This window comes from Nomascus leucogenys, chromosome 13, assembly GCF_006542625.1.
Source record: "Nomascus leucogenys isolate Asia chromosome 13, Asia_NLE_v1, whole genome shotgun sequence".
NCBI classification, from domain to species: Eukaryota; Metazoa; Chordata; class Mammalia; order Primates; family Hylobatidae; genus Nomascus; species Nomascus leucogenys.
In genome coordinates, this window is record NC_044393.1 from 79,665,952 (window position 1) to 80,819,384 (window position 1,153,433).

Sequence of the window (1,153,433 nt, forward strand, 5' to 3'; positions counted from 1 at the left end):
CCCAGCCTGGAGTGCAGTGGCATGATCTCGGCTCACTGCAAGCTCCGCCTCCTGGGTTCACGCCATTCTCCTGCCTCAGCCTCCCCAGTAGCTGGGACTACAGGCGCCCGCCACTATGCCTGGCTAATTTTTTTTTGTATTTTTAGTAGAGACGGGGTTTCACCGTGTTAGCCAGGATGATCTCGATCTCCTGACCTCATGATCTGCCTGCTTTGGCCTCCCAAAGTGCTGGGATTACAGGCGTGAGCCACTGCGCCTGGCTGTGCTGGGAGATTATAGGTGTGAGCCACTGTGCCCGGCCTAAAATTCCATTGATATTTAGATTGTGAGAAATATAGAAATTTATTTGGGGAGAGTTTATATCTTCATAATATTAAATTAAGTATTTCTATCTAGACATATAGTAGGTCTCACCATTCATTTGAACCTTCATTTTTGTTCTCCCTATCAGATGTTACAGTTTTCATCATTGGGTACAGCACTTCAATTTAAAGGTTTTTTTCTAGGTGTTTTATATTTTTATTTTTATTTATTTATTTGAGACAGAGTTTTGCTCTTGTTGCCCAGGCAAGAGTGCAGTGGCGTGATCTTGGCTCACTGCAACCTCCACCTCCTGGGTTCAAGCAATTCTAGTGCCTTGGCCTCCTGAGTAGCTGGGATTACAGGCACCTACCACCACACCTGGCTAGTATTTTGTATTTTTAGTAGAGACAGGGTTTCACAATGTTGGCCAGGCTGGTCTCGAAATCCCGACCTCAGGTGATCCACCTGCCTCGGCCTCACAAAGTGCTGGGATTACAGGTGTGAGCCACCACGCCCAGCCTGTATTTTTATTAAATTGGCTATTGGATCTTCCTTGACTGGTTGTTTTTTAAACTAATTATTATGGATATAGGCATAGTAATGCAACTGATTTTTAAATGTTTTGAGACCTTACTGATGCCAGAATTTTAATCTTTTTAGTTTTTTTTTGTTGTTGGTTTTTCATGCAGATAATCACAACACCTAAAATAATCACCGTTAATCCTTTTATTTTTTCTTAATGCATTGGGAGGAATATCCACAACTATGTTAAATAATATAGGAACTTTTGTCTTGGTTTTTACTTTATTCTTGTTTTACCTACAAGTGTAGGATTGTCTGATTTTTTTTTTTACATAGATATTTTTCACATTATGCCTTATTTACTAAGTTCTCTTTCTTTTTAATTTGGAATAAGTACTAAATTCATCAGATGTCTTTTTGGTATTTATATTAGTTTCCTAGGGCTGCCTAAAAAATCACCACAAACGTGGTGGCTTAAAACAACAGAATTTACTCTCTCACAGTTCTGATGGCCAGAAGTCCAAAATGAAGGTCTTGCAGAGTTGACATCTTCCGGAGACTCTGAGGGGGGAGTCCCTTCCACGGCCCCCTTCTGGCCTCTGATGGCTGTCAGCAGTCCTTGGTACTCTTTGACTTACAGCTCTGCCTCCATCTTCACATCTTCTCCTCTGTGTCTTCTCTTCTCAGGACACTTGTCATTGGATTTAGAGCCCACCTGGATAATTCACAATGATCTCATCTTGAGAGTCTTAGTTATATCTACAAAGACCCTTTTTCTAAATAAGGTCACGTACACAGATTCCTGGTGGACATATTTTTGTGTGTGTGTGTATGGGCCACAAGGCACACTACTATAGCATGTATTAAGAAAGGTATCTTTTTTACTAGACGGGCAGTTTAACCAACTAAGACGCAGTGCCGCCCAAGAAAGATATCTTTTGGCTGGACGTGGGGGCTCAGAACTGTAATCCCAGTACTTTGGGAGGCTGAGGTGGGAGGATCACTTGAAGCCAGGAGTTCGAGACCAGCCTGGCCAACATAGTGAAACCCCGTCTTTACCAAAAATACAAAAAAATTAGCCGGTTGTGGTGGCACACGCCTGTATTCTCAGCTGCTTGGAGACTGAGGCAGGAGAATCACTTGAACCTGGGAGGCAGAGGTTTCAGTGAGCCGACATGGCACCACTGCACTCCAGCCTGGGTGACAGAGTGAGACACTGTATCAAACACAACAAAACAAAACAAAACAAACAAACAAAAACCCGAAAGGTATCTTTTAACTTGTTCTATAGGTAAGTCTCTCCTCTCCCCTTCTCTCCTCTCATTTCTCTTTCTTCCAGAAAAAAAAAATCCCTTTCTCTAACCCCATTCTTTCCAATAGTGTTTTTCAGATCTCAGCTTAAAGGTTACTATGTGAAAAGCTCTTTTTGATACAGTAGACTTGGCTAAATACTCCTTCTATGTATAGTATGTGCTTTTTGTAGCCCCTGAACTTCTATTATCATATTACATCATATATTCTTGTAAATGTGTTTCATTGTTGGACATTTTTGTGACCCTGTAACTTGGAATCATGGATACGTTGCTCCCTATTTTATTCCCAGAGATTGATGCATCAACCATTGTATAAAAAGATTAATACATATTTTGGCATAAAAACTTAATATGATGCAATAAACTAATAGATTGTCTTCTGTTGAACTGCTCTATTCTTGTAACAAATTGCATTTAGTCATACTGTGTTATTCTTTTACTATAATGTTTGAATTTGCATATTAGACATTTTATTAGATTTTTTGCATCTATATTCAAAAGCAAGTTTGGTCTTTTGTTATTCATTACTTTGGTTTAGGGAGCAGAGATAAGCTAGATAAATAAGTTATCTGTCTTCTAGAATGTTAAGTAGCATGGGAGGTATGTGATACTTGAGTGCCTAAAAGAGCTTCATCATATAGCCATCTAGGCCCACTAACCTTTCAAGTCTGGCTAAACGTCTCCCAACTTTTCATCATTACTGGTTTTTTACTTCTGTCTTTTGAGTTTTTCTACTTCTTTCTTGAAGAAAGATAGCTCGTTCATTGTATTTCGATTTTCAAAAATTTGATAGGAGTTGTATGTTGAAATCTCTTATAATTTAAAAATCTATTTCATAGTTCCAATGATGTCTTCTTTATTACTAATGGTCTTTGTTGTTTCATCTTTTTCAAGTTTAATTTTCTGCAGATTTTTTTCATTAATTTTTTAAAACTAGGTTATTAATTAAAAAAACTTATTGAGGTGTATGTGACATACCATAACATTTATCCATTTCAAGTTAACAATACAATAATTTTCAGTAATGCCACCCTGTGGTTCAGCCATCACCATAAATCAGTTTTAGAATGTTTTCATGTGCCCCTAGAAAGATCCCTCATGTCCGTTAAAAGTTAATTCCCATTCCTGCCCCCAGCTCTAGGCAACCAATGATCTACTTGCTCTCTCTATAAGTTTGCCTTTTCTGGACATTTCATATAAGTGAAGTTATAAAATATGTGATCCGTTGCATCTGGATTATTTCGCTGAGCATAATATTTTTGTGAGTCATCTATGACAAGCATGTGTCAAGAGTTTGTTCCTTTTCATTCCCGTGTAGAATTTCATTATATGAATATACTGCATTTTGTCTATCCATTCACCAGTTGAACCAATCAGTTAGGTTGTTTCTAGTTTTTTCTATTATAAACAGTGCTGTGAACATTTGTGTGCACGTGTTTGTTTGGACACGTTTTTATTTATCTTGGGTAGGACCTAGGAGTAGAATTGCTGGTTATGTATTAGTTTTATGACTTACTTTTAAAGAAACTGTCAAACTATTTTCTAAAGAAAAGAAAAAGACTTTTCCACATTCCAAAGAAAAAACTTTATCTCCATACTTTTATTCAAGAATGGATTAATTATTTCCAGGTCTATTTTTTTTTTTTTTTTTTTTTTTTGAGATGGAGTCTCACTCTGTTGCCCGGGCCGGAGTGCAGTGGTGCGATCTCCGCTCACTGCAAGCCCCACCCCCCGGGTTCATACCTTTCTCCTGCCTCAGCTTCCCTAGTAGCTGGGGCTACAGGCGCCCACCACCACGCCCGGCTAATTTTTTTGTTTTGTATTTTTAGTAGAGACGGGGTTTCACCGTGTTAACCAGGATGGTCTCGATCTCCTGACCTCGTGATCCACCCGCCTCGGCCTCCCAAAGTGCTGGGATTACAGGCGTGAGCCACCGTGCCCGGCCTTCCAGGTCTATTTTTATTTTTTTGAGGACCCTCCATACTGTTTCCATACTAATTTACATCCTCACCAACAGTGTGCAATGCTTGCCTTTTTTTCCACATCCTTGCCAATTCTTATTATGTTCTGTCTTTGATAATAGCCATTCTAACAAGTGCCAAGTGATATTTCATTGTGGTTTTTGTTTACATTTTCCTGATGATTAGTAATGTTGAATTTTTTTCTTTTAATGTATATACCTATTAGCCCTTTGTGTGCCTTATTTTGAGAAATATCTCTTCAGGTCCTTTGCCCATTTTCTAACTGGGTTGTTTTCTGGCTGTTGAGTTATGGGAATTTTCTTATATATTTTGGATGTTCATCCCTTATCAGATGGTTTACTAACATTTTTTCTTTTTCCATACATTGTCTCTTTACACTGCTAATTGTTTCCTTTGCTGTGCAGAAGGTTTTGAAGTTGACGTACTGTTGTGTATCTATTTTTGCTTTTGTTGCCTGTGCTTTTGGGGTCATATTTTAAAATTCATTTCCCAGACCAATGTCAAGAAGCTCTTCCTTGATGTTTTATTCTAGTAGTTTTATAGTTTCAGGTCGTATATTTAAGTCTTAATCCATTTTGGGTTTTTTATATATAATATGAAATTAGGGTCTAATTATTTTTTTCTACATATGGAGATCCAGTTTTCCCAACGCTATTTATTGCAAATACTGTTTTTTCCCCATTGTATGTTATTGGCATCTTTGTTGAAAGTCAATTGAATGTAAATGCATGGACTTCTGCATTCTCTATTCTGTTTCACTGGTCAATGTGTGTGTATTTATGCCAGTACTGTGCTTTATACACACACACACACACAAACACATATATATATATATACTTTAAGTTCTGGGTTACATGTGCAGAATGTGCAGTTTTGTTACATAGGTATACACATGCCCTGGTGGTTTGCTTCACCCATCAACCCGTCACCTACACTAGGTATTTCTCCTAATGTTATCCCTCCCCTAGTCTCCCACCCCGACAGGCCCCTGTGTGTGATGTTCCCCTCCCTGTGTCCATGTGTTCCCATTGTTCAACTCCCACTTATGAGTGAGAACATGTGGTGTTTGGTTTTCTGATCTTGTGATAGTTTGCTGAGAATGATGGTTCCCAGCTTCATCCATGTTCCTGCAAAGGACATGAACTCATCCTTTTTTATGGCTGCATAGTATTCCATGGTGTATATGTGCCACATTTTCTTAATCCAGTCTATCATTGATGGACATTTGGGTTGGTTCTAAGTCTTTGCTATTGTGAATAGTGCTGCAGTAAACATATGTGTGCATGTGTCTTTATCGTAGAATGATTTATAATCCTTTGGATATATGCCCAGTAATGGGATTGCTGGGTCAAATGGTATTTCTAGTTCTAGATCCTTGAGGACTCACCATACTGTTTTCCACAATGGTTGAACTAGTTTACAGTCCCACCAACAGTGTAAAAGTGTTCCTATTTTTCCACAACCTCTCCAGCATCTGTTGTTTCCTGACTTTTTAATGATCGCCATTCTAACTGGCGTGAGATGGTATCTCATTGTGGTTTTGGTTTGCATTTCTCTAATGGCCAGTGATGATGAGCATTTTTTCATATGTCTGTTGGCTGCATAAATGTCTTCTTTTCATAAGTGTCGGTTCATATCCTTTGCCCACTTTTTGATGGGGTTGTTTTTTCCTGTTAAATTTGGTTAAGTTCTTTGTAGATTCTGGATATTAGCCCTTTGTCAGATGTATAGATTGCAAATATTTTCTCCCATTCTGTAGGCTGCCTGTTTACTCTGATGACAGTTTCTTTTGCTGTGCAGAAGCTCTTTAGTTTAATTAGATCCCATTTGTGTATTTTGGCTTTTGTTGCCATTGCTTTTGGTGTTTCAGTAATGAAATCTTTGCCCATGCCTATTTCCTGAATGGTATTGCCTAGGTTTTCTTCTAGGGTTTTTATGGTGTTAAGTCTTACATTTAAGTCTTAAATCCATCTTGAGTTAATTTTTGTATACGGTGTAAGGAAGGGATCCAGCTTCAGCTTTCTACATATGGCTAGCCAGTTTTCCCAGCACCATTTATTAAATAGGGAATCCTTTCCCTATTGCTTGTTTTTGTCAAAGATCAGATGGTTGTAGATGTGTGGTGTTATTTCTGAGACCTCTGTTCTGTTCCATTGGTCTATATATCTGTTTTGGTACCAGTACCATGCTGTTTTGGTTACTGTAGCCTTACAGTATAGTTTGAAGTCAGGTAGCATGATGCATCCAGCTTTGTTCTTTTTGCTTAGGATTGTCTTGGCTATGCGGGCTCTTTTTTGGTTCCATATGAACTTTAAAGTAGTGTTTTCCAATGCTGTGAAGAAAGTCAATGGTATCTTGATGGGGATAGCATTGAATCTATAAATTACCTTGGGCGATGTGGCCATTTTCACAATATTTATTCTTCCTAGCCCATGAGCATGGAATGTTCCTCCATTTGTTTGTGTCCTCTTTTATTTCATTGAGCAGTGGTTTGTAGTTCTTGAAGAGTTCCTTCACATCCCTTTTAAGTTGGATTCTAAGATATTTTATTCTCTTTGTAGTAATTGTGAATGGGAGTTCACTCATGATTTGGCTCTCTGTTTGTCTGTTATTGGTATATAGGAATGTCTGTGATTTTTGCACATTGATTTTGTATCCTGAGACTTTGCTGAAGTTGCTTATCAGCTTAAGGAGATTTTGGGCTGAGACGATAGGGTTTTCTAAGTATACAATCATGTCGTCTGCAAACAGAGACAATTTGACTTCCTATTTTCCTAATTGAATACCCTTTATTTCTTTCTCTTGCCTGATTGTCCTGGCCAGAACTTCCAACACCATGTTGAATAGGAGTGGTGAGAGAGGCATCCTTGTCTTGTGCCGGTTTTCAAAGGGAGTGCTTCCAGTTTTTGCCCAGTCAGTATGATTTGGCTGTGGGTTTGTCATAAATAGTCTTACTATTTTGAGATATGGTCCGTCAATACCTGGTTTGAGAGTTTTTAGCAAGAAGGGCTGCTGAATTTTGGTGAAGGCCTTTTCTGCATCTATTGAGATAATCGTGTTTTTTGTCGTTGGTTCTGTTTATGTGATGGATTACGTTTATTGATTTGGCTATGCTGAACCAGCCTTGCATCCCAGGGATGAAGCCAAGTTGATCGTGGTGGATAAGTGTTTTGATGTGCTGCTGGATTCAGTTTGCCAGTATTTTATTGAGGATTTTCGTGTTGATATTCATAAGGGATATTGGCCTAAAGTTATTTTTTTTTGTTGTGTCTCTGCCATGCTTTGGTATCAGGATGATCTTGGCCTCATGAAATGAGTTAGGGAGATTCCCTCTTTTTCTATTGATTGGAATAGTTTCAGAAGGCATGGAGGCCTCTCCTCTCTGTACCTCTGGTAGAATTCAGCTGTGAATCTGTCTGGTCCTGGAGTTTTTTTGGTTGGTAGGTTAGTAATTATTGCCTCAATTTCAGAACCTGTTATTGGTCTGTTCAGAGATTCAGCTTCTTCCTGGTTTAATCTTGGGAGGGTGTATGTGTCCTGTTATTTATCCGTTTCTTCTAGATTTTCTAGTTTATTTGCGTAGAGGTGATTATAGTATTCTCTGATGGTAATTTGTATTTCTGTGGGGTTGGTGGTGATATCCCCTTTATGATTTTTTATTGTGTCTATTTGATTCCTCTCTCTCTTCTTCTTTATTAGTCTTGTTAGCACTCTGTCTATGTTGTTGATCTTTTCAAATAACCAGCTCCTGGATTCATTGATTTGTTTGAAGGGTTTTTTATATCTCTATCTCCTTCAGTTCTGCTCTGATCTTAGTTATTTCTTACCTTCTGCTAGCTTTTGAATTTGTTTGGTGTTACTTCTCTAGTTCTTTTAATTTTGATGTTAAGGTTTCGATTTTAGATCTTTCCTGCTTTCTCTTGTGGGCATTTTGTGCTATAAATTTCCCTCTACAAACTGCTTTAAATGTGTTCCAGAGATTCTGGTATGTTGTTTCTTTGTTCTCATTGGTTTCAAATGACATCTTTATTTCTACCTTCATTTCATTGTTTACCCAGTAGTCATTCAGGAGCAGGTTGTTCAGTTTCCATGTAATTGTGCAGTTTTTAGTGCTTTTCTTAATCCTGCTTTCTAATTTGATTGCAGTGTGGTCTGAGAGTTTGTTGTGATTTCTGTTCTTTTGCATTTGCTGAGGAGTGTTTTACTTCCAATTATGTGGTCAATTTTAGATTAAGTGTGATGTTGTACTGAGAAGAATGTATATTCTGCTGATTTGGGGTGTACAGCTCTGTAGATGCCTATTAGATCTGCTTAGTCCAGAGCTGAGTTCAAGTCCTGGATAGCCTTGTTAACCTTCTCTCTTGTTGATCTGTCTAATACTGACAGTGGGGTGTTAAAGTCTCCCATTGTTATTGTGTGGGAGTCTAAGTCTCTTTGTAGGTCTCTAAGGGCTTGCTTTATAAATCTGGGTGCTCCTGTATTAGGTGCATATATATTTAGAATAGTTAGCTCTTCTTGTTTAATTGATCCCTTTACCATTATGTAGTGGCCTTGTCTCTTTTGATCTTTGTTGGTTTAAAGTCTGTTTTATCAGTGACTAGGATTGCAACCCTTGCTTTTTCTTGCTTTGCATTTGCTTGGTAGATCTTCCTCCATCCCTTTATTTTGAGTCTATGTGTGTCTTTGCACATGAGATGGGTCTCCTGAATACAGCACACTGATGGGTCTTGACTCTTTATCCAATTTGCCAGTCTGTGTCTTTTAATTGGGGGCATTTAGCCCATTTACAGTTAAGGTTAATATTGTTATATTTGAATTTGATCCTGTCATTTGATGTTAGCTGGTTATTTTCCCTGTTAATTGATGCAGTTTCTTCATAGTGTCAATGGTCTTTACAATTTCACATGTTTTTGTAGTGGCTAGTACTGGTTGTTCCTTTCCATGTTTAATGCTTCCTTCAGGAGCTCTTTTAAGGCAGGCCTGGTGGTGACAAAATCTCTCTGCATTTGCTTATCTGTAAAGGATTTTATTTCTCCTTTGCTTATGAAGCTTAGTTTGGCTGGATATGAGATTCTGGGTTGAAAATTCTTTTCTTTAAGAATGTTGAATATCGGCCCGCACTCTCTTCTGGCTTATAGGGTTTCTGCAGAGAGATCCGCTGTTAGTCTGATGGCCTTCCCTTTGTGTGTAACCCGACCTTTCTCTCTGGCTGCCCTTAGCATTTTTTCCTTCATGTCAACCTTGATGAATCTGACAGTTATGAGTCTTGTTGTTGCTCTTCTCGAGGAATATCTTTGTGGTGTTCTTTGTATTTCCTGAATTTGAATGTTGGCCTGTCTTGCTAGGTTGGGGAAGTTCTCCTGGATAATATCCTGAAGAGTGTTTTCCAGCTTGGTTCCATTCTCCCTGTCATGTTCCGGCACACCAATCAAATGTAGAGTTGGTCTTTTCACATAGTCCTATATTTCTTAGAGGCTTTGTTCATTTCTTTTCACTTTTTTCTCTAATCTTGTCTTCTTGCTTTATTTCATTAATTTGATCTTCAGTCACTTATATCCTTTCTTCCACTTGATCGAATCTGCTATTGAAGCTTGTGCATGCGTCTTGAAGTTCTTGTGCTGTGGTTTTCAGCTTTGTCAGATCATTTAAGGTTTTCTCTTTTACTGTTTGTTCTGGTTAGCCATTCGTCTAACCTTTTTTCATGGTTTTCAGCTTCCTTGTGATGGGTTAGAACATCCTCCTTTAGCTCAGAGAAGTTTATTATTACCGACCTTCTGAAGCCTAGTTCTGTCAACTCATCAAACTCATTCTCTATCCAGTTTTGTTCCCTTGCTGGCGAGGAGCAACAATCCTTTGGAGGAGAAGAGGCACTCTGGTTTTTGGAATTTTCAGCTTTTCTGCTCTGGTTTCTCCATATCTTTGTGGTTTTATCTACCTTTGGTCTTTGATGTTGGTGACCTACAGATGGGGTTTTGGTGTGGATGTCCTTTTTGTTGATGTTGATCCTATTCCTTTCTGTTTGTTAGTTTTCCTTCTAACAGGCCCCTCAGCTGCATGTCTGTTGGAGTTTGCTGGAGGTTCATTCCAGACCCTGTTTGCCTGGGTATCACCAGCAGAGGCTGCAAAACTGCAAATATTGCTGCCTGATCCATCCTCTGGAAGCCTCGTCCCAGAGGGGCATCCGCCTGTTTGAGATGTCTGTCAGCCCCTACTGGGAGGTGTCTCCCAGTCAGGCTTCATGGGGGTCAGGGACCCACTTGAAGAGGCAGTCTGTCCGTTCTCAAAGCTCGAACGCTGTGCTGAGAACCACTGCTCTCTTCAGGGCTGTCAGACAGGGACGTTTAAGTCTGCAGAAGTTTCTGCTGCCTTTTGTTCAGCTATGCTTTGCCCCCAGAGATGGAATCTAGCGAGGCAGGAGTCCTTGCTGAGCTCCAGTTGGCTCCGCCCAGTTTGAGCTTCCCAGCCGTTTTTTTTACACTGTGAGCTACTCAAGCCTCAGCAATGGCGGACGCCCCTCCTCCCATCAAGCTGCAGCATTGCAGGTTGATCTCAGACTGCTGCACTAGCAGTGAGCAAGGCTCCGTGAGTGTGAGACCCGCCAAGCCAGGCACGGGAGGGCATCTCCTTGTCTGCCAGTTGCTAAGACCATGGGAAAAGCACAGTATTTGGTCAGGAGTGTACTGTTTCTCCAGGTACAGTCTGTCACAGCTTCCCTTGGCTAGGAAAGGGAAATCCCCTGACCCCTTGCGCTTCCTAGATGAGGCGATACCCTGTCCTGCTTCAACTTGCCCTCTGTGGGCTGCACCCACTGTCCAACCAGTCCCAGTGAGATGAACCAGGTGCCTCGGTTGGAAATGCAGAAATCACCCGTCTTCTGCATCGATCTCGCTGGGAGCTGCAGACCAGAGCTGTTCCTATTTGGCCATCTTGTACTCTAGAATCTCAAAGAACATCTTTATTTCTGCCTTCATTTTGTTATTTACCCAGTAGTCATTCAGGAGCAGGTTGTTCAGTTTCTGTAGTTGTGTGGTTTTGAGGGAGTTTCTTAATCCTGAGTTCTAATCTGATTGCACTGTGGTCTGAGAGACTGTTATGATCTCCATTCTTTTGTATTTGCTGAGGAGTGTTTTACTTCCAATTATGTGGTTAATTTTAGAATAAGTGTGATGAGGTGCTGAGAAGAATGTATATTCTGTTGATTTGGAATGCAGGGTTCTATAGAGGTCTATTAGATCTGCTTGGTCCAGAGCTGAGTTCAAGTCCTGAATATGCTTGTTAATTTTCTGTCTCATTGATCTGTCTGTTATTGACAGTGGGGGTGTTAAAGTCTCCCACATTATGGTATGGGAGTCTAAGTCTCTTTGTAGGTCTCTAAGGACTTGCTTTATGAATCTGGGTGCTCCTGTATTGGGTGCATATATATTTAGGATAGTCAGCTCTTCTTGCTGCATTGTTCCCTTTACCATTTTGTAATGTCCTTCTTTGTCTCTTTTGACCTTTGTTGGTTTAAAGTCTGTTTTATTAGAGATTAGGATTGCAACTCCTGCTTTTTTTTTTTTTTTTTTTTTTTTTTTTTTTTTTTTTTTTTTGCTTTCCATTTGCTTGGTAAATATTCCTCCATCCCTTTATTTTGAGCCTATGTGTGTCTTTGCATGTGAGATGGATCTCCTGAATATAGCACACTGATGGGTCTTGACTCTTTATCCAATTTGCCAGTCTGTCTTTTAATTGAGGCACTTAACTGGTTTACATTTAAGGTTAATATTGTTATGTGTGAATTTGATCCTGTCATTAGGATGCTAGCTGGTTGTTCTGCTTGTTAGTTAATGCAGTTTCTTCATAGTGTCGATGTTCTTTACAATTTGGTATGTTTTTGCAGTGGCTGTTGTTGTTCCTTTCCATGTTTGTACCAGTTGTTCCTTTCCATGTTTGGTGCTTCTTTCAGGAGCTCTTGTAAGGCAGGTCTGGTGATGACAAAATCCCTCAGCATTTGCTTCTCTGTAAAGGATTTTATTTCTCCTTTGCTTATGAGGCTTAGTTATGAAATTCTGGGTTGAAAATTCTTTAAGAACCTTGAATATTGGCTCCCACTCTTTTCTGGCTTGTAGGGTTTCTGCAGAGAGATCCGCTGTTAGTCTGATGGTCTTCCCTTGGTGAGTAACCCGATCTTTCTCTCTGGCTGCCCTTAACATTTTTTCCTTCATTTCAACCTTGGTGAATCTGACAATTATATGTCTTGCGGAGTGCTCTTTTCGAGGAGTATCTTTGTGGTGTTCTCTGTATTTCCTGAATTTGAATGTTGGCCTGTCTTTCTAGGTTGGGGAAGTTTTCCTGGATAATATCCTGAAGAGTGTTTTCCAGCTTGGTTCCATTCTCCCTGTCATGTTCCAGTACACCAATCAAACGTAGAGTTGGTCTTTTCACATAGTCCCATATTTCTTGGAGGCTTTGTTCAAAGTTCCTTTTTATTCTTTCTTCTCTAATCTTGTCTTCTCTGTTTCATTAATTTGATCTTCAATCACTGATATCCTTTCTTCTGCTTGATGGATTTGGCTATTGATACTTGTATATTCTTCACGAAGTTCTCATGGTGTGTTTTTCAGCTCCATCAGGTCATTTATGTTCTTCTCTACATTGGTTATTTTAGTTAGCAATTCGACTAACCCTTTTTCAAGGTTCTTAGCTTCCTTGCATTGGGTTAGAAGATGCTCCTTTAGCTCGGAGTTGTTGGTTATTACCCACCTTCTGAAGCCTACTTCTGTCAGTTTGTCAGACTCATTCTCCGTCCAGTTTTGTTCCATTGCTGGCAAGGAGTTGTGATCCTTTGGAGGAGGAGAGGCCTTCTGGTTTTTGGAATTTTCAGTCTTTTCACCCTGGTTTTTTCCCATCTTTGTGGATTTATCTACCTTTGGTCTTTGATGTTGGTAACCTTCAGATGGGGTCTTTGAGTGGACATGCTATCCTTTCTGTTTGTTTCTTTTCCTTCTAGCAGTCAGGCCCCTCTGCTGCCAGTCTGCTGGAGTTTGCTGGAGGTGCACTCTCAACCCTGTTTGCCTGGGTATCACCAGCAGAGGCTGCAGAGAAGCAAAGATTGCTGCCTGTTCTTTTCTCTGGAAGCTTCAAACCAGCGGGGCACCTGCCAGATGCCGGCCAGAGCTCTCCTGTATGAGGTGTCTGTCGGCCCCAACTAGGAGGTGTCTCCCAGTCAGTATACATGGGAGTCAGGAACCCACTTGAGGAGGTAGGCTGACCCTTAGCAGAGCTCGCTGTGCTGGAAGGTCCGCTGCTCTCTTCAGAGCCATCAGGCAGGGACATTTAAGTCTGCTATAAGCCCCTGGGGCTGCTGCCTTTTTTACAGAGATACCCAGTCCAGAGAGGAGCAATCTGGCAGTCTGGCCACAGCAGCCTTGTACACTGTGGCTGTAAAACTGCCTACTCAAGCCTCAGCAATGGCAGACGCCCCTCCCCCCCCACCAAGCTCCACCATCCCAGCTGGATCTCAGATTGCTGCTGTGCTGGGAGTGAGAATTTCAAGCCAGTGGGTCTTAGTTTCCTGGGCTCCGTGGGGGTGGGACCCACTGAGCCAGACCACTTGGCTTCCTGGCTTCAGCCCCCCTTTCCAGGCGAATGAATGGTTCTGTCTCACTGGCCTTCGAGGTGCCACTGGGGTATGGAAAAAAAAAAAAAGCTCCTGTAGCTAGTTAGATGTCTGCCCAATTGGCAGCCCAGTTTTGTGCTTGAAACCCAAGGCCCTGGTGGGGTAGTCACCAGAGGTAATCTCATGGATTGTGGGTTGCGAAGACTGTGGGACAACTGCAGTTTCTGTGCCGGAGTTCCTCAGGCTCAGACCCTCATGGCTTTCCTTGGGTAGGGGGGAAATTCCCTGACCCCTTGTGCTTTTCAGGTGAGGTGATGCCCCACCCTGCTTTGGCTCGCCCTCCATGGGCTGCACCAACTGTCCAACCAGTCCCATTGAGATGAACTGGGTACTTCAGTTGGAAATGCAGAAGTCACCCAGCCTTCTGTGTCGATCTTGCTAGGAGCTACAGACTGATGCTGTTCCTATTCGGCCATCTTGAATCTCTCCTCCACTATGCTGTTTTAATCACTGTAGCTTCGTAGTGGATTTCGAGATCAGATAGTGTGATGCATCCATTTTGTTCTTTTTGCTCAGGATTGCTTTGGCTATTAGGGGTCTTTTGTGGTTCCATACAAATTTTGAGATTTTTTTTCAATGTTTCTGTGAAAAATGTCATTGGAATTTTGCTAGAAATCACATTGAATCTGTAGACTGCTTTTTAAATTTTTAATTTAAAAATATTTTTAATTTTTGCTTTTATTTTTAATTGACACAATAATTGTATGTACTTATGGGGTACAGTGTGATATTTTGATACATGTATAAAATGTATAATTATCAAATCAGGGTAATGAGCATATACATGGCCTGAAACATTTATCATTTCTTTGTATTGATGTGTCCAGATTTGGTTCATTCTGGTGGGTTCTTGGTCTCGCTGACTTCAAGAATGAAGCCGCAGACCCTTGCAGTGTTACAGTTCTTAAAGATGGTGTGTCCAGAGTTTGTTCCTTCCGACGTTCAGATGTGTCTGGAGTTTCTTCCTTCTGGTGGGTTTGTGGTCTTGACTTCAGGAGTGAAGTCGCAGACCTTCGCAGTAAGCGTTACAGCTCTTGAAGGTGGCACGTCCAGAGTTGTTTCTTCCTTCTGGTGGGCTCATGGTCTCGCTGACTTCAGGAGTGAAGCCGTAGACCTTCACAGTGAGTGTTAACAGCTCTTGAAGGTGGCGCATCCAGAATTGTTGGTGCCTCTCAATGGCTTCGTGATCTCGCTGGCTTCAGGAGTGAAGCTGCAGACCTTTGCGGTGAGTGTTACAGCTCATAAAGGTAGTGTGGACCCAAAGAGTGAGCAGCAGCAAGATTTATTGCAAAGAGCAAAAGAACAAAGCTTCCACAGTGTGGAAGGGGGACCCCAGCAAGTTGCTGCTGCTGGCTTGGGTGGCCTGCTTTTATTCCCTTATTTGGCCCCACCCACATCCTGCTGATTGGTCCATTTTACAGAGAGCTGATTGGTCCGTTTTTACAGAGTGCTCATTGGTGTGTTTACAAACCTTTAGCTAGACACAGAGTGCTGATTGGTGCGTTTTTACAGAGTGCCGATTGATGCGTTTACAAACCTTTAGCTAGACACAGAGCACTGATTGGTGCATTTACAATCCTTTAGCTAGATAGAAAAGTTCTCCAAGTCCCCACCCGACCCAGAAGGCTAGCCAGCTTGAGCTCTCAATCCCTGCTCTAAACAGGACACCCCAACTGCTGTTGGGTATTTGGCCGATGGCTGCTCTAGCTACTTCCTGCTGGATAGAGGTGAAGAAGGGGCCCTGCAGTTGTAGTGTCCTCCAGAGGGGAACTCTTTAGGCCAGTGGAAGGGCCAGCAGGTCGGTCCAGGGGTCCTCAGTAGAAGTTGTTAGTTGAACTCATTTGGGGTTCCATTTGTAAGACCATCTGTAGCTTGATGGCCTCAATTCTAGAGGAAACAAATTTGACAAGGAGGTTAAAAATACAGGTCCCGAAGGTGAGTAATAGCAAGATGCCTGCCATGGGACCTAGAAAGGGGAGAAGCCATGTTGCCTAACTCCGGAGGTTGGTATAAGAGTTTGAAAGGCATTGTCTGATTTCAGAAGCCTTTTCCTGTAAATGCTGGGTGGCATCTCATACTATCCCTGACTGGTTAGTGTAAAAACAACACTCTTCTCCTAAGACGGTACAGAGTTTTTCTTTTTCAGCAGTGAGGAGGTCTAGGCCTCGGCGGTTTTGGAGCGTCACTGCTGCCAAAGAGTCTATTTGGGATTGTAAAGTAAGGATAGATTTTGTTATTTTTTGAATAAAACCTTGTTCAGTCCGTATTAACTTAGAATTGGTATAGGTGGCTGTTTCCTGATTCTGTAAGTACTTTAAGGTTTGGCTGAGTGCAAACAGCTGGCAAGTTTGAGCAGACCAGTTATTAGGCAATTTTAATACCTATTGTGTCTTTTTCCCTTAATCGCTCAGGAGAAATCATCTATCGTCCTGTCCTGAAGGGAGTTCCTCCTAGGTCTGGTCGGACCTTTGTATGGTAATTAGTTAAGATTTAGATCCCCTGTTAGGAAATGTGCTGGGTTAAGGATTTTTGATAGGAAGGCTATGGGTTAATGGCCTCAGTGCTTTCAGGCTATGCCCTTATTTACACTGAAAACAAGGTGGTATTGGAGTGTTATAGGGTTGCAGAGAAGACCTTCAATAATCAATTATAGGTTTTAAAGTTACCCTGGCTTTTAAAGGAATAGGGTACACTGTTTTTTCTTTACTACTTCCATTTCTCTTTCTTTCTCTTTGATTTCTTCTTTGTCTCTTTCTGATTCCCTCTTTGTCTATCTCTTCCTTTCTATGACTTTCCATCTCTCTCTTTCTGACTCCCTCTTTGTCTCTCTGTCTCTTCCTCTCTCTCTCTCTGAGTTTGTCTCTTTCTCTCTCTCCTTTCTGCTGTCTTTCCCTGCCTCTTCCAGCTGCTTATGCTGCTGTTCTCCCCTCTCCTTCCCTGTTTGATGGCTTCGGCAGAAGACCGCCACCTCGTTGGATTTTTGCACTGCATGCAATAATTCCATGATTTGCTTGTGGTATTTAATGGGGGTTCCCCTAGAGGTTAGGAACTCCCTTTCTTTCCGTATTGCAGCATGAGCATGTAGGATTAGATAAGCATACTTGCTATCTGTATACACATTTTATTCTTTTTCCCTTTCCCAGTTCTAAGGCTCAGGTAAGTGCCACTAGTTCTGCTAACTGGGCGCTGGTCCCTGTGGGAAGAGGCTTACTTTCAAGTACGGTTACATCACTAACTGTGGCATAACCTGCCCTTTGTATCCCATCCTCCACAAATGAACTTCCATCAGTATATAGGTTAAGGTCAGGATTAGCTAAGGGGACTTCTAAGAGATCATCTCGGGCGGCATAAGTCTGGACTATAATTTGTTGTCAGTCGTGCTTGATTGGTTCCCCATCCTCTGGGAGAAAAGTGGCAGGGTTGAGGGCCACACATGTACGTATTTGAAGCACTGGTCTCTCAAGGAGTAGTGCCTGGTATCTAAGTAGGTGGTTGTCTGATAGCCATAAACTTCCTTTGGCACCTAGTATGCCATTTACATCATGAGTAGTCCAGATAGTGAGATCCTTTCCTTGTATTATTTTGATAGCCTCTGACACTAAGACGACCACCGCCGCAACTACCTATAAACATTGAGGCCAGCCTTTTGCTACTACATCAATTTCCTTACTTAGGTATGCCACTGGTTGTGGGGTTGTCCCACGAGTCTGAGTAAGGACTCCAAGAGCTATCCCTGCTCTCTCTGTGAAGTATAGTTTTGTCCTGTGGGAAGGCTTGAAGCTGGAGCTTGTACTAGGGCCTGCTTCAAGGTTTTGAAGGCTGTTTCTGCCCCCGGTTCCCATTCTACTAGACGAGTATTTGCCCTCTGGGTCTTCTTGATTAGAGTATAGAGGGGCCTGGCTATCTCGCTTTATCCGGGAATCCATGGTCGGCAAAAGCCGGTGATTCCAAGGAACACTCACAACTGTTTTAATGTCTTAGGGCGAGGATAAGCCAGTATAGGCTGTATTCATTCCTTGCCAAGGGCCCTGGTCCCTCTGGCTAAGATTAGGCCTAGATATTTGACCTGCTGTCTGCAAATCTGGGCCTCGTACCCTTGATTAGCTAGAAAGTTTGAGAGATCTAGAGTAGCCTGCTGGCATGAGGCTTCTAAACTGGCTGCCAAAAGTGAATCATCCACATACTGAAGGACCAGAGTGCCTGGACTTGAGAAGTGGCCTAGATCTTGGGCCAGTCCCTGACCAAACAGATGAGGACTATCCCTAAGCCCTTGGGGCAAGACCATCCATGTAAATTGGGACATGTGGTCTGTGGGATCCTCAAAGGTAAAGAGAAACTGGGAGTCACATTGCAGGGGATACAGAAGAAGGCATCCTTGAAGTCCAGAACAGTGAACCATTCTGCTTCCTCTCGTATTTGAGAGAGCAGGGTATAGGGATTGGGTACAACGAATATAGAGGAATTACTGCCTCACTGATCAGTCTGAGATTTTGCACTAGTCTCCACTGACTTCAGTTTTTGTACTCCTAGGATTGGGGTGTTGCAGGGACTGCTGCATTTCCTTACTAAGCCTTGAGCTTTTAAATGTTTAACAACATCCTGTAATCCTTTATGAGCTTCAGGCCTTAAGGGATATTGCCTTTGATAAGGAAAAGTGGTGGGGTCTTTTAGCCTGATTGGGACTGGGCAGGCCTTTTTTGCCCTTCCGAATTGTCCTTCCAATGCCCAGACTTCAGGGTTGATTCCCTCCTCAAGTAGGGGACAACAAACGGGTAACTTGTTGCCCATATTCATGTAGATAATAGCTCCAGCTTTGGCTACTATATCCCTCCCTAATAAGGGTGTGAGACTTTCAGGCATAACAAGAAAGGCATGTGAAAAGAGGAAAGTCTCCCAATTACAACTGAGGAGGTGGGAGAAATACCTGGTTACAGGCTGTCCCAGGATTCCTTGGATGGTAAGGGACCTTGAGGACAGTCGTCCAGGACAGGAGATTAACACTGAGAAGGCTGTGCCAGTGTCCAGGAGGAAGTCAATTTCCTGGCCTTCAATGGTTAAATGTACCTGGGGCTCAGTGAGGCTGATAACATGAGCTGGCGCTTGCCCTGGGCACCCTCAGTCCTGTTGTTGAATCATCTGGTTGGGGGTTTCTGACCCAGAGAACCTTTGTCCTCTGGGGCAGTGCACCTTCCAGTGATTGCCTCAGCATAGTGGACATGGATGAGGGGGCGGCTTCTCGTTGGACAATCTTTTAAAGTGTCCTTGTAAACCACACCGATAACAAGCCCTGCCGGGTGATTGGCCTGCTCCATTTTTTGTCCTCTCTGAACCACCAAGCTTTGTTTGTCTGAAGGCCATGACTAAGGCTGTGGCCTTTCACTGATCTCACTTTTCCTTTTTGGCCTGTTCCTTTTGGTCCCTATTATAGAACACCGAGGTTGCCAGGTTTAATAATGCCTCCAAATTTTGTTCAGGGCCCAGGGCTCGCTTTTGGAGCTTTCTCCTGATATCTGTGGCTGATTGGGTAATAAACTTATCTTTTAGAATCAGTTGACCCTCTAGTGAGTCTGGTGACAGGGGAGTATATTTTCTTAAGGCCTCCTGTAGCCACTCAAGGGAGGCAGAAGGATTTTCTTCCTTTCCGTGAGTTATGGTGGACATCATTGAATAATTCATGGGCTTTTTCCTATTTCTCCTTAGTCCTTCTAGAACACAGGTCAACAGATGTTTACGACTCCAGTCTCTATGATCTGAGTCAAGGTCCCAGTGGGGATCCATACTGGGGACAGCTTGCTGACTGGTAGATAATTTTTCCCTTTCTTTGGAAGTCATTCTTTTACTTGACTAAGATACCAGTTATCTCCAAACACTCAGGCTGCAGCTAAAGCCACATTCTTTTCATTAAAGGCCAGAGTTTCATCTAACAATAGCATGACGTCTCTCCAAGTGAGATTGAAGGTTTGCCGTAGACCCTGTAGGACATCTTTGTACCTATCAGGATCATCTGAAAACTTCCCCAGGTCTGCCTTGATCTGCTTTAAATCATAGAGGGAGAAAGGGACATGTACCTGGGTTGGGCCAAATTCCCCTCCCCCTACAGCTTGAAGGGGACATAACTGATAGCATGGAGGTTTTTGTGGTCCTTTGGAGATTTCTTTGCTTGTTTCCTTCTGGGCAGGGGAGATTAGGGGAGGATTATCATTAATAGGAAGGGGAGCTATAGGGAGGCTAGGATATGGGGGTAAGCTGAAAGGTCCTCCTGTGGGATATAAATTGCAAGCTTTACATAGTTGTGTATTCTCCTTCAATGAAAAGAAAGCTTGGGCATAAGATATTTCACTCCATTTACCTTCCCTCTTACAGAAAAGGGCAAGCTGCAGGATAGTATTGTAATTTGTACTTCTCTCAGGTGGCCATTTTTCCCCATCAGAGAATATTGGGGCCAGGCCGTACTGTAGAAAAATATGAGCTGCCTCTTTTTCAGGGTTTGCAGGTCAAATTGGTCCCAATGGCTTAGGATGCATTTCAAGGGTGAGCCTGTTGATGCCTGAGTGTTTCCCATCTGAAAGACAAAACTGTCTGCGGTTTTGGTTTGTTTTGTTTCTCCCCCTGCCCAAGAACCTGCAATGGTCCCTGGACCCTACTGAATCAGAATAGTTGCACTCACTGACACAGCAGCAGAAAGAACCCCTACCCAAGAACCTGCAATGGTTCTTGGACCCTGCTGATCGGAATAGTTGCACTCACTGACGCAGCAGCAGAAACACTAGTTTTCCTCCCAGACCACAGGAGGACCAAGGAAGGTCGGATTTAGTGGCCCTTACCGACACATTCTCGAAAACCTGCACCTTTGCTTGTCCTCCTAGACCACAAAGAGGACCAAGAAAAATCGGATTTAGTGGCCCTTACCGACGCATTCTTGAAAACCTGTTAAAGAGTCCTAAGCATTCTCCTGTTAGTATTGGGACCTTACCTGTGCCTATAAAGAGGTTATGCCCCAAAAATGGACGTGGAAGGCCATACCCTGAGGGAGGGGAGGGGTGGGGTCTCCAGAGTTGGAGGAGTGATGCCTTTTGTCTTCTTTTATATTAATAGGAAGGATACAATTTCTGAGGCTCCCCATATCCTAGCTTCAGGAATAGCTTCTGTTACGCCTGCTTGTTTGAGGAGGGATTCTAAAATTCCAGATAGTCCCCCTAATGACGGGGCTTTGGGCAAAAATTATGTCTTTCTGATTGGTGAGCCCAGGTGCCTAAAGAAGGTAACAGAGTCCTGAAGTTTATACTAGAAATCATTCTTACAGGAGAAACTAGAAAAGCACCAGAGGCAGGGAGTGGTTTTTAGAAGTGGGGCTAGCCTCAGAGAAGAGAGGCAAGAGGAAGTTTGTCTGGCAGGCATTAGGACCCAGGGGTCAAGGGTCAGGGTAGATAGGTTAGATGGGTGAGTCTCGCTTGGGCCACATGCCTTTGAGAGTCCCGCTCATGGCCGCAGGGTCAACCAACTTGTTGTCGGGACCCCAGAGCTAAATGGCTTTCCTCTCTGTCGACCCTCGGCTCAGCCCAGAAGTACAGGAAAAGCAGAAGCTGGTTCCAGGCAAACCAACGTCCCAACTCCAAAGAGTCGGGGGTTGTTAGAGAGCCCTTTCCCAGAAAGCCTGACACCCATGTCTTTAGTCCAGCGGCCGCGCTAGTCTCTTTTAACTGGCCGACAGGTGCCTAGTATTTAGCCCCCAAATTCTAAGAAAAAATAGGACAGAATAGCAAGTGAAAGGGGTCTGATGGTACTCACCACTTGATGATAGTCAGTGGTTCCTTTGTGGTCGCCAAAATGTGTCTGGAATTGGTTCCTCCTGGTGGGTCCTTGGCCTCGCTGACCTCAAGAATGAAGCCACGGACCCTTGTGGTGAGTGTTACAGTTCTTAAAGATGGTGTGTCTGGAGTTTGTTCCTTCCAATGTTCAGATGTGTCCAGAGTTTCTTCCTTCTGGTGGGTTCATGATCTTGCTTGACTTCAGGTGTGAAGCCACAGACCTTCGCAGTGAGTGTTATAGCTCTTGAAGGTGGCGCGTCCGGAGTTGTTGGTTCTTCCCGATGGGTTCTTGGTCTCGCTTCAGGAGTGAAGCTGCAGACCTTCGCGGTGAGTGTTATAGCTCATAAAGGTAGTGCAGACCCAAAGAGTGAGCAGCAGCAAGATTTATTGCAAAGAGCAAAAGAACAAAGCTTCCACAGTGTGGAAGGGGACCCGAGCAGGTTGCTGCTGCTGGCTTGGGTGGCCTGCTTTTATTCCCTTATTTGGCCCCACCCACATACTGCTGATTGGTCCATTTTACAGAGAGCTGATTGGTCCATTTTACAGAGTGCTGATTGGTCCTTTTTTACAGAGTGCTGATTGGTGCATTTACAAACCTTTAGCTAGACACAGAGCGCTGATTGGTGTGTTTTTACAGAATGCTGATTGGTGCGTTTACAAACCTTTAGCTAGACACAGAGCGCTGATTGGTGCATTTACAATCCTTTAGCTAGACAGAAAAGTCCCCACCTGACCCAGAAGCCCAGCCGGCTTCACCTCTCATTGGGAACATTCAAAATCTGCTCTTCTAGCTATTGAAATATATACAATAAATTGTTGTTAAGTATAGTTACCCTATAGTGCTATAGAACACTAGATCTTATTCCCCCTATCTAGCTGCGTTCTTGTATCTGTTAACCAAACTCTTCCTAGCCCCGCCTCCCTCCTACTCCCTCCACTTATAGTAGCCACTCTCCTACTCTATCCTACTCTACTTCAATGAGATCAACTTTTTTAGCTTTCAAATATGAGTGAGAACATGTGGTATTTATCTTTCAGTGCCTGGAGTATTTTACTTAACATAATGCCTTCCAAACCCATCCATGTTGTTGTGAATGACAGAATTTTGTTCTTTTTTATGGCTAGATAGTATTCCATTGTGAGTATGTACCACATTTTTAAAAATCCACTCATCTATTGATGGACACTTAGGCTGATTCCATATCCTGGCTATTGTGAATAGTGCTGCAATAAATGTAGGAGTGCAGATGTTTCTTTGACATGCTGATTTCCTTTCCTTTGGATATATAACCAGTAGTAGAATTATTGGATGATATGGTAGTTCTATTTTTAGTTTTTCGAGAAACTTCCATGCTGTCTTCTGTAATGGCTATACTAATTCACATTCCCACTCCAGTGTATTAAGAGTATCCTTTTCTGGCCAAGCATGGTGGCTGACGCCTGTAATCCCAGCACTTTGGGAGGCCAAGGCAGGTGGATCACGAGGTCAGGAGCTTGAGACCAGCCTGACCAACATGGTGAAACCCTGTTTGTACTAAAAATACAAAAATTAGCTGGGCATGATGGTGCATGCCTGTAATCCCAGCTACTCAGGAGGCTGAGGCAGGAGAATTGCTTGAACTCAGGAGGCAGAGGTTGCAGTGAGCTGAGATTGCTCCATGGCACTCCAGCTTGTGTGACGGAGCAAGACTGTCTCAAAAAAAAAAAAAAAAAAAGAGTATCCTTCTCTTTGCATTCTCACCAACATATGTTAATTTAATTTTTGTCTTTTTGATAATAGCCATTCTAACTGAAATATCTCCTTGTGGTTTTGATTTGCATTTTTTCTGATGATTAGTGTTGAGCAATTTTTCATATAATTCTTGGCCATTCACATGTTTTCTTTTGAGCTCATTTGCCCATTTTAAAATAAGATTATTATTATTATTAATTGCTGTTGAGTTGTTTGAGTCCTTTGTATATTTTGGTTACTAATCCCTTGTGGAACGAATAGTTTGCACATATTTTCTACCATTCTGCAGTTTGTCTCTTCACTCTACTAATTTTTTTTTTTTTTTTTGCTGTGTGGCAGCTTGTCATTTGATATAATTATTAGTCTATTTTTATTTTTGTTGCTGGTGACTTTGACATCCTCTCCATAAAATCTTTGCCCTGACCAGTGTCCTGAAGTGTACCCTGTATGTTTTCTTCTTGCAGTTTCATAGTTTGTAGACTTACATTAAGTATTTTATCCATTTTGAGTTTTTTTTTAATGTGGTGAGAGGTAGGATCTACTTTTACTTTTCTGCATGTATATACTCAGTTTTCCCAGCACCATTTATTGAAGACACTGTCCCTTTCTTAGTGAATGGTCTTGACACCTTTGTTGAAAATCAGTTTCCTGTAAATATGTGGATTTATTTCTGGGTTCTTAATTCTGTTCATCTGGTCTATGTATCTGTTTTTATGGTAGTGTCATGCTATTTTGGTTATGATAGTTTCATAGTATATTTTGAAGCCCAGTAATGTGATAACTCCAGCTTTGTTCTTTTTGCTCAGGATTGCCTTAGCTATTCAGGGTCTTTTATGGTTCCATACAAATTCAAAAAAAAATTTTAAGCTGCGAATAATGTCATTGGTATTTTGATAAAGATTGCATTGAATCTATAGATTGCTTTGAGTAGTGTGGACATTTTCACAATATTAATTCTCCCAATATATAAACTTGGATATCTTTCCATTTTTTTGTGTGTCTTCTTCAACTTCTTTCATCAATGTTTATAGTTTTCACTGTATAGAGCTTTCATCCTCTTGGTTAAATTTATTCCAAATTATTTTTTGCGTATGTATTATATTCGGGTTGTTTCCTTGATTTCTTTTTCAGATGGTTCGTTGTTCACATATATAAATGCTACTGATTTTTGTGTGTTGATTTTGTATTCTGCATCTTTACTGAATCCGTTTACTAGTTCTAACAGTTTTTGGTGATGTTTTTAGAGTTTTCTATATATAGGATTATGTTTTCTGCAAACAGACAATTTAACTTCTTCCTTTCTGATTTAATACCTTTTGTTTTTTTCTCTTGCCTAATTGCTCTGGCTAGGATTTCCTGTAATTTTCTTTTCTTATAGTGTCCTTGACTGACTACTTTCAGGCTTGCAGAATGAGTTTGGAAGTACTCCTTTCTTTTAAATTTTTAAGAAAGTTTGAAAGGGATTGGCATTAATTCTCCTTTAAATATTTGGTAGAATTCACCAGGTAAGCTGTCAGGTCCTGGGCTTTTCTTGGATGACAGACTTTTTATAATCATTTTAATCTCCTTTCTCATTATTAGTCTGTTCGTATTTTCTATTTTGCTGTGATTTAGTCTTGGTAGATTGTGTATTTCCAGGACTTTATCCATTCCGTTAAGGTTATCTAATTTGTTGGTGTATAATTGTTCATAGTAGTCCATTACAATTATTTGTATTTCTCTGCTATCAGCTGTAACTTCTCTTTCATTTCTGATTTTAGTTATTTGAGTCTTCTCTTTTTTTCTTAGTCTAGCTAAAGGTATTTCAATTTTGCTTATCTTTTAAAAACTCAACCTTACTTTCATTGATGTTTTCTATTGTTTTTTCTAGTCTCTATTGCATTTATTTCTGCTTTTAAAAAATTTATTTCTGCCGTTAACTTTGGGCTTAGGTTTTTCTTCTTTTTCTAGTGTCTTGAGGTGCAATATTTGGTTGTTTATTTGGTATCTTTCTTCTTTTTTCATATAGGTATTTATTGGTATAAACTCCCTTTAGCATTTGCTGATGTCATAAGTGCTGGTGTGTTGTCTTTCTATGTTTATTTGTCTGAAGATGTTTTTCTTAAAAAAATTTTTTCCCTAAACAACAAAAATAATTTTTAAAAATAGAGGCAAGGTCCCATTATGTTGCTCAGACTAGTCTTGAACCCATGGCCTCAAGTAATCCTCCTGCCTTGGCCTCTTGAGAGCTGGAATTACAGGCATGAGCCACTTCACCTGGCCTGTCTAAAGATTTTTTAAATTTCCTTTTAAAATTTCTCTTTGACCCATGGATTGTTTAGGAATCATTTGTTTAATTTTTGCACATTTGTAAATTTTTGAAAGCCTTTCTGTTGTTTTCTAGTTTCATATTGTTGTGGTCTGAGATACAATATGATTTCAATCTAAAATTTTTAAAGACTTGTTTTGTGGCCTATGATCTGTCCTTGAGAATGTTCCATTGCACTTGAAAATAATGTATATTCTGCTGCCATTGGATGGAATGTTCTGTACATGTGAAGTTTATTTGGTCTAAGGTATACTTTAAGTCCAGTGTTTCCTTACTGATTTTCTGTCTGTCCATTGTTGAAAATGGGGTGTTGAAGTTCCCTACTATTATTATATCACACTCTATTTCCCTCTTCAGATATATTAGCATTTGCCTTATTTATTTAGGTGCTCCAATGTTGGGTGCATATATATTTACAATCATTATATCTTCTTGATTAATTGGCCCCTTAATCATTATATAATGACCTTCTTTGTTTCCCTTTATAGTTTCAACTTAAAGTCTATTTTATCTGATACGAGGTTAGTTACCTATGTTCTCTTTTGGTTTCCATTTTCATGGATTATCTTTCTCAATATTTTCACTTTGAATCAATGTATGTCCTTAAAAGTGAAGTGAGGCCAGGCATGCTGGCTCATGCTGGCAATCCCAGCACTTTGGTAGGCTGAGGTGAGCAGATAACTTGAGGTTAGGAGTTCAGACCAGCCTGGGCAACATAGTGAAACCCTGTCTCTAATAACAAAAAAAAAAACAAAAAAAAAATTAGCTGGGCATGGCAGTGTGCACCTGTAATCCCAGCGACTCAGGAAGATGAGACAGGAGAATTGCTTGAACCAGGGAGGCGGAGGGTGCAGTGAGCCAAGATCGCACCACTGCACTCCAGCCTGGGTGACAGAGTGAGACTCCATGTCAAAAAAAAAAAAAAAAAAGAAATGAAATGAGTCTGGTAGGCCCCATATATTTATTTGTTCAGGGCTCATTTTTTTTTTATCCATTAAGCCACTCTATGTCTTTTGTTGGGAAAATTTGATCCATTTACATTCAAGGTAATTATTGATAGGTAATCAATAATTATTGATTTACTAACTGATTATTGATCATAATAATTATTTTGGACATTTTGTTCATTGTTTTCTGCTTGTTTTGTAGTTCTTTTTTCCCCTTCTTCCTCTCTTGCTGTCTTTCTTTGTGATTAGATGATTTTCAATAGTGGTGTGCTTTGAAGACTTTTATCTCTTGTGTAGCTACTATATGTTTTTGCTTTGTAACTAGCATGAGGCTTACATAAAACCAGCTCAGGCACCAGGCCACCCTGCTCAAAAACTCCAGCCTCATGCCTGCCTGTAGGTTAATGATAGATGGCTTGCCCAGAATCTCTGGACAGGCTTACTGGTGAAGATAGTTTGTCAGCACTGGAATATGTGCCTACTTACTCAAATGCACAGAAACCAGTGCATGGCCACAAGGATCACAAACCATCAGGGAAACATAACACTACCAAAGGAACAAATTAAAGCACCAGTAACCAAGTTTAAAGAAATGGAGATCTAATGAACTGTCTGACAAAGAATTCAAAATAATCAAAGAAGCTTAGTGAGCTACAAGAGAACACGTATAGACAACTAAATAAAATCAGAGAAACAATACACAAACAAAATTAGAAGTTAAACGATGGGATAAAAACCATAAAAAAGAACCAAACAGAAAATCTGGAGCTAAACTGGCTCCAGTTTTAGCCAGCTCCACTGGCTAAACTAAAAAATTCTGTAAAGAGCTCAATCACGCAGAAGAAAGAATCACTGAGCTCAAAGAGAGATCATTTGACATTACCTGGTGAGAACAAAAACAACAAAAACAATAATGATGAAACAGGGTGAAAAATGTATATGGGAATTACGAGACTTCTTCAAGTGAACCAATGTTGACATTATGGGAATTTAAGGAGGAGCAGAGAAAGAGAAGGGTTTAGAAAGTGTATTTAAATAAATAATGATGAAAAAAACCTTTCCAAGTCTGGAAAGGGAAATGACCATCCATATCCTGAATCCCAAAGAACCCTAAATAGATTAAATATAAAATTATCTTCACTGAGACACATTGTAATCAAACTCTCAAAAGTTAAAGACAAAAAGTTTGAAAACAGAGAATAGAACCTTGTTTCATACAAGGGGACTCCCATAAGACCATCAGCAGATTTCTCAAAAGAAACTTTGCAGGCCAGGAGAGAGTAGGATGATTTATTCAAAGTACCAAAAGAAAAAAAATCCTGCCATGTAGAGCAAGGCTGTTCTTTCAGAAATGATAGAGAGTTTAGAACATTCCTAGATTAAAAAAAAAAAAAAAGAACTGAGGGAGTTCATCATCACTAGATCTGCTTTAAATAAAAATGCTGGCCTGTAATCCCACCACTTTGGGAGACTGAGACAGGAGGAGATCGCTTGAGGCCAGGAGTTCAAGACCAGCCTGGGCAACATAGCAAGACCCCATTTCCATTTTTTAATGCTAAAGGTAGTTCTTTAAACAGAAAAGTACATGAACTAGTAACATGGAAACATATGAAATTATGAAACTCATTAGTAAAAGTAAGTATATAGTCAAATCCAGAGTATTCTAATATGATAATGGCAGTGTATAAATCATTTATATCTCTAGTATGAAGACTAAAAGGGAAAACTCTAAAGTAATAGTTATAAAAGTTTGTTAAGGGATACACAATCTAAAAAGATGTAAATGGTGACTTCAAAAACATAAAATGTGTGTGGGGTGCTAAAGTGTGTAGTTTTTTACATAACTGAAGTTAAGTGAGCAGCTTAAAATAGGCTCTTTAACTATGTTTTATATAAACCTCACTGCTTTCTTAAAATCTATTTTTATTTATAATTTTAATTGACTTAAAAAAGTTAATAGACTATTTCTTAGAGCAATTTTAGGTTTACAAAAAATTTGATTGGATAATACAGAGAGTTTTTACATAACCCTTCTTTCCCGGCACACAGTTTTTCTATTATTAACATCTTTCACTGGTAAGGTACATTTTTTACAATTGATGAAGTTGTACTGATACATTATAATTCATTAAAGTCCACAGTTTACATTAGGGTTCACTCTTTGTGTTGTACAGTTCTATGTCTTTCAACATAGTGTCATGTATCTATCACTACGTTATCATATAGAATAGTTTCACCACTCTAAAAATCCCCTGTACTCCACCTATTCATCTTTTCTTCCCTTGCCCCTAGCAAAGACTGATTTTTTTACTGTCTCTTATAGTTTGCCTTTTCCAGAATGTTCTATGATTGGAATCATATAGAATGTGCTTTTTTAAGACTGCTTCTTTTACTTACTGATATGCATTTAAAGTTCTTTCATGTCTTTTTGTGGTTTAATAGCTCATTTTCTTTTATCACTGAATAATAGCCCATTGTGTGGATATACAACAGTTTGTTTATCCATCCACTTATTTAAGGGAATCTTGGTTACTTCCAGTTTCTGGAAAGTATGAATAAAGCTGCTATAAACGTTCATTTACAGGTTTTTGTGTGCACATAAGTTTTCAACTCAATTGGGTAAATACCTAGGAGCACAGATGCTGTATTGTAATGTAAAACTATATTTACCTTTGTATGAAATTGCCAAACTGTCTTCCAAAGTGGCTGTAACAGTTTGCATTCCCGTCAGCAATGACTGGGAGTTCCTGTTGCTCCACATCTTGCTCCACATCTTCATCAGCATTTGATATTTTCAGAATTTTGGATTTTAGTCATTTTAATAGTGTAGCAGTATCTCATTGTTATCCTAATTTGCAATTACCTAATGACAGTTTATTTTATTTTCATATGCTTATTTGTTGCCATATATTCTTTGGTGAGACATCTGTTCTGATCTTTTGCCTGTTTTAAAATTAGGTTGTCTGTTTACGTATTACTGAGTTTTGTTTTGTTTTGTTTTGAGATAGAGTCTCGCTCTGTCACCCAGGCTGGAGTGCAGTGTTGCAATCTCAGCTCACTGCAAGCTCCGCCCCCCAGGTTCACACCATTCTCCTGCCTCAGCCTCCGGCATAGCTGGGACTACAGGTGCCCACCACCACACCTGGCTAATTTTTTTGTATTTTTAGTAGAGACGGGGTTTCACTGTGTTAGCCAGGATGGTCTTGATCTCCTGACCTTGTGATCTGCCTGCCTCAGCCTCCTAAAGTGCCAGGATTACAGGCGTGAGCCACCATGCCCGGCCACATATTACTGAGTTTTAAGAATTATTTGTCTATTTTGGATATGTGTTCTATCAAATGTATGTTTCACAAAAATTTTCTTCCAGCGTGTGGCTTGCCTTTACATTCTCTTAACAGTGTATGTCACAGAGCAAAAAGTTTTAATTTTAATGAAGTTCAAGCTGTCAGCTTTTTATTTCATGAATTGCAGTTTTGGTGTTTATCTAAAAACTCATTGCCAAACCCAGGGTCATCTACATTTTCCACTATGTTAAATATTTCAGGCAGTTTTATAGCTTTCCATTTTACATAGAGCTATGATCCATTTTGAGTTAATTTTTATGAAAGATGTAAGGTCTGTGTCTAGATTCTTTTTTCTTTTTTCTTTTTTTTCCTGCATGCGGATGCCCAGTTGCTTCAGCACCATTTGGTAAAAACACCATTCTTTCTCCATTGAATTGCTTTAACTCATTTGTCAGACATCAGTTGACTATATTTGTCTGGGTCTATCTCTGAGCTCTCCATCTGTTCTACTGATCTATTTGCTTATTCTTTGCTTTTGTTTTGTTTTTTTGAGACAGGGTCTCTGTCGCCCAGTGGTGCGATGCCAGCTCACTGCAGCCTTGACCTCCCCAGACTGAGGTGATTTTCCCACCTCAGCCTCCTGAGTAGCTGGGACCACAGGCATGTGCCACCAAACCTGGCTAATTTTTGTATTTTTTGTAGAGATGAGGGATGGGATCTCACCATGTTGCCAGACTGGTCTTGAACTCCTGGGCTCAAGTGATCCACCCACCTTGGCCTCCCAAAGTGCAGGGATTATTGGCATGAGCCATCACATCTGTCCTATTTGTCTTTTCCTTCACTAATACCACATTATCTTGATTACTGTAAGGTTTATAGTGAATCGACGTCAGGTTGTGTCAGTCCTTTGATTTTGTTCTTCTTTAGTATTTTCTGAGAATTCTGGATCTTTTGCCTTTCATATAAACTTTAGAATCAGTTTATCAATATACACAAAATAACTGGGCTGGGATTTTGATCAAGATTGCATTGAGTCTATAGATTAAGTTGAGAAGAACTGACATCTTAAAAATATTGTCTTATCTATAAACATAGACTATCTCTCCATTTATTTAGATCTTCTTTAATTTCTTTTGCCATAGTTTTGTAGTTTGTCTCACAGAGATCTTGTAAAAATTTTGTTAAATTTATACCTATATGTTTCATTACTTTTTGGTGCTAATGTAAATGATATTGTTTTTAATTTTTGACTCCAATAGTTTATATTGACATATGATGATATGTCATATACATAGAATTGAGAGATTTCTGTGTACTGCCTCTGTTTGTTACATAATTAAATCCTCACAAAAATTCCATAAAGTAGGTCCTATTAGTATCCACATGATATGGGTTTGGCTGTGTCCCCACCCAAATCTCATCTTGAATTATAGCTCCCACAATTCCCACATGTCGTGGGAGGAACCTGGTGGAAGTTGATTGAATTATGGGGACGGGTCATTCCTGCGCTGTTCTTGTCATAGTGAATGAGTCTCACGAGATCTGATGGTTTTGAAAAAATGGGAGTTTCCCTGCACAAGCTCTGTCTTTGCCTGCTGCCATCCATGTAAGATGTGACTTGTTCCCCCTTGTCTTCTGCCATTATTGTGAGGCTTCCCCAGCCACATGGAACTGTAAGTCCAATTAAACCTCTTTCTTTTGCAAATTGTGCAGTTTTTTCAGCAGCTTGAAAATGGACTAATATGCCATACTTTGGAGATAAGAAAAATTGAGACAAAGTTTAAATGACTTGCTCCATTTCCACAGTGACTAGGTGGCAGAGCTAGTATTCAAATCCACATAGCCTATATTTACCTTTGCTGATATAATGTACTTTTTCTTTTTTTATTTAGAAAAAGCATTTAAGAGTTTGATTTATTGTTATTTGGTGTATAACATTCCATATCTATCACACCTGCTATGAGGATTATACCCTTTATTGGTATAAAAATTTCCTTTATTTAATTTAATGTATATTGACTCACTTTTCTGTATATATCAAAATATTTAATTTTGTCTTATTTGTATTTGCCAATATATCTTTGAACATTGTTTAATTTACAACCTTATAAAGAGCACAGAGTTGGAGTTTATTTCTTATTATACTGACTGTGTCTTCTGTTATTATGCTTAATGCTTTTTTCCCCTTTCCCTCATTTCCTTTGTTATTTCTTTTTATGCATGGACTACATTGTTATTTACTTTTACCTCCTTCAGATATTTGAAGGTTTTAGATAGTTTTAAAAATTCTATCTGTGGTACCCTTTAAACTTTTTTTGTTACAAAAGTAATATATAATCACTGACAACAATTCCAACACTTCAGAAATATATAAACCAAAAAAGTGAAAACCCATCGTTCATTTTTCACCTTCTCCCAGTAAAATACATTTTTTTCCTCAGTAGAGTAACCTATTTAACAGTTTGGTTCAACTATATGGATAGGCTTTATTTTAACAGCTACATGGTCTTCCGTAGTAAGACTCTATTTACCCCTTTCTCTAATTGTTGAAGCTTCAAGTTGTCTTAATCTATTTATATATCTTTTTAATGATGGAGTATTTTCCTTATAGATCTGTGAATATTTTTCTATCTAGTACATTTCTAAAGTGGCATTGCTGGTCCAAGTATATGTGTATTTTTATTTATAAAAGATACTTTCAAATGGCTATGAATTGTGCCAACTTGTTTTCCCAATGGTAGTGTATGAGAGAGTGCTCATTTCACCACACTCCCACAAATGCTAAATGGTATTAGTAGTTGGTCAAGCTGATGTGGAGGAAAAGAATTCCAACATCATTTAAATGCAAATGATGGCAGATTTATCTGTTCTCTTTAAACATTTTTTTCCTACTACTTTACCTTTTAATTATTTTTCTTACATTATTGTATTGGCTAGACCAATCTAGACCAGTGCTGAGAATCTCCTGTCAAGACCTGGGCCTTAAACCTGGCCATGAAGAATTAGAGACCCCTGTTAATTCAGGATGTCACATGACAGGAAAACATCTCACTCAGCAGCTTATACCACACCTCCCTGTTACATCTTTTATTCTTAGCATATATAATAACAGATTCTTATCAGGAGTAGGCACTGAATTTTATCAAGAGATTTTTAGGGGCATCTATTAAAAGGATCATATAGTTTTCTTCTTTACTTTTAGGAGGTTGTGATTAATACAACTACCTTGTTTATTATATTAATAGATTTTCTAATGCTGAGACATTGTTGCCTTTCAGATTAAGATTTTATTGGTGGTAATCCCTCCCCCTACCTCCATCATCCCTTTTCTCCTCCTCCTCTTTTTCTTGTTGTTGTTGTTGTTCTTCCTCCTCCTCCTACCCTTCTTCCCCTTCCCCTCCTCTTCCTCTTCCTCCTCCTTGTCCTCCTTCTACTCCTCTTCCTTCTTTCTTTCTTGGCTGGGCACAGTGGTTCATGGCTGTAATCCCAGCACTTTGGAAACCAAGGTGGGAGGATTGTTTGAGGCTGGGGGTTCAAGACCAGCCTGGGCAACATAGGGAGACCACATCTCTACAAAAAAAATTTTTTTAAGTAGCCAGGCATGGTGGTGTGCACCTGTGGTCCTGACTACATGGGAGGCTGTGGTGGTAGGATTGCTTGAGCCTGGGAGGTCAAGTCTGCAGTGAGCTGTGATTATACTACTGTATTCCAGCCTGAGCAACAGAGCAAGACCCCCATTTCTAATAAGAAATAAGTTATTTACGTGGCAAATTTAGAATTCCAGTCCAAAATTTACTTTTTGTAAAACTTTTTATTTTGAAATAAAGATTCACAGGAAGTTGCAAAAATAGTGTACAGAGATCTGATGTACCCCTCAACCAGTTTTGCTCAATAGTTAGATCTTATCTAACTACAGTATAATAGCAAAGCCAGGAAATTGACATTGTTACAATGTGTGTGTATAGTTTTATGCCATTTATCACAAGAGTAGCTTCCTTTAACCACCACTGCAGTCAAGGTACAGCACTATCCCCCTCATCACAAAGACCTCCCCATGCTACTTTTCTGTGTCACATCCACTCCACTCCCTACCGTCTTTTAGCCTTGACAACCACTAATTTGTTCTCCAACCCTATGATTTTTATCATTTTCGGAATTTTACATAAGTAGAATCATACAGTATGTGACCTTTTGAGGTTGGCTTTAAAAAAAAACCTCAATATAATGCCCTGAAACCCCATTTAAATTGTTGTGTATAGTATTAGTTCATTTACTTTTTATTGCTGAGAAGTATTCCAAGGTATGATGTACTAAAGTTTGTTTAACTATTCACCTATTGAAGGACATTTTTGTTTTTTTTCTAGGTTTTCACTAGTACAAATAAAGTTTTTATGAACAATCATGGAAATCATGCGCAGGTTTTTGTGTGAATTTAAGTTTTCATTTCTTTGGGATAAATGCCTGGGAATGTGATTGCTGGGTCATATGGTAAATGTACATAGAGTTGGCCCTCTATATCTGTGGGCTCTATATCAATGAATTCAGCCAACCATGGATCAAAAACATTTTGGGAAAAAACATAAAAATAACAATACAACAATAGGAAATAATATAAATTTTAGAAAATACAGTATGACAACTATTGAAATAGCATTTACATTGTATTAGGTATTATAAATAATCTAGAGATGATTTAAAGTATGAGAGGATATATGTAGGTTATATGCAAATACTCCACCATTTTATTTTTTATTCTAACCAGGCCCAACTCTGATTCTAAGATCAGATAAGATGCACCATTTTATATAAGGGACTTGAGCATCCATGGATTTTGATATCTGTAGGGGGACCTGAAACCAATCCGTTGAGGATAATAAAGGTCAACTGTATAGTTTTTGAAGAAACTGCTGAATTGTTTTCTAGAGTTGCTCTACCATTTTGCATTCCCAACAGCAATATATGAGAAATCCAGTCTCTCTGCATCTTTGTCACCATTTGATGTTATTACTATTTCTTTTTATTTTGCTGTATTAATAGGTACATGGTGATATCTCATAATGGTATTTATTTTTAATTCTCCAATGAATAGTGATATTGAACATCTCTTAATATGCTTTTTGCATCCATGTGCTCTCTTCAGTAAAATATCTCTTCATGTCATTTGTCCATTTTCTAATTGGGTGCCTTCTTTACTGTTGAATTTTGAGAATGCTTTATTTTAAGCATGAGTCTTTCATCGGATATGTGGTTTGCAAAATAACTTCTTTTAGTTTTCAGTTTGTCTTTTTATTATCTGAACAGTGTCTTTCACAGAGCAAAAGTTATTATTTTTGATGGCATCCAGTTTATCAATTTTTTCTTTATGGATCATGCTTTTGGTGCCATGTCTAAGAATTCTTCCCCAAGTCTTAAGTACTGCAGATTTTTTCCCATTCTTTTTTCTTAAAGGTATATAGTTTAATATTTAATTTATTATCAGTTTTGAATTAACTTTTATATAAGCTGTGAGGTTTTGGTTGAGGTTATCTTTTTGCCTATGGAGATCCAGTTGCTCCCACATCATTTGATTAAAAGACTATCCTTTCATCACTAAATTGCTTTTGTATCCTCAAAAGTTAGTTGTTAGTGGGTTCTATATTCTCTTTCATTGATCTATGTGTCTATCTCTCTGCCAGTAACACACATCTGGATTACTTTGTCTGTATAATGTCTTAAATGGAGTAGAGTACTTTCCTTCAATTTATTCTTGTTTTTCACAGTTATTTTAGCCATTCTACTTCTTTGACTTTCCATATAGATTTTGGAATAACTTACAAAAAATATTTCTGGGATATTTATAGGAATTGCATTAAACCTGTATATCAATCTGAGAAGAGTTGACATCTTTACTATATTGAGTCTTTCATTCTGTGAACATGGTGTGTCTCTCAATTTAGATTTACTTTGATTTCTTTTATTAGTGTTTTATAGTTTTTAGCATACAATTTAATGCTGTGTTTTATAAAAGCAACGCTGTATTTTGTTAGTTCACATGTACCTCCCTTTTTTGTGGAATTGTAAATGGTATTGTATTTCTAATTTTGGTTTCCATGTGGTCATTGCTAGTATGTAGAAATACAATTAATTTCTTTTGCAGACAAGTAATCTTTATGAATATTGATGTTTAAGTCCTCAAATACATACTAGCAAACCATATATGGCAGCATATTAAAAGGTTGATACACCATTACCAAGTGAGATTTATTCCTGGAATTCAAAGATGGTTAAATATATGAAAATCAACGTATATAATATATTTGTGTGTGTTGAATCAACTTTGCATCCCAGGAATAAAGCCTACTTGATTGTGGCAGATTAGCTTTTCAATGCGCTGCTGGATTTGATTTGCTAGTATTTTGTGGAGGATTTTTGCATCTGTGTTCATCAGGGATATTGGCCTGGAATTTCTTTTTTGTTGTTGTTGCGTCTCTGCCAGGTTTTGGTATCAGAATGATGCTAACTTCATAGAACAAGTTAGGGAGGAGTCTTTCCTCCTCAATTTTAGGTAATAGTTTCAGTGGGATTGGTACCAGCTCTTCTTTATACATCTGGTAGAATTTAGCTGTGAATCCATTAGGTCCAGGGCTTTTTCTGGTTGGTAGACTTTTTATTACTGATTCAATTTTAGAACTTATTATTGGTCTGTTCAGAGTTTCAGTTTCTTCCTAGTTCATTCCTGGGAGGTTGTATGTTTCTAGGAATTTATCCATTTCTTCTAGGTTTTTGAGTTTGTGTGCATAGAGGTGTTTGTAGAAATCTCTGAGGGTTTTGTATTTCTGTGTGGTCAGTGTTAATGTTTTTTTGTTGTTTCTGATTGTGTTTCTTTGGATCTTCTCTCTTTTTTTTATTAGTCTAGCTAGTGGCCTATCAATCTTATTTATTCTTTCAAAAAACAAACTTTTGATTTTGTTCATCTTTTGGATTTTTTTTGCATCTCAGTTTCATTCAGTTTAGCTCTGATTTTGGTTATTTGTTTCCTTCTGCTAGCTTTGGGGGTGATTTGCTCTGGTTTTTCTAGTTCCTTTAGCTGTGATGTTAGGTTGTTAATTTGAGACCTTTCTAACTTTTTGATATGGGCAGTTAGCACTGTAAACTTTCCTCTATATCCCAAAGATTCTGATATGTTGTATGTTTATTTTCTTTTTTATTTATTTATTTATTTATTAATTATTATACTTTAGGCTTTAGGGTACATGTGCATAATGTGCAGGTTTGTTACATATGTATCCATGTGCCATGTTGTTTTGCTGCACCCATTAACTCGTCATTTAACATTAGGTATATCTCCTAATGCTGTCCCTCCCCACTCCCCCCATCCCACAACAGTCCCCAGAGTGTGATGTTCCCCTTCCTGTGTCCATGAGTTCTCGTTGTTCAATTCCCACCTATGAGTGAGAACATGCAGTGTTTGGTTTTTTGTCCATGCGATAGTTTGCTGAGAATGATGGTTTCCAGTTTCATCCATGTCCCTACAAAGGACATGAACTCATCATTTTTTATGGCTGCATAGTATTCCATGGTGTATATGTGCCACATTTTCTTAATCCAGTCTATTGTTGTTGGACATTTGGGTTGGTTCCAACTCTTTGCTATTGTGAATAGTGCCGCAATAAACATACGTGTGCATATGTCTTTATAGCAGCATGATTTGTAGTCCTTTGGGTATATACCCAGTAATGGGATGGCTGGGTCAAATGGTATTTCTAGTTCTAGATCCCTGAGGAATCGCCACACTGACTTCCACAATGGTTGAACTAGTTTACAGTCCCACCAACAGTGTAAAAGTGTTCCTATTTCTCCACATCCTCTCCAGCACCTATTGTTTCCTGACTTTTTAATGATGGCCATTCTAACTGGTGTGAGATGGTATCTCATTGTGGTTTTGATTTGCATTTCTCTGATGGCCAGTGATGATGAGCATTTTTTCATGTGTTTTTTGGCTGCATACCATCAAGCTACCAATGACTTTCTTCACAGAATTGGAAAAAACTACTTTAAAGTTCATATGGAACCAAAAAAGAGCCCGCATCACCAAGTCAATCCTAAGCCAAAAGAACAAAGCTGGAGGCATCACGCTACCTGACTTCAAACTATACTACAAGGCTACAGTAACCAAAACAGCATGGTACTGGTACCACAACAGAGACATAGATCAATGGAACAGAACAGAGCCCTCAGAAATAATGCCACATATCTACAAGCATCTGATCTTTGACAAACCTGACAAAAACAAGCAATGGGAAAAGGATTCCCTATTTAATAAATGGTGCTGGGAAAACTGGCTAGCCATATGTAGAAAGCTGAAACTGGATCCCTTCCTTACACCTTATACAAAAATTAATTCAAGATGGATTAAAGACTTAAATGTTAGACCTAAAACCATTAAAACCCTACAAGAAAACCTAGGCAATACCATTCAGGACATAGGCGTGGGCAAGGACTTCATGTCTAAAACACCAAAAGCAATGGCAACAAAAGCCAAAATTGACAAATGGGATCTAATTAAACTAAAGAGCTTCTGCACAGCAAAAGAAACTACCATCAGAGTAAACAGGCAGCCTACAGAATGGAAGTAAATTTTTGCAACCTACTCATCTGACAAAGGGCTAATATCCAGAATCTACAATGAACTCAAACAAATATATGTTTATTTTCATTAGTTTCAAAGAATTTCTTGATTTCTGCCTTCATTTCATTATTTACCCAAAAGTCATTCAGGAGCAGATTGTTTAATTTCCATGAAATTATATAGTTCTGAGAGATCATCTTAGTATTCATTTCTATTTTTTTTTTTTTTTTCCTGAGACACAGTCTCACTCTGTTGCCCAGGCTGGAGTGCAGTGGCATGATCTTGGCTTATTGTAACCTCTGTCTCCTGGGTTCAAGCAATTGTCCTGCCTCAGCCTCCTGAGTAGCCGGGATTACTGGCGTGTACCACCATGCCTGGCTAATTTTTGTATTTTTAGTAGAGACGGGGTTTCACCATGTTGGCCAGGCTGATCTTGAATTCCTGGCCTCAAGTGATCTGCCTGCCTTGGCCCCACAATGTGCTGGGATTACAGGCATGAGCCACTGCGCCTGGCCATGATTTCTGTTTTTATTGTGCTGTGGTCTAAGAGTCTGGTTGGTATGATTTTTTTCTTTTTTGAATTTGTTGAGAGTTGTTTTATGGCTGAGTGTGTGGTCAGTTTTAGAGCATGTGACATGTGCAGATAAGAAGAATGTATATTTGTTGTTGGGTAGAGTGTTCTGTAGATATCTGTTAGGTCCATTTGGTCAAGTGTTGAGTTTAGGTCCCAAATACCTTTGTTAGTTTTCTGCCTCGATGGTCTGTTACTGTCAGTGGGATGTTGAAGTTTCCCACTGTTATTGTGTGGTTATCTGAGTCTCATTGTAGGTCTCTAAGAACTTGTTTTATGAGTCTGGATGGTACATTATTGGGTACATATATATTTAGGATAGTTAAGTCTTCTTGTTGAATTGAATCCTTTATCATATGTAATGCCCTTCTTTGTCTCTTTTGATCATGGTTTGAAGTCTGTATTGTCTGAGATAGGAATAGAAACCCGTACTCTTTTTTGTTTTCTGCTTGCTTGGTAAATTTTTCTCCATTTTTTAACTTTTGAGTCTATGGGTGTCATTGCATGTGAAATGGGCCTCTTGACGATGGCATACAGTTGGGGCTTGCTTCTTTATCCAACTTGCCACTGTGTGCCTTTTAAGTGGGGTGTTTAGCCTGTTTATGTTCAAGGTTAATATTGATATGTGTGGGTTTGGTCCTGTCATGTTGTTGTTAGCTGGTTGTTATGCAGACTTGATTGTGTATTTGCTTTATAGTGTCAATGGTTTATGTACTTAAGTATGTTTTTGTAGTGTCTAGTAATGGCCTTTTGTTTCCATATATAGCAGTCCCTAAAGGACCTGTCAGACAGGTCTGATGATAATGAATTCCCTTGGCATTTGCTTGTCTGAAAAGGATTTTATTTCTCCTTCACTTATGAAGCTTAGTTTGGCTGGATATGAAATTCTTGGTTGGAATTTTTCTTTAAGAATGCTAATTGGCTGGGCACGGTGGCTCACGCCTGTAATCCCAGCACTTTGGGAGGCCGAGGCAGGTGGGTCACAAGGTCAGGAGATCGAGACCATCCTGGCTAACACGGTGAAACCCCGTCTCTACTAAAAATACAAAAAATTAGCCAGGCGAGGTGGCAGGCGCCTGTAGTCCCAGCTACTCGGGAGGCTGAGGCAGGAGAATGGTGCGAACCCCTCGGGGCAGAGCCTGCAGTGGAGCCGAAATCATGCCACTGCACTCCAGCCTGGGCGACAGCGAGACTCTGTCTCAAAAAAAAAAAAAAAAGAATGCTAATTATAGGCTGGGCGCGGTGGCTCACACCTGTAATCCCAGCACTTTGGGAGGCCAAGATGGGTGGATCATGAGGTCAGGAGATCGAGACCATCCTGGCCAACATGGTGAAACTCCGTCTCTACTAAAAATACAAAAATTAGCCGGGCGTGGTGGCATGTGCCTATAATCCCAGCTACTCAGGAGGCTGAGGCGGGAGAATCACTTGAACCAGGGAGTCAGAGGTTGCAGTGAGTCGAGATGGTGCCACTGCACTGCACTCCAGCCTGGCGACAGAGCAAGACTCCGTCTCAAAAAAAGAGAAAAAAAGCTTATTATAGGCCCCCAATTTCTTCTGGCTTGTAGAGTTTCTGCTGAAAGGTCTGCTGTTAGCCTGATGGGGTTCCCTTGGTAGGTGACCTGCCCCTTCTCTGTAATTCTCCTGTGGTTAGGTGGGATCTGCTGGAGAAGAAGCTATAGCAGCAGCTGCCAGGAAATACCCTGGTTGGGCATCCAAGGTTGTGCCACAAGCAGGTGTGGCCAGGCAGGGACTCCGGGAGAGGCCAGCAGACAAGGAGGTGCTCAGACCAGACTGTCCCCATCCCATGGGCAAGAATGCTCTTCTCTGTCCAGTTCTGACAGTCAACAAAAGCCAAAGCCACCTAGAAGAGCATGGCAAGCCTTGGAGGATGGGTGTTTCTGGTTGTGCTCCATTGCAACCATTCCTGTGCCAAACCCTCTGGGCTCCGCACAGGCTGGAGTCCTGTCCCTGCCTCCTCTCCAAGCAGCTCTCCCTGTCAGCTCAAATGTCTGTGGAGGTCATGGAGTCTTCTGCAGCTAGGATTCTGGAGGTCTGTGGTGAGAGTGGGCCAATCCTCACCTATTTAACCCGCCCTTTCCCCAGGAGCTCCTGGGTGCCAGCAATGAGTCCTGGTGCTTGGAAACCCCATGCAGGGCTCCCAGCCTCCTTTGCCTTCGGCCTGGGGTCTGTGCTCTCCCTCTGTCCACTCTCAATGCCTTGTCTCTGAAGATCTGCTCAGAGTGTGTCAGTTTTCTTGATGGTCTGGTCTCTCAGTGGGAAATGCTCTTCCTGGCTGTGTCTAGTCAGCCATCTTGGCTCTTTTCTATAATTGCTTTTTGTATATAACTCTTGTAACTGCATCCTTGTTGAACTTACTTATTAATTCTAGGAGGGTTTTTTTTAATAGATTACTTGGAATTTTCTGTATAGATCATTATATTATTTGCAAGTAGGGATAGTTTAATTTCTTTCTGTCCAATACGTATTGTTTTTATTTCTTTTTCTGGCTTATTGCAGTGACTATGACTTCCAGTACGATGCTGAATAATGGTGGTGAAAGTGGACATTTTTCACTTGCTCTTGACCTTAGGGAGAATTCATTCAGTTTTGCGCTATTAAGTATGATGTTATTTGTAGGGTCTTTGTATATGAACTTTATCAAGTCAAGGAACTTTCCTTGTATTTCTAGCTTCCTGAGAGTTTTTAGCATGGATGAGTGTTAAAGTTTGTCAGATACTTTTTGGCATTGATTGATATGATTATTTAACTTTTCTTCTTTAATCCGTGTAATGGGAACAACACAGTAAAAGTTGCCGGCCTATGCCATATCCAGATGACTGAAGCCAGTGGCTGGAGATAGGAACTTGGAGGCATCTCTCTCATCTAGCAGACTGGGCTCCCTATTTTTCCCACTACTTCCTTTAAAAGGACCATTTGGGAATTTGTCTGTGAACTTAAAGTGACCCATATACTCCATTTCATTGTATTTACTGCTAGTTGCCATTCTCTCTCTCTCTGTCTTTGTCTCTCTCTGTGACCAACTCTTCATTTCTGCCTTGTCTTGTGTGTTTGTGTGATGCAGGAATGTAGGAGTGCCCTCCCTGGGAATGTAGGATTGCCCTCCTTACTCATTGCACCCTCCCTGCCCAGAATCTTTAAGTAATAAATATTTGAAGATATTTCCTATTGTGGTAGTGCACTAAATTTGCATCTTACTCTGAAGAACCAGGGCCTCCCCTGGGCCAGGTTCTCCCTGGGATGCTAGAGAAAACAGGGTTGGGTTCCCAGTGCCAGAGCAGTAGTCAAGCAGGCATAAACAGAACACAGGTCAGATATGAGCCACAAGGACCCCTGCTAATATAAACAGGTTTCCCATGTGAGGGACACCCTGGTCATAGGTCAAACAGCTAGATATTGGGATATCTGCCAGGTAAAAGAAGTATTCTGTGAAAGACACACAGTAAATACCCATGTCAGGCTCCTCTCCATTTCTTAGTAGTGCAGGGTCTCTAGCTGCTCTGGTACTGGAATCCCAGTTTAGCTGGAGTCTCTCAGAACAGTCTGTTAATATGGTTGATTGCATTGGTTGATTTTCAGCTATTGAACCATCATTGTATACTTGGAAAAAATCCTACCTGGTCATGGTGCATACTTATTTTTACATATTACTAAACTGTATTTGCTAATATTTTGTTTAAAATTTTGCATCTATATTCATTACAGATCTTCCTCCCTCCCTCCCTCCCTCTCTTCTTCCTTTCCTCTTTGTATTTTCTTGGTCAAGTTTTGATCATAGTAAAACTGATCTCATAATTTGAGTTGGTCCTGTAGATTTAGTGTTAATGATTCTTTAAACATTTAGTAGAACTCTGTGTCTTCATATTTGTTGATTCTTTCCACTGTCCTCTCCATTTTGGTATTGAGCCTATCCATTGAGTTTTCAAATTTTGGTTATTGTTTTTTTTTTTTCTCTTTCTTTTTTCTTTTTGTTTGTTTTGTTTTTGAGGCAGAGTCTTGCTCTCTTGCCCAGGCTGGAGTGCAGTGGCAATCTCAGCTCACTGCAACCTCTACCTCTCGGGTTCAAGCTATTCTCCTGCTTCAGCATCCCAAGTAGCTGGTGTTAACAGACATGCGCCACCATGCCTGGCTAAGTTTTGCATTTTTAATAGAGACAGGGTTTCCCTATATTGGCCAGGCTGGTCTCAAACTCCTGACCTCAGGTGATCTGTCCACCTCCGCCTCCCAAGGTGCTGGGATTACAGGCGTAAGCCACTGTGCCTAGCCTGGTTATTGTGTTTTTCTGTTCTAAATTGCCGTTTGGTTTTTCTTTATATATTTTATTTATTTATTTTGCTGATACTATTTTTCATTTCCTCTAGGTGTGTTCATAATTGCTCATTGAAGCAGTTTTATGATGGGCAAGTTGATCTTTGTGTTTGGTGTGAAGTAGGAATATAATTTTATTTTTTATACAAATTTTATATACAAGTACCCAAATTTCCCACCACCTTTTATTGAAGAGTCCATCTTTTCCCTCTATTTTACAGTGCCAACTTAGCCGTTAATCAAGTATCCTTACATTAATTGTTCCCCACTTCCACCTCTAGACTATATTCTGTTCCACTGATCAATTTGCTTATTCTTGTGGCAATACCATATTCCTTATTACCATACTTTATAATACATCTTTGTGTGGTAGAACAAATTCTCTACCTTTGTTGTTCTTCAAGTGTTTTCGTGATACTTGGTTCCTTGTATTTTCATTTAAAATTTAAAACCAATTTGTCAAGTTACTTTTAAAAGTTTTGAGATTGCATAGACTCTAGACAATTTAGAAAGAATTGATGTCATCGAATTGAATCTTCAGAGTACAACATTTATTTTTCATTTCTTCTTTTTAAACTTTTTATTTTGAAATAATTATAGATTCACAAAAAGTTCCAAAAATAATGGTACAGGAGACTCTGTACCCACTTCACCTAGCCTCCGCCAGTGGTAATATCTTGTATAACTATAGTACATTATCAAAACTGGGACATCAACATTGGTAAAATCCACAGAATTTGTTCAGATTTCACCAGGTTATATACACTCACTGTATGTATTTTTTTTGTAAATGTATCATATGTAGATTTTCTAATGAGCATCACAATTGAGAGAGAGAACTGTTCCATTACCAAAAAGATCCCTACTGCCACTCTTTAGTCACACTCATTCTTGATTTTTTTTTTAATAAAAAACTTAATTTCTCCACTTGACAATGTATCCTGGAGATTCACCCATGTTAGTGTATATGCCTAATTCTGCTTAAATGCTGAACAGTTCTTCATAAAATATATTTAAGCATCTTCCTATTGATGGGATTTTAAATTATTTCCACGCTTTTACTATTTTAGACCCTGCTGCAGTGAACATCGTAATATATGCATCCTTGTGCACATGTATAAATGCTTCTGTACGATAGAAACAAAAGAGTGCAACTATTGAGTTGTAGGTCAAGCCCATCTTCTATTTCAGTACACGAGGCTCTCTCTTCAATGGCTATAAAATTTATAATCCCACCAGCATTTAGGGAAGGATCAGCACATGAGAATGAATAAAAGATGTCCAGAATACAGAAAGAGAGTGAAATTTTAAATAGGACTGTCAAGACGAGTCTTACTGAGAAGATGGAATTGGAGCGAAGACTAAGAGAAGGTGAAATATGTGGCTGTCTGAGGGAAAGCATTCCAGGAGGAAGGAACAGCGAGTACAAAGGCTCTGAGGTGGCAATGTGCTGGCTGTTTGGGAGGAGGCCACAGTGGCTGAAGTAGAGTAAATGGTGATACTTATGGTGGGAGATGAGTTCAGAAGGTAATGGGGGAAGGTGTAGATCATGAAGGGCCTTACAGGCCAGGGCAAGAACTTTGGTCTTCACGCAGCGTGAAAGGAAGATCATCGCAGGGTTTGAGGCATGATGTTATCTGACATTTTTAAAAAATAAAATCGGCCGGGCGCGGTGGCTTATGCTTGTAATCCCAGCACTTTGGGAGGCCGAGGCGGGCGGATCATGAGGTCAGGAGATCGAGACCACGGTGAAACCCCGTCTCTACTAAAAATACAAAAAATTAGCCGGGCGTGGTGGCGGGCGCCTGTAGTCCCAGCTACTCGGAGAGGCTGAGGCAGGAGAATGGCGTGAACCTGGGAGGCGGAGCTTGCAGTGAGCTGAGATTGCGCCACTGCACTCCAGCCTGGGCGACAGAGCGAGACTCCATCTCAAAAATAATAATAATAAAAAAAAAATAAAATCAATTTGTTGAGAGAGAATTTATATTTAATAAAGGCACCTGTTGTAACTGCGTGGTTTGATTAGTTTTGACCAAGGCATATTCCTATGCACTGTCACCCTTCCATCATCCCCAAAGTCCCCCCTGCCTCTTTGCAGTCACTTTGTGGTTAATTCCTATCTCATCCCCATCTGAGGCCACCATTTTTTTTCTTATTTTTTTCACCATAGATTCATTTTGTCTACTCTAGAGCATCATAAAAATGAAATTATACAGTGTGCGTTCTTTTCTGTCAGGCTTCTTTTGCTCAACATAATATCTGTGAGGTCATCAACGCTGCTGCTTCATCAGCAGTTCATTCATTTTAATGATGATGAGTATATTCCCTGGTTCATGAATATACCACAATGTGTTTATCCATTTATCCACCTGTTGATGGACCTTTGGGTTGTTTCAGTTCTGAGCTATGAGGAATAAAGCCACTATAAGCAGTCATATACAAATCATTGTGTAGACATATGTTTTTCCATTCTTTTGGGTAAATAAATACCTAGGAGAGGAATTGCAAGTCCATGGGTAAGGGTATGTTTAACTTTATAATAAACCGCCAAACTCTCTTCCAGAGTGGTTGAATCATTGTACATTCCCACCAACAGTGTGTGAGAATTCGCATTGCTCAACATTTTTGCCAGCCATTGTTATTGTCAATCTTTTAAACTTTTAACAATGCTGCTGAGTATGTCATGATATTTCATTGTAATTTTAATGTGTATTTTACACGGTGACTGACAGTATTAAGCATCTTTTACTGTGCGTATTGGCTATTTGTGTATCTTCTTTTTTGAAGTGTCTCAAGCCTTGCCCATTTAAAAAATTGAGTTGTTTCTTTTTTTAATTTTTGACTTAAAACTCTTTATGTATTCTAGATATAAGGCCTTTTCCAGATATTTTTATAATAAATATTTTCTTCTAATCTAGGGCTTATCTTTTTATTTTCTTATTGGTGTCTTTGGAGAACAAAAGTTTTTCTTAGTTTAGCTACAGGCTTGTCAATTTTGCTTATCTTTTCAAAAAACCAGCTCTTAGTTTTATTGATCTTTTCTACGTTTTTCTCGTTTCTATTTCATTTATTTCTGTTCTAATCTTTATTATTTCCTTTCTCCTACTAACTTTGGGCTTCATTTGTCCTTCCTTCTTTTGCTCCTTGAGGTGTAGCATTAGATTGTTTTTTGAGGGATGTTTCTTCATTTTAGATGTAGCTGTGTATTGCCATAAACTTCTCTGGTAGAACTGCTTTTACTGCATCCCGTGAGTTTTGGTATGTTGCATTTCCATCTTCATTTGTCTCAAGAGATACATTTTTTGATGCAGAATCTTGCTCTGTCATCCAGGCTGGGGTGCAATGGCATGACCATGGCTCACTGCCTTGATGTCCTGGGTTCAAGTGATCTTCCTGCCTCAGCCTCCTGAGTAGCTGGGACTACAGAATTTCTGCTTGATTTTTAAAAAATAATTTCAATCTCACTGTTCAATTTCTCACTTGGTAGTTTATTATTTTTCTGATTTCATTGAATTATTTCTCTGTATTTTCTTGAAATTTGCTGAGCTTCCTTAAAACTATTATTTTGATTTCTTTGTCAGGCGGTTTGTATATCTACATTTCTTTGGGATTGGTTACTAGGAAGTCATTGTCTTCTTTTGGTGGTATTATGTCTCCATTGTTTTTCATGTTTCTTGTTGTCTTTGTACATATCTGTGCATTTGATGGAGCAGTCACCTCTTCCAGACTTTACAGGCTAGTTTTGCTGTGGAAAGACCTTCTCCTGTAGGGGAGTATGAGAGTGCTTGCTTGGCGGTGTTCAGGGATTCTGATACCAGTGAGAGTGCAGCTGTGTAGTCTCTGTGTGGCACTGTAAGCCGAGGTCAGTGTTAACAAAGATTGCAGAGATCCTCAGTGGCCGATATTGTGGATGTCTATAGTGGCAGCAAGGATGGTTAGGATCTTCAGTGGCAATGGCTGCTAAGTCCTCCTGATCTCTTTTTTCCTCTCAGGAGATGTTGGGGCTGCGGGGATCCCTCTTGGCACTGGGTCTGGCTTGTAGGCCCATTCATGGTGGTGGTGGCACTGGTGTCTGATGCATGGCACCTGTGGAGCAACCACAGTGCTGAGGTCCGAGGCACAGGCATGTGTAGAGGGACTACAGTTCTGGGATCCAGGGTGGTAATGCCACTGGTGCCCAGGGTGAAGGCACCCCTATTGCTGAGTTGGTGAAGATATGCAAGTTGCAGATGTTTGTGGATTAGCTGGGGAGCTGAGAATGGGAACACAGGTGTGTGCAGAGTTAGAGTGGCTCTGGGGTCCAGGTGGGGCCTAGCTCTCTGTGGTAGCTGAGCTGGTGACCAGAACACAAGCATAGACAGTGAAGGTTTGGCCTTTAGGCCTGGCATGTGAACTAGCTTACTTTGGTGATGGCTCCAGTGTCAGGCCCAGTACAGCCACAGAGTCCAGGTGCTATAGTTTGAATATTTGATCCTCCAAACCTCATGTTGAAATTTGATCCCTAATGTTGGAAGTGGAGCCTATTGGGAGGTGTTTGGGTCATGAATGGCTTGGTGCTATCCTTGTGGTAGTGAATGAGTTCTCTGTTAGTTTCCCCAAGAGCTTGTTGTCCAAAAGAGCCTGGCACCTTCTCTCTCTCCCTTGTTTCTGCTGTCACTGTATGATGTCTGCATGCTAGTTCCCTTTCACCTTCCATCATGAGTGGAAGCAGCATGAGACCCTCATAGGAAGCTGAGCAGACCAGCACCATGCTTCTTGTACAGCCTGCAGAACTATAAGCCAAATAAACCCCTTTTCCTTGTAAATTACCAGCCTCAGGTATTCCTTTAGAGCAACACAAATGGACTAAGATGCCGTCATCGGAGTGCGGGCACTCGCAGTGCAGTGTAGCTCCAGGATCAAAGAACACGTGGGCTTGGGAGAGGTAGTGGCACCTTTCTTGAATTGGCTCAACAGTCTTATCAGATTCATGGATGGGGACAGGGTGTTCAGGCATCTCTCTTTCTCTGGGGTTCTTTGGTGAGAAGGGCTGTTGGTTAGCTCAGTAGCAAGAGATGCCAGTGTCCTTTGTGGAGCAGGCCCCTGGGAATGCTGGTGGTTCCTATCATGTAACTGATACTGATAGTCTTTGACTTTCTTCTTTTTCGCTCCTAGTCATCTCTTGGCATCTTAGCTATGCCAGTCTCACCAGCGATACTTTTTATGTGGATATTCCCTGGATTTTTGTGCTCTACTGTATTGCTGCAGATTCTTTAATGAACCATTGAGCTCCCTCTGGACTATTTTGTTTTGTGCATAGCTGTTTATATTTGTTTGTTTGTGTGTGTGGTAGATAAAGGCTGATATTTCCTATTCTTTATCTTGGTGATGTTGCCTCCTGTATATTCTGGAGGAAAAAAGGTTTTACTTCTGATGCTCAATTTAATAAGTTTTTTTTTTTTTTTTTGAGATGGAGTTTCGCTCTTGTTGCCCTGACTGGAGTGCAGTGGTGCGATCTCGGCTCACTGCAACTGCTGTCTCCCGAGTTCAAGCGATTCTCCTGCCTCAGCCTCCCAAGTAGCTGGGATTACAGGCATGCGCCACTGTGCCTGGCTAATTTTATATTTTTAGTAGAGACAAGGTTTCTCCATGTTGGTCAGGCTGGTCTCAAACTCCTGATCTCAGGTGATCCACCCACCTCAGCCTCCCAAAGTGCTGGGATTATAGGCGTGAGCCACCGCGCCCAGCCAATTTAATAAGTTTTTAAGGTTAAAGATACTGACTGGTGTCCTCTCTAAAAACTATTCACCTAACTTGAAGTTGCAAAGATTTTTCTCTTATGTTTTCTGCTATTTTTGAAAGAATGGTTTTACTTATAAGTTTAGGTCTATAACCTACTTAAGATTGATGTTTGTATGTGATATAAGGTTTGGATTGAGACTTATTTTTAAAGTATAAGTATTCAATTGATCCAGCACTATTTATTGAAAAGATCATCCTTTTAACAATAAACCACAGAAGGCTCTTAGTTGAAACAATTGCTCATATATGTGAGGCTGTCTTCTGAAACCTCTGTTATAGTCACCTCTTCTTATGCCAGAATCACCTTGGCTTGGTCCCTCTCACAGCCTGATCATTTGCTTCTCACTCTTGCTTTGTTCCTGAATCTCTCCAGCTTTTGTGCGGCTGGACTGTTTCCAGCTTCTGTTCTTGAAACTCTTTTCTTGTCTTTGACAGCAGGATTCAGCTTTTCAGTGACACATTTACAGAATCCATGATTACTTGGGGTCATCTTAATGTTTAGTCGGAAAACCATCTAGTAAGAGAGCTGTTAGCCTGAGCTTGTGCAAACTGTGCCTCTTCCATGCCTCCACCAGACTCAGGAATGCTGGGAGACAAAACTTGAGTTGGGGAATATGAAATAAAACGCAATATCCTATGAAGTTTTTCCCTGGGGAACTAGCGGAAGAGTGTATTGCCATGGTTACTTTTTTTTTTTTGAGATGGAGTCTCGCTCTGTCCCCCCACAGATTGCAGTGGCACAATCTTGGCTCACTACAACCTCCGCCTTGTGGGTTCAAGCGATTCTCCTGCCTCAGCCTCCCAAGTAGTTGGGATTACAGGTGCACACCACCACACCCAGCTAATTTTTGTATTTTTAGTGGAGATGGGGTTTCACCATGTTGGCCAGGATGGTCTTGATCTTTTGATCTAATGATCCGCTTGCCTTGGCCTCCCAAAGTGCTGGGATTACAGGTGTGAGCCACCGCGCCTGGCCATTTACTTTGTTTTTGTTTTTTGTTTTTTTTGGTTTTTTTTTTTTTAAAGGAGCATAGTTTAATATTTCAAAGACATCCCAAATGAGTTATTGGTGGGGTCACAGAGGCTTCCTTTTTTTGCCACCACAGTGAAAAATCAAGAATTTTGGAAGTTAAAGCTGATTGATTGTTTCTTTGGATACATAAAGAAAGATGTTAAAGCATATTATAAAGTGCAAAAAAGGAGATATTCAGCAGAGCGAAAACAAACTCTTAGAAGAGACCGAAGCAGCAGGCTGATTGTCTTGATGAGAGGGTGGAGAAATGAACGTGCTTCCTAGTTTTGTGGTTCTCCTGCAGTTTCTGGACACAGATCTCTGCTCCCACACAAGATGTGATTCTAGGAAGTTAAATCTCACACAGTTCCTTATGCTGTATCCCTCTTTTGTCCCATGACACCCTATCTCAAGCAGAGAGTTTGGAAATCCTAATCAGGGGAAGGGAGGCTAGCTAAGGGCTTTACATCCACCACCTGTTATGAGAGTATTATTTAATCCATTTTGGAGATGTGAAAACCAAGTCTCAGCAGTTAAATGATTTGCCCAGATTCAAACATTGAGGACATGGCAGGATTAGCATTTGAGCCTAGGCACATCTACTGTCAGAGCCCATTGTCTTTCTTTGGTGCCCTCATAGGCTGCCTGTGAAGTCCAGACCCAAGACTGTGGTTTCCTGTGACAGTACACTAGGAGGGATGGGGACTGGGAGTGGGAGGATCCTGAGGCTTCAAGGAGAAAACTGCAGAGAGGCCATGAGAGGCAACAGGTGGCCAGCACTCTCCTATCCCCACCATATGTGGTGACACCTGGGGACAAGGCCATTTGCATACTCCAATCCTACAGACACCCATTTGGTTTCTCTCTTCCTCTTGTTCTTCAGCACAATCTTAGGAGGAAAAGAAATGTTGTCTGCTTTCCCATTTAATTCCCTTTTTTCTACTCTTTATTACTTTTCTTATTATAGAAGAAATGGTTTTCCATTAACACAAAGTTCAGACATCATCAAAACTATAATAAACATCCTCTGTGATCCCACCTGCTAAAGATAACCATCATTAAGTTCAATGCATAGTCTTCCTTTTTCATATTTATACATATGCTAACATATATTAGAATTATTCATTTACTTTTACAAGAAGAAGGTCAGGCTGGGGGCATGGAGGGCTCCCACCTGCCTAAGCAGAGGTCTTGCACCTGCATACACAGAGCCATGATCATGCCTGTAATCCCAGTACTTTGGGAGGCCACGGCAGGGAATCTCTTGAGCCTGGGAGTTCTAGACCAGCCTGCACAACAGGGTGAAACCCCATGTCTACAAAAAATTTGAACTTAGCTGAGTGTAGTGGTATGTGCCTGTGGTCCTAGCTACTTGGGAAGCTGAGGCAGGGGGATACCTTGGGCATAGGAGGTCAAGGCTGCAGTGAGCCATGATCATGCTACTGCGCTCCAGCTTGGGTGACAGAGCAAGACCCTGTCAAAAAAAAAAAAAAAAAAAGAAAAGGTCACAAATAGTGTTGCAATTTTTCTACCACTTTTAAAATCCTTTGAAACATTTCTTGTGTTGGTATATGTAGATCTTATCTGACTGTATTCTTGTAAATAGATCTATAACATAACATCGGGTGCACCACAGACTATTTATTTATCGGGTGGAAATCTTATTCCTCCCCGTCATGTTGCATGAGGGAATTTACACTCCAAGGGTGTAACAGTATTAGTGATTCCAGACTTCATTCTCTCCCCTAGGTGGGAATGATTTATCTTACTGTTGAAACTAGGAGAAGAAACTACGCATAAGAGGCCCTGCCCTCTTTGAGCTTTGAGGGCCAGTGGCTGGCCCTCAAAGATGCCAGGAGTACAGTGACTGGGAGACCTCTGCTTCTGCAGGTGGGAGACTGAATCCTGGGTGGGTGTATTAGTCTGTTCTTATGGTGCTATAAAGAACTGCCTGAGACTGGGTAACTTATGAAAGAAAGAGGTTTAATTGACTCACAGTTCCACATGGTTGGGGAGGCCTCAGGAAACTTACAATCATGCAGAAGGGGAAGCAAACACATCCTTCTTCACATGATGGCAGGACGGAGAAGTGCCAAGCAAAGGGGGAAAAGCCCCTTATAAAACCATCAGATCTCATGAGATCTCATTCACTATCACAGGACAGCAAGGGAGTAACTGCTCCCATGATTCAATTACCTCCCGCTGGGTCCCTCCCATGACACATGGGGATTACAGGAACTACAATTCAAGATGAGATATGGGTGGGGACACAGCCAAATATCAGTGGGCCATCTTGGAGAGTGGAGGAAATAAATAGAAAGCTCGCCTGTGGCCTCATATTTTGCTTACATTCTCCAGTGAATTTAGTGTGGATTTTGAATTTCATCTGTCCTAAGTTTATGGCTTAAAAAAAAAAAATCCCCTCTCTTTCTCAAAAGAGAAAGAGAACAGTATTATTTTTCAGCCTCTTCAAATCCTAGCATTCTCATTCCCCACTGATGGACAGACATTTGTGTTTTGTTACAACGAATATCGCCTTTGTCACAACAAATACTGCCTTTGTCCAACATTTACATTTTATGTCTATGCCAACAGGGTTGACAATAGGAATGATGTCTTTGAAAGAAGCTCTTTTTCTGGAGAAATCTCTGAATCTGGGCCTAGGGTCAGTACTCAGGGAGAACCCAATCAACAGCAACTACAGTAGAATGGACTGAAGAGTCTCTTGAGGCATGGTGAGAAAGCTGTATTGCAGGAGGTTTTGTTCATTTGCCTATTAATTCAGTAAGCACTAACGGGTCACTTCCAATGTTCCAGGCACAAAGTCAGCTTTTATGGAACCTGCAATGCACAAAGAAACAAGCAATAAACAAGGAAATGTCAGAAAGTAATAACTGCTATACACTCTTAAAAGAGTGATGAGTTTCAGTAAAAGCAATTTCTGAGTACATCTTGAAGCTGTCATAAGAGAATGCTTTCTGGTATAAAAGTTGAAATGTATCCATAGGCTTTGTTTCAAAAATTTCTAGTTCTTGAGCCTCTGTTACAATATTTTGGTAAGTGATTTGTTTTCCATGGTACTTTCCATTTCATGGGGATTTCAGAAAAACTGTGTTGCCCTCAACCCTCTCCCCGCAGACCTCTGCACATACATCTTTTCAAGGCAGGCACTTTATAATAATACAGATAACTAAATATGGATGTGTATATGTGTTTATTTTCACCATAAATTTACTTAAAGTGCTGTTTTCCAAAATATTTTGTCTTCCAAAAGAAAGACTAATTTTCTGTCAGTGTCTCTAGGGCATTCTTCAGTTGGGTGGCACTAGAGTTTTGGTATATTTTTAAAATATTTTCTTATTGTTGTATTTCCTATGTGTGGTGAGATACTATTTGAAAACCCAGAGAGGCCTTGGAGACACAGTAAAGGAGGCCAGTTTGGGGTAATGGCTCGACACCAGCTGGGACCATGGAAAACCTATTCTAAGCCTGGGTCCTTTTGGTATAAGCATGTGGGCACTTGAGGCCTTCTAATATGAAGCCCAATAGCCTTCTGTTCTGGGAAATTGTTCCCTGTTTTATTTGTTTGTTTGGTGGTACTTAATAACTTCCTTCCTTCCATTTTCTCTGCACTGTCTTTTTCAAATACTTTTGTCAGATTGGACCTTCCTAACTCGCTTCAATGACCCTTGCTTGTTTTCCTCTCATAATATTCCAGCCCAGATTTCCTTTTCTTTTTTTTTGCATAAAACTCATATCCTCCATAATGTTTAGAATTTCTTTTTCTTTCTTTTCTTCTCTTTTTTTTTTTTTTGAGATGGAGTCTCGCTGTGTTGCCCAGGCAGGAGTGCAATGGCACAATCTTGGCTCACTGCAATCTCCACCTCCTGGGTTCAAGTGATTCTCCTGCCTCAGCCTTCCGAGTAGCTAGGATTACAGGTGCACCCCACCACACCTGGCTAATTTTTGTATTTTTTGGAGAGATGGGGTTTCACCATGATGGCCAGGGTGATCTTGAATTCCTGACTTCAGGTGATCTGCCTGCCTCGGCCTCTCAAAGTGCTGAGATCACAGGTGTGAGCCACCACACTTGGCCTGTTTAGAATTTCTTGACTGCATTTTTCAGGTCTTATACTAATTTTTTTTTCCATGTGGACAATCCCGTTTTTGTTGAACTCTCTTTGTTGTTCTCTGATGTTTTTTTTTTATGGGATCCTGTTTTTGTTTTGTGGATTAAATATTCCCTAAATCTCGCTGAAGATGCTGCATGTTCTTTTCCAGTTCTAAACTGTTCACTTAATTATTTGTTTCCTCTGGAGACATTTTTTCTGTTAATTCTGGTCTTTTTCTTCCATGTTGTGTATTTGCTTCCAAGCTGGTGATCCTTGCCTGGTTTTCCGTTTTGTCCTGAAAATTTCCTTTCCAGCAGTCTTTTTCTAAAAGTAAAACCTCTTAACATCTATCTGCATTGATACCTGAGAACATCTGTATGAGTTCTTCACCCTTAAAGTACACTGTTCTTTCACTACTGATGATGACGTATTGAATAACTCTGGAATCCTCTCACCAAAGGAGGGCCTTCTTTAGCTCTTGTAAATAACCTTAGACGATCCATCTGCACATCTGAGCGCAGCCTGTGTTCTGCTGCAGTTCTCCGTATGGGGGAGGAGTGGTTTATCTCACACTAATGATCAGTATTTAAAGGCTCTCTTTGGGTCTGTCTGGTGGAGGGACCTGCCCTGCAGCAGCATCCATCCAGACCCTGCCATCCTGCTCATTTTGTTTCTGGTTGTTCTGTTAGTTTCTGAAAAGCACACATGGCCTATTTGCATCCTGGACAATAGTTCCTTCCTTCTGCTCCAAATAGGTCGATTCGTTAGGAGTTCAGGTAAGATGACCTTTATGGGCTGAAGATAGACATGTGTGAGTCCAAAGTTCCAATGAGGGACAGTTCTACCCAGGGTGACAGGAGCTATAACATAGTGACGTTGCAGCCCTGTCTTAATGGTGACATGAGTTGTTCTGTAGCCCATCCTACATCTCTGTATTCTAATCTCCCTGAAGATCAGCGATTATCTTTTTAGTAGAGCTTGGTTTAGGGGGAAGAAAGATTAAAGAAAACAGAGGGTGAATAAGAGCCCTTTGTGAGAGACACCAGCACAATCATACTGTTACCGGTGGAGGGTGTCCAGACTCTTGGCGTCTTGAACAAAGAATTGGACAAAACGCACAAACAAAGCAAGGAAGGAGTGAAGAGATTTATTGAAAATGAAAGTACACTCCACAGTGTGGGAGCGGGCCCGAGCATAGGGGCTCAAGGGCCCTGGTACGGAAGTTTGGGGAGTTTAAATACCCTCTGGAGGATTCTGTTGGTTACATGAGGTATGTCATATGTAAATAGAGGATGAAGTAAAGTTACAAAGTTATTTATTTGGTGTACGCCCTATGGAGGGGATATTTCCTGTCATAGCTGAAGTGTGAATCGGCCTTACATTCCCTGCCTCTAGACCCTATTTTCCTGCCTCAGTGCTAGCAGTTTACACTTGGCTAATTGGTGTTTCTTTATCATGGGTAATTGTAAATTACAATTCCCCTTACCTGGATTATTAGATTCAGACAAATGTGTTTGTAGCTTAAAGGCTTAGGAAGCACAAGCCTTCAATTTCTCTGTAACAGAATGCATTATTTACAATAAAAATGTAGACGAGCTCATAATCCTGGTTTCAGCTTTAAAACAGAAAAAGGTCTAAAATCATTAAGAATCCTAATTTGGCAAATGAAAGTGGATGAATGCCATGGTTTTAGATTTGGGAGGATGAGAGTTTAGGTGAGAAACTCTCCAGGCTTTCATGATGCAAATCTCCCTGTTGGAGTAAAAAGATAAAATTCTAAGTCGTGGTATTAACACTTGTATAACCAGTTACAACGTAGGTGTATGCATCTGTTTTGTAATGATTGTGTTGTTCAGACTTATTCCTAAAGGGAATAAGGGCTTTAAAACAGTTACAAGAATCTGATATATTGGACATGTAAAAAATTTAAGCTACTATCCATGTTTTAAACGTCTGGGAAACTCTCATTTTTTAATATCCATTTATTTTTTATTTACTGCTAAGTGAATACATATGTAGAGAAATTTGAAATGTTTACAGCATAATGCATTGGACTGTGCAGGATACTAACATGGATATTAGATAAAGTGCTAATAATGAAGTGTGTTCCTCAGATAGAAACATCTCGCCCTCCCCTGGTAACTGCATATTCTGCTTTCAAAGTTCTCTCTGATTACAAAAATCTTTCAAATTCTTTTGATCTAAGAAAAAGAGGCAACTCCACAGAGGAGGAACAAGGCCAGAGCCAGGGTGATCAATTTTGCCTCATTTTTATATAATCCTTTTTGTGGTTATATTTCTCTCCCACCTTAAATCCACTATTCTTCTCCCCATCCCCTCAGATGGCCATTTCTTCAGTATGGTTGGAACACTCCCTAGAATAGCAGAATGGAGAGTGTTCAAAACAACTTTTACTATTTGTGCTAGACCTTCACCAAACAGTAATATGAAATTTACTCTTAATAAATTTGTTGCCTCTTTATATTATCTCTCTTTATAAAAGTTAAAACAACAAAAGCACAAAACCAAAAACCCAAACTATTCTAGGTAGAAAAAAAAGAAATGAAAAATTAAGTTCTATTTTGAACTCTGAAAGATCCTGTGTTCTCAAAGTGAGATAAAATTTGGCTGAAAGAGGAAATATGGACTTCCACATTAATAATAATAATGATGAAAATTATGATTAATATGTTTGGATGCTTGCTCTGTGCAAGCTGTATTTTGGATCTTATCTCAGTCTAGCCAGGTGGGGACCATTATGGTTCACATTTTGCAGATTGGGAAACGAACTTACAGAGGAGGTTTGTGGTTGCTTATACTTACCCAGACATAGACCCACTGATCAGGTATACAGAAAGTAATTTATTATTATTATTATTATACTTTAAGTGCTGGGGTACATGTGCAGAGCGTGCAGGTTTGTTACATAGGTATACACGTGCCATGGTAGTTTGCTGCACCCATCAACCCATCATCTACATTAGATATTTCTCCTAATGCTATCCCTCCCCTAGTGCCCCACCCCCAACAGGCCATGGTGTGTTATGTTCCCCTCCCTGTGTCCATGGGTTCTCATTGTTCAACTCCCACTTATGAGTGAGAACATGTGGTGTTTGGTTTTCTGTTCTTGTGTTAGTTTGCTGATGATGTTGGTTTCCAGCTTCATCCATATCCCTGCAAAGGACATGAACTCATCCTTTTTTATGGCTGCATAGTATTCCATGGTGTATATGTGCTACATTTTCTTTATCCAGTCTATCATTGATGGGCATTTGGGTTGGTTCCAAGTCTTTGCTATTGTGAATAGTGCTGCAATAAACATACATGTGCATGTATATTTATAGTAGAATAATTTATAATCCTTTGGGTATACACTTAGTGTATACCCAATCCTAGTAGTAGGATTGCTGGGTCAAATGGTATTTCTGGTTCTAGATCCTTGAGGAATCGCCACAGTGTCTTCCACAATGGTTGAATGAATTTACACTCCTACCAACAGTGTAAAAGCATTTCTATTTCTCCACATCCTCTCCAGCATCTGTGGTTTCCTGACTTTTTAATGATCGCCATTCTTACTGGTGTGAGATGGTATCTCATTGTGGTTTTGATTTGCATTTCTCTAATGACCAGTGATGATGAGCTTTTTTTCATATGTTTGTTGGCTACATAAATGTCTTCTTTTGGTAAGTGTCTGTTCATATCCTTTGCCCACTTTTTGATGGGGTTGTTTGTTTTTTCCTTGTAAACTTGTTTAAGTTCTTTGTAGATTCTGGATATTAGCCCTTTGTCAGATGGATAGATTGCAAAAATTTTCTCCCATTTTATAGGTTGCCTGTTCACTCTGATGATAGTTTCTTTTGCTGTGCAGAAGCTCTTTAGTTTAATTATATCCCATTTGTCTATTTTGGCTTTTGTTGCCATTGTTTTTGGTGTTTTAGTCATGAAGTCTTTGCCCATGAATGGTATTGTCCTTAATGGTATTGCCTAGGTTTTCTTCTAGGGTTTTTTATGGTTTTAGGTCTTATGTTTAAGTCTTAAATCCATCTTGAGTTAATTTTTGTACAAGGTGTAATGAAGGGGTCCAGTCTCAGTTTTCTGCATATGTCTAGCCAGTTTTCCCAACATCATTTATTAAATAGGGAATCCTTTCCCCATTGCTTGTTTTTGTCAGGTTTGTCAAAGATCAGATGGTTGTAGATGTGTGGTGTTATTTCTGAGGCCTCTGTTCTGTTCCATTGGTCTATATATCTGTTTTGGTACTAGTACCATGCTGTTTTGGTTACTGTAGCCTTGTAGTGTAGTTTGAAGTCAGGTAGCGTGATGCCTCCAGTGTTGTTCTTTTTGCTTAGGAGTGTCTTGGCTATGCGGACTCCTTTTTGGTTCCATATGAAATTGAAAGTAGTTTTTTCCAATGCTGTGAAGAAAGTCAGTGGTATCTTGATGGGGATAGCATTGAATCTATAAATTACTGTGGGCAGTATGGCCATTTTCATGATATTGATTCTTCCTATCCATGAGCGTGGAATGTTTATCCATTTATTTGTGTCTTCTCTTATTTCCTTGAGCAGTGGTTTGTAGTTCTCCTTGAAGAGGTCCTTCCCATCCCTTGTAAGTTGGATTCCTAGGTATTTTATTCTCTTTGTAGCAATTGTGAATGGGAGTTCACTCGTGATTTGGCTCTCTGTTTGTCTATTATTGAGGTATAGGAATGCTCGTGATTTTTGCACATTGATTTTATATCCTCAGACTTTGCTGAAGTTGCATATCAGCTTAAGGAGATTTTGGGCTGAGACTATGGGGTTTTCTAAATATATGGTCATGTCATCTGCAAAGAGAGACAATTACTCTTAATAAATTTGAGAGTAATTGAATACCCTTTTTTTCCTATTTGAATACCCTTTATTGATTTCTCTTGCCTGAATGTCCTGGCCAGAACTTCCAATACTGTGTTGAATAGGAGTGGTGAGAGAGGGCATCCTTGTCTTGTGCCAGTTTTCAAAGGGAATGCTTCCTGTTTTTGCCCATTCAGTATGATATTGGCTGTGGGTTTGTCATAAATCACTCTTATTATTTTGAGGTACATTCCATCAGTACCTAGTTTATTGAGAGTTTTTAGCATGAAGGGTGTTGAATTTTTTTGAAGGCCTTTTTTGCATCTATTGAGATAATTGTGGTTTTTGTCGTTGGTTCTGTTTATGTGATGGATTATGTTTATTGATTTGGGTATGTTGAAGCACCTTGCATCCCAGGGATGAAGCCAACTTGATTGTGGTGGATAAGCTTTTTGATGTGCTGCTAGATTCAGTTTGCCAATATTTTATTGAGGATATTCACATCAATGTTTATCAGGGATGTTGGCCTGAAATTTTTTTTTTTGTTGCGTCTCTGCCAGGTTTTGCTATCAGGATAATGCTGGCCTCACAAAATGAGTTAGGGAGGAATCCCTCTTTTTCTATTGTTTGGAATAGTGTCAGAAGGAATGGAAGCAGCTCCTCTTTGTACCTGTGGTAGAATTCGGCTGTGAATCCATCTGGTCCTGGACTTTTTTTGGTTTGTAGGCTATTAATTACTGCCTCAGTTTCAGAACTTGTTATTGATCTGTTCAGGGATTCAACTTCTTCCTGGTTTAGACTTGGGAGGATGTATGTGTCCAGGAATTTATCCATTTCTTCTAGATTTTCTAGTTTATTTGTGTAGAGGTGTTTATAGTATTCTGTTATGGTAGTTTGTATTTCTGTGGGATCAGTGGTGATATCCCCTTTATCATTTTTTATTACGTCTATTTGGTTCTTCACTCTTTTCTTGTTTATTAGTATGGCTAGCAGTCTATTTTGTTGATCTTTTCAGAAAACCAGCTCATGTATTCATTGATTTTTTGAACTGTTTTTTGTATCTCTATCTCCTTCAGTTCTGCTCTGATCTTAGTTAATTCTTGTCTTCTGCTAGCTTTTGAATGTTTGCTCTTGCTTCTCTAGTTCTTTTAATTTTGATATTAGTGTGTTGATTTTAGATCTTTCCTGCTTTGTCTTGTGGGCATTTAGTGCAATAAATTTCCCTCTAAACACTGCTTTAAATGTGTCCCAGAGATTCTGGTACGTTGTGTCTTCATTCTCATTGGTTTCAAAGAACTTATTTATTTCTGCCTTAATTTCGTTGTTTACCCAGTAGTCATTCAGGAGTAGGTTGTTCAGTTTCCATGTAGTTGTGCGGTTTTGAGTGAATTTCTTAATCCTGCATTCTAATTTGATTGCACTGTGGTCTGAGAGACAGTTTGCTGTTATTTCTCTTCTTTTGCATTTGCTGAGGAGTGTTTTACTTCCAATTATGTGATTACTTTTAGAATAAGTGCGATGTGGTGCTGAGAAGAATGTATATTCTGTTGATTTGGGGTGTAGAGTTCTGTAGATGTCTGTTAGGTCTGCTTGGTCCAGAGCTGAGTTCAAGTCCTGAATATCCTTGTTAATTTTCTATCTTGTTGATCTGTCTAATATTGGCAGTGGGGTGTTAAAGTCTCCCACATTATTGTGTGGGAGTCTAAGTCTCTTTGTAGGTCTCTGAGAACTTGCTTTATGAATCTGGGTGCTCCTGTATTGGGTGCATATATATTTAGGATGGTTAGCTCTTCTTGCTGCATTGTTCCCTTTACCATTATGTAATGCCCTTCTTTGTCTCTTTTGATCTATGTTCGTTTAAAGTCTGTTTTAACAGAGACCAGGATTGCACCCCCTGCTTTTTTGCCTTCCATTTGCTTAGTAAATATTCCTCCATCCCTTTATTTTGAGCTTATGTTTGTCTTTGCACATAAGATGGGTCTCCTGAATACAGTACACCGATGGGTGTTGACTCTACCCAATTTACCAGTCTGTGTCTTCTAATTGGGGCAATTAGCCTTTTTACACTTAAGGTTAATATTGTTATGTGTGAATTTGATTCTGTCATTGTGATGCTAGCTGGTTATTTTGCCCGTTAGTTGATGCAGTTTCTTCATAGTCTCGACAATCTTTACCATTTGGTATGCTTTTGCAGTTGCTGGTACAGGTTGTTCCTTTCCAGGTTTAGTGCTTCCTTCAGGAGCCCTTGTAAGGCAGGTCTAGTGCTGACAAAATCTCTCAGCATTTGCTTGTCTGTAAAGGATTTTACTTCTCCTTCACTTATGAAGGTTAGTTTGGCTGAATATGAAATTCTGGGTTGAAAATGTTTTCTTTGGCCGGGCACGGTAGCTCATGCCTGTAATCCCAGCACTTTGGGAGGCTGAGGCAGGCGGATCACCTGAGGTCAGGAGTTCGAGAGCAGTCAGGCCAACGTGGTGAAACCCCGTCTCTATAAAAATACAAAAAAATTAGCTCGGCGTGATGGTGTGTGCCTGTAATCCCAGCTACTTAGGAGGCTGAGGAGTCTCAAAAAAAAAAAAAAGAAAAGAAAAGAAAAGAAAATTGTTTTCTTTAAGAATGTTGAATATTGGTTCCCACTCTCTTCTGGCTTGTAGGGTTTCTGCAGAGAGATCAGCTGTTAGTCTGATGGGCTTCCCTTTGTGGGTAACCTGACCTTTCTCTCTGGCTGCCCTTAACATTTTTCCTTCATTTCAACCTTGGTGAATCTGATGATTATGTGTCTTGGGGTTGCTCTTCTTGAGGAGAATCTTTGGTCTCTGTATTTCCTGAATTTGAATGTTGGCCTCTCTTGCTAGGCTGGGGAAGTTCTCCCGGATAATATCCTGAAGAGTGTTTTCCAACTTGATTCCATTCTCCCTGTCACTTTCAGGTACACCAATCAAATGTAGATTTGGTCTTTTCACATAGTACCATGTTTCTTCAAGACTTTGTTCCTTTTTCATTCCTTTTTCTCTAATCTCGTCTTCTCGCTTTATTTCATTAAGTTGATCTTTAATCTCTGATATCCTTTCTTCCGCTTGATCAGTTCGGCTATTGATACTTGTGTATGCTTCACAAAGTTCTTGTGCTGTGTTTTTCAGCTCCATCAGGTCATTTATGTTCTTCTCTAAACTGGTTATGCTAGTTAGAAATTCCTCTAAGCTTTTTTCAAGATTGTTAGCTTCCTTGAATTGGGTTAGAACATGCTCCTTTAGCTCAGAGGAGTTTGTTATTAGCCACCCTCTGAAGCCTACTTCTGTCAATTCATCAAACTCATTCTCCATCCACTTTTGTTCCCTTGCTGGCGAGGAGTTGTGATCCTTCCTTTGAAGAGGAAGAGGCATTCTGGTTTTTGGAATTTTCAGCCTTTTTGCTCTGGTTTTTCCCCATCTTCATGGATTTATCTACCTTTGGTCTTTGATGTTGGTGACCTTCAGATGGGGTTTCTAAGTGGACATCCTTTTTGTAGATGTTGATGCTATTCCTTTCTGTTTGTTAGTTTTCCTTCTAACAGTCAGGATCCTCTGCTGCAGGTCTGCTGGAATTTGCTGGAGGTCCACTCCAGACCCTGTTTGCCTGGGTATCACCAGCAGAAGCTGCAGAACAGCAAAGATTGCTGCCTGTTCCTTCCTCTGGAAGCTTCATCCCAGAGGGGCACTCGCCAGATGCCAGCTGGAGCTCTCCTGTATGATGTGTCTGTCGGCCCCTACTGGGAGGTGTCTCCCAGTCAGGAGACATGGGGGTCAGAGACCCAATCGAGGAGGCAATCTGACCCTTAGCAGAGCTCGAACTCTGTGCTGGGAAATCTGCTGCTCTCTTCAGAGCCCTCAGGCAGGGACATTTAAGTCTCCTGAAGCTGCGCCCACAGCTGCCTCTTCCCCTAGGTGCTCTGTTCCAGGGAGATGGGGGTTTTATCTATAAGCCCCTGACTGGGGCTGCTGCCTTTTTTTCAGAGATGCCCTGCCCAGAGAGGAGAAATCTAGAGAGGTAGTCTGGCCACAGTGGCCTTGCTGAGCTGCAGTGTGCTCCATCCACCCTGTTCAAACTTTCCATGGCTTTGTTTACACTTTGAGGGTAAAACTGCCTACTCAAGCCTCAGCAATGGTGGATGCCCCTCCCCCTACCAAACTGTGGCATCCCAGGTCGACCTCAGACTGCTGTGCTGGCAGCAAGAATTTCAAGCCAGTGGATCTTAGCTTGCTGGGCCCTGTGGGGGTGGGACCCACTGAGCCAGATCACTTGGCTCCCTGTGAATGGTTCTGTCTCGATGGTGTTCCAGGTGCCACTCGGGTATGAAAAACAAAACAAAACAAAAACCTCCTGCAGTTAGCTTGGCATCTGCCCAAATGGTCGCCATTTTGTGCTTGAAACCCAGGGCCCTGGTGATTTAGGCACCAGAGGGAATCCTCTGGGGGTTGCAAAGACCATGGGAAAAGCACAGTATCTTGTCCAGAGTGCACCGTTCCTCACAGCACAGTTTCTCAGGGCGTCTCTTGGCTAGGGGAGGGAGGTCCCTGACCCCTCGAGCTTCCTGGGTGAGGCAATGCCCCACCCTGCTTCAGCCTGCCCTCCGTGGGCTGCACCCACTGTCTAACCAGTCCCAATAAGATAAGCCAGATGCCCCAGTTGGAAATTCAGAAATCACCCACCTTCTGTGTCGATGTCGCTGGGAGCTGCAAACTGGAGCTGTTCCTATTTGGCCATCTTGCCAGCAATCAGAAAGTAATTTCTTATTTAAACTTCTATTTGCTCTCTGAACCTGGCAATTCATTATAATATATGGGCTAAATGCGAGAAGGAAAATGTTAAATAGAAACTTCATTATCAGGTGGCTCCATAGCTCACACAGACACTAAATTTTTTTAATATAATGGCATAAATAAAACGTCACTAAAGGGTTAAACGAGTTTTTGGATTCAGGCTCAATTTTATTTAGGAAATAATGGCCTTTGTAACCTGGGGCAAAAACATCTGGCATTCTGCTAAGAACTTGTCATGGTTTCAAGTATTAGGGGAAAACTATGGTTAGGCTAATGTAGGGCTTTGGCTTGTGGCCACAGTTCATGTGCCTTCTGAACAGAGAAAATGGTGGAGGGGGGCTGAATTGTTCTTCCCCTCTTTCCTTGAGTGTAAGTAGGGTGTCAGGTAAAGGGATGGTATTAAAGAAAAAGTACATATTATTAAAATGTGTGAGAATCTGGACCTTAGACAGCAGGACCTGGGAGAGACCTTGCCAAGCAGCAAGGAGCACTTACAGAAACCAGAGAAGCAAGACCAACTCTGGCAAAACAGAAGGTGGGCCTGAGAACAGCAGGAGGAGGAGGATGCTGGCTCAAGGGGAAATGTCTAGGGATTGGCTAAGCTCTACCCCTAGACAGGCTGGGGGCGAGGCAGTGTCTTTGAAGAGACCACCTCTTCCTGAGGTGGACAGTTGGAAGGCCTGGGCCACAGTGATACTAATGGCCCCAGGTAGAGGTGTCTCCCCTACCTCAGTGCAGGTACTAAATGCACATGCAACATGGAAACTTCCAGTATCATCAGCCCCAGAAAAAGAGTTTATTTCAGTAGTAAAGTCCACAGGAATCATAGAGACAAGGGCTGTCCCCAGCAAATCCTAGACAGCCAAACAATATGTTCCAGGTCCCAGGGAGAAGCCTGCATGCCTAGTGGGCCTCTGTATTTTCACAGATAATAAAGTCCTATTCCTAGCTTTTGTCAGTTTCCATGGTGTCAATACTCCCACTGTGGCAGATTTCAGACTATCCACTTGAAGCCACTAAACATGGAGTGGGGAAGAGAGGCACAGAATCCACTCTCAAGGCCAGTGTAAGCCAGTGGCAGCAAGCCACTGGTCTGCCCTGCAGGTAGAGGTCTTCTTGTTGGTCCCTATCTATAAAGTAGAGACAGTTGTAGAAAGGTGACTTTGTGTTCCTCTCCTATACTGATTATACATGTGCTACAGAACCCAAAATCGGAGCTTTAGAAATTTGGATGATTACACAAAACTTTTTATAAATGTTTCTAAATTATTTGGTTGTTTTATGCTAATAAAACCCTCTGGGCAGGGATTCAAATGTGTCTGAAAATTACTTGTAAAGCTGTTAGGAGGATAACAAAATGTCATTTAAATATAATTTTCCTACTAAAACGTGTTAATTAAAATATGCTAATATCTTTTATGAGTTGTTCTTTTGGGATATAAACAATATTTTAAAGCTGTTTAGCAACATAAATTGTTCCAATGCCATTTCTGGATCAAAAGTTCTAAAAGTCTCTGATAATTATGGTTATTAATTTGGTCACAGTTGCTGATATCACTAGGGTTAATACAACATTGAAACAGTACATATTTATTTAAAGACCTTTTAAAAATTGGAGTTCAACATTAAAGCTGCCCATCATAAAAGAGAAATGATGCATGTACCTGTTCCCAAAAAAGTAGAGTTAAATGAGAGTCAAAGCCTCTAAGTCCTATTTGTCAGTAATGCTTGTTACTCTCTAGTACTCCACCCCTCCCAGTTAGTCTCATTCTTCTCTGCTTGGGTCCATACCCTGGGAGTTAGACCCGTGTGGGTTATATCACCCGGGCTCCCTTGCCATTAGCTCCTGGTTGAGTTTGGCAGGTGGAAGGCAGGAGATTGGAGGTCAGGAGAGATAAGTCACAGTATACCTAACATCCTAGCTTCGTGCTTTGGAGTTCTATCTTGGCAGTAACTGGATCCCTCCATGAAGACAACTCCCACTGGGCCACCTTCTTTGCCCATGACACTATTTTCTTCCCTTGTCGCTTCCATCCAAGGGATGCTGGTGACTCTGCACTGTCGCCGCTCTCTGGGTCCCTGTGCCTACTTTGTTTGCTTCCTTCATCTTGCCCACACCTCTAAAATCTTCCCTTCACTAAGGTCTCTTTATTTGAATCATCTGGAGTGAATTCTTTCTACTGGGTCCTTCCCTGATACCTTCATATTATATATTTCATTTGTATTCTTTATTAACCATAATTAAATTCTAAGACAGTAGTTGCTCCATGTGTTTGTATTTTCTACCATCCCCTGTTGGGGAGATACATTTAAAGCTTTATATGGCATGGGTACCAGCCAGTCATATGAGATGCTGGCTTGTGAGTTGTTCTAGTGCATTGTGGGTGACTGTTTGCCCTTTTTGATTCAATAAAGCCTAATTCCAAGATACTGGGATTGGAAGAAAAGAAATAAATAACTGATGTGGTCTAAAAATAAAATGCATTAGCTGCTTCTGCAGCCAAGACATTGGCCTTCAGTCCTTTATTTTTTCTATTTCCTCTGTTTGAAATGTTTTTTAGTTGAAAATGACTTTCCAACTTTTTTCTTTTTAAGTATGGCAGATTTACAATAGCAGGCCTCAGATTCAGAACAAAAAATCACAGAGCAGTGATACCAAACTTGAGTGTGCATCAGGGTCACCTGGAGAACTTGTTAGGACAGGGACTGCTGGGCCCCATCCTCAGTTTCTGATGTAGTTGGTCTGAAGAAGGACATGAGAATTTCCATCTCTAACCAGTTTGCAGGTAATGCTGAGGCTGCTGGACCAGGGACCACATTTCAGAACCACTGCAGTGCATAATCTAGATCCTGTGCCGTATGGCTGCATGGTGGCCCTTCAGACCATTCTTCTCCATTTTACATTTTATAATGGTGCTTTATGCTGCTTTTGAGAAAAGAAGAGATTATAAATCAGCTTGGAAACATTTGTTTGCCCTAAATATGAAACACATTTCTCAAGACTTATGATCTCTCATGTCTTATTTTGTATTCAACTGTAAAGAATCCTGGGAAGACAGTTGTGAAAATGTCTTGGATCCTTTCCTCAAATTTCTAGTGGATTTTATTCAATTTCCTAAAGTAATGACTGTATATGTTTTCTAAATACATAGCTTCAAATTCTTATACAAGAGTGAATTAATTTCCAGTTACAAAGACATATTTGAATGATTTAATTTCTTATTGGATGTGACCTATTTCTATTGTCAGAGAAAATGGATCAGGCAATAAATCAAATATATATTTTAATGTTTATATTTCCTTACCACTCTCAAAATGCAGGAGGAACCAAGGAAAGGCAAAGAAAACAGTGGCTAAGCTCTGTGGCAACATGGACAGATGTAAGTCAAAGCAAGACATCCATAAATCTGGAGGGTTCTTTTTGTAGGGAAAAGAATCTACCATTCTGATATAATTGGGTTTAACTCTACATTGTAGTTATTCTAAAATGTACAAGCAAATCTTAAGAAAGCAGGCTGAGGCAAAGAAATAACTCATAAATTTTAGCCAAAATAATATGTTTTCAATTCTAAGTCAGTTCACAGCCAAAGGAATTAGGAAGGGAAACAAGTTCTTAACTTGATGCAGATCACCGCCATCTTGGAAAATGGATTGAGTAGCTAGATCTGGACCCATGACCCAACCTAGCTGGATCAGGACATGCTTCTTGGTGGTGTTCTAGGCATAATACCTGAGACTAGATTTATTTCAGTTACTTAGAAAATGTTGCTTTAAATTGTCATCTCCTCCTAAACAACTCAGGAGGAAATGAAGTCCGAGAGTTGAAGTCTCATGTTATTAATATAAGCACAACAGTGGTACACATGACAGCCAGGTATGGGAAGCAGCCTTGCTTTCAGTGGATCTTGGATTACTCCAGAGCAGATAACTAGGATACTTTTAACTGGAAACAGTGTTCTTCCAAATGTTACCACCCATAACTGGAGATAATGAGATTTTATCCCTAGCTAGCAAGAGCCCTCATCACTTCAGTGCAGCCACTGTGCTCACACTCTTGTCAGGACATATCTACCCCATTTTCCTCCTTGATATAATTATTAGTTCCCTTTCTGTACATATAAAAACATCTCCTTGCATGTTTAAAATAAAACTCACTCTGATAGTGTTAACTTTCCATGCAGAACAGAACATTTATAAATGTGTGTCTGCAGAAACAAACAAAAACTTCTCGCTGTAAATAGAACAAAAAGAGGAAAAATGTTGTGGAAATTTTCTGCTGCCCGCTATTCTGTTTATATTCAGGCAAGGCAATTTTATGAAACGCGTAGAGTCAGATTCAGGGTTGAGTTTGAATTGACGTGATCTAAATGCTGGCATGGTATCCAAAAGCCAAATCTATATCATCTAGTTTTGATATCTGGAAATGTTTGCATGATGTTTTTGACACTTAAAGGACATTAGTATTACATTGCTGATGTCAATATTCTGAAAAAATAGGATTACGTAGGCCTTTGGAATCTTCTCACTAAAGGAGGTATTTTCCAGCTCTTTTAAGTAAATTCTAAATAGTGTATCTGTACATCTGAGGACAGTCTGCCTTCTGTTACAGTGCCAGGCCAAGTCTTCTAAAATCCTTAAATTCTGTGGTTAAGGAGAAATTCTCTCCATGACACATTTCAGTTGGCAATATCAAGATAAAAAGATGCCATTTGGTGTACACGGGCCTGTCTGGTAGAAGGACTTACCAGCTGCAAGGTTTATTTGAACTACAGGATGCCTTTTTTTTTTTTTTAAGTCATGTACTTGTTTTTGTTTTTGTTTGAGATGGAATTTTGCTCTGTTGCCCAGGCTGGAGTGCAGTGGGTGCGATCTCGGCTCACTGCAACCTCCGCCTCCCAGGTTCAACTGATTCTTCTGCCTCAGCCTCCCAAGTAGCTGGGATTACAGGTGCTCACCATCACGCCTGGCTAATATTTATATTTTTAGTAGAGATGGGGTTTCACCATGTTGGCCAGGCTGGTCTCGAACTTCTGACCTCAGGTGATCCACCTGCCTCGTCCTCCCAAAGTGTTAGGATTACAGGTGTGAGCCACCATGCCTGGCCATGTACTTCAAGTAGATTGGTACTTGAACTTCAAGTGGATTGGTAGATTCTGGTACCTTCTAGAAAGCATGCTTATTTTATCTGAGTACTGGATAAGGAACTTATTAAAATGGTACACTACAAGTGCCACATAAGTATTAGAAATTATTATTTATTTCCAGAAACTACTTTGTGTCACTTTAATATGTAGCTGTGGCTTGAAGAGATCGCTCTTAAGGAGTTATTTAACAATTACCACATGATGTACTCTTAACATAGTTTTAAAAGTGACCCATCTAAGGACTGAGATTAGAGACAGAAATGTGGGGTCTTTTTCATATTTGATGTCTTCAACATCTTACACAATGACAAATACTTTGCTGGGATTGGATATATATTTGCTGATCAAAGAGGTGAAAAAATGAGCCAATAAGAACTTTCTGTTTAAGAAGACTGCTTTCTCTTCTAAATAAAATACATCTTTAGTTAATCTTGAAAATACCTATTACTTTAAACCATAATGTGTAGGGAAAGTAGCTGAGTGCTGAGCAAATTAAAGTGGAGGACTGTTGAGTGAGGTTGTTCTCTGTGATGGCCTCCCACAGAGCCAGTGGGGCATTGAGTCATGTAAGTAACTGACACACAGAACAAACTCTATGACAGTTTTTTTGAAATCACAAAATAGAGGTGTGTTGTCTAGCTTCAGGGACTTCCTGATTACTACTTAACACTAAGTGGCTAAGGAGGTGAGGATGAAAAAGGAAATAAGTGGGCCTATTGCATCAGCAAGAATCAGTGTGTCAGGGTAGAGGAGACCTGTAGATTGAAGTGGCAACCCTGTCTGTCTGTCTGTCTCTGTCTCTCTGTCTCTCTCTCTCTACCCCACCCCCTACCCACCCTGTGTCATTCTCTCTCATATCAATATGTGTGTAATGGATATCCCAGAAAAGAGATAGAAAAATAAAAGGGTAAATAAATATTTGAAGAAATATTTCCCAAATTTGGGAAGCTAAACAAACTCCAGGTAGGATAAACATAAGATATTAACAACTAAACATGTCATAGTCAAGCCAAGACAATGAGAAAATCATGAAAACAGCAAGTGAAAAATAACTGTACAAATGTACCAGGGAAGCAATAGTGTGATTAGCAGCTGACTCCTCATCATGAACAATAGAAATTAGCAGGCAGTGAATGACATATTCAAAGTGCTGACAGAAAAATCTGGCAAGCAAGGGTTCCAAAAACTATCCTTCAACAATGAAAATAAAATAAAGTGATAAACAGATAAACAGAGCCTGAGAGAACTGATATCAGACCTGCTTTCCAAGAACAGACAGGAATGCAAATCCACAGGAAGGATTAAAGAACATCAAAAATGGTAAATTTGTGGATAAATATGTACATTTTTCTTTTCTTCTCTTATTTAAAAGACAGATTGTTTAAAGCAATAATTATAACACTTTGTTGGTTTTATAACGTACATAGATGTAATAGCACATATATATGCCATATCTGTATATGTCAAATTATATCAATATATAAAACATAAGTATATTCAATATAAATCTATAAATAGCATCTAAAAATATAAGTAGGCAGAAGAAAATAGAGCTATAGTGCAGTAAAGTTTCTGTGTTTTACCAGAATTATGAGCATTAGCATAAAGTAGATTGTGATAAATTAAGATGCCTATTGTAATCCCTAGAGAACCCACTAAAAAGACAATTCAAAAAATGCAATTAAATATTTTCTTTATTTGTTTTGATGGTTTATTTGGGGTGTAAGTGGTCATGACTGCTAAGTCGTCAATGTGGAGTGGCATGTTTGCCTCATTTAATGTCCTTTGTCTTCAATTTCCCATTGCCTGATATTAAAGTCTCTGCATTCTCTTTATTTAATTTGCCATGTATGAATCATCCTGTCCTCTTATTTTTCAACTTTATGAGTAACTTTGTTTTAGGTGTGTTCTTTGTAAATGATTTTACTTTCTGATCCAATGTGAGTATTGTTTTCTTATAATGGCAAAATTATCTCACATATTTTGGTTATTGACATAATACACTAAATCATTTTTTACCTTATAATTGGATTTATATTGAATTCCCACTTTGAAAAATGAGGAAATAAGTATAATTCTACACCTCACCTCCCTATCCTTCCTTCACACCTAGGTTTGGCTACCCAATATTATTGTCATATCTTTAAATAATAGACTAATATTTCTCATATTGATTTATCAGCTTTGAACTATGTCAACTCTTTATTATAGAAGATGAGGAAATTGGCATATTTACACTAACTACCTCCTACCTTTGCTAAGGTAATTAATAAGTATATCTAATAGAGATATATAAAATTCCATACCTGAAAGCCAAGCATACATCTTGTTTTTAAGTGCCCATGATTAGTTTCCAAAATTGATTAGGTACTAAGCTACAAATAAAATATCAATCCAAAGTAAAAAAAAAAATTGCAGTATCACAGCTTCTGATCACAATACAATAAAGCTGGAAATGAGAGTATCAGATCTAGAAAATCCATAGTCCTAAATACTAATGTAGATGAACAACAAGGAATAAAAATAAGTTCATGGCAGCACTATTCATAACAGTCAAAAGGTGGAAAAAAAAACCCATATGTCCATTAACGAATGGATAAACAAAATGTAGTATAATCATACAATGAAATATTATTCAGCCATAAGGAGGAATGAAGTATTTATACACACTGCAACATGGATTACACTAAATGAAAAAAGCCAGATATATAAGGCTACTTATCATATGATTTCCTTTATATGAAAGGTCCTGAATTAACTATTTATGACTTTTCCATAAATCTATAATCCATAAATCCATAGAGATGGAAAGTAGATTAGTGGTTGCCAGTGCGTGGGAGAGAGGGATAAATGGGAAGTTACTATTAATGGGTACAGAGTTCCTTTTGGGGATGATGAAAATATTTTGAAACTAGATTGTGGTGATAATTGCACAATTTGGTGAACATACTAAAAATCAGCAAATTATACATTTTAAATACATAAAGTGTGTGAATTACCAAGTCAGTATAAAAAGTGATATACTTCTTCCATATTCTCTTGGTCCACTCTTGATACAGTTACCCAGAGGTAAATACCGGAAGGCAAGAAGCATTTGGGGACTGTTTTGGAGGCTGGCTACCACATATATCTTAAAAAAATGTATGTTCTGTTGGCCAGGCGCCATGGCTCACGCCTGTAATCCCAGCACTTTGGGAGGCTGAGGTGGGTGGATCACAAGGTCAGGAGTTCGAGACCAGCCTGGCCAACATGGTGAAACCCCACCTCTACTAAAAATACAAAAATTAGCTGGGCATGGTGGCAGGAGCCTGTAGTCCCAGCTACTTGGGAGGCTGAGGCAGGAGAATCTCTTGAACCCGGGAGGCAGAGCTTGCAGTGAGCAGAGATCTGCCATGCACTCCAGCCTGGATGACAGGGGACTCTGTCTCCAAAAAAAAAAAAAAAAGTATGTCCTATTGTACCCTACACTTCTCCCATGTCAAATAGCTTCAACTGGATGCAGCTACTAACATCTGTATACTTAGCTCCATTCATTGGACAGTCCAAGTCCACATTTCATAGCTAATTTTCTTTTTTTTTCTTTCAAGTCTCATGTTTTACATGACTTCTTTTTTCTTTTGTTGCTACCTAGCATAATATATATATATATATATATATGTATGTATATACTTTAAGTTCTGGGATATATGTGCAGAACGTGCAGGTTTGTTACATAGGTATACATGTGCCATGGTGGTTTGCTGCACCCATCAACCCATCATCTCCGTTAGGTATTTCTCCTAATGCTATCTCCTCCCCTAGCTCCCCACTCCACAACAGGCCCCAGTGTGTGATGTTCCCCTCCCTGTGTCTATGTGTTCTCATTGTTCAACTCCCACTTACGAGTGAGAACATGCGGTGTTTGATTTTCTGTGCCTGTGTTAGTTTGCTGCAAATGATGGTTTCCAGCTTCATCTGTGTCCCTGCAAAGGACATGAACTCATCCTTTTTTATGGCTGCATAGTATTCTATGGTGTATATATGTCACATTTTCTTAATCTAGTCTATCATTGATGGGCATTTGGGTTGGATCCAAGTCTTTGCTATTGGGAACAGTGCTGCAATAAACATACGTGTGCATGTGTCTTTATAGTAGAATGATTTATAATCCTTTGGGTATATACCCAGTAATGGATTGCTGGGTCAAATGGTATTTCTGGTTCTAGATCCTTGAGGAATCGCCACACTGTCTTCCACAATGGTTGAACTAACACCAACAGTGTAAAAGCATTTCTATTTCTCCACATCCTCTCCAGCATCTGTTGTTTCCTGACTTTTTTATGATCGTCATTCTAACTGGTGTGAGATGGTATCTCATTGTGGTTTTGATTTGCATTTCTCTAATGACCAGTGATGATGAGCTTTTTTTCATATGTTTGTTGGCCGTATAAATGTCTTCTTTTGAGAAGTTTCTGTTCATATCCTTTGCCCACTTTTTGATGAGGTTGTTTGTTTTTTTCTTGTACGTTTGTTTAAGTTCTTTGTAGCTTCTGGATATTAGCCCTTTGTCAGATGGATAGATTGCAAAAATTTTCTCCCATTCTGTAGGTTGCCTGTTCACGCCGATGATAGTTTCTTTTGCTTCACAGCTAATTTTCTATCCTATATGATGTCCTATTTAATCAAGGTCAATGTGATTGGAAAATTATTTTCTAACACATCATTTCTTACTGAGCTTTCCACTCACAAGTAGAAATTTCCATTTCTAAATGTCTCAAATACATTAAACATAGATGTATTATCTCCAATCGTAACAAATCCTGTAAGGTAGAGGTGCATATTATCGGTGAAGAAAATGAGGCTTGGAAAAGTTATATAATTTCCCTAAGGTTTCCTGGCTCATAAGTGGCAGAGCAAGGATTCTAAGCCGTATAATAACAACCACCACAATAGTTCACATATACTGAATATTCACTGTGTGACACATTATTCTACATGATTTCCACATATTATCTCATTTAATAATCACAACAGCCTGATGAAGTAGGTACCATTAATGTTTTACAAATGAGAAACTGAATCTTAGAAAGGTTAACTAACATACCCAAGGTCACAAAGGTAGTGAATGGCAGAGCAGAGACCAGAACCCAGGTCTGCTTGAGTCTTGTTTATGCACTTAGCATTGTATCACACTGCCTCCAGAGTGGAGTAGAGCTGAGTGGAACTGAGGAAGTTGTCGGATTTTTATATATGTATGAATTTATTAATTTATGTACATATCATATACATATATATTTGAGATGGAGTCTTACTCTGTCACCTAGGCTGCAGTGCAGTGGTGTGATCTCGGCTTACTGCAACCTCCACCACCTAGGTTCAAGCAGTTCTCCCATCTCAGCCTCCCAAGTAGCTGGTGCATGCCACCACGTCTGGCTAGGTTTTGTATTTTTAGTAGAGATGGGGTTTTGCCATGTTGATTAGGCTGGTCTCGAACTCCTGGCCTCAAGTGATCTGCCCACGTCCGCCTCCCAGAGGGCTGGAGTTACAGGCGTGAGCCACAGCGCCTGGCCATATCCTTTATATCTTGCTCCAGAAAGGATTTGAGGTGTCCAGAGGGTCTAAATTCTCTTTCCACGAGGATATAATCAACTTATTCTCGCAGAAATAACTGACTCCCGTGTTCCATACAGGTATTTCGCAGAAAGACTGAATTTTTCCAGATTCTATCCTTATATCCCTCTCTATATGCCTTTGAAGTTTCCGTTTAGTTGTTTCTCCTTTTTAATTCTCATTGTAATGGGAGATATTGAACAAAATCTTTGAGATCCAACTCCACCAAAATTCTATTTTGGATAAATGAAAACCTATTTTGGATATTGGATAAATGGAAACCTTATATCAAGAAAGGTTTTCATTTCCCAAAGAGGGCGCTGTGGTTCAAGTTAGTGCATTTGCTAGCATTGAGTTCCTATTTGGGCTTTCTTCCTTTTGCATCCTCTGAATGAAGAATTGCAGTATAATTTAGGATTTGGAAAGTGTTTGAAGGCCTGTTCATTAATCTTGTGTAGGAACTGGACAACTCCCTCATCAAACACAAATCAAACACAAAAGCCTGATTTTTTTTGGAAGAAAAGGAAGCAGCTGTGAGGTTTCTGCCTAATTAGAACAAGAGTAGCAGGCTCTCAAGAAGTGTCCACACAAAAGAATTAGAGACAGAAATAGATTTAATGAAAACTAATCTTCAGGACCACACACTTGCACAGGCCCTTTCCAAGTTCCCAGGAAGAGTTCAGCAGTGTGTTCAGATGGCCATGTGTTTCTGTAAAATTTGCATAAGTACAATATTTTATTTTATTTTTATTTATTTATTTATTTTTGAGATGGAGTTTCACTCTTGTTGCCCAGGCTGGAGTGCAATGGTGCGATCTTGGCTCACTGCAACCTCTGCCTCCTGGGTTCAAGCAATTCTCCTGCCTCAGCCTCCTGAGTAGCTAGGATTACAGGCATGCACCACCATGCCTGGCTGATTTTGTATTTTTAGTAGAGATGGGGTTTCTCCATGTTGGTCAAGCTGGTCTCGAACCCCTGACCTCAGGTGATCTGGCTGCTGCGGTCGCCCAAAGTGCTGGGATTACAGGCGTGAGCCACGGCACCCGGCCCAAAAGTACAATGTTTATTTTAACCACAGTTAGTTAGGGTTGCTCTTCCTTCTTCAACTTTTCCTTTGTCACATGCTTCCTCAGGTCCACTGCTACTGGATGGCCTTGGGCATTACTTAGATCTGACTAAGGTGAAATCAGGCTGGGGATACATTTATTTTAGGGCTTACAGAATATGTTTATGTGATTTGCTGTCATTTCCATAGAGTTATGTTACTGCTAGGTGTCCTGGTGCAGAGAGGGGCTTCCAAGAGTACTGCTGTTACCCAGGGAGCCGATTCATTTAGCATCGTGACATAAAAGTGTGGGCTGTCGATCTTGTTGCAATAAGGGTGTGTGTCTAGGACCAGAATTATGTGGTGGTGGTAGAAGAACAAGGTTTGGAATGTATGGAAATAGATGCTAATCCACAGAGAATTCTTGCAGCTGTTAGACATGTAAAATTACAAACTCAGGATTTGGTTCTCATAATAAAAGTACTCTTTTATGAGGAATATGTTCAATGAGGCAGTATATCCAGCTACAGATATACCAGACGTTTTTTATGGGAATCACATGAAAGACTATTTCCAGGGCATGAAACTGTAGCACAAAAACACAACAGTTTCTGCAGATGAAGTTGCACCTTTTACACATACCAATAACCATAAAAAAATTACATCAACCGTGCTAGAAGAGTAAATTATCTTTCGCTTATCTCTATGAAAATGATATTACAAAATCATTGTCATATAAACGGATGATCAAATTGTATGCAGCCAAAAATGTAGGGGAAAATGTAACAGAGGATGATCAGGCAATAAATGAATAAAAACACTGGATTTGTGATGTTTGTGGTATTGTCAGATTCTAAAAATTTTGTAATTTCCTTTGGTTACATTATCATTTTAAATTTACATTTCCCTGTTAATGTTGAGTGCCTTTTCATATGTTTACTGACCATTCCTATATCTTCTTGGGCTCCATAATAATTTGAGATAATTCGGGTAATAATAAATCTCTGTCTCTGTCTCTCTTCTTTTATTAAGTGTTCTAAATAATTCACCCATTTTTATTTGGATGGTTTGACTTATTATTGAGTTGTAGTAGTTCTTTATAAACTCTGGATGTAAGTTCTTTGTAAAGTTTGGAGAGATCTATTTATCTACATATACACTCTATCTATCTATCTATCTGTCTATCTATCTATCTATCTATCATCTATCTATCATCTATCTGTCTATCTTATCTATCTACCTATCTATCTATGAATGAATCATCCATCTATCTGAAGAGAATATTTTCTCCCAGTCTATGGTCTGTGTTCAGTGTCTTTTTTTTTTTCCTAAAAAGACCAAGCTTTTATTTTGGAATACTTTTGGAGTTACAAAAGAGTTGCAAAAATAACAGAGACAGTTCCTGTAAACCCTCCACCTGGCTTCCTCTAAAATTAATATTTTATTTTTTCCACAGATTTGGTGATTATCTGCTCATCTTATTACTGATTTCTAATTTGATTCTGTTGTGGTCACAGAACACATTCTGTACAATTTCAATCTTTTGAAATTTATTATGACATGCTTTATAATCCAGCACATAATTTACCTTGTTTTCATGCATACATGAACAGAAATGTATTTTTTTGCAGTTGTTAGATGTAGTATTTAATAAACATAAATTAGATCACTTTGGTTAATAGTATTGCTCAGATCTTTTATATCTTAATGGATTTTTGTCTACTTGTTATATCAAATAGAGCGTTGAAATCACTAACGATAACTGTGGAATTGTCTAATTCTTCTTTTCAATTCTGTTGGTTTTTGCTGCATATTTTTGAAGTTCTGTTTCTAGATGCATACACATTTAGAATTGTTATATCTTCTTGATCAAATGACTATTTTTTCATTATGAAATGTCCCTCTTTAGCACTGGTAATACTCCTCGTTTTGTTTTGTTTTGTTTTGTTTTGTTGGGACAGAGTTTTGCTCTTGACACCCAGGCTGGAGTGCGGTGGCATGATAGTGGCTCACTTCAACCTCCACCTCTTGGGTTCAAGTGATTCTCCTGCCTCAGCCTCCTCAGTAGCTGGGGTTACAGGTGCGTGCCACCACACCCGGCTAATTTTTGTATTTTTTAGTAGAGACAGGGTTTCACCATGTTGGCCAGGCTGGTCTCAAACTCCTGACATTAGGTGATCTGCCCGCCTTGGCCTCCCAGAGTGCTGGGATTACAGGTGTGAACCACTGTGCCTGACCTTGCTCCTGGTTTTGAGTCTACTTTGTCTATTTTGTCTGATATTACTATAATCACTCTAGCATTTTTTTTTTTTTTGAGATGGAGTCTTGCTGTGTTGCCCAGACTAGAATGCAGTGGCGCGATCTCGGCTCACTGCCAGCTCCGCCTCCTGGGTTCATGCCATTCTCCTGCCTCAGCCTCCCGAGTAACTGGGAATACCAGCACCCACCACCACACCTGGCTAATTTTTTTTGTATTTTTAGTAGAGATGGGGTTTCACTGTGTTAGCCAGGATGGTCTCGATCTCCTGACCTCGTGATCCGCCCACCTCGGCCTCCCAAAGTGCTGGGATTACAGGTGTAAGCTACCGTGCCCGGCCCACTCTAGCTTTTTTATGATTAGTATTTACATATTTTTGCACCTCTTTATTTTCAGTATATCTGTGTCTTTCTATTCAAAGTTCATCTTTTTAGGCAGAATATAGTCGGGTCTTATTTTCTATCCAGTCTGACAATCTTCGCTTTTAGTCAGAAAGCTTCTTATTGACATGGTTGCGTTTCAGCCTATCATCTTACTGTCTTCTTTTGTCTATCCCAGCTGCTCTTTTTCCCTTTGTTCTTTCTTGCTTTATTTAAGATTAATCAGTTTTTTTAGTATTCCACTGTATCCCTCTTTCTCATTTTTAGCTACGCCCCTTATAAGTGGTTACTCTAGGGTTATGGTACAGATATCCAACTCATCATAGTCTCCTGTGAGTTAATATAGTGTCTCTTAACCTATAATTCAAGAACATTATAATGTTGTATTTCTTTTTTTCTTTTTCTTTTTTTTTTTTGAGATGGAGTCTTGCTCTGTCACCCAGGCTGGAGTGCAGTGGTGTGATCTCGGCTTACTGCAACCTCTGCCTCCCGGGTTCAAACAATTCCCCCGTCTCAGCCTCCTGAGTAGCTAGGACTACAGGTGCGCATGCCACCATGCCTGGCTAATTTTTGTATTTTTAGTAGAGACGGGGTTTCACCATATTGGTCAGGCTGGTCTTGAACTCCTGACGTCAGGTGATCCACCCACCTCGGCCTCCCAAAGTGCTAGGATTACGGGTGTGAGCCACTGCGCCCAGCTATAATGTTACATTTCTTTCTTTCTTTCTTTTTTTTTTTTTGAGACAGAGTCTTGCTCTGTCTCCCAGGCTGGAGTGCAGTGGCCCAGTCTTGGCTCACTATAACCTCTGCCTCCCGGGTTCAAGTGATTCTCCTGCCTCAGCCTCCTGAGTAGCTGGGACTACTGGTGTCTACCACCACACCCCGCTAATTTTTGTATTTTTAGTAGAGACAGGGTTTCATCATATTGGCCAGGCTGGTCTGGAACTCCTGACCTTGTGATCTGCCTCGGCCTCCCAAAGTGCTGGGATTACAGGTGTGAGCCACCATGCCCGGCCCATAATGTTATATTTCTAATAACCTCCATCCTGTTTTTATTTTTTTGCTATTGCTAAGTACAACATATCTATATATAAACTTTCCATATTTTGTAAACCACACAATGTATTCTTATTTTTATTTTAGTCAGTTTTCCTTTAAAGAAGTGAAGAAAACAAGTAAATTTTAAACAACATATTTACTATTTTTGGTACTCAGTTTCTTCCTATAGATCTGTTACTAATTGGTATTGCATTTCCTTTATCCTGAAGTACTTCCTTTTACATTTCTTGTAGTGCAGGTCTACTGGCAAGAAATTCTATCAGATTTTACTTATTCGTAGATATTTTTATTTTGATTTTCTTCTTGAAGGGATATGTTTTCTAAAATTCTAATTGACTTTTTTTTTCTTCAGCATTTTAAAGATTTTCCATTGCTTTTTGGCTTCCATTGTTTATTCTTTTTTTTTGAGACAGAGTCTCGCTCTCTCCCCCAGGCTGGAGTGCAGTGGCACAATCTCGGCTCACTGCAAGCTCCGCCTCCCGGGTTCATGCCATTCTCCTGCCTCAGCCTTCCGAGTAGCTGGGAGTATAGGCGCCCGCCACCACACCCAGCTAATTTTTTGTATTTTGTAGTAGAGATGGGGTTTCACCATGTTAGCCAGGATGGTCTCGATCTCCTGACCTCATGATCTGCCTGCCTCGGCCTCCCAAAGTGCTAGGATTACAAGTGTGAGCCACCGTGCCCGGCTTTTTTTTTTTTCCAGCTCTGTCACCCAGGCTGGAGAGCAGTGGCACAATCTTGGCTCACTGCAACCTCCACTTCCAAGGTTCAAGCCATTCTCATGCCTCAGCCTTCTGAGTAGATGGGATTACAGGCACATGCCACCGTGGCCAGCTAATTTTTTTATTTTTAGTAGAGACGGGGTTTTGCCATGTTGGCCAGACTGGTCTTGAACTCCTGACCTCAGGTGATTCACCCACCTCAGCTTCCTAAAGTGTTGGGATTACAGACATGAGCCACTGTGCCCAGCCTGCTTCCATTGTTTCTAGTAAGATGTCAGCCATAGTTCTTATTGTTGTGTGTACTGTGATGTATCCCTCTCTGCCTTCCCCCTTCCCCTAGCCGCTTTTGAGATTTTCTCTTTATTTTTAGTTCTCTGCGGTTTGACAATTACGTATGTGCCTCAGCATAGTTTTCTTTTTGTTCGTCTTGCTTAGGGTTTCCTTAGCTTAGTGGTGCTTTGGGTTTATTCACCTTCAAATTGGGAAGATGTTGGTCATTATTTTTTAAAGTATTTTTTCTTCTCCATTCTCTCTCTCCTATTCTTCAGGGACTTCAATTATATATATTAGATCACTTCAAATTGTCCTACAGACCAGTGATTCTTTATACATTTTTATTTCAATCTTTCTCTCTTTTTTTCTTTCAGTAGAAACATACAACTTTTTTGATGATACACAAATGAAGCTTTTGGTGGATAAATTGAAGTCAAAACAAATAACACAAGAATATGTCATTTATAATAGACAGGTTCACTGTCGATTCACAGAGGAACCAGTAAAAAATATTTCAATCCAAGCAGCATGATTAAAATCACGAATGTATTTTCAGCACAAGAGGACTATTTATTTGATAGTCATAAGATGGTTCAGCTTGAAGCAGGTGATTGTCACGGATAACATCACTCTGGGTGAGACATTATTCAAAACTAGCAGCTGAAAGGATCCCTTTATTATATGACTAAGTGGAAAAGCAGTAACTTTCAATTTTCAATGCCTCCAGCTGCAAAACCAAGAAATTTCTTGAAGTCTTTTGAGAGCACATAACCAATTAGAATTTGTTCACTAGTTTTATAACTTTCACTTTCACCGAGAGGTCATGGTGATTTGCTAAGGCTCTAATTGTCTTAACACACACTCCAAATGTAATGCATATGTTTAAAAAGGGAACCTTTATTGAATTCTCTATAGTTGAACACTTCTGCTCTGAGATTGTCATAGATGATCTCAAATATAGTAAGGGCGTCAACAAAAATTTCTGATTCCACACAAGAATTGTAGAGAGAATTAAATATGTGGACACTTGGGTACTGAGAATGTTTTTCTTTTTTTAGCATATCTGATTTTCAGCAAAATTCAAAATTATTTTCAAAATCTCAACCTTGATTCTTAGCCACCAAAGCCATAAAGGGTACACCCCTGCCACTTAAGCACATAGACTACGCCCATGGCTGTTACATCTTGTACTTGGCATGCTTGGTGTGACATCATCCTGGATCACATTCTCCAGAAACACCTTCAAAACCCCCCGGATCTCCTCGTAGATGAGGCCAGAAATGCTCTTGACATCACCACACCAAGCAAGATGCCAGATAGAAGGCTTGCAGGTAGATGCCTTGCAGGCTGTCATATGTAGGACCTTGTGGTGACACTTAGTTCCTTCCTTACCCAGTCCTTTTCCACCTTGCCTCAGCCAGACATGACAAAACAGATGCTGTTTCTTTTTGTGGTTCAGTTTGCAAAAATTTTATGACCTGTGTTCAAATTTCACTGATCTTTTTTTCTGTGGTGCCCAATATGATGTTAAGGGTGCACAATGAATTTTTCATTTCATATATTGTATTTCCCACGTCTCACCTATTCCTTCTTTCTTTCCTTGTAAATTCTTAACTATATTTATAGTAGTTGTTTTAAAGTCATAAGTCTGCTAATTCGTCTGTCTAGGTCATCTTGTGGGTCTCCTATTGATGATTTCTTTCTCTTATGTAACATTTTTTTTGCACGTTCCCATGTCTCAATATTTTACTGTAAGGCAAAAATTGTGTATAAATGATAGTGGATACTGCTGTATAATATTTTGTGTTTTGTTTTCACAGAACTTTCAAATCCTTCCTTCCATTCAGGTTTATGGGATAATGGGTTGTTTGTCCAGTGCCAACTAAGATGTGAAGACTGGAATTGGGCTACAGTATTAACCCCAACTTCCTGCATTGTTGCCACTAAGTGGTTCATCCCTTTGATACTGTCAGAATTTAACTGGAAGGAGATTAGTTGCCACATGAGTTGGTTTAGATGACTTTTAGATTCAACTACAATTAGGCTTTAGAATCAGAACACTCAAGACTGCACAAACTTTCTCTAGTTTCTAGCCTCATGTCCACTGATACTTCAGGATACCCCTTTGTCACTTTTGCAGCAAATTCTTAGAGTGGAGAGGGAATTGTTGGACTAAATAATTTATGTTTGCATTAGAGCTCTTCCAAATTCCAATTCATCTTGCCAGCCCACACTATTAGTAAGTATTCAATGGATTTTTTTTTTATTCTTTGAAAAATTTCTCCATCTATAGCTAGGCCACTCCTCTACTCACCTATGCCCAGAGTAGACATTGGCCTCTATATATAAAAATGTCCACAACTCTTTACTCATATGTAAAGGGCTTGCTGTACTCTGCTGTTTAGTTTATTATGCCTATTTGTATCTACTTCTTGATGGCTTTGGGGATAAGTGTGAGCTTTTTTTTGTTTTCTCTGTTTTTTTTTTTCTTGTTACTCTGGGAGGAGTAGTTTCCATATTTTATTATATTTTTATTAGGTGGGATGTTCTATAAATGTCTACTAGGTCTAGATGGTTTGTATTGCTGTTGAAGTCATCTTCTCCTTTTGTAAAAAATTTTTTGCCTAGTTGTCCTATCCATTATTGAAAGTGGGGCACTGAGGTTTCCATACATTATTGTTGAATGATCTGTTTCACCCTTCAATCTGATTTTCTTCTTTTAACTCATGTTATATGCCATCTACTGCCTCCATTGTTTCTGATTAGTCAGGTATTAATCTTATTGGGGTTCTTTGGTAAGTATTTTTTTCTTGTCACTTTCAGATGGTTCTCTTTATCTTCAGATCTGAGTATTTGTGGTTTTTTTCAATAAATACATAAATTAATTATCTTTTATTTTAAATTCTGCTGTGGGGGGAAGTAAATGATTAATTTACTCTTACCTCTTATTTTCCCCTACAGCATAATTGACAAATAAAAATTATATGTGTTTGTAGTATATGATTTGATGTTTCTACATATAAAAACTTATTGTGAAATGATTACCTCCAGTTTTGGATGGAGGATGGATACCTCCAGTTTTGTCCTTGCTCAAGATTGCTTTGACTGTTCAGGGTGTTTTGTGGTTTCATGCGAATATTAGGATTTTTTTTCTGTTTCTATAAAAAATACTGTAAAACTTTGAAAGCATTGAATCTGTAGATTGTTTTGGATAGTATAGACATTTTAACATTATCATTTCTTCCAATTCATGAATATCTTTTCATTTATTTGTCTCTTCACAAATTTCATTCATCAATGTTTTACTCAATGGTTTACATCAATGTTTATAGTGTTTAATGTACAGATCTTTCACATCCTTGGTTAAATTCATTCCTAAGTATTTTATTTTGATCTATTGTAAATGGGATTGTTTTCTGAATTTCTTTTTTGGATAGTTTGTTTCTCTGCAGAAATGATACTTATTTTTGTATATTTAATTTGTATTCTACAGCTTTGCTAAATTCATTTATTCTGTTTTTTGGTGGAGTTTTTAGGGTTTTCTACATATAACATCATGTTATCTGCAAAGAGACAATTTTAATTCTTCCTTTTCAATTTGGATGCCTTTTCTTTTTCTTGCCTGATTGCTCTGGCTAGGACTTCCAGTACTGTGTTAAACAGAAGTGGCAAGAATGAGCATCCTTGTCTTATTTTTTATTTTAGAGGAGAAGTTTTCACCAGTGAGTATGATATTAGCAATGGGCTTGTCTTATGTGGCCTTTATTGTGTTGAGGTATATTCCTTCTATACCTAATTTGTTGAGAATTTTTATTATTAAAGGATATTGAATTTTGTCAATGGCTTTTTTCCTGCATCTATTGAGATGATCATATGATCTTTGCCTTTCATTCTGTTAATGTGGTGTATCACGTTTATTGATTTGCCTATGTTGAACCATCCTTGCATTCCAGGGATAAAACCCACTTGATCATGGTGTATAATCTTTTTAATGTGCTGTTGGATTCAATTTGCTATTATTTTGTTGAGGAGTTTTGCATTTATGTTCATCAGGGATATTGGCCTGCAGTTTTCTTTTCTGTTAGTATCCTTGTATGGCTTTGGTATCAGGGTAATACTGGCCTTGTTTCCATTTTTAAGAAGAGTTTTAAAAGGACTGGTTAATTTTTCTTTAAATGTTTGGTAGAATTCAGTCATGAAGCCATCAGGTCCTGGGCTTTTTTTTTTTTTTTTTTTGATGTGAGACATTTCATTAGTTATTCAGTATCTTTATTTATTATTTGTCTTTTCAGATTTTCTCTTCATGATTCATGGTTGATAGGTTATGTATTCATAGTAGTTTATTTTTTTTTAGGTTGTCCAATTTGTTGACATTTAATTGTTTATAGTCATCTCTTATGATCCTCTGTTTTTCTGTGGTATCAATTGCAATGTCTTCTCTTTTATTTATAACTTTGAATTTTTCTTTTTTTTGGTTAATTTAGCTAAAGTTTATCAATTTTTTATGTTGTTTTTTAAACTATTTCTTTGATATTTTTTATCATTTTTTCTAGTGTCTATTTCATTTATTTCTCCTTTGATTTTTATTATTTCTTTCATTCTGCTAACTGTGGGCTTAGTTTGCTCTTCTTTTTCTAGTTCTTTGCACTGTAAAGTTAGGTTGTTTATTTGACATGTTTTTTATTCATGTAGGTGCTATCACTATAAACTCTTACTAAAATTGCTTTTGTTACATCCCCTACATTTTAGTATGTTGTATTTTCATTTTAATTTGTTTCAAGATTTAAAAAATTTCCTTTTTGATTTATTATTTGACTCATTAAGAGTGTGTTGTTTAATTTCCACATAATTTGTAGAATTTCGTTTTTCTCGTATTATTGGTTTCTAGCTTCACATCATTGTGGTTGGAAAAGATGCTTGATATGATTTCAGTCTTCCTAAATTTGTGAAGACTTGTTTTGTGGCCCACAATATGATCTATCCTGGAGTATGTTCCTTGTGAGCTTGAAAAGAATGTGTACTCTGCTGCCGTTGAATAGATATTCTGTATATGTCTATCATGCCCATTTGGTTTATACTTGTTATTCAAGTATACTGTTTCATTATTGGTTTTTTGTCTGGACGATCTATCCATTGTTGAATGTGGGACATTGAAGTACCCTACTATTAATATATTGCTATCTATTTCTCCCTGTAATTCTGTTTATATTTGTTTTATATATTTAGGTGTTCCAATGTTGGGTGCAAATATAATTATTATATCCTTTTGATGAATGTTTCTGTTTATCATTATGTAGTGACTTTCTTTGTCTCGCATGACAATTTTTGACTTAAAATCTGTCTTGTCTGATATAGGTATAACCACCACTGCTGCTCTTATTTGGTTACCACTTTGCATGGAATATGTTTTTCCATTTCTTTACTTTCAATCTGTATGTGTCCTTAAAGCTAAAGTGAGTCTCTTGTAGGCAGCATATTGTTGGGTCTCTTTTGCTTTTGTGTTTAAATCTAGGAAGCCATTATATTTTTGATTGGAGTCCGTTTATATTTAAAGTAATCATTGATAGATAAGGACTTACTATTGCTGTTTGATTAATTATTTGCTGTTTTGTAGTTCCTTCATTCCTTTCTTTCTCTCTTACTATCTTCCTTTATCATTTGATAATTTTTTGTAGTGGCATGAGATATGATTTAATTACTTTGTCTTTGTCTTTTGTGTATCTACTACAGGTATTTTCTCTGTGGTTCCTTTGAGGCTTATATAAGATATTTTATAGTTGTATCAGTGTATTTTAATCTGATAATGACTTAAGTTCAACCAAATTCAAGAACTCTACACTTTAAAATTTCCTTCCCCCCATTTTATGTTACTGATGTCACAGTTTACATCTTTTATATATTGTGTATTCATTATGTATTCATTAATATATTATTGAAACTATAGTTACTTGTAATACTTTTGTTTCTAAATGTATATACTAGAGTTAAAAGTGACTTAAATACCACCATTACAGTATTAGAGTATTCTGAATTTGACTATATTCTTACTTTTACAGTGAGTTTTATACTTTCATATGTTCTCATGTTGTTATTTTAGCATCCTTTCATCTCAACTTGAAGAGCTACATTTAGTATTTCTTATACTGCAGGTCTAGGTTGATGAACGACCACAGCTTTTGTTTGTCTGGCAAAATCTTAATCTCTCCTTCATTTGTAAAGGACAGCTTTGCTGGGTATAGTCTTTTTGGTTGAAGGGGCTTTTCCCCCCTTTAGCACTTTGAATATATTATCCCACTCTCTCTCGGCCTGCAAGGCTTCTGTTGAGAAGCCTGCTGTTAATCTTATGGTGGCTCCTTTGTATGTGATGAGTTGGTTTTCTGTTGCTTTCCAAGTTTTGTTTTTCACTTGACAATTTGACTATAATTTGTCTTGGCGAGGATTTCTTTATATTTAACCTATTTGAGGTTCTTTGAGTTTCATGGATCTTGATGTTCATATACCTCTCCAGATTTGGGAGTTTTCTGTCATTATTTAAGTTTTTTTATCTTAAGTTATTATGTATACATACTAGTTGTACACATTTATGGGGTACATGTGATATTTTGATACAAGCATACAATGTAGAATGATTAAGTCAGAATAATTGGGGTATCCATCACCTCAGGCATTTATCATTTCTTTGTTTAAGGAACATTCCAGTTCTACTCTTTTAGTTATTTTGAAACATACAATAAATTGTTGTTAACTATTGTCACTCTACTGTGCTACCAAACACTATATCTTATTCCATTTAACTGTATTTTTGTATCCATAAAATGATTTATAAACCATTCCCTGCTTATCCCTCTCTTTCCCACTACCCTTCCCAGTCTCCATTGGATACCCCAATTATTCTGATTGTAGCACTCCATTTCTTTAGGGTCATTACTGGTGCTTAGTTTTGTCCCTTTGGTGGTGTCGTGTTTCCCTGATTATTTGTGATTCTTGTGGCCTGAGTTAGTGTTTACACATTTGAAGAAGTAGGCATCTCTTTGAGTCTTTACAGACTGGCTTCAGCAGGTAAAGCACTTTAACATTCAGCCCACTGAGAGATTCTGGGCAGGTCATATAGTGGGGTCTGTGATTGGGCTTGCTGCTGGAGCCCTTAGCAGAGCTTTCATGATGCCTGGGCCAGTGGGTGGGTGAGCCTGGTACCTCAGTCCACTGAGGCACACCTAAGTATTAGATCTGCATGGGCAGGCCTGGTGCCTGAGTTTGCAGGAGGAGGTCTGGAGCCAGGGTCTGTGTGTACAGACCTGGATCCTGGGTCTGCAAGGGCAGGCCTGTTGCCTGTGTAGAGGCTGGCGTGAGACCTGGTTCCACTGGGGCCCAACCTGGCATTGAGGTAGGCCTTGAGCCTGAGACTGTGGGTGTCAGCAGGTAGACAGTGCATCTGAAGCCTGGGTCCAGTGAGGCTGATCTGGAGTGTGGGGTCATGGGGGTTGGTCTGGCACTAGGGAAAGTGCTCACCTGGAGTGCAGGGTCATGGGCTCCAGCCTATCATGAGGGTAGGCCTGGAGCTGGGGCCATAGGGACTGGTCTGCCACCAGGGCTCACTGGGATGGTCCTGGTGCTAGGGTCTGCACCAAATATGGGTGCTCATTTCCCTGTTTTTCCTCCACATCGAGGGTATCTCTTTCTAGACTGCACTGCCTGTGCTCGGGGAAGGGTGTCATGGGTAATGTAAAACTGTCCTGCCCTGTTCAATGTATCCTTTCTTAGATCTGTGCTCCACCCAGGTACTCTAATCCCTCATCTGAATTCCTGGCTGTTGTGAAGTTATTTTTATGCATGGATGGTTACTACAAATTGATGTTTCTGTGAGGGAACAAGTACTGGAAACCCCTATCCCTCCATCTTGTTGCTGTCAATCTAGGTCTCCAACATTTGTGTTTATTTTACTTAAAGTTTACTGAGCGTCTCGGATGTATTGATTAATGTTTTTCACCAAACTTGGGAAGTTTTCAGCCATTATTTCTCCTCATTTCTCTCCTCTCCTTCTCGTGCATATGTTGATGTGATTAATGATGTCTCACATTTCCACAAGGCTCTGTTTATTTTTCTTCATTCTTTTTTCTCTCTGTTCTTCAGTCTACATAATCTCTATAAATAAACTACAAAATTGTTGACTCTTTTGCCTGCTGAGAGCTAATGTATCCTCACACTCCAAAGAGAGAGCAAGCAAGCCCTCTTTAGTGTCTCTTCTTATAAGAGCATTAATTCTATCATGAAAGTTCCACCCTCATGACCTCATCTAAACCTAATTACTTCTGAAATGTTCCATCTGTAAATACCATCGCATTGGGGATTAGGGCTTCAACATATGAATCTTGGGGGGGACACAGACATTCAATCCATAATAGCAAGTTTCAGTGGATTTCAGAAGCCCGTAAGGCAGAAAAGCAAAAGCACCTTGTTTTTTGTCCACTTGACCTGTGTCTTATGTTGGACTGAAATGTAGGTCTCCTAATTTTGGTGTAGTTTTGTATATTCTCCCTGTATATCCTTAACTTTCTGGTTTATAAAGGTAGTTGCTGTGTTATTTGTGTCATATATATTCATAACTGATATGTGGTCTTTGTGAATTGTGGCTCTTGGCATTATCAAATATTTTGTTGTCTCACTTTTTGTCCAAATTCAACATTTTCTTTTTCTTTCTTTCTTTTTTTTTTTGAGAGGGAGTCTCACTGTGTCACCCAGGCTGGAGTGTAGTGGCACGATCTCGGCTCACTGCAGGCTCCACCTCCCAGGTTCACACCATTCTCCTGCCTCAGCCTCCCGAGTAGCTGGGACTACAGGCACCCACCACTGCACGCGGCTAATTTTTTTTGTATTTTTAGTAGAGACGGGGTTTCACCATGTTAGCCAGGATGGTCTCGATCTCCTGACCTCGTGATCCACCCGCCTGGCTTCCCAAAGTGCTGGGATTACAGGCGTGAGCCACTGCACCCGGCCCCAAATTCAACATTTTCTGATATCATTAGCACAGTCTCTGTTTTCTTACTATTTTGTTTGTGCCCTATACTTTTACATCTCTTGACTTTTACCAGCCATTCTGAATTACTTTGATTTAGGTATATCTCCTAAATGCAGCATAGAGTTGGGTTTTGCTTCGTGGGTCAACCTGCAGGTCTTTTCCTTTTAATACATGAGTTTCTATTTACATGTATTGAAATGAGTGACATGTTTGGTTCAATAGCTATTTTAATATTTACTGTGTTTTGTTTTACTTAATATGTCTCTTTCTCTATGTAGTCTGTTTTTGTTGCTCTTTAAACCTTTTGTTTTGATGTTTGGAAACATTTGAACATGTGTTCTTGCAGTTACCTTCACATGTCATCCTCCCTGTGTGCATGTCTGTGTCCAAGTTTCCCCAAAGGACATTAGTCATATTGGATTAGGGACCACGGTAGCCCAGTATGGTCTCATCTTAACTAACTATATCTGCGTGACCTTATTTCCAAGTAAGGTCACATCCTGAGGTGCTAGGGGTTGGGACTTCAGCATATGAATGTTGGGGGGACACCATTCAACACCTAACTACCTCCATCTTTGTATCCATTGTGGTTGCCTCAAACCGTCTTTTGATTCTTTAAGCTTCTAAGGCTGTGGGTCTCTACCCGAGATTTAGTAAACTCCCTTGAGGAGAACTGTGGGCTGCCTGCCCTCAGGCTAAAAGCCACTAACATGGAAAGTTTACACAGTGCTATTCTTATCTTCTGCCAAGTGCCAATCCTCTCTCCCTTTCTGCTTCCTTTTGGTTGTTCTCCAGGGCCATCAAGTAGTTTGTTTTTATATTTGGAGTGGAATTACAGTCATTATTTGCAAGAGAATTGGCCCACAGAAGCTCTTCCACTATTACTGCAAGACTCTTAATTTTATTTCTTCCTGGGGTTTTGTTTGTTTGCTGTTTTTTTTTCTTTTGTCTGTTCCTGTTCTGGGTTTTTAAATATATGATTCTAGGTGTTTCTTTCAGATCTGCAAATGGTAAAAAATGTTACATTCAGGTTGGTAGCACGCACCAGTTTCTTTCTGCTTCATTTTGTGAAAGGGAGTTTTTATCAGTTGAGGTGTTTGATTTTTATTTTACATTCCCTTTATACAGAGACTTCATTTGGATGTTATCTGCCCTTTCCCATTCATCTGGAAATGTGCCATCTTTTTCCTGGACCAGCAATATCAGGCAAGGGTAAAAATTTTAGTTGGCTGACTATATTTCACAGTTCAAGGGCACCCTCTGCTGTTGACTGAAGAGAATTGCAGTTTCATTAATGTTCAGTTTTGGTGGGGTAGTTTGTTTTTTTTTTTTAATTTTGTTCTAGTGGCACTTTTAATTTTCAAAAATATATTTATCTTCACTCAGATGTGAATCATGTTTTTTGTTTCTTGATCTCTGCGGTTTTTTCAAGTACGCATATTCATTTTGTGAAAATTCAATGAGCTCTACGCTTCATATGTGCATATTATATTTCAATAAAAAGCTAAAAATAAACAAGTCAATAATTAACGCCTAATGAATAAAACACAGAATTATATTTGACAAAATTATCTTCTACTCTCCAACTTTGTTATGCCCTACCTGTTATTTTTGTCCATTTGTTACTCTAAAAATTATATTTTGTACACATGCCCAAAAGGTATGTTTTGTAAGTACACTTAAAGGTATCTTAAAATTACTTGTTTTTGAATCATTTGATACTTATCACCAGTCTTTTCAAAGTGTTTTTATCATCCATCAATTCTTTATCTTGATTCTTCTTACAGGTAGCTGAAATACAACATCATAATTTTTACTGGAAAATAGCCACATTGAAGGAACACCATAATTTCACCATGAAAACTAGCACAACCTTACACAGATGACAGACATTTCCCCTCAAAACTTGTTAAACTGTATCTGGGCTGACCAAATTAACCAGAGTTAATTCTATTCATGGGGGAGCAGGAAGTAACTTGATAAAATGCTCTGAGTTTATATATCATTGTCCAATAAATAGTATAATTTTAAAGAAAAAAACTTGTTAGGCAATGTTCTCTTATTTTCTGACATCACATATTGTGACAGAATGTAAGGCCAACCTGGTTTTTACAAATTCCGTGGTCTCATTTTGTTGTTGTTGTTAGTGTATAAAAATAGCATTGACTTAAAATTTTTTAATTTATTTTATTTAATTAATTTATTTATTTTGAGACAGAATCTCACTCTGTCGCCCAGGCTGGAGTACAGTGGCACAATCTCGGCTGACTGCAATCTCCGCTTCCTGGATTCAAGCGATTCTCCTTCCTCAGCCTCCCGAGTAGCTGGGACTATAGGTGTGTGCTACCACACCTGGCTAATTTTTGTATTTTTAGTAGAGAGGGGATTTCACCATTTTGGTCAGGCTGGTCTCAAACTCCTGAACACAGGTGATCCGCCTGCCTCAGCCTCCCAAAGTGCTGGGATTACAGGCGTGAGCCACTGCACTCAGCCAAGTTTTTTTTTTTTTTTTTTTTTTTTTTTTGAGAAGGAGTCTCGCTCTTTCACCCAGGCTGGAGTGCAGTGGCGCGATCTCAGCTCACTGCAAGCTCCGCCTCCTGGGTTTACGCCATTCTCCTGCCTCAGCCTCCTGAGTAGCTGGGACTACAGGTGCCCGCCACCACGCCCAGCTCATTTTTTGTATTTTTAGTAGAGACGGGGTTTCGCTGTGTTATCCAGGATGGTCTCGATCTCCTGACCTCGTGATCCATGTGCCTCAGCCTCCCAAAGTGCTGGGATTACAGGCGTGAGCCACCGCGCCCGGCTCCTGGTTGTTTTTTTACTCTTGACATACTTCTCACACACTGCATTCTGTTGCATAAAAGGAATTACATGGTTTTGAATTACAGATAAAGATGGACATTGTCTGTGTGGTAAATACGTGGTAGTTTATATGCTTCATATGAAAAACGATCATACATAAAACTATCTCTTTCGGAAGGAACATAATCTGGACCATTCAGATACACTGAAATTCAGCTGTTTTCTACATCATCTGTGTGGGTGTAGCTAAAATATGAGCTTTTAAGCTTAAAAACAACTTCTGCATGTTATTTGGCAATACTTTTTATTTAATTTCTCAACCACCCCAAAACTTAAAGGGCAAATTTAAAATATGCATTTAATGCCTTAGTATTTTAGAGTGTAGCCTTCAACAAAGTCCTTTGAGCCTCACTGTAAAAAATATTATTGACTTTTTAATATAAATCTTGTGTCCCATGTCCTTGCTAATTCGTTATTTCTAATAGTCCATCTGTTGATTCTTTTTAATTTTCTGCTTATACAATTGTAGCATTTTTGAATTATGAGCAAATATTTCCTAAATTCCATCTGCCGTTTCTATTGGGCCCCTGTTCCCTTGCTTTGCTGTGAAATAGCAAGTGCCTTCAAGGAAAAAGGCAGTAAACATGAGGTTGGCCTCACTGGTTTCAGCTATCACAGTTCCTCAAATCCTGTCTTAGTTACATGCTCTCCAAATATTCAACACCGTTTTTTAATGTATATGGTATATCTTTTACAGTTGTTTTCTGTAGGAGATTTATAATCTTGGTATAAACTATTCCATCATGGCTGGACCAAAATGCAGCCTGACTTTTTCCTTTGTTTGTAAACTTTATTTTCTATTTACATGCTGATAGAATTTATTCTTTGCTCTTAAAATTTAATATTAACCAAGAAATACGTAGGGCCTTCCATTATTTGCCTCATGGGAATCCTTTCCATATGCAGTTTCAGGTCTTTATTCAGTTTTTATTTAATATTCATCAAATATTATTCCATTTATTTTGTTCATAACTTAGTAAAAATAGCGACAATTAAAGAGCAATCCTTTGTAGCTTCTTCAGTAAGACCAACATCTGCCTGCATTTGCCATCCTTGGTTGAAGGATCTCTCCTCTGGATGAGACCCATCTCTTCCCTTGTGAATTAACGTATTAATCTCCTCTGTCTTCAGTTCACTCCTGCCTACTCAACAGCATCAGCAAATAAACACACCCTAGTATCTCCCATCTTAAGAGAAGAAAAATCTGCCCTTCCCACAGGACTCTGCCCAGGCTCCATCTCGCTTTTTGTTCCCTATCAGAGTGAAACTTACGGAAATTCTTTCTTTTCTTTTCTTTTCTTTTCTTTTTTTCTTTTTCTTCATTCTCTTCTATTCTCTCTTCAACTTCCTTGATCTGGCTTTCCCCTCCCTAACTCCATTAAAGCATTTCTTGTCAAAGCTACCGATAGCCTCCATGTTAAAATACTGTCAGTACTCACGTCTCACTCGACCTCTCAAAAGCACTCAGAATGTTTTTCCTTGGGCTCTAGTGACCACACGTTTGTCTTTTTATCTATTTCCACATCTTTTTTTCTATTTAAATTCCCTGTCTAGACTGGGTGTTGTGGCTCATGCCTGTAATCCTAGCACTTTGGGAGGCCGAGGTGGGTGGATCACCTGAGGTCAGGAGTTCGAGACCAGCCTGGCCAACATGGCAAAACCCCATCTCTACTAAAAATACAAAAATTAGCTGGGCATGGTGGCGCATGCCTGTAGTCCCAGCTACTTGGCAGGCTGAGGCAGGAGAATCGTGTAAACCTGGGAGGCGGCGGTTGCAGTGAGCCAAGATCACGCCATTGCACTCCAGCCTGGGTGACAGAGCGAAACTCCATCTCAAGAAAAATAAATAAATAAATAAATAAATAAATAAATTCCCTCTCTGGATTATCTAATCTAGTCCCTTAAATATCACTTATATGCTAGTGACTCCCAAATGTAGACATTTTTAGCTCTGGGCATTCCCTTGAGAAACGGGGTTGTCTCTAGTAGTTCATCTAACATATGCACGTGGATGTCAAATGGATATGAAAACTAAGACAGCAAAAATTAACTCCCTTCCCTCTCTGCAAGCCTGTTCTCATTTGCCCCCATTTCAGTAAACAGCCCCATCAAATAGTTGCTCAACTGAAAGACATAAGGGTCACTTGTGATCCCTCGATTGCCTTCTGCCAGATGCACCTGCAAAACACATTTCCCAAATTTTACTTATTTTTTGCCTGCTACCACTGAAGTTCAAGACACCATCATCTCTCACCAGTACCCGCTTTCTAAGTGGGCTCCATGGTTCCATGCTTGGCCTCCCCAACACATCCTCCATGTGGCAGTAAGAATTACCCCACTTTAAAATGTGATCTGTATCACATCATCCTCCGAACTGAACCCACCAATGGCTGCCTAGGAGTAAACTCCAAATTCTTCACCACAGTCTGCACTGTGTACTTGCTGTGGTCCCTGCCAACCTCTCATCACATTTTTTATTGTTCTCTTCTTTTCTTACTACTTTCTTCACTGGCATTCTTTTTGTTCCTCAAAATTCATTCCCACTGCAGGGTCTTAGTATTCAGCAGTTTCTTCTGTAGGAAATACTCTTTCTTCAACTCTTTCCGTGATTAACCCTTTTTTTCATTAACCAGGTCTCATCTTAAATGTTGCCTGCCTTCCCTGAACCCACCTCTTCCTGACATTCTCCTTATCATCAGGAAAGGCAGGGTAATGCTGTGGTAACAGATTGCAGTGGCTTAAAACAACAAAGGTTTACTTCTTGCTAACTGTACATTGCAGGTTGCAGGTTGGCTGAGGACCCCAATCCATGCTGTCCTCACTATGGGCTGAGGGAGCAGCTGCTATCTGGAACAATGCCAGTCACCATGTCAGGGGAAAAGAAGGCTCTGGAGGGCGCTGCAAAGGCAACTGAATGCTTGGGCTGGAAATGACATGCATCAGTTCTTTCTTTTTTTTCTTTCTTTTTCTTTTTTTGCTCTGTCACCCAGGCTGGAGTGCAGTGGTGTGATCTCGGCTCACTGCAACCTCCTCCTGGGCTCAAGTGATTCTCCTGCCTCAGCCTCCTGTGTAACTGGGATTATTGGCTCCTGCCACCACACCTAGCTAATTTTTGTATTTTTAGTAGAGAGTGGGTTTCACCTTGTTGGCCAGACTGATCTCCACCTCTTAGCCTCAAATGATCCACCTGCCTTGACCTCCCAAAGTGCTGGGATTATAGGCATGAACCACTGTGCCCAGCTAACACGCATCACCTCTGATCACAAGTTATTGGCCAGACTAGTTACATGGCCCTACCCAGCCACAGAGAGCCACAAGAAATAATCATATAGATGCCAGAAGATAACTCTAATGGCTATCACACATTTTACACTTAAAAAAAATTTTTTTTTTGAGAAAAGGTCTCGCTCTGTTGTCCAGACTGGAGTGCAGTGGCGTGATCTCAGCTCACTGCAGCTTGGACCTCCTGGGTTCAAGCAGTTCTTGTGTTTCAGCCTCCCAAGAAGCTGGGACTACAGGCGCATGCCACCACACCCAGCTAATTTTTGTATTTTCTGTAGAGACAGGGTTTTGCCATGGAGGCCAGGCTGGTCTTGAACTCCTGGGCTCAAGTAATCCGCCCACCTTGGCTTCCCAAAGTGTTGGGATTACAGGCGTGAACCACTGCTCCGGGCCCTCCATCACACTTCTTATATCATTCTGTTTATACAATGTTTTTCTATATTGAGAGATAATAAATTCTATGTAACCATCATCTAGGTTAATAAAATAATTCCAAGGTCTTAGAAGCCTCTCTTTAATGTGCCCTTCCCTCTGTCAAGGAGCTCACCACCATCCTAACTTTGGGGTTAATAAGAGCAATGCTTTTAGTTCCAGTTTTACCACCAAAGCATGTATTTTTGTTTAGTTTGAGCTATTTTGGACTTATATAAGAGGCAGTATTTTCATTTGTTTCTTTCAATGAATGCAGTGCTTATAAGGTTTATGTATATTGATGAATGTAGCTATTTTTTAATGTATCCATTTTGCCTGGCATGCACCTGTAATCCCAGCTACTCAGGAGGCTGAGGCGGGAGGATTGCTTGAGCCCAGGAGTTCAAGACCAGCATGGGCAATATAGTGAGACCCACTCAATCAAGTAATCAGTCAATTATTTTTGATAAATAATACAGGTATCAATTTTAATGTTAAGGTATATTTGTGTTGTTTTCAGTTTTAGGCTTTTGGAAACAACGCTTCTGTAAATATCCTAGTACCTGTCTCATGGGAGTGAAGTTGCTGAATCGTAGGATGCATGCATGTTCATCTCTGCTAGATGATGTGAAATTGTTTTCAAAAGTGATTTAAAATGCGCTGCCAACACTATGAGTTCCAGCTGCTCCATATCTTTACCAATGCTTGGTATTGTTGTACTTTTTTTTTTTTTTTTTTGAGACGGAGTCTTGCTCTGTCGCCCAGGCTGGAGTGCAGTGGCGCGATCTCGGCTCACTGCAAGCTCCACCTCCTGGGTTCACGCCATTCTCCTGCCTCAGCCTCCCCAGTAGCTGGGACTACAGGCACCTGCCAACTCGCCCAGCTAATTTTTTTTATTTTGTATTTTTAGTAGAGACAGGCTTTCACCGGGTTAGCCAGGATGGTCTCGATCTCCTGACCTCGTGATCCGCCTGCCTTGGCCTCCCAAAATGCTGGGATTACAGGTGTGAGCCACTGCACCCGGCCTGTTGTACTTTTCAATTTTTGCCAATCTGATGGGTGTATGATGGTCTCATTTTGTTTTTGCTTTGATCACTAATGAAGTTGACCACCTTTACATATGTTTTTTGTTTATTTCTTTAGTTAGGGTATTCAGTTTATACTTACTGCCCCAGCATAATTATTAAAATAGTCCCCTTTCATTCTCTAACATGTCTCGGTTTGGACAATACATTGTACGGCACCCTAACCTTAGTGGGGTCCCTCCACTAACGTGGAAATTTCCTTCTTGCTCATTAGTGTTTGGGATGATGTGGTCTGGCATCTCTGAGGAAAGAAAAAAAAATGGGTTAGATATAGAGGATTGAGTAAAAACCAGATGAGAGGGAAAGCAAACTCATTAACTGGGATTACTCAGTCTGACTCAGGATAACCATTTCCAAAATAATGTGTGATGGAGCCTTCAAATGCGTACAAAGCAGATGAGTTTGAGCAACATAATCCAGCAGTAAAAGTGAAAGAATTTGTTTACCGATTTCTCAGAAATGACTCAAGGCACGATCATCATTTGAAAGCTGGTCACAGTGTCTACTGCAGCCACTCACTCCCCTTTCAGTCTGTAACAAATCTCTTAAAAGCTGACATGTGAAACCAGTAGTATGTTTCTTACCTTGAGATCATCTTGTGAAATTTCTTACTCTATTTTTTAAAATGTGTTTGTTAGATTTTATTTTCTAAGTAATATTGATTAAAAATATTTATACACCTACTTTTTTTTTTCTTGTTAAAGACATTTAATTGAGCACATCTCCTTCCCCCGACACCTCACAAAAAGAATAGTAAAGGGGGAAAAGGCATGAACCCCTAACAGTAAAGAGCATGAAGAAGGGGATCTATCAGTGGATGAGTGGTTTTATACACCTACTTCTAAGTCCACAGTTTAGCACTCTTATTTGTATGGCTTTAAAAGTTATAGCACCGGGTCTTTACATTAAGGATTGAGGGAAAAGATTCCATTCAAAACAAAGCCTGATAATTATAGACATGTTTTTCTCTGTACTTTATTTTAAATACATTAATTTTTAAACGATGCTCATCTTTTTTTTCATCTGGTGGTAAAATACTAGTGCAACTTTTCATCAAAATAAAGTTTACCACAGATGTAAGTGAATTTTCCCAATTGAAAATTGCCCTTCAGCTGCCACTAAATAAAATTTCTCAACCTAACTTAAGTGAAAAGAACTGGTGGTTGTCATTATAAGTAAAAACATAGAGTATCATAGCATTGTCTACATTACTCCTCACAATACAAACTTTGAAAGAACCAGAGATGCTTTATAGGAGTTTAGTCGGTTTTGAAAAGGCACGTACGTGTGTGTGTGTGTGTGTGTGCATGTTTTAATATTCTAAAAATTTTCCCACCACCACTCTTTCTGTTGTAGAGACGGCATTGGTGACTACAGGGCTAGACAAGAACGTTTGTTCAGACTAAAGAAAGCCAGAAGCCAAAATTCAGCTGCACAGTAATAATGTGCTTTTCATCATGCAGCCTTGTGTTTCCTATATATTTGATTTTCTACCATGCATTAGAATACATAAACTTGTATTCTAATGATTTAAGTTTGCTTTCACAATATGGAAAAAATTTGAGGAAGAACATGATCTGGGAAAGAGAAAACGGAGAACTTTTACCACAATAAACATAGATACATTCGTACCCCACTATATGATAAGAATATAATCCATTTAAGTTACAGAAAAGATCCCTTCAGTTATGGGAAAGATCCCTCTGCTGTGGCAGTAAGTTGGGGGAGGGGAATCGACTTGTTCCAACAGAAACAGAAACAACAGGAAATAGCTTAACTTTGGTCCACTTGTCTGTTAGCTTAAGGACAGTCATACTGCCTATAATCAGTTCAGAAACCCAACAAGTATCTTTAAAAATATATTCATGTGTAATTTCATTCTAAAACTGGCATAGCTGTTCTTTCCTCATTCTCTGCCTTTTCAGCTTCAGAATGCGCTGTCGGCACGGTCTCTAATCCTCAGCATCTTCGCGATCTTCCCTGGCAGCCTCAGCATCTGCTTGGCTAGGCTCTCTCTCCTCTTGGGTCATGATTTCTGGGGTCATGTGGACAAAGCCTGCTTCTGGAAGTTCACGTTGTACTTCCGCTGGTATCTGATTTACCCATTCCACATGCAGCTCCGCTCCATGTACTTCAGTAACTTCTTCAGGCTGAATTCAACCCACTGCTAGATAACTCACTTGGACCTGCTCTGGAAGCTCGCTCCTGTGTGTCGGGCACCTGGCTGTCCTGGCGTGGTTCTGGGTGGATGTGTTCCACGATCACTTGTGCTGAATCCACCTGGACCTGAAACAGTGGGAGCACATGCACCTTCCCAGCTTGTTCTATAATATCATTGATGTCACAGGTTCAGCTTGTACACGTGTTTCTACTGAAAGAACTTCTTCCATTACTAGATGCTTTGATACGTTGTATCACTGAGATGCCTCCTTAATTCATTTCCTTGCATAAACCACAAGTCAAGTAAAGTATAATGGTTGGGTTTATCTCTAGTATGTATTACCAAGTGATCTTTGAACTGCTCCCAGCTGTTAAGCACACTGTTGCAGACCTGGCATTTGTGAGCTTCTTTCTTCCTTTTTTTGTCCCTACTCATTTGGCATGCAGTGAGGTGACATTTGAGGGGGCTATTTCTAGCAAATTGTTCATGACAATTTGGATATTCAAAAGGTTTTTCACCTGTATGTTTTCGAAGATGTTCTTTAAAATGTCCAAAATGGTCACACTGTTTCTCACAGTACTGACACACATGAATTTTTCCTCAGTTCTTTGCTTCTTACTGCCTCCACGTTCTTCAAGGTGGTAACAATTCAGGTGCTGTTTCCATGTGCTCTCCTGAAGATACCTTTTGTTGCATATTTCACAGTTGAAACTCAGTGAAGTGTGATTTCATGTGTTCCTGTTTGCTTGTGGGGTCAGATGCACAGCTGTCTTCTTCTTTAATCTGCCCTTTTCTGTCACCTTGGTGGTACTGAAACAGGAAAAGCTCCCTTATCCCCCTCACAGGGTGTGTTGGGGGCGTGGCTAGCTTCTTTGGTGCTGCTGCTCAAACCTAGTGGGGCAGGTTGTGGTCGTGAGCTCCAACCCCACGGCAGTGTCTTGGGGGAAATGTTTCCAGCTCCTGAAGCTCCAGTGGGCGTGTGTTACAGGTGCTCTTTTAATTTTGCTGTCTGTAGGCAGCTTGTGTCAATCAGCTCACTTAGACCCTCTGCCTTATCACAAGGACAAAGGGCTTTCTGTATCCCAGGGTTCTTGCCCTAGTGTACTGGAAAAATCGGATCACATGCGGGCTTGGGGAATGAGTGCAGGGTTTTATTGAATGGTGGAAGTAGCTCTTAGCAGATGGATGGGGAACCGAAAGAGGGATAGAATGGGAAGGGAGTTTTCCCTTGGAGTCGGGCTGTTCAGTGGCCAGACTGTCCTCCTACCGCCCCTGCCAAATTCCCCTGGGCATCCGCATTGTTCTGCTGGTTGATGGCCTGCTGGCGTTTGCAGGTGCCTGTTCCTGTGCTCTTCCACTCCCCTGCTCCTCTCGATGCCTAGCTGCCTGCGTGCCCTTCTGCTGCTGTGTGCCTCTCAACATCCCACTGCTTGTGTCTATGCCTGCTAGGGTCTGGGGGTTTTTATAGGCCCAGGATGGGGGTGTGGCGGGCCAGGGTGGTCTTGGAAAATGCAACATTTGGGTGCAAAAAACAGGAGTGCCTGTCCTCACTTAGGCCCGTGAGCACAGGCCCGAGGGGGGAGCCCTTACCAGGGACCCCGCCTTTCTCTACCCAGCATTTCCCTGCCCGACTCTGGTATGAGTACTTGCTGGTGATATCTGGCAACAGTGCTGGAGCAGAATCATCAGAGGAACCTGTGCTCTGTATGTACTTTATGGACTGCTGGGCAGAAGCCCTTCCTCTAATGTTTCCTCCATGCCTTCATCTTCTGCTTCAGTCGTGTCTTCGGCAATCTCTACCTCAGTTTCAACAGGGTCTGACTCTGCAGATGGCAGTGACTCAGCGATAGCGTGAAGTTTCTGCACTCTTACCTTTTTTGGCCTCACTTTTTCCTGTGGTATTTTCCTTTAATGAAGTTGAGTTTTGTTTTGTTTTGAGATGGAGTCTTGCTTTGCTGCCCAGACTGGAATGCAGTGGTGCGATCTTGGCTCACTGCAACCTCCGCCTCCTGCATTCAAGCAATTCTCCTGCCTCAGCCTCCTGAGTAGCTGGGACTACAGGTGCCCCACGCCCAGCTAAATTTTGTATTTTTTAGTAGAGACAGGGTTTTGCCATGTTGGCCAGGCCGGTCTTGAACTCCTGACCTCAGGTGATACGCCTGCCTCGGCCTCCCAAAGTGCTGGGATTACAGGCGTGAGCCACTGCACCTGGCCTGAAGTTGAGTTTTCTTTGTTCCTAACTTCAAGGGCTTTGATGGCTTCTAGCATTTGTAGACATTCTGCTGCTTTCCATACATCCCTGGCTGCTTCTCCTTGTATCATTAATTTTGCTGTACATGTGAACTCAATTAAATGGCAAAAGGCCATTTTACTAATACCTTCTATCTCCACCAAAGGTTCTTGGGTAAACTCCGGAAGGAATCTGTAGAAGGCGGCTGGGCCCGGTGGCTTACCCCTGTAATCCCTTTGGGAAGGATTACAGTAATCTCTGTAAGCACTTTGGGTGGCGGAGGTGGGCGGATCACCTGAGATCAGGAGTTCAGGACCAGCCTTGCCAACTTGGCAAAACCCTGTCTCCACTAAAAATACAAAAATTAGCCGGGTGTGGTGATGGGTGCCTGTAGTCCCAGCTACTTGGGAGGCGGAGGCAGGAGAATCGCTTGAACCCGGGAGGTGGAGGTTGCAGTGACCCAGGATCTGGTCACTGTACTCCAGCCTGGGTGACAAAATGTGACTCCATCTCAAAAAAAAAAAAAAAAAAAAAGAATTTGTGGAACTTACTCCAAGCAGCCAAAACAGCCTCATGAGCCTTCAAATGGTGTCCAAATCAGGGTGATGTCAGTAAAGCAGTCCTGCCCTCACTGTTCATTCAGTTGGTCGAGGATCATGTTATGGCATTCACGGAACTCCTGTAGGCATTCTCCATCGTCTCTTCAGCCTCCATGGCTGTTGGATTGCTCTGCCCTCCTTCCTCTTTGTCCCTCAGAGCCTCTGGTTTTGTGCTTTCTCCTCCCAGGAGATAATGTGCCCCACAGCTTTCCCTATCCCTAACCCATGGCCCTCCCTCCATTTCCCCGGCAAGAGCCGGGTGCTCCCTCTGCTTGGCCCCGCTGGTGTACATGCGCTCAGTTGGACACACGGGCGGTCACAGCCTCTTACTCTATTTTGAAGACTCAGCTGTAATTGTGCTATTAAACTTCTTCCATATTATACCCAAAAGCAATGCTTCATTTCCCCTCAAAAGAAGAAATCAAGTAAGTAAAAACATGTTATAATTTATATAGAAGGGTACTTTGCGTTTGTTAAAATGCTTTATAATGGTTCTAATCTTTTTCCTTAAAGAAACCCTGAGAAAACCTTTCTTTCTCAGCTGTACAGATGGAACAGGTGAGGGGAGGGACGCAGAGGTGTTGCCCAGAGCTCCTGAGTCCGTGGCTGAGCCCAAATCTCCCAAGGCAAATATGACAAATGTTATTTTTTCCTATTTATAAAGCTCCCTTACAGCTGGAGGGATTTTCATCTAAATCTACTAAAAATTGAAGTACCTAAAAACAACAGTCCCACATGTGGAAACAGACCAGAGGTGGGAAGTTTTAGCTCTTGTTTCTAAGGTTATAACTGACGACCAGACTGGGGTTAATTATGCACCCAAATGATAGCGTTTCCTGCAAAGGACATTCTAATTCACTGCTTACCAGATCAGGTAATGCTGGTGGCTAAGCTCCTCCACCAGGCTTTTAGGGTCTCCTAAAGACCCTAAAAAAAAAGGAGGTGTCTTCATTCTCACTGGCTCCAGCCAACCCTTTAGATTGCTAATAATTCAAATGTGGAGCATTCAGTAGCAAGAGGATTGTGCGCTCATTTATTCGTAGCACTCCTTCCTCAAACTACGTTGGGAGACACATCAATCAGTCTGTTAGGAAGACCTGATGGCTGTGCTGTTCAATATGGCAGCCACCAGCCACATGTGGCCATTTAAATTCTAATTAAAATTAAGTAAAACGTGAAAGCCAGTTGCTCAGTTGCACTAGCAATGTTTTGAGTGCTCAGTAGTGACATATGCCTGGAGGCTACTGCATTGGGTAGTGCAGATATAAGATATTTCCATCACTCCAGAAGGTTCTGTTGGACAATACTGCTTCTTGGTGTGTTATGGTGAGTAAGACTTCCCAAATGGTTTTTTTTTTTTTTTTTTTTTCTTTTTTGAGACAGAGTCTCGCTCTGTCGCCCAGGTTGGAGTGCAGTGGCGCAATCTCGGCTCACTGCAAGCTCCGCCTCCCAGGTTCACGCCATTCTCCTGCCTCAGCCTCTCCGAGTAGCTGGGACTATAGGCGCCCGCCACCATGCCTGGCTAATTTTTTGTATTTTTAGTAGAGATGGGGTTTTACCGTGGTCTTGATCTCCTGACCTCGTGATCCGCCTGCCTCGGCCTCCCAGAGTGCTGGGATTACAAGCGTGACCCAAATGGTTTTGGTATCTTCTGCCATGCGGGCTGCTGGGCTGCCTCATATCCCTTTTTTGTTTGTTTGTTGGTTTGTTTTTTAAGAGACAGGGTCTGGCTCTGTCACCCGTGCTGGAGTGCAGTGGTGCGATCATAGCTCGCTGCAGTCTGAAATTCCGGAGCTCAAGTGATCTTCCCACCTCATCCTCCCAAGTAGCTGGGACTACAGGTGGGTGCCACCATGCCTAATTAAAAAAAATTTTTTTTGTAGAGATGGGGTCTCATTTTATTGCCAAGGCTGGTCTTGAACTCCTGGGCTCCAGTGATTTTCCCGCCTCAGCTTCCCAAAGTGCTGGGATTACAGGCATGCACCACGGCACCCGGCCCCGCCTCATATCTCTCACTGTTTCAAAGCCCAGCCCCTCGTTGGCACCATCCCAGGCAATGAGTCTTCCCCAGGGCCACCCTGCCCTGTTTTTCTCTAAATTCCCTCACTTTCATAGGAAGCCTCTTCAAAATTAGAAATTCGCAGGTGTGTGTAGTTCTGTTAGCTGTGTAAAGCTCTTGATCCCTCGGGTCCCACAGCTGTCTTCTGTCAGCGAGGCTCACACGTCTGTCCCTGGACGTCTGTCCCTGGTCACAGGTGTGAGTGGGGCACATTCCTCATCCTCTCTGCCCCCACACACCCTGCCCTCCAGGAGCTCCGTGCACATGGGCGTTCCCCAGGCTTGCCCGCTGCTCTCTTCTGTTTGTCACATCTCTGTTTCTCCTCCTGGCCAAACCCTCTACATCTACAGCCGACTGTTTGCTGGATTAGAAGCTGTTTATGTACTTAGCAGGAAGAAAACTTGCTCTTTCTGAAGGAAGAAATGAGGCAGCAAATGTGCAGGGGAGAACAAGATTAGGCAGGATCAAAAGGCAAAGGCAGGATGCTCACAACAAAGCTGAAAATTATAACCCTGATTGTTCATTCTCGTGGAATTCACTGGCTGCCAGCACACTATGGGTGTAACCGTAGGGCCTGTGGATGATCTCTTTGCCTTCTGCCCGGCTCTCATCTGGTAACATCCTCTCGCAGTGCTCGAGGTCATCGTTAAAACATGAGAGAGAACAGCACCCCGATGAATTAATTTGCTTGGATGCAAGTATTTGACCAGTTCTTCCATCCACAAATCTGGAAATAAGTAAATGTATTTTACATTTGAAAAGTATGAGAAATATGATCTGAAATATTTCTCATACTTTTAAAATATGTTAAAATAAATAAAACAAGCAAGAGCACAGAGTTAGGTTTATGAAACATCAGTCCTTAGTCACTGTGTTGGGGTTCTCTGGAGAAACAGAATCAGACATGCATAATACATAATTATATGTATATATATATTTATACACACATATATGCATACCTCTGTATATAGATACACCTATATGTATGTATACATGCATGTATGCAGATAGGTATGTGTATAAATATATACATATGTGTGTGTATATATATAAATATATATATATACATATAGAGAGAGATTTAAGGAACTGGCTCTTGATTGTGGGGTTGGTAGGCTGGGGCTGGCTAGCGGGCTAGAAATTCTGGGAGGAGTTGATATTGTAGTCGAGTCTGAAGGCAGAATTCCTTCTTGGGACCTCAGTCATTTTTCTTTTTTTTTTTTTCCTTTTTTATTTATTTATTAATTTTTTTATTATTATACTTTAGGTTTTAGGGTACATGTGCACAATGTGCAGGTTTGTTACATATGTATCCATGTGCCGTGTTGGTTTGCTGCACCCATTAACTCGTCATTTAGCATTAGGTATATCTCCTAATGCTGTCCCTCCCCCCTCCCCCCAACCCACAACAGTCCCCAGAGGGTGATGTTCCCCTTCCTGTGTCCATGAGTTCTCATTGTTCAATTCCCACCTATGAGTGAGAACATGCGGTGTTTGGTTTTTTGTCCTTGCGATAGTTTACTGAGAATAATGTTTTCCAGTTTCATCCATGTCCCTACAAAGGACATGAACTCATCATTTTTTATGGCTGCATAGTATTCCATGGTGTATATATGCCACATTTTCTTAATCCAGTCTATTGTTGTTGGACATTTGGGTTGGTTCCAAGTCTTTGCTATTGTGAATAGTGCCACAACAAACATACGTGTGCATGTGTCTTTATAGCAGCATGATTTATAGTCCTTTGGGTGTATACCCAGTAATGGGATGGCTGGGTCAAATGGTATTTCTAGTTCTAGATCCCTGAGGAATCGCCACACTGACTTCCACAGTGGTTGAACTAGTTTACAGTCCCACCAACAGTGTAAAAGTGTTCCTATTTCTCCACATCCTCTCCAGCACCTGTTGTTTCCTGACTTTTTAATGATGGCCACCCTAACTGGTGTGAGATGGTATCTCATTGTGGTTTTGATTTGCATTTCTCTGATGGCCAGTGATGATGAGCATTTTTTCATGTGTTTTTTGGCTGCATAAATGTCTTCTTTTGAGAAGTGTCTGTTCATGTCCTTCGCCCACTTTTTGATGGGGTTGTTTGTTTTTTTCTTGTAAATTTGAGTTCATTGTAGATTCTGCATATTAGCCCTTTGTCAGATGAGTAGGTTGCAAAAATTTTGTCCCATTCTGTAGGTTACCTGTTCACTCTGATGGTAGTTTCTTTTGCTGTGCAGAAGCTCTTTAGTTTAATTAGATCCCATTTGTCAATTTTGGCTTTTGTTGCCATTGCTTTTGGTGTTTTAGACATGAAGTCCTTGCCCACGCCTATGTCCTGAATGGTATTGCCTAGGCTTTCTTCTAGGGTTTTTATGGTTTTAGGTCTAACATGTAAGTCTTTAATCCATCTTGAATTAATTTTTGTATAAGGTGTAAGGAAGGGATCCAGTTTCAGCTTTCTACATATGGCTAGCCAGTTTTCCCAGCACCATTTATTAAATAGGGAATCCTTTCCCCATTGCTTGTTTTTGTCAGGTTTGTCAAAGATCAGATAGTTGTAGGTATGCGGCATTATTTCTGAGGGCTCTGTTCTGTTCCATTGATCTATGTCTCTGTTGAGGTACCAGTACCATGCTGTTTTGGTTACTGTAGCCTTGTAGTATAGTTTGAAGTCAGGTAGCATGATGCTGACAGCTTTGTTCTTTTGGCTTAGGATTGACTTGGCGATGTGGGCTCTTTTTTGGTTCCATATGAACTTTAAAGTAGTTTTTTCCAATTCTGTGAAGAAAGTCATTGGTAGCTTGATGGGGATGGCATTGAATCTATAAATTACGTTGGGCAGTATGGCCATTTTCACGATATTGATTCTTCCAACCCATGAGCATGGAATGTTCTTCCATTTGTTTGTATCCTCTTTTATTTCATTGAGCAGTGGTTTGTAGTTCTCCTTGAAGAGGTCCTTCACATCCCTTGTAAGTTGGATTCCTAGGTATTTTATTCTCTTTGAAGCGATTGTGAATGGGAGTTCACTCATGATTTGGCTCTCTGTTTGTCTGTGATTGGTGTACAAGAATGCTTGTGATTTTTGTACATTGATTTTGTATCCTGAGACTTTGCTGAAGTTGCTAATCAGCTTAAGGAGATTTTGGGCTGAGACAATGGGGTTTTCTAGATATACAATCATGTCATCTGCAAACAGGGACAATTTGACTTCCTCTTTTCCTAATTGAATACCCTTTATTTCCTTCTCCTGCCTGATTGCCCTGGCCAGAACTTCCAGCACTATGTTGAATAGGAGTGGTGAGAGAAGTCATCCCTGTCTTGTGCCAGTTTTCAAAGGGAATGCTTCCAGTTTTTGCCTATTCAGTATGATATTGGCTGTGGGTTTGTCATAGATAGCTCTTATTATTTTGAGATACGTCCCATCAATACCTAATTTATTGAGAGTTTTTAGCATGAAGGGTTGTTGAATTTTGTCAAAGGTCTTTTCTGCCATCTATTGAGATAATCATGTGGTTTTTGTCTTTGGTTCTGTTTATATGCTGGATTACACTTACTGATTTGTGTATGTTGAACCAGCCTTGCATCCCAGGGATGAAGCCCACTTGATCATGGTGTATAAGCTTTTTGATGTGCTGCTGGATTTGGTTTGCCAGTATTTTATTGAGGATTTTTGCATCAATGTTCATCAAGGATATTGGTCTGAAATTCTCTTTTTTGCTTAAGACCTTCAACCGGCTGGATGAGACCCACCCACATTATGAAGGGAAATATGTTTTACTCAAAGTCTACTGATTTAAATATTTCAATATTAATCACACCTAAAATATATCTTCATAGCAACATCTAGACTGGTGTTTAACCAAACAACTGAGCACCAGATCCTAGCTAAGTTGACACATCAAATTAACCCTCACTGTCACCAAACATCTAATTAACAGGATAGATGAGTGTATTTGTTTGCTCAGGCTGCCATAACACAGTACCACAGGCTGGGTGGCTTCAACCACAGAGATTCAGAGATCAAGGTGTGGCCAGGGTTCGTGTCTTCTGAGCCTCTCTCCTTGGCTTATAGATGGCCGTCTTCTCTGTGTGTTTTTAGTTGGTCTTCCCTGTGTGTGTGTCTGTGTCCTAATCTCTTTTTATAAGGACACTGATCATGTTGGATAAGGGCCCACCCTCATCTCCAAGTACAGTCACATTCTGAGATACTGAGGTTTAAAATGTCAACGTTTGAAGTGTTGGTGAGGGTGGGGACACAATTTAGCTCGTGACAGTGGGAAAAAAGACAATTCCAAGGTGGTAGTGGGTATGCATTGTGCTGAGAAGGGCCGAGTTCAGTGCAGTCACTTGGAAGTTATCTTGATCTGAAAGGAGATGATCAGTTTGCATTGATAAATGGATAACTTTCCCTGTGTGCCTTAAAATTGCCTTCACATTTAAAGAATGAGTATATATGCCCAACTATTAGGCTGAAAAAAAGTCGTACTATTAGCTAGACAAACAATTTGCTACCTTGAAATGCAGAGATAGGTATGACTCCACATGGTGTCACTGTAGATATTAGCATCCTCCTTCCCCAAAAATAATAAAGCAAAGCTGCTGGATGGGGCTGTTGGCTACTCTCTTTGGTGTAGAGGTTCACTACCTGTTGTTTTTAAATTTATATTTTCTTTTTTTTTTTTTTTTGCCACAGGGTTTTGCTTTGTCACCCAGGCTGGAGTGCAGTGGTGCGATCAGGGCTCACTGCAGCCTCCAACTCCTGGGCTGATGGGATCCTCCCACCTCAGCTCTGAGTAGCTAGGACTACAGGTACATGCCACCACATCCAGCCATCTTATTTTTCAGGGGTGAGGGAAGCACTTTTTGGAGGTGGGTGGGAACATTATTTCTGGCTTTTAAAATTTTTTTCTTTGTGGAGACAGGTCTCACTACGTTGCCTAACCTGGTCTCAAACTCCTGGCCTCATGCAGTCCTCTTGCCTTGGCCTCCAAAAGTGCTGGGATTATAGGCATGAGCCACCACGCCAGGCCTTGCTACCTGTTTTTTAATTTTCATTTTAGATTCAGGGGTGCACGGGCAGGTTTGTTATGCGGGTATCTTGTGTGATGCTGAGGTTTTGTCTTCTATAGATCCTGTCAACCAGACAGTGAACATAGTACCTGACAGGAAGGTTTTTCAGCCCTTGCCCCCTCCCTCCCTCCCTCCTTTTGGAGTCCCCAGTGTCTATTGTTCCCATCTTTATGTCCATGTGTACCCAGGGTTTAGCTCCCATTTATAAGTGAGAACGTGCTATATTGTGTTTTCTGTTTCTGTATTAATTCGCTTAGCTACCTGTTTTTAATACTTAGACTGGTGTAGTCCTCTTCTAGATGAGTTGCAAGATTATTGATTTGTTTTCTAATTAGAAAAAGTAATACTCTGGCTCATTGCCGAAATTTGAAAAATGTATAAGAGTATGAAGAAATAAAATATCAGAGCAATTTCACTATATATTTGAAAAATCACTTGATCCATTAGTATCTTTCTTTCTAATCTCTTTTTCTAGGCATACATACACTTTTTCAATAAAATTCGGATTATACAAAATATAGTGTAACATTCTGCTTTCACATATGATAAACATTTCCCTGTTGATTATTTTTGAAAAGACGTAAATGGTTATATGATGCATATCCATGAAGGTATCCATTCATTTCACACATTTTTTTTTAGCACCTTCAATGTACTCTGCCTTGTGCTGAGTCCTGGGAATGCACTGATAAAACAGACGGGGATCCTGCTTTCATGGAGTTTCCCCACTTTCTGGATGTATGTATTTGTTTAACCATGTCATTATTCTGCTCAGAGAGACTGACTTAGCTGAGAGGAAGGCATTTTTGTCCTTTCCCCCTTCCTGCTGCATGCCTGGAATGGGAAATGATGGCGTGCACTTCTGCAGCCATCTTGGAACACAAAGTAACTGAGGATGGAAGCCAAATATTGAATATAGGACATGTAGTAATTGTTCCCTGTACAAACCATGGAGAAAGTTCATGGGCCCAAGATTATCCACAGCAGGACTTCTTCTGTGAAACAAAAACTTCTAACTTGTTTAAATCACTGTTGATATGGATTTTTCTGTTAAATGCAGCAAACTCATTTCCTAATTGATACAATGCTATTTGTACAGAAGCTTCAAATTTCTTTTTTTTTTTTTTTTTTTTTGAGACCACGTCTCTCTCTGTTGCCCAAGTTGGAGTGCAGTGGCACGATCTTGGCTCATTGCAACCTCCACCTCCTGGGTTCAGGCAATTCTCCTGCCTCAGCCTCCCAAGTAGCTGGGATTACAGGCACCCACCACCACACCCTAATTTTTGTTTTGTTTTTGCTAATTTTTGTATTTTTAGTAGAGACACAGTTTCACCATGTTGGCCAGGCTGGTCTCGAACTCCTGACCTCAAGTGATCCACCCACCTTGGCCTCCCAAAGTGGCAAGAGCCATTGCGCCTGGCCAGAAGCTCCAGATTTCTGTGTCATCAAATATATAACATTTTATCAACCCTGAGACACATCTTTTCTTACAATGCAGTCTCTCTGGAATCAGTATCATTTAATATGTCATAGTTAAATAACTTTTTTTATTGAGGTAAAATTTATATAACATAAAATTCATCATTTTAGCCATTTAAAAGCATACAATTCATGACTTTTGGTACGTTCACAATATTGTGTAACCACCATCACTACCTAATTCCAGAACAGGAAATTCTGTACCAGTTAAGTAGTCACTCCCCATCCCCTGTCCTCCCAGCCCCTGACAACCATTAATCTGCTTTTTGGCTGTCTCGATTTGCCTATTCTGGACATTTCATATAAATTAATGAATACAACATGTGGTCTTTTGTTACTGGCTTCTTTCACTTGGAATAAGGATTTCAAAGCCCACCCATGTTGTAGCATGAATCAGTCAGTCCTTCATTCCTTTAATGGCTGAATAATATTCTGTTGTACGTTATTCAGCCCTAACGATGGTTGTATAATGCATTCAAATGTTACACAACATTTCATTGATTCATTCAATTGATGCACATTCAGATTGCTTCCACATTTTGGCTGTAAAGAATAATGCTGCCATGAATATTCATGTATAGACAGTCCCTGACTTATGATGGCTTATGATTTTTCAGCTTTACAGTGGTGCAAAAATGATATGCATTCAGTAGAAACCATACGTCGAGTACCCATATGACCATTCTGCTTTTCAGTTTCAGAACAATAGTCAATAAATTACATGAGATATTCAATACTTTATTATAAAATAGGCTTTGTCTTAGACCAGGGGTGTCTAATCTTTTGGCTTCCCTGGGCCACATTGGAAGAAGAATTGTCTTGGGCCACATATAAAATACACTAACACTAATGATGGCTGATGAGCTAAAAATAAATCACAAAAAAGTCTCAATGTTCTAACAAAGTTTACAAGTTTGTGCTGAGCTGCATTCAAAGCTGTTCCTGGGCTGCATGCAGCCCGCAGTCCATGGGTTAGACAAGCTTGTTTTAGACGATTTTGCCTAACAGTAGGCTAATATAAGTGTTCTGAGCATGTTTAAGTTATGTTAGGTTAAGCTATGATGTTTGGTAGGTGTATTAAATGCATTTTCAACTTATGAGATTTTCAACTTACAATGGGTTTATCATCAGGTTGTAACCTCGTCATAAGTTGAGGAGCATGTGTACAGAGTTTTTTTGACTATGCGTATTTCTCTTAAGTTACACTAAGGAGTGAAATTTCTGGGTCATATGGTTGCTTTATGTCTAACTTTTTGAGGAACCGTCAAAGTATTTTCCAGAGTGGCTGTACTATTGTACATTTCCAACACTAATGTACCAGCGTTCCAGTATTTCCACATCCTCAACACTTGTTATGTTTTCATTCTTCCCAACCTAGTAGGCGTGAACCACATTTTCTTTATCCATTCCCCAGCAGTTGATGGACATTTGGGTTGTTCCCCCTTTTTTACTATTATAAACAACACTACAAATAATACCGCGAACAACTGTGTACAACACAGGTGTGTGTTCAAACAAACACTTTGTTTGAACATATGCTCTTCAATCTCTTGGGTATATGACTAAGAATGGAATGGCTGGGTCATATGGTAATTCTATGTTTATTTTTTGAGGAACCACAAAACTAGTTTTAACAGTGGCTGCATCATTTTACATCTTTACCAGCAGTGGGATTCCTGCAGACTCTCATCAACAGGCAATGAAAAGTGATAAGCAAATTTTCTTTGGTTCTCATTTCATTTTGCCTCTTTTATTTTGAAATTTAAATAATAGAAATAGACAAAGAGGAGAGTAAGCATTTTTATATTTACCACCCAGAAATGAACAACATTAATGCTTTGTTTTGGCTTCAGATATTTTAAAGTAAATAGAACATAACAGATTAAAAAACCTAAGCCCCCCTTTCCCCTTTACCACACCTATTACGTGGCCCTTCTCCAGAGATAATCATTATCACAACTTGGTGTCTGTCCTTCTAGACTGTATCTTACTAGTTACAAATATTACAAATACATTACATGTCTCAACGTGTTCTTTAAACTTCAGGTATGTGCTATCATACTGTTTTCATCCTGCAACTTGCCTTTTTTCTAAAAAGAGCTTTATTGAGGTATATAACTGGCACACAATAAACTGCACATATTTAATGCATACAGTTAGATGAGTTTGGACATATGCCTACATCCATGGAGCCATCACCACAGTCAAGTTAACAGACATAACTGTAAGCTCCAAAAGTTACCTTGTGTCCCTTTATTTTGGGATATGTGCATGTATGGTGAAAACATGTAACACAAACTCTGTCATCTTTAATAAATTTTAAGTGTATAATTAATACAGCACTGTTGACTGTGTATTAATACGATGCTATATAGATCTCTTCAACTAATTCATCTTGCATCACTGAAACTTTCCTCTCCCCTGAAACATGCCTTTAACTGTTTTTTTGAAGTCTGTCCAGTGATGTGCTAGTAAATGTTTAACAACCAGCTTTTGTGGGGAGGGAATGATATGTAGCTTTTGCTGATTTCCATGTTGTAAATACTCCTGACATAGCTTATACCAAGTTACAGAAGTAACATCAGCCAGCTCACAAAACTGAAATGTTAGCATTTCGTTCTCATGAGCTAGCTTCAGCATGCTACTAAATCCGTCCCTGTTGATGTGGAGCTCTGAGTTTTGCTTTTTAGTTTTTATATCTTAAGACCGTATCACAGTGTTTTTGTCCATCACCCTATTGATGGACGTCTAGACTATGTCTAGGGCTTCACTGTTACAAAATGGTGCTACAGTAAACATTCTTCTGCACAGCCCTTGTGCACATGTGCAAGAATTTCTGGAGCAGAAGGTATGTTTACTAGATGTGGAAACACTGTTCTCTGAAGTAGTTGCCCAGTCCACCCACTTCACAAGCAGTGTGTGAAAGATCCTATTTCCCCACAACCTTGGCAATACTTGGTCTCATCAGACTTGCTTTTTGCCCATCTAAAGGTTATAATTCCATTGATTTTATACGTAGTTGTCCCTCACTGTGAGATCCAGTAACTATTCATATTACCTATACGTTTATAATTTCTTTTTTTCCCCCATTTAACTCCAGTATTCATCTGTCTCTAGTTGATTGTAATGAATACAAGAGGCTGTTGTGGAGTGTCAGTGCCAGACCCCAAATAAGGACAACATGGCTACTTAGCTTCTCCCTGAATTTGAAAGAAATGTATAGCTTTAATTTGGGAATTTAGAAACAGAAGCTAAGGTGTCTGTAAGCCTGTATTGGTTACTGTAGCCTTTACCTGCAAGCATCAAAGAACCACAGCAACAGTGACTTAAACAATTGTGATGGGCATTTATTTCAAGCAATAAGAAGTCTGAAGCTAGTAAAGGAGGCAGTGGTGCCATCCTGGACCCAGGCTCCTGCCATCCTTCTCTGCCACCCTTAGCTGTAGGCTGTAATTCTCATGCTCCTCATCTCATGGTTGCAAGATGGCTGCCGCAGCTCTAGGCTTCACATCAGCACTCAAGGTGGAAGGAGCAGTGCTTGAGTAGAAACACAAGAGCTTTCACATAAATACCTAGAAGCCTTTCGTCAGCATCACTAACCAGACCTGTGTCACAGGCCACTCGATGTGTTAGGCAAGCATTTAATGGGATATATTTTCTGTCATCCTCTGAACAAAATTGTTTTCTGTTAGGATAGGAAAAAGGAAGAAGGGAATTATCTGCAACAAGAGTTATTTGGAATGTGGATTTTATAGTATTTTTTCATAGTAGCATCAAATTGAGTGAATACTGGGAAATTATTCAGAGATATATACCATCCAGAACAAGAACCACCACCACAGAACACACAGTCGCCACATTCCATTGCTTTATAGGCTGCTGTTTTGTTATTTTCCACTATCTATTAGGTATCTAAATTTCACTTCTCTTTGTTCCTTTTTGCCAATTCAAGAAGAATTTAAAATGTTAGAATGGACAAATACTAATGAGGCACATGTTATCTAATGATGAGTTTTCAGGCATTCCTTCTGCTACGAACATGAAGAAAACGGAATCATTATAGGCTCTAGGGTGCGGTAGAGAAGCACATGGGACTAAAACAACTTGCATTTGTCATTTACTGTTTTGTTTGTAGGACAAGTCTCTTTTAATGTCTCATATTGACATAACTCATGAATGCTTTTTTCCAGAGTTGATCACACTTAACAGTATGTGCAGGCAGGACCGAAAAAAGGTGTGGTGCCTTCCAGCCCATAAATCAAAGGTGAGTCATGAGAATGCTGTCCATTAAACAGGAAGGAGGAGATTTGGATATGGAAGTAGGACATGCATTAGATTCCACAGCAATTAGGCTTTTCCATAAAAGCAGCATCTGCTTTTGGAACTTGAAAGTTCGAGACTCCGTCTCAAAAAAAAAAAAAAAAAAAAAAAAAGTAGAATAAAAGAGGAGCATTTAAAGGAGGTCTTGAAGAAGGCACACCAAGGTACTCGACTAATTGTAATTAGCTAATGAATACCTCCTGTAATAAAGCCTGAACTGTGGAAGGGAATCATTGATCGACTTCCCAGGAACACCCTCTCACTGTACTGTACCTGCAGTGTATCAGCATTCGGACACAGTGGGTGTGCAGATGTGTGTCTGTGTCATTTGGTTATATTCATTTATTGCAGTTTCCATTTTATACATTATTCTAGTATAGGTCAGAGAAGCAAAGAGTCATCTACTCTCAGGGGCTTAACATTTTACATACCCAGTGGAAGGATTTTCCTTCTAACTTTGCTAGATTCTAAGCCTGAAATGAGAGGGAAAAAAAAAAACTTGAACTATCTATTTAAGTTCCATATCCAAGTCTGATCTATTCCATAGGAGTTTTTAAAAAGAAGACAATGCAACTGTATATCCTGAAGGAGCATGGCAGCAAATCAAGGAACAAAACTTAAAGCTGACTGTCCCTTTTTTTCCCCACTGCTCTCTACCTTGTAGAGTGACAGAGAAACTTTGATGGGATGTTCAACTTCAGTAATTTTGACTCCGTTTATTTTTATTAGGAAATAGTATTTTCCTTACAATATATAACTGAAGTGTTTTCTCCGTTGTGATTTTCCTTATGTCTGAGGACACAGAGATCCTTGGAAGTCAGGCAGAGATGAGTTCAAATCCTGACTCTGCCACTTAGTAGTTGTGCAACGCTGACTGCATTACTCAGCCTCGGCAAATCTCCATATCTTAACCTGAAAAATGGGGATAATAATATATGTGTTTTGCAGAGTTTGTTGTGAAGATTGAGTGAGATTAGGTAAAGTGCTTAGCACCATGCCTGGAATTACTGAGTGCTTAAATGCAGACTGCGGATTAGTAGGATTTGATCTGTGACTTAACTTCATGTACTTCTTTAGGAAAGCATGTATTTTGTCACATGAGGCAAGTACTTGATTATTAACAAGAATGGTCTTCCTCAACATCGTGGAAGCAGTGCACACCTCAACACTGTGCATTGCCTCCACGTTTGTGTACGTGTACTTAAGAAAGGGAGCTAGACACTCTCACCTTCATTGAGTTGCTGTGAGGGTAAAATGAGAGTTTGCATTTCATACCTGACACATGGGGGGCTTAGCAGATGTTAGCACCCTTCTACTGTGTCCCCCACTTTCTGAGTCAGTCTGTACTTCCATAAGTGTATCTCTTCTCTTAGAAGGGCCATCGAGAGGTGGGGGCAGAGAAATGATTCTGGGGCCAGGGGTCTTCCTCCAGGGCCCTTGTAGTCAGACTCTTACCTTGTCTTGGACGATCACTCAGATATTTGGATTAACACAGTTAAGAAATACAGTGGCTCTCTCCATTTCACAGATTAGCAGGACCAGAAAATCAATATGAAGAAAGCATTTACTGAGTGTCATCACCAAGATGGCAAAATAGAAGGCAACCTGCTCATATCCCCCAACTACAATATGGGTACAACAATTTTTGTACCCATCTACAGTCAAAAGTCTGTCAGTGGGAGCCTCAGGATTCAGGTGGGAGTTTGTGAAACCCTGAAAGGGCCCAAGACCTAGGAGGGTTGTTTTGAAAGTACAGCCCAACACCCAGGTCAGTTGATCTGGTGAGCTTGCTTCCAGGTTCATGCCTGGAAATGGCCAAGAAAGTTTCTGCATGGATAGGATCATTCCCCAGGTACAGCAGGAGGGGCCAGAGCTGAGACAGGGACCCCTTGGGGTCTGCCGTTGGCTACAGCCCTGTTTGGCCTTGAGCTTGCAACCAAAACTATCTGCCAAGGAGTCTAGAAGGAATTGCACATATTAGAGCCTTGGCAGAAAGACTCGTCTGTCCACTGACGTCAGTCTCAGCAGTGAACCTGGAAGTGGCCCTGTGGCTCTGCTCCAGCCTTTCTCAGCTGATGTCTCAGTTCGGACCCAGAAGGAGACTTGCCCATATCCCACAACCCAAAAGTCTGAGTGTCCCCAACACACTTGCCAACCTCTGTCTCATAGAAGATCCCAAGTGGACTCAGTCTCAGCTGCACCCTGCCCTCTGCAGCAACTAGGGAACTATCCTATTTGTGCTGAGACCTGCTGGGAGATGTGTACTTGTCTGGCCCAACAAGACAGGCTCTTTCTTTAGCTTCCATCCCACAGCAGATCTCAAGGACACCCAGACTCAACTCCAGCCCCTCCTGCTGTAGACAAGAAACTATCTTATTTGTGCAGAAACTTGCTAGGTGATATAAACCCCTCTGAGCTGAGACTGGGCTCTCCAGTCTCTCACAGCAGATTCCATGGGGCCCAGTCTCAGCTCTAGCCCCTACTGCTGCAGTCTAGGAACTACCCCACTCATACAGGGACCAGCTGGGTGATGCATGTTCATCTGAGACAATGAGATAGGCTCACCAGCTCCTTCTCACAGCAGATCCTGAAGTGTCCAGTCTCAACTCCGTCTCCCCTTGCTGCAGTTGAGAACTGCAGAGATCTGCTAGGAGACACACTTGTCTGGGCCACAAGGACAGTTTTCTGGACTCAGGTCCCTCAGTCCAGTATCTGACTGGGGTCTTCCCTAGGTCCATCTGGGCTGGAAAGCCATGTCAACCTCAGAGTCCTCATGAAACTCATGGCAAGCCTGGGCTTGGAGTGTCCTCTAGTGCTGAGATGGCTGCAGTGGTCACAGGCTCAGGGAACACAACAGTTAGTCAGCTGAGAATCTGGAAGGCCCTCTGAAGGACAGGCACAAACAAACCCAGAATGCAAAGACTAAAATAAATACCTAATTCCTAATGCAGACATTGTGCTTCTACAAGCATCAAAAACATTCAGGGAAATACGACCTCACAAATGAGTTAAAACAAGGTGCCAGAGACCAACCCTACAGTGATAAAGATGTGTGATCTCTCAGACAAATAATTCAAAATAGCTGCTTTAAGGAGACTCAATGAAATTTCATAAAACAGAAAATCAATTCAGAAATGTATCAGAAAAATTTAATAGAGACACTGAAAAATTTTAAAAAATCAAACAAAAAATCCTGGAGCTGAAAAATACAATGAATGAAATGAAAAATGCAATATAGAGCATCAATAGCAGAATTAATCAGTGACAAATTATTTGAATATACAGTCAGAGGAGAAAAAAGAAAAAGGAATAAAAAGAATGAACAAAGCTTACAGTATCTATGAGACAACATCAAAAAAGAAAATATTCGTTATTGGAGTTAAAGAGGGAACTGAGAAAGACAAAGGGGTAGAAAGCTTATTCAAAGAAATAACAGAAAGCTTTCCAACCCTGGAGAAAGATACAAATGCCCAAGCTAGGAAGATCAAAGATCACCAATCAGATTCAACCCAAATAAGAATATCCCAAGACATATTACATCAAACTTGCAAAAATGAAAGACAGAGAGGATTCTAAAAGCAGCAAGAGAAAAGAGGCAAATAACATATAAGGGAGATCCAATACTCCTGGCATCAGACTTCTCAGCAGAAACTTTTCAGGCCAGGAGGGAGACGATAATATTCAGAGTGTTGTAGGAAAAAAATGGCCAACCAAGAATACTGTATCAAGAAAAGTTCTTCAGAAATGGAGATAGAAAGACTGTCCCAGACAGACTTTATATTTATAGCAACCAGAACTGTCCCACAAAAAATGCTAACGGAAATTCTTCAAACTGAAAGAAAAGGACTCTAATGTAATTATTATAGTAATATTGTAACTGTGATAATTAAACCACATATCTTTGGTCAGAAGACTAAAAGTCAAAATTATTAAAATAATGAAAATAATTTGTTAAGAGACAGGCAATAAAAAAGGGTAATTGGTGACATCAAAAATTGTAAATGTGGAGGAAGAAGGGAGTTAATCTGTTCGGGTTTTTTGTTTGTTTCTTTGCTTTTTTATGATCAAAATTAAGTTGGTATCAGTTTTAAATACCTGTTATAACTGTAGGATGTATTTTGTAAGCTTAATGTTAACTACAAAGCTAAAACTTATAACAGATAGACTAAAAATAAAAAGTAACAAATTAAAACATACTGCTAGAGAAAAATCACTTAACCACAAAGAAAGACAAAGGAAGAGAGGAGTTACATACAACTAGTAAACAAGTAACAAAATGGCAGCAGTGAGGCCTTATCTATCAATAGTAACATTGAATGTAAATGGACTAAATTCTCCAACTAAAAAAACAAAGAGTAGCTGCATGAATTAAAAAACAAGACCCAATAATATGCTGTCCACAAGAAACTCACTTCACCAGTAAAGATACACACAGACTGAAAGCGAAGGGAGAGAAAGATGATATCCCATGCAATGGAAACCAAAAAAGAAAAGGAGTAACTATATGAGCTAAAATAGACTTTAAATTAAAAACTGTAAAAAGAGATAAATAAGGTTAATATATTATCATTAAGAGGTCAATTAAGCTGGAGGATATAACAATAGTAAATATATATGCACCCAATACCAGAGCACCCAAATATACAAAGCAAACATTAATAGATCTGCAGGGAGAGATAGACTGCAATGCAGCAGTAAGAGGGGATTTTAACATCCTACTTTTGACAATGGAAAGATCACCCAGGCAGAAAATCAACAAAGAAACATCAGAGTGAAACTGTACACCAAATGGATCTAACAGACATTTACAGAATATTTCACCCAACTGCTACAGAACACACATTCTTCATCAACACATGGAACACTCTCCAGGATAGACTATATTTGGGCCATGGAACATTCTCCAGAACAGACTATATGTTGGATCATGAAACAAGTCTCAGCAAATACAAAAAAAGTGGAAATTATATCAAGTATCTTTTCTGACCACAATAGAGTAAAACTATAAGTCAATAAAATGAGGAATGTTAAAAACTGTACAAATACATGGAAATTAAACAACATGCTTCCAGACAACCAATTGGTCAGTGAAGAAATTAAGAAGGAAATTTAGAAATTTCTTTAAAAAAATAAAAATGGAAACAAAACATACAAGAATCTATAGGATACAGAAAAAGTGTACTAACATGGAATTTTATAGCAGTAAACATCCACATTTTAAAAAATAGAGACTCCAAATAAACAACCTAACTATGCACATCAAGCAACTAGAAAAGCAAGAACAAACTAAACCCAAAATTAGTAAAAGGAAAGAAATAATAAAGATCAGAGCAGAAATAAATGAAATGAGACTAAAAAAATTACAAAAGATCAACAGAACAAAAAGTTGGTTTCTTGAAAAGATAAACAAAATTGATAAACCTTTAGCTAGACTAAGATAAAAATAAAGAAGACCCAAACAAATAAAATCAGAGACAAAAAAGGAAACATTACAACTAATACCACAGAAATACAAAGAATCATTAGACTATCATGAACAACTATACACAAGCAAACTGAAATATCTAGAAGAGACGGATTAACTCCTGAACACATACTCTACCATGACTGAACCATGAAGAAACAGAAAACCTAAACAGACCAATAACAAGTCATGAGATCAAAGCTACAATAAAAAGTCTCCCCTCAAAACTTGGGGCCTACCAGATTCACTTCTGAATTCTAGAAAACACTTAAGGAAGACCTAATACCAATTCTACTCAAATTATTTCAAATAAGTGAAGAGGAGAGAAACTCATTCTACCAGGCCAGTGTTATCCTGATACCAAAACCAGACAAACACACTACCAAAAACAAAAAGTAAAAGAAAAACCAACTGTGGGTCAGTATCCCTGATGAACATGGATGTACAAATCCACAAAATACTAGCGAACAGAATTCAAAAACATTAAAAAGATCTTTCGCCATGATCAAGTGGATTCATCCCAGGGATGCAAAGATGGTTCAACATATGCAAATCAATAAACATGATACATCACATCAAGAGAATGAAGGACAAAAACCATGTGATTATTTCAATGGATGTTGAAAAACATTCAGTTAAATTCAATGTCCCTTCAAGAAAAAAATCCTCAACAAACTGGGTATAGAAAGAACATACCTCAGTACAGGCACAGTGGCTCAGGCCTGTAATCCCAGCACTTTGGGAGGGTGAGGCAGGTGGATCACTTGAAGTCAGAAGTTTGAGACCACCCCGGCCAATGTGGTGAAACCCTGTGATATGGCTGGCTGTGTAACCCATCCAAATCTCAACTTGAATTTTATCTCCCAGAATTCCCACGTGTTGTGAGAGGGACCCAGTGAGAGGTAACTGAGTCATGGGGGAGTGGGCAGTCTTTCCTGTGCTATTCTCATGATAGTGAATAAGTCTCATGAGATCTGATGGGTTTATCAGGGGTTTCCGCTTTTGCTTCTTTCTTATTTTTCTTTTGCCACCACCATGTAAGAAGTGCCTTTCGCCTCCCGCCATGATTCTGAGGCCTCCCCAGCCATGTGGAACTGTAAGTCCAGTTAAACCTCTGTTTGTTCCCAGTTTTGGGTATGTCTTTATCAGCAGTGTGAAAACGAACTAATACAGTAAATTGGTATCAGTAGAGTGGGGGTTGCTGAAAAGATACCCAAAATGTGGAAGTGACTTTGGAACTGGGTAACAGGCAGAGGTTAGAACAGTTTGGAGAACTCAGAAAAAGACAGGAAAATGTGGAAAAGTTTGGAGCCTCCTAGAAGCTTTGACAAAAATGCTGATAGTGATATGAACAGTAAGGTCGAGGCTGAGGTGGTCTCAGATGGAGATGAGGAACTTGTTGGGGACTGAAACAAAGGTGACTCTTGTTACGTTTTAGCAAAGAGACTGGTGGCATTTCGCCCCTGTCCTAGAGATTTGTGGAAATTTTGAACTTGAGAGAGATGATTTAGGGTATCTGGTGGAAGAAATTTCTAAGCAGCAAAGCATTCAAAAAGGTGACTTGGGTGCTGTTAAAAAGCATTCCATCTTAAAAGGGAAACAGAACATAAAAGTTCAGAAAATTTGCAGCCTGATGAAGCAGTAGAAAAGAAAAAACAATTTTTTGAGGAGAAATTCAAGCTGGCTGCAGAAATTTGCATAAATAGCAAGGAGCCTAATATTAATCCCCAGGACCGTGGGGAAAATGTCTCTCCAGGCCATGTCAGAGACCTTCATAGCAGCCCCTCCCATCACAGGCCTGGAGACCCAGGAGGAAAAAGTGGTTTTGTGGGCCAGGCCCAGGGGGGTACCCATGCTGGTGCCCTGTGACCTAGCTGCTCCAGCCGTGGCTGAAAGGGGCCAACATAGAGCACGGGCTGTGGCTTCAGAGGGTTGAAGCCCCAAGCTTTGGCAGCTTCTGTGTGGTGTTGAGCCTGCAGGTACACAGAAGAATTGAGGTTCGGGAACCTCAGCCTAGATTTCAGAAGATGAATGGAAATGGCTGGATGCCAAGGCAAAAGTTTGCTACAGGGGTGGGGCCCTCATGGAGAACCTCTGCTAGGACAGTGCAGAAGGGAAATGTGGGGTCGGAGCCCCCACGTAGAATCCCTACTAGGGCACTGCCTAATGGAGCTATGAGAAGAGGTCCACTGTACTCCAGACCTCAGAATGGTAGATCCACCAACAGCTTGCACCGTGCACCTGGAAAAGCCACTGACACTCAATGTCAGCCCATGAAAGCAGCCAGGAGGGAGGCTGTACCCTGCAAATCCACAGGGGTGGAGCTGCCCAAGACCATGGAAACCCACCTCTTGCATCAGCATGACCTGGATGTGAGACCTGGAGTTAAAGGAGATCATTTTGAAGCTTTAAAATTTGACTGCCCCACTGCATTTTGGACTTGCATGGGCCCTGTAATCCTTTGTTTTGGCCAATTTGCCCCAATTGGAATGGCTGTATTTACCCAATACATGTACCCACATTGTATCTAGGAAGTAACTAGCTTGTTTTTGATTTTACAGGCTCACAGGCAGGAGTGACTAGCCTTGTTTTAGAGGTAACTTTGGACTGTGGACTTTTGCATTAATGCTGAAATGAGTTAAAACTTTGGGGGACTGTCAGGAAGGCATGATTGGTTTTGAAATGTGAGGACATGAGATTTGAAGGAGCCAGAGGCAGAATGATGTGATTTGGCTGTGTCCCCACCCAAATCTCAACTTGAATTATATCTCCCAGAATTCTCATGTGTCATGGGAGGGACCCAGTGGAAGGTAACTGAATCATGGGGGCTGGTCTTTCCCATGCTATTCTTGTGATAGTGAATAAGTCTCATGAGATCTGATGGGTTTATCAGGGGTTTCTGTTTTTTGCTTCTTCCTCAGTTTTCTCTTGCTGCTGCCGTGTAAGAAGTGCCTTTCGCCTCCTGCCATGATTCTGAGGCCTCCCCAGCCATGTGGAACTGTAAGTGCAATTAAATCTCTTTTTGTTCCCAGTTTTGGGTATGTCTTTATCAGCAGCATGAAAACGAACTAATACAGTAAAAGAGAACCCTAATACAACTCCTCTCTACTAAAACAAAACAAAAAAAGAGCAAGGAGTGGTGGTGCACATCTGTAGTCCCAGATACTTGGGAGGCTGAGGCAGGAGAATTGCTTGAACCTGGGAGGTAGAGGTTGCAGTGAGCCGAGATCACACCACTGCACTCCAGCCTGGGCAGCAGAGCAAGACTCCATCTCAAAAAAAAAAAAAAAAAAAGAAAGAAAGAACATACCTCAGTGTGATAAGGGCCACATATGAGAATCCCACAGCTAATATTAAATGGGAAAAAATGGAAAGCCTTTGCACTAAGAACTGGAATAAGACAAGGATGCCCACTTTCACCACTTTTATTCAACATAGTACTAACCAAAGCAATTAGTCAAGAGAAAGAAATAAAGGGCATGTTAGATAGGAAAGGAAGAAGTTGAATTATCCTTGTTTGCAAACAACATGATCTTATATTTAGAAAAACCTAAAGAGTCCACCAAAAAAACCTATTAGAAGTAACAAATTCAGCAAAGTTGCAGGATATAAAATCAACATACAAAAATCAGTAAAATTTCTATATGCCAGCAGCCAACAATTTGCAAAAGAAACCAATAAAGTAATCGTACAACATCTACAAATAAAATGCCTAGGAATAAATTTAGGAGGTGGAAGACTTCTACAAGGAAAACTGCAAAACATCAAAGAAATTGAAGAGGATAAAAAGAAAGGGAAAGACATCCCATGCTCACTTTTCGGAAGAATTAATATTGTTAAAATGACAAAACTACCCAAAGCAATATACAGATTTGATGCAATTCCTATAAAAATACCAATGACAATTCTTCACAGAAATAGAAAAAAAAATCCTAAAATTTATATGAAACCACAAAAGACCCCAAATATCCAAAGCAATCCTGAGCAAAAAGAACAAAGCTGGAGGTCATTACCTGACTTCAAAGTATACTACAGGCCAGACACATTGGCTCACTGCTGTAGTCGCAGCACTTTGGGAGGCCTAGGCAAGTGATTGCTTCAAGCCAGGAGTTTGAGACCAGTCTGGCAAACATGGCAAAACCCTGTCTCTACTAAAAATACAAAAATTAGCTGGGCATGATGGTAGGCACCTGTAATCCCAGCTATTCTGGAGGCTGAGGCAGGAGAATCACTTGAACCCGGGAGGCAGAGGTTACAGTGATTCGAGATTGCATCACTGCACTCCAGCCTGGGCATCAGAAAGTGACCTTGTCTCAAAAAACAAACAAACAGACAAACAAACAAATTATGCTACAGAGCTATTGTGGCCAAAAAAGCATGGTACTGGTATAAAAACAGACACATAGACCAAAGGAACAGAATGAAGAACTCAGAAATAAGTCTGAGTTACTTAGAGCCAACTCATTTTTGACAAAGGCACCAAGAACACATATTGGGGGGAAAAACAGTCTCCTTAATAAATGATGCTGGGAAAACTGTGTATCTGTATGCAGAAAAATAAAACTAGATCCCCTTCTTTCATCATATACAAGTATCAACCCAAAATGAATTCAAGACTTCAATGTAAGACCTAAAACTATGAATCTGCTAGAAGAAAACACTGAAGAAATGCTACAGGACATTGGTTTGGGCAAATATTTTTTGGGGTAGGACCTCAAAAGCATAGGAAGTCAAAGCAAAAATAGAAAAATTGAAAAATGGGATTACATCAAGCTAAGAAGCTTCTAGACAGCAAAGGAAGCAACAAAATGTAGAGACAGCCTTCAGAATGGAGGAACATATCTGCAAACTATCCATCTAACAATGAATTAATAAATAGAATATGTAAGAAACAAACAATTCAATAGCAAAATAACAAATAATCTGATTTTTTTTAATGGGCAAAAGACCTGGGTAAACATTTCTCAAAAGAAGACATACAAATGGCCACAGGTAGATTAGAAATGCTCAACATCACTAATCATCAGGGAAATGCAAATCAAAACCACAATGAGATATCAACTCACTTCAGTTAGAATATCTATTATCAAAAAGAGAAAAAAATAACAAATGCTGGCAAGGATGCAGAGAAAGAGGAACCCTGTTATAGTGTTGGTGGGAATGTAAAGTACAATAGCCACTATGAAAACAGTATGGAGGCTTCTCAAAAAACTAAAAACTACCGTATGATCCAGCAGTCTCACTGCTGGATGTATATCCAAAAGAAGTCGATATATCGAAGAGGTATCTGCACTCCAGTGTTTACTGTAGAACTTTTCACAATAGCTAAGATTATGGAATCAACCTGTGTCCATCAATAGATGAATGGATAAAGAAAATATGGTATATATTCACAGTGAAATATTTTTTTACTACAAACATAATGAAATCGTGTCATTTGTAGCAATATGGATGGAACTACACATTATTGGGCACCAATGTCACATATTTTCATTTATGTGTGTGAGTTTAAAAAGTAGATCTCATGAAAGTGGAGAGTAGAATGGTGTTCATCAGAGGAGAGGCAGGGAGTGGGGGCAGGGGGAATGAAGGGAAGTTGGTTAATGGGTACAAAAATAAAATTAGAAGGAAGACGTTCTGGTATTCAACAGTACAGTAAGAAAATTATAGTTAACAATAATTTATTGTATGTTTCAAAATAGCTAGAAGAACTGTAATGTTCCCAACACAAAAAGATGAGTATTTAAGATGACAGATATCCCAATTAACCTGATTTGATCATTACACATTGTATACCTATATCAAAATATCACACATACCCCCAAAATATGTACAACTATGATACATCAATTAAAAATACAAAAAAATGAGGGGGCAGGCATGGTGGCTTATGCCTGTAATCCCAGCACTTTGGGAGGCCAAGGCAGGAGGATTGCTTGAGCCCAGGTTGAGACCAGCCTGGGCAACATAGTAAGACTCTATCTCTACAAAAGTTTTAAAAAATAATTTTTCAGGCATGGTGGTGCACACCTGTCGTCCTAACTACTTGGGAGACTGAGGTGGGAGGATCATCTGAGGCTGGGAGGTCAAGGCTGCAGTAAGCTGTGATTGCACTGCTGCACTCCAATCTGGGTGCCAGAGCAAGACTCTGTCTCTAAAAAAAAATCACACAAAAAAAGAGAAGGCATAACTTACTGCCAAAGTGAGAAAGGCAATGGGATAAATTCAGATTGAGACCTGTGGTTCCTAGTTCAGGCAACACTTGAAGACAGAAGGGCCTGTCATAACATGGAGTTGGGAGTTGGTTTTTTTCCTCTGGCTAACCTAAGCATTGGCTTAGCGGTTATCACAGTAGGGGAAGACAGAGAATACTTTTCTGAAAGACTCCCTTTATTTTCCTCCTACAGAGAGGGTTTCCTTCAGGTTCACATTTGTTATGTCGTTGGCTCTGACCATGGTGCTGAATCCTCTGAACTTAAAAATTGAACTCCTACAAAGGTAATAGATTCAAACTCTTAGTTGGGAGATGCGCTAGAAGTGATATGGGGAAGTGCAGCACCCCTCCTCTCTTCTGTACTTCTACCAACTTTGTCTGCTCCCTTGAGCTCCTTTTGAGGTATAAAATATAGGGGAAATTTCTGGCTAAATTTATAGATTCAGATGCTCCCAGTTCCTGAACGCCATCTACATATGAGTAGTTCTTTGAATTGTCAGAAAACAACCTGGCCCCAAAGTAAACTCAAGGCAGGCCAAGCACAATATTTTTGCCATTTACGGTGAATGATAAGAGGTATGTCACAGTTCCTAAGACAACCACAAGGGCTTCTGATCAGTGTGGGTGTTGCTGACTTCACTGGAGTCAGCAGCAGTCGGCTGCTTCGTCGCTGACATTCAGCAAATGTGTTTATATAAAGCTCTGTCATAGGCCAATCCTCCATAATCCCACAGAATCTGCAGGGAATAGTACTTTCCATGCTAATTTGATTCAACACAGAGAGTACCTATATTATGCTAGGCATATGCTAGGAATATGGACCTTGAATCAAGAAGTTTATAGTCTATTTGGTGAGAAAAACACGCATGTGAGTGATGCAAAGCAGAATGTACTATGTGTGTTACCAGAGATCCCATGTGTTAACCGACAGTGACAGGACAGTGCTGATCTGGCACCTGACCAGAGGCAGCCCTCAGAGTACTGAGCTCTGAGCTCGACCTTCCCCTCACCTTCCATTTCAAGCTAGGGGCGGACATATCTGAGTTGGTGGAGTCTGGTCAGCTACAAACCTGTTTTTAGAGATGAATTCTGTGCTATGAGACTCTGGTCACGAATCATGGAACTTCTGCTGAGAGCTTGTGTGGATTGTTTATTCTTCCAAGGACTGCTAACCAGTGAGAAGATAGTTAAGACAGGCTGGGGCAGACAGTGTTTAATCTGCTTCACAAACTGCAGCTCCATCCCACCAGCATCTGCAAACACAAGGCAGAGAGATTAGTGTGTGGACGTGGCACAAAGGGATGCACAGGGATTGGTTTAGGAGGGAGAAGCCACAGGATGAGCCTTTCCTCTAGGGGACCTGGGAGAGTGTCGAGCAACAGGAGCAGAGGGTCTTGCCTCTCATTCAACATCAGGAGTCCTGCATCCCTCCTGGGATCCCTTTCTCAGAACTTAAGGACTTAAGAGAGAAGGTGTGGTATGTTGAGCCAGACATTAACTTTGTCTAGGAGAACAGCATGGGTTTTTAGCAGCATGGAAGGGTGGCACTTGTGATCAGTTTAGCTGCTTAAGCCAGTGTCCTGAGCTGAGAAAGGCCTGAGGAGCAGAGTTCTGGGCACAGTACAGGAAAACCCCCTCTCAGTGCCTAGAGAGTACCTGGAGCAGGGTAGGTGCTCAGTAAATTTTTACTGAACTGAATTCTTGCTGAGCTACTAAAGGAGAGGCGAACAGCTGCTTCTAAGGGCTGATACTATGCTCCAGAAAGCAGAGGAATGTGTCACGTGTCCGGTCTTTTGGACTCACAGCAGACCTCACATTCTATAGCACTGAGGGGCTCCTGCTGCTGGGACAGAGACATGAGCTCAGGAGCAGCTCTCCCAGGGACCCAGAACGCAGCCCATCTTCACCAGCCATAGCACCTTCAGATAAAAAAGGCCAACACATATGTCCACAAGTCCTCTTTTTCTCTGTCACTTTCACTTCCCAGACATTTCAATGAGGTACTGCTATTGACCTTCGCTTCTATATAGGGAAAACGGGGCTAGTGGGTTTTTTTTTCCATGCCCATCAGGACCCTTTCCAAGGCCATTTCAAAGTAATTCGCAGGTAGGGTACCCCCAAGAATCTCTTATCTGTTGACTCTTTTCCTTTGGAACTCAGTTCATAATTTACATTTGTGCCAGCCTCTTTCCCATCCAAGTTTCTAATTTTTTGTTTTTTGACATAGAAAGCTGGTAAGTGAGCTGGATTAGAACAGGAGTCCATGTACCATCCACACTTTATGCCTTTGTCCTTGTTCTCCTGCCTGCCCTTGACCTTCCTCTCTGGCCTGTTCAGTCACAGGAAGGAAGGGAGAGGCAGTTGTCTGCAAGAGTAAAAATGCCTCTTACAAAGGCATACCCGACGGCTGTCCTTTTTTCCAAGACTGGTTCTGACAGCTAAGAAGGCTGACACCCAGCTGGCATCCTCTGGTACCTTCGTCCTGTCACCTCCTGCCACACCAAGCCTCTGGCACAGTATTTGTTACCAACTTCTGTCAGGCCTGCACCATCTTCTGCCCAACCCACAGTGGGTGGCATCCAGCATGTTCAGGGTTGATACAGATTGGTTCAGGGCCATAATTTTGTGGACTTTTTTTTTCATGAATGCAGAATTCATAGGTGATAGAAGCACCACTATCTTTCTATCCTCCTCCTCTTTGACTTCCTCTTGTGACTTTTGGTGAGCAAGGTCCTCATCCACCTACAGACCCCTTTCATCTCCAGGAGGAAGGGCTGTGTACCTACTGCCCCTCGTCTCCGCTCTGGCTGTAGAAAGTGCTAATCCTGAGACAGCAAGTCTGCACAGTTTGGCCCAAAGCTTCCTGGCCGCACCCACATACCAGGGCAGTGCCAGCTTGCTCCCTTCTAAGGCAGCATCTATTGTTTCCGTACAGTGGGCAGGGTTGGCCATTCGGCGCAAGGCCACCTGAGTGGAAAAAGCCTCTTCAAAACAGGGTGGCTTCAGAACAGTTGACTACACTTTGTTCTTTGGCCCCTAAAGAGGAGAGAGAGAGTAAATGAGAGGTGTGGAGCTTCGCTAGAAGCAGACTATGGGAATTTAAAATCGACGCCCAAAATCCTTCCATCAGCTTATTAACAAAACACAATTTCTATGGGGTTCCAAGCTCCATTCTTGGAAAAAAATCAAAGCACACTGCAATGGGTGGCCATTATACCCAGAAGGAATGGAGGAGAGAAAACACTAGAGCTTCTTCCAGTCCTCACTGACCGAGGAAAGCTGTTCTTCCTTCTGATGCCTCTGTTTTAACAGCTGTAGAATGGAGGTAAATATTAAAACTACAAAAAACTAGCTGGGCACGGTGGTGCACACCTGTAGTCCCACCAACTTGGGAGGCTGTGGTGGGAGGATCACCTGAGCCTGGGAAGTCGAGGCTGGAGTGAGCTGTGATCACACCACTGCACTCCAGCCTGGACGATGGGAGTGAGGTGAGACCCTGTCAAAAAAAAAAAAAAAAAAAAAAAAAAAAAAAAGAAAAAGAAAAAAGGTATATTAGATGAGAAAGACCTTTATTATGGCACAAACTCAGGAAATTTAAAAGACACAAAGGATAAACAGAATCTCCTCAAAACTTCCAGAGCAAAAGGGCCAGAAATCAGCATTGTATCAGACCTCTTCACAGCACTGGGGGCTAGAAAACCAAAATCTGAGCCAGTCAGGAATTCCATAACCAGTGAAATGATCAATAAAATATGGGCAAAATGAAAAACCTAAAAAAAAATGACCTTTGTCAGGAAACTACTGAAGGATGTGTACACACACACACACACACACACACACACACACACACACAGTGACTGTTTTGTGGGGTCTGAAAATGCTGAGGGGAATGTTACAGTTCTATAAGGTTTAGGAATTGCTAAGTATATCATGAATTAAATTTAAAATGATGAAATTATTCATTTCAGAGTTCATAAGTTTTAAAAGGAAATCTAAAACTATGTAGTTATGATATCAACAGTATCCATATAATTATCAACACCAATTCTTGAGTTAACCGAAAGCTGTGTTATAACCAAATTGTGAAGGTGAATGGAGTAATATGTGTACAGGTGGCAGTGGAGTTAAAGCTAAATTCTCATTTCCCATAGTAGAAAAATTCAAAAAATTCAAAAAATAAAGTCAAAATGAAGACATAGAGGTATGAGCATTTTAAAATGGAAGTAACAGTCTGTAGAATCACTTATCAGAAGAAACAGATAAATGATTCGAAAGCAGCTGCCTGCGAGAGAACAGAGTAGGACAGAGAACAGCTGTTTGTTTGCTCTGGAACTCAGTGCCCTCTTACTTGTTTATCTATGGATATATATTACACTGACAGAAATGAAAGTTTAAATTTAAAGAACGAGACAACTCAAATGCCAGTACGAACCTATGAGTGGATAAACAAAATGTTGTCTATCCAAATAATGGAATATTATTCAGTCATAAAAAGGAATGAAGTACTGATACACACTACAACATGGATGAACCTTGAAAACATCACGCTAAGTGAAAGAAGCCAGTCAGAAAAGGCTGCATACCTTTTATCATGTGTCATCCCTATTGTATGTATGTATCATGTATCATACCTATTGTGTGATTCCATTTACATGAAATGTCCAGACTATGTAAGTCTATAGAAAGGAGATTTTGCCAGGAGCTGGGAGGAGGAATGAATGAGGTATGTCTACTTAATGGGTACAGGTTTCTTCTTGGGGTGATTAAAATGTTGTGGAGTTAGAGAGTGGTGATGGTCACACAACACTGTGAACGTACTAAGGCCACTGAATTGTATGCTTTAAAATGCTTAAAATGGTAAAAACGGTAAATTTTATGTTAGGTGAATTTTTACCTCAATAATGAAGGAACACTGTATAGTGGATTTTGTATGGCTAGTACACAGATTCTGTTGTAGTTTCAGTTAAGTAAGAGTTGTTTACAAAGTCTCTGCACTATACATTCTGCTTTAGTTAACACGAAAGAGTGAATAAATGTATGCCTTTGATGATTTATTATTTCCATAGTATCTGAGGAGCCGTCATCATTCTGAATAGCCAAGATTTTAGGCACAACAGACAGAAATGAATTATAAACTAACCTCAAAATAGAAGATCTTATCATTTATAATACAGAAATTATTCATGCTGCAGTTCTTTAGTAAACAGCTTGCTTTCTTGTCATCTGACACTTTCAAAAATGGAGAAGAAGAGAAAACTTGAATTCAGAGTTCTGGGTAGTAATGTCTTGTGAATGAGCTTACACTATGTTTCGCTTCACTTTTTTCCAATTAGATTTCAATTCTCTCTCCTTTGGCACCCCCTCATTCTGCAACATATTTTACTGCCTATTTTTTTATTAGTCAACTATTGAAACAGGTGAATTGGCAACAAAGAAGAGCTTAGTCACTCAGAGTTAACTAAGCAGCAAACCCAGGCCACCAAGACTTGGACTCTTGTGAATCAGCTTCAATTTTTTTTTTTTTTAAATATTTGTTTGGGTTTTTTTGTTAGGTCACCAAGAAGAGTTTTAAAACCCTGTCTCACTAAAGGGCTTTTTAAGATCTATACAAAGCTAATTTTTTCTCATAAGTATGTGTTATTTTCTCATAATGATTTTTCTCATTTCTATATCACATTAAAAAAATTCAGGCTGGGCGCAATGGCTCATGCCTGTAATCCCAGCACTTTGGAAGGCTGAGGTGGGCAGATCATGAGGTGAAGAGATTGAGACCATCCTGGCCAACATGGTGAAACCCCATCTCTACTAAAAATACAAAAATTAGCTGGGCATGGTGGTGTACGTCTGTAGTCCCAGCTACTTGGGAGGCTGAGGCAGGAGAATTGCTTGAACCTGGGAGGCAGAGGTTGCAGTGAGCTGAGATTGCGCCACTGCACTCCAGCCTGGCGACAGAGCGAGACTCCGTCTCAGAAAAAGAAAAAAAAAAAATTCAACCAGGAGGGTAGATGTAATAAGTAGGAGGGACTTTTTCTCTAGGCAGTACCACTTATTCTTTTCCTGAGGATGTTAGTTTTATATGGATTGTCTTTAAGCATCACTTGGAAACGCTACAAATAATGCAGCTAAATGTTTAAGCAATTAGGAAATAGGAATTTTTAAATACAGAGTTTTGCACTGCAAAGTGTTTACAAGTATTAAAAGATTGTATTACACAACTTTGTTGTAAAATTCTAGTAATATAAATTGATACTAAAGAAAACAAACCCAGAAAGATCAAGTGACTTGGATCACACAGCACAGGAATTAAGAAGGAAGTTAGTATTCTTTGTTGAATATTTTCCATTTGAATAGTTACAGGAAAATTAAGTATTTGCATATTATATACAAATTAATGTGTATTGACGTCATAGTGGAAAATAACCATTTGTAAATCTGGAGCAATATTTGATATACTTACTAGTAAGTTAAAATTAAAAGTTTCAGTTTATTAAAATATTGTTCCTTTGTTATCTATAGAGGGAGCTCCCAAGTTATTTATATAATATATATATTTTTTAATTAGCCATGTGTGGTGGTACATGCTGTGAACCCAGCTACTTGGGAAGCTGAGGTAGTAGGATCCCTTGAGCCAGAAGTTCAAGGCTACAGTGAGCTATGATCACCACTGCACTCCAGCCTGGTGACAGACTGAGACGCTGTCTCAAAAAACCCAAAACCATCATTTTATAAGATAGGAACAATAGAGGAAACTAGGAGAGAAATATAAAGGAACTCTCTATACTATCTTTGCCTTTTTTCTGTAAATCTAAAATTATTCCCCCAAAAAAAGTTTATCTAAAAAGTTAGAAAAGTTAGATACTAAAGGCAGAATGTTTGAGGCTAGATAAGGATACTATGAGCTGTATTAGCTACCTATTGCTGCATAAGTAACCCCAAAAGCCAGTGGCATAAAACAATAAATTTATTATGTCATAGTTTCTGCAGGTCAGGATCCTGGGCATGGCTTAACTGGGTCCTCTGGCTCAGGGTCACTCACTCATAGGCTGCCATCAAGGTTTTGGCTGGCGCAGTGGTCACCTGCAAGCTCGTTGAGAGAGGAGCCACCAAGGCCACTCATGTGACTCTCAGCAGGCCTCAGGTCCTGGCGAGGTATTGGCTGAAGACATCAGTTCCTTGTAGAATGTGGGCCTCTCCATTGGGCAGTTCCCAACATGGTAGCTGGCTTTCCAGAGTACGTGTACGAGAGAGAGAAGAGAGAGATAAGGGGGGGTGGGAGAGAGAGACAGAGAGAGAGCATGTTGTGAGGGTGCAAGCCTGAGGAAGAAGACAACAGAATCACAGTCTATTTGCAACCTAGTCTCAGAAGTGACATCTGTCACTTTTGACATACTCCATTAGAAGCAAATTACTAGGTCCAGTCCACACTCCAGGGGAGGGAATGGCACAGGGCATGAATGCCAGTAGGTGGGGATCAAGGGGACCACAGACAAGGCTGCCCAGCAAGTGAACACACCCATTTACGCCATCTCCCACACTGAAATGAGCAGTGCTGATTTTAAGAGCACAGGCTCTGGAATCACAGAAATCTGGGTTTGTGCTCCTGCTTGGAAATGTCAGTTAGACGATCTTGGATTATTTAATTCTTTTGTTTCTTCATGGCAAAATGAGAATGATGATAATAACACTGACCTCAAAGGGCTGTTTTGAAAGTCAGACTAAATGAGCTAATTCATGCAAAATACTTACCAAGTATCTAACACAAAATAAGAGCTCAATGATGATGATAAGCTGCTATTATCATCATCATCACCACCGCCACCGCCACCTGATTTGTAATTCAAACTCTCATGTTGACTAGCCGTGGCATTGCAGGCAAGTTACTTGACTTTTCTGTGCATCTGTTTCGTCGTGCATGAGCTGGGGAAATACTACCCACCCTTCAGAGCTATTGGGAAGGGAGGGTGGTGATCACGTGCTTGGCCCTTGGTCGCTGTAAATTACTTTTAATGGGGGTTCCGTCTGCTTAGCATAAATTTACTGCCCTTTTTGGTTAAGGCACATCTGTTTTTCTGTCTTTGCTCTTCTATGAAATGAGGACAACAATCCTTAATTATTGTGCTCTTCATGGCTCTCTAGCCTATTAAACAATTCCTATTTATGCATTTAGAAGGAAAAAAAATACATGGGTAATCCATAATGGAAGATACATCAAAATCACATTTATGGTCTCAGAAATGTTCTTTGAAGCAGGGTTATTTTCTTCCATTTTATTTTGGTCATCACTGGAAGTAGTTTTTATTCCTCATGCACATGGCAGATGAAAATGGAGAGAAACTATGAAAAGTGGAGGCTGCAGCCTAGAAGGAAGATTTGCCACAGACACCTACACAAAGGATAGCTCACGTGGAATGTAAGAATGGAGTGTACACAGTATGTCTTGTTCTTGTCTACCGTCCCTCCTGGGAGCAAGGATTTTCCAGCCTCGCAGAGAAGCCTAGTAGGTAATCAGTCATGAGAATATAACGTGCGAAGTGCCATCAGGCTCTGAAGGGGTACAGAGAAGCAAGCCTTTGCCAGGGATCTAAGCCTTGATGCAGAAGGCAGAGGAAGGCTTCCTAGACAAGTTTACACCTGAGCCAGGGGCTGTGGGTTGGAGGTCCCTAGCTTACAGTCCCTAGGGGCTGGAGGTCCCTAGCTGATGAGGAGAAGGAGAGGGGAGATGTGGGCAGAGGAAATAGCACAGACACAGGCTGAGAAATGCCAAGATACCTGAGTGTTCTCAGCAGCAAGCAGCTGGGTGAGCACAGAACGCAGGCCCCAGGAAGCACAGCCAGAAGATGGTGACACAGGTAGGCGTGGGGTCACGAAGGGTCTGGTACCTGGTTGACACACTTATAAGAGTTCAGCTAAAAGTGAGGGACAAGGAGCAAGGTCATGTGGTTAAACAATTGTTATTTTTTAAAGAGATGGGATCTTGGTCTGTCGTCCAGGCTGGAGTGCAGTGATGCAATCATGGCTCACTGCAGCCTCAACCTCTTGGGCTCAAGCAGCCTCCTGCCCCAGCCTCCTGAGTAGCTGGGATTACAGGCACCAGCCACCACGCCCAGCTCACATATGTATTTTACAAAGATTAACTGGTGGCTACAACAAAGCTAGACTAATGGCGAGGGGTGGGCCCAGAAAGCTGTCTAGGAGGAGCAGAGAAAGGGATGGATCCTAAAGAGAATTGAGAGAGAACAGCAACAAGTTGTGCTGAGTATGGATGTGGGTAAGGGAGAGGGAAGAGGTCACAGACCTCAGGTGTTCGCAGCTTTCACCATGGGGCAGAGCAGGGAGAGCTGGCTTTGGGGAGAAGGCAATGTGGATGGCTTTGGTATATGCCTAGTGTTCCATTATTGGAACGCTAAGCATGTGGGAGTTGTCTCCTACTGCTCAAGGTCATCGCCAAGGTGTGATGGCAAAAATTCAAAAAATTGCAACCTCAAGCATAAATGGATTAAATGGAGACAAGTTTAGAAGAGCAGGCTGAACTATTATACTTAGGAGCTACTAAAAATATAAAAAGCAAGATGTCTCAAAAAATATCCCAGGCTAGAGCTCTGGTTTGAGGGAAATCAACACACAGGGATGTATTCGGAACCAGGGGAGTAAATAAGATTACTCAGGGAAAACAGCAAATAGGTAAGAAAGCAAAAGACAGGAGTTTTGGGAAAATAATAACCATAGGATAGAAAAAGATGTGGTGGAATGATCCTGATTCTCGTTGGATTTGTGTGATAGAAAGTTTTGGCTACAAATTGCATGTGTTAGCCCCAGGGAGAAAAGGCCTTTTCCAGACAAGTGACAGGCAGGAGGGAAAAGGAGGGAGGTGGTGTGAGAGGGTGGGAAAGCTTAAGCAGGGTAGACAGAATATTACCTCTTGATTGTGAGGCCAGTGGCTTTTTCCAGGCCAGAAAGAAAACAAGGACAAGGCCAGGCCAGAAAGAAAACAAGGACAAGGCCCGAATTCCACCAGGTGCCCCTGCAGTTCTCCAGGACGCCACATGGGGACAGCAGGTGGCCGGTCTGTGCAGTACCTGTGTTGGGAGCTGCACGCAGGGGCCCCTGGAGGAGGAGCGGCTGAGACGGCTCAGTCTTGAGCCTTTTATTATTTTTATTTTTTATTATTATACTTTAAATTCTAGCATACATGTGCTTATACCCAAAGGATTATAAATCATGCTGCTGTAAAGAGCCTTTTATTTTTGCCTCTTAGTGGGCCTAAAAACTCAGTATTGTTTTCGGTCTAATGACTTCACTTCTAATGAGGTTGTGTTAGTCTGTTTTGTGCTGCTGTAAAGACATACCTGAGACTGGGTAATTTATATAGGAAAGAGGTTTATTTGGCTCACAGTTCTGCAGCCGTACAAGCATGGCACTGGTACCTGCTCGGCTCCTGGTGAGGCCTCAGGATGTTTTATACATGGTGGAAGCCAGAGAGGGAGCAGATGAGTCACATGGCGAGAGAGGGAGCAAGAAAGAAAGAGCAAGAGAGAGGAAGGAGGTGCCAGCTTTTTTAAACAACCAGCTCTCTCTAACTGAGCAGGAACTCGTTAAGTGAGGACAGCACCAAGCCATTCACAAGGGATCCGCCCCATGACTGGACCACCCCCACCAGGCCCCACCCCCAATACTGAGGATCACACTTCAACATGAGATTGGAGGGGACAAACATCCAAACCATATCAAAGGTATACTCTAGGATCCTAGTTCAAGTAGCACCTGCTTTCGTTGCTTTGCCTTCTAAACTGAACTGACACATATTAGCACGGTTCTCTCTCAGCCATAGAAACCCAGTTTCTCTGGACCATTTTTCCTTATGTAAGAAAATGACCTGTTTAACCATGGAGGGAACTCCTCTGCCAGCTAAGAGAGGAGAGTTCAGAGATAGCTGGTGCAGCTTCTCGTCGACAACAGAATTGACTCCCTCGCTGCTCCTTTCCCATCATCTAAGCCAGTCATCGATTTTCCCCAGGAGTGTTTCTAGATGTCCATCACCAAAACAAAACCCCCACCAAGTCTGGAATTTCTATAAAATATAACCATTCACGATATGCTAATAGTGAACCATTTGTTAGTATTATACCACATGCAATTCAGGTCAATGAAATTCAACTTAGAAGCTGGAAGAAGAAAAATCACCTCTGCATTATTGCTTTGCATTTGTTTTCTTAGTTCTTGTCCATGGCCCCAAGGGTCACCAATACATTTCCTCTCAGCAGTCAGCGTCATGGTGCTCTTCCCCAGTCATTATAACCGATTTCAGATGGTGCTAGAAAATTATATTGACTCTGAACACCAAAAGAAATCAGTCATCCTCTAAGGGGTCACAGGAGGACGTGAGGGTTGGGAGGGCCGAAACCTTACTAAATCTGGCATACATTGGGCTCTTTAACCCAGGCACGATGGAATGAGTCTGTACTATCTATTAAGTGCTATAGGTTTATTCCACAAAGAAGTATAAAATTCCAACAATGTGATATCCTGTATAATTACATTCATCCCTTGGTATCCTTGAGGGATTGGTTCCAGAAAGCCCCTTGGCTACCAAAATCCACAGATGCTCAAGTCTCTGATAGAAAATGGTGTAGTATTTGCATACAACCTACACACATCCTCCCGTATACTTTAAATCGTCTCTAGATTACTTAGAATACTTAATGCAATGCAAATGCTATGCAAATAATTGTTATGCTGTATTGTTAGAGAATAATGACAAGAAGAAAGTCTGTTCATGTTCAATACAGACACAACTTATTTTTGGAAAACTTCCGATCACAGTTGGTTGGATCCGCCAATGCAGAGACCTGACTGCCATTCGAGATATATGCCACCACTGTTGGCAGGGGTGAGGAAGGGGTCAGTACATGTGAGGCAGGTTCTCACAGCCATCCCGCTGTTGCTTTCAAATACTTCAGAGCTGTCCCATTCATTTCTTTTGCTGTTGGCAGTGCAGCGCAGCTGGTCTCCCCCAAGAACACTGATTTCAAATGGTGCTAGACAATCACTATTTAAATCTAAACCACCATATGAAACCAGCTTCCTGAAGAAGCTTTATGATCTATTTTTTTCTTCATAATGCTCTCTTACAATAAACCCAAGACAACCTAGAAAGGAAAAGTTGAAACCTAGTTGTGAGTGAGTTACTTAGTGGTCTAAACAGAGCTTTGGCAAATTTCATATACTCATAAACTGATGTCACCGAATTTGTTATTGATGGGGGAGCATGCCTGGGACTCCCCTTATTCTTAAGTTGCCCAGAGAAAGGTTCAGCTTCATCATTTAGAGGCAAGGGCACATGTCAGCCCTGTCACTCTTGGGTGGGAAGACAAGGAAAATCCTTTGCTTGGGTAAAGGCAGGAGAAGTCAGAGGTAACCTGTGATCAAGTACCCAGGCAGGCGGAGGACGACTAGCAGTGGTGCTGGAGAACCGTCCGTCAGACATGCAAATAGGACAAAGCAAGCAAGTGCTCCGTAGAAGGCGGAGAAAAACGCTTTCCTAAACCTATTATTTTCACTTGGAGATAACTTTGTTTCATCCAAAGGATTACTGAGATTTTGGGGTCTAGGGAAGAAAATAGACTAGCTCAGAGGCCAAGTCACATAATGGCACTAATGAGATGCTAATGTCACTTCCGGAATGAATTCCTTAGACTGCACCTACGAGTTAGGGGTTTTTGTGAGCTTTACTTAAGACTCTTCTTCCCTTTACTCCAAAGGTAAGGCTTTGTACTCTGAGTTCTCCTTGGCAAATTATTTTTTGCAACAGTTCTTTTTCCCCGCCACGGTATAGTTCTTGATGCCATCTTATTAGGTGGCCTGTTGGCATCTCTTTTTGTGTTCCAGGCATCCAAAAAGATATTTCATGTACCCAGGCCACCTAATTAAAGGGGTGTGCACTGTTGTAAAAAATTTTATACATTAAATTGGAATGACAATACAATGAATTCCTAAATCCATACTATCTAAATTCAGTAACTATTCCTTTTTGCCATGTTTTGCTTTAATTATGTTATCTATATGTAATATAGATATATATTTTTTGCTGTATTGTTTGAAAGTAAATTGACAAGCATCCATACATACACTGCTCCTAACTACTTTGAGGTCATTCTATAAAATGAAGACACTCTTCTACATCACCACAAAATCTTACCATACCTAAGAAAATAAACAATTCCTTAGTACCCACAAATATCCAGCCTACATCCAACTTCTCCCACTTTCTCCAAACAAAAGGTTTTTTATAGGTTTTTCAAACCCAGATCGCATCAAGGTTGATTCTCTAAGACTCTTTGGTCTCTTTTAGCCTCAAAACACTACCCAGCTTTTTTTTTTATCATGACATACCACCTTGTAAAAACCAGGCTCCAATCCTGGCTGTACCATTCACTCAGTCTGTTCCCTTGGCTTATATTGAAGAACTGAACTTTAGTTTCTCCTTCTGACTTTCCTCATATATCATCCTCATTTTACAATCTCACTATGTGTATTAGAAGAACATCCAATTACCACGTGCCTGTGGTTGATGATTCCGAGTGGGTTCAGTGCTAATCAGTCAGGAGGTGCACTGCAGGCTGTTTCCCTTGGGTCTGATTAACATAACATTCTTGTTCCTCATGGGCTTGGCCAGTTACCTCTTCATAAGGAGATACCAGCACAAACTCATCCTTTATCATGGAGAAGCATCCACAGCACATACCTATTGCTGCTAGGCTGGTTTTTAAAAAAGTCTCTGTGAATAAGGGAATAGAACACCAGGGCTATGGAGATGTGTGGCAATCATTTCATCAAAGTTGTAAACAGCTTGTTGACTGCAATGAAAGGCACATACTTTGTGAAGTGACAGGCAGTGACACATTGCAAGTGGATAGTAAATTTAAGCACCAAAACTGGGAAAAGTGCCAGGACAGAAGAATCACTGCAACTCTCAAATAATGGTTTTACTAATTCTGTGATTCCTTTAGGGACCCCCTGCATCCTTCTGTATATGCTAGTGTAATTCACAGTATCAGTGACTGAAGTACAAAAGAAGCAGCCAGATTATTCTCATCAGTTACAAAATTCCAAAGTCTGCTTATTTTTCATAAGTAACTAGTCACAGTGTTTGCCTACTGCCTAGAAGTTTTTTCAAATGATTGACACTTCAGTTATGGGGAAAATTATTCCTGAAGAATCAATTTCTTTCTTTTACTTATGTCTGATAAGATCATATGTATCTCATACACCAAATATGTCACACACACTACATATTCAACCATGGCCTTAGCAGGGCCAAACAAATATGCTAAGTTTTTTTACACTGTCTTTATGTATGCTTCTCAAAAATTCAGCAGAAGGCTGAGCGTGGTAGCTCATACCTGTAATCCCAGCATTTTGGGAGGCTGAGGCAGGCAGATCACTTGAGGTCAGAAGTTTGAGACCAACCTGGCCAACATGGTGAAACCCCAGATCTACTAAAAAAATACAAAAAAAAAAAAAACAAAAAAACTAGCCAGGCATGGTGGCACATGCCTGTAGTGAGACTGAGGCCGAGGCAGGAGAGTTGCTTGAACCCAGTAGGCGGAGGTTGCAGTGAGCTGAGATGGTGCCATTGCACTCCAGCCTGGGTGACAGAGCAAGCCTCTGTTTCAAAAAAATTAGCCAGGTATGGTGGCGCATGCCTGCAATCCCAGCTACTCAGGAGGCTGAGGCAGGAGAATTACTTGAACCTGGACCTGGGAGGCAGAGGTTGCAGTGAGCCAAGATCATGCCACTGCACTCCAACCTGGGTGATACAGCCAGACTCCATCTCAGAAAAAAAAAAAAAAAAAAAAAAAAAGCTGGGCATGGTGGCTCTCGCCTGTAATCCCAGCACTTTGGGAGGACGAGGCAGGTGGATCATGAGGTCAGGAGTTCAAGACCAGCCTGGCCAAGAAGGTGAAACCCTCTGTCTACTAATAATACAAAAATTAGCTGGGCGTGGTGGCAGGCACCTGTAATCCCAGCTACTCGGGAGGCTGAGGCAGGAGAATCGCCTGAACCCGGGTAGCAGAGGTTGCAGTGTGCCAAGATTGCGTCACTGGATTCCAGCCTGGGTGAAGGAGTGAGACTGTCTCCAAAAAAAAAAAAATTTCAGAAGAGTAAAGGTATGATATATTATTTTGCATCTGTGGGCTCTTTATATTAGCCCAGTAAGGTCATTTGGCTTATCTTCCCACATTGCTTTTATGTCCTTGGGGAGAAAGTGGGGTACTGAGTTGGCAAGTAGTGACCACACCAGGTACTCCTGTGTGGCAAGAGCTGAGTAGTGGCAGTTGATTGTTTTCTGTGACATGAAAAGCCAGCAAACTGGCTTAAGGTCACTTCCCCTGGGGTTTGAGGATTTCACAAGGAGAGCTCTATCTGAGCATGACATTTCTTTAAGAATGTAGCTTTGAAATGTTCGAGACATCGGGACACAACAAACAGTCCCAACCTGAGTATTGAGGCTGGACTACAGATGCAACTGTTACAAAACAGAACACACTGTGATTGACATCTTGAGTGGGGTCCCTGTTTTCACATAAAGCAAGAGGCTAGTTTCCTGAAAATAAGTCTCCATGAAGAGACTGGCTACCCAGTTAACAGCAAAAAACCCCCATGGCTCACTAGTAAGGAGATGGAAGAAAACCAGTTGATAAATTAAAAAGGGCTCATTCATTCTCTTTCCAGGGCATACATAGGAGAATAGAGTGAGAGCAAGTGGGATCTGCTTATTTTGTTGAGTCTTTCAGTGACTTTCAGCTGCAAGGGCAACTCTACTGAGAAGGAAAGATTTCACTCAGTAAACATTACCATGTTTCCAACCCTCCCTAGCCTCTCATTTCCAACAATCAACTTGATTGTTCTGTATTTTTAGGCCAGGATACACTAGGGCTGAATTTCTGTAACTCAGGATGTTCTATTTTAATCATCGGCAATTTTAAGGCATGGCAACATCTGAAAGAAAAAAAATGTAATGACTCTTTCTTACACACAGAACATGCACTTAAAATTGTCAAAACTCTCCATCTCCAGCATTAAAACAATCATCTTTCAAGAACAAAATCCTTTCTCAGTGTCTCTCAGCCCACAAGCCATGAGAATGTGTCTCCATTTCAAAACCCAGTCTGTACCGTCATGCTTCCGCTGTTTCTCAGCAAGCTGCCTTTCTTTGTAACTTTTTTCATCCAAGTCTGATAGTGAAGCTGGAGCCTGAGATGTAAATTAATAAACCACACCAGGAACTCCTTGCATGGCAAAAGCTGAACAGTACAAATCCATTGTTTTCCTGGATGTGAAATGCCAGTCTGTTCTTGCATGAGCAAACTGGATTAAAGTCACTTCCCTTGGGGCCTGTGGATTTCACAAAGAGAACTGCATCTGAGCAGGACACTTCTTTAAGATGTAGCTTCAAAATGTTTGGGACATTGGACACAATAGTCCTAAGTCGAGTATTCAGGCCGGACTATGGGTGCAACTGGTACTGCCCTGACGAGGGGCCACACAGCTGTACGTCCTTCTTTGTTGCCCCATGTGCCTTGAATGGATGTTTTCTTAGAGGAAGCGGATGAACAAGTTAACATAGGATCTGGATGGACTGCTTACTAGCTGTGTGATCCTGGGCAAATCATTTAATTTTTCTGAGCTTCAGTATCCTGATCTGGAGAATGGAGATGCGAATTTCTATACTGCGGTGGTTGTCAGGGTCATATGTAATGCAGTCTATAAAAACACTGGGTCACTTTTAAAGCACTATGTGAATGTTTGGTGTTTTATCAGCTGGATCAGAACACTGGAGTGCTTTTGAGGGAGAAGGCCAAAATGAACTGAAAAGTGATGGGAAGTGTACTCTGTGAAATAGTCATCATAGCTTCCATTTTTGGAACACTTACTGCATGGTAGACACGTGCTATGTGCTTCACATGGACTTTCTTGGCATTCACAACCACTAATATGGTTGTGGTGGCATCTTCGTCTTTCAGAAGAGGGGCTAGAGGCTTAGAAAGGGTGCATGACTTCCTCTTGGTCACAGAGCTGGAGTGGCAGGCCGGGACTCAAACTCCAATGTACCTGATTCCCAGCCCAGGCATTCAGCCAGCACTCTTTACTGCTCGGTCCTTTATACCATTCAGCACATCTTCACATGGACCTCTGAACAGTCACTGGCCCCAAGTCTCGGGGTTTCATCAGTAAGTACATAAGTAAACCATGAAAGCCAGCTTTGGTCCTGAGGAGTAGAAGTAGCACCAAATAGCTCACCAAAAGAAAGGGAGAAAAACTGGAAATTAGCACAACTTGGCTTGCACTGAATGGTCAGAAGACCCAGACCCTCCACCACACTTCTGACATGCACTGTGACCTTAAGCCAGTCCCGTCTTCTCTAAAGCCTCGTTTTCCTACTAACCTTAAAGAAGTTCAAGTCAGGCTGGGCGTGGTGGCTCGCGCCTGTAATCCCAGCACTTTGGGAGGCCGAGGCGGGTGGATCACGAGGTCAGATCAAGACCATCCTGGCTATCATGGTGAAACCCCGTCTCTACTAAAAATACAAAAAATTAGCCGGGCGTGGTGGCAGGCACCTATAGTCCCAGCTACTTGGGAGGCTGAGGCAGGAGAATGGCGTGAACCTAGGAGGCAGAGCTTGCAATGAGCCGAGATCGCGCCACTGCACTCCAGCCTGGGCTACGGAGCAAGACTCCATCTCAAAAAAAAAAAAAAAAAGTTGTTCAAGTCAAAGAGCACAGTGATGAGTCCCACAGATCATGCTTGAGATTATGACAGTGTTAAAATACTGACTCCAAAGTACAGCCCAGCAGTTTATCTTCTCGAGTTTCCTGTGTCTATGATGCTGTATGGTGAGATGGCCAAATGCAGACTCCAGAGCCAGAATGCCAAGCTCTGCCAGCAGCTCCTCACACAACCCTGCGCAAATCACTTTAACTCTCTGTGCCTCAGTTTCCTCATCTGTAAAATGAGGGTAATAGGCTGGGCGCGGTGGCTCATGCCTGTAATCCCAGCACTTTGGGAGGCTGAGATGGGCAGATCACAAGGTCAAGAGACTGAGACCATCCTGGCCAACATGGTGAAATCCCATCTCTATAAAAATACAAAAATTAGCTGGGTGTGGTGGCATGTGCCTGTAGTCCCAGCTACTTGGGAGGCTGAGGCAGGAGAATCACTTGAACCTGGGAGGCAGAGGTTGCAGCAGTGAGCCAAAATCGTGCCACTGCACTCCAGCCTGGCGACAGAGTGAGACTCCGTCTCAAAAAAAAAAAAAAAAAAAAAAAAAAGATGGTAATAACTGGACCTAGCACATAAGGTTGTTGTGAGGATTAAATCAGGTAAATATGATGAAGCCATCTGAACCAGTGTTAGCACAATGTAAATATTCAGTAAATGGTAGCTATCATAATAAAAGTAATACATTAGTTTTCAATGAGCACATTATAAACAGACGTGGCTAAGAGATCTACCACAGCTGGTAAATGGAGAGGGTGCAGAGATCCTGCTGTCACATGCTTTGCCATATTGACACATTCTAGAGTAACTGACTGCAAAGCTGAAATGGCATCCCCAACTGAATTTACTGAAATACATATATTTAATATTTTCGATGCCTTTTCCTCTTCCCATTCTAAGACCTGAATATGGGATCTGTACCCTTGTTTTTAAGCAGGAGTTCATGTTATAGATTCTTCCTGACAGTAAACTGGGAGTTGGGTGGTTGAGGGAAAGAGAGTAGAGATCAAATACTAATGACCATTTAAAAAAATTTATCAGGCTCGTCAGGCACGGTGGCTTACGCCTGTAATCCCAGTACTTTGAGAGGCTGAGGCAGAGAATCACTTGGCCTAAGTGTTTGAAACCAGGGCAACACAGGGAGACTCTGCCTCTACAAAATAAATTTTAAAAAATTAGCCAGGCGTGGTGGTGCACGTGTGGTCCCAGCTACTTGGGAGGCTGAGGTGGGAGGATCGCTTGAGCCTGGCAGGTTGAGGCCACAGTGAGTTGTGATCACACCACTGTACTCCAGCCTGGGCAACAGAGCAAAACCCTATCTCAAAAAAGAAAAAGAAAAATGTACTAAGGAATCATTCAGGGACAAAATAAAACTCCCTTGAGGTTGACTTAAAAGCAGAAGCCTCTACTTACGTAGGTGTAAAAGCAATCTGTTAACAGATATTTTCCAGGCACAGAAATCCTCGGAGGCATTTGTTCAGAAGACCTGCACCTGGAATTTAAATGACAGTATGAGCTCCTAGGAAATCTCCTAGAGTAACAGCAGAAGAAAAAGTCAGTTGTTTTCTCGTAAGCATGTTTCTCCACCAGTGTCACCAACAGATGCATTTTTAAAAACAAGAAATAGAAAGTACCTTCTCTTTCCTGCTTGACACACAGGTTGGGAAAGTTCCTGTACAGTGAGCAACACATGCCCCCTCATGCTGGTGCTCTGTGCAGGAGAAAATGCGAGGTGTGGCCGTTGCTAAGGAAACTGCTGACATGAGGCAGAGCAGCAAGGTTTGCTCAGCAAGGTATCTTAGGAAATAAAACACAGTCTAAGCCTATAGGTCCCATCACAGAAGAAAGACAGGCAAGGATCCCGCACAGGAGACAGTAGAAGGCTTCGATTTTCACAACCGATTCTGCAGCCTTGTGCTGTAGCAGTACAGGCTGCAGAAGGTTTGTGGAGGGGAGCGCCGGTCTGCAAGGACAGTCTGTGATGGCTTCAGAATCAGGTGGAGGGCAATTGAGAAGAATGGAAACCACCTCACATTCTGTCCTACCTGGTCTAACTTTACCGACGAAATGCATCTTTCAGCTGCATCACAAGAGAGGAAGCCAAGGTCATAGGGTCTTCATTTCTGAAAACTGATTGTTCAAGTAAATCCTTCGGTCGTCCCCCTGATGTGACCTGCTAGGGAAGCTGGGAGCGCCTTCACAGTGGCTCCAAGGGGGTGTCCTTATAGGGGATTACATCTCAAGACACTCACATTTTACCCAGCAAGAGGCTGCATGACTCAGCAGTCTGATGAAGAAAGCTCTGTCAAGTTACCACCAATTGCAATTTCTAAGTTAATGATTACAGCTCCACCAAGGAACCTGAACACAGCTGAGGTCGCAGAGCATTCCCCGTGCTTACTGGCCAGTAGGGATGATGTGGCCCAGATGTGTGGGTCGGAGCTGAATGGTGAAGACAATGATTTGTGATTCGCAGGTGGACTCTTTAAGCCAAGTGCTACTGAATGTGCTCTTCAGTGACTGGGAAGCTCTCAAGATGATATCAGAACAGGAACGGAGTATGTTGGGAAGATTCTTGAGAGTTGAGATTAAAATCCAAGAGGAGCTTGGCCAGTAAAATAAATGGTCAGAAAAAGCCATTCGATACTGTCCTACAACAGAAAAATACATCTAAAAAATCAAGCTGAGAAGTACAGATGGGAAGGAAGAGGCACTGGGGTAAAACAACAATCAAACCAACGTGAAGCTACCGAACACACAGAATTCTGGAATATTTAAACACTATCATAATAGCATGTTTCCAAAATTGTCTGATTATGAAAATGAGGATAGAAGCCAATGTCAGACAGGAGCTTTTTCGTTTTTCATTTTTTTTTTTTTGTGAGATAGTCTCACTCTGTCACCGGCTGGAGTGCAGTGGCATGATCTTAGCTCATTGTAACCTCCGCCTCCTGGGTTCAAGTGATTTCTCATGCCTCAGCCTCCCAAGTAGCTGGAGTTTTAGGCATGTGCCACTACACCCAGCTAATTTTTGTATTTTTAGTAGAGATGGGGTTTTGCCATGTTGGCCATGCTGGTCTTGACCTCCTGACCTCAGGTGATCGGCCCACCTCGGCCTCCCAAAGTGTTGGGATTATAGGTGTGAGCCACCACGCCCAGCCCTCTTTCACTTTTCAACAGTAACTGAAGTCTATGTCAGATTGTGAGGAACACCGGTCTGCTGCTTTCTGGAAGCTTTCAGTATTTGAAAAAGTGGCTAGGGAAGCTGCTGGGAAGTCCTTCAATTAACCTTAAAAAGCATGTAATAAAACCTAATTATAGAGCATGCTTCTTTCATCCTCTCTGTCACTCCTCTAGAGAATGTGGTGACTTTCTAAGCCGCTGTCGCTGCAACCTCCTAGGATTTAGATGTATGAACATTATTTACAGATGGGAAAAACAGAGCACTGGAAGTTTGGGTCAAGAAAACCATACAGGTTAGTGATGGGGTTTCTCAGTTGTGAAGACCTGAGCTTGACAAATGCATTTTCAGCTTCCCAGGATACCCCTGGCTCCCCGGTGAGCACTGGAAGTCTGTCCCTTCTATAACAGCCATTGGCAGTTCCAATCTAGGGGCAGAAGCCAGCCTGCCACTGCAGAGGAGAGCAGCAAGTTCCAGCCCAGCCGGCGAGCACGCTGCACTAATGGGATTCCCGAGGCTCTGGCGGGAAGTCAAGGGTCAAGTGAGGTCTTCTTAGGTGCTCAGCAGTCACACTCGGGGGCCTGAAAGGTCTTAGAAGCTTATCTCTGTCAATCTCTGCTTAGAATCAAATCGATAAGTCAATACCTTTTTCTTCTCTTTGCTTCACCTCCTGAGCCCCAGCATATTTGAGTGAAGGTACTTATATGTACGTAGCCTTTTAAAAGCCAAGTACTATCAAGTGAGCTCCCATTTCAAGGCACGTTTGAACTGGGAATAGAAAGACAGGCAGCTTAAGCTTTGGGATCATACAGACCCAGATTCAAATTTCACTTGCTACACAGCGTTGGCAAGCTATTCAATCCTTTTGGGGCTTTAGTTTTTTTTTTTTTTTTAAATTTATAAAGTAGAAATGATAATGTTAACTCTCAGAGTTGTTGTGAAAACACAGCTAACTCAAATAAAACACATGATACATAGATTTTCAACACGTTAACTCCCACCACCCCACCACATTCCCCTGTGAGGGGATGGCACATCTAACATTTTTGGGTAAAATTTCCAGAAGATCTATACAATTGAATTGTTAAAACTGGCGTGAAAGACTAAAATAAGATTAGGCATCAGTAAATCAAGGCTGCGGGTGGGTCTGGGGGCTTCTCTGGAGGGAAAGGCCAGAGCAAGGGATGTCCCAACAAGAAGTTAGGAGTCTGGGGAAAGACAGATACGATCTGAAACTGGGACCAGGAAATTCCAACCATTTCTGCCTACTGATTACTCATCATTGATTCACCGAGTTTACAGTTTACCAGGAGGATACGGGAGCAAACTGGAGAGGTAAATCCCACTGAAGTTTAAAACATAAAAATAGACAATGACAGAGGGTGTCAAAGGAAACCACAGGGCACGGCGGGGGCAAACACAGGAGGCGCCGGTCCCCGTGAGTCAGACACAGGAGGGACATGTCACTTCTTCCACGAGGGACTAACCAGCAGCAATGCTGCAGAGACACAGGTCACTTCTCAACATTCCTGGTCAAGACAGACCTCTTAAAATCATGGGTAAATATCCACCGACTGCCTCCTAGGAGCCCACACTGTGCTGCACACTGCTGGGGAATACTGAGGAGGGCATGTGAAATGTCTGTATGTGACCCAGGAGCTAACTGTGGAATGGAGTCCAACTCTCAGGGACAGAGAAAGTGCTCCGGTGTGTCCTGCTGGTGGAGAGCACAATCGTCATTGGGGACCGGATGAGCTCAGGGCAGGCTGATGGATTATTCAGGAGAGGCTTCATAGGGGCCAGGGGCCTGAGCTGGGCTCTCCAGGGGGGCAGCCTGGGGAGGGGAGAAAGGGAGAACTCTAGGAAGGGGGTGGTAAAATCATGCTAGAGGTGGCAGGGGTGAAGACAGTGGGGGATTGGGCAGAGCCATGGTAGACATCCCACCGCCAGGTTCAGAGATGACAGGGCAGCAGGCGTGCGGCGGGGGGAGCCCACATGTAGATCCCCTGCCCCCGCACAGGGTCAAAGTTAGCTGGGATCAGGGATGACAGGGTGAGAAGAAACATGAATTTTATGAAGAGTAGAAGAAACAGATGTTTGTTAAGACCTAACACGTGGGAGGCACTGCTGTGGACAGCAGTGAGTGAAACGTGGGGCCAGTCTTCATGGAGTTTACAAGCCGGCGGGGGATACAGCCCCATGGACAGATAACTGTCATTACACGGGCTAAACACTAGCATAGGGGGAATTCTAGGAGATACAGGGACCCACAGGTATGGCACCAGACTATGGGGTCAGAATAAGATTTCCCCACAGAGGTATGAGCAAAAAGAACCAGGATATGGTCTGTTCCTTTCAAGCTTCCCACAGGGGCCAGGAGCCCCTTTTGCAGGATGTCTTAATAAATGGGACATAAAGGTACCCATTTGTCTAGAGTGCAGTGTTGGCTGCAGTGAACATATGAAGTGATACCCTTAAAATGCCCTTTGGCTCAAAACGAGTCCCCTTCCCTGACCCCAGCTTTAGAAGTCAAAAGGAAGATGATCATGTCATGGGACCCCAAATTACACTCACACTGCAGGTGAAACACTGGGGTGACTTTCACACGCACAGCTAAGAAGGAAGCCAGTTTCCATATGACTGCAAGTGCACAGAAAATCTAGCATGCCGAACAGGAGGAGCAGTGGAGAGGAGTGCTCGCTTAGGAGGGACCCAGGAGTGTGCAAAGCCTCTGTCCTGAATCTGCTCCCTCTATGTAAGGAGGCCATGAATAAGGTACCCATTCCAAGAACAACAGCAAGGGGAGGGTTAGGAGACATTCTCATCCAATGTGAATATAAAAATCTTAAGAAGAAAACAGTACCTACTGCTTTCTGTTCCATTGTCCCAGCTTACTGTGTGATTTTCTGTTAGGAGAACTGTACCCACAGCTTTAATTTGATGCATTCGCTGGATCATGCTTTTTTAAACAAATATAAAGCAGAGAAGAAAAAAAATCCAAGGTAGATTTCAGTTAAACTATCACCACCACGACTCTGTATTTCACTCCCGTGTAGGAAATGTGCATTTGTTTCTACGGCGCATGTGTAGACAGCCTTAGCTCCCTGGAAGAGAGATCTGAGGGAAGGCCATTATGGACGCACAGTGGTCTTAACACAGTGAAACTCCTCTCTCTTCAGTAGCTTTTTTTTTTTTTTTTTTTTTTTGAGACAGAGTCTCGCTCTGTCGCCCAGGCTGGAGGCAGTGGTGCGATCTAGGCTCACTGCAACCTCCGCCTCCCAGGTTCAAGTGATTCTCCTGCTTCAGCCTCCCAAGTAGCTGGACTACGAGTATGCCCCACCACACCCAGCTAGTTTTTGTATTTTTAGTAGAGATGGGATTTCACTATGTTGACCAGGCTGGTCTTAAACTGCTGATCTCAGGTGATCCACTTGCCTGGGCCTCCCAGAGTGTTAGGATTACAGGCGTGAGCCACCATGCCCAGCCAGTAGCTCTTTTTAAAATAAACTGGGCTGGGCATGGTGGCTCCCACCTGTAATCCCAGCACTTTGGGAGGCCAAGGCTGGAGGATCACTTGAGGCCAAGAGTTCGAGACCAGCCTGGGCAACACAGCAAGACTGCGTGTCTCTACAAAAAATTTTAAAACTAGCTGGGTGTGGTGGTGTTTGTAGTCCCAGCTACTTGGGAGGCTGAGGCAGGAGGATCGTTTGAGCCCAGGAGGTTGAGGCTGCAGTGAGCCTTGATGGTGCCACTGCACTCCAGTGACAGAGCGAGACCCTGTCATACACACAAAAAAAATTAAAATAAATTGCCTACTTTAAAAATAAAGACAAGGCGGGGCACAGTGGCTCATGCCTGTAATCCTAGCACTTTGGGAAGACGAGACAGGTGGATCACTTGAGGTCAGGAGTTCAAGAGCAGCCTGGCCAACATGGCGGAACCCCGTCTCTACTAAAAATACAAAAATTAGCTGAGCTGAGAGATCACAGCACTGCACTCGAGCCTGGATGACAGAGTGAGACTCTATCTCAAAAAAGTAAAATAAAAATAAAAATAAGACAATACAGGTGGTGGGGGCGGGGTCTGGGAGGTGGCTGTCATTTATCTCCAAAATCATGCTAGAAGCTAAATATATAATCATTTTTCCTCCACATTGTTTCCGTGGGCTTGGAAAAGGGAAAAAATGGCACTTAGTGTTACTAGGACCAAAAGACAGCTCCTCCTACTAAAAGATCATCCTGGAGTTGCTTAACTGAATATTTATGACATATTAACATTCTTTGGGGGAAAACACGTTTTGAAATAATCAATTAAAAAAAGCAAAGTGATCAATGACAGCTGTTTAAACACCACCTGGAAAAGTAGGATTTACTCCACAGCAGGGCTCCCTGGGTGCAGAGATCTCGGTGCAAATCCCATTTCGCTGACTTGCTTTCTCTCCTTAGACAAATGTGTGTGGCGGGGCTGAGTACCTGGCTCAGGTCCTTTTCTGGGGACGCCACACATGGCTGGTTTCTGGCCCTCGGGGACAGTGGCTCAGGTCCAGAGGAGAACCCTTACTGGCTGTAGTGTGGTGGGCACAGCAGGGGTGGGCCAGTTCACCTCCTGGCTTTGAAGAAATGGGTTCTCTCCTATGGGATCTGTGATCCCCAAAGTCCTCAATCAAGCAGGAAGGGGGTGAGTCGATGGCTCTTCCCAAGGCCTTCTTCTCCCATGGACAGCTGCTCTGTCCGAGTTCTCTCGCCGTTTCTCCCCCTTTATTCCATCCCAAGAGGCACTTGTGAGCTTCAAGGGCATCTTCTAAATATTACATTCACTCAGTGCCCCGAAGAGTACAGCATGTTCTTAGAACATTGCTCAATTCTTTCTCCTGCGGTAAGGATTCAGTTTGTTTTATTAAGAACTAGTGTGGCATAAGTTAATTCTCATCAAAAAAAAAAAAGAAGTATATCAAGTCTCTTCTTTTGGCATATAGTAGATAGAATTGTTATTATCCTTGTTTCTGTCCCAGAGCTAATACATTCACGACACGCTGGCAAAGGATATTTTGAAAAAGCTGTCTATGGCAAATAATTGATTTGTTTCATTTTGTAAAAACGAAGTTCTCCTTTCTGACCCAAGTCGTTTTCTAAACGATCTCAAAGGGCAAGCTGCCTCTTCCAGCGGGAGGCTGAGGCCACGCTGGAATCTCCTTCCGAGGTCTGGACAAGAGCTGTGTGGTGCAGAGGAGGGAGGGCTGGGCCCAGAACCCAGAGGTCTGCCTCGGGCTGGCCTCTGTCTCCAGTCCTGTGACCTCTGGCTGACCAAAGCCTCCCTGGTTCCGTCCCTTCATGTCTGAAATAAGCAAGCTATATTTAATAGTTTTCCTTTTGCTCTAAAATAAGATGATTCTGAAATACGACATTAAGCGTGAGGCTGGTTTCTGCTTTGGACCTCACCTAAGGGGTTTTAGTCATAAGCCCATGTGTGGAAACTGGCCCTGCCAAGAAAGAAACATTCTGAATCATTCAAAACCATTAAGAATGTTGGCTCTGACTTCAGAAAGGCAAGATAAACAGACCCGTGCCCAGCGGGAACTCACTTACTGGATGTCTCTGTGTTTTTAACTCATCGGTGCCTGAGTACTTCCCAAGGTCCTTCGAATGGCTTCAATGTTTAACGCTGTCGCATTTGTACTATTAACTCCACTTTCATAAAGGTGGGGGCAGGGGGGTATTTAATTTGGTGCTAAGTGCTCATTAATTTTTTAGTGTTGTCACCAGAACTGGCTTTTTTGCAACCTCTATCCAAAAGCAGGTTAATTCTCCTGCCCCACACAGGTTATAAAGTAAAGAATAAAACTTCCCCGCCCAGCTTTTAAAGTCCTTTTCCCCTAAACAATACTCCACAGTCAGTGAATCTAGAGATTCTTTGGACTGGAGTGGGTTCCAAATCAATTGACCTCTGAGCTCCAAATGCATTTTGATTCTGCTTCTATTGATCTGAAATAATAAAGGCTGTGGAATTGGGATATGGTTCTGGTTTCTAGTAGAGTTTACCTGAAAAACTAGGATACCTCTGACCATCCATATTTCTAGGAAACCCTTTGACCATCCATATGTGGCTACTTTTTTATACATACAGTACTCTTGCAAAATAAACAGAAAAATAAAAGAGTAAATCCCAACTTCCAGGTCACAGTTTACAGCGTATCTGGCAACTACGTGGTAGAGTTTAGTGGACCTGCCGGAGTCCTTGCGTATGCCCCAGACATAGGCATACAGACACAGAGCTCAAGAAAAGCTGCCCAAGAAAATGACAGTCTTTTTTTTCTTTTTCTTTTTCTTTAAGGGACCTTTCACTGGTGTAGAACTAACTGAGCACATAATGGATAAGGAAAAACACTGAAACTTTTTTTTTAAAGTTAAAAAATTCCAGCTGGGCATGGGGTGGCTCATGCCTGTAATCCCAGCACTTTGGGAGGCTGAGGTGGGTGGATCACCTGAGGCCAGGGGTTCAACACCAGCTTGGCCAACATGGCAAAACCCCGTCTCTACTAAAAATACAGAAATTCGCCAGGCATGGTGGTGGGCACCTGTAATCCCAGCTACTTGGGAGGCTGAGGCAGGAGAATTGTTTGAACCTGGGAGGTGGAGGTTGCAGTGAGTCGAGATCATGCCACTGCACTCCAGCCTGGGCGACAGAGCAAGACTCTGTCTCCAGAAAAAAAAAAAAAAGTTAAAAATTCTATGTTCAGAAAGCAAGAGACATGATGCTATTTTCTCCGATTCTGAAAGCTCCCAGTGGTGACAGCATCGTTAGCCACGTGTAACATGTGCATCCAGGCAACTGACTAACTGTCACCAGACTTCTCCATGGCCTTACTCGAACTGAGTAAGCTGGTAGTATTTCCTAAGAGTTGTCACTCAGTTGTGAAAACAGAGAGAGCTTTTTGTTTTTTGGAAAATCCTGATCAGCTGAAATGCCCGGGTGGTCAGCCTTGCCCATCTTTTGGCTACTTAGATAAAAGCTTCTTTTCCCAGGCAAGGAGAGAGATGATGGTTAACTTGCTTTTTAGACTGAGGTCATCACTATTCACTGGTGTAATGAATAAGCGAGACTTTTTTTTTTTTTGAAAACCTCCTTTCAAAAGCAACCACATTTTTCTCTTCTCTGGAAATGAACAAAACGCGTCACAATTTTTTAAACATCCATCAGTGCCCATGAAAACATTTTTAAAAATAATCTGAACCTCACTTGTTCATTGCCTACAATATCAATCAATGTCTTAGATATCGCTCCGTGTTATATTACTTCTCAGCGCTCTTAATTCATAAGGTCAAACAGAATCTTAAAACATGATTTAAAAATTTCCTTCTTTTCCATGTCTCAAGGTATCTGTAAATGGATAATTTTGGTGTGCTGAAATCAAATGACTGACCAAGGCGCATAACTGTGATCACAGGTAAAATGTTTTTCTGCTTTGCCAAAAATCTGAGTTTCCTTTGCTCTCTGTCAAACTGAAAGAGCCCTCCCAGACCCAGGGGCCAGGTGGAGAGGCCACTCACACCCGCCCGGTGCCGGTCTGCCTTGGATGGCCTCACCGGGGCACGGTTCCCGGGGTGGTGACTCAGCTCTGGAGGACCACCTGCTGCGTGAGGGTTGCTGCGTAGCAGGTCACTGCCAGTCACGAGGGCAGAGAGACCTAAAGGATCAGAGAACAGCTCCGAGCAGGTCAAGGGCAGTGCCAGAAGGAAAGCCTTTGTTTACAGAAGGAAAGATCCTGCACCTTGAGGTGAGGCATTAAAGAGTAGAGGGGCTTTGCAACTGCATCCTAAGCCTCTTGGTTCACCACTAAGCCGCAAAGCCACAGGGAGGGAACCACTGGGAATACCATCACAGAAAATGAAGGTAGGGCCACAGGGCGCCTTCCACTCTCAAAGGGAAAAGACGGCCCTGGATCATCTTTCTAAAACACCACTTTGATGAAGTCACCACGGTTTTCCAAAGTAATAAATGGCAGCCACTACCTACAAGATAACAGAGTGCATTTGAAACCTTTCCACCGCCTAAGTCCAATCCACCTTCAGGGCATTCGCTCTACTTCCTTAGATAAAGCCTCTGCTGGAGTTAAGATGTTCTGTCTCCGCTGCCCCCACTCTGCAGGCTTTCTCCTCCTGCTGACTGGTGCAGAGAATGGGGGAGCCGTCAGGAGCCACAGACACTGAGCTATTCCACATGGAATTCTTTTTATTGTTTGATCTATTTCACATGTACAAAGCTTTGACCTTCCAGTTCTAAGAATTCCTACTTAGAACTGGTAGGTTCTAAGAACCTCCCTGGACCGATTCTGGCACATGTCTCTTCTGAACTCACAGAGCTTGTGCCTTAACAATTTAGAGTCAACTGACTTTGCTGTCCTTTCTAATGTGTTAAGTTTCAGTCCGTGACAAACACTGACAAGACGTGTACCTCATCAGGCACTGTAAAGGGAAGGGACATGACCCCTGCGGCAGAGGTCCACAGTCACACAGACGACAGAAATGTGCCCGATGTCTTCCAGTGTATGTCACAAACACATATTTGACAAGGGAGAGCAGAGACTCTGCAGGTGGTGAGTTTTGCCTGCAGCGCCACAGAAGTCTTCATGGGGGAGCTCCAGGCTGGATTTTAAAGGAAAAGCCGAATTTTAAAGGAAGAACAGGTTAAACACCAAAGGAAAATGGGGAGGAGTGAATGTTTCAAGGAACACGTATACTAAACAACAGAGTACATTCTCTCCAGCTCTGCAGCTCAGGGTTCCAGGGTCGGGGGTCCCACAAGGTGGGGAGGAGAAGTGGGCCTTATCATGAAGGGTTTTGCAGGACAGGCCGAGTGTGTATGACGTTTGAGGTGGAATGACAAGGCTACGTCCTGTGGAAGGGGCCGACTGTAGGACTGCTCGGAATTGGGAGTTTGACAGGAGAGAGGCACTTTCACAGACATTATCTGGTTTCATCACCACCCCTTCTTGAGCCATATATTTGGCGATTAATTGCGCACTTGTGACATGTTCCTTTCTGCTGTCTGTTCCTTAACGCCTCCTGCTTTTTTGTCTTGTCCCCAGCTGGTCTATCCGTTCCTGGTGGCCACAGAACAATACCTTCTTTAATGGCTCCCACAGTGACCAGCATGTGCCTTAAACTCAGAGCAGGTCAATCAAACTCCTTTTAACTGAAAGTTTAGGATGTGCTTTTGCCACACTCTCAAGTAAGTAATTAAATTCATCAGCAAATACCAAGTCCTAAAATAATGAATTGTACTTAGGAAACACATAAAGAGTGGTAGAAAACTAGGTGGGCTGGGGTCATCCTGTGGAGGCCCTGGACGGCCCGGCTAAAGCATTTGGAACTCTTCTGTAGAAGTGTTTTGATAAAGAGATGATGTGATTGAAGCTATGCTTAATAAAAGATGAACTTGGCAGTAGGATGGGCTGGAGGGAGTCAGTCGCTGTGGTGGTAGAAAGAAGAGGTGAAGAAGTGTTGCCAATCCAGGTGAGAGCGTTTGCTACCATCTGCACCAGCACGCGGCGCCATTCCTCTAGGGCCCCTTGAGCTTAAGGTAGTTCTTTTCTGACATCCGTCGCACTTAGGAAGATCACATGGTGATGCTGGCTTTTATTCTCCCTCCCTTTCTTCCTTCTAATAATTAGCAAGCAACAGTTATCTGCCAGACAGTGTGCTATTACACAAGGGAGAGAGAGATGAAAGGCAGTCTCTACTCTGATGCCTTGTGGGAGAGGAAGAAAAGTACCTGGTTAAAACGCAGCATGTTGAATTCTCTGATATGCCCTCCCTCCCTCTCTCTCCCCCTTCTGGCCAGTCTGTCTTCCATTTCTTTCTTTTTCTTCCAAAAAAAGGATCTGAGGCATAATGAAGGAAGTCAGCTAGGAATGGGGAAGAGGGAAGCTAATCTAAATGCAAGGAATCCCTGGAGGAGGTGGCACCTGAGATGACTCTGGGGTGAGCAGGTGTCAGCCAGACGAAACCGGGAGGAAGGGAGAAGAGCCGTGTGCAGACACAGGCTGGGGCAGAGGAGTGGGCTCAGCAGCCTCCTGAGACATGAGCTGGAACCCGGAAAATGAGGAGCCATGAAAGAGCTTTAATGAGAGAAAGACAATGACATCTACGCTTTAGAAGGATCGGTCTGGAGACGGCAGAAGGGCTTATCAGAAGGCAGTGACTCTGTAGTCAAAGAGATGGCAAAGTACAGATTTGAGAGATGCCACAACAGATGCATTAAGCTCTGGAGCTGGAATGATAAGCACACTGAGAGAGTGAGGGAATGAGGTCCTTGCTGAAGACCTTTAAAATGAGTTTATTTCACCCAGAAGCTCCAACAAGGGACACACACACTGCCTCGTGCTGGCCACGAGGTGGCAGCCCCGCACAGCCATTCTAGCAGAAAATGCATCCCATCCTCACCAGCGCTCACAACCACGTGGGCAGAGCCACTAAAAAAATTCCACCACGGGGACAGGAGTTCTCTGAGCTTGCCCCATAAGCACGCTTTTCTCCCACAGAAGCCTCCACAGAAGCAATGAAAAAGTCAGTTGATTTGGGGAGAGAAGCATTAAAAGCTCGTGCTCTTCAGAGTGCTCTGGGCTGTTTCAGGGTGGCGGCTGAGCCCTCTGACAACTGCGAAGAGATCGAGACAATACAGGCTGGGGACGAAGGGGTTCGATGAAGGGCGTTACCCCCAACGAGAACCAACCGGAGAACCAACTCTCGGAGAGCTCAGGCCCCATGACTCAAGTCTGACCCGACGCTGGCGAATGCTGCCGAGGACCCTGAAAACCTGCGGGGACCCCGTCCCCAGGCCAGTGACAGCCACCCCTCAGGGCCCCTGGTCTCTGTCGGGCAATGTGGGTCATCTGAGGGAGGCTGGGCCGCAGATTCCACGTGTAGCTGGAAGGGGTCGCTGCGTCTGGCCAGGCAAGGGCTGCTGTCTAAACTTACAAGGGAATGATGTGGGCACCCCAGGAGGAAGGGATGCCCTGACCCCGCTCCATAGTCGAGGGCATGGAGAACCCATCCGACTGTGGCCTTGTGGCCCATCCCAACTCTCTGATGAGCTCATTGTGATTTTCAGCCACTTGCTATTTGCCACTCAGAGGCAAAGCGGCTGCAAGAGGTAGGGGAAAGCAAGAGACTCCCTCACCTGGAACAGAGCATCCACCACGATCCCAGGAAAGACAAATCCCCTTGCAGGCACTTCAATCCACATAGCAGTCCTGGGACGAGGGTCCTGTTACCATCCGCATTTCACAGATGAGGAAACTGTGGCACAAAGCATGAAGTAACTCGAACGTGCCCAGAGTCACACTGCTAGCAAGGAGCAGAGCTGGAGTTTAGGCCCAGGCGGCCTGACCTCAGAGCTTGTGCGCTACCTGCTGCCTGGTACAGTCCACGGAGAGGGGGCCAGTGCCCAGCCCAGAACCACATGCCCTGGGGCTGGAGACAGGTCAGGGCAGCCGAAAGGTGGAGCGCCCTCTGGAAGGTGGAGCGCCCTCTCCAGCACTTCTTCCTCACCCCCTGCGGCTTTCTTCTGTGCTCCAACTGCCACCACTTGCTTGGGCAGCCAAGCATGACAAACTGGCCAGCCACCAAGCAGGACTTTTCAGAGGAGGAGTAAAAACTCTTGTATGAATGTACACTCTTCACTCTTCTTGTCACACACAAATGCCCTTCCTTCCACCTTCAAAGGTGATTCTGAGACTGCCCGTTTTTATCTTTGCTTCAGTTGTGCTTGATTTACAGCCTCCTGTTTTTTTTTTTTTTTGTCTCTGTCACCCAGGCTAGAGTGCAGTGGCGCGATCTCAGCTCACTGCAACCTCTGCCTCCCGGGTTCAAGTAATTCTCCTGCCTCAGCCTCAGCCTCCCAAGTAGCTGGGATTACAGGCACCCACCACCACACCTGGCTAACTTTTTTTGTATTTTCAGTAGAGACAGTGTTTCACCATGTTGGCCAGGCTGGTCTCAAACTCTTGACCTCAAGTGATCTGCCCGCCTAGGCCTCCCAAAGTGCTGGGACTACAGGCATGAGCCACGTGCCCGGCCTCCCTGATGTTTGTAACTAACATTGCTAGTGGTTTAAGTTGGGCATCGACAAGTATTAGAACCTAATTGCAGAAGTCACGTTGTTTGAACACCGGAACTTCAAGGCATGCTTGAACCACCTGATCAAAGGAGAAGGGACTGAGGACCAGCAGGAGTGGGGCTAAAGGCATCCTTCTGCTCCAGTTTCCTGTGAACCCGCTCCTCTGAGGAAAGGAGTAGTCCCCACGGAAGACACAGGATCCTTCTGGGGGTCCTCTTTGGCCACGTCACACTTCCAGACTGCGTGGCGGGACAGTGACCACCAAGCCCACAGACGTGGGTTTGAAAGCTACACCTTCAAATCAGCAACTCCCTATCCTCATGAATATTTTAGCGTGTAATATAGAAGATGTTTACACACTGAATTAGTTTACACACTGAATTAAAGCACCTGCCACTGAATCTTCCTGCTGGAATTATGGGGGGTGGGAGGAGATGGAAAAAAAAATCAAGGTTTCAAAGCAGTCCTGATGTGCTAAAAATATCTCTCACTTCTCCTTTCATCTGTCTGGTCATTGTCCCAGACGCAAGCTCAGCACAGCCTCGCCCATACAACATGTCGAATCGCTGTCTACCTCCACTTCTTAATCGGACAAAGAGAGAATATTCTTTTTTTTTTTTTTTTCCTTCCTCAGACATTAGTCCAAGATTACAGACTAGGATATAGCAACCTATTATTCAAGAACAGCTTTTAAAGGTAGCTGCTTCAGACTGGCACTTCGGGAAAACTTTGAAAGTAGACGCCTTTTTTTTTTAATGCTTATTTTAACTATAGATTGGTGATAACGATTCAACCCCAGAGACCCAGCTAACTGTTGGCACAGAAATCCCTAACGCTACTCTCAAGCAAGTAGATCCTGTAAGGGGAAACTTCTGCAAAATATACCTTGTGAACAAGCTGCTTGCACCTCCTCTTGCAGCTGCAAAGATATTCTACTCTATTGCTTAACTCGTGACCTTGAAAAAACTCCACCTTTCCTGCCAGCAGCTCCGCTGCATCCACCTGTCCCTACAGGTAGTAAAAGATTAGACGGAACAGAACCACGTTTACACAACACACTTCCGAGCCTCTCTTCCTTCTAGCCCCTGCCCCACCCCCACTCCAAGGTCGAAGTTCATTTCTTCTTGCAGGCTTCACTTTTCAGGATTAACCAACACTGTGCTTTTCATCCTGCTCAACACCAGTCCTTTGGCCTCACAGTGCTCGCCTGTGTGGAACACGCTGCAGCCACCAGGTCATCTGCTTTAGACCCAGCTCCATGTCAAGTGCTGCTATGGTCCCTCGGGCATATTGTCATGCTCCTGGGCACCTGAAAACTGACAGCTGGTTTCAAATTTCTTACAATTTGCTTTTCTGGTCTGTCCTTATTTATTCCCCTCACAGTGACATTCACAGAAGAGGAAGCAGCAGGCAGTCTCTTGGGGACGGGTCCCTCCTGAATACCTGGGGGGATGCCCTGGGTTAGGGAACCTCACAGGGGCTCATCAAGAGATTCCAGGAGACAGAGTTCGAGACCAGCCTGGCCAACATGGTAAAACCCTGTCTCTACTAAAAATGTAAAAATCAGCCAGGCGTGGTGGCATGCACCTATAATCTCAGCTACTTGGGAAACTGGCAGGAGAATTGCTTGAACCCGCGAGGCAGAGGTTGCAGTGAGCCGAGATCGTGCTACTGCACTCCAGCCTGGGCAACAGAGCAAGACTCTGTCTCAAAAAAAAAAAAAAAAAAAAAAAAAAAAAAAGACATTCCAGAAGACTTCTGAAATGGAAGCGGCCACCACGCAGCTGCACCTGCCACCTCCTTCCCCACTCCAGGGCCTTTGAAATGTGCCGCTTTCTCTGTGTCGAGAGCTCTCACCCCTACCCCCTGCACCCACACATTCCTGCTCATCCCTTAGTTGAGACCTTGGAAATCACCTCCTCAGGGAACCACTGGGAAGGAGGTCCTTTTCATCTGAGTGCCTTCCCCTCAGGGCATGATTTTTCTTGGGCCATTTTTTTTGGTATGTGTTTACTTAGGTTCCATGATGACAGAGACCATGCCTGTGTTTTCATCACTACTGTCTTCACCTCACTGCCAACCAGTGCCTGGCACACAGTAGGTGTTCAAGAAAGGTTTGCTGAATAAATGGATGAACAATGACGTCAGTCTACTTTGACCTCTTGAGTTCCTCTGATCTCTGAATGTCCTGGAGCAAGGACCTTTAACAGCATCTCCATCTCTTCCTGGCCTTGCCGCCCCACCCAGTAAAACCATAATACTTGCTGGTATAGCCTCTTCCTGCAAATAAAAGTATAAAAGGAGTTCAGAACGGACACTCCAAACAAAGGGATTTATGACCTTGGTCTCCTGTTCTATTGTGGTGGTAAAATTCACTTTTCTATGAAATTAAAAATTCCTCCCTTCAACAACATTGCCAGAGGTCCCCAGAACAAAGCAAAACTGGGTATTCAAAACTTTTTAAGTTTAGGAAATGCTGCCTGGAATCTCTATTTCTCCCTCCTCTGGTTGCATTCTATTCCTCAGGTTATGTGCTTATGAAATTCGTATCTAGCTCTGTGCCCAAAGATGCTTCCAGCTCGCTTGCTTCCCCTGCTCCCCGCTCCCCACAGGCCTGCGGAGAGCACCGCCCCAGTCTGCTATTAAGATCTGCTCAACTGTTTAATTGCACAGCCCGTCCCAGCAGCAACCTCTCCACAGCCTCTCACTTGCCAACCAACTGGCCGCCCACTCACATTCTCTTGCTGGCTTGCTCACTGCCCAAACACACACCCCTCCCCCCAGTTCATCTCTTACCCACTAACACAACGAAGATCTGACTTATCCAATTTGCTGATGTACTTTACCTGAAGCCCCACCCACCCCCCTCCACTTCTCCAGAGTTCTACCCACAAGAAAAGGAAAGCAGTCGGCCTGGTCTAAATACAAAAGATTTACTGTCAACACCTTGAAACTTGGAAAGGGTCCATTACATGCCAGCATCAGGCTTTTGGTGGAAAAGCGCGGTGGTGGGGAGGGTAGGAAGATGCTAAGAAGAAAAGACGAAGGGGAAGAGGGAGATGAAAGTCCATCAATCCTCCCTCTGAGTCTAGTTGGCCAGGACAAGGACGACATAGGACTTTTGTGAAAGATTCTGGAAATATTTCAGAGAGTTGCCTCGAGAATATCCACATGGCGGTACATAGGGCGTAAGATCTGGGTTCGAAGACCTGAACCTGAGTCCTGGCTTTCCACCTGCTAACCACATCCTTGCCATCAGGGCAGGCTGATGTTTCCTGGTCAGTACAACAGGGATGCAGAAATCTATTTCCCAGAGTTGCCGGGAGGATTAAATGAGGTCATGTGTGTGAAAGCATCTTGTAAACTGTAAACACTAGACATGGTATACATTAGTTTTTGGTGTTACCCAGTAGGTCATTTCTCTCAAACATTTATTGTCTATCATGTGTCCGGGTGTTTATCCAAAAGTAAACACTACACAATCATGGCATCATGGTTTTGTTTTATTTTGAGACGGAGTCTCGCTCTGTTGCCCAGGTTGGAGTGCAGTGGCGCAATCTCCGCTCACTGCAACCTCCACCTCCCGGGTTCAAGCAATTCTCCTCCCCCAATCTCCCGAGTAGCTGAGACTACAGGAGTGTGCCACCACACCCAGCTAATTTTAGTATTTTTAGTAGATGGGGTTTCACCACGTTAGCCAGGATGGTCTCGATCTCCTGACCTTGTGATTCGCCTGCCTCGGCCTCCCAAAGTGCTGGGATTACAGGCGTGAGCCACGGTGCCCGGCCCCAATCATGGCTTTTAAGGGGTCAATGCAAGCCAGGGAAGATGGACAAAAAGAGGAATTACAGAACACAGTATGACACATGTACAACTGGGTAAGCAGAGGGGGCTGTGGAAGCACTGAAGGGGCACCTAGCCCAGCCCTTAGGAGTCAGCAGAGGCTGCCTGGAGGAGGTTTCATCTGAACAGTGCTCTGAAGGGACAGTAGCCATTGGCCAGGAAGAGGGAAGGAAGAGCTTCCAGGCAGATGGCAGGCTGACAGGCTTCATTTGGCTGCACCGGAGATCAACGAACAATGGTAAGGATGGGGGGAGTCCTGAGAGGTAAGACCAGATCATGAAGGGTGTCTTGCGCCCTGTCAAGACATTATGAGGTCAACCAAGCAACAGTAACATCACAAGACAACAGGTTTCTTTCTGGGTCCTGACAGTGTACGTAAGTTATGGGGCTTGAACTTACTGGACGGCATTAATGAGCTTCTGTTCATGTCTAATAATGAAAAAGGGGGTTCTATCATGGGCTATGCCACATTTGTTTTTTTTGGTAGTTCGGACAGTTGCTTTGTTAATTGCCTTTTTTGAACATACTCTCCTATACCCACAGCACATTTGCTGGAGTCATGGGGGTGGGGTGTGGTAATCTGCACTATTCATGAGCTGTAGCCAGGTGATCCAGCACAAAGATGCCCAGCTGTGGGGAATACATTCATTCTTCCCTAACACATTAAAACCACAAACAAGGAAAGCTGGCTGAATAAAACTGAGTGGCCCCAAGGATAAAAACACCTCCAACATGAGTCATTTATTTATGAAAAGTGATTAGGATACAAATTAAAAGCTTGGGCACAGGAGCCAGACTGCTGTGACTTGAATCCTGGCTCCTCCATTTCCAACTTCCCCCAGCCTCAGTTGTCTATCTGTAAAATGGGTCTCATAGTAGGATCTGCCACACAGGATTGCGTATTAAAAGAGATAATCAATATCGAGTATTTGGCACAGTGCCTGGCACATGGGGCTCCCAACACATGGTGTTGGTGGTGGTCCTATTTGTTGTTTTTCTCTTGTAGCAATGCTGAATCCAGTCTGCTCCCACTTACAGTTTACATGATGGAAGAATTAGAGACTTGAACACAGAAATGAATTATCCCTGTTAACCCTGACCCCAGAACACTGAGGCCACAGGAAATACAACCGCAGTGACCTGGACTTTTAGTCATGATCAGTACATATTAGGTCACAGCTAGTCTACGCTTTATCACATGGTGGTGACATTCCAGTTTCATATGAGAGGGCTCTCAGTTAAGTAAGTGCACTAAAAATGCAAACTGGAAAACACCCGTGATCTATCTAAAACATTGTTCAAGTGCCCTCACTTTTTTGTTTTGCTTTGTTTTTTTAAATCCCAGAGAGCAATACCATAGAATATTTCATTAGACCTTTTTATTCAAGATCCATCTTAAAAAGTTGAGGCTGTACCTCAGATATCTTTTATTTTCCTTGCTGACTTGTTACATGACCCCACTGCCTGTGAATATATCCAAAGATTTTTCTGTGTTTTAATCTGAACTTACTTTGAAGCTATTTACATGTTTGGCATGGTAACACGATGGAGATAATAAACGCCATGCAGGTCTGACTCAGCTTTGAAAGCAGCTTTCTGAGTGACACCTTCCTCAGGATTCCCTGAGCTAACTTTATGGGATCTGGTAAGTAACTTCATATTCACTCCGTAGCACTTATGATCTCCCAATCATTTCCTGCAGATCTAGCCTGGAAGCTAAATTTTAAAACTAGCTGTGAATTTAGAAGATGATTCATAAGCTCTGCGCATACCATGGTTATGACTGGTGGAAGGCAGAGATTCTTACATCAGTCTTCTTTACATTTTAACAGCAAGGAAAATAACAGGTTAGAGGAGTACTTTGTATCTACCCTCCCTTGCTTCCGGCAAATTAATGAAAGCCAAATAAATTGCAACACTTTGATATCTGTGTCTCTGTAACCTTAAAGACAGCCCTGGGCTGTGAGAGACGAACGTGGTAGGGCACCTCCGGGCCAGCTTCCCAGTGGAGCAATGGTATTGGAGAGGTGGACAACGTGGGGAGGCTGAGGGAACTAGATCTTCAAAGGCAGAGAACACCACGGTGCATCAGGCAAGCAACAAGCTCTTTTTGCAGCATAAAAGCAAGAGGGGAGAGTGGCAAGGGAAAAACTCAGGTTATTTTATTTTTTTCTGAAAACCACTTGCTGAAATAGAATGCCTCTTCTGAATACTGATGTCATTAGACTATCAATTTAGGTTATATTAAATTTTTTCAGGATAGCTATCCTTAAATTTCAAAGCATTTATTGGCCAGGCTTCTAAAGTGTGATAGCATCATTCACCAGGAAGCAGGGAATTTAGAATCGAGGTGACACCGGACCACAGAATGAGTCTTTGGGGTAGAGGCGGGAATATGCTCAGTAAGGCAGCTGGTCAGCCGTAAGGCTGCCCGGGCGTGAGGCTTCCTCTGCAGGGTCTCACGGGTGCCTTCTCATGCCTTTTACTGGAGCCATATCTAATGACTTTAAAAGGTTAACCCTGGATCTGTTCTGGTGAACTTCATCAATGTTTGTAACATCCTGGAAAGTATTTATTCCGAGAAGCTGGAAACAAAAAAAGATGTGCCCAGATTTCTGAAAATGGGGTGGATACTGACCTACATTCAGTGTTCTAGATTAAAATCACAGATTTTGGATAGAGAAAAAAATATTCTCTGTAATCTAATAAAACCAACTTTTTTTTTTTTTTTTTTTTTGAGGCAGAGTCTCGCTCCATGGCCCAGGCTAGAGTGCAGTGGCACGATCTCGGCTCACTGCAACCTCTGCCTGTTGGGTTCAAGCGATTCTCCTGCCTCCTGCCCCAGCCTCCCAAGTAGCAGGGATTACAGGCATGCACCATGACGCCCAGCTAGTTTTTTGTATTTTTAATAGAGAGGGGGGTCTTGCCATGTTGCCCAGGCTGGTCTTGAACTTCTGACCTCAGGTGATCGGGCCACCTTGGCCTCCCAAAGTGTTGGGATTACAGGCGTGAGCCACCACGCCTGGCCAAAACCAACATATTTTATGGATAGGAAATTGAGGTTTAGATGGGGGGAAAAAAACATTACACAGGTTAAACCACAGCTAATGTCAGGTGGTGACCAAAGCAAGTCTTTCATTGCAGGCTGTGGGTTTTTCCATGTGGCTGGTTGTATGCTGCACCAAGAGGCAGACACAGTAGGCCAGTTTCCTGTGCAGACCAAGTTGCAATCCCATCTCTAAGCCAGGATGCTATTAGGTCTCAACAACCCATGGGAATTTAGGGTGCCCATGATTTTAGGCTGGAAAGAGGCGACTAAGCTCCTTGATCTAAGGTCTATGCAACTGGCCACTCACTGTGGACCAGGGACATTCAATGCCAGACAGCGGTAGGGCTGGTCTGGGGCGACAAGCCAGATCCTGGGCAAAGCAGCGTTTCTGCTAAGGGTTCCCTGGCAGAGCACGACGATGGCCTCTTGGGAATGTGACCTGACGGTGGCAGAAGTCTTCTTTCAAAGCCCATTCCTGGGGCCTGCCATTTCCCCAGCACTGTGTCCCAGGAAGCCCCCTTGCTAGCCATATTCATAAAGTTAAACGACTAAAACATGTTTTGGAAAGTAGTTTCTCTTGGTATTTTAGTGCGGTGTTTACTCTCTTAGTGTACTAATAATATAAATTGCTAAAGGCTTCCTGGAAATCAAAACTACAAATTAGAGAAAAATAGGGTTAGAGAAAATGTATTTGATAGTCCACTTTGAAATTCAAATAATGATTTGAGAGGTTTAAGAATTATTACGTGAATAGATGGTAAAGTGACAGAATATTAATTATAGAATCTAGCCAGTGTATTTTTTCATAATAAAATATTGGAAGAAAGTATTATCGCATCTTCTGTGCATACCAATATCCAACAAGTTCATGGGCTCCTACCGCTGGATGTAACAGCAAAAACTCTTGAAACATAAAGGAAGCACCACAAATTAAATAGGGAAAGATACATGACTCAAAACATGATGGGGGATTTACTTTGTGAAACAAAGTCCATTTGGATCTTTGTTTCACACCTTTTTTTTTTTTTTTAAAGACACAGGGTCTTGCTCTGTTGCCTAGGCTGGAATGCAATAGCATGATCATAGCTAACTACAGCCTCAAACTTCTGGGCTGAGGCGATCCTCCCACCTCAGCCTCCCAAGCAGCTAGGACCACAGACACATGCTACCATGCCTGGCTAATTTTTTAATTTTTTGGTAGAGGTGGGGTCTCACTATGTTACCCAGGCTTGTCTTGAACTCCTAGCCTCAAGCGATTTTTCCACCTTAGCCCCCACAAAGCACTGAGATTACAGGTGTGAGCCACTGTGCCTGGCCACACCTTACTTCTAATTTGGTGAGTTTAATGTTAAAAATGAAACTTTTTTTTTTAATAGATGAATATTTTCTACCTTCTGGGTAGGAAAGAATTCCTAAGCCTGAGGTAACATAAGTTATACAGGAAAAAGAAAATAGATAACTTACTCCACTACATAAAATATAAAGGTTCTCATGAGAACACATGGACACAGGGAGCGGAACATCACACACCAGGGCCTGTTGGTGGGTGGGGGACTATGGGAGGGATAGCATTAGGAGAAATACCTAATGTAGATGACGGTTTGATGGGTGCAGCAAACCACCATGGCACATGTATACCTATGTAACAAACCTGCACGTTCTGCCTATGTATCCCAGAACTTAAAGCATAATAATAATAAAGGTTCTGTATTTCCAATAAAGTATAAGCAAAATTAAAAGTCAAAGAAGCTGGGAAAAATATTTGCCCCAAATATCACACACACACACACACACACACACACACACACACACACACACATCGTTATAAATATATCATAGAAACAGTCACACCCGAATAGAAAAGTTGATAATGGACATGAACAGAACATTTACAAAAGAAAACAACAGGCTGATACGCACATGAAGAACGTTCAACGTTACTGGTAGAGATGAAAACATGCCACATGCCTGACCTGGAGTGAACATTCATTAAATAGCTCCTGAGTAGATGAACCAAAGAGAATGTAACCTTTTTGTCTAAAGATATAAAAGAGAGAACGCTCAATGCTGATGAAGATATGGAGAGAAGGACATTTCATACTTTGCTAAAATGTGCAGAACTTGGTTCAAGCTTTCTAGAAAACAATTTAGCAAGGTATATCAAGAATCTCACAGTTAACCTCCTTTTACTCAAGAAATTCACTGTAAGGAATCTCTCCTAAGGAAATCATTAAAAATATGCCCAAGATTCATGTATTTAAAAGGTTAATTACTGTAATAAAAAATACTTCTTAAAAACTGGAAGCAAATTAGACACTCCCAAATTAGAGAATTAGCACCATTAGAAATATTTTAAAGGCATTTTAAAGCATAGGGAGAACATGCCTGTTTTAAAAGTGGGATAGAAAGTGTCTATACAGGCCAGGCGCAGTGGCTCAAGCCTGTAATCCCAGCACTTTGGGAGGCCGAGGCGGGCGGATCACGAGGTCAGGAGATAAGGACCATCCTGGCTAACATGGTAAAACCCCATTCTCTACTAAAAATAGAAAAAATTAGCCGGGCGTGGTGGCAGGTGCCTATAGTCCCAGCTACTTGGGAGGCTGAGGCAGGAGAATGGCATGAACCCGGGAGGCGGAGCTTGCAGTGAGCCGAGATTGCGCCACTGCACTCCAGCCTGGACGATGGAGCAAGGCTCTGTCTCAAAAAAAAAAAAAGAAAAGAAAAGAAAGTGTCTATACAGGCTGGGCGTGGTGGCTCACACCTGTAATCCCAGCACCTTGGGAGGCCGAGGTGGGTGGATCACCTGAGGTCAGCAGTTCGAGACCAGCCTGACCAACAGGGTGAAACCCCGTCTGTACTAAAAATACAAAATTAACTGGGCGTGGTGGTGTGTGCCTGTAATCCAAGCTAATTGGGAGGCTGAGGCAGGAGAATTGCTTGAACCCCAGAGGCAGAGGTTGTGTTGAGCCGAGATTGCGCCACTGCACTCCAGCTTGGGCAACAAGAGCGAAACTCCATCTCAAAAAAATAAATAAATTTATTTAAAAAAAAAAAATAAATAAATAAAAGTACCTATACAGAATTATGCTGATTCTGCAAATTGTGTGTATGTAGGAAAATGCTGGAAGGAAATACACAAAACTCTAATAGAGCTTTGAGGATTAGAGGTAATATGTGGAATCTAAAATAGTCAAATACAGTCCATAGAAGCAGAGAGTAGTGGTTAGGGGGGATGGGGAGATGTGGGTCAAAGGGTATAAAGCTGGAATGATGTCAGATGAATAAATCTAGAGATCTGCAGTACAGCATGAGGACCACAGTGAAGATACTGAATATTTCTAAGTACATTTTAGGTGGGCTTAACACACATGCACAAAAAGGTAACTGTGAGATGGTACACTCATAGCCTGAGTGTAAGTTATTATTTTGCTATGTACATGTTATATCAAACCAGCATGTTGACACGTTAAATATATACAATAAAAAATAAAAGAGGTTTTATTACAAATGAGTCAGAATTGAATGAAAAACACCATATAAAAAATTGGAAGAGTGATCCCCTGCTTTGGAGACAGGTCTTCACTCAAGTCCTTATCCACATGGCTCACCTGCCCACTGGTTCTGTCTCTGCCATTGACTCTGTGTACTGACACGTCTGAATGCCACCTATCCCCCCTCACACCTGGGCCCCACCTGTCCCCCCTCACACCTGGACTTCCTCTTGGACTGCATTTTGTGGTGAATGATGCCACTTGATAACCCTGGCCACTCTGCCTGCGTCAGCCTCCCCCATTTCTCCCCCGAATCCATCACCACGTGTGTCCTGACCAAAGCTTTCCATTTGGCCTCCTTGCCTCGATGGCCTGTCCCCCACCCCCACCCCCTCAAGTCACTCTCTTCACCGCAGCCCGCCTGGCCTTTCTGAAGTGCACATCTGACTTTGTCAGGCTCCTGGGTGGAAATCTTCAGGCAAGCAAGGCGCGGCATTCACACCTCTGTTAACAAGCACTGCGGAGTCTGCATCTCCCATCACCCCTTCCCCACACACATGGGTCTGCGCCTCTGGACAGGCTGCCCCACCTGCCTCCCATCCAACTAACTCTGCCAAGCCTGTCCATTGGGGTCAGTTGTGACTTCGCCTCCATTGGAAGCTGCATGGGGTGGCGGTTGAGTGTCACAAGCCCTGCGCATGCTGTTTTTATGCTCCCATGGCACTCATTACATACTGTGACTCTGTTTCTGTATCTTTGTCTCCTCTACCAGACCGTGAGCACCTAGCCAAGTAGGCCCTTGGGGTTTGTAGAATTAATGAATGAATGTTTCCACCACCCCAGCAGACTTATCTGCTTTCATCCTGAAAGAGGTATCAAACCAAGATTTTGTAGCTTCCCCCAGTTAGCTGCTGAAGTATTATATCATCCTCACAAGTGAGACAGTCATCCTTATGTATTAATCACCCAGCAAATTCATGTATTATATACCGTCTGTCATGACACCATCGCTGGTTTTATTTGAACCTACTTACTCCTGCTAAGTCTATCACAGAAACGTTACTCATATCACTAAACACAACAATCATCTCAAGTACTGTGCACCAGGCAGTGTGGAAGGCCCAAGGAATATAAGGATAAACCAGACTGTTACTACTTAAAGGCCATTAACAAGAAATCCTCCAGCCTTGTGTGGAATAAATTCCTCAGTTGCCTTATCTTTTCTTGGAAGGGCGTGTAATTTCTGTTGCTTGTGTATCAGCTTTTCACAATTGTCCAAAATCTTTTTTCAAGTGTGACTCAAACAGGACACAATGATGAGTCTGACAAACACTACATCTTGTTTTCTTACCCTTCTATGTCATACTTCTTTTAATATACCCAAGAATCATGACTATTTTTTTCCCACAACAGCCTCACAGCATTGACTTTAAGTTTAGCTGATGAGTGATAAAGGCTGCCATTATTTAAAAAATGATATTTCTTTTGTACTCAACCATGCTCTTTTAAATCTATCCCTACTACATTTCTTCTGCTAACGTAGAATCATTTTTCTGCTTTGTTATAATTGTTATGAATTATACTTCTGGAGTTGAGATGATTTTGATTCCTACCTAATGTGGTAGCGTGCACATAAAAAAATGAAAAGAGATTTCATAGTTTTATATTGTGCAAAAGGCGCAGACAAATATATGTATGAAAACTCTGCCCAACTGCTTAATGTTGAGTCTTCAGCCCTCTACCTGAATTCACAACGTACTTTAAAAATACTCGTGGCTACATGTTGAGGGATTCTGGGCTATCAGTTTGGAGACTCTGGTATTAACGATGCTCTTTATTTATTATTAGTCCTGTATTTTCCCCACCCTTTGTCTTTGGCTTTGCACCCCCACCTAGCAACCACAATGACTTCTTTTTGACCTGGATGGCTCGTCTTTTTACATAACAGTGTTTCCTGGGAAGCTTAAGAACAGCAGAGTCACAGTGAGGGCCTAGTCCAGGGCAGCCTTCTTAATGTGGGGTACATGGATGTGCTTCTTTGGGTCTGTAAATGGGCAGGCACATGTTTGCATACAGGTGTGGGAAAAGGATTCATGGCTTCCATCATAATCTCAAAGGGATCTAGCACCCTGGAAAGGTTAACAACGCTAACTCCCAGGCATTCAGACACAGCACAGCACAGCACAGCACAGCACAGCACAGCACAGCACAGCACAGCACAGCACAATGAATAAACAGCCCCAGCTTGCCTGACTCAACCTTCTACTAAGCCACCTCCCAAGAGAGCAAGAAATTCTATAGTAATTATACACCAACCATCTTCTGGAAGGCAACTACGCTCACCACTATACCACCAACACGCCAAACATCTTTTGAATAATGAAGATCATAATTTGAGGGTGTGATTTTGGGGGAGGATCCGGCATATATGACATTATATAGAGGCCATAATCTAACACGTTAAATATCAAAGCTATCTTTTCTCAGTTTCTGCTTTTATCCATGTTTTACGTACTTTCTTTGTCCTCTTCTGATACTTTTAGCTTGTTTGGCAACACTGGTTGAAAACCAAAACATCATGAATCACAAGTTTCTCTACATATTAACATTTTGTCAGAAGCTCAAAGCACAAGTCTTTCATTAACTGTTGATCATTGTATTATTTTTGCCAGAATATACTGGTGCCTTGTATACTTGTGTTTTAATAGCATTACAGATATCATTTTAGTGTACATATGTCAAAACCAAAACTGCCTTTATGTCAATATGCTGCAAAAATCTATCAGAATATATCTTAATTCTTAACTTTCATTGTTGTCTGTGGGTTGTCTTTTATAATTCTTATCATACCCACAGTATTTTCTGTAGGTAAATATGAAATGTATTATAAACGTACCAGGGGAAAATGCTCTTTAAAAAGCCTTTCCCTAGACAAAGCACCATTTAGGTGTTAGAAGCAAGAACTAGTGAAGTCAGAAATTGCTGTCATACATACTCACCAGTGAACGGGCGTACAGAGGATCCCCAAGCGCAGGACTTGTCCTGGAAGCAGAGGATTGGATTCCATCAGGAAGAGAGGCAAGTAGAAACACCAAATGCCAGCGCTGCCTTTTCCCAGCTCATCTCATTTACAGGCACACAGATTGTGGAATCCTCCAGGACTAACAATAAAAACCACACTAGGTTGTTTTCCTAATTCCTATGAAATGAGTCAGTAGGTCAAACAACTTATCCACTCCGGAGAGAGAACAATTCCTTGAGCTACACTCCCTGTTTCCAGTAACCCTATTCCCTCTCTGTGCCCCTGGATAAAAGTGCTGCCAATAATGCATGGAGAGCCCACCGGGTTCTGAATGAGACACATCGTGGAGATTGCCAGAAAGTTAGTTGCCTTCATGGGATAGTTTCCCTTATGAATATTTAGGAGGAAAAAAAGTCCAGTTAAGAGTAACATGAGGATCAAGTTTCTTCATTTAAAGAGTCAGCATAACTTTTTCTCTATTGAGACCATTTATTTCTTTCATACAGGAGGACTGAATGATGCTGAAAATAAATATAGAAAAGCGATAACTGTACCTTTAAAAGCCCCCACAAACCACTTCCTTCTGTAAAACACCCTTTCCTCCTCCAAAGTTCTAGTATATTCACAAGATTCACTGATTATTCAATGAATCCATATTCTTAAAAACCCTTCACAGTTGTCTGTGCGTCCTGCAGTTCCATGCTCTGTATCATATAAAGCAGAAGGTGTTTAACAGCTTGCTAGCCGTCATTTAAATCCATGACTCAAGACGACCAACACTGGGTTACCAATAATCTTCAGAAACTACCACCTACTCACCGAGTGTAACATTTCTTGTAGTTAGCGACCTCTGCATAGGAAATCACCAGCTCCTGGCAATGAATCCATACTTCCAAGAACTCACGCATTCAGGCAAATACATGGACATACATCTCTAAATATAGATACAGAGAGGTCTGCCATGACAGTTCAGTAGGAGACTGGAAATACTTTTGTTTTCTGTATCGATAGTACTTTCTTTCCTTTTTAAAGAGAAGGTTTCGTTTTGATCTCGAGAAATTCTGATAAAACCACCAACTGAAAACCTGCCATTATAAAGGAGGGATTTCACAACGTTCATTCCAAAAAACTGTGGCTATTCATTTCTGGAAGTGATTCACTGCAGAAGAATCGCTGTTTGGGGGTGGAGGGAGCGTTGATTTTTAGAAGCCAGCCTGCCCTCTGAGAAGTGAGCAGGAACCTCCGAGATGGCAGCCACGTGCCTTCTGACCCCCAGCCCTGCTCCCTGAATCACCACCCCTCGAGATGACACGCAGTGACCAATTTCCTCTTAAAACTCCCTTCTGTACAAAAACCCTATGATCCATGCACCCTGTGTCTAATCCTCTGCGATGGGGCCAGTCTGCAGATCCGTCTGGGCAGGCTGCGGTAGCATTCTCCACCTGCCAACACTCAGTTGCTGGTGAGTAACCAGCATACGGACTCTCACTTCCTGTGAGTATTTCTGAAAGAGCTTATGATATTTCCTTTAAAAAAAAAAAATTGTGGGGAGGAAAGCCACTCAGGGAGGAGAAGCAACTTCAACAGGCAAAGCTAAAAGCATGCAATGTGATCACTGTTGACCAGACACGCCTAATTTTAATTTGGTTTCTCAACCCCTGTGTAATTAAGACAGCCCAAAGAGAACAGCATCAAGAGGGAAAAAAAAAAAAAAAGACATTTCACAAATGCTTAGACCTTCGGTGCGCGTGACCAGAAAAGTAATTTTAAGATTCAAGCAAACCAATCTGAGGCTGGTTGGAGCATTAACCCTTCAAGGAAAGAGAAAGAATTATTTTTGTTTGTCTCCAAATTTCAAATACGGAATTCATCTTCCCTACCAGGAACTGAGATGCCAAAAATCAGCCTCTAAATACCATCCTCTGGGCTTGTAAGATGAAAAAACTTTTTCAGATTTGTCCATCACGGGGGTAGAAAAATACCTATTTATGAGACCCAGCCACATGGTGTTGACACTCAGGCACCCTTTGAAAACTGGCCACTAAGGCTAAAATGTGACATTTTGTATTTCTCTAGGCTGTAGCCAAACCTGCTAATTTATGTCAGAGAGAAAAGCAGCGTTTCTTGACAACTGGGCAAAATGAGTAAGAAAACTTGCTTTCATCCCACCTTACATAGTATCAATGGTGACAAAGCTCACTTTCTGAGATTAGTAGACGTTTTACTGAAAGAAAGATTTTTCAGAGCCTGTCCTTCAGCTTCGGGCTGTGAATGTGCTTCCAACTCGGGGCCTCCATGTGTCTGCATGGTGGGGAGGGGGGCTCTTGAAGGGGGAAGGAGGAAAATACAAGCTTCTACTTAATGGGCACTGAAGAATAAAACAAATAACCCAAATTCACACCTGTATTTATCACACAATCCATGGAAGCCCTTAACTTGAAACACGGCAGCACTTTGCCACTTAGACCCCAACTCTTTTATTTCACATTTTTGGATACTCAAGATAAATATGAAAAAAATATATAAAAACATAATCTGTGATTTATATTCTGGAAGGGAATTTTCACTTTTTTTTTCTTTTGAGACGGGGTCTCGCTCTTGTCGCCCAGGCTGGAGTGCAGTGGTGCGACCCTGGCTCACGGAAGCCTCGACTTCCTGGGATGTGACAAGCTTTTATCATCTTTACCAAACCGATATTTTAACAAGAAGAGTATGGAAATCATTTGCCTGATATACATGATTGATTGATTGATTGATTTAGAGGCAGGGTCTCACTTCATCTCAGCCTCCAGAGTAGCTGAAACTACAGGTAAGTACCACCATGCCCAGATAATTTTTTTTTTGGTAGAGATGACGCCTTGCTATGTTGCCCAGGGTGGTCTCTAACTCCTGGCCTTTAGCGATTCTCCCGCCTTGGCCTCCTAAAGCACTGGGGTTACAGGCATGAACCACTGTGCCCAGCCTGCATGATGTAATCTCCAAATTGAGGGTGAGTAAAAAGTAGCACTTATAACTAGAGGTAAATTTTTCATTTAAAACAACTACACTACACAATAGTCATCTCCTCAGCCCTTGCCCATGAGACCTTATGAACCTCCTCAATAGAAAAAAAGGAATATTCTGTGATAGGATCAAAGGAACAGGAACCCTTTACATGGAGAGTAATTTTAAATAGCTACAATTTTTGAGCTCGTCCATTGATACCCAGGCTCAGCAAAAGAAAAAGCAGTGATTACAGGCCTGATCACTGCTCAATGATTAGCATATTCACTCTTCTCTGGTCCTTAGAAGGAAGCCCCCCTCTCCCGCTATGTCAGGTATACACACAAGTTCACAGCTCTCAGTGTTTCTGTGCAATTTGTTCCTGTTTCAGATGGCTTTCCAGAAAAGTTCCTCTTAAGTCCTGGGTGGCCAACGCAGAGGTTTTAAAAAGAGGAAAAGTAGAGCAAAACAAGAAGATCATGAAATAGAAGCTTCGGGAGGGGGGAGCAAAGAGAACATGAATCTAACAGATGTGGCAGTTGCAAAAAAGCTGCTATCCTTTAGAAACTCCTGTTAATTTGGGGACCTAAAGGGAGCTGTTTCTAAGGCTGGATATTGAGAATGTGATGAAACCATGGAGGCTGTCCAGGTCCTTGCTATGCTATGGACACCATTCAAGAGTTACAGAGTCCACCCTCTCCAAACAAAGTAAAACCCCGTGACAAATGTCCTTCTTGTTTAACATTTACTCAGTTCTCTTTTAAACAATGAAATGGAGCGCACTCTTTCGTGGCACTTTTATAGGCAGGAGAGAGAGTGGCCTCACAACGGAAGGGCACCAGCCACTGAGAAGTCCTAAGGCTGTGTTTGAGTTCTGGCTCATCTTTTTTGCTAATTTGCTCTTGTGCACATCACCCAACCTCTCTAAGCCAGTTTCAGCATCAGCGAGAACAGCACACTGACATGCAGGGCCAGCTCAGGTGCTACCATGAGCTACACATCCGTCCATTCATTTAATCTTCACAGCAGCCCTGGAGGTAAGTTCTATTTTTATCCTCATCCTACAGATAAGGAAACTGAGGCCCAGGGTGCTTAAGGATATGCCCAGGGTTACACAATCAGTAGGTGTTCGAGCCAGGATTCAGAGCCAGGGAGCCTGACCTTGACTCCACACTCCAGAGCCTGCCCTCAGCATGTCTGCCAGTAACACCCAGGTTGGCTGCACAGCAAGGAAAACAGCATATAAGAAACTACCTTAAAACCTACAAAGACCATAAAAACACAAGGTAGATTTTTAATCATGTCACATGCAAATATATTCTCCGTAAAAATGTAATGAAGATTCAGGACAACTAAGCAGTGGTAACTCTGCTGATCCTGTGAAAACAGTTTCATATAACTTGCAAGTTATTTAGTTGCACCATGTGTGGTACTGAGTTGTAGAGGTACAAGGGATTCAGAGATCCTGTTTTCCGTCAGGGTGGTTGGGTGAGGCTCCCAGACACAGGGCTGAAGTCTGAACCTTCATCCTTTCACTCCCAGCCCAATGATGTGCCACTGTGTCATAGCCACATGGTGGTTATGAATGCATCTGGAACTCTACATTTTAATCTGCCAGGCATCCATCCATTCGTTCACATAATTCACGTGTGTGTAATAGTAACCTTCAGAAATGAATGTCACAATATTTTTCTCATTACAACATCTTTAGGCTTTAAGATGAAAAGGGTGAAGAAGGAAATCTTTTCTAAATCTTTTATTCCTGCTATTCATTTTTTTATTCAAGGAAAAACAAAGCCTCTATTAAAGTTCTGCTTACAATGAAATGTAACTGAATGAAGTTCTATCCAATTCTTTCCTCTTCTCTGTAAACTTGTTCACATGCAACAGCCTCTCTGATGTTAACAGGCTGCTCCTCCCAAGTGCCTGCAGATCATAGCTATAGGAGTCACTGGAAGGAACTTGCCTCGGCAGCAGTTTGGAGGCTTCTTGGGCTTTAATGACGAAAAATGATTTGGTCATTTAAGACAGAGCCCCGCTCTGTTGCCCAGGCTCGAGTACAGTGGCGCGGTCATAGCTCACTGCAGCCTCAAACTCCTGGGCTCAAGTGATCCTCCAGCAGGCTTCTTGAGTAGTTGGGACTACAGGCGTGTGCCACATCTGGCTTTTTTTTTTTTTTTTTTAATAGAGAAAGGGTCTTGTTATGTTGCCCAGGCTCGTCTTGAACTTCTGGGCTCAAGCAATCCTTTCACCTCAGCCCCCCAAAGCAATGGTTCACAGGTTCACAGGTATGAACTACCATGCCTAGCCTAGCTATTTACTCTTAAAGGAAAAATAATTTTTTATTTTCAAGCCTTTCATGCTATTTACACTAAAGTTTGGCCTTATTATTTTTGCTTAGAATCTTTTAATGGTTTTAGGTCGTGTTGGGTCACATCAAAACACTTGAAAATGCCTCTTTCTAAAACAAAGACACGCGTTGACAAAAAAAAGTTAAAAGAAAAAAGGAGACCAGCCAGGTATTTAGTTCCATTTAAGAGAGCACAGGCGACCGTAAGCAAGATTCTGGAAAATTTATGTACGTTAAATTTATAAGCCAGCACTTTTTCCCCAAGGATTTATTTGGTGTGAAAAGTTACTTCCTGTACTGTAATCATAAAATCAAATGTTATTTACTCCTGTCATAACCATTCACATACTTCCTGCCATAAAAACTTAAACCTGGCTAGAATATTAAATAAAACATGCAAAAAACTACAAGTTCAGGAAGTGACTGTATGTATTATATACATTAAGTTCATATTCCAATCTAAGAGAAAGCTGAATCACCCCTACTTAGGAAAACCAGTATCATGTTTTATCATCTGGGGTGACTAATCCCACAATGGCCCATGCGATGAACTTTAAGGGTAAAAAGGGCTTTCTCTTTCGCACTAAGCTCAGTCCATAGTTTTGTGGGGGCTGTCAGGATGCCTCGCAGGTCTGCTGTGTGTAGTGGGCTGCAATACACTGCACGTGGCCCAGAGTTAAAATTGTAAAGATCCAAAGACTTACTTAGGGTAGATGTGCACACTTTAAATGCATGTGCAAGTTTTTCTTTGGTGCCTGCCTACTTCTAAAGAAAACAGGCTTCTAAATGCTTAGGCTTTGGCGTGTCGGGTGGGAAAATCAGAGCCAGTGTACACATTCAATGATAGAAGAAAGCGTGCGTGAACAGATTTGTTTACAAAACAGGGCCCAGCAAAGTCTGTCTCTCAGTGCCTCGGCAGGATCCATCCAACAAAACAAACACACAAACACACTGATCTAGGGAACTCGCTCTTCCTTCTGATGAAGGTGTAACAGTTTGTGATTATAACTGGGCAGTAAGTTACAACATAATCACCTGACCCAGGTTTGAATTGGAGATATGCCAACAAATCCAGTTTAGCACAAGTGCGCATGCGCACACGTGCAACACACACACACACACACACACACACACACACACGGTTATATGTAGTACAGTGGTTTCAGCTCTCCTTCTGTGGCATTAATCTCAAATCTGTATCTTTAATGGTAGCTACCTTTCCTACCTGTATCTTTAACATATTTCTATCTGGATAAGGCAGCCCCTTTAAATTCATCATGAAGCAAAAAAACCAACACCATTCTACTGATTTTACTTTACTTAACTGTATAGCCATCCTACCAGGGTTGAAAGTTTGGCCTCTGGACTCCCTTCTTCACTGAGCCGAGCTGAGCCATTCTGTCACCAAGTCTAGTCAATACTTATTTTCAATGTCTGCTGCCTCCATCCTCTCCCTCCCACTCCCATTTCCAGTCACCCAAGGTGCACCTTTCTCTCTGTCCTTGGAGAAGATAAGACAGCCTTTGTAATTGGTTTACTTGCCAAGGAGCAACTGGGTGGTGAAGAAACACAGCAGGCAGTAGGAAGGTTGGGTTCTAGGCTTGGCTATGCCAGAACCAAACCATGTGATGCCAAGAAAGTACATCATATCCTTGGGCCTTAGTGTTCTCACCTATTGCCATGAAAAAAATGGCTATCAAATGTTATTAGCTGGTGCAGAGCATACAGAGTCACCAGCTGTGGTCTTCTAAAATGTAGTAAAATTCATGTTGCTGTATTCCTCAAAAATTTTCTGTGACTTTGCAATGTCTAGAGGGTAAAACTTAAGCTCTCTAGCTTCTGGGCTTATATAAAGAATTAAACAAAATAAGTGTAAAAGTCTCATATAAAATGTAAGGTACCACACAAAAGCAATAAGAGCCCTAATGAGGACAGGACTATTTCTTAAACTCATGCACAGGGTATTACTCAGGGTTTTATACATATGGGTTCTAATCCTCATGACCATGATGCAAGGTTGGTTTTATTACTCTACATAAAAGATCAAGAATCTTAGGTTCTGTGAATAGCACACTCAAGGTTATAGAACTCAGTGAAGTGTCAGGGGTGGCTTCCAAATCTACATGTGGTTGATTATAAAGCCCACTAAACCATACTGAGTACTTTAAATACAACATAATATTTGGCAGGGGCTGGGGATTCATTACTCGAGTAATCATTATCTGAATCCCTGTAGTTACCAAGTTGCATAAGGAAGTAAAGGTCATCATCATATAAAAATATTGACAAATACAGTGATCACTTATTATTAGTCCTCATTAACATCAGCATCTATTCTTGCTACTTTCTTGGTTGAATAATGTCATAGAATAAAATGAAAATCCAGTGTAGCTCACTTGTAAGGTGGAATTGGAGATTTTCACACAGTTGATAAAAATGATACCAGCAAACTGCATGAGTCACATAGGGTCACTGACAAGGATGAATGACAGTTTCAACAGTTAACAATTGAGGAAAAGAAAGTCAACAGAGGTGATTATATAAGAGGTAGACTCTTCAAGAGAATGGTTTGTATATCAAAAGATTAAGAGAGGCCTTCGGGGAAATTCGAATGCTTGTACAAAAATCATCTTCTTTATATGATTCTGCTTTAGAAGTCAACATTCAATCTTTCTTCTAAGAAATAACATGCTGTTGCACATATCCCAAATTTCTATTATATAAAACGAACTAAACTTCAACTTTAGTTTTATTTTTTTCAGGACTTAGTCCCAATAAGATCTTTAAAAAAAAAAAAAAGTGACTGTTTTTAAATGTTTGATTCAGTTTTAAGTCAGTCCTCTGAAAATAGCAGTAGTGGTCCAGTATCAGTTATCTTCAGATAACAAGTAACTCCTGAAATGGTAGTAATAGGAAAAAAAGAAGAAAAGGATTAACTGATATGCAAGTAGCAGTCAACAAGAACTAATTCTTCAGCCCATGATGGAAAGTAATGTCCTAGTTTTTCCCTCAAAATCTCGGGCTCACCCAGACCAGAGCTCATCACCCCCATGCCCCATTCCCACCACTGTATCAATGTCAGTGTGGATATGACATTTGTATGGTATTAGGCCAGACCCTGGGCAAGTCTGACTGTTGAGGCAAAACGAGACTGCAGCCCTGTAAACCCTCAGTCTACATCCTAACTTTACATAATTCACCCCATCCATTCTGCCTTTATCCAGTCCTCTGAAGATCTCCACTTTTTTTTTCTTTTCAGAAGACAAGAGTCAGGGACCTGGAAGAATTCTGTCGTATAATAACCCACTTTTAAAAGGCACCCCTGTATCACGATCCTTCCTGACATATACCGGTGTATATATCAAATGGTTTTGGTTCCTGCAAATATTCTTCCATCAAATGTTCAGAGAAGGGCTATTTTGAGAAAGATTTAATGGGATTTGTAACATAAAACCTCAAATGAATACTGAGTTAACTAAGACAACTCTGGAACACAAAGTGTGGTTGTTATAACCTTGCTTTTTCTGGTGACTATAATTGAATCCAAGAATCTAATAAAATAGTCTCTCATGTCAGAAAGAAACCCAAGAAGGTATGTCCTCAGAAAATTTAGTCTGAAGTTGGTCAGTTCTAAGGCAGTCACTCTAAGTGATCAGAACTTTATTAGTGAGCTTTGGGCCTTGCAGGATTGATGTTTGATACAGAGATCTTGGCTTGCTCCTAAAGAGAGTTCTGTGACACTGTGAAATAGCTCCTTTTCTCTGAAAAGCACAAGGTGTTACTTTTCATTAAGAAAATCCTGGAGTTGTGATCCACGCATTATACTTGTGAGTCTTTCTCATGTGTGCAAAACATGCACACGTTCAGTAAGGCACGGTGCAAGATTAATATGTTCACATACACAAGAGCCTTTCTGGAATTCAGAAATCTGAAATTGGGGAATGGTGTGAGCCGAAGTGAGACGGGAAGGAAGAGGTGGCAGTTCAGCAGTTTTGAACTTCTGACTGTGATTCCGAATCCGTTTTTAAAAAAGGATTTCGTAGCACTGACCCCAAAGGCAGCACAAAGACGTTGGTGAGTATGCATTAATCGAGGCCATTGAGGATGTTATTTTCTCCTTTAAGACTCTGACCAGAAGCTGAATATGCCAGCAGCAAATGCAGGCAGTGCTGCTGTTCCCTTCACAGTCCTCGGAGGCAGTGAAGCCTGTGCTTGAGACGCGCAGGGCGGAATGCTTGTTTTGGAGAGCATTCGGCGGATAGCATTTGGTTTCCTCCATTTAACCAGGTCACCCAGGCATGGAATGCACAGCTCTGCCAGACAGAAAGCGCTTTGGATGCCTGAGAAACAACAGCTTGTCCGGGCTACTGATGCGAAGAGAGGCCACGGTTTCCTTTTTCTCTGCTCTGAATGGCAGCCTTGACGTCACAACAGCTAGGAACCACTGGAGGGACAAATAACAAGGCGCAAGCCAGAAGCGCCCTGCTCTGTCGCAGGGGCAGGGCCATTTTCATCCAGTTCTGATGCCTTCTGTGGCTGCTGCGAGTCGGCGGGAGCAGAGACAAATGACTGGAGCTTTAGGCATAAAGGCGGTCTCTCTAGGCTGATCAAACAGCCCTTTGCCCAGTGCTAATTGCCTTCACGGAACCTGGATAAACTATAGTTCCCGAATTAAACTTGTTTCTGACGAACTAGACTTCCCAGGGAATGGGTGTAGTGATTTTGCTGATGGTTCAGACATCGGCACTTTCCCTGAAGGGCTCAACTTCCTGTGTTTAAAAGCAGACCTTTTCTAACGGGGGCTGGCGCATAAGCATCCTGGGAAACACAAGAAGCTCATGAAAGCAGGCAGTCTTTGCAAGAGACCTGACTTATTTTCCAGGAGAAAAACATCCTTTTAGGGATTTTATAAGTTTAAGCAATTAAACATGTGCATTAGTACCCAACTGCAGGTGTTTGAACAAATGAGTGAAAAACGCTCAGAGCCTGCCAGGCTTAACTCACCATTATCTAAAATGAATTGTCTGTGTAAGTCATCACAGCAGTTTGAAAAGCATGATCTTTCATGTTTCAACCTCACATCAAAATTCTAAATTATATTTAGCTATGTGAGTGTCAGATCATTTGTTTCCATTATCAATGCGATGCTGGGCAATTTGCAGACAGGATCTGAAAGCATCATCCACGACTTGCATGGAACAGAAAAGAGCTTTCTGTTGCCGCAGATTTGCCCTAAGTTCAGTCCTCTGCCTTTGGAGCACTGACAGCTGTCACCAAACCCAAACTCCAGTCTGAACCCATAGTGCTCAAGGTACTTTGGGAAAGCTAATTCAGGAAACCCATAGGCTGGAGGGGTTGTCTTTGAGGTGTGTGCGTGTGTGTGTATGCACATTTGTTGGCAGTGTGTGGACCAAGCACAACATATAGAGAGGCAGTGTTCTCAGGACTTCTGTGCTCCTATTTGGAAAAATTCAGCAGAAGAAACAACAGCTCTGAGACACTCAGCCCCTTTTATCAGCTCTTTTTTTGCTTAATTAAATACGCAGTTCCCCCCAAAGCACTCTTTCCCTGAGGTCATACTGTCAGTCTTGTTTCATGAGAATAATCTGCTATGAATATTTACTCACTTTCAAAAACAAAAGAGAGTTAAAAATCTGATCCAAAATGTCACTTACGACACCTACAACAGAATCTACCCCTCTGCCTCCAGGCTGTCCTGACAACCCATGTCCTTAACAGGGATCTGCGGTCTTTTCTGGAATCTGGTCTTTGGACTCAAATGATCTTACCTGGGTAGCTAACAAAGTCTTGTGTCTTGTTCCTGCTGTTAAAAAATCCAAGTATGTTCAGGCATTAAACAATGGAGAAGATAAAGCAAAAATAATTTTTTAACTACATCTTTCTTTTTCAAGTGGTGGTTACGCTAAAGAGGTGAAATTTATTGTGGCCCTACCCCTGTTTTTATAGGAGCTTTTTGTAGTATAAGAACTATAATTAAGTTTCCTCTGAACTGTTTTATTAAACTTAAGTTTTCAAGAAGAGAATGATAAAATTTCTTAAACTATTATGTTTCCAAGGGGAAGACAATTTATTTTTATTGTTCTAGCATAAGGAAAGAGAGAATGAGAGGGAAAGTGTTTTTTAACCTGTATCCTGATTAGAATTTTTTAATGTTCAAATTCCTGATTATAAACTGCAGTAAACAATCAGTCATTCATTAACAAGCAACTATTGAAAAGGCGATATTTAAAAGAGAAAAAATAAAACATGTGATTAAAACTCTACACACGTCTTCACTTCAAGGCAAACGCAGTGGCCATCTGGGATTTAGAAGGTGCCAAATATCATTGGGATCTAGATTTAATTCATGTTATAAAGAAAGCACTGTATTTAATTTGTTCACAAAAGACCTAGAACCTCGTAGAAATGATGGTGTTGAAGTGAACTTTTAATATTAAAATAAGGTCTTTATTTTACAATTTTTTAAATATGTGATCACAAACATGAACAAACTTTCAATGCTCCAGTGTTCTACTCTGAGTGAGAAAAGTTGGAAAGATCATTTTCAGCTTTCATAAATTTTTGCTTTAATTTTCTCCTCTATTTGGAAATCTTTAAAAATTAGTCAGTTTAAAAGTCCTGGCTGCTTTTAGTCAGAACGGCCTAAGAAGAGACAAGACTTGTTCCCAGGGCATCCAAAGACAGATCCAGAGAATTTAAAGCCTGGACATATTACCTGGACTGAAGGCATTCGTTGCTTGCTTTACTGGTAAGGACTGGGAAGACCTGACTTTCACAGTCCTCTTTCCAAGTGGCAGGAAAACAGGACATGCACTATGCCAAGCAGCTTCCAGCACCCATGCAGCACCCTTCCAGCACCTATGCAGCAGTATCCATGCTCTGAAGTGAAGCCTGAACTCGCCACCTCGCCACTGAGGGCTCCCCAGCAGGGCAGGGATGGGACCTTTCTTGGTATCACATGCTCGCTCACCTCCTGAGTCCTGCACGAACAGCGAACTGGATCTCTGTTTTTAGTCTGAGGACACTCATGAGATTTTTCCAAAAATTTTCTTCAGGAGCAGACGCTATTGTGAATACCACATAAACAAGCTCTCCCTTTTCCAATTCCTCTTTTGAAAATGGTAGAGAATCAGCATATCAGCATATCTGGCTCTAACTTAACTTGTAAAAAATAATACATTTTTTAAAAAGTTTCAGTTTATCACACTCAACCACAGTTATCTTCCAATCCTACAACGTACACATGAAAAATTAGTTTTCAAAGACTGCCACTTGTGCTTGTTAGGAAAAACTTCTATCTGTCCATCCTTTCTATGAAAAAACTCTATAATGCTAACCTTCCAGAGTGATCTATACTAGATAGCTTCACAAAACTACAATCTTTATGCTTACAAAGCTACTTCTAACAGGTAGCAACAGAAGCACTCTTCATGAACCCTAGTTTGTCAATAGGTACACAGGATTAACACATGCCAGGCTTTAGTTAGACTCTCACTGTGTTTGTCCCTTTACGTCACGGCACATCATACCCTGCAGCTGCCTTTGTGTGCTTATTTGCTGCCAGATTCCTCTGCTGGCGTGTAAGTGCCATGAAGGCAGGATTCATGCCTATGCTCTTCTTGTGTAAAAACTGCTAATGCCGGGGCTAAGCATGGGGGCTCAAGCCTGTAATCCCAGCACTTTGGGAGGCTGAGGTGGGCGGATCACCTGAGGTCAGGAGTTCGAGACCAGCCTGGCCAACATGGTGAAACCCCATCTCTACTAAAAATACAAAAATTAGCTGGGCGTGGTGCGGGTGTCTGTAATCCCAGCTACTCGGGAGGCTGAGGCAGGAGAATGGCTTGAACCCGGGAGGTGGAGGTTGCAGTGAGCCAAGATTGGGCTACTGCACTCCAGCCTGGGCGACAGAGCGAGATTTGGTCTCGAAACAAAAACAAACAAACAAACAAACAAAAAAGCTGCTAATGCCAGAAAGAGGGAGAGGAAGGAGAAGGAAAGGAAGAAAAAAATAGGGTAGAAGGGAGAGGAAAGTGAGAGGAAGGTGACAGAAAGAACAGAGAAGAAAAGGGAAGGGAGGAGGGAAAGAAAAGAGGCAGAAACAGCCACTACACTGGTTTTAGTAAATAGGAGTGACTTTGCAGTTTCATTAGATTTTTCATTCATACAGTTAAAGGTTCCTTGTAGCCATGATCTCATCAAATCTCATAATAACCCTGAGTGACCTTTTAACATTAAGCTAAAATGTTTACTTATGGCAGAGATTAGGAATGACTAGTTTCTAGATCTTCCACGTTTTATCTGTACATCACTCATGACAGCAGGTAGTTCTGAGACAGACCTCTCAAGTGATCTGTGTGTTCATACAGGTCTATGTTTCTGTAAGTCAACGGTTTAAGAATTGTGAAAGGCCAGGCGCAGCAACTCCTGCCTGTAAGCCTAGCACTTTGGGAGGCCAAGGCGGACGGACCGCTTGAGGCCAGGAGTTCGAGACCAGCCTGACCAACATGGCGAAAGCTTGTCTCTACAAAAAATACAAAAATTAGCCAGGTGTGGTAACCCACGCCTGTGATCCCGGCTACTCAGAAGGCTGAGGCACGAGAATCACTTGAACTTGGGAGGTGGAGACTGCAGTGAGCCGAGATCGTGCCACTGTACTCCAGCCTGGGTGACAGAGTAAGACACTGTCTCAAAAAAAAAAAAAAAAAATTGTGATAAATGCCCAGCATTTCCTTCATTTTTATTCACTCAACATGTCTTATAACCACAAAGCCCAGATTTGAACCTTGTATATACTCATGGAAAGGAGAACCAGTTCTCAAGCAATTCTTCTCATTTTTACCACCCACATAAACATGTAGCTTCTGGTAAAACAATACTTCTCATTTTACAAGTTCATTAATCAATAATGAGCAGGCTTAGCGGGGGCACAGGACAACCTGAGCCTGACAGCGAGGAAGGCGGATTTTGTCACTGAGGGAGGGTTCTCATGAAACTCTGGATCTCCCAGCTAGTGAGGGGGCACTAACAAGGGCTGCCCAGAGACCACACGAGGTCTCTCCAATCATGCCACAAACCCCGCAATGTCAGGACAAGGGCACCGGTGTTGACAGAGACCTTGGAGTTCATCAGAGAGGTGACATCACCTGCCTAGGTCTCCACTTCCCTCCTCTTTCCCCAGCAAAACCAACCACACTTTATATTCCCCGTCATTATTAATCCTCCAAACAAGCAACCCGTCCACATAGGAACAAGGAACCTGAGGTGAAGCGAGCTGAACTGGCTTACCCAAGCTCACACAGTGCAGGGCTGTCAGCATTGGGAGGCAGCTCTGGGTCCTATAGGCCTCATGCACGGCCTGCCTTGCTGTCGAGAAAGTCCCAGGCACCAACACAGGCTGCAGGAAAACGGCACCAAAGTCACTTGCAGCAGCGCACAGAAAGTGTGAACAAAGAACCTGCTTTTTTTTTTTTTGGAGATGGAGTCTCACTCTGTTGCCCAGGCTGAAGTACAGTGGGGCACGATCTCAGCTCGCTGCAACCTCCATCTCCCAGGTTTAAGTGATTCTCCTGCCTCAGCCTCCTGAGTAGCTGGGATTACAGGCGCCCACCACCACACCCGGCTAATTTTTGTATTTTTAGTAGATGGGGTTTTGCCATGTTGGCCAGGCTGGTCTCGAACTCCTGACCTCAGGCGATCTGCCCGCCTTGGCCTCCCAACGTGCTGGGATTATAGGCATGAGGCACTGCGCCTGGCCTTTTTATTTCTAAGGGAAATAAAAGTCCCAGCAGAGCATTCTAGTTTTGAAGCACCTCACCTAGGAACACTAACAGACAGCACATTTAACCTGCTGAGTGCAGCCCTCATTTGGTCCGTTTTTCTTGCCACAACTGCCTACTGCCCTTCTGTCAAGGCAGAGACAGACATAATCCACTACCATCTGTGGCTGCCCTGGGAACGGTGAGAACTCACGGAAATAATGCGTCCCCTTGTGACTCTTCATATCGTGCACGTCCTGTGACAACCCTCCCCTCTGACAATTACACTCACACCCAGTTCCCACCTGAACACACTGAGTCCAGCCTTGGAGATGCAGCTTTTGTCTTGCTGAAACCTTCCAGTTACATTTTTCCATCAATTTTTCAAATAGTATTATTAGCCGAGGGACTAAAATCTGCCTGGTGTTCTTCTGATGACAAAGGTAACCCATCCCTCCCTGTGCTCTCCTCCATCCTCAAGTTGTTTCTAATTCAGATTTTCTTCCCCCTCCTCCTGAATACCTACATCTTCTTCCTGACTGACATGACTTTAGGAAACACAGCACATTCACAAACATCTGAAGCCAGCTGCAAGGCACCTGTCACTCAGCGAGAAAAGCAGAGAGGTGCCAATTCAGATGGCGGAACTAATTCGCCTGCGTCCTGACCTGTATCACCACAGGGTTGCAGAAATGGAAGCTTCTCCGTCACACCTCCTGATGGCAGTCAGCTGTGACCCGCTGAATCCAGGACATCATGCATTCCAGTTTCATTTGTGGGAACATTTCCAGGTCCAGCAGAGGTCTCAACCCCTTTGGGATGCTCAGTGGGAGACAGAATCTAGGGCCAATGATCCATGACCTAGTCCTAGTGCCCATGTCAGTTTGTCAAAGGCCCTCAGAGCAGATTGTGTTTTCCCTGGCGGGGGCTTGACTTCTTTGCTTTAAAAAGGATTCTTAAGTATTTATTGCAGTAAAATTAAGTACTTTCAAATTTCTGCCAGATCCCCTGGAGGTATATAGCTTATTAACACAAAACAAATGTGACACTTGAAAGGCAGGAGACTTGGTTTCTATTCTCTGGCCCACTACTGACTTATTGGGTGGCTTCAGGCAAATAACTGAAATCAAGAAGACACCATTTTCAGCAAGCACAGAGTGGGCACCTGGCAGGTGAGCAGTGCCCTGTGAGGTCTGGGGCTGGGTTCGGTGGTGAAACTAGGTCAGCACACACAGCCCTTTGCTGGGGGCCCACTGCCTGGGGTAGGATTTTTGTAGCTGGGTTCAAGGTGGACATGCTGAAATGTGACCCTAAAATGTCTGTACTCTTGAAGCTGAAGGAGTGGGAAGAAACCTGTCATTTAAAGAAGGACAGTATGGCCAGGTGTGGTGGCTCACACCTGTAATCTCAGCAATTTGGGAGGCCGAGGTGGGAGGATCACTTGAGTCCAGGAGTTTGAGACTAGCCTGGGTAACATAGGGAGACCACATCTCTACAAAACATGTAAAAATTAGCCAGGCATGGTGGAATGTGCCTGTAGTCCCAGCTACTCAGGAAGTTGAGGCAGGAGGATAACTTGAGCCCAGGAGGTCAAGGCTACAGTGAGCTATTGTCATGCCACTGCACCCCAGCCTGGGTGACAGAGTGAGACCTTGTCTCAAAAAAAAAAAAAAAAAAAAAAAAGGAAGGAAAGGAAGGAGAGAAGGAAGGAAGGAAGGGAGGGAGGGGAGAAGGAAGGAAGGAGAAGGCAGGTAGGAAATCAGTATGACAGCATAGCACTGGAGCTAAGAACACAGCTTCTAGAAGCAGACTCTATGAATTCAAATCCTGGGTCTACCATTTATAAGCTGTACTTTCCTCTGTAAAATATGAATCTACAGTACCTACTTCTCACGGATTGTTATAAAGATGAGATGTGTTAATACACATAAAGTAAGCACTCAGTGAATATGAGGTATTAACCAGAACCCAACAAGGTGCCATCATCAAATATAATAATTGAGTGCATAACTTTTTTCAGTTTACAAAGCAAATTTACATATAGCATTTCATTTGGATCTCACGAAACTCCATGAGAGCTGGCAAAATAATTCCCCGCATTTTCTTTGAAGCTCATACTCTCCTCGTTTACTCCCTTTACAAGTCACACTTGAACAAAGTGACCAGGCAGATTTGGGAAAAAGCAAACAAACAAAAAATACCAGATAGACCTTTAAGAAATTAAAAAAAAAAAAAAACTGTTAACACAAAAATCTCAGTTGATGGGCTAAATGGCCCATCATTCTAAGAACAGTTGGGAAGACAATGCTTTAGATGCCATCTACACGCTGTTAGTTCCATCTCAGACATCTCTCCTGAATAACAGCATCCACCTGCCTGCTCATCATTTCCAATGGATTTCTAATAGAGATCTCAGACTCAGCATGTCTAAAAAAAGAGCTCCTTGTTTCCCACCCCCCTTCAATAAACAAGATAGTGGATAAATTATGATATATTCACACACTAGAATATTCTGGCAATATGAAGGAACTGTAGCTATACCTGAAAACATGGATGAATTTTGCAAATATAACATGGAGGAAAATCTCAAGTTCCAAAAAGACCATGCATAGTCCGACACTATTTTTATATGTCTCAAAATACCTTTAGCAACACACACTTACTCATTACACTGTGATAAAAATATATATGTTTGTTTAAAAATCAGGATAATTATAAATACAAATTTCAAAATAGTGGGAAAGCAGGAAAATGCTAGGAAAAAGATGCTTAGAGAGATCTTCAAGTATTTGTAATGAGCCAATTCTTAAGTTGGATGGTGGTTCACTGGAGCACCTTTAAAATTGTGCTTTAGAGTTTACTTGTATGTTACATACCATCTTTTGTATATATCAAATAATTACAAATTAAAAAGACAGAAATGCTATCCACAAAAATGAACTGTACTGAAAGTAATTCGTATTTCAAAACAATAAGCTAAGCAATGAAGGAGAGTAACTCTTGCTAAAAATATGAGGAAGTTAATTTATGCTAATAAAGTTGGTTATGGAATATAATTACTTGAGCAAGGATGACTAAAATATGCCTATACTATGTGTCTCAAATGCCAAGGGGGAAATGACCAGGGTATTTACAGATCAGAACAAATTTATTTATGAAGAATCTTTTTTTTTTTTCTATTTTGCAGACTTTCTTTTTTAAAAGCAAAAAAATTGATGTGACTTGTTCAGGGTTAACTGTTTGGCAGGTGGATGATCTGTGGCCATCCACGATGAGATCACCTCCCTGCCCCGCTGGCCCCCAGCCTCTAGAGGTCAGGGCTTCTGAGGCCCAGAAGCTCAGAGCCACACCTGTTGAAGGCCAGTGATGTCAGAGTTACTCTTCCTTCCTCCAGCAGCATTGACAGCAGTTTATTGTACTCAATTTCTAGAACTTAGATGTTCTAGAAGGAAGCAAACATATTCTGAGACCACAGCCTATGACTATGCTCTCAGAATATGTTCTAGAATATGCTCTCAGAATATCTTCTAGAACACCTAAGTTGCAATTCTTAAAATCAACATAGTATAAGACTGTTTTAGGAGGAAGTGATCAAGCTCAAAGCAACCTAGGCATGATGTGCCTTGTTTGTTTATCTGTTTGAACAGGAATAAAACAAAAAGAGGCCTGTGTATTTCTCGTATTTTTATAGAAGAGCTGGAGCTATTTGAACAGCTAAGGAGGGGAAGATAGTTTGATTTAGATTTGGCATGGGTTTAGGGGAAGAAACGTCTTTGTAGCTGGTCCTAAATATTATGGTAACTTGGACTGAGTCAGTCTCCAAGGGAGAAGCTGCCACATGTTGTAACAGAAGCCACTGGGCTTGGCAAGAAAAGAAATGAAAAAAAGTACAATGAAAGCAACCCCACTTCTCCATCGTGGCGGGGATGAGCTAGGCAGGACGACTGCATGTCTTCCTTTCCTATGCCTGACCAAATCCAGCACTGCCCTTTCAAATCAGTCTTCATCACATTCCAAAGAATACAAAATGCGCAAGTTAATTTTAATTTCCAATGAATTCTTCAGGAGAAATTTTTCTTCCTCCTTCCTAAAAAAAGAATAAAAAATGCAGAATAGAGATCCAAAATGAGGGGTGGCAGCAAAAATTCTGACTTTCAGAAGGTTGAGAGGGCACCTTTTTCAAATGTATTTATTTTATAGTTCCAAGAAGGTAAGACTACCTTCTGTTTTGATTCATGCTCCACCATTCCCCACTTAAATTTTTAAAAATTACATCCTTGCCTATGTCTGTCTCACTATTTGGTCATTCCCAAACATAAACTGCCCTAGTTTGAAGCTTCTCAAAGCCAAGCAAAGGTGACAGACTAGTACAAAGAAGGCTGCTAGTGAGTTTTTACCGAGTGAATCTACATTGTTCCATGGCCTTGGTCTGGATATAGATTCTAAAGCTTCTTACACTGACAAAAACGGAGTTTCTAGCTCTCCAGGTAATTTTCGGTGAAAGAAAATTATAAAAGAAGGCATAAACCTTGGCTCACAAAATAAATATGTACTCAGACCCATGTACTTCATGAAACATACAAGCCCAGAGCTAGACCATGCCATCTGTTTTATGAGGGAAAAAAAAATAAATTCACATGATTTACTTTAGCTCTGCCAGAAATCATCAGCATCTACTTGCACAACTAAAGACAAGAAGACAAGGCAGATGGAGGCTAAACACCGAATACTGCCTAATTTTGATGTATATTTTTGGGTCAAACCTCTTATAATTTACTATTTCCAAGAGGAAAAACAAGCTTATATAATGGCACTGAAACATTGGCTTCCAGTTATGGGAAGCAAAGGAAATTAACCTCAAGGGGAAAAAAAATGCTACAAGTATAAATAATATGGTTTCTGTTTACGAAGCAGTTTTTCATGTACTGCCATTTCTTTCTTTTTTTTAAAGATATGTTTACGAAATAGGTGACAAACTAAGGTAGGTGTGTGTGAAGAGAGGCAATGAGAGAGAGGGGATCCTGAAACTCTTTTTAGTAAAGGAAAAAGATAATTTTAGGGATGTTTTTAAAAAATATATAACTTGATGAATTTTTTATAGCATGAGTATTATTTAGGTGCTGTCCTAGACCAGTGTGGCGTATAGGCTATAAAAGATTGGTCCTGAATGCTAATGGCAGGGATGAGTGTAAGATTATCAAGACTTCTTTGTGGGAAGGAGAGCTACTGACAGAGCCATGTATTACATGACTCCAGTCTGGGCTGATAGGCCTGTCTTAAAGCATAGCTAGAGGGCAGTTGCAGTGGCTCATGCCTGTAATCTCAGCACTTTGGGAGGCTGAGGCAGGCAGATCACTTGAGGTCAGGAGTTCGAGACCAGCAACATGGTGAAACCCCATCTCTAGTAAAAATACAAAGATTAGCCAGGTGTGGTAGCATGTGCCTGTGTAGTCCTAGCTACTCAGGAGGCTGAGGCAGAAGAATCGCTTGAACTGGGGAGGCAGAGGCTGCAGTGACCCAAGATTGTGCCACTTGCATTCCAGCGTGGGTGACAGAGTGAGACTCCATTGCAAAAAAAAAAAAAAAGCATAGATAGATAAAATGTCCTGGAATCACTAAAATGGATAAATTATGATGTCCATAAAGTGGATAAGTTATGATATATATTCACACACTAGATATACACATTATGATATATTCATATATATCGTGAAGGCTAAACCCACGAGTCCATAACACACTCACAGGTCTATGTTCTTTGGCCCTGGCCCTCTCGCCATTCGGAAGCGATCACAGAGAACACAATGAGTCTGTTATTTGCTCAATATACAGTCATGTGCAGCATAACATTTCAGTCAATGGCGTACCACATCCATGATGGTGGGCCCGTAAGATTACGTGGAGCTGAAAATTCCTATTGCCTAGGGACACTGTAGACACTGTAACACACTGCAGGGCTTTTCTTTTTCTATGTTTAGGTATGTTTAGATACATGAGCACTTACCATTGTGTTACAATGTATTCAGTACAGTCGTACTGTACACTGCACAGGTTTGTGGCCTAGGAGCAATAGAGCCATATCATATCGCCTACGGATGTAGTAGGCTATACCATCTAGGTTTATGTATATACACTCTGTGATGTTCACATAGTGACAAAACTGCCTATCCCCATTGTTAAATGATGCATGACTGTATATGCATTAAGCACCTACTATGTGTCAGGTAGTGTACTTGGCAGGTGCTGAAGTATGGTGGTGAATCAATGAAGAAAGTCCCTCATGGAGTTCGTAGTCTATGGGGAAGAATGGTGAGCTCCAGTATATACACCCAGTATAGACATAGCCAAGTGACCAAGAGCACTGGCTTGGAGTCATTCAGATGAGGTTTAATCCTTGGTTCTGCTACTTGCTTTGGAAATGTGACTTAACTCCCTAATCACTGCTTACTTTATATGTAAAATGGGATGGTAATGCCAGCCTTTCGGGGCGGTTGAGAAGATTCCATGAGACAATGCTTATAAAGCACTTACAACAGCATCTAGCACACAACAGACCTAATAAATGGGAGTTATGATGATTGTTCTCTCAAAGAACCAAGGGACACACACAAAGAGGTTTGCTATTTTCTCCCCCAGAACACACCCCAAAATGCTGAACCAGGAGCCAACTCATATCACCACCTTATCACACTCCTGTATGACCCTGGGCAAATCGGATGCCCACCAGTGTCACTAGGCTAGACAGCAAAGTCTAGTTGCTAAAAATATACTCCAGCAGGTGGTCTACAGTGTTGCTGTAATGGGAATGTTTTCTGTTTTTCAAGGAGCTGAGAAGCATTATTGGATGGCCTCTTGAAAAATAACTTATAAGCATTTTCTCTTTCAATACAAGCCCTACTAAGAGCACATTACCATAATAAATATTCTGGACAATGGCTCCAAGGGGAAAGATGAAAAGCTGTGCTCAGCGCATTAAGCTGAGAAACGGTGGAGTGGTCAATAGCACAACCTCTGCAGCCAGGCTGCCTGAGTCTTCAGACCAGCTCTGTCACTCACTAGCTGTGCAGCAATGACCACATCGCTCACTGGACTCATGGCTTAAAATCTGTAAAATGGGATAATATTATTCCCTATCTCATTAGGTAGTTGTAAGGATTAAAATCACTAACACCTGTAGGGCAACTAAAACAGCACCTGACATACAGAGAACATTCCATAAACGTTACCAATAATTACGCATGGCAAACTCAGTAACTTTATTATCTTGCTAATAAAAACATGAGGGCCAAATAGCAAGAAAGCAACTGAACTTCACCAGAGGTTTGAAACTTGAGTTTTCTCCCTGGCTCTCCCATCAACTTTCTGCATGACTGTGGGTACATCACATCCCTTCTATACTTCACTATTCTCATCTATACAAAAAGCAATATACACATACACCAAGAACACCTAGAGAAGCCTGATGCAGCTTTCTGCTAATATCAGTGGGAGCCGAACAATTTAAATCTCTTTATCTTCCTATCTGCATTAGTCAGGGTTCTCCAGAGAAATAGAACCAATAGGGAGAGAGGAAGAGGGAGAGGGCGGTTGAGAGGGAGATTGAGATTGAGAGAGAGAGATTGAGATTGAGATTGAGAGGGAGAGATTGAGATTGAGATTGAGAGAGAGAGTGGTGGGGGTGGGGTTTGATACTGATATTTACCTTAAAGAACTGGCTCATGCAATTACAGGGACTGACAAATCCACAGTCTTCAGGGTGTGCTGGTGACCAAGGGAAGAGTTGCTGTTGCAGTCTTTTTTTTTTTTTTTTTTTTTTTTTTTTTTGAGAAAGAGTCTCATTCTGTTGCCCAGGCTAGAGTACAGTTGCACGATTTCAGCTCACTGCAACCTCTGGCTCCTGGGTTCACATGATTCTCATGCCGCAGCCTCCCAAGTAGCTGGGACTACAGGCGCCTGCCACCATGCCCAGCTAATTTTTGTGTTTTTAATAGAGACGGGTTTTTGCCATATTGGCCAGGCTAGTCTTGAACTCCTGATCTCAAGTGATCCGCCCATCTCAGCCTCCCAAAGTGCTGAGATTACAGGCCTGAGCCACCACGCCAGGCCGGTATTACAGGCTTGAGTCTGAAGGGAGTCTGGAGACAGAGTTCCTTCTTCTTTAGGGTCTTCAATCTTTTTCTCTTAAGGCCTTCAACTGATGATATGTGAGGCCTACATACATTACAAAGGATAATCTGCTTCTCTCATTCTACTGATATAAATGTTAAACCTCATCTAAAAAAATACCTGCACAGCGACATCTAGACTGGTGCTTGACCAAGTATCTGGGTACTGCGGCCTCGCCAAGCTGATACATACAATTAGCCATTACACCATCCTTTCAGAAGAAGTGATGCCCACACCGAAGGAAAAAACCTCTAGACTCCGCAGTCTAGACCATGATCGAGGCAAGGAATTCAGATGAGGCTACTCTTTTCTTCACAGGTGAATTCCAAGCGTCTCACAGCTTCCAAGGCATTTCTTGTTCTGGTTCCTGCTCACCTGTCTAGCCTAATCTCCTTGCTCTTCCCTCCATTCCAGCCACACGTGGTTTTTTGGTTTAAAGACAGTGTTCCTACCTTGCTCTGCCTGAGTACGCACTACTTCCACGGCCTAGGATATGCCGTTTTCCCACTTTTTATCTGGGTCCTCATCATTTGAGTCTCATGTTGAGAAACACATCTGCCTCTAGAGAGCTTCCCTGACCTGACAAGGTTAGGTCAGTAAGTTCCTATAGCCAATCTGCGCACCTCCTGCCTTACACCTAAGCCACGCCATCAGGGCTCCCTCCCAGCCTGGCATCTCCGTGAAGGACAAACCTCTCTTGTTGGCCACAGCATTCATGCGGCCAAGCTGGTCCACGAAGACACAACAAATAGCTGCCGAATAAATAAACGAGGATGCAGATGGTTCTTAAGCCTTGATCCTCAATCCTCCCAATGTCCTTGAGATTCGGCTGCATGTCTCCAACCACTTGATGGACACCTAAAGGCGGGAATCTCACCAGCACCTACACTGAATATGCACAGAGTGGACAGAGCTTGTCTTTGCTCTCACGTACGCTGTCTTCCAAGCCTAGTACAGTAGAAAGAACACAGGCTTGGGGGTCAGGGAGGCCTGTACTGAAGTTCCTGCTCTAGATCTTGTTATAACTGCACAATTTTAAACCAATTGCTAACTTTCTCTGAGCCTTAGTTTTCTCGTCTCTGAATTAAGGATGAAAATACCAACACAAGATTAGGAGGAGATTAAATGAGATAATAGCTATGCAATGCCTGGCAGATGGCATAGAAATAATGAATGGCACCTGGGTTCAAAGCTCTGGGGGCATTTTTGCTTCCCATCGGCCAGCCCCTATTATCTAGGCAGTTTCTAAATCCCATCTCATAAATTCAGTTTCTCCATCTAGTGCCCTTCCCCTCACCCAGGCCCTCCCCACCTCCCTCCTGGACCACCACAGCAGCTCTAAAAGGCTTCCTAGCTCTGGCTATTTCACAGTCCAGAGGCACCCACATGCTGATCCCCGACAAGGCCTCTTCAGGATGGGGAATCTAGCCACTCAAATTCTTCCATTGCTCCCCAGTAACTTAAGTTTAAATCATTTAGTCACGTGCCATTCAAGGCCCTCTGGGTTCTGGCCTCCAAGGACCTTTGCTACCTGATCTTCTCCTTAGTCGTTTACACACACCATTGCCCGGCAACTACGAATCGATTCCTGCCCACTCTGCACCCCGGCATTTCCCATCCCTACCTATGCCTTTGCTCATGTTTCCTTCAACGAGGATACTCCACGACCTCAAGTCCAACATTACCTTTCTTTCAATGTCTGGCTCAAAGGCTTTTTATCCATGAAGCATTTCTTGATCATCCCAGCCACAGATAAACACACAACCTTTCTTTTCTATGAACTTGTGGTGTGTTTATCTCTCTACCTTTTATACATTTCTCTTTCTCTCTGCATTTATTCTTTGTTTTTCTTTTTTCTAAGACATCTTGTTATAGCATCTCTGCATTTATTCTAATTTTATCTGTGCACAGAACCTTAGCTTCAAGCTCCTTGAAGGGTAGCATAGTGTCCCAGCCTACACTGTCACACTCAGGAGAAGCACCCAGTAGATGGTGGCTCTGTATCTATCTACAGAGTGCCACTGAGGAGCACAGGCCTTCATGTCTGTAGCCCATCAGCTGAGCCTTGGCATCAGCTCCTAAAACAGTGCCTGGCATAGAGCAACACCCAGAAATCATTGTTAAATGAAATTATCTGCAAGGGAGTCACCTAGTGTCTACAGGATAGAAATTCTTTCCCTGTAGAATATAACATGAAAGGGGATGTGAAGAAGCCTTCTCTCTCCCCATACTTCCAGATGCAAGAAAGCTTCACGTTAACTGTCTCCCAGAAGCTGTATAGCTACTCTCGGCAATAAACATGACATCTAATGCTTTGGTGCATTTGGTGTGTCAAAAATATTCAATTTTAACATGTCAGAAAGAATCGTTTTTCAAAAACAGTCTTCTTTGGAGAAGAGAGTTATTCAAACAATATCCAAAACCTTTTTGGATCTCACATTTTGAAGAGGTCCAACTTCCGTTGGTTAAAAAAAAAGTCTATTATATAATGAAAGCCTTACAACTGACTGAGAATTATAGAATTTCAGAAATAAATCCCAGTCTGTTCATCCTTAAAATAAGAAGCTGTTTTTCAGGGCTTTCATGTCCAAAATTATATTATGTAAGCCACTTCATAAATCATGTACACAACAATTCTCATTTTTCCATTAAATCTCTCTTTTGAAATTTAATTAATTCACTCATCCATTTTTTCAGAGATGGGATCTTGTTCTGTCATTCAGGCTAGAGTGCAGTGGTGTGATCATAGCTTACTGTAGCCTTCAACTCCAGGGCTCAAGGGATCCTCCTGCCTCAGCCTCCTAAGTAGCTAGGACTATAGATGCATGCCACCATGTGTGGCTTATTATTTTATTTTATTTTATTTTTTTTTTGTAGAGATGGGGATCTATGTTGCCCAGGCTGGTCTCGAACTCCTGGCCTCAAGTGATCCTCCCACCTCAGCCTCCCAAAGTGCTGGGATCACAGGTATGAGCCACCGTGCCCTGTCTTTTTATTTTGACCCCCTCTGGGCTCTAACAACACACGTGCACCTCTGTTATAGGACATCAGTCTACAGTGCTACCTCTTTTTATAGTCATTTATCTCACTAACCTGTGTCTTTCTGAAATGCCAGACCCATGTTCACTTTTGAATCTACAGTACCTTCTACTGAAATGTAGTAGCTGGCTCCGTCCATGTTTATAACATGAAACAATGACTTGAATCAGTGGTTTGATCACCTACCATATTCATGAGACCTAACTACTGGCTCCCTCCTACCCTCAAAGGACAGAGATTTCCCACCGCTGTGGATAGTCAAAAGAAGATAGAAAGTTCTTAAGTGCTTCATTTAATGTGTTTATTTAGTCTTGAAATAAATACTGATGGGTAAAACCAAATTAATTTAAATCACATGCTAAAAAGGATAGCCAGTCAAGTACCTAGCTGAGTATCTAAAATTAGTACACACACACACACATACACACCAAAAACAAAAACATGGAAAAAGCCAAAAACCCCCGCCTGTTCAGCCCTGTGTACCCTTCACTGACTAGGAAGTGACCCAGCTTTCAGGTATCATCCAATCATACAAACCGGGCATCAGTGTCTTCAGAAGCCCACACATGTTCATCTCAAGACTCAACAACATAAACACGTCTATGTTTCCAAGAAAGCTCGTTGCAAGTTGGTGACAAATTTGGAAGAAAAAAAAAAAAAAGCTCTAAATGAAATTACAGACATGACTTTCACATTTGAGCTCTCCAAATATATTGTTACGGGTTTAAGAAATACCACACTTCTGTGTCACAAAGAGAGTTCTAAAAACCAGTATGTTCTGAGAAGTCCATACCTGCTACTCGGGAACTAAACAAGGCTTGTAACAACTGAATCTCTTTAGAAGACTGTTAACACCCTGCTTAAGTATATAAAAATTGAAAATAAACATAACTGAAGATTTGAGAATTTTTCAGTTATAATACAGTTCTTATGAAAGATGGAAAATATTTCATATTCTCTTATGTATTTATAAAAGCAGCAGATATTTCTTCTATTTACAGAGGTGGAAACTGAGGCAAGAAAATGCAGTCATTTTGTTGGAGGACCATTCTACATTTCCAAAGCAATTAAGACATGACCCCAAACTAACTAAATTCTCCTGTAACGTATTCTTACAAGAAAAAGGCTAAAAGCCTTATTGCTTAACAAAAGCTAAACAATGTGAATTATTTCAATAACTGGTCCAAAAAGCTGCAGCAGGCCACTGAGTAACTTGGACATCTGTTGCCATGCTTGTTCATGCTTTCCCCTGAGATGACATATATGTATCATCATTAACAGGTGTCCTTGATTTTGATAAGAATAATATTCCTGTACATCCCCACATCCCCTGTACATAGCCATGTGCTGCCATCTTCTGATTATGCCCAGTGGAGTGTAAACATTTTTTCATGAAAAAGCAAAATCAATAAAAGTAAAACTCCCCACTTTTCCTGCCAGTAGTGCCCTTGGTAACAAACAGGGCAGAGACACCAACACAGAGATTACAATACTCTCAGACATAATTCAAGCAGAACTTTAAATGGATCAGTGCATGTTATAAACTTTCTTTTTTTTGCAAGTGCCAAGCGTGCTTATGCTACTATTCATTCTGAGATAGACAGATCATCAATGACCTTCTGGGTCACTGACTAGGGAGAAAGCTGACTATAAAAAAGAGTGGGAGAAAAATAAAGGAGGGGTTGCTTCCTTCCACCCTAGACCCCCTACTGCCTTGAATGAAAGAAGACAGATGGCAGCCACCTTTCCCTTTAATTAGGAGGGGCAGCTTAGAAGGGACAGTCCTGCTCACTTGGCACTATCTTTAACAAGACTGTTTCGATGGCAATACTCTGCTCATTCGCCCTTCTTTCAAACTGTTCTTAATTTTTCATTTACAAACTGAATTTCCGTAAATTTAATGGTGAAACAATTACAGCTCTGACCACGCTATACATAAAGGAGACACTTAAAGATGTTTGCTGAATTAAAAATTCACAGATATTCCTATAAAGAGGCTGCAATGTTTCAAATGAAATACAGCTATCCGCAGTCCTATCAGCACCACTTTGAGATAAAATATGAATTCCCAGGACACAGAAGCTCTAACTTAAATTCACAACATTCCATACTAGACATAGAAGTAACACCCCTGGTTTCTGCTTTCCAGTTCCACACTCCAGTCGTGCTCCCACCTTTTACCTTCAAGGTATTGCTGTTCAAGTTGACAAAAAAAAAAAAAAATTCTACAGTAAAAATCAGTCCTAAATGTAGAAGGGAAGATCATTTAATAACAAATCACAAACCACTCTTCATCTCTATTTGCTCTGCATTTTCAGAAACCATAGAACTTTGTATTACAAGTTAATCAATCCACATCACATCTCTGGAGAGAGGATCAGCATAAAAAAAAACAAACAAAATGGAAAACAGGAGCCACGTGTCAGAATTAGGCTAGTGTCAGAGGATCTTCTATGGAGGTGACGAAGCCTCTTCATTATTTTCTAGAGGCAATTGAGCACATTTTCCATAAATCTACATGGCACAAGACTTTCTAACATGAAAGAAAAGTTTAGTTGCTGTTGACAGGGTTAGGTCTCTATACATTGTATCTCATTTTTATATTAAATTTGTTTTTATCAACATCATTAAATAATTGATATTCTCGCAGCTCTTTTCCATTTCCTGATGCGTTTTTAAATTGCAGCCTCTTGTCTGTGACACCTTCCCACCTAGTTTCTGCACAATTCCTGCACAAGGACCCTCTGCCTTAACACCGGTCCTGGGGAAACCCATTCTGCCTGCTTCCAAATGGAAATCAGGGCGAGGAACTGGGACTGTTTTGCTAGAGGTACTCCTGGTCACACCATGCAAAACGCCTTGTCTGTGTCATAGTCATTTACCTAATGGCAAAGTTCTTGGACCATTTAGAAACAAAACAAAACAAAACACTTTTTGTTTTCTCCTTGATAATAAATTTCAGTCTCTTCCTATCTCTAAACAGCAAGCCGGCACACTAGATATGGGAAGAGGGAAAAGATAAAAGAAGCAATCAGCTATTGAATAAACTATATCCTACTTCCCAATGAAGGGGAAAAAACTTGGCATTTGCCGGATATTGAGTGTCTAATAACATTAGCAAGAAAAAACACGCAGGAGAGACTGACTAACAAAGAAACAAACAGAACTTACTTTGTTTCCCAGCACAGTAAGCAGGTCGGCAATGAGATGACGGCAATTCCTTCCTCAAGGTCCCTGCTTTCACTTTAAAAGCTGTGTGAGTGCTTACATCCAGGTTTGCCGTGGAGCTCCAAATGTCTGCGCTTCTAAAGATGCCCCAAGTTCCCAGTTCATCTTAGACACTGAAGACACACTTGTGAGGATTGGGAAGCCCCGCGGTAGCCCCAGTTGACCTCTGGGTGCCACGTGGCACCTCCACTGTTGTGACTACACACACAAGCCCGGGACACCCACTTGTTAGCTCAGGAACCAGGCGGCCAGCAGATATCTGCTCAGATGAACGTCCAGAGACTCAATCCTCTGGCATTCTCAGGTTCAAGGTTGGAAAATGCATTAAGACGAGAGCCACACAGTCAGCAGAAATCTGCGCCATTAGCTTTCTTATACTTAAACGTCTGTCTAAATAAGAGTCAAAGGCACAAAATGAGAAGGAATATCTTACTAGGGATTGTGACTTGCACTTGCCATATTTTGAAAGTACTGGGTCCTATCTTGCTCTCTCAAACTGCATTTAAGAATCCCTACATCAGAAGTTATTTTTATTTCTTCTGTGAAAAACAGAAAATCAATAAAAGACTGGAAAAACATATGAAATATAATTCTGCTTAAAAACATAACTATTATTTAATCTCAACGGGCCAATTTATTTTCATCCGAAGAAGAAGAAAAAAAAAACCACATGTATAAATTTAAAGTTTGTTTTGAAAAATTACTTCATCCATGTACTGTCCAGCTCATAAAAACAAACCACCTTCCAGCGAAACGGGACACTTTGACCTTGTTTACTGCAGTGTTTTGAAACCGCTGTCTCATAACTCCTGACATCACCGGTGGTGCATTAGCACCTGGACTGCTGTTGGCTGCACACGCTGATACCCCAACTCTCTTGAATCACCCGTGGCTGAACAAATACTCACAGAACAGTAAGGATAGTGGCATTAGCATTAAACCCACAAAAGTCACGAGACCTTTTAGAAGTGTCACATCTCTCTGTTCACTTATACAAGAAAACAAAAGCATTGTATATCTGATAACTTTTTAAGTCCCAGCATCCAGACCTAGTACAGACAATTCTTTCTTCTGACCCCCTCCCTGCCCAAGAAACGGGATTCCTTTCTCACCAACCGCCATATTGGCAAGAATTTCTGCCACAGAGTTTTACTATTAATACTAGAAGTTCCAACCTACTTTCCACCAATAAAAAGTTCCCACAAATCTTCCTAGGGGAGCATTTATTTAAGTATATTTTAGAGTTTCAAAGAGCACTGCATTCTTAAGTTTCACAAAATCAAATTTATTTGTTTTCTTTTATGGAACATGCTTTTGGTGGTGTGCCTGCCTGTTGCATTTTTAAAGAAACAATTTTCTCCTATAAGCCTGACACATTCCCTTTCTGCATTCCCCAGTTCTTTTTCTAAATACACCAAAATCAAAGCAACGGATAGTTGCAACCACTGGAAGCAAGCCACAATTCAACTTGTGCAAATATCTCCCCAGATTCACTTCTTAAATAAAACTAAATCCTGGTCCTACAATGATACTGCAATTTTACAGAGAAATTAAAAACCCAAGTTCAATGTGTCTGAAATCAATTGATAACCTTTACTGAAACCACTTAAAAACATCACGTCCTTAAACTATAGTCACCAAAAAATATAGAACACAAAATATATATTTGAGCAATTATAGCCCTTGTTTGTCAAAGAGGAGTAAAAAGAAAAACATCCAGAGTTAATACAATTAACTCTAGCTAAAGAACTACTAAAAAGACCCTCTAAATGCCATGCTGTTACTATGACAACTTCAAAATTGCTTTGAGAAAATGTGCTGGATTGTCAGATTCGTGATAAAACAAGTGTCATCCTGCCTGCTAGGAATTACTTTCATTTATATCAGGCAGCAGAAAGGCTAAATGGCCACTTGCAATTCTGAAATATTAGATTGTTACCTTTTGATAGATGCTGTACTCTTCATTCAGATCATGAGAAGAGTTAAAAAATAAATGAATCTCTCTCAATCATCGGAACACTTTTGGTTTCATTCCTGCAACAATACCACTCCCACCGTCTATCTAGTTGGTACATTATTTTGTATAAGGAAAGCAGCAAAGTCTGATTCAATCTGAAAGGGAAGGGCCAAGAAAAACCCCTAACAGTATCTCGTTTCCAAATACAAATAAGTGAGCAGACACTCACTCTGATATTTAAGGGTTAATAATGACACAGAAAAAGAAAACGGCATTTTCTCCCTTAAAATTCCTGTTCCTAGGTATTCAGGCTGATTTACATTTTACGTAATCTGATGGCTCAATCAGGAAGTGAGAATTTTAAGTGCGTGAGTTATGGACGGGAGGAATCATGTGACCCATAGCAAAGAAAATTACGCAGCAGATGAACACGCTAAGAAAAATAAACTAAGCAGTTTAAAAATAGTGTTTTGGGGATATATCGACCCATGAATATACTATGGCTTTTGAGAACTAATAATTCATTTGGACGCCTTCAAAATAAATCCCCAGGACTGTTTTAAAAAAAATATTACAAGATCCAAGGAATGGACGGTGAGAAATTAAAGTTTAATTATCCAAGAAACTGTTTCCCTGAAGTTCATATCCATTCATGGTTTATGTTAAAGGCTATTTTTCATCATTATTTAAAGATCAGGCAATACGTAATATAATCAAACAAAACACAGATTGCAGTGATGTTTACTTAAGCTTTATTTACATATATAGTGCGTGGGTTCCTGGAGCACAAAGAAGAAAGTTGCTCAGATTTATCCAGACCTCACATAAGTTTATAGATTTCAAGTAGCCACTGTATTTTATTACAGCAAATACATTCTTCAAGAGAAAAATGTTAAGGCCATAGAAACTTTCACCTTAGCTATCTAAGCTTGTACTAGGTCATCATTAAATAGTATCTGTATCATTTCTTATGTGTTCCGTAAGTTATGCCACAAATACCAGACCAAGTACATTCAGTCTAGAAACAAAAATGTGGGAGATAAAGGTTAAAACATTCTAATAGGTGTAATGGGCTGATAGATGACTTTATATTACAAAGCTACTTAAGACAATTCTACTTTTCTAGAATACAACGCATTAATATAAACATTTGAAATTCAAAAGATTTGGCCTGTGGATGCTTTCTCAATGCAATTCTTGTTAATATGTTAATAAGTAATAATTTATTAATACCAATAAAAAAATTAACATGGTTGAGAGCAGGTATATCTCATAGCCTTTACTTTTATCAATTTAATGCTTAATACCAAAATACTACTCATATTTTTATTTCAGCCTATTAAAAAAATTTATACCACAGCTCTGGGCAAGTGGCAGGGTGGTGCCAGTGACAGGAATCAGTTCTGCATATTTCTTGATTCCTAGCTCATCTTCCTTTAATTCTTAAACACAAGAGGTAGCTGGCAGAAAGAAGAGACTGTTAAGAAAGACAGAAACCTTTCAGAAGGGAAGCTTAAGGTAGATTGTAAAGTTAGGGAAGCTGAGAAGTACACAATCTTCCAGATGGAGTATTACATGACATCTGTCATCATCTTAGTAAACCTGATATTATATTTGTTGACTGAATTAAGGAAAGATGAACTAGTTACCAAGAAATATACTCAGCAGATTGATTCATGGCAAACCTAGCTCAGCCACTTGCCTAGACTTTAGTTTATTTAGGATAAACCTCAGAGTATGTACTTCTCAACTCCTTCATTTTATAAATGAATCTTGGGTCCGGGCTCAGCTGTCAGTCAACTATCTGTATAATAAATACAGCAAAGTCTCTTAACTTCTCTAATTTCCTGAAACATCAAATTGTTACCTTTTGAGAGATGTTATACTCTTTATTCAGATCACAAAAAGAGTAATCAGTAAATGAATCTCTGAGTAATCAGGAACATTTTTATTTCATTCCTGAAACTATACTACTGATCAGAAAATTAGAGAAGTTAAGAGACTTTGCTATGTCACAGAGATAGGTGAGTGAACTGAAACCAGACCCAAGATTTTGGACTTTCCCAGGCTAGGACTCTTTTTCACTATGTGCTGCCTTACAACTGTCACCTGAGGTTCGAGTAACTCTCCAACTAGCCATGCCCTGGCTACTTATCCTGGTCATGGAAAAGTCAGACAGTCAGGATCCAGAGATCCTCGCTCTGTGCCACCTTATTCTTAACTCACAGGCCCACTGACCCTCACTGTTGCTGTGGGCTGCTCCTACCAGCCCGTGCTGAGCCTCCTACCTCATCTGCGAGGAAACAGGGCAAGTTCCAGGCTGAGGGGCATGGCTTCTGAGATGGTTCCAGTCCTTCTTCCTGGCTCGTTCCTTCCACTGGTACTCACAGCTTCCTCATTTTTCCTAATGGGAAAATCAAGGCACTAAAATAAGAAAAATCACTTGTTTTGGTTCATGTCACAGCTATACTGGGATTCTGAATAAACACAAGAACCAGATAATATTCTAGAAAAAGTAAAATTAACTCCTACTTCATAAGATTCACCAGAATTAATTCTGTAGAGATTAAAGAGTTAAATATAAAAGGAAAAAAAGGAAGAAAACTAAATTAGTAGAAAATTATTTCTGAATTTGGAATGGGAAAAGAAGATTTAGCTTTATAGAAGCAATGAAAAAATTAACAAAAGGCAAGGTAATCCAACTGCGACAAAATGTAAAACCCCTGTATGTCAAAAAACAGCAAGCAGAATTGAAAGGTAAGCAAAAAAAGGCCAGGTGTGTTGGCTCACACCTGTAATCCCACCACTCTGGGAGGCTGAGGCAGGAGGATTGCTCAAGTCTTGGGGACCAGCCTGGGCAACATAGCGAGATCCTGTTCCTACAAAAAAATTTAAAAACTAGCAAAGCATGGTGGCACATATGTGTGGTCCTCGCAAAGGTTAGGGTTAGAGGATCACTTGAGCCCAGGAGTTCCAGGCTGCAGTGAGCTATGGTTGCATCACTGCATTCCAGCCTGGGTGACAGACGGAGGCCTTGTCTCTAAATAAATAAAAAGGTAAGCAAAAAATAAAATAACTGTAACAGGATAATATTCTTTATAGTATTTGAATGTAAAAGGTAAAATGTAATAACAGATAATTCACACAAAAATATAAAAGTCCAATTAATATGAAAAAAATGCTCGATTTCATAAGGAAACACCGAAATTCATTTCACCAATCACAAACATGGACGACAAAAAAGGGAAAGCTCATGAAGTGAGATGAGGCAACCATTTGAGGAAATCAGCAATACATATATTTTTTCAGCCTTAAAACTGTTTTGACTTCTAAGATGTTTATAAATATCTCCTAAGGAAATAGTCATAGATACATAGGAAGATAACTATACAAGGACATACTTAGCAAAAGCATAAAATCGGGAACAACCTAAACATCCAAAGATGGAATGGAGCATGTGACTAAACAGATCACAGTAAAAATTCATACGCTTAAATCATGATTTTTGGAGAATGCTTCATGATACTGGAAATGACAAAATATAATGTTGGGTGCAAATGTTGAATATAAAATCATATGTAAACATGATACTAATGTTGCCAGGTAACAAAGAAAGTGAAGAAGAATGGAGGGACAAGCTGGTCTAGAGACCGGATTAGGATACATTTAAAAAGCTTAAAACGGGCAGACGGAGACATTAGATTTTCTATTACTTCTTTATAATCTTGAGATGGTTGGCATTTTCTGTAATACATTGTTTTTATAATTGGAAAAATTCTATTTATGCTAATTACCACCCTCTAAATATTTCTCAGCTTTATAAAATCATGAAAATATTTGCAAATACTTTTTAACAGGAAATTTTTTTTTTTTGAGATGGGGTCTTCATGGGGAGTGCAATGGTACAATCGTAGCTCACTGTAACCTCGAACTCCTGGGCTCAGACTATCCTCCCATCTCAATCTCCCAGCTACTCAGGTATGAACTACCACACCCAGCCAGAAATTCTTATATTTATTATTAAATGCAAAGAAGAAGGTGCAAAACAATGTGATCTTTACTACGTAAAAATTTACATGAAAGAGACCGGAAGCCTATGCATCAGAATGTTAATAGTTGTTGCTTTTAGGTAGTGCCATTGTGTGTAATACTTTTCTACACCTTACAAATTTTCTATGATTGTTATATATTGTTTTCATAATAAGAAACAGATAACAGTATCACAATTAGAGGACTAATACATCAAGAAGCTGCTATTATCAACAGTTAATTTCAAAATACAGAGTATCAATAGCTACAAAAATTTGCCCTATGACCAAGAGATTTTTTTTTTAATTTAGGAACCACTGGTATACCTTCAGAAAACAGTAGAAATTGGTGTGTGTGTAGGAGGTGGTAATGAATCATATTTTTTTTTAGCTGTCAAACTGTTTTCTCCAGGCAGCAGTTCTGTGACGGTCCAACTGAAGTATGAGAACCTTAGTAGGGACATTACCAGAAAAATGGCCCAAAGGTCAATGGGGGGAGGAACAGTAAATGATCAAAAGAGTAAGGCAAGAGTCCATGAAAACAGAAGCGTCAATAGAGAAGGATCAATAACTTATTTGATCCAAAGGAACTGAAAGCAGGAACTAAAACAGGTATTTGTAACACCCACGTCCCTAACAGCATTATTCACAACAGCCAAAACGTGAGAGCAACCTGTGTCCATCAACCCGTGTCCATCACATGAATATATAAAATGTGGTATATCTACACGGCGGAATATTATTCAGCCTTAAAAAGCAAAGAAATCACGTCAATGCTACAATGTTGTTGTAATCCTACAACATTAGATGAACCTTGAGGACACTGTGCTAAGTGAAATAAGCCAGTCACAAAAGGACAAATACTGTAGGGTTTCACTTATTTGAGGTACATAGAATAGTCAAATTCAAAGAAACGGAAAGTACGATGGTGGTTGCAGGGGAGTTGGGGGGAGGAGGGAATGGGGAGTTGTTGTTTAATGAGGACAGAGTTTCTGTTTTGCAAAATGAAAAGATTCCAGAGATGGATGATGGTGATGGGTGCACAACAGTGTGAAAGTATTTAATGCCAATGAGCTGTGTACTTAAACACGGTTAAGATGGTAATTTTTCTGTTATATATTTTACTACAATTAAAATATACACGTATATATTTTAAGTATCTGTATTTACATATAGATATAGTCTTATCTGTGTATATATATATTTCCTCTATAAATATATGAAAGAAAGAAAGAAACCATCAGAATTAGAAGTCCTGAATAAGTTTCCGATTTGGCATGCAAGAAAGGTTTAAGGAGTGTCAATGATGCAAGCATCAAATGACCTTATTTCTGAGACTAAATTCTTTAAATATAAATTATAGAAGTCAGCTCAGAAGTGAAAATCCAGATCAAAAGTGAAAATAAGAAGGGATACTGTGTGTAATTTGAACATAATATACCAAACTTCTTTGTGGTTTTTTTTGAGACCCTCTCATAATAGCCAGCTTGGAAAAATTCCCCACAACTAGGAAAGAACCTACAAATCCAAGCAACAATGATGACATTTTCTCATCAACTAACAGGAAAAAACATAAGCATAAGGGAAACTCTGAGTGTCCTTAAAATGTACTCGGTACCCATTTCGCGCTATTACCACAGATTTAAAGAATTCTAGAGCTGAACAGAGGCTCTCAGATAGAACTGTTCCAGGACTCAGATGTCTAGAGAGGCTTCCCCAAGGTCACTGAGAATGCCAGATTTAAAGACAAGCCCCTGGAGAAGAGTTCTATTTTGTTTGTGTTTTATTTAATTTAATGTATTTATTTATTTTGAGATGGAGTTTCGCTCTTATTGACCAGGCTGGAATGCAATGGTACAATCTCGGCTCACTGCAACCTCTGCCTCCTTGGTTCAAGCAATTCTCCTGCCTCAGCCTCCTGAGTAGCTGGGATTACAGGCACGTGCCACCATGCCCAGCTAATTTTTGTATTTTTAGTAGAGACAGGATTTCACCATGTTAGCCAGGCTGGTCTCGAACTCCTGACTTCAGGTGATCCACCCACCTTGGCCTTCCAAAGTGTTGGGATTACAGGCATGAGCCACCACGCCTGGCCGTGTTTTATTTTTTTAAAGAGATGGCTATTTAAAGGTAAGAAAGCAAGCGTAATTGGAATGCCCTTTCTACAAGTCATTTTATTCATTAATTTTGTTCAAAAAATACTTGAGTACATCTTGTATAACTCTGCCAGGCACTGGGCTAGGTGCTAGATGATGAACAATATTTCATCATCCTTCCTGTAGCAAACTGGCAATTACAATGTAAAGGAGGCATACAATGCTATCAGTACACATAAGAGGGGGCTCTAATCTGGTTTAGCTAGATTGGCTGAGGATGGCAACCCGGAGGTAGTGATATTTTTAATAATAATAGTAATCACTGTTATCACAGCAAGCTTTATTGACCACCATTATCGGTCAGATAAGGCTTTAAAACTTTCTATGCATGAATTAATTTAATCTTCCCTACAATCCTATAAAGTAGAATCTTACTAATGAGGAAATTGAGGCACAGAGAGGTCTCACAGCTCCTAAGTAGTGAAGTCAGACCAGATTGCATGCTTTTTCAAAATCTGCTTCTAGGGAAACCCAAATAAAGACAAGACAGGAATGAAACTTAAGGATCAGAACATTCAGGAAAGAACTGAGATGCTCTGAATAAGTAAAGAGGGAGAAATAGGGTAGGGTTACTACAGATGGGAGAGGCTGAGGAAGGATGGAAGGGATACAAAGCCCATGACCAAAAGCTCTGGGCAGGAGTGGTTGATTTACATTTGGGATTTTCATAAAGTTCTGTGGAGTGGGAAACAACTCTCTTCTCCAACTCCCCATGAACTTGTTAGTGCTGTGATGACCTGGTTATGCACAAGCTGGAACACATGCTCTGCAGAGGCCCCCATCAATCTGGGTACAGGACATTTAACAAATGGGTAAGAATTAAAGCAGGGAAGGAGAAAGATGAGGATGCTTTTAGAAGCATCACCCTGAAGGCAGTCAGAGAATGGATTAGGGAAAATTTAGCAGGGAGAGAGTTGCTAATCCATTAACACAGATAAAAGGTCACGGTGACCAAGAAGAAGGACATGACAGATAAAGTAGATGGGTTTGAAAATTGTTCATAGGTAGAATTTTGACCAGATTTGCCTTCTTACTGGATTCTGAAGGTAGGAGAAAGGATCAGTAAGTCACAGGTTTCAAGCTTGGGTATTTGGATCAATTTGGAACCTCTTGGATATGAGGTACCAACAAGATATCCAAGTGCAGATACCCAGTGGGCACTGGAATATTAGTAAGGAGCTTAGAGACTGATAGAAAGAACCTGAAAAGGGCAATGAGAAGGAAAAGCAAGAAGGGTAGGGTGAGTCTTCAAAGGCCAGGGAGGAGAACGAGTCAAACCCTGCTCACCACTGAGAGGCTGGGGAAGACAAGAATCCAAATGCATCTGACGAACGTGGCCCACAGGAAAGAGAGGAGGGCGACTATTGGCTTTGGCTAGAGCGGAATCCGCTTGGTCACCAGTGCAAAAGCCAGACTGGAGCAGCCTGAGGGGTGGGCAGGAGTGAGGACAGGGAGGGAATAACTCGAGACAATTCTTCCAAAAGCCTGGCCCTGGCAGGAGAAGTGAATGGAGAGGTAGCGAAAGGCAGGGTGATACTAAAGGCCTGTGTTGTTTAAAATGGGAAAGACTTAAGTAGGTTTCAGTGCTCGCAGGACAAAGTCAGTGGGGAATAAAAAGTACACGGTCAGAGAGAGAAAGTCTTTGAGAAGGTGAGAGGGAAGGGCATGGGGTTCAGGGCCTTGGACACGAGGAAGGACTCCCCTTCCACTGAAACAGGAGGCAAGGAAAGCCAGGCAGGTGCAGATGAGGAGTGCTGATTCACAGCGAGAACCTAAGTGAGTCCACCTTCTGGCCTCTCTTCCCTCTGTGACACCAGAGGGATGGCCAGTTACTGAGAGTAAGTAGTGAGATGCAGGAGGTGGAGAGTGGGCAGTGTGTGCAGAACTGCTGGGAGATGCAGGGGCACTGGGATGGCATGGATCAGCTGCTGGAGAGTGGAAAACTGCCTCCTCAAGTGTGTTTCTCCTGCCTGCCAAGTCATGGGCGCCACATCCCAGTCCTCTATGCGTGTGTGGCATCTATCAAACAACACTAAGAACACAAACAAAACCGTGACTACGCTGAGCAGGGCCTTGTGAGAAGTTGCATCTTCCACACAGTGAGATCCGGGAAGTCAGCTGTAGTAAGTGACATCAATTTTCTGTAGGCCTTCACCGCATATGTACAACAAAGACAATGGTCTACACAGAACATGACGGCCCCCCATGACAACGTGCAGCACAATCCCTCTTCATTCTACGGTCAAACCCAGTCTGTCTGTGCAGCCCAAATGAGGGATTTTGACGGAAATTACATCATTAGTAACAGACCTTCATGTTTGGTCTGAACCAGATTCTGTTTCTGGTGCTGTCAACCCTACTAAATGTGGGCAGGTGATCACAGTCCAGGCTCTTCCTGGCTGCCCGGGTGGTGGTGGGAAGCTGAGTGGGGAAGAGGCCTGTCCTGGCCACTTCTCCCAGGCTCGGCTCTCATTCCCGCTTTTGCCAGGAAACTGCTAGAGAAAGCAGAAACAGGGGCCAGGAGCTGAGCACAAAGATACAAGTCCAAACACAGGCTTGGGAAGGTGGTATTTCAAATGAGTGGAGAGGACGACGTAAACTTGAAATGCGTCTTTCCTTGCAAAGTCCTTTTGTAGATAGAGACAAATAATTCTGGTAATGAATATGAAGCATCCCTGGGTATTTTCAGAGCACGCATCTCCCAAGGAGCTCAAAAGAAAACACTTTAATTCTGTGTCCTTTTGAGAGAATGGGAATTAATAACAAAACGTGACTGATTCTGCCAACTGGGGAGTCTATTATGAAGAGTGAGACAGCTGAATCACAGGAGAGTGGAATGCACTTTTGCTTTATATGTTTTTCCTTTACTAATTCCTTTTTTGGTGTTCGTTTATTATAAAGTTAATATATTATTACCAGCCAGCAGTTACATAGTGCACACTGTGAACCAGGCACAGCTCTAAGCCTTTTGTATACTTTAACCCAAACCATGAGGCAGGTACTCTTATTCTCCCCATTTAGGGAGAGACACAAGAACATCAATTCCTTTGCCTGTGTTCAGTAGCAGAGCTGGTATTCCAATCCAGGCAGCCCAGCCTCAGAGTCCTGCACTAATCACTTCCCTACACCACCACACCATGAAAGCACCAAATTCAAAGTCCTAAAATGTAGGGTGTCAAAAGAGAGCATCACCATTTATTCTACCTTTCTAACAGAATCATTTGGGTGCCTTTACTACTCTATTCAGCCTTTGGTTTCCAAATCAAGGAGTCTTTTAAAAGAAATAAAGTTCTATATTCAAATAAATATGCTCCACCAAACCGTTTACAAAACCTTTCCAAGCAGAGATTCGACTCATAGACAAGGCTTGTTTAAAATCAGATCTACTTTTGCATACAATATACTTGTTATTAAAACAATTTTTTCCTTTACAAGCATCTTCACATTATGAAAAACGTCTTTCTTAAGAGTATTTATTTTTTGTCTGGCCCACATTTCATTATAATGAGTTCCAAATCACTCATTTTTGAATCCACACATATCCAACTTTTCAGATAAGAAAAGTGAAGTTAATTTTGTCCTTCTTGAAGTCGCCTGCAGGCTCAGGCTAGATCTCACTTTTTATGGTCTATTTCTGTGCAGATAAGAACATCACATTTAACATGGGAATGTTGGAACTTCTGGAGGCTTCAGCAGGGTTAGCTTCATAAAACAAGCTAAAAATGCCTCCCACCACATACAGCTTCCATCAGTGATCGTTGACATCAATGTTTCATGATATAGAAGTTAGAGTATGCCAGTCACTTGAGGGTTGACCAACGTGAACTGTTATTTCCTAGACTTGAGTACATGCCGCATGTGGTCTATACAAACATTCTTTAAGTTCCTTTGAAATAGACCCACACATATATGGAAAACTGATTCTCAAGAAAGGCACCAAAGCAATTCAATGGAAAAAGGAAAGTCTCTCTAACAATCCATGTTAGAACAACTGGGAAAAGGTATGCAAAAATATGAACCTTGACTTCTACTTAACCCCATATACAAAAATCAACTGGAGATAGATCATAAACTAAAGCATAAAAGCTAAAGCTATAAGTCTTCTAACAGAAAGCACAGAGAAATATCTGTACAATCCTGGGGAAGCAAAGATTACTCAGGAAACAAAAAATATAGATAATATAGAAACTTTTTTTTTAATTTTTAAAAATATATTTTTTTTTTGTAGAGAGTTGAGGTCTTGCTGTGTTACCCAGGCTGCTCTCAAACTCCTGGGCTCAAGCGATCCTCCCCTGCCTTGGCCTCACAAAGGAAAAACATTTTTGATCAATGAAATTATTTCAAAATTAAAACCTTCTGCTCATCAAAACACACTTTTAAAAAACAGCAGGTAGACCACAGACTGGCAGAATATTTGCATTATAAACTTCTGACAAGAATATTTTATTCAGAATATGTGTAACATTCCTACCAACCAAAATAATAAGAAAGACAACCCAATTTTAAAACAGGCAAAAGAAAAAAGACTCAAAATACTTGAACAGACACTTCAAAAGAGAATATACACAAATGGCCAATAAGTATATGTGATTCATCAAGAAAATGCAGATTGAAAACCACAATGAGATACTACTTCATATCCAAGAGAACGGCTATAAGTAGAAAAACCAGCAATATACAATGTTAAGATACTGGGTCACCTGGAACTTTCATAAATTGCTTGTTGGAGTGTAAAATGGTACAATTACTTTGGGAAATGACTTGGCAGTTTCTTACAGAGGTAAACATACACCTACTGTATGGTGTAGCAATTAAACCTAAAAAAGAGTGAGAGTGGGCCAGGTGTGGTGGCTCACGCCTGTAATCCCAGCACTTTGAGAGGCCGAGGCTGGTGGATCATTTGAGGTCAGGAGTTTGAGACTAGCCTGGCCAACATGGTGAAACCCCATCTCTACTAAAATTTTAAAAATTAGCCAGGTGTGGTGGTGCGTGCCTGTAAGTCCCAGCTACTCAGAAGGCTGAGGCAGGAGAATCGCTTAAGCCTGGGAGGCGGAGGTTGCAGTGAGCTGAGATTGCCCCACTGCAGCTCAGCCTGGGTGACACAGTGGGACTGTCTCAAAATAAAAAATAAAAAAAGAAAGAAAAGAAAAAAGAGCGAGAGTCAGAGAAAACTCATTCACAGCAGCTTAATATTTATAATAGCCAAAAATGGGGAAAAAATCAAAATGTCGGTCAACAAGAGAACACAGTTTAAAATTGGGTCTATTCATACAATGGAATACTACCCAGCAATAAAGGAAGAATGACAGCTATATAAAATTGTTGGGTAAAAAAAAAGCCAGACGCAGAAGAGTGTATACTGCATGATTCCATTTAGAGGAAGCTCAAGAACAAGGCTGCAATGATGGAAAGCAGAAAGTTTTTGCCAGTGAGGATGGGGAATGACTGAATGGGGCAAGAGGAAACCTGGTGACGGAAACGTTCTCTCTCTTAACTGGGGTCTGGGAACAGGAGCACACCGAATGTCTGTGCATTTCAATGCATGTAAATTTTACATCAATTAAAATGGAGAGATGGTAGGATTTCATTAATTGTCTTGACATCCCCATGTCCTCCTGAAGAATGCGATTTGATTTGCACACTTAGATCCCATCAAATGGTGCCTGTATCTGGATTACTTCAGTTCACAACTAGCCATGGCTGTATCTTCTCTGGGGGACCATCCATACAAGGTATTTCCTCCAGGGGAAAAGAAAGAATTTGCTGGTTCTCCTCTCATTCAACAGTAATAGCCAACCAATAGGCCAGGTCCCAGAACCAGTGTGGGAGTGTTCTACATTCTTGCAGTCACAGAGTGTCTTTTTTAGGCCCACCATTTTTCAGCAGACATCTGACAATCCGCACTCAGAAACATTCTTCATCTCTAGGAAGTTATGCGAAATAGGTGGGAGAAACAAGGTTTGGAAAGGGGGTGTTTGGCATAGGCTGACAGATGTTCCGGTCAATATCAGAAATAAAATCCCAAGTGTGTTCTGCTTGCCTGGGAGCTCACACCCTCAGAGCTAAGTACATTTCACTACTCTCCATCTCTGCTTCCAAGGGCATGGCCTCACAGGACCTGCCCTTTGATCTAGAACTGTACAGGAGGCCCTAAGCTGGTAAACAACTTACAGGGGTACAGAGGTCAGATAGGAGAAGGCCCTTATGACCTTTACTATCTTCAATTGTCTCTAAGCAGCTACATTAAAAATAGCTAACATCCATCAGTATTACTTTGCAAATTTTAGAGGTAGATTTTAGCCTCCTAGTATTGTGCTAGAAACGAGGCTGGGCCTGAGAAGAACCTAAAGCCTCCATCATGTTGCAGTAATTGGCCCTAACTGTAGAACACCTCTGGGAAAGATCTCCAGGGATTTTTCACAAAGAAGCTGCTTCCTAAGTAAAATGAGGGAAGTGTGAGATGGAAACATCAATTCAGGCTTTCTTCTGACATAAACAGATACCACTTGTGTCACAAAAGTTAAAGAACTAATTAGTCAACATCTTACTTTTCCCATCTTCACAGTGTCTGCTGACACTTTCAGGACTGACCTGACGAACATGACAAAGGGATAATTAATATGGGTTTGGAGCTTTTTTCCACAAAGGAGATGGGAAAGGAGAATGTGAATTGCTTCTTGTAAGAAAAAGAAGAGGGAGTATGGGGGTCTATAGCCCAAGAAATAAATGGTACAGAAGGGAAGAATAGGAAATTCTCTCAGAAGCTCTTATGCTAAAGGGCAGGGAAGAAATCAAGCAAGCATATCCACATTTAATTTGTATTAAGATCAGGAACAAGTACCACTACTTAAAGATTTTTTAAAATGACTACGTTGGATGTTTTACAAGATGCAACGTTCTTCTAGCAACAAAGCTAAAAGGTCCTCTTATGGGGCTCTGTGATTAATGGCTATGTCTTTACTGGCTAGAAGCGTATCTTTGTATAATAATGTCAGCCCACTGTTTCCTCCCAACCCAGTAATTGTGAGGGTTCGTTTTCCCAAACCCCAGTACCCACTGCAGTCATCGTGCTCCATCTAGTCTTTTCCCTGGCTAAATGCCGGGCTAAAGGTATTTCCGATTTACTTGTTCAGATATACTTCTGACAAATCAACAAATGAAAGTACTTCTCCTTTCATGATGGCGGTCAGGGCGCCTGGAAGACCCCACTACAGTTATAAAAGGGGTATGTACACCCACAACAACAACAACAACAAGTTTCAGGGGCCTGAGAGATTTCACCAAATGTCAGGAAGCCAGAAGGATGTGGGGAGAGCACCAAGCGATGAAGCTGAGCAGAGGCAGCTTACAGCCCAGAGAGTTCTGAGCAGGTACTGCCAAGGCAGTGAATAGTTGATTTTATTCAGTTGGACCCCAAAGAGGCTCCAGACTCAGAAAAAGTAAGAACTGTATGTGACAGAAGTGACAAGAAAGGTAGAAGAGTAATTGAATAGTCTGGAAATCAACAATTATTCTTTTCATGACTACTTCCTGTCTTTATAAGAAAAAACCTTATAGCTTCCCCACTTCAGAGCAAAAATAAGAAAAGGGACATAATTCTCTAAAAAAAATTAAACAAACATCTGGTGAGGACTAAATAGCTAGTGTGGTTAAGAGAACCCCATAGTCAAGCCTCCTCATTCTGACATCTAGCAGTTCGCCAGCAAGAGGGCTCAGGATGGCTCTGTGTACCCAGGCTGAAGCCTGCTAGAGGCAGATGCTGTCATGCAGAACTTCTAGGCAGCTGTAATGCCACTTCATTTTTAAAAAGAATAGACAATCAAAAATAAAGATATTTTAAAAGTCTGCAACATGAAAGAGAAAAACCAAGATAAACAACAAAAAAGAAACAGAATATTTAAGAAAAAGAAGATTTTTTTTCTAAAAAAACTAAAAAAAACCCCAATTTATTAGTATTCCTGGAAATATTTGAGAATCACATCAACATAACAACAACAACAACAACAAAAAACAAGAACTACAAGAAAAAGCTCTATGAAATTAAAAATGCAAGCCTCAAATAACAATAGGGAACACTATGTGTGCACATGCTTGAGTAACTTAACCTCACACTTGTATTTCTTTTTTCCTTTTTTTTCTTTTTTTTTCTGAGACACAGTCTCATTCTGTCGCCCAGGCTGGAGTGCAGTAGCGTGATCTCAGCTCACTGCAACCTCCGCCTCCCAGGTTCAAGCAATTTTCCTTTCTCAGTCTCCCAAGTAGCTAGGATTACAGGTGTGCACCATCACGTGCAGCTAACTTTTGTATTTTTAGTAGGAATGGGTTTTTGCCATGTTGGCCAGGCTGGTCTCAAACTCCTGACCTCAAGTGCTCCACCCACCTCAGACTCCCAAAGTGTTGGGATTACAGGCGTGAGCCACCGCACCCAGCCTTTGTATTTCTGATTTAATCTACCATATAGACAATACCTTACTTAGAATGTGTTATATTTTACAGTACTGTCAACAGTTTGTAATGGCATATGTGTACTATGTTCATGACAAAGGGACAGTGCCACCATGTCCACTGTTCAAGAAAACCTGAGTCTGTTTTTAACTCCTTTGCAAGTTTACAGAAGTTTACTTCTCTCAATACCTGCTCATCTTTTCTATAGAAGGGGAGTAATCAAAAGTCATAGTTTTTTTTGTTTTCGTTTTGTTTTTTTGAGACAGAGTCTCACTCTGTCACCCAGGCTGGAGTGCAGTGGTGCAATCTCAGCTCACTGAAACCTGTGTCTCCCAGGTTCATGCAATTCTCCTGCCTCAGCCTCCCAAGTAGCTGGGATTACAGGAGTGTGCCATCACACGCGGCTAATTTTTATATTTTTAGTAGAGACAAGGTTTTACTATGTTGGCCAGGCTGGTCTTGAACTCCTGACTTCAAGTGATCCGCCCACCATGGCCTCCCAAAATGCTGGCATTACAGGCGTGAGCCACTGTGCCTGGCCATGTTCTTTTTTTGTTTGTTTTGGTTTTTTTTTTGAGACAGAGTCTTGTTCTGTCACCCAGGCTGTAGTGCAATGGCACAATTTCAGCTCACTACAACTTCCACCTCCCGGATTCAAGTTATTCTCCTGCCTCAGCCCCCCGAGTAGCTGGGATTACAGGCACCTGCCACCATGCCCAGCTAATTTTTGTATTTTTAGTAGAAACGGGGTTTCACCATGTTGGCCAGGCTGGTCTTGAACTCCTGACCTCAGTGATCCACCTGCCTCGGCCTCCCAAAGTTCTGGGATTACAGGCATGAGCCACTGCACCTGGCCCAGTCATGTTTTTAGAGTGACATATGAAGACTCCTAGAAAATATTAATACAGAAGAACTAGCTTAACATGAAGATTTCGAAATACTAATACAAATTAATAAGGTATGCGTGAAATCCTCCCTGGGGAGCTTCATGAAGAAGGTAAGCATCCCTCCTATCTGGGTAATTTGCATACCCTCCCTCCTTAAACGTTGAGGCAGGGATTGGTTCATTGGTTCAAAACCCTACCCATTAGTCTCACAGCCCTCTTTATATGACAAAAAAATTCTGTCATGTCCCATTTACTACTCTAAAATCAAATTGTTGATAATATTAACTACTGTACATGCAGCTTTAAAACATGAATATCCTAAATGTAACATAAAAGATAATCTAAAAGAAGCAATTTATAATAAAAAATACTTCACATTTCATTATCTAAATAATTTTCAGGTGCAATTAACTATGTAATCAAATAGATGCTTGTAACTTACTTATAAAGAACAAGCTTGTATTTAAGAGAAGTCAAACTAGAAGCTTTCCATATTAAAAGTGCAGGAAAATGAAAGTAGTAGTATAGGTGGACCAGAGAATGAAAATGAATCTATTCTGTGTATATTAAAAGTATGCAAAAATTATTTTGCATTTTTATGAAAAAAGAGTTAAGTCTAGGTTCAGAAAAGTATAAACTGATCTTTCCCTATATGAATGTCCAACAGGACAACTGAAAGTCATGTGTACTATAGGGCAATTTTTTATATCTTTTCTACTGCAGGACATTAAGGTCTCTGGCTCTCACTCATGAAATATCCTTCATTAGGCTGGGCAAGGTGGCTCATGTCTGTAATCCCAGCACTTTGGGAGGCCGAGGCCGGTGGATCATCTGAGGTCAGGAGTTTGAGACCAGCCTGGCCAACATGGGGAAGCCCCGTCTCTACCAAAAATACCAAAATTATCTGGGCGTGGTGGTATGGGCCTGTAATCCCAGCTACTTGCGAGGCTGCAGCAGGAGAGCTGCTTGAACCCAGGATGCGGAGGTTGCAGTGAGCCGAGATCACACCACTGCATTCCAGTCTGGGCAACAGAGTGAGACTCTATCTCAAAAAAAAAAAAAAAAAAAAAAAAGAAAAAGAAAAATCCTTCATTGTACCACCAGAACACCCTCATAAATTTCCACTCTGTCACCTAGGGGGCGGTACTGCTTCCACGAGAACTCCTGACCAGATCATCTATGGGAGTTTCCTTTTAGTCTTCCTCATCCATCACACTGAGAATCAAATCCTGATGGACAAATCAGCAACACAGGAAGCACAGTAACTTAATATAAAAAAAGACTATGAAGAAATTAATTTAGTTTAGGCTTATGCCATTAACTATAGCCATATTCAACATAATTTCCTCTTTTTGAGTTCAGGATGATTGGTTACTCCATATAGAACATGGAGTGGAAAGCTGTATCTTTGTGACTTTTATTTAGATAGCACAAAATGAGCCTGATTTTTAAAATGTGAACATTCAAACCTGGCTAACTAATGATAAAAAAGGGAGTTTTTCATAGAACTCTACAACTCTCATTTCCTCAAAACAAGAATTAATGCATTCTTTCACATGCGGTCATTACAGGAAGGGGGGGTAGCCATTTACTGTAAATGCCTTTCTGATGCAATTCTACCACCTCTTTCAAAGACAGAATTCATCCAAGAAGCCTTAGTCACTTCTTCAAGAAAAATGCCACTGCACTGAATGTACACAGACTAAACCACATGCCTAAGGAAAAAAGATGAGCTGATTCCAACATTAGAACACAGATCGGGAGAAAAGTGGCAGAGAGAGAGAGCTCATAGCTTGTCAGAGCAGATCAAGTAGTATGTCTGAAAATCCACCCTTTAATATAACAGTCATTGTTTCATAAATCAAAGGCAAACGTAGATTTCCCCTCTGCCTAACTTTTAAAGTATACTTCCTAAAAATATAAGACCCCACTTCTAAGCCAGTAGCAACTGTGGTGATTTAATTTTTAAAGTTTCATGCACGGAAAGAAAAATGGAATCTTTTAAAATTTGAAAATGAAACTATGTTTTGAAGAGGGTAGATTTCACATGAAAAGGGTAAGACAGTGGATAATACGATAAAGCAGTTTGGATGGAAAAACTTCAGATAAATAGTTCTGAACTCTTCTCAAAGAGAGGATCAATTTTTCTAAAACCTCAAAACCACCCAATGGGGAAAAAAAGGAATAATTTCTCCAGTTTATCCTTACCTGGATGAGCATGAATTCTTCTAACAGCCAGATGCACACACTTGTTTTTATGGAGGAGTTACTGCTGAGCCAAAGCCCAGGAGTCACTCAAGACTCGAGGCTGCGTGCTGCTGGAGCCCAAAATCCCCTTGATGAATGAAACTGCACATCGTAATATACACATTCAGAGCGGGCTATTGGCTAAATGAAGGCAATGCGTGTGGAAGTCTGATTTGCCACCTTCAGGGCAGGCGTCTTATATCCTAATTCAGAAAGATGACAGGCTTTTTTTTTACTCCCTAGACAGTCAAAACTAGAAAGGGTTCGTTTTTCTGTAGCATTCTCCCCAACCCTACGGAAACCACAGAGAGAACAAACCACAGTGAGACTTGACTCCTTAACTAGGCAATGCCAATGAGAAAAGAATTATGTTGACACTGGCAATTTACAAATAAGTCTCACACCACTGCCAAAGCTTGTTCATGTTACATGACTGCCTGAGAGTCATACATAGGTGTGGGGATGGTGTGGCTCATTTTTTAAGCCAAGAATTCTAAGCCATAATTTTGGGGCTCCCTGAGGGTAGCAAAATTTACCAAGGAGTGGTAAAAACTCTTAAAAATATATTAATCTTTATGCTATACTAGTGATCAACCAAAACTTAAAAACTAAGAATTACCTAAGTTTGGACTCAGAATCTCTGGGGAGGAGCCCAGGAAAATGAATTTTAACTGGCATCCTAGGTCATTCTTATGTCCTCTAAAGTTTGAGGACTACTTTTCCTGTTACTGGAACTGAACAGCTGATTATAGCTGCTTCCATCTTCCTTTATCATTCAATTATTTTGTCCTTGATTCCTGCTGAAGTCAGGAGTGACAAGAACAGCAAAGCCTCCTCAGGACAACTTGTGGCTTCTAACTCCAGGGAAATAAAAGGAGAGCCAGGCTGGGTTCACTTGATCTCCCCTCCCTACCCACCTCTGCTTCACTCCACCAAGACAGAAAAGTTCAAGCTGCAGAAACCTGGAAAATGCAGTACTTGAGGGCAAATATGAATATTACACTAACAGATGCTACAGCTGGAAAACAAAAAAATATACTGCCAAAGAGAAGAGGAAGAAAAAGAGAAAGAATACTAATGCTCACTGGTTCCTTACTATTGTAGAAAAAACTGGGTTCTTGTCACATGACCAGGAAAAGTTATGTACACAGACCCTTTGAAGGGTGAGGGGTTACGGAATCTATTGGGCAAAAAGGAAAAAGACTCTCAGCAAAGCAAGAAGGGTTTTTATGAACAGGCCCCCATCTCACAGATTGAATCCCAAGTCACCACCCAGGAACAGGAGAGGCCAGGCTCCTAGCTGCAAAGGGTGAGAACTTCCCGAGGCTCCACCCCCTCCTCCCAGTGCACAGGCTGGTGGGAGACTCTCCAGGGACCTTCCTCCTTATCTTCCTCCTGCATCGATCATTACTATGTTCCAGACACTGCATCAACAACTTTATATGCAGTTTTCTTTGCCAAAGAAGTCTCATCAATACAACTTCTTCAAAAGTATCTGAACACACAAACTCAGGTGTCTACATCTCACAGCAGGGACACACGGTGCATCCTCCATGGAAGAAGCCGTGCTGGCTAAGTGTGTCCATCTCTACCCCAACTGCCCTATGAACAGTAAGGATTTCTTAAAAAGGAAACAGAGAAATACTGTTGGAAATGTATTTAAAAGAAATCATCTTTCCGTATTTCCTTTTTGTTTTTTTGAGACGGAGTCTCACTCTATTGCCCAGGCTGGAATGCGGTGGCACGATCTCGGCTCACTGCAACCTCCACCTCCCAGGTTCAAGCAATTCTCCTGCCTCAGCCTCCAAAATAGCTGGGATTACAGGCTCCCATCACCACACCTGGCTGATTTTATGTTTTTAGTAGAGATGGGGTTTCACCATGTTGGCCGGGCTGGTCTCGAACTCCTGACTTCAGGTGTTCCACCTGCCTCGACCTCCCAAAGTGTTTGGATTACAGGCAAGAGCCACCACACCCGGCCCTGTATTTCCTATCCTTATTCCTTCTTTATTCAACCTAAGATTGTGTGGCCTTTCAGAAATTTCAAAGAAGACTCCTGTCATCTTTTCTGCTTTCTAACCCGTTTATTTCAATCCAAAGTACTGGGGGAAACCCCATTATTATAATATGACTTGAAAATATTATTTGGACATCACCAACAACTATCAACATTGTTTTTTACTTTAATAAAAAGGGTTTTATCTTTGTCTCCAATATGCATAGAGTTCCTAAGGAAACTTTCTAGAGAAGGGGAGCTCAACTTAGAAAACAGCTTATTTAGGAACAAGTTTTCCAAATCCTCCCCTGCACCTTTGTTTCAGGAAGATTACGCATGGTGGCATCCTAACACAAAGGGGAAGGAAGCTGACTTCTGACTTACTACTATGAGCAGATCTGGTACATTTGGTATTCCAAGTGTTTTGCCTAATAGGTAAATGCAGATCTTTTGGGGTAGTGTTTCTCAAATTGTGTTAGCACTAAAACTCCTTCTATTCCCCTAAATGAAATCTTGGGTGAAGGCTCAATATCCTCACATGCTCGCTGCTGTGGTGGGTGGGCTGCAGGGCCCACAGGCCTTCCTTATTTGGGCCCACTTTCTCAACTCATCCCCAGGGTGGCTACAGAGGCAATGCTGCCAAACCCCAAAGGCTGTTTTCTGTTTTCTCAGACGTTGATGATTTTTTAAATTAATACTTTATCATTTTATGGATGCCTTTGTGTCTCAAAGTGGGGAATACACTGAAACATTTTCAAAGTCATGTCCAGTCATATTTGAAATGCTACTTGCAACACTGAGCTTAGGAATTCTGGGACATATTTGGCCAGTGCGGACCCTGACATGAAAATTATAATTTCCATCTGTACCCCTTGGGAAACAATACCCTTAATATATTTGCAAGTTCAAGGTCATTTTAGAAACACAAAATTTTGTGGAGATATAAAGTTTAAATGAATGAGAATATCATCTTGATGATTAAGATCCCTTACCAAATTTCACTTCCACTAGTCACCATTAGTTTGCTACTGGGGACAGTAAGCTTTGGACTATATATTAACACTCGAGAAAATATATATATATATATATATATATATATATATATATATATATATATATATATTTGTACGCTGTGTGTGTGCGTGTGTGTGTGTGTGTGTGTGTATACCTGAGCTCTAAAATGGGAAATGAATTTAAAGTGCTGCTAGGTAATCATTATCAAGAAACTTATATTAATAATATCAGGTCAGCACAGAGAACAAAGACTGAAATTCCTTCATGAAGAGGCAATATGTACTTCTAAACTTCTGCTAACAAAAGTTTAATAATCTTTTCTTTTTCTGAGTGTTATTTCTCAGTTGGGTTTTTGTTTGTTTTTTTCAGACAGAGTCGTGTGCTCTGTTGCTCAGGCTAGAGTGTTATAGCACGATCTCAGCTCACTGCAACCTCTGCCTCCCGGGTACAAGCAATTCTCCTGCTCAGCCTCCTGAGTAGCTGGGATTACAGGTGCCCGTCACCACGCCCAGTTAATTTTTGAATTTTGAGTAGAAAGGGGGTTTCAGCATGTTGGTCAGGCTGGTCTCGAACTCCTGACCTTAGGTGATCTGCCCACCTCGACCTCCCAAAGTGCTCTGGGATTACAGGCGTGAGCCACCGTGTCGAGCTGTTTCTCAGTTTTAAAAAAGATAATGTGTCTCATTTGGCAAAGCCATCACATTTCAAACGTATGTAAGAGAAAATGTCCAGAGTGAAGCAGCTATCCTGGGTCACCTGGGACTAACTTGAATCAGGGAAGGTCCCAATGTTCTGTAATCAACAGTCCCACAGAATAAACAGTGTTTAAAAGAAGGGAACTTTATATCCAAGCAAGTGTCAGAAGCATGTACATAGAAGGAATAAAAGTGAACTGTCTTCAAAATCCATGTTTAACCATATCCTTGCTTTCAGAATACTCTCAATTTCCTATGATTTCCGTTTTATTATTGACAAAATAATTATGGAAGCACTGTAGTAGGACTCACAGTATCTTAAAATAGTCAACCTCTTTCCAAAAACAGAAGCATGGTTAAGAGAAATAATAACATCCCAGCACTTTGGGAGGTTGAGGCGGGCGGACTACCTGAGGTCGGGAGTTCGAAACCAGTCTGGCCAACATGGTGAAACCTCGTCTCTACTAAAAATACAAAAATTAGCTGGGCGTGGTGGCGGGTGCCTGTGATCCCAGCTACTTGGGAGGCTGAGGCAAGAGAATTGCTCGAACCCAGGAGGCAGACGTTGCAGTGAGTGGAGATTGTACCACTGCACTCAACCCTGGGAGACAGAGCAAGACTTCGTCTCAAAAAGAAAAAGAGGGAGAGAGAAATAATGACATTAAAGTAGTCCTCAAATACTTGCTTATGCTCCCAAAATATATCTATATATTTGTGGTTTAGGACTGAGGCTACTTTTCCCTTAGGAATATTGCTGCTAATGATAGTACCCAGGTCATTTCACAAAACTTATTTCATATCATGTATCCTGTATGTAATATTATATATTCAAATGAAATATATATTTGTATTGCAATACTAATAGTTATATAAAGTATAAAATAATAACTAAGAATGATTTTATCTGTATGCAAATATAAGAAGGTTTAGTCAGGAGGAAGCCAACTGAGACTCTCAAGAGCTTTGGAAGTTGATGACACTGGTTATTATGCCTTACTTTACCTCTGAATATATCATGTGCTTTTCCCTTGATACGATTATATCACTATTCTCTCTCTCTTTTTTTTTTTTTTTTTAAAGAGATGGGGTCGCTGGGCACAGTGGCTCACACCTGTAATCCCAGCACTTTGGGAGGCCGAGGCGGGCGGATCATCTGAGGTCAGGAGTTCGAGAGCAACCTGACCAACAAGGAAAAACCCTGTGTCTACTAAAAATACAAAATTAGCCGGGCAGGGTGGTATATGGCTGTAATCCCAGCTACTTGGGAGGCTGAGGCAGGAGAATCGCTTGAACCCGGGAGGCGGAGGTTGCGGTGAGCCAAGATTGCACCATTGCACTCTAGGCTGGGCAACAAGAGTGAAACTCCATCTAAAAAAAAAAAAGAGATAGGTTCATGCTATGTTACCTGCGCTGGACTTGAACTCTTGGGCTCAGGTAGTCCTCCAGCCTCAGGCTCCCAAGTAGCTGGGTCTACAGGCATGTACTACAGCACCAGGCTATATCACTACTCTTAAGCTCATCCGCTATGACTAATACCACTGGGGGCTCTCCAAAATTACTAATACCACTGGGGGCTCTCAAAGTGGGAAGAAAGAAAAAAAGCTTAGAAAGAGAAACAGATTTACCTGAAATATGGAAAAAATGTGATAAAAAGTACGTATGGAATTAACAAGACAACCTCAAAAAAAGGCAGGAAGAGAAAAGAACATAATATTGAAAGTTTTCCCAACTTAGATGGAAAAGGTGCTGGACTGGATATATGACCTGAGCCAGTACAACCTGGCTGTTCTGTGAAGCAGAGGACAAGAGGCTGACCAAAGGCAGGCGATGTGTGTGACCAGCCATGTACATGAATGGGATGTGTGCAAAGCCAGCGTGTATGAACTGGGAAGGCCTTGTGTGGCAAACGTGGTAAGAATTTAGTGGTCAGTCTTTCAAAGAGATAGTTATTTGGTCTGGCTGGTGACTCAACTGATGAGAGCCCGAAGTCAAGAGTTCAGTGGTGGTGTGTGTTCAGCTTCACGGTTGCAGAGCATGAGCAGGAGGAGTTAGCTCCCAAACATGGTGCTGGCCAAGAAGGACCAAGCCAGAGCCCATGGACAGCTCAGTATAAAGCAAGACGGCCTCTAGGGCTCCGTTCTTACAATAAAATCATTTTCCTGCATGACACTCTTAATTCCTTACTTAACTGTGGAGAAGAGGGGTGTAGATGTCAAGATATCAGAATCTGAAAAATCCTTTACTATTAACATAGCTTAACTTTAAAACTGTTTACTGAAAATGATCATTGGACCCTATCTTAATGAGTTTTATGCATTTAATATTACAAATATGGTCTTTTAAATGACAACACAAACTATGTCCTTACTAAATAGGCTGGTGACATGTTAAAGTGTGAGTGTGAGAGTGTGTGTGTGTGTGTAAGACTGGTGAATTCCAGTTCCAGTAGCAGGCGAAGTTAGGGAAGGGAATGAACAGGAAGGGTTTTGTTATAATCAAGGGTACCTTTTTTGGTTCTTGACAACAGTCAAACTGGTCTAACGCAATGTTTTTCAAACTGTAGGGTAATCCATTAGTGGGTTGTAAAATAAATCCAGTGCACTGAAAGCAGCATTTTTATGAGGGTGAAACAGACTAGAATAAAACAGAAAATAAGAGTTCACACTCAGTGGGACAACTATTTTTTCATAAAATAGTTTCATGTATGTGTATGTGTTGCATGTACTTTTCCATGATGTAAAACATAATCCTCTCTGTGAGTCCCAGGAAAAAATGGTCTATTAGAAAAGAAGATTAAAGGCCGGGCGCAGTGGCTCATGCCCGTAATCCCAGCACTTTGGGAGGCCGAGGTGGGCGGATCACGAGATCAGGAGATTGAGGCCATCCTGGCTAACACGGTGAAACCCCGTCTCTACTAAAAATACAAAAAAATAGCTGGGCGTGGTGGCGGGCGCCTGTAGTCCCAGCTACTCGGGAGGCTAAGGCAGGAGAATGGCATGAACCTGGGAGGCGGAGCTTGCAGTGAGCCAAGATCACGCCACTGCACTCCAGCCTGGGCGACAGAGCAAGATTCCATCTCAAAAAAAAAAAAAAAAAAAAAAAAAAGATTAAAAATCATGTTTGAAATTAGGTGAGTGGATCTTGTGTGAATTTAATTTTAATCAGTGCTATGCTTCTATGTCCTTAACTTGGAAACCAACCCACAAATCAAGATGCATTTACATTAATAATCAACAATTCTAAAGATATCATGCAAGTCATTATTCACTCATTCACCCAGTGTGGTCTCTACTCTCCCCACATGAGGGGTTATGGGGAGAGGATAAAATTTGAGAAAATTTAAAAAAAAATCCATGAAATACAGTCATATAATAATAGTTAACACATATTGAGTGCTTATTATGTGCTGGTAGTATTTTAAGTATTTTATACATCATTAACTCATTTTATCCCCTTAATAATCCCATGGAGGTAGATACTAATATTATCCCTGTTTTCCAGATAAAGAATCTAAGAAATTAAGTCAGTTGCCTAAGAGGCAGAGCCAGTATCTGAACCCAGGAAGTCTGGGTCCAGAATCCTAATCCCAACTGTATCGTACCCTTAACAGTTAATGCCACAATCATCCATAATGGACAGTAAGACTCACACTGGAGAGAAAAGAAGGGAAAAAACACATAAAGGAAACATTACCACCTGTGCTTTGCTGTCTGTCCTCATTTCTCCTGCTGCTCAAGTATAGTCCATAGTCTATGCTACAGATAGCCTCTTTTCCACTTTGATACCCTAATGCATTCTGAACACAGTTCTTAGCAAATTCATTCAAACTCCATCTCTTTCTTCCTTCTCTAGAAAACATGTAAGAATACAATTGAGTGGGTTTCCACTTTTCTGTACTGAATCTAACTCTTATTTATTTCAAAGTTAAAAGGAACTCATTCTCGGGTGTTGGTTCTTAAACCTTTCGTATGAGCCAATCATTTCTAACACATCTTTCAGGTCTTATCTCCCCCAAACCAGTGAATCCTGTCACAAGGGCGATTGCTGCTAGTCTGGCTAGACAGAGCTCCTAGGGGTGCCTCTTTCTTGGCACCCACTTGTGCTTTTCTTCTCATTGGTTTTGAATAGAACCCAAATAAATCTCAGGCATAATGTACACTGTGGCAAGTGTACCAATGTGTTTCAGAAAAAATATGAAAAGATATGTGCCAAAAAATTTCTTATTCTTCTAATCTATTCACCCTTGTCTTCAGGTTATATAATAAGTCCTATAGATAGGGCCTAGACAGATAGTAAAATCAGTAAAAATCAACACTATTTTTGGTGGCATGGTTACCTTTCCTAGGAATTGGGTCCATGAGTAAGAACCTTACTTTTTAAATGTCATTTAAGTGCTGGGTAAACACAATAAGCACTGTCTCTCTCGTATGTGAGTTAAAATGGCCAGTGCAAATAAATCCTGCAACTGAAGGCCAAATAATATTTAGGTCTTCATCTGCCAACATATCTTGGCCACATAATTTGATATTTTTCATATGAAAATGCCTTGTGGCCAAACATAGCATCTTTCAAACATTTTTTAAAAATCTTTAAAAATTAATGTATCATGACGGACAGCACATTGTGATGTGGAGAATTAAATTATTAGAATAATTTGGTATTATTTAAAAACACAATGAAATATGCAGATAATCAGGACAAAATCTGGCCAGGTGCAGTGGCTCACGCCTATAATCCCAGCACTTTGGGAGGCCAGGGTGGGTGGATCACGTGAGATTAGGAGTTTGAGACCAGTCTGGCCAACATGGTAAAACCCCGTCTCTACTAAAAATGCAAAAATTAGCCGGGCGTGGTGGCGCATGCCTGTAATCCCAGCTACTCAGGAGGCTGAGGCAGGAGAATCACTTGAACCCGGGAGGCAGAGGTTGCAGTGAGCCGAGATCATGCCACTGCACTCCAGCCGAGGTGACAGCAAGACTCCACGTCAAAAAAAAAAAGACAAAATCTGAAAATCTGAGGAGTAAGTAGGCTGTGACAAGGCTTTACCATAATTTGCTTGTATATACATTCTCCAAATAACTTACTAAAATGAAGACAATGGAAGTTTAATATTCCTTTAGAAAATACAGTTAAAGCAGAGTGTTGTGAAAATAAAATTTCTCGTTGAATAATACTGTCTACATGCCAGTGTCAATGTCATTCAAGAAGCAGGAAATATGATTTTACTATTCATCACCGTAAAACTGTAAGTTATTTTTAGGTATATTTAGGTAATTTCTTTCAATAAACAGATTAAACCGTTCATTTCTACCAAGTATTATTTGTGTTTAAAACCAATACTTTTGACATGGGCTGGGACAGATTCTCTGTAGTTTAAAACAAAAATAAAAGGATGATTCAAGTATGTACCTATCTAGTCTATCAGCTTCTAAGAAATATACAGCTTTTGGATAAAAGAGTAGTAATGTCTGCACTTAATTAATATGACACATTTTGCAAGTGGTATTAACATGCTGGGACTTTTTTGGGTGATGATGTTCATTTTCCCTGCCCCATTTACCCTGTTTCATTAGCTGCACCTGGGACCAAGAGGATTCATTTTTAAGATCATCAGAAGAGAGTAGTGTCTGGTTGTGGGAATGAGAATTTTTTTTTTTTAATTGGGAAGCTGAATGGCTTATGGGGCAGGGGATGGGAATCAAGGGTAGAATTGCAGCCTGAGCTGGTGTCATGCACTAATGTCATATGCTCATGGTTAATATGAAAACTGTATCTACTCAGGAGAAAATAATGTGGAGAATAGCATTTTGTTTGTTAAAGCAATCTGGCAGAGGCCTCCCTAGAATATAGGAATTAGGGGAGTTGTTCTCTGAGTTGAATAAAGGTACGCTCAGCTGAGAAGGACAGGGAACTTCTCAGGGAGCAGCTACTGTTAGAGAGGGAAGTAGTTGCAGTTTTAAAAATTATCCCATAAAACCTTCATTGTCATTGAGGCAAAGAGTGGGCCTCTCTCTTCCTTTCCTATCTGTACACATGGCAGGCTGCCCTCAATCTAGCGGAGTGGAAAAATAGTGTGAACTGGGTATGAGTAGGTTTTGCTTTCCACTACATTTTCCTAAGACAAATACTTTCCAAGTTGGGTATTTAAAAACAAAAAAGATTGAGGTTTAACATTCACTTTTCAAAATTATGAAACGTGTTGAATAAGTACTACTCATTTGTCAGTAAAAGGTTTCCTCTTTAATAGCTCTGTGGCCTTGTGCAATTCTCATCAGCTTGGAGACTCAGCTGCCTCATCTGTAAATTGAAAATCTTAAGGTAGATGTCCTCTAACCTTCCTCCCTTCTCCAAATTTAAATGGTTAATTATTTTGTGACTTTATCTTCTCCTCCAAATATCCTTGATCTAAGTCTTACACAAATTTCACTTTAAAAGGAGGGTGAAGGGCACGTGCTGGCTCACACCTGTAAGCCCAGCACTTAGAGAGGCCAAGGCGGGCGGATGGTTTGAGTCCAGGAGTTTGAGACCAGTCTGCACAACATGGCAAAACCCTGTCTCTACAAAAAATACAAAGAAATCAGTCGGGCATGGTGATGCGTATCTGTAACCCCAGCTACTTCGGAGGCTGAGCTGGGAGGATCACCCGAGCCTAGGTGGTTGAGGCTGCAGTGAGCTGAGTCATGATGGTGCCACTGCCCTCCAGCCTGGGTGACAGAGTGAGCCTCTGTCTCCAAAAAAAAAAAAAAAAAGGAGCGGGGTGGGGGCTGGAAATAGTGAAGGAGGGAAGACAGGAGAACTTGCCAAGACAGATTCAAGTGTTAACTGCTTGCTCTGTCCTGGAGTTCATAGTTTTAGGAATCGGCTTATGAATTTCAATTTACAATGGAAATAAAATTAACTATGTATTAACTTTAATTTGGGGGCAGTATTTAGAACATACCTTAAATTATAAGGAGATTCCTCTCTTTTACAAATGCATACTAAGCTATTCCAAATCCAATGCCAGCAGCTATTCACTCTCAAAAACAAAGAATCTAAAGCAAAAAAACTAAACAATAAAATAACTTACAATGAAAAGAAAGCTTTTGATTACCCATGCTAATGTTCCCATTCATTAAGGTAGTAAACTGAAAATTGATTATGGGTATGTATTTATTTGCTCCCTCCACCAGAGATGCTGGATTTATTTTTTCCAATTATTATTATTTTTACAGAGCATTTTATTTTATTGTGGTAAGAACACTTATTATGAGATCTGCCCTCTCAACAAAATTTTAAATACACAATACAGTATTGTTAACTACAGGCACAGTGTTGTACAGCAAACTTCTAGAACTTATTCATCTTGTATAACTGAAAATATACACTCATTGAACAGCAACTCCTCATTTCCCTCTCTTCCAAGCCCCTGGCAACCATCATTCTATTTTGTTTCTATGAGTTTATTTTTGATGTCTCACAGAAGTGGAATCATGCAGTATTTGTCCTTGAGACTGGCTTATTTCACTTAGCAGAAAGCCTCCAGGCTCATTCACATTGTCACATGCGGCAGATGTCCTTTTTTTAATGCTGAATAGTGTTCCACTGTATGTATATACCACATTTTCTTTATCCATTCATCCATCAATGAATGTTTAGGTTGTTTCCATATCTTGGTTATCGTGAATAATGCTCAATGAATGTGAGAATGTTAACATCTCTTCAAGATCCTGATTTCAATTATTTTATTTTTTTACTATACTTTAAGTTCTAGGGTATATGTGCACAACGTGCAGGTTTGTTACATATGTATACGTGTGCCATGTTGGTGTGCTGCACCCATTAACTCGTCATTTACATTAGGTATATCTCCTAATGCTATCCCTCCCCCCTCCCCTCACCCACAACAGGCCCCGGTGTGCGATGTTCCCCTTCCTGTGTCCAAGTGTTCTCATTGCTCAGTTCCCACCTATGAGTGAGAACATGCGGTGTTTGGTTTTTTTGTCCTTGCGATAGTTTGCTGAGAATGATGGTTTCCAGCTTCATCCATGTCCCTACAAAGGACATGAACTCATCATTTTTTATGGCTGCATAGTATTCTATGCTGTATATGTGCCACATTTTCTTAATCCAGTCTATCGTTGTTGGACATATGGGTTGGTTCCAAGTCTTTGCTATTGTGAGTAGTGCCACAATAAACATACGTTTGCATGTGTTTGGATATATACTCGGAAGTGAGATTGCTGGGTCCCATGTGCAATAGCATCAAAAAGAATAAAATGCTTAGGAATAAACTTAACCAAAGAGATAAAATATTTCTACACTGAGAACTATATAAGATTAATAAAAGAAATTGAAGAACACACAAATAAAGGGGAAGAAAGCCCATGTTCATGGATTGAAAGACCTACTACTGGTAAAATATCCATACTATCCAAAGCAGTCTGCAGACACAATGCAATCCCTACTAAAATCCTAATGGTATTTTCTACAAAAATTAAAAAAAAAAATCCTAAAATTCATATGGAACAACAAAGGACTCCAAATAGTCAAACACAAACTTGAGAAAGAACAAATTTGGAGGCATCATACTTCCTGATTTCTAAATGTATTACAAATTTACAGTAACTTTAACAGTACAGCAATGGCATTAAAACAGATTTATAAACCAATGGAACAGAATATAGAGCCCAGAAATAAACCCACAGATAAACAGTTAACTGATCTTTGGCAAGGGTACCAAAAATACACATCAGGGAAGGATAATCTCTTCCACAAATGGTGCTCAGAAAAGTGAATATCCACATGCAACATAATCAAATTGGATTTTGTTATGGTTTGGATCTGTATCCCCAAATCTCATGTCAAACTGTAATCCTAAATGTTAGAGGTAGTGCCTGGTGGGAGGTGACTCAATATGGGGGCACATTTCCCTCTTGGTGCTGTTCTCATGATAGTGAGGGAGTTCTGGTGAGATCTGCTCATTTAAAAGTGTGTGGCACCTCACTCCCCAACTCTCGCTCCATATCTTGGCCATGTAAGATGTGCCTGTTTTCATTCTGACTTCTGCCATGATTGTAAGTTTCCTAAGGCCTTCCAAGAAGCAGAAGCCGCTATGCTTCCTGTACAGCCTGTAGAACCGTGAGCCAATTAAACCTCTTTTCTTTATAAATTACCCAGTCTCAGATATTTCTTTATAGCAATTCAAGAATGGACTAACACAGAAAACTAGTACCAAGAAAAGGGGCATTGCTATAATGATACCTGAAAATGTGGAAGCAGCTTTGAAACTGGGTAACAGGCAGAGCTGGAACAGTTTGGAGGGCTCAGAAGAAAACAGGAAGATGAGGGAAAAGTTTGGAACTTCCTAGAGACTTGAATTGTTGTGACCAAAATGCTGATAGTGATATGGACAATGAAGTCCAGGCTGAGGAGGTCTCAGGTGAATATGGGAAACTTACTGAGAATTAGAGTAAAGCTATGCTTTAGCAAACAGCCTGGCTGCAATGTGTCCTTGCTCTATGGATCTGTGGAACTTTGAACTTCAAAGTGATGATTTAGGGTATCTGATGGAAGAAATTTCTAAGCAGTGAAGTATTCAAGACATGGCCTGGCTGCTCACGTGTGTAAGCAAAGAAATGACCTGTAATTTGAACTTTTTTATAAAAGAAAAGCAGAGTTTCCAAAGTTTGGAAAATTTGCATCCTGGCCATGTGGCAGAAAAGAAAAGCCCATTTTCAGGAGAGCAATTCAAGCTAAAAGAAAGGTAAGTGCTGATAGCCAAGACAATGGGGAAAAGGCCTCGATAGTATTTCAGAGAACTTCATGGCAGCCCCTCTCATCACAGGCCCAGAGGCCTAGGAAGACTGAACAGTTTCGTGGGTCGGGCCCAGCTACCCTGCACAGCCATGAGAACTGCTCTCTGCATCCCAGCAGCTCCAGCTCTAGCCATGGCTCAAAGGGGCCCAGGTATAGCTCAGGCCACTGCTCCAGAGGATGTAAGCCATAAGCCTTGGCAGCTTCCATGTGGGGTTAAGCCTGTGGGTACACAGAGTGCAAGAGTGAACGAGGCTCAGGAGCCTCTGCCTAGATTTCAGAGGATATATAGAAAAGCCTGGATGTCCAGGCAGAAGTCTGCTGCAGGGACAGAGCCCTTATGGAGAGCCTCCATTAGGGCAGTGTGGAGGGAAAATGTAAGATTGGAGCCCCTACACAGTGTCCCCACTGGAGCACTGCCTAGTGGAGCGGTGAGAAGAGGGCCACTGTCCTCCAGACCCCAGAATGGCAGATCCACTGGCAGCTTGCACTCCGCACCTGGAAAAGCCATACACATTCAACACCAGCCCTCCAGAGCAGCCACAGGGGCTGAATCCTGCAAAGCCACGGGGCAGAGCTGCCCAAGGCCTTGTGAGCCTACCCCTTGCATCACTGTGTCCTGAATGTGAGACTTAGAGTCAAAGGAGATTATTCTGGAGCTTTAAGATTTAATGACTGCCCTGCTGGGTTTCAGACTTGCATGGGGCCTGTAGCTCCTTTCTTTTGGCCAATTTCTCCCTTTTGGAATGGAAGTATTTACTCAATGCCTGTACCTCCATTGTATCTTGAAAATAACTAACTTGTTTGTTATTTTCCAGGCTCATAAGCAGAAGGGACTTGCCTTGTCTCAGATGAGACTTTGGATTTTTGAGGTCATGCTGGAAAAAAGTCAAGACTTTGAGGAACTGTTGGGAAGGCATGATTGGGTTTTGCAAAGTGAGAAGGACATGAGATTTGGGAGGGGCCAGGGGTGGAATGATACGGTTTGGATCTGTGTCTCCATCCAAATCTCATGTTGAAATGTAATCCACAATGTTGGAGGCAGGATCTGGTGGGAGGTGATTGGATCACGGGGGTGGATTTCCCCTTGGTGCCGTTCTTGTAATAGTGACTGAGTTCTCATGAGGTCTGGTCATTTAACAGCCTGTGGCACTCCTCTGTCCCCACTGCTCTTTCTACTGCTCCGACCATGTAAGACATGCCTGCTTTCCCTTTGACTTCTGCCACAATTGTAAGTTTCCTGAGGCCTCCCCAGAAGCAGAAGCCACTATGCTTCCTGTATAGCCTCCAGAACTGTGAGCCACAACTACGTCACATGACGTTGTATTAGTCTGTTCTTGCACTGCTGTAAAGAAATACCTGAGACGGGGTAATTTATAACAAGCTTCTTCTTGTTATAATACAGGTCTTCTTGTAAGACCTTATCTTACACCATACAGAAAACCAACTCAAAATGGATTAATGATTTTTTTTTTTTTTTTTTTTTTTTTTTGGAGATACAGTCTCACTATCACCCAGTCTAGAGTGCACTGGCGTGATCTCGGCTCACTGAAACCTCCACCTCCCAGATTCAAGCAATTCTCATGCCTCAGCCTCCTGAGTAGCTGGGATCACAGGCAGCTGCTACTGTGTCCGGCTATTTTATTTTATTTAGTTTTTTTGTATTTTTAGTAAAGATAGAGTTTCACCATATTGGCTAGGCTGGTCTCGAACTCCTAAACTCAAGTGATCCACCCACCTTGGCCTGCCAAAGTGCTGGGATTACAGGCGTGAGCCACTGTGCCTGGCTGGATTAATGATTTAAACGTAAGACCTGAATCTATAAAACTCCTAGGAGAAAACATAGGGGAAAGTTTCCTGACACTGGTCTAGGCAATGATTTCATGAATATGACACTGAAGCACAGGCAATGAAAGCAAAAATACACAAAAATACACAAGTGGGATGACATCAAGCTGAAAAGCTCTGTACAGCAAAGGAAGAAAAATCAACAAAGTGAAAGGCAACCTACAGAATGGGAGAAAATATTAGCAAACCACATATCTGGTAAAGAGTTAATATCTAAAATATATAATGAACTCCTACAACTCGACAGCAAACAAGCCAAACAACAACAACAAAAGAATTTGATTTAAAAATGGGCAAAGACATTTTTAAATGAATAGACTTGTTTTTTTTTTTTTTTTTTTTTTTTTTGAGACAAGGTCTCGCCCAGGCTGGAGTGTAGTGGTGCAATCTCAGCTCATTGCAACCTCCGCTTCCCAGGTTCAAGTGATTCTCGTGCCCCAGCCTCCTGAGTAGTCGGAATCACAGTTGTGTGCCACCATGCCCAGCTAATTTTTGTATTTTTAGTAGAGATAGGGTTTTGCTATATTGCCCAGGCTAGTCTTGAACTCCTGGCCTCAAGTGATACACCCACCTCGGCCTCCCAAAGTGTTGGGATTACAGGCATGAGCCACCGCACCCGGCCTTGAATAGACTTTTTTGTTGTTGTTGTTTTTGAGATGAAGTTTCGCTCTTGTCACCCAGGCAGGAGTGCAATGGTGCAACCTCTGCTCACTGCAACCTCCGCCTCCTGGGTTCAAGTGATTCTCCTGCCTCAGCCTCCCAAGTAGCTGGGATTACAAGCATGCCCCACTACGCCCGGCTAATTTTTGTATTTCAGTAGAGACGTTGTTTCACCACGTTGGCCAGGCTGGTCTTGAACTCCTGACCTCAAGTGATCCACCCTGCCTTGGCCTCCCAAAGTGCTGGGATTACAGGCGTGAGCCATCATGCCCGGCAGAATAGACGTTCTTAAAAAAGCATACAAATGGCCATCGGGTATATGAAAAGGTGCTCAACGTCACTAATCTTAAGAGAAATGCAAATCAAAATCTTAACATATCGCCTCACACCTTTTAGGATGCCTATTAGAAAAACAAAAACAAAAGATAAATAGTGGTGGGATATGGAGAAATTGGAACCCTTTTACACTATTGGTGAGAATGTAAAATGCAGCTGTTACGGAAAACAGCATGGAGGTTCTTCCAGAAATAAAAAATTGCTACCATATGATCCAGCAACTCCACTTCTGTATATATTTTTTCCCAATCATTGGTGTAGGCATACCTGAAATACTGATGTGGGTGTATTATGTTGATTATACACATTTCAAATGGGAATGCTACTTTTTTTTTTGAGACACTCTGCCACCCAGGCTGGAGTGCAGTGGCGCAGTCTCAGCTCACTGCAACCTCTGCCTCCCAGGTTCATGCGATTCTCCTGCCTCAGTCTCCTGAGCTGGGATTACAGGCGCAGGCCACTATGCCTGGCTAATTTTTGTATTTTTAGTAAAGGGGTTCACCATGTTGGCCAGGCTGATCTTGAACTTCTGACCTCAGGTGATCCACCTGCCTCAGCCTCCCAAAGTGGTGGGATTACAGGTTTGAGCCACCACACCTGGCCCTACTTTGGTTTTTTTAAAATTACACTATTCTATCTCTGAGGACTAAACAATGCACTGTAAATTGCAAGTGTTTTCTTAAAAACTTTTAACATCAAAAATATTAATGTTTCAAACTTAGAAAAACCTGAGTTATTTTTAATACTACTATAACCTAGTTGTATTTTCCGTGTAATGCCATCCCTGCTAATCAACCATGTAAAACCAAAAGCTTCTTAAAGCTGTAAATATTGCTGACATATTATTTGCAGCCAATTAGCACAATATTCTAATGAGATTATCATCACTGATTCCCAACAGGGGTAGGTAATGGTGTTCATTCATACACTAATATAACTTTGTCTTTCTTATAGCATGCACGTTCTATAAAACTGGAATGATAGTACCTGTAGTACTCACCCTTATGTTTTTCAGCCAATGCTTGGCATATGGGAAATATTCGCAAAATGTTATTAACATGATTGTTTTCTTTGCCACGTAAGTTACACCACAAAAACATAAAACAGATCAACATTCCTTAACTATAAGAAACACAACTAAAATAATTTACTGAGTGTGCCGTCTTTTCTTTGTATGTGGCAACAATAGTAGCTACTCTGTATGTATTGGTACATTATTTCATAGCAACACAGGAACACTTTGACATTGTTAAGCACTGAAGTTCAAAACTAGCAACCATAACACACTTACTGTGTGTGTTTAACATCTTGTGTTTTTTCCTTTATTCATACGTTTAAAAGAAGTGCTTAGCTACCTGATGGTGACCTCTTACACTTTTCATGATAACCCGGGTGTCTTGAAAAAAGAAATAATAGTTTCTGTTTTTACTTCCATTTCCCTCTCAGAAAATGAATAAAGAAAAATGGCCAGAAAAAAATGGGAAAAATATAAAATATATATTTTTAAATACATGTTTTTCTTCTTGTTCGAACAAGTAGTAGGGTGTTTCAAAAGGCAAAAGGAAAGAGAATGAACTCAGTTCAATGGCAAATGCAAGATCAACGTTGGAGCAATTTCAGGACACTGGTGATGTCGAGCTACATAGCACGTTGCTACCTTGGGAAAGACAGACAGAGTATGTCTTTGTGGCTCTTATACAGGAGCTGCTTATTTAGTTTTTCCAAGACAGGATTTTTAATTAGCTCTCTATGATTATTCTCTTTTTTGTTTTTCCTCAATTTATACAGGGCTCTAGATCACCTACCACTAGTCTAACCCCTCGGTCATTTTCCTAGGACTGGCTTTCAGCTGCTTCGAAATGATGTGACTGCCAGGAAAGTACTACTGCATCACCTCGGGCCTTTCTAGACCCTTTTCTAGGAAGAGATGATACACTAATTGTTTCCTAACCTAAATGCTATAAATGCACAAGACTGTAGAATACTGGACTGGTTGGCCAGGTGTGGTGACTCACACCTGTAATCCCAGCACTTTGGAAGCTAAGGCAGGCAGATCACGGGGTCAGGAGTTCGAGACCAGCCTGGCCAAGATGGTGAAACCCCATCTCTACTAAAAATACAAAAAATTAGCTGGGTGTGGTGGTGGGCAGCTGTAATGCCAGCTACTCGGGAGGCTGAGGCAAGAGAATTGCTTGAACCCGGGAAGTGAAGGTTGCAGTGAGCCAAGATTGTGCCATTGCACTCCAGCCCAGGCAACAGTGCGAGACTCCATCTCAAAAAAAAAAAAAAAAAAAAAAGAATACTGGACTGGTTTAATTATCCTTCAAAGTAAAATTTGAGGAACAGATGTCCAAAGCAGGATTCATGTCCTCTAATGTAAGGCTAACAAGAAAACATCAGAAAATTTTTATTATTGTGTGGGTTCTATTTATCTAATGAAAAAAAACACATTATGGATCATTAAAAATAATCTTAGAAAATTAAAAAAGAAATCAAAATGAAATCCTAGAGAATGACTTTTTCAAATAATTTTGACAGATACACTGCGGCATCCACCAGCCTTCAAGTCTGCTTTATTATCTTCTCACAATCTTTTCAAACTCTAGATACTACAAAACAAAGTAATCCGAATTGTGCTATGTGCTTTAAAAATAACTGTAAATAATTAAAAATAATTGTAAAATATAGGAAAATGTTAATCTATAATACTAATATTCGGCTAAATTTTTGGTGAATCTGCTCTATTTAAGGATACAGAAAGGCTTCATTAATCATAATTGAAATCAGGACACAGTCAAAGAATCAAATGAGCAACTTCAGCTTGGCTTCAATAACAAAACATTTAGAAACTTCTACAACTACCAGCTACTCCAATGACATCTTTTCAAAGCAGGAAATTGGGATACAATATCTTGTTTATTGCTTGCTAGCTTTAGAAATAGCCCTCAAAGATAGGTCAATATTGGTTTAGTTTTGTTTAAAAGAACAATTTTGCATATTATAATCTTTAAAATTTGTCATATTTATGGTGAAATCTTAGATGTATGTACATAATTGCAATTCCTTTATAAACTTGCATCTGAAATCAGTGACAATTTTGCTAAGACAAGGATGATACAGAATCACTGTGATAATCTAACTAGAGTTTCAAAGTAAAGACGCAATAGATTTCAGATTTTGTCTTTTTCCAGCACTAGCTTTATAGCTAGCATCAACCATACCTCTCACATAAGAAACCAAGCTGCAAACCTACACCAGTTAAAAATTAAGTTCTTCTATCATTTGATACAGCCATCCCACTACTGGGTATATATCACCCCAAAATTAAATCATTATATAAAAAGATACCTGCACTCATATGTTTATCACAGCACTATCCACTAGAGCAAAGTTATGGAATCCACCTAAGTGTCCATCAACTGATGACTGGATGAAGAAAATGTGGTGATATATACAATGGAATACTACTCAGCCATAAAAATGAAATAATGTCTTCTACTGAAACATGGATGGAACTAGAGGTCATTATTTTAAGCGAAAAAATTCAGAAGTGAGAAGTCAAATACTACATGTTCTCAATGATAAGTGGTGCTAAATATGTGTGCACGTGGACATAGAGTGTGGAATAACAATCACTGGAGACTTGGAAGGGTGAGAGAGTGGGAGGTGGGTAAGGCATGAGAAATTACTTAATGGGTACAATGTACACTATTCAGGTGATGGTTACACTAAAAGCTCAGGCTTCACTACTACACAATATATCCATGTAACAAAACTGCACTTGTACCTTTCAAATTTATACAAATAAACAAATTCGGTTCTCATTTATCTTGGAAGAGTGAATTATCATTTCCAAAAGTTTTAAATGGATCCAAACCTTAACTGTCATTTTGCAGTCTCATTAAAAAATACATGAAGGTGAGGACTCAGGTTTTACCATGAAATCCTTTTCCCCTACTAGACTGCAGCTCCTTAAACTGGGTTATAATGTATGACTACATTTCAATTAATTAGATGTTGAGCTAAATGCTAAAAATGCTTGAAGAGATTAGGTAGATGACTTCAACACATTCCAATATACAAGCTCACTTGCACACTATGAAAGTTTAAGGTACTAAAAAATGACAAGGTGATAAACTTCAGCACAGAAAAACAATGCAACACTACGCTTGGGCCAGCAGATGTCTCTCTACAACCCATGGCACCAACCAAGAGATAACCAGGTATCTAACAGCACACAAGGATTGATCTTATTCAAAATGGTAAACAAAAGGATTCTTAGGTATTGATCAGGAGGAGAAGAATGCTCAAGTTCAGACAGAAAGTTGAGGAGGGAACAGTACGTGAGAAAATAGAAACAGAAGCTTATTACAAAAGGAAGGAGAGAGCTCGGCCCATAAAGAATAAAGTTAAGGCAGGTTTGAGGCATTTTTAGGGGTAGAAAAAAGCTGTAGAAGTTACTGAAGAATACGGGGAGAAGGGCAAGAAACCACGCGTCCCTACCATAGCACTGAAATACTGCAAGCTTGTCAAAGAACAACCGACTAGCAGGTTAAGAAATCCACTTTGCTGGTTATGATGAACAATAAAAAGAGAGAAAAAGGGAAAAGAAAAAGTGATAGAATTAAAAAACTCTATCCCAGCTTGCATATAGTAAAGGTCTTACTTCAGGAAACCACATACGCACATGTACAAATATGTGTGCTGGGCCCTAAGGTAACAGGTATTTCCTCCTGGGGGTTCTAATAAAAAGGTCTGAAAACCATGGAGATATTCAGTGCACCCCCAGTGCCCCACCTCTCCCTCAAGCTAATAATGCCAGCTGCAAGACCTCCAAAACAGAAACATAACTGTCAAAGGTAATATCCCAAAATCCCCGAAGGAAGACATGGTAAAACATACAACATCATATTTAAAATAAACTATGTAAATTATGAAGCAGAAGTCAGGGCCGAGGAAGATGCAACATGAATTCCATGGGAAAAAAGTCTAACTACCAGATGCAGCTCTCAGCCCCATCTCTGGCATCTTTTCCCACCCTGAATAAACAGATGCTGAGGGGCTGAAGGGGAGCTGGCAGGAGAGACAGCAAGGCTGGGGACGAGGCGGATGGCAGGACCTACAGCATCTATCTGGGCAGGAATTGGTGAAGATCCAGAGAGATGGGAGTGGAGTGAGGAAAAAGATAATCCATTCAACATCAAATCCCATCACCAAGCAGAGGACTGGACACGTAATATGCCCCTTATTAAGTTTGCTGAAGATGTCAGTAGGTCTCAGCAATGCCAACAGTTTTATTACAATTACAGGAAGTTAGTGCCTAAGCAGGCATGATAGTTTGGAGCTTCTTATTCCAAGGTTATCCCCTGCCATTATCAGAAAATGGGAGTGCTGCTGCTTTTAACTCTATCCTCACCATCTTTAGTAACTGTCAGCCATTTCAGTAGCCACCTGGAAGCTACGCTATACTCCCCTTGAACTACATCTTCAAGAATTTCAAAGAAGTTTGTTTCGTTTCAAACTGGAAACCAATATGACACTTAGAAGGTCAAAGACAAAAATGAATGGGTGCTCAAGGACTTAGGGTGCTCAAAGATTAAGACGTTTCAAAGAGGTTTTAAGTTACGTTTCTCAGAGCCAGGATAACAGACTATACAGAGGCCACGTCAGAACTTACCAATGATGTTCACACTTGCTTTAGGAGGAGAGTTTGCTTTTATTGGGTATTTTTGGTTTGTATAATTGGTTTATTTGGGGCTTACGTACATTTAAAAGAACTTAATAACAGCAAACTCCTACATACTATTTACTATGTGCCATGTACTATTCTAGGCATTTACAAATATTAACTTATTTAATAAATGTATATAGAAACTGCTAATCTCAGTTACCTGTTGAGTGGTTTATTCTGTTTCACTAAAAGTATCTCCATTTCTTCCATTTTCCTCCTGCAAAATAGGAGGAGAATATCGTTAGTGAGTAGGTACAAATGCACACAAAATGTTTTACATTATTATTTGCTATTTTCCAAACTCAGAGTGCCAAAAGGGCTTCATTGAACTTTAGCCAATTATTTCAGCTGCCTAATTTTTCTGAGTTCCTAAACAGAATCTTAAGAAGACATAATTACTACATACACAGATAATAAGAGATCTGAAAAACAAATAACTTGTGGCTTCAAAAGAAATTAAGGTGACACAATAAAAAGTTAGATGCACAGGGAAAGAAATTAGAGTAAGACTCTCCTGGACTTTGAATCCTTCTACATTTGATACGACTTTTCAAACCACACTCCCTCTGAAGTTCTTTTTCAGGTAGGCAGTACGTTTCCTTCACTAGGTGAAATAATTGCTGTTCCAAAGATACAAACAATTGGTGGATCTGGTTTTAAAGATTTACTTAAAATTTTTAAAAAATGATAATGGAAAGAATTTGTTAAAAAAAAGAGGTTATTCCCCAGAAAAGGTGATTGTTCATAGTCTCTGGCAGGTGACATTTACCTTTGGGAACTCATGAGTGTCTAGGTTCTGTCTCTGAAATCTCTGGCTCCAAAAGTCTCTCTAAGTTGCCAGAGATGATCACGTTGATTAATACCGATTCATGTTAACAAAGCTCACAAGAGACTGATAAAGCCAAAATGGCCAAGTATTCACTTATAGTGAAAAATGTAATTGTCAGATATCCAGGACACTTGCTCCATCCAGTTTGGAAGCCAGTAAATCCAAGGTATAGGCACCTCACAGGCAGGCAAAGATTAGGCCAAATTAACGGCAGATTGCTCAGTGAGCATATCGGAGCAGTCACCACCTAGCTGCCAAGGGCCTCCAAAACGATCTCTCTAGCCAAGCATTATCCTACCTTCTCCACCACCACCATCCTAGTCCAAGCTGCCATTGTTCTTTCTCCTGGACAAACACAAAACACTTCTTGCTGTTTTCCCAGCCTCCACGCTTCCTCCCTTCCAATTCATTATGCACAATGTGTCCAGAGTAAACCCTTTGTTTGTTTGTTTTGGAGACAGGATCTCAATCTGTCAGTCAGGCTGGAGTACAGTACTACAATCATAGCTCACTATAGCCTCAAACTCCAGGGCTCAAGCGATCTTCCCACCTCAGCCTCCCAAGTTGCTGAGATAATGTACAGGTGTGCACTACCATGCCCACTCATTTTTTATTTTTCGTAGAGACAAGGTCTTGCTATGTTGCCCAGGCTGGCCCGGAACTCCTGGCCTCAAGTGATCCTCCTGCCTCAGCCTCCCGAGATGCTAGGCTACAGGTATGAGCCACCATGCCTGGCACAAAAGAAACCTTTTAAAATAGAAAACTGACTGTGGCGCAGTCCTACCTATATCCCCGCTTTAATGCTCTGCATTGGTCTATGATAAACACAGGGGACGACTCTTGGCCCTGTTGGGGCCCTGCTCCCTCCATGCACCACTCTCCCTTGTCATCCTCTCACTTCAGCCACGCTGGTCTCCTTTCACTCCTATGAATAAACAAGATCCCTCAACACCTCAGAGATTTTGCACATCTTATTTTCTCTCCTTGAAAATTAATGCACATATTCTGCCCTCCCTCCCCCGACATACATGCCTACCCAGGAACCTGTACATCCTCACTCCAGTTACATGATCCCATGACTAGGACAAATTCCCCTACGCTAAGCTCCCAGGACACCTTGACCTTCTCCACCAGAGCACCTGAACAGTTTGTAACTACATGTAACTATGCATTATGCAATTATTTAATTTAGATCTCTCTCTCTCACTAGACTGTAAGAAGCTCCATGAGGGTGGACACTGAGCTCATTTTATTAGCGTGTTTCCCGGTAGTGACTACTCAACAGATATGTTCTTGAATGAATGGTGGCTTCGGGCTTTCAGAATCTGTTGCATCCATTGCCAAAAACAGGGATAATTCTGCCAGACAGACACGGGGCTCTGCTGAAGGGGATCCATCCCCCACATTGTGCACCCCCACCCCTGGGTCACAGTAATTAGATGGGCATTGTCTACATTCACTTTATTTTTGTTTCCTACACTTCCATGGCAAAAATAAATCTTCAGATATTAAAAAAGAAATAGCACAAAGTTCAAGACACATTTGGGTGGCAACCCAGCAGAGAAGACTCACGGCAGTGGGTTACCAAGAAACACTATAAACAAAAACGAAAACAAATTTCAGCCAAAGGAAGTCCCTGATGAAACAACCCTGGCGAGTGGATACACATACACACACAGACCAAAGCAGTGGCTCTCAGAGGAGGGTGCGTGAGATCCTGGGTTTGTTGCGGGATGCCACCACAACCAGGGGGTCAACAGCAAGGCAGTGTGAAGATCCTAGAAGGAGGCCCCACTCCCTGCCCCTCCTCTGATCACCAGGGCATGCTGTGCATGCTTGGCACACAGGAGACCCGGTGTGCACTGAGTGTGGTGCTCTCCCATTTGCCTAACAAACCAACAATTAATGGGCATTTCCTAACTCACTGCGTAGAGTGTTTTAAATGGCTCACAGCTGTGGTTAATTTTTACAAGCTGTTCTGACATTTGTCTTCTTATGTGATAGGGATGAGAACAAAACTGGTGGGAAGAAACCCCATAATACATTTGGCTCTAAATTCATATCTAGTTATGGGGTTAGAGAGGGTCAATTTCATTCGTCCTTTCAAAATAGTGTGCACTGCAAATAGTGTGCACCTCGTTCTACGTGGTGGGGATAGGCACTGAACAAGACAAAAGGCCTTTTCAAGGAGATAACATTCTGGAAGGAGACTGACCACACTAAAGTAAAAGATAAAACCCATCAGATGACAATACGTGGTATGAAGAAAAGTAAAGCAAGACAGGGTGACAGAGAATGTGTGTGTGTGTTGGGGGTGGGAGGTGGGAGTCAACATTTAAATAGGGTGTTCAAGGAAAGCCTCCCTGAGAAATTGCCATATGAGCAAAGATCTGAAGAATGTGGAGAACCATGCAGACATCTCTGGAAGGGCAGTTCCAGACAGAGGGACCAGCAAGTGCAAAGGGCCTGAGGCTGAAGCATGGCCTGTCTTGGGGCACATGAGGGAACAGTAATAGGAGGTGAGATCATAGAGGTGAGTGAGGGGTTTCATAGTCCAGCACTAAAGACTGTTGGCTTTGATTCTGAGAGCCATGGAATGCAACTGAGGTGATGCATGCAGCACCTTGCCCCGTGGAATGCTGGAGAGGGGCAGGGACATGATCTGGCTGTGTTGAGAATAAACTGAAAAGAAGGCAAGGAGGCAGCTAGGCCAGTGACCGGGCTACTGGGACAATGCAGATACGAGAGGACAAGGGCTTGGACTAGGTGCAGCAGCACAGGTGCTTCCACAGAGTTGTTGGGGTCTTCACAGAGCTTGAAGCAAAGGCCCTGGAGCTAACTCTCTCTTCCCTAAGGGCTGATCTTAGTGATCTTAATGCTCTTCTCACTAACCATGTTTTTTGTTTTAATTAGTACTTTTACAAAAGAAAATTTAGTGGGTTTTAAGCTGCTACAGAAGTAATAGATGATCAGGCTGAGTGTGTTGGCTCACGCCTGTAATCCCAGGACTTTGGGAGGCTGAGGCAGGTGGATCATCTGAGGTCAGGAGCTCGAGACCAGCCTGGCCAACACGGTGAAACCCCGTTTCAACTAAAAATGCAAAAATTAGCCGGATGTGGTGGTGTGCCTCTGTAATCCCAGCTGCTCAGGAGGCTGAGGTGGAAGAATTGCTTGAACCCCGGAGGCAGAGGCTGCAATGAGCTGAGATCGCACCACTGCAATGAGCTGAGATTGCGCCACTACACTCCAGCCTGGGCAACAGAGCGAGAACCCGTCAAAAAAAAAAAAAAAAAGAGAATAGATGATCATTATAGAGAGTGCAAAAGGTCAAGCAAACCAAATCTTTGCATCACATTATAAAAGAACTTAACATACAAGTGCTTCTTATACTGTCACCACCATATATTAGCATTTTAAATCTGTGAAAATAAAAGATTTCTTCCCTAGGTGAGGAGAAGAATCATTCTATACACATGACCACCATGGTAGTTAATGACTCTATGTAACAAAAGGTTTTCCATTGAAGATCTATTGATATACAGCAGGACAAACACCAAACAGAAGTACTGTATTCTTAAAACCAAGCTTACGTCAGTATGGTCTAACCCTGAAGTATTTCAGCTGTGCCAGTTTGAGATTAATGAAGAAATGTTTGGCCCATCACTCACAAAACCACACTCTTCTGCACAAAGACTTTTCTCTCAGAGACACCCATGATGATAACATAATGTAAAGTAAAATTTAGATATGGTAAAATTCTTAAAAAGTGAAATAAAGTACCCTTTTTAGTCTCTGCATTGTTGATTAACACGGGAGTTAAAAAAAAAAAAAAAAAAAAGGTAGGGGAAGCTCAGTGCGCAGAACTGTCGTCATGGAAACCATCCTACTCCAGGGCAGGGGAGCAGCTCTTCATGCTGTCATCAAGCCACCAAGAATCTCATCTGTTTGGGAGACAAAGCCACGTCCTCCCCTAATCAGAACATTGCTGTTTAGTCAAACATGATGACTTGGCCTGGTCTGTAGCTACAAACAAAATTAAACTGTGATTCTCAACATTTGACTCTTATGGCTGATAAGGCATATTTGTTTAGCTTCTCTCGAACAGAGCTACCAACAGATCAGTCACTCATGGTGACTCGGGGAGCATCAATTGTCCACTAGAGCAGAGCTTTTTAAACTCTGAGGTGCACATGAGCTGCCTGCAAGTCCTGTTAAAAAGCAGATTCTTATACAGATAACTCTTGTGACAATATCGCCTGTGCTATAATGTACGTCTTTCCGCTCTTCTGAGCTATTTTAGTTCATCCTAATTCATTTTTATTAACATTTTCCAGACATGTGTTTCTTTCTTAGTTTGCTTCTGAAGTATAATAGTGGTGAGGTCTTTTTTTAAAAAAAAAATACTGCTTCTCTACGATAAGGATCCCCAGCAAAGGATCACCTGAGCCTGGGAGATGGAGGCTGCAGTGAGCCGTGATTGTGCCACTGCACTCCAGCCTGAGCAACAGAGTGAGACTGTCTCAAAAACAAAACAAAACAAAACAAAAGGATCCCCAGCATATTTGTGAGCATGACCTACTTTTTTTGTTTCTCTGAAATCCTAAGATGACCAAAAGAAGAAGTGTAGTGAAAAAAGGCTGAGTGTAAGTCAGTAAGCAAAGGAGAGGCTGGTCTAACACCCATGATTGTTCTTATACCTTGGGAATCCTGTAAAACCACAGAGGGAGGGACCTGGCAGAAAGGAAGCCAACAGACAAGAGGCTATAGTGGCAACAACTGCTTGGAGATCTATAAGATAAATCAGGGAGATCACAATCAATTGTTTATAGACTCTGAAAGGACCAACAAGAATTACCATTGAGATATGCAAAGAAAAAAACTATTAGCCAACATCTATTAAGGAGGAAAAACAAAGGTATACACAGCTTGGGGCAAGATTTGAAGAAGCATAACCCCACCTACATACAAAGGCATGTGGCAGAGAGCAGGCCTACTCATTCTGTGTGGCTCCTGTGGCTTGAACCCAAAGGTAAAATAGAAAAGGAGAGGCTGGGCACAGTGGCTGACACCTGTAATCCCAGCACTTTGGGAAGCCGAGGGGGGCAGATGATGTGAGGTCAGGAGTTTGAGACCAGCCTGGCCAACATGCCGAAACCCTGTCTCAACTGAAAATACAAACATTAGCTGGGTGTGGTGGCAGGCGCCTGTCGTCCCAGCTATTTGGGAGGCTGAGGCAGGAGAATCACTTGAACTTGGGGGGCAGAGGTTGCAGTGAGCCGAGATCGTGCCACCGCACTCCAGCCTGGGTAACAGAGCAAGACTCCATCTCAAATAATAATAATAAAAGGAAACGGAGATGGACTTGGGCACAGTATAAGAAAATACCTTCTTTTGTTGTTGTTATTGTTTTTCTTTTTGAGATGGAGTCTTGCCCTGTCGCCTGGACTGGAGTGCAGTGTCGCAATCTCAGTTCACTGCAACCTCCACCTCCTGGGTTCAAGCGATTTTCCTGCCTCAGCCTCCCAAGTAGCTGGTATTATAGGGGCATGCCACCAAGCCTGGCTAATTTTTGTATTTTTAGTGGAGATGGGTTTCACCACGTTGACCAGGCGGGTTTCGAACTCCTGACCTGAGGTGATCCACCTGCCCTGGCCTCCCCAAGTGCTGGGATTACAGGCGTGAGCTACTGTGCCCCACGTCATCTGACAGGTTTTAAAGTGGCAGTAAGAAGTGGCCTGTGTTGTGTGATACAGACAAACTTTCTAACAAAATACACTTCTTGGACACAGAACTTTTCTTTTTGCAAAGTTAGGAGCTCCCATCATTCCTGAGATAGTCTCCACCTGCCACCCTGTTCCTCTCCAGTACTGTACACTGCAAACATGCCAAGCCGGATGCCACTCCCCAGACAGCTTCACGACTGCAAGCATCACGTGGGCTGTGCCTACAACGCTTTTCATTTCTGGGCCATCCCTGCAAACTTGAAAACCCAACCTCCTCTGTGAATCTTGTGCTCTCTCTCCTCCAAGCAGAGTGGCCAGCCTGCTTCTCACCCGCTCAGCGTACTTCTCCCCTGCACCATCTCCCTCTGCTGTAAATACCTAGACTATCGGGTCTCTGAGGGCAGGATCACGTGCTATTTCCCCGTGTATCCTCAGTGCTGACTATAGTGACCTGGACACAGCACGCACTGGATGATGGGAGGAAGGAAGAAGAGGGGAGGCGGGTAAAGAGAGAGATGACGATGCCTAAATTTTCATCTGCTATGCATACTATAGAAGGAACTCTGATACTGAGAGGAATGTTGATTTGAATGAACTTATTCTACACAGACATGAATTACTGTGGCCTTCATTAAGGTTATTTTATGTATGTTTACAATCCATTTATTGTTATTTAGCTGTTTAGAAACAGTCCCAATATTTTGCTTTTACTCATATATATGTCCGTATTTAGCAGTGTAAATAAAGTCTAAGTTTTTATATTAAAAACCATCTTTCAAAGTTACTGAGACGCCTGCAGAAAATGTGTCCACAGCATTTCACTGCAGTTTGGAATAACTCTGTATCATTAAAACAAGCACAGGGGCCTCTACTGGCAAAACTACCCAGCAACACTTTATAAGCCTTTATGTTAGAATGCTGAATACCAGAAAGTGAAGTCAGTCTCCAAACTTTCCCTAATTCAGACAAGCCTTTATCTTAATTACTAATTAGTACCAATAAGGGAAGATTGATTGATTGATTGATTTTAGACGGAGTTTCACGCTTGTTGCCCAGACTGGAGTGTAGTGGTGCAATCTCGGCTCACTGCAACCTCCAACTCCTGGGTTCAAGCGATTCTCCACCACACCCGGCTAATTTTGTGTTTTTAGTAGAGACGGGGTTTCTCCATGTTGCTCAGGCTGGTCTCGAACTCCCAACCTCAGGTGATCCACCCGCCTTGGCCTCCCAAAGTGCTGGGATTACAGGCGTGAGCCACCAAGATGGCTGGGAAGTTTTATTTTACCATTTGTTCATTTTCTCACACTCTAACACCCAAGGCAACAACCTACTTCAAGACATGACATGTTTGGGCTCTGTGGTCACTTCCATCAAGGGCCATTTGACTGGGGCTTCTCAGGGGCATGACATGTAGGTGAATACATCTGGGAACTACAGAGCCATTGCTAACAACGCTCATTACTATTCAGAATGATCACCATCAGGCACATCAGCACCTCTCCCTCCGACACCGGAACCAACACCCGAGCCACAGAGCTGGGTTCTGCTGCTGCACAGGGCACCGAGTCAGCACCGGCACATCCCGGCCGTCCTTGCTGTCTCCCCATTCTTCCCCAACGTGGGGCCTATCAGCACACTCCCAAACTCACCTCCCCAGCAGCCTGGTTCCTTTAGTCCCACTTTCTATCCTGGACTACTGCCCTGCGGGACAACAGAATGGTTTCTGGACTCTTTGGACACCAAGGCCAACCTGGGCTGCCGTAGGGGCAAGGCCTAAAGAAGGAGCCTGCAGCCTCCATACTGTGGGTGGCAGGGTCATGTGCATGTGAACTGCCAGCCCCGTTTTGTTGTGTTACTACAGAGAGAAACACAGTGGACCTTCTCTATCATGAGATCACCATAGTCTAGGAGGAGTGAAGGAAGGTCTTTATTTCATGAGACTTAAAAAAAAAAATAGCTTCAACATATAGTTTTAGAAACATTAGCAGACATCTTGTGGTCTAATATCAATTCATAAATCAGATCTTAAAACTGATTTTAGCAGATCTTTTCTATAAAATGCTGTATTTATAAAATGGAAAAAAGGCAGGATGGTACAGCAAATTGGCCATGCACAGATTGCATATTGACTTCATCTGACACTTTTTTGTTTGTTTGTTTGTTTGTTTTTGAGATGTAGTCTCGCTCTGTCACCCAGGCTGGAGTTGCAGTGGCGTGATCTCGGCTCACTGCAACCTCCGCCTCCCAGGTTCAAACGATTCTCCTGCCTAGCCTCCCAAGTAGCTAGGACTACAGGCACACGCCACCATGCTTGGCTAATTTTTTTTTTTTTTTTTTTTGGTATTTTTAGCAGAGAGGTTTTGCCATGTTGGCCAGGCTGGTCTCAAACTCCTGGGCTCAGGCAATCCTCCTGCCTCGGCCTCCCAAAGTGCTGGGATTACAGGCACGAGCCACCGTGCATGGCCCTAGCCCATTTTCTTTCTTTTTTTGGGGGGGGGTCGGGGGCGGAGTCTCATTCTGTTGCCCAGACTGGAGTGCAGGGGTGCAATCTTGGCTCACTGCAACCTCTGCCTCCCGGGTTCAAGCGATTCTCCCACCTCCGTCTCCCGAGTAGCTGGGATTACAGGTGTGTGCCACCATGCTCTGCTAATTTTTTGTGTATGTGTATTTTTAGGAGAGACAGGGTTTCGCCATATTGGCCAGGCTGGTCTCCAACTCCTGACCTCAAGTGATCTACCCACCTCGGCTTCCCAAAGTGCTGGGATTATAGGCGTGAGCCACCACACCCAGCCTCATCTGACAAGTTTTAAAGTGGCAGTAAGAAGTGGTCTGTGTTCCATGATACAGAATATGAATCTACTTCCAACTGAAAAACATTCACGTATCACCCAACCAGGATGGCTGCAGCAGGAACAAAAGCAAACACACTGAGAAATAAGATGTCTGCTGGCTACTCTTGATTTGACGCTGTTTGTACATAGGGTCTAATTTTCAAAATAAAATCTTCTTTGCTTGTTTTGCCAGTTCTTTCTTATATTTGAGCAAATTAGAGGGGAAATAAAATGGCAAAATTCAAACTAAATTCTTGGTGCCTCCAAGATTCCTCAGCCATGAGGGAGAAGGATGATGTTTCTTAGGAAGAATCATCCGGATTCTGAGTATAGGGCAAAGGCCGCCAAATCCTAGTCCCCCATTTTGAAGCCTGATTAACTTATTAGAAAGAATTCACACCTGTAATCCCAGCACTTTGGGAGGCCAAGGCAGGAGGATCACTTGAGCCTAGGAGTTTGATACCAGCCTGCAACATAGCAAGACCCCTGCCTCTACAAAAAATAAAAAATTAGCCAGGTGTGGTGACAAATGCCTTTAGTCCTAACTACCTGGGAGGGTGAGGGAGGAGGATGGCTTGAGCCCAGGAGGTGAAAGCTGCAGTGAACCAAGATCGTACCCCTGCACTCCAGCCTGGGCGACAGAGCGAGACCTTGTCTTAAAAAAAAAAAAAAAAAAAGATTTACCCAACACCCACTATCCCCACAATAAGCCTGGAGTTCATAACCTGGGAAGAAGATAGAGGAAAAAGAGAAACTCTTGAGAAACTCACTCAGTGCCCGCAGTTTCACGTTCACCTTTAGAGTGGCCCCTGGGGAAACAGTAACTGATGGTAATGAGACAGGGCTCAGAGTGCATGTTAAACTTTCTAAGCTCAGCTCTGCCCAGGGGAGCTTTCCGACCTGCAGAGCCTTCCTTCCACCCTATCCCACGCCACCTTCCATAGGAGAGGCCCCACACTCACCTGTTCTACAGAGAAAAGAAACACACACCTGCCTCAAGGAGAGGACTTAACTAGGAAAACAGGATTCCATGTTTACCAGGCTAACAAGAAAAATGCTGAACAAGCCAGGAACCAATAACTAAGTGTCAAACAGACCTGCAAGGCCCAATGTGGCTTGCTTCACAGGAAGAGGCACACAAGCACCTCTTAGAAGCCCTGCATTGAAACAATCCCACAAATCCCCCCCAGGATGCAAACGGGAGATGCCCTGCAGCTACTCCTGGCCTCCAGAACTGGGAGGGGCTCAAGCTCTGGCCCAGTGAGAAGGCAAGAGGCCTCTATTCGTGGCTACAAGAATCAATAGAAACTCATGGACTTCTAGAGAGCCTTTCCAAAGATCTCGAAATTCAGGAACCATGTAGGGAGCCCTACTGTTCACCACTGTATGTTGTATGTTGCCCTGTGGGCTTGACAGAAATTTACATAAGTGCAATACCAAGGGGCAAATAAGAAGCCAAACTGTGGAAAATAAACAGGGGAGCAGCGGCAGTTCTCGGAGTTGGGGAAAAGAGAGAAAACGTGTTTTTTAAAATGAAAATGTTTGTCTAGAATTGAGAATGCAAAGAAATGCCCAGAAAGCACTGGCGAGCTGCAGGAGAAGGGTGACAACACAGTCTGCAGCGAGAACAGAGAGTTCGCAGAGCCTGGGCGTGTGCCTGCTTCCATTCCCGCCCACCCACAGTTTCTGGGGCAAACAAATTCTTGGCTGAGCAGGTATGTGTGGGAGGCCTGATTTATTTTCCAACCATTAGAGCTTTGCCCAGAACTACTTAATCAGAATTTTTCAAGGTCATACATTCACATATGATGTTATAGCCTTACAAAACAAATAACTTTGGGATCTATGGGGCAGGAGGGTAGGGAGTGACAAGAAGGGGAAGAAGAAATTAACCACTCTCATGTGATCTAGCTTCCCAACCATTCTTGTATCTACTATATATTCTCAGAAAATTGACACACTGTACAAATGCACAGCTCAAAGAAATAATAGCTAATTATAATGCTTACTCTAAAGCAGGCACAATTCTAAATGTTCTGTATATATTGACTTATTTGACCCTCACAAGAATCCTTTGAGGGGGATACTAATATTATTGTCCTGCTTATTTTACAGATGCATGAAGAGGTTAAGTGACTCACCCAAGGACCAACAGCTGGGTGGTGCACCCAGATAGTTTGTGCATTCCCACTCTGCTATACTCCCTCTCTGTGCTCTGCCGTCCTGTCCCTCAAAAGAGCTTGTTTCAGTCATGGTGTATCTAATTAATTTTCCCAGTGTGGTAGAGTTTTATTTAAGCTACTTTCTTGAAAGGAATACTATCAGAGCCAGTCTCAACCTCAAAGTACAGATGAGACAGTACCAACCCTGCTGCTTAAAAAGCCATATAATTTTAGGAGGGCTGGAAAAGTCCCAAGGCTCAAACCACAATTCACTCTCACACAGAGCCTGATTAGAAGCAGTTCTAGGCAAAGCTTTGATCCTGTTAAAATGTACAAGCTTCTGGGAGGCGTTCACTTTATGCTGTTATCACTTTGTAGGAAAAGTTGCATTGTTATCTTTTTAAATACAGTTAATGATAAGAACTTCAGGTGGTTTCCAGGCATCTGATTCACCTGTCCAGTTCTGACTTGTTCCCTGCTGGGTACCTGGAACTCTCCAGGACCTGGCACATAAATAAGTGCTCAATATTGCCAGTGTGGGCGAACGAACGAATGAATGGAATGGCTGTCATTCCTGCAGATGCTAGGTTTAGGGCAAACCCATGACACATGTAGGTATCACAGGGGCAGCCAAGTTAGGCAAAATTATCACATTAAAAGTGTAAATGTGAACAAGTAAATCTCTGCCAGATAGTAATAGCTGAAAGAGACCTCAGGCATGTTTAAGTTGTATATGTAGAGAATGGTCTTTTTAAAGATTATATTTTAAAATGCATATGCAGTAGAGCTAATATACCTAATGAAGAAGGTAATAAATGGCTTAAGAAGGAAGTGATGTCTATGTAATTTCCCCCTAAAATTATACTCTCCCAATAGGTAATGTGCCCTAGGACATCACCTGTTCTCCCAACAGTCTCCTATCCAAGTCCTCTGTGTACTCAAAGTCCTCCCCAAATGCCTTCTTTTCCAGGAAATGTTCCCTGGCTTTCTGGCCAGAAGAGGTCACTCCCCAGTTTGTACTCAAAGGTACTTTGTTCTTTCTTCTTGTACACAATTCATTTTCTGAACTGTAGTTATTTTTCTCATCTGCACTACCAACTTGTCCCTAACTTCTTCCCTGTATTCCATGAGGGAACCACACATTCTTCCTAACATAAACCAAGCATCTAGTAAAATTCAGGCTGTTTTTTAAAAGACTCCAATGGAAGTGCTCCAAGGATACCACAAACATCTGTTTCTGATGTTCAAATATGTTTTGGATATTTTTTAAGCTTTAATTTAAGAAAACAACCTGAAATGGTTTATATGCAAACTTTTCACGCACTGCAGATCTCTGCCCATGAATGTGATGTGTGCCAATAAACCCGGCCACGCCGGGCAACCTCGCAGCCCTCACAGGAGGCTGCTCTGCCCGCTCTGTGCTTGCTCACATGTGAACTTCTCCTAAGTGTGACACTGGTGAGGGAAGCTGTAGCCCCAACTTGGCCCTGTGAGAAATACCTGCCTGCGTAGTCTGCTCTCCTAAAGTTGTTCAAGCAAGCACACGAATACAAAACCACACCCTAGCGTGGGCTTCGATTAAATGCCAGGCAAGGCTCAGGGCCATCTGTACGGCCTTGCTTTCATGGCACCATAAAGTCCTTTGTGATAATATCCCACTTGAGAGAGAGTAAATATTTATTCTAAGAATTAGATGTTTCCTGTATGACTAGATTTATGATAAGGAATGTGAGCAACTGTTTCCTAAGTTCAGTTACAGGGTTTCTTACAGCTTTGAAACAAATGCTCCCTACCTTCCACTAGCTGAACTAAAATGTATCCTGGGATCCTAAGGCAAGGTATTTAAATCAAACCAAAAACTCTGTTACAGTTTGCAAACAATTTTCTACAAAAACAGACTTTTAAAATATCCTGCATTTAAAGCAAAGTACACAATTTTATTAAAGAAAGAAGATGATGTGAATATAGCTATGATAAGTTAACAACACCTGACTTAAAATGTTTTCTGTCTTCGTAACAGCCTCATTGTTCTTACTGACATGGCAGTAAATAAACTTCATGAATGTAAACTTAAAAAAGTTTATCCTAGTAAGACAGCACTTTATCTGTTTTACATGGTAGAGTTTCATGTAAGATTTCAGTTAATGAAAGGATTCACTGCTTCCCAAAAGTTTGAAAACTTCTCTTAATGTTCCTTAAACACCAGTCTATAGAATGACTGCAAGACACCTGGAGAAGATGTTTTCATACATGTGCTCCTGGACCATTTTCCTCAGTAATTTCCTTGTAATAGATACAAAGGTAAGAATCTAAACTTAGGCAAAAAGAAAAAAAAAAAAGAAAGAAAAGAAACCACTAATCTAATACCATATTCATAGAGTTTATTTAACTCTGTCTTAAAATTTCACTGACAATCAATAGCCAGGGCATCAGTGTGGCTTCTAGAATCTCACTTTATTTAAAATTTGGACAAAGATGATTTTTCTTGCATTCGGCCCCTATTCTGCATGATTTCTCAAAGTCAACATCAGGTATTTTCAAGTATTTGCATGCTCCTTCAGCACATCCGAGAGTTTGAGAAAAATTATATATATATATATATATATTTGAGATGGAGTCTCGCTCTGTTGCCAGGCCGGAGTGCAGTGGTGTGATCTCAGCTCACTGCAACCTCTGCCTCCCGGGTTCAAGTGATTCTCCTGCCACAGCCTGCCAAGTAGCTGGGACTACAGGCATGCGCCGCCATGCCCGGCTAATTTTTGTATTTTTAGTAGAGATGGGGTTTCACCATGTTGACCGGGATGGTCTCAATCTCTTGACCTCATGATCTGCCTGCCTCGGCCTCCCAAAGTGCTGGGATTACAGGTGTGAGTCACCATGCCCAGCCGAGAACCATTAATATTTCTTAAATTTAATTTGAAGTTCTGGGATACACGTGCAGGACATGCAGGTTGGTTACATAGGTAAACGTGTGCCATGGTGGTTTGCTACACCTATCAACCCATCACCTAGATATTGAGCCCCGCATGCACTAGCTCTTTTTCCTGATGCTCTCTTCCCCACCCCCAGAGTGTGTTATTCCCCTCCCCTGTGTCCATGTGTTCTCACTGCAGAACCACTAATTTTTAACAGTAGTCACTGAATATCTCCTCCCACACTGAGCTACACTTTCCGGGGCCTCTGCAGTTCTGAACTCTTTACAGTTTAAAAACAGTTTCCTTGCTTGAAAGTATGGAAGTAAAACAGCAGTTGAGTAGAATCACGGATTTTTCAGACAGAAAGATACTCTGAAATGCAACTACTCTATGCTGATTTTTTCAGATAACGGAAATATATTTAAGAAACAAGAAATATACGCAAGATGAAACAGGTTGTTGGCAAAGTGAGAACTCAGTAGCCAGGTTTCCATGGTTTACTAAATCAAGAGATCTAAGTTCAAATTCAGATTCTCCCACTCACTAGCTGTACGCTCCTGATCCAATCTTATGAGCCCCAATTTCCTTATAAACAGGAAAAATATGTGAGAATGTATTATTCCTGTTTATACCTATAAGGATTGTTAAGTAAATTGAATTGAAGACACTTAACTGTCTTGTACAATAGTGCCTGACTCCAAGTAGTAAGCACACAATAAATGTTGGTTGTAGTTATAAACAGATTTTTGTTGTGGTTTTAGAAAAAAAGAGGAACATTCCCCAGGTATGAGGTAGACTAACCTGAGACCTTTGTGTTTTGAAGGCAGAGACTGAAGGAATTAGGTGCTGGAGCCCAGAGCTGTGAGTGTGAAGGTTGTGGGCCTGTGGGAACAAAGCTGGAAGTGACTCAATCCCTGGGGTTGGTTTCCCCAAAACTGGGAGGGGAAAGGATTAGGGTCCCATGAAGAGAAAAGCCCTGACCCACTCACACACCTGCAGGAGGCAGGATTCCAGATGAAAGTGTTGTCAGAGTGGAGACCTCAGTGAACACGCGCTTGGGGGCACTCTGCAGAAACCCCTTGCAAAGCACTAACAGAGGTTCCCTTCTGAGAGGACGCCAGGGGACCGGGCCAGGGACATGAACAGAGCAACCACAAATGGAGGGAGGTCAGGAGTCCCTCTTCCCCTCTGGCGGAGGGAGGGATCCCAACAACGAAAGTGGGTTTCCCACACACTCTGAAAAGCGGGAACCCTCATCAGATTTGATTTGATTCAGAAAAATGATTTAAATCAGGTTTAGCCTAAGGTCACGCAGCTAGTAACAGCAGAGCAAGGATTCAAAGCCAAGTCTGTCTGATTCCAAAGCCCTCACTCCTGTTGCCCATGCTGCCTCTGTGTGAGCTAACTTGTTCAAGCATGAGTTCCACCAACTATAGATCACCATCAGTGTCTTCGCAGCTGGAGTTCAGTATGTAGTTTTTCAATTAAAAATATTTTCTAATTAAAAATTTTTTGGTTTTTGGCAGGACTATTTGGATGGGCTCTAGACCAAGGGGTTGTATTTACAATGGCTTCCCTCTATTAAAGTTAGGAGAAAAGACTCTATGGTAAAGATTCTGTCTTTTTTAAAACGTAGTGGCAAAGAAAATTTATAGTAGTCCAGTGGTTTGGACTGAGCTCCTGCACTAGGCCCCAGAGACCAAACCACAATGGAGTCACTCAGGCTGAAGTCCCAAGCCACCAACTCAAAACTAAGTTGTTCCAAGAAATCAGGAGAGAGAGAGACAGAGATAAGAGCCAAATCCCCCCAAAGGCCAGTTTTAGCTGGCATGATAAGGAAGTCCCCTCTGCTTTAACCTTTGTAAGGAAAACAACTTTGAAATGACGAATCACTTTTTGTTCACTGTTTTCTTCAGCCCTTTTCTCCCTATAAAACCAACCTCCTCTTCTCGGCTCATCGCAACACCCACTGTATTTTATAGAATGAGGTGTTGCTGTACTTTAGAACAGCAAATAAAAGCCAAATAGATCTTTAAGCTAATTTTTGGCATTTTGTTTTTTGACAGCAGGTCAGTCTTCAGTACCTCCAGAGATATGTTTAAACCAGATACAAGAAACAAGAAATTCCTAAAGAATTCATTTCTTTTACTCCACCTGAGTAAAAGAAGGATGGTCATACCTCTAGGTGTCCTCGTTCAGATGAAGTATGGCAGTAACTCAGGCAACCAGCCAGTTACGCTGGTGAACAGTCCTGGCCCTCCACATACCTTGGTGTTTAGTGGACAATCTGATAGAAGCAGAAGTCCTGTTATATCCAGATAGGGGGGCTTTGATAAAGAATCTCTGAGGGACTAATCTATTTGATGTAAGCCAAAGAACTTTTTCATTTTCAAATTACAGCTATTAACAAATGTCAGATTTATACAAATGAACTTAATGCCACATCCCCCCAAAAATGGTTTTAAATTAAGATATATTTTCTAGTTGTGAGATGAATGACTTGAGCATGTGTGAAAAGATCCTAAAAGGATTTCTACTTGTACTGCTGGAGGTGAATGACAAAAGTGAAAGGCCACCACATCCCAGTGGGTGAGGGGATTTGTGTGGGCTTCTTGCCTAGGACAAAGACTTCAGCAGGGTTACCTATACTAAAGACTTGCTGGTAAGCGAACAGCATTCCCACTGTGTAGGAGCTTCTCGGAAATGCAGAGCCTCAGGGCTCCATCCCAGAGCCACTAAATCAGAATATTTTAACAAGATGCCCCCAGGGTTCTCCATGCACAGTAAAGTTTGAGAAGCACTGCACTTATACCTTACTTAAGTAAATGCAGATGCACTGTGCCTAAGTGTGATCAGTTTTCTGTTCTGTGATTTCAATCAACTATCAGAGGTTTCTCATAAACTAAATGTTCCTTAAATATTTCCAAGGAAGAGACAGGCTATTACTCTCCCTGGAAAAATGAGCTGATGTTCATCAATCTGTAAAACACTGACTCCACATAAGCTGTGTCACAGGCAATAATTTCCTTGATATACATTAGTACCATCAATGCTTTATTTTTATTTTTTTGTTTCTGATTGTCCCCAAATGACAGAAACTCTTAGAATTTTTTAAAAATCCTAAACTAAAAAAAAAAATTAAAAATTCTATTTCGCCTTTTACCACCGTTTCTCCTTTTATATCAAGTAATCAATGGTGGGTTAATGACTTCTTAAATATATTAATAAGGAGTTGTAGATGAATAAAATCTGTAAAACAGAAACATACTTTGATAACAAAATCATATCTTCCAATCACCTCAAGCTTCTTGCAATTTATCTGTGTCTAAATCAGATTTCTAAACCAGACCCTCCTTAGAACAAGAGACAAACTTTATTTTCTCTAGTCTCAGATTCCCAAGGTGGCTGTAAGTAAAGGGGAAGAATACTTAGGGTTTACTATTTAGATAAAACTTACAGATATTTTCAAAAAATAGAATACATTCTCCAACCACAAAAGTTTTTTTTTTTTTTTGAGGCAGAGTCTTGCTCAGTCACCCAGGCTGGAGTGCAGTGGCGCGATCTCCGCTCACTGCAAGCTCCACCTCCCGGGTTCACGCCATTCTCCTGCCTCAGCCTCTCTGAGTAGCTGGGACTACAGGCGCCCGCCACCACGCCCGGCTAATTTTTTTTGTATTTTTAGTAGAGACGGGGTTTCACCATGGTCTCGATCTCCTGACCTCGTGATCCGCCCACCTCGGCCTCCCAAAGTGCTGGGATTACAAGCGTGAGCCACCGCGCCTGGCCCCCAAACACAAAAGTTTAAAAAGTCTCAATTACAGGAAAATTCTGTACTTTCAAATTCCAAACAAATTTTAAGTTATGTTTAGGTGTGTATGAACTGGGGACACCAAAAGAGGACAACTGGATTATCTAAATAAATAAATATTACCACAAACAATAAAGGGAGCACTTGAGTGCACATTTACTTTAACAAGTAGCTTTATCGGCCACGCGCAGTGGCTCACACCTGTAATCCCAGCACTTTGGGATGCCGTGGTGGGCAGATCCCCTGAGGTCAGGAGTTTGAGACCAGCCTGGCCAACATAGTGTAACCCCATCTCTACTAAAAACACAAAAATTAGCCAGGTGTGGTGGTGTGCACCTGTAGTCCCAGCTACTCAGGAGGCTGAGGCAAAAGAATCACTTGAACCCAGGAGGCAGAGGTTGCAGTGAGCTGAGACCGCACCATTGCCCTCCAGCCTGGGCAACAGGGTGAGACTCTGTCTCAAAAAAAAAAAAAAAGTAGCTTTATCAAAGTGAAGACATGTGAACTATACTACATTGAAAACTGAAGTCTCCTACTCAATAAAAATATTTAATGAGTCACTCCTATATGGTAGTGTGGCATATTATCTTGGTGTCCCCAAGGAATCATGCCTACTGGTGATCACACCCATGGTCATGCCCTCCCACACCAACTCTGGACTGGACCAATGGGACATTAGAAAGCACGATGCAAGCAGAAGCTTCGTGAATGCTTGCATACTGGGTGGGGCATGTCCAATAAAAGTATCTCTCAGAATATCTAGTGATATTCAGCTGCCCTATTAAAAAGACTAAGCAAGCCATGTAGATAGAGAGGTCAAAACCTCTCCACTATCCCCAGTAAGGTGCTAGACATGTAAACTGTCTTGGATATTTTAGCCCCAGTCACTATCTTACTGTAACTACTCTAGATAATCAGAGACCAGCAGAAGAACCATCCACCTGAGCCCTAGCCAACTCACAGACTAATGAGCAAATAAAATGATAGTTGTATGACTGCAGTAAGTTTTGGGGTGGTGTGTTATATAGTAATAGACAATCCGAACAACTAGGAAATGGTATCTGGCTTAGAATGCAAGAGACTTCAAATAAATCTAGGTTTATTTAGATTTTTAAATTCTTTTGTAGATTTTTTTTTCTACTTTCTGTTTATGACCTACAAAAGATAACCTCATACTTAAGAGAACATTAAATGGTCTAAGTAGGGAGTCATTATAATCTACTTGAAATAATGCTGTTTTTTACATTAGTACAGCATTTTCTATCTATTATGGCTTATCAAATGCACACTAACTTCTAAGGCAGAGATTCTTAATTTGGGGGGAGCAGGGGAGAATTCCCTCTGAGAATCCAAAAAAAAAAAAAAAAAAGGTAATGGTCCCAGAAACACATAACTACATATATATTTTTAAATTTATTTTTATTTTTATTTTTTTTAAGAGATAGGGTCTGGCTATGTTGTGCAGGCTCATCTTGAACTCTTGGACTCAAGCAATCCTCCCACTTCAGCCTCCCAAGTAGCTGGGACTATAGATGTGCACCACCAGTCTTAGCTTTATATATGTAGTTTTAAGGAAGACCATCTATGAACGCCAGGTTAAGAATCTATGTTTTCTAGGGAAACAGGTCTTACCAGCCTAGTAACACTGATAAGTAAGCAGAATTCTCTGGAAAACGACCTACCTAAGCTTATACAGCTAGTAATTGATAGGACCAGCAATCTAGTCTGTCAGAGGATATACCACTAAACTCTTCTAACTTTAGTTTACAGTCAAAATGGGATTGCTGAACCTGGGAAAAAAATAAATGCTTCCCAATTTCCTATTTAAACAGTGTAAGAATTGGGGGAGGCATTTGAAGGTGGGAGAAGAAGGGCAAACTTGTTAGTTTACTAGTGTGAGTGGTAGATTTTTATGCCAACTAGAATCACTGAGATTAACCTTATGGACGGACTGTAGACTGGAGATTAAAGTCCACACTTGAATTTGGACGATACAATGCGCAGCAAGCACAAAACATTCCATATATTTTTTCAATGGTTTACTCATACTTGAATCTCTTATTCCCTATCTACTTCAAATTACTTAGAAAAATCTGTATATACATAAGATGAGAGAGCTTCTTTATATTATATTTAATTTTTTGTTGCTGTTGTTGAGACAGAGTCCCGCTCTGTTGCCCAGGCTGGAGTACAAAACATTGCACATATTTTTTTCAATGGTTTACTCATACTTGATGAGAGAGCTTCTATTATATTTAATATTTTGCTGTTGTTGCTGAGACAGAGTCTCGCTCTGTTGCCCAGGCTGGAGTGCAGTGGCGTGATCTTGGCTTACTGCAACCTCCGCCTCCTGGGTTCAAGGGATTCTCCTGCCTCAGCCTCCCGAGTAGCTGGGATTACAGGCGCATACCACCATGCCCAGCTAATTTTTGTATTTTTAGTAGAGACGGTGTTTCACCACGTTGGTTAGGATGGTCTTGAACTCCTAATCTCAAATGATCCACCCACCTCAGCCTCCCAAAGTACTGGAATTACACACATGAACTACCGCACCTGGCCTATATTTGAATACTTAACAATTAAGCTGAAAAGCTTCTTGATGACATATCTTTAGAGATGATTACCAAGTTACATCTTCCCCTTTTCCATATCCGTGGGAAATATACCCAACACAGTGCTACAGACTACCAAAGCTGGAGTCCTGGTGCACTTCCTCATTTCTGACCTGACAGCTACCACACTTGGACCAAAGACAGTAGGCCATCCGAGAACCCACACAGGCACTTGGCAAGTCTATAAAACGACTTGCAGACCAGTGGGGATATCCATCTCCAATCTCAGCCTTTGACTGGAAAATTCCAATGTACAACAAGTTTTTGAAAAGATAAAAAATATATATTTTTAATATTTCTCTGCCTCTCTTGCCTCCACCTCCACTCATTCAAGCTTTACCCACTTTTCTGCCTTCTGCACGACTGCCACCTTTTGCATTAAAACTTTCCATAAACCATACCTTGCCTAAGCGCGATCTCTGGGACAAAGAAGTGAACTCCCACAGCACTCCATCTTTGCTGCTCCAACAGTGCCATCATTTTCCACCTTACACGGTTTTTTTTGGCTTTGTTTTGAAGACAGGGTCTCGCTCTGTTGCCCAGGTCATAGTGCAGTGGCATGATCTCGGCTCACTGCAGCTTTTAACTCCCGAGCCCAAGCAATCCTCCCACCTCAACTTCCCGAGTAGCTGGGACCACCAGCATGTGCCACCATGACCGGCTATTTTTTAAAAAAATTTTTGTAGAGACGAGGTCTCACTATATTGCCCAGGCTGGTCTTGAACTCTTGGGCTCAAGCAATCCTCCCACCTCAGCCTTCCTAAGCGCTGGGATTACAGGTGTGAGCCACCACACCTCGCCTTTACCTTACATGGTTTTATTTCTTCTTTAAGCAACATGAGCATAGGATTTGTGTGGTTTCATCTTTCTTCTAGTGCCTAGCATCCTGCACATACACTATGTGTGTATGTGTGTCTGTGCATACATCCTGGAAAAGCATGTAGACACACACCCAAATTTACCAAGCACTACTATGCCCAGGCACTATGTCTTACCTACACTGTTGCAAAAATCATCCATCTTCACAAAGTCTCCATCAAGTAGTCATTATCATCATTCTCACTTTGCAGAATAGCAAACTGAAATTTAGAGAGGTTAGTACTTGGCCAAAATCACGGAGATAGTAAATAGCAGAGCTGAGATTGAAATCCAAGCCTGACCGATTAAGGGTCAAGGCACTTAATAATAAATTTAATACCCATTCGGTATGTCATTTAGTGAACAGCATTTCTGTGCAAGGTACTAGAATGAGAACTGTTAGGAATGAAGATAGCCCAAGGTCAACAACTATAATATAACTATCGACAAAGGAGAAAGAGCAAAGTCCAAGAAAAGAGTGCATAAATGCTAAGGATGCTCACAGGAGTATGAGATCACTCTTTGGGGGAATGGAGGCAGAGAGGGGTAGGAGTAAAGATAATTACGAAGAAGATGGCACTGAGTTGCAGCTTGGATCTGAACAAGCAGAAATGAGAGGATGAGAGGTAATAATATGTTAAAGATTAAACTGGGCTCACCTTAGTTTTCTTCCTAAAGCAGCAAAGTGGGCTAATAAATTACATTCAGTTATATTATCCTTGATAGCAAAGACAATTTCATATACTTGTTTTTTATGTAACATTCATTCTGGAAACATCCAGTAAATATTTACTGATTAAGGAGGAGAAAAGGGGGCAAGGTGGGTGAATAAGAAATATTAAATATTTCTTTGAATACTTAATTAGTTCAAACACCAGTTTGTTCCACATGCAGTCTGGTTTTACAATATATGTGAATTAAATCCTCTTCTAGTCACTAACAATCTTTCACTAAGTTGTATGTATTCTCTGCCCATAATACTGGAAGAATCTAGGTGAAAAAAAAATTGCCCAGTTTTTTTTCTCTGCCCAATTTTAAATCTTTATGTGTCCAGCGACGTCTGCATTCAAAGTGATTAGGACAAATCATTGTCTTATCAGTTTTATTCCCAAAACTAAGTACAAATCCATTTTAATCTATTTATCTGTACATCGAAAGATTTTTCTCTAGAAAATACATTTTTTTTTTTGAGACAAGTCTCGCTCTGTCACCCAGGCTGGAGTGCAGTGGCATGATCTCGGCTCACTGTAACCTCTCCCTCCTGGGTTCATGCAATTCTCCTGCCTCAGCCTTCCGAGTAGCTGGGATTACAAGCGTGCACCACCACGCCCAGCTAATTTCTGTATTTTTAATAGAGACGGGGCTTCACCATGTTGGTCGGGCTGGTCTTGAACTCCTGGCCTCAAGTGATCCACCCACCTTGGTCTCCCAAAGTGCTGGGATTACAGGTGTGAGCCACTGCATCCGGCCTACATTTGTATTTTAGAAAGGTAAAATTAACAAAAGGTGCCCATCTACGTAAAAGAGAAAAGTCAAAAGGAACCATCCACCTGCAAGGCAGCATGAATAAAAATGTAAAAGCAAACTTAACCGTTACAATAACATATCAGCTCTGAGTCTAAAGGAAAACGGGTGTTTGTTAAGAAATGTGCTAGAGAGAACCAGCCAGTTGTAATGTGCCTTAAGCAATGAAAACCTGTTTCCTCCTTTCCTTCTTGTCCTTTTGAAAAGACAGCATGTCACAGGGAGACGTTTTTCGAACAGCATCCATCCTGGTGACAAATGTTTGCCAAGGGTGGGGAGAGAGGAGGGAGGAAAGAAAGAAAAAGAGAAGGAAGACGCCATCTGCTGACAAAAGAGAAAAGAGGAGGAGGAGGAACTGGAAGGCGCCACTTCCGGATCCGTGTCTGAGAAATACAACGTATCACCATAAGGCAGACTTCTACTCGATATAAGGAAGAACTTTATAATAATTGGAGGAATTCAAAGGCAGAAGTGATCAGGGACCGAAGTTCAAGCAGGGGGTGGTGAGGTCTCCTCAGGCAGAATAATCTTTCGTAAGCTTCTCCCTCTTGAAGGAAGAACTGCCCCAGTTCAAATAGAAGAAAATACTGTGCTTATTATTTTTCTCTAATTCTTAAATGTTTCAAGTAGTCTCTATCTTGATAATTCATGATTCAAAGGACTGAAACATCAAATAAGCAAGCACACAAATTTGCCTGACACCACCTGCCCCCACCCCTAGTCCCTGGGCCTTATTTCTGGGCTCGCTGCTGGGCTCTCCACGGGCAGCCGGCTGCCATCGCTCTGCTGGAGGGCGGTACCATGAGCATGGATGGGGCCTGCATGGCAGGCAGAGCACTGGAAATTAATGCCAGCACCCCGCTGCTGCCTGACTCTCAGTCAGCGACTGGCCAGAGCTGATGTGTAAGTGACCCATGTGGGCTAACACTGAGGCCTGGTCCTTACACTGGTTCCCAGAGTGTCCAGCAAAGTTAGGCTCCAATTGTTTCCCTATCTCGCTTCCCTTAAAATGTTTCTTTCACCTTCCAAACAGACAACATGCATCTCTGTCTCAGGGGAACTCAATCCAAGAAAACACCTCACACCATGATGATATAAAGATGACATAATCTACAAAGCATGGAAGATTCTCATCTTGGTTTCTTAGATTTTCTAGCCACATATTTTAGACTCAGTTTTGTCACACAATTAGCAACACAAAATATACAGGTATTTATACAACAAAATATTAATATAAAACAAGTTATCAGTCCTATGTTTGTGAAGACTAGAGAGTCCACTAGACTCATAAAAGGAATGATGAAGAATACTATCATTTCTTTCAATTTTTTCAGTTCTGAGAGTGAGTGACTTTGAAGTCAAAAAGACAAAAATCACTTCAGTATAATGAAAAGAAATTCTAAAGCACTATTTTATTATGTGGAGAAGTTCACTTTCACAATTACTAAAGGCTTACTGTGTGTTTCAGATGCTGTGCTTGGTCCTACCTAAAATACAAAATCAAGACCACCCAGACCCTGCTCTAAGGAAGTCAGTCTCTATAAAGGGACAGAGACGTGTAAGTAAATAATTCCACTTGAATGTAATAAGTGCAATCATTCAACCTTGGACAAAGACACTAGAGGAAGGTCTGTCTGTAGGGGGAAAGGTCAAAAAAGGTTTTGTCATTTAGTATCATGTGAACAAGGTTCCCAAGGATGCCTCTAAGAGCTGACTGGGGACTCCAGGAGCGAGAGGCAACACACAGGGTAGAGACTCAGCCTGGGAGGAAGCAGAAGGGTGAAGCAGCTTTGTGCATTCATCTCTCCCTGGCTTCAGTTCAACAGATGGAAAACTAATAGGCATATGAAAATAAATAATTTTTTCTTCTAGATTATAAGATCCTCATGCTACATCAATAATTACTTACTTGACAAAAGTCAGAGATATTTTCTGTCTCAGAAAGAGCCTCTAAAATGCTGTGCCCTCATGAGTCACCCTGATAGCATAAATCAGAGAAAAATTATCTGACTCAAATTGTAGTTACTGTAAAAGTTCATTATTACTTATTAAAAGCCCTCAGGTCTACAGCCATGGGGGAAAAAAAAGCCTCCTATTTTTAGAAATAAGACTTATTTTCTCATCTTCTGCATGTTTGGTTTAATTTAAACTTATTCTTGAAGTTTCAATAGACATTGATGGCTATGGTCCAGTTGCTGAGGGAAATCTCTCTTTAACTCTATGGGAGGTGAGAGGCTCCAACGGGGACCAGACTTTGGAAACTGCACACCATCAAGGGTTTGCCATTAGAGGACTTCTCTTGTCTAACAGAAACAGGGCAATGCTACAACCTTGTGATTCTTTTCCTTCTTCTAGGCTACCAGGAAGAAAACTGAATATCCTTACAACGTGAGGTCAGATGTATGGCTTTCATTCTGAATGCAGTAACTTCAAATGTAGACACATGAACAGAAAGCTTTGTAACAGAAAAACAGCATTGTTGTTAGATGGCTACAGATAAAGTCTATGAAGTTAGATGACTTCATAAAATACAAGAAAAATACTCAAAATTAGCTCCAAAAAATGTATGAAAGGTGATATTCTGATAATCAAACAGAACTTCTCACAACAACAAAATGATCCAATTTCATATACCAATCAATAAGCAAGGGTCTACTAACTTCACCAAGAAAGAGAAAAAAACCTAAGTTAAAGCAAAATAATTTGGATCTTAAGGACGTCAATAACACGGGCCTTGCAGAAAGTTCCAAAAAACATGCTTGCAAACCTTTACCTCCATGAAAAACAAACAAGTGTTACCTCCTGCACCTAATGAGCACTGACGGGCTCAAGGTAGTTGCCATGCTATGAAATATGGCAATAGCTACAATGTCATCTGTTTAGTTGTTCATCAGTCCGTTGCTTAGGAGCCACTCAGAAGCAGCTGGGCGCAGTGGCTCGTGCTTGTAATCCCAACACTTTGGGAGGCCGAGGCAGGAGGACAGCTTGAGTCCAGGAGTTGGAGATCAGCCTGGACAACACAGAGAGACCCTGTCACTACAAATAAAAAAAATTAGGTGGTCGTGGTGGTGCACACCTGTGGGAGTTTGCTTTGCTTACAGCCAATTAAGTGTTCCACTCTGAGGACAAAAATGAATGAGCCTGGGAGTCTAAGATGGGAGGATCGCTTGAACCTGGGAGGTCGAGGTTACAGTGAGCCGTGATTGCACCACTGCACTTTCTACATTCTTTTGCAATAGGAGCTTATTTTAAGTCATTCTTAAACACACAAATAAGTTAATTCTGGGGGGACAGTCTTGATCTGGATTCTTGCTTTCCTCTGCAGCAGTCCTGTTATTAAGCACCATCTATACCCAGGGCACTCTTTCTTTTGCTCATTTTACCCATCCCAAACCTTGGCAGGAAATCCAACAGTAATGCTTTCACTCTTATCCCATCCTAATCTCAAGATATCAGTATTAAAGTCTTGAAAGTAAGGAACTAACTCAAGTAACTTCCACTTCAGATTGACTAATGGCACACTGAATGGCTCCAGCACACTCACTTACTGGCCTCTGGCAAGTGACTTAACCTTCCTTAGTTTCTTCAACCAGCAAATGAGAAGGCAGAACTAGATGACCTCAAAGGGCCTCTCAAGCATCAAAGTTTTGCTTCTATGAAATACGTATGAGCAAGCACATTCAAGTGCAGACAATATAGATTGGCAAATAAGAGCAAGTAGGACACCAAGAAAAGTCCCAGACTCTCAGATTCAAATCTAGCGTCTTCTCAGGAACTCAACCTACTCACACAACTATTTCCGAGAGCACTGTTAACTGCTTGTCAGAAAATTCATGTAGTAGTTCCACGGGTCATTACATTTTTTTTTTAAAAAAAGACTTGATTTCCATGTTCAAGTCAGTTTCAGACACTGGGTTAAATAAAGTTAAACAGATTTTTCAACATCCTGGACTTTTACAGTGCTAAGAGGGCATGTGAGTTTCTAGGAACAGTACTACAACACAGCATTTTCCCAAACTTAGTTGCCACAGAATCCTTTTTCATAGGGCAAATCCTGCAGATCTTGTGTTCCCAGGAACAAGTGGGAGTTTGCTGTGCTTGTGGCCAATTAAGTGTTCCACTCTGAGGACAAAAATGAATGGACTTGAAGGGTCACTCAGGGCCCCACCAGAAGGAGCCTTGGCTGCAGATCAAGACCCTCGACTCCACTGCAGGTTCTGCTGCCAGCTACTTGTTTGCACTGGGCCCCATTTAGCCACCTCCCCAGACCTGCTGGGCCCCACTGGCCTTCCAGGCATCCGCTGCCAGCTTCCTTCCCCAACACCCAGCCTCCCAGGCCCCAGCAGCACAGCACGGGGCCATCCTAGGTCTCTGTTCTCCTCTGACTAAACTTTGCAGAAACACTGGCTGCAGTGGCTGCTCCCACGTCACAATCCATTTATGGCCTTCATTCCACTATCATCCTAATTTCTAAATAGTCATGTAATAAATATTGGTAACATTTTGGAATTATTGCATAGAGAATTCTAAAAAAAAAAAAAATCTAATTGTCTTGAAATGTTCTCCAATGTAGATATAACTAAAGAAAATGAACCACAGTCTCTCTTCCAACTATTTTCTTTTCACAGAACTCTCCTAATTAGCAAATTACAATTAATACTAGAAATTAGAGGAACCACGTGGGATTCTTTGAAATAAAAAAAAAAGCTTTTCTGATAAGTATTACTGACTGAAATACAGTTAACATGTTTGTCACTTTCAAAAACCCACAAATGAATTTCTCTGAAAAACCCAACGTCTTTATAAAAAAAAAAAAAAAAAAATCCACAAAACTGGGGCTCTGCCAAAACGTGAATATTGCAAAACCATGTGTCACATGCCCTCCTTCAGTTTCATGTTAATCACTACGGCAAGGATTAAACTTTTGGAGACTGGAATTCAGAAAGGTCAGACGGGGATTCAAATGCTGGCCTAGCTGGCTGGGAAGTACTGAGGCAAGTTACTTAATTTTTCTTTAATCCCAGTCCCGTAAGCCATTAAAGGAAAACAGAAATACCCAGCTCACAGGACGGTTAAGTTTTAAGTAACATCAAGCTGAACTGTGACCTGAACCTCATGGTCCAAGATGGTGGCTTCCACATTCCAGACAGCAGAACGGGAAAGGGACGGAGAAGAAAAGGCAAAGCAGGAAGACACACTGTCTCTTAAGGAAGGTTCCTGGAAGGGCCCACGTGGTAACTCACCTCCCACTGACCAGAATTTAGTCACATGACCATATAGCTGCCACGGCCCTGGCTATAAAGTAGGTCTCAGGTTGCTACATAAAGGGGGAGTATGGACACTGGGGGCCAACCAGCAGGCTCTGCCACAAAACCCAGTAATGGCTCATCTCCTATCTCCAGTGGCTTCAGCTTCCAGGAGGAGTAACGTTCAGCCTGTAGGCACTGGTACAGCCCGCCAGTTATTTGAGCTGGCATCCGCCCTGAATGACTGGATTCCCATGCTGTCCTAGTTGTTAAATATTTTGCAAATTACCCTTGCCTTTGGGAAGCTCTGCCTTAAATTTCCACAACAAACAAGATTTCCTTAATAGCACATGCTGTTTGGGACATAAATTTTTCCCAAACTAATTAGTTTTCTTTCCTGAAAAGGTATAGAGCCTAGCAACTTGCTTTAATAGAAAAATTAATTTTGCTGAATTACAGGTTCAGTTTTCAAAAATGAACACTTCACCGTTAACTCTACAGGCACTCCATCTTGATGCTGCTGTCTCCTGGATGCACAAGTACGGAGGCGTGGTGGTGGAAGAAAGCCACTCTGTCTCTACTGTCTACGTCCCCACCCTGCTGTCCTTCCCACCTCTTCCTCACTGACAATACCTGTCAGCCAAGGATGGGGGAGGAGAAAGAGCAGTGTGGACTTTTAAGAGAACCCTCAATGCCCATGTGGCTTATCTGTGAGCAGGCTGTGCCGAATAAGCAACAATGCGTCACAATTCGACTTAAACTCAGTTAACGCTAAGATTCATTTTCTTTTTTTTTTGAGACGGAGTCTTGCTCTGTCGCCCTCAGGCTGGAGTGCAGTGGCGCAATCTCGGCTCACTGCAAGCTCTGCCTCCCAGGTTCACGCCATTCTCCTGCCTCAGACTGGTGCTAAAGCAGGGAGAGCCAGACCTAAAATAATTTCAGTCTCATCTTTCTGTTCTAATTATTTCCAAGAGTTTCAATCAGCATTTACTAAGTTGTGTTCCACAAGTGTTAGAAAGGGTTGTATTTAAAAAAAAAAAAATCAGTACTACAAATACTTTTTTCCTAAAACGTATTAAATTTATGTAAGAAAAACAGTTTTAAAGCTTTAATTGATGCAGAATAGCCAGAAGCGAAGAAATCCTGGGCCAGCGTCAGGAGAAGGTGTGCCCAGCGGCCTCGTGCAGGTTTATGCTCTGGCCACACGAACCCAGCCCTTCGCTCTCACTCAACTGTGCAATTCTTTCTGTCCTATGTGATCCTAGCTTCCTAAATGACCTATTGTGCGTCCTGCACGTTTTAAGAATGTGTTTTATTTTTCCTTCATTATTTGATTTTTTTCTACTACTAAAACAAGCATGTATTTACAAAGTATATGAAGCAACACGTATAAGGAGAAAGTCAATCTTTTTCACCAGTCTTCTTGTACTGTTTCCATTCCCAGAGCAAAGTATTCTGCTTCTTGTGAATCTTTCTAGATTATATATTTCCTAACCATAAAAGGTGGCATAAATACATCTTGTTTTGCACACAATACAGAATGCATTTCCAATATTCTAATTTTTTATCATTTTACAAAGCTTCAATGTAATCGTCAGCACTTGCTGTAACTAATGTTACTAAATGCTCTGGAGCCAAAATTGAACAGCAGCATTTACTGTTATATATAGGTGCTGTTTAACTATGTATGGACCTCACCAATTATCAGTAATAGTCCAACCCTGAAAAGCTATTGGCACCAATTTTCTTTCCCACAATTAACTTACTATGGAACACTAATTCTCAACAGACTGCTGGAAGACATGTCTTCCAAGAAAAGCATCAGAACTTCAAGTGGGAAGGGCATGAAGATGCAAGCTCTCCATCCAATCACAGAAATTTCGCAATGTCCTCCCTGGGAGTTATCGCTGCTCCCATCTCTCTCCTGTGGAAAGTCACTGCATTTAATGACAGATGTAACTGAACCAAGTGCAGAGTGCAGCACTGTATAACAGAGCCTTCTGCAACAATGGAGATGTCCCCATCCGTGCCATCCAACACCAGAGCTACCAGCCACATGGAACTAAGGAGTACTTCACATCTAGTACAACTGAGGAATGTTTTAATTTAATTTAAAATACGGATTCAAATGTAAATAGCCACATGTGCCTAGTGGTCACTGAATTGTGGGAAGGCAGAAAAAGATATCAATTCTGCTTATAAAACAGAGGAATAATAGGAACTGTGTATGAATATATAGGGTAAGCCTAGCAGATTAAGCCCAAGTACATCTCCTAAGAATCATCTTTCTTAACACATGCAAGGCTGAGTGGACCAGTTCCAAAAATAATCTGTTTAGTTAAAGTTGGAACAAGCATTAAGTTATGTTGCAATTACCTCTAAAATTTGAAATTAAAATAATTTTAATTTACCCAAACTCTATGTTTGATTATGCATTCTGTTTTACATTTTTCCTGGCATGACGTTGCATGTGGATCACACTAAATTAACAGTTTCTCTGTTAGGCGAAAAAAAACAAACTGCAGAACAGTATGTACAATGTTATGCCAACCATGTCAGTGTATATGTTTGTATAGGAATAGAATTCCTCTAGAACACTGCTGTCTAACAGGACACTTTGTAAGAATGGAAACATTCTATGTCTGCACTGTTCATCACGGCAGCCACCAGCCACATGTGGCCATGGCACACTTGAATATGGCTAGTGTGACTGAGGAACTCAATGGTTAACTATATTTAATTTTAATTAATTTAAATTCAAACAGCCACAAGTGGCTGATGACTACCTTATGAGATGGTGCGAGAAGACTAAACAAACCCCAAACTTAAAAAGGCTACTTCCCAGCGATTATGACTGGAGGGAGGAAAATAAACTTTTACCTACTTTAAATACCACTATATTGCTTGGATCTACTTATTTAGTTGTGTACAACTGGCACGTAGAGTGCATTAAACAAACAGATAAAAAGGGGAGGTATCTTAGCCAGTGTGAGCTGTTCTAACAAAATACCATCAACTGGGTGACACAGACAAAAGGAATTTATTTCTCACAGTTCTGGAGGCTGGAAGTTCAAGATCAAGGGGCCGGCAGATGTGGTTCCTGGTGAGGGCTTTCCTCCTGGCCTGCTGTGCCCTTACAAGGCAGGGAAAGACGGAGCACTTGGGTCTCCCTTCTTCTTATAAGGACACAAATCCCATATGGGGGCCGTGGCTACATGACCTCATGAAAACCTCATTGCCTCCCAAAAGCTCCACATCCAAATACCATCGCATTGGGAGTCAGCCCTTCAATATAGGGATTTTGGGGGAAGACAAAAACATTCAGTCCATTACAGAAGGAGAAAGGGAAAAATCAAAGATTCCTTCTCCTTTCTGTATTTCTCTCCACTCCATTCACTTAGCTTAATAAGTACTATAGAAACATTAGGCATCTGAAATCTGGTTGTGTTTTGTTTTGTTTCGTTTTGGTAAAGACAGGGTCTCGCTGTGTTGCCCAAGCTGCTCTCAAACTGTTGGCCTCAAGTGATCCTCCCCTCAGCTTCCCAAAGTGCTGAGATTACAGGTGTGAGGCACTGTGCCTGGCCTGGCTCTTGAATAGCTGAAACAACGGCATTTCCAACCAAGCAGATATGCAACCAAGTATCTGGACCTTAGGCTATTATAAATTCCAGTGTGAAACAATGTACTAGTGATTCAAAGTCCTCATATGTTTACACAATCTCCTGATGCCCCCAACAAATGAATGGAGGTGCCAAACCCATGCTAGGCAAGCTGGAAATGACACTTCCCTTGTTACCTTTAACCATACTTGTTCATTGTTCATTGCTGTGCTGCAAGGAGCTGAACTGCCTTAAAGTGGTCCCAGAAGCTCCCTCTGGGTTGCCTCAACCAACTAGCCTCTCCCAAGCTCTTTCCTTTGGAAGCCAAAGGCACTTTATTCCAGTAGAAGAGGTCATATTCAAGCTCAGCTTCCCACAAGCCCAGTGGCTTCCTCCGCTCTGAGTGTGGGGGTACCGGGGCTTCTCACAGATCCTGAGGTCTCCGGGTACAGGGATGCTGGCATTCCCAAGCAATGCCTGCAAACAGCCATCCCAAATCCATATATCCCGGTCCTAAGCAGCCTGTATGTTCACCCACAGTCAAAGCTGCTTTCTTGTCCCCCATAGAAAAAAGGTTAGGGTGGTTGCCAGGGGCTGAGGAGAGGGAAAAATAGGGACTGATTGCTTAATGGGAACAGGGTTTCTTTTGTGGGGGAATAAAGAGGCTTTGGAACTAGACAGAAGGGTAGCTGTACAACATTGTGAATGTACTAAAATGCCATTGAATTATTCACTTCAAAATGGCTGATTTTATGTTATGTGGATTTTGCCTTCAAAAACCCATTAAAAATAAGTAAGGCCAGGTGTGGTGGCTCACCTGAGGTCAGGAGTTCAAGACCAGCCCAGCCAACATGGTGAAACCCCATCTCTACTAAAAATACAAAAATTAGCTGGGTGTTGTGGTGCGTGCCTATAATCCCAGCTACTCAGGAGGCTGAGGCAGGAGAATCACTTGAACCCAGGAGGCAGAGATTGCAGTGAGCCATGATCGCGCCATTGCACTCCAGCCTGGGTGACAAGAGTGAAATGCCGTCTCAAATAATAAATAAATGAATGAATGAATGAATGAATGAATGACGGGGGAAACATTCCATCACTCACACAGAACTGCCCTGGTAGACCCCCTTCCTCCCTCTTCTCAACCAAGCTTTGTAAGGTTTCCTTTTCCCTAACAAGCCTTGTAGAATTTGTCCTGGACCCTAGGGACCATGAGGGAACCTGCCTAACCTCTCCAACTCTTTATGTTTCCAATTCTGCCACGGATCCAGCTGTTGCCCCGGAGTTTTTCTCTGTGAATATTTTTTCATCTTGTTCTGCTATTTCCTACCATATTCCCCACAAGGAACTTTCACTCAGCATCCTACTGGAATTCAACATTGTGGGTAAATGCTATGCTCCTTGTCTGCAGTGGTGAAAAAATTCCTCAAGAGACTTTGCCTGGAACCTTGATTGCTCTGCTTCAGTCAAACACAGTGGCTGGCCCTATCTGGACAATGGGTGCAATCATTATGATTATGGTTAATTAATATCACCAACCCATTGTTTGACTAAACTGACAAATGGCTGCAATAGTGGAATTAGCTGATTGTTCTCCTTTATTACACCCTCATACAGCAACCCCTGGTAGGAATATTAGTAGTAAGTAGGTGAAAGTAGGGGGATAAAGACAAATGGGTTTCTTCAGCCCTCCCCCTGCCACCTCTGCCACCTCTACTCCAGCCCCTGGTCATGCTCTAGAACCATGTTTCCAAAACAAATTTGACTACAAAATCCTTTTTTCATGGAACACCTGCCAACATCTCCTCCTATTCACCTTGCTCATCCCTCACTTTCCCCATCTCAGTAGATAGCACTTCCCTTTACCTAGTTGCTCAGTCTAAAAGTCTTGGAATTATCCTTGGTTCTTCTTTCTCTCATACCCTACAACTGAGCTATCAACAAATTATACCAGCTCTATCTTCAACATCCCCAATCTAACCCTTTCTTTCAACCCCCAATGCTACTAACCCTGTCTCAGCCACCACCTACCCACCTGGACCACCCCGCTCACTTGGACCACACCACACTTCCACTCTTGTCCCCAGCACACTCCCACTGCCCCCATAGCATCCAGTGACCCTTTATAATTAAAAGTCCTAACACACCTTTCCTCTGTCCAGGAAGGGCCTCTCATGCCACTGGGAGTCAAATCTAAACTGCCCACCACGGCCCATCAGGCTTGCATGGACTGACCCCTGGGTACCTTTCCAATTCCATTTCCAAATGCTCTTTCCTTTGTTGCCCACTCTGCTCCAGTGACACGACGGCTGACAGAGGTGCTCCTTTGACCTGCCCAGCACTCTCTCATCCCAGGGTGTGATTCCCCCTTCCTGGAATGCTCTTCCTCTGTCACCTGCTCGGAGAGGCCTGGAGACTTAGCGAAACATGACTCTCTATCCCTCTACTTGGCTTTGCATCTCTTCACAACATTTATCATAACCTGACATGGCACCCCATGTTTACTGGGTGCCCCCTACCCACTAGGGCAAAAGCTCAAACAGGCAGAAATGCCGTTCTGTGCCCCATTACATCCCCAGCACTTAGAGCCAGGCCTGGTTGGTAGGAGTGCTCAATACATACTTATTAAATCAATTAATAAGTAATTCTCATAGAACCATCTCTCAGAACCATCTACTGTGAATTCCTTGTCTCGAGTAAAACAACAGAAGCAAAAGGAGTCAAACTGGGAGACAGTACTATGATGGTCAGAACACATAAAATGGAAGCACTCCAAAAAGAACTGAATCCAGGTTCACATCACTAGTGCCAGACCCTGGATATAAGCATTTTAGGTTCCCCAGAAGGATGCAAAGGTGCTAGTTTCCAGATAAGTGTAATAGATTAAATCGGACTAAATCATCTTTAGTGATCTATAAAGTGGTTCCTACATACCTTCCACGACAGATAACCCTTTTTTCCTCCCTCAGCTGGAAGTCACTTAAAATTTCAAAGCTGTGAAATATTTTAAGACTTAAGTTTGAAGTTAGCTTTTAAGGTAGCAGTAGGCGAATACACTATTTTGCTAGAAATATGTTACCAATGAGAAACATAGTTATAACAAATGCATTACAAAATAAACGAGGCTAGTATAATTTTCAGGCAGACTAAGAATTCTGCATTACTAGTAATCATACCGTAACCAATGGAGAAAAAACCCAGCACTACACAAATGACTTTTAGCTAGTTACTTCTCCAACACCTCACTATAAACTTAAAGCTAATATTCAATATGTAAATAGTCTATTCTTAGGACTTGAATTCTACTGTTTATCATCAGCCCTTTGAAAAAGGTGATGTGGGAGAGCAGAAAACTGTACTTGTACTAGCAGGAGTTAAGAGCATGAGCTTTGCATTCTCACCAAACCTAGACAGTATTTCCCACTCTGTGACTTGCTGTTTAAGTGACCTTGAGCAAACGACTTCACTTCTCATAGCCTCAGTTTCCCCCTCTGTAAAATGAGGATAACCCTGGCAGTCTTGAGGAGATTTTTAAAGATTATCTGGTCAGGTACGGTGGCTCACACCTGTAATCCCAATACTTTGGGAAGCTGAGGCAGGCGGATCACCTGAGGTCAGAAGTTCAAGACTAGCCTGGCCAATATGGGGAAACCCCGTCACAACGAAAAATACAAAAATTAGCCAGGTGTGGTGGTGGGTGCCGGTAGTCCCAGCTACTCAGGAGGCTGAGGCAGGAGAATTGCTTGAACCCAAGAAGCAGAGGTTGCAGTGAGCTTAGATCATACCACTGCACTCCAGCCTGAGCAAGACTCCGTATCAAAAAAATAAAAAATACAGATTATATAAAATTATGTAAATAAAATGCTCAGCATAGACTGTAGCAGTCTTTACTATATTCTACTGGAATTCTACATTGAGATGTTTCTCTCTTAGGATCACCTGAAGGGCAATGCTGTGTCATTCTCATAATCTTTCCATCCCCAAATGCCCAGCTCGGGAACATAAATCAATGAATTATGCCTACTAAATGTTCAGATTTTGAACTGAAAGTCAACAGAAGAGATAAGAGAAGAGGAAAGAAAATGAGAGCAGTAACAAGATGAGTAGAGGCAGCCTTTGAAGGAGTAGGAGGGGAGCGGGCAGCAACCCTTCCACAGCGAAGAAGAGAATCAGTGATGCAGAGGCATTAAATAGAACAGATCTGAGGCTTGGCAGAGGGGGAGGCCAACAGGAGCTCCAGACAAGCCTGGGCAACTTAGCGAGACCCTGTCTCTACAAAAAAATTTCAAAAACAGGCAGGTGTGGTGTCATGCACCTGTAGTCCCAGCTACTCAGGAGGCTGAGGCAGGAAGATCATTTGAGCCCAGGAGGTCAAGGCTTCAGGGTACTATGATCTGCACCACTGCACTCTAGCCTGGGTGACAGAGCAAGACCTTATCTCAAAAAAAAAAAAAAAAAAAAGGGTGGGGGGGGGCGCCAAAACTGCCACTTCAGTGCACCTTGATAATTCTCATAGGCACTACTGAGCCTTGCAGAGGACCACACTTTCAGAATACTGTAATGGTGAAACCAGTCTATCAGGGAAATTCCTGCCCATTTCTAATCCGAAAGATGCCAATCAAACATTCCCCCATCCATGTGTGCAGAATAAACTCTAGGGTACTATTTCTGCAGAGTGTAGAACTGCTCAGCAGCTAAGAGACGTGGTTACTGTATACGGCCTGGCACAGCATTCAGCTAAGATGATAGTGAGAAGTCCTAGGGCCCATGCAAGTGCCCACATTCATGCAGCACAAAAGAGCCAGGTGCCGCTCGCTCTGCAACAGACTCCAATCCTCCAGCAGAAGGACAAGAACAGAAGCCCAAAATTGTTTTGCTGTAGTTAAAAGAGAAAACAGACATCTGTGCGTGCCTGTTGACAGAAGTCAGTTTGACAGAGATGAAATCAACAAAGACAACTAAAAGAAAGGGCAGTGAGAGAGACATAAAAACCAGGGGGTTGTCAGGTTTGGAGGCCAAGGACCAGGCAGGGACCCAGTGGCAGGTGGGATGGAGGGACCTACTGCAGGAGTGCAGTGGATGGCAAGGAAAGGAAGAAGATGACCTGCAGAAACCCTTCACTAAGTCTGCACGAAAAGGAGGAAGAAACAGGCTGCTGAGTGAGGATGAGGGCAGAGGGGGATATTTTAAGTTTTGAAGTGTGGTGGCAAGGAGGTGCGGTAGCTCCTGTGTGACAGCCTCGCTAGGCTCTATGAAGTGGAAAATTGGATCATCTGTGAAGAGGAAGCGGGGAAGAAAAGCAGGAACAAGTCTGAAGAGAGTGGGCTAGGCTTGTAACAGTCACTATGAAATCTAAGAGTGACAGCTAACCAGAGTAACATGTACAATTACTGCATAGTGCCAAAGTGATTGCCTGAAATTTACGTGTACCAGTACCAATCTGCCCAGGTGTATGATTTTCTCCCACAGTGCTTGGCAGCCCAGGTGTGAGCAAAAGGATCAAATGATCAGGAAATGGGGGGCTTTGTCTAGACAGTGATTTACAGTCCAGACCCTGGATTCTAAGTTGTATAAGAAAGAAAATAGGCCGGGTGCAGTAGCTCACGGCTGTAATCCCAGCACTTCGGGAGGCCGAGGCAGACAGATCACTTGAGCCCAGCGGTTCAGGAGCAGCCTGGGCAACACAGCAAAACCCTGTCTCTACAGGAAATACCAAGAAAAAAAAAATTAGCCGGGCATGGTGGCACACGTCTGTAATCCCAGCTACCCAGGAGGCTGAGGTGGGAGGATCACTTAGCTTGAAAGGTCAAGGCTATAGACTCTTGCCTGTGAGACAGAGTGAGACTCTGTCTCAAAAAAAAGAAGGGAAATAAAAGTGAGAAGAAACTGATGCATAAGGCACCAAGTAAAGGAAACAGCAGACTACAGGTCTTAATGTAGGTAGAGGTGGGGAATAAATTTTTGTGGCAAGGTGAATGGGTACGAAGAAGTGGGCGAATAGGGAATTTCTTTTATTTATTAATTTATTTTTAGAGACAGCCTCATCCTGTCACCCAGGCTGGAGTGTGGTGGCATCACCATAGCTCATTGTAGCCTGTAACTCCTTGGGCTCAAGTAATCCTCCTGCCTCAGCCTCTTAAGTAGTTAGAACTACAGGCATTTGCCACCAGGCCTGGCTATTTTTATTATTTATTTATTTATTTATTTTTGAGACAGAGTCTTGCTCTATCGCCCAGGAGGGAGTGCAGTGGCATGATCTCAGCTCACTGCAACCTCTGCCTCCTGGGTTCCAGCGATTCTCCTGCCTCAGCCTCCCGAGTAGCTGGGATTACAGGTGTGTGTCACCATGCCCGGCTAATTTTCTGTATTTTTAGTAGAGACAGTGTTTCACCATGCTGGCCAGGCTGGTCTCGAACTCCTGACCTCATGATCTGCCCACCTCGGCCTCCCAAAGTGCTGGGATTACAGGTGTGAACCACTGTACCTGGCCTCAAATTTCTGACCTTCCGATCTGAGCTGTAAGTAGACAAGGTCTAAAGACTGGAGGGTTTGGGAGCAGCTGAGGAGAAGATCATTGGTGATGAGGAGCCCTGATACGGTTTTGTTCTATGTCTCCACTCAAATCTCACCTTGAATTTTACTAATCCCCACGTGTCAAGCGTGGGACCAGGTGGAGGTAACTGAATCATGGGGACAGTTTCCCCCATGCTGTTCTCATGAGAGTGAGTTCCCACGAGATCTGATGGTTTTATAAGGGGCTTCCCCCTTCGCTCAGCACTCACTCTCTCTCCTGCCGCCCTGTGAAGAGGAGCCTTCCACCATAATTGTAAGGATCCTGAGGCCTCCCCAGCCATGCAGAACTGTGAGTCGATTAAACCCCTTGTGTTTATAAATTATCCAGTCTTGGGTATGTCTTTATTAGCAGCAGACTAATACAAACCCAAAACCCAAGCAGTCACAGAAACAGATGGGTTGTCTAATGAAAGCTGAAGCAGGGTGGCAAGCAATGAGCCAGTCATTAATGATGAGTGGGAGTAATGGGAAAGTCAGCAGGGCACAGTTACAAGGTGGACAAAAGGATGTGTCTTACCCATGGCTGATGCTCCAAAGAGGAGGGTTATCACACAAGGGGGGAGAAGCAATGATCCAGGGCAGCCATGCCAAGAATGGGCACCACCAATCCCACCTTCTGAACAGTTACATCTCTGTAATGTTAAAACTAACCTACCTAATCAGGTCATTCCTGCCAATTTTTAATCTGGAAGATGCACATCAATCTTTCCCCTGCATTTATACAAAATAAATACTATTTCTACAGGTTTTCCAAGTAAAATCTTCAATGAATGGAAAATCTATCTTAAAACTTTCAAAAAGTATCACACATTTACCCACAAGCTTACAGGGTATAAGTAATTTTTATTAATTTTTTAATGCCAAGTGTTTATTATATCTTATCTCATACCAACTGGAAACAAAGTTTTGCCTCAAAATTAGAAATCTATTTCCTTATCATTTGTACTGGAGATGCAGGGATCTGGTATATTTTTACTACCTCCTGGTCTTCCAATATTTTGTCACTCATTCAACTTACAGTCTCATATATGATGCATCATTTTATGTTACTAGAGGTATTTCATGGGGAAATTTAGCTCTTCTGCTCCTCTGAATCATCTTGTCTCCTTTGGGAAAATTCAGTTGATATCCATACCTCTGTTTTCCATTTTCCCAACTGAATGCTCCCCTGTTCTGCCATAGGCACTCTATGGATAGCTCTGTTAATGCACTTAATACACTCAAATGTCAACCATAGCAAACTTGGTAACCTTGGGCAAGCACTTAATCTCTCTGGGTCTTAACTTACTTATGTATAAAATGGAGAAAATAACAGTAAGAACTTCATCAGGCTATTTATCCACTCATGAGCTAAAGCCCGGAAAGTAGTTAGAACAGCACCTTCCATATAGTAAGTGCTACTGAAGTTTTTGCTATTAGTGTCATGATATGCATTTGCACGTCTCTCCTTTCAGATTTGTTTGCACCTTTAAAATGGGGACTAGGTCTTAATCTCTGTATCCGCAGTGCCTGGTATAGCGAATAAATGCATGCATCAATTGATCAGTTTTTTGTTTTTTTTTTTTTCTGAGACAGGGTCTCTCTCTGTCATCCAGGCTGAAGTGCAGTGGTGCCCACTGCAGCCTCAACATCCTGGACTCAATCAATCCTCCCATCTCAGCTGTCCTTGTAGCTGGGACTACAGGTGGGTACCACCAAGCCCAGCTAATTTTTGTATTTTTTTTGTAGATACAAGGTTTTACCAGGCTGGTCTTGAATTCCTAGGCTCAAGCAATCTGCCTCTCTGGGCCTCCCAAAGTGCTAGGATTATAGGTGTGAGCCACTGTGCCCAGCCCCATTAGTTTTTATCTCACAAAAAAGTAAAAATGTAGATTAATAAAAATAATAGGCCAAAGCATCACCTTATTTATAACCCATCTTGTTTGAAAAGTAATTTAAGGCAGTTCATAAAGTACAGCCTGACATTTCAAATATGTAACTTAAATGAAACAAGTTAAAATTAAGGGTGCAGCACCTTGGGGGTTGAGGCAGGAGGACTGCTCGAGCCCAAGAGTTCAAGACCAGCCACAGCAACATGGTGAGACCCCATCTCTAATGATTAAAAAAACAAAATAAAATTAAAGGTAGAACTGTATCATCAATACCACTAAAATGTCAGTGTCAAAATAAACTTCTTAAGAATTAAGTACACTTACATATATTTGGACTGTAAGAATAAGAAATTTTTCACTATTGCTACAGAAAAAGGAAAAAAAATGTCCAGAGACATAGCTCTAGACAAGCATTTGCTATGTGGATTTCTTTCACAGATCTAGGTATCTAGGGAGGAGAAAAACTCGATAACAACTGAGGTCCCCTACTTAATATGCTACAATTCTGCAGTAGGGAAGTCCCAAAGTTGTTGGTGACAGAAGGAAAACAACTGGGGCATCCAAAAAAATTCAAATCATTGTGGCTTAAGTTCCAAATGTTCATGATACCCACAGATGCTCAGCGTGGGGAGGTGGCTCCTCTCCATCTCCAGTAGAAAACAGCCACTTCCCACATCTCACCAGTGTTTAACATTTCTACAGGACACCTATCTAGGACCATAACACCACCCTATGTAAAACTACCAGTGCTAAGATTCTGTCATTCTGGTTCTTTTCAGAAAGTAATTATTTCTAAAACTGTTGAAAATGAGGGCTGGGCATGGTGGCTTACGCCTGTAATCCCAGCACTTTGGGAGGCCGAGGCGGGCAGATCACCTGAGATCAGGAGTTTGAGACCAGCCTGACTAACATGGAGAAACCCTGTCTCTACTAAAAGTACAAAATTAGCTGGGCATGGTGGCGCATGCCTGTAATCCCAGCTACTGGGGAGGCTTAGGAAGGAGAATCGCTTGAACCCAGGAAGCAGAGGTTGCAGTGAGCCGAGATCGTGCCACTGCACTCCAGCCTGGGCAACAAGAGCGAATCTCCAACTCAAAAAAAAAGAAAGTGAGTCTCACATAACTAGTAGAACTTTCCTCTTTCACTGGCACATGAAAAAAAAAAGCTGCCTTTTTCATTAAAATGGAATTTAATGAAAAGTCTGTGTTAAAGTCTGGGAGTGCTAGTGTTTCACAAAGGAAGAAAAATGTTTCTCATATCCTTCAGGTCACCCAAGTAGAAACCTATATAAAAAGGATGAGTGTCAAGAGTTAAGAGGAAAATCTTTAGCAAACTGAGGTTGTTTCTACTTGCTAAAAGGGTCTCTCATTTCTATTCATGAATGGCCTTTCTACGCTTTCTCCTGAGCCACAGAAGAAGACATTTTCAGCACAATCTAAGGTAGACTGAAACAAGCAAAGCATATGGATAAACTCCAGCATGAACACTGAAAAAAGAAACATGACTAATAAGCTCTCTTCTCCACATGCTGGAGATTCTACTGATGGTAACACACTCAGATACAAACACGTGAACCAATAATAACCAACCTCACTGCTAAAGCAATCACTTGAAGTGATAACCTCACTTCTGCTTTCCCAAATAGGTAAGTATGAAATATACACATATATATATGAACATTCCCTTCCAAGACAGAGCATTAAAAAGATAAAGCACCACACACACATCTCTCTCTCTCACACACACACACACACCCCTTAATAACAGCGTGTGTCCTTTAATTAAATGTTGGGCTTTTTAATTTACTTATTTGAAGTTGTTGTTTCTGTGATCTCAATCTGACAAGGATTGCATTTGAGGATTAAAATTGTCAAGCACATACCTTTTTAGTTCCTCATCTTTTAATTAGTACATAAGTGGTTGCCTAGGAAACCTCCAGAGTGAATGATGAAGCTCAAATGAATTCTCCTTTCTAAGCTTGCAGGTTTGACTACCTTTGCTCCCCAAAAACTAAGTCCTCCAGAATTATTACAGCCAGATATTTTTGCAACCTGGGTGACATGTAAAAAAAAAACACAAAAGGTGAATATTTATTCTGAATACAGGTTTCTTAGGGAAATAAAAGTTAAAAAGGCCAAGTCCCTACTCAGAGCAAATTCAGAAGAGAAATGCATGTCTTCAAATATACCCATACTATCTGTTACCAGGTAATTGTGGAGGGTTATTTTTATGTTTTATGGCAGTATGTTAACATGGTAGTGATTAAACATTATAATGAAAGACAATAGAGAACAGCCTGGGAAAGCAGACCACGGAGACAGCAAAGCAAAATAATGTCAGAGGGGGTGCAACCCCCCAACCACTGCGGAAATCACCCCTAGCTCCGCCACCAGCTCTGGTTCCCTGTCCTTTCTTACAACCTAGCTCTACCTCTGCCCAGAATGACATGACATCATCATTGAACAGTGGCAAGAAAACATAGATCTCTTTTGCTGTATGCCAAGTAAACAGGGCTGATCATCATACACAAATATGTACACGATTTAGCATAAATGCATCTCGGAAGGTTCTGTTTTAACCACAGCAGATGCACTGAAGTAGGCTCATCTGGCAGCCCTCGGAGGAAGGACCGAGTGTTACATAATTCCAGCAAATGAGAGCAGAAATACTGAGAACAGCCAGAACACCCAGGCCAGATGGTACTGTGGTTCTGAAGCAGTGCCTGAGGCTAGAGACGTGAGCACGCCTGGGGAAGACAGAGATGGGGCAAGTAGGCCCAGTGGCTGGAGGCAGAGTACACTCAGCAGAAGGCCTTTGATTACTTTCTCTCAGCCCTGATCTCAAAGTCTGGCTGCTTCCTCTAACATCCTTGCATCATGATCTTACCATCATTTACTTTAAATTTAAAAATTTTGAACCAACAACTCTTCTGGAGGAAAAGCAACAACAAATTTCTACCTCCATCCCCCCAGCTATGCTTCTGCCTCAGGGTAGAGGAGTTTGGGTAGGAGAGGAAAAGACAGATCAGAACTCAAGGCTCTCAGGCCGGGCACGGTGTGGCTCTTGCCTGTAATCCCAGCACTTTGGGAGGCCAAGGCAGGTGGATCACTTGAGGTCAGGACTTCGAGACCAGCCTGGCCAACATGGTAAAATACCGTCTCTACTAAAAATACAAAAATTAGCCGGGCATGGTGGGATGCGCCCGTAATCCCAGCTATTTGGGAGGCTGAGGCAGGAGAATTGCTTGAACCCGGGAGGCGGAGGTTGTAGTGAGCCGAGATTGCGCCACTGCACTCAACCAAGCCTAGGCGACAGAGCAAGACTCCATCTCAAAAAAAAAAAAAAAAAAAAAAAAAACTCAAAGCCCTCATCATTTCTCCCCAGGATAACTAAAATTTTCTGCTAACTACTATTCCCACTGCTCCAACCTCACACTGCAGCTAATCCACTTCCCACAAGGATGGTTGAGATTTTCCTCCACTTAAATAAATCCCCTCCCTGGCTTCCGTACTGCCCTCAGGATGAAAACCCAAGTTCCTCTCAGCTTAGTTTAGAAAGCTCTTCACCAGGTAGGCCCTTGAAAACTTGATTGCATTCCACTGTAATCTCAAAGTTGTCAAAGAAAAACTGTTCCGTACCCTGTCTGGAACAGAACCAAGTGGTCTGCTGTAAAATTCACAATATCCTACTAGGAAAAAATGAACACCATTCCAGAAAAATAAAAAAAAAAATAAAAATAAAAAAATTTTTAAAAAAAGCTGTTTTCTAATGCAATCTCCTAAATGAACCTTAAGGAAATTAAGACTTGCTCTGGGCAACTCATTATCATCTACCTGGCTGACTGTCAGCTATCAGAGTGTAGAGGTTTTTAACCAGACATTCGTTTCAATGATGATATTTAATCACTTTCTTCCCTTAATGTCCCTGTCGAGAGCGAATCATTGAATATGCCTACTCCAGGACTTTCTCCTTGCATTGCAAAGCTAAAATAAACTGTTGACACATGCTCAAGATTAAACTGTCTGAAAAGTTTTAATAAATGCTACCTAACCTAAAGCAGGTCCTTTTGCCCTGCAGTCCCCAGGACACTTTTTGGTCTCTGGCCTCCTTGGGACTTCAAATACTCAGCAACCGCCTCCAGGGAGCACCCGCCTCCAGGGAGCACCCACCAGGGCTGACACTTCCCCTCACTCTCTGCCCCAACCCCCCAGTGGCAACTCCCATCTTCTCTAGTTAACTTCTATTCATCTCCAAAATCCATGTCAATCATAGGTCAAATGTTAGTTCCTCCAGGAGAACTTGCCAAGAGGCTGGACCCAAGTCCTTTCAGGTGCGCTTCAGTATCAGCTGTTACTGTACTGCACTGCATTTATCTCACCAGAGTGGGAGCTCACTGAGGACAGCACAGGGCCTCTTTATTTCTGTATTCCCCACCCTGTCACAGAGCCTGGCTTAAAATGAGCATATCCTAAATGTTTGTTGAATGCATGAATGCCAACAGCCAAGTGCAGGAGTGAACCTTCCAGGCGAAGGTGTTCAATGTCCTTGTGTAATTCACCGTTAGGTGTTCTGTGTTTGCACCAAGCCAAAAATCAGATGGGATAACCTGATGTTAAGGCTGTTGTTTCCACATCTTAGTGTTAGGGAGGGAGACAAAGCTGGGAAAAATGTACTGAAAGGGGTCATCACTGTGCAGTCCAGTAACCAACCCTAAAATGCAGCCTCTCTCCGGACCGAGGTGGAACTGGAGTCTGCCAGGCAGCCCCGGCAGCACTCTCCTGAGGACCTGGCACAGAGCGGGTAGTCCTGGAGTGACTCAACCCACTGAAAAGCATGGACAAGCCCGCCCGTCTGAGAGGAAGCAATGTTTAAATATAAAATTTCCTAAAATGTTTAAACCAGAGGAAAAATACAGAAATCTTTTAGAGGAGAAGCAAAATGAAAAGACAGATAACACCTTTAAAGCAGCCTTATAGATCTGAATCTTCTTGGCACAAGAACATAAAAATTTAGTTGTTTTATGAAAATATCATGTTAGGTAAGTTCCAGGGATGTCAGGGCCTGAGAGTGAACCAGGAATATTCAGGAAAAATTCTTTTTTATTATTGTCTGTTGGCTTTTGGATGAGAGTGGGAGGACTTTTATTTTTTATTTTTATGTTTTTGAGACAAGAGTCTCGCTCTGTTGACCTCTAAGGCTCAAGCAATTCTCCTGCCTCGGCCTCCTAAGTAGCTGGGACTACAGGTGTGCATCGCCACACCCAGCCAATTCTTTTGTCATAGAGGCAGTGTTTCAATCTGTTGCCTAGGCTGGTCTCAAACTCCTGAGCTCAAGTGATCCTCCTGCCTCAGCCTCTCAATGTGCTGGGATTACAGATGGGAGTTACCTCGACCAGCCCTGGATGACTTTTAAATGCCTTAAGAGAAAGACAGTCTGTTCCCCTCCAATTTCCCCCTGGCCTTTCAGATCTCTGGGAATAATCTCAATAAGAACAAACTTTCCCTGAGGACTGGACCTAGTGCTGGAGGACAAAGGGAATGCCCAGGGACTTACTAGTTTTCTTCTCATTTAAGACAACTTCCATCTGGTACATCTGCAAGGGTGCTTCAGAGTGGAAGGACTGATGGCAGGTTCCTGTCTACCACTGAGGCTTTTCCCATGTTCTTAGAGGGACAGAGGAGGGTGACGAAACACACTGAAATGGGAACCCCCTGTCCCCACAGAAACCATGATATTCTCCTGCACAAACACTAGAAAGTCCCAAAACAACATAGGTGGTCCCCACAGATGTTCTTTAACTAACTTTCTTTTTTTTTTGAGACGGAGTTTTGCTCTTGTTACCCAGGCTGGAGTGCAGTGGCGCAATCTCAGCTCACTGCAACCTCCGCCTCCCGGGTTCAAGAGATTCTCCTGCCTCGGCCTCCCAAGTAGCTGGGATTACAGGCATGCGCCACCACACCTGGCTAATTTTTTTTGTATTTTTAGTAGAGACAGGGTTTCTCCATGTTGGTCAGGCTGGTCTAGATCTCCCAACCTCTCAGGTGATCCGCCCACCTTGGCCTCCCAAAGTGCTGGGATTATAGGCGTGAGCCACCACGCCTGGCCTAACTAACTTTCCTATAGTGTGCTAATTACAAGATGATCTAACTTATAAATTGATTTATTACAGTTCTTTATCTCAGTATATTTTTCCAAAAGGGGCTCAACATTTATCACCTTTTTGAAGGTCATTTCAAAGCCTTAGAACTGGCCTCAACAGTAACTGCAGGAAGCATACTTGCCAGATCTGAGCAGTAAAAATATACCCTGACTGCTGAGCCTAGAGCATGGGAGAGCCTACAGCTAACCAGGGAGGACATGGTGAGTTCAGTAAAAGGCAGGTAAGGAGGAGCCTTGTGTCCAAAGCTCTGTAGAATTTTCTTTACTTGCTGCATTAAAAAAAAAAAAAAAAAGACCCAGAATATATCCAAAGATCTTATATTTAATAGGCCTTTAACCTGAGAACAAATCAATTTTTAGATTTCATTTTATCATGCTCATTCTTATACATCCATACTTAGAAAAAAGAATGAGTAATATTAAAACAAAGTAGAGGCACACTCAACAGACCTCATACCACTGAGATATGAGATGAATGCAATCATATCCTACATTCTACACATATCTGAAAACTTTAAAAGAAACTTACAGAATGTGTGGGAATCCCCTGCATGAAATTAAGAATTGCTTGACTGACTAAAAGTAGAATTGAAGGGCCAAAGAAAGGATTTCCCCTGTGGTTGATTAAGAACATTATTCTTGTTTTGAGTCGTCATACCAAGTGACCATGAAGTGAGAAGACTTGTTAAAATGCATTTTTTGAACTTTTTCCCTTGGTGTTAGATCCCAAGACTGGCTTAAAGACAAAATACTGTAACATACTCAAACTTTTTTAAATAAGTTACAGTAACACCAAGAAGAGGGAACACGAAGTTCTACTGTTCTTCTTAAATAAGTTGACAGTAACACCATGAAGAGGAAACATGAAGTTCTAATGTTCTGAAAAGACACTTTAATCAGTCCACCTTAATGGAATGCCTGAAACTGAGGATGAAATAAAATGTCTGCAAATGTGAGTTTGAAAACTGGTCATATAAATCATCATAAAATGTATCACAAGGTTTTTTGAAACAGTAAGTTTCCTAAAACATGTGACATGATGATTCAATGAACAAACACAATATTTATATACATCTCTTCAAGAACATTCCCATTATATCTAAAACAGTAACATATTCTTCTTTCATCCATATTTTAGCAAATGGGTTTGAAGTGCAAATGTATCAGTTATCTGAGTGGAAAAGAAAATCAGACAAAAATGATCAAATTCATTAAGAATTTCACCCCCACAAACATGAAAACAACAAGCTATCTGAAATCTGAACTCCTGAGGTTCAACTACTCTACAAGCAGAAGTGTGTGGAAGGTCAAACTACTCATGATGTTAGGGGCCGGGCGTGGTGGTTCATGCCTGTAATCCCAGCACTTTGGGAGGCAAAGGAGGGTGGATCACAAGGTCAGGATTTCGAGACCAGTCTGGCCAGTATGCTGAAACCCCGTCTCTACTAAAAATACAAAAATTAGCCAGGCGTGGTGGCACGCGCCTGTAGTCCCGGCTACTCAGGAAGCTGAGGCAGGAGAATTGCTTGAACCCAGGAGGCAGAGGAGGCAGAGGTTGCAGTGAGCCAAAATCATGCCATTGCATTCCAGCCTGGGTGACAGAGCGAGACTCCATCTCAAAAAAACAAACAACTATTCATGATGTCAGAGAGCATTCAAAGTCATAAATGTTTAATTTATACACAAAAACATCAGATTAATCAGAATAAACATATTTTGGTATTTATTAGGTAAGCTGCAGTGTGGATAAAACATTCATATACCAAACTTTATTCCCTGGCAGTAGGAGAAAAAGGAGGCATTCTTATGCCAGAAGAAAGAAGTACAATCTGTGTAGGCGAATGAACAGAATGGAGTAGCTGGTGCAGTGGAAGGATGATGTATTTTACAGAGTATGAAGATTTTAAAAGTAAAACCAGGTGGGGTGTGGTAGCTAACACCTGTATTCCCAGCACTCTGGGAAGCTGAGGTGGGCAGATCATTTGAGGTCAGCAGTTTGAGACCAGCCTGGCCAACATGGTGCAACCCCATCTCTACTAAAATTACAAAAATTAGCCAGGCGTGGTGGCACACACTTGTAATCCCAGCTACTTGGGAGGCTGAGGCAGGAGAATGGCTTGAACACGGGAGGCGGAGGTTGCAGTGGGCTGAGATCATGCCACTGCACTCCAGCCTGGGTGACAGAGAGACCCCATCTCAAAAAAAAAAAAACCAACAACAACAACAAAACAAACAAAAAAACCCAATAAACCAAATGTACAAGGAGTGGAAGAAAGATTCAACATAGCTACTAACTACTTCCAATACTTCTTAAGTTTAGAATACATTTTTCTTCATTCTTAAGGCTCTAAACACAAACTCTATATTCAGAGTCAAAAAAATATTAGGTATGGCTTCAAATATAACTGGGTACCAACAGATAAGACAAGTAACAAAACTTTTAATTTGAGACTATGCAGTGCTTGGTGACTTGCTTCCACAGAGCAGAGTATTGGAAAGAAGGGGAAACAAATTTCCATGGTCAAGGTGAGCATCAGCAGTGGTAAGTCATGTTGATGGCATTCTCTTTTCACATGGATGTGATAAGGATATCCCTTCACCTCTGTGATTGTCCTCCCAAAAACCCACATCCCAGTCTAATAATCAGAAAAACATGAAAAAATCCAAACTAAGGCACATTCTGCAAAATACCTGCCCAGTATTCCTCAAAACTGACGAGGCCATCATAAAACATCTCATAAACGATCATAGACTGCAGGACTTTAAGGAGACATGGTGGCTAAATGTGCTGTGATATCCTGAGTGCAGAACAGAAAAAGGACATTCGGAAAAACGGGTGAGCTCTGAATAAAATGTGGATTTTAGTTAACAGTAAAGTACCAATGTTTGTTCCTTAATTGTGACAAATGTAACATAATAATGTAAGAGTCAGCAACAGGAATCACTGAGTGAGGGGCATATGGAAACTCTGTACTATCTTTGAACTTGTCTTCGAATGTATAATTATTCCAAAATAAAGAGTTTATTTAAATTTTTAAAAACTAGGCCGACAGCACTGAGGTGTGGTCCTTCAGGTGTGCACCGCAGCCTCGGCTGCAGCCACAGGGGCAAGCACAGGCTTGGGTCCTGGTCACCCTGCCTGCTGACCAACAGACACACTGGCCAATTTGGGAACCTGTCTCCGATGCCAGTAGACCACAGATGGCATGCATGCGACAAGAACAAACATCTCTGAAGTGCCTAACACCCCCATCTGAAGTGAAAAATAGGCAATTTTATGCAAGAAAAAAAAAAGACAAGGCCTAAACAGGTTGGCTGGGAGCCATCAGTGCTCTGTGAAAACACATGACAAACCAGCCTTCAGACTTCACTTGGCAAATACCACTGCCAGCATCCAGGCAGGTGTGAAACAGTTATACAGACTTCTCTTGCATACCCGGCAGGCTCTGTGTCCTGTTTCCTCACCACAGAAAAAGGTAAATCAGAGAAGTGGGGATATAGAATTCCTTTAAATATCCATGGGAGAAAGTAGCTCACACACAAAAAAGACTTCTTCAACCAAGCGGCAGTTAGTACCTATTTTTAGGAATCTGTCCAGCCAGGGAACACGTGGCACCATGAGAGTCCTGTTTTATGAGGGGGAGGCAGCAAGGCCTGTGCAGTGCTGTTCAATTTAGAAAAACATTTTATCCTTACAGAATAAACACGTGGCAGGATTGCGTTTGCTGCAGTGGATTTCTTTAATTACATTGAATTTTAATCCAAAGAGAAATCTGGGGGATTTATCTGCTCTAACCAAAAAGTTCCAGAATTTATGAACTAGATGAATATGTAGCACTCATTAGGCCAGAAAATTAAAATATAAATGCCTTTAAGGTTTTTCTGTTTTTTGTTTTTTTAAGAAAATTAACACAGTGTAGGCCAAGCATGGTGGCTCAAGCCTGTAATCCCAAACACTTTGGGAGGCTGAGGCAGGTGGATCACTTGAGGTCAGAAGTTCAAGACCAGCCTGGCCAACATGGTAAAACCCCATCTCTACTAAAAATACAAAAATTAGCCAGGTGTGGTATTGGGTGCCTGTAATCCCAGCTACTTGGTAGGCAGGAGAATGGCTTGGACCGGGGAGGCAGAAGTTGTGGTGAGCCAAGATCAGGCTGCTGCACTCCAGCCTGGGTGACAGAGCAAGACTCCGTCTTGAAGGAAGGAAGGAAGGAAGGAAGGAAGGGGGGGGGGGGGAGGGGGGAGGGAGGGAGGGAGGAGGAGGGAAGGAGGGAGGAAGGAAGGAAGGAAGGAAGAAGAGAGGGAGGGAAGAAGGAAGGAAGGAAGGAAGGAAGGAAGGAAGGAAGGAAGGAAGGAAAAGAAAGAAAACGAAGGAAAATAAATTAACACAGTGTCAGTCAAAATTATAATAGTTTTACAAGAAAGTTGACCAAATTATTTTCGTTTATCCGAGAGAAAAGTGATGCAGAAGTAGCCCAGAAAAATTCCGAAAAAACAATGATAACGATGCTCAACCACATACAAAAATTTATTATACAGCTCTGATAATTAAAACAGCATGGCAGTGGAACTAGAATAGACAGACGTGTCCATGGAAAATAAGAAAACATCTGAAAAGAAAACAAATACTCAAATTCATGTATTCAAACATTTATTGAGTGCCTGCTATGTATGGGCACTGTGGATGGTTACTTGACGGCAAAACCAAAAAGTCAATGTCAGACCAAAGGATGAAGTATTCAATAACTGGCTATCTGTGTGGGGAAAAAGATATTTTTCTCACATTTCACACTCAAATACATCTCAAATACTTAATTATATACAACTCCTAGCACTACTAGAATAAAACAGGTGAATATTTACATATAATTTCATGATGGGAAATATGCGAGTTCGAAACAATCATTGTGAAATATGTTAATTTAAATGTGAACAGGGCGTAAACTACTGACTAGCTAAGTAATGGATGGTTTAGTCATTAAATTGTTGATGAAGAAATATCTTTATTAACATTTAAAAAGTTATAAAAATGATATGTACAGTAAAAAGACCTAAATATAGATATTAAAGAAGACATACACAGGAAACATCTATCCCATAAGAATATCATTACTCTTCAAACTAATCTATATAGTTAATGCATGACCTCAATCAAAGGGAGTTTTTCGTGGAGCAGAACTCTAAAATGTATATGGAAAAGCAAAACGCAAAGAGTAGGGATGATTTTAAAGAAGAACAAGAACAGGACACTTAAACTACCCGACACTAAGACACAATAAAGAAATAAAGACATATTTTAAAAGCATGATGGTGGCTCATGCCTGTAATGACAGCATTCTGGGAGGCCAGTGTGGGCGGATCACTTGAGGTCAGGAGTTCGAGAGCAGCCTGGTCAACATGGTGAAACCCCATCTCTACTAAAAATACAAAAAATCAGCCCGACGTGGTACGCACTTCTGTAATCCCAGCTACTCAGGAGGCTGAGGCCTAAGAATCGCTTGAACCTGGGAGGTGGAGGTTGCAGTGAGATGAGATCGTGCCACCGCACTCCAGCCTATGCAACAGCATGAGACTCCGTCTCAGAAAAAAAAAAGAAAAGCATGAAAATGGGGCAAGAAAAAAGAAATATACCAGTGGAACTAAATAACCACCCCCTCACCCCTACAAAAAGTCACAGATCTACATAGACAGAAGTTGGTAGGACAGAATGGCACTGCGCATTGGTGGGGAAGGGATGCAAAGGCAATTAAATGGTGCTAAGACAACAGGTCATCCATGAGAAAAACAAAATTAGGCAACTATACCTCATGCTATACACAAAACAATTTTAGATGGACAGCAGGTGAAATTGTGAAAAGCAGAACTTTAAAACTTTTAATAGTAAACAGAGGATATTTTATATGACCTCAGCCTAAGGGAGAATTTCTAAAATAATATACCCAGAAACAATGCCCAAGGAAGGATTACATTAAAAGGAAACTCTTATTCAACAAATGGCATTATTTAAAAAGTTAACAATCAAGCCCCAAACCAGGAGAAGATATTTTTACTCATATAGACCATAAAGAATTGATATGCAGAATACATAGAGATTGCCTACAAATCACTAAAAGGAAATCAACAGAAAAATCACGATTAGAAAATGTCCTTCACAGAAGAAACCCAAAATAGCTAAACACACACATAAAATTCTCAATCTCCCTAGTTATCAACCAAATTCTAATAAAACTACAATGAGATACTACTCACTAGTTATCAACCAAACTCTAATAAAACTATAATGAGATACTATTTCACACCCCTCAAATTGGTAGAATTAGGACCTGACAATGCCAAGTGTTTATGAGGACATGGGGTGAGATACAACCACTCCAGAGAGCAATTTCATTCTAGTTATTAAATTTGAAATTGTGCATACCCTAAGACCTGGTAATTTTTTGGTTGTATACCCCAGATGAACTCTGGTGTGTGCACTAAGGAGAAATATAAATGAATTCATATAGCCACATTAATAGTGAAAAATTGCAAAAACTTAAAAGTCTCAATAGGAAAATATATTTTAAAATTGTGACATATTTTGAAAAACTGAATACCATAAAACAATTAAAATAAATGAACTAGAGCTACAGATACTAATATAAGTAAACTCCAAAAACATAATATACAGCAAAAAGGGCAGGCTCAGACAATGTACACAATACAGACTGTAGTGAATAGAGACGGTTGCTTAGGTCTCTCTTTAGGACTGAAGAGCTTATCCCCCAGTTTCTAGGGGTGTTGAAAGTTAACAGCCCTCAGTTGAAAGAGTCACCTCACCAAGGTCTCATCCCTTCTTCAGGGGTAGCCTTCTTCCCATAACTGGTCAATGTGAAGCTACCAGGGCCTGGCCCCTCCCCTCAACTTGGTACCATCCTCAAGGGCTACCCCACCTTCAGCATCCCCTCTGGGATCAGCAGAGGCCTATCGTGTGATTGCACACCACAGCCCAATTTCTCCCTCGGCCCAATTGTGCTTCCTCCTATTCCACAAGTGTGAACCCTAAAATCTCCTTAACAAACTTCCTATGTGTTAATCTTCTTTTCTTTTTGGATACGGAGTTTTGCTTTGTCGCCCAGCCTGGAGTGCAGTGGCTCGATCTTGGCTCACTGCATCCCCCACCTCCCAGGTTCAAGTGATTCTTCTGCCTCAGCCTCCTGAGTAGCTGGGATTACAGGCACATACCACCACACCTGGCTAATTTTTTGTATTTCAGTAGAGATGAGGTTTCACTATGTTGGCCATGCTGGTCTAAAACTCCTGACCTCAAGTGATCTGCCTGCCTCAGCCTCCCACAGTGCTGGAATTACCGGCATGAGGCACTGGTGGCCCCTGGCCTTAATCTTCTGAGTTCCATTTCCCTTGGAACCTGACTTGCAACAGATACAATGTATATCCTGTTTTAAAACATGTACCATAATACAATTTATGTTGTAAAACAGTATTATTTATGTTTCGGAATATGTGTGTATTTTGTAAAATTGTAAAAGCATGAACCAGAATGACTAACACCAAATTCAAGAGAGAAGTTACTTCTGGAAGGTAGAAAGGAGGACAGGCTTGTGGAAGCACATACATAATGTTTTAATAACTACATTACATTTTCATTCTTATACTGGATACTGTATACATATATACTGGTTAGAGTATTCCTTATGCTTTCTTTGGATATCCGAAATTCCATGACTTTTCAAAGTAACCTAAAAGGAACAGCTTGCCCCTGTATCAACCATTCTTCACTTTTTTCTGCTGCAATAAACAAATGGATGACATTCATGTGGCCAACAGAGAATAATGGGTGTTCCCACATTTTGAAACAAGAACAAATTTCCTGTTGGAAATAAAAAAAAAAATAGGGCTACAGAGCTCTTTTTGTTTTTTGTTTTTTTTTAATGTGGCAATCTTGAGAAGTATTTACAAGTTTGTAATTCTATACCGTGTACTAGCAATGATCACTTTAAACAGGCTGGTACACAGATAATATAAAATTATGCATAATTTCTATAGTAATTCCACTTCCCTTTCTTCTGCTCAAGAAATTACTGGATTTCAAGTGACCGAAATTATAGTGATAACTTTGACTTTGTCAAGTTTCACACATTGTGGTGCCATGATTTGAGCCAGGGCAGTCTGACTGAGTTTGAACAGTGTTTAATTGCCAGGAACAAATCACAGGGAAAACTTCTAAACAGAAGGATACAGAGTAAAAGGAAATGCCTAGGACTGTTCTTTCTAAATTCTCAACATTTCCCAATACAAAAAGTATTATGGTATAATTACAGTCCTATAAAACAATGTGCTCTATGTATGATACAAATACCAGCAAAATAAAGAGATTACCTGAAAATTGTAAATCGAAGGACACATCCACATAACTGAGATACAAATGGATTTTTCCCTAAATTTGTTAGATAATTCCACAATTGCCAATTTCGCTCTGTTTGTTGAGATCTGATCTTGGTTTCAAATTTTAAAATTTCACTGTATAATAAAATGAGTTCCATGTTCCTAGGGTTGGGCCACGGAAACAATGTTTTCCTCTGTTCCCACCCAATGTGAGCTATGTATGACAGCAACACATCACATAAAAGGATCTAGAAGCTCAAAATAAGAGGGAAAAAAAGTATGTGGGAGGGGAGCAGGATGAAAAGATTAAAGTATTTTCTAACTCACTAATTTGAAGCAAACAGGTTTTGTACATATCCAAGGCACTGAGCACAAACAATCCAATTTCAACTGATGTTAATTATTCAGGACTACTACTAAGAAACTAAATTTTAAGTTCTATATTTGTTTAATATAAAAAAATTATAATACAGTTACAAAGGAGGAGGGAAACAAAACAAATAAATCAACATGGTCAGACACTGACAATAAAAGATTGTTGACTGGGAATGAAATATGTAACACTCTCTGTCAACAAAGCTTTTCATACCTTAAAGGAATTTTATACGTAATCCTTTCCTGTTAACCCATTATGTGTTTCAAGTTCCTCTTTCTCCTGACACTGTCAAAAAATCTGTTTCTTTAACGTTTTCCCAGTAATCCATTTATTCCTAAATTTTCAGCGACATTTTAGAAAGAAATCCAAACCTCAGCTCAGGTTAACATCTATACAGGCACTCCCTCTTGTGGTACAAAGGGAAACTGCCTGTTTACTCCAGCGCTCAAGCCCAAGAAGTCCTTTGAGTTTCAGCGCACTGAAACAGGTTCTTTATTGTCTTCATTTTACAGACCAGGAAACAGCACAACTGAGGTCCAGCAACTTACTTCCTCGAGGCATAACAACCAGAGAACTAAGATTCAGCTCAGATGTCTGATATCCCTATCCGAAGGCCATGCACTTTGCACCATACCTCGTGATCTACAACATGTATTCACCGTGTTCTTTTTGTTATCAAATTTCCAAGAATACATGTAAAGCAGGTAGCGTAGCGACCACATATTACTGAAAGATGCATTTAATGCAGTAAGAAGAATCTAATTTTAAATTTCTACTGTTTTGATGTAGTTTCAAAGCAGCTGCTTAGCTTGTATTTTCAGTTTAATATATTCGTGATCATTAACAAAACAGCGAAGTGAATAATGGGCATAAATTTTCCTAAGAAGAATCATTTTCCATATTTATTTTTCAATATTATCAAAAAGTATGTAATTTTTTTTTTTTTTTTTTTTTTGGAGACAGAATCTTGCTCTGTTGCCCAGGCTGGAGTGCAATGGCACAATCTCGGCTCACTACAACCTCCGTCTCCCAGGTTCAGGCTATTCTCCTGCCTCAGCCTCACGAGTAGCTGATATTACAGGCGCACACCACCATACCCACCTAATTTTTGTGTTTTTAGTAGAGACAGGGTTTCACCACAGTGGCCAGGCTGGTCTGGAACTCCTGACCTCAGGTGATCCGCCCACCTCGGCCTCTCAAAGTGCTGGGATTACAGGCGTAAGCCACTGTGCCTGGCCGTAAACAGAATTTTATTTTGTGTGTTATGGACCCACTTGTAACCAAAAGCGCTTCTTTGAAGGACAAGATAAATAATTAGAATTTCCAAAATAATAAACTGTCATCCTTATTTACATGTTAATGTCAATGGATCTGAATAAAAGAATTTATGCGGCCGGGTGCGGTGGCTCATTCCTGTAATCCCAGCACTTTGGGAGGCCAAGGCGGGTGGATCACCTGAGGTCAGGAGTTCGACACCAGCCTGGTCTACATGTGAAACCCCATCTCTACTAAAAATACCAAAATTAGCTGAGTGTGGTGGCGCATGCCTGTAATCCCAGCTACTCAGGAGGCTAAGGCAGGAGAATCGCTTGAACCCAGGAGGCGGAGGTTGCAGTGAGCCTTGATCGTGCCACAGCATTCCAGCCTGGGTGACAAACTGAGACTCTGTCTCAAAAAAAAAAAAAGAATTTATGCTTTGTGTTAATGGCATGTCACAAAATTTCAAAACCTGCTGATTCCCAAACACCTATTTATCTTCATCATGAATTTATATGATGAAAAGTACCTCCCTTTACAGGTTTTAAAAGTTAAATGAGCTAATACAAGTCAAGGACTAGTTAGTCTTTTATAAAGTTCACCCTTTTCATCTTCCTTGTACCAGAGAAATATAAAGATGTACTCCCATAAATGGTAAAAATACAGAGGGAAGAAGGCAAGACAGCAAGTAGAAAAAATAATTATCAAAAGAACTACTAAATTCTTCAATGTGACAGGTTTTCACCTGCAAGAATTTTTCCACTCTGGAAATGCCCCGAAGTGTCCCATGGTGATTCCACCTGTACAAGTGTGACTACAGCCCATGATGCTGCCCAACCACAGCTGGCCAAGACCTCGCTAGCTGCCCCTTTCTGCCTGATGCGCCACGTGTGTCCCCCAAGAGCTGGGCCATGGAGCAAAGAGAATCAGCTCTAAAGCCCAATCAAATGTAGGCTGCATTCCCCTGATCAAACCTCCAAAGTGAATTCCTGGTTTCCTAAATCAGTAAGCAAAACAGATACAATCTCTGAGTATTCTGTCTTCCTCACCTCAGTGAATTCCCCGCCACTTGCTGAGAAGGCCAAGGCAGAAGCTGAACTAATCCTTGACTCCTTTTTCTCCTATATTCTCCTTATCCTGCCAGTCAAAAGGGCATGTAACTCCCAGTCACTGAATCTCTTGACTCTAACCTCTCTTCTTTAATCCCAATGCCACAGCTATAGATAAAGTCCTTACCAACATCTTGCAACCTGGATAACAGCCAAGTCCTATTCATCCCTCTGAACCTGGCTCTTCCATGCCCTCCTGCGAGGCCTTCGCCAGCCCCTCTCTGTGGATGCCCCTCCTCCCTTTTGAAGCAGATTGGATACCAGCCCCACCCCGCCACCATGCTTCTTTTATCCTTGCAGGTGGGTGTGTCTTTATCTTCAGGGTGCCTGAAACATATGAGTGTTCCGTAAATTTTTGTTGAATAAGGGATTTGCTTTTGAGGGAAGGAAAAAGTGAAAAAGTACAGTTTGGTTAACTAGCTGGTACTTTATTTGGAAAAATGGCTTAATGAATTTCAGTTTAAGAACTGGTTTTTTCCAAAATAAATTTTTTCTGTTTGCATAAACTTGGGCAGAATCATGGGCAGGATGTTCTAGGGTCATTGCATTTTCATTAAAATTAGGTAAATGTCTAACTGAAAAACGCCCACTTTTACCCAAGTAAGTAAAATTCAATCTTCTATTTTATATATGGGGGGAGGATTCAGGGGCAAAGGTGTGAGGTCACTAACCCCAGAGATAACTGATTCCTGGTCTGGTGCAGAAAATGGAAGTGCTCCAAGACGGCGTCTCTCTGCTTCACTTCCCCAACCACTGCAAGGATCTTATGCTCAGATTACCTGATGTCTCTACATATATGGGAGTTGGGGTCAGGTGGGTGGACACATAGGCCTAGAAGCAAAGGTATTAAGCCACCATCAATTTCCTTCCTAAAGAACTAAAAGGTGAAGGATAGGGCCAGGCACGGTGGCTCACGCCTATAATCCCAGCACTTTGGGAGGCCGAGGAGGGCAGCTCATTTGAGGTCAGGTGTTCGAGACGAGCCTGGCTGACATGGTGAAACCTCATCTCTACTAAAAATCCAGAAAAAAAAAAAGCCGGGCATGGTGGTGCATGCCTGTAGTCCCAGCTACTTGGGAGGCTGAGGCAGGAGAATCGCTTGAATGCGGGAGGCAGAGGTTGCAGTGGGCTGAGATCACACCACTGCACTCCATCCAGCCTGAGCAACAGAGTGAGACTCTGTCTCAAAAAATAAAATAGGCCAGGCATGGTGGCTCATGCCCATAATCCCAGCACTTTGGGAGGCCAAGGTGGGGAAATCACCTGAGGTCGGGAGTTGGAGACCAGCCCGACCAACATGGAGAAACCCTGTCTCTACTAAAAACACAAAGTTAGCCGGGCATGGTGGCGCATGCCTGTAATCCCAGCTACTCGAGAGGCTGAGGCAGGAGAATCGCTTGAACCCGGGAGGTGGAGGCTGCGGCGAGCTGAGATCGCGCCATTGCACTTTACCTGGGCGACAAGAGTGAAACTTGTCTCAAAAAAAAAAATTAAATTAAAAAGTGAAGGATACCCACCAGCATAAATTTGAACTACTTTACACAAATTGAATATTAATCCAAAAAACATATTTTCCAGTGGGGAGGGGGGTGTTAATAACTATTTAACATAAAGCCAATCATTTGACAAATGATATGCAAGGGAAATACAGCTATTCCTGGTCACTAAATTCTGGGAGAAACAAATAACTCTTTTTACAATTTAATTTAAATTATTTTACAATTTAACTAATTTACAAATAACTAATTTACAATTAGAATCCAAAAAGCATTTGGCATAGAACATGAATTCAGTGAACCTCAACAAAGTATTCCAAAGCAGCATGTTACAATGAAATCTTGTATTTCACTGTATTGAACTATTAAAACTATAGTTCAATTCCTTGAGTGGTAATTTTTTTTTCTTTTCTTTTTTTTTTTTTGGAGTCTCACTCTGTCACCCAGGCTAGAGTGCAGTGGTGTGATCTCGGCTCACTGCAAGCTCTGCCTCCCGGGTTCACGCCATTCTCCTGCCTCTACAGGCGCCCGCCACCGCACCCACCACCACGCCTGTCTAATTTTTTGTACTTTTAGTAGAGATGGGGTTTCACCGTGTTAGCCAAGATGGTCTCCATCTCCTGACCTCGTGATCTGCCCGCCTTGGCCTCCCAAAGTGCTGAGACTACAGGAGTGAGCCACCGTGCCCGACCTGAATGGTCATCTTAAAGAGAATTTGAAATTTTGAGTGGCCACCCACATTTAGTGGCTTTCTTGAGGTATAATTTGCATGTCATGAAAATTATCCATTTTAAGTACACAATTCTACACGTTTTCATACAATTTATACCCAACTATCACCAGGAACATTTCCATCACCCAAACTGTTCTGCTGTGCCTGTTTAAAACCAATCTCCATGCTGCCACCCCACACCCAGGCAAAGCACTGATCTGATCTAAGGTTTTGCCTGTTCTAAAAGTTTCATATCATGGTATCATACAATACAGAGCCCTTTCACTTGGCATAATGTTTCTGAGGGTCAACCATATCGTAGTATGTACCCGTGGCATGAATCAGAATTTTATTCCTTTTCATAGCTGCTATGGACATACCAAATTTTGTTTATCTATTCACGGGTTGATGGATTTGGATTGTTTCCAGTTTTTATCTACTGTGAATAATGGTACTATGAACATCTGTTTGCTTTTTGAATGGGCATAGTTGTAGTTTTTATAACTTTACTGAGTTACTCTTGATATACAATAAATTGCACATATTTAAATATACAATGAGTTTTGACATATGTATACACCCATGAAATCATTAGGCATAATCAAGTAATGAAAATATACATCACCCCCAAACGTTTCATTGTGCTCTTTCCTTTGGAATCCCTTTCTCCCTCCTCTCCCAAGCCATCCTCTGATCTGCAGGCACTGATCTACTGTCACTACAGATTAGCTTGCATTTTCTAGAATTTCACCTAAATGGAATCAGTATGCTATTTTGTAGGAAAAGGTGTCTGGCTTCTTTCACACAGCATATTATTATTTTGCAATGCATACATGTCGCTGTATGTATCAACAGTCCATTCCTTTTCATTACTGAGTATTATTCCATTCTATAGTTATACCACAATTTGCTTATCCGTTCATCTGCTGAGAGACACATAAATCAGTTCCAGTTTTCAATCACAGCTAAAGCTGCTATTTTAACCACATCAGACCAATCTGGTTCATCTCTTCTGTAACAAAGTTGTGAGTTGCTTTTCAGTTGCCATGGGCCCCCAGGTTGAACATCATGTAACCTGAGCATGCCCAGATGAACCAAGCATGCAACTATAGGGGCAACCTAAATGTTCCAACCAAGGAGAGGGGACTGAATTAAGAAGTGGAAGCCGGGTGTGGTGGCTCATGCCTGTAATCCCAGAACTTTGGGAGGCCGAGGTGGGCAGATCACCTGAGGTCTGGAGTTTGAGACCAGCCTGGCCAACATGTCAAAACTCCGTCTTTACTAAAAATACAAATACTGGGCATGGTGGCAGGCGCCTGTAATCCCAGCTACTTGGGAGGCTGAGGCAGGAGAATCGCTTGAACCCAGGAGGTGGAGGTTGCAGTGAGCTGAGATCCCGCCACTGCACTCCAGCCTGGGGGACAAGAGTGAGACTATCTCAACAAAAAAAAAAAAAAAAAAGGGGGGGGGGGGATATGGCATAACAGGATCCAGAATCCAATCAGATTGAGCTCTGGCATAGCCCCATGTCAGGAGCCAGTCAGAAAACACCCCCCAGCATCACTTCATCACAAGATCCAATTGGATCACATCCTATTACCCTATGCTTATAAAACTCTACCCAAATACCAGCTCCAGGAGGCAGATTTGGGTGCTTCTTCCTGGCTCCTTGCCAGTCCAGTCATGATAAAGCTTCTTTTTCCTCAAAAGCCAGTGCCATGGTATTGGCCTCCATGTGCCTTGGGCAGCAGGCCCATTGATTGCTTGCTGGGTGACACTATGAACATCATATACCAACTTTGCCTGGACACATGCTGTCATTTTTCCTGACAGCATACCTTGGAAATAGAATTGTTGAGTTACACGTTAAGTGTATGTTGAACTCTTTAAGAAACTGCCAAACTGTTTCCCATCATGGCCGTACTGTTTTATATTCCCACCAGCAATTTGAGAGGATTCTGGTTTCCGCATATCCTTGTCAACACTTGGATTGTCTATCTTTTTAATTTTAGCCATTCTGGTGGTTGTTATTATGGCTTTAATTTGCATTTCCCTAATCAGTGAGTGGCTGCTTAGTTTAGTGGTCAGCTAGTGGATTTGGGCAGAGATTGAGCCCAGCCACCTTGCACCAGGGTAAGGCTTCCACCGTCTGCAGATGGAACAGTCTGTGCATGGAAGGCAGCATTCAAAGTTGTACCCAGATCTCAAGTCTCTTCTGGCTTTCACTTTTTGCTGGGCTCTACTGAGTATCCCTTGGGCATGCAAAGTTTAGCTGTCTCTAACAGATGGTTGGAGAGCCATATTAGCCCTCTATAGGTCTCTCATTTCTAGGATCTCCTTGTTAAATTTCCGGATGGTGGCCTCAAACTAGCAAACTTCAAACTCAAAGTAGCGAAGCTGTGGGTTTTTCATTATTAACTGATTATGCCACTTTTAGCCAGCAAAGCTGTGATTTCTTAACCCCAACCTTTACCCACACTTCCAATTGAATCTATCATGTCTGATAAAACAGCAGTTCGACAACCGAGATAGTGGGCAAGGAGACAAAAGAAGCCCCGTGTGAGAAGGCCGCAACCCCTATTCTTCATACCCAAAGATTCAGTGTATCAATAACGCTTCTCAATCTATTATCTGCCTTTTGTTTCCAGTGCCCAGAAACGACCATTTTGGACAATCTCATCCAGTTTTATGCTTGTTTAATTCAGAAAGAGAATCACCTATCCTCTTCACATCACCATTAAGGGAAGTGATCTTGGCTACTCATTTTTAATTTCTCAATTTTCCACAGCATAAAGTATGACGATAATACAAAAATGAAGTATGACTATAATTCAACTCCAAGTATCAAATATAGAAATGCTCTCAAAGTTTGATAGAAAATTTATCATCAGAATGTGAATATTTTATATTAAGAGAGTGGCTCTTCCACATAGTAACAGCAAGCTAACATTAAAGTACCAAAATAGCCAGTTCAGTAACTTCGAGACTCCTAGAAGATAAACTGGTTGATTGCTTGGACCTCAGCTGTGGCTTGACCACAAAACTCAAACACGATTGATTCTGCGGTGTCATTAACAAAGTCTGACACAGGCAAAAAGCAAATTCTTGCAGTTCTATTAGTATGAGTATGTATTACAAATATTCTCAGCCCAGATTTTGTTACATTATACTTTCTCCAGTTATTTCACATGCTACCGCAAAATCCTCAAGTATAATTTAGTTTTAACATTACTTCATATTTATATAATACAGTGCTTTATTGTTGACTAAGCCCCTTCACCTACTAGTTCATCTGATCCTCATAAAAACCTCCTGTGGCAGGTAGAGCAAATATTACCCTCATTTTATACCCGCTGGAACTGAACACAGAGGGATTAAGTGTTCCACATAGCTAGGAAATCAGATCTAAAATCCAGTTATTCTGGCAATATTTCATTTTGTGTGACCTTGGGTATTGTCTCTGCCTCAATTTCTTCAAATGTTTCAATAACTTCCTCAAAAGTAAGGAAAAGAAATTACACCCCAAACATCAGCTTTTTCAACATTTTCAGTTGAGGAGAACTAGTCTTAACATTTGTTACCTTAACATTTTTAATTCCCGGAATGTGAATGCAGACACTGAGCAAGAAGCAGCCAAATTTCATAACAATTGCAAAAGCCACCTTTAACATACTCAGTGCCAACCTCTACATTCTCTCTCTTTCTCTGTCTCTCCCCCGATCCCTCCCACCCCTCTGCCTCTTCCACAACACAATTCTATGAAATCATCTTAGGAGGGAAGCACTACACCTCCCCCCCCTAAAATACACATGTGGTGGTCTTAAATGTCATAAATCTGGTAGGCCATTTCAGAAAAATAACTTGAAATCTCTCTAACACATACATTGGGAGAAACATGTAATTTCGCTCTTAAAAAACCAAAACCAAAACTTTCCTCGACTCTTCTGGACTTCACAAATTACTCAGAAGAGAGTCTGTCTGTACCCACTCTTCAATCCAGTTCCTCCAATTCTCCCTGGAATCTGCTCCACTCTGGCTTTTGTCTCTACCATTTCACTGAAACCACTTGCCAAGATCACTAACACCCTCCTCACTGCTAAATCTTCTGATCAATTTTCAGCTGGCATCTTACCTGACCCATCAGCAGCATCTGACAAGGTGGGTTACTACTGCTTCCCTTGGTGTCTAGAGTATCACGATTTACACCTTCCTGTCTGTTCCTCAATCTGCCCTGCTGACTCCATGGGACCAGGAGAGGCCCCAGACCACTCTTCTCACTCCCTTGGTGGCCTCAATCCTTCTTATGACTTTGAACAACAGTTCAATGCTAATGATTTCTAATTTGCCTTTTTAATCCTGACCTCCCACTAAAGTGCAGACTCTGCCTACATGACCTTTCTGCTTAGATGTCTAAAGAGGAATCTCAAATTTAACGTGTTTAAAACTGAGCTCCGAGTGCTGCCTCCAGTCGGTCCCTCCACAATCCACCCCCCCATCTCAGCAAAGGCACCTCCACTCTCAGTTGTTCAGGCTGCAAACTGTGGAGTCTTCCCTGACACTCCTTTCTGTCTCTCATCCCATATCTAGTTTCACAACAACATATAACTACAATTCCGTCATTTCTCCTCACATCCCTTGCTTATGGTCTCAGGCACCATCTCGCAGCTGGGTCACTGCAGTAGCCTCATTGGGTCTCTCTGCTTCTACCCTTCCAAACACCCCCACCCCCAGCCCAGAGTATTCAAATCACATTAGCTTCAACAGAAAGATCATGTTGCTTCTCTCCTCAAAATCCACCAATTCTTTTTCATCTCACTGGAAGCCAAAACCCATACAATAACCACTGCTCACACTGTTATGGGAAAGGGGTCCCGATCCAGACCCCAAGGGAGGATTCTTGTATCTCATGCAAGAAAGAATTTGAGGCAAGTCGATCAATTGAAAGTAAGTTCATTCAGAAAGTAAAAGAATAAAAGAATGGCTATTCTATAGTTGCCCATTTTTATGGTTATTTCTTGATTATATGCTAAACAAAGGGGTGGATTATTTATGCCTCCCCTTTTTAGACTATATGGGGTACCAACCTGACATTGTCATGGCATTTGTAAACTGTCATGGTGCTGGTGGGAGTGTAGCAATGAGGACGACCGGAGGTCACTCTCATCGCCATCTTAGTTTTGGTGGGTTTTGGCCAGCTTCTTTACTGCAAACTTTTTTATCAGCAAGGTCTTTAGGACTTGTATCTTGTGCTGACCTCCTATCTCATCCTGTGACTTAGAATGCCTAACTGTTTGGGAATGCAGCCCAGTAGGTCTCAGCCTTATTTTACCCAGCCCCTACTCAAGATGGGATTGCTCTGGTTTATATACCTCTGGCTCCATATCCTCTCATCTCCTTTTTTTTTTTTTTTTTTTTTTTTTTGAGACAGAGTCTTGCCCTGTCGCCACGCTAGAGTGCAGTGGCACAATCTCGGCTCACAGCAACCTCCACCTCCCAGGTTCAAGCGATTCCCCTGCCTCAGCCTCCTGAGTAGCTGGGACTACAGGCACCCACCACAACACCTGGCTAATTTTTTGTATTTTAGAGTAGATACGGGATTTCACCATGTTTGCCAGGATAGTCTCAATCTCCTGACCTCGTGATCCACCCGGCCTCGGCCTCCCAAAGTGCTGGGATTACAGCCCCTTCACTCACTCCACTCCATTCACTAGCATCCTTCTACTTTCAAACAAGCCAGGCATGCTTCTGCCTCAACGTCTTTGCATTTGCTATCCTCTCTGCCTACAACACTCTTCCACCAAACACCCACAGGCTCTTTCCATCAACTTCTTCACAACTTCTCACTGAGGCCTTCCCTAAACATTCTCTTTACCAGTCAACTCTTCAGCCCTTACTCTTGCCTGCCTTACATTTCTCCAAAGCACTCACTGCCTTCTAATATACTACATATTGTACTTTATTTGTTCTTAGTCTGTGTCTTCCTGCTAGAATGTTACCTCCATGAAGGCAGAGAGTTTAGTTCATTTTGTTCACTACTGTATCACCAATACCTACAATACTGTCTGACACATGGTAGGCAGTCAATAAATATTTGATTAATCAAAGAATCACATTTTTAAAACAAAACAAATGCATATGAATTGATCCATAGGAGGACCAGAAAGTTCAAGAACTACAGAATGCTAGGTACTGGATGACTAAGAATGTTGACTGTATGTGATAATATAGATCAGTTCTATCCAAAAGAAATACAATGCAAGCTACAAGTAATTTTAAATTTTCTAGCAGTCACATAAAAAAGTAAACAAAAACAAGTGATATTAATTTTAATAACATGTTTTAATTCAATATATCCAAAATAATATCATTTCAAAATGTGAATCATATAAAACCTAATATTTCAGTCTTTTTTTAATATTAATTTTTTGAAATATGGTATTTTCTGCAGAGCACATTTCCGTTAGTACTACTCATATGTCAAACATCCAATAGCTACATGTGGCATGTGGCCAGTTGCTACTATATTGGACCACACAGATTTGGACCAAAATTAAATAATCCCACTGCAGTGGGGAATATCTTGCAGATTTATTCACTGTTTTTAGTTTAAGATTCCCAGACAAGGCCCTGGTACAACTTCATGGTTTACTAGTTTTGTCAAAACAGTTTCAAAGGATATAGTACGAGGAATAATAGCTCTTGTTCTGAGAAACCATTTGTTTTCAAGGTAACTGACTCAACACTTAAAACACTTTAAACTTCATTCAGGTGTTTTGATTAGAAAGAATGAAAGCCATTCTTCCCTAGTCTGTTTGAGAAAGTTAAATCCAGAGAGATTCTGTGATCTTATCTATATTAGTATTGGAAAAATCATTACTTTCAAATAGAAAGAACTATTAAAATTCTATTTCCACTAATCCAGTATTTATTTCAAATTAACCAAAATGCATCCTGCATTAAAAGATAATTTTTACATACAGTTGCATTTTAAAAATGTATTAACAGTTGTTTTACCAATTTTTTTTAGATTTTATAATGTAAAAGTGAAATAAAGCACTAAGCAGAATGCTTTTAAATTTTTTTTTTTTTTGAGACAGAGCCTCTCTGTCGCCCAGGCTGGAGTGCAGTGCCACAGTCTCAGCTCACTGCAACTTCTGCCTCCCAGGTTCAAGCGATTCTCCTGCCTCAGCCTCCAGAGTAGCTGGGATTACAGGCACCCGCCACCATGCCTGGCTATTTTTTGCAATTTTAGTCCAGATGGGATTTCACCATGTTGGCTAGGCTGGTCTCAAACTCCTGACCTCAGGTGATCCACCCGCCTCAGCCTCCCAAAGTGCTGGGATTACAGGCGTGAGCCACTGCACCTGGCCTAAATTTTTAATATATGTATTTAAGTCCTATGTTTCTTGAATGCTAAAATGTATGGAGAAAGTGTTCATTAACTCTTTTCTATCATCGGGGATTAATTTCTTCCAGAATCCCATTATTTATAAATATTCACTCATTAAAATATCATAATAATTGCCATTATTATTCAACAACAAAATTTAAAGAACCCAATTAAAGTTTATAGTATTTTAAAACTTTAAATTTTTAAAAGCAGTAAAACAAACAGAAGAATCTACTTACTCAGCTGTTACAGGGTGTTATCAATCATCTCTGGCAAATTGGCAGGTCTGAGCTCAGATCAGCAAGGCAGAGAAACTCCAGATGGCAAATTATCCCAACTCTTCTAACTCGTAAAAGCATTAATAAAATGCCTGTGTAAGAAAGAAACCTGAAGTTACAACCAAGACAGAACTTTCTCAAGTGGACTGTCTTGATAGGGAATAAACCTCTGTTTCCTCTTTTCTTTCCTTGAGGGCTTAGAAAAAGTTAATTCATGGCCTTGGAGTAGCAGGTGGCCTGATACAGCAATACTTGGTATTACAACTGCCTTTCTGTTTTAAGAAATCTCTGGGGAGAAGCCTAAATCGGTGCAATAAAATATCCACCCAGTACTAGAACTTGCTCCCTTTTTTTTTCTTTTTGAGACGGAGTCTCGCACTGTCACCCAGGCTGGAGTGCAATAGGATAGTCTCAGCTCACTGCAACCTCTGCCTCCCAGGTTCAAGTGATTCTCCTGCCTCAGTCTCCCAAGTAGCTGGGATTACAGGCTCCCACCACCATGCCAGGCTAATTTTTGTATTTTTAGTAGAGACGGGGTTTCACAGTGTTGGCCAGGCTGGTCTTAAACTCCTGACCTCAGGTGACCCACTGGCCTCAGCCTCCCAAAGTGCTGGGATTACAGGTGTGAGCCACAGCACCTGGCCCTTATTTATTGTTTTTGAAACAGGGTCTGGCTCTGTCACCCAGGCTGGAGTGCAGTGACGAGATCTCGGCTCACTGCAGCCTTCGCCTCCCGGGCTCAAGTGATCCTTCCACCTTAGCCCCTTGAGTAGCTGGGACCACAGGTGCACGCCACCACACCTGGCTAATTTTTTTTTGTATTTTTGGTAGAGACAGGGTTTCACCATGTTGCCCAGGCTAGTCTCAAACTCCTGAGCTCAAGCGATCTGCCAGCCTCAGCCTCCCAAAGTGCTGGGATTACAGGCGTGAGCCACCACACCTGGCCATAATGAGTTTTCTTAACAGCTTCTGTCTCCTAATATTGATTCATTGGTATTTTTTTCTAGAAAAAAAATTTAATAAGGTCTCATTATTTTTAATTTTCACAAGGTTGCCACAATCTTTTTCGAAGTTTCATTTTATGTTAAATAATCTGAAATCACTGACACCTTCAGCTGATTCTTCTCAACTGACATTATTTTTAACAAGAAAATGCTGTCTTTATGGAAGTAAGAAGCCTGGTTAAATGCAAAGCAAATTCTGCTAAAGAGGGGATATTCTCACTTCTGTTTCTATACCAAAATTATACATATTTTAGACTAAGTATTTTCATAGATATCTTTTTGTCTAACTTGGCGGGGTTTTTTCCCCACTTTTGCCCCTCTGATCCATTCACCAGGACATACTTCATCATGGGTCATATTTTTTTCTCCAATGCAAATCTCACCCTGTCACTTCCCAACTAAAACAGTTTCCAACGTTTCCCATTGCTCTTAGACACGATATCCCATAAGCTTTAATATGGAGGCTTCCAAAGCCCTGCATGAACTGCTCCCTTCCCACCTCTCAGGCCACCTGGGCCTTCTCTCAAATCCCCAAAAGCACCAGGTTCTCTCTCACCTGCCCCAGGGCCTTTGCAAGGTCTGTTCCCTTTGCTGGGATGCTCTTCTTTTCAGCCATGGTCATCTTTCACATCTGAAAGACCTTCGTATGCCCCCCATCTAAGTTACACCATGCTACTCTCCCTCTCTTCCTCTCAAAAGTACTCTGTACTCTTCCTGCAAAGCGTTCATCCAAATCTGTATTTGTGTGTTTTTAGAAAGCCTATCTCCACCGGACTGTGACAACTTCATGAGGGTGTAGATCTCGTGACTGTTTGATTAATCCCTTAACCACTACTGTTCCCAGCACCTAAGCTCAGTCCTTGGCACCTTGTGAACCTACAATAAATATTTGTTAAATGAATGAATAAAAGACTAAGAAGCAGGGGCAGGTGGCAAGGACAATCTAGTTATTTTGGTCCATTGTTATCTATGATCCTAAATCCAACTACATCATCAGCTTTTCCCTCTATACAGGATGATTGCAATCACCGTAGAAGGTCTGTGGATTTAGGAAGGGAGTGAGGGAGGAGGGAGGAAGGAGGGAGGAAGGGAGAAAGGAGGGAGGAAGGGAGTGAGGGAGGAGGGAGGAAGGGAGTGAGGGAGGAGGGAGGAAGGAGGGAGGAAGGGAGAAAGGAGGGAGGAAGGGAGTGAGGGAGGAGGGAGGAAGGGAGTGAGGGAGGAGGGAGGAAGGGAGTGAGGGAGGAGGGGAAAGGGAGTGAGGGAGGAGGGAGGAAGGAGTGAGGGAGGAGGGAGGAAAGGAGTGAGGGAGGAGGGAGGAAAGGAGTGAGGGAGGAGGGAGGAGGAGGGAGGAAGGGAGGCGGGCGGGAGGGAGGCTTTCTCGCCTACTGGCCTTTCCTCTTGACCCCAGGGTCCCACGAATTAACTCCCCATTTCTCTAATCCAGTTTTATAAGAATACTCAAAAGAGCTGACTCCATCCATTGTCTCCAATTCTTTCTTCCCGTTCCCATCAGGCTTTGTCCCCACTACTCCCCCTAAAACTGCTATTGTTAAAGCCAGTAATGTCTTCAACTGTGAAATACCCAAAAGCCAGGTATAGGGAGAGGCGCTTTAAAGGAATTCTCATCCATTTACTTCTTTTTAAAATTTTTAAAAATTGAATTTTAAAAAGATGGAATGCTTCACAAATATGCATGTCATCCTTGTCCAGGGGCCACACTACTCCTCTCTGTATCATTTCAATTTTAGCATATGTGCTGCCAAAGTGAGCATTATGTATTTATTTTTAGATAGGGTCTCACTCTGTCATCCAGGCTGGAGTGCAGTGGGGCAATCTAACTCACTGCAGCCTCAAACTCCTGGGCTCAAGTGATCCTCCCACCTCAGCCTCTTGAGTTGCCCAGACCACAAGCACATGGCACCACATCCAGCTATTTTTTTTTTTTTTTTTTTGAGATGGCGTCTTTCTTGCATAGGCTGGTCATCCATTTAAACAGTTCATAGGCTGGGCATGGTGGCTCACACCTGTAATGCCAGCACTTTGAGAGGTCAAGGCAGGAGGACTGCTTGAGTCCAAGAGTTTGATACCAACCTGGGTAACATAGCAAGACTCCTTCTCTACAAAGAATTAAAAAATTAGCTGAGTATGGTGGTGCATGCCTATGGTCCTAGCTACTTGGGAGGCTGAGACGGGAGGATTGCTTGAGTCCAAGAGGTCAAGGTTGCAGTGAGCTGTGATCATGCCAATACCCTCCAGCTTGGGCAACAGAGCTAGACCCTGTCTCAAAAAAAATTTTTTTAATAAATAAACAGTTCATCACCACCACCTGATGAGGTAGGTACCATTGTTATCCCCAGAGAGAGGTTAACTGAATTCATTCAAGACCACTTGGGTAAAAAAGCAGCAGAAACCATTCTCACTCAATCTAATGTTCACTGTTCAGTCTTCCCCTTACTGGACCTGCCAGTGGCACAGATATAGCTGATCACTCTCCTCTTTCTTTAAGCACTTTCTTTGCTTGGTTGCCAGGACACCGCGACCTAAAGACTCTCCTCCTCCTTCACTGGCCATTCCTTAAACTTCTCATTATCCACCTTTTAATGCCAGAGGGACCCAGGACTCTCAATTCTCAAACTTTCCTGTCTATACTCTCTCCTCCTGGTCATCTCAATGGGTCTCAGCACCTTAAATAGGAGCCTGAACCTCTTCCCTGAACTCAAGGCTCATATTTTCAGCCACCTCCTTGACATCTCCGCTTGGATGTCTAACAGGCATTCCCCTCCTAACATCATGCCATGCCAAACTCCTGATGTTTCCCTAGTGCCCCACGCCTGAAGCTCCTACAGGCTTGCTCATCTCAGGAAATGGTAACTCCATCCTCTAAGTCATCTTGGCCTTTTCTCTTTCCCTCATATCCTCTACCCAGTTCGTGAGCAAACCTTGTTGGCTCCATCTTAAAACTACATCTGAATTCTAGCTACTTCTCCCTGCTCCCACCACTGCCATCTGAGCCTCCCTCATCTCCATCTGGATGACTACAATAGCCTGGGAGCTGATGCTTCCCTTGCCTTACTTGCCTGCTGGGAACAGAAAATGCATTAATATGACCACACTGAAGTCTTTCCGCTGAGATTGTCATAGTAAAGATGAATTGTTTGTTATATTTGTCTCTCAAATATTTCAGGAAAAAGTTGTTTCTTCCATGTTACATTAGTTCTGAATATTTAAATTGCTTTCTATTATGAAAACCTGTATTAACAAATGCAAGGTCCTTGAAAAAATATTCTATTGTTGCCCTTGACTCTGAAATGAATTAGAGTTCTGTGTGGGCAAAAATATTAGCCCAGCTCTTAAAGATCCATGGAAAATGTTGTTTGCTTTCTTCAAAGCTTAAAAGCTTCCTGTTAATCATCACAATAAGGTATCTCCACTGCAGGCATTTGTTACTTGAAGATGAACAGAACAGAATCAGCACCTATACAAAAACCACACTGACAATCTCTAATATTTTAGAGAAAATGAAATGTGATGGTCCTGTTAACAATCATGGTATTTTCTAAACCCCCTGCCTCCTTTTTTGTTGTTTTGTGTTTAGTCAGGGTCTCGCTCTGTCACCTGACTGGAGTGCAGTGGTACCCGCATAGCTCACTGCAGCCTTCAACTCCTGCCTCTGACTCCTGACCCTACTGCCTCAGCCTCCTGAGTAGCTAGGACTACAGGCACACACCATCACATCCATTTTTTTTTTTTTTTTTTTTTTTTAGAAAAGGGGTCTTGTTTTGTTGCCCAGGCTGGTCTTGAACTTCTGGCCTCAAACCATCCTCCAGCCTCAGCCTCCCAAAGTAATGGGACCACAGGTATGAGCCACTGCACCAGGCCTAAACTCCTTTCTTTACTACAGTCCCCAAAAAGCAGAGGCCCTGGATTCAGTGCCTCTAAAACTCCTTTCTGCTAGTTTGGCTCCAGTACTCAGCACATGCACTTCCCAAGTCGTCGTTTTCTTTGATCTCCTTAGACTCTCTGCCTCCTAGAGAATCTAATCCACATGAACTGCGCTCCTGGATCTTTTACATAACTGTGGTTTTTCACAAGGTTCTTTAAACAAAGGTCCACGTGATAGATTTCTGCTCAAGCTTAGTTCCAGGAAATGTTTGGTTTCTGCAGATGTTTACATGCTTCCGGCTGTCAGCACATGAAAACAATATAATTCTGTTTCTTTCTCTCACTTTAGCAACTAGAGAGCATAAAATCAAATATATCGTTCAAATCTGTTCAACACTGGTATATGGAAATACTTAATCCTTAAACTTTTTTTTAGGTGAGGTTGGTTTTATTTTTTATTATTTTGCCTTTTGGCCTAAATGTGATAAGTGGTTTCAGAAACATGAAAAGCTATAAAATGTAAAATATACAAGATAAGAACAAAATAGAAAAAAGGCTGGGTACACTGGCTCAGTGCCTGTAATCCCAGCACTTTGAGAGGCTGAGGCAGGAGGACTGCTTGAGCCCAGGAGTTCGAGACCAGCCTGGGCAACAGAGTGAGACCCTGTTTCTTAAAAAAAAAAAAAAATCAGCCAGGGGTGGTAATGTGTGCCTATAGTCCTAGCTAACTGGGAGGCTGAGGCCGGAGGTACTGTGAGCTGTGATTACATCACTACCCTCCCACAGTTACAGTTAGAGTGAGACTCCATCTCTAACTGTAGAGAAAAAAGCTCAGTGGTGGTTTTCCAATGAGAAGACATGAATACCCAGAAATCAGATTATCATCCCCCAAAAAAAATCTTTATAAGCAAAGTTAAAAAGAGACCTCCACACTTTTTTTTTTTTGAGACGGAGTTCCACTCTTGTTGCCTAGGCTGGAGTGCAATGGCACGATATCAGCTCACCACAACTTCTGCCTCCCAGGTTCAAGCAATTCTCCTGCCTCAGCCTCCCGAGTAGCTGGGATTACAGGCATGTGCCACCATGCCTGGTGAATTTTTTGTATTTTTAGTGGAGACAGGATCTCTCCATGTTGGTCAGGCTGGTCTCGAACCCCTGACCTCAGGTGATCCGCCCACCTGGGCCTCCCAAAGTGCTGGGATTACAAACATGAGCCACCACGCCCAGCCTCCACCCTCTTTATTTAAACCCTGTTCACTAGTTTGAGTAAAATAATCAGATATGTTTTTGGTTCAGTTTCCCTAGCAACACTTAAAAGTTTGAAATTTTTTACAATCAACTTCAGTGAGGCTTCTTTAAACATTATTTTGAAAATTAAAAACATTTTAGAAAAGCAAGCTAAACTGGTTGTATGACAGGTGTACATTCTAAGTCATTTTGAGAGGTGACACCGTGCTGGCAGCCCTCGCTCGCTCTCGGCGCCCACTCTGGCCATGCTTCAGCAGCCCTTCAGCCCACCACTGCACTGTGAGAGCCCCTCTCTGGGCTGGCCGAGGCCAGAGCTGGCTCCCTCTGCTTGCCAGGAGCTGTGGAGGGAGAGGCACAGGCGGGAACCGGGGCTGTGCGTGGTGCTCGCGGGCTAGCACGAGTTCCGGGTGGGCGTGGGCTCGGCGGGCCCGCACTTGGAGCGGCTGGCCGGCGCCGCCAGCCCCAGGCAGTGAGGGGCTTAGCACCCAGGCCAGCAGCTGCAGAGGGTGCGTCGGGTCCCCTAGCAGTGCTGGCCCACTGGCGCTGCACTCAAATTCTTGCCAGGCCTCAGCTGCCTCCCCACGGGGCAGGGCTCAGGACCTGCAGCCCGCCATGCCCGAGCCTCCCCACCGCTGTGGGCTCCTGCGCAGCCCAAGCCTCCCCACTGAGCACCACCCCCTGCTCCACGGCACCTGGTCCTATAGACCATCCAAGGGCTGAGAAGTGCGGGTGCACAGCGAGGGACTAGCAGGCAGCTCTGCCTGCATCCCCGGTGCAGGATCCACTAGGTGAAGCCAGCCGGGCTCCTGAGTCTAGTGGGGACTTGGAGAACCTTTGTGTCTAGCTAACAGATTGCAAATACACCAATCAGCACTCTGTATCTAGCTAATCTAGTGGGGACTTGGAGAACCCTCATGTCTAGCTAAAGGATTATAAATACACCAATCAGCACCCTGTGTCTAGCTCAAGGTTTGCAAATGCACCAATCAGTGCTCTGTGTCTAGCTCATCTAGTGGGGACTTGGAGAACCGTTATGTCTAGCTAAGGGATTGTAAATATACCAATCAGCACTCTGTGTCTAGCTCAAGGTTTATAAACACACCAATCAGCACTGTGTGTCTAGCTCAAGGTTTGTAAATGCACCAATCAGCACCCCGTGTCTAGCTCAAGGTTTGTAAATGCACCAATCAGTGCTCTGTGTCTAGCTAATCTAGTGGGGACTTGGAGAACTTTTGTGTCTAGCTCAGGGATTGTAAACGCACCAATCAGCACCCTGTCAAAACGGACAAATCAGCTTTCTGTAAAACAGATCCATCAGCTCTACGTAAAATGGACCAATCAGCAGGATGTGGGTGGGACCAGATGAAGGAATAAAAGCAGGCTGCCCGAGCCAGCAGTGGCAATCTGCTCGGGTCACCTTCCACACTGTGGAAGCTTTGTTCTTTCGCTCTTTGCACTAAATCTTGCTGCTGCTCACTCTTTGGGTCCGCACTGCCTTTATGAGCTGTAACACTCACCACGAAGCTGTAACACTGCAGCTTCACTCCTGAGGCCAGCGAGACCACAAACCCACCGGGAGGAATGAACTCCGGACGGGAGGAATGAACAACTCCAGATGCGCTGCCTTAAGAGCTGTAACACGCACCGCCAAGGTCTGCAGCTTCACTCCTGAAGCCAGCAAGACCATGAACCCACCAGAAGGAAGAAACTCTGAACACGTCCAAACATCAGAAGGAACAAACTCTGGACACACCATCTTTAAGAACTGTAACACTCACCACGAGGGTCCACAGCTTCATTCTTCAAGTCAGTGAGACCAAGAACCCACGAATTCCGGACACAATTTCATTTGGTGAGCAGTCCAGATTACATGTGTGTACACTGTAATGATCAGCTAAGGACTAACCTGCTTTTAGCTCCTTCACCCCTTTTCACCTCTGAGGTTCAGTAATAAATGGCTCCTAATAACTAACTAAAGTATCAATCAAAATCTTAAAGGTATTCACTCATTATACTGTATTTACACCCCCCTAAAATGCAAAAATTATAGTTGTATTAATACAAAAATCCAGACAAGAAAATAAGCAGACTAGCAAGACAAAACCAGAGCCTTCAAAAATTATACAAAGCATACAAATATGTAGGCCAAATGGTTAAAGTGAGCCATAAACTTGGCCCTACACTCTCTAGTGACAAAGCAAAAAGGGAAAAATGATCAGTTACAAACTGGACATGATCAGAGGGTAAATTTCAGGGAAAATAAATTTCTCCTGGTACTCAAATCTAAGAAATATTTCTCTAGTGGATCATTCTATACGTAATACACTGGGGTCTTCAGTAATGTCCCTGAAAGATATGCTGATTCTTATTGCATATAGCATATATAGTAAAAACATAATGCTCTCTGATAAGGTGGGTAAATTTTAAAAATAAAGCCTAGAAAGTCTGTTCAACAGAACTTTCTGTAATGAAGAAGATGCTCCATATCTATACTGTCAAATATAGTAGGCATTAGCCACATATGGCTAGTGAGCACTTGAATTATGGCTGGTATGACTAAGAAACTGAGTTTTAATATTTCATTTTAATAGCCATATTACAGCAGCAAATATCTACCCACTGGACAGTACAGGTCTAAAACATTAGTTATCAAACTTTTTTTTAGCAGCAGAACCATTTTGGGGTTGGCAGACATATATAGAATCTAACACATTAAAAAAATAGTATAGTATATATACTTGTAAGTTCAATCTAAAATATTTATAGTCAATGAAAATATGAGTATTCCAATAAATATTAGAAATCGAGGATTTTAAGTGAGAGTTATAAAGTTAGATCAACCCCAGGAAACACTTTTATTTCTGTATTTTGTTTGGATGCACTGCAGTGCCCACATGGGACTTCTAATTACACATTCTGAGCTACTCAGTTACCAAGGCCACACTCAGCCGCCATCTATCTACTCAGGAAGCATAGAAGAAAACACAGCATGCCAACAGGGTGGTTTCAGGTGTTTCTCTTCATGGAAGGAGCCCCCACAGGAGCCCACACGGCCATCCAGGAGCTATTCTCTCTGGCGTCCCGCTGACAGCTCAGGGGCAAGGAAATGAAAATCACAAGGGTGGGCCCAGGTACCATGCTGGTTTGGTGCCACTCTGGGAGGCCGAGGTGAGTGGATCGCTTGAGGTCAGGAGTTTGAGATCAGCTTAGTCAACATGGTACAACTGTGTCTCTACTAAAAATACAAAAATGAGCCAGGTGTGGTGGTGGGCATCTGTAATCCCAGCTATTCGGGAGACCGAGGGAAGAGAATCGCTTGAACCAGCAAGGTAGAGGTTGCAGTGAGCCAAGATTGCACCATCGCACTCCAGCCTGGGCAACAGAGTGAGACTCTGTCTCAAATAAAATAATATAAAATAAAATCACAAGGGTGGTGCACAGACATGCTGGCTTAGAAACTTTGTACCCCAACAGAAACCAAGTATCATATAACAGTGCTAGTCACGGCGTCCAGGGTTCCCACAAAGGACATACCCACTTCTGAAAAGTCAGTACTTCTGGGGAAGCTACAGCTTCTCATCAGGAATTTAGAGTTCACTTACAGTTCCTCCCAGTCCAGATATATTTACCAAACAGAGGTCACTTTCACCACAACAGTGTTGCCTGGTAACATGGTGAACATTTCCCTTTTACCAGGGGTTCAGGGGAACTGAGTAGAGAGTTAATCTAAGGTCAGATTTGTCCTTAAAAAAATGAAAAATGGTTAATTTTTTTTTTTTTTTTTTTTTTGAGATGGAGTCTTGCTCTGTCCGCCAGGCTGGAGTGCAGTGGCGCGATCTCGGCTGACTGCAAGCTCCACCTCCCGGGTTCACGCCATTCTCCTGCCTCAGCCTCCCGAGTAGCTGGGACTACAGGCACCCGCCACCACGCCCGGCTAGATTTTTTGTATTTGTAGTAGAGACGAGGTTTCACCGTGTTAGCCAGGATGGTCTCGATCTCCTGACCTCGTGTGATCCACCCGTCTTGGCCTCCCAAAGTGCTGGGATTACAGGTGTGAGCCACTGCGCCCTGTCGGTTTTGTTAATTCTTTAGCAACCTTCATGATTTAAAAAAAAAAAAAAAAATCCCACATATCAGGAATAACAAAGAACTTGCTTAACTTAAAAACAAACACAAAACCCTACAACAAAATCACACTTAATGGTTAAATAATGGGAGTATTTCCTTCAAAAGCTACGAAATGCAAGAAGGATGACTACAATCATCACTTTTACTTAATAACATAATAGAGGACTTAGTCAACGTTAATACAAAAGACAGAAAGGAAATATAAAAATTTAAATGAAGTAATAAAACTGTCTTCATCTCCAAGTAATCATTATCTATATAGAGAATTATGAAGGAAAACAATTAAAACTAATAAAAAATAAGTTCATCAATATTGTTAAGATATAAGATCAAGATACAAAATTAATTCCTATAAGCCAAAACATCACATTGTAATTTCAATCAGAAAAGCTACCTATCATTTAAAGCAGCAACTAAAGCTATAAGCTTTCTAATAATTAGTCTAAGAAAAAAATCTTCAAGAGCTTTATAGAGAACATTATAAAGCCAAGTAAGTTGAGAAATACACTATATTTGTGGATGGAAGACTTAATAACTATCCCTAAACTGAACTGAAATACAATATGATTACAATCAAAATCCCTACGGGGTCTTTCATGGACCATGGTAAGCTGATCCTAAAATTCCTAAGAAAAAAGGGCCAAGAACAGTCTTGACAAATTTGAAGAAAACAGGCAGCCACTCTCTAAAAGTTTGTTATATGAAACCATGATAAAACAGTAAAGTTAAATGAAAAGCAATAGAGCACCCAGAAAAAGACTCATGTATGTTCAGAAATTTGATATATGATGGCAGTAGCGCTGCAAATCAGTGGGGAAAGGACAGACTACTGAACAACAGTTATCCTGATACATAGGTTAACTATAAGAAAATAAAATCATTATCTCACATCATAGAGACACATTTTCAAGCTATAGACTTAAATGTAAAAATAAAACTTTGACAATTTTTAGGAAAAAAATGCTCTTCAGGTAATGATTTTTAAAATAACATACAAAAGTAGAAATTATAAAGTAAAAGACTGATAAATGTGTTACTATGTTGAAAGTTTTTAAAATTCTAAACAAAAGGTTCTTCAAACAAAATGAAAAACCAAATCACAGAATACAAGATATTAACAAAATACATAACAAAAAGGTATTAATTTTCAGGATACATTAAGTCCTAAAAGTCAGTAAATAAATACAAACAACTGTATTGAAAAAAATGAGGCAAAAAATTGTGAATAGCTAGCTAACAAGGAAATCAGGGTGAAAATAAACATAAGATGTTCAAGTTCAGTACGATGCAGTTTAACACTACGATGAAACAGCATTTCACATCAGACTGGCAAAGTATCATACACTAATGAAAGAAAGTTACACTGAGTCAACCACTCTGGAGAGCAATTTGGTAATATCTAATAAAGATAAGATGGGCATACCTACAGCCAAGTAATTCCACTCCTGAAAATGTACACTAGAGAAATTGGCACATGAACATAAGGAGGTACATATCAGAATACAGGTAATTGCAAAAAATTGGAAATAATTCAAATGTGAATCAGGAGAATATGTGTATGATATAGTCTCATAATGAAATACTGTATATATTACATATATTTATGAAAGAAATAAGGACAGCTATAAGTATCCAAGAGGAATAAAGAATCAATACAGTAAAAAGGCATCCTATGGAATGGGAGAAAATATCTGCAAACCATGTATCTGATAAGGGGCTAATATCCAAAATATATAAGGAACTGCTACAACAGTGGCAAAAAACCCCAAATAACCTACTGAAAAAATAGACCAGGCCGGGCATGGTGGCTCACGCCTGTAATCCCAACACTTTGGGAGGCCGAGGCGGGCGGATCACGAGGTCAGGAGATCAAGACCATCCTGGCTAACACGGTGAAACCCCGTCTCTACTAAAAATACAAAAAACTAGCCAGGCGAGGTGGCGGGCACCTGTAGTCCCAGCTACTGGGGAGGCTGAGGCAGGAGAATGGCGTGAACCCCAGGGGACAGAGTCTGCAGTGAGCCAAAATCACACCACTGCGCTCCAGCCTGGGCGACAGCGAGATTCCATCTCACACACACACACACACACACAAAAATAAACCAAAGACTCGAATAGGTATTTCTCCAAAAAAAAAAAAAAAAAGTCATACAAATGGCCAACACATACATGTCACCAAATGCCAACGAAAACCACAGTAAGATGTCACCTCATATATGTTAGGATGGGCATTATAAAAAACAAAAACAAAAAACCCAGAAAATAACAAGTCTTGGTGAGGATCTGAAGCAATTGGAACCCTTGCACATTGTTGGTGGGACTGTAAAATGGTGCAGCTTCTACGGAAAACAGTATGGAGATGCCTCAAAATACAAACAGAACTACAATATAAACCAGAAATCCCTCTTCTGGATATTTATCAAAAAAAACTGAAATCAGAATCTTGTAGAAATGCTTGCAACACCCCCCTGTTCACTGCAGCATTAATCACAATAACCCAAAGGTAGTAACAACCTAAACATCCATCTTAAATGAAAAAACAAAGCAAATATGGTGTATATATACAGTGGAATATTAGCCTTAAAACAGAAATCTCGTCGTAAGTTACAACATGGATGAACCTTGTTGCTAAGTGATGGACATTATGCTAAGTGAAGAGGGACAAATACCGCATGAAACCACATAGATGAAGTGTCTAAAGTAGTCAAACTTACAGAAACACAAAGTAGAATCTGTTGCCAGACTGGAGGGAGGGAAAAATGGGCAGTTGCTATTCAATGTGAACAGAGTCTCTGTCATGCAAAATAAAAAGTTCCAGAGATCTTCTGTATCACATTATGCTTATAGTTAATACTGTACCATACACAATAATTTGTTAAGAGGGTAACTCTCATGTGTTTTTTTTTCACAATTTTTTTTTAAAAATGTCAGGTGAAAAGACTAGCTGCAGAGGCCTACGATGAAACATGGTTTATATAAAGTTTCAAATCATAAAAAATAATGTCTTACATACATAATGATGTGGGCCACGTGCCGTGGCTCACACCTATAATCCCAGCACTTTGGAGGCTGAGGCAGGAGGATCACTTGAGATTAGGAGTTCCAAACCATCCACATGGCGAAACCCTGTCTCTACTAAAAATACAAAAATTAGCTAGGTGTGGTGGCGCATGCCTGTAATCCCAACTACTCGGGAGGCTGAGGCAGGAGAATCGCTTGCCCCTGGGAGGTGGAGACTGCAGTAAGCCGAGATCATGCCACTGCACTCCGGCCTGGGTGACAGAGTAAGACCCTGTCTCAAAAAAAAACAAAACAAACAAACAAACAAAAATATATATATATATATATAAAATGATGCAGATGTAAACAAAGGTAGTAAAAGTATAAAATATGTTTGGAAATGTTAAACATTAAACTCAGGATAGTAGTTTCTACTGTAGAGGGAAAGAGCAGAATAGAATCAAAAAGACCTAAATAAGGTCTCTATTTCGTCTGTATTATTTTTTAAATCTAAAGCAAATATTACAAAACTGATGGTATTTGATAGCTTAGTCTATTTTTCTGTATGTCTAGAATATTTTATTAAAGAAATAAATGTTTTAGAACTTAATACCAAGACTATTTTTTCCCTCCTAAGAAATGAGTATGTTTCACCTTCTCTAATAACAAGTTTCCATGTACCCCCACTGAAGGAGGGATGAGCCAGGGACAGATATTATAGCAAAATTGAGAGAGAGAGAGAGAGAGAGAGAGAGAGAGTGTGTGTGTGTGTGTGTGTGTGTGTTCACTCTTTTCAGAAGAGGTCTCATAGATTACAACACAGGGATGTGGCTTAAATAAAAATGTTAAAAATTATTAACATAATTGATGCTATTTGTCATTTTGCACTAGGCATCAATAAAAACATGAAGCAAATCTGAATTAAAATCAACACATGTGCAACTTTTTTCTCAGTTCTGATTTTGTTTATATATGCTATTTCATTTTATGTATTTGTGTGGTAAAGCTGCCTCAAACCTTCTGTGAGAAAAGGCAAGCTATTAATTAAAAAAAAGAAACATCCTTTAATAAATTCTACCAAATCCATACAAGGAAACACAAAACAGAAGACTCAGGTGGAATGAATGTAAACATTGAGATAGCAGCCTTGGGACCAGATGTCAACACAAATGGTTCCATTCCTAACTTTCATAAGAAAGGCTCAAACATAGTGTGGGCTATATCCAAGTTCTCATCCTTTTGGCCACAAAAACAAACCTAAAAACCCTAAGGAATATGACAGTAATAGGAGATGTCAGAACTGGCAGGTGAGAAGTATACTGTTGATTTAAAATGCCCCCCAGATGATTCTCATACATTTTCCCCCATCCCCCCACAAAAGCCCACAATCCCTGACCCAGCTGACATCACTAAATTAGATTTAAATTAGATTTATTCTTTAAATTTGTTAAATATTCAATAAATAGTTTATTGAGCACCTACTCTGTCAGTGTGAGGAAGTGAGTGTCTTTATACTTCTGCACAATTAGAGCTGGGAAAATTTTGCTAGGACTTGTGTGAAAGGACAACCTTAAAACTTAAAAGACGACTAAACAGATAGTGAGGGACTTACCTCCCCTGAGCTATGTGTTTACATTTCAGAAGGACGATGAAACCAGGACTGTGGAAATCTTCCAGGGGTTATAAACTCAAGTCTGTTGTCCTAGGTTATTGCTATAATAATCATAATTTGTCCCTGCCCCAGAAACTTTGCATCTACTTTCAGGATAACATGAATAAATATAGGTGTTCAAAATTTATCAGTCCCCAGGTACCATGCTGGTTTGTAGGCACATCTCATAACAGTGATCAAGGTGAAGTTCCTGCTCTCATATAAAGTTTACAGTCAATTGTGGTCCTGAGAAGCAAATAATCTATTACTACGTGGTGTGGTAAATGCATGGCAGGAGATGCTATCAGAGATCAGGGAAATCTAAACTGAGAGCTGATGGTGAAGATTTAGCCAGACACCTTTGTCTGAAAATAAGAGAAAATCCCAAGCCGACAAAACCTCACTATCTTCACATAACAAGAAATCCCAACGAAGGATGGCTCAGCAATGCAGCAAGGCCCCCGCCCCAGCTGTCTTTCTGCCCCGCTCCGTGTGGCGATGATGCTTGGGCTAGCTCCCTTCATGGCTGCAAGACAGCTGGAGCTCGGCCCACAGTGGGCAGAACTTCTCATCCAACTCTTTTTCACCAGGATGGCAAACCTTCTGGAAGCCTCCACCAGGCTTCTCTTTATGTCTCAAGGAACAGAACTGGGTCACATGTTCATGCTCAAACCTATCAACTGGCAAGAACAGAACCTTCCTGACAGCTGTGGGCTGTGACTGAGACCTGAGCCTAGCTTCCCCAGAGCATATGGGTATACAGAGAAGAGTGGATTCTTAAGCAAAGTGGAGGTTCTGCTAGAAAAGAAGAGGGCACTGGAAGGTCACAGGGAAAGCGACCCATGGGATGTGCTGTAGTCATTAAAGTAATATTTCCTTTGTTTAGAAGGAATTTGCACTATTTGGCATTAACAGGAAATGTAAAGAAATAAAAGACCACCTTGTACTTAAGCAACAGCACACCCATAGAATTTTAAGAGAAAAACTAAAAATAAACGAAATTAATATGGTGTAAATTAAATAACACAAAGCTGAAAGATCATAGAGTAATAGAGGTAGATCAGGTTTTTAATAACCAGAGGCAGTTCTGAAAGAAGAGAATTATAAAATGACAGACGTTGCTTTATGTTTAAAGGCACAAAGGTAAAAATTTAGGGGAGACAAGGTAAGTTTACTCAGCCGTAACAGAGACTGCAGAACACTGAGAAAATGCACATGCAAATATAAAGCTCTTGGGGCAGAACCCGAGTGTTTGTCTTGAGAGCCAAGGTTTAGCCCAGGTAAAGGCACCCGATATGTATGTCTAGAATGAATGAGTGAATGAATGAATGAATGGAGAGGCTTGGACTTGAAATACTATTTGACAGGAGACTACTAAAGGTTGCTTATCATAGGACGTGTGTGACCAAACCATTTCTGATGAAAACTCTTGCTTTCAATACATAGAATGAAGTGGAGGAGTACAAGATGTACAGCGTCATCAATTAGAAAGCTATGAAAGTCATCTGGACATAAAGTAATCAGGGCCTGGACAGGGGACTCAAGAACTAAAAATCAGAAGTGCAACGGAAAAAAGTGGTGGTTATACATCAGTATACATACTCTGCTTGTTTTATTTACTAAGAATGTCACAAGCATATAAGAAAGCGGTGTTGCACATTTTAGATTCATTTGTTACTGCATTATGAAAAACAGGATGGCATTTTTAATCTAGTTTATCTGATCCTGAATTTTAAGACGGGTTTACAGCATTTCAACTAGACTACTTCCCCTTGGTTTCTTTTCCAATTCCAATAGAAAACCTGCAGGACTCAATCTGAATCCACCAGAATCATGATCTCTGTGGCCTCCTACTGCTAGCTATCTAGAATGGCAGCTTTTGTGTATTTAATACTTAAAACGGTTCTGTAGCAAATTCTTCTATTAATGAAAATAGTATAGACTCCTTCTGCCCTCTAGTTTTTCTCCCATGTATGTAATGACGCCCCCAAAAGTAACATCTTAGACATGATTCACAACCAGACCAAATCTATGATTGAGGTAAACAAAATATATACAAAGCTAAGAGTCATTAGATCATTCATGTCTCCAACATCATTTCCTGTAACAATCAATGAGAAGCAATTCACAGATTCCTTCTCAGCTGGGTGCAGTGGCTCATGCCTATAATCCCAGCACTTTGGGAGGCTGAGGTGAGAGGATCGCTTGGGGCTAGGAGTTCAAGACCAGCTTGGGGAACACAGCAAGACCCTCCTCCCAACCCCCAACCCATCTCCATTATTTTTTTTAAAAGGTATTTTTAAAAAAAGAAAGAAAAAGGATTCTTTCTGTTTTAACTATTGTTTGCACATATCTTATATACCATTTGGTCTTCATTTCACCCCGGCACCTTTACTTACCTACTCTGCTTCTTCATGACTGGTCACGGTAAAAGCTAATTAGTGCTTCTGCCTGTCAGAAGACTCATTCTTGACAGTTCTTGCTGACAAGCAGTCTTAGTCACACACAAATAGGGCTTCACGTTCAGCCAGATTCTAAGTCTCACCGTCCCTCTGGGAGGCAGCAGAGAGTTCCAGCTAACTCGAGAAAAGACAACGCAGCCAGAGAGGAAGGCTGCCTGCAGGCTGACAATGCTGTTTCATAGCACCCTAACACTTCCGAGACAAGTAGATTACACCGGGGGAAGAGTTTAGGGATGAACACGGAAAAAGTACATAAAATCTAAGCAAACAAAGAATGCCCTCCTCCAAAAAAACAAAAAAAAAAGAACAGGGAAAACAAAAAGTTGTGCTGGAAAGAAAAGGTAACGATAGATTATATAACTCAGCTGGGAACAATGTTTTCAAAGTCCTAACAACGTAAATGCTGAATTATTCAAAATGTAATTATAATGAAAAGAAAAGGGCTATGCACGTGGGGTGGGGGTGCATAAGATAAATTCTCCTGGCCGGGGCAGTGCCTCACGCCTGTAATCCCAGCACTTTGGGAGGCCGAGGCGGGCGGATCACGAGGTCAGGGGATCAAGACCATCCTGGCTAACACGGTGAAACCCCGTCTCTGCTAAAAATACAAAAAAAAAAAAAATTAGCTGGCGCGGTGGCAGGCGCCTGTAGTCCCAGCTACTCGGGAGGCTGAGGTAGGAGAATGGCGTGAACCTGGAAGGCGGAGCTTGCAGTGAGCCGAGATGGCGCCACTGCACTCCAGCCTGGGGTACAGAGCAAGACTCCGTCTCAGAAAAGAAAAAAAAAAAAAAAAAAAAAAGATAAATTCTCCTTTATCATGAGAGGTCAAAGGTAATACCTAAGACTGAAAAATTAAGAAGAGGATAGAGCAATGCCTGTTTAGAGAGCTGGAGGTAAACAAGCAGAACAATCCGCTCTAAGAGTTGAGCTCAGAGAGCAAGGGACGGGGCAGGAGTGACAGCGGGGAGACTGCTGGTCTTTGTAACAAGCCTGTACGTAACAAGCTCTTGGAATAGGCAGGTTGTGTGCATGTACAACTTTAGAGTTAAACTAACACTAGTTTAAAAGTGGCCAAGTAGAGACTAGAACCCAGAGTTGCTTAGTTTACTGCTTGTGCCACTGTATAATACCCTTTATAAAAAATTACATATATTTTCCACTCTTGAAGAAAATATAGAGAAAACAATATTTTATCCAAACAATGTAATGTACTATTGTACTTGTCAAGGGTATTGTGTTTTCATTTCACGGACAAAGAAAAAAATCAAATATTCAGCAGCTGAATTGCAGACATACCAGTCTATAATAAGGGACAGGGAAAAACGCAACATTGTTGAGTAAGACCGTCTCTGTTAAGGGGCACTCTTTTATTACAGAAACAGATAAACACACACAATAAAATACAATGAAGTATCTCAGCACTTCGGGAGGCCAAGGTGGGTGAATCACTTGAGGTCAGGAGTTCGAGACTAGCCTGGCCAACATGGTGAAACCCTGTCTATACTAAAAATAAAAAAATCAGCCGGGCGCAGTAGCGGGCACCTGTGGTCCCAGCTACTTGGGAGGCTGAGGCATGAGAATCGCTTGAACCCAGGAGGCGAAGGGTGCAGTGAGCCGAGATCGCGCCATTGCACTCCAGCCTGGGTGACAGAGTGAGACTACATCTCAATACAATTAAAAAAAAAAAATTGCAATGAAGTAAGCACCACAACACTACCTTGCCCTGCCTTGGTTTCCTCATTTGTTTTTCCTTTTTGTGTTTTGGGGGTTTTTTTTGTTTTTTTTTTTTTTTGAGACAGAGTCTCGCTCTGTCGCCCAGGCTGGAGTGCAGTGGCGCCATCTCGGCTCACTGCAAGCTCCGCCTCCCGGGTTCACGCCATTCACCTGCCTCAGCCTTCCAAGTAGCTGGGACTACAGGCGCCCACCACCACACCTGGCTAATTTTTTTTTTTTTTTTTTTTTGTATTTTTAGTAGAGACGGGGTTTCACCATGTTAGCCAGGATAGTCTCGATTTCCTGACCTCGTGATTCCCCCGCCTCGGCCTCCCAAAGTGCTGGGATTACAGGCGTGAGCCACCGCGCCCGGCCGGTTTCCTCATTTGTAAAATACCTATAGAGTTTTGTGAATATATACTGAGGCAGTACATATATAGTGCTTGGTGCACTTCCAGGCAAGTAGTAATTACCTGCTAAGTCATAAGAAAAATAAGTCCAAATAGACAAACTCACGTCTGTTTGATTTTAAAGCCATGCTCATTCCTTTACATCACATTATAAAATAATCCTATTACCACCTTATTAGACAAAACACTGATTTTGATTTTACTCCTGGGTCCACCTGGCATTAAATAAGACACATTGTGATACATATGTATAAAACCTGAGAGTTAGAAAATATTTTCCAGCTCTCTATTTACAAATATTTGATTTATTTAGAAATAGTCGCTTAAAATACATCTTTTAAGAATTTGCACAATTAGAAGTGAAGTTCCTGACTTATCAGGACATAAAACTTGTACTGAACCATTTTCAATAACCAGCAAGTAAATGGTTTGTCACTAGATGGCACTGTATTGGATAATATTTTTAAAAACCTTTTTTAACACAATGAGATCCAAACTGATTTGTCAAATTAAAAGAATATTTTCTTAGTCACAGGATGAGATAGGGGGTCGGCACAGGATACAGGTCACAAAGACCCTGCTGATAACACAGGATGCCATAAAGAAGCTAGCCAAAACTCACCAAAACCAAGATGGCAATGAAAGAGACCTCTGGTCGTCCTCACTGCTCATTATACACTAATTATAATATATTAGCATGCTAAAAGGCGCTCCTGCCAGCGCCATGACAGTTTACAAATCCCAAGGCAATGTCCGGAAGTTACCCTATATGGTCTAAAAAGGGGAGGAACCCTCAGTTCCAGGAAATCTCCACCACTTTCCTGGAAAACTCATGAATAATCCACCCCTTGTTTAGCATATAATCCAGAAATAACTGCAAGTATACTCAGTCAAGCAGACCAGGCCGCTGCTCTGCCTATGGAGTAGCCATTCTTTATTCCTTTTCTTTTTTTCTTTTTTTGAAACTTCCTTTCACTTTAAAAAAGGAATATTTTCTTTCCAAAGGAGAGGGTAAGATTAAATTACTTCTGTTTTTTAAGTTATTTCATGGCTTTAAAAATAGTTAGGGTTTAATGGAAAAGAAAATAATGATATAATCAAGTTAAATGCCATTTTTAAATCAATCTGATACCTGAATAGTAAATAACTATTCTGATATCTTTTAAGCAGAAATAATTACAAATATCTCTCCTGTTTCCAGTATAACAAATAAGTACAAACATATACTTAGCTGCACAACTGTAGTTTGTACCGTTAGCATTTGGTTAAGGGGAACTACATTTCCCAGAATCCTTTTCTATACATGATTCTAGGCTACAGCTAGAGGAATTCAAGAGGTATTCACTTGAGATTGGGAAGGAGGAACTGCAGCAGCAGTCACTGCTCTCTCAAGTCATTATTCTCTTTGTGGTTAGAGGTGACAGACACAAATGCTGGCAGGGCCCAGCCTGTCCTCATACACCTCTGCTCTGCTGTCCAGGTCTCCCTCACAAATATTGAGCCTATTGGTCAACAAGGGCTCCGGGCCCACCACCAGATGAGTGGCAGGAGACACAGAAGTGACATTCAAGAAATAGTTCCTTATTAACCAAGGTATGTTTAGCAAGCTATAATAATGCAGTAAATGAGTGAGGCACCTCCTCACACAGTAGTTAATAACGTCCTATTAATTATACAGAATTATATAACCTTTTGAATGGGTCAAATATTACATAACTTTTTTTTTTTTTTAAAGAACAAACCACATCCCAGGCCAGTCAGTAATCTCTTTAAATATTTAGAGATAAGTAAGTTGAGAACACAATGTCTGAGCAAAACAGTCAGCTAAGGAAATCCAACCCTACCACTCCTTTATTATTTACCAAAGTATTACCTGGTTGTTTCATTCATTTTGCCTGAAAACTTTCTAATATTACAGACACCTATCCTTAACAGCCAGCCAAACTCCTAAGTCTGTGAGCCAACCACCAACATGGCTTAGTCTTTGCTTTATTTTCAGTGCTAACAAACTAGATCTAGTGCTAGAATCCATAATGGGTGCAAAAACAGACTCAATAATTGTGTACTAAAATAATTGATGATTAAGTCATCTTCATATCAGATGAGTCTGATTCAACTTCCCTAATGGCAGAGTTACCACAAAGTAATACAAACAGGCCAGGTGTCCCAGCACTTTGGGAGGCTGAGGTGGGCAGATCACTTGAGGTCAAGAGTTCAAGACCATCCTGGCCAATGTGGTGAAACCCCATATCCAAAAATTAGCCGGGCGTGGTGGCAGGTGTGTGTAATCCCAGCTACTTGTGGGGCTGAGGCAGGAGAATCGCTTGAACCCGGGAGGCGGAGGTTGCAACGAGCCGAGATCGCACCACTGCACTCCAGCCTGTGTGACAGAGCGAGACTCAGTCTCAAAAAAAAAACAAAAAACAAAAAACAAAAAAAACAAAGTAATACAAACAAAACATCAAAGCAAACAAAAAAATACAGTCCACTTTTGTGGATTAAAAAAATAAGGTTCTGTGTCTGCCATGTTGTTTCTTGTTTGCCTCTGGCAAGGTCATCCAGTGACATACAGTCTGAATGATTACTTCCAATATAGGTAACTCCCCAAGCCATACCTCTAACACTGGACATCAGCAAAGCCAGAACCCCCTGGGTCCATAAAGCACCTCTGTTCATCTGTGTGTGTTGTCAAGTGTTCAGAGAGGACTCACTATGCTCTGGGGAGTCTTCTAAACCCTTTACAACCATTATCTCATAGGCCTCCAGCCATCCTATGACACAGGTACTATTATACATATCCTGGTGTTGACATGCACTAGATATATAGCCTTGGAAGGTTTAGTAGAGATTGAGTAGCTTTTTCCAAGGCTATACCTCTGGTACATTGCAACACCAGGGTCTGCACCAGCTTGGGTCTGACTGCAGAACCCCAGTTCTCAACCATTAAATGATGGTCCATCGCCTCCACCCCCATTACATGAGAAAAGAATAAACTCTGCCTGATTTATCTTTGTATCCTCCAAAAGTATGTAATGTACTTGTATTTAGTATGTGTCAACAGTTATCTGTTGACTAAATATATTCTGAGTGAGAAAGTTAGCTGAGGTGCTGCCTTTTATCAAAGAATAATTCCTGCTCCAATTTAAACTAGAGAAGACAAGGCTTCAGAAAACCTAACAGCAGTGCAGACAATGAAGACAAAAACCAGGGATAAATTGTGATCAGGTAACCCCTACACCTCAGACTTATCCCAGTTTTTAGGATTCCAACTACATTACAGGACATGCACCTAATACTATCGTCATACCTTTAGTTCTGTTGACTATTCTGGGCTTCCTCCCAAAATGAATAAACTCCAAGTCTCTACCCCTCCTGGACCTACTTAACTAAGTGGGCCAAATCCAGCCATTTTCTAAGAGATGCCAATTAGAGAATAACATTCCTTAAGGACAGAATACTGTGTAAAATAGGGTATCTTTCTGCCAGTCCCCACTAGTAAGTTTCACACTTGGGTTTTGTCACCCTATCTTAATTGAATACATAGTTTTCTCCTATAAAGACATAATATTTTGCTTTCTCTTATCTGCTAATGAGAGAATCCTACTGGTACTCCACAGTGAATAACAGACTTGAGTTTGTTCAAAAACACCAAAAAATTTACTGCTTTGAAAAACAAAAAAATTACTGCTGTGTATCCTGGGAATTCAAATGCTATCCATCTGGACTACACTTTACACATAAAAATCTCACAGTATCCAATTATCATGGTAGGTTTAAAGCCGGGGTATCCAATCTTTTGGCTTCCCAGGACCATACTGGAAGAAAAATTGTCTTGGGCCATACATAAAATATACTAACACTAATGATAGCGATTAGCTAACAACAACAACAACAAAAAATCGTACAAAAAAATATCATAATGTTTTAAGACAGTTTACTGATTTGTGTTGGGCCGCATTCAAAGCTGTCCAGGGCCACATGTGGCCTGTGGGCCACGGGTTGGACAAGCTTGGTTTAAAGTATCAAAAGGCATCTCCCAAGCCTTCCATGATTTTATTTTATTTTCTCTCTGGCTAGCAATTCCTTGGAGTCAGTCCTTTTTGTTAGGCTGGTCTACCTCCACTCCTAGATCCAGGCTGAGCACTGTCTCAACCCCCAAGGTAAAAAGAGGAAGTCCTTTTCCATCTGGGTCCCAGATCTAGTCCTTTCAGGTCTAAAGTTTTCTCCTCAGCTGCTGGACTCACCACTTAACCACTCAGGCTTCCCCCTTCCAGAGGCTTCCCTCTCTTAGTCCATTTTCTGTTGCTTATAGCAGAATTCCTGAAACTGGGTAACTTACAAAGAAATGAAATTTATTTCTTACAGTTGTGGATACTGGGAAGTCCAAGGTTGAGAGACGGTATTTGGTGAGAGCCTTCTTGCTGGTGGTGAGTCTCTGCAGACTCCGAGGCAGTGCAGGGCATCACATGGCGAGGGGCCTGAGTGTCGATCTCTCTTTCTCTTCTTACAAAGCCACAAGCCCCACTCCCGTGACAACCCATTAACCCACTAACCCATTAATCCATTAATCCATGAGTGGATTAATCAATTCATGAGGGCAAAGCCCTCATGACCCAATCACCTCTTAAAGACTCTACCTCTCAATACTGCCACACTGGGGATTAAATGTGAACCTGAGTTTTGGAAGGGACAAACATTCCAACCACCGCACTCTCCCTGAGCATATTCTCAGCCTCACTCCTGTACTGTTTAGCATGGATTCTTATTCCTTGCTGAAAGTCAGTTTTCTTCTACAGCTCTGCCCAGCATCACCCACTCATCTGACTCAGCAAGAGTCACACAAATTGCATATTTTAAGAAGATCCTCTGCTGTATCTTGAGCATTCATCTTCCCTTTACATTTGAATAAAACAATAATGCATGGACTTCTGATTACAGTTTAAACTCCTTGACGCTAGGTAGGCAAATGCCCCCTTTTGTCCATGACTTTTAGGATCAGAAATTTTTCGCCACAGACATTAATTACACAGTTGCCTTTAAATTATGCAGTCTGAGCAAGACAATAGCTTTAAAATAAAGCAGAAGAGATTTCATAGTTTCTAATCACCTGTATACCAAAACACTTAAATGAACCACTGATGGGGCTTGTCAAATTTTTAATTCTAAGAAAAAAGAAAATGGAGGAAAAAAAATTATCCGCCCTTGAAGATTTGGTATTATTTGCCTGAGGGAAGATTTTAGGATGTTTTAGAGTCCCTCTGATTTATTATTCTTTGTTTTCATCATTACATTAGAATGTAATCTGATCCACTCTGATGGTCCCAGAGAACCATAATCCTTTCTTTCCAAAACATCCACTACAAGACTGGACCTGGCTTTTGGTACTCTTCCTTCTTTAAACTCATTCCAAAAAAAGGCTTCAGAGAATGACTTTCTAAAGTCAACACAAACTTCAGACTTTGGGTCTCTCTCAGAATTGGTCACAGAGTGCAGATGAAACTCAAAGTCAGTCATGCTCTCAAAGCAAAACACTGAACAAAGATGCAGAGATAAGCCCAGTCTTCAAACAACACGCAAGCCCATTGGCTTACTTCCGTGAAGGGCCCAAGTTACAGAAACGCCTGTTCTGTAAAGGCTTTGGTTACTTTCTCAGGATCATCTGCTCAAACAGTGATATGTCAGTCACTGCTAAGATCTTTAAAGAAAAACATCTTTCACTGGCACAGGATAGAGCATTCAAGAATTCAAAGAAACATTTGTGGATTAAAAAAAAAAAAAAAAACAAAAAACCTTCAGCATGGCAAATCTCAGCCTGTGGCTTTTGGCCTCAGATTACTTGCATAATACTTTGCTTTTGTGAGACTCTCAAAAATGAGTGGTTATTTTTCATTTTAAAAAGTTTCTTCCTTTCCTATTTGTGATCAGAATAGAAACTGTTTAAAAAAAGTATTTTCCTTCAGAAATCTATCCTACAAATCAACGTAGTTCTGTCAACGACCCCAGATAAATATTAAGTTGGACAAACACATCAAACAACGTTAAACAAATAACTATGTGAACTGAATTAATTAGTTACACAATTAATTCTCTACTTTTGGCAAATGCTTGATTCTGTTCTTAAAAAGTTAAATACAAAATAAGAACGGTTTAACGTCATGAGGAGCCTTGTATATCTGCTGAACACCAGGAAAACCTTAAAAAGTACAACTTCATTAAATTCAAAGCAAAGAGATTTGACTCCTTTAGAGTCATATAATTACAGAAAGGACTACAGGGAGAACTGAAGGGTCCTAAAAAAACCATGGCCTTGGGTATTGGGAAGATCAGGATTTGAATCCTAGCTCAGTTATTTGCCAGCTGTGTGGCCTTGCACAAGCTACATAAGCTCTCTGAAAATCAGTTTATTCAGCTGTAAAATGAGAAAAATAATAATGTCACCGCACAGAATTGTTATGGAGAGTCAATGAGTTAGATGAAGCACTTGGAACCAATGTGGCTCCTGACACATACTCAATAGGATGTCTGTGATTGATGTGAATTCCCTTCTTCTAATTCCCTTCCCTGTGTAAAACTGATGTGGCAGATCGTAGGACTTTGTAATGGTTGTAAATAGTTGGTTTCTTGAAAAAAAAAAACCAAAACAAACAACTATATTCAAATTATATTTTTGAAATGCTGAAGGAAATCCTGACATGTTACGACATGGATGAACTTTGAATACGTTGCGCTGAAACAGGCCGGTCATGGAAGGACAAATATTGTATGATTCCTCTTGTATGAGGTTCCCAGAGTAATCAGAAAGTAGGATGGTGGTTGTCAGCAGATGGAGAGGGAAATGAAGAGCTGTTTAATGGGTACAGAGGTTTTTGTTTTGTTTTGTTTTGTTTTTTGAGACGGAGTCTCACTTTGTCGTCCAGACTGGAGTGCAGTGGCGTGATCTTGGCTCACTGCAACCTCCGCCTCCCAGGTTCAAGTGATTCTCCTGCCTCAGCCTCCTGAGTAGCTGGGATTACAGGCACGCACCACTACACCCTGCTAATTTTTATATTTTTAGTAGAGACAGGGTTTCACCATGTTGGTCAGGCCGGTCTCAAACTCCTGACCTTGTGATCTGCCTGCCTCAGCCTCCCAAAGTGCTGGGACTACAGGCGTGAGCCACCGCGCCCGGCCAGAGTTTCAATCATGGGAAGTGAAAAAGTTCTGGAGATGCATGGTGGTAATGGTTGTACAACAATGTGAATGTACTTAATGCCAAAAAAACCACTCAAGAATGATTAAATGGTAAAGTTTATGTTATGTATATTTACCCCCCTTACAGACACACATACTGAAAAGTGATCGGTATTTTTAAAAATCTTGTAACAAATTCTTTTGAAAAAGTTTTGTTGTTGTTTTTGTTTGTTTGAGACAGTGTCTCACTCTGTTGCCCTGGATGGTCAAATCCAATGGCTTCCTATTCCTGCTCATCTCAACTTGACCTCTTGGTGGCTATCTCTCCTTTCGAAACTGTTCTTAAATGGCTCTTTTCCCAAGTGTGCCCTTTAAATGTTGAAGTGTCCCAGAGTCCTCTGCATGACCCTCTCTCGTTTTGCTCAGCAAGCTCTCCTTATATAATCTCACCCATTCACACACGTGTGAATACATTTCCGTCTGCTGATTCTCTCCATTTGGGTGCCTCATTCTAAAACGTCCAGAACCAAACTCAATGCTTTCTTTCTACTCTCCCATTCAATGGCTATAGGTTAAAAAAGGCTTCCTTCTCTATTCTTCCATCCCTCCCACAACTGTTTTCTGCAGCTCCGGTATGTCACGCAAATTCCACCTCCCAAAATCACATGCAACTTCGTCTTCTCCGCCACATCGCTGCTGTCAAGGCCTAATCCAGGCCCTTCACCGCACTCACCTGGACTTTGCAGCAGTCTCCTAACTCGTCTATTCTCTAAATTTAGTCTTCCCCTTCCAGTCCATCTTCCACACTGCTGCCAGGCATTTTTCTAAAATGTGAATCTTCACCATTCCTCTGATTTTAAAACTTCCAGTGGTTCCCCTACAGCCAATGGGGCGAAGGCCAGTCATTCAGCATTACACACATGGCCCTCTCCAATCTCATTTCCTGCTGCTTTCCCACTTCCCAATGCCCCTGAACCTTAAGCTCCATTACAACTTCTCAAGAAAATGACAATTCCCACCTCTACAGTATAGTACATGCTGCTTCTGAAACATGCTCCTTGTTCTTCTCCATTTGGTGAGCAACTACACGCTCAAAGACTCAACTCAAAACGCCAGTCTTCCCAGACCAACCCCCACAGTCCAAATTAATTGAAGTGCCCAGAGCAGTTTGTGCAGGAGGTTGCAACGCTTAGCACACAACACTGCATTTACCTGTTTCTTGCTTCCAAGTCATCCCTGAAACCTTCTTTGTGAAGCACCACAGGACCAGGAGACCTGCCTCACTCAGTTTGCAGTCACCCCTAGATGCTTCATGGCTTGTGTGGTCTAACCTCTCTAGTCACACGTCTCCCAATCCTCAATGCTCAGGGACTCCACTGCCACACTGATGGACCACCATGGTCCAAGCACATCTACTACAAGGCTTGGGGAAATCTTTCATTTGTTCACTCGACTCACATTTATTACACGTGGAGCTACACGGATGAGACTTGGCTCCTCCCTCAGAGAAGTGAAAACAAACACACAAACAGACATGAATAACACAGGTTGTAGAAATCTACACACAGAGTGATTCCCAGGACATTCTGGAGATGGAGCACACAGGAGGACAATGTGCCCGGCAAGTGTAGGGCCCTGGAAATGGAAGAGACACTCGGTGGAAGCTTCTAGGACCCACAAGGTCTGAAGTGAGACTCAGAGAATATAGAGGGAAAGAGGAAGGGATAGGACAAGTGGGAAACAGGAAATGGAAAATGTATCAATTAACCAGATTAACTTTTTGTCAACTGCTCAAGTACAAGGAGTAAAAACCATGACAGAATCTCCAAATATATCCAGATCTTTTTTTTTTTTTAATTGAGACAAGGTCTCTGTCACCTAGACTAGTGCAGTGGCAAAATCATAGCTCACTGCAGCCTCGACCTCCCGGGCCCAAGCAATCCTCCCACCTCAGCCTCCTGAGTAGCTGGGACCACAGAGGTGTGTGTCACCACACTTAGCTAATTTTTGTTATTTTTTGTAGAGACAGCCTTTTTCCATGTTGCCCAGGCTGGTCTCGAACTCCTGGGCTCAAGCAATCTGCCTGCTCTCAGCCTCCCAAACTGCTGGGATTACAGGTGTAAGCCACCGCACCTGGCCCTAGATCTTTAACTATAAAAGTAAACAACACAGTCAGTGATTTCGGGAGACATATACATTATCACTCCCTTTCTTTTCTTTCTCCCTCTCTCACACCCACAGACACACAGAAAAAGCTTAATGTCTATGTAATGAATACCTAATGGCAGTACTGACACAGTCAGAGCCTCTGCCCCCTCCAGTCACTTACGATCTGTGCCATGCACGGTGAAGGCACCCAGGTGTCCCTCCCTTCTGCTATTCCACCATCCCCTGGCCTTTTTGTCTCTTCTATGCTCACCTCCCACACACACAGCAAAATGAGGCTACATCATCAGAGGCTGCCCTATTTATTCAAAGATAATGTTACTGAGAACAATCATATCTTTTTGTGCTAAAACGAACTTATCAACAACAGTTCTTTTTCACAGCATAAAGACTACTCTTAATTTGGAACCATAGTTATTAATGCTATTATAATTCAGTTTAAGTCTTAAATGGACCCAACATTTCTTCTTAAAAGGAAAACGGCCCTATCAGAAATAATAATAATAATATAATCATCATCGCATCATGTTACAGAGAAAACTCACATTTAATTTCTGGGTTTGTCAGTGTTTTACTACACAATACTTTGGTCCACTTAACCTCAAATCCTTACACAAATCTGTGTTATGTCACATAAAGACATTTTAAAATTATTTTCATGTTTTGGCTCCATCTTATTGATAATTATTTCACTAATTTGAAAACAGATTAAATCTATGTACAGATACAGAACGTAAAATAATACTAAATAAGGCCAGGTGTGGTGGCTCATGCCTGTAATCCCAGATTTTTGGGAGGCTGAGGTGAGACGGTGACTTGAGGCCAGGGATTCAAGACCAGCCTGGGCAACACAGCAAGACCCCATCTCTACAAAAAATTAAAATTAAAATTAAAAAATCAAGAATCTTTTAATTTAGTATTTACATTTGCTGGTTGCAATTTTAATTATATTTCTTATATATCAATAGCATCCCTGCAAGTTCAGTTAACAAAGTATATGAATAATAGAATCATGTTTGAAGTTGGGAGGTAAGGAAAAATAGGTCTTTGTCTTGGATCATGATCTTAAATGCTTACCAACCAGGAAGAAGGGAAAGGGAGGGAAATGAATGGGGCTGGGGAGAGCACACATGAGGATAGTTAAAAGCAATATGTAAAGTAAAAAATTAATAAAGTAAGTTGATTTCACATGCAGTTAAAAGAGTCCCTGAAAATGAGTGAGGTAAAATCCTCCTCCATTGCCCTCAATCCAAGAGCTGAGTGGAAGTGCCATTCCAGGGAGGCTTGGGGGTACTATCAGGAGGCAGAAAAATGTAAGATCTCAAAATCTGAGTGGTGAATGTTATACCAGCCCCTCATCCTCCCACCTCAAGCACTTTGTAAAAAGTTAATCATCGAATTAAATGTTATAATCCAATTTCCAAAATTGCTCTACTCTACTTAAACTGCTGTCACCTATAATAACCTTGCAAGCAAATGCATTCATTTCAAACATCATTCTCTGTGAATTCTGCAACATCTGAAGCTCTTGATCACTCTGCTTTTTTCACTCCTGCAGGAACCCAACTGGCTCTTCTTTCTCTCTAATGCAACAGATCCAGCTCCCCTTCCTAATCATATCCCAAAACCATGGCTTTCCCCCAAAGTCACTGCTCTGATTTTCTCTACATACTCAGTCATTGAAAACTCAACCATCACAGGGAAGGGATTCTGCTGCCTCCCTTCCATGTGTCCTACCACTGCCCTCTCACTGCCCCCAACTAAATTCATCACTTGACTGCTAGATCGCAGCACTACAATCCACCTCCTGTTTCTCCCTTTCTTCCATTCATCTTTGACATTACTACCAGATTAATCTTTGTCTGGATCCCAGACATTTTTTCCTTTTCAAAATTACCCCATCACTCCTCTTTAGGACAGTGTGGTGGTTGTAAAATCTGTTCCCAGATTCTCTGACACACCTCTTTTTAAAAGGTGAAACCTAGCTCCCCTTCCCTTGAATGTGGGCGGAATTTACTGGCTTGTGTCTAAGGAACAGAACATGGTGAGAGTGATGGGGGATGATTTCCAAGACGTGGTCAAAAAGGGCATTGAAGCTTCTGTCTTGTTTTCTTGCATCGCTCGATCTAGGGAGTGCAGCTGCCATGTCATAAGGACACTCAACCCTGTGAAGAGTCCCACATAGGGGAGGAACTGAGGCCTCCCACCAACAACCAACACCAACTTGCCAGCCATTTGAGTACACCATCTTGAAAGAGGATCCTCCAGCCCCAGTAAAGCCTTAAGATGACTGAAGACTGGCTAACATCTATTTAAAAGTTATTATTTATTTAATAGAGATGGGGTCTCGCTATGTTGCCCAAGCTGGTCTCAAACTCCTAGTCTCAAGCAATCCTCCTGCCTCAGCCTCCCAAAGTGCTGGGACTAGAGGCATGAGCCTCCATGCCCAGCCCTAACATCTTGACTTCACCACAAGAGACCCCAAGCCTGAACACTGTTAATCTGATCCCAAATCTCTGACATACAAAAATTGTTAGAGATAATAAACGTTGATTGATGTTTTAAGCCAATAAATTTGGGGATAATTTGTTACATTGCAATAGATTAGTAGTTCAGAAGGCCTCTGCTGCCAGTGTGACAAATCCAAATGCTTTCTTTGGGCACTAGAGGTTGTCCAATAACTGCTCTTACTTTGAGTACAGAAACACCATCTGGGCCAGTTATTTCACTGACCTCACACGACATGGTGAAACCCTGCCTCTACTATAGCCTATGCCACTGTCACACAGAATGTCCTTTTTGGTCCTCTCCACTAAACTAAATTCAACACTTTCTTCTAGGCTCAATTCAAGGAAGTGGATTAAATACCTACACAGGAATTTTTTATTTTTTTAATGTACATAAATAAACATGTCTGATTTCCAAAACTATGTTTTAGTTATTTAAGATAGAAATTATGACTTCTGCTACCCTCACATTCCCCCATACTAACAGATACACAGATATAACTTACCATGGATCCACTTTTTTAAAATGAAATAGATCAACACATACTGACCTGTTCAGCTATATGTGATATATTAAGTGGAAACAAAGCAAGTTGCACGAAGAAAATTGAGTACTTAAGAATAAATTTTAAAAGAAATGTATAAAACACATCTGAGGAAAACTTTAAAGCATTCTTAAAAAGACACAAATGAAGACATCTCTTATATTCAGATAGAACAAGTTAACATAAACATGTCAGTTCATCATAAATTAATTTAGAAATTTAATGTAACCCTCATAAATAAACCAAGTTTTTTTAATGGAGAATACAATTGATACTGAGCCTCATATTGAAAAATAAATGTGCAGTAACAGCCAGGAAAACATTAACACACTAGAGGGAAGGATGAGTTCTTCCGGACATTAAATCATAGTCTAAAGCCTCCATGATGAAAAGTATCTTACTGACACATGAATAGACAGACAAACCAACAGAGTAATACGGAAAGTTCAAACACAGACCCAAGTGCAGATGAAGTTTTAGTACTGTATATGATTAAGGTGGCATCTAAAATCACCAAGGCAAAAACTATTTAATAAATGATGTTTGATATGGTTTGGCTGTGTCCCCACCCAAATCTCATCTTGAAATGTAGTTCCCATAATCCCCACGTGTCATGAGAAGGACCCAGTAGGAGGTAATTTAATCATGGGGGTGGTTACCCTCATACTGTTCTTGTGATAGTGAGTTCTCATGAGTTCTGATGGTTTTATAAGAGGCTGTTCTCCCTTTAGTTTGGCACATCTCCATGATGCTGTCATGGGAAAAAGGACATGTTTGCTTCCTCTTCTGCCATGACTGTAAGTTTCCTGAGGCCTCCCCAGCCATGCTGAACTGTGAGTCAAACATCTTTTCTTTATAAATTACCCGTCAAGGGGATGTCTTCATAGCAGCGTGAAAATGGATTAATACAATGTTAAAATAATTGGCTAGCCACTGGAAAACCTCATTTGGAAAACCTCATACCATAAACCAAAATGAACTCCAAACGAATCAGGGATCTAAATAAAGCAATGAAGCCATACTACCACTAGAAGGGGGAAAAAAGGTGAATTCTCTAACCTTGATGTAGGAAAAGGTTTGCTAACCACAATTCAAAACTGGGAAAACTGAAAGATTGATCGATTTGACTACATAATTTTTTTTTTAATTTCTGTATGGCCAAAAATACTCCATTGTAAACATAAGGCAATAGATAAAATGGGAGAAAATATTTGCATCATATCACAGATAAAGGAGTAATAACCATAATACATAAAGAACTCTTTAAAGACAGAAACAACAGAAAAATGGGTAAAGGACATGGGAAAATACATACACACACATATATATTCACATATACTCATATACACAGACACACACACATATATATCCCTTAGACATATTAAAAGATGTGCAATTCCACTCATAGTGGAAGAAATACAAATTTAAATTACATTGAGATGCTATTTTTCAACTATTGAATTGGCAAAAATTTAAAAAAAAAAGTCACTCTTGGCTAGGCTATGGAGAAACAGACACTCTCATACAGAGTTTCTTGGAGAACTGGCTGATTCTAGGGCTGAGGAAGAGAAGGTACGCAATGAGAAACATTCTACATGCACAAGAAAGAATATGTTCAAACAACAATGGAGATGTGTCAAAAGACACAGGAAGCAGCTTGAAGAAACTCCTACTGGCCAAATCTGGGATAATTTAAGCATCAAAATACATAATGATAATACATTAAGACTAATATAAGAATCCATGAATATGCACTGAAATAAATAAATGAGAGCGAAGAGAGCTCTTTTGGGGGGAAGAAAGTCAACTATAAATAAATGAAGAAATGATGGACTTTTAAAAATCACCATTAGGCAACCATCATAAGAATAAATGATTCACACAAGCATCAACAGATTTTAAAAGCCTAGGGTTAAACGTGTGAGGAGTAACAGGACATTAACAAAATCTAAAAATATCATTCCACAAGGCAATTATTATTGGAAATAAGGGAAAGAGTAACTTTCCTGAGAAAAACTGGAGAAACCGGAAAATCTGACAGAAACCTGACCTTAACCAAGGGATCCAAGTTAATATCACCAGTGGTGAGACAAATAGACATCACATGCCTCTGAATATGATGCACTGAGAAGAACACAGTGTCCCTCATGTAGCATTTCTACGGAAAGCACAAAACCTGAATACCAGCATGAGGAAACAACAAACAAACCACTGTTGAAAGACACTATGTAATATTGCCTAGTACTCTCCGAAAATGTCAAGGTCACAAAACACAGACTGAGAAGCTGTTCCAGGTTAACTAAATGTAACATATGATCTGGAAACTTCTTACTATAAACATATTTTGGGGATAACTGACAGAATCTGAATAAGGTCTACAGTTAGATAATATTATGGTATCAGTGTTAATATCTCAATTTTATTTATTTATTTATTTTTTGAGACTGAGTTTTGCTCTTGTTGCCCAGGCTGGAGTGCAATGGCACGATCTTGGCCCACTGCAACCTCCACCTCCCAGGCTGAAGCAATTCTCCTGCCTCAGCCTCCCTAGTAGCTAGGATTACAGGTGCGTGCCACCACGCCCAGCTAATTTTTGTATTTTTAGTAAAGACGGGATTTCACCATGTTGGCCAGGCTAGTCACGAACTCCTGACCTCAGGTGATCCACCCGCCTCGACCTCCCAAAGTGCTGGGATTACAGGCATGAGCCACCGTGCCCGGCCTATTTATTTATTTTTTGAGACAGATTCTTGCTCTGTCGCCCAGGCTGGAGTGCAGTGGCGCAATCTTGGTTCACTGCAACCTGTGCCTCCTGGGTTCAAATGATTCTCCTGTCTCAGCCTCTCGAGTAGCTGGGATTACAGGCGCACGCCAACATATCCAGCTAATTTTTGTATTTTAGTAGAGACGGGGTTTTGCCATGTTGCCCAGGCTGGTCTCGAGCTCCTAACCTCAGGTGATCCGCCTGCCTCGGCCTCCCAAAGTGCTGGGATTTCAGGCATGAGCCACTGCGTCTGGCCAATATCCCGATTTTGAAAAAAAAAAAATTCAACCAGAAGGGGAAAAAAATTAAATTGCATTTACATGCTATTGTCTAAAAAATATATTTACATACATATGTATCTTTAATAATATATGCAGATGTATAGACATGACTTTTCTAAGCACAAAGTAAAGGTGAAAAGCATAATTGGTAATGGTGATAAACTATTCCTAAGTAAAGCAGTTGGGGTGTGTTTTGGCAGAGGCAGATAGGACTGACAGTAAAACAAAATTTTTACAGCCGAATTTTATAATTACCAAATGAGGGTGATGATATTATGGGATGTTACTATCTTCTAGTGTTTTCAATACTTTTTAAGTGCAAAATAGTCATTTATGAAAAATGTTGCTTTTATTCAAGACAGAACTTGAGATCAACTGAATTCACTTAACAACATTCATAAATGACCTTAATTCCATACTAATATTCTCATCTTAACACCAGCTGTTTAAGTAAATACAGGAACATATGAAATTATTTCTATCTCTTTATGTAATACAATAAAGAGAGAATACGATCTGTACAGACTGCACACATTCTCCAAGAAACAAGTTTACAAGTGTTCACAGCACTGTTCACAATGCAAAAATCATGAAACCCAAACATCGGCCAACAGCAGAATGGAGAAATTGGCATATTCATACTATGAAACTATGGCACATTCATACAACGGAAAGCTAAACAGCAATGAAAATTAATCACCTAGAGCTACATGCATCAGCACTGTTAAAATATCAAAATCCTAATGCTGAGTGAAATGAGAGGTACAGAACAATACCTCCAGTATAATTCTGCTACATAAAGATAAAAAACAGGTGAAACCAAACATTGCTCAGAAATGTGTGGGTGTGTAACTATATATATATATATTTTTTTTTGAGACAGGGGGTCATTCTGTCACCCAGACTGGAGTGCAGTGGCACAATGATGGCTCACTGCAGCCTCAGCCTCCAGGGTTCAAGCAATCCTCCCACTTCGGCCTCCCAAGTAGCTAGGACTGCAGACATGCACCATTATGTCTAATTTTTTAATTTTGTAAAGATAGGGTCTCGTCATGTTGCCCAGGCTAGTCTTGAACTCCTGGGCTCAAACAATCCTCCTGCCTCAGCCTCCCAAAGTGCTGAGATTACAGGCATGAGCCACAGCACCCAGTCTGGGTCCATTTTTTTAGGCAGGATAGCCCCGAAAGGGAAAGAGTTCTCTGTCAAATCCACATGGCTTGATAGACAACTTGAAAATATCCAGTTCTTTCCCATCTTATTTCTATGCTCACCAACAAAAGTTCTGATCCAAGTTTTATCCTTTCAATAAGTCTACAGCTGGCTACAGCACATCTCCCACTGCCAACTAATGCACTGGAGAATTCAATCTCATGTAAGCTTGCTTGGCTTGGATAGCTTTACTCAGTCTCACAATCTCCATCCACCCTAAATGAATTGACAAAATCAAATTTCTTCACCTGCAAAGTCACACCTGGGAATCCTGATCAAACGGTGCGGAGTTCCTCTCTTCCTGAAGTCCTGCCTGACAGGAATGTAACCGCCACTGCTGAAATGTTAACTTTCCAGAAGCAACTATCAAGGGCAGACCATCTGTCTCCATTAACCCAAGATGCCTAATGGACACCAGGAGCAATTCAACACTCACTAATTAACAAACACTGGCCTTCAAGAGAAGAGGCTCTAAGTACCAATCAATAATTTCGTGTTAATCATTAACAAAATAGAAAATAAACTATGGCTGAGTTAACTCCGAAATTAATTTTAACCTTTCATGTAACATCTCAAAACACTGAAAAAAAGTAATTTTAAAGGGTAACTATCACAGAAGTTCATCATATAATTATATAAAAATTAACAACAAAATAATCAAACTGCTATCAAATAGACATAACTTACTAATAACAGATTTCTGGCATTTACTCAATAAGGCTTTATTTTAACCTTCACATAATCTTCAGTAAAATCTAAGAACCTGTCTTTTAAAAAATAATTAGGCATTAGAAACATTATGATTTTTTCATTGAAAAAATAGGCAGACCTTATTTCTAAATGTTCATTTTCTCTTAGCAGCTTTCTTAACACGCCATCTCTTATCCTCAAAAATAGTATGAATAGGCCAAGCATGTTGGCTCACTCCTATAATCCCAGCACTTTGGGAGGCCAAGGCAGGCAGATAACATTTGAGGTCAAGAGTTTGAGACCAGCCTGGCCAACATTGCAAAATCCTGTCTCTACTATTACAAAAATTAAAAAATTAGCTGGGCAAGGCCGGGCGCGGTGGCTCACGCTTCTAATCCCAGCACTTTGGGAGGCCGAGGCAGGCGGATCACGAGGTCAGGAGATCGAGACCACGGTGAAACCCTGTCTCTACTAAAAATACAAAAAATTAGCCGGGCGTGGTGGCGGGCGCCTGTAGTCCCAGCTACTTGGAGAGGCTGAGGCAGGAGAATGGCATGAACCCGGGAGGCGGAGCTAGCAGTGAGCCGAGATCGCACCACTGCACTCCAGCCTGGGTGACAGAGCAAGACTACGTCTCAAAAAAAAAAAAAAAAAAAAAAAAAAAAAAAAAAAAAATTAGCTGGGCGAGGTGGTGCACGCCTGTAATCCCTGCTACTCTGGAGGCTGAAGCATGAGAATCACTTGAATCTGGAAGGCGGAGGCTGCAGTGAGCCAAGATTGCGCCACTGCACTCCAGCCTGGGCAACAGAGCAAGACCCCATCTCAAAAATAATAATAATAATAATAGTATGAATACATCAACAAGGCAAACTCCAAATCCCAGTCATCATCTTCTGTACTTCTACTACACCTTCCTTTGTGCTCTCCCTTGTGAAATTCCCATACTTTCTGGATATCAGATTCTCATCAAGCACCCCCCTACTCTCCCCACTAGCAGCTCCTGAAAAAAATACCTTCTTACACCATGAGTATCTCGGTCCATTAAGTGGCACAAATAGCAAATTTCCCTTTGTCACGGACTGAAGGCTTGTGTCTCCCCAGAATTCATATGCTGAAACCCTACTCCCTGATGATAGGATTAGGAGGTAGGGTCTTTGGGAGGTAATCAGGGTTAGATGAGGTCATGAGGATAGAGACCTCATGAATGAGACTGGTATCCTCATAAGGGTCCAGAGAGCTTGCTTCTTCTCTCCACCACGTGAGGACCCAGCGAGAAGGCACCATCTATGAACCAGCAAGCTGACTCTCACCAAATACTGAATCTCCCAGCACCTTGATCTTGGATTTCCCAGCCTCCAGAGCTGTGAGAAATAAATGTCTGTTGTTTATAACCCAACCAGTCTACAACAGTTTTTTACAACAGCTCTAATGGACTAACACACCCTTCAAAACTGAAATAATAAAATATTTTCTCCATTGTCTATGCCTCACGTCTCATTCTCCAAATCTCTTTAGGCTGTAAAGAGAAGTATGCTCCTACACGTTACAGAGCTAATAGTGGTAACAACAAAAGCCTGTGTGTGCTTCTTTACCATTTATTTCTGAATAAGTAATATATTCACATAGTTCAAAATGCAAAATAGAACATAAAAGGTAAAAAGGAGTATTCAGAGAAAAGTCCACCTGTCCCCCAGCTACCTGATGCCTTATCTCAAAGGCATGGAATATTACAGTTCTTTTTCTATCCTTCCCGAGACATTATATCTATATATATATGCAAATGTTTATAAATTCTCTTTTTTTTTTTACATTCTTCTATGCCTTGTTCCTACTCAGGATTTTATTGTGTAGTAGATCAGAATACAATGAGCTTCCTCGGTTTCTATTTCATGGCTACATATGACTCTTCAAATACGTGTACACCAGCTTCTGTGGCTCTAGCCCCGTCACACCAATTTATTCAATACGCATGGTCCCAAGACAATAAACACTCCATGTTTAAATATTTTTTATGTATTAAGCCAGGTTATTGCATCAATGCTAGACTCAGTGGGTGTGACAACTGTTTTGCAGGTATATACAGAGAACAGTCCTCCTTAGCATATATTTAGAGGTGAAATATCATGATGTCTGCAACTTACATTCAAATGATGAGGCAAAATAATACAAATATGCATACTTACCACATATGGTTCAAAATATACACACACTTGGAACAAGCCAGCAAGTACAGCAAAATGTTAACTAGTGAATACAGACGGAGGGTATACAGGTGCTCACAGTACTATTTTTTAAGCGTGAAATTTTCAAAATATTATAAAAAGCTAGGGCAAAAAGGCTGTATTATTTCCAGGGGGTCTCCCTCATTTGCCACTGTGAAAGAAAAATAAAATCTCAGGACCCCAAACTCACTATGCCAAAGGGAAAGTTAAGCCTGGAAACTGAATCACGAAAAAACTGCCTTACTTTTGTTCCCAAACAGCTGTAATTTCACATGCTTACTTTATCTTACGTAAAATGTAGATTTACTGAGCACAAGACGAATGCATAATTGACTTTTTCCCCCACTCCTTTCTTTTCACATGTAAAAATGTAGATTCACAGGGCAGTACTAATCAGAGCCTCCCAAGAATGTAACCACTTGCCTCATTGCCTACCCACTCTCCTTTTTTTCTTTCCCTCCTGCTTTCTCTTTCCACTTTAAATATTGAAGTTCCCAAAATCCTCTTCAGAAAAAGCACAAGACACAGATCCTACTGTGACTTGTGTTTCTTTTTCGGGGGCGCATCCTCAACCTTGGCAAAATAAACCTCTAAACTGATTGAGATCTGCCTCTGTCACTGTTTGGTTTACACTTTAAAACATACAGTGGTTCTTTCCCAACTCCCAAAGCCTATATCCTAACCTAGCCCAACCACTTCCCTTGCATTCTCCCAAAAGAAAATTAAAATGAGTTCTTTTTAGCTATTCTTAACTATTGGTCCTTCAAACTGCTCAGATTCCATGGCTCCCTAGAGTCTTCCCCTACTGCGTTGTCCCTTCTCCCTTCTCACCTAGAGCACTCTATGCGCGTACTCATTTACCGCACCTCACCATTTCATGGCCTAAATACTGGGAACCCAGCTAGAGAGGAAGCACCTACAGCAAAAAGTCCTAGATGAACAATTCTTTTGTAATTCCCACAGCACCTAACTCATGCTATGCACATAATAGGTATTAAAAAAGTGTTCACTGAAAGAATGGTTTGTTGTTTTGTTTTGAGATAGGGTCTTACTCTGTCACCCAGACTAGAGTGCAGTGGCACAATCACAGCTCACTGCAGCCCCGGCCTCCCAAGCTCAAGTGATCCTCCTGCCTCAACCTCCTGAGTATCTGGGATCACAGGCACACGTCACCACACCTGGGTAAAGGCAAAGTCTCACTATGTCGCCCAGGCTAGTCTCAAACTCCTGGACTCAAGCAATCCTCCTGCCTCAGCCTCCCAAAGTGCTGGGATTACAGGCATGAGCCACCACGCCCGGCCTAGAATGGGCTTTTTTAAAACAACTAAAGAAGTGCGAGGGAACTACTGCTAGGCAATGGGGGAAAGGTCTCAAAACTCACTGGCAGAGTCTTCTTAAACCTCTAGTCTTTCAGCTTTTCTTCAATACTTTAAACTCATCTCATCTTTCCTATCCTTCCACATTGTTACAACTGTCTTCTCTCTGACACAAACAATGCCAGATTATCCTATTAAGAAGGGAAAAACCTGTTCCGCAACCATAAATAAAGCAACTCTAGAAGTTGGAGCAGCAAAATTCTCTTAAATTTTACTTACATGATGAGATTACTCTTGAAGACTGTAAGAAAGTACAAACCACTTGAAACGAGTACCTCTGAATAACGTGTCCATGGAAGATTCCTGCAGTTTGAAACTAGGGACGACCTGCCTTTTAAAGTGTGTTAACTTCGGTTAATCAAGACAATGCTAGAGACATCTGAATACAGAACCAATTAGCATGTTGACTCAGACAACCTGTGTCTAACAACAACACGTGTTGAAAAGTTGATTCACTAACAAGAAAAAGATAGGAATGCTACTAAAAAAGAGGGGTATCTACTTAAAGTGAAATTGCACAAACTTACAATAAGAATTGAAACCTATTTAATTTTTTTTCACCTGATTATGTCATGGACTTCAGAAGGACCTAAAAATACAACCCTCCGAAAATTAAGATCCAAACAGGTTAAACACACCTAGTCCAACATCTTGTAACTCAGAAGTTAGTCAAAGCTTGCTTGAGAACTCGAATATAGTGGTCTTCTCAAGCTATTCTGTCCACTTCACTTCTAAATTTCCTAACCTGATCTTTCTGCCCAAAAAGCACAGTGGACAGGGAGGTGGAAGACCTAACTGTGGTCCGCTATGCTGCGAACCAGGTGTGTAAGTTTAAGTAAATTGTCTCATTTATAAAATGAGAAGATTGAATTCAATGAGCTCTCAAGGCCCTTACAGCTAGAATATACTGTGCTCCTTGAGAGTGGCATAGGTCACAGTTGCTATTTAACACAAATTTGACTCTACCACATTTTTTACATACCAAACTCTGTTATAGTTTAAGAAATTTAAAAATACTACTTTAACCCAACAATCTTTGTTTACCAAAAATTTCCATACATAGAAAGGATCCTGAAATTCTACATAGTTATTTATTACCAAAATTTAGGCAAACTGTTCTTTAAACTTCAATCTGAAACCTATTTGAATGCCTAGTTAAATCTGAAAGTCTAAACACCAATCTGAAACCTGTTTGAATGCCTATTTAAATCTGAAAATTTAAACATCAATCTGAAACCTATTTGAATGCCCATTTAAATATCAAAAACAGCTTGGGAAGTGATACATTTCACATATCTTTTCCATTCAACCTGAAATATGCTATATAAACATATTAAAGTCTTCAGAAATAATTTGTACTGGCCGGGTGTGGTGGCTCACACCTGTCATCCCAGCAATTTGGGAGGCCAAGGTGGGTGGACCACCTGAGAGGTTAGAAGTTTGAGAGACCAGCCTGGCCAACTTGATGAAACCCCGTCTTTACTAAAAATATAAAATTAGCCGGGCATGGTGGTGCATGCCTGTAATATCAGCTACTTGGGAGGCTGAGGTAGGAGAATTGCTTGAACCCAGGAGGTGGAGATTGCAGTGAACCGAGATCATCCCACTGCATTCCAGCCTGGGCAACAAGAGTGAAACTCCAGGCCGAGCACGGTGGCTCATGCTTGTAATCCCAGCACTCTGGTAGGCCAAGGCGGGTGGATCACCTGAGGTCAGGAGTTCGAGACCAGCCTGGCCAACATGGTAAAACCTCGTCTCTACTAAAAATATAAACTAGCCGGGTGTGGTAGTGTATGCCTGTAATATCAGCTACTTGAGAGGCTGAGGCAGAAGAACTGCTTGAACCCAGGAGGCAGAGGTTGCAGTGAGCCGAGATCGTCCTACTGCATTCCAGCCTGGGCCAGAAGAGTGAAACTCTGTCTCAAAAAATAAATAAATAATTTGCACCAGCATGTGATTTTACAGACTATAATATCAGACTAAAATTTGCCTTTAGTTCTGGACTGCCATTAATCAGGCTAAAAAAAAAAAAGCCTATGGTAAGTGTAGGATGTTTCCTAGGCTATCCATATGAGGAACAGAAGAAGGTAAAAGGAAAAAGGAGAAGAAATGGAAAGGAACCAAAAAAAGACAAAAAAGGAAGGAAACTGAGTGAGTAAAGAACGCAGGAAAAAAAGACAATAAACAGAGAGGAAAAGAATGGCCCACAACTGGCTTGCTGATATGCCAGGGCCAGGGGGGGCCTGCATCCACAAAACGCTCAGATAGATTCCAGACGTATTCAGGTTTTTTGTTTGTTTTGTTTAATTTTGGACAGAAAGTTTACCCAGAGGGGACATGTTTCCTTGTGCCTGCTCCTAGACTCCCTGTTGAGGACTAGGAAGATTCCAATGCATGAAAAGGAACACAGAGTCCACAGTCCAGAATACTCTAGATTGGGGTCCCCAAGTCCCGGGCTACAGATTGGTACTGGTCTGTGACCTGTTAGGAACTGGGCCATGCAGCAGGAGGTGTGCAGTGGACTAGCGAACAAAGCTTCATCGTATTTACAGCCGCACCCCATCACCCGCATCACTGCGTGAGCTCCACCTCCTGTCAGATCAGCAGTGGCATTGGATTCTCATAGGAGCACTGACCCTACTGTGAACTGCGCATGCGAGGGATCTAGGCTGTGGGCTCCTTATGAGAGTCTAATGCCTGACGACCTGTCACTGTCTCCCCTCATTCCGAGATGGGACCATCTAGTTGCAGGAAAACAAGCTCTGGGCTCCCACTGATACTGACATTACATTGTATAATTACTTCGTTATATACGACAACGTAATAAATAATAGAAATAAAGAACGTAATAAATAATAGAAATAAAGTGCACAATAAATGGAATGCGCTTGAATCATCCTGAAACCATCCCCCACTCCACCCATCCGTGGAAAAATTATCTTCCACAAACCAGTCCCTGGTGCCAAAAAGACTGGAGACCGCTGCCCTAGATGACTGACCTGCAATGTCCAAGACCCAACATGTTCCTGAGGAGTAATCTTACCAGAGCTTACAGCTCTTACTCCAAAAGAGCATGGTGATCAAAAAACACGTTTTAGGAAGTAAGATGAGTATTTATGCAATTACAGTTCAGTGCTTTAAAACAACTGTTACCCTCCAAAAACAACAATAACTGTGGTCAGAATGCATCCATTGCCAATGGATTCTCGGGAGCCACTGTGGTTTCCCTCCACAATGCAGGACCGCTTTCTGGGGTAAGCGGCTGGACCACTCAGACACAGAATGAGCCGAGGATGTGCCGCCACTGTTTCCCACAGAAGAGCAAATGTTCTTCAGTTATTGCAAGGCATGATTTCTCATACAGATGATCACTTTTAAAACTTTAGAGCAATTCTGTTGTTTGGATATTTCTGTTGTTTAGAATCCCAAATGATTTTTTATTTTTTAAAAAAATATGTATCTCAAAAACATACTGCAGATATGAAATGACTAAACAGGGTACTGATTAAGCCTATGAAGTCCTTGTTCCAAACTGCTTGTTAGGCAGTAACAAAGATCTATGGCAAAGAACAAACTCCTATGTTTCTTTTTCAGAAGAATTAAATTAGTAGCAGAATCTCAATTTAGAACACTTTAAAAGGGCGAGCAAAGGGGGATGTTGTATCTTTTTCCATAAAAATAAGAGACGTAAGCAGAGTAACTTTTTGTAAGGTAACTAACAGGCATAAAACAAACTACAGATTTCAAAGATAAAATCCAAAATAAACAGCATTTTAAAAAAAACTTTCATTTGTTATTAAATACCTGAATTTTCACGCAATATGCACTAAAAATAGAAGAGTCACCACAAATTATTTTGGAAATGAGCCCATAAAAAGTAGGTATTATAAAATTCTAAAAAGCTAAAAAATAGGAATAGCTAAAGGAATATGAATGACACTAAGGACAAAGGATTAAATAAATGTTCTTAGCATAGCAATAACTAATCTCTGGAAACAAAAAAGATAAACACAGATTTTAAAAAATAAACAATATGTGCAATGAATGCATGATACATCAATACAAAAGCAGACAGCAAAACAACTGTCAGTGGCCTTGACAATGGACAGATAAGTAGCTTGGTGAACATAACAAAAAGATTCAGTACTAACAAAAATGTCCCTAGAAATAGGACACTAGCACTTGTGGTCACAGGCCATGCACAGTTTTGCAAGAGAAAGATCTGAAGTGGCATTTTTTATGAGTTGTATAAGACTTAACAGAGGCATGAAGCAGGTTCCCAGAAACTCTCCTAGTGGTTTAAATACCATCACCGAAAGAATGACTTTAGAAGGCCACTGCCTCCTTCATGGAGATGAAAAGCAGCAGAATATTTCACACCTGTGTCAGCAATTTTTCCGAAGTGTAATCCAGGTTCAATATTCGGGTCTTCTAACGTAGATAGCACATTAAAGACAAGGGTGCCCTCCTGACCCATCCCTAACTCCCGAAGAAGAGGGCCAGCCACAAGGCAGGCAGTCTAATTTAAGGAGTCCAAGATCGTTTTACCTGGAGACTCAAAGGCATCACCCCTACACTGAGACCAGTCTTGATTACTGGGTACCTTTCAAAATGCTGAAGTTTCCTGTGAGGGTCTACAACCATACCACCATATGAATAATCTCAATCACAGCATTTTAGGGCTGGAAAGACCTTTCTCCATCCAACCTCTCATTTCAGATGAGCAGAAACTCAACTCTCTCACAGGGTTCCATAGCTAGTTGGAACCAGAAATTCAGCAGAAATATTGTAAGCAAGCTTGTCCAAGATGCGGCCCAGGACAGCTTTGAATGTGGCTCAACACAAATTCACAAACTTTCTTAAAACACTATGAGATTTTTTTTTTTTTTTTTTTTTTTTTTTTTTTTTTTTTTTTTTTTTTTAGCTCATCAGCTATCCTTAGTATTTGTGTATTTTATGTGTGGCCCAAGACAGTTCTTCTTCTTCCAGTGTGGCCCAGGGAAGCCAAAAGATTGGACACTCCTGGAGGTGCAGCACAGTATCTAACACTACTCTACCTCAATACGTTTTCCACCAAACTACATAAGACCAGCCACAGCCCAGAAAAAGAACTTCCCACAGGAAAAGAAGGAAGAGGAAAACGTGGAGGAAATCTACGAGGGGGGGGTTGGCCAACCGCAAGTCAGCATGGGATGCTGGACACCTGGCCACGCGAGAAACAGAAACGTGAGAAGTTGGAAGAAAGGAGCATAAAGAGATGGGAGAAGGCAAAGGCAGACACTGCCACTTAAGCACCAGTCTTATTAAGTAAAAGAAAAAAGAACGATCATTGACGTCCTAACTCCCTAAAGCACAGGAGCCTTTTTAAAGGGCTTGAGGAAGCGGCAGACACAAACTCCAGGAAAGCCTGGGGAGGGGATCACACAGCAGCTCCCTGATTCACTGATTCAGAGGTGGTCCCAGCATCTTGTTAAGCAGACTGCCAACCCCAGCCTCACACTGTCAAGTCTGAAGGATTCAAAACAGTCTCACAGATTTAATTACGAAGATTATGTCACAGATACACATTTGAGTCAAGAAATGAGTACAGATCTGGGTAGCAAATCACACGTAGCTCTTTTCAAAGAGAAAGAGGTGATCAAAATCTAAAGCTGTGTCCATGAAACATAGTCTCAAATCAATTATGCACATGCCAAATCAACTCTTAAGATTTTAAGGCTCAATCCTCTTATAAAACTGGTGAGACAATATACAATTTCAAGATAAAACTAAAACCGGTAGTGTGAAAAGCAGAGAAGTCTCACGCTCTCAGCCCAGCTTCGTAGTCTGCACTATACAAATGATTTGTTTCCTAATCTATAAAGCACGCCTAGAAATAACCGTCATGTGTGCCTTCCAGAAACTTGATTTAAGCAAGGTAACGATCATAAAGCAATCTAAAAATGTAAGCATTGCATGAATTCTGGGCATAACTTTGGAAAGGCATTTGATATGAGTCAAATAATAGCACCTGGCGATATTGCGAAGTATTCACCAGAAACAAAAAGGAAAATTATTCATTTATTATTTTCTAACAAAGAACCCTGTGCTATTGACTCATCTTGATATAGTTAATATGTCTTTTAAAAGTTTTAGGACATTTAAAAACTCACAACATTCCATTTTTGTCTTCCCATTCCCTGCTCACCAATTTCTTCTATTTTATTTCTCTGCTTTCAGGTAAAGTTATATATATTTTCCTCAAAGTCTTAACTTTTCTTTTCTCTCCAATACATTCAGTCATATTAGAATATACTGTCAAACCTCACTTCGACTCAACTTGAGTCCATCTGATTCTCAGCACCTGGGAGTCTGGTTTAACATGGAATGCTTCCAGAGTGCCACCTGTCCTCTTAGAATGCCTTGGAATCTCCACCAATGCCTCCCCAAGACCTTCCCTCCCCCATAAACATACACCCTAAGTAAGAACGGTGTGCTTGCTATGCAAGGGCTGCTTGAAGACAAGTCTCCTAGTAACCCCACTCCCTTTCCTACCAGATTCCAGCCCCACAGTCCCCTCATTTAGAAACTACAGAGCCACCACTGTTCTCCAAGGTCATCAAAATCAGGAATGACTATGCCCTGACGTACTCATTCATGCCCCTGATGGACATTTCCTTCCCGCAACCATGATTCTTCCATGAGGCTGTTATCTTCCGGCAATGTCCAAATTAATGCTGTCATAGTCTATTATGGACCCAAATCCATGGAGTTTTGTCTAGAAAAAACTATGTCTCATGAAAATCATTTTATCTAGTGAGTCCACAACTATATCATGTGCTGCATTGTACTCTGTAGCTGCATATTAAGAGAAGATCACATGCCGTGTCATGCACCTGTAGTCCCTGCTACTCAGATGGCTGAGGTGGGGGGATTACTTGAGCCCAGGAGTTCAAGGGCAGTCTAGGCAATCTGGAGAGACTCCATTTCTAAAAATAAATAGGTCAGGCACAGTAGCTCATTCCTGTAATCCTAGCACTTTGGGAGGCTGGGGCGGGAGGATGGCTTGGACCCAGGAGTTCGAGACCAGCCTGTGCAACAAGGCAAGATCCCATCTCTAGAAAAACTTTTTTTTTATTTAGCTAGGCGTGATGGCACACATCTGCGTTCCCAGCTACTCAGGAGGTTGAAGAGGGAGGATCACTTGAGCCCAGGAGGTTGAGATTGCGATGAGCTACGATTGTGCCACTGCACTCCAGCCTGGGTGACAGAGTGAGACCATTTCTAAATAAATAAAAGGCACCTGGTTAGATTTAATACAACATTTAGGTTTAAGGAGTAGCAAATAGTTTTGTCATTTTAGTAACATCGGAAATACTTTAATATATTTTAACTGGGGATTTCTAATTTAGCTAAGTAGGAATACCCAATCTGAGTTTTAACAGACCCATTATTTTTGGAAAATATATGAAGTTCTCAAGAAATTCTCAAAATAAAATTAATTTAATCCATTTTAAACTTTTACAACTCAGTCTGCCATAGAGCAATTTTTAAATGACATAATCCTTTAGAAATCAAGCAGGGATCACTGCTAAACTTGAAAAGTGATGGGGGCGGGGGGAATAGGCAAAAAAAAAAAACCACAGAACTTTAGAAGATACTGTCTATCCCAATGGCTCTCAAAGTTTGGCCCTCTGACCAGCAACGTCAGCATGACCTGGAAACTTGTAAGAAATATACATTAGTGGGCCCACCCTAGACCTTCTGAGTCAGAAACTCTGGGGTGCAACCCAATAATGTGTGGTTCTGATACACACCAAAGTTTGAGAACCACAGGTTCAATCCAACCACTCCACTGATGAAAAAGAAGTGAAGCCAGTAACATCCTCAAACTCGAACAAGTTAGTAACCTTCAAATTGATTCTTAAACTATATACCTGAATCCAAGTAGTCCCAAAGGATCTTCTAGGCAAAAATACATCCTGATCTTTTGTAGCATTAATTCTAATATCATTACTATCTACTCAGATAGAGGCAAGTATTTTTGTCATGAGTAATTCACATTTAATACCTAAAAAAGAAGACTTGGCCGAGCGCAGTGGCTCATGCCTGTAAACCAACACTTTGGGAGGCCGAGGGAGTGGGTCACTGGAGCCTAGGAGTTCAAGTCAAGCCTGGGCAACATAGCAAAACACTGTCTCTACAAACGAAAGAAAAAAAACAAATTTGCCGGGCACAGTAGCATGTACCTGTATTCCCAGCTCCTGGGGAGGCTGAGGTGGGAAGATTGCTTGAGGCCAGGAGGTGAAGGCTGCAGTAAGCCACGATTATGCCACTGCACTCCAGACCCCGTCTAGAAAAAGATAAATAAAAAATTTTTAAAATAAAAAAGACTTCACATGATTGACCTTGCTAGAAAAATGACAACTCGAATCTCACAGGCTCTTTCTGTGTGGTTGGTTGGGTTAACTTTTGTTGCTATTAGCAGTGGTGGGTTTTGTCTTGTTATGCTCGTGTTTTGGTTTGGTTTCAAGGGCAACAGCAGGAATTGACCAACTCGTGGTTGATGCTTTGTTTTCCATTCGGGGGCTTTTATTTTTTTGCCCCACCCAAAAGGTTTACACCAAAGGTATTTGAAAAGTAAGGACTAAAGGACTAGGAATTGCTTAAAAGAGAAGTCTTCCCATTTTATCTTGGAATGTATTCTATGCCTTTTTTTTTTTTAAGACAACAGATTTGTATTTCCAATTGTGTTTGACTTACTCTATGATAAAATTACTTTTCATTTGTGGAACATGTAGTGGCAGAATGATAGGAAGACAACATTTATCCTAGGAACAAGCTGTTGTGGATGAAGACAGGCCTAAAATCCAAACACACATAGTAGCACAAAGTAGGTTAATTCTAATGCATAGTATAGATAGCAGAGTATGTGTTTATCGCCTCTTAAAGATACTAAACCAAATATTCGGCTACATCGTCAACCCCCAATATAGGATCTACTACATGAAATAAAATCTACAATTTTTGGTCTTAGGGCTCTTATTCTAAACAGATGTTTGATGTGTCTGATACTATATATATATGATATATATATAGTATTCATAGATATATATGAATTACATATATATATATTTCAAAGCCTAGTAGGGGTTATCTACACAATTAAACATGTTTCTATTTACATTTTAAATATCCCATTTGACAAGCTTGTAACTTGGGTGCTAGGATTACCATAGAAAAAAAGTCATAGAATACATGAGATTTGGAAGCTGAAGAAAGAAATGTTTCCATTCCTGTTTGTCATGGCTAAGTTGTTTTGTCAATGTCCTGCCACACTAGAGGTAATATTTTCAGTCCTTTTTTCAGACTCCATTAACATATACAATTACCAAATAAACTTGGATTTTACAACCCAAACTTTCTAACATAGTTCAGCGCATGATTTTATTTTATTTTATTTCCTCTGAAGAAGTTATCATGGGCCAGGTGCTGTGGCTCACGCCTGTAATCCCAGCACTTTGAGAGGCCGAGGTGGGCAGATCACCTGAGGCCAGGAGTTCGAGACCAGCCTGACCAACATGGTGAAACCCCATCTCTACTAAAAATACAAAAATTAGCCGGGCACGGTGGCACACACCTGTAATCCCAGCTACTAGGGAGGCTGAAGCAGGAAAATCTCTTGAACCTGGGAGGCGGAGGCTGCAATGAGCTGCGATCATGCCACTGCACTACAGCCTAGGCAACAGAGCGAGACTCCATCTCAAAAAAAAAAATAAATAAATAAAATAAAGAAGTTATCATGGATGACTGCACAATGCAATAGAAACAACTACTTCAATGTGATGTATACTCCCAACTCTCTCTGTATGACCTGAGCACCAAATCTTCCTGTGACTTTATTTTTTAATCTGTCATCAAATAAGTGTAACAATTCCTGCTACATATCTTACCAGAAAGAAATCAGGGTCACAGAGCTAACAATAGTACCCCTGGAGAGACTGCGTTCCTTGGAAGAACTATAAAGCCAGTGGTGTAGTTACTGGTTACTTCTCCTCTCAGCTCCATGTTACAGCCTCTGAAGCTAAACTGGAAGGCTTAAGTTAATTGAACATTCATTCATTCATTCATTCAACACATATTTATGAGCACTGACAGGTGTCGAGCAGCATATTAGGCCTCGGAGATCAATGGTCAGCAAGACAAGCACAGTTCCTTCCCCTCACAATGCATCTCAGAAAAGTACTGTTTCAACTCACAGGACTTTCATTTAGTGTATACGCCAAGGGCTCACATCCATTTGCAAATAATTACTCATAATCATAATTACTAAAATCACTCTACTCTGCTCCTGAAAAAGGAAGACCACATGCACTACATGAAAAGCCACAGAACACACGCATGCTCCATAATATGAAGGCCCCACACAGGCCAAAAATATCACCCACTAAGCACCTTATAATCTATGAACGGGAAGCATGGTGTTAAGCCCTAGAAGACGACTGCAGACTTTTAAAGGCAGAATACCTTAGCCTCAATGATGATCTGTCAATTACAGGATTTAAACACAGACATATCCTCTGTAACTGTGCCATCCAATACAGTAGCCACTAGCAGCTATTTACATTTATCAATTAGAAATTCAATTCTGGCCAGGTGCAGTGGCTCACGCCTGTAATCCCAGCACTGTGGGAGGCCGAGGCGGGCAGATTGCTTGAGCCCAGGAGTTCAGAACCAGCCTGGGCAACATGGCGAAATTCCACCTCCACTAAAAACACAAAAATAGCCAGGCATGGTGGCAGGCCCCTGTAATCCCAGCTACTCGGGGAGGCTGAAGTGGGAGGATCTCTTCAGCCTGGAAAGCAGAGGTTGCAGTGGGCCAAGATTGCACCACTGCACTCCAGCCTCGGTGACAGAACAACACCCTGTCTCAAAAAAAAAAAAAAAAAAGAAAAGAAAAAAGAAAGAAAAGAAATTCAGTTCATCAGTCACACTTAATGTGCTCAATAGCCACAAGTGCCTAGTGGCTACCACACTAGATAACACAAATTTGTAAGTCATTTCCATCCTCTCCAAAAGCTCTACGGAACAGTACTGCTCTACAAATACCTCTGTAATACTCAATCTGAAAATTACAGCAATGAAATGTGATGAAGCACCTGTGCTCTGTTACGGCCCATCAAAGCATGTCCACTGGTAATGTAGTACTAGTTCTTCCTTCCCAAGTAAGTCGAAAAGTGAAAACAACCTTGGGCATCTCTTCCAGCATATATTAGTAACCAAGAAAATTCACACCGTCCAATCGGCCAATGAAGGACGAAATTCACAAACAAGTGAAAAACTGATATTTTGCCCCTTCCTATTTCTTTGATAATGTGTTACTAGTATTGTGTATTTTCTGTGTTAAGTTTTGTCTTGGGATGCTTTCAGCTGTGTTTTTAGCCTGGTAGCTAGTAGCAGAGAAGGAGGTGAGGACAGTTCAGAATGAAGATGAGTGATTCAGGAAAACACCGACACAGATAATGCAACTTAAATGGAAGTAAATGTAATTGCGACCAATGCAATAAACTTAAGTGCTCACTGTGTGCCAGTGAGGTGCAGATAAACAAGTCACCATTCTCACCTTTGAAGAGCGCAATTTAGTAGTGGTGTCCAATATGTAACAAATACAATGAAACATGCTGTGATATAATGCAGTAAGACAGGCATATATATAATGCAGAGATGACGCAGGGAGGGTATTTTTTAAATGCTTTCTGAGGAGAAATCAGGGAACATTTCCTGAAGGGGGTATCCAAGAAGCAGAAGAGCAAACTAAGCAGAGCCGTGCACAGGAACCCCAAGTGGTTTGGCAATGCTGGTGAAAAATGTGTTTCGTTGTAAGGAGGATGGGGGTGGACAATGGGAGGAGGGAGACGGGGCTAGAGAGCTATTTCCACACCAGACCACAGATACTCACGTTCCAGTCAGGTTTGCCTGAGTAGGTCTATAAGCCTTCCTCACCAAAACTGCAAGTAATAGGAAAACCAATCCCTAAAATTTGCTAAATAATATACCCATGCCTGCCATAGAGGTAACAATATTTGACAGCAATCAACAGGAATATAAAGTTCTTTGTGACACGGTACCTCTTAATAATACATATTGGTTACAAATACGCTGTAGCTAGTGTTATTTGTTTTCAGGGAGAAACCTCTGTTTACTATCAGTTTTCTTTGGAATCTCTGTACAGAAAATACTAATGAAATGGACTACTCCCACATCTAAACGTCCCACCAACAGTTTATCTGACCAGGAGACAAATGAAACAAATTAAGGGAAGAAAAGAGATGTAACAGCAAAGTTTCTGTACTCTAGACCAGTTTTTTTTTTTCTCCAAAATGCTAATGGCAGAACTTCTGCTACTCTGTACTGCACCGCACCTCTGGGTACATCCAGCTGTGACCACACCACAACTGTATCGCATCCAGCAACCTAAAGCACTCTTGTGGTTGCTCATGTAAATACGTGGAAAATATTTGCCTCTTCCAGACTCTCCCCTTCATATTATACAAATGCTCAAGTCTCAAAAACAGAACAAGAAACTTCCAGAGAACCTATTCACTTCAAATTACGGAGATCACCTCTCTCCTTGATCCACAATAAACTTCTGGAAAAGGTCGCCTACAGGCCTTAAAAGAATCACCAAATGATTTTCCTCCCCTATACAAGCAAAGCTTTTCAGACAAAAATCTTAACAGTAGAAATGTACCCACATAAACAAGCTGGCCCTTAGGCAAACGTAACTACTACTACTCACACAAACATGGGGCCCTTAGGCAAAGATACATTTTCCAAGAGGCATACGTGACTGTTGAAAGTAGGGGTTTTGCACTCGACCTCTCTAGGTCCTAGTCACACTAGTCCTCCCTGATTAACTCCGAGCTTCCACTCCTCCAACTGTAAAATAGGGGTAACAGTACTTCTACGAGTAGATCCATGTTTGGGGAGCCGCAGTATCTGACACATAGAGACCCTACTGAGTGACAGATCAATACGTGTTAGCTATTTCAGCTATTTTTACTATTTTGTCCCTAAATAGGTATGATTTCACAAGTAGCTATTCCATGAAGCTGGTTACTTCTATAAATTCTCACTGCACCAAAATCACTTATGGGGAAGAGGGGGTTAAAAATACACTGTCCAGGCCCTATGTGGATGTGGGTCCAACTGGTCTGGGATTGGGCTGGGCGTTAGAATTCTTTTTAAAGCGCTCCAGTTGGTTATAACGCGCAGCCGGCCTTCAGGAGGACACAGAAGTGTCTACACGTCCACCGGGATGTACACACCACCTGTAAGGTCCGAGTTCTGAGCCGAGCAGCGCAGGCGGGCCTTCCCGCCTGGACTAGGCTCCCCGAAGCGCTGCGACGACGAACTGAAAACGCCAAGCCCCTCAGCCAGCGCCGGGCCACCCGCGCCGCAGGGCTCCATCGGGGGCCACACGCCCCTTCGCGCGCCCTCCGCCACCCCCGCGGGCGCAGGCCCCTCCGGCCCGCGTCACCGCGCCCTCGCCTCCCGCGCCCCGGCCCCCTCCCGCCCACGGCACGTGACTCGACACGCGCCAGCTGCACGCGGGCCCCATCAAAACAAAAACAGAGGAGGCCGGCCGGGCGGCGGCGGGCGCGCGCGGGGGCGGTGGAGAGCGGGCGCGCCCCCGCTGCCCGGCGCCGCGACCGCGCCTCCGCCGCCCCGGGCGCCGCCGGCCGCGCGCCCCAGCAGGCCGGGGGCGGGAGGGCAGAGGGCGCCACCCTGTTTACCGCCCCGGCCCCGCCCCGCCCCGCCCCGCCCGCGCCCGCTCCCGGAAACGGTCTCCCGGGAGAGGGCCGGTGAGTGCGCACCCACCCGCGGCGGGGAACGCCGGCCCTGCGTGGGAGGCGCCCGGCTCCGGCGGCCCGCCGCCCCCCGCTGCTGCGTGTCACCCCCGTCACGACTCTGCTACGCACTTCGCCCCCAGCTTTCAGCTCCGGCGCTTCCGCAGACCCCTCACGTGGCCGCCGCCTCCCTGCCACGGCACTCCCCGGCGACCGGGGCTGCGGCCCCTAGCGCTGCGAGGGATTCCGAGCCTGTGCCCACCCCACCTCGGACGTCACCCTCCTCGGACCACCCAACCCACACCTTCCGCCTAGGGCGGGGCGAGGGGAGGACGGCTACGAGCTGTCAGGAGCCTCCAGCTTTCCCCGTGACGAAGCTCACCCTCGCCCTGATGTCGCCACTCACCCAGCAGCGGGCTGCGAGCTGGAGCAGACGTTAACACCGAGGGAGGACTGGGGGAACGTCTTGATTTTTCTCCTTAATTTGCCACAGACACAGGAAAGAAAAAAACAGAACACGCAGGTCTACCCTTGTGCTGGCTTTAAAGCTTTTAAGCTCCCCACGTCATCCTACCCCATGCAACAGACTTACCGAATAGCAATGCCCACCCCACACACCTGCTAGGTAACTCGCCTTCTGGAAATCGGGGGCCCCACCCACCCCGCCTTCTGGAAACCTGCGCCTGGGGTGGGGTTGAAGAGACACTGTCTGGTATCCTAAAGTCAGAGGGCGTGAGGGGACCAGCACCCTTCGCCCCACCCAGGCGCGCTGCGCCCTCCGGTCCCCGTCTCTAGAGTGCACCAAGGCATCCTTCGTCCATGCCGGAGAAAAGAGGGACCGGGCCGGAGGCCCGAGTTCCAGGGAGTTGCTGATTCCAGTGGAGAACCGAGACACCGCGTCCTTTCTAATTAATAAGCACGCCACCCCCTACCTCCAACCGCCCCCCCCCCGCCCTTATTTCTTGTTGACAGCAAAGGTGGGGGACGTGGGAGAAAGGCGAGAGTTGTCTCTAGGTTCGGGATGTTGGGCTGCGTGGAGGGAAGAGGTGGGATCTCGAAATGGAAACAGTCCCCCCTTCCTCCCCCCTCCCCTCCTCCTCCTCCTCCTCCTCTTCTTCTGTTTACCTCAAGTTTGAATTTTATCTGCGCAACATTAGCTGGAATGCGGACATTGAAAAAAAAAAAAAAACACTCTCTCAGCCCGGCAGCAGCTCCGGAGGAGCCATGTGGCATCAAGCCACAGCAAAGGGGAAAAAGTGCTCTTAGCAACACAAACATGGCGAAATCGCTCCCACAAGCCGGGTTCCCGCGACAGCCCTACCTTCCCCCGCTCGCCTTCCGAACGTCCTGGCCAGGAACCGCAGACCCCTTCCGGGGGACGGCGAGGGGGCCCCGGGCTGAGCGAGGGTGGGCGCACTGGGCGTGCTAAGGGGAAATTGACTAGCCAGCCGATCAGCCCTGCCGGGAGCGGAGGAGATGCCCTCTTCACGCCCTGAGATCGCAAAGGAGAGCAAAATTCCCATCCCAAAGTCCTGCGGGACCGGCTTCCCCACCCGGCGAACTTACCCCAGGGCTGAACGCACGCTGCTTTAGCTCCTTGCCTCGTTCCTTCCTCCCGTGCGCGACGCGAGGGGAAAACGATGCGCACGTAGATTTGTAGAGCGTATTCTTGAGAATTTCCCTGGGATGGATCGGGAGGAGCGGTGGAGACTCCGGAGACAGGTGCTGCGCTGGCCGGGGTTGCCGGCTAAAAGTTGTCCTCCGCGAGGTGGGCGGTGGGGTCCCCGGCCAGGGCCAAGGACCCCGGCTCCCTGCCCCCCGGCGTCGCCCACTTGTCACGCCAGGCTGCTGCGTGCACTCGGCTGCAGGGGAGGTGGCGTAGTTTCTCTTCCTCCCACCTCTTCTCACTCACTTGTTTTTGTAGCCGTGGGCTCCCCTAATGCTTTCCTCTCCACAATGTTGTTTCATTATATCATGTCCATCATGTGACACCAGAGAGGCCTCTCTATGGAAACTTAAAGGGGCTCCCACGTGACTGCAGCAGCAACAACATCAGCAGGACTGGCGGCGGCGGCCGCAGCGGCGTCCGTACCTCCACCCACCGGGAGCCCCTCGAAGCATCCCGGAGGGGCTTCTGGCGCTGCAGGAGCCCAGATCGGGGAGCCACAGCATCCGGGAGCCGTGGTGTCTGTGCGTGCGTGGAGCCTGTGCTCATGACATAGGAAGCCGAACAGAAGGAGCGTCCTCAAATCCTTTCCTACAGTCACCAAACCCACGCTCTGTTAAAATGACATTTCGTGGCTCCTACTTTGTTTCCCCGGAGAGCAATGAGTTTTCTATCAGGCCTGATTCAGTTTGACAAAAGTCAAAAAGAAAAACTGGATTTGCCCCTCTGCGAGTTCAGTCAGATCGCTGGGAGAACAGAAATGGCAAAACAATAATAACAGAAATAGAACCAGGCATTTGATACATAATTACCATCACCACGGCTTTCAAGCTTTCTGGAATTACGTTCCTCCAGTAACTGTTGATGATGCTTGCAGGAGGCAAAATGCAATGCAGTTTTTCTCTTCCGCAGCTATATTAGGGCTTTGTTGCTGACAACAGTGAAAACTTGTTTGTGTCAGGAAGTGAGGTACGGAGATATGACCTGGAAGGTACAGACAAAACCAAAGTGGCAGTTTTTGCATTACTTTTCTGACCACATTCTTTCAAATGGTGACAAGAAGGCGGTCTGCTGTAAAATTCGTGGGGTGTTTGATGGGAAACAAAATAATCAGAGAAACATAATTATCCCTAGCCATACCATACTTGCTAGAAGCTAGAAAATATACATACATGTAATCTCTGTATACATAGAAAAAGCAAAAAGCATGTGCACTTTAATATTTTTGAACCACTAATTTTGTCATCATTTCTAGCATTAACAAACACTTGGAAAGACTTACTCAAGTCCAGGGATGTGTGGAAACTCACAATGTTGAGTGCTGTGGGTATTACTGACTCACAGTCCCTTAATGGGTTTGTACCATAAATCCCAAATTTCTGCCTTAAAGTTTTTACAGACATGGAGATTTTATCCTGTAAATCTAAGCCAGATAGCTATTTCTGGGTTTTTTAGTTCATGCTTTTCCCTTTTATAAGGGAAACTGTGTGGATTGGCGGAATCAAGAAAAACTTCGCAAGAAACTGAAGAGTGGGATGGAAGATCTTTTCGTTTGGCCTTGCCTTGACTCTTGTCTCTCTCCACCTCATCAGTTTACCTCATCAGCCATGATGAATGAGCTCCATTCCAACCCTTCTAATTCTATAATATCTCTCCCAAGTTTTACCTTCCTATCTCATGCCTAATTCTTTCATCCCTTTCCTCCTACATCTCTTGCCTCCCAACTCAGCCCCTTTTCTGCCTGGGGGCTCAGCTCAGGCCTCCCCAAAGACTGTACCCCCCACCCTCCCCTGCAGCTACCCCCACCCCCACGCCCTTCCCAGCTGGGCCTCTCTTCTCTGCAACTCTACCTCCTTACCTCTCTTTGACCTCTAATCACCTTCACAGTCTGGCCCTTGACTTCTGGGCCTCTTCTTACCTCTCTTTACCTGAAATGTTCGGGCCCTCACTGGGGTCTCCTCCACACCCTTCTCTCTGGTCCCATCCCTTCTGCTGCCAAGCCCCAGCGTTCCTCCGGCTCGGCCTGGTCAGCTTGAGCCTCATTTTGTTCGCGTGCCCCTGGGCTGGGAAAGGAGTGTGTGGTGCACAGTGGGGCCAAGGATCCCCCGGGGCCGTGGCCTCTGCCTCGCCCCCTCCACCCCTCCCGAGTCCCGGTTGCAGCGCTTCCTGGGCGGATGGCTTGGAATTGCTGCAGCAGCTGCGGTTCTGCTGTGTCATGCAAGAAGGAGGCGGCGGCGGCGGCGGCGGCGGCGGCGGCGGCGGCGGCGGCCGGAGCTGGAGGGGGAGGAGGGGAGGAAACTGATCCTCCGGTAGCGAAGGGTTGGAGGCGAACACCGAGCTCCTCCAGAGCCGCCCGGGAGCAGGGAGGGCTCCGCTAGCCCGGGGGGCCCTCCCCGCGGGGCAGATGGTAAGTGGGGCGGTGCAGGTGGTCGCCTTGGGAAGGGAGCGCGCAAGGGGGTAAGGTGGGGCGGCGGGAAGTATTAGAAGTCACCCCAGCCAAACTGAAGGAGCCCAGTGTCCAGCTGAGAGGGACCCAGGCCGTAATAAGGATGTCCAGGCAAATGCAGCAATAATTACTATTCGGGTGACGTCCCGAAGTTGACCCAAGCTACACAGAGGGTGGAGTGGTGCATCCTGAACCCAGGACAGAGCTGGAGGCAATGATTCAGGGTTTGAGAAGTATCAGCCCATGGGCCTGGCGCTTTAAGGTGTAGCTGAGTAGGAAAAGCCAACCCACATCGTATTCCCAGAGCCTTGCTGCGCTTTCTGGGTTGTCTTGTTTAAAACTAGCGAAAGGGATGGGAAACCTGCCCAACCTCACTTTAGCCACGAAAATAATGCTCTTGGCCAGTGGCCTTGGACAAACAGCCTCTGGTGCAATAAAGCAATCAATAGGAAGAAGAACTTCATTCCCCTCACCATCCTCCTTCCCCGAGTTCCTTTGACCAGAGTACCTCATTCGGCTTAAAGGAGAAAGAAAACTGTGTGACATTCCCTCCCAGCCTACCTGCAGCCAGCCTCCTCACCACACAAACTGCCCATCCTCTCCTCTCCTCATCTTCAGAGCCATGATTACGAGAGACATTGCAATACTACTCACGTTGGGTGAGAAGACTGCCTGAAACTCTGAACAATTTCACCTCCCTTGCCCTTTGCCACAGGGGATTCAGAAACCTACAACTGAGAGCAGGGAAATATACGGACAGGCTGGGCACGTAGGAACATTACTTCCTTCACTGGAGTGTAGTTCTCCAGACAACTTTTTAATTATGATTATTCCCTTCCATTGCACTCCTGGAAATTTCAAAGCACTTTCTAAAACATCATTTTTTTAATGTCAGTCATACATTTAGAGGTAAGGGGTTGATGGGATTAACTGAAAGGCTAATGACTGTCTCAAAAGCACATGCTGTTGCTAGGGAACCCAAGCTCCTGCTGCTCTCTAATCACCAGCGTGTTCCGTGGAAATCAAACTGCTCAGGGTGTTATTAAAATGAATGGCATCAGGTTAAAGGCGTTCTTGCTTATGTTGTAGCATCCTGGATTATTATCGATTGCCTCACACCCACATATCTTGTTTTCCTAATTTGATTTCTGTATTTGCGTCACTGCCAGGGACACTCAGACTAGACCAGTCAGTTCACTTCCTGTTTCTCAGAACTGGTTTATATTTGGTCTCGTAGCACTAGCTGGTAAAACATTATCAAACTGATCCTCTTGGAAAGAAATCTTTGCTTCCCGTTGCAAACAAATTATTCCAATTAAATTCTAAGTCCCGTGGAAAACGTCATCATTTGAGGAGTAGACTGCCAGTTGCTATTTGAGAAATCATCCTTGAAATGTAAAGCCTAGAAAAAAAAAACATCATCTTGATTTCTTTTACCCAGAATCTTCATTCCTCAGCACTAGAACTAAGACAAACTCGAGTAAAGAGTAGATTTAAGTATACTTCTAAAATGAAATGCATAAATAAATAAATAAATAAATACACGTTGAAGCTGGGGAAATCATTTAGACTAAATAAGGCATAGAATTGAATGGAATCCAGGCCGAGAAAGGACAAGTAAGCTTGGGTTAGCATTGTGGCATTCAGAGAACACAGTGTGACTACAAGGCTACACTACAAATAGGAAACCCCATCACTTTGTGTACTAATTATCTCTTTTACCAATTTCCCTATGTCCCTGGACAAGACAACCTTGTTTTGTTTTGTTTGTTTTCAGTTCCTTCCTCTTTATAACAAGGATATTGCAAAGGCAGTATCAGAAAGATAAGCCCTATGTAAATAGGTGGATTCTGATGTAGATAATTTGTTTAGATGGAAAATAAAGCCCTTTGAAAAAGAGATATAATGGCATCGATAGCCTGGATGACCTTGAGTGAGCCATTATAGGTCTTATGTCAGTTTCTTCGTGGAAACTTAAATGAAAGTGCTGGACTAAAGGATTTCTAAGGTTCCTCCCATTTACAAACTTCTGTGATGAGATTGAACTCACTACATAAAAATTTCAATTTTAGCTGGATTTTGCAATGTTAAATTTAAGCACTGAACCTTTAATATCTATCCATAGGAACCTTGAGGGAAATGATGGGAAATGATTTTCTATTGATGTATCCATTTTTAGTGTCTGTTGACAGAAAAATAAAATTTACCTTGCTCCCCAGGTACTTACTCTCTCCCTGCCTCAGTGATATTATGGAAGCAACAGGATAAGAGTTACAAAAGGATGTAAAAGTATAGAGAAAGTTGTTTCAGTGTACTTACTTATTTATTACGACAACGTGTCACTGTGTTACCTAAGCTGGCCTCCAACTCCTGGGCTCAAGCAAGCCTCCCACCTCTGCCTCCTGAGTAGCTGGGGCTACAGGTGCACTCAACCATGCCTAGCCTTTCAGTCATTTTAGATATGGGTAATCCTAAGTACTCTGATGATCAAAGTGGTGGAATGATGGAGGAAGGGGTATACAAAAAAATAATCAACTGAATCCTCATGGAACTAATAATCTATTTGCCTGTGTTTTAATTAGTGCTAGGCAAAAATAGACCTAGCTCAGCTCTTAGAATTTTTCAGATTCACAGTATTGAGAAGTAGCATGAAGAAATGTGAGATTTGTGCCAGAGAGAAAAGACCTGACTTTGAAACCCAACTCTGCCACTTTATTCATTATTGAGTGCTTGCTGTGTGTCAGGTACTGTGCTGGGTGCTGGGAATACAAAGATGAATAAGACACAGTTTCTGCTCTGAAGAACATTATAGTATCATGAGAACAAAGATGAATATACAGTTGATCACGCAGCAGTGAGATGATATCAACAGGGGAGCTCGTAAGAAGGGTGCCTAATCCTGACCATGCATAGGGTCTCTAACCACACAAGGTGAATCTTGAGATGCGTTCTGAAGGATAAGTAGAAGTAAGCCAGACAAGTGGGCAGGTTACAGGGAAAGATATTCCAAGCAAAGAAAGTACTATGTGTAAAGACCTTAGGGAAACAGCTGTGCCCAGAGAGTTGAGGGTGAAGAACAGAGCATGGCAAGTAGGTTCTAAATAAATACATTGTATAAATGCATGGCAGAAGTCCTGAAGGAGAAATCCAGAAAGATTAGCATGGTTGAGTATGTCATCCTAAAAAGTCTGAACTTATTCTAAGACCAGTGGAGAACCATTGATGAATTTTAAGGGGCATAGTGAACTGATCAAATGTTCATTTTAGAAAGATCTCTCAGCTGGGTGCAGTGGCACACTACTGTAATCCCAGCAGTTTGGGAGGTTGAGGTGGGCAGATTGCTTGAGTTCAAGAGTTCAAGACCAGCCTGGGCAACATGGTGAAACCCTGTCTCTACAAAAAAACAAAACAAAACAAAAATTATCCAGGCCTGGTGGCACACACCTGTAGTCCCAGCTCCTCAAGAGGATCACTTGAACCACAGAAGCGGAGGTTGCAATGAGCAGAGATCATGCCACTGTGCTCCGGCCTGGGGAAACTTACAATCACAGTGGAAGGCGAAGGGGAAGCAGGCACCTTCACAAGGTGGCAGGAGAGAGAGAGAGCTTGCGGGGGAAACTGACACTTTTAAAACCATCAGATCTCATGAGAACTCCCTCACTATCATGAGAACAGCATGGAGGGAACTGCCCCCATGATCCAGTCACCTCCCACCAGGTCCCTCCCTCAGCAGGTGGGGCTAACAGTTTGAGATGGGACACAGAGCCAAACCATATCACATTATAAGAAAGAAAGAATGATGCATGTCTAAACTAAGGTAGCAAGAATGGACATGGAGAGAGGAAGTATTGAAAGGGTTCAAGATCTATTAAGGACATAGAACCAATAGAATTTGATTATTGATGGTATCCTCCATCAAAGGTATCCTTCCATTTTCATAAGCCATAAATCTGCTCCCATTATATCCTGCAGATATATCCTGAAGTCCAAGATAGGGACCTCAGGAGGAAAAGCAGGCTGTGGAGTGAAGGTAATTAGTTTAGTTTTCAACATGTTGAGTTGAAGTGTCCATAGAATACCAAAGTGAAGCTGTCTACTACATAATTGAACAGGGAAGTCTAGAACTCAGGAGAGAGATCTATGCTGGAGTCATCAAAATAAGGAATAGTTCATGGAAGTAGATGAAATCCCCAAGAGAAGGCATAGAGAAAGGAAAGAAGAGGATCTACTTTGGAACCCTATGAAAACACCGATATTTAAAAAGTGAGGAAAGAAAAAATACAGGGGAAAAATAGCCCAAGAGGTAGGAGGACCAGGAACAAGTAGTTTCAGAGGAGCCAGGGGAGGAAATATCAGCAGTATTAAATGCCAGCGAGAAGTCAAGAAAAAGAAGATTGTGGCCAGCTGCAGTGGCTCACGCCTGTAATCCCAGCACTTTGGGAGGCCGAGGTGAGCGAATCACCTGAGGTTAGGAGTTCGAGACCAGCCTGGCCAACATGGCAAAACCCCATCTCTACTAAAATTAGCCAGGCGTAGTGGCACACACCTGTAGTCCCAGCTACTCAGGAGGCTGAGACACAAGAATCTCTTGAACCCAGGAGGCGGAGGTTGTGGTGAGCTGAAGTTGCACAACTGCACTCCAGCCTGGGGAACAGAGCAAGACTCCGTCTCAAGAAAAAAAAAAAGAAAAAGAAAAGAAAAAGAAGACTGAAAAGTTTTTGGATTTAGTAATAAGGAGGTCATTGGTGTGTTTGGCAAGAAGGAGTTTATTAGTAAAATGGGGATAGTAGCCAAACTGCAGTGAGTTGAAGATAGGATAAGAGTAGAGGATGCAGATGGATGAAGTTCTTTTATATAAGAAGGACTAAAGGGCAAGTAGGGAAGGAAAATAAAAGTGTTGGAAAGAGAGTGGTGCAATCCATGATCTGCAAGCTTAAGGCTGCACAAGGAAAGAAGGAAATACTACACTAATAGAATTCTTTATTCTCTCAGCCTTCAAATTAAATGGCATTACCATCCACCAATTGCTCAACACAAAAAGCATGTCGATATTCTTGATTCTTCTTTTTTCCTCTGTTTTCACAATCCTCAGAATTCAGGTCAACTTTACCTCCAAAACATTTCCAAAATGTCTCTTTCAGTTTCCACTGCTACCATGCTAATACAAACCATCATCATCCCTCTTCTGTGCTCTCGTAATAGCTTTCTAAATGGTTTTCCTGCTTCTGCTCTTGTTCTCATTCGCCACAGCACAGCTAGAGTTTCATAAATCATAAGTCTTAAGACATAAATCAGATCATGTGATTTCTCATCTTAGAATCCCTCCATGTCTGCTGATGGCACTTGTGATAAAGTCCAGACTCCTCCTCCATGCAGGGCCCATGGAGCCCTGTACGGCATCCCCGACCACCTCTTTGACCTCATCTCCCACCACTCTCCACCACTGCAGTGACACCAGCCTTATTTCTCTTCCTCAAACTTGTTGAATTTGCTCTTGTATTATAGGATTTACCCTATATACTTCCTTTTCCTGGCATACTCTTTTGGTCATTCTGATCTTTGCTTATATGTCACCTCCTCAAAGAAGCCCTCCCTGACCACTCCACCTGAAGTGTCCTCTCTCCACGTTTCCAACCATCCTATATATATATTTTTTCATAGTAGTGGAACTTTATTTCTATTTGTTTTTATCACGTATGGTTGAGAACTCCTCTAAAATGCAAACCTTGTGAAGATTACTGGCATATATCAGGCACTTAAAAAATATTCATTAGGGCCGGGCACAGTGGGTCACACCTATAACCCCAGCACTTTGGGATGCCGAGGCGGGCAGATCACGAGGTCAGGAGATCGAGACCATCCTGGCTAAGATGGTGAAACCCCGTCTCCACTAAAAAGACAAAAAATTAGTCCGGCATGGTGGCGGGTGCCTGTAGTCCCAGCTACTCGGGAGGCTGAGGCAGGAGAATGGCGTGAACCTGGGAGGCAGAGCTTGCAGTGAGCCGAGATCTCGCCATTGCACTCCAGCCTGAGCGACAGAGCGAGACTCCGTCTAAAATATGTATGTGTATATATATATATATATATTCATTGGATGTTTGTAGTAGGAAAAGGAGAAGAGCAGCCATTTATTAGAAATTAGAGACATCAAGAATCAGAGTCTTAGTGTAACTGGAATGGCTAGTGGTGATGATTACTAGGATTTTAAGGTTTTGGAAGTGGAAGAGTTACTAGCTGTGTGATCCTGGACATTTACATTCTCTGAGCCTCACTTTGTGGTTAACAATACTATATGCCTCACAAGGCTGTTAGGAAAATGAAACGAAATGGAATAGGTATAGGTATAGGTATAAGGCAGTCTTGTGAAATTATTTTCAGGAATTCAAGACTTCTGCAAATCCATTCATACATTCTACATATGGACTCCCTTGTAATGGAGTTAGTCCTTGATGATTACTTATTATTAGAATAAAAAAATGGACTAAATCATTACTTTGAAAAGATACCAGGATATCTGATAGAACATGGAAATTAAACTATTTAAGAAGAAATCAGAATACTCCCACAAATCTATAAAAAAAAAACAAACCTTTAAAACTCTGGAAAATTGGGCAAAGGGTATGACAAACAGATTGTAGTCAAAGAAATATAAATGGATCTTAAAATATGTAATAATAAAAGGCATGCGCATCACAACTGCAGTGACATCTATTTTTTACTGTCAAGTTGACAAAAATAAAAAAGTTTAATAACATAGTTGGCTGGCCAGGCTGGGAAGCAGGCACTTTCTTATACTGTCAGTGGGAGTGAAAGTGGGTATCACGTCTATGGAGGGCAATCTGGCAAAATTTATCAAAATTTTAAATGTACAAAGCCTTTACCCTGGTAATTCTACTTTTATATATTTATCCAATAGATATACTCACACAGGTATTGGAGGATGACTTTTCTAGGACCTACACTGAAGCACGATTTATAGTAGTGGTTAAAGACTGAAAACAGCCATCAATAGGGAGGTGGTTAAATAAATTATGTGAAAGAGGCTGGGCGTGGTGGCTCAGGCCTGTAATCCCAGCACTTTGGGAGGCTGAGGTGGGCGGATCACGAGGTCAGGAGATCGAGACCATCCTGGCCAACATGGTGAAACCTCGTCTCTACTAAAATACAAAAAATTAGCTGGGCATGATGGTGCACACCTGTAATCTCAGCTACTCGGGAGGCTGAGGCAGGAGATTTGCTTGAACCCGGGAGGCAGAGATTGCAGTGAGCCAAGATTGCGCCACTGCACTCCAGCCTGGGCAACAGACCGAGACTCCATCTCAGAAAAACAACAACAACAACAACAAACAAACAAAAAAAACAAAGAAAAAATAAAAAACAAGTGAAAGGCAGCTGTTAAAAGTGTGAGACAATTCTAGGCATACTTATGTGAAAAGATCTTCATGATACATTACTAAGTAAAAATAATTACGTTGAAGAACAACGTGTATTTTGCTAGCATTGCATTTCTTTTTAAAAGACAGTTTACATTTTTTGGTCTGAAAAACATTGTTTGTGGGGAGATAAAATAGAGCAGAGAATGAGCAGATGTGGAGAGAATAGTTGGAAGGTACATTAATGGTTCCTGTGAGAGATCATGGTTGCCCAGATTAAGGCAGTGAAACACACAGGGTGAGAAATGATGAGAGCCAAGAGTTATTTTAAAGAAACTGATGATTGACTGGAAATAGTGGGTTATGGAGAGGGAGACACTGTCCTAGTTGACTTTTCTCCCAAGATCAGGTACATGAATAGAGGTGTCAAGACCATGACTAAGATGGAGAATCCTAGGACAGAAACAGAATTGCAGAGTGATACAGTTTGGATATTTGTCGCATTTAAATCTCATGTTGAAGTGTAATCCCCAATGTTGGAGGTGGGGCCTGGTGGGAGGTATTGGATCATGGGGGCAGATCCCTCATGAAGGGCTTAGTGCCAGCCTATTGATGATGAATGAGTTCTCACTCAATTAGTTCATAAGAGACCTGGTTGTTTCAAAGAGTCTGGGACCTCTGCCTTTTCTCTCTTGCTCCTGCTCACACCATGTGACTTGCTGGCTGCCCTTCCCTTCTGCCATGATTGAAAGCTCCTGTAGTAGTCAATTCTCGCACTGCTATAAAGACATAACTGAGGGCTGGGCGCAGTGGCCCACACCTGTAATCCCAACACTTTGGGAGGCCGAGGTGGGTGAATCACCTGAGGTCAGGAGTTCGAGACCAGCCTGGCCAACATGGTGAAACCCCATCTCTACTAAAAATACAAAATTAGCTGGGCACAGTGGTGGGCACCTGTAATGCCAGCTACTCAGGAGGCTGAGGTGAGAGAATTGCTTGAACCTGGGAGGCGGAGTTGTGGTGAACCAAGATTGCATCATTGCACTCCAGCCTGAGCAACAAAAGCAAAACTCCGTCTCAAAAAAAAAAAAAAAGAAAGAAAGAAAGACATACCTGAGACTGGCTAATAAGAAAATAGGTTTAACTGGCTCATGGTTCTGTGGGCTGTACAGGAAGCATCGCTGGGGAGGTCTCCGGAAACTTACAATCATGGCGAAAGGTGAAGAGGAAGCAAACACATCTTCACATGGCCAGCACAGAAGAAAGAGACTGAAGGGGGAAGTGCTACACACTTTTAAACAAACACATATCTTGAGAACTCACTGACTATCATGAGAAGAGCAAGGGGGACATCTTTCCCCATGATCCAATCACCTCCCACCAGGTCCCTCTCCTACCATTGGGAATTACAATTCAACATGAGTTTTGGGTGGGGACACAGAGCCAAACCATAGCATTCCATCCTGGCCTCTCCCAAATGTCATGTCCTTCTCACATTTCAAAACACAATCATGCCTTCCCAACAGTCCCTCAAAGTCTTAACTCATTCCAGCATTAACTTAAAAGTCCAAGTCCAGTGTCTCATCTGAGACAATGCAAGTTTCTTCTGCCTATGAGTCTGTAAAATCAAAAACAAGTTAGTTACTTCCAAGATACAATGGGGGTACAAGCATTGGGTAAATACTGCCATTCCAAAATGGAGAAATTGGCCAAAACAAGGGGGCTATAGGCCCCATCCAAGTCCAAAACTCCAGAGGGCAGTCATTAAATCTTAAAGCTCTAAAATAATCTCCTTTGACTCCATGTCTCACATCCAGGCCACACTGATGCAAGTGGTGGACTCCCAAGGCCTTGGGCAGCTCCACTGCTGTGGCTCTGCAGCATACAGCCCCTGCAGCTGCTTTCATGGGCTGGTATTGAATGACTGTGGCTTTTCCAGGGCATAGTGCAAGCTATCAGTGGATCTACCATTCTGGGATCTGGAGGACAGTGGCCCTTTCCTTACAGTTTCATTAGTCAGTGACCTAGTGGGGACTTTGTGTGGGGGCTCCAACTCCACATTTCCCCTCCACACTACCCTAGTAGAGGTTCTCAATGAGGGCTCTATTTCTATAGTAGACTTCTGCCTGGACATCCAGACATTTCCATGCATCCTCTGAAATCTATGCAGAGACTCCCAAACCTCAATTCTTGCCTTCTGTGCACCCACAGGCCCAACACCACATGGAAGCCACCAAAACTTGGGGTTTACACCCTCTGAAGCCATGGCCTGAGCTGCACCTTGGCCCCTTTTAGCCATGGCTGGAGCTGGAGTGGCTGGGATGCTTTCCCCCTTGTCTTGGCTATTAACATTTGGCTCTTCTTTACTTATGCAAATTTCTGCAGCCTTAATTTCCTCCCCAGAAAATGGGGTTTTCTTTTCTGCTGCATGGTCAGGCTGCAAATTTTCCAAACTTTTATGCTCTGCTTTCTTTTTAAATATAAGTTCTAGTTTCAAGTCATTTCTTTGTCTATGCAAATGAGGATAGGCTTTTAGAAGCAGCCAGGCCACATGTTGGTGGGCGCCTGTAGTCCCAGCTACTCAGGAGGCTAAGGCAGGAGAATGGCGTGAACCTGGGAGGCAGAGCTTGCAGTGAGCTGAGATCATGCCACTGCACTCCAGCCTGGGGGACAGAGCAAGACTCCATCTCAAAAAAAAAAAAAAAAAAAAAAAAGGCAGCAGCCAGGCCATATCTTGAATGCTTTGCTGCTTAGAAATTTTTTCCGTCAGGCCAGTTGCAATGGCTCACGCCTGTAATCCCAGCAATTTGGGAGGCCGAGGCAGGCGGATCACGAGGTCAGGAGATCAAGACCATCCTGGCTCACATGGTGAAACCTCATCTCTACTAAAAATACCAAAAAAAAAAAAAAAACTAGGCAGGTGTGGCGGCGGGTGCCTGTAGTCCCAGCTACTCAGGAGGCTGAGGCAAGAGAATGGCGTGAACCCAGGAGGCAGAGCTTGCAGTGAGCTGAGATCACGCCACTGCACTCCAGCCTGGGAGACAGAGCAAGACTCCCTCTAAAAAAAAAAAAAAAGAAAGAAAAGAAAAAAAAATTTTTCTGCCAAATACCCTACATCATGTCTCTGAAGTTCAAAGTTTCATAGATCTTGAGCGCAGGGGCATAATGCCACCAATCTCTTTCCTAAAGCATAGCAAGAGTGACCTTTACTCCAGTTCCCAATAAGTTCCTCATCTCCATCTGAGACCACCTCAGCCAGGACTTCACTGTCCATATCACTATCAGCATTTTGGTCACAAGCATTCAACAGGTCTCTAGGAAGTTCCAAACTTTCCCTCATCTTCCTGTCTTCTTCTAAGCCCTCCAAAGTGTTCCAACCTCTGCCCATTACCCAGTTCCAAAGTTGTTTCCACATTTTTGTATATCTTTATAGCAGTACCCCAATTCTGGTATCAATTTTCTGTATTAGTCTGTTCTCACACTGTTATAAAGACATACGTGGGACTGGGTAATTTATAAAGAAAAGAGCTTTAATCGGCTCATGGTTCTGTGGAGCTGTACAGGAAGCATAGCTGGAGAGATCTCAGGAAACTTACAATAATGGAGGAAGGCAAAGGGGAAGCAAACGCATCTTCACATGGCTGGCACAGAAAAGATAGGGTGAAGGGGGAAGTGCTACACACTTTCAAACAACAGATCTCACGAGAACTCACTCACTATTACATGAACAGCAAGGGGGAAATCCGCCTCCATGATCCAGTCACCTCCTACCAGGTCCCTCCCCCAACATTGGGGATTACAATTCAACATGAGATTTGGGTGGGGATACAGAGCCAAACCATATCAGCTTCCTCAGACTCTCATCAGAAGCAGATGCAGCACCATGTTTGTACAGCCTGCAGAACCAAGAACCAACTAAATTCATTTTCTTTAAAAATTACACAGCCTCCATCCTGGCGAACATGGTGAAACCCCGTCTCTACTAAAAATACATAAAATTAGCTGGGTGTGGTGGCTGGCACCTGTAGTCCCAGCTACTCGGGAGGCTGAGGCAGAAGAATAGCATGAACCCCTGGGGGCGGAGCTTGCAGTGAGCCGAGATCGCGCCACTGCACTCCAGCCTGGGCCACAGACCGAGACTCCGTCTCAAAAAAAAAAAAAACAAAAAAAAATTACCCAGCCTCAGATATGTCTTTATAGCAATGCAAGAATGGACTATCACACAGGGGAAGATCAAAAGTTCTAAGTGCAGATGTCCCCTGCAGAGTTGTAGATATAGGTGTGAGGCTTATAAGAGCTGCTGGAACTGGGTTTATAAATTTGAAAGAAGATTGCCTAGGAGGGTAGATAGAAAGACTCAAAGAAAAGTGGGTCCAGGTCTAAACCTTGATCATTTAAGACTGAAAAGAGGCCGGGCGCAGTGGCTCAAGCCTGTAATCCTAGCACTTTGGGAGGCCGAGGTGGGCGGATCACGAGGTCAGGAGTTCGAGACCATCCTGGCCAACATAGTGAAACCCTGTCTCTACTAAAAATACAAAAAAATTAGCAGGGCATGGTGGCGGGCGCCTGTAGTCCCAGCTACTCGGGAGGCTGAGGCAGGAGAATGGCGTAAACCTGGGAGGCGGAGCTTGCAGTGAGCCGAGATGGTGCCACTGCACTCCAGCCTGGGGGACAGAGCCAGACTCTGTCTCAAAAAAAAAAAAAAAGACTGAAAAGAAAAGAAAGAGCTGGCACTGGAGACTGAGAATCAGAAACCAGGAGACTGTGGGGCCAAAGAAACCAAGAGAAGAATCTGTTAAGGAGGATCAACAATTTGTTAAACACTGCCAAAAGGTCAAGGAAGATTATTTTAATTTGTTTCTCATGTAAGTGTTAAGCTCCTTGAGAGTTAGTATTATTTTATTTATTTTTGTTTCCCTAGGGCTTGCCCTGTGACCCACACATAATAAATGATCAGTAAACTTTTGTTAGATTGAAGAAAGAGAGAAAGATGCATGGCAAGAAAGGCAGACATGCAAAAAGACAGTAGAATTTATGCTTGGGTCTCAAAAAATAAATAAGTAAAACAGATTCCCTTGAAGTTGACTGCAAACTCAGCTTGATCTTAGGAAATGTAAGGAGGTTCTTTCTGCTCCCTGTGTTTTACTCTTGAGCTAACACATTGATGGGGCTCCCACAGAACCGTGTTGTTGCCATGTAAGTGCCTTCAGAAAACATTTTGAGAAGTGATATTCACCTGTGTCTGGTCAATCTGAGTCATTTTTATCTTTATTTAGGTCCTAGGCGATGACGAAAAGGGCAATTTGCTTTTCCTCATCTATGACTGCACCACATCACCCTGAATGAGTTGATGGAAACTGGGGCATCCATATCTGTGCCACTACAGTTCTGTAATACACTGTAATCACTCACAATGCTGCCCAGCCCCAGTTTCCCATGAGAGAGAAAGGTGACTTCTGGCAGGAAGAGACATCTAACCTCTTAGAGAAACCACCAGCTTCTTAGTCTGTTGTTGTTTCTACATTAAAGTGTTGCTGCAGGCCGGGCGCGGTGGCTCATGCCTGTAATCCCAGCACTTTGGGAGGCCGAGGCGGGCGGATCATGAGGTCAGGAGATGGAGACCACCCTGGCTAACACATCCTGGCTAAACCTGGGGTTTAGTAAAGAAACCCCATCTCTACTAAAAACACAAAAAATTAGCCGGGTGCGGTGGCGGGCGCCTGTAGTCCCAGCTACTAGGGAGGCTGAGGCAGGAGAATGGCGTGAATCCGGAAGGCGGACCTTGCAGTGAGCTGAGATAGCGCCACTGCAGTCCAGCCTGGGCGACAGGGCAAGACTCCATCTCAAAAAAAAAAAAAAAAAAAAAAAAAAAAAAAAAAAAAGTGTTGCTGCTATCAGGGCCACTGTACAGAATATCAAAGAAGGACATGTTTGACTCTGTTCTAAGAATGTGGAGATCTTCTACATAATAAAGGAGAGTGTCCTTGAATTAGAAATTTTAGGAAATACAGTAATAGATGTAGTTTAAACGATATTTAAAATGTTATGCCATCCTGTATCATTTAGTTATACCAAAGATCAGCAAACTTTTTCTATTTCTATAAAGGGCCAGAAAGGAAATAATCTAGGCCTTCCTGGCCCTGCAGTCTCTGTCTCAGCTACTCAGTTCTGCCATTGTAATGCAAAGCAGCCACAGACAAAATTTAAATGAATGAGCCTGGCCATATTCCAATAAAACGAATTTGAATTTCAAATAATTTTTATGTGTCATAAAATATCATTCTTCTTTTCACGTTTTCCAATCATTTAAAAATATGATGGCCTGGGAAATAGCAAGACCTTGTCTCTACAAAGTACAAATAAAAATAGCTGGGTGTGGTGGCCTGTGCCGAGGTGGGTGGATCACAAGGTCAGAAGTTCAACACCAACCTGGCCAACATGGTGAAACCATGTCTCTACTAAAAATACAAAAATTAGCCAGGCATGGTGGCGGGCACCTGTAATCCCAGCTACTTGCGAGGCTGAGGCAGGAGAATTGCTTGAACCTGGAAGGCAGAGGTTGCAGTGAGCCGAGATTATGCCACTGCACTCCAGCCTGGGCAACAGAGCGAGACTCTGTCTCAAAAAAAAAAAATCTACTTCTTACATAGTACAGTACTGGGTATTATGGAGTTGAAGATAAAAGAGGATAGATAATTGATAAGTAGGTAGGTAGACTGACAGACAAAAGATCTAGTGACTGATAAGTTCCGTGAGAATTGTTCAGGTGTATCACAGTATCAATGTATAAATGCAGTCTTTTAAAGCAACAATAGGCAGTCAGACAAAACTAAGTTTAAATCTGAGCTCTTTTGCATCCCAGCTGCATGACCTTGGGGTGATTACATACACCATATAAGCTTCAGTTTCCTCTTTTTGAAATGAGGATAATAACACCTACCTCTCAAGGAGGTTGCGAGAATTAAATAAGATCGTGTATGTAAATCAGCAGGTGTAGTACCTGGGAAATGGTAGACAATGAGTAAATGGTAGCTGTTGTTGTAGTATTACAGCAATATGAAGGTAGGTAACTTATTCAAAGAAGCACACAACCAAAGGCAAAGCAGAGTAAACTTGCAAGTCAAGAAGTCACAGACACATATAGAAACCCGCAAACCTGGGGGCTGAACACCTGGCCGAGAACATTTGGCTGAAAATAAAAGCAGAAGTGACATTGTCACACGAGCATACAATAAGGCACCTGGCCAGTTGTCTTGCCTTTGTCTTCCCTAGCAACCAGCTGCTGGGTTGTCTAAGGAGCCCTACTTATAGGTCCAACCCCCAGCCTCCCCAGTACTTAAACGCTGGCTCACACTGGAGAAAGTCACCATTAGTATCGGCCCCGCCATTGTGCTTCCTTTCAGTCAGGTCAGCCATGGGGCCTCAGACATCTGTAGCTCCCTCCTATTGTGCCTCCCCACCCCTCTGCCCAATATGGGTTTCCACCTTGCCCTCAACACCTCAGTCTCTGGTCCTCCTGCCTTGTATCCCGGTCTCCCTTTGGATGTGGGTCCCTGTCTTGAACCCCAGCCTACTTTACCATGATCCTGATGTCTTCTTTAGCTTAGCTCTGACCAGTCATCTTTTGCAGAGGGCTGTATTCTGCTGCCTACACCCCTGCTGTGCTCTCCTCAAACCATGGGACATATGCGCCTTCCCTTTATAGATAACCCATTGCTGGGGTAAGGCTAAACTGCTTGGTATTAACAGCTTCCTGAACTTTATGTAATTAAGAGACACAAGGTTTTGCAGAGGCCAGCTGCCGAAATCCAGGCTGGTTTCTGTATTCATGGCCCGTGCTCTAGGGGGCAACCCCCCACCCCGGTCTTGGCTCATACCCTCTCTCCACTGGCTGTGTGCAGTCAACTACTCCTAGCATGCCTTGTGATCCTGTTATGGCAACATCAATAATGCTTTCCCAATACAAATGACAAAATTATTGGCACAGGGACACGATATAGGGGTAATGGAGAACTTCAGCTTATCTGATATCTACTGACAGTTTCATTCTGCTGAAAAGTGATCGTCAAATAAAGTTGGCATGACTTAAATTTAAACTAATTGCTTACTGAAGAGGTACTATTCTGTGCTTAATTCTAACCAGCTAAGAAAAATATGTTGGCAAAGCAGAAGTGACAAACAACTTAAAATAAGTGACCAGGGCAGCTTTGAATTTGTAATAGCCAAAGAAGGCAATTCTGCACCTGCTAACCTGACAGGAACGAGAGGAGCAAGTTAAGAGAAAATATGGACACAAGACTCCCTCTGGCCAGGAACTAGTAAATAAAGGGCAAGAGGAGTAATATGATTGGAAGTGTACATTTTTACAAAATCAGTGGTTTAAATGAAGAAAAGACAAGCATCTAAAAAAAGATCAGGCTAGGCACTGTGGCTCGCACCTGTAATCCCAACACTTTGAGAAGCCCAGGCAGGAAGATTCCTTGAGGTCAGTAGTTCGAGACCAGCCTAGGCAACAAAGTGAGACTCTGTCTCTGCAAAAAATAAAAAACAGCCGGGCGCGGTGGCTCATGCCTGTAATCCCAGTACTTTGGGAGGCCGAGGCAGGAGGATCACGAGGTCAGGAGATCGAGACCATCCTGGCTAACACAGTGAAACCCCGTCTCTACTAAAAATACAAAACAATTAGCCGAGCATGGTGGTGGCTGCCTATAGTCCCAGCTATTCAGGAGGCTGAGTCAGGAGAATGGCATGAACCCAGGAGGCAGAGCTTGCAGTGAGCTGAGATCGCGCCACTGCACTCCAGCCTGGGTGACAGGGCGAGACTCCATCTCAAAAAAAAAAAAGATATAAAAATAAATAAATAAATAATACATAAATAAAAATCCAGAAAAAAAAGATTAAAAAGATCAATGTGGTGGTTCTGGAAGTGTTCAGTGAAGCTTGTACGTTTAAAGGACATGTACAAAAGGCAGGAGAAGGGGTATATAATGAGGCTTCCTTCAAAAAGGAGGGCTCAGATCTGTAAGACCCGTGAGAATAATGCCAGAAGGGCTAATGAGCAGAGACAGCTGAGGTCTGGGAAAAGTATTGAAGACAATGAATTATGAACTTTTATTTTTGCTTATGTTTATAGTAAAGAATAATAATGAAGAAAGGATAGTACCATTGAATGGGGCAGACTGTCATATGTGAGTAGTTAAGTGAAAAATAGTCATTTAACTATAGCATGTCCTAGATTCTAAGGTACAGATACCCCCCATGTTTTTAGTATTTCTAAAATGAGAATGTAGGTACACTTAACATGGCAGTGTTTTTTGGGAGCCATTAAATGGTGGTGCATCCTACCACATGGTTTTTTGTTTGTTTGTTTGTTTGATGGAGTTTCACTCTTGTCACCTAGGCTGGAGTGCAGTGGTGCAATCTCGGCTCACTGCAACCTCTGCCTCCTGGGTTCAAGCAATTCTCCTGCCTCAGCCTCCCGAGTAGCTGGGGTTACAGGTGTATGCCACCATGCCTGGCTAAATTTTGTATTTTTAGTAGAGATGGGGTTTCACCCTGTTGGTCAGGCTGGTCTCGAACTCCTGACCTCAGGTGATCCTCCTGCCTCAGCCTCCCAAAGTGCTGGGATTACAGGCGTGAGCCATTGCACCCGGCCCATATGTTGATCTTGGAATAGAAGAAATATGGCCGGGTGCGGTGGCTCACGCCTGTAATCTCAGCACTTTGGGAGGCTGAGATGGGCGGTTCACCTAAGGTTGGTAGTTTGAGACCAGCCTGACCAACATGGAAAAACTCTGTCTCTACTAAAATTACAAAATTAGCCAGGAGTTGTGGTGCATGCCTGTAATCCCAGCTACTCGGGAGGCTGAAGCAGGAGAATTGCTTGAGCCTGGGAGGCAGAGGCTGCGGTAAGCCAAGATCATGCCATTGCTCTCTAGCCTGGGCAACAAGAGCAAAACTCTGTCTCAAAAAAAAAAAAAAAAAAAAGACAGAAAAGAATAGAAGAAAATGGAATTGTTTTTCACTTAGTTCTGCTGGCATCAATCGCACTCAGCAGCTGAAGGGTCTACTTGGGATCTTGGAAGTGGCAGTGTACCCAGTGACCACTAAAAGGTGGGAGAGTCAGAAAGGAGTTTGGAGGCCACACACAGAGGCATATTATCTCATGGAGCACACAGAGGAGAGTGGGCGAGTATGACTGAACAACAGGAGTGCAGCGAATATTAGAGACAGGACAAGAAGGAAAAACTGATCAAAACCTCTGAGAAGGGGTAGAGAGAGCCCATTGCCGGTCCACAGAAGCCAAGCCACTGAACATGTGGGTCACAGAGGAGGATGGAATGGAGACAGGGGATGTGTGTTAAGATCAGGCATGGCCAAGATGCAAGAAAGAATAAAGGAACTGCTGTGAAGATACTCAGAACAGTGTCTAACACGTGGCCAGATGGGAATGGCTTGCCCTGGGCAGAACATTTTGAACTGTGCCTGGAGCATAGTATGTGTCTACCACTGTGGCCTGCCTCTTCTGAATCAATTAAATGATTGACTTAAAGCCCTGGTGCTCCAGGGTCCAACTATGTGGCTTTGATTAACCGCATAGAAGGCTCCTCTGGGAAGGTATTTAGATCAGGATGTGGGTTTGGGATCACAGATCAGGAAAAGACATTGTGAACTGGTATAAGCAAGACGCTGACTATTTTTGTTTTTGTTTGCTTGCTTAAAAAAGGACAAGGAATGGTCCAAATAAGTAACCAGGGAACAAGGGAGCCAAAAGCCAGAAACATTACCAGAATAAATTCAGGGGAGAGTTGGAGCTGTGGTCTGTTTCTACTAGGTCTGTGGAACTCATGTTGAAGAAGGAATTTAGAGAACCTATAGATCAGTTGGCTGTGGAGGAAATTGTTCCAACCATATATGAGCAGGCCCCCAGACACTGTGATGTGCCCAAGTGGTCCATATGCAGCTAGAACATAAAGAGAAGAGACCAAAGTATCTCCTCTGATTCAAAAAAAAAAAGGAAAAACATGTGGCCAAGAAGAATGGAATACATTTCAGATGGATTAAAGAATTAAATGTGAAAAGTGACCCACATAATAGGGGCGATATGTGCCGAAAAGATGAAAGTAGTATAAGCATTTTTGACCTTGGAGTGGTAAAGGCCTTCATAAGCAAAAAAGCAATGGTTTATGGTTTATAAAAGAAAAACATTGTACTTGAGAGGCTGAAGCAGGAGAATCACTTGAGTCCAGGAGTTTGAATTCAGCCTGGGCAACATAGCAAGACTTTGTCTCTAAAAAAGAAGAAGAAAGAAAGAGAAACATTGATATATTTCATTGCTTAGAACTTTAGCTTATGTAGATAAGACAGTAGCACAAACAAAATGAAAAGATACATGAGAAATTCTAGAAGATTTTTTTGTAATACTGTTGATCTGTTGCCTAGGCTGGAATGCAGTGGCACATTCATAACTCACTGTAACCTTGAACTCCTGGGCTCAAGCAATCCTTCCAGGTAGCTAGGACAACAGGTGTGTGCCACCATGTCTGGATAATATCTTTTTTAGAGATAGGGCGTCCCTATGTTGCCCAGCCTGGTCTCAAACTCCTGGAATCACGTGATCCTTCCCTCTCAGCCTCCGGAGTAGCTAGGACCACAGATGTGTGCCACCGCACCTATTTTTTTCTTTTTTTTTTTTTTTTTTTTTTGGTAGAGACAAGATCTTGCTCTGTTGCCCAAGCTAGAGATTCTAGGACTTTATGTATATGACAAGCAATAGTGTCTTTAACATACAAACAACTCATACACTTACAAGAAAAAGACAAGATCTCAAAAGAAGAACGGGTAAAGAACAAAAGGCAAAAAAGGAAAAAAAAGGAATTCAACTGGTCAATGAAAATGAAAATGGTCCAGTTTCATTATTAATTAATGAAAATGCAAATCAAAGTAAAACCCAGATGCCTTTGTGCCTAGCAAATTGTAAGAACTTTAAAATGATATCTTACATGGATAAAGAGTCAGGGAAATAAGCACTCTCATACCACATTGGGAATATAAATTGGTATAAGCCTTCTGAGAGCAATTTGGTATTGTGTGTTAAAAACCTTAACATACACAAACCACTTATTTAACACAGCAATTTCATCTTTAAGACTTCAACCTAAGAAAATAACTAGAGGTACTAAGAAAATTTAATGTAGAAGAATATTTAGTGTAGCATTCTTTATAATATTGAATACTTAGAGATAACAAATGTCCAAAAAGAATTATTGCATAAATTTGGTGTATTCCCATGATGAAATCTATGTATCCAATAAAAAGCAGGTTATGGAAGATATCATGACATCAGAAAAAGTTGGTCATTTATTGTTTATTATTTAAAGACAGGGTCTCTCTCTGTCACCCAGGCTGGAGTGTAGTGGCCTGATCATAGCTCACTGCAGTCTTGACCTCCTGGGCTCAAGTGATCCTCCTGACTCAGCCTCTGCATTAGCTGGGACTAGAAGAATGTGCCACCATACCCTGTGAATTTTTTAAAACTTTTTTTTAAAGACAAGGTCTTGCTGTGTTGTTCAGATTGGTCTTGAAATCCCAGCCTCAAGGGATCATCCTGCCTTGGCCTCCCAAAGTGCTGAGATTACAGGTGTGAGCCACCATGCCCAGCCAGGTCATTTATTTTTAAATATATTTTCTCAGAAAAAAAGAAAGACTGAACACAGAAAAATATTAACAGTGGCAATATTGTGGTAGTGGATTTATAATTGATTTTATTTTATGGGTGTGATTTCTATAGCTAAGTTCACTTCGATAGACATGCGTGTTCTTATAGTCTGGATAAAGAAGAAATTTAAGATGGAAATGGGAGCCAAGGTGAATGATGAAAGGATACATTTAAATTAGACAAAATTTAAATTTAGATGAGATTCAAATTTAAATGAGCTTCAAATCTTCTGATCCATACAAACTGTATCTAGGGATACAAAAGGAACTTCCAGGTATGATTATAGACATGCTATGAGGAATCGCTGAGGATAGAACAAATACCATATGCCTAGCGTTGGGCAACTATGCCAATTTTTAAAAGGGAAAATGGTGGATTCCAGAACCTACAGCCTGATAAGCTTAGTTTGGTTAGGGAAAGAAAGTTGGTATCAACGAGAGCCAATCGGGTTCACTTAAGTACTTCCAAACCACTCTCATTTCCTTATCTTCCACGTGCTTTAAGTCACATAATCCTCATGCCAGACCTCTAAGGTAGATATTACTACCATTACCCCCATTTCACAGAAGTGGAGCCTGAGGTCATAAATGTCAAGTGATTTGCCCAAGATCCTCTAGCTGGTTTAGTTTTTTCTCTAGATAATGCTAATACGTAAGAAGATGACAGACATATTTGTCATACCTGTCATTGGACAGAGGTTTTCAAGGGATACTGGTGAACAATATAATGGACCATGGAACAGTATTATTCAGTATTATTAGTAGATGAAATGTTTTATTACATTTATTACTAATGTATTATTAGTAGATAAAATAATTACACACACAAATGTGGATTGGATGAGGTGGCTCATGCCTATAATCCAAGCACTTTGAGATAGGCTGAGGCAAGTGGATTGCTTGAGTCCAGGAATCCTAAGACCAGCCTGGACAACATAGTAAGACCTGTCACTACAAATAAATACAAAAATTAGCTGGGTATAGTGGCATGCAAGTAGCCTCCCAGCTACTTGGGAGGCTGAGGTGGGAGAATTGCTTGAGTCCAGGAAGTTGAAGCTGCAGTGAGCTATAATCATGCCATTGCACTCCAGCCTGGGCAACAGAGGGAGACCCTGTCCCAAAAAAAAAAAAAAAAAAGGTTGGGTGTGGTGGCTCACACCTGTAATCTCAGACTTTGGGAAGCCAAGGTGGGAGGATTGCTTGAGCTCAAGTGTTTGAGACCAGCCTGGGAAATATAGTGAGACCTCACCTCTACTTAAAAAAATAAATAAATAAATAAAATTTAGCTGAGCCTGGTGGTGTGCACCTGTATTGCCAGCTACTCGGGAGGCTGAGGAGGGAGTATCACTTGAGCCCAGGAGTTCAAGGCTGCAGTGAGCTATGATCATGCAACTGCATCCAGCCTGGGCGATAAAGCAAGACTGTGTCTCAAATTAAAAAGTGCAGATTAATAGGACATTGCTTACCTGGAGTTTTCTAAGCGGTAATAATAACACCACTTCCCAAGTACTTATGTGCGATGTTCTATGCAAAAACGCTTTTCATTCTTCATCCCAGTTAATCTTCCCCAGCAGTTGGAGAAACAGGTGTTGTTATCCCCACTTTACAGATGAGCAAACCAAGGCTCACGATGGTTTATGAACTTGCTTGTAATCACCAGATAGCTAGTGATTAGAAGAGCTCAGATTCGGTCACAGAAACTCTGTGCTTAACTATTATACTAATATGCTTAACTATTATACTAAAGTATCTTCTTTTGGATATTGGCTCCTGTTATGCTCAAATTTTTTTATTAAAAGAAAGATGTATTAATCTTGAGGAATGACTTAAAAGGCATACTTCTGTTAAGGAATCAAAGTTGAGAGAATCAAAGAAAAGGAAGGCAAGAAAACCAACATTTATTGAGAACTTACATCAGGTATTATACTGCCCTGGTTTCAGACTCAGGACCACTTCGCAGTGCAGGTAGGATTAGCCCTATTTTCACTGATAAGCAGGTTGAGACTCAGAGAGATCACATGACATGTTCGAGGTCACTGGGCTATGTAACAAAACCAGAATTTGAATCCAGATCTGTCTGACTCCTAAACCTTTCCACTTTTTACTACTAGCTCATGAAAAACCAATGTAACAATACATAATAGTGGGAAAAAGTGTAAAATCTTGCAATTGGCTTTTAAAAGTCAATTGTGTAAATGTTAGATTTGGAAGACCTAGTATATCAACATTTCAAGTGCAAAAGATCTCAAGATTTGAGTTGATCATAGAACACCATGAGTCAGCAGTGTGGCTGTCAGAACACTCATACAATCTCAGGTGGCATTCACAGAAGGACCGTGTCCTGGAAAAGGGAAAGAATGTGCCTACTGGTTTCTAACTGCTTATACCAGATGGAGAGAATTGCGATTAATTCTGAGTGCCACACTTTAAAAGGGACTTTGACAGACTAGGGTATGGTTATCCAGAGGAGAGCAGCCAGCTGGTAACAAAAGACACACATACATACATACATATATCCATACATCACGACCGGATTATTTCACAGAGGTGAAATGACTGGGAAAGCCCCAGAGGTGGCTGGAAACCATTCTCAGTTAGCTGGAGGGCTGTCGTATGGAAAAAAGTCTTCTTATACTTGTGTGGCTCCAGAGGACAGAGCTATGGTTGGAAGGAGGTAGATTTGGGCCAATAAATGAGAAACCAATGGCCGGGCACGGTGGCTTACGCCTGTAATCCCAGCACTTTGGGAGGCCAAGGCGGGTGGATCACAAGGTCAGGAGATCAAGACCAGCCTGGCCAACATGGTGAAACCCCGTCTCTACTAAAAATACAAAAATTAGCCGGGCGTGGTGGCAGGCGCCTGTAGTCCCAGCTACTCGTGAGGCTGAGGCAGGAGAATCGCTTGAACCCAGGAGGCGGAGGTTGCAGTGGGCTGAGATCGAGCCACTGTACTCCAGCCTGGGTGACAGAGTGAGATTCTGTCTCAAAAAAAAAAAAAAAAAGAAAAAAGAAAAAAAGAAAGAAAAACCGGAGCATGACTGTGCCTTGCATATATTTTTAGGCCCTGAAGTACCAAGCCCGATGCTTTAGACATCGCAGGCACTCAACAAATATATATTGAATGGAATCGATGTGTTGCTGTACAAAAGCCCAGCCAGCTGTCTTGTGGGGTAGCAGGCTCACTAGAGATTTTGAGCAGAAGCTAGATGGCCACTTGTACTCAGGACTCCCATTCCATAAAATAATTCCTACTCCTTGCCCAATTCCACCTTCTTTCCAGCCTTACCTGCTTCCCTCCTGGCCAACTTCAAAGATGAGTCTTCACTCAAGCCACTCCAAGCTGACTTCTTTTTTATTTTTAATTTTAATTTTAATTTCTTTTTCCTTTTTTTTTTTTTTTTTTTTTTTTTTTGGAGACGGAGTCTTCTCTGTCACCCAGGCTGGAGTGCAGTGGCTCGATCTCGGCCCACTGCAAGCTCCACCTCCTGGGTTCACGCCATTCTCCTGCCTCAGCCTCCCGAGTAGCTGGGATTACAGGCACCTGCTACCATGCCCGGTTAATTTTTTGTATTTTTAGTAGAGATGGGGTTTCACCATGGTAGCCAGGATGGTCTCAATCTCCTGACCTCGTGATCCGCCCGCCTCGGCCTCCCAAAGTGCTGGGACTACAGGCGTGAACCACCGCACCCAGCCTCTATTTTTAATTTTTTTTTATAGATGGGGTCTCACTATGTTGACCGGGCTGGTCTCAAACCCTGGGCTCAAGTGATCCTCCTGCCTCAGGCTTCCAAACTGCTGGGATTATAGGCATGAGCCACTGCACCTGGCCCAGGCTGACTTCTTTTTTTTTATTTGTTTGTTTGTTTGTTTTTTTGAGACGAAGTTTCGCTCCTGTTGCCCAGGCTGTAGCACAATGGTGTGATCTCGGCTCACTGCAACCTCCGCCTCCCAGGTTCAAGCGATTCTCCTGCCTCAGCCTCCTGAACAGCTGGGATTACAGGCGCCCGCCTCCAAGCCCAGCTAAATTTTGTATTTTTAGTAGAGACGGGGTTTCACCATCTTGGCCAGTCTGGTCTTGAACTCCTGACCTCAGTTGATCCACCTGCCTCAGCCTCCCAAAGTGCTGTGATTACAGGCGTGAGCCACCGCGCCCGGCCAGCTGACTTCTAATTCTCTAGAAACTGGGCTCATCAGGTCTTCTAATTACTAAGCCTTATCTTATACCTGGTCCGACCCCAGAGAGAGCTGTTGATCATTTTCTCTGGGAAGGTCTCATGTCTCTTTCCTTGCAGACCTCCCTCTGTCCCACTCTCATGCCCCATCTTTTCTCCTTTCCAGTCTATTGCCAGGGTCCTTCTCCACTGACAGCTGCCTCAGGTTTTTTTTCAGTGTTCTTTGCTTGGTCCTTTTCATTGTTTGTCTGCCCCCAAGATATCCTATTTATTACGAGGACTGAGCCTCTGATGGGCCTGGACTCCTGAACCTATGCATTCAGTCCAGACCTCTCTCCTGATCTGCAGACCTGTCATTCATTTGCACTGGATATCCCACAATTACTGTGAGCTTCATATCCTGCTCAGCATCCCCTCTGCACTTGCTCTCCTTCCCGCCTTTAGCTTAGTCAGTGTCATTGCACTTCAACCTCGGCCCATCTCTGCTGCTCCCAAACCTCTATCTAATTGATACCTGTGTCCTCGGTGCTACTTCTAAATCCCCCTTGGACTTGTTACTACCCTTCACCCCATTGCTGCTATGGTGACTCAGACCTTAATCCCTTCTTTAGACTATTACAGTAGTCTTCTAATTGGCTTTCCTGGCTCAGTCTTCATCCTGCCACTAAAGTTTTTAATTTTTTAAAATATGAATGAGCACATCTTTCCACTCTTTAAGAAATGCTGATAGTTACTGTCTTCAGTGTCAAGTCCAGATTCCTTAGCTGTAATCAAGGTTCCTCACAATATAGCCACAACATACCTTAGCATTGATTTCTAGCCCACATCGGACTTCTCTCTTTTCTTGGAACAGTTTTCCCTCTCCACACCTTTGTGTGTTTTCATCCTATTCCTCTTACAAAAAAAAGCCACTCTTCTCTCCTTGCCAACTCATCTCCTCCTTCAGTGGTTCTCGGAAAAGAATCCACTTCCTTTTTCTTGTTTTTTGTTTGTTTGTTTGTTTTGAGATAGTGTCTTGCTCTGTCGCCCAGGCTGGAGTGCAGCAGAGTGATCTCGGCTCATTGCGACCTGCGTCTCCCAGGTTCAAGCGATTCTTCCGCCTCAGCCTCCCAAGTAGCTGGGACTACAGGCACCCGCCACCACGCCTGGCTAATTTTTGTATTTTTAGTAGAGACAGGGTTTCACCATGCTGGCCAGGCTGGTCTCAAACTCCTGACCTCAGGTGATCTGCCCTCTTCCTCCCAAAGTGCTGGGATTACAGGCATGAGCCACTGCACCTGGTCTCTCTTCCACTTCCATGTCAGGAGTTTAGGGACACATCAGAGTGAGAAATACTGTATTTAAGGCAATGCACTGGATTGACAATTGCAGAGGGACAAGCCCAATGGGGCTGCCAATATTCAGACATTGGGAGGGGCCCAGCCAAAGGGACTGAGAGGGAACAATGAGGTAGGAGGGAACCTAGTGAGGTGTGATGGAAGATAAGGGTAGAAAGTGTTTTATTAGAAGGGGGTGAACATTGTGCCGAGAGGCTGCTGAGAGGAGGAGTAAGATGAAGACTGTGAATTTGGATTTGATGTCATGGAGGTCATTGCGCGCTTCATCAGTGTGTTTTCAGTGGAGTAATAGGGGCAAAAGGCTGACTGGATTGGCTTCAAGAGATAGGCAGAAATGAGGAAGTAGATGCTTGTTGAATGGGTAAAAGTCAGATGAATGAAGAAATAATGTCTTCGAGAGGATCCCATGATCGATCATGAACCAAAATAGATAAATGAGTTATTCTGAGTCTCTGAAAAACTCCTGAGTAGAAACAATGATGTAATTTCAGGGTGCAAAGCTTTGTGTAAATGACAAGGGAATTCAGGTGGGATTACTTAGGCAGTACGGTGAGTCTAGGGAGGGCTGTTTTTGAGTTCTGTTGTGCTTGCAATTTTATCTCCTCCTGGCCCCAGTTCATGAAGGCCTTCATGCAAGACTTCTCAGAGGGGGCCTCAGGGAAGAGCTGTCCCTGCAGGGACTTGGGTGTAGGATTTTGAGAGATTATTTTCAAACACCTCTTGCAGGTGTGTGCGGTTCCTGAGAATAAGCCTTCCAGGCTGACTCCCACCCTTTTTGGGGGGTGAGCAGCACCAAGTCTGTCTGGTCAGGAAGAGGTGAATATGAAAAACCTGATCCATCCAACATAGTGTATTTGAAAATGCTGTACTTCAAAATGTTTCTCTATAAAAATGTTATATTGAAATAATAATGGAGATGGACCAAGGGGTCGTCTAGATTTGATGAATAAGCAGGCTGTTTATACCAGCTCCCCACTGGAGTACAACAGTAATGAAATATGAAGAATACAAACCCGGGTAGACCAGACCCAAACTTTGATTTTGTGTTGTTCCCTGTGTCATTTTCCTCAAATGGTCAAAGCTTCAAAAGGCACTTTTGTACCGATTCCATATAGAATGTGTTTTTACTTACATGACTGAGGACAATACATTTCCCTTCACAGAAGCATTTTTGGGGATGTCCAGGGCCCAGACTGTGAAACAGAACCAGCCATAAAGTAACTGAACAACTCCCGTTGTACCACATGTCCTGCCGTTCTCCGTCGTCTGCTCTTATTTGTTGGTGTCTTTGCCCACGCTGTTCCCTGGAACACCCAAATGCCCTTCGTCCTGGCATGCTTAGCTCTGGGAGGACCTTCTACAGGAGGCCTTCCTCACCCACTCATACAAAGACAGAGCCCCAAACCATGTTTGCGTGTAGTTCAATCGCCACACCTACCATAGTGAACTTCAATGGTTTTCTCTTCTGGCTTTCCCATTGGACTGTGAGTTTCTTGAAGCCTGTGACTTTGTCTTAATTCTGGGGTTCCTAGGTTATTTTTTTGCATGCCACCACACCCAGCTACGGGGTCTCCCTGTGTTGCCCAGGCTGGTCTTGAACTCCTGGGCTTAAGTGATCCACCCACCTCGGCCTTCCAAAATGCAGGGGTTACAGGTGCGAGCCATCACACTTGACCCTTAATCCTATTTCTATCCTGTGCATCTAGAATAGCGCCTGTACAGTTTGAGCACATAATCGTGTTTGTTGAATAGTTGCATGAAGGCTGGAGAGTGTAAATGAATGAATATAGAAAAAGATCAGAAAAATGTTACCCCCCAAATTGAAGCTAATAAAAGAAAAAGAGTGTCAATGACTTTACATATATGCAGAATTTGTACATATAATGGTTTTTTCCACATCCAGTTGAGACAAGATTATTGCAACGTAATGCGTATGGAAAGGGGAGTGATCCATCCAGTGACTTGTACTGTGTGTGGCACAAGATTGTGGAATCATGCTGATGAACATCAGAGTTGGGTAGCAGGAATTGATTGGTTTAATTCTAGATTTGTGAGAGAGATGTGATCTGTGAACATGAACTTCTTTTGTTGTTTCACTTTTGTTTTTGTTTTTTGAGATGGAGTCTTGCTCTGTTGCCGAGGCTGGAGTGCAATGACGCAATCTCGGCTCACTGCAACCTCCGCCTCCTGGGTTAACGCATTCTCCTGCCTCAGCCTCCCAAGTAGCTGGGATTACGTGCATGTGCCACCGTACCCGGCTAATTTTTGTATTTTTAGTAGAGATGGGGTTTCACCATGTTGGCCAGGCTGGTCTTGAACTCCTGACCTCAGGTGATCCACCTACCTCGGCCTCCCAAAGTGCTGGGATTACAGGTGTGAGCCACCACGCCCAGCCAGAACACATGAACATTTGGGTCCTTGTCTTGTCTTGTCTTGTCTTGTCTTTCTTTCTTTCTTTCTTTCTTTTTTTTTGACAGAGTTTCGCCCTTGTTGCCCAGGCTGGAGTGCAATGGCACAATCTCGGCTCACGGCAACCTCCGCCTCCCAGGTTCAAGCGATTCTCCTGCCTCAATCTCATGAGTAGCTGGGATTACAGGCATGTGCCACCACGCCTAGCTAATTTTGTATTTTTAGTAGAGACAAGGTTTCTCCATATTGGTCAGGCTGGTCTCAAACTCCAAACCTCAGGTGATCCACCCACCTCCACCTCTGCCTCCCAAAGTGTTGGGATTACAGGCGTGAGCCACTGCACCCGGCCGGAACACATGAACATTTTGGTCCTTGTTATCTCTTTTAAGCAAAATATTTTTTCTTTTAAAATTGGAGCACAACGTACACCTTAATAAATATGTTTATTGGAAGCATCATTTCATTAGTCATGGTTTTTAAATTTTTCATAAAAAATTTTAAAAATAAACCAGCCGTAACACCTCTGAAGTGGAAGTTACACTGAACCAGTCATTTCATTTCCAGGTGCCTTGGTCTCTTTCATGCATAATTTGTAAAATGATAATAGCCCTTGCTAGTATTTACATTGTAAAAGTGTTGTTACTGTAAATTAGATAGTCTAAAATGGGTTATGATGTCTTCTTTGAAAGACAAGCATTACACACAAATGAGGTATTATTATTTAGTTTTGCCTTTTCAAGCTCGTCGTTAAGTGAGAATTAGATGAAAACTCTGCTTTAAGCAATATTCAGCGGGTAAGTGACTATTGACTTGAGTGAAATGAAAAAAAATTTCTTCAGCTGAAAACTCAGTTTGTACAGCCTAGCCTATCTGTGCACAGGCAGAAACAGTGTATTTATATGTGATGTTTACCAGTGTTCTTTATCTCCTCTCTGTGCTATAATCACAAACTGAAGACAGTTAAGCCTTTCAGTTCAGTCATTGTATGCGTTTTGGAAAATCTAAGTCATCTGGAATGATTACAACTTAGAAATAATGTTTCCACGAATCAAGTCATGCTGCTAGCTTTCTTACTGATTTAGGGCCTAAATTAACTGTGCCAGGACTTCACTTCCACTCCTGGTTCTTAGGATGGGGGACCTATTCCTGCAGTGTTTCAGGTTAGTTACCACTAAGGCCTATGTGTACCTCGTTAGCACCCCCGCCCAGGCCCAGGGCTTTCCCATCTTCTTCCTGGAATACAGGGATAGGATGGCAGGAGAAGGGGGGTCGTGGAAATAAGATCTGAGGAATTGTGGATATCAGAAATTTCACGTGAAGGTCTGAGGTCTGAAACAGTACCCTGGGAGGATTCAGGGTAACAGAGAGCCGGTGGTGATGGACCCATTCGTACAGCATCATTGTGGCCTCTGTGTGGTCTATTGGCTCTAACCCATTTCTGGCCCCTGCTCTTGGACTCCCCCCATCCCTCCCTTCTCGTTCAAACCCCTTCTGGTGTCCGTCCATTAGGCCTTGACTCACCTTCACTTCCCAGGGCCAACCTTCAGCATTGCTTGCAGTTATAGTCATCCGCTTTCCACCTGACCCATTTATTTTGGCTTCTGGATTTTGCTCCTAGAGAGGCCCCCTGCTTGGATAGCTGCCTGGCCAGCTGCAGAGCCAGCTGTTTGTTCCAGACTTCAAGGTGACTACACTCCTCTCCTCTCCCTCTGACTGGTCCTGATACATGGGCTGTGACATGTAGAGACAGGGTTTTGCCATTTTGGCCAGGCTGGTCTCAAACTCCTGACCTCAGGTGATCTGCCCACCTCGACCTCCCAAAGTGTTGGGATTACAGGCGTGAGCCACCGTGCCCTGCCTTTTTTTTTGTTTTTGTAGAGAGAGACTTGCCATGTTGCCCAGGCTGGTCTCAAACTCCTGGGCTGCAGCAACCCTGCTGCCCTGAACCCAGGAGGCGGAGCTTGCAGTGAGCTGAGATCGCCCCACTGCACTCCAGCCTGGGCGGCAGAGCGAGACTCCATCTCAAAAAAAAAAACAAAAAAAAAAACAAAAAAACTAGCCAGGTGTGGTGATGTGCACCTATAGTACCAACTAATCAGGGGGCTGAGATGGGAGGATCACTTGAGCCCAGGAGGTCGAGGCTGCACTGAGCCATGATAGCACCACTGCACTCCAGCCTAGGCAACAGAGTGAGACTTCATCTCAAAATCATAATAATAAATAAAATTTCCAATCAGAGAAAGCAATTAGAGATAGTGACAGTGTGACAATTGTGTCAGAACAGATTTATCCCTCTGTAGGTCGTCTCACCAGTGGACTGCTCAGAGTTCAGGTACACGTTCATGCTTCACAGTGGGCCATGGACCAGGAAGTCTGTGTGGACCTCAGAGGCCTAGGGACAGGGGCGGGTGCAGAAGAAGATTTAGGAGGAGGACACGAAAGGCTGATTTGGCTTGCTCTGCAGTTTTGGCCAAGACCAGTACTGGTTTTTGGGCTACTGTTCAACAGACAGGCCATGTCCTTCAAGAGCATTGGCATGAGGTCAGCTGAGCTGACACGCAGGTGGTAAGGGACCTCAGAGATCCTCTGAGGTGAGCCTAATGGTGGCCCACCTTCCTTGCCCTTGGAAAGAAAGTTTAGGGATTATGTCTTCCACTTTTAAGGCAAACTTTTTGAAACAGGTGTCTGCATCCATTGGTTCCATTTACTCTTCAACTCACTATGACCTGACTGCTGCCTTCCCGGACCCTGCTCCCTGCCAAACTGGTCAGATATCTCCATGGTACTCACCTGTGGGTGCTTCTTAGTTTTTTTCTTGCTTGTTCTCTTGATAGCATTTGCCTTTGTGGACCACAGCCTACTCCTTGAAACATGCTTTTCCCTTGTTCTCTGGATACCTCACAATTCTTTTTTCCCTACCTCGCTGGCTACACTTTCTCACTCTTTTTTTCAGGGATCCTTTCTCTGCTCATCTCATATAGCTTGGATATTTGTATCCTCCAAACCTCATGTTGAAATTTCATCCCCAGCATTGGAGGTGGGGCCTGGTAGGAGGTGTTTGGATCATGGGGGTGGATCCCTCATGAATGGCTTGGTGCCTTTCTTGCTGTAATGAGAGTGAGTTCTCACTCTATTAGTTCACATGAACACTGATGTTCAAAAGAGCAACACCTCGTCTTCTCACTCTTGCTCTCTCTCTGGCCATGTCATGTGACATGCCTGGTCCCCTTCACCTTCTGCCATGAGTAAAAGCTTCCTGTGACCTTGCCAGAAGCAGATATGACTGCCATGCTTGTTATACAGCCTGCAGAACTGTGAGCCAAATAAATCTCTTTTCTTTAGAAATTACCCAGCTTCAGGCATTCCTTTTAAGCAACACAGAATGAACTAACACACCATTCTTTTTTGTTTTGTTTTGTTTTCTGAGACAGAGTCTCGCTTTGTCACCCAGGCTGGAGGGCAGTGGCACAATCTCGGCTCACTGCAATCTCCACCTCCCAGTTTCAAGCGATTCTTCTGCCTCAGCCTCCTGAGTAGCTGGGACTACAGGTGCGTGCCACCACGCCTGGCTAATTTTTTTGTCTGTATTTTTAGTAGAGATGGGGTTTCACCATGTTAGCCAGGATGGTCTCCATCTCCTGACCTCGTGATCTGCCTGCCTTGGCCTCCCAAAGTGCTGGGATTACAGGTGTGAGCCACCGCACCTGGCCTACACCATCTTTTATTTAAGCTTTGGTGTTATTCTGGCTTCTCTCTTTTTCTCTGCTCCTACACACCCTCCCAGGGCATCTCATTCATCGCTGTGAAGTCTCTTGTTGTCTGTCATGTATGGATGACTCCTAAATGGATATCCTCAGATTTCTAGATCAAACTGCTTGCTGTTGCTCTGAATGTTCCCCAATCATCACAAAACAAACACGTCGAAGGCTGAACTCAGCACCTTCTCTCCAAAATCTCCTCAATTTCCTCTTCATATTTTTGCTGTCTTAGTGAATGATATCCACTATCCACCAAGTTGTCCAAGTCAAAAACCTGATCTCCCGTCTGGACTTTTCCCTCTTCAAAACTCCAACATGTAATCCGTCACGACTTTCAGCAGATTCTACCTCCTCGAGAATGTGGCTTATACATTTCTCCATAATTTGGTGCTGGTCACCTTTCCAGTCTCATCTCTGACCACCCTAAGACTCTCTAAACTACTTTTAGTACTCACATACTCAGCATGCATAATCATTCATGTTCTTTCCAAAATGTACATATGTTGTGCCCTCCACCTGAAACAGACTTCCACCTCTTTATTTGGTTAACTCCTTCACACCTTGTAAGTGTCTGTGTACAAGTTACTAACTTCCCATTTTCCCTAAATCTGGGTTAGGTTACCTCCTAGGGCTCTCAGTACTTATCTCTTCATAACACGCTTCTCTATCACAGCTGACTTTCCTGTTTCTACCGTACCCTGTCCTGTGAGATTCCTGTAAGTGCTTACGGGGACCTTATTTTTTCTATTCACCTTTGTATTCCTCACACCAACAAAGTATTTGGTAAAAAAAACAGATGCTCAAGAAATGAATGAATGTGAATGTCAAAGGTACCATTGTGAAAATATAAATTAAATTTCCGGCTGGGTGTGGTGGCTCACAATTGTAATCCCATCACTTTGGGAGGCCAGGGCAGCAGGGTTGCTGCAGCCCGGAAGTTTGAGACCAGCCTGGGCAACATGGCAAGTCTCTCTCTACAAAAACAAAAAAAAGGCAGGGCACGGTGGCTCACGCCTGTAATCCCAACACTTTGGGAGGTTGAGGTGGGCAGATCACCTGAGGTCAGGAGTTTGAGACCAGCCTGGCCAAAATGGCAAAACCCTGTCTCTACTAAAAATACAAAAAACACATTAGCCGGATGTGGTGGTGTGTGCCTGTAATTCCAGCTACTCGGGGGGCTGCAGCAAGAGAATCGTTTGAACCTGGGAGGCAGAGCTTGCAGTGAGCCAAGATCTCGCCACTGTACTTCAGCCTGGGTGACAGAGCGAGACTCCACCTCAAAAGAAAAAAATTAAAATGATAATAATAGATAATATTATATAATAGATATTATTAATTAATAGATATTATTATTATTTTAATTTTTTTCTTTTGAGGTGGAGTCTCGCTCTGTCACCCAGGCTGACTGGATTAAGAAAATGTGGCACATATACACCATGGAATACTATGCAGCCATAAAAAATGATGAGTTCATGTCCTTTGTAGGGACATGGATGAAACTGGAAAACATCATTCTCAGTAAACTATCGCAAGGACAAAAAACCAAACACCGCATGTTCTCACTCATAGGTGGGAATTGAACAATGAGAACTCATGGACACAGGAAGGCGAACATCACACTCCGGGGACTGTTGTGGGGTTGGGGAGAGGGGAGGGACAGCATTAGGAGATATACCTAATGCTAAATGACAAGTTAATGGGTACAGGAAATCAACATGGCACATGGATACTTATGTAACAAACCTGCACATTGTGCACATGTACCCTAAAACCTAAATTATAATAAAAAATATATATATTTAAAAAAATGATAATAATAATAAAAAAAAATTAGGCCGGGCGCGGTGGCTCATGCCTGTAATCTCAGCACTTTGGGAGGCCGAGACGGGCAGATCACAAGGTCAGGAGATCAAGATCATCCTGGTTAACACGGTGAAACCTTGTCTCTACTAAAAATACAAAAAATTAGCCAGGCGTGGCGGTGGGTGCCTGTAGTCCCAGCTACTCGGGAGGCTGACGCAGGATAATGGCGTGAACCCAGGAGGCGGAGCTTGCAGTGAGCTGAGATCGCCCCACTGCACTCCAGCCTGGGCAGCAGAGTGAGACTCTGTCTCAAAAAAAAAAAAAAAAAAAAATTAGCCAGGTGTGGTGATGTGCACCTATAGTACCAACTAATCAGGGGGCTGAGATGGGAGGATCACTTGAGCCCAGGAGGTCGAGGCTGCACTGAGCTGTGATAGCACCACTGCACTCCAGCCTAGGCAACAGAGTGAGACTCCATCTCAAAATAATAATAATAAATAAAATTTCCAATCAGAGAAAGCAATTAGTATTTTACTCAACAAAGATTTGTCTAGTCCCTCAAACATTAAAGGGTTTTATTTAAACATTAAAACTATTGCTGGGCATGGAGGTGCACACCTGTAGTCCCAGCTACTTGAGAAGCTTGAACCCAGGAGATTGAGGCCAGCCTGGGAAACATAGTGAGACCCCATCTCTTTTTAAAAAAAGATAAAAAAAATTTAGAAGAAATTATCAACATTAGAATTGTAAGCAGAGGGGGCTAGGTGCAGTGGCCCATTGCCTACTGTAATCCCAGCACTTTGGGAGGTCAAGGTGGGTGGATCACTTGAGGTCAGGGGTTCAAGAACAGCCTGGCCAACATGGTGAAACCCCGCATCTACCGAAAAAAATATATATTAGCTAGGTGTGGTGGTGCAAGCCCGTAATCTCAGCTACTCAGGAGGCTGAGGCACGAGGATCCCTTGAACCTAGGAGGCAGAGGTTGCAGTGAGCCGAGATCACGCCCCTGCACTCCAGCCTGGGCAACAGAGCAAGACTATGTCTCAAAAGAAAACAAAAAAAGAATTGCAAGCAGAGGGCAATTAATAGAGGTAGACATCACATCTGTCCCTTGTGGGCTTCTTTTCCAGAGTTCCATATCCAGACTCTCAAACCATGTTTTGGGATCATCCAAACATTCCATCCTCCTGACTCCGTAAACTATTGGATTCATAACCTGCTCCATGCTTGAAAACATGGGGATTGGAATTCGGTAAGTGTTGACGTTTTAGTTTTTTCTCTCTTTAGCTGTCAACAATGTACTGTACCTGTAGAGTAATGCTTTTCAAATTCTCTCTGGAGTCTTCATCAGAAGATGTGACTGGAGTCCTGACTAGTCTAGTTGTTTTCACACTGTTTGAATATGCTATGTGTACAAAGAAATGTTGTGACGTCTTCTGAGGAGCTCCATCCTTTCACATTTTCTTCTCTGTTTCATGAGTATTTAAATTCTTTGGCTGGGCACAGTGGCTCATGCCTGTAATCCCAGCACTTTGGGAGGCCGAGGCAGGCAAATCACAAGGTCAGGAGTTCGAGACCAGCCTGGCCAACATGGTGAAACCCCATCTCTACTAAAAATACAAAAAATTGCTGGGTATGGTGGCAGGCGCCTGTAATCCTGCTACTTGGGAGGTTGAGGCAGGAGAATTGCTTGAACCCAGGAGGCAGAAGTTGCAGCAAGCCAAGATCATGCCACTGCACACCAGCCCAGGCGACAGTGCGAGACTCCATCTCAAAAAAAAAAAAAAAAAATCTTCATCATTGCTCTATTGATATTTTCTAAAGTGACTTTACATAGAGAAAAGTGAAATTTTGGCTGGGCACAGTAGCTCATGCATGTAATCCCAGTGTTTCGGAAGGCCAAGGCAGAAGGATTGCTTGAGGTTGGAAATCCAAGATCAGCCTGGGCAATATAGCAAGACCCCATCTCTACAAAAATTAAAAAATTATCTAGGACTACAGGTAGCATGTGCTTATAGACCCAGCTACTTGGGAGGCTGAGGCAGGAGGATCACTTGAGCCCAGGAGTTCGAGGCTGCAGTGAGCCATGATCACAACACTGCACTCTAGCCTAGGCAACAGAGCAAGACCTTATCTCAAAAAAAAAAAAAAAAAAAGTGGATTTTGAGAATCAGAAAGACTTGCTGCCCACTCTGGGCCAGTTTAATAATGCAGGATGTGCATAGTTCAACCACACTCCAAAAACAACTCTGTTTTAGCCATACTGCCTATTGGCAACCCCACTCCATCCCCACTGTCAAATTTCTCTAGCCCCATAACTGCTTTTGTTTTTCATAACACGTCTTTGTTTGTTGTCTACCTGCCCCTCTAGAATGTAAGCATTGTGAAGGCAGGCAATTTTTTTGTTCAGCACTAGATGCTCAGCACTTGGAGTAGTAACTGGTACACAGAAGGCACTCAGTAAATATTTTTTGATTGAATGAATGATGTATTTTAAAAGTTTTTCTTTTGGCGGGGCTCGGTGGCTCACACCTATAATCCCAGCATTTTGGGAGGCTGAGGCGGGCAGATCATGAGGTCAGGAGATCTAAACCATCCTGTGAAACCCCGTCTCTACTAAAAAAAAACCAGAAAACTAGCCGGGCGTGGTGGCAGGCACCTGTAGTCCCAGCTACTCCGGAGGCCAAGGCAGGAGAATGGCATGAACCTGGGAGGCAGAACTTGCAGTGAGCCAAGATCATGCCACTGCACTCCAGCCTGGGCGACAGAGTGAGACTGTCTCAAAAAAAAAATAAATAAATAAATAAGTTTTTCTTTTTAATTTTTATACTTTTAAAAATAGAGATGAGGTTATGCTATGTTACCCAGGCTGGTCTTGAACTCCTGGCCTCAAGCAATCCTCCTGCCTCAACCTCCCAAAGTGCTGGGGTTACAAGTATGAGCCACCCCACCTGGACCTTGTGTTTTTTTTTTTTTTTTTTTTCTCTTTTTAAAGAGGCTGATGCGGGCCGGGTACGGTGGCTCACACCTGTAATCCCAGCACTTTGGGAGGGTGAGGTGGGCGGATCACCTGAGATCAGGAGTTCAAGACCAGCCTGACCAACATGGAGAAACCCTGTGTCTACTAAAAATACAAAATTAGCCAGGCGTGGTGGCACATGCCTGTAATCCCAGCTACACAGGAGGCTGAAGCAGGAGAATCGCTTGAACCCACTAGGCAGAGGTTGCAGTCAGCCAAGATCGCACCATTGCACTCCAGCATGGGCAACAAGATTGAAACTCCATCCCCCAACCAACAACAACAACAACAAAAGAGGCTGATGCACATTCAGATCTCTAGGATCTAATGAAAGTCTGGTTTTTCCCCGAACACTTTTATCGATGACTAAGACAATAACACTGATGGCCTGCTGAACAAATTTACAGATGACACACACTAGAAAGAATAACAAATAGGTTGGAGGATACAATCAGATTCTCTCCCCACCCCAATCCTGAGAAAATGTAATAATGAATCATATCAAACAACATACAGTTTAATGGGTACCAATATAAAGTACTCAAAGATCCTCAAATTGAATTGTACAAGTACTGAGTGGGGGCGAGATGGCTTACAGCTACACACGGCAGGAAGATTTACAGTCTCCTGTTGATTGTAAGAAGATGATGAGTCAACACAGTGGGATGTAGCTTTAAAAAAATCAATCTTTTGTTGTATTAATAGAAATGTAACGTTCAAGAGGGGAACTAGTTCTCTAGTACTCACTGATGATCAGACCACATTTATTGTGTTTTATGAATTCTGGGCTTCAGACATTTGGAGACATTGATCAACAAAGGATTATATGAGAAAAATAAAAAGGATAATAAGAAATCTGGTGCACAGAGTTATTCAGAAATAACAAAAAGATCCAAGGTTTTATGTAGGTGTGTAAGGGGGATGGTGATAACTAGCATATGTAGCTACCTTTCAAAGTTTGAGGTCTATCCGGCAGAGGAGAGATTTGATCTCTTCTGGGTAATCCCAAATGGCAGATTGAAGGCCAATGAGTGGAAGATGTAAGCATGTATATTTCAACCCATTAACATTGGTCAACTGTTAGATTTGCCTAGCAGACAAATGGACAACCACTGGAGGTAGTAAATTCCCTGACCCTGGTGCCTGGAAGCGGGGCAGTCATGCCCCATTCACTGGGTACATTTGTGATAGAATTTCAAACACTGGGGTGAGGAAGTGAGGAGAATAGATTTGTTTATAATAGCAAACACATAGTGTGTACTGTATGGCAAGCACCATAATACGTGATTAATGAGGTTGTCATTTCTAATACATCAATCCCACTAGCTCATTTTACAGATGAGAAAGTGAGGCTTAGAGGGATTAAGCAATTTGCCCAAGGTCTTACACCTTGGTACAAAGCAGATCTAGGATTTGAACCCAGGCAGTCAGATCCCAAACCTTAATTATTATTCTATGAGGACCCTAAGGTGGGCATGGTGGTACATGCTTGTAGTCCCAGATACTGGGGAGGTTGAGGCAGGAGAATCACTAGAATCCAGGAGTTCAAGACTGCAGTGAGCTATGATCATGCCACTGCACTCCAGCTTGGGCATCAGAGCGAGACCTTGTCTCTAAAATAAGTAAATGAAAATAAAAGTAAAGTATAAGGACTTTTACTTCTAGAAAGCCGTTCTTTCCCACCTTGAGATCCTATCACTCTAATGAAATAATCAAACCGAGGAGTTTATCTCAAAGGGTGGATAATTCTATAGTACATAGTTTCCCTCTATATGTAATATGCAGAAACTGTATTAGTCTGGCCATTTGCCACTTGGGTATACTATATGGAGCCCAGCATAGGACCTGGCACACAGTAGGTGCTTGCTAATTATTTATTAAGTGAAAAGAATGAACAAATGCAACAAATACAACATTGGCGGGATCTGAAATGACAGAATCTCAATATACTGTGCCTGAAGAAAAGCACATTTCTGGGTGGTCTACTGAGGACCCTCAGCAAAAGTGGTAATCCATCATTCCCGGCAAAGGCCTTGAGAATTCCTGTGCAATTGTTTGAACGATATTCATTTAAACAAATATTTATTGAGTACCAGTCCTGTGCCAGGTATGTCCAATGTGTGAAGGATGCAGAGGTGAATTGGAGGATGTGCTGTCAGTGGGGAAGAAGACAGGTGGGCAAATCCTTACAGTACCTTGTGACAAGTGTTATAGCAGTTGCGTGTATGTTTTTTAAGTATGATGGAAGCAAAGAACAGAAAGGAACTGATTCTGCTAGGTTGAAGGAGTCATCTGATATTTGATTATGTTTTATTTATTTACTTACTTTTATTATTATTAATTTTTTTTTAGATGGGTCCTCCCTCTGTTGCCCAGGCTGGAGTGCAATGGCGTGATCTCAGCAACCTTCACCTCCCGGGTTCAAGCCATTCTCCTCCCTCAGCCTCCCAAGTAGCTGGGATTACAGGCACCTGCCACCACACCCAGATATTTTTTTTTTTGTATTTTTAGTAGAGACAGGGTTTCACTATGTCAGGCTAGTCTTGAACTCCTGACCTCAGGTAATCCACCCGCCTCGACCTCCCAAAGGGCTGGGATTATAGGTGTGAGCCACTGCCCCCAGCCATTGATGATGTCTTAAAAATAGCTTCCACATGTATGTTACTTGAGTTTATTCAGTCTTCATAAAGACCATGTGAGATTGTGACCCCTTCTTGTACAGAAGATGAAATAGAGTCTTACAGAGCTTAGGTGAGCTCTTCAGGGTCATATAGCTAGTAATAATAATTGCCCACATTTATTGAGTGTTTAGAATATCTGCGACTCTGTTCTAAACCATCTTAAGACATCTAATCCTCTAAGGTTGTTATTGATATCACCACCATTTTACAAATAAGAAAACCAAGTCACAAGATTTAAGAGACTTGCCTACAGTCACACAGCTAGAAAGTGGAAAATCAGGATTTCCACCCACACAGTCTGACTTTAGCAGGCAGACACTGATCCACTGCACTAAATTGCCTTGTCTAGTTCCCCAAAGAGCTGGAACTGACACACTTGGACTCTGATTCCAAGTTCAGTTCTCTTTCAAGTGACCCTGCTCATTAGCAGATACTGCATCCAAATGAGAAGAAATGGTCACGTGGATACAAGGAGACTTGTGTAGTTCCTGCATCTGTGGTATGGTGCTATGGTGGGAGGGCTATGGTGAAGTTTTTAACATGCATGAACTTAACCACTGACAAGCATTATGGCACAAGCTTTAGATTTTCTATGTTTTAGGTATTCAGGGTTTTTTCAGGGCAGTCAGAATTTTTTCTTTTGTTTTGTTTTTGAGACAGAGTTTCGCTCTATTTCCCAGGCTGGAGTGCAGTGGCGTAATTATGGGTCACTGTAACCTGCAACTCTCGGGCTCAAGTGATCCTCCCCCCTCAGCTTCTCAAAGAGCTGGGATTACAGGCATGAACTACCATATCTGCAGAATTTGGCCTGTTCTCCAGGCCAGCATCCTGGGCTCTATGGATTATGACTTGTTACTCATAGGAACTAGCCACCAACACTTACCCTGCAGCCTTTTGGCTGGTTTAAATTTTTTTAAAAAGAAGAAGACAAGACATAAAACATTAAGAATGAAACAAGTTAAATTCAATACCTGTATATTAGCAAGAATGGAATACCGAAATGGAGAAATAAAGCACATAATTGTTTAAATTGCCCAGCTTTCTCTCCATAATAAAAATTATTGGATTGAAAAACTGTTCAGGGCTGGACACGGTGACTCATGCCTGTACTCCCAACACTTTGAGAGGTCAAGGTGGGAGGATCACTTGAGCCCAGGGGTTTGAGACCAGCCTGGGCAACATAGCGAGACCCTGTCTTTAAAAAAATTCAGAATTAGCCAGGAGTGGTGGTGCACAGCTGTAGTACCAGCTACTTGGGAGGCTGAAGTGGAAGAATCACTTGAACCCCAGGAGGTCGAGGCTGCAGTGAGCCACGATTGTGCAACTACACTCCAGCTTGGGTGACAGGGTGAGACCCAGGCTCCAAAGAAAAAAGAAGAAAGAGAAAAATAGTTCAATCTAATATTATTGTGCCTTAACAATTAAGTTGGTCTGGCTCTGTGGCAAATCTGAGAAAGAATTGGTTTTTAAAACGAATGAAGGAGATTCCTTCTTCTTTAATAATTACTACTTATGTTAATGTGGACATGACCTATATGATCAAAGATATTGTGTCTTTAAAATGGCCATCTCTCAGAATTTTTGGAGATTTGGTCATTTTAAAATCAGCCACAGGCTCAGATTTCTGTGGCAGGCGGTGGGGCAGAAAAGGTCAGTGTTGTTTGGTATTCTTCAACGCAGGTGGGGTTTTGGTATGGCTTGGTTTTTAGCGTTTTGTTTTGTCCTTTATGGAGATTTAGTAGATTCAACTGATTATCTTGGCCTTTGTGTTTGTGGATTTCTATTTTCTTGGCTTCAGTTCCTTGGAAACGTTTGTTTTGATGGTGGCAGGAGAGCTGGTTTAGTCATGTTTTATTTTTGTTGTTCCTATTTATTTCTAATATCCTTTACTTCAAGTCCACTTACAAAGTATCATGTAACCTGTCTTTATGTCTCCGCAAATGAAATGTTCCTAGTAGCAACTCTAGTGTAACCTTATAGGAATAGTTAATTTGATGCCCAGTTGATGCCCATCGAGATGGTTCTGTAGTATTAGAACAAGGGTATGTTTTGGAAATTATGTTTGAAATTTATAATTGGATTTAGCATTTAGCAAATGAAATTTCAAGTGTCTGAGATCAACAAGTAGCCATATTCATATAACCATATTTTCCTTTTCATTGCTGAGTCAACAAAAGTTGGAAAATTCTTTTCTCACATATTCCATTCTTCAACTAAACCTGAAGGTAAATTACTTTTAAAAACCACATTCCAAACAAACAGTTTTTCATAAAGCTATGAGTACATGAATAGAGTGGGCCCCACTGGCATTTGGGATGTACGTATAATTAGAACTCTCCGTTTTTCAAACATGTAATTTACTACAGTTGAGGTTTTTAATTCTTAACTTTGAGTCCATTGGGATGAAACAAGTGACCCTTGTTGGAAGTATGTCAAGAATCAACTTTCTCAGGTTGACCTTTAGTTTGCTGGTCATCAAATTAAAACACTGTATATTCCTAGGCTTGAAGATGTTGGAACCTTCCTAAGTTTGTTAAAAGATCAAGGCAGAAGGCTAGCGCTGCTTTGCTGCTGTGAAGAACGGACTTCCCTCTTCCTTCTCACTTAAGTTGGTTTCTGCATGAGAGAAAGCATGCTCCACCTCAGCCGGCCCCGTCTTTGCTCCAATAGTTGCCTTGTACCTCTTGTTTTTGCAACCAGATAGATGTCTATCATCCTTTGAACTGATTTGACATCCTTTCTAGTACAAGGCTCAGTACTAGGCACCAAGGACTGTTACAAACGCTCTCAATCACCATTGTTCATAACTTAAAAGTAGCAACAAAATCTGGAATAACTCAATGACTGTGTGACCTTGAGCAAGCAACTCAACCTCTCTCTAAAATAATGATTTCAAGCCTGGGCAACATGGCAAAACCCTGTCTCTACAAAAAATACACAAATTAGCTAGGTGTGGTGGTATGCACCTGTAGTCCCAGCTACTAAGGAGGCTGAAGTGAAAGGATCCCTTGAGCCCAGGAGGTCAAGACTGCAGTGAGCTATGATGGCACCACTGCACTCCAGCCTGGGTGACAGATCAAGACCCTGTCTCAAACAAACAAACAAACAAACAAAAAATAATAAAATAGCTATTTCACAAAGTCATTGTACTAAATACTTGGGATTGCATATGAAAATACTTAGCACAAAGCTTGGAACATAATTGCAAGTGTAGATTGAGTTTATGTGCAGTATATAATAATCCATGGAAACTCAAGTGGACAGATGGACCCAAATCAAAATTGTCTGCTTCTAGCCATTTGTTAAATCAAAGCTTCACTTTCAAATGAATAACTAAATCTATCCATGATTTCGCTTTAAAGTCTACATTCAGAGCAAAAAAGTGCTTCCATGATAATCTGTTCATAGATTTCATAACAGGAGCTGACAAGGGTTTATTTAGGAGAAAATGACACTTGAACAAGCAGAAGAAGGAAGATTAGATAAATAAAATGTCTATTTCAAAATAAATGAAGAAGGGACAATTATCTGATAATAGAACATTCAGATGTTGATATAATTATAAAATAGATTTGTTTTTGTAAGTGGTTTAAAAAATGTTTATTGACCTTAAAGGAATAACTTTTTCATAATTGAATCATAAATCATTCAGTATCTTGTATTAACTAGTAATAAACTACAAATACCCGTTAACTATATTTTTCTTTAATTGCATCTGCTGTCATGGCCTTACATTTATTTCAGTGACACAAAAAGAAGGATTTGATTTGATAACTGCCTGTCCTCTCTGCATATCAGAAAATCAGGAGGAGCAGCCTTCCCTCTGACTCACTTAGCTGTGACAACAGCACTCTGCCAAATTACCGGGACCTAACACTGTAGTAAAACCATAAGAAAATTTTGCTAAGAAAACTTTTCTCATCTGCAAACTACTTGACTGAAACCTGAGGTGCTGGATTTCAGCACAAAGGTGACTTTGGAGGGGAAAGTTTGTGCCAAACTGGATCTGTTGTTTTTGTGTTATGTAAAAAGGAGAAAAAAATGAACTGTTTACTTCTAAGCTATAAATTTAAGATTATCCTATTACACCAAATGACAGAATTTCCAAACCTCAAACCTTACTTTAGAGCTATATTTTCATAAACTATGATCTGTACCCAATCAAAACTAAATGTAATTGAATATTAAATAGTCAGCCTTGCCCAATTATATTTAAAGAGTACTGGACAAAGTTATTTTATTCACTGCATCAGAAGTGAGTTATAGTTGAATTGCAAAAATGGCAATACATGTGCAGTATAAAAATATAGAATACAGAGTAAAAAGAAGAAAATAAAAATCAGCAAGTCACCCATAATTCTATCACTCAGAGATATCATCATTAAAATTTTGTTTTAAATTTATACACACATACAAACACACACATGCACACACATACACACACCAGAATATTCACGACATATAAATGCATATTAATGGTTTATTATAGAAAAGTGAAACATAAAGAAAAGTAGACAGAAAGCATAAAGGACCCCATGTCTAGATGGACCTCATGTATAGGCCATCAATATCCCATTCTTCTCCCCATCTCATTTTATTTTGAAGCAAGTTCCAGGTATTATATTATTTCATCCATAAATTTTGATATGGCCAGGTGTGGTGGCTTATTCCTATAATCCCAGCACTTTCAGAGTCTGGGGCAGGAGCATCACTTGAGGCCATTAGTTTGAGCCCAGCCTGGTCTACATAGCAAGACTTTGCCTCTACAAAAATATTTAAAAATTAGCTGTGTGTGGTGGTGAGTGCCTGTAATCCCAACTACCAGGAGAATAAGGTGGGAGGATCATTTGAGCCCAGGAGTTCAAGACTGCAGTGAGCTACAATTGTGCCACTGCACTCCAGCCTGGGTGACAGACTGAGAGCCTGTCTAAAATATATATATTTCAATATGAATCTTTAAAAGATAAAGACTTGTAAAAAACATAACCATTATCATATCTACATTAACCAATACAATTTTTTAGTAGTATGAAATATTCAGTGTTGGAATTTTTAATTGTCTCACAAATCTTATAACTTACTTTTGTTGTTGTTGTTGTTTCTTTTTTTCTTTTTTTGGGGGGGTGTGGGGAGACGGAGTCTCACTCTGTCACCCAGGCTGGAGTGCAGTGGCGTGATCTTGGCTCACTGCAACCTCCACCTCCTGGGGTCAAGCGATTCTCCTGCCTCAGCCTCCCGAGTAGCTGAGATTACAGGCACACTCCACCATGCTCGGCTAATTTTTATATTTTTAGTACAGATGGGGTTTCACCATGTTGGCCAGGATGTTCTCGAACTCCTTACCTTGTGATCCACCCTGTTCGGCCTCCCAAAGTATAACTTACTTTTGTAGTTTGCTTGTTGAAGCAGGATCCAAATAAGGTTCATGCACTGAAGTCAGTTGATATGTCCCTTAAATCTCTTTTAATTTAAATCCCTTAAATCTCTTTTAATTTCATTTTTTTCCTCATAACTTATTTGTTGCAAAAACCAAGTTGTTTGTCCTGTAGAACTTCCCACAGTCTGGATGTTTCTGATTGCATTCCTGTGATATAGCTCAACATATTCCTCTGTACAGGCTCAATCAGATTCATATATATATATATATATATATTTTTTTTTTTTTTTTTGGCAAGACTGCTTCCTAGGGAGTGGAGTATTTTGCCATTAGGTGGTACATAAAAATCTCTTCTTTTGTGATGTTACCTAGATCCATTAGTTCATTAAGGATTGTAAAAATGGTAATATTTTAATCTATCATTCCTTGATTTTCTGGCATGTGCCAATGGTGGTTGCTTTGTCTTATTTTTAAGTAACTTTTGTTTTCTCTATTGTAATTATAATTTGAACTCATTCATTGAAACGTATTTAATGTGCTTCTGTACATATTATTTATTATTCTTATTAATGCTTAAATTATCCTCATTGGTCTGTGATAGCATCTTCAGATTGGTTCCTGACATCTTTTGACACAACCCTAGCAGTTTTTGATAGCTTTCCTGCTATTTGGTACAAGATGGCATAGGCTCACCTTGAATATTTCCACATAGTAAAAAATACTTATATTTAAGATGTGAATATATATACATATAATACAAAACCTTAGGACAGAAATTATTTATGATACCAAAAGACTAGAAATAACCCCAATGTCTATTAATAGAGGACTGGTTGAATAAACTGTGATACCTACACACAATGGAGTCTGTGTAGCAATAAAATGAAAGTAGGTTTTTTTTTTTTTTTTTGAGACAGAGTCTTACTCTGTTGCCCAGGCTGGAGTGCAGTGGCACTATCTCGGCTCACTGCAACCTCCGCCTCCTGGGTTCAAGTGATTCTCCTGCCTCAGCTTCCTGAGTAGCTAGGATTACAGGCGCACACCACCATGCCTAGCTAATTTTTGTATTTTTAGTAGAGACGGGGTTTCACCAGGCTGGCCAGGCTGGTCTTGAACTACTGACCTCAGGCAATCCGCCTGCCTTGGCCTCCCAAAGTACTGGGATTATAGGCATGAGCCACTGCGCCTGGCCAGAAGTAGGATCTTTAAATATGCTTATTATGGATTGATCTGTAGGATATATTACAAGTAAAAAAAATGGGGGGAGAAATGTGAGTCTATGATGCTACCATACAGGTCAGAAGGGATATATATGTAAATGTATATACATACACACATATATGCATGCATACACACACACGTAAATACATTTGCTTATATTAGAAAACAAAGAATAGGAGGATTCACATCACAAAATATTAATAGTAGTTACCCATAAAAAATGGAGGAAAGAAAGTGGAGGGGATAGGGATAGAAACTAGACTTCTTCGAATTCACCTTGTTCTGTAGATTTGACTTTGGCCAGGCTGGTCTCGAACTCCTGACCTCAGGTGATCCACCCACCTTGGCCTCCCAAAGTGCTGAGATTACAGGCATGAGCCACCGCGCCCGGCCTAATTGTGGTATATTCTAAACTTATTATGCCTGCTGTCCTTGAGAAGCAGGATTCTCAGCATGAGAGGAAGGGAATATAGATGTAACATGGAGGAGGTTAGGCAGAAATCCTGTGGTCCTGAATTTGAATTGAGAGTTGATATAAACTTAGGGTGTATATGTACATGTATAGACATATCTCCTAGGTCCTCTGTTCACTGAAAAACCTAGAAACAACGACTAAGCCAGAAGTAATGAGCACTCTTGTTATCTATATTATGATATGATATATGATATACATACACATGTATCATAAATATATATTCATATATACCTAAATTCCATATATGTGTAGCATCAATTATTTAGCTATTCTTCTATTTCTGGTCATTTAGATGTTCCCATTTCTTTACACTTATATATAATAAGTGTGGCAAAGCAATTATGCACTTATTATTTCCTTCATACACTTTTCTGTAAGTAGAATTACCCGACTAGAGGGTAGGAACATATTTAAACTCTTGATTAGTATTGTCAGATCACCTCCAGAAAGGTTATACCAGGTTACATGGTGAGTGGCAGTGGGGGGGAGAGTGACTGATTCACTGCATTAATAGTTACAGACATTTTAGACATTTACACTGACATAGTTCTGCCAATCTATGTCAGGTAGAAGTGTGCCTTTCTTGTTTTTCCCTTTTTGATGTCCTTATAGAGAAATTTAAAAAATCAATAATACCATAAGGAAAAACTACACTGCTGTAACATTTTCATATTTACATTAATAACTGTATATTTGGCTCCTTAAAGGTCCTACTTATTTGCCCTTTATATCTCAAGAAAATCCTGCAAAGTGCTTCTTTACTTATACAATTTTATGTGTATATGGAAGAGCTATTTCATCACCAAGCTATTCTTTTTTTTTTTTTTTTTTTGAGACGGAGTCTCGCTCTGTCGCCCAGGCTGTAGTGCAGTGGCCCAATCTCGGCTCACTGCAAGCTCCGCCTCCCGGGTTCACGCCATTCTCCTGCCTCAGCCTCTCCGAGTAGCTGGGACTACAGGCGCCCGCCACCACACCCGGCTAATTTTTTTTGTATTTTTTTTAGTAGAGACGGGGTTTCACCATGGTCTCGATCTCCTGACCTCGTGATCCGCCCGCCTCGGCCTCCCAAAGTGCTGGGATTACAAGCGTGAGCCACCGTGCCTGGCCCATCACCAAGCTATTCTCCATTTGAAACGAAGGAGGAAAATAGTTTATCCCTCCATGAAGTGGTATTGACAGGAAGCAATCCACAAAGATTAGAATGGGCTTGTCAAACTTAATATATTCCTTACAATTAATGCACTGAATTATAAATCCTTTAGTTGTAAACATACATATATCATGAATGTATTAAGATATGAATTTTTATATCTTTTTGGTAATTTTGGCATCTATCTTTGAAATTCCTGGGGCTTTTTATTGTAACCTTACCTTCGCAGAACACGTTATATGTGAAATTTTATTTTCCAAACATAGTTTAGGAAATTAACTAACTTTGTAAACATTATTTTACATGTACCTTCTATATACAACTGAACCATGATTATGAAAGAAAAAAAGTAGATTATAGGCAAAATCATAGACTGTTATAGCTAGAGCAATCTTAAAGATCGTCTGGCCTAAACCCTTCATTTTATACTTTGGAAAACGAAGACAAAGGGCAGTTATGTAACTTCATTAAAGTCATGCAGCTACTTCGTGAGAGTGTGACAAAAACCCAAACTGATTTGGTACAGTGTCTCCTTTCCACGTCGCTTCTCAGAGTTAGCAAAAATTGAAGGCAATACGCAAAACCAAAAATAATTGTCATGTTAGGGAAATGGGATTTGGCGTGTCTACCTTCAAAATTTGATTATGTCACTTTTTTGATAAAAATTCTATAGAGAATGGATCAACAATTACATTATAAAATTAGGTAAAAGAGCACCTTTGTTATTTGGGAAGCTAGAAATAAATTATGGGTTTTCTAATACTTAGCAGGGATTTGTAGTAATCAAAATGCAGACCATCAATGACTTGTTAGGGATGCAAAAGTCATTGCGGGTTTTGCCATTATTTTAATAGCAAAAAATGCAATTATTTTTGCATCAACCTAATACAATGGTTTATCATGATTTTTTGACTTTACAATGGTGTGAAAGTGACATGTATTCAACCGGCGCGGTGGCTCACACCTGTAATCCCAGCACTTTGGGAGGCCAAGGTGGGTGGATCACAAGGTCAGGAGATCGAGACCATCCTGGCTAACACGGTGAAACTCTGTCTCTACTAAAAAATACAAAAAATTAGCCGGGTGTGGTGGTGAGATCGCGCCACTGCACTCCAGCCTGGGCGACAGAGTGAGACTCTGTCTCAAAAAACAAAAAAAAAAGAAAGTGACATGCATTCAGCAGGAACCATATGTCAAATTTGGAATCGTCGTCTTTTCCTAAGCTAGCGATGTGCAGATACTACTCCCTCGTGAAGCTGGGCCAAATCACCTAACACAAAGCCCATTTTATAATGAAGTGTTGAATTTCTCATGTAATTTACTGAATACTGTATTGCAAGTGTTCTGAACATGTTTCAGGTAGGCTCAGGTAAGCCATGATGTGCAGTAGGTTAAATGTATTACATGCTTTTTTGACTTTTGTTATTTTTGACCTACGATGGGTTTATCAGGAAATAACCCCATTGTAAGTTGAGGAGCACCTGTACACAGCATCTGCGTGCTTCATGTATGTATTCATAGGCACTGTTGTAAGTACTTTGTTTGCATGATCTTGATGAGTTCTAACCATAATCTCAAACACAGAGAGAGTATGTGACTCGCCCCCAGGTAATCTTAAGAACGTCAGACTGAAGATTTGAACCTAGGCAGTCATGGACACAGTGGGTTATTTGAAGTTTCAAGCCTCAACTCTCATTGTCGCCGCTACTGAGGGTTGCTGTGATTGTCTGACTCCCCCCAGCTGTCTTCCTACAGGATCAAAGGTTCTACTTGAGAAACTTACATAGCCAGGCACGATGGCTTATGCCTGTAATCCCAGCACTTTGGGATGCTGAGGCGGGCAGATCACTTGAAGCCAGGAGTTCAAAACCAGATCGGGCAACATGGTGAAGCCCTGTCTCTACAAAAAATACAAAAAATAAAATAAAATAAAAATGTAGCTGGGTGTGGCAGTGTGTGCCTATAGTCCCAGCTACTTGGGATGCTGAGGTGGGAGGATCACCTGAACCCAGGAGGTCAAGGCTGCAGTAAGCCATGTTCACAATACTGCATTCCAGCCTGGCTGACAGAGAGAGACACTGTCTCAAAAATAAAAAAATTCCTTAGAGCAAAAATTTTTAGAGACAATCTACCTTCACCTGCCACTTGCTATGTGATTTTTCATTCCTCATCTGTAACACAGGTGTGATATCTACCTCATAGAATTGTTGGAGGACTAAATGAGAGAAATCGTATCCATTTTTTAGCGGAATAGCTGACACGCAGTTATCATCAGCTATGGTCATCATTATTAGTATTATTAATATCATCACCAACATTATCATTGTTGTTTCTTTCTCTCCTTTTGACCTCTTTTTTCATGCAAAAGCTCCTGAAAAGGATAATACATTACCCGAGAAGCTGGTGACTCATCAGTTGTTTTTTTCCTAGCAGAAGAGAGCAGAGAGGTATTAAGGCAGAAGGAAGGAAAGAGGTAGAGAGACCTCAAAGACAACTTAGAGCAGAGTTTTACCCTAAATTAGTTGGAATACATTTACAAAACAGTTCATTTGGAGTCTAGTCTTGTATTTGGCATCCCGCAATCTTTATTAGGTTTCCGGAGCCTATTAAAGAATGAGGAAGGGCACTGCTAGCGGTGGTGACAGACCTTCTGTCCCTGCCTGAGGAATCCCGTCCACTGTGGCCACCTGCCTATCCATGCTGCAGTGGGAAGTGGGCAACAACCCTCTGCAAGCTCTTCTGTTTACTGTGCCTGGAAACGGGCCTTTTGCCATGGAAAAATTTCTCATTGTACCCGTAAGTACAGAACACATATTGCACAACATGAAAGATCTTATTGAGACTTCTTGTTAGGCCAGGTGCTCAAGCCTGTAATCCCAGCACTTCGGGAGGCTGAGGCAGGCGGATCACCTGAGGTCAGGAGTTCAAAACTAGCCTGCCCAAGAAGGCAAAACCCTGTATCTACTAAAAATATTAAAAAATCAGCTGGGCATGGTGGCAAAGTCCCAGCTACTCTGGATGCTGAGGCAGGAGAATCACTTGAACCTGGGAGGCAGAGGTTGCAGTGAGCCGAGATCACGCCATTGCACTCCAGCCTGGGCTACAGAGTGACACTCCATCTCAAACAAACAAACAAACTTCTTATTAACCTGTGTACACACTGTGCTTCAAGAGTAGGACTGAGTGCCATTCCTGAGGTGTCATTCCACTTTTTACTCAGGGGCTAAAAGTCTAAAGGTGGCCCGCAACCACATCCTCACTTTTCTCTCTAGATCACACACTTTCCACTGATGCCTAAAGTCTTACTGTTTAATGCTACCAGCTTCTCCCTCAGGTCAAGTATTCTTATTTTCTGTATTTCATTTTTCACTTTTCACCTTTATGAAAAGGACTGAGCACATGGTAGAACAGAAAATGGTGCAAAAAGCTGTTCAGTGAAAGGTGCATCTCATTTCCATCCAGGCTGCCCAGTGCCATTGGCCAGAAGTGCCAACCATTTGTTCACTCATTCAGAAAGTGTGGTGGGGTGCATTGTCTGTGTTAGCCACTGTTTGGGGTGCTTGGAATCTAGCAGCAAACAAATGAATTAGATCCCTGCCTTCTAGTAGGGGTTGATGGGCTACAAGCAACATATATGAGCAAGTTATCATAGGGTAGGTTAGAAAGTGATGAATGCAGCCTGGGCAACATGGTGAAACCTTGTCTCTACAAAAAAATTTAAAAAAAAAATTAGCTGGCCGTGGTGGCACACCTGTAGTCCTAGCTACTAGGGAGGCTGAAGTGAGAGGATCACCTGAGCCCGGAGGTGGAGGTTGCAGTAAGCCGAGATCGTGCCACTGCACTTCAGCCTGGACAACAGAGAGACCCTGTCTCAAAAAGAAAAAAAGAAAAAGAAAATGACTAATGCTATGGACAGAAATAAGCAAGGGTGGGGGACAGGGTGATCAGGGTCACTTATGAAATATCTATCACACAAGCTAAGTGTCCATCAACAGATGAATGGATAAAGAAAATGTGGATACACACACACACACACACACACACATACACACAGTGGACTATTATTCAGCCATTTAAAAAATGAAATCATATCATTTGCAGCAACACGGATGGAACTGGAGGTCATTTTGTTAAGTGAAATAAGCCAGGCACAGCGAGACAAATATCAAATGTTCTCACTCATATCTGGGAGCTAAAAATGTGGATCTCATGGAGGTGGAGAGTAGGATGGTGGTTACCAGAGGCTGGGAAGGGAAGGGGGAGCGGGGGATGAAGTGATGTTGGCTAATGGGTACAAACATAGAGTTGGATAGTAGACATAAATTCTAGTATTCAGCAGTACTGTAGGGAAGTTAAAGTTGACTATAATTTATTATATATTTCAAAATAGCTATCAGGTTTCAAAATATCACATGTACCCCAACAATATGTACAACGATTATATATCAATTTTCTTAAAGTCATAAACATTATAATGGGAAAAAAATAGTATGTACCACTGGCCAGAAATTCTCCTGAGCACTTTACATATGTTAACTATCTGAATCCTCACAACAAGCCCAGGCACTCTTATCATCATCATTGTAAAAGGAAACTGAGGCGCAGAAGAGGGAGGAACATGGCTCAAAGTCACAAAGCGAATGAGTAATGAGACCTGGGCTTTCACACAGGCTGCCTGGCTCCAGAGCCCGAGCCTAGCTCCAGAACACTTCCGTCATCCCAGAAAAAAAATACTCCCATGCCTGGTAGAGTCACTCTCAATTCTCTCCTAACCACAGACCCCGGCAACCACTCATCTGCTTTCTGGCTGTATGGATTTGCCTAATGTAAATATTCATATAAATGGAATCATGGAATCATGCAATATGTGGCCTTTTGTGACTGGCTTCTTTCACTGAGCATAGTGTTTTCAAGGTTCATCCATATTGTATCAGTCCTTCATTCCTTGTTGTGGCCGAAAAAGATTCCATTGTATGAATATACCACGTGCTGTTTATCCATTCATCAGCTCTTGGGCATTTGGGTGGTTTCCATTTCTTGGCTATTATAAATAATGCTGCTGTGTACCTTTGTGTATAAGCTTTTGTGAAAACATACATTTTATAATTTTCTTGGGTACATACCTAGGAGAATTGTTCAGTTGTAAGGGAACTCTATGTTTAACTTATTTTTTAATTATTATTATTATTATTTTTTGAGACAGGGTCTCACTCTGTCACTCAGGCTAGAGTGCAGTGGTGCGATCTTGGCTTACTGCAACCTCTGCCTCCCAGGCTCAGCCTATTCTCCCACCTCAGCCTCCTGAGTAGCTGGGACTATAGGCATGTGCCACCACACCATGGTTTTTTTTTTTTTTTTTTTTTTTTTTTTGGCATTTTTTGTAGAGACAGGGTTTCACCACGTTGCCCAGTCTGGTCTCAAACTCCTAAGCTCAAGCAATCCACCTGCCTCAGCCTCCCAAAGTGCTGTTATTACAGGTGTGAGCCACCGCACCTGGCCCTATGTTTAATTTAACAAATCAACTTTTGATCACATGTGCTACCTAGCTAAGCCTCACTACTCAGAAGGGGAAAAGTGTAGGAGCAAGTGGTCGCTTTAGCGAATGTCCTATCCTGTCCTATCAATATGATGGTATCTCCTTCTTGGGGTTTCATAAGTCAGTACCCTTAAGGTCATTGACACTCCACATGTGTATTTTCTATGCAGAACTCCCACAGAGGCCACTTTTGGTCGCCTTCTCCATACAATAGATGGGGAGTGACCATAAAGAAGTACCCCTCAAAGTAACTGAAGGGCTCAAGCTTGAGCAGTGGAACCTCTCTAGGTACTTCTAAGAGCAGGATAGACAGGTTCAGTCTAGAGAAGTGAATGCTTTGAGAAGATTACACAGTCCTCTAACAATAACATCCATGATGATTTTGTAGAATTCTCTATGCCTAGCATAATGCTAAGTGCTTCACAGCCTTTTTCCTAGACTTGCACTCTCCAATATGGTAGCCACGGGTCACATGTGGCTATCAAGTGCTTGAAACAGGTTAGTCTGAATTAAGGTATGCTATACAGGTTGAGCATCCCTAATCTGAAAATTCAAAATATGAAATGCTCCAAAATCCAAAACTTTTTGAGGACTATGATGCTACAAGTGGCATTGTTGGTGGTGACAAAGCCTCCTGTTCTTTGCTGTTGCTGCTGTTTAGCAAGTGATACAGGTATTCCTTATTTATTTATTTTTTGAGGTCGAGTCTTGCTCTGTCACCCAGGCTGGAGTGCAGTGGCGCGATGTCGGCTCACTGCAAGCTCCACCTTCTGGGTTCATGCCATTCTCCTGCCTCAGCCTCCCGAGTAGCTGGGACTACAGGCTCCCGCCACCACGCCCAGCTAATTTTTTGTATTTTTAGTAGAGACGGGGTTTCACCGTGGTCTCGATCTCCAGACCTCGTGATCCGCCCGCCTGGCCTCCCAAAGTGCTGGGATTACAGGCGTGAGCCACGATACCTGGCCATGATACAGGTATTCTAAGGGATGCTGCTGTGCTGATTAGTAACCCTGAACACATTGTGTTTTTCCACTATTTGAATAGTATGTTATATATACATATATACACACATATATATACATATGTGTGTGTGTATATATATACACACACACATATATACACACACATATATACACATATATATACACATATATATATGTACACACACACACATATATATATATACACACATATATATATTACCTAGGCCGGAGTGCAGTGGCACAATCTAGGCTCACTGCAACCTCCGCCTCCTGGGTTCAAGCGATCCTCCTGGGTTCAAGCAATTCTCCTGCCTCAGCCTCTGGAGTAGCTGGAATTACAGGCATGCAACACCATGCCCGGCTAATTTTTGTATTTTTAGTAGAGACAGGGTTTCATCATGTTGGCCAGGCTGGTCTCGAACTCCTGGCCTCAAGTCATTCAGCCGCCTGGACCTCTCAAAATGCTGGAATTATAGGAATGAACCAACACGCTCAGCTGGTGTGTTACATTTTTTACTGTTAAGTACTTATGTCTGAATAAACGTGAGAAAATGATTGCTTATCAGTAGCACATAAATGAGCATCAGGAATGATGTTGCCAAACAAGCACAGATTGTCCCATGGGTGGTTGAGATAGTGACACCTTTGGTTTCTGATCATTCGATTGATACAAACTTTGTTTCATGCACAAAATTATTAACAGTATTATATAAAATTACCTTTAGGCCATGTGTATAATACGTATATGAAACATGAATGATTTTCACATTTAGACTTGGGTCTTATTCCCGAGATATCTCATTTATGTATATGCAGATATTCCAAAATCTGAAATCTGAAATACTTGTGGTCCCAAGCATTTCGAATAAGAGATGCTCAACCTGTATGTGTGAAATACATATTGGACTTCGAAAACTTAGTGCAGAAAACAGAATGTAAAATACTCATGAACATTTTTTGCATGTTAAAATGATATTTTGGACATGAGTTAAGTAAAATATAGCACTAAAATTAATTTTGCCTATTTCTTTTACTTTTCTTAATGGGCTACTAGAAAATGTTAAATCACACATGTGGCTCACATTGTGTGTTCCATTATATTTCTATTGGACAGCACTGGTTCTAGACTAGTCCTCACAGTTATCTGATCAGCTGGATGGTATTATCATCCTTGCATTATGGGTGAGGAAATTGAAGCTTAGAGCGCTTGAGTCAATTGCCTATGATCAAACAGCTGTGGCTTAAGCACAACTCTGTCTCCAATTCTGAATTCTTACCCATTGCTCTAGGCTGTCTCCCCATAGTCCAGAAATGTAACCCAAGTGATAGAAAAATGGTTAGGATCATTAGCTGTGACAAAAGGTTGTTTTCATATCTTCATTGTAGAGCACACGAAAAATGGTCCATGAAGTTCTGTAAAGTAGAATTTAGGGTGCAGTTGGAGGAAATTGCCTATGAGAAAGTTTCTTAAATACTAACTCCTGTTTGTAACAGTTTGGGGCTCACCCACTGAGGATCGAAGGTAGAAGGAACTATTTCAGAGCTTGCTTTCATTTCTACGATTCTATCACGATTCACTTTAGATTCACAGGTCAGCCTCTGCTGTAACATTCAGATTGAGATGGAGTAGACTGAGATGAATGAGTGCTTCAGTTTCATCCCTTTTCCCTGTAAAGTGGAGGGCTTTAATTTCATCCCATTTCATTCGAATTTGTGAAAACCTCAATAGGACATTCTTCACAGCAATCCTGCCCTCTTCTAAGTTTCAGTGGAGAGGAGAGACAAAACTGTCAAGGAGAGAAACCGTTCTCTGAAATATTAAGCCATTCTCTAAAATATTAAACCATTCTCTAAAATATATATATATAAAATAAAATATTTTTTTATTTTATTTATTAAAATATATATTTTAACTTGGTCAAATCTTCCTTTTCCTAAGGGCATCAGTGTTCTTCGCTCACAAATAATTCTCATGTGTATATCATTAATGCTAACTATTACTAGTTGTTAAATGCTATGACAATTTTATTTGCATTTTACATATATTATACTTGTATATAACATGTATCATGGGTATAATTTACTTTTTAAATTTCAAATACCGAAGAGGATGCACAGTTTAGAACAGTAGCTCCTTGGGCTATTTTTCCAAGTTGGGAAGGCAGGGGGAGGATTGGAATAATTGCAAATTAAGCTTTGCCACAGGGCCTTGTTCCCAAATGTTTAAACCCTCTTATATTATTAGGGGCTAAAAATGTTGCTAAGAGCTTTTAAACCGAAAAATACACTTATTTGTTTCTTTTTGTTTTTTTTTTTTTGTTTTTTTTCTTGAGACAGGGTCTCACTCTGTCACTGAGGCTGGAGTGCAGAGGCAAGATCTAAGCTCACTGCAACCTCTGCTCCTTGGGCTCAAGCGACCCTCCCAACTCAGCCTCCTGAGTAGCTGGGACTACAGGCGCACACCACCACGCCCAGCTAATTTTTGTATCTTTTTTGGTAGAGATGAGGTCTCACTATGTTAGCCACGCTGGTCTCAAAACCTTGATCTCAAGCAATCTGCCTGCCTCGGCCTCCCAAAGTACTAGGATTACAGGCGTGTGCCACCACACCTGGCCACTTATTTGTTTTTTATTTCTTCCCCCAGACTACAACTTTATAGCATACAAAGAAACATGGCAACTGGACTCCTGTAAGATTAATGCAAGCCAAAAATCAAGCCCTAAGAAGCTAAAACCTTTCTAGACATATATGTGCCATGTTTTTTTGTTGTTTGTTTTTATTTTATTTTTTATTCAGGATCAAATTTTTAGTGCCCCTTCATTAGGTTCACTTTGGCTTAAATAGCTACATGAAAAATATGTTCCAGCATTTGTTTTTTGTTTAGTCACTCTTCCGTAAAATTCCTTAGCGGTTTCAAATGTCATTCAGATGAGATGACAATGAATCATAGAAAGAAGACAGAGAGATAGAACGGTATTGGGAAAGGGATAGGGAGCTGGGAATAAGATGACCTGAATGAATTCTAGTTCTGTTCCAAGAACAAATTGGCAACAAGGCCTTGGAGAATTTAAGTTCCACAAACATTTCTTAGACACCTACTATGTTCAAGGAATTGAAATAAGTGCTGTAGGAGCAACAACGATGAACAAGACACGGATCCTCAAGGAGCTTATCAGCTGGTAGGAAGGAAAGTATATTCACAAAACGATAGCATAATGTGGCACAGAACGTGTGAGTAGTGGAATAGAACTTATGGGGGCACAGAAGAACAAAACATCATTCCAGCCAGGGAGAGTGGGGGTGGCTTCATGAAGATAGTGATATTTGGGATCCTGGAAGTGTGGGTAGGATTTCTGGGTGGGGCTTTGAGGGAAGGGTGTTTTCGTTGTTGTTGTTTTGTTTTGTTTTGTTTTTTTGAGACAGAGTTTCACTCTTGTTGCTCAGGCTGGAGTGTAATGGCGCGATCTCTGCTCACTGCAACCTCCGCCTCCCAGGTTCAAGCGATTTTCCTGCCTCAGCCTCCTGAGTAGCTGGGATTACAGGCGTGCAATACCATGCCTGGCTAATTTTTTTGTGTTTTTGATAGAAACAGAGTTTCACCATGTTGGCCAGGCTGGTCTCGAACTCCTGACCTTGTGATCTGCCCGCCTCGGCCTTCGAAAGTGCTGGGATTACAGGCGTGAGCCACCACGCCCGGCCCAAGGGAAGAGTGTTTTAAACAGAAGGTGCAGGGAAGTGGAGACGATGTAAGCAAAGATGTACAGTAATAAAGTACAGAGCTGGTTCAAGGAACTTGTTAGACAGGAAGGCACAGTTAATTCTGAATAAAACAATGGGAGATAAGTTTTGAGCACTAGATTAAGATCAAATTGTGGTAGGGCTTGAATTCCATTCTGAAGAATTTGGACCTTATGAGTGGTGAAGAGCAGGGAGACAGCAAAGATAACATGAAGACCCCTGAGTGATCAGCTTTGCTAGGAAGATTGTTCTAGCGGCACCAGGTGGTACAGGGGTGAGCAGAAAGGTAGAAGGCTGGGAGATGAGTTAGAAAACGGTTATGGGGCTAGGCACAGTGGCTCATGCCTGTAATCCCAGCACTTTGGGAGGCCGAGGCAGTCAGATCGCTTGAGCCCAGGAATTCGAGACTAGTCTGGGCAACATGGCAAAACCCCATCTCTACAAAAAATACAAACGTTAGCTGGGAGTGGCAGTGTGCACCTGTGGTTCCAGCTATGCAGGAGGCTGAGATGGGAGGATTGCTTGAACCTGGGAGGTCGAGCCTGCAATGAGCTGTGATCATGCCCATGCACTCCAGCCTGGGAGACCCTGTTTCAAAAAAAAGAAAATGATTATGGTAGGCTTTTGGCCGTGGGAATGGACAGAGAAGGCAACTGCAAGAGACATTATGGAGGGAGTATTGACAGAGCTTGGTGACAATTGGTTTTGGGATGTAAAAGATGACTATGGTTTTGAGCATGGGTGAGTCAGAGGATGGAGATGCTGAGACTGTAGGAGGTTTGCCGGGAAAGATGCTGAGTTTGATTTGGAGCACATTTAGCCCATTCCGAACACATCGGCTAACGTAATCATATAAAACACAGGCCAATTCCCAAATCCCCCCGCTCAAAACCCTTCAATGCCTTCTCATCCTACTCAGAGTAAAAGAAACATCCTTACAATGGCTGATAAAGCCTTCAATGGCCTGGCTGCCCACATTCCCTCTGAGCTCATCTCCTTCCTTGCCCGCTTCTCGCTGGGCACTGCCACCCTGCCCTTCTTGCTGTTCCCCAAACATTGCCCGACATGGGTCTGTCTTAGGGCCTTTCTTAGTGTTTTCTCTGCCTGAAACCCTCTTTCCTCAGGCAGTTCTTACACCTTAATCCCTTACTTCTTTTGGCTCTTATTCATATTTTTTTTTTTTTTTTTTTGAGACAGAGTTTCACTCTTGTTGCCCAGGCTGGAGTGCAGTGGCACGATCTCAGCTCACTGCAACCTCCGTCTCTTGGGTTCAAGTGACTCTCCTGCCTCAGCCTCCCCAGTAGCTGGGATTACAGGTGCCCACCACCATGCTGGGCTACTTTTTATATTTTTAGTAGAGACGGGATGGGATTTTACCATGTTGGCCAGGCTGATCTCAAACTCTTGACCTCAGGTGATCTGCCTGCCATGGCCTCCCAAAATGCTGGGATTACAGGTGTCAGCCACTGCGTCTGGCCTAAATATCATTTTTTTAGAAAGGCCTTTCCTGATCATCCTGTATAGAACAGCAACACTCCCCCCACCACATCCCCTCTCTCCAGTTTCCTCTTCTCCATTGTACTGATCAGCATCTGACATACTATTTGTTTACTTGCTTATATCACAACCTGGAAACTGAAGCTGTAAAAAAAAAAAATTAATGAAATGATCCACTGTTTTCAGGGTATGATGAGGTTTGCTACTCTCATACATCATTACACCATTCTTGGGACTGGGCATCGTTATAATCCCTTTGAAAAGCAATTTGGCAGTAAGTATAAAGAGTCATAAAATGTCCATCTCCAGGAACGTTTTATGTTTTGAAAATTCTGAAAGTCGATTCTAAGAAGACAATCTAAAATGTGGAAAAGAAGGCCAGGTATGGTGGCTTATGCCTGTAATCCCAGCACTTTGGGAGCCTAAGGCAGGAGGATTGCCTGAGCCTAGGAGTTCAAGACCAGCCTAGGGCAACATGGTGAGACTCTGTCTCTATAAAATATAAAAGATTATCCTGGCTAACACGGTGAAACCCTGTCTCTACTAAAAATACAAAAAATTAGCCGGGCGTGGTGGCGGGCGCCTATAGTCCCAGCTACTCGGGAGGCTGAGGCAGGAGAATGGCGTGAACCCAGGAAGCGGAGCTTGCAGTGAGCTGAGATAGTGCCACTGCACTCCGGCCTGGGTGAAAGAGCGAGACTCCGTCTCAAAAAAAAAAAAAAAAAAAAATTAACCAGGTATGATGGCACATATCTGTGGTCGCAGCTACTCAGGAGGCTGAGGTAAGAGGATCACCTGAGCCTGGGAGGTTGAGGCTACGGTGAGCTGTTATGGTGCCACTGCACTCCAGCCTGGGCAACAGAGCAAGACTCAGTCTCAAAAAAAAAATGTGGAAAAGAAAACATGCAGAAAAATGTATACTAATGTGATATTTATGATATCAAGAAATTGGAAAGATTCTAAACATCTAACAATATACAGAGATAGTTAAATTAAGTAAATTACTGTTCATTTACTTAATGATATATTATTCACTTGTTAAAAGGATAGTTATGAAAGGCTGGTTAGCAACAAGGAAAATGCTACGAGACAATGTTATACTTAAAATAACAGGATCCACGACTGTATACAGTATGATTTCACTTATGTTTAAATATACACCCAAAAAAGGACTGGGAGGAAATTAACCCAAATGCTGATATTAAATGCATTAGGCTAATGGAATTATTGGTGACTTATTTTTCCTAAATCTTTTCAGTTTTCTGTATTTAGGTTATATCCTTTCTGTAATGTGCTATTTAATTTTTTATAATAATCATTTTTTAAAATACTCAAAAGAAACTGCTGTTACAACTAACTTACCACTATCTAGATGGCATTGTTGGGTATCAGTGGTAAGTGTGAGTCCCCAGGCTGATGGCTTCTACTTTTAGTTCTGAGGATCCTGATATCAATGGCTGGCCCTACAGCTCATTAGCCTCCCACGCCTCCTTCCTCTTTGCCACTCTTCCTGTGTAATTTTAGGCTGTGTCTGCCTGATTATGAAGGACACAATTATGAAACAATAAAGGCTAAAAAGTAAAAAGCCGCACAACTTGCCCCCATGCACCTTGACAATCTTCATGTACATGGATTGAGGCTAAGCCACCATATTAATGTCCCCTTCTATTTTTCTCATCCTAGCTACTCTGTCCCCATTGGTAGACATTAAGGATTCTCACTTTGCTGTTCTCTGTAGCACTTATCACCACCAGACATATTATGTATTTACTTATTTATTATAATATCATGGCTGAGAAACTGAAGTGACTTAAAAAGGAAAAGAATTAATTCAATGTCTACCTACTAAGTGCCAGTTAAGACTTTATGTATATTTTCTTTATGTATATTATCTCATTTTACCCTTGCAAGCCAGCAAAATAAGTATTACATTTTAGTGATAAGAAAACTGAGGCTTAGAAAGGTTAAATAATTTGCCCAAGTTCACTTACGTAGGAAGTTACCAAATTGAAATGCAAATCGTTGTTTTCTTTTTTTTTTTTTTTTTTTGAGACAGCATCTCGCTCTTCCACCTAGGGTGGAGGGCAGTGGTGCAATCTTGGCTCACTGCAACCTCCACCTCCTGGGTTCAAGCAATTCTTGTGCCTTAACCTCCCCAGTAGCTGGGATTACAGGCACCCTCCACCACTCCTGGCTAACGTTTGTATTTTTAGTAAGACGGGGTTTCATCCTGTTGGCCAGGCTGGTCTCCAACTCATGACCTCAAGTGATCTGCCCACCTTGGCCTCCCAAAGTGCTGGGATTACAGGTGTGAGCCACCTCGCCCGGCCAGCCACCATGTCCAGCTGAAACCCTCATTTTCTCATCTAAAGTCCTATGTCCTTAGCCAATACACTAACAAACACACATCAAATATTAAGATAGCCTAAGTTAACTTATTATATAGGCATTGCCTAAGTGGAGTAAACAATTGAATAACAGAATAATTCAATCTGAAACTTGTAATCAATTGATGCCTCAAATATTGTTGTGTCTGAATTAACCAGCTCATTGCTTCAGATTTTTTCTGCAATGTCTACAGTGTCTCGATAACTATTTGAGACCACAAAATTAGCAGTTTGACTGTTAATTTTAACTACTTTGATTATCTGCCATATTCTAAGTATTTATTAACTAAAACTAATTTTATCTGCTTTGATTAATGGCCTTATTTGAAGGATCTGGAAGCTCTTTTTTGAGACAATAGAAAATTTTTTGATAAAGCAAAATTCTTAATTAAGTTAGATCCTTTCAACTGGTTATTTAGACTTAAGAGTTGAGATCATTAATAGCAGACATGTAAGATGTCAAAAGGAATGTATTATCTAGTTATGACTAATAGGATTTTAGAGAAAATTTTTCACAAAGAGAGATTTTTCCATTTAATAACCCATTTATTTTCAAGCAATAGTCTGTTGAATAAAGATTCTAAGCAAATTCACTGTAATGGGGATGAAGGAATTAAATAGAATTTCCCAAGAAATATTGTTCATAATGTTCACCATTATTACAGCTCAACAGTGTTCTTGTATATGCCTTCTTTGGCTAAAGTCTCACATAGAAAACCCTTTCACCTAGGCGTGGTGGTTCACACCTGTAATCCTAACTACTTGGGAGACTGAGGTGGGAGGATCGCTTGAGCCCAGGAGTTTGAGGCTGTAGTGAGCTATGATCATGCCACTGCACTGTTGGGTGACACAGCAGACCCTATCTTTATGAGAGAGAGAGAGAGAGAGAGCCCTTGTAGCTGCTGACATAGATGTGAGGAATCATAACATGATCACCCTCATCATAGCTAACAATTTTGAGAATTTACTGTGAGCCAGCCTTCTCTGCATACTGCACTAAGTTATCTCATTTTAATGCTCAGAATTTAATAAAGTAGGCACAAATGTTATACTCATTTTTAGATAAAGAAACTGAGGCATAGAAAGATTAAGTAACTTGTTCAAGGGACAGCATTTAACATAAAACACGGATATGTTATATTGGCTGTTTTGCCTTCTCTGTGAGGCTGAGAAAATAACATTTTTTGAAGGAATTTCAAGTTCAACTTTACAGCTTTAATTTAAAAGGAAAAATGAAAGGCCTTTTGAATTGCTGTGGCTGTTATACCAGTGGCTAATTCCATTGGAAAGCTGGTTCAGTGAGAGCTGAAATTTTAGAAGTCTGAAACGTCTGAGAGAGTGGGTTCCCCTTGGCTAGTTGTTGCTTCCCTCACAACCTTTTCCCACATCAGCCTGTGCTGTAAACCTCCCTTTCACTCTGTGATGATTTCATCTCTGAGGGTTTGTAACTTGTGGAGCTGTCCTTGGTCTGACAGATCAGAGAAGAAAAGTTTTTGCCTGGGGTCTCTGGCTTCTGACAAAGTTGCTGCACTTCTCAGCTGATTTATATTAATAGAAATCCACGAACCCACCATGTACAACAGATTGAGAGAATTCTTAGGAGAGGGCATGAAAACGCTGAAGTACTTCATCATAGTACATTTTAATTTTTCCCTGCATTGGAGCAGAGCTTTCCCATCTTAGATCAGGAAATGGGAAACCTAAAGTTCACTTACTCAATAAAATCAGGCTGAAGACCCATTTTGGGCAGTTCTAAATGCTGCAAAAGATCAAGATAACATTCCTCCCCTCAAAGATTTTACATGGCAGTGATAAGACACACATAAAAAAGTTAAACAACCCAACATCATAAAGAGATGAATCAGAAGCCAATAGTGTTCCAAGGATACCAAGTGTTTGAAATCCAAGGCAGGGTTACGGGGAGGAGGTCATTGGATGCTGAAATGGTGAGGGAGGTTTCTGGGGAGAGAGAGGAAACTTAACATAGGTCTTGAAGAGGAGAAAGCTAGCCACAGGACAGAGTGTATACTGTAACCCCACCTACCTAAAAACGAAGCAAAACAAAAACTGTACAGGTTTATTAAACGCAGTGAAACAGAGTCAGAAGGATAACTAGCAAACTGGGAGAAGGGCAATACAGTTGGCAGGCGGGAGAGGGGAAGGGCTAGAATTAATAGGGACTTTCAGTTTTTACTGTATGTATACTTCTTTTTTTTTTTGAGACGGAGTCTCGCTCTGTCGCCCAGGCTGGAGTGCAGTGGCGCAATCTCAGCTCACTGCAAGCTCCGCCTTCCAGGTTCACGCCATTCTCCTGCCTCAGCCTCTCCGAGTAGCTGGGACTACAGGCACCCACCACCACGCCCGGCTAATTTTTTGTATTTTTAGTAGAGACGGGGTTTCACCGTGGTCTCGATCTCCTGACCTCATGATCCGCCCGCCTCGGCCTCCCAAAGTGCTGGGATTACAAGCGTGAGCCACCACGCCTGGCCTACTGTATGTATACTTCTATATTATTGTTTAAATATTTTTCTTTTTTTTTTTTGAGGTCAAGTTTCGCTTTTGTAGCTAAGGCTGGAGTGCAATGGTGTGTTCTCAGCTCACTGCAACCTCCGCCTCCCGGGTTCAAGCGATTTCCTGCCTCAACCTCCCAAGTAGCTGGGATTACAGGCATCCACCACCACGGCCAGCTAACTTTGTATTTTTAGTGGAGACAGAGTTTCACCATGTTGGCCAGGCTGATCTCGAACTCCTGACCTCAGGTGATCCACCCACCTCGGCCTCCCAAAGTGCTGGGATTACAGGCATGAGCCACTGCGCCTGGCCTGTTTGAATATTTTTCTAATGAGGATATACTTATGCATTATTTGGTATAATTAAGAAATACAACATTGACAAAGAACAGATAGAACTTGGATTTGTAGAGCAAAAGAAAGAGGGTATTTTAGTTGAGAACAGCTTAAGTACATGCCTGAAGTTGGAAATGTCCAGGGTGTATTTTGGGAAACAATGAGGAGACCAGTGGGACCAGCACAGAAGGGACGTAGTAGCAGGTAGATTGGGGCCAAGTGGAGAAGAACTGTTAATGAAGACTTAGTGTGAGCCTTTCACCTTCCACCAAAGCAATGAAGAGCCTTTGAAGAGTTGATCTGGAGTTCATTAATCTGTCCACACAATAATTTATTTATTTTTATTTTATTTTATATATACTTTTTCAAGACAGAGTCTCACTCTGTCGCCCAGGCTGGAGGGCAGTGGCACGAACTCGGCTCACTGCAAGCTCTGACTCCCAGGTTCAGGCCAGTCTCCTATCTCAGCCTCCTGAGTAACTGGGATTACAGGCGCCCACCACAATGCCCGGCTAATTTTTGTATTTTTTTTTTTTTTTTTCTTTTTGAGACGGAGTCTCTCTCTGTCGCCCAGGCTCGAGTGCAGTGGCGTGATCTCAGCTCACTGCAAGCTCCGCCTCTTGGGTTCACGCCATTCTCCTGCCTCAGCCTCCTGAGTAGCTGGGACTACAGGCACCCACCACCACGCCCAGCTAATTTTTTGTATTTTTAGTAGAGACGGGGTTTCACCATGTTAGCCAGGATGGTCTTGATCTCCTGACCTCGTGATCCGCCCGCCTCGGCCTCCCAAAGTGCTAGGATTACAGGCATGAGCCACCGCGCCGGCCAAGAATTAATTTATCGATGAGCATACCTGAAGACCTAGCAAAGTTAGATAATAGAAATTGAAATCTACCTTTCTTGTACACCATGAAAAGCCACGGAACTGTCTCCTGTACTAACTGCAGCAAGAAAGGTTCTGATGTATACAAACCTGATGTTGGGCTTTTCAAGAAACACTGAAAAAAGAAATGCTGTCAGATGCAACTGGGGAACAACCACTTATACTTGATCCATAGTATTAATTCCACTGTAAATCTTTGTGTAATGCTTGATAGCTATGACGAATGACTTAAATGTAGTAGAGAGATTTTGATCCCCAGCATATGAGAAATGACTGAGTCAAATTTGTAAAAGTTGATTAAAAATTACTTGATTTAAAAAAATGAAAATCAGGTGGATTCTGTAATGATATTTGCATTAGTGAATATGTGCTTTCCTTGAATGAATTGACAAAAATCAACATTTTCTTTAAACTTGCATTTATAACACTATTCAAATACTTATGTATACATCATATTTTGTATATACAAACACACACACACACACATTCATACAACAGACACAATAAAGCAAAAATCTGTAGCTATCTGGGAGTGAGGAAGTACCTGACCTACAAGCCCATCTTGGAGGAAATATTAAATCTAATAAGGGAAAAATACTACAGATAGTTGAACCTTGAGTCAGTCATGCATTCTGACTCATGTGAAATGATTGGATTCTGGGTGAGATTAATTTTTTTATTGACCAACAAGTGGAAGAGGGACATATCAGAGTCCTAGAATGATAATGCAAGTTAGGTTTATAAAAACATAGTCTTGGCCGGGCGCGGTGGCTCACGCCCATAATCCCAGCACTTTGGGAGGCCAAGGCGGGTGGATCACCTGAGGTCAGGAGTTTGAGACCAGGCTGGCCAACGTAGTGAAACCCCATTTCTACTGAAAATACAAAAATTAGCTGGGCATGGTCATGCATACCTGCAGTTCCAGCTACTCAGGAGGCTGAGGCAGGAGAATTGCTTGAACCCAGGAGGTGGAGGTTGCAGTGAGCTGAGATCATGCCATTGCACTCCAACCTGGGTGACAGAGCAAGACTCCGTCTCAAACAAACAAACAAAAACACACACACACAGAAACATAGCTTTCGGCTGACTCGGTGCTGCTCCACGAGGAGCAGCTTGAAAAACAAAAACAAAAACAGTCTTCTCCTGTAGGAGCTGAATTAAAAAAACAAATCAAAACAAAACAACATAGTCTTCATTTACTACAGATTTTCTTGTAACAAGAAGTGCTATTGGAGGAAGAAACTGACAATTGAATTGAGTTTTCAGTTTTCACTTTGCTTCTCCAGACTTTAAAGACTTTCGATGCCCATTTATCCCTCACTCCACCATTTCCTTTTCATTCCACAATATGTGTCCTTTTTCAGAGACACAGATGGCACTCTTAATTGGAAAAACTGAATTTTCTTGCCTGGTCGTGGGAAAACAATAGCGGGGACAAGAAAGGTTTTAAAAGGCTTTGAAAGTTCCATGGAAAGCGAGATTCTTGATTTCATACGTTGCATTTTCCTCAGAACCCGTTTTCTCTTCTTAATCCTTGTTTATCCTACAAAATTACTTTGTGGTATCTCTTCCCAACATGAGGTGAGGGCAGCACAAGGCATTTGACCTCCACATGTTGGGAAAAGGCAGGAATGCAAGATGATCCTGTGCCTGACTTGATTAAACAAACACACACACATTTTACAATAACAAATTTTGGAATAAAAAATTATCCTTTAAGAAAAATCTCCTGATTGTTTTAATATAGTTCTCAGTATCAATCTTGATGAGAATTGATAATTCAAACCAGTAAATATTTACTGCTACCTGCCAAGTTGAATTAAAAAAATTCATTTGGTTCTGACAATATTGCACTCTTGAGTAGAGTTACAGAACAAGAGCAAATACAGACTCTAAGTTTCCAGTACAATTCAGACAGGGCAAGTCTGTTCTCTCCTCCCCACTTGTCTCCCTCCCTGATAACTGGTAGATAGATGATAGATAGATAGATAGATAGATAGATAGATAGATAGATAGATAGAGCGGGTATATGGATAGATAGATAGGCAGATGGATAGGCGGATGGATGGATGGATGGATGGATGGATGGATGGATGGATAGGGAGAGAGAGAGAGATAGGGTGGGTGGGTGGATGGATGGATAGGGAGAGAGAGAGATAGGGTGGGTGGGTGGATGGATGGATGGATGGATAGATAGATAGGGTGGATGGATGGGTGGATGGATAGATAGATTAGAATAGATAGATAGATAGACAGATGATAGAATGGATGGATAGAGAGAGAGATAGAATGGATGGATGGATAGATAGATGATGATAGATAGATAGATAGATAGATAGATGATAGATAATAGACAGATAGATAGAGTAGGTGGAAGAAACTTCTTCCTGATTTTGTTGTTCTCTCATATATGAAAAGAAGGAGCTTCTGTGACTGACAATAGCTTAAGCAAAGACAGGGAAAGAATATTTATGAGTGCAGAAGTTAGTCAGGTCATTCTAAGCAGAAAGATGACAGCCAATTTTGTAATCCCACAATATTTTTTAAAAGAGAGGAAGGATTAGGTATTGGTGAAGAATTGATGCCCTAAAATAATGCTAAGAAAAAATAGGAACATTTAGAGAGTTAGGAAAGATTTTGGACACCCAAATAACTACCCTCCATTTCTCTATTTATACATCAACATGTTTGAGATTAAACATACAAAAATACAAATAGGCTGGGCCCGGTGGCTCATGCCTGTAATCCCAGCACTTTGGGAGGCCAAGGCAGGCGGATCACAAGGTCAGGAGTTTGAGAGCAGCCTGGCCAATATGGTGAAACCCTGTCTCTACTAAAAATACAAAATTTAACTGGGTGTGGTGGCACACACCTGTAGTCCCAGCTACTCGGGAGGCTGAAGCAGGAGAATTGCTTGAACCCGGGAGGTGGAGGTTGCAGTGAGCCAAGATTGCACCATTGCACTCCAGCCTGGGCGACAGAGTGAGACTCCACTCAAAAAAAAAACAAAAAAAACAAATATTACTCTGATGATGCTATTACAGATCTCCAAAAGCAAACGAACAAATACCCCATTTACTCCCAGTTGACATTGATTATTTTATCCCTGGTTTGTGACCTAAAATGAATTGAGGAACTTACTATATTCAGTTCATTTCTGCCTTCCCTCTAAGTTCAGGGATAAACTTCGAAGTTTATTATTTTTATTAAAGTTTATTTAGTCAAAACATTGACTATTTGTAATTTGTAACATATCCTATATATTTTTAATTTATACGAAATAATAATTTCCTAAAATATGCAATTAATGGTATTCTTAACAGATTCACATATTTGTATATGTTGAAGTACTTATTTATGGAAATCTATCTTTTCTTTATGTATTTTTAAGTATTTCATGTGCTTTAATATTTTGATTTTGTGATACTAAAAATATTTTATTTCGTGGGTTTTTAAAAAGATTTATATTATTGCTTTCCTTTTTTTAACCAACAGCTAAATTTGGAAGTTCTGTCTTATGTCGCAAATGATCCTTGTTGGTACAAAAAGTGTATCTTTTGAGGAGCTATAAAGATTTCTTGTCTTTTAAGCCTTATTTACAAAGTTTTTGTCAATTGTTTTATACTGACGTTCTCATTAGCTTGCCAGCAATAAGCAAAAATAAAGCTAGGACTGTGTCAAAAATATTCACTGGCCCACATTCATCCTTCTTCAACAGGTTTACTCCATAGTGTTCCCCATTCAGCTACTGTGCCAGCCAATGGAAACAGCGAGTCGTTGTCTGAAATGAAGAATAATTGGAAACATGGTGCCTGTTTCTTTTCCTGCAAATAACAATTCATCCATTTAACATTCTTTTGGTGCTCTTGAATTCTGTAGTAGACAGCCTTGTATTCACTGTTCAGTTGAGGCCCATTCGAGAAACACTAACCTTCTAGCCTGCTGTTGACCCTCCAATGGGAAACAGTGACAGCCATCGATGGCTTCTACATAGAGCTAGTGACATGTGGCACTAGCAGCTTCATATAGGTAAATGGGCCTCAGGCTGGACAATGCTAGGCTGGGAGGGGTAGTAATAATGATAAAAGATTAAAATTCTGGCTATGATGATCTCTACTCTCCAAAGAAACAAAGCCCAGGAAGGTTAAGTAACTTGCACAAGGTCACGTTGCCAGCAAGCTGTAGAACAGACTGTTTCCAGCGTCTTTCTTGTGTATCCTACACAATCTTTTATGGCCACATATGTGATTGATTTTGTAAATGTTCCATACCGTATAAAAAGATTGGGCCGGGCGCAGTGGCTCATGCCTGTAATCCCAGCACTTTGGGAGGCCAAGGAGGGCGGATCACAAGGTCAGGAGTTCGAGACCAGCCAGGTCAATAGTGAAACCCCGTCTCTACTGAAAATACAAAAAAATTAGCCAGACGTGGTGGCGTGTGCCTGTAGTCCCAGGTACTCAGGAGGCTGAGGCAGAAGAATCGCTTGAACCCGGCAGGTGGAGGTTGCAGTGAGCCAAGATTGCGCCACTGCACTCCAGCCTGGGTGACAGAGAGAGACGCTATCTCAAAAAAAAAAAAAAAAAAAAAAAAAAGATTGCATATTCCCTTTTTGCAAGGTATATATATGTGGTTTTTATGCTGTTTACTAATCACATACGCTCTTATATATGTGTATATAATAAGCCTTTGATGATATCATTATAGTTGTCTATATTCTTGCTTGTTTTTGACTTCATGTTCTATCAAATTCTGAAAGGGATGTATTAAAATCTACCACTATGGTTATAATTTCATCAAATGCTCCTTGTCTTTTGATTTTTATTTTGCACTGTTTTTAAGTGCATAATAGCTGATAACTCGTATATCTTTGTCATGTTTCTATTCATATCACAGGAAATTGGGCTGGCTGCATAAAAAAGCATACCCACATCATAGTGGCTTAAATACATGAAGCTGTATTTGTCTCATATAAAAGATGTTTGGAGGTAGGAAGTCCAGGACTGGTATAGTAGCTCTATGGTAATCTGGAATGCAAGCTGCTTCTGTCTTCCTACTCTGTCACCTTTAGTGTGTGGTACCCGTATTTCAAGTTATGGTTGCAAGATGGCTCCTGCAGCTCTGACCATCACATACATATTCCAGACAGGAAGGAGGAAAAAGAGTAAAAATGAGTAATCCAGGTGAGTTAGATTTCAGCAGGCCCCATCCACTAACTTCTGCTTACAACTTACTGTTTTTTGGTTTTTGAGATGGAGTTTCGCTTTTGTCACCCAGGCTGAAGTGCAATGGCATTATCTCGGCTCATTGCAACCTCTGCCTTCTGGGTTCAAGCGATTCTCCTGCCTCAGCCTCTTGAGTAGCTGCGATTACAGGCACCTGCCACATGCCCGGCTTTTTTTTTTTTTTTTTTTTTGTATTTTTAGTAGAGACGGGGTTTCACTATGTTGTCCAGGCTGGTCTCGAACTCCTGACCTCAGGTGATCCACCTGCCTCAGCCTCCCAAAGTGCTGGGATTACAGGCATGAGCCACCTACAACTTATTGTCTACCCCTAACTATAAAAGGAGATGGAAAAATTAACTTAAAAAAAAATCTGGACACACTGCTGCTCCAAATTAAATTGAAGTTTTGTTAGCAAGGATGAAGAGGAATGGACATTGTGTAAGCATCTAGCAATCTTCGCCACAGTCTGTTCAATTGTTCCAACCTCTTGTTCCTGTTTAATGCCTCTGGCCTTGAATTTGCTCATATTGGCACTCCTGATTTTGTTTGTTTTGCTTTTTTCCTTTTTTGTTGTTATTTTTGGCAATCAGCTTTCTCAGGTTAAACACTCCTGCTTTTGGAGTTCCCTGACATATATCTGCCCAGTCATTTATTTGCAAACTTTCATAGTCACTTTCTTAGAGGTGAATTCCTTAGACATAGCTTAATTTTGTTTTAGCCCAATCCAAAAGTTTGTCTTTTGACACAGAGATTCAACTCATTCACATTTTTAGTGGTAACTGATATTTTTTATTCTTTCCATTTTATTTTTACTATGTATTATACTTCATTATTGTTTCCTTCCCCCCCTTTCCTTAGACTTACTGGCTGGATCATTTTAAAAAGGTATTTCCTTCTGTTGTTAAGTAGAAAGTTTTCTTCTGAAGCACTTGCTTCTCTTATATAAATAAATACCTTTCTTGACTGAATAAGCATATTCCTGTATCCCAGAGATTCATTGTGAATATGTTGAAGAAGAAATACAATTTATTTCTTTACTAGTGAAATAATAAATAAGGTCATGGGCACCACGTAATAATTAAGGAAGATTATTTTCCTCACTTCCTTCAACATCACACATAGACTGCAACAAATATCTCACTACTCCCTTAAGCAGAGCTGGAAATGAGCCCTGTCTTGATGGAGGTGCTGTGTGGCCAGCACTTCCTAGATTCCTTGCAGGGTCTACCTATTGAAGGAAGAAGGTCAGCTGTTACCCTAAAATTCTAAAGTCCACGTGGAGAAGAATTATGATCAGTATTCATCCATACACTTCTCTAACTCTACTGAATGCAAAATAAGTTATCAAGAGTGATAAGGCAAATAATTATGACTAATACTGTAATACACTTTGTGGCTTGCTATCTCCATTGCATTTGTTTTTTAAAAGAGACATTATTATTATTTTGTTGTTGTTTTGAGATAGGGTCTTGCTTTGTCACCAGGCTGGAGTGCAGTGGTGCAATCTCGGGTCACTGCAACCTCTGCCCCCTGGGTTCAAGCAATTCTCCTGCCTCAGCCTCCCGAGTAGCTGGGACTACAGATGCATGCCGCCACGCCCAGCTAATTTTTTGTATTTTTAGTAGAGACGGGGTTTCACTGTGTTAGCCAGGATGGTCTTGATCTCCTGTCCTTGTGATCTGCCTGCCTTGGCCTCCCAAAATGCTGGGATTACAGGCATGAGCCACCGCACCTGGCCAGTTCTATTATTTCTAACATTTATTTTTTTATTTTTTAGAGACAAGGTCTCGCTCTGTCATCCAGGCTGGAGTGCAGTGGCACAACCATAGCTCACAGCAGTTTGAACTCCTGGTCTCAAGTAATCCTCCTGCCTCAACCTCTTGAAGTGTTGGGATTACAGGCCTGAGCCACCATGCCCAGCCAAAAGAATTTTTATAACCTTTTTTCCATGGAAGGCTTGAGTTCTACAAAGTTTGTCATAGATCTGTGAAGAACTTACATATGAAATGTAGCTCTAGATTACTTGGTGAAATTATTAATCCTTTTCTGATACTCTTACATGTACATAAATACATTGCTTCTGAAAGAAACCTTTTTTCTTCTGTCTGGCTCCAAATTATACCTTCCCCTTCACGCTACAGCAGGACTCATTCCCAAGAGCAATCACAGATCCTAAAATGAAGCAAATGGTGCAAATGTTACCACTTACGTAGAAATGTTGCTGTTTTTACCATGAGGAACAATATAAAAGAAGAAATCAATGTTTTATGAAAGCTGTGTAAGGCCGGGCGCAGTGGCTCACACCTGTAATCCCAGCAATTTGGGAGACCGAGGCAGGCAGATCACCTGAGGTCAGGAGTTTGAGACCAGCCTGGCCAACATGGTGAAACCCTGTCTCTACTAAAAATACAAAAAATTAGCCAGGTGTGGTGGCAGGTGCCTGTAGTCCCAGCTACTCAGGAGACTGAGGCAGGAGAATCACTTGAACCTGAGAGGTGGAGGTTGCAGTGAGCCAAGATCGCACCACTGCACTCCAGCCTGAGCAACAGAGTGAGACTTGGTCTCAAAAAAAAAGAAAAAGAAAAAGAAAGCTGTATAACTTTTACTCAGTGTCATTCTAATTTATTTCTTTCTTAAAATTATTATTTTAGATCCCTTTTGGGAATGGTTTGGTTATAAACTGGTATACATTTTGATAAATCTTAGAATAATTCCATACAGAAAATTATTTGTACTCTACAAAAATGTTTATTAGTATATATAATACATAAATGACTTACTATGTACAAGAAACTCTCCATCTTGAAACATTTGTGTTATAATATCTGTCCCTCGTGCTCTCTCTCAATATCAAGAGTACAGCAACACCCTTACATGTCTGCCACTCACCATATGTTTTGGGGGTAAATGGACAAATAATTAATTCTGCAGTTGGATGTTTTCCCCTTCCCATCACCATTATTTTCCTGCAACTTTTCAGGCAAAGGGAGCAGAGCATGGTTCATAGGAAGATAATAATTAATGTTAAATCCACTGCTTCCTCCTCCTCTTAGGTATTTTCCCTCCAATATTGATTATGAAAGAGATTTAGCCTCACATCAGCCCTGGAAGAAGTGGGAAAGATTTGAGAGTAAGAAAGAAAAGCATCTGATGAAAATAAATTATAGAAAACTATATATGCATAAACATGTTATCAGGTTTAAACATTAAAATGTGTTGGTATTTAATATGACTTTAATGTTACTAGCTACTAACATCTATTAAAAATTAGGCTTCTGGCCAGGCGCAGTGACTCACACCTGTAATCTCAGCATTTTGGGAGGCCAAGGCAGGAGGATCATGTGAAGCCAGGAGTTCGAGACCAGCTTGGGCAACACAGGGAGCCTTCATCCCTACCGAAGAGAAAAAATTAACTGGACTTGGTGGCGCACACATTTAGTCCCAGCAACTCGAGGGGGTGAAGCAGGAGTTTGAGACCAGCCTGGCCAACATGGTGAAACCTCATCCCTATTTTTTTTTTTTTTTTTGTGAGATGGAGTCTCGTTCTGTCACCCAGGCTGGAGTCCAGTGGCATGATCTCAGCTCACTGCACCCTCCGCCTCCCAGGTGCAAGCAATTCTCCTGTCTAAGCCTCCTGAGTAGCTGGGACTATAGGCGCAAGCCACCATGCCCAGCTAATTTTTGTATTTTTAGTAGAGACGAGATTTCACCATATTGGTCAGGCTGGTCTCGGACTCCTAACCTCAAGTGATCCACCTGCCTTGGCCTCCCAAAGTGCTAGGATTACAGGTGTGAGCCACCACACCCGGCCCCCATCCCTATTAAAAATAAAAAAATTAACTGGGTGTGGTGGCGCGTGCCTGTAATTCCAGCTACCTGGGAAGCTGAAGCAGGAGAATTGCTGGAACCCAGGAGGGGGAGGCTGCAGTGAGCCGAGATCGCACCACTGCGCTCCAGCCTGGGTGACAGAGTGAAACTCCATCTCCAAAAAAAAAAACACATCATAAATATGTTCATCAATAGAATTAATAGAGTTCAAAACTGGTCTGGATTCAATGTGTTGACAAAATGCTTCAAACCTGGATACCAGTCCTGCAGTTGACACTGTATGATTGAATTTGGGAAAAACAGGTTCCCATAGCTTTCAGGAATAGGGTTTGAAAATATTGGAATTGAAAAGCTTCAGTAAGAGAAGACAATACTTACCACAGCCAAGCTGTCACTCTCTAGTTATTTTTACTTTCACATTATTTGGGCCCAAAGAACTAGATGAGGAATCAGGAGTTTACATAAACAAATCCCTAGAATATACAACTTAGCTTATCCCTTAGCATCTCTATTTTTCCTCCAGTTGAGTGAGAAGAAACCCTAAGACTAACTCTTATATCTTCCAGAAGCATTTTAAGGAATAACCATGTTTGAAAGATTTCTCTAATGAGTCATATAGAATTCTGTTACTATAGAGAGATTGTCTCCTTTGCTAAGAACAAATAGAGAATAAAGACTACAAATAAATGAGTCGTTTTAAGAGTCTGTTTTATAGTGTCACCTTTTTGTGAAATTCCCCATTGTACTGCCACATTTTAATTTTCTTTTTCTCTGGCCTGGGCTTAGAGCAATGATCTGCCACTCTCATGTATGAACTATGCACTAGAGTACAGAAATATACATAATCTTTGCCTAGGGTATAATTTTAGTGGGCTGACGCAGCAGCACAAGAAAGTCTCTGAAATGCCAGTGGGGTACACATGCATTGATCTTGACAAATTCTATGTGATCATTGTGACCATGGCATACCTTGTGACTTTTTTGGTTGGCTTGCTTAAATGTCAATCAAATTTTAAGGTAATTATGAGGTGAAATGTACTAGAGGACCTACCACACAGTATCAGGTGGATGTGGAGTGGTTTTGCTACTCATATAAAATGAAATCCTGCAAAATAACACCCTCAAAGGAGCTGAATGTAAAGGAGAAAGGGGAAGACAATATCTTATCATTAAAAATCAATCAGATATTTACTAAGTGCCTCTTCTGATGACTTCTTACATTTCAGTAGCTAGCAGATCTTGGTTCACGAAATACTTTCACAGACATTATCTTATTTGATCCTCCCAACAACCGGTAAGGTAAGAGAGGCAATCTGAAAATGAGGAAACGGCAATTCTGAGACTTAAGTGCTTTCTGAGGACCTATACTCAGCTTGACGGGGGTGGGGAGCATTGGAACTGCCCAGGTCTCCAAGTACTCTGTCCTGTAATCATTCCCTCTTGACCCCCCACCATTGTACTCCTTCATTCTGTGTCTGGTCCTGTGGAGGAGTCCAAAGAAGTGAAGGCATAAATCTTGCCCTCAGGGAGATTCTGCTCTAGATGAGAGAATGCAAGTTTTCGTAATAAAAGCAACAGAGAATTGTTAAGTGTTAAACCGTATGAAACAGGCTACAAATACAGTAACAGATTATTTTCACTGGAAAATAAGATGCTATAAATTGTACCCAATGCCCTGAAAAATGTATGTGCAGGTACCTGAGAATAGTGGTCAACTCAATGTTTCTGAAGTTTTCCAGGCAGGCAATCAATGTTTTCCTAGAGAAGTCTCATGGTTAATTCTTGACTAGGACAAAAGCCAACAAGCACAATCTTGCCCAGCTCTTTGGTGACACATGGTTGCTTCTAAGAGCCAATTCTTGAATCTTTGAATTCTTTTTAGCCTCTGTTGTTCCTCAGACTGAGAACGGGAAGCTTGTGGGAACCAGTCCTGGCCCTGGTACCTTGTTGGGTCCTCTAAACTATCAGTGGAGGCCACCGAGGAAATTGCCTGTTCACCTCCTCCTAGTTATCTAATTTGCAAAGGGAGTAAAGAAAAAGAGTTACATTTTTTTTTTTAAGCTGCCTTGAGGAGGGGAGAATGGACACATTTGTTCTCTACTCAGAGAGACCGTAGACTTCAAGGGTCTGCAGGGACTCTGTGATCACTTTTCTTTAGTTTTTTTAGAGACAGGGTCTCACTATGTGACTATTCACAGGCATGATCACAGGGCACTACAGTGTCCAACTCCTGGGCTCAAGCAATCCTCCCAACTCCGCCTCCCTAGTAGCTGGGACTATAGGTGTGCACCACTGTGCCTGGCTTTATTATCTAATGTCTTAATGCTCAAACCTAAAATTCTCCAAATCCATATTTGTTTCAGATGCAAAATTCTATTCCAAATATCTGCTCTTTGTTTTTTTCAGCAGAGCAAGCCTGTCCTTAGAGACAGCTGCAGGCCAGTCACTGTCTCTCCCTGTCTTAATCTTCCCTGCTGAGTGGCATGTTGCTTGCAAGGCCCCATGGGGACTTCCAAAGCCTTCCATAAATTACTGGCAGTAATGCTTTTTTTTTTTTTTTTTTGGGATAGAGTTTCATTCTTGGTGCCCAGGCTGGAGTGCAATGGCGTGGTCTCGGTTTACTGCAACCTCCGCCTCCCGGATTCAAGCAATTCACCTGCTTCAGCCTCCCAAGTAGCTGGGATTACAGGTGCCCGCCACTACATCCAGCTAATCTTTTTGTAATTTTAGTAGAGACAGTGTTTCACCATGTTGGCCAGGCTAGTCTCGAAATCCTGACCTCAGGTGATCTGCCCGCCTTGGCCTCCAAAGTGCTGGGATCACAGGCATGAGCCACCACGCCGGGCCTGCAATACTTTTTTAAAGATGAACACGCCCAGCCAGGTTCACCAGTATTATGGATGTTTCTGTGTAGTCTTCTCCAAAATGCTAATTTGCTGAAGTGTCCATGGGAATAGGCCAACACGGATGGATCTACTGTATAACCCGCCTGCCATCAGGAAAGAGTCAACACGGCAGACACATGCTGGCAGAAACCCTGCTGGAGTTGCCCCTGAGCATTGATGCATACCACCCGAGAGGAGGAGAGGGTGGTGGGAGAAATCAGAGCTCAGAATGCACCGTAATGCCCTGTAAATGTAAGACTGCACCTTGCAGGAACTGTCAATGCCACTACCAACATCACTCACTTACGTCAAGCACTTGAGAGCAGATGTGAACACAATTCTCTGACTCCTAAGCTTAAGCACGTGACTGGTACCACTGGACAACCTATGTTCTCAAAGATGCATCTTTTAAATTACTTTCCCTAGGGGCCGGGCACGGTGGCTCACATCTGTAATCCCAGCACTTTAGGAGGCCAAGGTGGGCAGATCACCTGAGGTCAGGAGTTCGAGACCAGCCTGGCCAACATGGTGAAACCTCCGTCTCTACTAAAAATACAAAAAAAAAAAAAAAAAAAAAATTAGCCGGACATGGTGGCACATGCCTGTCATCCCAGCTACTCCGGAGGCTGAGGCTGGAGAATCGCTTGAACCTGGGAAGCAGTGAGCCGAGATCGCACCACTGCACTCCAGCCTGGGCGACAGAGCAAGACTCCATCTCAAAAAAAAAAAAAAAATTACTCTCCCAGGAGTAGAAATGGATTTGTGCTGAGTCACCCAAGCTTTCATTTCATCCAGGGGTTGTGAACATAGATTCTGGAACCAGCTCTGTCACATACTAGCTGTATGACCTTGGGAAAATTACCTAAAAATTCTCCATGCCTTCAATTCCCACGTGTGAAATGGTGATAATTATACCAGCTACCCCATAAAGTTGTTTTGAGGCTTAGAGATGTAAAGAGCTTAGAACATGGCCTAGCACATATTTTGTACCATGTAAGTGGTATTTTCATTTGTTCTTCTAATATTAATTTAAAACCTCTGTGGGCCAGGCGCGGTGGTGCAGGCCTGTAATCCCAGCACTTTGGGAGGCTGAGGTGGGCAGATCACGAGGTCAAGAGATTGAGACCATCCTGGCCAACATGGTGAAACCCTGTCTTTACTAAAAAAAAAACAAAAATTAGCTGGGCATGGTGGCACACGCCTGTAATCCCAGCTATCGGGAGGCTGAGACAGGAGAATCTCTTGAACCCGGAAGGTGGAGACTGCAGTGAGCCGAAATCATGTCATTGCACTCCAGCCTGGGTGACAGAGTAAGACTCCGTCTCAAAAACAAACAAACAAACAAACAGCCTCTGTTCTGACCAGGTATGGGTGGTTCACGCCAGTAATCCCAGCACTTTGGGAGGCCGAAGTGGGAAGATTGCTTGAGGCCAGGAGTTCAAGACCAGCCTGGGCAACATAGCAAGATACTGTCTCTATAAAAAAATAATTTAAAAATGAGCTGGGCATGGTAGCACACACCTGTAGTCCCAGCTACTCAGGAGGCCGACGTGGGAGGATTGCCTGAGACAGGAGATCACGGCTGCAGTGAGCCATGATCGTGCCACTGCCCTCTGGGCTGGGAGATAGATCCTGTGTCAAAAAAAAAATTAAAACAAAACCTCTGCTCTGGACACTGCTAAGTATTGAGAGGTAAAAACAAATAACATGCAGTAGGTTCCCTCAGTGGGCTTACGGTCTGTTTTATTACTTTACTGTTACTGTTTTATTTCCTTTGCCTAGCACACCAGTTACAAAGTACTCAATAAATGTTTCTGAATGTATGATTGTCTTGTGGAAACAGGCAAGCATACCAATAACTTCAATGAAATGACAGGATATAACTGTGCCTGGCCCATAGTAAGTGTCTGGTACCATATAAGCATTAGCTATCTTAGTTATGAGTTTAGTGGAATAAATGCTGAGATTGAGTGTGCGGGCTGAAGGTTGAGGGTGAGGAGGTAGAAGTGCACTCAGGGAAGTCTTCCAAGAGGCAGTATCATTGAGCTTAGTTTTGATCAGCGTGTAGGCGTCAGCCAGTAAGAGAAGAGGGCTAAGTGTGTTCCAGGCAGAAGGAACATTGTGTGCAGAGTTAGAGAGGCGTGAAATAGCACAATACATTCAGGGAACTCCGAGTAGGCAAGAAGGACTGGAGCGCCATCCTTATTGTGACATCCAGCATGCATTTGTTAAATGAGTATTTGAGATTAGAAGCTGTGGGATGAAACAAAACAAATGAGACATTGCTTGTGTTATTCTGGCCTTCAGCATTGAACTAAATAAGCAGTCATGGACGAAGTAGCCAGAGGATTTGTTCAGTGTCATACTTGCTCTGGTACAAATGCTATATAGTTTCCTACCGCACAGTCAGCCTCTTGTCCTCTGCTAGAGGAAGTAAATTCACTTCATTTGTCCTTTTTTTTTTTTTCAAAACAACTGAGATAAATTACAGTAAAGTTGAGACTGTAGTGTAGGTGAAGATGTTTTTGCATAGTAACATATTGCTCTAGACCAGAGGTCAGCAAACTATGGCCTGAGGGCCAAACCTGATCCACCGCCTGTTTTTGTAATTAAGTTTTATTGGAATACAGCCATGCTCATTTGTATACAGGTCGTCTATGGCTGCTTTCGTGCTATAACAGCAGAGTTAGGTAGTTGTGACAGAGACTATACAGCCTGCAAAGCTTAAAATATTTACTGGCTGGCCCTTTACAGAAAGTGTTTGCCAATCCTAGGCCAGGTGCAGTGGCTTATGCCTGTAACCTCAGCACTTTGGGAAGCTGAGATGGAAGGATCACTTGAGTCCAGGATTTCGAGACCAGAGTCCAGGAGTTCGAGGCCACCCTGGCCGACATGGCGAAACCCCGTCTCTACTAAAAGTACACACAAAAAAAGTAGCCAGGCATGGTGGTGCATGCCTGTAGTCCCAGCTACTTGGGAGGCTGAGGCAGGAAAATTGCTTGAACCCAGGAAGTGGAGGTTGCAGTGAGCCAAGATTGCGCCACTGCACCCCAGCCTGGGTGACAGAGTGAGACTCTGTCTCAAAAAAAAGAAAAAGAAAGTGAGTGTTTGCCAATCCTCACTCTAGATTCTTCTCTTCTAATCTGATAAATAACAACCACCTAAATACTTAAAACAAGGTATTGAGTTGGTTTAGAGTCAATGTGGTAAACAATAGGTTATTGAATTTTAAAAATTCACCAATAAGGAGAGAGAAGATTGCACATACATTATCCATAAAGTGTGCAATAAACATTAATAAATAAATAAACATAGTTTCTACGATTGGCTTTTGAATTTGGCTCTGAGCTTCCTAGCCATCGGGGGAAAAAAAAGAAGATAATTGGTCATCTGTATTAGTTACCTGTTACTTCATAACAAACCATCTTAAAATTGCATGGCATATAACAGCTACCATTTGCTATTTCTCAAGTCTGTGAACTGGCTGAGAGGTTCTGCTGATCTGGGCTGGGCCCAGCTGACCATAGTGGGCTTGCTCACACATTTGGGATCAGCTGGTATGCTCGCTTGGAGCTGGCTGGTCTAAAATGGCTTCAGCTGGAGTGGCTCGTCTCGACTCCACGGGATGTCTCATCCTCCAGCAGGCTAGCCTGGACTTGTTCTCACAGCAGTGGCAGGTTTCAGGAGAGAGCCGAAGCACACACTAGAGGCTTAGGCTTGGAACTGGAACACCATTATTTCAATTACATTCTAGTGGCCAAAGCCAGCCAAAAGGCAGGCCCAGATTCAAGGAATGTGGAAACAGACTCCAGCTCTTGATGGGAGGAGCTGCAAAGTCACATTGCAAGGGGCAGGGAAACAGGAGGGACAGAATTGAGGCCATGTTTGAAATCACAAACAATCAATCATCATCTAAAACAGCGTGTATTCCAACCACAAAATTTTAAAAGTCATCTCTGTGGTCTAAAGTGGAAAGAACGAGTCATCATACATTAGTCTATTCAGCCCCACCCACAGATATGAATCATCAGTGTCTTCAACTAAGAGGACCACTATCTTCTAGCTAATGACAAATACAGAGGAGGGGTGGAAAGAAGTGTCTTGGAAATGTGTACATATCACATGAGACCCAGACCCATATTCAAATACCACTTGATGAATTTCACCAGGGAATCAGACTCAGTTTTAATGGGCTAAAGGGATACAGAAAATCATTGTCACAGATGTAAGCAATAACTCAACTAAACATCAGCTTTTGAGGCTCAACCCTAAACAGACCTACAATATTCTGGCTGATTCCCGTTTGCCTCCACGTTCATCACTGGGTGGTGTTAAAATTGGTCACTGTATTCAAAGATCATATCACTATCTATGGATATGGATGTGATTGAAATGACAGATATGGGAGAATTTTTTTAACTCATTAGCCACGTTTTTTTAAAATTTATTGCTAGAAAATCTTCACTATTACCAAACTTGCCTCAATAAATGATGTTATGTATAAATAGCGACAGTGATGTCAGAAGACCTCCTTAGCATTTCTTTTCCTGGTATGATATGGCTGTCTGTAAGAAGAGAGTAAACATAGATAGCTCTTGCTTCTTACAGTATTTCAGAATCCCCCTAGAAGTTTTTTATATTAAAAAACAAACAAAAAAAAGCAAAACTCCCAAACCACCCAGACAAACCCACCCAGCCTAGGTATGAGAATGTTCTTTCAGGCCTAGAGCCAGTCAGGGTCCGTAGCTTTGTTTGCAAGACGCCAATGCCTTTATACTCGGACTTCGTGGAACTGCCACCACACTTCTGTAGTAACAGCAGTAGTGAGTGGGGAGGTACATGACAGAATTTAGAGAACTATTAGACGCCTGTTGACTCAGACATCAGGACCAGCTGTGAATGGAAAGATCTTTCAACTTAGCTATAATGAAAAGGAACGGAGCTGTTGATGTTATTGAGGAGGTGGAAACAAAACCTTCAGGATGCTTGAAGATAACTGGTTTATAGGAGGGCTGGGGGCAATAGGGCTGTCTTAAGAAGAACAAATGATGCTTCCAAAATTTGAGTGCAGAAAATCAGAAGTTTACCTTGGGTGGGTCACAAGGTTAAATGTAATGAAGGTTAAGTGTGACAAGGTTAAATGACATAACATATATAAAATACCTGGTGGGTTACTTAGAAGAGTAGACCTCAAAAATGTTGGTTCCCTCCGTCCCTCTGGATCCCCCAACCACCTTAAGGATTTCTTAAAAAACGAAAAACCTGCCAGCCAGCTGCCACTGGAAAGATGTCAAGTAGGATAAGCTACTGATAGGTGGTAACAACAAAATCCACATGCAGGTGGATGGAGCGGGGGGATGTCACTTCTCCTGCCCCTCCCCTAATTACAAGTTGAAGGCAGCATAAAGACATTCCTTCCTTCCTGCAGAGGAAGTATGTGTTTCCTCTCAGACCTACCTTGGCATTCCTTGATGTCTTAGAGAAGCAGATGACCCCGGCTGAGCAAGACAGTCAGCAGAACAGCAGCCCTCGATGCTGCAATTGGAAATTTCCATTCTTTGCTTGCAGCTCTGAAAAAAAAAAAAAAAAAAAAATCTAAAGAGCCCAGTAGCTGGGAAATTTCCATGATGGAAAATTTTAACATATTCTTTAGCTCTAAACTATGCAGGTTTATAGAGACTATTTTTTTTTCTTTTGGTAATTTTCTTCTTTAACAATAATTTATGATCATTGTAACACTACAGCTGTGGGAATAAGGAGACCACAATGAGTTGGAGGGGAATGGGTATGGTTTAGGCTAGTGGGAGGCTGTGCTATCTACTTGTGTGACCACCCAAATAATAGAAATGCAGATTGCTATAAGACCCACTGGTTGAGAATTCATCCAAAATAGAGATAGCTTGCCCTGGAGCACTGCAGAGAAATCTGTGTAGTGACTGGTAGTGGAAAATGGATGGATAACAACTTCAGACCAGGACATGGTGAGTTCTGTTGCTGGAAAAAGCAGCTCAGGCAGGTCCCTTAGACCACTGCTATTTAAACCTAAAAATGCATACAAATCACCTGGGAACCTTGTTGAGCTACAGATTCTGATTCAACAGCCCTGGAGCAAGGACCGAGACTCTGTGCTCCCAGGTGATGCTGATGCTGCCCTTCTGAGGACCACGCTGTGACTAGCTAGGCCATAGATAGCAGGTCTTCATCAGTATAAGGTCAGCTCGCCTTGGGTAGCAAAACACTGCCTAAGGGCAGCTGGAGGTGAGCCCCCGTGGGGTTGTTTTCTCAGGTTACAAAGCTAAGGTCTAAAAGTAGAACTGGATGTTTTCTGGAGAGATGCTCTACGCAAGTCTGGATAAAGTAGATCTCTTGAGATGTAGGAATGCAAGCAGTTGCCAGAAGGCTGCTTACTCCAGCAGATTCAAGTTGGGGGCTTCTAGAAATCAATGCCTTTCCAGAGAAACTCTTGCATCAAGCTGGCGAAGATTCCTAAGCTGGTCCTGATTTCTGAGTGATTCTCCAGTGTTGTGGTGTGTGAGTGAAACACCAATGAACCAGCTCCAAATATTGAGGGAAGACTGTTGGTCAGGATGATGTGAAGGAGAGAAGGAGTCCAGAGAATAAATTACTTCCACCCTAGTTAGAATAGCTGCCTCATTTTTATTGAGATAAAATAAAAAGGAAATTGAAGAATTTTCCATTTACTTAACAGTTATCTTGCCTTCATGTTACCAATTTTACAAGGAGAGAGAAAGATAAAAATTTGTGGCATCTTCATTTCAGGGTGTTACCTCCAATTGGTCTGTAATGTATCTGCTGTATATATTTTCTTTTCTTTTTTTTCTTTTCTTTTTTTTTTTTTTTCTTTTTTGAGACAGAGTCTCGCTGTATCTCCCAGGCTGGAGTGCAGTGGTGCAATCTTGGCTCACTGCAACCTCCGCCTCCCACCTTCAAGCAATTCTCATGCCTCAGCCTCCCAAGTAGCTGGGACTACAGGCAGCTGCCACCATGCCCGAGTAATTTTTTTTTTTTTTTTGTATTGTAGTAGAGATGGGTTTTCACCATGTTGCCCAGGGTGGTCTTGAGCTCCTAAGCTCAGGCAATCTGCCCGCCTCGGCCTCTCAAAGTGCTAGGATTATAGGTATGAGCCACCGCGCCCGGCCTGCTGTGTGTGTATGTGTGTGTGTATATATATACTTGTATATATATATAAAATATATACAATATATATTATATATAATATATACAAAATATATACAATATATATTATATATAATATATACAATATATAAATATATATTATATATAATATATACAATATATAAATATATATTATATGTAATATATAAATATATAAAAATATATATTTGTATATAATATATACTATATATTTGTATATAATATATACAATATATAAATATATATTTATATATAATATATACATTATATAAATATATTTGTATATAATATATACATTATATAAATATATTTGTATATAATATATACATTATATAAATATATATATAATATATACATTATATAAATATATATATAATATATACATTATATAAATATATATTTATATATAATATATACATATATAAATATTTACATATACAAAAATATATATATATATATATATTTGAGATGGAGTCTCACCCTGTCACCCAGGCTGGAGTACAGTGGCACAATCTTAGCTCACTGCAACCTCCACCTCCAGGGTTCAAACAATTCTCCTGCCTCAGCCTCCTGAGTAGCTGGGACTACAGGCGCCCACCACCATGCCCTGCTAATTTTTGTATTTTTAGTAGAGATGGGGTTTCACCGGGTTGGCCAGGCTGGTCTCGAACTCCTGACCTCGTGATCCACCTGCCTTGGCCTCCCAAAGTGCTGAGATTACAGGCATGAGCCACTGTGCCCGGCCTGTTGTGTATATTTTTAAAGCAACATTTGTCCTATGTTTTTTGTCTTCCATTCACTTGAGTTTTGGATGGGTTTTTACTACTACCCAAAGTACACACAGGAGCATATGAAGAAAAGGAGAGGGATATTATGAAAATGTGATGTTGAAATCAGTGTAACAAGCATGGAATTAATTTGAGTATATAATAAAATGTATTAAAATATATATTGGAAGTAAATAAGTATTCTAATATGCTAACTTCCATGTAACAGTTACAAAATTTAAATGGCTTACAGAATTGTTTAGGGATTTGGACCTCTAGAGATTGGTTAATGTTTTCCCTTGCAAAAATCTTCACTGTGGAGTCAAGGTATGATTCAGCAATGAAACAGTCTTCCTGATTACTTATGTAAGGAGATCAGTTTGTTTGTTTTTTTTTTCTTACTATATATCTTGATGAGGAATTATTTATCTAGGAACCATCTTACAACCTATAGCCCACCAAATGGAATTTACTAAATCCATCTAAAGTCACATTTTTAAAAATTACTATTATTATTATAATTTTTTGAGACGGAGTCTCACTCTGTGGCCCAGGCTGGAGTGCAATGGTGCTATCTCAGCTGACTGCAACCTCTGCCTCTCAGGTTCAAGTGATTCTTCTGCCTCAGCCTCCTGGAATAACTGGGACTACAGGTGCGCACCACCACGCCTGGCTAAGTTTTGTTTGTTTGTTTGTTTTAGTAGAGATGAGGTTTCACCATATTGGCCAGGCTGGTCTCGAATTCCTGACGTCGTGATCTGCCCGCCTCAGCCTCTCAGCCTCCCAAAGTGCTGGGATTACAGGTGTGAGCCACTGCACCCAGCTAAAAATTATTATTTTTGAGACATGCTGGAATTCAGTGGCACCACTATGGCTCACAGCAGCCTCAACTCCCCAACCCCCACCACCCGCCCACAATGCCCAGCTAATTTTAAAAATTTTTAAATTTTTTGTAGAGATGTGGTTTCCTTATGTTGTTCAGGCTAGTAACAAACTCCTGGGCTCAAGCAACTCTCCCACCTCAGCCTCCCAAAATGCTGGGATTACAAGCATGAGCCACAGGACCTGGCCCTTTTTCAAAATTATTGAGGTGAAATTCACATAACATAAAATTACCTAGGTTATTTATTTTTCTTGCTTTTTTTTTTTTTTTTTTTTTTCCAGAAACAGGGTCTCATTTTGTTGCCGAGGCTGGTCTTGAACTCCTGGGCTCAAACAATCCTCTCCCCACCATCCCCCTCGGCCTCTCAAAGTGCTGGGATTATAGGCATGAGCCACTGTGCCCAGACAATTACCTATTTTAAAGTGAACAGTTCAGAGGCATTTAGTATATTTACAACATTGTACAACCACTACTTGTATCTAGTTCCAAAACATTTGAATCATACCCGGAGGAAACCCCATGTCCATTAAGTAATTGCTTCCAATTTCCCCCTGCAGCCCCTGGCAACCACCAATCTACTTTCTGACTTTGTGGATTTACCTATTCAGGATATTTCCTATGAATGGACTCAAATGGCCCTTTGTAAAGTCACATCTTCTTTATAAGCATCATAATTATAAAAATCTAATGTTAACGAGTGCATGTAACAGGTGAGGTATTTAATCCTTACAAGCTTATAAATGGGCACCATTACTAGATAGACAAGAAAACTAGAATTTAGCTTAAATCAATACATTAAATCCGTATGCTTGAGATCCATACATACGGCCAGAGAATAACCTTTAGCCAGACCCAGTTACTCTAGTGCTTTTCCAAATGCCACAGCAACATCTCAATTCTCATTTCCCTTATCACAAACAGATGGATAGATACTCCTTCTCGAGTTTAACAACTTCACAGAGCTTGATTCAAATACTGAATGTGTTGTTAGTTGCTTACAGCTGCTATTTCTCTAGCAGTGCAGTAAGTCCAGGCAAACTCTTTTGAAGAGCTCATTAAAACTGCTAAAATAAAGTCTTAGAAGCAGGTGCATTCATTAGCTGAAATGCAGACGATTATGTTAATATCGCATTCAGGTGACAAATTTAAAGGCATCAAATCATGAAGGATAAAAGGATTTTCAAAGCTAAAGTTAACTTCTCCCTTTGTAGGGCTCTTTGTTCTGGTAAGCATGTGACTGACTACAGCTGTCAACATGGGCACCTCCAAAGTTATCTCGCAAAAACAAAGGTGTTTTGCAGTATCATACTTCTTTTACAATTTCCTGGGTCTCTATTGAGGAAAAGAAAGGTAAGGAATTACCTACAAACCTGGTGCTATTTTTCAAATAGGAGATCTGGCACCCCATTTACAATTTATCATCAGATTGGTCTCAGGGGAAGAGGAGATGCGTAAAAGAAGGTGATTAAAATATGTGGACAGTGGGCTGGGCACGGTGGCTCATGGCTATAATCCCAGCACTTTAGGAGACCGAGGCTGGTGGATCACTTGAGGTCAGGACTTTGAGACCAGCCTGGCCAACATGGTGAAACCCCATCTCTACTAAAAGTACACAAAATAGCCAGGCGTGGTGGCATGTGCCTGTAATCCCAGCTACTCAGGAGGCTGAGGCAGGAGAATCGCTTGAACCTGGGAGGTGGAGGTTGCAACGAGCCAAGATCACGCCACTGCACTCCAGCCTGGATGACAGAGTGAGACTGTCTAAAAAAAAATAATGTGGACAGTGGTTCCTAAATTGGAAAAGATGGGCTAACAACTCTTTTACTTTGCCTTTTTTTCCTCCTCAATATTTTGAGCATGAAATATATATGTAACCACATACATATTTCATATGTGTTTGGGAGACTATGTTAACAGTAGTTTTGGCTGGGCCCGGTGGCTCACGCCCCACCACTCTGGGAGCCTGAGGCGGGCGGATCATGAGGTCAAGAGATTGAAACCAGCCTGGCCAACATGGTGAAACCCCATCTCTACTAAAAATACAAAAATTAGCTCAGCATGGCAGCGCATGCCTGTAATCCCAGCTACTTGGGAGGCTGAGGCAGGGGAACCGCTTGAACCCAGGAGGCAAAGGTTGCAGTGAGCCGAGATTGCACCACTGCACTCAGCCTGGCGACAGAGCTAGACTCTGTCTCAAACAACAGCAACAACAACAACAAAACCAGTAGTTTCATCAGGATAATTTTAATTTTCTTTTTTGTGTATATTTTTATATTTCCCAAATTTTCTACAATGAATTTGTAAATTTTTTAGAAACTTTAAATGTAATTTTTTTATTAAAATTATTTTTAAATTTGTAATTTTTCAAGTTATTAAAAATTATCACTTAGCCTCTCCGCATTCAGTTGTTTTACCTATAAAGTTGGGTTACTACTGAATTGCATAGCACATGGAAGCTGGATGAGATGTTTCCCCATATTCCATTCCTCCTCTCAAATCCAGGATGTCTGCGGAAACGTGGGTTCCTCTTTATAAGGCAATATAAGAAAACGCAGCTAGGTATCCAACCATTTATAAGAATATGTAAACAAGCTTAAAGATTTTTACGTCTTTCTTCAGAACGTCAATCAAGTGGGCATTCGTCAAAGCGAATGCGTCTGTCACTTGCAAAGGAAAAAAGGCTGAACAACCTTTTTAAGCCAAATCTACTTTATTTATTTATTTATTTATTTATTATACGAAAAAGTCTGTGAAGGCTTTGTAAGCTAATACTCGACACATTCATTTTTTTTTTCCAAAATGGTGTGCTAAAATGACTGCTGACTGCAAAATGTAAATAATGAAGCTGCCATAGAGTGGCACCTACTTACAGGGCATGTTTGCATAGAATGTATGTGTGTTTGCTAAATAGCTTGTAACTAACAAACTGAAAGACTGCTTGTACAGTGTAGTAGTCCTATTTTTGCCTGCTGTCCTCTTCAACTCTTCTCCTTCTAGCTTGCTCTGTACATTATTACTTGCTCTTTTCTCTGTACAATTTAGAAGCCCATTGGCCCCCATTTAAAAAGAAAAGCAACATGTAAATCAGGAAAAAAATCCCCACTGGGAATGGGTTGGGTAAGCAAAGACTTCTATATAGATGTACACATATACACCCCTCTCCCTGGTCAAGAATGGCCTCGCTGAATCCCTGTTCCAAATGCCGTGACAAGTCTCATTAGCTGGAGCTCATTGTGTGCAGCTCCTTTGACTGCTGGACAGCTCCGAGTCTCCTAGGAATACTTTTCCACACACCCCATCCTCTGTTTAATTCTCAGAGCTGGCACACACACAAAGGCTTCAGAATCAAGACAAAGTGAAGAACATGGCCAGAAGAGACTCCTGTTCTTCCAAAATAGTGCATTACTATCATAAGATTAGAGGGTAAACTTCAGAGCACAGGCTTGATTGTTTGATTGACTGATTTTTTTTTTTTGAGACAGGGTCTCGCTTTGTTGCCCAGGCTGAAGTGCAGTGGCACAGTCATGGCTCTCTGCAGCCTTGACCTCTTGGGCTCAAGCAAGCCTCCCACTTCAGCCCCCTGAATAGCTGGGACTACAAATGCGTGCCACCATGCCCAGTTAATTAAAATTTTATTTTATTTTATTTTTTTGTAAAGAAAGAGTCTCATTATGTTGCCCAGGCTGGTCTCCAACTCCTGGGCTCAAGCAACTCCCACTTCAGCCTCCCAAAGTGCTGGGGTTACAGGCATGAACCACTGCACCTGGCCAAGAGCACAGGATTGAAAGATGAACTTGAGAGGTCTCCCTAGTCAAGTTTCCTTTAAATGGATGCTCTCTTCTAGAGCATGCCTGATAGTCATCCAGCCTGACCTTGGATAATCATCCAGCCTGACCTTGAAATTTTCCAATGACACAAACTCTCTTTCATTTTCCCACTTTTATAATAAGAGTACAAATAGTATTATAACCACAATGCCAAAAAAAGAAAAAAAAGTATGAGTGATTTCTGATCTAATACTGCCAGCATTTTAAAAATCAGCATTTTTTTTTAAGACAATGTCTGGCTCTATTGCCCAGGCTGGAGTGCAGTGGCACCATCTCAGCTCTGCAACCTCTGCCTCCCAGGCTCAAGCTGTCCTCCCACCTCGGCCTCCTGAGTAGCTGGGACAACAGGCCCACACCACCACACCGGACTAATTTTAAAAAGCAGCTATTTTAAAATTTCTGTTATTGAGCCAGAATCCAGGATGCAGTGAGAGTGAATCATTGACTGAAAGACACTTAGAAGGTTTTATTGGTCTATGGTATTCATCACACCATGAAGTCCAGACCCTGAAAAGGAAAACTGTGTAAAGAATGTATAAGCCTCAACACCACAGTATTGTCCAAGTCTATTCCTAATTCGTCCTGCTTTGTTGCTCCGACACCTGTACCACAAAAGAAAATTTCTGAGATTATCTTACCTAGGAACCTTGTCTTAAAACTATATTCCAGCATGTATAAACACTAAGTTGAGCAAAGTAGGACACATGTTGTCAGGACCTCCTGAGGCTGTGTCATGGAAAAAAATTTTTTTTAAAGAAAAGCAAAGTTGAGCAAAGCGTTCCCAAGTTACCTAAATTTTGCATATGATGGTATTCCTTTGGAATGCTTTGGGAAGTTCAGCAGGATTCTGAAACAACTAAATGTGACAACACAAAGAACAAAAATAGACAAAGGAAAAAATTTCAAAGATAGTGTGTCCTGTGAAAACAGTCAGATATCCTTTCTTTCCACACTGGCTATATGGGAGAATCTTTTAAAATGAGTTGTAATGATGAAAGTGGGGTTGAATTTTTTAAAAGCAAGTTTTGAAAATTAGTTAGCTAATAGAAGAGGTAGAAGACTGTGAACTATAAATTTTGCTAAGTGAATTGAACAGAGGTTTAAAAAATGACTATTATTTTCATGAATTATAAAAAAATTCAAACACCACAAAATATTACAAAGAAGAAGAAACAACCTTATGTCCCATCACCTAAAAATAACCATCATAAATGTTAGGGGGATATCATTCTGGATGTGGAAATGAGAGATAACTTAGAATTTTAAGAAGCAACTTACTCCTCAGCAACTAAGCCTGATTGTATTGTTGGTGGTCTAATTGTGAGAGACTCTAAAACTGACTTTTTTATATGTCTGTTTTATTTGAAAAGTTATGAGAGGAGGGGAATTAATTAGAATTCTCAGTCCGTAACCAATGATAAGAACGTGAGTTCAGGCTGGGCAGGGTGGTTCACACCTGTAATCCCAGCACTTTGAGAGACTGAGGCAGGAGAATCCCTTGAGTCCAGGATTTGCCCAAGGAAACATATCTTATGTTTTAGATATAGCTGAATTGAGGGTTAGATCATGGACATATAAAACAAAATAAAGATATTTGCTAATTTCTATTGAACTCACATTAAAAAAAAAAAAAAGATAGAGACAGGGTCTTAATATGTTGCCCAGACTGGAGTACAGTAGTGCAATCATTAGCTCACTGTAACCTCGAACTCCTGGGCTCAAGCAATCCTGCTTCCTAAGTAGTCTAGCTGGGACTACTGGTGCATGCCAATCCAGATGATTTATAAATATTTTAAATATTTTGTAGAGATGGGTTCTCATTATGTTGCCTGGGCTGATCTCAAACTCTTGGCCTCTTCAACCCAAACTCTTTATTTCAATACTCATGGAAGAACACTATTCTTGCTTAGCCATACCCACTTCCCTTGGAGAAGAAAGGGAATATATTTTCATTATAGGTGAAGGTGGATGCTACATCAAGGCCCATTTTTACTAGTTATACCTATTTTTCTGAGCACATGAAATATTTTCCTGAGTCTTTTAATTTTTTTTAAATTGAGACGGAGTCTCACTCTATCTCCCACGCTGGAGTACAGTGGTGCGATCTCGACTCACTGCAACCTCTGCTGCCGGGGTTCAAGTGATTCTCATGTCTCAGCCTCCCAAGTAGCTGGGATTACAGGTGCGCGCCACCATGCCCAGCTAATTTTTTTTGTATTTTTAGAAGAGACGGGGCTTCACCGTGTTGGCCAGGCTGGTATAGAACTCCTGACCTCAAGTGATCCGCCCACCTCAGCCTCCCAAAGTGCTGGAATTATAGATGTGAGCCACTGCACCCGGCCTTGTAATTTTTTAAATGTGTTGCTTTTTTCTGAGATGAGGTCTTGCTCTGCTGCCCAGGCTGGCGTGCAGTAGCACCATCTCGGCTCTGCAACCTCTGCCTCCTGGGCTCAAGCCATCCTCCTGCCTCAGTCTCCTGAGTAGCTGGGACTACAGGGCGTGCCACTGCACCTGACCTAATGTGTTACTTTTAACCCCAGTTATGTGTTAAGAAACTCCCACCCTGAGATTCCTTCTCTTACTGAGGTGAAGTCATTTTTATTTATTTAATTATTTCTTTATGAAAAGGAAAGAGTAAAATTCCCCTTCCTCACTCCTAAACAAACTTCATTAAACTCATATTTGGGCAAAAAGTTTAAGTAGAAATTTTCAAACTCAAAGAAAACTTTGGTCCTTCATGTTGCAAAAAATCAAGAACATTACCTGTGTTAAATTCAACAGACATTGATACTGATTATGCAAATGGCAGATTATTCGTTCTTTTCAAAATGTGTGAGGTAGCTCCCCCTTACTTGCATTTGACTAATGCTAATACAAAATTAAATGCCATTTCCTGACTTAGTCACCAATTTACATTGAGAAAATATGGGTCAAATAGGTGGAAGAAGAAAGCCAATATTTCCTTGGTAACCATTATATCATAATTGAAGATAATTACTTAATCAAAAGTACAGATTTTCCATGCAATAGCTCTGTTTATCTCAAAGTATTAGCACATTGGACTACCTGACCATTTTTCCTGAAAAACTAAAGTGCAAATAATTTTAGTAAATTAAGTCATATTTTTCCACTGACATGTTCTAATTTGAAGATAGAATTTTACTTGTAATTGATCCTTAACTAAGAGTGGCACTTAACCATTCTCTTACTATTGATGCTTACGTGTATCAAGCAATAGATTAAAGCCAGTGCCACTGCTACTTTGTTTTACTGTTATTGTATTTAATGAGAAGCCACGTTGTATGTAAAGGAGTTAAAGCCCTACTTCCAAAACCTACCTCTTCCTTCCCTAAATTCATGAGTGGCCACCTCTCTTTTTTTTTTGAGACAGAAACTTGCTCTGTTGCCCAGGCTGATGTACAGTGGTGCCATCACAGCTCACTGCAAACTTCGCCACCTGAATTCAAGCTGTTCTCATGCCTCAGCCTCCTGAGCAGCTGGGAGTACAGGCACCCACCACCACACCTGGCTAACTTTTGTATTTTTAGTAGAAACAGGGTTTCACTATGTTGTCCAGGCTGGTCTCGAATTCCTGACCTCAGGTGATCCACCTGCCTCGGCCTCCCAAAGTGCTGGGATTATAGGCGTGAGCCACCATGCCTGGCCCCACCTCGATTTTTTAATATTTGCAACTTCACACTTCATTAGCATTCACTAAAGCATACTGAGGAAGCACCAACTTGAATTAGTGAAAATTTTGAATGCTATAATATAAAACTACATGATTATATCTCTTCATGGTACGATATGCAATTCTTAGCAGTCTATAGTGAAGAATTTCCAAGAAGAAGGCTACTAGTTCTAGGCACCTTGGTAAACTCATCAGATGAATAAGGTTACTGGGTAATTCATCTAACACATTTTTACAATTAGAATCATCATCTGTCTCATATACTGTATCTACTTTGGTGCCAAATGCCTGCATTTGTTTAGGGCTTTACTACGTATAAAGCAAATTTCACATAATGCTATTTGATTCAGATACAACACTAATCATTTTGGCTACCACTGTTTTTATGACTACTAGGAGTGCTTTAATGATATGACTCTTCTTTTAGCTTCTGACAAATGAGTGTTGCTAAGTTATCTGAATATGTTCAGTTCCTGTTCACTGAGCAGTTACTATATGCTTGGCATCAAGCTAGAAAATTTTTGTCCTTTTGGGTTAACAATTCACTCTAAATTATCATTCATTTTGCCTGGTGACACTTTATCTTATGCTTTATTCAGCACCTGTCTAAATGTACTCATGTATTCAAAAGATACTTAACACTTATAATAGGTTACAGGCACAAATTCAAAATGACTAGGGTCTTTGGGTGAAAGTCATTTGCCATGTGGAACAACACTAGTCAACAAATTAGTTAATCAATCAGTGTTTTGCTCTAGCTAATATAGCTTGTTCAGGGTTTCTCCACTTTGGCACTATTGACTTTTTTTTTTTTTTTTTTTGAGATGTCATCTTGCTCTGTCACCAGGCTGAAGAGCAGTGACGTGATCTCAGCTCACTGCAACCACTGCCTCCCGAGTTCAAGCGATTCACCATGCCCGGCTAATTTTTTGTATTTTGTTAGAGACGGGGATTTCACCATGTTGGCCAGGATGGTCTCGATCTCCTGACCTTGTGATCCGCCAGCCTCAGCCTCTCAATATGCTGGGATTACAGGCGTGAGCCACCACGCCCTGCCAAATTTTTTAATGGTTGTTGTTGTTGTTATATAGATTAGAGCTTTCTATGTTGCCCAGGCTGGCCTCAAATGCGTAGCCTCACCTCCTTATGCACCAGGACAATGGGCCTGAGCCACCACGGCTCCCCGGCACTGACATTTTAGACCAGATCATTCTTTCTTCTGGGGGACTGTCCTGGGCATTATAGGATGTTCAACAGCAGCACTTGCCTCTTTCCATTAGATGTCAGTAGTACCTCCACTTCCAGTTTTGATCATCGCAAATGTCTCCAGACATTGTCAAATGTCCCCGTGGTGGAGGGGAGGGGAGAGAGTGTCCCTCTTAAAATCACTGGGCTAGTGTGGAGATCATGCTTTCTTTACTGGATTTTAAAGACCTTGAGGGCAGAGACCCAGTCTGATTCATTGCTCTACCGCCTCTTCCCCACCAACTAAATTTAGTTTCTGGCACAGAAATGTTTCTTGATGAATGTTCTGAAAAGAATAAAATATCTCCTGGAGTCCTCCACTGTCGTCAGCCCTGTACAAGGCACCTTGGTAAACCCACAAGATGAACAAGGTAACTGGGGTAATTCATCTAACAAATTTGAATACAAATTTACGATTTGAATAATCATCTGTGTCGTATACCGTCCCCACGTTGGTGCCAAATGCTTACATTTGTAGAGGGCTTTACCATGTATGAAGCACATTTTACATAATGTTGCTTGATTCAGATATCTAATCACTTTGGCTACCACTGTTTATAATTTGAACTCTCAAGTCCAAGTGCTGTATTTTTAGGCAGGAGTGGGAGGTATTTTGATTTCAGTGGTATTGCCTTCATTTATTAAAAGGAACTCTTCGGAGTGATTTAATAATAATTGAATTTAAATTTCAGATTCTTTTTTGTCATGGTAGAAGTAGAATATCTAAAAGGCCTTTCGTGATCTAAGTAATTCTAGTTTACTTAGATTCCTGGAAATTGCCAGAGGATTTTAAGGGAGGAGGGAAGAAAAGAGTGAGGAAATTTTCCCTGTGGGCAATTGGGGAAAACAAAAATATTTTTGTGCTGCAGTGACTTCTCAGGAAAGGAGGGTTGGCCAGCAGCGGCTGCATCTGCGCAAGGGGAATTTCCACATTTGGGAAAACATGGTCATAATTAATGACTTAGGAAAGCCAAGAAAATGGACCATGTTGGAAAAATATGATCTTCAGTGGCCAAGTCATTGTCAACTGATTGGGCCAGAAAATTGGATTATTTTAGAAAGAGATTTTTCTTTGTGAATATTTGTCTGTAGGTCCTTCCTTCTGTGAATCTAGTAAGTGCCCCGCTCCTGCCTGGAGGGTCGGCTTCTCATAGCCTTTCCCACTCTCTCTGTCTCTCCCTGTCCTAAGGGAGGACTTGCTTTAGACTTCTAGCCTGAACACTGGCCTGCAGTCTTTTGCTTTGAACATGATGCTTGGGTCTAGCCAGCAGAGATTGCTGGATCCTAACATAGCCCTCATTTATTAATGACTCCATGTCCTGGGCCCTGTGTGAAGAACACTGAAAAACTATCTTGATTTAGACATGAGAAAACTGAGGCTCGGGGAATTTAAGTCACTTACCTAGGACCAATACAGCTTTAACTACCAAGCTATACTTCTTGCATCTCTTCATCCTGTATATAAAATCTACTTCCTAAATTGGAATGTTCTCACTCTGTATACAATCTCTTCCCCAGACCGCTTTGTTTAAACTAGATCTGGCCTGGGCTGATGTTCATCTGAGTACTTCCTGGTTACCTGTTCTCGGGACGATAAGTCCGGATTAGCAGGCTCAGCACCGTCGAATCTTGGTCTACTTGGGGAATGATTATGGAGTCAGAACGTTCTTGCCCAGCTCTGGGGTTTTCTTTTATTTTAGTGATCAATATTATTAAAATAGGTATGATCATCTTTTGCTTCTTTTCATAATTTTCTCAAGATCAGGGATCAGGAATAGCTTGCCAAATTTCAACCGGTATTCCCAAGTTGAAGGTCAATTTTTTTTAGAAAGGGAAATATCTCTAAGAAAAAAAAACCCTTATATTTGACATGTAGATGTAGTATCCAATAGAACATCAACAAAATGCAGTACATTGTTTTGTGAATTGGAAAAGCTGCAAGTTAGGCCAGGTGCGGTGGCTCATGCCTGTAATCCCAGCATATTGGGAGGCCGAGGCAGGCAGATCATGAGGTCAGGAGTTCGAGACCAGCCTGGCCAACACGGTGGAACCCCGTCTCTATTAAAAATACAAAAATTAGGCCAGGTGCGGTGGCTTATGCTTGTAATCCCAGCACTTTGGGAGGCCAAGGCAGGCGGATCACGAGGTCAGGAGATCGAGACCATCCTGGCTACAAAAAATTAGCCAGGCATGGTGGCAGGTGCCAGCTAGTCAGGAGGCTGAGGCAGGAGAATGGCGTGAACTCAGGAGGCAGAGCTGGCAGTGAGCCGAGATTGCGCCACTGCACTCTAGCCTAGGCAACAGATACAAGACTCCATATCAAAAAAAAAAAAAAAAAAAAAAAAAAAAATTTAGCCGGGCGTGGTGGCGGGCACCTGTAATCCTAGCTACCTGGGAGGCTGAAGCAGGAGAATTGCTTGAACCCAGGAGGCAAATGTTGCAGTGAGCCAAGATTGTGCCACTGCGCTCCAGCCTAGGCAACAGAACAAGACTCTGTCTCAAAAAAAAAAAGAAAGGAAAAGAAAAAGCTGCAAGTTAAATCATGTCCCTCTGCAGCAACAATTCCATGCTCTAAACCTTTATGATGAGGTTTCTAAAGTTAGCCCTGCCCTGCGACTGCAATGAATCGGAGAAAACAAGCCTAACTAGGATTTAACAGTCTAATTGCCCTGGATTAAACCTCAGTGGTATTATAATTAATTTAAAAATCACAACATTGGGAAATAATTTAATACATTTCTGTTGAAATTAAAATATATTAATTAAATCTTATTAATATTTGTTTTCCAAGCGCTTCTTGGGCATAGTCAGACATTATTACCTTTATTTGGTGATATGAAAACTGAAGGGGTGTATTAGTTTTCTACTGTTGAGTAACAAATTATCACACATTTAGGGAGTTGGAACATTTCACTTATTCCATAGGTTTTGCAGTTCTATAGGTCAGAAGTCCAGGTGGGCTTGGCTGGTTTCTCTGCTTAGGGTCCCAATAAGGCAGAAATCAAGGTATTCATCAGGCTAGACTCTTACCTGGGGGTTCGGGGGAAGACTCTGCTTCCAAGTCCATTCAGATTGCTAGAGGAACCAAGTTCCTTGTGGCTGTCGCACTGAGGCCTTTTTATCTTTCCTGTTGTCAACCAGGAGCCATTGGCTGCTCCTAGAGGCCTCGCACGTTCTCCTTCTCATGCGCTTTCCCCCATCTTCACCTTCAAAGCCAGCAATCACGCTTAAATCTTTCTCACCTCTGGAATCTCTGTGACTTTTCTCTTCTGCTTCCAGCTGAGAAAAACTTTTTTTTTTTTTTTTTTTTTTTTTTTGTTTGTTTTTTTTCAGAAACAGAGTCTTGCTCTGTCACCCAGGCTGGAGTGCAACGGTGTGACCTCTGCTCACTGCAACTTCTGCCTCCTGGGTTCAAGCGATTCTCCTGTCTCAGCCTCGTGAGTAGCTGGGACTACAGGTGGGTGCCATTATGCCCGGCTAATTTTTGTATATTTAGTAGAGACGGGGTTTCGCCATGTTGACCAGCTGGTCTCGAACTCCTGACCTCAGGTGATCCACCGCCTCAGCCCTCCTAAAGTGCTGGGATTACAGGCCTGAGCCACCACTCAAAAAACTATTTTTTTAAAGGACTCACTGGTTTGGGCCAAGCCCTCTGGGATAATCCCCATATTTTAAAGTAAACTAATTTGGAACTTAAATTACATCTGCAAAATCCTATTGCAGCTGTACCTAGATTATTGTTTCACAAAATAACCAGGGGATGGGAATCTTGGGCAGCAATCTTAAGGACTCTGCTTACCATAAGGAAATAGTTACTCATTTAACCTGAGATACAATCTAGAAACAGACGAGCAGTAGTATTAAACCAAAGAATTTAATTTTGTATTTCCTTCCCTTTTTTGTGTTTTTTAAACATATATGTTTATTTGTTAATATACCCGTATGTATTGTATAATTATTATTATTATTATTTTAGAGACAGGCTCTCACTCTGTTGCCCAGCCTGGAGTGCAGTGTCAAGATCATAACTCACTGCAGCCTCAAACTCCTGGGCTCAAGCAATCTTCTTGCTTCAGCCTCCAGGTTAGTTAGGACTACAGGTGTGCGCCATCATGGCCGGCTAATTTTGTTTATTTTTTGTAGAGATGGGGTCTTGCTATGTTTTCCCAGCTGATCTCAAACTCCTGGCCTCAAGCAATCTTCCCACCTTGGCCTCCCAAAGTGCTGGGATTATGGGCATGAGCCCCCAAGCCCGGCCTTACTATAATATATTTTGGGAGGCACTCACCCCCATATTTTTTTTTTATTAATGCATGATTTAAAATGTTGCCAAGGCTGATTTGGGACATGTGTTTTTAAGGGTCTGTGGACGTCTGAGTGGTACTGTCGAGGCTTGGAGCTAGATGTGGGTGTGTATGGTGGAGGAGATGGTGATGGCAGGTGAGGAAGGCACAGAGGCTAAGGTTTTGGTGAATACAGAAGAGGCATTTACTCCCATTTTTAATGTATTCACTGAAGATATTTGAAGATGGGAATCCTTTTGTTTTCTATAGGCAAGTCTAGAAGTTCAAAACCCGAGGGATTCTATGTGTGTTATTTATTTTTATTTATTTGTTTATTTTTGAGACAGAGTCTCACTCAGTCTGTCACCTGGGCTGGAGTGCAGTGGTGTGATTTGCAGTCTCTGCCTCCCCGGTTGAAGCGGTTCTTGTGCCTCAGCCTCCCGAGTAGCTGGGATTACAGGTGTGCACCACCAGGCCTTGCTAATTTTTGTGTTTTTAGTAGAGACAGAGTTTCGCCATGTTGGCCAGGCTGGTCTTGAACTCCAGGCCTGAAGTGATCCGCCCACCTTGGCCTCCCAAAGTGTTGGGATTACAGGCATGAGCCACCGCTCTGGACTATGTGTGTTATTTATGGGCAGTATTTGAGGATGTTGCCAAACAGGCATTTTGGAGCATGCAGATCAGCATCACTAGCATGCTGTGCCTTTCCTACGGATTCAAACTTCCCAAGTTTTTGCTGCACGGTTTCAATGTACCATGGCCTACCAGATGTACTAAAGGCTGGAACACAGGCTGAGTCCATGGGCCCAGCTAACCACTGATCCAGAAGCCTGGGCCCACAGAGGGTCACCTTGGGATTGGAAAGGTCTGGAAAAGGCTGAGAGGATCATAGAAAGGAAGAGGATCTATTAATTTTTCTGATCTTGTAATTTTACCTGGAGAACAGCCTGATGAAAAATCTAAAATTCTGGTCAAGGGAGTAGAGATGGTTTTAGCCTTTGGAAAGAACATATATAGAAATATGAAAAACCTAAGAAAAAGGCAAAATGTTTCAGAGGCTAAATATTTCTCATTTCTTCCCAGAATATTTAGGTTTCCCCCTTCTTAAAATCCTGGCCAAAAATGGAGGGAGGGGGGACATTTCCCAGATGTTTCTTTTCAGTTGTCCCAGACCTTCAGAAAAGAGTGAGAAAATGCTACCATATTATTGGGCAAAGAGAAATAAGTCAGTGGAGAGGGCATTTGATAACTGCACTGAAAGAGTGATACAATTAGGGTATAAGTGGCATGTTTACCTTTGGAAAGGAGGACACAGGAGGAAAGAGGTAGGGTGGAAGATGTTAATGTTGCTTATTCATTGTGATGTCTTAAAGCACAACACATTGTATGTTCTTTAACTGGCAAAGAAATTTTGCTCTATAAAGATTAACTCTGCTGGGCATGGTGGCTCATGCCTGTAATCCCAACATTTTGGGAGGCTGAGGCTAGCAGACCGTTTGAGCCCAGGAGTTTGAGAGCAGCCTGAGCAACACACCAAAACCCTGTCTCAACAAAAAAAATATAAACAATAGCTGGGTGTGGTGGTGCGTGCCTGTGGTCACAGCTACTTGGGAGGCTGAGGCAGGAGGATTGCCTGAGGCTGGGAGGTTGGTTGAGGCTTCAGCGAGCTGAGATGGCACCACTGCACTCCAGCCTAGGTGACACAGCGAGATCCTGTCTTGAAAAATAATAATAACTCAAGGATGCTGGTAATATGTTACAGATATTACTTTTATTCTTAATACTTCTACTTAAAAATCTTTCCCTTCATTTATTCAATCATTCAGAAATCTTTGATGAGAACCTGCCATGTGCCTTCATCTGGGTGCTAGGAATACAACAGCAAACACAACAGATGAGGTCCCAGCCCTCATGGAGCTCGTATTCTAGTGTAGGGGAGCTGGAAAATGAGGAAACACTTTTCATTACGTGATACATAAAGAGGCAAATATGATGTGTTCGACTGTGAAAGGTTAGACAGTGATAGCAATGCAGAGCAATACGATAGAGTGAAGTGATAGACGACAAGGTGGCTATTTTAGACTGGGTGACTGTGGAAGACCTGTCTGAAGCGGTGACATTTGAACAGTGATCTCAATGACAGGGAGGAGCTGGTCATGAAAAGATCAGAATGAAGAGCACTCTACATGGAGAGAACAGATGGTTCCGCCATCCTCAAGATGGCAAGAAATTTGAGTTTGAGAAAGAGAGAGAGGGCCTAGGTGGCTGGAACTCAGTGGCAAATGCAAAAGTGGTACAAGATGAAGTTGGACAAGTGGACAGGACCTAGATCATTTAGGCATGGCTGGCCATGGTAAGGAATTTGGATTTTAAGTGAGGTGGGAAGCTCTCAGAAGGTTTTAAGCAAGGAAGTAATTTTCTGTTTGGGCAATGAATTGTAGAGAGCAAGGGTGGAAGTCCAGAGACGTTTAGGAAGCAATTACAGGAATTCAGGCCAACAATGGTGGCTTGGTCTAGGATACTAGCCGTGAAGATGAGGAGCGTTGGATGTATGGGGTGTGTGTGGAAGGCAGAGTCAACGGGACTTTCCGATGGTTTGTATGTAAGATATAAGAAAAAGGAACCAAAGATATGTCCTCTGTTATCAGCTCGGGCACTGGGTGGATGGTGATGCCATTTAGTGAGACAGGTGGGCTGGGAACAAGAAGTGTAGAAGACTCTGATAACTCCCTCCCAAATAGCTGTTCCTTTCTTCCTCCTTGCTAACACAGCCCTGACTTTGTTTAGGATGACAGTATGTCCAGCTTCAAGTCATGAATTATGATTGCTGTCATTCAGTCATAATAATCCCATTCCCTTTTTCTAGATACTCAGTTCCCTCATCTCCTTTGCAGCTAGGGGTGACTCATTTCTGGATAATAAGCCCTAAGTGAAAGCCTCTGGGGATAGATGTGGCTGTCCGGAATACCATTGCAATAGTTGGACCTATGGCAGCCATCTTCTGACTGTAAGACAAAAGACATGAGGATTAAAGACCAATACATGAAGTATGATAAAGTAGAAAAAAAAATTTACCTGATTCTTGGGTAGTATAGATGAGCAGCTGGGTCAACACCAGAAATCATCTATTGCCAGACATCTTGTTTATGAAAAAAGTAAAACTATTTGTTTAAATCTTGTTATTTGATATAAGAAGGTTAAGGGAAAGAATCAGGAGTACTCTTCTAACCATGTTGCGTTTGAGATGCCTATTAGATATTCATGTGGAAGTGACTGCCTAATTTCTTCCTTTCTCCAATGGAATAAAATTTTCTAGACCTTTTAAATCTTAGCATAGGATTATAGTAATAGAAAACATGAAGCATTGGCTGGGCATGGTGGCTCACGCCTATAATTCCAGCACTTTGGGAGGCCGAGGAGGGTGGATTGCCTGAGCTCAGGAGTTTGAGACCAGCCTGGGTAACATAGAGAAACCCTGTCTCTACTAAAAAATACAAAAAATTAGCCAGGCGTGGCAGCGTGCGCCTGTAGTCCCAGCTACTTGGGAGGCTGAGGCAGGAGAATGGCTTGAACCTGGGAGGTGGAAGTTGCAGTGAGCTGAGATTGTGCCATTGCACTCCAGCCTGGGCAACAGAGTGAGACTGTGTCTCCGAAAAAGAAATACAAAAAAATTAGCCAGGCATGGTGGTGCACACCTATAGTCCTAGCTACTTGGGAGGCTGAGGTGGGAGGATCACCTGAGCCTGAGAGGTCAAGGCTGCTGTGAGCTGTGTTTGTGCCACTGCACTCCAGCCTGGGAGATACAGTGAGACCCTGTCTCAGAAAGAGAAAGAGAGAAAGAGAGAGAGAAAGGGGAAGGGAGGGAGGGAGAGGGGAGGGGGAAGGAGAGGTGGGGAGGGAGAAGGAGAGGGGGAGGGGAGTAAAGAGAGGGGAGGGTAGAGAGGAGAGGGGAGGGGAAGAGGAGGGGAAAGGGGAAGGAGGAGAGGGGAGGGGGAGGGAGGGGAGGGGAGGGGAGGGGAGGGGAGGGGAGGGGGAGGGAGGGGAGGGAAGGGGGAAAGGAGGAGGAGGGAAGGGGGAAGGGAGGAGGAGGGAAGAGGGGAGGGGAGCATTAAGCATAAAAGTGAATGAAGTTGAAGTGGCCAGGAGGGAGACCAAATTAGAAGCTGACCATCAACATATAAGACTGACTTCCCTATTATTGATAGGTTAGCAGGGTTGAAGTTGTTAAAATAGGAAATATAGTATACTGGGGTGGTGGGGAAAGCTCAGTCTGAGAAACAGGCAGGTTTCCACGTTACCAAGTATCCTCCATCACCATGGTGGGGCAACACTGTCCTAGACTAGAGAATACATTTCTATGAAGATATCTTCTTACCTATATGACACAGTGTTCATGTACTGCTGTGTTTCCTCTCCTGATGTATAACAAATAATCTAGTGAAAATTCCCCACTAACTTACCTGGGGAACTATAAGTAGGCCAAATGGAGCTTTTAGCACACTTTCTGGTTGCTGATAAAAATCAGCATCTATAAACCCAATTGCTCCTATTTCCATTAGAGCTGCTTTCCAGAACTAGGTCTCCTGTTATGTACATTAAAAGTTTGCCAACCCACTTATTTTCTTCCTAAATACTTTATTATATGCAGGATGGCTTGGGCTTCATCTACAGCAAACAAATATATGTATATATTTGCCAGTGGGCCATCAGAAACATGTATTGATTGTCTATGTGTGCGAGTAACTGAGTCTGCAAAATTGCCTTCGCAGGCTAAGTCTCTTGTATTCTGCCCTTACTGAGAGTCTGTACTCTCCTAAGTTTAATTGGCTCATCATATTCTGCTTTTGTGCTCTCTAGTTTACCATGATGCTTGGGGTTTTAGCCCCTACGCTTTTCACTTTGTCTTCCTGTAATTTATTACAACCAACCCTTGTTTTTTTTTTTTTTTTAACAGTTTTGGATCTGCATTAATTTTTTAGTCCCCAGAGGAACACTATGTTCCCAAACATTACGTTCTGCACTCTCATGCTCATATCACTTTGTGTAGTGCCAGACACCTCCTGGGATCTCAAGAAATGTTGTTTCTTTTTAAAAGATGGGCGATTACTCTAGGAGGCTCATAAAAGATCTTTCCCAGTTGAGTTACTTTCACTGTTTATGTTTCCCCAGTGGCTTAGGTCAAAATATTGGTTAATAGAAAGACTCCAAGTCTTTGGAGAAGCTTTGCTAGTGTCTCCTCATCTCTGTAAAAGCAAAGATGATTATTGACTGGGCTTACAGGAGTGTTGGAGAGAAATGATGAAAAGCATTAAAAATGAGAAGGCCTTTGTTGAAAATATGAAGTGCCAGAGAGAAGACAGTATCGTTATTCCCAAGCAGGCCTCAGTGTAAGCGGAGGTCTCTCCACCAATTGAAGCTGTTCATCACTACAAAGAATGGCTGTCCTGCAGGATCCTTTCTGCTGCTGGCTCCTACTGCAGAGAATAGAAACTTCTTTCTAAATACTGTATCCAAAATGTTTCCTCTTCTCTCAACTTCTCAGCTCTGTCCAGGACACTTCACTGCTTTTCTCCAAGGCAAACTTGAACCTTCCTCTAAATTCCTTCCTTGAAGGCTGTTTTGAGGCAGAGGGATAGGACCATGGACAGAGGCTTAGCCTACCAATCACTCACAGAGCAGGAAAGCCAATTCTCTTCCTACCAGGAATCCCTGGGAGAGGGTGTTTACATGAATAGACTCTTCTTTACCTATAGGTCATTTTTCCCTTCTCTAACTTCCTTTGGAGTGATGCTATGTCTTCTAGAAACACTGGCCCTTTCCAGCAACTCTCTGTTCCTTAGACATATAAGAAATACTCATTCTTGCAAATGCAGTTCTTAAAATATTTCAAAACATCTTCATTATAAAATATTTCAGGCAAACAGAAAACTATGAAAAATAGTTTAACAAACATCTATGTGTAAAACAGCTACCTTAGCTGGGCGCGGTGGCTCACACCTGTAATCCTAGCACTTTGGGAGGCCAAGGAGGGTGGATCACCTGAGGTTGGGAGTTCAAGACCAGCCTGACCAATATGGAGAAACCCCATCTCTACTAAAATTACAAAAATAGCAGGGCATGATGGTGCATGCCTATAATCCCAGCTACTCCTGAGGCTGAGGCAGGAGAATCGCTGGAACCCGGGAGGCAGAGGTTGCGGTGAGCTGAAATTGCCCCATTGCACTCCAGCCTGGGCAACAAGAGCGAAACTCCATCTCAAAAAAAAACAACAAAAAAACACCTAGCTTAACAGATTTTAATTTTGACTTACTTGCTTTAGGGTTTGTTTGTGAAAAGTCTTACAATACATTTGAGGCCCCTTACCTACCGCCGATCACGTTCATTTCTCTATTTTTCTCCTTCCCTCTTTTCACAAAAGTAACCATTATCTGGAAGTTGCAATACGTGATTCCTGTGCATACTTTTATACTTTTATATTATATGTATATAATATAAACAATACAGAGTATTGTTTTGTGTTTGTAAAGTATAAAGGAAAACTATATTATGCTATATATAATATTCTGCCATGTTTTTTATTCATTATTATTTTTTAGATGTATTTATATTGCAGCCCAAAGAACTAAGCCATTACTTGTAATTGTTGTACATTATTCTCTTGCTTGAATATACACGGGTTACTTATCCTTCCTTTTGCCTTAATGATGTGAAGGTTGTTTTTAGTTTGTTGTCAGTGGTGTTTGCTATAACAAACAATGCTGCAATTAACATTTAAATACCGGTCTTCTGATGCACACCATGTGAGGTTTTTCTAGGCCAGAGTCTGTCAACTTTGCATTATTGACATTTTGGACTAGATAATTTTCTGCTGTAGGAAGGATGTTGAGCAGCATTCCTCACCTCTAACAGCCAAAAATATCTTCAAATATTACCAAATATTCCCTTGGGGGGCAAAATCACCCTTGGTTGAAAACTATGAATCTAGACAATTTACCTAAGGGAGGAACTACAGGTCTTAGGATTCATATAAATATATAGTGCCATTTTGCTCTCCAAAAGTTCTGTTTCTCCACATTTTGCTAATTTTTGGCATTTTGAGAATTTAAAAATTTTGCCAATTTATGGGTATGAAATAGTTGATTATTTTTCTTATTGCTTCGCATGAGTTCTTTATAATTTTTTAATACTAACACTTGGATGGTTTTATGACTAGCAAAATACCTCCTCTCAGTCTGAGCTTTCTTTTTGTTGATGATCTCTTTTTTAAAGTGGTAAAATGTATCCATATTTTCCTTTATGTTTTATACTTTTATGTTTTATTTAATAAATTCTTCCCTACCCCAAGGGTGTAAACATAATCTCTTGTATTTTTTTCTAGAAGTATAAAGTTTTACTGTTCATATTTAGGTCTTTAAACCAACTTAAACTTACTGTGACGTAAAACAGGAAATATGTATATAATTATTTCCACCCGCCTCAGCCTCCCAAAGTGCTAGGATTACAGGCATGAGCCACTGAGCCCAGCCCTCTTTCTCCTTTCTAACCTCAATTATTTTCAAGTATTCATGGGTCCTCTGCCATAGTGCATAGTCTAAGCCCGTCATAGTAATCCCATTCCTTTGGGATTGGTTTTGGCACGGGCTTGTGTTGCATGTCTTCGCAATGAGACCTAAGTGGAATTGTGCTAGAGTGGGATTGGGATGGGGTGGGTAAGTTTTCCTCACACTGAAAAAGGTACATGAGAAAAAGACTTGCCCTTCCTATGTTTGTACAAAGTTGGAGAAAAATGTGATTGCTGATACTGTAGCAGCCATCCTGTCACTCTGAGGGGACAAGCTGGAAACCAGCACACAGAGATTAGCTAAGCAGAAAGATGAAAAGGTCCCAGGTCCCCATGATGCTGCTGTGCTGTTGAAATAACCAATATTGGGGCTACTTATCACTGGACAGCCTGTAATCTGAAATAATAAACCTCTTATTGCTTAAGCCACTCTAAGTTGTATATTGTTACTTTCCACCAAAGGCATGTAATGTTTGACCCTTTAGTTTTCTATGTGGACTTTGTAATCACTGTACCATGTTCCACAATCAGGTTGGGATTTTTCAAATTGGGTTTGCACTGAAATTAAATATTAACTTTGAGAGAACTGACATCTTTATGATAATGAATGTTCTAATTCATGAATATGGTATATGTTTCCATTTATTCAAATCTTCTCCAATGTTTTCCATAAGAATATTTTATATACAAAAGTACACGTTATATTTATTCCTAGACTCTATATTGTTTATTGCTATTAAGTATGTTATCTTTTGTTTGCTAGTAAGTGTTGTATGTGATAAATACTGAGATGTAGGGTTACAGTGGAATTTTGTATGTTGATCTTTTTTTTTTATTATTATACTTTAGGTTTTAGGGTACATGTGCACAATGTGCAGGTTTGTTACATATGTATCCATGTGCCATGTTGATTTCCTGCACCCATTAACTTGTCATTTAGCATTAGGTATATCTCCTAATGCTGTCCCTCCCCCCTCCCCCCACCCCACAACCGTCCCCGGAGTGTGATGTTCCCCTTCCTGTGTCCATGAGTTCTCATTGTTCAATTCCCACCTATGAGTGAGAACATGCGGTGTTTGTTTTTTTGTCCTTGTGATAGTTTACTGAGAATGATGTTTTCCAGTTTCATCCATGTCCCTACAAAGGACATGAACTCATCATTTTTTGTGGCTGAATAGTATTCCATGGTGTATATGTGCCACATTTTCTTAATCCAGTCTATCATTGTTGGACATTTGGGTTGGTTCCAACTCTTTGCTATTGTGAATAGTGCCACAATAAACACATGTGTGCATGTGTCTTTATAGCAGCATGATTTATAGTCCTTTGGGTATATACCCAGTAATGGGATGGCTGGGTCAAATGGTATTTCTAGTTCTAGATCCCTGAGGAATCGCCACACTGACTTCCACAGTGGTTGAACTAGTTTACAGTCCCACCAACAGTGTAAAAGTGTTCCTATTTCTCCACATCCTCTCCAGCACCTGTTGTTTCCTGACTTTTTAATGATGGCCATTCTAACTGGTGTGAGATGGTATCTCATTGTGGTTTTGATTTGCATTTCTCTGATGGCCAGTGATGATGAGCATTTTTTCATGTGTTTTTTGGCTGCATAAATGTCTTCTTTTGAGAAGTGTCTGTTCATGTCCTTTGCCCACTTTTTGATGGGGTTGTTTGTTTTTTTCTTGTAAATTTGTTTGAGTTCATTGTAGATTCTGGATATTAGCCCTTTGTCAGATGAGTAGGTTGCAAAAATTTTCTCCCATTCTGTAGGTTGCCTGTTTACTCTGATGGTAGTTTCTTTTGCTGTGCAGAAGCTCTTTAGTTTAATTAGATCCCATTTGTCAATTTTGGCTTTTGTTGCCATTGCTTTTGGTGTTTTAGACATGAAGTCCTTGCCCATGCCTATGTCCTGAATGGTATTGCCTAGGTTTTCTTCTAGGGTTTTTATGGTTTTAGGTCTAACATGTAAGTCTTTAATTCGTTGATCTTATACCAATCAACATACAAGACAGAGTTTCGCTTTGTTGCCCCAGCTGGAGTGCAGTGGCTTGATCTCAGCTCACTGCAAACTCTGCCTCCTGGGTTCAAGTGATTCTCCCGCCTCAGCCCCCACCAAATAGCTGGGATTACAGGAACGCACCACCACACCAGCTAATTTTTGTATTTTTAGTAGAGATGGGGTTTCACCATGTTGGCCAGGCTGGTCACAACCTCCTAACCATAAGTGATCCACACACCTCAGCCTCCCAAAGTGCTGGGATTACAGGCGTGAGCCACTGTGCCCAGACAATTGTTTTTTTACAGACAGGGTCTCAGGCTATTGCCCAGCCTGGTATGCAATGGCAGCATAATAACTCACTGCAGCCTCAAATTTCTGGCTCAAGGGATCCTTCTGTCTCAGCCTCCTGAGTAGCTGGGACTACAGACAAACATCACCACACCCAGCTAATTTTAAGATTATCTGGGGATCTTGCCCAGGCTGGTCTTGAACTCCTGGGCTCAAGCAATCCTCCCACCTCAGCCTTCCAAAGTTCTAGGATTATAAATGTGAGCCACTGAGCCCAGCCTGAATTGTCTTTTTAATTCTGATTTTATTTTCAGATAGTCTATTTGACATTCTTCATAAACGATTACATTATCCAAACAAGGAGAGTTTGTCTTTTCTTTTTCTCTACTGTGATGATGGAGATACCATGCATTCAGTCATGGAGGCCTGTAGTTGCTTGATCCAATTTCCTGTCTTGTGTCCTTTCTTCCTGCCCTATTATTCCTTCATGTAAAGCCTATTACCATGTGCAGTCAGCTTATTTAGCCTCTCCAACAAGCCAGTTTGTTTGGGGGGGATAGGGGCTCTCAGTGTAGCCCATAGGTTCGAGCAGTGAACCTGGTTTACCACCCACTCCCCTCGCTCCATGCAGGTCACTATTAGTCCCCTTTAAGGAGTCTAGACACCCCATTTTAGCATCCCCTGCCTCCTTTCAGAGCTGGAACCCAACTGGCCCATGTTTTTAGCTCCATTTATTGATTTGCATTTCCGGTCCAAAGAAAAGTTTATATTTGGGCTGGGCATAGTGGCTCATGCCTGTAATCCCAGCACTTTGGGAGGCAGAGGCAGGCAGATCACCTGAGGTCAGGAGTTCAAGACTAGCCTGGCCAACATGGTGAAACTCCCTCTCTACTAAAAATACAAAAAATTGGCCCAGCGTGGTGGCGTACTCCTGTAATCCCAGCTACTCGGGAAGCTGAGGCAGGAAAATCGCTTAAAACCGGGAGGCAGAGGTTGTAGTGAGCCAAGATCCTGCCACTGCACTCCAGCCTGGGCAACAGAGTGAGTCTCTGACTCAAAAAAAAAAAAGAAAAGAAAAGAAAAAAAAAGAAAGTTTATTATATTTGGAGAAAACCGTGTCTTTTAATTTTTCTCCTTTATATTTTAATAACTATTGCTTTGTGCTTAGAGCTGAGCGAGTGCCTCAAAGGTTCAACAATGCTACCTTGACCAGAAATCATAATTCCAGCGTCTGTTTTGTAAAGGATTACGGAACTAGCTTCTACTACTGCCGATACTTCATGCAGTAATTATCACCAAACACAATGCTACTCAATTTCTACAATGTCTTTCAGGTCTTTGTGCTTGGTAAACACTATACTTGTGTCTGTGTCTGTCACCTGGGTAGTGGGGAATGGAGGTAAATACTATTTTCTGCACCCAAAAAAACTGAGGCCTCTTACTAACCAGACAGCCACAGGACTGTGAGTTCCTCCAATGATAGGGCTATGCCTTTTTCATCCTGTGCCTCCTCACGAAAATAACTCAAACCAAACTCTCGGCCCATACCTGGCTTTATTCAACAAGATGTCCCATGAACTGAGGAGACCCCCTATTGAGTGCCCTCAGGATCTATGCAGTACCATGACTTGAGGAAATGAGAGGATAAAAAGACAGGAATAAGAGCCACAATAGTTGATTTTAAGCAAAATAAGTGAAAAGGAATTGTCAATGGCATTTCATCTAGAAAGTGAATTTTGATTGAGATTTAGATATTTTTTATATGAATCCCCTTATATAAACTAGCTTGGTATGTAAATATAATCAAAATAGCATTCATTAAAATTGCAAAACTTATTTATTAAAATATGTAAAACGGCCAGCTGCAACAGTAGTGACAAAGAAGTGTAAAAATAAATTATTTTGTTCAACAAATACAAATATGTATTGAGTTCCTACTATGTGCTCACACTGTACAGGAAGTGGGGATACAAAGATAAATAAAACAGATCCCTGTGCAACTAAAAATCCAGTTGGGCCAATTGTTGGGCAAATAAATCATCCAAATATGATGGGATAGCTTGGGCACAGTGGCTCATGCCTGTAATCCCAACACTTTGGGAGGCTGAGGCAGGCAGATCACCTGAGGTCAGGAGTTCAAGACCAGCCTGGCCAACATGGTGAAACCCTGTCTCTACTAAAAGTACAAAAATTAACCAGGTGTGGTGGTGGGCACCACCACCTGCTACTCGGGAGCCTACTCGGGAGGCTGAGGCAGGTGAATTGCTTGAACCCAAGAGGCAGGCGTTGCAGTGAGCCGAGATTGTGCCATGGCACTCCAGCCTGGGTGACAAGAGTGAAACTCTGTCTCAAAAAACAAAACAAAACAAAATATGATGGGATAGGCTCCTTAAAAGAGTGTTAGTTTGAAGAAATACTTGTACCCCTGTGTTCATAGCAGCATTATGCACAATAGCCAAGAGGTGGAAGCAACCTAAATGTCCAATGACAGATGAATGTGTAATTGCCCAACCGGGTTCTTCTTGCCTGCTGCCCAGAAAAGTCAATGCAAAACTAGCAGGTTTTGCAGCAAAGAAAGAGTTTAATAAATGCGGGGCCACCCAAATGGAAGGACAGGAGATAATTCTCAAATCCTCCTCCCCAAGAATGTGAGGGCTAGGGTTTTTCGAGGATAGTTTGGCAGGCAGGGGCTAGGAAATGGGGAATGCTGATTGGTTGGGTTGGGATGAAATCATAGGGGCTTAAAAGTGTTTTCTTGCACTGAGTCAGTTCTTGGGTGCAGGTTATGGGTCTGGGTGATGCCAGTTGGTTCATACGGAATACAAGGTCTGAAAAATATCTCAAATACCATTCTTAGGTTTTACAATAATAATGTTATCCATAGGGGCAATTGGAAAAGTTATAAATCTTGTTACCATTCGCTACATGACTCCTGAGTAGTAAGTAGTTTTTAAAGGCAAGTTATAAAACAATGACTGGTTAGAGTTTAATTATGTGCATATCTTAGCAGAATTCAGACCCCCTCACAATTCTAACCTTGTGGACTTATGTTAGTTATATGAAAGTGGTTTTGGTCCCTGAGCAAGTAGAGGGGGTTAGTTCAGGAAAGAAGTATCATCATCTTTGTTTTGAAATTAAACTATGAACTAAATTCCTCCCATAATTAGCTTGGAATGAGCAAGTTAACCTGTGAGGTTAAAAGCAAGATGTAGTTAGTTACGCTACATTTCCTTCACTGTCGTAATTTTTGTAAAGGTGGTTTCCAGTGGATAAATAAAATGTGGTATGTGCATACAATGGATTATTATTCAGTCTTAAAAAGGAAGGAAATTCTGACACAGGCTACAGCATGGATGAACCTTGAGAACATGATGCTGAGTGAAATAAGCCAGTCACAAGAAGACAAATACCTCAAGGTCTCTCTGACTTTCCAACCTTCCCCCCCACTCCCTATCTCTACCAAAGAAATTGAAGTTCCTTTATCTGCCTGAGATCAGTCTTACCAAGGAGAACAATCATTTTCTTCCCCTCTCCGGAAGACCAAGAATGTAACCACAGATGAACAGACCCTTTCACAAGATAGTGCCCGTCTTTCAGACTCATTTATGAGACTAATTATGAGTGTGATTACACTCATGTGAAGTATCTAGAATGGTCAATTCTTAGGAACAGAAAGTAGAATGGTGGTTGCCAGAAGCTGGGGGAGGAAGGAGAAATGAGAGTTGTTTAATGGGTACAAAGCTTCACTTTTGCAAGATGGAAAATTTTGGAGATTGATGGTCCAACAATGTGTACACACTTAACACAAATGCACAGTAGACTTAAAAGTGGTTAAGATGGCAAATTTTATATTGTGGGTATTTTTACCACAATTTTTAAAATGTTAAAAAAAAAAAAAAAAAGTGTTAGCATCCAGAGGGCAGAGGCATTTCTAACATCTTGCAGAATGCCTGATATCATAGTAGGCGCTTGACAAATATTTTGCCTTCCTTCGTTTCTGCTCCCCATCCTGTGTCCTACACAACAGGACAAAGGCCAAGTCGTTCTGTGAGCCAATTCAGCAAACAAAGGCACTTCTCTCTCCAAGGCACAGAGAAGAATTTCGAATATTTGTGATCTGAGATTTGTCCTGGTCACACCAACTATTCTTTACTTCTCAGATATGCTTATCTGAGTTCTTTTGGCATTTAACTTGTCTAAAGATAGATACTGTTTCTACTTCCCAAAACAGAATTGTGATGGACTTTGTAAGGGAAAAAAAAAGTGGGAGGAAGTCTGTGAAATGAAATCATTATTAGGCCATGGTACAAATGGCTGTCGGGCCCTGGGTGCAGCCCAGCACAGGAGGAAGGGTGAGGTAATTAGCATGGATTTGCAGTTCTGCAGCTCGCCTTTGTTCCCTCCCTCCACTGGCTGTGTCTGATTCTAGTCACTGCGTTTATTCTCTTGTGTTTGTTTTTTTCACTTGGCCAAAAATAGAGAGACAAAAAAAGTTTCCTCATACTTACTTCAGCTTTTTACTTTTTTCCTTGTGTGTTTGGTTTCCTCTTACGTGATCCTTCCTTCTTCCTGCCACCTGCTAGTTTCTCTATGGTGGGGCTCAGAAACCAACAACCCACAATATGGCGCACTGACATGCCGCACTGAAGAATCCTCAAGGTCTCTGTGACCTTCCGACCTTCCCCCCTCACCCCCCATCTCTACCAAAGAAATTGAAGTTCTTTTATCTGCCTGAGATCAGTCTTACCAAGGAGAACAATTGTTTTCTTTCCCTCTTTGGAAGACCAAGAATGTAACCACACATGAACAGACCCTTTCACAAGATAATGCCTGTCTTTCAGACTGATTTATTATTCCAGTGAAAACTATTCACAAGTTAATTTCTAGTCCCCATCCTATCAACAGAATTCTCTTTCTCCCCACTCCCAATAACCTGTTTTACAAGGATCAAGCCCCCATTTTTTTCTGTAACCTCAAGATGGTATCAAAGCTTCTGTATCTCATTGGGAAGCTGGATCTTCATTCTGAAGGCCCTTGTACACATGTAACCGTAATAGGTTCATTGCCCAATGCCCACAGCAAGTCAATATACCAAGACACCTGGTTGGAGCAGAGAAAGAGGTTTAATCATAGGGTCACTGAACAAGGAGATGGGAGAAAAACTCAAACCCATCTCCAGGAGGAATTTGGAGCTAGGGTTGTTAAGGGTTTTGGAGTGGGCCAGTGTGGAGGTCATCAGTTGGTAGAAGAGAGTAGAGTGACATCATGGGACAGGGAGATGAAGCAGCTATTCACTCGTGCTGATCCTCTTCCTCTGTGGGGGTCTTCAAATTGGTTGCTAGAATTAGGGGTCTAAAAAACATCTTAAGTGATCCTTAAACAAAAGCCTTATGATTGATTCTAACATCAGATATCCTGTCTGGAGGAACAGAGAGGGTACAAATCTTCAGTATCTAGTGACTTTTGGCAACAAGGAAGTGGGCCAAAGTGCAGCCTGATTAATGCTTATATTTAATTAATGATATTATATAACATATTATGTAATATATTCTATTAATGCTTATAAATACCTATATTTCTGTCCAGAACATGGCATGCAATTCTTGTCAACCCTGTGTGGGTAGTTTCATACATATGAAGTAAATTTTATACCTTTTCTCCCGTGTTAATCCATCTGCCTCATATCAGTGATTTTGCAGCAAACCTTTATCTGCTTTTCCTACCTTTCTCAAGAATAGCTTTTCCTTGTGTTCTGTAACCCTGCTTGGTGCACGGTATATGTGATGGACAGGTTGAGTTGCAACATTTGGTGACAGTACAGACATGGAGCCTGGAAAGGGCCTGCAGGGTTTGAATTGAGGGATGCCCATTTCTGGTCCAAGCCCTGGGTGGAGCTCCCCATTGTTGGTTCATGGCCCTGGGCATGCACATGGCCAAGAAGCAGAGTAGAGCAGAGGTGCCCTGCCTAGTGCTGGAGGAGAAAGGTGTCCAGGCATCTTCCAACCTCCTCATGCCAGTATGCTGAGAGGGTAAGTGCAGAACAGAGCCAGTGGAAGACCTCCTTAGGAGACCGGGTGAATCATGGAACCAACTGAGGTTTCCAGCCTGGGGATTTGGTGATGCCACTTTTTTTTATTTTAAGACCGAAGTCTGGCTCTGTCACCCACGCTGGAGGGCAGTGGCATGATCTAGGCTTACTGCAACCTCTGCCCTCTGGTTTGGATGATTCTCCTGCCTCAGCCTCCTGAGTAGCTGGGATTACAGGTGTGTGCCACCACGCCCAGCTAATTTTTTTTTCTTTTTGTATTTTTAGTAGAGGCGAGTTTCACCATGTTGACCAGGCTGATCTCGAGCTCCTGACCTTAGGTGATCCACCCACCTTAGCCTCCCGAAGTGCTAGGATTACAGGCATGAGTCACCATGCCCGGCCTCTTGCCACTTTTTAAATGTAACACTTAAATAGTTCTTGCTATGTGACAGACACTGTTCTAAGTGCTTTTATTTTATTTATTTATTTATTTTGAGATGGAATGTTGCTCTGTTGCCCAGGCTGGAGTGTGGTGGTGTGATCTCGGCTCACTGCAACCTCCACCTCCCGGGTTCAAGCAATTTTCCTACCTTAGCCTCTTGAGTAGCTGGGACTACAGGCGTGCACCAGCATGCCTGGCTAATTTCTGCATTTTTTTAGTAGAGATGGGGTTTCACTATGTTGGCTAGGGTGGTCTCGAACTTCTGACCTCAAGTGATCTGCCCGACTCAGCCTCCCAAAGTGCTGGGATTACAGGCCACTGTGCCTGGCCTCTAAGTATTTTTAAATATTAACTCATTTAATCCTTACAACAACCCTGTGAGCTAAGAACTACTATTGTCTGAATTTTATGGATGAGGAAAAGGAAACTGAAGCCCAGAGAGGTTAAGGACTTGCTCAGAGTTACCCAGCTGTTACTTCTCTGGTTTATAGATGGCACCTTCCTGCTGTGTCCCCACATGGTGGAAGAAGGGAAGACATGTCTCTGGCATTAACATCTTTAATACCTGAAGTCGTGCTTTTCACTACTCCACTGTGCTGCCACTCTGGTTTACGTATAGTCTCCCAGGATCTCCTTTGGAGATTTCATGGCTGCTTTTACAAAGCATCTCCCCTAAGGTATAACACTCTCTGTTGGTTGGGTTTGGGCAGTGTGTGTATTCCTCTGAAACTTCTGTGTGCCTCCTGGGATATCCACTGGCAGTCATGTGTTCACAGGCTTCATTCTGCAGAAGACATCAGATTCTGCCCTTCTTTCTCTCCAGGGATAAGGGCACAAGGAAGCCATTTCTACCCATATAAACATTTAAAAATACAATTTCAGGCCGGGTACAGTGGCTCACGCCTGTAATCTCAACACTTTAGGAGGCCAAGGCAGGTGAATCACCTGAGGTCAAGAGTTCAAGACCAGCCTGGCCAACATGGTAAAATCCTCTTTGCTAAAAATACAAAAAAAAAAAAGAAAGAAAAGAAAAACTAGCCATGCATGCTGGTGCGCACCTGTAATCCTAGTTACTTGGGAGGCTGAGGCATGAGAATGGTTTGAACCCAGGAGGTGGAGGTTGCAGAGATCACACCACTGCATTCCAGTTTTGGTGACAGAGCAAGACTCTGTCTCAGAAAAAAATAAATAAATAAACACAATTTCAGCATATAGCAAGCACTGCGCTATCTTCATGGTAAGAAGTGCTCTGCCCCCACATAGGAAAGGATACTACTTTGGGATCTGTTGCCAATCTGGGTGAGTTTGCAGGGACTCTTCCCCACATTCCCCTTTCAGACCCTTGTGAACAGGGTCATGAAATTTTTAGATGGTTGGCTGGAGTCAGGCAACCAGTTCAGAGCTGTAGGACAGGTTTTCTGGTGAGAGCAGCAAGCGGGTCTGGAGACAAGCCCACGACATTGGCCTCCTTACTCTGGAAGACCATAGCCATAGCTCGGAACATCACAGGTACTCTGCTAATCCTCTGAACCTTCCATATGTCCCTCTGGCTGTGCCCCAGATGACTTTGCCTAGTAAAACTGGGTTAGCAGAGAAGAAAGATCTACAGGAAGTTAGGATGAGCTTGGGTTTCTGCTGCCTACACTAACCCTGACTTGTGTTGCGGGACCAGGCCTCATTGCTACACAGAGATTTGTCTGTGGCTCCTTCATGCCTCCTGTCAGCTTGCCCCTCTTAATTCCCAAGGCCTCTGCCCATTCTCCATCTCTAAAATGCTTTTCCTGGATCTTCTTCCCACAGGGCTCTCATGCTGAGCTGGCTGGAACTGATAGCGAATTCTTGCTAAGAAATGAGCTGATCACTTCTGAGTTACAGCCTCAGCTCTATACACTGCATGTGCTTTTTTTGTTGTTGTTTTTGTTTTTTTGGAGATGGAGTCTTGCTCTGTTGCCCAGGCTGGAGTACAGTGGTGTGATCTCGGCTTACTCCAGCCTCCGCCTCCTGGGTTCAAGTGATCTCCTGAGTAGCTGGGATTACAGGCACGCACCACCACACCTGACTAATTTTTGTATTTTTAGTAGAGATGGATTTCACCATGTTAGGCTGATCTCCAACTCCTGACCTCGTGATCTGCCCACCTCGGCCTCCCAAAGTGCTGGGATTACAGGTGTGAGCCGCTGAACCCCACCTGCATTTGCATCTTAACAGGGACATCAAAACCAAAAAGTTTAAAAACTCAAAGCACTGGCTGGTGTGGAGGCGCAAACCTGTAATCCCAGCACTTTGGGAAGCTATTGGGGACAATCAATCACTTGAGACCAAGAATTTGAAATCAGCCTGGGCAACACAGAGAAACCTGGTATCTATACAAAAATTTAAAAATTAGCTGGGGCCGGGTGCGGTAGCTCACACCTGTAATCCCAGCACTTTGGGAGGCTAAGGTGGGTGGATCCCCTTAGGTCAGGAGTTTGAGCCTAGCCTGGCCAACATGGCGAAACCCCATCTCTACTAAAAATACAAAAATTAGCTGGGCGTGGTGGCGAGTGCCTGTAATCCCAACTACTGGGGAGGCTGATGCAGGAGAATCGCTTGAACCCAGGAGGCAGAGGCTACAGTGAGCCAAGATCACACCACTGCACTTTAGCCTGGTGACAGAGCGAGACTCCGTCTCAAAAAAAATAATAATAATAAAAAAATAAAAAATTAAATAAAAATTAGCAGGGCATGGTGGCATGTGCCTGTAGTGCCAGCTACTAGGGAGGCTGATGCCAGAGGATTACTTGAGCCCAAGAGTTGGAGGTTACAGTGATCATGCCACTGCGTGACAGTGAGACCCTGTCTCAGAAAAAAACCCTCAAAGGAGTGAACATCTCAGGTTAGGATAACAGGCTCCTTGAAATACTAGAGATTTGGCCGGGCGCAGTGGCTCATGCCTGTAATCCCAGCACTTTGGGAGGCCGAGGTGGGCAGATCACGAGGTCAGGAGATCGAGACCATCCTGACTAACATGGTGAAACCCCGTCTCTACTAAAAATACAAAAAATTAGCCGGGCATGCTGGCAGGCACCTGTAGTCCCAGCTACTCGGGAGGCTGAGGCAGGAGAATGGCGTGAACCTGGGAGGCGGAGCTTGCAGTGAGCCAAGGTCGTACCATTGCACTCCAGGCTGGGCAACAAAGAGACTCCGTCTCAAAAAAAAAAAAAAAAAAAAGAAATACTAGAGATTGGGGGACGGTGTCTTAGTCTGTTCAGGCTGCTGTAATAAAATGCCATAGACTGGATGGCTCATGAACATGTGAAATTTGTTTCTCACAGTTCTACAGCTGGGAAGCCACAGTCAGATTTGGTGTCTGGTGAGGCCTGCTTTCTGGTCCATAAGCAGCACCTTCTTGCTGTGTCTCCACATGGTGGAAGGAGGGAAGATATCTCTCTGAGATCTCTTTTATAAGGGTACTAATCAGAGCCCCTCATGACCTAGTCCCCGCTCAGAGGATCCACTCCTAAAACCATGACTTTGGGGGTTAGATTTTCAATACATGAAATTTGGGGAGAGACAAACACTCAGTCCATAGCAGCTGGAGTCCCAGCCACCTCATATTTGTATATGCGTCTAAAACCGGCCCTAATGTCAATGTCAGGTCCATGGGCCTCCTCAAACCCAAGATAAAAACATTCACTTTGGAGCAACAGATCTCTCTCTTTCTGAGTTTGTCCTTAGGATTCAGCAAATTCTAAGACCCACATCAGGGCATGCTAACCAGTTTCGTTTATTGGCAACTGGAGTAGGATCCTTTGTCGAGTTGGGTATTTCCTCTGACGTCACCGGGTTACTCTCAAGGCTCCCCGGTGGGTCTTTGCCAGGAAAACCTGCATGGAAAAGGAGGCTTGGCCTTCGAGGAAGAGGGCCTGTGTCCTGGCAGACTGGGTGTGTCTGCTCCAGGCTGGCCTCTCCTCATGGCTGCTGGTTTTCTGGACTAATGCACTTTTGACCCAAGAAGGGAAAAAAGGTATAAACAGAGGAGCTAGAGCAGTCAGCTGTTACTGGGTGGGACTTGTGAACTGGTGGGCTGGTGTCAGCCCCAGCCCTTCCTACTCCCTCAGAGCCTGCTGTCCTTCCTGGCCTCTCCACCCCGCCTGTCTTCCTCCCTCCCTCCCTCCCTGCTTTCTCCCCAGCCACTTCTCATAAAGACCAGCTGCCTAGGTGACACCTTTTGCTTCTAAAACCTTCCTTGTTGTTCTTCCTTGGCCCCTTTCTCAAAATACACCTCTCTCTTTCCTCCTTCAATGCCAGACTGTTGGCATCTGTCTCCCTGTCTTGTGCAGGCTGCCATCTCTGGCTCACCATGGTTTTATAATTGCCTCTGGTTAAAGTTTAAATAGATGGGTTTCAGCCCAAGAGAAAAATGTAAACAAGCCCTTTCTGCAGTCTTTCAGAACTGCTGACTTCTAGTGCTTTTGAGTTCTGTGCTAGGAAATTCATTCTGCTCCTCCCTAACCAAGGAACCGAGAAACGCCATTAGGGCTTTCAGAGCCGTGACAGCCTCTCTGAAACCATTGAGAGGCTTTTAGATGATCCGCACTTTTCCTTTTAACTCAATTAAGCCATCAGGATCCAGTTCCCATCCTAGCATGTTTATCTAGTGTATTCAGGTGAGAGAATAGTTCAGCAAATCTTCATGGCCTGGCTTCTGAACAGGAAGGAAATGAAAGGAATTGTCATTTCACTATTGGAGTTTTTTCGATGTGGGAGCAGGGGATTGTATTTGTTGTCCCAGGGTTTTTGGTTGACGAGGTTGTCTTATGAGTCATGAGAATGGGACTATTCCTGGCCAGTACAGAAGGAAAAGGGCAGGCTGGGTTTGAGCTCATGCATTCAGGCATATATCCTCTCATTTGCTGTGTGTTTTTGTTTGTTGGGTTTTTTTTGTTTTTTTTTTTTTTGGAAGTGGGCCATTTATATTTGAGTCTTGATGAAGAGTATTGATTTTCTATATTTTTCTGCTTTGTGTACCTTATGTACTTGTGATCTGGTGTCAGAATGGATTCAGCAATAATTTGAGATGTCTTGGTCAAGGATTTGATTGGATCTTTGCCTTTCCCACTCAAAAACCTTCCAGAATTCCCCATTTCATGCTCAGACTTTTCTTCACAACCTTCTATGGTCAGCCTCAAATCTACCATCACTTTTCACTATTCCAACACGGAGTTCGTGTGAGCTTTTCTACCCAGCTCCTGTAACCCGTTTCTTTCTCTGCAGTGTCCTGACACCTGGAACTCCTTCCCTGCTCTGCTCAGCGTCTTATCAGAACGTTCTTCCAGTATTCTATGAAACCTTCCTTGCCTCTGGGCACAACCAGAACCAACCACTCCTCCCTTTAGTTCTCCAGCGCAAGACAATCCCCTTTATGATAACTAGCCTTCCTTTCTTCTTTTCTTTTCTTTCTTTCCTTCTCTCTCTCTTTCTTTCTCTTTCTGTCTTTCTTTCTTTCCCTCTCTCTTTCTCCCTCTTTCTCTCTTTCTTTCTCTCCCTCTCTTTCTTTTCTTTCTTTCTTTCTCTCTTTCTTTTCCTTCCTTCCTTCCGTCCTTCCTTCCTTCCTTCTTTCCTTTTTTTTTTGAGACAGAGTCTCACTCTGTTGCCCAGGCTGGAGTACAGTGGAGCAATCTTGGCTCACTGTAACCTGTGTCTCCCAGGTTCAAGCAATTCTCCTACCTCAGCCTCTGGAGTAGCTGGGATCACAGGTGCGCACCACCATGCACGGCTAACTTTCATATTTTTAGTAAAGCCAGGGTTTCACCACGTTGGCCAGGCTGGTCTCGAACTCCTGGCCTCAAGTAATCTGCCCGCCTCAGCCTCCCAAAGTGATGGGATTACAGGCTTGAGCCACTGCGCCCGGCCTTCACTTGTATTTCATTGTTTATTATTCACCCTTTGCTCATGTGGCAGCTTCCTGCATTCCATGCTCTTCCCTTCCAGCACAGGATGATTTATTCTGTCCCCCAGTAGGGCCCAGCTTCATGTGTGGCCCATAATCAGAGCTCAATCAATATCCAATCTTTGTTTTTCATCCTCTTTTCAACCAAAAGTTAATGTCAACATTTTTTGTTGTTATTGAGACAGGGTCTCCCTCTGTTCCCCAGGCTGGAGTACAGTGGTGCAACCTCCACTCAATGCAGCCTTAACCTCCCAGGCTCAAGACATCCACCCATCTCAGCCCCCTGAGTAGCTGGGACTACAGGTGTGCACCACCACGCCCAGATAACTTTATTTTTGCAGAGACAGGTTTTTGCCATGTTGCCCAGGCTGGTCTCAGCAATAGAACATTCTTATCAGAACATTCTGATGTTCTTATCTGAACATTCTTGAGCTCAAGACCTGGGCTCAAGTGATTTGACCACCTCGGCCTCCCAAAGTGCTGGGATTACAGGCACGATGTGCCACCTTGCACCGGCCCTTATGTCAACATTTTAAAAATAGCTCTTGGGAGGAATCAAGAGGAATAAAGAAAGGATTTTGGAGTCAGGCAGATTTGGGTTCAAACCTCAGCTCTGCTGACTCCTAGCATTAGGGTTTTTTCCCTAATTCTTATCCTTTCTCGGCCTCACTTTCTTCATCTATAAAATGAAGACAATAAGATCTCTTTTATGGGTTTTTGTGAGAATTAAAGTGAAATCATGCAAGTAAAGAACCAGACACAGTTACATCTCATCCTTACCCTCTCTTGATGCTAAAACAGTTTAAATGTTGAAACACTGTACTCTGGAACATAAGTCTTATCAATCAATTTAAAAGATCCATGCCCCTTTTTCCCATTATTAACACAACCTTCCTTGATAGAACAGTTTCTTCTCACTTGTACTCGCAAGTTTTTTAAAGCTTATCTTGTAAGTAGGATTGGACTTGTTTGCTGAAAATCCAAACTCTGTAAAATCTTTTAAAGAGTTGATTGTGAGCCAGTAGAAGTGACTGTAGGCCACACAAAACAAAAACCCAAGAAGTATTGAGTAAGTGGTCCTGAGGTGGTCGGGTTATAGTCTGGTTTTATACATTTTGGAGAGGCAGGAGTTACAGGCAAAGACATAAATCAATACATAGAAAGTGTACATTGGCTCGGCCCAAAAAGGTGTGACATCTTGAAGCAGAATGTAGGGGGAGGGTGTGGAGCTTAAGACGTAGGTGAGTTTTAGGGATCCTTTTTTTTTAAATTATACTTTAAGTTCTGGGGTACATGTGCAGAATGTGCAGGTTTGTTACATAGGTATACACGTGCCATGGTGGTTTGCTGCACTCATCAACCCGTCATCTACATTAGGTATTTCTCCTAATGCTATCCCTCCCCTAGCCCTCCACGCACCCACAGGCCCCGGTGTGATTCCTGCCCCCGCCCCCCACACCCGATTGGTTGAGAGAGTTAAGCTGTTATCTAAAGATTTGAAGTTAGTAGAAAGAAACGTCTGAGTTAAGGTAGAGGAGTTGTGGGGACCAAGGGCTTTGTTATGTAGAGGAAGCCTCCTAGATCACAGCCCTCTGAGAGAATAGATGGTCAGTGTCTCTTTTCAGACCTGTGTGTGTGTGTGTGGTGGTGGTGGTGGTGGTGGTGGTGGTGTTTTGAGACAGGGTCTCACTCTGTCACCCAGGCTGGACACGTGTGGTGACAAGACCACAGCTCACTGCCTCCTCAACCTCCTGGGCTCAGGCGATCCTTCTCCCTTCACCTCCTGAGCTGGGACCACAAACCCACACCTCCACAGGCTGCTGATTTTTTTTATTCATAGTAATGGGGTCTTGCCATGTTGCCCTGGCTGGTGTCAAACTCCTGGGCTCGAGTGATCCTCCTGCCTCAGCCTCCCAAAGTGCTAGGATTACAAGCCCAAGCCACCACACCCAGCCAGTGAATCTCTCTTAGATCTAACAAAGGCTGGCTGCATTAATAGAGATTCTCTACAGATGCAGGTTTCCCCGTTTCGTGATGGCTTTGCTGGGCTACTTCAAATTATGCCAAAGAAATATACTTCAGGGTAAAATATTTTGATTTCCTTCAGGGTCTGCTGTCCTGTGATGCTATATTAGAGCCAGGTTGGAAAGTAAGCCACATTATACCAGGTTAATTTTTAAAAACCCATTTAACAAGATTCTGTGGTTTGTAGGGTGTGACTTAACCCTTGCCTGGCATGGCCTTGGGTCTTGTTTATAGTTTGGTATCTTACTGCCACAAAAAGTCTGTTTTGACAGTCTTATGGTCTCTATTTTAATATTAATACGGGTCAGTTTTGCCCAAATCCAAAAGGGAAGAGGTATAAGGAGGTGTGTCCCACCTCCCTTCCCATCATGGCTGGGAATTCCGTTTTTTGGGATTTTCTGGGGCCCCCTTGGCCAAAAGGGAGTCTGTTTAGTTGAAGGGCTTAGTGTTTTATATTTGGTTTACAAACTTATTTATTGGTTACCAGAAGAAATCCCAGTGGTGGGGATGATGCGGAGGCAGCTGCTCTGTTTGCTGCTGAGTTACTTTCATATGTAGTCCCTTGTGGGGGCCAAAGCACCTTGGATGTTGATCCACCATGTTGACTTCTGATTAACCCCAGTTCTGGGAAGTCTTCTAAGATTTCCAGTTTATCTGTTGTTCTTTATGTAAGAGCGTGTATTTACCATACATCTTTCTCTTAGGTCAAAACATAAATCCATACATCTTTCTCTTAGGTCAATCATAAATCATACCATACATCTTTCTCTTAGGTCAGTCATAAATCCTGCCATTAGTCAGGTTCACATGGCATTCTTGCCTTTCCCTGCAGGGTCAATTTCAATTGCCCTGTGCCTTCCTTCCCTACAGTACATAAGCCCTGAGTCTGGGAGAGTAATGGCGTGGTGAGCCTCCATCTCATCTTGCGACTGACTGGGACATCATGGCTTCTGTTTATATGTCTCTTTTGGCCGGGCACAGTGGCTCACACCTGTAATCCCAGCACTTTGGGAGGCTGAGGCAGATGGATCACTTGAGGTCAGGAGTTCGAGACCAACCTGGCCAACATGGTGAAACCCCGTCTCTACTAAAAATACAAAAATTAGCTGGGCATGGTGGTGACGCCTGTAGTCCCAGCTACTTGGGAGGCCGAGGCACGAGAATTGTTTGAACCTGGGAGGCAGAGGTTGCAGTGAGCGGAGATCGTACCACAGCACTCCAGCCTGGGTGACAGAGGAAGGCTCAAAAAAAAAAAAAAAAAAAAAGTTTTAAATCTGATGGCCCTGGCAGGGCAGGAGAGGAGAAGATAAACATTCAACTAAAGGATTGTAGCAGTACAGAGGACGGACAGTTAGCATGTCAGGAAAAGATTCAGAGAGTTAATACTTAGGAGCTGAGTCTTAACCTGTCAGTACATGGCTGTCAAAAGATAGTTGGGATAAAGCACTTCAGGTACAACCCCAATTCTCGTTTCTTCCCCCTGTTTACCACTACATGCAGCCTGAAGCACTTGGCTCCATCGTCTTGAACCTGTACAGCTGTCTTCCCCTTGGTCCAGGTGACGTAAGGGCTTCCTTGGAAGCAGCAGCATTTATTAGTGGTGGTTCCAATCAGAGAACCGACATTAGAACTCTACTGTTGCTCTTGTGGCCAGGGCCAGAAAACAGCTGGAGTGGTTTGAACTCTCTGCAGGAAGATGGATGCGTTGAGGCTGTGCATGTGTGCATGCTTGTGCATGCAGATCTGTGTCTGTGTGTCTATGAGTCTGAGTGTGTGTAGGTGTGTGTCCATTTGGATGGGTGGCTAGATGTTTATATGTAGGTGTTGCCACCAAAAACAAAAGTGGATATTCAGAAAACAAAGTGACAGCTCAAAACCTCAGACAAGCTCAAAGACTGCTCAGAGAAGGGGGAGGTTGAAACAACTTCAACCAAAACAAAATGAAACAGAAAAGGAAGTTGCATCAGAAGAGGAAGAATGCCAATGTCATGCTGAAGAACCACAAATGTCACAAAATAAAAATAAAACGTGTGATTCTTATTTTACCTAGTCAAATACTATTACAATATTGTCTCCTTTAGAGTGTTAAAAATTACTGAAATTATAATATTTAGTTCAGCGAACATGAAGGACACAGAAAAACACAAACAAAAAATTCATTCCTATAATTTTTAATGTTATATACATCATATTTTATTTATTTGGATCAGTGATTGATTTTAACTTTGCTTCCTACGTCCATATAAAAGTTTTTCTCCAGCATTTAAAAAATATTAAAAACGGCCAGGCGTGGTGGCTCACGCCTGTAATCCCAGCACTTTGGGAGGCCGAGGCCGGTGGATCACGAGGTCAGGAGATCGAGACCATCCTGGCTAACATGGTGAAACCCCGTTTCTACTAAAAATACAAAAAATTAGCCGGGCATGGTGGGGGGCGCCTGTAGTCCCAGCTACTAGGAGAGGCTGAGGCAGGAGAATGGCGTGAACCCGGGAGGCGGAGCTTGCAGTGAGCCGAGATTGCGCCACTGCACTCCAGCCCGGGCGACAGAGCGAGACTCCGTCTCAAAAAAAAAAAAAAAAATTAAAAACACGTTCTGAAATTGACTTATTGAAGAACATGTAAAAGGTCTCATTATTAGCACAAATTGAGAAATTATAATAAAGATACTCTAATAGCAAAGTGATTAAAGATGTCAGAACAAAAAATTATAGATCCCAGGGATGTTATTAAGATTTTTCATTTCAGTTCATGTAGAAATGTTAGCTCCTTTGCCACAAAGAAATAAAAGAGTAGTTTTCCTTTTGATGAGATTCTTGTAACTACACACATGAAAAATTTATAGGATTGGTTTAGGTGAGGGGGTTTTATATATATAAAATGTTACTATAACATTGGAATAAACTTGGCATCCAGGTCTCAGATAAGTCTTTTGAATGTATTACTTTATAATTATAGTGATATTGATTGGCTTTCCATCACCTTCCTAGAATTATAATGACATCCAATGATTAACTGATTTGCCAATCTCACAAATAGTTAAAAGAATATTGGGTTTTTGGCAGTGAACTAGGGAAGTTTGTGTGCTTTTTGTTAAAATGAAAAACTGTACTTCTCAATTGAATACATTTTTAGTACATACACGAGTTTACCACCAAAGATAACTAGAGAGTGGGCTTGGTGTGCACAGAGTGAAAGGAGCTTGGGAGGTTGAGATTGAAGTGAGCTACGATGCCACTGCACTCCAGCCTGGGTGACAGAGGGAGACCCCGTCCCCAAAAAATAAACAAATAAATAAAAATAATAATTAGGAAGAGAAAAGCACTGATCATGAGGAAAGGGAACCACTGAGTATGATGCTCACTTTATGTGCATACAGCGGGGACTCAGCAAATAATTGTGGAAGGAGGGAATGAGTGAAATGAGTGCATAAATAAGTACAAAGAAAGTGGCGTAAGTGTTTAATTCAAAATGAAGTCTAGACCAGGCATGGTGGCTCTTGCCTGTAATCTCAGCACTTTGGGAGGCCGAGGAGGGAGGATCATTTGAGTCCACGAGTTCGAGACCAGCCTGAGCAACATAGAGAGACTCTGTCTTGGCAAAAAACAAACAAAAAAACAAAGCAAACCCCAAAAATGAAATAATTGGCCGGGCGAGACAGTATGTGCCTGTGGTCCCAGCTACTCAGGAGGCTGAGGTCGGAGATCGCTTGAGCTCAGGAGATTGAGATTGTAGTGAGCTACGATGCCACTGCACTCCAGCCTGGGTGACAGAGGGAGACCCAGTCTCCAAAAAATAAATAAATAAATAAATAAATAGAAATAAAGTTTACATTGTGCGTCATGACAGGGTTATAACATATTTTCCCTATGATGCTGTCTTGGTGATACATAAGTTGTATACTTTTCAGAAGTTGTGAGGCCCTTAAAGAAAACATTTACAAAATTAGTTTTGGGAAGAAATGAAAATCTATGCAAAACAAAGTTTTTAGATATTTTAAAAATATTTTACAAGTCTAAATTCATTGTTACTTTAGGAACATAAAAATGTATTAGGTATAAAATGGTTTACTCATAGAATTATTAAATATTTAAAATTATAATTTATGCAAATAATACGAATGTACTAATTGAGACTTTTAAAAATCTTTAAAACTAATTACCAGTGGGGCTATGACCTACTGGACTTTAAGACATCAACTATCATTTAGCTTCTGCCAACTGAGGAAAAAAAAACAACAAAAGGAGGAGAAGCCATAAACATCATAGTAAAAACATATACCAGAGTTATGTTTTTTCTAGATCTTCCATAAGGCATTTATTTTCAGAAAGGGTATAGGAAGAAGCATTTTTTAAATAAAAAAGAAAGCATTTTTCTTTCTTTTCTTTTTATTTTATTTTATTTTTTTTTGAGATGGAGCCTTGCTCTTGTCCCCCAGGCTAGAGTGCAAAGGCATGATCTTAGCTCACTGCAACCTCCACTTCCCGGGTTCAGGCGATTCTCCTGCCTCAGCCTCCTGAGTAGCTGGGATTACAGGCACCTGCCACCATGCCCGGCTAATTTTTGTATTTTTAGTAGAGACGGGGTTTCACCACTTTGGCCAGGCTGATCTTGAACTCCTGACCTCAGGTGATCCGCCTGCCTTGGCCTCCCAAAGTGCTGGGATTACAGGCGTGAGCCACCACACCTGGCCTTTATTTTCAAAAAATAGTCTAAGAGAGTGGATAGGGGAAGAAGAAGAAAATTAACTAAATTCATTAGTTGTAACTTTTTTTCAAGCATTCACATTTCTGTTTAACATGTGAATGTCCCCAAATTTGTCAGTTTCCTTGCTTCCTAGGCTTCCAGTCTCCAGGGGTTCTTCATCTGCACTAATTTCCTGACTCAGAATTGCCAGGGGTCTCAAGCACACTCCAGAGGACTCGCGTAAACTGGCTAGGCCAGCTTGTGTTCTGGGAAGCTTGTCTTTTCTGGTGGTGTTCCCAAGAAATAGGAAAGAGAAAAGATGATGTGTGGACTTACGGATGATGTGTGATATTAAGTTTTGCTTTATATTTTAACTCTCCAGCTCTTTCCTTCAATGAATGGCAAGCCACTCTCAATTCCTGCTCTTCTGTACCAAAGAATTTAGCATCACTTTCCCTGGAGATCCAAGGAACTTTGCTTTTTGCCCAAAATACCTCTCTCTCCCAAGGCAATTTCCCCTCCTCAGAGAAATGCTGTCGTGTCAGGCTGCACTGCCCTTGAACCAGACAACTTTCTCTGCTTGTCTTTATCTGTCTAAATAAAGCTAACCTACATTTGCTGTCTAATTCATTCGGATGCTTGCTGATGCTATTTAAAGCATCCCTCAAGGCCCAGTGGAAAACAAGATGCATTATCTCCAGTAGGGAACCTTTAGGTTTGCTCATCATTTAAGGAATTCAAGAACCTAAAGAATCCATTCAGTCTTCCCTGGTTCAGACATGAAGGACACGGGGCTCTTCATATATATATTTTTTTCTTCCAGGCAGTCTTCTTTGACTTGTACGTGGCTGGGATCAGTTGATACAAAAAGAGGTAGCTAGAAAGTCAATCTCAATCATTCTCTCTCTTTCACTTTCTCTATCTCTGTCTCTCCCTCTATCTCTCTATCTCTTTCTCTCTCTGTCTCTCTGTCTTTGTGTGTGTGTGTGAGTGAGCCTGAAGAAGACACACACACTGTGTGTGTGGGGGGGGGGGAAGAGAGAGAGAGAGCATCTTCAGGCTTCAGGAAATTCAACTTTTTTGAAGATTAATTGCTCAACAGAATGTATGTTTCATTCTGGGCTCTGATGATTCTTAGTCCACTGTGAATTGCCTCTCAAGAAACAAATGTAAAAGTTCAAAAGTGGCTGTCACCTTCGTGAACAGACTTCTGGTGAGTTTTTGGCTTGTTTCCATCACACTCTCTTCAGCCTCCATATGATAATTTGTTACAGAATCCTGGTACTTCTGCATTCCGGAAAGGAAAAGGAAATTCTCCAGGCGTAGGAGCAAAATCTTGGGGATGTAAATAGGACTTCACTGTGAACTTATATATGACTGGGGAAATCTGTTGTATCTTTTTTCAGTTCTGGTATTTCTGTTGGCCTGTCGGTTTGCTTAGTGGGAGGGAGAGAGAGCTGGTACAATGGGATTGTTTTAACCATTGGTGCCCCGCTGCTACCTTAGGCACATACTTATTATCAGCATCCATTTGTTCAGCTACAATTCTATGACGTCCATTGCAGTGAGTGAGTCAGAAGCCACAAGCTAACAGGTCTATTCCTTCCCACCGTCACCTTGGAAACCAATGCATCATCCACAGGAAATGCAGGCCCCGATGGGGAGTGTGCCCAGATCGAGTTATAAAGCTGGCAATCAGTTTTTCAAAGGAAGTCAAATAATAATTTGTAGAATCTTAGTCTAGGGTGAGAGGTGGATCCAGCCTCTTGGGTATGGATTGAGGGCTGTCAGGCAGAAATATCAGGAGAAATTAATCAGCTAAAATGTAAGTAGTAAGTAAAATGTAAGCAGTAAGATATCTGCTTGATAAGAATTTGACCAAAGGCAAGACATATAGAGATATGATTTGATTTCTCTAGCAAACAGCATTTATTTGCCCAATAGCTGAGGGTATTTTTTTGATATGGTTGTACAGTGTGTGAAATGAGATAAGGAAATTGACAACACATAAAACAAAGCTTTCTGCTGAATGAAATGTATGTCTCCTTTCTCATGGTCACTATCCCCACTAAAAAAGTGATGGAGGCCAGGCACAGTGGCTCACGCCTGTAATCCCAGCACTTTGGAAGGCCGAGGTAGGCAGATCACTTGAGGTCAGGTGTTTGAGACCAGCCTGTCCAACATGGTGAAACCCCGTCTCTACTAAAAATACAAAAATTAGCCGGGCATGGAGGTGCACACCTGTAGTCCTATCTAATAGGGAGGCTGAGGGGGGAGGATCACTTGAGCTCAGGAAGTGGAGGTTGCAGTAAGCCGAGATTGCACCACTACACTCCAGCCTGGGTAACAGGGTGAGATTCCATCTCAAAAAAAAAATTAAAAAAAAAAACATAGTGATGGAGAGGGCCAGGTGTGATGGTACAGTGGCTCATACTTGTAATTCCAGCACTTTGAGAGGCATAGGTGGGAGGATCACTTGAGGCCAGGAGTTTAAGACCAGCTTGGGCAACATAGCAAGTCCCTGTCTCTACATAAAATATTTAAGAATTAGCTGGGCATGGTGATGCACACCTGTAGTCCCAGCTACTCAGGAGGCCTAGATGGGAGGATAACTTGAGCCCAGCAGCTCAAGGCTGCAGTGAGCTATGATCGCACACCATTGCACTCTAGCCTGGGTGACAGAGTGTGACTCTGTCTCTAAAAAAGAAAAGACAAAAAAAATGATGGAGAAAACCACAGTCTGGTTCCCCTCAAGCTCTCACTGATTTTTTGTTTGTTTGCTTATTTTTTGCCTATGCCTGATTTTCTCTTTTCTTAATGACTACAGTATGGTATAATTCATTGGCCTTAGTGTATACATGCAATTTATCACTCAGTATCCAGATATCTGTGGATACAAGTGTAGTACAGCTGAGAAAAATTACCTGTACAGTTTCATGTTGTTTGATGAGTTTAACGTTTCCAGGCTGATTTACATTCCCATACTCCTATGAGTGAGAGATTTTACATCAAAGTACAATGTGAAGTCTCCCAGAACTTCCTGCTTTAGACCTAAGGCATGTTAGAAGGCAGAAAAAAAATCTGAAAAATCACCTGGTCCAACTACCTCATTTTTCACACAGGAAATGATTCCCAGAAAGGTGGAATGACTTGTCTAAGGTCACGTAGTAGATATTAGTATGTATGTTAGAACCAGAGGAAAGGAGATAGAAGAGATAGGAAGTTTGATCACAAGCTCTAAATTAGTCAACAGGTGATATGGCCACCTCAGAGACAATGAAAATATTAAGCTGTATAATCGAAGTATGCAGTCCTGACTAAGTGGGGCAATTGGTCCATCAAGGGCTGGTCAGTGTGTGCCACGTTTATGATATGATGTTCTGTTCTGAGTACCCATTGAGTAGGAAGCAATGATAGACCTGGGTGTGCCCAGAAGCAGGTAAAGATGGAGGTAAGAGTTCTGGTAACTACAAGCTAAGAAAAATAATTGACAAATGTTGACTATTTAGCCTGGAGACCAGGGGATTTGTCATGGAAGGGATGGGAGTATCATCAAAAATAACTAAAAGGTGACTGGGTGTGGTGGCTCAGGTCTATAATTTCAGCACTTTGGGAGGCCGAGGTGGGTGGATCACCTGAGGTCAGGAGTTCGACACCAGCCTGGTTAACATGGCAAAACCCTGTCTCTACTAAAAGTACAAAAATTATCTGGGCGTGGTGGTGGATGCCTATAGTTCTAGCTACTTGGGAGGCTGAGGCACGAAAATCACTTGAACCCAGGAGGCGGAGGTCGCAGTGAGCTGAGATCATGCCACTGCACTCCAGCCTGGGCGACAGAGTGAGACCCTGTCTCAAAAAAAAACAAGCAAAAAAACTAAAGGGCTATCTTGAAGAAGGCTCAGACTTATCTTGTGTGCCTGCAAAGGGCAGTCCTAAATTGGTACTAGATAAAGGATGGTGGATATTAGCTCCACATAAGTAATGTTCTAATAATTCAAGCTGATTGAAGCATATTACAGTGACTGATATGGTAGTGAATTAATTCTTTGCCTCAGGAGGTGTTCATGTCTTCATTCACCCCGAAACATTTATTGAGCTGTTGCATTATACCAGTCTTGCTAGACACTAAAGACGCAATGATGACTAACACAGCTACTTCCTGCAAAGAGATCGTAAGTCCATTGGAGGTCATGAGATCACTTATTTGCAGAGACAGGATGACCAGTAATGTAGAATGCCAAGGAAGAGAAGCAGGCATTGGAAAGAAAGAAGTCTGGACTACAGGGACTCTGTGGTTGCTGTCTGTGTTAATGAAGGCAACACTAGCTGCTGTAATAATCAAACCTAAAAAATGTCTCATGGCTGAAGCCTGAAAGAAAGTTTATTTCACACTTATCTGACATTCACCATGGGTGTGGTAATAGTGGCTGAGAGTGGTGGTTCTCTTCCAAGTGGTAATTCAAGGAACTAGGCCACTTCTATCTTGTGATTCTCCAACCTTCACATCTTCAACATGTGGCACTGACAGGCATTGACATCCTGCTAACAGACAGGGAGAGAACATGGAGGATTGTGTGGGGAGGTTTTTATGGGCTGGACCTTAAAACAGAGAAGTGGTGCATATAAACTCTGTTCACTTTCTCTCCACTAGAATTTAGTCGCATGGCCACATCTAGCTGCAAGGGAGGCTTAAAATTTAGTTGAACTGTTTTCCTAGCAAAAAGAAGAACTGGATTTTGACGCATCACTAGCAAATCTTCTACCACACTCTCCAACTCTGAGATTCTATGATTATGGTAGCAGAACCAAGACAGGAATTTTTAAGGGGTGCTGGGGAGGGTGGCAGGGTGCTCCATTTATTTATTTTTAAAATTTCTTTTTATTTCATTTACTTATATTCATAATTGACTAATAAAAATCATATATATGTATGGTGTACAATATGATGTTTTAATATACGCATACATTGTGGAATGGCTAAATCAAGCTAATTTACGTATTATGTGTTACCTCATATGCTTTTCTTTTTCTTTTTTTTTTTCAGACAGGGTCTCACTCTGTCACCCAGGCTGGAGTGTACTGACACGATCATAGCTCGTATCTCACTGCAGCCTCAAACTCCTGGGCTCAAGTGATCCTTCCACCTCAGCCTCCCAAGTAGCTAGGGCTATAGGTACATGCCACACCCAGCTGATTTTTAAATTTTTTGTAGAGACAGGGTCTTGCTATGTTGCCCAGACTGATCTCAAACTCATGACCTTAAGCTATCTTCCCACCTCGGTCTCCTAAATTGCTAGGATTACAGGTGTGAGCTACCACACCCAACTCTCATTTTTTTATGGTGAGAAAGGAATTTTGAAGTTTTCTTGTATGATACCAGAGTCATCCCATCCCATGTTTATATTAAATGTCTTCCTGGGTTGGACACGGTGGCTCATTCCTGTAATTCCAGCACTTTGGGAGGCTGAAATGGGAGGATCGCTTAAAGCCAGGAGTTTGAGACCAGCCTGGTCAACCTAGTGAGACCCTACCTCTTAAAAGAAAAAGAAAACCTTTCTGTTGAAGGTGTCCTATTAATAATATATTGTTAACTTTTAAAAAGCAAGGTAGGGCCAGGCTTGGTGGCTCACACCTATAATCCCAGCACTTTGGGAGGCTGAGGCAGGATGATCACTCAAGACCAGGAGTTCCAGGCCAGCCTGGGCAACATAGTGAGACCCATCTCTATAAAAAATTTAAAAATTATCAGGACATGATGGTGTGTGCTTGTAGTCCCAGCTACTTGGGAGGCTGGGGAGGAAAGATCACTTGAGCCCAGGAAGTCGAGACTGCAGTGAGCCATGATCATGCCACTATACTGCAGCCTGGGTGACAGAGCAAGATCCTGTCACAAACAAACAAACAAAACTACTGGTGACTATTATAAGTAATAATAGTGACTTTTATAAGTATTGCCTCAGGAGGTGTTCATGTCTTCATTCACCCCGAAACATTTATTGAGCTGTTGCATTATACCTGTCTTGCTAGACACTAAAGACACAATGATGACTAACACGGATACTTCCTGCAAAGAGATCATAAGTCCATTGGAGGTCATGAGATCACTTATTTGCAGAGACAGGATGACCAGTAATGTAGAATGCCAAGGAAGAGAAGCAGGCAGTCACTATTGCCTATTATAAGGTGCCTATGAGGTGACTATTATAAGTAAAGTTCCCCCCCACCAGGGACCTGCCACTTCAGAATATTATAAAGTTAAAAGGCTACCTACAAATTAGGGGGAGGTGACTCTCCTTAATGTATAAGGAGCAGACTGTGAAGCTGCTCCCGGTCTACTAGTAATCGTGTCTAACAAATCAATAATTAAAGGCAAATACTCAAATATAAATATTGGCAAAGGATATGAATGAAAAATCATAGAAAGAGATCTCAATAACTATCATGTAAACATTTAAAAATTTTTTCTCCTCAAAATGAAGAGAGATAAATGAAAAATAATATGTAATATAGACAAAAGTACATGGAAATAAGAACACTGATATTTTTCTGATGGAGATATTAGTTGGCAAAACCTTTCCAGAGGTAAATTTGGAAACATATTAAAACATTAAACTCATTCATACGTTATAACCTGTAACTTCACTCTACTAATTTGTCCTAATAAAATATTCAGATAAACATAACCATTTATGGCAAATAATATTAATATCAGAATTTTTATGAGCCCAGCAAAAGGTGGATTAAATGACACAGTAGGCAAACGGGATACCAAGCTGTCATTAAAGAACTAGCTAAAAGCTAAAGGAAAATCTTGCTATCTAACATTAAGAAAAAAGAATGATTCAAAAATAGATACAGAAATGTGTATACACCTTACAAACCGATGAATCCTGAAAGACTCTTGTTAAGACAAACTAGCTAAGAGTGATTTAAGCTTAGAAAGACACCTTGGTCCTTCCAAGATTTAAAACTCGGCAGAGCCCTCTTCTTGCTGATATTCATCCCACGGGCCACTTTATTCATAATAGATCCTTTCATACATAATGAAAATCAGTCACGGCAGCTCTTGGTGAGCAAGGGTCATAAAGTACTCCTTAGCAGGCTAGGCTGTGATCCCGGCACTTTGGGAGGCAGAGGAGGGTGGATCACTTGAGGCCACGAGTTTGAGACCAGCCTGGCCAACATAGTGAAACCTTGTCTCTACTAAAAATACAAAAATTAGCCAGGCATGGTGGCACACACCTATAATACCAGCTACTTGGGAGGCTGAGGCATGAGAATTGCTTGAGCCTGGGAGGCAGAGAGTGCAGTGAGCCGAGATTGCACCACTGCACTCCAGCCTGGATGACAGAACGAGACTCTGTCTAAAAAAAGAAAAAAAAATAAAGAACACCTTAACAGCCCAGGGGCGGTGGCTCACGCCTGTAATTCCAGCACTTCGGGAGGCCAAGGCGGGAGAATTATTTGAGCCCAGGAATTCAAGGCCATCCTGGCCAACATAGTGAGAACTTGTCGCTACAAAAAATTTTTAAAAAGTAGCGAGGTGTGGTGGCCTGCACGTGTGGTCCCAGTTGCTAAGGAAGCTGCACCCCAGCCTGGGTGAGATCTTGTCTAAACAAAACAAAGCAAAACAAAAACAAAAACAAAAACTCCTTAGCACTGTCACAATGCCTAGCTTTTAAGTACTTGAACACAATTTTAGCTTTCATCTGAATTAATATTTGGATCATAGACAGTCAAAGTTGATGCTAGCTCTCTAATCACATAGTCAGTACTGTTTCCATTTCTTTGATTACTTTCCCTCATTTTCTGCTAATTGCTATTCATTGCATAGACCCCTGCCAACATTTTTCACATTTTGAATCTTTTTGTCTTTCCGAATCACCCTGTTGACTAAGGATCCATCTCTTACCCGCTTGCAACACATGATTTTTCTTACCACATTCAATCTGTTAATCTGTTTTATTTTCATCATAATCCTAAACCTATTCTCAATAGCACATTGAGCATTCTGAATTGTTTTTGCAATTATCAGACACTGAGGTTAATAATGTTGCAAAACACCTAAGATTAAATCAGCAAATCTGCTGGTAATGGAAAATTAGCTGGCCAAGGCTAAGACGACCACGGCCAACTGCTATTGTCGTCTGTTGAGGGCAGGCAAAGTTGAAACACTTTTACTTTTGGAAGAAAGAATTTTCCATCTCCGTGAAAGTTCACACCACAAAGAGACAGCTGCCATGGGCAAGAAGAAGATCTCCAAGAGGTCAAAGATCAAGTCTTTTGTGAAAGTTTATAACCACAATCACCTAATGCCCACAAGGTACTCTGTGGATATCCCCTTGGACAAAACTGTCATCAATAAGGATGTCTTCAGAGACCCTGCTCTTAAACACAAGGCCCGATGAGAGGCCAAGGTCAAGTTTGAAGAGAGATACAAGACAGGCAAGAACAAGTGGTTCTTCCAGAAGCTGCGGTTTTAGATGCTTCGTTTTGGTCATTAAAAATTAAAAAGAAAAAAAAGAAAGGAAAGCTCACAGATGGCCAAACTTTTCCACAGCCATGGTACCATCCTAGTGAAGTACCTTTGAGATAATAGTCATCAAATTACATATAAATACGTAATCAACCAAAATTATTTTTAGATAGTTCAGTTGGTTTACGTTGTCTGAATTGGCAGAGTCTGGGGGTTTGATTTCTGTGTCGGTTACATGAGGAAAAATTGTACCACTCAAATAGTCTACACCTATGTCTAGCCATCTCACAAATAGCTGCTCTTTAGGGGGCCTAGATACAGTATGTTGGGGAACAATCACCTCATTTCCACAGTCCATATAGAACAGTGCCATTACCGGCCTTTGTAATAATGTGTGAACCTGGACTCTGCAAACTCAAAACCTCAAGTAGCCATTAACAGGAAAGAAGACGCCTTAGTCATATATTTAAATTTTTAAAAAAGCATGTCGGGCCCTGCGAGGTAGCTCACGTCTGTAATCCCAGCACTTTGGGAGGCTGAGGTGGGTGGATCACCTGAAGTCAGGAGTTCAAGGCCAGCCTGGCCAACATGGTGAAACCCCGTCTCTACTAAAAATACAAAAAATTAGCCGAGCGTGGTGGCACGTTCCTGTAGTCCTAGCTACTCAGGAGGCTGAGGCAGGAGAATCGCTTGAACCGGGAGGCAGAGGTTGAAGTGAGCCAAGATTGCGCCACTGCACTCCAGCCTGGATGACAGAGCAAAACTCTGTCTCCACTGCACTCCAGCCTGGGAGACAGAGCAAGACTCCGTCTCAAAAAAAAAAAAAAAACAAACAAACAAAAAATATGGTTGGATCACAAGATTCTCCAAATGTAAAATACTAAAGAAAGTCAAAAGAGGCTCATTTTTCTAATTGAGATTAAAAAAATCGAGTGGTACCTGATTTCCCTCTACTCCCCAGAGACCTGATGACCATTAATGTCTATTGAGTTGGTTTTTGGGGATTTGCCAAAGAGCAGGTGGGTGTCACTAGAGAATGCTGCACATTTCTCAAAGTAGAGAAGGCTACAGATTCACAACTCAGTTTCTGGCTTCAAATGCAATTTTCTCCCTCTGTTTTCATGACCCGCTCCTCCCTCCAACGCCAGAGCTGCAGGCAGTTCTCTAAATAACACTATGTCCCTGGCCTCCTAGCTCCCATGTGAACGTTTCAGCAGGGCTCCTCTGAAGTCTGCCCCCCACCACCTCCCCTCTCACAGGCTTCTTGTTCGTCTGAGTCAGCCCGTGACTCACCTCACTCATTAGTGGAACTCAGAATGCCTCTCCATCCTCTGGATCCTTTTTGTCTCCCTGCTTATAACTGGTTTCCTGGCAGCCTAAGGTCTATGGACAGCCTTGAAGCTAGAAGGTGGGTTGCTACTAGGATGGTCTGCTCAGTAAAGTGGTTGGCAGACAGCAAGTAGAGTTACGGTGACGACGACGATGATGATGATGATGATGCATGCAGTTGCCTCAAAAGGACTTTGGTGGCCAGATTTGGCATGTCTGCATGTGTTGGCTCATAAGATAGCAGCACAGGGGTCCTTGATTCTTGGCCCCTTCTTTTCTCTTTCTAATCTTTTCTTTCCCTCTTCATCCGCCCCTCCTCTGCACACATGCCCGAATGTACAAGGTGAATGCTTCTGGGCTCTGCTCTCTGTGGAAAGGCAGGGAAAAGAGCGACATCCTTACACAGGGGCACCCTTTCCTCCAGACTTTGCAGCTCTGTTCTCATTTCTACTCATTTGATTTTACATCCCAATGCTTTCTGTTTTGTGAGAGGTGGACTAGAAGGGATGAATGAGAAAAGGCTTTACGCCTTGTTGGTGCCTCCTGGGCTTATAAAAAAGCCCAGTGACATGATACTAATAAGAAACTCTAAATTCGTGGTCAAAAATATCAGAACCAAAGCACTGTTATTAATTCGTTAATCTTACTTAAAGGCCTTTGTAAAATGGTGATACAGTCAAGTGCTGCATAATGACATTTCGGTCACTGACAGACTGCATGTACAATGGTGATCCCATAAGATTATTATACTGTCTTTTTTTTTCTTTTTTAAGATGGAGTCTCGCTCTGTTGCCCAGGCTGAGAGCAGTGGTGTGATCTCAGCTCACTGCAACCTCTGTCTCCTAGGTTCAAGAAATTCTCCTACCTCAGCCTCCTGAGTAGCTGGGATTACAGGTGCCCGCCATCATGCCCAGCTAATTTTTGTATTTTTAGTAGAGATGGGGTTTCACCACATTAGCCAGGCTGGTCTCGAACTCCTGCCCTCAGGTGATCCCCCCCACCTCCCAAAATGCTGGGATTACAGGCGTGAGCCACTGTGCCCGGCCCTATACTGTCTTTTTACTGTACTTTTTCTATGTTTAGATATGCTTTGATACACAAATACTATTGTGTTACAGCTGCCTACAGTATTCAGTACAGGAACATGTCATACAGGTTTGAAGCCCAGGAGCAATAGGCTATGCCATGTAGCCTAGGTGTGCAGTGGGCTTATCCCATCTAGGTTTGTGTAAGTGCACTCTATGATGTTCAAACAACAATGAAGTCTCCTAACAATGCATTTCTCAGAATGTATCCCTGTCATTAAATAACGCATGACTATAGTTTACTCAGCTGAATCCTGACAGTTTTCATTAAGTCTCATGATTTATTTTGAAAGGGACCTCAGAGACCACCCTGTCCACCCTTTTGTTCAATGGGCAGACGTGTGATTGCTGTGCACCTGTGATGGTAAAAGCCAGGTGCCCTAGGGCTGCACTTCTGAAGCCCCTGAAAGGCAGATCTTGTTCTGGACGCCTGGGGAGGGGGCCCAAGGTCCTGCATTTCTATAACCTCCTTGGGGATGTCCGTGCCATCAGCCCACAGACCACACTTTGAGTAGCACTGCTGTAGGCACTCTGCACAAAGCTAGACGAGGCTTGACTTGTCACCGGAGAACATCCAGGGCCATAGGCTCCATGAGGCAGCCCTCTGCACCCTGCCTCATCTGCTGCCGATGTTTGCTTGCGAGGCCCAGGGAATGCCGAACAATTCTTCCAAGTGCGCTTGGCTTTCTTGTGTCTTCACTCCCAGCCAGGGGTGTTAAAATGAGAAGATTCGGGTTTGGGATTAATACAAGAAAAAGGGCCCATAAAGCTTCACCCTGGACTATGAAGTCTAGTCTGGGCCATCTTACAAGAGAGCTCTAAACCCACATTTTAGACAGATTCTGTTTAACAATAAAGTATTTCTTTGATTGCTACAGAGATCTCCTTTTATGATTTGTTTGTTCATGTCCTTTGCTGATTTTTCTATTGGAGTCTTTGCCTTTTAATTATTGAGCTGTAACAGCTCTTTATTACAATATTAAGCAAAATCCCCCTTCCTCCAATAAAGTGATTTTAGTCTTTTTTTTTTTTTTTTTTTGACTAATTTTGTGTTTCGATGGGGTTTTGTCATGTTGCCCAGGCTGGACTCCTGGCCTCAAGTGATCTGCCCGCCTCAGCCTCCCAAAGTGCTGGGATTACAGGCGTGAACCACTGTGCCTGGCTGTTTTTAGACTTTTACCTTTATCTATTAAATTCTGAGTTTGGAATCTTGGATTCTAAGACAATCTTGCTAATCTGAGCAAGTTGCTTTGCTTCTTGTGATGTGGTTTCTTTCTGTACCTGTAGATGGAGAGGGTAAAGATGACCTATCTCAAGGCACTGTTGAGAGTGGAAAGAAAGTGTGTGTGCGGGAGTGCTGTACAGATGTAGGGCATAGTTAGCTTGTTTTCAGAGTCTCTATTAATCTGATCACTTTATTAAACCTAGTGTGGGACATGGCAAACTGGTGTTGACAAGTACAAGTTTTGTTTTGTTCTGTTTTTAATTTATTTTGGTTAAACAAACACTATTGAGCACTTCCAAGTACTCTGAGTTGTAACTTTTCATTGTGTTAAGACACATGAAGCAGAGTTGGAAGATGCCTACTGAGAGCTTTTTTTCCTTTTTTTCTTTTTCTTTTTTTTTTGTCACCCTGGCTGGAGTGCAATGGCGCAATCTCAGCTCACTGCAACCTCTGCCTTCTGGGTTGAAGCGATTCTCCTGCCTCAGCCTCCTGAGTAGCTGGGATTATAGGCACGTGCACCACCATGCCCAGCTAATTTTTGTATTTTTAGTAGAGATGGAGTTTCACCATGTTGGTCAGGCTGGTCTCAAACTCCTGACCTCATGATCTGCCCCCTCAGCCTCCCAAAGTGCTGGGATTACAGACGTGAGCCACCGCGCCTGGCTTACTGAGAGCTTTATATGTGTGAAGGTGCTTGAGATTTCTGTTTACCTTTGCGTCCTCAAATACAATTATACCTTCTAAGATGTCGACTGATGCCATCTTCCACCACTCCTAAATGTCCAATCAAAACTGCCCCAGTATGAGGCAAATGACTGGGTTGTTCCTTGGTTTCCACATTTGCTGTCTCATCTCTGTTAGAACCTTACAGCTGTTAAAATTATTTATTTCTACAGTAGAAGTTATTAGACTAGTAGTATTCCCATTTGAACTCACAGGTTTTTGTCTTAGCTTTAAGAAATAGATTTGTACATTTCCCCCATTTATGATGTTTAATGCCTTTAACTTCTCTCCACTCTGCCTTTTTTGTTTTGTTTTGTTTTGTTTTGTTTGTGTGTGTGTGTGTGTGTTTGAGACAGGGTCTCACTCTGTCACCCAGACTGGAGTACAGTGGCACCATCATGGCTCACTGAGGCCGTGAACTCTCAGGCTCAAGCAATCCTCCCACCTCAGCCTCCCAAGTAGCTGAGACTACTGGCATGTGCCACCACACTCAGCTAATTACATTTATTTATTTATTTATTTATTTATTTATTTATTTATTTATTTTTGTAGAGATGAGGCTTCCCTATTTTGCCCAGGCTAGTCTCAAACTCCTAGGCTCAAGTGATCTGCCTGCCTCAGCCTCCCAAATTGCTGGGATTACAGACGTGAGAAAAAAAAAAGAATATAATCAGCTACTAATAGTAAAATAGAAATGTTGAAGACAGTGTTTTGCCTCTAATTGGTATTTGTTTTTTAATAGAGTCAAAGGAAATAGTCTCTACTGGCAAAAATGTAACTCTCAGCCAGGTAGAGTTAGTTACCCCTCTATCTCTGCTGGTATCCCGGTTATTCTTTCTGCAAACGAATCTGCCTTATGGGTTCTTATACTGAGCATAGATGCAACAACAAAAAAGTCAATATTATTGACTCTCATCCATTTGCCAAGCACCGTGCTAAGTGCTTTCACATACATTTTCTCATTTAATGGATCTTTTGCTTACTTGCTGTAGGGGGTAGAAGTGAGATTGTGCCTTTGTGTTGCTCCGTACTCTACCTAGAGTCCTCTTTCCTCCCTGTCTGTGTAAACCCTTTACTGGTAGCAAGGGAACTCAATCTGAAGCAAAATCCATTTTTTTTCTCATCTTGTCCAGGTTCACAGTGAAAAGTTGGTTGGTTTCTCATTTCTGGAGAAGAGAGGTGTTGCTGATTTCAGAAAAAGTGGATGGAATAGGGATGAAGGCTGAATGCTGTTTAATACCACACTATGTACCCATGTGGGTGGGCACCTGCCTCTGCTGAGAGGTCTCTCTTGTCCTGGCTTCTTTCCCAGATAATCTATTACATTCTCTGGGAACAAGAATCCATATACATTCAAGTCTTCGTTTGATTGACTTACTTATCTATGAACACTGGTCACTTACCACTTTCCTCACCTTCTCCCACCCCAAGAAACCCTCTCCTGGAGAAACATAACTGGTCTTATCCATTCCTGAGATTACCTGCCATTTTCTCCTCTTACAAGGATTCCAAATCTTGGACTCCACTAAGGAAAACATAGCCTGAGTGAAGTTACACAACCAGTGAGAAAGGAATCTTCCCTGGGCAATGAGATGAGGGCTGACTCACGATCTCAGCTCTTAGGAATGGCTCTCCAGCCATTCCTTAGGCCACATGCGTTCAGCCATGAGGTCATTAAGGATCTCCCTGGTGACTAACAAAATTGAGGCAGCCAGGGATAGCCAGAGCTGAGCTGGGGCAACTGACCCATTTGTTGAAGTGCCCCCCAGGATGGAGGCCAGCAGTGCAAGTTGCAATGCCTTGGCAGCGTAGCACTCACAGCTGGTGCAATCTGGAGGATGACTGGTACCCAACAAAAGAAGTCTCTGGTAAAGGATGTACTTATAATCACTGTGTGGAGACATGTTAATTCCAAAGGCCCATTCTTCATTCTTACACTTATACAACAGACATTTGACCTTGCTAGGCACTGAGCTGGAGGCTGGTATATTCCTTGTTCTCAAGGAATTGACAGTTTAGCAGAGAGGCACAAAGGGGACATGCACAGGAAGCATTAGGAGAATTCAGACGAGCACTTGCCTCATATTGGAGAGTCAGGAGCGCTCTCCCGAGAATGCATGGAAGGCTTATACAGAAAGGGAGGAGAAAGGGCCCTCCAGGTAGAGTGGCAGCAGTGCCCAGCCACAGAGACTAGAGAGAACACGTAGCTCCTTGGGGATGCAAAGGGGGTTGTTGTGGCTGACATCAGAATATGCAGGGGCAGGGGCAGGAGATGCTGCTGGAGAGGGGAGCATGGCTCAGATTATAAGTGTCCTCTTGCCTGTCATGCTGGCAGGTCAGAATTCTGTCTGGAGGGGTCAGGAACCACTAACTGACTTTCTTCAGGGAAGGACAGGGGCAGGTCTGCCTTTTGAGGATGTTTTCTCAGTGGTTTAGTGTGAAGATTGGATGCAAAGAAAGCAAGCATGAAGTACGAGGACCACTTTGTAGAATCATGCAGTAATTGAAGACGGAAATAATGTGGGCCCCGCCTATAGCAGAGACCACGGGGAAGCAGAAAAAGAAGACTGGGAGAGATATAAAGGAGTTGCCCCAACTGACTGTGGCGATCAGCCACAGGTGGGGCCTGAAGAGCTCAGAGGGGCTTCAGCTTTGGTGGGTGGGGGGAGATGATGGGAAGAGAAGGCTTGCTGGAAGGAGATGATGAGTGCAGGCTGAAGCAGGAACCCAGGGAAGAGACCCTTGCATCGGCCTGAATATTAGTGGAGGAAGGTCAAGGCAACTCACTGGAGCTGGGGACTCCCCAGGTGTCCCCTAAAGGAGGCTTGGTGACAATTCCAGATCCCACTAGCTAGAGAGGAAGGGGCTCCTAACACATGGCCTGGCTTGTTAAGACTGAATCTTGCAGGACCAAGGCTGCAGATGAGAGGTCTCTAGTACCTGCAGCCAAGCAGGGCATGACAAGCTGTTTCCATGGAGATGTGGTGTACGCAGGAGGGAGTGAGTAGGAGGGCTGATCCATTCCAAGCCTTGGGTCACAAGGCTGTGGCGGGCTAACAGATAAACAGGAAAAAGACATAGTCAATCAGAAAAGGATGTTCAAAACAATTTGCAGTTAATTGGGGGTTGTATCGTCATAATTCTAGATTAAGTCTAACAACTGAGAAGGATTGGGGTAAGCCACTTAATGATCCTGCTAGTTATTTTAGGTACCACTTAATGAGGGCACAGGGAAGTAGATGCCAACTCAAGCTAACTCCAAATGTACATACACCATCTTAAGTCCTTCTACATCCCTGGACTCCAAGTTGCTGCATATCACTCCCAAGTGTGAGTAAAGAAACAGGTTTCTGGAGAAACAGGTATAGATATGGGAGGTTAATTTTTTTCGTTTGCCATGCTAATAGCAGTAATACACAGAAAACCTGCAGAGCTCTTCAGAAAACTCAGATGCTGGTGAAGCCTCAGATCGGATGTTGTTATTAAGCAATTTGAAGCTGCTTGCTCTCTGTCCAGAACAGTCAATGGGGCCTCAAACGTGTGTGTGTGTGTGTGTATACCGTTTTGACCATCTTAAAGTGTATAATTCAGTGGCAGTAAGTCTTTCTATTCACAATCTTGTGTAACCACCATCACCATTATCTATTTCCAAAGCTTTACCACCTTCCAAATCAAAAACTCTATAATCATTAAGCAACAAATCCCCCCTGAGCACCAAAGATATTAAATGACCTTATTGTGCTGCAACAACACTGCCTACTGGGCAGGGTGATGTTTTGGTTGCTGCATATAAGAAAGCTGGGTTGGCTTTGGTCAGTTGCTCTCAATTCATACCTAGGGGTTTTTGGCCAAAGTCCTCATCTTATACATGAACTTATTAGGCCTGGGCTTTGGGAAGTGACTGACTTTAACCACTGTAATGACTGTTGGGACTTGCTGACCTCCATCTCCAAGGTATTCAAATGGCTGATGGCAGTACTTATTAAGATCAGTAAAAATGAAGTCAGGGCCATAGGCCCTCATAAAGATTCTGCTGGAGGCAAACTTTGCTCCAAAGTTAGCTGGGCATAATTGTAAAGTGAATTGTCTAGGAAGCAACATTTTTTTTTTGTTTTGAGATAACGTCTTGCTCAAGTCTTGCCCAGATTGGAGTGCAATGGTGTGAACAAGGCTCACTGCAGCCTTGTCCTCCTGGGCTCAAGCAATCCTCCCACCTTAGCCTCCCAAGTAGCTGGGACTACAGGCACACGCCACCATGCCCAAGAAATTCTTGTATTTTTTGTAGAGATGTTTGTAGAGATGTTTTGGCATGTTTTCCAGGTTGGTCTTGAACTCCTGGGCTCAAGCAGTCCACCCATCTCACCCTCTCAAAGTGCTGGGACTACAGGCATGAGTCACCACTCCCAGCCCGAACTTCATTTTAGGTAACCAAAAACAACAGTGCCTAGGGAAGATGAGTCATAATTCTGGTTTAAAATGGTAGACCATGACCAGAAGATCAGAACCTGAAACCCCAAGTGTCCTATTCCCCTTTCTTTCACAAATTGTATATAGGCCAAGGTTCAGTCTGGAGTTCACAAACTCAGAGCAGCAATAGCCCCCAAGCCCGGACAGATACCTCACAGATGCATGGTGTCCACCACGAAGAACAGCAGGGGGAAAACAATGGACTTGATTTAATGAAAATTGCTCCACTGTAAACACAATGTAAACCACATGCCTTGTTTTGGGGATCATAGTAAAACGACTTTTTTCTTTTCTTTTTTTTTTGAGATGGAGTCTTGCTCCATCTCCCAACCTGGGGTGCAATGGCATGATCTCGGCTCACTGCAACCTCCGCTTCCTGGGTTCAAGTGATTCTTCTGTCTCAGCCTCCCGAGTAGCTGGGACTACAGGTGCGTGCCACCACACATGGCTAATTTTTTGTATTTTTAGTAGAGACGGGGTTCCATCATGTTAGCCAGGATGGTCTCGATCTCCTGACCTCGTGATCCATCCACCTGGCCTCCCAAAGTACTGGGATTATAGGTGTGAGCCACCGCACCCAGGCAAGATGAGTATTTTAACACAATATACTGTTCCTGGGAACTGGGGCTCAGAAGAGGTTGACTGGCTTAGTTAGCATGACCAAGAAAACCAGAGAAGGAGCTAAGAATCAAGTTTTGTCTCCTGATTCCTGGTCAACTGGTTTATTTTGATTAGTGTCTGTGGTGCTCTGTTCTTGGCATGCACAAGGGGGATGGTTCTTAGAGCCTCTTACAAAGTTTTTATTTGGCCAGAGGGTAATCTATTAACACATTTATCTCCAAATTCACCTTTAATTTAGTGTTCCTATTACACTAATTTTTCAACCAACCTTGGATAGGAGCTCAGACGAATGTTGTTAGCAGTCAAGAAAAAGTTCAGTGTTATCAAGATCCTATTAGGAGATGGTAATATGGATGGTAGTATGAGGAGCTCTACAGACCCAGTCCCAATGAAACAACCATAACTGGTGAAAATTATTTTTAAGGCAACCATTTAAAGTCTCTGGAAATTGTCCTAAGGGCATACAACAAGTGAAGAAATATTTATTCAGGAAAATCTACTCAATCCTGGTAAGAACAGCTGGGAGTCCATGGCATCTGAACCAAAAACTGTTCCCTCCCTCCCTGCCCAACCCCAACTAGGTCAATGTGATGGAAGCTCCAATCTGAGGTGGTGTTGGAAGAACAGAGCTCCCTCTCCTCCCAGATACCAGTCAAGGACTACATTTTCTCCCTGGGGAGGGGCAGGCCACCAGCATTTGTCATCCTCCCAGCTCCATGCTGTGGAGGCTAAGTCCCAGGCAAGTGCAGCCAAGAGGTGGGTGATTCCATTCCTCCAACAAGCCCCTACTTATAGGGCAGAAGCTCTCCCCCAGATACAGTAAGTTGATAAAACTGGGGCTCCAATTGTCCTCACCCCAGCTTTTTTTCAAAGCAGAGGTTCCACAAAGGGAGATACAAGTCAAGAAGACCAGAGACCACTGCCCCCACCCAGTGCCCTGCTTATGAAACAGAATCATCACTCCAAGAGAAGTGGGTCACTTTCCCTGCCACAGTTCCAGAGCAGAGTCTCAGAGATTCTGTCCAAGAGAAGAGGCAGTTGATGAGAACAGAGAGGCCTGAAGCTCTTCCAAAAGGAACTGGCTTTATTTAGAACAGAGCATGAAGAAGTTCAAGCTACAGCAAGTTCTTATAAACAATGGAGAATTTAATGAAAAGCAAGTAAGAAGAAGCTGGTAGCTCAATGTGTGCAACAAGCTAAACTGTAGGCTGATTGGTTTATCAGGGAGAACCAGGGAAAGAGACAGCTAAGAAGAGCCATCCTGAGATCAGAACAAACCTCAAGGACTGACCTCAAAAACTACCCCAGCAAAGATGCTTAAATTTAATTGGAACACAATGTGGAACAATTTATACCCTAGGGCATTGTTGAAAACAATAGAATGACCAGCAACTAGAGAAGCCTAACACCTAGGGCTTATACCAACAGAGGCAAAGAACGTAACAGAGAGAGAGAGCAGGGAAAGAGACAAAGAGAGCTTTGCTAAAATGATTGCCATCCCAAGGGGGCTGTGCATATGACCAACCCTGTACCTTTTGAGGAGCAACATTAGAGGTTTCACACTGCAGGAAAATAGGCTTCACTAAAATAAACTAGCCAAGTCACTGAAGAAATAAACAACAACAGTAAGTCCTGGGTTGGAAGTATCAGTATTCAGAGTTGCTATATTATATAAAGTGTCCAGTTTTCAACAACAACAAAAATATGAGACATTCACAGAAACAGGAAATGTTATGTGACTCATAACATAGCATAAGGAGAGGGAAAAGTAATCAACAGACTACTTGAGGGCTCAGATATCAGACTTAGCAAACAATGACTTTAAAGCACTTATTATATGTTCAAGGAATTAAAGGAAACCATGCTTAAAGAAGTAAAGGAAGGGATGATGACAATGCCTTATTAGATAGAGATTATCAATAAAGAAATAGATTTTTTTAAAAAAAGAACCTAATGGAAATTCTGGAATTGAAAAGTACAAAACTAAAAAGAAAAATTAATTAGAGGGGCCCAATAGTAGATTTGAATTGGCATATGAAAGAATCAGCAAATTTGAAGATAGATAGAGATTATTTAATCTCAAGAAGAGAGAAAAAAGAATGAAGAAATATGAACAGTGCCTCAGAGGAATGTGAAATACCATTAAACACATCAACATCTGCATAATGGGGTTACCAGAAGAAGAGGAGAGAGAGAGGAGCAGAAAAAAATTTCAAAGAAACAATGGCTGAATTTTTTTTTTTTTTTTTTTTAGAAAGAAGATCTCACTCTGTTGCCCAGGCTGGAGTGCAGTGGCACAATCATGGCTCACTGCAGCCTTAACCTCCTGGGCTCAAGGGGTCCTCCTTCCTCAGCCTCCAGAGCAGCTAGGAGTACAGGCATGTGTCATCATACCTGGCTAATTTAAAAAAAAATTTTTTTGTAGAGACAGGGTCTCATTATGTTTCCCAGGTGGTCTCAAATTCCTGTCCTCAAGGGATCCTCCTGCCTCAGCCTCCCAAAGTGCTGGGATTATACGTGTGAACCACTGTGCACAAACAGCTTCTAAAATTTGATGAAATCTGTTATCTTCACATCCAAGAAGTTCAAGTAACTCCAAGTACAATAAATACAAAGAGAACCATACCCAGACACATCAGAGTAAAAATGTTGAAAGAGACAGATAAAGAGAAAATCTTAAAAGCAGCAAGGGAAAAACACAAAAACACAAAAAACCAAACTCATAATGTATAAGGAAAGTCAAGTAAGATTAACATCTGACTTTTCCCCAGGAACAATGGATGCCAGAAGGCAGTGGGATGTTCAAAATGCTGAAAGGAAAATTTTTAAAGCCTGTCAACTAGTTGTTGTCTATCTATCATCTATCTAGCTAGCTAGCTAGCTAGCTATTTCTTCAGATGGAGTCTCGCTCTATTGCCCAGGCTGGAATGCAGTGATGCGATCTCAGCTCACTGCAACCTCTGCCTCCCAGGTTCAAGTAATTCTCCTGCCTCAGCTTCCTGAGCAGCTGGGATTTTACAGGTGTGTGCCACTACAACCGACTAATTTTTGTATTTTTAGTAGAGACTGGGTTTCACCATGTTGGCCAGGCTGGTCTCGAACTCCTGACCTCAGGTGTGAAGTTTCACCATGTTGGCCAGGCTGGTCTCAAACTCCTGACCTCAGGTGATCCACCTGCCTCAGCCTCCCAAAGTGCTGGGATTACAGATGTGAGCCACCGTGCCCGACCTATTTATTTATTTATTTATTTATTTTGGAGATGGAGTCTCGCTCTGTTTCCTAGGCTGGAGTGCAGTGACACGATCTTAGCTCACCGCAACCTTCACCTCCTGGGTTCAAGTGATTCTCCTGCCTCAGCCTCCCAAGTAGCTGGGACTACAGACATATACCACCACACCCAGCTAATTTTTGTATTTTTAGTAGAGACAGCATTTCACCATGTTGTCCAGGCTGTTCTCAAACTCCTGACCTCAGGTGATCCACCCACCTCGGCCTCCCAAAGTGCTGGGATTATAGGCGTGAGCCACCATTCCCAGCCTGTCTACTAGTTTTATACCAGAAAAACCATCTTTCACAACCACAGGTGAAAGAAAGGCATTCCAAGATAAACAAAATCTGAGATAATTTACTGCTAGTTTACTGACTATGCAAGAAACAGGTTCTTCAGGTGGAATTCAAGTGACCCCAGTCGGTAATTCAAATCCACAAAGAAGAACAAAAAGGACTAGTAAATGTAATTACATAATTATAAAAGACACTATATATGCATAATCTTTCTCATTTCCTCTCTTAAATTATTTTAAAAGCAGCTGTATAAAAAATGTTTGACAATGACAGCATAATGAGGTGGGTAGGAGCAAAGCTACATTAGAGTAAGAAATGACATGAGATGGTAACTTGATTGCGCAGGAACAAATGAAGAGAACCAGAAATGGTAAATAAGAAAGTTGGTACATCCATGAGAAAAGAATGAAATCATGTCCTTTGGAGCAACTTGGATGCAGCTGGAGCCCATTATCCTAAGTGAATTAATGCAGAAACAGAAAACCAAATGCTGCATGTTCTCACTTATAAGTAGGAGCTAAACACTGGGTACACATAGACACAAATATGGAAATAATAGACACAGGGACTCCAAAAGGGTGGAGGGAGGGAGGAGGGCTAAAAAGGATTGAAAAACTTCCTATCGGGTACTATGTTCACTCCTTAGGCGATGGGATCATTTGAAGCTCAAACCTCAGCATCATGCAATATATCCATGTAACAAACTTGTGCATGTATCCCATGAATGTAAAATAAAAAATACAATTAAAATAAAAGGTTAGTATAACCTTTATATAAGCTCTATACATATATACTTGCTTTATTTTCTCCTCATCTTTAAAAGACATAAAATCATATTAAGTAATAATTATAACAATGTATTGTTGGGCTTGTAACAACACTGTAGACTAGCTAGATTTAACAGGTGTCTATAAAATGCTCCAACCAACAACAGCACAATCGATACCCTTCTCGATTGAATGTGGACTGTTCTCTAGGATAGACTCATTCTAGATTATAGAACATGCCTTAATACATTTAAAAGATTTGAAATTATATAAAGCATGACTTCTGACCACAATGACACAAAATCAAAATCAATAAGGCAAGTAAGTGTGATAAATTAACATGTGCAGAAATTAAATGACACATTCCTAAATAAACAATAGGTCCAAGGAGAAATTACAAAATACTTTAAAATGAATGAAAATGAAAGCAAAACAAACCAAAACTTATGGGAAGCCTAAACTTAAGCTGTGCCTAAAATGGAAATGTGAGCTGTCTGGTAAGCCAGCCTAGACCTCATAGCCAAGAATGAAAGTTATGGGGCATTTTTCTTTGCCCTAGGCCCCCAAACCTGAATCTTGCAATTTTATCACACTTCACAGGGTGTCAGGATAGGAGAGCAACCAAGTGCATTTGGGAGAACAGATGAGAACCAAATGGCTAAACTTTATCCCATCTCAGAGAAATGTCCTCTTAACACTGAGGCTGCCTAAAAGGAGGAAGGAGAGGAGAAGGGAGGGAAGGGGAAGGGAGAGAAGGGAAAGGAAGGGGAGGAGAGGAGATCTCCTCCCACGTGGGGAAAAAGTCTTGGATGTTTAGTTTGTTATTTCAGCATCAAAAAAGCAGAAACCGGGTGTGGTGGCTTATGCCTGTAATCCCAACACTTTGGGAGGCCAAGGTGGGAGGATCACTTGAGTGCAGGAGTTTGAGACCAGCCTGGGCAACACAGTAAGACCCCATATCTACAAAAACATTTTAAAATTAGCTGGGCGTGGTGGTGTATGCCTGTCGTCCCAGCTACTTGGGAGGCTGAGGCAGCAGGATTGCTTGAGCCTAGGAGGTCAAGGCTGCAGTGAGCCATGATCATGCCACTGCACTCCAGCCTGGGTGATAGAGTGAGACTCTGTCTCAAAAGAATTTTTTAAAAATCTCCTTTTTTTTGAGAGGACAACACCACAGAGAAAGTTTCATGTGTGTAATCTTTTAACACTCAGTGACTGTACTCACTGTAAGTCTGGCCCTTTGCCTGCAATCTCCTATTTATTGTCTCCTCTTGCAGAATTGGAAAGAGTGGGTAGAGAAAAGAGTAGATGTTTCTCTTCTGAGATGCTCTCTTGCTGGAGGAAGATTCTGTTGCTGGAGGAAGTGTCCTAATAGAGACCCAGAGATGGAAGTAGTGGAAAAGATAGGGTCAAACCAAACCTGAGTAGGATGCCTCGGTGAATAAGAATGCTTTACAGTTCCTTGCAAATCAAAGACCCATTAGAGGAAACTAGGACACTGTACATTTCAATATTTCCAAGTAAGATTTTAACCCAGGAAAGAAACTGCAGAATTATTAAAGCAATTTATGTTTTAAAGCAAGGTTACAATTGTTGGTATAAATGAAGTGCTTTGCAGATGTTATCAGATATTTTGGGTATGGGAAGCCGTCCATTTACATTCCCAGAGCTTTTTCTTTATTAGTGCCTTGTGTGGTTATATTTTCCCTCTTCTTCCCTTCTTTTATGAGATCAATTCTAGTCAGAATATACTAAATATCTATTTATGAAAAAGAGTAAGGATGGAGATGGATTTCATAACCATCTAGAGGAGATACAACCTAGCGACCTGCTTTCTGTTGTATTGATTTGTAAAAGGGAAATGATTTACAGGGTGCCTTTGATGAAAATAGTCCCTTTTCCCTCTTTTCAGCTCCCAGAAATGCAACTGTCTGGCCTTTCAGTGTGATTAAGCAGCTTAAACCTCTAGGGAGGATATGAGGGTAACAGGGGAGCCAGTTCTAGCTGGATGCAATGGTTTTCTGTAAAGACTGCCTACAGTCTGGCTTTGGGTTGAAACTTCTTCTCCACTCTTTTGAACTTTCTTTTTGGATTTTAAATATATATATATATATATGTAACACCTTCATCAGATTTGCACAGCTATGACCACTCATCCTGTGCACCCCTCTTATTACCCTTAGAAAGTCTGGCCTTCCAAAGTGCATCATTTCTGGGAAACTCATTTGGCCAGTTAAGAATTCCATTCACAGGATGGATTGCACAGAGGGATTTGTTCATGGTTCCCTCTTTCTTGCATAAGCCCAGTGTACTCAGAAAAGGAGACAGAATAGAATAATATAATGAATACCCAACATCTGTGTCCTAGATCAAACAATTGCTAAAATTTTGTCATATATTCTTCATCTTTCCTGTTTCTTTTTATTTTTCTGAGGTAAAGTAGTATGTGTATACATATCTAACTATCCGTAGATATGTATACATATATTAATAGATCACCCCTAAATACTTTAACATTCACCTCTAAAACATAAGCACATTTTTGTTCGCTAAACAATTTCATTATCAATCTTTAATAAGATTCACATAATTCAAGAGAATCAAATACTCATCTACATGAAAAATTTCCCCTTTTGTCCCCCAAATGGTTTTTTATTGTAGTAAAATATATATGATGTAAAATTTATCATTTTAATCATTTTTAAGTGTACAATTTAATGGCATTAAGTACATTCACAATATTGTGAAAGCATCACCACTATTTCCAGAACTTTTTCATTATTCCAAACAGAAACTCTACACTCATGAAGAATAACTCCTGGAAGTCCTAGCCAGAGCAGTCAGGCAAGAGAAAGAAATAAAAGGCATCCAAATAGGAAGAGGAAGTCAAACTATTACTCTTTGCAGACAATATAATTCTATATCTAGAAAACCCCGTAGTGTCTGCCCAAAAGCTCCCAGATCTCTAGATCTGATAAACAACCTCAGCAAAGTTTCAGGATACAAAACAATGTACAAAAAGCAGCAGCATTTTTTTTTTTTAAGAGACGGAGTCTTACTCTGTTGCCCAGGCTGGAGTGCAGTGGCAGGCTCTCCGCTCACTGCAACATCCGCCTCCCGAGTTCAAGCAATTCTCCTGCCCCAGCCTCCCAAGTAGCTGGGACTACAGGCACACGCCACCATGCCTGGCTAATTTTTTTTTGTATTTTAGTAGAGATGGGGTTTCACTGTGTTGCCCAGGATGGTCTTGAATTCCTGAGCTCAAGCAATCCAACCGCCTCAGCCTCCCAAAGAAAAATGAGCAGCATTTTTATACTCCAACATCCAAGCTGAGAGCCAAATCAAGAATGCAATCCCATTCACAATAGCCACAAAAAGAATAAAATACCTAGGAATACAGCTAGCCAGGGAGATGACTACAATGAGAATTATAAAACACTGATCAAAGAAGTCAGAGATGACACAAACAAATGAAAAAACATTCCATGCTCATGGATAGAAAAAATCAATACCATTGAAATGGCCACACTGTCCAGAGCAATTTACAGATTCAATGCTATTCCTATCCTTCTTCACAGAATTAGGAAAAGCTTTTAAAATTCATATGGAACCAAAAAAAGAGCTTGAATAGCCAGGGCAATCCTATGCAAAAAGAACAAAGCTGGAGGCATTACGTTACCTGTAACCAAAACAGCATGGTACTGGTACAAAAACAGACACATGAGGAGTGGAACAGAATAGAGAGGGCTACAGTAACCAAAATAGCATGATACTGGTACAAAAACAGACACATAGACCAGTGGAACAGAGTAGAGAGCCTAGAAAGCTGCACACCTACAACCATCTGATGTTTGACAAAGCCAACAAAAACATGCAATGGGGAAAGGATTCCCTGTCCAATAAATAGTGCTGGGATAACTGGCTAGCTATATGCAGAAGATTGAAGCTGGACTCCTTCTTTATACTGTATATGAAAATCAACTCAAGATGGATTAAAGATTTAAATGTAAAACATAAAACTATAAAAACCCTGGAAAATAACCTAGGAAATACCATTTTGGACATAGGCTCTGGCAAAAATTTTGCGACAAAGATGCCAAAAGCAATTGCAACAAAAACAAAAATTGACAAATGGGATCTAATTAAACTAAACAGTTTCTGCACAGCAAAAGAAACTATCAACTGAGTAAAGAGACAACCTACAAAATGAGAGAAAGTATTTGCAAACTATGCATCTGGCAAAGGTCTAATATCAAGAATCTGTAAGAAACTTAAACAAATTAACAAGCAAAAAACAACCAGCCCCATAAAAAAGTGGGCAAAGGAAATGAACAGACACTTTTCAAAAGAAGACACACATGTAGCCAATAAGCATATGAAAAAATGCTCAACAGCACTAATTATTAGAGAAATGCAAATCAAAACCACAATGAGACCCCATCTCACACCAGTCAGAATGGCTACTATTAAAAAGTCAAAAAATAACATGCTGGTGAGGTTGTAGAGAAAAGGGAACACTTATACATTGGTGGTGGGAATGTAAATTAGTTCACCATTGTGGAAAGCAGTGTGGTGATTTCTCAAAAACTGAAAACAGAAGTACCATTCCACCCAGCAATTCCATTATTGGGTGTATACTCAAAGGAATATAAATCATTCTGCCATAAAGACACATGCACGCATATGTTCACTGAAGCACTATTCACAATAGCAGCAAAGTCATGGAATCAAGCTAAATGCCCATCAATGGTAGACTGAATAAAGAAAATGTGGTACATCTACACTGTGGAATACTATGCAATGTGGATGGAGCTAGAGGCCATAGTACTAAGCGAACTATTAATAACACATGAACAGAAAACTAAATACCACATGTTCTCACTTATAAGTATGAGTACACATAGACACAAAAAAGAGAACAGCAGACATGAGGACCTACTGGAGTGTGGAGGGTGGGAGAAGGGAGATAACAGAAGAACTACCTATTGGGTACTATGTATATTATCCGGGTGATGAAATAATCTGTACAACAAACCCTACAACATGCAATTTACCTATATAACAAATCCTTGAACCTAAAAAAAAAAAAAAATTTTTTTTTTTTTGAGACAGAGTCTTGCTCTGTCACCCAGGCTGGAGTGCAGTGGTGCGATCTCGGCTCACTGCAAGCTCCGCCTCCCGAGTTCATGCCATTCTCCCGCCCCAGCCTCCCGAGTAGCTGGTACTGCAGGCACGCACCACCACACCCAGCTAATTTTTGTATTTTTAGTAGAGACGGGGTTTCACCATGTTGGCCAGGATGGTCTCGATCTCACCTCGTGATCCATCCACCTCGGCCTCCCAAAGTGCTGGGATTACAGGCATGAGCCACCACCCCCAGCCTGGTTATTATGTTTCCTAAGGCTCTTTATTTAGAACTGTCTCCTTTCTCCACGCTCACATATATATATATTTTTTTTTCATGACGTTGACGTCTTGATGATTCTGGGGCAGTTGTTCTACAGAACGTTCTACCTTGTCTGATTGCTTCTTTAACACGTTCTTAAACTTGTACTTCTGTTACCTGCGTTCCTTATAAACAGAAAATTAGACCTAAAGGCTTGATAAGAGTGAAATGTTTTGGTAAGAATTCTTCACAGGTAATGCTGTGTACTTCCTACTGCCTCATATTAGGCTGTACATAATGTCTGGTTGTCCCGCTATTGATGAGACCAATACTGATTTACTGGGTTAAGGTGACAACAGCCTGTTAAAAGTAAGTTTTTAAGACTGGGTGTGGTGGCTCACGCCTGTACTCCCAGCACTTTGGGAGGCCGAGGCAGGATTACTTTAGCCCAGAAGTTCAAGACCAGCCTGGACAATATAGTGAGACCTCATCTCTACAATTAATAATAATAATAATAATGATAATAATAAAATTAGCTGGGTGTGGTGGCATGTGCCTGTAGTCCCAGCTACTTGGGAGGCTGAGGTGGGAAGATTGCTCCAGCCTGGGAGGTTGAAGCTGCAGTAAGCCATGATCATGCCAGTGCACTCTAGCCTGGGCAACAGAGCTAGACCCTGTCTCAAAATATACTATATAATAAGTTTCTTAAAATGAAGAACTGATGATTGCACTTATTTTTGCTTTTTTTTTGAGACGGAGTCTCACTTTGTAGCCCAGGTTGGAGTGCAGTGGCACGATCTCCGCTCACTGCAACCTCCGCCCCCTGGGTTCAAGCGATTCTCCCACCCCAGCCTCCCAAGTACTGGGGACTACAGGTGTGTGCCACCATGCCCAGCTAATTTTTGTATTTTCAGTAGAGACGGGGTTTCACCATGTTGGCCAGGCTGGTCTCAAACTCCTGACCTCAGGTGATCCACCTGCCTTGGCCTCTCAAAGTGCCGGGATTACAGGTGTGAGCCACTGTGCCCAGCCTGATTTCACTTTCAAGAAATGATTGTCCTGTCCCCACTTTACCTGTTCAGATAAAGGGACTCTGAGGAGTTCCCTGGCACCCAGGATATAGCCTTTATCTTGTATAAAGGATAAGAAGATAAAGACAGAGGCTTTTCCTTCTCTATGGAGTAGACACAGGAGTTCAAGTTTATCTCCCAGAGTGTTCCATCAGGGCAAAAATTTCTGGAATATGAGGTCTAGCAGAGACTGTTCTTTCTCTGGGCCCAGTAAGAAGGTACTCTGAAATTGGTAGTGAGCCAGAATTTAACCATAGACAAATAGATCTTTTTGCTAACACTTACTAAAGACAGAACACCTTGGGAATTCAGATACAGGAGAATCTTTTATGGCATTTTAAAATAGCCCTGCCCTCCACTCCTCCCCTAACTTCTGACAAATCACTTTAGATTACCGAATAAAAAATTAAGGAAGAGCATCTATTTCAGATGCAGAACAAACAAATCTTAAGATGTTTCTTGAATACCATTTAAATTTAGAGTAAGGAAAAAGTCTGCATCTGTCCTCTATGTTTGATGCTTACCTCTTGTCTTTTAGCTACCAAACACTGAATAAGTGACCCAGGGAAACATAAGGAACTAATTTTGAATAGTTTTATTTTCAAAAGTAAGAATCTGGGTTTCTAAGGAAAATGAGTTATTTTTAATATCCATATATACACTTTTGTTTTATAGCAATTAAATACCCACATCAGGTAAACTCTGCCCAAGGTTGCCCTATATTTTTGGGTCCCCAGAGAGTTTTTGGTGTTTTTTTTGTTTGTTTGTTTTTTTAATTATTATTGCTTACTCGTGTTTCTTTTTGTTTTTGCAGTTTTGTTTTTCAGCTAGAGAAGTTGTGAATTTTCTGCCTTAGCAGGACAGACTCTAACCTTAGGATACTAGACTAACACTTTTTGTTTTGCAACTGCAATTAGTAAAATACATTTTCTCCACTTATTCTGTAATTTTTCTGGGGGGGGGGGACAGAGTCTTACTCTGTCACCCAGCTGGAGTGCAGCAGTGCAATCTCGGCTTACTGCAACCTCCGTCTCCTGGGTTCAAGCAATTCTCCTGCCTCAGCCTCCCAAGTAGCTAGGATTACAGGCACCCACCACCATGTGTGGCTAATTTTTTTGTATTTTTAGTAGAGACGGGGTTTCATCACGTGGCCAGGCTGGCCTTGAACTCCTGACCTCAGGTGATCCACCTGCCTCAGCCTCCCAAAGTGCTGGGATTACAGGCGTGAGCCACCGCGCTTGTCCTGTTCTGTAATTTTTAAAGATTCTGACTTCACTTGGGTAAGGCGGGGGCAAAATTACCTTTGACGAAATAATGCTTCAACAATAGCCCTCCCAGGGAACTTAGGCACACATATCTCTCAACTCCACTGGGAATTACTTTATGTTTGGTGACAAAGACCCCATGGTAGTTTGCAAGGCCAAACAGAGTAAAGAGTCATCCATCCTGTTCTCTTTTCTTCCTCTTTATGCACAGCCCCCTTCTTTCTTTCTTCTCTCTGATGTCTTTCTTCTTCTGTCTTGCTCCTTCTCCCTCTTTCTTCCCACCCACTCTTCTTTCATTTCCTCCTTTTGCCACTCCACAGCCTAGGCTGGCATGCTTCCCTGATTCCCCGATGCCTACCAAATGCTATGTTCCAGAAAAATTCTCCTGCTTCACATCAGCCCAGGGTTTGTTACTCAACACTCAATAGAATCAAAGGAGTGGAAGAATCCCAGCGGAGGAGGGGCTGTGGCTAGGTCTATGTGAATTCCCTTCTACTCAGCTTCCGTTCCAGGTTCTCCAGGCTCTCCTAGTTCTATAGGATAATAATGGCATTGCTTCAACTCTGTCTAGTACTTCCAAAAAAGCCTGGAAGATATTGTATATTTACCCTCAATAAAGCCTGACCAAGTTAACTAAAATAATGGAAGGTTTCTTTCCTTTTTGGGGAGAGTGGGGGCCTGGAAGGTAGGGGAGGTCATGCAGCACCAACTCATTGTGAAGACTTCATCTCATATTAAGAAGTTCTGTGGAGTGTGTCCGGGCTAGCGGCCTGGGTTGGGCTTTGTAGCTGCTCCGCAGGCCCAGCCCGGGCTGTGCTCGCAGAGTCCTAGCCGGTGCACGGCCTCCTGCCTCCTCCCTCCTCGGCGGTCGCGGCCCGCCAGCCTCCGCGGTGCCCGCCTTCGCTCTCAGGTTGAGGACATCAAGCTCGGAAAAATGGTGTGCATTCCTTGTATCGTCATTCCAGTTCTGCTCTGGATCTACAAAAAATTCCTAGAGCCACACATATACCCTCTGGTTTCCCCCTTCGTTAGTCGTATATGGCCTAAGAAAGCAATACAAGAATCCAATGATACAAACAAAGGCAAAGTGGACTGTAAGGGTGCAGACACGAATGGATTACCAACAAAAGGACCAACGGAAATCTCTGATAAAAAAAGCAGTTTTCCTAAAGGACCTCATCATTTAAAAAATGGACCTGATAATATGAAGCATCTTCCTTGTAATTGTCTCTGACCTTTTTATCTGAGACCGGAATTCAGGATAGGAGTCTAGATATTTACCTGATACTAATCAGGAAATACATGATATCTGTATTTAAAATGTAGTTAGTTATATTTAATGACCTCATTCCCAAGTTCCTTTTTCATTAATGTAGCTTTAATTTCTGTTATTGCTGTTTGAATAATATGATTAAATAGAAGGTTTGTGCCAGTAGACATTGTTACTAAATCAGCACTTTAAAATAAAAAAAAAAAAAAGAAGTTCTGTGGCTCACGCCTGTAATCCCAACATTTTGGGAAGCCAAGGCCATGAGGCCAGGAGTTTGAGACCAGCCTGATCAACATGTCGAAACTCTATCTCTACTAACAATACAAAAATTAGCCAGGCATGGTGGTGTGCACCTGTAGTCCCAGCTGCTCGGGAGGCTGAGGCACGAGAATCGCTTGAACCCGGGAGGCGGAGGTTGCCGTGAGCCGAGATCGTGCCACTACACTCCAGCCTGGGCAACAGAGCAAGACTGCATCTCAAAAAAAAAAAAAAAAATCAGATTGGTTGTGTGTGTTGTCTATAGAATAAAGACAGTATACTGGAAAGAATATGGTAAAGAGGTGAGGCTGTCTACCAGAACCAGAATTTTGTTTCTTGCAATAGTCATGGGCAATTTACTTAACATCTCTCAACCAATGTACTCATTTGTAAAATGGGACAATAATTACTATTTTGCAGCCTACTGTGAGAATTCTAGATAATATGTGTAAGGCACTCATTCATATAATACCTAATACACAATAAATACTTACTATGTTTTCTTTGTAAATGTAATTTATTTGGTAGATAGAAGTTTTTCAAAGCATACAGCTCTTGGGGGAACAACGAATCTGATCATTGAGAGAAGAGGTTGGGAAGCACTCACGTAACCTAGTTCTACATGGCCACACAGGTCTCCCTCAAGAACTGTCTAGTCTAAGGGCTCTGACTAGGGGATGTACAAGGAAGTCCCACATCCTTTGTGTTGATGAACAGACCCTGTCTTGAGGGAGACACTCAGTTCCCTGACTCAGTTTCCATAGTTTCCCATGGGAACTAATGCCTTAGCTCCATTTTCTTAAGCTTGCCTATTCCTCTGCTTGATTCCTAGGTGATTGTCTCAGAAGTACTAGGTCTGCATGTTTATGGAAACTTAGCATTTTAGGTGGAAAGAAAAAGGAATAGAGTGTCTTGCGGAAAAAGGATAGAAGGAAAGTTTGTGGAAAGTTGGAAGATCACACAAGCTTAGTTTAAGCCCCTTGAAAATGAGGCAATAGAATTTTTTTTCCCCAAAGAGAAAAGTACTATCCCAAGTCAACCTCTCTCATCTCAGTCTCACAGGGACTCTTCTAAGAAATGAGACTTTCTGGCTGGGCGTGGTAGCTCACGCCTGTAATCCTAGCACTTTGGGAGGCCGAGGCAGGCAGATCACTTGAGGTCAGGAGTTTGAGACCAGCTTGGCCAACATGGTGAAACCCCATCTCTACTAAAATTACAAAAATTAGCCAGGCATGGTGGTGCACACCTGTAGTCCCAGCTACTTGGGAGGCTACGGCAGGAGAACTGCTTGAATCCCAAGGGTGGAGGTTGCAGTGAGCCAAGATCCTGCCACTGCACTCTAGCCTGGGCAGCAGAGCAAGACTCCATCTCAACAATCAATCAATCAATCAATCAATCAATCAATCAATAAGACCTTCTTTTTACATCTCTTACCTCTTCCCTCCACCAGGCTCCTGACTATTTCCAAGTTCTCTCTCTGTAAACAACCCCAGGATAGGAAGATAAGGTTGGTGCCTTTCCATAAATGGGCTCAGGTTTAAAATGAACAGCCAGAAGCTATCTAGCATTTACTAGAACTGTGGTCCCAGGCCCCTGCTAAACTTCATTTGGTGGGACATCTTTAGAGAGTTGACCAGTAGATTCCAGCTTTTTAATCTTGGTGTTCTGTTGGGCAGGCCAGATGAATTTGGAATATTCTGTTTTAAGCTGAATTTATCTCTTATTATTTTATGGGCTGTAACAAGTTGTTTTTTAAATGTTTTCAGTCAGCACATCTTTATTTATTGTCCTTAATACCCGGAGGCTACTTGAAGAAAGACTTAATTTTCAAAGTCTGGTAAGTAAACAATAGTTTCCCAATAACATCTTCAGGCAAACACCCAAAGACCTCATTTTCACCACAGCATTTGGGTTTGCCATAATTGCCTATTAATATTGTGCTCAACCACAACATTTTATAATAATTTAAAAAATATTACGTACCTCTAAACACAAAGTTTCTTACCAGTTTTTTTTCTTCTTTTTAATTACCATGTTTAACAAAAGACAAAAACAAGACAGGTTTAAGTGCGGTATTGACTAGACTCCAAACATATTAAATAAATCACATAGGCTGGGTTGGGTTTCACACAAGAACTAGTTTGGAGATGGTTATTCACTGTTCTCCCAAGAATGTAAAAATGTCCAGAGGAGACAGTGAGATAAGGAGATGCATGGCTCCAGCTCTGTGGGAATTTCTAAGGCTTTAAAATTCACTCCAGAATCCTGCAAAATTCCTTGATGTTCGGCTTGGCTGCTGATGCCTTCTTTTGTCTAGATCCTCTGAAGCCACGCACTGAGACTCCAGAAATTTACCCTAGTCTCTCTTTCTACTTGTGACCAAGAGGAAAGTTGGGCAAAGGGGTTGTATTGGTCAGATAGGCTAATTGTTATAACAGATGACCTCCAAATTTCAATGGTTTGACCCCATGCAAATACTGTTCTTGTCAAGGTCCAATACGGATTAGTAGAGGTGGAGGTGGGTGGAATGTGGTGATTTGATTCTATGCAGTAATTCAAGCACATAACCTTCTTCCATCCTGGGTCTCTGTCTTCCGTGGGGTCCCCAGAGTCCTTTCCATCCAGCCAGTGGAAAAGAGAGCCTGCAGAGAACTGCATAGGAGGATTGTTACGGGCCAGATATGGAATGGGCACCCATCACTTTCGCATGCCTTTGACTGAGTTCAGTCAATGGCCCCACACGTTGAGAGAAGCTAGGAAGTACGGTCTAGCTCCATGCTCAGCTCATAGCAGTTTCTGCCACGTGGAAAAACAGAGAGCTCCTTAGAGCAGGCAGACAGTCCTGTTCTTGTATATCGTCAAAGATGTGGAAAATAAATATGCCATCTTATTTTCAGTTTATTTAATGACCAAACGTACCATTAATGTCTCGGTCAGTTTCTGGAAAAAGTCCATCCGTCAAGCTCACTATTACCACAAATCAGTCCAAACTGGAACTTAACTTGTTCATACATAGGACTTTCCAGAGTTCCAAGATACCTGGACCAAGCCCATGCAGACATGCTGATTGTAAGTTGCAAACACACTTGCACGTTGCTCTTCTCATCAGATGGTTCTCATTACAAAATCTGGCAAGTCATCTGCCCAAAGCCATGTGGCATATCTAAACCAAACTTTTTCACATGGGACCTATGAAAAGAATAAATGTGTTATAAACATTTAAAAAACTGTCTTCATATCTGTTTTAGTCAGTTTGGGTTGCTATCCCAAAATACTATAAACTGGGTAACTTGTAAACAACAGAAATGTATTACCCACAGTTCTGGAGGCTGTAAAGTCCAAGATCAAGTCATCAGCAGATTTGACGTCTAGTGAGGGCCTGCCTTCTAGTTCATTGAGGGCGTCTTCTTGTTGTGTCCTCACATGGTGGAAGGGGCAAGCTAGCTCTCTGGAGTCTCTTTTATAAGGGCATGCACTTATCCCATTCCTGGAGGTTCTGCCCTCGTGACCTAATCACTTCTCAAAGGCTCCACTGCCTAATTTCATCACCTTAGGGGTTAAGTTTTAACATATAAATGTGGGGGAGACATAAACATTTAGCTCATTGCAATACGTCTTCATAAAATATTTTTAAATGTTTTTGTCTTTTCTCGATCAATGTATTTTTCACGGTTGTCATGACTCCGTTACTGTTTGCACTCTTTCTTCCTGTTTCTGTCATTAACCAATTTACAAAGGCTATTTCATAGTTCAGCTATTTTAGAGACATCCATTTGTCCTCATTTACTCACAGGCTAGCATTTCCATTGAGATTTTAGCTTCCTCAAATAATGTTTGTTATCGTCTCACATAAAGAGGATGATGTACAAGGGAACAGTGGTAAGGTTCTGATGTGCGCTTTGTGCCATTTTTCTAGTTATGGAGGTAACTTTTCTTTTTCTTTTTCTTTTATTTTATTTTATTTATTTTTTGAGATGGAGTCTTGCTCTGTCATCCAGGCTGGAGTGCAGTGGCATGATCTGAGCTCACTGCAACCTCCGCTTCCCAGGTTCAAGCAATTCTCCTGCCTCAGCCTCCTGAGTAGCTGGGACTACAGGCGTTGCCACCACACCCAGCTAATTTTTTGTATCTTTAGTAGAGATGGGGTATCACCATGTTAGCCAGGATGGTCTCGATATCCTGACTGGCCTCTCAAAGTGCTGGGATTACAGGCGTAAGCCACTGTGCCCAGCCTATTTTTATTTTTATTTTTTGAGATAAGATCTCACTTTATTGCCCAGGCTGGAGTGCAGTGGAACAATCTTGGCTCACTGTAACCTCTGCCTCCCAGGTTCAAGCAATTCTCCTGCCTCAGCCTCCCGAGTAGCTGGGATTACAGATGTGCTACCATGCCCAGCTAAGTTTTGTGTTTTTAGTAGAGACAGGGTTTCACCATGTTGGCCAGGCTGGTCTCGAACTCCTGACCTCACGTCATCCACCCGGCTTGGCCTCCCAAAATGCTGGGATTATAGGCATGAGCCACTGTGCCCAGCCTATGGTGGTAACTTTTCACTGGTCCATCTATGCTTTCCAATTATAATCCAAGTTATGCACTTAGGATGTGAATTATTGGGTTAAGGGTGCAATCTTCATTCATGTATTTATTCATTTCTTTTCCATTTGTTCATTCCAAAACAATTGTTGAGTACCCAATATGTGCCAGACAGTGTGCTAAATGCTGCAGTCAGAGCAAAGAATAATAGATATAAGGTCCCTACCTTCATGGAGCTTATGGGAGAGGAAGGTTCTAAATAAATATTAATGCAAAATGTTAATTATAATAGTAATATTTATATAAATAGCTTATTTTCAAAAATATATTAGATAACCTTGAATCACCTTTTTTTTTCTTTTAACTGGGGTCTTTCTTCCTCTGTAAAGACCAGCTTCTTTTTTTAGGGTAATCATTCATTGATTCTTTCTTTTACTCACTATTTAATTCAATTATTTATTTATTTATATTCATTCATTTGTTCAATATCATTGTAAAACTACTCCTTGCTATTCACTATGCTAAACTGTCAGAACACAGAAATAAAAATACAAGATTCCTGATCTCAGGGATCACAGTCCGGTTGAGGAAACTAGCATGTGAACTACACAATACAATGTGATGAATGTCATCATGGAGAAAAGTGCAAAGTGCAGTGGGACAAGGAAAAGGACAGGGCCTAGATCTGCCTACATAGGTCAAGGAAGGCTTCACACAGGAGGTATCACTTCACACAGGAGGTAGCACTTCACAAAGGAGGTAGCACTGAGGTCTGAAGGGCGAATAAACCTTTGCCACGTTGAGGAAAGGCATGAGATGGCTACTTAACAATCAAAGATTTGAGGCCAGGTGCGGTGGCTCATGCCTGTAATCCCAGCACTTTGGGAGGCCAAGATGGGCAGATCATGAGGTCAGGAGATCGAGACCATCCTCACTAACACAGTGAAACTGCGTCTCTACTAAAAATACAAAAACTAGCTGGATGTGGTGGCAGGCACCTGTAGTCCCTGCTACTTGGGAGGCCTGAGGCAGGAGAATGGCGTGAACCTGGGAGGTGGAGCTTGTAGTGAGCCGAGATCATGCCACTGCACTCCAGCCTGGGTGACAGAGCGAGACTCTGTCTCTAAAAAAAAAAAATATTTGGCCGGGCATGGTGGCTCACGCCTGTAATCCCTGCTGATGCAGGTCAGGAGTTTGAGACCAGCTTGGTCAACATGGAAACCCCGTCTCTACTAAAAATACAAAAATTAGCCAGATGTGGTGGCGTGCACCTGAGGTCCCAGCTACTCAGGAGGCTGAGGCAGGAGAATCACTTGAACCCAGGAGGCAGAGGTTGCAGTGAACTGAGATTGCACCACTGCACTCCAGCTTAAGCAACAAAAGCGAAACTCTGTCTCAAAAAAAAAAAAAAATCAAAGATTTTTGCTGTCCTTGCACAGTATCACATTTATGGAACTGGCCCAAACAATTTCCAATTCCCTGTACATCTCCATGGGGGTAGGTGACCAGTTCTCATTAGTGGAATATGAGCAGAAGTGATGTTGGTCATTGCTGAGACAGACAAAGCTATAGGTTTGCCTTTGCTTCCTTCTCCTTCCTGGCTGCCAGCTCTGGAAGTGAAGGCCTCTGAAGCTGAGAGGCTGGCAGAGCTTCAAAATAGAAGGACCCTGGGTGGAAGGCTACATGGAGCTGTTACATGGATAAGAAATAACCTTCTGTCGTGTTCATCTACTGACATTTCATAGTTTGCTTGTTACAGCAGCAAGCTCTACCATAATTAACCCAAGGCATATTAGGCAAAGCAAACAGTATGTGCAAAGGTTTATAAATGTGTCTAACATACAGTACATGCTCGATAAATATTTAATATTGCAGTCAGGGTAATAGGAGGAAGTACGAGTAGTCCAATATTGCCAAAGAATAAAACATGTGATTGGCAGGGGTGAGAGGAGGATGGCTGGATTGAGAGGCATGGGCCAATCAAGAGAATTTTGGCTTACCCTCATGGGAAAAGGGAAGCCAATGAAGAATATGAAGAGGAGAGAGGCATGATCACTGGAGTAGCAGTGTATTAGTCCATTTTTACACTGTGATAAAGACATACTTGAGACTGGGAAGAAAAAGAGGTTTAATTGGACTTACAGTTCCACATGGCTGGGGAGGCCTCAAAATCATGGCGGGAGGTGAAAGGCACTTCTTACATGGTGGCAGCAAGAGAAAAATGAGGAAGAAGCAAAAGCAGAAACCCCTGATAAACCCATCAGGTCTTGTGAGACTTATTCACTATCACAAGAATAGTATGGGAAAGACCAGCCCCCATGATTCAATTACCACGCCCCCGTCCCTCCCACAACACATGGGAATTCTGGGAGATACAATTCAAGTTGAGATTTGGTGGGGACACAGCCAAACCATATCAAGCAGGGTCTCTGAAAACATAGCAGCCAAGAATTTCCCTTAATTGTCTTCAAATGTAAAATGTTAATCCAAAGAGGAGAGAGAAAGGATGTTAGAACCAGAAGATATTATAATCTGGTCAAACCTTGTTCAAACAAATGAGGAGAGTGAGGCCCAGAGAAGTTAAGTACCTTTGCCAAGATCACCCAGCTAGAACTTGGCAGGGCTGGGGACTAGAAGCCTCATCCCTGGTACCAGTCCTACAGCCTTGCTCTTTCCACTGTGCCACCATGCTTCAAAGCAGCTGAGACCAGCTGGTGTGCCTGTGTTTTCAGTTCCCTAATGAAGACATTGGGGATTCAGAGGCAGGGTATTTTCCATTGGCGGCTGTCCTTTCTGTAATTCCTCATCTGGCTTGAGCCTATTTTGGAAAAGGTCCATTTTTTAGCATCAGATTTCCCTGGAGGACCATTGCGAATGTGCTTAGTGGCCTGTGGGGTGCCCCTGCACTTTCTGAGTTTTTGTAGAGAAGATGAGAAGAAAGTAGCAGTGGCTTGAGCTCCTGGAAACCCTGCCAGGTCCATTGGCATTTGGGGAGTTTGTTGGCTCACGAAGAGGGACTGTGGTTCAGCCGGCCAGTTGACTGTCCTTCAGGGGTCAGATCAAAGCTTTGTCTGTCTAAAGGATCAGATACCTATGGCTGACTTTTTTTCTTTTTTTTTTTTGCGACAGGGTCTCACTCTGTCACCCAGGCTGGAGTGCAGTAGCATAATCATAGGTCATTGCAGCTATGAGCCATAGCTCATTCCTAGGCTCAAGTGATCCCCCCACCTCAGGCTCCCAAGTAGCTGGAGCTACAGCATGTGCCACCATGTCTGGCTAATTTTTTATGGGCAACATAGCGAGATCCCATCTCTAAAAAAAACCCCTGGCTTCAAGCGATCCTGCCTCGGCCTCTCAAAGTGCTGGGATTATAGGTGTGAGCCACCGCGCCCAGCCTGACATTTTAATATTACTATCTTGTTCATCAATTCACTACTTCTGGTTTTCATATATTGTTAAGCTCATGCAATATTCATTATAATTGTTTTCACTCCATGTACCACCCAAGGCAATAGATCATACATTTGTTTTTCAATAGCAAGTAGGAGTATAGGGACAACGGTGCTGAGGTCAGGCTCAGTGAAACATGACATGTCCTCTGACTTAAGTAGGAATGGGTATTATTAAGTTATTTTACAACTAGGGGTGCTAAAACATAAGTTGGGGACAGGGGAGGTCATTTGTTCAAAGTCTCCAAGATAACTGGCAAAAATAGATTCCTTGATGTTTTTTGGCCAAGAATTTTATAATCATCTTGCTTCTTGTCCTTTGATTGTATCATCTTTGCCTTCCTTGTGTGTTGCCCAATTGCCAGCTCAGTTGGTTATGATAAGATATTCAGATAAGATTGCTGCTGGGCGTGGTGGCTCACGCCTGTAATCCCAGCACTTTGGGAGGGTGAGGCGGGCAGGTGATCTGAGCCCAGGAGTTTGAGACCAGCTTGGGCAACATGGCGCAACCCCATCTCTACAAAAAATAAAAAAATTAGCTGAGTGTGGTGTCATGTAACTGAGGTCCCAGCTACTGGGGAGGCTGAGGGGGGAGGATCACCTGAGTCCAAGAAGGTCAAGGCTGCAGTGAACCGTGATTGCATCACTGCACTCCAGCCTAGGCAACAGAGCAAGACCCTGTCTCAAAAAAAAAAAAAAAAAAAAGATGAGAGATGAGATTGCTGCCTCAGTCCCTGAGAAGTGTCTTGGTGTCACTCAAAGACAACCTCTTAAGCAGTGGCTTTGAAATTAGAGAGACATCTGACACTCACTACAAGACCTTAGGCAAGTTTCTTAACTTCTTTGAGCCTCAGTTTCCTTCTATGTGATATGGGACAATAATGAACACTAATCCCCTGTAGGGATTAAATAAACTAACATTTGTAAAGCTCCTTTCTTAGTGCCGAGACACACAGTTGTCTTTTAAATTATTTCCCTTCTTGGCCTCTGAGAAGATCTCATTAGTAACATTCTGTTACCCACTTTCCATCTCTGGTCAAGATGAGAAATGAGACCAAAGAATGAGCAGATGGAGACTGAAATATCACCTTTGTCTTAGTCAGTTCAGGCGGCTATAATAAAGTACCATTGGCTGGTTGGCTTATAAACAACAGAAATTTATTTCTCACAGTTCTGGAGACTGGAAATCCTAGCTCAGGGTGCCAGCATGGTCAAGTTCTGGTAAGGGCATCTTCCAGGTTGCAGACAGTCAACTTCTTGCTATATCCTTGCTTGCACTGCAGAAAGACAGCAAGAGAGCTCTCTGAAGACACTAATCTCATTCATGAGGACTCTACCCTCATGACCCGATCATCTCCCAAAGGCCCCACCTCCTAATACCATCACCTAGTTTTTTGTTGTTGTTGTTGGTTTTTTTTTTTTTTTTTTTGAGACGGAGTCTCGCTCTGTCGCCCAGGCTGGAGTGCAGTGGTGCAATCTCGGCTCACTGCAAGCTCCGCCTCCCGGGTTCACGCCATTCTCCTGCCTCAGCCTCCCGAGCAGCTGCGACTACAGGCATGCACCACAACGCCCAGCTAATAGATATTTATTTATTTATTTATTTATTGGTACCTTTTTGTATTTTTAGTAGAGACGGCTTTCACCATATTGGCCAGGCTGGTCTCAAACTCCTGGCCTCAAGTGATCCGCCTGCCTTGGTCTCTCAAAGTGCTGGGATTATAGGCCTGAGCCACTGCGCCCGGCTCATCACCTTGTATTGGTTAGGATATCAACACATAAATTTGAGAGGTTGTTATTCAGTCCACAACCACCTTGATTATTGATAAAGGCTGTTTATTGTGAAAGCTAATGGTACAGCTGAAGGTAGACAGCTGAAGGTGATGTAGACTTACTCACCCCCTCACAAGTAACAACGTTTGACCAGGCAGGCCTTCCCGTGCTGGGATAGGGAGGTTGGGTCAGAAAGAAGACCCGGCCCACTGGAGGAGCAGGGCGCAATGATATCCTCACTCGGGGCAGGCAGATACATAAGAGGAAGAAGGGAGGTGCTAGACTGTGCCGTTTTCACACATTCACCAATCGGATTAAGCCACTCCTCTAAGGAGGAAGAACGAGACAGGCAGGACAGGGAGCTAGGAGTGTCAAACTCCACAGGGAAGGAAACCACAGAAGCATTTCCTCCAGGGTCCCCCTCTCCTTTATTCTGGGCCTATTGCTTTGGAAGATTCAGGTGCTGGTGGGGAGGTAGAGGCAGCTTCCGAGCACAAAAGGTTGGGAGAAAAATGTTGGGGAGAGAGGGAGAGCTAGGGTGGAGTCATCCGTAGAGGAAGAGCGATGTGCACTTGAATCCAGAAAGAAAAGTCAAGTTCAGAGTCAGGAGTTAGAGGTCTGAAGGGAGGTCAAAGTGCAGAGATCTGTTCTAGATGGGAAAGCACAGCAAGTGCATAACCAGAATTTCCAGGCATGGGAGAACATCCTAGGGCCAAATCCCGAGAGGATGGGGACAGCAGCGTTCCAGTGGCACATGAAAGGTGGGTAAAAGTGACGTGTGTGTTGATTTGGGGCAGAGTGTGGTTCACCATTTTTCTTTTCCCTCCTCACGACAACCAGTGATGTTTCAGATAATAGTGGCTGCATCAGTCTGGGTCTCTGAGTGAAGAAAAACTGAAGCAGAGTCACAGCTGAGTTAACGTGGACAAGCAGCATGAATGGGATAAAAACTGTTGTTGCTGTAAGCCACTGAGATTTGGGGGTCATTTGTTCTCGTAGCATAATCATAACCTTCCAGATGGATATGCCACTATAACATATCATTTCCTTCACAAAAGACAGTGAAGGAGAACTTTCAGTGACTCTGTCTGACTTTTGAGGAGGAGTATTACAAATGTGACAAGCCTAGATGTGGATGCTGATCAGTAGGTACAAGTCAGTCCCTAGCTGCATGACCTGCTTCCAGACAGCAGCCTCACTCCCCACGTGGTTCAGATTTATGCTTTGATGACTTCATGACATGGATCTTTTAAGTCACCAAGGAAGAGCCAAATATATCAAGTGGCTTGATATATTTGTACTCAATGAAAGCTCACTAAATTCTTGTACAAGTATTTGTACCCAATGAAAGCTCACTAAATTCTTGTGTAATATTTAATAAGTGGATAAGAAGTTAATGGAAGGGGAAGGGAACAGTGAACAGAGGTTGATTAATGTACAAATATACAGTTAGAAAAAAGAAAACCTAGTATTTGATAGATCAGTAGGGTGATCTACGTTGTAAACTATAGTTTACAACAATCAATTGTGCATTTTTTTTTTTTTTTGAGTTGAAGTTTCGCTCTTGTTGCCCAGGCTGGAGTGCAATGGCACAATCTTGGCTCACTGCAACCTCCGCCTCCTGGGTTCAAGCGATTCTCCTGCCTCAGCCTCCCAAGTAGCTGGGATTACAGGCGCCCACCACCACGCTTAGCTATTTTTTTGTTTGTTTTTGAGACAAAGTCTCACTGTGTCGCCCAGGCTGAAGTGCAGTGGCGCAATCTCGGCTCAACGGCAACTTCCGCCTCCCGGGTTCAAGCTATTCTCCTGCCTCAGCCTCCTGAGTAGCTAGGATTACCAGCGCCCACTGCCACGCCCTGCTAATTTTTGTATTTTTAGTAGAGATAGGGTTTCACCATGTCGAACTCCTGACCTCAGGTGATCCACCTGCCTTGGCCTCCCAAAATACTAGGATTACAGGTGTGAGCCATCACGCCCAGCCTTTTTGTATTTTTAGTAGAGACAGGTTTCACCATGTTGGCCAGACCGGTCTCAAACTCTTGACCTCAAGCGATCCACCTGCCTCAGCCTCCCATAGTGCTGGGACTACAGGTGTGAGCCACGGCGCCTGGCCAATTGTGCATTTCAAAATGGCTAGAAGAGGGTAATTTAAATGTCTCTAGACAAAGAAGAGGGTAATTTAAATGTCTCTAGACAAAGAAGAGGGTAATTTAAATATCTCTAGACAAAGAAGAGGGTAATTTAAATGTCTTTTTTTAAAAAAGACAAATATTTAAGGTGATGGATATCCCCACTACACTGATTTGATCTTTACAAATTATATGAATGTATTGTCACATGTACCCTCCAAATATGTACACCTTTTATATATCAACAAAAATAAAGGAAAAAAGTTAATGGATTATGATCAATAGATATAAGATCTGCCCATTCTCTCCTTTTCTCTTCTTTTTGGGGCAATTTTCTTTAGTCTTTCTCTCTTTTCCCCTCCTTTTCCTCCTTTATTTTATTTTATTTATTTTATTTTTGAGACAAGGTCTGGCTCTATTGCGCAAGCTGGAATACAGTGGTGTGATCTCAGCTCACTGCAACCTCTGCCTCCTGGACTCAAGCCATTCTCCCACCTCAACCCCCTGAGTAGCTGGGACTACAGGCACACCACGCCTGGCTAATTTTTGTATTTTTTGTAGAGACAGGGTTTTGCCATGTTGCCCAGGCTGGTCTGGAACTCATGAGCTCAAGCGATCCGCCCACCTCGGCCTTCCAAAATGCTGGGATTACAGGTATGAGCCACTGTGCCTAGCCACCTTCTTTATTTTTTATTGTTTTCTCTTCTTTATAATCCAGGTGATCCAATAATAACTATAACTATTACTATTTAGGTTTTAGGAGGGGCCATATTCTAAGGCCTTTGAATGCAAAGCTTGTCCAGCTTTGAAGATGGGACCCAGGCATTCTTTTTCCATTAATAACTTAGTTTAGGTGCTCATTATCCTCATCTGGACCATTTTAACTGGAGAGTAGTAGTGGTGGTATTAATAGTAACAATAATTATTATTAACATTTATTGAATGTCTGCTATAAACTTTGAACTTTTCTTTTTTTTAGAGACCAGGTCTCATTCTGTTGAGATCATAGCTCACTGCAGCCTCGAACTCCTGGCCTCAAGCAGTCCTTCCAGCTCAGCCTCCCCAGTAGCTAGGACTACAGGCATGCACCAACCATGCCCAGCTAATTTTTAAAATTTATTTTTTTGTAGAGACAGGGTCTCACTGTGTTGCCCAGGCTGGTCTCGAACTCCTGGCCTCAAGAGATCCTCCCACCTCAGCCTTCCAAAGTGCTGGATTACAGGCCTGAGCCATTGTGCCTGGCCTATGAGGTATGTTTTTGCATGCACTGTTATTCAATTCTTAAACCAATCCTATGGACTAAATGTAATTTTTATTATAATGCCACTTTGTAGCTAGGAAATGAAGATTGAGAGAGATTAAGTGAAACTTGGAGGTTGACCACCTTTCATTCATCCAACATCCAGCATATATTACTGAATGTTTGCTGTGTGCCAGACACTGTTTCAGACATGAGGATAGAGCTGTGACTAAGACTATTCTCATGGAGCTTTTATTCTAGTGGGAGAAGCAGATAGGAAACTAGTAAATTAAGAAACAAGAGGATTTCAATAGTGATTAAAGCTATGAGAAAACTAAAATAGGGTAATTGACATGACTGACAGGAGTAGGGGGAGATTGTGCAACACTGGATAAGAGATTCAGAAGACCTAAATTATGTGAAGCCAGCAGTGCAACGTTTTGGGGTAATGATCTCATGACATGGACCTTTGCAAATGCAAAGATCCTGAGGGAGAATGAGCTTGGTAAGATCAGCAACAGTAATTGAACTAGAATTCAAAACTGGGTCATATTTTTATTTCTTTTACAGCTTTAGTGAGATATATTTCACATACCATAAAAAAAAATGCCCATTTAAAGTGTAAAGTTTGGTCCGGGTGTGGTGGCTAACACTGGTAATCTCAACACTTTGGGAGGCTGAGTCAGGAGGATCACTTGAGGCCAGGACTTCAAGACCAGCCTGGGCAACAAAGAGAAACCCAATCTTTAAAAAAAATTAAAAAGTTAGCTGTGTGGTGGTGCACACCTGTTATCCCAGCTACTCGGGAGGTGGAGGTGGGAAGATCACCTGAGCCTGGCAAGGTGGAGACTGCAGTGAACCATGATTCCACCTCTGCATTCCAGCCTAGGTGACAGAACAAGACCCTGTCTCAAAAATAATAATAACAAAAATAAAGTATATAGTTCAATGGTTTTTTTTACTGTATTAATACCATGGTGCAACCATCACAGCTATCTAATTTTACAGCATTTTCAACATCCCCCAAAAGACCCCTGTACCCATCAGCAGCCATTCCTTGTTCCCATTCGCCACCCTTAAGCCCACTCCAGCCCCAGGCAACCACTAATCTACTTCCTGTCTCTATGGATTTGCCTATTCTGGACATTTGGTATAAATGAAATCATATAATTATATAGTCTTTTGAGATAGGATTCCTTCACTTGACATATGTTTTCCAGGTTCATCCATGTTGTAGCATCTATCATCAGTAATTATTACTTTTTTCTGGCTGAAAAGATTCCATTATATGGCTATACCACATTTTGTTTACCCATTCATCAGTTCATGGACATGGATTGTTTTCACGTTAGGCCATTATAAATAATGCTGCTGTGAACATTCATGTACAGGTTTCCGTGTGGACATACGTTGTCATTTCTCTCGCTATACATATGGCTAGGAGTAGAATTCCTGAGTAATCTGGTAACTGTATGTTCAGCATTTTGAGGAACTGCCAAACTGTTTTCCAAAGTGGTGCCACCATTTCACATGCTCACAAGCAATAGAGGAGGGTTCCAGTTTCTCCAGATCCTTACCAACACTTATTCTTGTTATTAGAGCCATCCTTGTGGTGTGAAGAGATGTCTCACTGTGGTTTTGACTTGCATTTCCTGAATGAAGAATAATGTTAAGTATCTTTTCATGTGCCTAATGGCCATTGGTATCTATTCTGTGGCAGAATGTTTATTTAAATTATTCATCCATTTTTTTCTTTTAATTTTTTTCTTTCTTTTTTGAGAAAGAGTCTCACCCTGTCACCCAGGCTGGAGTGCAGTGGCACAATCTCGGCTCACAGCAACCTCCACCTCCCGGGTTCATGCAATTGTTGTGCCTCAGCCTCCGGGAGTAGCTGGGATTATGGGCGAACACCGCCACACCCAGCTAATTTTTTGTATTTTTAGTAGAGACGGGGTTTCACTATGTTGGCCAGGCTGTCTTTGTCCATGTTTTAATTGAGTCATTTGTCTTTTTATTCTTGAGTAGTAGTAGGGTTTTAAAAATATTCCGGATATGAGTCCCTTGTCAGATACATGATTTGCAAAGATTTTTTCCTGTCCTATGGATTGTCTTTTCACTTTCTTGATGGTGTTACTTGAAGAACAAAAGATTTTACTTTTGAAGTTCAATTTATCTATTTTTTTCTTTTGTTACTTCTGCTTTGGCAACATATCCAAGGAACTATTGCCAAATCCAAGGTCATGAACATTTACTCTTGTTTTCTGATAGGAGTTTTATAGTTTTAATTCATACATTTAGGCCTATGATCCATTTTGAGTTATTCTTTTTTTTTTTGTATAGTGTTGAGAGTCCAACTTCATTTTTTTTCAGGTATGCAGGTCCCAGCAACATTTGTTGAAAAAACGGTTCTTTCCTTATCGAATTGTCTTGGCACTCTTCAGAAATTCAATTCAATACCAATGTGAGGGTTTATTTTTAGTCTCTCAAGTCTATTCCATTCATCTATATGTGTTTCCTTATGCCTTATGTCGTGATTACTGTAGTTTTCTGGTAGGTTTTGAAATCAGGAACTATGCCTCTTCCAACTTTGTTCTTCCTCTTCAAGATTGTTTTGGCTATTTTGGGTTGTATTTCCATGTGAATAGTATGATCAGCTTGTCAATTTCTGTAACATAAAAAAAGAAAGTTGGGATTTTGATAGAGATTGCACTGGATTTCATTTTTCAGGATTATTCATTGCTAGTGTATAGAAATACAATTGATTTTTGTTTATTGATCTTGTATCCTGCCATATTTCTTTTCTTTTCTTTTTTGTTTTAGAGACAGTCTTGCTCTGTCACCCAGGGTGGAGCGCAGTGGCATGATCATAGCTCGCTGCAACCTCCAACTTGTGAGCTCAGCAATCGTCTCATCTCAGTCTTGTGAGTGCCTAGGACTACACATGCACACTTAGCTAATTTCTAAATTTTTTGCAAAGATGGGGTCTCACTATGTTGCCCAGGCTGGCCTTGAACTCCTGGCCTCAAGTGTCCTCCCACCTCAGCCTCCCAAAGTGCTGGGATTATAGCCACCATGCCCAGCCACTGCCACATTTCTGAACCTGTTTTATCTTATATTCTTATCACGGTGCTTTACTGCTTACTCTGTGGGAGGCATCATGTTAGACACTAGAAATACAAAGATGGGCTGGGCACGGTGGTTCACGCCTGTAATCCCAGCACTTTGGGAGGCCAAGGCGGGTGGATCACCTGAGGTTGGGAATTTGAGACCAGCCTGACCAACATGGAGAAACCTCATCTCTACTAAAAATACAAAATTAGCCGGGCATGGTGGCGCATGCCTGTAATCCCAGCTACTTGGGAGGCTGAGGCAGGAGAATCGCTTGAACCCGGGAGGCGGAGGTTGCGGTGAGCCGAGATAGTGCCATTGCACTCCAGCCTGGGCAACAAGAGTGAAACTCTGTCTCAAAAAAAAAAAAAAAATAGAAAGATGAAGAAAATGTGGTCTTTGTCCTGAAGAAGCTCATAGCCTAATTCAAAAAGTAAAACATAAACTTATTGATTAAACAGTAGCCCATGACTGCAACATACAGGGAAGTACATAATTGCCAAATGAATGTTACAGATGATTAGAGATCTAGCAAAGTTCAGGGGATGAGGAGGGACGTGGAGGTTATAGAGGTCTAGGAGAAATAGAGGAGGAGGGATCTGAGCTGGGATTGAAGGCTCACCCTGGCCCTCCTTCCCTTCCTTCTTTCTCCCCTTCCTTCTATAATTTTCTTATTTCCTTTTCTCTTCCTACCCATCTCTTTGAAAACATTAATAGAATATAACCATGGTTGGTTATCATTTCTCAAACCTGGCAGATCATCAGAATCTCTTGGCAAGCCTTTTAAATATGCAGATTCCAGAGTCTCATGTCAGACCTATTGTATCATATTCTCAGATGGTGGGGCACGGACAACTGCATTAAAAGTTTTATCTGATTTTCAGCCAGGTTTGGAAATTTCTGGATATGACTATAGTCATGATTTCCACCTGCAGACCAATCCCCATCTTCATTCCACTGCACCTCTGACTCTGTTTAGGATGCTCACAAGGCCAGCAGGTCACATGGGCACCTAGTAAGGGAGGGGAAGTGGGCCCGTGTGACAGCTCCTCCATTCATGAACAGCATCTCAATCTGCATACGTTACTGAGAGGGCTCTTCGGTGTCATTTATGTTTATGGGGATGGCTCATTATACAGATCAAACTTTTATTTTCTGTAACTGAGAATCTAAGAATCTCAGAAGATCCTTCCGCTATTGATGGCCATGACCCTCAGAGTTATAGCCAGTTTTTTGCTATTCCAAATCATGATGTAAATCATACCCTGGTGTATGTCTCCTTGAACACATGTATGAGAGTTCTAGGGAATATATCTAGAACAAAATTTGCTAGGGAATAGGATATGCGCACTTCCAACTTGACTAGATTGCCTTCCAGCTTACTGTCCACACTAGCTGAACCAATTGTTATATATCTCATCAGTGATATACGAGAATTTGTCTTGTCCCACATTCTAACCAATGCTGTCAAGTTTTTTAAAAAATACACATATCTAAGCCCTATTTTCATAGATTCTGATAGGTTCACTCTGCAGTGTGGTTTGAAATAGGCTACAGGTGGTTCTAAAACACAGTTAAGTCTGCTCCAAGTATGCATGCGTATATAATCTATTGATATGTGAATTGTCACCCTGAGGCTACTCTGGTGGCTCTGTTGGTAGCATCTATGTTGGCTGGATTTAGATGTTTGAGGAAAGGGTGGGGAAGTACCACTGCCCAACATGCGGATACACTTTGAATAAAAAAGTGGTCTGTGATTTACCAGTGCACTGGACTGTAGTTGATCTAAAGCCCTACCTTTGCCAGCTACGTGAATAGGGGTGGGCCCTTTCTGAATGCTGCCTTCCAGCATTCTTACCAGGTGTGTGGCTGGGTATCAGCTGTCAGGGCTTGCATACGTGCGGTCGCTTAGGGCAAGGTGCCTGGTCAGTGATGTCTGCCAGCCCGCTGGGTGGTGTCACTGTGTGGAGCATTTGTGGCTTTTTCAAAGCCCTGAGGAATCTGAGAAGCAAGTGAGGGGAATGATGCATGAAAACAAAAGGCAGTGGAAAGAGTGACCAGCCAGCAGGCTCCAGCAGGCTAGAACGCTCTGTCCTTGTTATTACTGCTTCAGGAAAATGCTGCCAGCTTCCTGGCAGGGCCTGGAAGGTAGAGGCTTCTTGAGAAAACAAGGATAAGTGATGCGTACTCTGAGGCTGAGATTCCGGTTCCCCAGCCTCCCCACTTTTCCAGCAGAAGCTGCAGAGTGAGGATGGGGAACCGTTTGCTCCTTGGTGGGTTTGGCCAGTCTTTCATTCTCTCCTGGCTGCTGTCCTAAGAGTTTTTTCTCCTTTCTTCCATTCATAAGCAGCACAGCTCTGGTCTCAGAGGCCTAGCAGGGCTGGCCTGGGAGGGAAGCTGGGCGGTGCCCTAGGCAGAGCTGTTCCCCGAGGAGTGATGTGAAGGTCAGCCTAGGGGAGGAAAAAGGGCCTCAGCCATAATTCCCATTCAAGGAGTGTTTCCCAAAGATGAACCTCCTGGTGTGGGGCAATGGACATGGGATGCGCTCATACCTTGTCCATTTTCCCCCTGGTACTGCAGTCACAGGATAGCCTAACCCAATTTTCCGAAATGAGGTAGAAGCTCAGCAAAGGTAAGCGTTTCCATGTTAACTTATTATCGGATGGATGTTAGGACCTGCCGTAATTGGACTTGCCAGAAGTCAACTTCTATTTTCCCTCCTGACAATCACCTTTCTTTGGCATATAAAATACATGGATGCAAATTTAGGGAAGAAGTCAGCATTCTTTTCTTCTCTTAAAAAGTAGCGATGAGGATAATGAATAAAAATAGGCCCCTGTAGATACAATAGGGCTGAGCTGAGGGTGTGGTTTGCTTGGCAACAGCTCGTGCAAAGCTATTTCTCTTGGTCCTGGAATGCCCTTGACTTCACCTCTGCCTGATGCAGTCTTAAGAGACCAGCTTGATTGTGAGTTTTTTTTTGGTGAAACTCCCATCAATAGTTAGTCATTCCCTTTTTTCTGGCCCCATAGCATTTTGCTCTTATAAAAACCATTCATCATATTGCGTGACAATTACTGACTTGAGATCATGCCTTATTCTCTGCGTGTGTGTTTCCTCAGTGTCTATGGACTTTTTTTTTTTTTTTTGAGACACAGTTTCACCCTGTTGCCCGGGCTGGAGTGCATTGGCACCATCTCGGCTCACTGCAACCTTCGTCTCCCAGGTTCAAGCGATTCTCGTGCCTCCGCCTCCCAAGGAGCTGGGATTACAGGCATGTGCTACCATGCCGGGCCAATTTTGTATTTTTAGTAGAGACAGGATTTCGCTATGTTGGCCAGGCTGGTCTCGAACTCCTGATCTCAAGTGATCTGTCTGCCTCGGCCTCTCAAAGTGCTAGGATTACAGGTGTGAGCCACCGTGCCCGGCCAATGGACTATATTTTAACATAGTTCTTTGATAAATGTTTATTGAATGAATCAAAGCTCCTAAGAAGATATCAGTCCTCAGCTCTTATATTTTCTTAATTATCCCCTGCCTTTTCCTTTGTGGGGTGATCTGCAGCAGTTTCATCTGCACGTGGAATGGAGGACATGCTAAAAGTAAATGTAGGTTTGTTTTTTTTTCCTCCCCCAAGGAACTGCCTCAGTAGGAATGGGTGTTTCAGATATATCATTCTGTTACAGGTACAAAAAATTGTTTCCAGGAAACACTGCCATCATTATCTCTGAGAGGCAAGTCAGTAGAAATTGTTATTTTCCATTTACAGATGGACAAATGGAAGGTTTCTTTCTCATTTACCAATTACAGAATGTCCACTCTGTTTAAAGTACCGTGCTAAGATTTTTATGGGCTACAAAGATGTACAAGACAAGGTTCTTATTTCAAATAAAAATGTCATAATCTTATTTGGATAAAACAATATTTATATAACAAAAGAACTACAACTCAGGAGCATATAGTTTGAGGCATATGAGGGGTCCCAAAAGGAGCTCCAATGGGCCAGGCACGGTGGCTCACACCTGTAATCCCAGCACTTTGGAAGGCCAAGATGGGTGGATGGGTTGAGGCCAGGAGTTTGAGACCAGCCTGGGCAACATAACAAGGCCCAATATACACTTTTTAAAAAATTAGCTGGAAGTGGTGGTGCACACCTGTGGCCCAGCTTCTTGGGAGGCTGAGATGGGAGGATCGATTGAGCCCTAAAGATTGAGGCTGCAGTGAGCCACAATCATGCCATTGCACTCCAATCTGGGTAACAGAGTGAAATGAAACCCTGTCTCAAAACAAAACAAAACAAAAAGTACCAAAGGGAATATAAAAGGCAGGCAAAAGAATGTCCAGCTAAAGTGATCAGGTATATCATCCTGTCCCATCTGAGATGAATAGGTTTTGTGCTGGTTATTCTCCATCTGGCCCCTGTACTGGTTTTCTGTGACTGCCATAACAAATTACTACAAACTGGGTAGGTTAAAACAACGGAATTTTATTTTGTCACAGTTCCGGAGGCCAGAAGTCTGAAATCAAGTGTTGGCAGGGCCACACTCCTGAAAGCTCTGAGGGAGAATCTGTTCCTTGGTTCTTCCAGTGTCTGGGGGCCCCAGGCTTTCCTTGGCTTGTGGCCACTCCTCTGAGGTCACATTGCCTCCTCCTTTTATCTCTTAAAATTTCTGCTTCTCTCTTATGAGGATACATGTGATTGCATTTAGGGCCTACCACAGTGATCTAGGATAAGCTCCTCCTCCCAAGCTCCTGAACTTAGTCACATCTTTTGCCATGTAATGTAATATTCCCAGGTTCCAGAGATTAGGCTATGGGCGTGTTTTGTGGGGGAGGGGAGGAGAATATCATTCAACCCATTATAGCCCTGATATGGTTAGGCTTTGTGTCCCCACCCAAATCTCATCTTGAATTTTAATCCCCATAATCCCCACATGTCTGGGGAAAGACCAGTGGGAGGTGATTGGATCATGGGGGAGGTTTCCCCCATGCTGTTCTCGTGATAGTGAGTGAGTTCTCAAGAGATCTGATGGTTTTATAAGGGGCTCTTCCCCCTTTGCTTCTTACTCTTCTCTCTCCTGATGCCATGTGAAGAAGGTCCTTGTTTCCCCTTTGCCTTCTGCCATGATTGTAAGTTTCCTGAGGCCTCCCCAGCCATGTGGAATGGTGAGTCAATTAAACCTCTTGCCTTTATAAATTGCCCAGGCTCCAGTAGTATCTTTAAATTATAGCAGTGTGACAATGGATTAATACAAGCCCCATGTCCTTCTCTGCCACACTCTGTTCCCGACAAGGATGTTACCCCACAGATTTTATCCCCCGGGAGCCAGTGCCCTCTGGCTTACTGTTGGGTTTGTCCAATGACAGGCATCAGCAAGTATCAGAGGGTAGGAGGCAAAAGAGGTTGAGATATTTCTTCTCCTTTCCTCCCTGCTGTAGCGCCATGGGTTTGGCATTAGGTATGCCCCTTCACAGATCTAGCTCTTTCTGGACTCTGATAAACTATTTATCTCCAGGCCTGGACTTCTACTGCTACTTGATCTTGGGTGCCTCAGTATCCTCTTAAGTTCCTGCCACCCTCCCTACATCCTTGTAAATATCAAGTGCATCAAATGATTTTCAAAATCCCAGCACAATGTGCCTTCAGTTTCCTGCCATGATCTTGAGTGATAGAGATTCCAAGAAGCAAAAATTTAATTTTCAGAACAGAGAGATATACTCAGGTTACCTCAATCTAAACTTAAGACTAATACAAGCCCCATGTCCTTCTCTGCCATACTCTGGCAACGAGAAGCAGGAAGGTGATTCAGCACACAGTGCCGCCCTAGCAACTGGGTTATCTTGTGGGCTCTTCAGTAGTCAGTATCTGTTGCTTTGCACTCTAATTATCTGCTAGTATTGTGACTCTCCACTGCCCTTGCTGCTCAGTACTTTCTATTCTTTTCTCATCTCACAGTTTCTATTGCTGCATGCATTTTGCTGCCACATGACCTCAGCTTTCTTCCTTCTCTCTGTGTATCTTTTAGTTTCTGCCATTTCTAACTGCTGACTCCCTCTCTGTATTTCATATTCAACTCAACAAAAGAATCTGCCTGGTTTGGCTGTTCACCATCAAGTGCAGGTGGTTAGGCAGAGCCTTCTTTTAAAAAAAAAAATTATTTTTTTAAAGTTGAAATAAATGGGGGTCTCACTGTGTTGCCCAGGCTAGTCTTGAATTCCTGGGCTCAGGCAATCCTTCCACCTTGGCCTCCCAAAGTGCTGGTATTACAGGCAGGTGCCATCATGCCCGGCTAGCAAAGCCTTCTTGACAAATTATCTCATGGGCATAGATCTGATGCCCTAGATCAGGTGTCCCCACCCCTGGCCTAAATGGCTTTGTTTGGAATGGCAGAATAAATTGATACATAATTTGGTGTCCTGTCTATTAGAAACCTAAAAGGGGGTTTATGGGTGTGGCAGACATGATGACACTTGCAGGAAGTGGGGAAGGATGGTTATTAAAACCCACAAGTAGCCAGGTGTGGTGGCTCACGCCTGTGGTCCCAGCACTTTGGGAGACCAAGGTGGGAGGATCCCTTGAGACCAGGAGTTTGAGACCAGCCTAGCCAACATAGCGAGACCTCATCTCTACAAAAAATGAAAAAACAACCCCAACTGCAAATCCTTACCAATGGACTTTAATAAGCTACAGGATCTAGTTCCCACTTATTTCTTTTACTACCAGGAAGCAGCCACAGCATACTTTAGTGTTTAACAGCATGCATCACTAGAGACAGACCACCTGAGTTCCAATCCTAGCTCTATCACATGATGGCTGTGTCATTTGGGGGCAGTTATTTAACTTTCCTGTACCTCAGTTTCCTCATCTGGAAAAGATAAAATCAGTATCTACTTCATAGACTTGCTGGGAGAATTAGTTAATATCTTTCATGTGCTTCAAATAATGCTACTAGTAAGGGCTATTTAAGTGTTTGTTAAGTAAATAAAATATTCCCCCCATTCATTAATTCCAGCCACACTGGCCTCATTGCTGCACCTCCAGCAGGCCAAGCACACTTCTGACCAAGGGCCTTTTTTTGTGTGTGTGTGTTTTTAGTAGAGACGGGGTTTCACTGTGGTCTCGATCTCCTGACCTCGTGATCCGCCCGCCTCGGCCTCCCAAAGTGCTGGGATTACAACCGTGAGCCACCGCGCCCGGCCGACCAAGGGCCTTTTTGTTTGTTATTCTTCTAGGGGACACATGACCAATTTCCTTACCTCTTTCTATTCTTTCCCCAAATATTGTCTTTTAAATGATGACAGTGCTATTTAAAATTGCAATCCTCAGCCAGGTGCGGTGACTCGCACTTGTAATTCCAGCACTTTGGGAGGCCAAGGCTGGTGGATTACTTGAGGTCAGGAGTTCGAGACCAGCCTGACCAACATGGTGAAACCCCATCTCTACTAAAAATACAAAATTAGCCGGGCATGGTGGCGGGTGCCTGTAATCCCAGCTACTTGGGAGGCTGAGGCAGGAGAATCGCTTGAATCCAGGAGGTAGACGTTGCAGTGAGCCGAGATCGCACCATTGCACTCCAGCCTGGGCAACAAGAGCGAAATTCCATCTCAAACAGTAAATAAATAAAAATGAAATTGCAATCCTCTGTACACCCCTGCTTTATTTTTCTCATTATCACTTACCTACTTCTAATACTCTATGTAATTTGCAAATTTGTTTTTCACCTATCTCTCCCAACTAAAAGGTAAGCAAGGGCAGGGCTGTTTCATTCTCTGATGTATCCCAGGTGCCTAGAACATTGCATGGAACGTAATGGGCACTCATGCTCTTTGTGGAATGAATTAACAAACTGTATTCAGGTAAACAAAATTGGAATCTATTTTGAAGACTGATTTCTAAATGAGCTTTGTATGGTGCATGTGCAATGCCAAAGTTCTTCCCAAAAGTTGTTCTTTTAAACTGAATAGAGATGATCTCCCTTCCACAATATTGTTTATTTTAATAAACTGATTAGCCAACTGTCTTTTCTCCCTGAAGATATTTAAAGGTAAACTTTAGCTGAAACTTAGGTCAAATTCTCTTTAATTCCTAATGAACATACTTTGAATTAATGAGATAGGCCAACTCCTAATTAATTGCTGGTAGACTCTGTGGCACTGTGATTTACCCAACATGAGCTAAAAGCTATAGCCTATCATCAGGATATGGAAAGACAAGAACTAATAACACTGACTCTAGGTCAGATAAGTTGCTAGGCTTAAATCTGTGAGGCAAATATGATCATCACCATAGTACGGATAAACAAACCAAGGACCTAAATCACATATGTAATAGGTAATAGAGCCAGGATGCAAACCATCAGTTTCCGAGATCCATCCTTTTCCTCATATCTCATTTTATTTTTATTTATTTATTTATTTATTTGAGACAGAGTCTCACTCTGTCACCCAGGCTAGAGTGCAGTGGCGTGATCTTGGCTCACTGCAACCTCCACCTCCCAGGTTCAAGCAATTTTCCTGCCTCAGCCTTCCAAGTAGCTGGGATTACAGGCATGTGTCACCACACCCGGCTAATTTTTGTATTTTTAGTAGAGATGGGGTTTCATCTTGTTGGCGAGGCCAGTCTCGAACTCCTGACCTCAGGTGATCCACCCGCCTCAGCCTCCCAAAGTGCTGGGATTATGGGCATGAGCCACTGCACCCAGCTCATCCCATATCTCATTTTAAGCTTCAAATTTCTTATTTGTGATATGTAGTAGCAGTACTTATGTACAGAGTTGTGACAATTCAAAATAACATATATATAAAATGCAGAATACATATGTAATATATATAACACAGAATACAGCTTTCATTTATTTAATATATATACTATATATATAATACAGCTTTCATTTTATTTAACATATATAATGCAGAATGCAGTTTTCATTATGGCTGTACTTAGGAATGATGATGCGACTTTCCCTGTGGGGAATAATCATAGCTGCTCCAGTTGGATGACAGCAATAGGTTCTACAAAGATGAGTTAGTTGGAGTAGTCACATTAAAAAAAAAAAAAAAAGACATCTAAATTAAAAAAAAAAAAGTTTGAAAATAGGCCAGGCATGGCGGCTCACACCTGTAATCATGGCACTTTGGGAGGACGAGGTGGGAGGATCTCTTGAGACCAGGAGTTCGAGACCAGTCTGGGCCACATAGTGAGACCCCGCCTCTACAAAACAAATTTAAAAACTAGCCGGGTGTGGTGGCGTGTGCCTTGAGTCCTAGCTATTCAGGGGGCCAAGATGGGAGGATGGCTTGAGCATAGGAGTTTGAGGCAGTAGTGAGATATGACCATGACACTGCACTCCAGCCTGGGCAACAGAGCCAGGCCCTGTCTCTAAAATAAGAATAATATAGAGTTGACCTTACGGACTCTCACTAGTCAAATTTGAGGCAAGTTGATCATGAAAGTGTTGTTTGTATGGTTGTATAAAAATGATAGTTTTTTTGCAAAGCAAAAGCTATGCATTCAAAGTGATTTAAAAAGTTGGGGAAGCAAAGAAAGTAGGCGAGAATGCCAGCTAATAAATGTTGAGAAAATGACGATGCTTAAGAAAAACACTGTTGTGCAATCCCCAAGGATCATCTGTAGATGATAAAGCCATTAAGTGAAAGGTTAATGGATATTAGGGCTCGAATCATGTCCCCCCAAAAAAGATATGTTGAAGTTCTAATCCCTGGCACCCCAGAATGTGCCCTTATTTGGAAATAGCGTTGCGGCAGAAATAATTAGTCAAGATACTGGAGTACGGTGGGCTCCTAATCCAATCTGACTGCTGTCCTTATAAGAAGACCAGGGAGAATGCCATGTGAAGATCAAGGCTGGATTGAGGCATTGTAGCTGCAAGCCAAGGAATGCCTAGGGCTACCAGAGGCTGGAATAGGCGAGGATGTTCCCTTGCAGGTTTCAGAGGGAGCATGGCTCTGCCAACACATTCTTTTCCTACTTCCAGCTTCCAGACAATACATTTCTGTTTTTTAAGCCACCCAATTTGTGAGTACTTTGTTACCATAGCTCCAGGAAATTAATGGGGAACAGGACTGACACAGTGCACCAAAGCATCATCCCACATATGTAAAAGATAGAGCTCGCCAAAGGAGGGATTTGTTAGTTACCACTTAATCAAGTTTCAAGCTTAACAGCACTAATAGTGGGACAACCCGACATTGTATATCTCCCAATATGATGCAGTAAGAGGTACACAATATCACTTTGATAGACTGATTGCAATAGGAGGTTGAGTTTATTTCGCTACCATTTACCTCTGGGCTGGCTTTGTCACTTGCTTTTGCCAACAAAATGCAGTTGAAGTGACAGAGTGCCAGCTGTAAACCTAGGCCTCAACAGAGGCTTCTACATTCTTTCAGACCCTGCCTTTTCCGTGAGAACACGCCAGGGCTAGCTTGCTAAATGTGATAGGCTAATGGAACTGAGCCCAGTCATCCCAGCCGAGATCATCCTAGACTGACCAGCTCCTAGTCAACTTACCAAATGGCTTGGATGCATGAATCACTCCAGCCAAAATCAGCTGAGCCCAGTCCAGAGCAGCAGAACTACCTAGCCAACGGTTCTTAATATCGTGCCACTGAATTTTGGGATGGTTTGTTATGCAGTAATAGCTAATGGTTATAGTTATCTATGTTGTAATTTTTGCATTAGTTTAAATGCAAACCGATCATGAGGAAACAATCAGAGAAATGTACAGTGAGAGACATTCTGCAAAACAACAGGACTAGATGCTACAAAAGAGTAAGTGCCGGCTGGGCACCAGCTCACACCTATGATTCCAACACTTTGGAAGACAGAGGTGGGAGGATCACCTGAGGCCAGGAATTCCAGACCAGCCTGGGCAACATGGTGAGACCCCATCTCTACAAAAAATAAAAAATTAGCTGGGTGTGGTGGTGTGCATCTGTAGTACCAGCTACTCCAGAGGCTGAAGTGAGAGGATCACTTGAGACCAGGAGTTTGAGGCTGCAGTGAACTATGATCACGCCACTGCTCTCCAGCCTGGGCAATAGAGTGAGACCCTGTCTCTAAATTAATTAATTAATAATAATAAAAGTCAGTGTCATGAAAAGCAAATAAAGTAGGGAAATGGTTCTTGATAGTCTAGAAAAGGGTTTTCCAATTTAGGTATTAAATGACATTTTGGATTAGGTCATTCTTTGTTGTGGGGGTCTGTCCTGTGTATTCAAGCTCTTTAGCAGGCATCCCTGGTCTCTAGATACTAGATACCAGTAGCACCCCCAGTCATGACAATCAAAAATGTCTCCAAGCATTGCTAAAAGTCCTCCTTGGGGCACTGGACTAGAGAAACGGAATCAAATGCAATGTATGGACCTTGTTAATACCTTGGATCAAAGGTTATGTAAAAGACATTTGGGATGAATGAAGAAATCTTAATATGAACTTAAAGATGTTATTACTGAATCACTGTTAATTTTCCCAGGCCTGAAAATGGAACTGTAGTAATGGAGGAGAATGCGCTTATTCTTAGCAGATGTATGCTGAATTATTTTAAGTGAATAACTAAAATATTCAACTTACTTTCTAATGCGTCAATGGTTTAAAATGTATATTTACAGAAAGAGATAAAGCAAAAGTGAAAAAAGTGTTAATAATTGGTGAATCTAGGTGAAGAGTATAGGCACATTCCTTGTACTATTCTTCCATCTTTGTGGGTCTGAAAATTTTCAAAATAAAAAATTGGGAAAGAATGAGTTTATTGCATCTGTACTGCCTGGCTCTTCATTAATCTAATGTGATAGAAGGAGGAGGCTTGTTTTAAATGAATCGGAGTGCTCATTTTGTGTTGCCTGGGAAATGAGCTAGCTCAAACCAGGTGTGGAGTGCTAGGGCCGAGGAAGGGGGTTTCTCCCAGCCTGAGAAACTGTACACAAGCTCATCTTCCCAAGGGACCACTGTCTTCCTTTCCCTTGTGTAACATTCCACAGAACCCAAAGTCTAGATGCTGGGCAGCTTGTGTGTGTTTCCCAGATATCTCTGGTAAACAGCTGACAATAAATTCCAGGCTGCCTGATGCCAAGATAATCTGATTATTCCTTTCATGATAAGGCTGCTCTCACACTTGCTACATACAAAAAAGAGACCCAAAGAAGGACAGAGTTCCCTTCCTTGGAACACAAACCATCTTGTGAGGCTAGCAGGTCACCCAGAGGACGATGGGAGGATGGGGTCCCTGTGCCTTCCCTTCTCTTAATGACTTTCCCTTTGTAAGTTTTCTCTTTCCACAGAAAAACCTAATTTCTTAACCTCTACCACGTGACAGGGGAATTCAAATCAAGCTCTGGTGCATTAAAATGGCAACTGCAAAGAGACCCATTTTGCAAAGAGCTAATGTTTATTTTTTTTAATTTTAATTTTTGCTCTTATTTTTATTTTATTTTATTTTGTAAAGACAGAGTGTCACTATGTTGCCCAGGCTGGTCTCAAACTCCTGGGCTCAAGCAATCCTCCCACCTTGGTCTCTCAAAGTGCTGGGATTATGGGCATGAGCCACCATGCCCAGGCAAGAGCTAACATTTAAAACACAGGCAGAACTCAGAAACCAAAAAGATAAATGCTGATAAACGCATTGTGTAAAACATTTAAAACCTTTATATGGAAGAATAAAAATGACAACAAGAAGAAAACACCATGAATAGAGCCAAAGACAAATGACACAGTAGAAAAAGTTGCAATCCAACAGAAAAAGTGCTTATTTCTTTATTTTACTAAAAGATCTTACAGTTTTATGAGGGAAAAAATGAAAAGAAAAAATGCATAAAGAATAGGAACAAATATTTCATACAAATAGAGTGGCAAAAAGCCAGGTGTGGTAGTCCATGCCTATAATCCCAACACTTTGGGAGGCCAAGGCGGGAAGATCACTTGAGCTTAGGAGTCTGATACCAGCCTGGGCAACACAACAAGACCTTGTCTCTACTAAAAATAAAATAAATTAACTGGACATGGTGTTACTTGCCTGTAGTCCCAGCTTCAAGGGAGGCTGAGGCAGGAGAACTGCTTGAGCCTGGGAGATGGAGGCTGCAGTGAGTCGTGATTGCGCTACTGCACTCCAGCCTGGGTACCAGAGCAACGTCCTATCCAAAAGTAAAAAAGGAAAAAAACACTTGAAAAAATACTTAGCTTCATTAGTGCTTAGAAAAATGCAGGTCACAACAACGTGATACCATTTTTACCTATGAGTGACAAAAATTTTTAAATTCAATAAAACTTAGTTTTGGCAAAGTTACAGTGAAACTTACACTGTCGATGAATATAAAGGAACAACTTTTTTGGCAGTTACAATTTGGGAACATGTAACCCAATTTAAATGTACATATATTTTGATCCAGCAATTTCATTGAAAGGAATTTATCCTGCAGAGAGAGTCATACAAGTCCCCAATGACATGTGTATAAGGATATTCATGGAAATGTTGTTTATAATAATAGCGTAAGTAGAAATGATTTAAATGTTCATCAGTTAGGCAACAAATAAATTTATGGCTCATCCAGTGATTAAAACATCTACATGTGCTATTATGGAAATATTTCTGCTATATTACTAAATGAACAAAGCAAGGTATAGGATGCTATATATTATTTGCTCTGTGTAAACATGCAGTCTATTTTATATATCTTAATATGGAAAAAATACACCAGAAATAATTAACAGTGCTTGCCTTGTGATAAGAGTGGGAAGGAGATTTTTCCCTTCCACTTTAAACCAGTTTGAAGTTTCAATTTACAGTTGCCCCTTGAAGAACATGGGTTTGAATTGCATGGGTCCACTTGTGTCTGGATTTTTTAAAACCAAACTCAGAGAAAAAATACAGTAGTTGGCTCACACCTGTAATCCTAATTACTTGGGAAGCTAAAGTGTGAGGATTGCTTGATGCCAGGAGTTTGAGACCGGCATAAGCAACATAGCAAGACCCCATCTCTTTATTTATTTTCATTTTTATATATTTATTTATTTTGAGATGAAGTCTCACTCTGTACCCAGGCTGGAATGTAGTGGCATGATATCAGCTCACTGCAGCCCCAACCTTCCAGGCTCAAGCCATCCTCCCACCTCAGCCTCCCAAGTAGCTGGGACCACAGATGGGTGCCACCATGCCCAGCTAATTTTTTTGTATTTTTGGTAGAGATGGAGTTTCACTGTGTTGCCCAGGCTGATCTCAAACTCATGGACTCAAGTCATCCACCTGCCTCAGCCTTCCAAAGTTCTAGGATTACAGGCATGAGCCACCGCACCTGGCCAAGACCTCATCTCTTAAAAAGGTATATATACAGGCCAGGTGTGGTGGCTCACGCCTGTAATCCCAGCACCTTGGGAGGCCGAGGAGGGCAGATCACGAGGTCAGGAGATTGAGAACAGCCTGGCTAACACGGTGAAACCCTGTCTCTACTAAAAATACAAAAAATTAGCTGGGTGTGGTGGCGGGCACCTGTAGTTCCAGCTACTTGGGAGGCTGAGGCAGGAGAATCACTTGAACCCGGGAGGCGGAGGTTGCAGTGAGCCGAGATCGTGCCACTGCACTCCAGCCTGGTGACAGAGCGAGACTCTGTCTCAAAAAACAAAATATATATATATATATGTGTGTGTGTGTGTATATCTAATATCTATATATTAGATATATAGATATCTATATATCTAATATAGAGACAGTATTTGCAGATGCAAAGCCCAAATATCTTGAGGGCTGACTTTTTGTATCTGCAGGTTCTATATGGCCAACTGCAGGGCTTGAGTATGTGTAGATTTTAGTATATATAGGGGCCCTAGAACCACTCCCCCCAAGTCTACTGAGGGATGATATAATTTTTATTATGGTCATGTATTACTTTTACAATGGAAAAGAAATGCACAGATTGTGCCTTGGAACAACTTTCAAAATGTCATTCAGTGCTCCTTATGATGCTTTTGAAACAGGACAAGGTTGTGTGCAGGGTAAATTGTTTTTAGCTGGAGATGCGAATATGCAAATGGTACTGATCCATTGCAACTAGAAGTGTGAATTTTAGAACCTAGGAAGATTGGATCAGAGCAGTTACCAAGTTCATCCTTGAAGCAGCTCATGTTCAGCCTTTAGCCAGACTCCTATTGGAAAGCCCAGCAAGGGAAAAATAATGTAATAGGAAATTTTCTTTCTCCTTCTCTTTCTTTGCCTCTTTGTGGAATTTCTTCAGGAACATGCAAGTTAAGATATACACATGACGGCAGGGCGCGGTGGCTCACGCCTGTAATCCCAGCACTTTGGGAGGCCGAGGCGGACGGATCACGAGGTCAGGAGATCAAGACCACGGTGAAACCCCGTCTCTACTAAAAATACAAAAAATTGGCCGGGCGTGGTGGCGGGCGCCTGTAGTCCCAGCTACTCGGGAGGCTGAGGCAGGAGAATGGCGTGAACCCAGGAGGTGGAGCTTGCAATGAGCCGAGATGACGCCACTGCACTCCAGCCTGGGTGACGAGCGAGACTCTGTCTCAAAAAAAAAAAAAAAAAAGATATACACATGACTCAGAGGTACTGAGATATGAAAAAAATTTGCCAAGGTGCTTGGATGATTCTTCCTCTTTACAAATGCATCATATTTGTGCCTGGCTGGTCCTCTTTAAAGCACCCAAGGTATTAATCTGAGAGGACAGCCTCTATCAGGGGAACATTTTTTTGTTCTCAGTGAAGTGGCACATTCAGTTCCTTGTGCAGGCTCACTCAATTTCCATTAGTCATTTCACAGCTGTATCTTGGGAAGAGAAAATTTCAAATACTTTTGGCTGATTTCACAAGTAAACAAAAAACAAGGCCTTCCCTCTTTTCTCACAGATCTTGTTTGTTTACAGTTTTCAAGTCAATAAAACACGCCTGTCTTTGTAGATGTTCCTGAGTGTTTTAGTTGTCTGCTGACCTATCTGCCTGGCTTCCACTCTACTCTTGTACCTAGATTTGTTGCCCTCATGTTGCAGGTGAATGCTGGACCACCCACTCTAGTTTGTTATTAAATCGATGGTGCAATTTTTGTTTGGTAGTTTAGTTTTCTAAGGTTGTTCATGGACAGCATTTAGAAATGAGGGTCAACTATCAAACAAAATACTGGATCCGATCATAGGTTTGTTATTTTTTAAGTTGTTTAAGGGCATCAGATTAGCACTTTGGGAGGCCGAGGTAGGAGGAGCACTTCATGCCAGGAGTTTGAGACCAGCTTGGGCAACAACAGCGAGATTCTCTCTATTGTTTATAAAATTAAAACTTTTGAAAAAGGACATTAGATGAGTGCACAAATTTGTTATTATAGAGTCACTATGAATACTGAAGATGCACACACAGGGATCGTTATTGTAGGGTGGTTTGTGACAGCTGGCCCTGTTTTAGTTATTTCCTCAAGAAGACACTTGAACAATTATTGCAATGCCTCCTCTCTGTAATTACAATAATAATCATGATGATTTTGCAACTGAATATTCAATTCAGGGTGTATACACTCAACTACTGTTTTTAGCTTGTTTCTCTTTTTACACTGATGTCAGCTGCTGTTGTCAGAATTGAACAGAGAACCATTTTTCTGATGAAGGTCAATGAACTACATGAAAAAAGTAATGTGGGGCCAATACAGGGAATTATAAGAAAAATAATTACAGTTAGGATTTAAGGAGTGCCAACTATGAGCTAGTTTTTTTTCTCCTTGGAGAGAGAAATATAATATTTTCAGCACTTATCTGCTTTTAAAACTAACAGAATATCTCATTTAACCCTTTTCCCATTTAGAAAAAAAGTGTAGCTTGCTGCCAGCACTCATTTAATTTTACATAAACATGCTCTTTGAGGCTGAAGCAAATCTGACTGATCTTCAATGTGAAAATAAAATATAAAAACTGTTCTTAGAGTTAATTCTAAACAGAACATCAGAATCATCTGAATCATCAGAATTGTCTATTTCAGAGAAATGGGATTCATCAAATGAATCTTTGGCCAACTGTTCGTTAACGATGTTAACATCGCACATAGGAATGCTACGTTTTCTAGGATTTGACATTTTCGGCAATTGAGAATTACTGTATTTTGTAAATGGAAATACCACCTCTAAAAATAGAATGCTATGAACAGAATGATGTCTTTTGTTTCCAAAGTCAATATACTAGAGCGATGTGAAAATAATAATAAAAGCAAGATATTTTGTGGCAAAGTTATCTCGGGGAAAATGCTGCAGCCACAAGCGCTGCTGGTGAATATTCTTGGGGCAAATGAGAAAAGGGTTAATAATTATAACTATCTGACAATGCTTTTGCTTCATATTGTAGCCAGTTAAGGAGCTGGAAGTGGGAAAGATGATGAAGCAGAGAAGAGAGGTGTGTAATTGTGGGTAAGGGGTAGAGAATAGAGACTAAAGGAAAATAAGACACAGAAGGAATAGTGAGGTGCAGAGGGTAAGAAAGAAATACAAGAAATAGATGGAATGAGAATGACAATGACGAGGTTGGAGAGCAAGTGAAGGAGACGGCAGGCAGGAAGGGAGAGAAAGGGGAAGAGAAAAATGGCTGGAGAGTGGGGAGAGAGACAAGTTTGGAGGGTGGGAAAAAAAGCATTTATGTTTGTTTTTAAGATCAATGTGGGGCTGGGGGCGGTGGCTCATGCCTGTAATCCCAGCACTTTGGGAGGCCGAGGCAGGTAGATCACTAGAGGCCAGGAGTTCAAGACCAGCCTGGACAAGATGGCAAAACACTGTCTCTAGTAAAAAAAAAAAAAATTAGCCAGGTCTGCTGGGGCACACCTGTAATCCCAGCTACTCCAGAGGCTAAGTCAGGAGAATCGCTTGAACTCCGGAGAAAGAGATTGCAGTGAGTTGAGATCGCACCACTGCACTCCAGTGTGAGGTGACACAGTGAGACCCTGTCTCAAAAAAAAAAAAAAAAAAGAAAGAAAGAATGTGGAATCTCTAGAGCATGGCATTCATACCACCATCACCTGTTACTGGTTCTCTCTCTTTGAAACACTGATTAGCCACTGTTCATAACTCTGTAGGTACTCAAATCATTTTAACTGTAGACCTGATGGATACGGTGGGAAGACAGAAATGGAAATCTTACAAGGTGGATGTTTATGCTGGCTGCCATTGCAGTATTTGGTTTCTTCATGCTGGCTTTTCGGGAGAAATTCCAAAGGGAGGAGGTGAGCTCAGCTGTCAGTTACAAGCAGCTTCCTGCCTCTTCTTATCCTAAGACTTAATGTGGGAAAGTCTCAATCTTGGCTGTACATAGACATCTTTTGAGGAACATACAAAAATTTTGATACCTATGGTAGATAAAAGAAAAGTTGATGCCTAGGACCCACCCCTAATATGTAATTGGTTTGGGATGTGGGGTGAGGATTTTTAAAAGTTCCCTGTGTGAAGCCATGGGCGAGAACTGCTGCTCAGAGGCTTCACTATGAATATGTTCACCAGAGAATCCCATTATAACACTGATTATTTTGGGGGCTATGACATCAGTGAACCAAACATTCAGTTGGATAAAACTCAGCCAAAGGCCAGAGGTTCTCAACCTTTGTGCTATACATGTAGTAACTGGCATAGCTGTGAAATGCCCGTGGAGCTGTGGGAAGAAGGAGATCCTCTTGAGGCTTATTTGGAACTCTGCAGGAAGAAAAGAAATCATCAACATAAGAAAGGTCTCTATTAAAAAATTATGTTCGAGAAATACTGAACTTGATTTCAACTTTATGAGGGCATCTACTGTCTCTTGGAAGGCAGACTTCAATTGTCCTTTTCAGATTAACCTGAAATCAGTCCAGGGAACCTGGAGAAATGGTTTGCTTCTTTTCTGCTTGTTTGTTATGGCCTATAGCTCAGTTCATTCCTTGTCACATAGGACAGCCCTGTGTTTTCTTGCCCTCTGACCTGCTCTCCAAACTTCCAGAATATGGTTCTTTTCAGGAGTGAAGCTATCTAGGATTTGCTATCACCAGGCTCTCCTACCTCTGTCATTCCCCCGTTCTCTCTGTTGCAGTAACACTGAAACTTATTTAACCTGCCCATCACCTGTGCTGATATTTTCAAGGGAAAGAGGTGGAGATAGAAGCTATCCCACCAGCCCCATCCTTTGATGCCAGGTAACATGCACAATATTTCCATTTAGAGTGGCCTTCTGGAACCAAAACTCCCAAACTGGGAAGGGATTCTAATATGACAACTTTCATGTGAAATAGTTAAAGTTTAATTGACAATCCCACAGGGCCAATACCTATAGGAGGATGGGATTCTTTCTAGATGATTGTGTTATAACTCTAGGGATAGCGTTCATTAGGAAATATGGTATTTGGCCTGTGGCCTTATGGAAATAATACTATTTCTATCACCTCTATTATATTTTACATTCCAACCCTTTCTGAATGCTCCATGTATATTAATTCATTTAGCATCTGACTACTCCATTGTGAGCTCCTCAATAACCAGGTGTACACCCAGCCCCTGACTCATGGGAGGTGACCTATAGATGTTCACTGAATAAATGGATGAAAGTTTAACCAATCCAAGTGGAAGCAGGGGAAAAATGAAAGGAACTAGTTCTGTCTCCTTCACAAAGACGAGGCTGACGATCTGACTTGTGGTGATGGGAGAAAAGTGTGGAAGATCTTGACTTAACATTTCTACCTGGAGCGCTGGGGTACTCTTTTTCTGAGCCAATTTCATTCTTCCCAAAAGGCCGTTTGGTTCCAAATACACTAGGCATCAGCGTTAATTGCTTTTCTGAAATATCATTTTGTCAGCTTCGTTTAGATGTGGTAATTTGCAAAGCAACCCCCAGCAGTTGACAGTTCATCCATAGCTGAGTGGTGTTCAGACATTTCCTGGGATTCCTGCCCGCCTTCTATGCAGCTGGCAGTGTTTGCCAAACCGGGATATGTGCTCAACCGGGATTAACTTGGAACCAGTAGTGCTTTGTTGTGTCTGAGATTTTTTAAAATTCTGAAAGGGTGAAGGCCCAGCCATTAGTCCAGAAAACAAAAGTGCAGTAACTTATAATTTAAGAATTAGCAGGTGCTTCAAGATGACCTAGTCCACACTGGGTGGATGAGGAAATTATGGTTTTGGCAGGTTCAATGAGAAGGTCAGCTCGCTGGTCACTGAGAGGCCAGGTCTACAATCTGTATTGTTTGCGTGGTACCAAACTGTGTCCTGGGGTCTCTAGATTTATGCTTGTGTGGATGTGTTTCAGCTACTGTTTCTTTTTGAAGCTCTTTTTCCCTGGCCAGAGACTTCCTGAACCTCCTTCATACATGTTTCAAGGTCACAGCCCAGACCAAAGTGTTTACGAAAAAAACTAAGCACTTATAAAGAGGAATTATTGCCAGCTCCTGAACTCCCAATGCCCCAGCTCCAACTAAGCTCTGCAAACCAAGGAAGGGATGAAGTGGTCTTTGGAACCAGGAATTTCTTGGTTTGGATGCCAATAGGAAAACGGATGAATTCTGTCTGATTTCTGCAGCAGGCGGAGGCTGCAGCTGCTGTTGCTGCCACCTCCTGGGAGAAGACAGACCTTAACTTCATACCTGAAGCCAGCCTCAGTGTTCACCTGTGTCTTGGGCAAAGGGCCCATTGGGGCAGGACTGAAACTACTTTCTCCTGGAAAATAAAAGGAATAGCCCCTTACTCAACAAACAGAACCCTGGTATTCTTTGCTTTTTGTTTGTTCGTTTTGGCAATGTTATGCTTGAAGAAATAATCTCAAACAATGACAAAGTTGTAATGAGTTAATACCGGAACCATGAGAGAGCAGAAATAAGATTGAGGCAGAACCATTTGTTTTAGGAAAGTATCAGAGATTTCATCTCTTGGACTTCTGAATCCTGGGGTGATGTTAGAAATGCATGCACTTGAGAATTGTATGATACAGAGGACGCATGAATTTGGTGAGACTCCAAGAGTCTCGGTTTACTTGTGGGGCTGTTATGAAGATTAATTGAGATAATGCATGTAAGTTCCTCATATGAGAAATGTTCAATGTGAATTATTTTGAGGCAAGTTCACTCTTATATCCCCGTCATGATTTTCTATATTTACGGACCAAAAAAACTGACCAACAGCCCAATGCCTTTAATTCTTTCTAGTCTTCTGATTTATAGATGATCCCTAAGCAAACTCCTTTTATTTATTTAAACATAATAATGCACTAGTGAGAAGAAATTCAGGAGGAACTAGGAGATTCAATTTAAAAAATATTTCTTGAGTACCTATTATGTGCTGTATGTGTACAATATAGGTATAGGCCTCAAAAATGTCCCATGAAGTGCATTAGGAAGACCAGGCACAGTGGCTCATGCCAGTAATCCTAGCACTTTGGAAGGCTGAGGCGGGAGGATCTCTTGAGGCCAGGAGTTTGAGACCAGCCTGGGCAACATAGGAAGACCCTGACTCTACAAAAAAATAAAGAGGCCCACGCCTGTAGTCCTAGCTACCCAGGAGGCTGAAGAGGTAGGATCACCTGAGCCTAGGAATTCAAGGTTGCAGTGAATTATGATCATGCCACTACTGCACTCCAGCCTTGGCAACAGAGTGAGACTCTGTCTCTAAAAACAAAACAAAACAAAAAAGCACATTTGGAAAGTGATTGAGAACTGGGGACTTGGGTTCTAGATTGAGATGTGTAAACAGCCTGCTTGTGTAAATGACCTTAGGCATGGCAGCTAACATATTTGGATATTAGTTTCTTCATCTGTTGCATAATAATATCATAAAAGGAAATGCTTTTATTTACAGCAGAGCTTGCCTAGGGGATAGCGCATTGAATTCTGTGTTGTGCTTCAACTGTCCTTCAACAGTTAGCGCTGTTAAAGAAAACATGAATTTTGAGTGATCCTGTTAAGCTGAAGGAAAACCCTTATAGGACCTATCTGAAGACTTTTTTCCCATGAAATATGGGTCTTGTTTTAACCAATCACATATAGAGCTGTGGATTTACTCTGGCCTATTTGGAGTGTTTGTTTTTCATCCTTTGCTGTGGTTTGAATGTTTGTGTCCCCTCCAAAATTGATCTTGAAAAATTCCCAATGCAACAACATTAGGAGTTGGGGACTTTAGGATGTGGTTAGGGAATGATGCTCTGTCCTCAGGAATGGGATTAGTAACCTTATAAAAGGGCTGGAAGGAGCTAGCTAGGCCCCCTTTTTGCCCTTCCATCCTTTCCACCATGTGAGGACACAGCCATCCGTCCCCTCTGGAGGATGCAGCAACAAGGCATCATCTTGGAAGCAGGGAGACTGGGCCCTCAACAGACACTGAACCTGCGTGCGCCTTGATTGTGGACCTCCAACCACCAGAACTGTGAGAAATGAATTTCTATTCTTTATATGTTACCCAGTCTCAGTTACTTTGTTATAGAAGCATGAACAGACTCAGCCTTAAATAGCATAGCAACCATGAAACCCCTTCCTAACAATTAAAAACACACGCTTTTTGCCCTCAGCCAACTGGTGCGTTCCTTTGCCTGAAAAATAAACTCAACTGTGTTTGTTTTGCTTTATTAACTTTGGTGGCCTTTAGTAATATTATTATTTGACAATTTGAACCATACTTTAGAGTTTACTTGGTTCCCATATAGCAACTTATTTGGGAAGAAATGTGATGCAATCCAACAGGATGGGCTTTTGAACCAAAAATATTCTGGGTCTGTCAGTGATTAGCTCTATTTCCTTGGATAAGTCATTGTATCAGTCAAGGTCCCAGTCTCTGCCTAGAATTCTTTCTGTTCAGGCTTTATGGGGGTAGCTCTTCATCATTGTACTAGTTTAAGTATTACCTTCTTAGAGAAGTTTTCTTTACCATCCAATCTAAAAATTACCCTCGTTTAGTCTCTACATAACACAGACTAAAATTATCTGGTGAACTTATTTATTATATTTTATTTTGCCCCACCAGAATATTAGCTGTATGAAGTAGGGCCCTTGTATGGCCTGTCTGCTTACCCCTGGCACATCACAGCCTTTCCATAAATATATGTTGCAAGAAAAAGAGAGTGGATAGTGACAAACCAAACACAATGAGTTATTCTCTATCTCAGGGAAATATTTAATATGGATACACATACTGAAAGGCATTGGAGAGTGATATGGTTTGGCTCTGTGTCCCCACTCAGATCTCATCTCAAATTATAATCCCCACGTGTCAGGGAAAGGACCTGGTGGGAGGTAACTGGATCATGAGGACGGATTTCCCCTATTCTGTTCACGTGATAGTGAGTTCTCAGGAGAGCTGATGGTTTAAAAGTGTGGCACATCCCCCCATGCTCTCTCCCTCCTGCCACCTTGTAAAGAAGGTGCTTGTTTCTCCTTCACCTTCCACCATGATTGTTAAGTTTCCTGAGGCCTCCCCAGCCATGTGAAACTGTGAGTCAATTAAACCTCCTTTCTTCATAAATTACTCAGTCTCAGGTAGTTCTTTACAGCAGTGTGAGAATGGAGTAATACAGAAAATTGGTACCAGGAGTGGGGCACTGCTATAAAGATACCTGAAAATGTGGAAGTGACTTTGGAACTGGATTATGGACAAAGGTTGGAACAGTTTGGAGGGCTCAGAAGAATACAGGAAGATGTGGGAATATTTGGAACTTCTGAGAGACTTGTTGAATGGTTTTGACCAAAATGCTGATAGTGATATGGACAATGAAGTCCAGGCTGAGGTGGTCTCAGATAGAGATAAGGAACTCACTAGGAACTGGAGCAAAAGTCACTCTTGCTATGCTTTAGCAAACAGACTGGTGGCATTTTGCCCCTGCCCTAGAGATCTGTGAAGCTATAAACCTGAGAAAGATTATTTAAGGTATCTAGCAGAAGAAATTTCTAAGCAGCAAAGCACTGAAGATGTGATCTGACTGTTTATGAAAGTGTACAGTCATATGCGTTCACAAAGAGATGATCTGAAATTGCAACTTATGTTTAAAAGGAAAGCAGAGCATAAAAGTTTGGAAAATTTGCAGCCTGACCATGTGGAAGAATAGAAAAACTCATCTCCTGGGGAGAAATTCAAGCTGCCAGCTGCAAAAATTGGCTAAGTAAAGAAGAACCAAATGTTAATCGCCAAGACAATGCAGAAAATGTCTCCAGGGCATTTCAGAGACCTTCATGGCAGCCCCTCCCATCACAGGCCCAGAGGCCTAGGAGGGAAAAATGGTTTCATGGGCTGGTACCAGGGCCCCACTACTCTGTGCAGGCTTGGGACATGGCACCCTGCATCCCAGCCACAGTTGGGGGATGCAGGGTGCCTTGCCCATTTTAGCCACAACTATAGCTACAGTTGTGGCTAAAAGGGGCCAAGGTACAGCTTGGGCTGTTGCTCCAGAATGTGCTGCCCCACGCCTTGGTGGCTTCTATGTGGTGTTGGGCCTGCAGGTGTGCAGAAGGCAACAGTTAAAAGTTTGAGAATCCTCCGCCTAGATTTCAGAGGATGTATGGAAACACCTGGATATCCAGGCAGAAGTCTACTGCAGGGGTGGAGCCCCCATGGAGAACCTCTACTAGGGCAGTGCAGAGGGGAAATGTGGAATGCAAGCTCCCACATGGAGTCCCCACTGGGGCACTACCTAGTGGACCTGTGAGAAGAGGACAACCATCCTTCAGGCCCCAGAATGGCAGATCCACCAAGAGGTTGTACTGTGCACCTGGAAAAGCTGCAAGAACTCAAGGGCAGCCCATGAAAGCAGCTGCAGGGGCTGTACCCTGCAGAGTCACAGAAGCGGAGTGACCTAAGGCCTTGGGAGCCTATCTCTTGCATCAGCATGCTCTGGATATGAGACATGGAGTCAAAGGAGATTATTTTGGAGCTTAAAGATTTAATTACTGCCAAGTTTCAGACTGGCAGTGGGGCCTGTGGCCCCTCTGTTTTGGCCAGTTTCTCCATTTAGAATGGGAGCATTTATCCAATACCTGAACCCCTATTGTATCTTGGAAGTAACTAACTTTTTTTTTTATTTTACAGGCTCCTAGGCAGAAGGGACTTACCTTGTCTCAGAAGAGACTTTGGACTGTGACCTTTTGAGTTAATGCTGGAATAAGACTTTCGGGGACTGTTGAGGAGGAATAATTGTATTTTGCAATTTGAAAAGGACACGAAATTGGGGAGGGGCCAGGGGCAGAATGATATGGTTTGGCCCTGTGTCCCCACCCAAATCTTATCTCAAGGGAGGGAACTGCTGGGAGATGAATGGGTCATAGGGGCAGATTTCCCCCATGCTCTTCTCATGATGTGAGTGAATTCTCATGAGATCTGATGGTTTAAGTGTTTGAGACTTCCCTCACTGGATCTCTCTCTTCTCCTGCCTTGTGAAAAAGGTGCTTGCTTCTCCTTTGCCTTCCACCATGATTATAAGTTTTCTGAGGCCTCCCCAGCCATATTGAACTGTGAGTCAATTACACCTCTTTTCTTCATAAATTACCCAGTCTCACGTAGTTCTTTTTTTTTTTTTTTTTTTTTTTTTTGAGATGGTATCTTGCTCTGTCAGCCAGGTTGGAATGCAATGGCATGATTTTGGCTCACTGCAACCTCCATCTCCCGGGTTCAAGTGATTCTCCTCTCTCAGCCTCCCAAGTGGCTGGGATTACAGGCATGCATCACTATGCCCAGCTAATTTCTATATTTTTTGGTAGAGACAGGGTTTCACCGTGTCGGTCAGGCTGGTCTTGAATCCTGACCTCAGGTGATCCACCCCCCTTGGCCTCCCAAAGTGCTGGGATTACAGGCATGAGCCACCACGCCCAACCTAGGTAGTTCCTTATAGCAATGTGAGAATAGACTAATACAGATTTTACTCTCTGTAAAGACGGTAGCTTGTGGGGGATGATAAGACAACTGGGTCACTAGAGCTGTTGTGTCACCATAGCTGCTGTTATGCCTAAAAAAATGATGAACCATTGTCCAGTTTCCTATAAGGTTCAATATGTCTCAATGTTTGAATTGCAAGGGAACTAGAGAGATTATAATTTCTAGGCTTTCCCTGTGTACCTTACAATAAACCCCATCACTTAAAATCATGTCCTGTAGACAAAGGAGAGTTAAGATGTACTGAGGAGTTCTGAGGGTCTAACTACTAGCAGCCTCCGCAGATTTTGAAATTTCTTTTGTCTTCTATTTTATCTTATCATTGTTGGCCTAAAAGGAAGAAGCTGGGCAAAATTAATGTAAGTAGAGAGTTTATTTGGGACAAGCTTGAGGATTGCAACTCAGTAACATAGATTCTAGTTGCCCTGAATATACATTCTGAGTAGCAGCAGTTACAAGTGGATTTTTTTTTTTTTTTTTTGGAGGCAGTTTCACTCTTGTCACCCCATGCTGGAGTGCAATGGTGTGATCTTGGCTCAGTGCAACCTCCGCCTCCTGGGTTCAAGACATTCTTGAAGTCTTGAGTCTGCCTCAGACTCTCAAGTAGCTGGGTTTACAAGCACCCACCACCACGGCTGGCTAATTGTTGTATTTTTAGTAGAGATGGGGTTTCACCACATTGGGCAAGCTGGTCTCAAATTCCTGACATCAGGTGATCTGCCTGCCTCGGCCTCCCAAAGTGCTGGGATTACAGGTGTGAGCCACCACACCCAGCCACAAGTGGATTTTTTTTTTTTTTTTTTTTGAGACAGGGCCTCGCACTGTCGCCCGGGCTGGAGTGCAGTGGGTGCCATGTCAGCTCACTGCAAGCTCCGCCTCCTGGGTTCACGCCATTCTCCTGCCTCAGCCTCCCAAGTAGCTGGGACTACAGGCACCCGCCACCATGCCCGGCTAATTTTTTGTATTTTTAGTAGAGACAGGGTTTCACTGTGTTATCCAGGATGGTCTCGATCTCCTCACCTTGTGATCCGCCCACCTCGGCCTCCTAAAGTGCTGGGATTACAGGCGTGAGCCACCACGCCCAGCCCACAAGTGGATTTTTAAAATGAAAGAAGAGGCAGTTCCTGAGTTATTTACCAATAATTTACATTAACATAACATAAGCTATTGATTGGCTATCCATTATTAAGCTATAGGATGTGGGTTATAATGTCTGGTGCAGCACCAGTAGGCTAATTTTCAGCTACTTGTGGCAATAGTAAGCAGTATAAAAAGATGAGTACGTGGCTCAAAAGGGGGTGTGTGTAGGACAGGATTGCTGTCTCATTTTAATACCTCTCTGGACCTGATAATTGGAAAGGACTTGCATTCTTCAGATAAAAGTTCTTTTTCTCATTTCTTCCTTTTGATCAAAAATCTTTCTTTTTGAAAGCACTGATGATCAAAATCTGAGTGTCAAAGTATCCCTCATTGCCAGAAAGGCTCATTCCCAGGTAGTCCTACCAGTCATTGATTCATAGCTGCTGTCACTTGTGGAATCACCTCTTCAGTGTACCATGAATTTAGTTTTCTCAGAAGAAATAAAACAATGAGAGATACACAGTGGAAATATTTTGAGGTTCCCAGGCCTGTCAGAAAGTGACATTCTTTACTTAACACAAGGACAGAAATCTTGAAAGGGAACTATGTAAGGGATGAGGCCAGTCTTTCCAAGAGGCTTTTTAATCGCCTCTATAGAGTCAACCTCTATTCTTCAAAGCAGTCTGGTCATATCTGAAAATATGTCATTCCAGTCAAATCCTTAGTAAAGTAACAAGTGTCTCCAATTATATCCTGTTACAGAAAAAAGATTCTTATTAAATGTATGCAAATAACAAGATTGCCATAAAATAAGAGTACTCATGAATAGTTTCCAAATTTTGGAGCAATCAGAGAGAAAGGCAAATGTTTCAATGTTGCTCACAAAGGTATTTTTACCCAATTGTTATAAAGTATAAATAAATAGCTCAAGGAAAAAAAGTTTTCTTGACTCTGGAAGACAAAATTAAAAAAAAAACAGCAATGTTTTAAATAAAAAGTCAGAAAATCATTTCAGTCTTCTGTCAGTTCAGTCACATGTAATTAATTCTTGTTCTGCTTGATGTTGAGTTAGCAATCTAAGGAACACATCAGTTTATTACATACCTGAAAGTTGTTACTTAGTCCAATGATATGATCTCCCAAGTTATCAGAAACCTGTATTCAAGAGTACTTGTCAGGGTCCTTTTCCATGAATTTCCTTGAAGAAAAAGCAAATTTTGAATTATAGCCAGTTGTAACTGCTTTATGAGAAGAAGAGAAATAAAACAATAATTGTTTTAGATAGCAAAAGACTTAGAATAGCCATGGTTAAAGACGTAATTGACAAGGAAATTTGGTTATTCCTGTGGTTTACAACAGTTTAACATAATAATCATAATTATGACTGATAACATATACCAAGACACATTAAAATTTTAGGAATCTCATACAAAACACATTCATCCTCATATAACTCAAAGAAAGTTAAACACCATTATTTCTTTGACAATGCTTTCCATATGATTTTAACATGCTAAATATGCCTAATATTCCTCTCTTGGACTTCCAGAGGTTCCTTTTGGAAAATACTTCATTTTAGAATTTGAAATTTGATTTTAGGAAGTATGTCAAATGTTAAAAGTTTAAAATATTTGACCAAATAGGATCATAGGTCACTGTAAAATAGTATTCATTCATTTAGCCAAAGTGATAATTCAAAGATTGCAAAAAGCAAAACCCTTTACTCTTTGATAGAGAGTAAACTCGGTTTTCCAAACAATCCAAAAATCTTATAAAGATGGCATGAGACCAGCAGAATCTCTCTTTCCTTTATTTTTTTACTTAAAAGGTGAACCTTTTTCTTTAGTGTTTCTTAAAAATACTTAAAAATCTTATTCAAAAGAGAAAACCAAATTTTACTTTTGCATCAGTATATTATTAATCCTAAAGCTAATTTCATTAAATCCTTATAAACAAATCTATCAAGTCTCAGGTTTTTTTGTTTGTTTGTTTTTTGTTTTTTTTAGATGGAGTCTCACTCTTGTTACCCAGGCTGGAGTGCAATGACCTGATCTCAGCTCACTGCAACCTCTGCCTCCTGGGTTCAAGCGATCCTCCGGCCTCAGCCTCCCAAGTAGCTGGGATTACAGGCACCTATCACCATACCCAGCTAATTTTTGTATTTTTAGTAGAGATGGGGTTTCACCATGTTGGCCAGGCTGGTCTCAAACTCCTGACCTCAGGTGATCTGCCCACCTCACCCTTCCAAAGTGCTGGGATTACAGGTGTGAGCCACCACATCCAGCCCTCAGTTTTAACTGCATAAGATTTCTATAACCTTTTTTTTTTTTTTTTTTCTGAGGCAGAGTCTCGCTCTGTCGCCCAGGCTGGAGTGCAGTGGCGCCATCTCAGCTCACTGCAAGCTCCGCCTCCCGGGTTCACGCCATTCTCCTGCCTCAGCCTCCCGAGTAGCTGGGACTATAAGCACCCACCACCACGCCTGGCTAATTTTTTGTATTTTTAGTAGGGACGGGGTTCCACCGTGTTAGCCAGGATGGTCTCGATTTTCTGACCTTGTGATCTGCCTGCCTCGGCCTCCCAAAGTGCTGGGATTACAGGTGTGAGCCACCGTGCCCAGCTAGATTTCTATAACCTTTAAAAATTTTTCTATTGAAGAGCAGATTAATGCTCCAAGAAAACCTTATTACTCTGACACAGGGGTCCCACATCAGTGCGCTTTAAATATCAATGCATAATTTTTAGAAAAGTTAATAATCTCCTTCCAATTTTAGCCAACTTTATCACATACAAAATTCTTTTCATGAGATTACTCTTCTACAAACCTTTTACAACTTGCTTACACCTTCAGTTTTGTGCTATACTTCATTTTTTTTATATTGGTATTCTACTTAGGACAAAGATTTACTATCCCCCTTATCATTTTGACCAAAGTCCCCTCTTATGTAAAGGAAAAAAATTACCCTTTTCAACTTTCTTTACATCTTCTTTATATGCTCTCTATATAAAATTGTTTCTGGCCTAGTAGTTTTAGTTACATATATTAACCACAATGTTAACTCTTACTAACCCTAATTTTCAGTGAAAAACTTAGGAAGTAAGCAACTTTAATTATGTACCATATGCAGAGCTCAGGACAAATGACAATGCTATGGAGACAATGCCTGGAGGGTCCAACTCCTTGCAGTATAGCCAAGAGGCACAGCTCAACTAGGGATGACGGGGCCCAGGCACTGTCCCCAGGGCTACTTATCTAGTCCTCAGAATCTAAAGGCTCAAATCCAAAGACATAAGCTCACAGACAAATTAAGCAAATACCAAAAAATACCAAAAAAGCAACGGCCTTATGACCTTAAGACATTTAGCAGAGACAGTATAAACCAGTCTGACCAATAGATGTAGGCAAACATGTCTAAATTAAAATTTGAAGACGTTTCTATTTTACTTCACCAATAATTTAAAAACTATCTTAATTTAAACCCAAGATTACTAAAGTCAAGTGACCATAAAAAGCATTTGGGTTGGTTATATTATTTATGAGCACTTTGTCTGTAAGTCAGTGGTACCATGTAGACAATATATAAACAGACATGTATACATAGTACACATAAATCAGACAGACACAGATAATGACTTTATAGCTTTAATTAAAAAATTTTAGCCACACTGAAACTGCTGGTGAACTGAGGTAAGAAAAACAAAACAAAACAAAACCAAGCAGAGAAAAAAATTTTAGTCATGAGACTGGTAAAACTCACTAGTTTAAAAGGACAGTTGGATTCAAACTGTACCTTTGTAAATGGAAAAGTTTAAAGTTTATCTGTTCCACATGGCTGAAGCTCGTACTGAGTTTTAGAGAAAATGCAGTAGTAAATTTATATCTCAAAGCACAAGGAGAAAGAATTTAAGCCTTTTCAAGGAGGAGTTTGGGTGTGTTGGAGGAAAATTAAAAATGGATGCCAAGGTAACACAAAATCACAGGAATCTATCATTGGATTTTATAAGGAGACCTATTTCACTTAGATAAGTAGCTTTTAACTTAGTCTGTTTTCCAGTTGGATCACTGAGCTCAGGGCAGAGCCCATTAAGGAGCAGGGCTGCCAAAGCATTTACAGTTTTTAGAGCCTAATAATTTAAATATGTGAAAAGCAGATGCAATTGAAGGCAGAGCATCTAGATCTTTATAATTTAAGGATTCCATTTTTAGCCTGAATCCTGGGTCCCCAAAAAGAGGGAAACGCCATGGGACTGGGCTATGCAACACTTTCATGGTGTACTTCAATACAAAAACATTTCTCTAAGTATTTAAACCGTGCCTTTCTTATCTTAACCAGCAAAGAAACCAGTAACTCCCCGTAGTAATAATAATAACCATTCACTGTAAACAACTGCTGTCAGCCACCTCTAGTACTACAGTTCTCACCAGTAACTTGCCAGCCATCACACACACAAAGGTTAAGTGTTCTCTCACAGAACAAAGCAATATCCAGTACTCCTAAAAGCCAAAGGGATCAGGTGACACGATACAAAAGAGAGCAGAGTTTTGTGCTGGAAACTGTCATGAAATCTCTCCATGACTCTTCAGACTCCACAGGAAGACAGAAGACCCCAGAAAAGGAGTGAGAGGCATCTTTTTCTGTCTCTTTTAGGGGTCTGAGTCATTAGAAATCTCCTCTAGATCCTTTCATGTGATACTGAAGACAGCAGAGAGGTGGGAGGAGGTTGAGTCTCATTTTTGTTTGTTTGTTTTTGAGACAGAGTCTTGCTCTGTTGCCCAGGCTGGAATGCAGTGGTACAATCTCGGCTCACTACAAGCTCCGCCTCCCAGGTTCACATCATTCTCCTGCCTCAGCCTCCCAAGTAGCTGGGACTACAGGCACCTGCCACCATACCTGGCTAATTTTTTGTATTTTTAGTAGAGACGGGGTTTCATCATATTAGCCAGGACAGTGTCGATCTCCTGACCTCGTGATCTGCTTGCCTCGGCCACCCAAAGTGCTGGGATTACAGGCTTGAGCCACCGCGCCTGGCCCTTGTTTGTTGTTTTGAGAGAGAGGGTCTCTCTATGCTGCAGTACTGAAAGAAAAATAAAAAAATAGAAACAGGGTGTCGCTCTGTCACACAAGCGGGAGTGCAGTGTGGCATGATTACAGTTCATGTAGCTTTGACACATTCTGGGCTTAAATGATCCTCCCACCTCAGCTTCCTAAGCAGCTGGGACTACAGGCACACACCACCATGCCAAGCTAAGTTTTGTTTTTACTTTTTGTACAGACAGGGACTCATTACATTGCCCAGGCTGGACTCAAGCAATCCTCCCACTGTGGCCTCCTGAAGTGGGCTGGGATTACAAGCATGAGCCACCATGCCTGCGTGAATTTGTTTTTAATGAAGCTGGCTTTTGACTATGGAGTTCTTAAACACTTTTCGAGAAGGGGCCAAGATGGCCGAATAGAAACAGCTCCAGTCTGCAGCTCCCAGCGAGACCAATGCAGAAGGCAGGTGATTTCTCCATTTTCAACTAAGGTACCCAGTTCATTCCATTGGGACTGGTTAGACAGTGGGTGCAACCCATGGAGAGCAAGCAGAAGAAGGGTGGGGCATTGCTTCACCAAGGAAGTGCAAGGAGCCGACAGACCTCCCTCCCCTAGCCAAGGGAAGCCGTGAGGGACTGTGCTACCCAGCCTGGGTACTATGCTTTTCCCACAGTATTTGCAATCCGGAGATCAGGAGAGTCCTTCGTGAGCCTACACCACCAGGGCCCTGGGTTTCAAGCACAAAACTAGGAGGCTGTTTGGGCAGGCACTGAGCTAGCTACAGGAGTTTTTTTGTATCCCAGTAGCGCCTGAAACCCCAGCAAGACAGAACCTTTCACTCCCCTGGAAAGGAGGCTGAAGCCAGGGAGTCAAGCGGTCTTCCTAAGTGGGTCCCACTCCCACAGAGCCCAGCAAGCTAAGAACCACTGGCTTGAAATTCTCACTGCCAGCACAGCAGTCTGAAGTCAACCTGGGACAATCAAGCTTGGTGTGGGGAGGGGCATCTGCCATTACTGCGGCTTTAGTAGGCAGATTTCCCCTGATAGTGCTAAGGAGACTGGGAGGTTTGGACTGGGCAGAATTCACCAGAGCGTGGCAAAGCAGCTGTGGCCAGACTGCTTCTCTAGATTCTCCTCACTGGGCAGAGCATCTCTGAAGGAAAGGCAACAGCCCCAGTCAGGGGCTTACAGCTAAAACTCTCATCTCCCTGGGACAGAGCACTGGATTGTCCCCAGAGCACTGCGGAGGGGCTGCTGTGGGCAGAGCTACAAAGGCCTTAATCTTTCCTGCCTGCTGGCTCTGAAGAGAGCAGCTGATCCTGACAAAGGGTATTCTCCCAACACAGGGTACCAGCTCTTCTAAGGGATGAAATGCCTCCTCAAGTGGGTCCCTGACCCCCATGCCTCCTGACTGGGAGAAATCTCCCAACAGGGGTTGACAGAAACCTCCTAACAGGGGTTGACAGACACCTCATATAGGAGAGCTCGCGCTGGCATCAGGCTGGTGCCCCTCTGGGACAAAGCTTACAGAGGAAGGAGCAGGCAGCAATCTTTGCTGTTCTGCAACCTCCACTGGTGATACCCAGGCAAATAGGATCTAGAGAGGATGTTTAGCAAACTGCAGCAGACTTGCAGAAGAGGGGCCTGACTGTTAGAAGAAAAACTAACAAACAGAATGCAACAACAACATCAACAAAAAAGACTCCCACACAAAAACTCCCATCCAAATGTCATCAGCCTCAAATATCAAAGGTAGATAAATCCACGAAGATGAGGAAAAGCCAGCACAAAAACACTGAAAATTCCAAAAACCAGAATGCCTCCTCTCCTCCAAATGATCACAACTCCTCTCCAGCAAGGACACTAAACTGGACAGATAATGAGATTAACGAATTGACAGAAGTAGGCTTCAGAAGGTGGGTAATAACAAACTCCTCTGAGCTAAAGGAACATGTTCTAACCCAATGCAAGGAAGCTAAGAACCTTGATAAAAGGTTACAGGAACTGCTAACTAGAATAACCAGTTTAGAGAGGAACATAAATGACCTGATGGAGCTGAAAAACACAGCACAAGAACTTCCTGAAGCATACACAAGTATCAATAGCCGAAACAATCAAGTAGAAGAAAGGATATCAGAGATTGGAGATCACCTTGCTGAAATAAGGTGTGAAGACAAGATTAGAGAAAAAAGAATGAAAAGGAATGAACAAAGCCTCCAAAAAAATATGGGGCTATGTGAAAAGACTAAACCTACGATTGATTGGTGTACCTGAAAGTGATGGGGAGAATGGAACCAAGTTGGAAAACACACTTCAGGATATTATCCAGAACTTCCCCAACCTAGCAAGACAGGCCAACATTCAAATTCAGGAAATACAGAGAACACCACTAAGATACTACTTGAGAAGATCAACCCCAAGACACATAATCATCAGATTCTCAAAGGTTGAAACGCAGGAAAAAATGTTAAGGGCAGACACAGAGAAAGTTCAGGTAACCTACAAAGGGAAGCCAATCAGACTAACAGCAGATCTCTCTGCAGTAACCCTACAAGCCAGAAGAGAGTGAGGGCCAATATTCAACATTATTAAAGAAAAGAATTTTCAACCCAGAATTTCATACCCAACCAAACTAAGCTTCTTAAGCAAAGGAGAAATAAAATCCTTTCCAAACAAGCAAATGCTGAAGGATTTTGTCACCACCAGGCTGGTCTTACAAAAGCTCCTGAAGGAAGCACTAAATACAGAAAGGAAAAACCAGTACCAGCCACTGCAAAAACATATCAAAATATAAAGACCAGTGACACTATGAAGAAACTGCATCAACTCATGTGCAAAATAACCAGCTAGCATCATGATGACAGGATCAAATTCACATATAATAATATTAACATTAAATGTAAATAGGCTGAACGCCCTAATTAAAAGACACAGACTGGCAAATTGGATAGAGTCAAGACCCATCAGTGTGCTGTATTTAGGAGACCCATCTCACATGCAAAGACATACATAGGCTCAAAATAAAGGGACAAAGGAATATTTACCAAGCAAATGGAAAGCAAAAAAAAAAAGCAGGGTTTGCAATCCTAGTCTCTGATAAAACAAACTTTAAACCCCAAAAGTTCAAAAAAGACAAGGGCATTACAGAATGGTAAAGGGATCAATGCAACTAATGATAGTTAGAGAAGAGCTAACTATCCTAAATATATATGCACCCAATACAGGAGCGCCCAGATTCATAAAACAAGTTCTTAGAGACCTATAAAGAGACAGATTCCCATACAGTAATAGTGGGAGACTTTAACACCACACTGTCAATATTAGACAGATCAACAAGACAGAAAATTAACAAGGATATTCAGGACTTGAACCCATCTCTGGATCAAGTGGACTTAATAGATATCTATAGAACTCTCCACCCCAAATCAACAGAATATACATTCTTCTCAGTACCACATGGCAGTTATTCTAAAATTGACCACATAATTGGAAGTAAAACACTCCTTAGCAAATGCAAAAGAATGGAAATCACAACAGTCTCTCAGACCACAGTGCAATTAAATTAGAACTCAGGATTAAGAAACTCACTCAAAACTGCACAATTACATGGAAATTGAACAACATGCTCCTGAATGACTCCTGGATAAATAACGAAATTAAGGCAGATAAAGAAGTTCTTTGAAACCGATGAGAACAAAAAGACAACGTACCAGAATCTCTGGGACACAGCTAAAGCAGTGTTAAGATGGAAATTTATAGCACTGAATGCCCATATCAGAACGCTAGAAAGATCTGAAATTGTCACCCTAACATCACAATTAAAAGAACCAGAGAAGCAAGAGCAAACAAATTCAAAAGCTAGCAGAAGACAAGAAATAACTAAGATCAAAGCGGAACTGAAGGAGATAGAGACACGAAAAACCCTTCAAAAAAATCAATGAATCCAGAGGTAGTTTTTTGAAAAAATTAACAAAATAGACCACTAGCTAGACTAACAAAGAAGAGAGAAGAATCAAATAGACACAATAAAAAATTATAAAGGGGATACAACCACTGATCCCACAGAAATACAAACTACCATCAGAGAATACTATAAATAACTCTATGCAAATAAACTAGAAGATCTAGAAGAAATGGATAAATTCCTGGACACATACACCCTCCTAAGACTAAACTAGGAAGAAGTCGAATCCCTGAATAGACCAGTAACAGGCTCTGAAAATGAGGCAATAGTTAATAGCCTACCAACCAAAAAAAGCCCAGGACCAGTCAGACTGACAGCCGAATTCTACCAGAGGTACAAAGAGGAGCTGGTACCATTCCTTCTGAAACTATTCCAAACAACAGAAAAAGAGGGACTCCTCCCTAACTCATTTTATGAGGCCAGTGTCCTCCTGATACCCAAACCTGGCAAAGACACAACAAAAAAAGAAAATTTCAGGACAATATCCCTGATGAACATTGATGTGAAAATCCTCAATAAAATACTGGCAAACCGAATCCAGCAGCACATCAAAAAGCTTATCCGCCACCATCAAGCTGGCTTCATCATTGGGATGCAAGGCTGGTTCAACATATGCAAATCAACAAACGTAATCTATCACGTAAACAGAACCAATGACAAAAACCACATGATTATCTCAATAGACACAGAAAAGGCCTTCGATGAAATTCAACATCTCTTCATGTTAAAAACTCTGAATAAACTAGGTATTGATAGAACATATCTCAAAATAGTAAGAGCTATTTATGACAAACCCATAGTCAAGATCATACTGAATGGGCAAAAGCTGGAGGCATTCCCTTTGAAAACCGGCACAAGACAAGGATGCCCTCTCTCACCACTCCTATTCAACACAGTATTGGAAGTTCTGGCCAGGGCACTCAGGCAAGAGAAAGAAATAAAGGGTATTCGAACAGAAAGAGAAGAAGTCAACTTGTCTCTGTTTGCAGACCACATGATTATATATTTAGAAAACCCATTGTCTGAGCCCCAAAATCTTAAGATGATAGGCAACTTCAGCAAAGTCTCAGGATACAAAATCAATGTGCAAAAATCGCAAGCATTCCTATACAACAATCATAGAGAACAGAGAGCCAAATCATGAGTGAACTCCCATTCACAATTGCTACAAAGAGAATAAAATACCTAGGAATACAATTTACAAGGAATGTGAAGGATCTTTTCGAGGAGAACTACAAACCACTGCTCAAGGAAATGAGAGGACTCAAACAAACGGAAAAAAATTCCATGCTCATGGATAGGAAGAATCAATATCATGAAAATGGCCATACTGCCCAAAGTAATTTATAGGTTCGATGCTATTCCCATTAAGCTACCATTGAGTTTCTTTGCAGAATTAGAAAAAACTACTTTAAATTTAATATGGAACCAAAAAAAGAGCCTGCATAGCCAAGCCAATCATAAGCAAAAATAACAAAGTTGGAGGCAGCACACTAACTGACCTCAAACTATACTGCAAGGCCACAGTCATCAAAACAGCATGATACTGGTACCAAAACAGATACATAGACCAAGGGAACAGAACAGAGACCTCAGAAATAACACCACACATCTACAAACCATCTGATCTTTGATGAAACTGACAAAAACAAGCAATGGGGAAAGGATTCCCTATTTAATAAATGGTGCTGGGAAAACTAGCTAGCCATATGCAGAAAACAGAAACTGCACCCCTTCCTTACACCTTATACAAAAATTAACTCAAGATAGATTAAAGACTTAAATGTAAAACCCAAAACCATAAAAACCCTAGAAGAAAACCTAGTCAATACCATTCAGGACATAGGCATGGGCAAAGACTTCGTGACTAAAACACCAAAAGCAATTGCAACAAAAGCAAAAATTGACAAATAGGATCTAATTAAACTAAAGAGTTTCTGCACAGCAAAAGAAACTATCACCAGAGTGAACAGGCAACCTACAGAATGAGAGAAAAATTTTGCAATCTATCCATGTGTCAAAGGTCTAATATCCAGAATCTACAAGGAACTTAAACAAATTTTCAAGAAAAAAAACAAACAACCCCATCAAAAAGTGGGCAAAGAATATGAACAGACACTTCCAAAAGAAGAGATTGATGTGGCCAACAAACATATGAAAAAAAGCTCATCATCACTGGTCATTAGAGAAATGCAACTCAAAACCACAGTGAGATACTATCTCATGCCAGTTAGAATGGCAATTATTAAGAAGTCCGGAAACGACAGATGCTGGCAATGCTGTGGAGAAACAGGAACGCTTTTACACTTGTTGGTGAGAGTGTAAATTAATCCAACCACTGTGGAAGACAGTGTGGTGATTCCTCAAGGATCTAGAACCAGAAATACCATTTGACCCAGCAATCCCATTACTGGGTATATACCAAAAGGGTTATAAATCATTCTGGTATAAAGACACATGCACATGTATGTTTGCCGCAGCACTTTACAATAGCAAAGACTTGGAACCAACCCAAATGCCCATCAGGGATAAGCTGGAAAAAGAAAATGTGGCACATAAACACCATGGAATACTATGCAGCCATAAAAAAGAATGAGTTCATGTCCTTTCCAGGGACATGGATGAAGCTGGAAGCCATCATTCTCAGCAAATTAACACAGGAACAGAAAACCAAACACCACATGTTCTCACTAATAAGTGGGAGATAAACAATGAGAATACATGGACACAGGGAGGAAAACATTAAACACCGGGGCCAGTCAGGGGGTGGGGCCAAGGGAAGGGAGAACATTAGGACAAATACCTAATGCACGTGGGGCTTAAAACCTAGATAACAGTTGGTAAGTGTAGCACACCACCATGGCACATGTATATCTATGTAACAAACCTGTACATTCTGCACATGTATCGCAGAATTTAAAGTAAAATAAAAAAATAAAAACTTTTCAAATCTCTCATTGTCAGGTATTAGCCAGCACAAATAGCTGTTATTTCTGGCTTTTGAACTTTTTAAAACAAACAAACAAAAAAAACAAAGGTACACTTCCAATTGACTCACCAAAACCAATAAGCCTTTATCAAGGTTATGACTTAACCAAGGATGCATGGGGCATCTCCAAAGGAGGTGCAACACAGTCCTCACAAGATCAAGAATCATCCCAAAGACAACTCAAAGAAAGGAAAGTTTCACTAGCCACAAGTAAAGTACAACTCACATTTCTATCTGGTTATGATTTCTAGGATCTCAGCTTCTCAGCTGGTTACTCATGAAGGCCCAAATGGTCTGTATGTCCCACAAATGGAAAAAGACAGGAAATCAAAAGTTGTCCATGGAAGGGATAAGGATCAATAACAATTGGTATCCCAAAAGGTCAAGAATCATACAATACTTTAAAACAAATGAGATTAGCTCCCTGGCTAGGAATTGAACTCAGGCTACAGTGGTGAAAGCACCAAATCCTAGCCATTATACCACTGGATGGGGTGTTTTCTTTGTTTTTGTTTTCATTTTTTTGTTTGTGTGTTTGTTTTTTGGTAATCTTGCAGGGAATCCACATCAGGGGGTTTAAGCATTTAAGGATTTTATCTTGTTTTAGATCTGATCTCATCTGGAATGCTGCTTAGCTAATTCCCTGAATATTAGCATTTTAAATACACGATAAGATTTAAAGAGTACTGTCTGATAGTGGGTCAATAAATCAGTGTGTATTAGTTCATTCTCACACTGCTATAAAGAACTACCTGAGACCGGATAATTTATAAATAAAATTGGTTTAATTGACTCACAGTTCTGCATGGCTGGGGAGGCCTCAGGAAACTTAAAATCAGGGTGGAAGGTGAAGGAGAAGCAAGCACCTTCTTCAAAAGGCAGCAGGAGAGAGAAAGCCAGAAAGGGAACTGCCAAAACTTTTAAACCATCAGATCTTGTGAGAACTCCCTCACTATCATGAGAACAGCATGGGGGAAACTGCCTCCATGATCCAATCACCTCCCACCAGGCTTCTCCCCCAACACGTGGGGATTACAATTTGAGATGACATTTGGTTGGAAACACAGAGCCAGACCATATCAGTGTCATTCACTAGACCTGGCTAGAAAAAGTTTTGTTGGATCTGCATTTTTATAGTCTCAGCAGTCTTATTCCCATTCTGTTGTTGTTCTGCTTGTTCCTTCTGCTCTAAATTTAAATTCATGTCCCCTGAGAGAAGGAAATGTGTACATTGTGAAATTGTAAAACATCTCTGCCTAAGAGATGTATGGAAGCCAAGAGAAGAGGCAGAAAGGGATGAGTTCAGATCACAGGGCTGGAAGGAAAAGGAGGGTCTGGAGGTGAAAGGGAGAAGGCCTCTGAAGTCTTTTAAAATAGTTTCAAATATCCCTTTGTTTACTTCTTGAATGAAGGCGTTTTTTTCTTTCAGGATTTCTTTTAGAAGTTTTTAGGTGCCAGTGGAAGTCAGTCTCCTATTTACACGTCTGGCTCTAAAACCAGCTCTTTCCAATGGTGTGCACAAATAAATTACTTTGGATATATCAAAAGATCCCCATTTTTGGTCGTTGTTGCCTGTGATCATTCCAGGTTAGATGGGTCTACTTTCCCAGATACTACAAGACAGTACCCCATAAATCGTATATGTAATTCCAGCAGGTATTTCTAAAAAGAGTGTTCAGGCTTTGAACACTCTTATTAATGATTTCTCATAATTCAGGAACTTTTCAAAAGTGACCAAAGCCAGGAATGTGTTTACGATCAAAGTGCAGCATGTTTTGGACTGTCTCTAATTGTCAGATGGCAGCAGAGTCCTCAAGGTATGGGGGACCAGACCCTCTTATTACGTCCACCTGGAAGAGCAAAAGGGGTATACATTTCAGTTAGGAACTAACAGGAATTGGTTAAAATTAAAGACTAATTCAGAATTTTCAAGTGGTAGTAAACAACTGCTATCTCAAATGCATACAATATAAAATGAAACCACTGGTGCCTAACTGCCAGTTCTTTCACTCAAACCTCTGCTGTGAGACAGAGGTGAAAAAAACTTGACCCAAACCCTTGGTTCTGAGGCAGAGGCAGAAAAACCATGACCTGCACCTCTGCTGTAAGACAGAGGGGGAAAAAAGGCAGTTCCCTGCAGAGCTCTATACCCGAATCTTCCGTCCAAAGACAGAGACCGAAGCCCTCACACTTAAAGAAAGGGTTTGAAAAACAGCCCAAATAAAGTCTAGACCTTCAACCCAAGAGTGAGAGGTCCAAATACAGGAGAACTCGCCTGAGACACCTGATGGGACTTCTGAAGGAGGAGAGTTCACACTGGTACCATGTGCTGCTTTCGGAGAGAAACACCAGGTGGTTGGGGGGAGTCACTGTGAATCCTGCTGACTTACTCCAGATGATTTACCTAAAAGGAAGAAGCGGAGGCAAAATTAATATAAGTTGGGAGTTTATCTGGGCCAAGCTTGATGACTGCAACCTGGGAACATAGATTCAAGTTGTCTTGAATATACACTCTGAGTAGCAGCAGTTACAAGTGGATTTTTAAAGGGAAAGATGAGGCAGTGCCTGAGTTATTTACCAAGAATTTACATTAAAATAAATCAAGCTACTGATTGGCTATACATTATGAAACTATAGGATGTGGGTTACAATGCCCGGTGCAGCATTAATTAGTAGGTAAATGTTTAGCTTCTGTGGCAATAGTAAGCAGTTTCAAGAGACAAATACACAGCTCAAAAGTGGGGGAGAAGGACAGCACTGCTGTTTCACTTTAATGCCTCTCTGGGCCTCATAATTTAAAAGGATTTGCATTCCTCAGATAAAGTTCTTTTCTTAACATTTAAACAAATTTTCGTCTCAGTATCATAATATAGCTGTCTGTATTTATGTTAACATAGGAATGCTTTAAATTATTTTACCATTTATAAAATTTGTGATGCAGGAAAGCCATGCTATCCTGGGTCTTTACCTTCTGAGTAGCAATTATACCTCAGGCATACACGTTTGTAGTCTGAGAAGTGCTGGCATTTTTTTTTCTTTGCAGCTCAGAAGTCTCTAATTCAAGTTCTCTTTTAGCATTATTCATTCATTCTTTGATAAATGTTTACTGAACATCTTCTATTTGCTAGACACATCAACAGGACTGAGGATACAACTGCGAACAAGATATGTATGACTCTTATCTTCATGGGAGCTATCATTTAGAAAGAGGAAAAAAGAGGAAATTAAAATATATTGTGATGTGTGCTAAGAGAAAGAAGGAAACTTAGAGTGCTAAGAGAAATGTAAAAAATGTTATCTATCCTGTGTTAGCTTGCATAGGAAAAAAAAAAAAAATGGAGACAACTGTCACCTAATCCCAAAGCAGGTGATGAAGAAAGATTTTCGGCCAGATGCAGTGGCTCATACCTGTAATCCCAGCACTTTGGGAGGCCAGGCCGAGGCAGGAGGATCGCTTGAGCCCAGGAGTTCAAGACCAGCCTGGGCAACAGAGTGAAACCCTGTGCCTGTAAGAAAAGTAGCTTGGTGTGGTGATGTCTGCCTGTGGTCCCACCTACATGGGAGGCTGAGGCAGGATGATCCTTTAAACCCAGGAGGTCAAGGCTGCAGTGAGCCATGTTCATGTGACTGCACTCTATCCTGGGTGACAGTCAGAGTGAGACCCTGTCTCAAAAAAAAAAAAAAAAAATTCCAGGACCAAATAGTCTACAGTATGAGCTGGAGTTAGCCAGGTAAAGAATGGGAAAGAATATTCCATGCCTGGTTTAGAGTAAGCCCTGGAGGCTAGAGAGAACAAGGACTCTATGGGAACAAATTCAGTGTGCTAGTTAGTGGGCAGATGTCAAAAGCGCAAAGGAGAAAGAGGGGGGTGGGGGCGAGGGAAGCTGGAGAGAAAAATCAAGGCAGGTTATGAAGGGCCTCTGTTAAACCGTTTAGAAGGGGATTGAAAGTCACCAAAAGGATTTAAGCTTAAGAAGAACTAATTAATAAGTGTTTTTAAAAAAGATTGCTCAGGAACTATGTCTGGAAAAGAACAAGGACTTAACTTACCTTAAGGTAAGAAGTAGAATTATAAAATCTGGGGCCCAAAGGAATTGGAGTGAGTTAATTCCTCCCCTTTAAAGTGTCTATTTTCTTCAAAGATAACCACTATATCATCTCCGGGGCTAACATTCTCTGGCCCTTTCCCACTGTCTCTGGCAGCTCCCAACCCAAGTCACTATAGTTATAGCATTCCCTTAAGGAACACATACTTTTCCAACCTGCTGCAACACAGAAAGCACATGTAATTTTTTATTTTATTGTATTTTGTTTGTTTTTCTGAGACAGAATTTCACTCTGTTGCCCAGGCTGGAGTGCAGTGGTGTGATCTTGGCTCACTGCAACCTCCGCCTCCTGGGTTCAAGTGATTCTTGTGCCTCGGCCTCCCAAGTAGCTGAGATTATAGGTGTATGTCACCACATGCAGCTAACTTTTGTATTTCTAGCAGAGACAGGGTTTCACCATGTTGGCCACGCTGGTTTCGAACTCCTGACCTCAGGTGATCCACCTGCCTCGGCCTCCCAAAGTGCTGGGATTACAAGTGTGAGCCACCATGCCTGGCCAAGCACATGTAATTTTAAAGATGAACATACTTGTGGCCTTTATTTAATTTTGTTATTTTAGAGATGGGGGTCTTGCTATGTTGCCCAGGCTGGTCTCAAACTCCTGGGCTCAAGTGATCCTCCCACCTGGACCTCCCAAAGTGCTGGGATTACAGGTGTGAGCCACCGTGCCCAGCCTGGCCTTCCTATCTGGCTTTTTTGATTTGATATCCTAGTAGAGCCCACTATTAAAATTTCCACCTATAGAAACAGGAAGTCAGGAAAGGACTGGAGGGAATTTCGGCAGGTTAATGATTACAACGGGAAGAGAATACAATTATTGAGGTGTTTTGACTCACTTGGTGATTTCCTGAGAAACTCTTTGCTTGAATTTTTCCACTCTTCAGGTGAAGATAATGACACTGTCCAGGCTTTCAGGAGTCCAACCTCTTAGACAATAAGCGACATACTCTTTGGTAACTGCAGTGGCTAAGCCAAGGAATAAATATGCATAACTACGACAAACAGGTACTTGATGAGAACATTATCTAAAGCTGCCAGATATTTAGACCAAGTGCTCCTTTTGTTATATAAGAAGCTGGTATGATGTCCATATAGTTTTCAGGGCTGCTGTTCCCTCTAAGAAGAAGGAACAGTCTTTTTCCTGAACTACTCTCTCTCTGAACTTTTAGGCTACAATTATGTCAGTTCAAAGTGGGCAGATTTGCCAACTGAAAAAATGATGACACGCAGCTTCCCAACTCTGTGAGGACTTTTCAGGTCTGTGGGTGAACGTCATTCCCGAGCAAACCAGTGCCACAAGATTAGTGGGATGCGGCTCGCAAGAAATGTTTACTATGAAGGGCATCACAGACTGCAAACCAAACAGGGTAGGTGGACACGGGACCATTTCCTTTTCCTGTCTCCATCTGACTCTGGAAGGCGGGGACAAGACATTTAAAACCAGGACCACTCCAGGAGGACAGCACATTAGCTACTGCCCTCCAGCTCCCTTCAGTGTTGTTTCCGTAAAGGACTTATACACTGGCGAGGGCGGTGGCTTCCAAAAGCGCACAGGCGTCCCTTTTCCAACTTGGTCTTCTTATTTTCCCTTCCTGCTCCGTAACTACAACGTGTTTCTGTTCGTAATCATCTTGGCTTGTCCCTACCTCTGCTTGTAAGAAAAGTCCTGTGCGCCATTCCCCTCCAAGCCCCAGGGAAGAGCCTGGAAAACGCTTACACCTCAGACCCAGTGTCGCTCAGCCGTCAAGGAGCGAGCGACGTGGGAAACCCCGAGATAGGACATTGGCCCGGCGCTGGGCCCGGGTAACGATGCGGGGCAGAGAGCGCGGGCGCCCGGGGAGGGCGGCGGCCCCTTTAAGAGCAGGCCACGCCCCCTCTCCTCCTCCCGTTCGCGGCCAGCGGTCGGTGGCGGCTGCTACGGTGCTGACAAGATGGCGGCTGGCGGAGCTGTCGCTGCGGCGCCCGAGTGCCGGCTTCTCCCCTACGCGCTACACAAGTGGAGCTCCTTTTCTTCCACCTACCTTCCCGAGTAAGTGCCGGGCCCTGAGCTCGTGCTGCCCCACTCTTCTGCGTCAGCACGGTTGGGCCAGGGGTGCAATGGAGGGCAGCCGAGCCGAGAGGCCCAGGCGGGGCCTGCGGAGGGGGACGTGCGGCCTCCGAAGTCTTAGTTCAGCTGCTGAGAGCGTTGCTCGGCCCCGCTTGGGAAGGGGTTACGGTCCTGAGAGCTAGCCCAGGGAGAAGGGGCGAGGTGTGTGGCGGATCCGGGGCGCGCACAGGAGAACCGGAAGCCCAGTGGTTCTGCGCTTGGGATTTCGGGGTTGAGGTTGAGGAGGGCTTGGGGGGCGGGCGGCTCTGGGAGGTGGGGCAGGAATCGGAGCCTGCGGGGCCCGGCCCGCGGGCAAACTACCCTGAATGTCTGAGGTCGTCCGAGATGGTCGGCCTCGGGGGCAGTTCAGTCGATTGCTGCCGGGACAAAGTGTAAAGCCGGGGAGTATCTATTCCAGAGTGGGGTCATTAAAAGTGATTAGCTCTAGAGTAGTGTTAAAAGTCACGGAAGGCTGAAAAGTTGTGGAATCCATCTGAATCCTAGCAGGCGGGGAGAAGTTGTAGGATTGGCAGATGTTGTCTCTAATGCCTGGAAGTTCTGAAAAAGATAGGGAGTGGGAAGGAGGGACGTTACCGAAGAATTTCAGTATTACGGCTCATTAGAAGATGGGTTTGTATAGACACAGACCCGTTTCCCGATCCGGAAACTCAAACATAGAAAAATCTGGCTTTAATGAATTTGATTTTCAACACCGGCTTTGTCTTGATCCCTGATTTAGGTGTTAAAAAAGAGTTCAGTTGCGTTGTTAGGTTTTTGTTGTTGTTGTTGTTGTTTTCTCTGGCAAATTCCTTCTGAAATGCTGAAAATACTCTTACATAGTATCTTATTTATCTTTGGCTTATCTTTGAAAGGAGGAGCAGATCTAACTCCAATTTTACATGCTAGTGGAGAAACTGGCTTAGTAAAGGCTTAAGATCTGTGCAGATCCTGAAGAAAAGTGCTAGTTGTCCCTCTAACCATCTCACAGGACCGAAACGATTTTATGAACAAAACAAATAAGTGAATAATATATTTTACTGAATATTTTACTAAACAAAAAAGTGACTGGATCTGTGAAGCATACTCAAGTAAGTTTTCCACCTGTATTTGAGAAATTCTTCACATTTATCCAAATTTGATTTCACTGGTTATATCAATGAAGAATCTCAAAATGGAGCTGCAACTGGAAGAATCTGTCATGACTGCCAGCCTCCCATTTTATTCACCAGGTCAAGGGTTGGCATTCAGTAGGATCTGGCCCAATGAAGGGTGCCAAGTGACCTGTGGTTTGATCTGGCCTACGTAGCCTATTCATGGCCATATCCCTGATTGATGCCGAAACCCAACTTTCAATTTGAGAGTGAGCCAGGTAAACATTCCAGCCATGTAGTTGGAGTTGAAATGTGGCCCTATGTACTTGACCTCTGATACTCTGGGTTATCATGTTCTTGGATCTGAAGTTACTCAGCTTTTTTCTATACCCAGGCTACGATTATGGACAGTTGGGAATTAGTGTGGCATTGTTTGATCTAACTGTAGAGACATTTTTCTGGTCTTGAATTAGCCTATTTCCAGGATGTCACTCCTTAAATTTTTGATGCAGGCCTGAGGCTTGGATAACACAAGTACCATCCGCTTTATCTGTTGTATAGACATTTTAAGAAAGTACATTTCAAGCAGGAAATGATTTAGTGGGATGGCAACTTTAATCTTTTGTGTCTTGTTACTCTCGCCCCTGGTTTGCAGTGGGCAGAACACTAGTTTTGGAGTTAGAAAGCAACAATTTGAGATTGGAGAAATACATTGCTGCAATTTTCTCAAGTACATACATAAAATAGTATTTAATACATATGTAACTTTCATACACTTCCACTTACTATATCTTATTTAATCCTTATGACATTCTGTTGACAAATGCAGTATAATTTGTATTTAAAGTAAAGTATTAGAAGAGTAATCTAAGCTTTTTTCTTTGAAGGAGTATAGTTGAGTATTATGGAGCTTGAGTTGGAGAATATTGTGTTTGCTGGGTTGGTGTGTGCCATGCCTAAATTATAAAACTCTTGGCTCTGAACTTCTATAAGCAAGCAAAGATATTACTCCTCTGTGTGACAGAAGATGTAAGAAAGGGGTTGACTTTACTTACCTTTGCCCTAAAATCCCCTCTAGCAGCAATAGCTATATCTTTACTGGCAGTGGAAACCATATTAAGGTACTTCTTAAACAGGTCTCATTTTAGTTTAGAGACATTTGTTGAAATTGTCCGCAAAGTGGCAAATATTTGTTGACATAGATCTAAGCATTTCGAGGTGGCAGTAATAAATCAGTAACAAAAATGGTAAACATTTATGATGTGCCGCCCATTTGCTAGGCTCTCTTATGAACATTTTTAAGTGTATCAATTCATTTAATCCTTACCACAATCCCAAGAGGAATCTCCATTTGCCAGATGTTGGAAGCAGGTAGGGAGAAGTTTAAACTTGCCTAAGGTCACACAGCTAGATGGAGCCAGAATTTGAATCAAGGTAGTCAGGCTTCACAGTCTGTGTCTTTATAGTGTTTTACTGCTTCTGCACAAAGGTATATATAGTACAGGAAATCAGAACTTTAAAAGAGCTCTTGTATTAAAGGCACTTAGATTTTAGTTGTGTAAAGAAATGTGAAGTCATTTAAAAAATTGAACAATTTTATCTCTATTTTCTTTCTAAGGACTTAGAATTTTTTCCCATTCTTCCAGAGGCAGAAAAAACAAATATTTCCCCTTTCAACTCTTTTTAATTTATTTGAACTTTAAAAATGTTAAAGCAGATTCAGTTATAGGGAACACATTTTTACTTTGAGACTAAAAAAAGCCCTTTTATTTTTGTCTGCTTAGAGATTGCCTGTGTTTTCCTTTTTTCTGAAATTTACACCTAATTTAAGAACTAAATACACTTATTTAAATAATTCATAGAATTACATATACTCTTATACATAAGAATATTTTGTAAACTGCTAATCCCTGTACTCAGATGTTTATTTTTGTACCTAATAATGATGCTAGTTACAATTTATTGAGCACCTAATACATGCAAGATGCTTTTTGTATACAGTTTTGCTTAATTCTTGGCACATACCTGTAAGATAGATTTATATATATATATGTTTTGCAGAGGGTGAAACTGAAGTCCATACAGGGTAAGTGGCTTGCTCAGGGTCATATAGTTTTCCAGAGGCTTGACAGGTTTTCTGACTTAAAAACTATTGCATTGTGACTTTAATAACAGTCACCACTTATTGAGTACCTTCTATTCTTCAGGCACTGTACTGAGCATTTAGCATGTGTTCTTTGATATAGTCTTCACAAAAACCCTATGAGATAAATATTATTCTATTTTAGAGCTAGGAAAAGTGAGATTCAGAGATGTAAGTTAACTTCTCCAGGTCTAAGAGTTGAAAGTGTAAGGGACAGGGCAGGGTGGCTTACACCTGTAATCCCTGCACTTTGGGAGGCCAAGGCAGGAGGATCACTTGTGCCCACGAGTTTGAGACCAGCATGGGCAACACAGTGGGACCCCATCTGCAATAATAATAATGATGATGAGGAAGAAAATGTAGGTGATAAGGTTCTCATCTTGGGCCTTTGACTTCTGTTACGAAAGCTGTTCATTATTGTATATGGCTATTGTATATGTCTAATTGAGATTACAGATAAGAAGTGCTGTAAGGTTAGAACAGCAAGAGGGAAAAATAGATTTTATCTTGATGTTTAAGATTTTAGTATACTCATATAAGAACTGGGAGAAACTTTGAAAGTATTTTTTACATATTAGGTAATTTCATTGGTATAGAATGATTCTTATCTTGTTTACATATTATTGAATGACTTAGATAATTTAGATAATAAAATCTGATAGATTTTTAAGTGTGTTTACCTTTTTCCTGTTAGTCTTATTACTTAAAATCAAATAGTACTTAAAATAGTACCGTGTGTCAACATGTGATTGATTCATGGTTCAGAGTACAAGTGTTATGATTTGACAACTAGAATAGAAAGTGAATTTATTTCAACTCTTCAAAACTAATTTTAAAATTTCACATTTAAAAATGAATATACAGGCTAGGCATGGTGGCTCATGCCTGTAATCCTAGCACTTTGGGAGGCTGAGGCAGGACCATCACTTGAGACCAGGAGTTTGAGACCAGCCTGGGCAACATACCCCATCTCTACTAACGAAAAAATATATATAAATATTTATATATTTTTATTACATAAAATATATATGCATAGTTATATATTATTACATTAAAAATATGTAAATGTATATATATACTTTTCTTTCCTCTTTGTTTCTACAAAAGAAAAAGACAGCATCTCAACACCCCATGTATAAGAAAGAAAAAAAAGACACTTTTTATATAATATATATTAAAATATATTTTAAAATATATTTATATATATATATTTTTTGATGTAAAAAATGCTCTATGTTTATTATGGAATATTTGTAAAATATGGACCCACAGAAACAAAATTTAAATTACCCTTGATGTCACTACCTAAAGATAACTAGTCACCCTTTAAATACTGTTTATTATCATTCCAGATCTTTTACTGTAGATGTATGTATTTTTCAATTTACTGTTGTCCTCTGTTTGCTGTTCTGTATTTGCTTTTTCCTCCTTAACATAGAATAAATACTTCCTTATGTTATTAAATATTCTTCTATATATATATATTTTTTTTAAAGGGACAGGGTCTTGCTCTGTCACCCATGTTGGAGTACAGTGGCATGATCATAGTTCACTGCAGCCTCGACCTCCTGGGCTCAAGCAATCCTCCAGCCTCAGTTTCTCAAGTAGCTGGGACTACAGGCACATGCCATCACGCCTGGCTAATTTTTTTTTTTTTTTTAGATGGAGTCTCGCTCTGTCACCCAGACTGGAATTTAGTGGCACCATCTCGGCTCACTGCAAACTCTGCCTCCTGGGTTCAAGCAATTCTCATGCCTCAGCCTCCTGAGTAGCTGGTATTACAGGCGTGCACCACCACGTCTGGTTAATTTTTGTATTTTTGGTAGAGACAGGGTTTCACCATGTTGGCCAGGCTGGTCTTGAACTCCTACCTCAAATGATCCACTTGCTTTGGCCTCCCTAAGTGCTGGGATTACAGGCATGAGCCACCATGCCCAGCCAACCATGCCTGGCTAATTTTTTAAATATTTTGTAGAGATGGGATCCCACTATGTTGCCCAGGCTGGTCCCAGCTTCTGGGCTCAAGTGATCCTCCCATCTCAGTGCCCCAAAGTGCTGGGATTGTAGGTGTGAGCCACTGTGCCCAGCCAAAATTTATTTATTATGGTTACATTATATTCCATGTAATGACTTTATGTCATTTTGTTTAATTGGTCCCGTTATTAGACATTTAGGCTTTGTGGTTTTATTTTATTTTCATTTGTGTTTCTTGTTGTTTGACCGTTATGAGTCATGAGGTAGCTTTGCTTTACAGAAATTTTTTTTTTTTTTTTTTTTGAGACAGAGTTTCACTCTTGTTGCCCAGGCTGGAGTGCAATGGCGCAGTCTCAGCTCACCGCAACCTCCGCCTCCCAGGTTCAAGCGATTCTCCTACCTCAGCCTCACAAGTAGCTGGGATTACAGGCATGTGCCACCATACCCAGCTAATTTTTTGTATTTTTAGTAGAGACGGGGTTTCTCCATTTTGGTCAGGCTAGTCTCGAACTCCTGGCCTCAGGTGGTCCGCCCACCTCGGCCTCCCAAAGTGTTGGGATTACAGCCACCGTGCCCAGCCTGGAAAAAAATTTTGAACTCATTGGTGATAAATTCCTAGATGTTGAGTTGCTGGATTAAAGATATCAGTTTATTTTCCTTCTCTCTTTGTGGACTACTCTGAGTTCATTTTGGCATTATCCTTGGTAATTTGGAAGAAAACATGTTTAAATCAGAGACAGGTCCGTAGAGATGTCTAGAGGATGCTTATATAATTCAAAAGTGATAATGCTCCCAATAACTTTTTAGTTTCTTCCTCCTCTATCCCTTTACTTTAGCTTTTAAGTGAATTTTGATTTTATTAATCACATATAGTTGAAAAATAGAATATATTTATTGTGTATTTGGTGTACAGATAATGGTGGTTATGCAAATGGATTTGAGATCTTGTTACAATAATTCTGTAGGCTCCTGCAACCCAGAATTTGTGAACCACTAGTTTGGAGGCATGCAACTCCCAGGAGACTGGATACTATTATGCCCTTCCTTTTCTTCCTTTTCTCCTTATCTTAAACTGAGATTTAAGGACACTGGCCTTGCTTGGGAACCTTACTGGCCACTGAAAGTTCTGTGTTTTTCAGTCTGGGACTCTTAGAACTTCAGAAAAATAAAAACACTCAGGATGGAAGAAATGTACTCAGGACGAGAATTTGAGTCTACAGAGCTGATTCCTAGAATTAGATATTTGTGACTTTTGGCAAGTTATGATTCTTTTCTGAGCATCAGTTTCTTGTGTAGAAATAGTTTTTATCTTGATCAAATGTTGAGAGGTTTATGTACAATTTTTTGGGCAGATGGGTAAATGGTTCTATTATTTGCATTAACTTTTAGGTAAATATTTAAATAGGTTTTTAATAAATGATTTTTGGCCTGATACAAAGACTTTGTGATGTTTTACATGTAGATAAGATACATTTCAGCCACTTGTGGCAATGAGTTTGCTGTATTTCAGTCATTCAAAAATTGTTTTTGGAAATATGAAAGATTTTCTAGAATTTAATTTTAGAGATACAGCTATTTATAGACATTTTAATATGTATAAAATGTTTCAAAGAATGTACAGTTGAGAATTTAGAGATCCCTAATTACTGTTTGTTTATAATATCATTTGTCAGAAATCTCTGATAAGGGACAATAGAGTAGAACATTTATAAAATTTCTAGGTCTTTGTAGGTTCAATCTTAGGATAGTTGATCTGGGTATCTTCTCTACTACTGGATTTCCCAGGGCTTGTTTTGTGAAGGGCTGGTTCTGTAGATTGTTGCTTATTAAGGGGTGGTCAGATAAAGCTCTGAGAAGTCCAGCAGTATTAAAATCTATTAATATGGGGGACTTTTGAAGAAAATATTTTTTAACATCTTTGCACATTGGGGAGATGTTTCAGTTAGAAAAATTTTTTTTTGTTGTTTAATGAGAACTTCATGACTTGGTTACGAGTATTTGTAAAAATCTGTGAAGTCAAAGTAACATTCTGTAGAATACTGTGTACGTATATTTATACTGTAGATAAACAAAGATATTGTTTGTTTAATGGGTTTTGCTTATGATGAAGTGTTACTTATTAAGATTAATCCATGTTTTAAAAAGTATACAAAGAGAAAGGAAATATCATAGTCATTATCTAGTAATAATTTAAGTAGTCTAATATAAATCTGTCCTTAAAAAAGTTGTTGAATGGCAGCTAATTAGATTGAAGTACCCTAACATAACTTATATTTTGAATTGGTTGTTAATAATAATTGGAAAACTAGGCTATGTTTAGCCCTAAGACTGTAGGGTTTCCTCTCAACACATTTTAGCTGTATCCCACAAGTTTTGGTATGTTACATGTTCGTTATCATTTATGCAGAAATGTTTTTCAAATTTTATTTTGGCTTATTCTTTGACCTGTAGGTTTTTTTTTTTTTTTTAACAAATGTATTGCTTACTTTTTGAACATTTGGGGATTTGCTAGTTATCTTTCTGTTACTAATTTCTTAATTTCACTATGATTGGAGAACACACTCTGAATAGTTTCAGACCTTTATTGATACTTATTTTATGGCTCAGCATTTTTATAAACGTTTATGTACCCTTGAAAAGACTATGCATTCTGCTGTTAACTACTGTCTTCTATGTACTTTGTTAAGTTCAAGTTTGTAAATTGTGTTATTGTGTTGTTCCAATCTTCTCTATCCTTACTGAATTTTTTTTGCCTTTTTTTCTATTCATTATAGAGAGAGGTGTCTTGAGGTTAAGTGTTAAATGTGTCTTATTGTGATTGTGCATTCATATATTTCTCTTTTTAGTTCTATAAAGAACTAAACTGTATGCTTTATGTATTTTGAAGTCATATTACTAGGCGCATACAAATTTATGTTTCTTGTACATTGGCTCTTTATCATTATAACATGTCCCTTTTTATCTCTAGTAACACTTGTCTCTCGCCTCAAAGTCTTCTTAGTATAGCTACAACTGCTTTATTTTGGCTACTGTTTGCTTGCATGGTATAACTTTCTCCCTCCTTTTTGCTTTTAATGCTCCTGTAGCTTTATATTTGAGGTCTGTTTCTTGTTAAGAATAAACAGATTTTTGCTTGCCTGTTTTTAATTAAATCTGAAGTATATTTAGCTCATTAACAGTAAATATAATTATTGATAATTTGGGTTTATGGCTATCATTTTATTGTTTTCTGTTTGTCCTACTTGTTCTATATTCTGTTTTCTCTTCATTGTTGCCTTCTTTTGGATTAATCAAGTGTTTTAAAAATATTATTTTATTCCTCCCTTTGTTAGCTTGTTAGTTATGTATTCTGTTACTGTTCTTTTGGTGATTATGCTAGATTACCACAAGCATTCTTGTGGTACATTAGAGTTGCATATTCATTAGGATTTTGAAAAACAACATCTCAGACATTGTTAGGACCCTAGAAAACTTCAATAGCATTTATCACTCTCCTACTTTTATGTTGTCATTGTCATGCATTTCAAGTCCACATTTAAATCCAGAGACTGTTGTTTTGTACAGTTAGTATTTACCCTTTCCATTGTTCTTTATTTCCTTTTGTATTTACATGCTTCCATCTGAGATTAATTTTCCTCTGTCTGAGGAACTCTTTTTAGGGAGTTTGGTGATACTGAATTCTCAGTTTTTGCTTGTTTGAAATTTATTTATTTTCATCTTTGAAGAATATATTAGATGACTGTAGAATTCTACGTTATTAGCTGTTATTTTCTTGAAGCACTTTAAAGATCTCAGTTCATTGTCTTCTAGCTTCCATTGTTTCTGTTGCAAAATCAGCTGTCAGACTTATTGTTGCTCCTTGGAAGGTAGTATGACTTTCTTGTTCAGCTGCCTTTCTTTTTGTCATTCTCTTTTTCTTTAAGTTTAAACAGCTTTTCAGTGATGCACCGAAGAATGGTTTTGTTTGTACCCTGTTTGGAGTTTCTGGCACCCCTTGAATTTGTAGTGCGACTGATCAGTTGTGAAAAAATTTTGACTTTTTAAAAATATTGTTTCTGCCCCATTTTTGTCTCCTTTGCTCTGTGACTCCAGTTAAATCTTTATTATACTTTTTATCCCCCATATGTCTCCTGCTCTCTTCTGTTATTTTTATGATTTTTTTCCTCCTATTACTCCATTCTGGATAGTTTTTACTTGACTGTATTTCAGTTCACTTATTCTGAATTTAACTATGTCCAATCTGCTTTTTAACCCCATCTATTCTTATTTTAGTTATAGTATTTTTTAGTTTTAGAATTTTTATTTGATTCTCTGTTTTTAAAATAGATTCTAATTATGTGAAAATCTCTTGTCATGTATTTTTTGAGCATATTAATCAAATTGCTTTAAAATCTGCGTCTGGAAACTCCAATATCTGTATCACCTATAGGCCTATTTCCATCATCTTTTTCCTTTTGATTTTGCATCTTGTTAGGCCAAATAACAATAATAGTTAATATATTTGTATATTAATGTATATTATATATTCTATTGTATATTATATAAATTATTATATGTGGATAATAACATAATAGTAATAATCATTATTAGGCAACTTTTTTATTGAGTGCCAGACATTATATGCAGAATTTTAGATACAAACTTTGTATCTATAATGATACATTTCCCCAGATAGGATTCACATGTCTTCAGATTCACCTGTCTTCTTGCAGGCAGATAGAGATCACTGCAACTGCTGACTTGAGGTTGGGTTTTCAGCCTTATAAACCTTGTTCTACCTGTAGTTTGCTTCCAACTTGGTAACCCCCTAGAGATCTCAATTAAGAGATTGGGTGTTTTTAGGGCTTCTCTGGCTTTTTTTTCTTTCCAGACCCATGAGAGTTTTGAAAGCTCCTTCTTCCTTTTTAATTGCTTTCTGCTGGCTTTTTAGCCTTTTTGCTACGTGCAGTTTAAAAGCTGACAAATCCCTTAAGAGGAAAATCAGTACTGTCACATTTGTTCTTCTGTGCCTTCTTTCACTAGGGGATCTTGACTCCTGAAGACTTAGCTACCAAGTTTTGTCCCCCTACTCCCATGAAATTGCCAAAAGCTTTGCTGACTTCTCTGCCTCCTAGTGGCTGTCCTTTTTTGGCTTCTCAGCCCCTTGGCCTGTGCCGTTAAAGAAATAGGTGACATGTCTTGAAAGAGAAAGCTGCACAGAATGTGAGATATCCTTCAGTGAGTTTCTTGCCACCTCAAGTCTTAGCTACCTCAGAAAGTCTCTGATATTTTAAGAACTTTCTCCCTATTTAATACAGTTTTTCTAGTTTAAGAGGGAGTATTGATCTGCTACAGACTATTCCGTCATATTCAAAAGCAGAAATCTTTCTGTGTTTATAGTTCTTTTGGAATAGAGTGTTATATCTTGTAGGCCTGTGAGTTTCTCATGGTTATATTAATGTAATAACATAAAACTTGATCCCCAGAGTTCTTTGGTCTCTTGCTAAGTGTTTTCCTTCATTAACTGCTTATTCTTGCTATCTGATGGGAAAGAATTGTGGAATATAAATACAGTTGACCCTTGAACAACATGGATTTGAATTTGCAGGTCTACTTATACGTGATTTTCTTCTGCTTCTGCCACCTTGAGACAGAAAGGTCGATCCCTTCTCTTTCTCCTCCTCAGCCTACTCAACGTGAAGATGACAACGATGAAGACCTTTATGATGATCCACTTCCATTTAATGAATAGTAAATATTTTTTCTCTTCCTTATAATTTTCTTAATAACATTTTCCTTTCTCTAGCTTATTTTAAGAATATAGTATGTCATACACGTAACACATGAAATATGTGTTAATTGGCTGTTCATGTTATTGATAAGGCTTCTAGTCAACAGTAAGCTATTAGCAGTTAAGTTTTATGGGAGTCAAAAGTCATACATGGCTTTTTCAACTGCATGGGAGTTGGCGCCCCTAGGCCCCACATTGTTCAAGGGTCAACTAACTGTAACATGATTTGTTAGCAGTTGTTTTATTCTTGTTCTTAGCCAAAAGTTTGAGAAGTGATTGTTAAGCAGTTGTTTTAAATGCTTATTAAGAGTTAAAATGAGATTTTATTTTTGGTTTTGTTGGTGATTTGCACATTTCTTTTGAGACTTACTTGTTTATAAAGTTAAGAAATTGAGAGTTGGTCAGATACAGTGGCTCATGCCTGTAATCCCAGCACTTTGGGAGGCCAAGGTGGGTGGATCACTTGGGGTCAGGAATTCAGCCTGGCCAACATAGTGAAATCCCATCTCTACTAAAAATACAAAAATTAGCAGGACGTGTTGGTGCATGCCTGTGCTCCCAGCTATTTGGGAGGCTGAGGCATGAGATTTGCTTGAACCCAGGAGGTGGAGGTTGCAGCGAGCTGAGATTGTGCCACTGTACTCCAGCCTGGGTGACAGAGCGAGACTCAGTCTCAAAAAAAAAAAAAAAAAAAAAATTGAGAGTTTAATCTTTCCGTAAGTATAGTATTTCCCTTCATATAATAGGATTTTTAAATTATCTACCTTTTTGTTAGAACTTTTATGGAATCTTATATTTATGTGAAGATGTAGGTTTAGAAGGAAGATAATTGGGTTTAGTTTAAACTTTGGTTTTGTAAATGTTAGTGTTTAATACTTTTAAAATATTCCTACTTTTTTTTTAGTATGGCTAACATTAATTGTGGCCAATATCGCCTATGTGTTTGTTGTTAAGGAAGTTGTCTTATATACATAGAAATGCTATAATCTACTTTAAACAACCCTGGATATGTTTCTTTTCCCTTCCTGTCACTGTCCTCTTTCTTCCCTTTTCCCTTTTGATTAAGAAGTTCCATCAGAAAAGTCATAAAATCTAACTCCTGTTTATTCTTGAGCTGTCAGCTAAAATGTCACTTTCTCAGGAAATCCTGCCTGACCCCCTTTCCCCATTGATCTGGCACCCATTCCCCTGGCCTTTAAATGCTTTTATATCAATGTGTACCTATCTATCATTTTTTACAGTTTGTAATTACGGCTTTTTTTTTTTTTTTTTTTGAGATGGAGTCTCGCTTTGTTGCCCAGGCTGGAGTGCAGTGGTGCCATCTTGGCACCTCCGCCTCCCAGGTTCAAGCAATTTTCCTGCCTCAACCTCTGAAGTAGCTGGGACTACAGGTGCGCACCACCACGCCTGGTTAATTTTTGTATTTTTAGTAGAGGCGGAGTTTCATCATGTTGGCCAGGCTGATCTCAAACTCCTGACCTCAGTTGATCCACCTGCCTTGGCCTCCCAGAGTGCTGGGATTACAGGCGTGAGCCACCATGCCCGGCTTCCTGTAATTATGTATTAAAATGTATAATTCGTTGATTAATAGCTATCTTTCCAACTAGACCAAAAACTCCATAGAATGTATGGAATTTTCCTCCATCATCATTGTAGTCCAAGCATAATATTTATTAAATGAGTAAATGAGTGAATTAACTAGCCATTTTGATTAATTTTCTCTTTTTAGTGCAGTTTTGGTTTAGGACTGTAAGGAGTCACATTGGCCATATTCAGAATGTCCCATTAGTGTTTTAAGTCCATTCTGTATTTTTTTCAATGAGTTTCAGCAAAATGTGAGAGTGTCTTAAGTGAAATTGGTTATATCTAGGGTGGAGGTATTATATTTGGAAAGACTTGTAACAATAGGAAGCTTTTTATTTAAATCTTTGAGTTTTAAAATATTTTTATTATGAAGTTATTTATGATTTTATAGGTAATATTTTTAATGAGACCTTGAAAAATTTATAGAGTGCAGTTTATTACAGAATCTGAGTTGCCTAATAGTTTTTAATAGTTTTTGAGTATCAGTATTTTGATTAATTTTAAGATAGGGATCATTTCCTCTAATTCTTTGAACATAATTATTTGTTGGTTGATTTTTTTTTTTTTTTTAAATAGTGTTTTTGAGATGTAATTTATGTACCATACAATTCTTCCACTTTAGGGTATTCGATTCATGGGTTTTTTGTACATTCACAGATGTGACTGTCATTGCAGTCAATTTTAGAACATTTTCATAATCTCAAAAGGAAAACTGTAGCCTTTGGCTATTATCCACTTATTCTTCCATCCCTGAGCAACCCACTAAACTACTTTTGGTGTGTATAGATTTGCCTATTTCAGACATTTTCTATAAATGGAATCATATATGGCCTTTTGTGATTGGCTTCCATTTAGGATATTGTTTTCAAAGTTTATATTGTATCATGTATCAGTACTACATCCTTCTTATGGCTGGTAAGTATTCTGTTGTATCGATATACCACATTATGTTTAGCCATTCATTAGTTCAGTGGTCCCCAACCTTTTTGGCACCAATGACTGACTTTGTGGAAGGCAGTTTTTCCATGGATGGGGGTGATGGGGGAGGATGGTTTCAGGATGAAATTGTTCCATTTCAGATCATCAGGCATGAGATTCTTATAAGGAACAAAACCAAAACAGCAACAACAACAATGATTCTCGTAAGGAGCACCCAACCTAGATCCCTTGCATGTGCAGTTCATAGTAGGTTGGTGCTCCCATGAGAATCTAATGCCTATGCTGATCTGACAGGAGGCAGAGCTCAGGCAGTAATGCTTGCTAACCCACCGCCACTCACCTCCTGCTGTGCATCTCAGTTCCTTACAGGAACCAGTACTGGTCTGCAGCCTGGGGGTTTGGGATCCCTGCATTAGTTGATAGACATTTGGATTGTATCCACTTATTGGCTATTATGAATAATGCTGCTATAATAAACATTCATACAAGTTTTTTGTGGACATGTTTTCATTTCTTGGGTATATGTCCAGCAGTGGAATTTCTGGGTCATTTGCTAACTATGATTTAGTTATTGGAGAAACTGCCAGATTTTTTGTTGATTTTTTTTTTCTGTTATTATGTAGTGTCAAGAAACCGTTTAATGCATATGAATTGAAGCCCTGTAAGGAAAGTGATCATTTGGGATTAGATAGCAAATTGCTTGACTTCAAATGTATTACTTTGAGAATTTTCTGTGACAGTTTAGCTAGTCCTTTATCTTCATTTTTCTTGAGAATACATGAATTAGCTCCCTGCCTTCATATTTGAAGATACTTACCTATCAATGTACAGACATGTACACACATAGGTACACATATAATACTTTGCTAAGCAGTTTGTGCTGGGGACAGTAGTTGAAAGTCGGTGTTTTTTCCTAAAATTTATATTGTTCGTTTATATGTGAAATATCAAATGGGAGATATTTTTGGAAGCAGTGAAACTTCTTTATGAATTCTTTCTTTATACAAAAGAAGACAGGTTTTTTTTAAAACAAATTAATCTTTTTCTCTTTGTTTCTTTCAGCATTGATGACTGGGAAGTGAGAGACATAGATTTTTGAAAAGCTGAAAATAACTTCTAGTTTAACAAAATAGTTTGTTCCAGAGCTTAGAATTTCAGATGATTGGAAAATTCATACATCTAGGTCTGAAATTTTTTTTTTTTTTTTTTTTTTTTTTGAGGCGGAGTCTAGCTCTGTCGCCCAGGCTGGAGTGCAGTGGCGCAATCTCGGCTCACTGCAAGCTCTGCCTCCTGGGTTCACGCCATTCTCCTGCCTCAGCCTCTCTGAGTAGCTGGGACTACAGGTGCCCGCCACCACGCCCGGCTAATTTTTTGTATTTTTAGTAGAGACGGGGTTTCACCGTGGTCTCGATCTCCTGACCTCGTGATCCGCCCGCCTCGGCCTCCCAAAGTGCTGGGATTACAAGCGTGAGCCACCGCACCCGGCCCTGAAATTTTAAGTCTTTGGCATCTGTGGAGATCTCTATTTTCTACAACCTAAAATGCAATGATAGGTGACAGGTTGAAGACAAACCTTTTTAAAAAATGTATATTTTTATTGCTATATAGTGGTATTATGGTTTTTCAAATTCCTATTTTTACCATAAACAGATTATTAGGTGCTTACTGATTCCAGATAATAGCCTGATCTATTAGAAGGTAGAAGAGAGAATCTCTGGTGATACACTGTCCATACATGGTTCAATAGGAGGTAGCAAAGGCTTAGTATGAGTAAGTGACAAAAGCAGTAAATGCTGCAGAACTGAAATTCAGAGAATTGCGCTTCCACTGTTGGGTAAGGCTTGAGGGGAGACTTTGAAAGAGGAAGATGAGCTATGCCTTCCTTTGGGTACTGATTTAATTTCTCTTGCCATTTTTTTGCATTTCTTGAATGTAGGAATTTATCCTTACCCATGTACATATTCATCGGCTCCAATTTAGGAAATTGACTCCAATTTAGTGTAGCATATCGTAACCAGAAAGATGCTTGGAGGTAGACTTTTCCCTAAAGTTTATACAAGACACTTAATGGGCTGGGTCCTTCTTTCTTAGACTTTGTATATATGAAGTGGTGTTCTTATCCTTATTTCTTTCCACATTCACCCTTTTTAATGCTTTTAGTAAGTCTTTTCAGTTTTTGTTAAGATTTATTTTATAGTTACAGTATTACATTGTATTTATTGAAGGTAGCTTGGCTGATACTGTTCCAAAGTCACTTGCCACTTTCCTCTCTGCATAATTAACATTTATTCCCCTCATTATTTGTCAGTGAATTCCCTTCTGTTTATTTATAGTTTCTTTATGATTCTGCATATCAGAAGATAATAAGCACTTATCACAAATGCATTTAGGGGATGTACTACTCTCTGTAAAAAATTTAAATATATTGAAAATAGAACTCTTTGAATTTTATTTTACTCTTTTGAGGAAATTAAGATATCATTTTTTTTATGGTATTCTAACCTGCTTTTCTGGGGCATACAGGGCAGCACTTATTTTTATATAAATCTGAGAATGTGTGAATTGCAAATTAATCTTCTGGCAGATATCTAATGCTGTTGATAGATATGTGTTGCCCTAAGATTTATTGGATTTAATGAGACAGTCTTTTTATATATCCTTGAATTATGATGGGATACTGGGCTGCCACACATAAGTTTTAGAATATTTTTTAATGATGTAGAGAAAATGCTTCAGATACAATGGCATGTAAAAGAGAAAACAGCAAAAAAAACCCTGATTTTAAAATGGTTTGATTCAATTTATATTTTAAAAACACACACACACACGATTTGTGTGCCTGTGTATATAGAAAAGATTGCAAGGATATTTACCAAAATATTAAGTGATTATCTCTGGGTTGTAGTAATTTGGGTGATTTTTATTTTTTAAGTGCCTTTGGGTATTGCCTGAAATGTTAAATATTATCTCATTTTAGCAAATAATAAATACTACTTTTAACTAAGAAAAAAATAGAGAATTGTTGTGTTTGTGTGAATTGCTTTGATTATAAACACAAATTATATAGGATCCTATGTCCCATGTTAGTGAGTTTCTTGTTGTTTTTTTAAAGTGAGGAGCCATCAAAGGATTTTTCAATAGAAAAGTGATGTGAATAAAGTTAAGTCTATGGTTTAAAATTAAAATTTTTAAGTACTCTTATGACCCAGCAATTTCAGTTTTTAATAGCTAATTTTGAGTATCGTCAAATTCAGGCATGCTTATCCCTGGGATTATATGTAGACCTTCCACTGGGTACGCAGGCAAAAATAGTTTTAAAATACTCAGTTTCCTAAGTCTTACTGTTCTTGTGTATTCTTTCCTAAAACTGATCTGCCTAACAACTTGCCTGTGGCTTATGCCCTTGCTCCTTAAAAGTGTGGTCTATTCACCAGCAGTATTGTCATTGCTGGTTGTTTGTTAAATGCAAAAAAGGTGGTTCTCAATTCTTTTAAACAAAATAAAAGGAGGACCTAATCAATTTGTCAGTTGATGTATCATAAATAATTTTTTTTTGAGCCGGATCTTTCTCTGTTGCCCAGGCTGGAGTGCAGTGGCACCATCTTGGCTCACTGCAACCTCCACCTCCTGGGTTCAAGCGATTCTCCTGCCTCGGCCTCCCGAGTAGCTGGGATTACAGGCACGTGCCACTATGCCTGGCTAATTTATTTTTTATATTTTTAGTAGAGATGGGGTTTCACCATGTTGGCCAGGCTGGTCTTGAACTCCTGACCTCAGGCGACCCACCCGCCTTGGCCTCCCAAAGTGCTGGGATTACAGGCGTGAGCCACCACACCTGGACTGATAGATCATAAATATTTTTAATGATAGCTCGTTATGCGATTTTTGGCATGTAATTTGGAAGGTGGTAAAAAAAAAATTAGTAGTACAGGAACAGTGCAGGTTGAGTATCCCTTACTTAAAATGCTTAAGACCAGAAGAGTTTTGGATTTTGGAATTTTTACGATTTTGGAATATTTGCATTATGTTAATATATACTTAGCAGTTGAGCATCCCTAATCTGAAATTTGAAATCTGAAATGCTCCCATGAGCATTTCCTGCAGTGTCACGTCAGAACTCAAAAAGTTTGCAGATTTTGGAACATTTTTTATTTTGGGTTTTCAGATTCTCAAACTGTAGTAACAGAAATTCCTTCTGTTCCCTTGTATTTATTTATGTGAGCAAGGGAGGATCATAGAGTCCAGGAGTTGGAGAATAGTTTGGGTAACATAGCGAGACCTCTTCTCTACAAAACATTAAATCAGTCGGGTGTGGTGGTGTGCTCCTGTATGTAGTTCTAGCTACTTGAGAGGCTGAGGCTTGAGGATCACTTGAGCCCAGGAATTCGAGGCTGCAGTGAGCTATGATCATGCCACTGCACTCCAGCCTGGGCAACAGAGCGAGATTGTGTCTCAAAAAAAAAAAAAACTAAAAATAAGTATAGAGTTGATGTTGAATCCCATTTTATCCTAGCAGTGATATTTATTCATATATACATGAGATAATTGTTTTGAAAGTACACGTGTCTTTGAGAATCATATCTAATACCTTTACTCTATATTTAATCATCATCTGTCAAAATTTTTAATATATTTATATTGTTTTGGCCAATAGTATACTTATGAAATTGATAATAACATCCAGAAGAAATTTTAAAAATCACTTGGAATCTCATGATCAAAAACAAAAAAAGTTTAATTTTAATTCACTTGGCATTTTCTCAGAGAAGTCATATGGAGTGAAAAACAAAAGACCTTCCAGCATATAGGTAAAATTACATTTTACATTTTGTAAAATTCTGTGAGGGAAGTTTAAGGAGAAACCAAGATAATGTAAACTTTTGACTGTATAAGAAGAGGCTGTTCACTTAAAAAATAGACGATGGTATTTTTATTCTATTGATACTTTTAAAAGAACACATATAACAACTTTATTAAAAATTAACAATATTAGGGCGGGTGTGGTGGCTCATGCCTGTAATCCCAGCACTTTGGGAGGCCAAGGCAGGTGGGTCACTTGAGGCTAGGAGTTCGAGACCAGCCTGGCCAACATGGTGAAACCTGTCTCTGCTAAAAATATAAAAGTTAGCTGGGCGTGATGGTGCACGCCTGTAATCCCAGCTACTCAGGAGGCTGAGGCAGGAGAATTCCTTGAACCCGGGAGGCAGAGGTTGCAGTAAGCCGAGATGGTGCCACTGCACTCCAGACTGGCGACAGAGCGAGACTCAGTATCAAAAACAAAAAAAAACAAAAAGACAATATTTAAAGTACACTGGAAATCACAACCTTTGCAACAATTATAAGGTATGAAACATTTTGCAACTTAAAAATGTTGAGAGTGTGCATAGATTTTCAAAATTAATTTAGAGGATACTTGAGCAGAAAAGCTTGTGCACCATTAACTGACAGCAGTTTGCACATTCGAATTACTTGTGAATCTTTTAAAAATTCTGATGCTCCTAGGTTATAAAATAATCTATTATTTTGGGCCTAGGCCCAAAGTACTAGACCATGATGAAGATCCCACAAAAGTGATTGTTTTTCTATAATGACATATACACATGTATTTATTCTGTAGTTACATGCATAGATAGAAAAAAGACTTGGAGTCTAAAACAAAAGCAAAAAGATAAGGAAAATATTAATGAAAAATTGAAATGGAGGCTAGCCTTGATCCAGGAGGTCCACCTTCTCACCTTCAGGACACATGGCTTAATGAGCAGATGATGCTCTTTGACTGGGATACAGGACTTGATGGGTGGGACACAGGCTGAATTTCAGCTTTCACTCTTCAGTGGGATTTTCTAGTGCACAGTGCAACCTGCATAATTATATATAGCAGCCCTGCACCTTCTACATAATAATAGGCCTACAAAGAGAGTAGAAACAAAATAGAAATGAAAGGAAAAAAATACAGGAAAATTTATCTGAGCTTAAGAAAGGCTCAGTTGAAGTCATTAGTTTGAACAGCCTTGCTGATTGTCAAGAGAGTAAGTGCAAAAATATCCATAATTAGTCTGCATTCAGATGCAAGAACCTGGTGCTAGAGAAGCTGCTCAGGCACAGGAACTGGGCATTGAAGCTGTATATGCTGCTGGAGCCTGATGCTGGAGAAACCTGTATGGCAGGAATGAAGAGCTAGAGGCTGTGTATGCTGCAAGAGCATGCAGGGCAAGCATACCTGAACCAAGAAGCCAAACAAAACCAAAAAAACCCCAATGACAAAAAACCCTTACTTGCTGCGATGACTCCTGCCCCCTCTTACTGACACAGCTTAACATTGCACCAGCTGGTAAAGGAAAAATAAAGGGCCCAAATCCATTTTCAAAGAGGAGACAAAAAGGGTGAATTTAGAGGTAAGGGTCAATAAATCCGTAATTGGCTCGTTTACTTTTACCTTTTGATGTCATTTTAAAAACTGTTTTCTCAGCATTTCATTTATACTTAAACTGGTTAAATCTAGTATCTGAAGTTTTCTTCTTCTGGTTAATCTGATGCCCAAGTGGATTAATTCTACTAGTAAGCTTTTGTGTTTCTATTTTCCATTCATACAGTGCAATAACATTTTTTAAATTGCAAAAATGGATACTGAATTATAAAGACAGTAGTGCTTTTGAAACAAATGTTGGCTGGCATGTGAGGTAATCATAGTATAGTAACAAACTAATGGTTTGTGACCTGATGAACATTCCGAATTTAACAAAGGAGAGGCTGAGAGCTCTAAGATACATAAGTGTGAGTTGTCTGACAGTTGAGTGAGGAGAGTTATTACCTGTAATAAACTTGATTTCAGTTATATCACTAAACTGCTCATGTTCCATGTAATATTTTAAACAGAAAAGCACTCCAAAGTTGTATTCTGTGCTGCAGCTATCTATATTGTGATTTGCCATATGACATATCTCTTATTAATATATGAAGAGAGCATTAAAACAAACAGCCTTGCCTATTTATCAGATATGTTCTGGGTGTGAATTTATTTGTGAATTTTATGCAAACAAATATATATATGAAAATGAGTTTTTGAAAGTCCAGCATACAACTACAGCCATTAATCAGGGACACATATAGAAAATAATTCATGTATATGCAGAGATGTTGGGAGAAGTTGTAATCCAAAGCTAACATAAAACAAGGTACACAAGTTTTTATAGAGGATATTATCCATTGTGGTAATATTTGGTCTATAATACTTCTGAATTTTTTAATAATTTTAAGAGTTAACTATAGTTGTTGGTTTTTGTTTTTTTTTTTTAAGACACCGTCCCACAAATGTAATTTAAAAATATTTGTAGATCCTCTGGAGTATCTCTGAGGAAGAGTTTGAAAAATGCTTTACCATGGGACTTAGGGCGTTGGTCAAAGATACCTATTATGGGTATGAGAGGAGAGTTCTTATTAAGTAAGCAGATTTGGATTAGTTAATATTGGTTTGACTTGTCATCCTTAGTACAGTTTAAATTACTGTATTATACTGTGGCAAAAGCTGGATCTGATGCAAAGGAAAACGTGAAAGAATTGAGACAGTATGGTATAGAGAGAACACTGACCTAGGACTGGGGACTTGAGTTCTTTTTTTTTTTTTTGAGACGGAGTCTCGCTCTGTCATCCAGGCTGGAGTGCAGTGGCGCGATCTCGGCTCACTGCAAGCTCCGCCTCCCGGATTCACGCCATTATCCTGCCTCAGCCTCTCCGAGTAGCTGGGACTACAGGCGCCCGCCACCACGCCCGGCTAATTTTTTTTTTTGTATTTTTAGTAGAGACGGGGTTTCACCGTGGTCTCAATCTCCTGACCTCGTGATCCGCCTGCCTCGGCCTCCCAAAGTGCTGGGATTACAAGCGTGAGCCACCACGCCCGGCCGGGGACTTGAGTTCTAATCCCAGTTCTACCACCAATTAATTTGGTAGTTTTAGATCAGTCATTTAATTTCTCTAGCCTTTTATTTTTTTCTCATACAAAATGAGGGATTTAGATTCTGAAGGTATTTTTTTGACACAAGATAGCAAAGAGTTGATATTACAGACTAATTTTTTAAAGACATGCACCCTCCCCCACATCCACGTTATAGTTCGTATTAAGCTAAATTGTTGCCCAGCAAAGATAAAATATCTTTGCTTTAAGAACTTGATATAATTAGATGATAGTGATTATTTTAGTAAAATTAATTACATATAAATGAAGCCTTTGAGAGTGCTTAGAAACAGTTTGATCTCTTAAATCTATCTTTTTTTTTTTTTTTTGAGACAGAGTCTTGCTCTGTTGCGCAGGCTGGAGTATAGTGGCATGATCTCAGCTCACTGCAACCTCTACCTCCCAGGTTCAAGCAGTTCTCTTGCCTCAGCCTCCTGAGTAGCTGGGACTACAGGTGCGTGCCACCACACCCAGCTAATTTTTTGTATTTTTAGTGGAGACGGGGTTTCACCATGTTGACCAGGATGGTCTCGATCTCTTGACCTTGTGATCCACCTGCCTCGGCCTCCCAAAGTGCTGGGATTTAGGCGTGAGCCACCGCACCTGGCCTTAAATCTTTCTAATCCCTCTGTGAATATATTGTTATAGGGTCTGAGGTTTGAAGAATGTGTGTGCTAAGAAGTAAATCATTGCCAGATCATGTCCAAATTTAATGATCTTTGCATTAGGTAGAAAGGGGGTAGTTCTTTGTTTTGAAATATATTCTGAAGGGTCATTTAATTTCTGAAAAGATTGATAATTCAAGCCTTCTGAGATATTTAGTGATTGAGGACTATTTTTATATGAGTGTCTCAGCAGATAGATTTTTTTGTCTTGGGGAGACACCAAATCATGTTAGCGAGCTTTTTAGTTTCATTTTTGTCTAGTGAGAATTTCCTATTTTATCATTCTTCTGTATAGGAATGTTTGTTTTATTTTGTTGCCATTCTTTTTTCCTAGTGGTTGCTCCATTCATTTGTGTGGAGTATGTTGTAGGTATGTGTTCCCAAAGTGCTTTGAGTCCTTAGAGATAATTACTACATGCTCATTTTCAGTTGCTTGGTACTAATAAGTTGACTTGAGTTTTGCTTTGAGTGATAGTAACTAACCATACTACAATGGTCTGCTATGTGCTAGGCCATTGACATTCTATAATTTTCAACCTGTATTTGCACCCACCTCTCTTTCTTTCTTCTGGTATATTTTAAAGTAAATATAAGTTATGTTATTTTATTTGTAAATATTTCAGTATACATGAAGAAGAGGATATTTTATTAGTTATTTTTTATTTCATTTTATTTAAAATCTTTTTTTTTTTTTTTTTGGTAGAGATGGGGTCTCGCTATGTTGCCCAAGCTAGTCTCAAACTTCTGGGCTCAAGCACTCCTTCACCTCAGCCTCCCAGAGTTCTGGAATTACAGGCATGAGTCACTGGACCTGGCCTTCGTTATCTATTAATCCATTACAAATTGCTACAAACTTAGCGGCTTAAAACGATACACATTTATTATCTCAGTGAGGGTCCAGTGTTTAGACATAGATTTGAGAGGTCTTCTGCTCCAGGTCTCTAAGGCTACATTCAAGATGTTGGCTGGGGCTGTGGTTTCGCGTAAAGGCTTGAGTGGGGAAAGATCTGCCTCTAAGCTTATTTGATTGTTGGCAGGATTCAGTTTCTTGCAAATTGTTGCCCAGAGGTTGTCCTCAGTTCATTGCCACGTGGGCATCTCTAATGTGGTGTTTTGCTTCATCAGTGCCAACAAGGGAAAGTCTGCTAGTGAAGTGGAAGTCACAGTTTTATGTAACCTAGGCCCAGAAATGATGTCCCATCACCTTTGCCATATTCTCTTGGTTAAAAACAAGTCACTAGGCCAACCTACACTCAATGAGATGAAATTACAATGAGATGGAATTACTCAGTGGTGTGAATACTCGGTGGTGGGGATCATTTGAGGCCATCTTTGAACTGCCCTGCCAGAGACATTTTCTCTTATAGCCACAATGTCATTGTTTTACTTAACAGATTTAGCAGTAATTCTTTAATTACAATTAATACCTAGTCCATATTTAATTTTCAGTTTTCTAAAAAATGTCTTTTTATAGTGTGTTTGAATCAGGATCCAAATGCTTGTTGTATTTGTTGTTATGTCCCTTTTACAATTCTTTTTATCAAGAATTCTTCCATTAGCCGGGTATGGTGATGCGCACCTGTAGTCCCAACTACTTTGGAGGCTGAGGCAAGAGGATTGCTTGAGTCCAGGAGGTTGAGGCTGCAGTGAGCTATAGTTGTGCCACTGCACTCCAGCCTGGGCAACAGAGCAAGATCCTGTCTCTTTTAAAAAAACAAAAAGAAAAAGAGTCTTCCCATCCTCTTGCTGTTTTCTTTTTCTCCATTGATTTGTTGAAGAAATCAGGTCATTTATCCTGAAGAAGCTCCCCCATTCTAGATATGTTCAGTTGTTTTTTATAGTGGCGTTTGACTAATTCCTCTATTTGTCATGCTTTATATATACTGGGAGTTAAACAGAAAGCCTTATTTAGATTTTGGATCAGATTTTTTTTGAGACAGGGTCTTGCTCTGTTGCCCAGGCTGGAGTGCAGTGGCACAATCACGGCTCACTGTAGCCTTGAACCTCCTGAGCTCAGGTGGTCCTCCCACCCCAGCCTCCCAAGTAACTGGAACTACAGGTGTGTGCCACCATGCCTGACTCATTTAAAAATTTTTTTTTTTTAGAGTCAAGGTCTCGTTGTGTTGCCTAGGCTGGTCTTAAACTCCTGGCCTCAAGCAATCCTCCCACATTGGCCTCCATCAATTTTTTAGAAAGACCACTCCCTAGGTGGTGCCATATACTTTGTATTTTATCACTTCAGGAGGCACAAAATGTGATGGTGACAACCTTTTTGTAAAGCCATCCACTTTTCATTAATAGTGTTAATATCCAAAGATAACTCATTGTTAGAATAAACTATTTCAATAGAAGTATCAAAATTGGATTTCTCTCATCTTACCATTCCTTTCACATTTACTAGCTGTAATTTTCCTGGATAAAAATTTCCCTTGTCTATTTGAGCTTTTTGGTAACTCTGAAATACAGTTCTACTGGAAAAGCAAGATAAATGCTTAATTCTTTCCTTTTAATCACTAGTTTTCAGCATAGTGAGTTGTTATATACCTCCGGGTGTCTAGTTAATTTTTTCTTTTTTAAAAATGAAAAGCATTTATGAACATTAGTCTCTTTATTCATTGTGTTTTAAATGACTTCAGTAGTCATTCTTTATGATGCCAGATGGTTCCATCTTAGGCCAGTGGGAGCCTCTTCAGGCTGTCTCCTGTGTTCCTTTGACATGACCCCATCCTTTATTTTCTTGCTTTTTGGCATAGGCAAATGACTTTATCTACCATGCTTTAGTCGAGGAATGATGTTCAGAGTGCATAATTGGAAAATAGAGATACTTAATGTTACCAGATTGTCATTTCTTTTAGATCCTTCTAGGTGATAGAGCTAGGACATAAATTTTTTTAAGAGAAAAAGTATCTTGAATTTATACTGCTGTTTCCAGTTCAAATTTGATTTGTGAGGTTGTAACTTCTTTCATTTTACACTTTTTTTTAAGTTGAAAATGTTTCCCAGTATTAACATTAATATAATTGCTTTGAGCCTTATCTATGTGTGTGTGGTGCACATAAATATGTTTAAAACATAAATTTAAAGTAATATCAATGTTATTACTGGGTGAAGTTTTTTTGTTGTTAGACTGTTTTCTACTGAAGATAGTAAAAATGCTGTGTCCTAACGTCAGTTGGAATAATTCTTTTTATTATTTTCTGTGGGTTATGTCACCAACTTGATACACAGTCAGGTTCATTTGTTTTAGTTTATTTTCAGCTTTTAGTGATTCCTGTTTTTGTTTCAGCATGTAAAACATTTGCATGGTTTCAGATTTTAAACTATGCAGCTTCCACCTCTGTCCCTTCAACACTTTTTATTCCCTTTACAATGGGCTAGTTCTTCCACTGCAAATACAAACATCTACATGTGTATCCATTCATTTAGATGTGCCACAATTTGTTTAACCATTCAGCAGTTGATGGACATCTAGGTTGTTTCCATTTTGGGGTTATTGGAAATGAAGCTACTATAAACATTTGAGTACAGGTTTTTGTTTGAATATAGGTTTCTGTTTCCCTAGGAAAAATGCCAGAGTCCAATTGCTGGATTGTAGTGGTTAGTTTTGTAAGAAACCTTCATATTCTTTTCTAAAATGGGTTACCATTTTACATTCCCATCAACAATGTATGAGTTTCTCTGAACCCTGTCAGCATTTGGTGTCATCACTGTTTTATCTTTTAGCTATTATGATAGGCATGTAGTGAAGTGATATCTGATATATATTTTTTTATTCTTCTAATGGCTAGTGATGTTACATATCTCATATGTTTATTTGCCATCTGTATAACTGCTTACTGGAATGTATGTTCATGTCTTACCTATTTTCTGATTGGATTGTTTGCCTTTTACCTGATGGATGTCAAGAGTACTTTCTATATTTTAGGTGTAAGTCTTTTGTTGCATATGTAGTTCGGAAATACGTTCTCCCAGTCTTTAGCTTACCTTTTCATCCACTTAAAAGTCTTTCTCAAAATAAAAGTTTTTAATTTAATCTGTAGGTCATTTTGGGAGAATTGCCATCACTGCTATGTCACGTCTTCCAGGCCATGAGCACGATATGTCTTCCATTTATTTAGGTCTTCTTCAATTTCTTTTATCAGCATTTTGTAGTTTTCAGGATTCAGATCATCCGGTACATGTTTTGTTAAAAATATTCCTCCTTCCATTTCCTTTGAAGCAACTGTAAATTGTTTTGTGCTTTTAATCTTGGGTTTCACATGTTTAGTGTTAGTATATAGAAATGCATTTGATTGTTGATCTTATATCCTGCAACATTGCTGAACGCATTAGTTCTAGGATTTTTTTGGGGGTGGGGGGTAAATTTTGTGGGATTTTTCACATAGGCAAATTATGTCATCTGAAAATAGGGATGGTTTCATTTCTTCCCTTCTGAAGGTTGCATCATTGTTTAGTTGAATATGTCAAGTTATATTTTTTTCTGGATTTTTGAATTATACTTAGGGAGTGTCTTCTCAGTGACAGGATGTAAAGGATTTACCTGTGTTTTCTTCTATTACTTGTATGTTTTTATATTTAGTTTTCTGATTCATTTAGAATTTAACCTGGTGGATGATGTGAGGCACAAATCTAATTTTATTTCTAAATGGCTGTACATCATTTATATCTATTGAAACATTTAAATGTTTTAACATCATTTATTATAAAGCTCGTATTTCCCCCAGCCCCACTGATTTATGATGCTATCTTGATCATTTATTAAATTTTATGTGCTTTGTTCTGTTCATTTTTATTTTTAAATTTGTTGGTAGAGACAGGGTCTCACTATCTTGACCAGGCTTGTCTTGAACTCCTGGCCTCAAGTAATTCTACTGCGTAGCCTCCCAAAGTGCTGGGATTACAAGTGTGAACCACTGCAGTCAGCCCGCTCTGTTTTATTTCACTGTTTTCTGTTCTGTTCCTGATTGTGTATTCATGTATAAGTATCTCGCTGCTTTAATCATAGAGACTTCATAATATGCTTTAACATCTGATAAGGTCTAGTCTTCTCTCCTTGCTCTTCTACCCTTTTTCAGGGTTTCTGTGGCTGTTTTTATCCTTTTAATTTTTTATGTGAAATTTATTATTTGTGTGAACTGTATCAGCCTTATTTGTTGTATAGTTGTAGGGAAACCTGTTTTTATTTTTGGGTGTAATTTATAAGTTCACATAGAATTGTATTTTTATGATGAGTCTTTTTATGCAGGAACATGGCATGTCTGCATTTTTTCCAGGTTTACTTATACATACATGTATATATCAGAACTGTTTAAAACAATTTTCTCGTAGGTTTTGCACATTTTTCTAAGCTTATGGCTAATAGTGTATTTTATTGTTGTGATTAGAGGTCTTCTCTTGCATTATCATCTTCTAACTGCTTTTCGCTTTTATGTTTGAAGGCTCTGATTAACTTGATACTTTATATATATATCTATATCTAGATAAAGATATATATAGATATAGATCTAGATATCTATCTATATCTAGATATAGATCGATCTATATACTTTAAGTTCTAGGGTTTTTTTTGTTTTTGTTTTTGTTTTTAAACAGGTCTCTGTGGCCCAGGCTGGAGTATAGTGGTGTGATCATAGCTCACTGTAACCTCAAACTCCTGGGCTCAAGTGATCCTCCTGCCTCAGCCTCCCAAAGTGCTGGAATTATAGGTGTGAGCCACCACACCCAGCCTTGATATTTTTTTCTAACTAAATTCTCCTATTCTAAATAGTGATTTTCCCATTGATTCTTTTGGCATCTTCTAGTTATATAATTTTTTCATCTACAAACACTTTTTCTTTATAATTTGTATGCTTTGTAATTACTTTTTCTACCTCTTAAATTTTAGACTATCCTTTAGAACAGTTATTTAGATTTACTAAAATATCGAGCATGTAATATAGAGTTCGTATATACCTCCCAATAGTTCCCCTATTTTTTTTTTTTTTTTAAGGAAGGGAAGAAAAGGAAAGGAGGAAAGTGCAACTTGGAAGAGGGCCAAGCGAGCGACTTGAGAAAACAGCAGCTTGACCTCTTGACTTGGGGTTTTATACGCTGGCATACTTCCGTGATCTTGCATTACTTCTCCTCACTCTTGAGATCTATTGAGAAGCTGCTGATGAGTTTCAGGTGTTTTCTATCTATTAGACGGCCTTTCCCTGGCTCCGGCTGCAACCAGTTATTACTTTAAAGAAACAGTTAACTGCCTGACCATCACCTGATGGTCGCCTAACACTCCTGGTGTGCATGTGGGGTGGAGCCCCCTACTGCCCTGCTCATACCTGACTAGCTACCCACTGTAACATTTCCGCCCCTCAAGAGTCCAAGACCCCAAATCTTTGGGGGCAAATGGATGAAGGTCAGTCTTCTGTAACTACTTCCTGCTGACAGAGGGGCAGTGGTGGTTCTATGGGTCTTGGCCTCTTGCTAGCTGTCATAGCTGAGTTGGCTCCATGAGTTGTTGAAAGCGGTATCCGGCCAGGCCCAAGGGAGACAGGGGCAGGATTTCGCCTCTGTCGTGTCCCACTGATGGACAGTCTAGAGGTCCCCTGTAGAAGGGTGATTCTTGAATATTGGAAGTACGGTATTCTTCGTTGAGTATTACCTAGAGCTTAATGGCCGGCCACTAGGGAATGTATCCCAATCGTGTGCACCAAATACGTTACCGGTGGCAGATATCCAAGTTACCCCGATTCCGTATGGGTCTGCAACAACTTCAGTTCTTGCCTCAGAAGAATTCGAATGAGGGGCATAAGGCAGAAGGAGAGAGAGACTGAGGCAGGTTTCAGAGCAGGAGTGCAAGTTTGTTAAAAAGCTTTAGAACAGTAAGGAAAGGAAGGAAGGGAAAGAAGGAAAGTACACCTTGGAAGAGGACCAAGTGAATGACTTGAGAAACCAAGTGCCAGTTACCCTATTCTTACTGTATTACGTTCGTATGCTCAATTTCTTAGAATTAATGACCCATATTTATAGTTCATTACTAACTATAATGCATAGTTTATTTAAATTTCCTAAGTTTTTCTTGAATGTCCTTTTTCTGTTCCAAGTTCCTATCGAGGATACCACATCAAGTTTGTCATGTCTCAGGCTCATCTTGACTGTGACAGTTTCTCGAACTTCCTTTGTTTTGGACTGATAGTTTTGAGGAGTACTGGACAGGTGTATTGTAGGATGCCCCTCTACTGGAGTTTGGGTGATTGGGAGGGAATATATTGTAAGCATGCCCTTGATCACCTCCCTGAGGTGGTGTTTGTCAGGTTTCTCCACTGTAATACTTTCCCCTTTTTTCCCTTTTGCATACTGTACTCTGGAAAGAAGTCATTATACACAGCCAATACTGAGGGAGTACTCTCAGTTCTTAGAGTGGAGTATTACATAATTTCTTAGGAATTCTTCTTTATGGGAGATTTGTCTCTTCTACCATACTAATTTATCCAATAATTTATTTGTATCATGTGGACTCAGATACTTACTTTATACTTTATTATATAATCCAGTACTACTTTATTTTGTTGCTCAAAATGTTCCAGCTTTGGCTGTTGGAAGCTCTTTCAGTTGACTCATGTGCCCCTTTGACATAACTTCCATCGTTTTTGTTTTGTTTTGTTTTTCGTTTTAGTGCTTTCTTAATTTCTGGTATTACAGGATGCTCCAGGCTCATCTTGTTTATTTTCTGCCCCATTTCTCCATGGAACTGTTGTTCCTTTTATTGGAGAAAGGCATAAGAAAGCAAAATCTGGGTGCTAGATGTCCTGCTTTGAGGGTTTTGTTTCTTTTAGTCCCTCTCATTAACCTTATATCCTGAAACCTTGCTATAATCATTTGTTATTTCCAGAAGTTCATCAGTTCTTTGGGATTTTCTGTTTAGGCAGTCCTGTCATCTGTGAATGATGACAGTATTATTTCCTTCTTCTCAATCTGTAGACTGTTTTTTTCCCGCTTATCTTACTGGATTTAGCTAGCACTTCCAGGATAGTATTGAATAGAATTGCCTTATTCCCAGTCTTGGGGTAAAACACCTGGTTTCTCACCATTAAGTATGACGTTAGTTGTAGGTGTTTTGTAGGTACTCTTTAGCAAATTGAAGAGGGCCACCTGAATTCCTAGTTAGCTAAGATTTTTAATCATGAATATGTGTTGGATTCTGTGAAATGCTTTCTCTGCATCTGTTGATATGATCATATGACTTTCTTCTTTAGCCTATTGATGTCTAATACATTAATTGATTTTGGGATATTGAAATAGCCCAGTAACAAGTACATTTTATTGTGGTGTGTAATTATTTGTATATATTTTTTAATTTGATTTGCTAATATTTTGTTGAGAGTATTTTTGCATCCATATTCATAAGAGATTGGCTGGAGGTTTTCTTTCTGTAATGTCTTTATCTGGTTTTTGTATTAGGGTAATGCTGATCTTGTAGAAAGCATTAGGAAGTGTTTCCTCTGCTATTCTTTTCTGAGAGACATTCTAGAGCATTGGTATCATTGTTTTCTTTAAATGTTTGGTAGAATTCACCAGTGAAACCATCTGGGCCTGGAGATTTTCTTTTTTGGAAGATTATTAATTACTAATTCAGTTTCATTAATAGTTATTGGCATATTCAAAAGGTCGCTTTCTTGACTTTTGGTAGTTTGTATCTTTTAAGGAATTAGTCTGTTTCATTTATGTTATCAGTTTTGTGGGAATAGAGTTGTTCATTTTATTATCTGTTTAATATCCAAGTGATCAATAGTGATCACTCATTTTCATTTCTAATATTGGTAATTTGTGTCTTCTCTGTTTTTTCTTTGTTAGCCTAGCTAGAGTTTTGTCAGTTTTATTCATCTTTTCAGGTAGCCACCTTTTGGTTTCTTGCTTTATTCTATACATTTCCTGTTTTCAGTTTCATTGATTTTTGCCCTAAGATTTATTTATTTATTTTTCTGTTTGTTTATGCTTCAGTTGCTTTTCTCTAGTTTCCTAGGGTGGAAGCTTAAGTGATTGATTTTAAGTCGTTTTGACCTAATAAAATGCTTTCAATGCCGTAAATTTCCTTCTAAGCATTCCTTTCACTGTATCCCACAAGTTTTGATGTTTTGTTCTTAGTTTCACTTTGTTCAGATTTTTTTTTTTTTTTTTTTTTGAGACGGAGTCTCGCTGTCTCCCAGGCTGGAGTTGAGTGGCGTGATCTCGGCTCACTGCAAGCTCCGCCTCCTGGGTTCCCGCCATTCTCCTGCCTCAGCCTCCCCAGTAGCTGGGACTACAGGCGCCCGCCAGCACGCCCGGCTAATTTTTCGTATTTTTAGTGGAGACGGGATTTCACCATGTTAGCCAGGATGGTCTCGATCTCCTGACCTCGTGATCCGCCCGCCTCGGCCTCCCAAAGTGCTGGGATTACAGGCGTGAGCCACTGTGCCCGGCCTGTTCAGAATATTTTTAAATTTATCTGGAGACTGCTTTGACCCATGTATCATTTAGAAGTATGTTTACACCAAATATTTTGGGATTTTCCAGCTATCTGTGAATGACTTCTAGTTTAATTCCATTGTGGTCTGAGAGCATACTTTGTGTAATCTTCAACTCTTTTACATTACTAACATATATTTTATGATCTTCCTTGGTGAATATCCTTGTGTGAGCTTGAGAAGAATACGTATTCTGCTGTTATTGGGTGAAATACTCTGCAAAGTCAATTAGATCTAGTTGATTGATGATGCTGTTCAGTTCAAGGGTATTCTGAGCTTCCGCCTGCTGAGTCTGTCAATTACTGACAGGGATATTGATGTGTCCAATTATAATAATGCTTCTTGAACTTCTGTCAGTTTCTCTCTCAAGTATTTTGACACACTTTTGTTTGGTACAGACACCTTAAGGATTGTTATGTCTTCTTGGAGAATTGACAGGTTTTTTTTATTATTTAATGCCTCTTTTGTTTTTATTTTTATTTTTTGAGATAGGGTTTCACTCTGTCACCCAGACTGGAGTGCAGTGTTGTGATCTCAGTTCACTGCAACCTCTACCTCCCAGGCTCAAGCAATTCTCCTGCCTCAGCCTCCCGAGTAGCTGGGATTACAGGCCTGCACTACCACACCTAGCTAATTTTTGTATTTTTAGTAGAAATAAAATTAAAACACGTACTTTTTTTACCATGTTGGCCAGGCTGATCTCGAACTCCTGACTTCAAATGATCCACCTGCCTCGGGCTCCCAAAGTGCTGGGATTACAGGCATGAGCCAATGCTTCTGGCCAATGGCTCTCTTTTTGGCTGATGATTTTCCTTGATCTTATGTTTGCTTTGTCTGATATTAATTAATATAGCTATTCCAGTTTTCTATTTAAAGAATGGTATGTCTTTTTCCATTTCTTTATATTCACCTATTTGTATCTTTATTGGGGTTTCTGGCAGACAACATATTTGGACTTTGTTTTTTTATCTACTCTAACAGCCTGTCTTCTAATTGGTTTCTTTAGACCATTCACATACAAATTGATTGTTGATGTAATTGGATTGATATCTACCATATTTGTAATTGTTTTCTATTTACTGTACTTGTTCTTTGTTTCTCTTCCCCTTTTTCCATCTTCTCTGATTTAAAATGGACATTCAGTGTGATTCTGATTTCTCATCTCTTAGCATATCAGTTACACTTCTTTTTAACTTGTTTTTAGTGGTTGTCCTACAATTTGTAATATTTATGTGCATCTAAACTAAGTCCAGCTTTAAATAACAGTGTACTATTTCATGTGCCATGTACCTTGTATCAGAGTATTTCCTACTCTTCTCTTGTATCCCTTATAATGTTGTTCTTCTCATTTATCTACATGCCATAATCACTCAATATATTGTTAACATTGTTACTTTGAACAGTTATTTGTTAGATCAGTTAAGAGTAAAAAATACATGTTTTAATTTTATCTTCATTTAATCCTTCTCTGACCCTCTTTCTTTATGTAGATCAATGTTGTAACCTATATAGCTGTTCTTGCTGAAGAACTTCTTTTAACATTTCTGCAAGGCATATCTACTGGTAACAAATTCCCTTAGTTTTTGTTTTAGGAAGTATTTATTTCTCCTTCACTTTTAAAGGATAATTTCACTGGATATAGAAGTCTAGGTTAGTGTTTTTGTTTTTATTTTTTCCCTGACACTTCAAGTATTTCGTTCCACTCTTTTCTTGCTTGCATAGTTTCTGATGAGAAATCCGATGTAATTCTTCTCTTTGTTTCTCTATAAATGAGGAGTTTTTTTCCCTTGTCTTTGGTTTTCTGCAGTTTGAATATGATACTCCAACTTATAAATTTTTTTGATATTTCCTGCTGGGTTTTCTCTGGTCAGTGATTTGGTGCCTGTCATTAATTTTGGAAAATCCCAGCCATTATTACTTCAAATATTTCTTCTGCTCCTTTCTTTCCCTTCTCATATTGCAGTTACGCATCTGTTATAGCTTTTTTATTTAAAAAAAATAGTTTTTGGATATTCTGTTTCTTTTTTCTCTATTTTCTTTTTTTCAGTTTGGGAACTTTCAGTTGTCGTATCTTTAAGCTCACTGATCTTTCCATGGAACATTACCCATCTATCTTGCATGTTGTCTACATTTTCCATTAGTGGCCTTAAAATATTAATCATAGTTATTTTACATTCACTATCTGCTCATATCAAAATCTATATCATATCTGAGTCTGGCTTGCTTTATCTCTTCACACTGTGTTTTCTCTTGCCTTATTTAGCATGCTTTCCAATTTTTTGTTTCTTTTTTTTTTGGCTTTCTTTTTTTTTTTTTTTTGGTTCCCTTCAATCCAGTTCCTTTAACACTTAAATCTCTCTGAGGAAGTTAACTAAGAACTTTTTCTAACTTTCTTTCTTCACTCTCCCAGCATCTGATCTTAAGTGATGATCTTTTCCTTTCATTTTATACTTGTGAGGCAGTCAGTAAGTATATTCCAAATTCCACTTATTCTCCATTCTTCTCTCATTTTTTTTTTTTTTTTTTTTTTTTTTTTTTGGTTAGCTCTATCTTTTCTGCATTGTTGCACCACACATTTATATTCTGTTATGTATGACATTCTTATCTTCATGGTTAGTTTTAGTTTGGTGGTTAGGTATTTTTATTTCATGTAACCAGATTTTATGCTGAAGCTTCTCAAATCGTTTCTTCAGTATGTATAGTTTATTCGTTAGTAGGTTTCTCAGAAAGAATGGCTCGAGGAACGCTTTGTTAACTATGCCTTTAAACTTGAAAGATAGTTTGATTATATATACAGTCCTAGGCTCACATTTTTTGTACTTGATTTTCTTAAAATTTTTTATTTTATTTTATTTGAGTATAAAATACCTGTTTATTGTATTTAGGTATGAAATACAGTCACGTGTTGCTTAATGACTGGAATGTGTTCCGAGAAGTGTCTCTTTAGGTGGTTTCGTCATTAGACGAACTATAGAGTGTACTTACACAAACCTAAATAGTATAGCCTACTCCATTATATAGCTCTATTATAATTTCATGGGGCCAACATCTTTCATGTGGTCTGTTATTGACAGAAACATAATGCGGTTCATGACTGTTGTAGCTGTTGTAAGGTTTTTTTGTCAATAAACTTTTCTTAAGTTTATGAGTGACTTGATATTTCTATCTGGAAGCTCAAGGAAGTTTTTTAAAAAAGTCTTCAAAGTCTACATAGTTTGTACTAGGAATATTCTGAGTTGAATTTCTCTAGCATACCATGTATTCTTTGAGTGTGTAGATTCAAGTTTTATTTTAGGAAGATTTGCTTGAAGCACAGTTTGAAGTATCTGTCTAGTTCCAATTATATATTTTTTTGTCTAGTCCAATTATGTTACGTTATAGACAGTTGCTTTTATTTCTGTTTCATTATTTTCATTCACTTTCCAACCTCTTTTCCCTTATTGGGCTATTTTAATGGTATCTTTTTTGGGAGGAATTTTAAAAATTTATTCTGTGTTTTTGAAAGATACTCTAGACAGCTATTTCAAGCTGTGTATTTTTCGGGGGAAGATTTTAAAAATTTAGTCTTTATTTCTGAAAAAAACTCTTCTCCCTTATATGTGAGTCTTATCAGCTCTTCCTGTCATTCTGGCCATACTATTTTTGAGCTGTTTTAATTTTGAATTATTGCTTCTTAATAAAAGGAATGATAATAAAAATATAAACTATTTTCTTAATTTCATTTAGGTCATTTTGAAATAGTTAACAATTTTCATCTTCGTGGCCACATTTTTCTCAAGTATTTTTATCTATTACAACATCTTAGAGTGGATTTTTATTTTATTTTCTATTGTTTAAACAAGTTGGTTTTCCTGTAGTTTTAGAAGGAAGAACTTCTGTAGGAGGAGGGGATAAACCAGTGCAGTTTTTGAGCTTTGTGGCTCCAGGCCACATTTATGAATTTTTTTTTAATTGCACTTTTGAGATGTAGTAAAGCTTTTCGCCTTTATGTTTTCCAGGTATTTTGCTTTCTGAAGAGGCCCCTTTAAATGTATTTTACTGTTGTGGTACTTTCTGAGATCTGTGTCACTTGGACCTCTGCCCACCTAGAATATGAATCTTACCTCTCCTGGAGGGTTCTCATCCTTTTTGCTTTGCTTAGGTCTATTTCTGTTTCTTGCAGTTTCTCCAGAATGGGTCTCTGTTTTCATGAAAGGAGAGTATTCGTTGGTAGGATACTTCTGCAGTCCTCTTAGAGTGTAGAATTTGCCTCTCTGTTTTCCAGCTATCTCTGCATTTACCTGTATCTTGGAGCCTGAGAAGGATGTGTTATCTAACTTTACTTAGTTCTCAGATTTTCGTGGTCAGATTATTTCCCATCACCAGAATTTGAACTTGTTGGTTCCTTTGTGAAGAATAGACTTTTTATTTATTTTTACATGAGTGGTTCCTTCTGATTAGCATAATTAAAATATTTTCAGAGAGGTGATTTTTTTCTTTTTTTGTACCATCCCTGGAAAAAAAAAAACAAAGCTGTCCTGCCCTGTGTCACCACCCTGTTTATTTCTTTTATAGCACTTATCACAGTCTGTAATTATCTTGTTTACAATTCTACTTGTTTATTTTCTGCTGCTTGTCATTTGAATGTTAGCCTCACAACTGGGGACCCTATCTCGTATACCACGGTGTTCCCAGAGCCTATCACACTGTCTAGCATAAGAGTAGGACTCAGTAAATATTTGTTAGATAAGTAACTCCAACAAATGGTAAAATCCCCTTCCTACTATGCTCTTTGTCTTAAAATTGGGAAATACTTGTGAGTCTAAAGCTCTGCAGTATATGTAAGTCTTAGTGATTTGGGAGAAAGCTATCATTTTTATAGTATACTCTTTATAGCTGGAGATATTAAAAATTGATTTAAGAGTTGATCCTTACTGCATTTTGAATTACAGTTTTTTTAAGAAAAAACATGTTTATTTATTTACATGTACTTATCCTTTCAAAATACAATGTTCTTAGATTTTAAATCAGAAATCCTTGAAAAATTATCAGCATTCCCCCTTCCCACACATTTGTAGCTATAATCAAAAACTTTCTAGACTTCTTGTGTGTGCAGATAAAGATATTTCTTGAATATCAGGAGAGAATGCCCCAAGTTTTTACCAAACTGATTATTCTTGGGTATTTAAGTGTGTTCCTTATCAGTATTTCCTAATGTATAAGGACTTTGGTTATTTTTTCTTTTTACATTTATTTTAGGTTCAGGGCACATGTGAAGGTTTGTTAGATAGTTGTGTTATGGGAGTTTGTTGTACAGATTATTTCATCACCCAGGTATTAAGCCTAGTACCCAGTAGTGATCTTTTCTCTTTTCTGCTCTTCTCATTCCTCCCACCCTCCACCCTCAAGTAGTCCCAGGTGTCTGTTGTTTGCTTCTTTCATAAGTTCTCATGATTTAGCTCCCACTTATAAATGAGAACATAAGGTAGTTGTGCTGAGGCTAATAGTCTCCAGGTGCATCCATGTTCCCATGAAAGAAATGATCTCGTTCTTTTTTATGGTTGCGTAGTATTCCATGGTGCATATGTACCACATTTTTTTATCCAGTCTGTCATTGGTGGACATTTAGGTTGACTCCATGCCTTTACTGTTGTTCATAGTGCCGCAGTGAACATTTGTGTGCATGTGTCTTTACAGTGCTTTACGGTAAAATGATTTCTATTCCTCTGGGTATCTCCCCAATAATGGGATTGCTGGGTTGAATGGCAGTTCTACTTTTAGCTATTTGAGGAATTGCCGTACTGCTTTCCACAACAGTTGAACTAATTTACACTCCCACTAACGGTATGTTCCCTTTTCTCTGTAACCTTACCCCCATCTGTCATTTTTGACTTTAATAATAGCCATTCTGACTGGTGTGAGATGGTATCTCATTGTGGTTTTGATTTGCATTTCTCTAATGATCAGTGATACTGAGATTTTTCTCATGTGCTTGTTGGTTGTCATGAATATTTTCTTTCGAAAGTGTCTGTTCATATCCTTTGCCCACTTTTTAATTGGGTTTTCTCTTGTAAATTTAAGTTCCTTATAGATGCTGTATATTAGACCTTTGTCAGATACATAGTTTGCAAATATTTTCTCCGATTCTGTAGGTTGTCTGTTTACTCTGTGGATAGTTTCTTTTGCTGTGCAGAAGCTCTTAAGTTTAATTAGATCCCACTTGTCAATTTTTGTTTTTGTTGCAATTGTTTTTGATTTGTCTTGAAATCTTTGCCTGTTCTTATGTCCAGGGTGGTATTGCCTAGGTTTTCTTCCAGGGTTTTTATGGTTTTGGGTTTTACCTTTAAGTCTTTAATCCATCTTGAGTTGATTTTTGTATATGATGTGAGGAAGGGGGTCCAGCCTCAATCTTCTGCATATGGCTAGCCAGTTACCCCAACATGATTTATTTAAAGGGGAGTCTTTTCCCCATTGCTTGTTTTCATCAGCTTTGTCAAAGATCAGATGATCGTAGGTATGTGGCCTTTATTGTATACTTTTTTTGTCTGTGTCTTAAATTTTATGTGTGTGTGTTTTTTTTTATGTTTAAAAAATACCTTGTGATCCCCTTGGCCACAGATAACCATTCTTGTTCTGATACGGTATTACCCCAGCAGAGTGTTCACATGTAATGGAAGCTCTATTATAATTGTTTGATTGATTGTTATTACTGACTTTTGTGTAGGAGCAAGAGTATACATGATACTTTGAATGAAGGATGTGAAAGCTCTTCATAGAAATGCATAATGTTAACTTGGCCTTCGTGAGTAGTGTTTCCTAGAATTGTGCAATTCAACTGCCCTGATTACAGCTGAAAGAAATTTGAGACTAAAGAATTAAACCTTTCCATTTATACTGCAGATAAAATAATTCAAGTCCTGAGAGATTATGTAATGGATTATCTAACCAATTAGTGACCAAGCTCCAAAATCTTAAGATTTCTAGTTGAAGTTGATTTTTTTTCAGATCCATTTTATCATATAATTCAACAAAAAGGCACAGGCTTTAGAAGGATGTTTTTAAACTACCAAAGGAAAAACATCCTTTTATACTTTTTAAAATACCCTGCTTGACTGACTTTTCTTCATATAAAAATTAGAGGTGGCTTTAAGGTATCTAAAACTTCCAATTTAAAGTTGGCGGGGATTACTGATAAGCATCCTGAGCAGCCCTTATCAGAAAAAATGTTAAATGCTCAATTTTTTGACCAATTGCTGCTGTTATATTTAAGTATTCTTAAGAGTGGTAATTTGGGGCTGGGTGTGGTGGCTCATGCCTGTAATCCCAGTACTTTGGGAGGCCGAGGCGTCAGGATCACTTGAGGTCAGGAGTTCGAGACCAGCCTGGCCAACATGGTGAAACCCCGTCTCTACTAAAAATACAAAAATTAGCCAGGCATGGTGGCAGGCACCTGTAATCCCAGCTACTCTGGAGGCTGAGGCAGGAGAATTGCTTGAACCTGGGAGGTGGATGTTGCAGTGACCCGAGATTGCACCACTGCACTCCAGCCTGGGCGACAGAGTGAAACTCCACCTCAAAACAAAACAAAACGAGAGTAGTAATTTGAAAGGTATTGCTAAGCAAGCTTAGGGTTTAAGCATATGTAATCAAGAAAGGTTTTTAATTTGCTAACTTGAATTGAAACCTAAAATGTTGAATAAATTATCTTCTCATGATGAATTGTAATCGTTTGTTACTGACATTTAATTGGTAGTACATACAGATATAGTAGACTTTAAAATATGCAAAAATAAAGACATATAACTTGGGAAAAATTAAAACTGTATCCCATTTTTCAGTTACCCATTTGTGTTTATAAATTTTTAAAGTTCTAATAGAAGAATTTAATTACTCATAGTCTTGCTTTTATAGTCTTTGTATGAGAAACTTAAAATGTTATTCATTTTTATTGCTTTCAGTTTTCATCCAGCATTGGTAAGAATGAAAATGTACATTTTAATATTACACTAACCTGATGGAAATAGGTAGCCATTATAGTCTTCAACCGAACTCTATTTTCAATTCTTCTTGACCAGTTCTCAGTTATTATTTGCATTTTAAATGTTTTTAAGTGGCAGATATTTAATATAACTCTAGTTGGCAAATCTTTATTATTTGATTCACATAGTTGATACCGAATTGTGTCTTATAAAACGTATTTTCTGTTTTTCTAGATAGTATAAATGAAAGTCATGGGTATCTAGAAGAGTGTTGTGGTCACAATCGCTTTGGTTGCCAGAGCAGTGACTCCTGGCAAGTGGAACTAAAAAGCCAGTTTCTATTCTTTCTTATTCCCTCTAGTGCATGGTCTCTCAAGATACCCCTCCTTCTGTTCTACATCTGCTTCATTTTTATTATGCTACTGACTGCCTTATTTCTCTTTTATTATTCTTACCTGGTATCTCTGTTCTCTGTTTCATTAATTCTGTTTACTTATATATTTTTTGTCTTAGAATTTTATTTCCATACTGGCCCATCCTGTCTCCTGTCACAGGAGATAGCCAGCCAAGATTAGCAGTCATTGAAATAGCCATAAATAAAAATCACATGTACAAAGCATATTGCCTATGATTGCTCCTTCAGTAGAGGCTGTGGATGGGGTATTCCGTTTTTAAAAACAAGGGATGTTGAATTGATATCATGATTGACATATGTAGTATAAGAGGTTAACATCTCTCACTTAGTCCTGAAAATTAAAGGAGGATAGGCTATATATACCACTAGTGATGGTAGATTGTATAAGTCTTTGGAAAGTAATACAAGGGAGGATAATAATGAATATGTTTTATAGAATACTACTATGGCAATAGGCTCTATTACCACTGCTGAGGGGCTGATGTTAGTAGTCACTACCCTAAGCTGGATTCTCCTTTGCCTTGCAGGAGAGTGGAAATGGGTTGAGGGGAGCAACATCATAGGAGGAAGAATTAAAAACAGTCTAGATCTTACTTTATGTTTTGAAATAAGATCCATTATTTAAAAATTTTAAGAGACAATGAGCTTTTATTAGTTTCTTTGCTGTCTTTTTCTATGTCTTTAAAATGATGGAAAAGTAGAGCCTGATTTGATTTTCTGATGGTGTGTTAGTACGTTCTCACACCGTTATAAAGAACTACCTGAGGCTGGGTGATTTATGAAGAAAAGAGGTTTATTTGACTTACAGTTCTGTAGGCTTGATAGGAAGCATGACTGGGAGGCCTCAGGAAACTTACAGTCATGGCGGAAGGCAAAGGGGAAGCAAACACCTTCCTCTCATGGCAGCAGGAGAGAGAGAATGAGAGGGAAAGTGCCACACACTTTTAAACCATCAGATCTTGTGAGAAGTCACTCACTTTAACAAGAACAGCATGGGGGAAATTCGCCCCCCCCCACCCCCCGCCATGATCCAATCACCTCCTACCAAGTACCTCCCCCAACATTTGGAATTAAAATTCAACATGAGATTTGGGCGAGGACACAGAGCCAAACCATATCAGATTGCAAGTCAGTTTGCTATAAATGCAGGAAGTTTGCTGTCATGTCAACTGTTATTTTCAACAATAACTATTTTACTGGTTTGATAAATAATATATGCATATATATTATTTTATATATGAATAATATGACAAATACAAGAAAATAAGTAAAATCTCTTAATGGTATTTATGCCTCATTTTGGGTTACCATTTTTACTTACTGTATATAATTTGATGTAACTTGGATCATATACCTGCTTGTTTGTATAATCACACACACACACACATATATCTATATGTAACAGGTTTTTAAAATAAGAATAGAATCATACATGCTTCTTTGTATCTTGCATAGTAGAAATCCCTTCAAGTTTTTTATAATGATAGTATAAAGTTCCATGATGTATGTTCTATAATTTATTTGATCATTTCCCTGCTACTTCAAAAAATGCGGCATCAGACATCTCTATCATATGTCCTTATGTACTGGTGATTTTATTTCTGTGGGATAGATTTTGAAATGAGAGTTCTAGGTGAAAGAATATGTACATTTTAGATTTTAATAAATTTTACAAGTTTACTTTCCATAAAGGCTAGGATAATGCACATGTTCATCTTTTCTCCCTGATTTTCTGATAATTAGGGATTAATTTCATCAATCTGATGGGTAAAAAGGGATATCTTACTATTTTAATTTCTTTTTCCGTGACACAGACAATACACAGAGATTTTGAGAAATATTTTTGGTCATAGTTTATTGGCTATTTGAATGACTCTGCAGTGACTTGCATTATGCTCATTTTCAGTTCTGTTGTTCATCTTATTCTTATCAAGTGTAACAACATTTTGCATATTCTAGATATGAATTCTTTATTAGTCATATGAGTTGCAGAGATTTTGTCCAAACTATTTCTTGTCTCCTGTTTTTCTTCATGGCACTTTTTATAACACAAAATTTGAAAGTTTTAATGTAATCAAATAGTTTTTGTTTTACAGATTATGTGTTTCTTGGCAAAAAGATCTCTCTAACATTTTAGGTTGTACATATTGGCCCCTACATTTTTCCCCTAGGGTTTTATGTATATGTATATGTTTAAATCTTTAATTAAGATTACTTTTTGTTGTTGTTGTTGAGACAGAGTTTTGGTCTTGTTGCCCAAGCTGGAGTGCGATTGTGTGATCTTGGCTCACTGCAACCTCTGCCTCCCGGGTTCAAGCGATTCTCGTGCCTCAGCCTCCCAAGTAGCTGGGATTACAGGCACGTGCCACCATGCCTGGCTAATTTTTTGTATTTTTAGTAGAAATGGGGTTTCACCACGTTAGCGAGACTAGTCTCAAACTCCTGACCTCAGGTGATCGCCCGCCTCAGCCTTCCAAAGTGTTGGGATTACAGGCGTGAGCCAAGGCGCCCAGCTGTGAGATTACTTTTGTATGATATTAGACAGGAGTTAACTTTCTTCTGATGGATATTCAGTTGTGCATCATTTAATAAATGAATTATCATTTCCTGCTGAATTAAAATATCACCTTAATCTGATATTAAATTTCCATCTACACTGGACTCAGTTTCTGGGTTTGTGTTTCTCTGAGCTATTGTTTTTTTCCTATTCCAGTCCTTTCTGTTTTTCTTTATGGAGGATTTAAAGTGGTTTTTTTTTTTTTTTTTTTTTTAAAGGGATCTTTTTTAAATTAAAGTCTTTAATTCTTACTTTTAAAAAGTGTTTTAAAAGTGATAAGATGATTTCCTGTCACTATTCTTTTTTTTTTTTTAGTAAGTTTTCTTAGCCCTTTTTGTATGTTTATTTTTCCATACAAACTTTTTACATTGTATACTCCTTGGGTAAAATTTCACATACCTCAAATAGTTGGCAGTCAGCAATGCTTGTCTTATGGGTTTTGGTATACCACTTCCTGTGTTAAATTTCTGTGGGTCACCAGGAGACACCCCTCAGCAATTAGATGGCTTCAACTGACAGGGCAAGTTCTTCTCACCTTTAGGGCAGGTTACTTCTGTTGAAGGTCTTAGTGGGGTTAGGGAGATAGCAGATTGTCACAGCAATACTTACAGTTGATGCCTGATCTTAGGGAGAGAAGTATTCAAGGAATTCATGGTTCTTCTGCTAGGGCCAAGCTTTTGTAAGATTCTTAAAGATCTGAGCCTGGCCTCTGTAACCTGGTGGGCTCAGGAGAGGTACTTAGTTGGCTTAGTGCTGGGATTGGAGATCAGCAGGAATATCTTCAAGCTTCTATCTTTCCATACCCCCTAAGCTAACCTCACTCCGTTTCTGGTCTGTATTTTATTTCTTTTTAATTTTCATTTCAATTTAGTATGAGCTTTAAGTTACAGGTAATCAGTGGGATTAATGTACTGTATCCTTTGGTGGGTCTACTTTAATTTTTTTCTTTTTTGTGTTATTTATTTGTTCATATCATTATCAGATATTTATTAAGTACCTTGTGTATGACAACATTTAGGCCTATGAAGATGTATCACCCAGTCCTTGTCTTCTCAGCAGCATTTTGCAAAATTTTTCTTTTATTTCTTCTTAAAATACTTTCTTCACTTAGTATTTACGCTTTCTAGGTTTTCATTTTCTTTATCTTTGGCGTTCTTCAGTTTCTTTTGCTTGATTCTTTTCTTCTGGACCTCCTAAATGATGGACTCCCAGAGCATAATCAATCCTTAAGCTTTTCTTCTGAGCTCTATTTCATTCCCTAAGTCATCTCACTTAATGTTGTGGATTTAAATAGCATTGATACATTGACATCTCTGAAGAGTATATTTTATTCAGCACTGGTGTTTTCCTTGAATTTCAGCCCCAGATAGGCAATTGCCATATCTAATAGGCATGTCAAAATTCACAAGACCAAAACATATTGTAACTGTTTGGCCACCTTGATTTTGCATTTAGTGGTCCATCTGCTCATTTTTCAGGTTATGACACAGCTATCTTCCTCATGTTATTGAGGCCTGTTTCTTCTTTACTTTTCTTCATAGTAACATTATTCTTTACCACTACTTACCAATACTTTACATTATACTTGACATATATAACATATATATATAGTTAATTTTCCAGATGCTGAGAGCTGTTAATCTCCTATTTTTAGAATCAATTTCTTCTCATATTTACTGTGGTTTTTGCTTTATTTGATTCATTACAACTGACAAATTATGTTACCATCGAATTTCTTTTTTAGAGACAGGGTCTCTGCCTGTTGCTTCTTGATTTTCTGTCTCAAATAATTTAGAAGGTATGTGGTATGTTTTTATTTCTATCTTTGTTTAATTTTAAACGTTAGTATTAATTTTTTTTCTTTTTATCAACTTCAGAAACATTATTCTTTCCTAGGAACTGTGAAAAATGAAGGAACTACCTCACTTCCATGACATCTAACATTCCCCTCCCCAAATTTATTATACTTCATGATTTTTGTGGTTCCAATTTATCATAGTTATAATGTATTAGGTTTTCCTTCATGCTTTATAACATGTATATCAGTGTGATTTTTAAAAATTCTAGTTCTTTAGCTTTTAATTGTCCTGTAGTCTTTTCAAACTCAGTTCATATCTTCAATCTTCTGTGTTTTCTAATTCATTTTTGGGAAAAAGCTTTTTTTGTGATATGAAAGGAATTTGTCTTAATTTTAGAAAATTTGAAAAAACACAAAAAAGCACAAAGAAAAAAATCACTTGTAATCTCCCTTTGAGAATTATATTAATAACTTAGTATACGTTCTTTGTCTTTTCTCCGTGTATGAATGTTATTACTTTGCAACACTTGATTCTTTACATAAACAGTTAACTACTTTTCCCCTTCACTTACTATGTATTGAACATTTTCCTATGACATTAAAGTCAAGCTTTAGAATACATAATAATTTACATGGTATTCTGTACAGACATGTTATAATTTAATCCTCCATTGTTAGTTTATTTACAGCTTGCTCTTCTGAAGTGTGCTTTGATGAATGTGGATTAGTTAATCCCCTAGGTTTGGTTTTTTTTTTTTTTTTTTTTTTTTTTTTTAGGTAAAGTTCTAAGAAGTGGAAGAATTCTGAGGCTTTAGCATATGGTGATTAAGAGCATGGACTTTGTAGACTGACTGCCTTGGGTTCAAATCCTTACTTAGGTGTATACGTTTAGGCAATTAATCTTTTCTTTTTCTTTCTTTCTTCCCTTCCCTCCCTTCTTTCTTTTCTTTTTTCTTTTACCTTTTTCCTGCAGTATGTTTCAATTTCTTAATTTGTATACTTCCAAGATAATGGTTTATACATAGAAAACATTTAGAAGAGTATCTGGGACTCAAACACAGTCATTGTCATGGTTGTAATCATTTTTATTTAAAGGATGTACATATTTGAAATATTTTTGCCATCGATTAAATTTTTCTCCTGAAAAATTACCTTAATTTGCATTCCTATCAGCAAAATATAAGAGTAACATTTTACCAGCCCTGGCCAACAACTGCTGTTATAATTGTAAAATGTGGTTATTTTTGAGGGTGTGGGACCAATTTTATAGGGACAATATGTATGTTTATCTTAATCTCCAATTTTTGATTATTGGTTTTGGATTTTTTTTGTCCGTTTTCATATGGGGTATTTAAGTGCTCTTTAAATATTCAAATTTTAATTAGCCCAATGTATTTTATGTTGCCTTTATTTTTTCTAGTTGGCTGTTTGCCTGTTAATTTGATTTTTAGTTGTTTTATGTATTTATGTTTTGCCTTTGTGGAGCATGTGTGTAAAGGCAGTTCTTTTCCATACACTGTGCTTTTTAAAAAAATTCATTAATCTATTTTTGATAATAAGTCTCTTTATTTGTGATGGTATAAATAAATCTATAATTATTAAGTACCTTCTCTTTGCCAGTATAGATCTAACTTTTAAAAAATAGAATTTTTATTGCAGAATAATTTTAGGTTTATGGAAAAGTTGCAAAGATAGCATAGTTACTATATATGTTCTTTATGCAGTTTTCCCTTGTTGCTGACATCCTGCATTACCATGGTACGTTTGTCACAACTAAGATGTCAACATTGGTACACTACTATTAACTAAATGCCACATTTTATTTGGATTTCACTAGTTTTCCCACAAGTATTCTTTCTTTGATCCAAGATCCCACGTTACATTTAGTTGTCATGTTCATTACTCTCCTCTGGTGTGTGAGTTTCTCAGTCTTTCCTTGTTTTTTATTATATTGAGAGTTTGGAGGAGGAGTACTATTCATTTGTTTCATTGACCCTTCCTCTGATGTTTCCCTGCTGGTTAGACAGGGGTTGTTTGTATCAATATGGACTCACTGGTATTTTACCGCTTAAATTTTTTTAGCATTGGCCTGTCATTCTCTGTGACTCTTTGACATGATCCATACTGCCCCCTTCGTCTGCCTTTTTTAAAAAAACGCTTCTTTTTTTCTTGTATAAGATGCTTTAGGTTAATCTTCTGTATTCCCTTACCTGGCTCTGGAATCAGCCATTTCTCCAGCTACTCCTGTTTTCTTTTATTGGAGAATGGTATGTAGAAACAAATATCAGGGTGCTGGGTGTGCTTTTGGGTACTGGTGTGTCACTGCTTCTAGTCCCCATCAGTGGACAGAGTTAGAAAATACTGTTTGTGCACACACACCCCTATAATTATTTATATTATGGTAAACACAAGTTTGCACTGATGTCGCTGATTCTAATCCAGTACCACAGGGTTCCTTCTGCCCTCCCTCCCCTTGCTTAACTGTAACATCCCCCTCTGAAAGTGAGAAACATGGCTGTCACATTTACCAGCCATTTACTTATTTGTTCAACTCCAGTATGTATGTAACATAGGAATTAACCCATATTCCTTGTGAAAAACAACTTTACCAAATCAAGCAGTGTTTATGTATAGCTCTGCTTGCCTTTAGCCTTACAGTTTCCAGTGAAATCGCCATCTTCTAAAGTTACTTATGTCAGTTACTTTTCCACTCACAGTTCTGCTTTTGATGGTATGCTTAAAAGTGCATCTTATTCCAAAGATGGACTTTATATATGTATAAAAAATATATATATTCTATACGATGCATGTATGATATATGTAATAAATATATAATGTAACAATATGATTGTGTGCAATATAATATAATGCATGCTACATATGTGTATATAGTATTTTATTTTTAGGTATTTTATTGCTTTATTTTTACCTTGAAGTCTTTTTTTTTTTAAAGACAGAGTCTTGCTATGTTGCCCAGGCTGGAGTTGCTATTCACAGACATGATCCATCATAGCACACTGTGGCCTTGAACTCCGGGCCTCAAGCCTTCCTCCAAGTAGCTGAGGTTACAGATGTGTGCCACTGCACCCAGCTATTTTTACCTTAAATTCTTAAATATGTATATCTAAGGTTCATTTTGTCACTTAGTGTGAAGTATTAATATAACTTTTTATTTTAAACAAAAGTGCTTTATGAAAAGTCTTGGTTTTTCTCTGTTGTTGAAAATACCACCTTTGTCATATTTTAAAATCTTGTATCTACTAGAAGCTTTCTGTGCTTTTCTTACTCTGTTTTGTTTTCTATTCTTATTCAAGTTCCAAACATTACATAACTTTGTGATAATTTCAGCATCTGGTAGATTATTCCTCTTTTTGCCTATTCATGTTCTCTTAATTTTTTAATACTTTTCTTTATTCCAGGAACATTTTAGTGGACAAACCAAACGACCAATCTTCAAGATGGTCTTCAGAGAGCAACTATCCTCCCCAGGTAAGATTACATGTATCCCTTAATGCTGTTTAGAAGTCACCATTTAAATAAACACTCAATTGATACTAGTCATCTGGAACCCACTAATAGTTTATTCTCTTTTTGAGATTGTGAGGTAAATATTTTCTCTATTTTTGCTTGTTTCTTAAATTTTGGAAGAATTTTTATCTTATAGGCAAATGCAGTGTGAGATTTGATGAAACATGGACTTTTACTTCTGTCTAACAGAACAGTTACACTCAAGTTATTCTGTAAATGTTTAAGGAAATGTTAGTAAATTGATCTCTGACTCAATGACTATCTTACGGGGAAAATAAACTTGGTTTATTTTATTATAATATTATTATACTTAATATTAAAATAATATTTAAATGGCATCAGGACCATGTGCTAAATTTCTTTTCCCTGGCAAGTAGTGTCTAGGGTTGACCGAGTTTAAAATCATTCTTTCAGTTATATGCATTCAGCATTAATATTTATAATGTATTAGGCACACATATGTCCTTATCCTAGAAGAAATTAATGCTCTGCTAGGTAAAGCAAATGGGTAAATAATACTTACTTTATTTTTTAATTGTAGTATAATTCATGGAAATATATATATATGTATGTATTTTTTTTTTCTCTTTGCCTACCTATTTGGATCCCCTGGTGTTTACATGTTTTATTGCAAAAGACATGTCTAAAGAATATATATTTATGATTTTTGGGAGCCGCAGTGGCCCAGGCCTGTTGTCCTGGTGCATAAGGAGGCAAGGCTAGGCGTTCGAGGCTAGCCTGGGCAACACAGAAACCTTTGATCTATGTTAAAAAAAAAAAAAAAAAAAAAAAAAAAATGGCCAGGCGCGGTGGCTCATGCGTGTAATCCCAGCACTTTGGGAGGCCGAGGCGGGCAGATCACAAGGTCAAGAGATGGAGACCATCCTGGCCAACATGGTAAAACCTTTTCTCTACTAAAAATACAAAAATTAGCTGTGTGTGGTGGCACACGCCTATAGTCCCAGCTACTTGGGAGGCGGAGGCAGGAGAATCGTTTGAACCTAGGAGGCAGGGGTCGCAGTGAGCCAAAATCGCACAACTGCACTCTAGCCTGGCAACAGAGTGAGACTCTGTCTCAAAAAAAAAAAAAAAAAAAGAATATATATTTATAATTTTTATATATAATGTAAAGAATAAGTCAAATAACCTGTTTATTCATCAGCTATGTTTAGAAATGGAAAGTGACTGCTATCTTTTGAAGCCTCCTATGAGCCCCCCTTATATCTTTCCTCTAACCCCTCCCCAGTAACTATAATTGATGTTTTATTAAGCATTTTAAAATAATATTCCATAGATATAGCATATAAATATTTTATGATTTAGTTTTTTTGGCTTTGACTTTATAAAAATAAAATATAAATTGATTCAGTTGTTTATAAATTTTCTGTGACTTGCTATTTTTTAACATGATGTTTAATAATGTTATTATATGTAATTGTAGTTTGTTCATTTTCACTACCATATAGTATTCCTGTGTATAAATATGCCGAAATGTATGTATCCATTTTGCTGTTGATAGGCATTTAGGCTTTTTACAGTTCTTTGCTATTATGATACAAGCTGCTGTGAGCATTCTTATATGTTGTCTCCTGGTACAAATGTGTAAGAGTTTCTTTAAGGTATACATACCTTGGAGTAGAATTGTTGAATTATAGGGTGGGTATATGTGTATTGAACTTTATCAGGTGACAGAAGACTGTTTTACAAAGTAGTTGTAGACATTTATCCTCTTACTGGGTGTTTATGGAAGTTGCTGTTGGATCACGTTCTCCTCATCACTTCTATGGGTGGTTTTTATATTTTGCCAGTCTAGTGGATTTTTCATTTTAACTCATTGTGGTTATAATTTGCTTTTTCCTATTTACATTAAAATCTCTTTGCATATGTTAATGGACTTACATTGTGTTTTTAATCACGCTTTTCTTGATTCACTTTTTCATTTTACTTAATAATTTCAGTGCTCAAGTTTTGGTATGTTAGTGTTTTTCATTTGATTATTTTTATTTCTTATTAATGATCTTTTTTTTCTGAAAAAAAGAAAATTCAGTGATCATAACTGAAACTATGATAACCTTATTATTTTGAAATTGTCTTTATTTGTTATTGGACTATATTTTGAAGGCAGTAGAATTTAATGCTTTTCTTAACTTTTTTGTTTGCTTATTCATTCATTAAAAAATTATTTAGTAAGCATCTATGGAGTGCCAAACTTTAGGTATTTGAATACTGTAGGGAATTAAATATTGTCTCCTCTTGATGAGCGAGGGGTATTGCATCAGATACCCTGAAACATTTCAATATGATAAGTCCTATAGTAGAAGTTATCTGAAGTTTTGTAATGAAGAAGGATTAATTTGTCATGAAAATAAATACCATGCAATCTAGTTTTCTTCATTGTAGTTATTACTCAAATATAACTGGGGTTTTCTGTGGCTAGTCTCAAAGGACTACATTTTTGCCAGAAAAGAAAAAATAAAATTGAAAGCAATTTCAATGTTTACTTAGTTGTATAAGAAACTGCCATGTTGGATGGAATGGGTATAGTTTTATTTTTTATTTATTTATTTATTTTTGAGACCGAGTTTTGCTCTTGTCATCCAGGCTGGAGTGCAGTGGCATAATCTTGGCTCACTGCAGCCTCCACCACCTGGGCTCAAGTGATTCCCCTGCCTCAGCCTCCCAAGTAGCTGGGATTATAGGCATGCACCACCACGCCCAGCTATTTTTTGTATTTTTAGTAGATATTGGGTTTCACCATGTTGCCCAGGCTGGCCTTGAATTCCCGACCTCAGGTGATCCGCCCACTTTGGCCACCCAAAGTGCTGGGCTTACAGGCGTGAACCATCATGGCTGGCCAGCATGGGTATAGTTTTCATGTGTAGATATGTAGCAAAGAGTCTTGCACTTCTCGTGGTTATAAGCTATATTTCTTTCCCACTCTTGATCTGAAAGTTCCCAAATGCACTGTTAAAAAATAGATATATCCATGGCCGGGCGTGGTGGCTCGTGCCTATAATCCTAGCACTTTGGGAGGCCAAGACGGGTGGATCACTTGTGCTCAGGAGTTTGAGATCAGTCTGGGCAACATGGTGAAACCCTGTCTCTACAAAAAATACAAAAATTACTCGGGCATGGTGGCACGTGCCTGTAGTCCCAGATACTCAGGAGGCTGAGTTGGGAGGATTGCTTGAACCCAGGAGGTCAAGGCTGCAATGGGTCGAGATCATGCCACTGCACTCCAGCCTGGGTGACAGAGTGAGAGACTGTCTCAAAAAAAAAAAAAAATGCACGCACGTGTGCACGCGTGCACGCACACACACACATGCACATGCACACACATGCACAAACAAAAGCTGGGACTTTTTTTTTTTTTTTTTTGGAAGCTGGAACCTTAAAGCAATTCATTCTCAGGATAAGAATAAAACAGAAGTCCCCACCTCCTGGGGACTGTGTAAAGAATTGCATTGACACTCAGTAGAGGAAGAGAAAATGAGGAAGAAAACTCATCGCCGAGAAGTTATAGCTATGTATTGGTTTTTGTTCACATTTGGTAGTCAGATTCTCATGACTTGACTATCCATGAAACCTTGTGGTATGATTTTAGTTTAAAGTGATTGCGGATGAATAGTACATTTAAGGTTCTCAGCAGAAGCAAATGCAGATCTTCTCTGAAAATAGTTACCTTTATTTCTAGGCCTCAGGCATTCTCCACAAATCATTATTAAAGGAAATTGAGCAGTACACACTCAAAGATAACTAAGTATATAGCAGAAAGTAAGATAAAGTATCTAGCAGAACAAATAGCAGAACCCCTTCCAGAATTTTAGATATTAGAATTAAAATTACTGAAAGATACTGGAATTAAGTCAACTACTTATATTTAAAGAAATAAAAGAAATTGGACACTAAAAAGTGATGTGGCAGATTTGAAAAAGAACCAAATAAAACTTCTATAAATGAAAAATATAATAATAAAAGTCAGTTTTGACAAGATTTTCCACTAAGCACAGATAGAAAAGATGAAATAGAAGTGAAATTTTAAAAAATATTTTTGAAGGTAGTATATTGAAAATAAGGTAGTAAAGAGTGATGGGAATACTATTTGATAGCACAACAGGCTGACTGTAGTCAATAATAACTATATATTTTTAAGTAATGTAAGGAATGTAGTTGGATTGTTTGTAACTCAAAGGATAAATGTTTGAGGTTAGGGGTACCCCATTCTCCATGATGTGCTTATTTCACATTGCATCCCTGTATCAAAACATCTCATGTACCCCGTAAATATATACACCTACTGTGTGCCCACAACATTTTTTTTTAAAGTGATGGGGTCAAGATTGAGAAGACTATGGGAATCCAAAAAGAACTACTTTGGGGCCACTTTTCTACTGAGTATCCTAAAGAAGTTCTAAGAGATTAAGAAGCCGAAATAGCACCTTTGACAAACCCCTGGAGCCAGGGAGATACAGATTAGAAGCTAGAACCTGGGGTGTGATAGGTTGGTAGACTCCTCTTGCTCTGGGTTAAGACCCTGAAGCTATGTCTGAAGAGTGAGCTTGAACCAGAAATAGTCTGGCCCTCACAGGGAGTGAAGTCCAGTTTCATATCATCCCGGTACTTGAAACTGGATTAAAATAATCAGGGATTGGTAGTATCCCTACAAATAGACCTACAGTAGAAGATATGCTTTTTTAGGGAGCTGATACCCTAGGCATCTAGTTACTTTTAGTTTTTCTTATTTGATGTCTATCAAAATAGAAGGATTTACAGATAATAGGAGTTTCAGATACAAGTCATAAAATAAGTGCCCTTGCTATGTGAAAAGGAAAAAGGAGATGAAAATTAATATTGAAAATTTTGGCAAAGAACTGAAAACTGTATTAAAAAGGACCAACAAAAAAATGAAAAAATACAATACCCAAAATGCAAATTGCACTTATGAGAATAAAATAAGAATGTATGCAAAAGCATTTTCTGAAATTTAGTATACTTTATGTAAAGTAGCAGTATTATTATAGGCAGGTATTGCTAAGAAAATAATTGTTGCCAGTAATAAAATATTGCAGATGCAAAAAGTTACTCACTTTTTAGTTTATTCTAATAAGCTGTTACGTGACCTGCTTGTTTCAAATCACTTAAGAGGATACTCATGCTATATAAATTAGTTTTATCTAGTTTTGAATAAGGAGAAACGTTATTTCACTGAATGTTGATGTGTTTTTGAATTCTTCCCATAATCATACAGTAATTGCAAGGATTAGGATACATGTAGTAGCTACTTTGCTGCCCTTAAACTGTGGCAAGTATTTTGGTTTCATATACAGTTGATTCTGGTTATTCATTGTAGTTATGTCCTATAAAGTAGTCATTAACAGTGATTTAACAAATACTGAACCATTGCTCCTAGAAAATACAGGGTTAGGTTCCTGTGAGTCTTCGGTTACAATATTTTCATCAGCTAATCAATGTATAATCTTGTCTTATATATGTTTCTGTTTAAAGAAACCTTAATATAAGTATTTTTGATTCATTAACACTGAATTCACAGCCAACAGTACTATAACTCATATCATAATGAAGTTTATCTAACACATGTATTTTCTCCATAAGGCATATCATTTACTTAAACTACTTTGGAAGAAGCTTATAATTGCTGTAAAGGAGTTATGATCTAACCCTTATTATGTCAATTAAAAAGACATTTGTAACTGCCTGTACATTTTAACCAACCCTAGAGAGTTTTCACCAGTCATCTTGAAAGACATGTTTTCCATGACAGTATCAGTAACTACTGTAACCACATATATGTTGACAGGGAAGGGTGACATTGTATCTTTAAAGCATTTATGGGATTTTCATTCTTGCCACAGTTACTCTACCAGCACAGGTGATCCAGAATTAACAGCAGTGTTTTCTCATTAAAGTCTCAAAATATTGCTCCCATCACTGTGAAAATGACTTGAATGTTTTTGTTTATACAAATTACAAATACTAAAAGTGAGAATCAAAAAGGAGATAAAAGCATAAGAAATTTAAAAGAAATTAGAAGTCAGCTGAATTCCATCATCCTGACCTCATCACCACCACCAACCACCACTGCAGTCATTTTGAAGATGATTCAGCTTAACTCTATGCATACACTCACACAGACACATAATTTACGTAAGTGGAATACCATACATGTTGGTTTTTTAAATGGGAATAACTTTTTAAAAGAAAATAATTGTTTTCTTTTTTTTTGTCCTCTCATCTCCTTCTCTCTAGTAACCAATGCTAACAATCAGGTTTGCGCCCATTCGTATCTTTATATGGGTTCATTGCATCAAATACTAAGTTAAACATATATATGCATACATCTGTATGTACTCACAAACATACTGGCAAGTGCAAGTGTCATTATTCAGGTAATAATAGTAGGATCTTGTTACCTACTTGATTTCTATTGTATGAATATCTCACAGTTTGTTTATCCATATACCTGTTGATGAACATTGAATCATTTTCCAATTTTTGGCTATTACAAAGATGTGCTACAAATTAATATAGAAGTGGCTGGGTATGATGGCTCGTGCCTGTAATCCCAGCACTTTGGGAGGTCGAGGCAGGCAGATCACTTGAGGCCAGGAGTTCAAGACCAGCCTGGCCAACATGGCGAAACCCCATATCCATAAAATTACAAAAAATTAGCCAGGCGTGGTGGCTCATGCCTGTAATCTCAGCTATTTGGGAGACTGAGGCACAAGAATCACTTGAACCTGGGAGGCGGAGGTTGCAGTGAGCCAGGATCTTGCCACTGCACTCCAGCCAGGGTGACACACAAGGCGAGACTCTGTCTCCAAAAAAAAAAAAACAAAGCTAATATACAAGTCTTTGTGGTTTTAATTTGCATTTTTAAAATAATTAATGATGTTACCATTTTTTGTATGCTTGTTGCTTTCTTGACTGTTTTCTGGTGAAGTGTCTGTTCAAAAAGTTTGTCATTTTGAAATTTGTTGTTTTATTGTTGAGTTTTGAGAGTTCTCTGTATGTTTTGTATTTAAGTTCTTTATCAATTTATATATGATTTGCAAATATTTTCTCTGCATCTGTGGTTTCCCCTTCCTGTTCTCCCCACTCACTGCCCCAGCCTTCCTTCTGTTCCAATATTAGAGGGAATCATCATTAAGCATGATGCTTAGCTATGGATATTTTATGTTATTTTTATTTTATTTTATTTTAGAGACGGAGTCTTACTCTGTCTCCCAGGCTGGAGTGCAGTGGTGCGATCTTGGCTCACTGAAAGCTCCGTCCCATAGGCTCATGCCATTCTCCTGTCTCAGCCTCCTGAGTAGCTGGGACTACAGGCGCCCATCACCACGCCTGGCTAATTTTTTGTATTTTTAGTAGAGATGAGGTTTCACCGTGTTAGCCAGGATGGTCTCGATCTCCTGACCTCGTGATCCACCCGCCTTGGCCTCCCAAAGTGCTGGGATTACAGGCATGAGCAACCACACCTGGCCAGCTATGGATATTTTATATATGTCCTGTGTTCGTTTGAGAAAATTTCCTCCTGTTTGAAGTTTTCTGAGAATTTCTAATCCTGAATGGATATTGAATTTTGTTGCTATTGTTCCACACCTTAAAACCTTTTTATGTTTCTCTACTTGTCCTAGAACAGAGTCGAAATTTCTTAATATGGTCACAAATTACAGCTCCTTCCAGCAGAAGGTGCAGTCTCTTCTACCTCATGAGTCTTGGTTGGTCTATTGATTTTCTTTGACCAACAGAAAAGTCTAAGGAAGTGATATTGCAACTTCTAAGCAAGGCCTATAGAAACTTAGAGATAAATGTGCTTGAGGAAAGCCTGTCTAGCTTCTTTGAGGTTGAAAGCCCAATCCCAGTTAACCCCAGCCTTCCCATTCCCCACTCCAATTAAGCCCAGTCCCCTAGCCAATCCATCAGCTTAATACAACTACATGAATGAATCCAGGAGCTACCAATGGAAAAGCTGTCTAGCAAACCCACAGAATCATGAGAAATCATGAACCACTGTTGTTTTAAGACACTGGAGTGATTTATTACATAACCTCAGATATACGTACATATAAAATCTGGACTTTTCTAGTCTCATTTTTGTACTTCCTGTTTCTTTGCCAGTTCTTTCCATCACAGTAAATGATATCACCACTTACCCTGTTATTCAAGTCAGAAACTATGTCATCATCCTTAATGCCTCCCTCTTTTTCCCCTGCATCCAATCTGTCACCAAATCCCATCAATTGTTTCTCCAAAATGTGTGTCAAAACTGTCTACTGTTGTCCATCTCCACACTATTTTAGTCCAAGTCTCTTTCATCTCACCTCTTTCCTGAGTTTATTGTGACAGCATCCTAACTGGCGTGCCAGTTCTTTTAATCCGCTCTCTGTAATGCACATTGTGTGCATATGTGTGTGTAATGTTAATCACATCATAGCTTTTTGTTGTGCTTAATAGATCCCATTGCATTTATAATTCAGACTTCATGTAATTGCACAAACTGCATGATCTGGTGACTGCCTCCTCTTCATTTTCAACACATACCATTTTCTGCCCTGCCTACTAGGCTGCGACCACACTGGCATTTTAACAGCAGTACCTAGAACTAATTTTCGTAAGCATTCACTACCTTTTTTTTTTTTTTTTTGCCTGGCTGGCTCTGTGTAGTAGATTGAATGGTCTCTCCCCCCACCCCCACCCCTACCAAGATATGTGATATCTCAGAATGTGATCTTATTTGGAATAAAGTGTTAGTAAATGTAATTAAGGTAGGGATCTCGAGGTGAGAGCATCTTTGATTAGGGTGGCCTATAAATCCAGTGACAATGTCCTTACTAGACACAGAAAAGACACAGATACAGGGAAGAAAGCCATGTGAAGATGGGTGGCAGAGATAGGAGTTACGCTGTCACAAGCCAGAAAAAAATCAAGAGCCACCAGATACTGGAAGAGGCAAACAAGGATCCTTTCTGAGATCCTTTGAAGGGAGCATGGTACTGCTGACACTGTAATTTAAGACTTCAGGCCTTCAGATCTATGAGAAAATAAATTTCTGTTGTTTTAAAGCCATCGATTTGTTATAATTTGTTATGGAAACCCAAGGAAACTAATACACCCTATCTCACCACTGCACTCCAGCCTTGGCAACAAGAGTGAGACACTGTCTTAAAAAAAAAAAAAAAAAAAAAAAGAGAAAAGGAAGAGTTGGAAAAAATGGAAGTTGAAAAACTTATCAATAAAGTTAAAATGTGATTCAAACATTTAAAAATTTACCTACAATGGGCCAGGCACGGTGGCTCACGCCTGTAATCCCAGCACTTTGGGAAGCCAAGGCCGGAGGTTCACAAGGTCAGGAGATCGAGACCATCCTGGCTAACACAGTGAAACCGCGTCTCAACCAAAAATACAAAAAATTAGCCAGGCATGGTGGAGGGTGCCTGTAGTCCCAGCTACTCAGGAGGCTAAGGCAGGAGAATGACGTGAACCCGGGAGGCAGAGCTTGCAGTTAGCCGAGATGGCACCACTGCACTCCAGCCTGGGTGACAGAGCGAGACTCCGTCTCAAAAAAAAAAAAAAAAAATTACCTACAGTGTTCTTCAGTCAGACCATTATGTTTTGCTTTAGATTATTCTAGATTTTTATTTTTAATAACAAAAATTATGTTGATATTTGGTTATTAATACTACTGTATATGTACAAACAGATGCTTTCCATTGGTTTTAGGGGTTGAGTATATGGGATAATGGATAGTGTACAACGATCTGTATAAAGGCCCATTTTTACTATTATAGTTACAGTGCTATCCCTAGCTAAATGAATTGTCAGGGAAAGGTGATGTCTAAGACTTAAAAGGATGACTGAAGAGTGAGAGGAAGGGGGATATGGGGGTGGAGTTAATAAAAAAGATAGATGTGAATATCAACCTATATTATCTGTTCAATGTGCAAAGATAAAGGGTATGAATATCTACCTATATCAGCTGTTCAGTATGCAGTTGTATTCTTAAAGAAACCTTGAATTACCAAAAGGCACATTACTACACTTATTAATTTGATAGGGATGAAAAAAGGTTAATGACCAGAGAATATCAATTTCAATTTTCCTATGGCGATGTAATAAAGAAGTTTTAATAGCTACTTAGAGTGTAAATGGTATGTAAATGTAAACAGTCTTTATAAAGTAGTGGTTAAAGCTTTGGTCTGCTGGGGTCAGTGAATCAGTAGAAATGCTTTTAGCTTCAACTAACAGAAGGTTCTGTTACAGTGGATTAAACAAATAGGTTTTCTGGTTGTTGTTCCCTACATAAGAAAACTAGTACTAATTTACAGAAAATAAACATTGGGGTGGGGGGTATAGTCAGCAAAATCCAGACTGTGGGAAAGTCTTAAGGACAAACAACCCAGTTTCTTCAGCAAAAAATTTAAAGGGGGAAAAATGCAATTGAAAGACACCAATGTATTAAAAGTTACTTAAGAGATATATTAACCAATCATAATTCATGAGCCTTATTTGGACTTCAAACTAGAAAAACCATTTTTTTAATTAGACAATTGTGGATTTGTGAACACTGACAGGATTTTTTGATGCCATTATATTAAGGAGCTGCTGTTACTTTTTTCTGGTATATGACAGTATCATGAATTTTTTTAAGTCTGTATCTTGTGGAGAAATATACTAAAATATGTACAGTTAATATGACTGGAATTTATACAGATTAAAGTGGCTGTGAATGAAAAAATAAAACTGGAGGTAGGTGGCTGCTGATGAGATTTGAGTGGCTTACCAATGGTTGTTATCTTTGAGATTCTCTTGGCCATTTCTCTTCATGGTTGCACAGTGATTGTTGCAGTTGTAACTGTTCATATAGCAAAGCGGCAGAAAAAGTAGCAGCATTTGTTTCAGAAAGCAAAACTTAACCCATTACAAACTGCTCCTTGCATCTCATTGACCTTTGTCAAATGTCTACCCTTGCCTGGAGAGTAGCTAGGAAGAACTAGGCTGGGAATGGAAGCTGGGTCAGCCAGCCAGCAGTGTAAGCCAGAGGCAGATGACTGAGTTTTGATCTCAACTCTGTCATTTATTAGCTGTGTAACTATATGTCTTCATCTGTAAAATGTGGATGAAGAGAGTAACCTGTGTTTGTATATTCCTCCCACTACTACTACTACTACTATGAATGAGCTAATGCATGTAAAAGTCTCAGCAATGTGCCAAATAAGAAGTTTAGTGCTCACAAAATATTAGCGTTATTTTCATTGCCATTCTTATCACCAACAGCTTAATTCTTTTTTTATTGAGGTAAAATTCACACATAATATAAAGTTAGCCATTTTAAAGTGTATAATTCAGTGACATTTAGCACATTTACAGAATTGAACAACTATCACCTCCATCTAGTTCCAAAATATTTTCATTGTCCACAAAGAAACTTCATATACCCAGTAAGGAGTATCTCCTTTTTGATCTCAGCCCAGTTTTTGACAACCACTCATCTGCTTTATGCCTCTATGCATTTACTTGTTCTGGGTAAGTCAGATACCTTTTGTATCTGACTTTTTTCACTTAGTATGTTTTTGAAGTTAATCCAGATTGTAGTTTGTGTCAGTGTGCATTCCTTCTTATGGCGGAAAACTACATTGCACGGAAATACTGTAGTTTGGCCATTCATCAGTTGACGGACATTTGAGTTGTTTCCACCTTTTGGCTATTGTGAACAGTACCCCTGTGAACATTCATGTACAACTGTTTGTGTGTATACCTTTTTTTTTTCTCACTTCATTTGGGTTTATACCTAGGAGTGGACATTCTTGGTCATGTAGTATTCTTGGTCATGTAGTAATTCTGTTTAACTTTTTGAGGCACTGCCAAATGATTTTCCACAGTATGTGTACCGTTTTACGTTCCTGCCAGCAATGTGTGAGAGTTCCAGTTTCTTTACATCTTTGTCAACACTTAACGGTTTTGCATTTTTAAATTATTATTATTATTGCCATCCTAGTGGATGTGAAATGGTATTTTGTGGTTTGGATTTACATTTTCCTGGTGACTAATGATGTTAAGCATCTTTTCATGTGCCTGTTGGCCATTTGTTTACTTTCTTTGGAGAAAGGGCTATTCAGGTCCTTTATCTATTTTTAAATTGGGTTGTTTGTCTTTTTGTTGTTAAATTGTAAGGGCATTTTTAATATATTCCAGATACCAGACTTTTATCAGATATATGATTTGCAAATATTTTCTCCCATTCTATAGGGTGTCTTTTCACTTTCTTGATAGTATCCTTTGATACTAAAGTTTTCGTTTTGATGAAATCCAATTTATTTTATTTTGTTTGTACTTTTGCTGTCATATCTAAGAATCTGTTGCCAAATCCGAAGTCATGAGGATTTGCCCGTAGTTTTTGTCTAAGATGTTTAAAGTTTTAGCTCTTACATTTAGGTCTTCAGTCTTTTTTTTTTTTTTTTTTTTTGAGCTGGAGTCTTGCTCTGTTACCCAAGCTAGAGTGCAATGGTGTGATCTTGGCTTACTGCAACTTCCGCCTCTAGGGTTCAAGCAATTCTCCTGCCTCAGCCTCCTGAGTAGCTAGGATTACAGGCGACCGCCACCATGCCTGGCTAATTTTTGTATTTTTAGTAAAGACGGGGTTTCACCATGTTGGCCAGGCTGGTCTCGAACCCCTGACCTTGTGATCCACCCACCTCGGCCTCCCAAAGTGCTGGGATTACAGGTTTGAGCCACCGCACCCGGCCAGGTCTTCAGACCTAAAGGATTGATGTTGGATCAGTTTTTATCCATTTTGAGTTAATTTTTGTGTGTGATAAGAGGCAGGACCAGCAAGTTTATTCTTAGCCACCTTTATCACCTATATTATCCAATATCGTGAAGCATGACGTCTCTCCATCGAAACATCTGAATTGTTTTTCTGAATAGCTTTTCCAACATGTGTTCAAGCAGTGGTAATTTTCTTCTTAATTTTTATAATAGAGAACAGTCTGCATGATGTAAATTGTTCTCTATTTAATTGATCCCATTTTCACCAACGTGTAGTAGGAAAACGAGCTACATTAGACGTAACTATAGTAGATTTGGGTTTCAAATTCGTAAACTTGGCAGGGTTGATTTGTAAATCTTTGCTTCTACATCTAAAAATTTTAGTGCCACTTTCAAACATTGATTTAGTTATTGAAGTAGAGTCCATAGGAATATGTAATTGTTATTTTTGTATTCTAATCTTGTTTTATTTGGTTTTGCATAGTCTGGTTATATCTTTTATTGGATACTGTTCTTTGATTAGAAGTTATCTCACTAGTTCTTTTTTTCCTCCCTTCACCTACAGTGTTGGGGATAATGTAGTTTTTGTGATCTACTGGCGTGAAAAGTGGTTCTGGTGGGATAACCTTTATAAGGCTGTTATGTACTATTCTATAGCTTTAAAAAAATCTGCTAGTACAGGATGGACAAGGATGGACCTTATACATTCTTCTGTTAACTGGCAATAGTTTTAAAGTTGTCTAACATTTGTTTTAAACAGAAGAGGATATAATTTGGTTTTTTCTTTTTTTAGTACTTGATTCTAAAGCTCGAAAGGCCTGCTATAGTTCAGAATATCACATTTGGAAAATATGAGAAAACTCATGTTTGCAATTTGAAGAAATTTAAAGTCTTTGGTGGAATGAATGAAGAAAATATGACAGAGCTGTTGTCCAGGTGAGTTATGGTTATGCGGAAGAGAGCTGTCTTATAAACAAAACGTAGTCTTAGTCTTTTTGTAGCTAATCTGCATGGTTTGATTTTTCTTTAAAAGGAGAAAAGAGTATTCCTTCTATTCTATTCCTAATGTCTTAGTTTAATATTGTGGCTTGAGTTAGCTTTCTTTTTTTTTTTTTTTTTTTAACCAACAGACCCTAGTTAATATTTTTACCAAAGAAGAATCAAACTTTTTGTTTTGTCCTTTTTTAATTGTATTTTTGATCTGTTGATGACTTCAGAAATATTGTCAGCTTTAATAAAATTTTTTCTATAATCTTTGCTATAAAAAAAATACAGGCTCTATCCAAAACACTAAGATTAATTGCCCTAATCCAGAAGCAGTATTCTAGTGGTTTACTGTAAGTTGGAGACTAAAAAGAGGAATGTTTTATAAATTGAAAGATGCATGACTACACCAAGCACAGTGCCTGTCACTTGGAAGGAGCTCAGTAAATTTGAGTTTTAATAATATTAGACCACCGGGAATGAACGTATTAATTTGCCACCCAGCAAATGAAAAATCAGATAGCTAATGGAATGGAGAAATGAAACCATGGAGATTTAGAATGTATTTGTGATGGCTGGGTGCAGTGGCTCATGCCTGTAATCCTAGAACTTTGGGAGGCTGAGGCAGGTGGATCACGAGGTCAGGAGTTCAAGATCAGCCTGGCCAGCATAGTGAAACCCCGTCTCTAATAAAAATGCAAAAATTAGCTGGGCATGGTAGCGGGTGACTGTAGTCCCATCTACTTGGGAGGCTGAGGCAGGAGAATCACTTGAACCCAGGAGTCAGAGGTTGCAGTGAGCCAAGATCACACCACTGCACTCCAGCTGGGGTGACACAGTGAGACTCTGTCTCAAAAAAGAAAAAGAATGTATTTGTGACATGGTATGGCCCATTAACATAATATTTTATATAAGCAAATACTCTGTGCTGTATTTAAGTCATGAAAGTATTTCAGGAAATATAAAGCAACCTGAGGGTGAGTGACTGTCCCATAAATCCTTGTGTCAGCCCTAGTTGTTTAAGTAGAGAGGTGATATCCATTTATTTTTATTTAGGATAAAGCAGATGCTATTAAACCAACAGATTAAGGTTGGCTTTGAAAATTTGTTGAACTATAAAAGAAACATTGGCATCTCAGTCAGAATTAAATAACTAAATTCTTTGGTGAATTCTAATACGTGGTTTTGTTTAAGTTGTCAGATTTGACTGTGAATTGTTTTTGAATTTCATTCTTACCGTTTGAAAATTTTATGTTATATTCAGTTATCCATTCAGGACACTAGGCCCTGTCACACATTGTTAAACACCGTGGCTACATTCTTTATAATACCGAACATTTTTCATTAATCCTCATATAATGAAGAGAATCCAGTTATAATGCTGTTGATTTGAATGTACTGGTTTTGACCTGTATGCCCATGTTCAACTACTTGTTTATATTGTCTTGGTCATAATGTTTTGAGCATGAGTTTAAACTTAAAACCTGATTGTGCATTAATTCGTGTTCTAGTGCATTTACTAAATTATGAAGTCAGATTTAATAGCCTTATGTTTTTCCCACAGTGGCTTAAAGAATGATTATAACAAGGAAACATTCACCTTGAAGCATAAAATTGATGAACAGATGTTCCCTTGTCGATTCATTAAAATAGGTAAGATTTTAGCATTCTGAAATAGAAACAAATTCTTGATATCATCAGTCAGCAAACTATAGCCCATAGACCAAATCCTGCAGGCCTCTTGTTTTTTTTAAATACAATTTTATGGGAACAGTGCTGCACTGGTTTGTTTACATATTGTCTGTGTCTGCTTTTGTGCTACAAAAGTAGACTTGAGTAGTTGCAAGAGACCACAGAGCCCCTTAAATTTAGTCTTTGGCCCTTTACAGGAGAAGTTTGCTGACTTCTGCTTTATATAAATTCATTACTAAGTGGCAGTTATTTCAAATGGAATCTTTTCCAAATGTTTTCTCATTTGAAAGTTTTCTTAGATTTTATGGGATCTAGTGATTTGATTGCTTTAATTTTATGGAAGGTTTATCACTTATACTAAAACAATAATATTCTAAAATGAAATACTGATGAAATCCTTAAGGCAGTATATTATGGTTATTATCTGTTACGTTCTTTTGTTTTATTTATTTATTTTTTAGTTAAATGCTGGTCAAACCCATTAAATTGATTTAATGACTCATTGATAGGTTGCAAATCACTGTTTGAAAAATATTACCTTAAGGCATGTATTTATTTAGCAAGTATTTTAGCTTAAGAAAGTATTTATAATGCATCCTCAAAATTAGTATTTTTCAGGTGATTTTGTTTCCTTTAGGATTTATTATTTAGAAGGTAGGGAAATTGAGGAATTAAATCCTGGCTAACATGGTGAAACCTCGTCTCTACTAAAAATACAAAAAAAAAAAAAATTAGCCGGGAGTGGTGGTAGGCGCCTGTATACAGTCCCAGCTACTCGGGAAGCTGAGGCGGGAGAAAGGCATGAACCCAGGAGTCAGAGTTTGCAGTGAGCCGAGATCATGCCACTGCACTCCAGCCTGGGAGACAGAGCTAGACTCCATCTAAAAAAAAAAAAAAAACTTCTAATTTATGACCGTGTTACATACTTTTGAAAATATTAATATGGGGATTAAAGTGAATTAGATACTTTGAAGAATAATAATAAAAGCCAGAGTCCACATTTTGATTTGGGAGAATAATTATTCTTTCGGAACAAACATGGTCATTGTTTGCCAATCTATCAAGAGTTGCTGCCATTTTGTTTTGTGACTCAAACAGTTCTGTTGGGCAAAAGAATATTTGAGGTCTTAAGAAAAACTGCTTATATACAGAAACTGTTTTTGGAACAATTGGATTCCAGTATGTCACTTTGTAGTAATTATAATTTCTGTTGTTATAATAAATACTTAGAAATTAAAACCTATATTCTGTTTTCTTATAAGAATTTATGAGCAAGCAAATTTTAAAAATAAATTTAACTTTCAGTTATTTACTTCTTTTGCACTGAGTAATGTTTTCATCAGTATTTAGAGTTACCAGTTCCTAAAGACCTTTGCATAGCTTTAACAATTTTATGATTTTATGTTGCAAGTATACAAGCAGTGGAAATTGGAACCTTTTCCAGCCCTGTCAGCCTTTTTTCCCCTTTCTTTTCTTTTTTGCTGAGTATTTGAATATGTGCACTTAAAAAATTTCCCCCCAGCTTTACTAAGGTATAATTGACAAATAATAATTATATATATTTATGGTTTACAATGTGATGTTTTGACGTATGAATACATTGTGAAATTATTAAATCAAGCTAATTAACATATCCCTCACCTCACATACTTAACCTTTTTTTGTGGTGAGAACATTTAAGATCTACTCTCTTAGCAATTTTCAGTTGTTATTACTATAGTCACCATGCTGTACAGCAGATCTCCAGAACTTATTCTTCCTGTTTGACTGAAACTTTTTACCCTTTCACCAACAGCCACCCATTTCTCCCATCACCTTTTTAATTATAGGGCATAATGATGTATTTTACTTGATCTAGGGTTAGTTTTATGGTATTTAGGCAAAATGTTAATTGGAGCTTTCCAAATAATAGACATTTATTAGCCCATTTTCTATTTAGGATATTAATATATAGATAACTTAGTATGTCTTTTCTCTTAAAAGATGTTAATACCGGTCAGCAGTATATTTGCTTCCCAACCTTTTCCCAGCATTCTCTTAAGAACTTTTTTTTTAAAGTAATATAAGGAAAATATGGAACTAAAAGGCCATATGTTAGGTCAGTATTTTTAGTTTGTCATATTTTCTTCAAAAGTTATTCCAGTAAAGGACTTGAATGATGTATAGCTCTCTTTTGGTGTTAATTTAGCACAAACATTTATTTCATTTGGGTAAATCATTAGAATTTGACTTAAAAAAAGCCTTTGAGTATTTTACATCTATGTTCTATAGTGACATGTTTGAAAGATCTTGCTTTATTTAAAAAACAAGTTAATGCTTAAACAGCGCAATTTCTCAATTTAGACAGCCTTCAATTTTTCACAGTAATGGAGGGGAACAGAAGCAAGGCTAACACAATGGCAGATAATCTCCAAATTGTTTATTGACATGTAACTATAATAATTTTCATTTATAATGAATATAGCTTATTAAGCAAATTGAAGTAAGTTTGGTCATAAATTGTTAACAAGGAAAATAGCCCACATTTCTACTGTGTGACAGGGGTTAAGTTTTAAGATCTGTTGTGGATAATTCAGCGTACCAGCAAAGCTGAACTGATATCATTGGACTGCCTTCCTTCAGGAAAGTTTTACTTTCCTTTCTTAAGTTACCTTTTGTATAAAATGAGGATGTTAATGCTTTTTCTGTCTAATGGTAGGATAGGTAGCTATATTGGATATTTTCTTGAATGCTGTTCCAGTTTGTGGATCTGTGGTTTTAATTTAAGAGTACATTTATGGAAGAAATGATTTCATTTTGGATATCTCTTTTGCACATTTTTATACTTATATTTTTAAAGCTTGTGTTTACATGCCTTCTTACATGTAGCATTTTAGGGACTTTGATGGGACTTAGTGTAGAAGGACAGTTGGCCTTAGAAAGAAGCTTGGTTTTAGATAAGACCTAGAGGTGAAAGGAAAATTTAGTAACAGAGGTGAGTTATTAATTGGGAGACTGGATTCCAGAGGGCAAGTTAAAGTTTAGGAAGGGAAACCTCAGCAGGAGATTAGATCAGAGGAAAGTAAACACAAAGTAAAATGGGATGAGGGTATTGGTTACAGATGGCTCGAAGGGTTTACATCCTGATTTATAGCCACAATAACAGCTGTATGAGGAAATCAGGGGTAGGCGAGGGCAAAAAGAGGTACAGAGTCTTGGAAGGATTCAGGGGGAGTCTTGGTTTTTGGTAAATGGAGAGATGTGGATTTTTGTAAAGGAGTCACCTGCAGCCTGGATGGTTGTGGAGACTTCAGAGAGCGGCTTTAGCTTTGGCTGGATGCAGCGTGAAATCTGAGCATGAAGCCTGGGTATTAGGTCCAGGAAGCCCTTTAGGAGAGCATGTGGAAAAGTGACATTTTAGAAGTATACTATTAAGAGGAAAATTAATATAATAATAATAGATAATAACAGCTAATATTTATTGAACACTTAGTATGTGCCAGTTACTGTGCTAAGTATACTTATGTCATTAAATCTGTAGTAGAATAGTAGATGTGCTCTTTCAGAATAGTTAATCTTGAATTTTTAGGATCTCTCAGAACCTCTTTTTTTTTTTGGAGATGGGGTTTCACTCTTGTTGCCTAGGCTGGAGTGCAATGGCACGATCTTGGCTCACCACAACTTCCTGCCTCCTGGGTTCAAGCGATTCTCCTGCCTCAGCCTCCTGAGTAGCCGGGATTACAGGCATGCACCACCATTCCCGGTTAATTTTGTATTTTTAGTAGAGACGGGGTTTCTCCATGTTGGTCAGACTGGTCTTGAACTCCCAACCTGAGGTGATCTGCCTGCTTTGGCCTCCCAAAGTGTTGGGATTACAGGCGTGAGCCACTGCGCCCGGCCCTCGTGTTTTTTTTTTTTAAGAGGCAGGGGCTTGCTCTGTTGCCCAGGTGGCACAATTAGAGCTCAGTGCAACTTCCAGTTCCTGGGCTCCAGCCATGTTCCCGCCTCAGCCTCCCTAGTGGCACACCACCACACCTGGCTAATTTTAAAAACAATCTTTTTGTAGAAACTGAGTCTTGCTGTCTTGCCCAGGCTGGCCATTTTATGAAAAAAGGTGACACAGGGATGTTGATTATATTCATGTCTGATTGTCCTATGGGGAAAACTGATGGCTGAATCCTAGAATACAAACTGCTAGCCTTGGTATATATATTAGGAGTTTCTAATTCTTTTATTTGATGAGGGAGGCATCTTTTATCAGGGAACAAAGAACACGTGCCTGGAGCTTTAATTCACTTTTAGATTTCTTATAGTATTCTAATATGCATTATTAGTATTGTTAATGCTGCCAAAAATCACTGGCATTTGAAGTGAGTGGACATCATTCTGCTCATTTTTTACGTACCCTTTTAGTCTGTTGAAAATTAATTATATTGTTTATTCGTCTGTAATATATATGCCCTTTGGCAAGATAACTTCATGATTTACCTCCTTCCTCTAAAGGTATTCTTTAAAGGTATTAAAAATTATAACTAATTTTATTCTAGAAATATTTCTGTTGGACCATTGGGTAACAGATTAAATTTCACTGCAAGTGTTTTAAAAGGTTTTTGTTTTGTTTTTTAAGAGACAGGGTCTTTCTCTGTTACCTAGGCTAGAATTTAGTAGTGTGGTCATAGCTCACTGTAACACTGAACTCCTGGGCTCAAGTGATCCTTCCATCTGGCCTCCCAGGTAGCCAGGACTACAGGCACATACTATCATGCCCAGCTGATTTTTAATTTTTTTGGTAGAGATAGGGTCTCACTATGTTTCCAGGGTGGTCTTGAACTCCTAGGCTCAAATGATCCTCTTGCTTCTGCCTCCCAAAGTGTTGGGATTACAGACGTGAACCACTGCACCAGGACCAATAAATGAATTCTTAATGAGATTTGGACCTGGAAATCTCTAATATTTTACGTCTGGTGACATATATGGACTATATTCTTGGTGCTTTTTGAGTTTAGAATCATTATTTTATTCTGACTCTTATACTACTAGATGGTTATTGCTATGTGATTTAGTAGATAAACTTTTAAATGACACTGCTACATAAGGAAATAAACACTAAAACAATAAAGATAATTTAATGTTTGTTGTTAAAAAAGCTTTTTGAAATGTGTGTTGTTTACATACATAAACAGAAAGGCATATTAAATATCCCAGGAGTCCTTCATACATCCTCATGGCTGGTTGCTACTGCCTGTGTTTTTATTCACACAGCTTCCTTTATATTAGTGGTCCCCAACCTTTTTGACACCAGCGACCAGTTCTGTGGAAGACAATTTTTCTGTGGACCCAGAAGTTGGGGCAGAGTGTGGTGGAGAGATGGTTTGGGGATGAAACTTTTCCATCTCAGATCATCAAGCGTTAGATTCTCATAAGGAGTGCACAACTTAGATCCCTCGTATGTGCAGTTCACGATAGAGTTTGCAGTCCTTTGAGAATCTAATGCCAACGCTGATCTGACAGGAGGCAGAGCCCAGGCAGTAATGCTCCCTTACCACGCTGCTCATCTCCTGCAGTGCGTCTGCGTTCCTAACAGGCCATGGACCTGTACAAGTTTGGGCCTGGGGGTTTGGGACCCCTGTTTTAGATGACAAAAATATATAAAAGTATCATACCCCATACATCTTCCTTATTCAGTCAGATATTGGAAATCATTACGCCTGGTATCAGCTATTCTGGATATTCTATTTTGATGCTTCATCAAAACTCTACAAGTGTTAGTTTCTTAAAGATAGTTGCATTATTGATTCTGAAACTGCACCAGTGAATCTATTGATACATTAAAATTCACTGGTCTATCTTGGACTTTTTACCCAGTGGTCTGTCTTTGACTTTTTACCCAGGTGTGATTTTGTAACATTCATTGGTTATTTAGAAAATATGGTTCACTGAATTATACAGATCTCCCAAATGTTGAAATACTTCATTATATAATATTTTTAAAATCACATTTATTAATATCACATCCAATCTCATTTAAAAAAATCTAAGTGTTGGGAATCAGCTAAGCTCACAGTGGTGGGTACTTACCTTCCAAAATTCTAATTTTTCTCTTGAAAGCTTGGTTTTTGTCCTTGACAGCAAATATCATTAAGTATTTTCCTTGAAATGACATGTAAATGTTTGGCAAATACCCAAATCTAAATAACTCATAGGTTGTCTGTTTTTCTTTCAAGAATAAAATGTCATTCCATGAAAAATAAATTGGTTTTTAAACTCAAAACTTGAATAATTGTACAGGTCCTTTCCTTGAGATAACCATTGTGCTTTGGTACACAACAAAAATGCTTTATTATGCAAATCTCATTTTGTCACACAGGATACTAGACAGATGTGTACTTAATGATAGGAGTTCAATAAAATTAATTTTTCTGTGCCATTGGTAAAGATTATTTATTTTTTATTTTATTTTTTTTTTACTTCCAGTGTATGGTGGTGAGGCCTACAGTGCACTTTGCACTTACTGAGCACTACTAGTACTTTTTGGTGCCATTAGTTTGGTACCAAGGTGCTAGCAGTTTTACACACCATTGCTTTTGTACCATTAGTGCAATGTTGCTATTATTAAAAGGCTAGAAAAGTGTTTATTACGTTATTTTGAAAAATAGTTATTTTGAAAAATAGCTAGTGTTGTTATTAAAAAAAAAAATAGTTTGGACTACATGGGACCTCCGGAAAGACCATTGGGATTTTGAGTGACATGATGTTAAATTTATAATTAATTGGAGAGAACTACACATTTACAATATTGAGTTTTCCTATATAGGAACATAGTATGTTCTTTCATTTATTCAATTATTCACTAAAATTTTATATTTTCTTATAAATATTGCGTATTTTGTTTATTCTGAAGTATTTTCAGCTTTTTGCCATTATAAATAGGACTTTTTTGAGGTATATTTTCTAATTGGTTATTGTAGGTGTAGGAAAAGTTGATTTTTGTGTGTTTACCTTGTTTACAAATAAAAAGAAAAGTTTTTCAATTGAATATATATATATATATTTTTTTTTCCATTGAGACAGAGTCTTATTCTGTCGCCCAGGCTGGAGTGCAGTGGTGTGATGGCAGCTCACTGCAACCTCTGCCTCCTGGGTTCAAGTGATTCTCTTGCCACAGCCTCCCAAGTAGCTGGGATTATAGGCGCATGCCACCATGCCTGGCTATTTTTTCTATTTTTAGTAGAGACGGAGTTTCACTGTGTTCGCCAGGCTGATTTTGAATTCCTGGCTTCAAGTAATCCTCTTGCCTTGGCCTCCCAAAGTGCTGGGATTACAGGCTTGAGCTACTGCTCCTGGCTCTCTTGAATTTTTTTAGGTGGACAGGTCATCTTTAAATGACAATTCGTTTTTCTTAATTTGTTTGTTTGTTTCCTTATTGCACTGGCTGAGACCTCTGATTAGTGTCAAATAGTAGAGATATTGGACATCTTTGTCTTGTTCTGACTTGAGTGGGAATACTTAGTATTTTCCCATTAGGTTTAATTTTTAAGGTTTTTGATGCTTTTAAAAAAATCTAAGGAAATTTTTTATTGCCTTATATTGCTTATATATTGAGGGTTTAAAAATAATAATGTATTAAAGTCATCAAATGTGTTTTTTCTTTTATTTTGTTAAGGTGGTAAATTATATTAATATAGCTCCTATTATTTATTGAACCATCATCTTTCCATTCCTGGAATGAGATCTTTTTGGTTACAATGAAAATCTGATTGAATTTTTTTGCAACTTTTCTCCTTTTAATTTGTATTTAAATATGTATTCATAGTTGCGATTGGCCTTAAGACTTTTTTCTTCTGATTTGGATTTCAGGGTTATGCCACTGATAATTTCAGTCTCTTTCAGTGTTCTGATGTAGGCTAAATTCTAAAGTAATTTTTTGCTGCTTGTACATTTGATAAAATTTACCTGTTAAATCATCTAATTCTGGTGGCATTTATTTGGGGGTAGACATATGAACATTTTTAATTTATCTTACAGTGTTTTTATTAACTAAGGAAATCCTACGTTGGCATGGGTCATCTGTTTTGTTTTACTGTTGTAGCCTTAGCACCATGCTAGTCATATAAAAGATGCCCAGAAAATTTGTTGAATGAATCCTTATAAGGTTGAATAGTGCTTTTACTTTGCTAAAGTTTTATTTGAACTGTGTCAATATTTTTCTTCTTCTTTTTGTTTTTTCTCCTTAAAGTTCCACTCTTGTCCTGGGGACCCAGCTTTAACTTTAGCATCTGGTATGTTGAACTTAGTGGCATTGATGATCCTGACATAGTACAACCTTGTCTCAACTGGTACAGCAAGGTAGGACTGTGTTTTAAATCCCGACTTTAATGCCTATAAAAGGAGAAATATGTCAATCTCTTATCTTCATTGAGAATAATTTAAAATATTCAAAATAATAATAACAACAGTTAGCTAACATTTTATTAAGCACTTCCAGTCTGCCAGCTTTTAAGGAATCCTGATAACTCACTTAGTCATTATCACTCTATGAGACAGGTGCACTTATTATCCCCATTAGTTTATAGATGAAGAAATGAAGCACAGAGAGATTAAATAGTTTGCCTAGGATCACACAATTATAAAGTGTTTGAGCCAGTATATGAACCCAGACAGTTTGGCTCCACAGTCTGCTTTTATGTTATTATACCCATTTGACTCTGAATTTTGTTTTTTTACTTGTATTCATATAAATACTTAAAACAATTTTTAGGGGGATAGTTTTGCAGCCTAATGGAAAATTTAAGATGTGGATGTGATTTAGACTCCTAAAGTAGTCAACAGGGTTAAAAAATATTGCTGTTTAATATAACTGTAATATATATTGTTACATGGTAGTTATGATAAATCTTTTTTAGAGGCCAAGAGTAAGTTAATTATAGTAATTATAATTAAGTTGGTAATTAGTTATAGTTATAACGTGTTAAGGATTAGGTGTTTAATGACCTTTTATTAGTTAAGAAGTCAGCTGTCAACTGATTTGTGTTTCAAATCTTATACATCTTCCTAAACACATTGTTTTGTTTTCTTGCCTTATTAAAGGGTAATGCCTATAAGTAAATCATTGTTGTTTGATTATCATGCAGGCTTCCATGTCATCTGTTTGTTTGAATAGTGGTATACTTAGGAAGTTTGAGGTAGTCCCAGAACATATTCCTGAAGTTGAGATTTTTTAAAAAAAATCCTTTTTATAAGATTGTATTTTTGGCATCTATCCTATTAGGGGAAAATTTTAATAAATTAAGTGCCTGCTTTTTGGATTCCACTTAATTGAGATGTCTACTTTATAGCTGCCTAATAGATGAGGTAGTTCAGGCTTAGAAAACAATTAAATTGGGCCGGGCGCAGTGGCTCACACCTGTAATCCCAGCACTTTGGGAGACCAAGGTGGGCGGATTGCCTGAGGTCAGGAGTTCAAGGCCATCCTGAGCAACATGGTGAAACCCCAACTCTACTAAAAATACAAAAATTAGCTGGTCATGGTGGCACGTGCCTGTAAGCTCAGCTACTTAGGAGGCTGAGGCAGAATTGCTTGAACCCAGGAGGCGGAGGTTGCAGTGAGCTGAGATTATGCCACTACAGTCCAGCCTGGGAGACAGAGCAAGACCCTGTCTCAAAAAAAAAAAAAGAAAAAAAAAAAATTAAATGTAGTCTCTTTCTGATGATTTTTGAGTCATAAAATATGTTTGTAAGGTCGGTCGCGGTGGCTCAAGCCTGTAATGTAATCCCAGCACTTTGGGAGGCCGAGGCAGGCGGATCACGAGGTCAGGAGATCGAGACCACGGTGAAACCCCGTCTCTACTAAAAATACAAAAAAAAATTAGCCGGGCGCCGTGTCGGGCTCCTGTAGTCCCAGCTACTCAGGAGGCTGAGGCAGGAGAATGGCGTGAACCCGGGAGGCGGAGCTTACAGTGAGCCAAGATTGCGCCACTGCGCTCCAGCCTGGGCGACAGAGTGAGACTCCATCTCAAAAAAAAAAAGTGTTTGTAAATTTGAAATATCTGTATACTTGATACTTGTCATTCAAGTAATAGTTTATTTTTAAAAACCAAAAATAGCATAATATAATTTATGTGGATTATTTAATTTTTTGGGGGGCTCTCAGTACCTGCATTGTAATGGGATTAATAGATGCTATGGAGTTATAATTGTTACAATATTAAGTGGAGTTTAAGAAATAGATGTTCTCCCTTTCTTCAAAGTTGAGGCTCTGGAATTAGGTTTGGTTTAATAACTTTTGGCTACATACTTTGTGACCTTGGACAAGTTATTGGAACAGGCCAAGCTTTAGTTTTGCTAGTTAAAAGAGCCAAATAATGATACCTAATGAATCAGGTTAGTACACTGCTTGGCACATAGTGTTAATAAATGCTCAGCGTAGATTAGTTATTTTTACTGTTGTTATTGTTTCCTACGGTATCATCTAACCAAATCTCTTCTTTCCATACTTACTCTGTGTTCTAGTAGTACCGTGAACAGGAAGCTATTCGCCTTTGCCTAAAACACTTCAGACAACACAACTATACAGAAGCTTTTGAGTCACTGCAAAAGAAAACCAAGATTGCACTGGAACATCCCATGTTAACAGATATTCATGACAAGCTGGTGTTGAAGGGTGATTTTGATGCTTGCGAAGAGTTGATTGAAAAGGCTGTAAATGGTATGAAACTGAGATTGGTTATTAGGGTAAATTCAAGTACATACGGGAAACTTTTTCTCAAAAAGAATATAGGTTTATGCCAGTTATTACTCTAATTTTTTTTCTTGGTTTTTCACTCGGTTAAAAATTGTTAGCTCTTTAGATTAGGGACTTCTTTCATGTAAAATAGATCCATGATGTAATGAGACTTAAAAAAATGAAATGTACTTGAACTCACATATAAATTTAAGTTGTCATCTTGGGAGACCATGCACTTACAAGTGATAACATTAACTAGCAATAAACTGTATCAGAAATAATATTTTGATATTGACAGCCAATATTCATTAACAGTGTAGTTTTGAGGAGAAGGGGGACTAGATAATAAAAAATGTTAATAAACAGTTATATAAGGAACAAGGAGATTTATATTGAAAACAACTTCCTTGTGGTGTGAATGCTATATAATTGCCGATTTTCTTGTGTGACCTGTAGTCGGGCTTTGAAAGAAATGTGAATAGCTGAACATCTATATTATCTCCCAGGGCACTGGCTTTGGAGGGTAACACTCATTTGGATATTTAAGGTCTGACATGTTTTGTTATTTAAACTAAAAAGGGACTCTATTGTTGCTTATAGTATGACTTTTTTTTTTAAATCTTCCTCAGTAACTTTCATAGTGACAAAGAACAGAATAGTTGCACAATATAAAACTTGTGGAATTGAATTTGGTGCATCCTTTATAGGAAGAAATAAGAAATAATAGATTTTTCAGTGGTTTGCTCTCATTTTCATTTTATCACTGTTATTATCATCTATTATTAGGTATTCATATTTATCAGATATTGGGTAGCTAAAAAAAAACCAGACCTGTACTGCCTTCTTCGAGTTTATAAATTTAAAGTTAACTTAAAATGAATTGCTTTGAACTCCACTTTTTAAAATATGACAAATCTGCTTCTAAGCCTTGTACATTGTTATTGCTTACTTGATTGATGATGATACTTGCAAATAAATGATTGGTATGTTTGAAATTCAGTATATTTTGGAGTATAAACAAACACATAACTAATCTCTTAACAGACTTTAAAATGCTACCAATAAAAAAATATATATATATATATATATATATATATATGCCATTTCTAGGAGTGAATTCTGTATTTTTTTTTTAACCTCATAAGATGAGGGAGGCATAGGTAACTTTAGGGCTTTTTTGTTTCAGATATTTATCAGTAAGGCGTTTGATATCATTTTGTGAAGGGAAAGCAAAACAACAGCCACAGGCAACTCTATACAATTAATAAGCTAAAAACAGTTATATTTTAAAGCTGTCTTTAGTGACGTACTCAGTTGGTTAAGATTAGCTGATAAAAATCTTGTGCAGTTTTGATATCTACAGACTTAACTTATCCTTTGGCTCTAGAAAGGAACCAAGTTTAGAGAAATTAGTAGTTGCTCAATTCTTGAAACTTACAGCTACATCATAGTTTTTGTACTATGAATACTATGGGCTCTCTAAACCGGCCTGGAACACTGTTAGTTAATAAACATTCCTTTCAGGGTTGTTCAGTTTGCTTCTGACCTCGTTGATGATGATTTGTTGGACAAATAAGGAAGTAAACAGTGCAGAGTTTTTTGGCTTCTGCTCTATTAAAAACATAGCAGAGAAGGACAAGAAGTTCCTGCCTGCTAAATAGGAAGATCTAGGGAATCAAAAGAGTCTCTGTCAAGCTTCTTGTAATGGAGGATACAAAAGCTACTTTTAGTATTTTTAGTATATTACTTAGTATGATCTTTAAGTATTTTCTGTATTTTAAGAAAGTGTAAGGCTCTATTTATTTCTCTAATAGGCTTTTTGTGTGTCTAGAAACATCACTGTATTTACATTTCATTTTATTAGAGGTGATTTCGGAACCAATAATTGCTACTACCTCTTTGCCAATGCAGGATCCAGTGATGACAGGCAAAAGTAATCACCTAGGGACAGGAATGTTTTACTCAAACATGTGGAGATTGTACTGAAAACCTCCCTTTGCTGAGCTTATCTTATTTGCTATAGAAAGAAAAATTTTCTTTTGTGAGATAAAGGAAGGATAAAGTTTAATAAGGTAGTCATAAAGTTTCAACCTGAAATCTCTACCTTTCTCCCTTTGTCTTTCCCTGCTTCTTTCTTTTTTCTGTTACCCTGCTTTAAAAAAAAAATCTCTCCACTCTCGTCTTTCGGATTGTGCAGTAGTTGTTAATTATAGGCATATCTTGGAGATATTGCAGGTTTGGTTACAGACCACTGCAGTGAAGTGAATGACACAATAAAGCAAGTACGCAAATTTTATTTCCTTTCCCCGTGCATATAAAAGTTATGTTTCCACTTTACTTTCGCCTATTAAGGTACAGTGGCATTATTTATTTAAAAAAGAATGCACATACCTTAACTTGAAAAATGGTTTATTGCTTAAAAAATGCTAATGATCATCTGAGCCTTCAGTGAGTTATAATCTTTTTGCTAGTGAAGGGTCTTGCCTCAGTATTGATGGCTGCTGGCTGATAAGGATGGTGATTACTAAAAGTTGGGGTGGCTGTGGCAGTTTCTTAAAATAAGACAAAAATGAAGTTTGCTGCATCAATGAGTTCTTCCTTTCACAAAAGATTTATCTGTGGCGTGCAATGTTGTCTGATTGCATTTGACCCACAATAGAACTTCTTTCAAAACTGGAGTCAATCCTCTCCAACCCTGCTGCTGCTTTATCAGCTAAGTTTATGTACTATTCTAAATCCTTTGTTGTCATTTCAACAGTGTTCACAGCATCTTCATCAGGAGTAGTTTCCATCTCGAGAAACCACTTTATTTGCTCATTCATAAGAAGCAATTTCTCATCCATTCAAGTTTTATCATGAGACTGTAGCAGTTCAGTCACATCTTCAGGCTCTACTTCTAGTTCTCTTGCTATTTCTACCACATCTGCAGTTAATTTCTTCTTCTGAAATCTTTAACCCTCTGCACATCATCCATGAGCACTGGAATCAACTTCTTCCAAACTCTTGTTAATGTTAATATTTTGATCTCTTCCCATGAATCATGAATGTTCTTAATGGCATCTAGAATGGTGAATCCTTCTCAGAAGGTTTTCAATTTACTTTGCCCAGATCCATCAGAGAAATCACTATCTGTGGCAACTATAGCCTTACAAGATGTGTTTCTTAAATAATAAGATTTTCTTCAAAGTCTAAATGACTCCTTGATCCATAGGCTGCAAAATGGATATGTGTTAGTAGGCATGAAAACATTAATCTTCCTGTATTTCTCCATCGAGCTCTTGGGTGACAGGTGCATTGTCAGTGAGCAGTAATATTTTGAAAGAAATCTTTTTTTTTTTTTTTTCTGAGCAGTAGGTCTCAACAGTGGGCATAAAATATTCAGGAAACCATTCTGTACACAAATGTGCATCATCTAGGCTTTGTTATTCCATTTGTAGAGCACAGGCAGTAGATTCAGCTTAATTCTTAAGGGCCCTAGGATTTTTCAGAATAGTAAATGAGCATTGACTTCCACTTAAAGTCACTAGCTGCATTAAACCTTTACAAGAGAGTCACACTGTCCTTTGAAGCTTTGAAGCCAGGCATTGACTTCTCTCTAGCTATGAAAGTCCTAGATGGCACTTTCTTCCAATAGAAGTCTATTGGAATGTTTTGTCTACATTGAAAATCTGTTTAGTATAGTTACCTTCATGAGTGATCTTAGCGAGATCTTCTAGATATTGATAACTTGCTGCATCTTCTATAATACATCAACACTTGTGGCTTTACTTTGCACTTTTATGCTAGAGAGTTGGCTTCTTTCTTTAAACTTCATGAACCAACCTCTGCTAGCTTCCAACTTTTCTTTTGCAGTTTTCTGACTTCTCTCAGCTTTCACACACTTGAAGAGAGTTAAGGCCATGCTTTAGATTAGGTTTTGGCTTAAGGGAGTGTTGTGACTGGTTTAATCTATCCAGACCACTCTAACTTTCTCCATATTAACAATAAGTCTGTTTTGCTTTCTTATCAGTCATGGGTTCACTTGTAATTTCCTTCAAGAACTTTTCCTTCTCATTTACAACTTGGTCAACTTTAGTGCAAGAGGTCAACTTTCAGCATATCTTGGCCTTTGACATGCCTTCCTCCCTAAGTTTAATTATTTCTAGTTTTTTATTTAAAGTGAGAGGTTTGTGTTGAACACTTAAAGGCCGTGGTAAAGATATTAAATGGCCTAATTTCAGTATTGTTGCATCTCAGGAATAGGGAGGCCCAAAGAGAGGGAGAGAAATGGGGGAACTGCTGGTTTATGGAGTAGTCAGAACATACACAACATGGTGCCTCAAAACAATTACATTATTAACATCAAAGATCACTGATCATAGGTCACTGTAACAGATATACAATAATGAAAAAGGTTGAAACATTGTGATAATTACTGAAATGAGAGAGAGACACAGTGAAGAAATTCTGTTGGAAAAACGGCATCCATAGACTTCCTTCAATTTGTAAAAAACACAGTATCTGTGAAGCGTGGTAAAGCAAAGCATTATAAAGGCATATGCATATTCAATTATCTTAATTGATTTTCTGTTTTTAATGCAATTTTGTATTCCTGTTACAAACCCTACTTGATAATGGTGTCTTACTCTTTTCAGGTATTGTATTTGATCTGCCACATTTTTATGAAGTATTTTTGCATATATTTGTGTATGTAAGATATTGGTCTGCAGTTTTCTTATAATGTGCCTGTCTTGTTTTGGTATCTTTTGGTATGTTTGGGTGGTTCCAGCCTTATAGAATGAGGCAGGAATCTAAAAGTGTTTGTGTAGAATGAGTAGTAGCTTGGTAGAATTTACAAGTGAAGGCAACTGGACCTGAAGTTACCTTTGTGTGGAGGTTTTTGTATTCTTTTGGCAGAGTCTCTCTTTGTCACCCAGACTGGAGTACAGTGGCATGATCAGTTAACTTTAGCCTTGAACTCCTGGGCTCAAGCTATCCTCCTGCCTCCTGAGTAGCCGGGACTATTGGTGCATACCATCATGCCTGGCTAATTTTTTAAAATGTGGAGATGAGGTCTCGCCATGTTACCCAGACTGGTCTTTAACTCCTTGCTCAAATGATCCCAAAGCACTGGAATTTCAGGTGTGAGCTATTTGTTTATTTGTTTTCTCTTTTTCTTTTCTTTTCTTTATTTTTTTTTTTTTTTTTTTTTTTTATTTTTTTTTTGAGACAGGGTCTCTCTCTGTTGCCCAGGCTGGAGTGCAGTGGCACAGTCACAGCTCACTACAGCCTTGACCTCCCTGGGCTCAAGTGATCCTCTTACCAAGCCTCCCAGGTAGCAGGGACTACAGGTGTGCGCCACTACACCTCGCTAATTTTTTGTATAGGTGGGGTTTTGCCGTATTGCCCGGGCTGGTCTCAAACTCCTGGGCTCAAGTAATCCACCTGCCTCAGCCTCCCAAAGTGCTAGAATTACAGATGTGAGCTGCCACCCCCAGCTGAATTACTTCTTTATTGTATACTTGGTTAAAAACAAAAACAAAAACAAACAAACAAAAACTTTCCAGTGTCTGAAGCTGTCTGTGCTTGAAATTTGGTGGGTGGGAGTGTTTTTACCTATCAGTTTAATTTCTTTAAACATCATAGGACTAATCAGAGTTGTTAATTGTTTAGTTCAGCTTTATTAAATGATATTTTTCTAGGAATTGTCTATAATTGTCTATAATCAAAATTTCAAATTTATGGGTATTAAGGTATACCTAATATCTTCTTACTGTTTGTTTAGTGTTTGCAGGATTTCTTGAGATGCCCTTTTTTTTGTTACTTATCTTGAATATATATATATATTTTTCCATCAGCACATGTTTATCAAGTGCACTAGTCTCTTGAGAGAACCAATTTTTGGTTTGTTCATCTTTTCTGTTATTTCCTGTGTCCTTGACTTATGCTCTGTTTACTGTTGTCTTTCTTCTCTTTTTGAGATTAATTTGCTGTCTTTTTATGACAACTTTTTAAGCTAGATGCTTAGCTCATTAGTTTTCAGACTTTGAAAATTTCCCTTATATACATTTAAATATATAAAATTTCCTCTTGTTCTTTAGTTGTGCTATGAAGTATTTTTATTTTTGTTCAATTTAGTATTTTCATTATGAAATGAAATGGCTCTTTGGAAGAACTGTGGTTTTTAATTTACAAATTTGTGGCGATTTACTAGTTGTTTTCTTTGTTAGTGATTTCTGGCACAATTGCATAGGGGCCAGGGTGCATATCCTGTATGTTTCCAGCCCTTTGAAATTTAATGAGACTTGCTATATAGCCCAGCTTATTCAATTTTTATAAACATATCATATATATTTGAACAGAATGTGAATTCTTTAGTTGTTGGAGCAGTGTTGTATATCTCTGTTCAGTTGGTCAGAGTTGCTAATCATATTGCACAAATCTTCTTTATCAATGAGAATTTTCTGTCTGATTCTCATTACTGAGAAAGATATTAACACTTTCCACTATGATCATGGAATTGTATGTTTCCTGTAGTTGGTCCAATTTTACTTTATACATTTTGATGCCTTGTTTTTAATTGAAAACAAATTTTAAATTATTTTGAATTAAATCTTTTATTATGAAGTGCCTTTTTATCTCTAGGAATATTTTTGCTTTAAGGTAAATTGTATTAAGATCTGTTTTCATTTCTTATTTGTATGGCATATCTTTTCCATCTTTTATTTTTAACCTTTATCCCTCTTAAGAGAAATATCTCCTATAAATTTTATTTAAATAAAACAAACTTAAAGAAAATTTTATTTTATTAATAAACCATTTGACTTATGATTAGTTTAGAAATTACAACAAGTATGCATGATTACCTTAACAAAATTGATCAGTGCCTTTTCTCTCTTCCCATGTGAGGATTTGGTAGACTTTCAGCTTCATATTCTCACCTGCTAATTCGTTATTCTATTGTTGTCAATTGCTCTATTGTTGTCATTTATTTTGATACCATGTTCAAAGACCCTATAAAATATTTGTCTTATATAGCAATTGTTCATTAGTTTTACCCAAATATTTACTGTTTTTTTTTCTCTTCATTATTGTTTGCGTCTTTAATCTTATATCTAGGATTGTGTTCATTTCCTGTGCGGTAAGCCCATCCTTTAGGATTTCTTCTGTAATGCAGCTCAACTCTCTCAGAATTGATGGCCTGAAAATTTTGTCTCCTTTCTAGGAGAGTATTTTTGCTAGATGTAGAATTCCAGATTGACACTTATTTTCTTGAAATACATTTTGAATATCATTCGATTGTTATTAACCAGCTTCCATTGTTGCTATTGAGAGGTGTGCTGTCATTTTCAACTAACATTTTTTTGATAAAATCTTTTTCCCTCCTACTGTTTAAATATTTTATATTTGTTTTAGATTATTTTGTAGTTATATTAACAAGGCTGTCCAAAACTCCAGTGTGGCAGCCCTGTTAACTATTGTCTATTTTGGTTTTCTTTGAATTAAATATATGTTGCCTTTGTCTATCATTTATTTTCTCCTTTATCTTTTTTAACTGCACATTTCTGTTTAATATTTTAAGCTTCTCTAAACCCTTTATCCCATTTCCACTACTATATTATTTTTAGTGTCTCTTTCTTACACTTTGACCTTCAGTTCTGTGATATTTTCAATCTGTTCATTCCTCTTTTCTCTAGTCTCTAACAATTCAATTTTTGTTTCCTTTGGTTGTCTTACCATTTCTTTTCCAACTATTTAGATGTCTGCTTTCCAACTGCTTATATCTCTAATCTGTACTCATGTTTCATAGAGAGAGTTGCTTTTTTTATTTGTGGAATAAATTTGTGAAAAGGTATTTGGCTACTTTCATCTATTGCATGGCTACATTTTTCTGTTGAATCAGATTCATTTGCTACTTTAAAAAATTCATTTCTTTTCCTTTTTATATTGTGGTATAATTCCTGGGTTGATTCTTTTTTAACATTATTAATATTTGAATGTGGTGAATTTTTCCTATTTTTAGAAGCTTCTTATGAGTTAGGAGGTAGGGCTGTGTTCCAGGATAGCAAGATTTTTCCTTATAATACCTTTTTTCACTTTAAGATTTTGTTTCTTAGCAATGCTCATAATGCAAAATCTCACTCTTTTTTCCCCTTTCCCAACTGCCAGACGCTTTTTCTGAAACATGGTTTTTTTTTCATAATTTTTGCTCATTTATGCCTTTGTGCCTTTGTGTGTGCTGTATTCTCTTTCCTATTACTTTCCTTTTTATATAATTCAGTTCCAGTGCATTCTTCAAAGCCAACTCTTTCAAGGTATCTTCTTTCATCATATTCTCACTGAATCACTCCTTCCTCCTCTTAACTCCTATTTGCCTTGGTGCAATATTTCTGATTTTGTTCATAAAAGATTGTTAATTTTCTGTCAAGTACATTTCCAAACACTGCATCATTGTCATCATCATCATCATCATAAGTAACATATATCTGAGAGCTTGACAATGTGCCGTTTATTCTCCTAGGCCTTTTACATGAATTTATTTAATTTTCATACTTACCTTCTAGGTTAAGTATTGTTGTTATTTCCATTTAATATATGAGAATGATTAATTTGCTTAAGATGGTGTATCTAGTAAGTGACAGATCTAAGATTTGAATTCAGGTAGTCTGGTGCCAAAAATCCGTACTCTTTATCTCTAAGCTTTACTGCCTTAGTAAATATTTACTGGTTCAATGTCCTAATATTGACTATTATATTCTTACTGGTATAATATTGCCCTTTTTTTTCAGAATTTGGATAAACTGATGAAATCAGCTTCTTAAAAATTATTTTTGATCTAATCATTCTTGAATGGTCAAAAAGGATTTCATGCTCTATAAGTTATTTACCTATACATGCATTTTAAATTATTTCTTTTGTATGTAATCTCTATTTTGGTGCAAAATCAAATTTGATAAAAGTTTGAGTTTACCAAATATAAATACATACAACTAGGCAGCAGTACTGTAATCTATGTGGATTTTTTTGGTTTTGTTTTCTTTTTAATTCTGGGCAAGAGATTTGAAATTTTTTCCCCTTTTGGTAAAAGCTTCCTAAATCATGTTTTTTAAATCATGTTGTGTTTGTGTGTGTGCATGTGTGTGTAGGCAGGATTTCTGTGTTGCCCAGACTGGTTTTGAACTCCTAGCCTTGAATGATCCTCCTGCCTTAGCCTCCCAAAATGCTAGGATTACAGGTGTGAGCCACCAGGCTGGGCCATTCATGTGCTTTTTTAAGAGAGTATCCACTATTATTGGAGAAAAGAACAGCTTGTGCTCAGTGAGGACTGTATGAAATATATTTATTACAGTCATAATTATAGGGGAAAAAAATGAAGTGATATTGGACCTGGAGACTCTAGTTAAATAGTTTAAAAATTATTAACAACTAGTTCTTAGTGTGCTTTCTCCTAGTGATATTTTAATTTCTTTTGGATAGTTTTAATTTTATCTGACTGTTCTGATCTCTTGCTTTAGATTTTTGTCAAAAATAGACTTACAGAAATATTAGCAACTGCCTGACTTCTTCTTTAAACAGAAATAATTTTTGAACTCACATGATTCACAGGCTTCTTTAAATTTCTTATTTACTAATTTGTTTCTGAGATTTTCAAACAGTGTAATGGATGTCATATTTTTATAGATGAGAATGTCATTATTGTTTCAATAGGGAGGCTGAGTTTTTGCTGAATTATGTATCTAAAGCAAGCCTACCAAGGCAAAAGGCCTTATTAGCAAGCGTTTGCAAGAATTAGAAATAATAGGGAGGATGGAGATTATTTGGGATGCAGAGGTGTCAACTTTTTGTTTTTAGATTGTGAAAGTTGTAGGAAGTTCTTTTACATTAAGACGAGGTACTAAAAGCAATGCATTTTTTTAACCTTTACCCTGCTTTAGTATTTACAGTATTTATTGACTTTTTGCAAGAATTTTGAAAAGTCTCAAAGGCAAAGAAGAAAGGAAATTTGATGAGTGTGCCTGTAGGCTGGAGGTTTCCAGTTAAAGCCAGCTGAAAAGTCTTGAAAGCAAAAGGGTTGGTTACAACTGAGCTTCATAATTCCCCAGAAAAGAAAGATTAGGGGGAGTGCTCTAAATTGCTTGGTCTCTGGTGAATATATAAATCACAGAAAACAGTTTTACTTTTAAATTGAGTCACATGACAGAGTTTAATAGTAAAAGTAACTTTATAAATTATGATCTATTTGGGTGCATGTAAAAGCTAGGGTTTCTAGCTTAAAAAGTAAGGAAATGTTATTGTAGCACATAGCAAGAAGTCCAGAGGTAAGGTGGATTTCATGGTTGGTTGACTCAGTGATCATTTCTTTCTTTCTCTCTGCTGTGTCATCATTATAGAATTGACTGCATTCTTGCACTTCTACAAATTGGCTTTAATATTTGTATACGTTATGTGCAGATATTCCAGAGGAATAAAAGTAGATTTTTCTTTTCTGTATGTCTCTTTAGAAGTAAGGAAAAATTGCCTAGAAGTCTCCCAGAAGATTCCTCATGTTTCATTAGCCGAAATTGGGTTCCATACTGTTCTTAAACTAATCTTTGTTGAGGGCCATGGGAATAGGGCTTCATAATTATTTAGGTATGTATGTGGGGATGTATGTAGAGAGTTCAGTCTCCATACCATTACAGTAACTAGTGTAACAACTTAAGTAGATTATGAGTTTATTGATAACAGCAGAATCAGGAGTAAGGAAAACATGGTAGAACTTTAGTCCCAACCCCACCATTTAAGAGCTGTGTGATTTTGGTTAAGTTTCTTACTTTTTTTAAATACACATTTCCGGATTTATAAAATGGAGATGATAATGTGTAGTTCATAGGATTGTTTTTAGAATTAAATGAGATGAGACAGCATAAATCCTAACATTTGGTAAGTGTTCCATAAGTATAGTTTTATTGCTGCTGTTAGTACTTTTATCTTTATGTAGTTTTGTACTCAAAACTGTATAATAATGGAATTCACATGTTAAAGTTAGTGTTCCCTTTTCCTGAAAATGTATCAAGGACCTAGACCAAAATTGTTGGAGCTCTATTTTCTTCTGTAGTTCTCTTGGATACGGGGAGCAAAATGTACTGGCACAAAGCACTGTTGGGGGAAAGAGATTGGGATGCAGTGAATCCTTGTCATTATAGGATGTAAAGATTAAGAATTTCGTAGTTGAAATAAAGACAAGTGGTGGCAGATCACAAAAAGAAATTAAAATACAATTCTCCTAATCTTTAGTTATCCTTTCCTCTTCCTGATTATATTTATAATAATGATAGAAATGATTTTTTAAAGATATATAGGATCTTTTCTCAATGAAGTAGAACATTTATTCAGATTATTTATTTTTATTTTCTCCTGCTTCTATTTTACAGTGTTGAATTGTCTTACGACTTTTTTCCCCTCCCAGTTGACTCCCTTTTCCTTCTTTCAAGGTCTCTAACCCTCTGGTAATGTGACATACTTGTCCATTGAATGCAGCAATCACTTTGTATCTAATAGGTGCAGTAATGATGAGAAACATAGTATGTTTAATATGAGCTTCCCCTAAAGCAATTTGTTTGCATGGTTGTGTCAATTAATATTTTACTATTTATATTTGGGGTAGCATGAAGTGAAATTGAAGTGATGCATATTTTATGAAAATGTGCTTTTGTATTATGACATATTAGTAATTTCTCTTAATGTAGTCTTTTAAATTTTAATTTTTTTCTATAATAAATAATGTAAGTAGTTAAGGTGTAATTCTTTCTCATTCTTCAATATTTGCAGATGGCTTATTCAATCAGTATATCAGTCAACAGGAATATAAGCCACGATGGAGTCAAATCATTCCCAAAAGTACCAAAGGTAAGCCATACCTTCTAGATTGTAGTTCTTTTTCTTTAATGTCTCAGTCTTCAGTTTTCCCAAGGTAGTTCAAGTGTCATAGTACTATGTTAATAAAAAAGAAGATGTTGGCCAGGTGCAGTGGCTCATGTCTAATACCAGTACTTTTGGAGGCTAAGGCAGGAGGATTGCTTGAGCCCAGAGGTTCAAGATCAGCCTGGGCAACATGGTGAGACCCCGTCTCTACAACAAATTAGCTATACAGCCGAGTGTGGTGGCTCACACCTATAATCCCAACACTGTGGGAGGCCAAGGTGGGCAGATCACCTGAGGTTAGTAGTTGAAGACCAGCCTGCCCAGCATGGCAAAACCCTGTCTCTACTAAAAATACAAAAATTAGCTGGGTGTGATGGTGTGCACCCGTAATCTCAGCTACTCGGGAGGCTGGGGTAGGAGAATCACTTGAACCTGTGAGGCAGAGGTTGCAGTGAGCTGAGATCACGCTATTGCACTCCAGCCTGGGAGACAGACGGAGACCCCATCTCAAAAAAAAAAAAAAAAAAAAAAATTAGCCAGACATGTTGGCAGGCATCTGTGGTCCCAGCTGCTTAGGGTACTGAGGTAGAAGGGTGGCTTGAGCCTGGGAGGTCAAGGCTGCAGTCACCCGTGTTCATACCACTGCACTTCAACCTGGGCAACAGAGTGAGACTCTGTCTCAAAAAACAAAACAACAACCACAACAAAATAAGTAAAAAGCAGATGTTTAAAACAAGACATAGGTTCCTTAACTAGGTGGCAAAATTCATTTGTTATACTAAGATTTTCTTTTTAAACCTTTCTGTTTTACTGCCATAACAGAAGGTTGGGCAGCTTTTACACAGAATATCATTATAAACTGCTTTGATAGAGGCATCGTGTAAAATTATAGGCTGTGTTGTGATGCCATACACGTGTTCTTGAAAACCTTAAGTTCTGCAATATTATTTGCTAAACCTAGCAAGGCATATAAGAAAAATAGAAAGGCAGAAGACCATTCTAAATCTGTGGAACTTTATAACCAGCTACTAATAAAAACTAGTGTAATAATTGTAATAAAAATAAATATCAGTACATTTAAATTTTTAAAGATATTTATATTGAACATCGTAGTGTGTTTAGAGACTTAAGCCCTGGGCTCATGCCTCTGTCTTTGAAATGTAGATCCTAGAGGGCATTTGCTTCTAATAAAGACTGTTTTCATCAAAACTTGAAATCGGATCCAGAGTGTAGTCTTCTTCATGAATACCTTATTTTCATATAAGGGGGAAGTTTTTGTCACTTCTTCATCTGTACTCACTGCTTTGCCAGACAGTTAACATAGTGGAAAGTGTAGCAATTTCTTAATGCAACTGTTTGCGTTAAAGGAAGGCAGTTATATGGATACCGAGCTTTTTTCATTGTAGTCTTCATATATTGCTAAGGACTTCTCTTTAGTTGTGAGAAAGCTTTCTCCTGATAGTGTTGCACATTAATATGCAGGGGAAAATTGCTTAAGAACCTCCATAATTGATGTTACATGAACATCATTCTCCTATTTTATCAGTCATGTATGAGGTAATTTTCTTCAAAGACACACATATTATAGCAAACAGACAGTAATTGTGTATTTGCAAACTAATGGATTCAACATATAAAATACAAACATACTGAAAATGAATTCATTTTAGTGCTTTTTTCCCTCAGACCTCTCAGGGGTGAATATGCTTTCTTAAATCTATTCTTAAAGATGGCGATACAATACTGACTGATGGGGGAAGGAAAGAAGAAAAGGGCAAAGCTTCAATGATAATAAATTGCACAATCTAAAGGCTTAACTATTAGGAGAAAGGATTTGGAGGGAACTTCTGGATCATTAGCCGCTGAATACAGTAGTAATGAAAAGCTTCAGTTTTGTATCTTATTTTCTGTATGTAAGAACTGACATTTCAGTCATTTTCATAGCACCCTTGTGAAATTAGTATAAAATTGGATATTCTCAATTTTACCTTAGGAGAAAGCCAATACAGGGAAACTTATTAGCCAAAGTAATATATTTCAACTTATAGAGTTATGAAGAAAGCCTTAGGATTTCTAGTTCATATCAAATAAGACATTAGAATCTTATAACCTTTTGAACTACTGAAATGAATTTATAACTTTTTTTTTTTTTTTTTTTTTTGAGATGGAGTCTCACTCTCATTGCCCAGCTGGAGTGCAGTGGCGCAAACTCGGTTCATTGCAACCTCCGCCTCCCGAGTTCAAGTGATTCTCTTGCCTCAGCCTCCTGAGTAGCTGGGATTACAGGCACCCGCCACCATGCCTGATTTTTTTGTATTTTTAGTAGAGACAGGGTTTCACCATATTGGCCAGGCTGGTCGTGAATTCCTGACCTTAGGTGATCCACCCACCTTGGCCTCTCATAGTGCTGGGATTACAGGTTTGAGCCACTGCGCCCGGCCATAACTTATTTATATAAGATTTGGAGTAAACTAAGATTAGATACAAGTTGAATAATAGTGTTCTCTTTTGGAAGTTTAAAAAAAGTTTTACTGATTGTATTTAAACCTGCCTATTAAGCTCTGTGATGGAAATAAGAATCAAAGTGAAGTAAATCTTAGATTTCCTCAGTCAGTACTTAACATAAGATAGTTGGTAAATTAGGTGAGAACTGATTGCTGAAATATTGGCAAAAAATTAATACATTATACATTATACAAAGTTATATAAAATAATTATACAAAGTACAAAATTGTACAAAAATTATACAAAATAATTGTACACATTATACAAAATTAATATCATTAATATAAAACTTGATAACATCTTTGTTTTCAATAAATAGTTTGATAACTCAACTTTAAAACTGCTCATCATACTAATGAACTATGCCTAGAATATATACAGGAGATCTAATTTTGTAACTGTTTTTGACCTTCACTTTGGCACTCAAGTAGCTTAGAGATTTTTGTTTTATGTTTTTGTATAATATTCTGTGTCTTTGCTGGTTTGTGGCATTGATCATAAATAAATCAAAAATAACTTCCAAGTTCATTAATGTCCTGAAAGCATTTGGAAAAAAGAACAAGATTATTATAAACACAGATTTGAGTTATACTGTTACTTTTATGAGTCCTTTTACTTATTCTTAATATTTTGAAAAAATAAGGGTGGGTTAATTTTACTACTGATTACAGACTTATGAATAAATTTACTCTGGTTATGCTATTCTTTGTTACTCCTTTAAAAGAAACTATTATTTCTTCTAAAGGTGATGGGGAAGATAACCGTCCAGGAATGAGAGGAGGCCATCAGATGGTTATTGATGTTCAAACAGGTGAGTAGCAGTTGCAGTGGAAAGCAAAATCTTCATTGGCTACAGGCATCATCTAAACCAGGCAGTGGCAGGTAAGGAAGGGGCGGGGGGTGGGAGGCTCTTACACAAATGAAATTAGATTGCCTAAAAAAAGTTTAACATGCGGCCTTTTATGTGTGTCTGTGCATGTGTGTGTATGTGTCTAATTTATATGTGTTGTATTTTCGTGGAAAACTGGTGTATTTCTGGATTTTTGTTACACTTATATTGTAGTAGAGTAATATGAGAATTACTGGGATAAAGAGAACTAAGATATATTTTTAGAGGAAGCAGATATCAAATTAGGCAGCTAAGTGTTGGTAAGTCCATTAATTGCTAAAAACTGTTCACAAGCCTGTAAATAATTTAGTTGTTTTAGTTGTTGTTTTTTGTTTGTTTTTGTTTTTTTTTCCTGCCTTTTAAATTTTGTTCTGAAGCTTGGTAGCAAACGTTTTTCTTAAGTTTCTAAAACCTAGGAAAACTTAATTACCATAATATTTAGAGATTAATGTCAACGTTATAATAGGCCTCAGATTAGCAGCTTAAAAAGCAAATAATACCAATAATCTACCATAGCTATATTTTATTATTAGATTTTAGAAAACTTTACTGCATAGAATACCACTCTTTCTAAGAGTAATGAATGCTCAATTCTACTGTGTGTTAAGCCAACTCATAGTGCTTCGGGAGTAAAATAATTGCTCTGGAGAATCATATTCTAAAATAATTAAGAATAAAAATGGTTACAATGTAGACACTAAGTCTTCTTGACATGAATTTATTTTCATAATTTTTTTAAGAAGAGAAATTATAATTTTTAATTTAAAATTAAAAGCTAAATTTCTATGATAACCTCTGAACTGGTTTGAGACTGTTATTAGGGTCTCTTTGGAAAAGGTTCATTTTTAAGGTATAGGGATTCACTTTCTTAATCTTGGTCCCTCTTTCCAAATGCCTTTCTGCCCTACAGAAATAGGCTTGAATTCGCTATAGAGTCTTAGGCATCTTTTTTTTTCTGCCTGAGAGTATAATAAATATTCATATGCTTATTTACTAAAGAGCTAGATTTATATACAAATTGGTTTTTTATCCAGAATAATTAAATTTATGAATATAGACGAGAATTTATTTTTAGATTGTCTACAGTAGCTTCCCCTTTTTTTGAACATAGAGTAGAATTTGTAATGCTTTTCTTTTTTCTCCATCAGTACTATAAGGAAAATATTATTAAACACCCGTCCCCTTTTTTTAAAATAGAAATGAGGTTTTGCCATGTTGCCCAGGCTGGTCTTGAACTCCTGGGCTCAAGCAATCCGCCTGCTGCGACCTCCCAAAGTGCTTGTATTACAGGTGTGAGCTACCACGCCCGGCCCACCCTTTCAAACAAATTTGGTTATAGTATGCTATAATAATGTACTAAATCTATGTTTATTTGAAAGGAGCCTTTACCTTTTAAAGCAAAATGCACTTTCCTTAAATATAAAAGTAATATGGTATACTTTAACATTTAAAGCTTACCTTATCTGGGGGGTGGGGGGGCAGAAGGAATTTTCATAGTGCTTACTGCATTAATTATTATGAGAGATGAACCATATGTGATAGGTAAAGTACATGTGTAAGAAAGACAAAAAATTTTCCTCTTTTTATAATCCATGAAATTTGAAAACAAAATTATTCAAAGAATAGGCAAATGTCATGACAGAACTTAGTGTGAACAAGTCATTGAGAATTAAAATCTAGCTTTTCAGGTTAGAGAGCCTTGAAATACTTAGAATAAAGTGATAAAGGCCTAGATATTTTTCTTTCTTGCTTCTTTTTTTTTTTTTTGAGACGGAGTCTCGCTCTGTCGCCCAGGCTGGAGTGCAGTGGCGCGAAGGCCTAGATATTTTTCTATAATATTTTTGTTTTATGCATTAGGGGTAGGATTTCAGCAAACTCTTGATGGTCAGTGTCCTTACCCCTACTGCCTTTAAAAAAATACTTCAGCTTGGCACAGTGAGTGTCTCGTGACTGTAGTTGCAACACTTTGGGAAGCCAAAGCGGGAGGATCGTTTGATCCCACAAGTTCAAGACCAGCCTAGGCAGCATAGTGAGATCCCATCTCTATAAGAAATAAAAAAATTAGCTGGGTGTGGTGGTGTATGCCTGTAGTCTCAGCTCCTTGAGAGGCTGAGTCAGCAGGATTGCTTGAGCCCAGGATTGGAGGCTACAGTGAGCCATCGTCACACCACTGCACACCTGCCTGGGCAACAAAGCGAGACCCTGTCAAAAAAAAAAAAAAAAAACTCAAAGAGGAAAAATGTTATTTGAGTAACTACTAGATTTACTTTAGAAATTATAAGAAAGCATAGCAAGAATGACTATTGTAGTCATGGAATTTTACTCCAGATGGGACCTTTAAAAGAGTAATCTCTTTGATGGCTTCTAAGGATTTATTATAGGTTAGCGAAGGTGTACAAAGAAAAATCGGCCTATATCCACACTTCAGTATTGACACCAGTTTATAGAAAGCTACGGAAGTACTTTGGAAATACACTTTTAAGCAAATATTTCTACCAAAGAAAATCTAGGGAATTATCCTGTTAGTAGATTTTTTAGTTAGAGCCGTTTTGCACCCATTTGGAGTGCTTTCTTTTTTTCTTCTAATCGTTATGAATTCTGGGTCAGACTTTATTTAGGCTCATGGTTGATGACAAAACTAGATTTTTCAGCCTTTAAAAGAAATCATGGGTGGTCGTTTAATATACAGTTGTCTGTTGCTCAAGTTCTCATGCTTTCAGTATGTTACCATCGCCACATATAATGTGGAAACAGTACTAACTATACGTGGACGTTGAGGTCGAAAGGATTTCATCAGATTCAGGTGATCCTTGTTATCAGTAATAGAGATGGCGAATAAAACATTTGGAGGTGGAATTCCTCTTCTGTTTTTTTGTTTTTGTTTTTTACGTTTAAAAAATATGTTTCCAAGAAGAGCTATCTGAAACCTTTTGTCGACATTTTGATATCTTGGTATAGAAATAGGGATAGAAGTGATGATTCGTTTTAAATTTATCATTCACTATAGAGGGGAAGACTAGAAGGACACATACCAAAATATTGACCTTAGTTACGTCTGGTGGTACAATTACCAGTGATTTAAAATTTTTTTATTTAAAATCTGTTTTTAAAATTTCTACTTAATTATAAGTTGGAGAAAATTTTACTCAATAGCATTCTTTTTAGGAAGAGAACTGTATTTATTTGCGAAGGTGCTTTGGAGTACAAAGTAAAATACGGAGACCTGATTGTAGAAGGAACTATTTTTGTAACACTAAGAGAAATTGTCTCGTTAGGACCAGAGAAAGGGAACAAGAAATAGAAAGAGATGGCCGGGCATGGTGGCTCACGCCTGCAATCCCAGCATTTTGGGAGACCGAGGCGGGTGGATCACCTGAGGTCAGGAGTTCTAGACCAGCCTGGCCAACATGGTAAAACTGCGTCTCTACTAAAAATACAAAAATTAGCCAGGCATGGTGGCAGGAGCCTGTAATCCCAGCTACTCGGGGGGCTGAGGCAGGAGAATCGCTTGAACCCGGGAGGCGGAGGTTGCAGTGAGCCAAGATCGCGCCATCGCACTCCAGCCTGGGGGACAAGAGCAAGACTTCGTCTCAAAAAAAAAAAAAAAGAGATAAATCAGGGGTGTTCAATCTTTTGGCTTCCCTGGGCCACATTGAAAGAAGCATTGTGTTGGACCACACATAAAATACACTAACAATAGCTTATGAGCTTAAAAAAAATCACAAAAGTCTCATAATGTTTTAAGAAAGTTTACAAATTTGTGTTGGGCCACATTGAAAGCCATTCTGGGCCTCATGCAGCCCATGGGCTGCAGGTTGGACAAGCTTGAAATAAGTGGTAGTAGAGCCAGCAGGATGACAGAATGCCACATTTCATGACATGACTCTCTCTTTACTCACCAAATTCTTAGAAGTTTTCTCTAGTAAAATTGATTTGGGAGTTGATTTTTATTTATTTATTTTTTGGTAGATACTGGTGAGACAATTAGGTTTGGGATTCAAACTGAGGTAGGGCAGTAGTGAGGCAACTTCTGTGGATTCCAGTGTCTGGAAGCAGAGAGAAATATGAGGAAAGATGCCCTGGAACTCAATAGGAAAAGCTCTGAACTTTCACAAGACTGAAATTACGGTTCAGGTTAAATTAAACAGGTCTCTGGTTGTGAGTGTGGGTAATCCAGGAATCTGATCAAGAGAAAACAAAAGAAATCAGAAAACACTATTCAGAAGTCTAACAAGTTTCACGCCTTGGCATTCCCAATCTTTTATTTCAGCTAGCCATTGCTGTCGATTTTTTGTTCTGTTCTCTATCCTTTGGCCATTTCATGTTTGTTTACATGAAGCTTCATGAATAGATTTTAAGGGGGCCCATGATAGTCTTTAAATGGTGTGCAAAATTTTTGTCTTTGTGTAGTTTTCTGGGAAGATTCATTACATATATATATATATATATATATTTTTTTTTTTTTTTTTTTTTTTTTTTTTTTTGAGACAGAGTCTCACTCTGTTGCCCAGGCTGGAGTGCAGTGGCGTGATCTCACCTCACTGCAACCTCTGCCTCCGGGGTTCAAGTGATTCTCCTGCCTCAGCCTCCCAAGTAGCTGGGATTACAGGCGCCCGCCCAGCTAATTTTTGTATTTTTAGTAGGACACTGTTGTGCCATGTTGGCCAGGCTGGTCTTGAACTTTTGACCTCAGGTGATCATCCTGCCTTGGCCTCCCAAAGTGCTGGGATTACATACATGAGCCATCGTGCCTGGCCTCATTACAGATATTCTTAAAGGACTTAATCCCTATCTTAATTTTTGACATTTTATGGTAAGTACTGCTGAACCAGGTATTCAAATAAAGTGTCTTCGTGCAGATGATATTCATTATTGAACTGATATTATTACAAAGTAAAACGTTGCTACCTTTCTACTACTCTTGGTTTTTTTCCAGAATTTTTGTTGCTAGATCAGAGGTACGTGAGAAAGAGAGTGGGAAGAGGTGAAGTCAAAGAGAGTGGGAAGAGGTGAAATCAGAGAAATAGCTTGGGGGACAAACTGTGTTGAGTTTTTTAGGGCTTTGTTTAGGACTTTAACCTGTATGCAGAGTGAAGTGGGAAGCCATTGTTGGGTTTAAGAAATGCTATGAACTGACCTTGCATTTTAACAAAACAAATTGAGTGAAGGGCAGCGAGTCCTTTAAGGAGCCTGTTGCTCACCTGAGAAGTGATTATAGCATTGGCTTATACTAGAATGGTAGTAGTAATGTTGAAAATTGGTCACATTTTGGATGTATTTTAAAAGGTATCATATAGAGCTGACAGGATTTTTTGATGAACTGGATGAGGAGTGTGAGAAAAAGAAGCTAAGGATGACTTAAAGTTTTGACGTGAGCAATTAGAAAAATGGTGTAACCATTCTCTAAGATGGGTACAACAAGAGGATCCAATATGGTGAGTTGTTCAGCAACCTGATTTTAGACAAGTTAAGTCTGAGATGCCAATTAGACATCTACATAGGTATGTCAAGTAAGCAGTTGGATATATTAGTTTGAGGTTCAGGAGATAGATCTAACCAAAGTAATAATTCCCTCTACATTTACGTAACACTATTCAAACCATTATTACTACAATAATTTCCACATTGTTTTAGAGTTGTTCACATAGGTATTGTATATACCGTTGCTGTCTCTCCAGCTTCCCAGCCCCCATGGACAAGGGGGGAAGGACAAGGATCTTGCCTTATTTATTTTTTTGACTATAGAGCCTAGAATGGAGTAGACGTGCACTAAATATTTGTTGGATTGGATCAAAGTTTTAAAATTCATTTTCCTTCGAGTAGAAAGAAAAATATTTACCTGGAAACTATTCAGATACTGCTGTAAACCTTGATAAGTAGATCAGATTATTATGTCATTTATTATACTAATATTTTCTGTGGTGGATCTATTTTATTGGTTATATTCGCACATATTTAAATTTTCGGATTCTGCTTGTTACACCATTTAGACTATGCTTCCCAAAGCTGTAATTATCATTACTTCAGGATCTAGGTAGAAAAACTAAATATAGAGCTTTGCATTTGTTAAAGTAAAATTTGTTGCTTTCCGAACTTGGTTTGGGCTCAAGTGCAGAATCTGGTATATCCTTGGGTTTTTCTCCCCAAAATTTCTTTTGTGTTTCTATTATGACTATTAGTAGCATAATTTACTGAGGGCTTTCATATACTCTAAGTATTTATTTAATCATTTAGGTACCATAGCCCTTTTATTGATCAGCAGTTATCTTAATTATCAAGTTGATCTTAATCACTTTCAAAGAGATTGTATTTATCATCAATCTTTGAAAGAACCTTTCTAGTCAGATCTTAATGATATGGCAGCCAAATATAATAAGTAGGTGTTAAGTTTGTGGGAAGGAGAGATGGGTGTCTGACATCCCTGAGATTGAATCCTGGCTTCTTATTCGATCTTGAATGAATTGTATTGATTTTTTTTTTTTTTTTTTTTTGAGACAGAGTCTCGCTCTGGCACCCAGGCTGGAGTGCAGTGGCTCAATCTCGGCTCACTGCAAGCTCCGCCTCCCGGGTTCACGCCATTCTCCTGCCTCAGCCTCTCCAAGTAGCTGGGACTACAGGCGCCCGCCACCACGCCCGGCTAATTTTTTGTATTTTTCGTAGAGACGGGGTTTCACCGTGGTCTCGATCTCCTGATCTTGTGATCCGCCCGCCTCGGCCTCCCAAAGTGCTGGGATTACAAGCGTGAGCCACCGCGCCTGGCCGAATTGTATTGATTAAAATGGTGATAATAAACTAATTGTGAGAGTTAAATGAAATAATATATTTTATATGTGCATATATTATTTATATAACGTGCATTTGATATGTCATGTTAATATGCAGCAGTGATTAATTATGCTGAGAGAATTTTATATAACTCAAAGGAATTTTCTTTTGGTTTTTTTTTGCATAATTTGACAAAATTTCACTATGGAAATGTTTTAAAGTAATTAAAAAGTTTGTGAAAAAGTTTGAAAATTTGAAAAGCAGTGTTGAGGGGAAAAAGTAACTCACTCATAATTCTACATTCTAAAAAACCAATGTTATTTTGGTATATTTGTTTAATCTTTTATATAATTAGTGCCTTAGGAAGGGACACCATAAATGTATTTATAATATTTTTGAGACAAAATACTAAAGTGCATATAAGAATTTTGTTGATGAAGATCAGGTAGGTTTAGTAGTAAAGAATAACTTTCTGTAAGTAGAGTTTGAACAACCAGGAAATTCCACGTTAACAAAATTGGTGCATAAGTAGTAAAATATAGTTTAAAGAAGCCCAGTTATTACTTTAAGTATGCATTTTGAAGTTTTCTAGCACAAGGATTCTTTATCTGTTGAAGTTAGGTGCAATATGTTGTCTATTTGCAAATTTTTTCTAGGAAGAGAATCCGTGGCTTCAGATAATCAGAGAGACTCTTATTAACTCACAAAATTAAGAACACTGGCCAGACATGGTAGCTCATACCTATAATCCCAGAGTTTTGGGATGCTGAGGTGGAAGGATTACTTGAGGCTGGGAGTTCGAGATCAGCCTGGGCAAGATAGCAAGACCTCTGTCTCTACAAAATATTTTTTTTAGTTAGCCAGGCATGGTGACACGTGCCTGTAGTCCCAGCTATGTGGGAGGCTGAGGCTTGAGGAGGATAGCTGGAGCCCAGAAGTTGCAGGCTGCAGTGAGCTATGATTGTGCCACTGCACTCCAGTCCAGGCGACAGAGCATGATTCTGTCTCTAGAAATTTTTTTTAAAAAAGAACACCTTCACTAGAGTAAAACTTCATAAAGTTAATTTCAGCTTATTTAACATGGCTTATATTTTAAAGCAATTGTTGCTTCCCGGTGTTTCATATACCTTGTTTTCTTAGATATTAGAAACTTAATAGTACCTAGATTTTATTTTTTTAGTCTATACGGTTTTTGTTTCCCCATATTGCTGTCTTCTCTAAGGATACAGTGACCATTTTAAAAGGTGTTTGATGGCACAAATTTTATTATTTAATTTTCAAAGCTTTCTTCCCTCCTAAGGGAATCCTATCATTCATGCCATGGTAGAGAAGGAATGTTGTATTTTGTCCTACTGGATTTGTCCTACTGGATCAGTTTTGTTAATTGTAATCCCTATACCTGGCACCTCTCCACTTAAGATTCTTCAACTGTGACTTGGGTTTCAACTGGGAAAAGAACAGTGAATAGAAAGAGAAAAGCCATGTCTATTTTATTTCATTGTAGAAGTCTGCTGAGTTAGAAATATCTTAATAAATTTCCATTGTGTTAGGCTGTTCCTTGTTGTGTAACTCTCATTACATTGTGAGAACCTACAGTTTAAGCCTTTTTCTTCTTTCTCAATCAGAATGGGTACAAAGACTTAGGCAAAGCTCTAATATTTGGTATCTACAAAAGAAGTTGATGGAGAGTTGCTTGTCACTTGGAAGAGCCCTTCTGTAGAAATTTGAACCTTTAACTGTTCTGTAGCTATTATATGAAAGTGGTTTTATTTATTGTTATTTTTATTTATGTATTTATTTTTTGAGACGGAGTTTCGCTCTTGTTGTCCAGGCTGGAGTGCAATGGCACCATCTCAGCTCACCGCAACCTCCACGTCCTGGGTTCAAGCGATTCTCCTGCCTCAGCCTCCCGAGTAGCTGGGATTACAGGCATGTGCCACCACGCCCGGCTAATTTTGTATTTTTAGTAGAGCCAGGGTTTCTCCATGTTAGTCATGCTGGTCTCGAACTCCCGACCTCAGGTGATCTGACTGCCTCGGCCTCCCAAAGTGCTGGGATTACTGGAGTGAGCCACCACGTCCGGCCTGAAAGTGCTTTTATTTTTTTACATGTGGTACCATGTACAGCTTTTCTTGATGTTCCTTAAAGAAACTTTTGAAGGGAGTGCCTGAACATGGGTTTTGGTTGCTAATACAGATTTATTCATATGGCTATACTTCTGAAAGTAATGTGCATCTTTCTTTTACACTGTTAACAGAAAGGAATTCTGAAATGCAGACTTCATTAAGAATACAAAGTATATTGTCATAGGCATAACATTCAGCCTTTTAGTAAGGAAAGTAACTGTATGTTGAATTCACCCAAAAGATGTAGATAGTGTTGTAATCATAGCTTTACGTACGAATACAGTTCTATTTAAAAAGGGAGGCAGTGAATCCGGTTGATAATCTGCTGGGTCATGATACTTCAAGGGGATGGCTTAAGAAGGGAAGGGTAATGGGCATATAAAATATTTTTCCCCTCTTCAAAAAATTCAAAAATATTTCTGTCTTCAAAAATTGTCATGTTAATTTAAGTCTTACTAAACTTCACTTTTAGAAGGATTCAAACTCTTCATCTAAATATTACAGAGTTTTATTTCTATCTTAAAGATAAATTTGTGTTTCTTAAAACCTTTTTTTGAAAAATTTTTTTCTCTCAGTGTCTAAACTAACAATTAAGGTAACTTCTTTCACCAGCCTGTTAACCCTTCCCCTACCTCTTCTTTTTGATACATGAGATTTGTCTAAGTTTTGGGACTAGGCTAGGTCAATGCTTAGTATACACATCCTACATAGTGTCAGAGTGGAAAAACTGATTTAATTACAAAAGTAGTGTGCCATCTTGTGGAGGATTATGCAATCAGCACAGTCTGATTTATCCTAAAAATCAAAGTAGAAGACAGATATTGCACTTGGGCACTAAAAAAAAAGCCTGTTGCATTGTGCAAAAAGACACTGAGATGTCTTTATATACCTTACATTTCTACATTATTTTTAGTGCATATAAGATGTGTAGATTGGTACTACTGGTAATAGGTAGCTCCAGAGTTTGTTTTATACTGGTACCAAATTGGTGCATGTACTATACCAAAGAATATGGTTGAATTTTAGTTTTTGTGGCCTAAGTAATGAAAAATAGATTTATTGGTGATTGATTGACTCAGTGTTTTAGAATGAAATTTGTTTGCCATTTTGAACATAGGCTATTACTGGCCACTTTACCTCCAATCCCTGTCATTCTCAACTCCTTCAGTCAGTCCTGTATGCTGCAAGTTCAGATGTTACCTTGCTACCCCTCTGCCTAAGATCTTCTGTGGCTTCTCCACTGTCTGTGTGGAGTCAAGTTCAAAGTCTTTATCCTGTTATTTAATCCCTTCCATGATCTGGACACTACCTGCCTTTTAACCTCCTCTCCACCTCCTACCTATGTGTTCTTTTAAATCAAACAGTGTATTTATTCATCACACAGTTTAACCATTTAACATGCATTATTTAATTTAAATTAATTCTCACAGCAGCTTTATGGGATAGATACTGTATCACATCTTAAAAGATTAAGAAACCAATAGTTAAGGAACTGTGTGGTGGTCACATAGCTGTGGTGACAGAGCCAGGATTGTAGCCAAGATCTGCCTGACTAGAGTACATGTTCGTTAAAACACTTTGAATGTGTTTTTCTGTCTCTGTGCTTTTGTTATTCTTTTTACTCTACTCGAAAAGCCCTCTTTTTTTTTGTTCTGTATCCTGCCTTCCTGCTGGTGCATAGGTCAAATACCACTGTCACCATGAAATCTCTTCTGAGTCACCTCAGCCAGATGTACTCTTTTCCCTCTTTTGGACCCTCATGGTGCTTTTTACCTTGTTTACCTTCTTATGACATTTAGTCTGCCCTGCATTATGTTGATCTATTTGCCTTTTGATATTCTTGACTAGATTTTAAGTTCCTTGAGGATAGGGACTGGGGACTATGTCTTCTTTCTCTTTAATTCTCTAAAGTGCTTTGTGAATTCTCAGTACTCAAAAAGTGTTGAATAAACATTCCTCAAAGTGCTGGGAGAAATGGATAGACACTATAGCCTATACCCCATTCAGAAAAAATGTAGAGAAGGGGTGAAGGGGTTGCTTCTTGAAGAGGATCGTACTACCCCAGATGTACATGAATTATTATAGAACCTATAAGCACGAGAATGGGCTTCCATAAACCAATCTACTACGCTACTGCAAATATTAATGCTTTCTTTTTTCTCTTTTCTACTTCCTTCTCTCTACAGTTCTCTCCAATTATATCCATAATTTTTAAAGGTCTTTGATATTCTTTGCGCATTAAATAATACCTTTTCTGGTGTCTGTTTCCGGATAATAGTTCTTCTTTGCATGACTTAAATAATTAGATGAATTAATTAAAATTTTTTTACACATTTTCATTCAGGTATGTCAGAAGGCTCAGTTTCCATCCGATTCATTTAATTTTACTATTAAACTTCAGCTGGGACCACAAAGCTTTCATGGATAGGAATGACATCTTGGCTTAATTCCATTAGGATGCTTACTGCGTGCCAGATTTTATTTTGCTCAGCTATCAATGAGGCTGTTGTGGAAATGTGGGTTTTCTTTGCTGTGAGAATTTATGCGTACAAAGAGACCTGCTTTTCAGAAAGAACATTGAGAACCCAGAGCCCAAGAGGAAGGGTTATTAAAGTTAATGAACCAGGGTAACCGTATCCAGAGGGTGCCCAGAAACACTATAAAACAAAAGGTCAATTGCTATTGCTATTTTAGTTATATACCCCCTCTCCAGGCTTCAGAATTTAACAGGGTTAATTTCCTTTATAGTGAGGACTTGGCAAATAATTTTTAAGCCAGATGAAAATTCTTTTTTTTTTCTGTAAAATTATGTGTCTGAGTATTACCGTGTGCCATTTTGGGAACAGAATGTTACTTAACTGATGATAATGGATTGTTTTATAGTTCCAAGACAGGACAGTTTTTTTTGTAGTTTAAAATAATTGGCATTATTTCACACTTACACAGTGCCAAAAGTGTTTTATGTACTGAATTAGACATGTAGTCAGTTATAATAACATTTTTATTGTACTTAGTAACTACAGAATATTTTTCATTTTTATGTATATTTTAAAGGTAGAAATGATATTCATACTTGACAGCCTTCAGAATGTTTTCATGTAACTTTTTTTTTTTTTTAGATGGAGTCTCGCTGTGTTGCCCAGGCTGGAGTGCAGTGGTGTGATCTCATCTCATTGCAGCCTCCACCTCCTGGGTTCAAGCGATTCTCCTGCCTCAGCCTCTTGAGTAGCTGGGATTACAGACGTGTGCCACCATGCCAGGCTAATTTTTGTATTTTTGGTAAAGACGGGATTTCACCATGTTGACCAGGCTGGTCTCAAACTCCTGACCTCAGATGAGCCACCATGCCTGGCCTCATATAAGTTATATCTGAGGGACTTCACAACACTGAGAGTTTTGCAGATGAAAAAACTAAAACCTAGGGGGTTTAAATGACCTGTACTGATCACCCAGTTAGTACTAGAACTCAGTCCTGCTCCAGTGGCCTGTTCTTATCCAGAAGCAGTGAAGCATTTTTTTTTTTTTATTTCCCATGTTATTTGGGGGATAGAGGAGACAAATCACTTGAAAAATTTACTTAGAGTTTGAATTTATATGCAAATATGACAGAAATCTTCTAGAAGATAGCCTAACTCTGTGAATGGCAAAAGGTTTTCTTAAATAGTCTTCTAGTATTTCCAAGTACACTTTGAATTGTAACCCTGCATGGTGGAATGTAACTTAGATGACAGCTTCCATATGTACAGGCCCAAAGCGTGTTAGAGAGTGCATGACTTTACAGTTTTCATGTAGTGTTTTATGTAACATTAAAAGATAATAATTGATTGGCTTATACAACTGGTAGACTTAAAACGGTTACAAAGGGGGAAATATTTGAAGAAAGGAAACAACTATTTTTTTTTATTTTTTATTTTTTGAAAGAGTCTCACACTGTCACCCCAGGCTGGAGTGTAGTGGTGTGATCTCAGCTTCCTGCAACCTCCGCCTCCCACGTTCAAGTGATTCTCCTGCCTCAGCCTCCCGAATAGCTGGGATTACAGGCGCCTGTCACCACACCTGGCTAATTTTTTTGTATTTTTAGTAGAGACGGGGTTTCACTATGTTGGCCAGGCTGGTCTCAAACACCTGACCTCGTGATCCACCCGCCTCAGCCCCTCAAAGTGCTGGGATTACAGGCGTGAGCCACTGTGCCCAGTTGGAAACACACTATTATTGCATGAAGAAGGGGCTGAATGGGGTGGCTCATGCCTATAATCCCAGTACTTTGGGAGGCTGAGGCGGGAGGATTGCTTGAGGCCAGGAGTTCAATACCATCCTGGACAACATAGTGAGCCCCTGTCTGTACCTCCCCAACCCCCCAAAAAAAAGTTAGCTGGGCATGGGGGCACATTCTTGTAGTCCCAGCTACTCGAGAGGCTGGGGTGGGGGGATTGCTTGAACCCAGGAGGCTGCAGTGAGCCATGATTGCACCACTGCACTCCAGCATGGGCAACAGAGAGAGACCTTGTCTCAAAATAAATAAATAAATAATAAAAATAAAGAAGGATCTATGATGCACAATGTTATGTGTAAAGATTCATTATTCACTGAACAAGAAAATCAGTTTTGTCAGTGATAAAGTCCGTGAATATAATAGACATTTCAGAGTCAGAAGAAACCAAATTCTCAAGATACTTAGAATGACTTAAAGGATAATTTCTGATGAGTTAAACATACCACAATGTATCTGGAAAAATTTCCCCCAGTTTTTATAGGAATATCAAAGCTATGGATCACTTTTTCTTAGGATATCTAATTTTAACTTAAAGCTAGTTTTAACCGTTGTTTTTGATATAGCAATAGAGAGAAATTGCCTTTAATATGACTTTTTTCAAAAACAGCTAAATGTTCTTATGGTGTACTTTTACACTATATATTCCTCTGGGGTTTTTATTTTTTAGAATCTGAATTTAAAAATCCCATAGTGGATAAAAAGTGGCTGCTTATTAAGAAGCTGGTAAATGTAAAGTTTTCAAGGCCAAACATGGAAACTCCAAACCAGCTGCACGTTAGATTTTTCTGGGATACTTTACAAATACAGACCCATTTTTACCCATTGAAAACCTGTGGAATCAGAATCTTGGGACTTGCCTCCTAGTTATCTGTATTTTTATAAATCTCTCAAAATAGTGGTTCTGCAGCATCCTTTTCATATATTCATGCCTAGGAAATACTAGTCTAGTATATATTTGAGAAAATTACCAGGTTAATATTTTTATTTTAAAATTTATTTAGATGTACCTTCTTAAGTGGCCTTAGAAGCAGCTGGCTAGGTTTGGGTGCTTATGCTTATTTTGTCCTTTATTTTTTTACACATATTTTTCTGATTTTCATAGAGACCGTTTATTTGTTTGGTGGCTGGGATGGAACACAAGATCTTGCTGACTTCTGGGCGTACAGTGTGAAGGAGAACCAGTGGACATGTATCTCTAGAGACACTGAAAAAGAGGCAAGTTCTCAGGCTTTTCATACATCTGTATTACAGAAGGGGCATAGATGTGCACTTGTTTTTCGGCATGATTATATTCTTCACTAATGTCTATCAGCAGTAGTAGCAATAGAATTTGTGGTAAACAAGTTTTTTTAAGTACTCTTGAATTTCAGCTTCTGTAACTGGCTCTTCAGCTACTGATACACAACCAAATTTGTTTTATAGAGAGAGACAGAGAGAGAGAAATGGGGATTTTTATATCATTTTGTTTTTAAACTGCTTTAGCCTAGAAATGTAACTGTGTAACTGTCTTTTTTGCTTATGTCTCCACTACCTCTATTCTTATTTTTAACGTTCATCTTGTTTTTATTTCTTCTGGAATATTGTGTTTTTGACACTCACTATCTCACTATTTTGGCTTCTGTTATTTTACTATATGTCAGTTTTCATAAATGATATATATTATCTTTTTTTTTTTTTTTGAGACAGAGCCTGGAGTGCAGTGGCACGATCTCGACTCACTGCAAGCTCTGCTTCCTGGGTTCACGCCATTCTCCTGCCTCAGCCTCCCGAGTAGCTGGGACTACAGGCGTCCGCCATCACACCCAGCTAATTTTTTTTTGTATTTTAGTAGAGACGGGGTTTCACCATGTTATCCAGGATGGTCTCGATCTCCTGACCGCGTGATGTACCTGCCTCGGCCTCCCAAAGTACTGGGATTATAGGCGTGAGCCACTGCTCCTGGCTGATACATATTATCTTTAATTAAAATTGTATATAGGTATGCACGTGCATGTCTGTGTATGCACATATACATAAAGCATTTCCACAGTGAATAAGATGGCTTAGGTTTATGGCTTTGAATTAAGTGCATGATTATATCCTGGAATAAAGCAAATATTAATTCATTTATTATTTTTTTCAAATCTTTATAGAACATTTTAATTGTACTCTCCATTTAAACTGTTTCAGGTTATAAAGTGAAAAATGAACTATAACAAAACAGTAGGAGCCTCAAATGAAAAGGAGATAAAAAGGCCTAATTCATAACCCACTGATTTTGATCTAGGAAGGCCATTTCCAAAGATCTAGTGCTGTGTCTTTAATCCTGGGGAACTAGGTTCTTGCTTACTCTGAAACTATGTTAATAAAAACTGTCCAGGGATTAATCACTGGACAGGTTTTATTTTTTCAAATAGATGTTGAAATTCTGATTTACTTTTCTTACTCCGGGAAAGTATGTGTAAGTGGCCTTCCTTTTTCAGTATTGAAGTACTGTTTTCTGAAATGATTATTTGTCTTCAACAACAAAAGACAAATCTTAAAAAAAAAAAACAAACTAACTTTTTTCTACTAAAGTATTGTAAATCTAAGGTGATAACATCTGTAATTATTCTTGTGTTAAGCCTAGGTTTCATCCTAAAATCCTCCCTCTTCTTCAGTGAATGTGTCTAATTAGTGCCTAAGATCCAACAGTTCTCCAAGTGCCTGGCGTGATCCAACAGGTCATCCAATACCACATTTCAAATGTCTTTTCCTCTCTATTCCTTTTAGCAGTTTTTTCAACTTTATGGTTTCTTATGCTATTTATGTCTCCATTGTTGACCTATTCTGTGTTCACCAACACAGTCTTTAAACAGCATATTTGGGCTCGGTGTGGTGGCTCACACCTATAATCACAGTACTTTGGGAGGCCAAGGCAGGAGGATTGCTTGAGGACTGGAGGTGGAGACTGCAGTGAACCATTACTGTGTCATTGCCTCCAGCCTGGGTGACAGAGCAAGACCCTGTCTCAAAGCAAAAACAAGGCCGGGCACAGTGGCTCATGCCTGTAATCCCAGCACTTTGGGAGACCGAGCCCAGCAGATCACCTGAGCTCAGTAGTTCGAGACCAGCCTGACCAACATGGTGGAACCCCATCTGTACTAAAAATAGAAACTAGCTGGGCATGGTAGCAGGTGCCTGTAATCCCAGCTACCTGGGAGGCTGAGGCAGGAGAATCCCTTGAACCCAGGAGGCGGAGGTTGCACTGAGCCGAGATGGCGCCACTGCACTCTAGCCTGGTCGACAGAGTGAGACTCTGTCTAAAAAAAAAAAAACAGCCAAAAACAAGTCCCCCAAATACCGTATTTGATCCTCCTATGACACCTCTGCTTAAACCCTGTGGTTAGCTTCAGGCTTTGTTTCAGTTATCGTTTACACTGTTTATTACATTACAAGCACTCACTTCAGTGGCATATAGTAATAAGCATTTATTTGCTCATGAGTCTACAGGTTGGCTCGGTCATTCTTTTGGTTTTGGCCGGGCTCATTCATTTGTCTAGGAGTCAGCTATCTGTCAGCTGGTCTAGCGTGGTTTCAGCTGGGACTGCCTGGCTCTGTTTTATACTGGCTAGCCGGAGCTTGTTCTCATGGCAGGTGCTGGGCTGCGAAGGGGATGAAGTGGACGTGAGCAATCCATCAATTTTTTTCTTGCCCTGATAGCAAAAAGCAATCATGTAACCAAGTCCAGAGTCAATTGGTGCAGGATACTATTAAAGGGCATAGATACAGGAAATTGTAAATAACAACAACAACAATAAAACAATTGATCTCACTTCCTTTTGCTTAGAGTAGAAACTCCAAATTTCTCGTCAAGATTTGCTACTCAATTACTTTTCCAGCCTCATCTCCCATGTGCCAGTTACAGTAGCTGGAATTATTCAACTTTCTCACCTGTGTCCTTTGGCAATGTTGTTTTCCTTGTTTGGAATAACAGGGGGAGGATTTCCCCCTAACTTTACCTAATAAATACCCACTTATTCTTTAAAACTCAGTTCAGACTTCACTTTCTCTGTAAAGACTTTCTTCATCTCGCCAAGCAGAATTAAAAGCTTCCTTTGATGTGCTCACTTAACCCCTTCTAATACTTGAATGGCTTACTACAATGATTGATTTATATTCATGTTTCCCTATCTGAGTTCCTTAAAGGCATGAATCATATTCTTTAAAATGTCTGTATTTTAAGGATGTGCACATTCTTACTCTTTAGTAAGTAGGTTAGGTAAGTTAAATGAGAAATTAATACTAGAGAAAAGGGAATGATAAATACAAAATCCAGAGAGGGTAGGGAGTTCAAAGGTAATATTAAATGTTATTCTTCTAAAGCTGGGTATGGGTAGATAACTTCATTCCGTTATTTTTTTATACCATATACATATGTTGTAAGTAATACTTATAATGCAATAAGTAATTATGTTAAAACTCATGCTGGAAAAAATATAGAGATTATTTTGATGAGAACACTTTCTGTTCAAAGTCAGTAGAGATGAGTAAAGTGGTGATTCAGTACTGGAGCTCGGATTTATTATAGTTAATTAATAGACTCAGAAAAACCTCCGCCTCCCGGGTTCAAGCGATTCTCCTGCCTCAGCCTCCTGAGTAGCTGGGATTACAGGCGCCTGCCACCACGCCCGGCTAATTTTTGTATTTTTAGTAGAGACAGGGTTTCATCATGTTGGCCAGGATGGGCTCGATCTCTTGACCTCGTAATCCACCTGCCTCGGCCTCCGAAAGTGCTGGGATTACAGGCGTGAGCCACCGCGCCTGGCCCTCAAGTGGCATTTTTATATAGTTTTCTAAATCTCTTTAATGTTTGGTTCAATAAAAGACATCTGGATTCATATGCTTCTTTATTCAGTTGCTGTATCAGAAAGTCATGTAGTCTCTGGAAATGTTCACATACACTCATAAGAGAATAAGAGTGAAAAGACAAATTTTTTTGTTAGTATTGTAAAAATAACTTTGACCTTATAGACTCCCTTGAAGTACCATGGAGACCCCAGACCACACTGAGAACTACTGCTTTAATCTAATGCACAGTTCCTATTCAGATATAGACAATTATCCCAATAATGCCCCAGTAATGTTCTTTATAGGCATCCCTTGTCACTCTGCAATCCCAGCCCAGAATTTAGACCATGATCATGTATTGCTTTTTGGTGTCGTGCTTCTTTAGTCATCTTTAGTCTAGAATAGTTCCCTAAACTTTCTTTGTCTTTCTTGACTTTGATGATTTTTAAAGAGTACAGGGCAGCTGTTTTTTAGAATATCCTTCAACTGGGTTTGTGTGTTTTCTTAGGATTGGATTTAGATGATACATTTTTAGCAAGAATAACCCATAAATCACATTAGCATCTCCTCAGTATATCATATCAGGAAACACATTACGTCAGTTTGTCTCATATTAGCTTCAATCACTTGGTTAAGGAGATGCCCACCAGATTTGTCTAATATATAATTAATAAGTAATTTATATGGAGACACTTCAAGATTATGAAAATATGCCATTACTCATCAAACTCTCACCCTCTTATCATCCATTAATGAAACTTAAAGCTTTCCCCAAAATGGTTATACCATTTTATACTTTGCCTGCAATGTATGAGACTTCTGGTTACTCCCTATCTTCTTGACCCATTGATTTGCTTTGGCACCTTGGCCAAAAATCAATTGATCATGTAAGTATATATCTCTTTGTGGACTCTATTCTGTTCTATTATATTTTGGTCTCTTCTTAACCAATATGACACTCCTTCAATTACTGTAGCTTTATAGTAATTCATGAAGTCAGGTAATATATAAATTTTAGAGTCATCAATTTCTAGAACTGTTGGGATTATGATGGGAATGTGATAAATCTATATATTAATTTGGAGCAAATTGGTGGGTTTTATTTTGTTGCTTGAATTTTTTTTTTTTTTTTTTTTTTGAGACAGAGTTTTGCTCTTGAGTGCAAATGATGTGATCTCGGCTCACTGCAACCCCCTTCTCCCAGGTTCAAGTGATTCTCCTACCTCAGCCTCCTGAGTAGCTGGGATTACAGGCACCCGCCTGGCTAATTTTTGTATTTTTAGTAGAGATGAGGTTTCACCATGTTGGCCAGGCTGGTCTCGAAATCCTGACCTCAGGTGATCCACCCACCTCAGCTTCTTAAAGTGCTGGGATTACAGTCATGAGCCACTGCGCCTGGCTGCAAATTGGTGTTTTAATGATGTTGAATCTTTCTACACCACGAACATGGTTTAGTCTCCGTTTATTTTAGTTTTCATTATCTCTCAGCACTCAAGAGTTTTCAGTTTAAGAGGTCTATGATATTTTAGTTAACTTGATATCAGTGGATTTTGCTTTTTGTGCTATTATAATGGAATTTAAAAATTTTTTATTTTCCATTTGTTGGCTGGTAATATAGAGAAATACAATTGGTTTGTTAATATTGCCTTCATATCATGTCACTTTAAGTTTACTTATTTCTAATAGCTTCTTTTTTATTTCTTAGAGTATTTTAAAGAAGCAGTCATTTTTCTTCTTTCTGTTCTCTTTTCCATCATTATTTTATTTTAATTTAATTTTATTTAATTTTATTTTTTGTTTGTTTGTTTGAGACAGAGTCTCGCTCTGTTGCCCATGCTGGAGTAGTGCAGTGACATGATCATGGCTTGCTGCAGCCTCGTCCTTCTGGGCTCAAGCAATCCTTCCACCTCAGTTTCCCCAGTAGCTGGGACCACAGGTGTGTGCCTCCATGCCCAGCTAATTTTTAAATTATGTGTAGAGATAGGGTCTCTGTATGTTGAACATACAGAGGAGTCTTGAACTTGTTAACTCAACGAATCCTCCCGCCTTGGCCTCCCAAAGTGATGGGGTTACAGGCATGAGCCACCAGGCCCAGCCTTTATTTTATTTTTTTATTGCACTGACTTGAACTTCCAGAGCAATGTTAAATATAAGTGGTGAGAAAAGACATCCCTGTCTTGTTTCATATCTAAGCAGGAGAGTGTTCAGTATGTCATCATTAAGAAAAACTAAATTTTACATTTTCTTACATGTTATCAGATTGAAAGTCTTTCTATTCCTATTTTGCTATGAGCTTTGTTCATGAATAGGTGATGAATTTTACCAAATGCTCTTTTTACATATGTATTGATATAATTGTGTTTTTTCTTCTTTATTCTGTTAATATGGCAGATTATCCTGATTGATTTTCAGATGTAAAATCAACTTTACATTCCTGAGATAAATACCTTTTTGTTGTAAAATATTCTTTTCATATATTACTACTGCTGTTTGGTAATATTTTGCTAAAGATTGGTTTTGTCTATATTCGTAAGGGGTCCTAGCCACCTGTAAATGATTTCTCCACCTCTTCCCCATTTCTTCCTCCTTCTTCCCCTTCTCTTCCTTCTCCTTTGTAATATTGTTATTTGGTTTCAGTGTTATGTTGGCCTCATAAAATAAGCTAGGAATGGAAGAGAATGTGGATAAACAGTAGAGTTTTTCTTTTTCCCTCGATTTTCTGAAAAATTTTGTCTAAAACTGATACTGTTTTTTCCTTAAGTGCTTGATAAAATTTACCAGCTTAGATATGTGCGCAATTATGAATTCAGTTTTTCAGTATTTGTAATTACTTCAGATTTTCCTGTTTTCTCATGTCATCTTGGTAAGTTAGGTTTTTTAAGGAATTATATCTTTTATCTACATTGTCAGATTTTACCTATGTTTTTGATAGCATTCTCTCTCTCTTTTTTCATTTCTAGGAAGTCTGTAGTGTTAATCTTGCTTTCATTTCTGGTACTGGCAATTTGTATTTTCCCTTCCTTTGTAAAAAATTAGTCTGCCAGTGGTTTATAATTCTATCAGTCTTTCAAAGAACCAACTTTGTTAATTTTCTCTATTTTTTTCCATGTTTTCTAGTCTATTGATCTATCTTTATTTCTTTTTTCTTGGTATATAATTTGGTCATCGTTTTAATATTATTTGTGCTAGTTTAGTTGACGCAAGAAGTTCTATTCTCTTATTAAAATTTCAAGTTTTACACTATGCATTATGGCATAGATTTATTATATGTTACTCCATCTTTGTTTTTGAGATTATTTATGGAGGCAATCCTTTCTTAAATAAAATTTTCACCTTATTTGCTGAAGATATTCTTTGACAAAAATATTTTAAAATAGGTTTAAAAATAATAATTAGTATGAATATTAAAGTGTACATTCACATCAACTTCATTGTCAAAATACTGTTCTTCCTGCCTAATATTCCTTCATGTCACTTAATTAATACTGCTAGATTACTCTTCTTAGAATACTGCCTTTTTATGTTATATCTTGCTTTAGAAACCACCAATAGTTCTTTATTGCCTACAAGATCATAAATTGTCTCCTCTGTCAGTCATTCATCAGGCTTCCTATGTCCACTTCATACATCAATTCTGTTATTTCTGCAGCAAGAACTCTTCATCTCAGTTATACTGCATAGACTGTATTAACAAGTGTATTTTTGCCTTTGTTTTTCTTCTAGAAAAAAATAATCAGAAATTGTGAAAGAGCCCAGTTTTTGGCTCTGGTACACAAGGGCGTAGATTTGCTATCTTACTTCCTAGTTTTGTGACAGTGGACTCTGTGAAATGGTGATAATATTTCCATACGGGGTTGTTATAAGGATTAAATGGAACACCCACGTACACAGTAATAGTGTAAACAGAACTTGGGAGTTGTTTAACAAACATTAGTTTCCTTTCCTTTCCCCCTTTCAACTAATTAAACCCTGTGCAATTGAAGTTCTTTTTCCCCAATGAACCCTTTTGACTATACTACAATATTTTTTGGGTCCTGTGATACAAGTGATACCAGCTAATTAATTTATTGATAATATACTGATTCTTAATATTATTCCCTATTTATTTACTGTAGCTGTGCTATTCAATCAGGAAAATTAATTTTACAATGTAAAGGATGGATAAAGAAGTGATAGACTTGGATTCTTATTAGTTTCTGTCACTAGCTTATTAAAGGTATCATCCTGGTCTTATATTTCCTTGTTAGGCTTGTATTTTCTCATCTTTAAAAGGAGAAAACTACAGATTTTATTTTTTTTTAATTTTCTTTTATTATACTAAGTTCTAGGGTACATGTGCACAATGTGCAGGTTTGATGGATAAGTATACATGTGCCATGTTGGTTTGGTGCACCCATCAACTCATCATTTACATTAGGTATTTCTCCTAATGCTATCCCTCTCCCTGGTCCCCACACCCCTGACAGTCCCCGGTGTGTGATGTTCCCCGCCCTGTGTCCAAGTGATTAAACTAGAGATTTTATTGATGTTTCTTCTAATTTTGAAATTCACTGATTCTAAATATTCTTGGAGTACCTCTTTTGTGCTAGATTCTGATGAGAAATACAAAAATGTTCATAAAGACCAAACATGTCTTAGATTGTCATGTAATAGGGAATTGAACTCTGTGCGTAATGACTAAAATGCAGTGCAGTATATGGTAGAAACCATAGAGATGTTATAAACAGAGTGCCATAAGCTGCAGTGTAGTTCATCTCATCTTTCCTGGTAGATTTTAAGCATTTCTAAGGTAAGATTTATGTCTCCTACTGCTTAGTGCTTTTGCTTTCCTTTAGAGAGTTAAGCCTAGTGTTGGACTCATATTGGTTGACTTGATGTGAGTTTCTGAGAAACCTTTTAATGAAAGGTAATAAAAAATGGCATTTAATTTTTCTATTATTCTTTGATTTTTTTTGCTCTTTCATTTATTTATTTATTTGTTTGTTTATTTATTTTCTCTCTGTCTCTACAGAATGGTCCTAGTGCCAGATCATGTCATAAAATGTGCATTGACATTCAACGGAGGCAAATCTACACATTGGGGCGTTACTTGGATTCCTCTGTGAGGAACAGCAAATCTCTGAAAAGTGACTTCTATCGTTACGACATTGATACAAACACATGGATGTTACTAAGTGAGGATACTGCTGCTGATGGAGGGCCGAAATTGGTGTTTGATCATCAGGTTTGATGCACAGTTAAATATATGATGGAATTAATCAGTGCTTAGTGATTCTTGCAATTAGAGTTTATGTTAGATGTTATGCTGAGTTGTCTAGTAGTGTTTTCCATGACAAATATCTATGACAGTAATAATAATTGTTGTTTCAGTAGGTATAAAGTTATTCTTTAAATTTTTTTCTCTTGTTTGTTGCAGGGTAGAATACGAAGATCTCAGGACATAGATTGTTGATTTATAGAAACTTTAGAGAGTAGATGGAGCAATATTAGGAAAAACAAATTTAGTTTTATAATGCATATGCATAAATCATAACAATAACAACTTACCCTTTTAATTATATTTCTTATTCTACATTCCTGTAAGAAATGGAAAATCACTTTATAATGAACTAGATGAAATCTAGAGCTTTTCTTCCAGTTACAGTGAAATATATTTTGTTTTGTTTATAGTCACAAAATTGTATAAACCTAGAGAGGAATTTGACATACTAGATTAAACTCAGCACCAATAGAAATTATACAATAATGTTGTAGACTAGAAGACTGAACATAGCCTCATTGTAAGCCATTTTAATATTAATATACATGTAGCTCTCATTAGCCCCATCATTGTCATTATCATTGTTACCTGTCTTTGAATACTTATTCCATACAAATTCAATGTAGGTCAAAAAAGACAGTAACCATTTTGAATTCCATAAGCAAGTTTTTACCTGGCTGAACCCACGTCCAAAGTTTTTTTTTATGTATTAGGGAGAAAAAGACTTTAAAAATCTATAACTCTGTATTGATATAAATTATCTAGTATTTGGGAAATGAGAGGTGGTGCTAGAATTATGACAAAACTTAGGTGAGACCTAAAATCTTATCTAGGAGTTAGAACCCAGGGTCTTTATTTATCGTGTCTTTATAGATTTTTGTTAATTATTTGCTTTTAAACTATCCTATTGCCATATTTCTATTAACATGTAATTGTTATAGGAGAATGGTAAGGAGAGGAACAGTGAGTTATGCCTATCAAGTTAAGTGGTAGGTAGAAAATCAAAACCAGTATTCTTCGAAATACTCCCCAGCTTAAATTTGGAACTTCTGTTGGCTGTATTTAACTGAGCTCCACAAAGCTATGCACATCCCTGCTAACACCCTCAATGTTCTTCATGTGGAAAATAAGCATGCCAAGAAAAGTTAGGCTGGTTCTGGTATTTTAAAAACATCAGCAGATAATATTGTTAGGGAACAATTAATTCTCTTGTTCCCAAATGGTTACATATTTCTTTTACAAAAGATGCTGATGTCTTTTTTTTTTTACAAGTTGAAAAAAGAATAGCTTAGGAGTAGCACATAGAGAGTTCTTGTGTGTGGCCTTTGTTTCTCTTGACTTTTATAAAATAGGATGTTTCTTGAAAGCTGGGTGCTGTTAAATAATGCATGGTTTTCAACTGGTTAGATGGTACAGCAGAACACTGGGGGTGAAGAAACAAGGATTTCAGTACTAATTCAGCCAACAACTAGCCCTGTAAAAGTGAGCAAGTAATCTGTATACTCCTGCATTTGCTATTCAATTTCATACAAATAAAGCTGTAAGTTAGAACTTACACTTGTAGTGTTTATGACACTCCAAGAATAGCTTGTGATGTTCATGACAATTTAGGATTTAACACTTAACGTTCAAATTTGATAAAAAATAAGAGAAAGCTATACATACAAACTTGCTTAAAAGCTATTTGCCATTTTTAATTTTAACATATTTAAAAAATAAAATTTAAAGACATCTGGATTTCTTAAGAACATAGTGGCAGTTTAGTTCTCAAGCTTTCCTTGATGTTGCTTTGTGTGGTTTTCCAGGAATAATGGTAATCAAGCAAAAAGATTTAAACACACACACACACACACACACACACACACACACACACACACACACACACACACACAGTCTCTCTCAGCAAAACCAAGAGCTAGAGTAAACCCATAACTCCCAATGCCTTGTAAGTTTAGTCAGAAACAACTGAAATATTCAGAACTTTTGTTGAAGCCCACAACAGTGTAATAGGGAGACCTGGGAAAGCAAAGGGAGCCTAGCAGTTGTACGTCATAGTGAGAAGTGTCAGGGACAGGGCACATATTGCACGGAGAGCAGCCACTAGAAGAATCAGTGAATTAACATGTGTAAAGTACCCAGAAAGATCCAGAGGTGATATGTGTCAGAAAGCACTATTTTGTAAAAGTGAAGGAAACACACTGGGAATGATGGCTCCTTTTGGAATGGCCAGTAAGAAACTTGGGGAGCTCAAAGCTTGAGATCAGCCCTGTAAGCCGGATGAGATTCATAGAATTAGAGAAGGTATGGCTTCACCAGAAGTGCCATATTTTGAAGGAGCCATTCAATTCAGTAGCAACAGAGGAAGGAGTTCTTGAGCAAGAACATCCACCTTCTATAGAAATCCTCTGTAAAGTTATCTGATCCAGGGAAATTCAACTCAATTACATATGAAAAACTAAAAAGCAATAAATAACAAAGCTTTAGAGAGACATTCTAAAGAAAAACAATAAAAAGAAAAATAACAATAAATGAAAGTTATATCCCAGTATATTACCCCTTTCAGAAATGAAGACTTATCTACAAAGAGCGTAAAGAAGAATAGGTAATGATCATATAGCATAGGAATGAGATAAAACAAAGAGGTAAAAATGATTAACCAGGGAAGGTAGGCAGAGGAGAGCCAACATATATATATAACTGGAGACTTTGAAGAAGAAAGCCAAAACAATGGAAAAAACAAATATTTATCAATTGAATTCAAGAACATTTTCCTGAAGAAAGATTTTACTCCGCATATCAAATGGGCATACTATATTCAGAAAAAGTTTACCCAAATACTTAACTCTAAGACGTATATCAATAACATTGACTATAAAAGATAAGAGATCATTTTATATAGCAAGTAGACAAAATGATCAAGTCACCTATAAGAGAACTAAAATGAGACTGGTATCAGATTTCTCTACATCTACTTTCAGTGCCAGGAGATAATAGAGCAACATCTAGAAGACACTCAAGAAAAGACAGTGTGAGCCAAGAATTTTATATCTAGCCAAACTGTCCTTCAAGTGTAATCACTTTTTGCGGAAATTACTAGAAAATGGAAAGTGAGCTAGCCAAGAAGTAGCAGGAAAAACTTCAGTTGAAGAATTGAAGATCTCAGCTCATTGATATTCTCACTGGGTCATGAGGCATTTTTGGAGGTTTGTGGAAGGGAGGTGGTAGGCTGGGCAACATTGGATACTTAGAAGCCTTTATAGCAATATCTTCAAATTTTGTGAGGAGGAGATTATTTTGAACCCAGCCAAACCCCTACCAATCTTGTATTCCTGTGATGGGTAAAATAAAGTCATTTTCAGGTTCAAAAAATAATTTTTCCCAGGAAAATAAGTGGTTATCCACTATTTTGATTTTAAAAATTAAATATCTAACCCCTGATATAATAAATGAATAGTCTTTAAACTTTTGGCTTTAAAGATTTTTTTAAGTCTTTGATGGAAAAGACATTATCACACTGAGTTTAATAAGTTTACTAGCTTTTCAGAAATTTTTTCGGAGAGGAAAAATGACAAAACAAATCAAAAGAGTGGAAATCAAATATTAAAGGGTTTCTTGGTTTAAACTGGTATGCTAGGAAGAACTACCAAGATAAAGATGTTTATACTTCAGCCCTGCAAACAAATGAGAATAAACCACATCAAAATTAAGCTTGAATATCCTCAAAAAGAAAGAAACTCTCTTTGTAGCCATACAAAGTAGAAAGGTAGGGGGTTGGTAACAAAGATTGGCCATTAGTGTGAATCTGTGAGTTAATAAAAAATGGAAATAGACTCATTTAATGTGAGTCCCTAAAGATTTTCAGCATAGTTCCCAGATATTTGGAGTGATTGAGTCTGAAGTACTTCAGAAAGGGAAATGTGACCCAGCTCCAATGGAGCCCTCAACGGAGGCAGTGGATGGGGCCAAACTGAGTTGTTTTCAGCAGTGTGCTGATTTTAACTATATGATCATTTAAAAAATAGGAATACTTCCAGACATCTTTGTTTTTCAGCCATATTTACCAAGATTTCACCCTTGGGGAATAGATTTTCATCTTAATTTATGGAAATCTTTGAGAAACCTGGGAAATGGCTAATGAGGTAGATATTTTTAGTGGTAGATAAAAATTAGGAGATGTTAGAATCTTTTCTTTTTAATAATAACTACAGTTTTTTAAAACAACCTTTAAAATTATGAAAATAGCCGGGCACGGTGGCTCATGCCTGTAATCCCAGCACTTTGGGGGGCCGAGGCAGGCGGATCACCTGGGGTTGAGAGTTCAAGACCAGCCTGACCAACATGGAGTAACACCATCTCTACTAAAAATACAAAATTATCCTGGCATGGTGCCAATATGCTCGTAATCCCAGCTGCCCAGGAGGCTGAGGCAGGAGAATTGCTTGAACCTGGGAGGCAGAGGTTGCGGTGAGCCAAGCTCATGCTGTTGCACTCTAGCCTGGGCAACAAGAGCGAAACTCTGTCTAGGAAAAAAAGAAAATTATGAAAATAGCCTTTTATTTAAAAAAATACATAAATAGCAGAAGTAATCTGGTAGGAGAATTGAACATCAAATGGTTGGGTTTTTTTTAGCAAAACATCTGTTTTGTGTACACAATTTATTCTTTATATAAATGCCACTTAACGTTCAACAGCTAATTCCCAACTTCGATTTATGTATTATTTGAAACAGAATTTGATTCTTACTGTCTCGTGACAGATGGCTGTTTTCTCACACATTTTTATGAAAAGTTATAATCTTGAGTTGAAAGAATGGAAGAATAAAGCTTGACTTTTAAACATGAAGTGTATAGCTTAATTCAAAGAAAATTAAATAGTGCTATGTTAAAAGTAGGCAGAGTTCTTCACACTGTAGAAGTCAGTCTGGAGACTTGATTGTTGTAAATGTCCTTTTGCTTGTTTCTTTTACTGTTTTGTAACATAATTTGAAGGGTTTTATAAAAAGCAGAGAGGTGAATTTAGCTTCACCACTCTTATTTGCATATCTGATCGCTTAGTAAATGGTAGTAATATTAATAGGATGCTTGCCTAGAATGAAAGAAGGGAATTTTTATAAGGAGGGTATGATCACTATTCACCCAGAATATGATAAGTATTCACTGTTAATGTATAAATCAACGCCTCATGTATCATTGGTTGATTTTGGTAAAAATTATGCAATTTCAAGAAGGCAGAAAGCTCTTTATCCCAACATGTTTTTACTCTCACTGAGAAAAATGGCAACTTGACAAATTATTTAGAAACTTGCATATGATAATCAGGGGTGGTATTTAGTGTCATTGGGGACAAAGTTTAGGTTTTTTTTGAGAATGTAAAACTGTACATGTTGGTTTTGTTTTAGCACATACGACAGGAACAAACTAAAACTATTCAATCTGTTGCCTTGTTCTGATAGATGTGTATGGACTCAGAAAAACATATGATCTACACTTTTGGTGGTAGAATTTTGACTTGTAATGGCAGCGTAGATGACAGCAGAGCCAGTGAACCACAATTCAGTGGCTTGTTTGCTTTCAACTGTCAATGTCAAACCTGGAAACTTCTTCGAGAGGACTCCTGTAATGCTGGGCCTGAGGACATCCAGTCTCGAATAGGACACTGCATGCTATTCCACTCAGTAAGAACATTCCGTACATTGCGTAAATGTTATTTTGTCATGTATATCTAGATAGGAAAAGAAATGGTGAAATCTAATTCTTTAGGAAGAGATAAAAACTTTTCCTTAGGAGAGTAAATGATTAGTGTAGCAATGACAGAGAAAGACAAACCTTCTTTAATAGTGAACTGTTTGCTAATTATGAGACTCTTCCCATCAACCTGGTAATTCCTAAATAGTTATTACCTGGCTACCAACCTGGGCAATCTTATGACTAATTTCACTGCTTATGTAGATTTTGTAGCTATGTTCCTTTCGTATGCCTTGCCACTTACATCTCTTAGTAATTAGAAGGACAGTTTCTTACTCTTTTCTTATTTTCCCTTCTGCTATTCTTCATTAAGTACAAAGAATTTAAGATTTGATTTTATAGAATTAGAATTTAAATGTATCAGCAATGGTCAGGCGCAGTGGATCACTTGATTCCAGAAGTTTGAGATGAGCCTAGCCAACATGGCAAAACCCTATCTCTAGTAAAAATACAAAAATTAGCCTGGCGTGGTGACCTGTGCCTGTAGTCCCAGCTACTTGGGAGGCTGAGGTGGGAGAATGGCTTGAACCCAGAAGGCAAAGGCTGCAGCAGTGAGCCAAGATCACTCCAGCCTGGGTGACAGAGCAATATTCTGTCTCTAATAATAATAATAATAATAATAATAATAATAAATAATGTATCAGCAAAACCAACATACAGACTTTATTTTAACCTTTTCAAATTTTTTAATGAAATCTTGGTGTTCTTTCTGTGAACACAGCTTTAAAACAATGTCATGAAATATTTTAAACATGTTCTTTAACACGTATTTTAAACATATTTTTCTCTCTACAAAGTGGAAAGGATAATATAATACATTTTTGTGTGCTCATTGTTTCAACAGTTATCAATAATCTGTTCATTTTTCATACCGCACTTTTATTTAATTTCATTTTCTTGATGTTTCTTTGATTTTTAAGTTTATTCTTAAATTTTATTATGCTGGAGTATTTTTAAAATTGTTATTATTCCTTTTCTACAACATCTTATTATAGCATGTGCTATAGTGTTTTAAAGCAGATCCCAGATACTGTATAATTACACTTGTAAATACTACTGTAGTGTATAATTCTAACAGATAAGGACTTTTTAAAAACATAATTACGGTTGGGTGTGTTGGTGTACACCTGTAGTCCCAGCTACGCAGGAGGCTGAGGATTTGCTGGAGCCCAGTTCTGGGCCACATTGCACTGTGCTGATCAGTTGTTCATACTAAGTTTGGCATCAGTATGGTTACCTCCCATAAGCGAGGGACCACCAATTTGCTTAAGTAGGGGTGAATTGGCTAGGTCAGAAACAGACTAGGTCAAAACTCCCATGCTGATCGATAGTGGGATCGCGCCTGTGATAGCCACTGTGCTCCAGCCTGGGCAATACAGCAATACTATCTCTTAAAAAAAAAAAGAAAAAGGAAACATAATTGCAATATCATTATCAACCAAAATAAAAGCAGTTCTTTAATATCATTTAATATTCTGTGTTCTTTTTTTCTAATATACTGAAAAATACCTTTACTTAGTTGTTTTGTTTAAGTCAAGATTCAAAAAAGGGTATTTTACATTTGGTTGTTAGGTCTCTTACATTTTTTAAAAAATTGTAATAGTACTCTTTCCTCCTATTCCCTGTTACCCCCTACACAGAACACACTAAGTGAGACATTTGTGCTCTAGAATCTCCCACATTTCCAGTTTTGATTTTGATTTTATCTTCGTAGTGTCATTTAATGTGTTCCTCTTTCATATTTCCTATAAACTGGTCATTGCACTCAGAGGCTTGATTTTAGATTAACTATCTTTTTGGGGGGGGCCAGGGAGAATGTGCAAGAATACTTCATAGACACTCTGACTGCAAAATATAAAGAGGCATTTAATAACTGGTTGTCATACTTTTAATGATGTTAATAGGTTTGGGTGTTATTAGCCTGACTGATCAATTATAAAGTTTTCTTTCAAACTTTTACCTAATGGTTTTTGTAGCCATTCATTACCTAAATTTCGTTAGGATGTATAAGATGGTGATTTTTCTAATGATGTCATTTCCTCTGCATTTGTTAAGTGTGTGATTCTCCTATTATAGGGAAAAAAAAAAAAATTCCTCTCATTAACTTTTTGGTTACCCTGAAATGTAAAGCATACTGAATAGGCAGTATAAATGTTTCATTGTTTTTCTTTATTGATTTTCATATTAATGAGTTAACTTTGAGGCTCCAAAGTTAAGCAATGATATGTGTACAAAAATTTTATTATGAAGTATTTTACAAATCTGATGTATTTATATCCAATGCTGTCATTCTTCTTCTTTTATTTTGAGACGGAGTTTTGCTTTTGTTGCCCAGGCTGGAGTGCAATGGTGCAATCTTGGCTCACTGCAACCTCTGCCTCCCTATTTCAAGCGATTCTTCTGCTTCAGCCTCCTAAGTAGCTGGGATTACAGGCATGCACCACCACGCCCAGCTAATTTTTTGTATTTAGTAAAGACAGGGTTTCACCATGTTGGCCAGGCTGGTCTCGAACTCCTGACCTCAGGTGATCCACCTGCCTCTGCCTCCTAAAGTGTTGGTATTACAGGCATGAGCCACTGTACCTGGCCACTTTCTTGATGCTCAAATTTTTCTGTTTGGCTAGTAGGAGCACCCCCCCACAACATATTTATGTATCTTTTTTTGTAAGAGAAAAATTAAATCATGAGTTCATACTGATATGTCTGACTCAAATAAAATATTTTTTATCTTAATGTCTTCTGTTTTGTAACTTTATATCTTTTCTTTTTTTAGAGATAGGGTCTTGCTCTGCCACCCCGACAGGAGTGCAGATCATAGCTCACTACAGCCTTGAATGTCAGGGCTCAAATGATCCTCTCACCTTAGCATCCCAAGTAGCTAAAACTACAGGTCACCACACCTGGGTTTTGAGCAGCAGCAGCAGCAGCAGCAGTAGTAGTAGTAGTAGTAGTGGTAGTAGTATAGTACAGTAGTATAGTAGTAGTAGTAGTAATAGTAGTGGTATAGTAGTATAGTAGTAGTAGTAGTAATAGTAGTAGTATAGTAGTATAGTAGTAGTATAGTAGTAGTAGTAGTAGTAGTAGCAGAAGAAGAAGAGGAGGAGACAGGGCCTTGCTATGTTGCCCAGGCTGGTCTCAAGCAATCCTCCCACCTTGGCCTGCCCAAATGCTAGGACTACAGGTCTGAGCCACCACGCCTGGCCTATTTTTGTGTCTTTTAAGGTTAAAATCCTACTTCGTAATATTACCTGCTTTGTCTGTCTATAATAGCTTTCACAGTAAAAAAACTAACAACAGAATCACTGAGTGCTGTTTAACGTTGGTTTCTGATTATTTTTCTGTTTAGGATTTAGACTTCTAGGGATGGGTAGTCAAAAAGTATGTATTAAAATCACTAGAAATACTATTTCTCTGTCTGAGTATATCTTTATATACAGATAGGTTTATTTGTTGTTGGATTTTTTTTTTTTTTTTTTAGTTAATTTTGTCTTCTAATTAAATAAAAGCATATACATGGTTCTAAAGTCAAAACCATATGTTAAGGTATTTTTGGAGAGGTCTTCCTGCTCTGTTCCTGCCACTATAGGTAACTGTCTTTTATTAGGTTTTGGTTTATCCTTCCTTTGTTTTTCAAAAATAGAAGCAATCTCTACTCTCGCTCTCTTGCATGCTGTCTCGCTTTTCCCCTCTCTCACTTTCTCTTTCCCTCTCTCCCTCTCTTTTTGTCTCATACACAGATATTCCTTCTTCTCCATTCCTACACAAAGGAAGAAGGAACCTGTATATATCATTCTGCACCTTGCTTTTCTTCTTTAACAGGATGTCCTAGAGATCACCTTTTAGCAATATGTAGAGAGCTTCCTCTTTCCCTTTTATTCCAGCATAGTACTCCATTGGGATCTGTTATAAAATTACTTTTGTAGAGGTTTAAGTTTTTAAAGGATCATTCTGAGTTCTTCATGGAAGTGACAAGTTACTCCTTTCTTCTTTTTTTTCTTCTTTTTCAGAAAAATCGTTGCTTATATGTATTTGGTGGCCAGCGATCAAAGACCTATTTGAATGATTTCTTTAGTTATGATGTGGACTCTGATCATGTAGACATAATATCAGATGGCACCAAGAAAGACTCTGGGATGGGTAAGGGCATTGAGTGATTTCTTCTCTCATGTCTTAACTACTTTAGGTAGAAAACTGCAGTTCATTCTCTTTTCTTTCTAATCATTTTTCACCCTTTCTTTATTTCTTTAATTGAGTAATTCCAAGTAAGAGAAAGAAAATTCTACCAGCTTATTCAATTCTATCTATTTTTAAACATGTGAATTATTATTTCCTTCAAGCAGAAAATATGTGAATTGCTAAATGAATTGTGTGTGTGCTTGTTGGGGGGGTGTTGCAAGAATCAATACCTTAAAAACTTTTTATTCTGTGTTTGCTAATTTTTTTCATCTTCTATTTTCACTGTAGTGATCTTTATATTAGGCACTAGCATAGTAGGGTGTGTGTCTTAAGGGGGGAACTTCATGGGATTGATAACACCTTGTAAGTTTAAAAGCTCAGCATCTAGGAGGTTATTAGTAATGGAATGGCTGGTTTGCTTAGATTATGCATATTGCCCTGGCATAATTATTAATAGTGCTCCATTCATTTTCAAAAGTGTCCTGTTTTCATCATTTATAGTTACCCTACATAGTAGTTGCTTTGCCTATGATTATTGTAGGTAAAAGAGTGGCTTTGATTAAGGTGCAATGGTTTAAAATGCTAATTTGAACAATAGGGTGAGAAATTAGATCAGCTTGCTTTTCTTTTTAGCTGTTGCTTATAAATTGGTATTTTTATTACTGACTCTTTTGCCAAATGTGGATAAAAGCACCTGTTTCACAGACATTGTTTCTGGATATTTTATTGATTAATACAAGCTTCCTCTAAAACAAAAACAACAAAAATATTTTTTAATTAAAATATTTGTTCACATTTAAGAAGAAAAACTTGTTTTTTTTTTTATTATTATACTTTAGGTTTTAGGGTACATGTGCACAATGTGCAGGTTTGTTACATATGTATCCATGTGCCATGTTGTTTTGCTGCACCCATTAACTCGTCATTTAGCATTAGGTATATCTCCTAATGCTGTCCCTTACCCCTCCCCCCAACCCACAACAGTCCCCGGAGTGTGATGTTCCCCTTCCTGTGTCCATGAGTTTTCATTGTTCAATTCCCACCCATGAGTGAGAACATGTGGTGTTTGGTTTTTTGTCCTTATGACAGTTTACTAAGAATGATGTTTTCCAGTTTCATCCATGTCCTTACAAAGGATATGAACTCATCGTTTTTTATGGCTGCATAGTATTCCATGGTGTATATGTGCCACATTTTCTTAATGCAGTCTATCGTTGTTGGACATTTGGGTTGGTTCCAATTCTTTGCTATTGTGAATAGTGCTGCAATAAACATACGTGTGCATGTGTCTTTATAGCAGCATGATTTGTAGTCCTTTGGGTATATACCCAGTAATGGGATGGCTGGGTCAAATGGTATTTCTAGTTCTAGATCCCTGAGGAATCGCCACACTGACTTCCACAATGGTTGAACTAGTTTACAGTCCCACCAACAGTGTAAAAGTGTTCCTATTTCTCCACATCCTCTCCAGCACCTGTTGTTTCCTGACTTTTTAATGATGGCCATTCTAACTGGTTTGAGATGGTATCTCACTGTGGTTTTGATTTGCATTTCTCTGATGGCCAGTGATGATGAGCATTTCTTCATGTGTTTTTTGGCTGCATAAATGTCTTCTTTTGAGAAGTGTCTGTTCATGTCCTTCGCCCACTTTTTGATCGGTTGTTTGTTTTTTTCTTGTAAATTTGTTTGAGTTCATTGTAGATTCTGGATATTAGCCCTTTGTCAGATGAGTAGGTTGCAAAAATTTTCTCCCATTCTGTAGGTTGCCTGTTCACTCTGATGGTAGTTTCTTTTGCTGTGCAGAAGCTCTTTAGTTTAATTAGATCCCATTTGTCAATTTTGGCTTTTGTTGCCATTGCTTTTGGTGTTTTAGACATGAAGTCCTTGCCCACGCCTATGTCCTGAATGGTATTGCCTAGGTTTTCTTGTAGGATTTTAATGGTTTTAGGTCTAACATTTAAGTCTTTAATCCATCTTGCATTAATTTTTGTATAAGGTGTAAGGAAGGGATCCAGTTTCAGCTTTCTACATATGGCTAGCCAGTTTTCCCAGCACCATTTATTAAATAGGGAATGCTTTCTCCATTTCTTGTTTTTGTCAGGTTTGTCAAAGATCAGATAGTTGTAGATATGCGGCATCATTTCTGAGGACTCTGTTCTGTTCCATTGATCTATGTCTCTGTTGTGGTACCAGTACCATGCTGTTTTGGTTACTGTAGCCTTGTAGTATAGTTTGAAGTCAGGTAGCGTGATGCCTCCAGCTTTGTTCTTTTGGCTTAGGATTGACTTGGCGATGTGGACTCTTTTTGGTTCCATATGAACTTTAAAGTAGTTTTTTCCAATTCTGTGAAGAAAGTCATTGGTAGCTTGATGGGGATGGCATTGAATCTATAAATTACCTTGGGCAGTATGGCCATTTTCACGATATTGATTCTTCCAACCCATGAGCATGGAATGTTCTTCCATTTGTTTGTATCCTCTTTTATTTCATTGAGCAGTGGTTTGTAGTTCTCCTTGAAGAGGTCCTTCACATCCCTTGTAAGTTGGATTCCTAGGTATTTTATTCTCTTTGAAGCAATTGTGAATGGGAGTTCACTCATTATTTGGCTCTCTGTTTGTCTGTTATTGGTGTACAAGAATGCTTGTGATTTTTGTACATTGATTTTGTATCCTGAGACTTTGCTGAAGTTGCTAATCAGCTTAAGGAGATTTTGGGCTGAGACGATGGGGTTTTCTAGATATACAATCATGTCATCTGCAAACAGGGACAATTTGACTTTCTCTTTTCCTAATTGAATACCCTTTATTTCCTTCTCCTGCCTGATTGCTCTGGCCAGAACTTCCAGCACTATGTTGAATAGGAGTGGTGAGAGAGGGCATCCCTGTCTTGTGCCAGTTTTCAAAGGGAATGCTTCCAGTTTTTGCCCATTCAGTGTGATATTGGCTGTGGGTTTGTCATAGATAGCTCTTATTATTTTGAGATACGTCCCATCAATACCTAATTTATTGAGAGTTTTTAGCATGAAGGGTTGTTGAATTTTGTCAGAGGCCTTTTCTGCATCTATTGAGATAATCATGTGGTTTTTGTCTTTGGTTCTGTTTATATGCTGGATTACATTTATTGATTTGCGTATGTTGAACCAGCCTTGCATCCCAGGGATGAAGCCCACTTGATCAGACCACAGTGCAATCAAACTAGAACTCAGGATTAAGAAACTCACTCAAAACCGCTCAACTACATGGAAACTGAACAACCTGCTCCTGAATGACTATTGGGTACATAATGAAATGAAGGCAGAAATAAAGATGTTCTTTGAAACCAACGAGAACAAAGACACAACATACCAGAATCTCCGGGACACATTCAAAGCAGTGTGTAGAGGGAAATTTATAGCAGTAAATGCCCACAAGAGAAAGCAGGAAAGATCCAAAATTGAGACCCTAACATCACAATTGAAAGAACTAGAAAAGCAAGAGCAAACACATTCAAAAGCTAGCAGAAGGCTAGAAATAACTAAAATCAGAGCAGAACTGAAGGAAATAGAGACACAAAAAACCCTTCAAAAAATTAATGAATCCAGGAGCTGGTTTTTTGAAAAGATCAACAAAATTGATAGACCGCTAGCAAGACTAATAAAGAAGAAAAGAGAGAAGAATCAAATAGATGCAATAAAAAATGAAAAAGGGGATATCACCACCGATCCCACAGAAATACAATCTACCATCAGAGAATACTACAAACACCTCTATGCAAATAAACTAGAAAATCTAGAAGAAATGGATAAATTCCTCGACAAATACACCCTCCCAAGACTAAACCAGGAAGAAGTTGAATCTCTGAATAGACCAATAACAGGCTCTGAAATTGTGGCAATAATCAATAGCTTACCAACCAAAAAGAGTCCAGGACCTGATGGATTCACAGCCGAATTCTACCAGAGGTACAAGGAAGAACTGGTACCATTCCTTCTGAAACTATTCCAATCGATAGAAAAAGAGGGAATCCTCCCTAACACATTTTATGAAGCCAGCATCATCCTGATACCAAAGCCTGGCAGAGACATAACCAAAAAAGAGAATTTCAGACCAATATCCTTGATGAACATTGATGCAAAAATCCTCAATAAAATACTGGCAAACCGAATCCAGCAGCACATCGAAAAACTTGTTTTAAAACAAACAAAAGAACAAAAGATAGGCAAGGCACAGTCGTATGTGCCTGTAATTCCAGCTAGTCCAGAGACTGACATTGGAGGATTGCTTGAATCTAGGAGTTTAGGACCAGCCTGAGTAACAAAGCAAGACCCTGTCTCTACAAAAAGGAGGTTTCCAGATAAAAGTAGACTCAATAGATATGTTAGGTATTTGGAAGAAAAATCTGTTGATGAGTATAAATAGCATCTAATGTAAAAAACAAAGGATAGGGACACAACAGGAAAAGCGAAACTTTTTATAAAAAAGGAGACACTATCACAGTAAATTTCTTGGCTTTACGGTGAGCAGTATTTCCCTAATCAAAATGCAGAACTACAGTCAGTTTAACCAAAAATTGGGATGAAATATAGTGGGAAGATAGTGTAAGTGTAGTAAACATCGTCGTCTATTACAACAGGAAATCAGTAGGTAATGTCTAAAATAGCAGCTTAGCATGTGATTTAGAAATACGGACCTAAATAGGTAATAACGTTATTTACCCTATCTAAAATTGTCTTATTTACTCATTTATTTACTGTTACCTTAGGAGAGTGTAGAGCTATATGATTTAATATTTGACTTTTTTTGGCTTTTAAGAGTTATTCTAACTTACCATTAAAATAACTAGGAGGGCCAGGTGCGGTGGCTCACGTCTTTAATTCCAGCACTTTGGGAGGCTAAGGTGAGAGGACTGCTTGAGCCCAGGAGTTTGAGACTAGCCTGGGCAGCGTAGTTAGCCCTCATCTCTATAAAATAAAAATAAAATAGCAAGAGAGAGGTAATACTCCTTCTACAATCCTAACATGGCTCTCCCTGAAAAAGGTAGTGAAGATGGTAATTGATATGACAATATGTTGAAAATTATGACATGCTGACTCAGTGCTAGACTACGGGCACAGTGGAACAAGGCAAACGCAGTTTCTCAAAGTGCTTATAATCTAGCTAGTAGGTAATAGATTCCAATGGATAATAATTACTATTCTTTATTTAGGCCCTACCATATACCAGAATATCTTTAATTGGTGGTGTTATTCTAATGTACAAGATGAAAACAGTTACGCAACTAGATAATGATAGAGCTGGGATTTAGAAGTTTGAGTGCAAGGAAGGTGTTTCTGCCATGCTAAACTACTGCCCAAGATTAAAAGAAAAAAGTGGCGGCCAGACGAGGTGACTTACGCCTGTAATCCCAGCACTTTGGGAGGCCAAGACAGGGGGATCACGAGGTCAGGAGATCGAGACCATCCTGGCTAACATGGTGAAACCCCATCTATACTAAAAATACAAAAAAATTAGCCGGGCATGGTGGTGGGCGCCTGTAGTCCCAGCTACTCGGGAGGCTGAGGCAGGAGAATGGCGTGAACCTGGGAGGTGGAGCTTGCAGTGAGCCGATATGACGCCACTGCACTCCAGCCTGGGCGACAGAGCGAGACTCCGTCTCAAAAAAAAAAAAAAAAAAAAAAAAAAGGGGCAAAGAGTGATAGTAACAGAGAGCTAGTAAAATAAAAATCCACCATGACAAGTAGGCTTTAATGACTGTCATTCAAAACAATTTTTTAATGAGTTAAAATTATGTAATAATATACAGTATCAACAATTATTCTTCAATCATGGTTATGGCTAGCTTTAGAGAAGTGTGGCAATTATTCTTTTTATTCAATTTTGTTGTGGTCATAAAAGTAAAAATATGCTCATTGTAGAGAATTTGAAAAATAAAGGAGATGCAAAAAAGAAAATATATCAAACTGTCCAGAGGTAACTTGTTAAAATTTTGATATATTTCTGTCTAGTCTTTTTAAAACTTATTTATTGTATAAAAGTTGATACAAGTTTATATTCTATTTTAAAATTTACATTAAATTGTGGGTTTTTTCCCCATTGTGGTTTTATTAATGTGAACTGGAGATATTATTAGAAAAGACAAACGGATTCATTCTTTAATTACTGCTATATTCAATTTTTCTAAAATCAGAATCACCATTTTTTACTGTGTATATTCAGTGTGTAATTGGTTTACATAATTGAATTTTCCCACAATGCAAATAAATTCATTAATAATATTTGTTGACCATCTACTAGCATCTAAGTTTGTCCCTCTCCCTTCCTCCTTCCCTCCCCACTTAGTTCATTGTCTTCTATAGGCCCAATATTATTTTAGGCACTTGGGATTCATCTATGGACCTGGAGGATAAGATCCTTTTCCTTAGAGGACTCACATTCTAGTGGAGAGAGACCTGCAGTTGTGTTCTAAGTACTGTGAATAAAACACACTGGATGCTGTGATAATGAATAACAAGGGAAGTCTCATTTAGACAGAGTAGGTTGGGAAACCATCTTTGAGGAGGTAATCTTTAAGATTTAAGATGAAAAGTAGAGAATTAGGAAGAACCATGTGAAGAACTGAGAGAAGAACAAGTACAGAGTTCCCAAAGCAAGAAGGATCCTGGGGTATTTGGAAATAGTGGGACTGGTACGTATTGAGGATCGGGAAAGTTGGTATGAAACTAGGTTAGAGGTACAGAGATAAGAGTTAGAGTATTTAGTGCCTTGTTACAAATGCAAGGAGTTTGGATTTTTTTTTCTGAATAAAATAGGAGATTATTCAAAGGTTTAATATCAGTGTCTTGATCTAAGTTTTTAAAATGCCACTTCTTTGTCTAGGTGTACATTTTCCAAGTGGTTAATTTTGACAATATTCCTGTGAGTTGCACTGTTCAAAGGCTTGTTTACTAAGGATTTTTATGGCAGGGTTGAGCATCTGGTTAGAATTACTTGGAAAAATTTCCCACCTAAAACTGTTGCAGTTATACTTGGAATTGAGGAACCTCAGTGGCTCTGTTAGCATATTAGAGTGAAATGGAAATTATTCTCTTTTTTTCTGTTTTTTTTTCCCCTCATCTCTGCCTCTCTCACTTTCTTCCTTTTCCCTCCTTCCCATTCTTTTTCCCATGTCCCTTATACTCCATCCCCAATTTTCTCTCTCCTAGAGGATTCTAATGTGCGGCTGGGATTGAAAACCACTGTTCTAGCTCTCTGGAGTCTATTTCAGTCTTTAGTTAACTTTAGGCAAGTTACCTAATGTCTCAGCTTTTGCTTCCACATTTGTAAATGACCCAAATTAGATTTTAAGGAAAATAGCATCTCTGTCCATGGCTACTCTAGGAGTAGAGATGGGTTAACACTCTAGTTTTGGCTGGTGTTACTGTTGGGTGCCTTAATTTTCACAAGAGGATGTTAATACTACCCTCAGGTTCACTAATCTAGCCAGTTAACATCAAGTCATGCCCATTTTGCCTCATCTTCTCTCTGTTCCCATTGCTGCTTCACTATGAACTAGTTTGGGCTAACATCACCTGTTTGGCCTCTGTCTCTAGATTTCCTCTCCCTATGTACCCCTCCCCACAACCCATTCTCCACACTGCAAGCAGGATACAGCTATTCTGTGTTACCAGAAATAATAGAACCATATGCCTTAACATTTATACAGCATATATTTTTTGGTCACCTATTAGGTGCCAGACAATAAGCTATGCACTAGGAATACAACTGTGAATGAGGGCCCTATCTTCATGGAGTTATGGTTGTACACGGAGAGGAAAAATAAAGTGACAACCTTACCTTTAGATTAGTGCTAGTGAAGAAAAGAACATATTTTTAAAAATATAAACCTGGTGGGTTTTCTTCCTCACTTTAAATCTTTTAATGATTTCTCCCTGCCCTCAGGATTAAGTCTAAACTTAACATAATTCACAGACTCTTTTATCATGTGCCCCAGTTTAGTTCTCACAGTCCTATTCTTGGTATCTGTACTCTTCTTGCCACCAACTCTCTGTTAAAGGACCACCGAATATTAAATCTTTATAGATAGTGTGTTTTAACTTGCGTTTGAGAGTTGCCCATGCTATTCCTCCTACCTGAATCACTTTCCTCTCCCCTCCAAAATCTAGCTAACTTGTACTGCTTACCTCTCAGATCTTAGTTTGTAGATCGTTGTCTCCCAAAATTCTCTAATGCCGTAAGCCCAGGTTAGAAATTTTAAAACATGCTGGGCGCGGTGGCTCATGCCTGTAATCCCAGCACTTTGGGAGGCCAAGGCAGGCGGATCACGAGGTCAGGAGATCGAGACTATCCTGGCTAACACAGTGAAAACCCCGTCTCTACTAAAAATACAAAAAATTAGCCGGGCGAGGTGGCGGGCGCCTGTAGTCCCAGCTACTTGGGAGGCTGAGGCAGGAGAATGGTGTGAACCCCAGTGTGCGGAGTCTGCAGTGAGCCAAGATCGCACCACTGCACTCCAGCCTGGGTGAAAGAGCGAGACTCCTTCTCAAAAAAAAAAAAAAAAAAAAAAAAAGAAAGAAATTTAAAAACATGTGGCTGTAGCCATCATTGTTAACGCAATTCTAAGTATTCATCTGGCTGTAAAATCTTGACTGTGCTTTTCAAAACCTATACAAGGATCAGCTGAAATATACAGACTTTGTTCATGATTTCTTAAAGAGTATTCAATGGTTTCAGTATTCTACATCTCCTAAAAGTCTTTTACTGAACTAAGTTAGACTGTTTAGAAAACCTCACATCAGAACTATGGTATATTATATTGTCCTCCCATAGAATTACTTTTACCTCACTTTTAAAAAATACAGTTTTTCTCTCTTACTAGATTATTATTGTAAGCCGTGAAAAGTACTTTTAAGAAGGCAGAATACTATTTAAATTCCCACATTTTTAAATATTCTTAGAAAACACCAATTTTATCCATTATGTAGATGCTCTGTAGCTTATTAATCATTCTGTTGTTTGTTAACTGTTGTTCTAAAGATTTTTTACTACAGTTAATTACCGTAATTTGAGATGGACTTAACATATAATTACTGTGTTTATCTGTGATTCAGTAATGTGGCTTATTTGATTAAAATTGTACTTACAGTGTATCAAATGGGATTGTTTGAGCTCATAGAATAAATTTGTTTGAACTATTCAGATCACTGAGATGGTATAGCTAATAGTAAAATTACTGCTGTTTATATAATTCTGTATTGTCAGATACTATAAAATCTTAAATTGTTGCTCTTTATAATTATCTGAATGTACCGTCTTAGATTTAACATCTACAGATCTGAAGAAACTTTAATGCTTATTTTTAAACTACAATGTAACAATTTTATGCTCTCCTCAGAAGGAAATTATAATTTAAATCAATGGATTGGCAGCTGCTTTAAGGGATTTATTAGCATTGTGTCTAATACATACACAATTACATCAAAATTCAGCATATCTAAAACTTGAGTTTATTTCTGAGAAACTTTTGGCAGTGAGACTGTGAACACAAGGAGTTTAGCAGATTCCCCATATGTAAGCTCTGTATTTAACACTAATTGAAACTTATGTGTAGAAGATGGTCTGTCACACCACCAGAGTTTTGTAGTTTGCTATAGAAACTCACTCTACTATAGTAAGAGTGCCTTCTCCTGTTCGTATTCATTCAAGTAAGAAGCATATATTGAACCTTCTTCATTTGCCAAATGCTAAGTCAAGTATTGGTAATACTGAGGTCTTACAACCTGATCCTTGTTCTTTAGTAGTTATGTATTTACTTGTTTTGATCTTTAAATTCGTCCACTCTGTTTCTCCACATCTGCCATTGTTTATTCCATCCTATTCTAACCATTGTAGCAGATTGGTACAATTGAAAGAATAGCAAATTGAGAATCAGAAGACTTGGTCTCTCTTTGTCTGGGTCTGCCACTCATCCCTCTGTAATTCTAGAAAAATTATATAACTTCTCTGAACCTGATTATTCATCTGAAAATGAGGCGATTGGACCAATTGATCATAAGACCTCATCTAGCTCCAAAATTTTGAAAATTAAATTTCATTCCCTTCTGCTGTTATCAGGCTGTGAAACTAAGATATGAGGGCTATGTGAGTTACGTCTACAGAACTTGATTTATCTATAAATAAATTTTTATGAAAACCTTAAAAGCAAAATCATACTGATTTTCATTTTGGCCCTGGGAATGTGCTTATTGTGCTTACTGACATTTTAAAAAATTAGTATAGTCATAACTCTTTATGTTTCTGAGCCTTTTATACTTTTACCAATTAAATGAGTAAAGCCAAACTAGCAACACAGAGAAGACTTTGAAGCTAATGATTTGCTGTCATTAACATAGATTAGTTACTGAACTAGAAAATGGTAGCACTTGTTTTCAACATAAGTAGGCTTCATTGCTGTCAGTTTAGTATCTTTTGTATTTGGTGTGTCATTATTCAAACAGAGTATCTACTTTTTTCCCTCTCAAAATTATTGGTAATAATAACTTTCCCTAATTTCCCCCTTCCACCCTCCCAGGGATGTTTTTGCTAGTTACAAATTTACAAAAGTATTTTATATTTTTAGATATGATATTTAGGTTACTTGACAGTAAATGAGAATTAAAGTTCACATGTAAAAACAAACATGCAAGAACACTAACAACAATTTTGAAAGTTAATGAAGTAGTACTGGCACTACCAGATATTTATAAAGCTACAATTTGGTACAGACTAATGGGATGAAATAGAACAGATAGTATAAAAATGTCCCCAAATACACATGAGAATTTAGTATATGGTAAAGTTGGCATTTCCAGTCGGAGAGGAAGAATAGATTAAACAATATATGACATGGAGAGATTGCTTAAGACTTGGCAGTATTTTAAAAATAGGAAAATCTGACTCCAGCCTGGGCAACGGCAAGACTCTTTGTCTTTAAATAAGTAAATAAATAAATATGAATGAATGGGAAAATCTGGATCCCTACTTGACTTTTGTACATCAAAGAAAATTCTAGGTGAACTTAAGTTTCATACTTAAGAAATAAAATTATAATTCCAATTGTTTTTAATAATCTAGGATTAGGAGAAGACTTTTCTAAACATGCCACAAACCCAGAAATCATAAAGAAAAGGAATGTTTGATTTTTGCAAAATTAAAAAATATAAAAAATTGTTAAAATATCAAATAATGACAAGCTAGCAATTAAGACAAAGCTTATTTCCTACAATGAACAAAAGGCTCTTATAAGCCAATAAAAAGTGGATAATCCTGTAGTAGAACAATGACAAATTACATGAATAGATATTTCAAAGAAAAAATAATTCATATTGCCAGTAAATTTACACATGTACAGATGCTCAGCTTTATTCATAACTTTTAAGTGTAAATTAAAAAATCACTCAGTGAATGTTGGTATGGCCATGAGGAAGCAGGTATCTTACATTCTGGTTGAAATGTATTTGGTACAGCCTTTTTTTTTTTTTTTTTTAACAGTACTTTATCCTTATCTGTTAAAATACAAAAAATATATTTTTTTGACTAAGCATTTTACCCCAGGAACTTTTCCTACTCATGTACTTTTATAGATCCACAAAAAATAATCTAAACAGAGATATTTATTGTAGTATTGTATGCAAGGAGAAAAAATCTGAAGACAGATTGACCATCAGCTTATTTGATTTTTATTTATTTGATTGTCCACCAGTAAATAAATTGGTTGATCCATTCAATGAGTTCAGTTTTTTGTAGCTTAATACAGCTGAGATAAATCAGTAAATATTGTTGAGTGTCAAAAGCTAGTTACAAATTTACAAAAAATAAATGATGAGTGGTAGAAAGATTCAAGTAAAATAATAGAAGTTAGTTCTGAACTGGAGTTGTTGCTAGTGCTTAATAGGGCCCCATCCAACATTTAAAATGTCCCAACTTTCAAAGAGAAGGATGTGACAGACACTGTTGTTTGCTTATCCAAGAGTCATTGGCCCTTTCTTCTGTTAACCAAACCATAATTTTGTTTAATGGCAAGTTTCCTAACCCCAGGGGATGAATGGTGAATCATGATTAGTCTAAACCAGTCATTATTATCCTTTGGGAAATTGTTTCACTTTACCTTCCTCCCATGTGACACAGTTCTGGCCAGTGAGACATAAAGTCTACTGGAGAACATTTGACAAAAAATGTCTTCCCTGATGATAATAGAGAGATGCTGAAAGAATTCTTTGCCTCCCTGCTTTGGGTGCTCTATATAAGGATGCTCTATATTGGCAAGTTTCAAAAATGAGAAGGTAGCCAAGAAAATTGCAGAAAGTTAACCTAGCACCATGATTTGGTTGAACTCTGAAACAATCTTGGAGCTCTCTACTTGCAAAATTTTGTTACATGAGCTAATTAATCTACTGTTAGTTAGGTTTTCTATTACTTGGAGCTGAAAATATCCTAACAAATAGTGAATTCATGGAAAACTGTTTTTTATTAGATTCTGTATTTCTGTGACAGCTCTGAAACTGTTCTTTTCCTTTGTCTTAGCCAATCAGTAATGAATATGTGTGTTGGACCATGAAGCAAAAATAGAGTTGAGATTAATTCATAAGGTAATGCAATAACATATCTTCCTCAGGAATTCAAAGGACTTCGAAAATATTTGTTAACTTTTTTTTATCCCCCCTCCCACAGGGTTTCTTTATGTTAAATATTCTGACAATCTCTCCCATTTGCTTAGAGGATAAACCAAGGAAGGAAGAGAAAAGATGTGATTCAGACATATAGATAAAATTTTTTTACTTCCCCTTTAGCTGTTCTATTTTGAGTTTTAAAGATGTTAAAGAAGAAATCGAGTTGAAGGATTATCATTGTAACTTCCTAAAACAATTCTAAAAATAACGAGTTGGCAGTGATAATTGTTGTATCATTCTTATTTTCTGTTTTTTCAGATAAATGTTCTTTCAAAATATGTTAATGATTAACGTTTACTGATCTGCTTGATAATTTTTCTTTGTGAGTCAATTTCTAAACTGGTTAAGGTTAAAGAATGGTTAAGGTCCTGGCATTTAGTTGAGCTTTTTAGCAGTTGAATCTTAAAGTTTTTAAAATCGTTTATGTTGCAGATCTTTTGTCCTTCCCTCCTCCCCCTGCTATACCCATTAGAAACTGTTAAATTGGCCAGGCGTGGTGGCTCATGCCTGTAATCCCAACACTTTGGGAGGCTGAGGCAGGAGGATCACCTGAGGTCAGGAGTTCAAGATCAGCCTGGCCAACATAGTGAAACCTTGGCTCTACTAAAAATACAAAAGTTAGCCTGGCATGGTGATGCACGCCTGTTGTCCCACCTACTCAGGAGGCTGAGGCAGGAGAATTGCTGGAACTTGGGAGGCAGAGGTTGCAGTGAACTGAATTCACATTATTGCATTCCAGCCTGAGTGACAGAGAGAGATTCTGTCTCAAAACAAAAAAAAAAAGAGAAAAGCAACTGTTAAAAATTAAAAAGATAGCCTTGTTTTCATCTTGCAAAGAAAATCAGTACAGAAAACTGTATTAATAGTTTTGCCATATTAGAATGAAAGCTGCTTTCTTGGTTTTGACCTTTAGGTCTTTTTGGTTTTTGATAATGCCATTTTTATTTAACCAGCTTTCATTTTTATTATTATAATTATTATAAAAGTAATGCAGTTTACATGATCAATAAAGCAAAACTCAAATAACATAGAATGCTATAAAACGAAAAGTACTTCTGCCAAAGTAGCAAACTGACACAGGCTGCTGATTCCCTTCCCCAGAATCAACTCCAGAGAAATAAAATTGAGAGCAGCTGGATTCCAGAAACTCCTTAAATGAGACTGAATGCTCACTCTCCCCCAGATTACCCTTCAGTTAATTTTTACCCTTTCACTATAGAAACTAGCAGCAGTAGTGTATCCCACTAGTGTCAGAATTCGGTGGGCAAACATTATGGCAGTGCAGAAACCCTGCTGGAGTTCAGAGTCGACGAAAACATGTGGACTGACCATCTGTTCTCAGTAGTTCATTTCTTCTTCTCTTCTCCCTTTGTCCAGGGAGACTGCCTTCTCCTTCCTCTGAAGGGTTTAAAGGTACAAAACTGTTGCATAGGGGCGTGATCATATGTGGAAATGATTCTTGGTTCTTTGTGCCTATGCTTCACAACCCTATGACTTTTCCTCTCTATTTTCCTTAATCTCTACCAGTTAAGGCCTGACCTTTGAGTCCTCTCCAATATATCTTACCAGAAAGAAGAGCTGATTCCCTGAAAAACATTACCTTGCATACCAACATAACTAAACAGTTGAGGACTACAACTGTCTCAAAAAAAAAAAAAATGAGTAAACTTATGACATACGTGCTGTAAAGCAGAATTATTAAAACAGATGAACGGCCAGGCGTGGTGGCTAATGCCTGTAATCCCAACACTTTTGGAGGCCGAGGCAGGAGGATCATCTGAGGTTGGGAGTTTGAGACCAGCCTGACCAACATGGAGAAACCCCGTCTCCACTAAAAATACAAAATTAGCCATGCGTGGTGGCACGTGCCTATAGTCCCAGCTACTCGGGAGGCTGAGACAGGAGAATCGCTTGAACCCAGGAGGCGGAAGTTGCAGTCAGCTGAAACTGTGCCATTGCACTCCAGCCTGGGCAACAAGAGCAAAACTCCATCTCAAAAAAAAAAAAAAATGAGCCAAGAATTTAAAATAAGCATGATGAATATACTTAAAGATGTAAGGGAACACACTAGTAATATGAAATAAGATCCAAACATTATAAAAACAGAACTGTATGGAAATAGTAGATATGAAAAATATAATGAAAATGAAGACTACACAAATATAAATAGGATGGTATGAGTGAATTAATCAATTGGAAGATTAGAAAGAGCACTCTTCCAGGAAAAAGCGAGGGAAAAAAGATAAAGAAATAGAAAATAGAGTAGAAAAACTAAGAAAGATAGAGCATTGTTGTACAACTGCCAGCATCTTAAAAGGAATTCTAGAAGAAAAGAAAAATAAAAATTTAAGCCCGGGCACGGGGACTCACACCTGTTATCCCAGCACTTTGGGAGGCCAAGATGGGTGGATCACCTGAGGTCAGGAGTTCAAGACCAGCCTGACCAACATATTGAAATGCTAGCTCTACTAAAAATACAAAAATTAGCCAGGCTTGGTGGTGCATGCCTGTAATCCCAGCTACTTGGGAGGCTGAGGTAGGAGAATCGCTTAAACCCACAGACGGAGATTGCAGTGAGCTGAGATCGTGCCACTGGACCCCAGCCTGGGCAACAAGAGTGAAACTCCATCTCAAAAAAAAAAAGTGTTGGTGAAATAATTGTAGAAATAATGGAGATACATTTCTTAAAATTCAAAAATGATGAAAGACTTCAGATTGGCAAAAGAGCTCATAGTGTACCAAATAGAACAAATAAGGGAAAGTGCATACCTAAGCAGATTAAAGTAGAATTAAGAATAGCAGAGAGAAAATTCTGAAAGATTTCAGAGAGAAAAAGCAGATGACCTGTAAGGGAACAAGAAGATAGACATGTGACAGTTGAACAGCAATGTAGAATGAGAAAAAACAATAAAGTTTGAAAGTAGCCAAGAAAAACAACTTTGAACCAAGAAATTTAAATCTTCCTAACTTTGAGATGTGAGGGTGACATAAAATATTCCTTAGCACATTTGCCATATAGAGACCCACAATAGAAACCCATTTGGGAGCAGGACTCAATGAAAACTAAATCTAGGAAATGCTAGAAGTATGTGATAAATGATGATCAAAATTTGTTGTTGCCTGAAGAAAAACACTAGGACCAATATTCTAGATCAAGGAACCATGGCGGAAAGGGAAAATGGGACACTATATAAATTCAGGTATTGTGATTAGAATATAGAGAAGAAACTATTCTATATTATTAACACTAAAATGTTATATACAAGGCTCAAGAGTTAATGGATCTTGATTTTCTTTCTAACTTCCTGTGTCATGTATCAGTGCCACCGTCTCTTATATCTCATGCCATCTTCTTTCTTGGATTCCTTTTTTTGCTTTGTTGGAGTATCTCCTTAAAGAAGTTTATATATATATATATATATATGCTACAAACTGTATCGTTTTTTCTCATTCTGCATTGCTGTTCAACTGTCACATGTCTGTCTTCTTGTTCCCTTACAGGTCATCTGCTTTTTCTCTCTGAAATCTTTCAGAATTTTCTCTCTGCTATTCTTAATTCTACTTTAATCTGCTTAGGTATGCACTTTCCCTTATTTGTTCTATTTGGTACACTATGAGCTCTTTTGCCAATCTGAAGTCTTTCATCATTTTTGAATTTTAAGAAATGTATCTCCATTATTTCTACAATTATTTCACATACATATGTATATATGTAGTCATATGTATGAACTTTAAAATTCTCTTATTTTGCCCTTGTTAAGATTGCTAGTTTAACTGGAAATGGAAAGTTAGTTCCATATCTTTTTGTATTTCTCAGAATTTTGAAGTTATTATTCCGTTGTATTCTAGCATTCATTGTTACTGGTAAGTTGTAGGGGCCAAAAGAGTTGTGATACTTTTCCTCAACCCTTTTAAGAGTCATGGTTGACACTCCTATAATAAAAGACAGGTTAACAAAAGAAAGCATAACAAATTGATTTAATCAAAGTTTTATGTGGCATGTGAGCCTTCAGAAGAAATGACCCAAAGATACAGGGAAAACTCCATTTTTTTGCTAAGATTTAATGAAGAATGAACAGCTGGTTAGAAATATGATTGGGTAAAAGGCTATGATTTAATGCAGGTAGACCGAGGTGGGGAAACCCAACAAGGCCTGTCTGTTCAGATTCTTCTTGGCCCTTCTGTAGTACTTCTTCCTCCTGGGTATGGGGCAGGACTCTGCTGCAGCAAGGGTCTTATGACCTATTATCAGACAAGGGTAGATCACAGAATTTCTTTATGGCCAGCTCCTAGACAGGAAGGCAGAGGAAAGTTGGATCAGTAATTCTAGTTTTTAGAATTTAAAAGTCTAGGCTGACTTTGGGAAAAAGAGGTTCTAGTTTCTATGACCCACCTTGAGGAAGAGGAATTCTGATTTGATGACCCACTTCTAGGGAGAATGAGGGAAGACAGGCAGGAGGGCAGAAGAAGGTGAGAAAGAACTTGGTTCTGAAGCTGTTCTGAGGCCTTCCAGTGTTCTTCAGTTCAAAGTACTTAGCATGCCAGATTGTGTTGTGTTCTGAGCCCCCGACAAGGTCTAATGTTAGTTTGATTTTTATTCCTCTGTATATAATAATCTGCTGTTTCCTTCTTTGGAAGCTTTTAGAATTTTTCTTTTCTTGGAGTTTTAACATTTCATATTAAGGTGGAGATGTTCATCTATATATCTATATGCCATCTTTTTAAAAAAAAATAGATATAGATATATGTGTGCACCATCTTTTTAAATTAAACATGCCTAGCCTGCAGTGGGCTCTTTCAAACAGGACACCCAGTTCAGGGAAACTTTATTTTTTTCTTCTACATTATTTCTTCTTTCCTTCTGGTCTTTTTTTCAGATAATTTGACTTCGAGGGATATATCCTCTGTGTCCTTTAACTTTTCCCTCATAATTTCTTTTTGCTGTTTATTCTGATGATTTATCAGTTTTATCTAGAGACCACTGACTTTGTTTCTAACTGTGTCTGTAGTTTCATTCTGTCATTTGAATTTTTTGGTCATAGTTTTACTTTTTAGTATCTTTTCATAGTCCCTGCTCCTTTTTATGGCAGCTTATTCTTGTTTTGCACATGGAATATTCTCTTTAATATCTTCAAGGATACTGATAGGGTTTTTTTTTCCCCCAAGTTATGTTCTTTTCTGTGATTGTCTTTTCCTGGTTGTTCTATTTGTTCATCTAGGTCCCTCTCTTTTACACTGTTGATTTTTTTCCTTGTATGTCTATAATTCATGTCTAAACTTTAACATTTATGAATAAAGGACTGTATCAAGAAAGGTAGTTAACAGCAGTTTCTTTTACAGTGTATAGGTCCCTTTTTCCAGTAGGTTTCTCTCATAAATGAGACATTGATCAAGGTCTTGTATAAGTGCACAGCACATACTGTCAACCAAGCTTTCTTATAGAATGCGTAAGCTGAGAATAGGCACACAAGTTGGGAACATATATGATTAACAAAGTAAAGATTGGGAGTTACTTTAAGCTCTGCTCTCATTCTTATTCAGGCCCCTATGTCCTTATTAGAAGCTCTCCACAGAAGCCTTCCTCACAATCTACTTCTTCTCTTTGTATTCGATGACTTATTTGGAAGTTTTCCATCTTTTATCTCTGGTGAGTTACAGGCTCTGGTAATTATTGTAGGTGAAAACAGCCATAGACAACATGTAAATGAATGGACATTGCCTGATTTGACCCTGAGCAGGCCAGATCAAGCCATAGTTTGCCAAGCCATGTTATAAAATTTTTAATTCAAAGGCTCACTATTAAGGCAAAATAGAATAAAGAAATTTAAATGCAATAAATGTAGGCTGTTATACCCTTAACTTCTACCACTTACAAAAGTTAATTCCAGTTCTTCACTGTTTTTATCTTCCAAAGTTATCTGAGGAACAGAGGTCAGAACCTGAGCGCATCACTTCTGAAAGTTTACCATGCCTTATTAAGAAAATACAATTGTCCCTTGGCATCCTTGAGGGACTGGTTCCAGGACCTCCCTTGGATACCAGACTCCTCAGATGCTCAAGTCTGTCATATGGTGTAACCTATGCACATCCCCTCCTATACTTTAAGTCATTTCTAGGTTACTTATAATACCTGATACAATGTAAATAGTTGTTATAAGGAATAAGGACAAGAAAAAAAGTCTGTATATCTTCAATACAGATGCAGCCATTTAGGGGTTTTGTTTTTTGTTTAGGTTTTTTTTTTTTTAATACTTTAAATTTGTAGTGGTTTGAATCCTTGAACGCAGAACCCAGGGATATGGAGGTTCGACTCTACCAGACTCCAGACTTCACATACACTAAAGACTGTGGCATGAGGGTGTAGGCTATTATTAAGATCAGGTTGATATATGTGTGTGTATAAATATAAATATTGTATATGTATGTATACAAATTTTATGTTATGTGTGTGTGTGTGTATAATTTTATAATATAGTTACTGTGGAATGCATTTGGATAGTCTTTAAAATGTCCCAAATTTATTGAATAAGAATGTAAAAGGACACGTGAATTTAAGGTAGACTAGGAAAAAATAAATACTGGATTATTTGGTCCCACTAAAGTAGATAAGGAAGACCAAGATCAATATGGCTGGCATCTCCTGCAATACATAGTATTCTAGGTTGACGTAAATATTTCACTTCAATTTGATATTTGTTTAGCTTTTTGAGCATATGATAATTGTTCATGGGTAAAAGAAATGTTAAAACAATGACATTGTTTTAGATCATGACAATTACGTTGTGAAGTAGCTGAGTTCATAATATGTACTTTATGAAATTATATTTCAAATATTTTCAAATAAGAAAATTTAGCATTTGCCATATCAGTGTTTTACAGATTATTGGATAATGCAGAGTGATCATCATTTATTTAATAGATTTCTTATAAAAATACAGCATTATTAACTTTGGGGGGTTTAAGCCACTCAGGAAAACAAAATGGCGTATTATACCCCAGAATTTTTATGTATTTATTTATTTGCTTTAGAGACAGTCTTACTCTGTCACTCAGGCAGGAGTACAATGGCACGATAATAGCTCACTGCAATTTCCAACTCTGGGCTCAAGGGATCCTCCCACCTCAGCGTCCCAGATAGCTAGGACTATATGTGCACACCACCACACTTGGCTGATTTTTAGTTTTCATAGAGACAGGGTCTCACTATGTTGCCCAGGCTGGTCTTGAGCTCATGGCCTCATACGATCCTCCCACCTTGGCCTCCCAAAGCACTGATATGACATGCACGAGCCACTGCACCTGGCCCAGAATATTAAATTTTATTTTTGGAAGTTATTATATGTGATGAACAGATATTTTAAATGACTCTGACCTTATTAAGCAACCCTGTGTTTTACCTTTTATCAAATTTTTTTTCCCAGGTCAAGATTTGAATATTTAATCTCTACTATCAAATTAGAACTGTCCCAGATAATAAATCAGTTAATTAAAGCATTATCCTTTCCTTCTTTTTGTGAAAATGATTATATTGCATACCTCTTTCTGCTTCTTTTTTCCTTGTAGCTGGCAATTGACATTTCCTTTAGTCTTTCCACAAATCGTTTAGTAATTGTTATATTCCAGGCACTATTCTAGACACTGGGAACAAAACAGTGAACAAAACAGCCTCTTTCCTTGTGGAGCTCATAGAGTAAGGAGAAGGCAATATGTAATTGTTCATTGTTTAATTAAAAAGTTATGTAGTGTGTTAGAAGTTAAGTATGTGGATACATAGAGCAGAATAAAGGTGTATTGATCTTTTCAAGAGAAACTAGTCGGGGCTGGAAGTGGTGGCTCATGCATGTAACACCAGCACTTTGGGAGGATGAGGCAGGAATATTGCTTAAGGCCAGGAGTTTGAGACCAGCCTGGGCAACACAGCAAGACCCCATCTCTACAAAAAATTAAAAAATTAGCTGGGTGTGGTAGTGCATGCCTGTAGTCCCAGCTACTTGGGAGGCTGGGGCAGGAGGATCCTTTGAGCCCAGGAGTTCTAGGCTGCAGTGAGTCATGGTTGTGCCACTGCACTTCAGCTTGGGCAACAGAGTGAAATGCTGTCTCTTTTAAAAAAAGAAAGAAAAGAAAAGGAAGGAAGGAAGGAAATACTAATCTATCTAATGTGAATATTTTCATCTTATTTTTTTCTTTAATTTATAGTTCCAATGACAGGATTTACACAGAGAGCAACTATTGATCCAGAACTGAATGAAATACATGTCTTATCTGGACTCAGCAAAGATAAGGAAAAGAGGGAAGAGAATGTTAGAAATTCATTCTGGATTTATGACATTGTGAGAAATAGTTGGTAAGGAACTCTTGTCTCTGCTGCAATCCCAATGTAACAGTTATTTGAGGTTGTTGGTTTATTCAAAAGAAGAGAGAAATGAGAGTCTTATGTTAATTTGTGACATTGTATATTTAAAAGTCAGTATTGAAAAAAAAAATCAATATCGGTACCTATGTATACAATGATGTTCAGTGAATGGATTTTACCTCTGTGTTTTTCAAGTAGTAGATGGTTCCTGGTCTGGGACTCAAGAGAATTGTATTTTAGTCTAGGTTCCGTTCTCAAGTAGATGTGTGAACTTGAGAACAATGCTGCTTTTTTAATGTTCCCAGATCTTAGTTTTCATAAAACGAAGAGGCTTGACTATAGCAGGGAGGGGACAGTATTACTTAGCATTTCCAAACCATGACTTTTGTGTCATAGAGCATCCCACAGAACTGGTGCTGCATATTTTGCTTTGGGAAAACATGGATCCAGCTCTGACATTCTGTGATTGCTCCATAAGTGAATATTGTGCAGAACAGAAGCACTTCAGAGAACTTCTCCATTCATAATGGAGAGTAGTGCTCTGCAGCTAAGGAATTTGTTATTTTCTAAATAGGACATTTATTTACAGTCAAATGACAGCAATGTATACTGTACATTTTTATTGTGTATACATAGACAAGATAGCATCTCTTTCAGTCTTTAGTTTGAGCTTTCATGTATGCTGTTTGTATTTCATAACAAAAAGTAGGATATGTGAGCTATTTAATGGACATCAAAAGAACTTTAGAGCTCAGTTCTAACAAATTCAGATTGTTTTATGAATAACTAGAACTTTAAGATATGATATGAACACATTTCTAAAATTTTTTGTTAGTAATTAGACATGCAGTTAATTTGCTTGCTAAAGTTGTATTATCTTTGCTGCTAATTCTCTAGGGTAGAATGCCTTAAAAGCAATGTCTTGCAGGTCTTGTGTCTATAAGAATGATCAAGCTGCAAAGGATAATCCAACTAAAAGTCTTCAGGAAGAAGAACCATGTCCAAGGTTTGCCCATCAGCTTGTATACGATGAGCTACACAAGGTATCCTAACTACATTGACCTGTAAACTTTCCATGGCCTATGTGAAACAATCCCCAAATATATCTTTCTGATTGTTTTAAATTGGATTTGAGTAAAAAGTTAAAATACATAGTAGACATTCAATAGAATGACAAACACTCAATATCACTTCTCCCTAAAATTCCTTAAGAGAATAATCATTTTTACATAGTTTGTAATTCTTGGTACTTTTCCTTTTTTGAAAATAGTCAGTGGCAACTTCTTAGCTGTATAGATGTAGATACATGACATAGCCTATTGTTTCTACAATGTGAATATCCAAGTAAAATATGTACAGTTGTCAGCATTTAGGTACCTTGTTCCGTGATATAACATGGTTTTTGGTTTTAGATTTTCCCATTGTGTAAGAAGTCTTTTTATCTTAATTTTCCTGGTATACTAGTGATACCTCTTTTAAATCAGCCTTGTGAAATGGTCCTGTGTTGTGAATTTTTAGTGTCATAGTGTTGGGAGTTCTTTCTTTATTTCTTCCTTAAACTTAACCATGTACTTTAGTGATTGGACTTAGATTACATAGTAAATTACTGACAGAGACCAATTCTTTCTGTTAAGCCATGGATGATTATTTAAATTCTACGCAATACACTTTGAAACCTTTAGGTAAAAGATAACATGGGAGTGAGTAAAAGCCCTTTCTTTTATAACCTCTCAATTTAAGGAGTAAATAAATTTCCATCCATACGATAGGGATAATAACTCTATTATATAACACCAATGAATATAAATGTTTTTAAAATTTTAGGAAATATTTTAATTTAAATTTAATAAATGTATACACTAATTGTAATTTAAATATTTAAATGCTTTTGTATACATACAGAAAAACATTCAAGTGCAATAAATTTAGGCAGTTATACCTCTCACTTTTACCACTTATGAAAGTGATTGTGTTTCTTCACTGTTTTATCTTCCAAAGTTATCTGAGGAACAGATAACTCTGATTAATGTAATAGTGAAATCATTATAAATTCCTTTTGCATTTCATTTTTGGTATTGAATTATGAAATAATGTTTTTAATGTTATTTCACAAATTATATGTGCCATTTAATATTTGGCATTTCAGTTAAAGCAAAATTAATATCTTAAAATTTTTTTTTTTTTGAGACAGAGTCTCACTCTGTTGCCCAGGCTGGAGTACAGTGGCACAATCTCTGCTCACTGCAAGCTCCGCCCCCCCAGGTTCACGCCAGTCTCCTGCCTCAGCCTCCCAAGTAGCTGGGACTACAGGCGCCCGCCACCACGCCCGGCTAATTTTTTTGTATTTTTACTAGAGACGGGGTTTCACAGTGTTTGCCGGGATGGTCTCAATCTCCTGACCTTGTGATCTGCCCGCCTTGGCCTCCCACAGTGCTGGGATTACAGGCGTGAGCCACCGTGCCTGGCCTAAAATTTTTTAAAGTTTCTAGTTTACCTGTTGACTTGACTGTTAACTTTTAGTGATTCAGCATTTATGTCAGAATTTTAAAGATATTTGTTATATGATCAATATTTTGATTAATTTTATCCCCATTGTTTGTTGTTCTCAGCAAATAATGTCTTGGATTAACTTCTTCCTACCATTGTTTTTGTTTCATGCCTTCCACTGTCATTGTAGTTATGGTAATATAACTCATTTTAGCATACATGCAGTTTTTTAAAGTAGCCATGGTGCTTTAAAGTAAAATAGAAATGAGAAAAATCAAGAGAAGCTTTTGGTAAAAATGCAGTATAATTTTTAATTTTTTTATTTGAATAGGCTCAGGAAGTTAACCTGTTATGCACTGCTACTAGAATATCTTGGGTATGCATGCATTTTTAAAAATCTGGCTTATTTTGCTTATTATAGGTTCATTACTTATTTGGTGGGAATCCAGGAAAATCTTGCTCTCCAAAGATGAGATTAGATGACTTCTGGTCACTGAAGTTGTGTAGACCTTCAAAAGATTATTTACTGAGGCATTGCAAGTACCTCATAAGAAAACACAGGTATGAAAATAATTCACTGAAAACATTTAATTAACATTATCAGCTATTGTTTGTTTTACCTAGCTTTGGAGATAGAACTTTCTCTTGGCAAATTTAATAATGAGACAGTGTAAATACTATGAAGATCATGAATTTTGTAAATGCCCTGCTATTCCACTTATTTTTGCTTTCATTTTTCAAAGGAAGATACAAAATATAGATACTGATGCTAAAAATTTATAAATTCAGAACAAGTGAAATTTTGCAACTGTTAAAAAAATGGAAAATAATTTCTGTAAAGGTGACATGCCTACACTGAAGTAACTAAAAGCTAACTACAAATTAGATCAGTTCTAGCTTAATGACACATGCCTGAGCTTTTGATAACTCTCTTAACAGTGAATGTAGTGATACAGTTGACTATACCATATCTTCCTAATTTGATGTTTCACAATACAATTTCAAAGCTTCTAGTTTTATATCACCTTTATTATTAAATTGCAAAATCATTTAATCATTTTCATATACATACATATACATTCACACACACAGACACACACACACACACACACACACACACACACACACACACGCACCCTGAGTCATGTTTGCTTTTTAGCCTAGAAGGTAATAAACTACTAAAAAATGCAGAAAAGGGTTTCTCTCCTTTTGGTTACTGTAGTGTTATATGGTAATAAAAATTTGCTTTAGGGCCAGGTACAGTGGCTCATGCTTATAATTCCAGCACTTTGGGAGGCAGAGGTAAGAGGATTGCCTGAGGCCAGGATTTCAAGACCAGACTGTCAATTACTTTATGCTAGACCCTGTATATTATTCCGTGACAGAGCCAGGATTTGAGCCTGAGTGTTCTGACTCCAGAGCTCACCACTTAACCGTCATATATACATACGTGTCAGTGAAGAAAATGAACAAAAATCTGCCCTCAAGTTTCCATTCTTAAGAAGGGAGACTAACAATAAACATAATAAGGAATTTATATTACATGTTAGATGGTAAGTACTATGGAAAGAAACAGATTGAGTTATTGTTTGTACAGGTGAGCGGGGTGGGAATATAGTTTTAAATGAGAATATCAGGATAGACTGCACAGTGAAGATGGCATTTGGATAGAAACTTAAGGGACAAAAGGGACTGAATCATATAGCTGTCTGGTGGGGTGGGGAGTGTTCTAGACAGGTAATAGTCAAGGCTCTGAATTTAAAAAGATGCATGAGATGGTATCTCACTGTGGTTTTGATTTGCATTTCTCTGATGGCCAGTGATGATGAGCATTTCTTCATGTGTTTTTTGGCTGCATAAATGTCTTCTTTTGAGAAGTGTCTGTTCATGTCCTTTGCCCACTTTTTGATGGGGTTGTTTGTTTTTTTCTTGTAAATTTGTTTGAGTTCATTGTAGATTCTGGATATTAGCCCTTTGTCAGATGAGTAGGTTGCAAAAATTTTCTCCCATTCTGTAGGTTGCCTGTTCACTCTGATGGTAGTTTCTTTTGCTGTGCAGAAGCTCTTTAGTTTAATTAGATCCCATTTGTCAATTTTGGCTTTTGTTGCCATTGCTTTTGGTGTTTTAGACATGAAGTCCTTGCCCACGCCTATGTCCTGAATGGTATTGCCTAGGTTTTCTTGTAGGATTTTAATGGTTTTAGGTCTAACATTTAAGTCTTTAATCCATCTTGCATTAATTTTTGTATAAGGTGTAAGGAAGGGATCCAGTTTCAGCTTTCTACATATGGCTAGCCAGTTTTCCCAGCACCATTTATTAAATAGGGAATGCTTTCTCCATTTCTTGTTTTTGTCAGGTTTGTCAAAGATCAGATAGTTGTAGATATGCGGCATCATTTCTGAGGGCTCTGTTCTGTTCCATTGATCTATGTCTCTGTTGTGGTACCAGTACCATGCTGTTTTGGTTACTGTAGCCTTGTAGTATAGTTTGAAGTCAGGTGGTGTGATGCCTCCAGCTTTGTTCTTTCGGCTTAGGATTGACTTGGCGATGCGGGCTCTTTTTTGGTTCCATATGAACTTTAAAGTAGTTTTTTCCAATAACCACAGTGAGATACCATCTCACACCAGTTAGAATGGCCATCATTAAAAAGTCAGGAAACAACAGCTGCTGGAGAGGATGTGGAGAAATAGGAACACTTTTACACTGTTGGTGGGACTGTAAACTAGTTCAACCATTGTGGAAGTCAGTGTGGCGATTCCTCAGGGATCTAGAACTAGAAATACCATTTGACCCAGCCATCCCATTACTGGGTATATACCCAAAGGACTATAAATCATGCTGCTATAAAGACACATGCACACGTATGTTTCTTGCGGCACTATTCACAATAGCAAAGAGTTGGAACCAACCCAAATGTCCAACAACAGTAGACTGGATTAAGAAAATGTGGCACATATACACCATGGAATACTATGCAGCCATAAAAAATGATGAGTTCATGTCCTTTGTAGGGACATGGATGAAACTGGAAAACATCATTCTCAGTAAACTGTTGCAAGGACAAAAAACCAAACACCGCATGTTCTCACTCATAGGTGGGAATTGAACAGTGAGAACTCATGGACACAGGAAGGGGAACATCACACTCCGGGGACTGTTGTGGGGTGGGGGGAGGGGGGAGGGACAGCATTAGGAGATATACCTAATGCTAAATGACAAGTTAATGGGTGCAGGAAATCAACATGGCAGATGGATACATATGTAACAAACCTGCACATTGTGCACATGTACCCTAAAACCTAAAGTATAATAAAATAAAAAATAAAAAAAAAAGAAAGAAAAAATATTGCATGCTCTCATTTATATGTGGAATCTTTTTTTTCAAGTCAAATACACAGAGATAGAGAATCAAACAGTGGTGACCAGGGCCCAGGAGTGTTGGAGGGAGGAAGTGGAGAAATGCAGGTGAGAGGATACAGAGTAGCAGATATGTAGGATCCATAAGTCTAGAGATCAAAGGGACAACATAAGGACTATAGGTTATACAATTGTACTGTACAAACAGTAAAACAGAGGTTACTAGTAGCTGAGCAGGGTGGAAGGAAAGGATAGGGAGAGATTTGTTAAAGGATATAAAATTACAGCTAGATAGGAATCAGTTCTATAGCTCTCTAAGATTAGCATAGGTAACAATAATATAGGATGTATTTTCACATAGCTAGAAGAGGGGTTTTGAATGTTCTGAACACAAATAAATAAGTGTTTGAGATGATGGATATGTTAATTACCCTGATGTAATCGCTGTACATTGTATACACCACTGTGTACCTTATAAATATGTATAGTTATGTCAATTAAAAATAAATTTAAAAAAAAAGATGCATGAATAATTTGAGGAGTGAATTGAGAAGAAGTGTGGCAGAAGTAGAATGAGTGAGGTGATTGTGGTAGGAAATGAGGTTGAAGGGAGTAGGAAAGGGACAGCTTGTAAAGGGCCTTCAGCTTTTACTCTTGGGGGAGATCTAAAGATTTTAAGTAGAGGAGTAACACATTCAGGCTTGTATTTTATAAAAATCATTTTGTATTTTCTTCCAGAAGAACTGGGTAAAACTCGTGGCTGCTTTCCCTCAGGTGGGGAATTCTTCAGAAACAACAGGTTTATGTGTTGGAAAAGATTAGTTCAGTTTGGGGCACTTTAGGTTTGAGAAGTCTGTGAGACATGCAGGCGGAGACCATCTGAACATTTGGTGAAAAGACTTGGCCTGACATTATAGTTGTGAGTCACGGGGAGAAGGAGCTTGCTGAGGGTGAACAAGAAGAGTGAAGGGTTGCTGGGTATTGTCTGAGGACCACCACCATATGAGGAACAGGCAGAGGAAGAGACACTCCACAAGAGATCAAGAAGGCATCTTGGCCGGGCGCGGTGGCTCACGCTTGTAATCCCAGCACTTTGGGAGGCCGAGGCGGGCGGATCACGAGGTCAGGAAATGGAGACCACGGTGAAACCCCGTCTCTACTAAAAAATACAAAAAATTAGCCGGGCGTGGTGGCGGGCGCCTGTAGTCCCAGCTACTCGGAGAAGCTGAGGCAGGAGAATGGCGTGAACCTGGGAAGCGGAACTTACAGTGAGCCGAGATTGTGCCACTGCACTCCAGCCTGGGTGACAGAGCGAGACTCCGTCTCAAAAAAAAAAAAAAAAGGAAGGCATCTTAACATTCTGGATAAACTTTGAAGATTGTGCCAACAGAATTTCTTGATGGATTTGATACGGGTATGAGAGAAAGAAAGCAGTCAAGGATGACTCTTAGGGCATCTTGAAAATCTTATCAACTACTAATTCAAACTGACAATAAAAGGCTTATTTTAGACCTTTTTCTCTACCAAGCTGTTAGATAAATTCAAGAATTTGAGGGACATCGCTACATTATAGACAGAATAGAAGAAGTTTATGTCTATGAATTGGGTAGGACACAAAAATTGCCTTTTTAATTCAAATGTTATGCAGATTTATTTTTTTATAATACGGGAGCTTGTACTACACTGCTAGACTGGCGTGTTTTTGTTTTGTTCGTAATGGAAAATAATTATTCTGTTTAGTTAGAATATAAATTTAGAAGGAGGGAAAGAAGTATACTGTGTGCCAAGGAAGTACCTTCTTGTTTCTTACTGATGTCACTTGATATAATAAATAAAATACCACTATTATTTTTTCATACAACATTCAGGTTTCCAAACTTGATGATGATTTGAGGGTAGAAATGGGCAAAAAAAAAATTGTTATAGGATTAATTTCTGTTAATTTAGGAACAGGGCAGAACTGTTGATTAAAATATAATTCTAGGCTGCAGACACAAGTCTGTGATAAGTTCTTGCTGGCCAAAAATAGCTTAGAAAATGAAGATGGAAAACATAACTTTCAGGAAACTGATCTCTTTATTGGATATAGGATTGGGGGTGTGTGTTGGTTAGGTTATTTCAGATTGTAAAGGATAATGACATGCTTTGGATACCTCAGCTGAAAAAGAATTTATTATTAGATTATTCAGGGGATTAAGGCACCTTCTCAGCATTTGAACGGTGAAACTGGATGGAGAATTGTCTAGGATACTGGAACAATTCTAGTAGCCAGGTGCTACTGTAGCTTTTCCTTGTACCTCTGTCTGCTGCTTTTTCCGTCTGCTTGTCCTGTTCTACTGACTACTGCTGGCTTTCTCCCAAACTTGTGGCCTAGATAGATAGATAGATAGATGCATAGGTAGGTAGGTAGGTAGGTAGGTAGGTAGGTAGGTAGATAGATAGATAGATAGATAGATAGATAGATAGATAGATAGATAGAGGCATAGAAGGATGGATGGACGGACGGACAGATGGACAGACAGAATCTGCCATCTCATGGCTTCTGTTTACTGCCTTCTCTATTTCTGTCTGCTCTTTACATGTCCTTATATGTCTCACATTCAGATTATCCAAGAGAAAGAATCTTCTTAGAAAGCATTTCCTGGAGAGAGTGTCCCTATTAGGAAGAATTCTGCCAAACTACTTTATAAACTGCTAATCAAAGCGTGGGTGCCAAAACCTCGGTCTAATCTAATCTGTTGTGGACAAGATGGTAGAGTAACATGGTCTTTACCTAAAGGACTCTCATCTGAAGGCTGTAAGCCTGGCTGTCACTCTTAGGGTACTGCCTGGTACAAGAGAGCTGTAATATTTTGCTAGTCTTTGTCCCTGCGTGAAGTACAGATACCCTGTCACCAAGGATGCCATCAACCTGAACACCATCGTGAAAGGCTCTTCATTGTCTTTCCTACTCAAGAAAATTCATCTTTTCCTTGTCTGTATATTTTGAAAAGCATACCAACTTATTAGAAATAAATCTGCATGTAATTATGGTATAACAGAGACGTTATCTTTTTCAAATAGATACGTATTATTTCTTTGTTGTTATTTAGGAGAACTCATCCAGATTCATTCTCTGCACCTCAGTTTTGCTGTGTTTTTTTTTTTTTGGAGACAGGATCTCACTCTGTCATCCAGGCTGGAGTGCAGTGGTACGATCATGGCTCACTACACCCTTGACCTCCCAGGCTCAAGCAGTCCTCCCACCTTAGACTCTCGAGTAGCTGGGACTGTAGGCACATGCCACCACACCTGGCTAATTTTTGTAGAGATAGGGTTTTGCCATGTTGGCCAAGCTGGTTTCAAACTCCTGGGCTCAAGCAGTCCACCCACCTTGACCTCCCAAAGTGTTGAGATTACAGGCATGAGCCACAGCACCCTGTTTTTTTTTTGGTTTTTTTGTGTGTGATAAACGGTGATAAAATAGATCATCATCATAGCGTTATTGTGAGGATAGATGAAGTGATACATGTAAAATACTTGATACAATGTCTAGCATATTACAAATGCTTGATAAGTGGTTACTGCAGTTGTTTTTACTGACTGAGACATGAACATAATCTCATTAAAGTAATCAGTGTTAATGATACGCATTTAAAGATACCCTGCTTATTTCAGTTTCCTAGGTATCTGTTAAGCATCTCCATTAGAAAATATACAAATCTAAGCAACTGTTTTTATTTTTATGTCTACTTGTTTTGGATGAAACACATTGGGATTTTCTGAAGTTCTGTTTTATAAAATACGTAGTATATTTACTTTGTTTGGTAGTTGGTTTAGTGCTACCTTGTAGTTTTAAGAGAAGATAGGAAATGCTCCTACCCAGTCTCTAGCACCACAGCTGCCTGTGACCACCTGGCATTACCATTACATTTCCAAGAACTCCACGACTACACTATCTACATGGCAGTATTGTTACTTCTGGATTCCTAAACTGACATTTTCTAGATATCCAGAACAACTCCTCATATGCAGTGTAACAGTGTATTTTATTCCAGGTCTGAAAGACATTTCTGATATTTTCTCATAACTCCAGATAATTATCCTTGTTTACATTTTCTAGGTTTGAAGAAAAGGCCCAAATGGATCCCCTTAGTGCTCTGAAATATTTACAAAACGATCTTTATATAACTGTGGATCATTCAGACCCAGAAGAGACAAAAGAGGTAAGGAAAGGTGGTAATAAATTTCAGAAATTGAATATTTTTAAATGTCTTCCTAACTTATATTTAATGATTTTGCTCTTGAGTGTTTAAAGGAAAATGAAGAAAATATGATGACACCAGTAATCTTTAAAATGTCACAGAGCGGGTGAAATAAAAATTGAATAGGCATGTTTTCATGTGATAAGATTCAAGTCACCAAAAACCCTTGGGCCATTCAGAAAAGGATTATCAGGTATAAAGTTTTAACTTAGTTTTGTGTTTTGGAAAGCAAATAGAAATTTTTACTTTGTCCATAGTCCCATGATTATTTTACTTAGGGATTACATAATGGTTCAATATAAACTTTTCTGTGGATAGTTAAGATCTCCCAAGAGAGAAAAGAAAACTCCCCTGTTGCTTAGGGAGAAAATGAAGAGAGGCTGGTGGGAGTTGGAATCCTTGGTGCCTTAATATTTAGTTATGTGAATGTGGTAGCGGTATTGTTTGTCTATAGGCTACTAATTTCATTCATCACTAGTTGCTAAGATTGAGAAATCAGTTAGCCAATCATTACTTTTCAGTTTTTTGTTACATAACATTGGGATAGAAACAACTGTTTCTGAAGATTTCATATCCTTAAGGACATGTTTGCTTGTCCGTGGTGTGTGAATATGCCTGCAATGATTTTTGTGGCTTTGTCATTTTTTTCCTTTTGCCAGCCATCCTTGTTCATCTAGCAATATCTGAACTGCAGTGCATTTGCCTTCCACTCACAGAATTCGTGCTGATTATATGTAGCTCTGACCCTTAGGTCTCTTTCTGTGTTAGCTGCTGCCTTGCTTTGGCTTTGTAATAGCAGTATCAAGCTGTGCCCGGCATGCTTGAGCATTGACACAGGTGTCAGATTTAATGTCGAATCACTTTCAGGCTCCAGGTTCATTGTACTTTCAAGCAATAGAGGCTGCATGTCTTCAGCACCATAACAAAGAGATACTCTTTCATAGTTTCGTACTATAAAATTAAGTCCTAAGTCTCTCAATATTGATTACAGCCCTTCACTAGGTGGAGAATCTGCAGGACATGCTTTAGAGCCCCCATGAAGGGGTACAGTTGTCTTTCCTTGAGTTTTCAGTCAATTCATGATACTGTGCAAATAGGAGAAATAATTATAGTTTTGCCAAGTGGCAGAATATGTTTGTCTTCAGCCAGTTCATGATACTGTGGAAATAGGAGAAATAATTAACGTTTGGCCAAGTGGCAGAATATGTTTGATTTAATCTTTTATGACTTATAACTGTACTTAGTTGTGAAGAGTCCATTAATGTTAATTTTGTTAGGCCACACATTTGAGAGTTATGCATAGATTTCCCTGTATTTTCTCCATATTCTATGTAAATGGCTATAACTGGGAACAATCATTTTTTCCTTATTTTTTGAAGCCAAAACAAAATATTTCAAAGTAAATAATTTCAGCTGTGTGAGCTGCAAGTAGGCCAAAGAAAACAAGACAATTTGTTCTTAAAGTTAGACTAATGGGGAAAAAAAAACAGGACAGGGAGGTATCTCAAGTTCATTTGAGCCATTTTTAAAATTTTGGTAGCTGGTTTCTGTTTCTCTTCTTTTTAAAATAGTAACAGCTTAGGATTTTGTGTGCCACCAGCTTCCATTCCATTTCATAAAAGCTTAATCTAGCAAGAATTGGTGAGCCCTAGTAGAAGTTAGAAATGGTGAAGTGCGTGTGTGTGTGTGTGTGCGTGTGTGTTGGCATCAGAATCACCTCAGACACTTTTTAAAACAATGCCCTTGGCCAGGCGCGGTGGCTCACACCTGTAATCCCAGCACTTTGGGAGGCCGAGGCGGGCAGATCACGAGGTCAGGAGATCGAGACCATCCTGGCTAACGCGATGAAACCCCGTCTCTACTAAAAATACAAAAAAATTAGCCGGGCGTGGTAGCAGGCTCCTGTAGTCCCAGCTACTGGAGAGAATTGCGTGAACCTGGGAGGCGGAGCTTGCAGTGAGCTGAGATCGTGCCACTGCACTCCAGCCTGGGCGACAGAGCAAGACTCCATCTCAAAAAAAAAAAAAAAAAGAAAAGAAAAAAAAACAATGCCCTCACCCTGAGATTCTCCTCTGTCTGCTCTTAAAGAACAGAAAATAGAAAACATTCCTGACATTGAGAATTACTGGTCCATAGTATTATTATCTTGTTTTAAAATGTGTGAACATATTTAACTTTTAAAACCTTTTATATCCAACAGTCTGTTTGGGGGGAAGAAATCCTCTGGTAACAGTTCACATGTATGCTCACGATATTTGTCAGCGAGACATGTAGATCTCATGTAGGAAATCATTCCACTCATTGAGAAGGGCCTTACTGTTCTTCATTTTCTATAGTAACTTGTTTTTGTTCCGTTTATATGTTTTACAGAAATTTCATGTTATTAAATGACTTTCTCATTTAAGTCTCAAAACACGAAAAGTGTTTTTTAGATTTTTTTTTCACAGTTGTTGTGATCATCATCATTGTGCCTGTTGTCAGGACATTGACAGCTGACTATCGACTATATAACAAAAAAATGTTATTTGCTTCCTCCAGTCTTCAGAACATGGGTTCTGAATTGGTGATGAACTTATAATAAATCATAAAAAATGATATTTTTTTCTAGAAAAGGCATGAGAAAAGGATGCCTAATCAATTATACCACTTTCAGAGAAGACTTCTATAATAGAAAAGGAATGAGAATAAGTTTTCAGCTACAATAACACATTTTATATTCATTACACTTCTGCGGAGTTTCCAGAGTACTGGTGTCATTCATTTAACAGATGTGTATCGATTCCCCGTAGTAGGTCAGGCATTCTAGGCAGAGGAGTTATATCAGCAAACCAAACAAGATCCCTGCCCAGGAGGTACTTACATCTTAGTGGAGAAAGACAATAAACATTAAATAAGCAAATTATATAGTACATTAGAATTGCATAAGTACTGGGCTGGGCGCAGTGGTTCACGCCTGTAATCCCAGCACTTCAGGAGGCTGAGGTGGGCGGGTCACCTGAGGTCAGGAGTTCAAGACCAGCCTGGCCAACATGGTGAAACCCCGTCTCTACTAAAAATACAGAAAATTGGCCGGGCATGGTGGGATGCACCTGTAATCCCAGCTAATTGGGAGGTTGAGGCAGGAGAATCGCTTGAACTCGGGAGGTGGAGGTTGCAGTGAGCTGAGACTGTGCCACAGCACTCCAGCCTGGGCAACAAGAAGTTACTGTAGCTCAGACCAAAGTAATAGTAGAGCAGTGAGAAGTAAAATAGAGCAGATTCTTAATATATTTTAAAGATAGAACCAACAGAATTTTATGACAGATTAGATCTAGTGTTTGAAAGAAACGACTCAAAGGTTTTGGCCTGAAAAACTGGAAGGATGGAGTTACTATCAACTAAAGTGAGAAAGTTCTGTGGGGAGCTGGTTTGTGGGGACTCCTGACTGGCATTCAGGAGTTTAAATTTGGAAATGTTCAGTTTGAGATATCTATGAGACAGCCAACTTAAGGTGCTGAGGTGACTGTTGGATATTTGAATCCAGAGTTTGGGAAAGAGGTCTGTAATATCCCTTGGTATGTGTTAAAATCCTTAGGCCAGTGCATACAGTTCATTTATTTAATCAGATTGTTAAGATAATAGTTTTCTCCTTATCCTATATGTAGAGCCAATACAATTTATTTTTCACCTTAGGAGTTAGAAAAGAGGAGCAAATTCAACCCCAAATAAGTAGAAAATAAGAAATTCATGAAATAGGAAACAAACAATGGAGAAATTTTAAAAGTGAAAAGTTGGCCTTTTGAAAAGGTAAATGAATTGATAAACCCCGAGCAAGACTTACCAAGTGTATTAGCCTGTTCTCACACTGTTGTAAAGAACTACCTGAGACTGGGTAATTTATGAAGGAAAGAGGTTTAATTGACTCACAGGCTCACAGGCTTAACAGGAAGCATGACTGGGAGGCCTCAGAAAACTTACAATCATGGCAGAAGGTGAAGGGGAAGCAAGCACCTTTTTCACATGATGGCAGGAGAGAGAGTGACAATGAGGGGGGAAGTACCACACATGTTTAAACCATCAGATCTCATGAGAACTCACTATCACAAGAACAGCAAGGGGGAAATCGGCCCCTGTGATCCAATGGCCCCCCCACCAAACCCCTCCCCCAATTCAACATGAGATTTGGGCAGGGACGAAAATCCAAACCATATCACCAAGAAAAAAAGTGAAAACATAAATTATCAACATCACAAATGAAAAGAGGGCATCAATTTAGACCCTACATATATTAAAAGTAAAGTGGGTATGGAAAACTTCATTGACAAATTCAGCAACTTGATGAAATTGACAAATACTTTAAAAGACACAGTTTACCAAAACTGACACAAGAAGAAATAGAAAATCTTAAGGAACTCCATATCTACTACAGAGATTGAATTTGTAATAAAAAATTTTCTAACAAAAAAATCTCTAGGCCCATAATAGCAGTAAATTTTATCAACCATCTAAAGAAGGAAGAAAAAAAATACAATTTTACATAGACTCTCAGAAACTAGAGGAAGGCAATACTTCTTAAATCCTTTTATAAGCCAGGTTAACTATAATCCCAACAGAAGCTGGGCGTGGTGGCTCACACTTGTAATCCCAGCATTTTGGGAGGCTGAGGGGTGGATCGCCTGAGCCCATGAGTTTGAGACCAGCTTGGACAACATGGCAAAAACCTGTCTCTACAAAAACATGCAAAAAATTAGCTGGGTGTGGTGGTGCATGTCTGTAGTCCCAGCTCCTCTGGAGGCTGAGGTGGGAGGATCACCTGAGTTCAGGGAGGTTGAGGCTGCAGTGAGCTGTGATCATACTGCTGCACGCTGAACCTTGGTAACAGAATGGGATCCTATCTCAGAATAAATTAGAATAAAATCCCAAGAGAGACGTTACAAGCAAAGAAAATCATGGACCAATATTTTTCATGAACATAAATGTAAAATTCTTAGGAAAATTTTAGTTAATTAGGAATATATTAAAAGGTTAGTGTACTATGACTAAGTGGTGGTTTATTCTAGGAATATATGGCTAGTTTAACATTTGAAAAAAAATTCAGTGTAATTCACCATGTTAACAGAATGAAGGAAGAAAACCATAGATCATCTTAGTAAGTGAAGAAAAGCATCTAACAAAATTCAGACTCATTCATAATAAAAATTCTTAGCAAACTAGGAATAAAAAGAAACTTCTTGAATCTGAATTCTTAAAGGACACCTGTGAAAAACATACAGCTAGGACTATTCTTAATTGTTAAACATTAAACCCTTTCCCCTAAGATTGTGACAAGGAAATAATGTATATTATCAGCCCCTCTATTCAACATTCTACCAGAATCACACTAGCTAGTGTAATAAAGAAAAAGCAATGAAAAACATATAGATTGGATAGGAGAAAGTAAATTTGTTTGCATTTGTAGGTAACATGATTATGTACATTCAAAACCCCATGGTGTCTACAAAACAATATACTAGGACAAGTGAATTTAGCAAGATTACAAAAATACAAGGTCAATAGAAAAAAAAAGCAGTTATTAGCAATTTTTATATTAGTGAACAATTAGAAAATGAAAAGCATAGTTTATGTTAGCATCAGAAATATCAAATGGGTAGAATGAGTCTGTTGTAAGAAATTAAAGAAGACCTTGATAAATGGAGAGATATATTTCTGGATTGAAACACTAAAAATTGTTTAAAGCTGCCCATTTTCCCCAAATTGGCCTTTATTTTAATGCAGTGTAAGTTTGGTCTTTGTTGTCATTGAGGAAATAGCAAACTACTGTAAAATTTACATGGAAATGCAAAGGTTTTAGACTAGCCAAAACAATTTTGAAAAAAGAAAAAATTGGAAGCTTTATACTATCTGATTTCAGGACTCTATAAAGCCACAGTAATCAAGACAGTGTGGTACTGGCTTAAGGATAGACAAATGGATCAATACAACAGAATAGAGTCCAGAAGTAGACCCATACATATGTGGTCAGTTGTTTTTTGACCAGGGTACCAAGTCCAATGGGGAAAAGAAAGTTTTTAACAAATGATACCGAATAACTGGATGTCTCAAACCTTTCTCACTGTTTACTGAAACATTAATTTTAAGATGGATTACAGGTCTAAATATAAAATCCAGAAGAATAAGACTTTGAGAAGAAAACATAGGAGATTATCTTCACAACATTGGGATAGGTAAAGATTTCTTGGACATGAACTAAAGGCAGTAATCATCGAAGAAAAATCTTGATAAACTGGACTTCAAAAAAGTTAAAATTTCTACTCATTAAAGGACTTTTAAAAACGTAAATAGACATTGCCAGGTTCAGTGGCTCACACCAGTAATCCCAGCATTTTAGGAGGCCTAGGAGGAAGGATTGCTTGATAGCAGGAGTTTGAGACCAGCCTGGGCAACATGTGAGACCTCGTCTCTACCAAAAAAAAAAATCAAAAAATGAGGCGGGAGGATTGCTTGAGTCCGAGAGATTGAGGCTGCAGTGAGCCATGATCACGCCACTGCACTCCCACCTGGGTGACAGAGCGAGACCCTGCCTCAAAAAATAAATAAATAGACAAGCCACAGACTAAACAATCTTTGCAGTAGATACATCTGACAGAGGACTGATACCCAGAATATATAAAGAACTTCTATATGTTTTTAAATTTTTCTTTTTATCCCCCCTTTTCATAACTCTTGCTTAGATAAATACCTATGGAATATTTGTACAATTGCTGATCTTCAAAGGACCATCAATCAGGGCTTACAAATGTTGGTATGATTTAATATCTGAAATGTTAAAGGCTGCAAACATAGATGTGAAATATATCCTGAGGACTTGGTGATATTAACTGCTCAAATCTTGGGAAGTGCCAAGTAACTCCGTTGAGGAGTTTGTCTGCTCTAATTCATTCCTTTAACTTGCCTCTTTCCCTGCATGCTCATTCAAGATAAATATAAATAGTTCTCCAGATTTTTTATTTTGTGCCTATTTGTTAAATTGCTAATGTTGCAATAGTTTTGTCTTACTCTGTTTCTTCATTGTTCAATTACATTGGCTGTTTTAAACTAACTTTAACTGACAGCCTGGAAATCTAAGCAACATTTACAACATTATGTCCATTAAAAAAGGTCTTTGGGTTTTAACAATATAATTATATATAATTGTGGAATCTCAATCTAAGTTGTAATTTAGGAATGCTCTATACATGCTTTTTTTCTCAGATTTTGATTTACACAGCTGAGACATCAGGTATTTTACAGTGGCTTACGTTTATTTTTGAGATGAGAATGCATATATGCTAAAAATTCAGTAACAGGGCCCAGGGCACCAATCTGTTCATATGTGTTAGATTCAAATGACAGTTTTCTTTTTCATGTTGTTGTGCTGTTGTTCCTTAGTAAGTACATACTTTAATACATTTTTAAAATAAAATAATTCCAGGACATGGCCCAGTATTTTAGAAAATGGTAATAGCAGCCTAACAGAAAAGTCATTATATTCTGTAATCTGAATGTGTTCTTCTTGCCACTATTTGGTGAATAGACCTATGTCACACATAGGCAGAAATACATACTTGCTGATAAATGGTCAAAGTTATAGAAGGCTATTTTCCTTCAGTGCACTTAGCCAGCTAATTTGCTTCTTCTTTTTTTTTTTTTTTTTAAACAGTTTCAGCTCCTGGCATCAGCTCTATTCAAATCTGGTTCAGATTTTACAGCTCTAGGTAAGTATTGCAGTATAATTTATCCAGCTAGATGCCCTAACATTTGGAAGGTTGGATTTTGGTTTCTTTTACGTGAAACATCAGGTGAGATGTTTCAAACAAATAAATGAGCAAATGAAGTTTCAAGGTATCATGCAAAATTTCTAATAACCTGCTACAAAGTTACTTTGAGGTATCATTTATCAGTTCAGTTTGCAATGACTATTATACCAATTGCTGTGTTAGTATGCAAACAGATAGCAATAGAAACACAGTCAAAATAAATTAATTTGTATAGCAATGCCTTGGAATGCAGGCTGTTTTACTGATACACACTATGAGATAATACTTGTTGATTAAATAGTTTTTCCTCTCAGTTTGTTCTTTGTGGAATTGTGTGTCGTCAAGAGAATAGCGATGGGGTAGGCAATGTTTTGGGAGCACAGAAGATAGATTATCTCTTTCCTAAAAATGGGATTTTTGTTATCTTAATTGTTCAAGATAACTTCTAGTTGAAACTCAAGTTTTTCTCAAACACTTTAGTCTTCATTTAGTAATACTCTCATTTAGTATTAATGAATTATTAACTAGACTGTAGGCCGGGCACAGTGGCTCACACCTATAATCGTAGCACTTTGGGATGCTGATGCTTGAATCCACCAGGAGTTTGAGCCAAGCCTGGGCAATATAGTGAGACCTCGTCTCTACAAAAAAATTTTTTAAATTAGCCAGGTGTAGTGGTGTGCGCCCATAGTCCTAGCTACCTAGGAGGTTGAAGTGGGAGGATCACTTGAGCCCAGGAGGTAGAGGCTGCAGTCAGCCAAGATCATGCCATTGCACTCCAGCTTGGGTGACAGAGAGAAACCCTGTCTTTAAAAATAAAAAATAAAAATAAATAAATCAGCCAGGTGCGGTGGCTCACGCCTGTAATCCCGACTACTCAGGAGGCTGAGGCAGAAGAATTGCTTGAACCCAGGAGGGGGAGGTTGCAGTGAGCCGAGATCGTGCCATTGCACTCCAGCCTGGGCGACAGAGCAAGACTCCATCTCAAAAAAAAAAAAACAAAAAAAAACCCAAGACTGTAATAAAGTGGGTAGTCTGTAGATCTGTAGAACTCAGACCTTTACTTGGGTGAATTTTCAAGGGCATTTTCATCAGGATAACTTATGGTAGCTTCATTTTTTACCAAGATAATAGTCTTGAAGTATGGAAATTCCCAGCTTTCCTTTGGTCAGTGAATGCATATTAATCCCATTGATGCTGGTGCAGTTATTATTTGCCTTAGAGTTGAGCAATAGTATTGAAATTTTCCATTGTATGTAATATAAATACTATTTTTTATGTTTGGAATAAAATAACACTTTGGGATATCAATTTAGTTTCTTCATTATTTGACCTTTTATCTCTTAAAAGTGAACTGTACCTCAAAGAAAAAAGAGTATATATAATTCTGGTGCTTTTCACTGGGATGAAAAAATAGAGGTGTTCTTGAGATCTTGCCCTTTATCCGTAGCGAGTGATTGAGGCTTCTCGACTGATGAAGGCAACTCCAGTCTTAAGTTCTAGCTCCAAAATATGTAGGATTCCTCAGGACTAGACTGAGCAGACTGCTATAAACGTGACTCCAGAAGGTTCTCCTAAGAATTTAGATAATGATTTACCACTATTCATACACTCGAGTTGAAGTCCTTAGGCTACTAGAAATCCCCACTTTGTGAGCTGGAGAACCTAGGTGTAAGCATTATTTTGGAAAGTTCATGCCCTTCTGAATTCTAGCATTTGAAACGGATGTACTGATACATGAATTGGGGGTCTGGCATATATTCTGTTTGAATGATTGTGTGCCTTATGTCTGATACCACAGCCCAGGCCCATTATTTTATTTATTAGTGGATAGCACTGAACTGTCTCTAACTGATTTATTTTTAGCCTTTAGAACAAGAATTTCTTGGCAGCAATTTAAATATATTAATTAGGGTGGTGTCAGCAAATATTTTACCTTCAGCTTAACTTCTTTCTTTTGACTGTGACCTATTCACTGCCAACTAATATATTTTGTCAGGAATAGTTTGTTTTATTTGGATTCTAAACAAACCTCAGATACACTGAGAACAATACAAACACAAAAAGAGAAAAATACTAGCAGGGAAAATTCCTGTGGGATGTTGTTTCCTGTCTTGTCTGAGGGGAGGTAGTATATAGCCTAGTGATTAGGAGGTTGGAATGTGAGATGGTGGTTGAGAGTCAGGATCTCTTTTAAAAGTGATCTTGAGCAAGTTACTTAAACTTTCTAATTATCACTTTCTTTATCTGTAAAATGGAGGTAATGGGATTACTTACCTCAAATTGCTGAGAGAATTAAATGACATAATTCTGGAAGACACTTAGCCCAGTAAAGCAGTAAATGCTTCATTCAGGGCACCATTACTATTGACTGCCTTAAAAATTTAATCTTCTAGCCAGGGGCGATGACTCATGCTTGTAATCTCAACACTTTTGGAGGCTGAGGTGGGGCTATCATCTTGAGCCTGAGAGTTCAAGATTAACCAGGGTAACATAGCAGGATCTTGTCTCTGTTTTTTTAAAAAAGTCACCGTTGTAACACTGGTGAATTTGGATAAGGAGCAAATTCAGATTGTATGCTAATTTTAATAATGACAAGTTTGATTTAGTATTTATAAACAAGAAGTACTTTTCATAAGGTTTTATGCCTATTTAGAGTTCCTGGTTCTTGTTCTTATTAATTTTCTGTCAGACTATTTTACCTTATGCCAATTAGAATAGAAATAAAATGGATTATTTATTGTACCTTTAATTGTATAAATGAATATTTCATTTTCTAAGTTCTGCAAAAAAAAAAAAAAACCTCAGCCAAAATTTCTGAATGACTTCCTCCAGAAATAATCCAATTTATGTTCATATCTTAGTGAGAATTAAATAAAAGTATTAATATTGTATGTAATATTTTAATATTAACCTATGTCTGTCTGACTCCAAAGCCCTTTAATTTTTATTAACTCATTAAGTGCTTAAGTTGTAGGGCAATGTACTAAGCTCATTTAACTCTCAAAGGCGCATCATGGTCAACATCACTCTAACTCATACCTGAACCAAGCTTATCTAATGTGCATATTTTTCCCCATAAGGCCTTTTTGCACTTAGGAATGCCAGACAGCACTTTGGCACTACATTTGGGGCCATTTTAAACAGTGAAGCAACCAAAAATGTGACACCAAACAGATGGTGAAAGGGCTGTTGTGGATAGTAAGAGCTGAAACTAGAAAGCAGCAGAGATCGCAGAGTTCAGCTTCAGCTGGGGACATGTGCGTATGGTAACTCAAATATTTTGCCACTTTGGACATGTCTGCAATGACCACAGAAATACCACAAGTATTGGTTTGGGGGTTACAAATGAATTTTAGCAAACAGGCAAATTCACAAATATGGAATCTGTAAATGATCAAGATCAACTGTATATATGCATGCGTACACCCATATAAATATATAGGTTTGTATGTGCTATTTTAATTTATTATATAATGTAAAAACATATTCTGCAGCATAATTTTTTTAAGTTAATGATGTGGCTTGTAGACGTTTTTATGAAGCTACACTAGATCAGTTGTAGTCTTATGAAGTGATACATAATTATTCATAATAGGGATCTAGCATAATTTAACCATTCGTCTAATGATAGTGTAAGTTTCAGTTTCCTCATGGGTAAATAGTAAATAAAAATAAAAATAAAAGATGCGCCTTTGAGAGTTAAATGAGCTTAGTACATTGCCCTACAACTTAAGCACTTAATGAGTTAATAAAAATTAAAGGGCTTTGGAGTCAGACAGACATAGGTTCCACATTCCATCTCTTCTCTCCCTAGCTGTGAGACTTCATTGAATTACTGAATCTCTTTCTGTGTAAAAGAGGTAGATGAAGAACAAAAATAGTAATAACCTTAAGATTATTGAATCTCTTTAAGTCATCTCATCTGAAACTGGAGATTATAATACTTCATTGTTTTTGTGACAATGAAATGTAATCATACCTGAAGTACCTACCACACAGGAACTCAGTGTTTTTTCCCTCTTAGATAATTTGATCTCAAGAAAATGGTGTTACTTTATTAGAGTAGCATTACAGAATCAGTATCTTCTTTTAAAAATATAACACAGCATTGTAGTTCTACATACTCAGAATGTAAGAGAAAGAACTAAGCCATTTTAGTACAGTGCTTAGACTGTATACTTTCGGTGAGGTATAGTCTACAAACAGTAAAAGCAAAGAAATGTTGAGTTTGGGTTGGTAGTAGTACATATATAGCAAATCTAGAACTCTTATGTATTTTAAGTTGAGCAAATGAGTAAATATGATGTTGCTGGGAGTCAGGGTTTTCTTGGTGGAAGAAAAGAGATATGGAATGGAATAAGAGAAGGAAGAATCCTCTGGGGCTTTAAGAAATTAGAATTAGCAATAAAAGCATGAACTATAATAGTCTAAAAAAATATATGCATCTGATAGGCATATATGCATAGGCCTAGAAACAATGACACCCTCGCAATTAGCACAGCTGTTCTTGCTTGGTTTTTAAATAATAGTCACAGCTAAAAGGAAGTAGGACTCTAGAGCTGTGTAAAGATGAATTTGGATATATACCAGAAAGTAAGGAAGTACCCCAAAATTCATGGGTACATTTCAAAAAGACACAGAAGCCAGCTCAAAAAGGCTCTCACTGGTCAAATCTAGGACAGTATGAGTATCAGAAGGAATGATGACAGTAACGAGTATAACATTGAACAAGAGAAGAATCCCTGAGTACACAGTGATGCGAACAAATAAGTAAAATGGGAGGAGGGGAAGGAAAAGCTCTTCTTTACAATAGAATGTCAACAACTGTAGAAGGAATCGTAGAGTTAGAAAATCACCATCATATAACTGATCATTGTTTTAGCAAGAATCATCAGTGATTGCTAAATTATCGGATGCAGGGCTGTGGGAAAGCAGGATATTTACACAGTCTCAAACTATATCTCCCTATCAATAGTTTATTAATTACAAAGGTAGAAAAGAACACCTTTACCTTGGAGAAACTTGGCATATACCAACTTAAGCAGATGATCAAAGTTAACATCATCAGTATTGGGATAAACTGATACCACATGCCTTCTGAGATGATGCACTGAGGACACACAGTATCACTTCTGTAGTATTCTTGCCAAAACTGCATAAACTGAATCTGATCATGAAGAAAGAATCAGGCAACCCAAATTCAACACATTCCACTCATAAGTGTGAAGAGTGTTCCACTCTTCAAAAATATTCATTAGAGTCAAAGAGAGGCTGAGGAACTATTTCAAACTCAAGAGACTTGGAGACTAAATGCAGTGTGTGATCTTGGATTGGATTTTAGAGTAGTAGGAAACATGACTGTAAAAAAGTGACTGAAAAATGACTGGTATTATTGGGACATCAATGTTAAATTTCATGAATTTAATATATATTGGTTATGTAAGTTAATGTTCTTGTTCTTAGCTGAAATTAGTTTGAGCATATAGGGGGCAGAGCTGTCTAAAACGCCCAAATAGTTCTGCAAAAAGATTTTCAGTGGGGTACACACACGGAGAGAGAGAGAGGGGGAGAACACATTTGATGAAACATTAATTGATTAGATGAATCTAAGTGAAGGCTATATGGGGTGTTCATTGCACAATTCTTGAAACTTCTGTGGGTTTGAAGTTTTTCAAAATAAAAAGTTGAAAAAGAAGCAATTTGGAAATTTCAAAAAAGCATAAAATAGAAAGGAAGACTGATCTCACCGTTGAGAGATAACCTTTGTTAACATTTCGGAGTATTTATTTGCATTCATTTCCATGATCCGATAGTGGGCTATGTTAAATGCAAGCTCATCTCAAGTAAACATTCTCCCTCAAACTTAAAACAGTATATTTTAAAAAAATAAAAAGGAATGTGCTGTTCTTGAAGTATTGTTTATTTTCCTTCCAGGAAACTGGTATCCTTGGCAATATTATGGTCTATTCCTGTTCTTTTACAAGATTAAAACAGGTTGGACTTAAAATGATACTCTAAGTTGAATGAAAAGCAGTCTGATCTGAAGTCGCCTTCACTGAACACCATGGCATATATAACTCTTGATGGCTCTGTTTCTGTTTCTCATGGCACTTAGCAGCACTCTCATGTCTCAGCTATTTCAGGAATAGGGGAAATTATTTATTTTATTTTATCACTTAAATATCTCATTTGTATGTAAGAAATCTGAAGCAGCTGAGATAAACCAATTGATGAAGACAGCATCTCACTGAATGTTCCTTTAGCTGGAATGAACTTGATAATTGAATGTTTATTAGAGGTTAAGGGGGAAAATCCTTTAGATTAACAGTCCCTACCTTTTAAAAATGTCATATGCTTTCTAATATTTATCAGGATAAAAGTAGTTCATTGCCCTATTCCTCACATAATGTGTGCCTAGCATAGGGCCTGGTACATAGTAGCATAAAGGTATAGTGTTTATTATGTGCAGGTACCATTCTGCATATTGTACATGTATCTCCCTCAGTCATCTCTGTTATCACTCAGTTCTCTGAGACTACTTCCAGCTGTCTCAGAGACATTAATGATTTTAGACTAATTTCTAAAGACATCTTTCATTTTGATTTTATTATATTTTTATTACCAAAAAACTTTTTTAGTAGTTCAGAAGTATTAACAAGTCAGAAAAGACAAGTGGAATTTCCTCAGTGGACCAGCAGAGAAAAGACCTTGTAAGGAAGGGAAGAGAGATCAGTATTATTTAGTAACTAAAGTGCCAGTCCTTCTGCTAGGCGCTTTTCATGTAACTACATTTAATCTGCACAGTAACTGTATGAAGTAAACAGGATTGTCACATATTTACAGCTGAGGAAGCAAAGTCTGAAAGCCAGAAAGTCTGATTGATTTACCTAAGATCACACCACAGCCAGGTAGTAGAACTGGGGTCAGATCAGTAGTGTCTGCCTGGTTTTGAAGCCTGATTTGATTTCTCCATTATAAAATACATTGCTGCTGGTCTCAACTAGTTTTTCTGTTACATGTTTTAAACACAATGGATGTTTCTTTGTATCTTCTTCACCAGGCTTTTCTGATGTGGATCACACCTATGCTCAAAGAACTCAGCTCTTTGACACCTTAGTAAATTTCTTTCCTGACAGCATGACTCCTCCTAAAGGCAACCTGGTAGACCTCATCACACTGTAACTGAAGAGTCACTGGACACAGAAATGGAAAACAGGAGTCGATTTTCCGTCTTTTGGATTGCAGCTCCATTGACTGACAGTAAAGCTGCAGTGATTGAGGACTGCACCAGAGTTCTGAAGGGATCTTAACCATCACAAGTTTTTACCCTCTTCCTTCATGCCTGACCTCAACCCCGCTCTCCTCATCCTATTCCTAAATTAGGCTAATAAAGTGAAATTGGTATACTTTCCAGTTAAATATATATATATTTTTTTTCTTATTTTATCTTTTAAGAATTAATGAGTATAAAAGAAAAATTAGGCAGTTTACCCTTTTCAGATTTTTATTTCTTTTTTTTTTAATGGGGGAAATAAGCACTATTAACAGATTCAGCACTACAAGTATTTTGAATGTTGTTGCTGTTGGTCATTTGGCCTGCCTTCTCCCTTCCCATTTCACTTCGCCTCCCATCACACAACTGCGTGTAAATGGTGTCATTTGTTCACCTCTTTACTTCATTCTTAACAAGTGTATAGTTCTCTAGGACAGTTGATGTATGTTAAGGTGATATCTGTGTCTGTGTTGACTTGTCTTGTGTTACATTAAACAGTAGGCAGAACTGAGGTCTCAAGTTTGCACTCTTGGCCATAGAACTAAAAATGAAACCTGAGATAGACCCAAGCACCTATCTGAGATTGGTATATAATATTTCTATAATGATATATTTTATAGTAGATATTATAATAGCATCTGATTTTGAGTCACAGAAACCTTAAACTTAGGAGACAATAGTTCAGAACCTTTAAGAGCCATTCTAAAAATGACCAGCAGGAGGGATCTAGTAGTGAATAATATCTTCATAGCAATTTTAGGAGAAAATGACTGTTTTGTCCAGAAGAGCTCTGCAGAACCAGGGCTCCCGTTTATCTTGTGCTATCTCTGTAGTATTTTCATTTGAGAGAGGAGGCTGGGTTTCCAGAGCTTTGCTTTCATTTATTTTTATACATATTGTCTCTCTATATCTGCTTGTGGATATTGATATTTTGAAGAGAAATGGTTTGTGGTTGTCCAGTGGTATACAACTGACAGGCATTTCATTAAGCACATAGACCAGATTTTGTGAATGGTTCAGATATTTTTTCATTAAAAAACAAGGTATGGCAGATGGACTTTCCCATAGGTCAATTATTTTGTGAGAGATGGAGGTACATATCTTCTGATGAGGTGCTGTGGAATGCAATGTGGGAAACCTACATCTGGCTAGTGCTTACATTTGCTCAAAAAGCATGTTGTATGAAGCTGACTGCCACCATGCTAGAGCAGATTTGTATTAAGAAGTGTCGGTCGATCCAGTGGCTCTTAAGAGTGAATAGCTTTATGGGATCAAGTATGTCCCTGAGTAGCAAGATTAGGCCTCACCAAAGAAGGAATTAACCTGCACTTTCAAAAAGTGTCATGTATAGGAATGAAACATTGAGGTCCCACTTTATTCTGTCTTTAGTACATGGTTTTACTTATTTGGGGGATGGATAGGAATATATTTTTGCTAGTTCTAGGCTTGAATCATGGGCTCCTTGGCTTTCCTAGCATCCCAAAGCAGTCAACAGTGATTTCTTAAGCAATTTGATCTGTACCTTTACTTGTGAAAGGTATGCTGTATAATTCAGCAAGTACCAACTTGTGTAGCTGCAGAATAACCAAGTGGCTATCCAGTCAAGTAAATACAATTTACTTACATACTTCAACAGTTTCATAAAACGATTCCCCTGAGTGACACAAGAACATAAAATGTTAATATCGCTAATATAGCCTGTTAAATCTTTTGTGGAGACAGGTGCAAATCAGAAGATTGGCAAGGAAGAACTTGAGCTTGCTAAGACTTCCTAAATTTAAAAACTCTAGTTTTGCTTAGTGTGAATTCTGGCACTTTAAAAAGATTAAGCAAGTGAAATTCTGCTGCCCTCCACCATTTATTTTTACAATGCTTCTTTGTAATTTTTTTCATCAGTTCCTTAAATGTTATTTGGAGGAAACTAAGTTCTTGACCTCAGTAATTTTATTTTTGTTTTTTCCTAAATGCTTCCCTACTAGTCTTTTTGGAAAACATGGTTGTTTTAATTTCATCTTTCCTCACTTTATTTAGGTAGAATTTTTCCCCCTTCATTTCTGGAATTTTTTGCTCACCGCCATGTTTAAATGGGGTTGAATCATAGCGAGCCATTTGCTCTTGCCAAAGTGAGATAGATGTACTGAGGAGATAACTGAAAAGTCAGACTCTGTACTGTGGGGCTTTAATCGGAGCACTACTGGAAATGATTGCAGAGAACGTAGTGCTTCATATATCCATGACCAAGACTGACATGTAGCTCACAACATGTCACAGTTTAGTGAGGAGCTACATGTATTTCCAAGAATTTCAGCATAGATTATAATTTAAATAATCGAATTTGGTATTTAGGTACACTGTTTATATAGCCAAGTGTATATGCTTTACTACCTAACAATTATTCTAGCCTAGGTGAATCCCTAATTGAAACACCTGGCTAACACTTTAGACACATAAATTAAGTGGGGTACAGTTTTCTCGTTTGTATTATCTCCAGCTTCAACCTCATTCTTCCTTTTTCTTAGTATAATACATTGTTTTCAACCAGAAATTTAAACTAGATATCCAACATTATTTTCAGTGCTTGTACTTCATGAGAAATAATCTGATTTTCAAGACACCTCTTAAGTGCATTTGCATTTTATTTTGGTAATGGCAGAGACCTCATGTGGCCAGTTTGATTGATTCAAGAATGTATCACTCTTATTCAAGCAAAGGAATTCAGAGTTGAATGCCTACCTCTGTGCTGAAGCTGACAGACAGTATTAACTCTTATCAAGGCCATCTTTTAGACCTGATTTTCATTTATAGGGAAAACAGACCTGTCCATGTCTAATAAGTAAAAACTGATAGAATACATTAAAAAGTCACTGGTTTATCATAGAAAAGTTTGATGGGTTTAGAGCTCAGTGATTTAAGCTTGTAAAACTGCATTCTTGGGCAAAATATGTATATTGTATATAGATGGTTGGCAGCTTATTCCAGTTGATCTCTTTCACATCTGCCTTAAAAGTGCTATGTAGAGATAAGTTAACAGAGTTATAATAAAACAGTGTTTTAAAATCTAGCCTATAAACAAAAACTAGTTTGAGGCACCCAAGCATTTAGTGAGAGATTGAGAATGATGCTTAATGGATCAAAAAAGCAATTAGGAGTATGTTCCTGATTTTATTCTCTAAATTATACTCAATGTCATGGTAATTACATGAAGAAGTTACCTACAATTATTCTTAACACTACATGGAATTCACTGGGTAATTGTGGGTCATTTATTTCCTGAAAGTCACGTGAAATCCTTAGCTGGTTGAATGTTGCACAGTATTTGAGAATTACGGTTTGAAGTGATTTCTGTGGGAGGGAATCATTACAATGTATATTCTAAATAAAGTCATCTAACTATTAAAAAAAAAAAACACCCTTCCTAACCCTTCTTTTCTTAAAAATCCACACTCATCCACAATCTCATCCCTTTGTAGAAATTCTTGCCTGAATTCCCACCAAGTTTTGAATTCCTAAAATAGCCCTTATCTAGGATGTGAAGGCTGCCCCAGAAAAAGTTTATGGCTGGAGGAGTATCATACAGGGTCTACATATGACAGTACTTACAGATTAGGTCTTTGGATGCTTTAACACAAAAGATTTTTGTTATCCTTATTAGTCAAATAACACTATTCTTTTGTGCTTCTAGACCCTGGCTTCTATCTCCCTGTGATTTGTTTTAATGCTGAAATGACTTGGCTATCCAAAACTTCTAGTCTAGAGGTCTGTTGGTTGAACGCAGATGTTTCCAAGTTTGTTGAAATAATACAAAGCTGACTGGCTTACATGAATGATGTTGCCCTCATTTGTTTTGGGTGAGGACTCATTACTGCAGTGTATTGATTTCTTCACCAAATGCTTTTTCTTTTTCTCAATAAATGCTGTTTTAGAGGTTCTATTTATATATGATTTTTAAAACTTTGGTTTCCTTCTATCCACCAAATACTGTGAATTGTTTTTCCATTTATTTTTCTTAGCTAATGTAACTTTATTCTTCACTTTTTTTAGCCCTAGACTTCCTAGATTTTCTGTGGCATTCTGTAGGAGCATTGTATTGCTTGGGAAAAAAAAGATCAAAATCATTCTGAGGCAAATGCTCTATTATCTTTATTTATGACAAGAGAATAATGAAATTCATAAGGAATTAATAACATTCAGATATTGATGTAAACATATTTGAGTCATTTTCATTTGGGGATAGTAATAATGGCTGTGGCAGCTTTAATGGAGAAACCTGTGTTGGCCTCTTTTCCTGGCATTAGGAACTCTTGTCATAGAACTATTGGTAAAGTACAGGTTTGATAGCAGAGTTCCTGAATTCAGCATATCATCAGAATTTCCATTTACCTTTTATCTTTTCTTCTTATTGTATTTTTTAACCTTTTTGTTTCTATTCCTACCTCCCATGAGTAGCATTGATTTTCTGCTGAAGTTAGAATTTGTGTTAAGAATTGACTTTAAATTTCTGATATAGTTGAATATTAGAAGTGGCTTCAATTGCCATAAAATGATTGCTTTTTTTTTTTCCTTAAATAAAAATAATACAGCCTTATAAATGTCTCTTCCCCTCAAGGATGTGAATTTAGGCTGGGCATAGTGACTCACGCCTGTAATCCCAGACCTTTGGGAGGCTGACACGGGAGGATTGCTTGAGCCCAGGAATTTCAGATCAGCCTGAGCAACACAGGTCTGCGTCTACTTAAAAAATTTTTGTTTTTTAGCCAGGTGTGGTGGTATGTGCCTGTAGTCCCAGCTACTTGGGAGGCTGAGGTGGGAGGATCACTTGAACCCAGGAGTTGGAGGCTGCAGTGAGCTATGATTGTGACACTGCACTCCAGCCTGGGCAACAGAGCAAGACCCTGTCTCAAAAAAAAAAAAAAAAAGAATGTGAGTTTAGCTCCACTTCCAAATGACGAGCTCTTAGGCCAGTCATAGCCAGTGAAATAATCTGATGGTAGCTTCTGTAGCCCTTAACCTAAGGAGTCATTAGAGGTTATAGTAAATTAGTTTCTCTAGTGGTGCAGAGAGAAATGCCATCAGGGGAAATTATCACTGTCTTTTTTGCTAAAGTTTTATATTGTGAACTGGATCCCACTTCACAGCTTAAAAACACAAAAATGAAAGGGTAGTCCTAGTTTATCTTCTTAATTAGAATCATTATTTGGAAATGAGATTTGCAATATGCTGTCTATCCCTAAACACTGCTGAGCTTGCTGGAAAACAGAATTCAACATGGATGTTATCTGAAAGCTGTAGGGTCAACAGCAAAAAAGGGGAAATGTTTGGTAGGGAATTGGACCAGTTCTAAGGTATCACTTTTAATTATAAAATAATGTCTTCCTTTTTATCTGCTTTTCAAACAGCCTCAGTGAACTATTAAACATTTGTGTGCAAAGTCCTATTTTGCTTATCTAAGGCATTTTGACTTGGAAGTATTAAACTTCAGGAACGAGCTAGAGAAGACAATGAGGGTATGTTAGAGAAGGAAAAATAGGAGCTTTTTGCTCATGGATTTTAGAGGTCCACAAATCGAAAGGAAAAAGAAATTTCTTCATTTCTAACCTTAAAATAATTTTGTTAATGAGATGCTGGGAAGAAGACTACCAAAAGGCCTCAAAGCTCATGCTTCTAGAATATTCGGTAATTCTGAATAGTCTTTGGGAAGTAGCATTTCTTGGGAAGTAGCATTTCCCTTCTCCCAAATAACTGTTTGAGATCTTAGAAAATCCAGTGTTAATGGGCTGTAGAGCTTAAACTGGGTGAGCAGCTTCTTACATACAGCCAGTTCCTTGTTAAGGATCCAGCAGGAAAACCAGCCGTAAAACATTTCAACATGCAGTTTGGGGGCTCCCTTGCTTATTCACTTGAGTTTAAGCTTTTGCTGCAACATGGCTGTGTACCATCTGGGATGCTAGCAGTCACAGCAGTTAGCTCAGATATCTGAGCTGTCTGCCACACAAATATCAGCCTGAGGAGATCATCATTCTTCAGTTTCATTCATTACTTAATGAATGCCAAATTAGTTGGCAGGAAGAAGAAACACTGTGTGTGATATACTGAACAAGCCTGTGTGCATGATTAAGGAGCCACTCAAAAAGCCGATTTTGAGCTTTATTTCTCCGTTGTTAACAAATCTCAAGAAAGCCCTAGCTCATGTCATTTGGTTGGTTTTATTTTCTAGCCCTTTAACATAGGAGGAAAATTGTCATTTCATGTATAACTTGTAACACGGAATTGAACTGATATTAGTTTCCTTGCCTTAAATTGATTATATATCATCCCAAGGGTCTCTGTTAATTCTGCTTTGCCAAGAAATAATGAGATCTGGGTTTGGCATTAGAAGTATTTCCTAATTTTGATTTTTTCTTTAGGTTTCCTCCACATCTGTAAAGTGATTAATTAAATTAGAGGAGGCATGTAGAATAAATCCCAATCCCATTGCAACTGGCAGAGCTTTATAAATCTTTATAAATTCAGTTACAACAAAGGAGAGGATCCTACACCATTAGAGCCATGCCATCAGGTATTTGCAAGTGACAGCTGTAGTGTGTTGCCTCAAATAATACCAAGTTATAAGATAAATAATACCAAGTAATTATCAACTAACTCCAAAATTTAATAATAAGATATCAAAGTCCAAAAGGTTACTTAGAAGTAGTCTTCCACGGGGGAAGATAAATTTATTAAAAAGTCATGTACTGATCTTTTTCTTGGGATTTTTTTTTCCTTTCCCAGAAAAAAAATTATTTTGGTGACTGATCAATTGCAAACAATTTTCTTCCTTACTTACAAATCATCCGTTTAGAAAAATAAAAAATTCCTTTCCTAAGCATTTCAATTAGCCTGGGCAAGAGGTGTTGTGATTGCCTTATTCTTTAAGCCAGCTTACTTTTTGGATTTGTGTGAAATGTCTTTTGAAAAGAAAGTAGATAATGTAGTATTAATTAGCTACTTTGTATAGTCTTCTGCATAATTTAGAGTTGAAAATAATGTAACATTTTCCTGTGAACAGATTTCTTTATGCATACATATTTTATAAATATATATATATACACATACACATACATTTTTTTAATGCTCTTTTTAAAGCGATTCTTATCTTGCTCCCACTCCAAAAGCTATGTACAGTTGAGTCATTAGCTTCAGAGGAAGAGTACAGGAAAGCGAAGATGAGGACCTCCTTTTCTTGTGTTGGGCTTGGGAACAAACAGTATTCCATCTTTCAAATATGGCATATTTCTAAACAGTTTGGGAAAGATGTTAGAATTTTTTAAAAGCTCTTTTATAAATTGGAAGTACTCAGTAGTCAGAAATTAAGATCCCCTCAGATAGAGATAGATTCTCAAAACCAAAATTGGACTGAAAATTAGATTGAGAAGAAAGATACAACTTCCTCCATAGCCAATTAAATCTATCTTTCCAAGTCTGCTTTATTAATGCTGTGAATTGCTCCTTCTGTTTGTGAAAACATCTCCTGGACTGGAAATGTGATGCTGTAACCAGCTGAGCCGAAAGTTGGAGAATGTTAAATATCTTTTATGGGACTTATGATAAAATATATTGATGTTAGTTGATTGTCAAAATAGGTTTATCATTTTAAAAATTAGGAAATTACTAAGTGTAAAGAAGAAAAACCAGTATTAAGTGATGAGACCTCTTCATTTTATTTTCCCTGACTTATTTCCATTACCAAACATAGTAAAGGCCAGAAAAGATTAAAAAAAAAATTAACACAGCCATTCCATCGTTTTTTTACCACATGGAGAAAGGACCAGGCTGGAAGCATATGTCCCCACCCTTATTTATATTCCTTTGAGCATTGCCGTTTTCTAGACAGACAATCTGAAAATGATTGTGTTGATAGGTCTGTTTAAGCCTGAACTCTGGGTGTAAGATGTTATCCAGAAACTAAAGGGAGCTGCCTTGCTCAGGTCATTGGAAATTTCAATCCTAAGACTCATTTGAATTTCTAAGTCTGTTATGCACCATTATGGGCATATGGAGCATATTCATACCATGAGGAGGAGTCTTTGTTTATGATGGACTTTTTAATATGGCCATAGTTAAACTCACATTCAGAAAGGATGAGCTATTGTCAAAAGCCAAAAGAAAAACAGACAAAATGAACAGGAAGCAAGGAGTCCATAAAACAAGAGTTCTTTACCACGTTTAAGCAAATGTCTCTCAAAAAAATTGTATTTCTCTGCACATTAGCTGAGATTCACACATTTTGCACCTCAGTAGTAGTTCAGATGAGACTCAGTGTGTGGAGGAGAAAACTGCTAACTTGTTTGGTTCTACTCTCACCCCCTCTAATGTGGCAATGTGGGGTCAGGGCCATATCCTAAAGTATCCACATGGTCTTAAATGGAAATCATGGGACTCTGGAAAGCTGGCATGAGCTGCTTGGAGCTTTTAAACATAAGTGCTTTATGGGTATCAGATCTCTTCTGACATCAATTGTTTCGAATCATTGTTGGGCTCTGTCGTGTTCTGCAATCTTCCCCATTCCCCTCATGATCCTCTCTGGCTTATCTTTTATCCAATCTGTATGGACTTTTTAGGATTTTTTTTTTTTTTAGTAGAAATAATTTTCAGATCCCGGCTTTGGTAAATGTGTTAACTCTACTTTGTGAATAAATACATGAATGATCTGCTAAAAATGGCAATTGTAGAATTACGTTGTATGTAATGTACATATGGAGAAAGAATGTATTTTGTTCATTTTCTTAATAAAAAGTTATATATGGATGCTACAAGGTGTCTCTTGTATTTGCTCAAACTACTTTTGAAGTGAACTTTTAAAATGTTTTTGTACTTTACAGTTGTGTTTTTTCCCTCAGAAAGGTGAGTTTTATTTAGGCTTCCAAAAATTGAAAGTGTTACGCTTTTGAAGGGCCTTTGCGTGTTTTCCTTTGAGACAGTGCTCAGATGAAGTATCAGCCATGCTCACAAAGTTTCTGCGGGGAGGCTTCCATTTTTAAAGACCACTGGTAAATTATTTCATGAAATGTTCTTCTCTCTACTGTTAATGACCACCCTTATTTTATTTGCTTTGTCCATTTGGACTTGAGTTCCTCTTTAAAGGGGATATGCTTGTACAGGCTAGGAACTAGAAGGAAAGACTGAACTGAAATGGAAAATTCATTGTAGAAAAGATAGTAAAGGGAGCGAACCTAGAAGTGTTGCAAAGTTTGGCAAGATTCTGGATACCTGTCCCCATCAAAGGGGAAAGACACTTTATGGGCCAAATCTTGAAAAAAACTAAGCTGAGAAATATGCCAGATAAAAGTACTGGGTCACTGGGGCCGAGTGGTGGGACTCAGTAATGAGATCCCCTCTCTGCCCTTTCCACCTCCTGGTCTGCTTTACATCGTGGCTTTGTGATCATGCATTCTGGAGTGAATTGTCAGCTGATTTTATTCCAAACAGGGATCATGCTTTCTCAGTTTACAGAATAATCCAAACCTTACTGCAGAGCTTTCATTTCTAGGGTGTCCTTTGAGTGTGGCCCTTAAGTAACGTTTCTTTGTGTTCTCAAAACAGGAAAGCATGAGTTGCAGTGAAAAGGTAAGGAATCGGCCTTTCCTTGGTCAGTCCTCCAGAGAATTTACTCAAAAGGATCAAAATGCAGGACACTACCCTGGATATATTTGTCACTACCTTCTGGTGGGAAGACAGCAGTAAGTAAAGAAGCCTTGGCGCTAAACACAGATGAGAGCCATCCGCTCCCAGGTCAAGCACGTGTGGAGACTGTACTACAGAGCTTGGAAATTGCTGTGTTAGGGGCTTCTACCGTCTAAGGTCTACCGTCTAATAGGGAAATGGCTGTGTGTGCCCATGCTCCCGTAACTTCTCATATAAATGACTGCAGAGTTCCTAGAAACGGGGGGGGAAATATTTTCCCTGTCAATGAAGGCAACATTGGTTTATCACTAACTGTTCAGATTCTGAAGGTATTAATATGACTGGAAAGACCATCTGAGGCTTGTACAGTCCTGGCATAAGTCTAAATCCTGGTCGATGACATTCCTTCTTTAGCAGAACGTTATGCTACATCTTCCTTTGCCTTTTACATGTCTTGGAAGGAGAAAAGGAAGAGGGAACTGGAGACTTGGGCTTTCTGGGGCATAGGGCAGTTGGGGCAGGAGAGGATGATGCCACCATCCTTACTCTACAGCTTCAAAATTGTCTTACGGGGCCTTTTTCCTGTGGGCTTTCACCCAGCAAAAGCAGCAGCTGTCAATCATATCCTTGCCAGAGAGATTCTTATTATAGGAGAAACTACGTAGAAGTAGCCTGCCTAGCACTGTGTTCATAAGTTTTAATGGTTGGCAAACCCCAAGAGGAGGAGGTTAGGACCCTTGGCGATATACATAGCAGCATTGTACAGCTGCCCTCTAAACTTGGGTCATAGAATGGAGAGCCCAGGAGTCATCGGGAATCCTGGCTTTTATTTCCTGATGACCGATGACTTCTGCGTAGCCTTGTGCACAACCATAACTTCTCTGCCTCATTTCTTCTGTGAAGTAAATACTGGCAGCAGATCTTGTTTGCTAGGATCCTATTGATTTTCTTTTTTTTTTTTTTTTTTTTTTTTTTTTTTTTTTTTTTTTTTTTTTTTTAGGACAGGGTCTCACTCTGTCATGCAGGCTGGAGTGTAGTGGTGTGATCATAGCTTACTGCAGCCACCAACTCCTGGGCTCAAGTGATCCTGCCTTAGCATCCTGAGTAGCTAGGACTACAGGCACGTGTCAGCACAACTGGCTAATTTAAAAAAAAAAAGTAAAGGTGGGATCTGGCTAGGCGGCCTTGAATTCCTGAGCTCAAGCTATCCTCCCACTTTGACCTCCTAAAGTGCTGGGATTAAAGGCATGAGCCACCATTCCCCACCAAGGTCTTTGAAAGCACAGTGTTTATCACTCAGTGTTTATCACTAGTGTTAATTATGTAGCCAGTTCTATTCTTTATTTACTTTTTTCCCTTGTGGTACAGAAGAAATCTGTGATTTGGGAGAGAGCTTATGGGGGAGGTTCTGAGTGACAAATCAGCATAACACATTTAAATTGACAACTGAGCGTGCGTCTTGATTGGCAGGCAGGGAGCAGGGTGAATGACCTACTCAGGAACAGAATGGGATGTTAGGTCTAACTTGTGGCCCACAATAAGCTGTGGGTCACTCTTAGAATAGTGCACCTCGACTGTGGCCAGGGTCCTGTGTGAGTTCCTTGTACTTGGACTCCTTTCTGTATCCTTGGCACCCTCTCGAAGCTAACCTCAAAATAACCCAGGCCCAACTCTAGCCCTCTCTTCAGGGTTTAACTGCCTTTCACAACTTTCATGGAAGGAAAATCATGTTGTAACAGTAGTTACAGTCTAGAAATGTATTTTTCTGTTGTTGGAACTCTGGCATTAACATGATAGTGAGAAAAGAGTGTAGGACTAAAGAGCAAAAAGATAGAGAATCAAGGACCGTGCTGCCATTTAAATGGTTGTGTGATCAATCTCAAAGAGAATACTTAACTCCTGCATCTAATTTCCCGAGTGGGGACAATTCCTACAAGATAGATAGATAGGTTTGTAAGCCTCTATAGGTTTCCTATAAAATGGTTTGTAAATGGTAAGATGCTAGGCAAGTAGACAAGATTGTTGTCTAGCAACTAAGATTATGGACCAATTCTACCTGACAGTTTCCCTTCTGCAAGTTGGGAATGATGAAGTTTTCCCCTTCCAGTGAGGAAGCATGCAGCTGTGGATAATACCACACTAGGAGATGAAGAAAGTTAGGATCACCTCCAGTGATTCCTTCCTTAAACCTCTAACTTCCCTACAGACCTGGAGGAGGGATAGGCAGAAGCCTCTTGTAGCAGTAAACAGATCTTTTTATGGCAGAAACAGGGCCAGAATAGAGCTTCTTTGTTTTTACATATATATATATATATATATATACACACACACACACACACACACACATATATATACACACATATACACATATATATACATGTGTATACACACACATATATATTTTTTGTCTCTTTGCCAGTGTTTTCATACCTGATCAGTGTTCAGCAGCCCTCTTGGGGATTTCTGATAGTGGTGATTCACAATGTATCTGAGGCAGAAGTAGAGGGAGAGAAGAGAGCGAAACATACAACAACATCTTAGGGGAAAGTGAGGTTCTTTACAGTCACTAGGATAGCTTGAGTAATGTAACCTTTAGGATCCCCCCTTTTTTTCTTTCAGTTTCTCTCCTCCTCTCGCCTAATTTCTTTGCTTGCAGAGTTGGACAAGTGTAACTCAGCACAGAGGCTCCTGTGCTACGGGTGTGACCCGACATTCTCAGGCACTTTGGAGATGAGCCTCATACACAAGTGAAGGCTTTAAGTCAGAGCAAAATACTAGAGCTTGAACCAGTTTACACAAAAACACTTTAATTGACGGTATACAATTTTCCAAAATATATTTTTGTAAGAAAATGCAATAATTAACTATAGTTTTTACAAACAAGTTTCTCAGTAAATTCCAGTGTACTTCAGACCCCTGTCCACTAAGACACATATGATCCCCCAGTTCCTGGGCAAACTGTTGAATATTCACTGCAGACAAAAAGACCCACACCAAAGAGTCATCTGCGTCCTCCCACATGTTGTGTTTGCAGCAGACCTGAGGGATCAGCTAGTGACTGTGACAAAAGCTATGCTACAGTTTTAGTCTTGCCCTCTGCCTCCCCGATCTTGTTTCCTTGGTCCCTCGGTCCTGTTGGAATAAGTTCCATACATAAAAGCTCATCCAAAACTTGTTCCTTGGCAGAAAGAATTGTTCACTTACATCTTAAACCTAAATGATTCAGAGAACGGTGTAGAAGACCAGCTCTTATATTTGTGTTGCTGCCCTCCCTAGCCTTGCTAGGGTAAGAACTGGGAAAGGAATTCTGTCCTTTGTGTCATTCTGGCACCTTCGAGTAGCAATCCTTAATTTACCGATTATTCCTTCTGAGGTGCACAGTCTGCGGATCCAGGTTTTAATCTTGTTTCTGTCCTGAACCATGTGATTTTGAGGAAGTCACTTTATCTTTGTGAGCTTCAGATTATGTTTTTCTCTAGAAAAAGACTGGACTAGATCTTGAAATACCTTTCTCCATGACTAGAGGGTTGCCTGCCAACCAGAGCATATTGACTCCAACCTTTACTGAAATGGAGCTGTGACTTTGCTGGGGAGGGGGCAGGGTTGCATTTTAAAATAAAAAAAAAAAAAACACCTGACCTACAAGACAAATACTTTATCATAAGTTTGTCTTGTTATATTTCATTTTTTGTTTTAAAAAAAAAAGCAAAAACTTGTCATTTCCAGTGAGACATTTACATTCCTGTCCAGAGAGAAAACTTGGCCATCACTCAGCTAACATAATGTTTTTCCAAAGTATGTTCACTTAAAGCAGTGCGGGGTGGATTAACATGGTCACTGTATTTACATTATCCAAAAAATGTCTGTATGTATCAGTTTGAACTTGTTCTTCAAAGTTTCTCCAGTATATTGTCAAAAAAGATAAAGCTCAAGAAGTGGTTTAAATAAACTTTCTGCTAGCTTTCCTTATCAAGCGGGAAAAAAATCTGGTGTCTAGACTAGATTAAACCCGTATTCTGTCTTACGATGCAAAGAATATTCTGTACCTCCTTCATAAGCATTGCTGCCTGTCTCCCCACTCTCATGACAGTAGGCTTCCCAGTCATCATACTCGTGGTTTCTGGCCTTCTGTGAAGCTTGGGGAAACCACAGTTTACCACTGAAAGAGTTGATAAACTGTCTTTGCTACAACCTGTTTAAGTCATGCTGAGCTTCTAGTGTTCCTCTTACCTCTTCCCAGACCCAAAATCTGAATTATCAGAGAGCATTTAGAACCCAGTGCGGAAGATGTAAAGGTGGCGGAAGATGATGACCTTTATAGATGCATGGCTGTTTGGCCTGTTGACGTAGGTGTCCTGGTGGCAAGAGCAAGGCAAGGTGTCAGATTCTGAAGCTGCCCTAAGCCTAGACTAACACAGTTTGGACGAATATAAAGCAGTAACCTCTGAACCAGCCCAAAGCCTCTCCGGGTTCTCCTTGGATAGAGCAATAGAGTCAGGAGAGTCAGGACCGACCTGGCCAGGCACTCCTGCTCTCTAGTCCTTGCCAGTCATCATCTGTCTCCAAGAGGCCATAGGGTTGCAGCCTTTGATTGATTTGCAGGGGCCTATCTGCTGTCTCTGTCGAAAGCCCTGGCTGGTGAAGTGTGACCCAGTATCAGCAAAGGAGGAATAATCCAGTCTGGCCTCTCCCACAGGACCACAACAGAAAACCTACTGGGTGGAGAGAACCCAGCGCTGGGCAAGAAGGAAGCAAATGCCTCACTCAAGCCTAACAAGATTTCCTGTTTTCCCCCAAACAGGCACTGTTCTCCATCCTGCCCACCTCCAAACACTAGAGCGTCGGGGCAGATGTTTTTGGAACTTGTTAGCCTCGCATCCCCCTAACTCCTGGGAAACTCGCTGGGGTCCTATGTGAACCCTTGGCCTTCCTTTTCCCCTAGGATATCAGATGGCTACAGACCGTGAGGAAGGAATTAGGCAGACGGTGCAGGACAGATCTTCCCCAGCCCCTCCCCTTACCCTTTTAAAAAGTAAGCCATCCTGAGTGGATAGCCTATTTCATCAGAACTACTACAGCCGGAGCCTGACTCTTAAGACCCTGGAGGTGTGGCGTTTCACCCGAAAAATGGCAATTTCATTCCCTTCAGCAGTTCTGCCCATTTTCCTACTTGATCCCAGGGAATCTACGCCCAGAACGATGGAGACCATGGCGAAAGTTCAACATTCCACACAGGATTCCCCCTTCTCAATCAGATGAAACCTCACCATGCCCACTGCTTAGGAGCCTTCTAAATGCTGGGTCCGTAAAAGTCCTATATTGGGGAACAGACATAGCTTTGTGTTTCCCTGAGATGCCACTAGAAACTGCAAGAGAACTGCAGCAGCCCCACTAGGCTCACAGAGAAGAGGAACAGCAAGGCCTAGCTCCAGGCCAGGACAGTGGGACGTTCCCACAACAGTCTGTCCCCCAGGCTGCCCTTCATGCACCCAGCATGCACTGTGCTTTCCAGGCCTTCTTTCCCTGTGGCACAGGAGAATCAGAATGAGTGAGATAAGCTAACTGGACATCTGCAACTGTCTGAGCTTTTGGCCTTTGGCAGTGGAGGGCTGGGTTAGAAAACAAACAACTATAACAAAACTCTCAGCAACTTGAAATGTCCCTGAGTTTCTTATGACATACATACAGAGGAAAGCCTGTCCTTCCTGGCTGCTTTAATGGATTGTCTCTGAAGACACATCGCTGATGGGGAGCCCCGGGAAGGCCTCTCCTGCAGCCACTGCTCTTTCCTACTGGGTCCCAGGGAATCACTCCCATCAGCTGAGCAGTGAACAACAAAAGGAACACGCTGCTCTCACTAGCTACAGCAGATTTTAGTCCCTGGTGGAAATGGAGGCCCAAAGAAGATCCTGGGTAGCTTCTGCAAGGAATGCCAGGGGCAGTGGGCCAGTGTTCCTGCTGACCCCTCATCAGCTGCCCTGAGATACCAGCCTGGACTCAAGAGTGTCCCCTTCTCTCCTCACCTGCACGTCGGTCCCCTAAGCAGACCTGTTTCACGCAGGGAGACCTGTGTGGGTTAAGCCCCCATCTCACGAAGCAAATGTGAGAAAATCCAAATCCAGAACAAGGGGTTCAAGGTTATGAATAACCTGTGCTAATCCCAGAGGCCCCAGGACAGAGTAAGTGGGAACAAACACTGAGTGTAGGGAGGGGTAAGAACACAAGAGGGTGGAAAGACAGGTACACGAGGCTAGGGTAGGAGAAGGAAACTTGGAAGCTGGACTTTCAGGTCATCAGATCCCACCGAGCCAAGGTGTAGCCCTGCCCTCCTTTCCAGCCCAGCCGCCTGCTGGAGTTTCACCCCTGCCCGGGACTGCTCTGGACGGAAGGCACACGTGAACACAGCAGTGTAGCATGGTGCAAATGGAATCTTTGTTCTCATCCTGACTCTGTCACCAAGTGGCTCTGACCGTGGGCAAGTCACTTACCCTCTTCAGGTCTCGGCAATCTCACTGCAGAATGAAAGGATTTGACTAGTTCATCTCTAAAGTCCTTCACGCGGCTTTTTCTTGATCTCCCTCATCATCCAGCAGCACTGAGCTCAGGCACTAATGGGTTATTTTACAAGAGGAATCTGGACAGAATGTGATTTGTTCAGGTTGAAAAGGGAAAAATTAAGGCCTTGGGGGGATTGGGAGGGGACACCCCTCGGAGTTCACTCTCCCTCCCCAGTCTTTCCCTTCCCCGTCCAAACGGCACTTGGGGTGGTGGGTCTGGAGCTCTGTGGTGCTGCTGGAGGCCACCAGCAGACTGGACTAGAGGTGTGTGTCTTCCTCCTCATCCAGGTCGTCCTTGGTCAGGTTGTCCAGAGGGACGATCCAGCTGTCCCCCAGCTCCCCATTGAGGCTGACCACCTTCTTCTCCTGCATCTCAGAAGAGGTCTCCATCACTTCCAGTGTCGGGTTGTCATGGTAACCATTCTCCACTGTCTGCAGCTCCTCTGTTAGCCGTTGCTAGAGTGGGGAAGGTGACCGGCAAGAAGGGGGTTTCAGAGGGCTCGGAGCTTAATATAGTTCATGTACGTACCCTTCCCACTCAGGAGCCCCACTGTAGCTAAAGCAGGCCCTCACTGCTCGCCTGTGGGGCTGGCTGCTCCTGGTGGTCATTCTGGCTCTCAGCCTTGCCCAGAACTAGTTTGGAACAAAGACTTGCCCCTCACCCTCGCCCTGGTGGCAGACCTGTGAAGTCAGTGGAGATGGACTTTGTTCTCCGGAGTCCTCTAAGCCCTTTCCTGCCCTTCATCCCTTCCCCCAAAACCTCCTCTCCAGGCACCTACCTCACCTATCATAATGAATGGGAAAAACACTATTAAAAAATGACCTCTCTCGGGCTGGTTGACTGAGCCCTCTCAAGCCTGGGCAGGATGGGTATGGTGTCTCTAGAACCATCCCTGCAGCAGATAGCAGCCATCTGACAGAGGGCTTTCTGTCCCTCTCAAACACAAACTTGAGTGCATGCTAGAATCACCTGGGGAGCTTTTAACAACTACACTGATGGACGCAGAGATTGTTTGAATTGGTGTGGGAGGCAGTCAGGCAAGGGAATTTTTCTCAAGTTCCCCACAGTGTGCAGGCAGGAGTGAGAACCACAGGGTCTGGGTGGCACCATCATGGCGGGAATTCTAGTAAGGTAGGCAGAAGAATTTTTGGTTATACAGAACACCTAGGCCTGCTTCTATCAATGAATCCTCAGACCAGCTCTGCAAGGAGGTTATCCCTGCTGTGCAGATGAGGAACCTGACGCCCAAAGAGCTCATCTGACTGACTTCCTCAAGGTCAGGGCCAGGACTAACCAAGTCTCCCTGACTCCAGTCCAGGCGTGGTGACTCACACCTGTAATCCCAGCACTTTGGGAGGCTGAGGCAGGCAGATTGCTTGAGGTCAGGAGTTCGAGACTAGCCTGGCCAACATGGCGAAACCCCATCTCTCCTAAAAATACAAAAATTAGGCGGGTGTGGTGGTGGGCACCTGTAATCCCAGCTACTGGGGAGGCTGAGGAACAAGAATCACTTGAGGTTGCAGTGAGCCGAGATCTCACCATTGCACTCCAGCCTGGGTGACAGAGCAAGACCCTGTCTGAAAAACATAAGAATAATAAAATAAGTAAGTCTTCCTGACTCCAAAGCCCACGCTCTGTCCTCTGCCACGCTGCCTCTGTAATCCTCTGTGGACTGAGGCGGCTGCCTATCAGGGGTGGCCTCTGCCTGTTAGAAAGCGTCCAGGGCCTGCTCCCTTTCCTCTTCTGCAACTCGGGAATCACGAGGGGAGGGTTCCTCTGGTGACCTGGGCTGCTTTCCCTGTGTGGCCGCAAACAGCTGCTTACCTGGTCCTTCCTCTGGGAGAGGCGCTGGTGGCAGCAGCCATAGAGGGCCGCCACGAGGAGCAGGAATGACGCCATGCAGACGATGGTGATGATGAGGGGCATGCTGAAGCGGTCCTCGGCCTCCTCCGGTGGCCCCTGGTCCCCTAGCTGCATGTTACTGACCCCTGCCTGCATAGGAAGTGGCAGAAAACAGGCTGGGGGCACCCTCTCTCCCTCAGCCCCCGGCTTCACTGTAGAGCCCCTCTGCTTGCAGTCTGCTAGGGTCCGTGCCACTGCCCTCTTCTACATGCAGGCACGTGACGGGGTTCCTCCCCACAGAGAGAGGGGAGTAACCAGACTTCCCACAAGGGGCTTCGGAGCCACTCTGTCCCCACATTTGGGGGCCGCTTACCTCCTTTAGTTCATCCCATTTGTCCTTCAGCCGCTCGTACACATCTTTGGCAGGGAGCTTAGCTGTGGGAGAGGAGGGAGACACTGCCCAATGGCCCAGCCCAGAGCGAGGCAGTGGGGGACAGGGACTGCGCCCCAAGAGAGGGACGCACCATATCTCAGTCTCCTGAGTGTGTCTCTCAGGTGACCTGGGAGGGGGTGTGGCTTGACAGTTCTTAGGGAAATGAAGGGGCACCACTGTGACCCACCCTCCAATGTGGCTTCTGCATGCCCCCATTCCCACACATGCAGGCCCCAGCCCAGGCCCCCTTGCCCTCCACTCACTGTGAATAGTGATTTCTTTGACGACCACTGCCTGACTTCCTAGAACACGTGCCAGCCGTATGCTGCACTCATCTTGGGCCGGGTTGAAGGTGGCTTTGACTGCTTGGCATATCAGTGTGACCAGTTTCTCATCCGGAGGGCCCTCTGCCTGTGGTGGGGAGAGGGCAGGTGACTCTGCGGGGAGCGTGACAGCAGCCTAGCCCTGTGGGGCTGCCCTCCAGCTAAGGTCGGGAGAATGCTGTTGCCCTGCTAGAACCTGCCTCCCTCTCCAGCCCCAGCTGGTGCTCCACGCAGGCCTGCCAGGAGCCAAGGGTTGCGTGCTGTTCTCCTGGGCCAGTTCCTGCCTCCTCTGTCTCGTTCCCATCAGCCCATTCCCCGCACTGTGTTTATGTGGTCTGTGCTTGCACCTTTCATTCCTTTCACCCTAGTGCCCCTTTTTTCCCTCCAAGCTATTCGCGGATTGGGGGTCCTTTTTATCTCCCAACCTAGAAAGGGCTAGAGTGGGGGCACTGCACAGCAACTCTACCCCACAGCCTGCGGGGAGACTCCAATTCCCCCTGAACTCCCATTCACCAGCCTTTCATGCCCAGTTCAGAGAAATCAGGTGGGGAGGCTGCAACTCTCAGAAGGGTCTCTACCCCCAAAGCTGAAATACATGTGCCCTTGCCCTCGGCAGAGCCTCTGGCTCTGAAGCCATGGACAGGCTGACAGGGAAGGGGCCTCCACTGAGTAGGGGAACAGGTGGGATCTTGAAGCTACCCCTAGGATATCTTGGAGGGGGTCTTATTTAGCTCAAAGAACAAAGATTGTGGCTGACATGGCTTTAGGGCTGAGGATGAGGAGAGAAGTGTGGGCAGCGTGTACCCAGTCCTGCCATGCCATCTAGGGGCACCCCTCCCTGGGGCTTCTCTGGCCTGATTCCGGAATAAATGACTAAGACAAAGAAAAGGACTCTAGGGATGGCTTAGCACAGAACCCATACAAACCACCCCTAAGGTTTCTACCAGAATTTCCTTAGGCTTACTAATTCCCCACCCTGACAGGAAGGGATCCAGGGTTTTCCATCTTCCTTTTCTAGCAAAGGAAAAAAAATGTTTCTCACAAACAATTACACAGCCTACCAAGCTACATCCAAAAAGAGGGTCTGAGGAAAGGCTGGGCGGGCACGTGACTGTCCCCAGAGCCCATCTCATGCAATGCCTGCCTTGTCCAATAAGCCCAGCCCTAGGAGAACACTGCTGCCTTTTAAAACTCTGGTCTAGATGTAGGCTTTTGTAAAGTTCACTTGGAAAATGCTGGCATAATGGACACCCAAAAGAAAACAACCGCAGAAAATTCAGGCAGCATTAAAGTGTCGTAAGCCCAAATTCTCCATCCTATCTACAGACACCGTGTTCGGGTCTGTTCTAGTTCTAGTTCCTGGGGGCGGCTGCAAAAAACCGGCACTGACCGGGAGAGGGCAGCAGTGAGCCAGCCATCTCCAGCACCCGCCGCGCTCAGCAGCTATTTACTGAGTGTGCACAGCGCACACTCCCCAGACCAAAGCCTTCGGACCCATGAAGACCGGTGGCCTGAAGGCTGCTCACACACTGCTACTTCCCTCACCCAGGTGTGCTCACACGCATGCTCACACGCACGCTCACCACCCAGACTGGAGAAATGCTGGCAGTGTCTCCTGCATTTCTCTCCCACCCATCCCGTCAGTTCCTCAGGTTAGAGGGAGAATCTCCCAGCACTGTTCGTCCATCAAGGCTCTCAGACAGTCCACGGACCAGGAAATGTGAAGCCACAGACGATTAAAGCAGACAGACTACACCTCTCAATTTCTCTTTCTTTTCTTTCTGTAAAAACGGGGTCTTCCTATGTTTCCCAGGCTGGTCTTGAACTTCTAGCCTCAAGCAAACTTCCTGCCTCAGCTCCTCAAAGTGTTGGGATTACAGGTGTAAGCCACCACACCTGGCCTCACCTCTCTTTCAATTGAGACATCTGAAACCCAAAGAGATAAACTCACCAAAGTCACTCCCAGAGCTAGGGGCAAACAGGAACCAGGATCAGGGTCCCTCAACTCAGCATACTGGAAATAGTCACACAGTGAAAGCTGAGGAAACCAGGGGCTGGGAGCGGGGATTCAGTCCTGTGGGTGTGTCCTGACTTAGAGAAGTCTAAACCTTGGTCTGTCACTCTGTAAGATGGGAAAGGACCACTTCCTACTAGGAAGAAATGAGGGCCGGAAAGCAAATGCACCTTAGAAAGATGCTTAAAAACGCACCTAGAAAGAACATACATTCCCTCTCCCTCCCTCAGCCCTGCTGCGAGCCTGCACCTGGGAGCTCAGATCAGCGAGCTGCGAGCTACTCACACAGAGGGTGTTTCCTGTGAGGTTCAGGATGAGCTGCTTCTCACTGGGTCTCTCAGGAGCCTCACACTTTGTCTGGAAGAAGCCACTGAGATTAAGGTTTGGGCTAATAGTCAGGGAATCTTTGACTTTGACATTGCCCTCTAACTAGGGGTGACCCAGATAGGAAGGAGTTCATGGCAAGCTGGAGGCATGGCTGGACCCATTCCAGAGCCAGGTATGCCCTGGCTGCATGGATTGAGGGCAGCTCAAGCCAGGACCAGGCTAACCAGGGAGAGGGAGGAGGGAATGGGTAAGTGCTGCTCAAAGCCCCAGCCAGGGGCCCTGGGTTGGAGGAAATAACAGGAAAGCTTGTCTTAAAGCCCCTTCTACTCGAGTCTGGGTTCTCCTACTTGCCCCACCCCTGCTGGAGTTACCCAGTTACTCTCATGAGCCACGGTGGGAGAAGGTGTTTTGGGGTAACGGTGGGTAGTTGATGCTGCCGTGGGGCTGGAGCTCATGGTCTCTGGCAGGGAGGGTGTTCCCAATGCTGTTGCCGGGCTCGTGGGCTGCACTGTCCCCTGGGAGGAAGGGGCCGTAGAGCTGGCTGGCATCTGACTGGAGGTCTGTTGAGTTCTTGGCGAGATAACCGATGACGCTGTCACTGGGAAAATGAGGGTAATGAGAAAAGATGAGTGCACCCTTGCGAGAAGAGGACAATCTTTTCTTGCTCTAATAGTTTTCCCAGGTTCTTTGGTCTTACCTCCCACAGAGATGGAAGAAGTGGACTCCTATGACAAGCCAGTGGAATAACCCAGCAAAGTCACAGCAGCCGCAGCAAATGTTCACTGAGCACTTACTTTGTGCAAAGGACTAAGTGCTTCAAAGGTGCTTTCCCCCTGAATCCTCACAACCCTCTGGGGAAGGAATCGTCATCATCCCTATTTCATAAACAAGGAAACTGAGGCTCCGAGGAGCTCAGTGATTTGCCGGAGTTCCTGTGCCAACAAGTGGCAGGGCAGGGATTCGAATCCAGGATTATCTCAGCCGGAGCCCACACTCCTACTGTGTGGCACCCTCCTGTAGAGCAGTGGCCTGCTGACTTCAGACCACATGCTGCTGATATGCGGCAACATCACCAGGGAACGCTCAGAAATTCTGGGTCCACAGATCTGAGATGGGCCATGATCCTAAGGCTCATGATCCATAGGTAGGTTTTGAAATTGATTTACTAGGTTAAGACAAACTCTTATAAATAATAAATAAGAAAGTAAGTAAACAGGTATCGGCCGGGCATGGTGGCTCACACCTGTAATCCCAGCACTTTGGGAGGCTGGGCAGATCACCCGAGGTCAGGAGTTCAAGACCAGCCTGGCCGACATGGTGAAACACTGTCTCTACTTTAAAAAAATAAATAAATAAATAAATAAAAAACTTAGCCAGTGTGGTGGTGCACACCTGTAGTCCCAGCTACTCGGGAGGCTGAGGCAGGAAAATTGCTTGAACTTGGAGGTGGAGGTTGCAATGAGCAGAGATCACGCCACTGCACTCCAGCCTGGGTGACACAGCGAGACTCCATCTCAAAAATAAATAAATAGGTATGGAATAGAAACTATTCCCCTCAGGTTCAAGCAATTCTCCTGCCTCAGCCTCCTGAGTAGCTGGGATTACAGGCACCCGCCACCACACCCAGCTAATGTTGTATTTTTAGCAGAGACAGGGTTTCGCCATGTTGGCCAGGATGGTCTCGAACTCCTGACCTCAGGTGATCCACCTGTCTCGGCCTCCCAAAGTGCTGGGATGACAGGCATGAGCCTTTTCAGAACCATCATGCCTGGCCCTGAAAAGTTTCTTGGTGCTTGAAGAAAACCAGGCATTACTTACGTAGGGTGGTGGTCATCCTTGGGCTTGTGAAGGTGTAGCCAGGGCTAGCCACAGTGCTTGAATTGCTTGAAATTGTCGTAAGATGGTCATGTCCCGAGCTTGTTGGGGTGGCCATAGGACGCATCGAAGTGGGTTGTGAGGGGCTAAGTGGGTTTGTAGGGTGAGAGGTCGTGGGATGTTCTGCCTTAGTGGATGTGAGGTCTGTGGCGACACTGTGGCTGCTTTTCCCCGCAGAGTTAGTTGTATCTTCTGCTCCAGTCTGGCTGCTTGTGGTGTCAGGTTTAGCTGTGGCTGTGGAGGTTGCAACTGTAGTGGTGTCTGCACCTTTTGTGCTCTTGGGGCCCTCGATGGTGGTAGTAGAGTTGCCTGAGCCGCCTCCTCTAGCCACGGTAGTGTTGACTGGGCCTGAGACTTGCTGAACCAGGGTTGTAGTCCCCGATGAGTCACTGGATACACCAAGGGTGGTCGTCTTGACCAAGGCCGAGGTTTTGCTGGCCTTGGAAGTGGGGACTGCGCTCTGTTGGGCTGCAGCTACAGCCGCGGTGGTGACATTGGATGCTGGAGTTGGTGCTGTTGTTTTAGATGAGTCCGTAGTAGTCTGGACTGCTGTTTCTAAAGACAACAGAGAATGGAGTTAGGGCTGGGAGGCTTCCTCACCACGCTTCTCTAGCTCTTCCCCAGGATTCAGAGGCCTTGCTCACAGCCCTGCTGTCTGCCTTGCTGAAGGCCTGGGGTCTGTGGTGAATCCAGAATTTTTGGAGGTTCAAGAAACCTCTTTTTTATTTCTTCTTCCTTTTTGTGGAGAATGGGGCCTCGCTATATTGCCCAGCAGGTCTTAAACTCCTGGGCTCAAGCTATCCTCCCTCCTGCCTCTGCCTCCCTGAGAGCTGGGATTACAGGCGTGAGCCACCGCGCCTGGCATGAAACCTCTAAGGGGGCAGCTTGGAGTGCAGCAGGGTCAGAAAAACAAAATGCTGCTGAAGGGGAGGCCAGGCCAATGAGGCCCACCACACGTGGAGGCTGTCATGCATGCCCTGTCCTCCCCGTCCAGCCCCACGCACATCCCCCCTTTAAGTTTCTCAATATGCTACCCCAGAACCAGCCGCCAGGAACACCTGTCTCCTCCTCCCCAGCTGCCAGGCACGTGGCCCGCAGAAAATTCCACAGACTAATGCTTCCTGAACTGCCGTGGCCCTGTTCTGAGCTTAAGCAAAAAAGACATGGGCCCTGTTCTCATGGAAGTGAAATCTGGGAGAAACTGATGATAAACTGAAATTACACAAATTACTATTTCAGTACTAGGTGAGCTGTGCCAAGAAAGAAAGGCCAAGTGCCCGGACTGCATGCAGCATGGTGGCTTCACCTGCCATTTCTTGAGGAAATAGGATCTGTGTCAGGCAATGGAGACACAATGGTGAACACGACACAGAGAGTCGTACCCTTGAGAAGCTAACACTCTGGTGGGGAGGCAGAGACGATAAACACCTGGACAGAGCAGCCATCAAATCTGCTTACCACACGGAGGAAGTGAGGAAGGAAATGACGCAGAGACGAGCGGGGAGGGACCATGTCGAATGAGGGAAGGAAAGGCATCTCTGCGATGATGGTTAGGCTAAGCCCTGAAGGATAACAAGGAGAATGCTGTGTGAAGAATGGGAGGAAAAGTGTTCCTGGCAGAAGGAACAGAATCTGCAAAGCCCCCGAGTAGGGAAAGGAGCTGACAGAAGACAAGCAGGAATGGAGTTTGGTGAGGAGGGGTCAGGTGCAGGGCTGAGAAAACGCAGAGTCTTATGACAGTGACAGCAACTGAGCATCCAAACCAGACATTTTTGAGAATAAAAGGCTCTCTTAAAAATCACATTCGGCCAGGTGTGGTGGCTCATGCCTGTAATTCCAGCACGTTGGGAGGCTGAGGCGGGCAGATCACTCGAGGTCAGGCGTTACAGACCAGTCTGGCCAATATAGAGAAACCCCGTCTTTACTAAAAATACAAAATAAATAAACTGGGCGTGGTGGTGCATGCCTGTAATCCCAGCTACTTGGGAGGCTGAGGCAGGAGAACGGCTTGAACCCGGGAGGCAGAGGTTGCAGTGAGCCAAGATGGCGCCACTGCACTCCAGCCTGGGCAACAGAGCGAGACTCCGTCTCAAAAAAATAAAAATAAAAAAATGCATCCTACGTAGAATGAGACATAAGATCATCCTCCTCAAAGGCCAACATGTAGATTCCAGATTTTATTCTTGGTGCAAAAAAGAAGCCACTGAAGGCATTAAAGCACAGAAGTTTTATAGGATGACTTACAGAGAAACCTGTTCCTGCTGCTTTGGGGAATGTAGACTGGAAAGAAGAGTGTGTGGAAGAGGGAAGATAAGTTAGGAGGCAATTACAGTAACCCAGATGGAATGAACACTGTTGGCCATAGGAAGCTACTGACACTGGAGACAAAAGGTGGATAGAGTCAAGACTGTTTTGGAGATCAACTGCTTGCTGATGTCCTAAGTGAGGGAAGAAGAGAATCTAAGGTGATTTCCTAGTTTTCTGTCTGGAGCAGAAGGGAGTGGTGGGAAGGGGACTGATGGCTGCATCCCGTTCTCTGTGCCAGCCAGCACCCATACCATTTCTCTATATTTGGGAGTTCCGCATCCCGTGAGACTTGATGGCAGCACAATCTGCCTCCTATGGTGATGCTCCTACGAAAATGCCAGCTCTTTGCCTTGCCAGCCTCCCCTGGGATGAGCATAAGCAGGTGGCAGTGCCACCATGAACGAGCAGTCTCATTCCAGCCGTGAGGGGCTCTGCAGGCAGGAGTGGTGACATCATGCATGGAGGTGAGGCCAAGCTCATCCCGGGCCGCAGCGCCACCTAGTGCTTGGCATGGGTAAGCCGCGCTGGCCTCCCTGAATCTACAGCCTGGCTTGGGTGATGTTCAAAGTAGCCCTGAATGTGGCCTCCAGCAATCCCAGCTACTCCATACACTGGACAGTATCCCCAAATCTTTTACACACACATTTTGCTACTGAAAAGCAGAAATGTTTATCAGGAGTAGCTGCCGGCAGCAAGACTTCAAGGATTGGTTGTCAGGCCTTGTTGGGGACAAAGGGCAGTCAAAATTCTGCAAGAATTAAGGAATGCTTGCAAGTGTCCCATGATATCAAGGATAAGCAGTCACATTATCATCTCTAATCTAGAGTGAAGTGGCTTTGGTGTGGCCCAGTGGCTGCTGCCAGAGTATGAAAGGCACACTCACCAAATGTGTTTTAAAAACCAATACAGGCTGGGCGTGGTGGCTCATGCCTGTAATCCCAGCACTTTGGGAGGCCAAGGCAGGTGGATCACCTGAGGTCACCTGAGACCAGCTGGGCCAACATGGTGAAACTTCATCTCTACTAAAAATACAAAACTTAGCCAGGCGTGGTGGCGGGCACCAGTAATCCTAGCTACTCAGGAGGCTGAGGCAGGAGAATAGCTTGAACCTGGGAGGCGGAGGTGTAGTGAGCCAAGATCGTGCCACTGCACTGCACTCCAGCCTGGGTGACAGAGTGAGACACGGTCTCCAAAAAAAAAAAGGGGGGGGGGGGGAGAAGCAGTGCAATGTGAGGGTTTGACAGGCATTTTTTCTTCTTAGTAGTTCATAAAGTAACAGTGTTTCTTACTATTGATGGCATCATAGTGTCATCTGGCAAGATACTAGATTGCTAAGGGACTATATCAACATATTTTTGGAATTAAGGAATTTGTGGGATGATTGTTTTTTGTTTTGTTTTGCTTTTTTTTTTTTTTGTGAGACAGGATCTTGCTCTGTTGCCCAAGCTGGAGTACAGTGGCACGATCAGGACTCACTACAGCCTTGACCTCCTAGGCTCAATCAGTCCTCCCGCCTCAGCCTCCGAGTAGCTGAGACCACAAGCACACACCACCAAACCCAGCTAATTTTTTTTTATAATTTGTAGAGATTAGATCTCACTATAATGGCCAGGCTAGTCTCAAACTTCTAGGCTGAAGTGATCCTCCAGCCTCGGCCACCCAAAGTGCTGAGATTACAGATGTGAGCCATGGCACCCAGCCCTGGATGGTTGCTTCTTACAGTGGTGAATAGCTTAAAACAGGATTTGTCAACTCTGAAACTACTGGCATTTAAGTATAAGATCCTATTTCCTATGCATTATACACAGAATGTTTAGCAATATTCCTGGCCTCTATTAGATGCAAGTAATACACATGCACGCCCCTTTCCAATTGTAACCATGAAAAATGTCTCCAGATAGTGCCAAATGTCTCCCAAGGGAGACAAAATCACTGCCAGTGAAAACTACTGGTTTAAAGAAAGAGAACAACAAATTCAAATTCCTAAATCCTCCTATGAAAGCACAGACTGAAGACCAGAGACTTTCCAAGAACACGTTCAAGGAGTCTCTTTGTTTGCAGCTGAAGGGCTGAGAGGGCCCTTTAAAAGACGTTAAAAGCTTAATTCCGTGAGCTGCCGAATTAGGGTGTTAACTTAATTCATAAGCTCACCAGGTCTCTTATGTGAAAATAGGACCTAGAGAATTTGGTTTTTTTTGAGACGGAGTTTCGCTCTTGTTGCCTAACCTGGAGTGCAATGGTGTGATCTCGGCTCACTGCAACTTCTGCCTCCCAAGTTCAAGCGATTCTCCTGCCCCAGCCTCCCAAGTAGCTGAGATTACAAGCGCACACCACCACGCCCGACTAATTTTTTGTATTTTTAGTAGAAATGAGGTTTCACCATGTTAGCCAGGCTGGTCTCAAACTCCTGACCTCAGATGCTCCACCCACCTTGGCCTCCCAGAGTGCAGGGATTACAGGCGTGAGCCACCGCGCCTGGCCAACTTAGACAATTAAATGGTGACATGAGTTAAGGTGTAGATGAATCAGACTACCCATAAATCTCCATCTTCAATGGAATTCACTTGCCAGGAAGCTCTATCACTGCTCTCCTGTAAGATTCTCAATAACCTCGCTTGAGCTCATTGGCACCGAAAGCCAAATCTCATCATGATCCCCACTGCTCTTTATTTTCTTCAAACCTATAACAACAGTCAGATTCCAATATGTCCCAGGAGGAAAAACACAGACTCTGACCTAGGAGAAGGCTCACACACTAAAAATACCTACAAAAAAACTTGCAAATATTTATGGATATTTAACATAAGGGTGCTGTATCAAAAGGAGGATGATCATAATTTTACATCAGGCTGAATTACCCAGTATGGGTATGCATACCATAGGTTTTGGATCCAATATGCTGACTCAAGCAGCTGTAGGTAGTTCTCATTGCTTTCTTAGTTGGATGACTGAAACCTGGACTCAATGGAAACCCACATTAAATAAAGCTGAGTTGTCAGAAATTCCCTGGAAGAATGTATAGGAAGAAATGCAAAGTCTTGGCTGGGCGCAGTGGCTCACGCCTGTAATCCCAGCAATTTGGGAGCCCGAGGCAGGCAGATCACGAGGTCAGGAGTTTGAGACCAGCCTGGCCAACATGGTGAAACCCCGTCTCTACTAAAAATACAAAAACTAGCCGGGCATGTTGGCAGATGCCCGTAATCCTGGCTACTCAGGAGGCTGAGGCAGGAGAATTGCTTGAACCCAAGAGGTAGCACCACTGCACTCCAGCCTGGAGGACAGAGAGATACTCTGTCTCAGAAGGAAAAAAAAAAAAAAGTCTTGGAGAGACAGTGTTTATCATGTATGTCCTGCTCACTCATGCTCTGGTGTGTCATGAGAACTCAAATGACACTCCCTTTCCAAGGCTTTAAGCAACATAATTCATGACTTCTAAGATTCACATCTTTCCAGGTCTCTGAAATGAGAATGTATTATAAATAACTGTGGATCATGCTTTGACTGTGGTGCTTTTTTCTTTCTTTCTTTTTTTTTTTGAGACAGGGTCTTGCTCCATCACCTAGGTTGTAGTGCAGTGGCATGATGCACTGCAGCATCAACCTCCTGGGCTCAAGTGATCCTTCTGCCTCAGCTTCCCAAGTAGCTGAGAGGACAGGTGTGCACTATGACACCTGAGAAGTTTTGTAGAAACAGGATCTCCCTATGTTGCCCAGGCTGGTCTCGAACCCCTGTGCTCAAGTGATCCTCCTACCTCAGCCTCCCAAATTGCTGGGATTACAGGTGCAAGCCACCATGCCTGGCTTTTTGTCTAAGTGGTTCATAAAATAATAGTGCATCTTATAATTGATGGTGGCTTGGATTTGATTACATTTGGGATATTGTTAAGAGGAGGACTATTCACATGTTCTGAGAACTCTTACGACTGTCCTTCACTGGTCAGGTATGTGAATAGGAAATGCTGCTGATTTCAGTGGGGATGGACACCAGGTTCCTTAGTGTAGAGAAAATAACAGAATTTCGTTTCCAGGAAAAAAGGTGTGTGTGCTTCCACAGTGGGCAGCAAGACCAGCGTGGTGATCACAATGGTCTAACCAAGGCTATTTGCAGCAGCAGCTAACAGCTCATGTGCTCTTTAGCATCAGAATGGATGGGCAGCTCACTGACTTCCTAGGTGTAGGGCCCGCAAACTGGGAACTGTGTTGACTCACAACGATAGAGAACGCAGCCACTCAACCAGGTCCCAGAACTCAATGTTTTCAGACTCAGTGTTCCTTGAATGAATCGTGCATTTCTTTCCTATGGCTGCTTTAACAAATGACTACAAACTAGGTAGCTACAAACAACATAAATATATTCTCTCGTGGTTCTGGAGGCTAGATGTCCAAAACTGGCAGGGCCATGCTCCCTCCGAAGGCACCAGGGAAGACTCTTTTCCTGCCTCTTACCAGCAATCCTGGCTAACTCCTTGGCTTGTAGCTGTGTCACTGTGATCTCTGGCTCCATCAACACATGACCTTCCACCTTGCATAACTCTTGTTTTTTTTTTTTTTTTTTTTTTTAGGTATGGGTTGGGGCAGGAACAGGCATTCTGAGGGTGTGAGCCGCGCTCCAATTTCCAATGTCCTCCTTTAAGACCAGCCCAGGCCTGGTCCTCTATCTACCACCTTCAATCTAACAATGGAAAGCCACAAAACAAACCTAAAGAAAAAAATGGAGGAATGAAAGAACAACCAAAGAAATAGAAACCAAAATACAATAGCAAATATCAAAATCAAAACTTGTTTTTTTTAAACAGGCTAACAAAGTACCAAAAGTCTCTGGAGAGGTTGATCAAAACGGAAAAAAAAATCCAAAGGTATAAGTAAAGAATGTGAGGTACAAAAATAATAATAGTTATTTAAAGCATAATACCTTATGGGCAAATATTTATAAATTTGAAGCAGATGAGACAGACAAATTTCTTTCTTTTTTTTTAGTTTTTTGAGACAGAGTCTCACTCCATCCCACAGGCTGGAATGCAATGGTGTGATCTTGGCTCATTACAACCTCCTGGGGTCAAGCAATCCTCCTACTTCAGCCTCCTGGGTAGCTGGGACTACAGGCATGTACCACCACGCTCAGCTAAAATTTTTGTATTTTTTGTAGAGATAGGGTTTCACCATGTTGCCCAGGCTGGTCTCAAACTCCTGGGCTCAAGGGATCCATCTGCCTCAGTCTCCCAAAGTGCTGGGACTACAGATATGAGACACTGTGCCCCACCACAAATTTCTTGGGAAAGAAAAAAACTTACCAGAGTGACTCAAGGAAAATGGAAATAATCATTTATCCTATAATCATAAAGAAATTGAGCCTTTCCAACTTGGGTGCGGTAAAACGGCTCCTGCAAAGAAGGGTGGTGAGAAGAAAGGCCATTCTACCATCAACGAGGTGGTGACCCGAGAATACACCATCAACAATCCCAAGAGCATCCTGGAGTGGGCGTCAAGCAGCGTGCCCCTCAGGCACTCACAGAGATCCAGAAATTTGCCATGAAAGAGATAGGAACTCCAGATGTGCGCATTGATACCAGGCTCATCAAAGCTGTCTGGGCCAAAGGAATAAAGAATGTCCCATACCTATCCCTGTGCGGTTGTCCAGGAAACAGAATGAGGATGAAGACTCACCAAACAAGCTCTATACTTTGGTTACCCACATGCCTGTTAACACTTTCAAAAATCTATAGACAGTCAGTGTGGATGAGAAATAACTGCTGACTGTCGAATACATCAAATAAAGGTATAAAACCACAAAAAAGGAAAAAAAAAGAAACTGAATAGGTACTTTTTTCATAAAGGAACTCCAAAACAGGATTCAAAGATCAAATCATTCTGGCCTTACGTGAACTTTCTGTAGCAGTCTGTTCCGCTCTAATATGTGTCTGTAAAAGGAATTGTTTCATATGCAATTGTCCATCAACAAAACATGAAAAGTGCAAACCAAAGAAAAAGACTGATACATTTAGCGTCAATGTTAAGAATTTGTGTTCATCAAAAGAAATAGGACTTCCAGTTTCAGCTAATGAGAGGAGAGACTGGAAAGAACTTTGCTCCTACTCTGACTATAAGAAAAAAGCTGAGAGGCTGGGCACGGTGGCTCACGCCTTTAATCCCAGCACTTTGGGAGGCTGAGGCGGGCCGATCACTTGAGGTCAGGAGTTCGAGATCAGTGTGGCCAATATGGTGAAATCCCATCTCTACTAAAAATACAAAAATTAGCCGGGCGTGGTGGCAGGCGCCTGTAATCCCAGCTACTCAGGAGGCTGAGGCAGGAGATTTGCTTGAACCCAGGAGGCAGAGACTACACTGAGCTGAGATTGTGCCACTGCACTCCAGCCTAGGTGACTCCATCTCAAAAAAAAAAAAGAAAAAAAATCTGAGAAGCCAAAAAGTTATGACTTTTCTTGAGCCCTGAGGTCATGAAGAAAACAACGACCCTGAAAAGTGGAGACAGATGGACAACTGCAGGGGGCAACCGGACCTGAGCGCACTTGCTTTACCTGGGACATGGACAAAGTTCAGTAAGAAGATTAAGGTCATTTTTTTTTTTTTTTTTTTTGAGATGGAGTCTCACTCTGTCACCCAGGCTGGAGTGCAGTGGCATGATCTCAGCTCACTGGCTCACTGCAACCTCAACCTCCAAGGTTCAACTGATTCTCCGGCCTCAGCCTCCTGAGTAGCTGGGATTATAGGCAGGCACCCCCATGCCTGGTTGTATTTTTAGTAGAGAAGGGGTTCACTCACTCACAGACGTGAGCCACCACACCCAGCTGATTAAAGACAATTTTTAAATGAGTTTCTAAAAGCTGTGTATGGGTTAGTATGAAAATGTGAAGCCCTATGAGCTGTAGGCATTGTAAGGTCCACAGCACAGGGCAGTTTACTCCTGGGAACCCCGCCAGGTGCTCACAGGAAGCCTTGAAAAAGCAAACCCTTGCGGGTGGGGCTAGCTAGGGAAAGAAAACAGCCAGTGCTGAAACTCCATACCCACCACATCCCTGTAGGGCAGGAAAAAAGCCTTTCAGGTGGAGGGCAACAAAATCTACAGCCTGAGGGCACTGGCGGAAACCTCCCGCAGCCAGGGAAGAGGAGAGGAAAGATAAAACAGCTCCTTATTCCTGAAGCAAAGCAGAGCTGTGGGCTAAACCCAGCCGGGACATCTAGGAAGAGGCAGGAATGCCAGTGAAGACCACACCCTCAAGCTCAGCTTCCCAGTGCCTGAGTGAGACTTAAACAGAACATCAGGAAATGGTCCCCTCCCCTGTTCCACAAGGCCAGCAAGAGTGAAGTAAAAAATCACAGTGGAGCAGCAGGGAGCAGTGGCTCACGCCTCTAATCCCAGCACTTTGGGAGGCAAAGGTGGTTAGATCACCTGAGGTCAGGTGTTCGAGACCAGCCTGGCCAACACAGTGAAACCCTGTCTCTACTAAAAATACAAAAAATTAGCCGGGCGTGGTGGCATGTGCTGAGTAGTCCCAGCTACTCAGGAGGCTGAGACAGGAGAACCGCGTGAACCTGGGAGGTGGAGGTTGCAGTGAGCTGAGACTGTGCCACAGCACTCCAGCCTGGGCAACACGGCGAGGATGCATCTCAAAAACAGTAGACTACAGCTGGGGGGAGCCGCAAAAGGCAGACTCTGAGGAGCAGCAAACAAGGATGGGCTACAGCCAAGCAGGGACCCACAGAGATATTACTGGACGACTTTGCAGCCCCGGATGCACTGAAGGTATTCATAGCAGCAACAAATTGTTAAGCCCAGCCTAACTCGTGCCTTGATTAACATAAACCTTCACACTAAAGACACAGCAAAAGAAAAGCCACACAGTAGGCAGCCACTAATCTACTTCTGTCTGTGGACTCACCTATTCCGGAGAGTTCTTGGAAATGGGATCATACACTACCTGGTCTTCAGTGACTGGCTTCTTTCACTTGGATGTGTTTTCAAGCTTTTCTCTTTCACTTTTGTTTTCCTGGTTCATCCATGCTAGCATGTGTCCGTTCCTTACTCCTTTGTATTGCTAAATGATATTTCACAGTATGGAGCTCATCCATTCATCGGCTGATGAACATTTGGGTTGTTTTAACCCTTGGGCTATTATGCATAATGCTGCTATGAACATTTGTGTACAAGTGGACATGTTTTCAATTTCCCTTGGGTACATACCTAGGAGTGGAATTGCTAGGTCATATGGTAACTCTTTATTTAGTATTTTGAGGGACTGCCAAGCTGTCTTCCAAAGTGGCTGCCCCATTTTACATGTCAATCAGCAATTTTTTTGTGAATCCAATTTTTCCAGATCCTTGCCAACAGTTATCATCTTTTCCATTATTGCCATTTTAGTAGGCATTAAGTAGTATCCCATTGTGGTTTTAATTTTTATTCCTCTAATGACTAATCAAATCCAGCACTACATAGAAAGGACATAATGACCAAGTTAGGCTCATCATGGACAGTTCAGTATTTGAAAAATCAATCAACGCAATTCAAAACACATTAAGAAGCAAAATAAGAAAAAGCATATGAGCCAGGCGTGGTGGCTCACGCCTGTAATCCCAGCACTTTGGGAGGGTGAGGCAGGCGGATCACGAGGTCAGGAGATCGAGACCATCCTGGCTAACATGGTGAAACACCGTCTCTACTAAAAATACAAAAAATTAGCCGGGCGTGGTGGCGGGCACCTGTAATCTCAGCTACTTGGGAGGCTGAGGCGGGAGAATGGCATGAACCCGGGCGGAGCTTGCAGTGAGCTGAGATCGCACCACTACACTCCAGCCTGGGCGACAGGGCGAGAATCTGTCTCAAAAAGAAAAAGAAAAAGAAAAACCACAGGATCAGCAGACTCCTCAACTCCATACAAGATTATTTTTATATTTGCAGAAAAATCATCTAACAAATTTTTTTTTTTTTTTGAGATGGAGACAGTCTCACTCTGTTGCCCAGGCTGGAGTACAGTGGTGCGATCTTGGCTCACTGTAACCTCCGCCTCCCAGGTTCAAGCAATTCTCCTGCCTCAGCTTCCCGAGTGGCTGGGATTACAGGTGCACACCACCACACCCAGTTAATTTTTTGTATTTTAGTAGACACAGGGTTTCACTGTGTTGCCCAGGCTGGTCTCCAACTCCTGACCTCAGGCAATCCACCCGCCTCGACCTTCCAAAGTGTTGGAATTACAGGTGTGAGCCACTGCACCTGGCCCATCTAACAAAATTTAATATCCATTCATGATTTAAACCAAAACAAAACAAAACAAAACCTTTCAGCAAACCAGGAATAGTAGAGAACTTCCCTCACCTAATTAGTGATGTCTCTAAATAAACCTACAGCTAACATCATACTTAATGGGAAGAGATTGAATGCTTTGCTGTGAAGTTTGAGAACAAAGCAAGGATGTCCTCTCTTTCCACTCCTATTGAACAGTGTACTGTGAGTCCTACTGAGTTCAATAGCAAACACCACACACACACACACACACACACACACACACACAGACACACACATACAGAGAGAGAGAGAGAGAGAAAGAAAACAACAAGGAAATCTCAACAATAAAAACCCAATTTTTTAAAACAGGCAAAAGATCTCCAAGGAAAAATTACCAAAGATATACAGATGGCAAATAAGCATATGAAAAGATGCTCATCATTAATCATTAGACAAATTCAAATTCAAGCTCCAATGCAGCACCATTACATACCTATTGGAATAGCTAAAATCAAACAAACTGACAATCCCAAATGCTAAAGACGATCTCTCATACATTGCTGGTCAGAATGCACAATGGTACAGATAATCTGGAAAACAGTTTAGCAGTTTATTTTAAAGTGAAGCAATTATTATATGACCCAGCAATTCCATTCTTATTTACCTACACAAAATGAAAACCTAAGTCACACAAAAACCTACATGCAAATGTTTATAGCAGTTTTATTTACCATCACCCAAAACTGAGAACCACCAAGATATTCTTCAACAAGTGAATGGATATTATATAGCCATATAATGACTAGTCAGCAATAAAAAGGAATAAACTAGTGATTCGTGTGACAATATAGATAAGACTTAAGGCCGGGTGCGGTGGCTCAAGCCTGTAATCCCAGCACTTTGGGAGGCCAAGGCAGGTGGATCACGAGGTCAGGAGATCGAGACCATCCTGGCTAACACGGTGAAACCCCGTCTCTCTACTAAAAAATAGAAAAAAAATTAGCCAGGCGTGGTGGCGGGCGCCTGTAGTCCCAGCTACTCAGGAGGCTGAGGCAGGAGAATGGTGTGAACCCGGGAGGCAGAGCTTGCAGTGAGCCGAGATCGCGCCACTGCACTCCAGCCTGGGGGACAGAGCAAGACTCCGTCTCAAAAAAAAAAATTTTGCTAAGTGAAGGAAGCCAAAAGTCTGCACAGCATTTGATTCCATTTTGATGTTATGGAAAAGGCAAAATGATAGGGATAGAAAACAGATTGGTGGACACCAGAGGTTGAGGGAACTGGGAGGAGCAGACTCCTCAACTCCACACAAGATTATTTTTAGGACAGTGAGTGATGCACAAGGATCCACAAGACTCTGCATTTGTTGAAACACCCAAAGATTTGTGTACTCCAATAATTAACTTTACTTAATGCCAATTTAGAAAACTAATCATCTCGGATGTCCAGGAAATCCTAGGATGTAATGGAGACTACGAAAATCAATTTAACTATATTATAAAGGTATAACATGGCTAGGCGCAGTGGCTCACACCTGTAATCCCAGCACTTTGGGAGGCCAAGGCGGGCGGATCACCTGAGGTCAGGAGTTCGAGACCAGCCTGGCCAACATGGCAAAACCCCGTCTCTACCAAAAAAAAAAAAAAAAATACAAAAATTAGCCAGGCATGGTGGTGTGTGCCTGTAATCCCAGCTACTCAGGAGGCTGAGGCAGGACCACTTGAACTGGGAGGCAGAGGTTGTAGTGAGCCAAGATCGTGCCATTGCATTCTAGCCTGGGAGACAAAAGCGAAACTCCATCTCAAAAAAAACAAAAAACAAAAAACAAAAAAAGTGTAACAACCTCGCTGAAGAGGGTGGAGAACAAGAGTTGACTCTGGGAAATTTTTTTTTTTTTTTTTTAACTAGATACTGTAACAAACTGCATATAAACAGTGTATTTTAAGTAGTCAGAATGTTTCTCACAAGGGCATGTCAATTTCAAACCTACTTGACATGTACACTAGGATTGAACAAATAATTAAATAAATTAAAGATAACATAAGCCAGGTTTCTAGCTGTTGGAGAAAGAAGTTACAAATAAGTAAACAGGTGGGGAGGAGGCTAGCCCTGTGATGCTTGATGAGAGACAGTGATTTCAGTCAGTCAGAACTCATGTTTCAATAGACAAAGAGATGACAGATGAGGAAATGAATACATAGTAAACAAATGTATATTTCCCAGCTCTGTCCACTCAGAGCATCTAGAAGCAATGACAAACCAGTAGCATAGGGTACACCCAGGGTCCATATTTGGTTTCTGATACCATTCTACAATAAAATGAACCAAGGCTCCTTGGAGAAAGGGCTTGATTCTAATGCTGATACAAGGAAAATGCAAGATAAGCCTGGAACATCTTGTAATGTCAGAAAGTAAAGAAGTGCTAAAAAAAATAAAAATAAAGGCCGGGCGCGGTGGCTCATGCCTGTAATCCCAGCACTTTGGGAGGCCGAGGCGGGCGGATCACGAGGTCAGGAGATCGAGACCACGGTGAAACTCCGTCTCTACTAAAAAATACAAAAAATTAGCCGGGCGTGGTGGCGGGCGCCTGTAGTCCCAGCTACTCTTTATCAAATGCTAGGGGACCAGAGACATACGGCAGCATCTGGAGGGAGCTGGACAGTCAAGAAACTTGTTTCCTTTTCGAAGGTAGGAGATGCTAGAGAATGGTGTGAACTCGGGAGGTGGAGCTTGCAGTGAGCTGAGATTGCGCCACTGCATTCCAGCCTGGGCGACAGAGCGAGACTCCGTCTCAAACAAAAAAATAAAATAAAATAAAAATGAAATGAAGAGGAAGGCAAGTTCAGCCTGAAAGACCTGAAAGAGGGTCAACAGGAAAGAGCTCATAATGGCCAAACCTGGAACAATTTGAGCAACAAAATAAGAAATACTGGATCGGAACCCCAAGAATAAAATAAATATCCAAGAGTCTAATCTGATAAATGAACGATTAAATAAATAAATCATCCTTACAGTGCTTTTCCAAAAACAATTGTAGGTATGCCCCCAAAACTTCTATACTTAAGAAAACAACCCAGTAGAAAAAGAATTAAACATGCATTTTACAGAAAAAAATAGCACAGCCTAAGAACATCTGAAATGTTAGTAATTAGGGAAATGCAAAATAAGAATTTTCTTTTCATAACCATCAGATTGACAAACATTTTAAAGTCAGTAAGAAGTGGTAGCAAGAATATGAAGTAGTGTAAATTGGTTGAAACACTTTGGAAAAGAGTATGGCATTATCAGAGTTAGACGTGCACATATTGTTCAATCCACAACTTCCTTTCTTTTTTCTTTTTTTTTTTTTTTTTTTTTTTTGAGATGGAGTCTGTTGCCCAGGCTGGAGTGCAGTGGCGCGATCTCGGCTCACTACAGCCTCCGCCTCCTGGGTTCAAGCAATTCTCCTGCCTCAGCCTGTATCCGAGTAGCTGGGATTACAGGTGCCATCACCACAGCTGGATAATTTTTGTATTTTTAGTAGAGATGGGGTTTCACCATGTTGGCCAGGATGGTCTCAAACTCCTGACCTCAAGTGATGCACCCACCTTGGCCTCCCAAAGTGCTGGCATTACAGGCGTGAGCCACCACACCCAGCCCACACAACTTCCAATTGTACCGCTAGGCATTTATCCTAGGGAGACAAGTATGCATCACAGTGCATTTACAAAAATGCCCTTAAGAGTAGTTTTTTACATTGGCCCCATACAGGTAGCAAGAAAATGCAATGTTGACAGTAGTACAGTAGAGTACAGTTGCCAGTACAGCTGACAGTAATATGGATAAATAAAGTGATAGTATATTCTTCTAGAATGCTACACAGGACTGAAAATAAGTGGACTACATCTATATCTATTAGCATTAATCTAAAGAATAATACTGGACAATAAAAGGAAGAACAAGAACACTCATATGGTCCTACTTACAGGGTACAAAAATCAGCAATACTAAATGTTTTTAGGGAAACAGAAAATGTTACTAAAATTTTACAGAGAATTTAACACTAAGTTTAGGATACTAGTTATCTCTAGGGGGAAACAGGGGGATGCAACAGAAGCTTCTGCTTTAGATTCAGGTTTTGTTTTGAGGAAGGAGTGGCTGGCTGTGCTGAATGACAAGACTGGCAAAGAGAAGTCCCTGGCAACCACCATGTGCAGTTTCAGTGGGCACAGTGCAGGTGGAAGCCTGACTCGGGCAGACTGAAGAGTGAATGAATGGTAGGAAAATGCGTTTGCATGTGTGGACAACTCTTTATCAAATGCTAGGGGACCAGAGACATACGGCAGCAGCTGGAGGGAGCTGGACAGTCAAGAAACTTGCTTCCTTTTCGAAGGTAGGAGATGCTAGAGTTGGTATGAATGCTTTCTTTGTGTATATGTTCTCTTCCTACTGTTTCATAGGGTCCTTAAGATGCAGAGGAGATAGACCTGTGCCAACGCAGCACCAGTAGAGGATTTGGCCTTCATTGGATAGTCAGACACTTTTTTTTTTTTTTTTTTTTTGAGGCGGAGTCTTGCTCTGTCACCCTGGCTGGAGTGCAGTGGTGCAATCTCAGCTCACCGCAACCTCTCCCTCCTGGGTTCAAGCAATTCTCCTGCCTCAGCCTCCCAAGTAGCTGGGATTACAGGCGCCCACCACCCGGCTAATTTTTGTATTCTTTTAGTAGAGATGGGGTTTCACCATGTTGGCTGGTCTCAAACTCCTGACCTCAAGTGATCTACCTGCCTCAGCCTCCCAAAGTGCTGGGATTTCAGGCGTGAGACACCGCGCCCAGCTGACACTTCCATCTTTGAAACAGGAGGGAAGAAAATGGATACAGTCATAAGTACAGCTGTATTTTGGTGGTAGAAAGAGTTTACATTTGACAGCTTTAATTTTCTCAATGAAGTCTAGATGAAATCAGCTATAGTGATACAGATAGAAAAAAGGAGGAGGGAGTGTTTGAGGGAAAAGTGTAAAATACTCATGTTGGAAATAGGAACGTGAACCTCTTAGAAAAGAGGTTCTCAATCTTCAGCAAGCGTCAGAATCACACAGAGGTTGTGAAAACACCAGCGGCTGGATCCAGCCCCTGACTTCCTGATTCAACAGGCCTGGGATATGAAATACGCATTTCTAATGAGTTCCCAAAAGATTCTGATGCTTCTGGCCAGAGGACCACACTTTGAGAACCACTATACTACAGAAGTAAAATGTGATTGTCAAGCAGTATTTGGTGCCAAATTGAGGCATGGCATCATGAATTTAAAGTTAATGCAATCAGCCAGATTTTACTGTAGCGATGTTCAGCTGCTTGGTGTAGAAAAATGGAGGCAAAGGTTTACCTGAGAATGGGGGTTTTGCTAGGTATGACAGCAGGAGAGGGTGCAAGGAATTTGGGGATATCTTTGTAAGGCAAGGATTCTAATGGTGGATTGTTGACATAGAGGATGGAGAAAGAAATAAGGCCAGGTAGGGGCTGATAGGCAATGAGGAAGGTTACTGGACTTTGTTACGTCTTGAGTTCAAGCATCGTGATGTGGGTTTACTTGAGCAGATAAGTTGGAAGATAGACAGTGATACAAGGAGGAAATGCTGAGATTTCAGAGGTGATACAGTTTGAGGGGCTGATAAAGTTCAGGGGGGAAAATGGGAATGACCCAATGAAGTAGAGATGAGAAAATGTTGAGAAACAGAGGCCAGGGTATTTCATTGTTTACCCAAGTGAGTACTGGAGTCACCTAGAATGATGACACCTATTGAGATGGAGAGGACGGAGTGAAAGTCTTTGGTGAGTGATGGACAGGGCTGAAGAGGTCAGTACATCACAGCAGGGTAGAAATGACATGACATTCCTGCTGATGTTGAAGCCTATGTTGAATGAGTTAGCGCAGTGCCAGCTCCCCCGGGGGCCAGGGGGACGGTGGGAGGAGAAGGCAGACTTCAGTCTGCTCCCCTGGGGTGGGAAGGCTGCTTCAATCTTCAAGGAGGGCCTGCTTCCTCTGTTCCTGGCTATTTCTAGACCTGGGATTGACTCTTGACTATTAATAGTGGGAAAGGAAACTGGAAAGAATGCGCCGGGAAGAGGGGTGTGGAAGGAGGCCAGGGAGGAGGTGGGATGAGAGGCTCTGGCCTGGACACCAGTGTCGACCTCTCCTTCCTTCTTTATCCCCTGCTCACCACCCCCAACTCATCTCCACAGAAATAAAACAAAAAACCTCCAAGGGGAGAGACAGGTAAGATGAGTGGATATGTTCCTCGACTGGTGTGCCAAAGGGAAGAGCGCAGGCTGGGAAATGGGAGGTCCGAACCTTCTTGTCCTGCCCCTGCCTTGGACCCTCAGGCCTGGGCAAGCTGTCCACCCTCTTGAAATGCATCTGGGAAAGGTGGGCCAGAAGATTCCTAAGGTCCCTCGGGGTGTGTACGCACTCTCCCGGGCACGACACTGTATACTAGGTAAGCCTGCTTTGGCTGTGACGGCAGAGCCATCCTAGCCAGTCATTTCAGAGGGCTTGTGCTGGGCGTCCCTAGGGGTATAAGCGGGGCCTTTCCAAGGGCTGCCCAACCCTAACACTCATTTTTCCAACATGTGGTATCTGCTCCACGAGCCCCTTCTTTCCAGGGGGTGCAGGGAGCTGCTAGGACTTGGGAAAGGCCTGGTGTGATGGGAAGGGCCTGGTGTGATGCCATTGTGGGTTCAGCCAGGTCGAGGTCTACACCCCACACCCCCACCCCCAGCCCTCCAGGGCCCACCTTCTCAGGCTACAAGTCCTGCTGGCCATAGTACACTGGCCTATTTATTGCCAGGCTTCTGGGCAGGACAGCGAGGCAGGGTGGGATGGGAGAGCCGGGTCAGTAAGGGATCTGGGGCTGCTCTCTGTTCACCTGGCCAGGACTCCTCCCAGCACCAAGGCATCAGGTGCCCTGTCTCGCCCCTGCATGCAGCCCCCTCGCTCCCCTGCCTTCCTTGTGAAGGACTTGATGCTCCCCATGTTACAGTCCCACCTCTGTGTGTCTTGGGTGTTATTAATCAGGTCAGGGCTGGGCTTGGTGGCTCATACCTGTAATCCCAGCAATTTGGGAAGCCAAGGCGGGACAATCGCTTGAGCCCAGGAGTTTGAGACCAGCCTGGGCAACATAGCAAGACCTCATCTCTACAAAATAATCAAAACATTAGGTGATGGTGGGGGAGCACCTGTAGTCCCAGCTACTCAGGATGAGGTAGGAGATCACTTGAGCCTAGGAGTTTGAGGCTGCAGTGAGCTATGATCACACCACTGCACTCCAGCCTGGGCAATGGGAGAGATCATGTCTCAAAAAAAAAAAAAAAAAAGGCTGGGCGCGGTGGCTCCCACCTATAATCCCAGCACTTTGGGAGGCCAAGGCGGGCGGATCACCGGAAGTCGGGAGTTTGAGACCAGCCTGACCAACATGGAGAAACCCCGTCTCTACTAATAATACAAAATTAGCCGGGCGTGGTGGTGCATGCCTCTAATCCCAGCTACTCGGGAGGCTGAGACAGGAGAATTGCTTCAACCTAGGAGGCGGAGATTGCAGTGAGCTGAGATCGCGCCATTGCACTCCAGTCTGGGCAACAAGAGCAAAACTCCATCTCAAAAAAAAAAAAAAAAAAAAAAAATTAAGTCAGTCTCCTTAATTCCCTGCCCCAGTGGTCTCGTCATCCCCCTGCCCTGCTCTTGCTTAGCTGGGCACTCATCTCCTTCCACCAAAAGGCCCTTCTGGATCCCTCCAACCCAGTGTGGGTCCTGTCCTTGGAGGCTGTTGGCTCTGGTCTTCTGCTCTGGAATCTTATTAATGCTATATCCACCTGCTTATAAACAATTGCCCTCTGTGGCTTTAAGAAAACCAGTATCTCCCCCTCTCTACCCTGCAAGGTGCCAACCAGATGTTGATGCCTCCAGGAGGAACCTGACCTGGGATAAGAGCACGGGGCTTGTCTGCAGAGGACAGCATGGGAAGGCCATCGAGGAACTGACTCACCTCACTCTCGCCAACCAGTGACGGCTCTCTCCCCCATCTACATGTGCTCAGGTGAACCTTGGCCCATCTCTGTGCCTCAAGTCCTAGATTAGTTTACCTATGACTGCCATAACAAATGACCACAAAGGCTTAAAACAACAGAAATGTAATCTCTCACCATTCTGGAAGCCAGAAGTCTAAAATCAAGGTGTGTGCTTCTGACACTCCCTGGCTGAAGCAGTATCCCTCCAACCTCTGCCCTCATGGTCACATGGCCACCTTCTCTGTGTGCCTCTTATGAAGACATTTGTCATTGGATTTAGGGCCCACCCACTTAAATCCAGCATGCTCTCATCTTGAGGACCTTAGTTATTATCTGTAAAGACCCTTTGTCCACATAAGATAATAATCATACGTTCCAGCCAGGCGCGGTGGCTCATGCCTGTAATCCCAGCACTTTGGGAGGCCGAGATGGGAGGATCACCTGAGGTTGGGAGTTTGAGACCATCCTGACCAACATGGAGAAACCCCGTCTCTACTAAACATACAAAATTAGCTGGGCATGGTGGTGCATGCCTGTAATCCCAGCTGCTCGGGAGGCTGAGGCAGGAGAATAGCTTGAACCCAGGTTGCAGTCAGCCGGAGATCGTGCCATTGCACTCCAGCCTGGGCAACAAGAGCGAAACTCCATCTCAAAATAATAATAATAATAATAATCATCATCATCATCATCATCATCATCACACGTGGCTGAGCACGGTGCTCAAGCCTGTAATCTCAGCACTTTGGGAGGCCAAGGAGGGTGGATCACGAGGTCAGGACATCGAGACCATCCTGGCTAACACGGTGAAACCCCGTCTCTACTAAAAAAAATACAAAAAATTAGCCGGGCGTGCTGGCGGGCACCTGTAGTCCCAGCTACTCGGGAGGCTGAGGCAGGGGAATGGCGTGAACCTGGGAGGCGGAGCTGGCAGTGAGCTGAGATCGCGCCACTGCACTCCAGCCTGGGCGACAAAGCGAGACTCCGTCTCAAAAAAATAATAATAAAATAAAAATAAATAATAATCATCATCATCACACATTCCAGAGATTTTTACTTGTATATCTTTTTTTTTTTGAGGCGGGGGACATTTTTGGTCAGCCATAGGTCCCCATCTGGAAAATAGAGGGTAGTGACTCCTGGGGTTGCTCTCTTTCCCTCTAAATGGTCCCCTGCTTGGGCTAAGGGCCCCAAAAGTGGGGTGGCTTGAATAAGGGGTATGATAGACTTGACTGTCTGGGCCCCACATCCAGTGCATATGTGGAAGCCCTAACCCCCAGCGTGAAGGTCTTAGGAGGTAGCGCCTTGGGATATACTTAGGTTTAGATGAGGTCCTGAGGATGGAGCCTCCATGATGGATTAGGGTCCTTTTTTTTTTTTTTTTTTTGAGACGGAGTCTCACTCTGTCTCCCAGGCTGGAGTGCAGTGGCGCGATCTCGGCTCACTGCAAGCTCCGCCTCCCGGGTTCACGCCATTCTCCTGCCTCAGCCTCCGCAGTAGCTGGGACTACAGGTGCCCGCTACTGCGCCCGGCTTTTTTTGTATTTTTAGTAGAGACGGGGTTTCACCATGGTCTCGATCTCCTGACCTCGTGATCCACCCGCCTCGGCCTCCCAAAGTGCTGGGATTACAGGCGTGAGCCACCGCGCCTGGCCTAGGGTCCTTTTAAGAAGAGGAAGAGACAGCAGAACTTCTCTCTGCCGGGTGAGGTCACAGCATGAAGGCCCTGTCTGCAAGCCAGGAAACGCCCTCACCAGAACCTGACCATGCCGGAACCCTGATCTGCGACTTTCAGCCCCCAGAACTGTGAGAAATACATGTCTGTTGCCTAAGCCACCCAGCCGACAGTATTTTGTTATACTGTAACAAAAGTCAGAGCTAAGACAAGGGGTTCAGGATGGAGATTAATAATGAGAACAGAGACAGCAGGAAGGGCTGCTCCAACTGTCTGGGGCAGGGCCGGGTCCCCAACCTGCGCCCCTTTACCCCCACACAGGCTGAGTGTCAGGTACACAAGTGCAGCCACAGACTCTGGTCATGCTCCACCCTCCCCGTCCCTTCCCTGGGACCCTGGCAGTTCTGTTGGCTCTGTAGTCCCCGGGACCCTGGCAGCTGTGAGACTTGAGGCCTCTGGGTAGCAGGACGGCACCTCAGGGGTGGGGTCATCAGGCCTGCCTCTCAGCATCACCTCTCCCAGAGGGGCCCAGAGCTGCCCCCTTAGGGGAGATAATTCCGGGCATTCTTCAAATCTGGAATTGTTCTGCCCTTATCAGCTTGTTTCAGCTGGCCTGCCCGGCACCCGCTGCTCCCCGTAGGGTGGGGCCCGTCTGCCTGCTTCCCTGGGCAGGAGAGGGCTGCCACCGTCTAGCATGGAGATGTCCCAGCGATGGGGAAGGGCAGCCTTCACTTGGGTGCATTTCTCCCTGCAGGGAGGGCGCTGTGGCCAGATCACCTGTAAGAAGCCCTGGTTCACACCACTTCTTCCCAGGGCGGACAAGTCCTCATTCTTTCCTGTCCTCAACACCTGGGAGCAGGGCACAGCACCCAAGGATACTTGGCTCCCATCAGCCCACATCCCTGCCTCAGAGGTACCCCTCTGTAACTCCCCACTAAAGCAGTACAGGACAGAGGCTAAGAGCATGTACCAGGGAGCCCAACACCCAGCTTCCGGTCCACACACAAGCTGTATAATCAGGCAAGAGTCTTAACACAAATGTCTGAATGCTGTTCCTCAGTTTCCCCATCTGTCAAAAGTGGGGAGCAGGGTGATAAAAGTAACAAACTCTATACCTTTGAGTATTTAGAGCAGTGTGTGCACATAGAAAGTGCCCGATCTATGTCAGCTATAATTATATTCCCGCTGAGCTGTGCAGGGGGGAAGGAAAGGCACTCCACTCTCCCGCCCTGTACCGCACCCCACCTCCCCTTCCCCGTTAGAGCCTCAGCGCCCACCTCCTCCTCCACTCCTCCTCCACTTCCTCTTGAGCCACTCACACCTGCACAGGCCTTGCCAAGGTGATAGTGGGTGCAGGTCTGCCCAGACCCATGGGGCTCTTCCTTCCCAGTGAGGCATGGCTGATCTGGGGAGGGGAGAAGATGAGGCACCAGGGCAGCTGTGGTCAAGAGAAGACCCAGATGAGGGGCTGAGCCTGAACCTTCCTGGGGAAGGAAAGGAAATCCAGGCCTGGGGGACCCCAGCTCCAGGAAGTGTTTCCTCACCAGCTCAGAGATGGAGGGAGGGGCTTTCCGGCTGTCAGCCTCAAGTTCTACCCTGACAATGACCCCACACCCCATCCTGGCGGGTCAAGGCCGCCATCTGTGAGAGCTCTATGTGAGGTCAGCTGGGCTCCAGGACCAGTGCCTGGTGTCAGGGCTACAGGGGTGGCCGGCGGGGGTGGGCAGCAGGGGTGGGGTGGGGGTCAGGAGGGGGCTAGAGCTCAGACTTCACTGGCTGTGCCCTTCTCCCTCTTGGGCCTGGCTTTCCTCCTCAGGGAAATGAAACTCAATCACTTCTGCCTCCTTCCCTTGTCCATCACGATGGGTGTGGACCAAGATGGAAGAGTCTGGTAAGTGTGACTCTGGAGGAAGAAGGCAGGGAACTCAAATGTATTAAAAGATATTTTAATACATGTGGCTGGGTGTGGTGGCTCACACCTGGAATCCCAGCACTTTGGGAAGCTGAGGTGGGCAGATCGCTTGAGCTCAGGAGTTCAAGACCAGCCTGGGAAACATGGTGAAACCCTGTCTCTACCAAAAATACACACACAAAAATTAGCTGGGTGTGGTGTAGCCTGTAGTCCTAGCTACTCAGGAGGCTGAGGTGGGAGGATGGCTTGAGCCTGGGAGGCAGAGGTTGCAGTGAGCCAAGATTGGGCCACTGCACTCCAGCCGGGGTGACAAAGCAAGACCCTATATCAAAAAAGAAAAAAGAAAAGAAAAAGAAACATATTGACCATCAACGGAGGGCCAGGGTATCTCCTTAATTCTCAAAAGGACATGAGATATGTGTTATTATCTCCATTTTGAAAGTGAAGGCAGTCTGGAGGGGAGGGAAGGGGAGTTAGCATCTGATGGGTGCAGAGCTTCAGTGTCGGAGGATGAACATCTTCTGCAGGTGGATGATGGTAGCAGGTGCATGACAATGTAAAGGTACTTAATGCCACTGAACTGCACCCCTAAAAATGGTTATTACAGGAAGTTGTATGGTAAGTCAACTGGACCACATACACACGAAAGTGAAGAAAGCATTCAACACCACAGCAAGTAAACAGGTCAGTTTGGGACGCCAGTCTGTCTGGGGGCAGCTTTCTCTCCGTGGCCCTGTGTGCAGGAAAGAACACCCTCTTGTGTGTGGAATCACTCTGTGACACAGTAGTGTACAACAGGGGTCACACACTTTTTCCATAAAAGGCCAAAGTAAGTATCTTAGGCCTTGTAGGGGGCCATACAGTCTCTGCTGCAACTACTCAACTTTGCCGTCAAGGGTGTGAAGACAACCGCAGACAACCTGTACATAAATGGGTTTGACTGTGTTCCAAGAAAACTTTACTGACAAATACAGCTGGCCAAGCAGTCATATGCTGACCACTGATGTCTAAGATTCCCCTGGGGCTAGGCCTATTTTTGTTTCTTTGTTTTTTTGAGATGGTCTCGCTCTGTTGCCCAGGATGGAATACAGTGGCACAATCACAGCTCACTGCAGCCTTGACCTCCCAGGCTCAAGTGATCCTCCCACCTCAGCCTCTACAAGTGCTTACCACCATGCCCAGCTAATTAATTTTTTGTAGAAACAGAGTCTCACTATGTTATCCAGGCTGGTCTCAAACTCTTCAGCCCAAGTGATCCTCCCTCCTCTGCTTCCCAAAGTGCTGGGATTACAGGCATGAGCCACTGTGCTTGGCCAAAGAGGACTATGTTTTTAACCCAGCTGTGGATACTATTGTGACTTTCCTAAAGAGCCTGACAAGTGTCATTTGTACTAGCCTGTTAGAAACCAAGCCACATCATGGCAAACTGGAAAAAAATATTTGCAACTCATATGGCAAAGGAAAACACGTAAGTGGTTAGCTAGCTGCTCAAAACCATTTAAAAAGTAAGATAGATTTTAAAATCTGAAAGTTCCACAATCCAATAATAGACGCCAGGGGAGATGTATGGCATGACGGGTCCTTGGAAAGCTGCCCTCCCCTCTGGATGGCTGGTGCTGTCTACTGGTATTGCCACTGCCTCAGTGGGCAGATGCTGAGGCTTCTGTGGGAGGGACCATGACTGTTTCCCTGGTGTCCCTGGCACCTGCACAGAACCCAGTCCCAACGAACACCTGATAAGTGTGTTCCAGGATGGTGCTTACACCCTCGGGCCAGCAGCAGCTGGTGTCAGGGCTGGGGTAGAGGTCAGCCAGCAAAAAAGGCCAGTCCAACACAGCAGGTTACGGCGCCTAATCTGGCCTTCCCGCCACTTCTCCTGGAGAGGCCCTGTTTCAGCTCACTGCAACCTCTGCCTCCCACTCCCAGGTTCAAGCAGTTCTCCTGCCCCAGCCTCCTGCATAGCTGAGACTATAGGCACGTGCTACCACACTTGGCTGATTTTTGTATTTTTAGTAGAGACAGGGTTTCACCATATTGGCCAGGCAGGTCTTGAACTCCTGACCTCAAGTGATCCACCCGCCTCTCCCTGTTGGTTCCTGTCCGCAGCGCCCCCTCCCTGGGAGGCTCACCTGAACTGCCCGTCTGGAGCCTGGTGTTTTCATCCTTCAGTGCCGCTGCCCCAAGCTCACAGTAGGTTCTACTGTGCTCAGTCAGGAAGTTCTCAGAACAGCCCCTTTCCCTATCATTTTTTAAAATGTTTCACTGAAGAATTACAGGCATTTAAAAAATGGCACGTGGCCAGGTGCAGTGGCTCACACCTGTAATCCCAGCACTTTGGGAGGCCTAGGCGGGTGGATTAGTTGAGGTCAGGAGTTCAAGACCTGCCTGGCCAATATGGTGAAACCCTGTCTCTACTAAAAATACAAAAATCAGCCAAGTGTGGTAGCACGTGCCTATAGTCTCAGCTATGCAGGAGGCTGGGGCAGGAGAACTGCTTGAACCTGGGAGTGGGAGGCAGAGGTTGCAATGAGCTGAAATTGCACCATTGCATTCCAGCCTGGGCATGGAAGCAAGACTCCGCTCCACCCCACCCCCACCAAAAAGGTGCATATCACAAGTGTACAGCTTGATGAATTGTCCTCGAGGGAATACACATATTTAACCAGCACCAGATGGTGAAACTGGACAGCTCGTCTCAGAAGCCCTGCCTGTGTTCCTCTCCATCCCCGAGGGTAACCGCTGTTATTCTGACTGAGAAGATTTGGGGTTGTGTCTGTTGTGGGATTTCATATCACTGGCATCACACTGTCGTGACTCTTGGGTCTGGCTTCCCTCACTCAGCTTTCGTTTGTGTAACTCATCCTTCTCGTGGTGTGCGGTCGCAGACTGTTCAGCCCCATTACAGTGGAGGGCTCTATTGTGTGCACATGCCACTATGTATTTTATTTGTCCATTCTGCTGCTGATAGGCATTTGGGTGGCTTCCAGATTAGGGCCATTGTGAGTAGAGTTTCCATGACCATCGCAGTCCCTGTCTGTGGGAACTTATGTATGCACTTCAAACACGTCTGTGTCAAGGCTACACAGGGCCCACTGTGGCCCTGCAGAGTACAGGAGCGAGATGAACCAGGAGACCAGCTCCTGGCCCCTCCCCTGTGCTCTTAGTTGGCAGGATGACCGCCCCCCACCCCCCCGCCAGGCAGACCCTCAGGCTGTTTCTGTGTGGGCTGCCCCACTCAGTTGTGTGTTCCAGACCCATTCTCTGACTGCGCTTCCCATCCCTGAGGCCTGGCAGGGAAGGAGTGGCAGGGGCAGAACACTCTGCGGGGAGCCAGCCTCATCCTCCATCCCACCCTGGCACAGCAGCTAGCAGGGCTCGGTTTCCATATAATGCAGAGAGCACAGGGTTCGATGACCTCTGCAGTCCCACCTGGGAAAATCAGGCCCGGAGTTGGTGACACTGCATCTTCCAAGTGGAGGTCAGAGGGCTGAACCCCACCCCTAACCCCTAACAGGACCTCAGCAGGAAGCTTCTAAATACATTCTTTGGATTACTCATGACTGTAATTCTGTGGCTGAAGGCAGAGAGGTAACAGGAGAGCCTGGAATTCAATCGATGGTGCCACCCAAGATTCCTGCCTTGCCACTCCCTGGGGCTCAGCCCACCCCTGCCCGCTCTGGTTCCTCTCCCTCTCCTGCTCCCACTCCCCATCCTGCTCCCCACTCCCGCTCCCCCTGTTGTTGCTGTTCATAACAAGAGAGGCGTCCCCATGCCGAGCCGCTGGAGCTTTGTATAAGCCCCTGGAGCTTTGTGCGTGGTGTCAGGCTTTGTCTAGGGACCACCAGCCTGCCCAGAGAAGGGGCTGCGTTCTTCCTGAGCTGGAAAGAGCAGACTAACCTCCTTAAAACAATACCCTCTCCAGGGCCTCCTAATCCCTTCCCCTGCTGCAGACCATGTGAATCCTGATCTGTCTTCCTGGGCCTTGTGCCCAGGGACAGCCAACACACTGGCCAGCAGGCAGGCGAGGGCGGGGACAGGGCTGATGCCTGGATGACTTCGCTAACCTCGCCTGCCCAAGATGGGCTCCCAAACAAGTCACCACCACAGGACAGCACCCGGGGGAGGTGGCAGAGTGGCCCCTTGCCCTGTCTTTAAGGTCAGTTTAAATGACCACATCCAAGATGTGATGCAGCCTCCACAGAAAAGGTGAGCTCTGCAAATGGAGACCTGGATGTCTGTGTGAGCCGGGGACCTCTTTGGACCTTGGTTTCCTCATCTGTCGAGGGAGAGATATCTTTCTCGGAACAAAATGAACATATTTTTTAGAATGTATAAGCTCTTTTTTTTGAGACAGGGTCTTGCTCTGTCACCCAGGCTGGAGTGCGGTATTGTGATCTTGGCTTACTGCAACCTCCGCCTCCTGGGTTCAAGTGATTTTTCAGTCTCAGTCTCCTGGGTAGCTGGGATTACAGGCATGCACCACCACGCTCAGCTGATTTTTGTATTTTTAGTAGACATGGGGTTTCGCCATGTTGGCCAGGCTGGTCTTGAACTCCTGACCTCAAGCCATTCACCCGCCTCAGCCTCCCAAAGTGCTGGGATTACAGGCGTGAGCCACCACGCCCAGTCCCCGAAATGTAAAAACTTTGAGGAAAATGTTTAAATATTCCAAATCTACAGTATCCTTACTGAGGGCGGGGCTGGAAGAAGGGGCAGCCAGGCTCAGCCAGCCTTGCAACCCCCTGCTGTGAGCTGTGCCCAGTCTGGGTGCTGCATGTGTCCTGGTACAGTTGGGGCAGCTCTGAGACCACGGGGTAGAGGGGTGGACATGCCGCCTCACTCACATGCTGGAACTTTCTGTAAATCCACCTATTAAATGACACCTCCTAAGAGCAGTTTATCATCATGACTCTAAACTTAATACTGGGCAAATACTGAGGTCTTAGCATATTGGCGGGACTCTGCGCCACATTCTTCCTGTATATGATCTCATTTGTGTCTCCAGCACCCTCTGAGGACACACCTTTAGTACCTTTTGATTTTTAATCTTTTTAGAGACAGGGTCTTGCTCTGTCACCCAGACTGGAGTGCGGTGGCACGATCACGGCTCGCTGCAGCTTCAACCTCCTCCTGGGCTCAGATGATCCCCCGACCTCAGCCTGCCACGTAGCTGGGACCACAGGTGCGCACCACGACACCCAGCTATGTTTTTGATTATTTTGTAGAGATAGGGTCTCACTATGTTGCCCAAACTAGTCTTGAACTCCTGAGCTCAAGTGATCCTCCTGCCTCAGACTCCCACAGTGTTGAGATTACAGGAGTGAGCCACAGTGTCTGGCCTATCATGTACCTCGTTCAGAAATGGAGAGACGGACTAGCCCAGGGAAGGCCCCACCCCAGGTCAGAGAGCCGGATTCTAACCCAGCTGTCTCGGGAATGAGTGTTCTACCTCGCCCCTGCCCCCCAATACCCATCACGCTGGGTCTGCACCAACCCGCACCCTTCTCAACTGGCCCTGTCCCTGCTCCCAGGAGCACCTGCAACCTGTCCCCAGGCACACACACACTTCCAGAGCCAAAGCGCATGGACATTTGGCACGCAACTCTTCCCCTAGCAGTAAGTTCAAAAACAACCTTGGTAAATATTTTTCTGAGGGAGCACGTTGTCTTTCCCACGCCACCTCCGGCCTCCTGCAGCCGTGAAAATAACCAGATGTGTATGAGTTTCTCAGTGGCCCCTGGAAACCTCCACCAGGGCCCAGTCTCCACTCTTGGCCTAAAACAAACAAGGGCCCCGAGCCAGAGGGAAGTCCCGCATGCATGGCTGTGGGATAGTCACCTCTGAAACGGAGAGTGCCTCTGGGAAGAGAGGGAGAAAGTTCTGTGAAATGGAGCCTGTGAATTTCCCAGGGAATGATCTGCTTCCGTCTGGTGGACAATGAAGGTTAAGGCAGCAAGTTCAGCTCTCCAAATTTCTATCCTCTTTGTGTTCTGTCCTGGCGAGAATTCTACCCTTCCAGGAATAACACCTGTGTCCTTCTTGCTGCAGAGTAATTCACAGCAGGGCACGTTCCCCAGGCAAAATCCCAGACTAAATCCCTGCGTGCTGGGGATGGAGCAGGAGCAGGAGGTAAGGCTCTCCAATGGTCACCCGCTTACTCTGCAAAGCAGGGCAAATAAAGCTAAAACTATCACCTAACTCTCTCCTTGGCCCAGGAGGTAGAAGAAAAAGCATGATTACCTCCCACAGAGCACACAATCCGAATTTCTTTGGTGGTTGATGACACTGGAGCCTGTATCTTTTGGACAGTGGGGAGTGGAGTGGAGGTGGGGTTGGGGGTGACTTGGGGGTGGGAGGGTGTTGCTTAAAAAGAACAAACAGGCCGGGCGCAGTGGCTCACACCTGTAATCCCAGCACTTTGGGAGGCTGAGGCGGGTAGATCATGAGGTCAGGAGTTCAAGACCAGCCTGGTCAACATGGTGAAACCCCATCTCTACTAAAAATACAAAAATTAGCTGGGCTTGGTGGTGGGTGCCTGTAATCCCAGCTTCTCGGGAGGCTGAGGCAGAGAATTGCTTGAACCTGGGAGGCAGAGGTTGCAGTGAGCCGAGATTGTGCCACTGCACTCCAGCCTGGGCAACAGAGCGAGACTCCGTCTCAAAAAAAAAGGACAAACAAACCAAGTAAGTGGATATCATTAAACAATTGAGGACTGGCTCCCTTGTCCTCTGCCAAGGCCTGCAGGGAAAGTTAAAGGCCATGTTCCTTTTAAACAAAGCCAAGTCATCATGGCCCTCCCGTTAGAGTTCGTCAAGGAAGCCTGGTTTCCTATGGGCACCGCCTAGGGAAGTGAATCAAGAATCTCAGGGCCAGCCCCAGTTGGAGCCAGGTGTCTAAACAGCTGAACATTCATCCCCTAAAAGTAGTTTCATGACATCAGAGACGGGACAGAGGCATGACTGAGTATATGCCTCAATGACATACACACACATGCGCACAGCTGTGAACTCACAGCTCTTCTTTTCCCAAGAAACTGGGAGCAAAATATTTCCCTCTGAAGTTTTGCAGGTCAGAAAAGGGGTCAGGTTTGCTTAGATCACACAAGATTGATTCTTAAGTCAGACTTGGGGCTCCAAAATGGGTGGAGGAAAGGAAGGCACTGTCTCTTGCCCCCTGGCCCTCACAGGCTCCATGCCCCATTCTCTCTCTGCCCTCTCTCTCTGCCCAGTCTAGCTACCCTGCAAGGTGGGTGCAGAGGCCCAGATGTCTAGGTCAAGTTTATTTGGCCACTCCCATGCCCAGAACAAGAAAAGAAGGTGAATTCAAAGTGGAAGGGAAGCTGGCTGCAGTGACTCACGCCTGTAATCCCAGCACTTTGGGAGGCTGAGGCAGGAGGATCACTTGAGCCCAGGAGTTCAAGACCAGCCCGGGCAATATAATGACACCTCACCTCTACAAATAATTTTTAAAATTAGCAAGGCACGGTGGTGCATGCCTGTGGTCCCAGCTACACAGGAAGCTGAGGCAGGAGAATCGCTTCAGCCTAGGAGGTCAAGGCTGCAGTGTGTTTGTGCCACTGTACTCCAGCCTAGGTGACAGAGGGAGACCCTGTCTCAACGATGATGACAATAATAACAACAACAAATAAAGTGGAAAGGGGGTACCTGGAGCCTCAAGACGTGACTCTAGGTAAACTAATCACCAGCATCCTCTGCCTTGGATTTCCCATCTGGAAAGCGGGTACAGCGCCAGTTAGAACCTCCCTCCCTCTAGAGCATGGCAGTAGTGCAGCTCCTAGGGAGAGGCAGAGCCAGGATCACAGGATCCAGAGATCCTGGTCCCAGGAGCTGCCACCTTTCTTGTTTTTCCTTACAGCCTGGTCTTTGCTGGCACAAGGTCTAGAGATGCACAGCACGAGGAGCTGATGCCACCCCTTGGGCTAGACGCAGGGGCCAGGGCTAGGGCCAGGCTGGGGCTGAGTCCACGGTGCTCTGTGACCAGAGGCTGGGATGTTTTCTGCTTTTCTTTTTTTTTTTTTTCTCATCAGTTCAACCAAATTTATGTTTTTAAGCCACCGTTTTCTACTTTTTAAACTTATTATTTTCATATTTATTTAAAGATAGGGTCTTGTCGTGTCATCCAGGCTGGAGTACAGTGGCACAAACATAGCTCACTACAGCCTCTCAAACTTCTAGGCTTAGCAAGTAGTACCCACCTCAGCCTCCCAGGTAGCTGGAATTACAGGTGCATACCACCATGCTTGACTAATTTTTAAACTGTATGTAGAGATAGAGCCTCACTATGTTGCCCAGGCTGGTCTTGAACTCCTGGCTTCAAATGATCCCCCTGCCTCGGCCTCCCAAAGTGCTGGGATTATAGGTGTGAACCACCGTGCCAGGCCATCCCTTGTCCCCTGCTCTTTAAAAGCCATGCAGGCATCACATTCCTCTGCATCCCAGGGTCATAATATTACAGCCAGAGGAAGCCTAGATGTCATGTGATCTCAGCCCAACAAGTAGAGATGAGCAAGCAGTCAGAGGACCAGGCACTACCACGCCTTCTTTGGCATTTAGAACCATGTAGTCCCACTCCCAGGGCAGCTCCCCAGTCCTGTGGGGTCTGAGTGCCCACACACACCTGGCTCCAGGTGCTGCACCCCTCTTGGTCATTGGACAGGGGAAGGGGAGGCATCTGACCTGCAGTGAGATAAGAAAAGGCCAAGGCCAGCAAAACACCAAGAGCCCCCAGGGCACTACAGGACATGTGTCCATGCCCCCTTCATATTACCCAGGAATCCCTGGTGTTACTGCCTGTCCCCAGAAGCCAAATGCATGAGAACAGCCCCCTCCAGTCATTCCCAATGGCTCAGAACATCCACGCTGTCCAGCTAGGTTCCCTCTGCATATGCAGCCACACACACCCATCAGTCCCATGATGCCAGCAGTCCTGGGGCCGAAATCACCCAGCTTTAGACCATGGTAAATACTAAAAAGGAAGGCCCCTGAGAGCCACTGGGCCAGCTCCTCATTCACAGATGAGGAAACTGAGGCCTGCAGGGAGGACACCGGGTTGTGAGTGTCTGGACAGAGGATCTGTTTCTTTTGCAAACCCACTCCTCAGCTCAACACCCAACTCAGATGGACCCTGCTGGTTTTCTTCACTGTGCCTGCCACCAGCCCTGTGTACACGTGGCGCACCCACACAAACACCCAGCGCTTAGCCAACAAGAGGCCCCAGGGCCAGTTATAGCTGGCACATGGACACGATTGCCCTAGAGTGCCTGTGGCATTCAGATGTGATTCTGTGTCAACAGGACCAGACTTCCAGATTCGTCCAGGGCTGTGAAGCCAGAGAATTTCCCTGCCCAAGTGTAATCCCCATAGGATGCCGTGGGTGAACGAAAGGCCAGGACGGGCTCCCATCCTGCCCTTCCCCAGAAGCTGATCCACAGCACGAGCTCTCTAGAACCCCGGCCATGGAGAAGCAAAACCCAGGATGACCTCAGGACGAGAAGCAACGTTTTGGGCGGTGCTCTCAGGGCCTCCAGATCGGGGAGGCATAGGCAGGAGTTAGGACAGCACAGGCCTGGGGAGGGAGCAGCAGGGCCCCCGCACGCCCTGTACCACACTTGTCAGTGCCCCCAGGGCAGGATGCAAGACTGCATCTGGCTGAACAATGGGCACCCCTCCTCATTGTCCCACCTGCGAGTAGTGCCTTAGGTGCTAGCTGCAGCTGGAAAAGCACATGCAAGCTGGTGGCTTAACAAACAAGTACACCACCCCCTCAGCCACCAACTCCCAGGAACAATGACAGCATGAAGGTGGATGAGACCCATGCACTCAGCAGGCCCTGTTCAGCCAGAACTGTCTGTGAGCCACTATGACAGTGCTGGCTACCAGAACATCCTGGAATCCCCTTCTCCAAGCTCCTGGGGCAGGACGACAGGATGACGGGACTCAGGATCTAAAACAGCACCGTGATGCTGTCAGGTTCAAGGACTCAAAGCAGCAGGGGGCAGAGGCACAACAGGAAAGAGCCAGACACAGGCAACCGGCAAACAATGTCTGCCCCCATCTGGGCAGAAAGATCAAACATCAAAAACACACACTTCCATAATTCTTTTAACAGAGCCTCCCACTTCTGGCTGAGAAGCAACACCACTGCAAACACTCTTGAGAGGCCACCAGTCTTGAATATAACTTGTTCCCAATGGACTCTGGTGCAAGCAGCCTTCAAACTGGCTGCGACCTGCCGTGTCGTTTCCTATAAATCCCCTAAGGTCAGAGGGCCCTCTTCATTTCAGCTAGACACATGTGAGTGTGTTGTTATAGTTAATGCTTTTCCAGCTTGGTCTTTACACAGGACTGTCTGGGTTTTAGTACTCTAAGTCCCACATCCCAGGATAACCTGTTAATACTGGGTAAACTGGGACAGTTGGTCACTACCTTCACATCAGTATTTCCCCCAAAATATCCTGGGGAAACATGAGTGTTTCACAAGATGTTAATTGATGTTCTACTAAAAAGAGGAAGCTGAAAAGGAAATGGTCCCATGGTTAAAGTACGTTTGGGGAATGATGGGTTAAACAAAGGTAATAAGTAATCTTCCTTAGAGGATATTTCAAAGCATGTAAGATCATAATGTATTTTGACCTTCTAAGAAGGGAAATGTATCATTTTATTAAATATTCATTGAGAGCATACCTATTAAAATCTTGAGGACTATGAAATGTTCTTACTGGACACAGTTTGGAACACAGCTTGCTTTATGGAATATAAAAGTAAAATAAAAAACCTCATACGGTGCTAGCCCAGACTTACCATGTGGGTAAACTGAGGCACAGAGCAATGCCCCCAAGGCAGATCTGTGAGTACTTCCTACCTTCCCTTCCTATCTTCCTTCCACTTTTCGTCCTTGTGAGGAAATATTCCTTTCTCTAGTTGTTGGATTGTAGCTCCATGCACCTCCCCCACACCCTCCCTTTCCTGAGAAGGAAAATGGAGAGCTGGCCATAGAAAGATCAACATTGTGCTTCACTGCCTGGCTCAATGGCATCAAGAGGAATTTAGTGCAAGAGATGGGGTAGGCTCAGGGTTGGATGATCTAAGAAAGGAAAGTGAAAGGGAGACTGGGATCCCAGGGCTAGGAGGGAGTGTGCACTGGGCGTGGCCAGGGGCTGATTACCCAATCACAAGCGCATTTATCCAGGTAGAAAGAGAGCCAAGAGGTGGAAGACTGCATTTAACCATGTGATGGGCTAACCACTTAGGGGGCTGCCAGGATCAGGGTGCAGGTGGCTTCAGAAAGCCTGTTTTGGGCCAGGCGCTGTGGCCTATGTCTGTAATTCCAGCACTTTGGAAGGCTGAGGCGGGCGGATCACTTGATGCCAGGAGTTCAAGACCAGCCTGGCCAACATGGGGAAACCCCATCTCTACTAAAAATCCCAAAATCAGCTGGGCTTGGGGGCAGGTACCTGTAATCCCAACTATGGGCGAGGCTGAGGTGAGCGGATCGCTTGAACTCCGGGGGCGGAGGTTGCAGTGAGTCGAGATCGTGCCACTGCACTCCAGCCTGGGTAACAGAGTGAGGCCCTGTCTCAAAAAAAAAAAAAAAAAAAAGTCTGTTTTGACTCAAAGCCCCAAAGTGAAGGGCAGTGCCCCCTAGGGGTGAGCTGAGGAGCACCAAACAGGAATAGGAAGGCAGGGGGCGCCATCTCAGCCGCTTCTTAGCTAAGCCCACCCTGGCCAACTTTATCTGAAACTGCGGGTCTGCAACTAACCCTGCCTTCCCGCACTGAGGCCCCCAGCCTGAGTAATGGGGAAGGGACTTGAAGAAGAAAGCCCTGGCCCTGTGAGGTCGCAGAGGATGCTGCTCTAGCATGGCGCTGGGGGTGGGGTAACAGGGTCTGTTGACTCACACTGGGCTAGGGCTGACGCCAATACAAGAAATAAAATCAACATGCCGGGTACGGGTGGCTCGCGTCTGTAATCCTAGCACTTTGGGAGGCTGATTAGGCTGATCACCTGAGGTTGGGAGTTCAAGACCAGCCTGGCCAACAAGGGGAAACCCCATCTCTACTAAAAATACAAAATTAGGTGGGCATGGTGGTGCATGCCTGTAATTCCAGCTACTCCAGAGGCTGAGGCAGGAGAATCACTAGAACCCGGGAGGCGGAGGTTGTGGTGACCCAAGGTCGTGCCATTGCACTCCATCCAGCCTGGACAAACAAGAGTGAAATTCCGTCTCAAAAAAAAAAAAAAAAAAAAATCAGCATGTGTGGATGCTTTCTGCACATCAGAGGCACCACCTACATGATCCTATTTAGCCCTTGCTATGAAGGAGGGCACAATACCTATCTGCCCGCTGGAGAAGCCCAGGTAAAGGAACAAGTCTGAGATCACAAGGCTAGCAAGTGTCGAAGCTGTGGCTAAAATCCAAGCCTCTTAACTGCAGAGTCTAGGGCACCAGCAGAGCTTTCCATTTTTCTTCTCTTCACCATCACAGCAAAACTGTTTGTCAAAGGAATTCTTACGTAGAGACCTATCATTACAGAACAGTGAAAGGTAAGGCCTTCGCGAAGAGGATGGACGTAAAACTCCCCCCAAATCGGTCTCCTCTTCATTTTCCTCTCCAGGTATGCACCCCAAGCCCTCGGTGGCCCCCAAGGCAGCTCCACAGAATACCTCCCGCAGGTTTCAAAGCCACTGGCCCCGGCTGCTGCTGTCACTGAGGACTCATAGCCAAACCCCTAAGACAGTATTTCCTTGGCCCTGCACTCACCCGCTCTGAGGTGAGAGGGAGAGATGGGGAGCAGAATCACTTCTTCCCTATCGACAGGCCAGTGGGGGAACCCAGGTCTTTCCCCTGCCTACCCTGCCCAAGGCCCAGCTTATGGGGGTTCCTTGGACACCTCGGATCCCTGTTGCAGCTCTTGGAAGGAGCCAGGTTTCTTTGTGCATTACCAGGAACTGCCCCTCAGGACCAGAAGGCTACAGCCACACAACTGGAGGACTAAGTGGGCTTCCTGAGAGCCGTGTTTCACTTGTGCAGAGGCGAAGCTGATCTGACCGGCAAGGTGAGGACAGAGGGCCACTACAGAGAAGCCCAAGGTTTGCAGGGACCAGTTCTGCAGTAGCATTTGCCAGTCACCTACTCCAAATATCTACTCTCTGTTTCCTCTTTGTAACTGAACCACTGTTTTTTGGTTAGGCACTTGGGTGCCTGAAATAAAAATTACTCTTCCCTAAGTTCTCTTTCCTGCCTTCCTTTCAGCTAGTGTGGCCACATGCTAAGTTCTGTTCAACAAAACGTGACTGGACGTGTCACGTGTGGTTTCTGGGAGGCACACTCTAAAGAGGAGCCACATGCTTCTGGTTCCTTCCTTTTTCCAGGTGGCTGGAACTCCAGCAGCCATCTTGGACCACGAGGCCACATGTGAATGATGGCAGAACCACTATACCAGCCCTCTGAAGTTCTATGATATGAGAGAGATATAACTGATGCCTCTCTTATTTAATCCACTACTTCTTTTTTGTTGCTATGAGCAGCCAAATCAAGTTCTAACAAACACAAGCCCCAGTCCTCAGCTGAAGGATCCTTTGGGTGGAGACACCACAGAAGACATGGCCCCCTCCTGCTTCCTACCAGGAATCCCTGCTCCTTCCTGCCCATATGCCTGTTCCCCCAGGACCTAGGCCGGCCCCCACCTGCCACCTCTTTCTTGAATCAGGTAGCCTTGCATTTGGAGAGCACAGGCTGGCAGGCAAGACTTTAAGTTCTAAGCCAGCCCTGACACCCACTCACTTAACTAACTCACTCATTCAACCTATATTTACGGAACAGTTACTTTGTGCTAAGTTCTATTCTAGGTGCTGTGGCTACAGCGCAATGGAAGTCCCTGCCCTCATGGAACTTACAGTCTAACGGGGGAGAGACAGACAAACAAACAAACCAATGAACACACATCAGGTGACGAGTGCTATGGAGAAAATAAAGGCGAGTAGGAGGAAAAGAGCGTGCTGGGGGGAGGGGTTTCTAAGCAGAGCAGCCCCGGTAGGCCTCTTTGAGAAGGTGGCATTCATGGGGAGAGCTGAGTGAGGGAGTGAACCACGTACATATTTGGGAGAAGAGCTGGTTGTATGATCTACTGCAAGTCCTTGTGTCTGTGCCTCAGTTTCTCCTCTCTGGAATGGTCTGTGAGATAAAGGTCATCCAAAGGCAGGCTACCCCAGCTGGAGCGCTCTGTGGTTCCAATCGGTGTGTTGGGAGTAGGTTGGCATGGGAACCTGGCTGGATGGAGACCAAAGGGCCTCAGTCCTCAGGCAGAGCTCCAAGAATTTCAGGTTAAGAAGGAGCTGTGGCTTCAGCCTCACACACAGCCAGTATGTTCAAGAATTACAGAGTGCCCTCCTCACCGGCTTGCTTAACTGCTGTCCCTTCTGCTGACCCTGATCAGGGTCAGGTAGCTAGAAGGTAAGAGATCAGACAGCATAGACCCCAGGTCAGTCCACACATCCCTAGGGGCCTGGCTCTGGGAGGCCCCTGCACCCCAATCCAGGGCCAGATAGCAAGCCTCTCTCAGCCGCTCCTTAGAATTCTCTTTCCCCAAGTGGAGGCACATACATAGCCTTCCGGCCATGACAATTGGTAGACGAGGTGCCACCCTGCACCCTGGTCCTGGGAAGTTGAGGTGGCTTATTCCCAAGGGGAATAAGGCTACAAAGGAAGAGAGGGTGGTGGTGATATGTGTCGGGGAAGGGGGTGGGGATGGTTGGAGGTGGCCCAGGGGCCAACCTTAGCTGGGGGACCCCCTTAGCGGAGAGTCTGTGCTTGCTGCTGCTCCAGTGATTCAGGGCAGGGCCAGGACTCAGAGACAATGCAAGAGCTTGGGATGCAGGAGATGTGGGCAAGGGCCACTGATGAATCTGCAGCTGAACGCTGCATTTTGGGCAGCCAATTATCCCGCAAACATTTCTTAACCACCTATTTGGCTAGAGGCTGTGGACATGACAGGGGGTCCTCAGCCAGTGGGCCAGTGGCAAACACAGACATATTTAGGCACAATGCATGGTGGCCAGTGCTATGGCACAGTATTCCAGGCACCCTTGGGAGTCTAACTCTTAAATAGCAAAGTGGCCCCAAGCCTCAATTTACCCTTACGGTAGAGGGGTAGGGAAAGAAATGTGGGCACAGTATAGGTTTGTCACCATCCTAAAATCCTTTTTAAAGAGGCTCATGCCTGTAATCCTAGCACTGGGAGGCTGAGGTAGGCAGATCACTCAAGGTTAGGTGTTCAAGACCAGCCTGGCCAACATGGTGAGACCCCATTTCTACAGAAATTAGCTGGGTGTGGTGGTGCATGCCTGTAGTCCCAGCTACTCAGGAGGCTGAGGCAGGAGGATGTCGTGAATCTGCGAGGCAGAGGTTGCAGCAAGCCAAAATCACGCCAGTGCACTCCAACCTGGGCAACAGAGCAAGACTCCATCTCCAAAAAAAAAAAAAAAAAGTAAAATAAAAAAATATATAAAGGGGATTTGGTGAGTTTTTCCAATTCCCAGGAGGGAATCAGCACTGAAAGGGCTGAGTTCTATTCTGGTATCCACAGCTGACACGTATGTGCACATGCACACACATACATGCACACACACACATGCACACACACACGCATGCACACACACGCGTGCACACCCATCTCCTGGAAAGCTATTTATTGAGAGTCACTGGGAACTTGGGCAAATGAACCCACCCCCCTGGCCTGCAATCCCCCATGTGAAACAAGCAGATTGTAGTAGATGATTTCCAGAAGGCTCCCCAGCTCTAGAATTCTGTGTCCTATGATTTTCTGGCTCATTTAGAAGTGGTGTGGAGGCCGGGCACGGTGGCTCACGCCTGTAATCCCAGCACTTTGGGAGGCTGAGGCGGGCGGATCACGAGGTCAGGAGATCGAGACCATCCTGGCAAACACAGTGAAACCCCGTCTCTACTAAAAATACAAAAAAAAAAAAAAAAATTAGCCGGGCGAGGTGGCGGGCGCCTGTAGTCCCAGCTACTCGGGAGGCTGAGGCAGGAGAATGGCGTGAACCCCGGGGGGCGGAGCCTGCAGTGAGCCGAGATCGCGCCACTGCACGCGCCACTGCACTCCAGCCTGGGCGATAGCGAGACTCTGTCTCAAAAAAAAAAAAAAAGAAGTGGTGTGGAAAGTACCCTTTGCCAACCGAATTCCACATTGCACAGCCTGTAGGCTGCCTACTTGAAGCAGTCATATGACAAACGTTACTGCAAATATGAACAGGCTCCTTTAAGGGATCCTCTGTGTCAATTTTCTTGAAGGCTTTTCTTATACAGAATGCCCCGGTCATTTGGCCTGTGCAGGGTAGGAGTCACCATCCCAGATCTGTTACATCACTTGATTTCTTAACAGCCCCATAGAGCAGACAGGACACATGATAAACAGAGACCCATCCAACTTCGCCCATGTTCCTGGGTCCGGGACACGACAGGAAACCCCACCAGCTGAGCTCCCTGCCCTGTTTCATCATGCCCAGTGTGCAAATAGGAAATGAGCCCAGAGCTGGGTAAAGAGCTCCTGGCTGAGGTCCAATGAAAGTGTCCAGGCAGGCTCAGGCTGGTGGGTAGGGATGGGCAGGGCAATGCCATTCTCTTTCTCTGATTATGTAGGAATGGTTTCCATTTCAGCTAGAGCAAAGCTTGCATTCAGCAGCCCTGAAGAGGGCCTCTGCCTCAAAGGGTGTGAAGAAGCAGCCCTTCCTGGAATAGGGGTCATCTATGTCCCCTCCTGAGAAGTCCAGTGAACTGGAGACACGGTTCCTCCCACTTCCCTTAAGAGTGAAGGGCTCTGAGCTGGGCGCGGTGGCTCGCGCCTGTAATCCCAGCACTTCGGGAGGCCGAGGCCGGCGGATCACGAGGTCAGGAGATCGAGACCATCCTGGCTAACACGGTGAATCCCCGTCCCTACTAAAAAATACAGAAAATTAGCCGAGCGTGGAGGTGGGCGCCTGTAGTCCTAGCTATTCGGGAGGCTGAGGCAGGAGAATGGCGTGAACCCAGGAGGCGGAGCTTGTAGTGAGCTGAGATCGCGCCACTGCACTCCAGCCTGGGTGACAGAACGAGACTCCATCTCAAAAAAAAAAAGAAAAGAGTGAAGGGCTCTGAGCTAAGTGCTGAGCCAGCTCCACAGCAGACACCAGCATCACAGGGGTCACCAGCCCCACAGAAGCCTTAACCTTCAGCAGTTGCTCCCACCAGCTCTGGCTGCTGGAGAACAAGCCCACTGGCCAGACATCCCTTCCCAGGATGCAAACTCCCCTTCCAGGGAGCCTAAAGCCAGGGCTGAAGCCGGTTCCCCTCAGTTCTACACAGTCCAGAGTATCCCAAGCGACCACTCAGCGCTGGGTGCTGGGCTGGGCCTTGGAGGTAGTGATAAATATGTCGCTGGCCCCTTGAGGGCCTCACCGCATGGTGGAGGAGACACACAGATCGTGGAACACACTTTGGTTCTCCCTAGGAAACCAGGGAAGGCATCTCAGAGATGATGCCTGAGGGTGGCTAGGAGTGGCTCTTCCCCTCCCTCCCTGCTAGGGGGGATTTCTAACCACAGGGAGTCCAGTCCCCTTCCCCTCTCAGCTTTCCACAGGGCAGTGGTGTTAAAACCCCAGCCAGCACCCTCCTCTCCCTTCAAACATGGGTTCCTGAGGAAAACCAGATGGGGGACAGCCTCCATGCCTCTCCCTCCACCTTCTCTAGGCCTGGGAGACACCCTGAGGACCCTCCTGGGCAGGCCACGCTCCCCTCCTCACAGCCCTTCTCTGGGTGACCACACTCCAAAGCTCTGGCCACACTGACACCAGGTGCTTTTGGGTCTGCCCTTGAATGGCTGGCTCCTAACCCCCCATGTCCAGCTCGCTCCTGCCTCAGATCCTGTCCCAAGCTGCGCCATGCTGGGAACACCCACATTCCCCCACCCCAGCCCTGGGCACCTTGTTTTTTTCCTTGAATCAGGGTCTCCCTCTGTTGCCCAGGCTGGAGAGCAGCGGCGTGATCTTGGCTCACTACAACCTCCGTCTCCCAGGTTCAAGCAATTCTCCTACCGCAGTCTCCTGAGTAGCTGGGACTACAGGCGTGTGCCACCAACATGCCCAGCTAATTTTTTTGTCTTTTTAGTACAGACAGTCTTCCTACGTTGTCCAGACTGGTCTTGAACTCCTAGGCTCAAGCGATCCTCCCACCTTGGCCTCTCAAAGTTGCTGGGATTCCAGGCGTGAGCAGCCACGCCCTGCCACCGTGGAACTCTCTCCAGTTCTGAGAGCTAATCTCCCCAAAGCCTCAATGACTCCATCTCAAGAACAGCCATCACAGACTCCCCGTCCCTAATCTGCATCTCCCCTACACACTACAATTCATAGAGCCTCAGCCACATTAGGAAACACTGACCCTTTTAATTTTAAAATCCCTATGTGAAAACCCCACCTCCTTCAGGAAGCTTTCTCCAGACCTCCAGACCACCCCTTCCAAATCTTACACTCTTTTACATATGCCTCCCTCTCCCACAGAGTGGCACTGGGGCTTCAGTTTTTATTATCATACATCCACTGATACCCACAAACATTGGCAGAATCCCAACGCCTGGGGTCCCTTAAACCCACCAGGTGCTCAATATATATGCTTATTAATCATCATAACTATTTTTGAGTGTTGATCCTGAGTTGGGCGTAAAGCCAAGCCCATGATATATATACTCGCTCATCTTCACAGCAACCCACAAGGTAGGGCTGTTATTACTTCATAGATGAAGAAACTGAGGTTCAGGGAGGTCCACTATTTTGTCCATGGTCACGCACATCTCTCTGACCCAAAGTCTGAGTGTTTCCACCCCACCAAGCTGCCTTTCTGTTGCCCAGAATTCATCCATTCAACATCAGATTGAGAGTACTGAATCAGCTTGTCCTTTTGGTAGCTGAGGGAACACGGAACCCCAGATATCTTATCATGGTGGAACCAGAGGTCCCTTTGGTTCTTTTACTCTATCTCACAAATAACGAAACGGAGGCACAGAGATGTGACTTACCATTGTGGTTCTGCCAGATGGTTATCAAACCAAAAAGCACTGAAAGGGGGTCTGATGAATTGTCCGACCCCTAAGGTGAATGCTTTCTTTGCTGGAGGCTGCATAATCCACCCACATATTGGAAGGTTAGCTGGGGGAGAGGGGCAGGGATGGACCTGTCTGGGGATAATTCCTTTGTTGCAGAGACTCGAGCTATAAATCTTTCTTGCTTTGAATCAAATCACAGGATTCCAGCAGGTGGGGGGCAGTGTTTATGCTATTCCTGAGGACAGCAGCCCAGGCGACCACACCTTCAGAAGGACAGGGATGGAGCTGGCCTTACTGAATCCCTAGAGGGTGGTGTAAAATGCACCATAGCTACTGAACAGACCAAGCTTGCCACAACATGCCCCCCACAAGCCTTTTCTGACCTCAATATATGCAAATCATCATCGCCATCATGATCATCATCCTCTCCCCATCCCCCACTTAGCACTTTGCACTTTTCTAAGTGCTTCCCAACAGTGCTGCAAACTGTAATGCATACAGTGCTTGGATAGGCCAAGTTACTTGCTGGTTAGAACAGGCACTGGGTTATGGTCATTTTTGTTTGCCACATACCAAACTTCTGCCATGTGCCATGCCCCGTGCTAGGCCAGAAGTGGTGCTTCATGGAAGAGCCATGGTTTCTGGCAGTGCCCAGGTGCCAGGAAAAACAGTGCCATCCTTGAAGCCAGCAGTGAGCTGGAGTCAGAGCTTTGCCCGCTGGTGACTTAGGGACATTTCCTTTTAGGGCAGAACAGGGAGGGTCTTGTCCCCACAGTGCCTCCCACTCCTCAAAGGAAGGGTGGCTCAGCCTCCTTAAGCACAGAAGCACTAGGGACTAACTCCTCTTTCCTGACACAGCCCAACGCCCTTCTGGGTGGTTCTAAGAGGCTTCCCAACAAAAGGTTCGTATGAAGGCCCACCCTGAAGTCCAGCTGTCCCCAGAGTAGGGCTAAGGAGCCACGACACTCCCGTGTCATCTCAACCCTGCATGTCGTGCGGCTCTTCAGCGATTGCCACTCTGAAAGCTGTTCTGACTGTTCCTCACACTGCAGCCCCTCTTCCAGGGACACACATTCTTCCCCCGCCGGGACCTTCCCTTTCTAGTCAGGCTGGTGGAGTCTCCCACCGGCCACAGGAGGATGCCCATGCCTGCCTCCTCCCTGAGTGCCAGCCCCTGCCCACTACCAAAGGTTTCCTGTGGTGCAGAGGAGAGACTGTACTTCCCTCCCATCTCCCCTGGTCCCTTAGAGTCCAGTCCCAAACTACCAGCACCTGCTCACAGCAGAGTCCCTACCCTGCCTGTGCTGTCCCTGCAGTCCCTAGGGTGATCGCATCACCTCCGCTCTTCCTGCAGACCCGTGCTCAGGTGGGCAAGAGAGAATGAGAAATGCGCCTCTCCTGTGGGGCTGAGCCGACTCAGGCTGTTCCCTGCGGGCTTAGGAACACCTGTTCTGGTTGAGTTTGCAGCCATCGCCTGTCCCCCAAAAGGGAAAGAGTAACATTTCACCTTGAAAAGAAACAGGGAGGGGATGTTTCTGAGGTGCAGGTGTTTCATGAGAGACAGGTACATTTTCTAAGGTGTGTCTAAAATGCAGCCCAATCCTATTCTACGAGAGAGAAGTTCCCGTTTGAACAAGAGGATTCGAGGGGGTCTCACCATCGTAGCCACGCACTAAGAAGCGATTGCTTTGGGGACACGGAGGTAGGACCCCCACTCAGCCAGGTGACTCTGGGACTGTGGAAGGTCCGCTTACGACTCTGTACCTGCCCCAGCACGGGCTCAGGGAATTGAGCCTGCACACATTGTTTAGAAAAACCTCTCTGCAAACGGGTAAGCACATCGCCCGCGTGGGCCGTGGCTGGAGGCTTGTCACCTGCTTCAGGGACTTCCTCAGGAGCCTCTCGCCTGCCTCTTTGCCTGGAATTAACGAATACACAGTACAGCTCCTCATTCCCTCCAACACGAAGGAAAGGTGTAATCAGATCCCGAGGGTCCCGCAGAAGCGTGGAGCCTCGCGGTGCCGTCTCCCTTTTCTTTCCCATGCAAACCCACTTAGCACCGGCGCGCCCCTGTCTGCCCGGGCAGAATCCACCGCCCACTCCTCCCGAGTGGAGACTAGAGACGAATCTACGCTCGGGCCCTGCACCTGCCGCGTTGTGGAGTTTGGAGGGGGCGTGGATGGTGCAAGGTCAGGGCTCCGTGTGTGGCCCCGGCGGTGATAGGGCTGCTCGGGTCGGACCACGCGGCGCGCCGGGCTTCCCTGCAGCTCGGCCGGGCAGGGGGCACATGGGCATGGTGGGAGTCCCGGCGGAGCACGGGCCGGCCACTTACCACTCTCGGAGGACACTGGCGACGGCGACAACAGTAGCAGCAGCGCCGAGAGCACCACCGCGCAGCGCATCGTGTCCTCGCCTCTGGGCCGGGAGCAGGTGGCTGCGGGGCCGGCGGAGGATCCGCGCGTCCGGGCGGTAGGAGCGTGGGCGCCGCCTGGGGAGGCCTGTGGGTGGCTCCGGCGGCCCGGCTGTGACCCGGGGCTCCCGAGTCGCGCTGCGGCGACTCTTCCTCCCTGCTGCTGCCGCAGAGCCGGGCTGGGACGCAGAGCCAGCGGCAGAGGAGCGGCGGCGGCGGCTGCGTCCTGGGCGGCGTCTGCGCGGCTGCGGCCCCACTAGCGGCTGCGGCTACTCCTGGCCCGTCCAGTCCGCGCCGGCCCCCGCCCCCGCCCCCGTCCCTCCCCCTCCCCCTCCCCCTCCCCCAGGAGCCTGCCCGCGGCGGCGGCCGGACCGGGCGGGGCCGGGGCTGGGCGGGCGCGGGGCCGTGAACAATGAGCAGAGGAGGAAACTCCGCCCTGGAGCGCGGCGGGCGGGAGGGCCGGCGGCCTCCGCGCCTTGGGTGACTGTGTGTGCGCACGGGCCAGGGCGGGGGGCTCCTGCGGGGCAGCCGGGCCCCGCCCACAGGTGTCCCGAACAGGTGTCCCCCCGAGTGCTTCTGAGTGGGCCCGGCGGGATCCCCCAGCACACCGCCGGAGCCCTCGCACTACGAGCAAATCCGGAGCGGGCGGACCCCCAGCCTTGCATGGTAGCTGATAACTATTCGCGGCCTCCCGGGCTGCTGCGCGTTCTGCAGCGACCCGGGAGAAGCTCATCTCCCACCTGCCAAGTGCAATTCACCTCCCTGTGGGCCCCCATCCCGCACGACTTCTGAGCGGGGTCTCTCTGCAGCTAGGTGTGCACGGGTTAAGCTGGACTAATTCACTGCTTCACCTCTCCAAGGGTAGGTTCCTTACCTGTGAAATGGAGATGATGGTTAAAAACAACAGCAATAACAGTTTCAGGGATAAGTGTGTGCCAGGCTTTACATATATTAATTCTTTTACTCTTCATGACAACCATATTTTTAGCCTCATTTTGCAGACAGGGAAATTGACTCAAAAAGAGATTAAGAAACTTCCTGAGGTCACATAACGGGTAAGTGGCAAACCTGCCTCTGAGAGTAGTTTGGAGAAATACCGTGCACCGTGCCTGGAATATAGTAATTGCTCTGCAAGGAGTGGTTATTACTCTTATTCCTGCTATATAAAGAACAGCTGTAAAGATTAGGGCTTTTGGGTCAAAACAGACTGGGGCTCAAAACCTAACTGTGCCAATATATTAATTGTAAAACCCTAGGCAAGTTATTCTCAGTACCTCATTTCTTTTTATCTGTAAAATAGGGATAATAACACCTACCTCAGGGGGTTGTTGGGAAAGTTTAAATGTGACCTTACAAGACAATACTTAGCCTAGGGCCAGGAACACAAAAGTCTCAATGAATGAAGTAGTTCGCCCTCCAAGTGAGGATCAGAGATATTTGCACACTGGGGGTGGGAGTGGGTGTTGGAGAATTCCGTAAACTGAGTTTATCCGGTGAAAGAACAAAGAAGTTCCTTTCCCCTCCCCCGCTCCCCTCCTTCGCCCACCCACCTCCACCCCACGAAAGCTGCCTGGGAGACGCAGACCCCAGGCCCGCCTGAAGAGGAGGCACATCAGCGGAGCCGGGAAGCGGAGGGGGCGAGGGGTGATTAACCTTGGAACCAGGGTACGGCGTAAATTTGGCTCACGTGACTCCGGGGTTGCCAATCTGGAGTCTGCCAGATGGGGCTGGGTGGAGGGGTTTTCCCCAGGATCTAGCCGCGTCTCGGGGACAGGGGACTCCGTGAGCCCCTCAAGTCGGCTGCAAGCAGGCGATGCCTGCAGGGCACTGCGTCCCTGGAGCCGCGAAGGAAGCGCTGGAGCCCTGGCTGGGGTTCCGTGGCAGCCGGCCTCAAGCTTGGGAAGGGCTGACGGGGCTGTTTTCATCAGGAAGTTTCTGCAGGATCGTTCTGGCCCGGTTTTCCACACCGCATATGGGAAAGACAGAGGGTGTTCCCTGTGAATACTCTGGGATATGTGTGTGTGACTATCTTTGATGTTTTTTTAGTACTGTTCCCCTGACATCATGTCAACAAAAGGCTTGTTTCTCTTCTGAAACCAAGCAATATATATATATATATTTTTTTTTTTAACTGGGATTTTTAAAAATGTGTATCGCACTCTGATTTAAACAGTGTTTTTGCACTCATTCAATTTCTCTAAAAACTCAGAAGCAATCATGTTAACTTTATAAAGAGAGCGTATATTTTGAAGCTTAGGGCATTTTAAATTCACATGATTTGGGATTGGTGCCATTACAAGATCATGCAAAATTAAAATGAGAGCAGACATCTGGGCTTAGAGAAGACACAGAAACGTTGCAATTGTGCTGGACTCTCCCCAGTATCCAACAGCCCCCTTCAACTTATGCACAACGTGGCTTTCTGGAATGAGGCTGGCTGGGTTTTGAGGTCACCGGTGGCCAGTGAGATGAGCTACCCCCAGGTAACTGGCGTGTGCCTTTGGCCCCATTTAGCATTGTGCTCCAACTAGCAGGCTCGCCGGCCCAGAACACCTGAGCTTATATTTGAAACCCAAAGCACTTTATGGATGCTGTTTTTGAAGCTTTTCATCAGGAAGTTTCTGCAGGATCATTCCTTCTGGGATTTGTTGCATTTTGGTTATTTGTATACATGCATTAGCTCCCCTAGTAGACATTCAGCTTCTTTAACATGGAGTCTTTCTTATTTATCCTTTACTTACTCAGACCACCAAGAACAGCACATCACTTTTTTTTTTTTTTGAGACAGAGTCTTGCTCCTGCTGCCCAGGCTGCCTCCGCCTCCCAGGTTCAAGCGATTCTCCTGACTCAGCCTCCTGAGTAGCTAGGATTACAGGCATCTGCAACCACACCCAGCTAATTTTGTATTTTTAGTAGAGACAGGGTTTCTCCATGTTGGTCAGGCTGGTCTCGAACTCCCGACCTCAGGTGATCTGCCTGCCTCGGCCTCCCAAAGTGCTGGGATTACTGGCGAGAGCCACCGCATTTTTATCAAGCAAATGGTTTTGTTGCCCCATGGGCGGAGAAGCCAATACTATGAAGCACTAGCTTTGGAAAAAGTAGTGGCTTTATTTGCAAAACTGGTCAGCAAAGAGACAGGAGTGAATTCATATCTGTCTCCCCAGCCAGGAATGGTGATTCATGCCTGTAATCCCACAACTTTGAGAGGCTGAGGTGGGCAGATCACCTGAGGTCAGGAGTTTGAGACCAGCCTGGCCAACATGGTGAAACCCCATCTCTACTAAATATACAAAAATTAGCCAGGCTTGGTGGCATGAGTCTGTAATCCTAGCTACTCAGGAGGCTGAGGCAGGAGAATTGCTTGAACCTGGGAGGTGTAGGCTGCAGTGAGCTGAGATTGCGCCACTGCACTGCAGCCTGGGCAACAGAGCAAGACTCCATCTCAAAGAAAAAAAGAAAAGAAAAGAAAAAATGTCTCCCCAATTGGAGGCCTGGAGTAAATTTATGGGATAAGAAGGCAATGAAAAGATTAGGAAGGTTGGCTTGTCAGAATCTGATTGGAGGGCTTTAAATTTGACCATTTACAGAAAGGTATGTTGAGGCGGACTTTTAGCCCCACATCTTCCAAGCCATTGTACCTCTGGCTTCTGAGAGAGTTCTGGCATTCGGGTTCCCATCAAGTCTCTTAGTCTTTTTAGTTCCAAGGGAGAATTCATTGTTTTGGGGGTGTTGTTAGAGTTCCAACTATTTTCTATTGCTTATGCTGGAGCAACGTGACATTTTGTTATCAACAGAGTAAGCCCAGTTTGGGCCTGTCCCTCAGTTACAACATCATACATATAGATACAGATACAGATCTATAGATACAGAACTTGAATGCAAATATGAACGTCACCTGGAAGATATTATGCAGGAACCCATGGCACAAGGTTACACATTTTTCCATGGCCCCTGGCTGTCAACGTTAGGGGCCATAATTCTCTGCCCCAGGTGCAATTTGGTGATGTTTACCTAAGTGCATCCATATGTGCAGATTCAGTAAATCCTCTTGACCCTCATCCTAAGTAATACTGATCCCCAGTCACAACATCTAGGAGTGAGACAGAGCATCCGCTACCACATCCCCCAAGAAAAGATGAGTACACACATGTATCCATCCTGGAGCCACACCTCCTACTCGTAAGGAGCCAGGGATGCTCTTACCTGGGCTTTCTAATCACTGACCTCTGAATTCCTTGTGGGTTGAAGCAGTGTTTAATTCATCTTGGAATCCAGTGCCCAGTATGGTGGTGTCTGACCCCAAGCAGGTGCATGATATTCAAAGGCTGCATAGATGAAGAAGTGGTTGGATTTTCTCTCCAAGGTTGGGTTACCCCTGACTGCCAGGTGGTGCGGTTCTATGAATATCAGCTGGGACTCAAGTTGGGCAGCTCACCCCAAAGTCATGCCCTTATGTATTATTATTCAATAACATCTACTCTAGTAGGCAGAGTGTGCTAGGTTCGGTGCGCTGTGCTGAGAATGCAGCCCTGTACACAAACATGACTAACGTAGTAGGGGCTGTAACACATGGCATGGGTGGGCATGTGGGAAGTGGAGAGCAGGATGGCTCAGCCCCACCTGGGGAGGTCAAGGAAGGCTCCAGAGGAGGGAACTGGGTCTTGGAGGAGTTGAAGGACTTCACCAAGGGAAGAGTGAAAGGGAAGGCTTTTTGGGCAGATGGAACAAGATCTACAGGTATTTTGCCCTTAGCAGAGCATAGGATTTGTTGGGCTGATGGGAGATGAGGATTGGGAGGTGGATAAAGGTGAGATGCTTAGACAATGAAGAGTCACTACAGAGTTTTAGCTTGAAGAGGTAAGACCAGCTTTTCTTTTTTTTTTTTTTTTTTTCTGAGACAGAGCCTTGCTTTGTCTACCAGGCTGGAGTGCAGTGGCGCGATCTCGGCTCACTGCAACCTCCACCTCCCAGGTTCAAGCAATTTTCCTGCCTCAGCCTCCCGAGTAGCTGGGATTACCAGCACATGCCACCATGCCTGGCTAATTTTTTTTTTTTTTTTTAGTAGAGATGTGGTTTCACCATGTAGGCCAGGCTGGTCTTGAACTCCTAACCTCGTGATCTTCCCGCCTCAGCTTCCCAAAGTGCTGGGATTACAGGCGTGAGCCACCGTGCCCGGCCCCAAGACCAGCTTTTCATAAGAGAAAGATCATTCTAGCCTCAGTGGGCTTAGGAAGGGTGGGCTGATGTGAGGTGGAAGGTCAGCACAGCATTTGGGGAGGCTAGCGCATCTGTCCCTAAAGGGTCTGCCCTCAGACAGTGGTGGTGGGAAAGAAGAGAAGGGCCTGATGCAAGAGGTGTCTGAGGGGTAGCATTGATATAGGACTCAGTGGCCCATTGGATGTGGACATGGTGTGTGGGCTGGTGTGTGTGGTGTATTGAGGGCAGAAAGACGTGGCAGGACTGCATGAATTATCTGAGTGCCATGGTTGGAGGGAGAGTAAATGGAACAAACCGTGATGGAGAACATAAGAAGAGAAGCAAATGTGGGAGAAGAAAATGATGGGTTCAGTTTCAAACAGGTTGACTCTGAAGACCCATGGCCACGTCTCAAAGTTATATCCAAGACAAGACTCAGGGGCTATGTCTAGAAGTTCTTTCCTTCCCCCCTGCCCCCCAATAAATAGAGATGGGGTCTTGCTGTGTTACCCAGGCTGGTCTCAAACTCTTGGCCTCATGCGATCCTCCTAGCTTGACCTCTCAAACTGCTAAGATTATAGATGTGAGCCACCACACCCACCCTAGAAGTTTTATCTGTGACAGTAAAGCTCAGACCTGAAGTCAGGACTGGAAATGGAGATCCGAGAACCATAACCAAGCAGATGGGGTTGTAGCCATGACTGTAGATGATGGGCCAGGAATATTCTGCAGTGGAAAAGAGAAGAGGCTGAAGGCAGAGCCCTTCAAATTATCAACATTAAGGAATGGGCTTAGGAAGAGGAGATGGAGAATGTATTGCTGAATAGAAAGTCAACCAAAAGAGAATGGTGCCATAGAAATGGAGGGAGGGGAATGTTTTAATAAGAAGGAAGTGGTCAAAAGTGTCACCTGCTCCAAGGACTGAAATCTACCAGCTGAAGTTTACAATGAAAGGGTCCTTGGGGATCTTACCCAGGGTGATTTTAGTGAAGTGCAGTAACTGAAGGGAGAGAATGGAGATGAGGAAATAGAGGCAGCGAGTGTGGATGGGAAGGGAAGGAGGGAGAACATGGAGTCGAGGGAAAAGTTTGTGTGCATTGGTTCATTTAAAAATTGGAAATGTGTAGGCCGGCTGTGGTGGCTCATGCCTGTAATCCCAGCACTTTGGGAGACTGAGGTGGGCAGATTGTTTGAGCCCAGGAGTTTGAGACCAGCCTGGCCAATATGGTGAAACTTTATCTCTGCACAAAATGTAAAAATTAGCCAGGTGTGGTGGCACATGCCTGTAGTCCCAGCTATTCAGGAGGCTGAGATGAGAGGATCGTTTGAGCCCGGGAGGCAGAGGTTGCAGTGAACCAAGATCGCGCCACTTCCACCTGGGTTACAGAGTGAGACCCTGTCTCAAAAAATAAAATTAAATTTTAAAAAATTGGAAATGTGTACATGACTGTGGGCCAAGAGGAAGACGATAGTTGAAAGGGAGAAGTTACAAGAGATGGGATGAGAAGCAGAGATAGAAGGACTAATCTCAGGCCAAGGGAACTTCGTCACTGAAGGTATGGATGGAGATGCAGTTTGTCATGGTAGGTAGGAATAGCCTTGGAATGAGTCAGCCCAGAACTTCATCTTTGCTTTGTGACTTAGTAGCCATGTGATTTTGAGCTTTTACTTAACCTCTGTGAGCCCCAGTCTTCCCCTCTATGAAATAAATGACATCAATTTTGCAGAATCTCTGTGAGTATTTGTGTGTGGGGGGGGTGCACAATGCCTAGCTGGTGCACAATAAATACATTTAAAAAGCAAAACTTTGTGTCCACAGCAGAGCTCCAAGGCCCATGGGATTCCTGCTGCATTCACTCTGGTGAGGAGCCTGCTCTTCAGCAGGCATTTTTTCTTTTGGACGCTCTTCGTGGTGGGTTGGAAGAGCAGGTCATGCCCTGGCGCAGCAAGTAGAGAGGGTTTTCCACGATGGCTGCATCCATTGCAGGCCAGAGCTGTGGGTTGCAAAATTGCGGTTGTCCCTCCTGCTCAGATGTAATGGAGTTACCTGAGCGTGGGCCCTTGGGACCAGGCCTAGCACCTAAGAGAGAGCCGAAGGCTCAGCAGATGTTAGAGAGCACTTGACCCAATGTGGGAAGAAAGCAGAGTCCCAGAGAGTGGAGGCGAAGTCCTCATTCACTCAACTCGTCAACAGTGCAGGTTCCAGAACCAGCTTAGAACTCTAGCTCCTGTTCTAACAGCCCATTGCATGCATCTGTGTCCCACAGCTGTTGGTCTTACAACTCAAAAAGGCACAGGTGCCCTGGAAGGAGCAAAAGAAAATGTGCCATGGAGATGGAACTGGGGGAGGGAGTTACGAGTCAATTACTACTTACGTTGAACTAAAAGAAGCCCAGGGCATCAGCTTTGGCTCAGTCTTCGCCATACACCCCAAGCTGCTTTCCATTCTGACTCAGCCCCTGCCCATCCCTCCCATTCCCCTGCCCGGTACAATAAAAACAGCGTGCAGTTAGCTTCCTCCACCCTGGAGGCTTACCAGATCCAGAATCAGCACTTGGATAGTACTGCATGGAATTTTGCCTGTATTCTGGGCATGGTGCTAAACGCTTTACATTCCTAACATAATTTAATCTTCATACATCTGGAAAGGTAAATATATTACCATGATCCCATTTTACAGATGAGCAGAGGAAAACCTTATTTCCCTAGGAAAACCCGAAGGTAGAAATGTGTATTACTCTGTTTTCACATTTGCTAAAAGAAAAACTTCAGGCTGGGCATGGTGGCTCACGCCTGTAATCCCAGCACTTTGGGAGACCGAGATGGGCAGATCACTTGAGGTCAGGAGTTCGAGACCAGCCTGGCCAATATGGTGAAACACCATCTCTACTAAAAAATACAAAAATTAGCTGGGCACGGTGGTGGGTGCCTGTAGTCCCAGCTACTCAGGAGGCTGAGGCTGGAGAATCGCTTGAACCCAGGAGGCGGAGGTTGCAGTGAGCAGAGATCGCACCACTGCACTCCAGCCTGGGTGATAGGGTGAGACTCCGTCTCAAAAAAAAAAAAAAAAAAAAAAAAAAAAAAATATATATATATATATATATATATATATATATAAAGAAACACTTCAGCTGAATTAAATTTAAAGGAGTTTAATTGAGCAATGAGACCAATTTGCAAATTGGGCAGCCCCCAGAATCACAGCAGATTCACAGAGACTCTAGCGCAGTCACGTGGTGGAAGAGGATTTATAGACAAAAAAAGGAAAATGACGTACAGAGGTTGGAAGTGAGGTACAGAACAGCTGGATTGGTTACAGATTGGTGTGTTTGCCTTATTTGAACACAGTTTGTACACTCAACAGTAGATGAATGGTTGAAGTATGGCTGCTGGGATTGGCCAAGACTTGGCTATTGTTACAGGCGCATACTCCTAAGTTAGGTTTTCAATTTTGTCTGCCTATTAAGCTAGGTTACAGTTCATCCACAAGGACTCAAATATAGTCCTTCTCAGGGCATATTTAGTTTGCTTTAACACATTGCTATAAAGAAGTACCTGAGGCTGGATAATTTATAAAGAAAGAGATTTAGCCTGGTGCAGTGGCTCACGCCTGTAATCCCAGCACTTTGGGAGGCTGAGGCGGGTGGATCACTGAGTTCAGGAGTTTGAGACCAGCCTGGCCAGCCTGGCCAACATGGTGAAATCCATCTCTACTAAAAATACAAAAACTTAGCTGGGCATGGTGGCATGCGCCTGTAATCCCAGCTACTTGAGAGGCTGAGGCAGGAGAATCTCTTGAACCCGGGAGGCAGAGGTTGCAGTGAGCTGAGATCACGCCACTGAACTCCAACCTGGGCAACAAGAGCAAAACTCCATTTCCAAAAAAAAAAAGAAAGATTTATTTGGCTCACAGTTCCGCAGGCTGTGCAGGAAGCATAGGGCCAACGTCTGATCAGCTTCTGGGGAGGCCTCAGGAAACTTACAATCATGGTGGAAGGCGAAAGGGAAGCAGGTGCATCACATGGCCAGAACCAGGAGCAAGACAGCGAGGGAGGAGGTTCTACACACTTTTAAATGACCAGATCTCGGCCGGGCATGGTGGCTCATGCATGTAATCCCAGCACTTTGGGAGGCCAAGGCAGGCAGATCACGAGGTCAGGAGATAGAGACCATCCTGGCTAACACGGTGAAACCCCGTCTCTACTAAAAATACAAAAAAATTAACCAGGCGTGGTGGTGGGCACCTGTAATCCCAGCTACTCAGGAGGCTGAGGCAGGAGAATGGCGTGAACCCGGGAGGAGGAGCTTGCAGTGAGCCGAGATCGCACCACTGCACTCCAGCCTGGGTGACAGAGCAAGACTCCCTCTCAAAAAAAATTTAAAATAAAATAAATAAATAAATGACCAGATCTCACAACAACTCACTCATTGTTGCAAGGATGGCACCAAAAGGGATGGTACTAAGACATTCATGAGAAATCCACCCCCATGATCCAATCAGCTCCCCCTAGGCCCCACCTCCAACATTGGAGATTACACTTCTATATGAGATTTGGGATGAGACGATATCAATGTGGCTTTGTTATGTGGCCCTGCTGCCTGATGTTGACATGTATGCAGCTAATTTCCCTGATGAGCTATGGCTGCTTGAGGACAGAGCTGTGTCTGGCTCTCCTTCACACCCTTGGCAGTGCCTGACTTTTGCATCCTCACCGTCTCCTCTCCTGCCTTCCCTTCACCTGCCACCAGAGAATTGGACTCAGAGTCAGATGGGATTTCATCCCGCACCTGCTCAAACTCCCTAATTCTGGCCCCCGCTAACCTTTCCAACCTCTTCTCCCACTGCCTGGGAGAAAACTCTTTTTTTTTTTTTGAGACAGTTTCACTCTGTTGCCCAGGCAACAATGGCGCAATCTTGGCTCACTGCAACCTCTGCCTCCTGGGTTCAAGTGATTCTCCTGCCTCAGCCTCCTGAGTAGCTGGGATTACAGGGATGCGCCACCACGGCTGGCTAATTTTGTATTTTTAGTAGAGATGGGGTTTCTCCCTGTTGGTTAGGCTCGTCTCGAACTCCCGACCTTAGGTGATCTGCCTGCCTCGGCCTCCCGAAGTGCTGGGATTACAGGCATGGGCCACCAGGCCTGGCGGAGAAAACTCTTTAGATTCAACTATGGCACTCACTTTCACTCTTTTTTTTTTTTTGAGATTGAATCTCACTCCGTCACCCAGGCTGGAGTGCAGTGTCACAATCTCGGCTCACTGCAACCTCTGTCTCCCGGGTTCAAGCCATTCTCCTGCCTCAGCCTCCCAAGTAGCTGGGATTACAGGCACCCCCAACCATGCCTGGCTAATTTTTGTATTTTTAGTAGAGACAAGGTTTCACCATGTTGGTGAGGCTGGTCTCAAACTCCTGACCTCAAGTGATCCACCCGCCTTGGCCTCCCAAAGTGCTGGGATTACAGGGGTGAGCCACCGCACCTGGCCTCACATTTACTCTTGAATGCTTTAGATGCTGCTCTTTGTGCCAGATTTAACCTGCTCCCACCTGCCAGTGATCTCCTAGCCTATTCTGGCCTGAGTCCTGCCCCTCAGGTCAGAGAGAAACACTTCCTCCTCTGGATTCCCTTTGCCTTGTGCTGGTGCTTCCACTCACTGTCTGATTTTGCCTGCCTTTTGTTAGTTACGCACACAGACAGACCTTTCGTTAGTTATGCACACGGACAGACCTCAAGTTCTTTCTTTGAGGGCAAAAACCTCACTTTGTTTGTGTCCGTTTCATTCTCAGCACAGCATCTGGCCCAGGTTGAGGGCTCAGTAGTTGCAATATTGGCATTCAATAATAAGAACAACGTGAATACTATCTGGAGTCCACCAATCCTTACCGTGTGTGCTAGCACTGAGCTACGTGTTTTACATGGATGGGCCCATTGGATCTTCACAACAACTCCACGAGATAAGTGCTGTTATTAATCTTGTTTTACTGATAAGGAATTGGAGGCCTTTGTGGAAATTAAGTAACTTGACTAAAACCACACAGCTTAACAGTTGTGGAGTCAGGGTTCATACCTGGCAGCCTGACTCCCAAAACTACTACGATATTCAGAGCGTGAATAAATGGCTGCAAAGAGATATTCATTGTATTACAACTTTGCCTTCTGTGTCCCATAAACATGGCGAAAAGATGAATTATCTGCCCCTAAGAACAATCTAAAATATATGATGCTGAAGCAGACTACTAGTGTTTTTTTGTTTTGTTTTGTTTCTGAGAGGGAGAGTCTCAGTCTGTTGCCCAAGCTGGAGTGCAGTGATGCAATCTTGGCTCACTGCAACATCTACTCCTGGGTTCAAGCAATTCTCCTGCCTCAGCCTCCCTAGTAGCTGGGATTACAGGTGTGCGCCACCACGCCCAGCTAATTTTTGTATTTGTAGTAGAGATGGGATTTCCCCATGTTGGTCAGGCTGGTCTCGAACACCTGACCTCAGGTGAGCTGCCTGCCTCTGCCTCCCAAAGTCTTGGGATTACGGGGGTGAGCCATCAGGCCTGGCTGACTACTAGTGTTTTTAAAAAGTCAAGGAAATGGCCGGGCACGGTGGCTCACGCCTGTAATCCCAGCACTTTGGAAGGCTGAAGCGGGCAGATCACAAGGTCAGCAGATCGAGACCATCCTGGCTAACACCGTGAAACCCCGTCTCTACTAAAAATACAAAAAAATTAGCCAGGCGTGGTGGCAGGTGCCTGTAGTCCCAGCTACTCGGAGAGGCTGAGGCAGGAGAATGGTGTGAACCCGGGAGGCGGAGCTTGCAGTGAACCCAGATCGTGCCACTGCACTCCAGCCTGGGCGACAGAGCGAGACTCTGTCTCAAAAAAAAAAAAAAAAATTCAAGGAAATGATTGGTTCACCCACACAACCTCTTGTAATCACTTATCCAAAGTCATTTGTAAACTTTTCAAATCCACACCACCCTGGATCCCCAAAGAGGCCCACCCAACTTGAATAAGAACAGACACGTACTTAGCCTTGCAATTTCCAGTTACTGAGCCTTTATTATACAATACACAAGAGACCATGCCCTGCATTGAAGGCAAACACACACAGAACTTTCCATGTAATCACAGGATCCTGCTCAGCTCTGGGCTACTTCCTCCATCTGCACAAATCAGAATTGCCACCCCACGCCAGCGTTTTCGCACTATTGTTCCCCACCTCTCCCTTTCACATGCGCAGGAGGCTTCCTAATTGTCTTGACTGATTAGTAATTATTACGGGATTCTATTCACCTTGCCTGGAAGTTTGATTCACAAATCAAGCCCGGATTTATGCAAGTCCATCATACTTTCTGTTCTTAGAGTACACACTCCGTTTTCAGGGCCTCAGGTCTCTGGGAAAAGTATGTAGCTCAGGTGTCCTTCTCTCAACAGTAAAACTAGAGCAGCCCTGCCGGGACCCACGGGGACAGGGCTGCAGACCTGCTAGAGCAAACAAGTGGCCCAGATACGGACAAATGACAGCAACACACGAGGCTGGGATTTTGCAGTGGAGGTTCCCATGACTTCATTAACCTCTGAAGCATTGTTCTTCCCCATGTCACCGGGGCGCTTGATAACAGTTGCACACTCGAAGTGCACAGCTGGGGTTGTAAGATCTGCCTGTCTGTGGCAGGAAGACAGTCAGAGCCCACAGCTCCAAGAGGGCCAGCCTGGAGCAGAGGCGGCTGAGGAGCTGACGAGAAAGCAGAGCCTCCTCTGCCCCCCACCATCGCAAATGCTGTTTGCAGGCACCATGTGGGAATTCCAGAATTCTCAAGTTGGAAAGAATCCTGACAATCAAATAGCTTAGGGGCTTGAGTAAAATCACGAACTTAGAGACTCCGAGAGCTTACACAGCTCTTGCCTTCTCTTCCCTCACAGCACGGGTGGGTCATGCATTTCCAGATTTGGTTCTTTGTGGGTGCAGTACTGCCCCCTCCACGACACTCAGAGCTCCATGAGACCTCGGGCCATGTCTCTGTCTTCATACCTACACCTGAGGCCTAGCATGTGCCTGGCCTTAGTAGGTGCTCAATAAATACTGGCTGGATAAATGAATCATCCTCCAAAGGTAATTTAAAAAGCAAAAAGTCATGTTTTTATGCTTTGTTTACCGTCATCGGGGGTCTCACTATGTCACCCAGGCTGGTCTTGAACAAAATGCTGGTATTACAGGTGTGAGCATCCACGCTCGGCCATGTGCTGTTTTTATTTCTTTTTCCTTTTTTTAGACTGAGTCTTGCTTTGTCACCTAGGCTGGAGTGCAGTGGTACGATCTCGGCTCACTTCAACCTCCGTCTCCCAGATTCAAGAGATTCTTGTGCCTCAGCCTCCTGAGTAGCTGGGATTACAGGCACCTGCCACCATGCCTGGCCAATTTTTGTATTTTTAGTAGAGATGGGGTTTCACCATGTTGGTCAGGCTGGTCTCGAACTCCTGACCTCAAGTGATCTGCCCACCTCGGCCTCCCAAAGTGCTGGGATTATAGGTGTGAGCCACTGTGGCCTGTCATGTGCTGTTTTTTATGAACCCCTGGACATAGACATAGTGATGGATGAGGCAGGGTGCGAGGGTCAAGATCCCGTGGTTTGTTCCTCTGTCCCAAGGTGGGAGTGAGTGTACCTAGTTTATTCTGAAGGGGGAGGTCCCCATCCTTTCCATAGGAACCATCAAGAGAATGACTTTCTGCAGTGTCCTCACATTTTAGGAAGTGTCTAACAGTTGCTTTGTCAAGGAGATCGAGTTTTTACATCCAAGTTATTTTATCTAGACTGCTGCAAACTCACTAGGAAAAATAATTTGGACTTTTTAGAAGAAAGCCTGGATCTAACATTTATTAACATGTCTCCCTGGGGACCTCTAGACCAAAGAGCACAGCTCACACCCTTTTATCATCTGATGACTGAGGAGGCTGCTTTTCTAGCAGCAACCACCTCTTACAGGAAGGATCAAAAGACTGCATTGTCTGTGCAACTGTTAAGTACCACAGTTGCAGCCCGTTGCTTTGTCCACAGAAATAAAGCTCTGCGACTACCCTGCTTCTGCCCAGTGCCCTGCAGGTTCCAAAACGCCAAGTCTCCACTCCACAGGACCACCCCCAAGCCCAGCCTCCTCATTTTCCTCTTGTGACCCCTCAGCATTTTTCTCTCCACTTTTATTTGTTTGTTTGTTTGTTTTTGATGGATTCTCACTCTTTTGCCCAGGCTGGAGTGCAGTGGCATGATCTCAGCTCACTGCCACCATGCCAGGCTAACTTTTGTATTTTTAGTAGAGACGGGGTTTCAACCATGTTGGTCAGGCTGGTCTTGAACTCCTGACCTCGTGATTCACCCACCTTGGCCTCCCAAAGTGCTAGGATTACAGGCATGAGCCACTGCACCTGGCCTTCTCTCCACTTTTGAAACCAAAAATCCACCCAAGGCTTTACTTAGAAACTGTAACACACTAAATACATAGAATGAGGCACCTCTACGCTACAGACAGTTGTCAAGCCTGGAACTGCCTGACCAGGTTTCTAACCTTGAATTCAGTCTTTGAAGATGTTTTCTTCTTTGTGTGTCAGGTAAGTCTAATGATCAATAGCTACTGTTTGCAGAACACTTACTTGGTGCTGGGCCCTATTTGAAGTGCGTTGCAAGCGTTATTTAGTTTTCATGACAAACCTATGAGGAACAAACAATTGTCTTCCTATTTTACAGATAAGAAAACTGAGGCCTAGGCCAGGCACAGTGGCTCACGCCTGTAGTCCCAGCATTTTGGGAGACCGAGCTGGGAGGATCGCCTGAGGTCAGGAGTTTGAGACCAGCCTGGCCAACATGGTGAAACCCTGTCTCTATTAAAAATACAAAACTAGCTGGGTGTGGTGGCGGGTGCCTGTAATCCCAGCTACTTGGGAGGCTGAGACGGGAGAATCACTTGAACCCGGGAGGTGGAGTTTGCAGTGAGCTAAGACTGTGCCATTGCACTCCAGACTGGGCAAGAAGAGTGAAACCCTGTCTCAAAAAAAAAAAAAAAAAAAAAAAAAGAAAAAGAAAGAAAGAAAACTGAGGCCTAGTGAGTTTAGTGCATTAAATCACTTATCCAAAGTCATACAGGTAGTACGTGGCAGAGCTGGGCTTCAAAGCTAGGCGGTCAACTCTGCCATAGCTATTTGAAGAACTGCACCCCTCAAGTGAAAACCCCTTTCTCTCCAAGAGTCCTCTTTTGTTTTTTTGAGATGGAGTTTTGCTTTTGTTGCCCAGACTATTGTGCAATGGCTCGATTTTGGCTCACTGCAACCTCCACCTGCCAGGTTCAAGTGATTCTCCTGCCTCAGCCTCCCGAGTAGCTGGGATTATAGGTGTGCGCCACCACGCCTGGCTAATTTTGTATTTTTGGTACAGACGAGGTTTCACCATGTTGGCCAGGTTGGTTTCGAACCCCTGACCTCAGGTGATCCACCTGCCTCGGCCTCCCAAAGTGCTGGGATTACAGGTGTGAGCCACGGTGCCTGGCTGAATCCTGTTTTTCTTCCCCCCACGGTTCAGCTCAAAAGAACCTCAGTTGTGAAGCTTATTTTCTGAATTTCTCTTCCCTGGGGCATGTTTTTCATATCGCTCTTGGAGTTGTTGCCATGCCGTGATAATGGGAGCACCCAAGCCTGTCCTTTCCTGCACTTTCTCTTGGAGCAGAGGGAGGATGTTGCCTCATGTCATTGCTGGCTCCCAGCTCCTAGAAGAAGCTCCGCAAATGTTTGCTGATAGAAATAATGATGAACACTAAGATGGTGGATTCTGCCACAAGTGATTCTAGGGACCAGGATGAGCATCACACTTAGTTGGGATCCTGGAGGATAGAGAATGAGTGAAAGGCATAATACTGGACTTTTAGGAGTTTGGGATCTAACTGGGAAGTTATATGTGCATGGCTTGAAATATGCAGCTTAAGGCTTAATGAAGCAACAGATTAGCGAAGGCAAAAAAAAGCCTATCTAGATATTAATTAGTGACATGGATCAATGTAAAACATTTTACGTTGAGACCAGCCTGGGCAACATGGTGAAACCCTGTGTCTACTAAAAATACAAAAATTAGCTAGGCATGGTGGTGCGCACCTGCAGTCCCAGATACTCAGGAGGCCGAGGTGGGAAGATCACTTGAGCCTAGGATTGTCGAGGCTGTGGTGAGCTGAGATTGCACCATTGTACTCCAGCCTGGGTGACAGAGTGAGATTCTGTCTCAAAAAAAAAAAAAAAGAAAAAAGAAAGTTATCCAGGAAAATTTGAACCATCGCCTAATTCTTCTCCCTATGTATATATATATATATATATATTTTTGAAGGAAATAGATGTTCAAAGTCACTCCTTTGATCTTAGCATTGCTCTCAAAATGGCAACTGCTCATTCATACTGCAAAAAATTTTGAGCTCTAATTTTGTGCTAGACTAGACACTGGGGCTTAAAAAGAAAAAGGAACGGGATGTGTCCCTTTCTGGAAAAATTCATAGTAGGTCGGCCAGTTATTAACATTGGTCATGGTAGTGGCCGTCTTTTTGAATGTTTATGTTTATTCAAAAGACTAAACACTAGATATTTATTACTTAATTTAATGTTCATGTTAGGGGGGAGATACTTTCGTTATATCTATTTTAGCAGAGAAGAGTTTAAACTTACCAAGGACTATGAATTGAATTTTGTCCCCAGAAAAAAGATGTATGTTGAAGTCCTAACCCCTAGCACCTCAGAGTGCAACCTATTTGGAAATAGTGTCATTGCAGATGTAGTTAAGGTCATATTGGAGGAAGGTAGACCCTTAATCCCACACCACTGATGTTCTTTTTTTTTTTTTTTTTTTGAGACAGAGTTTCACTCTGTCGCCCAGGCTGGAGTGCAGTGGCACGATCTGCAACCTCCACCCTCCGGGTTCAAATGATTCTCCTTCCTCAGCCTCCTGCCACTGCGCCTGGCTAATTTTTTTATTTTTAGTAGAGATGGGGTTTCACCATGTTGGCCAGGCTGGTCTTGAACTCCTGATCTCATGATCCACCCACCTCGGCCTCCCAAAGTGCTGGGATTTCAGGCGTGAGCCACCATGCCCGGCTGTGGCTGGTTTTTCATCCCTGGACTGGTTTTGTCAGAGAAAATAGAATAGTGACTGTTCCTAAGACTATTAAATTATCCTTCCTTTAACTGTGAGTGTCAGAGGCTCTTCCTGACCCTTCCTGGCCTTGCTCTCAGAGCACTTCCCACTTCAGTGGCAAGCCAGAAGGGAAGTCCACAAAACTAGAGCTGTGAGTGCATTCTCACTGACTTGAGAGCAGACAGGTTGCTAGTCCCTTCCTGGGCCCACCACAGAAGGAGAACCGGGCTGGCTGGGTGAGTCCCTACCTTCCAGGAGCTCTAGGTCTATTTGGAGGGCAAAGAACAGAGCGTGCTCACGACCAAGGTGGATGGAATGCTTTAAAGCTCAGAGCTCCACGGAGCAGCAGAGCCTTGAAATGTCTTAGCCATCTGCATTGAGCACAGGAAGGTATTTTAGTCAGTGACTAAGTCTTCTTGTTCAGAGAGAGAGGTGTGATCTTGAAGGACACTTTTAGAGAAAAAGCTAACAATCATTGAGTGTCTCTTCTGTGACAGGCATTAAGTCACATGTAGATGTTTCATATAAATTAAGTCACTTAATTTTTTTTTTTTTTTTTTTGAGATGGAGTCTTGCTCTGTAACCCAGGCTGGAGTACAGTGGCATGATCTCAGTTCACTGCAACCTCTGCCTCCCAGATTCAAGCAATTCTCCCTGCCTCAGCCTTCCAAGTAGCTGGGATTACAGGTGGCTGCCACCACGCCCAGCTAATTTTTGTGGTTTTTTAGTAGAGATGGGGTTTTGCCATGTTGGCCAGGCTGGTCTTGAACTCCTGACCTCAGGTGATCCGCCTGCCTCAGCCTATCAAAGTGCTGGGATTACAGGTGTGAGCCACCGCGTCTAGCCAAAGTCACTTAATTCTTACAGCAACAATTACAACAGATAATGACACTGATGTCCAAAGAGGCGGCCCACCCTTCTCCACAGCCTAGTGGTCCCAAAGCAGAGGGTTGTGGAGGAATGAAGTAGTTGATCCCATGAGGACAAACACTGGGGATGCTTTTCCTTTTCTTTCCTCATTGAATTCCCAGGGCTTAACTCAGGGTCCAGAGCATAGTAAGTGCTCAATTAATATCTGTGGGATGAGTGAAAACCAAGGACAACCTGCTAGAATATTGTAGTTTATGTTGTAAGGGCATTTCCATGGGCACGGACCCACTTGATCTTCATACTGACCTTATGAAGAAGAATGAGAGCAAGTATTATTGCTGCTGTGGCTGTATTGTCGCTGCTGCCATTGTATTGTTGTTGTTGTTATATTGTTGCTGTTATCACTCTCCTTTTGTAGACAAGGGAATTAACAAACAGGAGTTTGTTTCTCCAGGGGGAGACAGTTAAGGCTGCCAGAGCTCCAGTCCAGCTCAAGTCTTCTGATCCCAAATCCCAGGTTTGTCCCAGTGTACTCTGATGGCAAACAAAGTCAGCCAGAACCTATAGCTAATTACCTTGTTCTAATAAGGAAGTTAGGGTCTTACTTCAGACCCCGAGATTGGTGCCTCCTGCCTCCTCCTCGCTTTTTCTCTCCACTCAAGGATAGCTCTGTCTTTACCTCGTGGAAGGAGGTGACCCCCTGACTCCTCAGCAACACCATCTCCCACCATCCTGGCTTCCCTCCAGCTAAGATGGGTGGAGACACTGAGAAAAGTCCTGGCCGGAAAATTCATCCTGGAAAATAGCTCAACTCTACCTGGCCTGTCATATGCGGGCAATATCATCTCAGGATGGGAGAGCTAATTAGGTGAAACTAGCATGTGGAATGCTCTGTGAATTTCCAAGCCTGTGCAAAATCTTAGTTATTATCTTTTTTTTTTTTTTTTTTTTTTTTTTTTTTTTTTTTTTTTGAGACGGAGTCTTTCTCTGTCCCCCAGGCTGGAGTGCAGTGGCGCGATCTCGGCTCACTGCAACCTCCACCTCCTGGGTTCACGCCATTCTCCTGCCTCAGCCTCCCGAGTAGCTGGGACTACAGGCGCCCGCCAACACGCCCAGCTAATTTTTTGTATTTTTAGTAGAGATGGGGTTTTACCGTGTTAGCCAGGATGGTCTCAATCTCCTGACCTCGTGATCCGCCCGCCTCGGCCTCCCAAAGTGCTGGGATTACAGGCTTGAGCCACCGTGCTCGGCAGTTATTATCTTTTTTTCTTTATTTCTTTTTTTTCTTTTTTTTGGGACAGGATCTCACTCTGTCACCCAGGCTGGAGTGCAGTGGTGCGATCTCAGCTCACTGCAACCTCCGCCTCCCGGGTTCAAGTGATTCTCCTGCCTCAGCCTCCTGAGTAGATGGGACTAAAGGCATGTGCCACCATGCCTGAATAACTTTTGTACTTTCTGGTAAAGACGGGGTTTCACCATGTTGGTCAGGCTGGCCCCAAACTCCTAACCTCAAGGGTTCTGTCCGCCTTGGCCTTCCAAAGTGCTGGGATTACAGGTGTAAACCGCCACACCTGGCCCAGTAATTATCATCTTTTGAGCATCACCTTCCTGAAATGCCTCTGTGTGGCCTCTAGAGACGTCTGGGGCTTCCAAATTGCATTCTGAGAAGAAAGGATAATCTAATTACCTCATCCCTCTCCTTCCGTGGGAATAAAGGGCTGGGGCTCCATGTAAGAGGGTGACAGAGGCTGTGAGGAAGGGAAGGGAATGTTATGTTTTGTAGGAAGAGGACAGAGGAGCAGGGTTTTGTGAAACAAGCATGCAAGCTTAGTCTGCTTCACACTTCACACCTTTGCGCAGAAATAAACTTGGATGAGGCAGACTGATACCCTCAGTGAATTTTTTAGTAGAAAGGGAGGATATCCCATTCAACAATAATTTATTAAGTTTCTACTGTGTTCTATAAAGGTATAATAGTGATATATTAGCAAGGTACAGTAGTACCTCATTGTGCTTTCGACTTTTTCTTTTTTTTAGATGGAGTCTTGCTCTGTTGCCCAGGCTAGAGTGCAGTGGTGCAATCTTGGCTTACTGCAACCTCCGTCTCCTGGGTTCAAGCAATTCTCCTGTCTCATCCTCCCGAGTAGCAGGGGTTACAGGCACACACCACTGCACCCAGCTAATTTTTGTATTTTTAGTAGACAGGGGTTTCACTATGTTGGCCAGGCTGGTCTCGAACTCCTAACCTCAGGTGATCTGTCCTCCTTGCCCTCCTAATCTGCTGGGATTACAGGCGTGAGCCACCACACCGGGTGCTTTTGGCTTTCTGACAACTTCCTTTCTCCACAATAGGGTCAAACGTTAGGAAAGGGGCCTGGCGTGGTGCCTCATACCTGTAATCCCAGCACTTTAGAAGGTCAAGATGGGTGAATCACTTGAGGTCAGGAGTTCGAGAGCAGCCTGGCCAACATGGTAAAACCTTGTCTCGACTAAAAAGACAAAACTTAGCCACGTGTCGTGGTAGGCACCTGTAATCCAAGCAACTTGGGAGGCTGAGGCAGGAGAATCACTGGAACCTGGAGGCAGAGTTTGCAGGGAGCAGAGATTGCACTACTGCACTCTAGCCTGGGCGACAGAGTGAGACTCTGTCTCAAAAAAAAAAAAAAAAAAAGGCCAGGCGCAGTGGCTCACGCCTGTAATCCCAGCACTTTGGGAGGCCGAGGTGGGCGGATCACCTGAGGTTGGGAGTTTGAGACCAGCCTGACTAACATGGAGAAACCTCATCTCTACTAAAAATACAAAATTAGCCGGGCGTGGTGGTGCGTGCCTGTAATCCCAGCTTCTCGGGGGGCTGAGGCAGGAGAATCGCTTGAACCCGGGAGGCGGAGGTTGCGGTGAGCCGAGATCGTGCCATTGCACTCCAGCCTGGGCAACAAGAGCAAAACTCCGTCTCAAAAAAAAAAAAAAAAAAGCAGGCTGGGCGCCATGGCTCACACCTGTAATCCCAGCACTTTGGGAAGCCGAGGCATGCGGATCACCTGAGATCAGGAGTTTGAGACCAGCCTGGTCAACATGGCGAAACCCCATCTCTGCTAAAAATACAAAAAGCTGGGCGTGGTGGCAAGCGCCTATAATCCTAGCTACTTGGGAGGCTGAGGCAGGAGAATCGCTTGAACCTGGAAGGTGGTGGTTGCAGTGGCCGAGATTGTGCCACTGCACTCCAGCCTAGGCAACAGAGCAAGACTCTGTCTCAAAAAAATAAAAAAACCAACAAACCAACAAATAAACAAAAAAAAAACCAGGTAAGAATTAGAAAGGAAACACAAAATCATTGATTAGTCAGAATTATGCCTCAAGTACACACATAAATCTGTGCATTTACATGTTTACTTTTAGCTGTTCATACTTGATTTGCATACAGTTATAGCAGATCAAGAAGTCACAAACTTGAAAGAGAAAGAGTTGCTGCTGTGGATGTATCCATAAACAATAGTCTAAAATTAGCCTGGCTGGGCACAGTGGCTCATGCCTGTAATCCCAGCACTTTGGGAGGCCAAGTTGGGAAGATTGCTTGAGCCTGGGAGTTTGAGACCAGCCTGGGCAGCACAGCAAGACCCCATCTCTACAATATCAGTTTTTAAAAATTAGCCTAAAATCAAGATAGGAGAGAAGGAAATCTACCAAAAATGGTCATGGGAACTCAAAAAGTCAGCTGTGAGTTAATGTGGAGGACAAATGGCCTTGTGTAACTCAATCACTTTTGTATTGACATCACTGCATGACCACATGGTACAAAACAAATCGTGGAAATGCAGAACATGTGAATTAGATGAACAGTATCGTCAGGCCAACCTCTGCAAGGTGTGTGTGTTTGCCTGTGATCCCAGCTACTTCGGAGGCTGAGGCAAGAGAATTGCTTGAACCTGGGAGGCGGAGGTTGCAGTGAGCTGAGATCATGCCACTGTACTCTAGCCTGGGTGATAGAGCAAGACTCTGTCTCAAAAAGAAAAGAAACTTGCTCCAGGTTGCACAGATAGCCAGGCAGTGTGAGCGTGGGAGCCCGGATCTCAAACCTAGCTGGTCAGGGCTCTCTCTACCTCTCCACCCGGGACTCAGAACTGAGACCCCAAATTTCCAAGAAAAGGGCAAATTCTGTTCTAAGTATCCTATCTGAGACAGTAGGGGTATGTGTAGTTGCCTTTGGGAAGAATTCCACCAGAAATGATGCTAACAAAGAAAAGATTGGGAGCATAAAATGGTCCTACATGCACTGTTGCCCATAAACACACACCCCAGGTATCTAGCTGACCCCCAGGATGCCAGCAACAAAGGTTCTCCTATGGTAGAAAGAAATGGCCCCTTCCTTCAAGAAGCCCACACAGCCTTGGAGGGTCAGGGCAGGTGAATAGGTCAGGGCAGGTGACCTGACTCACACCCAGGCAGAGGCCAACCAGGCCATGAGAACCCAAGGGTGGGGCCACAGGGAGGCCTTATGCCAGGGCAGGCTGTGATTCCCTGAAATGTGCCAGGGGAGTATGCGGAACATCTTGTCAGATATATAAATATCAGGCAGGCTTATTGGGTGTCTATGGCCACATACTTTTAATTCAGCAACCCTGCCCCCGGTGGTGGGCACCCTGCCAGTCTGCATTCCCACATCCTGCCGCCGGCTTCTGGCCCACCCGTTTCTATATTGAGGAGCTCCTCTCCATAAATAAAGCACAGGAGTCAGGCACCAAAGAAAGGCCATTTGGAGCTCCGGGAAGGCTGTCACATGGGCCAACAAAGGACAGGAAGTGCCGGGCGGTGGCCCCTGTGTCCGTCCCTGGGCCCAGCTCACCTGGCTGGGCTATGGGGCCTTTGTGCAAAACCTATCAGGCCCAAGTCCTGAACTTCCTGCCATTTGTCAGGCTGTGCTGTGACCCGGGGTTCACTGAAATGCTTGCTGCTCCCAACAATGCACACATACATCCTTTGGAAAAATTCTCTCTCTCTCTCTCTCCCATCCAGGCAGCAATGGCTTTTTTTGGAAGTGGCTGCAGGGATGCAGGGCTGAGCAGTGGAAAGTTAGGTTGCACTTCCCTCCTGAAGAAGCCCCACTCAGAGAGGGAAGGGAGAGGGCAGAGCCCCAGTAACGGGGGACTGAAGCTCAGGGCTCTCACCCCAGGAGCTGTGCCGCTGTGGTGTGGGGGTGTCTGTGTCTGGGACTCATTTGCTTCCGGTTCCTGTTCACCACTCCAGATGCCCCCTCCCTCCTGGCTCCTCTGAGACTCAAGGGCTTCACTGCCCAAGAGTAGGAAGCAGTGAGTGTCACAAACACCTGCATGCTTACAGAGTCCAGCTTCCAGGAGCACAAAATCAGGACAAATGGGCTGAGTTGGGTGGCTCACACCTGTAATCACAGAACTTTGGGAGGCTGAGGCAGGTGATCACTTGAGGTCAGGAGTTCAAAACCAGCCTGGCCAACATGGTGAAACCCTGTCTCTACTAAAAATACAAAAATTAGCTGGATATGGTGGCGGACGCCTGTAATCCCAGCTACTTGGGAGGCTATGGAAGGAGAATTGCTTGAACCCAGGAGGCGGAAGTTGCAGTGAGCCAAGATCACGCCGTTGTACTCCAGCCTGGGCGACAGATTAAGGCTCTGTCTCTCTCTTTTTTTTTTTTTTTTTTTTTGAGACGGAGTCTCGCTCTGTCGCCCAGGCTGGAGTGCAGTGGCGCAATCTCGGCTCACTGCAAGCTCCGCCTCCCGGGTTCAAGCCATTCTCCTGCCTCAGCCTCCCGAGTACCTGGGACTACAGGCGCCTGCCACCACGCCCGGCTAATTTTTTGTATTTTTAGTAGAGACGGGGTTTCACTGTGTTGGCCAGGATGGTCTCGATCTCCTGACCTCGTGATCCGCCCGCCTCGGCCTCCCAAAGTGCTGGGATTACAGGCGTGAGCCACCGCACCCGGCCAAGGCTCTGTCTCAAAAACAAAAAAAAGACAAATGTCTGAGACAGAGTCTAAGGGGATGGACAGCTGAGTGTGGGGTCATCTGCTGCACTGCCTGGACCAGTCATGTCCCTGGATCCCAGGCCTGATCTGGTGAGAGGACACTCAGGATAACTTCTCCTGCCAATAACCAAAGCAAGAGATCAAACGACTGCTCCACTCACTTGAGCTGTGATCAGCCCTGGTGAGGGGCTGTAGATAGTGGCTCCCAAATGCTGGGATGGACGTTGATAAAGTGGTCACCTGTCCCCTGGGAACTGAAAAAGAAAAGACATGTAATGAATCTTCCATCTTGCTAAATGTATTCCATGGAAGAGACTGTCTTTTTTTTCTGAGATTTTCTGAAACAAAGAAAAAGAAAAATGTGGTGAATTTTTCTATACTGCTAAGCTTATTCAATTCCAAAAGTTGTTTATTCAACTTTTGAAATTGAATAAATAAAGTTGTGTATTCAACTTTTGAAATTGAATAAGCTTAGGATTATAGCATTATTTCAAAAGTTTATTCTAGGATTATGTTATTTCTCCTTTCTTAGTGTTAAAATGTGCCTTTGTTTATGACAACGCAGTAATTTAAAAAATGTGTTTGTTTGGGATGGGTGCGGTGGCTCATGCCTGTAATCCCAGCAATTTGGGAGGCCAAGGCGGGTGGATCACCTGACCAGCCTGACCAAAATGGAGAAACCCCGTCTCTACTAAAAATACAAAATTAGCCAGGGGTGGTGGCACATGCCTGTAATCCCAGCTACTCGGGAGGCTAAGGCAGGAGAATCGCTTGAGCCCAGGAGGCAGAGACTGTGGTGAGCGAGATCATACCATTGCACTCCAGCCTGGGCAATAAGAGTGAAACTCTGTCTCAGAAAAAAAAGAAAAAAAATGTGTTTGTTTGATAAAATAAAAAGTTGACAACCCTGTGCTAGTCTTCCAAAGGAAAAATCGAGAGCCTGTGGTTTGTGAAGTTCCCAAGTGGAGGAGCCGGGGCCATGGGGGACACAGAAGACGTAGGAGACACGGTTGTTGCCCTTGAGCTTGTGACATGGTTGGTGGGACGCAAATCCTGTAATGTGGCACATTATAAGACCTCCCGGGTCTGTGCCCAAGTGTGTGGAAGGAGTGACTCATTCTGTTGGAGCTAAGAGGCGAGGCTGGTCAGAGGCAGCACCTGCCACATCGGTCCATAGAAAGTGCTCAGTTAAAATTGGCTGAATCGGCCGGCCATGGTGACTCACGTCTATAATCCCAGCACTTTGGGAGGCGAAAGTGGAAGGATCTTTTGAGCCCAGCAGTTGGAGACCAGCCTGGGTAATATACTGAGATTCCAGCTCTAAAAATATAAATATAAAAAAGTTGGTTGAGCATGGTGGCACGTGCCTGTAGTCCCAGCTACTAGGGAGGCTAAGGTGAGGGGATCACTTGAACCTGGGAGGTGGAAGTTGCTGTGAGCCAAGATTGTGCCACTGAACTCCAGCCTGGGCAACAGAGTGAGACTCTGTCTCAAATAAACAAATAAAATAAAATAAGTTGAATCAATGAATGATGGGAAGGCTGGAAGAGGACTTAACAAAACTAGGACTTGGAGTGGGAGGAAGTCTTGACACGGTAGAGGAAATATTGCTGGCTCGGGCACAGGCATAGAGGCCCCAAGAGCACACTTGTGTGGGGGTTGCTGACTTACAGAGTCATGGGATTTGATGTTAGACAAGTAGAAGTGAGCCTTGAGAGCCAGACACACGTGTTCAGACTTGATGCAGCCAGAAACAGGGAGCCATAGAAAGTTCTCAAGCAGGGAAGTGCCGAGAGGAAATGATAGCTTAAGTCTATTTCTGTGACGCCTCAGTGTAGGAGACTCGGAATCACAGTGCCCATGGGGAGGCTGTCTGAGGACTGTGGCCCGGAAGGACCGGGGGCCTGGGCTTGGGCAGTGGTGCTGATGAGGGGCACTGCTGTGGTGGCAAGGGCTCAGGAAGGTGACTGAGATTTTACTCTGGAGCCTCGGAAAGGTGTTGTTGTTTTATTTTTATCTTATTTTATTTTTGAGATATAGTCTCGTTCTGTCGCCCAGGCTGGAGTACAGTAGTGTGATCTCAGCTCACTGCAACCGCTGCCTCCCAGGATCAAGCAATTCTCCTGCCTCAGCCTCCCGAGTAGGTGGGATTACAGGCACCCGCCACCACGCCCGGCTAATTTTTCTATTTTTAGTAGAGACAGGGTTTCACCACGTTGGCCAGGTTGATCTTGAACTCCTGACCTCAAGTGAAACACCTGCCTCCGATTGCCAAAGTGCTGGGATTGGGCCGGGCGCGGTGGCTCACGCTTATAATCCCAGCACTTTGGGAGGCCGAGGCGGGCGGATCACGAGGTCAAGAGATTGAGACCACGGTGAAACCCCGTCTCTACTAAAAATACAAAAAAAATTAGCCGGGCGTGATGGCGGGCGCCTGTAGTCCCAGCTACTCGGAGAGGCTGAGGCAGGAGAATGGCGTGAACCCAGGAGGCGGAGCTTGCAGTGAGCCGAGATTGTGCCACTACACTCCAGCCTGGGCAACAGAGCGAGACTCCGTCTCAAAAAAAAAAACAAAAAAACAAAAAAACAAAGTGCTGGGATTACAGCTGTGAGCCACGACGTCCAGCCTTGTTGTTGTTTTAAAGAAGCATGCTTGGGCCGGGTGTGGTGGCTCACACTTGTAATCCCAGCACTTCTAGAGGCCAATGTGGTCAGATTGCTTGAGCTCAGGAGTTCCAGACCAGGCTAGGCAATATGGTGAAACTCTGCCTCTACAAAAAATCTAAAAATATTAGCCAGTCATGGTGGCACATGCCTGTAGTCCCAGCTACTAGGGAGGCTGAGGTGGGAGGATCACTTGAGCATGGGAGTTCCAGGCTGCGGTGAGCCAAGATCATGCCATTGCACTCCAGCTTGGGAGACAGAGACAGACCCTGTCTCAAATAAATAAAGAAGCATACTTAGGGCCCATGCAGTGGTTCACACCTGTAATCCCAGCACTTTGGGAGCCCAAGGCAGGAGGCTCGCCTGAGGCCAGGACTTTGAAACCAGCCTGAGCAACAAAGCACGACCTTGTCTTTAATAAAAATAAAAAAAAATCAAGCCGGGTGCGGTGGCTCATGCCTGTAATCCCAGCACTTTGGGAGGCCGAGGCAGGTGGATCACCTGAGGTCAGGAGTTCGAGACCAGCCTCAACGTGGAGAAACCCTGTCTCTACTAAAAATACAAAATTAGCTGGGTGTGGTGGTACATGCTTGTAATCCCAGCTACTTGGGAGGCTGAGGCAGGAGAATTGCTTGAACCCAGGAGGCGGAGGTTGCGGTGTGCCGAGATCGCGCCATTGCACTCCATCCTGGGCAACAAGAGCGAAACTCTATCTCAAAAAAAAAAAAAAAAAATAAAATTCAGCCGAGCGTGGTGGCTCGTAATGAGTATGTGTTTTCAGGGTATGTGTGATAGTTTGATCACTCAGATGATCAAATCAGGGTAATTGGAATATCTATCACGTTAAATATTTATTTTTCCTTCATGTTAGGAACATTTGAATGATCAACTTCTAGCTATTTTAGTTTTTTGGAGAAAGGGTCTTTCTCTGTTGTCCAGGCTGAAGTGCAGTGGTGAAATCATGGCTGACTGCAGCCTCAACCTCCTAGGCTCAAGCCATACTCTTACCTCAGTTTCCTGAGTAGCTGGGACTGCAGGCGCCTGCCACCTGCCCGGCTAACTTGCTAAGTTAAAGTGGACAATCAATTGACGTTAGCTGTAGTCACCCTAGTGAGCTATTGGACACCAGGTCTTTGACATGACTGCTCCAATGGCAATGTAGGAGAAGTAGAGGATTTCAGATGAGCTTGGCTTTGAGTTTGGCAACTTTAAAGGGTAACTGGACAGCTCACGAGCCCTGACCACCTCCCCCAGGGAGGACAGAAGCCATCAGGTACTGTCCTGGACATGTGTGGCAGTTGCAGAACCTGATGCAGGTGGAGGTGCGGGGCCTCCCCAGGAAGGGCTCCAGCTTGGTCTAGCAACTGTGGAATTCAGGTCTGGATCAAAGGAGAAGGACTGCCGGGGATGAGTGACCAATCTCCCTGGAGGGGTGGAGGTGGCTGTCAGGCAGGCGGGGCCACACTCGCAGCTTAGATAACCCTGAGCTATTTCAGGAAGAAAGCGCTAAGAAGATAAACAGGCCAGTCGCCAGCAGATGGACAGATAACCTGAGCTTATCCAAGGAGAGGCGGGAGGGGGCCCTTTGTGGGCAGGGTCCTTCAAGACAGGAAGGTGCCAAAGTGCGTCAGAGGGAGATAGGAGGGGCTGGAGCAGGCAAGTGGGGCTGGAACTCCAGCTGGGAGGGGCAGCTTCTGCCCTGGCCTGGTCACAAGTGGCAGAGAGAAGTCCTGTGATGCTGATTTGAAGTGGGGACGGAGTTCCCTGAGGTCTCCCCAAATCCAGGAGATTCAAACCTTATTTGGGGTCTGAATGCCCACCAGTGGCACCAGCGGCTGAAAGCCTTTTACCATTTATTTGTTCAGGTTATTCACAAGTCAGTGCTCACATTTATTGGAGGCATAACTCCAGCGTGGTGCAGTGTGTGTGTGTGTGTGTGTGTGTGTGGTAGTACGTGCATGAGAGGGACGTCTTGTGGGCATGGGTAGTGTATAGGTGCAGTTTGTCATGTGTGCAGGTGGTTAAGGATGTAATGTGCATGTGTAGTGTGTAGTTGGTGGTGTATGTGTATGTGCAAATGCTATGTGTGTGAAATGTGTGGGTGTTGTGTGTGTGAAATGTGTGTGGTGCATTATGTGTGTGTCTGTGGTCCAGTGTATGGTGTGTGTTGTCGTGTGTGTGTGTCTGTGTGTGTGGTCTGAGTGTGGCATAGTGTGTGTGGTGTAGTGTGTATGGTGTGAGTGTGTGGTGCAGTGTGTGTGATGAGTGTGGTGTGTGTGTAGTGTAAGTATGTGGTGCAGCATGTATATGTGTGGTGTGAGTGTGTGGTGCAGAGTGTGGTGTGTGTGTGTGTTTGTGAGGTGCAGTGTGTGTGTGGTGTGTGTGGTGTGTATGTGTAGTGTAAGTGTGTGGTGCGGCATATGTATGTGTGGTGTGTGTGGTGCAGAGTGTAGTGTGTGTGGTGCTGCAATGTGTGTGTGGTCTGAGTGTGCGGTGTGAGGGTGTCATGCAGCGTGTGTGTGGCGTGTGTGTATAGTGTGAGTGTGTGGCGCAGTGTGTGTGTGGCGTGTGGTCTGTGTGTAGTGTGTGTGATGCAGTGTGTGGTCTGTGGTATGTTCAGTGTGTGTGGTGCAGTGTGTATATGTGTGGTGCGAGAGTGTGGTGTATGTGGTGTGTGGTGTGTGTGGTGCTGCAATGTGTGTGTGGTCTGAGTGTGTGGTGTGAGTGGGTGGCATGAGTGTGTTGCGGAGTGTGGTGTGTGTGCTGTGTGTGTTGTGCTGCAGTGTGTGCGTGATGTGTGTGTGTAGTGTGAGTGTGTGGTGCAGTGGTGCAGTGTGTGTATGTGTGGTGTGTGGTGTGTGTGTAGTGTGAGTGTGTGGTGTGGTGTGTGTGGTATGGTGTGTGTGGAGTGTGTGGGGTGTGTGTGGAGTGTGTGTGTGGTGTGAATGTGTGGTGTCTGTCATGCATGTTTGTGTGAAGAGACCACCAAGCAGGCTTTGTGTGAGCAATAAAGCTTTTTAATCACCTGGGTGCAGGTGGGCTGAGTCTGAAAAGAGAGTCAGCGAAAGGAGATGGGGTGGGGCAGTTTTATAGGATTTGGGTGGGTAGAGGAAAATTACAGTCAAAGGGGGTTTTTCTCTTGTGGGCAGGGGCAGGGGTCACAAGGTGCTCAGTGGGTGAGCTTCTGAGTCAGGAGAAGGGATTTCACAAGGTTAATCGCTCAGTTAAGGTGGGGCAGGAACAAATCACAATGGTGGAATGTCATCAGTTAAGGCAGGAACTGGCCATTTTCACTTCTTTTGTGATTCTTCACTTGCTTCAGGCCATCTGGATGTATACGTGCAGGTCACAGGAGATATGATGGCTTAGCTTGGGCTCAGAGGCCTGACAGTGTCGGTCATGGGAGACTTCACAATTCGGTCCCAGCCTTTCTTGCCCCCTCGCCCTCTCAGGGGACTCCTGGTCTCCTCTGCACAGGCTGAGTGTTTTCCTGGGTCTGGGCCTGCGTTTGCACAGCTTCCTCTCTGGGGATGGCTCTGCCCATCCTCTCCACCCTAGAAAGCATCGCTGTCCTTGAAGGATGGGTCCCAGACACCTTTACTGGCGGTGTCCCTGCCCACACCCTCTGCCCTGCCACCTTCCCCAGCCCCTCCCAGGAGTTCCCTGGACATCTGCATGCACACGCATCCATCCTAGGCTTAGCATGGTGGACGGGTGCTGCCGCCTGCACGGGGCTGGAACTCTCCAAGGACCCGGACCAGTTGTGCTGGGCCAGACTAAGCACCTCTCACTCTGGAAGCCCTCTCTGGGCCAGCTGGGGAGGCTCTGCCCCTCCCCGCGCCTGCCTCACCTCTGTTCTGCGCTGCTACAGGTATTTTTCCATTGCTCCACGTTCATCAGCCGCTCAGGCTGAAGAATTTAAAAGAGTATTTCACAGGTTCATGGCCACAATGGTTCTATGCCTCTGATCCCAGCCTTCCTGCCACCCTGCCTGCACCCAGGCTAAGAAACCAGGCCTTCCCCAGGCTCCCCTGTTCTCCACTCCCTAAGTCCAATCACTGACTGCATTTGTTCTGTTCCTTCTTCCTTGTCACTGTCTCTTCTTACTGTCCCACCTCAGTTTGGGTTTTTATTCCTCCTGACTAGACTACAATAATAACAACAAATATTTATGAGGCAAATGCAACAAAACAAAAACAGACAAATGAGACTTAATTAAACTAAAAAGCTTCTGCATAGCAAAAGAAATAATCAACACAGTAAATGGACAACCTACAGAATAGGAAAGATTATTTGCAAACCATGCATCTGACAAAAGGATTAATATCCGGAATCTATAGGGAACTCAAACAGCTCAACAGGAAAAAAACAGTTAGCCCCATTAAAAAAGCACGCAAAGGACATGAACAGATATTTCTCAAAAGAAGACATACAAGTGGCCAACAAACATATGAAAAAATGCTCAACGTCACCAATCATAAGGGAAATGCAAATTAAAGCCACAGTGAGATGCCATCTTACATCAGTCAGAATGGCTATTACGAAAAGGTCAAAAAACAACAGATGTTTGTGAGGATGTGAAGAAAAAGGAACACTTACACACTGTTGGTGGGAATGTAAATTAGTACAACCTTTGTGAAAAACAGTATGGAGATTTCTCAAAGAACTCAAAATAGAACTACCATTCAATCCAGCAATACCACTACTAGGTATCTATCCAAAGGGAAAGAAATTATTATATTAAAAAGATGCCTGCACTCATATGTTTATTGCAGCACTATTCACAATAACAAAGATGTGGAATCAGCCTAAATGTCCATCAGCAGAGGATTGGATAAAGAAAATGGCATACTACTCAGCTACAGGAAAGAATGAAATCATGCTGGGCGTGGTGGCTCATGCCTGTAATCCCAACACTCTGGGAGGCCGAGGTGGGTGGATCATGAGGTCAAGAGATGGAGACCATCCTAGCCAATATGGTGAAACCTTGTCTCTACTAAAAATACAAAAATTAGCCGGGCGTGGTGGTGCATGCCTGTAGCTCCAGCTACTCAGGAGGCTGAGGCAGGAGAATCGCTTGAACCCGGGAGGTGGAGGTTGCAGCGAGCTGTGATTATGCCATTGCACTCTAGTCTGGGCAACAGAGAGAGACTCCATCTCAAAAGAAAAAAAAAAAATGCAATCACACCTTTTGCAGCAACCTGGATGGAACTAGAGGCCATTGTCCTAAGTGAAATAACTCAGAAACAGAAAGTCAAATACTGTGTATTCTTACTTATAAGTGGGAGCTAAACGATGGGTACATATGGACATACAGGGTGTAATAATGGACACTGGAGACTCCAAAAGGTGGGAGGGTGGGAGGAGGGTGAGTGATGAGAACTTACCTGCTGTGTACAATGTGCACTATTCGGGTGATGGGTATGCTAGAAGCCCAGGCTACACAGCGAAATATATGCATGTAAGAAATCTGCACTTATACCCTCAAAATCTATAAACATGTGTAAAAGATGGCCTTTCCACTGGGTGTGGTGGCTCACACCTGTAATCCCAGCACTTTGGGAGGCCGAGGTGGGCAGATCACCTGAGGTCGGGAGTTCAAGACCAGCCTGACCAACATGAAGAAACCCTGTCTTTACTAAAAAAAAAAAAAATACAGAATTAGCCAGGGATGGTGGCTCATGCCTGTAACCCCACCTGCTGGGGAGAGTGAGGCAGGAGAATCGCTTGAACTGGGAGGCGGAGGTTGTGGTGAGCTGAGATTGCGCCATTGCACTCCAGATATTCTCCTACATTTATCTTCCTTCCTTCCTTCCTTCCTTCCTTCCTTCCTTCCTTCCTTCCTTCCTTCTTTCTTCTTTCTTTCTTTCTTTCTTTCTTTCTTTCTTTCTTTCTTTCTTTCCTTTCTTTCTTTTCTCTCTCTCTCTCTTTCTTTGCTTCTTTCTTTTTCTTTTTTCAGGGTCTTGCTCTGTCACCCAGGCTGGAGTTCAGTGGTGTGATCTCGGCTCACTGCAGCCTCTGCCTCTGGGTTTAAGCGATTATCCTGCCTCAGCCAATGGAGTAGCTGGGATTACAGGCACGTGCCACCACACCTGGCTAATTTTTGAATTTTTCGTAGAGACGGGGTTTCACCATGTTGGCCATGCTGGTCTTGAACTCCTCACCTCAAATGATCCACCCGCCTGGACTTCCCAAAGTGCTGGGATTACAGGCATGAGCCACCGTGCCCAGCCTCTCCTACATTTTCTCAAACTCCTGGGCTCAAGTGATCCTCTCACCTCCGCCTCCCAAGTACCTGGGACTCCAGGCATGTGCACCACCTGGCCCATAACCTCTCTCTATTTTTTCAGTATTGAGTGTTATCCAGAGTCAGGTATTCTGCAAAGAGCTTTGCAGACATGATCTTAATAGGCAGAGACTGTTTTAGATACTTTATGTGTATTAATACACTTAATCCTTATAACAAACCTGTGAAGTAGGTACTATTATTGTTATCCCCGTGTTATATATGAGGAAACTGAGGCACTGGAAGATCAAGTAACTTCTCCAGGGTCACACAGGTAATAGGTTGAAAAGTCAAGGAATCTGGCTCCAGAGACTGTGTTCTCAACCTCTTTGCTAGACCTCTGCTCCAACTGACTTCCACAGCAACCCTTAGACCAGGCAAACAGGTGCTACTCCTGCTGGGGAGAAGAGAAGCCCCTTGCCTGGGCTCACAGCCCTAGCCAGTGGCCAAGGCAGTCCAAGACCAGAGCCTGTACCCTGAGCCACTTAGCCTCTTCTCCCACTGGGAAAGATGGCTGGAGATGGGGACCTGGATCCAGGTGGTTCCTTTTAGGAGGTGGATCCCGAAGAATGGGAGTAGGAGACTGAGAGTGAATGGGGAAGGAGGGCACACTAATCTAAGGATGCGTTTCCAAGCTGTCACTGCTGTGTGCAGCTGGGCTCCATTCTGCTGTGAGCCTCTGAGGAGTATACAGAATGGGGCTTAGAACTATCCCTGGGAAGAATGGAAGAGACAGCATTTATCCACTGGCTTGTGTCCCCTATGGGCCAAGCGTTATCCTGTCACATGTGTGAATGTCCAGAGTGCCTGTCCTGGGCACAGAGGGGCCCTGGGGCAGAAAGGAAATGGTCACAGGTGCAGCTGAGCCCAGGTGCTGTGGCCAGGGCTGAGGGAAGGGTGGGTGAGAGTGTGTGAGGCCAAGGCGCTGTCCAGCGTTACTACTACTGACACTTCCCGTGTACTTTTCTGCACTTTCTCTTCCTGTGTGTCTTCCTCACTTCACGCAGACAGCTGGCTTCTGGTAGGAAGCACTTTAGCACCTTGATCATTGTTTCCACAGTGCCCGGCGTGGTTCTGGGAAGAGAGCATGCGCTTCAATATCAGCCTGCCTTTTTTTTTTTTTTTTTTTTGAGATGGGGTCTTGCTCTGTTGCCCAGGCTGGACTGCAGTGGCGTGATCTCAGCTCACTGCAACCTCTGCCTCCCGGGTTCAAGAGATTCTCCTACCTAAGCCTCCCAAGTAGCTGGGATTACAGGCGCACACCACCACTCCCGGCTTATTTTTGTCTTTTTCGTAGAGACGGGGTTTCACCATGTTGGCCAGGCTGGTCTCGAACTCCTGACCTCAGGTGATCCACCTGCCCAGCCCACCTTGTACCCAGCACCTCTGCTGTTCCAGGTACCAGGCTGGGTTCTCTACACGTACCATAGCCTTGTATCCTGACAAGAATCTATTCTGCCTGCCTCATGTATAGGGACGTTGAGGCTGAGAGGCTAGGGGATCAGGGCGGCAGAGCTGAAAGCAGAATGTGGGTGGGAGGCTAACAGGGTCCTGCGCTCCCTCTGTGCTGGCTGAAGTGAGGAGCTCCCAGCTTCTCCTGCTGGACCTGAGAGACCCATGGCATGGGGAGCAAGGAGGCTTTCAGAAGAGGAAAGAGCTAGAGGCTTAACAACAGTGCAGAGCAGGAAAGCCAGGGCTTGCCTAAGGAATAGCAGTTTGGCCAAGGGTAGGAAACCTGTGGGAGGTGCTCTCACAGCCAGTTGCCCCTGGGGGTAGGGGGAGGGGAGGAGGGCGCCAGAGGGGAAGGCGCATCCTGCAGTTCAGCTGGTGATGGAGCTGGGGGCTTGTGCTGGCCTTTTTAGTTTATTTGTTGCAATTTAAAAATTCAGCTGGGGGGAGGGCCTGTCTTGGACATTATCGCTTCTTTTTGTTTTTCTTTTTCTTTCTTTTTTTTTTATTTTTATATTTATTTATTTATTTATTTATTGAGAAGGAGTCTCGCTCTTTCACCCAGGCTGGAGTGCAGTGGCGTGATTTCGGCTCACTGCAAGCTCCGCCTCCCGGGTCCACGCCAGCCATTCTCCTGCCTCAGCCTCCAGAGTAGCTGGAACCACAGGCGCCCGCCACCACGCCCGGATAATTTTTTCTATTTTTAGTTGAGACGAGGTTTCACCGTGTTAGCCAGGATGGTCTCGATCTCCTGACCTCGTGATCTACCCGCCTCAGTCTTCCAAAGTGCTGGGATTACAGGTATGAGCCACCGTGCCCGGTCCCTTTCTTTCTTTTTAAAATTATTTTATTATTAATTTTTTAAGTTCTGGGGTACATGTGCAGGATGTGTAGGTTTGTTACATACGTAAACATGTGCCACGGTGGTTTGCTGCACCTGTCAACACATCACCTAGGTATTAAGCCCAGCATTCATTAGCTCTTTTCCCTAAAGCTCAACCTCTCCCAATCTCCCTACCTCCAACCAGCCCCAGTGAGTGTTCTTCCCCTCCCTGTATCCATGGGTTCTCATTGTTCAGCTCCCACTTATAAGTGAGAACATGTGGTGTTTGGTTTTCGGGTCGTGCATTAGTTTGCTGAGGATAATGGCTTCCAGCTCCATCCATCTCCCTGCAAAGGACATGATCTTGTTACATAGTATTCCATGGTGCATATGTACCACATTTTTTTTTTTTTTTGAGATGGAGTTTTGCTCTTGTTACCCAGGCTGGAGTGCAATGGCACAATCTCGGCTCACCGCAACCTCTGCTTCCAGGGTTCAAGTGATTCTCCTGCCTCAGCCTCCAGAGTAGCTGAGATTACATGCACGCTCCACCATGCCCGGCTAATTTTGTATTTTTAGTAGAGGTGGGGTTTCTCCATGTTGGTGAGGTGGTCTTGAACTCCCGACCTCAGGTAATCAGCCCTCTTCGGCCTCCCTAAGTGCTGGGATTACAGGTGTGACCCAGCGTGGCGAGCCCACATTTTATTTATCTAGTCTATCATTGATGGGCATTTGGGTTGATTCCATGTCTTTGCTATTGTGAATAGTGTTGCAATGAATATATATGTGCATGCATCTTTATAATAGAATGATTTACATTCCTTCAGATATATAACCAGTAATGGGATTGCTGGGTCAAATGATATTTCCGGTTCTAAATCTTTGAGGAATCACCTTACTGTCTTCCACAATGGTTGAACTAATTTACAAACAACCACATTGAAAAGTGGGCAAAGAATATGAACAGACACTTCTCAAAAAAAGACATACATGCAGCCAACAAAACATACGAAAAAAAAGCTCAACACCACTGGTCATTTGAGAAATGTAAATCAAAATCACAATGAGATACCATCTCACACCAGTCAGAATGTCAATTCTTAAAAAGTCAAGAAACAACAGATGCTGGCAAGGTGCAAGGTTGGGGGAAAATAGCAATTTTTTTTTTTTTTTTTTTTTTTTTTGAGAGGGAGTCTCGCTGTCGCCAAGGCTGGAGTGCAGTGGCGAGATTTCAGCTCACTGTAGGCTCCGTCCCCCAGGGTTCATGCCATTCTCCTGCCTCAGCCTCCCGAGTAGCTGGGACTACAGGCGCACGCCACCTCGCCTGGCTAATTTTTTGTATTTTTAGTAGAGACGGGGTTTCACCGTGTTAGCCAGGATGGTCTCGATCTCCTGACCTCATGATCCGCCCGCCTCGGCCTCCCAAAGTGCTGGGATTACAGGCGTGAGCCACCGCACCCGGCCTAATAGCAATGTTTTTACACTGTTTGTGCTGGACTTTCAAAAACCCGTGTCACGTCTGGGTGCAGTGGCTCACGCCTGTAATACCAGCACTTTGGGAGGCTGAGGCAGGCAGATCACTTGAGGTCAGAAGTTGGAGACCAGCCTGATCAACATGGTGAAACCCCGTCTATACTAAAAATACAAAAATTAGCCAGGTATGGTGGTGCATGACTGTAATCTCAGTTACTTAGGAGGCTGAGGCAAGAGAATCGCTTGAACCTGGGAGGTGGAGGTTGCAGTGAGCTGAGATCATGCCATTGCACTTCAGCCTGGGCAACAGAGTGAGACTTTGTGTCAAAAACAAAAAAAAAAAAAGGAAAAGGGACAAGAGACTATCCCCAGACCAGGGGCCTAGTTGGCCAATCCTTGGCCAAAGAGCCACAGAGGTAGAATTTGTCTTTGGCCTTCCTCCCTCATATCCCTCTCCTGACTCTGGCACATTTTCTGCCTCTGCAAGTAACTGGCCTTATGCTTTGCCTCCTTTAGCCTGGCCCTGGTCCCCAGCTTCTGGCTCCCACCATTCTCCCTTCCTCTCCACCTCCAGGAAGTACCCACTTGCAAACCAAAAAAAAAAAATCTGAGACAGGGCCCGGCGTGGTGGCTCATGGTTGTAATCCCAGTACTTTGGGAGGCTGAGGCAGGCAGATCCCTGTGGTCGGGAGTTCAAGACCAGCCTGGCCAGTATGGTGAAACCCTGTCTCTACTAAAAATACAAAAATTAGCCAGGCATGGTGGCAGGTGCCTGTAATCCCAGCTACTCGAGAAGCTGAGGCAGGAGAATTGCTTGAACTTGGGAGGCGGAGGTTGCAGTGAGCCAAGATCGTGCCATTGCATTCAAGCCTGGGCAACAGAGTGAGACTCCATCTCAAACAAAATAAAATAAATAAGTAAATAAAAAATCTGAGACAGGTCTCAATCAATTTAGAAGTTTATTTTGCCAAGGTTAAGGACGGCCCAGAAGAAAAACACAGAAAATCACAGAAATGGTCTGTGGTCTGTGTTTCTCTCCAAGGATGATTTTGCGAACTTCAATATTTAAAGAGGAAAAGCGGGCTACAGGGGAGAAAAGGTGGGTACCGTAATCCACATGTTGCCAGAGAAAAGGAACAGTTGGGGAATAGTTAATTTTGTATTTGTCTCTCACTCAGTCAATTGGCACTTTACACAAGATAAGGTGAACATAGAGTAGCTGCCTGTGGAGATGTTTAATCTTTTATCTGTAGCTACTGTCTCCTTAGGAACAAAAGGAAAGGCAGCTTCTTCCATGACTCAGTTTTCAGCTTAATTTTTTCCTTTTGACAGAGTGAATTGGAGTCCCAAGTTTTTATTTTCCTTTCACACACTATAATAGTTAGTGTACATCTGTCCCCTCTCTCTTTATATATGTATGTATATATGCACATGCATACATATATAGACACGTATACATACACATATATAATATATACATAAACATACGTATTTGTGTGTACATATATATATACACAAAACAACTGTCCAGGCATGGTAGCTCATGCCTGTAATCCCAGCACTTTGGGAGACCAAGGCTGGAGGATTGCTAGAGGCCAGGAGTTCGAGGCCAGCCTGGGCAACGTCGAGAGACTCTATCTCCACATAAAAAATAATAAAGGCCGGACGCGGTGGCTCACGCTTGTAATCCCAGCACTTTGGGAGGCCGAGGCGGGCGGATCACGAGGTCGGGAGATCGAGACCACGGTGAAACCCCGTCTCTACTAAAAAAAAATACAAAAAAAAAAAATAGCCGGGCGTGGTGGCGGGCACCGGTAGTCCCAGCTACTCGGAGAGGCTGAGGCAGGAGAATGGCATGAACCCGGGAGGCAGAGCTTGCAGTGAGCCGAGATTGTGCCACTGCACTCCAGCCTGGGAGACAGAGCAAGACTCCGCCTCAAAAAAAAAAAAAATAAAATAAAAACCCATGAATATCTGCATATATATATATGTATATTTCAAAACCAGGATCAAACAATGTGTATGACTCTTCAACTTGCTCCCCTGCCCCAGTGATATCATGGCCATCTTCCTGTGGACTGACTATGTGGACCCAACTCCTTCTCAGTGGCTGCTTAACATTTCAGTACATGCGAATGCCATTATATTTTATTCTTAACGGGTTCTCTTCCCATTGTTTGTGGAGGGCCTGTCATAGACAAGGCTATGTTCTGGGGGTCAGAATTTACATTCTATTAAGGGAGACAGGAAATATACAGTAATTAAGTTGATAGGCAGGAGCATTGTGGGTGAGGTTAAGTGTTAGGAGGAAAATAAAACAGGATCTGGGGGCTTCGGGGGCAATGTCACTGTGAAGGTGAAGTGATGTTTGGTAACTCTGATTAGAATTTCTGGACCACACATAGGATGCATACTTGGGTTATGTCCATTTTTTTGTTTGTTTGTTTTTTGAGACAGAGGCTTGCTCTGTCACCCAGGCTGAGTGCAGTACAATCATGGCTCACTGCAGCCTTGACCTCCTGGGCTCAAGCAATCCTCTCACTTCAGCCTGTGGAGTGGCTGGATGACAGGCGAGTGCCACCACGCCCGGCTAATTTTGGATCTTCTGTAGAGATGGAGTCTCGCGATGTTGCCCAGGCTGGTACATCCAGTTTTGAGCTGGGACGCACACTGCGTATGGTGCCTGTGAGACCATGTGATACAGATGGAAGAGTAGCTGTGGGATCTTCACTTTGGAAAGAATGAGCCCTATGACACCATTCTCCCCTCTTAGTGTCCTTGGTGGTCTCAGGTCTGGGGCAGCTGCCGAGGGTCAGATGCATAGGCCAGCCAGCAGGCCCACATCACCGGAGTGTGAGCTTCTCTGCACAGGCCCATCTTCATGATTTCCCCACTCCGTGGCCTTAGGACCATTACTTTGTGACTTCTCAGAGTAATAAAGCAGCTTTCTTTCTTTCTTTTTTTTTTTTTTTTTTTTTAAGACGGAGTCTCGCTCTGTCGCCCAGGCTGGAGTGCAATGGCGCAATCTCGGCTCACTGCAAGCTCCGCCTCCCGGGTTCACGCCATTCTCCTGCCTCAGCCTCCCGAGTAGCTGGGAATACAGGCGCCCGCCAACACGCCCGGCTAATTTTTTGTATATTTAGTAGAGACGGGGTTTCATCGTGTTAGCCAGGATGGTCTTGATCTCCTGACCTCGTGATCCGCCCACCTCGGCCTTCCAAACTGCTGGGATTACAGCCTTGAGCCACCGTGCCCGGCAAGAATTTATTTATTTTTTTGAGACAGGGTCTCACTCTGTCACCTAGGCTGGAGTGCATTGGCGTGATCATAGTTCACTGCAGTCTCAAACTCCTGGGCTCAAGCAGTCCTCCCACCTCAGCCTCCTGAATAGCTGGGATTACAGGCTGAGCTGCCATGCCCAGCTAAAGGGGCTTTCTTGTATGTAAAGTATTAAAATGCTTCTCTGCCTCTGCTTTCACAAGAAAATGCATATAAAATTGCTTTAAGAGAGGAAAGTATCTATTAGTTTGTTAGGATTGCCAGAACAAAGAACTGTAAGCTGGGTGGCTTCAAAGAACAGAAATTTATTGGCCCACAGTTTTGGAGGCCAGAAGTCTGAAACTGAGGTGTTGGCAGGGTTGGTTCCTTCTTGGGAAATCTGAGGGAGAATCTGTTTCATTCCTGTCTCCTAGTTTCTGGCAGCTGTCATCAATCCCTGACATTCCTTTGCTGTTTGGCTGTGACACTGTCACTCAATCTCTGCCCCCATCATCACATGGCATTCTCCCTGTGTGTCTGTGTCCAAATCTCTTGCTTCGTTTTTTTTTGTTTTTTTTTTTTTTTTTGAGACGGAGTCTCACTCTGTTGCCCAGGCTGGCGTGCAGCGGTGCGATCTCAGCTCACTGCAACCTCCACCTCCTAGGTTCAAGAGATTCTCCTGCCTCAGCCTCCTGAGTAGCTGGGATTACAGGCATGTGCCACCATGCCCGGCTAAGTTTTTATATTTTTAGTAGAGATGGGGCTTCACCGTGTTAGCCAGGATGGTCTCAATCTCCTGACCTTGTGATCTGCCCGCCTCGGCTTCCCAAAGTGCTGGGACTACAGGCATGAGCCATGATGCCCAGCCCTCTTGCTTCTTATAAGGACATCAGTTATTGGATAATGTCCACTGTAATGATCTGATTACATCCACAAAGATCCTATTTCCAAATAAAGTCACATTTGCAGGTCCCAGGGGTCAGGGCTTGAACATATCTTTTTGCAGGGGGCACAATTCAATCCATGTCATCTTCATCATCAGCACCATCTTTCTCATCATCATCGCAGAAAATCAATGTTAAAAAACACACCAAGGCCAGGTGCAGTGGCTTATGCCTGTAATCCCAGCACTTTTGGAGGCCGAGGTGGGCGGATCACTTGAGGTCAGGAGTTCGAGACTAGCCTGGCCAACATGGTGAAACCCCGTCTCTATTAAAAATACAAAAATTGGCCAGATGTGGTGGCTCACGCCTGTAATCCCAGCATTTTGGGATGCTGAGGCAGGTGGATCACCTAAGGTCAGGAGTTCAAGAGCAGCCTAGCTAACATGGTGAAAACCCGTCTCAACTAAAAATACAAAAAAATTAGCTGGGCGTGGTGGTGGGCGCCTGTAATCCCAGCTACCTCAGGAGGCTGAGGCGGGAGAATTGCTGGAACCCATGAGGTGGAGGTTGCAGTGAGCTGAGATCACGCCACTGTACTCCAGCTTGGGTAACAAGAGTGAAACTCCGTCTCAAAAAAAAAAAAATTAGTTGGGCATGTTGGTGTGAGCCTATAATCCCAGCTACTCTGGAGGCTGAGGCAGGATAATTGGTTGAACCCAGGAGGTGAAGGTTGCAGTGAGCTGAGATTGTGCCACTGCACTCCAGTCTGGACGATAAGAGTGAGACCTGTTTCAAAACACACACACACACACACACACACACACACACACACCCCAAAACTGCATTATCAGTCAGCAAACTGAATCTGCTTGGTTTTATGTGGAGTTGCCACCTTGCTTTAGTAGTCCACTTTGACTCTAGAAAGGTGGTGATAGATTTGCAGGATCTGGCCAGGTGCTGTGGCTCACGTCTGTAATCCCAGCACTTTGGGAGGCCGAGGCAGGCAGATCCATTGAGGCCAGGAGTTCAAGACCAGTCTGGTCAACAGGGTGAAACCCCTTCTCTACTAAAAATACAAAAAAGTACCCGCGAGTGGTGGTGCACACCTGTAATCCCAGCTACCTTCGTGGTTGAAGCACAAGAATCACTTGAACCTGGGAGGCAGAGGTTGCAGGTAGCAGAGATCGAGCCACTGCACTCCTGCCTGGGTGACAGAGCCAGATTGTCTCAAACAAACAAACAAAATGATTTGCAGAATCCTGGGAGAGACAGAGAAAGGGTTCTGATCAGTGCTTCTCAAACTATAAGCATACCTTCATCACCCGGGTGTCTTGTCAAAATACAGACCCTGCTTCAGTGTGCTTGGGGTAGCCTGACGTTCTGCATTGCTGTCAAGCTCCCAGGGGATGCCTTTGCTGCTGGCCACAGACCACACTGTGAGTAGGGTCTGATGGATTTCTACCATACAGGCCTCTGCCCTGCCTAAGGCCCAAGCACTTTTGAGGAGCCTGGCTGCTCACTCTCTTCCTCCCATAACCTTTATGATAGCAAGAGCCAGCCTAGCAGGTTTCACATGTGTTACTTCTCCCTTAGGTAGTCCCAGCTGTGACATCTTTCCCTACCTAACCCGTCCCCCTGTGCAGCGTGTGTTCTTCTTAGCCTCCATTAGTATTCCAGTGAGCCCACCTCGTCAACAGTTGGACGTACCAGGGAAGGCGAGAGGAAATTTAGCATAAAGGAGGACTGCAAACACATCAGAACACAAAACACACGCATTCAGCCAAAAGACCCCCATTCCTGGACTCTATCCAGACCAGTCCCTTTATTATTTTTGTTCTCTTTCCTCTTTAACTAGATCTTGCCTGAAAACAGCCTGGGCGTTGCTAAGGGAACGCCTTAGACCCTCCCTGAACACATCATTGTTTAATTCCAGCACAGGCAGCCCAGAGGAATTTGCTATTTGTTTAAGAGATGAAAGCCTCAAAAGTCCCCACATTCTCCAGCTTCACTCCCCTTTAACCGTATGGCCCAGCCAGAGTAGAGCACATTGGGTGGAGGGAACTCACGGGACCCAACAAGGTAGTAGGTGCTCTGTGGATGGTCCTTGCTATTCAAAGACAAAGAGATCCAGGATTTCTCGACTGGGTACTGGGGGAAGAACTGTCCTCACGCCATGGTATGAGAAGGACATGATGGGAGGGGAAAGCCTCTCAGCCATGTTTACCCCAACCTCAAATCTGTACATGGGGAATTGACCCAAACTTCCCTCAGGGCCTCAGTTACACAGACTGTAATTCAAGGAAGGGTACCAGACATCCCACTGAGCAGCACACCTAACCTGTACATATAACACGTGAAAATAGGCAACAGGCTGGGCACGGCGGCTCATGCCTGTAATCCCAGCACTTTGGGAGACCAAGGTGGATGGATCACCTGAGGTCGGGAGTTCGAGACCAGCCTGACCAACGGTGTTTCTCAACTCCGTCTCTACTAAAAATACAAAATTAGCCAGGCGTGGTGGTGCATGACTGTAATCCCAGCTGCTTGGGAGGCTGAGTCAAAAGAATCTCTTGAACCTAGAAGGCGGAGGTTGCAGTGAGCCGAGATCACACCATTGCATGCCAGCCTGGGCAACAAGAGCGAAACTCCATCTCGAAAAAAAGAAAATAGCCAACAAGGCTATTGGGTATTGAGGGCTGGCTTCCCAGCGATCCAGGGAAAGTCACCCAAGCAGGAAGAGCAGAAATGAGCCAAGTGCTGGCCTTTTGGAGGATGGATGTGATCTGAGGGTTTAAGGGTCAAGGAAGAGCTTTCTCCTTAGCCCTATGAAGGTTTCCTGAAAATCACTGACATGAGGCAGATTAATAGGAGAAAAGACATACACATTTATTTATCGTACAGACACAGGAGCCCGCAGCATGAAGACCCCCCTTGCCCAGTGAGGTTCAAAAGCTTGTATTCCAACCTGGCAAAACAGGTTATGGACGCGGGAGAACAGGAATTTTGTTGGGGGGATTACTGGGGAGAATGAATGGATCAGGGAACAGAGATTAACCAGAAATAGTTCTCTTTGACAGCGAAAGGGTCTGTTCAGGTGTGGTTACATTCTTGGTCTTACAGAGAGGGAAAGAAGAAACAATTGTCTGGATCTCAGGCACATAAAGGAACTTCATCTTCTTTGGGAGAGACAGTGGGGGTGGGGGAAAGGTCAGAGAGACCTTGAGGCTTCTACAGTTCGGCATGTCGCCTCGCCATAATTTGGGGTATCAGTTTCTGAGCCCCCAAAAGGCAAGGAGGTGTTTCAGGAACCCATCCAGGCACCATTTAACAGGATTTATCAGTAACCCAATGTGTCCTGTGGCGCCTGCTGGGTAGCGGTGCAGAGAAGCACTGTGACAGAGTTCGGGGCTGTACAGCCTTGTACCTGCAGCTTCTCATTCTGGGGAGAGACTGAGCCTCCTCTGCTTTGCGGCCTCATGGCTCCATCCCTCCCGTCCCTGCTTTCCTTCCAGGGCCATTCTCTGCTTTTCTTCCACGGCCACTCTGCTTCTCTGCCAACCACCACATCGGTCCCCCTGGGCATTGGCTGCAGGAGAACCTGATTGGCTCAGGTAATCACCAGTTCGTGGACACTGGCCAACCAATAGAGCGGCAGCATCCAGGTCAGGTGCCCACCCTTGGTCCAATCAGCTGTGGCCCAACTGCCGCAGGGACCATGGTGCAGGTGGTGTTTTTAAAGGGGGCTGCAGGTGAGCCAGGTCTTCCGGTGTCAACTACACGATAAAAGCGACACTTTCAGAAGAATTCTAATGACAGAGCCAAGTCGTCTACCCAGGACGTATGACTGAATTTTTGTGGTGCAATGGGGTATGGGATAAAATCTCTCCTGTGTCATCCTGTGGAGACTTGGTGAAAGGCTCATCCCCCACACATCCTCCTGGCATTGGACTTGTGTTTTGGAGGGAGTTTGGCTGTGTTGACTCAGGCTTCCCGGGAAGGCACAGGTTTAGAAAAGAGGCTGCTCCTGGGGGCCAAGCCACCACTGGTTACCTGCAGAAAAACTTGAAATTTGGCAGGGAGGCCGGGCGCGGTGGCTCACTCTTGTAATCCCAGCACTTTGGGAGGCCGAGGCGGGCGGATCACGAGGTCAGGAGATCGAGACCACGGTGAAACCCCGTCTCTACTAAAAATACAAAAAATTAGCCGGGCGTGGTGGAGGGCGCCTGTAGTCCCAGCCCAGGAGAGGCTGAGGCAGGAGAATGGCGTGAACCCGGGAGGCGGAGCTTACAGTGAGCCGAGATTGCACCACTGCACTCCAGCCTGGGCAACAGAGCGAGACTCCGTCTCAAAGAAAAAAAAAAAAAAATTGGCAGTGAATGGAAGGGGAAAGCGGGCTGACTCTATTGGAGTAACAGGAGCATCTGTGTACAGAGTGTACAGACCCAGAGAGACCTGTGCAGATGGAGAGACAAACATGCCAACAGATGCCTAGATAGACAGTGCAGGGCAGAGAGAGAGGCTCCGAGAGCCACAGAGAGCCACATTCAGGGAGATAAGCACAGAGCCAGAGAGACAGAGACACAGACACAGAGATAAACATTCATATGAAGCAACACACCCAGTGGCACACTCATTCACGGAGGCAAGCAGAGGGCTGTAGGGAGCTTGCAGCTCAAGTGGAGCCAGGCTACTGGAAGTGAACATTGCATTGTCCCTTGATGTGGGAAGTTGAGGCCGTCTATTACAAAAAGGAAAAGGCCATTTTCCCAATGATCAGGATTTCATTGTAAAGGAGTTGCTGGGCTCATCTCAAGAAAGGAGGGGCTGAAGAAAGTCAATATAATCCATTTTCAGAGAAAACTGTGTTTTCTAAATTGGAATCAGTATAATCCATTTTATTTTTCTCTCTCTGTTTTTTTTTTTTTTTTTTTGAGATGGGTGTCACCCAGGCTGGAGTGCAGTGGCAGGATCTCGGCTTATTGTAACCTCTGCCTCCCGGGTTCAAGCGATTCTCCTGCTTCAGCCTCCCAAGTAGCTGGGACTACAGGCGTGTGCCACCACGCCCGGATGATTTTTGTATTTTTAGTAGAGACAGGGTCTTGCCATGTTGGCCAGGCTGGTCTCGAACTCCTGACCTCAGCTGATCCACACATCTCAGCCTCCCAAAGTGCTGGGATTACAGGCGTAAGCCACCGCGCCCAGCCAGTATAATCCATTTTCATAGGAAAATGTGTTTTCTAAATTTGAAAAGCAAAAGCAAAAGCCAAACAAACAAAAAACAGAAATAGAAATACTTTTGGAGCCGGGCACCGTGGCTCAAGCCTGTAATCCCAGCACTTTGGGAGGCCGAGGCAGGCGGATCACGAGGTCAGGAGATCGAGACCATCCTGGCTAACACGGTGAAACCCCGTCTCTACTAAAAATACAAAAAATTAGCCGGGCGTGTTGGCGGGCGCCTGTAGTCCCAGCTACTTGGGAGGCTGAGGCAGGAGAATGGCGTGAAACCGGGAGGTGGAGGTTGCAGTGAGTCAAGATCGCACCACTGCACTCCAGCCTGGGGGACAGAGCAAGACTCCTGTCTCAAAAAAAAAAAAAAAAAAAAGGAAATACTTTTGGAGAAGTTGCCAAAATGCAGACAAATTCTAAGCGTCTGTTTAGGCTGTGGCTCCAGCACTCAGAAAGGAACCCCCTCAGGGAACACTGGGGCAGCGGCCCTGACAGGGTTATCTTTACAGTGCTGTGACACTGGTCAGAGCCTGGAGAAGTGGCCAGTCTAATCAGGGCCCACATTGTACAGAGATGGCTATTGTCTGTCTGTGGTTTGCACTGTGTAGCCACCCACAGGAGGGTTGAGCCGCAAAGGAATTGGATACTTACTGTGTTCCAGCCATAGCCAGGCCCCAGGGGCAGGGCCACTACCTGAACAGCTGAAGAAGAAAACGGATGAGGTGTCCTGCAGTAAGATGTGGAGCTCCGGGAGGCTGAGGTGGGAGGATTGCTTGAGCGTGGGAAGTCGAGGCTGCAGTGAGCCAAGATTGTGCCACTGCACTCCAGCCCGGGTAACAGAGCAAGAAAAAAAAAAGTGGAGCTCACACTTGAGCCTTAGGCTGCCATGTCTGGAAGGAATCTTAGAAGTTTTCCAGTCCAACCTTTTCCTTTTTTGCTGGAGAAAGCTGAAGCGGAGAGGCTAAGTGATTCCCCTGAGGTCCTGCAGTAAGTTAATGATGCCCTGGCAGATTCATTTACTAAAGGCTGGTGCCCCTCAACCTAAGCCAGCTTTTCCCCTTGGAGGGGGATCAGTTCTGTGGGTGGGGACAAAACTTGATGATAGGTACAAGGATCTCTAAGAGGGGCTGCTGAGAGGTTACTGGAGAACTGTTAAAGAAATATGTGCTCCATTTTCTATAAGATCTCTCCTTTGGGCCCTTGATAAAGACTTTATTTTGGTCACAAAAGGGACAGGGTGGCTCAGGCAACCCCTTTCTCAGTCATAGAAAAACAATGGAAGACATAAGCCCTGCAGAGTATAGGTGATCGGGAGTCCCAGAATCAGGAAGACAGTGAGAAGAGACGGTCAAAGGATGGTATTCATGGGCAGCCTCCTAGCTTCCCTCCTCCCCCAGTTGCTTGTGAATCACCAGTTGCTTGTTGATTTGGATGCAAAGTGGCATCTGGTGGGAGAGGGATGAGCAATTCATCTGGGAATGAAAGGATAGGGATCTCAGATTGGTAACAGAGATCCTCCTTCACAACTGCAAAAGGCTTGCTGGACAGAGAGGTATGTGGAAATCTGAAATTTCCGGCTGGAGTTAGCTTCTGGCTAACTTCCTGATGGAACTTATCCATGATGTCCCTGCCTCTTATTCATGTTCCTACACTGAAAACATCATGACTATCACCATTGGTACCCTCACTGCTCCTGGGATGCGAAGTCAGAGGATGCAGCCAAACTCTTCTCCATGTCGGGGGGTGGTGGGATTGTGGCTTCTAAGTTCATGGTGGTTTGCCTGAGATCCTGCAGAGTCCTCAGAACCCAGGTGTCCTGGCTCCCTGTCACATTCACCCGAGAACCCAGGGAGTCCAGGAGAGCTGCTCTTCCCAGAAAGAACATCACATTTACATCACTTAGGACCTGGGCCCGGGGCTGGGGCTATAGACAGAAAGGGAAATGCAGTGAAACAAATCTCATAGGACCCCCACCCCCTAAATGACTCCATTGGTCATTGAGATGAAAAAGCCGCAGAATTCTTTCAGCTCTCTTCTAGGATCTTCCTTTTGAATGCAAAGGAAGACTGGGAACTCTCCGCAGAGTAAAATGTGGGTCTCCATCTCAATGCCCAGAGACAAAAGCCAAAAAATGTGAAGAATTTCCAAAGAGCCTCCTTCAAAGGGCATCTCCCCCCACCTCTGGCTGTGCTCCACAGGCGCCGTGGATGGGAATGGCGACTTTCTTCTCTGGGCCCGGCTTGGACAGTTGCCCACTCACTAAAAGCCTGTATGAGGAGAAATGAAATTAGGCATGTCCCCACTCAGCCCATGCACTTGTCCTCATGTAAGAAGATACTTCTGTGATCCGGCTGACTGATGGGCCTTGTGCGTGGTTCTGCCGGTATGGGGCAGGGACGTTTGCACCAGGCAGTGCACACTCTTGCACTCCTGTCCCCAGTGGGAGCAGCCCCTGGGAGGGCGGGTTGAGCAGACAAAAGCACCCCACCTACGCTGGGGCAGTGGAAACTTGTTCACTTTCCGAGGACCCTTTAAGAGGAGCACTCACTTGGCTCAGGGCTCTTTTGTTCTTCTCCTTTGGAGGCTGAACAAAAAAGAATAAGCTGCTGTTCTATCATAAGGATTGAAAAAGAGACAGGGAAAGAGCCCTGAGAATTTTCTCTGTAGACATCTTGAAGAGACTGAGTGATGCTTGATGTGCCAGGGGTCCTTGGCCATCTGGGTAAATGTCTGCCGGCCCTCACTCTGCCAGCTTATTTCACCCTAACCTCTTCTCCCTTCTCTGCAGGACATCGAGTTCTTTGAGGGTCACTAGGATCCCTCAGATGATGAGAAAAAGCACAGAAGATGACAACTCATAGATAATCTTTGGGGAGAGGTTGGGAGTGATAAGAACTGGATTACACAACCCATAGAGGGCTGTTCCAGTTACCACATGACTATATTAGGGAAGTTGCCTCCCTCTCTGCCAGCACCTGCCAGGTTCGTAAACTTGCCTCAAGCTGTTTTTGCTTCCCTCTGGCAGACAGAATACTTTCCCTGAAGCACTGACTTAGTGGTGCTATTGTCAACTTCAGACTCTGCAGTAGCACTCGATAGCTGCAGTGCCTGGCCCAGGGGCCTTGGTGTGGCACCAAAGGCTCCCCTGCAGCCAGAGTGTCCTCCTCCCAGCCTCTACAACTCACCCTGCGAAGCCCTTTGATGTGGCCTTTTGACCTGGTCACCCACACCCACCACACTTCTCACTTATCCCACACCCCCCAATTTCAATATGACATTTCACAAACTCCCAAAGCCTTCTTCGCTGCGCATCCTGCTCACTGAATTCGCCTTGTGGCTTGAGTCACTTTTCCTCTTGGAAGCTTCTTGACAAACCCCACCTCCCCTGTTGGTGTCGGGCAACCTGACCTCAGAACCTGTGCTGCTTGCCACTCTGTTAGTTGCTTACCCTTGGGTCAGTGACGGACTTTTGGGCCTCTTTTTTCCTATGAAATGGGAATAATGACTACTCACCTTATAGGTTGTAGGGACCAAGGGAAGTCTAACAGAGTCTGACTATGTTGCCCAGGCTGTCTTGAACTCCCGGCTCAAGTGATCCTCCCACCTCAGCCTCCCTAGTGGCTGGAACTGCAGGTGTGAGCTACCATGCCTGGCAAATTTTTTAATTTTTTGTAGAGATAGGTTCCCACCATGTTGCCCAGGCTGGTCTCAAACTCCTGGGCTCAAGCCATCCTCCCACTGCAGCCTCCTAGAATGCTGGGATTACAGGCATGATTCACCACGCCCTGCCTGGGTTTTAATAAGCCCCCCAGGTGATTCTGAGGCACATTCAAGTTTGAGAGCCACTGCTGTGTTCTATTGCTTGGGACATGAATGGTCTGCACAATAGTAAAGGACTCGGGCTCACCAAACTGCATGTGCTTCAGAAAGCCAGGTGGCTAACTTGCTAGCCTGATAAAATCCCTGTCCGCAGCCTCATTCCTCAGCCCTGACTCTCTATTCAGTCCCTAGAGATAGGTGTCTTTTAGATGGCTCTTTTTATCCCCTAGCTCATTGGAAGAGGAAGAAAGTTTTGTCTGTACGCTTTGTCTGTGCATGTCCTCTCGTTGACACTTCGTGGAGTTGGGGGCTCAGATGATGGTCGGCAGAGAGGTAGACAGGGTGCTCCTCAGCCCCGTCCCTCTGAGCTGGTGTCAAGATTTCCCAGGAGGCAGACAGAAGGTGGCACTGAGTGGAGAGAGGGAATTCAGGCAGCATGTCTTGGCCTCTCTGGGAGCCAAGGGGGAAGATCCACCCTGCACCCAGCAGCTTTCCTCTCAGAGCAAGGGCTGCCTGTGTGGCCAAGAAAGGCGAGCCTGGCATGAATGGAGACCTTGTGCCAAAGACCTCGCTGGAGCCGGGAGCCGCAACACAGGGGCTTTTCACAAGGAGCCTTACAACAGAGGCGGCATTGAGTGGGACTGTGGCCAGCGGGCAGGCGTGGGGTCTGGTGGACGCGTGGCATCGGTAGAACAACATTGCTGCTTCTCCTGACCCTGTCTCGGCTGGGGGTGGGGGGGTGCTCCTGGGTCTCTTCTCAGTGGGGAATACACTAAGAGTCATGTTGTCTCTAGCTGAAGCTGCCCTGACCCCCCTCGAGGGTGTTTGAGGCTCTACAGGGGCACAGAATATGAGTGCGGGGGTCAACGTGTGCATGGAGTAAGCTGGTGGCTGGACAGGAATGGGTTAAAGACAGCTGCTTAGAGACATCACCAAAGCACGACTCCACTGGGGCCTAGGCTACCAGCAAAGGGAGGGTGCCAGATGCCTCTGTCTGTTGAAGGGGGATGGAATCCCAATGTGCCCCCTCTGAGGGGTCATTGAAAGGTGAGGGAGAGCTGCAGCCTTGCCGAGGGGCTGTGCAGGGGCTACAAGCCAGGGATGGAGGGCAACTGCCCAGGGGCAGTCAGGATCAGAGGACCATGGGGGTAGGGGCGTGGTGGGTTTAATACTTCCAAAGGAAAGGTTTAATACTTCCCCATATATAGGCTTTAATACTTCCAAAGGAAAGGTTTAGTACTTCCCCATATATAGACACACCCTCTCTGTGTCCACCTGTAACCACCTTCTTTTTTTTTTTTTTAGAAGACAGGGTCTCACTCTGTCACCTAGGCTGGAGTGCAGTGGCTTATCTGTCACATGAAGAAAACACCTTCTGATTGGGCCTGGTGGCTCATGTCTGTAATCCCAGCACTCTGGGAGGCCAAGATGAACGGATCACTTGAGGCCAGAAGCTTGAGGCCAGCCTGGCCAACATGGTGAAATCCCGTCTCTACTGAAAATACAAAAATTAGCTGGGTGTGGTGGCGCATGCCTATAGTCCCAGCTACTCTGGAGGCTAAGGCATGAGAATCACTTGAGCCTGGGAGGTGGAGGTTGCAGTGACCTGAGATCGTGCCATTGCACTCCAGTCTGGGCGACAGAAGGAAACTCTGTTTTTTTTTTTTGAGGCGGAGTCTCGCTCTGTCGCCCAGGCTGGAGTGCAGTGGCGCAATCTCGGCTCACTGCAAGCTCTGCCTCCCGGGTTCACGCCATTCTCCTGCCTCAGCCTCTCCGAGTAGCTGGGACTACAGGCGCCCGCCACCACGCCCGGATAATTTTTTTGTATTTTTAGTAGAGACGGGGTTTCACCGTGGTCTCGATCTCCTGACCTCGTGATCCGCCCGCCTCGGCCTCCCAAAGTGCTGGGATTACAAGCGTGAGCCGCCGCGCCCGGCCTAACTCTGTCTTTTTTTTTTGAGCTGGGGTCTCGCTCTGTCACCCAGGCTGGAGCGCAATGGTGCAATCTCGGCTCACCGCAACTTCTGCCTCCCAGGTTAAAATGATTCTCCTGCCTCAGTCTTCTGAGTAGCTGGGATTACTGGTGTGAACCACCACACCCAGCTAATTTTTGTATTTTTAGTAGAGACGGGGTTTCACCATGTTGGCCAGGCTGGTCTCGAACTCCTTATCTCGTGATCTGCCCATCTTGGCCTCCCAAAGTGCTGGGATTACAGGCATGAGCCACCGTGCCCAGACAGAAACTCTGTCTTGAAAAAAAAAAAAAAAAAGGAAAAAGGAAAAAAAAATCTTCAAAGACTGAATCCAAGGTCAGAAATCTGGTTGGGCAATTCCAGGCTAGCTGACTTTCTGTGGCTCAAGGAGTACTGATCATGGCTCACTGCAGCCTCAACATCCTGGGCTCAAATGATCCTCCCACCTCAGCCTCCCAAATAGCTGGGACCACGGGTGTGTGCCACTATACTCAGCTAATTTTTAAATTGTTGGTACAAATGGCATCTCTCATATTGCCAGAGCTGGTCTCGAACTCCTGGGCTCAAGTGATCCTCCCGCCTCAGTCTCCCAAAGTGTTGGGATTACAGGCGTGAGCAACTGTGTCCAGCCCAGCCAACGCTTATCTACCCAAGGTGGTTAATCAGTGAATTAGCCAGATCCCTGGCTTCTTCTCTCTTTTTGAACCTATTCTTTTCTAGGGTAACCGAGTGTCCCAGTCTACTTTCGACCAAAGGATTTCCCAGGACACGGGATAGGCATATATGTGCACGCGGGTGCGTGCAGACACACACACACGCACACACACACTTAATGTCCAGCATTCTTCACACTCATTTATCTGCTCCCGTAGAATGTGGCCTCCTTCAAGGAAGGATCGCTTTATTTTTCTCTATCAGCTGCCACATGGAAGGTGCAATAAATGTTTGCTGAGAAACAAATGAGCCAATTAATTCCATCCAGGTGAGAACATTAGGAAAGACTTCATGCGCAAGGGGCCTAAAATGTTGGCTTGGATAAACCAGGGCGAGATTGAGCACCAGCCTTCTGGGAGGGAGAGGTTTGGCATCAAGTAGAGGTCAGGCCTGAGTTTCTCATGGTTGTCCGCCCTCCACCCCAACCCCTGTCCTGCCCCTCCTGTCTCCACGGCAGCCCTGAGTCAGCCCTCCTGCAGTCTGTTCCCTGGGTCCAGGCTGGGCGACTGTTGTGGTCATGTGGTGGTGATGCCCTGGCTCCTTGGAGCTCATTGACAGGCAGGCCCAGGAGATCCGGGAGCAGTCCTGGAGGTCTTGCAGGCCCAGCCCTCTGAGATGACAGCTGTCTTGGGGTCACTTGATTTTTAGGAAAAATGCTGTTGTGTTTTCAGTCTCCTACCAGAGACAGACAAACACTCTCGGCCAGGTCATCTTGGGACCTCCCCTGGGGCCCTGCCCGGGCCTCTGAGGTGGCTGATAGACTCTCACAAGCTCAGGTTTGGGGGTGGGGGTGCTGAGGAGGCCTCTGAAGAAAAGACTGGGGCCTGGCACAGTGGTTTACATCTGTAATCCCAGCACTTTGAGAGGCTGAGGCAGGCTGATCACCCGAGGTCAGGAGTTCAAGACCAGCCTATGTAACATAGTAAAACCCTGTCTCTACTAAAAAGTACAAAAAATTAGCCACGCATGATGGCATGTGCCTGTAATCCCAGCTACTCAGGAGGCTGAGGCATGAGAATCATTTGAACCTGGGAGGCGGAGGTTGCAGTGAGCTGAGATCGCACCACTGCACTCCAGCTTACGTGACAGAGTGAGACCCCATCTCAAAAAAAAAAGAAAAGAGGCCAGAGGGGAGCAGAGGGGAGGACTCAGGTGAGCACCAGGCAAAGCCAAGGCCTTGGCCACCAGCAGTTTTTGGTCCTTAACAGGGCTCAGCTAAGTGGGGCAGGACGAGGCACCTGTATAATTGCCAGGAACCCCCACTCAGACCTCCCTGCACCCTGCCCCATCTTGTGAACCACGTTCTATCTTCCTCTTCCCCTCCCTTCTCTTTTCTCTCCACCCTCCCAGGTCTGTACCTTGGTGCTCTCCTCCCTGTTGCCAGTCCCTGCATCTCAGCCCAGGAAAGGATGCCGTGGGTAAGGGAGTCTCCTTTAACTACCCTAGCTGCCCCGTTACCTGTTTTTTTCTTTGTGGTACTTCTTACAACCTGAAATCAGTTATTTATTTGAGTACCTGTTTCAGGCTTGCCCCTTGACTTGAATGGAATGAGGGCAGAGATGAGTTTGTTAACTGCTAGCTATGCCCTAGCACTTAGCGAGGTCTGATACCTCATGAGTGAATGAATGAGGCCACATTTTCTGGCCCATACCACAGACCATGGCGATATAATGCTGGGCAGTGCGCAGGCTCTGGAAGTCTCCCTGGACACAGGGATGGGGGGTGGGGGGGGGGAAGCCCCCAGCAGTTCTTTTTTTTTTTTTTCCTTTGGAGACGGCGTCTCCCTCTGTTGCCCAAGCTGGGATGCAGTGGCACGATCTTGGCTCACTGCAATCTCCACCTCTCCAGTTGAAGCGATTCTCATGCCTCGGCCTCTTGAGTAGCTGGGATTATAGGCATGTGCCACCCTATCTGGCTAATTTTTTGTATTTTTAGAGACAGGGTTTTGCCACGTTGCCCAACCTGGTCTCGGACTCCCGAACTCAGGCAATCCACCTGCCTCGCTCGGCCTCCCAAAGTGCTAGAATTACAGGTGTGAGCCACAATGCCCGGCCTGCCCCTGCAGTTCTACAACTTCTTCTTTTAACCCGAGGGGAGCCAGGGAAAACAGAGGGAGGTTTTGGGGTCCAGGGGAATTAGCAGCCCTAATTACTTGCCTCTTTTGGCAAGTGGAGACCTGCAGACCCTACTGCCTTGCTTTTGGCATTTTCTCACCAGCCCACTCTACCAGTGCCCACACTCCTTTGGTCCAGAGCACTGAGTTTCCTCTGGCCCCCAGCTCTGACTATTCTGTGGCATGGCGAACTGCCCTGGGAGGGACTATGACGACCCTGTGCCCATACTCTTCTTCATAGCAGAACAGACAGACACAGAGCAGCGAAGTTGTTTGTTCAAGATCACACTGTTTGTCATTGGCAAAGCTGAGAACTCATTGATTGATTTATTCATTGGACACGTATATTTATTGAATCCCTAATGTGTGCCAGATACTTTCCAAGGCACTTGTGACACAACACTGTTTGAAACAATGTGACAATACCATTAGTGTAACAACGGAACAGAATTAACAATAACTATCTTTTTTTATAATGCAATGAACATATATATATATTTTTTGAGATGAAATTTTGCTCTTATGGCCCAGGCTGGAGTGCAATGGCACGATCTTGGCTCACTGCAATCTCCGCCTGCCCGGTTCAAGCGATTCTCCTGCCTCAGGCTCCCGAGTAGCTGGGATTACGGGCATGCGCCACAACGCCCGGTTAATTTTGTATTTTTAGTAGAGACGGGGTTTCTCCGTGTTGGTCAGGCTGGTCTCAAACTCCCGATCTCAGGTGATCCACCCGCCTCGGCCTCCCAAAGTGCAGGGATTACAGGCATGAGCCACGGCGCCCAGCCAATGCAATAAGTATTGTACTAAGTGCCTTGTATATACCATTTCATTTGTCTTTACAACAAAACTACAAAATAAGTCCTCATTTCAGCTAATAAGACCCTGACCTCAAACTCTGCTTTTTTTTTTTTTTTTTGAGACGGAGTCTTGCTCTGTCACCCAGGCTGGAGTGCAGTGGCACGATCTCGGCTCACTGCAAGCTCCACCTCCCAGGTTCATGCCATTCTCCTGCCTCAGCCTCCCGAGTAGCTGGGACTACAGGTGCCCGCCACCACGCCCAGCTAATTTTTTGTATTTTTAGTAGAGAGGGGGTTTCACCGTGTCAGCCAGGATGGTCTCGATCTCCTGACCTCATGATCTGCCCGCCTCGGCCTCCCAAAGTGCTGGGATTACAGGCGTGAGCCACTGCACCCAGCCCTGAAACCCTGCTTTTACTGCTCCTGGGTTACATCTTGGTTTGCTAGGTTAGAACATTTTGGTCTTGGCTCCCAGCCCAGCACTATTTCTACCCTACCGTTCTCTCTGTCCTGTCTTTAGTTCTGTTCTCTATCTGGAGAGCAACTGTTATTTAAAGGTCAAGTTTGTATCTTCACATAAAGTATAAGCATAAAGTTAGTGGTCCCTATTGTTTTGTAGGGATTAGGAAAGACATTATAACATTCAGAGGTGACAGCAAAAGAAAGATGATCCCTAAGCCTTACTCGCACTGGAGGATGAAGTAACAGAATGGCCTATCCCCATCCTCTTTATGGGTATATGACCCAAGTGAAATGGTGAAGGAGGAAGAGTGCCTAAGGAAAGGAGAGTGTAAAGGAAAGAGGAGCGGAACACTTGTAAAACTGGTGGCCTTCGGCCGGGCGCCGTGGCTCACGCCTGTAATCCCAGCACTTTGGGAGGCCGAGGCAGGCGGATCACGAGGTCAGGAGATTGAGACCATCCTGGCTAACATGGTGAAACCTAGTCTCTACTAAAAACACAAAAAATTAGCCGGGCGTGTTGGCGGGCACCTGTAGTCCCAGCTACTCGGGAGGCTGAGGCAGGAGAATGGCGTGAACCCGGGAGGTGGAGCTTGCAGTGAGCCAAGATCACGCCACTGCACTCCAGACTGGGCGACAGAGCAAGACTCCATCTCAAAAAACCAAAAACAAAAATCTGGTGGCCCTGCAGGTAGGAGGTTGGAGGTGAGAAAAGAGAGCCATCGACAGAAAGGAAAGGACTGGCTGCTGAGGAGGGATGACGCCTGGACTATGAGGTTGGGAGTTGACGACGGTAAGTTATGGTATATGCAGAGAAACAATGGCATGCACAAAGATCACTGGAAAGAGTTTAATAAAAGGACCATTTACAGTAGGAGGGTAAGGGTACAGAAAACCAACAGGAGATCACACAGTATAATAATAGCAACAGCTGGGAGCCATTACTGTCCCTTGGCTTGAGGGGAGAGGAAAGGGGATCCGGAGAGACAGCTGTCCAGAGGGGGCTGCCTGGTGGGATTGCAGGGAACCCTGGTGACCTGGGAGAGAGGAGCCGGCGGAACATGTGTCTTGGTCTCTCGCCTCCTGCCTTCCAGTCTCTGGCTGGTGTTTCCCACTGGCTGAACTCAGCCCAAAGCCAGAGGGAAGCCCCATTCAACAGTCCATAGAAGAAAGTTTTGGAGAGGAATAGTTTCCTCAATGTCTGAATTCTATATCAGGTTGGTGCCTTAGCATAAATTGAGGCAATGGCCCCACACTGTAGCAGCTGCCTTGTATTATTCACCATTGGGTACTCGCAGAAAAAAGAAAAAGAAGCCCATTTCACTTAAAAATGTTTTTGATGAAGCAGTAAGAAGTATTAATTTTATAAAGTCTTAACCCAGGATTCTTCCTATTTTTCCATGTGATGAAATAGGAAGTATGCATAAGCATTTAGTGCAGAGTGATGAATGACGGTTGTCTTAAGAAAAAGTATGGGCCAGGCGCGGTGGCTCACACCTGTAATCCCAGCACTTTGGGAGGCCAAGGCAGGTGGATCACGAGGTCAGGGGATCGAGACCATCCTGGCTAACATGGTGAAGCCCCGTTTCTACTAAAAATACAAAACAATTAGTCGGGCGTGGTGGTGGGCAGCTGTAGTCCCAGCTATTCGAGAGGCTGAGGCAGGAGAATTGCTTGAACCCGGGAGGTGGAGGCTGTAGTGAGCTGAGATTGTGCCACTGCACTCCAGCCTGGGTGACAAGAGCAAGACTCCGTCTCAAAAAAAAAAAAAAGAGAAAAGTATGTATGATTTTTTTGGCCTATGAGCTAAACTAGACCCTTTCTTCATTGGATCTAATTTTTTTTTTTTTTTTTACTTGAAAGAATGACTGACAAACTGGTTGTTCAGACTTGGATGTTTTGCAGATACTGTGTTGAAAATGAACAAAGTGAGCCTGTCACTTCAATCAAAAACAACTGATAGTATTTGTGGCCAATTATAAAGTTTCAGCTAAAGGAGAAATTGGAATTTTGCAAAAACTTGTATCTGCTGCTGTGAGTGTGATGGCTGGCTGATACTGAAAGGCTTTTCAGGTAAGATTGGTGTTGATGGTAATGAATATAGCTTTTTGATATCACATAAAATGGGCCCACACTTGGAAGCTTTTTATAATTCAATGAACTAATATTTTTCAAGTGACCAATGCATGAGATTAAAAAAACATGCATAGAGAAAAGATTCATTTAAAATACAACACAGACTAATGTGTTTTATTGTTTGAGAGTGTAAAATGTTCACTGATGTGGTTTCAGGTTCCACATTGCAAGCTACCTTTAAGAAATGACCACTTGTTGAGTTTTGGTATGCAAAGAAGAATATCCAGAATTATCTGCAACAGCTATTAAAATATTCCTCTCTTTCTCAACTAGAAATCTGCAAAGCCGGATTTTCTTCAGATACTTCAATAAAAAGAATATATCACAGCAGACTGAATATAGAAGCAGATGAGAAACCAATTGTCTTTTTTTTTTTTTTTTTTTTTTTTTTTTGAGATGGAGTTTCGCTCTTGTTACCCAGGCTGGAGTGCAATGGCGTGATCTCGTTTCACTGCAATCTCCACCCCCAAGGTTCAAGCAATTCTCCTGCCTCAGCCTCCCAAGTAGCTGAGATTACAGGCATGTGTTACCACACCTGGCTAATTTTGTATTTTTAGTAGAGACAGGGTTTCTCCATGTTGGTCAGGCTGGTCTTGAACTCCCGACCTCAGGTGATCCACCCGCCTTGGCCTCCGAAAGTGCTGGGATTACAGGCGTGAGCCACCGTGCCCGGCCCACCAATTGTCTTTTTTTTTTTTTTTTTTTTTTCGAGACGGAGTCTTTCTCTGTCCCCCAGGCTGGAGTGCAGTGGCAGGATCTCGGATCACTGCAAGCTCCGCCTCCGGGGTTCATGCCATTCTCCTGCCTCAGCCTCCCGAGTAGCTGGGACTACAGGCGCCCGCCAACACGCCTGGCTAATTTTTTGTATTTTTAGTAGAGACGGAGTTTCACCGTGTTAGCCAGGATGGTCTCAATCTCCTGACCTCGTGATCCGCCCGCCTCGGCCTCCCAAAGTGCTGGGATTACAGGCTTGAGCCACCGCGCCCGGCCCCAATTGTCTTTTATTAATCCAGACAATAAAAAGATTTGCAGACATGTAAAACAATGCCACTTTTCTCATAAATGTATTATTTGCTTTATCATTTAATTATTTTGAAAATAAATATATTTATTAATTTAATAAAAAATTTTTAAGTATTTAATAAAATATGTTAACAAATAATGGGCTTATTACTTTAAATCAATAAATATTTAATTTTTTTTCTTTTTTTGAGATAGACTGTCACTCTGTCACCCAGGTTGAAGTGCAGTAGTGTGATCACAACTCAGTACGACCTCTGACTCCCGGGATCAAGCGATCCTCCCACCTGAGCTACCTGAGTAGATGGGACCACAGGTGTGTGCCACAATACCTGGATAATTTTTAGATTTTTTTGAAGACGTGGGGTCTTTCTGTGTTGCCCATGCTGGTCTCTCAAATTCCTGGCTTCAAGCAATCCTCTTGCCTAGGCCTCCAAAAGTGTTGGGATTACAGGTGTGAACCACTGTGCCCAGCCAATATTTAATTGTTTTGTTTTACTATCGAATATGGTAAATATCAGTATATGAAATCCAACTGTTTAGTGTCTTCAATATTTAAGAATGCAAAGGAAGCCAGGCCTGGTGGCTCATCCCTGTAATCCCAGCTGCTTGGGAGCTGAGGTGGGAGGATTGCTTGGGGCAACCAGTTTGAGACAAGCCTGGGCAATGTAGCAAGACCCTACCTCAAAAAATAATAATAATAATTAGCTGAGCATGGTGGCACATGGTGTAGTCTCAGCTACTCGAGAGGCAAAGGCCAGAGGACCTCTTGAGCCCAGGAATTTGAGGCTACAGTGAGCTGTGATTGCACCATTGTACCTCGAGCTTGGGCAACAGAGCAAGACCCTGTCTGTGAAAAAAAAAAAAAGAAAGAAAAAGATGTAAAGGAGCTCCGACACCAAGAAGTTTAAGGGCCACTGCAATGCAGGGAACATATGCAGATAGCCGGATCCAAGGTTCTAGGAATTGCAGAAAGGTCAGAGAGCAGTGAGGAAGCAGAAGCCAGAGGGTAGCTGCATGGGAAAGCTGCCACTGCTCTCGCGACTGGAAGAGCAGAGGAGGAGGAGGTGGTATTCTGATGATCATGAGCAGGAACTGACCTCAGGACCTGGCATCATAAAGAAGGGACATGTGGCAGGATGAGAGCCCAGAGTCAGGGATACCTGGTGGGAAGCAGAAGCATGGCAGGGGCTGCCGGGTGGGAGGTGGAAATGCGAAGGAGATGCAGGTCCTGCTGGAGACCCCACCCACGGAGAGAGAAGGGGGAGAAATGCCCTGCTTGCTTGCTGTCTCCTGTTCCCCCATTTCATGGGACAACCCTGTCTGCTGTTTGGAAGCTTGTTTGCAGCAGAACTTGGGGAACAGAGCTTGCAGGAGTCAGCCCCACTGCAGTTCAGAGCAGAGGAGAGCAGGAGAGGGTTAACAATGCATCTGAAGGCCCGGCTCAGTGGCTCACACCTGTAATCCCAGCACTTTGGGAGGCCGAGGTGGGCCGATCACAAGGTCAGGAGATCGAGACCATCCTGGCTAACACGGTGAAACCCTGTCTCTACTAAAAATACAAAAAAATTAGCCAGGTATGGTGGCGGGCGCCTGTAGTCCCAGCTACTTGGGAGGCTGAGGCAGGAGAATAGTGTGAACCCAGGAGGCGGAGCTGGCAGTGAGCTGAGATCGTGCCACTGCTCTCCAGCCTGGGCAATAGAGCAAGACTCTGTCTCACAAAAAAAAAAAAAAAAAAAAAATGCATTTGAGAGCAACGGGCACACACCTGGCATAGAAAACGAGGAGAGAACCAGGAGCTTGGCTTGAGGGAGCCACAGGAGTGAGAAGAGGATGTTCATGATGGGAGTATCTTGCACTGCAGTGGAGGCAGAGAGCCAATATACAGGAAGATGGAGGTAACCCAGTTTGGGTGGGCCTGGGACAGAAGGGACGGGATGGTGGACTCTAGGCAGAATGGTTGGCCTTGGAGAGAGTGGCCACTGGATCCACAGTTCCTATATGAAAAAGCTTGTTGGTGGCCGGGCACAGTGGCTCATGCCTGTAATCCCAGCACTTTGGGAGGTCAAGGTGGGTGGATCATGAGGTCAGGAGATCGAGACCATCCTGGCCAACATCTCTACTAAAATACAAAAAATTAGTTGGGTGTGGTGGTGTGCGCCAGTAGTCCCAGCTACTCAGGAGGCGGAAGCAGGGGAATCACTTGAATCAGGGAGGCAGAGGTTGCAGCGAGCCAAGATCGTACCATTGCACTCCAGCCTGGCGACAGAGCAAGACTTTGTCTCAAAAAAAAAAAAAAAAAAAAAAGGGAAAAGGCTTGTTGGTCTAGCTGATTGGAACTGGAAATATAATAGGAAGCTTGTTTAGAAAAGCCGGGTGCTGTGGCTCACGCTTGTAATCCCAGCACTTTGGGAGGCTGAGGCAGGTGGATCACCTGAGATCGGGAGTTTGAGACCAGCCTGACCAACGTGGAGAAACCCCATCTCTACTAAAAATACAAAATTAGCCAGGCGTGATGGAGCATGCCTGCAATCCCAGCTACTCGGGAGGCTGAAGCAAGAGAATTGCTGGAACCTGGGAGGCGGAGGTTGCAGTGAAACGAGATCACACCATTGCACTCCAGCCTGGGCAACAAGAGCGAAACACTGTCTCAAAAAAAAAAAAAAAAAAAGAAAAAAATCGTTTGCAGGCTTCTCTCACTTAGGGTCTGTTTACTTGGGGAAATTTTTGGATATTGGGCATGGAAAGGCTAAAGCCATCTATCCCTAGGCTACTAATTTTTCAGTCTCTATCTGTAGTCTAGACTCCTCTCACATTCAACTTTCTGCTAAAGATCTCCATGCGGACGACAGGGTGTCCATGCTCTTCCTCATGGCTTGGGTAACTCTTATTCACTCTTCCGGTCTTATCTTACATGGATTTCTTCCAGGAATCTGTCCCTGGCTCCTAGACTAGATTCCCATAGCTCTGGCCTTCTTGTCACTGGTCGTTTAATGTCCCTCCCTTCCCACTAGAAATGTCCTGGAGCAGTACTTGGGATGAGGTAGGTACTTACTGCTTATTTGATGAGTGACTAATGACTGACTGATTGTTACAAGGAGATGTGGAATTTTGGGGTGTACCTCAAGGCTTACCTTGAGCAACTCTCCCCCCCACCGCTGCCTCCATAATCCCAGGGTGCCAGAGAAAAGAACCGAGCTGGGTACCTTTCCTTCCCTTGTGTACAGTTCAGAGAAAAGGAAGGAGCTTCAGGTTTAATCTGGCTATCATGTAGTGTCTGGGAGGTCTGCGTAAGCTGCATCACATTCTCAGTTTCCATCTTGTCATGTCTCTGAAATGGAGATAGTAAAGCCTGCCCTCTCCACCTCTTAAGGTTGCCAAGGTGAGAGTTGCTGGTAAAATAGCACCAAAATACAAGCTCAAATTCAGAGGAGCAATCCTCCCTGGCTTTAAGCACTGGGTGGCCCCTGATATCACCAGCCCAGTTGTTTATCTTCTCTGGAGAGGAAATGTTAACTGGAAGGTCTTAAAGGGAGACAGCTCTTTCGCTGTGGAGCTGGCCCGTGTCTCATCCTCCAGCGATGGAGGGAGCCCAGCCCATCCTCCTTCACCTCCCTCAGTGGGTACTCAACTCAGGTTCCCACATGGGCAGTTGATGTGGAGAGTGAAATGGGCAAGACCCAGGAGTTCTGACTCCCCCGTCTTCTCTGGTACCACACAGGCTCTCCTTCTGGCAAGGACAAAAGAAAGAGGTTAGTCCTGAGGAGAGAGGAGCCTTCCAGAAGTGTCCCTTCCTGGAAGACTCAGCGGAAGCCCAGGCTTAGCTCTGGGATAAAAGGATTAAAAGCACGACTCAGCCCTTCAAGGGCAAGGGGTGGAATGGCTGCCCCTGGGAGAGTAAAGATGGAGGCTTGTTGGGTACAGGACAGGGGGCAGGTGGGTGACTCTGTGCTACTCTTGCTGGCACTTCCTCCCCTGGCACTGCTGAGGCAGGTCTGTCAGGCACTGAGGAGGTGCTTCCTAGCTCCAGGCACTGGGCTTGACTCACTGGGCAGTGGGAGGCGGATGCCAGGCGAAAGGGCTTGTCTGAGAGGAAGGCCTGAGGTTCCTGGGGAGAAACGATCCCACTTCCTCTTTTCTCCAGCTGAAATGCCACACAGCCTTCCTTAGGTGCCAGTAGAGGCTCTGGGCCTGCCCCATAGAAGTCTGAGAGGCTGCTACACACAGGAGACTGGAGGTGAGGTGGTCCGGAGGAATGCAGGAGCCCCCCTGGCCCTAATCCCCAGGGCCTGGTGGGAGGGTACGGCTGGTACAGACTAGGACTGCACTTTCACCAACATAACCCCTCTGAATCCCAGAGGCCAGAATGTGTGAATTATAGGCCTGGCCTGGGGGAGCCTTGGGCCTCACGCCCTTCAGGGTAGATAAGGATGGACCAAAGGAAACTGCTTGGGCCCCTCCCTCACACATGCGATTCCCAGGATCCACTGCCCAGTGGCTGGAGTGATAAGACAGATGATACACATGCACGGAGGGGATTTTGGAGCCTCCTACACAAACATTCCCTTGTGTGTGAGCCGGCCACGTGCCTCCCCTGCACAGCCCACCAACCCAGTGTTGTTGTTGGGTCTTGCATCCTGCCAAGTCGTCTTATAGGATTCCTTCCAGCCCTTCCTCCTCTGCTGGTTTATCCTGTGGAGTCCAGGTTGGCCTGAAATGAAGATCAGGAGCAGCCTTTGTGGACCTGCTCCCTGTGGTGGGCCTCTGTGCCTGTCCCGTGCCAGGCTTTGGGTCAGCCAACTTTGCTACAGGCTCTAAATAAAAATCTGACCCCTAAGCCCTGGGGAGAGGTGTAGCTTTTCCTGGAGGTCTTGTGGAGGTACAGAAGAGAGGGTCACACCACACATCAATCACCCAGCAATGCTCAATATCAGACTCCCCTGCCCAGTAGATGTCTCTACCCTTTCCAGCATCCCTGTTCATTGGCACTGGGCTGCCAGGCCTCCTCTTCCTTTCCTGCTCTTTTTTTTTTTTTTTTTTTTGAGACAGAGTCTCGCTCTGTCCCCCAGGCTGGAGTGCAGCGGCGCAATCTCAGCTCACTGCAAGCTCCGCCTCCCAGGTTCATGCCATTCTCCTGCCTCAGCCTCTCCAAGTAGCTGGGACTACAGGCGCCCGCCACCACGCCTGGCTAATTGTATTTTTAGTAGAGATGGGGTTTCACCGTGGTCTCGATCTCCTGACCTCGTGATCCACCCGCCTCGGCCTCCCAAAGTGCTGGGATTACAAGCGTGAGCCACCGCGCCCGGCCTCCTTTCCTGCTCTTTTTTCAGACTTAAAAACCCCTCTGCTCTCCCAGGCAATGTGGCCATTCCCAGATCTTCCTCCCAGGCCTCCTTGGAATTTCCCTCAGCTTGCGGATTGCAGTTCTCACTCAGCAGACAAAACCACAGCAGAGCTCAGCAAACGGCTGCACTGTGATGGCCTGCAGGTTCTTACACCTGCCCGGGGAATCCCCCTCACTTCATCCCATCACACCTAAAGAAAAGGAGAGTTGCAGGAGGTCTGACGGTGGGTGCATGGGGCCCAGCTGGGCGGCCTGCCCAAGCTCCTGCCCATGCTGGCCTTTGTTCCTGGGGCATTTCCAAAGCTCAGGGCTTGGGTCTTTGTCCATTCTCAGGATCCGGTAAATGATGCCTGACCACCCAAAACCCAGCAATCTTTCCTGCCTCCAAACAAAGAGGCCTTTTGATTTTTCTTACTCTCTTGGCCCTTACATGCATACCAAAATGTCTTGGGTAATAAAAAGAAGATTATCAGGAAACACTCACAGAGCACTTACTATGTTCCAGGTACTATTTTAAACATTATAGTTATTAACTCATTGAATCCCAGGAGTTAAGAGGCACTGTGTGTGTGTATGTGAGTGTGTATGAGTGTGTGTGAGTGTGTGAGAGTGTGTGCATGAGTGTGTGTATGTGTGTGAATGTATGTGTGTGAGTGTGTATATGGGAGTGAGTGTGAATGTGAGTGTGGGTGTGTGAGTGTGGGTGTAAGTGTGTGTGAGTGTGGGTGTGTACGAGGTGGATTTCCTTTTCATGCTTTCCTGGATTTGCTACCATGAACAACTACGACTTTTACACTCTCAATAGGGGAATTAACTGCTAAGGAGGCTAAGGTGGGAGGATCACTTGAACCTAGGAGGTCGAGGCTGCAGTGAGCCACTGCATTCCTGCACTCCAGCCTGGGTGACAGAGCAAGACCAAGTCTAAAAAAAAAAAAAAAAAGAAAAGAGACAGACAGTTAGAAATTGAAGCAGATGTTTACTGAGCCTGTTGTGGTGAGTTTTAAAGGGTGAGTACAGAAGCCCAGAGCTGGGCTGGCATCCAGCAGCTATATAGCAGTGTGGCTGGCATAGGTCCGGATGGTCAGGGAACTATTCTGACCAATTATGCCCACTGATAAGCATTTTGATATCTTTCCTGGCTGGAAGTCATGGTCTCTGCTTTGGGAGGGAGGAAGATTCTACCCTGTGGCCAATTCCCTTCCCCTAGCCAGCAGCCCCAGTCCAAGGAGGGACTCACTATGTTGATCTCTGCTTTTTTTCTTTTTTGAGACAGAGTCTCACTCTGTCCCCCAGGCTGGAGTGCAGTGGTGCGATCTCGGCTTGCTGCAACCTCTGCCTCCTGGATTCAAGCCATTCTCCTGCCTCAGCCTCCCGAGTAGCTGGGACTACAGGTGCCTGCCACCACACCCGGCTAATTTTTTGTATTTTTAGTAGAGACGGGTTTCACTGTGTTAGCCAGGATGGTCTCAATCTCCTGACCTCGTGATCCACCCGCCAGCCTTGGCCTCCCAAAGTGCTGGGATTACAGTCGTGAGCCACCTCACCTGGCCGATCTCTGTGCTCTTTACAGAGGCTGCGTGGGGGAACTCTACCAGCTCCCTCCTGGGTCCTCATCTCAAATTCCCAACCTTTAGAGTTAGGAATTGCAGCTCCAGGTTGGTGTCCACACTCCAGAGCAGAAGACCTCAGCCCTGGAGGGGCTGCATATTTTATTATTATTATTATTATTATTATTATTTTTTTTTTTTTGAGATGGAGTCTTGCTCTGTCACCCAGGCTGGAGTGCAGTGGCGCGATCTCGGCTCACTGCAAGCTCCGCCTCCCGGGTTCACGCCATTCTCCTGCCTCAGCCTCTCTGAGTAGCTGGGACTACAGACGCCCGCCACCACGCCTGGCTAATTTTTTGTATTTTTAGTAGAGACGGGGTTTCACCGTGGTCTCGATCTCCTGACCTCGTGATCCGCCCGCCTCGGCCTCCCAAAGTGCTGGGATTACAAGCGGGAGCCACCGCGCCCAGCCTATTATTATTATTTTTTTATTTTTATTTTTTGAGACGGAGTCTCGCTCTGTCGCCCAGGCTGGAGTGCAGTGGCGCAATCTCGGCTCACTGCAAGCTCCGCCTCCTGGGTTCATGCCATTCTCCTTCCTCAGCCTCTCCGAGTAGCTGGGACTACAGGCGCCCGCCACCACGCCTGGCTAATTTTTTGTATTTTTTAGTAGAGACGGGGTTTCACCGTGGTCTCGATCTCCTGACCTCGTGATCCGCCCGCCTCGGCCTCCCAAAGTGCTGGGATTACAAGCGTGAGCCACCGCGCCTGGCCATGGGGGCTGCATATTTTTAAAAAATACCAAGGGCTGCACACAGTGGTTCACGCCTGTAATCCCAGCACTTTTGGGGGCTGAGGTGGGAGGATGGGTTGAGGCCAGGAAGTTGAGACCAACCTGGGCAACACAGCAAGACCCTGTCTCCACAAAGAAAATGAAAAAACAAAACAAACAACAAAAAACATTAGCTGGGTGCGGTGGGGTGCACCTGTGGTCCTGGCTACTCAGGAGGCTGAGGATCGCTTGAGCCTGGGAGGTTGAGACTGCAGTGAGGTGCTATTGCACCACTGCACTCCAGCCTGACCACAGAGCAGAATGCTGTCTCTAGTCAATCAATTAATCAATCAATCCCAATGCTTGAGTTGCACCCCACACCAGTTAAACTGGAAACTCTGGGGTAAGCCCAGGGCAGGGGTATTTTCTAACTTTCCTGACACGGCTCTGCTGTGCAGCCACAGTTGAGAACCACCGAGGCATCCAGGCAGATGGAAAAAGCTCCCTCTAAGGCAGGCCTTAATAAAGGGTCCAGCATGGAAGAGGACACATGATGACTCCGAGGGCTTATAGTTGATTAGAAAGAGAGCTAGACCCTGTGCACAGAGATGGGTTGACTCAATGCGACTTGGGTACTGGAATGCAAAGAAAGGAGGCAGCTCAGGTAGGGTGTGGTTAATCAGGCCAGTCTTTCTGGAGAAGGTTCTGGAAGCAGTTTTGGGAGGTAAGCCCCCACCCCGGTGAACGGACCCTTCAGGTCCTTGCTAAGGGTTTTCCCAGGGGCTCCTTATCGGATGAGCCAGCCCCTTTGTGACTCTGGCTCAGGCTCCCTGCCCACTCCCTGGGCCCATGGGGTGTGGCTGGCCACTCTTCAGTCACTGCCCTGGCTCTACGGGACACCCCGGCAGGACGAGGCTCTGATAGATAAGACCCGTGCTTGTTAGCACAGCTGTTCTGTGCAACACCCAGCCTTGTTTTCAAACCTTTGGAAACTTGGGTGCGGAAGTGTGGCTACATCCACCCAACTTCAGAGTTGGGCTTGGTTCCAAATAAAAGGAAATTTAGTCAGTTTTCCCAGACACAGGGACAAAAATAGAGTTGACAGGAACCTCAAAGGTTCTGCTGGGGTACCGGGGTCACACCTAGAAAAATCAGTTGGATCTTTGGTCTGGGCACCCTGTTCAAATGCCCTGTTTAAACTTAAACTCTCAGCATCAACAACCACCCTCAAATCTGCCCCATGGACATGCTTGGAGATGGTGTTCTAAAAGATTATGCTTCTTTTTTTTTTTGAGATGGGCTCTCACCCTGTCATGCTGGATCATGCAATGGCATGATCTCGGCTCACTGCAATCTCTGCCTCCTGGGTTCAAGCGGTTCTCCTGCCTCAGCCTCCCAATTAGCTGGGATTACAGGTGCACACCGCCACGCCCGGCTAATTTTTTGTGGCTTTAGTAGTGATGGGGTTTCACCATGTTGGCCAGGCTGGTCTTGAACCCCTGACCTCGTGATCCGCCTGCCTCGGCCTCCCAAAGTGCTGGGATTATAGGCGTGAGCCACTGCACCTGGCCAAAGATGATACTTTCTTTTAAGAAGGTCATTTTGTTTCTTCTGCCTTTAACAGTCCTAGAGTTTCTGTGTGTTCACTGAGACTCTTTGGGCAATAAGCTTACTACAAGGCTCTGGGGTCTATATTTGCATGATCAAAGACATCAAACTGCATGATCAAAGAATTGAACTTTTGTATGTTTAATAGAGACTGGATAGGCCAGGCGCGGTGGCTCACGCCTGTAATCCCAGCACTTTGGGAGGCCGAGGCGGGCGGATCACGAGGTCAGGAGATCGAGACCATCCTGGCTAACACGGTGAAACCCCGTCTCTACTAAAAAATACAAAAAAAAAAAAAATTAGCCGGGCGAGGTGGCGGGCGCCTGTAGTCCCAGCTACGCGGGAGGCTGAGGCAGGAGAATGGCGTGAACCCCGGGGGACGGAGCCTGCAGTGAGCCGAGATCGCGTCACTGCACTCCAGCCTGGGTGAAAGAGCGAGACTCCTTCTCAAAAAAAAAAAAAAAAAAAAAAAAAAAAAAAAAAAAATACAGACTGGACAGGTAACTCGTGCTTGGCTAGATTGGCCCCTGGCAGAATCCGTTATCCCTGAATTCAGCTTTGGTTCCCATCTCAGGTGTCCAGGCCCTTTGTGAGCTCCTGCTGCAGAGTGGGGCCTCGGGGCCTCCCACGGGGAACCTGTTCTGCCTCAACGTTCTGTGCTGAACAGTGCTGACCTCACATGCATCCTTCCTTACCTCCTAGAGGGCATTCTCCCTTTTACTGCCCTTTCACCAACTCAGCACTAGCACGTTGCATAGGACCAACCGCGGGGAGGGCTCACGTGGGTCCTGGGAAGGCCCTCAAAAGTGTGGCAGGCAGGTTTCCCACCATGCAACAGGCAGAGGTCACGCTGCTGTTAGCAGCAGAACTGAGCCTGAAATTCAATCTCCTGATTCCCAGGGTCCTTACCCACCTAGTGAGCTGTGTGCCGTGAGGGGGCCCCACCTGTCAAAGGGTCTCCAAAAGCCAGCGATGACATGAAGCAGGAAATGTATCATTAGAGCGGAAAAGAACCATACAGCTCCACAGCTCCGTATGTTGGTCAACGGGCCCATACTGTCTGTGGCTTAAATGGGTCAGAGGTGTTGTGGTAGACAATAGAACCATCCTCAGTCCTCATGGAAAGTTTCCTGGGGAGCTCTGGACCCATAATTGAGTTGATAGTAACTGGAAAGGCTAGAGGATGGTGGGATCTAAAAATCCAGCACAGAAGTTCCTAGGGCAAGTGACTTAACCCTTTGGAGCTTTAGTTTCCTCATCTGTAAAGCAGGAACAATGAAAGTACCCACTTCTGGCAAGGCATGGTGGTTCATGCCTGTAATCAAGCACTTTGGGAGGCCGAGGCGGGTGGATCGCTTGAGGTCAGGAGTTCAAGACCAGCCTGGCCAACATGGTGAAACCTCATCTCTATTAAAAATACAGGCCGGGCGCAGTGGCTCATGCTTGTAATCCCAGCACTTTGGGAGGCCGAGGCGGGCGGATCACGAGGTCAGGAGATCGAGACCACGGTGAAACCCCGTCTCTACTAAAAATACAAAAAAATTAGCCGGGCGTGGTGGCGGGCGCCTGTAGTCCCAGCTACTCGGAGAGGCTGAGGCAGGAGAATGGCGTGAACCCGGGAGGCGGAGCTTGCAGTGAGCTGAGATTGCGCCACTGCACTCCATTCCTGGGCGACAGAGCGAGACTCTGTCTCAAAAAAAAAAATACAAAAATTAGCTGAGCGTGGTGGTGTGCACCTGTAATGCCAGCTACTCAGGAGGTTGAGGCACAAGAACCGCTTGAACCCAGGAGGTGGAGGTTGCAGTGAGCTGAGATCATGCCATTGCACTCCAGCCTGGGTGATAGACTGAGACTCCGTCTCAAAAAAAAAATAAAAGAAAGTACCTACTTCTCACAGTGTTGTGGGGGTTAAGGTGAGATGATACCTCTGGAAAGTGCCCATGGAGCGCCTGTGCACAGGAAACTTCAGGATGCTGGAAAACTGTGTTATTTCGCTTTTTTTTTTTTTTTTTTTTTTTTTGAGACAGTCTCACTCTGTCACCCAGGCTGGAGGGCAATGGCATGATCTCAGCTCACTGTAACCTCCGCCTCCCAGGTTCAAGCAATTCTCCTGACTCAGCATCCTGAATAGCTGAGACTACCGGCACCTGCCACCATGCCAGCTAATTTTTGTATGTTTAATAGAGACGGGTTTTCACCATGTTGGCCAGGCTGGTCTCAAACTCCTGGTCTCGGCCTGCCAAAGTGCTGGGATTACAGGTGCGAGCTATTGCACTCAGCGAAAACTGTGTTATTACTTAAAGGCTCTCTCTGTTTGTAGCTGGCCTTCCATTTCCCTTTCCCTGGCCGATCTCCTCTGAGCCCTGAAGGGGCAGGTGTGGGATGAGTTTGTCCTTTTGAGGAGGAGACAAAGACACACAGAAGTGACTTGTTCCTGAGACATGCAGTGAGTCAACAGCTGGGGCCTCCTGGAGCCTGGGTCTCCCTGCCCCAGTGGGTCTCTCTGACAGTGCCCTGAGTTTCTGTCTGCTGCTGGCCGTCCTGGGGCCCTGCCTCCCATCTTGCGGCTGACCCTGGCCGGAAACTCTGCCCCATTGTCTTAGGCCTCGGGAATCTGGCTGCCCTGGGGTGACAGCTTTCTCCTCTGGCTGAGATAACTCCAAGAGATGTCTATCGGGTTCAGGGAAAGGGGAGCCTCTGAGCAAGCCCTTCCTTGCCCTGTGATAACGGCAGACAATGCTTCGAAAGGACAGCATTCCATCCCACAGCCTGCCCTCTGCACCCTCCCCCTGCTGCCACCAAACCCACCTCCCCCTCATCCCCCCAAAGGCTTTGATGAGTCTTTGGGAAACTTGGGTGCAAGGCTGAGTCTCATTAACTCCTTCAGCACCGTCAGTGCTGTGAATGTGCAGGTGGCAAATGCGCCCCTCCCTGGGCAGTCTGGCGACCTCCAGGAAGCAAGGTCAGAGCCAGGTGCTTTCTGGGTGGTTGAGGGGAGGTTTTAGTAGGGATGGTTCAATGGCTGTAGTTTTTTTTTTTTTTCTTTTTCGGGAGAACGGGGTCTCGCTATATTGCCCAGGCAGGTCTCGAACTCCTGGGCTCAAGCTATCCTCCCGCCTCTTGCCTCCCTGAGAGCTGGGATTACAGGCGTGAGCCACCGCGCCCGGCCATGGCTGTAGTTTTGTCCTAGGAAAAAGCTTCTTTGGAGCTGAGCTCTGGACTCAGACAGATGTGAGTTTAAGTTCTGGCTCTATCATGGATGAGCTCAATGGTCTTGGGAAACTTAAGTTCCTCCTTCAAGCCCTGGCTTTCTCATCTGCTAAATGGGGGTACAAATAGCCACCACTTAAGGTCATCATACGGAATAAATAAATGATGAATAAATAAATACACGCAGAGAACCTAGCAGAGGGCCTGGCACAGGGAGGCTATCGTGATGGTCATTTCTCCTAGCGCCACCTCTGTGCGGGCCTCGGGTTGGTGGCCTTGTAATGAGAGTGAAGGGGAACACTCTACACCTCACCCTTTACTGTAAAGAGCAGCTCCACTTCCCATGGTAAGTCAGAGAGGTCATCTTGACATGGAAGGAAAAACCCTTTGTTCATTTGATAAATATTTATTGGCAGGTTACTCTGTGCCGTGCATCGTTTGAGCAGCTCGGGAGACCCAGTGAGTCCAGCCATCCCTGTCCACAGGTTGGTGTGAATGTGCAGGGCTAGCACAGGGGGCTGGGAAGGTAACAGATAAACTAGTGAAAACAAGTAAAAATAATATAACCTCACATAGAGAGGGGGGCTTGGAAGACAAATAAAATGACACAAGGGGTTAGAAGGTGACAGGAGGCCAGGCGTGGTGGCTAGCACCTGTAGTCTCAGCTTCGAGGTTCCTTGAACCCAGGAGTTGGAGACCAACCTGGGCAACATAGCAAGATCCCACCTCAACAAAAAATAAAGGAATTAGCTGGATGTGATGCCTCATGCCTGTAGTCCCAGCTACTCAGGAGGCTGAGGCAGGAGGATCGCTGGAGCCCGGGAGTTTGAGGCTGCAGTGAGCTGAGATTGCACCACTGCACTCCAGCTTGGGCAGCAGAGCAAGACTCTGTCTCAATAAATAAATAAATACAAAAATAAAAAGAAGGCAACAGGTTGCACGTGTGCTATTTTTGATAGGATGTGCAGAGAAGGCCTCTATGAAGAGGTGACATCTGAGCAATATTGGAATGAAGGGAAGGAGTGGGCCCTGGAAACCTGTGCCAGGAGTTTCCCAGTCCTAAGGAACAGCACGCTGGGAAGCCTGGGGGTGGAGGTCCAGCTCCCAGGGACAAACTCGAGGCTGGTGTGAGGATGCAAGGCTGCCGGGGCTCAGCACTGTGGCCGTGTCTATCTGGGTAACCTACTCACAAGCACTGAGGAGTCTCTCTCTGTCTGGGCCCAGGGCTCTGCCCCCATGGCGGTGACCTCTGTCCCTACACAGGTGGCCTATTGCCTGCGTGTGCACACGTGTGTGTGTGTGTGCGTGTGTGTGTGTGGAGGGGGAGCCAAGGAACTGCAGAAAGCTGACCATGGTGGATTGCATATTTGTTTTTAATTAGGGTGATGGCAGGCAGCTGTCACTGGTTTCTTTTTATTTATTTACTTTGTCCCTGCGTTCTGATTAAAATTTCTGGTGCTATTTGCTGATGCCAGAGGCAATCTTGGGTTCTGAAAACACAGCGGGGCCCAGCTGCTCCCCTTGGGCTGGCCCCCATTTAGGACCATGTGAAGGAAACAGCAGGTGTCGGGGCAGTGCCCTCCACGTGATACTGCTCCAGGCTCTGTGTGCCAGCCTAGGGCCCTCATTAAGACCAGAATTCAGGGAAAAGAAAGGTACCTCCATCCCCAAGTCAAGCCAGTTGCTTGACTAAACTGACTGATATTTCCCCTCATTAAATTGATGCTCATTCATCATTTCAGTGCAACAAATATTTCTTGGGACCCAGCACTGCAGAGGGTGCAAGCCCAGCTGATGGTCATGGGGAAGGTGTGTTGGCTGATGGCTGTTCTCATGGGTGGGGACCCATGCCCCAATTACTGCATATTTTAAATTATCACACTGCTAGAAAAAAGATGAACAAGAGAATGTCTCCACCCTCAAGGAGCAGGCACCTTGTAAAAATACCCGTGAAACTGTCCAACATGAAGTTGGACAGATGAAGTCGGAGCTTTGACAATTGGATAAACAAAGCACCAAGACATAAAGTGTATCTGAAAAATCAGCTTTTCTCAACACTTATCTCCCTGTGCTAAACCCACATGCTGCCAACCTCCTCTGTCTCTACCGACCCAGGAAAATTCACTGCCAAAATCTGTGCTGCTTTTTTTTTCCTTTAGGTTTTCCCCAAGGTTTACAATCTGAGCCACCGGAGATGGGGCTGACTTGCCAACATGCCCTCCAAGGACCCCATTCCAGCCTCCAGTTCAGGGCCTTCTTGGGCTTATCATTCTCCAGATTCCCCATTGACATGCCCCCTCCACCTCCCTACTAACCTTCTGGCTACATTTGGCTGCTGCATCTCTCTTTGCAACTTGCATCCTACTCCTCCCTCTGAATGTCCCAACTCTAATTCTGCCTCAGAGTCTCCTTGAAAGCCCCTTGGTCTCTGGGGACTTTCACAGCCACCAAGGCCATCACTTTCTAGGCACGACCCCATGCTTCTTAGGCCCTGGTCTCCTGTGAGCTCCCTGTGACCTCCTGGTCCCCTCTTCCTCATTCAGGCTCAGCTCCCCCTTTTCAGCTCTGGTGACATAAGGTGGCCTTGTCCCCTCCCAGCTGCCTGGGGCAAAGGAAGAGCATGGGCAGTGGATCATGCCACGGGGTTTTGGAAAATCTCCCTGTGCCAGTGTTGGGTGGGATGCTCCCGTGACCCACCCGAGGGCCAGGCAGGAGGGGCGGCTGGCTGGGGAGCAGACCCTGCAGGGTTCAGATGGGCCTGGGGTGGAGGGTGGGTGCACAGTGACCAAAAACCCAGCTTGGATTGGTTCTGAGGCATCCATGGGGAGTGTGTGGGGGGGGGGTGGAGCGGGTGGGGCACGGGTCCCCTGACCTCATCCAGCCCCTATTTCCTTTGCTTCCCCTGGATCTGGGGCCTCCTCCAGCTGTGGTTCGAAAATGTCAGGGCTCAGGGCAGATCGGACTGGGCGGTGGTCTGCCTCTTTCTTTGCCCATTTTCTCAACTTGGGCCCGGGAGCGGACAGGGCAGGGCTGGACTGTCCCCTCAGCATGGGGGCTTCACGGAAAGCCTGTTTGGTGGAGGGTGTGAGCCAGGAGGGTGGTCCCAAACTTCCCCTTCAGCCTTTCTCCTTGAAATGGACAGTGACTCACACGGAACAATGACATGATCGTAGGAACATGCCCGGGGCTGACAGCCAGACCTGCAGGTCTTGGGGTGTGGGTGGGGTGCCCTGGAACAGGCAGGAGAGACCAGCAAAGTTGACTGTGATGGCTGAGACCTACTGTATGCTGCAGGGTGAAACTCTGGTTCCTAAGGCCTGAATAAGGGCAGTGGGTACAAAAGAAACAGAGACATTGTGGGGAAAGATGAAGGGTCTGGAACAATAGGGATGGGTGGAAGAGCTCAGAAGCGTCACGGAGACGCCATCATCGCGTCCTGCAGCTGCTCTTCCTGCAGGATGTGGGGATGGGGAGGGCGGGCAGAGGAGGGAACAGAGTGGAGGCTCTGAGTCTACCTGCTCATGGCAAGAGGAGGAAACTAAAGCCCAGCTGGCTAGGTGAGGGCATGGCTCCGGGTCCCCCAGCCACAGAGGGCTTAAGCCTGGCCCTGCCTTAAGCTCCTGGGAGCAGGGGCTCTTTCCTCAACCTTTCAGCTGCTGCCTGGGATCTGAAGAACTTGTCCCAGGAAAGCCGAGTGGGTGGGGTTTCCCCGGTGGAGTGGGGGTGATTTGTGCAACACACGAAGGTAGGGACACAGAGGTCGAACAGGGGCCAGCAATTGGGATGCCTGGCAGATCCAGATCTACCGGCTGCCCCTTGCGTGTCTCGTTCCTCTCTTCCTTCACCTGTGTGCCCATGGGGGGTGTTCTGTGTTGCCTTCTCCTCTTGCCTCCTGTCTCCTTTGCCTCCTCTTCTCTCTCCCTCCTCTGTTGAGCACTAATGCTGGCAAGGAGCCTGCCCTTCCCTCCTGATCCATTTTGGTTCCCAGTCAGTTTCGTTCTGTAGTCACCAGCGTGGACTGTGGGAGCACTGTGAGGAGTGAGGCACCCGGAGATGAGGCTTCCACCTGGCAGGTGCTGGTATCTGTGGGGAGAGACATCCATCCAACAGATGCTCATGTGACAGTTGGCACATGCCAGACTCTGGGCTAAGCACGGCCTGCTCCCGGCTCACTCTGTAGTGGGGAGATGGACACGTGTTAAATTAAATCAGGTATTAAAGAGAAGGGGGTGCGTGCTCCAGGGATGATGTTCCTTTGTAGGAACAGCTCAGCTCTCTTCCTTCCCACTTCCCTCCCTCCCCTTCATCCTCCCTCTCTCCTTTTCTCCCTCCCTCCCTCTCTCCTTTCTTTCCTTCCTTCCCTCATTCTTTCCATAGTCTCAGATATGTCTGTTGAGCTCTGAACCTTAATTGCCAGCTTCTTGCCAGACACTTCCACCTGGATGTCCCACGGACATCCCCAGGCAGCATGGCCCGGCCTGAACCCACTGTTTTCTTTTCCATACCCGTTTCTCAGGATTTCCCATTGCAGGTGAAAGCCCCACTCTGCGGCCCCAGGATAAATCTTGGGGGTTGTGTTCACCTCCTCTGTCTTCCTCATGTGCACACAGCCAGTAACAGAAGGGTGAAGACCCACCTCCAAGACTCTTTCTCATCTGCCCATCCCCTCTGCCTGTCCCCACGGCCATGATTACCTTGGGCTTTTATAGTCTCTCTCGTGGACCACTACAGGGGTCTCCTGCCCTGTGTCCCCACAGTCTACTCCTTTAATGCTCAGCCATGCTAAGAACATTTATAAAACACAAATCATATTCTATTCATTTATTGGCTGGGCACAGGGCTCACACCTGTAATCCCAGCACTTTGGGAGGCTGAGGCAGGCAGATCACTTCAAGGTCAGGAGTTCAAGACCAGCCTGGCCAACATGGTGAAACCTTGTCTCTACTAAAAATACAAAAATTAGCCAGATGTGATGGTGCACGGTTGTAATCCCAGCTACTTGGGAGGCTGAGGCAGGAGAATCGCTTGGACCTGGGAGGCAGAGGTTGCAGTGAGCCGAGATCGTGCCATTGCACTCCAGCCTGTGTGACAAAGCAAGACTCCATCTCAAAAAAAAAAAAAAGATTCTATTCATTTATCTCATAGCATGCATATTGGAATCATTGTGTGCCAGGACGCTCTGTGTACTTCCAACATATTAACCCATTTACTCCTCCCAACGCTCTTAAAAGGTCTGTATGGTTCTAACCATATCTCATCGACTTTAAGTTACCACCAATTGTAAGACGCGCCTAATTTTTGTAATACTAAGAGAAAAACTATGACATAATGCTTTCTGTCACATAAAATTGTAATTTTATATTTAATGAAAGTGCCCTTTTAGGTTTGTTTAAACGTGGGTTTTCAAAATCATAGATCTATTCTGTGCATACTTAGGGTGTTTATAAATGAAAGAAATGTTTAGATACACTTAAAATTTCCACATCTTCAGGGTCCCATCCTTCTGAATTGTTTTGAAACTCAGAGTCATCATAACCCAGAGTTATGTTCTTCTGCATAATTTTTTCTGTGCCATTAAGGGATGCAGTATTTCTCAAAAGTGTGGATTTTCTTCCAAATGACATTAATTCTGTAACTCTTGGTACGTTTGCACAAGTAATGAGAACTGTGTCATTGTGGCCACCTAGCCAATGAGTCTAAGATGATTTTTAGGTGTGTTAAAAACAAAACAAAACACACGGTGCATCTTATAATTGATGAACCACTTTATCCCATTTTACAGATAGCAGAACCAAGGCATGGAGAGATTAAGTATCTTTCCCCAGGTCACATAGCCAGAGTGGCAGAACTGGCATTGGAAGCCAGGCAATCTGCTTCTGAGGGCTGCACTTCTAACCATCACCAGAATGTTGCTTTACTCTAAAGCCCTCGTTAGAAATCCATTTTCTAGAGCAAAGGAAATCCAAACTCTTTCCTCAACATTCAAACCTTTTGACTTGCCTTGCTTTCCTTTCTAGGCTTATCAGCTCTTTTTTTTTTTTTTTTTTTTTCTGAGACGGAGTCTCACTCTGTCACTCAGGCTGGAGTGCAGTGGTGCAATCTCAGCTCACTATAACCTCTGCCTCCCAGGTTCAAGCGATTCTCCTGTCTCAGGCTCCAGAGTAGCGATTAGCTGGGATTACAGGCATGCACCACCACGCCCGGCTAATTTTTGTATTTTTAGTAGTGACGAAGTTTCGCCATGTTGGCCGGGCTGGTCTCAAACTCCTGACCTCAAATGATCCGCCTGCCTCGGCCTCTCAAAGTGTTGGGATTACAGGCGTGAGCCACCGTGCCTGGCCCTAGGCTTCACAGGTCTCAAATGTCTTGTGCTCTGGCAGCTCTGGCCTGCTCTGAGCTGCAGGTGCTCTCAGGCCTGTGGTATCTGGGCTCACACTCGGGAGCCCTCCTGTAGAAGACAGCTCAGACACCATGGGACGTCTAGGGCTTGGCTCTAGCATCACCTTTTTTGAGATGCCTCCCTGACCCTTGCTGGTGGTCTTGCAGAATATAGCCTGCTGAATGTGGCAGTGGGCCCCTTGGGCCAGGGGCTGGCTTCAGCCTGGGTGCTTCTATCCCAGCCCGGTGCCTGCATCTGTGGCCTTGACAACACCAACCTCCCTTCTTCCCACCTGGAGAGACAGAAAACCTGATAGTTTGAGAAGCATTTTGGAGATCTGGAACATTCTATAGTTGCCACCTGGGTGTTGAGCAGCTGGGGGACTCGCTGTTTATGTAATAATATCCTGTCCATGGGGGTGTGTGCCTAGTGTCATAGTGAGCTGTGGGAAAACACCTGATTCGGCGTGTTGTAAACCTAGGACACCCTTCACCCTGAAACCCCTCTGATCTAGCAACTCATGGGACACAATGACTCAGGCATTGCTGCCCGAGGACTCATGGGTGTATGTGTGTGTGCAGGGCGGGGAGGAAGTGTTGGCGACATACCTTCTTCTTTTCTGCTATAAATCTCATTTCCTGTGGCTGACAAATTCCAAGGAGGCTCAAGGACCCTCTCTTCCCAGTTCCTGCCCCAGGGCTTCGTGCCAGCAGCCCCAGCAGGAGATGCTCCAGCCAGCGCCAGCTCAGGGCTCCAGCATCCTCCTCCAAGCACTGGGGTGGAAAAAGCCATGTGGGAGAAGCCAAGGAGGAATGTTCCAGGCCTGCTCAGTTATTAAAGACCTCTCAAGATAATGAAGCACAGGCAAGAACAAAGAGGCAGAAAAGCAGCTAAATTAAAAATGCTATTCTCTGCACTTGGACCATCAGGCCCTGGCAAAGGCATTTGGCAGATATTCAGGGCATTTGGATGAGGGAGTTTCTGGCTGCGTCAGGCAGGAGGGTCTCTGGGTGACCATGAGAGTGTAGAAAGTGTCCCACTGGCTCAGGTCTGTGGTCCCCTGAGCAGAGGGGCTGTGTCCATTTCTTAGAAGTTGCGAGCGCCCTGGCTCTTTGGGTGATCAATCTCCCTGATGTCAACTTTAAAGATAAGGGATTTATCCTCCAAATCCCACCTTGCACTTGATGTTCCACTAGGGACAGACTTTCTGATTTTATTTAAAAGTTTTGGTGTCAGTTTATATAGATAACGGGGACTGTCTCTTGAGAGTATGATTCAAGTTGTGCTTTCTTTCCTTGTTCTTAACCCATCTTTCTTTCTTTCTCTTTCTTTCTTTCTTTTTTTTTTTCTTTCTTTCTTTCTTTCTTTCTTTCTTTCTCTTTCTTTCTTTCTTTCTCTTTCTTTTCTTTCTTTCTCTTTCTCTTTCTCCCTCCCTCCCTCCTTTCTCTCTCTTTCTTTCTTTCTTTTTTTTTTTTTTTTTTTTTTTTTTTTTTTTTTTTTCTCTTTCTCCTTCCTTCCTTCCTTCTTCCTTCCTTCTTTCTTTTTTTTTTGAGATGGAGTCTTGCTCTGTCACCCAGGCTGGAGTGCAGTGGCATGATCTTGGGCTCACTGCCACCTCTACCCCCTGCAGCCTCCACCTCCCGGGTTCAAGTGATTCTTGTGCCTCAGCCTCTTGACTATCTGGGACTACAGGCATGCGCCACCATGCACAGCTAATTTTTGTATTTTTAGTAGAGACGGGGTTTCACCATGTTGGCCAGGCTGGTCTCGAACTCCTGGCCTCAAGTGATCCACCCACCTTGGCCTCCCAAAGTGCTGGGATTACAGGTGTGAGCCACCGCACTCGGCTTAACCCACCTCTTTCTAAGCTTTCTACTGGTGCCTTGGAATTTGGAGAACCGGCTAGCCACATTGGAGATCATATCTATTATTGTTTGAAAAGATTGAATATATATGTATACATATTTAATTGAGAGGTATTGTATCTATGCTTTAAATTCAGGTTTTTACAGTTGGAGTTCAAGCTACTTCTCATCACTAGGCTTTAAGAGAGAAAATTTTTTGTTGGCCTTCCTGGGGAGAAGGTATGAGTTAAGGAGGACGTGGAGAAATAATTCTTTAGGCCTCTTGTGGAGAGCTAAATTATACTGATTTATGAACCACTGGCAAACACACAACACTGGAACTGTTTCTTGTTGGCGGCACTCCTGCAAACATGGTGGGCCACCACCTGAGGATCAGATGGGGAGGAGGGTGTCCTCATTCTTCCCTTCTGCCAACTGTCCCTGGTCCAGGCATCTGACTCCTCCACTGCCATGCTTGAACTTGGTAGAGAAATAGACATCAGCTTCGCTCACCCCTCCCTCCACTGAGGACCATCCCTTTGGTCTTCACCCCGACTTGGGGTGGAGGGACAGGACAACAACCCAGGACATGCCAAGACCGGGGAAGTCTTTGAGGCAAAAAGCTCTGTGATCTCCCCTTTACCAAGGTGACTATAGATTAAAGAGCTCGCCTGGGACAGGCCAGATGTGATTGAGAAATGGTTAATATTGGCTTTAAGTGTTTTATCTGCAGGGAGGGACTCTTGGGACGCCCCGAGGTTTGAGGTGTTGGCAGCTACCTCTGGAAGGGGGTGCATGAGGGCCTTGATGTTCTTCTACCCAAGGACTCTCATGCAAACTTTTTTTTTTTTTTGAGACGGAGTCTCGCTCTGCCGTCCACGCTGGAGTGCAGCGAGGCCATCTCAGCTCACTGCAACCTTTGCCTACCAGGTTTAACCGATTTTCCTGCCTCAGCCTCCTAAGTAGCTGGGACTACAGACATGTGCCACCACGCCTGGCTATTTTTTTGTATTTTTAGCAGAGACGAGGTTTCACCATGTTAGCCAGGATGGTCTTCATCTCCTGACCTCATGATCTGCCTGCCTCTGCCTCCCAAAGTGCTGGGATTACAGGCGTGAGCCATCGAACCCAGCCTCTCATGCAAACTTTTCATGCAGAAAGTGTACGAAGGCTTTGGGTTGGCCTCTTTCTTTTTTTTTTTTTTTTTTTTGAGACGGAGTCTTGCTCTGTCCCCCAGGCTGGAGTGCAGTGGCGCAATCTCGGCTCACTGCAAGCTCCGCCTCCCGGGTTCACGCCATTCTCCTGCCTCAGCCTCTCCGAGTAGCTGGGACTACAGGCGCCCGCCACCATGCCCGGCTAAATTTTTGTATTTTTAGTAGAGACGGGGTTTCACCGTGGTCTCGATCTCCTGACCTCGTGATCTGCCCGCCTCGGCCTCCCAAAGTGCTGGGATTACAAGCGTGAGCCACCGCGCCCGGCCTGGGTTGGCCTCTTTCTTTCCTTTAAGTCAGGGTGTGACACGGATGTGGAATCGCATGACAATTTCCACTAAGGGATCCAGTGCTGCTGTAATTGTTGGTCTTGGCCTCTGACCTGAGTAATGTGGTCGTGAACTACCAGAAGGGAAGCTGGCGATCGCCAAGGAGTGCATGGGAAATGCGCTCCCCGGGCCAGCACAGGAGGTTGTCCGGAGATAGGAGGGCCGAGCTGCACACAGAAGCACGAGGAAGGGCTGCGAGGAAGGCCTGGGAGCAGGCCCAGGGTGGGTGCAGGAGAGAGGCAAGAGCAGAGCTGAGGAGAGGAGCCACAGATAGTCATGGAATCTCTGCGCTGAGCCTTGCTCAGGGGCCACTCCACGATGCTACAGGATTGGAGATACAGGTGGCTCCTGGAAAAGTTGTGTTCAACCTAAGGTCAAAAGACAGACTCTAGTGCCAAAGAACCTTGCTTTTTATTTTTTATTTTTGAGACAGCGTCTCACTCTGTCACCCTGGAGTGCAGTGGTACAATCTTGGCTCACTGCAGCCTCAACCTTCTGGCCACAAGCAATCCTCCTGCCTCAGCCTCCTGAGTAGCTGGGACTACAGGCATGTGCCACCATGCCCAGCTAATTTTTGTATTTTTTGTAGAGACAGGGTTTCACCATGTTGCCCAGGCTGGTCTGGAACTTCTGGACTCAAGCATTCCACCTGCCTTGGCCTCCCAAAGTGCTGGGATTATAGGTGTGAGCCACTGTGCCTGGTCCAGGACCTTGCTTTTATACAAACTCAGAAGGCTGGAAGACCTGCTTGGTGTGAGTGTGTGACAACATCAGCACGGTCCAGAAGGATACACGGAGACCCAAGACTTGGGGCCCATGGAGGAGCCTGAGGATGGGAGAAAAGAGGCAGAAGGGATGCCTGGAAGCATCTGCTGAAAACTGTAAACTTGAGCTGCCTTCAGCCACCACAGGGCATGCCTGGGCTGGGGCTTTGCTTTGTCTCTGAGGGTCAGGCCCATGCCCAGCCGAGCATTCTAGAACAGGGAGGAAACTAGAGGACATCTGCTCCCATTCCCTCATTTTAGAGTTGGGAAAACTGCCACCTGGAGAGAGTAAATGACCTGCTGAAGCTCACACAGCTTAGGACTCCTGACTCTTGGGCTGCAGCCCTTTCTACTGAGCCATTTGGTCTCAGAGGGGCCAGTCCTCTGCAGGGTCTCCTCACTGGCAGGCCATGGCCCTCTCGGTACCAGGACTTGTGTCCTCCAAGGTGGACAACCAGAGCAAGCCCACTGTCTCTGGAAAACTGCCATTGGAATGAACATGTGAACGCCTAAAGGGAAGGGGGTGGTAGGAGTACATGAGGACTCCTGCAGATACGGAGTTTTAAGTCGGAGACATGAATGTCTAAGGGTGAAATTGTGAGTATCAGCCAGCTGGTGAGAGTGTTCTCTCTCCAGTGCCCTCAAGTGTCTTCCCAGTCCTGGGTGTTTACACTGGCGTGGGCCCTGATGCTGATGGAGTGTAGCCCCCCTGTTCAAACTACCTGGCTCACATGGCCACATCTGCACAGGTCTGGGAGCAGATGGACTTTGTCATCTCAGAGGGTGGAGAATAGGACACAGAGTGGACAAAAGAGGATGTGTCAGAGAGGCCTGGGGGACCTGCTGTGGGGTTTGGGGTCCTGGATGAACCTGCTGACTGAGATACCCTGCTGTGGGCCCTGCAGGCAGCTCAGGGTGAGCACTTCCAGGAGACAGAGACTCACTCCCCCATAGCCCCCTTATCACCATCACAGGGAGAGCACCAGAGCCGTGAGAACAGGTACCACCACCCCAGGCCACATTCCTCTCATAAGTGGAATAACACAATGGCCCTTTTAACTTAAACTTCCTTCTTAATTGACTGCTGCAGAGAGGGCAGTCCATCATCCCCCCACCTCCACCCCCACCTCTCCTGCTCTGGGCCCTGTTTATGGTGCTGATGAGCAGGGCGGGGGAGCTTCCTGGCTGGGCTGACATGATGATAAAGGGCAAAGCCCTGCATGCCTTGCCAGCCCCTGGCTGGGGGCTGTGGCTGGAGCCGCCTCGTACCCGGGACCCTGATGTTTAGAGAAACTTCAGGCGGACTTGTGGGCTCCCACGTTCCTGGTACAACTTGGGAATTATGTCAAATCGTGTTGGTGAGGATCCCTGGAATCCCAGTGGTCCCATTCCCCAGCCTCCCTCTCTAGATATTTACAAACCAGGTGATGGGCTCGGTGTTGGAGGGAGAAACACTGGCTCCCCTAGAAAGGGAACACGGCGGTCCCAGGACTCCACAGTCATGTCTTGGCCAGTCTTGGGTGGAAAATCTAAACCCAGAAGGTCTAGGTGGGTTAGGGGACAAAGACTACAAATCCTGATGGATCTGTGAGGCCAACCCTGGGTCTTGGCATTGGGTGGGCAGGCCCCTCGTCAGCCTCAGGATCCGTATCAGGGTCTGTGTCAGCAGCGGCACCTGCAGGAAGCAGCTGCACCTCCCATCACCTCTCAGGCCCGGAAGGTACAGAACACTGTACCCAGAGACATTAGCGGGTGGGAAGAGGAAGGGAAGATGGTGGAAATGGATTCTGAGGAAAGCCAGCTCCGCCTGAGGGGGATCTTATCAGAGCTGGGGCCAGGGCCTATTGCTCTGCAGACAATGGGAGTTCAGCAAACAGCAGCGACAATTAACGTGTATTGCCAGTGTTGTTATCTGATGGACACACCTCTACATGCTTTGTAAAATATCTCTTTATCCTTGTAACAATCCTCTGATTCTTAATTGGTTTTATTTTTATCAGGTCAAGTCACTGAGGTGCAGAGACTCTGCCTTTCTGGCCTAAAGTCCAGCTCAGGCCGGCTCTCTCCAGAGTTCCAGGCTTTTGGTCTCTGTCTGCAGATCTCCTTTGCTTTGAATGAGTCTGGCCCCAAGGAGGGCTAGGAGCAACCTTGAGAAGGAACATGACAGTCGCTGATTCAGCCGGAACACTCTCAAGGTGCATTCTGAGCGAGGCTGATGCCAGGTGCAGAACAAACACCTCTTGCGCCTGGGAGCTTCCTGAAGTTTGGTGAATGTGTCAGATATCACCTGTTTGCCCCTGGGGGCCCAGCCCCACCCCTGTCTGCATTTCGTGCAGGCTACACTGGGGCCTCCTTTGCCCTCCGTTTGGCCAGCGGGAAGCTCTGGCAAAAGATCAGTGGGATAGAGGAAGATGCTTTGGGGATTTATTTCTCCCGCTCCCTCTCTGGGGATCCCTGAATGGACAGCTGCGCCTCCTGTCCAAGTGTCCTATTTGCCGTCTTCTCCAGGACTAGTGGTAAACCTTTTCCTAGTCCCTTCAGTTCGAAGGGGAAATAGGTGCCTTGTTCCAGCCCTGGGGTATAGCCATGTCTCCTCTGGTTCCTCTTCAATCTGCCCTGTGTAAACAGCCCCTTTCTTTTTAAAACTCTCCTACAATAGGCCAGGCACAGTGACTCATCATGCCAGTAATCCCACACTCTGGGAGGCGAAAGCGGGCAGATCACTTGAGGTTGGGAGTTCGAGACCAGCCTGGGAAACATGGTGAAACTCTGTCTCCACTAAAAAATACAAAAATTAGCCAGGTAATCCCTGCACTTTGGGAGGCCAAGGCAGGCGGATCACGAGGTCAAGAGATTGAGACCATCCTGGCCAACATGGTGAAGCCCTACTAAAAATACAAAAATTAGGCCAGGCGCGGTGGCTCATCCCTGTAATCCCAGCACTTTGGGAGGCTGAGGGGGATGTATCACCTGAGGTCAGAAGTTCGAGACCAGCCTGATCAACATGGAGAAATCCCATCTCTACGAAAAATACAAAATTAGCCGGGCGTGGTGGCGGGTGCCTATAATCCCTGCTACTCAGGAGGCTGAGGCAGGAGAATTACTTGAACCTGGGAGGTGGAGGTTGTGGTGAGCTGAGATCATGCCATTGCACTCCAGCCTGGGCAACAAGAGCAAAATTCTGTCTCAAAAAAAAAAAAAAAAAAATAGCTGGGCATGGTGGTGTGCACCTGTAGTCCCAGCTACTCGGGAGGCTGAGGCAGGAGAATCTCTTGAACCTGGGAGGCGGAGGTTGCAGTGAGCCGAGATCGCACCACTACATTCCAGCCTGGTGACAGAGCAAGACTCCGTCTCAAAAAACAAAAAAGAAAATAACCAGTGGAGCACAGTGATTCCACACTGCAGGGGAGGGAGTGCTGTAGGAGTCTTGGAGTGAACGTTCTGGAGGAGTGCACGTTCTTGTGGCCTGGGGCAGACAGAGAGGTCTTCCCGAAGGTCATGGGATCTGAGACCGTGAAGGACAGTGGGAACTCACATGTCTGAGTAGCTCCTAGCACGGTGCCTGAAGCATTTTTGAACAGAACTGAACTGGAATACTTGATGCTGCCTGGTGTTCAACAATAGCTTCCAACCCCTTCCCAGGCCTGGGTCCCAAGAAGGCCCCTTGGACTGTTGGGGAAGAGGCAGTCACTGTGCTGGGATGTGTCCCTCCATGGAACCCCCCTGCCCTTTGAAGTGTTCACACAGCCTTTCTTATGTGTCAGATGGACTAGGTATGAGTGTACACATCTTAGGTCTCTAGTGGATTCTGGGTCAAGCATGTGCCATGGGTCATATGTCAGGTGGCACAGGTATGAGTGTGCACTTTTTTTTTTTTGAGATAGAGTTTTGTTCTTGTTGCCCAGGCTAGAGTGCAATGGCGTGATCTTGGCTCACTGCAACCTCCGCCTCCTGGGTTCAAGTGATTCTCCTGTTTCAGCCTCCCCAGTAGATGGGATTACAGGCATGCACCACCACACCCAGCTAATTTTGTATTTTTAGTAGAGACGGGGTTTCTCCATGTTGGTCAGGCTGGTCTCAAACTCCTGACCTCAGGTGATCTGCCCACCTCAGCTTCCCAAAGTGCTGGGATTACAAGCATGAGCCACCGTGCCCGGCCATACATCTTAGCTCTCTATTGGATTCTGGGTCAAGCATCCTTGCACACCACCACCAGCTGCCTCCACTCTCCCCAGTGCCTAAAACTATGCTTTGCATAGAGAGGGTGTCTAAATAAATATTTGTTGACTGAATAAATGAATGAATGTATGAATGAATCTAATTCTGTCAGTGTTTGAGCACCTGATGTGCTTAGCACCTTGAGAGGAGCCAGGGATACAGAGGCAGGACCTGCCCTTATTCAGGAGCTCCCAGGCAGGTGAAGCTGACCATCACCCACAGGACCGTAGCCCAGCGGCTCAAGACTGATACAAAGAATAGGACCTATAAATAGAAAATTACCAGTGGAGGCTGGGCGTGGTGGTTCATGCCTGTAATCCCGGCACTTTGGGAGGCCAAGGCAGGTGGATCCCGAGGTCAAGAGATCGAGACCATCCTGGCCAACATGGTGAAACCCTACTAAAAATGCAAAAATTAGGCCAGGTGTGGTGGCTCATGCCTGGAATCCCAGCACTTTGGGTGATGTAGCCAGGGTGATGCAGCCCGTAGGACAGAGGGTCAGAGAAAGCCCCCTCGCTGGAGACGGCATCTGAATGGAATCTAGGTTTTGCCTAGTGGTAGGAGTGGAGGGAGGGACTCTCATTTTAGGCAGAGGGACTGCATGAAGAAAGTGAGTAAAAAGTGCCTGGTGCCTTTGGAAATGACTAATGTGGCCTTGCTGAGGAGAAGGGCGCTTTGCAGAGTCTGAGAGCAGCCTCTGAAAGGTGGTTAAAGTGGATTAGGAAGGGCTCGGAGGCCTTGGGGGACCGTGGAAGATTTGGGAATCAGGAAGTAACATGTGTGGATAGATCTATGATTTGGAGAAATACCTCTGGTGGTTGGTGTCCGGGAGGGCTTGGAAGCTTAGCGGCCATTTGAGATACACTGTGGTCATCCAGGCCACAGAGCCACATGCCTGAGTGAGGGCCGGGCATGGTGGTGGGGATGGTGAGAGGACAGTGGGGAGAGGCATGCTGAAAGGAGAACTCTTCCACCTAGTCACTTCCCCTGGGAAATGGGCATGGGTGAAGTCAGAGAGGATGAATGTCCGGCTGCCAAACGCCGTGGCATTTAAGGAGATGGAACCCAGGAGAGGGAGCCAGTTTGGGGAAGGAAGTAATTATTTTGGCGTCAGTCAAGCTAAGTTTTGTGTCTGTAGGACAGTCACAGGGGTGTGGTTCTGTAGTCAGTTGGCCTCTTTAGCCCAGAGCTGGATTAGGGCTGGAGGTGGTGCTGAGTCCCCTCAGGAAGGGGGTGACGGTTCCAGTCCAGGGGAGCTTGAGGTGAGAGGACCAGACGGCTGAAGATGAAGCCTTGGCTATCCCAGCTTAGAAGAGGTGGCCATTGTAGGTATCAGAAAACAGGGATGGCAGGAGGCGCAGAGGAGAGAGTGAGGACATCCCAGAGACAGGGACACTGAAGCTCCTAGGAGAGAGAATGATCAGCTCAGAGTCTGAGCACACAGGGAGCCCCATCCAGGCCGCCTAACTGAAGCTGGGTTATTTTAAGGTAAACCATCGTGGTGGTCAAGCAAAGCTTCACTCCCCCTGCCACGTAGTTCTGACAGTTTGGGCAGATGGAGATGGATTGTGTCAGGGCTAGCAGCTGATAGAGAGTTCAGAAGGTCCAGGGTGGGCCTTGGGTGACAGCAGGTGTAATAGCCACGAGGCTGGCCCATCCTGGGAGCACAGGCTCCTGCTTATAGACGACACAGGCACAGGGGCCCCAGGGCTGCCACACTCGGGAGGGGAACACCCGGGTTCTCTTTGTGGTTCTGTCAGTGATTAGGGCCTTCAGAACTTTCATCTCTGTGTCTCAGCTGTCTTGTGTGTAAACAGCTCCTGACTCTCTTGAGCTGCTTAGGAAGCTAAAAATACTCCACCTTTTGGAGAAAGGGCACCTTGGAACTTAGGGAATTAATTCCCACATCCTTCCTACACTGACTCCTTAAGTCATAATTCAGCAAAGACGAGCAGGGATTTCCTCCTCCCTCTCCCTACTGGTTCCCTATTACAGATGGGGGATGTGGAGGCTGGGGAAAGGCAGGTCTAGCCCCCAGCCCTTCCGTGCCAGTTCAGAGTGTTTCTCAGCTACTCCCGGATATGGTGCTGTCTCGAAGGCCCTCTTCTTTCTGAGACAGCCTGGTGGAAAGGTCAGTGTGCCCCAGTGGGCAAAGGTGCCGAAAATCTGGGTAGAGTGCATTTTTTTTTGAGACAGAATCTTGCTCTGTCACCCAGGCTGGAGTGCAGTCGCATGATCTTGGCTCACTGCAACCTCCACCTCTCGGGTTCAAGAAATTCTCTGCTTCAGCCTCCCGAGTAGCTGGGATTACAGGTGCCCGCCGCCACTCCTGGCTAATTTTTTTGTATTTTTAGTAGAGACAGGGTTTCACCAAGTTGGACAGGCTGGTCTTGAACTCCTGACCTCATGATCCACCCGCCTCTGCATCCTAAAGTGCTGGGATTACAGGCGTGAGCCACCGCACCCGGCCGAGAGTACAGTGCATTTGTATCACGAGCCAGGACGCCTCCATCCAGGAGACTCCAAGAGGTCCTGGTTTGAGCCCTGAGTCCCCCAATAGAGCAGAGGTTTGATGACACCGCAGGGACAAGTTCACTTCACCTAGAAAAAAGCCACACCTTTGAGTTATTTCTAAAGGAAAATCAAACACTATGATTCCCTGTTTGAAACCTTTCAATTGTTCCTATTGTCCTTAGAAAATTCAGACTGTTGGGCCAGGCGTGGTGGCTCACGCCTGTAATCCCAGCACTTTGGGAGGCCGAGGCAGGCGGATCACGAGGTCAGGAGATCAAGACCAGCTTGGTGAACACTGTGAAACCCCGTCTCTACTAAAAATACAAAAAAATTTAGCCAGGCGTGGTGGCGGGATCCTGTAGTCCCAGCTACTCGGGAGGCTGAGGCAGGAGAATGGCATGAACCCGGGGTCGGAGCTTGCAGTGAGCGGAGATCACGCCACTGCGCTCCAGCCTGGACGACAGAGCAACACTCCATCTCAAAAAAAAAAAAAAGAAAAATCAGACTGTTCAGCAAGCCCTCCAAGGCCCCTTAGAACCTGGCCCTGCTGCTTCTCCATCTCCATCTCCTACCCCTTCTCACCTCCTTCTCTCTGGGTTAGCCACTCTGGCCCCCTCTCTCTCACCGTGGTGAGCTTGTTCCTGGCTCCGTCTTTGATAAACTGTATCCTCTGTTGGCAATACCTGTAGGCCACATTTGATATGTCCCCTCCTCAGAGGGTCGTTCCCTGACAATCCCAGCTAAAGCCACCTGCTCTCTCCACCCACCCTCCCTTATTTCCCTTCTTATTCATGGTTTATCTCTTTAACAATTCTCATTATGATCTGTCATTTTCTTGGATATTTGTTTACGTATTTATTGTCTGTCTCTCCTCATAGAATATAGGTAGCATGAGGACAGGGACCTGTTCTGTCTTATTCATCATCATACCCTATGCCTGGCACACAGCCTGGTGCATAGGTGCCCAAAAAATAGGCATGGATTAATAGGCGCATATGCCCCAACCACCAAGTGCACCTGAGCCTGGAGTGTCGGCTGGGAAAAGTGTGCTGTGGTTACCAGGGCACAGGCAAGGGAATGTGGCTGACTCTACAGAAACCTTTGGAAGTCAGGTGTTTTGGCCTCAGGTAGATTTTTTTTTTTTTTTTTTTTTTTGAGATGGAGTCTCACTCTGTTGCCCAGGCTGGAGTGCAGTGGCGTGATCTCAGCTCACTGGAAGCTCTGCCTCCTGGGTTCACGGCATGCTCCTGCCTCAGCTTCCCAAGTAGCTGGGACTACAGGCGCCCACCACCACGCCAGGCTAATTTTTTGTATTTTTAGTAGAGACAGGGTTTCACTGTGTTAGCCAGGATGGTCTCGATCTCTTGACCTTGTGATCCGCCCGCCTCAGTCTCGCAAAGTGCTGGGATTACAGGCATGAGCCACCTCGCCCGGCACCCGGGTAGATCTTGAGTTCAAATCTCAGCCCTGCCCTTGGGAGAATTTCTTAATCCTGGAAAATTTAATTTCCTCATTAAAAAATATTTTAAAGGCCAGGCGTGGTGTCTCATGCCTGTAATCCCAGAACTTTGGGAGGCCGAGGTGGACGAATCACTTGAGGTCAGGAGTTTGAGACCAGCCTGGTCAAAATGGTGAAACCTCGTCTCTATTGAAAATATAAAAATTAGCCAGGCGTGGTGGTGCACACCTGTAATCCCAGCTACTGGGGAGGCTGAGGCAGAAGAATCACTTGAACCTGAGTGGCAGAGCTTGCAGTGAGCTTGTGCTGAGATTGCACCACTCACTGCACTCCAGCCTGGGTGACAGATTGAGTGATGAGACTCCATCTCAAAAATAAATACATAAATAAATAAAAATTAAAAAAATAAAAAATCTTTTAAATTGTGATAGGATACACAGAAAATAAAATTTACCATCTTAACCATTTTTAAGGGCACAGTTCTGTGGCATTAAGTACATTCATAATGTTGTGCCATCATTTATCCCCAGAACTTTTCAACTTGCAAAACTGAAACTTGGTATCCTCCAAACAATAACTCCCTATCCTCACCCAAGCTTCCAGCCAAGCCCCTTGAAACACCATTCTACTGTCTCTGTGAATTTAACTACTCTAGGTACCTCATGTAAATAGAATTATACGTATTTGTATTTGTCTTTTGTGACTGGCTTATATCACTTAGCATAATGTCCTTGAGTTTCATCCATGGTGTGTAGTCTGTGTCAGAATTTCCTTTTTTTTTTTTTTTTTTCTGTTTTTGAGACAGGATCTTGCTGTGCTGCCCGGGCTGGAGTGCAGTGGTGCAATCCTAGCTCACTGTAGCCTCGAACTCCTAGGCTCAAGCAATCGATCCGCCTACCTCAACCTCCTGAGTTGCTGGGACTACAGGCGTGTGCCAGTATGCCTAGCTAATTAAAAAAAAAACAAAACTTTTAATAGAGACTGAGTTTTGCTATGTCGCCCAGCTTGTTCTTGAATTCCTGGCCTCCAGATATCCTCCTGCTTTGGCTTCCCAAAGTGTTGGGATTACAGGTGTGAGCCACTGTGCCCCTCCCAGAATTCCTTTCCTTTTTTTTTTTTTTTTTTTTTTTCTGGAGACGGAATCTCACTCTGTTGCCCAGGCTAGAGTGCAGTGGTGCGATCTCGGCTCACTGCAACCTCTGCCTCCCAGGTTCATGTGATTCTCCTGCCTCAGCTTCCCGAGTAGCTGGGATTAGAGGTGCACATCACCACACCCGGCTAATTTTTTTTTTTGTATTTTTAGTAGAGACAGCGTTTCACTATGTTGGCCAGACTGGTCTTGAACTCCTGACCTCGTGATCCACCCGCCGCAGCCTCCCAAAGTGCTGGGATTAAAGGTGTGAGCCATCACGCCTGGCCAAAAGAATTCCCTTCCTTTTGGATGAATATACCCCATTTTGTTTGTCCATTTATCCATCAATGGACACTTGGATGGCTTCTACCTCGTGCCTATTATGAATGCACTCCTATGAACATGGGTGTTTGAGTCCCAGCATTCAATTATTTGGGGTATTATCCAGAAGTGGAATTGCTGGATCATATGGCCATTGTAATTTTATTTAAAAGAATTCACTCCATTTATTGATCAAAATGCATAATCTGGGGCACAGACAGCTGAAGCCACTCATATTCTCAAGAATCCTTGTGTTCTTCTGAGAATGATTTGTTATCTATTTAGAAGAACCACCATGCTGGTTTCCACAGCACCTGCGTCATGTCACAATCCCACAACAGTGCACAAGTTTCCAGCTTCTCCACATCATTGCCAACACTTCTTAGTTTTTTTTTAAATAATGGCCTCCTACGGGGTGTGAAGTGATATCTCCTTGTGATTTTTTTCTTCTTTTTTTTTCCTTTGAAACAGGGTCTCACTCTGTTACTCAAGCTGGAGTACAGCAGTGCGATCTCAGCTCACTGCAACCTCTGCATCCTGAGCTCAAACGATCCTCCTGCCTCAGCCTCCTAAGTAGCTGAGACTACAGGCATGCATCATCATGCCTGGATAATTTTTGTATTTTTAGTAGAGATGGCGTTTCCATGTTCCCCAGGCTGGTCTCGAATTCCTGGACTCAAGTGATCTGCCCACCTCAGCCTCCCAAAGTGTTGGGACTACAGGCATGAGCCATGGTGCCCAGCCCTCATTGTGGTTTTGATTTTAATTTTTCCCTAATGTTCGGTGATGTTGAACCACTGTCTGAATTTTGGAAATGGTTAGATCAGCTACCTCACTGGGTGGTGAGGAGGCTTAAAGGAGAAAAATGCCCTTGGTATAAAGCCAAATCCCTAGCATAAGTGCTCACTAAAGGTTGTCCACCATTACTTTTTCTAATTGCTTCTTGCGAATCAACCCAGAGGCCTGGCCCTTTGGAGGCATGGGGGGTTGTGCATGTGACGATGGTCTCCCTGTTGGACACTGGGTCTTTCCAGAAGCGCCTTCTACCACCACGGCGCCCCACAGCCTGGGACATGTGTGAAAGCCACCAAGTGAGGCAGGAAGCCTGGTGAGGGGTTGGGTGGTAGGGGGGACGGGTAGAGAGACAGGCCCAGGGTGGCCCAGAGGCCTCATTGCTCCATGAGGACTGGGTACCTCTTGCCCTCTGCTTCAGTTTCTCCCTTTGCCACAAAAGAGGCAATCTTGTGAGGAGGTGAGATTCACAGTAATGCCTGTAAAGAGCTCTGGAATCTGCCCTGACAGCCTGGCTGTCTGTGCGGGACTCAGGGTAGTGTGGAGGGTGGGGCCCTGCTTCTGTTCTTTCTCACATTTTTACTGCATGCTCAGTGGACAGGCTCTGATGGCCAGAGCCCACATCAACCCTAAAAGCTCCTTTGAAGTGAAGCAACCACTTTTAAGTGCAATTATTTTGAGATAACCCTAAACTCCCTGCTCCTAAGCCAGGAATGTCTCCTCCTCTGCCCCAACCCTCCACCGACCCACCCCCACCCCAAATCAAACCTGACTCCATTCTTTAAAGGCGTTGCTCCCAGAGCTTGGGAATTATCTGCTTTGATTGTGGTGGTTGTGGTGTTTGCTTTTGTGTTATTCTTCTGTGAAAACAAGAGATTGAGGAGTGTAAATACGTTCCTAGTAGGAATGCTCTGAGGAGGATTACAAAACAATTGAAGGGTTGGCAAGGAGAGTCCAAGGAAGGGAAGAAAAGAGAAAGAATTGCCAGAAACTCAGAGCTGGAACAGAAGAAATTGACCAAGAGGCAAGGATGCAAAGTGTGATGTCGCTTTTTCCAAAAGACTGGGGTGATCTGAGGCTAGAAAGGCAGGAAGGAAAAGTTCATTTACAATTACAAGTTTAAAAAGGTGTGTGACGAATTAAGGTCCAGGACTGGTTTGGAAACCAGCGGGGTTTGGGAAATGCAGAGAGTTAGGGAACAGGTGTTAGGAGCTTGGCTGTGACTCTCACGTTAACACTTTCTATGCTGAGGGTTGGGTAAGGAGGAGGCTCTTAGGAGCTGAGCCTGAGCTCGTCTGGGAAGCTGAGTTGGTGATGTCCCCACGCAGAGGCCCTGGACCCCGTGGCTGACTGCTGAAGTGCTGGACAGTGGGGTGGGGGATGGGGGACAGTGCTAGCTCCTCAGAGGCAGGCTTAACTTCCCATCCCATCACCACCCCTCCTTGGTTGCCTGACCTCTGGCAAGCCAGTCAACAACTTGGAGCCTCCTGGGATGGAACATTAGCAGCCACCTTTCAGGGTGGTCACCCGGACAAAATCAGATCAGTTGTGCAAAGTGCCTGCCATGTATCATGAGCTGGGGAGGCATTTCCTTTCAAAGTGGTAGAACTAGGCCATGGGCAATGATGCTTGGCCTCCATCTGTAGCCCTGGCTGCCTTGACACACTTGCCTCTGCAAGCTCTCACAGAAGCCTTTTGCCCATGGGGTCAGAAATGCCGTCATCACTCGTCTTCCTGATAGGTCCACTCAGTTCCCACCTTGCCAGGGTTCTTGCTCTCTTAACATCCAGGTGACGAGGCCACGTTTGAGTACAGTAGCTTCAGGAGGGTGTAGGCAGAAAGCGTGCAGTCACCCGGGGATGCTGGCTGTCTTGGCTGCTCCCTGGGTAGATGCTACCGAGGACTCTGGAACTGGAATCCTGCCGGGGATCCCTGGCTGTGTGTGCTTTAGGCCAGCATGGGGTGGTGGGGGGCCAAGGCTCAGACAAAATCATTCGACAAGGGTGTGCCCAGCACTGAGCGGGTGCCTGCAGTCTGGGGGCTGTGTTGGAGGTAGCTGGAAAGGAGGGATTCACTGAGTTGATGCTTAAAATGGCCTTCAACGCAGCACACATGACAAACCTTGAACTCAGAAATTCTTACAACGATCATGTAAACAAACTCCTTCCACCTCCTCCACGTGGTTCCTGTGATTTCCTTTCCCCTTTGAAACTGGCTCGGTTGTTTGTGGAAACTTGGCCTCAGCTGGGTGAAACTGTGGGGCGGAGGAGGGAGGGATGCTCTCGGCTGCTTCGTCTCAGATTTCGAACTCTGTGCTTGGGTCCCCATTCACTCAGATTCATTCATTCATCATTCATTCTTAGTTTATATTTATTTATTTTAGAGGCAGTCGCCTGTCACCCAGGCTAAAGTGCAGGGGCATCATCATGGCTCCCTGCAGCCTTGACTCCCTGGGCTTCCTGAGTAGCTGGAAATATAGGCACATGCCACCATACCTGGCTAATTTTTAATTTTTTTGTAGAGATGGGGGTGGGGGGGTCTCCCTATGTAGCTCAGGCTGGTCTTGAACTTCTGGGCTCAAGCCATCCACCTACCTCAGCCTCTCAAAGGACTGGCATTACAGGCATGAGCCACCGCACCTGGACTTTTTTTTTTTTTTTTTTTTCAAGACAGAGTCTCTCTCTGACACCCAGGCTGAAGTGCAAATGGCACCATCTCAGCTCACTGCAACCTCTGCCTCCTGGGTTCAAGCGATTCTCCTGCCTCAGCCTCCCGAGTAGCTGGGATTACAGGTGCCCACCACCATGCCTGGCTAATTTTTGTATTTTTAGTAGAGATGGAGTTTCACCATATTGGTCAGGCTGGTCTCAAACTCCTGACCGTGTGATCCACCTGCCTCAGGCCCCCAAAGTGCTGGGATTACAGGTGTGAGCCACTGCGCCTGGCCCTTATTTATTTTTAATTGTAGTAAAAAACCACGTAACATAAAATTTACCCTCCTAACCATTTTCACCTGTGCAGTTCAGTAGTGTTAACTATATCTACATTGTTATACAACAAATCTCCAGAACTTTTCATCTTGCAAAGCTAAAATGGTACCCATTAAAGAACAACTCCCTATTTCCCTTCCTCACAGCCCCTGGCAACCACCATCCTACTTTCTGTTGCTGTGAGGTTGAGTTCTTTTTTTTTTTTTTTTTTTTTTTTTGAGACGGAGTCTCGCTCTGTCGCCCAGGCTGGAGTGCAGTGGCGCAATCTCGGCTCACTGCAAGCTCCACCTCCCGGGTTCACGCCATTCTCCTGCCTCAGCCTCCCGAGTAGCTGGGACTACAGGCGTCCGCCAACACGCCCGGCTAATTTTTTGTATTTTTAGTAGAGATGGGGTTTCACCGTGTTAGCCAGGATGGTCTCGATCTCCTGACCTCGTGATCTGCCCGCCTCGGCCTCCCAAAGTGCTGGGATTACAGGCTTGAGCCACCGCGTCCGGCCGAGGTTGAGTTCTTTAAATCCCTTATGTAAGGGGCATCTCTTCATGGACATATGTGTAATCATTCACTTCACCTCAAGGTTCTTCTGTGTTATGGCAGGTAGCAGGTTTCCTTCCTTTCCATAGCTGCATCAAGTTCTGTTGTGTGGAGAGACAACATTTTCTTTCTTTTTTTTTTTGGGCGTGATGTTGGCTCACCGCAACCTCCACCTCTCAGGTTCAAGCGAGTCTCCTGCCTCAGTTTCCCGAGTAGCTGAGATGACAAGCACATGCCATCATGCCCAGCTAATTTTTGTATTTTTAGTAGAGACAGGGTTTCACCATGCTGGCCAGGATGGTCTTGAACTCCTGACCTCAGGTGATCCACCCGCCTTGGACTCCCAAAGTGCTGGGATTACAGGCGTGAGCCACCACACGCGGCCGAGACCACAGTTTCTTATACCATGTTATCTTAGCATGGGGTACCTCGCATCTGTTGTGTGATGTGTCCAGCCTGGATTCGGACTATGCTGGCCATTACTGCACACCCACTGAATGCCGGGGACTGTTTTAATGTCTTAGGTAACGGTCTTTAGGAAGTTCTCACACTTTCGGGAACCTCCATTGCAGGTGGAAAAGGTCTTTGTTCCTCTCGCCTCCCTGACCCCCAAGAACACGGTTGTTCCACCAGAGCAAGCCCTCATTCCTTGGCCATGTTTACACGTTCTGAACGAAGGATTCAGCTAGGAACCTCTACTGCTTTGAGAAGCATTTCAAAAAATAGAAATAAGAAAAATGAACAAACATTCCTGCATTTTTGAAATGGTGACATTTCATTTGGGCATCGCACCCACTGTGTGAGATTTGTGATCTCCGTGTTTGGGATGAAGAAATGGACGTGTGAGGTGGAAGAAGGGATGGGAGGGGAAAGGGTAGCTGGGAGCAGGGCTAGCAGGAGGCAGCGAGGTGCTCCGGCTGCAGTACCTGCCCCGAAAGGAAGCGCCCTGCACATCCATGCCCTGGGTGCTCACTTGACTTACGTAAGTCCTAGCTCTGGGCAGGAAGCTGAGCCTGAGAGAGGCCTCCGCAAGGCCAGGAGCAGCTGTCCACACCCAAGGTCTGAGAGCCACACTAAAGTGGGCTCAGGGCTGCAAGGGGCTCCGTGTTGGAAGTCAGGAACGTCCCTGGGGGCTGAAAACAGAGTTTGACCTGAAAGAGGCCTGAGCCCCAGGACCTGCACTGTGTCTGAGTTAATTGTCCCCACCCTCTGCCTGTCCCTTGTCTTAGGTGTTCAGTGCTAGTTACTGCTTCTTTTTTTTTTTTTTTGAGGTGGAGTCTCGCCCTGTTGCCCAGGCTGGAGTGCAGTGGCACGATCTCCGCTTACTGCAACCTCCGCCTCCCAGGTTCAAGCAATTCTCCTGCCCCAGTATCCCAAGTAGCTGGGATTACAGGTGCATGCCACCACGCCCAGCTAATTTTTTGTATCTTTAGTAGAGACGGGGTTTCTTTTTTCTTTTTTTTGAGACAGAGTCTCACTCTTGTCACCCAGGCTGGAGTGCAGTGGCACAATCTCGGCTCATTGCAACCTCCGTCTCCCAGGTTCAACTGATTCTCCTGCCTCAGCCTCCTGAGTAGCTGGGACTATAGGCGCCTGCCACCACGCCTGGCTAATTTTTGTACTTTTAGTAGAGATGGGGTTTCACCATGGCTGGTCTCGAACTCCTAGCCTCAGGTGATCCGCCCACCTTAGCCTCCCAAAGTGCTGGGATTACAGGTGTGAGCCACTGCACCCAGTGACAGGGTTTCGCCATGTTGGCCATGCTGGTCTCGAACTCCTGACCTCGTGATCTGCCTGCTTCGGCCTCCCAAAGTGCTGGGATTACAGGTGTGAGCCACAGCGCCCAGCCTTAATTACTGCTTCTTAACATCCCTACAGGAGCCACCTGAAGGTGCTATGGATGCAGGTGAAGAAATGGCATCCAGGCAGGGCTTATGTAGATGCCTCTTGCCTCCAAAAGGAGGTTTGGGGCCCTCTGTTGTATTTAAAACAACTTGAAGCTGGGAATTGTGGAGGAGGGGAGGGGGCCTCAGTCCCACAGAGACCCAGCTCCCATTTCGTGTGGCCTGGGTGTTGAGAACCTTTGTCCCTGGAGCCCCTGTGCTGAGTCATAGTTTACATGGGACAAATTCCAGCAGAAATGACCATTCACTAAGTTGCAAATGACTTTCTCAGTCTTCTTTGCTTCTGTGCAGAGAAGATTGAGAATTCAGCCCTAGAGAATTCAGCTCTGGTTGTGAGTGCCTCTTTCCCAGGGCAGAGACTTCTGGAAAAGCAGATGAGCCTTGTGGAATGGGGCGGCTTTCTGCCTCCTCTGGGCAGTGACCCTCGATTCCCCTCACCTGTCCCACCCATCACACCTGGGCTTCTTTGCAGTGACAGGTGTGTGTCTGGAGAGGGAGCAGAGTGGAACGCAGGGTGTGGCTGTGGGATGTGGGGGTCGCAGAGGTGCATCCTGGGATCTGAAGGCTGGCCCCTGTCCTTCCATCCGGACGGGCAAGGAACTGAGCCTCCAGGACTCTGCTTTCTGACTCATCTAATGGCAGTCCTCATAATTTCCTCCTAGGATGGTTGAGACGGTCAAAAGGAAAGCAGGTGGGAAAACTCCTGGCGAAGCAGAAAGTGTTCCACTGGGGGGAGGTTTTATTTTTCCCTCACAAGGAGTGGACGGTGGAGGTGGGGGGACAGTGGGAGGGAAAGGCCTGGGCAGGCGTGTTTGGGAAAAGATGATGAAGGGCACTTTGGAATTTGTAGATACCAGGAGACAAAGGGGAGGAGTGCTGTGGGGGGCGGTTTGGGGTTGGAGGCTGAATAAGCAGGGTGTGGAGTGGGGCAGAAGAATCTAGCATCTCCCAAAGTGGAGGGATAGTGAGCAGTTGCTGCATGTGTGGTGTGTGTGTGTGATGTGTTTTGTGTGTGCTGTATGTGTTTGTTGTGGTGTATGTTGTGTGTGCTGTGGTGTGTGGGTGCTGTATTGTATATGTAGGGTGTGTATGCTGTGTGTTATGTGTGTGCTGTGATGTGTGTTGTATGTGTTGTGGGGGTATTTGTGGTGTGTGTGGTGTGTGCTGTGGTGTTTTTGTGTTGTGTGATGTGTGTGTAGGGTTTATGTGTTGCATTATGTGTTGTGCGTATGTTGCGTGTGTTGTGTGTTTGGTACATTGTATTGTGGGTGTGTGTGTTGTGGGGTGTGTGTGTTGTGTTGTGGGTATGTGTGGTGAGTGGTCCATTGTGTGTTGTGTTGTGGGGTGTGTGATGTGTGTTGTGTGGTATGTTGTGTGTGTGTGTGCTGTGCGGTATGTGTTGTATGGATGTGTGGTGAGTTGTGTCATACATTGTGTTGGGTTTGTGTTATAGGGGTGTGTGTGGTGTGTGTTGGGATGTGTATGTGTGGTGTGTGGTGTGTGATATGTGGTGCATTGTGTTGTGGGGTGTGTGTTGTAGGGGTGTTTGTGGTGTGTGTTGGGGTGTATATGTGTGGTGTGTGTTGGGTTGTGTTGTGGGTGTGTGTTGTGTAGTGGATGTTGGGATGCATTGTGTGTGTGTGGTATGTTGTGTGTGTTGTGTTGTGGGTGTGTGTTATAGGGGTGTGTGTGGTGTGTGTTGCGGTGTGTGTGGCGTGCGTTGTGTGGTATGTGGTACATTGTGTTGTGTGTGTTGTAGGGGTGTATGTAGTGTGTTGGGGTGTATATGTGTGGTGTATGTTGGGTTGTGTTGGGGTATGTATGTTGTGTAGTGTGTGTGTTGGGATGCATTGTGTGTGTTGTGGGTGCGTGTGGTGTGTTGTGTGTGCTGTGTTGTGGGTGTGTTGTGGGGTGTGTGTTGTAGGGGTGTATGTAGTGTGTTGGGGTGCATATGTGTGGTGTGTATTGGGTTGTGTTGGGGTGTATGTGTGGTGTGTATTGGGTTGTGTTGAGGGTATGTTGTGTAGTGTGTGTGTTGGGATAAGTTGTGTGTGTTGTGTTGTGGGTGTGTGTGGTGTGTTGTGGGGTGTGTGTGGTGTGTGTTGTGCGGTGTCCTCCTGGGCATGTTCCCACCTTGGCAGTGCTGCCTCTGCCTGGGCCGCCCTTTGGGCAGCTGCTCCTCAACCCTTCCTGGCTTAGTTGGCCTGTGCCCGCCACCTGGTGGCCGAGAGTGGAAGGGCGACCGGGCGTCTCACCACGGCCGTGGCTTGGGCGCATCCTCTTTTAAGAGTAGGTCCTTGTCCCCCTCTCTGCTTGTGTCTCTTCTCCTCAGCATCTTGTCTCTACCTCCTTCTCTCACCTCTGTACCAAGGGGGTCGGATTTCTTCCTGGGTTTCCCTAAACGTCTCAGTGTAAATGGGAGTGAAGTCTCCAAGGCTGCCTGCCTCCCAGGGCAGTCGCGAGGATGACATGGATGAGGAGGGGGCTGTGACAGGATGTGGCAGCTCGCAGGCCCCTCATGCATGACAGGATAGGTGCAGGATGAGCTTGCAACCCCCTCAGAATCAGGTGGCTATTGTGAAGCAGCCCCTTCAGGATCCCAGCACAGGTTCTGTTCCTGCCAGCTCATTGGAAAGGTGACCAGGTGTCAGCGGTCAGGCATTTCTACTCCACGCAACACCCACCTGCTGTGTATTTTCTATTAAGGATTGTCAAAACAAACAAGGGAATTATTTGAGGCGCATAAAGTTACATTGTGTGGATTTACTAAGCAATTAAGGCAAATGCTGGGAGTAATTGCAGATGCGTTGTCCAGGTGTTCTGGTTTTAACTACTGATCCCTTCTCCCTAAAGAGCAGGCCCTGGTCCTTTAGACGGAGCTGCCTGGGCTGATAGCTCTGCCCTAAGTGCGCGACGATTCCTTCATTCATTTGTACATTTGGTTACTGACGCGACAAGTATTCATTAAGTGCACAGCACATGCCTGGCACTGTGCTAGATACTGGGGACAAAAAAGATGAACAAACACATCCTGCCCTCCAGGGTCCTGACTACAGCTAAGAGGCCACATCAGGATAAATGCTCCAACAAGCCTGCATCAGGGGGCTTCACCTGAGCCAAGGCTGTGGTCCCCAAAGCGTCTGATATGGGGGCCTTTAAGAGCGTTTCAGGAATACACACACAGGTCTTTTCAGACTCATCTGTGTGAAACTCACATTCTGATGCTCTGAGATTCTGATGCAATCGGCCTATGAAGCTCCTGGAAGCCAGGTGGGTAGCCCCTTTTCTAGAACATGACTGGGATAGGAGAGTGGAGACAGGGCAGGGGATTTCAAGGCGACAGGCCGGTGCTGCCGGGGGAAGAGGGGCTCTCAGAGCAGCCGGGCGCCTCTGCTGATTGGCCTGGGCCCAGGAGGCCAGGGCCCCATGCTGTGGGCTCCCACCAGGCCGCAGCGGCCCCCACAGAGACAGCGGGGGCCTGCCAGTGGCAGCTTTGCTGTCTGGCACAAAGTAAGTGAGGGTTTAATGATGTTGCCATGGTGTCTTTCTTTTGTTGGGTTCCTGCTGCCCGCACCTGGCTGATGTACAGCGAGGTGGGCTGAGGCTGCTGTGTTCTCTTGGTGTTGACGGTCACATCTCCTTGGTCTGACTGGCCTGGCTTGACTGGATCACAGAAAAAGCTGCTTATTCACCTAAATAGGCCAATGTCACCAGCAAGACTGACTTGGGATACAAAGCAACTCTATCTATGGCTCATTTCCAAAAGGATGCTCTATAAACATTAACTCGAGGTAATTTATAATATTAATAATATTAATATCACAATATTATATATAATATATAATATAATCATAACACAATATTATAAAATTAATATAATGTTAGAATAGAATTAATATTTACACTATATTATAATACAATTAATATTTATAGTATAACATATAGTTAATTTTTATAATATTAATTTATGAAAATTTCAAATGCAGAGAGAGGAAAAAATGAGAAGAGAAAAATGAGAGATTGATGATCAACTTAAATTAGGATAGACTGGTACAACATAATTAAAGTTGTAAAAATAGTTAAACAGTTTTTTTGAAGTAGCTACCGAGATGTTTTGATAAAAACTTTTCTAGAGGTGGGGGTTGCCTTCAGCATTTCTCAGGTGCATTTGGTCACGGAGTCCTTCCTGGGAACGGCCTCTCCACACTACAGTTTGGGGAATATCAGTTTGGGAAACATTTCTCTATGGTTTTACCTTCTTCTTCTCCACCGGCATCTGATGCAAAGAGAATAAATCAGTAAGACTTCAAGCCCTGCTGGCATTCTCCACAAGGGTGTTACCACCCGAAAGGGATGAAATTGGCTCCTGAAGAGTAAAAAAATCTTTTTTTTCTGTTTTTTTTTTTTTCCTTAGAGACAGGGTCTTGCTCTGTTGCCCAGTCTGGAGTACAGTGGTCTCGCTGCAACCTCAAATTCCTGGGCTCAAGTGACCCTCCCACCTTAACCTCCCAAGTGGCTGAGACTACAGGTGCATGCCAACATGCCTAGCTAATTTTAAAAACTTTTTTGTAGAGACAGGGTCTTGCTATGTTGTCCAGGCTGGTTTCAAACTCCTGGCTTCAAGCAGTCCTCCTGCCTCAACCTCCCAAAGTGTTGGGATTACAGGTGTGAGCCACTGTGCTCAGCCCAAATTCTTATTTTTTAAATGTATAAAGCACAGATATACATTCAGTTCATAAACTGATATGTGGTATATCTGTAGTATTAACGTTGCACAAAGGAGGGAGCATTAGGGGAAAAAATGTCTATAAAAGCTCCATAGGAGGGCGATTGCAAAAAGAAAAGACTGAGAAATGCTGACATAGAGGCATTTCAGTTGGTGAAATGGAGTTTGGTGAGGCTCTGCCACTGTGCACCTTGGAGTGAGTTGTTTACCTCTCTGAGCTTCAGGTTTCTAACCTGGGAAATGAAGACTTTTGCCGCCTCATAAGATTGTGGTGAGCTTTAATGAGACAAGAACAGTGCCTGACAAACAGGAGGTGTTTGGAAAATGGAGGCTGCAGATAGACCTTTAAGCCTGAAACTTTGCTGTCTGCTCGCAGTAAGTTGTAGCACAGTCAGCCAACATACCGCCATGTTGGGCTCGTCCACCTTTAAGGCTGTAGACTGACGGATAAAGGCAAAGGCAGCTTGGTATAGGCAGGCTGAAGGAAAAGGACCTGAGAAACTACTATTTTACAGCTTACAAAGTAAACCAGGAAAGCAACTAAGCCTAGGGGGATCACCTGCTGGGTGCTAAGCTGCTCCTGGACACCAGGGTCCCAGACCTGGAATCAGATACTTCATCCTTGAGGCCCACCCTCCATGCACCCTGATATCAGAGGCTGGGATAGACACTGAGGTGGGTGGGATAGGCCAAGGCAGGAAATGTCTGCTGGACCTAAAAATAGCGTGGGAGGGAACAGGAAACAGAAACTTTGGGCCAACATGGAAATGCTTTCTGAATTGTCAGGAAATAGGACTAGAGATGCAGGGGCAGCCACCACCCTACAGCAAAACTGCAACTCCCCGTGAGCTCTCTACGTGGAAAGAACTGGAGAGAGCCAGAGTTGGGTGGGCTGGGGAGGGGGGTTGCAACTGAGAAACACTAGGCTCACCTTTGCGTAGTTCCTATCACAGCACTTTTGTGCCCTGTTGATTTTATTTATTTATTTATTTATTTATTTATTTATGAGATGGAGTCTCACTCTGTCGCCCAGGCTGGAGTGCGGTGGCACGATCTTGGCTCACTGCAAGCTCTGCCTCCTGGGTTCATGCCATTCTCCTGCCTCTCAGCCTCCTGAGTAGCTGAGACTACAGGCGTCCGCCACCATGCCCGGCTAATTTTTTTGTATTTTTAGTAGAGACGGTGTTTCACCGTGTTAGTCAGGATGGTCTCGATTTCCTGACCTCATAATCCACCCACCTCAGCCTCCCAAAGTGCTGGGATTACAGGTATGAGCCACTGTGCCTGGCCATATTTTTTATTTTGAGACGGAGTCTTGCTCTGTCACCCAGGCTGGAGGGCAGTGGCACGATTTTGACTTACTGCAACCTCTGGCTCCAGGGTTCAAGTGATTCTCCTGCCTCAGCCTCCTGAGTAACTGGGATTTCAGCTCATGCCACCATGCCAGGCTAATTTTTTGTATTTTTAGTAGAGATGGGGTTTCACCATGTTGGCCAGGCTGGTCTTGAACTCCTGACCTCAAAGTGCTAGGATTACAGGTGTGAACCACCGCATCTGGCCCCTGTTGATCTTTAATTGCATGTAGATGTCATTCCTTACTGGGGTGACCAACAGTCCTGGTTTGTCCAGGACTGAGTAGGTTCTTGGAACTTTTTTTTTTTTTTTTTTTTGAGACAGAGTCTCACTCTGTTGCCCAGGCTAAAGTGCAGTCGTTTGATCTTGGCTCACTGCAACCTTCACCTCCCAGGTTCAAGTGATTCTCCCACCTCAGCCTCCCGAGTAGCTGGGACTATAGGCGGGCACCCCCATGGCTAATTTTTATATTTTTAGTAGAGTTATATTTTTCACCACGTTGGCCAGGCTGGTCTTGAACTCCTGACCTCAGGTGATCCACCTGCCTCAGCATCTGAAAGTGCTGTGATTACAGGCGTGGGCCACCATGCCTGGCAACTTTGAGTGTTAAAAGTGGGGAGGAGTACTAGCAAACTGACAAGTTGTTTACTCTTTACACAGAGTGCTCAAGTGTCTTAAAGCATTAGTGCAGTGGGTTCAACCTTGCCTGCACAGAGAATCACCTGGGCAGTTATTAAAAATCCCCCAGCCCCAGGCTGCACTCCAGACCAGTTGAATTAGTCTCTGGGGTGGGACCCAGGCGTCTGTGTTTCTTTTCTTTTCTGTTCTTTTTCTTTCTTTCTTTTTTTTTTTTTGAGATGGAGTTTCACTCTTGTTGCCCAGGCTGGAGTACAATGGCACGATCCCGGCTCATTGCTCACTGCAACCTCTGCCTCCCAGGTTCAAGCGATTCTCCTGCCTCAGCCTCCTAAGTAGCTGGGATTACAGGCTCCCGCCACCATGCCCTGCTAATTTTTGTATTTTTAGTAGAGATGGGGTTTCGTCATGTTGGCCAGTCTGGTCTCGAAGTCCTGACCTCAGGAGATCCACCTTCCTCAGCCTCCCAAAGTGCTGGGATTACAGGTGTGAGCCAGCGCACCCAGCTTATCTGTATTTCTTAAAGCTCTCCAAGTGGGCGATTCCTGTGTGCAGCCAAGGTTGAGAACAACGGCTTCAGCATGGATGAAAACATCACCTGGGGCTTGTTTCCTGGCCTCATGACCAGAGTCTCTCTCAGTGGTCTGCAGTGGAGGCTCGGGACACCACTTAAACATAAGTTTTGCAGGCTGGGTGCGGTGGCCCACACTTCTAATCCTAGCACTTTGGGAGGCTGAGGTGGGTGGATTCCCTGAGGTCAGGAATTCAGACCAGCCTGGGCAACACAGTGAAACCCTGTGTCTACTAAAATACAAAAAATTAGCCGGGCGTGGCAGCGTGGGCCTGTAGTCCCAGCTACTTGGGAGGCTGAGGCAGGAGAATCGCTTGAACCTAGGAGGTGGAGGTTGCAGTGAGCCGAGATCACGCCACTGCACTCCAGCCTGGTGACAGACTGACACTCTGTCTCAAAAAAAAAAAAAAGTTTTGCAAGGGTTCCCCTGGGTACACTTTGAGAAACTGACTTAGAGTTTTATTCCCTATAGATCTTCTAGATTTGAACAGAAAGGGATGTTTTGATCAATCCAATTAAAACATTTATTAGGCCAGGCATGGTGGCTCATTATGGTAATCCCAGGGTTTTGGAAGCCTGAGGTGGGAAGATCGCTTGAGGGGAGGAGTTGACAACCAGCCCGAGAAACATAGCAAGACTCTGTCTTTATAATTTTTTAATTTTTTTTTTAAATCACCCAGGTGTGGCGTTGTATACCTGTTGTCTCAACTACTCGGGAGGCTGAGGTGGAAGGATCACCTGAGCCTAATAGTTTAAATGAAATCAGCCTGGGCGATATAGCCAGAGCGTGTCTCTCCGAAAAAAAAAAAAAAAAAAAAAAAAAACACACAGTGAAGGACTGCTGAAGGGGGTTACAAAGATGACTCAATCAAGGTTGCTATTCTTTTTTTTTTGAGACAGGATCTCGCTCTGTCGTCCAGGGTGAAGTGCTGTGGTGTGATCATGGCTCACTGCAGCCTTGCTCTTCCAGGTTCAAACCATTCTCCCACCTCAGCTTCCTAAGTAGCTGGGACCATAGGTGTGTGCCACTACGCCCTGCTAATTTTTTTTTAATGTTTTTTAGAGATGGGGTCTCACTATGTTACCCAGGCTGGTCTTGAATTGCTGACCTCAAGTGATCCTCCCCACCTGGCCTCCCAAAGTGCTCAGATTATAGGCATGAGCCATTGTTCCTGGCCCAAGCTTGCTATTCTAAATTCAATTCACTTTATTTGTTTTAAAAATTATTTTTTAAAAATAGAGATGGGGGTCTTGCTATGTTGGCCAGGTTGGTCTTTAACTCTTGGCCTCAAACAATCCTCTTGCCTCAGCCTTCCAAAGTGCTAAGAATACAGGCAGGGACCACCATGCCTGTCCCACAATTCACTTTTAAGGAGCAAGACAGGTACACATCAGGATAGCTGGTAATGAGAGTCACCCCTGGAGGCAAACCTAGTATTGAACAGATAAAAAGGCACTGGGTTGAGAGTCAGAACTCCTGGGTCATCATCACACCCCTAATAGTAATGAGCTATGCATGCGATCCTAGGAAAATGATCCCCCTTTCCTTGTCCTCATCTTCTTCTTCTGCAAATTGCTTAGAAGACCTGACTTCTAAGGTCTCATCTTGTCTGATACTTTGGGATTCTGAAGCTGGCCACCATGTCTTCTTGAGAGTGAACCCCAAAAAACTGAGACAGGTCTCAGCTAATTTAGAAAGTTTATTTTGCCAAAGTTGAGGACGCACACCTGTGACACAGCCTCAGGAGGTCCTGATGACATGTGGCCAAGGTGGTCAGAGCACAGTTTGGTTTTATACATTCTGGGGAGACAGGAGACATCAATCAACATATGCAAGATGAACATTGGTTTGGTCTGGAAAAGCAGGACAACTAGAAGCAAAGGCGGGAGGCTCGAAGCAGGGAGGGGGCTTCCAGGTCATGGGTAGATAAGAAACCAATGGTTGCATTCTTTTGAGTTCCTGATTAGCCTCTCCAAAGCATGCAATCACATATGCATTTATCTCAGTGAGCAGAGGGGTAACTTTGAATAGAATGGGAGGCAGGTTGACCCTAAGCAGTTTCCAGCTTGACTTGTCCCTTTAGCTTAGTGATTTGGGGGCCCCAAGATTTCTTTTTCCTTTCATATGAGAGAGCAAGTATGTAGGACTCTGGGCAAACAATCCCCATGCTGTGGACAAACTACTTGTATTTTGCAAATAAGTGGCAATGCTTTGGCTAAGAAGAGAACACATTCGCCTGGGGAGAAGAGAGGTAAAGTCACAGGGTCCCTCGTGGAGAATGATGAGGGGGAGAACCTAGGGATTTCAGAGTTGAGTTGACAGCAGCATTTGTTGCAGGTAGGAGAGGGAGAGAATGGGGGCTTGCTACACACGTTTTAGTCTGCTAAGGCTGCCATAATACAGTGCCACAAGCTGGGTGGCTTAACAAGAAGAAACTTATTTGGAGGCTTTCTAGGTCTGAGGTCAAGGTGTAGGTAGAGCCACGTTCCCTCTGAAGGCACCAGGGAGAGATCTGTTCCAGATCTTCCTCCTACCATCTGCTAGTTCTTGGTTTGTGGAAGGATAACTCCAAATTTTGCATGTTCTCCCTTTGTTTAAATTTCTCCTTTTTATAAGTCATATTGGATTAGGGGCCCACTCTACTCTAGTATGACTCATCTTGTCTAGTTCCATTTGCAATGACCTGCCTTCCAAATAAGGCTACATTCTGAAATACTGGGGGTTAGAACTTCAACACATAAATTTTGAGGGAAAATAAATAACTCAACCTGTAACAGTGGCGATGCACTACAGCTGCCGCTAAACAGGGCTCAATTTCTAAAGAAGGTTCAGAGATTCACAATGGTGGTGCATCCAAATATGCAATTTATTACTGGAGCAGAATATAGTATAGCTGTAATATCGAAGTAGGAGTGTCATCACAGCCAAAGGCTATGCCTCCCAGCAGGGGGTCTGGAGAGGCCAAGTCCAAGGTTTTTGTTTTTTTTAAACAGGATCTCGCTCTGCTGCCCAGGTTGGGGTGCAGTGGCACAGACACGGCTCACTGCAACCTCGATGTAATTCTCCTCTCAGCCTCTTATGCAGCTGGGATCACAGGTATGCACCACCATGCCTGGCTAATTTTTGTATTTTTTTATAGAGACAGGGTTTTGCCATGTTGCCCAGGCTAGTCTCTAACTCCAGGGCTCAAGCTATCTTCCAGCCTTGGCCTCCCAAAGTGCTGGGCCTCTGTGGTGGTTATTTACATATTAAATGTCTGCTTTATAGTTCAGGGATCTCTTGAGGAATTGGCTTGCTCATTTACCTGTTGTGTGTGTATGTGTGTGTATGTGTGACTTAAGAGCAAAATTTTAGTTGTGGGGGCCTGGAGTTCTGGAATTTTTGCATTGGTTACACTTTTTGTTATGTGTGAAGCTAAGACCTTGCATGGTTAAGAAGTTGGAAAGACCACCAAATGAGGACTGAGTCCCAGCTAGGTCCTTTATTAACCATCTGACCCTAGCAAATTGTTTCTTTGCGCCTCAATTTCTTCTGTACAAGAAGAGAACATATTGTCTACCTTCCAGGAGTAAATGCAACAGTGTATGTGAAAGTCCTTTTTGACCTACGAAGTTCTGTGTAAGGGCAGGGTACTAGTCCTGCTGTTATTCTTCAGCGTAACATTGTTTCCATGGGAAAGCTCAATCTGCTTTATGACAATTGGATTTACAACGTAGTTTCCAGGAATGCATTTATCTCAAAGCAGTCTTTGGCCAAGAGCAACATAACCTGACCTAAGGATAAAATGCACTGTGGCAAAAGGCAGGAACTGCCCATGCAGGTTTTAACAACAAAAGAAAAAGAAAAAGAAAACTTTTACAAACCATAATACTCATCTTGCCTCACTTTGTCCATCTATAGTTAAGTCCTTATATTAGTTAGGGTTCTCCAGAGAAACAAAAAAAAAGAGGGTGTATTCTCACGCTGCTATAAAGAACTACCTGAGACTGGATAATTTATTTAAAAAGAGGTTTAATTGATTTACAGTCAAAAGGCTTAACAGGAAGCATGGCTAGGAGGCCTCAGGAAACTTACAATCATGGCGGAAGTCAAAGGGGAAGCAAGCACATCTTTACCATGGCGGAGCAGGAGAGAGAGAGGTGGGGGAAAGTGCTACACTTTTAAACCATCAGATCTCATGAGCACTCACTCACTATCATGAGAACATCATGGGGAAAATCTGCCCCCATGATCCAATCACCTCCCACCAGGTCCCTCCCCTGACATGTGGGGATTACAATTGGAGAAGAGATTTGGGTGGGGACACAGAGCCAAACCATACCAGAGGGTCTCTCTCTCTTAAGGATTTGACTCGGGCAATTGTGGAAACTGATAAATTCAAAATCTTTGGGATAGACCAACAGGCTGCTGACCTAGGGAGGAGCTGCAGTTTGAATCCTAAGGCAGCCTGAATGACACCTTTGTCCATATCACTGATCTTTCTGGCAGGGAACCACCTGCCATGTGACCGGTGGGATGAAGCAGAAGGCTGACCAAGATGAATCTTCCCCATGTACTGCCTGCCATGTTGACTGCTCAGGATGTGGTCCAGAGGTGCAAGGAGCTGGGCATCACTGCCCTACACATCAAGCTCCTGGCCACAGGAGCAAATACGACCAAGACCTGTAGACCTGGGGTGCGGTAGGACCCGGGAGCCCTTGCCCGCTCAGTTATGAAGATCCGGTAGACTGAGGACATCACCCCCAGCCCCTCTGACAGTATCTTCAGGAAGGAGGGTTGCTGTGGTCACTGTCTGTGAACAGGATTCCTCAAATCGTTTGCTGTTAATAAATTGCCATTGGCCAGGTGCGGTGGCTCACGCCTGTAATCCCAGCACTTTGGGAGGCCGAGGTGGGCGGATCACAAGGTCAGGAGATCGAGACCATCCTTGCTAACACGGTGAAACCCCGTCTCTACTAAAAATACAGAAAATTAGCCGGGTGTGGTGGCGGGTGCCTGTAGTCCCAGCTACTCGGGAGGCTGAGGCAGGAGAATGGCGTGAACCCGGGAGACGGAGCTTGCAGTGAGCAGAGATCAGGCCACTGCACTCCAGCCTGGGCAACAGAGCGAGACTCTGTCTCAAAAAAAAAAAAAAAAATGCCTTTGTGTAAACTAAAAACCAAACAAAACCAAAAAACAAAGCCAGTCTTTTGGCAGAATTCCCTCTTGGTCGGGGTAGGTCAGTCTTCGCTCTACTCAGGCCTTCAAACTGATTGGCTGTCTTGCCCACGTTGCAGAGGGTAATCCACTGTACTCACTGCTTACTGATTTAGACGTTTGTCTCATCTAAAAAATATATCCACAGAAACATCTAGAATAATATGTTTCATGAAATATCTGGGTGCGATGGCCCAGCCAAGTTGACACATAAAATTCACCATCCCGGCCTCCCTCTGGGTCCCTCTCTGATGCCCTTCTTGTCATCTCCTCCTCCCCAGGGGCATAGCAACCATTCTGATGTTGGAGTATTTCCTTCTTGCTCATGTTTCTATATGACTACTACAAGGTTTGTATATCAATATGGCAAGTAAAGTGGAAGTTTCAGCTGAGGCATCCAGACAGTAGAAGAGATGTGAGGTCCCATTGGAGGATTTAGGAAGGAAGACCAGCTGAAGAGTCCCTAACCCTCATCCACCATGAGAGTATAAATGAGTCAGAGATTCGAGATTTGAGGAGGATTTATGGCATCAGCTCCTGTTAGTGAGCTCCAAGGTGCATGTTCTCCAAAGTGGAGAGGTCAGAGGGGCCTGCCCCCCACCTCAAGCCTGGACGAGCATCCCCCGCACTTTAGGCTGTTCAGGGGACTAGTGCCAGACTCTCACTTGAGAAATCTAAAGGGTGGTGATATGATTTGTCTGTGTCCCCCCCAAATCTCATCTCAAATTGTAATCCAACTGACAATCCCCATGTATTGAGGGAGGGACCTGGTGGGAGGTGGTTGGATCATGGGGGCTGTTTTCCCCATGCTGTTCTTGTGATAGTGAGTGCATTCTCATGAGATCTGGTTGTTTGATAAATGTCTGGTGCTTCCTCCTTCTCTCTCTCTCGCTGACCACTATGTAAGACATGCCTTGCTTCCCCTTCATCTTCTGCCATGATTGTAAGTTTCCTGAGGCCTCTCCAGCCATGCAGAACCGTGAATCAATTAAACTTCTTTTTTTTTTTTTTTTTTGAGACAGAGTTTCACTCTTGTTGCCCAGGCTGGAGTGCAATGGTGTGATCTCGGCTCACCGCAACCTCCACCTCCTGGGTTCAAGTGATTCTCCTGCCTCAGCCTCCCAAGTATCTGGGATTACAGGAATCTGCCATCAACCTGGCTAATTTTGTATTTTTAGTAGAGATGGGTTTCTCCATGTTGGTTAGGCTGGTCGTGAACTCCCGACCTCAGGTGATCTGCCTACCTTGGCCTCCCAAAGTGCTGGGATTACAGGCATGAACCACATTGCCCAGCAATTAAACCTCTTTTGTTTGTAAATTACTCAGTCTCAGGTAGTATCTTTATGGACTAATACAGGTGGTCACTGGCTGACCAGGTACTTTAAAGGTGGAACTAAGGTAGGTGGCTTCACTGGGGGCTCCCTGTACTCCCATAGTTTGCTGTAGTGAAGAACATGAGATCAGTTGTGCCTCAAGTGCAAGAGAGCTGCATAGGATCTTCTAGAGCCCCTGGAGAAGATGGCCTAGGGGAGAGGGATAAAGAGACTTTTGCAGATAGAAGCTGGGGACATTCCTGATTCTCAGGGCTGTGGAGGGAGTCAGCGACCAGCCAGATAAGACGTGCACTGGCCATTATCAGGAGACCGGGAGCTCTAAAGATCCCTGAAGACCCTGAAAACTCATGGCAGCGTCCATGAGAGTCACCTTTAACCATTTCCTAGGCTACAGAGGATGATGCCAGTATTGGTCAAGTAAGAACTTCCTGCCCCTTTTCCTTCCTCTCCCTACTCTGACCTGGAGGGGTCAGAAACTAGGGTTGGCAAGGTGGGGGAGGAGTCAGCCTCTTTCTCCACTGGATGGCTCCTCTAGCTGGCCTGAGCTGCTGCATATTTTGTAAGCATTTCCTCCCATCCTGTGGCAGAGTGCACTTTCCCACCCCATTGGTATTGGGCTTGGCCATGTGACTTGCCAGAGGGCTGTGGGCTGTTGTCACATGAATAGAGGCTTGCAATGCCCTTGCACTGGAGACTTTCCTCTTGTTCTTCTGCCGTCATCAAGAGAACATTTCCCAGGTAGACCAGGGTTCCTAAAGAATAAGATACCTGGAGCTGCTGCTGCTGCTGCTGCTTTTTTTTTTTTTTTTTTGAGATGGAGTTTCGCTCTTGTTGCCCAGGCTGGAGTGCAATGGCGCATCCCAGGTCATTGCAACCTCCGTCTCCTGGGTTCAAGCAATTCTCCTGCCTCAGCCTTCCGAGTAGCTTGGATTACAGGCATCTGCCACCGCATCAGGCTAATTTTGTATTTTTAGTAGAGACGGGGTTTCTCCATGTTGTTCAGGCTGGTCTCAAACTCCCGACCTCAGATGATCCACGTGCCTTGGCCTCCCAAAGTGCTAGGATTACCGGTGTGAGCCACCGTGCCCGGCTAACACCTGGAGCTTCTTCTAATGGAGCTCATGCTTAGTGCTGAGCCAGCCCGTATCAGTGCAGCCACTCCACTGACCCTCAGACTTGCCAGCTAGAAATGGAAGCTTATTTCTGTGGGTCATTGAGCTTTGAGCTGGTTGATTATGTAGCATAATGATGGCAATAATTGACTGATAAAAGGAGTAACCAAATAAAGTAAGAAAGTTATGATGATTACACTAAGACATTATTTATTAACTGGAGGACATTGTTTATTGGATAGAACTGCCTAAATTTCTCTGGGGTGAAGGAAGAACATACCTAACTAAATAAATTTAAAGGAACATCAATAGAGAACAATAAAGTTGCTTTATGATTATATCCATAAGCCCTTCTTGTTCAATTCAACAGTTACATGTACCTCTATGAGCACTATGTTATAATGCTGTATATATTTACAAATTTACACAAATAATATCATGCTGTATTCTACAAATTGCCCTTTCCACTCAATGGTATATATATATATATATATATATATATATATTTTTTTTTTTTTTTTTTTTTTTGAGATGGAGTCTCGCTCTCGCTCTGCCACCCAGGCTGGAGTGCAGTGGTGCGATCTTGGCTCACTGCAAGCTCCGCCTCCCGGGTTCACACCATTCTCCTGCCTCAGCCTCTCTGAGTAGCTGGGACTACAGGCGCCTGCCACCACGCCCGGCTAATTTTTTGTATTTTTAGTAGAGACAGGGTTTCACTGTGGTCTCGATCTCCTGACCTTGTGATCCGCCCGCCTCGGCCTCCCAAAGTGCTGGGATTACAAGCGTGAGCCACTGCGCCCGGCCTCAATGTTATATTTTGGAGACTTATCCAGGTTGATGCTTGTAGTTCTAGTTTTTCATTTAAATTGTTAAAAATATTTCATTGTGGGCCAGGGGTGGTGGCTCATACCTGTAATCTCAGCATTTGGGGAGGCCAAGGTGGGCGGATCTCTTGAGGCCAGGAGTTTGAGACTAGCCTGGACAACAGGGTGAAACCCCATCTCTACTAAAATATGAAAATTTTCTGGGCGTGGTGGCACGTGCCTATAATCCCAGCTACTTGGGAGGCTGAGGCAAGAGAATCGCTTGAACCTTGGAGGCAGCAGAGGTTGCAGTGAGCTGAGATCACGCCACTACACTCCAGCCTGGGCAACAGAGTGAGACTCCCTCTCAAAAAAAAAATTCATTAAGCAAATATAGCACAATTTAAAAAATCCACTCTCTCAATGACGGACATTTGAGTTGTCCCTACTCCGTGTTTTGCTATTACAAAATATGTATCAAGAGCCATGCTTGTAGTTGAGTTTTCCTGGTCATATATATGTGAGTCTCTCAAGGGTGTATATCTAAAGCTGAATGGCAATCATTGGTGCTGTTTACCATGCACCAAATTTCCATTTTTCCTCTTGCTGGACACAAGACAGAATTGTACTCCCTGTCCCCTTGATGTTAGATCTAGCTAAGTGACATCTTTGGCCAATGAGATATAAGTGGGGGTTGGTAAATGTCACTCACAGGTGGAAGCTCTTAGGATCTAATATGCGATTCTCCCTTTCCTTCCTACTGCCACCATCCCAGACTTAAGCGATCCTCCTATCCCAGCCTCCCAAGTAGCTGAGACCACAAGTGTGCACCACTATGCCTGACTAATTTTTTTTTTTTATTATTTCTTGTAGACCCAGGGTCTCCCTATGTTGCCAAGGCTGGTCTCGAACTCCTAGGCTCAAGCAATCCTCTTGCCTTGGCCTCCCAAAGTGCTGGGATTGACCCATGGGGGTGGTGAGGCTGCATCCTCCTCCTTCTGGTGGGTAGAATAGCATGGAGCTCTGCTTCTAGCTAACCCACGATGGATATGTAGCATGAGGAAGAAATCTACCTTGATTTTAGCTCCTGAGATTTAGTTTATCTTCTTCAGTCAGCATAACCTTCCATTCTGTCTGAAACATAAATCAGTATCCACAGAGTAGCAATCCTTCAGCAAAACACTTGTTCATGGTGCTGGCTTAGGTGCTGCATGATGTGCAGTGAGAAAACACACAGCAGGCTGGAGAAATGGTCACCCACATTATGCAGCAGAGAAACATTATGTACAACAGCACTTGTAGGAATTTAAGAGGCAGATAATTTACCTAATGAACTTGTAGATTTAGGGAAAGAGTCTGGAAAGCAGAATTTTGTTGTCGTTGTTTTGAGACAAGGTCTCATGCTGTCATCCAGCCTGGAGTGCAGTGGTCCATCACAGCTCACTACAGTCTTGACTTCCCGGGCTCAAGTGATCCACCTTTGCCTCCCAAGTAGCTGGGACCACAGGCGCATGATACCACACCAGGCTAATTTTTGTATTTTTTGTAAAGACAGGGTTTCACCCTGTTGCTTAGGCTTGTCTAGAACTCCTGGGCTCAAGCAATCCTCCCGCCTTGGCCTTCCAAAGTGCTGGGACTACAGGCATGAGCCACTGCACCTGGTCAGCAGAATATTGTGTGTTACTTACACTTGACAATGCTTGGCAAGGTATTACAAGAAAGAGATGAGTTCAGGAAAGAGTTGGCCAATGTATACCCCTTTTAGGGCTGGAAAAAGCAAATGCTTCTTACCTCCAAACATTCAAAGATAAAATTGAGAAAGGCTTGGACAGACAAAGAATGATGAAAATTCGTTTTGTAAGCAAGGATTAAATCACAGCCATGGATGTTACACCCATTTAAAAAATCTCTGGATGTATTAAGGCATCTTTTAGTAATAGTCACTGTTCTAGCAATTAGATAAAATGTACCAGGGAAAAAGATTAAGGGTGTGGACCAAAATACCTTCAATTAAATCTAGAGTGGCATAGTAGCAAGAAAGTAAAGAAATACAGCTAACAGGAGATTTATTTATAAAGGAAGCTTGACCCCTGGCATTGCCTGGAATCAAATGATAAGAGGCTGAGGGTTTTGAGAAAATTATACATGCTGCCAAAGAACCACTGGCCTCATCTAGACTTCATTTGAATCTTAAAACGACTTTCAACTTTTGGGTCCTCCAGAAAATGTGCTTAGGAGGATGCTCTGCCCATAAGGAGAGTATATCTTCCGGGCTCCCCTGCAATTTTGGCCAAAGATGGTGGAAAAGGGATATCTCTTGAAGGGTAAGCTCAGGCCTACAGAGAATGTTCCAGAAGATGGAGTCAAGACCTAATCAAGAATATACTTTATCCCTGGGGAAGAATGCTCTGAGATTTCAGAATTGCTGTGACCCGTTATTCTCTTTTCTGAATGGGCGTGTTTACTGCCATTTTCTTGTCCCATATTTTAATATTAAATATTGGTACATTGGCAAAGACAGCTTATCTTTTTAGTCTTCTAATAAGGAGACATTGACTCAAGATCTAGAGATAACTACTCATCACTTTGATGTAAAAATTACTGTGAAAAATTGATATCTTGGGGTTTGAGCTTGATGCTATGTTGGGATGGGGACTTTGGGTTATCTCCTTTGAGAAAGGAAGAGTATATTTGCATCCAGGAATAAGAGTAGACCAAATATTGGGTTTTGAATAAGGTTAGACTGTGTGAGTCATTATTGCTCTTCACCAGTATTTCTGATTCTCTTCTTAGCTATTGTGCTAGATGGGTCGCTCAGGTCTGGTATTGGTCATGCAAAGCATTGAATGAATTCTACAATGTCACAAGACATGCATAAAGAAATAGGTGCTATTTTATAAAAGGACAAACTCACAAGACCAGGGTTAGCAAAGCTTGATGCATGCAGTCTCTCTCAGTGATGCCGGGGCCAGACCACCTGCCCTCAGGGCTGGGGGTTCATTCCAGTGGAAAGCTGCTTCCACACTGCAGTGTCCCTTTCTGTAGGGAAAGTATAAGAGTGTGGCTTTATTAGGGGGGAGACACAAGATGCTTGGTGCTAGGCAGTCTGGATTTGGGGTGCTGGGCTTATCAGATTTGTCTAAGGACCTTGAGTCTTGTGGGATGTTACAGTCATCTCTGATGGGGGAGGAAGAAGATACCAGTGCAGGAAGTTGAGCTGGGCACTGCCCCTCTAGCTGGGAAAAGGGAAAATCTCCCCAGTACTAACCAGCTTGCTGTCTGGGAAACCCATGGTGAGTGCCTTGGGTTGCATTTCTCCATGCCCTTGAAGATAGAAGCATCCATATGACTTGCTTTGGCCAATGAATGACAGCATTTGAAGCCTCCCAGAGCCTGTATGCAACTTGCCCTTTTCTTCTCCCTACTATGGTCACCGTTGAAGTTGCAGAAAATGAGCTTCCATCAGCCTGTGTCCCCGCGTGAGGACAGTGTGAAACAGACACTCCAGCTGAGCTGTGAGAGATGTGCAGCATGAGGCAGAAATAAACCTTCGTTGTCTTACACTGTTGATTATTTGTGAGTTTTTTTTTTTTGGTTTGTTTTTTTGAGATGGAGTCTTGCTCTGTCGCCTAGGCTGGAGTGCAGTGGCCTATGATCTCGGCTCACTGCAACCTCTGCCTCCTGGGTTCAAGAGATTCTCCTGCCTCAGCCTCCCAAGTAGCTGGGATTACGGGCACGCGCCACCATACTTGGCTATTTTTTCTTTTTTTTTTTTTGTATTTTTAGTAGAGACGGGGTTTCATCATGTTAGCCAGGATGTTCTCGATCTCCTGGCCTCATGATCTGCCTACCTCGGCCTCACAAAATGCTGGGATTACAGGCATGAGCCCCGCGCCCGGCCTGTGAATTGTTTTTAACTGCAGTATCACTGTCCTAGCCTACCCTGACCAATACAAACGAATCTTCTGAGTGATGGGGTGTGCACATCCTTGGCTTTCCTAGATATTGCCAAATTGCCTTCCAGAGTAATTGCTTCAGCCGGTGCTATTCCTTACAGGAGAGATAACTCAGAGCTTTTCTTTTCTTAAACTCCTACCTTGCAATGGTCATCGTTGGATTCCAGTTGGTCTTTGAGTTGCTACTTGTTATCCTGGGTCTCAGGGAAGAATGGGATAGACCTGTCAAGGAGGGAAGAAGAGTGACAATCTAGGCAGATAGGATGAAGACTGAAGACCTGGCAGGTCAGAAATCAGAGAGGTCAGCTGAGACAGGGAGAAATGAGTGTCCAAGGTCTGGTCAAAGAGCGCCCAGGCCAGGTCAGCTGAGAGCTGCCTGGAATACACACTTGGAGCCTGGAGAATAAAAGACGCATCAGGGGCTCAGACCAAGGGCTTGGGCAACCAGGTGTCAGGATTCAGGCAAGGGTTTTAGTACAAGGTAAGGGGATCCCCAGCAGGGATGGAGCAGAGGCTAAGTCAACCACCTTCTGGGCCAGGAACTTCTTGCTTGGCTGGCGTAGGTCTTGGCACCTGGGTAGATCAGTTCGCAGAAAGATACAGACAGACATGCCTGGGTGGAAAAAAGGGTTTGAGGGGAAGAGAAGCCAAGGGATCCCTGAAACTCCAAGACTCTGGAGTCCTAGAATGAAATGAGGTAAGATTTTTTTCAGCCCTGTTGCTGTTCCTTTTTTTTGACCTGTCTGGTCCCATCCTCATGTGGGTCTTCAGGGTTTTCCCTTGGTACATAACTTTTCTCTGCAACCACCATTTTTATTCTTCATATCTTCACTGGTATCTGGCCCAGGGTGAAGAAAGAAAGTAACATTTATCAGGCACCTACCATATGCAGACACAGAACTGGGTACTTTTAATGCACTATCTCTTTTAATCCTCCCAGTAACTCCTTGGGGTAGCTGTTATTATCCTGTTTTATAGATAAGGAACCTGGAGTTTGGAGAGCTGAGTAATTTACATGAAGTCACATGAACAGAAAGTGGCAGCCTGGACTGAGAGACAGTCCAGGTCTGTCGGACACCAGAGGCCGTGCTCCTAACCACAGTGCCGCATCTGCTCTTCTTAGTGGAATGACCGTCCTTCATTTCCATGTCATTGCCCCTTAAATTTAATTTCGGGCTAATCGATCCAAGGGTTCAGTGGAGTCTCCTCTGCTGTCCCCAGATCATTCGTGTAGGATGGGGCAGTTCACATTCACCTCCTTCCTCACGTGGGAAGGTTCACCCTCACTGACACCAGGGTCCCCAAGGAACAAGCCTTACTGTCTTTTTTTTTTTGCAGGGCTGTGTGGCATGCTCAAACATATGGTTGGTTAGAGAGCCCACACAGAGGCATCACCAAAGGAAGACGAGCTGCTCCCTCACTTAGGAGCCAACAGGTCCTGTCGTATAGGCAGTAGGTTTTTGCAAGGCCCCGGGGGAGTGAATGATAGGCAGGGCGGGAGGGGGATAAGCAGGGTGACAGCTGCTTCTGGTGGCTCTGAGTCACGTTCCAAGCCTAAATTAGCCTTGCTCTTTTCCAGATCTTCTGTGGGCTTGCTGCAGGCCGTCTGGCTGGTGCTTCTCCTCCTAGGCATAGATTAGTCCTTTTCTTCCCTTTCCAGTCTTCCCTTTTGGGTTCTTGTACTGGAGCTAGCTCACTGAGAGGTTGGATGGGGTGGCCTAAGTTTGGGCTGAGGCATGGAGGAGCGTGCTTGTATCTCTTCCTTGTCTCTTCTTGTTCTTAGGATGTACCTGCTTAAAGTTTTACCATTAGAGATTATTTTATTACAATGCAACCTGAAGTAAAGTCTTATAAGCAGAATTTGATATTCTCCTGAAGACAGTATATTTGCATTAGTCCATTTTCATACTGCTCCGAAGAAATACCTGAGACTGGGTAATTTATAAAGAAAAAGAGATTTAATGGACTTCACAGTTACATAGGGCTAGGGAGGCCTCACAGTCATGGTGGAAGGCGAACAAAAAGCAACGTCACTTCTTACATGGTGGCAGGCAAGAGAGCATATGCAGGGGAACTGCCCTTTATACAGCCATCAGATCCATGAGACTTATTCACTACCATAAGGACAGTATCAGGGAAACCACCCCCCCATGATTCAGTTGTCTCCACCTGGCTCCACCCTTGACACATGGGGATTATTACCATTCAAGGTGAGATTTGGGTGAGGACACAACCAAACCACATCAACACACAAAAATAAAATTCTCATATAATTCTACTCCCATGCAGGGTAATTATGTCAACTAATAAGGGAAACCCATCCTGCCTCCTGCCCATCTTACACACACCCGATTGTGCCCCGCTCTTAGAAGGCTGTGGATGGAGGAGGAGGGGCTCCATCCAAGGGAGGAAACAGAAAGGGCAGGCTGGGCAGGCCGGGCCACTCGCACAGGCTTGCTCTCAGCCAGCTCTGCTGTAGGTTCAGGGCTGGAGACACCACGTCTGAGCCTCATCTCTTTCACAAACTTGGGGTACAGCCTAGTGAAAATTACTTCTCCTTTCTGAGCCTCTGTTTCCTTTTATGGAAAACAAAGGTTTAGGAAGATGATGCCCAAGATCCCTTCCTGTCTGACCATCCAGTGAGTCTATACTTGTTCTCTGCAGACTCCGCACTGCAGAACAGTTTCCCGAGACTTGGTGTATCTTTCTGGCGTAGCATCATGGCTCTCTGCAGAAAACTGATCTGTGCCCCAACCCCACAGTTGATCCTTTTGTTTTTGGAGACGGAGTCTCACTCTATTGCCCAGGCTGGAGTGCAGTGGCACGATCCTCCACCTCCTGAGTTCAAGCGATTCTCCTGCCTCAGCCTCCCGAGTAGCTGGGATTACAGGCCCATGCTAGCACGCGCAGTTAATTTTTGTATTTTTAGTAGAGACAGGGTTTCACCATGTTGGCCAGGCTGGTCTCGAACTCCTGACCTCAAGTGATCTGCCTGCCTCGTCTTCCCAAAGTGTTGGGATTAAAGGTATAAGCCACTGTGCCTGGCCCACAGTTGATCTTAAAAGCAAGGCAGTACAACACCAACTGATTTTCTTAACTCTGCAAACAACAGAGGTAACTCTAGGAAGGGTCTGCTGAAGGGTCATTTGGCTAAACTGGGCTTTGCTCCAAGGTGCAGGGTGATGCAGCCCTCCTGGAAGCATCACTTTGATGCAGCTTGGTGCATGCACAGCACAGATAGGCTTGCAGCAGTCTGGCTTGCCTCTTGCCACTTGCCACTTGCCTGGCTGGACATTCTCTAGACGTTTGGGGGTCCTATCTCACCAAAGATCCTGACAGTTGCCAGACAGAAGGCAGTATAAAGGTACTTCCCATCATTTGGGCCTGAGTTTTCTTTGGGATCATTCCCCAAATAGCTCATTCTTCTTTCATGATGTGTGTTCCCTTTACACTTTTAATTATTTCTCTTTTTTGAGACAGAGTTTTACTCTTGTCGCCCAGGCTGGAGTGCAGTGGTGCGATCTCGGCTCACTGCAACCTCTGCCTCCCAGGTTCAAGTGATTCTCCTGCGTCAGCGTCCCGAGTAGCTGGGACTACAGGCGTGTGCCACTATGCCCAGCTAATTATTTGTGTTTTTACTAGAGATGGGATTTCACTGTATTAGCCAGGATGGTCTTGATCTCCTGACCTCATAATCTGCCCGTCTCAGCCTCCCAAAGTGCTGGAATTACAAGTGTGAGCCACTGCGCCCAGTGAATTTTTGTATTTTTTAGTAGAGACAGGGTTTCACCATGTTGGCCAGGCTGATCTCGAACTCCTGACCTCAGGTGATCCACCTGCCTTGGACTCCCAAAGTGCTGGGATTACAGGCATGAGCCATCATGCCCAGCCACTTTTTTTTTTTTAATTTAAGTTCTGGGATACATGTGCAGGATGTGCAGGTTTGTTACAGGATGTGCAGGTTTGTGCAGGTATACAGGTGCCATGGTGGTTTGCTGCACCCATCAACCCATCATCTAGGTATTTCTCCTAATGCTATCCCTCCCCTAGCCCCTCACCCACCAACAGGCCCAGGCGTGTGATGTTCCCCTCCCTGTGTCCATGTGTTCTCATTGTTCAACTCCCACTTATCAGTGACAACATGCGGTGTTTGGTTTTCTGTTCTTGTGTTAGTTTGCTGAGAATGATGGTTTCTAGTGTCATCCATGTCCCTACAAAGGACAGGAACTCATCCTTTTTATGGCTGCATAGTATTCCATGGTGTATATGTGCCACATTTTCTTAATCCAGTCTATCATTGATGGGCATTTAGGTTGGTTCCAAGTCTTTGCTATTGTGAACAGTGCCGCAATAAACATACTTGTGCATGTGTCTTTATAGTAGAATGAGTTATAATCCTTTGGGTATATACCCAGTAATGGGATTGCTGAGTCAAATGGTATTTCTAGTTCTAAATCCTTGAGGAATTGCCACACTGTCTTCCACAATTGTTGAGCTAATTTTTTTTTTTTTTTTTTTTTTTGAGATGGAGTCTCGCTCTGTCGCCCAGGCTGGGGTGCAGTGGCGCAATCTCGGCTCACTGCAAGCTCTGCCTCCCGGGTTCACGCCATTCTCCTGCCTCAGCCTCTCCGAGTAGCTGGGACTACAGGCACCCGCCACCACGCCCGGCTAATTTTTTTGTATTTTTAATAGAGACGGGGTTTCACCGTGGTCTCGATCTCCTGACCTCATGATCCACCCGCCTCGGCCTCCCAAAGTGCTGAGATTACAAGCGTGAGCCACTGCACCCGGCCTAATTTTTTTTTTTTTTTTGAGATGGAGTTTCACTCTCGTTGCCCAGGCTGGAGTGCAATGGTGCGATCTTGGCTCACTGCAACCTCTGCCTCCCAGGTTCAAGCAATTCTCCTGCCTCAGCCTCCCGAGTAGCTGGTATTACAGGCATGCACCACCACAACCAGCTAATTTTGTGTTTTTTGGTAGAGACAGGGTTTCTCCATGTTGAGGCTGGTCTCGAACTCCTGACCTCAGGTGATCTGCCTGCCTTGGCCTCCCAAAGTGCTGGGATTACAGGTATGAGCCACCGTGCCCAGCATGGTTGAACTAATTTACACTCCCACCAACAGTGTAAAAGTGTTCCTATTTCTCCACATCCTCTCCAGCATCTGTTGTTTCCTGACTTTTTAATGATCGCCATTCTAACTGGTGTGAGATGGTATCTCACTGTGGTTTTGATTTGCATTTCTCTAATGACCAGTGATGATGAACTTTTTTTCATATGTCTGTTGGCTGCATAAATGTCTTCTTTTGAGAAGTGTTTGTTCATATCCTTTGCCCAGTTTTTACTGGGGTTGTTTTTTTCTTGTAAATTTAAGTTCTTTGTAGATTCCGGATATTAGCCCATTGTCAGATGGATAGATTGCAAAAATTTTCTCCCATTCTGTATTCACACACCGAAAGCAATGGCAACAAAAGCCAAAATGGACAAATGGGATCTAATTAAACTAAAGAGCTTCTGCACTGCCACTTTTAATTATTTCTTTTGTGTCTACTTAAATATTCTTGTTTTATAGTCTCTCAATTTTTTCTGTATCTGAAATCTTTGGGTCTTGATACTCTTGTCAGTTTTGTCTGCGGACTCTCGCTCATGGTGGATATTTCCTTATAAGTTTGGATGGTGATCTCTTCAGTGCTGCTTTGCCTGTAGTGTGTGTGCTTTGCCTGTGGTGTGTGTAGGTGCTTTCAGAGTAGTTTTTCATTTGCCTCTCTGGGCTTCCTGGATTATCTCTTTCCATGGAAGCAATTTTATGTTAATTTTTCTACTTGGGGGTTTCCAGACCCACAGGTGGTATAATTCCAAACCCCAAACTCTTGTAAGTTGTAGGCGTGTTGTCTAAAATTCTCAGGGGAGACTTTTCTAATAAACCAGGAAGGAAGAGATAAATTTCCTTGCAGTCCGCCTGTCCTGGTGAATGAATTTTTCGAATCCATCCTTCTGCTGAGGTCACATTTCTTTGAGAGTTCTGGTTCTGCTAAGGGATCTTAGTGCTAACTTCCCACCTCGTACTATACAAAATCTCGTTTCTTACACTTGGGTATAGGAAGCTGCTGGTTACTGAGATTAACAGCTCAGACTTATCTAGGGCAGATGAACGACCTCAGATGAACTGGGTCAGCCATAGCGTCAGCTTAAACTTACTGCTCCAGATTTCAGTTCCCACCTGGTTTCTGGCACCTGGGAATCTCCTAACTTACCTCTTCTCATGAGCTCAGCTAGCTATACATTAAAAAGTTTTTTTGTTATATTTTTCCAAAATTTTTAGAAACTTGGGGGTTGTTTTTGTCCTCATCTTTCTGGAATCTAAAGTTTCCCAGATCCTCCTTGTTACTGAATAAGAACTATGCTTACTGTGTCAATGGGGAAGAAAGGGAGAGAGTAGCAGAATTGGTTGTGTTAATCTGTAGACAGTCTCTTTGGAAGAGATGAATAGCAGCCACCTCAGTAGTCTTTACCTTCTTTTGCTTAAAATAGTTCTGAAAAACAATGAGTCTTGTAGCAGATTTAAAAAGTTTTATAAATCATTTCAAAATAAATAAAAGTAGTTGCAAAAGATAACTTCCAACATACATTAAATATTTTCACTTAAAAATAAAACTGTTACATCATTAAAAATGTATTCAATGTAATCTAAATATGTTAGTGATTTGATACCTACCATCATTTATTACAAATGCAAATACAGCTTCATAAAAAGTTGGAAACTTGGCTGGGCACAGTGGCTCACGCCTGTAATCCCAGCACTTTGGGAGGCCAAGGTGGGCAGATTGCCTGAGGTCAGGAGTTCGAGATCAGCCCGACTGACATGGTGAAACCTCATCTCCACTAAAAATACAAAAACTAGCAGGGCATGGTGGTGGGCGCCTGTAATCCCAGCTACTTGGGAGGCTGAGGCAGGAGAATTGCTTGAACCCGGGAGGTGGAGGTTGCAGTGAGCCGAGACCGGGCCATTGCACTCCAGCCTGGACAACAAGAGTAAAACACCGTCTGAAAAAGAAAAAAAAGTTTGAAACTTTACATCATTTTCCTCTTTGAACCCATTTTTTCTGAATAATACCACTTCCTTCTGAATAATTTTACTCTGATTTTGCCTTTAAATGTGTTTTACTGATCATTGTTTCATGTTTCTTGGCAATACACTAATATTTATAAAATTAAATTTTATTTCCTATGATCATAAATACTTCAATGTTGGACACATTTCTTCTGGATCATTTTTGCAGCTATGCTATTGATCAAAATACCAAGTATATTTTGATAAAGAAATACTTAAATATTTTGAAAATGGAAATGTATCCCATCCTGAGATGAATGGGACTGAGGCATTAGGTTAAGTATGTATGGCCAAATATTGCTTATTGCTTGAATAAGACAGGATTCAATATACATTTTGCTCTTTTATTTTAATAGATGCGAGCACCTAACAGCTTCATTCACATAAATAAGAGGGAGAAGGAAGAAGTTTTGTCTCATCTGTTATTCAATTCTTTAACTTCTAAACTTCTTAAGCCCAAAATTGTACCGTGATCTACTATCAAAAATTATTTTTAGCAATCTACCTGTTAGCCATTTGATTAGTTCTCTTTCAATTTCACAGAAGGCAAAGAACTGAAAAATCGTGTGACGCGCAGAAAGTAAACAGAGTCACTCATTTTCTCACCCTGTAAACCGATGCCTCAAAATCGCTCTTTTGTTTGATGCCCAGATGTTTTCACATCTGAGGATAAAGATGTGAAAAATACAGTGAGGTTTCGAGTGGGTGAGAAAAATGTGACTTTCTTTCATAAAATGGGAGAAGGGAAATTTTGAGAGTGGAGTCCTCTGTTGGAGGCATTTTCAGGAAGATCAATTTAGGGAGTAGTACCTTTGGAAGTTGAGTATCTGGAATGGAAATTCATTCCCCTTGAGACTGCCAGTACTACACACCCCCTGCAAAGCTTTTCAAACCCTCTGTTATTTGTTTGAGGCGGGCTTCCTGGAAGAAGAAGGCTTTGCAGCTAGATTATAAGCTCTGTGGATCTTGCAGTGTCTTTACAGTGCTCAGCATATAAAAGCTGGGCAATAATTAGCAAATTTTTATTGTGTGTTTACTGTGCCTTGGCACCTTCACAGTGGTGCATGTGCCTTAGCTCAGTTAGTTCACAAATAAACTCCACGAGAAATTTCTTCTCATGAACACTACCTTATGAGTGAGAAGCTAAGGATTTGAGGGGCTAAGTAATTTGCCCTAGGTTGTGTGAGTGATAAATAGTAGAACTGGGGATTGGATCCTAAAGAGTTTGTCTAATATAAAAGCTCATAGGCTGGGTGTGGTGGCTCATGCCTGTAATCCCAGCACTTTGGGAGGCCGAGGTGGGAGGATCACTTGAGGTCATGAGTTCGAGACCAGCCTGGCCAACATGGAGAAACCACATCTCTACTAAAACTATAAAAATTAGCTGGGTGTGGTGGCAGGCACCCAGGCTCCCAGCTGCTCAGGAGGCTGAGGCAGGAGAATCACTTGAACCTGGGAGGCAGAGGCTGCAGTGAGCTGAGATCATGCCACTGCACCAGCCTGGGTGACAGAACGACTCCATCTCGAATGAATGAATGAATAAATAAATGCCCATAATCTTACCAATTGCTACACGGGAGAAGCAGCAAAGGAAGGACTCAAGGTAGACCCCCTGACTCACATTCCCTTCACTCTTGTCAAGAAGAGAGGAGAAAAGAGATAGCTTCTTACAGAATCAAAAATAATAGAATGGCAGTGTTGGAAGTAGCTTTCTTATGAGCAATGTGATATGGGATGAAACAGTTAACTTGTCTTAGTCTTAATACCGCATCTGTAAAATGAGGATGGTGATGATGGTGATGATGATGAAGATGATGGTGATGATAGTGAAGATGATGGTGATGGTGATGATGGTGATGTGATGATGGTGATGATGATGGTTATGATGGTGATGGTGATGATGATGGTGATGATGGCGATGGTGATGATGGTGATGGTGATGATGGTGGTGATGATGGTGATGGTTATGATGGTGATGATGGTGGTGGTGATGATGGTGATGGTGATGATGGTGATGATGGTGATGGTGATGATGTTGATGGTGATGGTTATGATGGTGATGGTGGTGGTGATGGTGATGATGGTGATGGTGATGATGGTGATGATGGTGGTGATGGTGATGATGGTGATGATGGTGGTGATGGTGGTGATGGTGGTGGTGATGGTGATGGTGATGATGGTGATGATGATGACAGTGATGATGATGGTGATGAGGGTGGTGATGGTGATGATAATGGTGATGGTGGTGATGACTATACTTACTGCATAAGACAGAAATTATCCTATAGCCAGTACCTTCCATTACTTGACACTTCTAGCTATCTGTTCTGCTTAGATGAAATCTTTTACTTCTTAGTCTACAAAACACTCTCTTCATAACAAGCTCTCAACTGTTTGATGTTGAAATATATTTTCTTTTGTGTTTTTTCCAGGATAGATCTCATGAGTTATTTATTTAAGTGAGATTTATTATTTGAAGACTCCTTATCTTCCTGGTCGCTCTCCTTTGGATACATTCTCATTTGTCAAAATGATTTAAAATATGGAACCCAGAATTTATTACCATATTCCAGATGTGGTTTGACGAGGGCAGAACCCTGTGAAATTGCTCTTTCCCTTGAGCTTTAGATGCCACCTGAACACTTAGTAGTTTTTTTCCTGTTCACTCTGTAAACTTCCATTAAACCTATAATTCAGAGATTATGATACAAGTCTGCTGCAAACTCAGTCTCTCATCCCATCCTATAATTTTGCAATTGACAGTTTGCACACTGATTCTGCGACTTCACATTTACCTCTGTGAAATTTCATCTTGATGACTCAAGTCCATGTTTCAGCTTGCTAAAGTGATTTTGGATCTTGATTCTGCTCATTAAGGAGGGTGATGCATCATAAGATATGGTGGACTGGATAGTTTAGCAGAAAAAGCAGTGAATGGTGTTGCAGACTTGCCCAAGCCAATTAGGTCATTCACTACTTTAGGTCCTTTTTGTTTGGTATCAGTCCTTTATATTATTTAGAGATGGGTGAGGAATATAGATTTGTTTTGGTTTGTTTTTGCCTACTACAGTTTGTATCTCATGGTATGTTCCAGTGTAGGGAAATCTTAGAATGAATTCTGTTACATGCACAAAAGTTTATTAGCAAACAGGCACAAAAAAGGTCATGAAGTGGCTGGGCACGGTGGCTCACGCCTGTAATCCCAGCACTTTGGGAGGCCGAGGTGGGCAGATCATGAGGTCAGGAGATCGAGACCATCCTGGCTAACACGGTGAAACCCCGTCTCTACTAAAAAATGCAAAAAATTAGCCAGGCAGGGTAGTGGGCACCTGTAGTCCCAGCTACTCGAGAGGCTGAGGCAGGAGAATGGCGTGAACCCGGGAGGCGGAGCTTGCAGTGAGCGAGATCATGCCACTGCACTCCAGCCTGGGTGACAGAGCGAGAGTCCGCCTCAAAAAAAAAAAAAAAAAAAAAAAGGTCATGAGGCTCACTCATGTAAGCTGCATGATGTCCCAGGTCCCTGACTCGGGTTCTCTCAGGAGCACTTTGCATACCCTGGTAAATGAAGAAATGCTTGAGCAGAAGGTTCAGTTAACTTTCTAGCTGGGATCAGCTGACAACCCTCCATAATCGCCAAATGGAGAAGACCTGGGTTGCTATCCCAAAGGGCATAAGTAACTGGGTTCAGCGGATTCTATGCCCCACATACACATGGGTGAGAACGCCTATGAAATACATTTATGCCACCCATGCATCTTGAACTGCATTCATTTCAGCAATAAAAATGTTTTCTAACATCCATTATACTAATTAAAAAAGCTGTCATGTCAGTCAGAAATCTAGTTGGTTGGAATGCTTGTAAGCAGCTATCTCTTGGGTATGGGGTTTTCATGAAAGCATTTCAGATGCTAACTACCTGCCCCGGGAGTATGTATTCCCCATTAAGAAACTTCAAATGTTACATAACTTCCCCTAGGCTGTACATGTATAACTGTGATATATGTTTATATGTATTACCATCTATGCTGAAGTGTTTTGAGATAAGTTATAACAATGTAGCAGATTGGGAGTCTGGGGCCTGGGTTTTCTTCCCAACTATTGTTGCTAACTGGCTCTGTATGGCACAACGTAGTCCTATGATGATCACCACAGTCACACAGAGAGGTCCCTTCTGGTGCCCACTCGTGCAGCAGGACTCAGTACACATTCCACAATCTCACATGGTACGTTAAGGAATAAAGTTCTTTTAGAGATGGGGGCATGGGTAAAGAGAACTTACAAGGCTGAGTCAGCAGACCCCTCTCTCCCCATCCCTTATCCCCAAAGAGGCCTGCCTGGGCCAGGTGCTCTGCTGGGTGTGCAAAGTGGCCTTGCATCCCAATGGGAGGACTTTACCCTCTGGGGTCTGGCTCCTGTGTGGCAAGGGTGGGACAAACTGATGGCAGGGGAGGGAATCCTCACTGCCGGGGTGCTGGGCCGTCTGGCTTTCAGTGCTAGCTGTAAAGAGAGTTGTCTGGGAACACCAGCTGCTCAGTGCCTGGAGACCTGGGGCTGTGAGAAGTTTCAGCTCCTCTGCAGACTGGTAGGTGAAGGTCGGGGAGGAAACCCGCTGGTTTCACGAGAAGTTCCAGTTCCTCCGCAGAGGGATAGGTGAAGGTCGGGGAGGAAACCCGCTGGTTTCATGAGAAGTTTCAGTTCCTCCGCAGAGGGATAGGTGAAGGTCGGGGAGGAAACCCACCAGTTCCGTGAGAAGTTGGGCTTGGGAAGCTCAGTGCCCAGGAAATCCAGAGTGAGGTCTCAGGGTCCTGTCCAGGCAATCTTGCCCCTGTTCCTTGCATCACAGTTCATGCTCCTTCCTGGGCCTCAGTCCTCTCATCTTTCATTTTTTAATATTATTTTTTAGAGACAGGGTCTTACTCTGTCACTCAGACTGGAGTGCAGTGATGTGGTCACGGCTGACGGCAGCCTTGAACTCCTGGGCTCAAGCAGTCCTCCTGCCTCAGCCTCCTGAGCAGCTAGGGCTACAGGCACGTGCCACCATGCTCAGCTAATTATTTTATTTCATTTTTGTAGAGATGGGGTCTTGCTATGATGCTCGGTCTAGTCTCAAGCTCCTGGCCTCAAGCCATCCTCTCACCTCAAGCCTCCCAAAGTGCTAGGATTATAGGCTTGATCCACCATGTTTAGTCCCTCTCATCTTTTAGAATAAAGAAATTGTGTTTTGGTCTCTCTCAGTCTCCATACTAAAAAGGAATAGAGACCTTCTTTCTCCACATTTAACAAAAACAAGTACACAGACATTTGATAGAAATGGTGCATGTCAGCCAGGCGCGGCGGCTCACGCCTGTAATCCTAGAACTTTGGGAGGCTGAGGTGGGTGGATCACGAGGTCAGGAGTTCAAGATCAGCCTGGCCAAAATGGTGAAACCCGACTCTACTAAATATACAAAAATTAGCCGGGCGTGGTGGCGGGCGCCTGTAATCCCAGCTACTCGGGAGGCTGAGGCAGAAGAATCGCTTGAACCTGGGAGGTGGAGGTTGCAGTGAGCCGATATTGTGCCACTGCACTCCAGCCTGGGTGACAGAGTGAGACTCCATCTCAAAAAAAAAAAAAAAAAAAAAAATGGTGCATGGCAGATGTATAAAACCTGATTCAAAATATTGAGAAACTTCCCTTCATGTTTTTTGCACAGATGAGTACAATCATGTAAATTGTAATCTCTTGCTAATAATGATGCTAAGTGATTTGAATGTGGAGACTTAAAGAAATGAGTGACAAAGGCTTCACACTGCTGCTGTGACTCAGTGAGTATTTGCAGGACGATAACGTTTCTATCATTTTCTGAACTCATTAAAAAGGGCATGCAGAGCTTTTGTGTTCAAAGAATTCTGTCTTTTTCCTCCCTAAAGCCATTGCATTTGTTTTAAATCTATGTGGGACTACATTTGGAGATAAGTAGCCCTTTTCAGACCTTCCTGATTTCAAAACACAGATTCAGTCTGCACATTCTCATGATAAAACAGAGAAGGAGATCATGGAAATATTTTGCCCGTCTGTAATTGGCAGGGCTGGGTGAGGATCAGAAGCACTATAGATCCTCTTTGGAAGGTTTTGTCTCCCACATCGATTAGGTTACCACGCCGTTGAATAATTATGATGGCATCATTGTCCTGTATTTGGCAAACATTGCACATGGAGCAGTCTGACAATGTACAACGGCCTGGACCATCTCTATAAAAGTATCTGCGATTGTCTTCTTTATACACATGGCTCATTTAAGAGGCAGATAACTTACTTCTAAAGTATAGATCTTTCCCCTTTCAAAATCTTTGGGAAATTTCAAGTTTTATTTCCTTGCACCTAGCAAATGTCCCATGTATAACAGGCAGTCAATAAATATCTGTTGTGGCTGATGATGATGGGGAGTGAAATTGAGAAAGCCTTTCATGTGTTTAGAATGCAGTAGATTGGTGCCAGGGGTTACCAGAAACATTGGTGATTACTGCTGCAGCCCCATCTCCCTGTGCCAACTTACTGAGCCTTTGAATGAACGGTATAAAGGTATCATTTTGCTGCATTAGGAGGAAAAGGTATATGGAGATTTGACGTGCGTGGTGTTTTATAACTTACTCTCCATAAAATAGCGACATTTGTCTTCTTTCATCTAAGGCTGCATCATTTCTGAAATAGAGACCTAAATTTTAAGGTATGGAAGATTTCAAGTTAAACATCCTTGGGAAAGTGTGCTTCATGTTTTTCTGCCCAAATGGGGAGTACGATTATGGAAACCTATTACCTTTTGATAATGGCAGTTGTGAATCAGAGTGTGGTGAGGGCGGCTGAAGAAAGTTACCTGACATTACTTCTAGAGGCTTCATTTCTCCACACTGACTGGTTTGCTTTTGTTTCATCTAAGTGTTGCCACTCAGATGGGTGGAGCCTGCCGGGGGTGGGGAATGGTGACAGAGAGCCAGGAGGTGGTTTCCAGGCACAGGGATAAAGGAAAATCCTGGATAATGGCATTTCCTGGGTGCCCATCATGTGCCAGGCAGGATGCCAGGCATTGAGATCCAAAGGTGAATATGGTCTCTTAGGCACTGTGGTGCACTGCTGTGGTCTCAGCTACTCGGGGGCTGAGGTGGGAGGATGGCTGGAACCCAGGAAATGGAGCTACAGAGAGCTGTAATTGTGCCACCACACTCCAGCTTGGGTGACAGAGTGAGATCCGGTCTCTTATTTTATTGAGACAGAGTCTTAGTCTGTCACTCAGGCTGGAGTGCAGTGGTGCGATCTCTGCTCACTGCAACCTCTGCCTCCCAGGTTCAAGCGATTCTGCTGTCTCAGCCTCCTGAGTAGCTGGGACTACAGTTGTGCACCACCTCGCCCGGCTAATTTTTGTTTTAGCAGAGATGGGGTTTTACCACGTTGGTCAGGCTGGTCTTGAACTCCTGACCTTAAGTGATCCACCTGCCTCAGCCTCCCAAAGTGCTGGGATTACAGGCATGAGCCACTGTGCCTGGCCTAGACCCAGTCTCTTTAAAAAAAGGAGAAGGTATCTGCCCTCCAGAAGCTCCTGGTGGAGTCCATGCTGAGTCAGAAGGGAGCACAGAGATTGAGGATCTAACTCAGCTCAAAGCAGTCAGGGAAGCTTCCAGTGGGGAGGTGCTGTTTGCAGAGTCTATAAAAGACACTGAAGTGGCCAGGCTGGGTGGTGCAGGGCCAGGGGTGGTGTCCAGCAAAGAGAAGCACATGTGAGGGGCAGAGGCAGGAGAGGTCTTGGTCAAGTGATATTTTGGACCCAGGGAAAGGAGAGGTCTTGAAGAAGGGGAGATGCACATAGGAGAAAGTGAGATCTAGAAGTGAAATGACAAAGAAGAGGACGGCCTGTCTCAAATACCTCCATTCTGCTGTCAACTTCATGCCTTGCCGCTCCTCCTTCCCCACCGCCCACATTCAACCACATGCCAAATCCTATTGGAGTTGTCTCCACAGCATCTGAGGATCTCCTGCCCCTGCCCCTTCCCTTCCATAGCCTCTGACTTTGCTGTCTGGCTGAGACCCCTGTGATAGCTTTTATGTTAGCTAGAATTCAGGTTCAGCTGCCGTGGCAGAGACCCAAATAAGAGTGTACACGTGAGAGGAGTAGATTTCTCTTTCGCAAGTAATGCCTGATGATAAGCAGTCCCAGGACAGCGTGACAGCCCCGTGACATCTTCCATGTGGTGGCTCTGCTGTTCCTGCGGCATGCCCTCGATTGCATGAGCTGGCACCCCTTGCCACCTCGCCCGCAACCCAGCCAGCAGGAAGAGGTACAAGAGGCATTCTCCTTCCTTTCAAAGCGTCACCTGGAAGCTGTTTATGTAGGTTCTACTCACGTACCCCTAGCCATATGGCCGCATCTACCAGTGAGGAAGGCTAGGAAATACAGTTTGTATTTAGGGTAAACAAGAACTAAGATAAAAACCAAAGGTTTTTTTTTTTTAGAATAAGGAGGGAAGGGCCGGGTGCACGGTGGCTCACACCTGTAATCCCAGCACTTTGGGAGGCCAAGGTGGGCAGATCATGAGGTCAGGAGATCAAGACCATCCTGGCTAATGCAGTGAAACCCCGTCTTTACTAAAAATACAAAAAATTAGCCGGGCGTGGTGGTGCACCCCTGCAGTCCCAGCTACTCAGGAGGCTGAGGCAGGAGAATAGCTTGAACCCGGGATATGGAGGCTGCAGTGAGCAGAGATCATGCCACTGCACCCCAGCCTGGGCAACAGAGCGAGACTCCATCTCAAAAAAAAAAAAAAAAAAAAAAAGGAAGGATGAGTGAGGGCCATGTGGTCACCCACCCCTCCTCATCTTGCCCTCCTCATCCGCCCTCTGTGTGGCTCTGAGAGTGCAGGTCCCATGCTCACGTGGTGCTGTCTCAGCCTGCCTGGAAACACTCTCTATTCCTGAGTGGGCTGCCACTTCCAGCCTCCACACATTTGCTCACGCTCTGCCTTCTGCTAGGGAAGCAACAGAATGGTGCCTTGAATGTGGCACCAGGTTCAAATCACTTGCTAGCAATGAGACCCGCCAGCTACCCTAATGCTCTGAGGCTGTATTATCTTTCAAAAGCAGGATAATAACATCAGCTTTAACTTCAGCATTAGGGTGAGGTGAGAATAGTGTAGGTAAAGGCGTGCTCAGTAGTGGTGGTTGTCACAGCCAGCATCCTCTCTGCTTCGTGCCGGGGAGCCTGCTCCCCCATCGGCCTAGGATTCAGGTCACTTTCCCCATGAATCCTCTCCCTGGGGCTCCCAGGCCCTGCTGTCCTGAGACGCTCTTCCTGGTTCAGCACCCAGCACATTCTGCTCGGGTACCTCTTGCCCGTGTCTGCCTTCCCTGGTAGACTGATTTGCAGCCTGTTCACCTCTGTTATTCTCTTTGCTCCTAGGACAATGTCTGCTAGAGAGCAGAGCTGCTTGGTTAATGCCAGTTAAATTGAAGTCGGTTGAACCAAGGCCAGCAAGCAAATCCAGCAAGCCCAAGGAAGCAGAGGCTCAGAAACAGGCCGCCCAGAGCCTTGAAGCTCGTGGCCACAGCTGGGCATCTAGGACCAGGTCAGCCCCTTACCTACGATCAGAGCCTTCAGTGGGGGAGGAGACCAGAGTGGCAGGCGGACAGCAGGGATGAGATCCAGGCAAGGAGACCCAGGGAGAACGGGTCATGGTGCAGGGGAGGCCCAGCAGCATTAGGGGCAGGGCACCAGTTATGCAGAAGGAGCTGGACACTAGGCCAGAAGGTCCCCGAATGCTGGGGTCAGAAAGGAGGTGGTCTTGATTTGTAGGAGGAGATAAGGGGAGTGGGAGTGACAGAGCAGAGAGCAACCCCCACCTTCAGTATGGCCCTGGAGGTGCAGGGCCCAGATACAGGATCCTGTGGGAAGAGGAACAGAGATTGAAGGGGCTGTGGGAGGAAAGGTGATTGCATTTGGGTTATGCAGGATGCACTGCTGGGATCTGTCCACCAGAGGGCAGGAGAGACCGACACATGAGGCTGGGATGGCCGCAGTCACAGAGCTGCAGGGGTTATTGGCTTCCCCTGGGGGACTGGGTGGCCAGGAAGGCGCGGAGAGAATTGGAGAGGGCAAGGCTAGGCCAGAATCTTCTTCTCCTCCTCAAGAAAGCCTCTTTAGACGGACATTTCCAGCCCCTGGGGTACACAGAGTGTGGCAGGAGTTGTGGGTGGGGTTACTCTTGCAGACGGTGGCTTTTGAAGGTGGTCCTGGGCAGCCCCAGCGAGGACCTCAGTTCTGAGCTTTGGTTCAGGCCGCCTGACTTCTCCACTTTGCTTCAGCCTTCAGAGGTTATCTGTCCCCTCCCCCTGGTCGGGGCTGCTCTTTGGAGGGGACTTTTGGTTTGTGTGAGAAGCTACTGTGGGTGGAAGTCCACACCCTCAGAGCTGAGGACCCCAGCCAGTGGTCGTGTCTCTGTCTTGAGGATCAAACCCATTCCTCCGATGGCTGAAGGACCGGCCTTGCCGCTCAGCCGCGGGCAGGAGGGTGGAAGCTCGTGGAGCGAAGTCTGGGGGTCAGTCTCAGGCTGGGCCATCGCTCATCTCTCTGGGACTCAGTTTCTTCTTCTGTGCAATGGAGCTCTGAAACCAGCTCTCACCCTGGAACCCGAGATGAGGTCACTGCGTCAAAGTTCACGACACAGTAACACGACACAGAAATGTGACTTTTGGTTGCCCATTGTCCCTTTCAGCCATGATGGTGGACAAGGACAGGGTCTTACTCATCTCTCTTTGCCCATGGGATCCAGCACTGTCTTAGCACATGGAGGGAGGGTGGTCCCTGAATGAATGAGGGAGTGAGCAGGAAAGAAGGCCACAAGGCTCAAAGCTGCCCAGGCCGGACCTGAGGACAGCGGGTAAAGACCCCAGAGCTCTCTGTGAGGTGATGCCTCCTGCAGGAAGCATTCCCTGCGCCCGAATTAGCCTATTTCTGAGCTGCCTTAGCCCCTCTGGCCCTGGGGCAGCAGGGAGGGGTGAAGGATGGCAGTACTCGGTCAGGTGGGAGAGGGCTGGGGTGGACTGTCCACGGTGCAGTGGGGCCAGGGGTGGTAGTAGGAGCTGGGCTGGATTTTCCCCTCTGGTGGCTGCCTTTTCTAGCTGGTGGAAGTGTTTGATTGGAGCCCCTGCTTGGGTGCACATTTTATTTCTGGAGAGACTGCTTCATGGCTCACAAGGGTCTCAGATTCCTTGTCTTTCTTCTTCCTTGAGAACAGATACATGTGGGGGCGTTCACAGGCTCCGACAAGTCCCATTTCCGCACTAATACATATTCCTCCTCTCCTCTCTCAACATTAACAAAAATTTCAGAGGAAGAACAAGTCTTCCATTTGTCACCGGCTCCTCGGTCCAGAGCAGAGGATGCATTTTGCTATCGCTTGTGGCAACTTGGAGACGGGGATGAGGAATGGGTTTGCTTCCTCCAATCAGTTTACTCCTGCTTGGAAGGGCCATTTGTGCCCTTGAACCTGGTGTGGCCATAGCCCTGGGGAAGGGCAGGACAGGAGGAGGGGAGCTCTGGGCAATGGTTAGGGCAGAGGCAGTAGGAGATCAGACAAGAACAGGGAGAATCTGGGAGATGCCAGATAGAAGTTTGGGGAATCTGACTTGAGATGATCTGTCCCCAGGGAGGAAGAGGGTTCCATCATCAAAAGAAGGAGTCCAGCTCCAGCCTGTTGCACGCCCAGGGTGTGTGGCTTTTTTTGTTTTTTTTTTTTTTTTTTTTTTTTTTGAGATGGAATCTCACCCTGTCACCCAGGCTGGAGTGCAGTGGTGTGATCTTGGCTTACTGCAAACTCCACCTCCCGGGTTCAAGCGATTCTCCTGCTTCAGTCTCCGGAGTAGCTGGGATTACAGGCGCCCACCACCATGCCCGGTTAATTTTTGTATTTTTAGTAGAGACGGGGTTTCGCTATGTTGGCCAGGCTGGTCTGGAACTCCTGACTTCAGGTGATCCACCCGCCTCGGCCACCCCGTAAGCCACTGTGCCTGGCTGTGGCTGCTTTTATCTATGGACCTTGGCTCTTCCCAGATACTTGGAAAGCAACAGGAGCACAAGGCTAAATGATCAACCATTCGAACTCCAGCCTTCCTGCGGGGGGCTAGCCCAGCATCTCAGCATCCTAGGGGCTGTCTAGCTGCTACGCTGGGGCGGGACCTCTGTGCTCTACGACACTTACGTTTTCTCAGACCTCTGCTTATCTCTACTTAATGTGCCTTCCAGTCTGTTACAGAGAATACAGACCATTGTTAGACCCAGCCTCTCCCCACCCACACCTGCCTGTCAGCAGGCAACAGGTTGGGTCTGGCTCTGGGGTTAGAGGGAGTTTTTGTCAGAACAAGTTCTCATGCTCTGGGGCCACCACAGGGGCCCAGAAACACTTGTTTAATATCACACATCAGAGCCCTGGACAAAGAGGCAGACATTATGCTGGGTGCAGCCCAGCACGTGGCTGTGCCACTGTAGTTGAGGGTTACCAGCTCCTTGGGCTTCCATGATCTCACCGGCAAAACAGTAGGAACCCTACCTGTCCTGCTCTGCCTTTCAGGGTCGTCTGGAAGAGCTGTGATGTTCAGTGAACATGAACGTGCTCTGTAACCTGGGAAGGGCAGTGCAGATGGCAGGGGCGTGTATACACTTACTCTTCAGGCTGGCTTGCGAGCTCCCGTCTCTCGCCCTCCTCCCCCTGCTCTCCTTTTCTGTGCTGCCGGTTCCCTCTCTGCAAACTGGGAACTATTCTGGCTGCAGCCAGTTCCACGTCCCCACTGAGGGCCGCACTCCTGAATGTTCCCTGTTGTAAAGCTGTGCGGAGGAAGGGAGGAGGCCTTTCTGCGTATTCTCTCTTGTCATCAGCCCGCGGTGTTCCAGAAGCTGCCAGCAGGGGGCAGTAGCACCTCATGCCTGGGACCCTCCCGGCGCTTCCCGGCCACGGCCCTGAGCTCTGAGAAGGCCACCTCTGTGAGTGGGTGTGTGCCTGCGGGTCGCAGGTCGAGAATGTCTTAATGACCTGTGCCGCGTGTGCGCGCTCGATGAGCAGAGGGCCTGACGCGGCAGGGCCACCCTGGGTGCCAGGGCTGGAAACACGTGCTGATTTCCTTTGGGCAGCAGGGATTGAGAGGGGGAGGTGTCCTGGTGACGCTAATGGGGAGGCCAAGGTGGCCCTCAGGGGCTGCTTGTGTAACACACGGCCGGGGGGAGGGGGGGACCGTGGGTGTGGCTCAGATGAACGTAGAGGATGGGATGGATCCCACTGGCTGGGTCCTCTAGGGTACCCTGCTGAGCCCGGGTAGTAACAATGACAAGGGCACACCCACCCAGCGGGCCTTGAGGCAGGTTCTCAGCCTCCACCCAGGCCCCTCCTGACCTTGCATGGACCAGAGGGGCTGTCGTCTGTGCCCCCACCACTGTCTCTTCAGCCCCCTCCGACCGCACTCAAACTCCTGACATGAACCCCGGCTCCCAGTTGCTCTAGCTTTTGGAAGCCCCTGCACTGGGCTCCGCCATTTCCCCTTTCTGGATTCCTGGGCCCCTCAGGACATGGCTGTCAGCGCCACTGAATTGAGACTGGAGGCAGGTGCCAGGTTCCACTCATAGCGGTGGGTCCTGCCACTCAGCATCTGGCAGCATTGCAGGATGATGTTGCAGGACGGTACCTGCAACCACAAAGGGCTTGGCCCAGGGTCTTTAGGGACTTGCAACCCCTTGAGGAAAGATAAACTCACCTGTATCTAGAGTTTCTGTTACTGTTTTTTGCCTAGAGGGAGTTTTTGAGGGGGGGGGGCGGCTCAAGGTGGGGTGGAGCCCCTCAGCACCATTGTTCTCTCTGCCATCCGAAACAATGGCCAGTCCTGTCCTGTGCCATGGAGGTCACCCTGCTTTCCTCGGTGATGCAGGGCCTCTCTCACAGGCTCCCTCTGCCCAGAAAGCAGGGATTGAACACAATGTTTGCTCGCACCTGAGAGGTACTCCACGCTGCAGAAGATGCTGCGGTGAGGATGTCAGGGTTCTGTTCTCTGCACTCCTGAGCTTTCCAGGCATACCGTTATTTAATTATTCATTCTGCAGTGTTCATTCATTCACTCACTGGTTTATCCCACATTATTGAGCCTCTACTACATACCAGGTGTGTATTCTCTCTCCCTCAGTTAGGGAGAGGGTGTTTCTGGGCCTTAGGAATAGTCTCACTCCTCCCTCCCATTTTATTTTTTATTTATTATGTTTGGAGATGGAGTTTCACTCTGTCACCCAGGCTGGAGTGCCATCTCGGCTTACTGCAACCTCTGCCTTCCAGATTCAAGTGATTCTCCTGCCTCAGCCTCCCGAATAGCAGGGATTACAGGTGCCCGCCACAATGCCTGGCTAATTTTTTCTTTGTATTTTTAGTAGAGATGGGGTTTCACCATGTTGGCCAGGCTGGCCTCGAACTCCTGACCTCAGGTGATCTGCCTGCCTCGGCCTCCCAAAGTGCTGGGATTACAGGCATGAGCTACTGCACCCAGCCACTCCTCCCTCCTAAAGAGAACCAGTGGTGGGTCCACATGTGGGGACAGACAGAGGGAAGAGTAGGATGGAGCCAGAGGATAGAGGACCAGCACTGGGGGCCGAGTGGGGGCATGTGGCAAAGCAGAACTGACTGGGAGCAGAGCTGTGGCAGAGCTGGGGCAGAAGAGGGCAGAGCTGGACAGAGGGCAGGACAGATTGGGGAAAGAGACAAGGTGGATGGGGCAGGCCAGATCCAGGAGAAGGGATGGGACAGATCCAGAGAGGGAAAGGGACAGAAACAGATGAGGGGCACATCTTGGGGAAGAGGCAGTGGGAAAACCAGAAAGATGGGTCGGGGAATGGTACTGAGAAGAGAGGTGGAAGGAGGACAAGGCAGTTCTTGAGTTCGGGTCTGGAAGTGTTAGCCTCGGATCGGGTCCCCAGGGACCTCGACGTCACAGCTGCAGCTGCACGGCTGGCCCAAGTGCCTGCAGTGGATCATGGGAGGAGGCCCACATGTCTGTGTGCACCTGACCTGTCTATGTGCCTGGGAGGGGGACCATGTGCTCTTCTAGGCCCTGGGAATAAAGTCATCCCCCCAAAAAAGTCCCTGCCTGCAGGGGGCTCCCACTTGAGGGGACAGAGCCAGCTTAAAGCAGGATGAGTAGAGGATGGTGAGGAATTACCCTTCATCTTCCTGCTCCAAGCTAGGGCCCCTCCAATGCCACCAGCCTGTTCCTTGCAGCCTGAGCACACCCTACCTTTGTCATCCTCAGCTGGGCATTTCAGCCCTGCTTTTGAGCTTTAAAACATACTTGTGGCCGGGTGTGGTGGCTCACGCCTATAATCCCAGCACTTTGGGAGGCCAAGGCAGGTGAATCATGAGGTCAGGAGTCCGAGACCAGCCTGGCCAACATAGTGAAACCCCGTCTCTACTAAAAATACAAAAAAAATTGCCAGACATGGTGGTGGGCACCTGTAATCCCAGCTACTCGGGAGGCTGAGGCAGGAGAATTGCTTGAACCTCGGAGGCAGAGGTTGCAGTGAGTCGGATCTCGCCACTGGACTCCAGCCCTAGCAACAGTGGGAGACTCCGTCTCAAACAAAACAACAACAAAAACAATGATAATAACAAAAAAACCCATACTTATTCTGTATCCCTTTCCTGAGCGTTCTCCCGATTGATAAGAGCTCATTGAAGGAATTACAGTGTTAGAGACTGCTAATGATTCCTTTCCAGGAAAAAGCCTTCCAGGTAGCATTTATCCTGTGGTAGGAACCACAGATAGTTTTGTGCAAAGTAATAAGTAAAACAGAAATGTCGAGCGGCCAGGCAGGTTCACAGGAGAAGATAATGCAGGAAATTTTGACTCATGGTGCAGCAAACCAACTACACAGATGGCCGTACTTTCTGCCTAAAGACCAGCTTGTCCTCATCCATGCACCTGGATCGGTTTTGTAGCACCTTCAAGGAAATATGCAGGGAAATGGCTCCACTTTTCTCTTGGTAGTTCTGACATTCCTCATAGTCACACAGATTCCTCTGATGCCGAATCCAAGCCCCCACCCTCAACCCCAACCAGGTCAGAGTGGTGCCCCTTCCATTCTAGTGGAGATGGACAACAGCTGGGCCCTTTATTTTGCAAAGGTTGTTTTTAAGTCTCTTTCAACTCTTTCCTCTTCAAGTTCAAAGAAAATCTGGTTCCTTTAACCTTTCCTCAAGCATTCTGCTTTTTAATCCCTAATCATTCTTGCAATTTCTATCCCCAAATCTTTTCCAGTTCTTGCTTCTTAAGTGAAACCTTAAACTGGACACATCAAGAGCTTGGGACTTTAATGGGACGATTTCTTCTTGGCTTCCATATTTTTTCTTAGAAAATATTCCAACATAGGCCAGGCGTGGTGGCTCACGCCTGTAATCCCAGCACTTTGGGAGGGTGAGGCAGGCGGATCACTAGGTCAGGAGATCGAGGCCATCCTGGCTAACATGGTGAAACCCCGTCTCTACTAAAAATACAAAAAAAAAAAAAAAAAAAGCCAGGCATGGTGGCACCTGCCTGTAGTCCCAGCTACTTGAGAGGCTGAGGCAGGAGAATCGCTTGAACCCGGGAGGCAGAGGTTGCAGTGAACTGAGATTGCGCCACTGTACTCCAGCCTGCGTGACAGAGTGAGACTCCATCTCAAAAAAAAAAAAATTGCAAGATAATAATGATAAGAAAATGAATGTTTTCATTTTTTTTATGTGTGTCAGGCTCTGTTTTGGGGGTTTCTCTTATGTATCTTAATTTAATCTTCATAACAACAAACTTATGAGGAAGGCATGATTACTCCATTTTACAGGTGAGAAAAATTAGGGACGTTAAGAGATGTTAAGTAATTTGCCCAAAATCACACAGCTGGTTAATGTAAAAGCTAGGGAGAGGTGGTGAAAATGTGCTACAGAGCTCTAAGCTGACTTCTACGAGAGTGGAAATTTGTCTTCAGCTGAATTTTCTTATCTTAGTAATTTATGCAAATATTGTGCATTGTGCTTTATGCAAAATCTGCATTTGTTTTAATCTAAGAATAACATTTTTTATTTCTATGAATGTTGGGATAGAATTGATGCTTTGGGGAGACGTATCACATTTGCACTGTGGCCTTAAGACCCCCGGGTGCACTGCCATACACCTCTGGGCTTCAAACACCCAGCAGAAAAAACTGTTCTGTGACAGCTGAGCCTGGGTTCCAGGCTCACCACATGACTGAATGGCTCTGTTTCCATCTTGCTTTCTCCTCGAGTATCAGTTCCTTATCTCCAAAGATGGGCATGATTTATTTCTTAGGGTTGTTTTGAAGACAATGTGAAATATAGACGTGAAAATGACCTGCAGAGTGCAAAAGTGTGACATTTTTGGTTAACATTTACATTTTGACATCAGGAGGCCATTTGAACCACATTTGTGCTGTGATTTACTGTGTTCTCAGATTTATTTTACTGCATTTAATAGATTTATTTTACCTAGAGTTTCTGTTTAGCTCAATCTCAATTTCCCAGAGTCCAATGGAAGTCCATGTTTTCCCAACTTGATTTCTTTGCCTGATTAATAGAATTTTTCCTAAAGTGAGGAGGGTGGGAAAGGGTGGCTTCAGGGCAAGAGGTGTCCCTGCCCATAAGAGCAAAAGTGAGCTGGGGCCACAGCAGCCCGTGAAGGTGATACTTTCACAGGACACTCACTCTAGCTGAACATCAACATCTTTTAAGTACCCAAATAAAAGGTGGGGTGCAGGGATACGCTTATAGAAACGAGGGATTCCAAGTGATACCACAGCTGATGGAGATTTTGCGGTCCTTCTCTGAGCCAGGGACTGTTTTAAGGCTTGAGAGATACTAGTCAACAAAGTGGACAAACTTTGGGCAGGGAGCTCACCCTGCCCTTGGTGAGCTCAGATTCTAGTGTATGTTTACACCAGATGTTTACATAAGTAAATGTATGAATAAGCAAATTAAAGAACACATTGGAAAGAGGAAGTGATTTAGAAAAAAGGGAGCAGAGCAGAATGAGGGGCATTAGGAATAGTGAGGTGGTGATGGTGAGTGCGAGCATTAAATAGGGCATTCAGAGGAAGTCTCGCCGATAAAGGGAGATTTGCAGAGAGACTTCTTCAAGTCTCCATTTGGAGTTAACCACATGGGTGTCTGAGGAAGGGTGGTCCAAGCAGATAGAGCAAGGACATTAAGGCAGGGCTATGGCTGGCATGTCTCAGGAATATCAAAGTGGCCAGTGTGGCTGAAGTGTAATAGGTGAGGAGAAGAATAATAGGGTTAAGGGTCAAAGAAGCAGTTGAGGCCAGGCGTGGCGGCTCACGCCTGTAATTCTAGAACTTTGGGAGGCTGAGGCGGGTGGATCATGAGGTCAGGAGTTTGAGACCAGTCTGGCTAACACAGTGAAACCCTGTCTCTAGTAAAAATACAAAAAATTAGCCGGGCGTCATGGCGTGTGCCTGTAATCCCAGCTACTCGGGAGGCTGAAGCAGGAGAATTGCTTGAACCCAGGAGGCGGAGGTTGCAGTGAGCTGAGATCATGCCACTGCATTTCAGCCTGGGCAACAGAGTGAGACTCTGTCTCAAAAAAAAAAAAAAAAAAAAAGCAGTTGAGAGGTGGAGTACAAGATGTATATAGAACGTTCTAGGCTTCTCTTCTAAGTGTCATGGGAGACTTTGCAGTGTTTTAGTTAGAAAAAGATATAGCATGACATCCTTTCAGCTTTGAATCCCTGCCTTCCAGCATAAGTTCCATGGCTGAGGCTCCTGGGTTTTGTTGTCCCAGCCCTGAACCAATCCCTAGCCCTGGAGCCAGGGATGAGAGTTAGTTTTGCTAGAAACATCCAGTCTGAGAGTGGGAATAGGTGGTACCTAAATGGAAAGTCAGATGAGCATATAACCATGCTCCTAGAAGGGAGAAAGGATCTTTAGAAGAGAGGAACAATGGCTGCCTGCCACCATCCTCAATTAGCTGCTGGTGGAAGTGAGACCTGGACATAAATGACATTCAGATAGAAGGCTGTGGGTGCTCAGAGAAGGATGAGATTAATATAAACTCTGAAGATTCAAGGTTTACTTTTTGGGGGGATGTCACTTAATCTGGGACTTAGATGATAGAATTTGGATAGGCAGATACAAGAGAAGGGGGATTCTACATGCTGGAAATAACTCTGAAATGTGCACTGGGGTAGAAAAACTGGAAACAAGTGAGCGACTAAATACAGGGCAACAAGCAATGGGACTAGTTGAACTTTGCAAGATTGTAGGATGTGTGAGAGGCAGAGTCAGAAGGTTAAGCCTGATTCACAAAATCCTCAAACGCCATTTTGGATGCTGTGAGGAAATAAGTATTGCATTGTAATCCTATGTTTAAAGGACCATGATATAAACTTGTTAGAATTCTATAAAAGCATGACATGATAGAGAAAGCGGTTGAGAGAATTAAATTCAGAAAAGTGGGTGGAGTAGCAGGTGGAGTTAAGGACGTAGTTTGGAAAATAATCATGGTGTCATTGGGCTTCAGGTATGTGAGTCGTCTCCAGAGAGAAGACCATGTGACAAAAAAAGTAGAGAAAAAACAGGTAGTAAAAATAAACTCACAGTAGATACAGATTTTAGAATGATCAGAAATGGACTTTAAAATAAATAACATACTCAGGAAGTAAAATAAGGTAGAGAAGAGAGAACTGGAACCCATAAACAAAAAAACAAACAAAAAATTCTAGAACTGAAAAAGTCCAGCACAGTATGAGTTTTACAACAGATTTAACACACATGAAGAGAATAGGGAGCTTGAAGACAGAAGAAAATATCCAGACTAAAGAAAAAGAAAATTCAGAAAGGTGTATAAGAGATAGAAGGGACATGGTGCAAAGGTCTATCATATGTGCAATGGGAATCCCAGAAAAAGAGGAGACAGATAAGAGAGCAGAAACAATGTTTGAAAAAAATAATGACGAAGAATTTTACAAAAGTGACAAAAAAATCAAGTCATAAGCGAACCATAAACCTCAAGCAGGATAAATACAAATAAAACCATATATCTAGGCCTATCTTAATAAAATGGCCTGAAACAAAAGGGAAAGAGAAAAATATTAAAACCAACCAAAGAGGAGAAAATATTCATTACTTTCAAACAAACAGCAATAAGATCAACAGCTGGCTTCTTGCTAGAAATGATGGAAGCTAGAAGACAATGTAATGATATCTTCAAAGTGCTGAAAGAAAATAATTGCCAACCTAGAATTCTATACCCATTAATTGAAGATGTCTTTCAAAAGTGAAGGTGAAATAAAGCATTTTTGGGCAAATAAAAATGGGAATTTTTTTTACTAGCAGACCTACCCTAAAGGAAATACTAAAAAATTCTCCAGACAGTAGAAAAAAGATCCCAGGTAGAAGCATAAGGATGTGGGAAGAAATGGGCACCCACATGGATAAATCTACACAAATACTGACTGTATAAAACAATGACAAGAGTTACTTTTTTATGAACTATGTATTATGTTCCAGGCAGGGTGCATGCATTACTTATTCTTCACTACAATCCTATGAGTTTGGTACCGTTATTAGTCCCATTTAGCACATAAAAAGACTAAAGCTTATAGAGGAAAAGTAGCTTGCATGAGGTCATCTAAGCAATGAATTTGAGCTGGCCCTACCCCCAAATCTATGCTTCTTTCATTAAATTGTGCTTTTCTGAGGTATCAGCAACTGGTCCCCTTAAGTTCTAGGGAGAACTAGTGAGGTGAAGATCCATCTGGATCAGCTGGGGAGGATGTCATCTCCATATACTTCCCACTCACTGTGGAAGGGACACTCAAAGTAGCTCTGGAGGTGGGCACAGCAGCTAGCTGGACAGCTTCCTGTCTTTGTGGGACTGGCAAGTTCCTTCTGCTTCAAACAGCTTCTCTTCTCCTCACCACCCACCCAATCACCAGGCATCTGAAAGTCACAGTGAAAATCTTGCCCTGGACATGAAATCTTCCCTGACATTGCCATTTATTCTGATTACTCTGCTTGTAACTTACCTACCAAATGTAGACATTAGTACATCATTTAAGACATTCTCAGTTGTTTCTTATGTGATAGCTCTTTTTTTCCTGCCATTAGATTGAAAGATCTTGGAGAGGAGAGGCCAAAACTTGTTTTCCTTTTTGTCTACCAATGTGCTTAGTGCAGAACCTGGCACTCGGAGGGTACTCAGGCAGTAAATACTCATTGATTTGTTAATTACAGTTCATCCTATCCATTGGCAGTGAAGACAGAGCCAGTGTTTTGGGCATGAGTACCATGTGAACAATTGTAGAGTGTTTCAAGTTGCCTTGAAGTTAGCAGAGCAGTGGAACTCAGTAGAGTCTAATCATGGCTATGTTCACACAACATCAAGACTTCTGGATTGAAATATGTGAAATTAAGTCTGTGATTTACATTTGGATTATCAACCAACAAAATTTCCAATCACTACTAAGCAGCTGTTTAATGGAATTTGACTTTCTCATAGAATCTTGTGTCACACTGATTTGTGAGTCACCACAGTCAAACACTCCAGATGTCCCCTCAGCCCCATAGCTCTGGGTCCCACCTTAGAACTCTGTGCCCTCCTCATTGACTCATGACTAATTTTTTAACCTGCTTTTTTCAGTGCTGACATTCATGGAAGTCTAGACACATCGGTGGGTATTGAAGACTCCCACAAGGGTACCGTGGTGAATATCAATGAGTGTTCCATAATCAGATCAGGATTGGTGGGCTGCTGGGAATGTGGAGCAGAGAACAACTGTTTGAAAAAGACAAAAGAATAAATGGCATTCTTGGCTGAGTAAGATAAAGGGAAGAGCACTGTGTGGATCTCAAATGACCCAAGTAGATATTGGACCTCTCTGGAAGAGGGCAAGAGGAAAGTGAAGGAAAAAGTGACTAGATTAAGAGTCAGTTCTGGTATTTCTCAAAGACCTCATCTGTGCTCAGCTTTGTACTGAGAGGCAGCTGCAAGGGAAAGACATAGCTCCCACGTGGGTCTCAGACAAGAGTGAAGGAAGAAAAGGCAAAGTAAAGCGTTTCTGGACGCAAGATGTAATATATAGTGGTCCACATACTTCTTCATTTTACAGGTGATTCTATTTTGTATCTCATATAAGCTGAACATAATGGGCGGAAGAGATTTTTGACATGTTTGCCTCCCATGAATGGCCAAGCCCAATGATGGGTTGTATTTCACTGAATTGAATTAAACCTTAATCCCACACTTACATACACATACATGTACATACATGCAGACATACATACATTCTTTCAGTTGAAATCAGTGAACACTGTTTGATTTAAGAGATTTTTTAAGATTGTAAAACATTGCTGGGTGTGGTGGCTCATGCCTGTAATCTCAGCACTTTGGGAAGCTGAGGCGGGTGGATCACTTGAGGTCAGGCATTCAAGACCAGCCTGGCCAACATGGTGAAACCCTGTCTCTACTAAAAATACAAAAATTAGCTGGGCATGGTGGCTCAGTTGTGCTCAATCCCAGCTACTCAGGAGGCTGAGGCAGGAGAATCACTTGAACCCGGGAGGCGGAGGTTGCAGTGAGCTGAGATCACACACCACTGCACTCCAGCCTGAGCAACAGAGTGAGATTTCATCTAAAAAAAAAAGATTATAAAACACTGATACATTTTTTTTGCCAGGATTTTGACAGCAATTGCATCAAACCTGTATATAAATTTGGGGAGAATTGACATCTTTACTATGTTGAGTTTTCCAATCCACGAACATAGTATGTCTCTCCATTTTAATTAGGTGTTTGATTTCCTTCATTAATGTTTTGCAGTTTTCAGCATACTCCTGTATATGTTGGGGTTTTTTAAGATTTTTTTTCTGTCCCTGAGGCATTTTATTGGTCAATATGTATTACGTCTCTAGAAAAAGGATCCCAGGATTTTCCCTCCTGTGTGTTTTCAGCTTCCTTCTTCATGGTCCATGATACCAGCTGAGGTTGTCGGTACAATAAAACCAAACTGGCAGGATGGGAGCAGATTATTCTGCGATTTTTCTGGATCTTTGAGGTGGATGTACATTTGGGGCTGATCACTCCACACTTATTTAGCCTGTCTGTGAGGTTCACAACAATTTTCCCAGCTCTGTGATAATCAGTGATTTCAAATTCACCAATGTGACCATGCTTCACCATCACAGTTAGAACCCGGACAGTGACTTTGGAGCATGGTCTAATAAGAACCTTTCATTTGCTTCATCAGCATTGTTGATGCTTTTGAGAGCATCAGTGAGGACATTCGTGCGCACCATTGTGGCAGCACAGAGAGATGGCAGAAAGAGCTAGATTTACACCTAAATATTTTATTTATTTTTGCAATTATAAGTGGCATTGTAATTTTAATTTTGGTTTCCATGTGTTCATTGGTAGGATATGGAAATGTAATTGATTTTCATATGTTAATACTATATTCTGTGACCTTGCTGAACTCATTTACTAGCTCTAGGAGTTTTTGTTGTAGATTCCTTGGAATTTTCTGCATGGGTAATCACGTCATCTGCAAGTCGGGACAGTTTAATTTCTTTCTTTCTACCCTGCATGCCAACTGATTTCTGAAAAAAATACGAAAGTAATTCAATGGAAAAGTACAGTCTTTTCAACAAATAGTGCTGGAGCCATTAGATATCTATGCGTAAAACAAACAAGCCAAAAAAACACAGATGTAACCCAAAAGGTATTACCAAAAACCTAAAATAGCTTGACTTAAGTTTACAACATTATACCTTATACAAAAATGAGCTAAAAATAGATTATAGATTTAAATGTAAACTATAAAATTATAAAACTTTTAAAGAAAATACGGGACCTCCAGAATTCTTAGAAATGATAACAAAAGCACTATCCATAAGAGAAAAAATAAAAAATTGAGAAATTAAACTTCATTAAAATTAAAATCTTTTACACTGTGTAAGACCTTGTTAAGCGAATGAACAGACAAGCTACAGACTGGAGGAAAATATTTGCAAGCCACATATCTGATAAAGAACTCATATCTAGACTATATAAAGGAATCTCAAAACTCAACACTATTAAAAAAAAAACCAAAAAGAAATAGGCAAAATACATGGAGTGATATTTCACCGAAGATATACACATGAAATAATGTACAGTATCACTAATTGTCAGGGAAATGCAATTAAGATCATGATAAGATATCACTACACACTCCTTAGAACAGCTAAAATAAAAAAATAATAATGATACCAAACTCTGGTGAGGATGTGGAGAAACAGGATCTCTCATATATTGCTGATAGGAAAGTAAAATGGTATAGCCACTCTGGAAAATAATTGATCAATTTCTTTGAAAAAACCATGTACTTACCATATATCCTAGTAATTATACTCCTAGGGATTTGTTGAAGAGAAATAAAAAAATTATGCTCACATAAATCCTCTATATGATTGCCCACCACAGCTTTGTTTGTAATAGCCCCAAAGCTGGAAACAACAAAAATGTTCTACAAAAGTCTAACGGTTAAATAAATGGTGGTACATATATTACATGAAATACTACTCAGAAATGAAAAGGAGCTATTCATACATGGAACAACTTGGGTGGATCTAAAGGGCATTATTCTGAGTGAAAAAGGCCAATCTTAAAATGATGTATGTTCTATCATTGTATTTACATAAAATTTCAAAGTGAGAGAAGTATACAGTGGAAACAAATTAGTGGTTGACAGAGGTTAGCGATGGTGGGGGGCATAGGGGAGGGAAGATGTAATTCTAAATGTAATTCTAAAGGGATAGCATTAGGATGATTTTTGTGGATATGAAACAGTACTTTTTTTTTTTTTTTTTAAGACAAGCTCTTGCTCTGTCACCCAGCCTGGAGTGCATTGGCTTCATCATGGCTCACTGCACCCTTGACCTCCTAGGCTCAAGCAATCCTCCCATCTCAGCCTCCTGAGTAGCTGAGACAACAGGCATATGCCACCATACCTGGTTAATTTTATTATTTATTTATTTATTTATTTTTTGAGACAGGGTCTCACTCTGTCACCCAGACTGGATGGAGTACAGTGGCAGGATCATGGCTCACTGCAGCCTTGACCTCCCAGGCTCAGGTGATTCTCCCACCTCAGCCTCCCAAGTAGCTAGGACCACAAGTGCACGCCACCACACCTGGCTAATTTTTTTTTTTTTTTTTTTTTTGTAGAGATGGGGTTTTGCTGTGTTGCCCAGGCTGGTCTGGAACTCCTGGACTTAAGCAATCCACCCACCTTGGCCTCACAAAGTGCTGGGACTACAGGTGCATGCCACCGCTCCCAGCCAAATTTTCTTTATTTTTTGTAGAGACAAGGTCTCTTTGATGGACATTTAGGGTATTTCCAGTTTTTCACTGTTAAACACAATGCTGCAATAGTCACTTTTATAAACTTCTTGACCGTGTGTAGAAGAATTTTTTGAAGACATATTTTGGAGTGGAATAACATGGATTACATGTTAATTGCTCTCCAAGGTGGTTTTCCCAGCACCATATGGAATTCCTGTGGCACCATATCATTGCCAAGTTCTGGTAGTGTCGTTTTTTTTTTGCCAATCTAATGGGTATGAAATGGGATTAGAGGCCAGGCACAGTGGCTCATGCCTGTAATCTCAGCAGTTTGGGAGGCTGAGGCAGGAGGATTGCTTAAGCCCAGGAGTTTGAGACCAGCCTGGGCAATATAGTAAGACCCTGTCTCTCAAAAAAAAAAAAAAAAATTAGCCGGGCATGGTGGCTCATGCCTGTGGTCACAGCTAGTAGGGGTGAAGGTGAGAAGGTGAGGGGAGGGGATATAGGGGTTGGAGAGTGCTGAGGTGGAAGGATCACTTGAGCCCAGGGAGGTTGAGGCTGCAGTGAGCCATGATCATACCATTGCACTCTATTTTTTAATTTCTTTTTTTAAAGGGCATTAAAATGTATTTAATAATTTATCAATAAAGGTCTCGCACACCTATTGTTAGATTTATTCTTAGATACTTTCTAATTGGATTTGCTATTTTAAATTACATTTACAAAAATTAAATGTTCTAACTTTGATAGTGGTATATAGATTATAATTAAATTTTGTATAATAATTTTTCATCCCAGAAGTTTGTTAAATTTGCTTATAAATTTTAATTAATTTTAAAATCATCTTGGGCCTTCTATGTGGACATCATATTATTTTGGAATAATTATAGTTTTATACTTCAAATAAAATACCGAATAGAACAATGAGAGTACTATCTGTACCTTGTTCCTGATTTTAAAAATAAATACTTCTATTTCACTGTAAGTATAAGGTTTTTGGTAGCTATTAAGATCCCTCCTATTTCTAGATTAGTAAGTTCCTAATGCATTTTTAAGCAAAAGATTGTCTCTACTGAGTTAATGATGTAGTTTTTCTATCTTCTTCTGTTAATGTGATTTCTTGTATGAGTAGCTATTCTGGTATTAAATTTTCCTTGCCCTCGTGAGATAAATCTTACATGGCCTTAATTATACTATTATTATTTTAAAAATGATTTGATTCTGTTTGTTAAAAATTTTTGTTTAACATTTTTTACATCTATTTTTCATAAATGAGGTTGGCCTGAAATGTTTCTTTCTTATACTATCTTTGTCTGATTTTGGAATCAAAATTTTTAAAGCCTCATACATTGCTGTGTTTTCTTCTTTTTTTCCTTCTATGAAACAATTTGAATAAGATTGCATTTTTTTCTTGAGGTTTTGGTAGAATATACTTGTAAGATGATATGGCCCAGAAAGCCTTGTCTTCCCCCTCTTCCTGCAAATGAGTTTTAACTATTGATTTAATTAATTTAATGATTAGTGTCTATTCTATTGTTCTTTGGTTAGTTTTTCTAGGTTTTGCTGGAAAAGTGGCCATTTTATTTAGTCTTTCAATTTTGTGGTTATAGAGTTTTCATCCTTTCTTATTATCTAATATATGCATTTAAGACTACAGATATTCCTCTGGTATAGTTTCTGAAGTTTTGACTTGTAGTGTTCTCATTGTAAAAATATTTTCATTTCTAAATTTTTTCATTTCAAAATATTTTCTAATTTATGTAATAATTTCTTTTTGACCTATAGATTATTTAGAACTTAGTTTCTTAATTTCTAAACATTTCATTTGGTATTTTTGTTAGTTTGTTTGTTTTTTTTTTGCTCTGTTGCCCAGGCTGGAGTGCAATGCCACGATCTCGGCTCACTACAACCTCCGCCTCCCGGGTTCAAGCAATTCTCCTGCCTCAGCTTCCCAAGTAGTTGGGACTACAGGCGCGTGCCACGATGCCTGGCTAATTTTTATTTTGTATTTTTAGTAGAGATGGGGTTTCACCATGTTAGCCAGGGTGGTCTCCATCTCCTGACCTCGTGATCTGCCCTCCTCGGCCTCACAAGGTGCTGGGATTATACGCGTGAGCCACCACATCCGGCCAACATTTGGTATTTTTTTAGTTATATTTGTTTTATATTCACTTCTGGCTTAATCTTTTTTTTTTTTTTTTTTTTTTTTACGGAGTCTTGCACTGTCGCCAGGCTGGAGTACAGTGGTGCAATCTCGGCCCACTGCAACCTCTGTCTCCTGGGATCAGGTGATCCTCCCACCTCAGCCTCCTGAGTAGCTGGGACCACAGGTGTGCACCACCATGCCCAGCTAAGTTTCTGTAGAGACGAGGTATCACCATGTTGCCCAGGCTGGGAGTAATCACATTTTAATCAGTGAATGTGCTCTATATTATTTCAATATTTTGAGAGTTATACAAATCTACTTTATGATAATTATCCATATATGTTCATTAGGCCAGGTTTGTTAATTTCATTGTTCATCTCTTTATTTATTTATTTAGAGATGGAGTCTCACTCTGTTGCCCAGGCTGGAGTGCAGTGGCGTGATCTCAGCTCACTGCAACCTCCGCCTCTTGGGTTCAAGCTAGTCTTGTGCTTCAGCCTCCCGAGTAGATGGGATTACAGGCGTGCGCCACCATACCAGGCTAATTTTTTTGTATTTTTAGTAGAGATGGGGTTTTGCCATGTTGGCTAGGCTGGTCTCAAACTCCTGATCTCAAACGACCTGCCCGCCTCGGCCTCCCAAAGTGCTGGGATTACAAGCGTGAGCCACTGCACCCAGCTCACCTCTTCTTACTCTTATCGATTTTTTTGCTCATTCTAAGTTACTGAGAGAAATACGTTAAAATTCCCCATTATGTTTGTGTATTTATATACTTTTCTTTCTCAATCTGTCAAATTTGCTTTTCATATTATTTGTGTTATTAGATGCATACAGGTCTAAAATTGTTATAGTTCTCTCATGAATTGTACTTTTTTTTTTTTTTTTGAGACGAAGTCTCGCTCTTGTCTCCCAGGCTGGAGTGCAATGGCACGATCTTGGCTCACCACAACCTCCTCCTCTTGGGCTCAAGCGATTCTCCTGCCTCAGCCTCCCGAGTAGCTGGGATTACAGGCGACTGCCACTACGCCCAGCTAATTTTTGTATTTTTAGTAGAAATGGGGTTTCACCATGTTGGCCAGGCTGGTCTCAAACTCCTGACCTCATGTGATCTGCCCACCTTGGCCTTCCAAAGTGCTGGGATTACAGGCATGAGCCACTGCACCCGGCCTGAACTGTACTTTTTGTATTATGAAGGGACTCACTTTTTCACTAGAAATCCTTTATGATCAATTTGTTTTGCCTGATATTAGCATACCTGCAATAGTTTTTTTTTTTTTTTTGGTTAACATTTGTATGCTATATATTTTTCCTTCTTTTCCTTTTGATATTTATGTAACCTATGTTTTAGAGGTATGTCTTGAAAACAGCCTATAATAGAGTTTAATTGATAATTTTTGTCTTTTTAACTGGAGCATATAATTCTTTTACATTTATTTTAATTAGCAACATATCTGGATTTATATGGACTCTTCTATTTCATGTGTTTTGTCGTACCTGTTTTATGTTTCACTTTTCTCCTTTCTGGACTTCTTACAGGATGATTGAGCACATCTTCATTTTTTGTTTTTTTAAAATATAGCAAATTCCCATGTACCCACACTTGGATTCAACATGGCTAATCTTGTTTCATTTATAACTTTCTCTCATTTCTCTGTCTTTCTAGATTATTTTGAAAAGAAAAAGACATTGTATCATTTCATTCTTATTTTTTTAGAATGTATCTCTATGATAAGAATTCTTTTTTAAAAAAAACATACGACAACACTATTATTTCACCTAAAATTTAACAATTCACTAATATTATCAATATTATTTTTTCTGGTTCTCTCTCTCTCTCTCTTACAATTTCTTCATTTGAATAAGGAGCCGGTAAAGATCCACTAACTGCAAGTCATTCATATGCCCCTTAAATCTCTTTTACTCTCTGGTTCCTTTCTATCTCTTCTTTTTCTGTGATTGCCGAAGGACTGGGTAGTTTTTTCTATGGTTTCCCACAGTCTGGACTTTGCCTGTTTCATTCTTATTGTATCAATCAACGTGCTCCTCTCATTCCTATACTACCTGTAAATTAGTAGTTATATCTAGAAGCTTGATTTGAGATTAAGATTTCTTTTCAAGAACTCCTGACAGGTTATTTTGCATACTTCCATCAGGCAGCACAAAATATCGCTCTCTTTTTGTGATATTAGCTGACATTGATGATCATTACCTAGGTATATTAATTCGTTAGGGGTTACAAAATATGGTGATATTATAATTCTATTGTTCCTTCTTCCTTCTTCATTTATTAGCAGGAATACTTCTACAAAGAGAAACTTCCCTTCCTCTCCTATCTGATTATGCTGGTGTACAGTGAGCTAAGACAAATGGCTAATTCTTTCCCTTTGTCAGTTTCTAAATAGCAGTTTGGTTCCCTAGTGTCCTCTGAAGGTGACCGAGGAATTATGAACCCCGTATGTGTAAACACAGTTGATGTGGGTCCATCTGCTGCCATTATTTTCCTTATTTACATATAAATTTTTCCATCTTTGGCCAGTGTAATCCTCTATGGGTTGGCTCCTGAGTCCTTTTTGACACGAGCCTAGTAGGTTTGATAGCTGCCTTTCTTTCTCATATGACAAGATGTTTGTCCATCTTACAGCATGTCATGCCTTGACTTGGAGTCAGCCATTTCTTCAGGGAGTCCTGGTTTCTTTTAGTGAGAATAGTGTTTGAATCCCACAATCTGGGTGCTAGGGTGCTCATTGCCATGGGGTGGTCATTGTTTCTAAGCCTTTTCTGTGAACAGAGTTAGAAAATACGTAACTAAAGAAAAATATATAATACATCGTGAGTTTATACTGGTATTTTCAATTCAAGTTGAAATTCAGGATTACAGACTTTCACTTAACCTCCTCCATTCTTCCACACCAAAAATCCTGATTTACAACACCCACAAAATTTCTCATTTGGTTTCCCAATAAATAGTTTAGAATTTTTTTGTCTTTTTTTCCTTGGCCCTGAGCCTATATGCCTCTAGGGTTGTTCAGTTAAATTATTTGGGTGATTCTTTTATGTTTGTGTCACCAACCAGATGGCATAAGTTACTTTAGGTTAGGTTCATTTATGTAAATCTGCATTTGATTTTTAGGGATTGCTTTATAATTTTCTTATAATTATATAAAGCATTTATATGGTTTCATATATTCAGCAAAACCTGACTTCTATTTCTGTTACCTCCACAGTATTTCTTTGCTCCCCTTACAGGAAACAATTGAAATATTTTTATATCGTATCTTCCTATTATTTGTTCTTAATATAGGCAAAAATGCGTATATGTTTATAACCCCCTACCTTTTCTGAGATAAAATGATGACATACCATACGTGTTTTTCTCTGCCTAGCCTTTTTCACTTAGCAACATATCCTGGAGATCACTACAAAGGATTATCCCTCTTTGCAGCTGTATAATAGTCTATTTGTGAATGTACCATAGAATATTTAACAAGTCTTCTGATGATGGGTATTTGGTTTGTTTCCAGGCTTTTGCTGTTATAAAGATTGTTACAATGAATAGATTTGTGTATGACTTTTTGTATTTTTACCAATGTCTCTTTGAGATTGATTTCTGAATTAAAGAATAAATATATATGTAATTTTGCTAATTATTGACAAATTCACTTCCATAGGGGTGTATGTGAGAATGCCTGTTTCTCCACAGCCTTTCCCATAGGATATATTGCCATACTTTTGAGCTTTTGCCAATCTGAAAGGTGAAAAATAGTAACTCAGGGCAGTTTAATTTGCATTTCTCTTTGTGAGCAAGGCTGCACATCTTTCTAAATGATTAATGCCATTTTCCTAGTTTTCATTTTTAAAATTCAAGTAACTCACATATAGTAACATTCATCCTTTTTAGTTTGTGATTCTGAGTTTTGATAGATGCAAATGGTTGTATAGCCACCAGTACATTCAAAATATAGAATCAATTCATCATCCTCCACATTTCCCCTGAGCCTCTTGGAAGTCCAGTCTTCCCCTTCCTCCTACTACCCACTGATTTTTTTGTTTCTATAGTTTTGCTTTTAAAAAACTACTGTGTTTGGAATAATACAGTACATAGCATTTTGAGTCTGACTTTTTTTTTTTCACATAGTGCAATGCATGTGAGATTGGCGTGTGTATCACTGGTTCATTTGTTTTTATTATTGAGCGGTATATCATTGTATAGATTTACCACAGTTTGCTTATCCATTTCCTAGCTGGAAGACATTTAGACAGATTCTAGGTTTTGGACATCATGAATAAAGCTGCTACAAATATTTACCTGCAGGTTTCCTTGTATGCATTGATTTTCATTTCATCTGGGAGAATACCTGGGTTATATAGGGCAAGAGTATGTTTAACTTCATGAGGAAATGCCAAACTGTTGTCTAAAGTGGCTGTGTCAGGTTTTCTGATTGTAGGGTGGGAGGTGGGGGGGTTGTCTTTTTGTCATTTTAATAGGTGTGCAGTGGTATGTCATTGTGTGTGTGTGCGTGTGTGTGTGTGTGTTTTGGTCGCCCAGGCTGGAGTGCAGTGGCATAATAAGGGCTCACTGCAGCCTCTACTTCCCAAGTAGCTAGGACTGCAGGCATGTGCTACCATGCCTGGCTAATGTTTTTGAATTTTAGTAGAGATGAAGTCTTGGCGTATTGCCCAGGCTGGTCTCAAACTCCTGGGCTCAAGTGATCCTCCTGCCTCGGCCTCCCAAAGTGCTAGGATTACAGTCATGGGCCACTGTGTCTGGCCTCATTGTGGTTTTAATTTGCATTTGCCTAGTGATTCATGATGTTGGGCATCTTTTCATGTGTTTACCTGCCATTTGTATGTCTTATTTGGTGAAACGTATGTTTAAATGTTTTGCCCATTAAAAAAATTGGGTTGTTTGATTATTGTTGGGTTTTGAGAACTTTTAATATATTCTAAATGCAAGTCATTATAAGGCATGTGATTTGCAAATTTCTCCCAGTATGTGGTTTGTATCTTCACTCTTTCATAGAGTGAAAAAATTTTAAATTTTGGTGAAGTCTGATTTCTTAATTTTCTCTCAAGGATTGTGCTTTTAGTGTTGTAGCTAAGAAATTGTTGCCTAATCTAAGGTCACAGTGATTTTCTCTAAGTTTTTCTTCTAGAGGTTTTACACTTTCAGCTCTTATATTTATGTTTGTTATCGATTTTTAATTTTTTTTTTTTTTGAGATGGAGTTTCGCTCTTGTTGCCCAGGCTGGAGTGCAATGGCACAATCCCAGCTCACTGCAACCTCTGGCTCCCAGGTTCAAGTGATTCTCCTGCCTCAGTCAACCTCCCGAATAATTGGGATTACAAGCATGCACCACCATGCCCAGCTAATTTTGTATTTTTAGTAGAGATGGGGTTTCACCATGTTGGTCAGGCTAGTCTCCAACTCCTGACTTCAGGTGATCTGCCCACCTTGGCCTCCCAAAGTGCTGGGATTACAGGCGTGGGCCACCACACCGGTCAGATTTTTAATTTTTGTATATGGTGCAAGGTATGAATAATGGTTTACTTTTTTGCATGTAGTATCCAGTTGTTCCAGCACCATTTGTTGAAAATACTGTTCTCTCTCCATTAAATTACCTTTGCACCTTTGTCAAAATCAATTCACCTTATATGTGTAGGTCTATTTCTGGGCCCTCTATTTATTCCATTGATCTATATGTCTGTCTTTTCTTCAATACTGCACTGACTTGGCTCCAAGAACTTTATGGGAAGTGTGAAAATCAGGTAACGTTAGTCTTCCAACTTTGCTCTTCTTTTCCAGAATTGTTTTGGCTATTCTAGTTCTTTTGCCTTTCTATATACATTTTAGAATCAGTTTGTTGATTTATATAAAAATTATACTGGGATTTTCTTGAAATTATATTAAATCACTAGATTAGTTTGGGGAGAACTGCCAGGCTACCAATATTGAATCTTCCAATTCATGAACATGATATATCCTCTATTTATTTAGTTGATTTTCTTTCATTTGTAGTTTGTGGTTTTTAGCCTGCAGATGTTGTACATATTCTGCAAGATTTATACCTAAGTATCTTATGTACTTTTGTGTGGTTGTAAATGGCATTTCAAAAATTTAATTTCAGCTGGGCACAGTGGCTCACGCCTATAATCCCAGCACTTTGGGAGGCTGAGGTGGGTGGATCACCTGAGGTCAGGAGTTCGAGACCAGCCTGGCCAACATGGTGAAACCCTGTCTCTACTAAAAATACAAAAATTAGCTGGGCTGGTGGTATGCACCTGTAATCCCAGCTACTCGGGAGGCTGTGGCAGCAGAATCACTTGAGCCTGGGGGGCAGAGGTTGCCGTGAGCTGAGATCACGTCATTGCACTCCAGCCTGGGTGACAAGAGCAAAACTCTGTCTCAAAAAAAAAATTAATTTCTAGTTTCCATTGGTAGTATATAGCAATAGATTGATTTTTTAATACTAGCCTTGTATTCTACAACCTTGACAAACTCACTTATTTCTAGTAGGTTTTTGATAGATTTTTTTCAGGTCATTTTATCCAAAAATAGTCATATTGTCAGTAAAGAGAGGCAATTTCTTCCTCTCCAATCTATATCCCTTTATTTATTTTTCTTTTATACTTCTTAGGGCCTCCAGTATAATATTGGATAGGAGTGGTAAGAGTGGATATCTTTGCCTTAATCCTAAACTAGGAGAAAAACCATTTGGTCTTTCACCAATAAAATACGATGTTATAAAGTCTTTCACCATTACATATGATTCTAGCTGTAGAGTTTTAGTGATGCCATTTATGAGATTGAGATTGAGAAAGTTCATTGTTATTCCTAGTTTGCTGATTTTAAAAATCATAAATGGATATTGAATCTTGTCAAAGGCTTTTTCTGCGTCTGTTGAAATGATTTAGCCTGTTGATATGGTGAGTTACATTGACTAATTTTGGTTGCTGAACTATCTTTGCATTTCTTGGATAAATTCACTTGGTTATGATGAGTTATTCTTTTTGTTAATTTTGAACCCAACATGTCATGTTTTGTTAAAGATGTTTGAAGCTATATTTATGAAGGGTATTGGTTTATAATTTCTTTATCTTGTAATGTTTTCATCTGTTTTGATATGCAGGTGATGTTAGTCTTATAAGTTGGGAAGTATTCCGTATACACTTTTGTATATGCTGGAAGTTTTTGTGTAGAATTGATATGATTTCTTATTTGATGTTCGGAAAAATTCACCTGTGAAGACATCTGGGCCTTGAGTTTTCTTTGGTGGAAGGTTTTTAACCACAGATTCATTAAAAAAAAAAAAAAAAAGATATAGATTGGGCATGGTGGCTTATGCCTGCAATCCTAGCTTTTTGGGAGGCCAAGGCTGGAAGATCACTTGAGGTAGGGAGTTCAAGACCAACCTGGCCAACATGATGAAACCCCATTTCTACTGCAAATACAAAAATTAGCCAGGTGTGGTGGTGGGTGCCTGTAATCCCAGCTACTTGGGAGGCTGAAGCACAAGAATTGCTTGAACCCAGGAGGCGGAAGTTGCAGTGAGCCAAGATAATGCCACTGCACGCCAGTCTGGGTGACAAAGTGAGACTCTGTCTCAAAAAAAAGAAAAAAAAAAGATATAAGGGCCAGGAGCGGTGGCTCACGCCTGTAATCCCAGCACTTTGGGAGGCTGAGGCAGTCGGATCACCTGAGGTCATAAGTTCGAGACCAGCCTAACCAACATAGAGAAACCCTGTCTCTACTAAAAATACAAAATTAGTCAGGCATGGTGGCACATGCCTGGAATCCCAGCTACTCGGGAGGCTGAGGCAGGAGAATCACTTGAACCTGGGAGGCAGAAGTTGCGGTGAGCCGAGATTGTGCCGTTGGCACTCCAGCCTGGGCAACAAGAGCAAAACTCCAACTAAAAATATATATATATATATGAGTAGGATATAATGGAGTTGTTTGTAGTATTTTTTTTCAGCTTTTTTTTTAGCTCAGCCTCCCAAGGTGCTGGGATTACGGGCATGAACCACCATGCCCAGCCTGAATTCTCTGTTTAGATTGTCTAAATTACTGTTAAATCTACCCTAAGTTTTTAATTCTAACTCATATTATTTATGTATTTATAGAGACAGGGTCTTGCTGTGTGGCCAGGCTGGTCTCAAACTCCTGGCCTCAAGTGATCCTCCTGCCTCAGCCTCCCAAAGTGCTGAAATTACAGGCATGAGCTACCATGCCCTGCCCAAATTCATATTTACTTCTTAAATTTCAAGTTTGTTCATTTTCAAACCTGCCTGGGTGTTTGGTAAATAGTTTCTGTTTGCCTGCAGTGTATTTTTTTTTAATGCTTGCCTTTTATTTCTTTAAAGATAGACTACACAATTGTTTTATAATCTAACCTTATAATTTCAGTGTACAGTGAATGCCCTTGCCAATCTGTTTCTGCTGTATATTGTTTCTGCTATTTTTATTCATGGTGCATGAACAAAAAAGGAGCAAGGTTTTTAAAGTGACGTAAAATTTCTATAAAGAAATAATATAGTTATTGGCCATGCTTGATGGCTCACACCTGTAATCACAGCACTTTGGGAGGCAGGCCAAGGCGGAATGATAGCTTGAGCCCAGGAGTTCGAGACTAGACTAGCTTGCTTTTGTGCTTGGTTATTTTTGACTATAAGCTGAACTTTTTTTTTCTTTTTCTTTTGAGATGGAGTCTCACTCTGTTGCCCAGGCTGGAGTGCAATGGCGCAATCTTAGCTCATTGCAAACTCCGCCTCCCAGGTTCAAGCGATTCTCTGCCTTAGCCTCCCAAGTAGCTGGGATTACAGGTGTGTGCCACCACGCTCGGCTAATTTTGTATTTTTAGTAGAGACGGGATTTCTCCATGTTGGTCAGGCTTGTCTTGAACTCCTGACCTTAAGTGGTCCGCCTGCCTCGACATCCCAAAGTGCTATGATTACAGGCATGAGCCACCGTGCCCAGCTAAGCTGCACATTTTTTTTTTTATTATTATACTTTAGGTTTTAGGGTACATGTGCACAATGTGCAGGTTTGTTACATATGTATCTATGTGCCATGTTGTTTTCCTGCACCAATTAACTCGTCATTTAGCATTAGGTATATCTCCTAATGCTGTCCCTTCCCCCCTCCCCCCACCCCACAACAGTCCCCGGAGTGTGATGTTCCCCTTCCTGAGCTGCACATTTTTTATGGGTACTTATCTGTGGTATTTCTTTGAGGCCTAGGATGAAGGTTCATTTTTGCAGACAGGATTTCATTTATTTCTTCCACATGCTTAAGAACACTACTGATACCAGTTCTCTTTAAGCTGAATTTATAGTTTGAAGTTATTTGGGCCATTCGAATGGGCTGAAAAATCAGACTTATGGTTTCAATTTTTCGGTAACAGGTTTTGTTTTGTTAATGTTTTATTCCTGCTCTTCTCTGTACCAAGGCAACTTTTCATGTGGTCCCCTCAGAGTGTGAGGGTGGGCTGGACTTATTTCTATTTAAAGGGTATCTTGAGGGTATAGCTTTTTGGGCTCCCAACCTTATGGAAAGAGATTCACTATAAGATTCCCCATGTTGGGCAGGCTTTGGACTTTGTCTTTTGTCTCCCAAGCCTCGGAAAGCTGAGTAAACTTAAGGTTGAAGTTCTTTTGCTTTGGCAAATGCTCTCAGAACAAATGTCACTTAAAGATTCTTGATTTTCTTTGTCACATAGATTTTGGTCTGATAATCCCCTAGTTGTCAGCTTTTTGAGGTTTTTAGAAAGAAAATTGTGGGCTGGGTGCAGTGGCTTACGCCTCTAATCCCAGCACTTTAGGAAGCCGAGGCTGGCAGATCACAAGGTCAGGAGTTCGAGACCAGCCTGGCCAACATGGTGAAACCCTGTCTCTATCAAAAATACAAAAATTAGCCAGCTATGGTGGCAGGCACCTGTAATCCCAGCTACTCAGGAGGCTGAGGCAGGAGAATCGCTTGAAACTAGAAGGCAGAGGTTGCAGTGAGCTGAGATCATACCACTGCACTCCAGCCTGGTCAACAAGAGTGAAACTCTGTCTCAAAAAAAAAAAAAAGAAATAAAATTAAAAAAATTATCTAGCATTTTTAGCTGTTTTTTTAAGGAGTAAAATCTATCCAAGTTTCTATAAAATTTAATAACTATTTCTTATTTTTTATACTTTTTTTTTTGAGACAGAGTCTTTCTCTGTTGCCCAAGCTGGAGTGTGGTGGTATATAATCTTGGTTCACTGCAAACTCCGCTTCCCAGGCTCAAGCGATCCTCCCACCTCAGCCTCCCAAAAAGCTGGGACCACGGGTATGTGCCGCCATGCCCAGCTAATTTTTAAAAGTTGTTTGTAGAGATGGGGTCTCACTGTGTTGTCTAGGCTAGTCTCGAACTCCTGGGCTCAAGCTATCATTCCGCCTTGGCCTGCCTCCCAAAGTGCTGTGATTACAGGTGTGAGCCATCATGCATGGCCAATAACTATATTATTTCTTTATAGAAATTTTATGTCACTTTAAAAACCTTGCTCCTTTTTTGTTTTTGACCCTTTCTTTTATGCTACCAATGAATTTGCATTTTTGATTTTATAGTCTACATTGAATAATTCTATTAACTAAAAATCCTATGGGTCAAATTCTGTTGTTTGTTGTTTCTTATAACTCCCGTTCACTCTGTCTTCTGTCCTTACGTGTTTTGCAATTTGGGAGTTCCAGCTGTCATTTAATGGAGCTTTTTTAGTGGTATTCTGTGCAACGTATATAAGAGTATATTCCTTCTAGAGATGGTTTACATTTGTTTCTGTCTTGTGCTCAAGGCATTACTAGAAGGAGCTGCTTTTATGTGGCTTTCTTAATTGTGAGGCTCTGAGACAATGCAGATAGTGGAGGGCAGGCCTGTGGTTATAAATTGTTAAGAAGATGTTTCTTGGCTACCCAGATCCCCAGCCCAGACAGGCTTCTGTGCCACCTCCCTTTGACAGTGTGCGTATATATATATATTTACTTTGCCTTTGCACAAGACCATAAAACTTCAAGGATCATGTTTTTTTAAGGTCTGCCTCCCCATTTTATCCAGTCCCAAGGCTTTGTGTGTCATCCCTACATGGCTATTCAAACCCAAGCTTCTTTCTTTTTAAAAAATGCTCCGAACACAGCCATTGCATTAGCACCACTTACCACTCTAGTTTTCAGCTTCCTTTTTTTTTTTCCGTCTCTAAGAATTTTCTTTTCTTGTGAGATCAGCCATGCATTTAAAGGATTTTTGTTTTACTTTATCCAGCATTTCTTTCCTTCTTTTTTTTTTTTTTGAGACCGAGTTTCACTCTTGTTGACCAGGCTGGAGTGCAATGGTGGATCTTGGCTCACTGCAACCTCCACCTCCTGGGTTCAAGTGATTCTCCTGCCTCAGCCTTCCTGAGTAGCTGGGATTACAGGCATGTGCCACCAGGCCTGGCTAATTTTGTATTTTTGGTAGAGATGGGGTTTCTCCATGTTGGTCAGGCTGGTCTCGAACTCCCAACCTCAGATGATCTGCCTGCTTGGCCTCCAAAGTGCTGGGATTATAGGCATGAGCCACCGTGCCTGGCCAACATTTCTTAGTATTTGGTAATAGGAGGCTATTTCTTCTGCCACATTGCTAAAAACTAAAGTCAATTCATTGATTTTTTAGGAAGAATCTACATGGTGTCCAATATCTGGTTTGAATATGCATAAAAAGAAAGTTTTAACTGATGTTTCTGAAGACCGAAAATAGTGAAGGCAAGGACCTTGTCATATTTGTCTATTTCTCATGCATAGATACAAAATGCTAATCGTTGTTAAAGAATAAGAATACATGGATCTAGAGCATATGAATTGCCGTTCCTTCAAGCCTGCACTCACTTCTGAACAACAATAAGTAAAATGTCTCAGCCAATCTAAAAATTATTCTCAAGCAGACATCTGATTAGAATGCTTTCGTTTTTCTATTTTTTATTTTTATTTTTTTATTTGAGACAGAGTCTCGCTCTGTTTTCCAGGTTGGAGTGCAGTGGCGCGATCTCAGCTCACCGCAGCCTCTGCTTCCTGGGTTGAAGCCATTTGCTTGCTTCAGCCTCCTGAGTAGCTGGGATTACAGGCATTTGCCACCATGCCAGGCTAATTGCTGCATTTTTAGTAGAGATGGGGTTTTACCATGTTGGCCAGGCTTGTCTCGAACTCCTAGCCTCAAATGATCCACCAGCCTCGGCCTCCCAAAGTGCTGGGATTACAGGCATGAGCCACCGCGCCCTGCCTGAATGCTGTTGTTTTTCCAGGATAAAAATAGGCGGCTAGGATAAAAAGCAAGTGGATAGCAAGGCTGTTTCCTTCTATTTTGGTGACTTCTGATCTGGGTTAAGTCTACACACAGACATTTTTATTCCATACTTGTTTGTAGGCTGGATACTTCCCAGTGTAGTGTGATTATATTGAATGATGTTGATAACAATGTCTGACCCCTCCTCTCCCACATGCATGAACACATATATACATACCTGCACATGCATTAGAAGTGCGTTACCCCTCTGGGTAAATGATTACAGCTATCCATAGGAGTTTGCATGCCCAGGAGAGCCTTGCTGGGTGTGAAAGGCCTTGGGAAGTGGGTACTCTTGTAACTTGCTGTCCACCTGCAGCCTCCTTCTGTGGGATTCCCATTCTTACCAAGCAGAGCATGGCTGCATCCCAGAGCTTCCCATACAGAGGCTCTGCCAAGGCTTACGGATAAATTACCAGGCAATGTGGGAGTTAATCAGCGAGTTCCAAGGCAGCTAGAGTGGGGATTTGAGAGAAAACAGAGCAAGTGGCTGCCAGCTTCAACCCACTACCTACATTTCCTTTCTAGGATGCTCAGGATATGATGTTCAGGCAGCTTCTTTTTATGGGATGGTGTTGACTGCACACTGTCTCCCAGGGCAATCCAAGAATCAGCAATCAGGGGATGGAGGGATGGGAAGGGGAGGCAGGAAAGGTCGTGGATGGCCTTAGAGCTGAAGATAGGAGCAAAATGACACAGTTTTCTCTACGGATGGTGGTATTGAGAGTGGGCGTGGGGAGGCTACTGCTGATGCAGACAGATGGACTCTTGGGGCCTGGGGCTTATGGTGTCTGTATATTTGCATTTGGGGATTTAGAGAGGAGTTTAAACTAGTGCAAATCGATGTGGCATTGACTGTCTGACAATAGGAGGCCACAGACTCATTCCCTATAGTCTAGTCTTCTAAATAGATAGGCACGCCAAGCACACATCATGCCTTATACTGCAAACATTTGCTGTGACTCTGAAGAGGAGCTAGTCAGAATGCCAAACTATGTTCTGCCCTGCCAGATTCTGTGGGCAGATATATATTGACTATTGCGTTAGTCTGTTCTCACACTGCTATAAAGAAATACTTGATACTGGGTAATTTATAAAGAAAAGAGGTTTCATTGACTCACAGTTCCACATGGCTGGGGAGGCCTCAGGAAAATTACAGTCATGGTGGAAGGCACCTCTTCACAGGGCAGCAGGAGAGAGAATGGGTCCCACGTGAAGGGGGAAGCCCCTTATAAAACCATCAGATCTCCCGAGAACTCATTGACTATCACAAGAACAGCACGGGGGAACTTGTCCCCATGATTCAGTTATCTCCATCTGGTCCTGCCCTTGACATGTGGGGATTATTACAATTCAAGGTGAGATTTGGGTGGGGACACAGAGCCAAACCATATCAACTATATAACCCACAAATATGCACTTTGTTACGATTTGGCCCTAAAGCTCTATGTATAATCCCAGGTTCTACTAAAGCAACTTAGACCACACACAGAGGGGGTAGGTCCCCTTGCATCCAGCCAGGCTTCCTTTCCCTTGGTCCCACCTTGGTTCTTGTTTAGGGAGTGCGGCATGGAAAAGGGGTGGGAGGAAGTCCTTGGCCCATTTTACTGTAACAGCTCTCTTGGGAGGTCAGGAAACAAGAAGGTGCATATAACACTTAAAGGAAAGGCCAAGAGGCTCAGACCCTCACATTCCAGAGTGATGAGAGTCAGAATTTCCCATGTCAGTACTTTACCTTTCCTGTGTCTCTCCTTCCCATCACATTGGCCTGATAGTGTCTTTGGTCTCAGTCTAGATTGTTGGTCCTTGAGATGGAGGCAGAGAGGAGAGTCTTGAGCTCCCTTCAGGGTTGGAGTAAACTGAGAACAGAGACCAGAGTACTTCCTTAAGGACAGTGGTGGGGTCACCTTTCCTCTCTGTGCTGCTCTCCTGCTTTCTTGGAATCACTGGGCAAGTGTCCCCATGGCTGGACGTTCTTCCCCTAGAACATCTCATCTCCCTGCCCTGGGCTCTCCTTCACTTACTATTACTTGGACTCCTGCCAGAGGTTGTTGTTCCCCTGGGATACAGAGCTGCCTGCTGGACAGAACCTTTCCTCTCGACCCCTATAGCAGAAGCCCTCCTCCATTCTCTATTCTGCCCCATCGAAAGGATTTAGTGTTAGGACCTGGACGCTCCCACTTTGCATGGCCACCTGCAAAGGACTGTCCACGCCCAGTCAATTCCTGAGATGTGACACCTACCCTGCAGGATCCCTTTGACTACTGAGTGATGAACTGACTGTAGGGGCAGGGGTGAATGCAAAGAGACCATTTATGAGGCCATCACAATGATCCAGGTGAGAGAAGGTGGTAGGTTGGTTCAGGATCATAGTGGTGGGGTGGAGTTCACTGGCTGCATACTTCTTCTTTTTCTTTTTCTTTTTTTTTGAGACAGGGTCTTGCCCTTGCTCTGTTGCCCAGGCTAGAGGGCAGTAGTGCGATCATAGCACACTGCAGCCTCCACCTCCTTGCAGGTGACTGGATTCTGAATATATTCCGTAGGTAGCACCAGTGGGATTTCTTAACATCTTGGATATAGGATATGTGAAAAGAGACCAGTCAAGAATGACGTCAAGATTTTAGACCTGGGCAGCTGAAAGGATTGTATTGCCATTAACTGAGATGGGGAGTTTATATGGGGAGTGAATTTATGAAGATTATTAGTTCAGTTTTGAATTTGTTAAATTTGACTTTATATGTTACAGATAATTTTATATATGATATAAAATATATCATATATAATATAAAATATATCATATGTAATATACAAATATATAATATATACATACATGCATATATGTACATACATGCATGCATGTATGTGTACATATATACATGTATGTATATATACACATATACCTATAATATATATGATATATTTTATATATATCTATCTCCATATGTAAATACTGAGTAGACATTTGGGTAGTGTCCAAGTTCTGAGACAATACTTGGGCTAAGCCGTTTGTGTGGGAAAGAGAAGTCTTTTGTGGAAAAGAGAAGTCATGCAAGGACTGAGCCCTGGGACACTCTAACCTTAAGAGGTTGGGGAGATAAGACTTTGCTAACTTATGTCCTTATTATGTATTTTTTTCCATCTCCCACTAGGATGCAATTCTGTGACAGTAGTGACCTTGTCTTTGTCTGTCTTGTGGTCCGGCACTAGCTATTTAATAAAAAATTGTAGGATGAATGAAGACAAAGATGTATACCACCCATGTGATCTCTGATGCTGGAGGGGACATGGCAGACTTGTCCACTTGGGTGCCACCTATTTATATCCAGTCAGTTCTTTGGTCAGAGGTTGGTGTGCGTCATCAGAAAGAATTCTGACACTACCCCCGCCCCTCTTTTACCTTGAAGCTGCTTCTTGGGGGCTGGAAGATGAAGGAGGGGCTGCTGAGAGGAGCCTGGAGCTACAGCTTTTGAAGGTGGCAGCTTACACATCCCTGTGAAGTGACTCTGGGGGATGGGGTCTCTCTCTGGGCAAACTCATCTTCCTGCTGTTATTCTCTGCGTGCCTGTGTTGAAGGCACAGGAAATGCTCTAATCCTGTTATCCTTGAGCTTTCCAGTCCAAGAGTCTAAAATCCAATTCCCCCAAAACATGAACAAACATAATGGAGGCAGACAACAGAGGAAATGCCAGAAGGCTTGGGTTGTTGTCACGAGCTGATGGAGCCCAGCTCAAATGAGCTCATCCCTGACGATGAACTTGGGAAAGGCTAGGCTCTGCGTCAGACCTTCCCACCCCCATATCCTGCTGTCCTTTTTCCGGGCTAATTGCTTTGTCTCCCATCAGGCCCAAGTGTGCCCCATTCACCTGTGCATACCCCTTTAATTCCATACCCTCCCTAGCCCCTGTATATCAGAGGCCCTTCCTAGACAGAGGGTCAGCTTGTCAAGTGGAACTTCTTACGACTGATGTTTTGCATTCTTGGACTTCTTGGCTTGTCCTCATTCTTGGCAAAGGCTTTGTTTCTTGGTGCTATTTCCACCTGCAATCTCCTGTGCAGAGAGCCGGGCATGGCTCCAAGGGTATTGACCAGCTGACCCAATGTCTATTCACCAGGCTTCTGTCTCTGAGGGTCTGTCTGGAGCTGTTCTTGTGGTCACAGCCTGTGTCTGCCTTCTCCTGACTTTCTCATAGAAAGTTATTGATGACATGATTTCAGACCGATCATTTCAAATGCAACAAGCGCTTGCAAGCTTAAGCATCGATAGCATGCAGACTCTTCAGAATAATAACATAATTTAAGGGGGTGCTCTGATGGGGAAGATAGATAGCATTTTAACTAGAAAATTAAAAGTCACCCACAATTGCATGACCTAGAGATAGCCATGGTAAACCCTTGGGTGTGTTTCCTTCCAGGTTTTTCCATGCATATTTATAAAGCATTGCTGTGATCATACCGCTAGGTCCACCCAGTCGGCTTCCAGGTGGGCATTGCAGATGTACAGGAGAGATGCATCATCCTGCATGTGTCTTTTGCAGAAAAGCTTCTGTTCTGTGAGCATTGGTCCAGCTCCCCAAAGCCAGCCTGATCTCATATCAGACCAGTCCTGTTTCCTCTGCTTCGCTAAGAAATTGGCATTTTCTTTGGGTTTCATAGCTTCAAGCTCTAATCCAAGCTGAGCTGTTCTTGCATTCCCTTGCTCCAGAGAGGGTGGTAGTTCCTCAGTTTTTCAGTTTTATTTTGAGCTCAGCAGCAGTTGCTCATTGACCTGGCTTTGAGTAGAAAAGACTGCCTAGGTTCCAGCTTTTAGGGAGGAGAACAGCTAACTACCCCCTCTCTCTGTCTCCTGGATGTCCCACCCTTTTTTTTTTCCCCCACCCTTCTTTTGATCTGTTTTCCCGTTTAGGATTCGGAGCGCTTTTCTGCTTTTCTCCTTCACAGAAAGTGCCAGAGGCTGTTGACTTTCCCGTTACCAGTGAAAGCTAGCATCAGTTAGTAGCCACTTTCCATCGATTGGCAGGAAAGCAGCTGCCAGACCCAGCAAAGTCACACGAGGACACAGGTAGGTAAGGGCTTCTCTTCACAAAAATCAGTATTTCTTTTCCAGCAGTGACTGGAGAACTAGAAGATGTCAGAAAGGAGACTGCTTTGTTCTCTCTGTCCAGCCACTCGGCCCTGTGATGCTTCCCAGCATAGATATAGCCTTACCCCTGAGTGAGCCGATGATGTCATATCTGTTTACGGTTTTCCCCTTTGCACTAGCTGACTTCTCTGGAATGTCTCTATGCTCTCTGTCTCTCTGGGTTCTGCCCACTTATGCACACTCTGCCTAGTTCTCCTCCACCTAGAAGCTGTCTCCCTTCCCCTGAGCCCCTGCTCCAAATTCCTGAAGCACATGCAGTCCCCATTAGCACCATCCTAGAGCCAGATAGCCAGGGACCCCTCTCTTGGCTTGTGATATATTATTATTACTTTTTTAGAGACAGGATCTCACTCTTGTCAGCCAGGCTGGAGTGCTGTGGCATGATCACAGTTCACTGTAGCCTCAAATTCCTGGGCTCAAGTGATCCTTCTGCCTCAGCCTCCCAAGTGGCTAGGACTATAGTCGTGTACCATTAAGCGTGGCTTACGGTTCTAATTTCTGCAAGAATTATTAAAAAGGCCTCCTATGCTGTGTTCGCCATAAGTTTTTGAAGTTTTGAGACCCTGTCTCAAAACGAAAATACCTGATAAAAGGTATTTGTTTTGTTTTGAGACAGGTTTTGAGACTGAGGCTGGAGTGCAGTGCTGCAATCATAGCTCACTATAAGCTCAAACTCAAGCAACCTTCCTGCCTCAGCCTCCTGAGTAGCTAGGACTACAGGTGCATGCCACCATGCCCAGCTAATTTTTCTATTTTTATTTTTGTAAAGATGGGATCTCACTATGTTGCCCAGGCTGCTCTCGACCTCCTGGCCTCAAGCCATCCTCCTGCCTTGTGGGCTTGTGCTTTAGAAGGCTTCCCTCTGGCCCTCCTTGCAACAGGCCACTCCCCACAGGGCACAGTATTTCTAGACTATGTTCATGTACATGAGACACCAGAATTTCCTACCCAAATGATGCCCAGTCCCCTGCCAGGTGTTAAGTGTGTGACCACAGAGGGCAGCTATTTGGCAGGAGTAGAGTGGGGACTTGGATGTATGGACCATCTTGTCTACACACAGGTGCAAAGCCCCCACAGGGTGTGGAAAAAGGGAAGGAAGTTGCTGGGGGTGGCCCTGAGCCAGGGGCCTTTGCTCATGTTCTTATTTGCACTCTTGCAAATAAGGAGAGGCTCTGCAGAGGGCAGGGGGTGCCTGGTCCCACACATTTTAACATTCACTCCTTTCTGCCTTGCTTTATTCTCTAGGCAACAAGAATAGATGCCTTCTGAGGGTGAGAATCATGGCTTATCTTTTTTACATCTTCCATCCTATCAAGGGTTTCTGAACTGGCATGAGAAATTGACTGTGTCCACTAGTGAGAACTTTGGCTAAGCAGGTGCCATAGCCCCTCCTCAGAACATTTGCCAACTGAATCTTTTCCTTTCCCACCTGGCCCTGGCTCAGGGGAGGAGGCTGGTGATCCATAGTCCTGGAGTAACTGGTCACCTTCTGCATGACTCCAGAGGCAGCCTGTGCCTGGCTGGCTCTGAGAGGGCAGGGCAACTTTTACTCTGAAGTTCCTTGCAGAATTGGAAAGACAGCTGCGTATGGTAGGGACTCAAGAAACACTGGGTGAGCAAGATGTGAGTGAAACTGGGTGTAATGCTTTTTTTTTTTTTTTTTTTGAGATGGCTCACTGCAACCTCTGCCTCCTGGGTTCAAGTGCTTCTCCTACTTCAGCCTCCCGAGTAGCTGGGATTACAGACATGTGCCACCACACCCAGCTAATTTTTGTATTTTTAGTAGAGACAGGGTTTCACCAGGTTGGCCAGGCTGGTCAGGAACTCCTGACCTCAAGTGACCTGGTGCCTTGGCCACCCAAAGTGCTAGGATTACAGGCGTGAGCCACCATGCACAGCCCACGGCCTGATGCTTTCTAGGAAGAAGAGGAGATGGCACGGGCCATCCCAGGTGTGTGAGGCATGGGAAGGGATACCCTGGAGGGACATTCCTTTAGGGGCCATTAAATAGGCCAGGGACAAGGAGGCCCTAAATCAGAGAAAATGCTTTGGGTAAGTTCCATCATAAAATGCTGCCACCCAGAACTACAGAAACTCCAGGGGCACCCAAGTTGGTGTCCAGGGGGTGGCTCTGAGATGAGGTAGCTTGGCCCAGGGGCTGGTGGCCTCCCCTTGGTGCTAGAGACTGCAAGGCCAGGCCCCCTGGGCTGCTTTAGATGCTGGGGTCCCACTCCTCTGGCTGGGCTGCAGGTGGTAAAGTCTGGCCTGCTTGTGGGGAATGGGGATAGGCTTGGAAGAGGGAAATCCTTCCTGTGTCCTGAGTGGCTGCCTGGCTCTGGCCGTAGAGATGCTGTCAGGCTATCTGTCCGGAAGAGTAGATGATGGAGCTGCTAGAATTTAAAAATGGCCAAGCTCTGTAGCCAGATTCCTGGGCTTCTTGGTGTCTACTGTGCTCTTTTATACCCTCTCTCTTTCTCCTAATTTAATGCACAAGACTACATTCAACTTCATTAGGATTATATGTCTTATAAATTTAATATTTAATATCCAAGCAAAGGCTCCCCCCCTGCATATTTATTAAAGATGTCCTAGGAAGAATGTTAATGAGTCATGATGTCATAAATACTTGGAATGAAGGAGCTGGAGACAGGGAAGAGGGAAGAGGGGAGAGAGAAAACCAGATCATTTTAAGAACCAAAGAGGAATTAAATTTTCCTCTCGGATTGGGGTTTGTTGTGTAGGCTGCTTGGATTTTCTGGCTGGGGCAGAAATACGATCTCAGGATTCAGAGCTGTGAGCTGTGTTCTTGTCCAAAGCCAGGCAGGGCTGGGGGTACCATGTGTGCTGGCTAAGTCAGACTTGTTTTGAATTTGGGTACATGCTGTGCTTTCAGGATGCTGAAGCACACATTTTAATGAATAATGGAGGAAAACATCTTAGCCAGATGTTGCACCCATTCGTATCCTCTTCTCTGGTTATTTGAAAGTAGCATTGGTGTAGATTCAGCGTTTGGATGCTTGACTTTAATGCTGAATCTCCATCCAGAGGCTTCATATTTTATAATCAAAATAACATGGGAAACCAGGTGCAGAGCTTGGCCATTTGTAAATTCAGCAGCTCCATTGTCCACTTCTCTGGACAGATAGCCTGACAGCATCTCTAGGGCCAGAACCAGGACACAGGAAGGATTTCATTCTTCCAATCCTATCCCCATTTCCCACAAGCAGGCCAGACTTTACCACCTGCAGCCCAGCCAGAGGAGGGATACGCCAGCATCTACAGCAGTTCAGGGAGCCTGGCCTTGCAGCCTCTAGACCCAAGGGGAGGCCTCCAGTCCCTGGGCCAAGCTACCTCATCCCTCATCTCAGAGCCACCCCTTGGACACCCACTGGGGTGCCCCTGGAGTTTCTGTAGTTCTGGGTGGCAGCATTTTATGATGGAACTTGCACTGCAGTGTGCACCCGTTGTCTCAGCCACTTGGGAGGCTGAAATGGGAAGAGCACTTGAGCTCAGGAGTTCAAGGTTAGCTTGGGCAACATAGTGAGACCCTCATCTCAAAATAAAAACCAAAAACCACACAAAAAAAAGAACAAAAAACCAGAGGATAGGGAAGGAAATAACATGGGGAGGAGGAGTGATGGGGCAGAAAGAAGAAGAGGAGAAAGATTCTCCCAGGGCTTTGTGGAAGCTGAAAAGCTCATCTCCAGAGCTTGAGAAGAATTTTTTCCTCATTCGATTCCCCAACTGCCTTATTTCTCTAGACGTGAATGATTCACAAATCCCTCTTTCCTGATGGAATTCATTTATTGAACAGTTTGGCCTGAAAGGGATACAAGGACACCAGGACGAGTTTCCCTTCCTGTGCCCTAATGACGTCTCAGACAGAGCCCTGGCTTTCCAGACCCTTTGTGGAACTAAAAAGCAGCCTGATCTATACCAGTGTAGAACTCACTTCTCAATCTTGCATCCGTTCAGGGCTCCACTCCTCCCTCTGCTCAGCTTGACATGGCCTCTCAGAGTGTTGCTGTGGTGGGGAAGAAATGTCCAAACAGACCTGGGGAAGACTCAGCAGACCTCCTCCTGCTGGGATTGAATGAGATCCAGGCACTCCCTGTCTCTACAAAGGGTTCTGTTGGAGCTCTTTCACTTGACTTTGATTCTGGGAAGCTTCTTCCTCCCCTCCCCTAGGGAAGGCAGGTGTAATTGTAGTTGGGGGGAAGGCCTTCTTACAAGTTTCTGGCAGCTTCCTTAAGAATGTAGGGAGCACTTCATGCCATTATTTTTGGATTTAAGACCTTAGCTGTAATTCTGCAAGCCAAGGCAATTGGAGAAGTACCATTCAGCAAACTTTGATTAACATTCTGTAGTTGAAATGATATACTGACAGTCTCATATGCAGAGATTCCCTCCCATCTTCCCATTCATTCACTCACACACTAAACTCCTTGGCTCTTGTGTCCTCCCAGGGGCTTAGTGTTAGGGATACAGATGTGAGCAAAACCAGTCATTCTTGCCTTCAGGGAGCTGACAGTCAGTGGAAAGGCAGAACAGCCCATAGAGAATCACAGTACAGGTGATATGGCTTGAAAGAGGGGATGGGTAAGCAGCCATGGGAGGGTACTCTGAGGCATCCAGCCTAGTTGTTGGTGGCTATCAGAGAAGGCTTTCTGGATAACTAAGTGAAAACTAAACAGTGAGCCCTGAAGGTGGGGTAGGAATTAACTAGACGAAGGGGTGAGCAACCTAGGCAGAGTGATCACTATATTAGTCTGTTCTCATGCTGCTAATAAGGACATTATCTGAGGCTGGGCAATTTATAAAGGAAAGAGGTTTAATTGACTCACAGTTCCACATGGCTGTGGAGACCTCACAATCATGGCAGCAGGTGAGTGAAGAGCAAAGTCACATCTTACATGGCAGGAAAGAAAGCACGTGTGCAGAGGATCTCCCCTTTATAAAACTATCAGATCTCCTGAGATTTATTCACTATCATGAGAACAGCATGAGAAAGGCCCATCATTCAATTACCTTCCACTGGGTCCCTCCCATGACATGTGGGAATTATGAGAGCTACAATTCAAGATGAAATTTGGGTGGGGACATGGCCAAACCATATCAAACTGTCTGTGCAAAGGCCCAGAGGAGAGAAAGCTCAGGGTGATGGGATCATAGAGGGCAGGGTTTGAGAGGGTGAGGATGAAGGGATAGCAGGCACTGAAAGGTGGCCAGAGCCTGAGCATAAAGGGCCTGGCACCTTGAGGGGCCTTTATCTTGAGGACAATAGACATTTCTGGCATGTGTCCCATGGAGGGTGGGGTACAATTCGTTTCCCAGCTACAAAACAATGCTTGGCTCTGGGTGGAGAATGGAAGGTGGGGGGCAGGGCCTTGAGTCAGGGGGACCAGCTAGGAGGTTGCTTCTCTTTCCTCCAGTCCTGTTTGCCACTGGCCTAGTCCAGGGAAGAGAAGCTGATGGCCTGGACTGGGCTAATGGCAGACAGGACCAGGGCAAAGTAGACAGATTTGAAAAATGTCTTGTTTCTTATTTGCATACTCCAATTTTTTATTGCAGAAATAGCAAAGAAGTCCTTAACAGGGCAAGTGCCCCCTCCATCTGTGATCTCACCTCCATGTCCAGCCTGTCCACTAGCTTCATTGATGGCCACCCCAAAGATTTACAAGCATAGACTTTAGTCTCTTGGTTCTAGGGTCAAGGCAAATGTAGTTGTAAAGTGAGTTGCCATGGCAACACAAAAAGAGCTTGGGTTTGGCCTGGCAGATTGGAGGTGATAGAGGCAAACATGCAGTGATGAGTGAAGGAGTTTGTGACTCTGACACAGAGCTGAGAAAATCAGAATTCTGTCCTATGTGCCCAGCCATATCACTCTGGTAGGCTGGGCAGTGAGGCCAGGCAGCCCTGGGAGGAGGCAGGTCTGAGTTCTGAGCTGGTGGGAGCCAGTAGCAGGGTCATGGTGACTAAGGTAACTGGAAGTCTTATGGCCCCATGGGGGATGTATATGGTGGCCTTGCCATCTGAGATCCAAAGGACAGAGAGGTGCTGCAGTTGTGGAGGGGTGGGCAGCAGGCAGATCCCAGGCAGATGGGCTTTGTCACCCAGGAGGGAGTTTTCTGGGAGGGGCTAGGGGGCTCATGAGGGATACCTCAGTGCTGCCCCTGAGAATGTCATGGTAACTCATTGTGCTCTCAGCTCTGTGAGGGCTTCTTTTTTTTTAAATTTTAGATTCAGGGGGTGCATGTGCAGGTTTGTTTCAAGTGTATGTTGCATGATGCTGAGGTTTGGGCTTCTGTTGATTCCATCGCCTAAATAGTAAGCATAGTACCCAGTAGGAGGCTTCTTTGCAGCCCTTGCTCCCCTCCCTTCCTCCCTGCTTTTGGAGCCCTTGATGTCTTTTGTTCCTATCTTTATGTTCATGTGTAGCCAATGTTTAGCTCCCACTTATAAGTGGGAACATGTGAGGTATTGTTTTCCATTTCTATGTTAATTGGCTTAGGATGATGGCCTCCAGCTATATCCATGTTGCTGCAAAACACATGATTTCATTATTTTTTATGGCTGAGTTGTACTCCATGGCATATATATACCACATTTGCTTTATCCAGTCCTCTGTTGATGGGCACCTAGGTTGATTCCACGTCTTTGCTATTATGAGTAGTGCTGCAATGAACACAGAGTGCAGGTCTTTTCGGTAGAACAATTTATTTTCCTTTGGGTAGATACCTGGTAATGGAATTGCTGGCTTGAACGGTAGCTATTTTTAATTTTTTTTTGCGAAATCTCCAAACTGCTTTCCACAGGGGCTGAACTAATTTACATTCACACCAATGGTGTATAAGTGTTTGTGAGGGCTTCGTATATCATCGGGAGCTTCAGTAGTAAACTTCCAGGATAGAATCCAGGGCAGCCTCTTCCCTGCCCCCTCCCTCCGTATCCACCTTGATTCTTATTCATGACTGCTCTGCTCCGGTGGTGCCTTCTGTGGTGGTGAGATTCCCGGACACTGCTGGAATTCTCCCTGTTGCATTATACTCTGCTTGTCTCCCTATTAATCATCGGACCCCTTGTAGGGCTTTGGTGACATCCTGGTGGGAAAGCATTAGACCGATGTTTCAAAGCCTGAGAAAAAGAAGCTAGAAAAGATCTCGGAAGCTCTTTCCACAGATAATCTGCCTTCGTCTTCATTTCTTTCTTTTGATATCTTAAGAATAGAAGGGCAGAACAATGAGTGGAATATCTAATTCTACTCATAGCCACCATTTGTTGAGTGTTTGCCATGTGCTGGGCATGGTGACAAGTACTTTATTTTCTATTTTCAACATAGCAGCTCATCACAACCATCCAACAAGGCAGGTACTATGTTATCACCATGGAGAAAATGGTGCCTACAGAGTTACATGAACTCATCCAAGGCTATTCAGAGAATAAGTGGCAGGAAATTAGCTAAGTCCAATGGCAGGTGTTCTTCCTCATCTTCATCTTGACCTGTCAGCAGCATTGGGCACTGCTGACTTCTCCTCTTCGAAGCACTTTACTTGGCTTTGGGACACCTCCTGTCTTGCTGGTGGCTTCTTTTCAGACTCTTTTTATTTTTGGAGATAGGGTCTTACTCTGTCACCCAGCCTGGAGCATATGGTGCAATCATAGCTCACTGCAGCCTCAAACATTTTTGTAGAGATGGGGTCTTACTATGTCGCCCAGGCTGATCTCAAACTCCTGGCCTCAAGTGATCCTCCCACCTTGGCCTCCCAAAGTGCTGGGATTATAGGTGTGAGCCACCGTGCCTGGCCTTTCCATTTCAGACTCTTTTTAGTTCCTTCTCCTCTTCCCAACTTCCAGCCATTGAAGGCTCAGTTCCTGTTCTCATCTCCCCGTGTGCTTACTCCCTTGGTGACTTTGTCTAGTGTCATGGCTTTAAGTAGCATCTCTACACTGACCACTTCCATATTTTATCAGTTGTCAATTTTATCCAACTGACTATTTGACACCTCCATTTAGGTATCTAAAGGGACCCCAAAGTTAACATGTCCAAACTCAAATTCCTCATCTTCCATTCCAAACCAGCATCTCCTGCAACTTCCTGATTTCAATAAATCGCAACTCCATCTTTTTATTGCATAGGCCCCAAAATCTTGGATTCTTCCTTGACTCCTTTTCTCATCCTCCACATCCCATCATCCAGGTTTAGATTCCAACCACTTTCCCATCTTTTCCACTTGCCTGGCCTGGGCCATGCCCATTTCATGGCTAGACGCTGCACAAACTTCCCAGCTTTCCTGTCTTCCTCCCATGTCAATTTTCAACACAGTAGCCTGAGTGACTTTTAAAAATATGTAACTCAGATGACATTATTTCTCTGCCCAATAGCTTCCAATGGGCCCATCTCAGGGAACAGCTGAAGCCTTTGTGATGGTTTTCAAAGCCCAGCATGACTCAGCCCCAGCACCTCTCACTGCTCTCCCAGCTCCCTCTGCTCCAGCCACCAGGGCCTCTTGCTGTTCCTCGGAGGTGCCAAGCACTTTCCCACCTCCGGGCTTTTGCTCTTGCTGTTCCCTCCACCTGGAATGTTCTTCCCCCAAAGCAGTACACCGTTGTTTACTGCATAAAGGCACCTATTTGGGGGGTTAGTTGGGGCTCGAATGCAGATTTCATTCTTACTGCATGGTGCTTCCACAGGGGTTTGTCCACTCTCAAAAGGCTTCTTTTTGTAATTTGCACAGAGGCTTGCTATGGGCCACTGCTTGTCATGTGGTCCCCTAAACTCTGTGGGCCTCAGAGACATCTGGGGGTGCCCTGGAGAGTGAGTTAAGTCAGGAGGTGGGTCTGGGAAGGTGGCCTTGACGGTGAGGAAGGTGTCAGGGTCCTGCCTTAAACTGCCTCTAGAGGTTTTCCTAGTGTCCTTCTGAAGCTCTTACTGACTACAAGAGGGTGTTGAATGAATAGGGGCTTAGCACAGCTTCCTGGGTCAGGCGAGCAGCTTTCATAGAGCTTCAGAGCTGTTTCCACATTCCTGAGACTCTAAGAGATCTCTTGGCAGGACTTTACATGGGGCCTGGCAGGAGATAAGTTCTTGATCTCTGTTTCTGCTGGATCCTACCTCTGTCCAAACCTCTGAGTCTCAGGATACCCTTGGGTGCCAGGCACAGGGGTGACACTATGAGGTTAAGGGTGTGGACACTCGAGCCAGATTGCTGGGTTCAAATCCCAGCTCACCGAGCTACTAGTTGTGTGGCCTAACCTTTCTGTACCTTATTTTCCTGTCTATAAAATGTCAATAATAATAGTACAATTAAATTAGTTAATATGTATGTGAGATTAAAAGAAACTGGGGCCAGAAGATCTAGCAGTTGAATTCACCTCCTAGGGAATCACAAAAGTACATAGTGGGGGACCCTGCGGCTTGCTGGCATGGTTGGGCACAAGGTGAAGGTAGGAAAAACTCACTGAGCTGGCAGGGACCCCTCTATACGGAGACCCCATTCCTGTAGCTCTGAGGTGCCTGGGTGATGGGGGAAGTCCTGTTGGGGAGGAGGCCTGCAGGGTTTGAGGCTGCAGCCTGCACATGAACTGGGCAGCAGTGAGCACCCATCTGGGGCAGTGGTGGTTCCAGGAAGGGAGCAGCTCTCACAGTGGTCCTCTCTTTGGCTGATTTTGCATTTGAATCACAAGCAGGATAAAGCTGGAGGCAGAAGGAAGCTGCCGAGGTAACCTTGCAGGCAGTGGGAGGCTTGGGCAGAGGCAAAGAGGAAGCTAGTCCTAAGTGTGTGTTGTATCTGCTGGGCTGGCGCTTGCCTCATTTGGAGCTGAGAGCCTTTTTAAGAGAAGACAGGCTTGGTTTTGAGATGGAATGCCATATCTCATATACTCATCAGTAGCCGTTTAAAAACAATTTGAAGCTTCCCTGGGTCAGAGACTGATGTGATTTTCAATGGGCTGACATCAAAGCAGCTCCCCTGAGCATAATGGGATGTCAGTTCCCCACGATTATCTTAGGAAGAGTTGGTCGCCAGCCTGGAGCCCTTAGCCTCCAAGTTCTGGTTCATCTGCTGTATTGTGAAAAAGAAATTTGAGGGAAGGGGAGAGGAAGGAGGAACCTGCCTGGGGCCTTTGCATGGGTCTTGCAAAGGCAAGGGGGACAGGTGGGGGTTACTATAGGTCTTTACATGGCACAGACCAGTAAAAAAATCAAACAAACCGTGACTAACAGGAGGGAGCTGATACCTTTTGTCAAGCAAGAATGTTAAAAAAGAAAAGAAACAACCTGCTCCCCACCTTAAAAGAACAGAAAGAACAGCAGCAGCAGCAACAGCAAAACCACTGTTACTATTACCAATTCATGAAAGAAGGGATATTTTAACATGAAAAAGGACTATTCCCAGGAAGGGAATATTCTTGGAATAAAGGACAATTTTCCCAAGAAAGGAAGGTTGGCAACCTTGCACAGGCACACACACACACACACACACACACACACACACACACACACACACCTGAATTATCCTTGTTTTTATTTTTCATTTTGTTTAAGTCTGATGAAAACTTTCCCATAAATAGGCCTGCTAGATAGGTTGGCTTAGGGGACAAATGACTCTGGGGCTCACCAAGTGTGGGGTATGAAGAGAGGACAGTGGAGGGCTTAGATGGAAGAAATGGCTGAGAGATGGTCTGCCCTACTCCAGGGGCTGGTAGAGTAGGGGAATCTTCTAAAAGCAGGCCAGGCCGATTCTTTTAATGCAACACATTTTAGATTCAGGAAAGAATGGGAGGAAGAGGGAGTAATAACAGACTCTCTGAAGGTCAATTACTCTGCTTTCCAGTGGACTTTTCTTCCATTTCCCCCTCTTCCTTCATATAGCCCTCACTGTTCGCTGAGCCAATGACCACTGCCCCCTCCATAAAGGTGGAATGAATTTTCCCTTCAGAAAGAAGCTCTGTCCAACTCCAAGGCCTAGACATAACTTCATCAGGCTCAAGCAGAGTTCAGCTGGGAAGCCCAAGTCTAGAACTCCCAGGATCCAGTGAAAGTGAAGCACGTCTGTAAGTTTACTTCGGCTGGTGGATCACTCCCTGGGGCCCCACCTGATAGGCTATTAACAGCTTCTCCAGGAGACACAGTTTTTAGCAGCATCACCTTCAGAGACTTTTCTCATAGGTTCAGCTTTTTTATTTGTTGTTTGAAGCTGCTGACTTACATCGTATTTGTCTGCTCTTACCGTGAGTTCTGGCCATCTCTCAAGTGGAAAAATGCCTGGCAAAACATCGATTTCCTCTGAACGGAGATTCTGAATCGTCCATGAAATAAAAGCTTGTTCCCCGAAAGAAGTTTAATAGAGCCACAGCACCAAGGTCACATGTGAGCCACTTGGACTTTTGGTGGTACCAGTGACAGAACACCTCAATATTGGGATACACTGCATTAGTCTGTGCCAGGGCACATGTGTGGCTATGCCTGTGTGTGTTTACACACACATTCACATGCACACACACTTGCCGAGCCAGGGGTGGGGAGGCAGACTTCTGGGAAAAAGGAAGGGGAGTTTTAAAAGGACAGCTACTCTCTTCTTCACTCTTCTGTGGAATGAACTCTGGGCTAGAGTGAGGAAAGTTGAGTCTGATCCCAGGTCTGCCTTCTAAGTTGCTGGGACCTTGGGAAAGTCGCTTCATTTCTTTGAACTTCATCTGTAAAATGGATACACAGACACTGTATCAGTCAAGATTTGAAACAGAAATATCTCAAAGTATTTTGAACAGAAAGGAATTTTATACGGAGAATGAAATCTTTACAAAATTCACTGGAAGAGCCAGAAGAATGAAGTTGAAGGCCACCAGGTCAGAAAACTGCTGCCATGGTGGTAGCCTCCACTGTCATCATCTCACCCTTGAAGCTGGTGACAAGACCACGGGCCCTGGAATCCAGCCACCACCAACATTGATTGTCCAACTGCACCTCTGCAGAGAGATGATGGCGTCCTTTGGGTCCCAGTCCCCAAATCTGGCACAAATGCAGCTAATGAGCAGAACCTGAGTTGAGCTATAAGAAGCTCTGGGAAGTGTCATTTTTAGCTTTGCCAGCTCTGGAGACGGAAGGGTGAAATTGAAATTGAGAATCAACCTTGGCATTTGACATAGTTTTTTTGCTCTGGAGTTCCATGATTCTGCTGGAGAGAGTAGACTTGGGGAGTTTCAGCAGAAATATCAGCTTTTTCAGGTTTTCATTGGTCTTGCCGCACTTCACCCAGCCTCCTGTGTGTGGTTCATAGCCCAAGGGGTGAGGTTCCCTGCATGCTGGAGAAGTGGGGTTTTGAGGCTCCTTGAGGTCTACTTTAGACGTCCACTCTGTGTGGGGGTGGGAGAGCCATGAAGGAATCTGCCACTTGCCTTCTTTTTGGAAAGTTCCTCCCACCTCAACTCTCAACTTTGTATAAACTTGGAAAATAGAATTGGAAGGACAGAGAAAAATGAAGTTTAGGAGGAAACCAAGAGTTCTTCTCTGGAATCACATGGCCAAGGTCTTGGCTTCGTAATCTAAGCACAGGTACCCTTCCTCACCAGGGAGGAACCCGAGCAGAGGGTGGCAGGCTGTGAGTTCAGTGGGGTTTCTATCAGGGAGCTGGAATAGAGGGTGCCAGCTCCATCACCCCTGCTCTGCCCTTCCTTCCCAACAAGGGCAACTTGAGCTAATGAGCAGAATGGAAGCTGGGAGGCTGGGTGCTAGTGTGGGGTATGAGGAGTGGGGGACAGGAAGGAGGAATAGAATTTTAACCATTATTCAATCAGACACATTCCCCATGCTGGTATCACTCCTCCAAATTGGCAGTAATTGGTGCCCCCCCACCATTCCTGCCAATTGAGCAGCAGGGAGGAAAGATGGCATGGGGAGAGGAGCTGCCTCCCCTCTAGAGCCTGGATTCTAGATCCAAACTGGGCAAGCAGGGGAGGGCAGCGAGAATGGCGCGTGGCGAGGAGGGCTCTGGTGGGGACCTGAGGACACCCAAAGGGGTCCAGTCTCTTTCCCCTAAGGAGTCCCTAAGGTGCCTCCTTAGGACTTTGTCTTATGGAGACTTTCTGAGAAAGGCCAGGAAACAGGCTTGTTTGTCTGAGAGGCAGCATCATTCAGAGGTAAGCAGGCAGTTAAAAACTTGAGCCCCTGGTTAATATCGCATCTGGCTGCGACCCTGGACCTGGTCTTCTTGGAGCAGGGTTGCTACTTGGGGGTAGCACGGCTGATTATCAATATGGGATGCTGCCGTTGAGAAGGGGAAGGCATGGAGAGACCAACCCTCTTGCCAGAGGAGGAACTGTATGGGTTAAGAGAAGAGTCCACAGATCCTTCCGGGTGCAAATGCCAGAAGCAAGAAGGGGGCCACCTCAGTAGAAGACGCTCCGGTTGAGTAGGCGAAGGAACTGGTTGTATCTGGGCTCCATCATTTCACCTCTCTGTGCAAGTAGATTCCTCACCCGTGATGGGATGGTGAGCCCACTCTGCGGAGGGCCCTCTTGGCCTTGATGGTCTATGATCGCAGGTCTGCAGAGCACCTGTCTCCTCCTGTTTCCCACAGGACGTGGGTTCCTGCTCCCGCTGGCCTGCTCTATTCCTCAGGAAGGTGGAGGAGTGGTCTCTTGAGTGCCAAAAAGACCCCCTTTGGCTGTTTGAGAGGGCTCGGCTGTGCACGGAAAACACTCTCCCACGTTGTTATTCAGTGGGAAGAAAGAAGAGGAAGAAAAGCAAAGGGAGAAGGTATTGTTTGGGTACAATCTGTGTTTGCAATTTTCCACATCTGTTCTTTTTATGAACGCTCCAAAAACAAGACAACAGCAGCGGCTGATTCAATATGCGCCATGCAGGAAAACAATAAGGAAAAAAATAAGGGTTTTTAATAAGCACTTGAAAAGGCTGTAATTAAATCTCGGGCTCTGTTTGGAAAACAAGAATCTCATTTAGTGCCTTTGCCCCGGCGCTCCCTAATATCTGCACCCGTGTTTTCTGCTGGGCAATTACTGTGTCCTCCGCGGCTTGATTAACAAATACAGGTGCGGGACGCGCTCAGGAGGGAGATCCCAGGACGGAAGGAGGGGCGCCTGCGGGGGTGGGGCGGGGGCTGCAGAAGACTTGGCTCTCACCCCAACAGCTGTCGCGGGGACCTGTGGGAGGTGGGGAAGGAAGAGTCGCAGGGTGGGGGAAGGAGGAGTGAGGGCAGACGCAGGCCCCCTGCCTCTCCTGCCTGCATTTCCTCAAGTCTCATTCCATGAAGGAGCCAAGGGGTTATGAGAACACAGAGGGCCCCTCTGGCCTAGGACTCAGGGACTTTAGAAGAGATGACCAGATGGCCGGGCACGGTGGCTTATGCCTGTAATCCCAGCACTTTGGGAGGCCGAGGCGGGTGGATCACTTCAGGTCAGGAGTTCGAGACCAGCCTGGCCAACATGGTGAAACCCCGTCTCTACGGAAAAAAATACAAAAATTAGCCAGGCGTGGTGGTGGGCACCTGTATTCTCAGCTACTTGGGAGGCTGAGGCAGGAGAATCGCTTGAACCTGGGAGGGGGAGGTTGCAGTGAGTCGAGATTGCACCACTGCACTACCGCTTGGGCAACAGGGTGAGACCATGTCTCAAAAGAAAAAACAAACAAACAAACAACAACAATTAAAAAAAGAGAGAGAGATGACCAGAGGAAGAAGGGACATGTCAGCAAGAGAATGGGAGCCCTGAATCAGTGGGGGTTGTGTGTCCACAGCGATTTTAAAAAACATTTTAAATTTTAATTTTTAGAGACAGGGTCTTGCTATGTTGCCCAGGTTGGGGTGCAGTGGCCCAATCATGGCTCACTGTAGCCTTGACCTCCTGGGTTCAAGTGATCCTCCCACCTCAGCCTCTGGAGTAGCAGGGACTACAGGCATGTGCCACCACTCCTGGCCAATTTTTTAATTTTTTTGTAGAGACAGGGTCTTACCATGTTGCTCAGGCTGGTCTCCAACTCCCAAAGTGCCGGGATTACAGGTGTGAGCTACTGTGCCCAGCCTGAAAAACATTTTTCCAGCCTGGGTAACATGGTGAGATGTCATCTTTACAAAAAATGAGAAAAATTAACTAGGTATGGTGGCATGCACCTGTGTTCCCAGCTACTTGGGAGACTGAGGTGGGAGGATTGAGCCCAGAAGGTCGAGGCCGCAGTGAGTTGTGATTGCGCCCCTGCACTCCAGCCTGAGTGACAGAAACAGACCTTATCTCACTCCTTGGTTGATCAGAGAGATCAACCAATGAGTGGATAAGGAAAATGTGGTATATATACACCATAGAGTACTACTCAACCATAAAACGAGATGAAATAATGACCTTTGCAGCAACTTGGATGGAGTTGGAGGCCATTATTCTAAGTGAAGTAATTCAGGAATGGAAAAGTAAATGTCATATATTCTCACTTATAAGTGGGAGCTAAGCCTTGAGGATGCAGAGGCATAAGAATAATATAATGGACTTTAGTGACTCGCAGGGAAGGATGGGAGGAAGCGAGGGATAAAAGACCATATATTGGGTACAGTGTACACTGCTCGGGTGATGGGTGCACCAAAATCTCAGAAATCACCACCAAAGAACTTATCTATGTAACAAAAAACCACCTGTACCCCAAAAATTATTGAAGTAAAAATTGACACATAGTCATTGCATATATTTATGGGGTGCATAGTAATATTTGGATACATATAATGTGTAATGATCAAATCAGGGTAATTAGCATATCCATCATCTTAAACATTGATAATTTCTCTGCGTTGGGCACACTCAAAAGTCTCACCTCTACGTGAAACTATCCAATAAATTATTGTTTACTATGGTCCCTCTACAGTGGTATGGAACACTAGAACTTATTCCTCCCATCTAGCGGTCATTTTGTATCCTATAACCAACCTCTTCCTATCCACCCCTCCTCCTCACCCTTCTTAGTGTCTGGTAAGCTCTCTTCTACTCTCTGCTATGAGAGCAACTTTTTTTTTTAGCTTTCACATGAGTGAGTACATGGAGTATTTATCTTTCTCTGCCTGGTTTATTTCACCAACAATGTACTCCAGGCTCATCCATGTTGCTGCAAATGACAAGATTTCATGGTTTTTTGATAGCTGAATAATATTCTATTTGTGGATATATACCATATTTTCTTTATCCATTAATCTGCTGATGGACACTTAGGCTGATTCCATATCTTGGCTATTGTGACTAGAGTGGCAGTAAACATAGGGCTGTAGATAGCTCTTTGGTCTACTGATTTTCTTTCCTTTGGATATGTATTGGTAGTGGGGTTGCTGGATCTTATGGTAGTTCTGTTTCAGCTTTTTGAGGAACCTCCATACTGTTTTCCATAATGGTTGTACAAATTTACGTTTGTACCAATAGTATGTAAGAATTCCTTTTCTCTGCAAACAGGGATATTTCTTTGCAGGAAATTAGCCAATTTGTATAGTATGTGCTTGTCCTTGCCAAGTTGTATTGAGTGGGTTTGAACTTCTACAGTTCAAAACAGCTGCCTTGACCACAGTCCTCTACCTGTCCCATAGAAATACCATGCCTTCCCCCATGGTATTGGTGCACTTTTTTTTTTTTTTTTTTTTTACTGAATAGTCACTAGGGGTCAGGCACCATACTAAGGACTCTTTCTACTCTGTCACTGAATCCCCTCAACACAGTCAGAGGATAGGTGCTGCTGTTACTAGCTCTGTTTTCTGGATGGGGAAGCTGAGGAACAGAGGTTAAGTCTTGTGTCCAAGAATCACTAGCTAGCAGGAGATGGGGCTCTTGAACCCAGGCTGTCTGGTTCCAGGGGGTTTGTTGTTCACCCTGCCTACTATGCTTGCTTATCAGAGACACTTTCACTGCTCTCTTTCTGCCTCTTGCTCTGGGTGCCAGATCTCAGGCATTTTAACAGAGTGCCTGCTGGGATTGGGGAGAGGGGGAACCTTGGCCACGTTTGGGCTGGAGGAGGGGCCGAGCTTCTCCTGGGGCCCTGTGTCCCAGGGATGTGGTGGTGGGACTTGCACTGAGAGGCGATGCATCAGTGGGGAGCAGGGTCTGCAGTCTTGCATAAAGCTACCAAGACTTAAAGCGTTTTCCAGAGGCTTTTCCAAATCTTAATGCAGTATCCAAATATTATATACTATAATGTTATAATATACTGTAACATTGATTGAGTGCTTTGTCCAGAAGTACAGCTCAGGTAGGCAGTGCCTAGAGAGCTGAAGAAATCTGTTGACTTTGATATCTTGTCCTTATTTATGGGCTCTTTTTTCAACTCTCTGAAGCAGAGCCTGAGTTCTTTGGAAACATTTGGCCTTTCCTTTCCATCTTTCTGTGACCTTCAGTAAAGCATCCTCCCTCCCTGAGTCTCAAGGACAGATGGATTTCCTTGCTAGAGATTGTGTCCAATTCCATGGTGCTGCCTTATGGCTTTCCAATCCCCTACTCCTGTCACGGCTGCATCTCAGTTCTAGCCAGAAGCTGGCTCTGCCCCATCCTTCCTCAGATCCTCCCACAATGCTGAGGGTATGACTCCCTGTGCCAGCTGGAAGTCACCCTATTTGGTGTGTGTGCTCATGGTAACTCTGTGCCCAGTGCCAGGCTCCTGGAGAAGAGCTGAGATTCTAGAGCAGCCAGGTCCCTCCGCATTCCTTGGCATAGCTCCTCTCACCTCCTGAAACGAAGGGAAGGAAAGCTCTTGATGCTGCTCACTGCTGCCTCCTCTGAAGCTCTTGAGGCTGCTGTTGCCTGTTGCTGCTGTGGCTTTGAGGAAACAGCTTTTGAGGAGTTGTTGCCTGTGTCAACTCAACAAAGAGAGAGAAAGAGAAAGAATAAGAGTGAGAGGGAGTGGGGTGAGCAAGTGAGCATCACTGAATAGGGAAGCCAATTAATATTCTTGGAACAAACTCTCTGAGCGCTATCTGCTGTCATCAGCGAGTCAATGCAAATGCTGAAAACCCAGATAAAGATGGGAGCAGCAGCTCATTCCTTTAATGCCAGGACATTCTGCTTGGTGTTGTCTTGAGAAGGTGACACAGTTAACTATTACCCTTTAGTAGTAATCACAAACTGTAGAAAGTACCTGAGTATGTCATTAATAACACCACCTGGCATGCATATTGCATTCTCTTCTGGGAGCTCTGATGGTAGAGAAGGCATGGTTTCATGTACTGTTGCCGACAAACTTGGAGCTGCCATTCCCGCCCTATTTTCCAGATTCACATACAGAGGCTGGGGAGATCATAGTATGTCATTGGCTAAAGCAGGTTTCTTAATCCCAAGCCATTGCTTCTTCATTGAAATTTCTTAACTATACAGGATCTTGAATTGAGGCCTCTTGGTTTCATGACAGTGGCTAGAGGTGATGAACTAAAATCAGAAATGATTCCACTTGTAGTATTAGTACCTTTTGGGAAGCAAAGTTTAAAAGCATGCTTAAAGGACATCAAAATAATCCAAAGAAACACAGTATGTCCCCAGGACCCTCTGGGGGAAGCTGTACTTCCACACAGTCCTTTTAGTCCTTCCTGGGGAAGTGGGGGAGCTCTATCAGCCATTTAGGTGCCAGACCTTGGATAGATTCAGGTCCTCACTGTGGATTTTACTGTCTCTAGAATATGGCTCAACAACCTTTTTGCTGCTGAGTAATGCAAACAAGTGTGTATCTTATTTGGATGACTTGGGTAGACCTCACAATTAGCAGGAAAGAAAAGGACAACAGAGACAAACATCAGGACTATATTGGATGAGGCCTGAGCTGGCTGACCTCTAAGTTCCTTTCACACAGAGTTTCTGTGCATCTGTGATTCTCTACATAGCTGAGTAGGAAGGAAGAAAGAGATAAATTTGAAAGCGATGTACGTGTTGAGATGTGGGATGAGGTTGGTACCAATCTCCCAGAGTGACCAGGCCTCTCCCTCCCACCCACCTGTCACCCACACTGAGTGTACCCTAGTTCTCTGAGGATGAGATTCAAGTCTGACCTAAGGGCCAAGGCCAGATAATTTGCCAATTTCTAACTCTGCAGGCCTCTCTGCTACACCAAGCAGCAGCTCCTCTCTTCTTTTGCCCCAATCCATGAAGCTTTTCAGCTGCTCTTCCCAACCTTCCCAAAGCTTTTTGTTGTTGTTTGACCATTGTATGGATAAGAGGATACCCAAGTCACCCCCTCTTCCCAACCAAACTACCAGGAAGTCCAGCCACTATCAGAGAGTCCAGGACATGGAAGGTCTCACAAAGTTTTGCTGGAGTGATTTGAATTGCTGTGCCTCAACAGGGCAATGCATTTATGCTTCCAAAACTCAGCGTGGGTTGGGCGTGGTGGCTCATTCCTATAATCCCAGCACTTTGGGAGGCTGAGGCCAGTGGATCACTTGAGGTCAGGAGTTTGAGATCAGCCTGGCCAACATGGTGAAATCCCATCTCTACCAAAAATATAAAAAATTAGCCAGGTGTGGTAGCGGGTGCCTGTAATCTCAGCTACTCAGGAGGCTGAGGCAGGAAAATGGCTTGAACTTGGGAGGCAGAGGTTGTGGTGAGGTGAGATCGTGCCATTGCACTCCAGCCTAGGTGACAGAGTGAGACTCTGTCTCAAACAACAACAACAACAATAACCAAAACTCATCCTGTACAAAATTTGTTTGGGCAGGATGTTAAAATGCCCATTCCTGGGCCCAGCCCCAGAGATCCTGATTCAGCAGGTCTGGGGTGGATCTCAGGGATTTGGCATTTTTAACAAGTTCTCTGGTTGGTGCTGTACAAATTGCAGTGTGTCATTCTTTTGTGTGACCTGGAGCCTGTGACTTTTGGATCGTGGAGGTTCTCCTTTGACTTCCTTATTAGCGCATAGTGACCTGGTTTGTGACTCTGTCTTCCTGTTTCTCACAGGACTCACTTTTATGGAATTGAGCTTGGTTTTAAAGGCCTTCTTGTAGCAGAACCAGAGTTTCCTATCTCTCATTTATTCCTTAACCTGAATTGTCCTGAGTGTTCTTATTTCACCTGCAAGCCTCAGTGTTGGGAAAAAAGTAGCTGTTCAGGTGGGCTTTGCCAGCACAAATCTGGAATTTTCTGTCCCCCAGTGGGGCCCTTCTTCATTGGCACAGTCGTGGTGCAGGAGGTTTTCATGTGACCTCATCCTGGGATTGGGCTCATCTCCTCCCTCTATCCTGACTCTAAGGCAAGGACTTCATCAGCAGATTCCACTGGGGACTTTGGCCACTTTGGAAGCAAACTCTTTCTGCAAGAGATTCAGAATGATCCCTGCCCTGTGTCGTACACCTTGCTAACCTCCTGGCTGAGGGAAGAGCATGAGTCTGAGCATGAGAGGAGGAGCATTGGGAGGAGAAGAAGCTGAGATGAACTCTGATGTATTAGAACACTGGCGGCATGGCCTTCTCAGTGCTGAGTGTGCCTAGCTTTCACCAAGACCCCATGTCAAAGGCCTGAAGCCAGGTAGACCCATGGGAGTAGGATCCTTCTGGGATGTACATTGGACCAGGGAAGATTTAGAGCTTTGCCAACCTTCAGCAGTCTCCACAGGGTCCCAGGCTGGGCTCTGGGGAGGGGTGGAGGAGATTGAAAATGGTTATCCAAGGGCTCTCTTCAAGGTATGGGGAACTTCTCTCAAGCTGCGTTTTGAACACTTCATTAGCTTATGGACTGTTCTGGTGGAATAGATTGAAAGGTTGGTTCTCAATTCATTATTTTCTGCTCTTCTACTTGCTTGCATTTTATAGGTGGGCCACATTTTTTAAATATCTCAGTTTGCTCCTGTATAAAATAGAGAAAATAATCCCTGAATAATCATTTTGATAATAATAATAACACTGCATTCATCCGGTGTTTTTGAATACCTGTTACATGCCAGCTACTGTTTAATGGCACCAGGGATACAAGTGAGCATAACATAATTCATGCCTTCATGGAGCTTACATTCTAAAAGAGGATAGAGAAAACACAAACATAAAAATAATATTTAGTACATCAGAAAGTAATACATTTTAGGAAAAAAAAGCAGAAATAGGAGGTAGGGAGTGGTGGAGAGAGAGGTACCATAGGGTATAATCAGGGAAAGTCTCACCGATAGTTAGAAGAAAGTGAGGGAGCAAGCCACATGGCTATTTTGGAGAAAGCTTCTAAGCATAGGAAATAGCAAATGCAAAGACTTTGAGGCAGGAGTATCTTCAAGCAACAGCAAGGTGACCAGTGTGGCCAGATGATAGCACTGATCATGACAATAATAACAGCAAAGCCAGTGAGATAGGTACTATTTTTATCTTCATTTTGCAGGTGACTTGCCTAAGGTTATACAGCTACCATGTAGTTGAGCTTAGAGAAGACAGCTTGACTACAGGTCTTGCTCTCTTAGTCATTAAAAGGAAGGAGGTGGGATGGAATTTCCAGTATTTGTCAAATGCAGCCAGCTTCTTAGAGAGGGAGGGATCTATGCACGTATGTAGTGGAGGGGAGGGGTGCTTTCCCTTCTCTTCTCCTACCAGTTAATCAGAGAATATGTTAGTACAACACAGTCAATTTTTATGGATACCCAGATGCAGTAGCCCTGCATGGACCCAGAGGGAAGAAGCTTCAGAAACAAGAGAAAGAAATAGGAACCCTGTGGCTGACTACTGAGAGAATGATTATATTTTCTGCTGCCCCTTCTGGGTTTCGCTCCCTTCTGCTGCCTTAGGCGCTGGCCGTGGTGCTGAATGCTGATGTGCTGAATGCAGGGTGAACTCGTCTGTGCAAGGTGATTCTCGCTAGTGCAGCAGTCAGTATGGGGGGTGTCTGTATGTCTGATGCAGGATATTGGTATGGACAGGTGATGAGAGCTGAGAGGAAGAAGGTGTGGCAGAAGTGAGACTGACTTGCCCATTTCTCGTTCTAAGATTGGTTTACTGTGCACTAAGCATAATGGTTTCAGTGGTTCAGCCCTGGCGTGATGCTGGTGAGGTCACTGTGCCGGGACAGCAGCTGGAAATGCCCATCAGTGGAGTAGTGTCCATTGCTCACAGCAGCAAAGCTGCATTTTCTGTGATCCCAGGCCATTCACATTTCCACATTTGTGCTTTGATTGTTTTATTTCTCTACGCAGGAATGTTTAAAATCTGCCTTAAATCACCTTTGATTTCATGGAGCTACATTAGCTATCTGTTTTAAAATGCATGTATTATATGCGTAGCTTATTTCACACAATCTAAGAGTTAATCCTATTTTCTTGTCTAATCAACGTTTTCTTGAGATCACAGAAATTATTCTCCATTTCTTTTGTAATTCTCACTGCTGCACAGTTGTGGGTATGGGACAGATTTGCAAATATCTCAGATCCTTTTGGGCCTTGGTGCTTTTCAAAAGCTTCTTGTATCCTCTTCTGGATCTCTTTTTCATCAGAGTCATAACAGTCTTTTTAGGGCTAAAATCTCATTTATTAAGCCGGTTGATTTTTTGAGACAACAAATAGCCATGTATATGTTGAGCATTATAGAGGAGGGGTGGGGATATGTGGCTGAATGACGAGGAGGCAAGGGTGAATAAGATCAAAGGGACAATATTTATGCCCCTTAGCAGGAAGGGCAACTATGTTACATTTTGTGGATTAATTATAAAAATTATACATTGCTTTGGCTTCTCCCCAACTGCTGCCCCAGACAGCAGCCTGTTGGGTTATTGGTCTTCTGTGGATGCATAGTTTGAGTGCTTGAGTTATTGGCATTTAGCCATATCTTTTTTTGAAGGAGATATTACCTCATTGTTCTAGTTCTTTGGCCTGGATATTTGGATAGAGTCAGTAAACATGATCCTGCCTTGGGGGAATCCAGGTTCCTACTCTCCTGGAGTCAGACAGAAAGGAACAGAATGAAAGAAGAGCTTTTGATCAAGAATGACCCTTCTTCATCAACTCTGTCCATGTGGTGACCCAGGTAAATGCTGCCAATACCTTTCTCCATGACCTTTCTTAGAGACTTGGCAGGTGCTTTTGTAACTTGGACAACAACAATGTATTAAGTAACAGAACTTTTTCTCAGCTCTAGGAGAAACTTGCAGATGTTTGATGACTGTGGGGATATCACAGAAAAAGCATTAAACTTTCCAGCATGCCTGGGCCCAATATTAATCATCTGTGAGCCAGGAATCTTGGTGAGCAGGAAGGAGAAAATGAGGTGTGTGTGTATGTGTGTGTGTGTGTGTGTGTGTGTATGGAGGGGTGGGGGATGGAGGGTAGTGACAGGCTGAAAGATAGCACTCCAGGAGCTAGGCCAAATGAACAGTACAGGAGGTGAAGGAAGGAATGGTGAGAAGATAGTCAAGTGGAAAGAAAAGCAGATGAATTGGGGAGGAAAGTGAGAGACATTAAAGAAGGTATATGGAAAAATGAAGTGGGGGCAGAAGATGCAAGATGGATGTGAGAATTATTTGAAAAGAAAAATGGTATTGAAAAGTGCAATGTCATTACAGGTAGGCACACAGAGGTATTGGAGAGGAGATGGCATTAAAGAGGGAGAAGAAAAACAAAGATGAGCAAGAAGGACATTGAGATAGATTGAGAACAGACAGGCAGAGAAAAACACACACAAAGAGGAAATGAATATTCTAGGGTCATAAGAAACCAGGGACTAGAGATCTTGTGACATCAACAGAAGGCAGAGGCTGCAAGACAAAAGGCAACTTAAGCCATTTTCTGGTCTGTTAAGTCACCCACGGCAGCACAATGTGCTGGGAACTGATGTCTGCCTGTGATCATTGTTTACTTAGAAAGCTGGCTGACATGAGATGAAATTAACACAATAGGATGGAAAATTGCTAATAAAACAAAAATCCCTGCTGTAAGATTTTCATAGCCTAATTATTCAGCACGTTACTCACTAATGGCATGAGACATTACCATGCTAATGTGTAGTCTGCATATGTCAGAGGAGGAAGGATGGGAAGGACACTTATTCTCTGCAAATGGAGAAATTACCTACTCCCAGATGGAGGACTGTTGGGATTAGTGGGATACTGGTGGCCAGGAAAGAGGGGTAGACTTCTCTAGGCCTGGGCAGGAATCAGAGCCCTAGGGTTTTTTCCTCTGTACTAATAAAGCACCATGGGCTCTTCCAATCCAAGCTGCTCCCTGCATTCACCATGTGTCCCTCCCATTTGAGAACCACATTACTGACATGAATAAGATTTGAGCACAAATAATAAGAAGGAAAAGCTGTCTCCAAGTGCACTTGATAACTGCGGAAGCCTGACTTTGTTTACACTTTTACTTGGCATCCTCTGATCATTATCTGATTCAAATCTTATGGAGTTAATTTATTCTCGTGGCTTGTATTTAAATCTGTTCTGTTATGTTAAGAGGTATTCTAATTGTCCTTGACAAAGTAAAAAGATCCCAGAGTCAGGGACTGTATATTCTACTTTCTTAGAAGGTCTTTATTCTGTCCATTTATGCATCCAGAGATACAGATATTCATTCAATACTGGCTGAATGACTATCCCTGGACCACGTGATAGAATGCAAAGAAAAACAGAAACCATTATTTTCCTCAAGATAACCACAGGCTCTAGTGGGGCATGAGGTTGGTATGCAAATTACTAAGGGAGGTGTTCAACCAGGGAGACACTGGAAGAGCGTGCACAGGCAAGTCCCATCTTCATGGAGGAAGGTAGCAGGGCTATAGCTCTGGAGGAGCAGTTCTATCGTCTTCAGCCTTAGACAATCCTGGAACCATAAACTGTTTCTAAAATGGGCAGTCTGATGATGGAAGGGCTGCCTGAATGTGGGTATGTACGTGCTTGCACATGCTTGTGTGCTTACTTGATTCTGTCCCATTGCTGTGGTTGGCTCTGGTAGTTGTAGCTCTCCTCTCCTTCTCCCTGGTAACAGAAACATCTTTTTCCAACAAGAAGTCTATTCCATGTTGATGATATGGGACCAAGCTACAGTGACCATGCAATCAGTTCAAGGAGGCCTATGTGACCTGGGGTTGATCCACTAGAATCCTCAGCATTCTTCCAGGACTTTGCTGGGACCAGTGGCAGAGGTATTCTTTTTGTCTCTGTGCTTCTGTCTCTGTCTCTCTCTTCCTGAAAGAGCTAACTTTCTGAAAGTTTGGGATAGATTTAACTCCCTGTATTAGTCCATTTTCATACTGCTCTCAAGAAATACCTGAGACTGGATAATTTATAAAGAAAAAGAGGTTTAGTGGACTTGCAGTTTCACATGGCTGGGAGGGCCTCCCAATCATGGTGGAAGGTGAAGGAAGAACAGAAACACGTTTTACATGGCAGCAGGCAAGAGAGCATGTGCAGGGGAACTGCTCTTTATAAAACCATCAGATCCTGTGAGACATATTCACTATCATGAAATGAGCATGAGGAAAACCTGCCTGCATGATTCAATTACCTCCCACCAGGTCCCTCCCATGACCCATGAGGATTATGGGAGCTACAATTCAAGATGAGATTTGGGTGGGGACAGAGCCAAACCATATCACTCCCTAAGCCAATTTTTTAGCATGTGGGAGAAAATTGCCTGAGAATAAAATCAACTCAGAAAAGCGAGAGAGAGAGAGAGAGAGTGATCTAATGATATTGTTCAAATTAATTCCTTAATTCTGAATCTGGACAGGAATTCTTGGTTATACAGACCAGATCATTCTCTTTCTGCTTAAGCTAGTTTGAGTTAAATTTGTCACATGCAAATCAAGTAGTCCTAGTAACACTTTTTCTTCCACCCATCTCAGCTTTTGAATGCTCAAGGCATTCTTGGCCACTGTGAACAGAACGAGACTTTATAATTCTTTACAATGAATGTGTCCTTTGTAGCCTGCCATCTGCCTTTGTGGTGGCAGGTGAAGAGACAGGTCAAGCCCCTTGCTGAGCAACACTCAACGGAGTGAAAGCTGGTACAGAGGTCCTTGATCTGCTTACCTACAAAGGCTTTTTGAAGCATGCTTTTCCCAATGTTTTTTCTGTTTCTCTTTGGATTTTTCCCTCCTGTAAATTGATACTGAGGGTATGAAGCCAAGGAAGAACTTCATAAAAGCACTAGGTTTTTCAGGAGGGATTTCGGAGTGAAGAAACAATTAAGCAGGTGGAGCTTGCTCGAGATATATCAATGACACTAGCAGGGATCAGTGGGCTTGGAGGGCCTTTGCCTCTGAGCAGCCAGAATGTTTTTCTGTGTACTGGCACAAAAGTGTCCTGTGCACAAGTGTCCTGGTGATGATGTTGGACCAGGAGAAGGAACTAGGAAGCAAGGGGTGGTAGTCATTAGGACTAATGACTAGAATTTGGATTTTTCTTTTTCTGGGCACATGATAAAATTGCATTCCCACCACTTTTAAAGCTAGATGTGGCTGGATGACTTACTCTTAATGAAATGTGAGCAGAAGCAATGTGCCTCCTCTGGTGCATCATATTTAAGAACCATTGAACGATTTCTCCACTCTTTCATGAAGACTGGTGATATTCAAGATGAGATTTTCATCAACCAGGCTGCCCCCGAATAAGTCTGTACCAGTTTCCTGAATAAGGAAAAAGCAGCCAATTTTGGCATGAACATGAAGTGTGATCAAGAAATAAACCATTGTTATGTTAAACCATTAAGTTTTTTAAAAAAATTAATGAACTTTATTTTTAGCACAGTTTTAGATTTACAGAAGGGCCAGGCACAGCGGCTCATGCCTATAATTCCAGTGCTTTGGGAGGCTGAGGTGGGAGGATCCCTTGAGGCCAGGGGTTTAAGACCAGCCTGGGCAAAATAGTGAGACCCATCTGTACAAAAAATAAAAAGAAAATTAACTGGGTGTGGTGGCATGTGCCTGTAGTCCTAGCTATTCAGGAGGGTGAGGCAGGAAGATTGCTTGAGACCAGGAGTTTGAGTTATAGTGAGTTATGCTCATGCTGCTTCATTTGCACTCTAACACGAATAACAGTGTGATTTTGTTTTAAAAAAAAGATTTACAGAAGAATTGAGCAGATAGTTCAGCGTTTCCACGTAACTCCCCTACCGACATATTCCCTATTAACATCATACATTAGTGTAGTATATTTGTCACAATTAATGAACCAATACTGACATATTATTATTAACTAGAGTTCATAGTTTACACAGAGGTTCACTCTTTGCATTGTACAATTCTGTGAGTCTCAACAAATGCATGTCATATACCCATAATTACAGTATACAGAATCCTATTGCTCCTCTAAAAATCTTCTGTGCTTCACCTGCTAATCCCTCCCCTACCCAGAACCCCTGGCAACCACTGACTTTTTAATGTCTATATAGTATTTCATTTTCCAGAATGTCATATAGTTGGAATCATATAGTACGTGTCCCCTTCAGACTGGCTTCACTTAGCAATACACATTTAAATTTCTTTTATATCTTTTCATGGATTGATAGGACTTTCTTCCTGTCATTGAATAATATTCATTGTATAGAATATGGTTTGCTTATCCACTCGCCTATTGAGTTACATCTTTGTTGCTTCCAGTTTTTGCAATTATGAATAAAGCTTCTATAAACGTTTGTAGGTTTTATGTGGGCATAAGTTTTCAAGTCAGTTGGGTAAATACCTAAGAGTGTGATTGTTGGATTGTATGGCAACACTATGTTTAAGCCTTGTAAGAAACCACCAGATTATCTTTCAAAGTGGCCACACCATTTTGCATTGCCACTGAATAATATTCTTGCCAATATTTGGTATTGTCAGGTTTTTTTTCCATTAGAATAGGTTTTTAGTGGTATCTTGTTGTTTTAACTTGCACTTCTCTAATGACATATGATGTTGAGCATCTATTCATATACTTGTTTGCCATCTGTGTATCTTTTTTGGTGGGATATCTGTTCAGGTTTTTTGCCAGTTTTTAAAATGAGTTGTTTATTTTCTTATTATTGAGTTTTAAGGATTTTATTCCCCTTTTGGCTACAAGGCCTTTATCAGATATGTGTTTTGGGAATATATTTTTCCAGTCTGTGGCTTGTCTTTTCATTCTCTTAAAAGTATCTTTTGCAGAGCAGAAGTTTTAAATTTTAATAAAATCTAAGTTGCCAATATTTTTTCTTTTCTGTATTGCTCTTTTTTTTTTTAAATCTGAAAACTCATCTCCAAACCCAAGGTCACCTAGATTTTCTTCTACATTATGTTCTAGAAGTTTTATAGTTTTGCATTCAGGTCTATGATCCACTTTGAGTTAATTTTTTGTGAAAAGTAGAAGGAAAGTCTGTGTCTAGATTATTCTTTTCCTAAGGATGTCCAATGTTTTGGTACCATTTATTTAAAAACCTACGATATCTTTTTTTTTTTTTTTTGAGACAGATTCTCAGTCTGTCACCCAGGCTGGAGTGCAGTGGTGTGGTGTCGGCTCACTGCAGCCTCTGCCTCCTAGGCTCAAGTGATTCTCTCAAATCAGCCTCCTGAGTAGCTGGGACTACAGGTGTGTACTACCATGCTTGGCTAATTAAAAAACCTTGTAGATACACGGTCTCACTATATTGCCCAGGCTGGTCTCAAACTCCTGGGCTCAAGCCATCCTCCTACCTCAGCCTCCCAAAGTGCTGGGATTATAGGTGTGAGCCATCACGCTTGGTCTGAAAATCTACTATTTCCTCATTGAGTCTCGTTTGCTCCTTTGTCAAAGATTGGTGGTCTGTATTATGTAGGTCTGTTTTGGACTCTTTTATGTCCCACTGATTTATTTGTCTATTCTTCCTCCAATATCATGCTGTCTTGATTACTGTACCTTTATTAGCAGTGTTAAAGTCAGGTAATATCAGCCTTTTGACTTTGTGCTTCTTCTTCAGTATTGTGTTGATTATTTTGTCTTTTGCCTTTCCATATAAACTTTAAATCTTTTTTTGATCTTCACAAAATAACTTGTTAGGATTTTGATTAAGACTGCATTCAATCTATAGATCAGTTGGAAAAAATTGACATCTTAACAATATTGGGTCTTCCTATCTATGAACATGGAGCACATTTCCATTTATTTAGATATTTGATTTTTTTATCAGACTTGTATTGTTTTCCCCAGATAGATTCTGTATTTATTTTGTTAGATTAGAACCTAAGTATTTCAATTTTTTGGTGCTGACATAAATGATGAAGTTTTAATTTTACAATCCATTTTTTTCCTTGCGGGTATATAGGAAAGCAATTAAATTTTGTATATTAGCCTTGTATCGACAATCTTGCTGTAACTGCTTGTTGATTTCAAGACTTTTTTGTGTGTGTTTTGGTCAGTTCTTTGGAATTTTCAACATCAACAATCGTCACATTTGCAAACAAGACAGTTTTATTTCTTCCTTCCTTATCTGTTTAATTTTTTTGTTCTTATCTTACTGTCTTAGCTAGGACTTCTAATATGACGCTGAATAGGATGGTGAGAGGAAACCTCCTTTTCTAGTTTCTGATTTTCAGGGGAAACCATTTAGTTTCATCATTAAATATAATATTAGCTGTAGGGGTTGGCAAGCTTTCTTTTTTTTTTTTTCCATTTCACTGATTTTTTATTAGAGCAAGTGTATGTTCTGTAACGTATTTCACTAGCAAACGTGAAAGAGGAAGTCTCTCTCTCTCTCTCTCTCCCCGTGGGCCGCTCCCAGGGTCTGGTCACAATATGCCACCACAGTGGGGGCAAATCACCTTCCTTTCCGGCAGGTGGCGTTTCCTCCTGCAGCTGCTTAACTTCTCGTTTCCAGCTTTCCCTCGGCAGTTTCTTCCACTGTTTTCTCTTGGCAAAGTAATCAGGATACATTGCCTTCTCAGAAGGATGCCAGTCATCTAAGCACCATTCTGGGACCTTGTAGCACTCATGTGTCACATAGGAGGTACCCCTAGGAGAGTCAGGGAAGATGTATGGCTGTGCATGCTGATGGTACCAGAATTCTTCCTCAGCCTCCTTCAGCAGCGGGTGGCCTTCATCATATCCTTTTCGTTCGTATGTTCTTCAGACCGGGCTCTCATCAAACAAGCAAAGTATTGGTATTTGTCCCTGTGGATGCACTACAACTCGAGGTGGCACAGCACCCACTTTTAAAGCCTCAACACCTTCTGCTGATGGGTCAGGTAGGCTGCCGGCGCGGAGAACACCATGACTGCGTTGACCTTCAGCGGCCTCGGGGGTAGCCAGGCGACTTTCTTTATTAAGGTGAGGAAGTTTCTTTCTATTCCTAGTCCACTGATTTTTTCCTTAAATCATGAATGGGTGTTTGATCTTGTCAAATGTTTTTTCTGCATCTATTGATATGATTATATATTTTTGTTCTTTAGCCTGTTGAGGTGATGGATTGCATGAAGTGATTTTTGTTTATTTATTTATTTTTTGAGACTAAGTCTCACTCTGTCGCCCAAGCTGGAGTGCAGTGGTGCAATCTCGGCTCACTGCAACTTCTGCCCCCCAGGTTCAAGCGATTCTCCTGCCTCAGCCTCCCGAATAGCTGGGATTAAAGGCACACACCACCACGCCCGGCTAATTTTTGTATTTTAGTAGAGACGGAGTTTCACCATGTTGGCCAGGCTGATTTTGAACTCCTGACCTCAAGCAATCTGCCCGCCTCAGCCTTCCAAAGTGCTGGGATTACAGGCGTGAGCTCTCATGCCCGGCCTGAAGTAATTTTTGAATGTTGAGCCAGCCTTGCATACCTGGAATAAATCTCATTTGTCGTGGTGTATAATTCTTTTTCTACTTTGTTGGATTTGATTTACCAATATTTGGCTGAGAATTTTTACATCTGTGTTCATGAAAAATATTGGCCTGTAGTTTTTCTTTCTTGTAATGCCTTTCACTGGTTTGTTTTGATATTAGGACAATGCTGACCTCATAGAATGAGTTAGAAAATGTTCTGTGTGCTTCTATTTTCTGAAAGAGATCATAGAGAATTGGTATAATTTCTCCCTTAAATGTTTGGTAGAATTCACTAGTAAAACCATCTGGACCTGGTATTTTCTTTTTTTGGAAGGTTGTTAATTATTGAGTCAGTTTCTTTAATAGATATAGGTTTATTCATATTCTATGTCTCTTCGTGTGAGTTTTGGTAATTTATTCCCATCAAGAGATTGGTCTATTTCATATATTTTATGAAATTTGTAGGCATAGAGTTGTTTATATTCCTTTATTATACCTTTAATGTTCATGGGATCAGTAGAAATAGCTCCTCTTTAATTTCTAATATTAGTAATTCGCAGTTTAACTAGAGGTTTATCAATTTTGCTCATCTTTCGAAAAAAATTAGCTTTTGATTATACTTTTTTTTTTAACTAAAAAGTAAACTTTAATGTCGAAAATGCAAACCTAGGGAGGACAGAAAAGATCACATACAAGGTTGTCACTTCACACTTGGAAAGTTGCACAGCGGCCGGGCAGAGGCGCTCCTCACTTCCCAGACGGGGTGGCGGCTGGGCAGAGACGCTCCTCACTTCCCAGATGGTGGGCAGCCGGGCAGAGGCGCTCCTCACTTCCCAGACGGGGCGGCGGCTGGGCAGAGACACTCCTCACTTCCCAGATGGTGGGCAGCCGGGCAGAGGCGCTCCTCACTTCCCAGACAGGGCGGAAGCCAGGCAGAGGCACTCCTCACTTCCCAGACAGTGGGCAGCTGGGCAGAGGCACTCCTGATTATACTTTTAAACTAGCCTTTATTATGCTTGTAATGATCATGAGGTCAGTAGAAGTAGCTCCTCTTTTATTTCCAATATTAGTAATTTGTAACTTGACTAGAGGTTTATCAATTTTACTGATCTTGTGAGAAAACTAGCTTTTGATTTTGTTGATTTTTCTCTATTGATTTCTTGTTTCGACTTCCATTGATTTCTGCTCTAATATTATTATTTTGTATTATGCTTCTTTGGGTTTATGTTTCTATTTTTTCCTTAATTTCCTAAGGTAGAAGCTTAAATGATTGATTTTAGATCTTTTTTCTTTCTTTTTTTTTGTACATACTTTTTATTTGTTGAATAAATGAATATTTGTCAATACGTACATAACCACATAGAGCGAGCATTAGATTTAGAGAGCAAAATATTTGGGTTCTAATATGCAAAGCCACTTACCAGCTATGAGGGCTTCGGCAAAGAACTGAATCTGAGCTCAGCTTCCTCAACCGTAAAACTAGGTTATTCGGACCTATGTGGCCAACACACAGGCTTATTGCAAGGTTCAAATGCAGAAACATATGAAAGTGCTATGAATACAACTTAGAGCAATACAAACATAACAAGTAACAGCAATGGAATTTCAAGCTGAAATTCACACCCTTGGATTGTACCGATGTACTGATGGAGTCAACGAGAAAGTGACAAAATAGCTGATTACTAATGAGAATCTTTTTTCTTTTTTAATGTGTGCATTCAATGTTAGAAAATTTCTTCAAAACCCCACTTTTGCTGCATCCCACAAATTTTGATCAGTCGTATTTTCATTTTCATTTAGTTCAAAATATTTAAACATTTATTTGGAAAAATCCAGTCAACCTGGGATGCAATAGAACTATGAGCAAGAGAGAAGCCATATTGTTTTAAGCCACTAGGGATTTTTTTTTTTTTAAACTGTAGAAAGCTTAGCCTATCCTGCTGGTAAATGAGGACAAAGGATTTTGTAAGTATAGCAGTCACAGCGTGTATTTCAGGCAACATAAACCAAATCTGGTTGATTTAAGCATGCACAAAAATGAATTTATTAAAATGAATATTGGTAGTTCAGAATATCTTCAGGAGGCCTAGAGTACCTGCATTGTGGGCTACACACCTGGAAGCACTGTTCCTAATCATGCAACAAAACTAAGGCAGTGAAGAACCGTTGTTGCTGCAGTCCAGCACTGATGCTGTGATTGCCCTGCAGACACCTCCGACACTGGATGCTGCCCTGGGAACCTGGGAGTAGCTGCTGCCACACAACAGAGTGAATTCTCTCAGCTCCTGCCTCTTCACAATTCTTGCTTCCAATATAATGTCTGGGAAGGTGCCTATAGGTTAGTTCGACAGAATGAAAACATCTGCTATAGTAAGCAACAAAGTGATATAATTGAAAGAGCTCTAGACTGCAAGATGACATGGGATGCAGTCCAGATGCTCAGCATGGTGAGCCTGAGGAAACCCCTTTGCCTTTGAGAGCTTGTAGGATGGCATGAGGATGAAAGGACATCAGTGGTTTGAGGGCAGTAAAACTCTCTATCAATGTATATTATTATGTGTTTGCGTGACCAGGTGTGGTCAGCACAGTACCCAGCAACTAACCCACCACTAGGCACAGACTGGGCACTCAATATTTAGAGCAAACAAAAAGTCTAAGCTTGTTCAGGTTAAAGATCTCGACCTCTCAATTTCTATCTTCCCTGCTAGAATGTAAGGACTTTTCTAGGGATTTTTGTCTGCTTTCTTCAATGCCGTAGCTCAAGCTATAAGAGCTTGGCCTAGAAGAGTGGGCCCTCAATAAATATTTGTTGAATGAGTGAATGAGTGAGGGAAATGAATGAATATCTCAATTCTGTCATCTGAGACCAGAATGTTCCTAGCATAGACCCTTATTTCTAAGTTCATCTAGGAATGTTCTTCCTGACTTAGTTCTGCCCTTCTTCAGCTGCTGTAAAGGGGCTTCAAAAAAGTGTCCAACTCTCCAAGCAGCAAACTTCTGTCATTGTTTCTCTGTCACTGTCTTATGATAAGAGCCTGCTGGGTGCTTTGAAAGGAAATTGGCCCCAGTCTCTACAAGATTCTTTATAGCCCAATGATGTCTTTGCTTTTTTAGCTGTACTTTTCTCTTTCCAGTCTGGGTTATGATTTTCCCTTGCTCAGCTGGCCCCCAGCATAACTAGTCTAACTGCATCACTATCTACCTCTTACTGACAGTGATCAGCCCGTAAAAGGACTGCCATTTGACTTATCCTAGTGTCATACCCAAAAGTCACATCCTGACCACAGCGAACACAAGATAAAGGCTATTGGGCCTAGAAAGGACTTTGGCAGTCATCCAAGCTTGCTTCTTTTGAGGGAGCCTCTGCATTTGCTGTTTCCTCTGCCAGCACAGCATCTCCCCTTGAGCTTTCGATGGCTATCTCCTTCTTGTCATTGGATACCTCAGTATAAAATTCACCCCCTCATACAGGTCTTCCCTGAGTGCTCCATCTGAAATAGCTACCCAGGACCTCTCCATCATAAGACTACATTTTCATTATCTATCTATTGCTTATCATGATTTCACACACATGTTTATTCATTTATTCATCATGCAAGCAGATTAACAGCTCCTGGCACATATTGGGAGCTCAATAACATTTTCTGAATGAATAAATTCAGTTCAAGCCCCTGGGATACTCAAGCCCAGAGAAGTAAAGTGACCTTAACAAGGTCACACAGCTCCTTAGTGGAACAGCATGGACTAGAACCCATGGCCCTTAACTCTTGTCCAGTGCTTTTCCCACCATGCCAGTTTTGGTAGATAAAGATAAAAAGAAGGAACATCTCTTGGGCCCCCAGTAGGTGTCAGTTTCTGTGGTAGTTGCTCTATACATATAAGTCAAATTATCCTTATGATGACCCTATAGTGTAGGTAGAGTTCAGATTTTTATAAATAAAGATAGAGAGTCTTTGCGATGCTAAGTAATTTGCCAGGTATCCCCCTGCTATAGAGTGAGAGCTGGGATCTGATCCTAGCTTGGTCCGACTTTCAAGTTTTTTGTACTGCTTCAGCTGTGTGACATCTCCAGGTAACATTTGTGCTTTATTAGTATTTCTGTACAGTAAATCTAAGCAGTGAATAATAGGGAAATTTGAGGCACAATGGAAGGCTGACAGAAGGCATGGGGTAGGGAGGCTACACAGATTTCCTGTTGCCCTTCAAATCACACTGTAGAAGTGACATCTGTCTCTTTGTCTCACAAGTGAGGCTTACTGCTCTAGAGTCCTGGGATGCAACTGTCACACTGTGTGAGTAGCCTCCAAAGGTGTGTGATACAAATGGTAGCTCTGCCTGGCTCCATTCAGTTTTCTCCTTGGGAGGACAAAGAAAATTGCGATGTGTATAATTGATGCCTAAATGGCTAGAAAAACATCTCATCAATGATTTGTATATTTCCAAATATAAAATAAAACTTGTAGACCAAATGCTAACAGAGCCCATGCAGCCCTTGGTTTCTTCCACCTCTGTTTACAGCCTGAATCCCACATTTTTTTCTGGTTCTACCCATTCCTTTTTCCTCTTGAGCTCATGTTGCATCTACTTGGCTGACTCCTAACCTTGGGCAAACTTATTTGTCCCTTTCCCCTGCTCTTTCCCCAGGTTGCAGAGTATTTCTGGAGTAATCACATAGCTCTCATCAATCTATGTTCTCTTGCTTCCCCTGGGCCTTTGATGCAACTTAGTGGAGCTTTTGCTCTGCTCTGGTTGCTGGCCTCTTCCCGTCCTCACTGTTGTAGGTAAAGTCATTCGTGATGCATTTAAAGATTTAAAGATGCTGGTCCAAGTGCACACACCTGGTTTGACAGCATAGAGGGAGCTGCAGGACTCAGGGAAAGGTGTTCTCAGCACCTATAATAGTTTGTCAGGTAGTGGCAAAGAAAAGAATGGTAAGAAGATTCTGGCAGTTCCCTGGGCTTTTATTATAAAAATCCAAAAATGGCCTCATGGGCTCAAACTCTAGTAAAGGATTTAAGGGTCATTGTATTAGAGACTGTGGTCTTCCTTCCCTTGCTTGCTATCTCACTTTCCTTCTTTCTTTCCACAAAAATTATGCACCTACTATGTGCTAAGCACCATTCTAGGTTCTGGAAAAGAAAAGCTAAAATCTCTGATATCCTGGAAGTTTCATGTAGTAGTTGACTATCGTCACGTACTTTCTAAGGTGAAGCACCCTGAGTTCCTTGCATCCAAGACACCCATTTGTTGGCTTCTCTTCCACTCATTAAGCTTAGTTACATTCTTGGGCTGAAACAACCTCTTGGGGCTCAAGTCTAGTTCACTAGATTTCTTTTTTTCGGAGACAGTGAAGAATAAAGGCAAAAGCAATAAGCATGCAAAGAGAAGATACACCTGTTCAAGACAGAAACCCTCAAAGCAGCTCTTGTAGCAAACCAAATATTAAAAGTAATTTTGGTTGAGCTGAGATCTCCCTGAACTCAAAAGCACAGGTGTAGGGAGATGAGAGGGAAGAATTATCTTGGAGATACAGTAATAAGCTAATACAGCGTGCATGACAACTTAGGGACTGAGAATTCATAAATATATTCATGTTTTCTTCCCAGTCAAATTGATTAAATACCGAAGCACAAAGTTAGACTGAAAGAGAGATTGAAACAGCAAGAGAGAGAAAGGAAAAGCGAGTTACAGAAGTTCTGGTAAAACATATCAACTCTGGACAAAGACTACTTTATCAAACGCATAAACAGCCACTGCCTGATACATTAGAATCTGGAAGTATCATAAATTAACTGCCAAGAAACTTTGCAAAAGGTCATATTTAACATTAATCAAGCTCTGGTAGTGGATATTTCCATGGCTAGAGGAGAGAGGAAAAGAAAGACTGCTTTCTCTGCATTGCATTTTCAAAATCACTTTCTAATTTTTCAGCGAGAGAAAACAAAACCGATTTCTAGCTGACTTAGGGACAGAGATTTAATTCTCTCATCACCTGGGCATCCCTCGAATGTGAGTATTGAGGCATATGAATGGGAGGGGGCATGGCTGTTCATTTTCTGATTAAGTCCTTTTGACTGCTTTCAGCCACAAGGTAGTCTTATTTTGAAAAGTGCCCACACATAGGTAAAGGGGTGCCTGTGGAAGCCACAGAGTAAATGAGCAGCTTAGGAGTGGGGACAGAGTCAACAGAAAGTTGAAGGTGAAAGAAAATGAACAATTGTCCTGGTGGCAGCCAGTTTGGGACAGAAGCCCACTTTCTTTTAGGCCATGGGATCTTGAGCCAGGATCTAAGACGCTGGGTCATTTAGTAGGTCCATAGGAGATACTGGACTGGCCATTCCTGGGTCTTAGCATCCCCTTCCTCTGAATGGGTGTGATAACATTTACCCAGAGAGTAGCTAGCTAATGTGTTTACTCATCTGGGTGGGAAAGCAGTACCATAAATCCAGATCATTAATTTTCTGTGTCTTCTCTAAGACGGCCATTTTCTTGATCTGACTTTATATAGATGATCTGTTTTTATTGCTGGTTACTTCAGACGCTTATCTATTCCTTTCTTGTCAATTGCCTTTTTTGATTGGAGATTCTAATTTGTCCCAAGACTGAGCTACGTTTATATGTGCACTTATTCAACAGATAGTTAAGAATTTGCTTCGTGTGTCTGGCTCTTATTTGCATGCTGAGGGTGCAGCTGTGAACAAAACAGACAGAACTTTCTTCCCTCACAATAAATAAATAGGCTAAGTAACCCATTACACGGCAATATGACAAACATAAATAAATGAAGTGCATGGAAAGTTAGGAGGTGAAGAGTGCTATGGGGAGTGAGAGGAGGGTTTGGTAGTGCCTACGGAGTTATGGCTTTAAAGAGTGGTCAGTGCAACCTCATTGAGAAGGTGACATTTGGCCAGGTGCGGTGGCTCTCACCTGTAATCCCAGCACTTTTGGAGGGCAAGGCAGGTGGATCACCTGAGGTCAGGAGTTCATGACCAGCCTGGCCAACATGGTGCAACCCCGTCTCTACAAAAATACAAAAATTAGCTGGGCATGATGGCAGGTGCCTGTAATCCCAGCTACTTGGGAGGCTGAGGTGGGAGAATTGCTTGAACCTGGGAGGCGGAGGTTGCAGTGAGCTGAGATCACACCAAGCCTGGGCTACAGAACAAGACTCCACCTCAAAAAAAAAAAAAAAAAAATAGAAGATGGCATTTAAACAGAACCTTATAGGAGGTGAAGGAGGAACCGTTTGGATGCTGAGGGACAGAGCATTCCAGGCAAGAGAATAGCACGTGCTAAGGCCCTGGGAGCCTGGAGTGTACCTGGCGTGTTTGAGAAGCAGCAAGGAGGCTGTGTTGGCAGGAGCAGAGTGAAGGGGAGAAGCTAAAGAGGTGCTCAGGGGAGATTTTCTAGGGCCTGGCAGGTCAGAACAAGAACTCTGGCTCTTACTATGAAAGAAACAGAGTATCTTTGTAGAGTTTGGGGCAGAAGAGGCAAAATTTTCCTTACAAAATGACTCACAAAGATGTTTGCTCTGCGTTATTCAGATTGGCTCTAATCACAGAGAATAAAAAAGAACTCAACCTCTAAACTAATAGGCACCAAGGGAAGCTGTGGGCAAGGTAGGGCTCTCCCCCAGCAGCCCCTCCTTTGTGCACTTTTGCCTTTGCACAAAGTGCTTGTCAGTGAGTGGCAACAAAGCATGGGCCAGGTGTTGTGGGGCAGCAAGACACTGATCCTGGACCAGGCTGTGACACTGGGCAGCCACAGGCATAAATGGGGAACACTCAGAGACTCCTCCAGAGGTCCTGGGTGGGAGGCAGATGTGAAGGGTGACACCTCATTATCTCAGAGAGTGTGGCTGAAAGGCTAAGATTGTTCATTGCTGTTACAGTATTCACTCTCCCCTTCTTTGTAAACAAAACTCTGGCTTTATAAGGCATTGTCCAGCTTTCCTTGCATCCAGGGCTTCCAATTAGAAGCAAAAGCCACAGAATGGAGCTTCTAGGGAATTTTTTTAAAGGGGGCTAACTCTACTCAAAGGAATGCCCCATTGCTCCTTTCCACTCCATTTCCTCCTGATGGCTGGAGCCACAGCAACTATCTTGCGACCTTGAGGATAAAAACAAACAGCTCAGGATGGCAGAAAAGTAGAGAAGCCTGGATTCACGGTGCTTCCTTACCAAGCATCTACTACTTACCTTTGGTTTTCCTTTATGTGGGGGTGTGAAAGTTGTTAAGATGAAAATGGAGTCATTAATTAATATCAAGAAAAATCTAACAAATAGAGCCAGAGAAGGCTATGTAGAGAGGTTTCTCATGCTTGTATGCCTGATAACAAAAGCTATCACAGAAGACTGTAAAAACCACAACCTTGTGCAAAGGGCATTGTAACTTTACACACACAAAAAATCCTTCTGCAAGGACATCTGCCCAGCAACTGCCTGTTTAACCTCGGACTAGCATCATCCTTGTCATTGGTCTTTGCAGCCAAGGATAATTATTTCAAAACAGTTATGCAATTCTCCTCATTTTCTCCTTTAAAAACCTTTGTCTTGCCATACCTCCCTGAATACATGCATAGTTTACTATAGCATATGTATTTCTATTGCAATGTCTATTCCCAAATAAACACCTTTTCTTTCAGAGAACTTCTCTTTGTTATTTAGGTTGACAAGAGAATACAACCCTAATTTCTCTGAGCCACTGGTATTAGTAGATGAATGAAATTCCTAAATGATAAAGAAAGTGACTTCACTTTGAAGGTGCTTTTGATCATTGGAAAGTGAACACTGCTCTAGGAGTTGAAAGAACTGAATTTGAGTTCTGCGTCGGATATGAATTCTCTGGATGACTTTGGCCAAATTATGTAATTATAATGATAATGTTTACCACAAATTGTTTAATTCCCATGTTAAATGCTTTATTTACTTCCTTATCTCATGTGAACCTTACAAACCATATGAGGGAAGTCTTCTCATATACATTTTACAAATGAGAAAATAGAGGCTTGTGGAGATCAAATTCAAGGTTACAGAGCAAGCAAGTTGTAGAGCCTGGGTTACAACCAAGTTCAGACTGGCTCCAAAGCCCTTGGTCTTAACTACTATGGAATATACTTTTATTTTCTCTGAAGCTCAGTTTTCTCCTCTGTACAATGAGCAAGAGGACTGGATAGTGTTTGAACTCCCCTTGCAACTCTGAAAACTCTGGAATGTCTAGCCTTTTTTATGCAGTCTTGCCTGTCTGATCTTGATCTTGATCCCCCATACTTCTGCCTGTTCCCCAAATTTCCAAATGGTGCCCTTTTCAAAGATGCTGTAATCAGAGCCCACATCTCTCCCTTGATCTTGAGAAGAGCTGCCAGAGGAGGCAGCCCCAGCCAGGGAGCACAGCAGGTGTTCAGAAATGTTCTGTGGGTGCCACGGCCCCAGCCTGCTCCTGTTGGCTGGAGAACCTTCTGTCAGCCCCGGAGCCACCTTGCCTCACCTCGCCAGGGGAGGCCGTGTCTCTGCACAATCTGTCTGTTCTGATGATCAAGGAGGGCCTTGGTGGAGCAGTGGTGCATGCCCTCCCAGGTGATAAAACTTCTCCGGGCACTCGGGAGAGGTGGGCTGCCAGTGAAACGTGAAGAACAAGCACTGTGCTGTGTAAATACATTTACAGGATGGAACTGTTTCTTGGCCCTCTGGGGCCCATTTCCTGAGCTGTGTGGCAGGAGCTGTCTTCCTCAGAACGATTGACAGGGCCGGTGGGGAAAGCTAAATAGATCTTGATTTCTTTCCTCGTGTTGGCACATTTACCTAATGAGCAGAAGGAACAGGCCTGGAGAGGCTCTGAGACCGGGGACCACAGGTGGCTTCACAGTGAAAAACTCTTGCTCTTGCCGTGCGGAAATATCCAGCTCTCTCTGCTTCTCCACATTCCAGTTCTCCGTGGTCCAGGACAAGCAGGGCCCTCATTTCCCTTCATGGGGCAGACAAGAAACTCCCTTTGGGACTTGCCTGGGTTGGGGTGATGTTGTTTGGCTGTTGCATGAGAAAGACCTCTCCCATCTCAGCATCCTGTCACCCCGGCTCGATGGCGGCTGAGGGTGTGGTGAAGTTGATGGGTATGGGATGGTGGTGCTGACGGAGGCACCCATGGTGGCACCTCCACGTGGTTAGTGCACCACCTGTCCTTTTGATGAAAATAGTGGCATTCAGGAGTTTTTTATGCGTGCAGCTCGGCCACCCAGGCCACAAAGGGAGAACGTGGCCCCTCAGCAGTCGAGGGGCACTCTCTTAGTCCATTCAGGCTGCTGTAACAGAACATCATGAACTGGGTCACTTATGAAGAACAGACATTTGTAACATTTTTCATAATTCTGGAGACTGGAAGTCTGAGATCAGCGTGTCAGCAGGGCGGGGTTCTGGTGAGGGCCCTCTTCTGGGCAGATTGCCAGCTTCTTTTATTGTATCCTCCCCAGGAGAGAGCAGGGAGCTGAGGCAAGCTCTCTTGTGACTCCAGGGCACCAAACTCATGACCTCTTCTAATCCTAATCACCTCCCAAAGGCTCCTGCTCCTAATAGCATCACATCAAGGGGGTGGGTAGGGTTTCCACATATGAACTTTGCAGGGGCACAAACATTCAATCCATAGCAGGCACTCACCTGGGCCAGAATATTGAAATATTTCAGATTCAGTCACTGTGTCTGGGAGATGGAAAATAGCTCTTTAGTTCAGCCTAGAGAAGGAAGAGGAGTCAGGGTCTGGTGCTCCTAATAGCCAATGATGGCTGAGTGTGAGTCTCTGTGTTTCATTCCTTCCTCCGTCGGGACCAAGATGGTGTCTGGTTTCACTGTTGCCCAGTGATTGGTCTGGAGTCCTTTCTCATGGGTAGGTCTGTGACTTCCAATTCTCTGGTATCTCCCTTTTCAGGGTATGCTCTTGGTTAAGGGCTTGCTGATATGGGAGAATGTAACTCTCAGCAAATCTACATGAACAGCTGGGAGGAAACCGCTGCTTGGCAGGAGGGGCCATGGTTTTATTCTTCTCCTTTGAGAAGAGCAGCCCTGCCATCCTTCTGTTTGGTAAAATGGGGAGGAAGAATTCCTGGCATGAAGACACATCAGTCTGCAGACCCCTGAGTTCCAAGAAGTAGCAGAGACTCCAGCTTCTGAGTGGATTGGAGAGATCCCTGGAGATGAGCTGGAGATGCACTCACTCGTCTCTGCCGGCCTCCCTGGGCAGGAGGTGTCTGATTCCTTGGTTAGTCTCCACCTTGAATTTCTACAATTCTTCAGTTTGCTCACTAGGGGAAAGAAGCCAGACAGCTGGACTTTCCTGAGCTGGAATGGCTATTGCTGAGGCTTCGGCATCTTCATTCACAACTTTTCCAAGGGCTTGCCCTTTTGACCACTCAGCTTCCCATTCCTCTCTCAGCCCCAAGAACAGCAGGTGTACAAAACTGCAGGGTTGTCATTCCCGGGGAGATTCTTTTCTATTAGCTGGTGCTGAAGGAACTTGGAAATGGATGAGTTTTCCCCCAAACTCCAGGTCCAGCTTGGATTTCTTCCAGCTTGGAGATTCAAATATGTGAGGGTTTATAACTGGGAACTTTGTGTCTGTGGAGGACAACTGTGAGAATGTGGAGGCTGTCCAGGGAACAAGTCAGCATGAACCCAGGACAGAGGGAACAAGCTTCTAACACTGACAACAAATGAGGTGAGTCCTTCTGCCTACCTAACTTTAAGGCAGCCACAGCAGCACCTTGCAAGTCTCTAATATAAAACAAGCTGGATTTGAGGCCCTGCCCAGTGCATGCTTCAGAACTAATGCACGGAGATAAGACAGCACTAGAATTGGATTCCCACCCAGGGGTTTCATTGAATAAGAGCAAGAAGGGATCTCAATGATTATCTGTTTTCAACAGCCTTATTTTACAGAAAAGAAAACAAGAGTCCCAGGGGAAAGAAGAAAAACATTAGCGAATGCCTTTTTATTGCTTACTTTGTGCCCATTTCTGTTCTAAGCACTTCCTCATTTCATCCTCACAAAAGCCTACAAGGTAGATATTGTTATTATCTCTGTTTTATAGATGAAGAAACTGAGAAAACAGAGTCTAGTAACTGGCAGAAGATGGAAATGAAATAGCGTCCAACCTCTCAAGCCCTTTGCTAAGTCGCCCTGGCAGTTGATCAGAGTCAAGATCCGCAATCCACAGTCCAAGCTTTCTGAGCCATCCTATCCTTCTAGATTAGCACTATCCAATGTGAAAGCCACTAGCCACCTGCAGCTATTGAGCACTTGAAACGTGGCTTGTCCAAATGGTGATGTGTTTCAAGGACCTAGATTAAAAAAAATAAGAATGTAAAGTATATTGTTAATATTTTTCATATTGATGACATGTTGAAATGGCAATCTAATGGCTCTATTGGTTTCAATAAAATGTATTATTATAATTAATGTCACCTGTTTCTTTTTACTCATTTTTTTTTATGTAAGTACCTCATGTTTTGAGATCATACGTGGCTTGCATCTGTGGCTCCCATGAAATTTAACACTGCGTACGTGTGTTAGTCCGTTCTTGCATTGCTATAAAGAAATATCTGAGACTGGGTAACTTATAAAGAAAAGAGGTTTAATTGACTCATTGTTCTGCAGGCTGTACAGGAAATATAGCAGCATCTGCTTCTGGGGAGGCCTCAGAAAGCTTACAATCATGGCAGAAGGTGATGAGTGAGCAGGCAGGTCACATGGAGAAAGCAGGAGCAAGAGAGGAGGGGAGGTGCCACATACTTTTCAATAACCAGATCCTATGAGAACTCACTCACTATCAAAAAAATAGCACCAAGGGAATGGTACGAAAGCATTCATGAGAAATCCGCCCCCATGATTCAATCCCCTCCCGCCAGGCCCCACCTCCAACACTAGGGATTACATTTCAACGTGAGATTTGGGTGGGGCAAATTTCCAAACTATATCAATATGTGACTTGTGTTTGTGGACAGCACTGGCTGGCAAGCAAACCCTAAGAGTCACAGCGCTGCAGAGGCTGCATCCCAGTGCCAGCCCCAGTAACTGCAGTGCTTCACAGAGAGGGCACCTCACCCACACTTGGCCTTCTCGGCATCTATAACTCATACTGCTGTTCTGAGGCTATGCTAGAAGCCTCCTCTGACACCACTGGGATGGCATCATCAGGAGAAGGATACACCATCAAACTCTTTGGAGGTTAGCAAGGCTTAATGGGAAGGGCATGACTTCCACAGATCCACGTTTGGATCCTGGCTTTAGTATGTGCTATTTACACTCTGAGCATCACTTTTCTTATCTGGAGAATGGGGATAATAATACATCTCAGATTTTTTCTTTTCCATCCTGCAATTTCAGAGGATGGCTTTCTCTACCACTTGCAATAGCACATTCTAACGGTTAAAATCAAAATTACAGAAAACATTGGGGAAAATAGTCCCTGATGCTTTTTCGCTTTCTGATTTCCTTGGTAACTTTGAACATGTGTGAGCCTCAGTTTTCCACTCTGATGAATGGGAGCCCCCAGGAAACAGACCCTGCACTTACTGCCCAGTGATGGTTGAAACTCAGATGCCAACTAGTAGTGGTCAGTGCGAGCGGGAGAAGAGTGCTCTGGAGTAGCTTCCAGGTTATTATTCTTCCTTTCCATACCCTGTTTATGAAGCTCAACTGGCACTGCCACTAGCTTGGGCCTGGGTCAGATGCAAGGTGTGAATCTGGGACCAGGAAGGCCCAAACTATCCTGGCAATCAGAGTGGCTGAGGTGGGGCCGTATCGTATGTATTTGTCTGGGGAGAAGGGAATAATCTCTGCATTTACCCTGGGCTGTCATTCAGAACATGTGTGCGAGATAGGCACCCAGGCTAGCCCCAGCTTTCTTATACATCTCTAGGCTATGCCTGACTGTAGGACCCCTGTGGATTGTGGAAGTGAAGTTCTATTGGTAAAACATGGTAGAAGCGCATATCTATTCAAATCAGCAAAAATGTACTCAAATCCCAAGTCTAAACTTCTTTATTATGTGGCTATGGACAAGTCATCTAATTTCTTTAAGCCTGTCTCTTAATTTTGAAAGGAACTATCTAGCTCATATAGTAGTTGTAAGATAAATGACATAATGAATATAAAGTGCACATTAAAAATGTGCATTGTGGAAAAGACAAATGAAAACAAAAAATACATGCATTGTGGGTAGTCATTAACTGGCAAGTATTAATATGGAGCCGTGTCTCTTGGTTCCAGGGCAACAATGATAGGACATTTTCTCCACTTGGTTGTAAAGAGTGCTGTGTCTGTCCATAAGGATGCAGCAGCATTTGCCTACCGAAGGAAAAGTGAAATGCCAAACGCTTGCTAACCTCTTCGCTTCCCCAGTTTATACTCTTCCCTTAACACTGCCCGTTTGATGGTCTGAATCACAAACAAGCTTGAGAAACAGAATCATTTCCTTTTCAGAAGTCTGCAGGTAAAAATCAGCAGGTATAAGGACAATTTGGGACTAATTTCTGCCCCTACCTGATTTTGAGCAAATAAATGACTCACGACATGCCCTTGGCCAACCCATGGAGCCTCTTGGGGCTTCAGCTTCCTCTTTAATAAAATGGGATGAGTAATCCTTGCCTCACCTTTATTTTACAAGCATGTAACAAGGATGAATCAAGTAATGGCTGTGGAATCCTTTGAAGTCCTTGGAGAAATACTTGCTATATAAATGCAAAGTATGATGTCCATTTCTATCACATTGTGTTTTGCAAATAAATATATAAGCCTATGACACATCCATGTCAGTGCCTGTCTGGCCAGCTATTTGCCATGTACATCTTTTAATCATTTCCATACATTTATTCATTGAAAGCATATTCCAAATCTGTAATGCATGGGTTATTATTATTTTTTTTCTTTTTGGAAGCCCAGGGCACATGTCTGTTCTGCCTCATTTCAGCTACTGGGAATTCTGACAGATCCATTGTTGGTGATATGTGCACGGGGGGAAGTTTTCAATATCATCAGAGACCTAGATCCAGACCGAAGAAGGTTTCATGTTCATTGTCCTTCCCATTCCCTTTTCCTGACCCTCTTAATTGAGCTGTTCAGAAGAGACGCCGTGTCATTCTTTTGAAAAATAGCCTGCTTGTCCCTTCCTAAAAACTTTAACCAGGTTGCTCCCTGATTCAGAAGATAAAAGAACAGATTGTGGAATGTACTTTGAATCATGTAACACTTTAGAGGCTATTAGTTGATGTTGATTATCTCTGGGAATAACCAGCATCCTTTCCCCTATCTTTTACTATCATATGTCTTTTGTTTAATCCAGATCTCTTTTCTTAACTCTGGATCCTGTTGTACAACTACCCCCTGTGTCCTACAGGCACTTTAGACTCTAAATGTCTAAAATCAGACTTTCCATCTTCCCTTCACATCAGCTCTACTTCCTACATTCTGTCAAGACCCCAGTAATCAAGGCTAAAGATAGGTGAGGTGGTGATTTCCTAGTCGTGGTTCTGAAGCCTCAGGGTTTATACTGAGGTGAATCGCAACTCTGAAGGCTGAGTTTTCTTCTCTTTTAATAAAAATACATAGAAATTTGGCCCATGGGGTAAAAGTAAGTAGTATTGATCCTGAATTGAAGGGGAAACACTTTCGTGTTTAAGAAGTCTCCTGTGTCTTGTACTCAAAGGTAGACAGCTGGAGTCCTCTGGGCTTGTGCCTCTTGAGATCACCTGTATTCATTGCATATTGATCCTTCTCCATAAAGCTTCATGAGACCTGATTCATGTTCACAAAATCTTCAGGAACTGAAAAGTTGGAACTTCTGAATCTTTTGGCTTTATAGAAACCAAAGAGGAACTTCTAGTTTGTGTTCTCCTGAAATGCTTAGACCTCAAGGGTTCTGTTACCCAACTGTCTGATTGTTTCGACTAAATATTGGCATACCTAGGGTAAACCTGTGACCATTCAAAATTCAAAGTCTCTCTTATTGAGGCCTCTTCCCTGCTGTCCTTTTTAAAAATGCAGGTGGCTGGGTGCAGTGGCTCACGCCTGTAATCGCAGCATTTTGGGAGGCCGAGGCAGGTGGATCACTTGAGGTTAGGGGTTCAAGACCAGCCTGACCAACATGGCAAAACCCTGTCTCTACTAAAAATACAAAAATTAGCAGGGTAGGGTGGCGTGCACCTGTAATCCCAGCTACTCAGGAGGCTGAGGCAGGAGAATTGCTTGAACCTGGGAGGCGGAGGTTGCAGTGAGCCAAGATCACGCCATTGCACTCCAGCCTGGGCAACAAGAGTGAAACTCTGTCCCTCCAAAAAAAAAAAAGTAGGCTCTTTCCTAAGCTTTCCTGCCTTCTTACTCAAGGCAGTGTCCTCAAGTGAGCTCATCCTCTCCCATATATTTTACTGTCATATCTCTTTTAAACCCAAACCTCTCCTTGCCTCTGAATCCACACATCTAATTGCCTGTTGTACATCTTCCCCTGTGTGTCCTACAGGCACCTTAGACACTAAACGTCCAAAGTCAGGTTCGCCATCTTTCCTTTCCATTAGCTCTACTTCCTACATTCTTTGCATTGGCTTATGTCAACTAGTACACAAAGTAAGCCAGACACTAATGATATTGAGCACATTTTCATCTGCATGTTACCCACATGAACCTTTGTGTGTGTGTGTGAAGTGCATGCTCAATTGCATGTTCTTTTGCCCACCTTTTGCCTAATTATTTTTAGGAATTCTTGATATAAATCCTTACTTTAAGCTGGGCACGCCTGTAATCCCAGCACTTTGGGAGGCTAAGGCAGGTGGATTACCTGAGGTCAGGAGTTTGAAACCAGCCTGGCCAATATGGTGAAACCCTATCTCTACTAAAAATACAAAAATTAGCCAGGCCTCGTGGCAGGCACCTGTAATCCCAGCTACTCGGGAGGCTGAGGCAGGAGAATTGCATGAACCCGGGAGACGGGGGTTGCAGTAAGCTGAGATCGTGCCATTGCACTCCAGCCTGGTCAACAAGAGAGAAACTCTGTCTCAAAAACAAACAAACAAACAAAAGTCTTTGAGTAAACATGAACTTTTATGTCCAATTATCAATTGTTTATTTTATGGTTAGTGCTTTTTATGTCCTGTCAAAAAATATTTGGCTACCGTAAGTTACTATTCTCATTTTGGAAATTTAAAAGACAGTATTTATTTGTTTATTTATTATTTATTTTTTATAGAGACAGGGTCTCACTATGTTGCCGAGGCTGGTCTTGAACTCCTGGGTTCAGGTGATCCTTCTGCATTCTATTGAATGATATATCACATTTTATTTGGTCATTTCCAGGGTATATTTAGGTTATTTCCAAATTCCAAAGCTTTGTCAATAGGCAATGGTGCAAAACATCCTTGGATGTGTCTTTTTGTGATACGTATTTCTTTAGGGTTCATATCAAGAATAATATTGTTGAGTCAGAGATTGTGTACATTTTAAAATTTGAATAGACACTGCTATATTGCTCCCAAAGTAATTGTGCTGATTTATGTTCCCAGAGCCTTTACATCTTAATTCAAATTTCTAAGACTTAAGATTTTGATAAACCTAGCATGACTGTTGAACAGATTTTTTTCTCCAGGCTGCCATATAGACTACTGTGCAGCCCAGGGATTGGCTGTCATTGGATCAGGTGCCCACCCTGATCTAATTATCAGTGGCGGGAGATGGGGAGTCAGGTGGTATGAAACTCATTGACTAAGGCTGCCACAAGCAGGTCTGAGCCAATTTTCCTTAGAAGTGGCTCAACAAGGCCAGGAGTTGGAGATCAGCCTGGGCAACATGGAGAGACCCTATATCTACTAAAAATAAAAACAAAAATTAGCTGAGTGTGGTGGTGCATGCCTGTCGTCCCTGCTACTGGGGAGGCTGAAGTGGAAGGATCACTTGAGCCCGGGAGCTGGAAGTTATAGTGAGCTATGATCACACGATTGCACTCCAGCCTGAGTGACAGGGTAAGATCCTCTCTCAAGAAAAAAAAAAAGTGACTCACCAAGTCTCCTATAATTCCAAAGTACTTTTGCATCTAAAGTTTCAATGTCATATATTTGCTGGAAAGTTAAAATGAGATCGTAATATGAGAATATTTTAGAAAACAAAATACATGATGGCCTTATTATTATTATTTAAAAATATTTTAGCTGGGCGTGGTGGCTCACGCTTGTAATCCCAGCACTTTGGGAGGCCGAGGCGGGCGGATCACGAGGTCAGGAGATCGAGACCACGGTGAAACCCTGTCTCTACTAAAAATACAAAAAATTAGCCGGGCGTGGTGGCGGGCGCCTGTAGTCCCAGCTACTCAGAGAGGCTAAGGCAGGAGAATGGCGTGAACCCAGGAGGTGGAGCTTGCAGTGAGCCGAGATTGCGCCACTGCACTCCAGTCTGGGCGACAGAGCTAGACTCCGTCTCAAAAAAAAAAAAAAAAAAAAAAATTTAAAAACCACTCTGCTAGGTATATGGGAAAATACCTTTATCAGCATGTCACAGATAAGAGCTAATGGTTATTGACTGCTTCCGTTATGACGGGCAGTAACCTAAGTGCTTTGCATGTACTGACCTATTTATCCTCATGATAATCCTGTAAGGTAACATTATCTGCATTTCACAGATGAGGTGACCAGACAACAGAGAGGTTAAGTGACTTTCCTAAGTTCACACAGCTTTCAGATGGCAAAGGTGTGGTTTGTGCCCAGGTAATCTGATCCCTGGTGCCATTATCCCACAACTCTACTCTGAACAGATGGGAAAGAGCAAGTGAGCAAATGGCTTGTTCCATTCTGCCATGAGGACTAAACTCGGATTTTTTTTCTATCTTGCTCTAATTCCTATCTAAGGGGTCTGGGGAGTCGTGCCCTACAAATCATAAATTCTCATCAGATGGATTTTATTTAACCCTATATATCATGACTTTCCAACCTGACTCTGGCATAACATTATGAGACAAGAAAGAAAATAAAAATATTTTGCCTGGAAACGTGTTTCTTTGCCATGTTTAAAAATGGTCCTGCAAATCTGTCCTTTGTAAGGGAAAATGTGTATCTGTAAAGAATTTCTATTAACATAGCTAGATCTCTTTTTTTTTTCCAGACCCTCCCAATCCCGAAAAGATTAACTAAGATCTGAATAGGAAACATTTGTCATCTATTGTCTCTAAGGGCAGCCACTATAAGACTTTAAAAGAACTTTGATCTCCACAATCTTTTAGCTTAACCAGAACATTCCCTTTCTATCAATCCCAGGTCTTTAGACAAACTCAACCAATTGTCAACCAGAAAATGTTTAAACTCACCCGTAGCCTGGAAGCCCCTGCTTTGAGTTGTCCCACCTTTCTGGACCAAACCAATGCATTTCTTAAAGTGTATTTGATTGATGTCTCGTGCCTCTCTAAAATGTATAAAACCAAGTTTGCCCAGACCACTTTGGGCACATGTTCTCAGGACCTCCTGAGAACGTGCCATGGTCACTCACTGTTGGCTCAGAATAAATCTCTTCAAATATTTTACAGAGTTCGACTCTTTTCTTCGACAGCCATCACCCATGGGGGACCCTGACCTGTGTGCTCTGCCCACTCTTGACACCATCTTCAACCCTTTCCTGGGCTGCCCTTGTTTGGCATTAGGGCCCTGATAGCTGAAAGTCCTACCCACTCCTCCCAGCTCCCTCCTGCCTCCTTCTGGGAGCCTGTGGCCGATGACTCCTCTTCTTGGCCCTTTTATCTCTAAATAAGTAAAAGGAATACTTTTCTCCACTACCCACATCTCAGGCTGATCATTGCCCTTCTATTTATTGAGGAATGAATGTAAATGACTGAAATCAGCCAATGCTTATCAAAATCCTTGCATCAGCTAATCCTTGGGGGAAGATAGAGTTAGGAAGAGAGTTTGCTCAGGGCCACAAGCAATGCATTTGATGATGGTAGGGTCAGCACCAACCCTTCAGGGCAGGGAGGACTAGCCCAGGCTTGCTTCCTGTCATTCTTGGAAGTGGGAGATGGAGCTACAGTTTCCACAGTCTCTCTTTGCTGAGGAAATGCAGGAGCTCTATGCCTTAATGTTGCAGTTTCTTTTTATCAATTCATCCTTCTACTGTCTCTTATCTGGAGATTTCCTGTCTCCTTGATTATAATGATCCTTGGAATGAAAGGCTTAAAAAAGAACTTGGATTTCACCTTATATACACATTTCTATCTGATAATAAAAGATGAGGGGAATGAAACTAGCCACCATTCACCCAGAGAGTAAACAACATTTAAAACTCAGAGGCTGACATGCCACTTAGGTTTTGTTCATTGAGGACGTTGGGTTAATGACTTCTCTGAAAGGAAAAGTTTTACTCATATCCCCTATTTATTCAATGGTTTTCTAATTGGGCACCTACTATGTTCCAGGTATCAACACTTAATTGGAGGGGTGTAATTAGTAACCAAAAAGGTGCGCTGCTCAGATTTTAATTGAATCACTCAGGGGTTTCATTAGAGTGCAGATTTTGATTCATCAGGTCTTGGGTGTGGGGTCTGAGAGTTTGTGTTTCTAAGTGGCCCCTCAGTGATGCAGAGGGGGCTGTGACAGAACAGGGACTAGGGTAGCATTGTTTAACTCACATGGTATGTCTGGCCAGGCCCTTTCCCCCATAGGTCACTTCTCCCTACACCTGGGTTACTTGAAGCCAGCCTCATCTCCAGCTCTGACACTCTGCTGTCTATAGTTAAGAGCCAGGAAGAACAGAGCGCTTCTAACAGATGAGCTTCTGCCTTGCCTGGGAACTCGATCCTCACTTTGTATCATGGTTCTGGCTTGTTCTTTGGGTCTCAGTGTTCTTAAGTAGTCCAGGAACCTCTGGCCCACCAGACAGAAGTCCTGCCTGGCTCTTGTTCACTCCCATTCATGTGGCTGGGATGGGGCCCTCGCTGGGAGATTTCTCTGATGATGCTGGTGTGATAGGCTGCGTGGATCTTTGGGTAGTTCCTGAGTGCCCCCACCGCGAGGGGCCCTGCTCTGCCCACCTTTTGCCCACCATATGCTGCCTGAGCCTTCCAGGTCCTGTCTGACCCAAAAGTCCAGGTCCAGACCTTCCTCATGATGCCTTGTCCTACTGGAGGACACCGCCCAAGTGATGGGGGCCTTGGCTATCCAGGTGTGATGCTCCGATCTCATGGAAGTCTCAGGTAAGCAAGGCCTTTTTAGCTCCCAAGGGGTTGCTCTGGCCTCATCACCCCCAAACTTCAGTGAACTGAGTCCGGCTCAGACTTATCTTAGGCCTGGCAGCCTGCAGCTCTAACCTGAGCCCTAACCCACATCTCGGTCCCACCATTGCAGTAGGAGGAGGGCAGTCAGTCACACCAAGAATGGATCTGCCACTTACCAGTGTGTGACTTCTGAAGTAACCTAACCTTTGTATGTCTTCCGACATCATCTTCTGCTACTCTCCTATTGGCTGAGTTTCTTTCATTTTAGGGCCTGTACTACTCAGCTAGGGCCACAGTGACAAAATACCAGAGAATGCATGGTTTAAAGAAGACATTTATTTCTCACAGTTCTGAGGGCTGAGAAGTCCAAGATCAACATGCTGGCCAATTTAGTTTCTGATGCGGGCTGTCTTCCTGGCTTGCAGACAGCTGCCTTCTCACTGTGCCCTTACATGGTGGAGTGGGGGGCTGGGGGGTGGGTGGAGGAGGAGAGAGAGAGAGGGAGCACTCAACTCTTTGGCATCTTCTCATATAAGGACAGTAACCTTATCAAATTAGGACTCCACCCTATGACCTCATTTAAGCTTAATTAAGCATGATTACCGAATTACTTCCTTACTCCAAATATAGTGAGAGAACTCAACTCTTTGGCATCTTCTCATATAGGGACAGTAACCTTATCAAATTAGGACTCCGCCCTATGACCTCATTTAAGCTTAATTAAGCATGATTACCAAATTACTTCCTTACTCCAAATATAGTAACAGTAGGGTTTGAACTTCAACATATGAATTTTGGGGGGATACAATTCTGTCCATAGTAGGACCTTTGCTCTAGCTGTTCTCTGTACCTGGAAAGCTCTTTCCCAAATTTTCTTAATGGGTGGGTAACTCTGTCATTCACACCTTTGTTAAGGTGTCACCTGCTCTGAGAGGCCTTCTGTAACCATCCACTCTAAAGTAGCCATACGGTCACCCTCTATGAGGTTACCTTGTTTGTACATACTATTCGATGGAGTACTCATCGCTTTTATGCTTTTAAAAATTCAATTTATTTTAGGAAGTCTCCTATCTCCCCATCTTCCACTAAACAGAAGCTCCAGAGAAATAAGGACCTTGCTGGCCTCTGTCTTGAGACCTTAGGGCAGTGCATGACACAGAGCAGGTCCTCATTAAACATTTGTTGAAAAGTAAGCAAGCAAATTAATACAGTTACTACTACTAGGGAGGTGGCAGGCTGGGAGTGGGGGCAATGTCACTTGCCCTAATATAAGAAGGTATGTGGGTTATGAGACAGAGAGAAAGGAAGCCTGATTCTGCTGCATCTGTGTGAGGAGGATTGGGGAAGACTTCACAAAGAGGAGCCCCCTATGCTGCATCTCAGAGTGACACAGAAGAGACGAGAAGAAAGGTGTTCATGTCCTGTGGAGAGGAAGGAGCATGGGGAAGTCATGGAGGGAAGGGAGTATCATGGTCAGGTGCCTGGGAGTGGTTTAGGGTGGCCTAAGATAGCATGTCTGCAGGGGAGGGGCAGCCAACTTGGGGCCATGGAGTACCATGGGTTCCATGCTCAGGAATCTCATCCTACGAGAGACAGGGAAGCCCCTATGGAGATTGAGGCTCCCAACTACAGAGGTACACGCTCTGCCCTGGGCCACCCACAGTCTGTATTCTGTCTCCCTAGTGCTGACCTCGATCCACTGGACATCATGAGATGTGTCTATTTCTCACAGTTCACTTACAGACTAGGAGCTCCTTGAGGGCAGACACCCTACTGTATTCCTTTTTGTATTGTCATTGTGCTCACTCCGTACCTGGTTATTGAGGCTCAGCATCTAGTGTCATCAAGTTGGTGACTTTATTTAGTAGGAGTCAGAAAGCCACTTCTAACCCAGGCATCCGGGGTAGCAGTTGTCCCACTTTGAGAGTATGGAGTGCAACATTGGGCTGAACCGTGTCACATGGCCTACTGCCACCTTGACTGGCTCCCAAGAGAGGGTGGGTGGAGAAGCAGCTCTGGCGGTGTCAACAGGCAGGTAACTTATAATGCTGGCAAGAGCAAGGAGAAAAAGGATTTTTACTGAGTTTCATGGCTGTGCTCTGAGAAAGTCTCTACTTGATCAGCACCAGCAGAACAGGGTCTTCCTCCTTGGAGAGGCCAATGACCATTGACAAATGAATATTCAAGACCTAATACAATCATTTCTATTCACTTCAGAGATGGCAAAGGGAGGCATGGAAAAGTGACTCCAGGGACTCTAGCTGTGAGATTCCCACTTGATCTCTGACTGTTAACCCAAATATGACCCTCTAACAGCTGGTGTCTCCTGGTGGGCACTTATTCTTTGTCTGCTCCCAGGTTACAGGGGAGAGAGCCACCGTGTACCAAACTTGGGAGCCCCCTCCCAACCCCTAGGCCCTCTGGCCATCCTGTGTATTTAGAACCATATCTGGGCCCCAGTGCCAACGCTGGCATGCAGGTCCCCAGCCACGTACTAGAGGGACTCTTGCCTGGGTGCCTTGTTGAACAAGACAAGGGGTCTTTCAAGGCACTCTCTGCCCTGGATCCTGGTGTCAGGAGTGCAGATGTGCTTGTGTGATGACCACCATGCCACAGCATGACCTGGCTCTGTGGAGAGTGTCATGTAAATCGGTAGTAAACCAAAGGGAGCCTTAGGTACTGTGGCCTGTGACATGGTAGATGGTAGTCTGTGACTTCCAGTATTGGCTTGTGATCACACCAAGAGAGCCAGCAGCCCTTTGTTGGTGTCCCAGGACACTAGGCCACTTAGTTTGCTGCTTAGCCCCTAGAGTAGAGGTTCTCAACTTTGGCCATATGTTGAGATCTTTGGGGGAATTTAAAAAAATTCTGATGCCCAGGATACATCTCAGACCAATTAAATAATATCTATGGGGCTGGAACACACAGCAGTATTTTTTAATTGAATTCATTGACGTGTAATTTGCATACAATGTAACGAACACTTTTAAGTGTATGATCTGATGAGTTTTGACAAATGTATACACTTGTGTAACCATCACCAGGGCAATCAAGACAGAACATTTTCATCACCCCAGAAAATTCCCTCACGCGTCTTTGCAGCCAATTCCCTTCTCCCTCTCCCAGGAAACCGCTGATCTGCCTTCCGTCACTTAGATGGGTTTTGCTTTTACTAGAATTCCATGTAAATGTACTCTTACTTTGACGTCTTTTGTGCAGCAAAATGTTTTTGAGAATCATCTGTGGTGTTGTGTGATCAGTATACATTCCTTCTTGTGGCTAAGTAGTGTTCATTGTATGGAATAAATACAACAATGTGTTTGCTAGTTACCTGTTATTGACATTTGGGTTATTTCCAGTTTTTAGCCATTATGAATATGCTGCTATTAATATAAATATTCATGTAGACTTTGTGGGACATAGATCTTCAGTTCTCTTGGGTAAACATGTAGGAATGAAACTGATGGGTCATATGGTAAAATGTGTGTTTACCTTTATAAGAAATTGCCTAATTATTTTCCAAAGTGGTTAATCCATTTTGTAGTCTTACCAGCAGTGTCTGAGAGTACCAGTTGTACCTTGCCAATAGTTGATATTTTCTTACCAATAGTTGATATTTTCGGGCTTTTTAATTTTAGCCATTCTTGTGGGTGTGTAGTGCTATTTAATTTTAATTTGCATTTCTTTGATGACTAATGATATCGAGCATCTTTGAAATTGTTTATTGCCTATCCATATATTTTCTTTTGTAGCATATCTTTTTTTTGATTTGAATTGTCTTATTAATAAGATTCTTGATTCTTAATAAGTTCCTCTGGGGTATATTTAAATTTAAATTTATATTTATATATATGATATGCAAACACACACACACACACACACACAGACACACACAGCAAATGTTTCTCCCAGTCTGTGGCTTGCCTTTTTATTTTCTTAATAATGTCTTTCAAAGCTTAAAATTTGTCATTTTTTTCTTTTGATATTCATGCTTTTCACATCCTAAGAAATACTTGCCTATCCCAAGTTGCAAAGATTTTATCCTATATTTTCTTCTAAAATTTTTACAGTTCAGGTTTTATGTTTAGGTCTATGATCAATTTCAAGTCAATGTTTGTGTACGATGTAAGAGATAGGTCAACATTCATTTTTTTCCAAATATGTATTCAATTGTCCCAGACCATTTATAAAAAGATTATCCTTTCTCTACCGAATTATGTTGTCACCTTGTAAAAAATCAATTAACCATATATATATATGGGTCTATTCCTGGACTCGCTCTTCTGGTCCATGGTCTATATGTCCAACCTTACTAATATACACTGCCTTGATTATTGTAGCCTTGATGTCGGTCAGTGTAAATTCCCTAAGTTTATTCTTGTTTTTCTAAATTGTTTTGACTGTTTTAGACCCTTTGAATTGCCATATGAATTTTAGAATCAGTTTGTCAATTTCCACAAAAGAAGCCTGCTGGAATTTTAATTGGGATTTCACTGATGCTGTAGACCAGTTTGGGGGAAAATTTATATCTTGACAAGATTGAGTGTTCCAAACCAAATGTGGGATATCTCTATTTATTTAGGTCTTATTTAATTTATTTCAACAATGTTTTATAGTTTTCAGTGTGGGGGTGTGAAATGACTTTTACTAGATTTATTCCTAGTATTTTATGTTTTTATGTATTTATGGCATTACTGTAAATAGAATTATTTTCAAATGTCATTTTCTGATTGTTGCTGCTAATATAGAATACAATTGATTTTTGTATATTAACTTTGTATTTTATGACCTTGCTAAATTCACGTATTAGTTCTAGTACTTGACATAAGACATCTCTACATTTCTCACAGCAGTATTTGTTATTTACGATATACAGATCTTGCCCATATTTTGTTAAATGTATCCTTAAACCGGAGGTGGGACCACTACTTTCATTTGCTTTTCTCCCTTTGTTTTGATGCTTGTGAATGGCTCAGATCACTAAAGCAACGGAGAGTTCCATCAACAAGCAGAATCATTTGCACCTATAGCAAAGAGCAAACCCTTGTAATTTTTCTTGATGGAAAACGCTACTGGGTTTTCCCACCTAATATGATGGGCTCCTGCAAGTGGCTTAATGAATCTTGGAGTAGCTTATTGACCTACTGTGGACCTGACCGTGTTGATAGGGCTGAACTTCAGCTCCTCAGGGCTGGCTGTGTGCTTGGCACTGGTACTGGGTGGTGATTGCTGAAGTTCAGTGTGCTACCTATTTTCTGAGGTTACGTGTGTTGTTATTGGTGGGTATGGGTTGAGGAGGACACATGAGAGTTGTTTCTGTAGGCTTTTTGTTAATTATGAGAAAAGAGATGGAACCTCGGGTGTGAGTTTGCAACCCATTCTTCATTCTCCCCGGTGCTCTGGGTAATGATATTTAATGGAAAGACAAATCCATTCGTCTTCCCGGCATCCTGGCACAGGGAAGCTGTGCAGGCTGCTGTCAGAAGAGATATTAGGGGCTATAAAAAGCCATTCAATTCATTCCCCTCCTCACTCTCACTTTGTAACCCCCTTCCCAGGGAGATTGGTGCTGAAGCTGCTGACACTCCATCACCTGGAAGTTTTTGGCCTCGTGGGCATTTTGTAGAGATTCAGATTGTCTTTACCTTTCCATCCTTCTTCTTTTAACCCCCATCATTTCTCTGCCGGGGGAGGCAACACCATGGAAAGATTTGTCTTTTTGCTTCATTTCTGGTGTTTAAAGAGCCAGTTGCTATGCCCCTGGGTGTAGGAAACAAACCAGTTCATCAGGACAGGTAGCAGGTTCCCTGCCAAAGTGCCCTCTGCTTCTGAGCCAGGCTTAGGGAAACAGGAGCTTCCTGCCTGTCTTCCATGCTCTTGTTCTTAGCCTTGGATCTGCCCCTTGTCTCATCTCCATACCCAGGAGCACCCTTGACAGGGACAAATTGGTCAGCATTTATCCCTCTTGATTTAAAAATTATTATGGGGCCGAGCGCGGTGGCTCACGCTTGTAATCCCAGCATTTTGGGAGGCTGAGGCGGGCAGATCACCTGAGGTCAGGAGTTTGAGACCAGCCTGGCCAATATGTGAAACCCCGTCTGTACTAAAAATGCAAAAATTAGCTAGGTGTGGTGACATGCACCTGTAGTCCCAGCTACTCAGAAGGCTGACGCAGAAGAATCGCTTGGACCCAGAAAGGTGGAGGTTGCAGTGAGCCAAGATTGTGCCACTGCACTCCAGCCTGGGTGACAAAGGGAGACTCTGTCTCAAAAAAAAAATTGTCGTGGAAGAGAGTTCCATTTCCTAAGGATTTTGTTCCTCTGCTTCTTGTTCTTTCATTCTCTTAGGTTGCTGTGCCCTCCCCTTCACTTTCCGCATTCCCCCCACTTTCTCCACCCCATCCATTCCCACTTCCCCTGCCCCTCACCCCACCCTACAGGCCTCTGGCCACATCCCTCCTTTTCCATTTTCATTTTTTTTTTTCATGGTAGGTTCAGAAAATGTAAATTCCTCACGCAGCTATTGAGCACTGATTCTGTGGTAGGGATGACGGTGGAAAGGAGGGATAGAGTAGAAAAGAGGATCTAGTTTTAGCTCCCAGATAAACATATTCAGGTGCAAATCAGTGTCCCTCAAGGTCAGGTACGACACACTCACACCAGAAGAATGAACAAAATACTTCTGATGATGAATTCTAATGAGAACAAGCTTCCTACACACACTGGCATTTTATCTGGGCCTCCAAAAAGGGATGAGGTCTCCCCCGCCACAGAGGAGGTGATGGCAGGAAGGGTGGGGTGCGACATTTAAGCTAAGGGAACAACATTAGCAAAGGCCAAGAGGTGTGAACCTGTCTGTGGGGAGCATGTGTGTTGTCTAGTGCAATTGAAGGGGGCAGGGCATGGGGGGCTTGGGAGAAGCAGGAAGGAGAGCATCAGAGCAGAAACTAGAAAGGGAAGTTGGGCCATTGTGGAGGGCCTTGACCGCCACACTAAGGAGCCTGCACTCATACTCCAGTAGTCAATGGGGAGCCGGCAAATGCCCATGAATGGTACAATGGACTGGTCTGAAGTGGGCTTTAGGAAGCCCCCTTTCACAGAACTGTGAAGGATGAATTAGAGAATTAGGAGACTGCGGGGAGAGAGAGATCAAACAGGAGTCTGTTTCAATGGCTCTTAGTGCAACTTTTTTTTTTTTTTCTGAGACGGAGTCTTGCTCTGTGTTGCCTAGGCTGGAGTGCAATGGCACGATCTCAGCTCACTCCAACCTCTGCCTCCCGGGTTCAAGAAATTCTCCTGCCTCAGCCTCCTGAGTAGCTGGGATTAGATGTGTGCAGCACTACACCCAACTAATTTTTGTATTTTTAGTAGAGATGGGGTTTCACCATGTTGGCCAGGCTGGTCTCGAACTCCTGACCTTGTGATCCACCTGCCTTGGCCTCCCAAAGTGCTGGGATTACAGGTGTGAGCTGGACAAACCATAATCTTTTGGTTTATGGGGTATACATAAATTTATGGGGTAGAGTGGGCTGTTTTGATATACGTGTATAATGTGGCATAATTAAATCAAGCTAATTAACATATCCATCACCTTGCCTGCCCATCATTTTCTTATGGTGAGACATCTGAAATTTATGCTCTTAGTTATTTTGACATATATAATACATAATTATTGACTGTAGTCACCCTGGTGTGCAATAAATCATGAAACCTATTTCTCCTGTCCATCTGAAACTTTATATCCTTTGATGAACAACATCCTATTTCTGGTAACCACTGTTTTACTCTTTACTTCTACGAGTTCTGCTTTCTTAGATTCCACATGTAAGTGAGATCGTGTAGTACACTTATGTGATCACGTGGTAACACTTAGGCTGTTTCCTATCTTGGCTGCTGTGAATCAGGCTGCAGTGAGCATGAAAGTGCAGATATTCCCGTCAACGTACTGATTTCGGTTCCGTTGACTATATATCCAGAAGTGGGATTACTGGGTTGTATGGTGATTCTAGTTTTAGTGTTTTTGAGGAAACTCCAAACCGTTTTCCATAATGGCTGTAACTAATTTACATTCCCACAATGTATAAGAATTGCCATTTTCCCATATCCTTCCTGACAGTTACCTTTCATCTTTTTGGTACTAGCCATTCTAACAGGTGAAATGTGTTAAGTCATTGTGGTTTTGTGTTTCCCTAATGATTAGTGATACTGAGCATTTGTTCATGTATCTATTGGCCATTTGAATGTCTTCTTTTGAGAAATGTTTATTTAGGTTCTTTGCTCATTTTTAATTGGGTTATCTGTTTTCTTGCCATTGAGTTGTTTGAGTTCCTTCTATATTTTGATAACACCTTGTTACATGTACAGTTTGCAAACATTTCTTCCCATTCTGTGGGTTTTCTCTTCGCTTTGTTAATTGTTTCCTTTGCTGTGCAGAAGCTTTTCAGTTTGATGCCATCCCATTTGTCTATTTTTGCCATTGTTGGGGTTATATCCAAAAAATCCTTGCCCAGATCAGTGTTGTGTAGCTTTTCCCTTATGTTTTCTTCTACTAGTTTTACAGTTTAAGGTCTTATATTTAAGCCATTAGTCCAATTTGAGTTGATTTTTGAATATGGTGTAAGACAAAAAGTCCAATTTTATTCTTCTGCATGTGAATATGTAGTTTTCCCAACATCATTTATTGAAGAGACTGTCCTTTCCCCATTGTGTGTTCTTTAAATTCACAGGACAGGAAGTCTACTCCAGCTTGGTGGAGGTGTCTCTTCCTGGTTCAGTCACCTCTGACCTGGAGTTAGATTGATGGTGTACAGGCTTGCTTTGTGGTAGCCTACACCCACTTACTAGGGCTGATCCTGGAAAAGGGGAAATTGTTGTGAGCTGGGGAGCCACACTGATTGGTATCCGCTCTGGGTGAGGGTGAAGAGGTAGAAGAGGATGAGTTTTGTTTTGGACAGGTTGTGGTGTCGGTGAGGTGCAGGAGGGGGCAAATCCAGTTGAGATGTTCTTTGATGGGTTTGGGGCTGGAGACATGCAGATGTGTGAACTCTCCAAGCTCAGTGTTAGCTAAAGCTTTCAGCATGGGAGTGCTTGGGAAAAAAGGAAACAGAGGAAAAGAGGGAAAGAGGATAGAATGTGAAGACATTGTAAAAGGTTGGAAGAACTCTAGTTATCATCTAGTCCAATATTTTCATTTTATTTAATTTTCCTTTATTTTTATTGAGACATAGCATATATATAGGAAAGTGCACACATCTTAAGGAGACAGACCAATTAAGTTTTACATATATACACACCTTTGTAATAACCATCAAGAGCAGGATGCAGAATAATTCCATGCCCCTAGAAGGTTCCATTGTGCCTCTTGGCCAATACCTCTGCCATCCCTACCAGAAATAATTGTTATTCTGACTTCTACTACCACCAAGAACAGATAGATGCTTGTTCTTGAACTTTATATAAACATTATCATTCAATCTGTATTCTTTTGAATCTGAGCTCTTTTGTTCAACATTGTGTCTGAGAAATTCATCCATGTTATTGCATAAAGCAGAAGTTAGTTTTTTCTTATTGAGTAGCATTCCATTATATAGATATGCCACCAAGTATCTATTATTATGTTCATGAACATTTGGGTTTTTCAGCTGTTTGGCTATTATAAATAAAACTGCTGTGAAATTTCTCGCATGTGTCTTGGTGCACCTGTGCGCTAATTTATATCCCTAGGGCATATATCTAGGAGTGAAATTGCTGAGTCCAAGTGATACAGATGAACCCCCAAATTGGTGCTTAGCCTGGGAGGGTTCTTGGCTTTGCTCAGGAAAGAATTCAATAGTGAGCAGACAGTGAAAGAAAGTAGGATTCTCAGAGCAACAGTGTACAGCAGAGTGGCTGCTCCACAGACAGAGGAGGGCAGAGTGGCCCAGAGTATCAGTGTACAGCGAAGTGACTGTTCCATCCGTAGGGCAGAGCAATCTCATAGGCAGACAGCCCCTAGGAGGAAGAGCAGCAGCAGCAGTGAACAGCAACAGTAGCAGTGCAGAGCAGCAGCCCCTGTGGATTGCTGGCTAACTATATTTATACCTATTTTAATTATATGTTAATTAAGGGACAGATTGTTCAGAATTCTTTAGAAAAGGGGCAGGGGAAGTTACTGGAACTATATAAGGTAACTTCTGGGTCATTGCCATGGCATTTGTAAACTGTGATGGTGTTGGTGGGAGTTTCTTTATGCTAATGAGCAGTGAGGGCAACTAGAGGTCACTTCCCTTGCCATCTGCTGCTTTCATTTCGTTTCTTTACTTCAACCCATTTTTATCAGGAGGGTCCTGATTGATGCTCAGAAAACAAATCCTGCAAATCTACTACCTCACAAGGTTATATATGTTTAATCTTAGTAGGTACTTCCAGTTTTCCAAAGCGATTATACCATTTCACACTCCTGTTAACAATTAAAGAGAGTTCTAATTACTCTGTCTCCACACTAAACATTGGTGTTGTCAGTCTTTTAAATGTTAGCCATTCTGAAAAATTAGCCAGGTGTGGTGGCGCGTGCCTGTAGTCCCAGCTACTTGGGAGGCTGAGGCAGGAGAATGGCGTGAACCTGGGAGGCGGAGCTCGCAGTGAGCTGAGATCACGCCACTGCGCTCCAGCCTGGGCAATACAGCGAGACTCTGTCTCAAAAAAAAAAAAAAAAGTTAGCCATTCTGCTGGACATATAGTGGTACCTCAAGTGGTCTTAATCTGCATTTCCATATAACTAATGATATTGAGCACATTTTCATCTGCATGTTACCCACATGAATCTTTGTGTGTGTGTGTGAAGTGCATGCTTAATTGCATGTTCTTTTGCCTACCTTTTTCCTAATTATTTTTAGGCGTTCTTGATATAAATCCTGAGTTCAATATATGTTTTATAAAATAACTTCTTCCAGTCTGTGGTTTGCCGTTTTTCTTGATAATGTCTTTGAATAAACACAAGCTTTTATGTTCAATTATCAATTGTTTATTTTATGGTTAGTGCTTTTTTATGTCCTGTCAAACAATATTTGACTACCATAAGTTAGTATTCTCATTTTGGAGATTAAAAAGACAGTATTTATTTATTACTTATTTTTTATAGAGGCAGGATCTCACTATGTTGCCCTAGCTGGTCTTGAACTCCTGGGTTCAAGCAATCCTCCTGCTTTGGCTTCCCAAAGTGCTTGTATTACAGGCATGAGCTGCCATGACAGGCCAAAAAAGACCGTATTTAAAGAGGAGGAAATGACTCAAAGTTACAAAGCAACTGATGGTGCTAGAACAAGAACCCATAGCCTCTGTAGCCCCATGCTTCTTTCATGGGAATCCACATAAAATGCTTCCCTTCTAGCAGAGGAGCTGGAGAAACAGCAACAAGCCTCTTTCTCTTCCTACCCATACAGTTAAAAGCAATCAACTTTGAGAAAATATTGCTCCACATGTATTGAGAGCCTTGAAAATATTTTTGCTTTTTGACCCAATTGCCCCTTTTCATGAATCTGAAACTTAGACAAAGTTTTATATAGGCAAATATTGATTACAATGCTTTTTAAGTGCAAAAGAAAAAAAAGAATATCATTAAGTATTCAGCAATAATGGCTAATCAAGTTGTGGCACATCTATAACATTAAATAGCATAGCTGTGTAATAGTCAATTTAGGGTGTTTTTGAAAAATATTTAATGACCTGTGAAAATGAACACAATATAATATATATTTTGTGCATTTTAAAAACTCAAGTTTATTGAGATACAATTTGTACACCAAAAATGCACCTATAAATTTAGTTTGGTGAGTTTTTTATTTTTAGAAATAAACTTTATTGAGGTATAATTTACATATAATAAAATTTAAGAATTTTAGGTATATAATTTGATGAGTTTAGAAAAATGCACACAACCATATAACCACCACCACAATCATGACACAAAATTTTATCATCATTCTACAAAATTCCCTCATTCTCCTTTGTACTCAATTGCTTTTTCCCATTCTCAGACCCAGGCAACCACTGATCCATTTTCTGTTGTGATAGATTAGAGTTCCCCTTCTAGAGTTTCATATCAATGGAACAATGGTATTTTGTCTGTTCTGCAGAGCTTCTTTTACTCAACATAATGGTTTTGAGATTCATCTATGTTGTTGCCTGCAATGATAATTCCTTTTTAATGTTACATAGTATTCTGTTGAATAAATATATCACATTTTAATTTAATATATGGTATACAGATATGTTGTAAAGGCTGAATAAACAGGAAAAAATAAAAAGAGGCAAAGCTTGAGGAAGTTTCTGTCTGTCCATTCTCCTGTTGATGGACATTTTTGTTGTTACTAGTTTGGGGTTAACGTGACTAAAGCTACTATGAATATTTGCACAAAGCATAGGTTTTTGTGTGGACATATGCATGCATTTCTCTTGGGTAAATTCCTAGGAGTAGGATTGTCAGGTAGTATGGTAAGTGCATGTTTAACTTTGTAAGAAACTGCCAAACTGTTTTCCAAAGTGGCTGCACAATTTTATATTTTTATCAGCGTTCCAGTTACTTTATATCCTAACTAGTATTTAGAATTAAAGTTTTGAAAATCAATTGTTTTTGTTTTTAATATTGGTCACACGCCTATCAGCCATTCTAATATCAGCTATTCTAATAGGTATGTAGTAGTATCCTAATATTCTAATATTAGCCATATAGTAATATTAGCCATGTAGTAATATTCTAATATTAGCCATCCTGATATGTATGTGGCAGTATCTCACTAAGGTTTTTTTTAAACAACTTTTATTGACACGCAATGTGGCAGTATCTCACTAAGGTTTTTTTTAAACAACTTTTATTGACATGTAATTTACATAGCATAAAGTTCACCTGTTCAAAGTGTATAGTTCAATGTTTTTAGTGTATTTTCAGAGTTGTGCAATCAGCAACATAATCTAATTTTAATATATTTTTATCTCACCAAAGAGAAATTGGGTACCCATTAGCAGTCTTTCCCCATGTCTCCCATGCAAATAGTAAGTGAAAAAAGCAAAACAAAAAGTATTATTTCAATTTTGTAAAAGATACAAATATATATTTGTGTGTATACATATATGTATATGGATATACATACTTATATATAATATATACACGTATATACATATTTTATGTGTACACATATAATATGATATGGAAAAAAGACTAGAAGGAAATATACCAAACACAAACCTCAGTTGTCTCTTTGTGATAGTATTTATACATAACTTTATTTTCTCCTCTGTATTTTTTGAAATTTCAGAATTCCCCATAATAAGCACATATTACCTTTATAATTAAAAAAATCATTCATATATTAAGAAAAGACATTTCTTCAGGCTGCATCTATCAAAGGGGGCAGCATTATCCCAGCTATGATCACTCTGTATTTGCAGTCTGATTTCCTGTGGAAAGAAAGCTTGTAAAATCTTATTCTTCTGGGTATCTGCGGTGAGTTGGCAGTATAAACTTGCAGTTTGCAATATTTACGTGAACTGCCTGGGGGAGTCCTGTAAACCACTCTAGAGTTGGTTTCTCTATTGACAGACTGTTGAATACTTAGAAAATGTGCTCTGAAAACAAATCCATGTGGCAGTTGACTCAAGGGGTGCATATTGTCTTGTGATACATCAGTATGAGTGAAGAGAGGTTGCTCTTTGCTGGGACTTCACTTTCCTAGTTTGTGAAGTGTGTCTGTTGCCATGTAGGTATGTGCATGTGTGTATGCACATTTGTATGAATTTGTAACATGTATTTTCACATTGTAAGTTACTGTGGGTTTAGAAAGTAATAAGATTTGTCTGTGTCCCCACCCAAATCTCATCTTGAATTGCAGTTCCCATAATCCCTACATGTCATAGGAGGGGCCCAGTGGGAGGTAATTGAATCATGGGGGTGGTTACCTCCATGCTGTTCTCATGATAGTGGGTGAGTTCTCACAAGATCTGATGGTTTTATAAGAGGCTTTTCCCCCTTTTGCTTTGTACTTCTCTCTTGCTGCCGCCATGTGAAGAAGGACATGTTTGCTTCCTCTATTGCCATGATTGTAAGTTTCCTGAGGCTACCCTAGCCCTGCGGAACTGTGAGTCAATTAAACCTCTTTCCTTTATAAATTACCCAGTCTCAGGTATGTATTATCAGTGTGAGAATGGACTAATACAGAAGGCTAAGTATACCGGCCCTCAAGCTCTAGTTTAATGACTGTTGTGCAGTTTGATTTAGGATAAGTCAAATTCTCATTGCTTTAATTACATTTCCACCTTGATTCACAGAGAGAACCATAACCTCCATCTCAATAAAGACCTATGGAAATGAATTGCATTACATCTGTGCTTTGAACAAAAATATGCTTTGCTTGGAATCTGCACATTATTTTACATCTCAAAGGTCATTTTCTGGAGTGAAATTGAACTGATATTAATCATTTTCAAGGAGAAGAAACAGACTGGGGAAAACTTGCCTTAGTCAGGGTTGAAGGTAAAGAAACAAAACCCATTGTAGGCTAGCTCAGATACAGGGGAGAAGGTATGTGGTCAAGACTGAATGAACAGAAAAAAATAAAAAGAGGCAAGCCTTGAGGCAGTTTCTCTGTGTTTCTGTGTCTTTGTCTCAGTCTTTATATCATAAGAGTCCTGGTATCTCTCTGTCTTTGCTCTTTCAGATTCTTCTTTGCTGATTGGCTACCTCCGCTTATGCCTGGTTTCTGTTCTCCTAACTTCAGCTTGAGCATGGCTTTGCTCAAGACACTATGTTGGCTCTGGTCTCACTTCTAGGTGACCATCCAGTTTAACTTTGCGTACCTCAACTACTCATTCCTGGGAGAGGACTCTGGCTCCGATTTGACCAGAGTTCCTAGCAGATATGGTGTGAAGGGAGGTCCTATACCAAAATATGACTATGTGGGCTTACCTTTCAGCACAGACTTAATGGTGATGGCTGACTACTGCAAGGATAGAAGGAATCTGGTCAGCATGGTTGCTGTTTTCCTTCTCTTCTTGCCAATCCCCATGATACAGACATGTAAATGAGAAGGTAATATGTAAAGGTAATATGAGAAGACAATATATAGTGTGTGGTAGGCAGTCTCCAAAATGGCCTCACAATGATCCCCATCTCCTGGGATTCATGTCCTTGTGTAATCTCCTCTCCCAGAGTGTGGGCTGGACCTAGTGGTTCACTTCTACTAAGTAGACTGTGAGAAAAGTAGTAAGATGTCACTTCTGAGTTAGGCTCCCAAAAGACTGTGGCTTCCATCTTCTGTGCCCTCTCTTACTCTCTTGCTTGCTTGGATGGAACAAATGCCATGTTGTGAGCTGCCCTATGGAGAGACCCATGTGACAGGAACTAGGGGAGGCCTCTGGCCAACAGCCAGCATGGAACAGAAGCCTTGGTTCAACATCTGCAGGAGAATCAATTCTGCCTGTAACCACATGAGTCAACTTAGGAGGCAGATGTTCCCCAGTTGAGCCTTGAGATGACTGCAGCCCTGGTGACGCCAGATGGTAGCTCGTGAGACACCCTGAGGTGAGATACCCAGCTAAGCTATGCCCAAATTCCTGACCCATAGATAATGTGAGATACTAAATGTTTGTTTTTTTATGCCACAAAGTTTTGGAGGTAATTTGTTACGTGGTAATAGATAACAAATACATGGTTTCCCCAGATAATACTGTATTGTTATTATTTATTTTTTTTTTTTGAAACAGGATCTCACTCTGTCACCTAGGCTGGAGTGCAGTGGCATGATCGCGGCACACGGCAGCCTTGACCTCGTGGGTTCATCGGGTAGCTGGGACTATATAATGCTGTTTTTGAAGCCCAGGTTCCCTTCAAAACAACTTGTAAGAGGTCATGTGACCCAAGAAGCTATTCTGAATAACTTGTTTAGGTCAAAGTACCAGTCTCTTCTAGCATAGTCGGCGAGCTCAAGTGCAGCCACCATGCCTCCGGTATGGCTGGTTGGACAGGAGGAGTTAGGTTCTAACAGTGACAGCATAGCTGTATTAAATGCAAACAGAAACGGCTTCATCCTGGAGAACCCCAGAGGACAGTGAAATGTTTCAACCTGTGGTGTCGCATCTGAGACATGAAGAGGGTTATACCTGGTGATTCTAGTGTCCTTTTAAACTCCAAATGACAATGAATCTAAATATGTGCTGGTAAGATGCCAAGCCCCTATGACAGTGTTCCAGAGAGCCGATGTGGACCACAGGGGAAGCCTCTGTCTTTTGGAACATCTCTGGGATGAAAGGTTAGTCATGGGATGCTGTTATATCTCAGTCTCGCTGAAGACATTATTAGGGCTCAGAGGTCTAGAGAGCATTGCAGTGGTCCAGCCACTTCTGCAAACTCCATTTCATAGGGAAAGCATTTCAGGAGCTCTACAGAAACCAAGACTCCTCGAAGTCCTATGTCCTACAGCAGGTTCCACAGATGGATTAGGAAGTTCTTTTGTTGGGGAATTAGCCCACAGTCAGAGAGCATAGTTCCTGCTCCTTCTGTCCCCAGGGCAGGGTTTTCCCTAAGCATCCTTGAATACCAAGAAAATGCTTGTTTCTCAATTGCCACTCCTGGTTTTTGGCCTCCATTTTTACAAAGCAAATGTATCTAATGCCTTCCTCTTTTGCACCCTCATCTGCCTCATGTCAGAGGTTTCCCTTTTCTTCATCTGTGTCCTTCCTTAGATCTTTGGATCGCATGCCAGTGACCATACACATGCGAAATACTTGAACACAGTTTTATTGACACAAACATCCTGTTGCCACAGAAAGAATTGTGAAGAAATTATACGTACTGTACCAGGAGGGAATTTTTCTTCGATCTTTCAAAAGCAGAACTCCTCAGGGTGCTGTACATAACCTTTAGCCTGGAAGCCTCTTCCTTATAAGCCATGAAAGACATCTCCCTTTCCTGGCCACACGTCCTCCCACCCAGAATTCAGTGGCATCACAGGCCAAGCATGATGGATGCTGAAATGATGAGACAGGGCAGGGTCTGGCCCAGCCACAGCCATGGTTATTCAGTATGCGGAGGACGAGGTGGTAGTCTCATTACATGAAAAAGACTGTGAATGGATAAGTGTGCTTTTGGAGGGATGGTGAGTAAGGGAAGAAAGAGAATTGAGAAAAGGGACAGCTATTGTGTCTGATTTTCAAGGTTACCTGTTGAGATTGAGCTGTAGCTCCCTTATGGCCTGGAAAAGCAATTCCTTTCCAATAGCTTTATAATAAAGAAGAAAGACCCTTTTGTTAACAATACCTTGGATTTATCTCACGTCTTTCTCCAGAGAAGCTGCAAGTGCTTCAGAGATTTTATCTTTATAAAAAGCTGATAAGTAGGTGTGTAGACCTCCTGGTGAACCCAGCCCCGCTGTCCCTGATCCAATCAGTTTGTTTGTAGTCCTCTCACTTCTGTTGATGATGATTAACTTGGGTGGGTCTGAGATCACTCTTTCAGTGAGTGCCATATGCCAGGGTACAGAAGAGCCCATTTCCACCCAGGATCCTTCAGTGTCTCTTGTTCACCAGTGCCCCCCAGCCAGAATCCTGGCCCAGCTGTCTTAAATTAAGGGGACATTTTTCAAAGGAACTGAGAGTATTTCACAGAAGTCATGGCCCATGAAAAAAGCCGAGCCTCATGAAGGTCTAGACCTGTGCCTGAAAGCCATCATTCTCCCTCCTTCTGCTTTGGGGTCACGTGGTTTCTTGGGTCTGCACTTCTCTGTGTGCTTCCTTCCTTCCCCTGCTTCTCTTTAGAGACCCCTTCTCTGCTCTCCTCTGAATACGTAGTCTCTAAATGGCAGGCTTGCCACTTGAGTTTTAAGTTTCAAGGCAGGTGACTCATTTAGTCTGGTCATCCTATAAGAGGAAACCAATTGGTTTAGTGTGGATCTGGTGTCTACCATGGTCCAGTCTGTTCTAGCTGGGAGGGATAGGACTGGTGGTAGGAAGGGCTTTCTTCTCCAGGATTGTGGCTATGCTTAGACTGTTCCCTTTGCTTGGAATGGCCCTAGCCTCGCCTCCCAGATGATCCTCAGCCCATGTATATTTTTTCTGAGAGGCATCCCTGTCACTTTCCTTCCCCTGTCTGCTCTGCACAACTTGTGAATCCCTCTACTCCTCCACCATTTTATAACTAATTGCCTATTTGTGCACTGTATTCCCTTTCATGCTAGCAGGAGAGTGCCTTGAGGACAGGCCTTTTGGTCTGTCTCTCTCTTTTTGTATCTTGAATGCTATCAGAATGCTCAGTAAATATTTGTTGAGTGAATGAATGCATATAAAACAATATATCTCTTCAAAGACTTCACACTTCTTTGTCTTTATGCTAGTATTTTGTTAGTAGCAGAAGAAATTTCTTCCTCTTTCTTTCTTTTTTTCTCTCTCTCTCTCTTTCTTTCTTTCGTTCGTTCGAGATAGAGTCTCATTCTGCAGCCGAGGCTGGAGTGCAGTGGTGCAATCATAACTCACTGCAGTTTTGAACTCCTGGGCTCAAGTGATCTTCCCACCTCGGCCTCCTGAGTAGCTGGGACGATGGGCCTCTTTTTGAATAAGGACTTATTACAACTGAGTACAGAGACTTGTACTAAAGTGTGCTTGCCACTAGGTCCCTTCACTCTGGGGAATGAAGGAGGTGCACAAAGGCTGTAGCCACTGCGTTCCCATGCCTGTGGTTCAGGGATTCTCATCCCTTTCTTGCAATGAGTTTAACAGCCACGGAAGTGCTGGTGTTGGATAATCAGCATTGTACCCTGTGCAACCTTTCATTTTGTTTTTATGATAATGTCTACATAGGTTAGCGATTATATTAGCTATGGCAGTGTTGATTTACAACCATGTGCCTCACAAATTTATGTTGTTTAGGATCATTTCACATTACAATGTGAAGCAATAACATTAAATGTGGCAAAAATCACTCCATAACAGTAGGTGGGGAAGGGGGATGTGGGATGGCAAACGAAATCACCTGAGGAGTTTTCCCACCATCCAATCCCACCGTCCCCCACACCCATGCCTTCGCATTCCCCAGGTGAATCTGATCCCTCCCTCTGCCCCAAGAGCCCATTGCTGCTGATATCTCTTTGTGGGCGGCAAGCCACCCAGGCTCCGAGGCAAGAGACCGAGGACACGAGCTGTTCCAGTATAATAAAATATAAAACAAGAATAGTTATGCCAGATATAGATCTTAGATATGATTATATATGAATATCATTAATCATTAGTTTGTAGCAATTACTCTTTATTCCATTATTATAATAATCCCTGCTCTATAATCATAACCTAGGAAAAACCAGGCCATACAGAGATAGGAGCTGAGTGGACATAGTGAGGTGTGACCAGAAGACAAGAGTGCGAGCCTTCTGTTATGCCCAGACAGAGCCACCAGAAGGGCTCCTTGGTCTAGCGGTGACGTCAGCATCTGGGAAGACGCCCGTTGCCAGGCGGACCGTGGTCTAGCAGTAGCAAAAAGTGTCAAGGAACAACACCCGCTACTTAGCAGACCGGGAAGGGAGTCTCCTTTTCTCTGGGGGAGTTTAGAGAAGACTCTGCTCCTCCACCTCTTGTGGAGGGCCTGACATCAGTCAGGCTTGCCTGCAGTTACCCGGAGGCCTAACTGTCTCCCTGTGATGCGGTGCTTCAGTGGTCACACTCCTAGTCCGCCTTCATGTTCCATCCTGTACACCTGGCTCTGCCTTCTAGATAGCAGTAGTAAATTAGTGAAAGTACTAATAGTCTCTGATATGCAGAAATAATGGTGTAAACTGTCTTTCTCTCTGTCTCCTCTCCCTCTCTGCCTTGGCTGCCAGGCAGGGAAGGGCCCCTGTCCAGTGGACATGTGACCCACGTGACCTTACCTATCATTGGAGATGACTCACACTCTTTACCCTGCCCCTTTTGCTTTGTATCCAATAAATAACAGCGCAGCCAGACATTCGGGGCCACTACCGGTCTCCGCACATTGGTGGTAGTAGTCCCCCGGGCCCAGCTGTCTTTTCTTTTATCTCTTTGTCTTATGTCTTTATTTCTACACTCTCTCGTCGCCGCACATGGGGAGAGACCCACCGACCCTATGGGGCTGGTCCCCACATCTCTTTGCTCCTTGCTTCTGTCTCATGGAAATGGTGTGAAAGAAGGGAAGGATAAGGGGAAGGGCTGGGTGAGCGTGCGCTCTCTCATATTTTCTCAATGTTTCCAAACACCTCATTACTCCACGCTGGGAGAACCTATTCGTGTAAATTTCCCCGTCTCCCATGATCGTCCTTAGCAACGAGCTAATATCTTTGCTGGAGTGTGGCAGCTGGGGGCCTGCATGAGGTGTTTGGACATAAACACCTTCTAATCCACTATTAAGTCCTTCAGTTTGTGTTCTCATAGCATTAACCATAATGAACTCTTCACATACCGATATCAATTTAATATGCTGCTTCCCAAGGAAGGGCCTGGTGATTTGGCGTTAATTAATGATGACTTATTGCAAATTATGTTACTGACTTACTGATGCTCCTGGGTGATATGCACATCTTTCAGATGAAAGCATAACATTATGACTTAGCATTCGCACGGTGCTTCGCACATCTAGAACACTTGGTAATTGGGTTAGCTGCATCGCCACTATCCCTCACACTGATGCCGTCATCCGGGTGAGTTGAGGTGTTCCTCATTATGGGTAAACCTGACACACTGAATTTCAAACCTGCCAAATTGATAAAGTGGAGGGATTGCATTTTACCTGTTTGAGAGTCTAGAATGTAAGGTGTTTGGAGACTGGGGTTCATCAGGTGTTCAATGGAGATAGCCATGGATGTTGCACAATACTATGAATTAGCTCCATCGGATGTTTTATTTTTATTTTTATTATTAATTTTTGATACAAGTTCTCACTCTCACCCAGGTTGGAGGACAGTGGTGCAATCACGGCTCCTGCAGCCTCGACCTCCCTGGGCTCAGGTGATCCTCTCACCTCAGCGTCTCAAGTAGCTGGGATTACAGATGCGCACCACCATGCTTGGCTAATTTTTACATTTTTTATAAGACGGGATTTTGCCTCGTTGCCCAGGCTGGTCTCGAACTCCTGGCCTCAAGCGATCCTCCCACGTTGGCCTCCTAAAGTGCTGGGAATACAGGTGTGTACCACTGCACCCAGCTTCCATCAGGCATTTTAAATATAAAGAAAAAGAGGTAGTGAAAGTCTAGGAGGTGATGTGTCACCAGATCTTTAGATATGAGAGGAGTTGAGAGAAGGTGGCTGCCAATGACTAAGATATAAAAAAGGCCACAAAGGAGAAATAAGCCACTAATTTGGACCACAATGCTAATAGATATGACCTAAGTCTTAAGTTTCTTTTCTTGCCAGAATTTTCAGCCTCATATAGAGTGGTGTTTTTGGTGGGAGTACATCTTAGTTTCTCTATGACCAAAATCATTTGGAAAGGGGAATTTACTTTAGACAGTGGCTGTTGCAATCAATGTCATTGAAATACCTCTATACCATAGGGTTGGGGAGGGAAATCTTCAAGTTATTTTCCCCATTTTCAGAGTGGAGGAAGTTCAAGAATGAACAATGACCAACAAGCCAAGTCTCCCAGAACAAGGAAGGATAGATCGGAGAGAAATCTTTGGTCATGTGGTTCAGGGTCATTTTTCATCTCCTCTCTAACTTCTGTAGCCTGCCTACTGATGCCGCCCTTTTGTGCTGGACACATTATGTAGTCTGAAATATTAAACACATCTATTTGAAACAATATTTTGATTTCTAATAAATGATAAGGAGAGGGGAAATGAGATTCCCCCCTGGCCAGAAAAAGGGCAATCTTTACTTTCCACAGGAGACAGATAAGCCCAGTTGATTTTTGGAGACGGTGTTAAAATTAAATTATTTTTCCAGAAACTTATGTATATATATATAAAAAAACCCAACTTGTCTTTCTTGGAAGAAGCATGATTACCCTCCTTCCTTTGTTGCCATCTCCAGGACCTTAATTAATCCCTGCTCTTGATTTTATTGGTTCCTTTCTGTCTTGTCCTTGTCTTGCTTGCCAACTCCATTTTAAAATACAGAAATTGGCTCCCATAACCAACAAATAAGAATTCATTTCAAGCTCAAATATGAGTAGAGCTCATATCAGAAACTTTTATTATTCCTTGGCTCTTATATCCAAACCTTTTGATGGGACCTAAGCAAACCAGTGATACATTTAAATCAGATTAGCAATTTGCACCTTCATGGAGGGCTTAGCAGAGCAGCTTTGTTCTGATGCCTTTACACAAATCCATTTGTATCTGTAGGAAAATGTAACTTTATTTGCATCTGTGGCTATATCCCTGGGTTGGTAATGAGGATGAACCAACTCATGTCTCAAGCAGGACTGAGGGTGCTCAAAGATCAGGTTGCCATCGGAGTGGAGGATATGGTCTTGGGGTGACCTCTGCCTCCCTAAACCCTCTATGTTGCAGAAGATACCAGGTGGAGGAGTGGCAGTCCCACTGGGAAAGGGAGGCAATGTGGCACACTGGTCGATGCAGACAGTGCAATAGTATGACTGTCCGAAATTCAAATTCTGACTTTCCACCTCTAGATGTGTTAGCTTGGGCAAGTCACTTGACCTCTCTGAGCCTCAGTTTACTCACCACGAAAATGAGCATCATTATATCTACCATATAGAGTTGTTGCAAAGACTAAATTAAATGAGATGATGTACTTAAGGCACTTGGGAGATAGCAGCAGATATTTGTGAGCCACAGACATAGAGAAAGAATTGCCTGCTGACAATTTGAGGCCCCATAAAGTATATAAATTAAGTTTCCATGCTATCTCCATCCACTAGGTTTATGGACAGGTGAATGAGGTCCTTCTCCAGGCAGACAGTGCGTAGGGTGTGTGGGTACTGGAAACCTTCCAGAGCTAATAGGAAAATGAGCACCAACTGCAACCTGGATTTGAATGACCCATTTGAAATGGGTCATGTATTGGGAGGAATGCAACACGGTATAACAAACTCCAACACGATTGGAATGAAAGTTAGGGGCTGCTGTGTAATTGGCGGTGTGACTTTTGATGAGTCACCCAACTTCTCAGGTTCCTTATCTGTGAAAGAGGCTCTTCCCATGGAATAATGTAGACTACGAGGTGAAAAGACATCTTTGATGCCATCCAGGTATGTGGAGGTTTCAGGGTGGGCAGGATGCAATGTTGTTTCATGCTCTGTTTTCTTGGTTTATTACCAGATGTTGTTGTCTATCTTTGCCATTAGTCTGAGCTCTTGTGTTTCTAAGCATCTGTGTAGGTTGTATCTGTGCCTTCTGAATGGGTCCTAGGGCTTCTTTGCTTCTCAGTACCTGCCAGGACCATGACTGGGCTTGAGGCTTTGGATAAATGATCTAATCCAAATGTCAGGACTGAGCTGGCCCTGGCATGGTTGGTTGTCATGTTGGAGAAGCAGGCTTTGGCCTGCTGCTGTGGTCCAGATGTCCTCTCCAAAACTCGTAATAAAATTTAATTGCCATTGTGACAGTATTAGGAGGTGAGACTCTTAGGTGATTGGGTTATGAGGGTTCTACTTTCATGAATGGGTTAATGTCGTTGTGGGAGCAAGTTTACTAGAAAGTGAGTTCAGCCCTGTCTTGCTCTTTTGCCTCCTGCCATGGAAGACACAACAAGAAGGCCCTTGACAGATGCAGGCAATCTGACCTTGGACTTCCCAGCCTCCAGAAATGTAAGAAATACCTTTCTTTTCTTTGTAAATTACTCAATCTGTGTTATTCTGTTATAGCAACACAAAATGGATGAACACACCAGCCTTTCCATTGCCCTCACCTCTTCCTAGCCACCTGCCCATCCTGCTGCCTCAAGTGGGCCTTGTACTTCATGCAAATCCTGGCCATGCCTTTAGCCCTGTATTGTAATGGGTTGCGCTGAGGTTGTAGTTGAAGAACCACAAGACAGTGGCTTTGGTGACTTTGGCCATGGAGCCATGGTCCTTCTGGTCTGGTTCTGCTTGGCAGCCTTAGAAAGGGTCAGAATGCCTGGACATGTCTTTGCTACTGGCATTGGCTTCTTCCATGGCTGCCATCAGGGGACATTGGCTACAGCCATCCTAGGGGAGACAGAGTCTGGGGTATGACCTGTGTCTTTCAGTAGCAACATCAGGATCACTGGTTCAGACGACCCTCATGCCAGATATCAGAGGGGGCTACAGTGATAGAAATCTTTTATTTCCCTTGGGGGTCAGCAAAAATGGCACCTTCTCAGAGAGGCTTTCCCTGACTGCCTACGTAAACAGATCCATTTTTTTTTTCTCCCCAGATTTGGGCTTCTTGTTTCCTTCATAGAAACTTTCACATTTTAAAAGTTAATTAAAAAACATTTATTTTCCTATCTTCCCCACCTGAGTTTAAGCTCTTCACTTAATTTAAGGTCCTGAATAAGGCCTGTCTTTTCACCTTTGTATCCCTAGCATCTGGAAGAGTGTTTGATACACAGCAGGCACAACTCAGTAAATGTATGCTGAATAGAGGGAATTTGGGGGTCAGGTGCTGAGATATGGGGGCTCCCCTATGAAGACAGTGTCACAGGAGGATAAAGTTACATGAATCGAACACCTATTATATGCCTGATACTTTACTTTCATTATATCATGAATTTCCATATGAATCCTGAAAGGTAAGAATTATCATCCATATTTTACTGGAAGGAATTGAAGCTCAAGGAGGTTAAGTAACTTTTCTCAGGCCACCAGTTGGCATTTGTCTCTAGGTTGTCTGACTCCAGAACTATGGTTTTCAATCTTATCTACACAATAAGATCACCTCGGGAACTGCTAAACCCAGATGTCCAGGCTGGGCCTGGAAACCAATGAAATCAGAGCCTCTGGGATGTAGGACTCAGGCAGCAGTAGTTTTTAAAGTTCCCCAGGTGATGACACGATGAAGCAGGGCTGGAAAGAAAAATCTGCTATACTAGAGCAGTAGTTCTCGAAGTGTGGTGTCAGAACCAGCAGCATCAGTGTACCCTGGGAACTTGTTAGAGATATAAATGCATCTGCCCCACATCAGACCTTCTGGAGCAGAAGCTTTGAGGGTGGGGCCCAGCAATCTGTGATTTTAACAGGGCCTCCAGGTGATTTGGATTCATGCTGGTTTGAGAACCCACTCCAGAGCTGTGCTTCTCAAATTGCAATGTGCATAGGAATCAGTCACCTGGGGCTCTTGCTAAACTGTTGGTAGGGATTCAGTAGATCAGGGGTGAGGCCTGAGCTTTTGAGTTAATGATGTAGATATTGCTTGTGCACAGACTGTACTTGGAAAAGCAAAGGAACTCGGCTTCATTCTCAAAATACGGTCCTGCATCACAACTACCTGGGATGTCTGTTAAGATGCAAATTCCTGGGCGCTGCTCCAGACACACTGAATCCAAATCACTGAGGATGGAGCTGGGCAGTGCACATTTAAACAAACCCCAGGAGGGATTTTGTAATGTCCTGGTAAGTTTAAGAACCTGTGTTCTCAAGGGATTTGATCATGATGGCACCTGGTCTTATCCCAGCAAGGACCTCTCAATCCACAGGACCAGGTAACCAGCTGGCCAGGCAGACAGATTCTGGGCAGCAGACCTTCGATGCTGTTGCTTCAAACAAAGAAATCAGTAGCAGAAACCCTCCGGCTGCTGTCAGCCAACGCTGCTGCTGTGCCCACAGGCTGCAGAGAGCAGGGCTCTATTAATCACCCTGTCCCTGACATGGCCCTGTCCATACATCTTGAGCCCTGAGACTAGAAATATAACTCTTCTTCCATGCTTTGGATTTGTGGCAACTGCCAGTCCTCCACAGCCACCACACTGCCTGGCTCAGGGTGCTTAGGGCTGACCCAGCAGGTCAGGCACAGGCACGCTCCTCTGGGAGTGTGCAGTATGCTGCCTGCCACAGATGGGAATCCAATGGAGCACAGAACAATAGACACCTAAGGAGTTGAGTTTCAGTGCAACTGGAGGAAGAATTAGGCTCCCATGGGTCTTGTGCAGAGCTAGAAGCAGGTTCTTCATAGGTAGTCAGCCCTTAGTCTGGGGCAATGTAGGCTGTGTCCACCACAAGGCACAACGTGTCCCTAAATCCATGTCCTCTAACCTGTAACTACTGCCATCATGGTACCCCAGGGGTGGGCAAGATGGGCAGAGCCAGCTCCTGCCAACACATCATCCATGAGGGGCTCAGGGATAGTCTCATCCAGGCATTCTCATCCATCACTCCTCAGATACATCAGCCTTGTCACCGGGCAAGAAGCTTGGGACGCCATTTCTTTGTGTCTCATGATCTTCCTTATTCATATGATACCTCTAAGATGAGGTGAGGTCTTAATGTGGGTGGGGATTAAGTAGTTGATATATGAAAAGCAAAGCATTCAAGAAAGCAAGGCACAAAGTAAATGCTGTTATTATTAAATACCAGGAAAGGTAAAAAGCTAGTATCTTTTCTCGGGGAGGGGTTGATATGATTTGGCTCTGTGTCCGCACCCAAATCTCATGTCAAATTGTAATGCCCATTGTTGGGGGAGGGACCTGTTGGGAGGTGATTGGATCATGGGGGCAGATTTCCCCTTTGCTGTTCTTGTGATAGTGAGTAAATTCTCAAGAGATCTGATGATTTAAAAGTGTATGGCTCTTCCTCCTCTCTCTCTCCTGCTCTGACATGTGAAGAAATACTTGCTTCCCTTTTGCCTTTTGCCATGATTGTAAGTTTCCAGAGGACTCCCAGCCATGCTTCTTGTACAGCCTGTGGACCTGTGAGTCAATTAAACCTCTTCATAAATTACCCAGTCTCAGGTAGTTCTTTATAGCAGTGTAAGAATGAACTAATACAGGAGTATTCCTGTTTTTCTTTTAGGTCCCTGCCACATGTGCTATCAAGTACATAGCTGAGGCCTGCAGTTCTCCAACCATTCTAATCATAGAGGAGTGAGGGTGGTTCCGTAATACAAGGACATACTCCTTCCCGGGGGTGGGGATGAGGGATCTTGATACTTCTTAGTTTGCAAAAAAGGGTCTGATTCTGTAACTGAGCTTGTTTAGGAAACTTATTTGACAGGTGAACAGAATGACCAACTGGTTGACCTGAATGACAATGATCCCTTGGTTGACCAGCCTCCAACATGGATTGCAGGCATCCTGCTATGGCTTGAGGTGGCTTTTTATGAGGCAGCACAAGACCTCTGCTCCCCCACCAGCCCCCCAGGGCTGCTGGTTGGAATAATAGCCATGAAAAAGCCATTTTTGTGGGTTCAGTTGAGGTCTTCTTCATAAAGTGCAATGAAACAGAAGGGACAAGTTATAGCTGCCATGTGACCTGCCATGGGCTGGGGCTTCCTACACTGTCCCTACCTGGAACATGAAGGACTGCAGATGGGGTTTCAGAGGCCTCTCGGCCTCCTGGGTCTCCCCAGCCAGGCTTCTGCTCGCCCTTGTCAGAGCCACCTGTCTTGGTGCCCTGGCTTCAAAGCTGCCCACTGAAGCCTCTTCTAACCTGCTTGAAAGGTGGCGTATATTACTGTCAGCTGAGCATGACAGGAAGTGAAGGGGACAGGCACTGAATGCAGGCAGGAAGAGGAGAGTTGGAATCCAGCAGCGGTGCACAGGCACACACGTCTCACCTCCCAGGCATTCATTATAAACGCTGAATGTGCTCGTGCATTTGCAGAAATGATTTGTGTTTGGCTCCTTCTAACCTATCACCCCTCTACCCTCTGTCTAACCATTACCCACACAAACAGGGCTCTGGGAAATGTTACTTACATATCCTCAAGAGGCGCTAGATGGTGGGATGGAGGTGAAATGTGGCTCAGAAGCAAGAGATGGGTGCCTCACTTGGCTTTTCCAACAGCTTTTGCAGAGACCTGTGATCTCATGTGACCCTGGGAGGTAGGAGAGGTATTCCCCTCCTCTTCCATCCCTTTCTCTAATTTCACATATGGGGAAACTGGGGATCAGAGAGGTTAAGTGACTTGCCTAAGGTTACCAGTTGGATCCTGGCTGATACGACTCATTGATAATTTGTTTAGTAGAACAATATATATCTCCTGTGCATCAGTCTTGTCTACCCAAGCTAAGTGTGAGGTCTTGTGGATGGGTTTGGCGGGGATTGCAAAGATATTTGCTTGTTGATTGAAATATTCCAGTTTTACTATTCTCTTAACTCTTCCTAATTTTGTATGTTTAGCTGTTGAGTGAGAGACAAGAAGACCTCTTTTGGGATGTGAAGGCAGCGGGTTTAGCTGGAAGTGGAAAAGCTTTCCCTCTTCCCATCTCAGGAAGGCTCTGGAGAAGATCTGGAGGGATGCAGGACAGCTTGAACCCCATTCCTCTGTCATTCTGTGGGGACATCCATCTCCTTGCCCCTCTTCAGCCCAACCATGTGGTTTCCTCCCAGGGTCCAGGAGATCAGGGGAGCAGATCAAAAATAGGGATAAGAGTAAGGGAAAGTGGGGAGGAAAGACCCCAGCAGAAAGAGGAGGGCCAGAGGGTTATGGTGTTTGTTTAGAGAAAACTAAGATATTAAAGGAAAGACCATTAATGAAAAAAAAAAAAAGATTTTCCTGCCTGCTACCACCTGTCTTTAAATAGTAGAGGAAGGATGGAGGGTGATGACATGAGCAGAGACCCTGAGGCATGACTGGGCTGCCTTCTCGTGTCAGCAAGAGTGGCCTCATGTTTTTTTCTCAGAATTGTTGGCCTCAGAAGAATCCAGGTTTCAAAGCCACACACACTCCCGTCCTTTCTAGTATGATCTGCTGGCCCACATCCACCACTTCTCTTTGCTTTCCACTCTCTGCCCTCTGCTTTCTCAGAGAGGGGCTCTGCCCCAGATCTTTCTCATCAGAGTTATCTCTGTCCTTGGGGTGGGTGTGTTTCCTGAGGACAGACTCTCCTCTGTGGTGGTGGTCCTTGCTCAGATACCTCCAGCTGCGAGGCCCGAGGACAGCAAGCCACATGCAAGCCAAGGATGTGGAGACTGAATGGTGTTATGTTGTCCATGGCAACCGATTCTGAGGCCGGTTCTGCCTCTGGCTTGTTTGTCTGTGTTTGAGAACTACTATATTTTTTGTTCTTTTGTTTTCTGCTTTATTGAAGTACCATTGACAGACAAAGATTGTATATACTTAAGGCATACGTTGTGATATTTTAATACCCATATGTATTCTTAAATAATCACCACAATCAAGATAATTACTGTACCTATCACTTCACATCATTACCACTTTTGTGTGTGTGTGGTGAGAACACTTAAAATCTACCCCTCATAGCGAATTTTAAGTATACAATAGAATATTGTTAACTACAGCCACTACGCTGTACACTGGATCTCCAGAACTTATTCACCCTGTGTAACTGAACCTTTGTACCCTTTGACTATTTCCCCATTTCTCCAATCACCTGGCCCCTGGCAACCACTGCTCTACCCTTTGCTTCTAGGAGTTTGACTGTTTAAGATTTCACACACATGTATGTGAGATCATGCAGTGTTTGTCTTCCTGTGCCTGGCTTATTTCACTTGGTATAATGTCTTCTGGGTTCATCCATGTTGTCATAAATGGCAGGATTTCTTTCTTTTTTTTTTTTCTTTTTTTTGAGATCTGCCTGTCTTCCAGGCTGGAGTGCAATGGCATGATCTCGGCTCATTGAAATCTCCGCCTCCCAGGTTCAAGCAATTCTTCTGCCTCAGCCTCCTGAGTAGCTGGGATTACAGGTGTGTGCCACCACACCCTGCTGATTTTTATTTTTAGTAGAGATGGAGTTTCACCATGTTGGCCAGGCTGGTCTTGAACTCCTGACCTCAAGTGATTCACCCACCTCGGCTTCCTAAAGTGCTGAGATTACAGGTGGGAGTCACTGTGCCCAGCCTTCTTCTGTTTTAAGGCTGAATAATAATATTCCATTGTGACTATCACACCATTTTCTTTATCCACACATTCGCTGATGGACACTTAGGTTGTTTACACATCTTGGCCATTGTGAGTGATGCTGAAAAATGAACATGGGAGTGCAGATTTATCTTTGAAATTATTTTATTTCTTTTGGGTATATGACTAGAGGCGGGATTGCTGGCTTATATGGTAATTCCATTTTTAGTTTTTTGAGGAACCTCTGTGCTGTTTTCCATAATGGCCGTCTCAATTCACATTCCCACCAACAAGGTACAAGGAAAAACTACTGCACTTTCTTTGGGACTTGAGAGTTTGTGGGTTTTTCCTCCCTACACATAAAGTGGTAATTTTTTTTTCTGGCAATATTCACGCACACACACACACACACACACACACTTTTTGAACCTTGGTCACATATGAATCTGTATTCTCAGCTGTTGATGTTGGAGGGGCTTTTGAAACACTTCCTCTGAGTCTAACCCCAAATAATTCAATTCCAGATCTCCAGGTTAATAAAACAACTGGGAATCGTGCTCATCTGGAGTTGGAGAGCTGTGTTCCCCCAGTTTTGTTTCTGATTAGCGGAGGGCAAGTCGCATAAATGTTACCAAGCCTCAGTTTCCTTATCTATTAATTGGGCTACAATACTTCTCTATCAAGGTTACTGTAAGGAATACATTACATTAAATAAGATAATGGGGTGGAAATGCCTATAATGACTGACATAAATGTTTTGATGAAGACAGGGTGCATTTGTATGCATGGTGCAAGGCATTACTAGGGAATCTACAAAGGAAAGAGAAGACATGGACTTTCTTTTTAAAAATTATGGTGAAACACACATAACAAAATTTAGTTTTATGTGTATAGTTCTGTAGTGCTAAGTATATTCACATTGTTGTGTAACCAATATCCAGAACATTTTCATCTTGCAAAACTGAAACTCTATACCCATCCAACAGCTCCCCACTTCCCTCTCCCCCCTCGCCTGGCAACCACCATTTCACTCTCTGTTTCCATGAATTTGACGCTCTAGAACTTATTCATCTTGTGTAACTGAACCTTTGTACCCTTTGACTATTTCCCTGTTTCCCCAACATAATGTCCTTAAAGTTCATCCAGGTTGTAACATATGCCGGAATTTCCTTCCCATTTAAGGCTAAATAATATCCCAAGGATATAATCCAAGGACATGGACTTTAAAAAATGTCTGGATAACATAAAAAATAGCACATGATAAATTACAAAGTAGCCTGTGACACAGTGCACCCAATGCAAATCAATACAGTAGAAGAGAGAAGAAGATCTCCCTGCTGTGCTGGTTTCCAGGAGGTCCCCTGCTCACCCTGGGGCTTGCTCTGCTATCTTAGGACTCAACATTCATTCCTAAGCAATGGCTTCTGGGTCAGGCTAAATAGTTCTGTTCATCAGAACCCTGTGGTTTAGGACAGCAATTCCCAAACAAATTGCACCAGAATGATGGACAATTTGAACTTGTTCTTGGGTCTCCAGGAGGGAGGGGCAGTAGGAGTTGGGGAGAGAGGGACAAGGGAGCAGGCGCCGCAGTGGCTGAGGAGGGCCCAGGAGCTGGAGAGCAGAGGCTGTGGTACAGTTTTCTGGACCATCCTGCATTTGAGAAACAATGGTTTATTTCTGTTTTGCAAGTGAAAGCAATGCCTGTAAAACACTTAACTTAGAGGTTCATGGGCTTAGCCAACCATCTGTATGGATAAGGTTGACCTACCCAGCTTTATCTGGTCTGGGTGGAGAGGAGGGCATATTTGTACATTCCCATTACCTTTCAGTTAGGTCACCTGGCCTCCAGGGAACATGGCTCAATGGTGATCCCAGGCTCTGACCCAGCAGATTAGCACCCTCTTCTGTGGGTGGAGGCAGAAGGCCTCTCTCATTTGGGCCAATGGAGAAATCCAAAGAGAGGGGCACAGTGGCCCCAAATTCCAAGTGTTTAGTCAACACCTACTGTGTTTCCCTACAGCATGAATTGGGCTGATTCTTTGGGTTGTATGACCAGTGATGGAAATTTATCCCATGTTCTTGCTTATTCCTCAAGTTTACAGCACACCTTTGAGACAGACATTCAGAATTCATCTGTAGCTGGGGTAGATCTAAGTGTTTGTTGCTTTGTTTGTTATAGTTAAAATCAGGTGACCCATTGAGTGGCCCCAGTTGATTGTATCTATTTGGTATTCATCATGCAATGTCCCTAATTCATTGTAATTTGTTATCAGATATAAGTATTGCTTTGACTCCCTCCTTCTCTGGATCTTCAGGACTATGAAATCAACAGGGAAGCTAAGTGTTAAGATGGAAGGTGAAAGGAGAAATTAAGAGGAGAACTGGTCTGGCGGGAGCTGAGATCAGGCGACAACTGCTTTGCAGGGCTCTGTGTTGCTTAGTGGCCAACTCTGGTCTGTGAATAGGGACAGGGAGCAGAAGGGATATCATACTTCTTGGCCATAAAATAATATATATGTTTTTGCATTCACATTGTAAGTTTACATGTTCAGAGAGTGAATGCTTAAGAAACATTTACTTTAAGAAAAATGTGTGATAAAAGTGGTGTTCGAAGTCTGAATCAAGTGTTTAAATGCTTGGTTGTAGAAGTTAGAAAACAAACCCATGTATTGAAGGCTACCTAGAGCCAGGATGAGTGAATGAGTTTGCAGCTTGGTTGCCAGTAGTAACCTCTCTCTGATGGGCAATAAAGGAATGCAGAGTGATCCCCAAGCAAGAACGGAGAGAAGTTCTAAGATAATTGAAACAAGCTAATAATTTTTGGCTTTGACTCCTTTCGCCCTTCCTCCCATAAACCCAGCTGACCTGAAATCTTAGTGCAGCTAGTGCTGACTGCAGCCTTAGGTTGGAATTCTGGTGATCAAGTTCAACGGGGAAGGCTAGCATGACTTAAGGTTAATCCCCATACTAAATAGAACCAGAGGTAGAATAAATGATTGCTTTTCTCAAGGTTGTCATTAATGCCTATGACTTGTACCTTGGTGTCCTAGTTCTTTAAACTTTGCTCCTAATTTGTTAGATAACTCTTCATTGTTAATTATGAAACAAGTAATGTAATGTTTTATTTAAACGACTAAATAAGTGAAAAGTGACGCAATTATAAACTCATCTAATTAACTCCCACACCAAAAACAAAAGCACTGCCTAAGGAAGTTTCTGGAATTGCAAGTTTCATGCCAAAGATGAAAACAAGCAACCAACCACCAGAAGACTTACTTGGTGAAATCATGCCTTATAAGTGACAGCAGATACTAGATTGCAGGTGACTTGTGCTCAGTGGGGAATAAGAAGAGAATCAGAGTGGAGCTAGTAAGAAAATGAAGTCACAGGTAGAAGAACCTGGGCCGGGCACGGTGGCTGACGCCTGTAATCCAGCACTTTGGGAGGCTGAGACAGGTGGATCACTTGAGGTCAGGAGTTGAGATCAGCCTGACCAATATGGTAAAACCCCGTCTCTACTAAGAAAATACAAAAACTAGCCAGGCATGATGGTGTGCACCTGTAGTCCCAGCTACTCGGGAAGCAGAGACAGGAGAATTGCTTAAATCTGGGAGGCAGAGGTTGCAGTGAGCTGAGATCATGCCACTGCACACAGCCTGAGCGACAGAACAAGACTCCATCTCAAAAAAAAAAGAAGATATTTACCTGTATATAATCAATCAAGGATACATGTCCAGAACATATGGAATAATTCCACAAATCCATAAGTATATGAAAAATGTTCAATCTTTCTAGCATCCAGAAATGCCAAAAACTCTCAAATCACAATGAAATGCCACTTCATGCCAATCAGTTTCTAAAAAATTTGAAAGTTTGATATATCAGCTAGAATGTGAGATAATGGAAACTCTTACAGTACTTGTGGGTACAACCAGTTAGGCGGTATCTAGTAACATTTCAAACCTGTGACTCTGACTCAGCAATTTCACTTCTAGGTATATATACTCTGAGACAGTCATGTATAAACAAGGAGATGTGTACAAAGATGATTGTTGTGGCCTTATTTATAATGGTCTTCTAAGAAAGCAAGTTGCAGAATATTATAAATAGCATAAAACCATTCCTATCAATTTTAAAAACACTTAAAACAATACTATATACTTTTATGGAAATGTATAGTAAGGCTCAAATACACAGGTGAGAAGGATATATACCAACTTCAGGAGAATTGTCTGTCATGGGAAATGGGTTAGAGTAGGCAGTGTAACTTTAACCATACCTGTAATGTTTTATTTCTTTTAAAAAATCTTAAACAAATATGGCACAATATAGCAATGGTTAAATCTTGTTGGTGGAGACATAGATATTTGTTTTTTTCTCTGTGCTTTTTGTATATTTAAAATATTTCACAAATGCATTTTTTTTAAAGTAAAAAAGGTGACAAAATCCTTCCTAATCTGGCCTAATCTGGCCAAAATCCTTCCTCATTTTGTATTCACTCTGTGTTCTTGCCTTTGCCTACCTGTGTATTATTTCTTCTTTATGATTGAAGAAGTTTGTGCTGGACCAGGCAGAAAAAAATGTATGATCTTAAAGCCGTGGTCACTTACCAAGGAGTCTACACAAAGCAGGCATCCTATCCATACCACACATTTGGGACATGTTCTCTTAGCCCCTGCTAGAATGGTTCTAACAGCAGAAATTCACTAACTACTATGCACCTGACCATTCCATTGTTGGAGACATCTTCAAGATAAGTTAGAGAGTATTCCCTTATACAGGCTGGACAGTGGTTTACTTTGTTGTTTTGCCATGAAAGCAATAACAGCATGGATGCCTCTTTATCCAGACCTTGGATGGGAAGCTTTTCACAATCTCTCACCATGTTGTCCACCCTTCTTTAGATGCTCTGAGATATGTTGGTGTGGCATTCAAAGATGAAGCATGTGCTGCGGATATGATCAGATTACACCAGAGTACAGGGAGCCTGTAATTCACATGAGCTGAATATTGACTTTAGTAAGTTTGCCTTAGCTCTTTAAATGGCCACATCATATTATTGCCGCATATTAGGTTTGTGATCAATGACTACCTACCTGCCTCCCTTGTGCCACAAAATGCTTTTCACATAAATTGCTCCCAAATCGGTACTCCCTCTGCAACCATTTGGCATTTGTGCAAGTGAATTTCAGAAATTGCTGCTGGGCTCTGCATTTATACTTGTTAAATGTTATTTTCTGGGCTTCACCCAAGCAGCCTAGATTATTGAGATCATTGTGAATTTTGATTATGTCGTCTGTGGCACATGCTCTCCCTATCAGGTTGCTATCATCTGACTAATTGATTGACAGGTATTTTCAAAAGGACAAGGTCAAGGACAGAATCCTGTAGCCAGGCAGTGGGATCTTTTCTCTGAATTGACACAGAACCATTAATCCACAACCTTTGATTACAGCAGTTCAACTGGCCATAAATTTGTCTCAAATTATTGTCATCTGATGCTGTGGAAGTGCAAGAGCCAGAGTGATTAGGAAGAGTCAGTATTGCGAAGGTGTCATTATCTTTAGATGAATCTGTAAATTGAATGCAATGCCAGGCAAAATCCTAACAACTTTTTTCATAGAACCTGGTGGGCTGATTCTAAAATTTTTTACAGAGAGCAAAGAAAGGAAAGGGAGTATCCAAGTCAATTTTGAAGAAAAATAAAAAAAACCAAGGGAATTGATCTACCAGAAATCAAGGCTTATTATAAAGCTATCATGATTAGGACAGTGTGGTATTGGCACAGAAAATGAAAAAGAGATCAAAAGAACAGAAAAGCAGTGTCAGATATAAAACCATGAATATATGGGCATTTGATATGTGACAAGGTTCACTGCAAATCCTTAGGAATGCATGGGCTATTTATCAACTATCACTGGAAAACTTGGCAATCTATAATGGAAAAAATTCTATTTCAAACCTATACCAAGATCGATTTTAGGACATTAAATGACCTAAATGTGCAAAAGAAAACTTCAAAGCATTGGAGGAAAGTGTAAGAGAATGTCTTCATAACCTTGGAAATAGGAAAGGTTTCTTAAGATGTCAGAAGCAGTAACTAAAATGAGAAATTGGATGGGTTTGACTATATTAAAATTAAAAATATTCATCAATTGAAGTATGAATTAAAAATCAAGGCCGGGCGCGGGGGCTCACGCCTGTAATCCCAGCACTTTGGGAGGCCGAGGCGGGTGGATCACGAGGTCAGGAGATCGAGACCATCCTGGCTAACACGGTGAAACCCCGTCTCTACTAAAAATACAAAAAATTAGCTAGGCAAGGTGGCAGGCGCCTGTAGTCCCAGCTACTCGGGAGGCTGAGGCAGAATGGTGTGAACCCCGGGGGGGCGGAGCCTGCAGTGAGCCGAGATAGCGCCACTGCACTCCAACCTGGGCGACAGAGAGACTTGGTCTCAAAAAAAAAAAAAAAAGTTACAGAGTTGATAAAGATATTTGTAAAGCTTACAAAAGATAAATAATTAGTATCCAGAATACAAGAAAAGAAAATCACTTATAAATCAATATGAAAACTACAAATAATCTAAAAGATATTACCAGTGAGGTTTTTTTTTTCCTTTTTCTTTCTTTCTTTCTTTTTTTTTTTTTTTGAGATGGAGTTTTGCTCTTGTTGCCCAGGCTGGAGTGCAATGGCACAATCTCGGCTCACTGCAACCTCTGCCTCCCAGGTTCAAGCGATTCTCCTGCCTCAGCCTCCTGAGTAGCTGGGATTACAGGCATGCGCCACCACGCCCGGCTAATTTTGTATTTTTAGTAGAGGTGGAGTTTCCCCATGTTGGTCAGGCTCGTCTCGAACTCCCGACCTCAGGTGATCCGCCCGCCTCGGCCTCTCAAAGTACTAGGATTAGAGGTGTAAGCCACCATGCCCGGGCTGCCAGTGAATTTTATAAAGAGGAATCTAAATGACCAGTGAATACATGAGAAAGTGCTCAACCTCCTTAGTAAACAGGCAATGCAAGTTAAAATCACAGTGAGATACTTTTCTGACTTATCAGATTGACAAAATTTAGGAAGTCTGAAAATAGCAAGTATGGGTAACAACGTGGAGCCAGGGGAACCATCATATACTGATGGAGGGTTTAATTGGTACCATCGTGAAGAGAAAGTTTGGAAACTGCTAGTAAGCTGTAAATGCACATACTGTGTGAATACAGTAATTTCATTCCCAGGAGTGAATTCTACAGAAAGTCATACAGGCCTTGGGAGGCATTCCCATGAGTGTGGGCTGTAATATTGTTTGTGAAAATGAATAATTAGAAACAACCTGAAAGATCACCAACCTAATTATTTAGACCTAAAAGACCATTGACAGGAGAATGCATGAATAAATAGTGAAGCATTTATTGAAATGCTATAGTTTCTGGTAACAGAAATGATTGAGTAAAATCGACATGTATAACATGGATAGATCTCAAGAACATGATATTGATTAAGGTGATCTCTCAAGTACACCACGATTTGATCTTTACAAATTATATGAATGTATCAAATTATCATATGTACCCTGAAACTATGTACATCTATTATGCATAAATAAAAAAAGCAAAAACAACAAAAAAAACCAAACCAACCCACAATGTTGAATGAAGAAAGCAAATAGCAGAAGGATACATATAATGTGATGACAGGATTGACATAAAGTTTAAAAAGATGTCCTGGCTGGGTGTGGTGGCTTATGCTTGTAATCCCAGCACTTTGGGAGGTTGAGGTGGGTGAATCACGAGGTCAAGAGATCAAGATCATCCTGGCCAACATGGTGAAACCCTGTCTCTACTAAAAATACAAAAATTAGCTGGGCATGGTGGCGCGCACCTGTAGTCTCAGATACTCGGGAGGCTGAGGCAGGAGAATTGCTTGAACCTGGGAGGTGGAGGTTGCAGTGAGCCGAGATCGTGCAATTGCACTCCAGCCTGGCAATAGAGTGAGACTCCGTCTCAAAGAACAACAAAAAAACAAAAAAAACCCCATATCCTCTGTATGAGGGGTGGCAAACTGTATCCTATGGGCCAAATCCAACCCAACAAATGTCTCTTTTTGTACATACAGTTTTAATACCGCCACACTCATTTGTTTACATATTGTCTATGGCTGCCTTTGTGCTACAGGACATAGGTGAATAGCTGCAACAGAAATAGCATGGCCTGAAAAGCCTAAAATATTTCCTACAGAAAACGTTTGCTGGCCCCTGGAACGTATATGTACTGGCTAGGCTAATATTAATGCCGTACAGAAGGAGAAGCTGATTTTTGCCATTTGAAATGCTAGATAAGCAGTCCAGGGCTTCTGTGGTAGTTCAAATATCAGCAGAGACCCAAGATCCTTCCCTGTGTGTCCTCTGTCATCCTTACAATGCCCTCACTGTCCATCTCATGATCTGAGGTGGTGCTTCGGCTCTCATAATCACATTTTATTTCCAGCCAGTGAGGGCTAGAAGAACGAAGAGTGGCTACATAGGTGCCTTTGTGTAAGGCAAGACCTGCCTGCAAGAAAGCTGGGAAATATAAGCTGGGTATGGTGGCTCACACCTGTAATCCCAGCACTTTTGGAGGCCGAGGTAGGCAGATTGCTTGAGCTCAAGAGTTCGAGAGCAGCCTGGGCAACATGGCAAAACCCCATCTACAAAAAATACAAAAAATTAGCTGGGCATGGTGGCACATGCCTGTAGGGAGGCTGAGGCGGGAGGATCAATTGAGCCTGGAGGTTGAGGCTGCAGTGAGCTGTGACTGTGCTGCTGCACTCCAGCTTGGGTGACAGAGACCCTGTCTCAAAAAAAGCTGGAAAATATGGGTTTCACTTGGGCTACCATGGGCTCCTATTGCTGTGTAAAACACGAAGAATCGGCTGGGTGCAGTGGCTCATGCCTGTAATCCCAGCACTTTAGGAGGCTGAGGAGGGCCGATCACCTGAGATCTGGAGTTTGAGACCAGCCTGACCAACATGGAGAAACCCTATCTTACTAAAAAATACAAAATTAGCCAGGTGTGGTAGTGCATGCCTGTAATCCCAGCTACTTGGGAGGCTAAGGCAAGAGAATCACTTGAACCCAGGAGGCGGAGGTTGCAGTGAGCCAAGATCGTGCCATTGCACTCCAGCCTGGGCAACAAGAATGAAACTCTGTCTCAAAACAAAAACAAAAACAACCGGGAAAAATGGCTGTGGGGACCATACAGATGCCTCTGCAGTGGGTCCATTTGTAATGATGGATTAAAGACGTGAAAAGGGATGAAGAACAGTGACTGGCTCTTCACCTTTAGGCAGGATGGTGGTCACTTTAGGCAGGAGGGAATGCAATCGGGGAGTGGTAAAACAAAAAGAGACAAGCTAAACAGCTGTGTGCCCCCGGGCTATAGATTCAAGATGTAGTTTTATGCCTTTATGCCTTTTGGCAGCTGAGGTGGAGTCAAATCTGTATCTATCACAGTTATGCATATACACATAAACACATATTTAATTAGAAGACAGCAGAAAACTCCAAGGAAAAAAAATCAAAGGTGGAATAAGAGTGATATGAGAAGATAACTCAGAAGAAAGACAACAAAATATGGAAGTGAAACACCCGTATAAATCACAGTGTGCTGGCACAGAATCTTATTAGATGAACACAGCTATGGTTAATGCGGTATAGATTCTTGGGCAGTCACTTTATTATGGGTGTCTACTGTTGGTGGCAATTGGAGCCAGCAGGTCAAAGGACTTGGGAAACGCTAGAAACATATTGCCTGAAAATATGCCTTGGTTATTTTGTCCTTTGAAATCCTGATAATAAATAGAGAATTTAGGTGGGAGCTAGAAGAATTGCACAAACATGCATTGGGTCTCAAAATATTTTTGTGGTCACCTGGGGAAGAAGTTGAGCACTGCCCTCATTTGGAGTTTCTGTTTGAATGGTATTAGGTGCCCTGGCACAGAAAGAGATAAATGGAAAAAAGCAGAGCCCCAGAACTTCAATAGGGAATTCTTAGACGTAGGAATCACCTTGCCCTGCTGGTGGGCATGTAGACTGTGCAACCATTCCGGAACCATCTCACATGATTTAGTTGTTAAGAATACATTTTCCATATGACCTGCAAATTCCACTTTAGGGCACATATCTCTCCCCAATTCTTTCACAGGTCCATAGTGGCATGCATGAGGGTGCTCATAACCCCATGTTTCATGAGGCTGGTGGGGAAGGTGCAGTTGGAGGCAATCTGGGTTCCATCACCAGGAGATGGCACAGTACAGCATGGTGGATGCTTGCTATGGACTATTGTACAGTGATTAGAAACAGAGGACCGGATATGCATATAGTAACATGGAAGGATCTTAAATACAGAGAGCTTCTTTAAAAGAGTTAAGAAAAGGGGAACCAGATCTATAGCACAATAATATTTATATAAATGAAAATGCATACTCACAAAACCACAGTACACATTCTTCAGGAACATATACAAATGAAAGGATGCACATTAGAATCACATGTAAATGCTCGCTTATGAGGGGATGGGAGGGACTACCATTGTGAAACCCCCACTGATGACTCCATGGGGGTTTACTTGGATTGCGCCCTCCTTCACTCTCAGTACCCTGCATTCCTGCTGGCTCCTGCCAGCTTGGGCTTGGATGTGCCCACTTTGACTCTCACACCCTCCCTGGATTTGGCATCTCTTGTTTTGCTCTCGGTCTAACCACAGCTGTGTCCTGAACTCCACTCTACCACGTAGACATGGCTTTGACATCTTGCTATTGCTTTCTGGGTTTCTGACCATCCTGCTCACCTTCTGGCCTTGCCTTCATTACTCCCAGCTCATTGCTGACAGCTTGTAGTGGTCTTGCTCCATTACTCGGCCATACATGTCAACTGGTGTGTGGAAAGTGGACCTGCTTGAAATTGTGTGATGGATCAGTGATGGCCAAATAAAGTCATGCTTGCCTCAATCTGCTGTCTCTCCAGACCATTTGTCTACCCTCTGCCCTCTATTCCCCAGGTGGGGAGCTCTTGCTGTGGAGGGCATGGACCCTGTCTGGCTTTTCCTTTAACACTGAAAGCCTTTGACTTTTATTTAATACTTTCACCATGCTAATATATTTTAATATAAACCTCCTTTTATTTCAGAAGCAAAGAGATAATTTTAAATATACCAAAATGTTGAGTTATTGAATAGAGGGAGGGAGTCCACCCCACATATCTCATGACCCTTATGTCATGAGCAGCCTACTTCATCCAGCAGAGTGAGATACATTTTAGGAAGCTGGTGACATCACTTAAAGGCTCAATGGCCAAGAAGTTGGTTACCTGGAGGGAAGAGATGGATAATTAGAAGATGTAAATCTCTGCCTTCTACCTGCCTTCAGTTGAGAATCAGTCACTTGGAACTGCTAGTCTTTGTGGCTCTTGGCCAAAGTTATTTTCCATGTTTCTTGGACATGATGCAGAGAAGGGCTGTATAAACACATGTGTATGGGATGGTTGGGTGGGTGGGGGTGTGTGCGGTCTATAAACTACAGAACCAACAGAATGCCTGACCACATGTGTTCCTGGCACCAATTAGGCCTCCAGTCTGTCTGACCCAGCCTGGTTGATGCAGGGCTCAGTGCCAGGCACAGCAGCATGACATGAGGAGTGGTGAGGACTTGCTTCAGTGCTTGATGACAATCTGCTGTCTGTTCTCTAGGGGGGAAAATCAGGCTGCTGGGAAATCGTAGTAATGCCACCAGAAGTCCATAATGAATAAGAATTGACTCAGTGATGACGGTTGCAGTCAGTAGGAAGATGGAGGCTAATGAAACACCAGAGCTGTGACTGGGAGAGGCTCTGCCTCAGCTGTGGCGATGACACCACGTGGCACCATCACTTGGCTAAAGTGTAAATTAGGCTCAGCCATGAGCAAGTGTGTTAAAACTACCTCATCATGATAGGAAGGAGTTCACAGGCTACCATGACTATATTTTCAGAGCCCAAGACATTTTGAAAAAGGAAGTCTGACAAAGGAACCTGGGCTCCTTGTTGATGCAAGAGGCAAAGGGTAGGGGGCTATTTTGCATATGAATATAATATAATTTCTCAAGTGTTTTGTGGCTTATATAAAAAAATAGGTCACTGTATTGAAATCCGGATTACTCTGGAAAATCCAGGCCATGTGGTCACTTTGATATAGTAAAATGGTTGATACAAGATGTTTTGAAATATAGTGGCAATAACAAATCAATAAAATGCCAGTAATAGACCAATGGTCTGCTGTTTGATGAGTCCAATTAAGCAATGGATCCTGGCCAGGTATGGTGGCATGCCTGTAATCCCCGGACTTTGTGAGGTTGAGGGGGGAGGATCACTTGAGACTAGGAGTTCAAGACCTGGGTAACATACTGAGACCCCATCGCTACAAAAAATAAAATAAAAAAATTAACTGGGTGTGGTGGGTGCCTATAGTCCTGGCTACTTGGGAGGCTGAGGCAGGAAGATCACTTGGGCCCAGGAGTTTGGGGCTGCAGTGAGCTATGGTCACAGCACTCCAGCCTGGGCAACAGAGTGAGACCCTGTCTCTAAAACCAGAGAAATAAATAAACAAAACAATGGATTCTTTTGATGCTGCTGATTCTCTCAGCAGAAACAGCTCAGAAAGACATGCTGGGAAGTCATGTATGGATTCTGGTGGGAGGGATAAATTCAATGTCATGAAATGTCCTTGTAATAAGGAGGTGGCAGAATATAATGATTATGAGTTTAGGCCAGCTGGGTTCATATCTTGACCTCAGCACCTAATTGTGTGAGCTTGGGCAAATAGCTCAACTCCTCAAAGTCCTAGTTTTCTTTTCTATGTATTTTGAAAACAAATGAAGTAATCTATGTAGGGTGTTTAGTGCACAGTGGCTGAAACATAGAAAGTGCTAAATAAAATTAGCTATTTTAATCATTATTAGTCTTCCACCCTGCCATTAAATATCTTAAAAAACTAGGTATTTGTTTTTTTATCCAGCTGGACTCCTAGATGCATAAAATCCCAACCTCGACAAGGACAGTAGCAGTCTATAATAATTGACTGAAAGTTACATGGTAATGAAATCATATGACCAAATCTGTGAGCTGCCCTTGAAAATCAATTTTTTTTTTTACTATAGACTTAAAAGGAGTGGAAGGCTCAGTCCAGGTGGTAGGTATCTGTGAGTGGAGACTGAGGCTTTGGCCTTCAGCAGTCTCTCTTGCTGGTGACCAACCCAATTTTTCCCTAGTCACAATCCCTGATTTGCTTGGTGGTCTAAAGGCACCTTGAAAAAGAATCAGGTTTCAGAAAAGGACAATGGAGTGCTGGTATGGGAGTGGGGTGATCATGTGGAAGGAAAGAATCTGGTGCTGGGATGGACCAAGCCAAAGAAAGACCAGGTACCCTGGGAACGATAAGAGGCTCTGCTTGAACTCACTTGTGCCAAACCTGCCTCTGGAAAGGAGAGGGCAGTCTGGTCAAATACAAAGAAAACATTTCCCTTGGGATCCATGAAACCACGTTAAAGGTCCCAGTGGTGGGACTGAGAAAAGCAAGACATTTTCTTTCTAGTTGGAGACAAAGATAGATACTGAGGTCATCCTAGCAGTGGTCCAGTATGGATGGTATCAAAGCAAAAGGGATCCAAAGAGAGGTGAGGATGAAGTGAAGGGCACAGCCATGTAGAGCCTGGCTCAGCAGCTGTGAGGACAGAGCTTTGGGCTCACCATGAAGGTCGTGGGAGGTACTCATTCCTCCTCATCATCACTGAGATTCCAGGAGAGGCTAAGAAATGGGATAGGCAAGGCTTCTACCTTTTGGTAGGTTACTGGGGGCTCCTCATCCACTGGGCTCAGGGACAAGTTGCAGGGACCTAAGGGATAATGGGGGTATATGGCAAACACAGGTAGAAAAATGTCAACTTCAGTGAATAGTTGTTCAATGTCCACATTGTTCTATGTCGAATATGGACCATTAAAAGTTCAATCACTGGTATTTCCTAGTTATCTTGAGGCTTCACAGAGCAAAAGTCTTATGGGGCAGGGGAAAGAGAAAGGAACATCTGTGTTTGCTAATTGTCCCATATGGAAGTTAGGCTCCTACCCTCTCGCAGAGACAGGGAGGTAGGGAGACAGGGGCCCTATCCTTCTTGATGATTACATTTCAAAGGGACAGCTCCTAGGTTCTTGAAGAAGACATTCCTGGGTTATAAAACCGGCAAGAGGCTGGGAGAAGATTTACCTCTCAAAGGGGCAGAGAAAGAATTTGTAATTGCAAGCTTGCTAAATAAGTGCTCTAAGAAATAAGAGGTCAGAGCCTAGAGTCAGGAGGAGAGTTGTCTAAAGAAAGTTCAGTTGGGCTGGGCACGGTGGCTCACGCCTGTAATCCCAGCACTTTGAGAAGCTGAAGCAGGTGGATCACGAGGTCAGGAGTTCGAGACCAGCCTGGCCAACATGGTGAAACTCTGTCTCTGCTAAAGATACAAAAATTAGCTGGGCATGGTGGTGTGTGCTTGTAGTCCCAGCTACTCGGGAGGCTGATGCAGGGGGATCACTTGAACCCAGGAGGCAGAGGTTATAGTGAGCCAAGATTGTGCCACTGCACTCCAGCCTGGGTGACAGAGTGAGTCCTGGTCTCAAAAAAAAAAAAAAAAAAAAAAGTTCAGTTACACAGTTATGCCGAGGGGCATGTGAAGGCTGTCTCCTGTCTGTCACTTGCTGTTGTAAGTGAGGACTGTATGGGGCACTGTTAACAGCATTTTCTTTCGGGAAGCAGCTTTTTTCTCCCTACTTATAGAAGCAGACACTGCCCTAAGAGAGGGTGACAGGTTCGGCGTTCCCAGCATCTGAGTGGAGGAGCTGATGTCTTAATTCCTCCCCAGGTCCTCCATGGGCACTGACGTCATTCCTATGTCTACCTATGTCTACCCCTCTCCCAACCCCATGCCTTTCCACCTACCCCCTGCCCTCTCCTCACTGCCCTCTCTGGGGCCATTTCTGGATCCTGAGACCCCAGCTCCTCCCCACTGCCCTCCTGAGAGATTTGGCTTCAGCAAGCTTTCTTAAGTATTTATTACACAGATAAGAGCCTGCTGCCCCTGATGGGTGCTTGGCTGCCAGGAGCTGGCGTAGGAGGAGGTAGTTTGTATGCTAATCGGCTGATTGCCTTTCATTCTTCCAGGAATTCTACTTCAGCCTTTTTATCTGCCCCTGGGGAGAGACCCCCTAAGCTCTTACCATCTGCCCTCTGCCTGCCCCTCCCACTGTGGCCCCAGACCCACACTCAGTCTTCCCAGAGAGACCCATAAAATTATATTCAACTCATTATATCCCAGGCAAAAGCCCTATCCTTCATTTTGAGAAGAATAACCGAATGTCCAGATTCAAAAGTGTTGCAAGAGTCAGGGAGGTGGATAAAGGAGGCTGTCGTGAGCTGTCTGGAGGCAGCGCTTGAGGGCTGGTCACAAGGGTCATGGAGGGAGAGCCCAGACCTTCCACCAACCATTCTTTTCTCTGCTGGGAGGGAGGAAAAGCCTTGGTTTTGAGCCCAGTGTTCATTCCCAGAGTTTCCTTCTGAGAACTGGGAGGTGATGCTATTGTCTGTCCGAGATGCATGGCCATGGTGATTCAGAATGTCGCAGGATCAGGTGCTTAATTTTTCAGGAGTCTGTTAGATGCAGCCTTGTTGGTTACCCTCACCCAGTGGTCGTGACCTTGACATGTGTTATCATCACTTGGGGAGCTGTAAAAAATACTGATGCTTGGGTCACTCTCCTTGAGATTTGGATTTAATTGGTCCAGAGTGTGCCCTGAGCATTGGGATTTTTAAAAGATGAATCTAACATGCATCTAAGGCCATTAACCACTACCCCAACTCAGATCATAATGTTACCAGACGATCTTTGTTCTTAGAGCTCCCAAGATGGTGGTGGCTGCTCCTAAGATGGCAGAAAGCCTTTTGTTGTCTGACCTGGAGTTCTTGGCCTCATGGATTCCAAGGAATGGAACCTTGGGCCATGGGGTGAGTGTTATAGCTCTATTAGAAGCCATGCGTCATAGAAGAGAACCGTGGAACCCAGCAACTAGTGTTCGGCTCAGTTAGGATGAACCTGGGCACTTAGCTGTGCAGGAACAATGGTGAGCTTCTAGCCTGATCAGGAGCAGCAATGGGCGCCTCTCTGGATCAGAAGCACACCGGACACCCTGCCGGATCCAGATGGATGGGAGTCAATGGCCGGTCTGTGATGGCAGCAGTCAGCAGTGGTGGATGGTGAGCGAAAGCTCAGCTTGAGCCACAACAAACACGGACCAGAAGAGTGTGCAGTTGCAAGATTTAATAGAGTGAAAACAGAGCTCCCATACAATGGGAGGGGACCCAAAGGGGGTTGCCCACTCCTGGCTCAAATGCCTGGGGTTTATATCCCAATCATTGTCCCTCCCCCTGTGCTCTCAGATGATAGATGATTTGACTATTTTTTTACCTCCTGCTTTTAGTCTAATTGGTATTTTAGTGAGCCCTCTTTACTACCTGATTGGTTGGGTGTGAGCTGAGTTACAAGCCCCATGTTTAAAGGTGGCTGCAGTCACCTTCCCCAACTAGGCTTAGGAATTCTTAGTCAGCCTAGGAAATCCAGCTAGTCCTGTCTCTCAGTCCCCTGTCTTAACAGGAAAACCCAAGTGCTGTTGGGGAGGTTGGTTGACGATCGCTCTTAACTGCTTCCTGCTGAATTGGGGCATAGTAGGGGTCGTGCAGTTGGGATTTCCTTGGGAGGGGTGAATTCGATGTCATTAACATCGGAGCATGGGCTAGCAGGCCAGTTCAGGGGTACACAGTAGATCTTAGTCATGGACTGCATGTGGGACTCCATTTGAAGAACCATTTGTGGTTTTACAGTTTCGATGGTGGAAGAGGCAAACTTAACAAGGAGGTTAAAGATACAGGGAGTGAAACATATGGCCTGCAGTGCAGGTGATTATTTCTTTGGCACACTTCACAGGCCCTGAGTATCTACTTGATAGTTTTGAAAAGGCCTAGTCCAGTAAATAATGATTTGGCCATCTGATGGGTGCTATCAATGCCTAAATGAAAGCTTTGGTGAAGGGTTTTAAGTACTTTCCATTGGTGAGCTGCAGGCAAAAGTATTTTTCCTTCTTCAGTGGCTAGACATCCTGAGGGGAGGAAACTATGTCTTTGTGAGCTTCCCCCTTCTATTTCTTCTGCTGAGTACTGGGGCTTGGTCTCCTGGAGGGGATTACCCCATACTAGGGATCCTTCTATAAGCATTTCTAATGGAGGGTCCCTCCTTGCGGCTCTTTTGGCTTCAATATCCGCTTGGCGGTTCCCTTCTATTTCCCTCTTCTTTCCTTTCCTGATGACCCTGGCAGTGTAAGACTGCCACCTTTTTAGGTTTCTGTACAGCTAATAATAATCTCCTAATGACTTCCTGATGTTTGATAGGTGTTCCCTTGGAAGTTAGGAATTCTCTTTCTCTCCATATTGCTGCATGGGCATGGAGGACTAGGTAAGCATACTTACAGTCTGTGTATATATTTACCCTTTTTCCTTCTTCCAATTCTAGTGTATAACGGCCCCTGCTTTTGCTAGGATGTCTCTCCCTAACAAAGGAGTGGGGCTTTCAGGCATAATTAGAAAGGCATGTGAAAAGAGTAAACTTCCCCAGTCACAACTTAGTGGCTGGGAGAAGTATCTAGTGACTGCCTGTCCTAGGACTCCTCGGATACTGACAGATCAGGAGGACAGTTATCCAGGACAGGAGAGTAAGACTGAGAAGGCTGCACCATTGTCCAGGAGACAGTTAACCTGGCCTTCAATGGTCAAGCATACCCGGGGCTCTGTGAGGGTGATGGCATAGGCTGTTGCTTGCACTGGGCACCCTCAATCGTGCTGCTGGATCATCCGGTTAGTGGCTTCTGACTCAGAGGACCTTCATCCCCTGGGGCAGTGGGCCTTCCAGTGATTCCCTTGACATAGGGGTACAGACAAGGGAGCGGCTTATTTCTATTTGGACAATCTTTTTAAAGTGTCCTCGTATACTGCACTGGAAGCAAGCCCTATCAGGCATTCAATTTGCCCAGGCTTTCCCTGTTCCAGAGCCTCCAAAGTCTGCTTACCTGAGGGCCTGACTAAAGTGGAGGCCTTTTTTTTTTTATCCTGTTTATCCTGTTCCACCTGCTCCTTTTGATCTCTATTATAAAAAACTGAGGTTGCCAAGTTCAATAGGTTTCTAAGTTTTGCTCCAGGCCTAAGGCAGACTTTTGAAGTTTGTTTCTAATGTCTGCAGCTGACTGAGTGATAAGCTTATCCTTTGAGATTATTTGGCCTTCAATAGAGTCATGTGACAGAGAGATATATTTCCTCAATGTCTCCCTTGGTCTCTCCAGAAAGGCAGTAGGATTTTCTTCCTTTCCTTGTGTTATAGTGGACATCATTGAATAACTTCTAGCCTTCTTCCTAGTTTTCCTAAGTCCTTCTAGCACGCAAGTTAGCAAATGTCTGTGGCACCAATCTCCATGTTCTGATTCTGCGTCCCAGTGAGGGTCTACACTGGGAACTGCCTGCTGGCCTGTGGGGAAGTGTTCTCTTTCCTCTGTTGTCATCCTATCATTGACCTGACTGAGATACCAGGGATCGCCAAACTCTCGCGCTGCAGTTATGGTGGCACTTCTCTCATTTGGGGCTAGTGTCTGATCTAGTAGTAACATTGTATCTCTCCATGTCACATCAAAGGGTTGTCCTAACCCTTGTAAAACATCAATATAGCCATCAGGATTATCTGAGAATTTACCTAGGTCTATTTTAATTCGCTTCACTTCTGAGAGGGAAAAAGGTACATACACTCTGACTAGGCCAAATTCTCCAGAATACATCTTAGGGGTGTTTTTGCCTTGGGGGGTATGTTTCCCATCTGAAAAAAGAACATAGGGATGCCAGCATCCCTAGTGATTTTCTGATGTGCATTAGTCCTAGACCGTCCTCTGTGGTCCTAATGCTTATTCCTTTCCAGGGTGCATAACCACCCATGGACCTCTGCTTATCGGATTAGTTACGCTCACCAATGCAGCAGTCCTGCACTTGTTTTCCCGCCTTTCTTGACCACAGAGAAAGGGGTCCAGGCTGCTGGATTCTAGTGGTCCTTTACCAGCGTGCCCAACATTGCCTTTGTGCTCGGGGGTGAGTTCCTTTCCAGGATGTGTAACCACCCATGGACCTCTGCTTATCAGATTAGTTAGGTTCACTGATGTAGCAGTCCTGCACCTGTTTTCCCGCCTTTCTTGAGCACGAGGGAAGGGGTCCAGGTTGCTGGATTCTAGTGGTCCTTTACCAGCTGCTCCATATTGCCTTTGTGCTCAGGGGTGAGTTCTAGATAACTCTGGGCTGGGTTCCTGAGAATTTCATAACAACCCAGCTGCCCCATCAAGATGCATTCCCATAAACAACAGTTTCTATGCAAATTTGTTTCAGAGACGGTGTAGGTAAGTTTTTGAGTGAGGATTGAGATAGAGTTCTTTGATTCTGTAAGTACTTTAAGGCTTGGCTGAGTGCAAACAGCTCGCAAGTTTGAGCAGACCAATTATTAGGCAATTTTCCTAACTCTGCTTCTACAAGAGTTTCCCTGTCAATTGCTGAATACCCATTGTGGTTTTTTCCCTCAATCACCTGGGAGGAGCCATCTATCATCCAGTCCTGAAGGGAGTTCCTTCTAGGTCTGGTCGGACCTTTGTATGGTAACTAAGATTTAAATCCCTCATGAGGAAACCTGCTGGGTTAAGAGAATTTTCAGTGGTTAATGTTAAATCACCTTTTTCTAACAGAATAGCCCCATACTTCAAGATTTTTGAGTTAATAAGCTACCTTTTTGCTTTTTTTACTTAAGATAGTTCTGAACTGGTGAGGTGTGCTCACAAAGAGGTTTCCTCTAAAAGTTTTCTTTTCTCTTTTTTAGCATAAAAAATTATTATTATATTATTATTATTATTTTAATTTTATTAATATTATACTTTAAGTTTTAGGGTAAATGTCCACAACGTGCAGATTTGTTACATATGTATACATGTGCCATGTTGGTGTGCTGCACCCATTAAGTCGTCATTTAGCATTAGGTATATCTCCTAATGCTATCCCTCCCCGCTCCCCCCACCCCACAACAGTCCCCGGTGTGTGATGTTCCCCTTTGAGTGTCCATGTGTTCTCATTGTTCAATTCCCACCTATGAATGAGAACATGCGGTGTTTGGTTTTTTGTCCTCGCGATAGTTTGCTGAGAAGATGGTTTCCAGCTTCATCCATGTCCCTACAAAGGACATGAACTCATCGGTTTTTATGGCTGCATAGTATTCCATAGTGTATATGTGCCACATTTTCTTAATCCAGTCTATCATTGTTGGACATTTGGGTTGGTTCCAAGTCTTTGCTATTGTGAATAGTGTCGCAATAAACATACGTGTGCATGTGTCTTTATAGCAGCATGATTTATAATCCTTTGGGTATATACCCAGTAATGGGATGGCTGGTCAAATGGTATTTCTAGTTCTAGATCCCTGAGGAATCACCACACTGATTTCCACAATGGTTGAACTAGTTTACAGTCCCACCAACAGTGTAAAAGTGTTCCTATTTCTCCACATCCTCTCCAGCCACTGTTATTTCCTGACTTTTTAATGATGGCCATTCTAACTGGTGTGAGATGGTATCTCATTGTGGTTTTGATTTGCATTTCTCTGATGGCCAGTGATGATGAGCACTTTTTCATGTGTTTTTTGGCTGCGTACATGTCTTTTGAGAAGTCTCAGTTCATATCCTTCACCCACTTTTTGATGGGGTTGTTTTTTTCTTGTAAATTTGTTTGAGTTCATTGTAGATTCTGGATATTAGCCATTTGTCAGATGAATAGGTTGCAAAAATTTTCTCCCATTCTGTAGGTTGCCTGTTCACTCTGGTGGTAGTTTCTTTTGCTATGCAGAAGCTCTTTAGTTTAATTAGATCCCATTTGTCAATTTTGGCTTTTGTTGCCATTGCTATTGGTGTTTTAGACATGAAGTCCTTCCCATGCCTATGTCCTGAATGGTATTGCCTAGGTTTTCTTCTAGGGTTTTTATGGTTTTAGGTCTAACCTCCTTAAGCTGATAAGCAACTTCAGCAAAGTCTCAGGAAACAAAATCAATGGGAAAAATCACAAGCATTCTTATACACCAATGACAGACAGAGAGCCAAATCATAAGTGAACTCCCATTCACAATTGCTTCAAAGAGAATAAAATACCTAGGAATCCAACTTACAAGGGATGTGAAGGACCTCTTCAAGGAGAACTACAAACCACTGCTGAATGAAATAAAAGAGGATACAAACAAATGGAAGAACATTCCATGCTCATGGGTAGTAAGAATCAATATCATGAAAATGGCCATACTGCCCAAGGTAATTTATAGATTCAATGCCATCCCCATCAAGCTACCAATGACTTTCTTCACAGAATTGGAAAAAACTACTTTAAAGTTCATATGGAATGAAAAAAGAGCCTGCATTGCCAAGTCAATCCTAAGCCAAAAGAACAAATCTGGAGGCATCACGCTACCTGACTTCAAACTATACCACAAGGCTACAGTAACCAAAACAGCATGGTACTGGTACCAAAACAGAGATATAGACCAATGGAACAGAACAGAGCCCTCAGAAATAATGTCACATATCTACAACTATCTGATCTTTGACAAAGCTGAGAAAAACAAGCAATGGGGAAAGGATTCCCTATTTAATAAATGGTGCTGGGAAAACTGGCTAGCCATATGTAGAAAGCTGAAACTGGATCCCTTCCTTACACCTTATACAAAAATTAATTCGAGATGGATTGAAAGTTACTTTTCTATTTTCTTCTGTTAGGAGAGCAGTTGCTGCTACCGAATGAATGCATTTGGGCCATCCGTGGGTTACTGGGTTAAGGATTTTTGATAGGAATGCTATGGGTTGTCAGTGCTCTCAGTGTTTTTGGGCTATGTCCTTGTTTGGTATTGCAGTGTTATAGGGTCCCAGAGAAGACCTTCAATTATCAATTATAGGTTTTAAATTTACTCTGGCTTTTAAAGGAATAGGTTACATTGTTTTTTCCTTTACTACTTCTATCTTTCTCTCTCCCTTTTTTTCTTTCTCTCTTTGACTCTCTCTTTGTTTCTTCCTCTTTCTCTTCCCTGTTCTTTCCTCTCTCGCTTTTTCCCTCTTTTTCTTTCTCTGCCTCTTTCTCTCTCTCTCCTTTCTCTCTCTCTGCCTTTCTTTCTCTTTCTTTCTCTCTCTCTCTTTCTCCTCTTTTCTCTCTCCCTCTGCCTTCTCTCTCTCTTTTCCCTTTCTCTCTCTTTCTCTCTGACTCCCTTTTTGTCCCTCTGTCTCTTCTTCTCTCTTTCTTTGTAGATGGATTTTGGGAACACAGTGGAAGGAGGTTCATTCATTGTTCCCATTTGCCACTATAGGAATATGTGCCTTCCTTTAATTTACTCAATTCGTTTTCATCCTGATCTATTATGTTGTCATAGACCCAGTTCCAGTTGTTAAAGTACTAGCTCATCAGTTCTAAGGCCCTGGCCAAGAGCCAAGGCTTGGAGATTGTATTCCAGGGGTGGGGTAAACTGGGTAGAAATTGGAGGGAAGAGCATCTTACACAATAGGAGAGCAATCCTCCTAGCCATTTACAAACTTGGGGCCCTGGTAAGAGTGGTGGGGAATGGGTCCCACATAATTGCCCAAGTCAAGAGCCGTATGCCTAAATTGGGAGGGACACCAGAGAAAAGACTTCCTGGGTTCATAGCCTAGATGTTTAAAGACATAGTTTAGAGCTTCCCTAGATTCCTTTGGAGATATAACTTGCTCTAATACTTGGGAGAGGAAGTGCAAGTCTGAAGCATTAGTATCTAGGAGGCAGGGATTGGAGGAATTAGATTCAGAGGTAAGGAGAATTTTGGGGCTACACTTTCAAGAAAGTCATGGTTGGGACCCAGGAGGTATGGATCAGGAGAGGTAGGGGTGCATGTATGGGCAACTGTTGAGTAGAGACTTCTGGCTGCTCCATGATCTTGACTGGCCTATGCCGGGAGTTTGGGATGACAGCTTTCTGCCTCTAGTCGGCCCTTGACTTCCCTCAGAACATTGTGAAAGTGAAAGCTGGTTCCAGGCGGACCAACGCTCTCAACCCAGAAGGGTTGAGGGTTGTTAGAAAGAATTTTCCTGGAAGCCTCACATCTGAGTCTTTAGTCCAGCGGCCATGCTAATCGTTTTTAACTGGCTGACAGGTGCCTGGTATTTCCTCCAATTTTAAGGAAGGATAGGACGGAATAGCAAGCAAAAGTGGTCTGATATTACTTACCACTTTGGAGAATCCCCATACAGGCCACCAAATGTTACTGAATGGTCTTTGTTCTTAGAGCTCCCAAGATGGTGGCGGCCACTCTCAAGATGGCGGCGGCCACTCTCAAGATGGCAGCAAGCCTTTTGTTGTCTGACCTGGGGTTCTTGGCCTCACGGATTCCAAGGAATGGAACTTTGGGCCATGCGGTGAGTGTTATAGCTTTATTAGAAGCCATGGGTCATGGAAGAGAACTGTGGAACCCAGTGACTAGTGTTCAGCTTGATTAGGACAAACCTGGTCATTCAGCCATGCAGGAACAATGGCAAGCTTCTAGCACGATTGGGAGTAGCAATGGGTACCTTGCTGGATCAGAAGCACAGTGGACACCCTGATCCAGAGGGGTGGGAGTCAATGGCGGGTCTGTGATGGCAGAATTCAGCAATGGTGGATGGCCAGCAAAAGCTCAACTTGAGCTGGAACAAACACAGACCAGAAGAGTGTGCAGTTGCAAGATGTAATAGAGTGAAAACAGAGCTCCCATACAATGGGAGGGGACCCAAAGGTGGTTGCCCACTCCTGGCTCGAATGTCTGGGGTTTATATCCCAATCATTGTCCCTCCCCTTGTGCTCTCAGATGATAGATGATTTGACTATTTCTTTACCTCCTGCTTTTAGCCTAATTGGTATTTTAGTGAGTCCTCTTTACTACCTGATTGGTTGGGTGTGAGCTGAGTTACAAGCCCCATGTTTAAAGGTGGGTGCAGTCACCTTCCCCAACTAGGCTTAGGAATTCTTAGTCAGCCTAGGAAATCCAGCTAGTCCTGTCTCTCAATAAGAGATGGACTGATAAACCCAAATGCTAATTTGTTAATGCAAAATGAGAAACATAATTGTCAAGGAGGTTAGATATTCCATTATCCATGATTCCTCTCCTTGGTGGAAAAGTCAACATAGAGAGCCAAATTGCTTCCAGAAATAGCTTGGCCATCCTAGGGAGAGGTGGGGCATTGTAGTAGGGAAGAACCCAGGCATTGGGATCACAAAGGACTTGGTATATATCTTAATTCCCTTGCCTTAAGTTACATGACAAGAAGCAAGTTACTTAATCTTTCTAAGCCTCGATTTTATCATCCATAAAATGGGGCTAATAATAATCAACCCAAGAGTTGTTGTGAGGGTTAAAGGAATTAATGCATGCAAAGGAGCTGGCAGAGTGTGCTTATAGTGAATAAGGTGCTCAGTAGAAGGTAGTCGTGGTTGTTATCATACAACCTGGTGCCTTAGACTTTGATGGCCTGGTGCTCTGCTCTCCTCTGGGGGTGGTAATAGTAATGCTGACTAACAATGCACTTTCTGTTTGCTGAGCATAATTCTAAGCCCTTTTCATGTATTAACTGAGATGCTGAGTCTAAGCCATGTCCCCAGGGCCCACAGCTAATGAACAGTGGGACTGGATTTAAAGCAGGGAGGCTGACTCCTGTGTTTGCCCTAAAACCACACTCTAAAGCACCTCCAGCTGCACAGGTTTCCCACCAAGTGGACCAAAACACCTGTATGTGGCCAGGGCCCTCAATCCTGGCTGGTGCTAGCAGAAACCTAGAAGGAGGGATGTGTTCACAGAATAGTGGTGATCTTGCGTGGAGCATCTAGAAGAGAGAGTGTGGCTTTGTTATGGCAATGTTCTGCCAAGCCGTGGATGAGATTACAGCCTTCATCAGCTATAGCCCTAGCTACATCCAGAGGGTGGCTCAGATCACCTCGGTCAGAACAGTTGTGATGCCAGTGTTCATGGCATGGGTACTGATGCTGACGGTTAGGGTTGTTCATTTTATGCCCATTTTCAGGTGGCAAACTGACCTAGTAGATTTTTGACACTGCTATTTTGAAGGCTAAGTATCATCTCTGAAGGGGATGCTTTTTGAACAGGGCCTCTCTGTGCTGCTTGAGTGTCCTGGAGTGTTCTGCTTAGGGTGTCTCAAATGCAGACCAACTTGAATGTACCTAAGGGACAGTTCCACACACATCCCGTCTTGTTTATGCTGAAACATTTTAAAGTAAATTATCTCATAAACAATATAATATTCTTCTTGGAAGAGGGACTTTTCCTTGAATATTTTTCCCAAATATTGTGACACGCATATATACAGGCAGATGCCCCACAGTCTCTGCAGAAAAATGTGGATAAATGAGATTCCTTCAGGAAAGCTCTGTGTACAGTCAGCCCTCTGTATCCGCTCGTTCCACAGCCACAGATTCAACCAACCATGGATCAAAAACGTGGTTGGGCCTATGAGGGTTGCATCTGTACAGTGCAAACTTTTTATTCTTGTCATTCCCTAAACAATACAATACAGCAACTATTTATATAGCATTTACATTGTACTATGTATTGTAAGTGGTTTAGAGATGATTTAAAGGATGTGTGTAGGTTACATTCAAATACTGCACCATTTTATATAAGAGGCCTGAGCATCTGTGGATTTTGGTGTTTATATGAGGTGCTGGAACAAATCCCTCATGGACAGACACCAAGGGATAATTGTAATCTATTTTCACAGAATGGCCTGGAGCCTTTTTGCTGAACATGGGCTAGTTCCCATTACTGGGACAAGTTTAGCACTACCAGAGCTGGGGAATGGAAGCAGGAAGATTCTTCCTGCTGTCAGATCCCCCTCCCTGCCTTTCAGCCGTTTGCAAAAGGGATGGATGAAGAAGATGTGGCTGGAGGAGACCTCTTCTGAGATTGCACCTGGCATAGAATTAAAGCAGCCAAGAGGAAAACTAAGCACGTCTTGCCCCCCAGCCCTCTCTCTGACCACTTTTCCAACAATTTCCCACACTGGCTTGACCATAGTATGTGCTGTCAGCGCTTAACTGAAAACTTCCTTTCTGAACAATTTTCATCGACTCGTTGCAATGAATAGATTTCAGAGTGCCCTGGCCCCACTGGCATGGCCTGTGACACCCCTGCCTGGTGTGTTCCCTGTGCTTGGCTTCTGTCCTTGTGTGGCTGTCTCTCCTGCTGTTGTCTGTCATTATTATCTTCCTAGCTCTTCATTCCCAGCCCTCTGGAAGCTGAGGGCCAAACCCTCATCCAGGACCTCCTGCAGACAGGACAAAGGAAGGACCCGACAGTGATATTGAACCCTGTCATGCACCAGGACTGCTAAAAGCTCACTCACACATTATATCATTCTGTCCTTACTAGAAAGCTCTGGAGGTATGTATATCCTCTTCTCATTATAGATGAGAAATCTATAATGAGGCTCCAAGAGGTCAATACACCTGCCCAAGACAAACTGCTGCTCTTAGTAGAGCCCGGATTCAAATCCAGGTCTTTGGGCTCCAAATCTAGTTCTTCTACATGGCACTGCATTGTCTCTTCTTTCTAGGTACTGATACTAAACTTTAAATGACCCTTAATGAGTGCTTTCTGGATGCCCTAGCTCCTTATTCCATTCACCTGGGGCAGTCTCTGTGGCTCTCAAACCCCTTTTAGCAGGGAACCCCTCTTCTCTTTGTGGCTCAAGGAGAAGAGACCCAGCAGGGAAAGCACAGAGGAAGATTGCCATGCACACCACCCAACACTGGGGGCCCTGGCTTGGCCATCAATGGGGAGGGTGTGATTGGAATCTGGCAAACCTCGCTCCAAGCCAGCGTGGCTTCCCGTCTGCCTCCCATAGCTTTTCAGGGAATTCCAGGAACTCCAAGTAACAAATGATGGCAAATGAGGAGCTGAAGTAACATAGCAACTGCAAATGTTATTAGTCAGGTGATCTGCAGAAGCCGGCTGCCATTCCAGGGCAGATTATGTTTATCCGAGTAAATACCAAGTCCTCGTGACGATGGTTTGTGCAGCAGAGAATGAAGAAGCTCTATTGTTCCTGCCCAAGAGGACTTGGAGCAGTGGAAACTGTGGAATTTTTACTCCTTTTTAAAAATTCAAGATGCTTTTGAGTGTGCTCTGTGTGTGTGTGTGTGTGTGTTTATTTATTGAGACACATTTAATGAGCAGTTCTGATTTTTTGGCCTACATCCTTTGTAATTTGGCGAAGAAGCTGGTGTAGCCAAATTAGCCCAGAAATGAGAGAAGGGCCCTGGGTTTTATTCCTGGTTCTACAATGAGCAAGCTGCGTAGCTGTGGACAAAGAATGTGTTTTCTCTGGGCTTTAGTGAGGTGATTGTGGGAAGACTCAGCGACAGTTAATGACTCGTTCACACTGCAGCTTTCACATCTCCTTTCTGAGGAGTGGCAATGCTCTCTTTGGCTCACTCCTGAGAAAACTGAAACAGGAGACAAGGATGTCATGCTTTCTTGATGCCTTTCTTTGCCTGGGCTCTGGGGGAGAACTCGCGGCCAGGGGACACCCCTTACTTTCCTTGCCTGGCGATTGCCCTCCTGGGTAGCTGTGGGTCAGCAGATGCTCCTCCTTACCCAAGGGTCCGTCTTAGTTTCCTAAATTCTGCAATAGGGAGGGAAACGTACCATGTAGGGACACTTTAAAAATCCATTGTTTAACATCATTTCTGACTGAGGAGAGGCCTGGGTCAAATTTGACGCTAATACTACCTTATCATTTTTGATGAGTCTATTCTTTCTTTTTTATGCCTTTCTTTGCCCCCAAGCAGCTCTGCTCTCTTTATAGGGCACCTCATTAAGGCAGGGCAGAATCCCTTACTTTTGATCTATCTCTTTGTGGCTTAGACCAGAGGTTGGCAAACTGTAGCCCTCAGGCCAAATTCTGCCTGGTGCCTTTTCTGGTAAATAAAGTTTTATTGGAGCACAGCCATGCTCATTCATTTTCACAGTTGCCACAGAGACAATACAGCCTGCAAAGCCTGAAATACGTACTGTTTGGCTCTTTACAGGAAAAGTTTGCCAACCCTGAGCTAGATCACTGCAGCATCTGCTCAAGCAATCTCTCTACCCTCCAGTACCTCTTTTGCACCATTAGCAATATGATGGCTCAAAAACACACAACCAGTTATGTCACTTGGGAGCTTTAAAAACCTACAGAGGCCCCTCATGTCCATTCTCATTAGATCCCATGCTCAACTCTCTTGGGTGGCTTTCAAGACCTTTCCCAGAAAGAACAAACCTTCCCTTCCAACCTCCTTCTTTCTCAGTTGTTTCAACTCGTCTAGGCCATCCTGAGGATCCTTGATCTGTCCCCAAATAGTCCAAGCATATCTAGGCCCCAGGACCTGCGTCATTCAACAGATTTGCTCGGCCTGGTCCACCTTCTCCTTTCTTGCCTGGCAACATCTTTCTCTCTCTCTCTCTCTCTCTCTCTTTCTTTCTTTCTTTCTTTCTTTCTTTCTCTCTCTCTCTTTCTTTCTTTCTCTTTCTTTCTCTCACTCTTTCTCTCTTTCTTTCTTCCTTCCTTCCTTCCTTCCTTCCTTCCTTTTTCTTTCTTTTTCTTTTCCTTCCTTCCTTCCTTCCTTTTCTCCTTCCTTCCTTGCTCTCTTTTCCTTCCTTCCTTCCTTCCTTCCTTCCTTCCTTCCTTCCTTTTTCTTTCTTTCTCTTTCTCTCTTTCTTTCTTTCTCTCTTTCTCTCTTTCTTTCTTTCTTTCCTTCTTTCTCTCTTTCTCTCTTTCTCTTTCTTTCAGTCTCACTCTGTCACCCAGGCTGGAGTGCTGTGGTGCAATCTCAGCTCACTGCAACCTCTACCTCCTGGGTTCAAGAGATTCTCCTGCCTCAGCCTCCCGAGTAGCTGGGACTACCTGCGCCCACCACCATGCCTGGCTAATTGTTTTTTGTAGTTTTAGTAGAGACGGGGTTTCACCACATTGGCCAGGCTGCTCTCGAACTCCTGACCTTGTGATCCACCCACCTTGGTCCCCCAAAGTGCTGGGATTACAGGGGTGATCCATTGCGCCCAGCCCATAGTCATACTTTCAAGACCCACGGTTGAAATGTGACCTCCTTAAAATATCTCTGAGTTATTTTCTACTCTAATATCCAGATGAGCTGACCAAGACAGAGGCAAACAGGTGAGAAGCAGGTGAAACTTCCAGGCACTTGGGTGCATAAAGTCCTCTGGGAGAGAAGAAGGAAGAGGTGGCCAGGTTTGAAAAGAGTGGTTGTGGCCTAGCAATGGAAGTGCCCTTGGGGAGCAAATAAGGAAGACCATTGGGGCCATCGATGGGACTTCATTCATTAGTCCTCTGCCTTCCTGAGAGTGAGTCTGTCCATGCCTGTCCTGCCTCCTTCCGAGTTTAGAGGACTAAGCTCTTCTTCCATACCAAGGCTAGGTCCATACCTGTGCCCCCTTAACCCTTCCTTGCATGGGTGGTCTTAGTGTGTGCCCAGCACCGAAGAAGTGTTTGCTCTACGCTCCGTGTAGCAGCAGTGACAACAATCAACACGTGACAATACCTTTCTTATTCCAATGCTCAGTGGGTGTCTAGAGAAATCTCTTTCCTGATAAATCTGGCAAATCTGGCTTACTCTACGTATTTCATTCTGTTCCTGTAAAGCCCCAGCCCACCCGGAAGCCCCCACTTTGGCGCTCCTGGGCTTGGATCCCGCTGTGAGGCCGGGGGCAGGTGACCATGGCAGGAGGTAGGACTCCTCTCACTCTGTGCCCCACACTCCGCCCTGGAGCCTCTGCAGCCCTCTCCTGCTCCAGCAGGCAAGGCCAGGAAGCTGGGAGTGCTTGCTGTCAATATCATATGTGGAGCTGCTTGTGGCCGGCCAGAACTCTCAGAGCCCAGCCTCCCGGGTCAGGCATGGGCTCCTCCTACTCCTCGTCACTTTCTAGCTGGAAATTTTGTCTCAGCCTCCCTTCGTCTGGGGGCTGGATGTGGGCCAGGAATCCCCTCTTTCATGGACAGGATTTAAAGCTGAAATTTGACCGGAAAGGGCTGAGATCAGGAATCTCCCGCCGCCTCAGGCAGGGCTAAGGCAGGAAGATCTCATTAACACCTTTCCACAAAGGGGAAAAATAATATTTCAGCTTGTTCCCTTTGTGTCTTCAAGCGTTGATAAGGTGCCACCAAAGTGCCAGTCTGAGCTGCGTTCAAATGAAGGATGATTCTGATAAGATGGAGAGGAGAGATGTTCGGGGAGGAGGCTGCTCAGGGAGGGGGGTGCACGCTGGCTTAAGGTTATTAAACAGGAAATGCCTGGCCGTGGCAGATCAAGGGGAAATTACACATTCTGTCACATTTGCTTATTGAATCCCAGTTCTATTGAAGCTTGGAAGGGGGAAAAATAATGCCATCCCCATCAACCTCCTTGTAGCTCTTATTAGATTTCACAACCTTTCAATATTAAAATGCTAGTGCCGGTGGCAAAATTCCTTGTCAGTTTTTAATATCAGTAAGGGATTGTGGTATTAGGTTTAAGGGGGATGGAGGTGGGAGTGGGGAGGGTAGGCAGACAGTCCGCAGGATCCCCGGCGCCCGAGGCCTCAGCTGTCTTTGCTTCTCAGGGCCTGTTGCAGGCTCGGGTCCTCCTGCTTAGTGCGGAAAACTGCTGCGAAGTGGGTGACAATCTCAGGGGAACTGCACGCCCCTCCCACCTTCACAGTGCATGTCACTGTACCCCATACTCAGGTTTAGCCTGCACCTAAACACTGTCATCAGGTTCTATATAGGTTTCCCAGGCTGCTATAGCAAAGTTCCACAAACTAGGTGTCTGAAAGCAACAGACATTTATTCTCTTGCAGTTCTGGAGGCCAGAAGTCTGGAATCAAGGTGCTTCCTCTGAAACCAGTAGGGGAGGATCCTTCCTTGCCTCTTCCAGCTTCTGGGGTTTGCTGGCAATCCTCTGTGTTTCTTGGCTTGTAGACATCACCCCAATCCCCAGGGAGGCAGAAATTGCATCTCTCCAATCTCTGCCTTTCTCGTCCAATGCCATTTTCTGTGTGTCTCTTCTTTTCCTATAAGGACACCGGTTGTGTTGGATTAAGAGTCTATCTTACTCCAGTATGACCTCATCTTAACCCATTGCATCTGCAATGGGCCTATTTTCTTTTCTTTTATTTATTTGTTTGTTTATTTATTTATTTATTTATTTATTTATTTTTCGAGACAGAGTCTTGCTCTGTCGCCCAGGCTGGAGTGCAGTGGTGAGATCTCGGTTCACTGCAACCTCTGCCTCCCGGGTTCAAGCAATTGTAATGCCTCAGCCTCCTGAGTAGCTGGGACTACAGGCGTGCGCCACCATGCCTAGCTAATTTTTGTATTTTTAGTAGAGACAAGATTTCACCATATTGGTTAGGCTGGTCTTGAACTTCTGACCTCAGGTAATCTGCCTGCCTCGGTCTCCCAAAATGCTGGGATTTCAGGTGTAAGCCACCGTGCCCAGCCCCTATTTTCAAATAAGGTCACATTCCGAGGTCCTGGGGGTGAAGATGTCAACACCTGCATATTTTTAGGGGACGCAATTCAATTCATAACAGGTGTCTTAGTTTAAATCCTCCCCACCTCAAACCAACCCTGAGACAAGGATTTTGGTGCAAGGAGTTTGGGCGGTGATTCCAGGATGAGGAAGTGGGGAAGTGAGACCAGCAAGGGAGAAGGGACAATGAAGAGTAGAGTCAGTCCCTCCCCTGGGGCTTTGTTTATCTGGAACCCTCTGAGGGGCTGTGGGAGCAACACTAGGAATTGTATTCCCGAGGGTAAGGCGGTGGGCGTTTATCCCTCAGTTGAGGGTTGCCCAGAGCATGAACTCCTTGGTGCTCCATCTTTCTCAAAAGGAGCCCAGCTAGCTTCTGCAGCCAGAGAATGATCTCAGCAGAGCGAGGCAGGAGACCACTGGCTATACACAAATGTTCTTTAGGGGCCCCGGGGTAGGAGAAAGGGCTGTGGACAAGCAAGACATTGGCAGCATCTGCTACACTAGGAGATCAAAAGAGCCTGGGCCAGAGTTTGCAGATGTAAGCACGCCAGCCTTCTGTCCTGCTGGCAGGAGTGGGCCCTTCTCGGGGTCGCTGTGACCAGGCCCCTGATCCATGATTTATCAGGCTTTCCCCTCTGTGGCTGAGTTGCTTCCTGGTCTCCTGTCAGATAACCTGGTTCTTTCAGGCTGGGGGTTCTGTCTTGACTCACATTTTCTCTTTCCTGGGCACAGCAGTCCTGTTTCCAACCTCTGACCTTAGAGTGTTGGGCAAAACTACCATGCAACCTTGGTCCAGCCCAGTCGGGGGGGGCCTCATGTTGACCCAGAACAGGATGGGCTCTCGGCAGCTTGCTATCACACAGCTTATCTCCTGCTCTTTCTGCCTTGCAGTGACCCCCCTCTCTTCTCCTCACCCACTTGGTGAGCTCAGCCATTTAGGGATTTGGGAGAGTAGGATGGTAAAATCACAGGGAAGCCTTTAAGCTGCATATTTTTAGAAATCAGCCCAGGAGAGGGGAGAGACCTTTCTGGGCAGATGGCTTCCCAGCTGGCAGACAAGGACGCCAGGAGGCAGGGCCTGCCCTGGACCCCTGGCTACTTACTCTTCCCTAAAACGGTGCTGCTCCAGGCCCCTCCCCACTTCCCTGCTGCCCACAGGCCTGAGGATGTTTGAGAGCCTCAGGCAATGTGCACCCCCTCCCAAATGATTCTCCAGACCTTAACTGTCCTGCCCTCTGGAGCTGAGCTTCTTCTCAGAGTCACATTTCTCTGCTAGTTTCTGTCCTGGTACATTCATATGCAGAATACCCCACAGCCATCATCAAGTCCATGTGCAAAGCATGAACAAAGCCACAAGGTCTTCATAAACAGTGGGGCACTGGCATGGGTCATGTGGGTCCCACCTTCAGCCATCTTTGGGGTTCTTTAATGGGGAAGATGGAGGCAAAGGGATCCAAGATGAGCCCAACAAGAGGGCAGAGGAGCATGGCCAGCCACGGGAAGCACCAAGGGCTAGAGTCTAGAGCCCTAGGTTCTAGTCCTTCCTCTGTGGCGTTGTTTCATTTCATTTTATAATTTGTTTATTGACCTCCTTGTTGTGCCTCAGTTTTCTCTTTGGCCAGACGAGGTCCACCACGTCCCAGGTTTGCTGTGACAATAAAACAAGATAATGCCCCTCCTCAGGAAAGTGGCCCTTCTTGACACGCTCATGTGAAACAAAGTTATTGTGAAGTTGATAATGGGATGGGAAATGGACCCTTTGGAAGAAAGCTGTGACAGGTGAGTGATCTGGTTGCCTGGCATGGCTGTATCAAACCTCTGAGGATCTAGGAGGTTTTGTGACAGGTAGAGGGAGGTCCGGGTGAGGTGGGGCTCAAAGCTGGGGTAGGGGGAGGCTCTGCCTCCTGGTGGCAGGTGGCCTGCCTGTTCACCCTGCTGATTGCCTGCCTTTCCTGAACTGTCTACTCTTCCTGCCACCTCTGCCACTGGGGAGGGCTCCAGGCGCCTCCCTCTCCACTCCCAGGGAAATAGACACACGGCACATCAATCATCCCTTTCTTTCCATCTCGGGTGAAGACACAGCCTCCCACATTCAGAACAATCTCTGTGTGCTCAGATTAATGAAGTTTAGGCTGGAGCAGAAGCCAACTGTGGAAGGATCCTCTGGGAACATAGCATTGTGAGATGGGGTAGGGATGCAGCGATGGCCCAGCGCTGATTTTTTTATTTCCTTTCTGAGAAATGGGGAGAAGCCTGTGGCGGCAGGCTTTGACCTCAGCATCTCATGCAGGTCTTCTATTTTTCAGTGCCAGTGGAGACTCATCCATCTAAATTCACTCAAATTGATGGAACCGATTTACACTGGGTCTCTTTTTGATACATAATTTTAGCTTCAGTGTCAACTTGAAAAACTGTGCTTTGGAGACAGACGTGAGACATCCACCTTCTTAGTTTCTTGCTGGACAAATTGCTCAGAGCTGAGTGGGGCTAAGTGCAGGGGTGAGTGAAGCTTGCTTGCTTGGGGCCATCTTGAGGAGCCCCTGCGTGGGACTTGAACTACAGCCTTCTCCTCATGGGACTGTCTGACCTGCCAGGGGTGTGTACAAGTCAGCTGTGACTTGTATGATAACTATTTGCCTGCATGTCTGACTCCCCACTGGCGGTGAGCTCCTCTGGGGTTGGACCTCAGCCTTCTTTGTGTCCCAGGAACCCTGCACACGTCCAGCCTGTAGTCAGCTCTACACATATGTTAAGTCAAACCCTGCCTGTCGGCCCTGGAAACTGGAGGCCCCATGGAGAACTGGGGGGAAGCCAGGTTGACAGCTGAGCAGCTCTCCCAGGAGCAGCCTTATAAATCTGTTCTCATTAGCAGGAGACCCGAGGGAGGGGAGGAGAGCAAGTATGTGTGTGTGTGTGTGTGTGTGTGTGTCGAGAGGGCTGGGGAGAGTGCTGCCATTAACCTGTCAGGAACCCCCTTCAATCTATGACACTTTACTTCTGCGTCTGGGAAGGCTGTGTTTGCTGGTGGTAGCTTTTCAGGATCCTGGAAAAATCCTGATTCTGAATCCCAATGCCGTGCAAAACTGCACAACACCTAGTCCAGAAAGTCATGCTTCTCCATCTCAGTCACATATTCAGGTGCACTAATTGGCTTATGCTTTTTTGCATAAAGGTTGGAGAAAGAGCTGAAAAGTTCTGTTGAGCTTTGGTGGTGGGTTCTCTGTGTTCTGAGTGCTCTATTGGGGTCACATCTGGTAGCCTCAGCTGCAGTTGACTTTTGGCTCTTGGTCTTTAGGCCAAAGGACTTTCCTGCCACACAAATGAGAAGTTTTTAAAAAGAGCTTTACCATCCCACCCATAAGTTACGACAATTGTCGCTGACCCAGCATTCAGAACTTTGCAGGAGTGAGGCCTCCAACAGCGAGGCTTCTCCTTGGAGCCAGCTCCAGGTGTGGATGCCTCCCTTTCTATCCGTGCAGCCAGCTCTCAGGCATGTCTCTTCCCAGCATGAGGCAGTCACATTCACAGGCAGGTTAGCATCTGCTGTCCCTCTCCGGAGGCTCAGAGCCCACACCAGTGCCCATTTACAGCACCTACACCAGCTGTCAAGGTGCAACATGCTTGCTCCCTCTCTGTTTCCCACTTTTCTATTTAAATTTATATAGCATTAGGATAATGAAACATATTCTGTTTGTTAAGGCCACAGAAACCTGGTTTTGGCATAGAGACCCTAAGGGGGCACAATAATGAGCAAGATTAAGGTAAATACAAATGAAAGGACGGGGAGTCTCAGGTGGGCACGTATGTCAGGCTCTGCTTGAGCCTGAGCTTTTAGACCGGCACAATTAGCATCATTACTGTTACAGTCTCAGCCTCAACATGAAATAAACCTTCATTGATGATTTTTCTTAACCGAAAAGGCAGGTCTCAGCTGTGACTTAGAAAACATGAGTTTTCTCATTGGCTCAAGCTGCAGCTGCCAGACAGGTGAGGTCAATGGGGATACAGGTGTTTGAACCCCACTGGGGCCCCATCAGCGGGATCCAGGGCTATGGAAGGACTGGGCTTCTTGCTAAGTGCCCTTGACTTTGCATAATCTCTGCCCAGGCTCCCGTTGTGGCCCCATCAGGCCCTCTGAGCAACAGAATGAGCTATTCACAAAACACTTTGTAAATATTTTTATTTTGAAAACAGCTTTGATTGCCATCACTTTGAGAGGAGCATTTTTAATACCAAGAATATATATGCAGATTTCTCCTACAGCGACTTAAAAGACACCAAGAGTTAAGGGGAAGGGTCCCCACGAAGGGCCTGAGCTCAGACCTTGCTCCACTGCAGTGCTGGCATCACAGCCATGAAAGAGCCAGTTTTGAATCCAGCCCCAACCCCCTTATTATCGGCATAAAATAGAAATGTAGCATTTGGCCAAACCTTTTTAAGTTTTCCTTCAAAAACATAATCCTTTGTCAATATAACTACCGTTCTTAATTATAAGATGAAACAAGGGAAATGATATAGAACAATATTAAGAGAAATAAAAATGTCTGTCTTCAAATTAAGTACCTTTTTATCTCATCCCCCTGGGTCATTAATTACCACTGTAGCCTCATCTTGGTCTCCCTACTCAACTCAAGGAGAACACTTAACTTTCTTTTGGTGGTTCAAGTGTCAAAAATGTCCTTAGGCTGGTGTATAGTTTTTCAGAAAATCACTTCTAACTCCTTTCCTGCTGATCCTTCTAATAACCCTCCTTATGATTTGTCGGAGGCAAGGTGTTAAGTGTTTTATTATTTCTCTAATTAGTTCTAGAGGATAACAGCTCCTTCACAAAAACAAACCATTTTTCAAAAATTTTCTCCAAGTTTTGCTTCTAGAATACCTTTCCCATCCCTCTTTCTCTCTAGCTAACCATCTGATTGACAGTGGTTCTAGAATATAACACAATAATAACAGCTGCAAATGCTTTTTGAGCACTTACTTATTGCCAGCCAGTGAGGGTGCTGTGACTTAGAAACAGCACAAGATCACATGGCTGAGGAGTGATGGCAGAGCCTGTGCCCCACTCTGCCCCCTGAAGGTCAAGTGAGGTGGAAGTTGCTTGAAGTTGAACCTGAGTTCTCCCAACCTCCAACCAGGTGCTATTGTCCCTGGACTCTATTCCCACCTTCCTTTGGTTGCTTCCACTCTTATTACAAACAGAGAGAAAAATCCCTTAAAGAGTGCGTCTTTGAGCCTATAACAAACCTTTCTGTATCCAATCTTCTTCTCTATCTCTACCAACATATCTTTTACATTAATAAAAATTACAGAACGTCATGGTTCTCTACTAATTGTAAAAAGATTTTTAATTTTAAAAAATTTGTTGCAGAGATTTATGAAAGGAACCAAGTGTTTTTCTTCAGGATATTTTGCATATGAGTATAATACAGAAGAGTTTGAAAATAGTTATTCCATGCATATTAATTAAGATATTCTTCCTCTGCCCCTGCAACAGCAGAAATCAATTCTGGTTGGCTTAAATGAAAGGGACATTTTTAAAGGAACACTGGAGAATTTCATGGGCTCATAGAAGCACATGAAACCATCAAGACTCAGATAGCGGAAAAACTGGTGCATGCCCGGAGACCCCAAAGTAGGAGAACCTAGACCTTATCACCTTGTCCTGCCATGGTGCAACCCCGTTCTCACATTTCTTGAGATCTCACCATCCCACAAGATAAATCTTCTGTAGGAAGAAAATGTGATTAAACCAGATTTACTTAGGGGTGTACAAATGGATCAGTCAGCCATGGTGAAGGCTGAGGGGTCAATGGCCACATTTCAGGACTTCTCCCAGAGAAGGGGCCATTGTGGTGAGTGGGCTTTGCATTATGGTTTCTTTATGTGGCCTTGGAGCCCTAGAGAGCTATTTTATGTTCCCTTTCTTCCTTATTCTATCCCCCATCATGGGGCGAGACTGACAGTCCAGAAATGCAAATGTGGGGAACAAGTAGTATTGGCCACTGACAGTTTGTCCCGAAGATCTCTTCAGGTAGCTTGGTAACAAGCTAGCAGGGCTCAGGGCTCCCCTGCCCCCTCCGGCAGGATGTGCTGCACACCCTCAACTTCCTCAGCCTCCTACATCCAGATGCAGGGCTGCTAGCCTTCCCCGTGACTCCTGTAAATAGCTGGTGCCCAAGCTCAGGACATTTTGCAGCCAATCTTAGACAGTTTTTGCCTCACTTTCATGGCCCCTCTCATGCTTGTCCCTTGAAAGGAGAGGTGTAGGGAGTGGGGTCCCTCTGCTCACACACCCTCCCTCCATCTCGCCCCCTGTGATCCTGCAACCCAGTCCCAGCATGGCTTTGTGCAGGATGCTAGAGAACCAAGGCAAATTCAGCCCCTTCTGCCCACGAGTGCCAGCCTGCACCAAGCAGCATTTGCTGGTGGCCACCCCAATGCTTTTGCTCAACAGTTAGCCTAAGGCAGTATGACAAACTTAGTTCAGACCTGAAGTTGGGGAGGTTATTAAGGGAAAGAGGTATAAATAATTCTAGGTGATAGCAACTCCCAGCACCAGGTGGAGTCTAAGCCCTCAATCAAAGAAGGCCTTAGGAGATGATGCAAAGAACTAGTTGCAGGTTCCAGGAGCCAATCTGGGGCTTCCATAGCTGGGGGGACATGGGGACTACTGCCGTTCTTGCCCCAGCTCTGTCCGTCACATATTGCTTGATCTTGGGCAAATCACATCACCTTTTTGTTTCTTAATGTCTTTGTTATTATACGGAAGTGTCATAATGTCCATCCCATCTGGGAGAGTTGTTGTGAGACTGAAATCAAAAGTTAAAAGAACGGTACATTTTGAACTATTGTTGGCCTGGGGAAACTGAGCCACAGAGCCATTCCTCAGACCAGAATTCAGAAGAATGAACACAGCCTTTGGAATGTGCCAGAGTGGATGGGGGTAATTAGCTGCCCTGGAGTCCTCTCACTGCACTTTGTAGTTAAAGGTGACTGTGACTTTTGCTAACTTTTCTCAGGATCACAGATTTCTCTGAGCAGAACTGTAGCCATAATAACTTAGCAGGCTCCACTGGATCGATAACTCTGAAATCTAAGGGCCATTCAGTTGCTAAAGGCTTTTTATTTAGCCTTTGTGTTTGGCGTTAATGTTATCCCCATGGCATCTAAATGGCAGAGCTATTTATGGATTGGAAGTCATTCTGACAGTGTGGCTCCTGGCCATCCATCATGGGCAGGAGAGAAAAATCCAGGTGCGCAAAACTCCTAGGGTAGGCAGGACAGATGGGGATATTTAATGCTTGCTGATGCCATGAATTCTACTTAATTTCTTTGCAAGCAACAGTAGCAAAGGGCAATAGAAAAAGAGCATCTTTCTTTGAAAAGGTAAGAGATCAAGTCCTAAGCTTTGCATTGAAGGCATGACTTCTCTGGGGTTGAAGTCACTGTAGAGACAACATTGTGATATGTATTGGTACTTCCCAACCTTTTTTGAATATGAAGATTCTTTTAATTGGAAAAAAGGAATCTCAACGTGGGAGTAAGTGCGCCTGAATGTTAATTGATTGAGAAGATACATAATTACTGTAGGGTACACTGTATTCAGTAACAATTTTCAATGAGTTTATATTTAATTCATGAAAATGACACACTTGAAAAATAGTGCATATATGATTGAGACGTGTTTTTTTTTTCAGTTTAAAGACTAAACATAGACCTTGCTGCTAATGATAACAGTACACCTAACACTTGTTGAGAGTTTATCATCTTCCAGGTACTGTTCTAAGCAACTTTTTTGAGACAAAGTCTTGCTCTGTTGCCCAGGCTGGAGTGCAGTGTCGTGGTCACGGCTCACTGCAGCCTTGACCTCCCAGGCTCAAGTAATCCTTCTACCTCATCTTCCCGAGTAGCTGAGACTACAGGCACATGCCACCACACCCAGCTAATTAAAAAAATTTTTTTTTTGTAGCGATAGAATCTCCCTATGTTGCCCAGGCTGGTCTCAAACTCCTGGGCTGGTGTGATTCTCCCATCTTGGCCTCCCAAACTGCTAGGATTACAGGTAGGAATCACTGTGCCCGACATTTTAAGGCATTATTTAATTTTCACGACAACTCTGTGAGATTGGTAACAATCACTATTCCCATTTTACAGATGTGGAAATTGAGGATCATAGATGTTAAGTAACTTTCCCTGGGTCACTCACCTGGCAAGTGATGGAAAAAATGTTCATCCCTGAGTCATTCATTATTGTCATCAACATCATCAGCCACAGTCTGCAAGACTCGCCCAGTGCAGACTTTGCATGGAGCTGATATGCAGGCAGGTGTGATGGGGAGAAACTCCAGCACTCTGTTCAGCATCTTTTGAAGTCGGCCTCCCAGCTGTGAGCATGTGCCAACCTCTCTTGACTGCACATCCTGCTTTATTCTCTTCTCCCCTCTCTTCCTCCTTTATCTCTTCCATTTGGCCTTTACAAGTGTGGGTTCAAGAGGAATTTTTAGAGAGGGGCAGGGCACAGAGAGTTGAGAGACTGCCAGATATTTGAATAAAATGTTGTCTCTGAATCCTATTTTCCACCGTTTATCTCCTTCAAGGCTTCTGACTGAGGAAGGATTTTCACAGGGAACAAGAGTCAAATGGGAAAACCTATGACTTCATTAGTAGCTAGGCAAACTCCTGACACTCCAAAGGCCAGTCTTCTCTGCAAAAATCTGGTTTGGAGATTATGAGACCCAAGTTTAGCTTCCTATTTCCTATTCTTTACATCTAGAATGTAAACATTCTGTAGAAATTTCTTTTTTTTTTTCTTTTGTTGAGACAGAGTCTTGCTCTGTTGTCCAGGCTGGAATGCAGTGGTGCAATCTTGGCTAACTACAACTTCTGTCTCCTGGGTTCAAGCAATTCTCCTGCCTCAGCCTTCTAAGTAGGTGGTATTACAGGCATGTACCACCATATCTGGCTAATTTTGGTATTTTTAGTGGAGACAGGGTTTTGCCATGTTGGTTCATGCTGGTCTCGAACTCCTGACCTCAGGCGATCTGCCCACCTCAGCCTCCCAAAGTGTTGGGATTACAGGCATGAGACACTGCACCTGGCCTTCTTAGAAATTTCTGAGTCCACCTTTTAAAACTAGTCTCATGAAGGAAGAACAGCTAGCCTGTCTTTCTATGTGGACATCCAATATATTTGTCCCTATCTTTTTTCTGGCGATGGCACTGCCATTTCTTTTGGGAAACTGCCTCTCTTCCATTCCTTGTCATTCTGGTAGAGGCCACCAGTTACAGTATCTGCATTCCTGCCTTGCCATGGCCACATTGACTGATCCAGGAACTGGATGTGACTCAAGCAAGGCTGATCCATGGACCTGGGAAAGAGGAGGCCTTCCTCCTTCTTGGGTGTTACCAACTGAAGTGCTACAAATGTAGAGCCCCCTGAGGCCTCTGTCCATGCCATGGAGGAGGGCCATACATGGTAAGAAAGAAGTTGAAGCTAACACCCAGAGAAAAGCAGAGTTGAGAGATGGAAGAGTTGCAAAAAGAGTTTGAGAGATGGAGCAATAGGTTAGTAGATAGATAGATACCTGATGACATTCTTGATCTAGATAGGCTTGCATTAGGTTCCACTCTTGGTATTTGTGGCTACAATAATTCACCTTTTTTCTTATCTTAAATTGCTTTGTTGTAGACTTGTAGCCAAAAAAGTCTTGACTAATCCACTCACCCATTCAGCACAGAAAAGTACTCCCGAGTGTGTCACTTTACAACAAAGCCATCCTGCCTGCTGGTGCCATGTGGCTCAATGAATGTGAGGCTTTGACCAATTTGGGAGGAGTTACTGTGGGGTGGAGATGTGCTTCAAAGTGTGGGCAGAAGGGTTCACTCTCTTCTAATTGAAGAAGGATGTTTTATCCCAGGAGTAAGGTAGGTGAACCACTCTTTTAGACTCTTGGGAATCAATGAATGCAACGAGAAAGGAATTTGCTGCTATTTCTTGTGAGTTCCCTGTGACTGAGTTGTTTTGGAAGGGTGAGGCTTAAAGATCCAGGGCCAATCTGGTGGATCATGTAAGTGTTATTCGGAGCATATTTTTGAAACTGGTGAAAGCTGGTCACCAATTCTGAGAGGTAGTAGAGAGTTCCTTTTTTTTCTCAGCAGACAAAGATCAATAAGGAGGGGAGAGTTAGAGGGGCTTTACCTAAGAGTAAGAGGGAATCCTGAGGAAATGCAATTCTGCTCCTTTGGGACTGGTTTAGGAAGAAGTTGGTAGGAGTGACATTAATGTTGGAAGAAAAAATGCTGCTTTTTGGGTGTATCACTCTGATGTCATCATAAAATATTATGGCTTTATTGCTTCACCATTTTAATAAAAACTCAGTTTAAGGATTTTGGACAGACATGTAATCTGGGTGGCCATTAGAGACAAATATTGCAGATTCTAATGCCTGAATATAGACCACTGCACATATTGGAAAGGTATAAAATGACAAAGTAGATCCTTTTAGACCCATCCGGTATCTTTTATTTTTATTTTTCTTAGCATTTTCCATTCTCCTTTTCTTTACTTTCTTTCTTGATCAAATACTCCTATAACCGAAGACTGTGACCTTCACTCTTGAACTCATATTAGTTTCTTTGGGGAGTCTTGGAGTATCTCCAAGATGGTAATCACTGGGGTGGTTTTCCAGAGACAAATGTGAGTGCTGGCTGGGACTTAGGAAATCCGAGTGACCCTCTGGAAGGCATTTAAAATTCTCTCAAAGCCTCTGTTTCTCCAAGTAGAGAGTGAGAGAGTAAGATTCAATAACCATTAGCTTTCCTCTGGCTGTTCCCTGCAGAAGCTGGGCACTGTGGTGGTTGCTTCTCTCACTGGAGTCTTTGGTCTCAAGCAGAACTTGCCTTGTGCTTCTTGGACTGTTGGACAGTTCCGACCTTCCAGCCCCTGCCTCTACACCCTGCTCCCCCAGCCCCCCAGCCCCCCACCCCTTCCCCACTTGCCAACTGCTTAGATGATTGAGAACCTGCTTATTTTTGAAACAAGAGAATGAAAAGAAGGGTTACTTTGCAAACCTTTTTCACTCTCAGAGCAAACACTGGGCTAGAGGCATTGTGGGCTCGGGAGTGTCCAATAGCCTCCATATCACACTGTTCTCTGTGGCCCACTTTGCCCACCTTGCCCTTATGTCACCCAGGGCCCTTCTAGGCTGCCTTTGAAGAGTTACTAATGATGGTCTACATTCTGAAGTTCATGTTATTGCAGACAGCCTGGAGCAGGGCCCCCAGGCTTTGATGGCCATGGCTGTGAAAATGCCTTATAGTTTAGATGTTCAGATGTTCAGGCAGGGAGCTCAGGTGTTCCATTCCTTTGGCCTTATATCTCTTCCTATGATTAGGCAGCAAGCAATATTTCCCAGGAAGGACCTTGACCTTCTGCAGAACTCACAGAGGAATAAAGGGGATTTTTGGCCAAGGTGATAACAAATGAATTCAGAGGGTCTACTTTGGTGGTGACCTTCTACGGCTATTTGGTGACTGTCTATGGCTGTGTCGTGGAAAGAATACATCGAGTTCACATGGGTGTCGAGCTAGTTCTAGTAGTAGACCCCTCACTCCCTCCTGAGTGACCTTGGGCTGGCCATTCACTTAACCTCTGTGACTGTCAGCCTTCTCACTTGTAAATTGGGACAAGAACTCCCATTTCATGGGGGATTGTTGTGACAATTAAGTGAGATAATGGGTGTCGTGCCATGTTGCCAGCACTTTTAGCTTTCCTACAGATACTGCAAGGATTAAATGAGCCAGCTGACAGGAAGGCCATTTGCTAATTGGGAAGGCTGGGGCAGAATGGGACTGACTGAGCCAGGCCAGTGGGTGTGATTGAGCAGAACTGATGACCTTGGTCACTTAAGATAGGAACTGGCTGCCCCATTAGGCCCCTCAGGCTCTGCAGGTGAGGTGTTGAACTTGCTCAAGTTCAGTTGCTTGGATTTTGGCAGAGATGCGCAGACCCAGGGGGTGAAGTGCTCTTCTTGTCATTGCCTCCATCTCTCCCCATGTCCCAGGCAGGCAATAGCTGCAGCCTTGGTACCTCCTTGCTCATTGCTCAAAGTCAAGCAGTGTCTTATGACTAAGGCGGATGAGCATGTCTAAATATTTGACTGGCAGATCAATCTGTGGCGACAAGGAGCAGCGTTAAAAAAAAAAAAAAAAGACGAGACATTCCAGTGACGTCTTCATGACTGGCAGCACGCCATGGGGAGGGGACTGGGCTCTGTCTGGGATATAGCTCAGAAGAGGAGAGAGTGGTAAGTCAAAGAACACTGGACTAGAAGTCCTATCGCTGGCTCTTAACCAGAGCCAGTGTGCTTGGAGCAATAGAGAGTGGACAGACGAGAGATTGATTGCACATAGCTCCAGCCAGCCTCCCGGCATGCTGAGCTCCTGGGTGGTCTCCAGCTTCGATCGTCGTCTGTCCCCTGATTGAGTGTGCATAGACAGGTAACATCAGATGGGAGGAAGGAGGACATGGCAGAAAGGGAATACGAATGAGTAACTGTATTTTACATGCTTGACAGAGGACAGTGCCGGGCTTGCAGGCATGATGATGGTGGCTGTCCCTGCTCTGCTAAGGCACTCCTAGGATAGGATAGGGTGGCTCCTACTGTAAAGGAGGCAGGTGGCATCTCCAGGCTGGATCAGGCAGCCGTGTTATGATGAAGCTGCAGGCTTTATGTTAGTAGAGCTGCAAGTGCAGATGTAGCCTTCAGAAATGCAGTACCAGATGGTGCAGGGTGGAGGAGCCTGGCTTGTCATCACATTCAGACGGTCATAAAGCAAAGATAGCAATTATGGCTAATGCTTTCTGGATGCCTACTATGTGCTAGACCCTTTGGTAGGGAATTTACATACTTATTTTCTCCTTTAAGAAACCCCTGAGATAAACAGAATATGGAAGTGGATATATAAACATACACACACACATACACACATGTATAAATATACCACATATATAAATAAAACACACCCATATATATCCATATGTGTAGGTGTGTGTCTATATGTGTATATGTATGCAAATATATAATAACTTTGATATATGCTTTGTTTAACTTTGCATAAATCACTTATCCTCTATTTCTCTTGCCTTTAATATGGAAATACATGCCTGTATCTGTTTATTTATACACTTAAGACAATGTTTATACTCTCTAAACCTTCACTCCTTTCTAGTGACCAAAATGTATTGAATACTCAGCTATGGGAGATCCCAGTGAGGAAGAATGGCTAAAGGTGGACCTTGACCTGGGAAGAGCTGCCTTTTGAAGCTGGAACAGCTCCAGAGGCAGCTGCATCAAGCAGTCCTGCCTGGTGAACATCAGAGTAATGAACGTCACTGCTGTGCTGCCTGACACCCTCATGTTGTCCAAGCTATGTAAGCATTGACCATTGTTCACGTGTGCACATATGCATTAGAGTTCCTTGTTCACCACGTATCCTAAGTGCTTCCGTCAGTGTGTGGCACCTAGTAGACACTCAATAAGCCTTTGTTGAATGAATGAGTTCTAGATGAGGGAGGAGAGCTCAGTTTCCATGAATTCCACAGAGTCACAGAGTAAGAGCATGGCAAACTTACATCCCGTCCCCATGTAAGTGCTTTTAGCTTCCAGGCCTGAATCTAAAGAGCAGACAGTTTAATCTCAGTCTGGTTTAATGCCCTCAGTATTTCCGCCATTGTTTTCTACAATTCTCTTTGTGAAATTCTTAGAAATAGTCCCTGAGATTTAAGGATTTCCTTCATGTGGTTTTCATCTCTCCTTCTAAGCAAAGGCAATTGTGTGCATGCGTGTGCATATGTGTGTGTGCATATGTGTGTATGTGCATATGTGTGTGTGCGTGTGTGTGTGCAAACACACACTTGTGATGCTGAGAACACTGGTCTTATTTTCTCCCAAACATGTTAGCTCCACAATTTCATAATTAGGGGGGATGCTAATGTTCTATGATTGGAAAATGTCACCCTGCGTGACTAATTTGCCAGCAGGGCCTAATTGAAGTTCAGCATCATCTGTGGCTCCTGTAAAGTCTTTCTTCTGAAGTGTGGAGGTGGTGGCGGTGGCAGGGAGCCAGGCTGGGCCAGTGGACGGCAATTTATTGCCCCTCATTTCTCAACAGTTCTGAAGGGTCAGATGGTATATCAGCTGTGGTTGAAATGGGGTTGGCCATAAAGGAAAAATCTGGGGCTGGACTAACCCATGTGGCAGGTGGCACTCAACAATAAATAGCTGGGCTTTCTCCAGGGAGGGCTTTTTTTTTTTTTTTTTTTTTTTTGAGTGAGAGGGGTCCTTTGTGTGAATGCAAACATCACAGAGCAGCAGGGCCCGAGGCAGCCTAAGGTAGAGGGTAAATCCTAGGGAGTTTATTCCCATGGTACGTCCACTAGGCTGCAGGATCTTTGAGGTCTAGGGATGTGTGTTGATTTATTCCCAGGTTCTCAGTGCCTATTGTCATGCCTGGCACCAAGTGGGCATCCAGTTATAGTTTCCCACTTGCATGGAAGGAATGGCGACCTCCGTTTCTTCAAGTCAGAGACGACTTTGTATTGGATTCTTGACCTGGATTTTAGGGAGTGAGTAGGAGCAGCAGGAGGATGGGACATAAGGGTATTTGATATTTGAGACCTTCATTCATTCAACAAATATTTTCTTGAGCATTTTCTATACACATGATGTGAGATGAGATACTGGGTATAAACTGATGAACAAACTCTCATGGTTTCTGGTTTGTGGAGGTCACATTCCAATGAGAGGGTCAGACGATAGACAAGAAAGAAGCCAACCATCAAGTTACAAATTTGATCCAGTGCTGTAATTTAAAATGACGTATGTGTGGTGAGGGAGGATGCTATTTTCGTATGGTGGTCAAGGAAGGCCTCTCTGAGGAGGTGACATCCAGTTGATGCAGGAGTAATGAGAAGGAACTGGCCACGTGAGGATGGAGGGAAGCACATTCTAGGCAGAGGGAACAGCATGAGAGAAGAGTGTGCAGCAGGAAAGAAGGTGAACTGAAATGAGGGCTGAAATTGGGGTGTGGGTGGGGAGGAGTGTTGGAGATGTTGGAGAGGCAGGTACGGGCCACATCATGTAGGACTTTGTTGGGTTTAGGGAGGAATTTGGGTTTTAGTCCAAGCACAATGGAGATTCATTAATGAGGTGTAAATAGGGGTAATCCTTTGTGTTTTTTGTTTGTTTGTTTTGTTTTGTTTTGAGACACAGTCTCACTCTGTCACCAGGCTGGAGTGCACTGGTGCAATCTTGGCTTACTGCAACCCCTGCCTCCCGGGTTCAAGCGATTCTCCTGTCTCAGCCTCCCAAGTAGCTGGGATTACAGGTGCACGCCACCACATCTGGCTAATTTTTGTATTTTTAGTGGGGATTTCACCATGATGACCAGGATGGTCTCGATCTCTTGACCTCGTGATCCACCCGCCTCAGCCTCCCAAAATGCTGGGATTACAGGCATGAGCCACTGCACCCAGCCAATACTTTGTTTTTGTTTTGATTTTTATCTTTTTAGAGACAGGGTCTCACTCCATTAACCAGGCTGCAGTACAGTGGTGAGATCAAAGTTCATCACAGCCTTGAGTTCCCTGGCTCAAGCAACCTTCTCACTTCAGCCTTCTAAGTAGCTGGGACTACAGTTGTACACCACCATGCCTGGCTAACTTTTAATTTTTTTTTTTTTTTTGTAGAAATCGAGTCTTGCTGTGTTGCCCAGGCTGGTCTCAAACTCCTGGGCTCAAGTGATTCTCTTACCTCAGCCTCTCAAAATGCTGGGCCTTAGGGACATAATTTGAGAAGATGATAAATCCTGCTGTAGAGAATGGATTATGGAGTGGCTGGGTAATAACGGATCCAGGACCCTGGTTAGGCTATTGGAGTAGTCAGAGGAAAGAGGGGGCGCTGGAAGATGCTAGGGAGTAGCAGTATTTTTCTTGTAGGCAGTGGGAGCTGTTGAAGTGTTTTGCCCAGCAATGGGTAACTGGGTGGGGTGTGTATTTTGTAATAATTGCTCTATGGCAGTGTAGAGAATGGATTGGAGGAAAGAAAGACGAAGGGAGGAAAATCAGTTTCTGGTTATGTTATAGGGACCGTATTTTAAAGGGGGAAATGGGCAAACTGTAGCTGACCAGGACGGCCGCAGATTTGGAAAACGCTGTATGAGGAAGATTGGCGGGAGTGGCCGCCAGTCAGAAGGGAGCAGACCTCTAGCGGTGAAAGCGATGAGGTCGCTGGGAAGCTCAGTGTGCGAAAGGGATGGCTTGCTGACAGTTAGAATTGCTTGGCTATGGGACAAGTTTTACACATATAAATACAATTACTTCTGTTTTTTTTTTCCTCTACATCATGTGAAAATAGGTAGATGAATTTTCACTGAATTGGGGGACATGGTTGGGATGGTCTGCCTTAAAATAGCAATGATGTGGTATATTCAAACCTCACTTCGAGGATCTCAAGGAGATCCTACTGCTCCCAAACTGAGGAACCGGGAGACACCCATGGGACTGGTTGGGAGGGACATGCCCTATGTAAACTAAAACTGTGGGAAGAGACCATTCTTTCGCACACCCCATGTTCTGGATAAAAAGAAAAAGATGTTCCTGTTTTTGATCTTTTAATTCAAGAAATGGGGCAAAAGCAATCTAATCTGATTCTGGACTTTCTCTTGAGTTGCACACAGAGGATTCCTTTTATTCATCCTTCCTCCTGCTATTTCCCTTTAACTCTTAATCACTCACCAACCTCCCTCCCTATCCAGAAAAGCCCCAACTCAAGAACTAAACTAAAAGAAAGTAGAATAAAAAATAAATGCTCAAGGAAAACCCACTGCTATCAGCAGCCCCTACCCCCTCCCCATGTACTCTCCTCAGAATTAATTCAGGAGGGAAAGCTATAATCTGATTTCAGATTAATAATGTACTCAGCAGCCCACCCAGCTGTCATTCTCTCTCTCTCTCTCTCTCTCTCTCTCTCGCTCCCTCTCTCTCTCTCTCTAGCTTCATCAGTTCCTGAATCGCTTTCAGGCCAGTCTTTTCACATGTGATTTCTCCACTTCCTAATATTTAATTTTAATTCCAGCCCCGCTTCCCTTGCAAATCCTCTGACTACACAGACCAACCTGGTTTTCCCCTCTGATCCCCTTCTGCTTCCTTCATTGTCAGCAAGACAGACCAGCATCTGCCGGGAGAGCTGCACTGACTCGATTCTGCCTTAGATTCAAGACCTAAGGCAGATTATTGCCCCTGTTGTCAATATAAAGGACATTTTAATTTTCTGGGATCCAAGAACAGGTAACTTACTAGGAGTCCAAATGGAAGAGGGCCCCAGAGCTCCTGGCCTGCCCCCTGTCTTCCACTGTGTTCTGGAACAGAGCAGGTCCTCTCACACCTTATAGGAAGGAAAGCTCTCTCTGGGTCTTGGGGAGCCACTGGTTCTGGCCTGGCCTGGCGGGCTCCATGTCATAGCTCCGAGTGGGAGTTGATAGTTCTGCAGAGCTCAGAGGCTGGGAGGAAGTGCAGGGCTGGAGTGTGTTCAGGCTCAAGGAGGGGCACTCAGCCAGCTCAGGGACAAGGGGAAAGGTGGAGATTGCCCTCACTGCTCCCTAAGTCCCTCCACACCCTTCTTCACTTGCTCAGGGTCAAGTACCAGAGGGACTGTGTCAGACAAAGGCCAGCTCTGGAACAAGTGTTCAGGTTCCTCAAGCACGGGTGTGTGGCAGGACAGGCCGCAGGCCTTTGAACACACCCGGTTTCCAGTGCTCGGGCACCTGCTGGCTCTCAGGAATGTCAAAGAGGTGGCAACCAGGAACACAGCCTGCATCCCTGGAGGGTCCGCTTCCCCTCAAAGCTGGGTCTCAGGGGGATCCCCATTCAGCAAGTATGGAGTTGCCCTCTTTACTCTGGATAGAGCTTCAGTTTGAGGAATCATGTGATTTTGGGCAGTGGCAGCCTGGCCCCTCCTTGGAACCCCTGCAGCCATCTCTTAGGATGGCCTTCGTTGTTTTAGTCTTACAGAACTGTCTTGAAGGCAGGGACTGTGTCTTGCACTGCTTCGTATCCCAACAACACCAGGCCCAAGCTCTTGGCCATGTGAGATGTTCATTAGGTACCTTTCTCCAGGGGATTAAGGCAGCGTGGAGGAGAGGAGAGAGCTCGGGCCCTTCGTCTGCACACCTGCACTGTAGTATCTGTGTCAGTGCCTGTAGCTGTGCCAGCCTGAGAAGGCCTACTGGTTTCTCGTGGCTGCCTTAATAATGTATCACAACCTGGGTGCTTAAAACAGCAGAAATTTATTCTGTTGCAGTTCTGGAGGGCAGACATCCAGCATCAAGGTTTCAGCAAGGTCGGTTCCTGCAGGAGGCCCTGGGGCAGAATCTGTTCCTTGTCCCCCTCCTGGCTTCTGGTGGCTGCTGGCACTCCTTGGTGTTCTTTGGCTTATAGCTGTGTCAGTCTAATCTCTGCCTTGTCACATGGTATTCTTCTTCTGTGTCTCTGTGTCTCTGTATCCCTGTATCTTCACAGGGCCTTTTTTTTTTTTTTTTTTTTTTTGAGACGGAGTTTAATTCTTGTTGTCTGGGCTGGAGTGCAATGGCAAGATCTCAGCTCACGGCAACTTCCATTTCACGGGTTCAAGTGATTCTCCTGCCTCAGCCTCCTGAGTAGCTGGGATTACAGGTGCCCATCACCATGCCTGGCTAATTTTTGTATTTTTAGTAGAGATGGGGTCTCACCATGCTGGCTAAGCTGGTCTTGAATGCCTAACCTCAGGTGATCCACCTGCCTTGCCCTCCCAAAGCGCAGGAATTACAGGCATGAGCCACCACTCCTGGCCCATGGGGCCTTCTTATAAAGACACCAGTCATTGGATGTAAGGGCCCACACCACTCCAGTATGACCTCATCTTAGGGCCCACCCTGCTCTAGTATGACCTGACTTGATTACATCTGCTAAAATCGTATTTCTAAATAAGGCCACCTTCACAGGTATGGAGGTGGTAGTGGCTAGGATGTTGACATATCTCTTTGGGGGACTTAATTCACCCCACATCAGAAGGTTACTCCACCAATCTAAGGGCATCACACCCTACGAGAAGCTTGAGACAGTGTAAAGTGAACTGAACTTGGAGAGAGGAGATCATTCCCCAAGACCTAAGTGCTAGAAACTGTGGTGTTACCTTGGCAAAGTCTCTTTACTTTCTTTTTTTTTTTTTTTTTTTTTTTTTTTGAGACAGAGTCTTGGGCTGTCACCCAGGCTGGAGTTCAGTAGCCTGATCTCGGCTCACTGAAATCTCTACCTCCTGGGTTCAAGTAATTCTCTTGCTTCAGCCTCCTGAGTAGCTGGGATTATAGGAGCCCACCATCACATCTGGCTAATTTTTGTATTTTTAATACAGGTGGGGCTTCATCATGTTGGCCAGGCTGGTGTCGAACTCCTGACCTCAAGTAATCTGCCAACCTGGTTTCCCAAATTGCTGGGATTACAGGCATGAGCCACTGTGCCCAGCCTGTCTCTTGACTTTCATGGGCCTCAGTTTGTCTGCAAAATGAGGACATCCATCTAGATATCTGAGATAACTTCCAGTCCTAACATTTTATGATTTGAAATTTACTTTTCCTGGCTCAAAGAGAAAGACAAAGAATGAATAATAAGAAAACCAAGAAAGCAGAGAAATAGAAAGAAATAAAGGAAAAGAAAATAATGAGGGGAGAAATACAGAGAGCAGGAACATCAGACAAGCAGAAAAGTGGAAGCATGTGTGGTAGCCCAAACAAAACCAAAGGAGGGCATCTGAGGGAGCAGAAAATGGAAGCTTATTTATCTGCGTGTGTGTGTGTGCGTGTGCGTTTGCATTTAACCTCGTTTGCTCATAATCTGGTTGCAAAAAATATATAGCTATATAATAAGGAGCCGAACATTTCCCCTGGTTGCATACAAACTCCTGTTTTATAAACCATTATCTCCTGATGCTATTAATTTAGAACATATTGTTCAAGGGACTGCTGAGGCACGACCTGGGGAAGGTGCTCTGTGTGTATGTGTGTGTGTGTGTGTGTGTGTAATGAGAGCAAGCCTTCTTTTTTTCTCCCTCCTTTACATAAAGCAAAGCAGTTTGTTGACAAAAGTGAGGTTAGGGAGAGAACCATTTTCCAGGTCTGCGGCACCAGCCTGTCTTCAGCTGCCTGCTCACATTCCACCTGGAAAGATTGCAGTGGAAACAGCCTTCCCTTGCTTGAGTTGTGTATGTCCTCTCTGGCTCCTGGCCCAGTGATCCTGGCATACAGCCAGAGTCCCAGGCCCCATGCAGGCTGCAGTCAGATCCACCTCCGTATCTCTGGATAGCTCTGTTGCTTTCTCCTGGGTGGGAATCCTTGGACTGAGATTCCCCCAAATAAACCCCCTCACTGGTAAGAAGCTGCAGCCCCTGCTCCTTTAATTATTGCTCTCAGTTTGCAGGGTACCAAGTTATGTGCCACCTCGATTCACATTCACCCCCTCCCCCACCTGTGTGGCTGCTGACCTTCTCATAATAGCTAGTCTACAATAATTGTGCAGCAAGTGGGGTTGCCAATTAAATTGTGCAGTGATAATTACGCAGCAATTAGGGGTGTGTATAATTGTGCAGCAAGTAGGGTTGCAAATAAAAATCCAGCATACCCACTACTTTAGAATTTCAAATTAGCCATGTATTTTTTAGGATAAGCATGTCCCAAATATTGCATAGGACATAATTATACTAAAAAATTATTCTTTTTTTATTTTTGGGAAGTTCAAATTGAACTGGGCAACTTGTATACTTTCTGGCAACCCTAGCAGAAGGGGAAACTGACACTGCAAAGCTCCCTTGCTCTTCCTGTTTTCATTCTTCTTGGGTCTGAGACAGCCAAGTCACTGTACTATTGGCAACCTCTCCTTCCCTACCCCTGCTGACATTTTTCATGTGATACTTTTAGCTCTTTTTGTTCTTGGTCAGTCTCTTTAGATAGTGGGAGTCAGGTAAATGCTGTAAATAAATAAATAGGCTTGCCCATCACCCAGATTAACCCTTGGGAATTGTGTCTCTATTCCATTGTGATTTGTTTGCCAGCGCTCAGGTAATGCTCCTTTTTTTTTCACATGCATTCCTTCATAAATATTTATCTTTTGCCATCAGGACACCAGGGAGGATGAAACACTGAGGTGGAAAATCCATCAAAATGGCAAACATTCTAGCAACCACACTTCTAAGAATCTGTCCCAAAGAAATCATCAGAGATGTGCAGAGATTTATGTACAAGGATGGGCATCCCAGTGCTATTTATAACAGTGAAATATTGGAGACTCTCCAAGTGTCCAACAGTGGGAGGATGGTAAATGATGGGACATTCCTAGAGCAGAATATTATGTGACAGCTAAAAATCATGTTTTTAGAAAAATATTTTATGACATAGCAATGTTAATAATATAGAGAGTGAAAAAAGTGATACATGGCAGTGTGATCCGAATACACACAGGAAAAAGTCTAGAAGGACGTTCACCAATATGTTAGTTGTTTGGAAAAGCATAGAGCCCTGCCTGCAGCACTGCATGCAATTCATTTCAGAGTTTCTCCTGTTCTGATGGTCAGGACGCCATTATTGAGAATCAGCATGAAATTGTGGTTTGGTTCCACTTTATCTCTGGGGCATCATTGTTTGTTTGTTGTTTTTCAGCACTGGGGTAGGTATGAAGAGACAAAGGGGACAAAACTAGTACCTCTGTTCATAAAATCATGTCTCTCACATGTGCAGAGGTGATGACACATCTTGGAGAACCCAGAAGTGGCCTCCTCATGGATCCCTCTATCTCATCTTCCCTGTCTGCAAGGCTGCTGGTTAACTTCCCAGACCCCAATCCCATCCTAGTAAGTTTCTACCCAACATTCTTCTATGGCTTCTTATTACCTTTAGCAGTGGCTCCCAATCTATGGAGGACTCCCCAGAACTGGGGCTCAGGAACGCATGTCTCACACACAGTCTCACACGCATGGTCAGCAAATTATGCATGTTGTTTTTCAATGCAGGTAAATGCTGTTGTCATCAATACAATACAAAATATTGGTTTAAAAAGCTTTTTTTTTGTGGTAGGGGGAGGAAGGGAAGAATGAATAGAAACAACACAGAGGATCTTTAGGGCAGTAAAACAATTATTCTTCATGATACTGTAATGGTAGATACATTCAATGTACATTTCAAAACCCATAGACTATACAACACAAAGAGTGAAACTTAACGTAAACCACAGACTTTGGTTTATAATAATTTATCAGTATTGGCTCATCTATTGTACAAATGTACTGCACTAATGCAAGATGTTAAAAATAGGGGAACCCAAGGAAGGCAGGTGGGAGGGATCTGTGGAAACTCTCTGTACTTTCCATTTATTTTTTTTCTGTAAACCTAAAACTGCTTCCCTCAAAAATAGTCTATTAATTTTTTAGAAAGCCTTTTGTATATAGTATTGACACAGGATTTTCTTGGTCACTTTGCAAGCCAAGGACCTCCGGCCAGTGATGCCCCACCCAGGTCTTGCTCAACCAGGCTACCTGTTGCAGGAGACAGCCTGCCCACTAGGGCTGAGTCTGGCTTGTGCATTGGTTCCCAAGTTCTTGTCCCCCACTCAAGAAGAATGAGGATGCACTGACTGACAGTCAAACAGTGAGCAATGTGCAAAGTTTTGTTGAGTGATTAAACAGCTTTTAGCAGAGAGGGGACACAGGGGTGGTTCCCCTACCTGAAGGTGGGAAAGTCCCCACCGTGTGACTGAGACTGGGGATTTTTTGGGCTCAGAATAGGGAAGGGGCAGGCAAATGGAACAGAAATTCTCACTCTGAGTCTTGGGTTTCATCTGGGACCAGCAGTCCAGTCTTTCAGCCTTCATGCTGTTTTTTTGGCTTGAAGGTGGGGTTTCACCTAGGCCCCTATCTACCTAGGAGTTTGGCTGCCTCCTGCTATTCTCAGTATACTTATACTTTTTACATATGCTTTCTAATCAATCAAATTAAAATATACTTATGATCAAATGATGGCCACTGAAACATAGATAAATTATTTCCTTCTAAAATTGTGGCTGCTGACCTTTGTTTCATGTTTCTGGAGTAAAAGTATGGGCTTTATATTTTTTTAAGACTTCAAAGTTTCATTCTGTGTGAATGAATATTTGATTTTCATACAACTTATTTATAAAGAGCCTTTAAAAGGGGGAGAGATTATTCCCACTTGAACAGTGGGGGGACCATTGGCCTATTGATTGAAATTTAGCTTCTGAACGTTACCTGGTCCCCACACTCCCCACCACCAGCTCTTTCCTCAACATGCCATCAGCCTTCAAGCTGTTTCTTCTTTGAACATCTTTTTCCACTTCTCCACTCTCCCATTTTACTTCCTTCTTTAAGGCTTGATTCAAACATCACATCTTCCCTGAAGACTTCCTGGTTGTCTGGATTAGAAGTGGCCTCTTGCTCTGTGCTCTAAAACATCTTGTTTACACCATGATGTGGTTTGGCTCTGTGTCCCTACCCAAATCTCATGTCGAATTGTAATCCCCACATACTGAAGGAGGGACCTGGTGGGAGGTTATTGGATCATGGAGTCGGGTTCCCCCATGCTGTTCTGGTAATAGTGAGGGAGTTCTCATGAGATCCGACGGTTTTTTTTTTTTTGAGACGGAGTCTGGCTCTGTCACCCAGGCTGGAGTGCAGTGGCGCAATCTCGGCTCACTGCAAGCTCCGCCTCCCAGGTTCACGCCATTCTCCTGCCTCAGCCTCTCTGAGTAGCTGGGACTACAGGCGCCCGCCACCATGCCCGGCTAATTTTTTTTTGTATTTTTTTTAGTAGAGACAGGGTTTCACCGTGGTCTCGATCTCCTGACCTCGTGATCCGCCCGCCTCGGCCTCCCAAAGTACTGGGATTACAAGTGTGAGCCACTGAGCCCGGCCAGATCTGACGGTTTTAAAAGTGGCAGTTTTTCCTGTGCCCTCTCTTGCCTTTTGCCACGTAAGACGTGCCTTACTTCCCCTTCATCTTCTGCCACAATTGTAAGTTTCCTGAGACCTCCCCAGCCATGTGGAACTGTGAGTCAATTAAATCTCCTTTCTTTACAAATTACTCAGTCTCAGGTGATATTTTTTAATAGCAGTCTGAAAATGGACTCATACAGAGAATTGGTACAGAAAGAATGGGGTACTGCTATAAGGATAAACTGAAAATGTGGAAGTGACTTTGGAACTGGGTAATGGGCAGAGGTTGGAACACTTTGGAGGGCTCAGAAGAAGACAGGAAGATGTGGAAAAGTTTGGAACTTCCTAGAGACTTGTTGAATGGTTTTGACCAAAATGCTGACAGTGATAGGATAAAGAAGTCCAGGTTGAGGTGGTCTCAGATGGAGATGAGGAACTTATTGGAAACTGGAGCAAAGGTTACTCTTGCTATACTTTAGCAAACAGACTGGCATCATTTTGCCCCTACCCTGGAAATCTGCGGAACTTTGAACCTGAGAGAGATGATTTAGGGTATCTGGCAGAAGAAATTTCTAAGCAGCAAGGCATTCAAGAGGTGACCTGGTTGATTCTGAAAGCATTCAATTATAGTGCTCACCAAGAAATGGTTTAAGATTGGAACTTATATTTAAAGGGGAAGCAGAGCATAAAAGTTTGGAAAATTTGCAGCCTGATGGTGGTTTCCCCATACTGTGCTTGTGTTAGTGATGGAGTTCTCATGAGATCTGGTGGTTTAAAAGTGGCAGTTTTTCCTGCACTCTCTCTTGCCTGCCACCATGTAAGATGTGCCTTGCTTTCCCTGCACTTTCTGCCATGATTGTCAGTTTCCTGAGGCTTCCCCAGTCATGTGGAACTGTGAGTCAATTAAACCTTTCTTTATAAATTACCCCAGTCTTAGGTTGCATTCTTTATAGCAGTGTGAAAATGGACTAATACACACCATATTGAGGCACTTGCAATGGTTTCATTCATACCTCTGTTTCCTCTCATGAATTTGTGGGCAATTTTGGGGGAAGGTACATGTTTTAAGACTTTAAAAAATTATCCCTACTTCTTGAACAGTGACTAGAAATATGTTTGTTAATTGAGACAGTCACCTTGTCCCCAGCCCAAATGGAGGTCCCAGCTCAAGGATTCTCATGCGTTAGTTCATCTATCCATTCATTCAACAACTATTTATTGAACACCTACTATGGGTCAGATACTATTGGAGGCACTGAGGATATGGTGGGTACATGATAGAGGAGGACTCTGCTCTCAGGGAACTGTCATTCTTATGGGAGACTTAGGTAATATACAAGTAAACAGTAAACAGATAAAGAAGAGAATCTTAGATCAAAACAGGACAATGTCATTGATTTAGTCATTTGACAAATATTTATTCAGTACCTATGACATGTTAGATATTACTAAAGTTTCTGGGCAAGTGGAAGAGAACAAAACAAAAGTCCTATCTTCAAAGGTGCTCTTGGGGTAGAAAAGGACTTGGCGGATGAGGTGTAGTATCAGATAGGATGGTCAAGGCAGACATTTCAAAGGCACTGCATGGGACCTAAGTAATTAAGAGGATGGCACTTGAACAAACACTTCTATAAATAATGAAGAGGAACCAGTTATGGCAGTATCAGGAAGGGAATTGCTCCAGGAAGATGAGGAAATAAGCACAAGGGCCCCAAGGCAGGAATGAGCTTGTCATGAGGAACACAAGCAGACCAGTGTGTCTGCAGTGGTGAGAGCTGAGGGTGGGAGCTCCCATGAGGCCCTGCAGGTGGTGCTCAGGTGTTTAGATTTTGTTTTATTTAATTTTAAATGCATAAGGAGCTATTAGTTCAGGATGGATAAATGTGGATCAATTTCCTGGAGCTCACATCTGAAGATTTGATTCAGTGAGTGTGGTGTAAAGCCTTGGAATCTGCAAAACGTTCCCCCGGTGGTTTCAAAGCAAGAAGTCTGTGAATAATTCTTGATGGTAGATTTTAGAGAGACCACTTGGACTTTTACTAAATGCCTGCTATTTAAATTTGGAATCAGCATGGGAGGAGGCTTTGGGTCAAATACATCACAGAGCTGCAAGGAAGGATAACTGGTTCCCTGCAGCCTCCCAGACCCCAATTCTTCTTTGGCCTAGCACTGAGACTCCTTTATGTGTTGAGAAACCCTTGCAGAGGTTGTGAAGCTTCAGCTTCTTATGTGGGCCCCAGTATCTGGAGAAAGCAATGCAAAGGTTGCATTGGCTTAGGGAGTAGAGTTCTGAAGTTCATGCCATTTAACATCTCTGAGTTCTGGCCTTCCAAAGTGGTTCCAAAATCTAGCAAAGAAACTGGATGAGATTCACTCAAGGATTCCCTCTCTACAAATAAAATAAAGTAAAATAAAATTTGGATTATATTATTTTATGAAAATCATGATAATCTTCTGAAGCAGGTAGGTCAGGATCATTATCCATGGCAGAGTTGAGTTGAGAATCCAGCGTCTCCTGATGCATAGCCCCAGGCTCTTAAAAAACATCCAGCGTCAGCTCCTCAGCCCATGTTCGGTGCACACCCAAACCCCTGATTCCTAAAACCTTGTTTCTTGTTCTGTTCCTCTGTTTACAGACAGGACTGCACCCAGGCTGGTAGAGGGTTATTTTGTTTAAAGGTGTCCGGGGAAGAAATACTCACAGCCTCACTCTGAGCCCTTTCTGGGATCATTGTCTCTTGGCATTTCTTGTGCAAGGAAAGGAGGCAGGGCTGAGCTTGGGGCTGAGCAATGAACACCAGATGACGTCTGCCACATATTAGCTGGGTGACTTTAGGCAAATCCTGTCCCTCTCTGGGCCTGGGTTTGCTCCTCTGGAAAGGGAACCGGTGAGATGAAATGTAACTTCTGACATTTATTCCATGGTTTTTCTGTCGTTTGCTTTATAGAGCTGGGGAAATTGAGGCTCAGTGTCAGGACGTGTTGGAGAAAATTGCCTTTTGAATAGAGAGTGGAATTACAATTGCTCTCTGCTTCCCTGTTGAGTGAGCTGGCCACTGCCAGACCATACTCCCTCCCTGGCAAGCTTTTGTTCAAAGCAGCATGCAGAGAGGCTGGAACAAGCCCACTGGCCTCTCGGTCGTGCTCCTCATTTTCCACTCCAGCCTCATTTAGAAAGAGGCTTTTATTATCTTTTTTTCTCTTGGTTTCCTTTCTTTCCTATTGGGATGCAGCTGCAAACACAATTAGAGAGAACAAATGCTAATTTCATCTAGAACTGGAAACTGAATTTCTTTTTAAAAAGGAGATGGGACCTCAGAGGGAACATTCTTTATTTTCAAAGCATCAGTGAACCAGAGGAAGGAAGAGGGGCTGCTGTGATTTGGGAAGCTGTGCTCCCCGCTCTTAGTGTGAGAAAGTAGACTGCAGACTCCCTGACTGAAGTGACATTACATTTGTTCAGGAAGCATGATCCATCAGCTGGAAAACACGGGGATGTGCCTGGGACTAGCTCACAATCTCAGAGAGGCTTTAATACAGACACTGATGGTGGCCATGGACACCTGGAGAGAGGGTTGCCATAGCTCCATCACTTTGACTTAGAGTCGTGCAATTTGGACCTGACTGGGCAGCAGAGGACATACCCAGCCTGTCCAGTGGAGGGTGCCAGCAGCCTCCACCCATAGAACAGCTTCAATGTGAACACCCTTACTTCCTTCTGAGGGGGCATTTTATAGGCAGAGCTGTGTCTGTTCATAGTGTTCAGCTGCTTGAGCATGGCTTCCATCCATTTGGGGAGAGCAAAGAACCCTGGACACAGAGTCATGAGCCTTGGATGCCAGCCTTCACTCTGGGACCCCAGGGAAGCCATACGTCTTGGCCTTATTTTTCTTATCTTCAAAATTTGCAAGAATTATCACAGAAGTGCCTTTCAGCTTTAATACTCCACAGTTCTATGACTCATACGTATGACTGAAACTCTCAATGAAAAATGAGTTAACTTGAAATGTTCTGGAAAGTTGGGAGTAACAAATACAAACAATTGGAGCTTATTTATGGAGAATTTTATTTAGAGGAATAAGATGAAACAGTCTCTCCACTGCCTCTGTTCTCTTGGATGAGAACCTTTTCAACTGCATTTAGCCAGCGGTCACTTGAATCTTTTTAGGCAAGATTGTTAAAAGGAAGCAAGATGGTTTGGGCTTGCATTAGGGCAAATCAAGTACCATAAAACCCTGAAAAATCAGAGGCTGAAACGCAATACAATTATATTTCTCACTCATATCATAGTCCAGTTTGAAACAGGTGGAATGGGCTCTGCTCCACAAGGTCATTCAGGAACTCAAGAGACCTTCCAATTCATGATTCCATCCTCTTCCAGTCCTCAAAGTTTTCTGCTCAGCTAGTGGATGGGGAAGGAGAGAGAGTGGAGAATTTCCTAGGAGTTCACAGGCCAAGCAAGGAGTGACATATTTTAAAAAATTATTATTATTATTTTTTGAGATGGAGTCTCACTCTGTTGCCCAGGCTGGAGTGCAGTGGTGTGATCTCAGCTCACTACAACCTCTGTCTCCCAGGCTCAAGTGATTCTCCTGCCTCAGCCTCTTGAGTAGCTGGGATTACAGGCGCACACCACCACACTAATTTTTTGTAACTTTAGTGGAGATGGGGTCTCACCATGTTGGTCAGGCTGGTCTTGAACTCCTCACCTCAGGTGACCCACCCACCTTGCCTCCCAAAGTGCTGGGATTACAGACATGAGCCACTGTGCCCAGCCTGGGAGTGACATATGTAATGCTTGCCCTCTTTCCATTCAACAGGAGTGGTCACATGGTCCCACCTAGAAGCTCAGGGACTGGAAAATATGGCCCAGCGTTGTGGCCCAGAAAGAAAAAGAGAACAAGTCTTGATGAGAATTAGCAGTTTCTGCTTCTCTCAGGGCTGTTTCTGAGAATGAAGAAGAATGCTCTCTGTACAGCGTAGGTACTATTTACATGAAGGCAGTGTCCCCATCACTGTAAGACTGTGTCCTCCCTCAGGGACATCTTTCTTGGGTTTACACTAAAGTGCTATATAAGCTAGCGGTGGCCCGATATATGCTCTGAAGTCAGGCATATCTTGTGTCTAATCTCAGCCCCACTAACTAATTATGAGAACTTGAACAGGAAACCTGTTTCCAGATTACAAATGAGGCAACTGAGGGTTATAGGGAAGGATTCAACCGATCTCACAGGGTTTTTGTGAAAATTACATGAAATAAGATATTTAAGGACACTGAGGCAGAGTAGGCACTCAATAAATAGTATTATAGTTCTCTTCTCACCTCCCTTTTGGAATGGTTCTACCACCATGAGACCCCCTGTTAGGAATATTGGTCTATGGTTCAGTTCATTAATGAATTTGGGCCAGTTCCAGCTCCTTAAAACATTATAAGGTCCTTTCCATTCCTGCTGAAATGCAGAGTTAATGTTAACTCTGAGCCTGATTTCCTTTAAATGGCATGCATTCAATAAGACAAAACAAAAGCTCAGAACCCTATAGAAGAAGGAGCAGAGATAATAACACTAAAAATCTAAGCTCTGTTAGTGACTGCAATGGAATACTTGAGTGTTGAGATGTCTGGCAACTAAGGCAAAAAAGGGGAATCGAATGGATTGCATAAATCTCATTATATGATTTAAGAAAGATGCCTCTTTGTGAGGGAATAGTAACTCTTTTTTCCTGGGGCTACAATGAAGAAGATATTTATCAGGTGGCACTTATAGGTGAAGGCATGGCCTTTCCCCTTCTGTCTATGTGATTGACTCTGAGAACTGTCTTTGGATTTTCAAAAGCGTAATCTGGGGCAGAATGAAGAGAGATACCTGCTCCCCAGGATTCAGGAGCAGGCCAGTGCCTCCCATGGGTAGGGTAAATACCTTCCTCTCGGGTGGAGATTTGTGTCTCGAGAAGGGCATAGATGGATTCTACCAGCTACAGGCTGGATTCAAAGAGCTAGGAATTACCTCACACGGAGTCAGGGTCAACAGGGCTATGAACTCAATGAAAGCCAAGCAATGGTGCAGCTTCCAGAGTCCCCTCCTGCCTCTAGTAGCCCTGCTGGATGGACGAGGTGCAGGGTGCAGCCAGCCTGCCTGGGGCCTGCCCAGCCGTGTTTGTCTTATGTGGAATAAAGTCCTCCTGAAATAATTTTGCATTTGCTTTAAAACAGTTTGCCTAATTGTAATGATAAAACAACATTATATGTAGATGTCTTGCTGTTTTAAAAAACCTAATTTACGTTGAATTAATGTTTGTTGACATGGTGTTTGGTGGTGGCAGGGACAGAGATACAGGGACCAGGAGATGGAGCTATTGAAATGAGAGAACCACTAAGTAAAATGGTTCTTCTCATTTTTTTTTCTTCAAATCAAACTTTCAGGAGAGAGAACAGAGTTAAAATCTGCAGGAAATGCTTGCATCCAGGAATGTTTTAAAGCTCTTGCCAAGATCAACAATGAGAAGTATGTTTGGAAATTGCTTTGCAAACCTCCCAGTTTGCAGAGCGCACCACCTCACCAACAATGGTGATGGCGGCTGGTGTTTATAGAACACCCATTGTGAAAGAGCTGTGAGCACTGGGCATTTATTTGTAAGCACCACTTGTTTACACAGTCAAGCTGGGACCTTGAGGTGACAAAAATAACTCTCCTTTTCAATAAACAAGGAAACTGAGTCACAGCAACCAGTTCGAGTGACTTCATTAAGGCTTAGATTCAGTCTCACAGTATTGGAGTAGGTTTCAGAGGTCACCTTGTGGCAAGTTTTTGGATTGACCTCTTGGAATTTCAGACCTGAAATGGTCCGTGAGGACCACATCCAGTTAGAGGTGGAATTGGACATAGAAAGAAAGCATCCAGGATGACTTCTGTTAACTTTCCTGTCTGCAGAATTCCTCTGAAGCAGTCCCAGCCTCCACCAAGTCTCACACATCTGGCCCTGTTTTCCTTTGCTCTATCCTCAAAGCTTCTTCAAAAAGTTTCAGATTCTAGATAACTGCAGGGGGTTCAGCTTCAGGAGACAATGAGACTCCAAGGTACAGGTGCAAGGCTTGGCATCAGCAGACTTAGGTCTGAATCTCAGCTCAGATATTTTTAAGTGGTTTGACTATAGGTAGATGACTTAATTTTTATGATGCCTCCTTTGAACACCTAACTCAGTGGCTCTCTAAGTGTGGTGTCTCAAGCAGCAATATCAGCATCATTCGGTAATTTGTTAGGAATACAAATTCTTGGGCTGTACCCCAGACCTACTGAATGGTCAACTCTTGAGTGAGGCTCAGCAATCTGGGTTTTCAAAGTCCTCCAGGTGATTCTGGTAGATGCTGAAGTTTGAGAAGTGCTGCTGAAACTAATAATACCACCAGCCTTACAAGGCTGATGTTAGGCTCAGAATTAAAACATGGAAAGTTCATAGCACACGAGATGCTCAATAAACTATAGTAGTGAGAGTGGCTTCTCATCATCATCATCATCATCGTCATCATCATCATCCCCTTCCTCCTTTCCTTTCCTTTCCTTTCCTTTCCTTTCCTTTCCTTGTTTTTCTTTCCTTTCCTTTCCTTGTTTGTCTTTCTTTCTTTCTTTCTTTCTTTCTTTCTTTCTTTCTTTCTTTCTTTCTTTCTTTCTTTCTTTCTCTTTCTCTCTCTTTCTTTCTTTCTCTTTCTTTCTTTTCTTTTCTTTTCTTTTCTTTTCTTTTCTTTTCTTTTCTTTTCTTTTTTTTGAGACACAGTTTTACTCTGTCGCCGAGGCTGGAGTGCAGTGGTGCAATCTTGGCTCACTGCAACCTCTGCCTCCTGGGTTCAAGCGATTCTCCTGCCTCAGCCTCCCAAGTAGCTGGGATTACAGGCGAGTACCAGCACGCCTGGTTAATTTGTGTATTTTTAGTAGAGATGGGGTTTCACCATGTTGGCCAGGGTCGTCTTGAACTCCTGACCTGAGGTGAGGCGCCTGCCTTGGCCTCCCAAAGTGCTGGGATTACAGGGGTGAGCCACCATTTCCGGCCATCATTTCTTCTCTGAAAGTACCTTTTAGCTTGAGAGACGTATCACTCACAATCCAGAAGCCTGTAGGATTTCAGTAGTACCTGAACTGTGCTCTCTTAGCTGACACTCATGAGCTGGAGAGATAAATTTGATTCTATTTTATACATTCTTATTTTCTTAGCTTTTTATTCAAGTTCTGGAACTATAAGCAGAGTGATAGGGAAAAGGGTCAAGTACTATAGGGGCCATTTGGGCAGGGAGTTTATACTGCAAGCTGTCACCTCTCCCATGATGAAGGTAACAGAGAGGAAGAGCTTTGTCAGGGATGTTTGGAAAATTCAGGGTCTCTGGATTCCAGAGGGGCTTTTCGTTTGTTTGTTTTGGCTTGTGTTGTTTTGTTATTTTCCCTAGTCCTACTACTACTTTTCTCTGGTTCTTTAATCTCCTCCAATAGGATAGTGAGCCCCAGAAAGAGGCCTTGTTCTCATCCAAAATAATCTCACAGGAATTAATACAAAATAAAAGAGTTCTTAAATTGAGTGCAACAAACAGACAAACCCCAAACTTTACAAACAACTTACATTTAAATACTTTTCACCCAAAATACCTTCATTTTGCTTTCCAAAACATCCCTTGTGGGTCAGGCAGGAGGGAGATTTTTGTCTGTATTTTATAGACGTGGAAACTGAAGCAGAGAGGAATTGGGTTGATTTGCCCCAGATGATGTGGTGGCCCTGGAGGCAGCCGTCTGGGCTCCCAGACTCTCCCTGCTTGCTGGATGGAAGCTTTTGAGGGCTCCGGGCTCCCAGAGGCTGCATGGGATGGAGCTGGACATGTTTCTCTGGACATGGAGAAACAAGGATGAAATGTTTGTTTATTAAGCAAGGGAGCAGAACTAGGAGATTCATCAGCTTATATGGTAGAGCCCCCTCTGGTCCCTGGCATGCCTGGGAAATGGGGAGTGGAAGTGGGTCTCTTCTAAGCAGGGGATCCCGCAGGTTCTGGACTGGGAGGGTCATCATGGAAGAAGCTGCCAGGCATACTTTTCAGAAAAGGTCTGAAGTTCCATCCAAGTGTGCCCCAGAGGAGTGATGAGCAGAGCGCCCTGGGGAGCTGTTTGTATTTGAAGCCTGGAGCCGAATGTGGTAGATTAGCCTGGGTACCAAGGCACTCAAATGGCAGGTTCTGATCTCCTCCTCTGGAGGTTTGGAATTGGTTCTCTGAACCATCTTCACACTTCACATCGTACTGCTTGAGCAGCTAGTGTGAAACCCAACTAGGGAAACTGAGGCATGGGGAGGTTGGTAGAAATGACAGTGAGATGGAGTCCAGGACTCTTCCAGCAAGCACAGCCTCTGGATTCTACCTTGCTGAGTGAGCAGTTCATCCTGGATTTTCTGCTACTCATGGGCCCGGGCCTCACACTCCCAGGCCTCATTGCAGCTGGGTCCATGCACCAGCCTATTTGGCCAAAGTGTCTGGATTGGAGAATACTGAGCAAGAGAATCACTTCATGCAAGGGGTAGGGTGTGGAGTAGAACTGCTTCCTCTCTCATCTTCCTGCCAGGAATCCAGATGTTCTCCATCTCTAGACAATTTGTGGGAGATTTAACAGCATCTTCCACTGGATGCAGCAGCTGGTCCAGATGCTGCCACAAGAGAGGACTGAAATCATCTGTTCTATGCAACTGAGGCATCAGGCACAAGAGGGGTGTGTGTGTGTGAGCACATGTGCCCATGAATGTGTGTGTGTGTGTACATTGTGCGAGGTCGTCATCTCACAATCCTAGCTCCTCACTTCCCACCAAGGAAAACTGGGGCAGCCTCACAGAAGGGAAGAATGTGAATCTGAGGAACACTGGCCAGCCAAGGGTAAGGTGAGCAATTGCAAGAGGGCGTTGTCCTCTCTTCCAGGAAAGGGCAGACAGTGTAGGCCCTCCTGTAGTCATCCTTCCCCCCATGTGGTTCCAGCTTTGTTTAGAGACATGCAACAGAGCCAGAAGGGACCTCGTAGGGCATGGAGTCTAACCCGTTTCACAGAGGAGGGATTGGGAGGGGGCTCAGGGCGAGATAATGACTGAGGCAGCTCTTGGTAAGTGATGCTATAGGAGGCCTAGGTGCAGAAGCCAATTTTATAACATTTTGTGATGGTGCTTAGTTCACTGACCATGTCCCTGGATTTCATTATAACCACAAACATGCCCAATTCTAGCTGATTAGCCCACGCGTTTCCAGTATTTTAGTAAAAATCTAATGGTGGTAACTTACTTTTATACAGCAGTTTCCATGCAAATTTTTTTCAATGGTTCTTTTGTTTAACATCTCAACCCTTCTTTGAAGTAGATAACATTGCTATACCCATTTTGTGGATGAGAAAACTGAGGCTTGCATTAAGATGCTTGTCCTAGGTTGACAATTTTCATTATGATCTGGCTGTAGTTTGACGCATAAAATCTCTGAAGAGCTAGAATGAAGCCACTTGGCATAAGATGCTTTTGCATGGTTGAAACTGAAACTGTAAGTAGTAGAACTGGGATTTGAGCCCAAGATGTCCAACTCCAGACTATAGGTTTCTTTTTCTTTTCTTTTCTTTCTTTCTTTCTTTTTTTTTTTTTTTTGAGACGGAGTTTTTCTCTTGTTGCCCAGGCTGGAGTGCAATGGCATGATCTTGGCTCACCACAACTTCCACTTCCCAGGTTCAATTGACTCTCTTTCCTCAGCCTCCCGAGTAGCTGGGATTATAGGCATGCACCATCACGTCCGGCTAATTTTTTGTATTTTTAGTAGAGATGGGCTTTCTCCTTGTTGATCAGGCTGGTTTTGAACTCCCAATCTCAGGTGATCCACCTGCCTCAGCCACCCAAAGTGCTGGGATTACAGGCGTGAGCCACTGCACCAGGCCCAGACCATAGGTTTTAGCAACAAGGCTGTACTTCTCCACTGTGGCCTCACCACATATGGCTACAATTCCTTGGAGTTCATTACAATGGACTTTGACCTTCTTCTACACTGCACAAAGCCTTGTATAACTTTCTAGGTGGTACCTTTAAGAGTCTAGAATCTAGCAGCAGTCTGTTTTCAACAGCTGTGAATAAAGGTGAGCAGCACTCTGTCAGTTGATGAGTGTTGAATTAGTTAAAAAAAAAAAAAGGCAACAGGGAATAAAAGAGACATGGGTCATTTTTTTGTTAACAGCAAATGATCTATTGAGTCAGTACTCTTGATGGTAAGGTGAAAAATACCAAAATTATGTATCCTCCTGAAGTACCTGCTCTCAGTAACTCACTTTCATGCCAAGAGCAATGAAACAATAAAGGAGCTGATGTCTTGTGTTAGGAGAAGTGCTTTGTTGCTGTTTTCTCCAAATTTATGTAACTAGCTTTCGTTAAGTTCTGGCTGTTATTTAACGCATAAAATATGTGGAGAGCTAAAATGAAGCTGAGAGGCCTGTGGTGCTTTTTCACTCTTGCAATGCAGCTCTAGCTGAGAGTCTGGAGTTCTTTGCTTGATGTCATTTCCTGTTAAAATCTCCATGTTTTCTTCCCTGGGAACTTTGCCTGCTCCAAATCTGGCTCTCAGAGGTTCTCTGTGCAGCAGAGATCTTTGGATAGTGAGCCCTGGATCGGCGAGGAGCATGTGGGGTCAGTGATATCTGCAGGGTCCTTCCTCCATGGGACTGGAGCCTGGGCTGGAGGGGATGTGGTGTGGCACGCTCCAGGTCCCCAGTGTCTCTTGCCTTGCTTATTCCTCCCCAGCTGCACTGCCTCCTTGCTGTGTTTCTTTGAGTGGAAAAAACACACTCCAAAGGCTTTTTTTGCATTCTTTCACTCAACAACAATGAACACAAGCCTTCTGTGATCAAGTGGATGGGGATTTCTTCCCACCAACAAGCAAGCAAGCAATCCTGCAGTGGCACCAGCGGGGTGTCCTCCAATCCAATACCATTCTGATGCTATCTACCTGGAGATAGCGTCAGATCCCATGAGTGAGGGCTCAGTCCCCAAGACTGCTCCCCCAACAGCTTTCAGTGTGAATTGCACAGGTTATTTTACCTGTGCTTCTGACGGACCAACTACAAATCAGGGATCCTCCACCTTGGGGGCCAATTTCTAGAGCAGCTCACAGAACTCAGGGGAACACTTACATTTACTGGTTTATTATGAAGGATATTGCAAAGGATACAGATGAAGAGATGCAAAGGGAGAGGTGTGGGGGAAGGGGCATAGAGCTTCCATGCCCTGTCTGGGAGTGCCAGCCTCCAAGAACCTCCATGTGTTCAGCTATCAGGAAGCTTCCCCAACCCTGTTCTCTTAGGCCTTTTATATAGACTTCATTGGATAGGCATGATTCACAACCATGTAGAAATGTGATTGTAGAAAAAGGGTGTGATCTAATATGAATAGACTGAGTGGGGAAACCCAGTGAGGCCTGTCCAGATTCTTCTTAGCCTCAGGGTGTGGGGCAGGACCCCTTCTGAAATGAAGGTCTTATGATCTGCAATCAGACAAGGTAGGTCAGAGAATTTCTTATTGCTAGCTCCAAGACAGAAAGGTGGGGGAAGATTCCAGCCCTGGGGAGAAGAAGGAACAGGTGAAAGGGAACAGGAGAAGGTGTGTGTTTGTGTGTGTGTATTTGTGATTGTTTTCTAAGGCTGGCTTAAAGTGCCCAACATTATAACAATGGCTATGAGAGTTGAGCCAGGAACCATGGATGAAAACTTATCTATCTATCTATCTATCTATCTATCTATCTATCTATCTATCTATTATCTATCTATCTATCTATCTATCTGTCTGTCTGTCTGTCTGTCTGTCTGTCTGTCTGTCTATCTATCTATCTATCTATTCATCCGTCCATCAATCCGCCCATCCATCTGTCTGTCTGCCTGTCTACCTATCCAAACATCTGTCTATCTATCTGTCTGTCTGTCTGTCTGTCTGTCTATCTATCTATCTATCTATCTATCTATCTATCTATCATCTATGTATCTATGTCATCTATCTTTCTGTCTATCTAATCTATCTCTATCATCTATCTATCTATCTATCTATTGTCTTTCTTTCTTCTCTCTCTCTCTCTCTATCTCTATCTCTCTCTTTCTCTCTATCTCATACCATCAGAGCTCCTCAAACTCCTCAACAGTCTCCCTACTCAGGGCATTGCATTTGCTGTTTCCTCTGCCAGGAATGCTCTTCCGCTAGGGAGCTGTGAGGCTCCTTTCTCCCTTTCTTTAGTTCTTTGTGCAGACATCACCTCCATGAGGTCTTCTCCTATTAAGTTGAACCCTAACACCCTGTGTTTTCTTTCTTCTTTTTCCTTCTTTTCTCCATAGCACTTTTGACCATTTAATATATTTTACAAATATCTATTTACTTGGTTTCTATCTCCCCTTACTTAAATGTTAGCTCCATTGTGGGGGAAGGGATTTTGTCTATTTTATTCACTGCTGTATCTCCAGCTGCTAGAAAGAGCCCTGACACATAGTGGGTCTCCAACAAATATTTGTTGAGTGAATGAATGAATGCAAATCCTCAGAGGCCAGAGGGACAGATAGTACCCAGTGGTGTGAACATGGAGGGAGTGGCTTCTGCCTCAAAAGGGTGGAGACAGATGAGCTCCTGCCTGACAGCCATTCTCCATGGAGGCAGCTGGTTCAGGAGAGTGCACAAGACCCAGAGTCTGGAGAACTGTGTGCAAGTGGAAGCTCCTACGTCAAATTCATACGGCCAAGTGACTGGACCCCCTTTACATTTCTCACCTGAAAAACAGATACAACCATAGGGGGTCAGGTCCGCTCTATCTGCTTCCCAGATCCATGGGCTCTGGACACCGCTGAACTCCCCCCTCCCCTCCCCTCCCCTCCTCCACTGTCACCCACAGCAGCCTGTCATTGTCCTGCAAACATTCCAAGTTCATTTCTGCCCCGGAATCTTAACGCTTGCTGTTTCCCATCTGCATAGTTTCCCAGAGCATCAGAGTTGGCCCCTTTCATCATTTAGGGCTCTGCTCATGAATGTCACCTGCTTAGAGAGGTCTTGACTACCCTATCTATAGAGGCACCACCTGCCCCCCCCAACAATAGAATCACACACACAAAAAATAAAATCACACACACAAAAAATAGAATCACAATAAAACAATAGAATCACAAAATTTGCCTTTACCATAACTGGCTTCTTGGGCTCTCTTATCATTATCTAAAAGTATCTTGTTCCTTTCCTTGTTTGTTGCCTGTCTCTCAGCCTAAGCCCTGTGAGAATGGGGTCTTCATCTATCATGTTCTCCACTGCATGCTCATTGCTTAGGGCAGCACTCAGCATGTCATATGCCCTCAATAAATATCTGCTAATTGAATGCACAAATTAAATGAGAGAGTGGATGTGAAATGTACTCTGTAAAGTACATAAACCTCCATGGACATGAAGACCTATTATTTCTGGAGTGTAACCTGTGTCTCCTCCCCTGAGGAGTAACTGTGGCCCCTCATCTCAGAGCACAAAGAGTGGGCATGCTCCCTGGGAGGAGGTTAGAGGTCACCAGGAGGAGAGTCTCTCTTTACAGTCAGGCAGAAGGAGCAGAGGGGGCAGAGCGAGGGGGCAGGACATGATGTCTGGTCCACACTGAGCCCCAGGGAGTAGTGAGTGAGTTCAATAAAGAATCCAAACAAGGCGGCCTTGACTCTTGAAGGATCCAGAATCTCAGCCGAGCAGCCCCCAGCTTGGCTTCTGAGAAAGAAGAGCCTGGCAGAAAAAACCCTGCTGCCCAGGCCCCTAAGACACGAATGGAGGTCAGACCAGGTTCTCCCATCTTGTGGTTCCCGGGATACCACTGGACAGGTAGTCCCCTTGTCTCATATCATTTCACCACTGCAAGGCTGATGCATGGTTTGGGGCCATTCACCTCCCTTTGTTGGGTCCTTCCTTGACCTGGACTTCCTGAGTCTATGGCTCCTAGACACAGCCCATGTTGGGCTCCCACTTGCAGGAGGTACTCCTCCAAGACACAAGGCACCAGACAGTAATAAAGGCAGAGTGTGGCTGATGGTAGGAGGCTGCAGTGGCCTGTGTTCCTGTGTGGCAGGAAATGCCTGCACATCCCATTGTGATGCTCCTTCCCCTCTGCTTGGGGTCCTGGGTGGAATTGACAGTGGCAATGATATACCAGCCGGCAGCCTGTTTCTAGAGCGTGTTTGTACTCACTCACCTGGTTTATTCAGTAGACAGGCTGGTTGAGATTTGGGGGGAAAATTGGGGCTATGCAGTGCATTGATGCAATGGTACAGAGGAAACTCGAGGCTGGGATCTCCCCCACTGAGCCCTCAGAACAGAGACATTCTCCTCCTCCTCCAAGGAGGGAAGTCTTTCTCCAAGACTTCCTACGTGCCTACCAGCTTTCTAATGGTTCTTGGAATATTTCCAGAGTCTTCTCCTGTATATTTACAATATCAATGAATGGAGAGAAATTGGTGGAGATAATGATCTTCACTTTTCATAAGGGGGGACTGAGGCACCAAGTAAGAAAATGTCAAGATGTTCATCCAGCAGTGTTTCCTCGGATCTCAAATAAACAATGCCTAGACTCCTCCATATGTGGCAAAGAAATAGAATGGTCACTATATTAGCCCGTTTTCATGCTGGTGATAAAGACATACCTGAGACTGGGTAATTGATAAAGAAAAAGAGGTTTAATGGACTCACAGTTCCATGTTGCTGGGGAGGACTCACAATCATGGTAGAAGGCAAAGGGCATGTCTTACATGGTGGCAGGCAAGAGAGAATGAGAGCCAAGAGAAAGGGGAAACCTATAACTACCATGAGAACAGTATGGGGAAACCACCCCCCTAATTCAATTAACTCCCACTGAGTCCCTCCCACAACATGTGGGAATTATGGGGTGTACAATTCAAGATGAGATTTGGGTGGGGACACAGCCAAACCATGTCAGTGACACTACACAAAATGATCCCCAGGCCATAGAGTCTATGGGAGGGTGGCTTATAACAAGACCCCTTGGCAAAACCCTTTGGCCTTTCTTGGAGTTCCCTTGAATGGTAGCTGTCTGTGGAGGAGGTGGGGGGAGAGGGAAGACACCAGAGGGAAGCAGGTTCCTGCTGTTTGTGTAGCTTGAGCTTTGCCTCCACCGATTCCTTCTGGATGAAGACAAATTATTCCAGACATGTCTTACACTTTTGGTTACATCTTCATCTAATCTCCATCCTAACCGTTCCTTATTGAGAGCCTGTATGTGCCAAGTGCTTTATATAACTTACCCCTAATCTTTGCAATGACTTAGAGAGGTTTACCAATGAAGAACAGTGCTAGAAAGGTCAGGACTTGTCCAGGCTTGTGGAACTGGGGTACTGCCTGGTTGTCTCTGATTGAAGACCTGAGCTCCATCTGCCACCGTCATCCCTCCCCCATCTCCTCTGCCTTGTACCCCACAGCTTCAACATATGGGTAGACAGGCACCTTCAGCATTAGAGACATGAGAGTGGACTGTGAGGCGACTCTTCAGGACATTTTATCCTAAGGTCAGGGGTTCACCGTTGCTTTGATGTGTCTCCCTGGAAGCCCTTGACTGGCAGAGAGGGGCTGGTGATGCAGAAGGGAGCGGTGGGCCACACCGCCTTCAGCCCTGCCCCAGTGACTGTTAGTGCTGCCCCAGGTGAGTGGCTTCAGAGAAAATTGCCTCTAAGACTTTGCGGCGGACAATGTGAGTTGGAGAGATGTGGGTGCAACTCTACTTATTGGCTGTGACCTAGGACAAATTACTCAACTTTCGTGAATTTGCTTATATGTAAAATGGGCAGGATTGTTGGGAAGGTGAAATAAGGCCGTGGATGGCAAGCATTCAGCAGGGGGCCTGGAATACTGTAGGCATTTGACCATGGGAGGCATTCTTACTCTTATTACTGTACCTTCAAAACTGGGAATTAGGCTTGGTGTAGGGACTCACACCTGTAATCCCAGCTCTTTGGGAGGCCTGGCAGATCACTTGAGGCCAGGAGTTTGAGATCAGCCTGACCAACACAGTGGAACCGCATCTCTACTAAAAAATACAAAAATTAGCCGAGTGTGGTGGTGCACACCTGTAGTCCCAGCTACTGGGGAGGCTGAGGCATGAGCATCATTTGAACCTGGGAGGCAGAGACTGCAATGAGCCGAGATTGTGCTACTGCACTCCAGCCTGGGTGACAGAGGAAGACTCTCATCTCAACAAAACAAAACAAAACCAAAACAACCCAAAAACAAAAAACTGGAATTATGGGCTGGCCATGGTGGTTCATGCCTGTAAACCCAGCACTTTCGGAAGCCGAGGTGGGTGGTTACCCCTGAGCCCAGGAGTTCAAGACCAACCTGGCCAACATGGCAAAACCCCATCTCTACTAAGAATAAAAAACTTAGCCAGATGTGGTGGTGCACTCATCTGCACCAACTACTGGTCCCAACTACTGGAGAGGCTGAGGTGGGAGGATCACCTGAGCCTGGTAGGTTGAGGCTGCAGCGAGCTCTGATCATACCACTGCACTTCAGCCTGGGTGATGGGAGTGAGATGCCTGTCTCAAAAACAAACAAACAAACAAACTGGGAATTATGCTTCAGTTCTCCAGTATGCAGTTTCATAAAGTCACCTCAATTATAAACTTCCTTCCTTCCTCTCTGCTTGCCTCCATCCCTCCTCCTTTCTTTCCTTCCCAATGCCATAACGGTGCATTGAGAGGCTAGCTTGATTCCACAAGGAGCAGTTCTAGGCCATCGGATTTTTAGGACCCCTGCCCTGCAGGAACCAACAGTCTTCCCCATGGCCTCTGCTACCCTCACCCTCTCCCCTCATCACCCTAGTTTGCACACGGTCCTTTGAAGCTACTGTCACTGCTGTTTAGTGACAACACTCCTGTCTGCCTTTGTATCCCGCATTTGGGCTGATGTGGGGTCTGGCTTCCCTGGAGAGGAATTAGACAGCACGGTCATAATGAGTTTGTGGCATTATTTCTCTCTCGGCCCCTCTTGCAGGGTTCAGAATGAAGTTGTCATTGCTCTGTGGCCAGAACGGTCCCTGGAAAAAAAACTGCCAATGACCTTCCCCCAAGCGGCG

The 1,153,433-nt window shown here is 42.5% G+C and overlaps 3 protein-coding genes, 2 long non-coding RNA genes, 1 other non-coding gene and 3 pseudogenes across 16 annotated transcripts; 2 read left to right on the plus strand and 7 right to left on the minus strand.

The window, feature by feature from the left end:
* Positions 1-98,901: 98,901 nt before the first annotated feature.
* On the minus strand, positions 98,902-102,131 carry LOC115838009 (annotated as a pseudogene).
* Positions 102,132-311,794: 209,663 nt separating this feature from the next.
* On the minus strand, positions 311,795-400,086 carry LOC100580363 (gametogenetin-like). The gene is made up of 4 exons (XM_012512223.2): positions 399,706-400,086; positions 369,982-370,496; positions 367,964-369,047; positions 311,795-312,232 (listed from the first exon to the last, which is right to left on the minus strand). The coding sequence occupies exons 1-3, from the start codon at positions 400,084-400,086 to the stop codon at positions 368,981-368,983; spliced, it is 963 nt and encodes a 320-aa protein (XP_012367677.2). The 3' UTR covers positions 311,795-312,232; positions 367,964-368,980.
* On the minus strand, positions 314,810-314,916 carry LOC115838066. Its single transcript, XR_004033123.1, has one exon. It is a non-coding gene; the product is annotated as a U6 spliceosomal RNA (small nuclear RNA).
* On the plus strand, positions 370,362-768,898 carry MKLN1 (muskelin 1). Of its 9 annotated transcripts, none has more exons than XM_012512222.2 (19): positions 370,362-370,470; positions 405,209-405,330; positions 639,233-639,302; positions 652,921-653,063; positions 654,676-654,764; positions 663,019-663,128; positions 665,295-665,487; positions 677,296-677,373; positions 680,639-680,704; positions 695,049-695,161; positions 703,767-703,979; positions 709,468-709,689; positions 713,767-713,896; positions 734,814-734,961; positions 735,899-736,013; positions 737,879-738,018; positions 744,917-745,019; positions 752,737-752,791; positions 759,897-768,898. In XM_012512222.2, the coding sequence occupies exons 2-19, from the start codon at positions 405,302-405,304 to the stop codon at positions 760,016-760,018; spliced, it is 2,139 nt and encodes a 712-aa protein (XP_012367676.1). In that variant the 5' UTR covers positions 370,362-370,470; positions 405,209-405,301; the 3' UTR covers positions 760,019-768,898. The 9 variants fall into 9 exon arrangements, with proteins under 9 accessions (XP_012367676.1, XP_030681487.1, XP_030681486.1 ...); XM_030825626.1 differs by lacking the exons at positions 370,362-370,470; positions 405,209-405,330 and adding exons at positions 590,320-590,405; positions 590,570-590,767 and having other exon boundaries at positions 759,897-761,166; XM_030825627.1 differs by lacking the exons at positions 370,362-370,470; positions 405,209-405,330 and adding an exon at positions 548,679-549,004 and having other exon boundaries at positions 759,897-763,516.
* On the plus strand, positions 528,884-530,076 carry LOC105740775 (annotated as a pseudogene). Its single transcript, XR_001116860.2, has one exon. The product of XR_001116860.2 is annotated as a UPF0729 protein C18orf32 homolog pseudogene (transcript).
* LOC115837940 lies at positions 573,276-587,540 on the minus strand. The gene is made up of 3 exons (XR_004032964.1): positions 587,051-587,540; positions 585,521-585,588; positions 573,276-574,507 (listed from the first exon to the last, which is right to left on the minus strand). It is a non-coding gene; the product is annotated as an uncharacterized LOC115837940 (long non-coding RNA).
* Positions 587,570-591,733, minus strand: LOC105740776. 2 transcript variants are annotated; one of them, XR_004032963.1, is made up of 3 exons: positions 591,422-591,733; positions 590,237-590,366; positions 587,570-587,698 (listed from the first exon to the last, which is right to left on the minus strand). It is a non-coding gene; the product is annotated as an uncharacterized LOC105740776 (long non-coding RNA). The 2 variants fall into 2 exon arrangements; XR_001116862.2 differs by lacking the exon at positions 591,422-591,733 and adding an exon at positions 591,047-591,211.
* A 3,655-nt stretch (positions 768,899-772,553) lies between the features above and the next one.
* Positions 772,554-828,125, minus strand: PODXL (podocalyxin like). Its single transcript, XM_030825630.1, has 8 exons — positions 827,750-828,125; positions 783,085-783,696; positions 781,638-781,864; positions 781,225-781,296; positions 778,866-779,013; positions 778,543-778,604; positions 778,152-778,319; positions 772,554-776,782 (listed from the first exon to the last, which is right to left on the minus strand). Exons 1-8 carry the CDS (start codon positions 827,817-827,819, stop codon positions 776,585-776,587), a joined length of 1,557 nt encoding a protein of 518 aa, XP_030681490.1. The 5' UTR covers positions 827,820-828,125; the 3' UTR covers positions 772,554-776,584.
* A 191,379-nt stretch (positions 828,126-1,019,504) lies between these two features.
* On the minus strand, positions 1,019,505-1,027,927 carry LOC100588693 (annotated as a pseudogene).
* Between the last annotated feature and the right edge of the window lie 125,506 nt (positions 1,027,928-1,153,433).

Coding starts and splice junctions, on each gene's coding strand:
- LOC100580363 (XM_012512223.2), bottom strand. CDS start 400,086: ATGACTATAACTGCAAGCAATGCTGAAGGTTGGCCCTGGGAAGTGAAG. Junction 370,497..399,705: donor TGGGCGGGGGTGCTAACGAG/GTACACATAGGC, acceptor TCCCTTCCCAAG/GCGACCACCTGCACCGCCCC. Junction 369,048..369,981: donor AACATTTCAGGTAAAGAGAG/GTAAGAAGAGGC, acceptor TGTACCTTCCAG/GTCATATCTCCGTACCTCAC.
- MKLN1 (XM_003261347.4), top strand. CDS start 591,332: ATGGCGGCTGGCGGAGCTGTCGCTGCGGCGCCCGAGTGCCGGCTTCTC. Junction 639,303..652,920: donor AGAGCAACTATCCTCCCCAG/GTAAGATTACAT, acceptor TTCTTTTTTTAG/TACTTGATTCTAAAGCTCGA. Junction 680,705..695,048: donor GGTTATTGATGTTCAAACAG/GTGAGTAGCAGT, acceptor TGATTTTCATAG/AGACCGTTTATTTGTTTGGT.
- PODXL (XM_030825630.1), bottom strand. CDS start 827,819: ATGCGCTGCGCGGTGGTGCTCTCGGCGCTGCTGCTACTGTTGTCGCCG. Junction 779,014..781,224: donor TCACAGGAAACACCCTCTGT/GTGAGTAGCTCG, acceptor TCCCCACCACAG/GCAGAGGGCCCTCCGGATGA. Junction 776,783..778,151: donor TCTCCCAGAGGAAGGACCAG/GTAAGCAGCTGT, acceptor TCCCCACTCTAG/CAACGGCTAACAGAGGAGCT.